Here is a 1071998-nt window from a genome sequence, read left to right as displayed (position 1 = left end):
ATATTTCCAAGTAAACATGTGGAGGGGTCAGTGGTCCAGAGCTGCAGAAAGCTTGAATTATATCATTTACTGAATTAAGAGTGCCGTCTACAGACAGACACATTGCAATTGGTTATTTTTGGCACATGACCTATTTCAAAGTGAAAGGAAAGGGCTGTCCAGCCCTGGTGGGTGTTCTCTATCCTCCCCCTCCCCCTCCCAACATCTAGACACAGACAATCCCCAAAGAGTGGCTTTTACTGGTAAGTGGGCAGAATGGAGAGAGAAGGGCAGACCAGACAAATTTTAACTTTTATCTATAAAGCCAGAGATAGGCAAAGAAACAGCCCTTGGATTCTATGTGGGCAGGATACCAAAAGGACACCATGAGGGTTGTACCCAAGGGGCCAAAAACTGAACAGCTGATTCATTTTGAGCATGTTCATCCTGCCTTTCTAAAACAAAAACAAAAAACACTTGAGGCAGCAAACAGAGATTGAAAGCACATCTGGAGGAGAGGGAGAAAGAGCAGATTCAAAATTAAGGTGAAATTAAAAATATGAGACTTGAACAATAGCAGAAGAAAGTGCCTGATGAAAAAGGAAACCTATCAGAAAGTGGCAAGTTTCAGCTGCCTGCAAAATGTGAGCTAGGAGAGTGTCTTATGGCAGGATGTTCCACTGCTCTGGAGCCAGCACCAAAAAGGCTCTACTTAGTATGCCATACCAAGAAGGGTTGGGCTCAGAAGATGACCCCAAGCACTGAAAATCAACAGGTGTAGGGACTGATCAGCCCCCTTGACAGAAGACCAGCAAGAATAACTTTGTGGCACTGGTGCTACAAAAATAAAAGAAGATGGCTGCACAACTTTCCCTGGCCTGTTTGACAAGTCTCACTTGCCAAAAATCTTACCCAACAAAGAAACACACCAGGAGCTGTGAGTGGTGTTGGAAGGCCTGATGTAGCCCTGAAGTGGTACATTTCAAAGGCCTACCACCATATTATCTGCTCATCCCTTGAGAACTTTGACTCCAGACGATGTGTGAGAATGAGCTAGAGAGAAATTGTAACAAAATCAAGACTTTTCAAACCAGCTCTTCAGAGCAGCTCCCAGGAAATCAGCTGCTATGGGGTAGGGGAAAGATGCATTTGAAAGCGGGTGGGGACAGAGAGAAAAAATGAACTTCTTTACTGTCTGAAAGTGTCCTGTTTGGAAGGACATATCTATCTTCTATCTCCAGGCTTTCTGACTTACAGTTTTCACACTGCAGGTTTAAACTGCTGCCTTCTTTCTATATGTCATACTGTTGTCTAAAAATAAAAAAAAAAAATTATTCTTGTGGATATAAATATTAAATCCACACTCTCTCTATATATATATCCAGGCTTTCTGACTTACAAAGTTTTTACACTGCAGGTTTAAACTGCTGCCTTCTATATGTCATAGTGTTGTTTAAAAATAAAAAAAATCTTATTCTTGCGAATATAAATGTTAATAAAATCTACACCCTATAATCACTCAGGGGAATTCAAGGTCTCATTCCTTCCTAAAGCATGGAATACAAAGAGGGAAACATACCATCCCCTGAAGTCCAATAAGGTGATTGATGGTCAAAGGTTAAGAAATCTCCCTTTTCAGTTATCTCATCCATGCCCCTCCAAGATGTACACTTCAGCCCTGCAGCCTGCTGCTCTCTGATAGGAGAAGAAAGGTAAGAAGCTTCCCTCAGGACCGGTGGACTCCCACCCAGAGGAGTCCAGCAACCCAGCCTCTGAAGCCTGCCCACAACTCTGTGGCAACCAACTACACCACCCTTCTTCCGAAAAGACAGATCACACCTCCCCTTCATTTAATGACATCAAGGGAAAGGATGACTTATGCACATGCTCCCACTGACCCCGGGACTGCAACAGCAAAAACCCCTCACCATAATTCAGGAAGTGGGCTGGACCCTGCTCCAATCATTCCCACAGAAGGAGCCCCATCACTTCCCATTCTGCTTTTGTCCGCCTCCCACCACCCACAAAAGGGTCTCAACTCCTCCTGACCTGCAAATAATACTCCTCCAACTCCAGAAAAAAACAAACACATGCATGAGCTCAGACCGCAAGCCAGTCAGCCAGCTCCTTCCTTTAGAGAGTGCCCAGTGTCCACACAAGCCCCCTAGGGGGAATAGACTGGAAGTCACTGCCCCAAGGACCTCCCTGTGTCCCCTGCTCGCATTAACCTTCCCCACCCTCAAACACTAGGAACCTATAATGCTCCCTTAAGACAGATAGTCAGAAGCTTGGGTCTGTCTAGTTCAGTACTGTCTATGCTAACTGGTAGATCTCCAGGCTTTCCAGCAGGGACTGATGGGATCAAACATGGACCCTTCTATATGCAGAGAAGGTGCCCTACCAATGAGTGACAGTGCTACCCCATAACGCTTTTGCTAAACTGAAAAGGAAAACAGAAAGTCATTCATACACAGAAGGAACTTTGAGGACTCAACCCGCAACCTCAAACCACCAATCACTTGCTTCTCCACGAGGGCCGTTCCTTGGGATCTACTGCCCAGAGAACTGCCTACAACACAAGTTATACCACAGTCTCCACATCCACCATAAGGAAGGTCCCACTCCTTTCCTTCAGGAAAGGGGGATGGCCCCTCCTGAACACCCCCACCAAAGCAGGGACTTGTTTCCTTAAGCGACCCCACATCCCACACAAAAATATGTTCATTCCCAGAATCCTCTCTCCTTATGCCAAGAGGTGCAACCACTCACTCACCATATGCTCAGTGTCAGGCTCCCACTGCGCCCGTTTGGGAGATCCCTCTCCAAAACCCAGCAATCACCCCCAGTTACTGGAAGATCAAGGACCACCATGACAGCCCCTTTCTCAGGCAATGAGCCCCACACTGAAGGAGGCACTTCATTCATCAATGCAACACGACCCCCAGGACGCTCCACCCCAAAGAAGGGGATTCACTGCCTCCTCATTGCTCAGCAGAAAGGGTCTGGTTCATTATATCACCCTATACACACCCGCCAATCCTAGGGACTCTGCCATCTCTAACCTTCCATCTTTATTTAAATTTTATTTAACAGCAAGATTATACCCAAACCTCCTATTCTCTGAAATCTGCCATTTTAGTATATGGTTGCAGTTTTAAACAAATTGTTGTTGAACTCTGCCTTCTCAGTGCTACTTACAAGCAGGAAGGTATCTTTTCAATTAATGGAATCTGCCATGGGGTGGTGGAATACATCCCCCCACAACTCTCTGGAGCCTTCCCATACACCCCACATTCAAGGCCAACTACAGCACTCCCCCTGCTGAGAAATAAGAAAAAGGCCCTTCCACACCCCACACACTGATCGCTCCCCAAATAAAGGCTCCCCAAACCCATCACCCTTTTCACCCCTAACCTGAAGCCCCCTCCCCAAATAAAACCCACAACCACCTTCCTGCCTCCCTCTTTGGAGGGAGTCCCATAACCCACCCCATATATTCCCTCGCAAGCAACATAAGACCTGCCAGCTGTCTTGCCCCTTCTCCCCCCCCCATTTCCTCTAATTTGCCCCCCCCAGGAGGGGCAGAAGTCACTTTTCACCCCCCAAAACCCCTTCCCATAAGCAGCCCACAATGTACCCCTCTTCCAAATATTCCCCACTGAGTGCTGGGGGGGGGGAGAAGAAAGCTGTAGATTTCCTATTGTGGGGTGGAGGATTCGGTGTCCCAAATCTACAAGGGGTGGGAGAGACTGACACCCCACTGTGAGTGGGGGTCTCATTCACCTCCCCCCTAAACTGTCCCCCACTCACAGGGGGAGCCGGTCTCTTTCTCCTCCTCCTCCTCCTCCTCCTGTAAATTGGGGGAGCTGAGACCCTTCAATAAAACAGCTCCCCCCCCCGCCCAGACACCTGTGTGGGGTTCATTTACCCCACATAAAGATGCAAAGGCCCCCCCCGCCCCAATCTTTCTATTCCCCCCCTCCATGCAGCCCCCTTACTCACACGGGGGTCTCAGAGGAACACATTTTAAGACCCCCTCCCCAAATATCCCCCCTCCCCCCCACAGAGAGGGAATTCCCCCCCCCAACCAACGCTCCTCTCCGAGATTTAACACCCCCCCTCCTCGCCACAGAAAAGGGAGTCACAACCTCGCCCCTCACCTGAGGAAACGCCGCTGCTCCCCCCAGGCTCGGGCCCGGCCGACGCCATTTTACCGCTTCACCCTCCTTTCCGCCTCCTTTTCTTTAAAAAAAATTATTCCGTATTATTATCAATTTAAAAAAAAATAGTATTTTTTTCGCCGCCTCGCTTTGCCTCACGGCTGGAATCCTCTTTTTCTTGTTGCTTTCTCCACACCGCTCTTCATCACCATCATCATCCTCACCACCACCCCCCGGCCTCTTCACTTGGTCTCGCCCGCCTCGCTTCGAGCCGCGACTGCGGGCCGCACCACCCGGGCGCTCCGAGGGGTTGCCACGCCTCCTCCCCCGACCCGTCTCCGATTTTTCACGTCCGCAACCCCCGCTTCCTCTCGTGGACCCGCCCAAACGGCGCCGGGGCAAACCAATGCACGTAAAAGGGGAGGGTGGAGCGTCAGAGCGGCGGCTGGGCGAGATGGGGGGGGCGGGAAGCTCTGCCTTGTTTATAACGGACCGCGGGTAAGGGGACCGGTACTGCGCATGCGCCAAGAGGGAAGTGGGCGGCCGAGGCTCCGGAGAAGGCGGCCATGCGTCGCGTGGAAGTGGGCGGGGCTCCACGGCATCTCAACGAGCGCTGGCCTAGTTGACGTTGCCATAGCAACGCCAGGCTGCGCTACCCCGGGCCCCTGAGGGATGCTACCTGATGCAGTCACACCGTTGCCATGGCAACGCGGCCTTGTTCAATCTGTGCAGTGAGATGACCTGATCAGATGTGGCACCACATATTATTATTATTATTATTCATTTATTATTAAAAATAGCATCAGAAACTCTAATAAAGATAACAACCCCCTCCACTGTATCAAAATTAGCTTTTGCATCCTGGCAAAAGAGCTTTATGTAATCTCACCAGTGGCATCACATCATAGCCAGTGTCAGGATGAGATAGAAATGCAATAAAATAAATAACATTAGCAATGTGAATAAAAAATAGCACTAGCATCACGGCAAATTAGCATTACGCATTGGGTCTCCAGCATTATTTAACACCATTTTAGTTAGTGGTGACAGAGGGCGCTGGGGAATCCAGATCTAACTACTCTTCACTTTGGAACAAGCATGCAATATCTCTTCACTGCCCCTCAGCTGCAGAATGCATTTGCTTTTATCTCGATTAGTAAGGATTATCGCCCTCTCCCCTTTTTTAAAAGCAGCACAGAGAGATTATCCGAAAGCCATTCCTTCTGTTGCTGTCCAGAGATCAGAGCAATGCTTTGGCAGATATTTTACAGTCCAAAATCACCTAATGAAATCAAACCACTCCGTTTTACAATTGGCCTTGTACCCCAAGCCTTTGCAAGAAAAAGCAATATCTCCATACCATTTCCTTCTACCCTGATGAGTTTTACCTGAAGTTTAACAAACAGGTTGAAAGAAGTATGCGGGTGTGTATGTGGAAAATTCTGACTTCTATGTGGCTGTATTGTAGCTTACTATATAAAAGTCTCATATCTTTAGCTCCACCTACTTTCCCCTCTGGCCCTGCCCACTATTGACAGGTGGCCCCCAAAAGGCTGCCTCTGACAGAATGTGGCCCTTGGCCTGCAAATGGTTCACACCACACCTGTATAAAATGGACCTAACTCTGTTGAGTTGTGCAATCTTTTCAAAATAATAATAATATTTTATTTATATCTGAAGCCGGGCTCAGAGCAGCTAACAGCAGTAAAATAATACAACAAAATCTATTTAAAGGAGGTGCTCTTCGGTGGAAGGCACAGATTCCTGTTTTGCTCCAGGCACAATTCTGAACAGGAACTGGAAGAGAGAGAAAACCCTTACCAGGAAGTCTTGCATCACTTAGGCAAGCTTGGTTCCCTTTTCGATTTCAGACGGTGTTAAGAGGCTAACAATCCAAAGGCCAAACCAGCAGCTTAAACGACAAAGTGGAGGTCGCTGTGCTCAGTTTCATTAGGCAGCTAGCTCAGATCACATCAGATAAAATCTTGGCCAGCTTCCCAGAGGAGGAGGAAAGCTCAGCAGGGAAACTCCAGAGGCTCCCTGCTCATCATCACATTTTTAGGCCCTGGAATCACATATACATATAAAAACCAATAAACTCGGGGGAGTGACATAAATGGACCTGAATGGAAGCTTAATTCAAACTCTCTGACCTTTGCTGCATAATTAGGCTCCATAGCCCCCTTACAACTCAACAGATCACCGGTAATCTTATACTGAGGAAGTTTCAGTGATCCCATCAAAGCACATTTTGAAGTTCTTACTTACCTCCAGTGGTAAGCCACCATGCCACACATTTCATTATAAACCAAATCCTGAAACTTTTCAAGTAAAATAGTCTACCATAAATGAAAGCACATGCCACATTGATCATGACTTCACCAACAAAGTGGTGACAATGTTGAAAACGTGTGATAATTTGACTAATAATTATAATTTTATTATTTATACCCTGCCAATCTGGCCGGGTTTCCCCAGCCACTCCCCAGTTACAACGTATCTAAAAACTTTATTAAAACATCAGTCCTTAAACTTCCCTAAACAGGGCTGCCTTCAGATGCCTTCTAAAAGTCAGATAGTTGTTTATTTCCTTGACATCTGAAGGGAGGGTGTTCCACAGGGCAGGCACCACTACCGAGAAAGCTCTCTGCCTGGTAACTTCACTTCTTGCAGTGTGTGATACCATCTATGAAGTAACTTCTGTGAAATTTCACAAACAGAACTAGAAACTGATTTTAATGGATGAGTGGCCCCTATTTTGTTCCAGTCTTGAATCTGAATTATATTGCCTATATCCAGTCCTGGAACTCAATATGAACACCTCCCTCATTCTCTTAGAATGGCAATGGCACTCACCTGCGTGGTGCCAGAAATAAATTCCAATTGAAAAAAGCCTATTATCTAATTCGCAGACTTTCAACAGTGGTTCCACAGTACCATAAGTAACATGCAGGGGGTTGGATTAGAATGATGATGATTGGACAAGATGGTCCAGTTTTCCACTGTTACGATTGATGATGATTGGACAAGATGGTCCAGTTTTCCACTGTTACGATTCTATGTACCAATACATGAAAAGCTAAGATGGTTCTTCAGCCCTGAGAATGAAGTCACCAGTGGAATGGAACCTCCATTCAAAGAGCCAGCCAACCTCTGGATATCAGTTGTGGGTGGAGGGAGAGGGCAAATTGCAGGACTTGTGGGCTTCCTGGAGGAATCCATTTCACCAGTGTTGGGGGTGGGGTGGTGGGTTAGCCTTCATTCAGCAGAGCAGAGCTGGCATTCTTGGAAGAGTCCACCTGCAGATACTAGCCACAAGAGGCAGATGAAACTTTTAATTTTTTTATTAAATTTGATGTTAAATTCGTTACAATTTTTGAAGAGCAATAAAAATTAATTGGTAAAAAAGAGAGGTAGATGAAACTTTCAAATGCAAAAGTAGTGCACTTTGGAGTGGTGCTGCTTTGCAGGCTATATGAACGCATCGTCTCTGCTTGCTTTTGGAGACAGAATGCTGAATGGAAGTCGCCTTTAGTCAACCAAGCAAGTTTTATTCTTGCTACTCTCCTCGCTATTATTTACACAGCACCATCTATATACTTAGGGACGCGGGTGGCGCTGTGGGTTAAACCACAGAGCCTAGGACTTGCCAATCAGAAGGTCAGCGGTTCGAATCCCCGTGACGGGGTGAGCTCCCGTTGCTCGGTCCCTGCTCCTGCCAACCTAGCAGTTCGAAAGCACGCCAAAGTGCAAGTAGATAAATAGGTACCGCTCCGGTGGGAAGGTAAATGGCGTTTCTGTGCGCTGCTCTGGTTCGCCAGAAGGGGCTTAGTCATGCTGGCCACATGACCTGGAAGCTGTACGCCGGCTCCCTCGGCCAGTAAAGCGAGATGAGCGCTGCAACCCCAGAGTCGGCCATGACTGGAACTAATGGTCAGGGGTCCCTTTACCCTTTACCTACATAGTTACCACTCTGCAAAGGGCAGGGGATTAAGCAAATGCATGAAAAATAGGCCTATCGGAGCATGATTGCTAAGTGAATTTCTAGTTTCTGCAAGGGCATTAATAAAAGGAGGGTGTCTTATGAACACCCAGCTTTCAGATCCTCCCCGGAAGCGTCTTGTTGGAAAGATGCTGAATCCTTAGGCTTGTTTCTCACCCATCGACTTTCTCGACGTTCGATTCCCCCATTCCCTTTCCAATCTCTGCGTCGACACTCAACTAATCGTGTCTACCCACCATCGCCGTTAGCTCGGCGCTCGATGACTCATCCCTCCAGTCATTCAAGCGGAGGCGTTGCGAATAGCCCCGCAACGCAGGGCGCGTGGTCGCGAGCCGACGGCATCGATCGCCACTCCGCTCTCTCCCCGGGGAAAGACTAAAAATGGCGGCGGCGGCGTCCGCTTCGACGGGCCTGGCTGGAGGCCGAGCGCCGCGGCGGACGGCAGGGAACCGGCTCTCGGGGCTGCTCGAAGCGGAGGAAGAGGACGAGTTTTATAAGACGACGTACGGGGGCTTCACGGAGGTAGGGGGCGGGACTTGGGTTGATGGGCAGCGGCAGGGGGCGGGGTAGGTCCAGGAGGGGGCGGGACCCCGAGCTCATGGCCGAGGCGGCGCTTGCTTGTGATTGGCTGGAAGGAAGGCGGGATGGGCGGGGCCACAGAAGCATAGGTCCAGTTTAGTTTGTAGTGTGTGCAATACGCATAATATAAATATTAATTTCTGGAAACTTTGAACCAAGAAGGTCCAGCACTTTCTTTCCAAAGGAGGCTGCACTTGGGGAGCCCATAAGCAATTCTACCTGCATCTTCTTTTCTGCAACAGGTCGCTTGGTGGTAGACTGCTCCTGGAGAGGGTGGTTTCTCTTAGTGATGGTGGCTGAATAAGTCATTTTGGTAGAGAGAGGGAAGTATCTCATTTATATCCTACCTTCCTTCTGCCAGGAGCTCAAGGCATAGCTGTCAACTTTTCCCTTTTCTTGCGAGGAATCCTATTTGGAATAAGGGAATTTCCCTTAAAAAAAGGGAAACGTTGACAGCTAGGGAGCCTTCAGGTAGCCTACATAATTCTTCCCCCTCATTTAATTCCCACAACGACCCTGTGAAGTAGGCTAGGCAGTCACCCAGTCAGCTTCATGGCTTGAGTGGGGATTTGAACCCTGGTCACCTAGGTCCTAGTACAGGGGTCTGCAACCTTTAAGACAAAAAGAGCCACTTGGACCCGTTTCCGAAGAAAAAAAAACTGGGAGCCGCAAAACCATTGCGACATTTAAAATAAATATATCTGTAACTGGAAATATATGTGTAACTGGAAAAAATGTAATAAAAATTATTATAAAAAAAAAATATAAATAAATATATCTCCGGAGCCTCGATCTGACAGCGGGCGGGAAGGTGACGTCGGGATGGTGCGTGACTAACGCACGCACCGCCCCCATGCGACGTCACAGCCATTACAGCGTCTGCCACAGTGGGGAGTGTCGGGGCGCACAATGCGCCTCCTCCCCTCGCTAGTATCTGCCCCGGAGCCACGGCAAAGGTGTAAAAGAGCCACATGTGGCTCCGGAGCCGCGGGTTGCAGACCCCTGTCCTAGTATGACACTTTAACCACACTGACTTTGTATGTCCTGTCCCATTTTCTCCTTTTTTAGTCATCCTCTCTCCCAGAGAACCTAGGGGGGTATATGTGATACCCCCACCTCACCCCTATTTTTAGCTTCAAAACCTCCCTGCAAGGTTTAGGCTGAGAATTCAGACTAAGCGCCAAATCTCTACACCATGCTGGCTGGCTGGCTGTGGTTGTTTTTTTTTTGCAGAGATATGACTCAGAAGCCAGAGTGGTGGAGCAAGGATATACAGTGGTGCCCCGCAAGACGAATGCCTCGCAAGACGAAAAACTCGCTAGACGAAAGGGTTTTTCGGTTTTGCGTTGCTTCGCTAGACGAATTTCCCTATGGGCTTGCTTCGCAAGACGAAAACGTCTTGCCCTTTTTTTTAAAAAGCCGCTTGAAGAGGCGCAGTTGCGACGGACCGTGCTTCGCAAGACGAAAAACATCGCAAGACGAAAAGACTCGCGGAACGAATTATTTTCGTCTTGCGAGGCACCACTGTACAAGGTGTGGCTCAGGGTGGGCAAAGATCTGCTGGGGTTGGCTGGGGCGACAGGGCATGGCAAATTGAGTCTCTTGCCATTGCTGTTCAGAAAGAGAGCTCTCCTCACCCAACCATCTTCTCTCGGCTGCCCTGCAGGAATCTGGTGACGATGAGTACAAAGGCGACCAGTCGGACAGTGATGACGAAGTCGATTCCGACTTTGATATTGACGAGGGAGATGAGCCCAGCAGCGATCAGGATGACAACGAGCCCAAGAGGAAGCGGAGGGTTGTCACCAAAGCCTACAAGGTATGTGTAACAGGAGATGGGCAGAGCCGGGCACACGGATGCCCTCCTGAAATGCCAAATCCGTTAATGGGAGAGAGCAGGGCTGGTGGGAATGCTGAGCGCCAACTGCAGCAGTGTCTGATCTGCTCTTGTGTCTCCACTGAGAGGCAAGCAAAGCGGAGCGGAGCATTTGCCCGGCTGCATTGAAACTGCCCCCACTGCTGCAATGGAGACTGCTGGGAGTGCGGAAGAAGAAAGTGGGAAGTGTTTGTGTGCAAGAGGCAATATTCCTGTCCCCTGCGGATCGTGGGATTATCCGTGGGGTGGGGTGGAGTTGGCAATCTTCCTGGGGTTTGAGGAGAGTGGGCAGCACCTGCGAGGAGCCCCTGTGGGAAGTCATTTTAAGAACTACCATTTAGCTTTTTAAGGACCTGAATTTTCTTTTCCTCTTACCTCCCCCTTCCTTTTTACCTTGAAATTTTATTGACTGTTTTCACATAACAAATTATTCCAGCAATTATGTTTCCCCCCTCCCACCCCTGCATACCCCCCTCCCCTCTACAACTTCCCTCAGTTCCTCTTTCTGATTAGCACATTTTGTTCTCTGCATATTATAAAAAATGTAAAAATCTCTAAGTTATCCATCTATTATATTAACAAATAAATTTGTGTATGCTTATTCAAAACCTGCCAGGGAGTCCAATTCATTTTGTTGTTTCTTTAAATACTTTGTAAAAGGTCCCATTCTTCTCTGAAGTCACAGTCATCCTTGTTGTGCAGTTTGTGCATCAATTTTGCCGGTTCCGCATAGTTCATCAGTTTTTCTTGCCACTGTTCTTTTGTCGGGGTTTCTTCATTCTTCCATCCTTGTACTATTAAAACTCTTGTTGCCGTTGTCGCATACATAAATATGCTCTTCATTTTCCTTGGCAGGTCTTTCCTTTTGTGTCCTGCTTTCTTAGACCATGAATCTAGAAGAGACTGTCTTGTTTTTGATTGATTGTACATAAGTTGCTCTGGGATATTTTGTTGGTTGAAGAGTTGGGGGTGGGGAATGCTCTAAATAAATGCATCTTAAACTTGGTTTCTTTTGTTTGAAGCCATTTTAGTAGAGGCCCATGACTCTAATTGTAGGGTGCTCTCTAGTTATTTTAGGTTTCCGCAAAGTCAAGAAATTGTAAGCTCTGACCTTCCATGCTTTTTAAACACCTGGTGGCTTTTTGTTCTCCTGATGAATCACATCTATAAACCGCCCTTCCTAATTTCTGTCGTTTGAATCCTCCGTAGGAACCCATCAAGAGCCTGAGGCCCAAGAAGGCAGACGCGCCCGTAAGCAGCTCCCAGAAAGTGAGAGAGGAAAGGCTGGCCCCAGCCGAGCTCCAGGATGACCTTGGAGACAGTAAGTGCCCATTTTGAGTGTGCATTAATTAAAAAGTCTCGGATTCCTTTTAAACCAGAGATGAGGATGCTTTCTCAGCCTGAAGGCCATATCCTTTCATAGGCGACTTTCCAGGGGCTGCATGCCAGTGCTGGGCAGGGCCAGAAGAAGAGTGGTAGAGCGAAGAAGGTGATGCTCAACCTTTGCACGGAAGGCCACATCACAGCTACACAAAAATCAGTGATTTCTATGCGCGCGCACACACACACACGAATGTAAGAGCAGCCAGGCATCTGGATCAGGCCAATGGGAAGCCCACAAGCAGCATCTGAGCACAATAGCACTTGTCCCTCCTACAGTTTCAAGCAGCTAGTCTTCAGAAACACCTCTGACAGTGGAGGCACAGCAGAGCCCTCATGGCTAGTAGCCATTGCTGTCACCATGAATTTGTCCAATCCTTTTTTGAAGCCCTCCCAAGTTGGTGATCCCTGTTGCTACTTGCCAGAGCGAGTTCTGTAGTTTAACTGTGTACTGCCTGAATAATAATAAATAATAAATTTTATTTATACCCCACCCTCCCCAGCCTAGACTGGGCTCAGGGTGGCTAACACCCGATATAGAAACAAATTGATTGAAATACAGTGGTGCCCCGCAAGACGAATGCCTCGCAAGACAGAAAACCCGCTAGACGAAAGGGTTTTCCATTTTTGAGCTGCTTCGCAAGACGATTTTCCCTATGGGGTTGCTTTGCAAGATGAAAATGTCTTGCAAGTGTTCCGATTTTTTTCCGCTTCCCCCCCTTTTTCTAAGCCGCTAATAGCCTTTTAGCCGCTAATCCGCTAATCCTTTAATAGCCGCTAAGGCTTTAATAGCCGCTAAACCGCTAATAGCGCTAATCCGCTAAGCCGCTAATAGGGTTGCTTCGCAAGATGAAAAAACCGCTAGACGAAGAGACTCGCGGGATGGATTAATTTCATCTTGCGAGGCACCACTGTACAACTCAAAAACAAGATTAAAATACAACATTAAAACATTAAAATACAGCCTCATTTCAATGGAAACTGAAATCAAAAAGTTTTTTTTTGGGATGAAAACGTCAAGTCTTCACCAAGGCTAACTATCCAGACTGGTCCTACATGGGGCAGAAAAAAGCCAGGGAAGTCCCCAAATAAGAGTTCCGTCACAGGAGGAGAAAGGAAAAAAGAAGGGGGAGGGGAATCAAATTGATTCCAAGCCGAAGGCCAGGCGGAACAACTCTGTCTTACAGGCCCTGCGGAAAGAAATCAGATCCTTTTATTTGCCCTGAATCTTCCAGCTTCATTGGATCTCCACGAATTCTCGTGTTACGAGAGAGGCAGACAAACTTTTCTCCATATCCACTTCCACACCTTTCCATTCAGGCAAGGCCTTATCGCTGTTCAAAGGCATGCTGTCATTCTTGATTATTTTAGTTATGGATCGCTTCCTAGGAGGCATCCCTAAGTGATTTATAGTTGCCTTCCTACCAGGCAGAAACACTCCAGAAGGGAGTGAATCAGGGCCTGTGAGGTGTTAGACCTAGGGAGAAGTGGGGTGGCTTGGGGAGTGGAGGTGTGGCTTGTGGAGAGGCCCAAGGGCCAGTTAGAAAGGCCTGGAGGGCCGTGCTTGAAAGTCCCAATTTGAAATGCTCTGCTCTCCCTCTTCTTGTTTCAAACTCCTTCCTCCTAACCCTTGCCTGCTCAGGCCGCAAACACATGCGCCAGTCGACGACCGAACACACGCGGCAGACCTTCCTACGCCTGCAGGAGCGCCAGGTGCAGTCGAAACGCAAAAAGGGGGCAGGCCCCAGCTACGACCGGCCCCTGACCCAGGAGGAGTTGCTGGAAGAGGCCAAGATCACAGAGGAGCTCAACCTGCGCTCTTTGGGTGAGTCAGGTCCTGCGGTATAGCAAAGTTACTAAAGTAAAGGTAAAGGGACCCCTGACCATTAGGTCCAGTCGTGGTCGACTCTGGGGTTGTGGCGCTCATCTCACTTTATTGGCCAAGGGAGCCGGCGTACGGCTTCCGGGTCATGTGGCCAGCATGACTAAGCCGCTTCTGGCGAACCAGAGCAGCGCACGAAAACACCGTTTACCTTCCCGCCGGAGCGGTACCTATTTATCTACTTGCACTTTGATGTGCTTTCGAACTGCTAGGTTGGCAGGAGCAGGGACCGAGCAACGGGAGCTCACCCCGTCGCGGGGATTCGAACTGCCGACCTTCTGATTGGCAAGCCCTAGGCTAGCCCACAGCGCCCCCCGCGCCCCCTAGCAAAGTTACTAAGGTAAAGGTAAAGGTACCCCTGCCCGTACGGGCCAGTCTTGCCAGACTCTAGGGTTGTGCGCTCATCTCACTCTAGAGGACGGCAGCCAGCGCTGTCCGCAGACACTTCCGGGTCACGTGGCCAGCGTGACAAGCTGCATCTGGCGAGCCAGCGCAGCACACGGAACGCCGTTTACCTTCCTGCCAGAGCGGTACCTATTTATCTACTTGCACTTAGGGGTGCTTTCGAACTGCTAGGTTAGCAGGCGCTGGGACCAAACGACGGGAGCGCACCCCGCCGCGGGGATTCGAACCGCCGACCATGCAATCGGCAAGTCCTAGGCACTGAGGTTTTACCCACAGCGACACCCGCGTCCGGCAAAGTTACTAGTCCATAAGAATTATCCAGGAACGGATGCGCCTTATGTCAAAAGTTTGGGGTTGTCAGGAGTTTCGCTTCCTTTCCTCTGTGCAGAGACGTACGAGCGCTTGGAAGCAGACAAGAAGAGACAGGTGCAGAAGAAGAGGAAATGTGTGGGGCCCACCATCCGCTACTACTCGGGGACCATGCCCCTCGTGTCCGACCTCGGCTTCAAGGAAGAGAATGTGGACGTTGAGGGGTAAGGGTTTTCGGCTTGCCCCTGGGATGGAGCAAGCTGGATGTGTGAAGCAGTAGGCCCAAGTTCCTAGTCCTTAAGAATTTTGTCAGGCGTGGCTTGCCTTTCCAGGCATATTTTGAATCTGGGAGCGTTGTCGGCCTAAAAAAGAAAATGAGAGAGCCCACTTTGTCTCCTAGTGCACAGAAACTGCCTGGTCGCCTGGTGGGGATTCCACTCACCAAAAGTGACTAGGCGAGTGGTTATTCACAGCCTTGGGTCCATTTCTATATCCAGGCCAATTGTACGTCCAGTCCTTTAGAGACCTGCATTTCTGCAAGTCGCAAACTAAGAACACACTCTAAATTTTATAGCGGGTATGCATTGCTTAAACTAGCGTACGGACAGAGAGGCTCGATTATTACTATTTTCAGTCGGGCCTCTCTACCCATTATCTACCTTCACCACTGAAGCCTGGAATACTACTGTGCCTCTGAGCATGTGCAAATTTTCTTTTCCTTCTCGCTGGGCGACCACAACTGGTAGAATGGGAGATCATATACCTTCCCTTCAAGCATTTAAGGGAAGGGCTCTAGCTCAGAATTGGAGCGTCTGCTTTGCATTCAGAAGGTCCCAGGTCCAATCTCTGGCATCACCAGGTAGGGATGGAAAATACTATTCTCTGAGACCTCCAAGAGCTTCTGCCAGTCAGTGTAAACAACATGGTTCTAGGTGGACCAAGGGTCTGGCTGGGTATGAAACAGCTTCCTAGGTTCCTATTTAAAACCAGCCCTTCATTCGGAGCAATGAGGACTAGAATCTTACTACACTTTAAGTGGAAGGGCTATAGCTCAGTGGTAGAGCATCTGCTTTCCATGCAAAAGGTCCCAGGTTCGGTCCATGGCATCTCCAGTGCCCCTTGTCTGGACTGCTGCTGCCAGTCAGTGTAGACAGTACAGTGGTACCTCAGGTTAAGTACTTAATTCGTTCCGGAGGTCTGTTCTTAACCTGAAACTGTTCTTAACCTGAAGCACCACTTTAGCTAATGGGGCCTCCTGCTGCCGCCGTGCCGCCAGAGCACGATTTCTGTTCTCATCCTGAAGCAAAGTTCTTAACCCAAGGTAATATTTCTGGGTTAGTGGAGTCTGTAACCTGAAGCGTCTGTAACCAGAGGTACCACTGTACAGTGGTGTCTCGCAAGACGAAAATAATCTGTTCCGCGAGTCTCTTCGTCTAGCGGTTTTTTCGTCTTGCGAAGCAACCCTATTAGCGGATTAGCGCTATTAGCGGTTTAGCGGCTATTAAAGGCTTAGCGGCTAAAAGGCTATTAGCGGCTTAGAAAAAGGGGGGGGGAGCGAAAAAAAATGGCAAGACTCGCAAGACTTTTTCGTCTTGCGAAGCAGGCCCATAGGGAAATTCGTCTAGCGAAGCAATGCAAAAACGGAAAACCCTTTCGTCTAGCGGGTTTTTCGTCTTGCGAGGCATTCGTCTTGCGGGGCACCACTGTACTAAGATAAATGGACTACTAGCCTGCCTCACTAGGACTTAGTTGAATACCATGTCCATTCACTTCAGTGGGGCTACTCTGAGCAGGACTAACAGGTGCCACATAATACCCATCCTGCATTTGCAAGAACTTGATCTTTTAGTGCAGCAGCACCTACACTTCGGAACTCCCTGCCTATTGACGTCAGGCAGGTGCCTTCACTGTGCTCTTTTCGGCACCTGCTAAAAACGTTTTTCTTCAGGCAAGCCTAATCAGGCCTTTAGAAAGTTGGTGCCAGTTTGAATTGGTTTTTATCTTAACTTTTCGTACATCTTAAATGCTTGTAGATAATTTTTTGTGTGAAGCTGTTTGAGGCTCCCCCCTCCAAAAACAATATTCAGGTGGTGTGTAAATTTTGTGAAATTACAAATAACACTGGACCCCCTTTCCCACCTGCTTCAGTTTGGACCAGGACATGCAGCCCCCGCCCCTGGAGGCCCCACCAGCACCTTCCGCCTCGGCCGCCAAATGTTCGCGGACCTTCATCACTTTCAGCGACGACGAGACTTTCGAGCGCGTCTTCCCGAAGTCTCGGGCCCCCAAGCTGCCTGTGAAGGAGGTCTGCCCCGTCACCCACAAGGCCGCCATCTACCGCGACCCCATCACCGACATCCCGTACTCCAACATACGGGCCTTCAAGATCATCCGCGAGGCCTACAAGAAGTACATCACAGCCCATGGCCTGCCCAACGCTGCCGCGGCCGCCCTCGGGGCAGGGCCTCCCATGGCCGACTCCAATGTCCGAGCCACCAGACAGAAGATCATCATCAAGCAAAGCGTTCCGAATACGTAGGGCATGGGACCTTCCTTGCTGACTCCACGTCCTGTTTCCGCAAAACGGCTGTTCATAGCAAACATGAGAAAATAAATAGGCATGGAAGTAAGAACTGGCCTTCAAGGGAGAAACAGAGCCTGGTTATAAGGTCATTGTAAGAGTTTCTCAAACGTTCCAGTTTTGTTCCTCTCCCTTCTGTTCAAAAACCGTTAGAACAAAGATAATCTCTGGTCATAATTCCTTTTCCAGTAATGTAATCATTTTCAGAACGTCTGTCGGCAAGAGACCGTCTTGTTTCCGGTGTTTGGCAAGCCAGATATTCCCCGAGATTCACAAATCAGCTGCTAACCACCTCCAATTCCATTTTCACCACAACGGCCTTGTGTTGAAATGCCTGATTTGATTGCCTCTGTGTTTGCGATCCGTTCTTATCATACTACCACCAGTAATGTTTATATACAGCTTAAGATGCAAAGTCCCTGAGTAGCTTACACAGGACGTTAATTCAGAGAGAAAAAATGCATATACAGCATTTAAAACCAAAAATACAAAGAAATGCATCAGTAAAAAATGGAGAAGCCATCAATGAAACATTCCTTTAAATATCAATAACGAATATAAACATATATAAATGCCTGCTTAAAAAGATGGGTCTTTGGGAGGTGTTGAAAGCTTGCCATTGTCTCTGCCTCAGGAACAGCACACAGAAGGGAGCCTGACCATTGGCCAGGTTGACCGGGGCAGAGGAGAGTCCAAACAACAGCTGAAGCATCCCAGGTTTCCCATCCCAGGTTGAAAAGATAAACCCGGCAATGGGATTTGGGCAAGGCTCTCAGACCAGGCAACCAAGGCATTTTAATCACAATGTCTCCTTTAAAAAAAACCAACCACCATCGCCCCACATTTTGGGCACAAAGGTCGATGCCAAACTTCTATTGACTGCTCACAGGTCGAAAAGCGCCCACTATTCCTAGCTGATTTGTTTTGGCTGCCTGTCCAAACGGTGGGCGTTACGCATCCAGCAAGCTATGGAACAGATCTGCGTCCCAATGGGGCCGCCGTTGAAAGAGTGCGTTGCCACAGGTGTCAAGTCCCTGTTCAGCTTCGCTGGGGAGTTCCCATTGGGAAACTCGTAAGTGCAGTCGATTGCAGTGGGGCTTGCTATCAGACAGCCCTTTCAGAGGAGCAGCCTGTATTTCCTTTGTAGCCGTATCCTTCTCTGTTGTCAGGTATGAACTCTGGTGCCTTGTGGGTCAAAAGTTGGACACCAGACCAAATGAGGCCCACGCCTGCTGCAGGAGAGGGGAAGGTTTTGTGGAGGCCTTTCCACGAGGGCCAGAAGGTTGTTTTCCTTTGCAAATTGGGGGAGGGAAAGCTATTTTTGTTGGGTTGAAGAAAAATGATTCAAGTCTGACTGGATGGTCAAACGAGGCTGAGCATCTGAGCAGGACACAGGCGTGTGGGAACATGAGTCTGCAGCCGGCGAACGAGAGCTGTTAGCGGGACAAAGTCGTGGATTTTTTTATTAACTGAAAAAATACTATCATTTTTTTTTAAACAGTTTCAACAGCCTGTAGAACATTTCTCTGAAAATAAACGGCTTTAATGTGACGTCTTCATCCTTGTCTCTCGCCTTCCTCGATTTTAAGGCTGATGTTGCCGAACTGCAACTCCCTGACCAGTTTGAACCCAGGTCTTGCTGGTCCTTGGCTTGGTCCTATGACTCATGCCACTTTGTCACACTAAAGCCTGGGATATTTCAGTCGGTAGAGCATGAGACTCTTAATCTCAGGGTTGTGGGTTCAAGCTCCATGTTGGGCAAAAAAGATTCCCGCATTGCAGGGGGTTGGACTAGATGACCCTCGTGGCCCCTTCCAACTCTGATTCTATGCACTTCTGGAGGGGTACAGGTGTCCACCCACCCACAATCCCTAGTGGCTGCCTTCATCTGCTCTGCTTTGATTGTCCACCAGGGGGCGACACCACACCGGGTACCACCACGATTCCTATCGTAGGCCAAAACCCAACCTTTCATGCCTATCGGAGTGACCTTTACCAGCCATGGGGATTCCCTTCTCCCCGATACTCACAGAGGAGCTTCCAGAGGTATAAAAGCTGTGGGTTAATTCGAGCCAGCGAAGGAGCCTTCAGGATGTGCAAGGAGCGTTCATTCTTCTGAACGTGAGCAGAGTGCTTTTTTCCTTAGTCGCAGAGCAGCTGTGCCTCGGTGGTCGAGCATTTGCTTGGCATGCAGAAGATTCCAGGTCTGATTCCTGGCACATCTGGGTAGGGCTGGGAAAGGCTCCTGGTGCAAAACCCTGGAGAGCTGCTGCCAGTCAGCGCAGGCAATGCTGAGCTGGATGGACCCAAGCGTCTGGCTAGGTATGAAGAAGCTTCCCAGGTTTCTTATTTAAAAACAGCCCTTTTTTCAGAACCATGTGGACGATGATTTTCCTTTGCATTTAGGGGAAGGGGTTTAGCTCAGTGGAGAGAACATTTGCTCTGCATGCAGAAGGTCTCAGGTTCAGCCCATGACATCTCCAAGGAGCGCTGGGGATATTCTTCACCAGAAGCCGTTGTGTAGAAGGCTGCGGTTCCTTTTGCATCCTCCTTTTCTGGGTCAGATAGCAGAGAATTTGAGTCTTTTGCAGAGGGAAGACGAGTTTCCCCCAACCAGTTCACTATCTCAGCAGGCTAAGCTTTTGTTTCTGTTTGCACACAACCGTCTAAAAAGAAAAAAAGAGAGAAGGGGTGAGGGAGGCAACTCTGAGGATCCTGGAAAGTGGAGGGCTGAATCCGTGAGGTAGCATGATAACTATTTTACTCGTTTCTGCACCACAAATTTCTCGTATTTTTTCTTAAATATCTGTAAACCTTTGTCATAAAACATATCAATGTATCAAAGCGGTCTGCAGCAATAAAACCATATAATAAAAACCATTAAAAAAGTTAAAAACAAACAACAATTAACAATTGTGCAAGGATGTCTTCTTAATTGCTTGCATAGAGAGGGTAGGTTATAAAAGTTTCTAGCAGGTGTTTAAAAATGGGAAGGCACCTGCTGAATCTCCAGTGGCAGAGAGTTCCACAGGACTGGGCCCAATGGCACTAAAGTGTTTCTTGTCAACAGCCTCATTTCACCAATGCCGCTCCTGCAGATGATCTCAGTGACCGAGCTGAGTTCAGGCGGTCCCTGAGACCTAAGCACAGGGGTCAGCGAACCTTTTCAGCAGGGGGCCGGTCCACTGTCCCTCAGACCTTGTGGGGGCCGGACTGTATTTTTGGGGAAAAAATGAATGAATTCCTATGCCCTACAAATAACCCAGAGATGCATTTTAAATAAAAGCACACATTCTACTCATGCAAAAACACACTGATTCCCGGACCGTCTGTGGGCTGGATTGAGAAGGCGATTGGGCCGGATCCGGCCACTGGGCCTTAGTTTGCCTACCCATGCCTAAGCAGTTCAGGGCTTCAAAAATTAATATGAGGGGACCTTGGGTAGTAGATGGCAGGTGGTGCAGATGTTTTAACAGCGGTGCCACATGCTGTCAGCCAGATTTCCCCATCATGAGTCTGGACTCCACATTCTGACCCAGCTGGAGCTTCTGAACCAGCTCTAAGGGCAGCCCCACACAGAGCACACTGCAGTAGTACAGCTGCAGTGGAGGCCTGGCTAGGCTTGAAATGAAACAAAATAGAAGCACCAGCAGCATCTTCCCGGCTGAACCGGTCCTTCGGCTTGGCACTTCTCAGCTGTGGCCGCTGGAGGTCTTGTCTCGGCCGCTCGGCAGGTCTGCGGAGTGATTGATAACGGAGTCTGTATATGTGATCTCTCGCTCTTGCGCTCCTCACCCCGCCCGCCTGCCCGGCTGGAAAGCTAAAATAATAAAATGCTGATCTCACACAGTTCCTGGGCTTGCCGCTCTCTCGCTCTCTCCCCGTTTGCCCTGCCTGCTAGGTTCACACCGCTCGGGGTGGGGGAGAAAAAAGGCAGAGGCCGACACAGCCTGCCTGGGAGGTAAGTCTGGGTCCCTTTCCCCCCCTTTCCCCCCTCCTCGGCTTCGTGGGAATTTAAGAGGCGGCAAGCGGGTGGCGAGAAAATTGTATGCCAGGCAAAGGCAGGGGAAGTCGCCGGCTATGTTTGGGCTGAGTCCTTGTGGGGTGGAGAGTGTTGCTGAAGGATAACTGAACAGCTCTTCTATACACCCGGACACACGCAGGCCCAGCCGGCACACGCAACAGATAAGGCGGTAGAATCCAGGCATGAGATCAGCGAGGACTGTACCGTTTTGCCGTGTGCACAGGCAACGCCCCCTGCAAATGTCTGTGTGTGTCCTGTGAAATCAGACAAAATGAATTTCTCTGCAAGTAGCTCACTAGGTGACCAGTCAGAAAGGGTCAGAGCCTGGGGTGGGGTGTCCCCCCCCCCCACCGCTGGGCTTGCCCTCAAACCTGAAGAGACTGTACCACAAAAAAGCTGCAAGCTGGGAGTTGGCGGAACGTCGCTGAAATCCCTCAGAAAGGATTTTGGTTCACTTTCAAGGGGATCCAGGCAAGGGTCTTTTCAACTCTCCACCTGCAGCCTGAAGTGGCGCAGCCTGCTCTGCAAGGACTCTACCACTTCCTCCTGCTGCAAAAGTGTAGAGTAGGCCCCACCCCATGTCTGGTGGGAGGGGTGTGCGTGGGCATCACAAAAACGCAGTTGTCTCTTGCTAACTGAAGATTTGGGCTTGCAAGGAAGCAGATCTATGGGCTGAAGGTGGAGGAGAGCTTAAGTCATGTTTTAAGCCTTGATGGTGAGGTTAGAAACAGGTGGATCCTCTACTCCAGGCGAAGGAAAGTACAGTGGTACCTCGGGTTACATACGCTTCAGGTTACAGACTCCGCTAACCCAGAAATAATACCTCGGGTTAAGAACTTTGCTTCAGGATGAGAACAGAAATCGTGCTCTGGTGGCAGCGGGAAGACCCATTAGCTAAAGTGGTGCTTCAGGTTAAGAACAGTTTCAAGTTAAGAACGGACCTCCAGAACAAATTAAGTACGTAACCCGAGGTACCACTGTATAGGTAGGTCAAAGGAGATCCCCAAGCGATTGAATTCGGACTCAAAAGTGGCATCAAATCTTCAAAACAGATTTGAGCCATCCTGGAACCTTCCCCAAGGCAAGCTGCATTTAAATAATTTTGGGAACTCTAGTTTGCAGGCGCTGAGACTTGCAGCTCGGCTCCAGGGCGAACTACAGTTCCCGGGATTCTTCGGGGGGGGGGATATGCTTTAACTGTACACAGCCACTGTCTCTCAAATGGTGTGAAACTGGACAGCTATTACCCTTTTTATGACGCCGTTGATGGAGGCAGCGCTAGGCAGAGTGACATAGCAAAAAAAAAAAAAAAAAAAAAAAAAAAAAAAAGCAAAAGATAATTGTTATGGATAGTGGCCCCACCCTGAGCATCTCGCAGCCTTAAAGGTTCTGGAAGCCAAGAAGGGAGAGAGAGAGATCTGGGCAAAGGAGGGAGGGCTTTTGGCAAGCTCAGTTGTCCGCCTGGGAAATGAGGCCGAGGGCCAAGTTGTGGCTGCGGAGAAGGTCGGGATCACGCAGGAAAAAGACGCAGCTCAGGCATGGAGCACTTGCCTTGAAAGCAAAAGGTCCATGGTTCAATTTCCGACATCTTCAGTTAGCGCTGCCTAAAACTCTGGGGAGCTGCTGCCAGTCAGAGCAAACACCACCACGCTAGACAGACCCTAGTGACCAGACTCAGTATAAGGCAGCTTCCTTGGTTTCATTTCAAATTGGCCCTTTATTGAGAACTATGACGACTAGAGGGATGCGGGTGGCAGTGTGGGTTAAACCACAGAGCCTAGGACTTGCCGATCAGAAGGTCGGCGGTTCGAATCCCCGCGACGGGGTGAGCTCCCGTTGCTCGGTCCCTGCTCCTGCCAACCTAGCAGTTCGAAAGCACGTCAAGTGCAAGTAGATAAATAGGTACTGCTCTGGCAGGAAGGTAAACGGCATTTCCGTGCGCTGCTCTGGTTCGCCAGAAGCAGCTTAGTCATGCTGGCCACATGACCTGGAAGCTGTACGCCGGCTCCCTCGGCCAATAAAGCGAGATGAGCGCCACAACCCCAGAGTTGGCCACAACTAGACCTAATGGTCAGGGGTCCCTTTACCTTTACCTATGACAACTAGAATCTTAATGGAAGGGTTGTATTTGAGGGGCAGAATACCTGCTTTGCCTGCAGAAGGTTCCAGGTTCAATCCCCAATAACATCTTCAGGTAGGAGGGCCAGTGGTGGTGTAGTGGTTAAAGTGGTAGACTAGGACCTGGCAGAGACCAGGGTTCAAATCCTGCCACTCAGCTATGGAGCTCACTGGGTGACCTTGGGCCAGTCACTGCCTCGCAGCCTAACCCACCTCACAGGGTTGTTGTGAGGATCAGATGAGGAAGAGGAGGAGAATTGTGTACGCTGCCTTGAGCTCCTTGGAGGAAAAGTTGGGATAGAAGTGCAATAAATAACTTAGTAAAAATAAATAGATAGGACAGGGAATGCCCTCCCTCTGAAAGCCTGGAGAGTCGCTGCCAGTCAGTGTAGACAACATCGCGTTAGATAGAGCCAAGCGTCTGACCTGCGATAAGGCAGGGGTTGACTGGGGGAATGGAAGGAGGGGTGGAGGTGGAAACTGCACAATGTTTCAGGGAGGGGGTTGCAGACATAAAGCCAGAGTATTCCTAGATACTTAAAAGATCTCTAGAGCAGGAGACCCATCACTCCTATCCAAAGCTGCATAAAATTTGCACACACTAACGACACACATAGATTAAAATTTAGACTTCAGAGGTTACAGACTTTGCAAGCCCATTCACTTCCCCTCCAAATTGCCCCACTGATTAATTTTTCGTTTAATGCACACCCCACCCCAGATTCATCTGCCGTCTCCCAACACTTCTGTTCCCAGCTGATTCAACTGCCATTCAGTTGCCCTCCTCCCCAATCCCCCCAATCTCTCAAATCATCTCTAGGTAAAGTTATACAGCTTAGGCCCAGGCGATATGAAGGACTGTATCCTCACATACAAACCTGCCTGGGGGTTTAAAATCTTCAGGAGAGGCCCTTCTCTCAGTTCCAGCACCCTCACAGGCACGCTTGGTGGGGACACAAGAGAGGGCCTTCTCGGTGGTGGCTCCTCCCAGACAACTTTGGAACTCTTTCCCTGGATAAACCAGACTGGCTCCCTCCTTGTTGTCCTTCTGCTGGCAGGTAGACTTGGGGGAGTGACTGTGGGTTTTTTTGTGTTTTCATTTAAGGAAAGAGCTGCACTGTTTTTACTGCCTACATTTAAACAGTTTTGTTTTTACTTTGTTTTTAATTCTATTAGAGCTTAACAACCTTTTAACTATTTTTTTTAATACGTTTTTAGCCTTCTGCATTTTATCTGTGCTCTTTTAACTTGCACAAGCTGCTTTGAGCCCCGGCTTGGGAAAAAGAGGTGGGGGGGGGATATAAATAAATAAATATAATAACAATTCATAATCTTAAATTAACCTGTTTCCCCCCTCCAGTTAATATCCTACCCAGTGACCCAGATCACCAGATCCCCAAGTTCATTACCAGTTCAGAAACACTCAGGGCAATTTTCAAAGACAGAAGATTTGGGGCCAAAGGGCAGAGTCTTGGGGATTTGGAAAGGGATCTCTGCAAGCATAAGGGGCTGTAGCTCAGGAAAGTCCTTTAAACTTTGCAAAGGACACCTGCACACTCAGTGTCCGCATTAGGACCACATTAGAGGCAATGCACAGAATAATGGAACCGTAGAATTGTAAGGGGCTCCAAGGGCGAAAGGGGGGCCCATCCACTCCAGTGTCTGTGGCCAAACACCCAATGAACTTATGGATCTAGATAGACTGCCTCTGGACCTGGAGGTTCTATTAGGACATCAAAATAGCCTGGCTGCTGGACCAGGCCAATGGGGGCCTGTCTAGTCCAGCATCCTGTTTCCACAGTGGCCAATCAAATGCCCCGAATAGTAAGCCCACAAGCAGCACCCGAGCACAGCAGCAGCAAGTCTCCCCGCTTGTGAATCCCAGCGCCTGGTATTATTCACAGGCACTGATGGGAGAGATTCTAGCGCCACGCTGCATGCAGAGATGGTGTGGCAGTTTTCCCGGAGGGCTCCGGGTTGCTGTGTCCTTGCTTCCTACTCGGACGTCCAGCTAAGCCCCCTCCTCCCTGTTAATTAACCCTCGCACAATGCTAGACCACCTGGCAGGGCAGATCTCCAGACCCAAGACGGGAGCAAGAGGGTGTCAAAAGAGAACGGGCTTCTGTGTGTTTGTGTTTGTTATGGACGTAAAATCTTCCTTCCTTGGGTACGTTTTAGATTAGAGGTGGAGGGGAGGAGGAGGAATAGAAAAAACCCTAAAGAAGAGTCCAGATAGAGATCTAGTAAATCATGAGCAGTGTGGAGACAGGGGAAACCAAGAGTCTGTCTGCTCAGTGAATCATAGAACTGTTGGAAGGGGTTCCCAAAGGTCATCCAGTCCAACCCCCTGAAATGCAGGAACCACAACTAAAGAATTCCTGTCAAATGGCCATTCCAACATCCGCTTGAAAACCTCCAAGGAAGGAGAGCCCACCACCTTCCAGCATTGCATAATACTAGAATATGGGGTGGCTAGGTGAAACTGATGTGCGGAACTCACCGCCACAAGATGTGGATTGATGCTGACTGAAACTGGCTTTAAAAACTGGCCCAGTATACCTGAAGGAGCGTCTCCACCCCCATTGTTCAGCCCAGACACAGAGGTCCAGCGCCGAGGGCCTTCTGGCGGTTCCCTCATTGCGAGAAGCAAAGCTACAGGGAACCAGGCAGAGGGCCTTTTCGGTAGTGGCGCCCGCCCTGTGGAACGCCCTCCCATCAGATGTCAAAACGATAAACAACTACCTGACATTCAGAAGACATCTTAAGGCAGCCCTGTTCAGGAAAGTTTTTAATGTATGATATTTTAGTGTTTTTTGGTTTCTATGGAAGCCGCCTAGAGTGGCTGGGGAAACCCAGCCAGATGGGCGGGGTACAAATAATAACTTCTTCTTCTTCTTCTTCTTCTTCTTCTTCTTCTTCTTCTTCTTCTTCTTCTTCTTCTTCTTCTTCTTAAAAACGGGATGAGACAAATTCAGAGGCCTATTGAGGGTTGCAAGTCCCGATGGCTGGAATGGGTCTTTCAGGGGCAGTCCGCCTAAGAGAGCACCAGATTCTGGAGAGCAAACAAAGGAAAAGGCTCTTTCCTACCTGCTTTGTGCTGGTGGGCTGAGGGAAGAGGCTGGATTAGATGAAGCAGCTTGTCTAAACCTGGCGTGTGGCAATGGGATGTTGGCTCAGGTGAATCTGGGAAAGACGGAGCTTCCCAGCGGCATTTGTTTGGCCCCTGTCAGAGACAAAGCAGTCTTGATGGACATGTTCTCTGTGGCGCTGTCAGAGTAAGACTTTAGGGCAGATGTCTAGAGTACCACTCGGTGGGAGGAGGTAAAAATTGTCTAGTGTGGCTTTAAAAGAGAAAGAAAAAAAGGTAGCCTCCTTCATCTTTCTTCTGTCAATCAAAGGGAATATGACATGGCCAACGTTTATTTATTTATTTTTGGCAATGCAAAGTAGGAGCTTAATCTCCTCCCAAACGGTGGCAGGAAAGATGCAGATATTGAACCAAAACACTTGATTGGCCAAGATAAGAATGTGGGAGTCATCTAAAGGTGGGCTGTCGCCACAAACAACATATTTCAGCATGGAAAGATGTGCCCCTGTGGACGTTCATTTATGCCAGGCATGCCCAAACTCGGCCCTCCAGATGTTTTTGGGACTACAATTCCCATCATCCCTGACCATTGGTCCTGTTAGCTAGCGATGATGGGAGTTGTAGTCCCAAAGCGTCTGGAGGGCCGAGTTTGGGGGTGCCTGATTTACGCTCACTAAACTTGCCACTGTTGTTTCTCTGCTATGGTTTCTCTGTCTGCCAGAGGCTGTCAGGGCATTCTTTTTACTCTGACAGGTGGGACGCTTCACCAGCTGAATGTCCACCTGCATGGCAACCGTTACAGCAGGTGTGGGGAAGATTTGGCCCTCCCCTCCAGGTGTTTCACTGAATGACAACTCCTATCAGCCCCAGCGCTCCCAAGGGCCAGGGAGGAGGAGAGTAGTTATTATCCAGGAACATTCCTGCTTTGCGGTGGTTGGACTAGATCAGCCTTTCTCAACCTGTGGGTTCCCAGATGTTGTTGAACTACAACTCCCATCGCCCCTAGCTAGCAAGGCCAGAGCTCAGGGATGATGGGAGTTGTAGTCCAACAACATCTGGGGACCCACAGGTTGAGAACCGCTGGACTAGATGATCATTGGGTATCCCTTCCACCTCTACCATTCTATGATTCTATGAACATCTGGAGGGCCAAAGGCTCCCCACACCTGTGTTTCCAGAAACAGGATGCCGACCCCCACCTCCCCCCTTTTCTTTGCCTATCACATCGCTTGCTGGAAACACAACCAACTTGCGCGGCAGGCAGAAATTCCGCTGGTAAAGCTATCCCACAGTGGTTGAATTACTATCCGCCGCAGGTTGTTAAAGTGCACAGGAAATTGAGAATGGAAGTTTGACCATAGTTTAAGGCATCGTGGGGGAAACAAACAAACCTATTTAGTTTAGATCTTTCCAGAAGAGGGCCGGCTGAGTTTGTCACCCCTTATATCTGCTCAGACAGACCTCCTCCTCTTTGAATTCTGAGAGCACACAAGAACTCTTTGATTCCAGGACTCCTGTTTCAGAAAGCTTCTTATCTTTTGGGGGAAAGTGAGGAGGAGAGGAAGGGAGAGATGAGACCAATCAAAGAAGTAGGTTGGAAAACAGGAAGGCATTACAGTGGTACCTCGGGTTACATCCGCTTCAGGTTACATCCGCTTCAGGTTACAGACTCCGCTAACCCAAAAATAGTGCTTCAAGTTAAGAACTTTGCTTCAGGATGAGAACAGAAATCGTGCTCCAGCGGCAGCAGGAGGCCCCACTAGTTAAAGTGGTGCTTCAGGTTAAGAACAGTTTCAGGTTAAGCACGGACCTCCGGAACGAATTAAGTACTTAACCTGAGGTACCACTGTATCTGAAAGGTACTAGAAAAAGCAGGGATGCCATCTGGTATAAGGGAGGGCCTCAGCTCAGTGGTCAGAACACCTGCTTTGCATGCAGAAGGTCTGAGGTTCAAGCCCTGCCATCTACAGGTAGGGCTGGGAGAGAAAGCTGCCTGGCATCCTAGAGAGCAGCTGCCAGCCAGTGTTGACAATACCAAGTTGGATGGACTGGGGGTCCGGCTCAGGATAAAGCAGCTTCCTAGGTTCTTAAAAAGATGAAACGTCGAATCACAGAATTATAGTGTTGAAATTCCTGCAGTGCGTGAATTCTGGCCACAGCTGTCCTTGGGTGGGCTCGAACCACCAACCTTCTGGTTATCAGCCAGACGCATTGACCCATTGCACCACTGGGTCCTTGAACTAGATTAAAAGGTTAAAAAGAGAACCACAGAATTAAACACACACACAAACCCCAGCTCAAAAAAACACACCATTTAAACCATGTGTATCAGACTTCAGAGTGGTTCCTTTGCATTCATTTAGTCCTATACAACAGCCCTGTCTCGTGGGTTGGGTCCATTTTGTGATAGAGAAATTGAGACCAGAAATGAAGGAGGGAGGGGAAGAGAGCAAGAGCCAGACTGAGAGCATTTTCCTGGAGCACTCCCCACCTGCCTTGTAAGAGTGTGATAAGCAGACAGAGTAAGTTGGGAATGGGACAGTTTGGAAACAGTTTTATCGCTCAATCTGATTTCTCCATCATTAGGCTTCAGAGCCTTCCTGCATCTGTCATTTAATCTGATATAGCAGGTTTCTAGCTTGGGGTTCCTCAGGAATTCTAGGAAACCAATTTGGAGACCTGTGTTTAAAAATCGGCATAGTTTTGAAAGGTTCATTTGACCATCTTGATTCAAAATGGCACCCAACGGTTCCCAAACGTAGACAGAAACGTGCTGTTGATCTCAGGAACCACCGCACAAAATTTGGTTATGCTATCTTGAGAAGTGTCCAAATGCATAGCTAAGAGACACAGAGTGTGATTGCACAGACATATGTGAATGATTTTACATATTTAAAAACATTGCGTGGCGCAGCCCTCCAGAGAGGATACGACTTCAGACAGCACACAACAGGATGTCCTCTCCCCACAAGCCCCAAATCCCAACCGTGTTAAAGAATCAACCTGGTCTTAGAATCATAAACGGTAGAGTTGAAAGGGACATCCGTGGGTCATCCAGCCCAACCCCCTGCAATGCAGGAATCACAGCTAAAGAACCCCCAACAGATGACCATCCAACCTCTCTTTAGAAACCTCCAAGGAAGGAGAGTCCACCACCTTCAAAGGGAAGTTCTTCCTTCTTGTTTTCTGTGGCACTTTTGAGATAGGGCACAGGGGCACCCATTCCATCTTGTATTTGCAGTCTGAAGTGGTACAGTCCCTTGTGGGGCTTATACCTTTAACCCAAGGAAGGGGAGCCTGTGGCCCTCCATATGATGATGGACTTATAAGTGCCATTATCCCAGACCACTGGCACCAGATTCCTCAGCATTGCTTTAAAACCCTCAGCCTTTGAGAACCAGATCCTGACAATCAGCTGAATGGGGTGGCTTAAAACAGCTGTTTTGGGGGACTCATTCAACACCTCCCCCCCCCCGCCAATGCGCAAGCTTCTGGCAAATGGAGCGCTGCCCTTTAGGCAGGACAGAAAATTAAAGTACAGTGCGAAATACCAGTCATTTTCTTTTGGGTGAACGGGTAAGCTTGTTTGCTTGTTGAACACTCTGGTGTGGCCATAAATGCCTGCACTGATCTATTTGTCTGGACCGTTCAATTAAGGCCATAGACTGAAATGTGACCTGATTTGAATTAAACAAGCACACACACCAAAATTGGATGCTGAGAGTTTCAAGAACAAGATATAAACTTACCAGGAGACCCTGTTCTTCAAAGAAACTCAAGTCACAAGCACCATGGTTGAATTAACATTTGGGTTTAGCTTTGTTGGTGTGTGTGTGTGTCCCCAAGTCAGGAAGACTCAAACTTGGAACATATTATGTTGAAACAGATCCAAGTGCCCCTGCTCCAGAAATATCTGGAAGAATCAAGTAATTAAATAGTAATCAATTGACACTCATTGGGTTAATTGACTATGTTTTCTTTAATCAGGTACCAGCCCCAATACTACCACTAATTTATAGTGGTAAGAGGTCTCAGAAACCAACTTAGCTGACCAGTCAGAAAAACCAAGAGGCAAGGAGTTCCACTGGTTTTTCCCCCAACAGTGTCCCATGTTGCCCTGTGCCTGATTTTACACTGGATCTTTTAGAGTTGCCTCCTAGTTACTCACTGGGACTTCTTTCTATCCCCCTAAATCCAGCTTCATCCTCCTCATTCTACATCACAGGAGAGACAACACCTTTGCATAAACCGCAGCAACCATGACGACTTCATACCAGAAAGAGCTGGAGAAATATCGAGACATTGATGAAGATAAGATCTTGAATGAACTATCTGCGGAGGAGCTGGCTCAACTTGACGTAGAGCTTCAGGAAATGGACCCTGAAGTGAGATTGAGGGGGGTGACAATTTGGGGTAGAAGGTGGGATTCTTGAAAATTCTAGATTAAATTTTAGGTTTTTGAGGGAAACGGAAATACGACTGCCTAGACATGATTTTAGGGATGGGGGAGAAATTCAGTCTCATTCACAATTAAAAGACAAGCTTACTTAATTTGCACTTTTTGCAAATATCGTTTGAAATTTCACTTCGAATTTTGCAATGCAGTTCTCCAGCTAAGTAACGTGTGCAACAAAATGCATTTGACAGGGTAAAACGTTCCTCTAAATGTATACGTTAGGGAAACTGATGTACAAAAATGCATTATATTACAGAAATTTGCTCACGAAAGTGTGTACACAATGCAAAAATGCTTTAAAATGTGTATGCTGAAATAAATTCACACTAAAATGTTGATGAATTTTTGCGAGGAGTTTAATATGGAGAACTGAACTTAAGATTGATAAAATGAAAGCAACCAAAACCAGCAGATTCACCTATCCAGATGGTTTTTGAAGCAAACCCCCTGGTGCTGAATCAAAACATTCATAGCTGCCTTCTTCCTTTATAATTTTTATTAAAATTCACAGCCTTCTTGAATGTGAAGATGGTGAAACTTAATTTTCCTTAGGGGCAACAAGTGAGACTGCAACAAACGTATGGTATTAAAAACGGCTTATAAAAATGTGTTTGTTATGAGAAATTCACACTAAACAATGATGAATTTTCATGAGGATTTTTTTTTCATAATTACAAATTGCTGCAAAATGTGGATAACTGAATCTAAGATTGGGGGGAAATGTGAAACTGAAAGAACCAAAATTGACAGATCCTGCCAGCCCTTTCCAGGGCACGCCATTCCTCACACCTTCCACTTTCCACTTTTGTGCCCTGACATCAGAGGCAATCTGTGACCACTGTGCATGCCCTGCATAGTCTGGACTACTTTGGGGAGGGGGATTCCTTCAGGTTTCCCTCCTCTAAAGAGAGAGGCATAGTGTTTCTTCAAATTTTGGGGTTCTCCCAAGCCTGCTGATCCCTGTTAATGGATGATAAAGATCAACCCTCAGAGAATGAGTTTGCTTAAAGTTTCAACTTTTAAGTCTTGGTGATAACTTTTTATTATAGCATTTTTTAAAGGTCCTCAAATGCACCCATTTTAAATACACAATTGCGAAGTATCTTGCAAAGATTAGCCATGCTGATTTTTTGGGGTGGCTTCTTCCTCACTATCTCTCTGCTCTGCCATTGAGCCTATAACTCTAACATTAAAGGGGTAAGGCTGCAGGATGGAATCGAGTTTAGGAGAATACCAATTTGGATTTTTGCAATGTACATTCAGCTTAGGAACGTTTGCTCAGGAATCAAGAGGGTATGGGTATCGAGACCGAATATTATCAATTATAATTGTCATACGCTCAAATTAGGAAATACTGTAGTCACACATCTAGGCAGTAGGCATGGAAGGAACTTTAGGTTACTATTTTCCCAGGAATTGTTTCTGCCCACCCCTACAAATCCCTCCCTCACAGCCCCAAGGGCAAGTTTTGTGGTGATGAACAAGAGCACGGAAAGCTTAAAAGTAGTAGCCATGTCATGTCACTCCCCATTAGCACACAAGCAATTTCCCGTTGCCAGTGTTGTTAGGTGGGAGAGGGGAGCAGGCACACTGAACAGATGATACCTAACAGGGAAATATAACGAAGCCCGAAGCTTCACCTGTTGAGTTAATTTTGATGGCCTGGTTGAAAGTCCTTGTTCTGATGCAGCCAGAAGCCCTATCCTACAGTACTGGGTGATACAATGCCACTGTTGTATAACTCGCTCACCCCCATTCTGCACTGCCTCATAGAATGTGATGCTCCCAGCGGGTTTCCGGCAACGAGACCAGACGAAGAAGAGCCCGACAGGTCCACTGGATCGAGACGCCCTCATGCAGCACCTGGAGAAGCAGGCAATGGAAGTGAAGGAGCGGGAAGACCTGGTGCCCTTCACAGGAGAGAAAAAAGGTATTTGTATAATTTCCAAGCTGGATGCTGTGATTCCAAGGCTGGGTGGATGGACTGCCAAGCTTCCTTCTACCGTCCCATCTGCAGCAGCAGGGTGTGCAACTGTGCTGCACAAAGTGCCACCTACAGATTTTTGCAGATTGAGCTGTTCTTGAAGGCAGAGGAGCAGCCCATTTAAACCAAAAACAAAAACCCTTATGGTCAGCTGGCAACCCTAAAAGTCAGTTTCAGTGAGTTATTTATTTATTGCATTTATATCCTCCAAGCAGCTCGAGGCGGTGTACATGGTTCTCCCCATTTTATTCCCACAACAACCCTGTGAGATAGGTAAGGCTGAGAAACAGTGATATCCAGTGAGCTTCATGGCTGAGTGGAGATTTGAACCCTGATCTCATAGTCTGACACTCTAACCATTACAACCATAATGGTTACTATTGATCCAGTAGTAGATAGGTAGCCGTGTTGGTCTGCCATAGTCAAAATAAAAAAATTCCTTCCAGTAGCACCTTAAAGACCAACTAAGTTAGTTCTTGGTATGAGCTTTCGTGTGCATGCACACTTCTTCAGATACACTGAAACAGAAGTTGCCAGATCCTTCTATATAGTGAGAAGGTGGGGAGGGGTATTACTCAGAAGGGTGGTGGGAATGGGTGATTGGCAGATAGCTGAGAGAGCCTCTTGACGACTCTTAACGACTGTAATAGGTCTTACAGGAAAAGGCAAGGGGTGGGAAGGTGAGAAATGGTTTAGTTATGTATAGTGAGATAAGAATCCAATGTCTTTGTTCAGACCAGGTCTTTTCATGGTTTTAAGTTTGGTAATGAGTTGTAATTCAGCAGCTTCTCTTTCCAGTCTATTTCTGAAATTCCTTTGTAGTAAAACAGCTACTTTGAGATCTTGTATAGAATGTCCTGGGAGATTGAAGTGTTCTCCTACTGGTTTCTCTGTTCTGTGATTCTTGATGTCAGATTTACAACTGATTTACAACTCATTACCAAACTTAAAACCATGAAAAGACCTGGGCTGAACAAAGACATTGGATTCTTATCTCACTATACATAACTAAACCATTTCTCACCTTCCCACCCCTTGCCTTTTCCTGTAAGACCTATTACAGTCGTTAAGAGTCGTCAAGAGGCTCTCTCAGCTATCTGCCAATCACCCATTCCCACCACCCTTCTGAGTAATACCCCTCCCCACCTTCTCACTATATAGAAGGATCTGGCAACTTCTGTTTCAGTGTATCTGAAGAAGTGTGCATGCACACGAAAGCTCATACCAAGAACTAACTTAGTTGGTCTTTAAGGTGCTACTGGAAGGAATTTTTTTATGGTTACTATTGAGTTACTACTGAGCTACTGCGCCTGCATGAGATTATACCCTCTGTGATTGGTGAATCGTATGGAGCATCTGGATTGGCCAGGTCTGATTTAAATAGCAGAAGCCTGGGCATCTGCCTTTGGACAAATAAATTTTATTTTCTGCCTGCTGTGTTTCAGGCCCCGGAGTACCCTCATTCTCCTGTTACAAACTCATTCTATTCAAATGTCACATCAAACTGTGGTCAGCAGCTAGGCATGACACTAATTTGAGAAAGCATGGTTTGCCATCAGCCCCAGAATCCATTGGTTTGTATGTTTCCAGACCAGGCTTGTCCTAGGCATCACCATGGTTTGCGTCTGGTGCCAGAAACCATGGTTTGACAAGTCTGCTAACCATGGGCCTGTACTATGCTGGGTTGTGACATTTGAATTGGCAAGCCATGTTTTGTGATAATCTGGTGAGCAAGGCTGAGAAACCATGGTTTGTGTGCTGTACGATTCAATGGGATGTTCAGATTGACAGAGCAGAGTGACTACTAGTTTCCTGTCTCCAGAAGCCACTGCACAATCAAAATGAGAGTAAATGCATCAGCTTGAGCTCTGAGATATTGGGAAACAAAAGCAGGCAAGCAGCTGTAAACCTTGGTTTGCTTGTACTTTGATTATAAACTGTGATTAGCACAAACCATGCTCGGGGTGCCGTCTCTGAACTGTCCTGGCCTTGAAAGCTTCCACACTCCTTTGTGACACTTTGATTGGCCTAAGAATGCCATTGTCTGATATGGATTTTGGATTTTGGAATTTGCCATTTGCAATATCCTTAAAAAACCCTGGGTGCTAGCATCAGTTTTATTGGTGGTTCCAAATCCATGGCTGCCATTTTGATTGGGGGCAAGAGGTGCTGGAGGCATGTGCAGAGAGACAATCACGTACGCTCCATAGGTCTTCGAGACCAGCTCTGTCCCAGCTTGGCGCCGGGCAAAAGCTGCTCCTGAGTGTTGCCAGAATCCTACTGTGCGTGCTGTCCCAGAATTGAGATGGGATTGAGAGGAAAAGTTATATTTAGCTCGGCCGGGAGCACGCCGAGGATTCAAAATAGCCCGGTGTGTAGCTCAGATGTCCTGACCCACAAAAGGTTCCTAAGTGCTCCTGGTAAAGGCTCACGGCATCTCTTCAAATCATCCATCAACACACCTGGGGGGGGGGGAAATCAAATTCGTAGCTCTCTCTCATGCGTGTCGGCACCAAAGTGAATTGGGACTTCCTTCTGAGTAGACGATGGTGCATTTGCAGCTGCATGTTCTTCATCCTTGACCTTCAACTGCAGCTACTTGACCCCACAATGAAAGGCGTGAAAAGGAGGACATTGATTTTAAGGACTTGCCTTCATTCAGAGTTGCATCCTTCACATATGCTAAAAGCACTTTCAGGGCAACCTGCTGCTGTACATTAAGGGCGTTTATCATATTCTTCTTTATGATGTTCTTCCATTTGCAGATTTTGCATGTGACCCTGAGAGCTGAGGTATTGCAAAGAGATTCCCCTGCGAGACCTCAGATCTCAGCTGTCCAGTGGCTTTGCTCAGGTCAGGCAAAGGTTGTTGTCATTTACTTGCAGAGGTCCTCTCTGTGTGTGGCACCAACCAGAGGAACCAAAGTTTTATAATCAGCTTGTGAGAGCATAAATTTGAGCTGTCCAGTGGTTCTGCTTGCCAAAAATTCTTTTTAAAAAGCCAAAGTAGGTACATATATCTCACATCTTATTTGGTAACATTTTAAAATACATTTCATTCCACCTTTGACCACAAAACTTGCAGAAACTTTATATTGTGCATCAGAAAACACATCCCTAAAATGGCATTTTAGTAACTGATCACTGGTTATCTGCCATTCACCTGAAGATAGACAGGGGACAAATGTTCCACCCCTATACTCCAGGCAGGCTCCTCTGCCTTTAAGAGCAGTACAACAGGCAGAAATCCAACCAGTCTAGCTACTGGTACATGGAGGCAGAGTGACAAGGAAACCTCTTCACTTGTTGAATTCCTCCCTGTGGCATTTGTACTCTGCCCTTTCTTCAAGGAGCTCTGTGTCACCATGCAACAACTCTGTGAAGCATGCCAATCTGAGAGACTACCGTAGCCAGCTCCTCCAGTGAACAACAAGGCTGATCAGGGATTTAAATTCATGATCCATTTGGCCTTCAGTGGGTACATCAGGACCCATTGCATCAGAAGTAATGTGTCTCTCACCCATTTTGAGGGCCCAATCCAGCTGTACATTTAGCCTGAAGAGCTGTCACATGGGAGATGGAACAAGCTTGTTTTCTGCTGCTCTGGAGGGGAGGACCCGAACCAATGAATTTAAATGACAAGAAAGGAGATTCCAATTGAACATTAAGAAGAGCTTTCTGACAGTAAGAGCTGTTTGAGAGTGGAACGTATTTCCTCGGAAGGTGGTGGACTCTCCTTTGTTTTAGGTTTTAAAACAGAGGGTGGATGCTCCTCTGTCATGGTTCCTTTAGCTGTGATTCGTGCATTGCAGGGAGTTGGACTAGATGACCCTTGGAGTCCCTTCCAACTTTACAGTTCTGTGATTCTAAATAGCTGTCATGGTGAGATGAATAATGTAGTGTTTGGCAGAAACTGAACTGCAGTGTAAGAGAAACGGAACCGATTATGACTAATGCAGTTTGGAATAGAAACCGTTGCCTTCTGACATCCCTTGCGTGTCAAAAGCAGCAGCACTACCCTTTCCAGATATCTTGCAGCATAACCAATGGCGTTTGTGTTGAATCTTGCCGGTGCATTGGCCAATCCCGTGGAGAGGCAGCAGCAGTCAGATTCCGAGAGCCGGTGATAAGGAGCAACAGGTGGACTCTGCCAGCAGATTGGAAGATATGTGTGTGTGTGTGTGTGTGTGTGTGTGTGTGTGTGTGTGTGAAGGCATCTCAGGTTCACCCTATTTGCGCCTCCTCTCACTTTGTGGTTCCCACGCTAATTTACTTCTCTCCACACTGGAACAAAGAAAAGATCCCGGAGCCGGGACGTTTCTAAAGGGCAGCTTTGATTCTCCCTTTTCCCAGTCTCATTGGGGCCTAAAAAAAGATTTCCTGAAAGTTCACAGTGTCAAGAGATTTTCTGAAAGGAAACCTTGTCCGTGTCTTCTTTCCTCCCTCTCTTATTGTGGTTCATGTTCTTAACATTAGAAAACCAACACAAAATAGAAAAGAAATGCAATTTCTAATTGCAAGACATGTCTTAATGTTTCTAACCTGAGCGTCGAGTCATCACACTGTCGTTTTGCTTCAATCTGAGGCATTGCCGTCTCTCCCCACCCTTATTTAATTACTGCTGCTATTTTTATACTTAGAAAAACTGTTTTCACCGTATCTACATTTCTCATATTCTTTATCCCTCCCCCACCCCTGTTCTCTTAATTTCACAAGATAAATTACTGCAATGCAGCTCGTAGTGGCTTGGTGTTTATATTCTAACAATTTAAACAGATGGCACCTCTTCTTCTGCTGCTACTTTTAGCGCTGAGCAATTAAACATCTGGCTGCGATTAAGAAATCCCTTGCTTCCTCTCTGTAACTAAATCACCGTGTTTTGGGGGCATGGAGAGGGGTTAGATCTGGGCCACGTGAAATGGAACTGTCTGGTGTGGCTGCTTTGGAATCCCAGCTACTTTAATGTTGGATTTAAAAAACAGCAACCAGCCAGCAACAAAACAAACAGTGCAAGTTTCTAGACCTGATCGTGTCAGATAGTGTAGAGAGAACTGCTAGTGTGCCATGGGAAATGAAGAAGTGGAATAATTTGAGGGCCCTGAATCCTCCACATTGAAATTCTGGATGAGTTACTGCTCTGGGCATCTGCTAAGGATCAGCAATCCTGCTGCTTCTCTGGGATGGATCATTTAGTCACTCCCCCGTACAGTGATGTAACAGAATCACTGTTCCGGTCTTTTTCCAGCTGGGCAAGCCACACTGAATGGGAGCTCAGGCAGAAAGGAAGAGAAATTCAGTTTGGCTCGCAGTTTAACAAAGACTCATAGAATTGTAGAGCTGGAAGGGACCGTGCAGGTCATCTAGTCCAACCCCCTGCAATGCAGGAATCTGGACCTAACTACAGTGGTGCCTCGCAAGACGAAAATAATCCGTTCTGCGAGTCTCTTCGTCTAGCGGTTTTTTCGTCTTGCGAGGCATTCGTCTTGCGGGGCACCACTGTAATTCACATGCCCCAAATGATACAAGAAGGGGAACGCAGCTACCCTTTGAATAGTACACTTTTCCAGATTTTGCACTGCATTTCTTCAGCTATAAAGAACGTTAAGCAAAAAAAGAAATGCATCTCTTGGGGGAAATGTGCATAAAAAATATTATCATTATTACACACATCCTTGGGGAAAGTCTTTCCAGCTAAGAGAATAAAGTGCCCCCTCCCTTTCTCCAGTCAGAAAAATAATGTATCCTCAGATGTTGGACTAATTTGGGAAAACCCGCTGCTGCTTAACCACAGAAGTCTCAAAGGGGTGCCAGTAAAAATTATAAAAAGCGTACAATGAACAAAGTCAATTAATGTTAATGTAATAAAAACATTGTGGTCAAAAATGAGATGGCAAGAATAAATATTGACATCCTGGGCATCAGTGAACTAAAATGGACGGGAATGGGCGAATTCAGTTCGGATGACTATCATATCTACTACTGTGGGCAAGAATCCCGTAAAAGAAATGGAGTGGCCCTCATAGTCAACAAAAGAGTGGCGAAAGCTGTACTGGGATGCAATCTCAAAAATGACAGAATGATCTCGATACGAATGGAAAGCAGACCTTTTAACTTCACAGTAATTCAAGTTTATGCACCAACTACCGGTGCTGAAGAAACTGAAATTGACCAATTCTATGAAGACTTAAAACACCTTCTAATTACAAAAACTTGAGCTCAGCTTGGGGGCATTTCACCAAATCTGGCTGGATTTCAGAATGGGGAAAGTTTTGGAGAATTTGGGGGGGGGGGAATTGCTTGAATGAACTGCATCGTATGACCTTTTGTTGTGCCGCTTTTAATTTAGTTCATTTCCTCTCCTAACCCCAAACACCAGGAAAACCCTTTATTCCGAAAAACCCCAAGAGGGAAATCCCCAAAGAAGAACAGATCACACTGGAACCTGAACTGGAAGAAGCTTTAGCAAATGCCACCGATGCGGAGATGTGCGACATTGCAGGTAAAAAGTGTATTTCCGGCCGCAGGGTGGTGGGCAGAGAGCTGCTCCATGTTGGGGGCACAGACAACAGTGAGGTGTATCGGATCCCAGTGGAAGTTAGCTCCAAATAGGGGGAAAGGAACCTCATCTTATCAGAAACCTCTTGGCATTTATTATCAAACTGTCAATGAAGGGCGTTTAATACTATCCATCAGCTCAAAAAGAAGCACAGAAGTACAAATGCACCCAGTACACTGTCCAGTTAGGTCCTTGGGGTTGTAGCCAATGTTAGAGTAGACCCACTGACATTAATGAATGTGACTCACTTAGACCTGTTATTTCCAACAGGTCTATTCCATGTAGTACTTATCTGGCTACAACCCTCAGCTTGGGTCTGTGCATGGACTTCCTCTTAACCCCTTCTCAAGCCACTGACTTAGATATCTGGAGCAGTCCGCTGCTCTGGATGGGGGTGTAATATTTATTTGTTTACAGTGGTACCTCGGGTTAAGAACTTAATTTGTTCTGGAGGTCCGTTCTCAACCTGAAACTGTTCTTAACCTGAGGTACCACTTTAGCTAATGGGGCCTCCTGCTGCCACCACCGCTGCGCGATTTCTGTTCTCATCCTGAAGCAAAGTTCTTAACCCGAGGTACTATTTCTGGGTTAGCGGAGTCTGTAACCTGAAGCATCTGTAACCTGTAACTTCTGGGTAGGCTTGTCTAAACCAGAATGTTTTTTTAGCAGGAATGAAGAACGCTTCTTGCACTGTCCATTTTCATGCAGCACATAGCTAAATGGTAGAACTCCCTCCCCCAGGGGGCAGTGATGGCCACCAACCTAGATGCCTTTAAAAGAGGATTAGAGAAATCCTTGGAGGAGGAGGAGACTATAGATGGCTACTAGCCATGATGGCTATGTTGGAGGCAGCAATGCTTCTGAATACAGTACCAGTTGCTGGAAACCTTAGGAGGGGAGAAGGCTTTTGTGCTCGGATCCTGCTTGTGGGTATGTGTTTGTGAGAACAGGATGGGTCCCCTTTGGCCTGATCTGCCAGGCTCTTCTTACATTCGTAAGGCAAAGGAAATACAACGTCTATGCAAAAGAGAACTGGTCAATTGCACATCATTAGTGGATGGAAAGCAATGACAACAGCAAACACTAACCCCGTTTGCTGGATTGATTTCCGTTATGGACATGGGATGAATAAGCGGACATCGTAAATTCCTGCTCCCATTTTTATATTGATTGGAATTTCTCTGACATCCCCATTTCCAGGAGGGGACTCTGTTGCAGGCAGCCCAGGACAATTGTAACAACCTGTATTGCATAAAAAGCAGGTGGGTCGCCCGTGCTGGCCGGTGACCACCGGACGGGAAAGTCCCTTGACGTCACCTCCTTGCCAAAGCCTCACGTATTTTTATTGCCCCCATGGCTCCCTGTCAGGCGTAAGCCGATAGGGCGAGAGCACCCGAAGTGTCTGATTTTAGCCTCTGCGTGGCGCTAAGCCAGCCCTACTCTCTGCTTGCTGCTGAGCTTTGGGAATCGGAGCTGGACGCGGCATGGATGCACCGGAGCAGAAATGTCCCCACTAGCTATGCTGCTATCCTGACAAAGAAGGTCGCTCCTGTCCCTGTAAATAATGGATTTCCACAAAGGATTTTTGAAATGTCTGTGCCTACAGAAAAAGATAGAAGCCTCCTTCTTCCAGGCACAGGGCCGGCAGCACAGGTTGGGCTGATCAGGCAACTGTCGGGGTGCCAAACCCAGGCAGCGGGTCCCACTGACAAGAGCCCCCTCTGGCTGCTGTCTCCTCTCCACTGTTGCAACCTGCTCATCCAACCTTTCTCAACCTGTGGGTCCCCAGATGTTGTTGAACTACAACTCCCATCACCCCTAGCTAGCAAGGCCAGAGCTCAGGAATGATGGGAGTTGTAGTCCAACAACATCTGGGGACCCACAGGTTGAGAACCGCTTTTAGTGGTGGCAAGAAGGAGGTGGAAGCACTCACTGGCAAGCAAGCCGGTGGCAGCAACATTGAGGCAGAGGAGCAAGAACAGATGGCAATGATGGCAGTGGGTGGGTGGACTCACTGAGGGAGGGAGCCCGCAGGAGACATCTTGTCCAAGGCCCCCTGCAAATCTGGAACTGTCAGTGCCCTGACAGACTAGCTTAAAAAAAAAAATGCATCGGGAGCATTTCTGCATTTACAACCACAGGCTGGTGTTTTTAACTATCTGATTTTTTATGGATTTTGTCATACTCTAATTTTGAAAGGTGTCATTTATGTGCAGCTCTCTATCCTATTGACTGCTTCATGTGGTTGCCTGGATAACCTGACACTGTGTTTGGTGTTTACAGTCTGTAGATCAACTTGATAGCTAAAACAGGGGAGTCCCTGCCTGTAGTCTGAAGATGCTCCTCTGGGAAGTAAAAATAACACTAAAAAACAACAAGCCTGCATGTAGAATACTAGTGTGTCAAGGATTCTAGGTAAACTATTTCTACAACATGCTACACTTCTATGTGCGGGGAATTTAAAAAGCATTGTTACAGGGAGAGCTAGGGCTAGTGATCAGAAGAGGGGCAGGCCTCAGTGCTCTGTACAGCTCCTTGCACATGGTTGGCAATCCAAAATAAATTATCAGAATATTGTGGTGTGTTGTTGTTTTTTACAGAAAATACAAACCTGGCTATTTCCTTCTCTGCTTCCTTGCAGCTATCCTGGGCATGTACACCCTCATGAGCAACAAGCAGTATTATGATGCCATCTGCAGCGGCAACATCACAAACACGGAAGGCATAAACAGTGAGTGATTCCTTGGTCTGCATCTTACAGAGGGTGGCAAATGACCAAGGAGTTAGGAGAGACTGTTGCCCAGGAACCAGAAGCAACTGTCAAACTCAAGTGGACATGGTTGGGGGCTAGGGTCCCAATCCTAGGAAGACTAAGCAAAACACTCACAAATGAGAACAGGCTTCAAGAGAAGGGGCATGGTCTGGGAAGGGTCTTGAGAGGTGGAAAGGGAAGACTGGAGAGCCACATTTGCCCCCTGGTCCTGAAGTTCTGCCCTCTGTTATTCAAGACACACTCTCTCTTTATTTTATTTCTCTCTCTCTCAGGCGTAGTGCAGCCTGATAAGTACAAGCCTGTCCCAGATGAGCCTCCAAACCCCACAAATGTGGAGGAGACCTTGACGAAAATCCAGAGCAACGACAAGGAACTTGAGGAAGTGAACCTTAATAACATTAAGGTCAGTGCCGAGTCCCAGGAGGACACACTTGGGTGTTTAAGCAGGCAACAGATGGAACAGCCCCTGTTTTGGAGTCTGTCACTTGTCAGAAGAGCAGATGCTTTGAAGATGTCGATGGGCTCAAGCATGGAGGCTGCTTTATATGGAGCTGGATCCTTGGTCCACCTAGCTCAATATTGTCCACACTGACAGGCAGCAGCTGTGTTTCAGAGAGAGTTCCTTCCCTCCCCTGCCTGGGGATTGAACCTGGGACCTTCTGCATGCAAAGCAGATGTTCTACCACTTTCCTCTAAGTGTAAGCTAAAGTTCCAGTTCTCATGGTTATGAACAATTAAAAGGATTAATTGTCAGAGGATAGGGGTCTGACCAGTGTGAGAGTGGGCCGGTCCTTCAAAGGTTAAGAAATACAATGGCAGACCTTCCAAGTGTCCCTATTTTCCAGGGACGTCCCAGATTTAGAAAAGCTGTCCCGGTTTCTGATTTGATCCTGGAATGTCCCGCTTTTCCTTAGGACGTCCCTGTTTTCATTGGAGAAATGTTGGAGGGTATCCAAACCGCAAGCCGTCTGAAGGCAATCCTGTATGGGGAAGTTTTTCTAATGTTTGATATTTTATTATGTTTTAATATATGTTGGAAGTTTCCCAGAGTGGCTGGGGAAACCCAGTCAGAGCATGGGGTATAAATAGTAAAACTCTCATTAGGGTTTTACCCTAATGAGAAATTACATGTGCCTCAAGGTGATTTACAAACTTTACCTTAAAAGCAGCTAAAAATACTTTTAAAAACAATACAAAACAACAGCTATGTCTCAAACTGTGATGCTGTCCCACAGAACCAAGACAGCCACACTGAAAGCCCTGCTCTAAGCAAATGTGGATATTTTAGGGATTTGAAGAAGAAACTCTCCTGCAGGATGCAGTGACTTACGGCTCTTCCACACCACTCTGTGAAAGTGTCATTAAGCATATTCTAAATCATTTTCGTGCTACTGTCGATTAGGATAAAAGTGGGTTTTCGCTTTGGGACACGCGAGATGTCAGCAGGAGAGGGGTAACGTCATGCGGTCCCTCACCCCCAAATGTAGGAACAGGTAAGGTTTGAAGCGAGATTTTGGGTGGTGCAGATGGGCCTCTCTTCATTCCAACAGGACATTCCCGTTCAGACGCTGATAGAAATCTGCGACTCCATGAAAAGAAACACTGTCATCAAGAAGCTCAGCCTGGTTGCAACCCGGAGTAATGACCCAGTGGCACACGTAAGCTTTGAGGTTGCTCCTCCTCTGTAAAACTTCCTTGCCCGTTAACAGGCGATCTGGAGCTTTGGCTAGGGCTGAACCCTAACAGGGAACTGGCGAGGGAGAACAGAGTTGGAGAAGGATGACTCCCTGTGATCACTCATGGAACCTTCTAGGCTAGAATAGCCCCAATTTAGGACAACTTATGTAGGCTTTGTGGTTAACCAAATACTGGGTGGACAGGACCAAAACAGAATCGGGACCAGAGCCCTGATTTAGTCCTACTTAAGCAGGGATGGGAGAGTCTGTAGCCCTCCAGGTGATGCTGAACCAAAACTTCCATCAGTCATGGCCAGCCTGGCCTTTGCTCTGGCATTTCTTTATTTTATTCTATAAAATTTATATTCCGCATGATTGTAAAAACAAACAAACCCTCAAAACTGTTATGAAAAGAATGGAATAATCAAATGATCAGTTAAAGAAAGGTTGCAAGCAACTATTTGAAAACACTCAAAGCAAATTAAAATCAACAATAAGTTAAAAAGTGGGTGAAAGCACATGCCAGTGTTCTACACATCCAAATAGTCTTATCTAAACAAAAAATATTTTTAGCAGGTGCCGAAAAGAGTACAGCGAAGGCACTTACCTGATATCAGGAGGCAGTGAGTTCCAAAGGGATAGTGGAAACATCAAATGTTGGGGTAGTTCAACACCTTCCAGACTTTGCTGGACTCCAGCTCCCATCATCCTCTGTGACTGTTGCCCTCGCTGGCTGCTGGAGCTGCTGGGAGTTGGAGACAGTGGCTGAAAACAATACAGTAGTACTTTGCTTCTCGAAAGGCTTAATTGTGAAACGAATTGGCTCCTGAACACCACAAACCCGGAAGTAAGTGTTCCGGTTTGCAAACGGTTTTCGGAAGCCGAATGTCCGGCGCGGCTTCCGCTTGAGTGCAGGAAGCTCCTGCAGCCAATTGGAAGCCGCGCCTTGGTTTTCAAATGGTTTTGGGAGTCGAACGGACTCCCGGAACGGATTAAGTTTGAGAACCAAGGTACCACTGTACTTGCAAGAGTTCCTGAACTTTGCCTGTTTCTCCGCCCTCAGGCTGTGGCCGAGATGCTGAAGGAGAACAAGACCCTCCAGAGCCTCAACATTGAATCTAACTTCATCACCAGCGCTGGGATGATGGAAGTCATTAAAGCCATGAAGGAGAACTCCACGTTGACTGAACTCAAGGTGGACAACCAGGTTAGCTGGCCTCCATTTTGGGGTCAGAGCCCCTTGCACTCTCCCTCTGCTCTGCAGCCGGATGAAACGGCGACCAAAGGCAGCTGGTCTCTCTGCAGCGGCGATGGAAAAGACCTGCTTGCCTTCTGTCCCTCTCCTGCAGATGAGCAGCCCTAGACCTGCTTTGCCCCAGCAAGGTGGCTTCTTCGTGCATCCTCAATCCATGCTCTGGTTACATGCATGAATTTGCAAAGTTCAGCCCGCAACATCCTCTTGTCTCCTCGCAAACCCAATGTCATCTTTTAAAACAAAAAAAACAAGTAGTGTGGGGCCCCTCCTCGCTTCCTTCACACTTCTCATTTCTCTTTCTTCCTTCTCCCCACACAGCGCCAGCGACTGGGCGACTCGGTGGAGATGGAGATGGCCGCCATGTTGGAAAATTGCCCTTCCATTATCCGCTTTGGTTATCACTTCACGCAGCAAGGACCAAGGGCCAGAGCCTCCATCGCGATAACCAAGAACAACGAATTACGTAAGTGGCGCTGGCTTGCCGACCCCAGTGGCCTGTCCTGATTCTTGAATGGATAATTGAGTGGTCATTTTTAGTGGGTGGGCATCATGGCTGGCTATCCTGTTCCCGATGTCACTGGGAAGGCCACAAGTAGGGCCAGAGGGCAACAGTGGTCTCTCTACTTGTGATTCCCAGTAACCTCTATTCAGAGGCATACTTCCTCCAGCAATGGAGGGAAAACATGACTGTCATGGCTAGTAGTAGCCTTTGATAGCCGTACTGTCCTCAATGGATTTGTCTACTCTTAAAGCCATCCCCATTGGTAGGCATCGCTACCTCTTGTGGGAATGAGTTCCAAAGATGAACTATGCTCTGTGCAAAGAAGTCCGTCCCTTTGTCTGCCCAACTTGCTCTGCACGCGAAAAGTCCCAGCTTCAACTCCCAATGGATCCAACCCCTGTCCTAAATCCCAGACAGCTGCTGCCGGTCAGTGTAGAGTCTACTGAGCTACATGGGACCTCAATGGCCTGACGAGGTACCGTATTTTTTGCACCATAACACTCACTTTTTTCCTCCCAGAAAGTAAGGGGAAATGTCTGTGCGTGTTATGGAGGAAATGCCTACGGGTGGCATGCCTACGGATTTTCCTCCTCTGAAAACTACATGCGTGTTATGGTCGGGTGCGTGTTATAGAGCGAAAAATATGGTATATAAGGCAGCGTTCGGTGTCCTCACATTGCTCGTCTTTCTTTTGCAGGCCGCAAGCAGAAGAAAACATAATGGCCCACCCCCCGCGACCGAATCCAGAGTGCCCTTAAGCTTCCTCATGTGCCTCTAAGCAGCCTTTTAAGCTCTGCCTGCCTCCCAGAGACAGAGTTTTGCCAACAGCAAGGATTTTTATTTTATTTCAAGAAGAGAATTTCTCGGAGAGATTTGCCCTGCTGTTCCCCCCTCACCTTGGCGACCGAAACCACCCCCCCAACCCCAATTTCTTGCAATCTCAGGTTCTTTCTTCCTCCGAATCCAGGCTCCCCGTCTTTTGATTACCTCTGTAAATAAGAGAGATTTCGGAGAGACGCCCGCCCTGCCCCAAAGAACTGGCTTTGTTCTCCGCTAAGGACCAAAGGCAGTTGCAATCTTCCTATCTTTCCTAAACAAGCTACTATTATTAAATGATTCGGCACCATCTCGCTGATCGAAACCTGAATACGTATATTATCTCAAATTTCTTGGGTCGACAGCTTGCATTTGGAAATGCTTGCCCCTTTCTGTAATGGGCAGCCCCACGCCTGAGGTGTCGCCTCTTCCCCCATCACCTTCTGGGAAGCCCAGATGGGTGGGGTATAAATAATAAAATTATTATTATTATTTTGGTGCTGCTGGCAATGGTGACTGGCACCAGACCCAGCCTTCATTTTCCCATATGGGTTCTGCACTTGTGCCCGTAAGCACAGCATCAGAAATAATAAATTTTCTGATAATGAGCCTGGCGTTTGGGGTTTACACTAGCGCACAGGCCAGGTGGAAATCAATTTCATTCATTCTGGGTTGGAATGTTCTGGAAAATATGTCCCAGAATTGTTCTGGAAAAGATGGGCAGGTGGGGAGATTCATCTCCTGACACACCAAGTTTGAGGGTGTCTAATTAAATCTAGGTCCTTTCACCTGCTCTTCTACTACAAAAGGGAAATTTGAGGTAAATTTAGCAAGGAAAGAGAATAAAAAGAGGCAGGCCTGGAGATCTGCCAAAGCCGCCCTCACAAAAGTCGGCCAACAATGGCCTCACACTCCTGTCAGCTAATATCTGCCATCGGATGCCACATGGGGTGGAGAAACCATGATCACAGTCACTTCTCCATTCTCCAAAATGTCATTTTGGCATTTTAAGAGGCTGGACAAAGAAGAAAGAGGTTTCCTTTCCCCCCTTTTAAAAAACTGAACTGTAGCGGAAACAGAACACCAAACGAGCCCCAGCGCCAACAGGATCAAATTCAATTTTTTCCTCAGCGGTGCCAGGTGTGCGCGTGAAAATATGGAAACTGAGGGCACCCAGTTGGGCCTCGGGAGTCAACAAACACTCCTAAATTGGCAAAGGCAACCGCAGGCCAGAAGGATGACGGTTTTTATGGGCCCAGTGAGATATTAGTCAGGAAGCCATTTCAGAGTGCCTGAGGGCATCGTAAACAAATTTGTTTCCCTGCACTTGTTTGGCGTGACACGAGGTCTGCCAGGCAACAAGGCCTACAGTCCAACGTCCTCACAGACGGCCGCCATCTTAGGTGGAAACTGGTGTTTGCAATTCCCTTAGCGCCACTAGGGCTAACCAAGTTCTGTCATAAAAAGTGACAGGAGAAAAGTAATATAACTGCCCTCCGGCAGCATGATTTACCTCAGACGGGCAAGGCAAAGATGAGAATGAAAAATGAGGAAACAAAGGCTGTGAGGGAAATAGTATAGAAACCAGGACAGATGAGGGAGACCCTTCTGGAACATTCTGGTGGCTCTGGACCAGTATTATTGAATTAAATTAAGCTGCCCTGTCTCACCTCAGCTTGCTGAAGGAGGGAGATAATAATAATAATAATAATAATAATAATAATAATAATAATAATAATAATTTATTTATATCCCACCCTCCCCAGCTGAAGCCGGGCTCAGAGTGGCTAACAACAATAAAATAATACAGCATTCTAAAATCAATTCATTAAAAAATCAGTTCAAATCAAATTAATGGCAACCGTTGGGCTAGAGTTCTGTGAGGAACTTGAGATATGACTTGAGGGGAAGCTGTTTTATTACAAAGTGGTGGATGGTGTTCACAGAGATAATCTTTCTCAAAGCCAACCCCATGTGGTAGGCTGAGCTGTGAGAAAGAGGCTGGGCAGGATCCCTGTGAGAGTTTCATGGCTGAGTCTGGGGGATTTGAACTCGGCTCTTCATAGATGAAAGTATGGCATGAGATTTTGCTACCCTACAAGGCTTTTCTTTTTCCAGGCACGAAAACAGGAAACACCTTCAGTGGGAACCAACACAATGATATTTAACAGAAAGGCAAAAATAAGATGAGCGTGTTGAATGAAAGGCGTGTGTTCCAAAATCCCTGGTTTGGTATCTGGAGAATCCAGTGCACTTAGAAGAACAGCTTTCACTTCAAAGCCACAACACTAACCAAGTTTCTAGTCCTCGGGACTGAAGAAACAGCCTGAAATGATGGAAGCGCTCTCAGGGCTGGCTATGTAGGGGCCGAGGGTAGGATTTCCATTGCTGAGGCGCTGCCCCATGAGAGCCAGTGTGGTATAGTGGTAAGAGTTCAATGGAGATGGCCTAACTCTGACCCTATACAGTCAGCCATGAAACTCCCTGAGTGACCTCGGGACAGCTACTCTCTTCTCTCTCGGCCTAACATACCCCACATGGTTGTCGTGAGGATAAAATGGGAAGAACAAGAAGGGCTGACTTCTCCATCTTGAATTCCTCAGGAGGAGGATAAAGAAATAGCTAGCAGCTGTCGAATAAAACAAGTGCATTTCCAACATCCTTTATTTGAAGTCAGGATCTGGCTTTCCATGAACTCTGCTTGGTGCCCGATGAAGAAAAGTAGATTTTAAAAAAACCAAAACCAACAATTTTTGCAATACAAACCACTGCACAAGACACATACAACAAAAACCATAACACTAACACAATTTGACAATTCAAATTTGAATACTGATATACCTATGACTACACCTTTTTAACAATTTCCCCCCACCTCTCCTCCCCCTACTTCCCACCACTGTCCGCCTTATCGCTTAAATATTCCTTCCAGATTTCTTCATATTTATCCATTCTTAATTTGCGTCGACATGCAATTCCTTCGTATGTAGCTAGTCTGTCCATATTATCAATCCATGTGCTCAATTGAATCTTTTTGCAGCTCTTCCAATTCATCAAAACAAGTTTTTTTTGCTTCCAATATGGCACAGTACATCCATTTTTTTTGACCCCTTGTAATCTCCCACATTTCCGGAATATAATTTAGAATTCAATTCAATTCCCCTAAATAACAATTTCTTTTTATGACTCTTGCTAGAACTATCCTCACCCCACACCAAAATGATCTTATCACGGGGCAGCTAATCATCAAATGTACTGTTTGCATTTTTACTCCCACAGCTCCAGCAGTAGAAAAGTAGATTTAAAAAGCCGCCCGCGCTTTATATAATAGGAAGCGCAAGCGGCGTCAAGGAAGGGTGTCCCGTCAGGAATCTTGCAAGGAGCCCTGCCACTTTATAGAGAGTTATTCCAAGCAGGTGGTGCTGCGGAGCAAGATTGTGGGGAGGGGGAAAGAAGAATCCCCCACCCACCCTCCCGATGTATTTATACCCCCCGCTGGGATCAGCAGACGAAATGGACACCCAAGGGATCGGGTTGCACGAAATCTTGGCCCAGACCCCGCAAGGAGGAGGAGGAGCAGGAGAAGGCGTCCCGGTCTTAAATTAGGGGCTTCCCTTCCCCTCCCAAGGCCGGAGGTGTCACATGTGTCCCGCCTGTCAATGCAGTCGGCTTCTCGCGGCTTGTCCTCCGTGGTTGACATGGACAGCTGTTAGGCTTGGGGGGGGGGGGGAAGAGTTAGGTTAGGTGGATAAAAGTCACCAGCCCCGAAGTTGACGCAAGCGGGCAATGGAAACGACCCACGTCAAGAAGCGGCGGTGGCGTCAGAGCCGATGGCAAAAGGGGTGTGTGCGAAAACCATGGGTTGGCCTCCGCAACTCACAATGTATCACAATTGCAGCATAGCTGTCAACTTTCAGATTTGAAAATAAGGGATCAGCAGCCTCACCTGTCCCAGGGACAGTCTAAGGGATATCTTAACAATCTGGAATAGCAGCGAGAAACGGTGCTGGAATAAGGGAATTTCCCGCAAAAAAAAGAGAAGGTTGACAGCTATGACCAGCAGCAGAGGACGGGGCGGTGGAGTCAATGCTAGGCTGACATGAAGGCACTTGCAGTGGGAACGATTGCCAACTTTATGCTTTTGCCTCCGAGATCCACTCTTGCTCAGAGACAGTGGAAGGAATGGGGCCCTTTCTCTTTGGCTTTATACCCACTTATAAAGGCCCACAATTAGACACCAACCATCCGCGCAGGGCTTATTTAAAAATTATTTATTATGGAACGTGGGTGGTACTGTGGTCTAAACCACCGCGCCTCATGGGCTTGCCAATCAGAAGGCTGGCAGTTCAAATCCCCGCAACAGGGTGAGCTCCCGTTGCTCTGTTCCAGTCAACTTAGCAGTTCGAAAGCACGCCAATGCAAGTAGACAAATAGGTACCACTGCGGCGGGAAGGTAAACGGTGTTTCCATGCACTCTGGCATTTGTCACGGTCCTCCGTGCACCAGAAGTGGTTTAGTCATGCTGGCCACAGGACCCAGAAAGCTGTCTGTGGACAAACGCCGGCTCCCTCGGCCTGAAAGCGAGATGAGCGCTGCTGCAACCTCATAGTTGCCTTTGACTGGATTTAACTGTATGTGGATTTCAAAGCATCCCTGCGCCTTTGAAGGTCCTGGCTCTGTGGACACCACTTGTATTAGTGGACCCAGACGTTTTTCGTTGGCCTCCTCTGGATCACACATTTAAGCCTCCTTCCTGAAGAGCTCCCTGTCCAATGCTTTGCTCTGTCCCCTTTGCAATGTCGTGTGAGCCAAGTGGTAGTCAAGAGGTCTGCCTGCCCTCCCTGGTGTGCCTCTGTGAGATCAGGGCAGCTCGGCCAATGGCCAGCCAGAAGCTGTGCTGCCAACAAATTCCCTTTTGCAGGCTTCAGTATAGTGTTGGGGAATCTCAGGGCTAGGTGCCAAATGCAGCCCTCTGGGCCTCTCGATCCGATCCTCAGTAATCTCTCTAGTCCTCCCTTGAGCACTTTTACCTGGTTGTAATGTGTCTTCCATGGGTGATTGTGCCTTTTGCTTACCTGGAAAGAGACGTGGAACCAGCTGTACAAAGTGGTCACTTTGGACTGGGGCACTGCCCATTACCAGCATGTGGCCCTCAGAAGGCTCCTCATGAGGAAATGTGGCCCTCGAGCAGGAAAAGCTTCCCCAACAATGCAGTAGAGGCTGAACACCAGTGCTGCCTAGAGATTAGTGCTTGGGGTAAATGAAATGTTGCTTCAAGTTCTTACTTTAAAAAACAAAAAAAACCCAAACTTACTTTAGCTGTCTTTGTTTTAAAAAAAAGGGAAAAGCAGGATTTGGGGGCAGGAAACTAGTTTGGGAATTGGTCCAGTTCAGGACTCCATGCAATTGCTTTTCCTTTGCAAATACTAAAAGAAAATTGGCCAGGGTGAAGCAAGCTTTTCAAAAGCAGTGTTGTTCATGTTTGGTGCAGTTCGATTGTTGGACTACGACTAGGGAGACCCGGGTTCAAATTTCCATTCAACCACAGAAGTTGCGCGAGCGTGCACACACACACACACACACACACTTTCTCTTGCAATCCAGCCTACGTACCAGGGTTGTTGTGAAAGGCAGTCTCTATGCAGTGAAACAAAATCAGAGACTGTAACCAACAAAGGAAGTAACCAGACAATGTAACCTGCGTTCATATCCCCCCTTTTTTAAAAATATAAACCATTCTATATACAGTACGTGGTAAAAAATAAATTTTGCTCTTGAATGAGTGGTCCCTGAATGTCCAACCAATAGCACATTTCCAAGGGTATCCCCTCAGAAAGTAAGTAACAATGTTGTCAAGATGGAGTCAGTGCAGGAGGTTCCTCTTCGTCAGAGTCAAATTCCACATTCTCGTCTTTTACCCATTTGCCAGAACCATCTTGGACCCAACCGGAACTGCCAGAGAAGGGAAGGAAATAAACACATCTGAGAAAGGGATGCTCATTTTTCTGGAATAATAGATCTAAGCACACTTGCAGAGTACAATATTAAACTGCACTGCCGTACACCATGGCTGAGATACTTCTGTAACGTTTAAGTGCAAGACAGCTGTGTAACATTAATTAAAAGTTTCCTGTTCAGAACACACAAAGAAGCTGCCTAATGCAGAGTTAGACCAGCAAGCTCTGTGTTGTCTATGCTGTCAAACATTGGCTCTTGAGGGTTTCGGGTAGTTTCTCCCAGCCCTATCTGGAGACGCCAGCTGCAGGCGGTGCTTTACATCACTCAGTTTCTCCTTTTTTCCTAGTACAGTGGTACCTTGGGTTACATACGCTTCAGGTTACATATGCTTCAGGTTACAGACTCCGCTAACCCAGAAATAGTACCTCGGGTTAAGAACTTTGCTTCAGGATGAGAACAGAAATCGTGCGGCGGCGGTGCGGCAGCAGCAGGAGGCCCCGTTAGCTAAAGTGGTGCTTCAGGTTAAGAACAGTTTCAGGTTAAGAACGGACCTCCGGAACGAATTAAGTACTTAACCCAAGGTACCACTGTATATAGACATAATATTATAAAAAGCAATAAAACAAGGCTGAGCTTGCCAACAGAAAGCTTTTGTTTAAGAGCACAATAGCCCTTAAAAGCTTTTAATTAAGAGTACAGTAGCCCTTAAAAGCCTTAATAGTGCTTTGCCTGTGTCTACACTGGAAGGGATGCATTGAAATCGAACTTTATAGTAAAACCTGATCACCCTCCCCTGCAAAACCAGGTCTTGAAACAAAGAAAACAGTGCAGACGCAACTTTGCTCCCCTGATGCTTTTCGGCTCCTAGCCTGCAAATCTAGTACCTGTGATCCCACCACTTAGTTAACACATCTTCTGGGCAACCTCTCACCTACCTTTTCAGCCTCAGATAGTGTTCCAAAGCCCGGCGCTTCTCCGGGGTAACATCACCAGCGTCAGAATGAGGTGCTGCACCGTGAGGCGCTTTCCTTTTGTGGCTACGCTCCTTTCTCAGAGCTGCAGATCTTTTCAGCGATTCTGGAGTCAAGAGAGATTTATATTTAGGAGTTGGATCTCCTTGCTCACTGGCAACTTGGGACGGGGTTGGCACCTGTAAAATCCTGCCCACTTCACAATAACAACTGCAGATGAGGCAATTGTGTCCACATCTGCAGGTCCTTCTGGATTGATTTGGGAGTGTAGATCAGAAGAGGAAGTTGAAAGGCACTCCTGGCTTGCCAGCAGCACATGTGAAACGGATCTAGGGGTTTTAGCAAACCACAAGCTTAACACGAGTCAACAGTGTGATGTGTGCAGAGGAGGGCGACCAAGATGGTAAAGAATCTGGAGACCAAGTCTTATGGGAGTGGCCGCCGGGACCACACAACACTGGTCTGAGAGATCTGCATTGGCTCCCAGTATGTTTCCGAGCACAATTCAAAGTGTTGGTGCTGATCTTTAAAGTGCTAAACGGCCTCAGTCCAGTATACCTGAAGGAGAGTCTCCACCCCCATCGTTCTGCCCGGACACTGAGGGCCTTCTGGCGGTTCCCTCATTGCGAGAAGTGAGGTTACAGGGAACCACCCTGTGGAACGCCCTCCCTTCAGATGTGAAGGAAATAAGCAGCTATCTTATCTTTAAAAGACATCTGAAGGCAGCCCTGTTTAGGGAAGTTTTTAATATTTAATACTGTATTGTTTTTAACACGTGATTGGAAGCTGCCCAGAGTGGCTGGGGAAACTCAGCCAGATGGGCGGGGTATAAATAATAAATTATTATTATTATGAGGACAGTTGAACCTGCAGTTTAATCTGCAGAAAAAAGCCTGAAAGGTGACATGACAGCCGTCTTCAAGTACATGAAGGGCTGTTACATGGAAGATGAAACGAGCTTGTTTTCTGCTGCTCTAGACAAGAACGGACATTCCAACGAAACCTTAGAACAAATTTCTGATGGCAAGAGCTGTTCAACCGTGGAACGAACTCCCTTAGAAAGTTGTGGACTCTCCTTCTTTGGAGGTTATTAAACAGAGGTGGGGTGGCCCACCTGTCAGTGCTTCTTTAATAATAATAATAATAATAATATTTTATTTATACCCCACCCTCCCCAGCCAAGACCGGGCTCAGGGCGGCTAACAACCAATAATAAAAACAAGTTGATTAAAATACAATTTAAAAGATTAAGATACAATATTAAAACAATTAGGGAGCAATCTCATCATAGGAGAAGGGAAAAAGAAAAAGGGGGAGGGAATCAAACGGATTCTGAGCCAAAGGCCAGGTGGAACAACTCTGTCCTACAGGCCCTGTGGAAAGAAATCAGATCCTGCAGGGCCCTGGTCTCATGAGACAGAGCATTCCACCAGGCCGGAGCCAGTGTTGAGAAGGCCCTGGCTCTGGTTGAGGCTAATCTAACTTCCTTAGAGCCCGGGACCTCTAGGGTGTTGCTATTTATGGACCTTAAGGTCCTCCGTGGGGCATACCAGGAGAGGCGATCCCGTAGGTACGAGGGCCCTAGGCCGTGAAGGGCTTTAAAAGTCAAAACCAGCACCTTAAATCTGACCCTGTACTCCACCGGGAGCCAATGCAACTGGAAAAGCACTGGGTGAATATGCTCCCATGGCAGAGACCCCATGAGGAGCCTCGCTGCAGCATCCTGCACCCACTGGAGTTTCTGAGACAGCTTCAAGGGCAGCCCCACGTAGAACGAATTACAGTAGTCAAGCCTGGAGGTGACCGTAGCATGGATCACTGTGGCCAGGTTGGGGCGGGAAAAGTAAGGGATTCCTTAGCTGTGATACCTGTGTTGAAAGGAGTTGGAATAGATAACTCTTGGGGGCCTTTTCCAACTCTACAATTCTATGATTCTACACTGGCAGTGGGGATTTAGCCTGGGGGCTTTTGCATGCAAAACAGTGCTCTATGGCTGAGGTACAGCCTGAAACCAATGAGGAAACACCACAACCAAACTGCTCCAAAGCAATTTTCTACCTGATGTGGAAGTTGCGCACCCAGGCAAATCCACAGCAGAAGTGGCTTCTGGCAAAGGCAGTCTATGTTCTTCTGCATGAACGGAGTTCTTGGGTTTTGATGGCTCATTTTCTTCAGACTCTCTGGAGCTTGCATCTGTCCTTGAGGTACTGGGGGCAATGTCACTTCCTGCCACCCTGTGCCAAATAAATCAGTCATGTTGAGGCCTTGTAGAAAGTCATCTTCCTTATATTATTGTTGCTAATAATAATAATAATAATTTATTATTTATACCCCGCCCATCTGGCTGGGCTTCCCCAGCCACTCTGGGCAGCTTCCAACCAAATATTAAAATACAGTAATGCATCAAACATTAAAAGCTTCCCTATACACGGCTGCCTTCAGATGTCTTCTAAATGTCTGGTGGTAGTTGTTCTCTTTGACATCTGGTGGGAGGGCGTTCCACTGGGCGGGCGCCACCACCGAGAAGGCCCTCTGCCTGGTTCCCTGTAACTTGGCTTCTCGCAGTGAGGGAACCGCCAGAAGGCCCTCAGCGCTGGACCTCAGTGTCCGGGTAGAACGACGGGGGTGGAGACGCTCCTTTAGATATACTGGACCTTCGGATATACTTCTTCAGATATACTTGTTGTTATTATTATTGAGATTCAATGCAGTGTAGTGGTTAAAGCACTGTTTCTCAAACTTAGGTTCTCAGCTCTTGTTGGACTACAACTCCCATCATCCCTACTAAGCAGGACCAGTGGTCAGGGATGATGGGGGTTGTAGTGCAACAACAGCTGGGGACCCAAGTCTGAGAAACACTGGCGCATGTTGGTCTGGGGTTCAAATCCCCCACCTGGCCACTACTTCTCAGCCTAAACTAGGGTTGTTATGGGGTTTAAATGGGGGGGGGGACCACATATACTACCTTGAGCTCCTTTCAGAAAAAGGATATAGATGCCATAAATATTAATCAGACATTATCTAAAGGTTTCAAAGCAACTTAAATACATAAATTTAAATGCATTGTACAGAAAGAAATAGTCTGTGTAACAGCAACCAGAAGCGTCAGCTGCACACTAGTAAATAATAAATATAAATAATAATGTTTTATTTATTTAGTAACACAGTAACAACATCTTAGACTATCAAAAGGCTCGGGACGAAATGGTAAACCTTTACCTGGTACAAAAAAAAATGTCAGTGAAGGTGCCAGGTGGACTTCGCTGGGGAGAGGATTCCACAGACAAGGAGCCACCATTGAAAAGGCACCGCTCTCCCTTGTCACAATCCTCTGAGCCGGCCTCAGAGAGGGAACCTAGGGAAGTTCCTCAGAAGGAGATCTAAGGCCACCGGGTGCCACTTCCCAGCCAACGGGGAACATGGACACCATCCGAATTAAAGTTCACGGGGCCACGGTTTGAGAGCAAAGCACGTTACCTGTTTCGCCGGCAGCAGCTGCTATAAGGGACATTTTTCAGCAAAGCGTTGTGGGCGATCTTCCTGGTCTCCACAAGCAAAGGTGCAGGGCCTGGACTCACCTAAAGAAGGAGGGTTAATCAATTTATTTATGAGTATTTTCTTATGAAATGTCTCAAATCAATCTAGCAATAAAATCATCAACACTAAAAACCACAAACACATTTTGTACATGAAAACGTAGCCTAGTAGCAGAGCACCTTCTTTGGAGAGCGGCTGCCAATCAGTGTAAGCAAGACTAGAGGGATCTGGCTGTATACAGCAGGCTCCTCTGTTCCAATTTATATCGACCCTTTCTTTAGAACCACGGAATCATATTGACTTTAAAGGGCAAACTATAGCTTAGTGGCAGATCTTCCATGCTAAGGTTGCTTTCCGAAAGTCTTGCTGAAGTCTGTGGGACTCATGAGCCCAGGATTGCAGTGGAAGAAAACTCAGCCAACACAGAGGCTGCCATTCTAGTTTGCAATTCTTAGCAACTAAGAAGCGGCAAGGAGCATGCAGACTTACCTGGGCACCAGTTTCTTCTGCTCGGAGGTACGCCTGGTGGCGGCGTTTCTGGACCTCGCTCTCGAGCGAACGCTTCTTCCCATAGAACTTCTGCAAACCTTTTACAAAGCGAGAGACAGAAGAACATGGCAGGGTCTCGGTTCAAATCTCTGGGCTGCCTTGGTTAAATCAAAATCTCTATCTACGCCTCAGTCTTCCTCATCTGTAAAATGGGACCAGACATCCTTACTTGACCATTGTGAGGATGAACGAAACTACTGCAAATTAAAAGTGCCGCAGAATAACTGCGGCAATAATTAAAAACAAACCCAAGATGGGCAGTCACACAACAAAGTGGCTGGTGATGTTAATTTTCAGCCACCCTTTGACCTCTCCAATTTTGGTACCGGGTAGCACACCTTTCCTCGCACACAGATCCCTTCTTTTACTACCCTGAGCAGCAAACTGAGCAGTGCCTGAAAACCAATGGAGCAATGAGAGCAGGGAGATGGCTTAGCTCCCCCACCACAACGGTGCTCTTAGCAACGTGGTATAAACCTTGGATATTATCTGCTCAGAAGGTTGGATGAGGGAGTATGGGGGCATTGAGGGCTCAATAAAAGCTTCTGCAAACTTACTGATGAGGTGCTTCTTTCCAGAACGGTGGACCGTGAGCATGTCAAGAGTGTCAAAAACTGGACGGTGGAAGCAGACAGTGCAGGCATATCTGCTGGGGCGAAGGAACGAGCAAAGAGAATTGAATTAGAACTTACTCCATTGCACTCAGTGGGGCAGCCTTAGCCCCATTCAATCTGTGGGACGGAGTTCTAAGCAGGCTTGTTACAACACTGCTCTGTAAATAAATCATGACAAACATGCTAGAACAGTTGTGATCTTGAGTATCTTTCTCTTTACTTTTTCCAATAATTCTTTTTTCCAATAATTCATTACCCATTTTCTATAATACTTTAATTATCCATATGGTTTTTAAATCTTTTTTTGAAGCGCGCACATACACACACACAGAGAGATATTGTGTCAGTGTGGTGTAGTGGTTAAGAGCAGTGGACTCATAATCTGGTGAATCGGGTTCGATTCCCGGCTCCTCTACATGCAACTGCTGGGTGACCTTGGGCTAGTCTCTCAGCCTCACTCACCTTACAGAGTGTTTGTTTTGGGGAAGGAAGGGAAAGGAGATTGTTAGCCGCTTTGAGACTCCTTAAAGGTAAAGGGACCCCTGACCATTAGGTCCAGTAGTGGCCAACTCTGGGGTTGCGGTGCTCATCTCGCTTTACTGGCTGAGGGAGCCGGCGTACAGCTTCCGGGTCATGTTTACCTTCCCGCCGGAGCGGTACCTATTTATCTACTTGCACTTTGTGCTTTTGAACTGCTAAGTTGGCAGGAGCAGGGACTGAGCAACAGGAGCTCACCCCGTCACGGGGATTTGAACCACCAACCTTCTGATCGGCAAGTCCTAGGCTCTGTGGTTTAACCCACAGCGCCACCTGCATCCCTGAGACTCCTTAGGGTAGTGGTAAAGTGGGATATCAAATCCAAACTCCTCCTCTTCTTCTCAAACAACTCTGCTTAATTTAAAACAGCTTAGGGCCACTGTCTTGGCTGCAAATGGGGTGTTAATAAAAATGAAAACTATAAATCACAATACCCTCTTCCTCTACTCCATGTATTCTAACTAAAATTGACTTATGAACCACATGCCGTAAGAGAGCCAGTTTGGTGAGAGCTAAACTGTGGTATCTTTCTTTTTGCTGCCCTGCTACATTAGCCATCTGGGATTGGGGAGCATGTGCAGAGTGCCCAGTTTGTTCTAACTGCCCACTGTTAGCTGTGCATCAAAGCTGCACCATCTGTTATCAATCAATGAAGATAACAATGGTGTATCCAGTGTTCTTTAGCTCTGACCTGCCATCTCTCAGCAGCAAAGCTTCATCCTCAGGGATATAATTGGCCAAGAGGTCAGCAACTCTTCTTTTCTGGAAATGAATAAAGGAAGAGAAATATTTCACCTGGGTTTAGCTACAGGCAAAGTCACAGAAGTAGGGAAGAATTAGGGGTGTGAGCCCACTGGGTCTCAAAAAAGGGAGAAGAGAATTGGAGATGGGGGCTTTGGGCAGAAATTCTGGAACAGGGACCATTTGCACAGTGCTAGGACTGGGATCCTATGCAGAGTCCACAGTGACTGGGAGCATGTACAGAGCGCAGCTGCTTTCTCCTGGGGCAGGGAGAACATGCAGAGCGGCTCAGCTTGCTCTCTAGGCCTGGTATGATATTTACGTTTTCTAAATCATTCAGGAAGAAATAGAGGCAGTGAGATTTTACTTTCTTGGGCTCCATGATCACTGCAGATGATGACAGCATCCACGAAATTAAAAGACGCCTGCTTCTTGGGAGAAAAGCAATGACAAACCTAGACAGCATCTTAAAAAACAGAGACATCACCTTGCCAACAAAGGCCCCTATAGTCAAAGCTATGGTTTTCCCAGTAGGGATGTATGGAAGTGAGAGCTGGGCCATAAAGAAGGCTGATCACAGAAGAATTGATGCTTTTGAATTGTGGTGCTGAAGGAGACTCTTGAGAGTCCCATGGACTGCAAGAAGATCAAACCTCTCCATTCTGAAGGAAATCAGCCCTGAGTGCTCACTGGAAGGACAGATCCTGAAGCTGAGGCTCCAAGACTTTGGCCACCTCAGGAGAAGAGAAGACTCCCTGGAAAAGACCCCGATGTTGGGAAAGATGGAGGGCACAAGGAGAAGGGGACGACGGAGGACGAGATGGTGGGACAGTGTTCTCGAAGCTAGCAGCATGAGTTTGACCAAGCTGCGGGAGGCAGTGGAAGACAGGAGGGCCTGGCGTGCTCTGGTCCAGGGGGTCTCGAAGAGTTGGACACGACTAAACGACTAAACAACAACAACAGCAAATCATTCAGAGACCTCTGAGTCTGAGCCAGTTGGTTGTGTGGCGGTTAGAATGTCGAACTGGGACCCGGGAGAGACCAGGGTTCGAATCCTGCTCAGCCACATGAAACCCATTGTGTGACTTTGGACGAATCCCTGCCTCTCAGCCTAACCTCCTTTGCAGGGATTCAACTAAGGTTACCAGATGTCCCTGTTTCCCGGGGACAGTCCCCGGATTTACAAATCAGTCCCCTTACAAAATCCATTGAAGCTGAAAAGTGTCCCCAGACTCATTGAAAAAAATCTGGCAACCTTAGATTAAACGAGGAAGGGGGAAACCATGTCCAAGCCACCTTGAACTCCTTGGAGAAAGAAGTGGAACAGAAATGCAACAAATAAATAATAATAAATAAACAAGAGACTAAAAAACCTAGCAACGACAACGACAACAAACTGGGAGGTTGTGCAGATTTTTTTTGGGGGGGTGGGGAATTCATCATGCGAAAGGCGGGGCTGTATGAATCCCAAGCCGGAATTAAGATTGCTGGAAGAAATATCAACAACCTCAGATATGCAGATGACACAACCTTGATGGCAGAAAGTGAGGAGGAATTGAAGAACCTTTGATGAGGGTGAAAGAGGAGAGCGCAAAATATGGTCGGAAGCTCAACATCAAAAAAACGAAGATCGTGGCCACTGGGCCCATCACCTCCTGGCAAATAGAAGAGGAAGAAATGGAGGCAGTGAGAAATTTTACTTTCTTGGGCTCCATGATCACTGCAGATGGTGACAGCAGCCACGAAATTAAAAGACACCTGCTTCTTGGGAGAAAAGCAATGACAAACCTAGGCAGCATCTTAAAAAGTAGAGACATCACCTTGCCAACAAAGCTCTGTATAGTTAAAGCTATGGCTTTCCCAGTAGTGATGTATGGAAGTGAGAGCTGGACCACAAAGAAGGCTGATCGCCGAAGAATTGATATTTTGAATTCTGGTGCTGGAGGAGACTCTTGAGAGTCCCATGGACTGCAAGAAGAACAAACCTCTCCATTCTGAAGGAAATCAGCCCTGAGTGCTCACTGGAAGGACAGATCCTGAAGCTGAGGCTCCAAGACTTTGGCCACCTCAGGAGAAGAGAAGACTCCCTGGAAAAGACCCCGATGTTGGGAAAGATGGAGGGCACAAGGACGAGATGGTTGGACAGTGCTCTCAAAGCTACCAACACGAGTTTGACCAAACTGCGGGAGGCAGTGGAAGACAGGAGTGCCTGGCGTGCTCTGGTCCAGGGGGTCACGAATAGGCGGACACGACTAAACGACTCAACAACAACAAGATCCCTTGAATGCCTTTTGAACCCCCCCCCCCAATCTTCCCCTCCACTCACCTTGAGCACATTGAGCTGGCTGGGGTCGTCTCCCTCCCTCTTGAAAGACATGGTGCGCCCCCTTCACTCCTTCAGGCTCCGAAGACTGAGCAAGGAGCAGGAGGACTCCTCCAACACTTCCTGTTTTGGCCTCCAGAACTACAACCCCCAGCATGCACCTGGATGCCGGTCTCTTGCCTCCCTTCCCTTCCCAAGCAATCAGGATTCAGGGATTTCCTAAGCAGGCTTGCGCAGCCAACGAAAATGGAGCACGCGCAAAACTCGATTTCCCAGCATGCCGCACGGCTTTCAGCTCCATAAACCAGGCATGGCCAAACTTGGCCCGCTAGCTGTTTTGGGACTACAATTCCCATCATCCCTGACCACTGGTCCTGTTAGCTAGGGATGATGGGAGTTGTAGTTCCAAAACAGCTGGAGGGTCAAGATTGGCCATACCAAATGTAAATGTTATCAGAGAAGGGGCGAGGTAGAATCTGAAAAAAGGAAGGAAGGAAGCCTAGTAAAGACATGTATCAACCATCTATCAATGATATTAGATGATAACATATATATTTAATATAATATATTTAATTAATATATTCTAAATATATATTTAAATCCACCCTGGCTTTTAAAGTGTGTTTTAAATCAGAACTGCAAATTACATTATGCTGTTTCTCTATAAAGGAATTGTTTGAAGGTGGGGTTTTTTGTCCTTTTTTGATATTTATTATTGTCTTTTTACTGGGGTATTGTTGTTTTGTAAGTATGCCCATTGATGGGACCATATTTGTAGCCTGATGAAGAGTTGGATCTAACTAGTGTCGTCCTCAGAGCTAACCCAGTGAAAAAACTTAAAATTAGCCATGTTGGTCAACTTCAGAGGGGCTACTCTGCTAAAAAAACACCCAACCACCTTTGAGTGAATATAACCAAGCTTACTCTCAGGTAAGTGTGTAAGGAAAGTGCAACATAAAAGCCCCAGGAGAGGCTGGTTGCTAGATCAGGCCAAGGGGAGGGCTCTAGTCCAGTGTGCTGTTCTCACGGTGGCCAAATGCTCCTATGAACTTTGTAATGCAGATAGACTGACTCTGGATCTGGAGGTTCCATAAGGCCCCCCCAAGCAGGCCGTGTATAATTTGACTTATTTCATAGCACTGATAAAGGACGTGGGTGGCGCTGTAGTCTAAACCACTGAGCCTCTTGGGCTTGCCGATCAGAAGGTTGGCGGTTCGAATCCCCAGGACGGGGTGAGCTCCCGTTGCTCAGTCCCTGCTCCTGCCAACCTAGCAGTTTGAAAGCACACCAGTGCAAGTAGATAAATGGGTACTGCTCCGGTGGGAAGGTAAACGGCGTTTCCGTGTGCTGCTCTGGTTTGCCAGAAGCGGCTTAGTCATGCTGGCCACATGACCTGGAAGCTGTATGCCAGCTCCCTCGGCCAGTAAAGCGAGATGAGTGCCGCAACCCCAGAGTCGGCCGTAACTGGACTTAATGGTCAGGGGTCCCTTTACCTTTACCTTTATAGCACTTGATATCCCACTTGATTGTAAAACAAACAAACCTCCAAGCGGTTTAGGAAAAGAATAAAGCAATTAAATTATCAGTTTTTTTTAAATTAATAAAACCAAGTATTTAAAACATTCAAAATATAATTAAAGCCAATGGTAAACTAAAAAAACAAACAAACAAAACCAGATTAGAATGCATGCCATCATTCTACATATGTGGATAATTTTATACACTTCTATCGTGTTGCCACTTCTCCAAACTAAAAGTCCCCAAATTTGCAACCTTTCTTTCTGCAGTTGCTTTGACCATTGTTGTTGTTGTTTAGTCGTTTAGTCGTGTCCACCTCTTCGTGACCCCCTGGACCAGAGCACGCCAGGCACTCCTGTCTTCCACTGCCTCCTGCAGTTTGGTCAAACTCATGCTGCTACTAATTTTGTGACTGCTGTCACCATCTGCAGTGATCATGGAGCCCAAGAAAGTAAAATCTCTCACTGCCTCCATTTCTTCCCCTTCTATTTGCCAGGAGGTGATGGGCCCAGTGGCCACGATCTTCGTTTTTTTGATGTTGAGCTTCAGACCATATTTTGCGCTCTCCTCTTTCACCCTCATTAAAAGGTTCCTTAATTCCTCCTCACTTTCTGCCATCAAGGTTGTGTCATCTGCATATCTGAGGTTGTTGATATTCCGGCAATCTTAATTCCGGTTTGGGATTCATCCAGCCCAGCCTTTTGCATGATGAATTCTGCATATAAGTTAAATAAGCAGGGAGACAATATACAGCCTTGCCGTACTCCTTTATCCAAACTAAAAGCCCCCAGATTTGCAACCTTTCTTTCTGCAGTCCCTTTGACCATCAGAAGTCCTTATGAGAATCTTTTTGAAAAAAAGCCATTAACTGGCTGGACTACAATTCCCAGCTCCCCGTGGGCGAAATACCCCAAAATGCAACAGGGGTGAAGCTGCCGCCCCCTTTGGAAGCTCAGCCTTTGTTTTTCTGCTCCTGGAAGACTACAACTCCCGTCATGCTGCGGGAGGGACTTGCCTCAAAGCAGGGAGCATGATGGGAAATGTAGTCACGCGCCCTCCCCAGGCTCCCTTCCACCCCAGGCTGGGAGAAGGCTCACTTTGTGTGTTTGTGCATGTCTAAATGTGCAGCATCATTGAAAATGTGGTGGGTGGCAGATTACTCAGCAGCCCCTCCCAAATACTACAACTCCCAGAAGCCTTTGCGAGAACAGGTGGGAGGGCGGGGCCAGGGCTAGGCTGGGTTCTGTTTCAACTGCTTGCAACAGAAAGCGCAGCCGCCGGGCGACCTGATGGTGATTTACTGGATAGGTTAGGGGGCTTTTGCTTTGCAAGAGGGGGTGGAGGGAGGGGGTGATCTTTCAGAGAAAAAGCGGACCGACGTGGGAGCAGGAGATCCATTGGGGGATCTGGTATCTGGGAGAACAGGAGGAGGCTGGGCTGCAATGGGGTGTTTCTGAAAGTGAAAGCAGAGCTGCACTGAAAGGTTATATTTGGGGGGACGGGAGATTTTGGGGGGCTGGGGAAGGGCGAAGGACGTGGAGAGGCGTCCTGGGTGGACACAGCCTTGCTCAGGGGCCGGGCCTTGAGGGTGCCTCCTGTGAAATGGGCCTATTTGGCTGCTGCAGGGGTTGGTGGCTGCAGTAGGATCAGCCCTTGAGAGGTCAGCCTTTCCTGGCCTCAAGCTGGGGCCGTCCAGGTAAGGGGAGGGGTGGCAGCTGGGGGATGGCCTCTCCGTCCAAACAGGGGTCCCCTGGTGGGGCAGGGCTGCTGCACGGGAGCAGGACTCGATCCTACGGCAGCCTGGTCAAGACGGTCAGCTCGCCGGTGCGAGAGAGGCGGCTGGAGCATCGGCTGGAGCCTGCGGACACCCTCCAGGGGTTGGCGGTCAAGTATGGGGTCACGGTGAGTCTGCTTAGAAAAGGGAGGGGTCATGATCCTTACACGTACGCTCAGAAATGGTGTGTACAGTGTTGCTGTTGCCGTTCATATGTAAAGCCCTTAACAGTTTGGGACCAGAATTTTAACGGCGGTTGCCTTACCCCATATGCGACGACTCTGCCCCATTTTGCATTTGTAAGAGCTTAGTCTTTGGAACTCCCTGTTCATTGATATTGGGCAGGTGCCTTCGCTGTACTCTCTTCAGTGCCTGTAAAAAAACATTTTTGTTTAGACTAGCCTACCCAAATGCTTAGAAAGGTGACGTGAGTTTTTAATCTCTTTTTAGTCTACTGCTAGTTTAACTTTTTGAATGTCTTAAATTATTGTGGCTAATTTTTCTTAGCAACAATTTCCTTTTTTCCCTTTTTTTGCAAACCACTTTGAGGGGGTTTTTGGGGAGGGGGGCAGGCAAGCAGTGTATAAATTTTATGAAATGAATAACATATTAAGCTATTACGTATACATATACACACATTAGGGATGCAGGTGGTGCTGTGGGTTAAACCACAGAGCGTAGGACTTGCCGATCAGAAGGTCGGCGGTTCGAATCCCCGCGAGGGGGTGAGCTCCCCTGCCAACCTAGCAGTTCGAAAGCATGTCAAGTGCAAGTAGATAAATAGGTACTGCTCCGGTGGGAAGGTAAACGGCGTTTCCGTGCGCTGCTCTGGTTCGCCAGAAGCGGCTTAGTCCTGCTGGCCACATGACCCGGAAGCTGTACGCCGGCTCCCTCGGCCAGTAAAGCGAGATGAGCGCTGCAACCCCAGAGTCGGCCACGACTGGACCTAATGGTCAGGGGTCCCTGTACCTTTATATACACGTTATACTTACAGTTGAACAACTCGGGAGTAAGCATGCATAGGACATTGGTGCATGGCACCACTGGCTTGCAGCTGCCCCATTTTTAATGCGCATATACAGTGGTGCCCCGCAAGACGAATGCCTCGCAAGACGGAAAACTCGCTAGACGAAAGAGTTTTCCGTTTTGGAGGTGCTTCGCAAAACGAATTTCCTATGGGCTTGCTTCGCAAGACGACAATGTCTTGCGAGTTCCTGCGGGTTCCCCCCCCTTTTTCTAAGCCGCTAAGCCGCTTATCAGCTGATCCGATGAGCAGATAAGCCGCTAATAGCGCTAATAGCACTAATCCGCTAATCCTTCAATGGGCTTGCTTCGCAAGACGAAAAAACCGCTAGACGAAGAGAATCACAGAACGGATTCTTTTTGTCTTGCGAGGCACCACTGTATATGCTTGTTGGTATCGTGTAGCTGGAAGGGAAAATTCCACCAGGTTCAGCTTATGCATTTACCCCGGAACTTTGAATGAAGGAAGAAGCATAGAAGCTGGTGGAAATATTCTTTCTGATACAACTTTTATGGGACAAGAGACATGTATATTTTATTGCTGCATTACCTGCTTATTTATGTACCAGCAGTAACTATAAGACCTTCTGTGTTAAGCACAACTGACCTTGGACAAAGCCAGCTGATAAATCATATTAACAGCAAAAAAATAAAATAAATATAAACATATATAGATGAGCTCAAATTGACTCTAGAATGAAGAGGAGAACCGTCTCCTCCAGAAACCCCTGGAGCTGAGATGCCAGTTCCTTGCTCCGAAATGAGATATTGGAATCTGGCTGATAAATATCCAATACTGTTGAGATTCAGGAAGGGCCTTTTCAGTAGAGGTCTTTTGTTGTTGTTGTTTAGTCGTGTCCACCTCTTGGTGACCCCCTGGACCAGAGCACGCCAGGCCCTCCTGTCTTCCACTGCCTCCCGCAGTTTGGTCAAACTCATGCTGGTAGCTTCGAGAACACTATCCAACCATCTCGTTCTCTGTCGTCCCCTTCTCCTTGGGCCCGCCATCTTTCCCAGCATCAGGGTCTTTCCCAGGGAGTCTTCTCTTCTCATGAGGTGGCCAAAGTCTTGGAGCCTCAGCTTCAGGATCTGTCCTTCCAGTGAGCACTCAGGGCTGATTTCCTTCAGAATGGAGAGGTTGGATCTTCTTGCAGTCCATGGGACTCTCAAGAGTCTCCTCCAGCACCAGAATGCAAAAGCATCCATTCTTCGGCGATCAGCCTTCTTTATGGTCCAGCTCTCACTTCCATACATCACAACTGGGAAAACCGTAGCTTGAACTATACAGACCTTCTTCCTGCTACTCTCCCAATATCTCTCAGCTTCTCCCCTCTGCAGCCTCTGAACTGTGACCTTCTGCAGACCACTGTTCTAAATCTATACTGTCTCCCTCTTCTCTGGGAAGTGCGGGGGGTGGGTGTACCATTCCTCCTCTGTCCAGCCCCTGACAAGTATTGAGCTAGATGGGCCATTGGCCTGATCCAGCAGTTAGTTTCTGGTTCCATAAGAACACCAGAAGAGGGGTTAACCAGATGTCCCAAAGGGCTGGACCCAAGCACAAGAGGAACTCTCTCCTCCTGTGGTTTCCAGCAACTGGTATTCAGAAGCATTGCTGCCTCAAACTGGGGAGGCCATTCTTGTTTATTCTAAATATTCACAAAGTTTGAGTTGCTATTCTTCCTTTGTTGGAACGCTATTCCCTTTCCAATTCTTTGCGGTCACCATTTCACAGGTGGAGACGAATCAGCGTATAGAGGGGAGGTCCCAAAAAATATCTACATGGTGCCTAGGGAACAACTTGCACCTTAATATCAGCAAGACAAAGGAGATGGTGTTGGGCTTTCGGAGGAAGAGAGGAGAACTAGCCCCGCTGTACATCGGGGAGGGCTTTGTAGAGAGAGTCTCTTCCTTTAAATTCCTAGGAGTTTATCTCCGTGAAGACCTTACTTGGAAAATCAATACAACCCAGGTGGTTAAGAAAGCCCAACAGAGACTCCATCTCCTCTGAATATTGTGAAAGAACGATGTCAATCAACATTTGATGATCTCCTTTTACCGGTTCACAATAGAAAGTGTCCTTTCCTACTGCATCACGGTGTGGGACCCTGGTTTGACATCATCTGATAGGAAGTGCCTACAGAGGGTGGGGAATACAGCACAAGATATTATGGGCTGTCCTGTGAATCCGCTGGATGAATGTTGCCTCAGAAGAGTGAGGAAAATTTTCAGGGATGATTCACACCCTGGCCGGCACTTTCTTGATCTCCTGCCCTCGGGCAGAAGATATAGAAGCATGATTCGTCATACCAACAGGGTAAAGAACAGTTTCTGTCCATGGGCTGTTAGGCTGCTGAATGGAAAGATAACAACAGGGCAACTGACTTTCGGGTTTGGTGGGTGTGCGTCAGTAAACGAGGGGAATTAAGACTAAGAGAGCTGAGTGGGGGGTGCAAATTGTACAAGTGACAATAAAGTATTTCAATTTCAATTCTCGCCGCTGTTGTGGCGTATCCCAGCTTGATCAATAATAATAATAATAATAATAATAATAATAATAATAATAATAATAATAATTTATTTATACCCCGCCCATCTGGCTGGGTTTCCCCAGCCACTCTGGGCGGCTTCCAAAAGAATATTAAAATACTATGATACATCAAACATTAAAAGCTTGCCTAAACAGGCATCACAAAATTTTAACAAGGCTGTACTCAGGTGCTCCAGCAAAAAGACGAGGCCCTGGCTCTGCCCAAATTATGCCAAAGTGAGCTCCCCCACTCAGTTTCTGCTGTTTTGCATGTTTCCACGTCCATGAGGTCTAGCAGCTTGCTTTGTTAAAGAGCCTTGTATTTAGCAGCCCTTCCCTTTCCGTTCCAGACAGAGCAAATCAAGAGAGCAAACCGGCTGTACACCAGCGACTCCATCTTCCTCAAAAAGACTCTCTACATCCCTGTACCAGTCGAACCCAAGGCGCTGTTGTCCAACGGGTTAGATCTCGAGGAAGACGAGGAGGAGAAGGAGAAGGTGGAAGAAGGGGAGACGGGGGCCTTTCAGTCCGAGGCCCCCAAGAAGCAGAAGCATCCGCGGAAGAACGGGGCATCGGGGGCCTCTGCCCCCAAGCACGACCTCTCCGCTGCGGACTTCCTGTTCAAGCTGGACTCAGAGATCCGCCGATCCAAGCAGGCCGCCACGAAGAAGCTGCGGGAAGGGGGGAGCTCGTGAGTGACCCTGCTTTTTCCCTTTTCTGTGGGTCTCAAGGGTGGCACAAAGCGGATCCTTCCTCCTCTGCCCCCCCCCCCCGGATTAGGCTGTGTTGCGCTGCAACAGGAGCATTGTATTTAGGTCGCTCGGAGCAAGTGAGTCAAGCTGTGTTGTGGGAAAAGGGCAGACAGAGTGCTGGGCCATTTTCCTCCCAGGCAATTGTACCCATTTCACAGATGGGAAAAATTAAGGACAGGCTTTATGAGGAAGGCCATTATTATTATTATTATTATTATTATTATTATTATTATTAGGCTGCACTTGAAGCATATGATCCCAGAGTGGTTTACAACAATAAAGGGGTCTCCTGAACAGGGGTCAATATGTTTTCCCCACACACCCGGCACTCAGGCTGCCCTTTCCCCACAATGCAGCTTGACTTACTTGCCCCAAGCGACCTAAATACAACGCTCCATTCTCAGACTCCTGTTGCATCTTGCATCTTGCTTGCAGCGCAACACAGCCCAATTGGGGAGGGGGGGCAGAGAAGGAGGGATCTGGGGAAAATATTCCAAAGGCCCGTTTTTAAAATACTAAAATCGACTAAAACAATGTAATTATAATAACATGCATTTTAATTTTCATTTCGGAGCTCCACCTGTCACAAGGGAGTCAAGTCTGGGTTGTGATATCTACTACTACTACTACTAAATTTTATTTATACCCCGCCCTCACCAGCCAAGACTGGGCTCAGGGTGGCTAACACCAGGTATGAAAACAGTTGATTGAAATACAACTTAAAAACAAGATTAAAATACAACATTAAAATGCAGCCTCATTTCAGTGGGAACTCAAATCAGAAACTTTTGGGGGGATGAAAACGTCGAGTCTTCACCAAGGCCAACTATCCAGACTGGTCCTACGTGGGCCAGAAAAAAGCCGGGGAAGTCCCCAAGTAGGAGTTTCATCACAAACGGAGAAAGGAAAAAGGAAAGGGGAAGGGATCAAGTTGATTCCAAGCCAAAGGCCAGGCGGAAAGAAATCAGATCCTGCAGGGCCCTGGTCTCATGAGGCAGAGCGTTCCACCGGGCCGGAGCCAGTGTTGAAAAGGCCCTGGCTCTGGCTGAGGCTAATCTGACTTCCTTAGGGCCCGGGACCTCTAGAGTGTTGCTATTTATGGACCTTAAGGTCCTCCGTGGGGCATACCGGGAGAGGCAGTCCCATAGGTACAAGGGTCCTAGGCCGTGAAGGCCACAACGCTGGAAACCATATCTGTGGGTTTTTTCTAACTGGGGGGCCTAAATCCTTAATTTGGCGTAAGAACCAGGCTGCAGCTGTGAAGTAGCAAACCAGGCACTCTGGCATGCTTAGATGCCTCCTTCTGTGGCCACCAGAGGGCGTAGTTGCTACAGAGCTGCTCCATCCTTGAATTTGTTGATGCTGATATTCTCATTTCTAACGGATTTCTGCAAAAGCGTGCAAGATAAAGACTTGAGAGCATGTGGAGTTTTGAAACGGGGCCTCCTTGGACTGGGAGACCTGCAGAGATTCTGGTCATTCCCCCCAAACACCTGCACCCAGTTCCACGCAGCTTGGCTGGCTAGCACGAGCGACCTGAGATCGCCTTTTGCTTTAAAAACAGTCCCAGTGCACTGCGCTTTCTTTTCCACACCCTTCCTCTGTATCGGCGGATCCGTTGCCGGGTGATCAGAGGAGGGATTGTGCGTTTGTGTGTTTGTTGCGGAACATTGTGATCCTGCCTAACGGATTGTGGGTGGGGTGGGAAGCTTTGAGGTCTCATCCAACTCTGGTCCTCAGCTTCGCCAAACGCAGCATTTATGGGCATCCTTGAAATAAAGTTAATGGAGCATTCTGCCCGCCACCGAGGGCCCCATTTTCTCCAGAGTAGTCTCTCGGGGGCCACATGCTGGCATTGCAAGGGCCAGAATTGTCCCTCGGTGAAGCTGGAGCCAGCACTTCCCCTGCCCCAGATTTGGAGCCCACTGAGGCACCTCACTCCTGGGAATTTATAAGTCTACTAGCAACTGTTAGGGACGCGGGTGGCGCTGTGGGTTAAACCACAGAGCCTAGGTCATGCTGATCAGAAGGTCGGCGGTTCAAATCCCCGCGACGGGGTGAGCTCCCGTTGCTCGGTCCCTGCTCCTGCCAACCTAGCAGTTCGAAAGCACGTCAAAGTGCAAGTAGATAAATAGGTACCGCTTTGGTGGGAAAGTAAAGGGCGTTTCCGTGCACTGCTCTGGTTCGCCAGAAGCGGCTTAGTCCTGCTGGCCACATGACCCGGAAGCTGTATCTACTTGCACTTTGACGTGCTTTGGAACTGCTAGGTTGGCAGGAGCAGGGACCGAGCAACAGGATCTCACCCCGTCGCGGGGATTCGAACCACTGACCTTCTGATCGGCAAGTCCTAGGCTCTGTGGTTTAACCCACAGCGCCACCCGTGTCCACAAGGGACACAACTGCAAATCCTTCTCAACAGTAGCTGCAGCAGAACATCTCTCTCTCTCTCTCTCTCTCTCTCTCTCTCTCTCTCTCTCTCTCATATATTTCCCTTTCCCACACTTTAGGGTTTCTGGGAGCGAGCCAGGCTCTCCCCACGCCACGGCCGCCTCCTCTCCCTCCTACCAGAACGAGACTTCTTCCCGCGCTGTCCTGGGCCCCGTGCCTCTCACCAAAATCGCCCGTGCCGACACCCTCCGCGACCAAGAGGACGAAATCTTCAAGCTCTGAGCAACGCCACTTCCCTCCTTCCGCTGTCCGTGGGGCTCCGGCGACCGCAAGAGACCCTCCCCATCCCTTTGCCCCCCACCCCGCCGGACCCACCGGTAAGGGGACTCTCCCGCTGCAAACAGCCAAGGAGCCGGGAATTGTTTTTGGAGGAGGGACGACCCCCGTAGACGGGCGCTTCGGAAGGGGCCTCCGCGGCGTCAGCATCATCGACGACCCATTTCTGCCTCCTGGATTTTGAACAGACTTTTTGTGTGTTTTTGTCTCTGCGTACCTTCGTTTTCTCCCTCCTCCTCTGTCATATTTATCACCTTAAGTGCTTTCTTGCCTGTCCTCAAAGTCCAAGGATAACCTTCCCTTAATGCCCCCCTGTGGTATATATGGAGCGGCTGGCTGAACGGAAGCAAAGGGGTCGCTGTTGTGCTGTGGGAAACCTCTCCCTTGTTTTCCGGCGGTCAATTTAGGGCTGGGGTGGCCGTCGTGGGATCCCCGGTGTGGCTGGCCGTTGGGCGAGGGCTTGTTGGGTCTGTGCTCGATTTAACAGTGGGATCCCTGAGCCGTTCCAGCCCATCCCCCTTCCATTTCCAAGGCTCCATCTCCTCACCCTGCAGACTTCCGGTCCTCTTGTTGTACTGCCACCCCTGTGATTAAAACAACTGGCAGTTTTTGCTGACTTCCAAGTTTGTCTCTGTGCCTGTCTGACTCTGTTTGTTTTTTGTCTGCAACGGTCGCTGGCAACCTGGGAGCTGCACAGCATGTCCACGAGCAACACGCTGGGATTTTGTCCCTGGGGTTTTGCCTCTCCCCGTAAGTGGGATAAAAATAAAAATAAAAATAAATTTTATTTATACCCTGCCCTCCCCGGCCAGAGCCGGGCTGAGGGCGGCTAACACCAATAAAATCACAGTAAAAACATAATAGGGGGGGGAAGGGGGGGGAAGAAAAAAACACAATTTAAAATCCAATTTAAAATGCAGCCTCATTTTAAAGTAGCTGTTAAATCATAAGGGGAGGGAAATGTGGGTCAGACTGAATCCAAACCAAAGGCCAGGTGGAACAGCTCTGTCTTGCAGACCCTGCGGAAAAATGTCAAGTCCCGCAGGGCCCTAGTCTCTTGGGACAGAGTGTTCCACCACGTCGGGGTCAGCGCTGAAAAGGCCCTGGCCCTAGTTGAAACCAATCTAACCTCCTTGAGGCTCGGGACCTCCAAGGTGTTGTTATTTGTGGACCTTAAGGTCCTCCGTGGGGCAGACCAGGAGAGGCGGTCCCGTAGGTACGTGGGTTCTAGTGTCCCATTGCCTCCCCCCGATCGAGGGATGCAGTGGAGCAGGCTGCCTTCAGAAGAGGCTGCCTGCCGCCCCTCTGCATGAGTCAATGCTCTGGGCTAGATTTCTTTCCCTCTTCAGTGGGGGGCACATAGAGGCTGGGGGGGGGGTATGTGGCATCCAGAGGTGCTTTTTTACAATAACTCTTTCTCATACTTTATTTTTTTTCTCTCATTAATATTTTATTAAGTTTTATCAATAGAAAAGTTCAGAAAAATACAAAAACAGAAAAATACAAAATTACAAAATACAAAAATACAAACATTAAACACAAAAAAGAAGAAGAAAAAACACCTATAAAAGAAAACAAAACTCCCTCTTTTTTAATTTCTCATCTTTAGTTAGCTTATTTTCCTGACTTCCTCACGCCTCCCTTTTTTGTATCCCTTTTAAGAATTGGTTCAGCAAATTCATATCCTATTAGTTTATCTATTATCAATCCCATCTTACATTTTACCTTGTTGCTAGAACCCCTTCAATTCATTTCAATGTCATCAGCATTCAAAAATTTTACAATATTTCTGTACAATATCTCTCTTTCTCATACTTTAAATATAAAACCTTCTTCAATATACAATATCCCAGGAATGGGAGGGAGCATACTTCCGGCTGTGGTGTATGCTGGGATTCCATTGACAGGAGCAGTCTGCCTGATGCGCTGCAGCCTGTATTGCCTCTGTGGGGGAATGGGTTAGCCAAACCCAGCTTTGAATGAATGAATGAATGAATATTTGCGTCAGCCATTGGCCGTAGCAATAAAACAACAATACGATATGCAAAGAATATAAATAAAAAGTCAATTATATAAACTTTACATTTCAGGGTATTGAATCAATAGTCAGATAGTGGATCTTATTCTGACTGCCCCAGCCAAAAGCCTTGCAGCCTTTGCTGTCAACTGCTCATCTTGATCTGCCAAGAGAAAGGACCCTCTGGCAGTGGTTGGGCGACCCGGGATGGACAATAAGAGAGGGGTGATAATCTTATTCCTCAAGTCTTTATAAAGAGTGCAAGCCAGAAGGGCATGCGCCACCGATTCGGGGCTGCCATCTTCACAGAGACATGAGCGTTTTTCATGTGGAATCTGTTGGAATCGTCCCTCAAGTACAGCCGAGGGCAATACGTTCAATCTTGTGAGAGTAAAAGCTCATCTATATTTTAGAATTGCTAGGTTATGCAGCTAGGGTGCCAGAGAGTCAAAATTGGAAGGTGGAAAATAGTCATACCATGGGCAAAATGTCCTTATTGTGGCCAAGTTGTTCTGACGCTCAATATCTTTTAAAGGTAAAGGTACCCCTGACCATTAGGTCCAGTCGCGGACGACTCTAGGGTTGTGTGCTCATCTTGCTCTATAGGCTCAGGGAGCTGGCGTTTGTCCACAGACAGCTTCCAGGTCATGTGGCCAGCAGGACTAAGCCGCTTCTGGCGAACCAGAGCAGCGCACGGAAACACCGTTTACCTTCCCGCTGGAGCGGTACCTATTTATCTACATGCACTTTGACGTGCTTTCGAACTGCTAGGTTGGCAGGAGCAGGGACCGAGCAACAGGAGCTCACCCCGTCGCGGGGATTCGAATCACCGACCTTCTGATCAGCAAGCCCTAGGCTCTGTGGTTTAGACCACAGCGCCACCCGCGTCCCTTCAGTATCATTTAGGCGCTGACAAATTAGACAGTTTGCTTTACTAAAACCCAAAGTGACTAGCTGTTGTGGTGATAAACCACAAGAGTGAAGTTTTGGATAGACAATTTTAGCCCAGGCTAGCCAAACCCAGCTTGACCTGATCTAGTAGGGTCCTTCACCACTTCAACTCTTTCTCCCACCAACAGGAAACATCCGTAAAGTGGAATCTGGAATACCTCTGGCAATTCCTCCTTTCCTTTTTAATGATTTAGACTGCGAGTTATAATAGCTTAATCAAGCCTCTGTGTCGAAGCACAATCTATCTTTGAATAGCAGATGTTGCTGGTGGTGGTGGAGGGGAAAAACAAGGGAAGTCTGTTTCCTTCCTGTCTTTCTTGTGGGATTCCCGGAAGCAGCTGGCGGGCTGCTCTGTGAAACAGGAAAACTGGTCTGCATGGCTTCTCCGTTTGGTGGGACCCGGTGCAGTTCTTGTACACTTAAATCCTCGTTTAAGCACCGATTTGCTTGTTAAAGCTAGATGGAACCTCCATGGCTGTGTTCAGTCTACCTCCAAATGCCAGCTGCTTGCAAATCTAAAAAAAGTTAAGATTCTAGGCCTCATGCTCCTGAGTAAAAAGGATGAGAGAGAAAAGAGGCTTTTCTACCTTTTCCGTAATGCTAGGAGCTGGGGGAGCCCACACAATGGAGCTGAATGTGGACGGATTCAAGACAGTCGAAAGAAAGTGTTTCTTGACATGGGAGCACAGTGAAACTATGGAACTGGGTACCGCGGAAGGCAGTGAGGGCCAGCAACTTGGGTGACTTTAAAAAAGCATCAGAGGATAAAAGGGGGTTGGAGGATGGATGGCGGCTAACAGATTGAGGTTGAATCCTGACAAGACAGAAGTACTGTTTTGGGGGCACAGGAGGCGGACAGGTGTGGAGGACTCCCTGGTCCTGAATGGGGTGATTGTGCCCCTGAAGGACCAGGTGCGAAGCCTGGGAGTCATTTTGGACTCACTGCTGTCCATGGAGGCGCAGGTCAATTCTGTGTCCAGGGCAGCTGTTTACCAGCTCCATCTGGTACACAGGCTGAGACCCTCCCTGCCCGCAGACTGTCTCACCAGAGTGACGCATGCTCTGGTTATCTCCCGCTTGGACTACTGCAATGCGCTCTGCGTGGGGCCACCGTTGAAGGTGACCCGGAAACTACAACTAATCCAAAATGTGGCAGCTAGACTGGTGACTGGGAGCGGCCGCCAAGACCACATAACACTGGTCCTGAAAGACCTGCATTGGCTCCCAGTACATTTCTGAGCTCAATTCAAAGTGTTGGTGCTGACCTTTAAAGCCCTAAATGGCCTTGGACCAGTATACCTGAAGGAGCGTCTCCACCCCCATCGTTCTGCCCGGACGCTGAGGTCCAGCTCTGAGGGACTTCTGATGGTTCCCTCCCTGCGAGAAGCCAAGTTACAGGGAACCAGGCAGAGGGCCTTCTCAGTAGTGGCACCCGCCCTGTGGAACGCCCTCCCACCAGATGTCAAAGAGAAGAAATACCAGACTTTTAGGCGACATCTGAAGGCAGCCCTGTTTAGGGAAGCTTTTAATGTATTTTAATACAGCATTACTGCATTTTAATATTTGGTTGGAAGCTGCTCAGAGTAGTTGGGGAAGCTCAGCCAGATAGGCAGGGTATAAATAAATTATTATTATTATTATTATTATTATTATTATTATTATTATTATTATTATTATTTATAGCTACCACTATACGGGCTTGAAGAGCTTGAAGAGCTACAGGGCTGTTTTGGGTGTTCTTATGAAACCTCCAGGTTCAGATGCAGTCTATCCAGATCAGGCATCCCCAAACCCGGCCCTCCAGATGTTTTGAGACTACAGTTCCCATCATCCCTGACCACTGGTCCTGTTAGCTAGGAATGGTGGGACTTGTAGTCCCAAAACATCTGGAGGGCCGAGTTTGCCTATGCCTGATCTAGGTTGTCAGGGGTAGTTGATTACCTCCCAATGTGAGCTAAGCCTGGCAGGACAGCTTACTCTATGGTTTTAACCCCTTCAGGCAGGTCTCTCACGGTCTTCTCATGAGCATCTCTGCCCAAAGGAAACAAGTCAGTCAGTGGAGCCAGGATGATGGGCTCCACAGTCCTTGCCGGCATTCAAGCTGAGCCTACTCTCACCTGCCCCGTATTAAAAAATTGCGATTGCACTTCTTAAAGCAAATCGTGGCTATTATTCCAAATTCACACTTTTCTTAATTTCCTGATGGGGTTCTCCAAGGAGGAGGGATGGGGGACCTGGAGAGAAAAAAGGAGAATGTTGCTGCTGCTGTTTATTACCGGTCCTTCACCCCAAGGTGCCAGGGAAATAGCCCGGGTCCTAAAAAAACCACAGACCTGACACTCAAGGCAGTAGAAACATGAGATGATTGGACCCCACTGAACTCGAAGCATGGGAACCCCCAACCAAAAAATTATAATTTGGCAAAATATTTGGACTTTATGCTATGTATTTGTACAATTTGGAATATTTAATGTGATTTGATTGGTTTATTAAAATGGAAAACTTAATAAAAATTATTTTTTTTAAAAAAATAATAAAACCCTAGACCTCTCTGATCTCAAATAATGCGAAAGGTAGGCAAAGCGATGCACAGAAACGCCTTATATTGCGGGAAACGGCTTGCAAAAAATGTGTGTGCGAGACAGAATTCTGTGCATTGGGATAAATGCATGCCAAAAAATGCTAGAGAATTTCCATGAGGACTTTCCTTTAAAAAAAAATAATGCAAGCGGCTGTTTAAATCTGAGGAGCTGAAGAAGGACCAATGAGAAAGCTATTGAAATAAAAACAGGACGTTTCTTAATTTTCCTATGCTAGACGGCATGACTGGGCCAGGTGGGTCTGGAGGGGGCTCACGGTTTTGGCTGCCCCTTCTTCTTCTGCCCCGCCATGGCTGCCTGTCTTAAGGAAATGGGAACACTCTGTGCATTGGAAAAGAAACCTTTATTTGTTCGGTTTTCAGTCTGCGCAATCCCTGAGTCGAAATCCCCGAGATCTTGAGCAAAACTCTTCTCAAGGGACGAAAGAGAGAGCAACCCGGTTTTTTTTGCTGCAAGCTAGTCCCCCTCTGGGGCAGCTGTCCAGGGTGCTGATCTTGCAGCGAGGGACGGACTCTTGCCTGCAACTCACCAAGGCCGCAATACATTTAAAGCTCTGTGCCTGCCGCTTTAAACAGCCGTAGCTCCCTCCCCCCGAGGCACCCTGGGAACTGTAGTTTGCTAAGGGTGATAAGCGTTGTTAGGAGACCTCCCAACCCCCCAGGAGAGCTACGATTCCCAGAGCGGTTTAGCAAACGGTCCCTTTTCCTAGGGAACGCTTTCCCATCAACTGGCGCTTGAGCTGTATGGTTCCCATCAACCTTGTCAGAGACCATCATGATCAACAGCCAGAGGTGGTGATACAGACGTCGAAAGGATCTGTGACTTCAGAGGAGAAGCAAAAATAAAAAAAGTAGTGGCAAGGTCTCTCCCCCTCCCCTCCCCCCGCACCAAACATAACAAAGTAAACATCCGCAAACAGCATTTAAAGAATATAAAACACAACATTTCTTCTCACTGATGATGGACCAGGAAGGTTTGGGATAGAGCTCCGGTGTACGCAGCCAGAGGTGGTTTTGCGGTTTACTGCCCATCACTCTCCCCTCTGGATTTTTCGAAACTCGGTTTTCATCTCCAAGTTTCTAGTCCTTACTGGCTGCAGAGATGAGCTGCGGAACACACAGGCTTCTGAAGACATCGGAAGGGAGGCTGGGAGGGGCTGGGTTTCTGATAGGGCCACCCCACAAACAAGTTCTGTGGGTGCTACCGGCCTGCCAAAGAGATCACAAGAAGCACCCCTCGCCTTGTTTTCTCACGACAGGGTGAACCCATTTACTCTTCTCCAGCTGGCCTGATCCAACAGGGCTCGTCTCATGCCCTGATGGAACCTCCAGGCCCAGAAGCAGTCTACCTGGACCCCTAGCTTCTTACAGGAATTTGAGCACTGTGAGAGTGGATGAGTCCTGTTATGTACTGAAGTTCTCACCCTGGGCCAGCAGGGGGATATTGTAGATAGTTATGCAAATGAAGGATCGAAAGTGACATTCAGTGATTGGATAGTTTTAGAAAGTTGTTACAGTAACGTGGTACTGGAGCTCTATATAAGCAGGCTGACTGAGCCCTTCAGTTCAGTTCTGTCCTGGCCTGTGAATAAACAAGAGCTGTTTGAAGAATCGCTGTGTCGTCTAATATGTTTACCCACAACTTAACAAGTCCCCTCTCGCTTGATCCAGCAGGGCTCTCTGCTTATGCAGCCCCCAGGTCCAGAGGCAGTCTATCTGAATCCCTAGGTCCGTGAAGGATTTGGCGGATGTTAAATTTCGTGTCTCCCCCTCCCCACCCCGCATGTGTGTTCCTTTCCACCTTTTTTCTCCTCCTCCTCCTCCTCGGTGGGTCTCACAACTTCCCCTCGTCGATGAGACGGTTCATCCCCTCGCAGATCTTCTTCAGCCGTGGCTGGTAGGGGTCCCCAGGGCTGTACAGCTTGGCCAGGAGTTCTGTGTCGGCAAAGTGGTCAAAGACGTGCCGGATGCGCCCGTGAGACTTGGGCGTCAGGTGCTTCTCGACCAGCCGGAGCAGCAGGTCCCTGCAATCTCTCAACAGCTCGGCCAGGACGGCCTTCTCGAAGGTGAACTCCACCTCGTGGAAGCTGATGGCCGTCATGGCTCCTTGGTGGAGCTTCCTCTTGAACTCCTCCGCCAGGCCCAGCTCCTCGGGGCTGAAGCGGTTGTTGCGGTACAGGACGGAGATCTTGACCGCCACCTTGATGAGGTTCTTGATGACCTTCTGGGACTCGGTCCGGTTCTGCGTGTACTCCTTGGAGATCCGGTAGAGCTCGTCCAGGATCTCACTGCTGGTGTCGTCAATGAACATATTGGCCATGGACTTGCTGGCCATTCGGCTGAGAATCTTCTTCTCGGCCTGCATGGCCAAGTTGCGGGAGCTGAACGCCTCCATCGTGGCTGCCTGGAAAAGGCAACGGAGAGGTTTTATAAGGCAGGCTAGACTCGCCCCAGCATAACCCTCCTCTCCCCAGGCCACTGTTAAGGATAATTACTTAATTTCCCGAATTGGGAATATTTACTTACGTTAAATTACTGTGTACTTTTAACATGGGGTTTCCCCTCTCTCATGTGATATGCTGACTGTGAGTCACATGAGAATGTCATTCCGTTTCTGTTGTGACTATTATTCCACTAACTGTCATTTTTAACTGGCTTCTGTTTGTGTGAGAGAGGGAGAATGGCTGCTGACAGAGACTTCTCAGGACAGTGTTGTGTCTATATGATCTGTCTGAACATTCTCTGTTTTGAACCAGAATTCAGAGGTGAGGAATATAAGAGTTATGTGTGGGATAACCAGCCAGATATAACCAACATGCTTAAGTCTTAATTAATGCATGAAGGGGTTAAAACCATAAAGCTGTCCTGCCAGGCTTAGCACACCTTGGGAGGGGCTTAGGTAATCAAGACTTTGTTCCCCTCCTATCTACCTGAGAAGCTCAGTGAGCGGGTTGCTCCAAGCTCAGACCGCATGGCTCTTACAAGCCATTCTTGTGTTCCTATACCAATAATTTAAGAACTTTCACCACTGTAATGAAGCCACGTTTTACTGCCTGTGCATTGTTTTCTGAACGCTGTATGGAAAAAACACATGAATACGACCTTTAGAGAGTTTGTAAGTAAATCATTTTTAACTTACCAAACATGTCGCCTTTTTCTATGCTAGGGGAAGAGGGGACTGTTCTGGAGCTCATTCATGAGAGCATATTTTAAAAGCCTAACAACCTATATTTCCACACTTATTTTGTGATTTTGCATCTCTGGAAGGGTTCTCTTACCAAAGAGTACTTGCCCCAAACCTGGATCTTGGCTTCCATGGAATTCTCCTTTAATTTAACTCCCCCCCCCCTTGCCACCAACAAAATCAAGGGTTGGGCATGCAGCCCCTGGGGTAATTTCATGGGGGTGGGGATAGCACTGAGGGAGAGGAGCAAAGCAGGAAAAGTGGGTGGTGGGTGACAGAAAGAGAGAGGGAGAGACAGACAGATAGACAGACAGAAGTCTATAACACTGTCTACCAGTGGCTCTGGCCTTGCCCATTGTCAGCATGCAGCCCCAGACAGATACTCATTTTTGCTGCAGCAGCAAAAAACCCCAATGCAATTCTAGGCTGCATTGACAGAAGTCTAGTGTCCAGATCAAGGGGAGTAATAATACAGTGGTACCTCCGGTTGCAAACAGGATCCGTTCCCGAGGCCCGTTTGGAACATGAAAAGAACACAACCTGCAGCGGCGCATCTGCGCACACGTGGGTTGCAATTTACTGCTTCTGCGCATGCGCGTGACATCATTTTGCGCGTCTGCGCATGCGCGAGTGGCAAAACCCGGAAGTAACCCTTTCCAGTACTTCTGGGTAGCTGCGGGATGTAACCTGAAAGAACGTCACGTGAAGCGGATGTAACATGAGGTATGACTGTACTGTTGTATTCTGCCTTGGTCAGATTCCATGTGGAATTATGCGTCCAGTTCTGGGTACCAAAGTTTGAGAAGGATATTGAGGAGCTGGAAAGCGTACAGAAGAGGGCAGCCAAGATGATCAAGGGTCTGGAAACCAGGCCTGATGAGGAACAGTTGAGGAAGCTGGGTAGATATGATAGCCACCTTCACCTGGAGTACTGTGTCCAGTTCTGGGCACCACAATTCAAGAAGGACACTGACAAACTGGAATGTGTCCAGAGGAGGGCAACCAAAGTGGTCAAAGGCCTGGAAACGATGCCTTATGAGGAACGGCTAAGGGAGCTGGGCATGTTTAGCCTGGAGAAGAGGAGGTTAAGGGGTGATATGATAGCCATGTTCAAATATATAAAAGGATGTTGCATAGAGGAGGGAGAAAGGTTGTTTTCTGCTGCTCCAGAGAAGCGGACACGGAGCAATGGATCCAAACTACAAGAAAGAAGATTCCACCTAAACATTAGGAAGAACTTCCTGACAGTAAGAGCTGTTCGACCGTGGAATTTGCTGCCAAGGAGTGTGGTGGAGTCTCCTACTTTGGAGGTCTTTAAGCAGAGGCTTGACAACCATATGTCAGGAGTGCTCTGATGGTGTTTCCTGCTTGGCAGGGGGTTGGACTCGATGGCCCTTGTGGTCTCTTCCAACTCTATGATTCTATGATTCTATGAAATATCTGAAGGGCTGTCACAGGGGAGACAGAGCAAGCTTGTATTCTGCTCTTCTGGAAGGTAGGACCCAAATCAACGGCTTCAAGGTACAAGAAACAAGATTCCAATGAAGCACCAGGAAGAACTTTCTGAGAGTAAGAGTGGTGGACTCCCCTTCCTCGGAGGTTTGTAAGCAGAGGTTAGATGGATACTTTTTAGCTGAGATTCCTGCATTTCAGGGGGTTGGTCTAGATGACTCTTGAGTTCCCACCCTACAATTCTATGATTCTATTAATGTGGCCCTTGACAGAAATATATATATTATATATGTATACAGTCATACCTCGGGTTACAGCCACTTCAGGTTGCTTTTTTTGGGTTACGCACCCACCAAAACCCGGAAGTACAACAACAACAACAACAACAACAACAACAACAACAACAACAACAACAATAATTTATTTATACCCTGCCCATCTGGCTAGGCCTCCCCAGCCACTCTGGGCGGCTTCCAACAAAACACCAAAATACAATAACCGATTAAACATTCAAAGCTTCCCTAAACAGGGCTGCCTTTAAATGTCTTCTAAAAGTTTGGTAGTTATTTTTCTCTTTGACGTCTGGTGGGAGGGCATTCCACAGGGCGGGTGCCACTACTGAGAAGGCCCTCTGCCTGGTTCCCTGTAACTTGGCTTCTCACAGGGAGGGAACTGCCAGAAGGCCCTCGGAACTGGACCTTAGTGTCTTCTCAAGTTACTTCTGGGTTTTGGGCGGTCGCGCATGTGCAGAAGCACTAAATCGCGCTTTGCGCATGTGCAGAAGCGCCGAATCACAACCCACGTGTGTGCAGACGCGCTGCTGCAGGTTGAAAATGTGCACCCCGCATGGATCACGTGTGCAACCCGAGCGCGCACTGTATATTCCGCACTCCTGCAATAAAGGAAGGGTGTATGTGTACGTTTCTGCGGGAGGGGTGCGTGCGGAGAGAAAATATATTTTCATCCATCTATGGGACACTGGAAGCAGCCAACATCTGCGGAACTGACCGCAGGAAGGTATCTTTGCATGCTCAGATAAGGAACAAGGCGGTTGATGCTGGGCATGAGTGACGGACCCAAAATGCCGGCTGAATTCGGAAGAAGAAGCTAAATCTGAGAGTCTCGGAGCGATGTGGCAAGCCAAGGCATTTCTGCATTCTGCACATGACGTGCCTGTGGTTTTTGCTCACTGTGAGGAAGTGGGCCTCAGATAAATCCTGCTTTAAGATGCCGCTGCTTTGGCAGAAAGACGGACGAACGCGGCTACCCCTCTGGGAACCGAACCTACCTTAACTCTTTTTTTAAAAAAATAATTGCAATGATTTAATCTCTGCTTGGTCTCTCTGTACCTCCTCAGTAGGGTGAGACGTTCGGGGATGCCCGACGAGGAACGTGGGGTCGTGGCAGTCTTCGTACACCAACACCGTGACGGAACAGGCCTCTCCTTCCACTCCTGTGAACCAGTGCACCGCCAAATCTCCAAATGCGGCTTGCAGCGCAAAGCTGATTTTTTCTGTAGCCTCTTCTTTTTAAAACCAGCGTGCGAGGGGGATCTGCCAGGCACCGTTGCAGCCCTGCCTTCTCACGATGCCTCAGAATATATTTTTAAAAGTCAGCGTTTCCTTCCCTTCTCTTCTCCTCGCCACCCCCACAGATGCGCTGGGGTTTCCTGTTTTTATCCTTCTGTCAAAAGCCAACAAGCCCAGCTCTTTCCTGAAGTCTGTTTCAGAGTTTCAAGGTGGTGGTTGAGCGGCACACAATAGAGCCCTCCTGACCTTTCGCTCTGCCCCTCTGCCCAACTACCGTATTCTTCGCCCTGTAAGACGCACCAGACCACAAGACGCACCTAGTTTTTGAAGGAGGAAAACAAGAAAAAAAATATTCTGAATCTCAGAAGCCAGAACAACAAGAGGGATTGCTGCGCAGTGAAAGCAGCAATCCCTCTTGCTGCTCTGGCTTCTGGGATAGCTGCGCAGCCTGCATTCGCTCCATAAGACACACACATATTTCCCCTTACTTTTTAGGAGGGAAAAAGTGAGTCTTATAGAGCAAAAAATACGGTACTTTCTTTTTTGGGGATGAACATCTTGAGCGAGAGAATCATCATCCCCGGGAAAAGGCGGAGTCGAGGTCCCCGTTTGCAACGGAAACTTTTTGGCGGCTGGCATGAGGAGAGCCTCCAGTCTTTAGTAGCGGGGAAATGTAGTCCCTTACAATCTGCTCATGCCACACCTTGCAATGCTTCTTGGATCCTTGAAGGGGGGGCTGCACTGCTCAGTGGTTAGAGCACCTGATTTGCATGCAGAAGCTCAGTCCCCAGCGATATCTCGAACCAGTGGTTGGACTTCGTAGAATCGTAGAGCACCCAGGACAGATTGCCGTCCAACCTCGACTTAAGGCAGTTTCCGACACTGCTGTTTAAATCAGCCCCTTATATCAGGACAATGAAGACTGGAACCTTATTTTATTTTTGAAGGAGAGCTGCAGAACTCAATGGTTAAAGTACAGTGGTACCTCTACTTACGTTCACCTCCGGTTACGTATCCTTCGGGATACGTACGCGGCAAACCCGGAAGTATTTTTCCGGGTTTCGCCGCATGCACAGAAGCGGTCCCTGCGGTTGCAGAAACCTTGGGATCTGACTGGAGCTCAGTACAGTGGTGCTCCGCAAGACGAATGCCTCGCAAGACGGAAAACCCGCTAGACGAAAGGGTTTTCAGTTTTTGAGCTGCTTTGCAAGATGATTTTCCCTATGGGCTTGCTTTGCAAGACGAAAACGTCTTGCAAGTGTTCCGATTTTCCCCCGCTTTCCCCCCTTTTTCTAAGCCGCTAAGCCGCTAATAGCCTTTTAGCCGCTAATCCGCTAAGCCTTTAATAGCCGCTAATAGCCTTTTAGCCGCTAATCCGCTAAGCCTTTAATAGCCGCTAAGCCTTTAATAGCTGCTAAGCCTTTAATAGCCGCTAAACCGCTAATAGCGCTAATCCGCTAAGCCGCTAATAGGGTTGCTTCGCAAGACGAAAAAACCGCTAGACGAAGAGGCTCATAGAACGGATTAATTTCGTCTTGCGAGGCACCACTGTAATGGATCCCGTCCGCAACTGGAGGTACCACCGTACCTGCTTGTCTGACTTGGCACAAGGCAAATTCCTAAGTCAGCCGTTGACATGGACTGGGAACTTAGCATTACAGTGGTACCTCATGTTACATACGCTTCAGGTTACAAACGCTTCAGGTTACAGACTCTGCTAACCCAGAAATAGTGCTTCAGGTTAAGAACTTTGCTTCAGGATGAGAACAGAAATCATGCTCCGGCAGCGCAGCAGCAGCAGGAGGCCCCATTAGCTAAATTGGTGCTTCAGGTTAAGAACAGTTTCAGGTTAAGAACGGACCTCCGGAACGAATTAAGTACTTAACCCAAGGTACCACTGTATTTCAAAGGGAGTACAGTCATAACTTGGATCCCGAGCACCTTGGTACTCGGACGTTTTGGCTCCTGAACGCCGCAAACCCGGAAGTGAGTGTTCTGGTTTGCAAACGCTCTTTGGAACCTGAACGTCCGGTGTGACTTCCGTGGCTTCCGATTGGCTGCAGGAGCTTCCTGCAGCCAATTGGAAGCCGTGCCTTGGTTTTGGAAGTCAAACGGACTTCTGGAACGGATTCTGTTCGACTTCCAAGGTACCACTGTTGTGGAGTACATGATTCACACGCAGAAGCTTCTGGGTTCAATCCCTGGAATTGTCTCCTGTCTGAAAACCTGGACAGCCGCTGCCAGTCAGTGCAGACAACACTGGGTGAGATGAACCAATGGTCTAATGCAGCAGAAAGCAACTTCTTTCCCCCCTGCTTAAACCTCTCCCTTCTCCAGTCCTCATAGTTCATTCAGAACCATGAGGACTGGAATCTTATTCATTTTAAAGGGAAGGATACTAGCTCAGGTGTGCAGCCTGTGAGTCATTCGGGACTCACAGCTGTCCATGGAGGTGCAGGTTAATTCTGTGTCCAGGGTGGCTGTCTATCAGCTCCACCTGGTACGCAGGATGAGACCCTTCCTGCCTGCAGAGTGTCTCGCCAGAGTGGTGCATGCTCTGGTTATCTCCCGCTTGGACTACTGCAATGCGCTCTACGTGGGGCTACCTTTGAAGGTGTCCCGGAAACTGCAATTAATCCAGAATGTGGCAGGTAGACTGGTGACTGGGAGCAGCCACTGAGACCGCATAACACCGGTCCTGAGAGATCTGCATTGGCTCCCAGTACATTTCTGAGCACAATTCAAAGTGTTGGTGCTGCCTACTTCACAATAACAACTGCAGATGAGGCAATTGTGTCCACATCTGCAGGTCCTTCTGGATTGATTTGGGAGTGTAGATCAGAAGAGGAAGTTGAAAGGCACTCCTGGCTTGCCAGCAGCACATGTGAAATGGATCTAGGGGTTTTAGCAGACCACAAGCTTAACACGAGTCAACAGTGTGATGTGTGCATAGGAGGGCGACCAAGAATCTGGAGACCAAGTCTTATGGGAGTGGCCGCCCGGACCACACAACACTGGTCCTGAGAGATCTGCATTGGCTCCCAGTACGTTTCCGAGCACAGTTCAAAGTGTTGGTGCTGATCTTTAAAGTGCTAAATGGCCTCAGTCCTGTATACCTGAAGGAGAGTCTCCACCCCCATCGTTCTGCCCGAACACTGAGGTCCAGCTCCAAGGGGCTTCTGGCGGTTCCCTCGCTGCGAGAAGCCAAGTTACAGGGAACCAGACAGAGGGCCTTCTCGGTGGTGGCTCCCGCCCTGTGGAACGCCCTCCCAGCAGATGTCAAAGAGAAAAACAACTACCTGACATTCAGAAGACATCGTAAGGCAGCCCTGTTCAGGGAAGTTTTTAATATTTAATGCTGTACTGTTTTTAACACTTGATTGGGAGCTGCCCAGAGTGGCTGGGGAAACTCAGCCAGATGGGTGGGGTATAAATTATTATTATTATTATTATTATTATTATTATTATTATTATTATTGCTCTGCTTTGCAGGCAGCCAGTGCCAATAGGCATATCCAGGTAAGAGACCCCTGTCTAAAACCCTGGAGACCACCTGTCAGTAAGTGTGGGGAACGCACAGCTTGATGAACCCCACCGGCCTGACTCTGACAAAGGCATCACGCTCTCTTCTTCCTGTGTTCCAGATCCTTGTGTGGTTTGTAAAGGGGGAAAAAAAACGAGTAACAAAAAAGATTCTTGCAGCTACATCCTTGCCTCTTGCATATCCTGTCCCCTTTTAACGATTCCTCTGTTCCAGGAGGGAGGATGCTAATTAGCTGGCTGACGAGCCAAGGTTTAGCCTTGCCACTTAATGGCTTCCTGGCTCCGTGTAATAATGAATGAGTGTGTCTTAATTGCAGGGGACTGAAATAGACGTCCTTGATGGTGTGTGGACCCAGGCGCAAGCCCTCAGAAGGCATATCTGGGCGGAGAACCATTTCCTCTAGGTGTGCCACCTCCCCCTACTATATCCTGGCAGAGTCTGGGTAGCTGAGCAGCAGGCAGAAATCCAACAGGTGCAGCCCTCCTACGTTCCTCTCGTTCTATGAGGGCTGGGTCACTTAGCTAGAGTCACAGCAAGGCGACATAAAACGAGGGTCGCCATTCCCGGCTGTCTCCTCAACGCCGTACTCAGGTTAGTGGCAACAGGAGCAGAAGCAGGCAAAACTGTGAGGCGAAACTGTTTTTCCACACTTCCGCCATCTCAACGAAAAGGAGAAAAGCAGAACTTGAAAGGCGTCGATGGGGAAATGCGAGCGAAGCTTTTGAAATTGGGAACAGCACGGGGAGAGAAGGGTGTGGGGAGGGACTTTCCTGTCTCACAAGTGTGGAATTTAGGGTTTTTTGCCGAGCGAATTTGATTGGCGGGAGGCCCTAAATGGCGACTTGTGGTTGACCTGTGGAACTTCCTTCCATATGACGGGGTGGCGGCTGCTAGGTTCAAAGAAAGGGTTGCACAGATTCTTGGAGAGGCTTCATCTGTCTAGAGGAACCTCCATATACAGGGATAAGCTACCTTTTTGAACATTTGATAGCGGGGACAAATAGTGGCAGGGAGCTTTCTCAGGGAGACACCTGGCTGTGTCAGGAACCTGGGTGCAAAGCAAGATAGAACTATTTGGGTCTGATACGGCAAAGCGGTTCTTATAGGGCTGAGGCAAGCTGTCCTCACGCTGGAAAACTGTGGCCTGCTCCCTTTGCCAAAGGTCCTAATAATGGGGAAAAGGCTGATCTTTGCCTCACCCATGCATCACCTTTGTGCAGCTGCATTTTCAAGTCTTGAGGACTAGCACCTTGCTGTACACTTTCCAAAGAAAGTAAGGCACTCAACCATGCACCCAGAACACTGTCCGGACACTGAGGTCTAGCTCCAAGGGCCTTCTGGCGGTTCCCTCCCTGCGAGAAGCCAAGTTACAGGGAACCAGGCAGAGGGCCTTCTTGGTAGTGGCGCCCTCCCTGTGGAACGCCCTCCCACCAGATGTCAAAGAGAACAACAACTACCAGACTTTTAGAAGACATCTGAAGGTAGCCCTGTCTAGGGAAGCTTTTAATGTTTGATGTATCACAGTATTTTAATATTTTTTTGGAAGCCGCCCAGAGTGGCTGGGGAAGCCCAGCCAGATGGCCGGGGTATAAATAAATTATTATTATTATTATTATTATTATTATTATTACTATTATTATTAATTTCTACATTCTGCCCACACGTGGTCTCATCTTAAAGGACGATAACCATTCAGACTAGCTTCCCAGCAGTGCTAAGTTTCAACATTGCAGGGGCTTGGACTAGCGAACCCTTGGCGTCCCAACCCTACGATTCTGTCGCGCTTTTCATGGGCCTTTGGCGCATTAATTCCCATGTGCCCAGCCTCAAATGCCTGAGGTCTATTTCCTCTGCGTGGGGTCCCGATGCACTCTGCCCATGCCCCGGGGCGCTGCGGTTCTCTCGGAAGACTTAGCCTGCCCTAAGCAAAAGCCCTGACTTAGAAGCTTAGCTTCTGGGGCCGAAGTTTTCCCTGATCTTAACCTGCGGACACACTTCTCGGTTTTTCGTTCTCTCGCCGCCCCGGTGACTCAACCCCGCCGACTTGTTGCGGCTCGCCCGGGAGGAGCACGAATGCTCAGCGTTTGTTGAAAACAGAAAAGAGACCGGCGGGCGTCTCCTTGCCCAAACAGACCTGCCTTCTCTGCCCCTTGCTCTGAAGCACCTCTGTTATTGAGCCCTCCCGGCAAAGCACGCCGCACTCACCGTGGGACCACGATGCTCTGCAAGTCATGCGAGCGGCCCTCCACCAGTCCTCGAGGAGCGAAAGGAGAAGCAGCCCGGACCCAGCAGGCAGGAGCGAGACTCTCGGGTGGCCTCGGGGAGACTTCCTCGAGCGACAGGCCCGCCCTGTGTCAGCTGACGGATCTCGGCTTCATTCTTCACAGGCGGAAAGCACAGCTGCCTGTTGAAAGGTGCCCAGGGAGCAGAGCGACTGGCCGGCCGCCTCGACCGTCTGCATATTTTGTGACCTGCTCTGTTAGCATCTGTAGCCTGGAGGCTTCCCCACCCACTCCTGCTGGGAGGTTCAGCTCCAGACTTGACCAGACAAGGCCTAACCTGCCTACCTGAGCATGTGTGCGTGTGTGTTTCTCTGCGTCGCTGGCGCCCACGGGGATGCCGGTGCAGGGCCTTGGCGGCAGCGGCGTCTGATTGGGCAGAGCATTTGGTTCATAGGCTTCCCCAGCCACTCTGGGCAGCTTCCAACAAAATATTAAAATACCATAATCCATCAAACACTAAAAGCTTCCCTAGACATGGCTGGCTTCAAATGCCTTCTAAAAGTCTGGTAGTTGTTGTTCTCTTTGACATCTGGTGGGAGGGCGTTCCACAGGGCGGGTGCCATCACCAAGAAGGCCCTCTGCCTGGTTCCCTCCTAACTTGTAAATTTACTGTATTTTTCCATGTATAATACTATATCCCCCCCCACATTTTTTTAGGTTTAAAATTGGGGCTTCGTCTTATACACGGAATGTTGCAATTAAATATATAAATAAATTTATTTCTTCATTTCGGGCTCAAAAAATAAGGGTCGTCTTATACATGGGGGCATCTTATACACAGAAAAATACGGTACAGTGGTACCTCGGGTTAAGTACTTCGTTCCAGAGGTCCATTCTTGACCTGAAACTGTTCTTAACCTGAAGCACCACTTTAGCTAATGGGGCCTCCTCCTGCCGCCGCGCCGCCGGAGCACGATTTCTGTTCTCATCCTGAAGCAAAGTTCTTAACCCGAGGTACTATTTCTGGGTTAGCGGAGTCTGTAACCTGAAGCTTCTGTAACCTGAGGTACCACTGTATTTCATCACGTAGCGCAGCGGTTCTCAATCTGTGGGTCCCCAGGTGTTATTGGACTACAACTCCCATCATCCCTGACCACTGGTCATGCTGGCTAGGAATGATGGGAGTTGTAGTCCAACAACATCAGGGGACCCACAGTAGCGGGGAAAAAGGAGACAATAAAATTGTGGGTTGGAAAGTAGCTAAAAACAAACACTCGAAAGCGTTTGCACCGATAAACCGAAAGCAAGCAAAACTCACACATCAACAGGGTTGTGTTGCCTGAAGAAAAAATGCTTTTAGCGGGTGCTGAAAAGAGTACAGCGAAGGGGCCTGCCGGATGCGTCAATGGGCAGGGAGTTCCGAAGTACTTTTATATGGCGCCCCGCCATATTATTTCCCTGTTTTACAAGGTCTCGTAAGCGAAAGGGAAGAGGGGGAAAGGGAAGAGGATCTCTGCCCTCAGGGAGTTGACAATCTAAGCTGGACATTGGAATGCGGCAGAGGGGAGGGGACAGGAAGAGGTGAAGGCCGAACGTGGGCCAAGGGACAAGTCTCTGCCCGCAAGGCGCTTACACAATCTCAGTTCGACTGTAAGAAACGGGTGGGAGAGAGAAAGGCGAGCAGTTCAAGGGCTGAGCATGAATGAATAATCTCTCTCTCTGAGAGTTTGGTTCCAGTTTGGGGTGCGTGACAAAAATGGGGTGCAGCCGAAGACCTCGTGGGAAAGGAGGGTTTGGAGGAGAAATTGTCTGGCCTGGGACTCTTACTCCCCTCCAGCCTCCTAGGAAGGGGTCAGCCCACCACTGGGGTGTTATTTTGGGAGCCTCATTTGAAGAAGGACGTTGAACATCCTTAGTGTAACCAGCGGAGGTTAACCAGGTTGGTGAAAATAATGCCCAATGACAGGAGGAGGCAGAAATCAGTTTCAGGCCCAGAAGCGCTATAGATTTATAGCACGATGATAGCCCTTTAAGCAGCCATGGCTTCCCCCAAAGCATTCTGGGAACTGTAGTTTGTTAAGGGCCCTATTTTATTTCTCAGGCCTACATTTCCCAGAGTTCCCTGGGAAGAGAGATTGGTTGTTGGAGCACTCTGGGAATTGTAGCTCTGTGAGGGAAATGTGTGTGTGTGTGTGTGGGGGGGGTCTACTAACAACTCTCAGCGGCGCTCTTAACAAACTACAATTCCCAGGATTCTTTGGGAATGACTGTGAATGTGGTGTGTACAGTGCAAACAGGGACCTCAGTTTGGAGTTAAGGCTGAAACTATTTCCACTTTCCAAACAAGGCAGAAATGCAACCAGCCTTTGAAATTTGCATTTTGAATTTTGTTAAGTAATGAGTTTTGCACTTTGAATTTTGCAACGCAGTTCTCCAGCGAGGTCTCCAGGAGTAAAGAGGGAATTTAAATCCTTAAGTATAAATGAGCCTCGCGTACAGAAATGCATTACTTTAGGGAAAATTGTGTTGGGTTCGGCCAAATCCCACATCCCAATGTGATTTGGGTCAGCTCAGGATTTGACCAGAGAGGGGTTGTGTTAGGCTGGCCCAGGGTCACATCAGGGCTGCTCCAAAGCGCTGGATCTGGCCCCAAATTGGATTGTGTGTGTGTGTGTGACCTCTAAGGTCCCCAGGTCCTCCTGGTGGGCTTAGCCACTTCAGAGGACCAGGTGCTGGATGAAATGGGTCTTCGGCCCCGATCCAGCAGGCAGGCTCTTCACTTGCAACGATTTCTCTGTTTCTTCATTTATTCATCACCTCTTAAACCACCATCTCAAGGCAGTTTGCATATACCATAATTAAAAACCAGAAAAACAACAACAGGAAATGCTTTTAAAGCACGACCGAAACCCTAACAAATGTGTCCCACCTCGTCTGGCTGGCGTGGGGTTTGATTCAGTAGCTGTTTCGCTTCACAGAAGCAGAAGCAGCGTGATTGATTGATTTAACGTTTTACTGATTCTCTCCGAAGCCGTCTTGTCCCCCCCCTTCCGGAAATCGAAAGTTTCCGTGATGGACGAGTGAAAGGAGGGAGGCTGATTATTTTTCTGAGCACCGAGAAATGCAGATAAATCTTTTTAAGGGGATGGAAACGCTTTCTCCCACGCTGTGCTGAAGAGGGGACCTGTTGAGCGGCGGCGGATGCTCGCCCCCAAATCACAGGGGCAATTTCACCCCCTTTCTCCTTCTGGCTGATCTTTGCTGATTGGGCAGATAGCTTTGGGGTTTCTAAATAAGACTCCTTCTAATGCTTGACACGCAAATGCGTGGTGGTGGTTGCAACTGCGTAGAGGAAGCACCCAGCAAAACCGCAAGAAGCCGAGAGGAAGCCACGAGGCAGGGTGAGGGGCAGATAAGGGGAAGTTTTGCTGAGCGGAGACTTCATAAAGCGGTGGGGGTTGTGTTTGTTTAATCAGTCCATCGGAACTGCAGAAAATGCAAAATATACAAGGGGGGGGGTGTGCCTCAGCAGAGGAGAAAGCCAGAGTTTCAGGGCAGGATAAGCGGAAGCAAGGGGACGCGGGTGGCGCTGTGGGTTAAACCACAGAGCCTAGGACTTGCAGATCAGAAGGTCGGCGGTTGGAATCCCAGCGACGGGGTGAGCTCCCATTGCTCGGTCTCTGCTCCTGCCAACCTAGCAGTTCGAAGGCACTTAAAAGTGCAAGCAGATAAATAGGTACCGCTCCGGCGGGAAGGTAAACGGTGTTTCTGTGCGCTGCTCTGATTCACCAGAAGTGGCTTAGTCCTGCTGGCCACATGACCCGGAAACTGAACGCCGGCTCCCTCGGCCAGTAAAGCGAGATGAGCGCCGCAACCCCAGAGTTGGCCACGACTGGGCCTAATGGTCAGGGGTCCCTTTACCTTTACCTTTAAGCGGCAGCAAATAGAAAGATACAAAGCAATAGCCTCGTTCAACCACCTGGGGAAAAAACATGACCGAAAGAGTCAGGTTGAAACCCACCTAGCCTGTCCGGCAGCAACAAAGGCACCTCGAAGGCAATATTGAAACTCTCAAAAGTTTCACTGGAATGCAGTTTGCCTTCACGGTCCGCCTGAAATTCCTTTCACAGCTGTGGCGTTAAGTCAGCTGCCGCAGTCACATCAAAGAGTCCTGTGGCGCCCTGGAGGCTGGCGCAATTTATTATGGTGCAAGTGCTTGAAACCATTTCATCAGAGGTAGGAAGAAGGATCCTGAACTGATGGCTAGATACACAGTGGTACCTCGGGTTACATACGCTTCAGGTTACAGACTCCACTAACCCAGAAATAGTACCTCATGTTAAGAACTTTGCTTCAGGATGAGAACAGAAACTGTGCTCTGGCGGCGCGGCAGCAGCGGGAGGCCCCATTAGCTAAAGTGGTGCTTCAGGTTAAGAACAGTTTCAGGTTAAGAACGGACCTCCAGAACGAATTAAGTACGTAACCCGAGGTGCCACTGTATATCTTTTATCAAATAATTTTTCAAATTGGTTTTACACAATTTTATAGATTTTAACTTTAACAGTTTCAAACGTTAAAGCAAAAGGTTCTTTAAAACCTTCTGACTTCCTCTCTCTCCCTCCACAGGTTCCAGATTTAAGATTAAATTTTCTGCCTCTTTTACCATTATCCATCTGTTGTATATCCATAGTTACCGTAGTGAATTCCACATTACAAGGGTCATTGCATCCCTGCCAATGATTTTAACTGTTTACAGTGGTCTTTTAAAGAAATTAAGAATTTACTCCTGCTTTTTAAAAATACTCGATCTTCCTGGTTTCGGATCTTCCCCGTCAGTTTCGCCATCTCTGCGTATTCCATCAGTTTGGTCTGCCATTCTTCTTTTGTTGGTACCTCTCCTTCCTTCCATCTCTGGGCTGGTAGCATTCTCGCTGCCGTCATTGCGTTCATAAAAAGTCTTTTATCCATGACAGGAAGGATTCGAAACCTGCGGGACCAGAGATTCGCAGAAGATTGGAAGAAATATACGAACTATTTGAAGAGCAACTGTAATCAACAAATTACACTAGCAGGACTACAAAAAGTTTTGTAGCGAGGAATATATGAAATATTGCAAAGAAGAGAGACATTAATTATGATATTTAAATGTTAATAAATAAATAAAATGCAAAAAAGCAATGTTGTTTTTTTTAAATAAAAAAAATCTGAATTTTTATTTATACCCCGCCCTCTCCGGTTCAAAAACCGGGCTCCGGGTGACTAACAACAAATTTAAAACACTTAATTGTAAAAGCAGCATAAAATACAGTATAAAAACATGAATAACAATAAAATTCAAAGTTCAGAAATCAATTTAGGGGAAATCCATCTAATAAGCATTAGATAATCCCCAGGGCTAGCTGGCTGAATTAGTCCTACTTGGGTCAGCGAGGAGGCCAGGGGAGAATTAGCTGTGGGGTCTCAGAGCGGGTGACCTTCAGAAAAGGGGAGGGGGAGGGAAGAGAAGGGAAATAAAAGCTCAAGCTGAATTCAAATTAAAGGCCAGGCAGAATTGCTCTGTCTTACAGGCCCAACGGAAGGAGGTTAAATCCTGAAGGGCCCTAGTCTCATGGGACAGAGCATTCCACCAGGTTGGAGCCATCACTGAGAAGGCCCTGGCCCTGGTGGAGGATAATCTGACTTCCTTAGGGCCTGGGACCTCTAAACTATGGTTATTCATGGACCTTAAGGTCCTCTGAGAGGCAGACCAGGAGAGGCGGTCCCATAAATACGAGGTCCCTAAGACACAAAGGGCTTTAAAGGTCAAGACCAGCACCTTGAACCTGACCCTATACTCCACCGGGAGCCAGTGCAGCTGGAAAAGCACTGAATGAATATGCTCCCATGGCAGGGACCCCATGAGGAGCCTCGCTGCAGCATTCTGCACCCGCTGGAGTTTGTGGGACAGTTTCAAGGGCAGCCCCACATAGATCGAATTACAGTAGTACAGTAGATGTGCAGATCCTGAGGCTCTCCTTATTCAGACTCAGAGAACGGAGGGTTGCTGGGCATAAATGGAGGAGAGATAGCAGAGGAAGAAGGGAGATGTGCAAAGGAACAGTCAAGGGCAACTGAGCAAAGGTGAGACATTGGCAGCTGCAGGTGTCAGAAAAGATGAGCACCTGAGACCATCTTTGCTTTGGATCCCGGATGCTCATCATTCCTGACTTCCTGCCCAGAAAAGAAAGCAAATCATATCCAGGTTTGCCATCTCAGTTTCCCGCTTGGAGCTTCCCTTTAGGATGGGGAATGTGGACGATTCTCAGTTGGGTCCGTATTGTGAGTGACGTTGAAACGCTGCCTTCTCTGCAGAACATGAGGTCACCTGGAGCATCAAGGAGGCAGCAGAAGGGGAATACTCAGAGAGGAAGAGGTTAAACCCAGATACAGTGGTACCTTGGGTTGCATAGGCTTCAGGTTACAGACTCCGCTAACCCAGAAATAGTGCTTCAGGTTAAGAACTTTGCTTCAGGATGAGAACACAAATTGTTCTCTGGCGGTGCGGCAGCAGCTGGAGGCCCCATTAGCTAAAGTGGTGCTTCAGGTTAAGAACAGTTTCAGTCTAAGTACTGATCTCCGTAACTAATGGTGTACGTAGCCCAAGGTATCAGTGTATCAAACCTTCCTGGTGGAATGATGACAGTAATAGTACCAGTTCCATCCATGGGTGGCAATTGCTGCAGCAGAGAGGGGCTGATACTGGACATCTTGGAGGAAACTTTGAAATCTGAAACGAGACATGTTCATAGATACTGTCAGAAATATGTGGATTCCTAAAGAAAGAAGAGTTTGAACCTCAGTTTTTGAACTTAATCCATACTGGAAGACCGTTCAGCTTCCAAAAATCGTTCGAAAACGGAAGCATTCACTTCCAGGTTGTCGGCGTTCAGGTTCCGAATTGTTCAGTTTCTGAAGCATTCGACAACCGAAGTTCCGGTGTATTCTCAATAGGGTCCATATTGAGAGTGACACTGAAACTCTGCCTTCTCTTCAGAACATGAGGACATTGAGAGCATCCATTGAAACAGCAGAAGGGAATCCTCAAAGACCCCGGCGTGGAAGCTGGATAACAAATCTTTCTGGAAGTTGTCTTTCGTATCAGGTTTCTCCTTCGCTCCGGAACCTGTTTTCCTTTATTTTGGCTCAGCTTCACCTTGGACGATGTTCTTCCTGTTCCTTTTAATGGAAGCATCCCATCGAGAGCATAAATCATCGCTGCTGCGTACAGACGTCATATTTAAAACACATTTGGTTTTTTTATAAGATATTTATTAAAATTTTGCAATATTAATACAAAAAAGAAAAATAAAAAAAATTAAAAACACACAAAGTTTCCATTGCTTATTTTCCATTAACTTATTTCCCTGACCTCCTCATACCTCCCTTTTTTGTATTCCAATTCAAATTATAGATTCAGCAAATCCTTATTAAAAAAAAAAAAAATTAACCTGTTTCTAAATCTTTTTTCTCTTAAAACATTACAGCCAGAAACCACTTAATTTCTATCCGACATCATTCTAACATTCATTAATTTTATAATGTTTCTGTAGATAGTCCTTAAATTTCTTCCAATCTTCTTCCGCTGACTCTTCTCCCTGGTCTCGGATTCTGCTGGTCATTTCTGCCAGTCCCATATAGTCTATCATCTTCATTTGCCATTCTTCCAGAGTGGGTAAATCCCGTGTCTTCCAGTACTTTGCGATGAGTATTCTTGCTGCTGTTGTAGCATACCATATTTAAAACACATTTGAAGCACATTTCCCTCTTCCCAGAATTCTGGGCGCTGTAGATTGCAAAGGGTGCTGGGAATCATAGCACCGTGAAGGGAAAGCTACGTTGCTCTGAATTTTTGGACAGCAAAATGTGCTCTGTCCCTGGGAACGTTTGTGGCTTTATACAGTTTATAGGTCCAGCCTGCGATAGTGTGCAGTAGATGTTCTTGGTGAGATGTCCTGTGAATTCAGATACAGGAGGGTGCATTGATAATAATAATAATAATAGTAATAATAATAATAATAGTAATAATAATAATAATAATAATAATAATAATAATAATAATAATTTATTTACCGTATTTTTCGCCCTATAGGATGCACTTTCCCCCTCCAAAAATGAAGGGCAAATGTGTGTGCGTCCTATGGGGCGAATGCAGGCTTGTGCTGAAGCCTGGAGAGCGAGAGGGGTCGATCCCATCAACAAGACACGCCTGTGATACTGCACTGAAGCTTTAACAGTGGACTTCTTGGGAGTTTAATGCAGTGTTTCCCAACCTTTTTTGGGCAAAGGCACACTTGTTTCATGAAAAAAATCTCGAGGCACACCACCATTACAGCCCTGTGACGTCAGCGCGCAGCGTCAAGCCGGGAGGGACGCAGAAAAGTGTAAGTTTCAATTTTTTCCCCTCCCCCTTGCCTTCCTTCTGTGCCAACCGCCAAAAAGCCAAGAAAAAAGCCAAGACTTTAGGGCAGCAGGTTGACACGGAAGAAGCTCCTACCTAAGGACAGGTGCGACGGCCGTGTCCTCTTCTGCCACACTTGGCAGCCCTGCCTCACGGTCGTGACTCCCACCCTGATTTCTCCCTGCAGGTCGAGCGGCACAGGCAGCCCAATGTGTCCAGCCCAGACACAAGCCCCGCTTCCCCACTCTAGATCCTGAATGCGACCAAGTGCTCTGGACTCCCGAGCAGGGTGGGAAAGAGGACTCGCATCTGGTAGCCTCCGGGCTCCTCGCCTGCTCGAGGGATGGCATTGCAGGCAAGCTGCCGGCCGTTGCCATCGCCGCCCCTCATGCGAGTGGACCTGCCCGGAGTGGTGGGCCGGGGGAGGCTCGCTCTCTGTGGGGATGTGGCCCGCACGCGCGGCCCCGCTTCCTCCTGCCCAGGGCTGAGCTCCTTACCCGCGATCTCGGTCTCGCGCACGCGGATCCCACTTATTCTGAAGCTCGCGCCACTAGCCGGGGCTCTCACACCGTGCCAGGGCGAGGCGGCGCGGCCCACTGACGTCATCGCGGCTCGCCACCGCCCTCGACTTCCCTGTTCCCTCCCCTCCCTCGGGTCGCTGTGGTTACCGAGGACTGCAAGCTGCTCGGGCGAGCGTGGGGCATTAAGTGGGAGAAGGAAAATTAAAATTAAAACTCGCCTGAAGGCCGCCTCTCCGGATATCTTTCGAATTTTTTAATTTTTCCCGCGGCACACCAGGCAACGTCTCGCGGCACACTAGTGTGCCGCAGAACACCGGTTGGGAAACACTGGTTTAATGGACTTCCTGGGAGCTGGTCTTTAGGGATATCACTTTTGGGGGTCAGGACATGGGTCATTCACACATCGCAGGACACAGGTTTGGGGTGAGGCTTTGGGGGTTTTGGTGACAGTGGACCAAGTTCCAGGAAGGCAGAAGACAAGACACATCTGTGATGCTGCACTGAAGCTTTAATAGAGGAGAAGAAAGGAGGGAACCTTCTCTGTGGTCAGCAGTTTAAGCGGGAGAAGAAAAATAAATAGATCCCCTTCTGAGTAAAGAGCACATTCACTATTGAGGTGATACAGATTGTGAGAAAACAAAATATCTCTCAAGAGAGGTGGTCCATCACAAGGAAGGAAGGAAGGAAGGAAGGAAGGAAGGAAGGAAGGAAGGAAGGAAGGAAGGAAGGAAGACTGGTGGTTGGTTCTCCCCAGACTTTCCTTTTGTCCTGGCCCAGATGGCTAAAAAGTTCCCAGTTAGGAACTCCCTGGAAGATGTGCAGGTTCTGAGGCTCTCCTTATTCAGACTCAGAGAACGGAGGGTTGCTGGGCATAAATGGAGGAGAGATAGCAGAGGAAGAAGGGAGATGTGCAAAGGAACAATCAAGGGCAACTGAGCAAAGGTGAGACATTGGCAGCTGCAGGTGTCAGAAAAGATGAGCACCTGAGACCATCTTTGCTTTGGATCCCGGATGCTCATCATTCCTGACTTCCTGCCCAGAAAAGAAAGCAAATCATATCCAGGTTTGCCATCTCAGTTTTCCGCTTGGAGCTTCCCTTTAGGATGGGGAATGTGGACGATTCTCAGTTGGGTCCGTATTGTGAATGACGCTGAAACTCTGCCTTCTCTTCAGAACATGAGGTCACCTGGAGCATCAAGGAGGCAGCAGAAGGGAAAACTCAGAGAGGAAGAGGTTAAACCCGGATAACATAGGTTCCTGTTGGAGTTATGGCACTAATAGTAATAGGAAAATCAATAGAAATAGTAATAGTTCCACCCATGGGTGGCAATTGCTGCCGCAGATAGGGACTGATACTGGACATCTTGGAGGAAGCTTTGAAACCTGAAATGAGACATTTTCATAGATAATTTAAGAAATATGTGGATTCCTAAAGAAATAAGAGTTTGAATTATCGTTGTTTAATTGCTGTAGCCTGGCCTGGGATATTAGGGTGAATGAGGCATAATGAATTCAATAAGGATTTTGAAATAGGAAATGCTGAAACATTCTACCTCCCCTCCCCGCCATTTTGACCTTTCTTCACTGTTCTTCTCAACTAAAAAGTTCCCAAAACTGCAAACATTCTGCAATCCCTTGATCATAAGGGCTGCCCTTTTCCACACTCCAATATATTTTTTGAGGCCTGGCGACCCGATCTGTATCCAGCATAACATTCAGAAGAGAGGGAGCTCCTTTTAATGCGTCTGACCATGGGTTCATCTAGCAGAGGGTCGTCCCTCGAGCAGGAATGGGGAACGCTTTGAATCTGAACTACAAATCTCAGCAGCTGCAGGAAGCAGAGGAGACTAGGGCTGTAGTTTGGCCATGTCTGGAGGGCCAGAGGTTCCCCACCTCCCTTCACCAGAAAGAAGGATTCCCTTTCCAGGGTTTCAGGGGAGCACCTGGCTCTGCCAGACCTGCCTCATGCAAGAAAGGGTCAGTGTAGCTGCAACAAGGCAGCCCTGCATAGAGTGAGCCTCAAAAATCCAGTTCAGCTGCTCCATGGGCAGCAGGTGTGACCATGGCCAGAGCAGCTTTCTCCAGAAAGACAGGGAACAGGGACACTAGGCAAGGTTTTGCAAAAACACTCAGGACCACGGCTGCTATCTGCTTTTCCTAGCTGGCTCCAACCATGAAAGTACCCAGTTTCACATTTCTTAAAGCCCCAATACAACTCTAGGTTAAAATTTTCTTTTGAGCCCAAAACAATCCCAGTAGCACAACTCCTAGGATGTAGAGATTTGAGTTCTTCTTCCCCAAACTGCTTCTTGTCTCTCAATTGACAGCTAATTGAGTCAAACCAAATTTCAAAATTATCTCTGTTCCATAATCAAACAGTTCCTTCCTTCTCTCCTCTAAGAAGCAATTCAATGAAAGACAACTTACCAAGTGATGGAGAAGCCGAGTGGCGGAAGAGAGGAGATGTTTCAAGGCACTGGTGGAAAAGCCTTTTATACGGTTTCGGGCAACATGGCGTCACTAATTTGGCTAAGTATACTCCACCCCAGTCAAGTCTAGACTTTACCAGAATGCCCCTGGCCACCCTCCCAGACCATGTAAACCAATCTTACTATGTTGTAAGATGCTCTCTTTCATGTCAGGCGACGTCTTGGCTCAGGAATCTGCTTTGCTTTCTTTTGGCTCAGCTTCATCTTGGAAGTTCTTCGTGTTCCTCTTTATGGGATTTGGGGTTCCTCCTTCTCCTCATGGCCTGTGAAGGCATCCCTGCCCTGGATGGCCAAGAGGGAGGGAGGGAGCAGTCTGAGGACAATGAATGGAAGGCACCTCCCTCTCCTGCCGCATCTTCCTCACGTTGCCTTCCTCCCACCCTAGGCCCACCGACAATCACCAGTCCTGGGCACCAGGAGACACGCTCTGCCACTGCTCTCGAGGCTTCAGAACAGGAACTGCCATGAGGGCCACAGCATAAGTATCCACCTTCCTTTTGGGACATATTATCCCTTGAATGGGATGCGGGTGGCGCTGTGGGTTAAACCACAGAGCCTAGGACTTGCCGATCAGAAGGTCGGCGGTTCGAATCCCCGCGACGGGGTGAGCTCTCGTTGCTCAGACCCTGCTCCTGCCAGCCTAGCAGTTCGAAAGCACGTCAAAGTGCCACATGACCCGGAAGCTGTGCGCCAGCTCCCTCGGCCAATAAAGCAAGATGAGCGCCGCAACCCCAGAGTTGGCTACGACTGGACCTCATGGTCAGGGGTCCCTTTACCTTTACCTATCCCTTGAATAGATCAGAATCTAAGTTCAACGTTCATCGTGCCTCTATCATTGAGATTCAGCTCAGGGGCGTCTTGCCCATAGAGGCAAATGGTGCGGGGTGCCAGGTCGCCAAGTTCTGGAGGACGCCAGGGAAGAGGCAGAGGCTAGAAGTGGTGCCTCCCAGCATCAGCTTGCCGCCATCACCCGCTTCGCTAAAGCAGCGCTATGCCCACCGGAGCATGCCCACTGAAGCAGCGCCATACCCACCTTTCCCACCAGAGGAGCCGCCCTCCGGCTGCTGCCCGCCTCCTCCAGCCCCGCAAAGCTGCCGGCATCTCCGTAAAAAGGTTGGCAACTCTGGGAAAGGGGGCCGTGCCGGAGGGATCTTTGCACCACGCGCCGGATATACGTAAGACGGCCCTGGTTCAGCTCATGCCAAAGACTTCTTCACCAACTTCTTGGAGGTTTGGAAAGCATTCAGAGTGAGCTGGAGTGGTGGTGGCAGAAAATCCAAAAAGGGCAAATAGCTAAACCTGGCTTTATAAATGTGAGGCTGAGGAGTCAGGTACCCTTGACTGAGATGAATCAAATGCCTCGCAGAATCCGCGTAGTGTAATCTACTGTGTAATCTACAAGTGCCTGGCATTCATGAATCTCTTTGTAAGTGTGAACTTAAGTTGATGGGCTCCTGCTGTTTTGAACCAAAGGCCTTTGCAAAACCAGGAATTGAGCTGTTGGAGAAAATGTCTTGAGGGCTTTAAGTGCGAAGGTGGAATGTTCTGGAGCAGGCTGTTTGCCTTCAGGAGAGTCGATGGAGAACATTCCCTACTTGGAGCCAATTAACTTCCTTTCATTTCAGGTAATTAAAAAGCTAAGGACAGCCACCCTGTTGCAATTAGGAATTAGGACTAGACGTTATGGCTTCTAAAATGTCACCATCATCAGGCCCAACAACAGCAATACAACATTTTGGCACTTGTACCATCTGGGTAACAGGATCGGGCAAGAAATGTACAGGGTATCTGTTGGACTTCAACCTTCGACAAATTAAAAGCCAAAATAAGCTGAGCCGAAATAAATCAAAGCAGCTGCTTGTGCCAAGGAGGAGCCTGGCATGAAGGATAACATCTCTGAAAACATTACATCAAGAGGTGTCTTAATGGCTAGGAATATTCTGGCCAAATTCTGAGCTGTGGTTGGGTATACTTAGCCAGATTACTACCGCCAGGCCAAACGATTAGCTTCCAGGGTCAAGAGGAACCATAGAGAAGGGGTCACCTCCTAGCTGGGCCCCTGGGACTCTTTTGCGCTCAGAAGGAATTTCACTCAAATTTGAGCTTACACTTCTCATTAGACTCTTAGAAACGTGCAGCTGGCTACACTGATGTAGCATATGTCCATAACCAACAGTGCGCTTGGACTACTGCAATGTGCTCTACGTGGGGCTACCTTGGAAGGTGACCTGGAAACTACAACTAATCCAGAATGTTGCTGCCAGACTGGTGACTGGGAGCAGCTGCCGAGACCACATAACACCGGTCTTGAAAGACCTACATTGGCTCCCAGTACGTTTCCAAGCACAATTCAAAGTGTTGGTGTTGACCTTGAAAGCCCTAAACGGCCTCGGCCCAGTATACCTGAAGGAGCGTCTCCACCCCCATTGTTCTACCCGGACACTGAGGTCCAGCTCCGAGGGCCTTCTGGTGGTTCCCTCATTGCGAGTAGCAAAGCTACAGGGAACCAGGCAGAGGGCCTTCTCGGTAGTGGCACCCGCCCTGTGGAATGCCCTCCCATCAGATGTCAAAGAGATAAACAACTACCTGACATTCAGAAGACATCTGAAGGCAGCCCTGTTCAGGAAAGTTTTTGATGTGTGACATCTGAGTGTATTTTTGGTCTCTGTGGAAGCTGCCCAGAGTGGATGGGGAAACCCAGCCAGATGGGCAGGGTACAAATAATAAATTATTACTATTATTATTTCTTGTTTGTGTCAGGGACTGGAGTGTCTTCTCTCCTCTGCAAAGCCAGGAGGCCCCTTTGATACGTGGACTACCCCATGGGACTCTTGTGAAGATCAAAGGAGGAGCTGAAGGAAACGTACACATGGAAACCCGTCCCCGTTAAGGAAAGCCATTCAAGAGCTGATTCCTCACGATGCACCTGCAAGGCGCTTTGTGACTGCCTTGGCCGTGTTGCTGGGCAGAACTGGCACTGTCAGGCTGGGCGGGAAAGGGGCTCAAGTTACAGCTTTCAAGGGCAGAGAGCGTAGAGCACTCTGGAGAGAAGCATTGGAGCTGAGGCCTTTTTTTATTATATGATATTTATTGAAAATTTTTGAATTACAGAGAAAAAACAAAGCAGAAAAACAAAAAAGAAAAAAACAAAGAAAAAAACAAACCACATCAAACAATACAAATTCAAAAAACAAAAATACACTGCAAACAGACAAAAATAAATCCATCTTTCTCAAATCCTCAACTCTCATGACCTTCTTTCTTCGACCTCCTCCTGCTCCCTTTTTTTGTATCCTGGTTAATAATTATCACAGCAAATCCTTTCCATATTTCATAGTATTCTGTCATTACATTACCTTAATCTATTTTCATCTTATCTTATAGAAAACCTTAAAAACTTAAAACTTAAATCTTATTTTTACCAACTTCTCACAACCTTAATATTCTTACCTAATTCTTTAAACATTTTTGCTAAAGCCAAGTGTCAGGGGTTCAGGAGCAGAGACGCAGAGAAGGGAGGAGACAGAGAGCGAGGGGGAGGAATACGAAGGAAGGATGAGCGGGGATGACGACCCGAGATCACCGAGCCTGTCTAGCGAGTCCGAGGATTCCCAGAAGGGAGCGCCAGCAGCCAGAGCAAGGGGGGAGAGCAGGGGGACACCCCAGGAAGAAGGGTCCAGAGAGGGATCAGAAAGCAGCAGTTGGAGATCGGGACCCACGTGCCCAGCCGGGAGCAGCGGGGAGAAAGGGGACCAGATATCGGGTTCCGGAGACTTTCAGAAAGAGGGAGGGCATGAGTCAGGAGTAGTCACGCCCACCTCGGGGAGCGATGAAACGATCAAGAGGAAAGTGGAGAGTTGGGCGCGCGCGCCAAGTTCAAATGTAGCGGAAGCTGGCGCAGTCAGCAGCCCAGAGAATGAGCCGGGTCCCAAAGCCCGCCGCAAGGAGGCGGAAGGGTCAGGGGGGTCCGCGTCTGAAGAGAGTAGGAAGGGAGAGACCCAGGGGGGCAGAAGGACCCAGAGACGGAAGGAAAGGCGCAGGAGGTGGAGCAAGGCTAGGGTATTAAGCTGGTGCGCTAGAGGCGGAGACTCAGACGGGTCTTCGTCGTTCTGACCCTGAAGAAGTAGGGCTGCACAATGCAGTTTGGAAATGGAACCTGTAATCCAATAAAGACTCTTTGAAACTGAACGCTGGCTGACTTGGTCCTATGTGAGCTGGGACGGGGCGGCAGCCCTGACACCAAGTAATTTCGTTCCAACATTTTTCTAACATTCATCAATTTTATAAAACAATCCTGGTAATAAAAAGAGAAATAAAAACAATCGAATCTTCATCCAGCGTCCCTTCCTCCTGGTCCCGGGTTTTGTCAGTCCTTTATATCCCATCGATCTAGCGCATTAACCTGGTAACCTTATATCCGAGGCCCTTAAATCTCTTCCATGTCCCTTCCGCAGCTCTTCTTCATATTCTCCTTTCACTCGTGGGAACTCCAGCTTGGTGATGTTTTTGACCCTTTTCAACAAATCAGCCCCTTTTCCATAGTCCAGACTCAACTCCATGTGGTATTTAAAAACATGTTTCAGAATCCCTCCAAAATTGAGAGCCCCCACAGCTCCAAACATCTCACGGCCCATTGCAGCTCCAAACATCTCACGGCCCATTGCCAGACTCGGAAAGTCCAAACATCCCTGCATAGGGGGGGTCTATCCAACCCCCCATTTCCAAACCAATCCAAACTTTATCTTTCCAAATCTGGCTTTTTCCAAGTTCATTTGTCAAATCCAAAAGCTCATGTTCCTGCAAGGCCGCAGCTCCCTCCATCTCTGGTGCCCAAGATTCAGCAACATCCCCTTCTCTCATCTGCTCTGTCAGGACACACTCCTGATCTATTTCCTGGGTGGGCTCCACATAGTTTCCCACTGCCTGTTCAAAAATTCTGGCCGCATTAGTCATCAAATCCATCTTCTCACTTAACTGTTCCAGTAGGGCACTTGTTTTACAGAGAGCACACAACAGAGCCTCTGAATACATTGTCCTACAAGGTCACAAGTCCATTCCCACGATTGTAATCTGAAACAGCTGCAAGCTCCCTGGAATTAGTTACAGTTTCACAGTCTCCCTCTAGGGGCAGAACTTCTATTTGTTCTTGCAACAAAGTATCCTTTTTGAGATATTTTGTCAATATTGGTTCCTTTAAAGTGTGAAAGGAAACAGTGGAATCACAATATTACTCTTCTTTTAACTGTCTGTCAAAAATGTTTGTCTCTGGTCAATGAGCTTCAAACGTCAGTCCTGACACCCCGCTCCAGGATCAGGACGGTGGAAAGTTACTTTACTTTAAACTCACTTCTGCAGGTTTAAACAGTCCAGAAAAGATCCCCCTTCTTCTCCTGCTGCCGAAGGGGGCTTCAACAATTTTAAATGATGAAAGCCAATCCTTTAGAAGCAATTTTCTGAGCTCTAGTTTAAGTTGTCTTTGCTTTATTCTGTCTACAAAGAAACAGAAGGCTGACTTCCTGTTTAGACCTTACCGTTTCAGTACCAAATTGAAATAAATTTTTAAGTCCAATTCCTTTCTGCTCGTAAGTCCTTATTTAAAGTCCGATTGTTCAAAGTTTAAGTACTCACGGGTGCTTATTTTAGAAGCCAAATTGTCCCAGGAAAAAGGCAGCGCTCTCCGGCAACGACTGTGCGGCTTCGCTCCACGGAAATAGCAGTTGACTCACAGCACCGCGCCACTCCCCCCTCTTCACTTCGGAGCCCGTTAGTGGGTTCCTTTGTGGGTTGGGGGGGGCGCTAAGGGTGCCCGCCGAGTCCCATGGTCACAGGCTTCATCCGCCTGTGATTTTTAGCAGGCTCCCCGCTTCGCCGTAGCGGAAAAGACCTGTTTCACACAGAGCTAGTCCCTCCAGTTCAGAGGGAGTCCACCATTTCCGATGGCGCCACCCCGGAAGTCCGTGGATCTGAGGCCTTTGAGGAAGAGTTGCAAGACTCCATTGCAAGAGAATTGCAAGAGAACCCTTGCCTTGCGGACTTTGGCGCAGCAAGGGCTTCGTAAGCAAAGAAACCGTCTGGGCTCAGAGAGGGAAAGCTGGTTGTAACATTTTGTAAATAAATACGTGTGAGAAAGAAAGAAAGAAAGAAAGAAAGAAAGAAAGAAGGAAGGAAGGAAGGAAGGAAGGAAGGAAGGAAGGAAGGAAGGGGCAGCTGGGCACTTTTGTGGGTGGAAAAAGATGAGGGTGAAGAATTAGGATCTCTTGCTCCCAACAGAGCAGAACTTGCAGGCTGGCTGTGTGTGTGTGTGTGTGTGTCCTGTTCTCGATCTGGATGGCCTATGTTTGAAAGATCAGGTGTGCAGCAAGGGAGCTTCTTGGGCCCATTCCCCCCCCTTCTGGGGTGCTCCATTCATGGCTGCTGGCGGTACTTGCTTTGCAAAGCTTTGGCCAGTGTGGTGTAGTGGTTAAGAGCAGTAGACTAGTAATCTGGTGAACTGGGTTCGCGTCTCCAGTACTCTACATGCAGCTGCTGGGTGACCTTGGGCCAGTCACACTTCTCTGAAGTCTCTCAGCCCCACTCACCTCACAGAGTGTTTGTTGTGGGGGAGGAAGGGAAAGGAGAATGTTAGCCGCTTTGAGACTCCTTCGGGTAGTAATAAAGCGGGATATCAAATCCAAACTCTTCTTCTTCTTCTTGGCCGGTGCTCCCGCTCTGAGCTCTGCTTCCCAGCACCCCTAGCAATCTGGAGGGCCCAGTGTCCTTTGAGGGAGAAGATGTGCTTCACCTGCAATTGCAACATCCAGTGTGTTCGTAGCTGCAGAGCCATAGGTCCTAAAGGAGGATTGAGTCAAGAATATGCCCCAAATTCCCTTAAAAGGAACGCGAAGAACATTACCCAAGGTGAAGCCGAGTTAAAAGAAAGCGAAGCGTTGCCTTGAGAGGAGGAGGAGGCTGACAGGACAGCTAATTTATTGGAACACATGACATTGCCGTCGGATGGAGTCTCAGTGGCGAGGAACGTTCAGGCCAAAAAGTGGAGGTGGACCATGCTTAGCCAAATTAGTGATGCTGCACCAAAGTATTTGCTCCAATTGCAGAGAGAGAACCTGCATAAAAGGGCTCAGCGCGTAGGGCTTTTCCACCAGAGCTTTTGAAGATCTCCTCTCTTCGGCTGCTCAGCTTCTTCAGCTTTTGGTAAGTTCCTTTTAAGTAAATTGATTTGTGATGTGGGTGGCGCTGTGGTTTAAACCACAGAGCCTAGGGCTTGCCGATCAGAAGGTCGGGGGTTCGAATCCCTGCGATGGGGTGAGCTCCCGCTTCTCAGTCCCTGCTCCTGCCAACCTAGAAGTTCGAAAGCACGTCAAAGTGCAAGTAGATAAATAGGTACCGCTCCAACGGGAAGGTAAATGGCATTTCCATGCGCTGCTCTGGTTTGGCAGAAGCAGCTTAGTCATGCTGGCCATATGAACCAGAAGCCGGCTGCGGACAAATGCTGGCTCCCTCGGCCAGTAAAGCGAGATGAGCGCCGCAAGCCCAGAGTCGTCTGTGACTGGACCTAATGGTCAGGAGTCCCTTTACCTTTAAATTGATTCACAGACCAGGGAAGGTAGGAAGTGATAGACCATGGGCAGTGCTTTTTTCCTGGGGGGACGCAGGGGGACGCATACCCCTAAACATTTTGTGAATCTAAAGGGAGAGGAAATTTTTAGTTTCTTCTCTAGCACGGTGAATCGTCAGTTCCGGCGCCGCCTCTGATGGGGGCCTCATTTCCTGTCACGGTGTTTCCTGAGTCTCAGGCGGAATGAGAGTACCCTAAATATTTTTTACGATAGAAGCACAGACCATGGGGCAGATATTTATTGGGGGCTTTTCTTTTCTTTCTTTTAAAAAAAATAATATTTATTACTTTTAAAAGTTACAAAAAAGTAGAAGAAAGAGAGAAAAGACAAAAAAGAAAAAAGAGAAAGAACAAGAAAAAACAAAAACAAAAACAATACAATATATAAACAATACAAACCCACCCTAAACCCATTAAACTAAACACATAAACAAAGCAAAACAAAAACAATTTAAAAACATCCCTCCTTTTCCATACTCTGTCCTTCATTCCCTTGTTTCCTCGACTTCCTCACACCTCCCTTTTTGTGTCCCACTTCTAGTACTTGTTTCAGCAAATCCTTTCCATCTTTCTCTATTTTCTGTCATATTATAAATAACATATTCTTTAACCTTATTTCCCATTAAAGGTAAATTACTTATATACACCCAACTTCTTATAGCATTTCTGCTAAATCCATAAAATATCATTCCACCATTTTTCTAACAGTCATTACTTTAACAATATTTCTAAATAAACACTTTACATTTTCCAGTAATCTTCCACTATCTCCTCTCCCTGGCTTCGGATTCTGCCAGTCCTTTCCGTCAGTTCCATATAGTCCATCAACCTGGTAATCTTATATCCGAGGCTCTTAAATCTCTTCCAAGTCCCTTCTGCAGGTTTTCTTCATATTCTTTGATGCTCAGGAGCCAATCTCGGGAAAACTCCAGCCTAGCAATACTTTTGTTCCTTCTGGACAGTTCAGCCAAATTTCCAAAGTTAAAAATGAAGTCCATAGAGTGTTTCAGAACGTATTTCAGGATTCCTCCAATTCTAGTGACCCCCAAAACTTCAGGCTCCTCCAAACCCAAGTCCATGTCCCAAAAGTCAGTCAATCCCTGGATAGAGGGTTCTTTCCAACTTTCCTTCTTCAATCCAAGCCAGGATCCTAACCTCAAAATTTGACTTTTGCTAAATTCAATCATGAAAGACCTCAATTTATAATCCTCAATTTGCTTCTGAGAAATTAAGGATCTCGCTTGTACTACTTTTGGTTTCACATCATCAGCTTTCTCCTTTTCCTCCACCATTTTCACATCATCAGCTTTCTCCTTTTCCTCCACCATTTGTCCAACCAAGATATGTTCCTGTACCAACTCCTGAATTGTTTCTGTATTGGCACTCACTTTTTGACTCAAATTAGTCACGTTCCGTTCCAAGTTGTCAATTTTAGAGATCGTGTCATCTGTCTTTTTATGGAGCTGTTCCAGCGAGTAGTTTATCTTGTATAATACAGTCACAATAGCTTCTCCTATCAACATTTTGAATGGTCCAAGGTCAGACTCTAGTTTTCAGAATCTTTATCTTGCAGTCAGGCAGTGGCGTAGCATGGGGGGTGCAGGGGGGGCCGGCCGCACCGGGCGCAACACCTGGGGGTTAGGGTTAGGGGCGCAAATCCACGGGTTAGGGGGCGCAGATCCACGGGTTAGGGGGCGCAAATTACTTGCCTTGCCCCGGGTCCTGACAACCCACGCTACGCCACTGAGCTGGAGATCTCCCTGTTGCACTCCTGTAACAGTTTCACATGCTCCCTCTAGAGGGAAACAGTCTCCGTTTGTATCAATTCTTTCAAGCACGACTCGAGCAAATAACAATAGTTTCAATTTTCGGTTACTTTTTCCTCCATTTTTAAACGCAGAAGAGGACAATGGAAACAGTGCCTTTCTTATTTTAGCTAGCTGTCAAATCCCTTCTGTCAATAAACATTCCCCGAAAATCATCTGGCAGCCCTTTTCTAGGTTCAGAGCAGTGGCAATTTGATTTTCACTCTCTTCTGCAGGCACACTAGATCCAAAACTCCCCCCCCCTTCTCCTGCTTCCAAGAGGGGTTATATATTTTTGTCCGGTGGGAATTTAATCCTTTATCAAAAGCTTTCAAAGACTTTAGCTTGTAACGTCTTTGCTTCAATCTATTTACAAAAACGGGAGGCGGACTTCCTGTTTAGAGCCTTCCCGCTTCGGCGCCAAATTAAAGTGTTTCAAGATCCAATTTTCAGTTCTACTCACGGGTAGTCGTTTAAAATCCAATTGTCCACAGGAAAAAGTCAGCACTCTCCGGCCACAGCAATGCGGCTTCACTCCGTGAAAGAAGCGGTCGATTCAAAGCACCACGCCGCTCACCCCACGTCCCACCGGATCCCCAAAACAGGGTTTCCCCGTGAGTAGGGGAGGCGCAAAGGGTGCCAGCCAAATCCCAAGTTCACAGGCTTCTCCCGCCTGTGATTTCTATGGGTCTCCGCCTTATTGGGGGCTTTTCTTTTCAACATGCCTTCCTACTTAGTTCCACATAAAATCAGATTTGGGAAGAGACCTTGAAAGGTTTACATGTAATTCCCTGTGCCGCTGGCAGTGTTTTGGGCTCAGACAGAAATTTCTCTTCTAAGAGGGCTTTTGAGAAGTGGAGCTGGCACTTTGGTGAATGGAGTCTGATGAGGGTGAAGAATGAGGATCTCTACCTCCTAAGAAATCAGAGCAGATAAGGGGAAGATTCCCTCTTCTGGATCTGGCTGGATTCTGTGTGCAAGAGCAGGTGTATGGCATGAGAGCATCCCTGGATCCACTTTTCCAGCCTTGCCCTTTTTGGGGTGAGGCAGGTCTGGCAGAGAGAGATGCTCACCTCAAACTCTGGGAAGGGAATCCCATTCCTGGCTGAGCCCCGTGCCCTTGAGGTGTTGCCAAACTAAAACTCCCATCTCCCCTGGCATTTGGCCATGCTGGCTGCCGGGGCTTCTGGGAGTTGTAGTTCCAGAGGTTACGGAAGGCCAGTGCTTCCCCTCCCTGCTGTTGGGTCAAGGCTCTTCTTGGTGGTCTAAAGGAAGAGGAAGCTTCTTGGAAGCCCAGCCTGAGAAGAACGCTGGATTTCAGCACAGACAGAGGAAGAAAGGAGAACAGGCACAGAGAGCTGGCCTCAGGGTTTTTTATACCAATAATAATAATAATACTTTTCAGTTACTACCTGTCCTTGTTTAAAATAATGCCCAACCATCAAATACATTTTCATCTGTTTGGCAATCTGAAGACTAATGACTAATTTCCTTCTGTTTCAACATATTTGTGAACATATTCTTGAAAATGATTTATTTCAGATTCCCCAACATTTCTCCAAGATGTCCAGTGTCAACATTGGAGTAAGTCTTATGATTCCCATGCCACAACCCAGGATACTACGCCCTGGTTCGTCAACTCCATTTTTTACAGGTTTTCGGCCCCAGTTCTACTTCCGAATGTAAGAGGCTTTCGACAGTGGACCAAGCGCCCTCAGAAGTTTGTGGACTCTGCTTCATTGGAGATTTTTAAGCAGAGGCTGGATGGCTTTTCCTCGAGTTGGACTGGAATTACCTTTGGGTAATTCCAACTCTACAATTCTATGATTCTACAATTCTATGATTCTGCACCACAACAAATTGAAAATGTGTTATTTGGAGAAAGTGTGTATAAAAATGAGTATATTAGTGAAAAGAACACACAAGATTTTAGCTAAGGTTTCTGTTATGTAATCAAGCCATCAATTCTAGCACGTGGGGGCCACCTTATCTAAATTATATAATTCGGTACTTGAACTATTGATATTAACATATTACAAATTGGTACTGTTGTAACAAGCCTATTAATGGATTGTAATTGAAAACTAATAAAAATTATTATCAAAAAAGAAGAAGTAATACATACAGAAGTTTCTCGTGTTTTGGTGATCTTGGCCGGACCATCGGCCTCTGGGTTGATTTCTGTTCCTTGTGGCTAAGGATTCACTTCTGGAATACTACAAGGTCTTCTCATGTTTTGAGAAAAAATCCTATCCCTGACTTTACGAACCCTACTGTAAAGAGTCCAAAATACTTATCCTAAAAGAAGGGCCCCAGTCTGAAAAGTGATGTGGCAAACCTGGATAGAGATTGTGATCTCAGGGGCCAAAAAGTCAGAGGTGCTCCTGCCTGGGACGTGTCCTGGTCCTCAGGTGGGTTTTGAAGCAGCCGGGTCATGGCAAAGTGACGTCTTTGCCCCCAGAAGTGCTCAATGTCTTAAAGAACTGCCAAGCTGACTGCAGATCCCAGAAGAAGGTTGCAAGAGAGGCCATATTGCGCATTGAGGCTGCCCCCAAACCCACTCCCATCAACAAGACACGTCTGTGATACTGCACTGAAGCTTTAACAGTGGACTTCCTGGGAGTTTAATGGACTTCCTGGGAGCTGGTCTTTGGGGATATCACTGATGGGGGTCAGGACATGGGTCATTCACACATCACAGGACATGGGTTTGGGGTGAGGCATTGGGGGTTTTGGTGACGGTGGACCAAGTTCCAGGAAGGCAGAAGACAAGACACATTTTTGATGCTGCAGTGAAGCTTTAATAGAGGAGAAGAAAGGAGGGAACCTTCTCTGTGGTCAGCAGTTTAAGCGGGAGAAGAAAAATAAATAGATCCCATTCCGAGTAAAGATCACATTCACTATTGAGGTGATACAGATTGTGAGAAAACAAAATATTTCTCAAGAGAGGTGGTCCATCACAAGGAAGGAAGGAAGGAAGGAAGGAAGGAAGGAAGGAAGGAAGGAAAGAAGGAAGGAAGACTGGTGGTTGGTTCTCCCCTGACTTTCCTTTTTTCAAAAAAAAAAAAAAAAAAATTCCACTGTCAAACAGCTCTTACTACCAGAGTAGTTTAATCGGAATCTCCTTTGTTGGAACTGGAATCAATTAATTGCAACCGTGAGGGAGGTTGTGTGTCCTATTCAGCTCTTTAATATTCTGAAATTAAAGACACCAATTGGACTCTAATTCAGGGTTTGACCAAGGATTTTGGCTCTGAGTAGTGAATGTTCTCCATCAATAGAGCTGAAGGAACACAACCTGTTCTACAATATGCTGCCTTCTCTGCTTCAACCCTCAAGGCTTTTAAACACCTGAGCAAGGCTTTTACGTTCCAGATTCTGCAAATGCCTTTGGCTCACAGCAGCCGGGTGCTTCCAGAGGACTCCAAAAACTTCGTACTTATAAGGAGACTCACAAATAGCAATTCCAACCACAATAGATATTATCATTTTGATTCGGCAAGGCATTTGATTCATCTCAGTCAGGGATACCCATTCCCTCAGCCTCACCTTGATAGACCTAGATTTATCTAATCCACTTTTTGGATTTTCTGCCACCCCAACCAGTTTCCTCCAAATGCAGTTGGTAAAGGCGGCTTAGGAATGTGCTGAACCCCATTGCTAGAGACAAGATGAATTTTGAACTCTGGTTCTGCTCTATTAAATGGATAAAGGTAAAGGGTAAAGGGACCCCTGAACATTAGGTCTGAGCAATCCCCACCCTAAACCAAAATTTCCCCAGCGGTTTTCCCACAGGCCTGCGGTCGACCCACTTTGGGCTAGGTGGGTCTGATCCACAAGGGACCCCTGACCATTGGGTCCAGTCGTGACCGACTCTGGGGTTGCGGCGCTTATCTCACTTTACTGGCCGAGGGAGCCGGCATACAGCTTCCGGGTCATGTGGCCAGCATGACTAAGCCGCTTCTGGCAAACCAGAGGAGCGCACAGAAACGCCGTTTACCTTCCCGCCGGAGTGGGACCTATTTATCTACTTGCACTTTGATGTGCTTTTGTTTTTTGTTTTTTGTTTTCTTGTTCTTTATAATAATATTTTATTAGAATTTTTCAAAAATTTAACATCAACAAAAATAAACAGAAATCCAAACAAATAAGCAATAAGAACAACAACAACGACAACAACAACAAAAAACAAAAAACAAAAAAAAATACAAAGATAAAAGAGCATAAAAATAACACTTTTTTAAATTAATAACTTTCAAAACCTTATTCTCTTTACTTCCACCCGCCTTCCCTTCTTGTATTCTACTTTAAAAAGTTTGATCAGCAAGATCGTTCATTATTCGTTTTAAACCTTTATCCCTCCCTTTTCAATCTTATTTATCTTAGCCGCTAGATGTGCTTATCTTAGCCGCTAGATGTGCACTTTGATGTGCTTTTGAACTGCTCGGTTGACAGGAGCAGGGACCGAGCAACAGGAGCTCACCCCTTCGCGGGGATTCGAACCGCCGACCTTCTGATCGGCAAGTTCTAGGCTCTTTGGTTTAACCCACAGCGCCACCCATGTCCCAGTATTAAATGGATAGCATGTACCAAAAAGATGGATACCTTTAACTGTAGCTTTCATGGCAATTTCTGAGAGTTTCTGAAGTCACTCTCTCTCTCTTTAATATATAAACTTTATTAAACAAGAAAATATCTTAAAACACACACAAAACAAACATACAGTACAAACATTCTATAAGAAAAAAGAAAAAAGAACCTAATTACATATAGAATAAAAAATAGTAAAAGAAAAGAAACGTCCGACTAAACCCATTGTACTATTTTGCATTCAATTTTTTTACACAGTTTCTTATTAAATTTTTTTTTATATCTAATTTAAACTTTTTCTAACACTTCCTCATATCACAAGACTCATTTGATACTCACAGTGCTACAGTTCCCAGTGCCCTTAATGATATACAGTGCCCAGAGTTCTGCGAAGGGGAAAAGGTGCTTCAAATGTGTTTTAAAGATGAAGTCTGCAGGTAGCAGCCATGATTAATGCTCCAAATATGATGTTTTAGATGCATGAAGGATCCAGGAGAACGCCCCAAATTCCATTAAAAGGAACATGAAGAACACTGAAGAACAGCTTCACCCAAGGTGAAGCTGAGCCCAAATAAAGCAAAACAGTGACCTGAGCCAAGGAAAAACCTGACATGAAAGGCAACATTTTGGAACGTACAATGGGTTAGATGGTGTGGGAAGATGGCCAGGAACATTCTGGCAAAATCTAGAGTAAACTTAGGTGGGTGTATAGTTAGCCAAATGAGTGACGCCACGCCAAACTGTTTGCCTGAACTCTCGGGAGAAACTGTATAAAAGGGCTCACCACGTACGACTTTTCCAACAGCGCCTTGGAAGATCTCCTCTCATCTGCCGCAGAGCTTCTCCCACACTTGGTAAGTTCTGTGCAGGCGATTCCTTAATTTGACTTATTGTAAATGGATGTACACCTCTGGATTTTATTTTATCGGGTTTTAATTGACTTGCTGGATCTGTAATTGAATTTGTAATGGCTTTTAGTCAAACACAATCAATCAATGACTGGTAAGTTGTTTTCAGCTGAATGACTTCTTAGAGCAGGGAAGGAAGTGATTGTTTGACCATGGAGCAGAGATTGAGTTGGGATCTGTTCTGGGAAGAGACACACAAATTCAGTGGGTTGTGCCCCTGGCATTTTTTAGGGCTCAAGAGAAATATCTACTACACACATTTTGACTTTTGGGCGTTTAGAAATCTGAAGCAGAGTGCAATGGGAGCGAAGAATGAGGATGTCTTCTGCCTAAGAGATCAGAACTGGGAAGGGGAGATGCCCAGCTCCGGATTACTTTGGACTGTGTTTCAAAGAGCAGGTGTGCAGTATTCAAGGATGCCTGCCTCTGGAATGCTTAGATTGTGGCCGTGGTCCTGAGTGGTTTTGCAAAGCCACTTCCGACATCAGGAGGAGGTGGTGTTGTGGGCTCACGCCCCCAACACACGCGCGGTGGCTGGCTTTCAGCCCTGTGCGACCAGGGGAATCCTCGGGCCGTGTCAGCCCTGGAGCCAGCCAATCAGCTGGCTCTGGGGGCGTGGCCTGGGTCATTTAAGGCTGGTGCAGCCTAGGATCTCCCCTTTTTGACCACGCAGCTGATTCCCACCCACCCACCCTTTAGGTCTTCATTCTGACCTTGCTATGGACTTCAGTTGGTCGCCGTTGAGGGGCCTGGTAGGAATTTTTCCCACTTGGCGAATTGGCACTGCCATTTGGTTTTTCGCCTACCTCGTAGCAAATTGTCACAACGTCTTTGGTTCTGGCGGTTAGGCATTGGTAAGAGTATTACTATGTAGATGTGCTGGGGGGGGAGCGCCATCACCCCCCCAAATATTTAAGGGTAGTCCGGTAAAGGATTCTGGGGGGCGTTGCCTCGTCCAAAACCCATGGAGGCCAGGGCCTAAGGCACACCCCCGAGCGGTGACCCCGGGGGAGTTCCTAGTTGATGTGCATCGCAGGACTCCTCCTGCTGGGGTTAATCATTTCCGGTTTTCATGCTAACAGGCTGAAGCTGGTTACTCAATAGGACCAATGCCTAAGCCAATACCACTCTTACCTGTAACCAATAAAGTTGTGGCCAATTTTTGCCCATTAACCTAAAATAATGGGGTCCTGTGTCTTTATTTCAAATGGTGGGAGGAGGGAATCGCCACGCAAAACCTTGCCTAGTGTCCCTGTTCCCTGTCTTTCTGGAGAAAGCTGCTCTGGCCATGGTCACACCTGCTGCCCATGGAGCATCTGAACTGGGTTTTTGAGGCTCACTCTATGCAGGGCTGCCTTGTTCCAGCCCCACTGACCCTTTCTTGCATGAGGCAGGTCTGGCAGAGCCAGGTGCTCCCCTGAAACCCTGGAAAGGGAATCCTTCTTTCTGGTGAAGAGAGGTGGGGAACCTCTGGCACTCCAGACATGGCCAAACTACAGCCCTCCTCTCCTCTGCTTCCTGCAGCTGCTGAGATTTGTAGTTCAGATTCAAAGCGTTCCCCATTCCTGCTCGAGGGACAACCCTCTGCTAGATGAACCCATGGTCAGACGCATTGAAAGGAGCTCCCTGCCTTCTGAATGTAATGCTGAATGTGGGAAGGGGTATTGCTGGCTACCAGCCCCCAGGGTTATGCTTTCCCCTCCACGATTGGAGGCAGCATGTTTCTGAACAAAAGTTCTGGAAATCACAAGAGATTTCCTGTGCCTGATCCAGCCAGCTCTTCTTAGGTTCTTTTAAAAATTGTTGTTTAACCTGTCACCCATCCCTTTCCCTTGCGTCCCAGGGCAGGCTACAAGATTAAACACTTACTTCGATGGGAATCCACATCTTTCTGAAAGTATCCTTGAAAATGTTCTCATTTCAGGTTCTCCAAGACTCCTCCAAGATGTCCACTGTCAGCATGGGATCCACCCCTATGGTGCTGATGATGCCAGACATGGGACCAATTTCCATTCCTTTTCGTTTTCATATATGGGATGATGTTCCCCACCCTACAGGACAGCCCCCAGCTGGAAACTGAAATAACAAACCTGGAGATGGTTCATAATCTCGGAGGCCAGCCAGGTCTACGCGATGACAGGGATGCCATCTTTTCTGACATCCGTAGCCGCCCACACCTCATCTTTGCTCTGTCCCACATGACTCTTTCCTTACAAATCTTCCTTCTAGCTCTGCTGACTGTGTATCTTTCCTCCATTTGCGCCAAGCAACCCTCAAGAGCTGCACATCTTCCACTGAGGATTCCCGGCTGGGGCCGTTTTTAGCCGGCTGGGCCAGGGCAAAGGGAAGGATGAGAGGCATTCCCTATGCAACCGTGAGATGAATTTTTACAGAGATCCTGGGAAGGCAGCTCAGTCTGCAGGACTGTAGGAGGGTCTGTTAATTGGGGAGAAGGAGTTTGACCAGAATGAGGGATGAGAAAGGGGTGGCAGGCAGGACGCAGGCTTGTCACGGAGAAACAGGTGCCCCCTTTGCAGCTGGAATCAGACAAAGCTGCCCAGATGCACAGACAGCAGAAAAATTGTTTTGCGAGTATCATCCTTAAAAGCCTGCCGGTGTGCGTGTCAACTGTCGGGACATTTCCATAGCTTCTGTTCAGTTATGAACCTGCTCCCTTGCTCATGTATTGACTTCTAAGCTTGCGCTAATAGCCTGAACAAAGATGTTTTCTTCCTTCCTTCCTCTTCTTTTAAAAAGCGTTTATTAATTTTCCAATAAGAACATCCAATTAACATATCAAATCCAATCCAATAAAGATAAAAAACAAAAATAAAAAAGTCCAATTGTCTTCCAAATTGTAATCTTGTTTTTTTTTACTTCCCACAGTCTGAATTCCAAAGCATTTTCCACATCCTCATAGTCCTGCCTCTTGTCGTCAGTTCCATATCATGATTTTATCCGCCTTTCTTCCTTTCAAGCAAGAGTCGTGGCGTGTTTGGGGATGGGAGCCCAACGTTAGCTTTGTCTCCAGTCCTCCCAGTCCTACCTGGAGACGCTGCTGGTTTGCCAGACATGTGCTCTGCCAATGGAGTTTGATGCTCCTACTCATCTGGCTGGTTTCCCTTGTTAATTAGTCGGTGCACTCATTAGCGCTTCTCAAGCATGATCTACACCTTTAAAAGCAATAGTAAGGATACATAACAGCTCAGTCTCTGGCAGGCAGCTCGGCACCTTTGATTACAGAGGGTGCCTTGCCAAGGAAGCATTTCCTCAGCTGTTCGTTTCTGCTGAGATTTGCAGTTCAGATTCAAAGCGTTCCCCATTCCTACTCGAGGGACAGCCCTCTGCTAGATGAACCCATGGTCGGACGCATGAAAAGGAGCTCCCTGTCTTCTGAATGTAATGCTGCGTAGAGATCTGGTCTCCTGACCTCAAAAAATCTATTGGAGAGTGGAAAAGGGCAGCCCTAATGATCAAGGGATTGCAGCAGCAAGTCTCATATAAAGAACGTTTGCAGTTTGGGGGTCTTTATAGTTGAGAAGAAAAGCGATGAAAGGTCAAAATGGTGGGGAGGGGAGGGGAGGTAGATTCTTTCGGCATTTCCTATTTCAAAATCCTTATTGAATTCCTTATGCCTCATTCAGCCTAGGTCCCAGGCCAGGCTACAGCAATTAAGCAACGTTAATTCAAACTCTTCTTTCTTTAGGAATCCACATATTTCTGACAGTATGTATGAAAATGTCTCATTTCAGATTTCAAAGTTTCCTCCAAGATGTCCATTGTCATCTACGAACTGGAGCTGCAAGAGCCAGACATGGATCAACCTGTTATCATGACTTTCACCATTCCATCAGGAATATTCGATACACTGGTACCTCGGGTTTCGTGCACCATTAGATATGGAGATGAGTAATTTCACTGAAACTGTTCTGAACCTGAAGCACCACTTTAGCTAATGGGGCCTCCAGCTGCTGCCGCACCGCCAGAGCACAATTTCTGTTCTCATCCTGGAGCCAAGTTCTCAACCTGAAGCACTATTTATGGGTTAGCAGAGTCTGTAACCTGAAGCCTATGTAACCCGAGGTACCACTGTATCTGGGTTTAACCTCTTCCTCTCTGAGGATTCCCTTCTGCTGCCTCCTTGATGCTCCAGGTGACCTCATGTTCTGAAGAGAAGGCAGAGTTTCAGCGTCACTCACAATACGGACCCAACTGAGAATTGTCCACATTCCCCATCCTAAAGGGAAGCTCCAAGCGGGAAACTGAGATGACAAACCTGGATATGATTTGCTTTCTTTTCTGGGCAGGAAGTCAGGAATGATGAGCATCCGGGATCCTAAGCAAAGATGGTCTCAGGTGCTCATCTTTTCTGACACCTGCAGCTGCCAATGCCTCACCTTTGCTCAGTTGCCCTTGACTGTTCCTTTGCACATCTCCCTTCTTCCTCTGCTATCTCTCCTCCATTTATGCCCAGCAACCCTCCGTTCTCTGAGTCTGAATAAGGAGAGCCTCAGGATCTGAACATCTTCCAGTGAGTTCCTAACTGGGAACTTTTTAGCCATCTGGGCCAGGACAAAAGGGAAGTCTGGGGAGAACCTTCCTTCCTTCCTTCCTTCCTTCCTTCCTTCCTTCCTTCCTTCCTTCCTTCCTTCCTTGTGCTTGACCAACTCTCTTTAGAGATATTTTGTTTTCTCGCAATCTGTATCACCTCAATAGTGAATGTGCTCTTTACTCGGAATTGGATCTATTTATTTTTCTTCTCCCGCTTAAACTGCTGACCACAGAGAAGGTTCCCTCCTTTCTTCTCCTCTATTAAAGCTTCAGTGCAGCATCACAGATATGTCTTGTCTTCTGCCTTCCTGGAACTTTGTCCACCGTCGCCAAAACCCCCAAAGCCTCACCCCAAACCAGTGTCCTGTGATGTGTGAATGACCCGTGTCCTGCCCCCCCATCAGTGATATCCCCAAAGACCAGCTCCCAGGAAGTCCATTAAACACCCAGGAAGTCCACTGTTAAAGCTTCAGTGCAGTATCACAGAGGTGTCTTGTTGATGGGAGTGGGTTTGGGGGCAGCAGCGAGCTTGACAGGTGGGCTCCCTGTGTCGGTTCTGCACCTGAGCAGCAGCCTCAATGCGCAATATGGCCTCTTTTGCAACCTTCTTCTGGGATCTGCAGTCAGCTTGGCAGTTCTCTAAGACATTGAGCACTTCTGGGGGCAAAGACATCACTTTGCCATGACCTGGCTGCTTCACCTCTGGAGCACCTCTGACGTTTTGGCCCCTGAGAGCATAATCTCTATCCAGGTTTGCCACATCACTTTTCAGACTGAGGCCCTTCTTTTAGGATAAGTATTTTGGACTCTTTACAGTAGGGTTCGTAAAGTCAGGGATAGGATTTTTTCTCAAAACATGAGTAGCCCTTGTAGTACTCCAGAAGTGAATCCTCAGCCACAAGGAACAGAAATCAACCCAGAGGCCGATGGTCCGGCCAAGATCACCAAAACACGAGAAACTTCTGTATGTATTACTTCTTCTTTTTTGATAATAATTTTTATTAGTTTTCAATTACAATCCATTAATAGGCTTGTTACAACAGTACCAATTTGTAATATGTTAATACCAATAGTTCAAATACCAAATTATATAATTTAGATAAGGTGGCCCCCACGTGCTAGAATTGATGGCTTGATTACGTAACAGAAACCTTTGCTAAAATCTTGTGTGAGTCTTGTGTGTTCTTTTCACTAATATACTCATTTTTATACACACTTTCTCCTAAGAAACACATTTTAAATTTGTTGTGGTGCAGAATCATAGAATTGTAGAATCATATAATTGTAGAGTTGGAATTACCCAAAGGTAATTCCAGTCCAACCCCGGAAAAGCCATCCAGCCTCTGCTTAAAAATCTCCAATGAAGCAGAGTCCACAAACTTCTGAGGGCGCTTGGTCCACTGTCAAAAGCCTCTTACATTCGGAAGTAGAACTGGACCGGAAAAGCTGTAAAATTTGGAGTGGTTGAATCAGGGCGTAGTGTCATGGAAATCATAAGACTTGCTCCCGTGTTGGCACTGGACATCTTGGAGGAATGTTGGGGAATCTGAAATAAATCATTTTCAAGACATATGTTCACAAATACGTGGAAACAGAGGGAAATTAGTCATTAGCCTTCAGATTGCCAAACAGATGAAAAAGTATTTGATGGTTGGGCATTGTTTTAAACAAGGACAGGTAGTAACTGAAAATTATTATTATTATTATTATTATTGGGATAAAAAACCCTGAGGCCAGCTCTCTGTGCCTGTTCTCCTTTCTTCCTCTGTCTGTGCTGAAATCCAGCGTTCTTCTCAGGCTGGGCTTGCAAGACGCTTCCTCTTCCTTTAGACCACCAAGAAGAGCCTTGACCCAACAGCAGGGATGGGAGGCATCGGCCTTCCGTATCCTATGGAACTACAACTCCCAGAAGCCCCGGCAGCCAGCATGGCCAAATGCCAGGGGAGACGGGAGTTTTAGTTTGGCAACACCTCAAGGGCACGGGGCTCAGCCAGGAATGGGATTCCCTTCCCAGAGTTTGAGGTGAGCATCTCTCTCTGCCAGACCTGCCTCACCCCAAAAAGGGCAAGGCTGGAAAAGTGGATCCAGGGATGCTCTCATGCCATACACCTGCTCTTCCACACAGAATCCAGCCAGATCCAGAAGAGGGAATCTTCCCCTTATCTGCTCTGATTTCTTAGGAGGAAGAGATCCTCATTCTTCACCCTCATCAGACTCCATTCACCAAAGTGCCAGCTCCACTTCTCAAAAGCCCTCTTAGAAGAGAAATTTCTATCTGAGCCCAAAACACTGCCAGCGGCACAGGGAATTACATGTACAGTATTACCTCAGGTTAAGTACTTTGTTCTGGAGGTCTGTTCTTAACCTGAATCACCACTTTAGCTAATGGGGCCTCCTGCTGCTGCTGCGCTGCCGGAGCACAATTTCTGTTCTCATCCTGAAGCAAAGTTCTTAACATGAAGCACTATTTCTGGGTTAGCGGACTGTGTAACCTGAAGCGTATGTAACCTGAAGTACCACTGTAAACCTTTGAAGGTCTCTTCCCAAATCTGATTTCTATGTGGAACTAAGCAGAAAGGCATGTTGAAAAGAAAAGCCCCCAATAAATATCTGCCCCATAGTCTTGTGCTTTTATCTTTGTAAATATTTAGGGTACTCTCATTCCGTCTGAGACTCAGGAAACACCGTGGCAGGAAATGAGGCCTCCATCGGGGGCAGCAATGGAAGTGACGATTCTCCGTGCTAGAGAAGAAACTAAAAAAATTCTTCTCCCTTTAGATTCACAAAATGTTTAGGGCTATGCGTCCCCCTGCGTCCCCCCAGGAAAAAAGCACTGCCCATGGTCAATCACTTCCTACCTTCCCTGGTCTATGAATCGATTTAAACGTAAAGGGATCCCTGACTGTTAAGTCCTGTCACAGACGATTCTGGGGTTGGGGCGTTCATCTCGCTTTCAGACCGAGGGAGCCAGTGTACAGCTTCTGGGTCATGTGGCCAGCATGACTAAGCTGCTTCTGCCGAACCAGAGCAGCGCACGGAAACGCCATTTGCCTTCCTGCTGCAGCGGTACCTATTTATCTATTTGCACTTTGACGTGCTTTCGAACTGCTAGGTTGGCAGGAGCAGGGACCGAGCAACGGAAGCTCACCCCGTCGCGGGGATTCGAACCCCCGACTTCTGATCGGCAAGCCCTAGGCTCTGTGGTTTAGACCACAGCACCACCCGCATCACAAATCAATTTACTTAAAAGGAACTTACCAAAAGCTGAAGAAGCTGAGCAGCTGAAGAGAGGAGATCTTCAAAAGCTCTGGAGGAAAAGCCCTACGCGCTGAGCCCTTTTATACAGTTTCTCTCTCTGCAATTGGAGCAAATACTCTGGTGAAGCATCACTAATTTGGCTAAGTATGGGCCACCTCCACTTTTGGGGCTGAACATTCCTCACCACTGAGACTCCATCCGACTGCAATGTCATGTGTTCCAATAAATTACCTGCCTTGTCAGCTTCCTCCTTCTCTCAAGGCACCACTTTGCTTTCTTTTAACTCGGGTTCACCTTGGGTAATGTTCTTCGCATTCCTTTTAAAGGAATTTGGGGCATTTTCTTGACTCAACCCTCCTTTAGGACATATGACTTTGCACCTACGAACACACAGGATGTTGCAATTGCAGGTGAAGCACATCTTCTCCCTCAAAGGACACTTGTCCCTCCAGATTGCTAGGGGTGCTGGGAAGCAGAGCTCTGAGCAGGAGCACCGGCCAAGAAGAAGAAGAGTTTGGAATTGATATCCCGCTTTATCACTACCTGAAGGAGTCTCAAAGCGGCTCACAATCTCCTTTCCCTTCCTCCCCCACAACAAACACTCTGTGAGGTGAGTGGGGCTGAGAGACTTCAGAGAAGTGTGAGTGGCCCAAGGTCACCCAGCAGCTGCATGCGGAGGAGCGGAGACGCGAACCCAGTTCCCCAGATTACTAGTCTACTGCTCTTAACCACTACACCACACTGGCCAAAGCTTTGCAAAGCAAGTACCGCCAGCAGCCATGAATGGAGCGCCCCAGAAGAGGGGGGGGGGGGAATGGGCCCAAGGAGCTCCCTTGCTGCACACCTGATCTTTCAAACATAGGCCAACCAGATCCAGAACAGGACACGCACATGCACACACACACACACACACACACACACACACACACACAGCCAGCCTGCAAGTTCTGCTCTGTTGGGAGCAAGAGATCCTAATTCTTCACCCTCATCTGTTTCCACGCACAAAAGTGCCCAGCTGCCCTCCCTCCCTCCCTCCCTCCCTCCCTCCCTTCCTTCCTTCCTTCCTTCCTTCCTTCCTTCCTTCCTTCCTTCCTTCCTTCCTTCCTTCCTTTTTTCTTTCTTTCTTTCACACACGTATTTATTTACAAGATGTTACAACCAGCTTTCCCTCTCTGAGCCCAGACGGTTTCTTTGCTTACGAAGCCCTTGCTGCGCCAAAGTCTGCAAGACAAGAGTTCTCTTGCAATTCTCTTGCAATGGAGTCCTGCAACTCTTCCTCAAAGGGTGATACTGCACTGAAGCTTTAACAGTGGACTTCCTGGGCGTTTCATGGACTTCCTGGGAGTTGGTCTTTGGGGATATCACTGATGGGGGGTCAGGACACGGGTCATTCACACATCACAGGACACGGGTTTGGGGTGAGGCTTTGGGGGTTTTGGCGATGGTGGACAAAGTTTCAGGAAGGCAGAAGACAAGACACATCTGTGATGCTGCAGTGAAGCTTTAATAGAGGAGAAGAAAGGAGGGAACCTTCTCTGTGGTCAGCAGTTTAAGCGGGAGAAGAAAAATAGATCCCATTCTGAGTAAAGAGCACATTCACTATTGAGATGATACAGAATAATAATAATAATAATAATAATAATAATAATAATAATAATAATAAAAAATTATTTATACCCCGCCCATCTGGCTGGGTTTTCCCAGCCACTCTGGGCGGCTTCCAACCAAATATTAAAAACAATACAGCGTCAGACATTAAAAACTTCCCTAAACAGGGCCGCCTTCAGTTGTCTTTTAAAAGTAAAACAGTTGCTTACTGCCTTGACATCTGGTGGGAGGGCATTCCACAGGGTGGGCGCCACTACCGAGAAGGCCCTCAGCCTGGTTCCCTGTAACCTCGCTTCTCGTAGTGAGGGAACTGCCAGAAGGCCCTCGGCGCTGGACCTCAGTGTCTGGGCAGAATGATGGGGGTGGAGACGCTCCTTCAGGTATACTGGGCTGAGGCCATTTAGGGCTTTAAAGGTCAGCACCAACACTTTGAATTGTGCTCAGAAACGTACTGGGAGCCATTGAAGATCAGATTGTGAGAAACAAAATATCTCTAAAGAGGGGTGGTCAAGCACATGGAAGGAAGGAAGGAAGGAAGGAAGGAAGGAAGGAAGGAAGGAAGGAAGACTGGTGGTTGGTTCTGCCCAGACTTCCCTTTTGTCCTGGCCCAGATGGCTAAAAAGTTCCCAGTTAGGAACTCCCTGGAAGATGTTCAGTTCCTGAGGCTCTCCTTATTCAGACTCAGAGAACGGAGGGTTGCTGGACATAAATGGAGGAGAGTTAGCAGAGGAAGAAAGGAGATGTGCAAAGGAACAGTCAAGGGCAACTGAGCAAAGGTGAGGCATTGGCAGCTGCAGGTGTCAGAAAAGATGAGCACCTGAGACCATCTTTGCTTTGGATCCCGGATGCTCATCATTCCTGACTTCCTGCCCTGAAAAGAAAGCAAATCATATCCAGGCTTCTCATCTCAGTTTTCCGCTTGGAGCTTCCCTTTAGGACGGGGAATGTGGACGATTCTCAGTTGGGTCCGTATTGTGAGTGACACTGAAACTCTGCCTTCTCTTCAGAACATGAGGTCACCTGGAGCGTCCAGGGAGGCAGCAGAAGGGAATCCTCAGAGAAGAAGAGGTTAAACCCGGATAACAAAGGTTCCTGTTGGAGTTATGACAGTAATAGTAACAGTTCCATCCATGGGTGGCAATTGCTGCAGCAGAGAGGGGCTGAAACTGGACATCTTGGAGGAAAGCTTTGAAACCTGAAATGAGACATTTTCATAGATAATTTCAGAAATATGTGGATTCCTAAAGAAATAAGAGTTTGAATTAACATTCTTTAATTGCTGTAGCCTGGCCTGGGACATTGAGGTGAATGAGGCATAAGAAATTCAATTAGGATTTTGAAATAGGAAATGCTAAAAGATTCTCCCCCCCCCTCCCCGCCATTTTGACCAAGTCTCCTCTTTCTGCTCCCTGTCCCTCCCTGTCCCCTCTGATGAAATCCAACCTTCTTCTTCCATAAGAACATGAGAAGAGCTGGCTGGATCAGGCCCAAGACATCTCTTCCAACCTGTGGTTTCCAGCGGCTAATGTTCAGAAGCGTTGCTGGCCCCAACTGTGTAGGGAAAGCATAACATTGGTGACTGGTAGCCATCAATAGCCTCCTCCTCCTCCTCCTCCTCCTCCTCCTCCTCCTCTTTTTTAAATTTTTCTAATCCTCTTTGAAAGCCATCCCAGTTGCTGTCTGTGCTGGTCCTGGGGGCTAACCGAGAGGCGAGGTCTGAGTCCAGTCCGAGGTCTTTGGAGGCTGTCCATCAAAGCTGTAGCTGGGTCCAAAGCAGGGAGTCGGGTGGGGTCAGGAACTCTGGCAGAAGAACAGGACAGGGTGCAGGCAGGAACCGGCTACCAACAATGTTGCTCCCGCAACCTGGGACTGGGGCTGACTGGCTTTTATCTACCCCGAGGCATAGGGCGGCCCCGGTCCACAGGTGACTCGCCCCTCCTGGCCTGGAGGCGAGCACTCCTCCTGCGGGAACTTAGTTCCCTCTGCTTCTCTGCCCTGAGCCTCTGCAGCTCAGGAGAGGCTGGAGGGTTACCGGACCCAGAGGCAACCTCCTCTTCTCCTGACGGGGCTGAGAGTGGAGCACCTGCAGGCAATGGGTCCTCCATCACCTCAGGGGCCAGAGCAGACTCAGCTGGTGCCTGCACCTGAGGATCCAGCACAGGTGAGGACTCTTCAGGCTCAGGCCCCAGCCCCGGCTCAGCTGGTTCTGGAGGCGGGAAGTCCTGTACGGGCTGGGATTCTTCAGGTTCAGCCTCCAAGTCCGAATCCCAGGCCATCACACTGTCCTTCACTGCCTCCCATGGGAAAGACTTGACCAGTTTGACTCTGTTCTGTGAGAATAAGTCCTTTCTGTCCAAATTTTCCAACATTTCAGCTTCGTTGGCTGTCCAGGAATTGTAGTGTTGTGAGAGAGGAAGAAAAACCTTTCTCTGTTCAACTTCCTCATGCCCTGCCTGGTTTTATAAACTTCTATCATCAGTACTCTTATTCGCTTTCCCCCAAAACCCAAATCTCCCAAACACTGCAAACTCTCTTCATAGCTCCATCCCCCTGATCATTCTTCCTGCCCTTTTCCACTCTCCGATACATTATTTGAGGTCAGGAGACCAGATCTGTACGCAGCATTACATTCAGAAGGCAGGGAGCTCCTTTCAATGCATCTGACCATGGGTTCAACTAGCAGAGGGTTGTCCCTCGAGCAGGAATGGGGAACGCTTTGAATCTGAACTACAAATCTCAGCAGCTGCAGGAAGCAGAGGAGACGAGGGCTGTAGTTTGGCCATGTCTGGAGGGCCAGAGGTTCCCCACCTCTCTTCACCAGAAAGAAGGATTCCCTTTCCAGGGTTTCAGGGGAGCACCTGGCTCTGCCAGACCTGCCTCATGCAAGAAAAGGTCAGTGGGGCTGGAACAAGGCAGCCCTGCATAGAGTGAGCCTCAAAAACCCAGTTCAGCTGCTCCATGGGCAGCAGGTGTGACCATGGCCAGAGCAGCTTTCTCCGGAAAGACAGGGAACAGGGACACTAGGCAAGGTTTTGCAAAACCACTCAGGACCACGGCTGCTGATTATCTGTTTTTCCTGAGCTGGCTCCAGAAGAAGAAGAAGAAGAAGAAGAAGAAGAAGAAGAAGAAGAAGAAGAAGAAGAAGAAGAAGAAGAAGAAGAAGATTAAAAATACATTAAAATGTCACAAATAATTTGTCTGCATCTGGTTATTATTATCTTTCTCCCTGTCCTGACCATCCCTCTGAGGTTATATTTATATGTGTTTGTCCTTTGATGCTATGGCCTGTCGGCTACGCAAATAAAGTCTATTGATTGATTGATTGATTGATTGATTAAAATGTCACACATTAAAAACTTCCCTGAACAGGGCTGCCTTCACATGTCTTCTAAATGTCAGGTAGTTGTTTATCTCTTTGGCATCTGATGGGATGGCGTTCCACAGGGCGGGCACCACTACCGAGAAGGCCCTCTGCCTGGTTCCCTGTAGCTTTGCTTCTCGCAATGAGGGAACCGCCAGAAGGCCCTCGTAGCTGGACCTCCAACCATGAAAGTACCCAGTTTCGCATTTCTAAAAGCCCCAATACAACTCTGGGTTAAAATTTTCTGTTGAGCCCAAAACAATCCTAGTAGCACAACTCCTAGGATGTAGAGATTTGAGTTTCTCTTCCCCAAACTGCTTCTTGTCTCTCAATTTGCAGAACCAAATTTCAAAATTATTTTGTTCCATAATCAAACAGTTCCTTCCTTCTCTCCTCTAAGAAGTGATTCAGTTCAAGACAACTTACCAAGTGATGGAGAAGCCAAGTGGCGGAAGAGAGGAGATGTTTCAAGGCACTGGTGGAAAAGCCTTTTATACGGTTTCTCTCTGGACTTTTCGGGCAACATGGCGTCAATAATTTGGCTAAGTATACCCCACCCCAGTCAAGTCTAGATTTTACCGGAATGCTCCTGGCCACCCTCCCAGACCATGTAACCCAATTCTAAGATGCTATCTTTCATGTCAGGCGACGTCTTGGCTCAGGAATCTGCTTTGCTTTGTTTTGGCTCAGCTTCATCTTGGAAGTTCTTCGTGTTCCTCTTTATGGGATTTGGGGTTCCTCCTTCTCCTCATGGCCTGTGAAGGCATCCCTGCCCTGGATGGCCAAGAGGGAGGGAGGGAGCAGTCTGAGGACAATGAATGGAAGGCACCTGCCTCTCCTGCCGCATCTTCCTCACGTTGCCTTCCTCCCACCCTAGGCCCACCGACAATCACCTGTCCTGGGCACCAGGAGACACGCTCCACCACTGCTCCCGAGGCTTCAGAACAGGAACTGCCATGATGGCCACAGCATAAGTATCCACCTTCCTTTTGGGACATATTATCCCCTGAATGGGATGCGGGTGGCGCTGTGGGTTAAACCACAGAGTCTAGGACTTGCCGATCAGAAGGTCGGGGGTTCGATTCCCCGTGACGGGGTGAGCTCCTGTTGCTCAGTCCCTGCTCCTGCCAACCTAGCCGTTCGAAAGCACATCAAAGTGCAAGTAGATAAATAGGTACTGCTCTGGCGGGAAGGTAAACGGCGTTCCTGTGCGCTGCTCTGGTTCGCCCGTCTCGCTGAAGCAGCGCCATGCGTAGAACCTCTGCCTCTTTCCCACCGGAGGAGCCGCCCTCCAGCCACTGCCCACCTCCTCCAGCCCCACAAAGCTGCCGACAGTGCTGTAAAAAGGTCGGCAACTCTGGGAAAGGGGGCTGTGCCGGAGGGATCTTTGCACCATGCGCCGGATATACGTAAGACGGCCCTGGTTCAGCTCATGCCAAAGACTTCTTCACCAACTTCTAGGAGGTTTGGAAAGCATTCAGAGTGAGCTGGAGTGGTGGTGGCAGAAAATCCAAACAGGGCAAATAGCTAAACCTGGCTTTATAAATGTGAGGCTGAGGAGTCAGGTACCCTCGACTGAGATGAATCAAATGCCTCGCAGAATCCGTGTAGTGTAATCTACTGTGGTTGGAAGGGCCTGGCATTCATGAATCTCTTTCTAAGTGTGAACTCAAGTTGATGGGCTCCTGCTGCTTTGAATGAAAGGCCATTGCAAAAGCGGGAAGGCCAAAGCCTTATTGCGCTGTTGGAGAAAATGTCTTAAGGGCTTTAAGTGCGAAGGTGGAATGTTTTGGAGCAGGCTGTTTGCCTTCAGGAGAGTCGATGGAGAACATTTCCTACTTGGAGCCAATTAACTTGCTTTCATTTCAGGTAATTAAAAGGCTAGGGATGGCCACCCTGTTGCAATTAGGAATTAGGACTAGAAGTTATGGCTTCTAAAATGTCACCATCATCAGGCCCAACAACAGCAACACAACATTTTGGCACTTGTACCATCGCTTCTGTATGGAAGAAACAAATCTGGGTAACAGGATCGGGCAAGAAATGTACAGGGTATCTGTTGGACTTCAACCTTCGACAAATTAAATGTCATCCTATTTATCAAAACCATTTCAAATCCAAAACAGATAAAGATACCCGCTTAAAAGGCTGTTTAGAAAAGGAGTGTCTGCTCTAAAACGGCATGTAGTTTCCCCCTTGTTGTTGTTGTTGTTAAGTCATTCAGTCGTGTCCGACTCTACGTGACCCCCTGGACCAGAGCACACCAGGCACTCCTGTCTTCCACTGCCTCCCGCAGTTTGGTCAAACTCATGCTGGTAGCTTCGACAACACTGTCCCACCATCTCGTCCTCTGTCGCCCCCTTCTCCTTACACCCTCCATCTTTCCCAGCATCAGGGTCTTTTCCAGGGAGTTTTCTCTTCTCATGAGGTGGCCAAAGTCTTGGAGCCTCAGCTTCAGGATCTGTCCTTCCAGTGAGCACTCAGGGCTGATTTCCTTCAGAATGGAGAGGCGCCCGCCCTGTGGAATGCCCTCCCATCAGATGTCAAAGAGATAAACAACTACCTGACATTCAGAAGACATCTGAAGGCAGCCCTGTTCAGGGAAGTTTTTAATGTGTGACATCTGAGTGTATTTTTGGTCTTTGTGGAAGCCGCCCAGAGTGGCTGGGGAAACCCAGCCAGATGGGCAGGGTACAAATAATAAATTACTTTTATTATTATTGTTATTTCTTGTCTGTGTTAGGGTCTGGAGTGTCTTCTGTCCTCTGCAAAGCCAGGAGGCCCCTTTGATACGTGGACTACCCCATGGGACTCTTGTGAAGATCAAAGGAGGGGCTGAAGGAAACGTACACACGGAAACCCGTGCCCGTTAAGGAAAGCCATTCAAGAGCAGATTCCTCACGATGAAGCTGCAAGGCGCTTTGTGACTGCCTTGGCCATGTTGCTGGGCAGAACTGGCACAGTCAGGCTGGGCAGGAAAGGGGCTCAAGTTACAGCATTCAAGGGCAGAGAGCGTAGAGCACTCTGGAGAGAAGCACTGGAGCTGAGGCCTTTGAGGAAGAGTTGCAGGGCTCCATTGCAAGAGAACTCTTGCCTTGCGGACTTTGGCGCACGAAGGGCTTCGTAAGCAAAGAAACTGTCTGGGCTCAGAGAGGGAAAGCTGGTTGTAACATCTTGTGAATAAATACGTGTGTGGAAGAAAGAAAGAAAGAAAAAAGGAAGGAGGGAAGGAAGGAAGGAAGGAAGGAAGGAAGGAAGGAAGGAAGGAAGGGGCAGCTGGGCACTTTTGTGGGTGGTAAAAGATGAGGGTGAAGAATTAGGATCTCTTGCTCCCAACAGAGCAGAACTTGCAGGCTGGCTGTGTGTGTGTGTGTGACCTGTTCTGGATCTGGTTGGCCTATGTTTGAAAGCTCCTTGCCCCCCCCCCACTACTGGGGCGCTCCATTCATGGCTGCTGGCGTGACTTGCTTTGCAAAGCTTTGGCCAGTGTGGTGTAGTGGTTAAGAGTGGTAGACTTGTAATCTGGGGAACCGGGTTCGCATCTCCTCTCCTCCACCTGCAGCTGCTGGGTGACCTTGGGCCAGTCACACTTCTCTGTAGTCTCTCAGCCCCACTCACCTCACAGAGTGTTTGTTGTGGGGGAGGAAAGGAAAGGAGAATGTGATCCGCTTTGAGACTCCTTCGGGTAGTGATAAAGCGGGATATCAAATCCAAGCTCTTCTTCTTCTTCTTGGCCGGTGCTCCCGCTCTGAGCTCTGCTTCCCAGCACCCTTAGCAATCTGGAGGGGCCAGTGTCCTTTGAGGGAGAAAATGTGCTTCACCTGCGATTGCAACATATTGTGTGTTCGTAGGTGCAGAGCCATAGGTCCTAAAGGAGAACTGAGTCAAGAATATCCCCCAAATTCCTTTAAAAGGAATGCGAAGAACATTACCCAAGGTGAACCCGAGTTAAAAGAAAGCAAAGCGTTGCCTTGAGAGCAGGAGGAGGCTGACAGGACAGCTAATTTATTGGAACACATGACATTGCAGTCGGATGGAGTCTCAGTGGCGAGGAACGTTCAGCCCAAAAGTGGAGGTGGACCATACTTAGCCAGATTAGTGATGCTGCACCAAAGTATTTGCTCCAATTGCAGAGAGAGAAACTGTATAAAAGGGCTCAGCGCGTAGGGCTTTCCCACCAGAGCTTTTGAAGATCTCCTCTCTTCGGCTGCTCAGCTTCTTCAGCTTTTGGTAAGTTCCTTTTAAGTAAATTGATTTGTGATGCGGGTGGCGCTGTGGTCTAAACCACAGAGCCTAGGGCTTGCCGATCAGAAGTCGAGGGTTCGAATCCCTGCGAGGGGGTGAGCTTCCGTTGCTCGGTCCCTGCTCCTGCCAACCTAGCAGTTTGAAAGCACATCAAAGTGCAAGTAGATAAATAGGTACCACTCTGGCGGGAAGGTCAACGGCGTTTCTGTGTGCTGCTCTGGTTTGCCAGAAGCGGCTTAGTCATGCTGGCCATATGAACCAGAAGCTGGCTGCGGACAAATGCCGGCTCCCTCAGCCAGTAAAGCGAGATGAGCGCCACCACCCCAGAGTCGTCCTCATCTGGACTCAACAGTCAGGAGTCCCTTTACCTTTAAATTGATTCATAGACCAGGGAAGGTAGGAAGTGAATGACTATGGGCAGTGCTTTTTTCCTGGGGGGACGCAGGGGGACACATACCCCTAAACATTTTGTGAATCTAAAGGGAGAAGAAATTTTTAGTTTCTTCTGTAGCACGGTGAATTGTCTGTTCCGGCGCCGCCTCTGATGGAGGCCTCATTTCCTGTCACGCTGTTTCCTGAGTCTCAGATGGAATGAGAGTACCCCTAAATATTTTTTTACGATAGAAGCACAGACCATGAGGCAGATATTTATTGGGGGCTTTTCTTTTCAACATGCCTTCCTACTTAGTTACACATAGAAATCAGATTTGGGAAGAGACCTTCAAAGGTTTACATGTAATTCCCTGTGCCGCTGGCAGTGTTTTGGCTCAGACAGAAATTTCTCTTCTAAGAGGGCTTTTGAGAAGTGGAGCTGGCACTTTGGTGAATGGAGTCTGATGAGGGCGAAGAATGAGGATCTCTTCCTCCTAAGAGATCAGAGCAGGGAAGGGGGAGATCTGCTATGATTCTGTGTGCAAGAGCAGGTGTATGGCATGAGAGCATCCCTGGATCCACTTTTCCAGCCTTGCCCTTTTGGGGGTGAGGCAGGTCTGGCAGAGAGAGATGCTCACCTCAAACTCTGGGAAGGGAATCCCATTCCTGGCTGAGCCCCGTGCCCTTGAGGTGTTGCCAGACTAAAACTCCCGTCTCCCCTGGCATTTGGCCATGCTGGCTGCCGGGGCTTCTGGGAGTTGTAGTTCCAGAGGTTACGGAAGGCCGATGCTTCCCATCCCTGCTGTTGGGTCAAGGCTCTTCTTGGTGGTCTAAAGGAAGAGGAAGCGTCTTGGAAGCCCAGCCTGAGAAGAACGCTGGATTTCAGCACAGACAGAGGAAGAAAGGAGAACAGGCACAGAGAGCTGGCCTCAGGGTTTTTTATACCAATAATAATAATAATAATACTTTTCAGTTACTACCTGTCCTTGCTTAAAATAATGCCCAACAGTCAAATAGTTTTTCATGTGTTTGGCAATCTGAAGACTAATGACTAATTTCCCTCTGTTTCGACATATTTGTGAACATATTCTTAAAAATGATTTATTTCAGATTCCCCAACATTCCTCCAAGATGTCCAGTGTCAACATGGGAGTAAGTCTTATGATTCCCATGCCACAACCCAGGATACTACGCCCTGGTTCGTCAACTCCATTTTTTACAGGTTTTCGGCCCCAGTTCTACTTCCGAATGTAAGAGGCCTTCGACAGTGGACCAAGCGCCCTCAGAAGTTTGTGGACTCTGCTTCATTGGAGATTTTTAAGCAGAGGCTTGATTGCCTTTCCTGGAGTTGGACTGGAATTACCTTTGGGTAATTCCAACTCTACAATTCTATGATTCTACAATTCTAAGATTCTGCACCACAACAAATTTAAAATGTGTTTCTTAGGAGAAAGTGTGTATAAAAATGAGTATATTAGTGAAAAACACACACAAGAATCACGCAAGATTTTAGCAAAGGTTTCTGTTACGTAACCAAGCCATCAATTCTAGCACGTGGGGGCCACCTTATCTAAATTATATAGTTCGGTATTTGAACTATTGATATTAACATATTACAAATTGGTACTGTTGTAACAAGCCTATTAATGGATTGTAATTGAAAACTAATAAAAATTATTATCAAAAAAGAAGAAGTAATATATACAGAAGTTTCTCGTGTTTTGGTGATCTTGGCCGGACCATCGGCCTCTGGGTTGATTTCTGTTCCTTGTGGCTGAGGATTCACTTCTGGAATACTACAAGGGCTACTCATGTTTTGAGAAAAAATCCTATCCCTGACTTTACGAACCCTACCATAAAGAGTCCAAAATCCTTATTCTAAAAGAAGGGCCTCAGTCTGAAAAGTGATGTGGCAAACCTGGATAGAGATTATGCTCTCAGGGGCCAAAAAGTCAGAGGTGCTCCTGCCTGGGACGTGTCCTGGTCCTCAGGTGGGTCATGGCAAAGTGATGTCTTTGCCCCCAGAAGTGCTCAATGTCTTAGAGAACTGCCAAGCTGACTGCAGATCCCAGAAGAAGGTTGCAGGAGAGGCCATACTGCGCATTGAGGCTGCTGCTCAGGTGCAGAACAGACACAGGGAGCCCACCTGTCAAGCTCGCTGCCGCCCCCAAACCCACTCCCATCAACAAGACACGTCTGTGATACTGCACTGAAGCTTTAAGAGTGGACTTCCTGGGCGTTTAATGGACTTCCTGGGAGCTGGTCTTTGGGGATATCACTGATGGGGGGTCAGGACATGGGTCATTCACACATCACAGGACATGGGTTTGGGGTGAGGCTTTGGGGGTTTTGGAGACGGTGGACCAAGTTCCAGGAAGGCAGAAGACAAGACACATCTGTGATGCTGCACTGAAGCTTTAATAGAGGAGAAGAAAGAAGGGAACCTTCTCTGTGGTCAGCAGTTTAAGCGGGAGAAGAAAAATAAATAGATCCCATTCCGAGTAAAGAGCACATTCGCTATTGAGGTGATACAGATTGTGAGAAAACAAAATATCTCTCAAGAGAGGTGGTCAAGCACAAGGAAGGAAGGAAGGAAGGAAGGAAGGAAGGAAGGAAGGAAGGAAGGAAGGAAGACTGGTGGTTGGTTCTGCCCAGACTTTCCTTTTTTTAAAAAAAATATTTTCTACTGTCAAACAGCTCTTACTGCCAGAGTGTTTTTCCTGATGTTTAATCAGAATCTCCTTTGTTGTATCTGGAATCAATTAATTGCAACAGTGAGGGAGGTTGTGTGTCCTATTTAGCTCTTTCATATCCTGAAATTAAAGAGACCAATTGGACTATAATTCAGGGTTTGACCAAGGATTTTGGCTCTGAGTAGTGAATGTTCTCCATCAATAGAGCTGAAGGGACACAACGTGTTCTACAATTTGCTTGCTCTCTCTGCTTCAACCCTCAAGGCTTTTAAACACCTGAGCAAAGCTTTTACGTTCCAGATTCTGCAAATGTCTTTGGCTCACAGCAGCAGTGAGCTTCCAGAGGACTCCAAAAGCTTCGTACTTATAAGGAGACTCACAAATAGCAATTCCAACCACAATAGATATTATCATTTTGATTCGGCAAGGCATTTCATTCATCTCAGTCAGGGATACCCATTCCCTCAGCCTCACCTTGATAAACCCAGATTTATCTAATCCACTTTTGGGATTTTCTGCCACCCCCACCAGTTTCCTCCAAATGCAGTTGGTAAAGGCAGCTTAGGGATGAGCTGAACCCCATTGCTAGAGACAAGATGAATTTTGAACTCTGGTTCTGCTCTATTAAATGGAGAAAGGTAAAGGGTAAAGGGACCCCTGACCATTAGGTCCAGTCGTGGCCGACTCTGGGGTTGCAGCGCTCATCTCGCTTTATTGGCCAAGGGAGCCGGCGTACACCTTCCGGGTCATGTGACCAGCATGACTAAGCCACTTCTGGCAAACTAGAGCAGTGCACGGAAACGCCGTTTACCTTCCCGCCGGAGCGGGACCTATTTATCTACTTGCACTTTGATGTGCTTTTGAACTGCTAGGTTGGCAGGAGCAGGGACCGAGCAACAGGAGCTCACTCCATCGCGGGGATTCGAACCGCCGACCTTCTGATCGGCAAGTTCTAGGCTCTGTGGTTTAACCCACAGCGCCACCCACGTCCCAGTATTAAATGGATAGCATGTACCAAAAAGATGGATACCTTTAAATGTAGCTTTCATGGCAATTTCTGAGAGTTTCTGAAGTCACTCTCTCTCTCTTTAATATATAAACTTTATTAAACAAGAAAATATCTTAAAACACACACAAAACAAACATACAGTACAAACATTCTATAAGAAAAAAGAACCTAATTACATATAGAATAAAAAATAGTAAAAGAAAAGAAACGTCCGACTAAACCCATTGTACTATTTTGCATTCAAATTTTCTTACCTAGTTTTTTTTACACAGTTTCTTATTAATATTTTTCTATATCTAATTTAAACTTTGTCTAACACTTCCTCATATCACAAGACTCATTTGATACTCACAGTGCTACAGTTCCCAGCGCCCTTAATGATATACAGTGCCCAGAGTTCTGTGAAGGGGAAAAGGTGCTTCAAATGTGTTTTAAAGATGAAGTCTGCAGGTAGCAGCCATGATTAATGCTCCAAATATGATCCAGGAGAACGCCCCAAATTCCATTAAAAGGAACATGAAGAACACTGAAGCACAGCTTCACCCAAGGTGAAGCTGAGCCAAAATAAAGCAAAACAGTGACCTGATCCAAGGAGAAACCTGACATGAAAGGCAACATTTTGGAACGTAGAATGGGTTAGATGGTGTGGGAAGATGGCCAGGAACATTCTGCCAAAATCTAGAGTAAACTTAGGTGGGTGTATAGTTAGCCAAATGAGTGACGCCACGCCAAACTGTTTGCCTGAACTCTCGGGAGAAACTGTATAAAAGGGCTCACCACGTACGACTTTTCCAACAGCGCCTTGGAAGATCTCCTCTCATCTGCCGCAGAGCTTCTCCCACACTTGGTAAGTTCTGTGCAGGCGATTCCTTAATTTGACTTATTGTAAATGGATGTACATCTCTGGATTTTATTTTATCGGGTTTTAATTGACTTGCTGGATCTGTAATTGAATTTGTAATGGCTTTTAGTCAAACACAATCAATCAATGACTGGTAAGTTTTCAACTGAATGACTTCTTAGAGCAGGGAAGGAAGTGATTGTTTGACCATGGAGCAGAGATTGAGTTGGGATCTGTTCTGGGAAGAGACACTCAAATCACACGATCCAGTGGGTTGTGCCCCTGGCCTTTTTTAGAGCTCAAGAGAAAAATCTACACAAATTTTGACTTTTGGGCGTTTAGAAATCTGAAGCAGAGTGCAATGGGAGCGAAGAAGGAGGATGTCTTCCGCCTAAGAGATCAGAACTGGGATGAGGGAGATGCCCAGCTCCGGATTACTTTGGACTGTGTTTCAAAGAGCAGGTGTGCAGTATTCAAGGATGCCTGCCTCTGGGATGCTTAGACTGTGGCCGTGGTCCTGAGTGGTTTTGCAAAGCCACTTCCAACATCAGGAGGAGGTGGTCTTGCGGGCTCACGCCCCCAACACACGCGCATTGGCTGGCTTTCAGCCCTGCGCGACCAGGGGAATCCTCGGGCCGTGTCAGCCCCGGAGCCAGCCAATCAGCTGGCTCTGGGGGCGTGGCCTGGGTCATTTAAGGCTGGTACAGCCCAGGATCTCCCCCTTTCGACCACGCAGCTGATTCCCACCCACCCACCCTTTAGGTCTTCATTCTGACCTTGCTATGGACTTCGGTTGGTCGCCGTTGAGGGGCCTGGTAGGGTTTTTTCCCACTTGGCGAATTGGCACTGGCCATTGGGTTTTTCGCCTACCTCGTAGCAAATCGTCACAACGTCTTTGGTTCTGGCGGTTAGGCATTGGTAAGAGTATTACTATGTAGATGTGTTGGGGGGGGAGCGCCATCACCCCCCCCAAATATTTAAGGGTAGTCCGGTAAAGGATTCTGGGGGGCGTTGCCTCGTCCAAAACCTATGGAGGCCAGGGCCTAAGGCACACCCCCGAGCGGTGACCCCGGGGGAGTTCCTAGTTGATGTGCATCGCAGGACTCCTCCTGCTGGGGTTAATCATTTCCGGTTTTCATGCTGACAGGCTGAAGCCGGATATTCTGATAGGACCAATGCCTAAGCCAATACCACTCTTACCTGTAACCAATAAAGTTGTGGCCAATTTTTGCCCATTAACCTAAAATAATGGGGTCCTGTGTCTTTATTTCAAATGGTGGGAGGCGGGAATCGCCACGCAAAACCTTGCCTAGTGTCCCTGTTCCCTGTCTTTCTGGAGAAAGCTGCTCTGGCCATGGTCACACCTGCTGCCCATGGAGCATCTGAACTGGGTTTTTGAGGCTCACTCTATGCAGGGCTGCCTTGTTCCAGCCCCACTGACCCTTTCTTGCATGAGGCAGGTCTGGCAGAGCCAGGTGCTCCCCTGAAACCCTGGAAAGGGAATCCTTCTTTCTGGTGAAGAGAGGTGGGGAACCTCTGGCCCTCCAGACATGGCCAAACTACAGCCCTCGTCTCCTCTGCTTCCTGCAGCTGCTGAGATTTGTAGTTCAGATTCAAAGCGTTCCCCATTCCTGCTCGAGGGACAACCCTCTGCTAGATGAACCCATGGTCAGATGCATTGAAAGGAGCTCCCTGCCTTCTGAATGTAATGCTGAATGTGGGAAGGTGGCTTGGAACATCCAGGGAAATCTAGAGGAAATTGAGGTGCGGCATACTTAGCCAAATTAGTGGCACCACGCCAAATGGTTTGCTTGAACTCTCATGAGAAACCGTCTAAAAGGGCGCACAATGTATGGCTTTTCCGCCAGCTTTCCACCAGTTTCCGCACTTTCTGGAGAAAGCTGCTCTGGCCATTGTCACCTTTGCCCATTTTGCATTTCAACTGGACTGCTGATGCTCATTCTGGGTGGGGATGCCTTGTTCCAGCCACACTGACCCTTTCTTGGATGAAAGGGCAAGTCCTGTATGAAGGAAGGGTGCAGCGTTTGGAACTGTTCAGTTTAGAAAAAGGGGGAGTACGAGGCACATGATGGAAGTTTATAAAACTAGGCAGGGCAGGGAGAAGCTGAATAGATGGACTAGAATTCCTGGACGTTGGAAGATTTGGAAAATGAAAGTAGTACCTCTTCACCCACTGTGGAACTTGTTCCCACATGAGGTGGCGAGGGTAAGCAATTTGGGTGGCTTTCAAAGAGGTTTGGACAAATTCATGCAAGAGAGGGGTATTGCTGGCTACCAGCCACCATGGTTATGCTTTCCCCTCCACGATTGGAGGCAGCATGTTTCTGAACAAAAGTTCCGGAAATCACCAGAGATTTCCTGTGTCTGATCCAGCCAGCTCTTCTTAGCTTCTTTTTAAAATTGTTATTTAACCTGTCACCCATGCCTTTCCCTTGCGTCCCTGGGCAGGCTACAACATTAAACACTTACACTTATTTCGATGGGAATCCACATCTTTCTGAAAGTATCCTTGAAAATGTTCTCATTTCAGGTTCTCCAAGACTCCTCCAAGATGTCCACTGTCAGCAAGGGATTCACCCTTAAGGCGCCGATGATGCCAGACATTGGACCAATTTTCTTTTCTTTTCGTTTTCGAATGTTGGCTGATGACGTCATGAAGTTTTGAGGATTTGCTTCTGCTGCTTAATTGGATATCCTAGATGTTCTCATGTTTAGAAGAGAATGCAGTTTTAATGTCACTCAGAATATGGATCCTAGAATAGCCCACGTTCCCCACCCTAAAGGAAAGCCCCCAGCTGGAAACTGAAATAACAAACCTGGAGATGGTTCGTAATCTCGGAGGCCAGCCAGGTCTACGCGATGACAGGGATGCCATCTTTTCTGACATCCGTAGCCGCCCACACCTCATCTTTGCTCTGTCCCACATGACTCTTTCCTTACAAATCTTCCTTCTAGCTCTGCTGACTGTGTATCTTTCCTCCATTTGCGCCAAGCAACCCTCAAGAGCTGCACATCTTCCACTGAGGATTCCCGGCTGGGGCCGTTTTTAGCCGGCTGGGCCAGGGCAAAGGGAAGGATGAGAGGCATTCCCTATGCAACCGTGAGATGAATTTTTACAGAGATCCTGGGAAGGCAGCTCAGTCTGCAGGACTGTAGGAGGGTCTGTTAATTGGGGAGAAGGAGTTTGACCAGAATGAGGGGTCAGAAAGGGGTGGCAGGCAGGACGCAGGCTTGTCACGGAGAAACAGCTGGAATCAGACAAAGCTGCCCAGATGCACAGACAGCAGAAAAATTGTTTTGCGAGTATCATCCTTAAAAGCCTGCCGGTGTGCGTGTCAACTGTCGGGACATTTCCATAGCTTCTGTTCAGTTATGAACCTGCTCCCTTCCTCATGTATTCACTTCTACGCTTGCGCTAATAGCCTGAATAAAGATGCTTTTCTTCCTTCCTTCCTCTTCTTTTAAAAAGTGTTTATTAATTTTCCAATAAGAACATCCAATTAACATATCAAATCCGATCCAATAAAGATAAAAAACTAAAATAAAAAAGTCCAACTGTCTTCCAAATAGTAATCTTGGTTTTTTTGACTTCCCACGGTCTGAATTCCAAAGCATTTTCCACATCCTCATAGTCCTGCCTCTTGTCGTCATTGTTTTCACAATTCCATATCATGATTTTATCCGCCTTTCTTCCTTTCAAGCAAGAGTCGTGGCGTGTTTGGGGATGGGAGCCCAACGTCAGCCTTGTCTCCAGTCCTCCCAGTCCGACCTGGAGATGCTGCTGGGGGTTGATCTTCTGTTTGCAAGACATGGGCTCTGCCAATGGAGTTTGATGCTCCTACCCATCTGGCTGGTTTCCCTTGCTAATTAGTCGGTGCACTCATTAGCGCTTCTCAGGCATGATCTACACCTTTAAAAGCAATAGTAAGGATACATAACAGCTCAGTCTCTGGCAGGCAGCTCGTCACCTTTGATTACAGAGGGTGCCTTGCCAAGGAAGCATTTCCTCAGCTGTTCGTTTCTGCTGAGATTTGCAGTTCAGATTCAAAGCGTTCCCCATTCCTACTCGAGGGACAGCCCTCTGCTAGATGAACCCATGGTCGGACGCATGAAAAGGAGCTCCCTGTCTACTGAATGTAATGCTGCGTAGAGATCTGGTCTCCTGACCTCAAAAAATCTATTGGAGAGTGGAAAAGGGCAGCCCTAATGATCAAGGGATTGCAGCAGCAAGTCTCATATAAAGAACGTTTGCAGTTTGGGGGTCTTTATAGTTGAGAAGAAAAGCGAAGAAAGGTCAAAATGGTGGGGAGGGGAGGTAGATTCTTTCGGCATTTCCTATTTCAAAATCCTTATTGAATTCCTTATGCCTCATTCAGCCTAATATCCCAGGCCAGGCTACAACAATTAAACAACGTTAATTCAAACTCTTCTTTCTTTAGGAATCCACATATTTCTGACAGTATGTATGAAAATGTCTCATTTCAGATTTCAAAGTTTCCTCCAAGATGTCCATTGTCATCTACGAACTGGAGCTGCAAGAGCCAGACATGGATCAACCTGTTATTATGACTTTCACCATTCCATCAGGAATATTTGATACACTGGTACCTCGGGTTTCGTGCACCATTAGATATGGAGATGAGTAATTTCACTGAAACTGTTCTTAACCTGAAGCACCACTTTAGCTAATGGGGCCTCCAGCTGCTGCTGCACGGCCGGAGCACAATTTCTGTTCTCATCCTGAAGCCACGTTCTCAACCTGAAGCACTATTTCTGGGTTAGCAGAGTCTGTAACCTGAAGCCTATGTAACCCGAGATACCACTGTATCCAGGTTTAACCTCTTCCTCTCTGAGGATTCCCTTCTGCTGCCTCCTTGGACGCTCCAGGTGACCTCATGTTCTGAAGAGAAGGCAGAGTTTCAGTGTCACTCACAATATGGACCCAACTGAGAATCGTCCACATTCCCCATCCTAAAGGGAAGGTCCAAGCGGAAAACTGAGATGACAAACCTGGATATGATTTGCTTTCTTTTCTGGGCAGGAAGTCAGGAATGATGAGCATCCGGGATCCTAAGCAAAGATGGTCTCAGGTGCTGATCTTTTCTGACACCTGCAGCTGCCAATGCCTCACCTTTGCTCAGTTGCCCTTGACTGTTCCTTTGCACATCTCCCTTCTTCCTCCATTTATGTCCAGCAACCCTCCGTTCTCTGAGTCTGAATAAGGAGAGCCTCAGGATCTGAACATCTTCCAGGGAGTTCCTAACTGGGAACTTTTTAGCCATCTGGGCCAGGACAAAAGGGAAGTCTGGGGAGAACCAACCATTATTCCTTCCTTCCTTCCTTCCTTCCTTCCTTCCTTCCTTCCTTCCTTCCTTCCTTCCTTCCTTCCTTCCTTCCTTCCTTGTGATGGACCAACTCTCTTTAGAGATATTTTGTTTTCTCACAATCTGTATCACCTCAATAGTGAATGTGCTCTTTACTCGGAATGGGATCTATTTATTTTTCTTCTCCCGCTTAAACTGCTCACCACAGAGAAGGTTCCCTCCTTTCTTCTCCTCTATTAAAGCTTCACTGCAGCATCACAGATGTGTCTTGTCTTCTGCCTTCCTGGAACTTGGTCCACCGTCACCAAAACCCCCAAAGCCTCACCCCAAACCCATGTCCTGTGATGTGTGAATGACTCGTGTCCTGACCCCCCATCAGTGATATCCCAAAGACCAGCTTCCAGGAAGTCCATTAAACTCCCAGGAAGTCCACTGTTAAAGCTTCAGTGCAGTGTCACAGATGTGTCTTGTTGATGGGAGTGGGTTTGGGGGCGGCAGCGAGCTTGACAGGTGGGCTCCCTGTGTCTGTTCTGCACCTGAGCAGCAGCCTCAATGCGCAATATGGCCTCTCCTGCAACCTTCTTCTGGGATCTGCAGTCAGCTTGGCAGTTCTCTAAGACATTGAGCACTTCTGGGGGCAAAGACATCACTTTGCCATGACCCGGCTGCTTCAAAACCCACCTGAGGACCAGGACACGTCCCAGGCAGGAGCACCTCTGACTTTTTGGCCCCTGAGAGCATAATCTCTATCCAGGTTTGCCACATCACTTTTCAGACTGGGGCCCTTCTTTTAGGATAAGTATTTTGGACTCTTTACAGTAGGGTTCGTAAAGTCAGGGATAGGATTTTTTCCTCAATACATGAGTAGCCCTTGTAGTATTCCAGAAGTGAATCCTCAGCCACAAGGAACAGAAATCAACCCAGAGGCCGATGGTCCGGCCAAGATCACCAAAACACGAGAAACTTCTGTATATATTACTTCTTCTTTTTTGATAATAATTTTTATTATTTTTCAATTACAATCCATTAATAGGCTTGTTACAACAGTACCAATTTGTAATATATTAATATCAATAGTTCAAATACCAAATTATATAATTTAGATAAGGTGGCCCCCACATGCTAGAATTGATGGCTTGAATAAATAACAGAAACCTTAGCTAAAATCTTGCATGATTATTGTGTGTTCTTTTCACTAATATACTCATTTTTATACACACTTTCTCCTAAGAAACACATTTTAAATTTGTTGTGGTGCAGAATCATAGAATTGTAGAATCATAGAATTGTAGAGTTGGAATTACCCAAAGGTAATTCCAGTCCAACTCCAGGAAAAGCAATCAAGCCTCTGCTTAAAAATCTCCAATGAAGCAGAGTCCACAAACTTCTGAGGGCGCTTGGTCCACTGTCGAAAGCCTCTTACATTCGGAAGTAGAACTGGGGCCGAAAACCTGAAAAAAATGGAGTTGTCGAACCAGGGCGTAGTATCCTGGGTTGTGGCATGGGAATCATAAGACTTACTCCAATGTTGACACTGGACATCTTGGAGGAATGTTGGGGAATCTGAAATAAATCAATTTCAAGAATATGTTCACAAATATGTCGAAACAGAGGGAAATTAGTCATTAGTCTTCAGATTGCCAAACAGATGAAAAAGTATTTGATGGTTGGGCATTATTTTAAACAAGGACAGGTAGTAACTGAAAAGTATTATTATTATTATTATTATTATTATTATTATTATTATTGGGATAAAAAACCCTAAGGCCAGCTCTCTGTGACTGTTCTCCTTTCTTCCTCTGTCTGTGCTGAAATCCAGCGTTCTTCTCAGGCTGGGCTTCCAAGAAGCTTCCTCTTCCTTTAGACCACCAAGAAGAGCCTTGACCCAACAGCAGGGAGGGGAGGCATTGGCCTTCCGTAACTTATGGAACTACAACTCCGAGCAGCCCCGATGCCAGCATGGCCAAATGCCAGGGGAGACGGGAGTTTTAGTTTGGCAACACCTCAAGGGCACGGGGCTCAGCCAGGAATGGGATTCCCTTCCCAGAGTTTGAGGTGAGCATCTCTCTCTGCCAGACCTGCCTCACCCCAAAAAGTGCAAGGCTGGAAAAGTGGATCCAGGGGTGCTCTCATGCCATACACCTGCTCTTCCACACAGAATCCTAGCAGATCTCCCCCTTGCCTTCTGTGATCTCTTAGGAGGAAGAGATCCTCATTCTTCACCCTCATCAGACTCCGTTCACCAAAGTGCCAGCTCCACTTCTCAAAAGCCCTCTTAGAAGAGAAATTTCTGTCTGAGCCAAAACACTGCCAGCGGCAGTGGAACTAAGTAGGAAGGCATGTTGAAAAGAAAAGCCCCCAATAAATATCTGCCTCATGGTCTGTGCTTCTATCGTAAAAAAATATTTAGGGTACTCTCATTCCGTCTGAGACTCAGGAAACACAGTGACTGGAAATGAGGCCCCCATCGGGGGCAGCAATGGAAGTGACGATTCAGAATGTTAGAGAAGAAACTAACAATTTCTTCTCCCTTTAGATTCACAAAATGTTTAGGGGTATGCGTCCCCCTGCGTCCCCCCAGGAACAAAGCACTGCCCATGGTCTATCACTTCCTACCTTCCCTGGTCTATGAATCAATTTAAAGGTAAAGGGACCCCTGACTGTTAAGGCCAGTCAAGGACGACTCTGGAGTTGTGGCGCTCATCTTGCTTTACTGGCTGAGGGAGCTGGCATTTGTCCGCAGCCGGCTTCTGGTTCATATGGCCAGCATGACTAAGCCACTTCTGCCGAACCAGAGCAGCGCACGGAAACGCCATTTACCTTCCTGCTGCAGCGATACCTATTTATCTACTTGCACTTTGATGTGCTTTCGAACTGCTAGGTTGGCAGGAGCAGGGACTGAGCAACAGAAGCTCACCCCGTCGCGGGGATTCGAACCCCCGACCTTCTGATCGGCAAGCCCTAGGCTCTGTGGTTTAGATTACAAATCAATTTACTTAAAAGGAGCTTACCAAAAGCTGAAGAAGCTGAGCAGCCGAAGAGAGGAGATCTTCAAAAGCTCTGGTGGAAAAGCCCTACGCGCTGAGCCCTTTTATACAGTTTCTCTCTCTGCAATTGGAGCAAATACTTTGGTGAAGCATCACTAATTTGGCTAAGTATGGTCCACCTCCACTTTTGGGGCTGAACATTCCTCACCACTGAGACTCCATCCGACTGCAATGTCATGTGTTCCAATAAATCTCATGTCCTGTCAGCCTCCTCCTCCTTTCAAGGCTACGCTTCGCTTTCTTTTAACTCGGGTTCACCTTGGGTAATGTTCTTCGCGTTCCTTTTAAAGGAATTTGGGGCATTTTCTTGACTCAACCCTCCTTTAGGACCTATGGCTCTGCAGCTACGAACACACAGGATGTTGCAATCGCAGGTGAAGCACATCTTCTCCCTCAAAGGACACTGGCCCCTCCAGATTGCTAAGGGTGCTGGGAAGCAGAGCTCAGAGCGGGAGCACCGGCCAAGAAGAAGAGTTTGGATTTGATGTCCCGCTTTATCACTACCCGACGGAGTCTCAAAGCAGCTAACATTCTCCTTTCCTTTCCTCCCCCACAACAAACACTCTGTGAGGTGAGTGGGGCTGAGAGACTTCAGAGAAGTGTGACTGGCCCAAGGTCACCCAGCAGCTGCATGTAGAGTACTGGAGACGCGAACCCAGTTCACCAGATTACTAGTCTACTGCTCTTAACCACTACACCACACTGGCCAAAGCTTTGCAAAGCAAGTACCGCCAGCAGCCATGAATGGAGCGCCCCGGGGGGGGGGAATGGGCCCAAGGAGCTCCCTTGCTGCACACCTGATCTTTCAAACATAGGCCAACCAGATCCAGAACAGGACACACACACACACACACACAGCCAGCCTGCAAGTTCTGCTCTGTTGGGAGCAAGAGATCCTAATTCTTCACCCTCATCTGTTTCCACCCACAAAGGTGCCCAGCTGCCCCTTCCTTCCTTCCTTCCTTCCTTCCTTCCTTCCTTCCTTCCTTCCTTCCTTCCTTCCTTCCTTCCTTCCTTCTTTTTTTCACACACGTATTTATTTACAAGATGTTACAACCAACTTTCCCTCTCTGAGCCCAGACGGTTTCTTTGCTTACGAAGCCCTTGCTGCGCCAGAGTCCGCAAGGCAAGAGTTCTCTTGCAATTCTCTTGCAATGGAGTCCTGCAACTCTTCCTCAAAGGCCTCAGCTCCAGTGCTTCTCTCCAGAGTGCTCTACGCTCTCTGCCCTTGAATGCTGTAACTTGAGCCCCTTTCCTGCCCAGCCTGACTGTGCCAGTTCTGCCCAGCAACACGGCCAAGGCAGTCACAAAGCGCCTTGCTGGTGCATCGTGAGGAATCAGCTCTTGAATGGCTTTCCTTAACGGGGACGGGTTTCCCATGTGTACATTTCCTTCAGCTCCTCCTTTGATCTTCACAAGAGTCCCATGGGGTAGTCCACGTATCAAAGGGGCCTCCTGGCTTTGCAGAGGAGAGAAGACACTCCAGTCCCTGACACAGACAAGAAATAATAATAATAATTTATTATTTGTACCCTGCCCATCTGGCTGGGTTTCCCCAGCCACTCTGGGCAGCTTCCACAGAGACCAAAAATACACTAAGATGTCACACATCAAAAACTTTGCTGAACAGGGCTGCCTTCAGATGTCTTCTGAATGTCAGGTAGTTGTTTATCTCTTTGACATCTGATGGGAGGGCGTTCCACAGGGCGGGTGCCACCACCGAGAAGGCCCTCTGCCTGGTTCTCTGTAGCTTTGCTTCTCGCAATGAGGGAACCACCAGAAGGCCCTCGGCGCTGGACCTCAGTGTCCGGGTAGAAAGATGGGGGTGGAGACGCTCCTTCAGATATACTGGGCCGAGGCCGTTTACGGCTTTAAAGGTCAACACCAAAACTTTGAATTGTGCTTGGAAACGTACTGGGAGCCAATGTAGGTCTTTCAAGACCGGTGTCATGTGGTCTCGGCAGCTGTCACCAGTCTAGCTGCCGCATTCTGGATTAGTTGTAGTTTCCGGGTCACCTTCCAAGGTAGCCCCACGTAGAGCGCGTTGTAGTAGTCTAAGCGGACTGTTGGTTATGTACATATGCTACATCAGTGTAGCCAGCTGCACGTTTCTAAGAGTCTAATGAGAAGTGTAAGCTCAAATTTGAGTGAAATTCCTTCTGGGCACAAAGGAGTCCCAGGGGCCCAGCCAGGAGGTGACTCCTTCTCTATGGTTCCTCTTGGCCCTGGAAGCTAATCGTTTGGCCTGGCGGTAGTAATCTGGCTAAGTATACCCAACCACAGCTCAGAATTTGGCCAGAATATTCCTAGCCATTAAGACACCTCTTGATGTAATGTTTTCAGAGATGTTATCTTTCATGCCAGGCTCCTCCTTGGCACAAGCAGCTGCTTTGATTTATTTCGGCTCAGCTTCATCTGGGATGTAATTTGTGTTCCTTTTAATGGGATTTGGTTACCCCCGCACCCGTCCCAAAATCCTTCATGCTTCTGAAGCGCCACATTTGGAGGTGAAGTCATGACAGTTACAGGCACACTATACCTTTCAAGCAGATTTCACCCCCGAAAGAACTCTGGACACACTAGATTGATAAGGGTGCTGGGAATTATAGTTCTGTAAGGGGGAAACTGTTGTCTTTTTCCATGGAGTTTTCTTGGCAGGGATACTGGAGTGGCTTGCCGGTTCCTCCTCCAGGTGGATCACGTTTGGTCAAAACTCTCCTCTATGATCTGTTCATCTTGGGTGCCCTGCTCGGCGTAGTTCATAGCTTCTCTGAGTTATTCAAGCCCCTTCGCCACGGCAAGGCAGTGATCCATGAAGGGGAGTGATCCATGAAGGTAAACTACCTTGCCAACAAAGGTCCGTATAGTCAAAGCTCTGGTTTTCCCAGTAGTGATATATGCAAGTGAGAGCTGGACCATCAAGAAGGCTGATCACTGAAGAATGGATGCTTTTGAATTATGGTGGTGGAGGAGACTCTTGAGAGTGGACTGCAAGAAGATCAAACCTCTCCATTCTGAAGGAAATCAGCCCTGAGTGCTCACTGGAAGGACAGATCCTGAAGCTGAGGCTCCAAGACTTTGGTCACCACATGAGAAGACAAGACTCCCTGGAAAAGACCCTGATGTTGGGGAAGATGGAGGGCACAAGGAGAAGGGAACGACAAAAGACAAGATGGTTGGACAATGTTCTCGAAGCTACCAGCATGAGTTTGACGAAACTGCGGGAGGCAGTGGAAGACAAGAGTGCCTGGCGTGCTCTGGTCCATGGGGTCACGAAGAGGCAGACACGACTGAACGACTAAACAACAATAACAACAAGGGGGAAACTACATGCCGTTTTAGAGCAGACACTCCTTTTCTAAACAGCCTTTTAAGTGGGTATCTTTATCTGTTTTGGATTTGAAATGGTTTTGATAAATAGGATGACATTTAATTTGTCGACGGTTGAAGTCCAACAGATACCCTGTACAGTGGCATAGCGTGGGTTGTCAGCACCCGGGGCAAGGCAAGTAATTTGTGCCCCCTAACCCGTGGATTTGCGCCCCCTAACCTGTGGATTTGCGCCCCCTAACCCTAATCCCCAGATGTTGCGCCCGGTGCGGCCGGCCCCCCCTGCACCCCCCACGCTACGCCACTGACCCTGTACATTTCTTGCCCGATCCTGTTACCCAGATGGTACAAGTGCTAAAATGTTGTGTTGCTGTTGTTGGGCCTGATGATGACGACATTTTAGAAGCCATAACGTCTAGTCCTAATTCCTATTTGCAACAGGGTGGCTGTCCCTTAGCTTTTTAATTACCTGAAATGAAAGCGAGTTAATTGGCTCCAAGTAGGGAATGTTCTCCACCGACTCTCCTGAAGGCAAAGAGCCTGCTCCAGATCATTCCACCTTTGCACTTAAAGCCCTCAAGACATTTTCTCCAACAGCGCAATAAGGCTTTGTTCCTGTTCCGAAGCCTCGGGAGCAGTGGTGGAGCGTGTCTCCTGGTGCCCAGGACAGGTGATTGTCGGTGGGCCTAGGGTGGGAGGAAGGCATCGTGAGGAAGATGCGGCAGGAGAGGCAGGTGCCTTCCATTCATTGTCCTCAGACTGCTCCCTCCCTCCCTCTTGGCCATCCAGGGCAGGGATGCCTTCACAGGCCATGAGGAGAAGGAGGAACCCCAAATCCCATAAAGAGGAACACGAAGAACTTCCAAGATGAAGCTGAGCCAAAACAAAGCAAAGCAGATTCCTGAGCCAAGACGTCGCCTGACATGAAAGATAACATCTTAGAATTGGGTTACATGGTCTGGGAGGGTGCCCAGGAGCATTCCGGTAAAATCTAGACTTGACTGGGGTGGGGTATACTTAGCCAAATTAGTGACGCCATGTTGCCCGAAAAGTCCAGAGAGAAACTGTATAAAAGGCTTTTCCACCAGTGCCTTGAAACATCTCCTCTCTTCCGCCACTCGGCTTCTCCATCACTTGGTAAGTTGTCTTGAACTGAATCACTTCTTAGAGGAGAGAAGGAAGGAACTGTTTGATTATGGAACAAAATAATTTTGAAATTTGGTTCTGCAAATTGAGAGACAAGAAGCAGTTTTGGGAAGAGAAACTCAAATCTCTACATCCTAGGAGTTGTGCTACTAGGATTGTTTTTGGCTCAACATAAAATTTTAACCTAGAGTTGTATTGGGGCTTTTAGAAATGCGAAACTGGGTACTTTCATGGCTGGAGGTCCAGCTGAGGTCCAGCGCCGAGGGCCTTCTGGCGGTTCCCTCATTGCGAGAAGCAAAGCTACAGGGAACCAGGCAGAGGGCCTTCTTGGTAGTGGTGCCCGCCCTGTGGAACGCCCTCCCACCAGATGTCAAAGAGATAAACTACCAGACATTTAGAAGACATGTGAAGGCAGCCCTGTTCAGTGAAGTTTTTAATGTGTGACATTTTAATCAATCAATCAATCAATCAATCAATCAATCAATCAATCAATCAATAGACTTTATTTGTGTAGCCGACAGGCCATAGCATCAAAGGACAAACACATATAAATATAACCTCGGAGGGATGGTCAGGACAGGGAGAAAGATAATAATAACCAGATGCAGGTGAATTAATTGTGACATTTTGATGTATTTTTAATCTTTGTTGGAAGCCGCCCAGAGTGGCTGGGGAAACCCAGCCAGATGGGCGGGGTACAAATAATAAATTCTTCTTCTTCTTCTTCTTCTTCTTCTTCTTCTTCTTCTTCTTCTTCTTCTTCTTCTTCTTCTTCTTCTGGAGCCAGCTCAGGAAAAACAGATAATCAGCAGCCATGGTCCTGAGTGGTTTTGCAAAACCTTGCCTACTGTCCCTGTTCCCTGTCTTTCCGGAGAAAGCTGCTCTGGCCATGGTCACACCTGCTGCCCATGGAGCAGCTGAACTGGATTTTTGAGGCTCACTCTATGCAGGGCTGCCTTGTTCCAGCCCCACTGACCCTTTCTTGCATGAGGCAGGTCTGGCAGAGCCAGGTGCTCCCCTGAAAGCCTGGAAAGGGAATCCTTCTTTCTGGTGAAGAGAGGTGGGGAACCTCTGGCCCTCCAGACATGGCCAAACTACAGCCCTCGTCTCCTCTGCTTCCTGCAGCTGCTGAGATTTGTAGTTCAGATTCAAAGCGTTCCCCATTCCTGCTCGAGGGACAACCCTCTGCTAGATGAACCCATGGTCAGATGCATTGAAAGGAGCTCCCTGTCTTCTGAATGTAATGCTGGGTACAGATCTAGTCTCCTGACCTCAAAAGATCTATTGGAGAGTGGAAAAGGGCAGGAAGAATGATCAGGGGGATGGAGCTATGAAGAGAGTTTGCAGTGTTTGGGAGTTTTTGGTTTTGGGGGAAAGTGAGCAAGAGTCATGATGATAGGCAGGGCATGAGGAAGTTGAACAGAGAAAGGTTTTTCTTCCTCTCTCACAACACTACAATTCCTGGACAGCCAACGAAGCTGAAATGTTGGAAAATTTGGACAGAAAGGACCTATTCACACAGAACAGAGTCAAACTGGGCAAGTCTTTCCCATGGGAGGCAGTGAAGGACAGTGTGATGGCCTGGGATTCGGACTCAGAGGCTGAACCTGAGGAATCCCAGCCTGCACAGGAGTTCCCGCCTCCAGAACCAGCTGAGCCGGGGCTGGGGCCTGAGCCGGAAGGGTCCTCACCTGTGCTGGATCCTCAGGTGCAGGCACCAGCCGAGTCTGCTCTGGCCCCTGAAGTGATGGAGGACCCATTGCCTGCAGGTGCTCCACTCTCAGCCCCGTCAGAGGAAGCTGAGGTTGCCTCTGGGTCCGGTAGCCCTCCAGCCTCTCCTGAGCTGCAGAGGCTCAGGGCAGAGAGGCGGAGGGAACTAAGTTCCTGCAGGAGGAGTGCTCGCCTTAAGGCCAGGAGAGGCGAGTCACCTGTGGACCGGGGCCGCCCTATGCCTCGGGGCAGATAAAAGCCAGCCAGCCCCAGTCCCAGGAGCAACGTTGTTGGTAGCCTGTTCCTGCCTGCACCCTGTCCTGCTCTTCTGCCAGAGTTCCTAACCCCACCTGACTCCCTGCTTTGGACCCAGCTTCAACTTTGACAAACAGCCTCCATACCGCACCAACGACCTTGGACTGGACTCAGACCTCGCCTCTCGGTTAGCCCCCAGGACCAGCACAGACAGCAACTGGGATGGCTTTCAAAGAGGATTAGAAAAATTTTAAAAAGAGGAGGAGGAGGAGGAGGAGGAGGAGGCTATTGATGGCTACCAGTCACCAATGTTATGCTTTCCCTACACAATTGGGGCCAGCAACGCTTCTGAACATTAGCCGCTGGAAACCACAGGTTGGAAGAGATGTCTTGGGCCTGATCCAGCCAGCTCTTCTCATGTTCTTATGGAAGAAGAAGGTTGGATTTCATCAGAGGGGACAGGGAGCAGAAAGAGGAGACTTGGTCAAAATGGCGGGGAGGGGGGAAGAATCTTTTAGCATTTCCTATTTCAAAATCCTAATTGAATTTCTTATGCCTCATTCATCCGAATGTCCCAGGCCAGGCTACAGCAATTAAAGAATGTTAATTCAAACTCTTATTTCTTTAGGAATCCACATATTTCTGAAATTAGCTATGAAAATGTCTCATTTCAGGTTTCAAAGCTTTCCTCCAAGATGTTCAGTATCAGCCCCTCTCTGCTGCAGCAATTGCCACCCATGGATGGAACTGTTACTATTACTGTCATAACTCCAACAGGAACCTTTGTTATCCGGGTTTAACCTCTTCCTCTCTGAGTTTTCCCTTCTGCTGCCTCCTTGGACGCTCCAGGTGACCTCATGTTCTGAAGAGAAGGCAGAGTTTCAGCATCACTCACAATACGGACCCAACTGAGAATCGTCCACATTCCCCATCCTAAAGGGAAGCTCCAAGCGGAAAACTGAGATGAGAAACCTGGATATGATTTGCTTTCTTTTCTGGGCAGGAAGTCAGGAATGATGAGCATCCGGGATCCTAAGCAAAGATGGTCTCAGGTGCTCATCTTTTCTGACACCTGCAGCTGCCAATGCCTCACCTTTGCTCAGTTGCCCTTGACTGTTCCTTTGCACATCTCCCTTCTTCCTCTGCTATCTCTCCTCCATTTATGCCCAGCAACCCTCCGTTCTCTGAGTCTGAATAAGGAGAGCCTCAGGATCTGAACATCTTCCAGGGAGTTCCTAACTGGGAACTTTTTAGCCATCTGGGCCAGGACAAAAGGAAAGTCTGGGCAGAACCAACCACCAGTCTTCCTTCCTTCCTTCCTTCCTTCCTTCCTTCCTTCCTTCCTTCCTTCCTTCCTTCCTTCCATGTGCTTGACCACCTCTCTTTAGAGATATTTTGTTTCTCACAATCTGATCTTCAATGGCTCCCAGTACGTTTCTGAGCACAATTCAAAGTGTTGGTGCTGACCTTTAAAGCCCTAAACGGCCTCAGCCCAGTATACCTGAAGGAGCGTCTCCACCCCCACCATTCTGCCCAGACACTGAGGTCCAGTGCCGAGGGCCTTCTGGCAGTTCCCTCACTACGAGAAGCGAGGTTACAGGGAACCAGGCAGAGGGCCTTCTCGGTAGTGGCACCCTCCCTGTGGAATGCCCTCCCACCAGATGTCAAGGCAATAAGCAACTGTTTTACTTTTAAAAGACAACTGAAGGCGGCACTGTTTAGGGAAGTTTTTAATGTCTGACGCTGTATTGTTTTTAATATTTGGTTGGAAGCTGCCCAGAGTGGCTGGGGAAACCCAGCCAGATGGGCGGGGTATAAATAATAACAATAACAATAACAATAACAATAACAATAACAATAACAATAACAATAACAATAACAATAACAATAACAATAACAATAACAATAACAACAACAATAATAATAATATATTATTATTATTATTATTATTATTATTATTATTATTATTATTATTATTCTGTATCATCTGAATAGTGAATGTGCTCTTTACTCAGAATGGGATCTATTTTTCTTCTCCCGCTTAAACTGCTGACCACAGAGAAGGTTCCCTCCTTTCTTCTCCTCTATTAAAGCTTCACTGCAGCATCACAGATGTGTCTTGTCTTCTGCCTTCCTGGAACTTGGTCCACCGTCACCAAAACCCCCAAAGCCTCACCCCAAACCCGTGATGAGTCCTGTGATGTGTGAATGACCCATGTCCTGCCCCCCATCAGTGATATCCCCAAAGATAAACTCTCAGGAAGTCCATGCCAAGCCGGCAGCGCTTGAGATGAAGGAGGAATTCCCAGCCACCGTTTGTGCCATTCCAGGCCCTGCAGTCCTGTCGAGTTCAACCCAAAGAGTACTTTTAACCTCAGCTAGGAATCAGGCAGAAGGTCATTTCAGTTTGTATTTAAAAGCGAATCTATCTAACTCACAGCCACCCTCCAGAATTTGCACTTATTTGAATCTGTGATGCAGTTCCCCATCCAAACATTATTTATTAAAAAAGAGCAGATTTGCAGATTAGTTGTGCTGCAGAATAATTATAATTATAATTTTTTATTTATATCCCGCCCCCCCCCCAGCCGAAGCCGGGCTCAGGGCGGCTAACAACAATAAAACAATACAACATTCTAAAGTCATTTCATTAAATTTTATTTATTTATTTATTTACAGCTATTAGCCCATAAAATATGTACAAACATAAAAGGACAGAGGCATAAAAACTGATATATTCGGCACCAGAAGGAGAACATCACGATGCAAGGGTGGGTCATTGAGCAGAGCCAAATAACAGCTTGGGGCCCGGGGAGCTCCAAGGGACGGATCGCAGAAAAAGGAAAACTGAAGACGAGATCCGACATGCACTCTCATCATAACTGTCTGATTAGTTTTGGTGATGTTGTTGTTTTTTAGTGGTTTTTGTGTGTGAGATAACCGCGTTCAGGAATCTCGCCACCTGCAGAGTTACAGAGGGATCTGTGTCCTGCAAAAGTAGTGCGGCGTGTGACTCAACAGGCCTGCCAACCAAGCGCAATAAAACAGGACCCAGGAATTTAGTCCTGGCTATGCTATGTAGGGGACAGTTGAACATTATATGTGGAAGAGATTCAACAGTTTTCCCGTCACACACGCATAGCGGAGACACCAAACCCTTGGAAAATCTGTGGCTCAGCAGGTTCGATGGAAGGACATTGAACCTTGCACGAATAAATGCAAGTCGGTGTGGTACAGATGAAAGAGATGACATGTATGATGGAAGGCCAAGTGGTGGGGTTATTCCGTGATACCTGGGGGAGCAGACACCCCCACCCAGGCGAGGTTGTGTTGATTTTCAATGTCTGCTAATCTTTGCTCTATAAGGCTTTTGGCTGAGCATAAGTTCGTCTTTAAGGTGTCCGCTGGGGAAATTCCGATGCTCAGAAGTTTGGCTTGGATTTTTCCTACCCACGGATTGACAAAGTCGTCCCGCCAGAGGCACTGGAAAAGGTAATGGTCGGGAAGCCTATGCCAGCTAGACAGCCAATAGCCAAAGACTCGCTTCCAGATGACAGTCTCCAAAGATGCAATCCTTAACTCCAAACGTATGGCTGCGTTGCTCACACACATGGGGAGTTTCAGGAGGCGACGGAGAAACTGACTCTGCAATGTCTCAAGCGATGTTAAATTGGACCCTGGGGCCCAGAGCGGGGCAGCATAACAGAGGGTGGAAACCACTTTTGCGTGGTATACCTTCAATGCAGAAGGGATGTGGGAGGCTCCGTCGGCCGCAAAAAATTGGAGTAGAGTATAAAGTATTGTTCTCCCTTTGTTTAGTAAATACTGTATCTGTGGCTTCCAGCTTAGGTTGTAGTGAAAGAAGGCTCCCAGGTATTTAAATTTGAAAACCTGTTCTAATTGGACTCCATCCAACTTCCAGCTGTAAGTTTTCCGAGACCTGGTAAAGACCAGGACTTTAGATTTCTCATAATTAATTGTCAGATGGTTAAGTTTGCAGTAAGCCGCAAAAGTCTTTAGAGCTCTGCATAAACCGACTCTAGAGTAGGAAAGGATCGCTGCATTGTCGGCATATAGGAGCAGAGGGCAGCGGAAATCAGCTAGGCGGGGGGCATGAATGTTGGCTTGAGACTCATTCAGAAAGAGCTTCATATCGCTGATAAACAAGTTAAAGAGGAGTGGGGCCAAAATGCAGCCTTGGCGCACACCTCTATTTATTGGAACCTCGTTGGATAGGTTTCCCGCCGGTGTGAGTCTCACTCTAGCTGACGACCCGTGGTGTAATTGGGTTATAAGCCATAACAGCCTTCTATCTATGCCCCATCTCTCTAATTTCTTCCATAGACAGTTTCTTGGGATACTGTCGAAGGCGGCCTTTAGGTCTATGAAAGCGACACATAGGCGCCCCCGACTCGGGGCAGAATATTTTCTGGCAAATTACTTCAAATCAAATTGATTAATTCAAGGGTATTCCGTTAAAGGAATCTGGGGGGGGGGGGCGTGGTCTCCACCTGAAGCCCCAGGCGGGGGGCTAGGGCCATGGCATGACCCCTAGCGGTGACCCTGGACCAGTAGGGCTCCCCCTACTGGAGGTCAACCATTCCAAGACTCCTGCAGACAGGCAGGAGTCAGATATAGTCGTGTGGTTTCCAATGCCTAAGCCAATACCACTCACATTCTGTAACCAATAAAGTTGTGGCCTTTTTCGCCCATTAACCAAAAATACTGTTTCATGTGTCTTTATTCCACTTCCCAGGAGAGTCTGGGACCTTGCCGCGCAAACCCAGTGTGCATGTCAGAGGGTAGTGTGTCTCAGTTCTGATATCATTTTGGAAAATATGAGTTTCATAGATTCACCTTGAAATGCAAGCTAAATTGATCCACCCCTTCATCCCTGGCAAGGGCAAAAAGTATTCTCAGAAGAGTCCTCTTTCTCTTGATTTCATCAGGACTGGACACACTGGAACTTTGAGTCTGGCCAGGGGCATTTCACGAAATGAGGAGCAAGACATAGGAAGCTTTGAGAAAAAACAGGCAAGAAGCCTCTGTGTTGCTGCAGTGAAGCTTTAATGGGTAGGAAGGAAGGAGGGAACATTTTCTGTGATCAACAGGTCAAGCAGGAGAAGAGAAACAAATACATTCCAAACTAAGGAAGGGGAAATTCCACATTCAAAGGGAAGATATGCGGGGAAACCAACGAACCCATAAATGGAGGTGGTTGTATTGGGAAAGTGGAAGGCTGGAAGCTTCTCCCCAGACCTTCCCTTTAGCCCAGCTGGCTGAAAAGGCAGACCTCGGGGGTCCCCTGATTCTGACTCATCAAACGGACGAAGGCTTGGCATCAGCACAGGGAACATACACAGGCAGCAGAGGAAGAATGACCAAGTCATGTGTTGCAGAGGAAAGTTTCAGCATTGGCAGCCCTGGACATCAGAAAAGATGATAATGGATGCTGAGCATTTCTGACTTTTGGGCCCCTGAGATCACAACCTCTATCCAGGTTTGCCACATTACATTTCAGACTGGGGCGCTTCTTTTAGGATAAATATTTTGGACTCTTTACAGTAGGGTCTGCAAAATCAGGTATAGGAATTTTTCTCAAAACATGAGTAGTCCTTGTAATATTCCAGAAGTGAATCTTTAGCCACAAGGAACACAAATCAACGCAGAGGCTGATGGTCCGGTCAAGATCACTGAAACAGGAAAAACTTCTGTATATGCTTCTAGATATACTTTTTAACAGAAACCTTAGCTAAAATCTTGCATGATTCTTGTATGCTCTTGTATATTCATTTTTATACACACTGTCTCATAAGAAACACATTTTTAAATCGTTGCAGTGCAGAATCATAGAATTGTTGAATCATAGAATCATAGAGTTGGAATTACCCCAGGGGTTATCCAGTCCAACCCCGGAAAAGCAGGAATCTCAACTATGGCAGGGGCCATTCTGAGGAGATTTCACCCCTCCCATTCCAAGAATCTGCTGATGTTCTCTGCTGATTCTCCGGAGAGGAGGGGGGCGGTTTCTGCTCACTACTTATTCCGCTCCAGCCTCACATCAATTAGAGAGACTGAGTGTTAGAGAGAGAGAGAGAGTGTTATCTCTGTATAGATAAGGTTGCTGCTAAGAGCAGCTGCAGACACTCAGTGCAGTTCAGCTTCTCCATTTAGCTCTGTATATAGTTTGTATGATAGTTGTAGATAGAATAAAAGTAGTTATTCTACAGAGCTGTTCTCTGAGTGGTTTATACTCTGCTGTGCAATGACTGTCTTCGGTAGTGAATCTGGTGCTCACAGCTCTGAGTTGTGAGTCCACAGCACTTTGACCTGTTCCTGTGCAGAAGGTGGTCTCTGGAAGTGCTACCCCAGCTTGCCTGGCCCAGTCAGGCTGAAGTGGACGAGTCCAGTCGTGGGCACTGGCTCAAGGGCGATGCTGACACATTAAACCTCTGCTTAAAAGTCTCCAATGAAGCAGAGTCCACAACCTTCTGAGGGTGTTTGGTCCACTGTCGAAAACCTCTTACATTGGGAAGTAGAACTGGGCCCGAAAACCTGTAAAAAATGGACTTGGCCAACCAGGGCGTAGTATCATGGGAATCATAAGACTTACTCCAATGTTGGCACTGGACATCTTGGAGGAATGTTGGAGTATCTGAAATAAATCATTTTAAAGACATATATTCACAAATATGTGGAAACAGAGGGAAATTAGTCATTAGCCTTCTGATTGCCGAACAGATGAAAATGTATTTAACTGTTGGGCATTACTTTAAGCAAGGGCTGGTAATCTCTCCAATACTTAAAAGTATTATTATTATTGGTATTAAAGCCCAGCTCTCTGTGCCTGTTCTCCTTCTCTCCCTGCCTGTGCTGAAATCCAGCGTTCTTCTCAGGTTGGGCATGCAAGAAGCTTCCTCTTCCTTTAGACCATCAAGAAGAGTGTTGACCCACAATCACTTCCTACCTTCCCTGCTCTCCAAATCAATTTATTTAAAAGGAACTTACCAAAAGCTGAAGAAGCTGAGCAGCCGAAGAGGAGATCTTCAAAAGCACTGGTGGAAAAGCCCTACGCGCTGAGCCCTTTTATGCAGTTTCTCTCTGCACTTGGAGCAAATACTTTGGCGCAGCATCACTAATTTGGCTAAGTGTAGTCTGCCTCCACTTTTTTGCCAGACTGCCCCTAGCCACTGGGACTCCATCCGACTCTAAGGTTATGTGTTCCAAGATGTTATTGGTCATGCCAGCCTCCTGCTTTGCTTTCTTTTGACTCGGCTTCAATTTACACCTACGAACATACTGGATGTTGCAATCGCAGGTGAAGCACATATTCTGCCTCAAAAGACTCTGGTCCCTATAGCTGGCTAAGGGTGCTGGGAATCATAGCTCTGTGATGGGTGAGCTACATTTACCAGAATTCTTTGGAGGACAATGTTCCATGATTCCTGGGACTGTCAACGTTTGAGGCCTTTAGGCTGTTACAATGACCCTGTAATTGTTTGTAGCAGAGATTATTGGTGAGCAGGCCTTTGAGTAGATAGAGAGGGAAGGACTATTTAAATGAGAGGGGCCAGGATTACTACTTGTCACTGTACTCCTGGCTGCTTGGACACTTCAGCTCACTTGTGTCACCTTCCTCTTGTCAGACCTTCACAGGGGGCACCCTCTCAGACCACCTCAGCCCCTGGCTCCCTTCCTCTGATCTTACCCAAATGAGCATGAACAAACGGGGTCTCCAAATGGTTTGTTTCCTCCAGTTTTTCCTTGTCTCCTCCTCCCTGACTCCTCTCAGCTGACTCTCCCCCCAAGAACCTGGAACCTCCAGCCAATCAGGGCCTGTGGTACATCAGGATAGCCAGAGAGAGGGGAGACTGTGCCACACAGAAAATGGGACCCAGAGTTACTTTTGAAGACAAAGGAGAATTTGAGATGGAGTACAGAGCTGAGTTTAGGACTGAGTTTTTGCAGAAAGGTTGCAGCCTGTAAGATGTAGCAAGCTGGACCCAGGGTCGGAGCCACACTTGGGCTCAGGTGGTATATATGTGCAAATAAACCATATGTCATAAAGACACTGCAGTCCCCACTGTCCCTCGTTTCCAAAGGAAACACAGTCCCTGGTTCAGCGCTTGTACCCCTTTGAATCTGGCACTGCTCAGAGGTTGAAGTGGCATGCAACAATATTTAGGTGAGCCCTGCATATACGCAATTCCTTTGTCTGGTGCAGAAAGCAGGAATTTAGCCATACAGGCAGAGGTGCTCCTGTCTGGGGTGTTTCCCAGTCCTCAGGTGGGTTTCGAAGCTGAGAGGATTCCATGGGAATAAATGAAGTTGGCAGCAGCTGACTGACATATCACTAGAAGGATTCCAGACTCTCCATCTCCCAGAACCTGGCGAGCCTTAAAAGTTAGGAGAGGTAATGTGTTCCAAGAAGTTATTGGTCCTGCCAGCCTCCTCCTTCGCTCAAGACGCTGCTTTGCTTTCTTTTGACTCGGCTTCAATTTGCACCTACAAACACACTGGGTGTTGCAATCACAGGTGAAGCACATTTTCTGCCTTAAAAGACTCTGGTCCCTATAGCTGGCTAAGGGTGCTGGGAATCATAGCTCTGTGAGGGGGGGAGCTACATTTCCCAGAATTCTTTGGGAGGACAATGTTTCATGATTCCTGGGACTGTCAACCTTTCAAGGCCTTTATGCTGTTACATTTGTAGCAGAGATTATTGGTGAGCAGGCCTTTGAGTAGATAGAGAGGGAAGGAATTTATTTAAATGAGAGGGGCCTGGATTACTTTTTGTCACTGTACTCCTGGTTGCTTGGACACTTCAGCTCACTTGGGTCACCTTCCTCTTGTCAGACCTTCACAGAGGGCACCCTCTCAGACGAACACAGCCCCTGGCTCCCTTCTTCTGACCTTCCCCAAATGAGTATAAATAACTAATGGGGTCTCCAAATCCTGGTCTGTTTCCTCCAGTTTTTCCTGGTCTCCTCCTCCCTGCACCTTCCTCACCGACTTCCTTTCTTCCCAGAGACTCCTCTCAGCTGACTCTGCCCCCAAGTAGAGGGTCTGTGGTCACAAAGAGCAATGAAGATCCACGGACCTGATTCTGGCCCTGCTTAATCGATTCTCAGCGCATTCCTCTCTCCCTGCATTCACAGGACCTCTCACCAAGGACTTCTACTGCTCACAATTGCACACAATAGTACCGGTGGTCACACAACATTTTGCCCTCACAGTGCTGCCATTCCCAACACCCCTAAGAGTCTACAGTGCCCAGAGTTCGATGAAGGGGAAAAGATCCTTCAGATGTGTTTAAAAGAAGTTGTCTGTATGTAGGTTATGCTCAACAGATGATGCTTCTGAAGCCTGGCGGAGTCAAGAGAACACCCTGAACTCCATTAAAAGGAACACAGAGAACATCATCCAAGGTGAAGCTGAGCCCAAATGAAGCAAAGCAGCTTCCCAAGCCAAGGTGTAACCTGGCCTGCAAGATACCTTTGGGAACATAGTAGGGGAAGGTTGAATATTGTCCTGGTCTTCTGGTCACAGCTTAGGAATGCTTGTCCCTTCAACCTGGTAATTTTAGAAATCCCAGTTTCTCACTATTTCCAAATGTAAATTCAGCTCTCTTCGTGTCTACAGCAGTTTGTGATTTATTTATTTCTTAAGTCTTGTGGAAATTCATAAGCATCAGTGAAAAATTCTCCCAATTCCCCACATTTCAGCTTGGAATTTTGCAATCAGAGTCCACTGATATAATCCACATTTGTATGTTAAGCTAATTCACTAATCTTTTCATTTTATGCACTCTTTCATCTTGACATACGGGTTTTTCTTTCTCTCAAAATATTACTTGCTTGGGGAACAGCATCACACATTCATACAAGTGTGTATTTTGAAGGGTGATGTGTTTTGGCTATTAAGTCAATTTGCAAATTGTGAATTGGATAGATTCACCTTTAAATGCAAACTAAACTCAACGCCCCTAACCCCATTCCTGAGTCCTCTTTCTGCTGACTTCATCACCACTGGACACCTTGGAACTGCAGAAAGAGCTTCCAAGGAGTAGCTGGGAACCCCTCCTTCCGCCCGAGCGGTGCCTGTCTTGGCAGGGACTTTCAGGCAGGAGAAGCTAATAGGGATCAGCGCAGATGGGTGTTGGACAGGATCAGACACATATCAAGGAGACATATTTGTGATTGCCAGTTGCACTTCATGAAAGGTGAGCTGAGAACCAGTAAAGCAGGAGAAAAACACGCAAGAGGCCTCTGTGATGCTGCAGGGAAGCTTTAATGGTTAGCAAGGAAGGAGGGAACATTCTCTGGGATCAACAGGTCAAGCAGGAGAAGAGTTTCAACAATAAGAGGTTAAAGGAAAGCAAAACACTCATAAAAGTGTTCAGAGGCGGCCAAAATGGCCCCAGGCAAGAGCCTCTCGGTGGAAGATGTGCAGATCTTCCGCCAATTCTGACTCAGTGAACTGAGGCTTGCTTGGCATAAATGGAGGAAAGATACACTCAGCAGAAGAGGAAGGAAGATTTGCAAGGGGAAAGAATGTGTTACAGAGCAAAGATGACATGTTGGCAGCCATGGCTAGTTTGCGTAGTGGGCGCTCAGCATTTCGGACTTCCTGGCCCTCAAGAGCACAAACTACATTACATTAGGATCAGAAAAGCAGACGGTTCTCAACTGGGCGCATCTGGTGAGTGACATGACTGCCCTGCATTCTGTTCAAAACGTGAGACCATCCAAAATATCAAGCATCAGAAGTGAATCCTCAATAAGGGAATCGTGGCAACTTGAAAATGATTCTTAATTTGTTTACTACAGCGAAAAATTCATCTATTGGGTCGGAGCCCTCCGGGATATCTGAAGAGGGAGTTCCATTGTTGACACTGGACATCTTGCAAGAATCTTGGATACTCTGAAATGATACGTTTTCAAGGATACTTTCAGAAACACGTGAAAACAGGGGAAATCAGACATTATCTCTCAGATAACCAGAGAAATATTTGTCAGACCGGGAGGAGGCAGTTCCCCTTACTTTTCAGCTTTTATATTGAGATTCCTTTACGATGACTTAAAGAATGCATATCCAGGAAGGAGACAGTTGAGATAACGAGAGATATAAAAGATTAATTTAATGTTGATTTTTAATCGTTGCAGCCAGGCCTGGGACAGCAAGGTGAATGATGGTAAAGCATTAAAATAGTGATTTTAAAATGGAAAAGTCTCAATGATTCCCACCCCCATTTGACAGGTTGTGTCTCTCTGACCCTTCTCCCTCTCCCTCTGAAATTTGAGAGACGTCTCTCATGCTCTGGCCCTGCAGGTTCCTTCCTCTTCTGAGCTCAGACTGTTGGTCGCCCTAGCTGAGTGTTGTTTCTACAGCAGGGATGGGGACGGGTAGCCTTCCAGAGCTTGTGGAACTACAACTCCCAGCAGCCCTAGCAGCCAACATTGGCCAAGGCCAGAGGGGGTGGGAGTTGTTTTACATCTGGAGGCCCACAGGTTCCCCAGCCCTGCTAAGCTGTGAGTGGGATTGACGTCCCAGGAGTCCAGCTGAGCCTCTTTCCCTGTCTGACCTGCCTCACCCAAGAAAAGGCAACTGTCAGCCCTGCCTAAAGTGCTCCTCAGTCCTCCCGTTGAGACGCAATGTGGGCACATCCTGTGACAACGGCACAGCACCTTTCTCAGAAGAAGAGGAGGATGGGGCACTGGCCTGAGATTCCCAGAGGAGGGAAAATGGGTCCAGGGATCTTCCCATTACACAGAGCTGCTCTTTCAAACACAGCACAACCAGATCCTGAACAGGACATCTTCCCCTTGCCAGTTCTGGTCTCTTAGGAGGAAGAGATCCCCCTTTTCACCCTCATCCAACTCCATCCCAGAGAGGGCCCAGATCCACATTTCAGAAGTCCTATTAGAAGCGGGATTTCTGTTTGAGCCCAAAACAATGCCAGTGGCACAGGGAATTGCAAGTAAAGACCTGAAGGTCTCTTCCCAAATCTGATTTCCATGTGAAGCTAAGAGGGAAGGCATGTTGGGGAAAAACCCCAGTAAATAACTGCCCCATAGTCAATCCGTTGCAAACTTCTTTGCTCTAGTAATCAATTTACTTAAAAGGAGCTTACCAAAAGCTGAAGAAGTTGAGGGGAAGAAGGGAGATCTTCAAAAGCGCTGGTGGAAAAGCCCTACGCGCTGAGCCCTTTTATACAGCTTCTCTCTGCCCTTGGAGCAAATACTTTGGTGCAGCATCACTAATTTGGCTAAGTATAGCCCACCTCCACTTTTTGGCCAGACTGTCCCTAGCCATTGGAACTCCATCCGACTGCAATGTAATGTGTTCCAAGAAGTTATTGGTCATGTCAGCCTCCTGCTTGGCTTTCTTTTGACTCGGCTTCAATTTGGGTGATGTTCATTGTGTTCCTTTTAATGTAATTTGGGGCATTTACTTGACTCAGCCCTGCTTACGCCTCTGCACCTATGAACACACTCGTTGTCGCAATCGCATATGAAGCCCATTTTCTGCCTCATAGGACTCTGTACCTATAGACAGCTACGGGTGCTGGGAATCATAGCTCTGTGAGGCGTAAGCTACATCTCCCAGATTTCTTTGGGAGGAAAATGTTCTGTGATTTCCGCTATGAGCTGTGATTAGCCAAATTAGTGGTGCTGAAGCAAGATATTTGCTGCAGGTGCAGACAGAAGCTGCATAAAAGGGCTCAGCGCGTAGGGCTCTTTCACCAGCACTTTTGAAGATCTCCGCTCTTTGGCTGCTCAACTTCTTCAGCTTTTGGTAAGCTCCTTTTAAGTAAATTGATTACTAGAGCAAAGAAGTTTGCAACTGATTGGCTATGGGGCAGTTATTTGGACAGAAGGGACTTCTTCACCCAGAAGAGAGTCATACTGTGCCAGTCTCTCCCACGGTCACACGACATTTTGCCCTCACAATGCTGCCGTTCCCAACACCCCTAAGAGTCTACAGTGCCCAGAGGTCGATGAAGGGGAAAAGATGCTTCAGATGTCTTTAAAAGAAGTCATCCGTATGTAGGTTATGCTCCACAGATGATGCTTCAGAAGCCTGAAGGAGTCAAGAGAACACCCTGAACTCCATTAAAAGGAACACAGAGAACATCATCCGAGGTGAAGCTGAGCCCAAATGAAGCAAAGCAGCTTCCCAAGCCAAGGTGTAACCTGTCCTGCAAGATACCTTTTGGGAAATAGTATGTGGAGGTTGAATGTTGTCCTGGTCTTCTGGTCACAGCTTAGGAATGCTTGTCCCTTCAACCTCTCAATTTTAGATATCCCAGTTTCTCACTGTTTCCAAATGTGAATTCAGCTCCCTTAGTGTCTGCAGCAATTTGTGATTTATTTCTTTTTTAAGCCTTGTGAAAATTCATAAGCATCAGTGAAAAATTCTCCCAATTCCCCACATTTCAGCATGGAATTTTGCAACCAAAGTCCACTGATCTAATCCACATTTGTATGTTAAGCTAATTCACTAATCTCTTCATTTTATGCACTCTTTCATCTTGACATATGGGTTTTTCTTTCTTTCAAAATATTGCTTGCTTGGGGAACAGCATCACACCTTCATACAATTGTGTATTTCGAAGGGTGGCGTGTTTTGGCTATTATGTCAATTTGCAAATTGTGAATTGGATAGATTCACCTTTAAATGCAAACTAAACTCAACGCCCCTAACCCCATTCCTGAGTCCTCTTTCTGCTGACTTCATCACGACTGGACACCTTGGAACTGCAGAAAGAGCTTCCAAGGAGTAGCTGGGAACCCCTCCTTCCAACTGAGCGGTGCCTGTCTTGGCAGGGCCTATCTTGCAGGAGAAGCTAATAGGGGTCAGCGCAGATGGGTGTTGGACAGGATCAGACACATATCAAGGAGACATATTTGTGATTGCCAGTTGCACTTCATGAAAGGTGAGCTGAGAACCAGTAAAGCAGGAGAAAAAACACGCAAGAGGCCTCTGTGATGCTGCAGGGAAGCTTTAATGGCTAGCAAGGAAGGAGGGAACATTCTCTGGGATCAACAGGTCAAGCAGGAGAAGACATTCAACATTAAGAGGTTAAAGGAAAGCAAAACACTCATAAAAGTGTTCACAGGCGGCCAAAATGGCCCCAGGCAAGAGCCTCTCGGTGGAAGATGTGCAGATCTTCCACCAATTATGACTCAGGGAATTGAGGCTTGCATGGCATAAATGGAGGATACACTCAGCAGAGGAGGAAGGAAGATTTGCAAGGGGAAAGAATGTGTTACAGAGCAAAGATGACATGTTGGCAGCCATGGATAGTTTGCGTAGTGGGCGCTCAGCATTTCGGACTTCCTGGCCCTCAAGAGCACAAACTACATTACATTAGGATCAGAAAAGCAGACGATTCTCAACTGGGCGCATCTGGTGAGTGACATGACTGCCCTGCATTCTGTTCAAAACGTGAGACCATCCAAATATCAAAGGAAGCAGCAGAAGTGAATCCTCAATGAGGGAATTGTGGCCGCTTGATACTGAATCTGAATTTGTTTACTATAGCTAAAAATTGATCTATTCGGTCGGAGCCCTGCGGGATATCTGAAGAGGGAGTTCCATTGTTGACACTGGACATCTTGCAAGGGTCTTGGATACTCTGAAATGATACGTTTTCAAGGATACTTTCAGAAACACGTGAAAACAGGGGAAATCAGACATTATCTCTCAGATAACCAGAGAAATATTTGTCAGACCGGGAGGAGGCAGTTCCCCTTACTTTTCAGCTTTTATATTGAGATTCCTTTACGATGACTTAAAGAATGCATCTCCAGGAAGGCGACAGTTCAGATAACAAGAGATATAAAAGATTAATTTAATGTTGATGTTTAATCGTTGCAGCCAGGCCTGGGACAGTAAGTTGAATGATGGTAAAACATTATTGCCTGGCAATAAACTTCAACTTCTTATTCTCCATTGCTGCGTCTGTCTGATCCTTAATTTTGTGCACCTAGCCAAAACCCACTAACGACACGTGCTTCACTATTAGAAGTGGGATTTCTGTTTGAGCCCAAAACAATGCCAGGGGCACAGGGAATTTCAAGTAAACACCTGAAGGTCTCTTCCCAAATCTAATTTCCATGTGAAGCTAAGAAGGAAGGCATGTTGGGGGGAAAACCCAGTAAATAACTACCCCATAGTCAATCTGTTGCAAACTTCTTTGCTCTAGTAATCAATTTACTTAAAAGGAGCTTACCAAAAGCTGAAGAAGCTGAGCAGACGAGGAGAGGAGATGTTCAAAAGCGCTGGTGGAAAAGCCCTACGCGCTGAGCCCTTTTATGCAGGTTCTCTCTGCCCTTGGAGCAAATACTTTGGTGCAGCATCACTAATTTGGCAAAGTATAGCCCACCTCCACTTTTTGGCCAGACTGTCCCTAGCCATTGGAACTCCATCCGACTGCAATGCAATGTGTTCCAAGAAGTTATTGGTCATGTCAGCCTCCTGCTTGGCTTTCTTTTGACTCGGCTTCAATTTGGGTGATGTTCATTGTGTTCCTTTTAATGTAATTTGGGGCATTTACTTGACTCAGCCCTGCTTACGCCTCTGCACCTATGAACACACTCATTGTCGCAATCGCATATGAAGCCCATTTTCTGCCTCATAGGACTCTGTACCTATAGATGGCTACGGGTGCTCTGTGAGGGGTAAGCTACATCTCCCAGATTTCTTTGGGAGGAAAACGTTCTCTGATTTCCGCTATGAGCTGTGATTAGCCAAATTAGTGGTGCTGAAGCAAGATATTCACTTCAGCTGCAGAGAGAAACTGTGTAAAAGGGCTCAGCGTGTAGGGCTTTTCCACCAGCGCTTTTGAAGATCTCCCTTCTTCCCCTCAACTTCTTCAGCTTTTGGTAAGCTCCTTTTAAGTAAATTGATTACTAGAGCAAAGAAGTTTGCAACTGATTGGCTATGGGGCAGTTATTTGGACAGAAGGGACTTCTTCACCCAGAAGAGAGTCATACTGTGCCAGTCTCTCCCACGGTCACACGACATTTTGCCCTCACAATGCTGCCGTTCCCAACACCCCTAAGAGTCTACAGTGCCCAGAGGTCGATGAAGGGGAAAAGATGCTTCAGATGTCTTTAAAAGAAGTCGTCCGTATGTAAGTTATGCTCCACAGATGATGCTTCTGAAGCCTGAAGGAGTCAAGAGAACACCCTGAACTCCATTAAAAGGAACACAGAGAACATCATCCGAGGTGAAGCTGAGCCCAAATGAAGCAAAGCAGCTTCCCAAGCCAAGGTGTAACCTGGCCTGCAAGATACCTTTTGGGAAATAGTATGTGGAGGTTGAATGTTGTCCTGGTCTTCTGGTCACAGCTTAGGAATGCTTGTCCCTTCAACCTCTCAATTTTAGATATCCCAGTTTCTCACTGTTTCCAAATGTGAATTCAGCTCCCTTAGTGTCTGCAGCAATTTGTGATTTATTTCTTTTTTAAGCCTTGTGAAAATTCATAAGCATCAGTGAAAAATTCTCCCAATTCCCCACATTTCAGCATGGAATTTTGCAACCAAAGTCCACTGATCTAATCCACATTTGTATGTTAAGCTAATTCACTAATCTCTTCATTTTATGCACTCTTTCATCTTGACATATGGGTTTTTCTTTCTTTCAAAATATTGCTTGCTTGGGGAACAGCATCACACCTTCATACAATTGTGTATTTCGAAGGGTGGCGTGTTTTGGCTATTATGTCAATTTGCAAATTGTGAATTGGATAGATTCACCTTTAAATGCAAACTAAACTCAACGCCCCTAACCCCATTCCTGAGTCCTCTTTCTGCTGACTTCATCACGACTGGACACCTTGGAACTGCAGAAAGAGCTTCCAAGGAGTAGCTGGGAACCCCTCCTTCCAACTGAGCGGTGCCTGTCTTGGCAGGGCCTATCTTGCAGGAGAAGCTAATAGGGGTCAGCGCAGATGGGTGTTGGACAGGATCAGACACATATCAAGGAGACATATTTGTGATTGCCAGTTGCACTTCATGAAAGGTGAGCTGAGAACCAGTAAAGCAGGAGAAAAAACACGCAAGAGGCCTCTGTGATGCTGCAGGGAAGCTTTAATGGCTAGCAAGGAAGGAGGGAACATTCTCTGGGATCAACAGGTCAAGCAGGAGAAGACATTCAACATTAAGAGGTTAAAGGAAAGCAAAACACTCATAAAAGTGTTCACAGGCGGCCAAAATGGCCCCAGGCAAGAGCCTCTCGGTGGAAGATGTGCAGATCTTCCACCAATTATGACTCAGGGAATTGAGGCTTGCATGGCATAAATGGAGGATACACTCAGCAGAGGAGGAAGGAAGATTTGCAAGGGGAAAGAATGTGTTACAGAGCAAAGATGACATGTTGGCAGCCATGGATAGTTTGCGTAGTGGGCGCTCAGCATTTCGGACTTCCTGGCCCTCAAGAGCACAAACTACATTACATTAGGATCAGAAAAGCAGACGATTCTCAACTGGGCGCATCTGGTGAGTGACATGACTGCCCTGCATTCTGTTCAAAACGTGAGACCATCCAAATATCAAAGGAAGCAGCAGAAGTGAATCCTCAATGAGGGAATTGTGGCCGCTTGATACTGAATCTGAATTTGTTTACTATAGCTAAAAATTGATCTATTCGGTCGGAGCCCTGCGGGATATCTGAAGAGGGAGTTCCATTGTTGACACTGGACATCTTGCAAGGGTCTTGGATACTCTGAAATGATACGTTTTCAAGGATACTTTCAGAAACACGTGAAAACAGGGGAAATCAGACATTATCTCTCAGATAACCAGAGAAATATTTGTCAGACCGGGAGGAGGCAGTTCCCCTTACTTTTCAGCTTTTATATTGAGATTCCTTTACGATGACTTAAAGAATGCATCTCCAGGAAGGCGACAGTTCAGATAACAAGAGATATAAAAGATTAATTTAATGTTGATTTTTAATCGTTGCAGCCAGGCCTGGGACAGCAAGGTGAATGATGGTAAAATATTATTGCCTGGCAATAAACTTCAACTTCTTATTCTCCATTGCTGCGTCTGTCTGATCCTTAATTTTGTGCACCTAGCCAAAACCCACTAACGACACGTGCTTCACTATTAGAAGTGGGATTTCTGTTTGAGCCCAAAACAATGCCAGGGGCACAGGGAATTTCAAGTAAACACCTGAAGGTCTCTTCCCAAATCTGATTTCCATGTGAAGCTAAGAAGGAAGGCATGTTGGGGGGGAAACCCAGTAAATAACTACCCCATAGTCAATCTGTTGCAAACTTCTTTGCTCTAGTAATCAATTTACTTAAAAGGAGCTTACCAAAAGCTGAAGAAGCTGAGCAGACGAGGAGAGGAGCTCTTCAAAAGCGCTGGTGGAAAAGCCCTACGCGCTGAGCCCTTTTATACAGCTTCTCTCTGCCCTTGGAGCAAATACTTTGGTGCAGCATCACTAATTTGGCAAAGTATAGCCCACCTCCATTTTTTGGCCAGACTGTCCCTAGCCATTGGAACTCCATCAGACTGCAATGTAATGTGTTCCAAGAAGTTATTGGTCATGTCACCCTCCTGCTTGGCTTTCTTTTGACTCGGCTTCAATTTGGGTGATGTTCATTGTGTTCCTTTTAAATGTAATTTGGGGCATTTACTTGACTCAGCCCTGCTTACGCCTTTGCACCTATGAACACACTCGTTGTCGCAATCGCATATGAAGCCCATTTTCTGCCTCATAGGACTCTGTACCTATAGATGGCTACAGGTGCTGGGAATCATAGCTCTGTGAGGCATAAGCTACATCTCCCAGATTTCTTTGGGAGGAAAACGTTCTGTGATTTCTGCCATGAGCTGTGATTAGCCAAATTAGTGGTGCTGAAGCAAGATATTCACTTCAGCTGCAGAGAGAAACTGTGTAAAAGGGCTCAGCGTGTAGGGCTTTTCCACCAGCGCTTTTGAAGATCTCCCTTCTTCCCCTCAACTTCTTCAGCTTTTGGTAAGCTCCTTTTAAGTAAATTGATTACTAGAGCAAAGAAGTTTGCAGCTGATTGTTTATGGGGCAGTTATTTGGACAGAAGGGACTTCTTCACCCAGAAGAGAGTCATACTGTGCCAGTCTCTCCCATGGTCACACAACATTTTGCCCTCACAGTGCTGCCATTCCCAACACCCCTAAGAGTCTACAGTGCCCAGAGTTCGATGAAGGGGAAAAGATGCTTCAGATGTGTTTAAAAGAAGTCGTCTGTATGTAGGTTACACTCCACAGATGATGCTTCTGAAGCCTGAAGGAGTCAAGAGAACACCTTGAATTCTATTAAAAGGAACACAGAGAACATCATCCGAGGTGAAGCTGAGCAAAGCACATTCCCAAGCTAAGGTGTAACCTGGCCTGCAAGATACCTTTTGGAACATAGTAGGGGAAGGTTGAATATTGTCCTGGTCTTCTGGTCACAGTTTAGGAATGCTTGTCCCTTCAACCTCTCAATTTTAGATATCCCAGTTTCTCACTCTTTCCAAAAGTGAATTCAGCTCCCTTCGTGTCTGCAGCAGTTTGTGATTTATTTCTTTTTTAAGCCTTGTGAAAATTCATAAGCATCAGTGAAAAATTCTCCCAATTCCCCACATTTCAGCATGGAATTTTGCAACCAAAGTCCACTGATATAATCCAGATTTGTATGTTAAGCTAATTCACTAATCTCTTCATTTTATGCACTCTTTCATCTTGACATATGGATTTTTCTTTCTTTCAAAACATTGCTTGCTTGGGGAACAGCATCACACCTTCATACAAGTGTGTATTTCGAAGGGTGACGTGTTTTGGCTATTATGTCAATTTGCAAATTGTGAATTAGATAGATTCACCTTTAAATGCAAGCTAAACTCAACGCCCCTAACCCCATTCCTGGCAAGGGTAAAAAGTACTCTCAGAAGAGTCCTCTTTCTGCTGACTTCATCACGACTGGACACCTTGGAACTGCAGAAACAGCTTCCAAGGAGTAGCTGGGAACCCCTCCTTCCAACTGAGCGGTGCCTGTCTTGGCAGGGACTTTCAGGCAGCAGAAGCTAATCGGGGTCAGCGCAGATGGGTGTTGGACAGGATCAGACACATATCAAGGAGACATATTTGTGATTGCCAGTTGCACTTCATGAAAGGTGAGCTGAGAACCAGTAAAGCAGGAGAAAAAACACGCAAGAGGCCTCTGTGATGCTGCAGTGAAGCTTTAATGGCTAGCAAGGAAGGAGGGAACATTCTCTGGGATCAACAGGTCAAGCAGGAGAAGACATTCAACATTAAGAGGTTAAAGGAAAGCAAAACACTCATAAAAGTGTTCACAGGAGGCCAAAATGGCCCCAGGCAAGAGCCTCTCGGTGGAAGATGTGCAGATCTTCCGCCAATTCTGACTCAGTGAACTGAGGCTTGCTTGGCATAAATGGAGGAAAGATACACTCAGCAGAAGAGGAAGGAAGATTTGCAAGGGGAAAGAATGTGTTACAGAGCAAAGATGACATGTTGGCAGCCATGGATAGTTTGCGTAGTGGGCGCTCAGCATTTCGGTCTTCCTGGCCCTCAAGAGCACAAACTATACGCAGGTTTCTTGACTCAGCTGTCAGTTTGGGGCTTTACATTGCGAAGGGTATAACGTTATGCAACGTTACCATATTGGTCCATAACTCGTAAGTGAAGACCCATGTGCATCATCATAGAGTTATTATCATAATCGTCACTTGCAAGACTCATGGATAATCTGAAATGATACATTTTCAAGGATACTTTCAGAAACACGTAAATGGGGGAAATCAGACATTATCTCTCAGATAACCAAAGAAATGCAAGACTAATTTAATATTAGTTTTTAAATTGTTGCAACCAGGCTTGGGACAGTAAAGTGAATGATGGTAAAACATTAAAATAGTGATTTTCAAATGGAAAAGTATCAATTATTCCCACCCCCATTTGACAGGTTGTGTCTCTCTGACCCTTCTCCCTCTACCTCTGAAATTTGAGATACTTCTCTCATGCTCTGGCCCTGCAGGTTCCTTCCTCTTCTGGGCTCAGACTGTTGGTCCCCCTAGCTGAGTGTTGTTTCTACAGCAGGGATGGGGACGGGTAGCCTTCCAGAGCTTGAGGAACTACAACTCCCAGCAGCCCTAGCAGCCAACATTGGCCAAGGCCAGAGGGGGTGGGAGTTGTTTACATCTGGAGGCCCACAGGTTCCTCAGCCCTGCTAAGCTGTGAGTGGGATTGACGTCCCAGGAGTCCAGCTGAGCCTCTTTCCCTGTCTGACCTGCCTCACCCAAGAAAAGGCAACTGTCAGCCCTGCCTAAAGTGCTCCTCAGTCCTCCCGTTGAGAGGCAACGTGGGCACATCCTGTGACAACGGCACAGCGCCTTTCTCAGAAGAAGAGGAGGATGGGGCACTGGCCTGAGATTCCCAGAGGAGGGAAAATGGGTCCAGGGATCTTCCCATTACACAGAGCTGCTCTTTCAAACAAATGACAACCAGACCCAGAACAGGACATCTTCCCCTTGCCAGTTCTGGTCTCTTAGGAGGAAGAGATCCCCCTTTTCACCCTCATCGAACTCCATCCCAGAGAGGGCCCAGCGCCACATTTCAGAAGTCCTATTAGAAGTGGGACTTCTGTTTGAGCCCAAAACAATGCCAGTGGCACAGGGAATTGCAAGTAAAGACCTGAAGGTCTCTTCCCAAATCTGATTTCCATGTGAAGCTAAGAAGGAAGGCATGTTGGGAAAACCCCCCAGTAAATAACTGCCCCATAGTCAATCCGTTGCAAACTTCTTTGCTCTAGTAATCAATTTACTTAAAAGGAGCTTACCAAAAGCTGAAGAAGCTGAGCAGACGAGGAGAGGAGATCTTCAAAAGCGCTGGTGGAAAAGCCCTAAGCACTGAGCCCTTTTATGCAGGTTCTCTCTGCACCTGCAGCAAATATCTTGCTTCAGCACCACTAATTTGGGTAATTAATTCTACCAGCTAAGGTATTTGTTCCAAGTGCAGAGAGAGACTGTCTGCCTATGAGCTGTCACCTCCCACAAACCCCTGTTGTAAAACTAGACCATCTTCCTCTTCCTTCTCCCTGGAAGGGTCAAGATGGGGAGGCCGTCTCTACCACTCCTCCCCCTCCTCTGCCCAGCCCCTGCTGCTTCAATGGATGCTCATGATGTCCTCATGTTCTGCAGAGAAGGCAGAGTTTCAATATCACTCACAATACGGACCCTACTGAGAATCGCCCACATTCCCTGTCCCTTTACTGTTTTCTTGCCCATCTTCCTCTGCTATCTCTCCTCCATTTATGCCCAGCAACCCTCAACAAAAAAGGGGGGAAACATACAAAATACAGAAAAAAGATAAAGAACATTTTAAAAAGAAGAAAAAACACATCAATCTTTCCATATCATATATTCATATCCTTGCTTCCCTGACCTCCTCACACCTCCCTTTTTTGTATTCCAGTTCAGTTAGTTAGTTCAGCAGTTTCTTTCCCTCTTTATTTTTATCTTAATCCTTTAACTTAATATAATATAACTTTGAGCTCTCACCTGTTATTAATCCATTTTTCATACACCTTTAAAACATTGCTGCTTAAACCACTTAACTTCATTCTGACATCATTCTAACATTCATTAATTTTGCAATATTTCTGTAAATAGTCTTTAAATTTCTTCCAATCTTCTTCCACCGACTCTTCTCCCTGGTCTCGGATTCTGCCAGTCATTTCCGCCAGTTCCATGTACGCCACAACAGCAGCAAGAATACTTATTGCAAAGTATTGGAAGACGCAAGATCTACCCACCCTGGAAGAATGCCTTCCTGGATCTTGGTCCACCACTGCCAAAATCCCCAAACCCATGTCCTGTGGTGTGCCAGTTACTCATGTCCTGCACCCATCAGTGACATCCCCAAAAGATAAACTCCCTGGAAGACCATGCAAAGCACATGGGGTCTCCAAATCCTGGTCTCAGTTTCTCCCACAGGTTTTTCCTGGTCTCCTCCTCCCTGCACCTTCCTCACCGACTTCCTTTATTATTCCCACAGACTCCTCTCAGCTGACTCTCCCCCCAAGAACCTGGAACCTCCAGCCAATCAGGGCCTGTGGTACATCAGGAAAGCCAGAGAGAGGGGAGACTGTGCCACACAGAAAATGGGACCCAGAGTTAGTTTTGAAGACAAAGAAGAATTTGAGATGGCGTACAGAGCTGAGTTGTGGACTGAGTTTTTGCAGAAAGGTTGCAGCCTGTAAAATGCAGCAAGCTGGACCCAGGGTCAGAGCCACACTTGGGAAGATGTTTGATTTCTGTTTGACTATAGCGATGACGTGGCTATGGAAGAAGGAAGAACCTGATGGGATCTCCATGCTCTGGCCCCTTCATCACAGACTCTGCTTTGCTTTCTTTTGACTTGGCTTCAATTTGCGCCTACAAACACACTGGATGTTGCAATCACAGGTGAAGCACATTCTGCCTCAAAAGACTCCGGTCCCTATAGATGGCTAAGGGTGCTGGGAACCATAGCTCTGTGAGGGATGAGCTACATTTCCCAGAATTCTTTGGAGGACAATGTTCCGTGATTCCTGGGACTGTCAACCTTTCAAGGCCTTTATGCTGTTACATTTGTAGCAGAGATTATTGGTGAGCAGGCCTTTGAGTAGATAGAGAGGGAAGGACTTTCTTTAAATGAGAGGGGCCTGGATTCCTTCTTGTCACTGTAATCCTGGCTGCTTGGACACTTCAACTCACTTATCTCACCTTCCTCTTGTCAGACCTTCACAGGGGGCACCCTCTCAGACCACCTCAGCCCCTGGCTCCCTTCTTCTGATCTTCCCCAAATGAGTATAAATAACAAACAGGGTCTCCAAATCCTGGTCTGTTCCCTCCAGTTTTTCCTGGTCTCCACCTCCCTGCACCTTCCTTTATTCCCACAGACGCTATAGCCCACCTCCACTTTTTGGCCAGACTGTTCCTAGACATTGAGACTCCATCCAACTGCAATGTAATGTGTTCCAAAAAGTTATTGGTCACTTAGTGGCAAGGACCATTCAACAATTTATTGGGCACTTAGTGGCTAGGAACATTCAGGCCAAAAAGTGGATGTGGGCTATACTTAGCCAAATTAGTTGTGCTGCAACAAGATATTCGCTCCAAGTGCAGAGTGAAATTCTGTAAAAGCGCCCCACGCGTAGGGCTCCCCCCCCCCGGTGATTTTGAAGATCTCCTCTCTTCTTCCCCTCAACTTCTTCAGCTTTTGGTAAGCTCATTTTAAGTAAATTGATTACTAGAGCAAAGAAGTTTGCAACTGATTGACTATGGGGCAGTTATTTGGACAGAAAAACTTTTCCACACAGAACAGAGTCAAACTGTGCCAGATATTTTGTTTTCTCATAATCTATCATCTCAATAGTGAATGTGATCTTTACTCGGAATGGGATCTTTTTATTTTTCTTCTCCCACTTAAACTGCTCATCACAGAGAACGTTCACTCATTTCTGCTTCTCTATTAAAGCTTCAGTGCAGCATCACTGATGTGTCTTGTTCACTTTTCTTCTGCCTTCCTGGATCTTGGTCCACTGCTGCCAAAATCCCCAAACCCATGTCCTGTGTTGTGTCAGTAACTCATGTCCTGCACCCAGTGGCGTAGCGTGGGTTGTCAGCACCCGGGGCAAGGCAGTGAGAGAGAGTGAGTGAGCCAGGTAGGGGCCAAGAGCTGTGAGTGCGAGCGCCCCCCCCGATGTTGCGCCTGGTGCGGCCGGCCCTCCCTGCACCCCCCACGCTACGCCACTGCCTGCACCCATCAGTAATTCCCCAAAGATAAACTCCCTGGAAGTCCATGCAAAGCACACGGGGTCTCCAAATCCTGGTCTCAGTTCCTCCCACAGGTTTTTCCTGATCTCCTCCTCCCTGCACCTTCCTCACCGACTTCCTTTCTTCCCAGAGACTCCTCTCAGCTGACTCTGCCCCCAAGAACCTGGAACCTCCAGCCAATCAGGGTCTGTGGTCACAAAGAGCAATGAAGATCCACAGACCTGATTCTGGCCCTGCTTAATCGATTCTCCATGCATTCCTCTCTCCCTGCATTCACAGGACCTCTCACCAAGGACTTCTACTGCACACAATCGCACACAATAGTACCGGTGGTCACACAACATTTTGCCCTCACAATGCTGCCATTCCCAACATCCCTAAGAGTCTACAGTGCCCAGAGTTCTATGAAGGGGAAAAGATGCTTCAGATGTGTTTAAAAGAAGTCGTCCGTATGTAGGTTATGCTCCACAGATGATGCTTCTGAAGCCTGAAGGAGTCAAGAGAACACCTTGAATTCCATTAAAAGGAACACAGAGAACATCATCCAAGGTGAAGCTGAGCCCAAATTAAGCAAAGCAGTTTCCCGAGCCAAGGTGTAACCTGGCCTGCAAGATACCTTTCGGAACATAGTAGGGGAAGGTCTGATGTTGTGGGAAGATGGCTAGGAACATTTTGGTATAATCTAGAGTTAACTGAGGTGGGGTATGCTTAGCCAAATTACTGATGATATGTAATGATAGGGACGCGGGTGGCGCTGTGGGTAAAACCTCAGTGCCTGGGACTTGCTGATCGTATGGTCGGTGGTTTGAATCCCCGTGGCGGGGTGAGCTCCCGTCGTTCAGTCCCAGCTCCTGCCCACCTAGCAGTTCAAAAGCACCCCTAAGTGCAAGTAGATAAATAGGTACCGCTTTATAGCGGGAAGGTAAACGGCGTTTCCGTGTGCTGCTCTGGTGCTGGTTCGCTGGAGCAGCTTCATCATGCTGGCCACGTGACCCGGAAGTGTCTGCGGACAGCGCTGGCACAGTATGACTCTGTTCTGGGTGAAGAAGTCCCTTCTGTCCAAATAACTGCCCCATAGATTACTAGAGCAAAGAAGTTTGATTACTAGAGCAAAGAAGTTTGCAATCAGTTGCAAACTTCTTTGCTCTAGTAATCAATTTACTTAAAAGGAGCTTACCAAAAGCTGAAGAAGTTGAGGGGAAGAAGAGAGATCTTCAAAAGCACTAGTGGAAAAGCCCTATGCGCCCTTTACACAGTTTCTCTCTGCAGCTGAAGCGAATATTTTGCTTCAGCACCACTAATTTGGCTAATCATAGCTCATAGCGGAAATCACAGAGTGTTTTCCTCCCAAAGAAAACTTGGAGATGTAGCTTACCCCTCACAGAGCACCTGTAGCCATCTATAGGTAGAGAGTCCTATGAGGCAGAAAATGGGCTTCAATTGTGATTGCAACAACGAGTGTGTTCATAGGTGCAAAGGCGTAAGCAGGGCTGAGTCAAGCAAATGCCCCAAATTACATTTGAAAAGAACACAATGAACATCACCCAAATTGAAGCTGCGTCAAAAGAAATCCAAGCAGGAGGCTGACAAGACCAATAACTTCTAGGAACATATTACATTGCAGTCTGATGGAGTTCCAATGGCTAGGGACAGTCTGGCCAAAAAGTGGAGGTGGGATATACTTTGCCAAATTAGTGATGCTGCACCAAAGTATTCGTTGCAGGTGCAGAGAGAACCTGCATAAAAGGGCTCAGTGCTTAGGGCTTTTCCACCAGCGCTTTTGAAGAGCTCCTCTCCTCGTCTGCTCAGCTTCTTCAGCTTTTGGTAAGCTCCTTTTAAGTAAATTGATTACTAGAGCAAAGAAGTTTGCAACAGATTGACTATGGGGCAGTTATTTACTGGGTTTTTCCCCCAACATGCCTTCCTTCTTAGCTTCACATGGAAATCAGATTTGGGAAGAGACCTTCAGGTCTTTACTTGCAATTCCCTGTGCCACTGGCATTGTTTTGGGCTCAAACAGAAGTCCCACTTCTAATAGGACTTCTGAAATGTGGCGCTGGGCCCTCTCTGGGATGGAGTTGGATGAGGGTGAAAAGGGGGATCTCTTCCTCCTAAGAGACCAGAACTGGCAAGGGGAAGATGTCCTGTTCTGGGTCTGGTTGTCATTTGTTTGAAAGAGCAGCTCTGTGTAATGGGAAGATCCCTGGACCCATTTTCCCTCCTCTGGGAATCTCAGGCCAGTGCCCCATCCTCCTCTTCTTCGGAGAAAGGCGCTGTGCCGTTGTCACAGGATGTGCCCACGTTGCCTCTCAACGGGAGGACTGAGGAGCACTTTAGGCAGGGCTGACAGTTGCCTTTTCTTGGGTGAGGCAGGTCAGACAGGGAAAGAGGCTCAGCTGGACTCCTGGGACGTCAATCCCACTCACAGCTTAGCAGGGCTGGGGAACCTGTGGGCCTCCAGATGTAAAACAACTCCCACCCCCTCTGGCCTTGGCCAATGTTGGCTGCTAGGGCTGCTGGGAGTTGTAGTTCCACAAGCTATGGAAGGCTACCCGTCCCCATCCCTGCTGTAGAAACAACACTCAGCTAGGGGGACCAACAGTCTGAGCCCAGAAGAGGAAGGATCCTGCAGGGCCAGAGCGTGAGAGACGTCTCTCAAATTTCAGAGGGAGAGGGAGAAGGGTCAGAGAGACACAACCTGTCAAATGGGGGTGGGAATCATTGAGACTTTTCCATTTGAAAATCACTATTTTAATGTTTTACCATCATTCAACTTACTGTCCCAGGCCTGGCTGCAACGATTAAAAATCAACATTAAATTAATCTTTTATATCTCTCGTTATCTGAACTGTCTCCGTCCTGGATATGCATTCTTTAAGTCATCATAAAGGAATCTCAATATAAAAGCTGAAAAGTAAGGGGAACTGCCGCCTCCCTGTCTGACAAATATTTCTCTGGTTATGAGAGATAATGTCTGATTTCCCCTGTTTTCACGTGTTTCTGAAAGTATCCTTGAAAACGTATCATTTCAGAGTATCCAAGATTCTTGCAAGATGTCCAGTATCAACAATCTAGCTCCCTCTTCGGAGATGCCAGTGGAACACCCCCCAATAGAGGATATTATAGCTATAATAAACAAATTCAAAGTCATTGTCAAGCGGCCACAATTCCGTCGTTGAGGATTCACTTCTGCTGCTTCCTTTGATACTTTGGATGGTCTCACGTTTTGAACAGAATGCAGGGCAGTCATGTCACTCACCAGATGCACCCAGTTGAGAATCGTTTGCTTTTCTGATCCTAATGTAAAGCCCCCAACTGACAACTGAGTCAAGAAACCTGCGTATAGTTTGTGCTCTTGAGGGCCAGGAAGTCCGAAATGCTGAGCGCCCACTACGCAAACTATCCATGGCTGCCGACATGTCATCTTTGCTCTGTAACACATTCTTTCCCCTTGCAAATCTTCCTTCCTCCTCTGCTGAGTGTATCTTTCCTCCATTTATGCCAAGCAAGCCTCAGTTCACTGAGTCAGAATTGGCGGAAGATCTGCACATCTTCCACCGAGAGGCTCTTGCCTGGGGCCATTTTGGCCGCCTGTGAACACTTTTATGAGTGTTTTGCTTTCCTTTAATCTCTTAATGTTGAACCTCTTCTCCTGCTTGACCTGTTGATCCCAGAGAATGTTCCCTCCTTCCTTGCTAGCCATTAAAGCTTCACTGCAGCATCACAGAGGCCTCTTGCGTGTTTTTTCTCCTGCTTTACTGGTTCTCAGCTCACCTTTCATGAAGTGCAACTGGCAATCACAAATATGTCTCCTTGATATGTGTCTGATCCTGTCCAACACCCATCTGCGCTGACCCCGATTAGCTTCTCCTGCCTGAAAGTCCCTGCCAAGACAGGCACCGCTCAGTTGGAAGGAGGGGTTCCCGGCTACTCCTTGGAAGCTGTTTCTGCAGTTCCAAGGTGTCCAGTCGTGATGAAGTCAGCAGAAAGAGGACTCAGGAATGGGGTTAGGGGCGTTGAGTTTAGCTTGCATTAAAAGGTGAATCTATCCAATTCATAATTTGCAATTTGACATAATAGCCAAAACACGGCACCCTTCGAAATACACCCTTGTATGAAGGTGTGATGCTGTTCCCCAAGCAAGCAATATTTTGAAAGAAAGAAAAACCCATATGTCAACATGAAAGAGTGCATAAAATGAAGAGATTAGTGAATTAGTTTAACATACAAATCTGTATTATATCAGTGGACTTTGATTGCAAAATTCCATGTCAAAATGTGGGGGATTGGGAGAATTTTGCATTGATGCTTATGAATTTTCACAAGGCTAAATAAATAAATAAATAAATAACAAACTGCTGCAGACACGAAGAGAGCTGAATTCACATTTGGAAACAGTGAGAAACTGGGATTTCTAAAATTAACAGGTTGAAGGGACAAGCATTCCTAAGCTGTGACCAGAAGACCAGGACAATATTCAACCTTCCCCTACTATGTTCCCAAAGGTATCTTGCAGGCCAGGTTACACCTTGGCTTGGGAAGCTGCTTTGCTTCATTTGGGCTCAGCTTCACCTTGGATGATGTTCTCTGTGTTCCTTTTAATGGAATTCAGGTGTTCTCTTGACTCCTTCAGGCTTCAGAAGCATCCTCTCCTTCCCTCTCTCAAAGGCCTGCTCACCAATAATCTCTGCTCCAAACATTTGCAGGGTCATTGTAACAGCATAAAGGCCTTGAACACTGACAGTTCCAGGAATCACGGAACATTGTCCTCCCCAAGAATTCTGGGAAATGTAGCTTACCCCTCACAGAGCTATGATTCCCAGCACCCTTAGCCAGCTATAGGGAACAGTGTCTTTTGAGGCAGAAAACGTGCTTCACCTGCAAACTCCTACCACAACCCAACACTGTGTGCTGTGACCTGAGTCCTTTTGTACTCAAATTTACCTGCCATATCTGCCCCGATAGAAAGTCACCAGATTTAGCCAGGTTGGGCATGAGTCAGCATTACCAACTTATGTGGAATTAACCCAACAAACACTTTCCCTAATGCTGCCATCCTTTAGTTTTTTGCCACCCCCACCCCCAGTTTACTCTGAATGCTTTCCAAACCTCCTACTAGTTGGTGTAAGTAGCATGAGCTAGACACCAGAATGAGAGACAAAATGAACTTTGAATTAATGTTTCGATCTATTAAAGGGACAATATGTACAGGAAGGAATGCGGATATTTATATTAGGGTCTTCATAGTACCTGATTAGAGTTTCTGAAGCCTCAGGAGACACCATTGCTGACACCAGTCACAAAGTGGCTTCACCCTCTAGCCATGTTGCGTGGCGAGTTCCTGCCTCCCCCATGGAAATAAAGACACGGGACACCCGTATTTTAGGTTAATGGGCAAAATTAGGCCACAACTTTATTGATTACAGGAATTGAGCGGTATTGGCTTAGGCATTGGTCCTATCGACTAACTGGCTTCAGCCTGATTGCTAGAAGACCGGCAAGGGTTAACTACCAGTAGGGGGAGTCCTGCTGATGTACATCAACTAGGAGCTCCCCCGGGGTCACCGCTCGGGGGCGTGCCTTAGGCCCACACCTCCATAGGCTTCGGACAGGGCAACACCCCCTGGAATCCTTTACTGGACTACCCTTCGATATGGGGGAAGGTGATGGCGCTTCCTCCCCCCCCCACTCATCTGCATAACAATACCCTTACCAATGCCTAACCGCCAATGCCGAGGAAGTTGTTACGATTTGCTACGAGGTAGGCGAAAAACCAAATGGCTGGTGCCAATTTGCCAAGTTGAAAAAAATCCTTCCGGGCCCCTTTATGGCGACCAAGCGAGGTCCATAGCAAGGTCAAGGAACAAAAACCTTAAAGGGCGGGAGGGTGGGAAACCGGAGCAGCTGGGGCGCTGGAGCAGAGAAAGAGGGAAATCCTCAGGCGCGCCGGCCCTAAATAGTGCGGGCCACGCCTCCCGGGCCAGCCGATTGGCTGGCAAGGGACATGACGCGCCTGAGGATTCCCTGCTCTCGCGGGGACTGCAAGCCAGCCCCTGCACATGTGGTGGGAGGGCATGAAGCCCGCAACCCCACCTCCTCTCCAGCTTGGAAGCGGCTTTCCCTAAATCCCCACGTTGGCCAGATAGTCCTGCACCCTCTCCCACCCGGACCAGTGTGGATGAATTGACTTGATCCAGGCTCCTCCCAGTTAAATAAGTTTTCTCTTCTCTCTCACCTCCCAAGACTGCTCAAGAAGGACTTCTGCTACACATGCTTGCAGGGTATTTTAACAGTACAAGGCCTCAAATGTTCACAGTATATTTTCCCATCAAAGGATTTTGGGAAATGCAGTTTACCCCTCACAGAGCTACGATTCCCAGCTGTCTGACAGAGCCCATCGTTTTTAAAGGGGAAAACTGTGCTGTGAATGTGCTCGAAAGGTATGATGTGTGTTCCTCTGTGGCCAGGATAACATATGCTCCAAACATTACGCTAAAGGAGCATGAATGATTCAGGAAACACACCAAGTCCCATTAAGAGGAACATGAAGAATATCCAAGATGAAGTTGCGGGAAAACAAAGCTAAACGGCTTCCTGAGCAAAGGGGTGGCTGACATGAAAGGTAATTTATTGGAACATGTTACATTTAGTCCTCCTAGTGGTGCAGCAAGAAAGCTGCAAGCGCATTAAGTTCCTAGACATTAGTGCATGGGTAGGCAAACTAAGGCCTGGGGGCCAGATCTGGGTCAATCCCCTTATCAATCTGGTCCGTGGATGTCATTTGCTGCACTTAGCAGAAAAGCACTCCCGGCAGCCAGCCATAAATTCCTTTCTTTATTTTTTTCTGACAAGATTACATGCAGAATAAACAAAGCGACCCGTCTCTCATGACGCGTTGCTCTAACTACTTTCTCTTTTCCCTCTCCCTCGAGACCAACAGAGCCAACAGCTCAGTCCCTTCTGTTTTCCCCTGTGACGTGGATCCCCCTTTCTCTGAGGCACCCCTTCCTCCCCAGACTCACTATCCTCTTCTCTGTCTTCTGAGGAGGACTCAGTACTGAGCAGTGGAGATCGTTCCCTGTATCCTCTAATTCTTTCCTCCCTCGCTGCCTGCGGTTCCCTGACAGTGGATGGTCCAAGAATCAGCCAGCTTTTACATGAGTGGAATGCGTCCTTTTATTTTATATGCATCTCTGGGTTATTTGTGGGGCCTGCCTGGTGTTTTTACATGAGTAGAATGCGTGCTTTTATTTGAAATGCACCTCTGGGTTGTTTGTGGGGCATAGGAATTTGTTCATTTTTTCCCTTCAAAATATAGTCCGGCCCCCCACAAGGTCTGAGGGACAGTGAACTGCTGAAAAAGTTTGCTGACCTCTACATTAGCACATAGAATCATGGAAGGGAACCCAAAAGCCATCTAGTCCAGCCCCCCAGGGAATCTCAACACATAGTCCCCCATCCAATCTGAAACCATACGGGACCCAGCTTAGCTTTGCAAAGTAATTAATTGGTTGGGGACCTGCATCACAAATTCATAAAAGGTAAAGGACCCCTGACAGTTAAGTCCAGTCGCGAACGACTCTGGGGTTGCAGCGCTCATCTAGCTTTAGAGGCCGAGGGAGCTGGCGTTTGTCCGCAGACAGTTTTTCCGGGTCATGTGGCCAGCATGACTAAGCCAGAGCAGTACCTATTTATCTCCTCGCACTTTTTGGGGTGCTTTCGAACTGCTAGGTTGGCAGGAGCAGGGACCAAGCAACGGGAGCTCACCCCGTCGCGGGGATTCAAACCGCTGACCTCCTGATCGGCAAGCCCTAGGCTCAGTGGTTTAGACCACAGCACCATCCTCGTCCCCACAAATTCATACAAATGTGCAATTCGAAGGCTGGTGTTTTTCAGTTCTCATACCATTTTTGGAAACTGAATCTGAATCTGTTGAATGGTCTCTTTAAATTTGAAGGTTCATTATTGTTTCACAAGATGTGTATGTCTTTAAGGGCCCGAGCAAATAACGTGACCTAGTTTTACAGCTGTGAAGCAGTGTAGCAGGTGGTAATTAAGCTGTTGGGTATGGTATTTTACATGGGTTCTCTCTGTGCTTTGAAGAAAATATGTTGGCACGGGGTCACTAATTTGACTACCTTTACCCCACCTAGATTCACTTGATGTTCCTAGCAATTCAGATGCAACTTGACTCTAATGTTATGTGTTTGGATGAATTACTGTCATTTCAGCATCCTCCTTTGCTTAGCATGCCATTATGGGGTGGTTTTTTTGCTTGGCTTCACTTTGCATGATGTTCTTCATGTTCCTTCTAATGGAATTTGGTGCGTTTTATTGTCTTCCTGAATAAGAATAATGGTAATAATTATTTTAATTTTGTTTTTTTCTACCCCGCCCTCTGATTGGGTCACCTCAGTCACTCTGGGCAGCTTCCAGCATATACAGAAACATAATAGAACATCAAGGGACACAGGTGGTGCTGTGGGTTAAACCACAGAGCCTAGGACTTGCAGATCAAAAGGTCGGCGGTTCGAATCCCTGCGATGGGGTGAGCTCCCGTTGCTCGGTCCCTGCTCTTGCCAACCTAGCAGTTCAGAAGCACGTCAAAGTGCAAGTAGATAAATAGGTACCACTCTGGCGGGAAGGTAAACGGTGTTTCCGTGCGCTGCTCTGGTTCTCCAGAAGCAGCTTAGTCATGCTGGCCACATGACCCGGAAGCTGCGCGCAGGCTCCCTTGACCAATAAAGTGAGATGAGCACCACAACCCCAGAGTCGGCCACGACTGGACCTAATGGTCAGGGGTCCCTTTACCGTGTGTCTCCCCCCCCCCTTTGGAGTCCTTCAGAGAGAAAATGGTTTCCCTTGTTCTTTTGGTTCCCTGAAATGAGCCACAAGAGATGGGCATAAGAGATGCATGGAAGAAGGCACAGAGAGTCCCATAGTCATGGGAAGAGCCTTTTGCCTCTGTGGGAAGCGGAAACGGCCCTTTTGCTGTGGGCTCAAGATGGCCGCTGGAATCCACTGTAAAGGAAAGGCTCTGGGCCTCAGCCATTTGCCACAGGGACTAGAGAGCTGTTTCCTCAAAGGCTCTTCTCTCTCCTTTAGTGGAAAACAGAGAACCGCTCTGAAGCCCCACAGCAATGTTCCATGGAGAGGACTAGTGGCTCCAAGCCGTTGCTCTCCCGAGGAAAATGGCCGCCTGCTTCTCCCTCTCGCACAAGGGTTGGTGTGTGGCAAAGGACTGCGCTGAGATGAGAACAGGGTGAAGAGGAAGGGCAGCGCTCTGCTCCTCATACCCAGGAGTTGCTGTTTACCATTATGGAAATCGGCGTGGGGCAAAATGGCATTTTCTCATCCCACTGGAATGCTACCCCAGTTCTTAATCAAGACAGCCACCACCCTGTGTTACTGGAATCCCCCAAAAGGCAGACGCCTCCAGAGAAAAGAGAAAACAATTTTCATAATACATAATTAAACTGCGGAACTCCCACCCACAGGAGACAGCGATGGCCGCCAACTTGGATGGCTTTGAAAGGCGATGAGGCCTTTATGCACAAGGGCCTCAGAAAGACCTTTATGCACAAGGGCCTCAGAAAGAACCTGAAATAGACCATTTTTTAAAGACAAATGGACTATCAAAAATAAGCCAAGATAAAAGATCAATCTTGAATTGCAAAATAACTCAACAGGAAATTGAAGGTGCCATCCAGAATATGCAACTTGGCAAATCTCCAGGCCCGGACGGGCTTACCTCCAAATATTATAAGACTTTGAAGGACTATTTGATACAACCTTTGATGGAGGTATGTAACCAGATTATGGAGGGGAAGAGGGCACCGGAAACGTGGAAAGAAGCATTCATCACATTGATACCTAAATCAGAACTGGAAAAGACCCAGCTTAAGAACTACCGTCCCATCTCACTCTTGAATGTGGATTACAAAATATTTGCAGACATTTTGGCAAGTAGATTTAAAAAAGTACTAAATGAAGTAATTCATAAGGACCAAGCAGGCTTTCTCCCTGGTAGACATATGTCTGATAACACCAGGAACATTATAGACATTTTGGAGCTTTTGCGGATTAGGAACACAAGGGCGGCCCTAATCTTTATTGATGCGGAGAAAGCATTTGACAACATTTCTTGGCTGTTCATGAAGAAAAACTTGGAAGGGATGGGAGTGGGGCGGGGGTTTGAAAATGGAATAGACGCAATCTACTCAGAACAAAAAGCTAAACTGATAGTGAACAATGTGGTGTCGGAGGAACTCAAAATTGAAAAAGGGACACGACAGGGGTGCCCTCTATCTCCTCTGTTATTTATTTCTGTCCTGGAGGTGTTGCTGAACATGATTAGGGAGGATCGGTTGGTGCAAGGTATAGAGGTCGGAGTAAAACAATACAAACTGAAAGCTTTTGCAGATGACCTAGTTTTAACATTACAGGAGCCAGAATCTAGTACAAAAAGAGTGCTTGAACTTATTTCGGAGTTTGGTCGGGTGGCGGGATTTAAGTTAAACAAGCAAAAAACTAAGGTTTTGGTTAAAAATTTGACATCTACAGAAACAGATGGGTACCAGAAAGAAACAGAATTAAGTGTGGTTAAAAAAGTGAAATACCTGGGGGTATTCTTGTCCACCAAAAACTTGAATCTATTTAAAGATAATTATGAAAAATGTTGGTCGGAAATTAAAAAGGACTTGGAAATTTGGTCAAGACTGAAACTTACCTTGTCAGGTCGAATTGCAGCTATAAAGATGTGTGTCTTGCCGAAAATGTTATTCTTGTTTCAAACCCTACAGATCGTGGACAGAGTGGAATGCTTTGGAAAATGGCAGAAGGACATATCTAGGTTTGTCTGGCAGGGCAAAAAGCCCCGAATAAAATTTAAAATACTAACTGACTCGAAAGAAAGAGGGGGGTTTGCCCTGCCGGACTTGAGGTTGTATTATGAAGCTGCAGCCTTCTGTTGGTTGAAGGATTGGTTCCTGTTGGAGAACACTGATGTCCTAGATCTGGAAGGGTTTGACAATGCCTTTGGTTGGCATGCATATCTGTGGTATGACAAGGCGAAAGTTCATAAACTGTTCAAAAACCATATTGTCAGGAAAACAATTTTTGCCGTCTGGTTGAAGTATAAGGATTTACTAGAAGGCAAGACCCCGAGGTGGCTATCACCGATGGAAGCCAAGGCTCCAAAAAAAAAGACCCAATATGGAGGCCTACTGGCCAAAATATTGGGAATTAATTGAGAGATCTGGAGATAACTGGAAGCTGCAGAGCCAGGATAAATTAAAAAGTAAGGTGCGAGACTGGCTACATTATGCTCAAATTCAAGAGGTTTTTAAAATGGATAAAAAAGTTGGTTTTCAGGTGGAAAAATCTAAATTGGAAATGGAATTGCTAGAACCAAAGACCAAGGTACTTTCGAGAATGTATAACTTGCTGCTTAAATGGAATACACAGGATGAAACAGTTAAATCTGCTATGATAAAATGGGCACAGGATGTTGGACATAACATTATGTTTGAGGACTGGGAAAGGTTGTGGAACACCGGTATGAAGTTTACGGCATGTACTGCCCTGAAAGAGAACATTATGAAAATGGTATACCGGTGGTACATGACCCCAGTCATGTTAGCTAAGATATATCACCTGTCTGACAATAAATGTTGGAAATGTAAGGAGACAGAAGGGACATTCTTTCACCTCTGGTGGACCTGCCTGAAAGTGAAGGCCTTCTGGGAAATGATATATAATGAACTGAAAAAGGTATTTAAATATACCTTCCCCAAGAAACCGGAGGCCTTCCTCCTGGGCATGGTGGACCGGAAGGTGCTAAAAAAGGATAGAACCCTGTTTATGTATACAACCACAGCAGCAAGAATTCTTATCGCAAAGCACTGGAAGACACAAGATTTACCCACACTGGAGGACTGGCAGACGCAGATGATGGACTATATGGAATTAGCAGAAATGACTGGCAGAATCCGAGATCTGAGCGAAGAAAAAGTTGAGGAGGACTGGAAAAAATTCAAGGACTATTTGCAAAAGTACTATAAGTTGTTTGAATGTTAAGAATGTGTACGATTAGGAAATGGTAAGCTCCTGCAATTTAATTAGGTAAATGACAAAGTAAGTTATAACAGAGGAAAATAAGACAATTTGAGACAAATATATTATGTTTATTATAAAGGTACTAAAATGGAATTACAATCTTTTTTTGAAATTGGTTACATAATAATTGAAAGGTACAGTAAGTTGTGAAATAAGGTAACAAATTGCTGACAATGTGAGTTTAAAGAATGCAATGTTGGGAGGACGTGAGGAGGTCCACAGGAGAATAACTTTTGGAAAGATAATATGAAATCTAATTTTCTCTTTTTTTCCCCTTTCTTTTCTTTCTTCTTACTCTTTATCTTTTTATATCTGTCTATTTATAAAAATTGTTTCTTGCTCACTGTTTTGTAACAGATGTTGTGAACTAATGGAAAAGAAACGCAATTGTCAGAGCTGCTTGAAGATCCTAGCTCACAGAGGATCACGCTAGCCAGCGATCATTAAGTAAAAGTCTTTATTGAGTTACAGTTTCCATTCTCACGCTGCTGCGCGCAACTCTACGTCTAGTAGCTAGATCGGCGAAGCTCCGTCTGAGTCTCCGCCCCGTGTGCACCAACTTAATATCCTAGCCCGGCTCCACCTTTTCCGCCTGACTGTCCTCCTCTGGGTCCCTCTACCCCCCGGGGTCTCTTCCTTCCGGGATTCTTCTGACGCTGACCCCCCGGACCCTCCTGTCTCCTTGCGCCGGGCTTTAGGACCTGGCTCCCTTTCCGGGCTGCTTACTGCGCCACCTTCCTCTGCATTTGAACTTGGCGCGCGCGCCCAACCTTCCACTTTCCGCTTAACCGTTTCTTCGCTCCCCGATGGAGGTGTGGCCACTCCTGACTCGTGCCCTCCCTCCTGTGGTGAGCTGCCAGCGCTTGCCCCCTGGCTCCTTTCCTCTTCCCTGCTCTCTGGCGGTGACGCTGGTCCCGATTTCCAACTGCTCTCCTCTGAGTCCCCTCTGGCTCTATCTTCCTGGGGTGCCCCCCTAGACTCCCCCCTTGCCCTGGCCACTGGTGCTCCTTTCTGTGAATCCTCTGATTCACTGGAAAGACTCGGAGATCTCGGGTCGTCGTCATCACTCATCTTTTCTTCTGCCTCCTCCCCTTCGCTCTCTGTTTCCTCCCTTGCCCTTGCCTCTGCTCCTAAACCCCTGACATCCATCCCCCCTCGAAGCCCCCCATTCCCCCCTCCCCTCCTTCCGGTGCTGGAGCTGGGTGCTGCTGTTGCAAAGGGACGAACGTCGGATATCGTTCGCTTCCCGTGGCGGGTCTCCATCTGAAGTCTCCCGGGTCTTCCTCCCTGCTCTCGTCGACGACGGTCACCTCCGCTTCCATCTCCATGCCGCCGTGCTCGAAACCAGGGTCGTCCCCGAAAATGTCCATGTCCGTCTCTCCCTCACTTCCTCCTGGCGGCGTTGCTCGTCCTGAGCATTCCAGCCACTTTCTGCGGAACTGCTCCTCTGGCCTATCGTCCCACCAATACGAGGGTTCTGATGCAGATCCCGAGGGTGACCCCTCCGGGGAACGGACGTCTCGTGTCGGGTCCTCGTCCGAGTCGAACCCCCGGAACGTGCTGGCCGAAAGCGTGGGCGTGAAAAGCCAGTCGTCGAAAAAGTCTGCTGGCATAGGTCTATGTGGGAAGAGGGCATGAAACTCGTCTTTGAGCAGAGGTTCGTCCAAGGCGTAGCCCGGCACCCAGCTGTTCGCACTGGCCGGGGTGCCCTCCTTGGCGAGAAAGTATTCTACCCCCTCTTCCCCCCATCTGGAGTCCAAAATCTCCGTGACTTCGTTGATGCGCTCCTTCTGTGCCACTCCCGCGTGCCCTGTTCTGTCTCTGACCGGACTCGGCGCCGTTCCGGGTTCCTGGAACCTGTGCGGTGCCTTGTAGGGAGTGAGCACCGATCTGTGGAATACCGGATGCATTCTGGAACCCTCCGGAAGTGCCAGTCTGAAAGCTACCGGGTTGACCTGCTCTTCGACTTGGTAGGGCCCCAGTTGTTTATGCCCTAGTTTCTTCTTGGCCAACGACCTGGCCGGCACTGCGTGGGCTGCTAACCAGACCCAGTCTCCCACGTGGAGCTCTTCGCCAACCCTTCTGTGTTTGTCCGCTTGTACCTTGTATGCGTGCTTGGCCAGCTCCAGGTGGCGCCTCAGCTGATCGTGGACTTCCTGCAGCTCCGACGCGAACGCATCTGCTGTCTGCGGCTCCCCGTCCCCCATTCTTTCCAGTCCCGGGAAGGTTCTGGGGTGCCTCCCGTTGTTGGCGAAGAACGGCGTGACCCCCGTGGAGACGTGTTTGTCGACAAAGTCCTGCCCTATAAAGTCCGCATTGCTGCCCGAGTCAACTGTGATTGGCACGTCCATGGTGATTCCATTGGGCAGCTGGAGAGATGCGGTGAGCCTCACTACTGGTTTGGGCGGGAGGGGGTTCACGGGCTGTAAAATCTCTGGGGACTGCGTCACTAACACGTCTGGCTGGGCCCCAGGGCCTCTTCCTCCAGCCAGACTGCGTCGTTTCCCTGCTGTGGTCCTCCTTGCTGCGTTGCTGCAGTCACCATTGCTGAGGCTGCAGTGAGCTTGTGGAGCCTCTGGGGACACTCTTTCGCCATATGCCCTGGCTCCTCACAGACGTAACACTTCCTGTTCCCTCTAGGAGGCTTCGCTTTCACTGCTGCCGGTGCTAGGGCTCTGGTTGCTGACTGAGCCCTTGCACCTCCAACCTCCATAGGTTCCGCTCCTCCTCCTGGCGGAGGCGTGGATTGCGCACGCGCTGCTTCTCTGGGAAGGAAGGAGGAGCCCCTGGCTGGTTCGCGCCCTCCACGCCCTTCGTCCCTGCTCCACGGACGTTCTTCCAGCCGCACCCCCACTGCCAGTGCCCTCTGAATGACCTCCTGGGTGGTCCGGGGTCTCTCCCCCCTCGCGATCTCATCTTTAATCGAGCTGTGCAGCCCCTCCCAAAAGAGGTCTCTTACAGGGGCCGAATCTCTGTCCCATTCCAGGGCACTGACCAAAGCGAAAAAGCGGGCATGGTACTGCCTCACGCTGGCCCTCCCTTGCCTTAGTCCATGCACCTCCTTCCGGGCAAGATCCACATCAATGCTTGATAAAAAACACCCATCCATCGCTTTAATAAAGGCATCCGCATTTTGGAGCGCCGGATCCTTATCTCTCCATAAATTGCGCAGCCATGCTTTAGCATCCCCATGCAAATGGGACATGATGAATCCCACTTTCTCTTGCTCATCTCTAAAGTCTTTATTCAGCAGTTGCAGTGCGCACAGTACGTCTGCTCTAAAGTTGGGATACTGTTGCAGGTTCCCATCGAAGTGAGAGACCAGACCGCCTGTTCGTCTCGCCAACCCAATTCCCTCCTGCCTGGGTGTCTGCTTTGTCAGCACGTCTAACCTGACCTGGAGATCCCTGCAGGCGGCAGCTGCCTCCTCCTCTCTCTTCCTGGATGCGAGAGCCTCGGCATTCAGTTGTGACACTGCTTTTCTGAGTTCCTCTATCTGCTGCTCAGCCGTCATGTCGTCTGCCGTTCGTGAGCTCGCTAGTAGGCACCTGCTTCTCTCCCCTCCTCGAGGCTGTAGATGCCCACAATTCGGAGACGGAGCTTACTGTCAGAGCTGCTTGAAGATCCTAGCTCACAGAGGATCACGCTAGCCAGCGATCATTAAGTAAAAGTCTTTATTGAGTTACAGTTTCCATTCTCACGCTGCTGCGCGCAACTCTACGTCTAGTAGCTAGATCGGCGAAGCTCCGTCTGAGTCTCCGCCCCGTGTGCACCAACTTAATATCCTAGCCCGGCTCCACCTTTTCCGCCTGACTGTCCTCCTCTGGGTCCCTCTACCCCCCGGGGTCTCTTCCTTCCGGGATTCTTCTGACGCTGACCCCCCGGACCCTCCTGTCTCCTTGCGCCGGGCTTTAGGACCTGGCTCCCTTTCCGGGCTGCTTACTGCGCCACCTTCCTCTGCATTTGAACTTGGCGCGCGCGCCCAACCTTCCACTTTCCGCTTAACCGTTTCTTCGCTCCCCGATGGAGGTGTGGCCACTCCTGACTCGTGCCCTCCCTCCTGTGGTGAGCTGCCAGCGCTTGCCCCCTGGCTCCTTTCCTCTTCCCTGCTCTCTGGCGGTGACGCTGGTCCCGATTTCCAACTGCTCTCCTCTGAGTCCCCTCTGGCTCTATCTTCCTGGGGTGCCCCCCTAGACTCCCCCCTTGCCCTGGCCACTGGTGCTCCTTTCAGTGAATCCTCTGATTCACTGGAAAGACTCGGAGATCTCGGGTCGTCGTCATCACTCATCTTTTCTTCTGCCTCCTCCCCTTCGCTCTCTGTTTCCTCCCTTGCCCTTGCCTCTGCTCCTAAACCCCTGACAGCAATAAAAACTTTTTTTAAAAAAAAAAATGAAAGGCGATGAGGCAGTTTTGTGGAGGATAATAAGGCTATCAGTGGCTACTGGCCATGGAGTCTGCCTTCTCCCTCCTCCGATTTCTGCCTCTGGGTACCCGCTGCTGGGAAATGCAGGTAAGCCTTTGTTTGGATGGAGGGGAGGTTGTAGCCTCTGCCTGCCCCTCCTCATTAAGGACATCCTCTTTAAGGGATCCGGGGTGTGTGGATCCTGTCCAATGCCTGTCCCCCCCTCACAGTGCTACAATTCCCAGCGCCCTTAAAGATCTACAGTGCCTAATAATAATAATAATAATAATAATAATTTATTCATACCCCACCCATCAGGCTGGGTTTCCCCAGCCACTCTGAGCGGCTTCCAACAAAAGATTAAAATACAATAATTCATCAAATATTAAAGCCTTCCCTAAACTGAATTCTATGAAGAGGGAAAAGTGTTTTAAATGTGTAGTTTGTCTGTAGCCATGATGCTCCACATGTGATGCTTCAGAAGCATGAAAGCTTAAGGAAAAAACCCAAATCCCATAAAGAGGAACACGAAGAACTTCCAAGATGAAGCTGAGCCAAAACAAAGCAAAGCAGATCCTGAGCCAAGACGTCGCCTGACATGAAATATAACATCTTACAATTGGGTTACAGGGTCTGGGAGGGTGCCCAGGAGCATTCTGGTAAAGTCTATACTTGACTGGGGTGGGGTATACTTAGCCAAATTAGTGACGCCATGTTGTCCGAAAAGTCCAGAGAGAAACCATATAAAAGGCTTTTCCACCAGTGCCTTGAAACATCTCCTCTCTTCCGCCACTCGGCTTCTCCATCACTTGGTAAGTTGTCTTTAACTGAATTTCTTCTTAGAGGAGAGAAGGAAGGAACTGTTTGATTATGGAACAGAGATCTTTTTGAAATTTGGTTTGACTCAATTAGCTGTCAATTGAGAGACAAGAAGCAGTTTTGGGAAGAAGAACTCAAATCTCTACATCCTAGGAGTTGTGTTACTGGGATTGTTTTGGGCTCAACAGAAAATTTTAACCTAGAGTTGTATTGGGGCTTTTAGAAATGCGAAACTGGGTACTTTCATGGTTGGAGCCAGCTAGGAAAAGAAGATAGCAGCCGTGGTCCTGAGTGTTTTTGCAAAACCTTGCCTAGTGTCCCTGTTCCCTGTCTTTCTGGAGAAAGCTGCTCTGGCCATGGTCACACCTGCTGCCCATGGAGCAGCTGAACTGGGTTTTTGAGGCTCACTCTATGCAGGGCTGCCTTGTTCCAGCCCCACTGACCCTTTCTTGCATGAGGCAGGTCTGGCAGAGCCAGGTGCTCCCCTGAAACCCTGGAAAGGGAATCCTTCTTTCTGGTGAAGAGAGGTGGGGAACCTCTGGCCCTCCAGACATGGCCAAACTACAACCATCATCTTCCAGAGCCAGTGTGGTGTAGTGGTTAAGAGCGGTAGTCACGTAATATGGGGAACCAGGTTCGCTTCCCTGCTCCTCCACCTGCAGCTGCTGGGTGACCTGAAAGTATCCTTGAAAATGTTCTCATTTCAGGTTCTCCAAGACTCCTCCAAGATGTCCACTGTCAGCATGGGATCCACCCCTATGGTGCTGAGGATGCCAGACATGGGACCAATTTCCCCTCCTTTTCGTTTTGCAATATCAGCTAAAGAAGCCATAATGTTAGTCAGAAAATCGACTGATGAAGTCATAATGTCACTCACTGTAATGCCATTCAGAATGTGGACCCTAGAATAGCCCACGTTCCCCACCCTAAAGGAAAGCCCCCAGCTGGAAACTGAAATAACAAACCTGGAGATGGTTCGTAATCTCGGAGGCCAGCCAGGTCTCCGCGATGACAGGGATGCCATCTTTTCTGACATCCGTAGCCGCCCACACCTCATCTTTGCTCTGTCCCACATTACTCTTTCCTTACAAATCTTCCTTCTAGCTCTGCTGACTGTGTATCTTTCCTCCATTTGCGCCAAGCAACCCTCAAGAGCTGCACATCTTCCCCTGAGGATTCCCGGCTGGGGCCGTTTTTAGCCGGCTGGGCCAGGGCAAAGGGAAGGATGAGATGCATTCCCTATGCAACCGTGAGATGAATTTTTACAGAGATCCTGGGAAGGCAGCTCAGTCTGCAGGACTGTAGGAGGGTCTGTTAATTGGGGAGAAGGCGTTTGACCAGAATGAGGGATCAGAAAGGGGTGGCAGGCAGGACGCAGGCTTGTCACGGAGAAACAGGTGCCCCCTTGGCAGCTGGAATCAGACAAAGCTGCCCGGATGCACAGACAGCAGAAAAATTGTTTTGCGAGTATCATCCTTAAAAGCCTGCCGGTGTGCATGTCAACTGTCAGGACATTTCCATAGATTCTGTTCAGTTATGAACCTGCACCCTTGCTCATGTATTGACTTCTAAGCTTGCGCTAATGGCCTGAATAAAGATGCTTTTCTTCCTTCCTTCCTCTTTTTTAAAAAAGCGTTTATTAATTTTCCAATAAGAACATCCAATTAACATATCAAATCCAATCCAATAAAGATAAAAAACTAAAATAAAAAGTCCAATTGTCTTCCAAATTGTAATCTTGTTTTTTTTGACTTCCCACGGTCTGAATTCCAAAGCATTTTCCACATCCTCATAGTCCTGCCTATTGTCGTCAGTTCCATATCATGATTTTATCCGCCTTTCTTCCTTTCAAGCAAGAGTCGTGGCGTGTTTGGGGATGGGAGCCCAACGTCAGCCTTGTCTCCAGTCCTCCCAGTCCGACCTGGAGACGCTGCTGGGGGTTGATCTTCTGTTTGCAACTCATGGGCTCTGCCAATGGAGTTTGATGCTCCTACTCATCTGGGGTGGTTTCCCTTGTTAATTAGTCGGTGCACTCATTAGCGCTTCTCAGGCATGATCTACACCTTTAAAAGCAATAGTAATGATACATAATAGCTCAGTCTCTGGCAGGCAGCTCGGCACCTTTGATTACAGAGGGTGCCTTGCCAAGGAAGCATTTCCTCAGCTGTTCGTTTCTGAGGGGAAATTATGTTGTTCTCTAAAATTTGGGTCGGTATGGAAAGTGTCTCCTGAAAGCGGACAGTTCAAAAAATATCGGAAACCCCACGTCCTGGGAAATACTGCTGGCCTCACACTCTGAGGCTGATCAGTTACTTCTAAATTATCAACTCATGGTTTGGGGATTAATTAGGGTTGCCATATTCCCCAAAGTGGAAATCTGGACAGAGCTGTCGAGCTGCTTTTTTTGTGGGGAGTTTCAAAGTTGTTGAGGTGCTTCTTGTTTGTTTTGTTTGAACATCTGGAAAAGCTCTGGGGGCTTTATTATTATTATTAAACTTGCCATACGTCTAGATTTTCCCGAACATTCAGCAAGAATCTGCCCAGACGACATTTTGCTTAGCGATTCCCCACCGTATGGCAGCCCTAGAATAAGAAGGCAGCAAAAATGGATTTTGCAAGTCCTTGTGGTCATGAAAACACATATGCTTTGAGCCTGGAAGGATAAATACCTACTTACTTAATATTAATTTATTCATTTCATGAGATAATAGAATCATAGAATCATAGAGTTGGAAGAGACCACAAGGGCCATCGAGTCCAACATTTTTCCCGGCTATATACAGCTCCAAACATTGCTAAACTGAGCCAGTTTCCTCCTCTTAAAAATGATCTATTAATGGGCTGGGATCCTGTTACCGAATCAGAATGTTTACTGCTAATTAAAACACTCAAGAATGGCAAAGCTCCCGGTGAAGATATGATTCCTCCTGAGGTGCTTAAATTAAATGCCCAGTGGTGGGCTGCTATTTTGGCCCAACTTTTTACGGTAATAAATGATACATGCAAAATCCCAGAAAACTGGAAACTGAGCCTGGTAGTCCCCATCTATAAGAAGGGAGACCCCCAAGACCCCTCAAACTATCACCCCATAAGTCTCCTGGACATTGTGTATAAACTTTATACTCGATACCTGCTAAATAAACTGGTTGACTGGGCTGACCACTCTAACCTGCTTAATCCGGAACAGGCAGGGTTTAGAAAGGGCCATAGTACAACAGGCCATTGTTTGGTACTACAGACAATGATAGATAAGTATACAAAGGCACATAAGAGCAAACTTTTTGTGGCTTTTGTAGATCTCACATCCGCTTTTGATTCAATCTGTAGGGACAAATTATGGCAAAAACTATATGAAACAGATATTGATAGACGACTTCTCAAAATACTTAGAGAGTTACATTCAGACACCACAGTTAAAATCAGAACTGGGATGTCAGGCAACTATACTGACCCACTGCCACTGGGGAAAGGGGTTAAACAGGGCTGTTTGTTAGCGCCGTTCCTCTTTAACTTCTATATAAACGACACTGTTCAACATATGGCAAAGTATAAGTCATCAGCTCCTGCCCTGGAAGGCAAACACCTGAATATATTGCTATATGCAGATGACATGGCTGTCATGGCACTCACTCGAAGGGGCCTACACAGCATGCTGGAGGGGCTCGCAGCTTATTGTTCCCAAAACTCTCTAAAGATAAATTATGACAAAACAAAAATTGTGGTATTTACTAGAGCTCGCCACACATTTAGATGGTCTTTAGATGAACACAAAATTGAACAGTGTCTTTTTTTTAAATATCTTGGTATCACTTTCCAAGCTACATCTAGCTGGCTTGCCCACTTCAAGACTGTAGCCCTTCTAACACGTAGGACAATCGGTGCTCTGCTCAGCTTTTTTTATTCGAGGGGAGGGCAACTGGTGACCCCGGCACTAAAAGCTTTTGTTGGAAAAGTGATTCCCCAGATGTCATATGGAGTAGAACTCTGGGGATGGAATCAGAAGCTGTTAGAACGGCTTGAAATCTTCCAAATTTTTTACCTCAGAAGAATTCTAGGCCTCCCTCAGAGTACTCCGGCAGCTCTCCTAAGAGTGGAAGTAGGATTACCTTCTGTGTCTGCCAGGGCCCACTTAAGATTCCTGCGTTTTTTCACCAACCTCACAGATGCCCCGAACACCTTATTGGCTAAACAAGCCTTTGTATCATTACAAAATAATACCACTTGGTGTAAAAACCGACTAGATATCCTATCCAGATACAATCTACCTGAGTTTAATACCCTCAAATTGTGGAGCCCTGATAAAGTTCGGGAATGGATCTTTGAAAAAGACGCCTTTTTGGACTCCACAAAGATAAAAAACTCTGGGTTTTCCTACTAGTTTCCCCGAGTAAAAGCAGTCAAAATCTGTGCCAACTACTTGGTGGAGATCACTGATCCCACCCTTCAGAGAGCTTTCACTATGGCACGGTTTCAAACATTGCCAACTGCATATCTGACCGGTAGATTCACAAAAACCCCAGTAGAACATCGTCTATGCCCTTGCCTTATGAAAATTAAAGAGGATCTTACACATTACCTCCTCTATTGCCCCATCTACTCGGGCTTTAGAGACGCATTGCTGCAAATTATACCCAACTCTATAACCAATCCTGAAGATAGAGAAAAATTCTTGTTAGTTGATGCAAACCCACGTATTACCCATGTGGTAGCGGTTTTTGTGATGAAGGCCATGAAAGCCAGGGAAAGATTTATGGATGACAATGTAAAGACCCCTTCATCGTCTGCTTAAATCGTTCCTTGTTTTCCCTCTCTTTCTATTTTGTGGGATGAAGGTTTTGTTGGCATAGTATGTAATGAATTTTAATATTTTTAACTATTGTTGTGTTGATGTTTGTGTACAGGCATGGTCCTCACAATAAACGGAATTATGTGTGTGTGTGTGTGTGTGTGTGTGTGTGTGAAAACACATATGCTTTGAGCCTGGAAGGATAAATACCTACTTACTTAATATTAATTTATTCATTTCATGAGATTACTATACTGCTGGATTGTAACAGAAGAGTTAAGAAAGCCAGAGGGGACAAGAGTTATCAAGCGAATGGCTGCAACCTGAAATCTTCCATTTTCCCTCCCTTTTTTTTTTTACCTCAGGAAGGTCGCCCCCAGCGGCAACATGGCTGCCCCAGCCTCCTTTTTACCTCCTCAGTGCCTCAGAGCAGACACATGGCAGAAGGCTGACTCCTCTATTCTTCTAGCAGATTAGAACCCAAGCGATCAAATAAAACACATATAGTTTGCGGTTGTGGTTGTTTTCTGAGGCATGGAGAACAACAGCAGCAAAAATTAAACAAGGGTCCATAGTGGTGGTGGCATTTATCAAACAAATGGCTCCCACTTCAAATCCTCCTGCAAAAAAAACCGAGCCTCTTCTGTTTTTCCTCTTCCCCCCATTTTTCTACCTCAGGAATGTCAGCCCCCCAAAGTGTGGCTGCTCCAGTCTACATTTCCCCCTCAGTCCTTCAGAGGAGCCATAAGAGAGAGGGAAAATGATACTCTGGTTTCTCTTCAGATCATATAAATCTTTCGCCTTTTACTATCTTCTTTTCCTAGCTGGCTCCAACCATGAAAGTACCCAGTTTCGCATTTCTAAAAGCCCCAATACAACTCTAGGTTAAAATTTTCTGTTGAGCCCAAAACAATCCCAGTAACACAACTCCTAGGATGTAGAGATTTGAGTTCTTCTTCCCAAAACTGCTTCTTGTCTCTCAATTGACAGCTAATTGAGTCAAACCAAATTTCAAAAAGATCTCTGTTCCATAATCAAACAGTTCCTTCCTTCTCTCCTCTAAGAAGCGATTCAATGAAAGACAACTTACCAAGTGATGGAGAAACCGAGTGACAGGAGAAAGGAGATGTTTCAAGGCACTGGTGGAAAAGCCTTTTATACGGTTTCTCTCTGGACTTTTCGGGCAACATGGCGTCACTAATTTGGCTAATTATACTCCACCTCAATAAAGTCTAGACTTTACCAGAATGCTCCTGGCCACCCTCCCAGACCATGTAAACCAATCTTACTATGTTGTAAGATGCTATCTTTCATGTCAGGCGACGTCTTGGCTCAGGAAACTGCTTTGCTTTCTTTTGGATCAGCTTCATCTTGGAAGTTCTTCGTGTTCCTCTTTATGGGATTTGGGTTTTTTTCTTAAGCCTTCATGCTTCCGAAGCATCACATGTGGAGCATCATGGCTACAGACAAACTTCATCGTTGAAACACATTTAAAGCACTTTTCCCTCTTCATAGAATTCAGTTTAGGGAAGGCTTTAATATTTGATGAATTATTGTATTTTAATCTTTTGTTGGAAGCCGCTCAGAGTGGCTGAGGAAACCCAGCCTGATGGGTGGGGTATGAATAAATTATTATTATTATTATTATTATTATTATTATTATTATTATTATTATTATTATTATTATTCTTAGGCACTGTAGATCTTTAAGGGTGCTGGGAATTGTAGCACTGTGAGGGGGGGACAGGCATTGGACAGGATCCACACACCCCGGATCCCTTAAAGAGGATATCCTTGAGGACTTCCGGGTTGGCGCCATCGGCAATGGCGGAATTCCTCTGACCGGGAGGAATTTGCCCCATGGAAAAATTGGGTCTGGCCGCCACGGCGAACGTGGAGACTCGTAAAAATCACAGGCGGGAGAAGCCTGTTAACGTGGGATTCAGCGGGCACCTTCTGCGCCTCCCCTACTCGCGGGGAAACCCATTTTTGGGTCTCCGGAGCGACGTGGGGTGAGTGGCGCGGTGCTTCGAATCGTCTGCTTCTTCCACGGAGCGAAGCCGCACAGCCGTTGCCGGAGAGCGCTGACTTTTTCCTGTGGACAATTTGACCTTAAAGTAATTACCTGTGAGTAGAGCTGAAACGGGAGAATTGGATTTCTAAAAGTATAATTTGGTATCGAAGCGGGGAGGTTCAAAACAGGAAGTCCGCCTCCCCCTTTTGTAAATAGACTGAGGCAATGAAGCTGCAAGCTGGAGTCCTGGAAAGTCTTTTGTAAAAGATTAAATTTCCATCGGTAAAGAACAAAACCCCCCTTTGGAGGCAGGAGAAGGGGGGGGGAAGTTGTGGACTGAATATGCCTGCAGGAGAGAGCGAAGAGATCTAAAACACCGCCGCTCTGACCCTGGAAACGGGCTGCTAGTAGGTCTGACGCACTTTGGAACGTTCATTGACAGCTAGTTAAACAAGAGAAATACATTGTTTCTACTGTTTCCGGCTGCTTTAAAAAGGAGTAAAAGTAACTGAAAATTGAAACTAACTTGAAACTAATTTTCAGATCGTTTAAAAGAGGATACTATTGACTATTGCAAATAGAAACTGTTTCCCCCTAGTGGAAGCCTTTGAAACCGGTTGCTTTACAAGAGCTGGACTAGGGGAATTTCCAGCTGCAAGTTAAAAATTGTGAGACTCTGGGACTGACCTTGATCTTTTAAGTGTTATGGTAAATGGAAGAGGAAAAACAGACCAGTCAACTGCTGACAAAGCATGAAGGTCTGGGAGGACTTGGCAACAATCCAGGAGAGGTTCACCATCAGCCCCCCCCCCGGCTTTTTCTGAGCCTTTGTACCAGTATATGTAAACCAAGAGAAATGTTGACAGAAGAGGCTCTAGTGGCGGCATTATTTAAGATAAATGATTCATTGGATCAGCTTCACAGGAAAATGGACACGATAAATGCGAAAGTGGATGTTTCAATCATTAAAACTAACTTAAATATAGAAAGTATAAATAATACTAATATAGAAACTACCCAGAAATTGACACAGGAACCTATTTCGATACGGCAAACTGCGGAGGAGGCCAGGGAAAAAGCTGGAGAGGTTTATTATTAAGCCCTCCTCTTCTTTTTGTTGCTGTCTCTGTACTAGTATATTAGAAACTAAGAGGAATGTTGACAGAAGAGGCTTTGGTGGCGGCATTATATAAGATAAATGACTCATTGGATCAGCTTCACAGGAAAATGGACAGGATAAATGCGAAGGTGGATGTTTCAATTGTTGAGGTTGACTTGAATGCAGGGAGTATGGACAATACCAATACAGAAACCACCCAGAAATTGATACAAGAACCTATTTTGATATGGCAAGCTGTGGAGGAAGTCAAGGAAAAAGCTGTTGCTGTTGAAGGTACAGAAACACAACTGGAGAGAAAGAGAAAGAGAGCCCCAGCCCTACAGAGGCAATTTGATGAACATAAGTTGACGCTCGCTATGACTGAATTTAAGGAAAAACAGACAAATTTGAGGATTAGAGTTCACCTTTGGTGGACATGCCCAAGGATTAAGACACTCTGGGAGATGATTCTTAACGAAATGAAAAAGGTATTTAAATATACCCTTTTGAAGAAACCAGAGGTCTTTCTCCTGGGCATGGTCGGTCAATTGGTGTTAAAGAAGGATAGAAATTGTCTCATGTATGCAACAATAGCAGCAAGAATACTCATTGTAAAGTACTGGAAGACAAAAGATTTATCTATCCGGGAAGAATGGCAGATGAAGTTGATGGACTATATGGAATTGGCAGAAACGACTGGCAGAAATCCGAGACCAGGGAGAAGAGTCGGTGGAAGAAAACTGGAAAAAGTTTAAGACTATGTATAGAAATATTGTAAAAATAATGAATGTTAGAAAAATGTTGGAATGAAGTTATATGGCTTTAGTAGAAATGTTATAAGGAATTAAGTATAAATTGAAATAGAGTATTAAAGGGAAAAATAAGATTAGAATATGTTAAGATAATTATAGGATAGAAAACAGAGGAAGATGAAAAGGAATTGCAGAAACAATTAATAGAAGTGGAATACAGAAAGGGAGGCGTGAGGAGTTCGTGGAAATAAGGGAATGAAAGTTTAGATATTGAAATTGTTTTGTGTTTTACATGGTTTGTGTCTTGTTTTGTTAATCTTACGTTTTTTCTTCGCTTTTTCTTTTTCGTTTTTTCTGTTTTATTGTGTTCAAATGGTTGGAAAATCAATAAAAATTATTATTATTTTTTTAAAAAAGGAATGTCAGCCCCCAAAAGTGTGGCTGCTCCAGTCTACATTTCCCCCTCAGTCCTTCAGAGGAGCCATAAGAGAGAGGGGAAATGATGGCTCCCCTCGGCATTTCCGGTCTCTGAAATGAGCCACTTCCCCTCACAAGAGCTGAAATGGCCTCAGATGTGCAGTGAAGAAGTCACAAAGAGTCCTATCATGGTGGGAAGGACTCTCTGCCTCCCTGTGGGAAGCGGAAGCGGCCCTTTGGCTGTGGGGCTCAAGATGGCGGCTGGAATCCATTACTGTATGAAGGAAAGGCTCTGGGCCTCAGTCGTTTGGCACGGGGAAGAGAGAGATGTTCCCTAAGAGGCTGGTGTCTCTCCTTCTGGGGAAGTCAGAGAACTCCTCTAAAGGCCCATACATACCCTCCAACATGAAAATAGAGATGCCCTATGCCATTATTATTATTATTATTATTATTATTATTATTATTATGCCTGTTATGTAGTGTAGTTTCACCCTGGGCCAACAGGGGGATACTGTATATAGTTTTCACTCAGGTCTGTAGATAGTTTTCACTCAGGTCCGTGCCAGTTATTTTAGGCGGGAACTCTGGGCTGTTGTGGTTACAATGTTGACAGCCGGCTGCCTATAAATACAGGCCGGCTGAGCTGTTCGCAGTCAGTTCTATTCCAGCTTACCATAATAAAGAGCTACTTGAAGAAATCGCTGTGCCGGCTGCTATGTCAACCCACGACTTAACACTGGCGACGAAGGTGGGATAGATGGACATCAGAGCACAGCCAGATGCGGCCAGCCTCTGAACTAAGCTGAATCACTGAGCTGAATCACAGAGCGAAATCACTGAGCGAAATCACTGGGCAGAACCAATTCAGAGCTGACTGTTCTGGCTAGAGCACTGTGTTCCATCCATCGCCCTTCACGCCGGCATCGGAATCATGGCTTCACTTGTGCCTCTACCGCCGTTTGCGCCAGCCTCTGAATCATGGGACTCCTACCTCGCTCGGTTCGACTGCTACCTCCAAGCCAACGAGCTGACAGCAGTATCAAAGGATCGGAAGCGGGGCCTATTCCTCAGCCTCTGTGGGCCTGAGGTGTTTGAGACGGCCCGAGCGTTGGTTGCGCCTGAAGCAGTCCAGGCAACACCATGGGACACGATCCAAGAGAAGCTCCGCAACCACTATGCACCAAAGCCGTCCAAGATTGCTGCCCGCCATGCGTTCTACCACCGGAACCAGGCAGAGGGGGAGTCAATCAACAACTACACCACCGCCCTGCGACAGGCTGCAATGCACTGTGAGTTCCGAGACTTAGACGATGCCCTGATGGATCGAATCGTCTGCGGGGTCCGGGACATCCATCTGCAACGGCGCCTCCTAGCCAAGCCAGACCTCACGCTACAGAAAGCCATTGAGGAAGCTGTGGCCTCAGAAGCTGCTGAACGCTCCGCCCAGGAGATCCGCAAGTCCAGCAGCCCGCGTCTTGCTAGGGAGCCAGTTCCGGTGCATCATGAAGAGGCCAGCAGTGAGGAGGCATCCTCCAGTGAAGACGATGACGTGCACCAGACAAAGCGGGAGCGCAGGAAGTTCCAACAGAAGTCCAAGGGCCAACCGAAATGTGCTGGCTGCGGAGGCAACCATTCCCGTGCCAAGTGTCGATTCAGAGATGCCATCTGTAGGAAGTGTTCCAGAAGGGGCCACATCGCTAAGGTCTGCCGATCGGCTCCGTCTGACACCCCCCCTTCATCGACTCGCAAGTCCAAGTCTTCACTCCAGTCTGCCAAGGAAAGTTGTTTCGCTCTCACCAACTGCCGCTGCCCGTCTGGAACCATGATTGGCCAAACCGACTCGCCTACGCGACGCAAGCTGAACGTCACGGTGCTCATTGAAGGAGCTCCATGTGACATGGAGATCGACACCGGGTCTGCCCTGTCCATCGTGTCATGGAGCACCATCAAAAGACTGGTACCCAGAGTGTCCAAAAGGCAACTCGACTCTCACCGCGTACACCTGAGAGACTACCAGGGAAACGACATTCCCGTGGTAGGCGTTGGCCGGTTCCGGATCGCCTTCAAGGATTTTTCGGGCCTGCTCCGGTTGGTGGTGGTCGAAGGTCAGCGGCCAAGCCTCCTAGGGCTAGACTGGTTTGATGCCCTCGGCCTGGAAGTCACCGGCATCAACTGCATCTCTAACGCAGAGACTGAGGGTCTGGTCAAAGACTTTGCCGAGGTTTTTGACGGCACCTTGGGCCAATATACAGGTACGCCCATCTCCTTTAGCCTTGATCCACAAGTCGCCCCCATCAAGCTAAAGCCACGCCGGGTTCCCTTTGCTCTCAAGGCTAAGGTGGACGAACAACTGGACAAACTGATCGCCCAAGGAGTTTTGGAGCCGGTTGACCACGCAAAGTGGGAAACCCCCATCGTCACGCCTGTCAAGCCAGATGGGTCGGTGAGAATCTGCGCTGACTACAAGTGCACGATCAACAAGGCACTTCAGCAGCACGCTTATCCGGTTCCTGTTGTCCAACACCTGCTGCATTCCCTGGGTGAGGGTAAGGTCTTCGCTAAGCTGGACCTTGCCCAAGCCTATCAACAACTGCCAGTCGATGATGCCACTGCTGAAGCCCAGACGATCGTCACCCACCGGGGGGCATTCTGCCCCACAAAGCCACAGTGGCTGAGCCTCTCCATCGACTCCTTAGCACTAAGACGCCTTGGGCCTGGGGTCATCGGGAGACGGCGGCCTTCAACGCGGTCAAGGCTCTCCTTTCTTCAGACAGTGTGCTGGTACAGTACAGTGAATCCAGGCCGCTGGTCCTTGCCTGCGACGCCTCACCTTTTGGCATCGGTGCTGTCCTTAGTCACCGTTTTCCAGATGGAAGAGAAGCACCGCTCGCCTACTTTTCCAGGACACTATCTCCGATGGAACGGAATTACAGCCAGCTCGACAAGGAGGCATTGGCACTTGTGGCTGGAGTGAAGAGGTTCCATGAATACCTCTATGGCAGGACTTTTGACCTCATCACTGACCACAAGCCACTCCTGGGCCTCCTCGCCGGTGATCGTCCAACTCCACCGGTCCTCTCACCACGCATGCTGCGCTGGACTGTTTTCCTGGCTGCCTACCACTACCGGCTCATCCATCGCCCGGGGAAATCGATGGGCCATGCCGACGCCCTCAGCCGTTGCCCTCTTCCAGCATTTGTGGAAGACCCGGCTCCAGCTTCATCGCTCCTTCTGATTGAGGATCTTCCGGCAGCGCCTGTATCGGCTGCCACTGTGGCCTCCGCATCTGCCCAGGATCGCACCATCAGCCGGGTGCTCAACTGGGTGTGGAGGGGGTGGCCACAAGGGCCTTTTGCATCGGAGTTCCAGCCCTTCGCAACCAGACAACATGAACTCTCAGCTCATCGCGGCTGTCTGCTGTGGGGAGACCGCGTCGTGATTCCCCAGGGACTCCGTCAGCGCGTCCTGGAGGCTCTGCACGTTGGCCACCCGGGAATTGTCAAAATGAAGGCGTTGGCTCGGTGTTACGTCTGGTGGCCTAATATGGACGATGCCATCACTGCCTGGGTGTCCGCCTGTCAAGCGTGCCAGGAGTCGAGGCCTGCACCACCGGCAGCTAAGGGACACACCTGGGAGACGCCAAAGACACCCTGGTCGAGGGTGCACATCGATCTGGCTGGCCCCTTTCACGGCCGGACCTTTATGGTAGTGGTGGACGCCTATTCCACCACTACCGAAGCTGTCATCCGGGTGCTGCGAGGCCTGTTTGCAACGCATGGGTGTCCTGATGTCCTTGTCTCTGACAACGGACCGCAGTTCACGTCAGGCACGTTTGAGCGGTATCTTTTGGGACTGGGCATCCGCCATGCCCTAACGGCACCTTTTCATCCATCCAGCAACGGGCAAGCGGAAAGAATGGTGCGCTCGACAAAAGAGGCACTGGCGCGCCTGGACCGGGGAGACTGGCATGAGCGGGTCGCCGAATACTTGTTCGTGCAACACATCACCCCTCATGCGGCCACAGGGAGGAGTCCTGCTGAACTGCTTATGGGCCGCCGCCTCAGGTCACCGCTCGACCGGCTACACCCAGACTTTGCCGTGGCTGAACCCCCAGGCTGTGCCAACGCACCACGGTCATTTGTCCCAGGAAACCAGGTCTTTGCCCGGAACTATGTGGGGGACATCCCTTGGGTGCCAGCCACAGTAGTGGGAGTCACTGGACCTCGCTCGTACCAGGTGGCACTCGAAGACGGACGCTTGTGGCGACGGCACATAGACCAGCTTAGGCGCAGGGTTGGGGACTTGGACACTACCGAGGTGCCCCCAACTGCGCTTGCGGCTCCAGAAGAGACACGTACAGATGGCGAGGCCCCACCTACACCTCCCTCGCAAACTGCCAGCGTGGAGCCGAACCAAGCCGTTTCAGAACAGACTCAGACCACTCCACTTGCGGAGGCTCCACCCACAGCAGCGGATCCAGGGGAGTTGGTTCCAACGCCACCTAGGGTCGCACCACAGCCTCAGCGAGAACTGTGTGGCCCTCCGGACTTGGCTACCAGTCCCCGGCGGTCTGGCAGAGCTTCCAAGCGCCCAACTTATTTAAAGGACTATGTTGTTGGACAGGTATCACTGTTGGTCTAAGTATGGGAAATGTAACCGATATGCTTTTGTGCCTAATTGAACCATTACGCGTAGTGCTGTATATAAGGAAACCATTACGATTGTAACTAACGCCTTATCTCGGTGGGGAGGGGTGTTATGTAGTGTAGTTTCACCCTGGGCCAACAGGGGGATACTGTATATAGTTTTCACTCAGGTCTGTAGATAGTTTTCACTCAGGTCCGTGCCAGTTATTTTAGGCGGGAACTCTGGGCTGTTGTGGTTACAATGTTGACAGCCGGCTGCCTATAAATACAGGCCGGCTGAGCTGTTCGCAGTCAGTTCTATTCCAGCTTACCATAATAAAGAGCTACTTGAAGAAATCGCTGTGCCGGCTGCTATGTCAACCCACGACTTAACAATGCCTCTCCCATCTGACTGGGTTGCCCCAGCAGTTCTTGGTGGCTTCCATCATATATACAGTAAGCATTCAACATTAAAAAACTTCCCTACACAGAGCTGCCTGCAGATGTCTCCTAAATGTTGCACAGTTCCTTATCTTCCTGGCTCAGGGGTTGCATAACTCCATAGCCATGAGCCACAAGAGATGGGCGTAAGAGATGCATGGAAGAAGGCACAGAGAGTCCCAAAGTCATGGGAAGAGCCTTTTGCCTCTGTGGGAAGCGGAAACGGCCCTTTTGCTGTGGGCTCAAGATGGCCGCTAGAATCCACTGTAAAGGAAAGGCTCTGGGCCTCAGCCATTTGCCACAGGGACTAGAGAGCTGTTTCCTCAAAGGCTCTTGTCTCTCCTTCAGTGGAAAACAGAGAACCGCTCTGAAGCCCCACAGCAATGTCACATGGAGAGGACTAGTGGCTCCAAGCCGTTGCTCTCGCGAGGAAAATGGCCGCCTGCTTCTCCCTCAGCAGAGAGTTTTATTGCAGCATCAGCAGAACGTCTTTACTGCAGAGTGGTCTTAAATTATGTACCGCTGACCACAAGCTGTTCTATCTTCTATGCCCCTAACTCAGGTATAGGGAAACTCGGCCCTACAGATGTTTTGGGACTACAACTCCCATCATCCCTAGCTCACAGGACCAGTGGTCAGGGATGATGGGAGTTGTAGTCCCAAAACATCTGGAGAGCTGAGTTTGCCTATGCCTGCCCTAACCGCTGACTGTTCCTTCATATAAGGTCAAGTCAGTTTCTTATCAGATAAAGACAGGTGCTTAACCAACAGGTATGTAGATATGTTCATGTTCACAGCCGCTAGCTACATCCTGCGTACCTTGCAATGTGTACCTTGCAATGTTCTTGTGGTTACTTTTATCACCCTAAGCCATCAGCTTCGCTTCTATGCCCAGTAGCCTAGCAGGCATATGTCTGTCTGTCTGTCTGTCTGCCTGTCTGTCTGTTTGTTTGTTTATGAGAGGCAAATAAAGAATAAAAAAGGGAATCAATAATTGCTAATGTTAAGGTAAACAATTGCTTAGAAGCATCTTGTGCAAACATGGCCAAGCTATGGATTAATGAAATGTGTGGGCTCAAATAAATGTATGAATAAAACATAAACAACGAATAGGCAACAATATATTATTTCTCACATCTTCTGAGAAGCAGGACCAGAGCGCAGCAGCAATGCTCTTCCCAGAGGCAGAATGCAGAGGAGGAGAAGGCAGGCTCCATGGCCAGTAGCCACTGATAGCCTTATTATCCTCCACGAAACTGCCTCATCGCCTTTCAGAGCCATCCAAATTGGCGGCCATCGCTGTCTCCTGTGGGAGGGAGTTCCGCAGTTTAATTATGTATTGTGAAAATTGTTTTGTCTTTTCTCTGGAGGCGTCTGCCTTCTGGGGGATTCCAGTAACACAGACTGGTGGCTGTCTTGATGAAGAACTGGGGCGGCATTCCAGTGGGATGAGAAAATGCCTTTTCACCCCATTCCGATTTCCAGAATGGTAAACAGCAACTCCTGGGTATGAGGAGCAGAATAATTGCCACACACAGGAAGAGCGAGGATATAGTTTGAGTGCCCCACCTGTGGTTTTATAAACCATTTAATGTGTGGAATATTGCAGTTGTTATATAAGGGATTTTTATTTTGACCAGAGTGTAATTGAAAAGATTTTGGAACGCAGAAATAAAGTAAATCATCAAACCATCAATTCTAGCACACGGGGGGGGGGCATTTAAATGATATAATTTGGTACCTGAAGGATTGGTATTAGTAATTGTATTCTAAATTGGCATTTTTATAATGAGGTTATTCTTGGATTATTGCAGAGCTTTTTTCTAAAAAAAATGTTTAGGGGTACTCTCATTTTCCTACTCATGCTGAAATACTGCTCCTCAATGAGGCCAAACTTAGATTCACAAAATGTTTAGGGGAATGCGTACCACTGCATCCCCGCAGGGGAAAAAAGCACTGGGTTATTGTAATTGAAAACTAATAAAAATTATTATCAAATAAATAAATAAAACCACTACAAGTTTCTCCCATCGTCCTCTGGTTCACTCTGCCCAATGGTAGGGCCGGCTCTGGGAGTTGTTTCTTCAGGGTATGAGGAGCAGAGCACTGCCCTTCCTTTCCACCCTGTTCTCATCTCAGCGCAGTCCTTTGCCACACACTTAAAAAGCAGAGACACCACCTTGCCAACAAAGGTCCGTATAGTTCAAGTTCTGGTTTTCCCAGTAGTGATGGATGGAAGTGAGAGCTGGACCATAAAGAAGGCTGATCGCCGAAGAATGGATGCTTTTGAATTGTGGTGCTGGAGGAGACCCTTGAGAGTCCCATGGACTGCAAGAAGGGCATAGTGGACCAATCGGTGTTAAAAATGGACAGAACCTTTTTTATGTATGCCACAGCAGCAGCAAGAATCCTCATCGCAAAGCATTGGAAGACACAAGATTTACCCACCATGGAAGACTGGCAGATGCAACTAATAGACTATATGGAGATGGCGGAAATGACTGGCAGAATCCGAGACCAGGGAGAGGAGTCGGTGGAGGAAGATTGGAGGAAATTTAAAATTTATTTGCAGTAACATTGTAAAATTTTTGAATGTTGATGACATTGAAATGAACCGCAGGGGTTCTAGCAACAAAGTAAAATGTAAGATTGGATCAATAATAGATAAATTAATAGGATATGAATTTGCTGAATTAATTTTTAAAAGGGACACAAGAATGGGAGACGTGAGGAAGTCGGGAAAATAAGTTAATTGAAGATGAGAAATTAAGAAAGAGGGAATTTTTGTTTTTTGTTATTACATGTGTTTTTATCTCTTTTTTCTTTTTTTTCTTCTTTTGTTGTGTTTAATGTTTGTATTTTTGTACCGTATTTTGTGACTTTGTATTCTTTTTGTTTTTGTATTTTGTTTTATTGTATTTTGTTTTATTTGTTAAAACTCAATAAAAATATTTACTGGGGGGAAAAAAGACTTTGGCCACCTCCTGAGAAGAGAAGACTCTCTGAAAAAGACCCTGATGTTGGGAAAGATGGAGGGCACAAGGAGAAGGGGACGACGGAGGATGAGATGGTGGACAGTGTTCTCGAAGCTACAGACATGAGTTTGACCAAACTGCGGGAGGCAGTGGAAGACAGGAGTGCCTGGCGTGCTCTGGTCCAGGGGGTCACGAAGAGGCGGACACGGCTAAACAACTCAACAACAAAACTTGTGCGAGAGGGAGAAGCAGGCAGCCATTTTCCTCAGGCTTGGAGCCACTAGTCCTCTCCATGGAACATTGCTGTGGGGCTTCAGAGCGGTTCTCTGTTTTCCACTGAAGGAGAGACAAGAGCCTTTGAGGAAACAGCTCTCTAGTCCCTGTGGCAAATGGCTGAGGCCCAGAGCCTTTCCTTTACAGTGGATTCCAGCGGCCATCTTGAGCCCACAGCAAAAGGGCCGTTTCCGCTTCCCACAGAGGCAAAAGGCTCTTCCCAGGACTATGGGACTCTCTGTGCCTTCTTCCATGCATCTCTTACGCCCATCTCTTGTGGCTCATGGCTATGGAGTTATGCAACCCCTGAGCCAGGAAGATAAGGAGCTGTACAACATTTAGGAGACATCTGCAGGCAGCTCTGTATAGGGAAGTTTTTTAATGTTGAATGCTTACCGCATATATGTTGGAAGCCACCAAGAACTGCTGGGGCAACCCAGTCAGATGGGAGAGGCATAATAATAATAATAATAATAATAATAATAATAATAATAATAATGGCATAGGACATCTCTATTTTCATTGGAGAAATGTTGGAGGGTATGTATGGGCCTTTAGACTTCCGACTTCCCCAGAAGGAGAGACACCAGCCTCTTAGGGAACATCTCTCTCTTCCCCGTGCCAAACGACTGAGGCCCAGAGCCTTTCCTTCATACAGTAATGGATTCCAGCCGCCATCTTGAGCCCCACAGCCAAAGGGCCGCTCCCGCTTCCCACAGGGAGGCAGAGAGTCCTTCCCACCACGATAGGACAATTTGTGACTTCTTCACTGCACATCTGAGGCCATTTCAGCTCTTGTGAGGGGAAGTGGCTCATTTCAGAGACCTAAAATGCCGAGGGGAGCCATCATTTTCCCTCTCTCTTGTGGCTCCTCTGAAGGACTGAGGGGGAAATGTAGACTGGAGCAGCCACACTTTTGGGGGCTGACGTTCCTGAGGTAAAAAAATGGGGGGAAGAAGGAAAACAGAAGAGGCTCGGGGTTTTTTTGCAGGAGGATTTGAAGTGGGAGCCATTTGTTTGATAAATGCCACCACCACTATGGACCCTTATTTAATTTTTGCTGCTGTTGTTCTCCATGCCTCAGAAAACAACCACAACCACAAACTATATGTGTTTTATTTGATCGCTTGGGTTCTAATCTGCTAGAAGAATAGAGGAGTCAGCCTTCTGCCATGTGTCTGCTCTGAGGCACTGAGGAGGTAAAAAGGAGGCTGGGGCAGCCATGTTGCCGCTGGGGGCGACCTTCCTGAGGTAAAAAAAAAAGGGAGGGAAAACGGAAGATTTCAGGTAGCAGCCATTCGCTTGATAACCCTTGTCCCCTCCGGCTTTCTTAACTCTTCTGTTACAATCCAGCAGTAGAGTAATCTCATGAAATGAATAAATTAATATTAAGTAAGTAGGTATTTATCCTTCCAGGCTCAAAGCATATGTGTTTTCATGACCACAAGGACTTGCAAAATCCATTTTTGCTGCCTTCTTATTCTAGGGCTGCCATACGGTGCGGAATCGCTAAGCAAAATGTCGGCTGGGCAGATTCTTGCTGAATGTTCGGGAAAATCTAGACTTATGGTAAGTTTAATAGTACTGTAATAATAAAGCCCCCAGAGCTTTTCCAGATGTTCAAACAAAACAAACAAGAAACACCTCAACAACTTTGAAACTCCCCACAAAAAAAGCAGCTCAACAGCTCTGTCCAGATTTTCACTTTGGGGAATACGGCAACCGTAATTAATCCCCAAACCATGAGTTGATAATTTAGAAGTAACTGATCAGTATTTCGCAGGACGGGGGGTTTCCGATATTTTTTGAACTGTCTGCTTTCAGGAGACACTTTCCACACCGACCCCAATTTTAGAGAACAACATAATTTCCCCTCAGGAATGAACAGCTGAGGAAATGCTTCCTTGGCAAGGCACCCTCTGTAATCAAAGGTGCCGAGCTGCCTGCTAGAGACTGAGCTGTTATGTATCATTACTATTGCTTTTAAAGGTGTAGATCATGCCTGAGAAGCGCTAATGAGTGCACCGACTAATTAACAAGGGAAACCAGCCAGATGAGTAGGAGCATCAAACTCCATTGGCAGAGCACATGTCTGGCAAACCAGCAGCGTCTCCAGGTAGGACTGGGAGGACTGGAGACAAGGCTGACGTTGGGCTCCCATCCCCAAACACGCCACGACTCTTGCTTGAAAGGAAGAAAGGTGGATAAAATCATGATATGGAACTGATGACAAGAGGCAGGACTATGAGGATGTGGGAAATGCTTTGGAATTCAGACCGCGGGAAGTCAAAAAAAACAAGATTACAATTTGGAAGACAATTGGACTTTTTTATTTTAGTTTTTTATCTTTATTGGATTGGATTTGATATGTTAATTGGATGTTCTTATTGGAAAATTAATAAACGCTTTTTAAAAGAAGAGGAAGGAAGGAAGAAAAGCATCTTTATTCAGGCTATTAGCGCAAGCTTAGAAGTCAATACATGAGCAAGGGAGCAGGTTCATAACTGAACAGAAGCTATGGAAATCCCGACAGTTGACACACACACCGGCAGGCTTTTAAGGATGATACTCGCAAAACAATTTTTCTGCTGTCTGTGCATCTGGGCAGCTTTGTCTGATTCCAGCTGCAAAGGGGGCGCCTGTTTCTCCGTGACAAGCCTGCGTCCTGCCTGCCACCCCTTTCTCATCCCTCATTCTGGTCAAACGCCTTCTCCCCAATTAACAGACCCTCCTACAGTCCTGCAGACTGAGCTGCCTTCCCAGGATCTCTGTAAAAATTCATCTCACGGTTGCATAGGGAATGCATCTCATCCTTCCCTTTGCCCTGGCCCAGCCGGCTAAAAACGGCCCCAGACGGGAATCCTCAGGGGAAGATGTGCAGCTCTTGAGGGTTGCTTGGCGCAAATGGAGGAAAGATACACAGTCAGCAGAGCTAGAAGGAAAATTTGTAAGGAAGGAGTCATGTGGGACAGAGCAAAGATGAGGTGTGGGCGGCTACGGATGTCAGAAAAGATGGCATCCCTGTCATCGCGGAGACCTGGCTGGCCTCCGAGATTACGAACCATCTCCAGGTTTGCTATTTCAGTTTCCAGCTGGGGGCTTTCCTTTAGGGTGGGGAACGTGGGCTATTCTAGGATCCATATTCTGAGTGACATTAAAACTGCATTCTCTTCTAAACATGAGAACATCTAGGATATCCAATTAAGCAGCAGAAGCAAATCCTCAAAACATCATGACGTCATCAGCCAATACTATAAAACGAAAAGGAAGGAAAATTGGTTCCATGTCTGGCATCATCGGCGCCTTAAGGGTGAATCCCATGCTGACAGTGGACATCTTGGAGGAGTCTTGGAGAACCTGAAATGAGAACATTTTCAAGGATACTTTCAGAAAGATGTGGATTCCCATCGAAATAAGTGTAAGTGTTTAATCTTGTAGCCTGCCCTGGGACACAAGGGAAAGAGATGGGTGACAGGTTAAACAACAATTTTAAAAAGAACCTAAGAAGAGCTGGCTGGATCAGGCACAGGAAATCTCTTGTGATTTCCAGAACTTTTGTTCAGAAACATGCTGCCTCCAGTCGTGGAGGGGAAAGCATAACCATGGTGGCTGGTAGCCAGCAATACCCCTTCCCACATTCAGCATTACATTCAGAAGACAGGGAGCTCCTTTTAATGTGTCCGACCTTCTAGCAGAGGGTCGTCCCTAGAGCGGGAATGGGGAATGGTTTGAATCTAAGCAAAGGAGGATGCTGAAATGACAGTAATTCATCCAAACACATAACATTGGAGTCAAGTTGCATCTGAATTGCTAGGAACATCAAGCGAATCTAGGTGGGGTAAAGGTAGTCAAATTAGTGACCCCATGCCAACATATTTTCTTCAAAGCACAGAGAGAACCCATGTAAAATACCATACACAACAGTTTAATTACCACCTGCTACACTGCTTCACAGCTGTAAAACCAGGTCACATTATTTGTTCGGGCCCTTAAAGACATACACATCTTGTGAAACAATAATGAACCTTCAAATTTAAAGAGACCATTCAACAGATTCAGATTCAGTTTCCAAAAATGGTATGAGAACTGAAAAACACCAACCTTCGAATTGCACATTTGTATGAATTTGTGGGGATGAGGATGGTGCTGTGGTCTAAACCACTGACCCTAGGGCTTGCCGATCAGGAGGTCAGCGGTTTGAATCCCCATGACGGGGTGAGCTCCCGTTGCTCGGTCCCTGCTCCTGCCAACCTAGCAGTTTGAAAGCACCCCAAAAAGTGCAAGTAGATAAATAGGTACTGCTCCGGCTTAGTCATGCTGGCCACATGACCCGGAAAAACTGTCTGCGGACAAACGCCAGCTCCCTCGGCCTGTAAAGCTAGATGAGCGCTGCAACCCCAGACTTAACTGTCAGGGGTCCTTTACCTTTTATGAATTTGTGATGCAGGTCCCCAACCAATTAATTACTTTGCAAAGCTAAGCTGGGTCCCGTATGGTTTCAGATTGGATGGGGGACTATGTGTTGAGATTCCCTGGGGGGCTGGAGGAGATGGCTTTCGGGGTCCCTTCCATGATTCTATGTGCTAATGTAGAGGTCAGCAAACTTTTTCAGCAGTTCACTGTCCCTCAGACCTTGTGGGGGGCCGGACTATATTTTGAAGGGGAAAAATGAACAAATTCCTATGCCCCACAAACAACCCAGAGGTGCATTTCAAATAAAAGCACACATTCTACTCATGTAAAAACACCAGGCAGGCCCCACAAATAACCCAGAGAGGCATATAAAATAAAAGGACGCATTCCACTCATGTAAAAGCAGGCTGATTCTTGGACCATCCACTGTCAGGGAACTGCAGGCAGCGAGGGAGGAAAGAATTAGAGGATACAGGGAACGATCTCCACTGCCCAGTACTGAGTCCTCCTCAGATGACAGAGAAGAGGATAGTGAGTCTGGGGAGGAAGGGGTGCTTCAGAGAGAGGGGGATCCACATCACAGGGGAAAATGGAAGGGGCGGCGCTGTTGGCTCTGTTGGTCTCGAGGGAGAGGGAAAAGAGAAAGTAGTTAGAGCAACGCATCATGAGAGACGGGTCGCTTTCTTTATTCTGCATGTAATCGTGTCAGAAGAAAATAAAGAAAGGAATTTATGGCTGGCTGCCGGGAGTGCTTTTCTGCTAAGTGCAGCAAATGACATCCACGGACCAGATTGAGAAGGGGATTGGGCCAGATCTGGCCCCCAGGCCTTAGTTTGCCTACCCATGCACTAATGTCTAGGAACTTAATGCGCTTGCAGCTTTCTTGCTGCACCACCAGGAGGACTAAATGTACCATGTTCCAATAAATTACCTTTCATGTCAGCCACCCCTTTGCTCATGAAGCTGTTTAGCTTTGTTTTTCCGCAACTTCATCTTGGATATTCTTGATGTTCCTCTTAATGGGACTTGGGGTGTTTCCTGAATCATTCATGCTCCTTTAGCGTAATGTTTGGAGCATATGTTATCCTGGCCACAGAGGAACACACATCTTACCTTTCGAGCACATTCACAGCACAGTTTTAAAAACGATGGGCTCTGTCAGACAGCTGGGAATCGTAGCTCTGTGAGGGGTAAACTGCATTTCCCAAAATCCTTCGATGGGAAAATATACTGTGAACGTTTGAGGCCTTGTACTGTTAAAATACCCTGCAAGCATGCGTAGCAGAAGTCCTTCTTGAGCAGTCTTGGGAGGTGAGAAAGAAGAGAAAACTTATTTAACTGGGAGGAGCCTGGATCAAGTCAATTCATCCACACTGGTCCAGGTGGGAGAGGGTGCAGGACTATCTGGCCAACGTGGGGATTTAGGGAAAGCCACTTCCGAGCTGGAGAGGAGGTGGGGTTGCGGCCTTCACGCCCTCCCCCCACATGTGCAGGGGCTGGCTTGCATTCCCTGTGAGAGCAGGGAATCCTCAGGCGCGTCATGTCCCTTGCCAGCCAATCGGCTGGCCCGGGAGGCGTGGCCCGCGCTATTTAGGGCCGGCGCGCCTGAGGATTTCCCTCTTTCTCTGCTCCAGCGCCCCAGCTGCTCCGGTTTCCCACCCTCCCGCCCTTTAAGGTTTTTGTTCCTTGACCTTGCTATGGACCTCGCTTGGTCGTCATTAAGGGGCCTGGCAGGATTTTTTTCAACTTGGCAAATTGGCACCAGCCATTGGGTTTTTCGCCTACCTCGTAGCAAATCGTAACAACTTCCTCGGCATTGGCGGTTAGGCATTGGTAAGGGTATTGTTATGCAGATGAGTGGGGGGGAGGAAGCGCCATCACCTTCCCCCATATCGAAGGGTAGTCCAGTAAAGGATTCCAGGGGGTGTTGCCCTGTCCGAAGCCTATGGAGGTTTGGGCCTAAGGCACGCCCCCGAGCGGTGACCCCGGGGGAGCTCCTACTTGATGTACATCAGCAGGACTCCCACTACTGGTGGTTAACCCTTGCCGGTCTTCTAGCAATCAGGCTGAAGCCAGTTAGTCGATAGGACCAATGCCTAAGCCAATACAGCTCAATTCCTGTAATCAGTAAAGTTGTGGCCTAATTTTGCCCATTAACCTAAAATACTGGTGTCCCGTGTCTTTATTTCCATGGGGGAGGCGGGAACTCGCCACGCAACATGGCTAGAGGGTGAAGCCACTTTGTGACTGGTGTCAGCAATGGTGTCTCCTGAGGCTTCAGAAACTCTAATCAGGTACTATGAAGACCCTAATATAAATATCCACATTCCTTCCTGTACATATTGTCCCTTTAATAGATCGAAACATTAATTCAAAGTTCATTTTGTCTCTCGTTCTGGTGTCTAGCTCATGCTACTTACACCAACTTCTAGGAGGTTTGGAAAGCATTCAGAGTAAACTGGGGGTGGGGGTGGCAAAAAACTAAAGGAGGGCAGCATTAGGGAAAGTGTTTGTTGGGTTAATTCCACATAAGTTTGTAATGCTGACTCATGCCCCACCTGGCTAAATCTGGTGACTTTCTTATCCATGTTACCGGGGCAGATATGGCAGCTAAATTTGAGTACAAAAGGACTCAGGTCACAGCACACAGTGTTGGGTTGTGGTAGGAGTTTGCAGGTGAAGGACATTTTCTGCCTCAAAAGACTCTGGTCCCTATAGCTGGCTAAGGGTGCTGGGAATCATAGCTCTGTGAGGGGTAAGCTACATTTCCCAGAATTCTTGGGGAGGACAATGTTCCGTGATTCCTGGAACTGTCAGTGTTCAAGGCCTTTTTTATGCTGTTACAATGACCCTGCAAATGTTTGGAGCAGAGATTACGTATTGGTGAGCAGGCCTTTGAGAGAGGGAAGGAGAGGATGCTTCTGAAGCCTGAAGGAGTCAAGAGAACACCCTGAACTCCATTAAAAGGAACACAGAGAACATCATCCAAGGTGAAGCTGAGCCCAAATGAAGCAAAGCACGTTCCCGGGACAAGGTGTAACCTGGCCTGCAAGATACCTTTTGGAACATAGTAGGGGAAGGTTGAATATTGTCCTGGTCTTCTGGTCACAGCTTAGGAATGCTTGTCCCTTCAACCTGTTAATTTTAGAAATCCCAGTTTCTCACTGTTTCCAAATGTGAATTCAGCTCCCTTCGTGTCTGCAGAAGTTTTTTATTTATTTATTTATTTATTTATTTATTTAGCCTTGTGAAAATTCATAAGCATCAATGCAAAATTCTCCCAATCCCCCACATTTCGACATGGAATTTTGCAATCAAAGTCCACTGATATAATCCAGATTTGTATGTTAACATAATTCACTAATCTCTTCATTTTATGCACTCTTTCATCTTGACATACGGGTTTTTCTTTCTTTCAAAACATTGCTTGCTTGGGGAACAGCATCACACCTTCATACAAGGGTGTATTTTGAAGGGTGACGTGTTTTGGCTATTATGTCAAATTGCAAATTATGAATTAGACAGATTCACCTTTAAATGCAAACTAAACTCAACGCCCCTAACCCCATTCCTGAGTCCTCTTTCTGCTGACTTCATCACGACTGGACACCTTGGAACTGCAGAAACAGCTTCCAAGGAGTAGCTGGGAATCCCTCCTTCCGCCCGAGCAGTGCCTGTCTTGGCAGGGACTTTCAGGCAGGATAAGCTAATAGGGGTCAGCGCAGATGGGTGTCGGACAGGATCAGACACATATCAAGGAGACATATTTGTGATTGCCAGTTGCACTTCATGAAAGGTGAGCTGAGAACCAGTAAAGCAGGAGAAAAAACACGCAAGAGGCCTCTGTGATGCTGCAGTGAAGCTTTAATGGCTAGCAAGGAAGGAGGGAACATTCTCTGGGATCAACAGGTCAAGCAGGAGAAGAGATGCAACATTAAGAGGTTAAAGGAAACCAAAACACTCATAAAAGTGTTCACAGGAGGCCAAAATGGCCCCAGGCAAGAGCCTCTCGGTGGAAGATGTGCAGATCTTCCGCCAATTCTGACTCAGTGAACTGAGGCTTGCTTGGCATAAATGGAGGAAAGATACACTCAGCAGAGGAGGAAGGAAGATTTGCAAGGGGAAAGAATGTGTTACAGAGCAAAGATGACATGTCGGCAGCCATGGATAGTTTGCGTAGTGGGCGCTCAGCATTTCGGTCTTCCTGGCCCTCAAGAGCACAAACTACATTACATTAGGATCAGAAAAGCAGACGATTCTCAACTGGGTGCATCTGGTGAGTGACATGACTGCCCTGCATTCTGTTCAAAACGTGAGACCATCCAAAATATCAAAGGAAGCAGCAGAAGTGAATCCTCAACGAGGGAATCGTAGTGGCCGCACGATAACGAAAGTCAATCCGTATATTATAGCCCAAAGATCCTCGTCTCGGGGGGGTTTCACTGGCATCCCTGAATAGGGAGTTAGATTGTTGAGACCGGACATCTTGCAAGGGTCTTGGATACTCTGAAATTATACGTTTTCAAGGATACTTTCAGAAACACGTGAAAACAGGGGAAATCAGACATTACCTCTCAGATAACCAGAGAAATATTTGTCAGACCGGGAGGAGGCAGTTCCCCTTACTTTTCAGCTTTTATATTGAGATTCCTTTACGATGACTTAAAGAATGCATCTCCAGGAAGGCGACAGTTCAGATAACGAGAGATATAAAAGATGAATTTAATGTTGATTTTTAATCGTTGCAGCCAGGCCTGGGACAGTAAGTTGAATGATGGTAAAACATTAAAATAGTGATTTTCAAATGGAAAAGTCTCAATGATTCCCACCCCCATTTGACAGGTTGTGTCTCTCTGACCCTTCTCCCTCTCCCTCTGAAATTTGAGAGACGTCTCTCACGCTCTGGCCCTGCAGGATCCTTCCTCTTCTGGGCTCAGACTGTTGGTCCCCCTAGCTGAGTGTTGTTTCTACAGCAGGGATGGGGACAGGTAGCCTTCCAGAGCTTGAGGAACTACAACTCCCAGCAGCCCTAGCAGCCAACATTGGCCAAGGCCAGAGGGGGTGGGAGTTGTTTTACAGCTGGAGGCCCACAGGTTCCCCAGCCCTGCTAAGCTGTGAGTGGGATTGACGTCCCAGGAGTCCAGCTGAGCCTCTTTCCCTGTCTGACCTGCCTCACCCAGGAAAAGGCAACTGCCAGCCCTGCCTAAAGAGCTCCTGATTCCTCCCGTTGAGATGCAACGTGGGCACATCCTGTGGCAACGGCACAGCACCTTTCTCAGAAGAAGAGGAGGATGGGGCACTGGCCTGAGATTCCCAGAGGAGGGGAAATGGGTCCAGGGATCTTCCCATTACACAGAGCTACTCTTTCAAACAAATGACAACCAGACCCAGAACAGGACATCTTCCCCTTGCCAGTTCTGGTCTCTTAGGAGGAAGAGACCCCCCTTTTCACCCTCATCCAACTCCATCCCAGAGAGGGCCCAGCTCCACATTTCAGAAGTCCTATTAGAAGTGGGACTTCTGTTTGAACCCAAAACAATGCCAGTGGCACAGGGAATTGCAAGTAAAGACCTGAAGGTCTCTTCCCAAATCTGATTTCCATGTGAAGCTAAGAAGGAAGGCATGTTGGGGAAACCCCCAGTAAATAACTGCCCCATAGTCAATCCGTTGCAAACTTCTTTGCTCTAGTAATCAATTTACTTAAAAGGGGCTTACCAAAAGCTGAAGAAGCTGAGCAGCCGAAGAGAGGAGATCTTCAAAAGTGCTGGTGGAAAAGCCCTACGCGCTGAGCCCTTTTATGCAGGTTCTCTCTGCACCTGCAGCAAATATCTTGCTTCAGCACCACTAATTTGGGTAATTAATTCTACCAGCTAAGATATTTGTTCCAAGTGCAGAGAGAAACTGTCTGCCTCTGAGCTGTCACCTTCCGCAAACCAACTGGTGGAAAGCTGGTGGAAAAGCCATACATTGTGGGCCCTTTTAGACGGTTTCTCATGAGAGTTCAAGCAAACAATTTGGCATGGTGCGACTAATTTGGCTAAGTATGCCGCACCTCAATTTCCTCTAGATTTCCCTGGATGTTCCAAGCCACCTTCCCACATTCAGCATTACATTCAGAAGGCAGGGAGCTCCTTTCAATGCATCTGACCATGGGTTCATCTAGCAGAGGGTTGTCCCTCGAGCAGGAATGGGGAACGCTTTGAATCTGAACTACAAATCTCAGCAGCTGCAGGAAGCAGAGGAGACGAGGGCTGTAGTTTGGCCATGTCTGGAGGGCCAGAGGTTCCCCACCTCTCTTCACCAGAAAGAAGAATTCCCTTTCCAGGGTTTCAGGGGAGCACCTGGCTCTGCCAGACCTGCCTCATGCAAGAAAGGGTCAGTGGGGCTGGAACAAGGCAGCCCTGCATAGAGTGAGCCTCAAAAACCCAGTTCAGCTGCTACATGGGCAGCAGGTGTGACCATGGCCAGAGCAGCTTTCTCCAGAAAGACAGGGAACAGGGACCCTAGGCAAGGTTTTGCAAAAACACTCAGGACCACGGCTGCTATCTTCTTTTCCTAGCTGGCTCCAACCATGAAAGTACCCAGTTTCGCATTTCTAAAAGCTCCAATACAACTCTAGGTTAAAATTTTCTGTTGAGCCCCAAACAATCCCAGTAGCACAACTTCTAGGATGTGGAGATTTGCGTTTCTCTTCCCAAAACTGCTTCTTGTCTTGACAGCTAATTGAGTCGAACCAAATTTCAAAAAGATCTCTGTTCCATAATCAAACAGTTCCTTCCTTCTCTCCTCTAAGAAGCGATTCAATGAAAGACAACTTACCAAGTGATAGAGAAGCCAAGTGGCGGAAGAGAGGAGATGTTTCAAGGCACTGGTGGAAAAGCCTTTTATACGGTTTCTCTCTGGACTTTTCGGGCAACATGGCGTCACTAATTTGGCTAAGTATACCCCACCCCAGTCAAGTCTAGATTTCACAAGAATGCTCCTGGGCACCCTCCCAGACCCTGTAACCCAATTCTAAGATGCTATCTTTCATGTCAGGCGACGTCTTGGCTCAGGAAACTGCTTTGCTTTCTTTTGGCTCAGCTTGGAAGTTCTTCGTGTTCCTCTTTATGGGATTTGGGGTTTTTTCTTAAGCCTTCATGCTTCTGAAGCATCACATGTGGAGCATCATGGCTACAGACAAACTTCATCGTTGAAACACATTTAAAACACTTTCCCCTCTTCATAGAATTCAGTTTAGGGAAGGCTTTAATATTTGATGAATTATTGTATTTTAATCTTTTGTTGGAAGCCGCTCAGAGTGGCTGGGGAAACCCAGCCTGATGGGTGGGGTATGAATAAATTATTATTATTATTATTATTATTATTATTATTATTATTATTATTAGGCACTGTAGATCTTTAAGGGCGCTGGGAATTGTAGCACTGTGAGGGGGGGACAGGCATTGGACAGGATCCACACACCCCGGATCCCTTAAAGAGGATGTCCTTAATGAGGAGGGGCAGGCAGAGGCTACAACCTCCCCTCCATCCAAACAAAGGCTTACCTGCATTTCCCAGCAGCGGGTACCCAGAGGCAGAATGCGAAGGAGGGAGAAGGCAGACTCCATGGCCAGTAGCCACTGATAGCCTTATTATCCTCCACGAAACTGCCTCATCGTCTTTCAAAGCCATCCAAGTTGGCGGCCATCGCTGTCTCCTGTGGGGGGGAGTTCCGCAGTTTAATTATGTATTGTGAAAATTGTTTTCTCTTTTCTCTGGAGGCGTCTGCCTTCTGGGGGATTCCAGTAACACAGGGTGGTGGCTGTCTTGATTCAGAACTGGGGCGGCATTCCAGTGGGATGAGAAAATGCCATTTTGCCCCACGCCGATTTCCATAATGGTAAACAGCAACTCCTGGGTATGAGGAGCAGAGTGCTGCCCTTCCTCTTCACCCTGTTCTCATCTCAGCGCAGTCCTTTACCACACACCAACCCTTGTGCGAGAGGGAGAAGCAGGCAGCCATTTTCCTCCGTGCATGTGTATCTGAAGAAGTGTGCATGCACACGAAAGCTCATACCAAGAACTAACTTAGTTGGTCTTTAAGGTGCTACTGGAAGGAGTTTTTTTATTTTGACTATGGCAGACCAACACGGCTACCTATCTGTAAATGGAGAGGAATAGTGGCTCTAAGCCGGAGGAAAATGGCCGCCTGCTTCTCCCTCTCGCACAAGGGTTGGTGTGTGGCAAAGGACTGCGCTGAGATGAGAACAGGGTGAAGAGGAAGGGCAGCGCTCTGCTCCTCATACCCAGGAGTTGCTGTTTACCATTATGGAAATCGGAATGGGGTGAAAAGGCATTTTCTCATCCCACTGGAATGCCGCCCCAGTTCTTCATCAAGACAGCCACCACCCTGTGTTACTGGAATCCCCCAGAAGGCAGACGCCTCCAGAGAAAAGAGAAAACAATTTTCACAATACATAATTAAACTGCGGAACTCCCCCCCACAGGAGACAGCGATGGCCGCCAACTTGGATGGCTTTGAAAGACGATGAGGCAGTTTCGTGGAGGATAATAAGGCTATCAGTGGCTACTGGCCATGGAGTCTGCCTTCTCCCTCCTCCGCATTATGACTCTGGGTACCCGCTGCTGGGAAATGCAGGTAAGCCTTTGTTTGGATGGAGGGGAGGTTTTAGCCTCTGCCTGCCCCTCCTCATTAAGGATATCCTCTTTAAGGGATCCGGGGTGTGTGGATCCTGTCCAATGCCTGCCCCCCCCTCACAGTGCTACAATTCCCAGCGCCCTTAAAGATCTACAGTGCCTAATAATAATAATAATAATAATAATAATAATAATAATAATAATTTATTTATACCCCACCCATCAGGCTGGGTTTCCCCAGCCACTCTGAGCGGCTTCCAACAAAAGATTAAAATACAATAATTCATCAAATATTAAAGCCTTCCCTAAACTGAATTCTATGAAGAGGGAAAAGTGCTTTAAATGTGTTTCAACGATGAAGTTTGTCTGTAGCCATGATGCTCCACATGTGATGCTTCAGAAGCATGAAGGCTTAAGAAAAAACCCCAAATCCCATAAAGAAAAACACGAAGAACTTCCAAGATGAAGCTGAGCCAAAAGAAAGCAAAGCAGTTTCCTGAGCCAAGACGTCGCCTGACATGAAAGATAACATCTTACAACATAGTAGGATTGGTTTACATGGTCTGGGAGGGTGGCCAGGAGCATTCTGGTAAAGTCTAGACTTTATTGAGGAGAGGTACACTTAGCCAAATTAGTGACGCCATGCCAAACTGTTGCCCAAAAAGTCCAGAGAGAAACCGTATAAAAGGCTTTTCCACCAGTGCCTTGAAACATCTCCTCTCTTCCGCCACTTGGCTTCTCCATCACTTGGTAAGTTGTCTTTCATTGAATCGCTTCTTAGAGGAGAGAAGGAAGGAACTGTTTGATTATGGAACAGAGATCTTTTTGAAATTTGGTTTGAATCAATTAGCTGTCAATTGAGAGACAAGAAGCAGTTTTGGGAAGAAGAACTCAAATCTCTACATCCTAGGAGTTGTGTTACTGGGATTGTTTAGGGCTCAACAGAAAATTTTAACCTAGAGTTGTATTGGGGCTTTTAGAAATGTGAAACTGGGGACTTTCATGGTTGGAGCCAGCTAGGAAAAGAAGATAGCAGCCATGGTCCTGAGTGTTTTTGCAAAACCTTGCCTAGTGTCCCTGTTCCCTGTCTTTCTGGAGAAAGCTGCTCTGGCCATGGTCACACCTGCTGCCCATGGAGCATCTGAACTGGGTTTTTGAGGCTCACTCTATGCAGGGCTGCCTTGTTCCAGCCCCACTGACGCTTTCTTGCATGAGGCAGGTCTGGCAGAGCCAGGTGCTCCCCTGAAACCCTGGAAAGGGAATCCTTCTTTCTGGTGAAGAGAGGTGGGGAACCTCTGGCCCTCCAGACATGGCCAAACTACAACCATCATCTTCCAGAGCCAGTGTGGTGTAGTGGTTAAGAGCGGTAGTCACGTAATATGGGGAACCAGGTTCGCTTCCCTGCTCCTCCACCTGCAGCTGCTGGGTGACCTTGGGCCAGTCACACTTCTCTGAAGTCTCTCAGCCCCACTCACCTCACAGAGTGTTTGTTGTGGGGGAGGAAGGGAAAGGAGCCGCTTTGAAACTCCTTAAAGGGAGTGAAAGGCGGGATATCAAATCCAAAGTCTTCTTCTTCTTCCCTGCTTCCTTCAGCTGCTGAGATTTGTAGTTCAGATTCAAACCGTTCCCCATTCCTGCTCTAGGGACAACACATTAAAAGGAGCTCCCTGTCTTCTGAATGTAATGCTGAATGTGGGAAGGGGTATTGCTGGCTCCCAGCCACCATGGTTATGCTTTCCCCTCCACGATTGGAGGCAGCATGTTTCTGAACAAAAGTTCCGGAAATCACAAGAGATTTCCTGTGCCTGATCCAGCCAGCTCTTCTTAGGTTCTTTTAAAAATTGTTATTTAACCTGTCACCCATCCCTTTCCCTTGTGTCCCAGGGCAGGCTACAACATTAAACTCTTACACTTATTTCGATGGGAATCCACATCTTTCTAAAAGTATCCTTGAAAATGTTCTCATTTCAGGTTCTCCAAGACTCCTCCAAGATGTCCACTGTCAGCATGGGATTCACCCTTAAGATGCTGCCGATGCCAGACATGGAACCAATTTTCCTTCCTTTTCGTTCTGCACTATCGACTGATGATGTCATAATGTCACTCACTGTAATGCAACTCAGAATGTGGATCGTAGAATAGCCCACGTTCCCCACCCTAAAGGAAAGCCCCCAGCTGGAAACTGAAATAACAAACCTGGAGATGGTTCGTAATCTCGGAGGCCAGCCAGGTCTCCGCGATGACAGAGATGCCATCTTTTCTGACATCCGTAGCCGCATACACCTCATCTTTGCTCTGTCCCACATGACTCTTTCCTTACAAATTTTCCTTCTAGCTCTGCTGACTGTGTATCTTTCCTCCATTTGCGCCAAGCAACCCTCAAGAGCTGCACATCTTCCACTGAGGATTCCCGGCTGGGGCCGTTTTTAGCCGGCTGGGCCAGGGCAAAGGGAAGGATGAGAGGCATTCCCTATGCAACCGTGAGATGAATTTTTACAGAGATCCTGGGAAGGCAGCTCAGTCTGCAGGACTGTAGGAGGGTCTGTTAATTGGGGAGAAGGAGTTTGACCAGAATGAGGGATCAGAAAGGGGTGACAGGCAGGACGCAGGCTTGTCACGGAGAAACAGCTGGAATCAGACAAAGCTGCCCAGATGCACAGACAGCAGAAAAATTGTTTTGCGAGTATCATCCTTAAAAGCCTGCCGGTGTGCGTGTCAACTGTCGGGACATTTCCATAGCTTCTGTTCAGTTATGAACCTGCTCCCTTCCTCATGTATTCACTTCTACGCTTGCGCTAATAGCCTGAATAAAGATGCTTTTCTTCCTTCCTTTCTTCCTCTTTTTTAAAAAAGCGTTTATTAATTTTCCAATAAGAACATCCAATTAACATATCAAATCCGATCCAATAAAGATAAAAAACTAAAATAAAAAGTCCAATTGTCTTCCAAATTGTAATCTTGGTTTTTTTGACTTCCCACGGTCTGAATTCCAAAGCATTTTCCACATCCTCATAGTCCTGCCTCTTGTCATCAGTTCCATATCATGATTTTATCCACCTTTCTTCCTTTCAAGCAAGAGTCGTGGCGTGTTTGGGGATGGGAGCCCAACGTCAGCCTTGTCTCCAGTCCTCCCAGTCCTACCTGGAGACGCTGCTGGGGGTTGATCTTCTGTTTGCAAGACATGGGCTCTGCCAATGGAGTTTGATGCTCCTACTCATTTGGCTGGTTTCCCTTGCTAATTAGTCGGTGCACTCATTAGCGCTTCTCAGGCATGATCTACACCTTTAAAAGCAATAGTAATGATACACAACAGCTCAGTCTCTGGCAGGCAGCTCGGCACCTTTGATTACAGAGGGTGCCTTGCCAAGGAAGCATTTCCTCAGCTGTTCGTTTCTGAGGGGAAATTATGTTGTTCTCTAAAATTTGGGTCGGTATGGAAAGTGTCTCCTGAAAGCAGAGAGTTCAAAAAATATCGGAAACCCCACGTCCTGGGAAATACTGCTGGCCTCACACTCTGAGACTGATCAGTTACTTCTAAATTATCAACTCATGGTTTGGGGATTAATTAGGGTTGCCATATTCCCCAAAGTGAAAATCTGGACAGAGCTGTTGAGCTGCTTTTTTTGTGGGGAGTTTCAAAGTTGTTGAGGTGTTTCTTGTTTGTTTTGTTTGAACATCTGGAAAAGCTCTGGGGGCTTTATTATTATTATTAAACTTGCCATACGTCTAGATTTTCCCGAACATTCAGCAAGAATCTGCCCAGACGACATTTTGCTTAGCGATTCCGCACCGTATGGCAGCCCTAGAATAAGAAGGCAGCAAAAATGGATTTTGCAAGTCCTTGTGGTCATGAAAACACATATGCTTTGAGCCTGGAAGGATAAATACATACTTACTTAATATGAATTTCTTCATTTCATGAGATTACTCTACTGCTGGATTGTAATAGAAAAGTTAAGAAAGCCGGAGGGGACAAGGGTTATCAAGCGAATGGCTGCAACCTGAAATCTTCCGTTTTCCCTCCCTTTTTTTTTTTTACCTCAGGAAGGTCGCCCCCAGCGGCAACATGGCTGCCCCAGCCTCCTTTTTACCTCCTCAGTGCCTCAGAGCAGACACATGGCAGAAGGCTGACTCCTCTATTCTTCTAGCAGATTAGAACCCAAGCGATCAAATAAAACACATCTAGTTTGCGGTTGTGGTTGTTTTCTGAGGCATGGAGAACAACAGCAGCAAAAATTAAACAAGGGTCCATAGTGGTGGTGGCATTTATCAAACAAATGGCTCCCACTTCAAATCCTCCTGCAAAAAAACCCGAGCCTCTTCTGTTTTTCCTCTTCCCCCCATTTCTTTACCTCAGGAATGTCAGCCCCCAAAAGTGTGGCTGCTCCAGTCTACATCTCCCCCTCAGTCCTTCAGAGGAGCCACAAGAGAGAGGGAAAATGATACTCTGGTTTCTCTTCAGATCATATAAATCTTTCGCCTTTTACTATCTTCTTTTCCTAGCTGGCTCCAACCATGAAAGTACCCAGTTTCGCATTTCTAAAAGCCCCAATACAACTCTAGGTTAAAATTTTCTGTTGAGCCCAAAACAACCCCAGTAACACAACTTCTAGGATGTAGAGATTTGACTTCTTCTTCCCAAAACTGCTTCTTGTCTCTCAATTGACAGCTAATTGAGTCAAACTAAATTTCAAAAAGATCTCTGTTGCATAATCAAACACTTCCTTCCTTCTCTCCTCTAAGAAGCCATTCAGTGAAAGACAACTTACCAAGTGATGGAGAAGCCGAGTGGCGGAAGAGAGGAGATGTTTCAAGGCACTGGTGGAAAAGCCTTTTATACGGTTTCTCTCTGGACTTTTCGGGCAACATGGTGTCACTAATTTGGCTAATTATACTCCACCTCAATAAAGTCTAGACTTTACCAGAATGCCCCTGGCCACCCTCCCAGACCATGTAAACCAATCTTACTATGTTGTAAGATGTTATCTTTCATGTCAGGCGACGTCTTGGCTCAGGAAACTGCTTTGCTTTCTTTTGGCTCAGCTTCATCTTGGAAGTTCTTCGTGTTTTTCTTTATGGGATTTGGGTTTTTTTCTTAAGCCTTCATGCTTTTGAAGCATCACATGTGGAGCATCACGGCTACAGACAAACTTCATTGTTGAAACACATTTAAAACACTTTCCCCTCTTCATAGAATTCAGTTTAGGGAAGGCTTTAATATTTGATGAATTATTGTATTTTAATCTTTTGTTGGAAGCCACTCAGAGTGGCTGGGGAAACCCAGCCTGATGGGTGGGGTATGAATAAATTATTATTATTATTATTATTATTATTATTATTATTATTATTATTAGGCACTGTAGATCTTTAAGAGTGCTGGGAATTGTAGCACTGTGAGGGGGGGACAGGCATTGGACAGGATCCACACACCCCGGATCCCTTAAAGAGGATATCCTTGAGGACTTCCGGGTTGGCGCCATAGGCAATGGCGGAATTCCTCTGACCGGGGGGAATTTGCCCCGTGGAAAAATTGGGTCTGGCCGCCACGGCGAAGGCGGAGACCCGTAAAAATCACAGGCGGGAGAAGCCTATGAACGTGGGATTCGGCGGGCACCTTCTGCGCCTCCCCTACTCGCGGGGAAACCCGTTTTCGGGTCTCCGGAGCGACGTCGGGTGAGTGGCGCGGTGCTTCGAATCGTCTGCTTCTTCCACGGAGCGAAGCCACACAGCCGTTGCCAGAGAGCACTGACTTTTTCCTGTGGACAATTTGACCTTAAAGTAATTACCTGTGAGTAGAGCTGAAACGGGAGAATTGGATTTCTAAAAGTATAATTTGGTATCGAAGCGGGGAGGTTCAAAACAGGAAGTCCGCCTCCCCCTTTTGTAAATAGACTGAGGCAATGAAGCTGCAAGCTGGAGTCCTGGAAAGTCTTTTGTAAAAAATTAAATTTCCATCGGTAAAGAACAAAACCCCCCTTTGGAGGCAGGAGAAGAGGGGGGGGGGAGTTGTGGACTGAATATGCCTGCAGGAGAGAGCGAAGAGATCTAAAACACCGCCGCTCTGACCCTGGAAACGGGCTGCTAGTAGGTCTGACGCACTTTGGAATGTTCATTGACAGCATTTAGAACGTTCATTGACAGCTAGTTAAACAAGAGAAATACATTGTTTCTACTGTTTCCGGCTGCTTTAAAAAGGAGTAAAAGTAACTGAAAATTGAAGCTAACTTGAAACTAATTTTCGGATCGTTTAAAAGAGGATACTATTGACTATTGCAAATAGAAACTGTTTCCCCCTAGTGGAAGCCTTTGAAACCGGTTGCTTTACAAGAGCTGGACTAGGGGAATTTCCAGCTGCAAGTTAAAAACTGTGAGACTCTGGGACTGACCTTGATCTTTTAAGTGTTATGGTAAATGGAAGAGGAAAAGCAGACCAGTCAACTGCTGACAAAGCATGAAGGTCTGGGAGGACTTGGCAACAATCCAGGAGAGGTTCACCATCAGGCCCCCCTGCTTTTTCTGAGCCTTTGTACCAGTATATGTAAACCAAGAGAAATGTTGACAGAAGAGGCTCTAGTGGCGGCATCATTTAAGATAAATGATTCACTGGATCAGCTTCACAGGAAAATGGACACGATAAATGCGAAAGTGGATGTTTCAATCATTAAAACTAACTTAAATATAGAAAGTATAAATAATACTAATATAGAAACTACCCAGAAATTGACACAGGAACCTATTTCGATACGGCAAACTGCGGAGGAGGCCAGGGAAAAAGCTGGAGAGGTTTATTATTAAGCCCTCCTCTTCTTTTTGTTGCTGTCTCTGTACTAGTATATTAGAAACTAAGAGGAATGTTGACAGAAGAGGCTTTGGTGTCGGCATTATATAAGATAAATGACTCATTGGATCAGCTTCACAGGAAAATGGACAGGATAAATGCGAAGGTGGATGTCTCAATTGTTGAGGTTGACTTGAATGCAGGGAGTATGGACAATACCAATACAGAAACCACCCAGAAATTGATACAAGAACCTATTTTGATATGACAAGCTGTGGAGGAAGTCAAGGAGAAAGCTGTTGCTGTTGAAGGTACAGAAACACAACTGGAGAGAAAGAGAAAGAGAGCCCCAGCCCTACAGAGGCAATTTGATGAACATAAGTTGACGCTCGCTATGACTGAATTTAAGGAAAAACAGACGAATTTGAGGATTAGAGTTCACCTTTGGTGGACATGCCCAAGGATTAAGACACTCTTGGAGATGATTCATAACGAAATGAAAAAGGTATTTAAATATACCCTTTTGTGCTGGGCAGAAGTAAAAAAAGATTTAGAAATATGGTCAAATTTGAAGCTTTCACTGCTAGGCCTCATTGCTGTGATTAAAATGAATGTATTGCCTAGAATGTTGTTTTTGTTTCAAACATTGCAAATTGTGGACAAGATGGATTGTTTCAAGAAGTGGCAGAAAGATATCTTGAAGTTTGTCTGGCAGGGCAAGAAACCTAGAATAAAATTTAAGATTTTAACTGATGCAAAGGAAGGGGGGGGGATTTGCCCTGCTAGACTTTAAACTCTACTATGAATCAGCAGCCTTCTGCTGGTTGAAAGACTGGCTGCTTCTTGAGAACACAGACATTTTGGACCTAGAAGGTTTTAATAACATTTTTGGGTGGCATGCATATTTATGGTACGACAAGGTTAAAGCTCACAAAGCTTTTAAAAATCATATTGTCAGGAAAGCATTATATAATGTCTGGATTAAATATAAAGATCTGCTGGAAAATAAAACCCCAAGGTGGTTGTCACCAGTGGAGGCAAAGGCGGTGAAAAAACTCAATATGGAGGCCAAATGGCCGAAATATTGGGAAATTTTGGAACAGGAAGGGTATAAACTGAAATTGCAGAGTTTTGAGAAATTAAAAGCTAAAGTGCGAGATTGGCTTCATTACTATCAAATAATGGAGGTTTACAAATTGAACAGGAAAATTGGCTTCCAGGTGGAAAAATCAAAATTAGAAACAGAACTGTTAGAACCCAATACTAAGAACTTGTCAAGAATGTATAACTTGCTGTTGAAATGGAATACACAAGATGAAACAGTGAAATCAGCCATGATAAAGTGGGCACAAGATATTGGTCATAACATTATGTTTGCTGACTGGGAACAGTTGTGGACCACCGGTATGAAATTTACGGCATGTAATGCCTTAAAGGAAACTATTATGAAAATGATTTATAGGTGGTACATGACTCCAGTCAAGCTTGCAAAAATTTACCACTTGTCTGATAGTAAATGTTGGAAATGTAAAGAAACTGAAGGTACTTTTTTTCACCTTTGGTGGACATGCCCAAAGATTAAGGCTTTCTGGAAAATTATATATAATGAAATGAAAAAGGTATTTAAATATACCTTCCTTAAGAAACCAGAGGCCTTTCTCCTGGGCATTGTCGGCCAATTGGTGCCAAAGAAAGACAGAACATTATGTATGCTACAACAGCAGCAAGAATACTCATCGCAAAGTATTGGAAGACACAAGATCTACCCACCTTGGAAGAATGGCAGATGAAGGTGATAGACTATATGGGACTGGCAGAATCCGAGACCAGGGAAAAGAGACGGCGGAAGAAGATTGGAAGAAATTTAAGAACTATCTTAAGAAACATTGTAAAATTAATGAGTGTTAAAATGATGTGGCTTTTGTAAGTAAGTGGATTACAGCTGTAAAGATTAAGTTAAAAGAAAAGTAAGGTTTACAATTAGACATAATTAAGGGTGAGGATTTGCTGAACTAAATATTTGAAATTGGAATGCAGAAAGGGGAGGTATGAGGAGGTCGGTGAAGTAAGTTTTAAGAAAATAAGGATTTGAAATTATACGTGGGGTTTTTTTGTTTGTGTTTGTTTGTATTGTTGTGTTTGATTATATAATTTGTGAAACTTTAATAAATATCTTATTAAAAAATAAATAAATATACCCTTTTGAAGAAACCAGAGGCCTTTCTCCTGGGCATGGTCAGTCAATTGGTGTTAAAGAAGGATAGAATTTGTCTCATGTATGCAACAATAGCAGCAAGAATACTCATTGTAAAGTACTGGAAGACAAAAGATTTATCTATCCGGGAAGAATGGCAGATGAAGTTGATGGACTATATGGAATTGGCAGAAACGACTGGCAGAAATCCGAGACCAGGGAGAAGAGTCGGTGGAAGAAGACTGGAAAAAGTTTAAGACTATGTATAGAAATATTGTAAAAATAATGAATGTTAGAAAAATGTTGGAATGAAGTTATATGGCTTTAGTAGAAATGTTATAAGGAATTAAGTATAAATTGAAATAGAGTATTAAAGGGAAAAATAAGATTAGAATATGTTAAGATAATTATAGGATAGAAAACAGAGGAAGATGAAAAGGAATTGCAGAAACAATTAATAGAAGTGGAATACAGAAAGGGAGGCGTGAGGAGGTCGTGGAAATAAGGGAATGAAAGTTTAGATATTGAAATTGTTTTGTGTTTTAAATGGTTTGTGTCTTGTTTTGTTAATCTTATGTTTTTTCTCTTTTTTCTTTGCTTTATCTTTTCCTTTTTGGTTTTTTCTGTTTTATTGTGTTCAAATGGCTGGAAAATCAATAAAAATTATTATTTTTTTAAAAAAGGAATGTCAGCCCCCAAAAGTGTGGCTGCTCCAGTCTACATTTCCCCCTCAGTCCTTCAGAGGAGCCACAAGAGAGAGGGAAAATGATGGCTCCCCTCGGCATTTTAGGTCTCTGAAATGAGCCACTTCCCCTCACAAGTGCTGAAATGGCCTCAGATGTGCAGTGAAGAAGTCACAAAGAGTCCTATCATGGTGGGAAGGACTCTCTGCCTCCCTGTGGGAAGCGGAAGCGGCCCTTTGGCTTTGGGGCTCAAGATGGCGGCTGGAATCCATTACTGTATGAAGGAAAGGCTCTGGGCCTCAGTCGTTTGGCACGGGAAAGAGAGAGATGTTCCCTAAGAGGCTGGTGTCTCTCCTTCTGGGGAAGTCAGAGAACTCCTCTAAAGGCCCATACATTTTTCTGAGGTAGAAAAATGGGGGGAAGGGGGAAAACAGAAGAGGCTCGGGGTTTTTTGCAGGAGGATTTGAAGTGGGAGCCATTTGTTTGATAAATGCCACCACCACTATGGACCCTTGTTTAATTTTTGCTGCTGTTGTTCTCCATGCCTCAGAAAACAACCACAACCGCAAACTATATGTGTTTTATTTGATCGCTTGGGTTCTAATCTGCTAGAAGAATAGAGGAGTCAGCCTTCTGCCATGTGTCTGCTCTGAGGCACCGAGGAGGTAAAAAGGAGGCTGGGGCAGCCATGTTGCCGCTGGGGGCGACCTTCCTGAGGTAAAAAAAAAATGGGAGGGAAAACGGAAGATTTCAGGTAGCAGCCATTCGCTTGATAACCCTTGTCCCCTCCGGCTTTCTTAACTTTTCTATTACAATCCAGCAGTAGAGTAATCTCATGAAATGAAGAAATTAATATTAAGTAAGTAGGTATTTATCCTTCCAGGCTCAAAGCATATGTGTTTTCATGACCACAAGGACTTGCAAAATCCATTTTTGCTGCCTTCTTATTCTAGGGCTGCCATACGACCGGGAATTGCTAAGCAAAATGTCGTCTGGGCAGATTCTTGCTGAATGTTCGGGAAAATATAGACGTATGGCAAGTTTAATAATAATAATAATAATAATAATAATAATAATAATAATAATAATAATAATAAAGCCCCCAGAGCTTTTCCAGATGTTCAAACAAAACAAACAAGAAACACCTCAACAACTTTGAAACTCCCCACAAAAAAAGCAGCTCGACAGCTCTGTCCAGATTTTCACTTTGGGGAATACGACAACCCTAATTAATCCCCAAACCATGAGTTGATAATTTAGAAGTAACTGATCAGTATTTCGCAGGACGGGGGGTTTCCGATATTTTTTGAACTGTCTGCTTTCAGGAGACACTTTCCATACTGACCCAAATTTTAGAGAACAACATAATTTCCCCTCAGAAACAAACAGCTGAGGAAATGCTTCCTTGGCAAGGCACCCTCTGTAATCAAAGGTGCCGAGCTGCCTGCCAGAGACTGAGCTGTTATGTATCATTACTATTGCTTTTAAAGGTGTAGATCATGCCTGAGGCGCGCTAATGAGTGCACCGACTAATTAACAAGGGAAACCAGCCAGATGAGTAGGAGCATCAAACTCCATTGGCAGAGCCCATGTCTTGCAAACAGAAGATCAACCCCCAGCAGCGTCTCCAGGTAGGACTGGGAGGACTGGAGACAAGGCTGACGTTGGGCTCCCATCCCCAAACACGCCACGACTCTTGCTTGAAAGGAAGAAAGGCGGATAAAATCATGATACGGAATTGTGAAAACACTGACGACAAGAGGCAGGACTATGAGGATGTGGGAAATGCTTTGGAATTCAGACAGTGGGAAGTAAAAAAAAAACAAGATTACAATTTGGAAGACAATTGGACTTTTTATTTTAGTTTTTTATTTTTATTCCATTGGATTTGATATGTTAATTGGATGTTCTTATTGGAAAATTAATAAGCAATACATGAGGAAGGGAGCAGGTTCATAACTGAACAGAAGCTATGGAAATGTCCCGACAGTTGACACGCACACCGGCAGGCTTTTAAGGATGATACTCGCAAAACAATTTTTCTGCTGTCTGTGCATCTGGGCAGCTTTGTCTGATTCCAGCTGCAAAGGGGGCGCCTGTTTCTCCGTGACAAGCCTGCGTCCTGCCTGCCACCCCTTTCTCATCCCTCATTCTGGTCAAACGCCTTCTCCCCAATTAACAGACCCTCCTACAGTCCTGCAGACTGAGCTGCCTTCCCAGGATCTCTGTAAAAATTCATCTCACGGTTGCATAGGGAATGCATCTCATCCTTCCCTTTGCCCTGGCCCAGCCGGCTAAAAACGGCCCCAGACGGGAATCCTCAGGGGAAGATGTGCAGCTCTTGAGGGTTGCTTGGCGCAAATGGAGGAAAGATACACAGTCAGCAGAGCTAGAAGGAAAATTTGTAAGGAAGGAGTCATGTGGGACAGAGCAAAGATGAGGTGTGGGCGGCTACGGATGTCAGAAAAGATGGCATCCCTGTCATCGCGGAGACCTGGCTGGCCTCCGAGATTACGAACCATCTCCAGGTTTGTTATTTCAGTTTCCAGCTGGGGGCTGTCCTGTAGGGTGGGGAACATCATCCCATATATGAAAACGAAAAGGAATGGAAATTGGTTCCATGTCTGGCATCATCGGCACCTTAAGGGTGACTCCCATGCTGACAGTGGACATCTTGGAGGAGTCTTGGAGAACCTGAAATGAGAACATTTTCAAGGATACTTTCAGAAAGATGTGGATTCCCATCGAAGTAAGTGTTTAATGTTGTAGCCTGCCCTGGGACGCAAGGAAATGGGATGGGTGACAGGTTAAATAACAATTTTAAAAAGAAGCTAAGAAGAGCTGGCTGGATCAGACACAGGAAATCTCTTGTGATTTCCAGACCTTTTGTTCAGAAACATGCTGCCTCCAATCGTGGAGGGGAAAGCATAACCATGGTGGCTGGTAGCCAGCAATACCCCTCTCTTGCATGAATTTGTCCAAACCTCTTTGAAAGCCACCCAAATTGCTTGCCCTCGCCACCTCATGTGGGAACAAGTTCCACAGTGGGTGAAGAGGTACTACTTTCATTTTCCAAATCTTCCAACGTCCAGGAATTCTAGTCCATCTATTCAGCTTCTCCCTGCCCTGCCTAGTTTTATAAACTTCCATCATGTGCCTCGTACTCACCCTTTTACTAAACTGAACAGTTCCAAACGCTGCACCCTTTCTTCATACGGTACTTGCCCTTTCATCCAAGAAAGGGTCAGTGTGGCTGGAACAAGGCATCCCCACCCAGAATGAGCATCAGCAGTCCAGTTGAAATGCAAAATGGGCAAAGGTGACAATGGCCAGAGCAGCTTTCTCCGGAAAGTGCGGAAACTGGTGGAAAGCTGGTGGAAAAGCCATACATTGTGGGCCCTTTTAGACGGTTTCTCATGAGAGTTCAAGCAAACCATTTGGCGTGGTGCCACTAATTTGGCTAAGTATGCCGCACCTCAATTTCCTCTAGATTTCCCTGGATGTTCCAAGCCACCTTCCCACATTCAGCATTACATTCAGAAGGCAGGGAGCTCCTTTCAATGCACCTGACCATGGGTTCATCTAGCAGAGGGTTGTCCCTCGAGCAGGAATGGGGAACGCTTTGAATCTGAACTACAAATCTCAGCAGCTGCAGGAAGCAGAGGAGACGAGGGCTGTAGTTTGGCCATGTCTGGAGGGCCAGAGGTTCCCCACCTCTCTTCACCAGAAAGAAGGATTCCCTTTCCAGGGTTTCAGGGGAGCACCTGGCTCTGCCAGACCTGCCTCATGCAAGAAAGGGTCAGTGGGGCTGGAACAAGGCAGCCCTGCATAGAGTGAGCCTCAAAAACCCAGTTCAGCTGCTCCATGGGCAGCAGGTGTGACCATGGCCAGAGCAGCTTTCTCCAGAAAGACAGGGAACAGGGACCCTAGGCAAGGTTTTGCAAAACCACTCAGGACCACGGCTGCTATCTTCTTTTCCTAGCTGGCTCCAACCATGAAAGTACCCAGTTTCGCATTTCTAAAAGCCCCAATTCAACTCTAGGTTAAAATTTTCTGTTGAGCCCAAAACAATCCCAGTAACACAACTCCTAGGATGTAGAGATTTGAGTTCTTCTTCCCAAAACTGCTTCTTGTCTCTCAATTGACAGCTAATTGAGTCAAACCAAATTTCAAAAAGATCTCTGTTCCATAATCAAACACTTCCTTCCTTCTCTCCTCTAAGAAGAAATTCAGTTAAAGACAACTTACCAAGTGATGGAGAAGCCAAGTGACAGGAGAGAGGAGATGTTTCAAGGCACTGGTGGAAATGCCTTTTATACAGTTTCTCTCTGGACTTTTTGGGCAACAGTTTGGAATGGCGTCACTAATTTGGCATGGGGTCACTAATTTAGCATGGGGTCACTAATTTAGCATGGGGTCACTAATTTGGCATGGGGTCACTAATTTGACTAAGTATAATATTTTGTTGGAAGCCGCTCAGAGTGGCTGGGGAAACCCAGCCTGATTGGTGGGGTATAAATAAATTGTTGCTGTTGTTGTTGTTGTTGTTGTTGTTGTTGTTGTTGTTAGGCACTCTAGATCTTTAAGCTGTCTCTTGTGGGAGGGAGTTCCGCAGTTTAATTACATATTGTGAAAATTGTTTTTTCTTTTCTCTGGAGGGGAATTCCAATAACACAGGGTGGTGGCTGTCTTGATTAAGAACTGGGGTAGCATTCCAGTGGGATGAGAAAATGCCGTTTCGCCCCACGCCATTTTCCATAATGGTAAACAGCAACTCCTGGGTATGAAGAGCAGAGCGCTGCCCTTCCTCTTCACCCTGTTCTCATCTCAGCGCAGTCCTTTGCCACACACCAACCCTTGTGAGAGAAGCAGGCGGCCATTTTCCTCGCGAGAGCAACGGCTTGGAGCCACTAGTCCTCTCCATGGAACATTGCTGTGGGGCTTCTGAGCAGTTCTCTGTTTTCCACTGAAGGAGAGACAAGAGTCTTTTAGGAAACGGCTCTCTAGTCCCTTTGGCAAACGGCTGAGGCCCAGAGCCTTTCCTTTATAGTGGATTTCAGTGGCCATCTTCAGCCCCACAGCAAAAGGGCCGCTTCCCACCATCTTGTCCTCTGTCGTCCCCTTCTCCTTGTGCGCTCCATCTTTCCCAACATCAGGGTCTTTCCCAGGGAGTCTTCTCTTCTCATGAAGTGGCCAAAGTATTGGAGCCTCAGCTTCAGGATCTGTCTTTCCAGTGAGCACTCAGGGCTGATTTCCTTCAGAATGGAGAGGTTTGATCTTCTTGCAGTCCATGGGACTCTCAAGAGTCTCTTCCAGCACCACAATTCAACAGCATCCATTCTTTGGCGATCAGCCTTCTTGATGGTCCAGCTCTCACTTCCATCCATCACTACTGGGAAAACCAGAGCTTGAACTATACGGACCTTTGTGGGCAAGGTGGTGTCTCTGCTTTTTAAGTGTGTGGCAAAGGACTGCGGTGAGATGAGAACAGGGTGGAAAGGAAGGGCAGTGCTCTGCTCCTCATTCCCTGAAGAGACAACTCCCAGAGCCGGCCCTACCATTGGGCAGAGTGAACCAGAGGACGATGGGGGAAACTTGTGGTGGCCCCACAACACCATTTCTTCTTTATTGGATAATAATTTTTATTAGTTTTCAATTACAATAACCCAGTGCTGTTTTCCCCCGCAGGGATGCAGTGGTACGCATACCCCTAAACATTTTGTGAATCTAAGTTTGGCCTCATTGAGGAGCAGTATTTCAACATGAGTAGGAAAATGAGAGTACCCCTAAACATTTTTTTTAGAAAAAAGCTCTGCAATAATCCAAGAATAACCTCATTATAAAAATGCCAATTTAGAATACAATTACTAATACCAACCCTTCAGGTACCAAATTACATAATTTAAATCCCCCCCCCCCCAGTGTGCTAGAATTGATGGTTGGATGATTTACTTTATTTCTGCGTTCCAAAATCTTTTCAATTACACTCTGGTCAAAATAACAATCCCTTATATAACAACTGCAATATTCCACACATTAAATGGTTTAGAAAACCACAGGTGGGGCACTCAAACTATATCCTCGCTCTTCCTGTGTGTGGCTATTATTCTGCTCCTCATACCTGTTTACCATTCTGGAAATCGGAATGGGGTGAAAAGGCATTTTCTCATCCCACTGGAATGCCGCCCCAGTTCTTCATCAAGACAGCCACCATTCTGTGTTACTGGAATCCCCCAAAAGGCAGACGCCTCCAGAGAAAAGACAAAACAATTTTCACAATACATAATTAAACTGCGGAACTCCCTCCCACAAGAGGCAGCGACGGCCACCAATTTGGATGGCTCTGAAAGGCGATGAGGCAGTTTCATGGAGGATAATAAGGCTATCAGTGGCTACTGGCCATGGAGACTGCCTTCTCCTCCTCTGCATTATGCCTCTGGGAAGAGCATTGCTGCTGCGCTCTGGTCCTGCTTCTCAGAAGATGTGAGAAATAATATATTGTTGCCTTTTTGTTGTTTATGTTTTATTCATACATTTATTTAAGCACACACATTTCATTAATCCATAGCTTGGCCATGTTTGCACAAGATGCTTCTAAGCAATTGTTTACCTTAACATTAGCAATTATTGATTCCCTTTTTATTCTTTATTTGCCTCTCATAAACAAGCAAACAGACAGACAGACAGGCAGACAGACAGACATATGCCTGCTAGGCTACTGGGCATAGAAGCGAAGCTGATGGCTTAGGGTGATAAAATTCACCACAAGAACATTGCAAGGTACACATTGCAAGGTACGCAGGATGTAGCTCGCGGCTGTGAACATGAACATATCTACATACCTGTTGGTTAAGCACCTGTCTTTATCAGATAAGAAACGGACTTGACCTTATATGAAGGAACAGTCAGCGGATAGGGCAGGCATAGGCAAACTCGGCTCTCCAGATGTTTTGGGACTACAACTCCCATCATCCCTGACCACTGGTCCTGTGAGCTAGGGATGATGGGAGTTGTAGTCCCAAAACATCTGTAGGGCCGAGTTTCCCTATACCTGAGTTAGGGGCATAGAAAATAGAACAGCTTGGACTTCCGGGTTGGCGCCATCGCAGAATGGCGGACTCCCTCCGAGCTCCGGAGGGAGTCTACTCGGCAGGGGCTGGGTCCTACCGCGCCGGCGACGCGGGGACCCTTAAAAACCACAGGCACGGAGCCCGTGGACATGGATGACTCGGCTGGCACCATTAGCGCCCTCCCGACTCGTGAAGCAGCCTTTTTAAAGGCTGCGGATCGGGTGCCGGGGAGCGGCGTGGTGCTGTGAGTCCTCTGCTTTCCCTGCCGAGCGAAGCCGCATGCCATTCGACGGATAGCACTGACTTCTTCCATTGAAATTCGGACTATCAACAACAACCCGTGAGTAATTTGGAAACCGGGTTTAAAAGGAGAAAAAAAAGAATTTTTTTTTCGGATTCGGTACGAGCGGGGGAGATCCAAAAAGGAAGTCAGTCCCCCCCCCCATTGTAAACATTCTAAAACAAGGACTGGGTGACCAAGGTCGAGAGAGAAGCGTATTTTTGATAAACATTATTAATTCCACGATGGGAAATTACAAGAACTGTGCTGGAGGAGAAGAGTGGAGGGTGAGAAGGAAAATGTAACCCCCCCTGGGAACCGGGGCGATTCGTGAGAGAGCCTGGTGAAGAGAGACAGAGAGTTTGACAGCTGTCAAGGTAGCTGTCAAAGTTGGAGAATATAAAGAGGACTTTGCCATGAGGACTTTGCTGGTTAATTTTGCTACAATTTGTTACAATTTGGATATAAACTGTTGAAAATAAGGAACAACAATTTGACTTTTGGATTAGAGGAAACAAAGTTACTACAATCCCCCTAGAGGGGCTTCGGGACATTACAAGAACGGTCGTAAGTGGAAAAATACTCTTGGAATCGCACAGGACTTGTTATCTCCTGGGAAAGCTGCAAAACTGAAACAGTATTTCATCTACAGAGGTGTTTATATTAAAGGAGACAATAGAATTTTCTATTGAAGAAACGAAGGGACTGGACGTAAGTTTTTGTTCCTGAATAACAATAACCTCTGTAGAGGTACCAAATTTCTGAATTAGAACATTTTAGCAGCGGAACAGGACAAGAAACCTGAGAAAGTGAGAAAAAAAGAACAAAGGACTGATTACGACATGGAAAGAACAATGGGGGGAGCGTCAAAGACCAAGGAAGCTAAAAGCCCTTTGGGGCCTCTTTTAGACTGGAGGATTAAAGTTAAATATCATTAAAATAAATAAATTTTTAAAAACCCCGGCAAGGTGGAATTGGGGAAAAATCTGGCCATGGACTTGAGATCTCCAGGCTGACAACAGATAGACTGATGGACATGGGGAATTCAAACTGGGGAAGGGGGGGGGAGATCTGGAATCCAAAGGCTGTATAACTATTTTTTGAATCTTTTTATATCCTATATTTTCTATATCTTTATATAACTTTTTGTATATCATTTTATTTTGATTGGACGTGTTTATTAAAAAAGGGAATTCGTGGAAGGAAACTGGGGCGGACCTTGGGGAAAAATCTTTTATTTTCTTTCTGTTAATGATGAGGGATGGTGGAATGATTGTATAAATTTAAGTTGAATAGTGGGTTAAACAAATTAAGTTTTAAATTGGGAGTGAGAGCTTGTAGAACCAAATTAATGAAAGGGGAATACAGTTGGGAGGGGGAAGGGGGAGTCCCAGAAAGTTGGCAATGAAAGTAAGGTTTTAAGTGTATTTTATCTTTTTCTTTTTTCTTTGTATTTCTATCTTTTGTGTTTCGGAAACTTTAATAAATATGATTATAAAAAAAAGGAAATAGAACAGCTTGGGGTCAGCGGTACGTAATTTAAGACCACTCTGCAGTAAAGACGTTCTGCTGATACTGCAATAAAACTATCTGCTGAGGGAGAAGCAGGCGGCCATTTTCCTCGGGAGAGCAACGGCTTGGAGCCACTAGTCCTCTCCATGGAACATTGCTGTGGGGCTTCAGAGCGGTTCTCTGTTTTCCACTGAAGGAGAGACAAGAGCCTTTGAGGAAACAGCTCTCTAGTCCCTGTGGCAAATGGCTGAGGCCCAGAGCCTTTCCTTTACAGTGGATTCCAGCGGCCATCTTGAGCCCACAGCAAAAGGGCCGTTTCCGCTTCCCACAGAGGCAAAAGGCTCTTCCCAGGACTATGGGACTCTCTGTGCCTTCTTCCATGCATCTCTTACGCCCATCTCTTGTGGCTCATGGCTATGGAGTTATGCAACCCCTGAGCCAGGAAGATAAGGAACTGGACAACATTTAGGAGACATCTGCAGGCAGCTCTGTGTAGGGAAGTTTGTTAATGTTGAATGCTTACCGCATATATGTTGGAAGCCACCAAGAACTGCTGGGGCAACCCAGTCAGATGGGAGAGGCATAATAATAATAATAATAATAATAATAATAATAATAATAATAGCATAGGACACCTCTATTTTCATTGGAGAAATGTTGGAGGGTATGTATGGGCCTTTAGAGGAGTTCTCTGACTTCCCCAGAAGGAGAGACACCAGCCTCTTAGGGAACATCTCTCTCTTCCCCGTGCCAAACGACTGAGGCCCAGAGCCTTTCCTTCATACAGTAATGGATTCCAGCCGCCATCTTGAGCCCCACAGCCAAAGGGCCGCTTCCGCTTCCCACAGGGAGGCAGAGGGTCCTTACCAGCATGATAGGACTCTTTGTGACTTCTTCACTGCACATCTGAGGCCATTTCAGCACTTGTGAGGGGAATTGGCTCATTTCAGGGACCTAAAATGCCGAGGGGAGCCATCATTTTCCCTCTCTCTTGTGGCTCCTCTGAAGGACTGAGGGGGAAATGTAGACTGGAGCAGCCACACTTTGGGGGGCTGACATTCCATTAAAAAAAAAAAATTATTGATTTTCCAACCATTTGAACACAATAAAACAGAAAAAACAAAAAAGGAAAAGAAAAAGCAAAGAAAAAAAGAGAAAAAACATAAGATTAACAAAACAAGACACAAACCATTTAAAACACAAAACAATTTCAATATCTTAACTTTCATTCCCTTATTTTCACGACCTCCTCACGCCTCCCTTTCTGTATTCCACTTCTATTAATTGTTTCAGCAATTCCTTTTCATCTTCCTCTGTTTTCTATCCTATAATTATCTTAACATATTCTAATCTTATTTTTCCCTTTAATACTCTATTTCAATTTATACTTAATTCCTTATAACATTTCTACTAAAGCCATATAACTTCATTCCAACATTTTTCTAGCATTCATTATTTTTACAATAATTCTATACATAGTCTTAAACTTTTTCCAGTTTTCTTCCACCGACTCTTCTCCCTGGTCTCGGATTTCTGCCAGTCGTTTCTGCCAATTCCATATAGTCCATCAACTTCATCTGCCATTCTTCCCGGATAGATAAATCTTTTGTCTTCCAGTACTTTACAATGAGTATTCTTGCTGCTATTGTTGCATACATGAGACAAATTCTATCCTTCTTTAACACCAATTGACCGACCATGCCCAGGAGAAAGACCTCTGGTTTCTTCAAAAGGGTATATTTAAATACCTTTTTCATTTCGTTATGAATCATCTCCCAGAGTGTCTTAATCCTTGGGCATGTCCACCAAAGGTGAACTCTAATCCTCAAATCCAATGAATCATTTATCTTAAATAATGCCGCCACTAGAGCCTCTTCTGTCAACATTTCTCTTGGTTTACATATACTGGTACAAAGGCTCAGAAAAAGCAGGGGGGCCTGATGGTGAACCTCTCCTGGATTGTTGCCAAGTCCTCCCAGACCTTAATGCTTTGTCAGCAGTTGACTGGTCTGTTTTTCCTCTTCCATTTACCATAACACTTAAAAGATCAAGGTCAGTCCCAGAGTCTCACAGTTTTTAACTTGCAGCTGGAAATTCCCCTAGTCCAACTCTTGTAAAGCAACCGGTTTCAAAGGCTTCCACTAGGAGGAAACAGTTTCTATTTGCAATAGTCAATAGTATCCTCTTTTAAACGATCCGAAAATTAGTTTCAAGTTAGTTTCAATTTTCAGTTACTTTTACTCCTTTTTAAAGCAGCCAGAAACAGTAGAAACAATGTATTTCTCTTGTTTAACTAGCTGTCAATGAACATTCCACAATATGTCAGTCCTCCTAGCAGCCCGTTTCCAGGGTCAGAGCAGCGGTGTTTTAGATCTCTTCGCTCTCTCCGGCAGGAATATTCAGTCCACAACTTCCCCCCCTCTTCTCCTGCCTCCAAAGGGGGGGTTTGTTTTTACCGATGGAAATTTAATCTTTTACAAAAGACTTTCCAGGACTCCAGCTTGCAGCTTCATTGCCTCAGTCTATTTACAAAAGGGGGAGGCGGACTTCCTGTTTTGAACCTCCCCGCTTCAATACCAAATTATACTTTTAGAAATCCAATTCTCCCGTTTCAGCTCTACTCACAGGTAATTACTTTAAGGTCAAATTGTCCACAGGAAAAATTCAGCGCTCTCCGGCAACGGCTGTGCGGCTTTGCTCCGTGGAAGAAGCAGACGATTCAAAGCACCGCGCCACTCACCCCACGTCGCTCCGGAGACCCGAAAACGGGTTTTCCCGCGAGTAGGGGAGGCGCAGAAGGTGCCCGCCGAATACCACGTTAACAGGCTTCTCCCGCCTGTGATTTTTACGAGTCTCCACGTTCGCCGTGGCGGCCAGACCCAATTTTTCCACGGGGCAAATTCCTCCCAGTCAGAGTAATTCCGCCATTGCCGATGGCGCCAACACGGAAGACCTACAGGACATCCTCTTTAAGGGATCCGGGGTGTGTGGATCCTGTCCAATGCCTGTCCCCCCCCCTCACAGTGCTACAATTCCCAGCACCCTTAAAGCTCTACAGTGCCTAATAATAATAATAATAATAATAATAATAATAATAATAATAATAATTTATTCATACCCCAACCAACAGGCTGGGTTTCCCCAGCCACTCTGAGCGGCTTCCAACAAAAGATTAAAATACAATAATTCATCAAATATTAAAGCCTTCCCTAAACAGAATTCTATGAAGAGGGAAAAGTGTTTTAAATGTGTTTCAACAATGAAGTTTGTCTGTAGCCGTGATGCTCCACATGTGATGCTTCAGAAGCATGAAGGCTTAAGGCAAAAACCCAAATCCCATAAAGAGGAACATGAAGAACTTCCAAGATGAAGCTGAGCCAAAAGAAAGCAGAGCAGATTCCTGAGCCAAGACGTCGCCTGACATGAAAGATAGCATCTTACAACATAGTAAGATTGGTTTACATGGTCTGGGAGGGTGGCCAGGGGCATTCTGGTAAAGTCTAGACTTGACTGAGGTGGGGTATACTTAGCCAAATTAGTGACGCCATGTTGCCCGAAAAGTCCAGAGAGAAACCGTATAAAAGGCTTTTCCACCAGTGCCTTGAAACATCTCCTCTCTTCCGCCACTCGGCTTCTCCATCACTTGGTAAGTTGTCTTGAACTGGATCGCTTCTTAGAGGAGAGAAGGAAGGAACTGTTTGATTATGGAACAGAGAAATTTTTGAAATTTGGTTCGACTCAATTAGCTGTCAAGACAAGAATCAGTTTTGGGAAGAGAAACGCAAATCTCCACATCCTCGGAGTTGTGCTACTGGGATTGTTTTGGGCTCAACAGAAAATTTTAACCTAGAGTTGTATTGGAGCTTTTAGAAATGCGAAACTGGGTACTTTCATGGTGGGAGCCAGCTAGGAAAAGAAGATCGTAAAAGGCGAAAGATTTATATGATCTGAAGAGAAACCCGAGTATCATTTTCCCTCTCTCTTATGGCTCCTCTGAAGGACTGAGGGGGAAATGTAGACTGGAGCAGCCACACTTTTGGGGGCTGACATTCCTGAGCTGAAAAAATGGGGGGAAGAAGGAAAACAGAAGAGGCTCGATTTTTTTGCAGGAGGATTTGAAGTGGGAGCCATTTGTTTGATAAATGCCACCACCACTATGGACCCTTGTTTAATTTTTGCTGCTGTTGTTCTCCATGCCTCAGAAAACAACCACAACCGCAAACTATATGTGTTTTATTTGATCGCTTGGGTTCTAATCTGCTAGAAGAATAGAGGAGTCAGCCTTCTGCCATGTCTCTGCTCTGAGGCACCGAGGAGGTAAAAAGGAGGCTGGGGCAGCCATGTTGCCGCTGGGGGCGACCTTCCTGAGGTAAAAAAAAAAGGGAGGGAAAACGGAAGATTTCAGGTAGCAGCCATTCGCTTGATAACCCTTGTCCCCTCCGGCTTTCTTAACTTTTCTATTACAGTCCAGCAGTAGAGTAATCTCATGAAATGAATAAATTAATTAATATTAGGTAAGTGGGCATTTATCCTTCCAGGCTCAAAGCATATGTGTTTTCACACACACACACATAATTCCGTTTATTGTGAGGACCATGCCGGTACACAAACATCAACACAACAATAGTTAAAAATATTAAAATTCATTACATACTATGCCAACAAAACCTTCATCCCACAAAATAGAAAGAGAGGGAAAACAAGGAACGAGTTAAACAGACGATGAAGGGGTCTTTACATTGTCATCCATAAATCTTTCCCTGGCTTTCATGGCCTTCATCACAAAAACCGCTACCACATGGGTAATACGTGGGTTTGCATCAACTAACAAGAATTTTTCTCTATCTTCAGGATTGGTTATAGAGTCGGGTATAATTTGCAGCAATGCGTCTCTAAAGCCCGAGTAGATGGGGCAATAGAGGAGGTAATGTGTAAGATCCTCTTTAGTTTTCATAAGGCAAGGACATAAACAATGTTCTACTGGGGTTTTTGTGAATCTACCGGTCAGATATGCAGTTGACAATGTTTGAGACCGTGCCATAGTGAAAGCTCTCCGAAGGGTGGGATCAGTGATCTCCGCCAAGTAGTTGGCACAGATTTTGACTGCTTTTACTCGGGGAAACCAGTAGGAAAACCCCGAGTTTTTTATCTTTGCGGAGTCCAAAAAGGCGTCTTTTTCAAAGATCCATTCCCGAACTTTATCAGGGCTCCACAATTTGAGGGTATTAAACTCAGGTAGATTGTATCTGGATAGGATATCTAGTAGGTTTTTACGCCAAGTGGTATTATTTTGTAATGATACAAAGGCTTGTTTAGCCAAGAAGGTGTTCGGGGCATCTGTGAGGTTGGTGAAAAAACGCAGGAATCTTCAAGTGGGCCCTGGCAGACACAGAGGGTAATCCTACTTCCACTCTTAGGAGAGCTGCCGGAGGACTCTGAGGGAGGCCTAGAATTCTTCTGAGATAAAAAATTTGGAAGATTTCAAGCCGTTCTAACAGCTTCTGGTTCCATCCCCAGAGTTCTACGCCATATAACATCTGGGGAATCACTTTTCCAACCAAAGCTTTTAGTGCCGGGGTCACCAGTTGCCCTCCCCTCGAATAAAAAAAGCTGAGCAGAGCACCGATTGTCCTACGTGTTAGAAGGGCTACAGTCTTGAAGTGGGCAAGCCAGCTAGATGTAGCTTGGAAAGTGATACCAAGATATTTAAAAAAAAGACACTGTTCAATTTTGTGTTCATCTAAAGACCATCTAAATGTGTGGCGAGCTCTAGTAAATACCACAATTTTTGTTTGGTCATAATTTATCTTTAGAGAGTTTTGGGAACAATAAGCTGCGAGCCCCTCCAGCATGCTGTGTAGGCCCCTTCGAGTGAGTGCCATGACAGCCATGTCATCCGCATATAGCAATATATTCAGGTGTTTGCCTTCCAGGGCAGGAGCTGATGACTTATACTTTGCCATATGTTGAACAGTGTCGTTTATATAGAAATTAAAGAGGAACGGCGCTAACAAACAGCCCTGTTTAACCCCTTTCCCCAGTGGCAGTGGGTCAGTATAGTTGCCTGACATCCCAGTTCTGATTTTAACTGTGGTGTCTGAATGTAACTCTCTAAGTATTTTGAGAAGTCGTCTATCGATATCTGTTTCATATAGTTTTTGCCATAATTTGTCCCTACAGATTGAATCAAAAGCGGATGTGAGATCTACAAAAGCCACAAAAAGTTTGTTCTTATGTACCTTTGTATACTTATCTATCATTGTCTGTAGTACCAAACAATGGCCTGTTGTACTATGGCCCTTTCTAAACCCTGCCTGTTCCGGATTAAGCAGGTTAGAGTGGTCAGCCCAGTCAACCAGCTTATTTAGCAGGTAACGAGTATAAAGTTCATACAAAATGTCCAGGAGACTTATGGGGTGATAGTTTGAGGGGTCTTGGGGGTCTCCCTTCTTATAGATGGGGGCTACCAGGCTCAGTTTCCAGTTTTCTGGGATTTTGCATGTATCATTTATTACCGTAAAAAGTTGGGCCAAAATAGCAGCCCACCACTGGGCATTTAATTTAAGCACCTCAGGAGGAATCATATCCTCACCGGGAGCTTTGCCATTCTTGAGTGTTTTAATTAGCTGTAAACATTCTGATTCGGTAACAGGATCCCAGCCCATTAATAGATCATTTTTAAGAGGAGGAAACTGGCTCGGTTTAGCAATGTTTGGAGCTGTATATAGCCGGGAAAAATGTTGGACTCGATGGCCCTTGTGGTCTCTTCCAACTCTATGATTCTATGATTCTATAATCTCATGAAATGAATAAATTAATATTAAGTAAGTAGGTATTTATCCTTCCAGGCTCAAAGCATATGTGTTTTCATGACCACAAGGACTTGCAAAATCCATTTTTGCTGCCTTCTTATTCTAGGGCTGCTATACGGTGGGGAATCGCTAAGCAAAATGTCGTCTGGGCAGATTCTTGCTGAATGTTTGGGAAAATCTAGACGTATGGCAAGTTTAATAATAATAATAAAGCCCCCAGAGCTTTTCCAGATGTTCAAACAAAACAAACAAGAAACACCTCAACAACTTTGAAACTCCCCACAAAAAAAGCAGCTCGACAGCTCTGTCCAGATTTTCACTTTGGGGAATACGGCAACCCTAATTAATCCCCAAACCATGAGTTGATAATTTAGAAGTAACTGATCAGTATTTCCCAGGACGTGGGGTTTCCGATATTTTTTGAACTGTCTGCTTTCAGGAGACACTTTCCATACCGACCCAAATTTTAGAGAACAACATAATTTCCCCTCAGAAACGAACAGCTGAGGAAATGCTTCCTTGGCAAGGCACCCTCTGTAATCAAAGGTGCCCAGCTGCCTGCCAGAGACTGAGCTGTTATGTATCATTACTATTGCTTTTAAAGGTGTAGATCATGCCTGAGAAGCGCTAATGAGTGCACAGACTAATGAACAAGGGAAACCAGCCAGATGAGTAGGAGCATCCAACTCCATTGGCAGAGCCCATGTCTTGCAAACAGAAGATCAACCCCCAGCAGCGTCTCCAGGTAGGACTGGGAGGACTGGAGACAAGGCTGGCGTTGGGCTCCCATCCCCAAACACGCCACGACTCTTGCTTGAAAGGAAGAAAGGCGGATAAAATCATGCTATGGAATTGTGAAAACACTGACGACAAGAGGCAGGACTGTGAGGATGTGGAAAATGCTTTGGAATTCAGACCGTGGGAAGTCAAAAAAAACAAGATTACAATTTGGAAGACAATTGGACTTTTTTATTTTAGTTTTTTATCTTTATTGGATTGGATTGGATTTGATATGTTAATTGGATGTTCTTATTGGAAAATTAATAAACGCTTTTTTAAAAAAGAGGAAGGAAGGAAGAAAAGCATCTTTATTCAGGCTATTAGCGCAAGCTTAGAAGTCAATACATGAGGAAGGGAGCAGGTTCATAACTGAACAGAAGCTTTGGAAATGTCCTGACAGTTGACACGCACACCGGCAGGCTTTTAAGGATGATACTCGCAAAACAATTTTTCTGCTGTCTGTGCATCTGGGCAGCTTTGTCTGATTCCAGCTGCAAAGGGGGCACCTGTTTCTCCGTGACAAGCCTGCGTCCTGCCTGCCACCCCTTTCTCATCCCTCATTCTGGTCAAACGCCTTCTCCCCAATTAACAGACCCTCCTACAGTCCTGCAGACTGAGCTGCCTTCCCAGGATCTCTGTAAAAATTCATCTCACAGTTGCATAGGGAATGCCTCTCATCCTTCCCTTTGCCCTGGCCCAGCCGGCTAAAAACAGCCCCAGATGGGAATCCTCAGTGGAAGATGTTTGGCGCAAATGGAGGAAAGATACACAGTCAGCAGAGCTAGAAGGAAAATTTGTAAGGAAAGAGTCATGTGGGACAGAGCAAAGATGAGGTGTATGCGGCTACGGATGTCAGAAAAGATGGCATCCCTGTCATCGCGGAACCTGGCTGGCCTCCGAGATTACGAACCATCTCCAGGTTTGTTATTTCAGTTTCCAGCTGGGGGCTTTCCTTTTGGGTGGGGAACGTGGGCTATTCTAGGGTCCATATTCTGAGTGACATTACAGTGAGTGACATTATGACTTCATCAGTCGATATTCTGAGTAACATTAGGGTGACTTCAGCTGATATTGAAAAACTAAAAGGAGGGAAAATTGGTCCCATGTCTGGCATCATCGGCGCCTTAAGGGTGAATCCCATGCTGACAGTGGACATCTTGGAGGAGTCTTGGAGAACCTGAAATGAGAACATTTTCAAGGATACTTTCAGAAATATGTGGATTCCCATCAAAATAACTGTTTAATGTTGTAGCCTGCCCTGGGACGCAAGGGAATGGGATGGGTGACAGGTCAAACAACAATTTTAAAAAGAACCTAAGAAGAGCTGGCTGGATCAGGCACAGGAAATCTCTGGTGATTTCCGGAACGTTTGTTCAGAAACATGCTGCCTCCAATCGTGGAGGGGAAAGCATAACCATGGGGGCTGGTAGCCAGCAATACCCCTTCCCACATTCAGCATTACATTCAGAAGACAGGGAGCTCCTTTTAATGTGTCGTCCCTAGAGCAGGAATGGGGAACGGTTTGAATCTGAACTACAAATCTCAGCAGCTGAAGGAAGCAGGGAAGAAGAAGAAGACTTTGGATTTGATATCCCGCCTTTCACTCCCTTTAAGGAGTCTCAAAGCGGCTAACATTCTCCTTTCCCTTCCTCCCCCACAACAAACACTCTGTGAAGTGAGTGGGGCTGAGAGACTTCAGAGAAGTGTGACTGGCCCAAGGTCACCCAGCAGCTGCAGGTGGAGGAGCAGGGAAGCGAACCTGGTTCCCCATATTACGTGACTACCGCTCTTAACCACTACACCACACTGGCTCTGGAAGATGATGGTTGTAGTTTGGCCATGTCTGGAGGGCCAGAGGTTCCTCACCTCTCTTCACCAGAAAGAAGGATTCCCTTTCCAGGGTTTCAGGGGAGCAGCTGGCTCTGCCAGACCTGCCTCATGCAAGAAAGGGTCAGTGGGGCTGGAACAAGGCAGCCCTGCATAGAGTGAGCCTCAAAAACCCAGTTCAGCTGCTCCATGGGCAGCAGGTGTGACCATGGCCAGAGCAGCTTTCTCCAGAAAGACAGGGAACAGGGACACTAGGCAAGGTTTTGCAAAACCACTCAGGACCACGGCTGCTATCTGCTTTTCCTAGCTGGTTCCAACCATGAAAGTACCCAGTTTCGCATTTCTAAAAGCCCCAATACAACTCTAGGTTAAAATTTTCTGTTGAGCCCAAAACAACCCCAGTAACACAACTCCTAGGATGTAGAGATTTGAGTTCTTCTTCCCAAAACTGCTTCTTGTCTCTCAATTGACAGCTAATTGAGTCAAACCAAATTTCAAAAATATCTCTGTTCCATAATCAAACAGTTCCTTCTCTCCTCTAAGAGGCGATTCAGTTAAAGACAACTTACCAAGTGATGGAGAAGCCGAGTGGCGGAAGAGAGGAGATGTTTCAAGGCACTGGTGGAAAAGCCTTTTATACGGTTTCTCTCTGGACGTTTTGAGCAACAGTTTGGAATGGCGTCACCCTCCCACCCCTGGCCACCCTCCCAGACCATGTAAACCAATTTTACTATGTTGTAAGATGCTATCTTTCATGTCAGGTGACGTCTTGCCTCAGGAATCTGCTTTGCTTTCTTTTGGCTCAGCTTCATCTTGGAAGTTCTTCGTGTTTTTCTTTGTGGGATTTGGGTTTTTTCCTTAAGCCTTCATGCTTCTGAAGCATCAAAGTGGAGCATCACGGCTACAGACAAACTTCATTGTTGAAACACATTTAAAGCACTTTCCCCCCTTCACAGAATTCTGTTTAGGGAATTTTTTAATATTTGATGAATTATTGTATTTTAATCTTTTGTTGAAAGCCGCTCAGAGTGGCTGGGGAAACCCAGCCTGATGGGTGGGGTATAAATAAATTATTATTATTATTATTATTATTATTATTAGGCACTGTAGATCTTTAAGGGCGCTGGGAATTGTAGCACTGTGAGGGGGGGACAGGCATTGGACAGGATCCACACACCCCGGATCCCTTAAAGAGGATGTCCTTAATGAGGAGGGGCAGGCAGAGGCTACAACCTCCCCTCCATCCAAACAAAGGCTTACCTGCATTTCCCAGCAGTGGGTACCCAGAGGCAGAATGCGGAGGAGGGAGAAGGCAGACTCCATGGCCAGTAGCCATTGGTAGCCTTATTATCCTCCACGAAACTGCCTCATCGCCTTTCAAAGCCATCCAAATTGGCGGCCATCGCTGTCTCCTGTGGGAGGGAGTTCCACAGTTTAGTGAGAGGAGAAAACAGGATGGGCGCACCGATACGTAAAACCATGGGTAGGCAAAGTAAGGCCCGGGGGCCAGATCCGGCCCAATTGCCTTCTAAATCCGGCCCTCGGATGGTCCGGGAATCAGCATGTTTTTACATGAGTAGAATGTGTCTTTTATTTAAAATGCATCTCTGGGTTATTTGTGGGGCATAGGAATTTGTTCATTTCCCCCCCAAAAATATAGTCCGGCCCCCCACAATGTCTGAGGGACAGTGGACTGGCCCCCGGCTGAAAAAGTTTGCTGACCCCTGGTAAAACCCATCAGCCTCTCTCACCCTATTGTCAACATGTTTGTATTTGACGCATAAGCAGGATTCCCCCTACAGTTCCTCAATCACTGAAATATCAACCCTTTGTCAAACACTTGCCTGGCAATCGCACCATTCCTCTTCGTGACATTTTTTGACCACTCTGCATAACGGGAAAAAGTATAAATGTAAGCTTTTTTCTTTGTTCGAGGTTCTCTCTCTTTTGCACACGTGGGGAGCCACAGGTTGAGAAACGCTGGTCTAGAATATGTGAATCCTCTAATGTCATCCATTCCTTCAACCAGCCAACAATGACAGACTCTCAATAAAGAAGAAATTAATGTAGACTGAAGTAAAGACTGTATTTTTATGTCATCTCTTTCAGGACCCTGGATAATACCATGGTTAGTAATTTCACATCTCAAGTCAGGCAAAATAGCTCCCACCTAGCCTGGTTTATAGACCAGGTTTATATCTCTCCTCCTCCTCCAAGAAGCTGAAGGTAGTACACATGTATTTTCTTTCAAACTTTAACAAAATCAACTGGAAAACAAAAACGGAAAATAACCCATGAGGGTGGCCACCTTCGCATCTCTAAGAGTCTAACTGGAAGTCTAAGTTCCCATTTGTGTGAAATTTCATTTGAGCCCTAAACAATTCCAGTGGCACGCCGAGTTGCGCATGGAGATTTGAACGTCTCTTTTCACCAATCTGAGTTTCATCTGTTGATAGACATCAAATCATGCTGAATAAAATCTCAAATAAATATCTGCTTCGGAACCAAGTGATTCTTTCATTCCCTACCCTAAGAAGAGAGTAAGTGAAAGTAAGTTAGCAAAAGAACTGAAAAAGATGCCAGAAGGCACTGGCAGAAAATCCGCACATGGTGACCCCCTCGGGCCAGCCCCAGACATTTTGGCACCTCGTGAATCAGAAATGGGTCTCTCCCCCCACATTCTAGTCTGTTAAGGGTGCTTTTTATATAAAGTTCAGGCTTTGTTGTGTTTTTATATGTATTGTAACCCGCCCAGAGTGGCTGGGGAAAGTTAGCAAGATGGGTGGGATATTAATTAAGAAATTATTATTATTATATTCCCACCCTGTGGAACGCCCTCCCATCAGATGTCAAGGAAATACAGAACTGTTTGACTTTTAGAAGATATCTGAAGGCTATAGGGATGTTTTTAATGTTTGATGTTCTCTTAAGGTAAAGGTAAAGGGACCCCTGACCATTAGGTCCAGTCGTGGCCGACTCTGGGGTTGTGGTGCTCATCTCACTTTATTGGTCAAGGGAGCCTGCGCGCAGCTTCCGGGTCATGTGGCCAGCATGACTAAGCTGCTTCTGGAGAACCAGAGCAGCGCACGGAAACACCGTTTACCTTCCCGCCAGAGTGGTACCTATTTATCTACTTGCACTTTGACGTGCTTCTGAACTGCTAGGTTGGCAAGAGCAGGGACCGAGCAACGGGAGCTCACCCCATCGCGGGGATTCGAACCGCCGACCTTTTGCTCGGCAAGTCCTAGGCTCTGTGGTTTAACCCACAGTGCCACCCGTGTCCCTTGATGTTCTATTATGTTTCTGTATATGCTGGAAGCTGCCCAGAGTGACTGAGGTGACTCAATCAGAGGGCGGGGTAGAAAAAAACAAAATTAAAATAATTATTACCATTATTCTTATTCAGGGAGACAATAAAACGCACCAAATTCCATTAGAAGGAACATGAAGAACATCATGCAAAGTGAAGCCAAGCAAAAAAAACACCCCAAAATGGCATGCTAAGCAAAGGAGGATGCTGACATGAAAGTAATTCATCCAAACACATAACATTGGAGTCAAGTTGCATCTGAATTGCTAGGAACATCAAGTGAATCTAGGTGGGGTAAAGGTAGTCAAATTAGTGACCCCATGCCAACATATTTTCTTCAAAGCACAGAGAGAACCCATGTAAAATACCATACACAACAGTTTAATTACCACCTGCTACACTGCTTCACAGCTGTAAAACCAGGTCACGTTATTTGCTCTGGCCCTTGTGAAACAATAATGAACCTTCAAATTTAAAGAGACCATTCAACAGATTCAGATTCAGTTTCCAAAAATGGTATGAGAACTGAAAAACACCAGCCTTCGAATTGCACATTTGTATGAATTTGTGGGGACGAGGGTGGTGCTATGGTCTAAACCACTGAGCCTAGGGCTTGCCGATCAGGAGGTCAGCGGTTTGAATCCCCGCGATGGGGTGAGCTCCCGTTGCTCGGTCCCTGCTCCTGCCAACCTAGCAGTTTGAAAGCACCCCAAAAAGTGCAAGTAGATAAATAGGTACTGCTCCGGCTTAGTCATGCTGGCCACATGACCCGGAAAAACTGTCTGCGGACAAACGCCAGCTCCCTCGGCCTGTAAAGCTAGATGAGCGCTGCAACCCCAGAGTCGTTCGCGACTGGACTTAACTAAGAGAGTTTGTGTACTGGTCCAGTAAACGCTTCCGCTGCGCCACCAGCAACAGCTCTCTTTGCAGAGCATTAATTAAGTCTAGTGCAGAGATTCTTGTTGCAGTACAAGCTTCAGAGTCTCAGCGGCAAAGAAATAACGACACAGAGAAGCCTGTCTTTCCAAAGACAGGTTTATTGCAGAAAGATAACAGAAACACCTCTGGAGCTTTCGGACATTTTTGCTTCACGCCCCCCCCCACACAGAGAAAACAAACACTCTTTATATACTGAGCAACTTAACAACTTAATGAGCTTGACTACTTAAAGTTACATGACACTGCTAACTTGCCAGCGTCTTAGGTTTCACACCCTAACATTAACTGTCAGGGGTCCTTTACCTTTTATGAATTTGTGATGCAGGTCCCTAACCAATTAATTAATTACTTTGCAAAGCTAAGCTGGGTCCTGTATGGTTTCAGATTGGATGGGGGACTATGTGTTGAGATTCCCTGGGGGGCTGGAGGAGATGGCTTTTGGGGTCCCTTCCATGATTCTATGTGCTAATGTAGAGGTCAGCAAACTTTTTCAGCAGTTCACTGTCCCTCAGACCTTGTCGGGGGCAGGACTATATTTTGAAGGGAAAAAATGAACAAATTCCTATGCTATGCCCCACAAACAACCCAGAGGTACATTTCAAATAAAAGCACACATTCTACTCATGTAAAAACACCAGGCAGGCACCACAAATAACCCAGAGAGGCATATAAAATAAAAGGACGCATTCCACTCATGTAAAAGCAGGCTGATTCTTGGACCACCCACTATCAGGGAACTGCAGGCAGCGAGGGAGGAAAGAATTATAGGATACAGGGAACGATCTCCACTGCCCAGTACTGAGTCCTCCTAGAGATGTTGCCTGGTGTGCCGCGGGAAAAATCAAAAAATTTGAAAGAAATTTTTTTTTTAAGTCAAATTTTTGATTGGGGCGCCGTCACTAGATGACCCCTGGGGTTCCCTCCCTCCCTCCCGCTCTGCGCCTCCCTCCTCCTCCTCCTCCTCCGGGGAGGCCCTTCCTGGCTCTCGGCCAAGGCTTGGCGGCTGCCACTCACTCACTCGCTCGCCCACCCGTCCCTCCATCCCTGCACCCGGCCTCTCCCCCTCCGTCCCCAGCGCGGGGGCTGCCGGGATCCGTAGTCCCCTCGCCCTTGGGCTCCGCGCCCGCGCGGGGTGCGCAAACTACGTTTCCCAGCGTGGCCTGGCGGGCCGGGCGTTTTGTTTGAAGCGCTCTTCTCCCAGCCATGGAATGAGCGCAGCGGCGGTGGCCGGGCGGGCAGGGGCTCTTCCGCGCAGACCCCGCGCAGCCTGCCTGCACCCCCGCAGAGATCGGGCGGCAGGATGGAGCCCGGGGATCCCCGCGGAGGCGGAGCGGCGGAGGCGGAGGCTGCCCCCCAGGTAGGGCTGCGTCGGGGGGGTGGTGGTGTTATTTTTGCAATGCTGCATCCGCGCCGGAGGGGACGCATCGGACCGCGGGGAGACCCCTTGGCGGGCGTGCAAGGCAATGCATGCGTGCAGGCATTGCATGGAGTGCAGTGCAATGCAATGGCAACGCGGCGCCCTGCATGCATGCATGCAACTTCCACCGGTGCTCCGGACTTGGCAGGTGAGGGGGGTCCCCTGTGGGCGGCAGAGAGAGCCGGGAGGGCGAAGGGGAGCCGGGGGGAGCAGCGCTGCTCCCCGAGCTGAGCCCGGGGGGAAACTTCGGCGTCGTTGCGCTGGGTGTTGGAAGCGGAGGCTGGCGGGGGCCCCTCACCTGCAAAACCTGGTCGCCTCTCATATATTTCGTGCATTGCATTCATCGCCCGCTTTCTCCTCCAAGGAGCTCCCGGGGGCGCGCGTGGTTCTCCCCGTGTTATCCTCGCAACAACAGCCCTGCGAGGTGGGTCAGGCGAGTGGCCCAAGGGAGCACCCAGGGATTGTCCTGGCCAGGTGGGGTGATTTGAACCCTGCTCTCTGCCCGGTCTTCGTCCTCATTTAGCCCCCACATGTGCATGACTGTGCATGACTGAGGTTTTCCCCCCTCGTCTTGGCTATGGTGTGAGTCTGTGCTGTTATTTAATGGGGTTCTGCCTTCGGAGAAGATGAGCCAGCCCTCAAGGAGGTGATTATGTAATTTGTTAGCAATTCATGTCCCTCCCGGCGTGACGCTGCGCGCTGACGTCACGGGGCTGTAATGGTGGTGTGCCTCGAGATTTTTTTCATGAAACAAGTGTGCCTTTGCCCAAAAAAGGTTGGGAAACACTGGTCTAGGAACTTAATGCGCTTGCAGCTTTCTTGCTGCACCACTAGGAGGACTAAATGTAACATGTTCCAATAAATTACCTATCATGTCAGCCACCCCTTTGCTCAGGAAGCCGTTTAGCTTTGTTTTCCCGCAACTTCATCTTGGATATTCTTCATGTTCCTCTTAATGGGACTTGGGGTGTTTCCTGAATCATTCATGCTCCTTTAGCGTAATGTTTGGAGCATATGTTATCCTGGCCACAGAGGAACACACATCATACCTTTCGAGCACATTCACAGCACAGTTTTCCCCTTTAAAAACGATGGGCTCTGTCAGACAGCTGGGAATCGTAGCTCTGTGAGGGGTAAACTGCATTTCCCAAAATCCTTCGATGGGAAAATATACTGTGAACGTTTGAGGCCTTGTACTGTTAAAATACCCTGCAAGCATGCGTAGCAGAAGTCCTTCTTGAGCAGTCTTGGGAGGTGAGAGAGAAGAGAAAACTTATTTAACTGGGAGGAGCCTGGATCAAGTCAATTCATCCACACTGGTCCAGGTGGGAGAGGGTGCAGGACTATCTGGCCAACGTGGGGATTTAGGGAAAGCCACTTCCGAGCTGGAGAGGAGGTGGGGTTGCTGGCTTCATGCCCTCCCCCCACATGTGCAGGGGCTGGCTTGCAGTCCCCGCGAGAGCAGGGAATCCTCAGGCGCGTCATGTCCCTTGCCAGCCAATCGGCTGGCCCGGGAGGCGTGGCCCGCGCTATTTAGGGCCGGCGCGCCTGAGGATTTCCCTCTTTCTCCGCTCCAGCGCCCAGCTGCTCCGGTTTCCCACCCTCCCGCCCTTTAAGGTTTTTTGTTCCTTGACCTTGCTATGGACCTCGCTTGGTCGTCATTAAGGGCCTGGCAGGATTTTTTTCAACTTGGCAAATTGGCACCAGCCATTTGGTTTTTCACCTACCTCGTAGCAAATCGTCACAACTTCCTCGGCATTGGCGGTTAGGCATTGGTAAGGGTATTGTTATGCAGATGAGTGGGGGGGGGAGGAAGCGCCATCACCTTCCCCCATATCGAAGGGTAGTCCAGTAAAGGATTCCAGGGGGTGTTGCCCTGTCCGAAGCCTATGGAGGTGTGGGCCTGAGGCACGCCCCCGAGCGGTGACCCCGGGGGAGCTCCTAGTTGATGTACATCAGCAGGACTCCCCCTACTGGTGGTTAACCCTTGCCGGTCTTCTAGCAATCAAGCTGAAGCCAGTTAGTCGATAGGACCAATGCCTAAGCCAATACCGCTCAATTCCTGTAATCAATAAAGTTGTGGCCTAATTTTGCCCATTAACCTAAAATACGGGTGTCCCGTGTCTTTATTTCCGTGGGGGAGGCAGGAACTCGCCACGCAACATGGCTAGAGGGTGAAGCCACTTTGTGACTGGTGTCAGCAATGGTGTCTCCTGAGGCTTCAGAAACTCTAATCAGGTACTATGAAGACCCTAATATAAATATCCACATTCCTTCCTGTACATATTGTCCCTTTAATAGATCGAAACATTAATTCAAAGTTCATTTTGTCTCTCGTTCTGGTGTCTAGCTCATGCTACTTACACCAACTAGTAGGAGGTTTGGAAAGCATTCAGAGTAAACTGGGGGTGGGGGTGGCAAAAAACTAAAGGATGGCAGCATTAGGGAAAGTGTTTGTTGGGTTAATTCCACATAAGTTGGTAATGCTGACTCATGCCCCACCTGGCTAAATCTGGTGACTTTCTTATCCGTGTTACTGGGCAGATATGGCAGCTAAATTTGAGTACAAAAGGACTCAGGTCACAGCACACAGTGTTGGGTTGTGGTAGGAGTTTGCAGGTGAAGGACATTTTCTGCCTCAAAAGACTCTGGTCCCTATAGCTGGCTGGGAATCATAGCTCTGTGAGGCATGATCTACATTTCCCAGAATTCTTGGGGAGGACAATGTTCTGTGATTCCTGGAACTGTCAGTGTTCAAGGCCTTTATGCTGTTACAATGACCCTGCAAATGTTTGGAGCAGAGATTATTGGTGAGCAGGCCTTTGAGAGAGGGAAGGAGAGGATGCTTCTGAAGCCTGAAGGAGTCAAGAGAACACCCTGAATACCATTAAAAGGAACACAGAGAACATCATCCAAGGTGAAGCTGAGCCCAAATTAAGCAAAGCACATTCCCGAGACAAGGTGTAACCTGGCCTGCAAGATACCTTTTGGAACATAGTAGGGGAAGGTTGAATATTGTCCTGGTCTTCTGGTCACAGTTTAGGAATGCTTGTCCCTTCAACCTGTTAATTTTAGAAATCCCAGTTTCTCACTGTTTCCAAATGTGAATTCAGCTCTCTTCGTGTCTGCAGAAGTTTGTTATTTATTTATTTATTTATTTATTTATTTATTTAGCCTTGTGAAAATTCATAAGCATCAATGCAAAATTCTCCCAATCCCCCACATTTTGACATGGAATTTTGCAATCAAAGTCCACTGATATAATCCAGATTTGTATGTTAAGATAATTCACTAATCTCTTCATTTTATGCACTCTTTCATCTTGACATATGGGTTTTTCTTCCTTTCAAAATATTGCTTGCTTGGGGAAAAGCATCACACCGTCATACAAGGGTGTATTTTGAAGGGTGCCGTGTTTTGGCTATTATGTCAAATTGCAAATTATGAATTGGATAGATTCACCTTTAAATGCAAACTAAACTCAACGCCCCTAACCCCATTCCTGAGTCCTCTTTCTGCTGACTTCATCACGACTGGACACCTTGGAACTGCAGAAAGAGCTTCCAAGGAGTAGCTGGGAACCCCTCCTTCCGCCCGAGCGGTGCCTGTCTTGGCAGGGACTATCTTGCAGGAGAAGCTAATAGGGGTCAGCGCAGATGGGTGTCGGACAGGATCAGACACATATCAAGGAGACATATTTGTGATTGCCAGTTGCACTTCATGAAAGGTGAGCTGAGAACCAGTAAAGCAGGAGAAAACACACGCAAGAGGCCTCTGTGATGCTGCAGTGAAGCTTTAATGGCTAGCAAGGAAGGAGGGAACATTCTCTGGGATCAACAGGTCAAGCAGGAGAAGACATTCAACATTAAGAGGTTAAAGGAAAGCAAAACACTCATAAAAGTGTTCACAGGAGGCCAAAATGGCCCCAGGCAAGAGCCTCTCGGTGGAAGATGTGCAGATCTTCCGCCAATTCTGACTCAGTGAACTGAGGCTTGCTTGGCATAAATGGAGGAAAGATACACTCAGCAGAAGAGGAAGGAAGATTTGCAAGGGGAAAGAATGTGTTACAGAGCAAAGATGACATGTCGGCAGCCATGGATAGTTTGCGTAGTGGGCGCTCCGCATTTCGGACTTCCTGGCCCTCAAGAGCACAAACTACATTACATTAGGATCAGAAAAGCAGACGATTCTCAACTGGGCGCATCTGGTGAGTGACATGACTGCCGTGCATTCTGTTCAAAACGTGAGACCATCCAAATATCAAAGGAAGCAGCAGAAGTGAATCCTCAACGAGGGATTGGTAGTGGCCGCACGATAACGAAAGTCAATCCGTATATTATAGCCCAAAGATCCTCGTCTCGGGGGGGTTTCACTGGCATCCCTGAATAGGGAGTTAGATTGTTGACACTGGACATCTTGCAAGGGTCTTGGATACTCTGAAATGATACGTTTTCAAGGATACTTTCAGAAACACGTGAAAACAGGGGAAATCAGACATTATCTCTCAGATAACCAGAGAAATATTGGTCAGACCGGGAGGAGGCAGTTCCCCTTACTTTTCAGCTTTTATATTGAGATTCCTTTACGATGACTTAAAGAATGCATATCCAGGAAGGAGACAGTTCAGATAACGAGAGATATAAAAGATGAATTTAATGTTGATTTTTAATCGTTGCAGCCAGGCCTGGGACAGCAAGGTGAATGATGGTAAAACATTAAAATAGTGATTTTAAAATGGAAAAGTCTCAATGATTCCCACCCCCATTTGACAGGTTGTGTCTCTCTGACCCTTCTCCCTCTCCCTCTGAAATTTGAGAGACTTCTCTCACGCTCTTGCCCTGCAGGATCCTTCCTCTTCTGGGCTCAGACTGTTGGTCCCCCTAGTTGAGTGTTGTTTCTACAGCAGGGATGGGGACGGGTAGCCTTCCAGAGCTTGTGGAACTACAACTCCCAGCAGCCCTAGCAGCCAACATTGGCCAAGGCCAGAGGGGGTGGGAGTTGTTTACATCTGGAGGAGCACAGGTTCCCCAGCCCTGCTAAGCTGTGAGTGGGATTGACGTCCCAGGAGTCCAGCTGAGCCTCTTTCCCTGTCTGACCTGCCTCACCCAAGAAAAGGCAACTGTCAGCCCTGCCTAAAGTGCTCCTCAGTCCTCCCATTGAGATGCAACGTGGGCACATCCTGTGACAACGGCACAGCACCTTTCTCAGAAGAAGAGGAGGATGGGGCACTGGCCTGAGATTCCCAGAGGAGGGAAAATGGGTCCAGGAATCTTCCCATTACACAGAGCTGCTCTTTCAAACAAATGACAACCAGACCCAGAACAGGACGTCTTCCCCTTGCCAGTACTGGTCTCTTAGGAGGAAGAGATCCCCCTTTTCACCCTCATCCAACTCCATCCCAGAGAGGGCCCAGCGCCACATTTCAGAAGTCCTATTAGAAGTGGGACTTGTGTTTGAACCCAAAACAATGCCAGTGGCACAGGGAATTGCAAGTAAAGACCTGAAGGTCTCTTCCCAAATCTGATTTCCATGTGAAGCTAAGAAGGAAGGCATGTTGGGGAACAACCCCAGTAAATAACTGCCCCATAGTCAATCCATTGCAAACTTCTTTGCTCTAGTAATCAATTTACTTAAAAGGAGCTTACCAAAAGCTGAAGAAGCTGAGCAGCCGAAGAGAGGAGATCTTCAAAAGTGCTGGTGGAAAAGCCCTACGCGCTGAGCCCTTTTATGCAGGTTCTCTCTGCACCTGCAGCAAATATCTTGCTTCAGCACCACTAATTTGGGTAATTAATTCTACCAGCTAAGATATTTGTTCCAAGTGCAGAGAGAAACTGTCTGCCTCTGAGCTGTCACCTCCCGCAAACCAACTGGTGGAAAGCTGGTGGAAAAGCCATACATTGTGGGCCCTTTTAGACGGTTTCTCATGAGAGTTCAAGCAAACAATTTGGCATGGTGCGACTAATTTGGCTAAGTATGCCGCACCTCAATTTCCTCTAGATTTCCCTGGATGTTCCAAGCCACCTTCCCACATTCAGCATTACATTCAGAAGGCAGGGAGCTCCTTCAATGCATCTGACCATGGGTTCATCTAGCAGAGGGTTGTCCCTCGAGCAGGAATGGGGAACGCTTTGAATCTGAACTACAAATCTCAGCAGCTGCAGGAAGCAGAGGAGACGAGGGCTGTAGTTTGGCCATGTCTGGAGGGCCAGAGGTTCCCCACCTCTCTTCACCAGAAAGAAGGATTCCCTTTCCAGGGTTTCAGGGGAGCACCTGGCTCTGCCAGACCTGCCTCATGCAAGAAAGGGTCAGTGGGGCTGGAACAAGGCAGCCCTGCATAGAGTGAGCCTCAAAAACCCAGTTCAGATGCTCCATGGGCAGCAGGTGTGACCATGGCCAGAGCAGCTTTCTCCGGAAAGACAGGGAACAGGGACACTAGGCAAGGTTTTGTAAAAACACTCAGGACCATGGCTGCTATCTTCTTTTCCTAGCTGGCTCCAACCATGAAAGTACCCGGTTTCGCATTTCTAAAAGCCCCAATTCAACTCTAGGTTAAAATTTTCTGTTGAGCCCTAAACAATCCCAGTAGCACAACTTCTAGGATCTGGAGATTTGCGTTTCTCTTCCCAAAACTGCTTCTTGTCTTGACAGCTAATTGAGTCGAACCAAATTTCAAAAAGATCTCTGTTCCATAATCAAACAGTTCCTTCCTTCTCTCCTCTAAGAAGCGATTCAGTGAAAGACAACTTACCAAGTGATGGAGAAGCCGAGTGGCGGAAGAGAGGAGATGTTTCAAGGCACTGGTGGAAAAGCCTTTTATACGGTTTCTCTCTGGACTTTTCGGGCAACATGGCGTCACTAATTTGGCTAAGTATACCCCACCCCAGTCAAGTCTAGACTTTACCAGAATGCTCCTGGCCACCCTCCCAGACCCTGTAACCCAATTGTAAGATGCTCTCTTTCATGTCAGGCGACGTCTTGCCTCAGGAATCTGCTTTGCTTTGTTTTGGCTCAGCTTCATCTTGGAAGTTCTTCGTGTTTTTCTTTATGGGATTTGGGTTTTTTTCTTAAGCCTTCATGCTTTTGAAGCATCACATGTGGAGCATCATGGCTACAGACAAACTTCATCGTTGAAACACATTTAAAACACTTTTCCCTCTTCACAGAATTCAGTTTAGGGAAGGCTTTAATATTTGATGAATTATTGTATTTTAATCTTTTGTTGGAAGCCGCTCAGAGTGGCTGGGGAAACCCAGCCTGATGGGTGGGGTATAAATAAATTATTATTATTATTATTATTATTATTATTATTATTATTATTAGGCACTGTAGATCTTTAAGGGCGCTGGGAATTGTAGCACTGTGAGGGGGGGACAGGCATTGGACAGGATCCACACACCCCGGATCCCTTAAAGAGGATGTCCTTAATGAGGAGGGGCAGGCAGAGGCTACAACCTCCCCTCCATCCAAACAAAGGCTTACCTGCATTTCCCAGCAGCGGGTACCCAGAGGCAGAATGCGGAGGAGGGAGAAGGCAGACTCCATGGCCAGTAGCCACTGATAGCCTTTTTATCCTCCACGAAACTGCCTCATCGCCTTTCAAAGCCATCCAAGTTGGCGGCCATCGCTGTCTCCTGTGGGGGGGAGTTCCGCAGTTTAATTATGTATTGTGAAAATTGTTTTGTCTTTTCTCTGGAGGCGTCTGCCTTTTGGGGGATTCCAGTAACACAGGGTGGTGGCTGTCTTGATTCAGAACTGGGGCGGCATTCCAGTGGGATGAGAAAATGCCTTTTCACCCCATTCCGATTTCCATAATGGTAAACAGCAACTCCTGGGTATGAGGAGCAGAGTGCTGCCCTTCCTCTTCACCCTGTTCTCATCTCAGCGCAGTCCTTTGCCACACACCAACCCTTGTGCGAGAGGGAGAAGCAGGCGGCCATTTCCCTCAGGCTTAGAGCCACTACTCCTCTCCATTTACAGATAGGTAGCCGTGTTGGTCTGCCATAGTCAAAATAAAAAAACTCCTTCCAGTAGCACCTTAAAGACCAACTAAGTTAGTTCTTGGTATGAGCTTTCGTGTGCAGGCACACTTCTTCAGATACACATGCACGGAGGAAAATGGCCGCCTGCTTCTCCCTCTCGCACAAGGGTTGGTGTGTGGCAAAGGACTGCGCTGAGATGAGAACAGGGTGAAGAGGAAGGGCAGCGCTCTGCTCCTCATACCCAGGAGTTGCTGTTTACCATTATGGAAATCGGAATGGGGTGAAAAGGCATTTTCTCATCCCACTGGAATGCCGCCCCAGTTCTTAATCAAGACAGCCACCACCCTGTGTTACTGGAATCCCCCAGAAGGCAGACGCCTCCAGAGAAAAGAGAAAACAATTTTCACAATACATAATTAAACTGCGGAACTCCCCCCCACAGGAGACAGCGATGGCCGCCAACTTGGATGGCTTTGAAAGACGATGAGGCAGTTTCGTGGAGGATAATAAGGCTATCAGTGGCTACTGGCCATGGAGTCTGCCTTCTCCCTCCTTCGCATTCTGCCTCTGGGTACCCGCTGCTGGGAAATGCAGGTAAGCCTTTGTTTGGATGGAGGGGAGGTTGTAACCTCTGCCTGCCCCTCCTCATTAAGGACATCCTCTTTAAGGGATCCGGGGTGTGTGGATCCTGTCCAATGCCTGTCCCCCCCTCACAGTGCTACAATTCCCAGCGCCCTTAAAGATCTTCAGTGCCTAATAATAATAATAATAATAATAATAATAATAATAATAATAATTTATTTATACCCCACCCATCAGGCTGGGTTTCCCCAGCCACTCTGAGCGGCTTCCAACAAAAGATTAAAATACAATAATTCATCAAATATTAAAGCCTTCCCTAAACTGAATTCTGTGAAGAGGGAAAAGTGTTTTAAATGTGTTTCAACAATGAAGTTTGTCTGTAGCCGTGATGCTCCACATGTGATGCTTCAGAAGCATGGAGGCTTAAGAAAAAACCCCAAATCCCATAAAGAGGAACACGAAGAACTTCCAAGATGAAGCTGAGCCAAAAGAAAGCAAAGCAGTTTCCTGAGCCAAGACGTCGCCTGACATGAAAGATAGCATCTTACAACATAGTAATATTGGTTTACATGGTCTGGGTGGGTGGCCAGGAGCATTCTTGTGAAATCTAGACTTGACTGAGGTGGAGTATACTTAGCCAAATTAGTGACGCCATGTTGCCCGAAACCGTATAAAAGGCTTTTCCACCAGTGCCTTGAAACATCTCCTCTCTTCCGCCACTCGGCTTCTCCATCACTTGGTAAGTTGTCTTTCATTGAATCGCTTCTTAGAGGACAGAAGGAAGGAACTGTTTGATTATGGAACAGAGATCTTTTTGAAATTTGGTTCGACTCAATTAGCTGTCAAGACAAGAAGCAGTTTTGGGAAGAGAAACGCAAATCTCCAGATCCTAGAAGTTGTGCTACTAGGATTGTTTAGGGCTCAACAGAAAATTTTAACCTAGAGTTGTATTGGGGCTTTTAGAAATGCGAAACTGGGTACTTTCATGGTTGGAGCCAGCTAGGAAAAGCAGATAGCAGCCGTGGTCCTGAGTGGTTTTGCAAAACCTTGCCTAGTGTCCCTGTTACCTGTGTTTCTGGAGAAAGCTGCTCTGGTCATGGTCACACCTGCTGCCCATGTAGCAGCTGAACTGGGTTTTTGAGGCTCACTCTATGCAGGGCTGCCTTGTTCCAGCCCCACTGACCCTTTCTTGCATGAGGCAGGTCTGGCAGAGCCAGGTGCTCCCCTGAAACCCTGGAAAGGGAATCCTTCTTTCTGGTGAAGAGAGGTGAGGAACCTCTGGCCCTCCAGACATGGCCAAACTACAACCATCATCTTCCAGAGCCAGTGTGGTGTAGTGGTTAAGAGCGGTAGTCACGTAATATGGGGAACCAGGTTCGCTTCCCTGCTCCTCCACCTGCAGCTGCTGGGTGACCTTGGGCCAGTCACACTTCTCTGAAGTCTCTCAGCCCCACTCACCTCACAGAGTGTTTGTTGTGGGGGAGGAAGGGAAAGGAGCCGCTTTGAAACTCCTTAAAGGGAGTGAAAGGCGGGATATCAAATCCAAAGTCTTCTTCTTCTTCCCTGCTTCCTTCAGCTGCTGAGATTTGTAGTTCAGATTCAAACCGTTCCCCATTCCTGCTCTAGGGATGACACATTAAAAGGAGCTCCCTGTCTTCTGAATGTAATGCTGAATGTGGGAAGGGGTATTGCTGGCTCCCAGCCACCATGGTTATGCTTTCCCCTCCACGATTGGAGGCAGCATGTTTCTGAACAAAAGTTCCGGAAATCACAAGAGATTTCCTGTGCCTGATCCAGCCAGCTCTTCTTAGGTTCTTTTAAAAATTGTTATTTAACCTGTCACCCATCCCTTTCCCTTGTGTCCCAGGGCAGGCTACAACATTAAACTCTTACACTTATTTCTTTGGGAATCCACATCTTTCTAAAAGTATCCTTGAAAATGTTCTCATTTCAGGTTCTCCAAGACTCCTCCAAGATGTCCACTGTCAGCATGGGATTCACCCTTAAGATGCTGCCGATGCCAGACATGGAACCAATTTTCCTTCCTTTTCGTTCTGCACTATCGACTGATGATGTCATAATGTCACTCACTGTAATGCAACTCAGAATGTTGATCGTAGAATAGCCCACGTTCCCCACCCTAAAGGAAAGCCCCCAGCTGGAAACTGAAATAACAAACCTGGAGATGGTTCGTAATCTCGGAGGCCAGCCAGGTCTCCGCGATGACAGAGATGCCATCTTTTCTGACATCCGTAGCCGCCCACACCTCATCTTTGCTCTGTCCCACATGACTCTTTCCTTACAAATTTTCCTTCTAGCTCTGCTGACTGTGTATCTTTCCTCCATTTGCGCCAAGCAACCCTCAAGAGCTGCACATCTTCCACTGAGGATTCCCATCTGGGGCCGTTTTTAGCCGGCTGGGCCAGGGCAAAAGGAAGGATGAGAGGCATTCCCTATGCAACCGTGAGATGAATTTTTACAGAGATCCTGGGAAGGCAGCTCAGTCTGCAGGACTGTAGGAGGGTCTGTTAATTGGGGAGAAGGAGTTTGACCAGAATGAGGGATCAGAAAGGGGTGGCAGGCAGGACGCAGGCTTGTCACGGAGAAACAGCTGGAATCAGACAAAGCTGCCCGGATGCACAGACAGCAGAAAAATTGTTTTGCGAGTATCATCCTTAAAAGCCTGCCGGTGTGCGTGTCAACTGTCGGGACATTTCCATAGCTTCTGTTCAGTTATGAACCTGCTCCCTTCCTCATGTATTCACTTCTACGCTTGCGCTAATAGCCTGAATAAAGATGCTTTTCTTCCTTCCTTTCTTCCTCTTTTTTAAAAAAGCGTTTATTAATTTTCCAATAAGAACATCCAATTAACATATCAAATCCGATCCAATAAAGATAAAAAACTAAAATAAAAAGTCCAATTGTCTTCCAAATTGTAATCTTGGTTTTTTTGACTTCCCACGGTCTGAATTCCAAAGCATTTTCCACATCCTCATAGTCCTGCCTCTTGTCATCAGTTCCATATCATGATTTTATCCGCCTTTCCTCCTTTCAAGCAAGAGTCGTGGCGTGTTTGGGGATGGGAGCCCAACGTCAGCCTTGTCTCCAGTCCTCCCAGTCCGACCTGGAGACGCTGCTGGGGGTTGATCTTCTGTTTGCAAGACATGGGCTCTGCCAATGGAGTTTGATGCTCCTACTCATCTGGCTGGTTTCCCTTGTTCATTAGTCGGTGCACTCATTAGCGCTCCTCAGGCATGATCTACACCTTTAAAAGCAATAGTAAGGATACATAACAGCTCAGTCTCTGGCAGGCAGCTCGGCACCTTTGATTACAGAGGGTGCCTTGCCAAGGAAGCATTTCCTCAGCTGTTCGTTTCTGAGGGGAAATGATGTTGTTCTCTAAAATTTGGGTTGGTATGGAAAGTGTCTCCTGAAAGCAGACAGTTCAAAAAATATCGGAAACCCCACGTCCTGGGAAATACTGATCAGTTACTTCTAAATTATCAACTCATGGTTTGGGGATTAATTAGGGTTGCCATATTCCCCAAAGTGAAAATCTGGACAGAGCTGTCGAGCTGCTTTTTTTGTGGGGAGTTTCAAAGTTGTTGAGGTGTTTCTTGTTTGTTTTGTTTGAACATCTGGAAAAGCTCTGGGGGCTTTATTATTATTATTAAACTTGCCATAAGTCTAGATTTTCCCGAACATTCAGCAAGAATCTGACCAGACGACATTTTGCTTAGCGATTCCCGGTCGTATGGCAGCCCTAGAATAAGAAGGCAGCAAAAATGGATTTTGCAAGTCCTTGTGGTCATGAAAACACATATGCTTTGAGCCTGGAAGGATAAATACCCACTTACCTAATATTAATTAATTTATTCATTTCATGAGATTACTCTACTGCTGGACTGTAATAGAAAAGTTAAGAAAGCCGGAGGGGACAAGGGTTATCAAGCGAATGGCTGCTACCTGAAATCTTCCATTTTCCCTCCCTTTTTTTTTTACCTCAGGAAGGTCGCCCCCAGCGGCAACATGGCTGCCCCAGCCTCCTTTTTACCTCCTCAGTGCCTCAGAGCAGACACATGGCAGAAGGCTGACTCCTCTATTCTTCTAGCAGATTAGAACCCAAGCGATCAAATAAAACACATACAGTTTGCAGTTGTGGTTGTTTTCTGAGGCATGGAGAACAACAGCAGCAAAAATTAAACAAGGGTCCATAGTGGTGGTGGCATTTATCAAACAAATGGCTCCCACTTCAAATCCTCCTGCAAAAAACCCCCAAGCCTCTTCTGTTTTCCCTCTTCCCCCCATTTTTTCACCTCAGGAACGTCAGCCCCCAAAAGTGTGGCTGCTCCAGTCTACATTTCCCCCTCAGTCCTTCAGAGGAGCCACAAGAGAGAGGGAAAATGATACTCTGGTTTCTCTTCAGATCATATAAATCTTTCGCCTTTTACTATCTTCTTTTCCTAGCTGGCTCCAACCATGAAAGTACCCAGTTTCGCATTTCTAAAAGCCCCAATACAACTCTAGGTTAAAATTTTCTGTTGAGCCCAAAACAATCCCAGTAACACAACTCCTAGGATGTAGAGATTTGAGTTCTTCTTCCCAAAACTGCTTCTTGTCTCTCAATTGACAGCTAATTGAGTCAAACCAAATTTCAAAAAGATCTCTGTTCCATAATCAAACAGTTCCTTCCTTCTCTCCTCTAAGAAGCGATTCAATGAAAGACAACTTACCAAGTGATGGAGAAGCCGAGTGGCGGAAGAGAGGAGATGTTTCAAGGCACTGGTGGAAAAGCCTTTTATACGGTTTCTCTCTGGACTTTTCGGGCAACATGGTGTCACTAATTTGGCTAATTATACTCCACCTCAATAAAGTCTAGACTTTACCAGAATGCCCCTGGCCACCCTCCCAGACCATGTAAACCAATCTTACTATGTTGTAAGATGCTATCTTTCATGTCAGGCGACGTCTTGGCTCAGGAAACTGCTTTGCTTTCTTTTGGCTCAGCTTCATCTTGGAAGTTCTTCGTGTTCCTCTTTATGGGATTTGGGTTTTTTTCTTAAGCCTTCATGCTTTTGAAGCATCACATGTGGAGCATCACGGCTACAGACAAACTTCATTGTTGAAACACATTTAAAACACTTTCCCCTCTTCATAGAATTCAGTTTAGGGAAGGCTTTAATATTTGATGAATTATTGTATTTTAATCTTTTGTTGGAAGCCACTCAGAGTGGCTGGGGAAACCCAGCCTGATGGGTGGGGTATGAATAAATTATTATTATTATTATTATTATTATTATTATTATTATTATTATTAGGCACTGTAGATCTTTAAGAGTGCTGGGAATTGTAGCACTGTGAGGGGGGGACAGGCATTGGACAGGATCCACACACCCCGGATCCCTTAAAGAGGATATCCTTGAGGACTTCCGGGTTGGCGCCATCGGCAATGGCGGAATTCCTCTGACCGGGAGGAATTTGCCCCATGGAAAAATTGGGTCTGGCCGCCACGGCGAACGTGGAGACTCGTAAAAACCACAGGCGGGAGAAGCCTGTTAACGTGGGATACAGCGGGCACCTTCTGTGCCTCCCCTACTCGCGTGGAAACCCGTTTTTGGGTCTCCGGAGCGACGTGGGGTGAGTGGCGCGGTGCTTCGAATCGTCTGCTTCTTCCACGGAGCGAAGCCGCACAGCCGTTGCCGGAGAGCGCTGACTTTTTCCTGTGGACAATTTGACCTTAAAGTAATTACCTGTGAGTAGAGCTGAAATGGGAGAATTGGATTTCTAAAAGTATAATTTGGTAGCGAAGCGGGGAGGTTCAAAACAGGAAGTCCGCCTCCCCCTTTTGTAAATAGACTGAGGCAATGAAGCTGCAAGCTGGAGTCCTGGAAAGTCTTTTGTAAAAGATTAAATTTCCATCGGTAAAGAACAAAACCCCCCTTTGGAGGCAGGAGAAGAGGGGGGGAAGTTGTGGACTGAATATGCCTGCAGGAGAGAGTGAAGAGATCTAAAACACCGCCGTTCGGACCCTGGAAACGGGCTGCTAGGAGGACTGACATATTGTGGAATGTTCATTGACAGCTAGTTAAACAAGAGAAATACATTGTTTCTACTGTTTCCGGCTGCTTTAAAAAGGAGTAAAAGTAACTGAAAATTGAAACTAACTTGAAACTAATTTTCAGATCGTTTAAAAGAGGATACTATTGACTATTGCAAATAGAAACTGTTTCCCCCTAGTGGAAGCCTTTGAAACCGGTTGCTTTACAAGAGCTGGACTAGGGGAATTTCCAGCTGCAAGTTAAAAATTGTGAGACTCTGGGACTGACCTTGATCTTTTAAGTGTTATGGTAAATGGAAGAGGAAAAACAGACCAGTCAACTGCTGACAAAGCATGAAGGTCTGGGAGGACTTGGCAACAATCCAGGAGAGGTTCACCATCAGGCCCCCCTGCTTTTTCTGAGCCTTTGTACCAGTATATGTAAACCAAGAGAAATGTTGACAGAAGAGGCTCTAGTGGCGGCATTATTTAAGATAAATGATTCATTGGATCAGCTTCACAGGAAAATGGACACGATAAATGCGAAAGTGGATGTTTCAATCATTAAAACTAACTTAAATATAGAAAGTATAAATAATACTAATATAGAAACTACCCAGAAATTGACACAGGAACCTATTTCGATACGGCAAACTGCGGAGGAGGCCAGGGAAAAAGCTGGAGAGGTTTATTATTAAGCCCTACTCTTCTTTTTGTTGCTTTCTCTGTACTAGTATATTAGAAACTATGAGGAATGTTGACAGAAGAGGCTTTGGTGGCGGCATTATATAAGATAAATGACTCATTGGATCAGCTTCACAGGAAAATGGACAGGATAAATGCAAAGGTGGATGTTTCAATTGTTGAGGTTGACTTGAATGCAGGGAGTATGGACAATACCAATACAGAAACCACCCAGAAATTGATACAAGAACCTATTTTGATATGACAAGCTGTGGAGGAAGTCAAGGAGAAAGCTGTTGCTGTTGAAGGTACAGAAACACAACTGGAGAGAAAGAGAAAGAGAGCCCCAGCCCTACAGAGGCAATTTGATGAACATAAGTTGACGCTCGCTATGACTGAATTTAAGGAAAAACAGACGAATTTGAGGATTAGAGTTCACCTTTGGTTGACATGCCCAAGGATTAAGACACTCTGGGAGATGATTCATAATGAAATGAAAAAGGTATTTAAATATACCCTTTTGAAGAAACCAGAGGTCTTTCTCCTGGGCATGGTCGGTCAATTGGTGTTAAAGAAGGATAGAATTTGTCTCATGTATGCAACAATAGCAGCAAGAATACTCATTGTAAAGTACTGGAAGACAAAAGATTTATCTATCCGGGAAGAATGGCAGATGAAGTTGATGGACTATATGGAATTGGCAGAAACGACTGGCAGAAATCTGAGACCAGGGAGAAGAGTCGGTGGAAGAAAACTGGAAAAAGTTTAAGACTATGTATAGAAATATTGTAAAAATAATGAATGTTAGAAAAATGTTGGAATGAAGTTATATGGCTTTAGTAGAAATGTTATAAGGAATTAAGTATAAATTGAAATAGAGTATTAAAGGGAAAAATGTGCAGTGAAGAAGTCACAAAGAGTCCTATCATGGTGGTAAGGACTCTCTGCCTCCCTGTGGGAAGCGGGAGCGGCCCTTTGGCTGTGGGGCTCAAGATGGCGGCTGGAATCCATTAGTGTATGAAGGAAAGGCTCTGGGCCTCAGTCGTTTGGCACGGGGAAGAGAGAGATGTTCCCTAAGAGGCTGGTGTCTCTCCTTCTGGGGAAGTCAGAGAACTCCTCTAAAGGCCCATACATACCCTCCAACATTCCTCCAATGAAAATAGAGATGTCCTATGCCTTTATTATTATGATTCCTCTCCCATCTGACTGGGTTGCCCCAGTAGTTCTTGGTGGCTTCCAACATATATGCGGTAAGCATTCAACATTAACAAACTTCCCTACACAGAGCTGCCTGCAGATGTCTCCTAAATGTTGTACAGCTCCTTATCTTTCTGGCTCTGGGGTTGCATAACTCCATACCCATAGAGCCACAAGAGATGGGCGTAAGAGATGCATGGAAGAAGGCACAGAGAGTCCCATAGTCATGGGAAGAGCCTTTTGCCTCTGTGGGAAGCGGAAACGGCCCTTTTGCTGTGGGCTCAAGATGGCCGCTGGAATCCACTGTAAAGGAAAGGCTCTGGGCCTCAGCCGTTTGCCACAGGGACTAGAGAGCTGTTTCCTCAACGGCTCTTGTCTCTCCTTTAGTGGAAAACAGAGAACCGCTCTGAAGCCCCACAGCAATGTCACATGGAGAGGACTAGTGGCTCCAAGCCGCTGCTCTCCCGAGGAACATGGCCGCCTGCTTCTCCCTCAGCAGAGCGTTTTATTGCAGCATCAGCAGAACGTCTTTACTGCAGAGTGGTCTTAAATTATGTACCGCTTAAAACCCTTAAAACCCAGCTCCCGGGCTGCCTGGATACAAAAGAACCATCAGACTGCGGTAACTGTGTATAAAGTTATAAAGTTACATTGGGGCTTCTCTGTAAGTTACAAATAAGGAACTGTTGCATGCACCATTGTTAAGAACTTTCACTTTCTGCAGTTTAAAGTGAACTTTGAAGGTTCTCTCCTCCGTTTTGGTTTTTATTTGGTTTTTACTTAACTTTGTATTTGGGAACTTAATGGTGGAAACTTTTTATCCTCCTTTCTAACTTCTGGGGAGCTCCCCCTACTGGATTGTGGAATTTCTAGTCTCTGAGAACTGCTGGTTGTTTTGCAAATTTTATGTTTGGATGTTTACATCCTGGACTGCTTTTCCCATGGGATTTACAATTTGACCTTGACACTTGGACAGCTGTGGAATGAGTGGTGCACCAAAAACAAGGGCTGCCAAAAAAGCAAAACAAACTGAACTGTTGCAATCAACTCTGCCTGTGCAGCCACGCAGATCATCGGTCCCAATTGTGACAGGCCTGCAAGAAGGACAACCTAAACAGCCAGCTTCTGGGGATATGGCTGCAGGAGGGCTAGACCCAGTTTCTAAAGAAATATTGGACCAGCTGGCAGCATTAAATAAGAAAGCTGATGAACAGGCGGCTAAATTTGACCAAGTGACAGCTACAATTAATAAATTGACTGACCAAGTTTCTCAAAATACACAGGCAATAGGAAATATTCAAATAACAACAGCAGAAAATCGAAAATTAGCTGAAGAAGCAAATTTAAAAGCAGAACAAAATAAAAAGAAGATAGAGGAAGTAAGAGGGGAAGTAAGACCACTGAGCAGATAGATCAATGTACAGCAAGCCTATCTGTCCATGGCGGAATTGAAAAATCGGGAAAGCAATCTCAGGCTTAGAAATATCCCAGAATTTGAGAAAGAAGATTTGATTGGTTTTCTGACAGCAGAAATATCAAAATTCTGGGGTTTGGCAGAAGAGAAGGATTTTAAAATTGTCACCGCTTTTAGACTGGGAAGAGTGGCCAAAAAGGACAAACCAAGAGACTGCTTGATCATCTTGAGATCTAAGCAAGAAAAAGATAATATACTCGGCCTACACTTTAAAAATTCATTGGTGATTCAAGGAAAGACAGCAGAAATCTTCAGAGATATACCAAAACAATTGTTGGATTTAAGAACTACATATAAAGACCTCGCAAGTTTATTGAGAAACAACACAATTCCCTACAGGTGGGAATTTCCTCAAGGATTATCTTTCAACTTGAAAGGGAAAAAAGTAAGAATCAGAACAGCAGAGGAGCAAGAAAAGTTCCTGAACGACCACGGGGAGGACCTTCGGAAAGGAGTAGCAGGAGCCTGGCCACCCCCCCCCCCCCGCTTGGTTCAAATCCGGTTCCACCTCCAGACATAGACGACAAGGGAGACATCCCTATTGGCTGACAAATTGATTCAGGATGTCTCTGCAGCTTCTTAGTTGGAACATTCATGGCGCAAATTCCCCTGAGAAAAGAAAAAGGATCTTCCATATATTGAGGAAAGAACAATTGGACATTATTTGCCTGCAAGAAACACATGTGACTAGGCTCCATAGGAGAGTGTTAATCAACAAAAGATTAGGCCAAGAATTTATTTCATCAGACAAGGTTAAGAAAAGAGGAGTAGTGATTTATGCAAAGGAGAACCTAGCACCGAAGTTTGTGTTTAAAGTTGAACAAGGGAGAATTTTGGCGATTGAAATACAAGTACAAGGAGAAAAATTTTTGATAGTAGGAATATACGCACCAAATGAGGGGAAATCGGAATTTTACAAAAAGCTGCATGAGACAATGCTGGATCATATTGACTATACTAACATCATTTTGATGGGAGATATGAATGGGGTGGTCTCCACTCACATGGACAAGTCACAAAATCAAAACCTGACTAAAGATGGCAGAGTACCTAAGACTTTCTTTGAACTAACAGACAATATGGACTTGATTGACATTTGGAGGACAAAAAACCCACTAGGTAAAGAAGGAACATTCTTTTCTGAGGCCCACCTATCATGGACAAGAATCGACCAAATCTGGATAACTAGAGGACTGGCACCTAAGACTAAAAAAATAGAGATCTGCCCCAAAACCTGCTCCGACCATAATGCTTTGAAAATGGATTTGAGACTTACACCAGCTGGATTCTTCAGATGGAGAATGAATGACACTTTGTTTAGAGATCAGGAGATTGTGAAGAAGGCCCAAAAAACGTTGAAGGATTATTTTGAAATAAACTTGAACACTTCAGTGGAAAAGAAAACAATCTGGGACGCAAGTAAAGCAGTTATGAGAGGGTTTCTGATACAACAGAATACGATTAAGAAAAAACTCTGGAATGGAAAAAAGGACAAGATACTAGAGAAGATAAGAGATGGGGAGAAAAAGTTGAGACTCAACCCAAAATCAAAAGAAGTTTTAAGAGAAATTAAATTCCATCAAGCACAATATGCGAAATTGATAAACCAAGAAGTTGAATGGAAAATTAAACAAATGAAACAAAGATCATTTGAATCGGTGAATAAATGTGGGAAGCTGCTGGCATGGCAGCTGAAAAAGAGACAAAAATTGAACTTTGTTACTAATCTGGAGGTTGAAGGAGAATGTATCCAGAAACCAGAAGAAATTAGAAAGTGTTTCCAGAGATACTTCAAAAAACTGTTTACCCAAGGACCTCAAGCAGAGATGGAGATAAACCAATTTATAAAGAGTAATGGATTGCAAAAATTATCTCAAGATAAACAAACAATCCTGAATTACAGAATAACACAGCAGGAAATTGAAAGTGCCATTCAGAACATGCAATTGGGCAAATCCCCAGGCCCAGATGGACTTACCTCCAAGTATTATAAGACATTAAAGGACTATTTGATTCAGCCGCTAATGGAGGTGTGTAATCAAATTATGGAGGGGAAGGGGGCACCAGAATCGTGGAAAGAAGCCTTCATCACTTTGATACCAAAATTGGAATCTGAAAAGACTCAACTTAAGAACTACCGTCCCATCTCACTCCTAAACGTGGATTACAAAATTTTTGCTGATATTCTGGCAAGCAGATTTAAAAAAGTTTTAAATGAAGTAATTCATAAAGATCAAGCAGGCTTTCTCCCTGGCAGGCATTTGTCTGACAACACTAGGAATATTATTGATGTTTTGGAGTTATTGCAGACAAATATGAATACGAAAGCAGTTTTAATTTTTATAGACGCAGAGAAGGCCTTCGACAACATATCTTGGAAATTTATGAAGAAAAATTTGGAAGGGATGGGAGTGGGAAGGGCGTTCCAAAATGGCATAGAAGCAATCTATTCAGAGCAAAAGGCCAAATTGATAGTGAACAATGTGGTGATAGAGGAGTTCAAAATTGAAAAAGGGACATGACAGGGGTGCCCCTTATCACCTCTGCTATTTATCTCTGTCCTGGAGGTGCTGCTTAATTTGATTAGGAAGGATCAGCTGGTGGAAGGAATACAGGTCGGAGGAAAACAGTATAAACTGGAAGCTTTTGCAGATGACTTGGTTTTAACACTACAGGAGCCAGAACCTAGCACAAAAAGAGCTTTAGATTTGATCCATGAGTTTGGTCGGGTGGCGGGATTCAAGTTGAACAAACAAAAAACTAAGGTTTTGGCAAAAAATTTGACACTTTCAGAAATAGATGGGTTCCAGAAAGAAACGGAGTTAAATGTGGTTAAAAAAGTGAAGTACCTGGGGGTCAACCTGACTGGAAAAAACTTGAATTTATTCAAAGATAATTATGAAAAATGTTGGTCAGAAATCAAAAAGGATTTAGAAGTTTGGTCAAGACTAAAACTTTTCTTGTTGGGAAGAATCGCAGCTGTAAAGATGAATGTATTGCCAAAGATGTTGTTTTTGTTTCAAACCCTGCAGATCGTGGACAGAGTGGAATGTTTTGGAAAGTGGCAGAAGGATATCATGAAGTTTGTCTGGCAGGGCAAAAAGCCCCGGATAAAACTTAAAATATTAACAGATGCAAAAGAAAGAGGGGGATTTGCCCTGCCGGACCTAAGGTTATACTATGAAGCTGCATCCTTCTGCTGGATGAAGGATTGGTTTTTATTAGAAAACACTGATGTCCTAGATCTGGAAGGGTTTAACAATGCTTTTGGGTGGCATGCATATTTGTGGTACGACAAGGTAAAGGTTCACAAATTGTTCAAAAGCCATATTGTCAGAAAAGCTTTATTTAATGTCTGGACTAAATATAAAGACTTACTTGAAAATAAGACCCCGAGGTGGTTATCACCAATGGAGGCTAAGGCCTCAAAAATACTTAATATGGAGGGTGGCTGGGCAAAATACTGTGAGATAATAGAAAGAGTTGGAGACAATTGGAGGTTGCAGAGTTTAGAAAAATTAAAACACAAGGTGCGAGACTGGCTACATTATGCCCAAATTCAAGAGATTTTTAAAAAGGATAAAAAAATTGGTTTCCAGGTGGAAAAATCGAAATTAGAGACAGAATTACTGGAACCTAAGACGAAAGTGCTTTCAAGAATGTATAACTTGCTGCTTAAATGGAATACTCAAGATGAGTTAGTTAAATCAGCCATGATAAAATGGGCTCAAGACATTGGGTACAACATTATGTTTGAAGACTGGGAAAGGTTATGGACCACCGGTATGAAATTCACGGCATGTAGTGCCTTGAAAGAAAACATTATGAAAATGATATACAGGTGGTACATGACCCCAGTCAAACTTGCAAAGATATATCATCTGTCTGATAATAAATGTTGGAAATGTAAGGAGGCTGAAGGAACATTCTTTCACCTCTGGTGGACATGCCCAAGGGTGAAGGCCTTCTGGGAAATGATTTACAATGAGTTGAAAAAGGTATTTAAGTATACCTTTCACAAGAAACCAGAGGCCTTCCTCCTGGGCATTGTGGGCCAGAGAGTGTCAAAGAAGGACAGAACTTTCTTTTTATATGCAACTACAGCAGCAAGAATTCTTATAGCCAAATATTGGAAGGCACAGGAGCTACCCACGCTGGAAGAGTGGCATACGCAACTGATGGACTACATGGAATTGGCCGAAATGACTGGCAGAATCCGAGACCTGGGAGGAGAGGTAGTGTAAGAGGACTGGAAAAAATTTAAGGACTATTTACAAAAACACTATAAGTTATATGAGTGTTGAGAATTTGCTAAGTTTTTGGGAAAAACAAGCTTCAGTAATTAGATTTGAATTTGGTGGAAATTAAGTTATGACCGTGAAAAGTAAAAATTTTAGAGTAATGTCCCTTGTTTGGGATAGATGATGGGAAAAAGTGAGTTAATAACATGTACCCTAAAATTAAAATACAATTAGATGAAAGTACAAAAATGCAGGAAACAAGGTAACAATTTGCTGTTATTTTTTTTATTGTAAAGAATGCAGGGTGTGGAGGATGTGGGGAAGTCCAGTGGATCAAGAAAAATTGTTTGAAAATGTGAATTTTTTCTTTTCTAAATTTCTTTGTTTTCTTCTGTAAAGCTGCTTTTGTTGAGTTCTTGACGATGTATTTGACCTTGGAAAAAGCAATAAAAATATTATTTTAAAAAAAATTAAATTACGTACCGCTGACCACAAGCTGTTCTATCTTCTATGCCCCTAACTCAGGTATAGGGAAACTCGGCCCTACAGATGTTTTGGGACTACAACTCCCATCATCCCTAGCTCACAGGACCAGTAGTCAGGGATGGTGGGAGTTGTAGTCCCAAAACATCTGGAGAGCCGAGTTTGCCTATGCCTGCCCTAACCCCTGACTGTTCCTTCATATAAGGTCAAGTCAGTTTCTTATCTGATAAAGACAGGTGCTTAACCAACAGGTATGTAGATATGTTCATGTTCACAGCCGCTGGCTACATCCTGCGTACCTTGCAATGTGTACCTTGCAATGTTCTTGTGGTTAATTTTATCACCCTAAGCCATCAGCTTCGCTTCTATGCCCAGTAGCCTAGCAGGCATATGTCTGTCTGTCTGTCTGCCTGTCTGTCTGTTTGTTTGTTTATGAGAGGCAAATAAAGAATAAAAAGGGAATCAATAATTGCTAATGTTAAGGTAAACAATTGCTTAGAAGTATCTTGTGCAAACATGGCCAAGCTATGGATTAATGAAATGTGTGTGCTCAAATAAATGTATGAATAAAACATAAACAACGAATAGGCAACAATATATTATTTCTCACATCTTCTGAGAAGCAGGACCAGAGCACAGCAGCAATGCTCTTCCCAGAGGCAGAATGCACAAGAGGGAGAAGGCAGACTCCATGGCCAGTAGCCACTGATAGCCTTATTATCCTCCACGAAACTGCCTCATCGCCTTTCAAAGCCATCCAAGTTGGCGGCCATCGCTGTCTCCTGTGGGGGGGAGTTCCGCAGTTTAATTATGTATTGTGAAAATTGTTTTCTCTTTTCTCTGGAGGCGTCTGCCTTCTGGGGGATTCCAGTAACACAGGATGGTGGCTGTCTTGATGAAGAACTGGGGCGGCATTCCAGTGGGATGAGAAAATGCCTTCTCACCCCATTCCGATTTCCAGAATGGTAAACAGCAACTCCTGGGTATGAGGAGCAGAATAATTGCCACACACAGGAAGAGCGAGGATATAGTTTGAGTGCCCCACCTGTGGTTTTATAAACCATTTAATGTGTGGAATATTGCAGTTGTTATATAAGGGATTTTTATTTTGACCAGAGTGTAATTGAAAAGATTTTGGAACGCAGAAATAAAGTAAATCATCAAACCATCAATTCTAGCACACTGGGGGGGGGGGCATTTAAATTATATAATTTGGTACCTGAAGGATTGGTATTAGTAACTGTATTCTAAATTGGCATTTTTATAATGAGGTTATTATTGGATTATTGCAGAGCTTTTTTCTAAAAAAAATGTTTAGGGGTACTCTCATTTTCCTACTCATGTTGAAATACTGCTCCTCAATGAGGCCAAACTTAGATTCACAAAATGTTTAGGGGAATGCGTACCACTGCATCCCCGCAGGGGAAAAAAGCACTGGGTTATTGTAATTGAAAACTAATAAAAATTATTATCAAATAAAGAAGAAATGGTGCTGTGGGGCCACCACAAGTTTCCCTCATCGTCTTCAGGTTCACTCTGCCCAATGGTAGGGCCGGCTCTGGGAGTTGTCTCTTCAGGGTATGAGGAGCAGAGCACTGCCCTTCCTTTCCACCCTGTTCTCATCTCAGCGCAGTCCTTTGCCACACACTTAAAAAGCAGAGACACCACCTTCCCAACAAAGGTCCGTATAGTTCAAGCTCTGGTTTTCCCAGTAGTGATGGATGGAAGTGAGAGCTGGACCATAAAGAAGACTGATCGCCGAAGAATGGATGCTTTTGAATTGTGGTGCTGGAGGAGACACTTGAGAGTCCCATGGACTGCAAGAAGATCAAACCTATCCATTCTGAAGGAAATCAACCCTGAGTGCTCACTGGAAGGTCAGATCCTGAAGCTGAGGCTCCAATACTTTGGCCACTTCATGAGAAGAGAAGACTCCCTGAGAAAGACCCTGATGTTGGGAAAGATGGAGGGCCCAAGGAGAAGGGGACGACAGAGGACGAGATGGTGGGACAGTGTTCTCGAAGCGACCAGCATGAGTTTGACCAAACTGCGGGAGGCAGTGGAAGACAGGAGGGCCTGGCGTGCTCTGGTCCATGGGGTCACGAAGAGGCGGACACGGCTAAACAACTCAACAACAACCCTTGTGCGAGAGGGAGAAGCAGGCGGCCATTTTCCTCGGGAGAGCAACGGCTTGGAGCCACTAGTCCTCTCCATGGAACATTGCTGTGGGGCTTCAGAGCGGTTCTCTGTTTTCCACTAAAGGAGAGACAAGAGCCTTTGAGGAAACAGCTCTCTAGTCCCTGTGGCAAATGGCTGAGGCCCAGAGCCTTTCCTTTACAGTGGATTCCAGCGGCCATCTTGAGCCCACAGCAAAAGGGCCGTTTCTGCTTCCCACAGAGGCAAAAGGCTCTTCCCAGGACTATGGGACTCTCTGTGCCTTCTTCCATGCATCTCTTACGCCCATCTCTTGTGGCTCATGGCTATGGAGTTATGCAACCCCTGAGCCAGGAAGATAAGGAACTGTGCAACATTTAGGAGACATCTGCAGGCAGCTCTGTATAGGGAAGTTTATTAATGTCGAATGTTTATATATGTTGGAAGCCACTGAGACCTGCTGGGGTAACCCAGTCAGATGGGAGAGGCATAATTATAACAACAACAACAACAACAACAACAACAACAACAACAATAATAATAATGGCATAGGACATCTCTATTTTCATGTTGGAGGGTATGTATGGGCCTTTAGAGGAGTTCTCTGACTTCCCCAGAAGGAGAGACACCAGCCTCTTAGGGAACATCTCTCTCTTCCCCGTGCCAAACGACTGAGGCCCAGAGCCTTTCCTTCATACAGTAATGGATTCCAGCCGCCATCTTGAGCCCCACAGCCAAAGGGCCGCTTCTGCTTCCCACAGGAAGGCAGAGAGTCCTTCCCACCATGATAGGACTCTTTGTGACTTCTTCACTGCACATCTGAGGCCATTTCAGCACTTGTGAGGGGAAGTGGCTCATTTCAGAGGGGAGCCATCATTTCCCCTCTCTCTTGTGGCTCCTCTGAAGAACTGAGGGGGAAATGTAGACTGGAGCAGCCACACTTTTGGGGGCTGACATTCCTGAGGTAGAAAAATGGGGGGAAGAGGGAAAACAGAAGAGGCTCAGGGTTTTTTTGCAGGAGGATTTGAAGTGGGAGCCATTTCTTTGATAAATGCCACCACCACTATGGACCCTTGTTTAATTTTTGCTGCTGTTGTTCTCCACGCCTCAGAAAACAACCACAACCGCAAACTATATGTGTTTTATTTGATCGCTTGGGTTCTAATCTGCTAGAAGAATAGAGGAGTCAGCCTTCTGCCATGTGTCTGCTCTGAGGCACCGAGGAGGTAAAAAGGAGGCTGGGGCAGCCATGTTGCCACTGGGGGCGACCTTCCTGAGGTAAAAAAAAAAAGGGAGGGAAAACGGAAGATTTCAGGCAGCAGCCATTCGCTTGATAACCCTTGTCCCCTCCGGCTTTCTTAACTTTTCTATTACAGTCCAGCAGTAGAGTAATCTCATTAAATGAAGAAATTAATATTAAGTAAGTAGGTATTTATCCTTCCAGGCTCAAAGCATATGTGTTTTCATGACCACAAGGACTTGCAAAATCCATTTTTGCTGCCTTCTTATTCTAGGGCTGCCATATGGTGGGGAATCGCTAAGCAAAATGTCGTCTGGGCAGATTCTTGCTGAATGTTCGGGAAAATCTAGACGTATGGCAAGTTTAATAATAATAATAAAGCCCCCAGAGCTTTTCCAGATGTTCAAACAAAACAAACAAGAAACACCTCAACAACTTTGAAAGTCCCCACAAAAAAAGCAGCTCAACAGCTCTGTCCAGATTTTCACTTTGGGGAATACGGCAGCCCTAATTAATCCCCAAACCATGAGTTGATAATTTAGAAGTAACTGATCAGCCTCAGAGTGTGAGGCCAGCAGTATTTCCCAGGACGTGGGGTTTCCGATATTTTTTGAACTCTCTGCTTTCAGGAGACACTTTCCATACCAAATCGATTTTTAAGTACAACATAATTTCCCCTCAGAAACGAACAGCTGAGGAAATGCTTCCTTGGCAAGGCACCCTCTGTAATCAAAGGTGCCGAGCTGCCTGCCAGAGACTGAGCTGTTGTGTATCATTACTATTGCTTTTAAAGGTGTATATCATGCCTGAGGAGCACTAATGAGTGCACCAACTAATTAACAAGGGAAACCACCCCAGATGAGTAGGAGCATCAAACTCCATTGGCAGAGCCCATGTCTTGCAAACAGAAGATCAACCCCCAGCAGCGTCTCCAGGTAGGACTGGGAGGACTGGAGACAAGGCTAACGTTGGGCTCCCATCCCCAAACACGCCACGACTCTTGCTTGAAAGGAAGAAAGGCGGATAAAATCATGATATGGAACTGACGACAAGAGGCAGGACTATGAGGATGTGGGAAATGCTTTGGAATTCAGACCATGGGAAGTAAAAAAACACAAGATTACAATTTGGAAGACAATTGGACTTTTTATTTTAGTTTTTTATTTTTATTCCATTGGATTGGATATGTTAATTGGATGTTCTTATTGGAAAATTAATAAAAGTTTTTTAAAAGAAGAGGAAGGAAGGAAGAAAAGCATCTTTATTCAGGCTATTAGCGCAAGCTTAGAAGTCAATACATGAGCAAGGGAGCAGGTTCATAACTGAACAGAAGCGATGGAAATGTCCTGACAGTTGACACGCACACCGGCAGGCTTTTAAGGATGATACTCGCAAAACAATTTTTCTGCTGTCTGTGCATCTGGGCAGCTTTGTCTGATTCCAGCTGCAAAGGGGGCACCTGTTTCTCCGTGACAAGCCTGCGTCCTGCCTGCCACCCCTTTCTGACCCGTCATTCTGGTCAAACGCCTTCTCCCCAATTAACAGACCCTCCTACAGTCCTGCAGACTGAGCTGCCTTCCCAGGATCTCTGTAAAAATTCATCTCACAGTTGCATAGGGAATGCCTCTCATCCTTCCCTTTGCCCTGGCCCAGCCGGCTAAAAACGGCCCCAGCCGGGAATCCTCAGTGGAAGATGTGCAGCTCTTGAGGGTTGCTTGGCGCAAATGGAGGGAAGATACACAGTCAGCAGAGCTAGAAGGAAAATTTGTAAGGAAAGAGTCATGTGGGACAGAGCAAAGATGAGGTGTGGGCGGCTACGGATGTCAGAAAAGATGGCATCCCTGTCATCGCGGAGACCTGGCTGGCCTCTGAGATTACCAACCATCTCTAGGTTTGTTATTTCAGTTTCCAGCTGGGGGCTTTCCTTTAGGGTGCGGAACGTGGGCTAGTCTAGGATCCATATTCTGAGTGACATTACAGTGAGTAGGGTCGATTTTCTGACTAACATTATGGCTTCTTTAGCTGATATTGCAAAACGAAAAAGAGGGAAAATTGGTCCCATGTCTGGCATCATCGGCGCCTTCAGGGTGAATCCCATGCTGACAGTGGACATCTTGGAGGAGTCTTGGAGAACCTGAAATGAGAACATTTTCAAGGATTCTTTCAGAAAGATGTGGATTCCCAAAGAAATCAGTGTTTAATGTTGTAGCCTGCCCTGGGACGCAAGGGAAAGGGATGGGTGACAGGTTAAACAACAATTTTTAAAAGAACCTAAGAAGAGCTGGCTGGATCAGGCACAGGAAATCTCTTGTGATTTCCGGAACTTTTGTTCAGAAACATGCTGCCTCCAATCGTGAAGGGGAAAGCATAACCATGGGGGCTGGTAGCCAGCAATACCCCTTCCCACATTCAGCATTACATTCAGAAGACAGGGAGCTCCTTTTAATGTGTCCGACCTTCTAGCAGAGGGTCGTCCCTAGAGCAGGAATGGGGAATGGTTTGAATCTAAGCAAAGGAGGATGCTGAAATGACAGTAATTCTTCCAAACACATAACATTGGAGTCAAGTTGCATCTGAATTGCTAGGAACATCAAGCGAATCTAGGTGGGGTAAAGGTAGTCAAATTAGTGACCCCATGCCAACATATTTTCTTCAAAGCACAGAGAGAACCCATGTAAAATACCATACACAACAGTTTAATTACCACCTGCTACACTGCTTCACAGCTGTAAAACTTGTTGTTGTTGTTTAGTCGTTTAGTCGTGTCCGACTCTTCGTGACCCCATGGACCAGAGCACGCCAGGTACTTCTGTCCTCCACTGCCTCCCGCAGTTTGATCAAGCTCATGCTAGTAGCTTCAAGAACACCATCCAACCATCTCATTCTCTGTCGTCCCCTTCTCCTTGTGCCCTCCATCTTTCCCAACATCAGGGTCTTTTCCAGGGAGTCTTCTCTTCTCATGAGGTGGCCAAAGTATTGGAGCCTCAGCTTCACGATCTGTCCTTCCAGTGAGCACTCAGGGCTGATTTCCTTCAGAATGGAGAGGTTTGATCTTCTTGCAGTCCATGGGACTCTCAAGAGTCTCCTCCAGCACCATAATTCAAAAGCATCAATTCTTTGGCGATCAGCCTTCTTTATAGTCCAGCTCTCACTTCCATACATCACTACTGGGAAAACCATGGCTTTTACTATACGGACCTTTGTTGGCAAGGTGATGTCTCTGCTTTTTAAGATGTTGTCTAGGTTTGCCATCGCCTTTCTCCCAAGGAGCAGGCGTCTTTTAATTTCGTGACTGCTGTCACCATCTGCACTGATCATGGAGCCCAAGAAAGTAAAATCTCTCACTGCCTCCATTTCTTCCCCATCTATTTGCCAGGAGGTGATGGGCCCAGTGGCCATGATCTTCGTTTTTTTGATGTTGAGCTTCAGACCATATTTTGCGCTCTCCTCTTTCACCCTCATTAAAAGGTTCTTTAATTCCTCTTCACTTTCTGCCATCAAGGTTGTGTCATCTGCATATCTGAGGTTGTTGATATTTCTTCCGGCAATCTTAATTCCGGCTTGGGATTCATCCAGCCCAGCCTTTCGCATGATGAATTCTGCATATAAGTTAAATAAGCAGGGAGACAATATACAGCCTTGCCGTACTCCTTTCCCAATTTGGAACCAATCAGTTGTTCCATATCCAGTTCTAACTGTAGCTTCTTGTCCCACATAGAGATTTCTCAGGAGACAGATGAGGTGATCAGGCACTCCCATTTCTTTAAGAACTTGCCATAGTTTGCTGTGGTCAACACAGTCAAAGGCTTTTGCATAGTCAATGAAGCAGAAGTAGATGTCTTTCTGGAACTCTCTAGCTTTCTCCATAATCCAGCGCATGTTTGCAATTTGGTCTCTGGTTCCTCTGCCTCTTCTAAATCCAGCTTGCACTTCTGGGAGTTCTCGGTCCACATACTGCTTGAGCCTTCCTTGTAGAATTTTAAGCATAACCTTGCTAGCATGTGAAATGAGTGAAATTGTGCGGTAGTTGGAGCATTCTTTGGCACTGCCTTTCTTTGGGATTGGAATGTAGACTGATCTTCTCCAATCCTCTGGCCACTGCTGAGTTTTCCAAACTTGCTGGCATATTGAGTGTAGCACCTTAACAGCATCATCTTTTAAAATTTTAAACAGTTCAGCTGGAATACCATCACTTCCACTGGCCTTGTTATTTGCAGTGCTTTCTAAGGCCCATTTGACTTCACTCTCCAGGATGTCTGGCTCAAGGTCAGCAACCACACTACCTGGGGTGTACGAGACATCCATATCTTTCTGGTATAATTCCTCTGTGTATTCTTGCCACCTCTTCTTGATGTCTTCTGCTTCAGTTAGATCTTTACCACTTTTGTCCTTTATTATGGTAATCTTTGTACGAAATGTTCCTTTCATATTTCCGATTTTCTTGAACAGATCTCTGGTTCTTCCCATTCTGTTGCTTTCCTCTATTTCTTTGCATTGCTCGTTTAAGAAGGCCTTCTTGTCTCTCCTTGCTGTTCTTTGGAAATCTGCATTCAGTTTCCTGTATCTTTCACTATCTCCCTCGCATTTTGCTTGCCTTCTCTCCCCCGCTATTTGTAAGGCCTCGTTGGACAGCCACTTTGCTTTCTTGCATTTCTTTTTCATTGGGATGGTTTTAGTTGCTGCCTCCTGTATAATGTTGCGAGCCTCCATCCATAGTTCTTCAGGCACTCTGTCCAGCAAATCTAAATCCTTAAACCTGTTCCTCACTTCCACTGTGTATTCATAAGGGATTTGGTTTAGATTGTATCTTACCTGTCAAGTGGTTTTTCCTACTTTCTTCAGTTTAAGCTTGAATTTTGCTATAAGAAGCTGATGATCTGAGCCACAGTCAGCTCCAGGTCTTGTTTTTGCTGACTGTATAGAGCTTCTCCATCTTTGGCTGCAGAGAATATAATCAATCTGATTTCGATGTTGCCCATCAGGGGATGTCCATGTGTAGAGTCGTCTCTTGTGTTGTTGGAAAAGCGTGTTTGTGATGACCAGCTTGTTCTCTTGACAGAACTCTATTAGCCTTTGCCCTGCTTCGTTTTGATCTCCAAGGCCAAACTTGCCAGTTGTTCCTTTTATCTCTTGATTCCCTACTTTAGCATTCCAATCCCCTATAATGAGCAGAACATCCTTCTTTGGTGTCACTTCGATAAGGTCTTGTAAGTCTTCATAGAACTGGTCAATTTCAGTTTCTTCAGCACTAGTAGTTGGTGCATAAACTTGGATTACTGTGATGTTAAAAGGTCTGCCTTGGATTCGTATCGAGATCATTCTATCATTTTTGAGACTGCATCCCAGTACAGCTTTCGCCACTCTTTTGTTGACTATGAGGGCCACTCCATTTCTCTTACGGGTTTCTTGCCCACAGTAGTAGATATGATAGTCATCCGAACTGAATTCGCCCATTCCCGTCCATTTTAGCTCACTAACCACTGAGCCTAGGGCTTGCTGATCAGGAGGTCAGCAGTTTGAATCCCCATGACAGGGTGAGCTCCCGTTGCTCGGTCCCTGCTCCTGCCAACCTAGCAGTTTGAAAGCACCCCAAAAAGTGCAAGTAGATAAATAGGTACTGCTCCGGCTTAGTCATGCTGGCCACATGACCCGGAAAAACTGTCTGCGGACAAACGCCAGCTCCCTCGGCCTGTAAAGCTAGATGAGCGCTGCAACCCCAGTCGTTCGTGACTGGACTTAACTGTCAGGAGTCCTTTACCTTTTATGAATTTGTGATGCAGGTCCCCAACCAATTAATTACTTTGCAAAGCTAAGCTGGGTCCCGTATGGTTTCAGATTGGATGGGGGACTATGTGTTGAGATTCCCTGGGGGGCTGGAGTAGATGGCTTTTGGGGTCCCTTCCATGATTCTATGTGCTAATGTAGAGGTCAGCAAACTTTTTCAGCAGTTCACTGTCCCTCAGACCTTGTGGGGGGCCGGACTATATTTTGAAGGGGAAAAAAGAACAAATTCCTATGCCCCACAAACAACCCAGAGGTGCATTTCAAATAAAAGCACACATTCTACTCATGTAAAAACACCAGGCCGGCCCCACAAATAACCCAGAGATGCATATAAAATAAAAGGACGCATTCCACTCATGTAAAAGCAGGCTGATTCTTGGACCATCCACTGTCAGGGAACTGCAGGCAGCGAGGGAGGAAAGAAGAAGAAGAAGAGAAGAAGAAGAGTTTGGATTTGATATCCCGCCTTTCACTCCCCTTCAGGAGTCTCAAAGCGGCTAACATTCTCCTTTCCCTTCCTCCCCCACAACAAACACTCTGTGAGGTGAGTGGGGCTGAGAGACTTCACAGAAGTGTGACTGGCCCAAGGTCACCCAGCAGCTGCATGTGGAGGAGTGGAGACATGAACCCGGTTTCCCAGATTACGTGACTACCGCTCTTAACCACTACACCACACTGGCTCTAAGAATTAGAGGATACAGGGAACGATCTCCACTGCTCAGTACTGAGTCCTCCTCAGAAGACAGAGAAGAGGATAGTGAGTCTGGGGAGGAAGGGGTGCCTCAGAGAAAGGGGGATCCACATCACAGGGGAAAACGGAAGGGGCTGAGCCGTTGGCTCTGTTGGTCTCGAGGGAGAGGGAAAAGAGAAAGTAGTTAGAGCAGCGCGTCATGAGAGACGGGTCGCTTTGTTTATTCTGCATGTAATCTTGTCAGAAGAAAATAAAGAAAGGAATTTATGGCTGGCTGCCGGGAGTGCTTTTCTGCTAAGTGCAGCAACGCATGCAGCTGGCAAGCTGACATCCACAGACCGGATTTAGAAGGGGATTGGGCCAGATCTGGCCCCCAGGCCTTAGTTTGCCTACCCGTGCACTAATGTCTAGGAACTTAATGCGCTTGCAGCTTTCTTGCTGCACCACTAGGAGGACTAAATGTAACATGTTCCAATAAATTACCTTTCATGTCAGCCACCCCTTTGCTCAGGAAGCCGTTTAGCTTTGTTTTCCCGCAACTTCATCTTGGATATTCTTCATGTTCCTCTTAATGGGACTTGGGGTGTTTCCTGAATCATTCATGCTCCTTTAGCGTAATGTTTGGAGCATATGTTATCCTGGCCACAGAGGTACACACATCATACCTTTCGAGCACATTCACAGCACAGTTTTAAAAACAATGGGCTCTGTCAGACAGCTGGGAATCGTAGCTCTGTGAGGGGTAAACTGCATTTCCCAAAATCCTTCGATGGGAAAATATACTGTGAAGGTTTGAGGCCTTGTACTGTTAAAATACCCTGCAAGCATGCGTAGCAGAAGTCCTTCTTGAGCAGTCTTGGGAGGTGAGAAAGAAGAGAAAACTTATTTAACTGGGAGGAGCCTGGATCAAGTCAATTCATCCACACTGGTCCAGGTGGGAGAGGGTGCAGGACTATCTGGCCAACGTGGGGATTTAGGGAAAGCCACTTCCGAGCTGGAGAGGAGGTGGGGTTGCGGGCTTCATGCCCTCCCCCCACATGTGCAGGGGCTGGCTTGCAGTCCCCGCGAGAGCAGGGAATCCTCAGGCGCGTCATGTCCCTTGCCAGCCAATCGGCTGGCCCGGGAGGCGTGGCCCGCGCTATTTAGGGCCGGCGCGCCTGAGGATTTCCCTCTTTCTCCGCTCCAGCGCCCCAGCTGCTCCGGTTTCCCACCCTCCCGCCCTTTAAGGTTTTTTGTTCCTTGACCTTGCTATGGACCTCGCTTGGTCGTCATTAAGGGGCCTGGCAGGATTTTTTTCAACTTGGCAAATTGGCACCAGCCATTTGGTTTTTCGCCTACCTCGTAGCAAATCGTAACAACTTCCTCGGCATTGGCGGTTAGGCATTGGTAAGGGTATTGTTATGCAGATGAGTGGGGGGGGGAGGAAGCGCCATCACCTTCCCCCATATCGAAGGGTAGTCCAGTAAAGGATTCCAGGGGGTGTTGCCCTGTCCGAAGCCTATGGAGGTTTGGGCCTAAGGCACGCCCCCGAGCGGTGACCCCGGGGGAGCTCCTAGTTGATGTACATCAGCAGGACTCCCCCTACTGGTAGTTAACCCTTGCCGGTCTTCTAGCAATCAGGCTGAAGCCAGTTAGTCGATGTGGGTTAATTCCACATAAGTTGGTAATGCTGACTCATGCCCCACCTGGCTAAATCTGGTGACTTTCTTATCCGTGTTACTGGGCAGATATGGCAGCTAAATTTGAGTACAAAAGGACTCAGGTCACAGCATACAGTGTTGGGTTGTGGTAGGAGTTTGCAGGTGAAGGACATTTTCTGCCTCAAAAGACTCTGGTCCCTATAGCTGGCTAAGGGTGCTGGGAATCATAGCTCTGTGAGGGGTAAGCTACATTTCCCAGAATTCTTGGGGAGGACAATGTTCCGTGATTCCTGGAACTGTCAGTGTTCAAGGCCTTTTTATGCTGTTACAATGACCCTGCAAATATTTGGAGCAGAGATTATTGGTGAGCAGGCCTTTGAGAGAGGGAAGGAGAGGAAGCTTCTGAAGCCTGAAGGAGTCAAGAGAACACCTGAATTCCATTAAAAGGAACACAGAGAACATCATCCAAGGTGAAGCTGAGCCCAAATGAAGCAAAGCACGTTCCCGAGACAAGGTGTAACCTGGCCTGCAAGATACCTTTTGGAACATAGTAGGGGAAGGTTGAATATTGTCCTGGTCTTCTGGTCACAGTTTAGGAATGCTTGTCCCTTCAACCTGTTAATTTTAGAAATCCCAGTTTCTCACTGTTTCCAAATGTGAATTCAGCTCTCTTCGTGTCTGCAGAAGTTTGTTATTTATTTATTTATTTATTTATTTATTTATTTAGCCTTGTGAAAATTCATAAGCATCAATGCAAAATTCTCCCAATCCCCCACATTTTGACATGGAATTTTGCAATCAAAGTCCACTGATATAATCCAGATTTGTATGTTAAGATAATTCACTAATCTCTTCATTTTATGCACTCTTTCATCTTGACATATGGGTTTTTCTTTCTTTCAAAATATTGCTTGCTTGGGGAACAGCATCACACCTTCATACAAGGGTGTATTTTGAAGGGTGCCGTGTTTTGGCTATTATGTCAAATTGCAAATTATGAATTGGATAGATTCACCTTTAAATGCAAACTAAACTCAACGCCCCTAACCCCATTCCTGAGTCCTCTTTCTGCTGACTTCATCACGACTGGACACCTTGGAACTGCAGAAAGAGCTTCCAAGGAGTAGCTGGGAATCCCTCCTTCCAACTGAGCGGTGCCTGTCTTGGCAGGGACTATCTTGCAGGAGAAGCTAATAGGGGTCAGCGCAGATGGGTGTCGGACAGGATCAGACACATATCAAGGAGACATATTTGTGATTGCCAGTTGCACTTCATGAAAGGTGAGCTGAGAACCAGTAAAGCAGGAGAAAAAACACGCAAGAGGCCTCTGTGATGCTGCAGTGAAGCTTTAATGGCTAGCAAGGAAGGAGGGAACATTCTCTGGGATCAACAGGTCAAGCAGGAGAAGACATTCAACATTAAGAGGTTAAAGGAAAGCAAAACACTCATAAAAGTGTTCACAGGAGGCCAAAATGGCCCCAGGCAAGAGCCTCTCGGTGGAAGATGTGCAGATCTTCTGCCAATTCTGACTCAGTGAACTGAGGCTTGCTTGGCATAAATGGAGGATACACTCAGCAGAAGAGGAAGGAAGATTTGCAAGGGGAAAGAATGTGTTACAGAGCAAAGATGACATGTTGGCAGCCATGGATAGTTTGCGTAGTGGGCGCTCAGCATTTCGGACTTCCTGGCCCTCAAGAGCACAAACTACATTACATTAGGATCAGAAAAGCAGACGATTCTCAACTGGGCGCATCTGGTGAGTGACATGACTGCCCTGCATTCTGTTCAAAAGGTGAGACCATCCAAAGTATCAAAGGAAGCAGCAGAAGTGAATCCTCAACGAGTGAATCGTAGTTGCCCCTCGATAACGATAGCGAATTCGTATATTATAGCCCAAAGATCCTCGTCTCGGGGGGGTTTCACTGGCATCCCTGAATAGGGAGTTAGATTGTTGACACTGGACATCTTGCAAGGGTCTTGGATACTCTGAAATGATACGTTTTCAAGGATACTTTCAGAAACACGTGAAAACAGGGGAAATCAGACATTATCTCTCATAACCAGAGAGATATTTGTCAGACAGGGAGGAGGCAGTTCCCCTCACTTTTCAGCTTTTATATTGAGATTCCTTTATGATGACTTAAAGAATGCATATCCAGGAAGGAGACAGTTCAGATAACGAGAGATATAAAAGATTAATTTAATGTTGATTTTTAATCGTTGCAGCCAGGCCTGGGACAGTAAGTTGAATGATGGTAAAACATTAAAATAGTGATCTTCAAATGGAAAAGTCTCAATGATTCCCACCCCCATTTGACAGGTTGTGTCTCTCTGACCCTTCTCCCTCTCCCTCTGAAATTTGAGAGACTTCTCTCACGCTCTGGCCCTGCAGGATCCTTCCTCTTCTGGGCTCAGACTGTTGGTCCCCCTAGCTGAGTGTTGTTTCTACAGCAGGGATGGGGACGGGTAGCCTTCCAGAGCTTGTGGAACTACAACTCCCAGCAGCCCTAGCAGCCAACATTGGCCAAGGCCAGAGGGGGTGGGAGTTGTTTTACATCTGGAGGCCCACAGGTTCCCCAGTCCTGCCTTAGCTGTGAGTGGGATTGACGTCCCAGGAGTCCAGCTGAGCCTCTTTCCCTGTCTGACCTGCCTCACCCAAGAAAAGGCAACTGTCAGCCCTGCCTAAAGAGCTCCTGATTCCTCCTGTTGAGATGCAACGTGGGCACATCCTGTGACAACGGCACAGCGCCTTTCTCAGAAGAAGAGGAGGATGGGGCACTGGCCTGAGATTCCCAGAGGAGGGAAAATGGGTCCAGGGATCTTCCCATTACACAGAGCTGCTCTTTCAAACAAATGACAACCAGACCCAGAACAGGACATCTTCCTCTTGCCAGTTCTGGTCTCTTAGGAGGAAGAGATCCCTCTTTTCACCCTCATCCAACTCCATCCCAGAGAGGGCCCAGCGCCACATTTCAGAAGTCCTATTAGAAGTGGGACTTCTGTTTGAGCCCAAAACAATGCCAGTGGCACAGGGAATTGCAAGTAAAGACCTGAAGGTCTCTTCCCAAATCTGATTTCCATGTGAAGCTAAGAAGGAAGGCATGTTGGGGAAAACCCCCAGTAAATAACTTCCCCATAGTCAATCCGTTGCAAACTTCTTTGCTCTAGTAATCAATTTACTTAAAAGGAGCTTACCAAAAGCTGAAGAAGCTGAGCAGCCGAAGAGAGGAGATCTTCAAAAGTGCTGGTGGAAAAGCCCTACGCGCTGAGCCCTTTTATGCAGGTTCTCTCTGCACCTGCAGCAAATATCTTGCTTCAGCACCACTAATTTAGGTAATTAATTCTACCAGCTAAGATATTTGTTCCAAGTGCAGAGAGAAACTGTCTGCCTCTGAGCTGTCACCTCCCGCAAACCAACTGGTGGAAAGCTGGTGGAAAAGCCATACATTGTGGGCCCTTTTAGACGGTTTCTCATGAGAGTTCAAGCAAACAATTTGGCATGGTGCGACTAATTTGGCTAAGTATGCCGCACCTCAATTTCCTCTAGATTTCCCTGGATGTTCCAAGCCACCTTCCCACATTCAGCATTACATTCAGAAGTCAGGGAGCTCCTTTCAATGCATCTGACCATGGGTTCATCTAGCAGAGGGTTGTCCCTCGAGCAGGAATGGGGAACGCTTTGACTCTGAACTACAAATCTCAGCAGCTGCAGGAAGCAGAGGAGACGAGGGCTGTAGTTTGGCCATGTCTGGAGGGCCAGAGGTTCCCCACCTCTCTTCACCAGAAAGAAGGATTCCCTTTCCAGGGTTTCAGGGGAGCACCTGGCTCTGCCAGACCTGCCTCATGCAAGAAAGGGTCAGTGGGGCTGGAACAAGGCAGCCCTGCATAGAGTGAGCCTCAAAAACCCAGTTCAGATGCTCCATGGGCAGCAGGTGTGACCATGGCCAGAGCAGCTTTCTCCAGAAAGACAGGGAACAGGGACACTAGGCAAGGTTTTGCAAAAACACTCAGGACCATGGCTGCTATCTTCTTTTCCTAGCTGGCTCCAACCATGAAAGTACCCAGTTTCACATTTCTAAAAGCCCCAATACAACTCTAGGTTAAAATTTTCTGTTGAGCCCAAAACAATCCCAGTAACACAACTCCTAGGATGTAGAGATTTGAGTTCTTCTTCCCAAAACTGCTTCTTGTCTTGACAGCTAATTGAGTCAAACCAAATTTCAAAAAGATCTCTGTTCCATAATCAAACAGTTCCTTCCTTCTCTCCTCTAAGAAGCGATTCAGTGAAAGACAACTTACCAAGTGATGGAGAAGCCGAGTGGCGGAAGAGAGGAGATGTTTCAAGGCACTGGTGGAAAAGCCTTTTATATGGTTTCTCTCTGGACTTTTCGGCCAACATGGCGTCACTAATTTGGCTAAGTATACCCCACCCCAGTCAAGTCTAGACTTTACCAGAATGCTCCTGGCCACCCTCCCAGACCCTGTAACCCAATTGTAAGATGCTATCTTTCATGTCAGGCGACGTCTTGCCTCAGGAAACTGCTTTGCTTTCTTTTGGCTCAGCTTCATCTTGGAAGTTCTTCGTGTTCCTCTTTATGGGATTTGGGTTTTTTTCTTAAGCCTTCATGCTTTTGAAGCATCACATGTGGAGTATCACGGCTACAGACAAACTTCATTGTTGAAACACATTTAAAACACTTTTCCCTCTTCACAGAATTCAGTTTAGGGAAGGCTTTAATATTTGATGAATTATTGTATTTTAATCTTTTGTTGGAAGCCGCTCAGAGTGGCTGGGGAAACCCAGTCTGATGGGTGGGGTATAAATAAATTATTATTATTATTATTATTATTATTATTATTATTATTATTATTAGGCACTGAAGATCTTTAAGGGCGCTGGGAATTGTAGCACTGTGAGGGGGGGGGACAGGCATTGGACAGGATCCACACACCCCGGATCCCTTAAAGAGGATGTCCTTAATGAGGAGGGGCAGGCAGAGGCTACAACCTCCCCGCCATCCAAACAAAGGCTTACCTGCATTTCCCAGCAGCGGGTACCCAGAGGCAGAATGCGGAGGAGGGAGAAGGCAGACTCCATGGCCAGTAGCCACTGATAGCCTTATTATCCTCCACGAAACTGCCTCATCGCCTTTCAAAGCCATCCAAGTTGGCGGCCATCGCTGTCTCCTGTGGGGGGGAGTTCCGCAGTTTAATTATGTATTGTGAAAATTGTTTTCTCTTTTCTCTGGAGGCGTCTGCCTTTTGGGGGATTCCAGTAACACAGGGTGGTGGCTGTCTTGATTAAGAACTGGGGTGGCATTCCAGTGGGATGAGAAAATGCCATTTTGCCCCACGCCGATTTCCATAATGGTAAACAGCAACTCCTGGGTATGAGGAGCAGAGTGCTGCCCTTCCTCTTCACCCTGTTCTCATCTCAGCGCAGTCCTTTGCCACACACCAACCCTTGTGCGAGAGGGAGAAGCAGGCGGCCATTTCCTCAGGCTTAGAGCCACTATTCCTCTCCATTTACAGATAGGTAGCCGTGTTGGTCTGCCATAGTCAAAATAAAAAAACTCCTTACAGTAGCACCTTAAAGACCAACTAAGTTAGTTCTTGGTATGAGCTTTCGTGTGCATGCACACTTCTTCAGATACACATGCACGGAGGAAAATGGCCGCCTGCTCCTCATACCCAGGAGTTGCTGTTTACCATTCTGGAAATCGGAATGGGGTGAAAAGGCATTTTCTCATCCCACTGGAATGACGCCCCAGTTCTTAATCAAGACAGCCACCACCCTGTGTTACTGGAATCCCCCAGAAGGCAGACGCCTCCAGAGAAAAGACAAAACAATTTTCACAATACATAATTAAACTGCGGAACTCCCTCCCACAAGAGGCAGCGACGGCCGCCAATTTGGATGGCTCTGAAAGGCGATGAGGCAGTTTCGTGGAGGATAATAAGGCTATCAGTGGCTACTGGCCATGGAGTCTGCCTTCTCCCTCCTCCGCATTCTGCCTCTGGGTACCCGCTGCTGGGAAATGCAGGTAAGCCTTTGTTTGGATGGCGGGGAGGTTGTAGCCTCTGCCTGCCCCTCCTCATTAAGGACATCCTCTTTAAGGGATCCGGGGTGTGTGGATCCTGTCCAATGCCTGTCCCCCCCCTCACAGTGCTACAATTCCCAGCGCCCTTAAAGATCTTCAGTGCCTAATAATAATAATAATAACAATAATAATAATAATAATTTATTTATACCCCACCCATCAGACTGGGTTTCCCCAGCCACTCTGAGCGGCTTCCAACAAAAGATTAAAATACAATAATTCATCAAATATTAAAGCCTTCCCTAAACTGAATTCTGTGAAGAGGGAAAAGTGTTTTAAATGTGTTTCAACAATGAAGTTTGTCTGTAGCCGTGATGCTCCACATATGATGCTTCAGAAGCATGAAGGCTTAAAGAAAAAACCCAAATCCCATAAAGAGGAACACGAAGAACTTCCAAGCTGAGCCAAAAGAAAGCAAAGCAGTTTCCTGAGCCAAGACGTCGCTTGACATGAAAGATAGCATCTTACAATTGGGTTACAGGGTCTGGGAGGGTGGCCAGGGGCATTCTTGTAAAATCTAGACTTGACTGGGGTGGGGTATACTTAGCCAAATTAGTGACGCCATGTTGGCCGAAAAGTCCAGAGAGAAACCGTATAAAAGGCTTTTCCACCAGTGCCTTGAAACATCTCCTCTCTTCCGCCACTCGGCTTCTCCATCACTTGGTAAGTTGTCTTTCACTGAATCGCTTCTTAGAGGAGAGAAGGAAGGAACTGTTTGATTATGGAACAGAGATCTTTTTGAAATTTGGTTTGACTCAATTAGCTGTCAAGACAAGAAGCAGTTTTGGGAAGAAGAACTCAAATCTCTACATCCTAGGAGTTGTGTTACTGGGATTGTTTTGGGCTCAACAGAAAATTTTAACCTAGAGTTGTATTGGGGCTTTTAGAAATGTGAAACTGGGTACTTTCATGGTTGGAGCCAGCTAGGAAAAGAAGATAGCAGCCATGGTCCTGAGTGTTTTTGCAAAACCTTGCCTAGTGTCCCTGTTCCCTGTCTTTCTGGAGAAAGCTGCTCTGGCCATGGTCACACCTGCTGCCCATGGAGCATCTGAACTGGGTTTTTGAGGCTCACTCTATGCAGGGCTGCCTTGTTCCAGCCCCACTGACCCTTTCTTGCATGAGGCAGGTCTGGCAGAGCCAGGTGCTCCCCTGAAACCCTGGAAAGGGAATCCTTCTTTCTGGTGAAGAGAGGTGGGGAACCTCTGGCCCTCCAGACATGGCCAAACTACAGCCCTCGTCTCCTCTGCTTCCTGCAGCTGCTGAGATTTGTAGTTCAGAGTCAAAGCGTTCCCCATTCCTGCTCGAGGGACAACCCTCTGCTAGATGAACCCATGGTCAGATGCATTGAAAGGAGCTCCCTGACTTCTGAATGTAATGCTGAATGTGGGAAGGTGGCTTGGAACATCCAGGGAAATCTAGAGGAAATTGAGGTGCGGCATACTTAGCCAAATTAGTCGCACCATGCCAAATTGTTTGCTTGAACTCTCATGAGAAACCGTCTAAAAGGGCCCACAATGTATGGCTTTTCCACCAGCTTTCCACCAGTTGGTTTGCGGGAGGTGACAGCTCAGAGGCAGACAGTTTCTCTCTGCACTTGGAACAAATATCTTAGCTGGTAGAATTAATTACCTAAATTAGTGGTGCTGAAGCAAGATATTTGCTGCAGGTGCAGAGAGAACCTGCATAAAAGGGCTCAGCGCGTAGGGCTTTTCCACCAGCACTTTTGAAGATCTCCTCTCTTCGGCTGCTCAGCTTCTTCAGCTTTTGGTAAGCTCCTTTTAAGTAAATTGATTACTAGAGCAAAGAAGTTTGCAACGGATTGACTATGGGGCAGTTATTTACTGGGGGTTTTCCCCAACATGCCTTCCTTCTTAGCTTCACATGGAAATCAGATTTGGGAAGAGACCTTCAGGTCTTTACTTGCAATTCCCTGTGCCACTGGCATTGTTTTGGGCTCAAACAGAAGTCCCACTTCTAATAGGACTTCTGAAATGTGGCGCTGGGCCCTCTCTGGGATGGAGTTGGATGAGGGTGAAAAGAGGGATCTCTTCTTCCTAAGAGACCAGAACTGGCAAGGGGAAGATGTCCTGTTCTGGGTCTGGTTGTCATTTGTTTGAAAGAGCAGCTCTGGGTAATGGGAAGATCCCTGGACCCATTTTCCCTCCTCTGGGAATCTCAGGCCAGTGCCCCATCCTCCTCTTCTTCTGAGAAAGGCGCTGTGCCGTTGTCACAGGATGTGCCCACGTTGCATCTCAACAGGAGGAATCAGGAGCTCTTTAGGCAGGGCTGACAGTTGCCTTTTCTTGGGTGAGGCAGGTCAGACAGGGAAAGAGGCTCAGCTGGACTCCTGGGACGTCAATCCCACTCACAGCTAAGGCAGGACTGGGGAACCTGTGGGCCTCCAGATGTAAAACAACTCCCACCCCCTCTGGCCTTGGCCAATGTTGGCTGCTAGGGCTGCTGGGAGTTGTAGTTCCACAAGCTCTGGAAGGCTACCCGTCCCCATCCCTGCTGTAGAAACAACACTCAACTCGGGGGACCAACAGTCTGAGCCCAGAAGAGGAAGGATCCTGCAGGGCCAGAGCGTGAGAGAAGTCTCTCAAATTTCAGAGGGAGAGGGGGAAGGGTCAGAGAGACACAACCTGTCAAATGGGGGTGGGAATCATTGAGACTTTTCCATTTGAAAATCACTGTTTTAATGTTTTACCATCATTCACCTTGCTGTCCCAGGCCTGGCTGCAACAATTAAAAATCAACATTAAATTAATCTTTTATATCTCTCGTTATCTGAACTGTCTCCTTCCTGGAGATGCATTCTTTAAGTCATCATAAAGGAATCTCAATATAAAAGCTGAAAAGTAAGGGGAACTGCCTCCTCCCGGTCTGACAAATATTTCTCTGGTTATCTGAGAGATAATGTCTGATTTCCCCTGTTTTCACATGTTTCTGAAAGTATCCTTGAAAACGTATCATTTCAGAGTATCCAAGACCCTTGCAAGATGTCCAGTGTCAACAATCTAACTCCCTATTCAGGGATGCCAGTGAAACCCCCCCGAGACGAGGATCTTTGGGGTATAATATACGAATTCGCTACCGTTATCGTGCGGCCACTACGATTCCCTCGTTGAGGATTCACTTCTGCTGCTTCCTTTGATACTTTGGATGGTCTCACGTTTTGAACAGAATGCACGGCAGTCATGTCACTCACCAGATGCGCCCAGTTGAGAATTGTCTGCTTTTCTGATCCTAATGTAATGTAGTTTGTGCTCTTGAGGTCCAGGAAGTCCGAAATGCTGAGCGCCCACTACGCAAACTATCCATGGCTGCCAACATGTCATCTTTGCTCTGTAACACATTCTTTCCCCTTGCAAGTCTTCCTTCCTTCTCTGCTGAGTGTATCTTTCCTCCATTTATGCCATGCAAGCCTCAGTTCACTGAGTCAGAATTGGCGGAAGATCTGCACATCTTCCACCGAGAGGCTCTTGCCTGGGGCCATTTTGGCCTCCTGTGAACACTTTTATGAGTGTTTTGCTTTCCTTTAACCTCTTAATGTTGAATGTCTTCTCCTGCTTGACCTGTTGATCCCAGAGAATGTTCCCTCCTTCCTTGCTAGCCATTAAAGCTTCACTGCAGCATCACAGAGGCCTCTTGCGTGTTTTTCTCCTGCTTTACTGGTTCTCAGCTCACCTTTCATGAAGTGCAACTGGCAATCACAAATATGTCTCCTTGATATGTGTCTGATCCTGTCCAACACCCATCTGCGCTGACCCCTATTAGCTTCTCCTGCAAGATAGTCCCTGCCAAGACAGGCACCGCTCGGGCGGAAGGAGGGGTTCCCAGCTACTCCTTGGAAGCTGTTTCTGCAGTTCCAAGGTGTCCAGTCGTGATGAAGTCAGCAGAAAGAGGACTCAGGAATGGGGTTAGGGGCGTTGAGTTTAGTTTGCATTTAAAGGTGAATCTATCCAATTCATAATTTGCAAATTGACATAATAGCCAAAACACGGCACCCTTCAAAATACACCCTTGTATGAAGGTGTGATGCAAGCAAGCAATATTTTGAAAGAAAGAAAAACCCATATGTCAAGATGAAAGAGTGCATAAAATGAAGAGATTAGTGAATTAGTTTAACATACAAATCTGGATTATATCAGTGGACTTTGGTTGCAAAATTCCATGCTGAAATGTGGGGAATTCAGAGAATTTTTCACTGATGCTTATGAATTTTCCCAATACTTAATAAATAAATAAATAAATAAATAAAAAACTTCTGCAGACACGAGGAGAGCTGAATTCACATTTGGAAACAGTGAGAAACTGGGATTTCTAAAATTAACAGGTTGAAGGGACAAGCATTCCTAAACTGTGACCAGAAGACCAGGACAATATTCAACCTTCCCCTACTATGTTCCAAAAGGTATCTTGCAGGCCAGGTTACACCTTGTCTCGGGAACGTGCTTTGCTTCATTTGGGCTCAGCTTCACCTTGGATGATGTTCTCTGTGTTCCTTTTAATGGAATTCAGGTGTTCTCTTGACTCCGCCAGGCTTCAGAAGCTTCCTCTCCTTCCCTCTCTCAAAGGCCTACTCACCAATAATCTCTGCTCCAAACATTTGCAGGGTCATTGTAACAGCATAAAAAGGCCTTGAACACTGACAGTTCCAGGAATCACGGAACATTGTCCTCCCCAAGAATTCTGGGAAATGTAGCTTACCCCTCACAGAGCTATGATTCCCAGCACCCTTAGCCAGCTATAGGGACCAGAGTCTTTTGAGGCAGAAAATGTCCTTCACCTGCAAACTCCTACCACAACCCAACACTGTGTGCTGTGACCTGAGTCCTTTTGTACTCAAATTTACCTGCCATATCTGCCCAGTAACACGGATAAGAAAGTCACCAGATTTAGCCAGGTGGGGCATGAGTTAGCATTACCAACTTATGTGGAATTAACCCAACAAACACTTTCCCTAATGCTGCCATCCTTTAGTTTTTTGCCACCCCCACCCCCAGTTTACTCTGAATGCTTTCCAAACCTCCTAGAAGTTGGTGTAAGTAGCATGAGCTAGACACCAGAACGAGAGACAAAATGAACTTTGAATTAATGTTTCGATCTATTAAAGGGACAATATGTACAGGAAGGAATGTGGATATTTATATTAGGGTCTTCATTGTACCTGATTAGAGTTTCTGAAGCCTCAGGAGACACCATTGCTGACACCAGTCACTAAGTGGCTTCACCCTCTAGCCATGTTGCGTGGCGAGTTCCCGCCTCCCCCACGGAAATAAAGACACGGGACACCCGTATTTTAGGTTAATGGGCAAAATTAGGCCACAACTTTATTGATTACAGGAATTGAGCGGTATTGGCTTAGGCATTGGTCCTATCGACTAACTGGCTTCAGCCTGATTGCTAGAAGACCGGCAAGGGTTAACCACTAGTAGGGGGAGTCCTGCTGATGTACATCAACTAGGAGCTCCCCCGGGGTCACCGCTCGGGGGCGTGCCTTAGGCCCACACCTCCATAGGCTTCGGACAGGGCAACGCCCCCTGGAATCCTGTACTGAACTACCCTTCGATATGGGGGAAGGTGATGGCGCTTCCTCCCCCCCACTCATCTGCATAACAATACCCTTACCAATGCCTAACCGCCAATGCCGAGGAAGTTGTTACGATTTGCTACGAGGTAGGCGAAAAACCAAATGGCTGGTGCCAATTTGCCAAGTTGAAAAAAATCCTTCCGGGCCCCTTTATGGCGACCAAGCGAGGTCCATAGCAAGGTCAAGGAACCAAAACCTTAAAGGGCGGGAGGGTGGGAAACCGGAGCAGCTGGGGCGCTGGAGTGGAGAAAGAGGGAAATCCTCAGGCGCGCCGGCCCTAAATAGCGCGGGCCACGCCTCCCGGGCCAGCCGATTGGCTGGCAAGGGACATGACGCGCCTGAGGATTCCCTGCTCTCGCGGGGACTGCAAGCCAGCCCCTGCACATGTGGGGGGAGGGCATGAAGCCCGCAACCCCACCTCCTCTCCAGCTCGGAAGTGGCTTTCCCTAAATCCCCACGTTGGCCAGATAGTCCTGCACCCTCTCCCACCTGGACCAGTGTGGATGAATTGACTTGATCCAGGCTCCTCCCAGTTAAATATTTTTTCTCTTCTCTCTCACCTCCCAAGACTGCTCAAGAAGGACTTCTGCTACGCATGCTTGCAGGGTATTTTTAAGAGAGTTTGTGTACTGGTCCAGTAAACGCTTCCGCTGCGCCACCAGCAACAGCTCTCTTTGCAGAGTATTAATTAAGTCCAGTGCAGAGATTCTTGTTGCAGCACAAGCTTCAGAGTCTCAGCAGAAAAGAAATAACGACACAGGGAAGCCTGTCTTTCCAAAGACAGGTTTATTGCAGAAAGATAACAGAAACACCTCCGGAGCTTTCAGACATTTTTGCTTCACGCCCCACACAGGCAGAGAAAACCTTTATATACTGAGCAACTTAACAACTTAACGAGCTTGACTACTTAAAGTTACATGACATTGCTAACTTGCCAGCGTCTTAGGTTTCACACCCTAACACCCCCTCTCGCTGGCAATACAAAAAACAAAATTACTTCAGACCCATTTCTTCACAAAAGTTTTCATGCCGCTGAAACCCAAGCGGTTTTGTAAAACCATCAGCTTGATTTTCATGACTGGGAGAGTAATTTAATTTAACAGTCCCTGCTTTTACCGTTTGACAAACATTTTGAAAGCGGATATCCAAATGTTTTGTACGACCTTTAAACTGCCCATTTTGTGCTAACTTAAGACACGGTTGATTATCACCCCATACAGTGATTGGAGTGATGGCCTTTTCATACATCTCTTGTGCCAAGCATTTGTAAAATTCTAGATCTCTACATAACTCAGATAAGGCACAGAACTCAGCTTCTGTTGACGACAAAGCAATCAGGTTCTGTTTCTTGGATCTCCACCCAGTCAGAGAGTTACCAAATTTTATTACACAGCCAGACACTGATTTTCTATCCTTTAAATTTGCCCAATCACTATCTGCCCAACAAGTAATCTGTGCTTGTCCTTCTGAAGATAATTCAAGGCAAAAATCTTTGGTGTATTGTAAATATCTTAACACTCTTTGAATTCCTTTCCATGCATTTACACTAGGTTTCGAAGCTTCTCTGCTGAGTAAGTTAACAGCGTAAGCAATATCTGGTCTACTCCATTGAGAAAGATGAAGTAAGCTTCCCAGTGCTGACTGAAAGATTTCAGCACGCTTGAATTCAGCACTATCCTTGAACTCATTGTCTTTTACAAAACCCATTTCCATTGGTGTTCTAACACCTGCACACTCCGTCATGTTAAACTTTTTCAACATTTGCAATATCTTGCCTTTTTGATTCAGTAGAAAACTGCCATTTTTGGTCCTATTTATCTGAACACCAAGATAGACCTTCACATCACCAAGATTCTTAACTTTGAAGTGTTTATTTAACTCTTTGGCTAGTTTTTTTACTTGTTCTTGTGTCTTTGAAGTATAAATCAGGTCATCTACATAAACAAGCAAAGATTCTTGAGCATCTCCTGAACTTCTGAAATATAAGCAATTGTCAGCCTTGCTCCTGCTAAAACCAATGCCTACCAAAACGTCATTCAAACACTCATTCCAATTATGAGCAGATTGCTTGAGTCCATAAATAGATTTATGTAGTTTCCATACCTGATTTGATTTACCAACTTTCAATCCTGGCGGTAGCTCCATATAGAGCTCTTCAGCCAAGTCTGAATGAAGATAAGCTGTAGAGACATCAAATTGATTCACTTTGAACCCTTTCTGAGCAGCAACTGCTAATAGTGCCTGTAGGGTTTCACTCCTTGAAGTGGGTGCATAGACTTCGGAATAATGTAACCCCTTTCTTTGCGTAAAACCTCGAGCTACAAGCCTTGCTTTGTACTCTGGTTTCCCCATCGCTGTTGTCTTTATCCTGTACATCCACCTATAACTTACTGCCTTGGTACCTTCTGGCAGTTTGGTGATGGAAAACACACCCAGTTCTTTCATAGAATTCAACTCCTTTTGCATGGCCTCACGCCACCTACTGGCCTCCTCCTGGGGTAATTGCTCAACCTCCTCAAAACTTTCAGGTTCGCAATTTACCAAACCAGCCCAAACACTAATAGCTTGGTACCTTTCAGGAGGTTTACCTTTGTTGGTACGCTTAGAACGCCTTAACAGTTCCTGTGATGTTCCTTCAGTTTCCCCCTCTGACCCAGAATCACTAGTCGTCACCTGTTTGTCACTAGTAGTTATAGAACTTTCTGATTCTGACTTTACACGTCTCTCTTGCTGTACAGGTGAACTTTTAGAGCTAGAAGATTCTGACTTTACAGACTTGGGTGAACTAGGCGATTTCTCACCCTTGTCCTCAGACTCAAATTCCTCAGTCTGTTCTGGAACTAATACCTGCCCTGGGGCCTGAGTTTCATTATTACTGTTCACCACATCAAATAGTATGTCAGGATTTCCATGAATTTTATTCCAACCATCCTGTTCACAAAATTCCGCACTTCTGCTGATTGTGATTTTCGTTTGATTGCCTTCTACATTCACAAATCTCCAACCTTTTGTGTTTGCTTGATAACCACAGAAAAACATTTCTTTAGACCTAGGATTGCCTTTCCTACGTTGTGCCCTAGGCACCAGCACATAAGCACGACATCCAAAAACTCTTAGATGATCAATTTTTGGTTTTTCCCCAAATAGCATGAAGTAAGGAGTGTTGCCTACTGTGCTATTGTACACTCTGTTAAAAGTATAATTTGCATACAGTGCAGCCTCAGCCCAAAAACGCTGTGGAAGTCCAGAATCAAACAGCAAAGCAGCAATGGCTTCCTGTAATGTTCGAAATTTTCTTTCGGCAACTGCATTCTCCTGTGGTGAATAGGGATTGGTAAGTCTATGAACTATACCTTTCCTTTTTAACCACGTCTCCAGCGTGTGGTTCACATATTCCCCACCACGATCTGATTGTATTTTACGTACCCTGGTGTCAAATTTACATTCGACTTCTTCAATCCAATCCATCAAGATGGAAGCTGCTTGTGATTTTTCTTTCAGAAAGAAAACCCAACTAGCCCTTGAAAAGTCATCCACCAAAATTTGCATAAATCTCGCACCTCCAAGCGATTTGACTGGCATAGGGCCACACACGTCTGTGTGCACAAGTTCAAAGGGTTTCTTGCTTACTCTATCAGATCTAGGATAGTTACATGTCTTAACCTTAGCATGTTTACAAGCACAACAATCCAGAAAATTTGGACAGGGTTTAATGTTACACTCCTCAGCTAAATCTGGCATCTTGCTTACATACTTAAAGCATATATGAGCTAACCTTCTGTGTAGTAGATGTGCACAACCTGTATGAGGAGCCTTATTTACACACTTAGCTTGCGCTTCACCTGTTGAACATCTACCTGCTGCTAACTGCTCTTCATCCAAAACAAAAAGCCCATCCTCACAGGGAATTTTAACTAGCTCCTTCCCCTGTTTCGAAATGGTGCACACATCATTTTCAAACTCAACCTTAAAACCACTTTTTACCAGGCATGACACACTCAAAAGTCCATTCTTCATTCCTGGAAGAACAAAAACAGGAAGGTTAGTTTGCAAACAGTTAACATAAATTGTGCCTTTAAGGTTCATTTCTCGTTTACTATTGTCTGCTATAGTCACGGTTTTTGCAACTGGCAATGTCTTGCAGTTCATCAAGCGGCCACTAGATGTCGCTGGAACTAAGCTGTGACTTGCTCCACTGTCAATTATCCACTTCAAGGTTTGTTGGCTCCTTTTAGGACTCTGTTGTGCTGCCATTGCAGCTAGTCCCTTATCAGCACCTGCTCCCCCTCTGGATCGTTGATTCTTGTAGTTCTCACGTCGTCTTCCCCTGTAACTCCGTAAACTGGCCTTGGACTGTTGAAATTCCTGTTGCTTTTCTGGACACTGCTATCAAATGAAACCTGCGGCCACATCGAAAACATGACTTGCTGGCCATAGCAGACACTTGTGAGGCTTCCTTACAGCTCTGCCTGCTAGTTTCCCCACGCTGGGAATTATCTGAACATCCAACCCTTGGGGTATTTGAATTATCAATACGTTTTCGATGATATTCATATTCTTGCTCACACAATCTACCAGTCACATAATTCATATTCAGCTGGTCCTCTGGCAAAACTTGTAAAGTTAGTACTAAGTTTTCAAACCCTGCATGCAGGCTGCTAAGCAGAGTATAAACTTTAATATTTTCAGGAAAATTCACACCTAAAGATGACAGTTGGTTGAAATACTCAGTCATCTGTGACGTGTGTTCAACCACACTATCCCCTGGCTTCAGTTTCAACTCATACAAAGCACGTATAATGTTCACCTTCTCTCCGGGCGTGGCTCTATGGTGAATTCGCCTAAGAGCTCCCCAAATTTCAAATGCAGACCTTAAATTTTCCACATGAGGTAATTGGGAATCGTCTATCGATACCATCAACATGCATCTAGCTTTAGTGTCCATTTTATCATGTTCCCTGTTCTGGGCATGTGCAGCAGCCTGTTGCTCTGCTGTGGCATCTGCTGCAACAGCCACAAATGGCTTTCGCCTCTGGACATAATCAGCCCACACTTCTTTGGCTTCCAACCAGACTTGAGCCCTCTTAGACCACTGCACGTAATTAGCAGAGTTCAGCTTTGTAAAGGGAACCTGGAAATTTTCCACTGCCATTCTTGGGGTCTGCTGCTACTCCCTCTGTGTGCCCTTGCTTCTCTTTCCCCTTGGGATTTGTTTTACTCACTTTTCAGACGCCTCCAGCCTCCTCTGAAGCCTTTTTTCCCCTCCGTCTCTTCACTAGCAACCTGCCACCGTCCTCTGTTTTTATTAACAAAACACAAACACAACGGGAGGTCAAGCTAGCCTTTTGCAGCTAATGAAGCTGTAAATCTTCACTTATGCAGCTCTCTCAATTTTCTGCAGCCTCTCAGTTCCTTTAAGAGCTGGATTTACGACCAAGCCGGTCTTCTCTCATCCGAAAGCTGCTTTCATTTTCTCTGCACACAATACAGCTGTAGAAACGTAGAAGGATCCATAACCTAAGAGAGTTTGTGTACTGGTCCAGTAAACGCTTCCGCTGCGCCACCAGCAACAGCTCTCTTTGCAGAGTATTAATTAAGTCCAGTGCAGAGATTCTTGTTGCAGTACAAGCTTCAGAGTCTCAGCAGCAAAGAAACAACGACACAGGGAAGCCTGTCTTTCCAAAGACAGGTTTATTGCAGAAAGATAACAGAAACACCTCCGGAGCTTTCAGACATTTTTGCTTCACGCCCCACACAGGCAGAGAAAACAAACACTCTTTATATACTGAGCAACTTAACAACTTAACGAGCTTGACTACTTAAAGTTACATGACATTGCTAACTTGCCAGCGTCTTAGGTTTCACACCCTAACAATTTTAACAGTACAAGGCCTCAAACATTCACAGTATATTTTCCCATCAAAGGATTTTGGGAAATGCAGTTTGCCCCTCACAGAGCTACGATTCCCAGCTGTCTGACAGAGCCCATCGTTTTTAAAACTGTGCTGTGAATGTGCTTGAAAGGTATGATGTGTGTACCTCTGTGGCCAGGATAACATATGCTCCAAACATTACGCTAAAGGAGCATGAATGATTCAGGAAACACCCCAAGTCCCATGAAGAGGAACATGAAGAATATCCAAGATGAAGTTGCGGAAAAACAAAGCTAAACAGCTTCATGAGCAAAGGGGTGGCTGACATGAAAGGTAATTTATTGGAACATATTACATTTAGTCCTCCTGGTGGTGCAGCAAGAAAGCTGCAAGCGCATTAAGTTCCTAGACATTAGTGCATGGGTAGGCAAACTAAGGCCTGGGGGCCAGATCTGGCCCAATCCCCTTCTCAATCCGGTCCGTGGATGTCATTTGCTGCACTTAGCAGAAAAGCACTCCCGGCAGCCAGCCATAAATTCCTTTCTTTCTTTTCTTCTGACAAGATTACATGCAGAATAAACAAAGTGACCCGTCTCTCATGACGCGTTGCTCTAACTACTTTCTCTTTTCCCTCTCCCTCGAGACCAACAGAGCCAACGGCGCAGCCCCTTCCGTTTTCCCCTGTGATGTGGATCCCCCTCTCTCTGAAGCACCCCTTCCTCCCCAGACTCATTATCCTCTTCTCTGTCTTCTGAGGAGGACTCAGTACTGGGCAGTGGAGATCGTTCCCTGTATCCTCTAATTCTTTCCTCCCTCGCTGCCTGCAGTTCCCTGACAGTGGATGGTCCAAGAATCAGCCTGCTTTTACATGAGTGGAATGCGTCCTTTTATTTTATATGCATCTCTGGGTTATTTGTGGGGCCTGCCTGGTGTTTTTACATGAGTAGAATGTGAGCTTTTATTTGAAATGCACCTCTGGGTTGTTTGTGGGGCATAGGAATTTGTTCTTTTTTCTTTTCAAAAATATAGTCCGGCCCCCCACAAGGTCTGAGGGACAGTGAACTGCTGAAAAAGTTTGCTGACCTCTACATTAGCACATAGAATCATGGAAGGGACCCCAAAAGCCATCTCCTCCAGCCCCCCAGGGAATCTTAACACATAGTCCCCCATCCAATCTGAAACCATACAGGACCCAGCTTAGCTTTGCAAAGTAATTAATTAATTGGTTGGGGACCTGCATCACAAATTCAGAAAAGGTAAAGGACCCCTGACAGTTAAGTCCAGTTGCGAACGACTCTGGGGTTGCAGCGCTCATCTCGCTTTACAGGCTGAGTGAGCTGGCGTTTGTCCGCAGACAGTTTTTCCGGGTCATGTGGCCAGCATGACTAAGCCGGAGCAGTACCTATTTATCTACTTGCACTTTTTGGGGTGCTTTCAAACTGCTAGGTTGGCAGGAGCAGGGACCGAGCAACGGGAGCTCACCCCGTCGCGGGGATTCGAACCGCCGACCTCCTGATCGGCAAGCCCTAGGCTCAGTGGTTTAGACCAGTGTTTTTCAACCACTGTTCCGCGGCACACTAGTGTGCCGCGAGATGTTGCCTGGTGTGCCGTGGGAAAAATTGAAAAATTCGAAAGATTTTTTTAAAAAAGAAATTTCAAATTTTCGCCCACTAGGCGGGCGCCGGACTGTGTCCTGGGTATGGGGGAAAAAGCACCAAGGCAAAAGCCAGCTCCAGATGGCTGGAATGCAAAACAGGATGTTGTGGTTTGCCAACCTACTGTTGGGGAAAAGGTGGAGCCTATTCTCTGTACTTAGCACCGGATGTTAGCTCAGTGTGTCATGTGACCTGTGCTGGAAGTACAGGGGAGGAGTAGAGTCTCTTCTGATGGAGTCTGAAGGGAACAGTCGCATTTCTATGTACTGTTGAGTGACAGGAATAAAACATGTAAAAGGACTCCTGTCTGTCTCATTTCCCCTCCCTGGGAGAATGCAGGGAGGGAGAGAAGAAGAGAGAAGCAGAGGGTGTGTTCTATCTCACATCTAATGAGAAGAATCGCCGGGTTTGTTTACCTAGCCTGCCGGGGTCGCAGACGGAAGGTAAACACAGTATCTCGCTCAATTGCCTCGGGGGAGGCCAGGTACCTCTGACTGTGAGCCAAGATACTAACAGTTTTGACCCCACCCTCGGCCAGCAGGGGCGCCGATTGGCGCTCCTCAGGGGGACACCCTCCACTTTTCTGATGTCTGGGCTGTGATTGGTCCAGACTCCAGCCTGGACCTATCACAGTAGGACATCATCTTCCGACTTCCTTCCCGCCCGAGCACAGTGTGCGCAGCAGCGGAGAGAAGAAGACGTCGCGACTCGAGTTCACCAGGAGAACTGGAGAAGTTGTCATTTTATTTCTCTTCAGTCTCCACTGAATGCCTTGACTGGGTTAGGGACCCTTATAGCTCAGCATCAGTTGGTGGAAAGGACATGACTTTACAACTGAGCTGAGAAAAAATCGTGGTTTCAAGCTAAGATTTGCTGATCTACCTTTGGACAGTTTTTTGTTGGATACTGCCAAGGAGTTCCCCCTTCTGGCAAACAAAGCTATTTTGACATTGCTCCCATTTTCCACTACATATCTGTGTGAGATGAGCTTTTCAAGCATGGTTGCTATAAAAACTAAATACAGAGAGAGACTGAGAGCTGTTGATGAAGAGCTCTCCCTCACCCGCATCTCCCTCACCCTGCATTCTTTACAATAAAAATAACAGCAAATTGTTACCTTGTTTCATCATTCTTTTGTACTTTCAAGAAAAAATATATTTTAAGTTTAAAGTGCTTATTATCCATTTACTTTTACCCTAAAATAAATATAGTGTTGCTTTAAACTTTAGTCCTTTCATAATTGTAACTTAATTTCCCATATCACCAAATCTTGTTGCTGAAGCTAAATTTTCCAAATCATGCAAATTCTTAACATTCATATAACTTATAATATTTTTGTAAATAATCCTTAAATTTTTTCCAGTCCTCCTCCACTGCTTCTTCTCCCAAATCTCGGATTCTGCCAGTCATTTCAGCCAGTTCCATATAGTCCATCAGTTGCGTCTGCCACTCTTCCAGTGTGGGTAAATCTTGTGTCTTCCAGTGTTTTGCGATGAGAATTCTTGCTGCTGTAGTTGCGTACATAAAGAAAGTTCTATCCTTCTTTAACACTTTCTGGCCGACAATGCCCAGAAGGAAGGCCTCTGGTTTCTTGGGAAAGGTATACTTAAATACCTTTTTTAACTCATTATAAATCATTTCCCAGAAGGCCCTCACTTTTGGACAGGTCCACCAGAGGTGAAAGAATGTCCCTTCAGCCTCCTTACATTTCCAACATTTATTGTCAGACAGGTGATATATCTTTGCAAGCTTGACTGGGGTCATGTACCACCTATATATCATTTTCATAATATTTTCTTTCAAGGCATTACATGCCGTGAATTTCATACCGGTGGTCCATAACCTTTCCCAGTCTTCAAACATAATGTTATACCCAATATCCTGCGCCCATTTTATCATGGCTGATTTGACTGTCTCATCCTGGGTATTCCATTTAAGCAGCAAGTTATACATTCTCGAAAGAACCTTAGTCTTTGGTTCAAGCAGTTCTGTCTCTAACTTCGATTTTTCCACCTGGAATCCTATTTTTAAAAACCTCTTGGATTTGAGCGTAATGTAGCCAATCTCGCACCTTATTCTTTAATTTATCCAGGCTCTGCAGCCTCCAATTGTCTCCAATTTTTTCTATTATCTCCCAATACTTTGGCCAGCCGGCCTCCATATTGAGTCTTTTTCGGGCCTTAGCCTCTATTGGTGATAACCACCTCGGGGTCTTGTTTTCTAATAAGTCCTTATATTTATTCCAGACAATAAATAATGCTTTTCTGACAATATGGTTTTTAAACATTTTGTGAACCTTTACCTTGTCGTACCACAAATATGCATGCCATCCAAAAGCATTGTTGAACACTTCCAGATCTAGGACATCAGCGTTTTCTAATAGAAACCAATCTTTCATCCAGCAGAAAGCTGCAGCTTCATAATATAACTTTAAGTCCGGCAGGGCAAATCCCCCTCTTTCTTTTGCATCAGTTAATATTTTAAATTTTATCCTGGGCTTTTTGCCCTGCCAGACAAACTTAAAGATATCTTTCTGCCGCTTTCCAAAACATTCCACTCTGTCCACAATCTGTAGGGTTTGGAACAAGAACAACATCTTTGGCAATACATTCATTTTTACAGCTGCAATTCGACCCAACAAGGAAAGTTTCAATCTTGACGAAATTTCTAAGTCCTTTTTAACTTCTGACCAACATTTTTCATAATTATCTTTAAATAAGTTCAAATTTTTGGAAGACAAATTAACCCCTAGGTATTTTACTTTTTTAACCACATTTAATTCTGTTTCCTTCTGAAACCCGTCTGTTTCTAAAGGTGTCAAGTTTTTCCCCAGAACCTTAGTTTTTTGCTTATTCAACTTAAATCCCGCCACTCGACCAAACTCATGAATCAGTTCTAAAACTCTTTTTGTACTAGATTCTGGCTCCTGTAATGTTAAAACCAAGTCATATGCAAAAGCTTTCAGTTTGTATTGTTTCACTCCGACCTGTATTCCTTGCACCAACCGGTCCCCCCTAATCATGTTCAAAAGCACCTCCAGGACTGAAATAAATAAAAGAGGGGAAAGGGGGCACCCCTGTCGTGTTCCTTTTTCAATTTTAAACTCTTCTGTCACCACATTGTTCACTATCAATTTGGCTTTTTGCTCTGAATAAATTGCTTCTACTCCATTTTCAAACCCCCGTCCCACTCCCATCCCTTCCAAATTTTTCTTCATAAACTTCCAAGAGATGTTGTCAAAGGCTTTCTCCGCATCAATGAAAATTAACACTGCTTTAGTATTAATGTTAGTTTGCAAAAGTTCCAAAATGTCAATAATATTCCTGGTGTTATCAAACAAATGTCTACCTGGGAGAAAGCCTGCCTGGCCCTTGTGAATTACTTCATTTAGCACTTTTTTTAAGTCTACTTGCCAGAATATCTGCAAAAATTTTGTAATCCACATTTAGGAGTGAGATGGGACGGTAGTTCTTAAATTGAGTCTTTTCAGTTTCCAGTTTAGGTATCAATGTGATGAATGCTTCTTTCCACGTTTCCGGTGCCCTCCTCCCCTCCATAATCTGGTTACAAACCTCCATTAGTGGTTGTATCAAGTAGTCTTTTAATGTCTTATAGTACTTGGAGGTAAGTCCATCTGGACCTGGAGATTTGCCTAGTTGCATATTCTGAATGGCACCCTCAATTTCCTGTTGTGTTATTCTGTAATTCAAAGTTGTTCTCTTCTCCTGAGATAGTTTTGGTAATCCATTAACTTTTAGAAATTGGTCTATCTCAGCCACTTCCTGAGGCCCTTGCGTATAAAGTTTTTTGAAGTATCTCTGGAAACACTTTCTAATTTCTTCTGGTTTCTGAATATTTCTCCCTTCAACCTCCAGATTAGTAACAAAGTTCAATTTTTGTCTCTTTTTCAACTGCCATGCTAGCAGTTTCCCACATTTGTTCACCGATTCAAATGATCTTTGTTTCATTTGTTTAATTTTCCATTCCACTTCTTGGTTTATCAATTTCGCATATTGTGCTTGATGGAATTTAATTTCTCTTAAGACCTCTTTTGATTTTGGTTTTAGTCTCAGTTTTTTTTTCTCCGTCTCTTATCTTCTCTAATATCTTGTCCTTTTTTCCATTCCAAAGTTTTTTCTTGATCGTATTCTGTTGTATCAGAAACCCTCTCATTACTGCTTTACTTGCGTCCCAGATTATTCTCTTTTCCACCGAGGTGTTCAAATTAATTTCAAAATAGTCTTTTAAAGTTTTTTGGGCCTTCTTCACGATCTCCTGATCTCTTAGTAGGGTGTCATTCATTTTCCATCTGAAGGAACCGATTGGAGTAAGTCTCAGTTCCACTTTCAAAGCGTTATGGTCGGAGCAAGTTTTTGGGCAGATTTCCACTTTTCTAGTCTTAGGTGCCAGCCCTCTAGTTGTCCATATTTGGTCGATTCTTGTCCATGACAGGTGGGCCTCAGAAAAGAATGTTCCTTCTTTACCTAAGGGGTTCTTTGTCCTCCAGATGTCAATCAAATCCATACTGTCAGTTAGTTCAAAAAAAGTTTTGGGTAGTCTGCCATCTTTAGTTAAATTTTGATTTTGTGACTTATCCATGTAAGTAGAGACCACCCCATTCATATCTCCCATCATAATGATGTTGGTATAGTCCAGATAATCCAGCATTATCTCATGCAGCTTCTTGTAAAATTCTGATTTCCCCTCATTTGGTGCGTAGATTCCTAATATCAGAAATTTTTCTCCTTGTGTTTGTATTTCAATTGCCAAAATTCTTCCTTGCTCATCTTTAAATAGAAATTTTGGTGACAAGTTCTGCTTTGCATAAATCACCATGCCTCTTTTCTTGACTCTATCTGATGAAATAAATTCTTGGCCTAGTCTTTTGTTCCGGGGAATTCCCGCCATTAATATTCCAACTAAAGAGCTGCAGAGACATCCTGGATCAATCTGTTCTTGCTGTGGTGGTGTCTCTTCCTTTTCGTCTGAACCCAGAGGTGCTGGTGTTGGTCCAATTCCAGGAGGTGGCGGTGGCCAAGATGCTGCTGCTCCCTTTTGAAGGTCCTCTCCGTGGTCGTTCAGGAACTTCTGATGATCTTCTGTTGTTTTGATTTTAACTTTTTTTCCTTTGAAGTTAAAGGATAATCCTTGGGGGAACTCCCACCTGTAAGTAATCGAGTTGCCTCTCAGTAGTCTTGCTAGGTCTGTATATGTAGCTCTAAGATCCAAAAGTTGTTTTGGTATATCTCTGTAAATTTCTGCTCTTTTGTCTTGAATAACAAGTGATTTCTTAAAATGAAGGCCTAATATTTTGTCTCTCTCCTGCTTGGATCTCAGGATAATCAAACAGTCTCTGGATCTGTCCCTCCTCACGACTCTTCCTAATCTGAACGCAGATGTAATTTTAAAATCTTTGTCTTCTTCTATACCCCAGAACTTAGAAAATTCTGCTGTCAAGTAGCCAGTCAGATCTTCCTGTTCAAGCTCTGGAATAGCTCTCAATCTCAGGTTATTTTCCCGATTTCTCAGCTCCACCATAGACAGGTAGGCCTGCTGTTCACTGATCTGCTTGTGTAGCGGCCTTACCTCCCCTTTTATTGCCTCAACCTTCTGGTTTGCTTGTTCTGCTTTTTGATTGGCTTCCTCAGCCAATTTACGATTTTCTAGAGTTGCTTCCTTAAGGTTCCCAATTACTTGTGTATGTTGAGCAACTTGGTCAGTCAATTTGCTAATAGAGGTTGCAGCTTGATCAATTTTTGTCGATTGGTCATCCACCTTCTAGTTCAAAATTGACAATGCTCCAGAATTTGTTTTAAAAAGGTTTCAGATCCTCCTGAAGCCATATCCTCTGATGCTGGCTGCTCAACTTCCCCTTCTTGTGCTCCCAACACAGCTGGGACAGATGATCTACGTGACTGAGAAGTCAAGGTTGTTTGAACAACTTGGGCTTGTTTTGCTTTCGTTTTTGCAGATCTTGTTTTCCCTAAGCCACTCATTCCACACCTGTCTTTGTGTCAAGGTCAAATTATATGCTGTCCCATGGGAAAGACAGTTCCAAAGTGTAAATAAAAAAGCAGCAGAGAGTCAAAATAAAATGTTGTTCCCAGACAATTGTAAATCCAAAATCCACTAGGGGGAGTACCACTGTAGTTCACTAGGAAGAAAGGTTTTTATCCGCCATTAAAGTTCCTGCAATCCCAAACCGTTTACAAAAAGTCCTTCAATCTCTTTTTTAACGTGCAGAGCTCTTCCCAAGTTAAAACAAAGTCTCACAGAAAAGGTGCAAGAAACAGTTCCCCTGATTGTATCTTGTCAGTATCGCTCAAATGTAACAATTTCAATTTTAGATACAGTTTCCGCAATTTGACAGTTTTCTTATCTCCTGGCAGTCCGAGGCTTGGTTTTTTAATCCTTTGTAATCCACAAAACGGAGGAAAGTCCCATTTAAAATCCAATAAGTTTAAAGACAGAAGCCTCTTCCCCCCCCCTTAAAATCCAGTTCCGTCAATACACAATAGTCCAAACTTTATAATCCCTTTTAAAGCGCTTCCCACTTGTCAAAGTCTTTGCTTTTGATCTTTAAAGCACGGTCGGAAGACGGACTTCCTGTTTTGCGTCTCCCGTTTTCAGCCCAATTTTAAGTCTTTTAGTCCCGAAAATTTAATCCTTACTCACGAGTATGTAGTTTAAAGCCTGATGTTTCAAGAAGAAAGGTCAGCGCTCATCAGCAGCAGCCGCACGGCTTCGCTTCCGCAGAAAGAGCGATGAACTCACAGCACCGCTCCCCCTTCCACGTTCCGGAGCCCCTTACGGGGTTCCTTCTCCGTTTCTGAGGTCGCTTCTGGTGCCCGCCGAGTCCCACGGCCACGGGCTCGCTCTGCCCGTGGTTTTTCTTGATGGGTCGTCGCTGTGCCGCAGCGCACGACCCTTTTCCGCGGAGCCCCTCTTCAGAGCATGAAGAGGACCGCCATTGCTGTTTCGCGCTGCCTCCAGAAGTCCCATACAAATGTGCAATTCGAAGGCTGGTGTTTTTCAGTTCTCATACCATTTTTGGAAACTGAATCTGAATCTGTTGAATGGTCTCTTTAAATTTGAAGGTTCATTATTGTTTCACAAGATGTGTATGTCTTTAAGGGCCAGAGCAAATAACGTGACCTAGTTTTACAGCTGTGAAACAGTGTAGCAGGTGGTAATTAAACTGTTGTGTATGGTATTTTACATGGGTTCTCTCTGTGCTTTGAAGAAAATATGTTGGCATGGGGTCACTAATTTGACTACCTTTACCCCACCTAGATTCACTTGATGTTCCTAGCAATTCAGATGCAACTTGACTCTAATGTTATGTGTTTGGATGAATTACTGTCATGTCAGCATCCTCCTTTGCTTAGCATGCCATTTTGGGGTGGTTTTTTTGCTTGGCTTCACTTTGCATGATGTTCTTCATGTTCCTTCTAATGGAATTTGGTGCGTTTTATTGTCTCCCTGAATAAGAATAATGGTAATAATTATTTTAATTTTGTTTTTTTCTACCCCGCCCTCTGATTGGGTCACCTCAGTCACTCTGGGCAGCTTCCAGCATATACAGAAACATAATAGAACATCAAGGGACGCGGGTGGCGCTGTGGGTTAAACCACAGAGCCTAGGACTTGCCGATCAAAAGGTCGGCGGTTCGAATCCCCGCGATGGGGTGAGCTCCCGTTGCTCGGTCCCTGCTCTTGCCAACCTATACCGGCTCTGCCCCTGTGGAGCTGGCTGCGTGGAGACTGTGTCACACGTCCTCTTGTCTTGCTCCCTATATAAAGATCTCAGGGACGAGACCATCGCGCCGCTCCTGTCTGCCATCCCGGGCCACTCTTGCGAAGCCAAGCTGTTCTCACTCCTGGCCGACCAGAACGGCTCGACAACAGAGAAGGTTGCCAAATTTGTCGAGAGAGCAATGAGATTGAGAGCTGCTACCTGAGTGACATTAGCGTCGTCGCCCAGATTCCTCTCCTAGGATTTTACTATTATTATCGTTATGTTTTGCTACTATTATTTTGTCGTCCCCTAAAATGTATTTTATATAATTGACTTTTCAGTTTTATTCTTTGTGTGTCGTATTGTTGTTTTATTGCTATGGCCGATGGCTGACGCAAATAAAGATTCTTATCTATCTATCTTGCCAACCTAGCAGTTCAGAAGCACGTCAAAGTGAAAGTAGATAAATAGGTACCACTCTGGCGGGAAGGTAAACAGTGTTTCCGTGCGCTGCTCTGGTTCTCCAGAAGTGGCTTAGTCCTGCTGGCCACATGACCCGGAAGCTGTACGCCGGCTCCCTCGGCCAATAAAGCGAGATGAGCGCCGGAACCCCAGAGTCAGCCACGACTGGACCTAATGGTCAGGGGTCCCTTTACCTTTACCTTAAGAGAACATCAAACATTAAAAACATCCCTATAGCCTTCAGATATCTTCTAAAAGTCAGATAGTTCTGTATTTCCTTGACATCTGATGGGAGGGCGTTCCACAGGGTGGGAATATAATAATAATAATTTCTTAATTAATATCCCACCCATCTTGCTGGGTTTCCCCAGCCACTCTGGGCGGGTTACAATACATATAAAAACACAACAAAGCCTGAACTTTATATAAAAAGCACCCTTAACAGACTAGAATGTGGGGGGAGAGACCCATTTCTGATTCACGAGGTGCCCAAATGTCTGGGGCTGGCCCGAGGGGCTCACCATGTGCAGATTTTCTGCCAGTGCCTTCTGGCATCTTCTTCAGTTCTTTTGCTAACTTATCTTTCACTTACTCTCTTCTTAGGGTAGGGAATGAAGGAATCACGTGGTTCCAAAGCAGATATTTATTTGAGATTTTATTCAGCATGATTTGATGTCTATCGACAGATGAAATTCAGATTGGTGGAAAGAGACATTCAAATCTCCATGCGCAACTCGGCGTGCCACTGGAATTGTTTAGGGCTCAAATGAAATTTCACACAAATGGGAACTTACACTTCCAGTTAGACTCTTAGAGATGCGAAGGTGGCCACCCTCATGGGTTATTTTCCATTTTTGTTTTCCAATTGATTTTGTTAAAGTTTGAAAGAAAATACATGTGTACTACCTTGAGCTTCTTGGAGGAGGAGGAGAGATATAAACCTGGTCTATAAACCAGGCTAGGTGGGAGCTATTTTGCCTGACTTGAGATGTGAAATTACTAACCATGGTATTATCCAGGGTCCTGAAAGAGATGAAATAAAAATACAGTTTTTACTTCAGTCTACATTAATTTCTTCTTTATTGAGAGTCTGTCATTGTTGGCTGGTTGAAGGAATGGATGACATTAGAGAATCCACATATTCTAGACCAGCGGTTCTCAACCTGAGGGTCCCCACGTGTGCAAAAGAGAGAGAACCTCAAACAAAGAAAAAAGCTTACATTTATACTTTTTCCCGTTATACAGAGTGGTCAAAAAATGTCACGAAGAGGAATGGTATGATTGCCAGGTAAGTGTTGGACAAAGGGTTGATATTTCAGTGATTGAGGAACTGTAGGGGGAATCCTGATTATGCCTCAAATACAAACATGTTGACAATAGGGCGAGAGAGGCTGTTGGGTTTTACCAGGGGTCAGCAAACTTTTTCAGCCGGGGGCCAGTCCATTGTCCCTCAGACCTTGTGGGGGGCCGGACTATATTGTGAGAAAAAAGAAAAAAGAACCCCTATGCCCCACAAATAACCCAGAGATGCATTTTAAATAAAAGACACATTCTACTCATGTAAAAACACGCTGATTCCCGGACCGTCTGTGGACCAGATTTAGGAGGCGATTGGGCCAGATCCGGCCCCCGGCCCTCAGTTTGCCTACCCATGGTTTTACCTATCTTTGAGCCCATCCTGATTTCTCTTCTCACTAAAGATTATTCAATGTTCCTTTACTTTTTTTAGGTGGGGTCTTGATGGTTATGTCTGGTGCTTACAGGAAGGAAGACAGGATTTATCGCTTTGGGCGTTGCGTTGACTCTACATCAGCATATTAACAAGGGTATGAATGGGAGTTCGGCCATGAATGAACTATTGTGAAATAAAGTCTTTGTTTTTTATGTTTGTGTGAGTGATTAGTTTAGCACTGTAGACTCAGTAGGTAGCCCTGTGGTGTTGCCAAATATGAAGTACTGTACAGATACATTCGCATTTGTAGTGGCAGGAAGATACACTTTGACATTTTACAAGATTAGGAGCAGTTTCATTCTTTTGGAAAAAAGATATACATAGAAACAGCGATGCACTGAATACATTGTGATATATACATTGTGATACATTCATAAAGGACGATTACATAGACGCAGTAATGAGATATGACATTTGAAGTACAGTGGTGCCCCGCAAGACGAATGCCTCGCAAGATGAAAAACTCGCTAGACGAAAGGGTTTTTCGGTTTTGCGTTGCTTCGCTAGACGAATTTCCCTATGGGCTTGCTTTGCAAGACAAAAACGTCTTGCGCTTTTTTTTAAAAGCCGCTTGAAGAGGCGCAGTTGCGACGGACCGTGCTTCGCAAGACGAAAAACATCGCAAGACGAAAAGACTTGCGGAACGAATTCTTTTCGTCTTGCGAGGCACCACTGTAATACAAATAGCACAAGACAAATAACACAAGAATGCTTTCTACCATTTAAGGAAAAAGGTGTGATCATTTTACTTCTCATATAACATACAGTTTTAAGGACAAAGAGCAACCAATCACGTGAGAAAGTATATTTGGGCTGAGAGTCCTATTGGGAGTGGAAAGGTTTACCAAAACAAAAAACTCTTGAGGTTTTATGACAATCAAGCAGTTTCTAAATGATGTGAAATAAAATAAATATAATATTATGAACGGTGACCAGTTTTAGCTTTAGGGAACAAAATTTCAAAACGCTCCCATTTCCTAAGCTTTAAGGAGGAGTCTGTGATTCTGCCATGTGGACAAACTTCCCCCCTCTGCTTGGAAGATGCATCTGCCATGCAAAAGTGTCCACAAGAATACAGATAGAAATACAAATACAAATAATATCACTGAACATCACACGCAGAGGAAAATTGCTTTGCAAAAATGTCACCACCCGCCGTGTGTCTCCCCCCCCCCCCTTGGAGTCCTTCAGAGAGAAAATGGTTCCCCTTGTTCTTTTGGTTCCCTGAAATGAGCCACAAGAGATGGGCATAAGAGATGCATGGAAGAAGGCACAGAGAGTCCCATAGTCATGGGAAGAGCCTTTTGCCTCTGTGGGAAGCGGCCCTTTTGCTGTGGGGCTCAGGATGGCCACTGGAATCCACTATAAAAGAAAGGCTCTGGGCCTCAGCCATTTGCCAAAGGGACTAGAGAGCTGTTTCCTCAAAGGCTCTTGTCTCTCCTTCAGTGGAAAACAGAGAACCGCTCTGAAGCCCCACAGCAATGTTACATGGAGAGGACTAAATAAAAAAATTCCTTCCAGTAGCACCTTAAAGACCAACTAAGTTAGTTCTTGGTATGAGCTTTCGTGTGCATGCACACTTCTTCAGATACACATGCACACGAAAGCTCATACCAAGAACTAACTTAGTTGGTCTTTAAGGTGCTACTGGAAGGAATTTTTTTATTTTGACTATGGCAGACCAACACGGCTACCTATCTGTAAATGGAGAGGAATAGCGGCTCTAAGCCTGAGGAAAATGGCCACCTGCTTCTCCCTCTCGCACAAGGGTTGGTGTGTGGCAAAGGACTGCGCTGAGATGAGAACAGGGTGAAGAGGAAGGGCAGCACTCTGCTCCTCATACCCAGGAGTTGCTGTTTACCATTATGGAAATCGGAATGGGGTGAAAAGGCATTTTCTCATCCCACTGGAATGCCGCCCCAGTTCTGAATCAAGACAGCCACCACCCTGTGTTACTGGAATCCCCCAGAAGGCAGACGCCTCCAGAGAAAAGAGAAAACAATTTTCACAATACATAATTAAACTGCGGAACTCCCACCCACAGGAGACAGCGATGGCCGCCAACTTGGATGGCTTTGAAAGGCGATGAGGCAGTTTCGTGGAGGATAATAAGGCTATCAGTGGCTACTGGCCATGGAGTCTGCCTTCTCCCTCCTCCGCATTCTGCCTCTGGGTACCCGCTCCTGGGAAATGCAGGTAAGCCTTTGTTTGGATGGAGGGGAGGTTGTAGCCTCTGCCTGCCCCTCCTCATTAAGGACATCCTCTTTAAGGGATCCGGGGTGTGTGGATCCTGTCCAATGCCTGTCCCCCCCCTCACAGTGCTACAATTCCCAGCGCCCTTAAAGATCTACAGTGCCTAATAATAATAATAATAGTAATAATTTATTCATACCCCACCCATCAGGCTGGGTTTCCCCAGCCACTCTGAGCGGCTTCCAACAAAAGATTAAAATACAATAATTCATCAAATATTAAAGCCTTCCCTAAACTGAATTCTGTGAAGAGGGAAAAGTGCTTTAAATGTGTTTCAACAATGAAGTTTGTCTGTAGCCATGATGCTCCACATGTGATGCTTCAGAAGCATGAAGGCTTAAGGAAAAAACCCAAATCCCATAAAGAGGAAAACGAAGAACTTCCAAGATGAAGCTGAGCCAAAAGAAAGCAAAGCAGTTTCCTGAGCCAAGAAGTCGCCTGACATGAGAGATAGCATCTTACAACATAGTAAGATTGGTTTACATGGTCTGGGAGGGTGGCCAGGAGCATTCTGGTAAAGTCTAGACTTGACTGGGGTGGAGTATACTTAGCCAAATTAGTGACGCCATTCCAAAATGTTGCCCAAAACGTCCAGAGAGAAACTGTATAAAAGGCTTTTCCACCAGTGCCTTGAAACATCTCCTCTCTCCTGTCACTTGGCTTCTCCATCACTTGGTAAGTTGTCTTTCATTGAATCGCTTCTTAGAGGAGAGAAGGAAGGAACTGTTTGATTATGGAACAGAGATCTTTTTGAAATTTGGTTTGAATCAATTAGCTGTCAAGACAAGAAGCAGTTTTGGGAAGAAAAACTCAAATCTCTACATCCTAGGAGTTGTGTTACTGGGATTGTTTTGGGCTCAACAGAAAATTTTAACCTAGAGTTGTATTGGGGCTTTTAGAAATGCGAAACTGGGTACTTTCATGGTTGGAGCCAGCTAGGAAAAGAAGATAGCAGCCGTGGTCCTGAGTGGTTTTGCAAAACCTTGCCTAGGGTCCCTGTTCCCTGTCTTTCTGGAGAAAGCTGCTCTGGCCATGGTCACACCTGCTGCCCATGGAGCAGCTGAACTGGGTTTTGAGGCTCACTCTATGCAGGGCTGCCTTGTTCCAGCCACACTGACCCTTTCTTGCATGAGGCAGGTCTGGCAGAGCCAGGTGCTCCCCTGAAACCCTGGAAAGGGAATCCTTCTTTCTGGAGAAGAGAGGTGGGGAACCTCTGGCCCTCCAGACATGGCCAAACTACAACCATCATCTTCCAGAGCCAGTGTGGTGTAGTGGTTAAGAGCGGTAGTCACGTAATATGGGGAACCAGGTTCGCTTCCCTGCTCCTCCACCTGCAGCTGCTGGGTGACCTTGGGCCAGTCACACTTCTCTGAAGTCTCTCAGCCCCACTCACCTCACAGAGTGTTTGTTGTGGGGAAGGAAGGGAAAGGAGCCGCTTTGAGACTCCTTAAAGGGAGTGAAAGGCGGGATATCAAATCCAAAGTCTTCTTCTTCTTCCCTGCTTCCTTCAGCTGCTGAGATTTGTAGTTCAGATTCAAACCGTTCCCCATTCCTGCTCTAGGGACGACACATTAAAAGGAGCTCCCTGTCTTCTGAATGTAATGCTGAATGTGGGAAGGGGTATTGCTGGCTACCAGCCCCCATGGTTATGCTTTCCCCTCCACGATTGGAGGCAGCATGTTTCTGAACAAAAGTTCCGGAAATCACCAGAGATTTCCTGTGCCTGATCCAGCCAGCAACATTAAACACTTATTTCTTTGGGAATCCACATCTTTCTGAAAGTATCCTTGAAAATGTTCTCATTTCAGGTTCTCCAAGACTCCTCCAAGATGTCCACTGTCAGCATGGGAGTCACCCTGAAGGCGCTGATGATACCAGACATGGGACCAATTTTCCTTCCTTTTCGTTCTGCACTATCGACTGATGAAGTCATAATGTCAGTCACTGTAATGGAACTCAGAATGTTGATCGTAGAATAGCCCACGTTCCCCACCCTAAAGGAAAGCCCCCAGCTGGAAACTGAAATAACAAACCTAGAGATGGTTCGTAATCTCGGAGGCCAGCCAGGTCTCCGCGATGACAGGGATGCCATCTTTTCTGACATCCGTAGCCGCCCACACCTCATCTTTGCTCTGTCCCACATGACTCTTTCCTTACAAATTTTCCTTCTAGCTCTGCTGACTGTGTATCTTTCCTCCATTTGCGCCAAGCAACCCTCAAGAGCTGCACATCTTCCACTGAGGATTCCCGGCTGGGGCCGTTTTTAGCCGGCTGGGCCAGGGCTAAGGGAAGGATGAGAGGCATTCCCTATGCAACCGTGAGATGAATTTTTACAGAGATCCTGGGAAGGCAGCTCAGTCTGCAGGACTGTAGGAGGGTCTGTTAATTGGGGAGAAGGCGTTTGACCAGAATGAGGGATCAGAAAGGGGTGGCAGGCAGGACGCAGGCTTGTCACGGAGAAACAGGCGCCCCCTTTGCAGCTGGAATCAGACAAAGCTGCCCAGATGCACAGACAGCAGAAAAATTGTTTTGCGAGTATCATCCTTAAAAGCCTGCCGGTGTGCGTGTCAACTGTCGGGACATTTCCATAGCTTCTGTTCAGTTATGAACCTGCTCCCTTCCTCATGTATTGACTTCTAAGCTTGCGCTAATAGCCTGAATAAAGATGCTTTTCTTCCTTCCTTCCTTCCTCTTCTTTTAAAAAGCGTTTATTAATTTTCCAATAAGAACATCCAATTATCATATCAAATCCAATGGAATAAAAATAAAATACTAAAATAAAAAAGTCCAATTGTCTTCCAAATTGTAATCTTTTTTTTTTTTTTTTACTTCCCACGGTCTGAATTCCAAAGCATTTTCCACATCCTCATAGTCCTGCCTCTTGTCATCAGTTCCATATCATGATTTTATCCGCCTTTCTTCCTTTCAAGCGAGAGTCATGGCGTGTTTGGGGATGGGAGCCCAATGTAAGCCTTGTCTCCAGTCCTCCCAGTCCTACCTGGAGACGCTGCTGGGGGTTGATCTTCTGTTTGCCAGACATGTGCTCTGCCAATGGAGTTGGATGCTCCTACTCATCTGGCTGGTTTCCCTTGTTAATTAGTCGGTGCACTCATTAGCGCTTCTCAGGCATGATCTACACCTTTAAAAGCAATAGTAAGGATACACAACAGCTCAGTCTCTGGCAGGCAGCTCGGCACCTTTGATTACAGAGGGTGCCTTGCCAAGGGAGCATTTCCTCAGCTGTTCGTTTCTGAGGGGAAATTATGTTGTTCTCTAAAATTTGGGTCGGTATGGAAAGTGTCTCCTGCTGCGTGGCAATACCCGCCCCCTCCCACAGATGGAATAAATAAAGACACCGGACACCAGAATTTAGGTTAATGGGCGAAAAATGGCCACAACTTTATTGATTACAGGTAAGAGCGGTATTGGCCTTAGGCATTGGCCCTAACAGACTATCCGGTCGAACCGGGAAGGGTTAAGCACCAACAGGGGGAGCCCCCGAGATGCACATCCCTAGGCGCTCCCCAAGGGGTTCCCGCTCGGGAGCGCGCTTTAGGCCCTAGCCTCCGTAGGTTTCGGACGAGGCGACGCCCCCCGGAGTCCTTTAACGAACTACCCTTCAAGAATTGGGGGAGGTGATGGCGATCCTCCCCCCCGACCTCATTTGCATAACAATACCCCAGCCAATGCCTAACCACCACACGAGTCCAGCTCGCCGCCAATACCCTCAAACCTGTAACCAATCCCTGATTCCCCGAAAAATGTCGGCCAGCCAAATATCGTTACCTGCATCAGAGAGATGCACGCCATCCCCGCGATAGAGTGCTTCCTTGCTAAACTGGGTGCATGGGTGTTCAATGACCCGCCCACCCATCACAGCCACTCTACGCGCCACCGAGCGCTCCAGGATCCTCCTGGCTCTATTCACAGCCACGGGATTTGCGGCGTCCCGCCAACAGCGCCTCTCAAGCAAAGATGACTAGATTATTGTTATATTTGAATATGATGCCCGCAACTCCTCCAGGTCATTGAAAATATTCCACATTAAGTCCACCCCTTTTCTATAAGCCAGGTCATTCTCACCCAGTTGGATGAGCAGCGCCTCGGGTGGGCCTTCGGCTGCAATTCTTTTTGTTACTGCTGGGAAGAATTCTTCCCAACGCATTCCACGCTGAGCAATCCAGGACACTTCGACATTGCTAGGGAGTTGCAGGTCATCGCACCAGCCTCTGGTATCTGCACGCAGTCTTGCCCAGTGTACAATACTGTGGCCAATGATCCAGAGATGCACCGCCCCGATACCTGAAATAAGAGAGTAAGAGAGCCGGGTCAGGGGGATTGATGGGGGAAGGGGGAGTTAACGTGGTTTTTGGATGTAACCACTGTACGCGTTAGACTTCCACCGCCCCATGTCCATTATCCTCTCAGCCGGTAAACCCATGTGGACAGCGGTGGTCGCAGCCCCAATGCGGAAAGAGTGCGCGGCATACTCCTCAGGTGGAAGTCCAATGGCCACGATTGCCTTGCGCATAACCCTCGTGAACTGGTGTTTTGACAGGTGAGAGCCATCAGCATGTATGAAGAAAGGGCCACTTGCTTTTGGTCTTAAGCACAGAAACTTTCTAGCATCCTTTACCGGGCAAGGGCCAGCCTTCTGAGTTGCCTGCAGGCGGATTAGAGCCCCTCTACCAAGTTGATCGGTCTTAGAGCTTCAGATTTTCAATATTACATCTGAGCTTGACAAGGTTACGTCCTCCAACAGGAGCCCCCTATTGTTACTAGATGGCTGGTCCTCATAGACCACCTCACCTATGTGTAAGGCACCAAAGAAGGCGAAGGAAAATGCTGTGGAAAATAACCTGGCTTCGTACCTGGACCAGCAGATGACCCTGAGCTTCTTACGAATTTGCATGAGTATGTCATAAGTTATGGGCCTTCTGCTGTCGGAGCTAGGAGGCCGAGACCTGCGCCAGCCCTCCAGCATCTTCTGCACCACGAAGTGTGCACAGGGGTCGACAGAGAACAGGGCTTTGGGAGAAGAACGATTTTGCCGCTGAATGAATATTGAGGGTTTTGGGGGGGCCGACCTAGATCACGGAGGCACACAAGATATTCTATGACCTCTAACTTAGGCGGGGACCTGCCTGGTTTAAACCGCTCTTTTTTCTGGCGAAAAGATGTGAAATCTAACCACGCCTTGTTATATGATCTTAAGGTTGAGGGTGCAACTGCTGACAATACTCCCTTTATTGCTTCTCGTTGCCAATACTCCAGAGGTGCTCCGGAAACGGCTGCGGCAGCTGCTGCGCATCCGGCGCCAATGAGCGAAAGCGATCCATCTGGAAACGAGATAGAGCATCCGCAATGTTGTTATCAATGCCCGGAACAAATCTGGCAGAGGCATACAGGTTTAGCTGGAGGCAGGAAAGGACAAAATACCGCAGCAGCGACGCTACTCTGGGGGAATGTGAAGATTGCTTATTTAAGACCGACACCACTGCTTGGTTGTCTGTCCAAAAGCAGATCCTATGGTCTTTAAATTGCTCAGCCCATATGTGAATTGCGACTACGATGGGGAAGAATTCTAAGAATGTTAAATCACGTAGTATGGGTTTACCCTGCCAGGATGAGGGCCATCGTTGTGCACACCACTGACCTCTGAAGTAAACACCGAATCCCAAGGTACCTGCCGCGTCTGAATGCAGCTGGAAATCCGCTTGCAGGGCCATGCTGTCTTGCCAAAGTGAGATACCATTATAGCCGTCTAAGAATTGCAGCCAAACCTGTAGATCTGATTTTACAGCCTTCGAGAGGGTAATTTTTAGGGCAACCAACCTCTCGGTAGGTAGGCGAGAAGTTTGGGCAAGTGTGTCGAGTTCAATGCCCAATTAAGTCATCGTGGTGACCGGGCCCTCCGTCTTCTCGTTTGCTAAAGGGACATCCAGCTCCTTGGCCATGGACTTGAAGGCCTGTAGCAAGGCCTTGCAGTCATTTGCATTAATTGCAACCAAAATGAAGTCATCCAAGTAATGCCCCACCCCTTCGGAGCCCGTTTTAAATTTCAGCGCCCATTCCAGGAAGGTGCTGAAAGTCTCAAAAGCGGCACAGGCAATCAAGCACCCCATAGGAATCGCTTCATCAATGAAATAAGCATCCTGAAATTTAAAACCTAGCCAACGATAGTCCTCTGGGTGAACTGGAAGAAGGCGAAATGCCGACTCGATGTCGCATTTTGCCATAAAAGCGCCCCTACCAAATCCCCGGACCAACTTCACTGCTTGATCAAAAGATGCTGTCAGGGAACTGACATCGGAGCAGAGGGGGGAGGCAATGCTTCCAGACTCTGCAGGAGAGGGAACGAGTAGGTGTAGAGAGAGAACGTCATCTGGGGAAGAATGTCCAGGTGACACCAGGAAGAAGGGAGAGGGAGAAAGCATCTCGGAGGAGAGGCTCCGAGACTTTGGCAGTGAAGTCAGTGAGCAGGGTGGAGGAGCACCACTAGGCACGCCCACTCTGCGCAGAAGGGTTACGCGCAGAGAGGCGAGGCGAAGGTTGTCCGTCAAGGAATTCTTATGCTGGAGGAAATTTAGGAGACGCCCACTCACGGATTCGTCGAGCGACTGAGCAGCAGCACCCAAGCTGCTCAGTCAGGGAAAGACACAACCGCTCCTAAGCAGTTTGGAACAGCTAGAGGTTTACACACAAGCAACCCCAATTCCCGTGACAGATGCATACTTCACCGTGCACATTTCTTGGGGGATAGCATCATTGACTGAAGCACCCTTGGGGTAAGGAAGGTTGTGTATCATCCGGAATTCCCCAGGGACCTTTTCTGGGACAATGCCGAGTGGTGAAATATGCAGCTGATCAATGGGAGGTTCCGGAAATGGGCCAGCCACCCTCCCGGCCACAATTTCTTTCTGAATCTTTTTCATAGCAATGTCAGGTCTCTCTAATACTGATTTCTGATTGGGGGGCAACCGGAATTGGGGGTGAAGACAACTGGAATTCTGAACCCTTGGGAAAACCCCTCCCCTAGAAGAAGCGCGGCTTGTCTATTAGGGTATAGGTTTAACAGTGTTCTTAGGGGTTGGAGCTTAATTGGAGAGTGAGCTAGGTCGAGGGACAAATTAGTAGCGATTCCCTGTTGACCCTTGGTCAGGTCCTGAAGCTCCAGAGGGGGCACCCCAGTTTGCCTGGTGGAGGTGACCCCTGCCACCTCGAAAGGGCTGTTGTTTTCCCTTGAAGCAGTTAATAGCCGGGTGGCTGCCTAAACACTTGTCGCATTCATGCAAGTACTTACAAGAGGTGCGCTGGCAGGCCCCTCTATTGAAATCCCAGCATTGTTTACGTTTGGCATCCACCTTACCCGGTTTTGCTTGGTCATGAGTTTTCTTTTCGATGTTAGGCCCCACATGCTCCATCCAGCAGTTATTGTCCCTCTGATCCCAGCGCGTTGAGGACAAAAGCGAGGCATTCCTACAAAACTCCTCGTCATTCGAGATGGCAGCCTGATCTCCTGCTAATTCACGCGCCCTTCTCACATGGGCCAGATAAGATGCAAGGTGCAACCCACATTTTGGATAGGCTCCTAAAACTATCCCCATGAATACCTGGTAGCCATTGAGCCAGTTCTCAAATGTACGCTCCGCCCAAGGGGTCCTATATCTTTTCTTACCATAATACCTCTTTTTCTCCCCTTTACCCTTTACTTGTGCCGGCGGCAGCAACGTAAACATATCTACAAAATCCCCATTCAATATGTTATCCCTTTTCCTCTTAGAAAGGTGATTTCCCAAGATAAAATCAGTAGATGAGTGAGTTGAAACTTTTACATCATCGACTAGCGCCCCATCTTTCCATTCAAGGGTCCCATTAAAGGTTTTACGGTGCGAATTGGCCCACCTCTCATGGACCCACAAAGGGGCACCTGTCTCTTCGCCCTCCCCCCAGTAAGTCTCCATGGGTGCATCACTATCACCCTCAGAAGAAGTACCTGTCTCATCCTTGGAGTCAGATGGGTCCCTTCTCCTGTTCTTCTTGGACACGTGCTTCCTCTTCGCTTTCCGCTTCCCTCCGTGGGAGCTGCTGTCTCGCGGGGCTGGGTCACCAGACGCAGAAGCTGCCTGCTGGGGAGGCAACTCGTCATCCGAAGAAGACCCTTCGGACGAACTGTGCTGGACTGGAGTATCCTGAAAAACACTAGGAACACCTATTGCCTCCTGACTTGTGTTAGAGGAGATGGCCCTTGATGGCCTGGTCCTCTGCGTGCTGGCCTTAGGCTTCTGTGCACATGCGGTTTGCAAACGTGTCTGGGGCCGATTGGTGCCTTGCTGCGTCGTGCTAGACGTAGCTGAGGAGGGTCCTGCCTGGTCCTGCTGGCTGGGGGTGTGTGTGTCAGGTATGCAATCTTGAGGTAGCTCCACTATGGAAGACGTTGGGGCTACCAGAGGCCCGCATTGTGCGTAAAAGGCTTGTATTGCCGAGACGAGTTGCGCTATAGCTTGTGGATTACCGGGCGCAAGGGGCACTAGAGCACCACCCGACTGGGGTGTCTGAGCGTTGCCCCTGTTTGCCATGCTACACCCCCAAAATATGTATGAGTGTATGTATGTATGTATGTATGTATGTACTGGAGTATCTATCTATTGATTATTTCCGATTATTAACTATTTTATTTATTTATTTAATATAGATATATATAATTTTATGCTATTTCTTTTTGTAAAAAAATTATTTATTTATTTATTTTTATTATATTATTATTATTATTATTATTATTATTATTATTATTATTATTATTATTATTATTATATTTAATTATTCACCTAATAATTAAGCAATTATATTGGTAGTGTTGCCAACCAGCGGCTCAAAATAAGGTAGCAGAGATGACAGCAAGCCTCTTAAAACTTTGGGATGACCTTCCCTCTATGAATAATTTAAAATGCGGTAGCCAACACTGAAGAAGAGTAAGCTGTGCCCTAGGGCCAGGAAATGCAGTCAAAAAGCAAGCCTCTTGGGAAACAAGCAATGACTATCCCTGAAGCTTGCCAGATTAAATATAGTCCTGTAACGTAACAAATGCTAAGCCTTTATATTTTATCAACCGAATGAATTAATTGCCGGATTGAGTATAGCCTTATAAACTAACAGATATACTTTATTATATGTATAAAGGCTTATTTAAATTAATTTAATTTAAACCTAATTTAAACTTCCAATCAGTGACTTGCTTTGGCAAGGCAAAGCTCCTTGGGGCACCTCCGCACTTTAGGTAAAACAGCAAATTAAATATATAATGCAGGAAAATATAAAGCCTTAACGCAATTAGAAATAAGCCTCCTATCAACCTTTAACGTACTTCAATTAAAATTCCTACCACAGAATATCCTTGTCAAGGCAGAGCTCTTTGAGGCCTTTAATAATAATAATAATAATAATAATAATAATAATAATAATAATAAATTTTATTTATATCCCGCCCTCCCCAGCCGAAGCTGGGCTCAGGACGGCTAACAACAATCAAAATAGTCCAACATTCTAAAACATTCATTATAAAATTAATTAAATCAAATTAAAATCAAATTAATGGCAACCATCAAGCAAAATTTTGTGCAGATTGCCAGAGGAGGGGGTCAGGCTGTGCCCTGACAAAAGGCCTGGTGGAACAGCTCTGTCTTGCAGGCCCTGCGGAAGGATGTCAGGTCCTGCAGGGCCCTAGTCTCTTGTGACAGAGCGTTCCACCAGATTGGAGCTGCGGCCGAGAAAGCCCTGGCTCTAGTTGAGGCCAACCTAACCTCTCTGTGGCCTGGGATCTTTAGGGTGTTTTTATTTGCAGACCGTAAATTTCTCTGTGGGACATACCAGGAGAGGCGGTCCCGTAGGTACGAGGGTCCTAGGCCGTATAGGGCTTTAAAGGTTAAAACCAGCACCTTAAACCTGATCCTGTACTCCACCGGGAGCCAGTGCAGCTGGTATAATACCGGATGGATATGATCTCGCAGCGAAGACCCCGTAAGGAGTCTCGCCGCGGCATTCTGCACCCGCTGGAGTTTCTGGGTCAGTCTCAAGGGCAGCCCCACGTAGAGCGAGTTACAATAATCCAGTCTGGAGGTGACCGTCGCGTGGATCACAGTGGCTAGGTCAGGGCGAGAGAGATAAGGAGCCAACTGCTTAGCTTGGCGGAGATGAAAAAATGCCGCCTTTGTTATAGCTGTAATCTGCGCCTCCATAGAGAGGGAGGTATCGAAGATTACACCCAAACTCTTAACGGACGATGCTGGCACTAATTGCACCCCCACAAGAGATGGGAGTTGCCCCCTCAATCCCATATCGCTCCGTCCCAGCCAGAGGACCTCTGTCTTCGAAGGATTTAACTTCACTTTAACTCAACCAAATGAGCTGTATTGTCAAATATATAAAGCCTTATAAGCTATGGAAGATGAGCATCTTGTACGTCTGATTTACTGATATTGTAAGCCTAGCTAGCAGTGAATTATAACCCTCCTGTCCTGCCGCTATTGCCGCTGTGTTGTAAAAGGCTGCCTACCTAGCCTTAAAGAGAGAGAGACTTCACACGCTTAGTTGCCTATCGTAAAATGGCGGCCGCCTTAAAGCCCCGTGGGCGGTTGCAAATGGCGGCCGGGGGCGGGCCCGTAGCTTAGCAACGGTGCCGCTTCGTGCTCAGTGGTCAGACTAAGCACCGGAGAGCAGCGGACAGCAAACAGGCTACAACAGGAAATAAACCCCGAAAATGCAATCAATGCTCCCTTGAAGCCCCACAAACCCCACAAATGACTTCAAGCCCCAAGTCACAAAAACGTTCCCCTGCAGCCCCGCAAACCCCGCAAATGTGGCTGTGCTTAAAGCCAAACAACGCTCCTCTGAAGCCACGCAAGCCCCGCACAAGCGGCAGTGCTACGCTGCGCAGAAATTAAAGTTAAAATCTGAACACCCAGTAGCAAAACCTGAATGAATGGGTGCGCTGTGTCCTCCGAACGGCCGGGAAAGTAGAGAAGAGGAGCGGGGAAACGCTGAAGATAAGCCGGCGTAAGCTGAAGCAGGCTCAGCTGGTGAGCGGCGACCGAAGGGAGGAACGCCGATCTGGTCCTCTCCAGATAGTGAAAATCATGAGCAGCTCGGAGGCACGAAGCTAAGAGGTCAGCGCAGGGGGAAGCCGGCTGGGGAGTAGGAGAAAGCTCGGTCCGCAGCACCTTTGGAGCGACGATCCTCGGAAAAGAATAAACCGCGGCTGCTGCAGAGAAGGAAAAGGGGCGAGCCCAGGCTGCCCTGACCTTAAGTGCCCTCAGGTGGGCCCGCCCCCAGCGCCAGGCCATTGGCTGGTGCTGCCGGAAATGAATACTAATGGGGATCCCTGAGTCCTGCGGGGCTGGCGCCAGCCCTGCGAAAATGTGGATGGGGGCGTGAGCCCGCAACCCCCCCCTCCTTAGTTCGGGAGTGGCTTAAGCAGACAGTTCAAAAAATATCGGAAACCCCACGTCCTGGGAAATACTGCTGGCCTCACACTCTGAAGCTGATCAGTTGCTTCTAAATTATCAACTCATGGTTTGGGGATTAATTAGGGTTGCCGTATTCCCCAAAGTGAAAATCTGGACAGAGCTGTTGAGCTGCTTTTTTTGTGGGGAGTTTCAAAGTTGTTGAGGTGTTTCTTGTTTGTTTTGTTTGAACATCTGGAAAAGCTCTGGGGGCTTTATTATTATTATTATTATTATTATTATTATTATTAATCTTGCCATAAGTCTAGATTTTCCCGAACATTCAGCAAGAATCTGCCCAGACGACATTTTGCTTAGCGATTCCGCACCGTATGGCAGCCCTAGAATAAGAAGTCAGCAAAAATGGATTTTGCAAGTCCTTGTGGTCATGAAAACACATATGCTTTGAGCCTGGAAGGATAAATACCGTATTTTTCGCTCTATAAGACACACCAGACCACAAGACGCACCTAGTTTTTGGAGGAGGAAAACAAGAAAAAAAAAATATTCTGAATCTCAGAAGCCAGAACAGCAAGAGGGATCGTTGTGCAGTGAAAGCAGCAATCCCTCTTGCTGTTCTGGCTTCTGGGATAGTTGTGCAGCCTGCATTCGCTCCATAAGACGCACACACATTTTCCATTACTTTTCAGGAGGGAAAAAGTGAGTCTTATAGAGCAAAAAATACGGTACCTACTTACGTAATATTAATTTATTCATTTAATGAGATTACTCTACTGCTGGATTGTAACAGAAAAGTTAAGAAAGCCGGAGGGGACAAGGGTTATCAAGCGAATGGCTGCTACCTGAAATCTTCCGTTTTCCCTCCCTTTTTTTTTTTACCTCAGGAAGGTCGCCCCCAGCGGCAACATGGCTGCCCCAGCCTCCTTTTTACCTCCTCAGTGCCTCAGAGCAGACACATGGCAGAAGGCTGACTCCTCTATTCTTCTAGCAGATTGGAACCCAAGCGATCAAACAAAACACATATAGTTTGCGGTTGTGGTTGTTTTCTGAGGCATGGAGAACAACAGCAGCAAAAATTAAACAAGGGTCCATAGTGGTGGTGGCATTTATCAAAGAAATGGCTCCCACTTCAAATCCTCCTGCAAAAAAACCTGAGCCTCTTCTGTTTTCCCTCTTCCCCCCATTGAAAAGGATCTAGGAGTCTTGGTTGACCACAAACTTGACATGAGCCAACAGTGTGACGCGGCAGCTAAAAAAGCCAATGCAATTCTGGGCTGCATCAATAGGAGTATAGCATCTAGATCAAGGGAAGTAATAGTGCCACTGTATTCTGCTCTGGTCAGACCTCACCTGGAGTACTGTGTCCAGTTCTGGGCACCACAATTCAAGAAGGACACTGACAAACTGGAACGTGTCCAGAGGAGGGCAACCAAAATGGTCAAAGGCCTGGAAACGATGCCTTATGAGGAACGGCTAAGGGAGCTGGGCATGTTTAGCCTGGGGAAGAGGAGGTTAAGGGGTGATATGATAGCCATGTTCAAATATATAAAAGGATGTCACATAGAGGAGGGAGAAAGGTTGTTTTCTGCTGCTCCGGACACGGAGCAATGGATCCAAACTACAAGAAAGAAGATTCCACCTAAACATTAGGAAGAACTTCCTGACAGTAAGAGCTGTTCGACAGTGGAATTTGCTGCCCAGGAGTGTGGTGGAGTCTCCTCCTTTGGAGGTCTTTAAGCAGAGGCTTGACAACCACATGTCAGGAGTGCTCTGATGGTGTTTCCTGCTTGGCAGGGGGTTGGACTCGATGGCCCTTGTGGTCTCTTCCAACTCTATGATTCTATGATTCTATAATCTCATGAAATGAATAAATTAATATTAAGTAAGTAGGTATTTATCCTTCCAGGCTCAAAGCATGTGTGTTTTCATGACCACAAGGACTTGCAAAATCCATTTTTGCTGACTTCTTATTCTAAGGCTCCCCTACGACCGGGAATCGCTAAGCAAAATGTCGTCTGGGCAGATTCTTGCTGTATGTTCGGGAAAATCTAGACTTATGGCAAGTTTAATAATAATAATAATAATAATAATAATAATAATAATAATAATGCCCCCAGAGCTTTTCCAGATGTTCAAACAAAACAAACAAGAAACACCTCAACAACTTTGAAACTCCCCACAAAAAAAGCAGCTCAACAGCTCTGTCCAGATTTTCACTTTGGGGAATACGGCAACCCTAATTAATCCTCAAACCATGAGTTGATAATTTAGAAGTACCTGATCAGCTTCAGAGTGTGAGGCCAGCAGTATTTCCCAGGACGTGGGGTTTCCGATATTTTTTGAACGCTCTGCTTTCAGGAGACACTTTCAACACCGTCCCCAATTTTAGAGAACAACATAATTTCCCCTCAGAAATGAACAGGTGAGGAAATGCTTCCTTGGCAAGGCACCCTCTGTAATCAAAGGTGCCGAGCTGCCTGCCAGAGACTGAACTGTTGTGTATCATTACTATTGCTTTTAAAGGTGTAGATCATGCCTGAGAAGCGCTAATGAGTGCACCGACTAATGAACAAGGGAAACCAGCCAGATGAGTAGGAGCATCAAACTCCATTGGCAGAGCACATGTCTTGCAAACAGAAGATCAACCCCCAGCAGCGTCTCCAGGTAGGACTGGGAGGACCGGAGACAAGGCTGACGTTGGGCTCCCATCCCCAAACACGCCACGACTCTTGCTTGAAAGGAAGAAAGGCGGATAAAATCATGATATGGAATTGTGAAAACATTGACGACAAGAGGCAGGACTATGAGGATGTGGAAAATGCTTTGGAATTCAGACCGTGGGAAGTCAAAAAAAACAAGATTACAATTTGGAAGACAATTGGACTTTTTATTTTAGTTTTTTTATTTTTATTGGATTGGATTTGATATGTTAATTGGATGTTCTTATTGGAAAATTAATAAACGCTTTTTTAAAAAAGAGGAAGAAAGGAAGGAAGAAAAGAATCTTTATTCAGGCTATTAGCGCAAGCTTAGAAGTGAATACATGAGCAAGGGAGCAGGTTCATAACTGAACAGAAGCTATGGAAATGTCCCGACAGTTGACACGCACACCGGCAGGCTTTTAAGGATGATACTCGCAAAACAATTTTTCTGCTGTCTGTGCATCTGGGCAGCTTTGTCTGATTCCAGCTGCAAAGGGGGCACCTGTTTCTCCGTGACAAGCCTGCGTCCTGCCTGCCACCCCTTTCTGACCACTCATTCTGGTCAAACTCCTTCTCCCCAATTAACAGACCCTCCTACAGTCCTGCAGACTGAGCTGCCTTCCCAGGATCTCTGTAAAAATTCATCTCACGGTTGCATAGGGAATGCCTCTCATCCTTCCCTTTGCCCTGGCCCAGCCGGCTAAAAACGGCCCCAGCCGGGACAGAGCAAAGATGAGGTGTGGGCGGCTACGGATGTCAGAAAAGATGGCATCCCTGTCATCGTGGAGACCTGGCTGGCCTCCGAGATTACGAACCATCTCCAGGTTTGTTATTTCAGTTTCCAGCTGGGGGCTTTCCTTTAGGGTGGGGAACGTGGGCTATTCTAGGGTCGATATTCTGAGTGACAACATTATGGCGTCTTCAGCTGATATTGCAAAACGAAAAGGAGAGAAAATTGGTCCCATGTCTGGTATCATCAGCGCCTTCAGGGTGACTCCCATGCTGACAGTGGACATCTTGGAGGAGTCTTGGAGAACCTGAAATGAGAACATTTTCAAGGATACTTTCAGAAAGATGTGGATTCCCATCGAAATAAGTGTTTAATGTTGTACCCTGCCCTGGGACGCAAGGGAATGGGATGGGTGACAGGTTAAACAACAATTTTAAAAAGAACCTAAGAAGAGCTGGCTGGATCAGGCACAGGAAATCTCTGGTGATTTCCGGAACGTTTGTTCAGAAACATGCTGCCTCCAATCGTGGAGGGGAAAGCATAACCATGGTGGCTGGTAGCCAGCAATACCCCTTCCCACATTCAGCATTACATTCAGAAAGCAGGGAGCTCCTTTCAATGCATCTGACCATGGGTTCATCTAGCAGAGGGTTGTCCCTCGAGCAGGAATGGGGAACGCTTTGAATCTGAACTACAAATCTCAGCAGCTGCAGGAAGCAGAGGAGACGAGGGCTGTAGTTTGGCCATGTCTGGAGGGCCAGAGGTTCCCCACCTCTCTTCACCAGAAAGAAGGATTCCCTTTCCAGGGTTTCAGGGGAGCACCTGGCTCTGCCAGACCTGCCTCATGCAAGAAAGGGTCAGTGGGGCTGGAACAAGGCAGCCCTGCATAGAGTGAGCCTCAAAAACCCAGTTCAGCTGCTCCATGGGCAGCAGGTGTGACCATGGCCAGAGCAGCTTTCTCCAGAAAGACAGGGAACAGGGACACTAGGCAAGGTTTTGCAAAACCACTCAGGACCACGGCTGCTATCTTCTTTTCCTAGCTGGCTCCAACCATGAAAGTACCCAGTTTCACATTTCTAAAAGCCCCAATTCAACTCTAGGTTAAAATTTTCTGTTGAGCCCAAACAATCCCAGTAACACAACTCCTAGGATGTGGAGATTTGAGTTCTTCTTCCCAAAACTGCTTCTTGTCTTGACAGCTAATTGAGTCGAACCAAATTTCAAAAAGATCTCTGTTCCATAATCAAACAGTTCCTTCCTTCTGTCCTCTAAGAAGCGATTCAATGAAAGACAACTTACCAAGTGATGGAGAAGCCGAGTGGCGGAAGAGAGGAGATGTTTCAAGGCACTGGTGGAAAAGCCTTTTATACGGTTTCTCTCTGGACTTTTCGGCCAACATGGCGTCACTAATTTGGCTAAGTATACCCCACCCCAGTCAACTCTAGACTTTACCAGAATGCCCCGGCCACCCTCCCAGACCCTGTAACCCAATTGTAAGATGCTATCTTTCATGTCAGGCGACGTCTTGGCTCAGGAAACTGCTTTGCTTTCTTTTGGCTCAGCTTCATCTTGGAAGTTCTTCGTGTTTTTCTTTATGGGATTTGGGTTTTTTCCTTAAGCCTCCATGCTTCTGAAGCATCACATGTGGAGCATCACGGCTACAAACTTCATCGTTGAAACACATTTAAAGCACTTTTCCCTCTTCATAGAATTCAGTTGAGGGAAGGCTTTAATATTTGATGAATTATTGTATTTTAATCTTTTGTTGGAAGCCGCTCAGAGTGGCTGGGGAAACCCAGCCTGATGAATGGGTTATGAATAAATTATTATTATTATTATTATTATTATTATTATTATTATTATTATTATTATAATTAGGCACTGTAGATCTTTAAGGGCGCTGGGAATTGTAGCACTGTGAGGGGGGGGGACAGGCATTGGACAGGATCCACACACCCCGGATCCCTTAAAGAGGATGTCCTTAATGAGGAGGGGCAGGCAGAGGCTACAACCTCTCCTCCATCCAAACAAAGGCTTACCTGCATTTCCCAGCAGCGGGTACCCAGAGGGAGATTGCGGAGGAGGGAGAAGGCAGACTCCATGGCTTATTATCCTCCACGAAACTGCCTCATCGCCTTTCAAAGCCATCCAAGTTGGCGGCCATCGCTGTCTCCTGTGGGGGGGAGTTCCGCAGTTTAATTATGTATTGTGAAAATTGTTTTCTCTTTTCTCTGGAGGCGCCTGCCTTCAGATACACATGCACACGAAAGCTCATACCAAGAACTAACTTAGTTGGTCTTTAAGGTGCTACTGGAAGGAATTTTTTTATTTTGACTATGGCAGACCAACATGGCTACCTATCTGTAAATGGAGAGGACTGGTGGCTCTAAGCCGGAGGAAAATGGCCGCCTGCTTCTCCCTCTCGCACAAGGGTTGGTGTGTGGTCAAGGACTGCGCTGAGATGAGAACAGGGTGAAGAGGAAGGGCAGCACTCTGCTCCTCATACCCAGGAGTTGCTGTTTACCATTATGGAAATCGGAATGGGGTGAAAAGGCATTTTCTCATCCCACTGGAATGCCGCCCCAGTTCTGAATCAAGACAGCCACCACCCTGTGTTACTGGAATCCCCCAAAGGCAGACGCCTCCAGAGAAAAGAGAAAACGATTTTCACAATACATAATTAAACTGCGGAACTCCCCCCCACAGGAGACAGCGATGGCCGCCAATTTGGATGGCTTTGAAAGGCGATGAGGCAGTTTCGTGGAGGATAATAAGCCATGGAGTCTGCCTTCTCCCTCCTCCGCATTCTGCCTCTGGGTACCCGCTGCTGGGAAATGCAGGTAAGCCTTTGTTTGGATGGAGGGGAGGTTGTAGCCTCTGCCTGCCCCTCCTCATTAAGGATATCCTCTTTAAGGGATCCGGGGTGTGTGGATCCTGTCCAATGCCTGTCCCCCCCCCTCACAGTGCTACAATTCCCAGCGCCCTTAAAGATCTACAGTGCCTAATAATAATAATAATAATAATAATAATAATAATAATAATAATAATAATTTATTTATACCCCACCCATCAGGCTGGGTTTCCCCAGCCACTCTGAGCGGCTTCCAACAAAAGATTAAAATACAATAATTCATCAAATATTAAAGCCTTCCCTAAACTGAATTCTATGAAGAGGGAAAAGTGCTTTAAATGTGTTTCAACGATGAAGTTTGTAGCCGTGATGCTCCACATGTGATGCTTCAGAAGCATGAAGGCTTAAGAAAAAACCCCAAATCCCATAAAGAAAAACACGAAGAACTTCCAAGACGAAGCTGATCCAAAAGAAAGCAAAGCAGTTTCCTGAGCCAAGACGTCGCCTGACATGAAAGATAACATCTTACAACATAGTAGGATTGGTTTACATGGTCTGGGAGGGTGGCCAGGAGCATTCTTGTGAAATCTAGACTTGACTGAGGAGAGGTACACTTAGCCAAATTAGTGACGCCATGCCAAACTGTTGTCCAAAAAGTCCAGAGAGAAACCGTATAAAAGGCTTTTCCACCAGTGCCTTGAAACATCTCCTCTCTTCCGCCACTCGGCTTCTCCATCACTTGGTAAGTTGTCTTTCATTGAATCGCTTCTTAGAGGAGAGAAGGAAGGAACTGTTTGATTATGGAACAGAGATCTTTTTGAAATTTGGTTTGAATCAATTAGCTGGCAATGGAGAGACAAGAAGCAGTTTTGGGAAGAAGAACTCAAATCTCCACATCCTAGGAGTTGTGCTACTGGTATTGTTTGGGGCTCAACAGAAAATTTTAACCTAGAGTTGTATTGGGGCTTTTAGAAATGTGAAACTGGGTACTTTCATGGTGGGAGCCAGCTAGGAAAAGCAGATAGCAGCCATGGTCCTGAGTGTTTTTGCAAAACCTTGCCTAGTGTCCCTGTTCCCTGTCTTTCCGGAGAAAGCTGCTCTGGCCATGGTCACACCTGCTGCCCATGGAGCATCTGAACTGGGTTTTTGAGGCTCACTCTATGCAGGGCTGCCTTGTTCCAGCCCCACTGACCCTTTCTTGCATGAGGCAGGTCTGGCAGAGCCAGGTGCTCCCCTGAAACCCTGGAAAGGGAATCCTTCTTTCTGGTGAAGAGAGGTGGGGAACCTCTGGCCCTCCAGACATGGCCAAACTACAACCATCATCTTCCAGAGCCAGTGTGGTGTAGTGGTTAAGAGCGGTAGTCACGTAATATGGGGAACCAGGTTCGCTTCCCTGCTCCTCCACCTGCAGCTGCTGGGTGACCTTGGGCCAGTCACACTTCTCTGAAGTCTCTCAGCCCCACTCACCTCACAGAGTGTTTGTTGTGGGGGAGGAAGGGAAAGGAGCCGCTTTGAGACTCCTTAAAGGGAGTGAAAGGCGGGATATCAAATCCAAAGTCTTCTTCTTCCCTGCTTCCTTCAGCTGCTGAGATTTGTAGTTCAGATTCAAACCGTTCCCCATTCCTGCTCTAGGGACAACACATTAAAAGGAGCTCCCTGTCTTCTGAATGTAATGCTGAATGTGGGAAGGGGTATTGCTGGCTACCAGCCCCCATGGTTATGCTTTCCCCTCCACGATTGGAGGCAGCATGTTTCTGAACAAATGTTCTGGAAATCACAAGAGATTTCCTGTGCCTGATCCAGCCAGCTCTTCTTAGGTTCTTTTTAAAATTGTTGTTTAACCTGTCACCCATCCCTTTCCCTTGCGTCCCAGGGCAGACTACAACATTAAACACTTATTTCTTTGGGAATCCACATCTTTCTGAAAGTATCCTTGAAAATGTTCTCATTTCAGGTTCTCCAAGACTCCTCCAAGATGTCCACTGTCAGCATGGGAGTCACCCTGAAGGCGCTGATGATACCAGACATTGGACCAATTTTCCTTCCTTTTCGTTCTGCACTATCGACTGATGAAGTCATAATGTCAGTCACTGTAATGGAACTCAGAATGTTGATCGTAGAATAGCCCACGTTCCCCACCCTAAAGGAAAGCCCCCAGCTGGAAACTGAAATAACAAACCTGGAGATGGTTCGTAATCTCGGAGGCCAGCCAGGTCTCCGCGATGACAGGGATGCCATCTTTTCTGACATCCGTAGCCGCCCACACCTCATCTTTGCTCTGTCCCACATGACTCTTTCCTTACAAATTTTCCTTCTAGCTCTGCTGACTGTGTATCTTTCCTCCATTTGCGCCAAGCAACCCTCAAGAGCTGCACATCTTCCACTGAGGATTCCCGGCTGGGGCCGTTTTTAGCCGGCTGGGCCAGGGCAAAGGGAAGGATGAGATGCATTCCCTATGCAACCGTGAGATGAATTTTTACAGAGATCCTGGGAAGGCAGCTCAGTCTGCAGGACTGTAGGAGGGCCTGTTAATTGGGGAGAAGGAGTTTGACCAGAATGAGGGATCAGAAAGGGGTGGCAGGCAGGACGCAGGCTTGTCACGGAGAAACAGGTGCCCCCTTTGCAGCTGGAATCAGACAAAGCTGCCCAGATGCCCAGACAGCAGAAAAATTGTTTTGCGAGTATCATCCTTAAAAGCCTGCCGGTGTGCGTGTCAACTGTCGGGACATTTCCATAGCTTCTGTTCAGTTATGAACCTGCTCCCTTGCTCATGTATTCACTTCTAAGCTTGCGCTAATAGCCTGAACAAAGATGCTTTTCTTCCTTCCTTTCTTCCTCTTTTTTAAAAAAGCGTTTATTAATTTTCCAATAAGAACATCCAATTAACATATCAAATCCAATCCAATAAAGATAAAAAACTAAAATAAAAAAGTACAATTGTCTTCCAAATTGTATTCTTGTTTTATTTGACTTCCCACGGTCTGAATTCCAAAGCATTTCCCACATCCTCATAGTCCTGCCTCTTGTCGTCAGTGTTTTCACAATTCCATATCATGATTTTATCCGCCTTTCTTCCTTTCAAGCAAGAGTCGTGGCGTGTTTGGGGATGGGAGCCCAACGTCAGCCTTGTCTCCAGTCCTCCCAGTCCTACCTGGAGACGCTGCTGGGGGTTGATCTTCTGTTTGCAAGACATGGGCTCTGCCAATGGAGTTTGATGCTCCTACTCATCTGGCTGGTTTCCCTTGTTCATTAGTCGGTGCACTCATTAGCGCTCCTCAGGCATGATCTACACCTTTAAAAGCAATAGTAATGATACATAACAGCTCAGTCTCTGGCAGGCAGCTCGGCACCTTTGATTACAGAGGGTGCCTTGCCAAGGAAGCATTTCCTCAGCTGTTCGTTTCTGAGGGGAAATGATGTTGTACTTAAAAATCGATTCGGTATGGAAAGTGTCTCCTGAAAGCAGAGAGTTCAAAAAATATCGGAAACCCCACGTCCTGGGAAATACTGCTGGCCTCACACTCTGAGACTGATCAGTTACTTCTAAATTATCAACTCATGGTTTGGGGATTAATTAGGGTTGCCGTATTCCCCAAAGTGAAAATCTGGACAGAGCTGTCGAGCTGCTTTTTTGGGGGGAGTTTCAAAGTTGTTGAGGTGCTTCTTGTTTGTTTTGTTTGTACATCTGGAAAAGCTCTGGGGGCTTTATTATTATTATTATTATTATTATTATTATTATTATTATTATTATTATTATTAAACTTGCCATAAGTCTAGATTTTCCCGAACATTCAGCAAGAATCTGCCCAGACGGCATTTTGCTTAGCGATTCCCGGTCGTATGGCAGCCCTAGAATAAGAAGGCAGCAAAAATGGATTTTGCAAGTCCTTGTGGTCATGAAAACACATATGCTTTGAGCCTGGAAGGATAAATACCTACTTACTTAATATTAATTTATTCATTTCATGAGATTACTCTACTGCTGGATTGTAATAGAAAAGTTAAGAAAGCCGGAGGGGACAAGGGTTATCAAGCGAATGGCTGCTGCCTGAAATCTTCCGTTTTCCCTCCCTTTTTTTTTTTACCTCAGGAAGGTCGCCCCCAGCGGCAACATGGCTGCCCCAGCCTCCTTTTTACCTCCTCAGTGCCTCAGAGCAGAGACATGGCAGAAGGCTGACTCCTCTATTCTTCTAGCAGATTAGAACCCAAGCGATCAAATAAAACACATATAGTTTGCGGTTGTGGTTGTTTTCTGAGGCATGGAGAACAACAGCAGCAAAAATTAAACAAGGGTCCATGGTGGTGGTGGCATTTATCAAACAAATGGCTCCCACTTCAAATCCTCCTGCAAAAAACCCCCGAGCCTCTTCTGTTTTCCCTCTTCCCCCCATTTTTTTACCTCAGGAACGTCAGCCCCCAAAAGTGTGGCTGCTCCAGTCTACATTTCCCCCTCAGTCCTTCAGAGGAGCCATAAGAGAGAGGGAAAATGATGGCTCCCCTCGGCATTTTAGGTCTCTGAAATGAGCCACTTCCCCTCACAAGTGCTGAAATGGCCTCAGATGTGCAGTGAAGAAGTCACAAAGAGTCCTATCATGGTGGGAAGGACTCTCTGCCTCCCTGTGGGAAGCGGAAGCGGCCCTTTGGCTGTGGGGCTCAAGATGGCGGCTGGAATCCATTACTGTATGAAGGAAAGGCTCTGGGCCTCAGTCGTTTGGCACGGGGAAGAGAGAGATGTTCCCTAAGAGGCTGGTGTCTCTCCTTCTGGGGAAGTCGGAAGTCTAAAGGCCCATACATACCCTCCAACATTTCTCCAATGAAAATAGAGATGTCCTGTGCCATTATTATTATTATTATTATTATTATTATTATTACCCCAGAGGACAGGATCACACTTCAAAACGACCTTGACAGATTAGAGAACTGGGCCAAAACAAACAAGATGAATTTTAACAGGGAGAAATGTAAAGTATTGCACTTGGGCAAAACAAATGAGAGGCACAAATACAAGATGGGGGACACCTGGCTTGAGAGCAGTACATGTGAAAAGGATCTAGGAGTCTTGGTTGACCACAAACTTGACATGAGCCAACAGTGTGACGCGGCAGCGAAAAAAGCCAATGCAATTCTGGGCTGCATCAAAAGGAGTATAGCATCTAGATCAAGGGAAGTAATAGTGCCACTGTATTCTGCTCTGGTCAGACCTCACCTGGAGTACTGTGTCCAGTTCTGGGCACCACAGTTCAAGAAGGACACTGACAAACTGGAACGTGTCCAGAGGAGGGCAACCAAAATGGTCCAAGGCCTGGAAACGATGCCTTATGAGGAACGGCTAAGGGAACTGGGCATGTTTAGCCTGGAGAAGAGGAGGTTAAGGGGTGATATGATAGCCATGTTCAAATATATAAAAGGATGTCACATAGAGGAGGGAGAAAGGTTGTTTTCTGCTGCTCCAGAGAAGCGGACACGGAGCAATGGATCCAAACTACAAGAAAGAAGATTCCACCTAAACATTAGGAAGAACTTCCTGACAGTAAGAGCTGTTTGACAGTGGAATTTGCTGCCCAGGAGTGTGGTGGAGTCTCCTACTTTGGAGGTCTTTAAGCAGAGGCTTGACAACCACATGTCAGGAGTGCTCTGATGGTGTTTCCTGCTTGGCAGGGGGTTGGACTCGATGGCCCTTGTGGTCTCTTCCAACTCTAGGATTCTATGATTCTATAATCTCATGAAATGAATAAATTAATATTAAGTAAGTAGGTATTTATCCTTCCAGGCTCAAAGCATATGTGTTTTCATGACCACAAGGACTTGCAAAATCCATTTTTGCTGCCTTCTTATTCTAGGGCTCTCCTACGACCGGGAATCGCTAAGCAAAATGTCGTCTGGGCAGATTCTTGCTGAATGTTCGGTAAAATCTAGACTTATGGCAAGTTTAATAATAATAATAATAATAGTAATAGTAATAGTAATAGTAATAGTAATAATAATAATAGTAATAATAATAATAATAATAATAATAATAATAATAATAATAATAAAGCCCCCAGAGCTTTTCCAGATGTACAAACAAGAAACACCTCAACAACTTTGAAACTCCCCACAAAAAAAGCAGCTCAACAGCTCTGTCCAGATTTTCACTTTGGGGAATACGGCAACCCTAATTAATCCCCAAACCATGAGTTGATAATTTAGAAGTAACTGATCAGTATTTCCCAGGACGTGGGGTTTCCGATATTTTTTGAACTGTCTGCTTTCAGGAGACACTTTCCATACCATCCCCAATTTTAGAGAACAACATAATTTCCCCTCAGAAACGAACAGCTGAGGAAATGCTTCCTTGGCAAGGCACCCTCTGTAATCAAAGGTGCCGAGCTGCCTGCCAGAGACTGAGCTGTTGTGTATCATTACTATTGCTTTTAAAGGTGTAGATCATGCCTGAGGAGCGCTAATGAGTGCACCGACTAATGAACAAGGGAAATTAGCCAGATGAGTAGGAGCATCAAACTCCATTGGCAGAGCCCATGTCTTGCAAACAGAAGATCAACCCCCAGCAGCGTCTCCAGGTAGGACTGGGAGGACTGGAGACAAGGCTGACGTTGGGCTCCCATCCCCAAACACGCCACGACTCTTGCTTGAAAGGAAGAAAGGCGGATAAAATCATGCTATGGAATTGTGTAAACACTGGCGACAAGAGGCAGGACTATGAGGATGTGGAAAATGCTTTGGAATTCAGACCGTGGGAAGTAAAAAAAAAACAAGATTACAATTTGGAAGACAATTGGACTTTTTATTTTAGTTTTTTATTTTTATTCCATTGGATTTGATATGTTAATTGGATGTTCTTATTGGAAAATTAATAAGCAATACATGAGCAAGGGAGCAGGTTCATAACTGAACAGAATCTATGGAAATGTCCTGACAGTTGACACGCACACCGGCAGGCTTTTAAGGATGATACTCGCAAAACAATTTTTCTGCTGTCTGGGCATCTGGGCAGCTTTGTCTGATTCCAGCTGCAAAGGGGGCACCTGTTTCTCCGTGACAAGCCTGCGTCCTGCCTGCCACCCCTTTCTGACCCCTCATTCTGGTCAAACTCCTTCTCCCCAATTAACAGACCCTCCTACAGTCCTGCAGACTGAGCTGCCTTCCCAGGATCTCTGTAAAAATTCATCTCACGGTTGCATAGGGAATGCCTCTCATCCTTCCCTTTGCCCTGGCCCAGCCGGCTAAAAACGGCCCCAGACGGGAATCCTCAGTGGAAGATGTGCAGCTCTTGAGGGTTGCTTGGCGCAAATGGAGGAAAGATACACAGTCAGCAGAGCTAGAAGGAAAATTTGTAAGGAAAGAGTCATGTGGGACAGAGCAAAGATGAGGTGTGGGCGGCTACGGATGTCAGAAAAGATGGCATCTCTGTCATCGCGGAGACCTGGCTGGCCTCCGAGATTACGAACCATCTCCAGGTTTGTTATTTCAGTTTCCAGCTGGGGGCTTTCCTTTAGGGTGGGGAACGTGGGCTATTCTACGATCCACATTCTGAGTTCCATTACAGTGACTGACATTATGACTTCATCAGTCGATAGTGCAGAACGAAAAGGAAGGAAAATTGGTCCCATGTCTGGTATCATCAGCGCCTTCAGGGTGGCTCCCATGCTGACAGTGGACATCTTGGAGGAGTCTTGGAGAACCTGAAATGAGAACATTTTCAAGGATACTTTCAGAAAGATGTGGATTCCCATCGAAATAAGTGTAAGTGTTTAATCTTGTAGCCTGCCCTGGGACGCAAGGGAAAGGGATGGGTGACAGGTTAAACAACAATTTTAAAAAGAACCTAAGAAGAGCTGGCTGGATCAGGCACAGGAAATCTCTGGTGATTTCCGGAACTTTTGTTCAGAAACATGCTGCCTCCAATCGTGGAGGGGAAAGCATAACCATGGGGGCTGGTAGCCAGCAATACCCCTTCCCACATTCAGCATTACATTCAGAAGACAGGGAGCTCCTTTTAATGTGTTGTCCCTAGAGCAGGAATGGGGAACGGTTTGAATCTGAACTACAAATCTCAGCAGCTGAAGGAAGCAGGGAAGAAGAAGAAGACTTTGGATTTGATATCCCGCCTTTCACTCCCTTTAAGGAGTCTCAAAGCGGCTCCTTTCCCTTCCTCCCCCACAACAAACACTCTGTGAGGTGAGTGGGGCTGAGAGACTTCAGAGAAGTGTGACTGGCCCAAGGTCACCCAGCAGCTGCAGGTGGAGGAGCAGGGAAGCGAACCTGGTTCCCCATATTACGTGACTACCGCTCTTAACCACTACACCACACTGGCTCTGGAAGATGATGGTTGTAGTTTGGCCATGTCTGGAGGGCCAGAGGTTCCCCACCTCTCTTCACCAGAAAGAAGGATTCCCTTTCCAGGGTTTCAGGGGAGCACCTGGCTCTGCCAGACCTGCCTCATGCAAGAAAGGGTCAGTGTGGCCGGAACAAGGCAGCCCTGCATAGAGTGAGCCTCAAAAATCCAGTTCAGATGCTCCATGGGCAGCAGGTGTGACCATGGCCAGAGCAGCTTTCTCCAGAAAGACAGGGAACAGGGACACTAGGCAAGGTTTTGCAAAAACACTCAGGACCACAGCTGCTATCTTCTTTTCCTAGCTGGCTCCAACCATGAAAGTCCCCAGTTTCGCATTTCTAAAAGCCCCAATACAATTCTAGGTTAAAATTTTCTGTTGAGCCCAAACAATCCCAGTAACACAACTCCTAGGATGTAGAGATTTGCGTTTCTCTTCCCAAAACTGCTTCTTGTCTTGACAGCTAATTGAGTCGAACCAAATTTCAAAATTATCTCTGTTCCATAATCAAACAGTTCCTTCCTTCTCTCCTCTAAAAAGCGATTCAATGAAAGACAACTTACCAAGTGATAGAGAAGCCAAGTGGCGGAAGAGAGGAGATGTTTCAAGGCACTGGTGGAAAAGCCTTTTAAACGGTTTCTCTCTGGGCTTTTCGGGCAACATGGCGTCACTAATTTGGCTAAGTATACCCCACCCCAGTCAAGTCTAGATTTTACAAGAATGCCCCTGGCCACCCTCCCAGACCATGTAAACCAATCTTACTATGTTGTAAGATGTTATCTTTCATGTCAGGCGACGTCTTGGCTCAGGAAACTGCTTTGCTTTCTTTTGGCTCAGCTTCATCTTGGAAGTTCTTCGTGTTCCTCTTTATGGGATTTGGGTTTTTTCCTTAAGCCTTCATGCTTCTGAAGCATCACATGTGGAGCATCATGGCTACAGACAAACTTCATCGTTGAAACACATTTAAAACACTTTCCCCTCTTCATAGAATTCAGTTTAGGGAAGGCTTTAATATTTGATGAATTATTGTATTTTAATCTTTTGTTGGAAGCCGCTCAGAGTGGCTGGGGAAACCCAGCCTGATGGGTGGGTTATGAATAAATTATTATTATTATTATTATTATTATTATTATTATTATTATTATTAGGCACTGTAGATCTTTAAGGGCGCTGGGAATTGTAGCACTGTGAGGGGGGGACAGGCATTGGACAGGATCCACACACCCCGGATCCCTTAAAGAGGATGTCCTTAATGAGGAGGGGCAGGCAGAGGCTACAACCTCCCCGCCATCCAAACAAAGGCTTACCTGCATTTCCCAGCAGCGGGTACCCAGAGGCAGAATGCGGAGGAGGGAGAAGGCAGACTCCATGGCTTATTATCCTCCACGAAACTGCCTCATCGCCTTTCAAAGCCATCCAAGTTGGCGGCCATCGCTGTCTCCTGTGGGGGGGAGTTCCGCAGTTTAATTATGTATTGTGAAAATTGTTTTCTCTTTTCTCTGGAGGCGCCTGCCTTCAGATACACATGCACACGAAAGCTCATACCAAGAACTAACTTAGTTGGTCTTTAAGGTGCTACTGGAAGGAATTTTTTTATTTTGACTATGGCAGACCAACACGGCTACCTATCTGTAAATGGAGAGGAATAGTGGCTCTAAGCCGGAGGAAAATGGCCGCCTGCTTCTCCCTCTCGCACAAGGGTTGGTGTGTGGCAAAGGACTGCGCTGAGATGAGAACAGGGTGAAGAGGAAGGGCAGTGCTCTGCTCCTCATACCCAGGAGTTGCTGTTTACTATTCTGGAAATCGGAATGGGGTGAAAAGGCATTTTCTCATCCCACTGGAATGCCGCCCCAGTTCTGAATCAAGACAGCCACCACCCTGTGTTACTGGAATCCCCCAGAAGGCAGACGCCTCCAGAGAAAAGAGAAAACAATTTTCACAATACATAATTAAACTGCGGAACTCCCCCCCACAGGAGACAGCGATGGCCGCCAACTTGGATGGCTTTGAAAGACGATGAGGCAGTTTCGTGGAGGATAATAAGGCTATCAGTGGCTACTGGCCATGGAGCCTTCCTTCTACCTCCTTCGCATTCTGCCTCTGGGTACCCGCTGCTGGGAAATGCAGGTAAGCCTTTGTTTGGATGGAGGGGAGGTTGTAGCCTCTGCCTGCCCCTCCTCATTAAGGACATCCTCTTTAAGGGATCCGGGGTGTGTGGATCCTGTCCAATGCCTGTCCCCCCCCTCACAGTGCTACAATTCCCAGCGCCCTTAAAGATCTACAGTGCCTAATAATAATAATAATAATAATAATAATAATAATAATAATAATAATTTATTTATACCCCACCCATCAGACTGGGTTTCCCCAGCCACTCTGAGCGGCTTCCAACAAAAGATTAAAATACAATAATTCATCAAATATTAAAGCCTTCCCTAAACTGAATTCTATGAAGAGGGAAAAGTGCTTTAAATGTGTTTCAACGATGAAGTTTGTCTGTAGCCGTGATGCTCCACATGTGATGCTTCAGAAGCATGAAGGCTTAAGAAAAAACCCCTAATCCCATAAAGAGGAACACGAAGAACTTCCAAGATGAAGCTGATCCAAAAGAAAGCAAAGCAGTTTCCTGAGCCAAGACGTCGCCTGACATGAAAGATAACATCTTACAACATAGTAAGATTGGTTTACATGGTCTGGGTGGGTGGCCAGGAGCATTCTTGTAAAATCTAGACTTGACTGGGGTGGGGTATACTTAGCCAAATTAGTGACGCCATGTTGCCCGAAACCGTATAAAAGGCTTTTCCACCAGTGCCTTGAAACATCTCCTCTCTTCCGCCACTCGATTCTCCATCACTTGGTAAGTTGTCTTTCATTGAATCGCTTCTTAGAGGAGAGAAGGAAGGAACTGTTTGATTATGGAACAGAGATCTTTTTGAAATTTGGTTTGAATCAATTAGCTGTCAATTGAGAGACAAGAAGCAGTTTTGGGAAGAAGAACTCAAATCTCTACATCCTAGGAGTTGTGCTACTGGGATTGTTTGGGGCTCAACAGAAAATTTTAACCTAGAGTTGTATTGGGGCTTTTAGAAATGCGAAACTGGGTACTTTCATGGTTGGAGCCAGCTAGGAAAAGAAGATAGCAGCCGTGGTCCTGAGTGTTTTTGCAAAACCTTGCCTAGTGTCCCTGTTCCCTGTCTTTCTGGAGAAAGCTGCTCTGGCCATGGTCACACCTGCTGCCCATGGAGCATCTGAACTGGGTTTTTGAGGCTCACTCTATGCAGGGCTGCCTTGTTCCAGCCCCACTGACCCTTTCTTGCATGAGGCAGGTCTGGCAGAGCCAGGTGCTCCCCTGAAACCCTGGAAAGGGAATCCTTCTTTCTGGTGAAGAGAGGTGAGGAACCTCTGGCCCTCCAGACATGGCCAAACTACAACCATCATCTTCCAGAGCCAGTGTGGTGTAGTGGTTAAGAGCGGTAGTCACGTAATATGGGGAACCAGGTTCGCTTCCCTGCTCCTCCACCTGCAGCTGCTGGGTGACCTTGGGCCAGTCACACTTCTCTGAAGTCTCTCAGCCCCACTCACCTCACAGAGTGTTTGTTGTGGGGGAGGAAGGGAAAGGAGCCGCTTTGAGACTCCTTAAAGGGAGTGAAAGGCGGGATATCAAATCCAAAGTCTTCTTCTTCTTCCCTGCTTCCTTCAGCTGCTGAGATTTGTAGTTCAGATTCAAACCGTTCCCCATTCCTGCTCTAGGGACGACACATTAAAAGGAGCTCCCTGTCTTCTGAATGTAATGCTGAATGTGGGAAGGGGTATTGCTGGCTCCCAGCCACCATGGTTATGCTTTCCCCTCCACGATTGGAGGCAGCATGTTTCTGAACAAAAGTTCCGGAAATCACAAGAGATTTCCTGTGCCTGATCCAGCCAGCTCTTCTTAGGTTCTTTTAAAAATTGTTATTTAACCTGTCACCCATCCCTTTCCCTTGTGTCCCAGGGCAGGCTACAACATTAAACTCTTACACTTATTTCGATGGGAATCCACATCTTTCTAAAGTATCCTTGAAAATGTTCTCATTTCAGGTTCTCCAAGACTCCTCCAAGATGTCCACTGTCAGCATGGGATTCACCCTTAAGATGCTGCCGATGCCAGACATGGAACCAATTTTCCTTCCTTTTCGTTCTGCACTATCGACTGATGAAGTCATAATGTCAGTCACTGTAATGTCACTCAGAATATGGATCCTAGACTAGCCCACGTTCCCCACCCTAAAGGAAAGCCCCCAGCTGGAAACTGAAATAACAAACCTGGAGATGGTTCGTAATCTCGGAGGCCAGCCAGGTCTCCGCAATGACAGAGATGCCATCTTTTCTGACATCCGTAGCCGCCCACACCTCATCTTTGCTCTGTCCCACATGACTCTTTCCTTACAAATCTTCCTTCTAGCTCTGCTGACTGTGTATCTTTCCTCCATTTGCGCCAAGCAACCCTCAAGAGCTGCACATCTTCCACTGAGGATTCCCGGCTGGGGCCGTTTTTAGCCGGCTGGGCCAGGGCAAAGGGAAGGATGAGAGGCATTCCCTATGCAACCGTGAGATGAATTTTTACAGAGATCCTGGGAAGGCAGCTCAGTCTGCAGGACTGTAGGAGGGTCTGTTAATTGGGGAGAAGGAGTTTGACCAGAATGAGGGGTCAGAAAGGGGTGACAGGCAGGACGCAGGCTTGTCACGGAGAAACAGCTGGAATCAGACAAAGCTGCCCAGATGCACAGACAGCAGAAAAATTGTTTTGCGAGTATCATCCTTAAAAGCCTGCCGGTGTGCGTGTCAACTGTCGGGACATTTCCATAGCTTCTGTTCAGTTATGAACCTGCTCCCTTCCTCATGTATTCACTTCTACGCTTGCGCTAATAGCCTGAATAAAGATGCTTTTCTTCCTTCCTTTCTTCCTCTTTTTTAAAAAAGCGTTTATTAATTTTCCAATAAGAACATCCAATTAACATATCAAATCCGATCCAATAAAGATAAAAAACTAAAATAAAAAGTCCAATTGTCTTCCAAATTGTAATCTTGGTTTTTTTGACTTCCCACGGTCTGAATTCCAAAGCATTTCCCACATCCTCATAGTCCTGCCTCTTGTCGTCAGTGTTTTCACAATTCCATAGCATGATTTTATCCGCCTTTCTTCCTTTCAAGCAAGAGTCGTGGCGTGTTTGGGGATGGGAGCCCAACGCCAGCCTTGTCTCCAGTCCTCCCAGTCCTACCTGGAGACGCTGCTGGGGGTTGATCTTCTGTTTGCAAGACATGGGCTCTGCCAATGGAGTTTGATGCTCCTACTCATTTGGCTGGTTTCCCTTGCTAATTAGTCGGTGCACTCATTAGCGCTTCTCAGGCATGATCTACACCTTTAAAAGCAATAGTAATGATACATAATAGCTCAGTCTCTGGCAGGCAGCTCGGCACCTTTGATTACAGAGGGTGCCTTGCCAAGGAAGCATTTCCTCAGCTGTTCGTTTCTGAGGGGAAATTATGTTGTTCTCTAAAATTTGGGTCGGTATGGAAAGTGTCTCCTGAAAGCAGAGAGTTCAAAAAATATCGGAAACCCCACGTCCTGGGAAATACTGATCAGTTACTTCTAAATTATCAACTCATGGTTTGGGGATTAATTAGGGTTGCCATATTCCCCAAAGTGAAAATCTGGACAGAGCTGTCGAGCTGCTTTTTTTGTGGGGAGTTTCAAAGTTGTTGAGGTGTTTCTTGTTTGTTTTGTTTGAACATCTGGAAAAGCTCTGGGGGCTTTATTATTATTATTAAACTTGCCATACGTCTAGATTTTCCCGAACATTCAGCAAGAATCTGCCCAGACGACATTTTGCTTAGCGATTCCCGATCGTAGGGGAGCCCTAGAATAAGAAGGCAGCAAAAATGGATTTTGCAAGTCCTTGTGGTCATGAAAACACATATGCTTTGAGCCTGGAAGGATAAATACATACTTACTTAATATGAATTTCTTCATTTCATGAGATTACTCTACTGCTGGATTGTAATAGAAAAGTTAAGAAAGCCGGAGGGGACAAGGGTTATCAAGCGAATGGCTGCAACCTGAAATCTTCCGTTTTCCCTCCCCCTTTTTTTTTTACCTCAGGAAGGTCGCCCCCAGCGGCAACATGGCTGCCCCAGCCTCCTTTTTACCTCCTCAGTGCCTCAGAGCAGAGACATGGCAGAAGGCTGACTCCTCTATTCTTCTAGCAGATTAGAACCCAAGCGATCAAATAAAACACATATAGTTTGCGGTTGTGGTTGTTTTCTGAGGCATGGAGAACAACAGCAGCAAAAATTAAACAAGGGTCCATAGTGGTGGTGGCATTTATCAAACAAATGGCTCCCACTTCAAATCCTCCTGCAAAAAACCCCGAGCCTCTTCTGTTTTCCCTCTTCCCCCCATTTTTCTACCTCAGGAACGTCAGCCCCCAAAAGTGTGGCTGCTCCAGTCTACATTTCCCCCTCAGTCCTTCAGAGGAGCCATAAGAGAGAGGGAAAATGATACTCTGGTTTCTCTTCAGATCATATAAATCTTTCGCCTTTTACTATCTTCTTTTCCTAGCTGGCTCCAACCATGAAAGTACCCAGTTTCGCATTTCTAAAAGCCCCAATACAACTCTAGGTTAAAATTTTCTGTTGAGCCCAAAACAATCCCAGTAACACAACTCCCAGGATGTGGAGATTTGAGTTCTTCTTCCCAAAACTGCTTCTTGTCTCTCAATTGACAGCTAACTGAGTCGAACCAAATTTCAAAAAGATCTCTGTTCCATAATCAAACAGTTCCTTCCTTCTCTCCTCTAAGAAGCAATTCAGTTCAAGACAACTTACCAAGTGATGGAGAATCGAGTGGCGGAAGAGAGGAGATGTTTCAAGGCACTGGTGGAAAAGCCTTTTATACGGTTTCGGGCAACATGGCGTCACTAATTTGGCTAAGTATACTCCACCTCAGTCAAGTCTAGCTTTCACAAGAATGCTCCTGGCCACCCTCCCAGACCATGTAAACCAATCTGACTATGTTGTAAGATGTTATCTTTCATGTCAGGCGACGTCTTGGCTCAGGAAACTGCTTTGCCTTCTTTTGGCTCAGCTTCATCTTGGAAGTTCTTCGTGTTCCTCTTTATGGGATTTGGGGTTTTTTCTTAAGCCTTCATGCTTTTGAAGCATCACATGTGGAGCATCACAGCTACAGACAAACTTCATCGTTGAAACACATTTAAAGCACTTTTCCCTCTTCATAGAATTCAGTGTATTTTAATCTTTTGTTGGAAGCCGCTCAGAGTGGCTGGGGAAACCCAGCCTGATGGGTGGGGTATGAATAAATTATTATTATTATTATTATTATTATTATTATTATTATTATTAGGCACTGAAGATCTTTAAGGGCGCTGGGAATTGTAGCACTGTGAGGGGGGGACAGGCATTGGACAGGATCCACACACCCCGGATCCCTTAAAGAGGATGTCCTTGAGGACTTCCGGGTTGGCGCCATAGGTAATGGCGGAATTCCTCTGACCGGGAGGAATTTGCCCCATGGAAAAATTGGGTCTGGCCGCCACGGCGAAGGCGGAGACCCGTAAAAATCACAGGCGGGAGAAGCCTGTTAACGTGGGATTCGGCGGGCACATTCTGCGCCTCCCCTACTCACGGGGAAAACCATATTCGGGTCTCCGGAGCGACGTGGGGTGAGTGGCGCGGTGCTTCGAATCGTCTGCTTCTTCCACGGAGCGAAGCCGCACAGCTGTTGCCGGAGAGCGCTGACTTTTTCCTGTGGACAATTTGACCTTAAAGTAATTACCTGTGAGTAGAGCTGAAACGGGAGAATTGGATTTCTAAAAGTATAATTTGGTATCGAAGCGGGGAGGTTCAAAACAGGAAGTCCGCCTCCCCCTTTTGTAAATAGACTGAGGCAATGAAGCTGCAAGCTGGAGTCCTGGAAAGTCTTTTGTAAAAGATTAAATTTCCATCGGTAAAGAACAAAACCCCCCTTTGGAGGCAGGAGAAGAGGGGGGGAAGTTGTGGACTGAATATGCCTGCAGGAGAGAGCGAAGAGATCTAAAACACCGCCGCTCTGACCCTGGAAACGGGCTGCTAGGAGGACTGACATATTGTGGAATGTTCATTGACAGCTAGTTAAACAAGAGAAATACATTGTTTCTACTGTTTCCGGCTGCTTTAAAAAGGAGTAAAAGTAACTGAAAATTGAAGCTAACTTGAAACTAATTTTCGGATCGTTTAAAAGAGGATACTATTGACTATTGCAAATAGAAACTGTTTCCCCCTAGTGGAAGCCTTTGAAACCGGTTGCTTTACAAGAGCTGGACTAGGGGAATTTCCAGCTGCAAGTTAAAAACTGTGAGACTCTGGGACTGACCTTGATCTTTTAAGTGTTATGGTAAATGGAAGAGGAAAAACAGACCAGTCAACTGCTGACAAAGCATTAAGGTCTGGGAGGACTTGGCAACAATCTAGGAGAGGTTCACCATCAGGCCCCCCTGCTTTTTCTGAGCCTTTGTACCAGTATATGTAAACCAAGAGAAATGTTGACAGAAGAGGCTCTAGTGGCGGCATTATTTAAGATAAATGATTCATTGGATCAGCTTCACGGGAAAATGGACACGATAAATGCGAAAGTGGATGTTTCAATCATTAAAACTAACTTAAATATAGAAAGTATAAATAATACTAATATAGAAACTACCCAGAAATTGACACAGGAACCTATTTCGATACGGCAAACTGTGGAGGAGGCCAGGGAAAAAGCTGGAAAGGTTTATTATTAAGCCCTCCTCTTCTTTTTGTTGCTGTCTCTGTTCTAGTATATTAGAAACTAAGAGGAATGTTGACAGAAGAGGCTTTGGTGGCGGCATTATATAAGATAAATGACTCATTGGATCAGCTTCACAGGAAAATGGACAGGATAAATGCGAAGGTGGATGTTTCAATTGTTGAGGTTGACTTGAATGCAGGGAGTATGGACAATACCAATACAGAAACCACCCAGAAATTGATACAAGAACCTATTTTGATATGGCAAGCTGTGGAGGAAGTCAAGGAAAAAGCTGTTGCTGTTGAAGGTACAGAAACACAACTGGAGAGAAAGAGAAAGAGAGCCCCAGCCCTACAGAGGCAATTTGATGAACATAAGTTGACGCTCGCTATGACTGAATTTAAGGAAAAACAGACAAATTTGAGAATTAGAGTTCACCTTTGGTGGACATTCCCAAGGATTAAGACACTCTGGGAGATGATTCATAACGAAATGAAAAAGGTATTTAAATATACCCTTTTGAAGAAACCAGAGGCCTTTCTCCTGGGCATGGTCGGTCAATTGGTGTTAAAGAAGGATAGAAATTGTCTCATGTATGCAACAATAGCAGCAAGAATACTCATTGTAAAGTACTGGAAGACAAAAGATTTATCTATCCGGGAAGAATGGCAGATGAAGTTGATGGACTATATGGAATTGGCAGAAATGACTGGCAGAAATCCGAGACCAGGGAGAAGAGTCGGTGGAAGAAAACTGGAAAAAGTTTAAGACTATGTATAGAAATATTGTAAAAATAATGAATGTTAGAAAAATGTTGGAATGAAGTTATATGGCTTTAGTAGAAATGTTATAAGGAATTAAGTATAAATTGAAATAGAGTATTAAAGGGAAAAATAAGATTAGAATATGTTAAGATAATTATAGGATAGAAAACAGAGGAAGATGAAAAGGAATTGCAGAAACAATTAATAGAAGTGGAATACAGAAAGGGAGGCGTGAGGAGGTCGTGGAAATAAGGGAATGAAAGTTTAGATATTGAAATTGTTTTGTGTTTTAAATGGTTTGTCTCTTGTTTTGTTAATCTTATGTTTTTTTCTCTTTTTTCTTTGCTTTTTCTTTTGCTTTTTTCTGTTTTATTGTGTTCAAATGGTTGGAAAATCAATAATATTCTTTTTAAGGAATATCAGCCCCCAAAAGTGTGGCTGCTCCAGTCTACATTTCCCCCTCAGTCCTTCAGAGGAGCCATAAGAGAGAGGGAAAATGATGGCTCCCCTCGGCATTTTAGGTCTCTGAAATGAGCCACTTCCCCTCACAAGGGCTGAAATGGCCTCAGATGTGCAGTGAAGAAGTCACAAAGAGTCCTATCATGGTGGGAAGGACTCTCTGCCTCCCTGTGGGAAGCGGGAGCGGCCCTTTGGCTGTGGGGCTCAAGATGGCGGCTGGAATCCATTACTGCATAAAGGAAAGGCTCTGGGCCTCAGTCGTTTGGCACGGGGAAGAGAGAGATGTTCCCTAAGAGGCTGGTGTCTCTCCTTCTGGGGAAGTCAGAGAACTCCTCTAAAGGCCCATACATTTTTCTGAGGTAGAAAAATGGGGGGAAGGGGGAAAGCAGAAGAGGCTCGATTTTTTTGCAGAAGGATTTGAAGTGGGAGCCATTTGTTTGATAAATGCCACCACCACTATGGACCCTTGTTTAATTTTTGCTGCTGTTGTTCTCTATGCCTCGGAAAACAACCACAACCGCAAACTATATGTGTTTTATTTGATCGCTTGGGTTCCAATCTGCTAGAAGAATAGAGGAGTCAGCCTTCTGCCATGTGTCTCCTCTGAGGCACCGAGGAGGTAAAAAGGAGGCTGGGGCAGCCATGTTGCCGCTGGGGGCGACCTTCCTGAGGTAAAAAAAAAAAAAGGGAGGGAAAACGGAAGATTTCAGGTAGCAGCCATTCGCTTGATAACCCTTGTCCCCTCCGGCTTTCTTAACTTTTCTATTACAGTCCAGCAGTAGAGTAATCTCATGAAATGAATAAATTAATTAATATTAAGTAAGTAGGTATTTATCCTTCCAGGCTCAAAGCATATGTGTTTTCATGACCACAAGGACTTGCAAAATCCATTTTTGCTGCCTTCTTATTCTAGGGCTGCCATACGACCGGGAATCGCTAAGCAAAATGTCGTCTGGGCAGATTCTTGCTGAACGTCCGGGAAAATCTAGACATATGGCAAGTTTAATAATAATAATAAAGCCCCCAGAGCTTTTCCAGATGTTCAAACAAAACAAACAAGAAACACCTCAACAACTTTGAAACTCCCCACAAAAAAGCAGCTCGACAGCTCTGTCCAGATTTTCACTTTGGGGAATACGGCAACCCTAATTAATCCCCAAACCATGAGTTGATAATTTAGAAGTAACTGATCAGTATTTCCCAGGACGTGGGGTTTCCGATATTTTTTGAACTGTCTGCTTTCAGGAGACACTTTCCATACTGACCCAAATTTTAGAGAACAACATAATTTCCCCTCAGAAACGAACAGCTGAGGAAATGCTTCCTTGGCAAGGCGCCCTCTGTAATCAAAGGTGCCGAGCTGCCTGCCAGAGACTCAGCTGTTATGTATCATTACTATTGCTTTTAAAGGTGTAGATCATGCCTGAGGAGCGCTAATGAGTGCACCGACTAATTAGCAAGGGAAACCAGCCAGATGAGTAGGAGCATCAAACTCCATTGGCAGAGCCCATGTCTTGCAAACAGAAGATCAACCCCCAGCAGCGTCTCCAGGTAGGACTGGGAGGACTGGAGACAAGGCTGACGTTGGGCTCCCATCCCCAAACACGCCACGACTCTTGCTTGAAAGGAAGAAAGGTGGATAAAATCATGATATGGAACTGATGACAAGAGGCAGGACTATGAGGATGTGGAAAATGCTTTGGAATTCAGACTGTGGGAAGTCAAAAAAAAACAAGATTACAATTTGGAAGACAATTGGACTTTTTATTTTAGTTTTTTATTTTTATTCCATTGGATTTGATATGTTAATTGGATGTTCTTATTGGAAAATTAATAAGCAATACATGAGCAAGGGAGCAGGTTCATAACTGAACAGAAGCTATGGAAATGTCCCGACAGTTGACACGCACACCGGCAGGCTTTTAAGGATGATACTCGCAAAACAGTTTTTCTGCTGTCTGTGCATCTGGGCAGCTTTGTCTGATTCCAGCTGCAAAGGGGGCACCTGTTTCTCCGTGACAAGCCTGCGTCCTGCCTGCCACCCCTTTCTGATCCCTCATTCTGGTCAAACTCCTTCTCCCCAATTAACAGACCCTCCTACAGTCCTGCAGACTGAGCTGCCTTCCCAGGATCTCTGTAAAAATTCATCTCACGGTTGCATAGGGAATGCCTCTCATCCTTCCCTTTGCCCTGGCCCAGCCGGCTAAAAACGGCCCCAGCCGGGAATCCTCAGGGGAAGATGTGCAGCTCTTGAGGGTTGCTTGGCACAAATGGAGGGAAGATACACAGTCAGCAGAGCTAGAAGGAAAATTTGTAAGGAAGGAGTCATGTGGGACAGAGCAAAGATGAGGTGTGGGCGGCTACGGATGTCAGAAAAGATGGCATCCCTGTCATCGCGGAGACCTGGCTGGCCTCCGAGATTATGAACCATCTCCAGGTTTGTTATTTCAGTTTCCAGCTGGGGGCTGTCCTGTAGGGTGGGGAACATCATCCCATATATGAAAACGAAAAGGAATGGAAATTGGTCCCATGTCTGGCATCATCGGCGCCTTAAGGGTGACTCCCATGCTGACAGTGGACATCTTGGAGGAGTCTTGGAGAACCTGAAATGAGAACATTTTCAAGGATACTTTCAGAAAGATGTGGATTCCCATCGAAGTAAGTGTTTAATGTTGTAGCCTGCCCTGGGACGCAAGGGAATGGGATGGGTGACAGGTTAAATAACAATTTTTAAAAGAAGCTAAGAAGAGCTGGCTGGATCAGACACAGGAAATCTCTTGTGATTTCCAGACCTTTTGTTCAGAAACATGCTGCCTCCAATCGTGGAGGGGAAAGCATAACCATGGTGGCTGGTAGCCAGCAATCCCCTCTCTTGCATGAATTTGTCCAAACCTCTTTGAAAGCCACCCAAATTGCTTGCCCTCGCCACCTCATGTGGGAACAAGTTCCCCAGTGCGTGAAGAGGTACTACTTTCATTTTCCAAATCTTCCAACGTCCAGGAATTCTAGTCCATCTATTCAGCTTCTCCCTGCCCTGCCTAGTTTTATAAACTTCCATCATGTGCCTCGTACTCCCCCTTTTTCTAAACTGAACAGTTCCAAACGCTGCACCCTTTCTTCATACAGGACTTGCCCTTTCATCCAAGAAAGGGTCAGTGTGGCTGCAACAAGGCATCCCCACCCAGAATGAGCATCAGCAGTCCAGTTGAAATGCAAAATGGGCAAAGGTGACAATGGCCAGAGCAGCTTTCTCCAGAAAGTGCGGAAACTGGTGGAAAGCTGGCGGAAAAGCCATACATTGTGGGCCCTTTTATACGGTTTCTCATGAGAGTTCAAGCAAACCATTTGGCGTGGTGCCACGCTAAGTATGCCGCACCTCAATTTACTCTAGATTTCCCTGGATGTTCCAAGCCACCTTCCCACATTCAGCATTCCATTCAGAAGACAGAGAGCTCCTTTTAATGCATCTGACCATGGGTTCATCTAGCAGAGGGTTGTCCCTCGAGCAGGAATGGGGAACGCTTTGAATCTGAACTACAAATCTCAGCAGCTGCAGGAAGCAGAGGAGACGAGGGCTGTAGTTTGGCCATGTCTGGAGGGCCAGAGGTTCCCCACCTCTCTTCACCAGAAAGAAGGGTTCCCTTTCCAGGGTTTCAGGGGAGCACCTGGCTCTGCCAGACCTGCCTCATGCAAGAAAGGGTCAGTGGGGCTGGAACAAGGCAGCCCTGCATAGAGTGAGCCTCAAAAATCCAGTTCAGATGCTCCATGGGCAGCAGGTGTGACCATGGCCAGAGCAGCTTTCTCCAGAAAGACAGGGAACAGGGACACTAGGCAAGGTTTTGCAAAATCACTCAGGACCACGGCTGCTATCTTCTTTTCCTAGCTGGCTCCAACCATGAAAGTACCCAGTTTCGCATTTCTAAAAGCCCCAATTCAACTCTAGGTTAAAATTTTCTGTTGAGCCCAAAACAATCCCAGTAACACAACTCCTAGGATGTAGAGATTTGAGTTCTTCTTCCCAAAACTGCTTCTTGTCTCTCAATTGACAGCTAATTGAGTCAAACCAAATTTCAAAAAGATCTCTGTTCCATAATCAAACACTTCCTTCCTTCTCTCCTCTAAGAAGAAATTCAGTTAAAGACAACTTACCAAGTGATGGAGAAGCCAAGTGACAGGAGAGAGGAGATGTTTCAAGGCACTGGTGGAAATGCCTTTTATACAGTTTCTCTCTGGACTTTTTGGGCAACAGTTTGGAATGGCGTCACTAATTTGGCATGGGGTCACTAATTTAGCATGGGGTCACTAATTTAGCATGGGGTCACTAATTTGGCATGGGGTCACTAATTTGGCTAAGTATAATATTTTGTTGGAAGCCGCTCAGAGTGGCTGGGGAAACCCAGCCTGATTGGTGGGGTATAAATAAATTGTTGTTGTTGTTGTTGTTGTTGTTGTTGTTGTTGTTGTTGTTGTTGTTGTTAGGCACTCTAGATCTTTAAGCTGTCTCTTGTGGGAGGGAGTTCCGCAGTTTAATTACATATTGTGAAAATTGTTTTTTCTTTTCTCTGGAGGGGAATTCCAATAACACAGGGTGGTGGCTGTCTTGATTAAGAACTGGGGTAGCATTCCAGTGGGATGAGAAAATGCCGTTTCGCCCCACGCCATTTTCCATAATGGTAAACAGCAACTCCTGGGTATGAAGAGCAGAGTGCTGCCCTTCCTCTTCACCCTGTTCTCATCTCAGCGCAGTCCTTTGCCACACACCAACCCTTGTGCGAGAGGGAGAAGCAGGCGGCCATTTTCCTTGGGAGAGCAACGGCTTGGAGCCACTAGTCCTCTCCATGGAACATTGCTGTGGGGCTTCAGAGCGGTTCTCTGTTTTCCACTGAAGGAGAGACAAGAGTCTTTTAGGAAACGGCTCTCTAGTCCCTTTGGCAAATGGCTGAGGCCCAGAGCCTTTCCTTTACAGTGGATTCCAGCGGCCATCTTGAGCCCACAGCAAAAGGGCCGCTTCCCACCATCTCGTCCTCTGTCGTCCCCTTCTCCTTGTGCCCTCCATCTTTCCCAATATCAGGGTCTTTCTCAGGGAGTCTTCTCTTCTCATGAAGTGGCCAAAGTATTGGAGCCTCAGCTTCAGGATTTGACCTTCCAGTGAGCACTCAGGGTTGATTTCCTTCAGAATGGATACGTTTGATCTTCTTGCAGTCCATGGGACTCTCAAGAGTCTCCTCCAGCACCACAATTCAAAAGCATCCATTCTTCGGCGATCAGCCTTCTTTATGGTCCAGCTCTCACTTCCATCCATCACTACTGGGAAAACCAGAGCTTGAACTATACGGACCTTTGTTGGCAAGGTGGTGTCTCTGCTTTTTAAGTGTGTGGCAAAGGACTGTGCTGAGATGAGAACAGGGTGGAAAGGAAGGGCAGTGCTCTGCTCCTCATACCCTGAAGAGACAACTCCCAGAGCCGGCCCTACCATTGGGCAGAGTGAACCAGAGGACGATGGGGGAAACTTGTGGGGGCCCCACAGCACCATTTCTTCTTTATTTGATAATAATTTTTATTAGTTTTCAATTACAATAACCCAGTGCTTTTTTCCCCTGCGGGGATGCAGTGGTACGCATTCCCCTAAACATTTTGTGAATCTAAGTTTGGCCTCATTGAGGAGCAGTATTTCAACATGAGTAGGAAAATGAGAGTACCCCTAAACATTTTTTTTAGAAAAAAGCTCTGCAATAATCCAATAATAACCTCATTATAAAAATGCCAATTTAGAATACAGTTACTAATACCAATCCTTCAGGTACCAAATTATATAATTTAAATGCCCCCCCCCCCAGTGTGCTAGAATTGATGGTTTGATAATTTAGCGTATTTTTTGCACCATAACATTCACTTTTTTCCTCCTAGAAAGTAAGGGGAAATGTCTGTACGTGTTATGGAGCGAATGCCTGCGGGTGGTGGTGGTGGGATCTGCTGCAGTTGTGAGCAGAGGATCCATGGTTCCCCTTCCTTCCCTCCTCCCTGGTTACAAAGCATGGATCCACATGGATCCTCAGGATTTTTGCATTGGGCTACTCCAAACTCACTGTCAGATCACATGTCTGCGGCCACAGCATGAACCACAAAAATCATATATCCACTATTTTGTTTAGAATATTTTTTTTCTTGTTTTCCTCCTCTAAAAACTACGTGCGTGTTATGGTCTGGTGCGTGTTATAGAGCGAAAAATACGGTACTTTATTTCTGCGTTCCAAAATCTTTTCAATTACACTCTGGTCAAAATAGCAATCCCTTATATAACAACTGTAATATTCCACACATTAAATGGTTTATAAAACCACAGGTGGGGCACTCAAACTATATCCTCGCTCTTCCTGTGTGTGGCAATTATTCTGCTCCCCATACCCAGGAGTTGCTGTTTACCATTCTGGAAATCGGAATGGGGTGAAAAGGCATTTTCTCATCCCACTGGAATGCCGCCCCAGTTCTGAATCAAGACAGCCACCATCCTGTGTTACTGGAATCCCCCAGAAGGCAGACGCCTCCAGAGAAAAGACAAAACAATTTTCACAATACATAATTAAACTGCGGAACTCCCTCCCACAAGAGGCAGCGATGGCCGCCAATTTGGATGGCTCTGAAAGGCGATGAGGCAGTTTCGTGGAGGATAATAAGGCTATCAGTGGCTACTGGCCATGGAGTCTGCCTTCTCCTCCTCTGCATTCTGCCTCTGGGAAGAGCATTGCTGCTGTGCTTTGGTCCTGCTTCTCAGAAGATGTGAGAAATAATATATTGTTGCCTATTCGTTGTTTATGTTTTATTCATACATTTATTTGAGCACACACATTTCATTAATCCATAGCTTGGCCATGTTTGCACAAGATGCTTCTAAGCAATTGTTTACCTTAACATTAGCAATTATTGATTCCCTTTTTATTCTTTATTTGCCTCTCATAAACAAACAGACAGACAGACAGACAGACAGACAGACATATGCCTGCTAGGCTACTAGGCATAGAAGCGAAGCTGATCGCTTAGGGTGATAAAATTAACCACAAGAACATTGCAAGGTACACATTGCAAGGTACGCAGGATGTAGCTAGCGGCTGTGAACATGAACATATCTACATACCTGTTGGTTAAGCACCTGTCTTTATCAGATAAGAAACTGACTTGACCTTATATGAAGGAACAGTCAGCGGTTAGGGCAGGCATAGGCAAACTCGGCTCTCCAGATGTTTTGGGACTACAACTCCCATCATCCCTGACCACTGGTCCTGTGAGCTAGGGATGATGGGAGTTGTAGTCCCAAAACATCTGTAGGGCCGAGTTTCCCTACACCTGAGCTAGGGGCATAGAAAATAGAACAGCTTGGGGTCAGCGGTACGTAATTTAAGACCACTCTGCAGTAAAGACGTTCTGCTGACGCTGCAATAAAACTCTCTGCTGAGGGAGAAGCAGGCGGCCATTTTCCTCGGGAGAGCAGCGGCTTGGAGCCACTAGTCCTCTCCATGTGACATTGCTGTGGGGCTTCAGAGCGGTTCTCTGTTTTCCACTAAAAGATCTCTGTTCCATAATCAAACAGTTCCTTCCTTCTCTCCTCTAAGAAGTGATTCAGTTCAAGACAACTTACCAAGTGATGGAGAAGCCAAGTGACAGGAGAGAGGAGATGTTTCAAGGCACTGGTGGAAAAGCCTTTTATACAGTTTCTCTTGGGATTTTTAAGGCAACAGTTTGGAATGGTGTCACTAATTTGGCTAAGTATACCCTCCCTCAATAAAGTCTAGACTTTACCAGAATGCCCCTGGCCACCCTCTCAGACCATGTAAACCAATATTACTATGTTGTAAGATGCTATCTTTCATGTCAGGCGACGTCTTGGCTCAGGAAACTGCTTTGCTTTCTTTTGGCTCAGCTTCATCTTGGAAGTTCTTTGTGTTCCTCTTTATGGGATTTGGGTTTTTTCCTTAAGCCTTCATGCTTTTGAAGCATCACATGTGGAGCATCACGGCTACAGACAAACTTCATCGTTGAAACACATTTAAAGCACTTTCCCCTCTTCATAGAATTCAGTTTAGGGAAGGCTTTAATATTTGATGAATTATTGTATTTTAATCTTTTGTTGGAAGCCGCTCAGAGTGGCTGGGGAAACCCAGCCTGATGGGTGGGGTATAAATAAATTATTATTATTATTATTATTATTATTATTATTAGGCACTGTAGATCTTTAAGGGCGCTGGGAATTGTAGCACTGTGAGGGGGGGGGGACAGGCATTGGACAGGATCCACACACCCCGGATCCCTTAAAGAGGATGTCCTTAATGAGGAGGGGCAGGCAGAGGCTACAACCTCCCCTCCATCCAAACAAAGGCTTACCTGCATTTCCCAGCAGCGGGTACCCAGAGGCAGAATGCAAAGGAGGGAGAAGGCAGACTCCATGGCCCGTAGCCACTGATAGCCTTTTTATCCTCCATGAAACTACCTTTCAGAGCCATCCAAATTGGCGGCCATCGCTGCCTCTTGTGGGAGGGAGTTCCGCAGTTTAATTACATATTGTGAAAATTGTTTTCTCTGGAGGCGTCTGCCTTTTGGGGGATTCCAGTAACACAGGGTGGTGGCTGTCTTGATTAAGAACTGGGGTGGCATTCCAGTGGGATGAGAAAATGCCATTTTGCCCCACGCCGATTTCCATAATGGTAAACAGCAACTCCTGGGTATGAGGAGCAGAGCGCTGCCCTTCCTCTTCACCCTGTTCTCATCTCAGCGCAGTCCTTTGCCACACACCAACCCTTGTGCGAGAGGGAGAAGCAGGCGGCCATTTTCCTCGGGAGAGCAACGGCTTGGAGCCACTAGTCCTCTCCATGGAACATTGCTGTGGGGCTTCAGAGCGGTTCTCTGTTTTCCACTGAAGGAGAGACAAGAGCCTTTGAGGAAACGGCTCTCTAGTCCCTTTGGCAAACGGCTGAGGCCCAGAGCCTTTCCTTTACAGTGGATTCCAGCGGCCATCTTGAGCCCACAGCAAAAGGGCCGTTTCCGCTTCCCACAGAGGCAAAAGGCTCTTCCCATGACTATGGGACTCTCTGTGCCTTCTTCCATGCATCTCTTATGCCCATCTCTTGTGGCTCATTTCAGGGAACCAAAAGAACAAGGAGAACCATTTTCTCTCTCCCATGTGCCTCCTCCGAAGGACTGGGGGGAGGGACGACACACGGCGGGTGGTGACATTTTTGCAAAGCAATTTTCCTCTGCGTGTGATGTTCAGTGATATTATTTGTATTTCTATTTCTATCTGTATTCATGTGGACGCTTTAGCATGGCAGATGCATCTTCCAAGTGGATATACAGCAGAGGGAGGAAGTTTGTACACATGACAGAATCACAGACTCCTCCTTAAAGCTTAGGAAATGGGAGTGATTTGAAATTTTGTTCCCTAAAGCTAAAACTCGTCACCGTTCATAATATTATATTTATTTTATTTCACAGCATTTAGAAACTGCTTGATTGGAGTGGAGAGCAGCTTGCTCCCAGGGAGTCTGTTCAAATCCAGGGCATTGGAAAAGAAAAGAAAAGAAATTTTTTCGTATCTAACAGAAGAGGCGTTTGGTTTGCAACTGTGAGAACAGGAGACTGGGCTAGACTGGGTCCCCTCTGGCCTCATCCAGTAGCCAGCCGATGTTCCTATGGAGCCTCCAGGTCCAGAGCAAGTCTATCTGGATTCCTAGGTTCTATGGGGCATCGGACCATTACAGAGACAGGATGCTGGGCTAGGCTGGGCCTGATCCTGGTATTTGGGCTCTTCTTACGCTCATCTGATTCCAAAGTGAGTTTCTCAGCTTTAGAAGTTTATTTCCAGAAATTCCAAGGCCACGTTTGACCACACTTTGCTTGGCGACTGATAGAGAGATAGATAATTTATTACGGTCGGAGACCAGCTTATAAAACAAACTTGGGGGTACAGTGACAGAAGGAAAGCAAACGATTAAAACAATGTACAACAATAAATTTAAAAACAAAGTACAACAATAAACTCAAAACAATGGAGAGACCTGGTCTGAACAGAGACATTGGATTCTTATCTCACTATACATGACTATACCATTTCTCACCTTCTCACCCCTTGCCTTTTCCTGTAAGACCTATTACAGTCGTTAAGAGTCGTCAACAGGCTCTCCCAGCTATCTGCCTATCTCCCATTCCCACCACCCTTCTGAGTAACACCCCTCCCCACCTTCTCACTATATAGAAGGATCTGGCAACTTCTGTTTCAGTGTATCTGAAGAAGTGTGCATGCACACGAAAGCTCATACCAAGAACTAACTTAGTTGGTCTTTAAGGTGCTATTGGAAGGAATTTTTTTATTTTGACTACCGCAGGGAGCTGACCCAGAGTCACCCATAGAACCAAGCTTGGGGGTTTTCTTAACGAATTACAGTGGTTCCTCAGGTTAATTCGTTCCGGAGGTCGGTACTTAACCTGAAACTGTTCTTAACCTGAAGCACCACTTTAGCTAATGGGGCCTCCTGCTGCCGCCTCGCTGCCAGAGCCCGATTTCTGTTCTCATCCTGAAGTGAAGTTCTTAGCCTGAAGCACTATTTCCGGGTTAGTGGAGTCTGTAACCTGAAGCGTATGTAACCTGAGGTACCACTGTAGTTTAAGTTGGGAGATGGTCTACGCCTACAGATCTGTACTGCATTTTGTGCCAATGAAACCTTAAGGATGGAAGTAGTAGCAGTGTGATGGCCTGGGACTCGCGCTTGGACTCAGAGCCAGAGGAGTCTCAGTCCGCACTGGATCCTTTGCCTCAGGCGGCAGCTGAACCTAGTCTGAGGCCTGATCCTGAAGAGCCCCAGTCTGCACAGGTTCCCTTGCAACAAGCACCAGCTGGTCCAAGTGGATCAGTTTGATCCATCCTTTAGATTTAGGGGAGCTAGTCTCAAACGTTTGTTGGGGGAGACCTAGGGTTTTTTTGGGGGGGGTTATTTGTCCTGTCTTCATGCTTTTTATGATGGAGGACCGCTGTAGCCACCCCCAACGACACGTTCTCAAGATGGAGGGGGAGGGAACAGCTGCAGGCGCCTGCGGTTCCTGCGCAATGTTTGCCATCTTGCCAAAGGTTGCAGGCAGCATTACCTGCAGCAATTGCATGTTGATTGCCCTCTTAGAAGACAAAGTCCAACAACTGGAGAAACGTGTAGCTACGCTCCAAAGAATTAGAGAGCTGGAGCTCTTCTTGGAATCAACAGAGCACACCGTCTCCACCAAGGTGGAGACAGGGGACTCCCCTGAGAAAGAGGCTAGCTCACCAACACAGGAGCCAGATATATGGAGAAACGTGACTCAAAGAAGTAGGAGGCCCAGGGTTCGCTCTGATTGTTTAGAAATACACAATCGCTTTGAGGTCCTCTCCCCTAGCATGGAAGACGAAGAGCAGACTCCATTTGAGGATCTCTCCCTCATTACAGTCGATCAGGTATATGAAGACGAGCAGCAAAGTCAGTCCTCAGGGAATGTGCAGGCGACCTTGGAATGGACAGCTCACGGAAAAACCCCTACCAAACCTAAGAGGAGGCATGTAGTGGTGATAGGGGATTCCCTACTGAGGGGAACAGAAGCAGTGATCTGTGGGCCTGACAAGATGTCTCGGGAAGTGTGCTGTCTCCCCGGGGCTAAGATCCAAGTTGTAACTGAACGACTGCAAGGAATCATAAAACCCACTGACAAATACCCCTTCCTCTTGGTTCATGTGGGAACCAATGGCACTGCAAGTAATAGCCTCCAGAAGATCAAAAGAGACTACGAGGCTCTGGGCAGGAAATTGAAGCAATTAAATGCACAAATTGTCATCTCATCTGTCCTCCCAGTTGAACGACGTGGCCCAGGGAGAGAGGGAAAAATAGTGGACGTGAACAGCTGGCTTCGCAAATGGTGTAAACAGGAACGGTTTGGATTCTTAGATCACGGACTGCAGTTTCTTGAAGATGGACTTCTGGCAAGCGATGGGCTGCACCTCACAACGGTTGGAAGGAATGTTTTTGCCAAAAATCTCAGAAACCTCATCAGGAGGGCTTTAAACTGACTAATGTGGGGGAGGGAGACAGTGCTCCTGAAGGTAGGAGTCTATCAATTGATGAAGATGATCATTCAAATGTCATAGACCAAATGGAGCAAACAGCACGCAGACCTAGTGGTGGGAGGAAAAAATCCTTAAATAAGAGTCACAGGGGAATGATTAATGGACTTCAATGTCTGTACACTAATGCGCAAAGCATGGGAAATAAACAAGATGAGCCTGAGCTCTTGGTACAGCAAACTAAATATGACAAAATAGGCATCACTGAAACCTGGTGGGATAAGTCCCACGATTGGAATATAATAATGGACGGATACAATCTATTTCAGAGAAACAGACCAGACAAGAAAGGAGGAGGAGTGGCGTTATATGTCAGGGATGTGTATATGGCAGTTTGTTATCAGCCGTGACTCCCGCTAATTGATTTACGAACCTCGATTAGCGATTTATGGCCGCCTGGCACACTTCCGCTCCGGCTCTCCGTCACGGCTCAGCAGAGTTTCGCACAGCGGTGTAGAACTGTCACCAGCTTGACTCAGCTTCCAGACAAACACACAGAGTCCAGTTTGTCTATTTACAGCTTTTTATTCCAACATTTCTCAGGAATTTCCAGGACTATTTGCAGCCATGCCAAAACTGCATCTGTTCCCCACAGAACACAGAGTGGGACTGGCAAACTTTGCCCAAGCTCCTCCCGAGCTTCCAAAAGTGACGTCAGAATGGTGTGGCATCATGGGAAGAACTTAACTCGTTAAGTTCCAGCTCCAACACCCCCCTTTGCCGCACCTTCTGACAAGACCCTTCTGAGTTCAACACCTTTCCCTTTGCCTTGAGCCCCTTCCCGGCATCTTTCCCAGGCACCTGTTGAACCTCTTCAACACTCCCAGAATCACACTGTGCGAATTTTGCCCACGCACTTGTCGCTTGGTACCTTTCAGGTGGAATGCCCTTTGTTGCGCGACTTGACCTTCTGGGCACAAACTCAGATGTTACCTCTGACTCACTGCCACCAGAAGATGTGTCCTCAGCCTCACGGGATTCCCCTTCTGACTTAAAGCGTTTTCGAATCCTTTCCATTACACTCACAGGAGAACTAGGCTCACTTTTGGCCTCTCTTTTCACAACCTGTGGAGAAACTACAGATACCTCCTCCTGTTCCTGACCTTGGTCAGTTCCCTGATCGTCATCATCAGACCCAGTTTCTTCTTCCTCCCCCTCAGAATTATCCTGTTCTGAATCAGAAAGACACTCTGAGAGAACATCACGCTTGACAGCAGGTTTTGACTTTTCATCCTGCTCATAGAACTCAGCGTGCTTGCTGATCAGTAACTTACTCTGATCACCTGATGGAAATGCAAACCTCCATGCACTTGCTGTTGGCTCATACCCACAGAAGATCATTTTCCGGAACTTGGATCCATCTGGCCCCTGCAAAGCAGCAGGTACTGACACAGACGCACGTGACCCGAACATACGCAAAAAATGAATCTGGGGTTTCCTGCCATGCAACAACCTAAACGGTGTGTCACCTACCATGGAATTGTAGGTGCGATTCCAGGTGAAGCTCACATACTTGATTGCCTCCAGCCAAAACCTTGGAGGTAACCCAGAATCTTTCAGCAACACCTGTGCAGTTTTAACCAGAGCCTGACACTTCAGCCCTGCCACCCCCCACTGATTGGGTGAAGTCACTGTGTGACGTATCCCTTTCTTGCGAAAGTACTTCTGCAAAGCAGAACCTGTAAACTCAGCTCCTCTGTCACTTGTGACAGCCTGCACTTTGGTGGAAAACCTTACTTCTACCTCCTCAATCCAATGTTTGATCAGCTGTGCTGCATCATTCTTGGATTTGAGACCGTGTATCCAGGAATTCTGTGTAAAATCCCCCTGTAACGTAAGCAGAAACCTTGACCCTCCCAGACTTGGTTCCTTTACAGGACCCCACAAATCTATGTGAATTTGTTCAAAAGGCCTAGTGGTTATCCTCTCAACCTTTGGATAACTGCATCCTTTTACCTTTGCCAGCTTGCAAGTTTCACATTTCACAGCAGATCCACATTCTGAGATCTTACACCCTTTAGAAACTTCTGGCAGCACCTGTAGTTCTTCTAGAGAACTATGAGCTGTTCGTGTATGCCAAGCATGAACACATTCATCATGATTGGGAATTGTAGCACGCAGTGCTTGCGCTTTTTCAACCTTCCCATCACCCTCCAGAGATGTTTTAAGAATGAAGAGATCATTCTGCCCCTTTTTAACCTTGGCAAGCATCCTCCTTCCTTTGGAGATCGTGCACACATCATCCTGAAAACAAACCGTAAATCCCTTTTTCAGTAAATAAGGCACAGATAAAAGACAGTGGTGCATCCCAGGAACGGTACAACACTCCAGCGTGTCCTGCAAAATACGAAAATGCAGATTTACAACATTAGTCAAATTTCTTTTCTGTCCATTTGCAAACAGTACAGATTTCCCAGCAGGAATTGCCGTGCAGTTCCACCTCTCGACAGCAGGTGTCTCTGGAATCAAATTGCGATTAGCTGCAGAGTCAATAACAAAATTTAGCTCAGTGCTTTTGTCACAGCTGTCTTCAGACAAAGCCAGACTAGCTGTTATCTGATACGTCCCTTCCTGGCACCTGGCACGTCCACCAGCCTCAGTCCCATGCCTGGTTGTTTTTCCAGGCTGGTTGCCATGGAAACCCGACTGGTTCCCATGAGAGTTCAGCTGTTTGACCTTGGCAACATCCTGCCTTGCCTCTCTGCTCCGGTTGGGGCAATCTCGCCGCAGATGTCCCGCTGCATTACACACGTAGCAACGAAAAACTCCAGTGGAAAAACACTGCCTGGGGCTCTTTTCAGCTGGCTTGGCCCTCCTTCTTCCGGAAAAGCACTCCTTGCCAGATCCGCCCCCCTTGAACTGCCGCTTCATTCCAGCAGGTTCAGTGGAAAACTTTTCAAACTTGCCTTTGGAACTTTCCGCCCCCCCGACTTGCTCACTAGCACTCCTTGAGGCTAAACCATCAGGAACAGGGGCTCCAGCCATCTCTAGGCTTCCAGCTTCAATCTGCCCTTGGCCTCCTGCTGAGCCTTCACACAGACGTTTCAGCACACGCCAAGCCTCACACGCAGATTCAACGCTTTCCAGGTGTTGTTGCAAATTAGCATGAACACCTGCTCTCAACATGCAGATCTCAGCTTTCTCCCTCTGCATTCTCTCCTCCAGAGAAACAGACTTCAGCTTTCCTGAATCTCTGACATCTCTGTCCACCAGTTGCACTGGTTCTTTTTGGGAAATGTCCCAAACTTCCGTGGCTAAAAACCACGCTCTCACCCTTTTTGTCCAGGTATTCCACGCTTGGACGGTGAGTTCCTCAAGCTGTTCAAACGGAGCTTGAATCCCTTCCTGGCCATCTGCCATCTCCTTCCGTTCTCCCAAGGGGACCCCAAGCTGTACTTACAAAAACACCAGCTCCTCTGGCTTCTGTCCCTGGAGAAACTACGCCTTGCTGTTCTTAGCTCTCAGCAACACAGGCACTCTCTGCATCTTTCAGCTTGCCTGTTTGCTTCTGCCTCCGCCTCCTGCCGTCTCTGCTCGACACCGCAGATTTCACAGCTCCCGGCAGACTACCGTGACAGGTTTACGAGCAATGATTAAGGTTACCCATAACCTATGGCAGTTTGTTATCAGCCGTGACTCCCGCTAATTGATTTACGAACCTCGATTAGCGATTTATGGCCGCCTGGCACACTTCCGCTCCGGCTCTCCGTCACGGCTCAGCAGAGTTTCGCACAGCGGTGTAGAACTGTCACCAGCTTGACTCAGCTTCCAGACAAACACACAGAGTCCAGTTTGTCTATTTACAGCTTTTTATTCCAACATTTCTCAGGAATTTCCAGGACTATTTGCAGCCATGCCAAAACTGCATCTGTTCCCCACAGAACACAGAGTGGGACTGGCAAACTTTGCCCAAGCTCCTCCCGAGCTTCCAAAAGTGACGTCAGAATGGTGTGGCATCATGGGAAGAACTTAACTCGTTAAGTTCCAGCTCCAACAGTGTATACCTGTGAAGAGATCCAAGATTTAGAACCTCAAAGCCAAAGTGAGAGCATTTGGGTCAAAATTAAGGGAGAGAAGAATAACAGTGACCTCATTGTGGGAGTTTACTATAGATCCCCAAGCCAAACGGAGGACATAGATGATGCCTTCCTGGAACAGATGGCCAAGCATGCAAAAGGAAGGGAGATAGTAGTAATGGGGGACTTCAATTACCCAGATATTTGTTGGATGTCAAACTCAGCCAAGAGCATAAGGTCAAACAGATTCCTCACTGGCCTTGCAGACAACTTCATTGTCCAGAAAGTGGGAGAAGCAACAAGAGGAACAGCCATTTTAGATCTGGTCCTAACCAATGTTGATGACCTGGTTAGTGGGGTAGAAGTGGAAGGATCATTAGGCACAAGTGATCATGCTCTTCTGAAGTTTACTATACAGCGGAAAGGAGCAGCCAAGCATACTAGGACTCAATTTCTTGACTTTAAGAAAGCCGACTTCATAAAACTTAGGGAAGTGCTGGGTGAGATCCCATGGACAGTAATACTAAAAGGAAAGGGAGTTCATGATGGCTGGGAGCTTGTTAAGAGGGAGATAGTAAAAGCACAACTTCAGGCAATACCAATGAGACGGAAACATGGAAGGTGCCTAAAGAAGCCAGGGTGGCTATCTAAAGAACTTTTAACTGAGTTAAGATTATAAAAGCATGTGTACAAAAAATGGAAAAGGGGGGAAACCACCAAAGAGGAATTCAAACAAACAGCCAGCACGTGTAGACACATAGTCAGAAAAGCTAAAGCACAGAATGAACTCAGGCTTGCTAGAGAGGTTAAAAGCAACAAAAAAAGGCTTTTATGGGTATGTTCGTAGCAAAAGGAAGAACAAAGAAACAGTGGGGTCATTCAGAGCAGAAGATGGTGAAATGCAAACAGGGGACACAGAAAGGGCTGAACTCCTCAATGCCTTCTTTGCCTCAGTCTTCTCCGATAAAGAAAACAATGCCTGACCTGAAGAATTTGGAGCAAATGATTCAGCAAAGGAAACACAGCCCAGAATAACTAAGGAGATAGTACAAGAATACTTGGCTAGTTTAGATGTATTCAAGTCTCCAGGGCCAGATGAACTGCATCCAAGAGTATTAAAAGAACTGGCAGATGTGATCTCAGAACCACTGGCAGTCATCTTTGAGAATTCCTGGAGAACAGGCGAAGTCCCGGCAGACTGGAGGAGGGCAAATGTTGTCCCTATATTCAAAAAGGGGGAAAGAGAGGACCCAAATAATTACCGCCCAGTCAGTCTGACTTCAATACCAGGGAAGATTCTGGAGCAGATCATTAAGCAAACAGTCTGTGAGCACCTAGAAAGGAATGCTGTGATCACCAAGAGTCAGCATGGATTTCTGAAAAATAAGTCATGTCAGACTAACCTGATCTCGTTTTTTGACAGAATTACAAGCCTGGAATGCAGTGGATGTAGCCTACCTTGATTTCAGCAAGGCATTTGACAAGGTGCCCCATGATATTCTTGTAAAGAAGCTGGTAAAATGTGGTCTTGACTATGCTACCACTCAGTGGTTATGTAACTGGCTGACTGACCGAACCCAAAGGGTGCTCATCAATGGTTCCTCTTCATCCTGGAGAAGAGTGACCAGTGGGGTGCCACAGGGTTCTGTCTTGGGCCCGGTCTTATTCAACATCTTTATCAACGACTTGGATGATGGACTCAAGGGCATCCTGATCAAATTTGCAGATGACACCAAACTGGGAGGGGTGGCTAACACCCCAGAGGACAGGATCACACTTCAAAACGACCTTGACAGATTAGAGAACTGGGCCAAAACAAACAAGATGAATTTTAACAGGGAGAAATGTAAAGTATTGCACTTGGGCAAAAAAAATGAGAGGCACAAATACAAGATGGGTGACACCTGGCTTGAGAGCAGTACATGTGAAAAGGATCTAGGAGTCTTGGTTGACCACAAACTTGACATGAGCCAACAGTGTGACGCGGCAGCTGAAAAAGCCAATGCAATTCTGGGCTGCATCAATAGGAGTATAGCATCTAGATCAAGGGAAGTAATAGTGCCACTGTATTCTGCTCTGGTCAGACCTCACCTGGAGTACTGTGTCCAGTTCTGGGCACCACAATTCAAGAAGGACACTGACAAACTGGAACGTGTCCAGAGGAGGGCAACCAAAATGGTCAAAGGCCTGGAAACGATGCCTTATGAGGAACGGCAAAGGGAGCTGGGCATGTTTAGCCTGGAGAAGAGGAGGTTAAGGGGTGATATGATAGCCATGTTCAAATATAGAAAAGGATGTCACATAGAGGAGGGAGAAAGGTTGTTTTCTGCTGCTCCAGAGAAGCGGACACGGAGCAATGGATCCAAACTACAAGAAAGAAGATTCCACCTAAACATTAGGAAGAACTTCCTGACAGTAAGAGCTGTTCGACAGTGGAATTTGCTGCCAAGGAGTGTGGTGGAGTCTCCTACTTTGGAGGTCTTTAAGCAGAGGCTTGACAACCATATGTCAGGGGTGCTCTGATGGTGTTTCCTGCTTGGCAGGGGGTTGGACTCGATGGCCCTTGTGGTCTCTTCCAACTCTATGATTCTATGATTCTAAGTCTGTGGCCTGATTCTGAAGAGCCCCATTCTGCACAGGCTCCCCTGCAACAAGCACCAGCTGGGCCGAGTCAGGGGCCTGATCCTGCCCTGGCTCCAGATGCGGGGATTCCCTCATTGCCTCCAGCTGGGCCATCACTTACAGCTGCTCCACTACCGGTTGGGTCAGGAGAGGCTGAGGCGGCCTCTGGGTCTAGTGACCCACCGACGTCTCCCGAGCTGCAGAGACTGAGGTCTGAGAGAAGGAGAGACCTGAGTACTCGCAGGAGGAGTGCTCGCCTTCGGGCGAGACAGGGAGGTGAGTCGCCGGGGGATCAGGACCGGCCGTTACCCCGACAAAGATAAAGGGCTGCTGGACACTGCCCCAGGTTGTGGGAGCAACGTTGCTGTTTGCCAGAACCTGCCTGTGATCCTGTGCCTGACCTTGCCTGGTTTCCTGCCTTGGCCCTGTTGGACTGACTCCTCGCAGAACCCTTGGATTCGGGACTGGATCTGGACCGGGTTACCCGGGTTACCCCAGGGCCCAGCACAAGCAGCAGCCCTGCATGCAGAAAGTCTCAGGTTCACTCTCCCGCTTCTCCAGGTAGGACTTGGGGGGGGGGACAGTATCCTGGAGAGCTTCTGCCAGTCAGTGTCGACAGCACTGAGCTACACTGGTCGATGGTCTGACTCTGTATGCGCAGTTTCCTATGTAGCTCATCCCTGCTGGGGCATCCTTGCTATTTTCCAGGAATCTGCCTTGCAGAGCAATGGAGATGAGAGAAGAATAACTCATAAAGTGATGGCGGTCAATTGAATTGAATTGCGGGGCAGGTTAAATTAATTTAATCCTCTCAGCAGCCCGAGGAAGAGATTCTGGCTCTTTAAATTCAACAACCTATAAGTTATAGGCAGTTGCTGCTGTTTAGTTAAAGTGCCTAAGCTGGCAGTCCTACGGCCACACACATACGTGCGAGTAAGTCTCACTCAGAGCAACCGGGCTTGCTTCGTTCAGAGTAGAGGTGGACAGGATCCCACTCTCCACATTTGATGCTTAGGTCCCATCTGCACCATGCATTTAGAGCACTATGATACCACTTTAAACATCCATGTGTTATAGGAATTCTAAGGTCTTATATATATAAAATAAATGTTCAATAAAAGTATAAGGCAAACACATACATAAGTACAGTGGTACCTTGGTTTGCAGGGGACGCGGGTGGCGTTGTGGGTTAAACCACAGAGCCTAGGGCTTGCCGACCAAAAGGTCGGCGGTTCGAATCCCCATTACGGGGTGAGCTCCCGTTGCTCGGTCCCAGCTCCTGCCAACCTAGCAGTTCGAAAGCACGTCCGGCGGGAAGGTAAACGGCATTTCCGTGTGCTGCTCTGGTTCACCAGAAGTGGCTTAGTCATGCTGGTCACATGACCCAGAAGCTGTACGCCGGCTCCCTCGGCCAGTAAAGCGAGATGAGCGCCGCAACCCCAGAGTCGGCCACGACTGGACCTAATGGTCAGGGATCCCTTTACCTTTACCTTGGTTTGCAACTGTTTTGGATTACAACCACATCAAACCCGGAAGTGCGTGTCCCTTTTTTTGGATTACAACCCATTTTTTTGGGAGGCCCCATTGGCGAAAGTGTGCCTTGCGTTGTAACCTGTTTTGGTTTATAACTGGACCTCCAGGAACGGATTATGGTTGTAAACCAAGGTACCACTGTATATAAACCACGTGTCTGAAATAGTACAGGAGAACAATCCTGAAGCCATTTTGACTCTCCCAAATTAACCTCAAATATTTCCCTGCAAGGAGAAAGGAGATGGGGAAAGCTTTCCAATTGTCTTTGGACTGTGGGGGCTTACACCTCCCTGTAAATACAGACTGGCAAGTACAGTGGTACCTCTGGGTAAGAACTTAATTCGTTCCAGAGGTCTGTTCTTAAACCTGAAACTGTGCTTAACCTGAGGTACCACTTTAGCTAATGGGGCCTCCTACCGCAGCTGCACTGCCACCACGCAGTTTCTGTTCTCATCCTGAAGCAAAGTTCTTAACCTGAGGTACTATTTCTGGGTTAGCGGAGTCTGTAACCTGAAGCATCTGTAACCTGAAGCGTCTGTAACCTGAGGTACCACTGTATCTGTTAAGTTGAGCACACTATCAATATGCATAAGAGATTCAGGAACCAAGTATTTACCATCTCCAAGGAATGGCTAGGCTACCCAGAAAAGGCAATTGATAAGGCATGATCAGGTATCCTGGCAGACAGCAGAGAAGCAACACACTCAAATTTCTGCTGGGGACCACCTCCTTTTGTGATGTATGTATGATGTTTTGGGGGATGGTCTTCAGCTACAGGTGTGGCAATTTCAGATGTCTATATAAGAGCTTGGACACCAATGTTCTGGGTTCCTCTCCTCCCTCCCTGCGTGGGGTGAGCGGGGGACCCTGTTGCAACAGTTTAAAGATCAGGCTTACTAGCTGCTTTGCTTCTCAATAGTCTCTGGTTGGCCTCTGTTATTTTCTCCTACCGATAGAAAACCTACAAAAGGACTCTATACGGGCTCTTGGATACCCCATAAGGGGGAAAGGAGCAGTTTTTTCTTATAACACATTGATTCCCCCCCAACCCACAAAAATTCCTGGGAATTGTAGTTTGTGAAGGGTGCCAAAACCTCTTAGGGTAACTGTTATGTACCAAAGTTCTCACCCTGGGCCAGCAGGGGGATACTGTAGATAGTTCAGGTCCACATAGGCAAATAATGGATCGAAAGTGAGGTTCAGTGATAGGATAGTTACAGAAAATGGTTACAGTTGCGTTGTACTGGAGCTCTATATAAGCAGGCTGGCTGAACCCTTCAGTTCAGTTCTGTTCTGGCCTGTGAATAAACAAGAGCTGTTTGAAGAATTGCTGTGTCGTCTGATATGTTCACCCACAACTTAACAGTAACTGCAGTTCCCTTCTCAGAGATACTATTCTTAGTGTGGTTTATCAGTTCTCTCCTCTTCCCCACTTTATTTATTTATTATTAATGTTGCAATACATATATGAAATCTTTACATAGTGATACATATACATTATATTCGTAAATTCACATTTTCACATTTCATTATGTACCAACATTTATCCATTTCTTATTTCTTGCCCTGTGTCTTCCCTCCACCCGTGCGTGACTTATTATTATTATTGAGATTGTACTTTTGTATCTTAATTATTAAACATTCAGTCTTATACTGTATATCTGCTTAGTTTAGCTTAACTTTGGGAAATCAGTCTATACATATCAATAAATTCTTGATGGGGCATGTTTTGGTCATGTATTCTATGCATTTCCATTCCTTTTTGAGATTTTGATTAGATTGCATTCTAATTGTTGCCGTCATTTTGGCTAATTCAGTCATTAAAAAAAAAAAAATTAGGTTGCCAATCTTTCAATGTTCGTACAGTTCTCGTGCCCAGAAAACCCTGGGAATTGCAGCGTTCCGGCACGAATGAGGGCCCTCTCTAACAGCAGCCAGCACCCTTAACAAACTACGCTTCATGACAGTTTTAAAGAGGGATCATTAAACGGGATGGGTGAGGGTTTCTCAAATGTGGAGCCAGGCAGACATCTAGCGGTCATTTTTGGGTACCGCAAGATGGAGAGAATGGCCAGGATCTTCTGCGTCGAAAAGAGGTGCTCTAACACCGAAATAGAGCCCTTCCCTTAAAAACGATGCCTCCTTTTCCTTGCTCACCTGTGTGGGGTGTTCTGTCCTGGCCCACCCCCCAGATTTGGTGGCGGAGTGGGCATTTTGGGATGAGTTCTTCTCCCACATGCAGAATAATAATAATAATAAATTTTATTTATATCCCGCCCTCCTCAGCCGAAGCTGGGCTCAGGGCGGCTAACAACAGTCAAAATAGTCCAACATTCTAAAACATTCATTATAAAATTAATTAAATCAAATTAAAATCAAATTAATGGCAACCATCAAGCAAAATTTTGTGCAGATTGCCAGAGGAGGGGGTCAGGCTGCGCCCTGACCAAAGGCCTGGTGGAACAGCTCTGTCTTGCAGGCCCTGCAGAAGGATGTCAAGACACTGGTATTACTATTTCTACTGTTACTAGTATTATTACTACTAACATTATTACTGCGGTTATTGCTGTTATCACTATCATTACTACTATTGTTACTATGGCTGCAATTATAATGATGGCGATAATTTTATTGCTGTTATTTTACCTTACCTGCAAGGAGGAGCATTGAGGTGGGTTAGACTGAGAGGTAGCAAGTAGCTCGGGGTCACAGCTCTATGGCTAAGTGGGAGTTTGAACCCTACTCTTCCCGGTCCTAGTCCAACACTCTAACTACCACACCATAGTGGTTCTCACACCATACATGTGTGTGTGTGTGTGCTTTGTGGGAAGGGGTAGAGTAAGAGGAAAGAAGCTAAGAGCAGTACCAGTCAGACAAGCCCAATTGTTAGTTGTTGTTTTTTTAAATAGTAAATGTTATTAGTATTTTCCACACAACAACAAAGAAAAATAACAAAACACAAAACACAAAAACAAGCATATTAAAAAACAAAACAAATCCAAATTTTACAAATTAATAATATAAACACTAAAAAGCAAAACAAACATTGACCTCCACCAGTCCCACAGCACCTCCTTTACCTCTCATTGTGCCTTCCAGTTTTCCTTATCATCTCTATCCTAACATCTAGCTATAAATCCCTCTTTCTTCTCCTTTCACTTCACAAGGTTATTCCAGACTCAGCTAGATTTCTGTCCTCGAACCTTGGCTTTTAAGGTATTCATTTAGGCACTCCCATTCCTTTTTCACTTCACTTTTTGGTTTTTGTCTTATTATATCTGTCAATTGGGCTAATTCTGAATATTCTGAAAGCATACATAACCATTCTCTCCTAGTTTTTTTAGTTTTCAGATGGATCAAAGGCATCCATTCTTATTCTAGCAAGTATGTAGGGTGTTCTATCCTGGCACCCAGCTCCCCCGAATTTTTGGAGAGCTGTTGGGTGTTTGCATCCAGAGATCTAAACCTGAAATGTACCCAGCCGGTGATAATCAACAGGGCCTTCTCAGTGGTGGCTCCCCATTTGTGGATTGCCCTCCTTGGTGAGATGCGCTTGTCTCTCTCATTACTGACTTTCAGGAGGAATTTGTAAACCTTCCTGTATATGAAGGCATTTAATGGCTGGAAGCAGTGGCGTAGCGTGGGTTGTCAGCACCCGGGGCAAGGCAAGTAATTTGCGCCCCCTAACCCGTGGATTTTAGCACTCGAGTGCGAGCGCGCCCCCCAGATGTTGTGCCCAGCCCCCCTGCACTCCCCCACGCTACGCCACTGGGGCTGGGGGTGAGCGAAGGAGCCAAGGACCCCCCCCAAGGCTCAGCAGGAATGTAGGTGGAGCTCCAGATCCGGGCTTGGCGAGCGCCTCTCCTCCTCCCTGCCGGGTCCGGGGGCTTCCAGCCGTGCTCCGTCCTCGCCCCCCCCCCCCCGCGGCTGAGACTTGTGCTGAGAGCCGGAGCCAGCGGCGCCCCCTTCTGCCGGGAGACCCTTGCCCGCCCGCCGGCTTCCTCTCAGAGGGTTTTGGGGAGCGCAGGGCGCGGCAAGGCCCCTCGGAGCTCTCCTCCCTCCCAGTCGGCAGAAGCAGCGGGGCCGAGGGGATGGCGCGGTGGCGGGGTGCGGAGGCTGCCCGTGCCCGGCCAGGCGTCGGTGGCAGCGTCAGCGCTGCTGCAGCGGCTGCTCCTCCTGCGAGCAGTGAGTGGAGCGCAGCCGCAGCGGCGGCAGAGGGCGCACGTGCTAGGGCGCAAGGCTGGCGGCGGTGGGGAGCCCGGCGGAGGAAGGAACTTGTCCCTTCCCTCTGGACTCGCGCCCCCCCAGATGTTGCGCCCGGTGCGGTCGGCACCCCTGGCACCCCCCACGCTACGCCACTGGCTGGAAGATATCATTCCTGGTAACTGTAGTTCCCTCTTTATAGAACATTTTTTATTTTAAAAAATGCTTTTTAAAATTGCTATTATTGATACGTTTGCAACCCTGGACTCCTTTGGAAAGGCAGGATGTAAATTGAATCAATAAAACAATAATTCACGGAGGGCCTTATTTGCCTGATGAAATGCTTCTTGCTGACCATCGACAAATATCCTGGAGGGAGGAATCTAAACCACTATATCCGTCTGACTCAAGCAGCAATTTTTCTTTTCTTTTCTTTTCCAATGCCCTGGATTTGAACTGACTCCCTGGGAGCAAACTGCTCTCCACCCTGCAGAGCTGGCCAGCTGCTTCCCTGCCCCCAGGCAGGAGAACGTAAGAGAGCAGCGTCTGTTTGGGTTTGCAAACATCAGCAGGAAACCTGCACTGATTCAGCTGGATGAAGTGGCAGGCGATGAGGACAGGAGGCCACAGACTGCAGGGGTTTCTTTGTGCATCCTGTTTCGGGTCAGGCTGGGAAATGGCCGGGTAGTGGGATGAAGATGGAGAGGAAGGCGACAGATGCCACAGAGGAGATTGTTTTTTGAAAGCTGTAAAGATTTCCAAAATCTGTCCCTGGATATAGGAGTTTTGGATTAGCTTCTCATTTTTTCTTCAGCATGCAGTTTGTCAGAATTGGGATCTTGGAAGGGTAATCTTACAGGGCAGGAACATGACTGGGGGTCTGTGGTTGTTATTTTCCCAGAATGCCTCTGGGTCAGGGCCCAGAGGCATTATGGGGTAGTGAAGACGGCGGCAGCTGTGGCCATCTTCCCAAGCACTTCTCCTTTCCCCCCGAGCTCCGAATAAAGGAGGGTCTGCTTTGGAGCCTGCTCAGGTTGGCTATGCTATGAAGTCCCCGCTTTGGGGCTTCCAAGCACCAAATCACCTAAGGTCATTTGCAACATCTGCTGATTTGCAGGTGTGGGGGGGGCACCCACCAGTCACATTTGGTCCGTGAGGCAGGATCTGATTATTATTATTATTATTAAGCAACTACTCTATTCCAAACCTAAAAATGGAAAGCGTAATGCTGGTGGTCAACAAAAGAGGTTTAAAGACTGTCTCAAGGCAAATCTAAAAAAATGTAGTATAAACACTGACAACTGGGAAACACTGGCCTGCGAGCGCTCCAGTTGGAGAACAGTCATGGGCTTTGAAGACACTCGAACTCAGGACGCAAGGGAGAAACGTGCTAGGAGGAAGGCACGCTGGGCAAATCCACACCGTGATCAGCTCCCGCCCGGAAACTAATGTCCCCACTGTGGAAGGACGTGTGGATCCAGAATTGGCCTCCACGGTAACGATAACAGTAACGATAACAACGATAATGGTAACGATAACAATACCGATACCGTTGTTACCGTTACCGTTATCGTTGTTATTGAAAGCGCTCACTGGCCAGTGTATTTATACTACAATTTTTAGATTTGCCTTGAGACAGTCTTTAAACCTCTTTTGTTGACCACCAGCATTACGCTTTCCATTTTCAAGTTTCGAATAGAGTAGTTCCTTTGTGAAGGAAACGATAACAATAACAATAACAGTAACAAAGATAACGATAACAGTGACGATAACGATAACAGTGACGATAACGATAACAACGATAACGATAACAACGGTAATGGTAACGATAACAACGATAACGATATCATTGGTATCGTCTGTTATCGTCATCGTCACTGTTATCGTTATCTTTGCGGTAACGGTAACGATAACAAAGATAACGATAACAGTGGCGATAACGATAACAACGATAACGATACCGTTGTTATCGTTATCGTTGCCAATGTTATCGTTATCGTCTGTTATCGTTATCGTCACTGTTATCGTTATCTTTGTTACTGTTATTATCGTTATCGTTTCCTTCAGAAATCCTGTCTAACGGGCACATTTAAGATATGAATAGGGTGTGAGGCTGTGACCTAGCTCAGGAACTAAGTATTTATAATTACATAAGACTGGCCAGGCTCCCCAGGCAATCCAATCAAGTGACCATTAAACAGGTAACCTGGCAGACAGGAGGTAAAGAAAGCACTCAGATTTCTGCTGTAGACTGCCTTTTCTGTGATGTAGGTATGTGGGTGGAGGTCTTGAGCTCCGCCCCTTCTGTGATGTATGTATGATGTATGGAGGGTGGTCTTGAGCTCCAGGGCAGGGAATTTAAAATGTCTATATAAGGCCTTGCGCGCCACTGTTCTGGCTTCCTCCTCCCTCCTGCGTGTGGTGAGTGAGGACCCTGTTGCAACAGATCAATAAAGATCAGGCTTACTAGCTGCTTTGCTTCTCAATATTCTCTGGTTGGCCTCTGTTATTTTCTCCTACCAAAAGGGAACCTACGTAAGGACTCTATATGGGCTCCTGGATACCCCATAAGCGGAAAATGTCCCCCGCAGCGCACCCCGGCCAGAGCGTGATGCTAATGAGTTGACTCCTTTGAGAATCTGCCATTCTGCAAGTAGGCAGAGCCTAGGAGAGGTAGGCTGGGGCCAAGGCTGCTTAAAAGGCCTCAATTCACTTCCAGTCCTTTTTGGATTAAGCTGCTTTGTGCCGGAGAGGCTTTGATTGAGTTCCCATGCACTTAACAGCAGGAATCAACAGGGCGACATCATGGAATTGCAGAGTTTGTAGGGATTCCAACGGACATCTATTCCAAACCTCTGCAAAGCAGAAATCGCAGCTTTGCCCGCAGCCCCCTGGGAGTAACACCATTGCCTGCTTGGGTTAGCACAACGAGTCACTGTTGAAGAAGAGGAGGAGTTTAGATTTGATATCCTGCTTTATCACTACCCGAAGGAGTCTCAAAGAAGCTAACATTCTCCTTTCCCTTCCTCCCCCACAACAAACACTCTGTGAGGTGAGTGGGGCTGAGAGACTTCAGAGAAGTGTGACTGGCCCAAGGTCACCCAGCAGCTGCATGTGGAGGAGCAGGGAAGCGAACCTGGTTCACCAGATTACGAGACTACCGCTCTTAACCACTACACCACACTGGCTCAGCTGCACAGCTACAGAGCCTAGCTGAAAAGCTGGCAACCTTTCTTCACCATCGATTGATTTCTACCTTTCGTCTCGCTTCCAGCTCTTGGGTCCATGTGACCACAAGTGGCGAATGGACACCAGCAAGAGACAAAAGGTAGGAAGAGACAGACCCTAATTTGGGTGGGTGGGGGATATGTGCTGTGTGTTAAATCAGTTTCACAACCTGGTGCGTTGCTCTTCCATTGCACATTTTCTCTGTTGGAACTCAGTTGCGGCCCCTCTCCAGCAGGCTCCATTGCCGTTGTAAGGGAGGCATTCACAGTGAGTTCTAGCACCTCGTTTTCTAGAAAAACAGCACTGCTTTTCCAAGCCCCCCGCCAAATATGTTGAATAATGGCAAATGGCGGGCTTTGACCAGTTGTTCCAGGCGACACGTAGAGAAGAATTTATGGAATTGTGCAGGGAGCTCGTTCATCTGTCAAGTAACTGCTGTCACAGAAGCTCTTGCTGTTTGTGGTTTTCTGCCTCTGCTGCAGCTGTTAGGTGGTCCTTGTGGGTGGAGTGGGGGGAGGTCAGTTTGGTTCTGTTCGCACCTCCAAAAACAATGTGAACCAGAATGCAGGTACCCTTCCAAATTCACTCCTTCCTGCCTGCCTTCCTGCCTGCCTGCCTGCACCATAGCTCTCCAAATAAAGACTGTGCAGGAAAATGTATATATTAGGGGAGGATGTGTATATATGATTTTAAAAATGCATTGTATTGGGAAATTGCACCTCTCTCTCTCTCTCTCTCTCTCTCTCTCTCTCTCTGCTGGTCATGGGGGGGGTTTACCGTGAGGCGTGGTCAGAGTCCAGTCCTGGGCCGAGGGTCTGGAGACTGTCCACCAAGGGGGAAGCGGGGTCCAAAGCAAGAAGCCGGGCGTGGTCGGGAACTCCAGAAAAACTGGTCTAGGTGCTGGCAGAAACAGGTGTCCAGCAATGTTGCTCCCGCAACCTGGGACTGGGCTGACTGGCCTTTATCTCCTCTGGGGCCCAGGGCGGCCCCGGTCCACAGGTGACTCGCCTCTCCTGGCCTTAAGGCGAGCCCTCCTCCTGCAAGAACTTATTTCCCTCCGCCTCTCTGCCCTGAGCCTCTGCAGCTCAGGAGAGGCTGGAGGGTTACTGGACCCAGAGGCAACCTCACCTTCCCCTGACGGGGCTGGGAGAGGAGCACCTGCAGGCAATGGGTCCTCCATCACCTCAGGGGCCAGAGTGGATTCATCTGGTGTCAGCTCCTGAGGATCCGTCACAGGTGCAGGCCCTTCAGATTCAAGCCCCTGTCCCAGCTCAGCCGGCCCTGGAGGCGGGGACTCCTGTGCAGGCTGCGATTCCTCCGGTTCAGCCTCTGAATCAGATTCCCAGGCCATCACACTCTCCCACACACACCACACCACACACACACACACACACACCAACCCTGTCCACTCTGCTCCTTTACACCTCAACCGCCCACTCCCCTATTCCCTCGCAGCTCACCCCAAGCCCTTTTAAAGAAGTACCTCCCCCTGGCAGTAGCTGCGTTTAACAGGGGGGGGCACATTCTAAACCATTCTGCGAAGCACCTCCACCCACTGCCAGTAAACAGTTCACCCGAGCCACATGCCCCCCACACTGCTTGCTCACACACTTGCCTGTTTGCCCCCTATTGGTGACCATGCAAACTGCAGTGTGACGACAGCATTGCCTTTTTATGTATAGAGGAGGATATATATATATTGGAGAAAATTGCATACAAAAATATTTACATTAAGAAGCTAGGTAACTTCCCTGAACTGTCAAGCCGAAAGGGTGCATTTATGCATAATACTGTAACCTTTAACAACTTTAAAGATGTGCCCCCCCCCCCGTAATTTCCGTAACACACATCAGCCTCGGAAACCAGCACAGGCCGAGCTGCAACAGTGAAGGTTTGCTGGCTGCTGAGCCTTTGCAACAGCAAAAGCTTAACCTGTTGAACTGGTGCCTGCCACACACAGCTGAGGCAAGCAATGAGCTTCCCTCCCAGGCTGCGTGGACCCCCTGCGCTCGGCTTATATTATCCGAAAACAAATTTTACAAAGCACCTCCAGGCTTTGCTCTTTGTGAGAGAATTGCCTGGTCCTTGGGGAGGAAGGAAAGGGAAAATAAACACAAAACCTTCTCTTTAGCCCCCTCCTTCTCTACTCCAAGGGAACCCAGTTCTGTCTGACTGCTGGGTGCCAAAGGGCCCCTGATCTTCTCGGTCTGCAGCTCCTTTCCACGGAAGTCAGCAGAATTTCATCCCCAATGTGAGGGCCCCAGTGTTTCATATTTAAAAACCTTTTCCCCAGCCAACATTAATTCTGACCTCTCCTCCCCCACCTGCCTGACCTTATATGCAGAACGGCAAAGCCTTGGTTATTAAAGTCCCAAAAGCTAGAATTTCTCATAAGACACCGCTTGATCAATTTGTGTTCTAGCCTAGCTTCTTCTTCTTTTTTATATAAAAAAAATCCCCCTCCCTTTTTTCATTTTCCAAATGCAGGGCCCCTAAGGAGCTCTGGGAGGAAGAGGGCCGAGGGGGCAGGGGGAGAAATGTGCTTATTAAAATGCAAATCAGCTGGAAATTAAACTTTCAAAAAATGTATCTTGCTGCCCTCCCCACTCCTCTTTCAGCCAATTGCATCAGGAATCTGCAACGTGAATAAAAAAGCCTTAAGTTTGGAGTGTTACGTTTTTGTTTGGTTTGTGCCAAATCGGGGTACAAATCCCAGCCCTGGGTTTTTCAATATTTGGGGCTTTTTAACTTGGGCAGGGGAGTAAGAGGCAACAGGACTGGGGTGCATGTGAATATTCTTGGAGAAAGCAGAGAGAGAGAGAGAGAGAGAGAGAGAGAGAGAGAGAGAGAGAGAGAGATATCTTTTTATCCCTCTCTCATAACACCAGAATTCTCATGGACCTCAAATGAAGCTGAATGTTGGAAGATTTGAGACAGATCAAAGGAACGACTTTTTTTTTAATGCCGTTCAGTGTTAAACTCTGGAACTCACTGCCACAGGAGGCAGTAACAGGCACCAACTTGGGTGGCTTCGCAAGAGAATTAAGACACATCCAAGGAGGAGAAGTCTGTCTATGGTTGCTAAACCTGATGGCTATCCCTTGCTGGTGGCAATATGTCTCTGAAGACCAGTTTCTGGAAACCAAAGGAGGGGAGACTGTTCTTCCGCTCAGGTCCTGGTTGTGGGCTTCCTAATAAGGCATCTGAATGGCCACTATGAGAACAGAAGGCAAGACTGGGTGGATCTTGGCCTGATCCAGCTACCTCACTCATCATCTTCATTGGTGATCACTTGTAGCTGAGTAAGATTGTCTTCTGTTATGTACTGAAGTTCTCACCCTGGGCCAGCAGGGGGATACTGTAGATAGTTATGCAAATGAAGGATCGAAAGTGACGTTCAGTGATTGGATAGTTTTAGAAAATGGCAACAGTTACATTGTTCTGGAGCTCTATATAAGCAGGCTGACTGAGCTCCTCAGTTAGTTCTGTTCCAGCTTACAAATAAAGAGCTGCTTTGGAAGAATCGCTGTGTCGTCTGATATGTTCGCCCACAACTTAACATCTTCCACAAACACGGTTGTAACAATGAGTCTGTAAGTGACTGTGGAGGCCAATTCTGGATCCACAAGTCCTTCCACAGTGGGGACATTGGTTTTCGGGTGGGAGTTGATCATGGTGTGGATTTGCCAAGCGTGCCTTCCTCTTAGCACGTTTCTCCCTTGCGTCCTGAGTTCAAGCATCTTCAAAGTACAAGACACCTTTGGTAAAGGCTGTTCTCCAATTGGAGCGCTCACAGGCCAGTGTTTCCCAGTTTTCAGTGTTCAGACCACATTTTTTTAGATTTGCCTTGAGAGTGTCTTTAAACCTCTTTTGTTGCCCACTGGTATTTCATTTTCCATTTCTAAGTTCGGAATAGAGTAGTTGCTTTGGAAGACGATCATCAGGCATTTGCACAATGTGACCAGTCCAACGAAGTTGATGTTGAAGAATCATAGCTTTGACACTGGTGATCTTTGCTTCTTCCAGTACACTGGCATTCGTTTGCCTGTCTTCCCAAGTGATGTGTAAAATTTTTCTTTTTCTTTTTTCTTTTTTTTTTTGCATTTTAAAATTTTATTGGTTTCCAACCAGTTATACATTTTTATCCATATCGTGACATTCTTATCCATTTTAGACTTCCTTCAACGTTACTGACAATCATTCGTAGTTTTCCCTTTCATACGCATTCCGTTCTTACGTATTGCCGTTTTCCCTCCCTTCCTTCATTATTTCTAATCGACAATACTTATTAATTCTTTACAGTGCCTCTTTAAAACCCACTAGCGTTGTATTTACATCACAGTTATTTTCCAGATAACCCACAAATTTCCCCCAGTCTTGAATAAACTTTTGGTCTTTGGTATATCTAATTTTCCCTGTTAATTTATCCAGTGTAAAATTGTGTAAAATTTTTCAGGGATACCGTTGATGGAATCTTTCGAGGAGTTAGAGGTGGCATATATATATATATATATATATTTGTTTTCGTAGATTTTCACGGGTACAGGAATGCAGGTTTTGGTGTCCTCGGGTGTCTTCCCGTGTAAAAGTTGGGGTGTCTAGGCGACGTTTCGACGAGGTCTCACTCGTCATCTTCAGGCTGGTGCTTTCGGCTTCTTGTTACTGGAACAGAGCGGGGTCTCAGTGTTTGAGTTCCTATAAATACTGTAGAGGGGTGTGGTGTATTGCCTCAAAAGTTCTGGGCAGAGGGGAAGTTCCCAGGCTAGTGTTCTTTTCTTCTTTTGTTCCTTAATTACTTGAGGGATATCTTGAGTGATTACTTGAGTGATATTCTGAGTACCACTTAGGTGGGTCATTGGGTGTGGATTAGTTGCTAAAGCCTTCGTGTCTTGACCTCTTGAATTTGTGAAGAGTTTTTCTGGGAAGATGGCTGTACTGCACTTAGTTGTGCTTTGGCTTGGCTTCGTGTATAGGGGCGAGCTGTGGTTTTGTGCCCTGTGCCAGCCAGATCTGTGTAGGGATTGCAGGGGGGTGCAGCATCCGGAGGTGCCACTATGGTTTGGTTACTGGATGGTGTCTGTAATTTATCTGTGGAGAGGGTCTGGGTTTGGGTCTGGTGTGGTTGATTGGTGGTGGCGTTCTGTGTGCCTCTGGATCTGGTGTCGGTTTTTGTGGGGAGGGCTAATTTCCAGATGTCTGGCAGGCGGGACGTGTCGTCACGCTTGTTCATGTTGTGAGGGTGTTTCTCTATCTCGATGGCTTCCATGATTATTCTCTTGTGGTGATGTTCCATGTTAAAGAGCAATTTGGAATCTGCAAAATTAATTTCGTGTCCTGTTTCTTTCATGTGTTGGAAAAGAGAGGAAGATTTTTCTTCTTTTTTGACGGCATTCTTGTGTTCTGCGATACGTGCATTTATTCGTCTGTTTGTTTGTCCAATGTACGTGGCTGGGCAGACTTTGCAGGGTATTTCATAGACCCCTTGGTTTTCCAACTGGATTTTATCTTTGGGGTTTCTGAGGATATTGGCTATTTTTTGGTTGGTGCAAAAGGCTGTTTTGATATTGTGTTTATGGAGGATTTTGCTAATTTTATCTGTAGTGCCCTTGATATAAGGAAGGAGGGCCATGCCATTGTTTTCTTCTGTGTCTTGGTTTTTGGGGGGTGTTTCTTTTTGGATAAGCTTCGTAACCCTGTTTTGCTGGTATCCATTGGCGATTAACACATTTGAGAGATTCTGTAACTCAGTTGTCAAGTGGTCTTTGTCAGTCAGGCGTTTGGTTCTGGAGATGAGGGTCTTGGCTACGGAGTTTATTTGTGCAGGGTGGTGGTGTGATTGAGCATGTAAGTAGCGGTTGGTGTGTGTTTTTTTCCGGTAGATAGTGTGTCCTAGGGAGCCATCAGGTTTTTTGTAGATTAGGACGTCAAGGAAGGGAAGCTGGTTGTTGGCTTCTATTTCCATAGTGAATTGTATTTTGGGGTGTAGGCTGTTGAGATGTGTGAGGAAGCTATCTAGTTTTTCTTTCCCGTGTGGCCAAATTACAAAGGTGTCGTCAACATATCTGAGCCAAAGTTTGGGTTTGTGTTCTGACTTGTCTAAAGCATTGGTTTCAAAGTGTTCCATGTACAGATTTGCGATGACCGGTGAGAGGGGTGATCCCATAGGTGCTCCTTCTATCTGTTTGTATCTTTGTCCATTGTGGATGAAGTACGTGTTGGTTAGGCAGTGGTTGGTCAGGTCCAGGATGTATTCGGGGGGATTGTATTTGTTTTGAATGGCTGTCAAGGCTTCATTAATGGGCACTTGTGTGAAGAGAGATACAACATCGAAGCTCACAAGTAGGTCATCGGGATGTAGGTTTTGCTTCTTTATTGTTTCTATGAACTGGAAGGAGTTTGTAACGTGTGAAGAGATGGATTCTGCATAGGGCTGAAGTTGCTTAGCGAGAAATTTAGCGAGATTTTGTAGAGGTGAGCCTATGGAGCTGACTATTGGTCTGAGTGGTGTTCCTTCTTTGTGTATCTTGGGGAGGCCGTAGAGTTTGGGGCATCTGGATGATTTTTCTCTGGGGGTGATTCTTAGCTGGATTTCTTCACTGATAGGAGAGGCTTTTATTTTGGATTTGGTGGTTTTTTCCAGATAGGTGGTGGGATCTGTTTTTATAGGTTGGTAGGTAGGGTCTTGGAGTAGATTTGATAGTTTTGCTTGGTAGTCCGATGTGTTCATCACAACAGTGGCATTACCTTTGTCTGCTGGGAGAATGATTATGTTGTTGTCTTTCCTCAGGTTGGTGAGTGCTTTCTGTTCTTCTTTGTGTAAATTGCTTCTGGGTGGTTTGCTGGAGCAGAGGATGTTGGTGACTTCAAGTCTGATTTTATTGGCTTCATCTGGGTTGATTTTGGTTAGGCTAGCTTCGACTCCGCATATGATGTTTTCCGTGGGGATGCGTCTCGGGGTAACTGCAAAGTTGAAACCTCTCCAAAGGTTTCAACTTTGCAGTTACCCCGAGACGCATCCCCACGGAAAACATCATATGCGGAGTCGAAGCTAGCCTAACCAAAATCAACCCAGATGAAGCCAATAAAATCAGACTTGAAGTCACCAACATCCTCTGCTCCAGCAAACCACCCAGAAGCAATTTACACAAAGAAGAACAGAAAGCACTCACCAACCTGAGGAAAGACAACAACATAATCATTCTCCCAGCAGACAAAGGTAATGCCACTGTTGTGATGAACACATCGGACTACCAAGCAAAACTATCAAATCTACTCCAAGACCCTACCTACCAACCTATAAAAACAGATCCCACCACCTATCTGGAAAAAACCACCAAATCCAAAATAAAAGCCTCTCCTATCAGTGAAGAAATCCAGCTAAGAATCACCCCCAGAGAAAAATCATCCAGATGCCCCAAACTCTACGGCCTCCCCAAGATACACAAAGAAGGAACACCACTCAGACCAATAGTCAGCTCCATAGGCTCACCTCTACAAAATCTCGCTAAATTTCTCGCTAAGCAACTTCAGCCCTATGCAGAATCCATCTCTTCACACGTTACAAACTCCTTCCAGTTCATAGAAACAATAAAGAAGCAAAACCTACATCCCGATGACCTACTTGTGAGCTTCGATGTTGTATCTCTCTTCACACAAGTGCCCATTAATGAAGCCTTGACAGCCATTCAAAACAAATACAATCCCCCCGAATACATCCTGGACCTGACCAACCACTGCCTAACCAACACGTACTTCATCCACAATGGACAAAGATACAAACAGATAGAAGGAGCACCTATGGGATCACCCCTCTCACCGGTCATCGCAAATCTGTACATGGAACACTTTGAAACCAATGCTTTAGACAAGTCAGAACACAAACCCAAACTTTGGCTCAGATATGTTGACGACACCTTTGTAATTTGGCCACACGGGAAAGAAAAACTAGATAGCTTCCTCACACATCTCAACAGCCTACACCCCAAAATACAATTCACTATGGAAATAGAAGCCAACAACCAGCTTCCCTTCCTTGACGTCCTAATCTACAAAAAACCTGATGGCTCCCTAGGACACACTATCTACCGGAAAAAAACACACACCAACCGCTACTTACATGCTCAATCACACCACCACCCTGCACAAATAAACTCCGTAGCCAAGACCCTCATCTCCAGAACCAAACGCCTGACTGACAAAGACCACTTGACAACTGAGTTACAGAATCTCTCAAATGTGTTAATCGCCAATGGATACCAGCAAAACAGGGTTACGAAGCTTATCCAAAAAGAAACACCCCCCAAAAACCAAGACACAGAAGAAAACAATGGCATGGCCCTCCTTCCTTATATCAAGGGCACTACAGATAAAATTAGCAAAATCCTCCATAAACACAATATCAAAACAGCCTTTTGCACCAACCAAAAAATAGCCAATATCCTCAGAAACCCCAAAGATAAAATCCAGTTGGAAAACCAAGGGGTCTATGAAATACCCTGCAAAGTCTGCCCAGCCACGTACATTGGACAAACAAACAGACGAATAAATGCACGTATCGCAGAACACAAGAATGCCGTCAAAAAAGAAGAAAAATCTTCCTCTCTTTTCCAACACATGAAAGAAACAGGACACGAAATTAATTTTGCAGATTCCAAATTGCTCTTTAACATGGAACATCACCACAAGAGAATAATCATGGAAGCCATCGAGATAGAGAAACACCCTCACAACATGAACAAGCGTGACGACACGTCCCGCCTGCCAGACATCTGGAAATTAGCCCTCCCCACAAAAACCGACACCAGATCCAGAGGCACACAGAACGCCACCACCAATCAACCACACCAGACCCAAACCCAGACCCTCTCCACAGATAAATTACAGACACCATCCAGTAACCAAACCATAGTGGCACCTCCGGATGCTGCACCCCCCTGCAATCCCTACACAGATCTGGCTGGCACAGGGCACAAAACCACAGCTCGCCCCTATACACGAAGCCAAGCCAAAGCACAACTAAGTGCAGTACAGCCATCTTCCCAGAAAAACTCTTCACAAATTCAAGAGGTCAAGACACGAAGGCTTTAGCAACTAATCCACACCCAATGACCCACCTAAGTGGTACTCAGAATATCACTCAAGTAATCACTCAAGATATCCCTCAAGTAATTAAGGAACAAAAGAAGAAAAGAACACTAGCCTGGGAACTTCCCCTCTGCCCAGAACTTTTGAGGCAATACACCACACCCCTCTACAGTATTTATAGGAACTCAAACACTGAGACCCCGCTCTGTTCCAGTAACAAGAAGCCGAAAGCACCAGCCTGAAGATGACGAGTGAGACCTCGTCGAAACGTCGCCTAGACACCCCAACTTTTACACGGGAAGACACCCGAGGACACCAAAACCTGCATATATATATATATATATATATATATATATATATAATGATATTTATTGGGAATTTAAAATTACAGGAAAAAAAGAAGAAAGAAAATCAAAGAAAGAAGAGATTAAAACAATACAAATCAATAAAAAGAAAATAAAAAGTACCAAACATACAATACTCCAAAATCAAAAACAAGAACAAAAAATAAATAAATTTAAAAACAAATCCAATATTCCCATACCCTTATCTTCATTAACTTGTTTCCTCGACCTCCTCATACCTCCCTTTTTTGTATTCTAGTTATTAATTATCTCAGCAAATCCTTTCCATCTTTCACTGTATTCTGGGTTAGCGCCACCGGCAATGGCGGGCTTCCTCTGATCTGGAGGAACCCGCTCCATGAAAATCAGGGTCTGGACCGCCAGGGCGAGGCGGAGACCCATCAAAAACCACAGGCGGGAGAAGCCTGTGGACCTGGGATTCGGCTGGCACCTTTAGCGCCTCCCCTACTCGCGGGGAAACCCGGCTACGGTTGATCCGGAGCATTTCAGTTTCCCTGTGAATGTCCCAGTACTCACATATATACTACCTCACTCAGTGTCAAAGGCAATATGTCTCTGAATACCAATTGCTAGGGATTGCAAGTGGGGAGAGTAGCTGGGGCACCCTTGTTTATGGGCTTCCCCTCGGAGCATTCAGTTGGCCACTGTGAGAAGGGCCTGATCCTGCAGCCAGGCTTTTCTTACATCCTTCATACTTGACTTGCCAGTGGATGAGATTTTATTGGTGGCCCCACTTTAAGCTCGAAAGGTCTAAAAAAAATAAAATTGCAAAGAGGACTTTTGAAATCGCTCTCTAAAGGAGAGTGGTTTGGACTTCTCTTTTGAACAATGTGCAGCCTGTGATTCTTTCCTTTGTAAGCGGAGGTCTCGAGTTCCTTTGAAGTGGGAGATTTTCAAAGTGCGCTACGAGCCTTCGCTGCCTTTTCCATAATAGCTCATTTGCAGGAGAGAGCTCTCTCTTAACCTCAAGTCACAGGTGTGTGGATCAGATTCAGCAGGTGGGTTGGGTGGGGGTGAGGCTAACACAATCACCTTGCAAAAAACCCAATTTCTCCGAATTTTGCAATGCAGGTCTGCAGCCAAATAATGTGTGCAGGAATGCGTCTATTAGGGTAATGTAAATGCCTATACAATGCATATATTACTGAAATTAACATACCCAAGTGCATTATAGTAGGCAAAATTGCTTTGCAGGAATGTGGGTCTATTAGAAGAGATTGCACATTTCTGTTTGCAGATGGCTTCAGTACCAGCTGCTCAGCTCCCATTAAGTCTATCAAGTTCCTATTAGAATCATAGAACTGTAGAGTTGGAGGGACCCCAAGGTCATCTAGTCTGACCCCCAGCAATGCAGGAATCTGAGCTAAAGCATCCATGGCAGGTGGTCATCCAGCTTCTGCTTAAAAACCTTCCAGGGAGTCCACAACTTCCCAAATATTGCTTAGTTGCTCAGGAGTAAGTCCCCTTGAAGCCAGATATATATTTTTTCCTGAATCAAGGCAGGGATGACCAGGCCAGGACTAGTGATGGAAAGACACTCAGCACATGCTCAAGGGCAACCTGCACTATGCCTCCATACACCCCAAGGCTGAAATTAAATTTCCAAGTTGAGAGACTGAGCTTTATTTAAAACAGAGCATCAGCTGGTCACCGTCTAATTCTCTTTTTTTATATATAAATTTTTATTGGATTTTCACAATTTATATCAACACAAACAATACACAATACAAACATACAAACACAAAAAACAAACATGTATAATTTCATATCCAGTTTTCTTAGAACTTATTTCGCTGACTTCCCCATACCTCCCCTTTCTGCATTCCAATTTCGAAATTTGTTTCAGCAAATCCTTCCCCTTAATTTCATCTAATCATTTCCTTTCCTTTTCTCTTACTTAAACTTTTTCAGTTGTAATCCCTTACTTTCTATAACCACAACATTTTAGCATTCATTAATTTTACAATATTTCTTAAGATAAATTTTAAATTTCTTCCAATTTTCTTCCGCCGTCTCTTTCCCCTGGTCTCGGATTCTGCCAGTCATTTCCGCCAGTCCCTGTCACCGTCTAATTCTCAGCATTACCAGATTTCCTCCCTGCTGCCTCAGTATTGCCCTCGGTTTAAATGGGGCTTGATCTGCTGATTCAGTATGGGATGGAAGTGGAACAGAGGGCTAGGCAAGGACAAATCTGCCGATTCTGTTTTCTCCCTGTTTCTCAGTTTGCCCCCGTTTGTGACTTTTGTTTCAAAGCAGCCGATTCTATAAAACAGATGGTGTAATTGCAGCCCTGTACGTCTAGGCTGGACCCTCTTGTATCCTTGGAATACAGTTTGTGCCTGCTTCAGTGTCACTCCACGTTAAAATGCATCGCTGGCTCGGGTCGGCGGCCTCCAGCTCATTCTTCAATCCTGCCGCGTCGCCCTTCCTTGAAAGCAACCTGCCTTGAAAAGGGACTCAGCACGGCGCCTCTTAAATTCAGGACAGCCTGCTGCATCCTGCTGGTTCACCCCCCTCCCCTCTCCCCTACTTTCTGCAAAGACGGCCTGGGGATGTAGCTGCCATCTCTCCATCCCACCCGCTTCCCAGCTCCTTTTCTCTCTCCCAGTCAACCACGAGAGGCCTCAGGCACTTCCACCCTGTTCTATTTCTCTGGCTGAGCAAAAGGGACCCTCGTCGCTTGCACACGAAACGGCTCAAGGTTCTTGGTTGCAGCGCAGACAAAGAGCACAGGAAAAGGTGGCCCTGTCAAATTTAATTGCGCTGTTTTTCTTTATTCCAGTCATGCCTTGGGTGCTGGAGGAGACTCTTGAGAGTCCCATGGACTGCAAGAAGATCCAACCTCTCCATTTTGAAGGAAACCAGCCCTGAGTGCTCACTGGAAGGACAGATCCTGAAGCTGAGGCTCCAATCCTTTGGCCACCTCACGAGAAGAGAAGACACCCTGGGAAAGACCCTGATGCTGGGAAAGATGGAGGGCACAAGGAGAAGGGGAGGACAGAGGACGAGATGGTGGGACAGTGTTCTTGAAGCTACCGGCATGAGTTTGACCAAACTGCAGGAGGCAGTGGAAGACAGGAGTGCCTGGCGTGCTCTGGTCCAGGGGGTCACGAAGAGTGAGACACGACTAAACAACAACAACAGCTTGGTTGTCAAACGCCTTGGTACACAGACGTTTCGGATGCTGAATGCCTCAAACCCGGAAGTGAGTGTTCCGGTTTGTGAACGTTTTTTGGAAGCCGAACATCCGACGTAGCTTCTGATTGAGTATGGAGGAAACTCCTGCAGCCAATCAGAAGCCGACCCTTTGTTTTCGAATTGTTCCAGGAGTCGAATGGACTCCTGGAACGGATTAATTCCGACAACCAAAGTACCACTGTATTTGTGTTTCAGGGGCTGCTGCTGCCCATTGGAACTGGTAGGGCAGGAGGCTGGGAGCCCAGCAGCAGGGGGCGCCAGAGCCAGCTCATTCTAGTTCTGTTCCCAGCCTCTCCCTCCCTGCCAAGTTCTACAAGGTAAAAATGTTACATGGGGGGGGGGGGGAAATATATGAGAGAGACACTGCAAACACTTTTGTAAAAGAAGAAAATCTTTAATAAAAATAAAAATACAAGGGGCAACACAGAGAGGAGGAAGAAGCAGGCAGGACAGTGCCGCCGCCCCCCCCCCCCCGACCGGATGTAAATAAGGAGAAAGGCTGGTGAGGGTTGGCAGATGGCGGGCTGAGCTTGGAGAGGTACTGTCCCCCTTTACCCTAACAGACCAGGCTGTACTGATTTATTTAGTGCCCTTCAGCACAGGTGGGGGAAGCCTTTGGCTCGCCAGATGTTGCTGCACTACAACTCCCATCAACACCCGCCATGACTGCCGGGGCTGATGGGAGTTGCAGTTCGTCAACATCTGGAGGGCCAAAGGCTTCCCACACCTGATCGGCAACATGGGAAGCCTCCGTTGGTGTTTGTAATGTCATTTCACTGGGAACGTATTTAGCAAAGGAGATGGTGTTCGAAACTTCAATAATAATAATAATAATAATAATAATAATAATAATAATAATAATAATAATATATTTATTTATATCCTGCCCTCCCCAGCCGAAGCCGGGCTCAGAGCAGCTAACAAAAATATACGTAACATCATTCTAAAATCAATTCAAAATCAAATTAATTCCAGGGTTTCAGGCAGCTGTCATTCTCTGCCCTACCTAGAGATGCCATAGATCAGCCACAGGCAAACGCCGGCCCTCCAGATGTTTGGGACTACAATTCCCATCATCCCTGGCCACTGGTCCTGTTAGCTAGTGGTGATGGGAATTGTAGTCCCAAACATCTGGAGGGCCGGAGTTTGCCTATGCCTGCCATAGATTGAACCTGTAACTGAGCGAAGAAGGTCCGTCCATAGATTTAGGGTTTAGTTTTAGTCCTTCGCCATCCCAGCACCATCAATCTTTTAGCGCTGTGAGGTTGATCTTCATCTGGAGTTGCTCCTAGTCAGCCCCGGAAAGCAACACAGGCGGAGCTGCAACAGGGAAGGCTTGCTCCTTGTTGCACCTTTGCAGTAGCAGAAGCTCACCTGTTGAATTGGCACCTGGCGATGACAGGCACAGGAGCTCGGGTGTGGGGGACGACTACTGGCGGCTGAGGAAATCTGACACAAGAACGCTGGATTATTTCAAATGTTGCATTCCGTCAGCAGCACCTGAGAGCACCCCCCTTGCCTATGCGCCGTGGCAGCGCCTCACGCTGTCAGCATCGCTCTGGCACCAGATGGCTTTGGCACGCTGCAATTAGCTCTCGAAATACCCAGGAACAGCCAGTTTCAGGTGTTCTCGGAATAAATCTCTCTCTTGCTTACTGAGTCTTGCAAGCAGAAGGGAAGGGGAAAGCGAGGCTTCGCCAGCTGTTCAGTTGCTTGGCATTTATGCCGTGACTCACCTAGCGGTGAGCGGGAACCGCACGGAGGCGACCAGAGGGGGAAACTTTGCAAACTTTATTGCAAAGTCCCCAATCTTAGGCCAAGTCCCCAAGTCCTCACCTTATGCCAGAAACGTCAGACGTGGGCACAAGTGCTCTGGTTGTCCAGCAAGCCCTTCTGTGGACTTGCAATTTGTGTGAGTGTATTTGGCAAAATTGTGTGTGTGAACATGCACTCATGTGTGTGTGTTCTCATTTCTTCTGGTTTGTAATCTGTCAGGTGGTTGTTGTTATTTTATTTTATTTTATTTTGATTTATTTCTCGTCCCTCACTATAAGGGCATGTTACAACCATTTAAACCCCAACATCAAAAACTGTTTAAAATAAATTGCAACTGCAAGAACAGGGTGGGTCCTAATACTACCTAACTCTGGTTTATAATGTAAAGTTGCTTTTATTCAGTGCTTTTTTCCTTTAAAAAAATGTTTAGGGCTACTCTCATTTTCCTACTCCTATTGAAATACTGTTCCTCAATGAGACCAAACTTAAGATTCACAAAATATTTAGGGGTATGCGTACCCCCAGAAAAAAGCACTGCTTTTATTTATGTCTACATTTATATTTTCAAAATTTTGCTTTTAACCTACACATCTAAGAAGGAAACAGGCTACCCTTTCAAGGGTAACTCTAGCTAGCAGATGAAGACCCCCCCCCAAAAAAAAATCCATCCCCGGACGCCTGGGTCCCACCTGCAGCCAGTTGGCACTGCCCCCATCCCTACCCTGCGTGCTTCCTTTCCGATGCCAATCTAATAACGCCACTTAGTGTGCCCGACTAATCTTGGCCAGCTGTTTGCCCTTCTCGGATGGCAACTCTGAGCTGGCAGCACAAGCTGTCATTCGCTGGCACGTCTCCCCCTCTCAACGCCCCCCCCATAAGTGGCATCTGCTGGCAACGCCCAAAGGCCTCTGGGAGGGCAAGCGCTGTTGACTCCAATAAGGCCACCCTCCACTCCCCTCGCCCCGGGATCCTGTGCCAGGGCTAAGTCCCAGGAAGCTCCTAGGAGCAATGCAAATTTGTCTAGCTAACGAGGCACCAGCTAATTATCCGTCCGGATTTCTGCCAGGCAACGCCCTCCACCATCTTTTCCCTGTCTCTCTCTCTTTAATGCAAGCAAACGGACTGAGATTAAAGGGAATGAAATCTCGGGGAGCTCTTTACCGCCACAAGGGGGAGCGATGCCCCTCCAGCTTAACGTGGCTTTCAGATGAAATCTGTGGATTCTCTGCAGACGGAGACAGTTGTGCCTCTTGGCAGTGGAAAAGGTGTGGCAGTCTCTCACCAGCTCGCTGCCCAGCTGCGCATGGTTGGAAGCAGGAGACTGGGTGAAACGAACTGGAGCCACTTACGAATACCAGAAGAAACTGGCTGCTGGATTAGGCCAGAGGGGCCCTTCTAGTCACCAGGCCCGTCTTACCCATTGAGGCTAGTGGCACGGGATGCCAGGGTGCCCGGTTCTGGTGGGCGCCAGGCGGGAGTCCAGGGAACACCAAACGAGTGCGCTAAACAGGGCTGCTTTCAGATGTCTTCTAAAAGTCATATAGTTGTTTATTTCCTTGACATCTGATGGGAGGGCATTCCACAGGGCGGGTGCCACCACCCAGAAGGCCTTCTGCCTGGTTCCCTACAACCTCACTTATTGCAGGGAGGGAACCGCCAGATGGCCCTCGGAGCTGGACCTCAGTGTCTATGGAGGGCTGTTAGCCATGTAAAGGTAAAGGACCCCTGGACGGTCCAGTCCAGTCAAAGGCGACCATGGGGTTGCGGCGCGCATCTCACTTTCAGGCCGAGGGAGCCGGCGTTTGTCCACAGATGGATTTCCAGGCCATAAGCCCAGCATGACTATACCGCTTCTGGCACAATGGGACACTGGGACGGAAACCAGAGTGCACGGAAATGCCGTTTACCTTCCCGCTGCAGTGGTACCTATTTATCTACTTGCACTGGCCTGCTTTCAAACTGCTAGGTTGGCAGGAGCTGGGACAGAGCAATTGGAACTCACCCCGTCGTGAGGATTCGAACCGCCAACCTTCCAATCGGCAAGCCCAAGAGGCTCAGTGGTTTAGACCATAACGCCACCCGATGCCCCTCCTGCGAGCCATGGTGTCCATCTCGGCTTCCATGCTCAGAGGCAACAATTCTTCTGAATACCAGTTCCTGGAAACCACTGGAGGGGAGAGGGGTCTTGTGTTCGAATCCTGATTCTTGGCTTTCCACTGGGTGGCCCTTGTGAGAAGGGGATTCTGGACTAGGTGGGCAACGGGCCTGATCCTGCAGAGCTCTTCTTGTGTCCTTACAATAGCCAATGTGATTCTTTGCAGCTGTGCTCCCACCACCTCCAGTGTGGCTGACGATGAGATAGCTTTGACTCCAGCAACATCTAGAGGGCCACATGTTGTCTTCATTCCCTGCCCTCCCCTCTCCAAATATATATATATATATATATATATATATATATATATATATATATATATATATATATATATAAAAATTCCCCTGCTTTTGCTCTTACAAAAGAATCCCGTGTCGGAACTGCTGCTCTCGGAAGGGAGCCGTGCTCGACATCGAACGCTGCTAAAGAAAAATGACTCCACTCGCTAAGCACTGTTTAAAAATAGAAATGGCTGGCATGGCCAGTTGCCAGCCTCTTCTGTGGGCAGCAGTGCATGGCATTGGGGGTTTTTTTGGGGGGGGTGGCAGGCATGCTTTAACACCTGTAGGATGATAGGTGGGAGAGGCTCCACCTGGTGAAAATCTGCCACTTGAGTTTGCATGTCCGGCAAAGCTATGCCAGCTGAGAAAGGTGGCTGGAGTGAGGCAGGGCGTGCTTTGGGGCAATGAGGGGGTGCAAAAACCTCTGCCATGCAGGGATAATTCAGAGTTTTCACAGTGACCCACCAGACTCCTCTGGGAAGTCCAGAAACAGGACCTGAATGCAACAGTAACTCTCCCAGCTTGCAATAATAATAATAATAATAATAATAATAATAATAATAATAATAATAATAATAATAATACAGTCATAGTTCATGTTACGTGCTTTCAGGTTACATCCCGTGGTGACCCAGAAGTACCAGAAAGGGTTACTTCTGGGTTTCACCACTCGTGCGTGCGCAAAATGGCATCACGCGCATGCGCAGAAGCGGTGAATCACAACCTACGCATGCGCAGGTGCGCCGCTGCGGGTTGCACTCTTTTCATATTGTGAATGGGCCTCTGGAACGGATCCCATTTGCAACCAGAGGTACCACTGTAATAATAATAATAATAATAATAATAATAATAATAATAATAATAATAATTTATTCTTTATACCCCAGCCACTCTGGGCTGACTTCCAACAAAATACTAAGATACAGCAATCCATCAGACATTAAAAACTTCCCAATACAGGTCTGCCTTCAGATGTCTTCTGATGGCTGTAGAGTTCCTTATCTTCCTGGCTTGGGGGGGTCACATAGCTCCATACCCTCCAACATTTCTCTAATGAAAAAAGGAATGTCCTAAGGAAAAGCGGGAGATTTCAGGATCAAATCAGAAACTGGGATGGCTTCTGTAAATCTGGGACTGTCCCTGGAAAATAGGGATCTGGAATAGTAGCTCTGTGAGGGGAATTGGCGTGGGGGGGGGTTTCCTAACAACTCTCAGCGCCCTTAACAAACTACAGTTCCCAGGATTCTCCAGGGTGGGGGAGGCTATGGCTGTTAAAGTGGTTTAAGAGTGCTTTAAATGTATCTTGCATATGAGGCCTGAGTCTGTATCTGTGCAAGGAGAAAGGATTTGTGCTCTTTTAAGGTTCGGTTGACAATTAAAGGGTAAAGGGACCCCTGGCCATTAGGTCTAGTCGTGGCTGACTCTGGGGTTGCGGCGCTCATCTCGCTTTATTGGCCAAGGGAGCCGGCATACAGCTTCCAGGTCATGTGGCCAGCATGACTAAGCCGCTTCTGGCGAATCAGAGCAGCGCACGGGAACGCCGTTTACCTTCCCGCCGGAGTGGTACCTAGTTATCTACCTGCACTTTGACGTGCTTTTGAACTGCTAGGTTGGCATGAACTGGGACCGAGCAACGGGAGCTCACCCCGTCGTGGGGATTCGAACCGCCGACCTTCTGATCAGCAAGTCCTAGGCTCTGTGGTTTAACCCACAGCGCCACCCGCGTCCCGGTTGACAATTAGTTCCTCTATTTTCCAAATTCAGGCAGCGAGTGCCGGTGGCTGCGTGGCTGAAAATGGAACGACCCACAGACATGAGGGAGGTATCAAGCTGCGTGGGAGAAACGCACAGTGTGCAGAAGTACATGAAAAAATGGGGAATGTTGAACAGGGGCACCCTCAAAACAGCCAAGACGAGGACTGAGCATGCTCCATGCCCACAGAATGCTGATTTCAGCTAAGGGACGGCGGCAAAAAACCAAGTGGGCCGGTGAACCAAATGGAGAGCTCACACACTGCAACATTTTCTGTTCCCGCTGCCGTTTGCATAGCTATCGTCGATCTCCGATGTTCAAAGCCCTGCACATCAAATGAAATTAAAGTCAAGTTGTGTTAACTTCAGCAACGCGAGATCAAAAAGGCCCGTTTTGAAAGCCCAGATCTCTCATTACGCAAAGCCAACACCGCCATGTAGAAGGCTTCCAGATTCATCCCCCAGCATCTGCAGGTAGGGATGGCCTCAACCAGAGCCAGGGCTTTTTTGGCCGTGGCCCCGATCTGGTGGAACGCTCTGTCCCAAGAGACTAGGGCCCTGCGGGACTTGACATCTTTCCGCAGGGCCTGCAAGACAGAGCTGTTCCGCCTGGCCTTTGACCAAGGCACAGCCTGTCCCCCTCCTTCTGTAATCCTCATAGCACTCTAGCTCAATGGTTGCCATCAATCTGATTCTGAACTGATTTTAGAATGAATTTATTTTAGAACGTATTTCAATTAATTGATTGTGATTTTATGTAAACTGTGTTACTTTTACTGTTGTTAGCCGCTCTGAGCCCGGCTTCAGCTGGGGAGGGCGGGATATAAATAAAATGTTGTTGTTGTTAGAGAGATCCTTCTCTCAGATCCCGGAGAGCTTCTGCCGGACAGTGTGGATCAGCTTTTGCCAAAGTGGGGGGTCTCCAGATGCTATTGGACTACAAAGCCTATCAACCCTGGGCACCACAATTCAAGAAGGACACTGACAAACTGGAACGTGTCCAGAGGAGGGCAACCAAAATGGTCCAAGGCCTGGAAACGATGCCTTATGAGGAACGGCTAAGGGAACTGGGCATGTTTAGCCTGGAGAAGAGGAGGTTAAGGGGTGATATGATAGCCATGTTCAAATATATAAAAGGATGTCACATAGAGGAGGGGAAAATGTTGTTTTCTGCTGCTCCAGAGAAGCGGACACGGAGCAATGGATCCAAACTACAAGAAAGAAGATTCCACCTAAACATTCGGAAGAACTTCCTGACAGTAAGAGCTGTTTGACAGTGGAATTTGCTGCCAAGGAGTGTGGTGGAGTCTCCTACTTTGGAGGTCTTTAAGCAGAGGCTTGACAACCATATGTCAGGAGTGCTCTGATGGTGTTTCCTGCTTGGCAGGGGGTTGGACTTGATGGTCCTTGGGGTCTCTTCCAACTCTATGATTCTATGATTCTAACCCTGATCGCTGGTCATGAGATGATGGGAAATGTAGTCCAACACTATTTGGGGACCCAAGACTGACGAAGGCTGGTGATACTGAGATAGATGGGCCAATGGTTGGGTCCGGTGTAAGGCAGCTTCGTGGAGACAGCAATGGCCAACTCCCCTCAGAGCAAATGCCCGGAAAATGTCCAGGCTTAACCCTTTGACTCCTGAGGCCTCCTACGAAAGGAGGGCGCTAAGCCTGGGAAACATCTGAATCTATATCAAGGACTGACCCCAGAGATTCGACAGAAATGTTTAATCCAGGACCCAGGTTGTCAGACTGGTCACAAAAATAGAGGGATGGTTCAATCCTCAGTGAATGGAGGAGGCGAGTGCGGCACTGCCTCACTAACCTCTGCCTGCCCTCTGCCAGATTCTTCCTTACAACCAGCCTGGATCGCAACCAGATCCTTACAAACAGATCTCAGCAGGGAGGAGCGGAGCAAAGCTAGCGTTCTCTGTCTCTGCCTGCCGTTGCCTCTGGCGCCCCCTACTGCCGGGCTCCCTGCCTCCCAACCTACCGCCGGCAGCGAAAGCATCTCTCTCGTCAAGGCCATCGCTTCAATCGCTCAGCACCCAGAGACCCCCTTGCAGGCAGCCTCGCCAGCCCCCCACCCACCGCAACGGCATCTTTCAGAAGTGCTGGCGGCCAGAGATAATTGGCACCTTTCATGTCGCTGCCGAGCAGACGCTCGGAGGGAGATCTGACGCAGAGATTGGACGCCGCGAGCGGGAGAGACGGATTGCCGGCGTTGTCTGAGCTCAAGGTCATGGGTGCCGCAAAGGGGGAAAGGAGCTCAGATGTTAGAGATATGCACAGGACATGAAGCGCCAGTTACACTCTGGGATTTAGGGTGTCTGCAATAGCTGTGTTTTACCTCCTCGGTTGGAGGCCGGATTCATCTGACTACCAGTTGCTGACAACCACAGGAAGGGAGAATGGGGCTGCTGTGTTCAGGCCCTCTGGCTTCTAGTAGTCCCACCTCCCCTGTTGGAGATGGTATACCTCCGAATTGCCCGTTGCTCAGAATTGTACATTTCCGAGCACAATTCAAAGTGGTGGTGCTGACCATTAAAGCCCTAAATGGCCTCAGTCCAGTAGACCTGAAGGAGCATCTCCACCCCCATCGTTCTGCCCGGACACGGAGGTCCAACGCCAACGGCCTTCTGGCAGTTCCCTCATTGCGAGAAGTGAGGTTACAGGGAACCAGGCAGAGGGCCTTCTCGGTGGTGGCACCCGCCCTGTGGAACGTCCTCCCAGCAGATGTCAAAGAGAACAACAACTACCATTAATAATGTTTAATAATGTTTAATGTTTTATTATGTTTTTATATACAGTGGTACCTCTGGATCTGAACGGGATCCGTTCTGGAGTCCTGTTCGCATCCTGAGCAGAACACAACCCGCGTCTGCGCATGCGCGGGTCATGATTCGTCAATTATGCGCATGCGCATGATGTCATTTTGAGCGTATGCGCATGCACGAGCGGCGAAACCCGGAAGTAACCCGTTCCATTACTTCCAGGTCGCTGCAGAACGCATCCTGAAAACGCTCAACCTGAAGCGACTTTAACCCGAGGTATGACTGTATGTTGCAAGCCGCCAGAGTAGCTGGGGCGATATTATTATTATTATTATTATTATTATTATTATTATTATTATTATTAAATAGAATGTCCCTATTTTCACTGGAGAAATGTTGGAGGATATGCAGTTCCCAGAGTAGTTTAACAACCACTCCCTCTTCCCAGAAAACTCAGAATTGTAGCTCTGTTCGGAGGAATGACAGCCTCTCTGCACCTTTAAAAAACTATAGTTCCCAGGATTCCCTGGGGGAAGCCAGGTCTGCCTAAAGTCTGCTGCTGCTGCTTCAGAGGTACAGTGGTACCTCAGGTTACATATGCTTCAGGTTACATACGCTTCAGGTTACAGACTCCGCTAACCCAGAAATAGTGCTTCAGGTTAAGAACTTTGCTTCAGGATGAGAACAGAAATCGTGCTCCGGCGGCGCGGCGGCAGCAGGAGGCTCCATTAGCTAAAGTGGTGCTTCAGGTTAAGAACAGTTTCAGGTTAAGAACGGACCTCTGGAACAGATTAAGTACTTAACCTGAGGTACCACTGTATAGTGCAGATGGGGCCCGATTCTAGGCTGCTTTTGTGCATGCTACGTTCGTCAGTGAGGCTTCTTTCCTCTCTCAGCTTAGAGATGCTGTGTGGGGTTACCTAACAGCTCAGGTGAGCTGTCAGCAATGGAATATTGCCCAACACGCTGCGTAGAAGTGAAAGGGCATTTCAACCAGGCGAAAGCTTCGCCCTTGGCGCACAGGAGTGGTCTGTCGCCTTCCTGTCCTCATTACAGGCTTCCCCTGTGGCCTCAGACAGACCATTATGGGAATCGCCGCGAGGAATAGCTTTTTCCTGATCCAACGTGGTCCTCCTCAAGTCCTCGCGCGAAAGCATTTCCCCAGATGCCCGGCCAAGCCTTTTCCTGAGCGGCGAGAAAATGGGGACTTGTCAACCATCCGCCGCTTCCATTGTTAGGATGTTTCCCCAGCGGATTAATGAAAAATCTCTTTCAAAGCGAGGAGGTCTGCATCTTCCTCAAGTGGGACAAAATTGCTTCTGCCGATTCCTTCAGGCTCCGGGCTTCTCACTGCTGGGCGGGTCTCTTAATTGCCTTTTCCTCTCGGACGCCATAATTTCTACAGGTCTCTAGGCTTCAGAGTAACAGCACCTTCCTGTTATTGGGAAGGGACTGGCCGCTGCTCCCTGTGCCTCTGAAAAACCCCTTTGTGATGGCCTGGAACTTGGACTTGGACTTGGAACCAGAGGTGTCTCAGTCCGCAGCGGATCCTTTGCCTCAGGCGGCAGCTGAACCAAGTCTGGGATAGGGAGCCTGTGTCCGACAACATCTCAAGGGCACCACGTCAACGGTCCATGTCTTACTTTACAGTTACTTTACAGTACTTTGCAGACAGTCCTCTGTCGCAAGGTGTCTTCTGTTCGAAGGGTTTTCCTGTGCAAGTCCAATTTTAAAACAAAGATCCCTAAGAAAGGAGAGGGAGGCTTGACATTCTCCCTGAGTCCTAGTAAAGAAAACTTGGATATATTTTTTGCAAGCATTGGGCCTAGGAACTCGATTAAAAAACAAAACCCAAACAAACTCCTAGATTTTTTCAAGATTTAGGAACTTGATCTGTTTTTCAAAAAGAAAATGAAATCTCTGATATTTTTGCAACCATTAGGAACAGGAACTTGATCTTGGGGAGAAAAGAAACCCTAAGCTAGACACCCCCAGAAATGGAGATTATTACAGTTCTTTGCCACCTGTATACCAGAAAATAATTCTTTGAGAATAATAATAATAATAGTTCAAAATTTGAGCATGTTTGTGATCGCAAGGGCTAAGAATTTTATTAGATCTGAAAGCTTATTTTAAAGCCTGCGATCCATTCTGAGATCTTATGATGACAGGCGGTATATAAATCTAATACATAAACAAGAAATAAATAAATAAAAATCATATTTCCTTTGAAGGACTCAGAACGTGTCTTGTATCTCCCCGCAAGTCCTACTCAGAGTAGACCCACTGAAATGAATCAACGTGACCAGGGCTGCATGCACACCATACCTTCAAAGCACATCCCCACCCTACAAGCCTCACAGATCTACAATTCCCAGCGCCCTTAACAAACTACAGTTCCCAGAATTCTTTGGGGATGAGAATGTCCTTTAAAAACATATGGCTTGTGTACACACAGCCAGACTTTGTTCCGTTCATTTCAAATGGACTTGTAAGTGGAATTGAGTTGGACACCACCCGAGGGGTCTACTCGGAGTAGGGATTGATCTACGTACAACCTTTCGGAGTTGCTGTTTTGACTCTGAAAGCTGGATTCGGCGTCCAGTATCCCGTTGGGCTTGCGCCTTGCAGAAGTCTGGCTCCCACATCCCCCTGCTCCAATCTTTATGCCCCTTAGAAAAATAACTAGGGCCCATCAATCCACTTTTTATGGGTTCCTCCCCCCTCCTCTCCCTGCCCCTTCAGATTTGGATCGTGCCCAGGAATTCATTATCATCTGTAATCCCAGGGAGATGGATGTTCGCAGCCCAGCGGCGAGAGAGACAGAAGAATGATCCCATAGCATCAGTCCTCCGGATAAATCTCCCTGCGTCTATCCATCGGTAATTGATGTTTTTCCCCAAGCTGGCTGGGCAGGTCCACGTTTGCGTATGTTAAAAAATTGCCTCTTTTGCGGCGCCCGCATAGAAGGGGCCAAGCCAGCCTCTTCCACTTCAAAACAAATTGATTTCAGGCAATTAATGCTGGTGGCCTGCAAGAAAGGTTACACAATCTTTAAATGGGGTTGTGAGCCGCGTTAGGGAAAGGGAAATGAAAATCAGCAGAGATTTGAGGGAGGGGTGCGTTTCCTGCCTGGTGACATCTCTCTTGACCAAAGTGCCCTGGTGGGTAGGCAGGCTTCAGAGATATGCAGGGCTACTGGTCAGTTGGAGTGGGAAAGGTAGAAAATTTGAGGCTGTATTAAAAACACAGCCATGCCTATTATGGTGATGATTATTGTATTTGTACCCGACCCATCTGGGTACAAGGGTCCTGCTAGATTGGGGGAAAGTGTAGGGGAAAGCAATCTTTCGGGAAGCTTTTAATGTTTGATGTATTATGGTATTTTAATATTCTTTTGGAAGCCGCCCAGAGTGGCTGGGGAAGCCCAGCCAAATGGGCGGGGTATAAAAAATAAATTATTATTATTATTATTATCTAGTCCACCTTCCTGTTCTCACAGTTGCCAGGTACCCCAAGAATTTAAGAACTGAGATAGACTGCCCTCAGACCTGGAGGTTCGATAAGAATATCAGAAGAGCCCTGTAATTGGATCAGCCCAACTCTATTTTTTTTAAGATAATCTTTATTGATTTTATGATTACATACTATAACTATACATATACACATTACTTTACATTTACTCCTAAGAGTTGACTTCCCTCCTTCCTTCTTCTGGCTTTTTTATGACGTCTCTAAGTTTTTCACATGGTCTTTATCGATTTTGTATATTGTTGTTCTTCTTTCAACTTTATCCCTACAGTGTCTATATACAAATAAATCCTTCTGTATATACACGTCTTGTTGTTTGTCTATATTCATTTACAGATACAATTAGTTACCTTGGTTGTATTTTACATTTTAATTCATATTGTCATTTAACATTCAATAAAGTTTCTTTTAATTTCCCATTATGAGGTTTGGATCAACCCAACTCCAGTCCAAACCGATTCCCTAACGGGAAACCCACAAACATGAGTGCAGTAAAGGTAAAGGGACCCCTGACCATTCGGTCCAGTCGTGGCTGACTCTAGGGTTGCAGCGCTCATCTCGCTTTACTGGCCGAGGGAGCCAGCGTACAGCTTCCGGATCATGTAGCCAGCATGACTAAGCCGCTTCTGGTGAACCAGAGCAGCGCACGGAAACGCCGTTTACCTTCCCGCCTGGACCTAATGGTCAGGGGTCCCTTTACCTTTACCTTATGACGATTGTATGTTCGAATATTTCTCGCTGTCCGATTTCTGTGACTGTTCACCGAACTTTCCAGTCACACCTTGTATAACAGGTAGCGGGGAAGTGAATGCACTCTGCGCATGTTCTACGAGCACCTTGCACATTCCGGGATTGGGCCCTTGCTGTTTGAGAGGAGTTAATTCCCGTCTCGAGTTAAGTTTGGCGTCTCTCTGCACAGCTGGCTAAATTGGATTATTGCGTGAATTCAAGGACAGGGAGGCTGAAGGGTTTGTGGAACAGACAGGTTGTGTAAGGGGAAAAGGTCCTGGTGTTGTTATGGGGCGAAGCTGGAAGGCCCCAGAGTCGTAAGCGCCCCCATCCATCCATCCGAAGAGATTGGCTGAAACGTATGGAGCTGTCACCCTCCGAGCAAAGGGTTCACGGCTCCTAAAGTGGATTCCTTTTCTCAGCCCTAAAGATAGATCGTAATCCTTGTTAGCAAGAGATCATCTCGTTTAGCATTTAGGGCTGCTATCCAGAAGCCATCAGGGATGCTGAGATGTTTGTGTGTGTTTCAGGGGCAGAGATCTAGCACAGAGAATGAGCAGTGCTAAGACAAAACCCAAACAGTGGTTTCCCCTTTCTCCAAAAAGTCTGCCCCTTGCAAATCATCTGCTTTGGTAATAATATGGAGAGTCTGCTAAAAATGTGGGTGTGGGTGTGTGTCATTTTGCATACAGAGTGAGGGTGAAAAGCATTGCCCTCGCTCCGGTTCGGCTTGGTGACGGAATCGTGTTGCCAATTCTGATTGGCTATGTGGCACTGTGATGTCATCAAGAAGGTTGCATGGTCCCTGATTGGCTGGTTCGCCCAATTAACAAGAATATTGATAGATGACACAATCCCGAGCTAAGTGGAGCAATAGCCTGACTCTGTAGAAGGCAGCTTGCTATGTTCTCATTTAAATCAGAGCCGTGAGGCCTGGAATCTTATATCTTTAATTTGAAGGGAAGTGCGATAGCTCATTGACAGAGCAGGTCCCAGGTTTAATCGCTGACATATCCAGGAAGGGCTGGGAATGTCCCCTGCCTTGAAAGCCTGGAGAACAACTGCCAGTCAGTGTAGGCAATATTAAGCTTGATGGGTCAATGGCCCAGCTCACTATAAAACAGCTTCCTATATTCCTGTTTTAAAATACCCTAAAATAACTGTCACGCGCAACACCGTTAAGAGCAACAGTCAAATAAAACAGGTCAACGGAAGCTGAAGAATTAATTTGTTTTCTTCCTAAGGGCCTTGCTGGATCCTGCAATACTCGCCTCCGAGGAAGCTCCTTCTCACAGCCAAGCCAGTGTGTCCCTGAGCACGTGCAGACTGCCTCATTTTTGCATACCTGTTGCCTGCCTTCCACCAATCCAGAAAGGGCTTTTTAGAGAAGCTCAAACTCTTGGAATAGGCACATTCTTTTAAGCTTCTGCAAGACAGATGTACAACAGGTTAAGGAACCCACCCACCCCTGCTTTATCTCCGCCGGCAGGTTCCCGTTTGGAATTGGTCTTCATGATTCCCTTGAGTGGAAACTGCAGCCACTCTGTGTGAGTTAAGTCTAGTCTGCCTCTCCGCAGCCAAGGACTGTTGTTGTTGTTGTTGTTGTTGTTATTTAGTCGTTTAGTCGTGTCCGCCTCTTCATGACCCCATGGACCAGAGCACGCCAGGCTCTCCTGTCTTCCACTGCCTCCTGCAGTTTGGTCAAACTCATGCTGGTAGCTTCGAGAACACTGTCCCACCATCTTGTCCTCTGTCATCCCCTTCTTCTTGTGCCCTCCATCTTTCCCAACATCAGGGTCTTTTCCAGGGAGTCTTCTCTTCTCATGAGGTGGCCAAAGTTTTGGAGTCGCAGCATCAGGATCTGTCCTTCCAGTGAGCACTCAGGGCTGATTTCCTTCAGAATGGAGAGGTTTGATCTTCTTGCAGTCCATGGGACTCTCAAGAGTCTCCTCCAGCACCACAATTCAAAAGCATCCATTCTTCGGCGATCAGCCTTCTTGATGGTCTAGCTCTCACTTCCATACATCACTACTGGGAAAACCAGAGCTTTAACTATACGGACCTTTGTTGGCAAGGTGATGTCTCTGCTTTTTAAGATGCTGTCTAGGTTTGTCATTGCTTTTCTCCCAAGAAGCAGGCGTCTTTGAATTTTGTGACTGCTGTCACCATCTGCAGTGATCATGGAGCCCAAGAAAGTAAAATCTCTCACTGCCTCCATTTCTTCCCCTTTTATTTGCCAGGAGGTGATGGGCCCAGTGGCCATGATCTTAGTTTTTTAGATCCCTTCATGGATCCCTGCCTTGCTGTGGCGAAGGGGCTTGACTAACTCAGAGAAGCTATGAGCTATGCTGTGAAGGGCCACCCAAGATGGACAGGTCATAGTGGACCAAACATGATCCACCTGGAGCAGGAACCGGCAAGCCACTCCAGTATCCCTGCCAAGAAAACTCCATGGACAAAAACCTGAGGACTAGTGACTTTTTAAAAGTAAATCTGCACCCTGCCTGTTCCACCAGGTGCTGCTCAAGACAACAAAGACTGCATAATCTTATACGATATGAGAGTTTCAGAAACAAATATCAGGTCCGGCAGAACAATTTCTAGCAGGCCTCAAAATGGCTGTAGCCATCTGCACGGCAGATGTTCAACAGGAGCGGCTTCCGGTTGGCTCCGCAGTGAGAGGGAAGAGTGTTGCCCAGGGGCATTTCTGCCTGCTGTACAGCTGTGAGGGCCCTTCCAGGAGCCCAGGGAGGGGGCAGCCCATGCCCTCTCCCCTGTCCCTTTCCCCTCCCACTTCTGAATGAAGCCACCCCCTCCTTGCCACTGTGTCTCCTGCTACTTCGCCATCGAAGTCTCTGCGGCCTGATATTAATGGATGAGTGTAATATACCTGGGCTCTGCAGATGTTTATTGCTGTTCTGCTAATTGCCTCTGCCTTTAATTGTTTTAGCATGATTGATGGAGACGATGATAAAGGGTTTGTGTGCGCTGGTGTCTCTCTGTGTAGGCAGCTATTCTTCTGGATCAGGCAAGGCTCCTTCACAGAGGCGTCTTCTGGGCAAAGCATTTTTATATTAATAATAATTTATACCCCACCCATCTGGCAGAGTTTCCCCAGCCACTCGGGGGGGGGGAGGGGCTTCCAATTGAGTGTTAAAAACAATACAGCATTAAATGTTAAAAACTTTCCTAAACAGGGCCACCTTCAGTTGTCTTTTAAAAGTAAAATAGTTGTTTATTGCCTTGATATCTGAAGGGAGGGTGTTCCACAGGGCGGGTGCCACCACCGAGAAGGCCCTCTGCCTGGTTCCCTGTAACTTCACTTCTCTGTAACTTCACTTCTGCCGCGCCACCGCTGCACAATTTCTGTTCTCATCCTGAAGCAAAGTTCTTAACTTGAGGTACTATTTCTGGGTTAGTGAAGTCTGTAACCCGAAGCATCTGTAACCTGAAGTGTCTGTAACCTGAGGTACCACTGTAGTTGTTTATTTCCTTGATATCTGGTGAGGGTGGTGTTCCACAGGGCGTGTGCCACCACCGAGAAGGCCCTCTGCCTGGTTCCCTGTAACTTGGATTCTCACAGGGAGGGAACCACCAGAAGGCCCTCGGAGCTGGACCTCAGTGTCCAGGCAGAACGATGGAGGTGGAGACGCTCCTTCAGATATACTGGATTGAGGCCGTTTAGACCAACACTTTGATCTTTCAAGACCGGTGTTATGTGGTCTCGGCGGCCGCTCCCAGGCACCAGTCTAGCTGCCGCATTCTGGATTAGTTGTAGTTTTTGGGTCACCTTCAAAGGTAATCCCATGTAGAGCGCATTGCAGTAGTCCAAGCGGGAGATAACCAGAGCATGAACCACTCTGGTGAGACAGTCTGTGGGCAGATAGGGTCTCATCCTGCGTACTAGATGGAGCTGATAAACAGCCGTCCTGGACACAGAGTTGACCTGCGCCTCCATGGAGAGCTGTGAGTCCAAAATGACTCCCAGGCTGCGCACCTGGTCCTTCAGGGGCACAGGTACCCCATTCAGGACCAGGGAGTCCTCCACACCCGCCCGCCCCATGTCCCCCAAGAACAATACTTCTGTCTTGTCAGGATTCAACCTCAATCCGTTAGCTGCCATCCATCCTCCAAGCGCCTCCAGACACTCACACAGGACCTTCACCGCCTTCACTGGTTCCGATTTAAAAGAGAGGTAGAGCTGGGTATCAACCGAATATTTTTCTTTTTCCTTTGGTTAGGAGGAGGGCAGGAGGAACACTCCCAAGAAACCAACCCCACCCCCCATGAAACAGGCAATGTTCTTATTTAAATCAGGACCAATGAGGACTAGAATCTTGCTTATTTTTAAGCAAGGGGCTACAGCTTGATACATTTTTATTTCTGCACACTGGGATTAAATGAAATTCAGGTCTGCTATTATAGGGTCAAACTGGGCATGTCATGGTGACGAATAAGCCAAGAGGAGTGTTGGCCATGGCGGGCGGGCGGGCGGGCGGGGAGCTGGCAGTGTGTGGACTGGATCGGGGCCCCTCCTTTGCTCTACGCCATTTTAAGCTTCCCGCAAAACCCCTTGAGGGTTGTGTTCAAACAAGTTGTGACTCAGAGCAAGCTCCGGGGGACGGGGGGAGGAAATTTTTAACATATTTTATTGGTTTTTCCCCCAAAACTTAAACAGAATCACGCCACTCCTTGAAGGTAATGAATCAAAGTCACATGCATTCATTTAAATACGCCGTCTCTGAGTTAGGACTAGCATTGGACACCACCCACAATTTATTCCTCATAGCTGCTTCCAGTTTAGGAGGGGAGGGAGAAGGCCCCCCCCCCAAGATATTTACTGAATTCCTACATTGAGTCTAGAGTTTGGCCCATGGGTAGGCAAGCTAAGGCCCGGGGGCCAGATCCAGCCCAATTGCCTTCTCAATCCAGCCCGTGGACGGTCCGGGAATCAGTGTGTTTTTTCCTTGAGTAGAATGTGTCCTTTTATTTAAAATGCATCTCTGAGTTATTTGTGGGGCATAGGAATTCGTTCATCCCCCCAAAAAAAATTCTGCTCCTGTAATGGAACTTTCCCCTCCCCAAATCTTCCGCAGAGCTGTTTCATAGAAAAACATGGAATGGCGGTGTCAGAAGGGACCTCAAGGGTCATCTAGTCCAACCCCCCGCAACGCAGGAAGCCCAACACAGGGCTTGAACTCACAACCCTGAAATTAAGAGTCTCATGCGCAGCCAATTAAGCGATGGCGTAAAACCCAGAACGGATTCCGTGAGGTGCACAGATTGTGGGGAGAGGAGAAGGAAGGTAAATTCTTTGGGGGCAAGTTGGAAACCCTTCTGCTAATGGGATGTGTCTTGCCAGGGTGGTGCATGCTCTGGTTATCTCTCGCTTGGACTACTGCAATGCGCTCTACGTGGGGCTACCTTTGAAGGTGACTCAGAAACTGCAACTAATCCAGAATGCAGCAGCTAGACTGGTGACTGGGAGTGGCCACCGAGACCACATAACACCAGTCTTGAGAGATTTGTATTGGCTCCCAGTACGTTTCCGAGCACAATTCAAAGTGTTGGTGCTGACCTTGAAAGCCCTAAACGGCCTCGGTCCTGTTTACCTGAAGGAGCGTCTCCACCCCCATCGTCCAGCCCGGGCGCTGAGGTCCAGCTCCAAGGGCCTTCTGGTGGTTCCCTCATTGCGAGAAGTGAGGCTACAGGGAACCAGGAAGAGGGCCTTCTTGTTAGTGGCGCCGCCCTATGGGACACCCTCCCATCAGATGTGAAGGAAATAAGCAGCTATCTTATCTTTAAAAGACACTTGAAGGCAGCCCTGTTTAGGGAAGTCTTTAATGTTTGATGTTTTATTGTGTTTTAAATATTCTGTTGGGAGCCACCCAGCGTGGCTGGGGAAACTCAGCCAGATGGGCGGGGTATAAATAATAAATTATCATTATTATTATTATTATTATTATTATTATTATTATTATTATTATTTGAGGCCTAGCGCTGGTTGGGAGCCAAGCCCACGCCACCTTTCCAATGTCATTCTCCCAGAAAAGACAAAACGCGTTGCATCTTTTTCTGTGTGCGTGCCGGCGAAGTTATTAATTCAACGAGGCTAAACGCCCATTAATCTCCAATATTGGACTTATTTAGGCTGCTGCTCAAGTGCCCCAAATGAAAGGATATATATATATATATATATATATATATATATATATATATATATATATCACCAGCAGCCCCTTGCCGATTCTTGCCGTTTCCGAAAAACGCTGTCGCCGCCGCGTTCGGTCGGGGACAATTAATTCCCGCGGGAAGGAGGCCAACTTTTTAATTATCTACATCAAAGAGATCCTTTTATAAATAAACGGCCCCGTTATTTACTAGCCAAGCGGGCTCTGTTAGCCGCTGGCTGATATCAGATCTCTCTCCCTCCCCCCCCTCTCTCCCACCACCCCTTTTTTCCTCATACATATAAAGGCAAAATGTTTGCAGCTTAGATGAAAGACGGCCGCCAGCCACCCTCTCCTGGCAATGGATTTGTGATGTACTGAATCTGCCACCGGTCCTTCCCAAAGGATGGAGGGGAATGCGTTGCTCTGTGGATCCCTGACTGTAACCGAGAACTGAATGATGAAGGTTAAAAAAACTCCAGGAAAAGTGCCAAGTCTCACTGTGGATCCTGATAATCTGCAGGATGAGGGCCATCAGGGGATGTTGAAGGCTCTGGAAACCAACAGGGGATAGGAATATCTTTCACGTGTAACCTCCCACAAGCCACCTGGCATGGCCGGAGACGAAAGTGGGTAGAGCAAAGGGTGCCAGTTTTACTTTTGGTGCTTTAGGCTAGCCCAGGCACCCCCAAACTCGGCCCTCCAGATGTTTTGGGACTACAATTCTCATCATCCCTGACCACTGGTCCTGCAGATGGGCAGGAGTCAGATATTGTCAGGAGTGCGTGCAGGAGCCGGGCCCTGTGACCAGTAGGGCTTCACAGTACTGGGGCCTTCCTAAGTTTGTTCTGGAGAGGCAAGGTGCGGCCGCACAGGTGAGGCTGGCTGGTAACGCGCTGCACCTGGTGGCAAGAGCTGGGAAGGGATATAAGGTCAGCATTTCCCTTCGGCTCTTTGCCGCAGCAACACGTTCCCTGCCTTGCTGCGGTTGGCTTCTTCTTCCTGACCCTCGGACCTCGGCTTCTTGACTCCCTGCTTCTCGGCCCTCGGACCCTAGACTTCGTGACTCCTTGCTTCTCGACCCTCAGACCCTGGACTTCGTGACTCCTTGCTTCCTGACCCTCAGACCCCTGGCTTCTGAACTCTCGTTCCTGCTCCCACCCCGCCATCTTGCCTCCGGGCCCGACGTCCTCAGCCAGGACTTCGATCGCCCGTAGACTGGACCGTGACAGATATAGTCGTGTGGTTTCCAGTGCCTAAGCCAATACCATTCACATTCTGTAACCAATAAAGTTGTGGCCTTTTTCGCCCATTAACCAAAAATACTGTTTCACGTGCCTTTATTCCATGTCCCGGGAGGGTTTGGGACCTTGCCACGCAATTCCGACTAAATGTTAGGAAGAAACTTCTGGTGGTAAGAGCTGTTCGAGAGCGGAACAGGCTCCCTCGGAAGATGGTGTCCTCTCTTTCCTTGGAGACAAATAGCCAAATACAGACGGTCATTTACCCTTGCTAGATTCAACGTGCTGCCAACTGCCTTACTGCAGGGCAGATTTGAAGGTAAACCATCCGCGGAACGAGTCTGCCCCTGCGGCTTGATGGAGGCAGAAACTCTCTCTCATGCCTTGTTACACTGCAGTTTCTTTGGGGATATATGCCCGGTATTTATTACCCCTGCTTTGCAAAAAATCTGCAAATGAACCCAAACTTCAATGCCTAAAATCCCAGGTAGAGGACAAGGATCCTGAAATCACATTAAGGGTAGCCAAATTCTGTGTGATTGCCATAAAACTTAGGGAGCAAGCTGTGCTATCCTAATGATTAAGGCCTTAAATGATAATTTCAAGTTATAGGTTAGTGACTAATTTTTAATTTATATATATTTTTAACTGTTGCTATATCTGTATTGTCCCTGTTATTTTGTTGTTGTTGTTGTTTAGTCGCTTAGTCATGTCCGCCTCTTCGTGACCCCCTGGACCAGAGCATGCCAGGCACTCCTGTCTTCCATTGCCTCCCGCAGTTTGGTCAAACTCATGCTGAGAACACTGTCCCACCATCTCGTCCTCTGTCGTCCCCTTCTCCTTGTGCCCTCCATCTTTCCCAACATCAGGGTCTTTTCCAGGGAGTCTTCTCTTCTCATGAGGTGGCCAAAGTCTTGGAGCCTCAGCTTCAGGATCTGTCCTTCCAGTGAGCACTCAGGGCTGGTTTCCTTCAGAATGGAGAGGTTTGATCTTCTTGCAGTCCATGGGACTCTCCTGAGTCTCCTCCAGCACCAGAATTCAAAAGCATCAATTCTTTGGCGATCAGCCTTCTTTATGGTCCAGCTCTCACTTCCATACATCACTAGTCCCTGTTATACCTAATTGCAAATTCAAATGTATCCCTATCGTGTTTTATGACTTCCTTGATACTGTATGTGGTCTGGAACTGGTCTGTGACCGAAATAATAAAATTCATTCATTCTTTCCTTGGAGGTTTTGAAACAGAGGCTGGATGGAGGTCTGTCAGAGATTCTTTAGCTGCGATTCCTACATTGCAGGGGGGTTGGACTAGATGACCACGGGTTGCCTCCAATCCCTAAAATTCTGCCTACAAAAACTTACTTCCCTGGATTGCGTACACCTGCCACGTACCTGTTCACCTGCTTGGGCTCCTGGCAGAGCGTCAACAGGTGCTCCCGATGGCGGCAGCCTGTTTCTCATTTCCGACAGGGTGGGGTGGGGGGAGAGGGGCGGAGTTGACAAACCGCGTTCCTGCCTCTGCGTGCCCGGACAGAGACCCAGGAGGAAGCTGGCTTGTCTTGTCGGAGAGGCCTGCAGCTCGTCGCTTGCCTGTCTCTCTCTCTCATTCCCTCTCGGGTGGAAATTTAAATGCAAAACCAACATCAGCGGTGCAGATAAGGAGAAAGGAATGAGCATGTACCTTGCTTTCCACATCCTGATATTCTGAGCGGCAATCGTGGGGTCTGGCACTGCCCAAGGCTTGGGGACGGCCCTTAGCTGTTGGGTAGAGAATTTGCTTTGCATTCACAACAGCGCAGGTTCATCTCCAGGTTGTCTAAGAACCACCTCGGAGATCCGCTGCTGCTCTGCGTAGAAAACACCGAGCGAGATGGAACAAGGGTCCAAGTTACCGTATTTTTTGCTCTATAAGACACACTTTTTCCCTCCTAAAAAGTAAGGGGAAATGTGTGCGCGTCTTATGGAGCGAATGCAGGCTGCACAGCTATCCCAGAAGCCAGAACAGCAAGAGGGATTGCTGCTTTCACTGCGGAGCGATCTCTCTTGCTGTTCTGGCTTCTGAGACTCAGAATATTTTTTTTCTTGTTTTCCTCCTCCAAAAACTAGGTGCCTCTTGTGGTCTGGTGCGTCTTATAGAGCAAAAAATACGCTACTCTATGGCAGCTTCCCAACTTCCTATTTGCGCCAGCCCTTTCTTAGGAACCATGAGGACCGGCATCTTAGGTTGCTTTTTATCCTTTGAAAGGCCATCAGTGGAAGAGCACCTCCTTTGTATATGCATAAGGTCCCGGGTTCAGTTCTCCAGCTCCTTTTCCCTTTTGCATCACGTCTATTAGACCGTGAGCCTGCAGGATCTGTCTCGCCTCTTAATTCGGTGCTTAGAAAACGCTTTCAGTCTTAATCAGCATGATAATGAACCTTAACTGGAGCATCCTTGAGGGCAGAGGCCTGCTCAGTCCCATTTGGCAAGCTGAGTGGCAGGAAACCTGCGGGAGAAAGAGGCGGGAGACCCATTTCACAGGCTGTCGAAGGGAAGAGATCTGCTGAGCTCGGCAGTTGTCTTTCAGCCTGGGGTTTTTGCTGAAAGCACATCCGAGGAGGTCTTGGGGAGAGGCCGGCTTTCCTCTCTGTCTGTCTCTGTTATCTGTTTCCTGGGGGGCTGCTGACACCTAAACCAGCCTTTGCAAAACTCCTGACTGTAGAGTCAAAACCTTTTTTTGTTTATTGCTGTGATTAAATTAAATTGCGTTGCCCTTTTCTCTGCGCTGAGAGTTCCCCCGGCACAGAAAAAAAAGGGAAACCAAATTTAATTGCTGAGGACAATTAAGAGATGGGGAGGGGGGAGAGAGAAGGGCTTACAACAACCCTGCTGTGTTGCCTGGCATAGAAACATGCAGGCAGAGCCCTGAAAAATGTTCTGCAAAATGTTATGTACGATGATGACTAGCGAGAACCTTTCCTACTCCCACCCGGCTCAGACTTTGCATTTATTTATTTGCATTTATTTACTGGATTTCAATCTCTTCCTCCCAAAGGAGCCTGGGGTGGCCTGTGACCACCGTGCATCCTTTGAAGATGAAAGAAGAAGACATAGTCCTTCTCCCAGAGGCCCTGATGGCTGACATCAAGGAAGGAGGTAAACACTCTGCGCATGCCCCGATGCCTGCCCTAACCGGCACCGAGAACAGCTTAGCAAGTGGTCACACTGTGTGGGGGATGAATTTGCGTGGGGGATAAATTTCACTTGCATTTCAAAGCAACCCAACCAAATTTCCACTGAGACTGAAAGGCAGCTCTCCATTTTTTAAAAAAGAAAACAAGCCCACGCTTTTCCAAATTCTTCCTGGTGCAGCCTGCCGAAATGCATGTGTCAGAGGAAAGTGGATAAAAAATGCATATCATATCATCATATTATATTATGGAAAATGGCACACAAAATACCGTATTTTTCTCTCTATAAGACGCACCAGACCACAAGACGCACCTAGTTTTTGGAGGAGGAAAACAAGAAAAAAAAATATTCTGAGTCTCAGAATCCAGAACAGCAAGAGGGATCGCTGCGCAGTGAAAGCAGCAATCCCTCTTGCTGTTCTGGCTTCTGGGATAGCTGCGCAGCCTGCATTCGCTCCATAAGACGCGCACACATTCCCCCTTACTTTTTAGGAGGGGAAAAGTGAGTCTTATATAGCAAAAAATACGGTAAATGGCATTAGATTAGGGGAAATCATTTGCAAAGAAAAGAAAGAAAGTATGTGCATTAGTTGAAATATTGTGATGAATTTTCGTGAGGAGCCGAATTTAAGATTGGGGAAATGAGAAAATGTGTCGTTGCAAGGGTGCTCCAAGGCATCCTGGGATGAGAAGAGAGACCTTCTCCCTAGAAATTAAGGGATATACCAGGCAGGCCCTGAGGTAAGGCTAGGCTCTGATGGGTCCCTGGGATGAAGGGATTCTGACACCCGTGAGTGTGGCGCATGTGGCTTGTCTATTTCAGAGACGTCCCTGATCGCTCCCTGGGTGTGGTTCCTGGAAGAATTGGAAGAACCTCAAGAACTTGGAAGATCCTCAAGATTACATTAGTAGCAAGTCCCAGGTGCTAGGCTGAGTTGCTGTTCACAAATGAATAAGGTTATCGAAAGGCCCCCTGACCCCTGGACCTCCTGGTAATCACGCCAGACCTATTGCTAGGTTTCCACACACAGAGAAATACTCTTTTCCCACCTCCATTAAACAGCTCGCCTGGGTCTCCCTGCCTCCTGTTTCTCGCACTGCAGTTGGCATGGCTGCCCATCAGTCTGCGTGACGACAACTTACATTTTTATTATATAGGAAGAGAGAGAGAAAGAGTCACACAAAACGAAACAAAGTCTTTGCTTTTCCACTTCAATTTTGATTGCTCACACAAGGGATTGGGGCCAGGAGGGAGGGAAAAATTCAATTCAGTTTACATTTACAGTGGTACCTTGGGTTACAGACGCTTCAGGTTAAGTGATTTCAGGTTGTGCACCGCGCTGAACCCGGAAGTACCAGAACAGGTTACTTCCAGATTTCAGCGCTTGTGCAGAAGCATCGAATTGCGACCCGTGCGTGCGCAGACACGGTGCTGCAGGTTGCGAACGTACCTCCCACATGGATCACGTTCACAACCCGAGGTTCCACTGTAAAAGTGAACTTTCTTTTTTTTTTAAGCGAACTTTCTGAAACAATCTTGAGAAATGAAATTCACGCTTCTCTGAATGTTGAGGTGCAGTTCTCCTACTGAAGAATATTTACAAAAAATCTTATCGTAGGGGAGAGCATGCCTAAGAGTGAACGTATTAGTAAAACCAGCATTCAAAAAGGCGTCGTATTAGTGTGGAAACAAGCTTGCAGAAAATGTGCAACGCGCATCTAAAAAAAGGCACCAATTGGGAGAAATTTGCGGCAAACTGCTGGCGGATTTTCGTGCAACCTGGAGAACGGGCGACTGGGAAACGGGTGACAAAAACACGACAACCAAAATACACAATCTCTCCCCAGTGGTGTTCTCTCTCCCCCCCCCCCACCAGCCCAACTCGCTTGCTCCCTTTCCCTGTCGATTCTGTGACTCCAACTTGTCCAACTCAATTAATCTCTTTCTTAGGGGAGAAAAGGAAAGGTTGCAGGGGAGAGAGAGAGAGAGAAAGAGACCCGAGTCGATTTCAGAGGCGGTGCCCCGCTGCGTGCCACTTTTGGTTGGCTCCTCTCGCTAACCGCTGCCAAAGTGACGCCTTCGTTTTGGCAGAAACCCGCTCATAAGGGGGGCCGTCCCGTCCCCCCCGCTGGGCTGTAATGAAGGCCGTTTTGGAACTGCTGGCATTTCTGCCACGGATGGCGCTTGCCCGCCGGGAAGGCATCAGAGCAGCCCCAGGGCTTGGGCTGATGAGAAGCCCCCGGATGGGGTCTCCCTGCCGCTTCCCAGCCCCCTGCCGCTGGGGGGCTTTTTCCAATGACTGTTTGATTTGGGGATTGTGGGCTGGGGGAGAGAAATCAGGCCTCAGATGGGGGAAATGGGTGTACAGTGGTACCTCGGGTTAACTACTTAATTCGTTCCGGAGGTCCGTTCTTAACCTGAAACTGTTCTTAACCTGAAGCACCACTTTAGCTAATGGGGCCTCCTGCTGCTGCCGCTGCACCACCAGAGCATGATTTCTGTTCTCATCCTGAAGCAAAGTTCTGAACCCGAGGTACTATTTCTGGGTTAGCGGAGTCTGTAACCTGAAGCGTCTGTAACCTGAAGCATATGTAACCTGAGGTACCACTGTAGTTGGGCCTTTCTCAGCCTCTTAAAGGCAAAGGTAAAGGGACCCCTGACCATTAGGTCCAGTTGTGGCCGACTCTGGGGTTGCGGCGCTCATCTCGCTTTATTGGCCGAGGGAGCCGGCGTACAGCTTCCGGGTCATGTGGCCAGCATGACTAAGCCGCTTCTGGCGAACCAGAGCAGCGCATGGAAACACCGTTTACCTTCCCGCCAGAGCGGTACCTATTTATCTACTTGCACTTTGTGCTTTCGAACTGCTAGGTTGGCAGGAGCAGGGACCGAGCAACGGGAGCTCACCCCGTGGCGGGGATTCGAACCGCCGACCTTCTGATCGTCAAGTCCTAGGCTCTGTGGTTTAACCACAGCGCCACCCGCGTCCCTTTGGATACCTATGAGGTCCATAAATTACCGTCTACCATATGTTCAACACAAAAAACAGCGGCAATTTGTTGCTGACAAAGGACAGCTGGACATATAAAGGGCCCCATTACCTTCAGGAGCTGAGGGCCTCATCCCACCTCAATCCGGCCCTGACCTCCACCATGCCTTTTCCCTCCACAGGATAGTCCCGGTCTATCCAGGATAGACCGGTCCCCAAGGTCACACCTTACGGTGTCTTATGCCTGAGCGCTGTGATATCCTGGGACTCGGGCTCGGAACCAGAGGGGTCTCGGTCTCCACTGAATCCTTTGCCTCAAGCGGCAGCTGACCCTAGTCTGGGGCCTGATTCTGAAGAGCCCCAGCCTGCACAGGTTCCCCTGCAACAAGCACCAGCTGGGCCGAGTCAGGGGCCTGATCCTGCCCTGGCTCCAGATGCGGGGATGACCTCGTTGCCTCCAGCTGGGCCATCACTTACAGCTGCTCCACTACAGGTTGGGTCAGGAGAGGCTGAGGTGGCCTCTGGGTCTAGTCACCCACCGACGTCTCCCGAGCTGCAGAGACTGAGGTCTGAGAGAAGGAGAGACCTGAGTACTCGCAGGAGGAGTGCTTGCCTTTGGGCGAGACAGGGAGGTGAGTCGCCAGGGGATCAGGACCGGCCGTTACCCCGACAGAGATAAAAGGCTGTCGGACCCTGCCCCAGGTTGCGGGAGCAACGTTGCTGTTTGCCAGAACCTGCCTGTGATCCTGTGCCTGACCTTGCCTGGTTTCCTGCTTCGTGTCCTTCCTTGCCCCTGTCGGACGGACTCCTGGCAGAACCTCCGGATTCTGGACTGGACCTGGACTGCGTTTCATGAGCTACCCCTGGGCCCAGCACAAGCGCTGACTCAAACCCTGGCCTCTCCCAGGTCCTGGCCTGACGCTCTAACCACTACCCCACGCTGCCACCGCTGTCCCAACATAGACCGAAGACTGGCAGCCACCACGCTGCCCCCACTGACTGGGCCAGACAATTGTTTTTGCACTGAGACCGGCAGCCCCTCGCCCGCCGTCGCCAAATCTGCTTCAGAGGGGCTGCATTGGTATTCCCGGCGTGGTACGGATCCATACCTCCTTGTCAGGGGGAGAGAGATAGATGGAGAGCGAAGATGCGAGATAATGGAGGGGGAGAAAGAGGGGAGAGGGTGGGGAAAACGTTGGAAGGGTGAAACTCTGCCGGTTAGGGAGCGAAAGAGTGTAATGAATAGATGGAAGGATAAAAAATACTAATGGGAGACGGAGAAGAGGAGGTTTAAGGTGGCTGGGACAGGAGCTGATTAATTCGGAGAGGGAGCGAGGACAGCGAAGGAATAGGAGATGCCTTTAATTGATGGCGTTCTGTCTGGGGCATCGATTGCAGTCCAATTAACAAGCTGTGCTCACACGGCCTTCAAGCATTGTCGGAAGGAGCCGGGTGAAGACCATCAGGAGAACTTGCAGGATCAGGCCAGTGGCTCGCCTAGTCTAGTGGCCAAGCAGTTGCCCGTGGGAATAACAACAATAATTTTATTATTTATACCCCGGCCATCTGGCTGGGTTTCCCGAGCCGCTCTGGGCGGCTGCCAACAAAATATTAAAATACAATAATTCATCAGATATTAAAAGCTTCCCTAAACAGGGCTGCTTTCAGATGTCTTCTAAAAGTCAGATACAGTGGTACCTCGGGTTAAGAACTTACCGGTAATTCTTTCTGCAGGTCCGTTCTTAACCTGAAACTGTTCTTAACTTGAAGCACCACTTTAGCTAATGGGGCCTCCCGCTGTCGCCGCATGATTTCTGTTCACATCCTGAAGCAAAGTTCTTAACCTGAGGTACTATTTCTGGGTTAGCGGAGTCTGTAACCTGAAGCGTCTGTATCCCGAGGTACCACTGTAGTTGTTTCTTTCCTTGACATCTGGTGGGAGGGCGTTCTACAGGGCGGGTGCCACCACCAAGAAGGCCCTCTGCCTGGTTCCCTGTAACCTCATTTCTCGCAGTGAGGGAACCACCAGAAGGCCCTCGGAGCTGGACCTCAGTGTCCGGGCTGAACGATGGGGGTGGAGACGCTCCTTCAGGTATACTGGTCTGAGGCCGTTTAGGGCTTTCAAGGTCAGCACCAACACTTTGAATTGTGCTCGAAAACATACTGGGAGCCAATGTAGGTCTTTCAAGACCAGTGTTATATGGTCTTGGCGGCCGCTCCCAGTCACCAGTCTAGCTGCCGCATTCTAGATTAGTTGCAGTTTCCGGGTCACCTTCAAAGGTAGCCCCACGTAGAGCACATTGCAGTAGTCCAAGCGGGAGATAACCAGAGCATGTTCTACAGTGGTTCCTCGGGTTAAGAACTTAATTCGTTCTGGAGGTCCGTTCTTAACCTGAAACTGTTCTTAACCTGAAGCACCACTTTAGCTAATGGGGCCTCTTAACCTGAAGCACCACTTTAGCTAATGGGGCCTCCCACTGCCACCGGAGCACAATTTCTGTTCTCATCCTGAAGCAAAGTTCTTAACCAGAAGTACTATTTCTGGGTTAGCGGAGTCTGTAACCTGAAGCCTCTGTAACCCAAGGTCCCACTGTACTCTGGAGAGACCGTGGGAAAGCAGAACACCAGCTCTCCTCCGCTGCAGCTTCCACAACTAGGTTCAGAAGCGTCTCTGGGTTCAGGGCATTGCCATCCTGACTAGTAGCCATCAATAGCCCCCTCCTCCTCCATGGCTGTGTCACATCCTCAGCCACCTACGTGGGTGGCCATCCGTGCCTCCTGTGGCAGGGAGTTCCACCAGTGCATGGCACAAAGAAGCACTTCCTTATACTGTATGTGTCCTGAATCTTCCAACAAGAGGACCGGGGAGGGCTGTACCACATAATGGGGGGGGGGTTTGCAGGGAGGGGCAAGGCGGGCAAAGCATCTGTGCTCAGAAATCTGCACTGGTAGAAATTTGTTCCCAGGTCAGGTATCTAAAGCCCGTAACAACTTGAGGGCAGTTTCCCTGCAAGTTTGCTTTGCTTCACATATGCCCTGCTGACTGCTTTGATCAGCAAAACTGGTGCGAAATCAATATTTGAGTGTGATAGCACTTACACTTTGGAACTCACTGCCACTTGATATCAGGTCGGTGCTGTACTCTTTTCGGTGCCCGCTAAAAACATTTTAGCCCAGGCAAGCCTACGCAGAGGTGTAGAATGTTGACCTCTGCTTTTATCTAGTTTTTAGCTTATTGTTCATTAAAATTATTATTTTTTGAATGTTTTAAATAGCTGCTTTTAACTCTGTCTCTGTCTGTCTGTCTGTCTCTCTCTCTCTCTCTGTGTGTGTATATATATATATATATATATATATATATATATATATATATATATATATAAATTTTTTTTATTAACTTTTCTGTTTTACAATTTAGAATATTCATTTAAACAACCTTAAAATATCAGTGACTTCCCTCCTTCTCTTTCCATGGTTCATTTTGCATAACATAAATCCCTGCATATTTTATACCAACTAAACCACTCAGTATTCCATTATTACTTCCATCAAAACATATTTACACTGCTGAATTTATCTTAATGCTGCCTATGTTTTCCAACGTACACCATTTTCCCTCGCATATTCAATAAACATTTCCCCGTCTTCTTTCAACCTATGTTCTTCTTGTTCTCTTATTCTATAAGTTAGAACTGTTTTTACTGAAATTTCCATTGTTTTTATTCCATCGGCTTTGAGGTTCCCTTTCCGATCAAGCAGTGTCTTAATTTTATTCATCCATTTATTTCAGCTAACCAAGCTATCTTTGTTTTCCTTCTCCAAATTAATCCCACATCTTGTTAATATCCTCCATTCTTTCTTTTTTCCTTTTTCCTTCTGTGATGGAACTCCTACTTGGGGACTTCCCTGGCTTTTTTCTGGCCCACGTAGGACCGGTCTGGATAGTTGGCCTTGGTGAAGATTTGACATTTTCATCCCCAGAAAAGTTTTTGAGTTTCTTCTGAAATTAGGCTGCATTTTAATGTTGTATTTTAATCTTGTTTTTTAAAGTTGTATTTCAATCCATTGTTTTATATCTGGTGTTAGCTGCCCTGAGCCTGGTCTTGGCTGGGGAGGGCGGGGTATAAATAAAATTTATTATTATTATTATTATTATTATTATTATTATTATTATTATTATTACAGATAGGTAGCCGTGTTGGTCTGCCATAGTCAAAATAAAAAAATTCCTTCCAGTAGCACCTTAAAGACCAACTAAGTTAGTTCTTGGTATGAGCTTTCGTGTGCATGCACACTTCTTCAGATACACTGAAACAGAAGTTGCCAGGTCCTTCTATATAGTGAGAAGGTGGGGAGGGGTATTACTCAGAAGGGTGGTGGGAATGGGAGATTGGCAGATAGCTGAGATGAGCCTGTTGACGACTCTTAACGACTGCAATAGGTCTTACAGGAAAAGGCAAGGGGTGAGAAGGTGAGAAATGGCTTAGTCATGTATAATGAGATAAGAATCCAATGTCTCTGTTCAGACCAGGTCTCTCCATGGTTTTAAGTTTGGTAATGAGTTGCAATTCAGCAGCTTCTCTTTCCAGTCTATTTCTGAAATTCCTTTGTAGTAAAACAGCTACTTTGAGATCTTGTATAGAATGTCCTGGGAGATTGAAGTGTTCTCCTACTGGTTTCTCTGTTTTGTGATTCTTGATGTCAGATTTATGTCCGTTTATTCTTTTATAAGGTATCCTATACCTTACGCCACCTTCTCACTATATAGAAGGGTCTGGCAACTTCTGTTTCAGTGTATCTGAAGAAGTGTGCATGCACACGAAAGCTCATACCAAGAACTAACTTAGTTGGTCTTTAAGGTGCTACTGGAAGGAATTTTTTATTTTGATTATTATTTTGATTATTATTTTGATTATTATTATTATTAGACTCCGAGTGGGGTCTGGGCAAAACAGAACAGAGGGGGAGCCATTATTTCCTGGTGATTTGAACTTCCAGGATCACCTTTGCCTTTGCTGCCGCAGCATCACATTCCTGGCTCACGTTCACCTTGTGGTCTATTAAAAACAAGCACACGCCCAGATCCCTTTCAGGTGCCAAGTCTGGCATTCGCCAATCCTGTCTGGGTTGCGCCTGACTCTTCCTCCCTCTTTGCAACACTCGGCACGTTATCTCGGCTGAAATTGATGTTGTTAGTCTTGGCTCGGTTTCTCCCTCCTGTCAAGATCATCGCCAATCTGTCTTCCGAGCTATTAGCCACCCCGCCCGTCGGAGTGTCACCTACAGATTTGTCATTTGCTCCTTGTCTTTCACAAAGACGTCAAAACTCACCGGTCCCAGGACCCAGAAATACAGGAAACTGCTTTATATTTATTTATTTATTGTTTTGTTTTGTTTCGTAAAAGTTCTACTCCACTGGATTGTAAAGAGAGAGAGAGAGAGAAAACCCTCAAAGCAATTTACAAAAAAAGAGAGAGAGGGGAAAAAATGGCAAAATTACCAGCTAGAAAAATGAGCAACAATAATTTAGGACATTTGAGAAGTTAAAATAACAGCTGACTGAAAACAGCTTAAGTTTCCTAAACATCTGGGTCGGCTTTTCCAAACAAAAATGTTTTAGCAGATGGAAAGAAGACAAAGTCCCGACCAGAGACGAATGGGTGATGAAGATGATGGACTACGCCGAAATGGCCGAAATGACCAAGAAAATCAGAAACCGGGAAGAGGAGAACTTTAAAAAGGAATGGGGAAAATTAATAATGTACCTAAGAGAACATTAGGGACACGGGTGGCGCTGTGGGTTAAACCACAGAGCCTAGTAGGACTTGCTGATCAGAAGGTCGGCGGTTCGAATCCCTGCGACGGGGTGAGCTCCCGTTGCTCGGTCCCTGCTCCTGCCAACCTAGCAGTTCAAAAGCACGTCAAAGTGCAAGTAGATAAATAGGTCCCGCTCCGGCGGGAAGGTAAACGGCGTTTCCGTGTGCTGCTCTGGTTTGCCCGAAGTGGCTTAGTCATGCTGGCCACATGACCCGGAAGCTGTACGCCGGCTCCCTCGGCCAGTAAAGCGAGATGAGCGCCGCAACCCCAGAGTCGGCCACGACTGGACCTAATGGTCAGGGATCCCTTTACCTTTTTAAAAGAACATTGGAGACAACTAAAAACTTTGGCAGGATTTGAATAACGTTTGTAATGTATTAAGAACTAGGGAAAAATTGGGTTATATGAGAAAATAAGTGAAGCAGTGGGAAAAGTTTGAAAATGGTAACCACAGAGGGGCGATGGGGAGTCGGACGATTTAGGGAATCCTAAATGAGGACGAGGATGTTTTTCGTTTGAATTTAAATTTGCAATGTAAAGCTCAATAAAAGAGATTTATTTTTTAAAAAGAATGTTTTAGCAGGCCTTGCAAAGGGTACAGTGAAGGCGCCTGCCTGAAATCAAGAGGCAGGGAGTTCCAGAGTTTAGGTGCCTAAAATATTGAGGCTTTGAGTATAAGCGATTCTCGAACTCAGAACCCTCGGAACTCGGCGCCTGCACAAGATGCGAGCCAACTGTGCAAATGGCCCCCAGCCTGCATCCTTTCTGGGGAAGCGAGGCACTTTTTCGAACGAGGGATCTCTTGGCGCGGACCGCTGGTCTCTCACTGCCTCTCCCTCTTCTTGCCCGGTCTGCTTCTCTCGTCTCTTGATCCGACAAAATCTGAGTGTCGAAACCTTGGGCAAGGGAGGGAAACCTGGGGGAGCGCAGGAGGGGCGTGGGTGCCGGCGTGCCCTGCAGATCTCCAAGCCTGGGCTTGCCGGTGCCGGGTCTGGACTAGCAGCCGGTTCCTCCTCTTCGCAGCCCCACAAGTTGCAACCGGAGGGGTGTGTTTCTTTTCTGAGCCGAGAAGCCGAGCTTGAAATACAAGCCAAAGGCCTGCAGCTTCAGACCTTGGCGAAGAACCACGCAGGAAGACTTGCTGATGGAAAACTTTGGTGGTTGCCATCACCTTTGCCACTGCGCTCCCCAAATCCAGACCGATAAACTGACCCCCCCTCCCGAAAATAATAATAATAATAGGGCTTGCCCATCAGAAGTTCAGCGGTTCGAATCCCCATGACGGGGTGAGCTCCCGTTGCTCGGTCCCTGCTCCTGCCAACCTAGCAGTTCGAAAGCACGTCAAAGTGCAAGTACCGTATTTTTCGCTCTATAGGGTGCACTTTTTCCCCTCCAAAAATTAAGGGGAAATGTGTGCGTCCTATGGAGCGAATGCAGGCTCCTTGGCTTCAGCCATTGCGGTCCCACGAAACACTGGATGCGTGTTTTTGTGTGTGCAGGCTGTAGCCATGGACATGCTATGTGATCTGTTCGTGAATTTGGGATGACACAATGCAAACATCCTGAGGATCCATGGGTTTTTACCTCCCCCCTCCCAGGCAGCCTCCTTTATCGCTAGCGTCTCTTATCTCCCTTCCCGATTGCTTGCCAATCAGCGGCTTTGTTTCAACACCCACTTCCCTCTTTCAAAAAAAAAAAGAGAATGATCTGCTTTTTGCTCCTCAGCAATTCGGCTCCAGGGACCTCTTGCTTTTTAGGAAGAAAAAGTGCATCTTACAGAGCGAAAAATATGGTATATAAAAGCATAACAAAACATTAAGCATTCAAAAACTTCCCTATACCGGGCTGCCTTCAGATGTCTTCTGAAGGTGGTATAGTTTCTGATCTTCTTGGCTCACAGGTCCATACCCTCCAACATTTTTCCTATGAAAATAAGGACATCCTAAGGAAAAGCGGGACGTTCCGGGATCCAGTCAGAAACCGGGACGGCTTCTGTAAATCTGGGACTCTCCCTCAGAGAGTCTGGGATTCCCAGAAACCGGCGTTCAACAACTCGCTCCCATCTTTATTTTCTTAACAAGAATCCTGGAGACCGCACCCCATGGTGGCTCGGGGGCTCGGCCCATTTTTCCTACGGGTGCCTCACCGCCCCGCCCCCCACTGGGGAGAGGCCGGCTGTCGCACGTTGCCGTTGCTTTTGCACACTTAATTGCCAGTGTCACTAATGGATCCGCTCGCTGGAACTAATGAGCTCAGCCTGGGAAGGAGATGCGGTTGTCGGCCTGTTCCACAGGGAGCGCGCCTCATCCTGTTATTTCCTGGTTGTGCCGGCCTCTGGGGGGGTGGGGGTGCCTTTGCCACAGTCCTCTCTCTAGTCTCCAGCAGGCATCTGAGAGCATCTCCCCTCCAATCATCCCATAAATATATTTATTTATTCCAACACAAGAGGTAAAGGCAAAGGACCCCTGGACGGTAAAGTCCAGTCAAAGGCGACTATGGGGTTGGGGCGCTCATCTCGCTTTCAGACTGAGGGAGCCGGCATTTGTCCGCAGAAAGCTTCCCGGCTAATTCTCCTCTGGTCTCCTCATTGCCCAAATAGGACTAATTTAGCCAGCTAGCCCTGGTGATGGATTTTCCCCCTAAATTGATTTTTTATTTTATTGTTATTCACGTTTTATACTGTATATTATGCTGTTTTTTGTAGCATCAATTAAGTGTTTTAAATTTGTTGTTCGCCGCCCTGAGCCTGGTTTTCTGAACCGGGAAGGTTGGGGTATAAATAAATTATTGTTTATTATTATTATTATTATTATTATTATTATTATTATTATTATTATGTGTCCAGCATGACTAAACTGCTACTGGTGCACGGAAGACCGTGACGAGTGCCAGAGCGCACAGAAACACCATTTACCTTCCCGCCGCAGTGGTGCCTATTTATCTACTTGCGCTGGCGTGCTTGCGAACTGCTAGGTTGGCAGGAGCAGGGACCGAGCAATGGGAGCTCACCCCGTCATGGGGATTCGAACCGCCGACCTTCCGATCAGCAAGCCCAACACAAGAAGAGCTTTCTGGATCAGGCCAGTCACTGAGTCAGGAGAGGTCCTTCAATCTCTCTCTCTCTCTCTTGTTTTGCTTTTGTTTTACCGACCCTGAACTTCAGCAAACTTGGCCACCTCACTGCTCGCTCTTATCTAAACATCCTTTCTGGATAATATAAAAACCGCAGGTCCCAATACCGATCCTCAGGGGACTCCACTTTCTATTTCTCTCCATTTGGGAGAACTGTCCTTTGCTTCCTGCAACTGAACCAATTCCTGGCCCACAAAAGAAGCTCTCCTCTTCTTCCTCGACTGCTAAGCTTGCGGAGGAATCTTCGGCGAGGCGCTCTGTCGAAAGCTTTTGGAAAGGCCAATAGCACAACCTGTCTGGATGGCACAATGTCTACTTGGAAGTAAGTCTCACTGAGTTCAGTGGGGCTTCTTACCAGGAAATGGGTAGAGGATTTGAGCCTTGATATGAAGGAACTAGGGGCTCCGCCCTTGCCCATGTCGCTGGCCAACTCTGAACTTCCTGGTGACAACACCTTTTATCTATCCATCTATTTATATTATGATCTATATTTTCAGTTTCAGTTTAACAATAATCTTCCTTTACATGTGTATCCCTCGTTTTCGATTTCCTTCCCCTCCTTCTCTGGTTGCATAGAAAAATTGTTTAATTAAACTACACCTCCCTCTTGACTTCTTTTTTAGATTCTTTCTACTTTCCCTCCCAAATCACCTTTTACTGCTTGATTTTATCTGAAGGCAGCCCTTTAAGTTTTTAATGTTTGATGCTTTATTGTGCTTTTACTATTCTGCAGGGAGCAGCCTAGAGTGGCTGGGGAAACCCAGCCAGATGGGAGGGGTATAAATAATGTTGTTGTTGTTGTTGTTGTTGTTTACAATAGTTCTTTAAATAACTACATAACTTCCCCGTTCTTTATTTAAGGCTTTTTGTCTTCTTGGTTTCTTATTCTTCCGGACGTTTTGCCATTTCTGCGTAGTCCATTAATTTTGATCGCCACTCTTCCTTGGTTGGGACGGTATCTTCCTTCCATTTCTGTGCATCAAACGTCCTGGCAGCTGAGGCTGCTTGCATAAATAATTTCTTCTGGTCTTTCGGTATGTCCTATTATCCCTAGAAGAAAGGCTTCTGTTTTTTTGATAAAGGCGTGACGACACCTTACATTTCTATTTATATAGGAAGATATAGCTCTGCAGTACCACATGCATGCAGAAGTCCTTCAGTTCCATCCCCAGTGGGATCTCTGGGTAATAATAATAATAATATATGTTGCCAATCTGACTTCGTTGCCCCAGCCACTCTGGGTGGCTTCCAACAAAATATTAAAAACACAATCAAACACCAACCATTAAAAACTTCCCTATAACAAGGCTGCCTTCAGATGTCTTCTCAAAGTCATATAATTATTTAACTGTTTGACATCTGATGAGAGCTGGTGGACCTCACTGTGGGAGGGAGTTCCACAGTCTAACTATGCTCTGCATGAAGATGTCCTTTCTTTTTTCTACCCAGTTTTGATATTTTAGCTCTGAAGATATTTGAGGATTTGCTGCCGAGTTATTTTAATGTGTGGCAAGAATGGCATTTAGGGGCAGGTATTTTATTAGAGTTTCAATTCTGCTTTCAAGCTCTATAGCTGCTCTCTCATTGAAAAATAAAAACCCTTAACTTAAAAGCACCACTTTATGATTCAGAGTGAGTGTGTTGATGGTACTTTCTGACTTTAAACAGAGATGGGGAACCCTACGAAAGATGAATTGGGGATTCCACCCTCCAACCGGAACTGGTTAACAAAGCCATTGTGGTGAAGCGCTTAGGGTGTCGGAATAGGACCCGAGAGACCTGGGTTCAAATCTCCACATTCAGCCACCAAGCTCCCTGGGTGACGCTGGGCTAATCCCTGCTTCTCTCAGCCTCCCTCACAGGGTTGTTCTGACGATGAAATGAGGATGAGGGAGAAATCTGTACGCGTATAAATGCAACAAATAAAAAGCTGACAAATGGATTGAATAAAACAAGCAAATAAATGTATTATCGGAGAGAGAGAGATCCACTGTTTGTTCTCTAGATCACAGCTGTCACCTCCTTCAAGAAACCCTCAGTTGATTAATTGCTGAAATTTTGCTTGCGACTAAAACAGCCTTCACGGAAAACAAGAAAGCAGGCTTTGTACTATTTTTTTTATTTTTGGGTTAAAAAAAAGGTGGTATGTATTTTACAGCAAGTACCATCTGCGGAGAAGTATTCCCTCCATATAACGAAGAAAAGCAAACGCTTTTTCTCGGCACCCATTCATCCTAAAGTCACAGAGCTGCAGGGGACCCTTTGTGGTCATCCATCCCAACCCTCCGACTCAGTCCGTAGTACAGGATTGTGCCAAAAAGTCCCACAGACCCTGCTGGAACAACTCCCAGCAAAGGAGAGTCCACCACCTCATGAGGCGGGCAGTTCCACTGTCAAACAAATCATACCATTAGGTAGGGATGGAGTGGCTGACATTTTTCAAGCTGGGGGCCACATGGACCCATAGCGAAGGGCCATACCACTAAATTGTGTGTCTCTGTGTGTGACCTTTTTTTGTTTTAAGGATACATTTTGTCAGCCATGGAGGGCCACCCAAAACCTTTAGGTGTTGCAGAATAGCAGCAGGAGACCCAGAAAAGTGATTATACAGAAGTTTTACTCAGCGTAAACCCAATGAAATGAATGGATCTAAGCTAACCATGCCTATTAGTTGTAATGGGTCTACTTTGGGCAGGCCTAGCACTAGACATAATGCCATATTGCTATGCGATGTTCCCTACCTGCAATTCATGAGGACTAGAAACCTCCTAGTCATGAGAGCTGGACCATCAAGAAGGCTGATCGCCGAAGAATGGATGCTCTTGAATTCTGGTGCTGGAGGAGACTCTGGAGAGTCCCGTGGACTGCAAGAAGATCCAACCTCTCCATTCTTCAGGAAATCAGCCCTGAGTGCTCACTGGAAGGACAGATCCTGAAGCTGAGGCTCCAAGACTTTGGCCACCTCATGAGAAGAGAAGACTCCCTGGAAAAGACCCTGATGTTGGGAAAGATGGAGGGCACAAGGAGAAGGGGACAACAGAAGACAAGAAGGTGGGACAGTGTTCTTGAAGCTACCAGCATGAGTTTGACCAAACTGCGGGAGGCAGTGGAAGACAGGAGTGCCTGGCGTGCTCTGGTCCAGGGGGTCACGAAGAGGCAGACATGACTCAATGACTAAACAACAACAGAAACCTCCTCAGTTCAAATGGCCGTGGATACTTCCAAGGATCCTTGAGAACTGGTGCTGTGGGGATTTCTTAGCCCCGATATAGCAACACATTAGTCCTATCTAGCTCAGTACTACACTGACTGGCAGAGTAAACTGGCTGAAATTAATAGAGTTAAAACCATCTCGCGTTACAGGAGCAGGGAATGAAACAAAGGGAGGCGATGAGCTAAGTCCTGATCAGAGTAGATCCAGCGAAATTGATGGATCCAAATTACGGTAAACAGGCCCAGCCATTTCAGTCTACTCTTTGTGCGATTTTCTGCAAGCCAGAGGCCTGCAGGTTTGGACTACAACTCCCATCTGCCAGCAGTTCTGCATGTGCTCGCTGTGGCTGATGGGAGCTGTAGTCCCAAACATCTGCCGGACCACCAGCTTGTGTAAGGCTGAGTTTGGATGTTGTGCCTGATCTTCAGCCGAAATCTCACCTGCGATTTCCACCTTCTGTCCAGACACAGGCCTCTCCTCTTGTTCTGCTCAAGGCTGGTGGGACCCTTGGTTCTACAGATGCTGCCGAACTACAACTCCCATCATCCCTGATCATTGGCCAAGACAGCTGGGGCTGATGGGAACTGAAAAATGTCTAGAGGACCAAAAATTCCCCCAGGCAAATAAACTGGTGGCAGTGGTTGTTCATCTGCTTTATTGGTTGAATTTAATTGTTCTACCCCACAAGTTGTTTGGGGTGTGTATTTTGTGTGTGTGTGTGTGTGTGTGTGTGTGTGTGTGTGTATATATATATATGCGCGGGTGGTGCTGTGGGCTAAACCACAGAGCCTAGGGCTTGCCAATCAGAAGGTCGGCGGTTCGAATCCCCACTACGGTTTGAGCTCCCATTGCTCGGTCCCTGCTCCTGCCAACCTAGCAGTTCAAAAGCACGTCAAAGTGCAAGGAGATAAATAGGTACCACTCCGGCGGGAAGGTAAAGGGTGTTTCCGTGCGCTGCTCTGGTTCGCCAAAAGCGGCTTAGTCCTGCTGGCCACATGACCCAGAAGCTGTACGCCGGCTCCCTCGGCCAATAAAGCGAGATGAGCGCCGCAACCCCAGAGTCGCCCATGACTGGACCTAATGGTCAGGGGTCCCTTTACCTTTACTCTCTCTCTCTCTATATATATATATGAGATACTGTTATATTGTGTTTGATTTTATATTCTGGTCCCTTTGTTCACTTTGAGCAGCACCTGGTGAAACAGGTAGGTCCAGTATACCTGTCTCCACCCCCATCGTTCTGCCCAGACACTGAGGTCCAGCTCCGAGGGCCTTCTGGCTGTTCCCTCCCTGCGAGAAGCCAAGTTACAGGGAACCAGGCAGAGGGCCTTCTCGGTGGTGGCACCCGCCCTGTGGAACGCCCTCTCACCAGATGTCAAAGAGAAAAACAACTACCAGACTTTTAGAAGACAGCTGAAGGCAGCCCTGTTTAGGGAAGCTTTTAATGTTTAATAGACTATTGTATTTTAATATTCTGTTGGAAGCCACCCAGAGTGGCTGGGGAAGCCCAGCCAGATGGGCGGGGTATAAATAATAAATTATTATTATTATTATTATTATTATTATTATTATTATTATTATTATTATTATTATTATACTAAACCAGTCGCTAGTCTTCAGGCTCCTTATTTGGCTACTGAGAGACAGACAAGACTTGACTCCGCTCACACCATCAGACATCGAGTGAATGTCCTTTCCACTCAAGGGAATTGTGAGCGTGGTCCGTCCAACCCCAAATGAGACCCTGGTAGGAGAAACAGAATCATCCAGGAGTTGGAAGGGACCCTACGAGGGTCATCTAGTCCAACCCACTGCAACGCAGGAATCTCAGCTAAAGCATCCACGACTAGGGTTGCCGTATTTCAAAAAGCAAAATTCCTGACACCCCCAAATTCTTGAGCTTTTTGGGGGGAACCTCACCCCCAAAATAGTGCTTTTAAGCTTTAGGAGCCATTTCTGCTGCTTTTTCCATTGTGTTGCCATATATCGGGGCTTTCCTTGACATTTTGACAATTCAGCAATATATCCACACACATACACACACCCCTGACGCCATCCAATCTCTGCTTAAAAACCTTCAATGTAGTAGAGTCCGCAACTGACCAAGGGGCGCTTAAACGTGTTGAATAGTTGCCTAAAGACAATTTTGAGGCCCTGAACTGTTCCAATAATTTGAGCTTCCTTAGCCCCATTTCTGGATGGGTGAAAGGCAGGCAACAGTTACTGGAAGATGCAGGAATTGCACTCAGCCCATGCTCAGAGGCACACTGCGGCTCAGCTGTGGGAAAGAGCTCTCTTTGGGTGAGTCCTGCAGGGCCCAGAAAGGCGCTTAAGAAGAAAACAAATTAATTCTTCAGCTTCTGTTGACCTGTTTTATTTGACTGTTGCTCTCCTTAACCATGAGTAGGCAAACTAAGACCCGGGGGCCGGATCCGGACCAGTCACCTTCTAAATCCGGCCTGCAGGCAGTCCGGGAATCAGCGTGTTTTTTACATGAGTAGAATGTGTGCTTTTATTTAAAATGCATCTCTGGGTTATTTGTGGGGCATAGGAATTTGTTTATTTATTTATTTTTTCAGAATATAGTCCGGCCCCCGCAAGGTCTGAGGGCCGGTGGACCGGCCCCCTGCTGAAAAAGTTTGGTGACCCCTGCGACACAGTGTTGCTCGTGAAATTATAGAATCAGAAATTATACAATCTAGCCCAACCCCTTCTAACGCAGGAATCCATTTGCCCAACTTGGGAATCGAACCCTCGACCCAGACCTCTACCAGCGGAGCTATCCTGCAGCTATTTCAGAATGTTTTCAAATAGCAACCTAGGAAGATGCTTTATCCTGCGTCAAACCATGTTCCATATAGCTCCATACTGTTGACACGGACCGGCAGCAGCTCTCCGGGGTTTCCGACGGGGGACATTCCCAACCCTATCTGACGACGAGGAGGACTGAACAGGGAATGTCTGCCTGAAGCAGCTGTTCCACCCCTGAACCACAGCACTGCTCTTTAAAATGAAGTCAAGATCCCAGTCCTCATTGTTCCGCAGAACGGCATTATTCTCCAAAAAAGCTTCTCACGCGGGGAAGGCTGGCCTAGGAATTAAATCCTGCAGTGGGGCTCAGTCCTGCAACACCCCCCTCCCCCCAAAAAAAATCAGAGCCTTTCTTTTCAGCTGCTTCGCTTCTCCAACCACAACAACGTCTGAACTCTGCAAGCGCTGAAGTCTCGCCGATTTACCCCAGCGCAACTTTGCCACCCCAAGCCGGATCCGCCCCGCCCTCCAACCCCAACGGGTCTACTCCGAGCAGGGCTCTCTCTCGAAACCCCCCCCCCTTGCATTAGCAAAGTGCTGAGTTGGGTCTTTTTTTTTTTTTTTTTTGCTTCCTTGTCTCCCTCCTCCATCCTGCGCCCTCCTCTCCCTCACCGCCCTGCTATCCGGAGGAAGCTGAAGGTCACCCGGACCCTCTTGCTCCCCGTGCCCGGGTCCTGCCTCCTGCCGCCCGAGGCCCCGATCCCAGCTTTCGCGGCGGCGGCGGCGGCCGCGGAGGGAGGCGAAGGCGGGCCTGGCCGGGCCGGGCGAGGCGAGGCGGAGCTGCGCGCAAGGGCGCCCGGCGCAGATTGGCGCGCCCTGCTGCAAGGGGCGGGCTGGCCTGCGCCGGGGCGTTCAGTTACGAGCCTGTGCCTTGCCAGGGGCTTTGTTTGTAAGCTTTCTCGCCGTCTCTCCACCTCTTTCCCCCCCTCTCTCTCCCCCCACCCCTGCCTTATGCCTTTCCTTCCTCCAGCTCAGCCATCGGAGCTCCACGCAAGCCATCTAATTCTTTAAGTCCTCTCCAGGCGCGCAGAGAATCTTGCACCAGATTGATCCTTATTTTTTATTTTATTTTTTGTACTGGCTCTGCCTTTTCAGAAGCCCTCTCTTTCTTCCCTCCCCTCGGACGGTTCGCCCCATCCCTTCTCCTCTGCAGAGGCGAGGAAAAAGAGCTCCTGGATTCCCAAGGTAAGGCAATATCTCTTCTTTCTTTCTTTCTTTCTTTCTTCCTTTCCGGGAGGCGGGTGGCGTTCATTTGGCGTGGATGAGCTTGGGGCTTGTATTGCCAAGCGCGCTCTGGCGATGGTCTTTTCGCTGCGGCGGCGTCGGCGGCTGGCGCGCGGGGTGGCTTGCATCTAGTCACCCCCAAAAAGGAAAGGAGGAAAAAAAAACCTCAACCCCCCTCTTCAACCTTCCCAAAATACAACAAGCCGTTCTCCTGTAGCCCCCAAACCAGCGCGCGCCCTCTCTCTTTGCGCGTCAGTTCCGACCCACTCCGAGGATCGCGAAACAGAACCCACCCCCCTCAGTTTCAACTTTAGAAGCTGGTCGATTTCACTGCCCACCCCCTTTAAATAAATAAATAAACGCACGCACTTTTTTTTTAAAAAAAATTGCATTAGATGTTTAACAAGAAGAAGAACAAGCGTCACTTTTCCAAAAAAACACACACAAAAACCATCAGAGCTTCAATTGCAGTGTCCGTAATAGTAACCAATAACTGGTTGGGTGTTAAGCAAAAACAAAATCGTCAAGGAATAATACACGAATTTAAAATTGCATTCTGTTTGTGTTTCTGTTAATATTCTATTTGCACGACTACTTCGCCCAGCTTGCGCCACTGTTTGGAACCCAAAGCGCCTCCTAAGTCAATTTCCTGGTCAGAAATTTCGCCCAGAGCTGCTGACGGCGAAATTATACCTGGTGAACTTCCAGCTCTGTTGCTTTGGCTTTCGGCTCCGTTGTTGCTCTTGGCTTGGAAACTTCTCCTCCGAGAAAGGCAGGGAGGAGGAAGTGGTGGTGGGGGTGGTTACGGGCAGGAGCTGAGATCCTCGAATTAATGTCTCTTGTCTTCTTGGGGGGACTTCGGTTTACTTTCAAGGGATCAAGCCGCGAGCTTGTTTTCCAGTCGGACTCCCCTTTCCTCCCCAAATAACCAGGCTATTATTTTGGTGTGTGTGCGCGTGTGCGCTGAAGGGGGCAAGCAACACAGAGAGAAAAAGCGTGTGTGTGTGTGTGTGTGTGTGTGTGTGTGTGGAGTTGGCTGGAGTTCCAGGACTCCCATCCTGTAGCCAAAAAAACTCTTGTTTTGAAACAATTAAGTGAAGCCAAAACTCACACAGCTGGAGAATTGTAACTGAGCTCCCTTCGTAGCTCCCTTCGTAGCCGGAGAGGGGAAAGGGGGAGGAGGCGCAGTCAAAGGAGCCAGCTCAGAAACTCTTTTTGTGGCATTGATCTTGGACAAAGTAGGCTCAGCTGACTTCTGGGACTGCCAGAATCCAAGAAAAAGTGTGTGTGTTGGGGGAGACACACACACACACACACACACACACACAGGGTTGAATCCAATGCTAGCCCTACTCTGAGTAGACCTGTTGCAGTAAATAGACTTGGCAAACTTTGGTTCATCTTTTGTTTGTAAACGCTTAGATGAGGGGTCAGTTTTGTTTGTGTATTTCAATGCAATGGAGCGGTATATAAATGTTGCGGAACGAAATGAGTTTTAATTTTGATGTGTTTTTCCCTGAGTTGAGTTGAAGAATCTGGATCAGGACAAAGTGGGGGCGGGGGGCTTCTCCAGCTTCCTGTTCTCCCAGTGGGCAACCAGATGATGATGATGATGATGATGATGATAAATAAATAAATTATTATTTCTAACCCCCCCCAATCTGGCTGGGGTTTCCCCAGCCACTCTGGGCGGCTTTCAACAGAACGCTGAAAACAAAATAAAACTTCAAACGTTAAAAACGTCCCTAAGCAGGGCTGCCTTCAGATGTCTTCTAAAATTCTAAAAGATTCCTCCGTGGGACCCGAGTTCGAGAGAACTCTCTCCCTCTCCTGTGATTTGCAGCGCCTGGTAGAACTGGGAAATGCTTAGAATTCTGGAGAGCTGCTGCCAGTCCGTGCTGGCAGTGCTGAGGTAGCTGGACTCTGTAGAAGGCAGCTCCTGATGTTCCTGGCAGTAAGGCGGAAAAGACCTTTGAAAGGGCCCTCCTTTACCCGTTCCTGATATGGGGCTCTTTTGATGTGCACAGACCTTGCCAAACTCTGTGCGGGGCTGACTTCTGAGCACGTCCTCATTAGGATTTGTCTTCTTCTTTTAAAAAAAAATTTTTTTTATTAAACAACATAACACATTATCAGTCCAAATAATCAGTTACATTATTTCCCCCCATTCCCCTCAGCTCCCCTCTCTGGTTTCTTTACCCATATTGTGCTCTGCGTATTATAAAATTGTACATATCCTTGCCTTGCCTATCATATGTTCAACTAATAAATTTGTGGATGTTCATTCAAAACCTGCCAAGGAGTCCACATCTTTTTGTTGTCTTTTTAGATAGTTTGTAAAAAGTTCTTCCTTGAAGTCACGATTGTCCTTATCACGCAGTTTGTATGTCAGTTCAGCCAATTCCACATAGCTCACCAGTTTTTCTTGCCATTGTTCTTTGGTTGGGGTTTCCTCATTCTTCCATCCTTGTGCTAGCAAGACTCTTTCCATCATTAGGATTTGTCTTCTGAGCTGGAGGTTCCCATCCCTTCCAGAACCCCATTCATTCCCACCTGGTCCTTGCGACAGAGATGGCAACTGAGGGCTGAGATGGTTTCTTAATTCCAGGTGGGGAGGGTGGAATACAGTTGAGATGGGCCTAACCATGTGGGCGTGTTGTATAGATCACTGCAGAGGTTGCTAAACTGTCCCAAGGATGGAGAGACACCTGTGGCCTGGTCCTCCAGGTGTTGGCATATTCCAACCCCCGCCACCATCCCTGAGCCAGCCCAACAACATCTGTACAGCCACTGATACTCCACCTGTCCATGTGAAATGAATGGCAATAGTTGTAGCTTTCCAGAAACTTTGCTCCTCAGGAATAATAGTAATGTATACCTGAAAGACGCGGGTGGCGCTGTGGGTTAAACCACAGAGCCTAGGGCTTGCTGACCAGAAGGTTGGCTGTTCGAATCCTTGCAACGGACCAAGCTCCCGTTGCTCGGTCCCTGCTCCTGCCAACCTAGCAGTTCGAAAGCACCTCAAAGTGCAAGTAAGATAAATAGGTACTGCTCTGGCGGGAAGGTAAACGGCGTTTCCATGTGCTGCTCTGGTTCGCCAGAAGCGGCTTAGTCATGCTGGCCACATGACCCAGAAGCTGTACGCCGGCTCCCTTGGCCAATAAAGCGAGATGAACGCCACAACCCCAGAGTCAGCCACAACTGGACCTAATGGTCAGGGGTCCCTTTATACCCGAAGGAGCGTCTCCACCCCCATCGTTCAGCCCGGACACTGAGGTCCAGCTCTGAGGGTCTTCTGGCAGTTCCCTCATTGTGAGAAGCCAAGTTACAGGGAACAAGGCAGAGGGCCTTCTCGGTGGTGGCGCCCGCCCTGTGGAATGCCCTCCCACCAGATGTCAAGGAAATCAACAACTATCTGACTTTTAGAAGAAATCTGAAGGCAGCCTTGTTTAGGGAAGTTCTTAATGTTTGATCTTTTATCGTGTTTTTAACGTTCTGTTGGGAGCCACCCAGATGGGCGGGGTATAAATAATAAATTGTTATGATGGTGATGTTATAAGACAGCATGGGGCTTGCTTTGAACTTTAGTTAGAACCCAGTTCCCAGCAGAGCATTCAGCCCCAGAAATACAGGGTACACCACCCAAGGCAGCGTCTCTGAGCACGGGCAGAGTGTCTTATCTGTGGCAACTTCTGGAAAGGTTTGTCAGATCGTATGAGCAGGTGGTTTGGGGTTTGTGTGTGTGTCAGATTTGCACTCTCTTAATTGTCAGAGAAGTTGTGAACTGGGTGGGTGTTTGTGTCCATGGGCGGTTATGGGAGAAATGGGGGTGTGGTCTCACTCCTTTGGCATGGGGTGCAATCACAGGCCTAGCCCCCTAGGATGACCCAGGGGTTGTCTCCAAATAATTTTCACTCTGAGTAGACCCATTGAAATGAAGGTACCTAAGTTGGTGATGCCCATTGATTTTGATGGGCCTGTTTCAGTGGTTCCCGGAGTGATCAGTCCTGTCTTGGGGGGGGCGGTGGGATAATTTAGGGGGGCACTTAGAAGCAGGTGGTGATTTGAGTCTCCTGCTACGTGGCTTTAAACCAGACCTAGGGGAAACTGCTATTTCTCCATCAAGCCCTACCATCGCATTAAGAATTTACCGCGCGTTGAAGTACATCAGTTACTAAATGTGACATTGAGGATTCCTGCTAAATGACTATCAGACTTTGAGAAGCTGGTGGCACTGGATCGAATTCATCAGTTCTCTTGAACTAAGCTAAATAGTTTTAATTGGATTTTGAACAAACGTGCAGTTAATTGTTCTGAATGTCGTCGTGTTATCTTCCCTAGTGAGTCGTGCAAACTGCTATTCCAAATTGTTATTATTTAATTAAATTTGTACATTGCTTAAACTTGCCCAAGGCAACATGCCCCAAATAATGCTTTTTATAGGGTAAGGGGATGAGTTTATGGCGCCAAGGGGGCAGTGGCCCCCAAAAGCTGGGGAGCCACTGGAGTTTTCTGAGTAGGACTAGCCTTGCCTGCAGCTCCTGGGTCCCGCCGTTGCCTCTGCCACAGACCTCATCACAGGCTCTCGTTCATAGGGAAATAAAACAGGGCCTTCTCTGTGGTGGCCTCCTGTGGCTTTCAATACCTTCCCTAGAAAGGAGGAAAGTGTGTGGGCCTCCTCTGCATGGGCGTTCAGGAGAACCCCGAAGGCTTGTTTTTGTTCTGCTCCACATTTTGTGGTTCTGCTTTCTAATAACTTGTTTTACTGGTTGTTGACGGGCGATAGCTCAGTTGGTAGAGCATGAGACTCTTGATCTCAGGGTTGGGAGTTTGAGCCAGGGGTTGGACTAGATGATTCTTGTGGCCCCTTACAAATCTAGGATTCCATGGAGCTGTTTTGTTACTTTGCTGAGATTTTAAGAACTTTGGAGGCTGGGACCACTATGTTGTTGTTTTTATTGATTCAAGTTGTCTATTGTCTCTTCATCTTAAATCTTGGCGGTGTGGACACCCTGGAAAGTGTGTTTGTGGAGGGTTGGTGGTCTATGTTCGTTTTTAACCTGTTGAACAAATGCATTCAAACATCACAGGCCTACCTCGAAAGGGTGTTTTTGTAAGGCTGTCGATGGGAATAAGGGAATGTTCTGCGCGTTTGAAAGAGCAGTAGATAAACTCGAAGATTTTTATGCTTGAAAGTGAATTCCTCAAGCAGCACCTTCCGGTTTTGATTTTTTTATAAAAGGTTAATAGAGAACCAGCCCCTTTTGTAAGTGTCCACTTTCAAAATATTTCCTCCAAATGGCCAGAGTCCACACTCTGGCCGCACAACAACCCTGCGGTGTAGTTTAGGCTGGGAGACTGTGATTTTCACCCAAGGGGACTTACATTTGTCTCTGACAAAGTTCAATTCAAAGCAAAGCCACTGGCGCAGAGAAGACCCATTGACTCACACGACTAACTTAGATCCATCCGTATCAATGGGTTCACGCTAAGCAGAACTCAGTTGGAAATCACCCATTGAAATTAGTGTTCCCAAGAGTTACACCTTTGATTATTTAAGTGGGTCACCTCTGAGTAGGGCCATTGTGTTGGCCTCCAGAGAGGTTTCCTTGCACACCGCTTAGAGGTTTTCTTACAATCAAGCACCTCACCTGGAGTACTGTGTCCAGTTCTGGGCACCACAATTCAAGAAGGACACTGACAAACTGGAACGTGTCCAGAGGAGGGCAACCAAAATGGTCAAAGGCCTGGAAACGATGCCTTATGAGGAACAGCTAAGGGAGCTGGGCATGTTTAGCCTGGAGAAGAGGAGGTTAAGGGGTGATATGATAGCCATGTTCAAATATATAAAAGGATGTCACATAGAGGAGGGAGAAAGGTTGTTTTCTGCTGCTCCAGAGAAGCGGACACAGAGCAATGGATCCAAACTACAAGAAAGAAGATTCCACCTAAACATTAGGAAGAACTTCCTGACAGTAAGAGCTGTTTGACAGTGGAATTTGCTGCCAAGGAGTGTGGTGGAGTCTCCTACTTTGGAGGTCTTTAAGCAGAGGCTTGACAACCATATGTCAGGAGTGCTCTGATGGTGTTTCCTGCTTGGCAGGGGGTTGGACTCGATGGCCCTTGTGGTCTCTTCCAACTCTAGGATTCTATGATTCTAAGCAGCCCCAAATTTTGTGAAGTAAATAAAACTCAAAGCTCTCTGCTTCTGCTCTAGTAAACGGTGGTAATCCATGAAGCTTCACTTTTACTTAATTATTTTAATCAGGGGACCATAGAGCCGTAGAACTGTAAAGTTGGAAGGGGCCATGAGGGTCATGTCCAAAGTCCGTTTTGGGGGCCTAATCCGGCCCGCCAGTCAGTTTCATCCTGCCCCTGTGGCAGTTGATTTCCTGGGGTAAAATCCTAAAAAAAAACCCTCAACAACTTCAATACTAAAATAATCCTTAAAAACAACAACTTTGGTCGGCCCTCATGGCCCTTCACTTCATCAAATCTGGCCCTCTTTGAAAAAAGTTCGGACACCACGTGGGGCTTGAACCCACAATTAAGGGTCTCATGCTCTACCAACTTTAGCCGTATTTTGAGAGGCGTCTTTTGCCAGGGGGGGGGGGTTCCAGTTCCAGACGGTTAACCTCCAGTTTCTCTCCGTGCTCCAGGGGTGGGGTGCCAAGTGGAAGCAGGGGTTGCGATGATGAAGAGTGCAGTTTGATCTGGATGCTTGCATACTTTCCCGCCAGTTCAGTTGCCCTCCAAAGAAATCCTGTGGGTGAAGCTTTTCCCTTGAACAGAGCCCCTTGCGAGAAAAACCGCACCTGTTGAATTTTGTCTGCTTAAAGTAGAATGCTAGGAGAGGGGGAGTTAATTACGAACGGAAAAAAATCGAGGCACCACCCCCCTAAGTCGCTTTCTCTGCCTATCGATCTATCTTCCTATATGCATAAAAACTGAAGGCTGTCGTCACGCAGCCCCCATTGGAGGATATGCAGTGCTGCATCACCGTCCCAGATTTGCATGAAGCAGTGGGGTTGGGAAGGTGGAAAGCAAGCTTCGGGAATTGCATGGGGTGGGAAGGGGAAACTCGGGGGGGGGGGTTACTGGGGGGGGGGAATGGCAGGAAGTTTGGAGAGCAGATCCAGCAAAGGCACAGCCCCCTATCCACACACACAACCCACAGATACACACAATTTTTACGGGCAGGTTTGGTGAAAACATCCCTCTGTTTCCTGCTAGCAGCGTGCTCGGAAAAACTAGCTGGAAAGTTGTTGTTGTTTTAAAAAAATCTTATTTGTCGTCCATTTTCTCCCCTAGCCTGCCTTAGCCGTAGTTTTCAAAGCAGGAATGATGACCCCATAGCCCCTGAAAAGAGGTTGCTGGACTCCCAACTGTCCACTGAGCCTGCTGGCCACAGGCTCCCAGTTTTAAAGTTTTTGAAAGGTTACTTAAGGAAGCTTTCCCCTGGAATGTTTCGTAGCAGGGATTTGGGCGAGAGGGGAATTTAATCGCCTTGGTTTCTGCAGAGAATGGGGGGGGGCTGTTGCTCCTCACTTAATCTGAAGGGTCCATTGCCCTCGTTCTGTCAAGCGACGCCGAGATGCCGTGAGGGGCTTTCGCTGCTGGTGGCTCGCTATCCGCTCCTGCGATTAATTTGGGGATAAGGCTGGCGTTTCGGCGGCTCGTTCGTTTATTTATTTATTTTCAAAATCCCTTTCGCCCAAGAAAAGAGTAAGATCAGGGCTGTGAGCAAGGCGAAAACATTTCGTACGCGGAGCAACAGTTTTAAAAGCGTGCTTTAATTGCGTAGTTCCTTGAAAAACGGAAACGAAAATGGGATAATTTATTTATTTGTTGCATTCACATCCTGCTTTTTCCTCCATGGTTCCTCCCTCCCTCCCTCTCTTATTTCCCACAACAACCGTGTCAGGTAGGCGAGGCTGAGAGAGTTTACAACTAGTCGAAGGTCCAGGGAAAATAACTTCATGGCTGAGTGGGGATTTGAACCCAGTTCTTTCTCTCTTTCTCAGGCTTTTAGGTCCTCCTGTGGGATGTTCCCCTAATTCTGCATGTGTGCGGACCCTTTCCGGTTTTCCGGCGGAAGTGCACTCTGCACTTTCTCAGGGACCCTCTTCTTCTTTTAATCCCTGGATGGGTCAGGGTTAAGCTGGAGCATTGAAGATTCATGAACCGCACCTGGGGCGTGAATTAAGTCCTGGGTTTTGAATGGATGGGAAATCCCAGTGCCTTTTCTCGTAGCATTAAGGCTGCATCGAACAAGCTTACGGGTCGATATGCGTTGAACGAGCTGCAAGGTTAATAATTTCTGCAACAATTGATGTTGCTTATATAGATTTCGGGCAGGAGGACGAGGAGGGGCCCAAAGACCGAGGATGGGCAGCTGGCGGTTGGGGGAGCAGAAAGTCAGGGAATCGATCGGACTTGAGTTGAGTTTTGGAAAGCTGATAGAACCACACTGATCATCGTTTTTTGCCTCTGTCGAAATTTGGGAGGTCTCCAGTACATCGGTATCTGCCTCCTTTTGTTACCACGCAGTGGCGTAACGTGGGGGGTGCAGCGGGGGCTGGCCGCACCGGGCGCAACATCTGGGAGTTAGGGTTAGGGTGCGCAAATCCACGGGTTAGGGGGTGCAAATTACTTGCCTTGCCCCGAGTGCTGACAACCCACGCTACGCCACTGTTACCACGTGGAGATTCCCTTACAGGGAACGGGGATCAAATATCTTGATGTCTTGAGTGCTGCTGTTTTGGAGGAGACCCTTGATGTTCCGATTAATAATAATAATTTATTATTTATGCCCTGCCCATCTGGCTGGGTTTCCCCAGCCACTCTGGGCAGCTTCCAACAAAATATTAAAATACAGTAATCCATCAAACATTAAAAGCTTCCCTAAAGAGGGCTGCCTTCAGATGTCTTCTAAAAGTCTGGTAGTTGTTCTTCTCTTTGACATCTGGTGGGAGGGCGTTCCACAGGGCGGGTGCCACCACCGAGAAGGCCCTCTGCCTGGTTCCCTGTAACCTCACTTCTCACAGGGAGGGAACCGCCAGAAGGCCCTCGGCGCTGGACCTCACTGTCTGGGCAGAATGATGGGGGTGGAGACGCTCCTTCAGGTCTACTGGGCCTTTGAGGCCATTTAGGGCTTTCAAGGTCAGCACCAACACTTTGAATTGTGTTCGGAAACGTACTGGGAGCCAATGTAGGTCTTTCAAAACCGGTGTTATGTGGTCTCAGCGGATGCTCCCAGTCACCAGTCTGGCTGCTGCATTCTGGATTAGTTGTAGTTTCTGGGTCACCTTCAAAGGTAGATTTCCAGAAGGGGGTCGCCCTGTTAACAAAATCACCTGTCTCCAACCAACCTAGACTCAACATTGATTTACAGCCCTACCTTGGAAGTCTAATGGAATCCGTTCCAGAAGTCCGTTCGACTTCCAAAACGTTCAGAAACCAAACTGTGGCTTCAGATTGGCTGTGGGAAGCTCCTGCAGCCAATCGGAAGCCACAGAACCCGCATTCGAGTTCCAAAGAACGTTCGCAAACCGGAACACTCACTTCCGCGTTTGTCCAGCACCGAGGGCCTTCTGGCGGTTCCCTCCCTGCGAGAAGCGAAGTTACAGGCAACCAGGCAGAGGGCCTTCTCGGTAGTGGCGCCCTCCCTGTGGAACGCCCTCCTACCAGATGTCAAAGAGAACAACAACCACCAGACTTTTAGAAGACATCTGAAGGCAGCCCTGTTTAGGGAAGCTTTTAATGTTTGATGTATTACAGTATTTTAATTATTTTATTTTTTTTGGAAGCTGCTCAGAGTGGATGGGGAAGCCCAGCTAGATAGGCGGGGTATAAATATATTATTATTATTATTATTATTATTATTATTATTATTATTATTTAACACCATGTGATTTATCGCTGGCTCGCTCCTGGCAGTTAGCCATGGCCATGCCTTTCAATGGGTCCACAGCACTAACATCGAACGCAGCCCCGACAAATTCATAATATTTTTGTGGGTCACGGCCCCTTTCAGATGCGTGGAGTGGGATCTTGAGTTACAGGGCTGAGGTGGACCAGCAGAGGGAACAAGCAGAAAATTGCAGACGGGGATAATCGCCGAACAAAAAAAGTTGTTGACAATTCAGACGTCCTGGCATTGGTAAGCCAACTGACCCAGGCAACACGCTAAGAACACTTCATTCTCAGGTCACAAATGATCACACCAAACCTGTGGGTGCTTTATAATTCAGCAGTTTCACTTGGCAGCCTCTCTTTGAAGTTCCTTTGCTCCAGGGTGGCCACTTTAAGGAAATTTGCAGAGTATCCTGGGAGGCTAAAATTCACCCCCCCCCTTCCGCCGACCAGCTTTTGAATATTGAAGCGGCAGTGAAACATTGCTGTTCGTTATGTAATTATATCTCTGTCTCTGCTGTTCTGCATTTCCTTTTCCTTCTGATCTCTCCCTTCGCAGCTCTCCCTCCAAAAAACCCCACAAGTAATCATCCCTGCCCTCTGAGAATCTGTTTCCCAGTATGTGCTGAAATAGACTGCAGTCTGCACAAGATCTCCTGCCCTGCTGGCGTTCAAGGCGCCCCAAACCCTTAATTATAATTTTTGCTGCTCTCTAGCTGTGTGATCGCCTCACTGTGATCCTCTTAGATCAGGGGATCTTGGGACCGCATTCCGTTCTGGCCAACCTTCCAGGGGCCACATGTGGATGGTGGGTGGGCCCAGAGGCATAGTGGGTGGAGCAAGATTATTAATATTTATTATTTTGATTTATTACCCATCCTTTACCCTGAGGTCCCAGGGAGCCTAGCAGCCATTTAAGGCCTAACATTAAAAAACCGTTTGAAACCAGTTACAGCCCCGAGAACAGAGTAGTTTCCTAAAAACACATATCTCAGCATTCATCGAAAGCTGTAAAATGAAGGTACAACACTAGGGGATGGATTCCTACAACTTAGGGGCCACCACAGAGAAGGCTCTCTCCTATGCCGCCACTGCTGAGATCCTAAAGACCCTCTTCCATCTCAAAAGCAGCTCTGAGGATCGGGCATAGCTGTCAACGTTTCCCTTTTTTTAAGGGAAATCCCCTTATTCTGAATAGGATTCCTCGCAAGAAAAGGGAAAAGTTGACAGCTATGGGATCGGGTCATCATAATAATAATAAATTTTATTTATACCCTGCTAGAGCAGGGTTCAGGGCGGCTAACACCAATAAAATCACAGTAAAAAACATGATAGGGGGGGGGGAACAGGAAAAAACCACAATTTAAAATACAGGTTAAACTGCAATTTAAAATGCAGCCTCATTTTAAAAGTAGCCGATAAATCAAGACCATAAGGGGAGGGAAACATAAGGGTCAGACTGAGTCCAAACCAAAGGCCAGGTGGAACAGCTCCGTCTTGCAGGCCCTGCGGAAAGATGTCAAGTCCCACAGGGCCCTGGTCTCTTGTGACAGAGCATCCCACCAAGTCGGGGCCAGCACTGAAAAGGCCCTGACCCTAGTTGAGACCAATCTAACCACCTTGTGACCTGAGAATCACAGAACTATAGAGCTGAAAGGGGACCTACGCGGTCATCTAGACCAACCCCCTGCAATGCAGGAATCTCAGCATCCATGACAGATGGCCACCCCACCTCTGCTTAAAAACCTCCAAGGAAGAAGAGTCAATCACTGCCTCTCATGGGAGACGGTTCCACCGTCAAACAGCTCTTACCCTCAGAAAGTTGTTCCTGGTGTTTAGCTGGAATCTATTTTCTTGTAACCTGGGTTTGAGTCCTACCCTCTGGAGCCGGAGGAAACTAGCTTGCTCCATCTTCTACTCGAGATATTTGAAGACGGCCATCTTATCACCTCTCTGTCTTCTCCAGGCTAAGCATCCCTCCATCCTTCAACCATTCCTCATCAGGCGTGGTTTCCAGAGCCTCAGTCGTCTTGGCCCGCCCTCCTCTGCGCATGTTCCAGGGTCACTCTGGAACAGATTTGTTCTCCAACCCCTTTCTTGGGAGAAAGGATCCTGAGTTCGGATCATGGCCCCGTTTGTGGGTGCAGGCAGCAGGAGGGAGGTGGGTGGTGTTCGATGCCAGCAAGGCTCACTGTGGAAGAAGCCATTTTTTTATTTTTTACTTTCAAAAATAATTACAAATAAGCTGGTGTGCAGAAGGGAACATCTCAACTGGCTCGTTCCAGTTGCGCCGTTAACGAGTGACAGCTGATTTCTGCATCGTTAATTGCTAATCAAGCCAGACGAATATCCCACCGGGAAGAGGAAAATGAGCCAAAGGCAAAGTGAAGCTTAGGAGGAAGCTTTTATTATTATTATTTTTATTGTAAAGTGGGGGTGGCCTTTCTCTGCTGGCGATTGCTCTCTGTCCCCTCAATATTTCGCCTTTTCTTAGCCTTTGCAGAGTTAGTCTGCTGAGATTGCGGAAGGGGGGGGGGGTAGAATCGAAGGGTAAATTCTCTTGCACTTAACCCCCCAAAAAGAAATATTGTCGAACGGTTTGGTGAAAAAGAAGGCACCTCTCTCTCTCCCCTCTCCCTCTCCTTCCTCGCTTTCTATTTTAAGGCCTCGGATTGTTCATCATAATTTTATTAAAAAGGTGACTGAGGGGAGAAATTGAATCGGCGTCTGCCGCCGCCACGTGGCTTGAATTCCCAATTAAAGAGGACGCCGGCTGTGGGAGAGAGGGAGAGCGCTGGGCCTGAGGCGCGAGCCACGGTCAGGATGGTAATCAGTAGAGGATGAGATTCTTAATCCCAGGGTTGTGGGTTTGAGAGCCGTGCTGGGCGGGTTGGACTAGATGACCCTCGGGGTCCCTTCCAATCTATGACTCTTTGATCTCTGGCCTCAGTACATCTATGATGGGTTGGGTGAGCTGAAAGGCTTGGCAAACAGAGGGGGGGGAGCAGGCTGCTCTCGAACTCTGGGCCTTCCTGGGTGCTTCCCAGATTTTATCCGAATTAGTTCCCATTGTCTCGCGTTCCTCGTAAACCGATTTTTGTTGTTCTATAATCATTTAGTCGTGTCCGACTCTTTGTGACCCCCTGGACCAGAACACGCCAGGCCCTCCTGTCTTCCACTGCCTCCTGCAGTTTGGTCAAACTCATGCTGGTAGCTTCGAGAACACTGTCCCACCATCTCGTCCTCTGTCATCCCCTTCTTGTGCCCTTCATCTTTCCCAACATCAGGGAACACAAACACACCACACTGAATCCTGACAAGGCAGAAGTACTGTTCTTGGGGGACAGGGGGTGGGCGGGTGTGGAGGACTCCCTGGTCCTGAATGGGGTAACTGTGCCCCTGAAGGACCAGGTGCGCAGCCTGGGAGTCATTTTGGACTCACAGCTGTCCATGGAGGCGCAGGTCAATTCTGTGTCCAGGGCAGCTGTCTACCAGCTCCATCTGGTATGCAGGATGAGACCCTACCTGCCCACAGACTGTCTTGCCAGAGTGGTGCATGCTCTGGTTATCTCTCGCTTGGAGTACTGCAATGCGCGCTATGTGGGGCTACCTTTGAAGGTGACCCAGAAACTACAATTAATCCAGAATGCGGCAGCTAGACTGGTGACTGGGAGCGGCCGCCGAGACCACATAACACCGGTCCTGAAAGACCTACACTGGCTCCCAGTACGTTTCTGAGCACAATTCAAAGTGTTGGTGCTGACCTTGAAAGCCCTAAATGGCCTCGGTCCAGTATACCTGAAGGAGCATCTCCATCCCCATTGTTCTGCCCGGACGCTGAGGTCCAGTGCCGAGGGCCTTCTGGCAGTTCCCTTGCTACGAGAAGCCAAGTTACAGGGAACCAGGCAGAGGGCCTTTTCGGTGGTGGCACCTGCCCTGTGGAACGCCCTCCCACCAGATGTCAAAGAGAAAAAGAACTACCAAACTTTTAGAAGACACCTGAAGGCAGCCCTGTTTAGGGAATCTTTTAATGTTTAATAGGTTATTGTATTTTAGTGTTTTGTTGGAAGCCGCCCAGAGTGGCTGGGGAAACTCAGCCAGATGGGTGGGGTATAAATAATAAATTGTTGTTGTTGTTGTTGTTGTTGTTGTTGTTGTTATCAATCCCAGCAGCTGCATGTGTGGTAGATTAAAATTCCTCAAGGACGCTGGAGTTGCAAGATTTACTCACAGGGTAGGAACGGGGTCAACCGGATGGCCTGGGGGGTCCCCTCCGAATTGGACTCCTCGTGTTTTTCCTTTTCCACGAAAACTCTGCCCTCAAAAGGATTGATTCACAGCAAAATGACTTTTTTTTGCAGGTCTGTGCCTATCACAATGGGGGTGTTAGAAACAGGTGAATCGAAGGAATCGAAAACTAAAGATTGGAACTGATTCCAATTCCAGAATTATTACTACTTTTAATTCACTTCACTAAAGTAGGAATCTATTTATGATATGACAGCGATGATATATAGAGTGATGAAGTGAAGATACTTCTTAGTTGCTTTTTACCAAAAGCAGGGGATTGAGCTAGATAACCCGTCGGGTCCCTTCCGAATCTTCTTGTTGTTGTTTAGTCGCTTAGTCGTGTCTTACTCTTTGTGACCCCCTGGACACACCAGGCCCTCCTATCTTCCACTGCCTCCCGCAGTTTGGTCAAACTCATGCTGGTCTCTTCGAGAACACTGTCCCGCCATCTGGTCCTCTGCCGTCCCCTTCTCCTTGCGCCCTCCATCTTTCCCAACATCAGGGTCTTTTCCAGGGAGTCTTCTCTTCTCATGAAGTGGCCAAAGTCTTGGAGCCTCAGCTTCAGGATCTGTCCTTCCAGTGAGCACTCAGGGCTGATTTCCTTCAGAATGGAGAGGTTTGATCTTCTTGCAGTCCATGGGACTCTCCAGAGTCTCCTCCAGCACCAGAATTCAAAAGAATCAATTCTTCGGTGATCAGCCTTCTTTATGGTCCAGCTCTCACTTCCATACATCACTACTGGGAAAACCATGGCTTTAACTATACGGACCTTTGCTGGCAAGGTGGTGTACGACTCAGAGCAATGGATGCATGAAGCCAAGAAACAATAAACAAGCAGACCTCTGCGTTTCAGATCTGGAGAGGGGTGTGTGTGTGTGTGTGTGTTGAACTCTGATCAGTGATATACATTTGGCCGGGTTTTATGTGCCAAAAACGCAAACAAGCACGCACAGACCCCCTTCTGCTTTCCTCCCGAAGTGTCCCAGATTGCCTGGGAGATGCCGGGATCCATTTTTCCCACACTCGGAAACTTTGGAACGTGCCGATGCGCGCAGGGTGCAAAGTTTGCAGCTCTGAGGTTCCCGGAACAGCTGTTGGGGACGCAGCAGTTCCCAGAAAAGTCCTGCGCCCGGTCCCCTCGGGACGGAGGCTCTGTGCCGGCAGTTCCCCAGAGGGCCTGGAGAAGGACTCAACAGCGGGACAAAAGTATGGCAGGGTTAGCCTCAGCCGCCGGACCTCTGGCCCTTCCCATGACTCTCAGGACGGCCTGCCTGGGACGCTGGGAGGCCGCAGTTGGGGGGGGGGTACCCTCCATCGGCAAGGCCAACAAAGCATCGTGCGGATTGTGGGGAGAGTTTTTTCTTCGAAGCACAATAGGATGAGGACAGGGGAACTAGGAGTGATGGGTTCTCTTGTGTTCCTTCTCTCTCTCTCTCTCTCTCTCTTTCTCTCTCACTCACAAATCTCTCTCACACACACTGATTCTCTCAAAGACACACATTTTCTCTTTCTCTCTCAGACAAACAAGATTGATTGAGCGATCAATAGATAGCTGTATCTGTCTGTCCCTCTTCTCTCTCATTCACACACAGTCTGTGTCTTTCTTTCTTTCTTTCTTTCTTTCTTTCTTTCTTTCTTTCTTTCTTTCTTTCTTTCTTTCTCTCTCTCTCTCTCTCTCTCTCTCTCTCTCTTTCTCTCTCTCTTTCTCTCTCTCTCTCTCTCTCTCTCTCTCTCTCTCTCTCTCTCACACACACACACACACACACACTTCTTTTCAACCGTGAACTAGCTAGAGAGCATCATACCAGTTCATTTCTCTTCCTCGTTTATCCACATCAATTCACTTCTCTTTTTTTTTTTAAAAAAAAAGTCCCCGTGAAAATTCATCCAGATCCCAGTGCAAATTTACCTGAACAGTTTGAATGCAATTTTACCCAACGTCAGGGGTGCCACCTTGAATTAAATACTGGGGTGGGACGTACGCTCTGCCCCACATAACTGATCGCAAGAGGCCATTTGAATGGCAGTACCCATCAGCTGGGGGGGGGTAAGTCCCCTCAAGGGGGAGTGAAGAGACCTTGGCCCCTTGGAGTTGGCTCCTGTGCCCAGCCTACGCAGTTTTGCCATTTCCCTCAATATGACTATTTCTGTATGTTGGTTGCACAAATAATACGCATTTGTATGCATGCTTTGTGCTAATATGCACATTCTATGAACATTTATTTCCCCCATTGGGGAATCCCACTGCAAAATTCAGAGGAGGGCAAACGTCAACAAATGGCCGTGTTTTTGGTTCTCGTATTGTATCGAAAAGTACAAGTTAGGTGGGATCACCTTCAGATTGCAGACTCAAACCAATTTCTCTTCCGTATGTAGTCCTAATGCGGAAGAACTGTGCTGAAATGCCAGGAGTTGGGGAGAAGGTTCCTCTTTGTGAAACCCAGATCTCTCTTTCGCTATTTGAAGGCACCTTATATTTGAAAGACTCTCCTGTCTGAGTTAAAAGATTCAGCACGCCACCCGCGGTTAGGACATTGCACGGTGCTTGGGCACTACTCAACAGTCCTCTACTTGAAGGTCTCCTTAGTCCTAGTCCAGTTGTTGTTGTTAATATTAATATTAATTATTGCTGAGTTTCCCTTCCTACACCTGCCCAGCAGAACTGATCTCTGTTCTCCCCACTGTAGCGAGACGTGCTGAATTTTCCTTTCAAATAGCAGCCATTGTTTCTCAATTTTCACCCCTGCCTGTAAATTAGACTGTACAAATATAATGCAAATGGATGTCCTCTTTCATTCATTTTCGGCGGGGGTGTGTTTGTGTGGAGCTGTCGTATTCCGCTAACCCTTTTCCTTCAGATATTTTGCCCAACCCGAAGGGGCAGCCCTCTCTCTGAATGACTGTTTTAGAGGACAGCCCTTTCTCGGGAGCCCCCCTCTGTCCGAAGAGTTGTCCCATCCAACCCCCCCCCCTTTAAGGATCAAGAACCCCGAGAAGGGAAACTGGGGGGGGGGGCGAGGCGTCTTGCAGCTGCCCACCCGCAATTCCTCCGCACCTGGGCTGCCAGCTGAGTTGGCGCCCGCAGGTCACCTGGCCGCAGTCTCCTTCCCTGCGGCGAGATGCATTGTATTCCGGGCAAAATTACAGTGATTATTTCTCAATTTGCATCCGTGCATATTAATTAGCTGGTGCCTATTTCACGCAGATGGGTCGTCTTTTGTCTTTTTGGGGGAGGGGAGGGAATGCATTGTGTGTGTGTTTTGGCAATGTGTAACTGAAACCCCCCATCTCACGCAGGAGACCCCTGCAAAAGCAAGAATGCAGGAAGGCGAGGGATGGGGAAACCACCAACTCTGATTCGAGACCTCTTGGTTGAATCCATTATCCTTGCTTATTCCGAGTTGGTGTGTATAGCCCCACCTCCCTACTCTGGCTGGCAGCAGCTGCTCTGTGGTCTCAGAGTGGGGGCAGGCAGAAGAGGGTCGTTCTCATTCTCGACATCCCAGAATTTTCTTAACTGGAGAGCCCAGGGGTTGAATCTAGGTTATCTTCTGCACGCACGGCTCGACTGCTGAGCGATGGATCAAGGATGGAGGTTTTCTGGGCAAATTCCCATTGGGAAACTTTATGATGCTGGAGTAGGGAACCTCAGAGCTGGAAGCGGCCCTCCCAAACCCTCTTTCTGGCCCTTGAGGACTCTCTGGGGCCTCTGGGTTGCTGGATGGAGGGTTTAGAGGGGGTGTGTAGAAACTTTGTTGTTGTTTAGTTGTTTAGTCGTGTCCGCCTCTTCGTGACCCCCTGGACCAGAGCACGCCAGGCCCTCCTGTCTTCCACTGCCTCCCGCAGTTGGGTCAAACTCATGCCGGTAGCTTTGAGAACACTGTCCCACCATCTCGTCCTCTGTCGTTCCCTTCTCCTTGCGCCCTCCATCTTTCCCAACATCAGGGTCTGCCACACTGAAAAATCAAGTTCTTACAAATGTGGCCCCCACTTCCGGACCGGTTCTGTCAAACTCATGCTGGTAGCTTTGAGAACACTGTCCCACCATCTCGTCCTCTGTCGTTCCCTTCTCCTTGCGCCCTCCATCTTTCCCAACATCAGGGTCTTTTCCAGGGAGTCTTCTCTTCTCATGAGGTGGCCAAAGTTTTGGAGCCTCAGCTTCAGGATCTGTCCTTCCAGTGAGCACTCCGGGCTGATTTCCTTCAGAATGGAGAGGTTTGATCTTCTTGCAGTCCATGGGACTCTCAAGTAACTAGCCGACGTCAATTTAAAGGTGAATTTAGTAGAACGGTGCTCCGCCTGTTTTGCAACTAGCTCCTCCCACCGCCAGCATGCGGCCTCCGAAAGCTTTTCCCAGAGAGAAACCGGCCCTTCACGAGGGAAAAGGATCCAAGGCCTAAGGACATCTAGCAGCTCTTCATGATGGAGGGGACGCTTGAACCCGTCTCTTTCCCTTCCTTGTCTGGGCACCCTCAGTACAGTATTCCTGCTTCTATTTACGTTGTGTTAATTGCAGCTATATCTTATTAATCCATAACAAATTGCAGCTGCAATCCTTTCGAGTTGTCGTTTTTTGCAGCCGTCTCTGGCTCGCTTGCGGGTTTCATCTGACGAGCTTTTTGCCGGGTTTTGCCTTGCGAAACGCATCCTCCTGTTTTGCAATGGGATGAGGCCGTCTGGTTAGGCCAGTTAGGGTCACTTTCTGACCGAGCGAGTAACTCTGCTCCCTGGACAAAAGGAGGAATCTCAGCCCAAATCTCTTATCTGGCAGTTCCCAGGGGTTGAGTTACTGGGCTTCCTTGCAATCCGTTCGCAAAACGATTTAAAGCAACTGAAGGCCTAAAAAATGCCCTGAGATATTGGCATAAGAGCATAGGGAGAGTTCTGCTGGATCTGGCCAATCGCCCATCGAGTCACAGTGGCCGACCAGATGCCTGAATGAGAAGCCTGTGAGCAGGATCCGTGCACCAGAGCCCTCTCCCGTCCCGTGGCTTCCAGAAATTGGGATCCAGGAACATTTACTGCCTCCAACCATGGAAGAAGAACAGAACCATTGTGACTAGTAGTCTCCTCCTCCTCCTCAATCATCGTATTTTTCACTCCATAAGACGCACCTGACCATAAGACGTGCCTAGTTCTTAGAGGAGGAAAACAAGAAAAAATATATATTCTGAATGAAACAGTGGATGTCTGATTTTTTAAGGGCATCTGTGCTGGAATCATTTTCAAAGTTGTTTTTAAAATAATAATAATAATCAGTTATTTGCTGCCCTGGACTTCTTTGGGAAGAAGGGCAAGGATATAAATTGAAGGGGGAAATAATGTTTTGCCCCAGGATAACTAACATACAGTTTTGCAGATGTTGCCATCCTCATCTGGAGGATATAGGCTACCCTTGTTGAACCTCCAAAACTAGATTTAACCCTTTTAAAAATAAGCTAGAAAGGGCATCCCAAAACACCACACACTGGATTCAGCTCCAACATCTCCAGATGCAACAATTGCCTGGCTCTGTACAAGGCAGCTTCCAGTGTCCTTATTGAAACCAGCCCTTTTCTTGGGACCACGAGGACTAGAACCTTACTTTACTTTTACAAAGCTCCAGAGCTCAGCAGTAGAGCATTTGCATCGCTCGCAAAAGACGCCAGCTTCAGTACCTGCCGTTTCCAAGTCAGGCTTGACCCAAGCCCTGGAGAATTGCTGCCAGCCCGTGTTTAATTTTTAATTTGTTTATTAAATTTCCATACCTCCCCTCCCTTCATCCGAAGATCGCAGGGTGATTTGCAATTTGTTGTTGTTTAGTCGTTTAGTCGTGTCCGCCTCTTGGTGACCCCCTGGACCAGAGCACGCCAGGCCCTCCTGTCTTCCACTGCCTCCCGCAGTTTGGTCAAACTCATGCTGGTAGCTTCGAGAACACTGTCCCACCATCTCGTCCTCTGTCGTCCCCTTCTCCTTGTGCCCTCCATCTTTCCCAACATCAGGGTCTTTCCCAGGGAGTCTTCTCTTCTCATGAGGTGGCCAAAGTCTTGGAGCCTCAGCTTCAGGATCTGTCCTTCCAGTGAGCACTCAGGGCTGATTTCCTTCAGAATGGAGAGGTTGGATCTTCTTGCAGTCCATGGGACTCCCAAGAGTCTCCTCCAGCACCAGAAATCAAAAGAATCAATTCTTCGGCGATCAGCCTTCTTTATGGTCCAGCTCTCACTTCCATACATCACTATTTTTGTATTTTTGGTCTTTGTAGAAGCCGCCCAGAGTGGCTGGGGAAACCCAGCCAGATGGGCGGGGTATAAATATTATTATTACTACTGGGAAAACCATAGCTTTAACTATGGTTTGCAATATAAAGGCACAAAAATGCATACCATAATGACAAATAAAAGCATCCTGACCCCAACCCCCACCATGTTGACAGTACTGAGCTAGATCTGCCTCTGTATAAAGCAGCGCTTTTTGTTCCTGAAAGTACAAAGAGTTGACTGATCCAAATTGATGTCCCCCCAGGTGTAAGAGAAGCTGGCCAGTTCCGGTTCTGGACATTTGAAGCAGGTGTTTTTGGTGCTGGAAGGAGGGGGGGTCTGTTCAGGCCAGGTCTCCCCACCCACCCAACACTCCTTTCTGATTCCCTACCCCCTTCCCGAATCCTAATATCTTAGCAGGAGAAGGAGGTTGATTTGTAAAGCCGATGATATCTGACATCTGTTCCTCTGTGATTTATACCCAGCCCTGAGCTAGGGAACCAGCTAAAGCTGTTTAGACACATTCTTTTTTCCTTCTAAGCTGGGGAAGGGGGGCACGGGTGGCGCGCCCTGGAGAGGAGTGGGTGTCACTATGGCAAAATGCGCTCGCTGCGGGATGTTGGCCTCAATTTCTTCCATTTCTGGATAATTTGGATGATTTCCTTTTTAAAAAACAGCAACAAGAAAACGGTTGTGGCTGGCTTTCAGTTGTTATTGTTGTTGTTGTTTAGTTGTGTCCGCCTCTTCATGACCCCCTGGACCAGAGCATGCCAGGCCCTCCTGTCTTCCACTGCCTCCCGCAGTTTAGTCAAACTCATGCTGGTAGCTTCGAGAACACTGTCCCACCATCTCGTCCTCTGTCCTCCCCTTCTCCTTGTGCCCTCCATCTTTCCCAACATCAGGGTCTTTTCCAGGGAGTCTTCTATTCTCATGAGGTGGCCAAAGTCTTGGAGCCTCAGCTTCAGGATCTGTCCTTCCAGTGAGCACTCAGGGCTGATTTCCTTCAGAATGGAGAGGTTTGATCTTCTTGCAGTCCATGGGACTCTCAAGAGTCTCCTCCAGCACCAGAATTCAAAAGCATCCATTCTTCGACAATCAGCCTTCTTTATGGTCCAGCTCTCACCACTGGGAAAACCATAGCTTTAACTATATGGACCTTTGCACATGCCAATAGGAATCGCATTGATGCGGACTCACTAGGCAAGCTGCTAGTCCTCAAGGGCGTTACTGGAAAGTAGGGAATTTCCCAATATAAGCGAGTGGTCCGGTGCCCCAGAGAGCGGTCATCCAATGGACCCTCTCTGGTTTTTTTGTTTGCATTTAGTAAACAAAAGCTTTGACGCTTGCCAGTTTTGGCCTTGCTATCGCCTATGCAGTTGGCGCCCAGCCAGGGTCCTGACTAAAGAACTCGCAAAACAGAACATTTTCTGCGGGGAGGAAGAATTCGTGAAGTGCTGGGGAAAAACTCCGGCCCACATCACAGCTTCGGAGTCCATTCCTTGTGTAGTGGGGCATAATTTCGAGGCAGGATTTTGGGAGCAGAATAAAATGAATGTTTAAAATGAATGAATGTTTAAAATGAATTTGTGGGGCATAGGAATTCGTTCTCTCCCCCCCCCCTTCAAAATATAGTCTGTCCCCCCACAAGGTCTGAGGAACAGTGGACCGGCCCTCTGCTGAAAAAGTTTGCTGACCCCTGTCTTGATCCTTATAGGGTTGTTGGGAGATTCGAGTTGCACTAAAGAAAGTCCCCTCTTCATGCAGTGCAGAGTTAAACTGTGGAACTCCTTGCCACAGGACGCAGTGGTGGCTTCAGAAGAAGATGAGACAAATTCATAGAGGGAGATTAAGTCTATAGACTAGCTATGTTGGCTGTGCTCTGGAAGCAGGAATACAGTACTTCTGAAACCCAGTTCCTGGAAATTGCAGGAGCAGAGAGTGTTCTGTAGCCCGGGTCCCTGCTTCCTGGTTTTCCACCGGCATCTGTGGGAATAAGATTCTAGACTAGATGAACCTCTTTCCTGATCCAGGAAACTTTTCATAAGTTCTTCCTTGGAACTTCCAGTTCTTCGGGGGTCTCCTCTCCCCTCGAATGGCCCCCGGATGTGTTGCCAAATTTATTCCGGCAAGCCAGAAAGCATGTGTGTATGTGTGTGTTTTCACTGCCTTAGAGGGAAGCGGGGGCCCCTCAATTTATGCCGCGTGGGGCTGCATTCGGATGTCTCAGAGGGATGGCAGACCCAGGGGCAGGAAAAGCCCTGTTGGCTGGTTTAGGGAGTGATTACGGGCGCTTAATCCCTGCTTCTCAAACCGAAGAGAGTGGGAGAGGAGAGTTGGAGCACTTCCAGGAACGCCAGGCAGCCTTGAGACCGGGTGATGGCCGCACGGTCCTTAACCTTCCAGGAACAGCTTCTGTTATTAAACCACCCCAGCCTTGCGCAAAAGATAAGCGGAACCTGGCAGGGTCTTGTTCGCTTTTAGAGAGATACAGCAAACTTAGACGCAACAGCCAGAGACATTATCTGTTTTTTGCTGGGGAGCATCTTGTGACCTTGGAGGCGTCGAGAGATGTTTTGTGCTGGCGTGCCCTTGATTCTCACCACGGCACGCACCCCAAAGTCACCTGTTTGCAGTCTGCGCCCTGCTTGCTGCTGCACGCGGTTGGAAGCAGGAGACTAGGTGTCATGTGTGGACTGCCACTCCAATCCGGCAGGGTCATGGCTACGTTTAAAATGAGGCTGCGTTTTAAATTGCATTCTAACCTGTATTTTAAATTGGTTTTTCCCCTTCCCCCTATTATGTTTTTACTGTGATTTTATTGGTGTTAGCTGCCCTGAGCCTGGCTCTGGTTGGGGAGGGCGGGGTATAAATTAATAATAATAATAATAATAATAATAATAATAATAATAATAATAATAATAATTATTATTATTATTATTATTATTATTATTATTATTATTATTCTCTGTCTGACTCCAGCAGATTTGGAATGAAATCTCTCAACAACAGTTGTTTTAAATTACCTTCTTTGGACCCCAAGTGCTCAGAAAAGTCTGTCCAAATCTTCACTTGAAAACGAGGAAGTTAAATATAAAATTAACATCAGGGAGTACCTTTCGTGTGGTTCACAGTTTTGCAAAATTCCAAAGAGCGCACCTTTTAGATTTAAAAAATCTAAACCAAAGCAACTTTTCGTTGATTTGCTGAAAACCTTTCCAGCACTTCTTTCTCAAATTCCTTCTCTTGCCCCCTCCCCCCCCCCATGCAGTTGTTCTGTGCTCATTTCAACCATGGAATGGTTTGCTTCTCGATTGTTGGTGCAACCCAAAAAGTTGATTTGATTCACAGCGACCTCCGTTGCACTAAGAAGACCCCAACAAGAGGGAGTGTTCGGGTCCCGGGGGCTAACCGTGAGGCGAGGTCCGAGTCCAGTCCGAGGTCGAGGGTGCAGTATGGAGGCTGTTTGTCAAAGTTCAAGCTGGGTCCAAGGCAGGGAGTCGGTTGGGGTCAGGAACTCTGGCAGAAGAGCAGGACAGGGTGCAGGCAGGAACAGGCTACCAACAACGTTGCTCCTGGGACTGGGGCTGGCTGGCTTTTATCTGCCCCAAGACACAGGGCGGCTCCGGTCCACAGGTGCCTCGCCCCTCCTGGCCTGGAGGTGAGCACTCCTGCGAGAACTTAGTTCCCTCCGCCTCTCTGCCCTGAGCCTCTGCAGCTCAGGAGAGGCTGGAGGGCTACCAGACCCAGAGGCAACCTCCTCTTCCCCTGACGGGGCTGAGAGTGGAGCACCTGCAGGCAATGGGTCCTCCATCACCTCAGGGGCCAGAGCAGACTCAGCTGGTGCCTGCACCTGAGGATTCATCACAGGTGAGGACCCTTCAGGCTGAAGCCCCAGCCTCGGCTCAGCTGGTTCTGGAGGCAGGGAATCCTGTGCAGGCTGGGATTCCTCAGGTTCAGCCTCTGAATCGGATTCCCAGGGCATCACAGGGAGGAACTCAGGACTCAGAATTCAGGAGCTCAGGACCCTGGACAGGGCCAAGGGTGCTGGGTCAGAGTTCAAGGGTGAGAGTTTCAGGACCACGGACAGCGGCTGTTGGCTGAGAGCAAGAGGGAAGATGTTGCCTCAGCACCAGCCTGGCTCAGTGCAACAGCTGGAACATTATGGTCTGGCTCAGAGGACCCGGGTTCAAGCTCCGCCTTGGGTCACTGCAGCCTGCCGGTTAAAGCGATGGTGTCATCTGTGATCTTGTGCTCACATCCAGCTTGCAGGTTTCCGCTGGCGTGTGGTTGGCCACAGCGTGATGGACCCTATCCCTGGGGCTCTTGGTTTGTTCCTACGTTCCTTTTTTCTTCTTCTTCAGTTATTTTTTATTGATTTTCCAAGTTTATAGCAAGCATGACAACAAACAAACAAAACATTACAATATCAAAAAACAAACGTTTATCCTAACTGTTATAGTCCCACTGTTGTTACCATTGCTGGGTGACTTCCTCAAATCCCCCAGCTGAGTTTCCATATAGCTTATTGTAGCAGTTTTCCAATATTATTTTCATATTAAATTTACTTGTTCAAATAATATCTTTCTTTCTTTCCATTTTGACTTCTATCCATAATATTATACAATTTCACATATTTAAATCCTAGGCCAGTCTGTTACTCACAAGTAATTCTATTTAAATTATCTTAACATATTTAACTACATAATCCTTAAATTTCTTCCATTCCTCTTGGTGCTCCTCCTCCTTCTGGTCGCGGACTCTTCCGGTCAGGTCGGCTAGCTCCAAAAAGTCCATCATCTTCATCTGCCATTCCTCCACTGTTGGGACTTCTTGTGTTTTCCAATTTTTGGCTAGCAAAATTCTAGCTGCAGTTGTGGCATACAAAAACAATCTAACACCTTTCCTGGGCAGTTCCAAACCTATTATTCCAAGTAGAAAGGCTTCTGGTTTCTTAATAAATGTATATGTCAACATTTTTTTCAATTCATTATAAATCTTTTCCCAGAAGTCTTTCACTGTTCCTACGTTCTTAAGCACGACTTATTACCCCCGGCTGAACAGACCTTTCACTTCCCTGCAGAGTGTTGGCTGGCATTCTAGTGCTGACACCTTACCCTTGTTCTTAAGTGGAGCTGCTGGCTCATTCTAGGTGGCAGGAATGTGGAGATTGGCTCCATGGACGCTCAGCGGGGTTTTCACAATCCTCAGGGGAGTCAGTAGCCCATTTCTCAGGGCTTTCAGGCAAGTGTATGTCCTCAGAGTTTAGGAGGTCTAGCTATAGGATCTGTGGCTGCCCGATCCATAAGAGATAGACCGGGGACTGTTTCCATTTTCTCCTCTGAGTTGCATTGCGACAGGTTAAGGGCATATAAAGTTTCAGGATAAGGGCAGCTCCAGAACTCAATTCATTAATATTGATGATATTGGTCTATTGATATTAGTGTTAGTATTATCGCCATCATCATCATCTGTATTGGTTGTTTAATTGCCAAGACGGCTTTGAGAGTAAAAACCGATTGCGAAAACACGGATAATTGAAATGCACAATAAAACAATTTCATCGAAACGTTAAAACATTCACAATTAAAACGTACGATAAAGCAAAGCCCATTAAAACAGCACAATTAAAGAGAGTTAAACCAGCAATTGAAACGAGCGCAGAGATAAGGGGAATGTTTGTCTATGCAGGTGCATATTTGAGAGCTGGCAGGATGCCAAGGCTGATGGGACCCTTTCGTATTTCAGCAGGGAGGGCATTCCACAAGGCGGGGGCCACCAGGGGAAAAGCCTGCCTCTGTGTTAGTGATAAGGCTGTGGCAGAATGATCTGCGTTCGATTTGATGATCTGCATGCCCTTCCCAGGCAATGGAAGGGAAGGTGATCTTTAATAATAATAATAATAATAATAAACTTTTATTTATACCCTGCCCTTCCCGGTTCAGAAGACTGGGCTCAGGGCGGCTAACAACAAATTTAAAACACTTAATTGGTGCAACAAAAAAACAGCATAAAATACAGTATAAAATGTGAACAACAATAAATTCAGAATTCAAAAATCAATTTAGGGGGGAAATCCATCCAATAAACATTAGATGATCACCAGGGCTAGCTGGCTAAATTAGTCCTACTTGGGCCAGCGAGGAGACCAGGGGAGAATTAGCTGTGGGGTCTCAGAGCGGGTGATCTTCATAAAAGGGGAGGGGGAGGGAAGAGAAGGGGAATAAAAGATCAGGCTGAATTCAAATTAAAGGCCAGGCGGAATAGCTCTGTCTTACAGGCCCAACGGAAGGAGGTTACAGTGGTGCCCCGCAAGACAAAATTAATTCGTTCCGCAATTTTTGTCGTCTAGCGAATTTTTCGTCTTGCGAAGCACGAAATCCCATAGGAATGCATTGAAAATCAATTAATGCGTTCCTATGGTCAAAAAAAGTCCAAACAAAGCCAAATTTGGTACAACAACAGTTTATTAACTGCTCTTTAAAGTCACACATACTGTAAAGAGCAGTTCAAAAATTTAAGGGAAAATAAATTAACTTTATAAACAAAACATGTCTTTGTTTTTAGACAAAGAAAAAAAAGTCGCGAGACGTTTTCGTCTTGCGAAGCAAGCCCATAGGGAAATTCGTCTTGCGAGGCAAATCGAAAACGGAAAAACGTTTCGTCTAGCAAGTTTTTTGTCTTGCGAGGCATTCGTCTTGCGGGGCACCACTGTAAATCCTGCAGGGCCCTGGTCTCCTGGGACAGAGCATTCCACCAGGTCGGAGCCATCACTGAGAAGGCCCTGGCCCTGGGGGAGGATGGCCTGACTTCCTTAGGGCCCGGGACCTCTAAGCTATGGTTATTCATGGACCTTAAGGTCCTTTGCGGGGCAGACCAGGAGAGGCAGTCCCGTAGATACGAGGGCCCTAAGCCACAAAGGGCTTTAAAGGTCAAAACCAGCACCTCTTTCAGGTAACCTGGTCCAGAGTATTTTTCAAAGGAATTTATATATAACCAGCAGGAGTTTTTAAAAGTCCCAGTGGCTAATAGGCAGCCAGTGTGAATCCATGAGAACATGAGATTACTGGATCAGGCCAGTATCCTGCTGAAACCCACAAGCCGGACCTGAGCACAAGAAGAACTCATTCCCCTCCTGTGGTTTCCAGCAACTGTTCAGAAGCATCACTGCCTTTGACTGCGGAAGCAGAGACAGCCATCATGGCTAGTAGCCACTGACATCCGAATTTGCCCCATCCACTTTTAAAGCCATCCCAAATTGCTGCCTTCCTGTGGCAGTAAGTTCCACAGTTCAACTCTGCTCTGTGTGAAGATGTCCTTCCTTTCCCCCGTCTTCCATCTTTGGATGTCCACGAGTTCAGGTGTTAGGAGAGGGGGAGAAGAAAACGTCTCTCCGTTGGCTTTCTTCACGCCAACCCTGATTTCATGCGCTTAGCGCAGGTGCAATATCCCTTCGCACAGGTGAGATAGGTGCCTGATAAGAGGGAATCTCAAAGGGCCCAAAAAGATTGTTTATGTGTGTGACAACAGCCACACGGATGCTCTTGGCTCAGAGATGGAAGGAAAAGTCAACCCCAACCAGAGAAGATCGGCAAACCAAGATGATGGACTAGGCCGAAATGGCAAAAACTAACTGGGAAGCTCCGAAATCAAGAAGACAAGAACCTTTTAAAAAAAGAATGGGGACAGCTTATATTTTACTGTATATACGAGACCACTGTAACCAGGTTAAAACACTGGCAGGATTTAAATCACACTTGCAAAGTACGATACGATACAATAATCTTTATTGTCATTGTCCCATACAGAACTACGAAATTGAAAAACTCTACATAAGACATTCAAAAACCAACAAGCCTGCTACCCCAGCTATCCCAACCTGGTTAGCCCCCTAATGGAAACTATGGACAATTTAGAAGAAAAAATATGTGGACAAATATTGATATGCAGCTGTAATTATTTGTATTAGGACCCACAGAAGCAATGGGGGGAAGTCAGGAGATTCAGAGTAATCTCGGTATTTGAATTTTGAATTGACGTTTGTTGTGTGTTTATATTTTTTAAATCAAATAAAAATTTATTTTTTAAAAGAATTTGATAGAGGACAGCTTCCTGGGTTGTTTGTCTGGGGTCAACCCTCTGTGCTTCAGGAAAGCAAGTTTCAGATTTGAAAGCCTTTCTGTGACCTATCCACACCTCTCTCTCTCTGTCTTTCTCTTTCTTTCTTTCTTTCTTTCTTTCTTTCTTTCTTTCTTTCTTTCTTTTTTCGTCTCTCTCTCTCTCTCCACGTCCCTCTCTATCTGCCTCTATCTGGCAGCGGGGAGAGGATGGGCCTGACGGACTAAGGATGCTTTTGGACTGGTGCCCCGATCAAAGTGAATCGAATTAGTGCCTGGCTGCGTATTAATCACCGTCGCCCGGCTCCCTGCTTTAGCCTTGCCCGCTGGCAGGTGGAGAAGACACCATTTGTCAAGCGGTCCGGCTAACAGATTAATCAATGCGGGGCGCTGGAGGCGGCTGCGTCGTGCCTGACGCATGCCGATCTGCACGTGACGCCAGAGGGGCTGTGTCTGGCTATGTGAGTTGCAGGTGGCGCCAAATGGCTGTGGGTCTTCCTAAAACGCCTTCCTCGTATTGAGTAATCTAGCACCTCAGGGATAGGCGAGATATCTCACTAAGATACAGGGAAAGGGACATAGCTCGGTGGCAGAGGGTCCGTTTCGCACACAGAGGGTCCTGGGTTCAAATCTCGGCAGCTCCAGGTGGGACTGGGAATGACCTCTGCCTGAAATCTCAGGAAGCACTTTTGCCAGTCAGTGTAGACCAGCCCTGGGCTTAATGGATCAGTGGTCTGACTCAGTAAAACGCAGCTTCCTGTGATCTCATTTATTTTATTTTATTTTGGCTTTCACAATAATATTTATTATTTTCCATACATAAACATAGCAAAAGAAAAAATGAACAATAATAACGGAAAAAGAGAGAAATAGAAAAAAGAAAACGAAAAAAGAATATGGAACATAAAATAAAACAAATTCATCACTACAATAATAATTAATTAATTAAGATCCATCTTCATAAACATATTATTTGACTTCCTCAAATCTCCTCCATCTGAATTTCTTAGTAATTATATGTAGCAGTTTCCAATATCATTATTTCATAGAACCAGGTCACAGTCATAATCATATTTCCCAACTTTTCTTATCGTACATTTTCTTATTTATTTATTTAATCCCAATTTAGTCCTAGGCCTAATTGATTCTTTCAAGTGATTACATATCTATAATATTACAATATTTATTCAGATAGTCTTTAAATTTCTTCCAGTCTTCTTGGTGTTCCTCTTTTTCTGGTCGCGGATTCCCCCGGTGAGATCAGCCAGCTCCATAAACTCCATCATCTTCATCTGCCATTCTTCTACCGTTGGTAGTTCTTGTGTTTTCCATTTTTGGCTAGTAAAATCCGTGCAGCAGTTGTGGCATACAAAAATACTTTTAGATCTTTTTTGTGCAATTCAGAACCTGTTATTCCAAGGAGAAAGGCCTCTGGTTTCTTCATAAAAGTAGATTTCATCATTTTTTTTAATCCATTATAATTTTTTCCCCAGAAGTCTTTTACCTTGGAGCAAGTCTGTGCTGTGATCTCATTTAAACCAGCTCTTTATTCGGAACCCTGAGGACCAGTAACTTGCTCTTTTTCTAGGGCGGACGTCGGTAGTTCAGTGGGAGAGCTCCTGTTTTTCACACAGAACCTCCCAGGTTCAATGCCTGCCATCTCCGGGTAGGGCAGAGTGGAAAATATCCTGCCACAAACCCACGTACTGAGGGAAAGCGTGCCTAAGGATGCGTATAACCGTGAAGATAACATCCAAAAAACGCTTTCTGTCTGGGGGAAATGGCTTCGCAGAAATGCAGAAGGAGGTGCATTTTAGGAGAAATTCACCCGGAGAGGATGACAAATATGCGTGAGGACTTTTCTTTTTAATTGCAAATTGCTGCAGAAATGCAGAGAACTGAATCTAAGGTTGGGAAAAATGAGCGAGCCTGAGGACAGAAATGGACGGAGCCATCCATCCCTGGTGACCCCAGTAGAAAGCCTTCGTCCTTTTGCTCCCACAATCCTGTTTATTTTCTCCAACGGAGAAGCAGTTCTGTCCCAAGGAAGGATATGGCCTGTCGAGGGATCAGATTGGCTCCCGTCCACAATTGCTCTTTAGGATTCATCGCTCTTACTCTCCCGCTCCCTCGCCTTTTCCTCTTTCCTCTTGGCTTTGGGTGGCAGAAATCTATTTGAGATCCTCCAGGGCTTGTTGTTTATGGAGTCCATGGGGCCTTTCTGGGGGTGAGCTCTCGGTGCCACGGTGGCTGGGGTGGAAAGTCGCTGCGACAGGGAGAGAGCCCAGCGGAGCGTTTTGAAAGCGGCTCTCTGTTTTCTCCCAGCTGTCGCCCTCTGGAAGAAGGGAGAGGCTGTCAAACTCTGCGATAAACGCAGACGAGGTTCACCGTTAGACTGCGGAACTCCCTGCCACAGGAGGCGGTCACGACCACAAGCCTAGATGGCTTTAAAAGAGGTTTGGGCAAATTCACGGAGGAAGGAGGGATGTTGGTGGCAACTAGCCACAACGGCTCTGCTCTTCTCCACAATGAGATGCAACAATTCTTCTGGACACCAGTTCGAATCCTGCTTGCTGCTTTCCCAGAAGAGGCATCTGGTTAGCCAATGTGATCCTGTGGCCTGATCCAGTAGGCTTCTTCTTACACTCTTATGAGCTTTCCAGCAACCCTGTTGTAATGAGTATGGGTTGCTCGTGCGTAAGTTGCCGTCTCTCCTGGCTATGTTGCCTGGTTAAACCTTTCTGTCTGGACAGCCCTTCATTTCGTGGCTGTCTCAGTCGCTAGCAGAATCCGTCAGTGGGCGTTTCTTAAACCTTTTCCAACATAAAAGTTGTTTGACGCCAAGTCTCCTCCTACTCTCCCTGCGCGGAAGTCTTCTGCGCAGGGAGGGCGTGGGTAGCGGAGGACCCGTGCTCTCCCCGCTGGTGTCCAGCAAAGAGTCCTGGAGCCCTCTCTCCACTTCCCCCGTCTGCCCCCCTTTATCCCTGGTGTTGCGCTGATTTGCTTCCCCATCTGCGGAGCTGCCTCTCTCCCTGCTGGGCCCTTCTCCAGCATCATTTGAGAGCCTTCCCTCCGCCTCTAGCTCCAGTGTCAGTTCCCTGACACCTGTCTTCATTGATTTCTCTCTGCCGGCTGACCCGAGACTGTATGCGCATCGGGGCAGAGACCTCTTGGCACAGGGTGTCAAAAGAGCCTGCATTCTGGACTTCCAAAGAGATGGAGGTGTAGACTGGGACACCCCAAGATGGATGTAGCCCTTTCTGTGGACTAAAAATTGGGGACCAGGGAGAAAATGAGGTCGCTTTATGTGGTTTTTATTTTATTTTATTTTATTATTTTATTTTTTGCAATTCTCAGTTGAAGGAACCGATCCCCAAACAGAAAACCCAGCTCTTCTTTGAAACTTGAGCTTCTTGGGGGGGGGGGCGCGGTTGTGGCACTTTCCTTCAGTTGAAAAACACACATAAGATTTTTGATGAAGAATGCATGTGTTTGTTGGAAAATGCATACTCCCGATATACATTGTATTGAGGGAAATTATTTGCCCTCCCCCTCAAAAAATGTATATATGGGGCAAAAGGAGAGGCAATAAATATGTTGCTTGCCAGGAGAAATTTGCACTGAAATGCTGAGTTTTGGGGGGAGTGTTTTTTGTGGGGGTTTTTTAAAAAGCAAAATGAAACCTGAAGTTGAGATTGTGCGAATCTCTGACCAGGCTCACAAATCCTGATGAAGGTATAAAAGAATACCCGGTGCCCTCTCTCGATGCGGTCATGGACAATGGACGTTGTAGTCCAGAAATACCCGAACGGCCTACACAGGCAACTGTTCCCTGTCCCCTTATCTAGGAAGTCAATAATTCTCCCTTCGCCTCCTTTGTTTTTTCCCCCTCTTCATTGTCTTGCAAAGTCTATAATTTTGATGGATAGCGCATTTAATTTTTTTTTAAAAAAAGAAACCTCGCATTGTTTCTGTGCTTGGGTCGAAAAGTTCTGAAGGCGAAAGTTGACGGCGGAGAAACAGTGCTTGTTTTTGCTGCTTCGATTGTGAACTAAGCCCTTGTTTTAAGGACTTTTCTCCTCAAGGTCGGGGGCAGAATTTGGAGGGGCGGGAGGCTCCAGATTGTGAGGGAATCAATGTCACATCTCGATGTGGTGGGGATCCTTGCCTGGGCCTTGTTGAAAAGTAAACAGAAGGGAATAAACAGGCACATGGTACGCCAATGGGTGTTCTCTTCTTCTTGTTGTTTAGTCGTGTCCGCCTCTTGGTGACCCCCTGGACCAGAGCACACCAGGCACTCCTGTCTTCCACTGCCTCCCACAGTTTGGTCAAACTCATGCTGGTCTCTTCGAGAACACTGTCCCACCATCTCGTCCTCTGTCGTCCCCTTCTCCTTGTGCCCTCCATCTTTCCCAACATCAGGGTCTTCTCCAGGGAGTCTTCTCTTCTCATGAGGTGGCCAAAGTCTTGGAGCCTCAGCTTCAGGATCTGTCCTTCCAGTGAGCACTCAGGGCTGATTTCCTTCAGAATGGAGAGGTTTGATCTTCCTGCAGTCCATGGGACTCTCAAGAGTCTCCTCCAGCACCAGAATTCAGAAGCATCCATTCTTCGGCAATCAGCCTTCTTGATGGTCCAGTTCTCACTTCTGGGAAAACCATAGCTTTAACTATACAGTTGTACCTTGGGTTATGTACTTAATTCGTTCTAGAGGTCTGTTCTTAACCTGAAACTGTTCTTAACCTGAAGCACCACTTTAGCTAATGGGGCCTTCTGCTGCCACTGCGCCACCAGAGCACGATTTCTGTTCTCATCCTGAAGCAAAGTTCTTAACCCGAGGTAATATTTCTGGGTTAGCGGAGTCTGTAACCTGAAGCTTCTGTAACCCGAGGTACCACTGTACGGACCTTTGTTGGCAAGGTGATGTCTCTGCTTTTTAAGATGCTGTCTAGGTTTGTCACTGCTTTTCTCCCAAGAAGCAGGCGTCTTTTAATTTCGTGACTGCTGTCACCATCTGCAGTGATCATGGAGCCCAAGAAAGTAAAATCTCTCACTGCCTCCATTTCTCTCTACCCCAGTCCAAAATCTATGAAAATGTGTGAAGGAGGGAATCCAAACTTCTTCTATTTCCAACACCCCATTTTCTAGGATTGCCACTTGTTGAGTTTTTGGTTTTTTTAGGAAACCCCCAAAATGGTTGAACTTTTTTTAAACAAGCCTCAAAGTTGTGATTTTTTCGATTGACTTGCCTGTCAAAGACAAAGGTTTGCAGCTTTAGGGACCCCTTAGTCTAGGGAAAAGGCATGTAAAAGACGGCAATATACAAGCTTGTAAAACAATTCATGGCATTGTTCCATGGTTTTCCTCCACGTCTCATAAAATTAAACCTCGTGCAATGAATGCTGGGAGGTTTAGGCCAGAGAGGAGAATGGACTCCTTTCACATAGGACATAGTTAAACTTGCCTCTTCTTATTTTTTGTATTGCATTTATAAACCACCTTTGTCTTCCAAGGGCCTCAAGGTGGGATATTCCTTCTCCCCATTTCACCCTCACAACAGCCCTGTGAGGTAGCAGCGGCTGAGAGAGATGGGGACTGGCCGAAGGACCACTCCAGCGAGATTCATGGCTGAGTGGGGATTCGAACCCTGCTCTCCCAGGTCCTATTCCAATGCTCTAACCCGGGGGGGGGGCAGCAAACTTTTTCTTATTTATATATATACATTTTTATTGATTTTTTAAACATATCAGTTCCAACAGTCCTACAACATATCTTCTCATCTTATACAATATTTTAGACTTCCGTCAACACCTCTGATGATTTCCCATTCTTTATCACTTATTCTGCATTTCTTAATTTCTATATTACATTTGATGGTCCTTAACTATAATTCTCTTCATAGTCTTGCAGTATTTCAAATAATCCACCTTACAAAACTTCTTGCAGTCCTACTAGCATAATCTGTTCATCACAATTACTTTTCAAATAGTTCATATATTTACTCCGGTCTTCTTAAGAATCTCTGATTCTGCAGGTTTCGAATCCTTCCCGTTAATTTGTCTAATTCTGCGTAGTCCATCAACCTCACCCTCCATTCTTCTTGCTTCCATTTTTGTGCCAATAGTATTCTTGCTGCTGTCATTGCGTATAAAAACAACTTGCAGTCCTGTCTATTTATATCATCTCCTACAATGCCAAGTAAAAATGCTTCTGGTTTCTTAATAAATGTATCTTTCAACATCTTTTTCATCTCATTAAATATCATTTCCCAGAAGTTTTTCACGGGGTCAGCAAACATTTTCAGCCATGGGCCGGTCCACTGTCCCTCAGACCTTGTGGGGGGCTGGACTATATTTTTGGGGGGGAGGGAATGAACGAATTCCTATGCCCCACAAATAACCCAGAGATGCATTTTAAATAAAAAGACACCTTCTACTCATGTAAAAACACGCAGATTCCGAGACCATCTGCGGGCCGGATTTAGAAGGCGATTGGGCCGGATCCGGCCCCCGGGCCTTAGTTTGCCTACCCATGCTCTAACCATTATGCCACGCTGGCTCTTTCAAAGCCATCCAAGTTGTTGGGCTGTCACTGCCTTCATGAGGCAGGGAGTTCCACAGTTTAACTATTCACCGTGTGAAGAAGTCCTTTCTCTTCGCTGTCCAGAATCTTTCACCGTTCAGCTTCACGACTTGCAGGGTTAGGGGAGAGCCAGACAGAAGGAAGGCAGTCCTTGCCAGTCCTTTCCTCATCTCTCGGCGTCTGCTTGGTCAGTCGCCTGTTGCTCCTCTCCTCTCCGTAGCCGAACCCGTTGCTGCCGAACGGAGCCCTCCAAAGCTTTCGAAGCTGAGCAGCCTTGCCGCTTCCAGAGCCCTGTCCTTAATCTTATTTTAGTCACAAGGTCTGCAGGAGGTAAGTCGCTGAGGACAAGGAGTTCTCTGGAAGGAGAGGCAGGAAAACGGATAAATGACCTTGTTTGCATCTTCTTTTTGGCCCCATGACTGAATCTGCTGTCTCATGATTTCTGAGAGGAAGCATTTAGATATTTGCAGTTTTTCTTCCCTTAGATAAACTCTGTCCTCCACCCTTGCAAGATGGACTGTTGAGCTGTGTAGAAGCCCCATGAAGGGTTCGACTCAGTCGATACGGCAGTTTCCGTGAACCATGAGGACCAGAATCATAGAATCATAGAATCATAGAGTTGGAAGAGACCCCAAGGGCCATCGAGTCCAACCCCCTGCCAAGCAGGAAACACCATCAGAGCACTCCTGACATATGGTTGTCAAGCCTCTGCTTAAAGACCTCCAAAGTAGGAGACTCCACCACACTCCTTGGCAGCAAATTCCACTGTCGAACAGCTCTTACTGTCAGGAAGTTCTTCCTAATGTTTAGGTGGAATCTTCTTTCTTGTTGTTTGGATCCATTGCTCCGTGTCCGCTTCTCTGGAGCAGCAGAAAACCACCTTTCTCCCTCCTCTATGTGACATCCTTTTCTATATTTGAACATGGCTATCATATCACCCCTTAACCTCCTCTTCTCCAGGCTAAACATGCCCAGCTCCCTTAGCCGTTCCTCATAAGGCATCGTTTCCAGGCCTTTGACCATTTTGGTTGCCCTCCTCTGGACACGTTCCAGTTTGTCAGTGTCCTTCTTGAACTATGGTGCCCAGAACTGGACACAGTACTCCAGGCGAGGTCTGACCAGAGCAAAATACAGTGGCACTATTACTTCCCTTGATCTAGATGCTATACTCCTATTGATGCAGCCTAGAATTGCATTGGCTTTTTTAGCTGCCGCGTCACACTGGTGGCTCATGTCAAGTTTCCTAGATCCTTTTCAAGCCAGGTGTCACCCATCTTGTATTTGTGCCTCTCTTTTTTTTTGCCAGAAGTGTGCTTTCTTTGGGGGCGAGGAGCCGTCACTCAGTTGCTGAGCGGCTGGTTTGCATTTAGAATCATAGATTTGGAAAGGGCTCAACAGGTCATCTAGTCCAACCCCAGCAATGCAAGAATCTCGGCTACAGCACCCAAGGTAGATGACTTGACTGCACGCTCCAGCCCCGGGCTCCTGCAAGCCTTGTTTGCTGCTGTGGATCTTAACTACTCCTTGTTCTGGTACCACGCAATGAAATTTTAAAAATAAATAGAAACGCAAAAGTTTCTTAAAGTCTGGGGAAGTGAAAAGGACTTGGTTTGGTGCTTTTAAAAAACATTTTTGGGGTTTCATATGCAGAAGAAGAGTCATGTCAGATCAGGCTAAAGCAGGGATCCCCAAACTAAGGCCCGCGGGCCGGATAAGGCCTGAGGGACTCGTTTATTTGGCTCTTACCGGCACTGCGCTGCGCGGCTGCCCACTTCCGGGTCGGACGAGCACTGGAAATAGCTTGTGCGCATGCGCAAGCATTATTTGCGCATGCGCGTTATTTCCGGTGCACATCCAGGTTGGAGGAGGCCCGTGCACATACGCACAAGATATTTCCGGTGCTCCTCCGACCCGGAAGTGCACCGGAAATAGCGTGTGCACACGTGTATGGGCACGTGCTCCCCGCCTTCTGACTCATGGCGCAATCGGCACTGGAGACACCGGCCCAAGGCACTATAAGTTTACTGACCCCTGGGCTAAAGGGAGCTCCTCTAGTCCAGCATACTTGTTCTCATTGTTGTTGTTTAGTCGTTTAGTTGTGTCCGCCTCTTCGTGACCCCCTGGACCAGAGCACGCCAGGCACTCCTGTCTTCCTCTGCCTCCCGCAGTTTGGTCAAACTCATGCTGGTAGCTTTGAGAACACTGTCCCACCATCTCATCCTCTGTCGTCCCCTTCTCCTTGCGCCCTCCATCTTTCCCAACATCAGGGTCTTTTCCAGGGAGTCTTCTCTTCTCATGAGGTGGCCAAAGTATTGGAGCCTCAGCTTCAGGATCTGTCCTTCCAGTGAGCACTCAGGGCTGATTTCCTTCAGAATGGAGAGGTTTGATCTTCTTGCAGTCCACGGGACTCTCAAGAGTCTCCTCCAGCACCAGAATTCAAAAGCATCAATTCTTCGGCGATCAGCCTTCTTTATGGTCCAGCTCTCACTTCCATACATCACTACTGGGAAAACCAGAGCTTGAACTATATACAGGCCTTTCTCTATGAGAAACCTTGTTCTCCTAGAGAGAGCAAATGCCCCAAAGAATCTAGGAATCCAGATAGACTGTGACTAAACCTGGAGGTTCCACAAGAGCAACGGAAGAGCCTGGCTGCTGTATCAGACCAAAGGGGGGCTATCTAGTCCAGCGTCCTGTTGGCACAATGGCCGGCCAATTGCCGCAAAGGGAACCCCGAAAGGGAACGACCGCAACTCTCCTTTTCAGTCCCCAGCAGCCGACATTCAGAGTCACACTGGACTCTGATATTTCGCACCTGCCTCTCTTGGCGGTTTCAAGTGTCAGCAGATGCACGTTTGGTGGTGTTGCTTTTTTCATGATTATTCCCTTCTCCTTCTTCCGCTCTGGCGTTTCTAACTGGCAGGATTGGCAAGGAAGCCGCAAAGCTCTCCTTGTAGCACGGAGACAGGCCGTAATCCCGCCGGTTCAATACAGGTTGCAGCGGGTCACGGAGAGGGGATTAAAAAGCAAACTGGTTGCCTGCGTGAGCATCATGATCTCGGCAAAGGCTGCGAATCCCTTTATCTCCCTCTTCCTTGCGCTCCTGCCTGCCTGCCGTTCCTGGAGCTCTTCCAGTTCCAAACTCCTGGCACCGCACTGTAATTTGTCCTTCGTGTTCGTTTGTAATTATTACATGTAAAATAAAATTTGATGAGCCGGGGACGGGCCAAGCTTGGATTCAGGAGTCTGCAACTTTGACCGTCTCGGTGTTCTGGGAAAGGAAGGGAAATGCGAAGTGTTCAAGTTCCTAGTCCTCATTGACAGGAGGGTTTCTGGGCAGTGCACAGATGAAAAGCCTAAGAAGCCAGAAAGGAGTTAGGGCAAAGTTTGAAACAGGGTGGCATGGTTCAAAATCTGCCCTTCCCTTCCCTGCCCTGCCCTGCCCTGAACCAGATTTTGTATGACTGGATAAAGGTAAAGGTAAAGGGACCCCTGACAATTAGGTCCAGTCGTGGCCGACTCTGGGGTTGCAGCGCTCATCTCGCTTTATTGGCCGAGGGAGCCGGCGTACAGCTTCTGGGTCATGTGGCCGGCATGACTAAGTCGCTTCTGGCGAACCAGAGCAGCGCATGGAAATGCCGTTTACCTTCCTGCCAGAGCAGTACCTATTTATCTACTTGCACTTTGACATGCTTTCGAACTGCTAGGTTGGCAGGAGCAGGGACCGAGCAATGGGAGCTCACCCCGTCGCGGGGATTCGAACCACCAACCTTCCGATCGGCAAGTCCTAGGCTCTGTGGTTTAACCCACAGTGCCACCCGCGTCCCTATGACTGGATAGATTTGGTGATTTAATTATTTAGTGACAAAATAGTGGTTTCAGTGTTGTGAGGATAAATAGTTGTTGTTTTTGCTTTGTTTTCTGCTTTGTGTTCTCCCCCTCTCTTCCTCCCCACCCAAAATGAAGTGTGCCTGTCAAGAGGAGAATCATTTGACCAGCATGGGACGGCCGGCGTTGAAGAAGAAGCAATCTAGAGATGAACAGGCAGAGTCAGGAGAGGCAGAGAGAGAGAAAGACCCCCCCCCTCTCTCTCTCTGTCTCTCTGTCTCTCTCTCTCATTACAAGTTTGCCCGCTTGCCTGCCTGCTTACAGACGCCAAGTGTGCTTTGTTGAGTGGCGGGCAAAATCTTGGCAGTTGTTCCCCCCCGAAGCACCAGCCCTGTTCCATCGCGCAGCCCCAGGTCGCAGAAGCAGCTGCGATGCTCCTCTGAGCACTCCTGTTCCCCCTTATTAAATGCAGCGGGTTTGAATTCAGGTGTCGCGGAGAGCGAGGGGCTGCGCCGAGCGAGGTTTCCGGCTGGTTGGGAATCGGGGTCCGTGCCGGTGACAGATGGGCAAGATTCCTGATCGGGGACAGGACAACGCTTCCTCGAGATCCTGGGGTGGAATAAATATGAGGGGGCTCCCTTGCCTCCCCATCTGTCAGAATTTATGAAAACTTTCCAAGTGTGAGGATGTTCTGAGGCTAAAAGAATACAAACAGGGACATTTTTTAGGAGGCGTCCCTGGGCCCTTTTGCATTCCTGCCCCAAATCTCCTTTTTCATTCATTACTATGATTATTGATTTGACTTACGAATCACTGGTTGCCTGGAAGGTCTCCAAGAGGCAGTGTCGCGTAGTGGTTAGAGCATCAGATGATTAATTATGATTCATTGCATTTCCATCCCAGCTTCCCTCCAATGAGCTCAAGATGGCGCCCGTAGTTCTCACTCCCTTCATGTTATCCTCGCGACACCCCTGTGAGGTTGAGCTGAGAGAGGCAGAGAGCGGGGATTCGAACCTTGACCTCCCAGCTCTTACATTAGGGCTGGGTGATACCACCTCCCACTAATACAACATTGTGTGTTGAGATTTCCTGGGGGCGCCAAGACATTTGGGAGAAACAGACAAAGACCCCATTTTTTATAGCTAGGGGTGCATTCGTCCCCCGCCCCGGGTCCCGCTGAGGCTGCCCTTCTCCTCCGCCCTAAATTTCGGACAAGCAACGGATTCGCAGCCCCTCTCCACTCTCGGAAGGAGGGGAGTGTCTTATCACCCTAATGAAAGGAGAAAGATTCGTCTCAGGCGACCCTGAGTGAGATGTCGAAGGTGGGGGAACCCGAGCGGAAAACATATATATATATTTGGCTCCCGCCTGACCGCGTCCGTGCCAGTCTCATCAGATCCACACAGCGGGAAGAGTTTCTTATTTCGAGCAAGAGACAAAGGCTGGAGACCGGCTGCTCTGCATGAAAAATGGCCCCAACTTTGACCCCCAGAGGCAGCTGGATGTGGCCTCCTTTGCACCAGCCCTCTGCCCCACGAGGACTAGAACCTTGCTTTGTTTGGAAGTGTCCCCAGCCCCAGGTCCAACCCTGGAAGGACTGGGAAAGTCCCCTGCTGGAAACTCTTGCTCTTGATAGGCTCACACTTCCTCTGAAGGAGCAGGTTCGTAGCTTGGGGGTCCTCCTGGATTCTTTGCTGTCGCTCGAGGCTCAGGTGGCCTCGGCGGCCCAGAGTGCCTTCCATCAGCTTCGGCTGGTGGCCCAGCTACGCCCCTATCTGGACAGGAATAGCCTAACTACTGTTGTCTATGCTCTGGTAACTAAGGTTAGATTACTGCAATGCGTTCTACGTAGGGCTGCCTCTGAAGACGGTTCAGAAACTTCAGCCGGTGCAGAATTTGACCGCCAGGTTGCTCACCGGAGCAAGACAGTTTGTGCCTATGGTCCGACTGCACTGGCTACCAATTAGTTGCCGGGCCCAATTCAAAGTGCTGGTTCTGATCTATAAAGCCTTAAAACAGGGGTCAGCAAACTTTTTCAGCAGGGGGCCGGTCCACCGTTCCTTAGACCTTGTAGGGGGCCGGACTATATTTTTTGGGGAAATGAACAAATTCCTATGCCCCACAAATAACCCAGAGATGCATTTTAAATGAAAGCACACCTTCTACTTGTGTAAAAACATGCTAATTCCCAGACCATCCGTGGGGCGGATTTAGAAGGCGATTCGCCAGATCCGGGCCTTAGTTTGCCTACCCATGGACTACCGTATTTTTTGCTCTATAAGACTCACTTTTTCCCTCCTAAAAAGTAAGTGGAAATGTGTGTGTGTCTTATGGAGCGAATGCAGGCTGCGCAGCTATCCCAGAAGCCAGAACAGCAAGAGGGATCGCTGCTTTCACTGCGCAACGATCCCTCTTGCTGTTCTGGCTTCTGAGATTCAGAATATATTTTTTCTTGTTTTCCTCCTTCAAAAACTAGGTGCGTCTTGTGGTCTGGTGCATCTTATAGAGCGAAAAATACAGTATATTATCCTTGGAGTCCCTTCCAGCTGCACAATTTTATAAAGAAAGAAGACAAGGGTTCACGAATGCAGCCAGGGGGTGTGCCAATGTCATTTGTGGATCGGAGTAATGTGGCAGAGGAGAGACCACCCCCAGATTTCCCCCCCCCCCAGGGAGTCTCTCTTACAGGCTGCAAATGAAACCCGGTTGAAATTGCCCAGGTTGACAGAGCCAGCCCTGTAGATTTCCTTCCTCGCAGGGAGGGAGGAGCAGGCAGTTTTCCAGGAAAGCCTCGCTGCCGGGCGGCTTCCAAGGCCAGGCCGCAGCTGCCGACGGGGCGTTTTGGCTGGAGAGCGCGGGAGGAAGGTAGCTTGGCGTCTGGGCAGGAAATGGTGTGTATTTAACGGGATTAAGGCCCAGGATCTTCAGAAAAGGCGGTCAGAGGTAAATCTCTGAATCCCAGGCAACCTGTGGATTCCAGCCAGCCAGGCGGTTGATTGGTTGGCTGAGTAGACCCATTGGAATCCATGGGCACAGCTGACTCAGAGCAGATCCGCCAGCATTAATGGATGCGAGTAAAATTTAGCTCACCTGCCTGCTTTCTTTCTTTCTTTTCAATCGTGCCCAGATTTTGGAAGATTAATATTTTATTTCTTAAGAACGTAAGAAGGGCCTGCAGCTGGATCAGGCCCGTCTCAAGCCCAACACCCTGTTCTTCAAGCGGCCACACAGTTGCCTCTTGGAAACCACCAAGACACAGGATCCGAGCACAAAAGCTAGTTCCCTGCAACTAGCAGTCAGAATCATCAACTCGTACAGCTGGAAGGGACCTCGAAGGACATTTAGTCCAACCCCCCGCAATGCGGGAATCCTGCCCGCAGCCGTCCCTGGGTGGGATCGAACCACCAGCCTTCTGGTTAATGGTCCGATGCTCTGACCCACGGCACCCCCTCTGTTTCTGTTCTTGGACGCAGAGCATAGCCATTGTGGCTGATAGCCGTTGACAGCCCTCCCTCGATGATGTATATACCCTGCCTTCATTCTTCCAAGGAACTCAAAGATGGAAGGACATGCACTTGTGATAGGAATTTTGAGGTCTTAAAGGTAAAGGTAAAGGGACCCCTGACCATTAGGTCCAGTCGTGGCCGACTCTGGGGTTGTGGCGCTCATCTCGCTTTACTGGCCGAGGGAGCCGGCGTACAGCTTCCTGGTCATGTGGACAGCAGGACTAAGCCGCTTGTGGTGAACCAGAGCAGCACATGGAAACGCCGTTTACCTTCCCGCCGGAGCGGTACCTATTTATCTACTTGCACTTGGACGTGCTTTCGAACTGCTAGGTTGGCAGGAGCAGGGACCGAGCAACGGGAGCTCACCTCGTCGCGGGGATTCAAACCGCCGACATTCTGATCAGCAAGCCCTAGGCTCTGTGGTTTAACCCACAGCGCCACCCGCGTCCCTTTGAGGTCTTAGATATATGTTAAATGTTCATAAGTGTACCAACCAAGCACGTACATAGATCAGCACAGGAAGACCGACCTGAAACCATTTTTGATTCCCAAACTGAGCACATGTTTTCTCTGCAAGGTCAAAGGAAAATGGAAAAGCCTCCCCATTGTCTTTTCCTTCACAAATCCTGTCTTAAGGGCACATTTAAGATATGAATAGGGTGTGAGCCTGTGACCTGGCCCAGGAACTAAGTATTTATCATTACAAAAGACTGGCCAGGCTCCCCAGGCAATCCAATCAAGTGACCATTAAACAGGTAACCTGGCAGACAGGAGGTAAACAAACCACTCAGATTTCTGCTGTAGACCGCCTTTTCTGTGATGTAGGTATGTGGGTGGAGGTCTTGAGCTACACCCTTTCTGTGATGTATGTATGATGTTTCTGGGGGTGGGCCTGATCTACAGGGTGGCAATTTCAAAAGTCTATATAAGGCCTTGCACACCATTGTTCTGGGTCCTCCTCCTTTCCTGTGTGTGGGGAGTGAGGACCCTGTTGCAACAGATCAATAAAGATCAAGATTACTAGCTGCTTTGCTTCTCAATATTCTCTGGCTGGCCTCTGATATTTTCTCCTACCAATAGGGAACCTACATAAGGACTCTATATGGGCTCTTGGATACCCCATAAGGGAGAAAAGGGGCAGATTTTTGTTTACACCCACACATTTTTCCGCTTCTTCCTTTTGTGTTCACAACAAGTGGTCTTCCCTCTAGCAAAATGAGAGGCATGAAAACAGTTCTAGGATGCAATCCACAGTGGGGGTTTTTTTGGGGGGGGGCGAGTCCCAAGGGCAGGCTGGCCTGAGACTCACCACTCCCGAATTACTGTATTTTTCTCTCTATAAGACGCACCAGACCACAAGACGCAGCTAGTTTTTGGAGGAGGAAAACAAGAAAAAAAATATTCTGAATCTCAGAAGCCAGAACAGCAAGAGGGATCGTTGCGCAGCGAAAGCAGCAATCCCTCTTGCTGTTCTGGCTTCTGGGATAGCTGCGCAGCCTGCATTCGCTCCATAAGACGCACACACATTTCCCCTTACTTTTTAGGAGGGAAAAAGTGAGTCTTATAGAGCAAAGAATATGGTAAATGAAGGCCTTTTGACCCCCTTTTCTTCAGCTCCCCCCACACCACAAACTTTTGTCCCTGAGCAACTTTTTGTCGACAAGAGTGCCGTTTGCTCTTAACGCTCTTGAAAAGCCACGGCACAAAAGGAAAGGCGGATTGGGAGGGAGGAGGAGGAAGTGAACTCTGGCACCTTGCGGGAAAGCCGCCTTTAACTTTCAAGCCTGCCGTAATCTAGCCTCAAAAGCAAAGAGGGCGTTTGTGCGAAAAGGCCGGGAGGAAAATGTCAGCAAGCAGCCCCCGATTGTTTTGATTTTTTAAACATGGGGATAAAAAGCCGCCGCCAAATGAGCGGCATTGGCTTCGATTTGCCAATCCCCGGAACGTAACTGTTACATTCTGTTGCAAATAGTAAAGATGGATTAAACCAGAGCACGCTAACTTACTTGGCAATGTCCCTCCCCTCTAAGCGAGTGCTAAAATTAACATGCAAACCAGGAACGAACGCATTGATCCATTCATACATAAAACGCTGGCTTGGTCTTATTAGCTGCGTTCGCACTCGAGGCCGGGGTCGTGATCTATAGGCCACCCCACTGGGGGATCCTTGTGGAAATCCTTCATCCTTTCTGATCACTATCTGCTCAAAATCTTGGAGAAGGGCCACAGCCCTGCGGGAGAACAGCTGTGTTGAATGCTGAAGGACCCGGGTTCAAATTCCATCATCTCCTGGTAGGGTGGTGAGAGAAGCCCTGCCAGAAACCCTGAAGAGTTGCTTCCAGTCAGTGTTGGAAATATTGAACTAGATCATGGGTAGGCAAACTAAGGCCTGGGGGCCGGATCCGGCCCAATCGCCTTCTAAATCCGGACCGCCCAGCATGTTTTTACATGAGTAGAATGTGTCCTTTTCTTTAAAATGCATCTCTGGGTTATTTGTGGGGCATAGGAATTCGTTCATTATTTTTTTCAAAATATAGTCTGGCCCCCCACAAGGTCTGAGGGACAGTGGACCGGCCCCCTGCTGAAAAAGTTTCCTGACCCCTGATATAGTCCAGTGAAGGAATATGCACCTGGAGCAAAACTGTAACCCGTCTCTGACTTTTCTGTCGCCTTAAACGAGCTGGCCCAGTCAGGGGACTCCTCCTCCTCTACAACCTCCACAGCGGAGCCTCTGAGCATGTACAGACTGCCGCCGCCTCTCCCTCTGGCCCCCAACCTCCCCATGCGGTGACCTGGCCCCCGAGCTCACCCCTTGAGAGCTTCAAGTGGGCATTTGAGCTCCAATCCCTCCTAGGTCCTAGTCCAACCACTGAACAACACTGCCTTTTTATATAGAGAGAGGAAAATCAGCACATTTTGGCATTCTGCTTGCGTTTTTGTTTTTTGCCTGCCCTGGATTTCATTGCAATAGTGCTCTCCTTTGCACAGCTGCTAATTTTTCGTCCTGTTTCCAAGTGGTGGGGAAAAGAGAGAAATGGGGTTTGTGTGTGTCCTGGTTCTTCTCCCCCCAGCCCCCCCCCCAAAATGTATTAAGCCCCATTTCTGCTCCCTGCGTAAGTGACTCCCGCAGCCCCCCCCTCCTCTGTCGCTTCCATATTCCGTATTCGCAACGGCAACGAGGCCTGAATTATTTATAGTTTAATTTCCAATGCGAGCGCCAGAGCCCTGCGGACAGAGGGGGAGAACAGGGAGGGGGGGCTGTGCCAACCGGATTCCGTCGCTGCTGCCCCCTGGTGGCCGGAACAAGGTGGACCCACACGTGGGGGGCAAGTGGGGGTTCTCCCACCTTGAAGGCCCACCCCCCCAGGTTCCCCCCTGCAAGTTGATCCGCTGCAAAAGAAGCCGGAATAGGACTGGAGCTGTCCGTACCTGAAGGAAAACTGTAAGGCAGGAACGGCGAAACCCCAGGGCCACTACATGCCGGTGGTGGGCAGGGGCACGAGTCCTGAGGGCGAATCCTGCCCTCAGAGTTGACAAAATGCGACGCTGGTTTTCTTTCTTCCCCAAGAAGCTTGTTGAATCGTTCTTTCATTTGGGATCCCTGTTTTGAGGGAGGCGGTTCTGTCCGGGGAATTGCGGCAGCGGCCGTGAGGTTGGGAATTTTTTATATATAAAAAAAGAGCTATAAAGGATGTCTGTGCGTTTGCCGTGAGGGAGGGCCTGGTTCCAGGTTTGGCTGCTGAAGGCTTCTCTAGGTGGGGCTGAGGAAAGAGTCCCGGGCTGCAAACCTGGAAAGCTGCTAATGGAGGCGGCGAAGGGCTGCTTTCTTGGCTCCTGGATTCACTGATTGGTACGAAATGTGCGGCGCGTGGAGTAAGCAAGCACTGAGTCTTGATTTAAGGGGATTTGGAGGCTAGGAAAACTAGCAGTGCCTTTTGCAAAGTTCAGGCGGCTTTAGGACATTCATGAGGACTAGAAGCCTGCTGAGCTTTAAAACGTTTTGATTCTAAGAATCTCTGTTCATGAGGGCTAGAAACCTGCTCAGTTTTAAAATGCTTAGATTCCAAGAAGGACCAGAAGCCTGCTCAACTTATAAAATGCTTTGATTCCAAGATCTGTGTTCATGAGGACTAGAAGCCTGCTCAGCTTTAAAACGTTTTGATTCCAAGAATCTCTGTTCATGAGGACTAGAAACCTGCGGAGCTTTAAAATGCTTGGATTCAAAAAAATCTCATTTCATGGGGACTAGAAGCCTGCTCAGCTTTAAACCGCTTCGATTCCAAGAAGGTAGAAAGCCTAACAATGTGGAACCCTGTCAGCTCCTCCAAAAAACCCCTGACGACACAGTTTTCTCAAACTCCCTGCTTTCTCCCCCAAAGTCCTCTCTCTCTCTCTCTCTCTCTCTCTCTCTCTCTCTCTCTCTCTCCCTGCTTTATGGGGAGGCAGCAAGACAGCTGGAGAATTCTCTAAAATTAGCCCATCGTTGCTCAGAGGCGCCGGAATATAATGTGGAGTTGATGAGAAGTAATATATTAAATTTACATCGAAGATGGCCCAGGGTAAGGATTAGACTGGCGTGTGGGGGGCTCTGGATTTTAATTGGCATAATATTTCATTTAATTACATTGTCTAATTTCGGAGACCACGCCATCGCGGGGTCTTAAATCTTAATGCGAGGAGGGAATCTTTTGCAGCGCCTAGCACCATAATGGGGGCCCCGTTAGCTCCTTGCGATCAATTCGGTGACAAGGTTTTAACTCCTTAGCGGGTAGCTAAGTGGCAGGTCTTAAGCCCGCTGAGGAAGTCAGACGCCGTCGAGGACTGGTACTGGGAGGGCAGATATAGAATAGGGCAACCAACACTCCCCCCCACCAATATCTTCGCAGGGTGCTGCCTCAAACACCGGGTTGCCAACTTTTTCCCCAGCCCGCGTTCCTCCGCCTTAAGATCACGCACGGTCTGCAGATGGCAGCGACCGATCACGCTTCTCCGTGCCTCTTGACAAATTCCCCCCTGCTGGTTACATAAGGAGAGACCGGCTAGCTGGATCAGGCTCTCTTTTTTTAATATACATTTTTACAGATTTTTTAACATATCATTTCCAATCGTCATACAACATATCTTCACATCGTATACAATATTTTTGACTTCCCTCAACACCTCTGATGATTTTCCGTTCTTTATCGCTTATTCTGCATTTCTTAATTTCCTATTACACTTAATTATCCTTAACTAATAATTCTTTTCTTAGTCTTTCTTGCAATATTTCAAATAAACCACTTTACAAAACTTCTTGCCGTCCTACTAGCGTAATCTGTTCATCACAATTACTTTTCAAATAGTTCCTATATTTACTCCAGTCCTCTAAGAATCTCTGATCCCACAGGTTTCAAATCCTTCCTGTTGTTGTTGTTGTTGTTGTTTAGTCGTTTAGTTGTGTCCGACTCTTCGTGACCCCCTGGACCAGAACATGCCAGGCACTCCTGTCTTCCACTGCCTCCTGCAGTTTGGTCAAACTCTTGCTGGTAGCTTCGAGAACACTGTCCCACTCTCTCGTCCTCCGTCGTCCCCTCCTCCTTGTGCCCTCCATCTTTCCCAACATCAGGTTCTTTTCTAGGGAGTCTTCTCTTCTCATGAGGTGGCCAAAGTCTTGGAGCCTCAGCTTCAGGATCTGCCCTTCCAGTGAGCACTCAGGGCTGATTTCCTTCAGAATGGATACGTTTGATCTTCTTGCAGTCCATGGGACTCTCAAGAGTCTCCTCCAGCACCAGAATTCAAAAGCATCAATTCTTCAGCGATCAGCCTTCGTTATGGTCCAGCTCTCACTTCCATTCTCACTACTGGGAAAACCATAGCTTTGACTATACGGACCTTTGTCGGCAAGGTGATGTCTCTGCTTTTTAAGATGCTGTCTAGGTTTGTCTAAGTCCTTCCTGTTATCCTTCCTGTTAATTTATCTAATTCTGCATAGTCCATCAACTTCATCCTCCATTCTTCATTCATTGGTAATTCTTCTTGCTTCCATTTTTGTGCCGATAATATTCTTGCTGCTGCCATTGTATATAAAAACAATTTATAATCCTGTCTGTTGATATCATCTCCTACAACGCCCCACCATCCTCTTCCCACGACAGCCGAATGCCCGGAGAAATCCTGATAGACTGCCCCTGCTCCTGGAGGCTCCATCAGAACTTCAAGCCAATGGGAGATTGGACCAATGGGAGATGGACCAATGGCCTGCCTAGTCCAGCCTCCTGTGCTCACAATGGCCAATCAGATGCCCCAAAGGGGAAGCAGGAACTGGGCACTCATTCCTCTTGTGGTTTTTAGCAGCTGGTTTCTACAGAACTAGCTGCTGTTGGCAGCCACAGGAGAGAGCCGGGCAGAGAGGGTTTTTTTTGGTCAGTTGGCAAGCCCGGTTGCACGAGAAGCAGGAGCTTAATGCAGCTTTGCCATGGCCCGGAGGTGCAGCAACAGGCCGCTGCACCTGTTGAACATCTGCCTGCCCTGGGGCAGCTGAAGCCAAGAAGATTTCTGGGGAAAGGTGAGGGGCGGCAGTGCATTAGGTCAGGAGTCAGCAAACATTTTCAGCAGGGGGCCAGTCCATTGTCCCTCCGCCCTTGTGGGGGGCCGGACTATATTTTGGAAGAAAATACAGTGCTACCTCAGGTTAAGTACTTAATTCTTTCCGGAGGTCCGTTCTTAACCTGAAATTGCTCTTAACCTGAAGCACCACTTTAGCTAACGGGGCCTCCTGCTGCCGCTGCGCCGTCAGAGCACGATTTCTGTTCTCATCCTGAAGCAAAGTTCTTAACCTGAAGCACTGTTTCTGGGTTAGCGGAGTCTGTAACCTGAAGCGTATGTAACCCGAGGTACCACTGTAATGAACAAATTCCTATGCCCCACAAATAACCCAGAGATGCATTTTAAATAAAAGGACACATTCTACTCATGTGAAAACAAGCTGATTCCCGGACTGTCCGCAGGCCAGATTGAGAAGGTGATTGGGCCGGATCCAGCCCCCGGGCCTTAGTTTGCCTACCCATTCATTAGGTGAAAGGCTTCATCCTGCCTCCCGAGGCTGCGAATGATTAAGCCACTATTATTAGCCAGATACTGAGCAAAGAGTTTTGCCAGTTCCTGGCCTTTTGAGCCACTTACGGGATCTGCGAAGTTGGGTTAAAAGATTGCAGCTCCCAGCATGCACCACTTCCCGACCTTCGGGGCTACTCGGTGAGTAGGGAATCAGAAGGAAGAGTGGGCAGGGGTCTCCTGCACACAACAAAAGCGTCCGGTTTGTTTTTTGGGTGCGAGAGCGCCTAACATATATATGTCAGTTCCTTCTGTTTGTACTCAGAGTAGCACACCCCACAAATGTCCTGGGGGGAAAAGAGGACACCCCGTGGTGTTTATATCGCAAAAGAACAGCGATTTCGCAGCACGGTTTCCCTCTTCAAAAATGCAGGCGGGGGGCCTGTGATTTTGCATGGTGCCCCCCAATGCACATTTTGGGCTGCTGTGCCCATAAAAAGTGTTTTTTGGGGGGGACTGTGGTGCGAAATTGTGGCATCCAAAATGGCCACCGTGCTCTCGCGATTAAAAAAATGGGAAGATGACACCCCAGATTTTGGCTCCAAAGTGTTGGAAGGTATGGAGTAGACCTGTCCATTTAGGTCTGCTGCTTCTCCTTTATACCAGCTGCTGCTGCTTCCGAACCATGAGGACTGGAACCTTACTTTGTTTTTAAGGGAAACTCGGCAGCTCAGTAGTATAGCATCTGCCTTGCAATAAAACGGCTAGCACGTTTGCAAAGCTAAGCAGGGTCCAGTCTGGTGTCAAATTGAGATGGGGACCACATTGCATTGCCGAGCCAAGGATTCGAACGCAGGACAGCCTGGCCCTGGGGATTTCCACGGCCAGAAATTGGGTGGAGGGGTTTGGCACCTGCCCAGTCTGAGGCGACAGGCTCTGGCCTAGTGGTAGTGAGATGTGAGGGTCCGGCGTGCCGTTCCTGCGGCGACAGGCTAGATTACCCCCTTCCAATTCTACGAGTCTAAGAGTCCATGTGGCCCCACAGAAAATGTTCAGAGGAGGCGCAAGTGGTCCAAAGTGGCGCCCCACTTCCGCGCAGCTGCAAATAGCATTTTGGCACGCGGGGAAAACCGACGGCACTTTTTCCGTCCTCAATAAGAACGTTTTTTCTCTCTCTCTGGCGATGCACAGAGGCTGTTCTGCAAGCGAAACAAGAACGAGACAAGCGCACGATTTGCTTCTCCTCAACAGCCTCCTCCTTCCCCGTCACAAACATGCCAGCCGAGCCGAGGATTCGAACGCAGCACAGCCCGGCCCCGGGGATTTCCGCAGCCAGAAACTGGGCTGAGGGGGTTTGGCACCTGCCCAATCTGAGGCGACAGGCTCTGGCCTAGCGGTAGTGAGATGTGAGGAGCTGGCGTGCCGTTCCCTCAGCGACAGGCCCTGTTCGCCCGCGCTGGTCCCCGGCAGGCCACCCACTGACATCTCCGTCACGCCAGCTTCTTAATGGCCTTAAACTTGGGGGCGTATTCCCTCTTTCAGAGAGGAAGAAATCCGCCTGTTCCTCCCGGCGTCTGAAAGGCAGCGTCCTTCTTAAGTGGCAGGCGGCTCCGATGTGAGGCTAGCACAAATTACTGCTGAGACGGCCCAGGGGAGATGCCCCTTCGCTGCTTGGCTGCAGCCCCGTGAAGCAGAGCTTAATCGCTCTGCGTTTCGGCGGTGAATATCGGGCGCGGAGGCGGAGTGGCTTTGCAAGAGCATCCAGGCCAAAAGGGGTCCCGTCCGGTCCCAGCATCCTTTCCCCGTGGTTGCCAAATGCCCCTAAGTACTTAGGATGCGGGTGGCACTGTGGGTTAAACCACAGAGCCTAGGACTTGCCAATCGGAAGGTCGGCGGTTCGAATCCCCACGACGGGGTGAGCTCAAAGGAGCTCAAAGTGGCGCACATGGTTATCCCTCTGTCCTTTTCATCCTCACAACGACCCTGCGATGTAGAGCACCACATTGAACTTCATGATTTGAACCCTGGTGTCTCCTGCGCCATTGCCATATACAATCATACCTCGGGTTACAGACGCTGCAGGTTGCGTTTTTTTCAGGTTATGGACCGCTGAAACACGGAAGTACTGGAACCCGGAAGTACTGGAACTTCCGGGTTTCGTCGGTCGCGCATGCGCAGAAGGGCTAAATCATGCTTTGCTCATGCACAGAAGCGCTGAATCGCAACCCGCGCATGCGCAGACGCAGGTTGCGAACGCTGCGGGTTGTGAACGTGCATCCTGCATGGATCATGTCCACAACCTGAGCGTCCACTGTACACTCTAACCACGACACCACACTGGCTCGAAGCTGGAGGCGCATTGTTGGATTCGAGCAATAGTCCAGGTGGGATGCGGGTGGCGCTGTGGGTTAAACCACAGAGCCTTGGACTTGCCGATCAGAAGGTCGGCGTTTCGAATCCCTGCGACGGGATGAGCTCCCGTTGCTCGGTCCCTGCTCCTGCCAACCTAGCAGTTCGAAAGCGCGTCAAAGTGCAAGTAGATAAATAGGTACCGCTCCAGTGGGAAGGTAAACAGTGTTTCTGTGTGCTGCTCTGGCTCACCAGAAGCGGCTTAGTCATGCTGGCCACATGACCCGGAAGCTGTACGCCGGCTCCCTCGGCCAGTAAAGCGAGATGAGCGCCGCAACCCCAGAGTCGGCCACGACTGGACCTAATGGTCAGGGGTCCCTTTACCTTTACTTAGGTATCCAGATAGACTGCCTCTGGAGCTGGAGGTTCCATTAGGACAGGCCAACCTAGCCCAGTATCTTGGTTTCTCAGTGGCCCAACCACATTTTTCAACGGGAATCTGGCAAGCTGGACCCGAGTAGAAACTCTCCCCTTTCAGCAACTGATATTCAGAAGCATGCCGTGTTCTTTTTTAACTATGTGCTGTGTTACCCTGTCCTAAACACTTTCCACTTCCTAATATAAAATACAAAATCTCTCAGCAGCATCGAGGCCTAATGTAAGGGGGTATAAGTAGTTAGCAGAAGCTGTGAGAGCAGATCACCAGAAAATCCTTGGCATCATCTGAATGCTGGCGGCTTCTGCAAAGTCACTGAGGGCTAGCGACTTGTTTGCTTCTGTGTTTTAAAGAAGCAGTGAGCGGTGGAAACAAGACTACTGAGTTGGGGAGTCCTTAAATTAGAGAGATTGCTGCCCATTCTGCAAAGTTCACGGGTTGGGAACTTTTACTCTGTTTGAGTAAAATAACGAACCTAAATTGCTCGTGTTTATTAACACCAAGAGCAGTACAGTGGTACCTCAGGTTACAGACGCTTCAGGTTACAGACTCCGCTAACCCAGAAATAGTACCTCGGGTTAAGAACTTTGCTCCAGGATGAGAACAGAAATCACGCAGCGGTGGTGGCAGCAGGAGGCCCCATGAGCTAAAGTGGTACCTCAGGTTAAGAACAGTTTCAGGTTAAGAATGGACCTCCAGGATGAATTAAGTTCTTAACCCGAGGCACCACTGTAAGGTCTAGCGACTGGCTGCAAGCCTGTCTTTTGCTAAGCTACATTCCCTGCTCATGAGGACTAGAAGCCTCCTCAGGTCAAATGAGAACTTAGAACAACAGAATTGTAGAGTCGGAAGGGATTCATCTAGACCAGGCAAACTCGGCCCTCCAGATGTTTTGGGACTACAACTCCCATCATCCCTAGCTGGCAGGACCAGTGGTCAGGGATGATGGGAATTGTAGTCTCAAAACATCTGGAGGGCCAAGCTTGCCTATGCCTGGTGCCTGCCTGCAATGCGGGAACTTGTTTGAGACGTTCCTTCTTCATGAGGACTAGAAGAATCCTCAGGTCTAATGAGAACCCAGGACCTTCTGCATACAAAGCAGGTGTACTGCTGCTCTGCTCCAGCTGCCTCCTTACATGTCCACGTCTCCCTCGGGACCCTGCGAAGCCCCTCTTTCAGAATAGGGGAGCCATAGCGGGATTCTTGCCAACAAAAGTCCGTATAGTTAAAGCTCTGGTTTTCCCAGTCGTGATGGATGGAAGTGAGAGCTGGACCATCAAGAAGGCTGATCGCCGAAGAATGGATGCTTTTGAATTCTGGTGCTGGAGGAGACTCTTGAGAGTCCCATGGACTGCAAGAAGATCCAACCTCTCCATTCTGAAGGAAATCAGCCCTGAGTGCTCACTGGAAGGACGGATCCTGAAGCTGAGGCTCCAAGACTTTGGCCACCTCATGAGAAGAGAAGAATGCCTGGAAAAGACCCTGATGCTGGGAAAGATGGAGGGCACAAGGAGAAGGGGACGATGGAGGACGAGATGGTGGGACAGTGTTCTCGAAGCGACCAGCATGAGTTTGACCAAACTGCGGGAGGCAGTGGAAGACAGGAGGGCCTGGCGTGCTCTGGTCCAGGGGGTCACGAAGAGTCGGACACGACTAAACAACAACAAGTGGGATTCTGCTTTTGCTTGGGGGCTGTGAGGGGGAAAAATAGATCTGGGCCTGGAGATGGGGGTGGGGGAATGAGAGAGGAGCGTTTGCGCTGCCCCCTCTCCTTCAGGTAAAGCTGGAAGGGGGCGACGGAAGAAAATAGCAGTTGTGGAGTTGTGGATCTCGCTAGATGACTCTCTGTAATAAGCACGGAAGGCTGTAAGACCATAATAATGAGTTTTTGATACCGGGATTGTGCTGGGTGCGAGGTTAGAGAAGCGTCTGTTGGTGCCTTTATCTGCAACTCCAGCCCATCTCCAACAAATGCCCAATTTTCAGGAAAGCGCTTGTATTTCCAGGGAGGGGACTCTGGATTCTGATAGGCACCCCCCAAAAAAATTATCTTCTTAACGCTCCCCCCCCCCACCTTCCCAAGTGTGTTCAGTGCAGGTGGGATAAGATCTCCTCCGCTTTTCCCACCTCAGGACTGGAAAAGAAACCCGTTTTTTTCCTGGCGACTGCCTTGTGAAAAGCGACGGTGTCGTGTGTTTGCATCCTTGCAAAAACACGGAGGCAACGGACCCCGGCCTTCCTGCAAATGTGGGGCGTTTGTGGGCATCTGGGCAGCGTGGGTCTCCATCGCCCATCGGCTTCATCAGCGGTCAGGGGCGCAATGATAGCAGCCGTGGTCAGACAGTTCCTGCAAGGCCGCTGCAGGTTTCTAGACCTTAAGAACGTACGGAGAGCTCTGAAGCTGCGTCGGGCCCCTGGCTCGTCCTGTCCAGACTCCTGTTCCTCGCGGTGCCCAAAAATGCCCCAAAGAGGATCCAGATAGACTGCCTCTGCAGCTGGAGGTTCTGCAAGAAGCTAGGAAAGTTGGGCCAGGCCAAAGAGGGCCACCTAGTCTGGTACCCTGTTCTCTCTTCTTCTTTTTTTATTAAATTTTTATTGATTTTAACATATAAATTATAAAATGTACCACAAAACTTATCACTTATACAATCTTTTTAGACTTTGATCAGCACCTCTGATGATCCACCGTTTTAACCACTTCTTATGCATTTCTTAACTTTATATTGCCTTTGCATCTCTTAACAAATCATCCTTCCCCTTCTCCATTTTTGCAATACTTCCAATCATACTCCTCACAAAACTTCTTGCAAACCTACAAACGTCGTCTGATCTTCACAAATACTTTTCAAGTAGTCTATAAAGACTGGAAGACTCCAGTCTTCCATGAATTTCTGGTCCCGCCGGTTTCGAATCCTTCCTGTTAGTTTATCTAGTTCTGCATAGTCCATTAACTTCATCCTCCATTCTTCAAACATCGGTAATTCTTGCTTCCATTTTTGGGCCAGGAATATTCTTGCTGCTGTTATTGCATATAAAAAGACCTTACATTCCTTTCTATTTATATCACTCCCCACAATGCCCAGTAAAAATGCTTCTCGTTTCTTTATGAATGTATATTTCAACATTTTTTCATCTCATTATAGATCATCTCCCAGAAGCATTTCACCTTTTTACATTCCCACCATATGTGATAAAATGTTCCCTCTTTTTGTTTACATTTCCAACATTTATTACTGACTCTATACATTTTCGCTAACTTGACAGGTGTTATATACCATCTATACATCATTTTTATCACATTTTCTTTTAGGGCATTGCATGCAGCAAATTTTAAACCTTCTTTCCATAATTTTAGTCTGGCACCCTGTTCTCACATTATAATTAGAGTTTTATGATTTTCTCCCTGCCGCTCTGGGCAGCTTACAGCACATATGAAAACACAGTAAAACATCTTATGCAGGTCACTGGGGATTTTTTAATCTATCAGATGTCCCCCTTCCTCCTCCTCTGAGATTCTTCATCAGGTTTCGTCAACCCACAGGACCCCTCTAGGGAATCCTCAGCATCACGTTCAGGGGGACCCTGCCTGCTCCACATGCTCTTCTCAACCTGTGGCTCATCCTCCCAGGTGTTCGATTTGGAGACCAGGTCAGGGTTAGGTGAAAACAGGGCGGCCACCTTTGCTCTGGCAAATTACAGGACTGGAGGAGGGGTGGTTGGGTGTTGCGGGGAGCAAATCTGGTGCTGAAATGACTTCGGAGCCATCCACTAATCCAGAATGTGGCAGCTAGACTGGTGACTGGGAGCGGCCGCCGAGACCACATAACACCGGTCCTGAAAGACCTACATTGGCTCCCAGTACGTTTCCGAGCATGATTCAAAGTGTTGGTGCTGACCTTGAAAGCCCCAAAAGGCCTCGGTCCAGTATACCTGAAGGAGCGTCTCCACCCCCATCGTTCTGCCCGGACACTGAGGTCCAGCTCCGAGGGCCTTCTGGAGGTTCCCTCCCGGCGAGAAGCGAAGTTACAGGGAACCAGGCAGAGGGCCTTCTCAGTAGTGGCACCCGCCCTGTGGAACTCCCTCCCACCAGATGTCAAAGAGAACAACAACTACCAGACTTTTAGAAGACATCTGAAGGCAGCCCTGTTCAGGGAAGCTTTTAATGTTTAATAGGTTGTTGTATTTTAGTGTTCTGTTGGAAGCTGCCCAGAGTGGCTGGGGAAACCCAGCCAGATGGGCTGGGTATAAATGATAAATTATTATTATTACTATTATTATTATTATCCATTGCAATCTATTGCAGCCTAACAGCTGGATCTCTGAATTTTCACATGCGCACAGACGTACACATGAATCTGTCAATCTGTCTGTGCTTGGCTACTCAGAACTGCAATACATGGCCTTTCACATACCCTTTCACACATGCACAGGGATAGGACACCCAACTTGGGATGGAGAAACAGGACAAACGGTGTCCTGTATTGACATAGCCTCCAACATTTCTCTGATGAAAACAGGGATAATACAGGGATGTCCTAGTCTATTATTATTATTATTATTATTATTATTATTATTCTGTCCTTTTTTCTGGGGGGATGCAGAGGTACGCATACACCTAAACATTTTGTGAATCTTCGTACTTTTGTCCATTTGCTGTATTCATTTTTCCCGATTTGAACTATAAAATGGTGGTTTTCTTGAGTCAAAATGAGAGTACAGTCCTACCTCGGGTTACAGACGCTTCGGGTTGTGTGTTTTCGGGTTGCGCACCACACCGAACCCAGAAGTACCGGAACAGGTTACTTCCGGGTTTCGGCACTCGCACATGTGCAGAAGCGCTAAATTGTGCTTTGCGCAGAAGCACCGAATGTCAACTCGTGCGTGCGCAGGCGCAGCGCTGTGGGCTGTGAACACTGCGGGTTGCGAACATGCCTCCTGCACGGATCATGTTCGCAACCCAAGTGTCCGCTGTACAGTACCCCTAAACATTTTTTTTAGAAAAAAGCACTGATTGTTGTTGTTGTTGTTGTTGTTGTTATATTTTACTGTTTAGGCCACACCCATCTGATTGGGTTGTCCCAGCCACTCTGGATGGATTCCAACATAGATTAAAACATAATGAAACATTAAACATTATAAAAACTTCCCTATACAGGACTGTCTTCAGATGTCCTCTAAAGGTTATATAGTTACTTATCTCCCTGGCCAAGGGGTCGGATAATTCTACACACCCCAACCTTTCTCCGATGAAAATAGGGATGTCTTAAGGAAAAGCGGTACATTCTGGGATCAAATCAGAAACCGGGATGGTTTCTGTAAATCCGGGAGTGTCACTCGAAAATAGGGACACTCGGAGGGTCTGTATTGAATCAAAACAGGATATGGCATTTTACACTGAAATATGATCCTGTGTTATACAGAATGGCGGGCCACCCTAGGGAGAAATCACCCACCCTCTTCAATTCCCCAGGAACACCTGTTCTTATAAATTATCCCAGCAAATTTTGCACCCATGTTTTTCTAAGACCCGGGCTACACCCCTCTGTCTGGGGAGGAATTGCCATTGCGCGAAAATTGCCTAGAGCCCGCAATTGCAACCTTTGCAAATGCCATTGCGTGGGAAACTTTGCGAACCCGCAATCGCAGCTTTTTGTTTGCATTCCTCTTGCTCGCCGGCAGGTCTTGTGCAATATATATATGAAACGGCAACATCTTCCCAACTTTGAGAACTCTTTTGCTTCCGAACAGGGCTGTTTGCTGCTTTCGGCTCTGCCGGCCCGCGACCAATTTGTGCGGGAAGCGTCCAAGTGGCCCGTTCCGGCGCCCAGCCTTCCAATTTCATCTCCTCTTCCCCGCAGCCCCTTGCCGGGGCCGTGGGCCTGCTCTGTAATTAAAAGCAACCGCCTTTGCATGGCTGAGACGCTGCTGGCTGCGCGGCGGTAATTAACTCTGCTAACGATGCGTGTGCTGGCTCAAGAACATCCTTTGGAACAATACGGCTGGGGGGGGCACAGATTATTTAAATTGAAGGGAGGGAAACAGGAGGGGCAACGAGACGACTGAAAAATCTTATAGCAGGGGGCCCAGAGAGGAGGGTACGTAGAGCTCCTTGCTTCGTAAAGCAGCTTTTACCGTTTATGAGCCGAATTGCCCCCATTCCGCTCCTTTTCCTTCCGAATGGCTCTGTCCATTTATGGAGATTGACCAAAGGCGGCCCTCAAAATATCTCCATCTGGCCCTCGGGACTTTGCCCAAGCCACGCCCCCTTTGAGTGGTTCTGCCCAGTCAGGAATGTTTCCTTGAGCCATGATGATACCTGGGGTGGCCTGGGACTTGGGCTCGGACTCGGAGCCAGAGGGGTCTCAGTCTCCACCGGATCCTTTGCCTCAGGCATCACCTGAACCAAGTCTGGGGCCTGATCCTGAAGAGTCCCAGTCTGTACAGGCTCCCCTGCAACAAGCGCCAGCTGGGCCGAGTCAGGGGCCTGAGCCTGCCCTGGCTCCAGATGCGGGGATGACCTCGTTGCCTCCAGCTGGGCCATCGCTTACAGCTGCTCCACTACCGGTTGGGTCAGGAGAGGCTGAGGTGGCCCCTGGGTCTAGTCACCCACCAACGTCTCCTGAGCCGCAGAGACTGAGGTCTGAGAGAAGGAGAGACCTGAGTACCCGCAGGAGGGGTGCTCACCTTCAGGTGAGACAGGGAGGTGAGTCGCCGGGGGATCAGGACCGGCCGTTACCCCGACAGAGATAAAAGGCTGTCGGACCCCGCCCCAGGTTGCGGAAGCAACGTTGCTGTTTGCCAGAACCTGCCTGTGATCCTGTACCTGTCCTTGCCTGGTTTCCTGCCTTGGCCCTGTTGGACTGACTCCTTGAGGAACCCTTGGTTTCAGGACCGGATTTGGACCGCGTTGCTCGGGTTAACCCCTGGGCCCAGCACAATACCTCTGGCTTGCTTGGACAGAGGTGTGTGTGTGTGTTTCTAGGAACTTGTAACTCTCGTAGGGCTGGGGTTTTGGGTTCAGCACCAGAACTCTCCAGGCTCTCTCCCTTCCTCACCACGGACACATCTGTCATCACGTTGGGCGTGTGGCTCCTCTTATTGTAGAACGAGATCCTGGGATAAAACGCAGAGCCAAGCGCCTGTTTTGTGGTTGTATTTATAGCGCCGAAGCATTTGATGCGGACAGATGGTTTTCCCAAGCACTGTCGTGTTAGCAGTATCTCACTCGATAACACAGGTCTATCCTTTTTGCACTGTTTGTTGTTGTTGTTGTGTTTGTTTTCTTCTCCCCCTCCCCTTTCCTGGTTCTTGTTTCCCCTCCAAAAAAATTAAAATTCAGCCGCAGAAGTCTCCAGAACACATGGCAATGCAAACAGTTTCTCTTCCCCGATGGGAAACGCGGGGATTGTTTTCCCCACGTTGCAATCCCATCTATCTCTCCAGGGAGCTGCATAATGCAGAATATTGCTTCTCCCCGCTCCTCTCTGAATTCTCCACGACGACCCTGTGAGGTTGGTTTAGGCTGTGGGACAGCGACGGCCCAAGATCACGCCCAGTGATCTCCGTGGCTGAGGTAGAATTAGAACCCGGCTCCTCATCGGACACACAGATCCTCACCAACAACCCCTGCGAGGTGGGTTTAGGCTGGGAGAGGCGGGGACTGGCCCACGGTCCCACCCAGTGCGCTTTATGACCGGGTGGGGATTCGAACCCTGGTCTCTCAGATCCTGGTCCGACACTCTAACCATTATACCACACTTAGCAAAATAAATCCCACCGCACCAATCTGGGTCAGAAGGAAGAGGCAGAGGCAGTTGCCGGGGCGATGAGGAGATCCCTGACCCTTGCGAATTCACATTTTGTCCTTCAAACCTCACACCCCACTCAGGCGTTGGTGCTGGGACGTGTTTTGTCGCCCCGTGGAAAGCTAGACGGGCGTCTCTTCCAGAACCATCTTGCTTCCCATCTGTTCCGTTGCGATGATCTCTCCATCTCCCCCTCCCCTCCTTTTCTCTCTCCTTTTCCCCAAGTTTTAATTAATGGAAGGCTTGGCGGAGGGAGGGAGTGGGAGGGAGGGGGCGAAATAATAAATTCCTCCCACAGGAAGTGGTCGCTGCGTATCGTGGGGGGCTAGCGAGGGCCGCATTCGCCCGCCCAGGGGCCGCAGGGGGATGCAGCGAGGAGTGCATGTGGTCATCGCTCGTTCTCACACATTGTGTGTGTGTGTGTTGCACACACAGTGTCTCCCTTTTCTCTGCTGGCGAAGGTGGAAGGTCATCATCAAATTATTGATCTGATGATCGGGAAGGGGGCAGTTTGTATCGATAGCTATGCAACCTTTAGAGGACATCTCAAGGCAGCCTTCTATAGGGAAGCTTTTAAATGTTTTCTTATGTTTTTATGTATGTTGGAAGCCACCCAGAGGGGCTGGGGCAACCTAGTCAGATGGATGGGGTAATATTATTATTATTATTATTATTATTATTATTATTATCATTATCATTGAATAGGACCTCCTAATTTTCATCAGAGAAATGTTGGAGGGTATGCAATTCCCAGAGTGGTTAAACAGCCACCCCCTCTTCCTGGAGAACACAAGTTAACAAATAATAAATTATTATTCTTTATTACAAATTGATTTTTGTAATAAAGCTGTGGTTTTCCCAGTCGTGATGTATGGAAGTGAGAGCTGGACAGTAAAGAAGGCTGTTCGCCAAAAAATGGATGCTTTTGAATTCTGGTGCTGGAGGAGACTCTGGAGAGTCCCATGGACTGCAAGAAGATCCAACCTCTCCATTCTGAAGGAAATCAGCCCTGAGTGCTCACTGGAAGGACAGATCCTGAAGCTGAGGCTCCAAGACTTTGGCCACCTCATGAGAAGAGAAGACTCCCTGGAAAAGACCCTGATGTTGGGAAAGATGGAGGGCACAAGGAGAAGGGGACGACGGGGGACGAGATGGTTGGACAGTGTTCTCAAAGCTACCAGCATGAGATGAGTCTGACCAAACTGCGGGAGACAGTGGAAGACAGGAGGGCCTGGCATGCTCTGGTCCAGGGGGTCATGAAGAGTCGGACACAACTAAACAACAACCATCACAAATTGATAATCATCATCATCATCATCTCGATCAGGGCTATAATTTCTGTCTGACTGGGGACCTTAGATTGGCCTGATTCCAGGGGAACATCTGACCCAGATCAAGCCCCCAAATCAATTAGGGGTTGGGGGCTAATGTTTAATTCGTGATTTAAACCCAAATTTAATACACAGTCAGGAGTGGGGCTGGTTGGGGAGAGAAGGAGACACTGTCTCCCCGGAAGGTGCTTGCAAATGAGCTTCCTGCAACCCGCAGGATTTAATCCTCCACTCTGCAGCTGGTGGGTGCAGGATTCGGCCCTGCTGGGGTCTGCTTTTCCAGCGACTTCTCTACCACTCCAGGATGTCTCCACCTGGCCCAGGCGATTCAAATCCCCTGACCCGATTCACTTCGGGATTCTGGCGTCAGCCAAGTCCAGGCCGCATCCTGAATCCCATTCGTTTTGCTGCTCCCGCCGGCCCAAATCAGTGAGCCGGGGGGGGGAGCAAAGATGCCCGCATGCCAAATCTGGCCACTGCGGTTGGAGGCGTCGGTCGCACCTGTTCTGTATAATAATATAATTGATCTGGTGTGGCGTGAAATGCCAACGCTTAGTCACCTTGAAGAGAGGGATGCGAAAGCCGCCCACAAGCTGATAGTTAGAGCCACAGTGCAAGTTTTTCACCCCTGTGCTAATTGAAGAATTAGAAGAGAGAGGAAAAGGTTTGCTAGTGATGCCTGCTTGCGTCAGCTTAACATTTCTGATACAGTGCTACCTTGGTTCTCAAACGCCTTGGTACTCGAGACAACTTGGAGCCCAAACATTGCATACCCAGAAGGAAGTGTTCTGGTTTGTGAACACACCGTATTTTCTGCTCTATAAGACGCACCAGACCACAAGACGCACCTAGTTTTTGGAGGAGGAAAACAAGAAAAAAAATATTCTGAATCTCAGAAGCCAGAACAGCAAGAGGGATCGTTGCGCAGTGAAAGCAGCAATCCCTCTTGCTGTTCTGGCTTCTGGGATAGCTGCGCAGCCTGCATTCGCTCCATAAGACGCACACACATTTCCCCTTACTTTTTAGGAGGGAAAAAGTGAGTCTTATAGAGCAAAAAATACAGTATTTTGGAAGCCAAACGTGCTCCGTTTTGAGTGTTACGCTGAGGTCTGTCTGTTTTTGCTATTTACTTTGCGCTTTTGTTTTTGCGGCGTTTTGTTTTGTTTTGTTTTTGTGGCTGTGTGGAACCCAGTTCAGCTACTGATGGATCGATTGTGTGACTGCAGTACAGTGGTATATGCACAAAGTATCAAATGTGGTGACAGTAATACTAATGCGACAAAACAGCAACACCACTAGTGGAATAGAGATAGACTTGTAACCATTCAAGCAAAAAACATCCTAAGGTGCCATTTGTAAAACAAAGCCTGGAGATACTGTAAACATGGAGTGGATAAATGTACAAGAAGTTAAGGTACAGTTGTACATTGTCTATTCCAGTTATTATTCTAGTAAATTTGGTTTTATATTTATAAGCCAGTTTGTAGTGGTGTTGTTTTGTTGCAGTAAAGTGGTACCTCAGGTTAAGTAGTTAACTCGTTCTGGAGGTCCGTTCTTAACCTGAAACTGTTCTTAACCTGAGGTACCACTTTAGCTAATGGGGCCTCCCGCTGCCGCCACACAATTTCTGTTCTCATCCTGAAGCAACGTTCTTAACCCGAGGTAATATTTCTGGATTAGCAGAGTCTGTAACCTGAAGCATCTGTAACCTGAAGCATCTGTAGCCTGAGGTACCACTGTACATTGTCTATAGCTTTCATTTTACGGATCAACGGTCTTGTTTGATAGTAAAATTCATGCAAAATTGCTGTTTTAGGGGTTGCTTTTAAAAGTCTGGAACCGATCAATCCGTTTTGCATTACTTTCTACGGGAAAGCGCTCCTTGCTTTTGGAATGCTTTGGTTTTGGAAGGGACTTCTGGAACGGATTCAGTTTCAGAACGAAAGGTACCACTGTATTTGGAAGTGAAAAAGAGGCGTGGCCTTGTGAGGGTCCCGGGGGCCGTATTCTGCTACCTGGGGGGGCCTGATTTGGCCTGCCGACCAGAAGTGCACCATCCCTTCTGTATCTGTGCTGTCCCAGAATCCTCCCCTCCTTCCCTATACGATATATAAATATGCGATATAGAATTATTATTAAACCAATTCTATCTCTGGCGTCTCGCTTCTTGGATTCTAATTATACACCAGCTGGAAAGTTCAGTTTAACAAGTGTAAACATAATCCGACATCACAGTCTTCTCACCTCGTCCGCGTCTTGGGAGAATATATATATATATTTGTGTGTGTGTGTGTGTGTGTGTGTGTGTGTGTGTGTAAGAGAGATATCCCCCCCCCCAAAAAAACCAACCCTCTGCAACAACCCACAGACAACCCCAGCGAGCGAGAGCCTCATCGAAGGATTAAGGAGACTTCAAGGAAGGAGATCTTGGTGGAAATTAATTTTCAGGCTCCCTGAGAAAAGGACGTGTGGCGTTTGCAAGGTGGGAGGGAGGGAGGGGTGAGCTGGGAGCCAAAATAAGGTTGCTTGGCTGCCTGTTCTGTTCACTGGCAAACTCATTTCAGATGGTTGATTGCTAGTGTGCGCAGGGGGGGTGTGATGGAGAGGGCGGGGGGCTGTTTGCCCAAGTTCCTGGCATCCTGGAGTGATGGAATATGGGAGGGAGAGAAAGAGTTTGGGGAATGAATGTGTTCGGGGAGATGTTTTTAGTGAGTCTCCTCTGAGTTCGTTGGGTGTTGGTTGCTGGGGGTGGGGGGAAATACCGTATTTTTTGCTCCATAAGACTCACTTTTTCCCTCCTAAAAAGTAAGGGGAAATGTGTGTGCGTCTTATGGAGCGAATGCAGGCTGCGCAGCTATCCCAGAAGCCAGAACAGCAAGAGGGATTGCTGCTTTCACTGCGCAGAGATCCCTCTTGCTGTTCCGGCTTCTGAGATTCAGAATATTTTTTTTTCTTGTTTTCCTCCTCCAAAAACTTGTGGTCTGGTGCGTCTTACAGAGCGAAAAATATGGTGTTTGTTTGTTCCGTTCGTGAATCGCTTCCTCCGAAAAACATACAACAAAAAGCATCCCTAAAAGAAATGCGTGTCTAAAAAGTGGAGGGAACAAATCCGCCTCAAAACTATTCCCTCTGTAAAAGGGATTAACGCCAGCCTTCCGAACATGGCTCTTTAGAATCAAAAAGCTAAGGGTTTCTCGATTTTGTGCAAAGTGCACGTCCGAAAAGGGATGGAAACAGTTTTGGGTCACACCGATTTCGTTCACACCTCCCGTCAGATGTCAAGGAAATAAAGAACTATCTGACTTTTATAAGACATTCGAAGGCAGTCCTGTTTAGGGAAGTTTTTGATGTATAATGTTTTATTGTGTTTTTAATATTCTGTTGAGAGCTGCCCAGAGTGGCTGGGGAAGCCCAGCGAGATGGGTGGGATTAGAGATGTAAAATTTCCAGAAATTTTGAAGCCATGGGGGGAAACATCCCCCCCCCCCGTTTTTTTCCAGGGGGAAAACGGAAATTTGGGGGAAATTGAAAAAAAAGTTCATTGTGGAGTAGTTTTAAAAAACAACAACCAGAAGACACAACATATACATGCAGTTTATTCTATCCATCTCATTTTCTGAACTACTGCTATCATTTTCCATTTCTTCTTCCTCTTCGTCATTTTTCTCATGGACTTCTTAAAAAAAACGGCTTTGGGGGAAACGGGGGGGGGGGACCTGTTTTTCCCTCCAATTTTTATGGCTTTTCCCTGAGCCTTCTCCCATCTCTACCTCAGGACAGCCGGGGCATAGCGTAAGGCAAATCTTTTGCATGCCAGGCCAGAAGGTACCAACATCCAGTTACTGAATAGTATGTTGCACTAAGGCTCAATCTCTGTTTGAAAGGGAAAGGAGTGTGTGTGTGTTTTAAATTGAATTTGCTATTATATCTTATAAACCGCTTGATGGTAAGAGAGCTTCTAAACAGTTACAAAAATGTACAACAGAACATTAAAACGATTGATGAAACGCAGTTAAAAGCAGGTATTTGAGAGTATTCAAAAGATGATTAAAGTCAGCAGTGGTTAAAAGGAAATAAATCGCATGCAGTATCTGCGTGTTCAGATGGGTTGGTCCTAACGAAAAAGTTTCGAGCTGTTGCCAAAGGGAGCTCCAAAGTGTGGGTGCTGGAAAGCCTTGGGGGGGAATGGAAAAATTGGGGGGGCAGCTTTCCCCCACCCCGTTTTCCCCCAAAGCCACTTTTTTCAGGAAAATATTGGGGGGGGGAGGTGTGTGGAAAATTCAAACTATATCAGACTATTTTTTTCATTTTTTCTGGGGGAAAAAACAGCTTTGGGGGGAAACTGGGGGGGAAACTGGTCCCCCCCCCATTTTTCCGTCCCCCCCGGCCTTTCCATCTCTAGCAGGGTATAAATAATAATTAATTATGACTGTTTTCTTCTGCCATGAGGACTATGAACTTGACCTTTAAAAATAAATTAGAAGTCCAGCGTTTCTCAGTTTTGTGCGAAACTCCTGTTCACCTCTTTGTTCCAAAGGCCACCCAGCGTTTTTCTCCCTGCAGACCCTTTCCATCTCTCCCCCCTCTCCCTGGCAAGGGGATTCTGCCTCCATAAATATCACACGGCTGTTTTCCTTGCCATGCATGGCTAAAACGTGCACCACCCACAGGCTATTTATAAAGGCTGGCGCTTTGCCCCTCGATCTGGGCTGGCTGCCCCATTGCCCAGGGCGTTGGGAATCCACTTCGTGTTCCTTCTCCTCACGTTCCGTTTGTGGGTCTTATTCCACAACGACCTTTCGAGGTAGGCAAATTCCTTTTTTAAAAAAAACAACACAACGCAGCAGTAAAGCGAAATTGGGATGAATCTGTGACCGCCGTGGGGCTTGAACTATTGCAGCAATGCTGAAGCCACCTGGGGTTCAACTCGTTGAGCCGAAAGGGTTCCCCCAAGGACATCTAGTCCACCCCCCTCACCGGCGCAGGAAACCCACCAATCAGGCAGCCGCCAGCCTTTGGCTTACAAACCTCTAGGCCATATATTTTATATTTTATTTTCAAAGCGAAATTGCAACAAAAATTACAAACATCAAATCCAAAAAAAGGGGGGAGGGAATGAAACAAAAAGAACAGAAAACAAACCTACAAAGAAAACCATGATATCTTAACAAACTTTACGTACAAATACACGTACATATTGACTTCCTTCCTCTGTTCTGAGACCTCAAATTTTTTAATCTTTCTGAATTGTTGTGTCTAATGTAAGTCACCTCTATCTTTATACCTTTTGCACCATTTTTTCCATTTCTTTAACCCTACAAAGCTTCATTCATTACATACCGATATACTTACTCTAGAACATGGGTAGACAAACTAAGGCCCGGGGGCCGGATCTGGCCCAATTGCCTTCTAAATCCGGCCCGTCGATGGTCCAGGAATCAGCATGTTTTTACATGAGTAAAATGTGTCTTTTCATTTAAAATGCATCTCTGGGTTATTTGTGGGGCATAAGAATTCGTTCATCCCCCCCCCCATATAGTCCATATAGGTTTTAGGGTTGGCCGCCGTACGATGTGGCAGTAACCATGATGCTCAGGCTTGGTTAGGATTCCAAATGAAGATAGACTGCTTTTGAATTAGGAGGCTCTATTTCCAAAGTTTTCACCACGACTAGGCTGCCTGTCAGCATGCTTTTCGCTATTTTTTTAAAATGTTTTTATCATTGATGCTTCGCAATATGTTTCTAATGTTGTACACCGCCTTGGGATCTTTTGATAAAGGGCAACACATCATTTGAAATTATTATTGTTATTAGTCAGCATTATTGTTATTAGTCAGCATTCTTAAGGAAACTGTAAGATTCTGAAGGAAATCAGCCCTGAGTGCTCACTGGAAGGACAGATCCTGAAGCTGAGGCTCCAAGACTTTGGCCACCTCATGAGAAGAGAAGACTCCCTGGGAAAGACCCTGATGTTGGGAAAGATGGAGGGCACAAGGAGAAGGGGGTGACAGAGGACGAGAGGGTGGGACAGTGTTCTCGAAGATACCAGCATGAGTTTGACCAGACTGCAGGAGGCAGTGGAAGACAGGAGTTCCTGGCGTGCTCTGGTCCAGGGGGTCACGAAGAGGCGGACACGACTAAACAACAACAACATTACAGTTTCAACTTTTCACTCTGTTATGACGTAGTATAAGGCTGCATACGCACCTTACATTCAAAGCACAAAGACTCCTGGGAACTATAGTATGTTAAGGATGCTTGGAACTGTAGCTGTGGGAGGGGCAAACTACAGTTCCCAGATTCCTTAGAAGAAGGGCTGTGCTTTACGGTGTGTATATGCAGCCTAACTTGCAGCACACAAACCCATCTTTTATTTTTTTAAAAGGGGCTATTCTAGGCGCTGTTTAGACAATACCTCCCCATATTGCAGAGAAGCAGGATTAAATCTCGTCGTCCCATCCTGCCGGCAAGGCACGCATCCCGTTTTCTCTCTGTGCAACTTTTTCCCTGCAGTAATTGGAGGAACATCTGGGCCTCTGTCTCACGCACACAGAGAGAGAGACTGCGCTCCCCAAGGAAGCGAAACTACGCCAGGTAGACGTCGAGAAAGGAGACAGACAGTTCCCGCAAGAGTTTCCTCTCACGTCACCAGACTGCTGTGGCCGATTCTTCTGTGACTTTGGGGATCCAGAGAGACAGGGGCATGTGGGGAAAGGGGGGGGGCTGGTTAAGCAGGGCTGGAGGTTTAAAGACTGTCTCAAGGCAAATCTAAAAAAATGTAGTATTTTGTGGCGAGTTCCCGCCCCAACCCCAGTGGAAATAATGACACATGACACAATTACAGTGGTACCTCAGGTTACATACGCTTCAGGTTACATACGCTTCAGGTTACAGACTCCGCTAACCCAGAAATAGTGCTTCAGGTTAAGAACTTTGCTTCAGGATGAGAACAGAAATCGTGCTCTGGCGGCGCAGCAGCAGCAGGAGGCCCCATTAGCTAAAGTGGGGCTTCATGTTAAGAACAGACCTCCGGAACGAATTAAGTACTTAACCCGAGGTACCACTGTATTAAGGTTAATGGGCTAAATAAGACCGCAACTTTATTGGTTAAAGGTGATGAGCAGTATTGGCTTAGGCATTGGTCCTAACCGACTACAGTGGTACCTCGGGATGCGAACGGGATCCGTTCCACAGCCCCGTTCACATCCAGAACGGAATGCAAGATGCGACTGCATGTGCACAGGTCATGTTTTCCTGCTACTGCGCATGCGGATGACGTCATTTTGAGCATTTGCGCATGAACAAGCGGCGAAACCCAGAAGTAACACGCTCCGTTACTTCCGGGTTGCCGCAGAACGCAACTCGAACGAGCTCAACCCGAAGCGCATTAAACTTAAGTATGACTGTATATCCGACTTCAGCCAGTCCGCTTGAAGTCCAGGAAGGGTTAACCACAAGTAGGGGGAGTCCTGCTGATGCACATCAACTAGGAACTCCCCCGGGGTCACCGATAGGGGGCATGTCTTAGGCCCTCACCTCCCTAGGCTTCGGACAGGGCCACGCCCCCCAGACTGCCCTTCAATATGCGGGGCAGGTGATGGCGCTACCTCCCCTCTTCCATCTACAGAACTATACCAATGCCTAGCCAGGGGATGACGCGGCCGGGAATCCCCCCAATCGCGCAGGGGCTGGGCTCCAGCCACCGCGCACGTGGAGGGGGCGTGAAACCCGCAACCCCACCTCCTCCGTAGGGCAGAAGTGGCTTAAACACTGACAACTGGGAAACACTGGCCTGCGAGCGCTCCAGTTGGAGAACAGCCTTGACCAAAGGTGTCATGGGCTTTGAAGACACTCGAACTCAGGACGCAAGGGAGAAATGTCCTAAGAGGAAGGCACGCTTGGCAAATCCACACCGGGATCAACTCCCACCCGGAAACCAGTGTCCCCACTGTGGAAGGATGTGTGGATCCAGAATTGACCTCCACAGTCACTTACGGACTCATTGTTAAAACCGTGTTTGTGGAAGACAATCTTAATCGGCTACGAGGGATCGCCGAAGAAGAAGAAGAAGAAGAGCTGGAAAGTAGAGAGAGAGAAAGAGAGAGAGAAAGGCCTTAAGAGGCAACTCCTTTTAAAATTCTGAATGACCGTATTTTTCTGTCTATAAGACACACCCATGTATAAGAGCGGCCCTTATTTTTGGGTACTCGGGTTTAAGAAAATCTTAAATACACTATCCATGTATAAGACGGCCCCTAATTTTTGACATTTATTTTTTAGAGGGGGGGGGAACTAGACTTATACACAGAAAAATATGGTAATTTGTTCTCGACTGCTCTTCATCAGGGCTGGTGCAGAAAGTCTCTGCCCTCAAGGAGCTTACAGCGTAGAACTGGGCAGCTAAGAAAAGATGAGGCTAGATGGCTTGAAATGGATAGCCTAAGAGTCCTACTCTGAGTGGAACCTTTTCGGATGAAGTCTTAACAGTTTGGCACCAGTAAGAAACTTTGTCCGATCCTGTGAATTTCAGCCTGCGCTGTAATAAATCCTAGATAATTCTGTGCTTCTCGCTCTGCTGGTATCGAACCCAGTGAACTGAATATTTAGCTGATGCTTTTCCTTCGTTTCATTATAGGTTTGTCCGGAAAGTGAAATCCCCATGTAGGAAATTTGATTTGATTTTTATAGTCATTGCTGCTGGTTTTATTGCGGGTTTTACACAATTCTGTTACTTTGATTTGTTGATTTCCACTTCGACTTTTTAAAATAATTATCTTATGGTCTGCAAACCTCTCAGAGAGGCGCAGGCTATCAAGCAGCCTGTAATTGCTGTAATAATCACTGCTTCATAAAAGCTAACCAATTATTAAGCGCTTGGAGAGGGAAGCAAAAAGAGTTTAAATGCTAGACGTGCCCATTATTACTCTGTGCTAGGAGCTGTACAGAAACAGCGCTCCATAAATACGATAAATGTGCTGATTTGTTATAATGGAGCTGGGAGCTACAAGTAACGAGAGCTTCATAAATACTATAAATGCTAATTATTTAGCACAAGGCCTGTATGTAATAAGAACTTCGTCCATGCCACAGTTGCCAATTATTTAGTACTGGGAGCTGCGGAGAATAAGAGCTTGTTTGTTTTCTCTGCCGATGGCCTGTGCATTGTAGTCTTTACAAAAAAAGATGAGCGATAACTTGGGAGAGGAATTATACTCTGAAAAACTGATGGCTGTATTATTATTATTATTATTATTATTATTATTATTATTATTATTTATTACATACCCTCCAACATTTCTCCAATGAAAATAGGAACATCGTATTCTCCAACAACAACAATTTTATTATTAATTTTATTATTTATACCCTGCCCCCCAAAAGCTGGTCAAACTCATGCTGGTAGCCTCGAGAACACTGTCCCACCATCTCGTCCTCCGTCGTCCCCTTCTCCTTGCGCCCTCCATCTTTCCCAACATCAGGGTCTTTTCCAGGGAGTCTTCTCTTCTCATGAGGTGGCCAAAGTATTGGAGCCTCAGCTTCAGGATCTGTCCTTCCAGTGAGCACTCAGGGCTGATTTCCTTCAGAATGGAGAGGTTTGATCTTCTTGCAGTCCCTGGGACTCTCCAGAGTCTCCTCCAGCACCAGAATTCAAAAGCATCAATTCTTCGGTGATCAGCCTTCTTCATGGTCCAGCTCTCACTTCCATACATCACTACTGGGAAAACCAAAGCATAGCATAATAGCAATAGGGAATGCTAATTTACACCTGTTGCTTATGTGTTGGAGGTTCTGATTTGCAATTGCCTTGTTTGTTTAAGGAAATAACTATTTATATACATACAATGTATATAAGAAAAGTTGAGGGAACTTAAAAGAGAGAGACGCTACGAGCCTTAATTGATCCTTGCTGGATTCCAGCCTGCCCCACACAATCTGACCTCTAGGGCTCTGGGATGATGTCCCCATTTCCCCAAAATATTTTTTTTGCGGGGGGTGGGGGGTGGAGCTTGTTTCCATCCGATCTGTGGAAGGGGATTTCCACTGCAACCCGATCCAGGACGCCAGCTGTCCTACGCCGATTCGTGGCCACGCATTCAGAAATAGACTAATTGTACACACTGTAAATTCGCTAAACGATCGGGGCACCCCACGACTTAGATATTTATAGCGTTTGGTTCTGTGAGCGTTGAGGCTCTCTTAGCAGACGCTGCACCCGCCTTCCTTTCCGGGTACGCAGGAAAATTTTAGGGGGCTTGATTGCAGCCGCAGCTGCCCCCCAAAATCTGTGGGTTCACCCTCCCTGCCCCCCAAAAGCTGTTTCAGTTTTTCAGCTCTGTTCCAGCAAGTGTGTTGGGTTCATCTGAGCATGCACAGAGTTCATTTACCTTCCCACAGCTTGACTGCAGTTGGAGAGGAATGGGCCGATATATCAATGTCTGAACTTATTTTATCCAATCGTTGCCACCTAATTTCTGACGTTTGGGCTGTTCCTCCTATTAGCTAAGTTTTAATTTATATACAGCGGTGCCCCGCAAGACGAATGCCTCACAAGACGGAAAACTCGCTAGACGAAAGAGTTTTCCGTTTTGGAGGTGCTTCGCAAAACGAATTTCCTATGGGCTTGCTTAGCAAGACGACAATGTCTTGCGAGTTCCTGCTGGTTTTTTTCCCTTTCCTTTTTCTAAGCCGCTAAGCCGCTTATCAGCTGATCTGATCAGCAGATAAGCCGCTAATAGCACTAATAGCACTAATCCGCTAATCCGTCAATGGGCTTGCTTTGCAAGACGAAAAAACCGCTAGACGAAGAGAATCACAGAACGAATTCTTTTTGTCTTGCGAGGCACCACTGTATATTTATATATATTTTTAACTGTATTGTATTGTTAACTGTATTGCCCCTGTTATACCTAATTGCAAATTCAAATGTATCCCTATCATGTTTTATGACTTCCTTGATATTGTATGTGGGCTGGAACTGGTCTCTGACCAAAATAATAAAATTCATTCATTCATTCCACCTATTAGCAATCATACATCACTTTGGGAAAGTGTTTTTTTTTTAATCCTCATGAAAATATATCTGCAAATCTCTCCTAATATGCACATGTCTGCATGAATTTTTGCCTGACATACTCGCCTTTTGTTTTATTTTTTGCTGGGAATCCAGTTTTATTGAAATTTCCCATGATAAAATAAAAAGAACGGACGAATCTAAAAAGTCTAATAACAAGAGAGAAATTAGAAGAAAAGAAAGGAGATAGGAAACTCTCTCGCTGCTATATCTCTCCCCCCCCAAATTTTTTATTAAAAATTTCTTGGTTTACAAAAGTACGTGAAATGTGTTTAAAAAAATGTGTAAATATGCAAAAAAAAAAGTGTTTTGTGTTTTAAAAAATGCACTAAAACTTTAGAAAAAGAAGTATCTCCACTAAATTTGGTGCGGGGACCATTTGGGCTGAAGACCAGTCTACCCTGCAGCTGTTTTTAAAAATGCAAATAGCAGTCGTTCCTCCGAAATAGGGAAATAATAGATGTTTTTTTAAAAAACCAACCACATTTCAAAGCTACAAAAAAATCTGTTGAATTTGGTGTGGGAACTATTGGTGAAATTTGGGGTGGGAGGATGCAATGGTTTATGTTTTTAAGTATAGAGAACTCATTCCCCCAAAATAAATGGGGAGGGGTTTTTTTTTTAAAAAGAAAACAGATTTTGGAACCCTCTCCTTTCTCCTCCTGTGATGGAACTTCTATTTGGGGACTTCCCTGGCTTTTTTCTGGCCAGTTTGGATAGTTAGCCTTGGTGAAGCCTTGACATTTTCATCCCCCAAAAAGTTTTTGATTTGAGTTTCCATTTAAATGAGGTTTTATTTTAATGTTTTAATGTTGTGCTTTAATCTTGTTTGTAAGTTGTATTGGTTTTTATATCGGGTGTTAGCCGCCCTGAGCCCGGTCTTGGCTGGGGAGGGCGAGGTATAAATAAAATGTATTATTATTATTATTATTATTATTATTATTATTATTATTATTATTATTAACCCTCCTCTTTCCTGCTCTCTTCCAGGGCCTGCCAAAGGGAAGCATGTTTCGTTCCTAGGACCCGCCTCCCTCGCTTCTCCTCTCCTCCCGGGAAAGTTCTGAGAATGATCCTTCCCTTCCTCCAGCCTGCCCTTTTATTCTTCCTGGCGTCTGCGACTTCCTTCCCTAAGGATTTGACTCCGCTCAGCACCATCGGCAGGGCAGGTGAGTCTGCAGCCTGCTTTCAAACTATTTGCATGGTGAAACCAGGGCAGGCAGGTATTCAACAGGTATCGCTTCCCCCATCCTCCCTTGACCAGAGGGAATGGAGGATGGGAAAACAATTGGTCCTGTTTGAAGGTGCATCTCCTAAGGAAGGAAGAAGGAAGCAGTCTTTCTAACAGGTGGACAGGTATTCAACAGGTATCGCTTCCCCCATCCTCCCTTGACCAGAGGGAATGGAGGATGGGAAAACAATTGGCTCTGTTTGAAGGTGCATCTCCTAAGGAAGGTAGCAGTCTTTCTAACAGGTGGGCAGGTGTTCAACAGGTGTTGCTTCGCCCATCCTCCCTTGACCAGATGGATTGGGGGGGGGGGATGATCAGCTCTGTTTGAAGGTGTGTCTCCTAAGGAAGGTAGCAGTCTTTCTAACAGGTGGGCAGGTGTTCAACAGGTGTTGCTTCCCCCATCCTCCCTCGACTGGAGAGAATGGAGGAAAAAGGGGAGAATTGGCCCCGAAGAAGGCCTTTTCTTTTCTAATAGGGCATTCTTTCTCTCCTCACCCGCCAGGAACATCCCAGTATCCTGTTTTCCGTGGCCTCGCAGGGGACAATGACACTGCCCAGCTAGGCCTGGATTTCCAGAGTATGCTGAGACTCAACCAAACCCTTTTCATTGCCGCGCGGTAAGTGATGGGGCAGGGAAGGTGGTGTTAGCGGCCATTTTTTGTGTGTTTCTTTTATTATTTTATTTTATTCATTTTTCATTCATTACATACATCTCAAATTCTTAACGTCTACTATATATTCCTCCCTCCCTCCCCTCCAAGACTTGTGTTTCTGGTTTGTTTCTATTCTCACCCACTTTGCTATCTCTCAACAGAAAAAGTCATTAATCACATAACATCAAACCTTAAAAACGTACAAATAAAATCATCATCATCATTTATTATTTATACCCCGCCCATCTGGCTGAGTTTCCCCAGCCACTCTGGGCGGCTACCAATCAGTGTTAAAAACAGTACAGCGTTACATATTAAAAACTTCCCTGAAACTTAAGGGCTGCCTTAAGATGTCTTCTGAATGTCAGGTAATTATTTATCTCTTTGACATCTGATGGGAGGGCGTTCCACAGGGCGGGCGCCACTACCGAGAAGGCCCTCTGTCTGGTTCCCTGTAGCTTTGCTTCTCGCAATGAGGGAACCGCCAGAAGGCCCTCGGCGCTGGACCTCAGCGTCCGGGCTTCCCACAAGATTCACGCGAAGCCTCCGCAGGGCAGTGGGGAGCCTTTGTCCCGCTGCCCTACGGAGGCTTCGCGGGGGCCATCCAAAAGCCAGAATAGCTAGAGGGAGTGCTGTGCAGCGCTCCCTCTAGCTGGTCTAGCTTTGCGCGAAGCCTCCCCCGGGGACTGGGAACCTTCATCCCCGTGTCCTGCGGAGACTTTTGGGATAGCCTGTGAAGCCTCCGGAGGGCAGCAGTGAAGGGGGAAGGAATGGGTTTCTGTGCAGTCAGTCTGAAACGGGACCCAAAATCCTCATTTTTCCTCCTCCAAAGGAGCATTTCTAAAATGCATTAACTTGAGCTCTTGAGTCAATGTATAAACAGAAAGCCAGCTGTATAAACAAGTGCTCAAAGCCCTCTCCTTTATCAGTCCGTGACGGCAATGGATGGCCTTGCCAGTTCCGAGTGGAGCAGGGATGGCACATCTGGGTCTTATTTTACACACTGACGCACAGACCTTGTCAGGTCTGACAAGAGACCCGGAAACGGCGCCAGGAGCGCTCTTAGAGTTGGTGACCTCCTGCCCCAAGATAAGAGTATAGGAACAGGAACAACCTTTTATGGTCAAGAGTATCGGAACAGGAATATCTGTTTATGGGCATGGATGTCAACTTACGTGTATAAGCTGACGTGGTTGAATTCCTGGGGAAGGGGGGAAAGGGTGCCTGGAGGATATATATACTGCATGAAATTTCTCATTTCTTTGGACTTGCTGTGAACTGACCACGCAAGTGCCTTCTGCTATCCGGAGAGCAGAATAAACTCTTTCTCTGAATCAACCTCGGTGTCATTTGACTTCCTTCCTCCCTCCCGGGAGCAACACTCACCCTACCAATCAGTATAATAAGGCTACCCCGCTGCCCTCCGGAGGCTTGGCGCAGCTAAGCACGAAGCTAGAACAGCGAGACGGAGCACTGCGCAACGCTCCCTCTCCCTGTTCAGGCTTAGCCGCGCACCCTGCATTCGCTCCATAAGACGCACACACATTTTCCCTTACTTTTTAGGAGGGAAAAAGTGCGTCTTATACAGCGAAAAATACGGTGTATTCCTCAGCAGTGCTTTAGTTGCACAAGTGAGGAAATTATTTATCTCTTTCTCTTTTCTCTCCCTACCTCCCTGCCGGCCATCAGAGACCACGTCTATGCCTTTGATCTCCGACGAGCCAAAGACGACTTCTCTCCAAAGAGGGTGAGTTGGGTTTTTTTAACCCAATGGCTTAAGACCTGGTTGTGTTACCTAGAACCCTCCATTTTTGCTATGAGGAACCTAGACCACATTCTCTGTGGGATCTGTTGTGTGTTGCCTAGTACTGCTCTTTCACTGAGAAGAGCATACTACCTAGAAAGAATTCTGCTAAATGTCTGCAACGTTGAAAACCAGTCTCTTGCTTGTTCTAGATCATGTATCACCTAGAACACTATTTCACCACCCTCTAACCATTGCCCTGTTCTGATTTCTCTTTCCTCCACTGCACCCTCAGCACCTCACATGGAAGACGCAAGACATGGAAAATTGTGCGATGAGAGGAAAGCTCCGGGTAAGAAGCGTGAGGGTCTCGGTTCTAGGATCTGTATTGGTTTCTGCGTCCTGATTATCCTCGGGACCGACAGCGGCATTTGCCTGTGTGAGGTGGGAAAGCTCAGTGGGTAGAGCATGAGATGCTTTATCTCATGGTTGTGGGTTCGAGCCCCACATGGTGTGAAAGAAATCTGCACTGAAGGGGGTTGGACTAGATGATCCTACTATTCTATTATTTTATTTACTTATTTATTAAATATACCCGCAGGTCTCAGGGCAGTTACAACATAAAATCACAACATCAAAATAAAAAAAATTTCTAAGTCTTCCCCCAACTCTGGGGCAAGTTCCTGACCTTTCTCGCTCTGCCCCGATTCCAGAATGAATGTTACAACTACATCAAAGTCTTGGTTCAGAAGAACGAAGAAACCCTCTTGGCCTGTGGGACAAACGCCTTCAACCCCATGTGCCGGACCTACAAGGTATGGAGCTGGTTTGGGACCAGTTGATGGGTTGGTCGGGAACCGTAACCCCATGGGGGCCAAATGCGGCCACCTGTCTCTGCTCCAAAGAACTCTCCTTAGCCACGCCTCTAGCCACGCCCCTGTCCCCAAGCCACGCCCCTCCACTGACCTTGAGTCACACCCTCCAAGAGTGTTTTTGACCAGCTGAATAATATCTGATAATGCCTCTTGCTTTTCTGAATGGAGAAGGGAATATGAGAGGGTGACAAAGGTAGCCCGTATTTTATTTTATTGTTTTGTTTTGCTTTTAAATTTAATTTAATTATTTTTGTTTTGTTTTGTTTTTTAATGTAATGTAATTGTTTTATTGTTTTGTTTTTAAATTTATTTAATTATTATTGTTTTGTTTCTTTTTTATTTTATTTTATTTTATTTGTTTTTGTTTTTTTTAATTATTTTATTTTATTTCACTGTCAAGGGGTTATTTAACCTCCTTCTTAATAAACCACCTGAAGGCAGCTGACGCGTAAAATTACTAAAAGCGGCAACAACAAATAGGTTTAAGACAAGATTGAAACCCTACCTGCCGTACAACAGGGAGATCTGCCTTTCCGAAATTTACGGCGGTGAAATTTGCAAGTGCATTTGCACGTGCGGAATTTGCATGTGTTGCCCCTCCCCCCTTTGGCCCCGCCTACCTCTGGCATGCGGCCCTCAGCAGTCATTGCGGCCCTTGCGCTGAGGAAGATCCCTCACCCACAAAGGGAGACACCTTCCTGTCACAAATCGGGTGGTTACTTGGCAGCGACACGAAGCATGCTGGGACCTTGTGGAACCGAGCGTGTGGGGATCTTTCTTGGGTTTGGGGCTTATGGTGTCCGCCTTTGTCTAAACTCACCCCAATTTCCGTGGCGCCCAGATCAGCAACTTGGAGCAGGAAGGGGAGGAGCTGAACGGACAAGCGCGGTGTCCCTTTGACGCAAAGCAGAACAACGTGGCGCTTTTCGCAGGTACGTCTTTGAAACTTGTCTGGTGCATTTCCGGGTGTGCGTTTTTGTACCTGGACTAGTAAAGGGACCCCTGACCATTAGGTCCAGTCGTGGCCGACTCTGGGGTTGTGGCGCTCATCTTGCTTTATTGGCTGAGGGAGCCGGCGTACAGCTTCCGGGTCATGTGGCCAGCAAGACTAAGCTGCTTCTGGCGAACCAGAGCAGCGCATGGAAATGCCATTTACCTTCCCGCCGAAGTGGTACCTATTTATCTACTCGCACTGGCGTGCTTTCGAACTGCTAGGTTGGCAGGAGCAGGGACCGAGCAACAGGAGCTCACCCCGTGGCAGGGATTCGAACCGTCGACCTTCTGATCAGCAAGCACTAGGCTCTGTGGTTTAACCCACAGCGCCACCCGCGTCCCACCTGGATTATTGCTTGACTCCAACAATGCGCCTCCAGCTTCGAACCAGTGTGGTGTCGTGGTTAGAGTGTACAGTGGACGCTCAGGTTGTGAACGTGATCCGTGCGGGATGCACGTTCGCAACCCGCAGCGTTCGCAACCCACGTCCGCGCACGCGCGGGTTGCGATTCAGCGCTTTTGTGCATGAGGAAAGCACGATTTTGCGCTTCTGTGCATGTGCGACAGCTGAAACCCGGAAGTAACCCGTTCCGGTACTTCTGGGTTTCGGCGGTCCGTAACCTGAAAAAACGCAACCTGAAGCATCTGTAACCTGAGGTATGACTGTATATGACAAGGACGCAGGGGAGAGCAGGGTTCGAATCATGAAGCTCAATGTGGTGACCTACACCGCAGGGTTGTTGTGAGGGTGAAGAGGACAGAGAGAGAACCATGTGCGCCATTTTGAGCTCCTTGGAGAAAAAGGTGGGTGGAATATTTAAGAGTTCATCCTTGGGATCGTAGCCTTGCCTGAAAGATGCTGAGTGAGTTATGGTTTCCCCCCTAAATCAGGCAGGGAACCTCCAGCCCACCGGCTAAATTTGACCCGCCGGACTTCCACATCTGGCTAGTGAGGGGCCCTGGGAAACATTGTGCAAAGATCTCTGCAAATTTCTACGGAAGGAAAAGGATGTATAAGAAATATGTAACTGTGCGGTATAAAGTAATGGATGGATAAAGAACAGTGAGATTAAGTGGAAGTCATTTTTAGTTTTCTTCTCTATGAGTTTTATAATTGCTTTCAGTACCAGGAGTATATACAATGACAGTTATATTAATCTTGTTGTATCTTATAGTGTGGTGGTTTTTTTTATTCTTCTGTTATTTGTTTGTTTGTTTGTTTACTTGTTTGTCCATCTGTTTTTTCATAAATGTATTTATTTTAAATCAATAATATTTTTTTTTTAAAAAAAGGAAAAAGATGCTCCATTTGAATACAAGCTGCTTTTTCTGCGAAGGGGGAAAACGCTGCATTTTTAGCGACCTCTTTTTGTGCTTTGACAGGTGTCAATCACCTGGCACATTGTTCTGACGGCAGGTGGCAGACAGGGGTCGTGGTCCCACCTACCCGTCAAAGTTGGTCCGTGGTGGGGTGTGGGGTAAAATATCTGGCCTGGCAGGCCAAAAAGATTCCCTAAATGCAAGATTCTAGTCCTCACGGTTTGGAATAAAAGTCTCCTCCCCACCCTGAAAAAAAACATTACATTGACATGATGTTCAAGCATCTCAAGGTGGCGAATGGTAATGGACCATCCGAACGAAAGCTCTCTCTATGCTGCAACACTCGGTTGCAGCTCCCGCTTGGTCCCATGCTTGTGATGTTGCGTGCCTTTGAACGCCTTTGCTGAAGTTCCCACTTCTGTTTTGATATTATGAAAGAAGTTACAGTGGTGCCTCGCAAGACGAAATTAATCCGTTCCGCGAGTCTCTTCGTCTTGCGGTTTTTTCGTCTTGCGAAGCACGGCTATTAGCGACTTAGTGGCTATTAGTGGCTTAACGGCTTAGCGGCTTTAAGAAAAAAGAAACAAACTCGCAGGAACTCGCAAGACGTTTCGTCTTGCGAAGCAAGCCCATAGGGAAATTCGTCTTGCGGAACGACTCAAAAAGCGGAAAACTCTTTCGTCTTGCGAGTTTTTCGTCTTGCGAGGCATTCGTCTTGCGAGGTACCACTGTAATAACAGCAGTTAATAACTCGAGGTTTTGGCACAGTTGAATGCAGCCTCATGGGGAATTTGGGGGTGTGACCCCCTCCCTCTTTTTCCTCTCCTTCGCAGAAGGAAATCTCTATTCCGCCACGGTGGCAGACTTCCAGGCCAGCGACACCGTCATCTACCGAAGTCTGGGCGAGAGGAGTCCGGTGCTGAGGACCGTCAAATATGACTCCAAGTGGCTGAGAGGTGAGGGGGTGTGTGCAGCGGGAACTGTTGATGGCGGAGTGTGACCAACAGATGCGATTCGCGAGTCCTCTTTTTCCGCCATGTTCCGGAGACGGCGAAAGGGGGAGCGAGTTCGGGTGACGGGGAAGAGCTCGATTCGGTTCGCCAACGGAACGGGAACCGACCCAACTTACGCTTTCCGAAGCAGTCCGCCAACCGGAAGGCCAAAAACCCCAAATTTTGCAGTGCAGTTCTCCGGCAGAAATGCGTCTGTGAGGGGAACGTGCGCCGCTAAGTGCATATGCGGGGAGATGGCACGGTGGAGGGGGAAATGAACAAAGTCTCCTGTGGGAAGAATGGGGGTAACTGCTCAATTTCTGCTCCCTTTCCTTGATAAATGAAATGGCGTCGGGCGGGACGGCCAGGCGCTGCTGAGAAACCGCCAGGCGCCCGCGTTTTAAAAAACAACTTCTCTCCCTCCAGAACCACATTTCCTGCATGCTCTCGAGTATGGCAATTACGTCTATTTCTTCTTCCGGGAGATCTCCATGGAATACACCACCTTGGGACGGGTGAGTATTCAAGATGGCGGACAGCGTGCATGAGTTTTCTGGGGTATCCAAGATGGCGGACAGTGCGCATGAGTTTTCTAGTGTATCCAAGATGGCGGACAGCGTGCATGAGTTTTCTGGGGTATCCAAGATGGCGGACAGTGCGCATGAGTTTTCTAGTGTATCCAAGATGGCCGACAGTGCGCATGAGTTTTCTGGGGTATCCAAGATGGTGGACAGTGCGCATGAGTTTTCTGGGATATCCAAGATGGCGGACAGTGTGCATGAGTTTTCTAGGGTATCCAAGATGGCCGACAGTGCGCATCAGTTTTCTGGGGTATCCAAGATGGCCGACAGTGCGCATCAGTTTTCTAGGGTATCCAAGATGGCGGACAGTGCGCATCAGTTTTCTGGGGTATCCAAGATGGTGGACAGTGCGCATGAGTTTTCTGGGGTATCCAAGATGGCGGACAGTGCGCATGAGTTTTCTGGAATATCCAAGATGGCGGACAGTGCGCATGAGTTTTCTGGGGTATCCAAGATGGCCGACAGTGCGCATGAGTTTTCTGGGGTATCCAAGATGGTGGACAGTGCACATCAGTTTTCTGGGGTATCCAAGATGGCCGACAGTGCGCATGAGTTTTCTAGGGTATCCAAGATGGCCGACAGTGCGCATGAGTTTTCTGGGATATCCAAGATTGCGGACAGTGCGCATGAGTTTTCTAGGGTATCCAAGATGGCGGACAGTGCGCATCAGTTTTCTGGGGTATCCAAGATGGCGGACAGTGCGCATGAGTTTTCTAGGGTATCCAAGATGGCCGACAGTGCGCATGCGTTTTCTGGGGTATCCAAGATGGCGGACAGTGCTCATGAGTTTTCTAGGGTATCCAAGATGGTGGACAGTGCGCATCAGTTTTCTGGGATATCCAAGATGGCGGACAGTGTGCATGAGTTTTCTGGGATATCCAAGATGGCCGACAGTGCGCATGAGTTTTCTAGGGTATCCAAGATGGCCGACAGTGCGCATGAGTTTTCTGGGATATCCAAGATGGCGGACAGTGCGCATGAGTTTTCTGGGATATCCAAGATGGCGGACAGTGCGCATGAGTTTTCTGGGATATCCAAGATGGCAGACAGTGCGCATGAGTTTTCTGGGGTATCCAAGATGGCAGACAGTGCGCATGAGTTTTCTAGGGTATCCAAGATGGCGGACAGTGTGCATGAGTTTTCTGGGGGTTTGAGTGTGCGCATTCAACAGGGCCACATGCGCGGGCCCCGCCCTCAACTGGCTTTTAACCGCCGTGGCTTCTTCTCTCTGGGGGAATTGTGTAGCTTTGCCGTAAGACTATTGTGGTGGTTAGAGTGTCAGATCTGACCCCTGACCATTAGGTCCAGTCGTGGCCGACTCTGGGGTTGCGGCGCTCATCTCACTTTATTGGCCGAGGGAGCCAGTGTACAGCTTCCGGGTCATGTGGCCAGCATGACTAAGCCACTTCTGGCGCACCAGAGCAGCGCACGGAAACGCCGTTTACCTTCCCGCCAGAGCGGGACCTATTTTTCTACTTGCACTGGTGTGCTTTCGAACTGCTAGGTTGGCAGGAGCAGGGACTGAGCAACAGGAGCTCACCCCGTCGTGGGGATTCAAACCACCGACCTTCTGATTGGCAAGTCCTAGGCTCTGTGGTTTAACCCGCGTCCCCTTATTAAATGTATAGACTATTAAATTTGGGGGGAGGGCGTTCTTTATTACAAGGTGGATCATGACGGTATAAAAACAAAGCAAATTTATGATGACGCTGTTTGATTGTGATATGATAGCACACGAATGAAGCCTAATGAGCAGCAATAGCTACTTGCTAACATTATTAAATATCCAAAGGTCCATGGTTTAGCTATTCCAGCAGAGATGCATTTTATCCCTCTGGGAAAACAACCCGCCCTGATCTCTCTCTCCTCCGTCTCCGATTCCAGGTTATCTTCTCCCGGGTGGGGCGGGTGTGCAAGAACGACATGGGGGGCTCCCCCCGAGTGCTGGAAAAATACTGGACCTCCTTTCTCAAAGCTCGCCTCAACTGCTCCGTCCCTGGAGATTCCTTTTTCTACTTCGACGTCCTTCAGGCTGTGACGGACGTGACGCAGGTGAACGGCCGGCCGGCCATCTTCGGGGTCTTTGCCACTCAGTCCAACAGGTAACCGCTGCTGCAAAGCCTTGCCTTCCCCCAAACTTTGCAGAACCTGAGCTGCTAGCTTGTCTGGGTCCTTAAAATGCCCTTTGCCCAACCTGAGCGCTTCTCTCTTTTGGCAAGAAGGAATAAAAGGGCCTTGCGCTGAGCTCAGTCGGTTAAAACGGGCCTTGCAGAACCCGAGCTGATCGTTGTTTTCCAAGGCTTCCTTGCTATTAGCCACTGTTTGGTGGAAAGGAAGAATACGAATGGGACAGGTGGTCAGTACGTTTTGCTGAGCTGCTAGCTTGTGCAAATTCCGTCTTTCTTTTTTTATATATACATTTTTATTTTAAAAAATTAACATATTAATTCCAACATTCATACTTATGCAATATTTTGGACTTCCATCAACGCCTCTGACGATTTTCCGTTCTTTGTCATTTATTATGCATTTCTTAATTTCATATTACCTTTAATTATCCTTAACTAATAATTCATCTCATTGTCTTTTTTTGCAATATTTCAAATAATTCACCTTATCAAACTTCTTGCAAACCTACTAGCGTAATCTGTTCATCACAATTACCGTATTTTTCGCTCTGTAAGATGCACCAGACCACAAGACACACCTAGTTTTTGGAGGAAGAAAACAAGAAAAAAAATATTCTGAATCCCAGAAGCCAGAACAGCAAGAGGGATTGCTGCGCAGCGAAAGCAGCAATCCCTCTTGCTGTTCTGGCTTCTGGGATAGCTGCGCAGCCTGCATTCGCTCCATAAGACGCACACACATTTCCCCTTACTTTTTAGGAGGGAAAAAAGTGAGTCTTATAGAGCAAAAAATACGGTGCTTTTCAAATAGTCCGTAAATTTACTCCAGTCTATGAGAATCTCTGGTCCCGCATGCTTCAAATCCTTCCTGTTAGCTTATCTAATTCTGCATAGTCCATCAGTTTCATCCTCCGTTCTTCTTTCGTCGGTAGCGAATCTCGTCTTTCTGGCAAGACCTGAGCTGCAGGTTTGCATCCTAGCGGCTGTAACACGCGACAAGATGAGGCTGCTTTGCTTCGGAGAGATATAGGGAGCTGCCTTAGAGGGAGACGGACCGTTGCTTCATCTAGCACAATATTGTCCACACTGACTGGCAGCAGCTGTCCAGGGGATGTTCCCAGGTCATTCCTGGAAATTGAATTTGTGACTGTCTGCGTGGCTGCTCTGCCACCGAGAGCTCTTCCTCCTAAAGACGGCAGATGGTTTATGCATGCAACGACAGCAGCTAGGATCCTTTATGCACAAAAATGGAAGGAAGGAGAAATTTCCACCAAAGAAGAATGGATAATTAGAGAGATGAGCTATGCAGAATTGGCAAAGTTAGCCAAAATAAGAGAACCTAATGAAGATACTTTGTGGAAGACTGGAAGCTTTTTCCTTTTTTTAATATTTAAAGAAACATTATAGCATGAGGAATTCACAAGCAGGATTCAAACTCTGAGCTACAGAAGGCGTTAGAGATAATAATAATAATAATAATAATAATAATAATAATAATAATAATAATAATAATTTAAAAAAATACATTATTTATACCCCACCCATCTGGCTGGGTTTCCCCAGCCACTCTGGGCGGCTTCCAACCGAATACTAAAAACAATACAGCACCAGACATTAAAAACTTCCCTAAAACGTTATTATATTGTGGTTATGATAGAGAGAAGACAGGGTGAAGCAAGGGGGAGGAATTTAAAAAAAAAAAAACACCATGGAAAACGGGGTGGGAAGTCGACAAACCAAAAGAAATCATTATTGTGTGCATATCTGAAATATTTGTAAAATATAAGGGGGAGGAGATGTCGCAAGTTGATAGTCCTCACTGATTGCCCTGTTCTTGCTCTCTCCTCTGCATCCAGCATCACGGGCTCAGCTGTCTGCGCCTTCTACATGGATGAAATAGAGAGGGTCTTCAACGGCAAGTTCAAGGAGCAGAGGAACGTGGATGCGGCTTGGACCCCCATCCCAGAGGAGAAAGTACCACAGCCCAGGTAGGAAAGTCCCCTGCCCACCCGCCCACCCCTGGAACTGACCCATCAGGGGCAGAGAAGCTCTTTTTCCTTGTCAAGGGTGGCATTCCCACAGGGGTTCATCTCTGTCAGGCCTCATGCCAGATGGGAGCAGGGTTTAAGCATAGGCAGCGCTGGTGTGATGGCCTGGGACTCGAGTTCGGACTCGGAACCAGAGGAGTCTCAGTCCGCACCGGATCCTTTGCCTCAGGCAGCAGCTGAACCGAGTCTGGGGCCTGATCCTGAAGAGTCCCAGTCTGCACAGGTTCCCCTGCAACAAGCACCAGCTGGGCCGAGTCAGGGGCCTGATCCTGCCCGGGCTCCAGATGTGGGGATGACCTCATTGCCTCCAACTGGGCCATCACTTACAGCTGCTCCACTACCGGTTGGGTCAGGGGAGGCTGAGGCGGCCCCTGGGTCTAGTAACCCACCGACGTCCCCCGAGCTGCAGAGACTGAGGTCTGAGAGAAGGAGAGACCTGAGTACTCGCAGGAGGAGTGCTTGCCTTTGGGCGAGACAGGGAGGTGAGTCGCCGGGGGATCAGGACCAGCCATTACCCCGACAGAGATAAAAGGCTGTCGGACCCTGCCCCAGGTTGCGGGAGCAACATTGCTGTTTGCCCGAACCTGCCTGTGATCCTGTGCCTGACCTTGCCTCGTGTCCTGCCTTGGCCCTGTCGGACTGACTCCTTGAGGAACCCTTGGATTCGGGACTGGAGCTGGACCATGTTGCTCAGGGTGCAAAGATCTGCTCAGCGCCCCCCCCCCGGTTGCCCAGTCCCAGGCACGCAGGAGGGTGGAACCAGCTGCCCACCTCAGCGTCTCGCTGGCTCGGTCACTCCCGAACTCGCGGCGCAGAGCCACCTGCAGCAGAAGAGGCCGTCGCGGCGCTCTGACCGACGGCTGGGCTCTTCCCTGAACTCAACTCTCGGGCCCCGGACTCTCGGCCTGGCGCCCCTGAGAGCCCAGCGCCCGGGTGCCCCGCACCCCTAGCACCTACGGGTTAAGACGGCCCTGGTGAGAGCCAAAGGAGGGTGGTCACTCCCCCGTTCGCTCCTCTCTCCCTTTCTGCCTCTCCTTTCTGAGAAACCCTGCTTTCATCTTTATTATTATTATTTTTTGTACTAACAAAAAGGTTTATTTATAAAGAACTGGGTGGCGCTGTGGGTTAAACCACAGAGCCTAGGACTTGCCGATCGGAAGGTCGGCGGTTCGAATCCCCGCGACGGGGTGAGCTCCCGTTGCTCGGTCCCTGCTCCTGCTAACCTAGCAGTTCGAAAGCACATCAAAGTGCAAGTAGATAAATAGGTACCGCTCTGGCGGGAAGGTAAACGGCATTTCCATGCGCTGCTCTGGTTCGCCAGAAGCGGCTTAGTCATGCTGGCCACATGACCCAGAAGCTGTACGCCGGCTCCCTCGGCCAATAAAGTGAGATGAGCGCCGCAACCCCAGAGTCAGGGGTCCCTTTACCTTTACCTTACAATTCAGCACCAATGTAGAAAAGTTATTCAAAATTATGCAAGCACAAATTAAGTAACTGGCTTCATTCTTCACTCTTCAGACACCAACGGTAGAATTGGGAGTGATACCATTAAACTAGATTTTCTTCTGTAGGTTTAAGGATTAAAATAATAAGCAAAACAGACTCAATCGCTATTTCTAGTTAGAAACACTCTGTAGAAGAGTAATATTGTCTCCTTTTAACATGATTCGACCTAGCTGTTTCCTTGATTTTGTCTTGGAGTGAATCTCCTCAGCTTCATCCAGAACCAAGTTCAGATAGTCATCCAATAATACAGCCTTCTGTCCTCATGTTCACCTGTTCGTACAGCCACACCTGAATTCTGGACTTATTATATAGGTGTCTGAAGATGAGGTTGATGGGCTGCAACATCATTTTCTGCACCTTCTGGCCTTGCCAGGGCCGGCAGCTGGGCTGGGAACGACCCTGACAGGACGAGCCGACTTAGGCAGGACGGGGCAGCCAAACGCCCTGCTTTCATCTTTAAAAATAACAGATCAGGTTTCTAGTCCCTAACATCTAGCTCCTGCCCATGTCGTTCAGGGAAAAAGAGGCTTGAAAGCCTGCTGAAATTTGAGAAGCGTAGAGCAGGGTGCAAATAAGGTTTTCTAGGGGCTGGGGGTTGAAATTAGCCGGTGCCCTTGTAGAAATCCTTTGCCGTTAAACTGTGGAACTCGCTGCTACAGGAGGCAGGCAGTGATGGCAGCCAAATTGGGTGGCTTTAAAAGAGGATTGGACAAATTCAGGGAGGAGGAAAGGACTACCGGTACGGCTACTGGTCTCCATGGCTAGGGTCTGACTCCACGGTCGAAGCAGCAATTGCTTCTAAATACCAGTGGCTGGAAACCGCAGGAGGCGAGAGCGGTCTTGTGTTCGAATCCTGCCTTGCAGGTTTCCTTCCAAAAAGGCACCTGCCTGTGATAACAGGATGCTGGACTCGAAGGGGCCTGATCCACCAAGCTCTCCTGATGTCCTTAGCTGCTCAGAGTCGCAGAAGAAGCAGTAGCAATTCTTCACATCATTTGGGCAGAGCAGGCAGAGTTTCGGTCACCTGGGCAGCAAACTTTAATTTTAGGGTGGGGGGAGTAGTGCAGATTGTCATGCAATGCAGAGAGAGAGATTTCTCTCTGGTACACGTGGCCTTTTTTTTTTTTTTAATTGAATTTGAGGAGCAGATGGCAGCTGTTTTTGAAACTGCATCCTCAGCCGTCGCTAACCTCCTCTCCCACTCTTTTAAATAATTGTAAGCAGTGCTGTTCATTTTCTGGTTTACAGAACTTCATTACTAGGAGAATATATACAGTGGAACCTCGTGTTGCGAACGTGATCCATGCGGGAGGCACATTTGCAACCCGCAACGCCACGTCTGCACACGCACGTGACGCAATTCAGCACTTCTGCCCATGCGCAAAGCGCGATTTTGCGTTTCTGTGCATGCGCGAGCGCCCAAACCCAGAAGTAACCCATTCCAGTACTTCCGGGTTCGGCGTGTCCGTGACCTGAAAATTCGCAACCCGCAGCGTTTTTTTAAGCTGCATGGTTCAAGTGCAGGGGTACCTCAGGTTAAGAACTTAATTCGTTCTGGAGGTCCGTTCTTAACCTGAAACTGTTCTTAACTTGAAGCACCACTTAACCTAAATAAGCACCACTTATTTAGCCCATTAACCTTAATACAGTGGTACCTCGGGTTAAGTACTTAATTCGTTCCGGAGGTCTGTTCATAACCTGAAGCCCCACTTTAGCTAATGGGGCCTCCTGCTGCAGCCGCGCCGCTGGAGCACGATTTCTGTTCTCATCCTGAAGCAAAGTTCTTAACCTGAGGTGCTATTTCTGGGTTAGCAGAGTCTGTAACCTGAAGCGTCTCTAACCTGAAGCGTATGTAACCCGAGGTACCACTGTAAATAAATGTTCGGAAGGCAGAGAGCGTAAAGAAATCAGCCATGCCCAGAACTGAAAATGCACCATCAGTCTTGTCTCTCAAAATTTCAAATAGTTGTTGACACTCTCACACGCATAAATGTCCACAGAGGCCTGCACACACATCACAATTTAAAATAAAACAGCAAGATTCTAGTCCTCATTGTCCAAACATGTAGGCAGGGTGTGTAGAAATCTGTGTGCAGAAGCAGGAGTGGGGCTTGGAGGTTGGGTATGTGTGTGGTTAACAATTTATATGTTTCTTCCTGCCACGCCCACCCCGTCCTGACTCCTGATCTCCCACTTCCCTTCCAGACCGGGCTGCTGTGCTGGTATCGGAAAAGCTTCGAGCTTCAAAACCTCCAACAGCTTCCCGGACGAGATGCTTGGCTTCATCAAGTCCTTCCCTCTCCTTGATGAAGCTGTGCCCTCGGTCACGGAGCAGCCCTGGTTTACGAAGACCACCAGCAGGTAAATGTTTGCCAGTCATGGATAGAGCCAGGTTTGGGAGCTCATGTGCCGTTCTGCTGAATTTCCCCCTCTGCTCCTGGTATACTTTTGAATTCCTCTCCCTTGAGTTAGCTCTGTTTCCATTGAGGTGGGCTTTCCCCTCAATAGTAGCCATTTTGGGGAAAGCTTTGCAAAACCTGAGCTTTCCTTTTCTTGGAAGAGAACCTGCGCAGAACCTGAGCTGCTAGTTGAAGGGAAAGAAGTTCACCTGAAAATACGCCTTGCAGAACCTGAGCTGCTAACTAGGGAGAAATCTCCCCTTGTGAACCAGCGCCTTTAAAATAAGCCTTGCAGAACCTGAGCTGCTAGCTAGGGGCTGGGTAAATTCTCATGCGAAACCTTCTTTTCAACGAAGCATCGTACAACCTGAACTGCTAGCTTTTGAAAGCCTTGTCCCCTCTGCAAGTTCTTTAAAACAAGCCTTGCAAAATCTACAAAGTGTGGCCTTTTCTCCTGGCTCCTTCCATTCCCCTCCCAGGTACAAGCTGACCCGTCTGGCTGTGGACACAACGGCCGGCCCTTTTCGAAATTACACGGTCCTCTTTCTGGGCTCAGAAGACGGCACGGTGCTGAAGGTCCTATCCGCCACCACTGAGAATTCCACGGTCGAGACTTTGCTGCTGGAGGAAATCTCTGTCTACAACCCATCGCTGTGAGTTCTGCCCCTCTGTTTCCATGCACGCTCTTTTATTTTGATCCTTTAATTTGGAGATATATGGGGCTAAACCTGAGGCCTTCTGCTTGCAGGATTGGAGCTCAGCCACTGTTTCCTTCCAGAGCGTCGACAGTTGGGATGGGGGCAGAATTTGGTTTGGTCTGCATCCTAATGCAAAACTTGATGGGCATTTGAAGGCAAAATGCAAAACTTAAAGCAAAATCTAATGCAAATCTCAGTGTGAAGTGCCGATCGTAATGGGTTTTAATGCCCATTTAAATAGAGAAATGCGAAACATAATGTGGAATTGAATGCACATTTCAATGCAAAACTTAATGTGGAATTGAATGCACATTTCAATGCGAAACGTCATGTGGAATTGAATGCACATTTCAATGCGAAACGTAATGTGGAATTGAATGCACATTTCAATGCAAAACTTAATGTGGAATTGAATGCACATTTCAATGCGAAATGTCATGTGGAATTGAATGCACTATTCAATGCGAAACGTAATGTGGAACTGAATGCACATTTCAGTACGAAACATAATGTGGAATTGAATGCACATTTCAATGCAAAACTTAATGTGGAATTGAATGCACATTTCAATGCAAAACTTAATGTGGAATTGAATGCACATTTCAATGCGAAATGTCATGTGGAATTGAATGCACATTTCAATGCAAAACATAATGTGGAATTGGATGCACATTTCAGTACGAAACGTAATGTGGAATTGAATGCACTTTTCTATTTGCTTGGTATATTAATGTGCATTTGCCTAATTCACAGCAATACGTGAACTGTGGCACAGCTATCCTTTGAAATCCACACTTCTCCGAATTTTGCAATAGAGTTTCGCCAGCTCTGGGAAAAAATGTGTGGTTAGTGGAAAAAACAAAGAAAAACCACACATTACGGGGGGGGGGGTGGAACTGAATTGCAAAAAAAAACTGTCTGTTGCACCGTACACTAACTAAACCACTGATGTTTTTTGTGAGGACTTTTGGGAGAGAAAAATTGTGGCAAACTGAACTTAAAAACAAGGAAACAATGAGAAATGTGAGAGCGACTGAAAGGGACAGCAATCTGTCCACCTCCCAAGTTTTGTTTTCCTACTACATCAGGTCCAGCAGGTTTTTGTCGTGCTTCTCAGAAGCCAGCTGGACCTGTTTGACCAAGACATCAGTGGAGGGGAAAATAATAACCTGGGCACGTCCCAGCAAATGGTAGCTTTCATCGCATGGCTTTCAAGTCTTTCTCTTAAAAAATATTTTTAAAAGCCCAAGCCTGGCAGAACCTCCCCGCCTCCTGCAAGATCAACTCTGCCCTTCCCCACCCACACTATCTTTTCAATTAGGCTCCTTCTTCTCGCAGCAGGAACCTGTTTTATTTTGAATTTGAAACCTTCTCCCCAGCCTTCACTAACCACATTTGCAGGTGTTCTAGCGTGGGGAAATTTACTGCATCTGAGGAGGCGTAAAAGGTCTCTTTCGGCTTCTCGTCTCAGCAAAGGGGCATGGAGGGTGGGGTTTTTTTGGGGGGTGTAACCCCCTACGATTCTAGACACACACACACACACGTATTACGCAAACTCTCCTTAATTCTGCTGTTTTTAGCCTTCTAAATATTATCGGCAGGAGCCACCGAGGCAAAAATAGAATAGCTAGTTTAATTGGCAATAACATCCTTATCTTATCGGAGTCTGGGGGGGGGGGAAGGGTTCTGTCTTGGCATTTTTAATTTCTTTGCGCTTCAAGGAGTTTTGAGAGGCGAGCCGTTTCCTACCCCCCTTCTGCGCAACTTCCTGTCGCCATTTCCTTATCTCCCTGGGGTGCCCCCTGCCCACCCATTCGCTGACCCCACTCACCCGACCCCCACATTCCCTGAATTTTCTGCAACCGCAGCTAAAATGCCTAATAAAACACGACCATTTCCTCTTACGTGGCAAACTCTACAGACCCTAACCCAGCGGTTCTCAACCAAGGGTCCCCAGATGTTGTTGGACTACAACTCCCATCATCCCTGAGCTCTGGCCTTGCTAGCTAGGGGTGATGGGAGTTGTAGTTCAACAACATCTGGGGACCCACAGGTTGAGAAAGGTTGCAGGCCTAACCTAAACTCCCCAAACTCCCCAAACTCGGCCCTCCAGATGTCTTGGGAATTTCCCGTAGGGGAAATTTTCTGACCGGACATCTGGTAGAGAGATGGACTGAGGATCACAGAACACAGGTTTGGGAACTTCATGGTCAGGGAAAAAACAATGCTGTTCAGGGTTGTAAAGACTGTGGAGAGAATAATTGGGTGCACTCTTCCCACCTTGGATCAAATCTATGCTTCCAGGTGCCATAAGAAAGCGGCAGAGATAGCGCAGGATAGTGCGCACCCTGGAAATGATCTCTTTCAGCTTCTGCCTTCTGGAAGAAGGGACAGGGTTATAAAGGCTAGGACTAGCCGAGAAACAGTTTTTATCCAAATGTGATTTTGGTTTTAATCGCAGTGTAAGGAGTCTCTATGGGAGTATATTGTATTTAAATATGGGGTATCAGAGTTTTTAGGGGGCTAACCAGGCTGGGATAGCAGGCTTGTTGGTTTTTGAATGTCGATGTAGATTTTTTCAATTTCGTTGTTCTGTATGGGACAATAACAATAAAGATTATTGTATCAAACTGTGCGGTTGGAAGGGACCTCAGGGGTCATCCAGCCCAACCCGCTGCAATGCTTGATTTGATTTCAATAATCTTGCGTTTCTTTGGCGTTCTCTTCCCTTCTCCGCCCCCATCCCAGGTGTAGCGTCAGGAGGGAAGACCGGCGCGTCCTGGGGCTCGAAATTGACAAAGCCAACCACGCCGTTTACGTGGCCTTCTCTGGGTGCGTGGTGCGAGTCCCTCTCAGTCGCTGCGCTGCCTACAGTGCATGCCGCAGGTTAGTGGGATAACCTAATTTTTCTGCTTTCTGCCTCTTCCTTCTTTCCTAACTCTGCCCATCTACACTGACTGGCCACAACTCGCTAAGCGGTTGGCTCCTTACCTCTCTCGCCCTGATCGGGCCACAGTGATCCACACGACGGTCACCTCCAGGCTTGACTACTGTAATTCGCTCTATGCGGGGCTGCCCTTGAAGCTGACCCAGAAACTCCAGCGGGTGCAGAATGCTGCAGCGAGACTCCTTACGGGGTCCCTGCCATGGGATCACATTCATTCAGTGCTTTACCAACTGCACTGGCTCCCGGTGGAGTACAGGATCAGGTTTAAGGTGCTAGTTTTGACCTTTAAAGCCCTATACAGCCTAAGACCCTCGTACCTACGGGACCGCCTCTTCTGGTATGTCCCACGGAAGACCTTATGGTCTTCAAACAAAAACATCTTGGAGGTCCCGGGCCACAGGGAGGTTAGGCTGGCCTCAACCAGAGTCAGGGCTTTTTTGGCCGTGGCCCCAACTTGGTGGAACGCTCTGTCCCAAGAGACTAGGGCCCTGCGGGACTTGACATCTTTCTGCAGGGCCTGCAAGACAGAGCTGTTCCACCAGGCCTTGGGCCAGGGCACAGCCTGACCCCCTCCTTTGGCAATTCTTCACAGAACTCTAGCCCAATGGTTGCCATCAATTTGATTCTGAATTGATTTTAGAATGAATTGATTTTAGAATGCTGTGTTATTTTTACTGTTGTTAGCCACTCCAAGCCCGGCTTCGTCTGGGGAGGGCAGGATATAAGTAAAAAATTATTATTATTATTATTATTATTATTATTATTATTATTATACAATAGAGGACACTTTCTCCCAGCCCCATACCTGCAGATTGAACCTGGGGCCTCTCCTCGCCCCCAACAAAGCAGGTGTTCTTCCTAAAAATAAAGCCAAGTCTCCGGTCCTCATGATTCCAAGTGATGGGCTCATTTGAAACAGGAGCCTAGGGAGGTCTCTTATACCAAATCAGCCTGTTTGTCTGTATGCTACCCGGCTCTCCAAGGCTTCCTAAGAACCTAGGAAGAACCAGCCAAAGGGGTGAGGCCGATTAGTCCAGCATCCATCCCTCTCTGGTGTAGTTTTGGTTTTTTCTAAAGTTTTAGGGAGTGTTTGCAGGCTTCTTTTCCTTCCTTTTTTTTTTTTTTTTTTTTTTTTGCATGGGAGTTGACTGTGGTTATCATTGGCAATCATCTTTAATGATTTCTGTGCAATCTTAACAAGCGAAACTAAATTATATTATGTAAGCTTTCAGAATATTTAGAATTAGCCAAATTGGCAGATATAATAAGACGAAAACCGAAAAAGGAACTGGAGTGTCTAAATGAATACCTTAAAAGCCAAGGTTCGAGGACAGAAATCTGGCTGAGTCTGGAATAACCTTGTGAAGTGAAAGGATAAGAAAGAGGGATTTATATCTAGATGTTAGGATAGAGATGATCAGGAAAACAGGAAGACACAATGAGAGGTAAAGGACGGATTGGTGGAAGCCAATGTTTGATTTTCTTTTTAGTGTTTATATTATTAATTCGTAAGATTTGGATTTGTGTGGGTTTTTTAGAATGCTTGTTTTTGTGTTTTGTGTATTGTTAATTTTCGTTATTTTTGTTGTTGCTGTGTGGAAAATACTAATATATATATATTCCACACAGCAGCAAGAACAAAAATAACGAATATATATATATGATATATGATATAAATTCAACCAAAATGTCTTTTGAATTCCCAAGGATGCTGCAATTTTTTTTAGCACCCCTCCTTTTTGGAATTTGATAGCTGAGACATTCGACACACTGCGACAGGGCAACAGAGGCTGTGTGTGTGTGTTTGTAAGGTCTTTACAAGGGGCTGCCTACGGCCCCCTGATTCACCTTGCGTGACCCGTCCCACCCAGCCCCTCCTGCCCTGAACAGGTGTGGGCTGCCGGACCTCGCCGCTTCCAGGAAATGCCTCTCGCCGTGATATTCTGGCCGCAGCTGCCCACTTCCTTTAATGGTCAACTGAGCCAGCTGCAATCTCGCTGTCCTAAAGGCCACGTCCCCCTTTCTAAATCCCAGCGTGGCAGGGACCCAAAGATCTCTAGGGGTGGAGAAGGAGGGAGAGAAGCAGCCTCTGCGCCGACAGAGGGCGGCATCCTGGCTCGCCTTCCCGTCAGCTTTGCAGAAATCGGGGCAGGGAAGCGGTGACTAGTGGCTAGAGCAAAACGAAAGCTGGCATGTGTGTGTGTGTGTGTTTGTTGCATTCATATCCCACTTCCCCTGCACACACACACAATAATAATAATAATAATAATAATAATAATAATAATAATAATAATAATAATAATTTGTTATTTATACCCCGCCCATCTGGCTGGGCTTCCCCAGCCACTCTGGGCGGCTTCCAACCAAATATTAAAATACAGTAATGCATCAAACATTAAAAGCTTCCCTAAACAGGGCTGCCTTCAGATATCTTCTAAAAGTTTGGTAGTTATTTTTCTCTTTGAGAACTGGTGGGAGGGCGTTCCACAAGGCGGGCGCCACCACCAAGAAGGCCCTCTGCCTGGTTCCCTGTAACTTGGCTTCTTGCAGCGAGGGAACCTCCAGAAGGCCCTCGGAGCTGGACCTCAGCATCTGGGCATAACGATGGCGGTGGAGATGCTCCTTCAGGTATACTGGACCAAGGCCGTTTAGGGCTTTAAAGGTCAGCACCAACACTTTGAATTGTGCTCGGAAACGTACTGGGAGCCAATGCAGATCTCTCAGGACCAGTGTTATATGGTCTCAGCGGCCGCATTCTGGATTAGTTGTAGTTTCCAAGTCACCTTCAAAAGTAGCCCCACATAGAGCGCATTGCAGTAGTCCAAGCGGGAGATAACTAGAGCATGCACCACTCTGGCAAGACAGTCTGCGGGCAGGGAGGGTCTCATCCTGCGTACCAGATGGAGCTGATAGACAGCCGCCCTGGACACAGAATTGATCTGCGCCTCCATGGACAGCTGTGAGTCCAAAATGACTCCCAGGCTGCGCACCTGGTCCTTCAGGGGCACAGTTACCCCATTCAGGACCAGGGAGTCTTCCACACCTGCCCACCTCCTGTCCCCAAAAACAACAACAACAACAACAATAATAATATTTTTTTATTTGTACCCCGCCCATCTGGCTGGGTTTCCCCAGCCACTCTGGGCGGCTTCCAACAAAGACCAAAAATACACTAAAAGGAAAGAACTAAAGGTGTTGCACGTGGTTCTCCTTGCTCCTCGTTTAATCCGTACAACAACCCAGCGAGGCAGGCTAGGCTGAGAGAGGCGGTGAGCAGCCCAGGGCCACAACCAGTGAGCTTCAGGGCCAAGCGGGGAATTGAATCTGGATCTCCAAGTCTGGCACTAGCCACTATACCACGCCAGCTCTCAGCGATGTCTCTTGTGGCACCTGTTAGGATATTTCCGTTCCACCTTAAAAGGGAGCAGGCTGTGAGTCACAGAGTCTGCGTATTTCCTGTTCACAGGATGTTTATGTTTTCTGTTGCTTTCGTTTCTCTCTGTGCTGGAGACACTGACGCAGGCAGTCATGTCTTTCTTTGTTCTGATCAACGCTTATTAAAACTTGTAAATAATGCTCTCCTGAGTGCAACTTTTGCTGTGACTATCTGCTGATAGAGTGTGCATGAGCTCTAGAATGTGGCAAGATATTTTCTAGAAACTCATGTCGCTAATTGCTGGTACTGCGTGCCTACGGGAGATCGATGGATCGTCCGGCAGACGGCTTGGGGCCATGATGGACTTTGTCTCCCTGGCAGTATCCCAACAGTATCCTCGTTTAATCCGTACAACAACCCAGCGAGGCAGGCTAGGCTGAGAGAGGCGGTGAGCAGCCCAGGGCCACGCGGGGAATTGAATCTGGATCTTCAATTCTGGCACGCCAGCTCTCAGCGATGTCTCTTGTGGCACCCCCCCCCCCAAAAGCTGTATATGAGTGCAATATATATATATATATATATATATATATATATATATATGCTATATGCAGGTTTTGGTGTCTTCGGGTGTCTTCCCGTGTAAGAGTTGGGGTGTCTAGGCGACGTTTCGACGAGGTCTCACTCGTCATCTTCAGGCTGGTGCTTTCGGCTTCTTGTTACTGGAACAGAGCAGGATCTCAGTGTTTGAGTTCCTATAAATACTGTTGAGGGGGTGTGGTGTATAGCCTCCAACGTTCTGGGCAGAGAGGAAGTTCCCAGGTTAGTGTGCCTTTTCTTCTTTTGTTCCTTAATTACTTGAGGGATATCTTGAGTGATTTCTTGAGTGATATTCTGAGTACCACTTAGGTGGGTCATTAAGTGTGGATTAGTTGCTAAAGCTTTCGTGTCTTGACCTCTTGAGCTTGTGAAGAGTTTTTCTGAGAAGATGGCTGTACTGCACTTAGTTGTGCTCTGGCTTGGCTTCGTGTATAGGGGCGAGCTGTGGTTTTGTGCCCTGTGCCAGCCAGATCTGTGTAGGGATTGCAGGGGGGTGCAGCATCCGGAGGTGCCACTATGGTTTGGCTACTGGATGGTGTCTGTAATTTATCTGTGGAGAGGGTCTGGGTTTGGGTCTGGTGTGGTTGATTGGTGATGGCGTTCTGTGTGCCTCTGGTTCTGGTGTCGGTTTTTGTGGGGAGGGCTAATTTCCAGATGTCTGGCAGGCGGGACGTGTCGTCACGCTTGTTCATGTTGTGAGGGTGTTTCTCTATCTCGATGGCTTCCATGATTATTCTCTTGTGGTGATGTTCCATGTTAAAGAGCAATTTGGAATCTGCAAAATTAATTTCGTGTCCTGTTTCTTTCATGTGTTGGAAAAGAGAGGAAGTTTTTTCTTCTTTTTTGACGGCATTCTTGTGTTCTGCGATACGTGCATTTATTCGTCTGTTTGTTTGTCCAATGTACGTGGCTGGGCAGACTTTGCAGGGTATTTCATAGACCCCTTGGTTTTCCAACTGGATTTTATCTTTGGGGTTTCTGAGGATATTGGCTATTTTTTGGTTGGTGCAAAAGGCTGTTTTGATATTGTGTTTATGGAGGATTTTGCTAATTTTATCTGTAGTGCCTTTGATATAAGGAAGGAGGGCCATGCCATTGTTTTCTTCTGTGTCTTGGTTTTTGGGGGGTGTTTCTTTTTGGATTAGCTTCGTAACCCTGTTTTGCTGGTATCCATTGGCGATTAACACATTTGAGAGATTCTGTAACTCAGTTGTCAAGTGGTCTTTGTCAGCCAGGCGTTTGGTTCTGGAGATGAGAGTCTTGGCTACGGAGTTTATTTGTGCAGGGTGGTGGTGTGATTGTGCATGTAAGTAGCGGTTGGTGTGTGTTTTTTTCCGGTAGATAGTGTGTCCTAGGGAGCCATCAGTTTTTTTGTAGATTAGGACGTCAAGGAAGGGAAGTTGGTTGTTGGCTTCTATTTCCATAGTGAATTGTATTTTGGGGTGTAGGCTGTTGAGATGTGTGAGGAAGCTATCTAGTTTTTCTTTCCCGTGTGGCCAAATTACAAAGGTGTCGTCAACATATCTGAGCCAATATATATATATATATATATATATATATATATATATATATATGGGTTGTTTTGTCCTTTGGAACAAAGGCATTGGGTTTCCCAACAAGCTGGGAATAGTGGGAGTGGTCCCTACTTGCAAATCAATAGTCAATAGTCACAAAAACGAATCCATTCAGAAGTATGTGTTCTGACAGGGATTACAAACTCAAATAGAGATTACAAACTCTTTATGTGGAACTGGCGAAGTTGAAGGAGAAAATTAGGAATCGACCCGATGAACGATTTCAAAGGGACTGGAGCAAATTTATAAATGATTTGAAAGAAAGTTGTAAACACCTAAAAACGTTTGTAGCATTAACGCGAAATGTTTTGTAATGTGGAAAGAGCTAATTTACAAATGAAAGGGTGATTGTTAAATGATTATATATGGTAAAGAAGTGATTATAGAAATCTGTTAAATATGTTAAAATAGTAGGAAAGTCAGAAAAAGTGATGGAAGGAAGTCGTTGCTCATTTGGAGTAGTGATGTAAGCTTGGCATATGTATTATAAAATGAAATGAAACATGGAAAACTCAATGAAAATCATGATTAAAAAAATAGAGATTACAAACTAACAGAGATTACAAGTGTCAATCCTTTATTAGGCATAGTAAACCACACATTATCAAACAAACACCGTATACAAACTGTGCAAAATACGAATTCAGCATAACAAGGTTTGTCCCAGTCAGATCTTTAACTGCAAAGAAAATCAATTTGCGTAAATAATACAATATAACACCACCACATCACCAATCAATTAAGAACCACTAAATCTCTTTATAATGGCCCAGTCTTTCTACATGGACAGCACTCAAAAATTCAGCCACTATTATTTTCTACGATTCTCAGGTATAACAACCGAAAATGATCAGTATTAATAATAATTGCATGGTGTGTTTTTTTTTCTTGGTATATTTAATAACGAGAACTCCAACTCATTTAAGGGGAGGGTCTGCAGAGGCCTTTGACCTTCCCACTTTCCGAGTGAACACGTTTATTTCCTTCTCCGTTTGCAGGAGCTGCCTGGGATCCCGCGATCCGTACTGCGTTTGGCTGAGCTCAGGGGCCTGCGTTGCGTTCAGCAGCGAGATCAGGTGAGGTGGTTTGGGGGGGCAGCATCCCTGTTCTTACAAAGCAGGTGGGCAAGGACCATAGCTGTCAACTTACAGATTTGAAAATAAGGGATCAGCAGCCAAAATAAGGGATTTTAGTCAACCAGTAGCCAAACGAAGCCTCAAGCGGCGGTTCCCACAGTGCAGCAACCCGGCAAAGGGGATGCAGCAAGGAAAACCACCGTCACCTCTCCGCTGGGAAGCGCTGAGCAAAGGCGAGTCCCCAGGCAACGTGGCCGATTTGATTGGCACAAGGCATGCAAGCTCCACCCCCCAGTCGTTCTCAGACTCCTTATTGGGTGAGCAACGCAGCCAAGCAACACAGTTGGAGCCTCCCTCCTCCCTGGCCGGCAGGGAGGGAGGGAGGGAGAGGAGCTGCTTCCTTTGAAACCCGGGAAATTTAAGGGACATCATCCATAAGGGACAGCAGTGGGACATGGCACTGGAATAAGGGAGTTTCCCGCCAAATAAGGGACAGTTGACAGCTATGGCAAGGACCTTTGGCCCTCTAAAAGTTTTCCCTGAATTCCCCCGCTTTCTCTCTCTTTTTCTGCCACCCCTCTTCCTCTCTCTCCTCCTCCTTTTCTAACACCTCCCTTTTCTTACTCTTCCTGATACCCCCTTCCTTCCTTCCTTCCTTCCTTCCTTCCTTCCTTCCTTTCTTTCCTCACTCTTTCTGACACCGCTTTTCCTTTTGTTTTGTTTTTGTTTCCATTTTATTTATTTATTAACGTTCTTACATTACATATTGCATACATTGTCATATTACATTACAAGGCTCGTTATAATATAATTTCCAACGTGTATGCAAAGTTTATATACAAAAATTATATACCTAAAGAAAGGAAAAAGGAAAAAACCAAGACAAAAAGCTATTCCAAAATCATATATTTCCTTTTTTGTTGTTTTATTTCCATTTTTTTATTTATTAACGTTCTTACGTTACATATTGCATACATTGTCATATTACATTACAGGGCTCATTATAATATAATTTCCAACATGCATACAAAGTTTATATACAAAATTTATATACCTGAAGAAAGAAAGGAAAAGGAAAAACAAAGACAAAAAGCTATTCCAAAATCATATATGTACCAACACTACAGACTTCCTGTCTATCCTGTTGTATATTCCTTTTTTACAAATGAATGGACTCTTATTATCGTATATTTCTTTACATTTTGTCTAATACATTCCCATATCAATATGTACTCTTAATCTTATTTCTCAGCTCAATTTCTCTCCAACATCAATCAGATGCTAGCATAGATAGTGAACCTTTACTGTATTTTTGAACATACCGTATTTTTCGCCCTATAGGACGCACTTTTTCCCCTCCAAAAATGAAGGGGAAATGTGTGTGCGTCCTATGGGGCAAATGCAGGCTTTCGCTGAAGCCTGGAGAGCGAGAGGGGTCGGTGCGCACCGACCCCTCTCGCTCTCCAGGCTTCAGGAAGCTATCCGCAAGCCTTGGGAGCCCACGGGAGTTCCCACCAGGCTCCCACGGCTTGCGGATAGCAGCCTGCATCCCAAAGCCTGGGGCGTGCTGAGCAGTCGCGCCCCAGGCTTCGTGTAGCTCTGCGCAAGCCACAGGAGCCCTCCCACGGCTTGCGGAGAGCAGCTTGTTCTGTGGGCTGGGGTCGGGGGAAGCTCGTGCTTCCCCCGCCCCAGCCCCACGCCTGGCCTGGCCTGGGGGGAAAATAATTTTTTTCTTTATTTCCCCCCCAAAAAACTAGGTGCACCCTATGGGCCGGTGCGCCCTATGGGGCGAAAAATATGGTATATGTTATATCTATCCCTCTGACACCCCTTTTCCTTTCGCTCCTTCCTTTTCTAACACCCAGTTTTCTCATTCTTCCTTTGGCTTCTGACTGCCTTTCCTCTTTCTTACACTGCCTGCAACCTTCTGCCCTCCAGATATTTTGAACTACATCTCCCATCAGCCTTAGCAAGCATGGCCAGCGGTCAGGGATGATGATGGGAGTTGTAGTTCAGCCACATAGGGAGGGGCGACAGTTCCCCACACCTGCTTCTAGAGATCTTTTATTCTTCTTCAGTGTGGTATCTGCTAAACTTTGGAACTCCCTGCCCATTGACAACAGCCTTCACTGCATTGTTTTCAGCGCCTACTAAAAACTTCTGATTTGTTGTTGCTGTTGTTTAGTCATTTAGTCGTGTCCGACTCTTTGTGACCCCCTGGACCAGAGCACGCCTGGCCCTCCTGTCTTCCACTGCCTCCCGCAGTTTGGTCAAACTCATGCTGGTAGCTTCGCAAACACTATCCAACCATCTCGTCTTCTGTCGTCCCCTTCTCCTTGTGCCCTCCATCTTTCCCAACATCAGGGTCTTTTCCAGGGAGTCTTCTCTTCTCATGAGGTGGCCAAAGTCTTGGAGCCTCAGCTTCAGGATCTGTCCTTCCAGTGAGCACTCAGGGCTGATTTCCTTCAGAATGAATAGGTTTGATCTTCTTGTAGTCCATGAGACTCTCAAGAGTCTCCTCCAGCACCAGAATTCAAAAGCATCCATTCTTCGGCGATCAGCCTTCTTTATGGTCCAGCTCTCACTTCCATACATCACTACTGGGGAAACCAGAGCTTTAACTATACGGACCTTTGTTGGCAAGGTGATGTCTCTGCTTTTTAAGATGCTGTCTAGGTTTGTCATTGCTTTTCTCCCAAGAAGCAGGCGTCTTTTAATTTCGTGGCTGCTGTCACCATCTGCAGTGATCATGGAGCCCAAGAAAGTAAAATCTCTCACTGCCTCCATTTCTTCCCCTTCTATTTGCTAGGAGGTGAACCTATTTAGATATGTCAGGACCGCACATTTTAATACGTAATTTCGTTTTACGACGTACATTTCAACTACTGGTTACATTTATAATTTGCTTTTGGGTGAACTTGTTTCTGACTCTTATCAATCATCTTAATGAATGTTTTATGATCGCCTTAATGTATATTTCATATTTTGCGCAAGCCGCTTAGAAGTTTTTACGATTCAGTGGCCTTACACATTCTGTTAAATAAATAAGGGCTGTAAAAGCATCTTATTTCTCTCAATTGGACCCAACTCCTCCTGAAGAGATTCTCTTCCAGCTGACAGATGCATTTTCTTGAGGGTTTGTTTTTTTAATACAGTATATGCTTTCGCTTTTTCCCCCTCCTGCATTTAATGATTTCCTATCTCGGTAGCTGGATGTACATGCAAGTTTGCTGTTCCCTCTGCTGCGAACCATTTTGAATGCGCACTGGGGAAAGCAGGCTACATAAAGATTTATTTAACAGATAAAACCAAATACCTTCTCACTTCTTCTACCCCACCCCCACCCCCACTTTTGGATCTGACAGTGCTTCTTAGAAACCCGAAGACCCCCCCCCCCCGCCCAGTCAGTTTGAGCATCCTCAACTGTCTCTGCCCCAGCGTCCTTTCTGCCTCGCCATGAGGACTACAAACTTGACTTTCTGTTGCTTGGAAACAATGAACCAAAGGGGCTTTTAGGGTCACCAAAGGACTTGGCTGATTTTGCGAAGAGCTTCTTTTCGCCCCTCACCCCGAATTCCATCCCTGCTCCCTCTCCGCAAACCCCCAGACCCCCACAATGCTCCATTTTCTAAATATTCTCCTTGACCCACAGCCATCCCATGCCGGCGTGTTTCCTCAAACATCTCTGACTGGCGAAGGAAGGGAACAGGAGGGCGAATTGTCTGGCTCTTTGGGGGCTCGTAACTTGTCAAGTTCTGCTTTCTTTAATTTCCCACCTCATGTTTTTTTTTTTCCTGAGTGCCAGCCAATTGATTAATTAGCGGAGGATTTAATCAAGCCGGCAAGCTCCATTTTAATGAGATTTCTCTCTTCCACCCTTGTCTCTCTCGCTCCCCCACCTCCATCCACAGAGGCGGCTTTGAGCAAGACGTCGAAGGCTCCGTCAAGTATGTGGGGAACTGCCAAGGTGAGAGTCTTCTGGGGGTAAGGGGGTCTTTTGCACAGACGGACCAGCCAGGAAGCCACATTGCTGTTTTCGCACGGAGGACCAGCGCTTGCTCTGAGTTCCGATCCTGCTATAAAAGTCACTGAGCCGAACGAAAATGGCTGGGCGTGTGTCCTTTTCCTGTTGCTGGCGCACAGAAACATCGGCTCCGTTGGCGGGCGTCTGAAAAGCTGTTTTGTGTAGGAAATAACGGCTCGTCCCCTAAAGAGGTTTTTTCTCCCTTTTTTGCCTTGAGGTGGCCGCACTCCAGATTTCTCCACTGACCCCATTGAGTCCCTCATGGAACTCTGAGACGTTGACCACCGAGTCAGCTTGTTTTTGACGCTCCACTAAAATGCCTCTCTGGCCCTTTCCACCAGCTAATTCCCGAGGGCCACATCCGCTTCCAAGCAACTGTCCCGAGGGCCACATTCTGGGGCAGACAGGACCGTAGGAAAAAGTGGTTGCACAGCGGCCTCGGCACTGTCTTGGGTTCGAGGGTGGAGAAGACACTCTGGGCGCGAAGTAGGGGCCATGAGTAGTCTGAGGAGGCTTCAAAGGGCCAGATGGAGAGACCTGGAGGGCCAGGGCTGATGTCTCCACCCGTGAGCAAATTGCTTCTTCCTTTCCAGATTGCCCCATGCTTAGCTGGCTAGGAGCACCCTCTTCCTCTGCCTTTATCCCCAACCCAGTCTCTTGTCTCCCCCTTCGCTTTTTAGATGTCGTAACGGCCTCCGGGAGCCGCGATGGCACCAGCGACTCTGCATATGGTCAGTACGTCCATCTCCCCTCCCTCCCTCCTTCCCTAAGCTCATCATCCTTCCTATCCCTCCAGTCTCCTTCCGCCGCTTATTCCACCCCCAAAAACCCAATCACCCGCTGCCCCACACTCTAGCGGTGGCGTAGAGGTCAGCCTTGTCAACACTCAAAAGCCTGTCTTGGCCATTGAGGTTCAAATGGGGGAAGGCTGCCATATTGGATGGGACTATCATGGCAGTTCAACATTGGATTTGTTGGGTTAGCTCTTGCTAGTGGAGGCGTTGAAATTAATAGACCTCTGCGTTAGCCATGTCTATGTCAATTTCAACGCGTCTGCCCTAAGCAGGATCAAGCCATTGGATCTTGGGATCCTCCGCGTTGACGTCCAATCGGAGGCGCCATCTTGAGAGGATCCAGTCAGCTTCCAGTGGTTGTTTCTTTTAGCAAAAAGGCTACTGGTATGTGAACTGATGACAGGATGTTCCTATTTTCTCCATCGCGAGGGTCTCAAAAGACCCCTTGGGACAAAGCCGCCTCCGCTCAAGGCCTTTCCCGGTTGCCACGGTTACCAGCCTCCTGTCGCTTAGGCCCAAGATGGCTGCTGGCCAAGTCCATTGAAGGTTTATTCTCTTAAACTCTTTCCTCAAAAGCAACAGGAGGAGGAGGAGGAAGAGCGGAACCCCACACCCTCCGCTTCTGTCGTCTGGGGAACGCGGGAATTCCCACAAACTGGTTTTCAAAACTAACAAGGGACAAATCACTGCTCACTTCCTGTCACGTCAAGCGCCATTTCCTCATCCATCCCACCAACATCCCACTCCCATCATTTAAGGCAGGGGTGGGCGGCGGAAGGTCTTGTTACGGTTAAGCAACCCCCTGCCGCTCTCTTTGTACGCTTTCCAGAGGCTGTGTATAAAACCCACTCTCCCCTTTATGGCTTTTGAGAGGGATGGTCTCCGTGCAAACCAAGAAACCTTTCCCTTTTTTTTATGTGTGTCATTCTCCCAGGGCAGAATTTGACCCTCCCTTAACAAACGCAGCTGCGGTTTTTATGTCGAGCCCAAAGGGTCGAAATTGAACCAACTCCGGGCCACGCTCACGCTACGCCATTTAAAGCTCTATAATGCAACTTTGAACAGTCATGGCTTCTCCCAAAGGATTCTGGGAACGGGTCGTCTGATAAGGGTGCCGAAACCCCTGTTTGCCCTCACAGAGCTACGGTTCCCAAGGTTCCCCATGAAGAGGGATTGGCCATTAAACCACTTTGAGAATCGTAGTTCTGGGAGGGGAATACAGGGGAGGGCTGTCCTTCTTCCAATTCTCAGCACCCTAAACAAACTACAGTTCCCATAATTCTTTGGGTGGGGAGCCAGGACCGTTCAAAGCAAAATGCATGGTGGAAACATGGCTTCTGTTTATTTGATGAGGGAGCAAGTTCTGCAGCTTCAGCCATGGTCCTCCTAGATCTTCAGCCATGGTCCTCTCAATAATCCCAGGTCTGAGGGGAGACCAATAGGAACTTGATCTCCACAGGCTCCCTCTGCTCTAAGCGAAGGGTTTTTCCGGAGGGGTAAAAGATGCCAAAGTCAAGGATGGAACGGATATGGGAGGCCTCTAAATATCTCCCCTCAATCCTTTCCTCATGACTTACGTAATCGGATGGATTAGTGATGTCACCCAAGTGCCCCATATCTCAGAACCCTTTAAAAAAGTGTATTTTCCCCTCTTGTCTCATATTTGAACTTGTAGGGTAGAAAAGACCTTTTCATACACACACCAGCACACCTTCTAGTTAAATAAGTAAGTCCAGGGCATACAAAACCCAGGTGTCTGGGGAATACGGGACCCAGGCGTCCGGGGTGTGAGGAACCCAGACACCTGGGGAATTTGGGACCCAGGTGTCAGGGGGGAGGTGAGGAACCCAGACACCTGGGGAATACGGGACCCAGGCATCCGGGTGTGAGGAACCCAGACACCTGGGGAATACGGGACCCAGGTGTCTGGGGGGGGGGGTAGGGAACCCAGACACCTGGGGAATACAGGACCCAGGCGTCCAGGCTGTGTGGAACCCAGGCGTCCTGGCATGCCGACAAGCACACACTCCAGAGCTTAGATGGGGCAAGCAGCTCTGGCGATGGAGCTCTCTGCGCAGGCAATCAGCTCCCTGCAGGAGGCCCTGCTTCCCTGCCCTCCCCACCTCACCCCCTGAGTCCAGCTCCCCCAAGCAAGAGAGCTCCAGAGCCAATCCGACGCCTGGAAGGAAATTAAAACCAAAGCGACTCCATTAATTACCCAGCAGGGGAGAAATCTCTTGATTTAATGGGTGGGGGGAGGAAGGAGCGGAAAGGAGGAACAGGAGGCTGTTGTGTTCTGTGAGCATCACTTGCGGGGGGGGGATGAGGGCAAAATTTGGGGGTGCGCACATATTTCCTGGCCCCTCTCAAGCCTCCCCTTTCTCCTGACCTGAGACCGGTCCTTTTCCGGGCTCGTCTCAGATCTCAGTCCTACTTAGAGTAGACCCATTGAAATGCAACAGACACGGTTGACTCAGGTCTGTTCTGAGGAGGGCTCCGGGGTCAGCTGAAGGTGATTTTTTAGGGGGGGTGGTCTTCTGGAGCAACAGGCCTCCCCCTTCCTCCCCGCTTCTTATCCCTGTCTCGCTGCAAATCTTGGCCGCTTCCATTCGCCACTTCCTGCGAGGACTGTGGGGCCGGCGGGGGACTTGGGGGGGGGGACACACGTGTCTGGGATTCATTAGGCAACTTGGCTGGCTCGGCATTGGGGGGGGGGCTGACACGCAAGCAGACGGAGGCTCTGCGGATTGCAAAACAGTTGCACAAACTCTGCCGATCAGGGTTTTTTTTGGGGGGGGGGGCTTTTTAATCTTCTCTTAATCACCTACATAAAGCGCAGAACACATTTGAGGAAGGAGAGAGAGGGACACGGGGACATTTTATGGGTGATATCTGACGAAGGCCGTATTCGCACCCTGCGTTTAAAGCGCAATAATTCCACATTCGACCATCATGGCTTCCCCTATAGGATTCTGGCAGCTGTAGTTGGTTAAGGGTGCTGGTTAAGGGCTGCCCACCATTTCCTCTCCCGGCGCTACAATTCCCAGCGCGATCCCTCTTCCTGGGAAATCATTAAACCCCTCTGGGATTTGTAGCACCGGGAGAGGAAATAGGGGTCTCCGAACAACTCTCTGCACCCTCAACAAACTGCAGTTCCCAGAATTCTCTGGAGGAGGCCCTGACCATTTAAAGCAGCGGTTCTCAACCTGTGGGTCCCCAGATGTTGTTGGACTACAACTCCCATCATCCCTGAGCTCTGGCCTTGCTAGCTAGGGGTGATGGGAGTTGTAGTTCAACAACATCTGGGGACCCACAGGTTGAGAAAGGCTGATTTAAAGCCATATCACAGTGCCTTAAACATAGGGCGTGTGCCCTACTCAGAGTAGACCCACTGGAATGAATGGAACTTAGTCGTGTTGATTTATTTTCAGTGGGGCTCATCTCAGCGACACTCCCCAACATTAGTCATGGCCGGAGCAGACTCCATGGAATGAATGAATGAATACAACTAACTTCGGCCCATTCATTTCAGTGGGTTTACTCTTGAGTAGAACTGAGTTGGGTACCAACCAACCCTTTCAGAACGGTTTCCCCATATGCCTTGGCAGGTGAGGGATAAAAGCTCTTTGCACACCTGATCCCTATGAGTTACTCTGCGCAAAAGGAACAGCTTTTGAGCTCTCGCCCTTGCGAGGCCCGCTTAGCGTGCCAACTACGGAAGTCTAGAAATCCTTGTACGGTGGCACAAACCAAAGGAGAGGCTTAAATATGCATTTTCCCGTGCATAAGACTATATTTCTCTCCCCCCCCCAAAAAAAATTAAAAGTTTAAAATTAGAGGTTGCCTTATACACGGAATGTTGCATTTATTTATTTATTTATTTATTTATTTATTTATTTATTTATTTAGGGCTCCAAAAAATAGGGGTCGTCTTATACATGGGGGGCGTCTTATACGCGGAAAAATACGGTGTGTGTTTTTGAGGAAACCCCCGGAACTGATCCCCTGCATAAGATGTGATTGTATGGTGTTGGCGGAGACCTTTCCTGGGTCCGCAGCCTTCACCGTGGCTCTTCGGGGGGGGCCCTCCTCCCATTACCCCCCTAACTGGCCACCCCCCAAAAAATGTCATTATTTTATTGCTTCCTCCTCCTGACACTGTCTTTATCGCCGGCAACGCAGGAAAGACGCAGACCTCCGCCGCCGCCACCGCTCTCTCCTCTCCCTTCCCAGAAGCGCCCACTGGGTCTCCTCCCGCTAGCTTGGCTCCCGACGCCCGCCTGGCCCCGGGCGCAGGAGGGCCACGCTCCACCCTCCACGTGGCTGTGAGCAAGCAGGGTAAGAAGGGGCCGATCACCTGACCCCCCGACCCTCTCTGCCCGCATGCGCACACACAGACACATGCGCTGTGTCCCCACGCACCGTCCCTGCAGTATGGCACCCCCGTGATAACAGCAAGCTGTGCAAGAACCACTAACTTGTGCGGGGAGGGCCTGGCGGCGCACTGGAATGCAGAGGCATGTGAAACGGTTGCGTCGCTGTGTCTTGCACGTCGGGGAGCAGGGGTTGCGCAAGCCGCGCACGGTCGCCTCTCTCTGAGCAAAGGACAAAGATGGCGAGTCTTATTTAGGATCCTGGGTGGGAGATACGATTGCGCTCACCGGAAGCGAAAGCTTTGTCTCTCTGTTATTATTTTTTCCATAATATTTTATTTACGTTTTCTTGGTCTACAAAGGTATGCGCGCAACGTCTCTTTTTCCAAGTTACATTTTCCATAGGTCAGTTTCATTTGTTGAGACATTAGGATCAAAAAAGGGACGCGGGTGGCGCTGTGGGTTAAACCACAGAGCCTAGGACTTGCTGATCAGAAGGTCGGCGGTTTGAATCCCCGCGAAGGGGTGAGCTCCCGTTGCTCGGTCCCAGCTCCTGCCAACCTAGCAGTTCAAAAGCACGTCAGAGTGCAAGTAGATAAATAGGTACCGCTCCGGCGGGAAGGTAAACGGCGTTTCCATGCGCTGCTCTGGTTTGCCAGAAGCGGCTTAGTCCTGCTGGCCACATGACCCGGAAGCTGTACGCCTGCTCTCTCGGCCAATAAAGCGAGGCATGGGGAGGCTTTGAATGAGTCCCGTCTGCAGTCTTCCCATCTGTAAATAATAATAATAATAACAACAATAATAATGATACAGTGGTACCTCTGATTGTGAACGGGATCCATTCTGGAGCCCCGTTCGCAACATGAGCAGAACGCAATCCACGTCTGCGTGTGTGCGGGTCACGATTCGCCGCTTCTGTGCATGCGCATGATGTCATTTTGAGCGTCTGCTCATGCGTGAGTGGCGAAACCCGGAAGTAACCCTTTCTGGTACTTCCAGGTTGCCGCAGGATGCAACCTGAAAAGATTTAACCTGAAGCAAACGCAACAAGAGGATGACTGTAATAATAATAATAATAATAATAATAATAATAATAATAATAATAATAATGATGATGATGATGATGATGATGATTTATTTATACCCTGCCCATCTGGCTGGGTTTCCCCAGCCACTCTGGGCAGCTTCCAACAAAAGATTAACAATACATTAAATTGGGGAGATTGGCGTGTCCTGCCTCGCAGGGTTGCTGTGTGGTGGGCACTATCCCCTCCCTGGCAGGCAGAGTTTGAGGAGGACTTGATGGGATGGAGAGGAAGAGAACCGCCAGCTTTCTGTGCGTCAGGGTGGGGGGAATAACCCTGATGAAGCAGGAGAGAAAGAACAGAGAAAGGGCCCCCAGCGGAAATAGCTCTTAAGAGCTGATCCATTTTGGGAGAATTAGGCGTAATGCGTATTGCAAACAGGGGGGAGAAAATAGCCCTCAAATTGCAAACAAAATGCCCCCAGACAGCTGCGGGGAAATGAGAGAATTAAGCTGGCAGGGAAGATAAAGGTGTGCGAGGGGAGAGAACAGCCGCCAAAAATAAGCTGGATTTTGTTTTTCAATTTAGGGAGAAGCAGGTCTCCTGGGAAAGTGTTTTGTGAGCATTCTCTCCTCCCAAACCCCAGGCAGAATCTGATTTTGGAATGGTTTCCTCTTCTGAGTCCAGGTCCTTCTCTGTACATGCTCAGAGGTTCCCTTCCCACCTGGCAGGGCAGTGGGAGCCATTGCTACAATTATATGGGTCTGTATGTCTCTTCATTTTTGAACCAGAGAAGAGCCGCAGAGGGTTGGTCTAGCAGAGACTAGGATGAGGGTTGCAGTTATCGGTATTTAAGGCAGACATGCTGCAAACCGCCTGAAGGAAGCTCACGTGGTAATCTGCATTTTATAAAATTATAAAGTTATGCATGGCACAGAGTGAGTGGCGAGGGGGAAAAATTTTCTCCTGCTCCCTCCAAGCACTGGAACTCGTGGACGTTCAATGAAGCTGAACTTTGGAAGACTCAGGACAGAGAAGAGAAAGGATTTATTCACATGCATAGTTAAACAGCGGAACTCTCTCCCACTTGAAGCAGTAATGACCACCACTTTAAAGGTCTTTTTTAAAAAAAGGATTAAATAAAATGGATTGATCTGTTGTGAATCTGCAGGCTTCGCCTCTAGCAGAAATATGGTCTCTCTGTATCTCTGCAAGGAGGAAAGGGACCTAGTTCAGCAGCAGAACAAGGGTTCAATTGCCATCCTCTCTGGATTGGCTGAGAATGTCTGAAAACCCAGAGAGCTCCTGCCAGTCAGTGTGGGCTATATTGATCTAGACAGGCCTAAGTGCCTGAGTCAGTATACGTTCCAGTAATCCTAAATAAAGCAGAATGGGGGACGGGACACACAGCCTGTAAGGAATTTGGGACATAGCTCATCTTCCTTTATATGTATATATAACGAGAGAGATCCCCCCGGCTTATTCCAGCTTAGCCCCCTTATTTTGGGAAGGCCAAACTGGGTCAGCCAGTTTTAGCTTCTCTCACCCTTGCACCTGCCCACATGTCTGGGTCTTGTGAAAATAGGGCAGCGTTTCTCTGGCTGCAGAAAAATCCTCAGTTTGGAGGGGTGAGAGCCAAACACTCATCTGACTGCACAGGTTCCAGGGGTTTTGTGGCATTCATAAAACAATCTGCAAGCCTTCAGATGTCTTCTAAACGTCAGATAGTTGTTTATCTCCTTGACATCTGGTGGGAGGGCGTTCCACAGGGTGGGTGCCACCACCGAGAAGGCCCTCTTCTCCTTTCTTGCAAGCCCTATCCTTTGGAGCAGGAGAAAACAAGATGATGGCCATTGAGATATTTGAAGATGGCTGTTGTATCTCCTCTCAGTCTCCACTTTTCCAGGCTAAACAAACCCAGCTCCTTCAACCGTTCCTCATCCGGCATGGTTTCCAGACCCTTGGAAGCAAAAGCAAATTCTGGCTTGTCAAAACTTCTTGACTGCCAACAGTGCTCCGAGAGCCACTTTCCCTTCTTTGAAACCTCCTGTGGGCCGCATTATGATGGGGGACAGATCCAGAGGCAAAAGGGAGTGGTCCAGTTAATGGAGAGGTTACTTTCCTGCTGCAGGCTAGCTCCTGGTAACGACACAAAAGGCAACAGGCTGTTTTTGACTATGTAACTTCTATTTCAAACAAAATTCAACAGAGGGCCTTCCCGCCCTGTGGAACGCCCTCCCACCAGATGTCAAAGAGAACAACAACTACCACACTTTTAGAAGACATCTGAAGGCAGCCCTGTTTAGGGAAGCTTTTAATGTTTGATGCATTACTGTATTTTAATATTTTTTTGGAAGCCGCCCAGAGTGGCTGAGGAAGCCCAGCCAGATGGGCGGGGTATAAATTATTATTATTATTATTATTATTATTATTATTATTATTATTATTAATCTCACAAAGTATAATTCCATAAAACAACACATCATGCAAGCAGAACATGTCAAGAGAAATTAAAGTCCAATGGTTTACAGACCATGTTCTGTTTTTGCATGATGTGTTGGTCTACGGAATTACACTTTGTGAGATATTATAGGTTGAATTGTGTTTGAAATAGAAGTTACATAGTCAAAAACGGCCTTCTACGTTGTATGTGTTCTTACCAGGATTGTATTTACGTAACCTAAGGTTTAGTAGTAGGGACGCGGGTGGCGCTGTGGGTTAAACCACAGAGCCTAGCACTTGCCAATCAGAAGGTCGGCGGTTCGAATCCCCACGATGGGCTGAGCTCCTGTTGCTCGGTCCCAGCTCCTGCCAACCTAGCAGTTCGAAAGTGCATCAAAGTGCAAGTAGATAAATAGGTACCGCTCCAGCGGGAAGGTAAACGGCGTTTCCGTTCGCTGCTCTGGTTCACCAGAAGCGGCTTAGTCATGCTGGCCACATGACCCGGAAGCTGTACGCCAGCTCCCTCGGCCAATAAAGCGAGATGAGCACCACAACCCCAGAGTCGGCCACGACTGGACCTAATGGTCAGGGGTCCCTTTACCTTTACCTAAGTGTTTTGCAGGCTAGCTCTTGCCCACTCTGTGCCTTCCACCCAGGCAGGCCAGAGGCGTTGCTTGGCGTCCCGGGACGTGTCCCAGAAAGGCAAATGATATTTGGGGTGCAAATAGGGTGTGGTTGAGAGAGAGAAGGCGAAGGGCCTAGATGTGGTTCCAAGGGCCGGGCAGCCGCCCTGAGGTTCCCCACACTTAGCTCTGGGTTCTGCTCAATTTATTGACCTGGCGTGCAGATCCAAACACGCAGACCCCCACGACACTCGAGGAAACGGGCATGCAGTTAGAGGGGGGAAACCTCTGAACAAACCGAGGCCTTCCTCCTATTCAGAGCAAAGAAAAGCACAGCTACCCACAGAACAGCTTTCAAGGAACGAAACATCAAACCATTGCACAGCCCTGACTGGGGCGGGGAAAGGAAGGCAGGCTTGGCAGAGGCCCGCCGCTAATTAGCTTGCAATCTTCTTGCCAAGGGGCAAACGTGTCTTTTATTTTATTTTTAAAAAGGACGCTCTCCCTTTTTTTTATTTCTGGAGATCAGCTGTTCGGCCTTAAACCTTCCATTCGGCCTGCCTTTGCCGAGGCCGCCAGATCAGCTGATCTCGTTGGGACGGGTGAACGGGACGGTGTTTGTGTGTGCCGTTTTCAGATGCTCTTCTCGTTCAGCCTTATTTCAATTATTTGACAGCATGCCACTTAAAAAAACCCAAAAAACTCCCGAACAATGAAATCCTGTGCTGATGAAAGCGGTTTTCTGCGACCCGTACAATTACAACGCTAAATGTATCCCGCCACCTCTCTAGTTTCTGTTTCCATAGATGCAGCACAAAGTTACCCTGTGGAACTCCCTGCCACAGGAGACGGTAATGGCCACCAATTCAGAGGGCTTTGAAAGAGGATTAGATAAATCATGGAGGAGGAAGATGCTGAACTACTAGATAGGTGACTGGCTCTTCTTAGGTTATGAACTCTCTTCATCCTCTTTCCAGCCCTTTAAGCCCCTGGCCACTGCCGGATCTTGTAGCCAGAAGTTCCACAGGTTTGCTCCATCTTACTACACATTCCACAGTGAAGCCTTTCCCTTTTTTGCTACTCCTAAATATGCTGCAAAACAGTTTCCCCAAGACGATCCGCAAGTTCTAGTATCCTCTGAGGGAGGGATTTTTTCAAAGAGAATTTAGGAGGGTTGCGTCCCGCAAGGGCCCTACTCAGGGTAGCCCTATTGAAATTAGCAGGCATGGCAAACAAAGGTCCTTTTTCCATCTCCGCTCTATTAACCAGTTGGTCCCTTACCTTTCTCGCCCTGATCTGGCCACAGTGATCCACGCAACGGTCACCTCCAGGCTTGATTATTGTAACTCGCTCTACGCGGGGCTGCCCTTGAAGCTGACCCAGAAACTCCAGCGGGTGCAGAATGCCGCGGCGAGACTCCTTACGGGGTCCCTGCCATGGGATCACATTCACCCGGTGCTCTACCAGCTGCACTGGCTCCCGGTGGAGTACAGGGTCAGGTTTAAGGTGCTGGTTTTGACCTTTAAAGCCCTATGCGACCTAGGACCCTCGTACCTACAGGACCGCCTCTCCTGGTCTGCCCCGCGGAGGACCTTAAGGTCCACAAATGACAACATTTTGGAGGTCCCAGGTCACAAAGTGGTTAGATTGATCTCAACTAGGGCCAGGGCCTTTTCAGTACTGGCCCCGACTTGGTGGAACGCTCTGTCCCAAGAGACCAGGGCCCTGCGGGACTTGATATCTTTCTGCAGGGCCTGCAAGACAGAGCTGTTCCGCCTGGCCTTCAGTTCAGACTCAGTCTGACCCTTATGTTTCCCTCCCCTTACGGTTTTAATGCGGCTGCATTTTAAATTGCATTTTAACCTATATTTTAAATTGGTCGTCGTTCCCCCCCCCTTATGTTTCTACTGTAATTTTACTGTTGTTAGCAGCCCTGAGCCTGGCTTTGGCCAGGGAGGGCGGGGTATAAATTAAATTTATTATTATTATTATTATTATTATTATTATTATTATTATTATTAATTTCAACTCGTCTACTCTGAGTAGAGCTTAGCCAGGCAAAAGCCTCTCTGGTTTAAATTACGGCTCGAGAAACGCGTTATGAGTTGGAGGCAGTAAAATAAGACTGTTGGCTGCTGCTATCTGGGCTCGCAGCCAGGGAGACTTTTATTGTGAAGTTTTGAAAAGGCAGGAAAAATAAGCCAGACTTGAGACTTCCTGTTTTCCATGAAGGGGGTTAAGGAGAAAGAAAAGGGGTCTCCGAGAGAGAGTATTTATCGAAGGAACCGCTGGCTTGTCAATCTTCTTTCCGAAAGCGAGGGCTGCGTTCAAAAGCAGCTCTGAAATAATTTTAGCGTTCCAAAGAGCACCAGGTTGTTCCTGTTATAAAACAAGGCAGTGCTTAGTGATGGGGAAAGAATTCAGTTAATTCTGTGTTTAAAAGTAATCCGTACGCCCCGAAAGAATTCAATAACCAAACGGCAGCTTTGAAATTCACACCTCTCCGAATTTTGCGATGACATTCTCCCCTTCGCCTGAAAAAGACGAACAAAATGTTGAGTTTCCCAAAAAAAGGCGTCTGATTGGCCAATGTGAGAATAGGATACTGAACTCGATTGATCTGGCCTCATCCAGAAACCAGACTCTAATTAGGACCTTAGAAGGGGGGAGTGGTTTGGAATTTTTTTTAATTAGTGCGGAGCCATAATAGTCAACAAAATAAATTCACCCAGGGTTTTATGAATGAGCAGAGTTGGGGAATATCTGTGGCATTCCAGATGTTGCTGCTCATAGCAGCCAGCATGACCAATGGTCAGGACTGGTGTTGAGATTCCGGCCACATCTGGAGGGCCACAGATTCCACCCCCCTTGCCTGTAAAAATGCCTGTGGACCTTGCAGCGTCTGAATAGATTCTGGGCTTTGCTTGCTAAATTCCTCCAAATGTCCAAGGGATTTTTTTTGGGGGGGGGGGTGTCCCAGGAAAACGAGGAGTAAAAAATTCAATTTTTATACAGGAAGTGGTGAGCTGAAGTGGAGGGGGGGGGAGAGAAATCAGACTTTCCCAGGAGGGAGATGGTTAGATATTATTCCTCAACCACCAGCCCAATAGCTGGATTTTGTTTGCAGAATCCAAAGCGGCTAGTCCTGTTTGTTGATGCAATGGGTGGAAATAGCCAAGAAATAATAGTTAGCATTGTTATATTCCTGTCGCAAGGTTTCAGTAGGGCTTAAACCCCACCCCCATCCAGATATAGGGGAGAGGATGATACACTGCGAAATATATATACCTAAAGGTAGAAAAATATATATTTTTACTTGCTTACGTAGCACGGTCTCTGCACATGGTGGTGTTACAATGGAGAACCCTGTAGCTCCCTGCCCCAAAGGGCTTACAGTTGTGCAGTCGTACCTCGGTTCTCGAACGCCCCAGAACTCGTATGTTTTGGCTCCTGAATGATCGAAAACCGGAAGTGAGTGTTCCGGTTTTTGAACGTTCTTTTGGAAGCCGAACGTCCGATGGGGCTTCCGATTGGCTGAAGGAGCTTCCTGCAGCCAATCAGAAGCCGCGCTTAGGAAGTCGAACGTTTCGGAAGTCGAACGGACTTTCGGAACGGTTTCCGTTCGACTTCCGAGATACGACTGTATATCATGCGGTGGTGCCAGAGCAAAGGGAAGGGAGTCAGGGTTAAGTCCAGGGTCAACTATTCTGCTATACAGTGTTCCCTTGGTTCTCAGACGCCTTGGTACTCAAACAACTTGGAGCCCAAACACGACAAACCCAGAAGTAAGTGTTCCGGTTTGCAAACTCTTTTCAGAAGCCGAACGTGCTCCGTTTTGAGTCTTACGCTTCCGATTTGAGTGCCACACTTCCGTTTTGAGTGTTACATTGAGGTCTGTCTGTTTTTGCTATTTATTTTGCGGTTTTTGTTTTTGCAGCTTTTCTTCGTTTTGTTTTTGCGACTGCGTGGAACCCAGTTCAGCGACTGACTGACTGATTGATTGATTGATTGAGGGACATTGTTCATTGCTTTCCTTTTCTGGATCAATGGTCTCATTAGATAGTAAAATTCATGTTAAATTACTGTTTCAGGGGTTATTTTTCAAAGTCTGGAACGGATGAATCCATTTTGCGTTACTTTCTATGGAAAAGCGCGCCTTGGCTTTGGAACGCTTTGGTTTTGGAACGGACTTCCGGAACGGATTAAGTTTGAGAACCAAGATACTGGTATTGGTTTTAAAGCAGGGTGCAGAGACCAGGGGATTCTGCCAAAAGGGTTGCAGAAAAGACAAGGTTTCAAGGAGGGGGTTGGAAGCGAATTAGACAAGGGGCATCGCTCAGGTTTTCTGAAGGGATATAACAGCAGGGAAAGGGCAGGTTGGCCAATCAGAGGATTGAGAACTTACCGTATTTTTTGCTCCATAGCGCGCACCGGACCATAGGGCGCACCTAGTTTTTTTTTGGGGGGGGGGATAAAGAAAAAAAAAGTATGGATCCCGCTCGCTGTCTTGGCTTCGTTTTTAGCCGCGGGGCTGGGGCGGGGGAAGCCCAAACTTCCCCCGACCCCAGCCCCCAGAACAGGTCCGGGAGTGGCGGCAAGGTTGCGCGCAGCCTTGCCGCCACTCCCAGAGCTTGCGGATAGCTGCCTGAAGCCCGGGGAGTTCGGCAGGAGTTGGCACTGCGCTCCCCGGGCTGCAGGCTGCTATCCGCAAGCCTTCAGAGCACGGGGGAACTCCCACTGCGCTCCGAAGGATTGCGTATAGCTGCCTGAAGCCCCCGGAGCGCAGAACAAACCGCTGCTGCACTCAGGGGGTTTCAGGCAGCCTTGCCTCCGCTCCCGGAGCTTGCGGGGCTGGGGGCGGGGGAAGCCCGAGCCCCCAGAACAGGTCGGGGAGCGGCGGTCCTTTCTCCCTCTTGGGGAAAAGCCCGCAAGAGCTGCGTGAAGCTTGTGTGCGGCTCTTGGGGGCTTTTCGTGCCTGCCTCCCCCCTGCATTCGCTCCATAGGGCACAGACATTTCCCCTTAGTTTTTTGAGGGGGAAAGTGCGTCCTATGGAGCGAAAAATACAGTAAATGGAGCCTCCAGATCCCGGAGCAGCATAGCAGGTTTAACAACAGCAGAGGGCTGGTGTTTCCATGCCCTGTTTTTTTGGGACATCAAACCTGGCCTCTGCTGGAGAAACAGGATGGTAAGCAAGGCTTGATCCTGATCTTTTTATGCAGCCCGCGATGAGGTCAACGGCGGCTGTTAGCAGAAAAAGGGCTGCCTGGCTGGCCATATTGTTCATTCCTCTTTTCCCCTGTTAACAAAGCCCAAGCCGCCTCTGAAAAAACCCGACAGCTTTGTCCTTCAAACTCTCCTGCCCACATGCTTACAAATGGGTCCTGACAGATTAATCAACTCGACAAATAGTTGGTTAATCTACTCCTTTAAAGCACCGGCACCTTTTCTTGTCGTTTTTTTTTTTTTTAATGCCCTCTTTTGAAAAAGCTGGAGTTCTAGCTAGCTATATAGCCCTTGACATTCATTGGGTTTTAAAGCCGCCTTGTTTATTTCTGTCCCTCTCTCCTCCGCTCGCCCTGTGTTTTTCCTTTTTACAAAAAAATAATAATATAAAAAAGCAAAGAAAGAAATTGAGTTTCCATGGAGGCCCTTTTTTTCTGAGCTTCATTGTTTTCTCCCTGGGAAATGGCTTGCCTTTCTTTCGTGCGTCTCTCCGACAAAATGATGGGATTTTTGCAACTCCCGAAAGCTAACAAAATTCGGGCCCCCAACCTGCGCACCTCATACTTTGTTCTGTAGACTGGGAGGGGGGGCGGGAATTGAGGCACGGATAATGCGATGGGGGGGCCATCTTTTTGTCCACTGACCCCTGAAGAACACAGAAGATAGAAATTGCCGGGCAGAGACAGTGGGAGAGTCTGTCTGTCCGCGGGGAAAATCCGAAGGCGAGATCATCTCTGCTGCGCCGGCTGACGTACTTTAGGGCTATTAAGCTGCAAATGAACGTAGAGGAGGGGAAGAGATCTCGAAAGATAAATCCAGGGAGCGGGGGACGCTGTAAGGAGCGTCTCAAATTATTTGCGGTACTGAGGAAGTGGCCAGAGGGACGCTTTTCTCCCCATCGTCACCCATCACAGGGTTATCCAAGGAGGCCAAAGTTTGGGAGACTCAGGAATGAGTTCTTCATGCGCAGAGCATGGATAAAACTGTGGAACTCACCGCTACAGGAAGCCACCAACTTAGATGGCTTTAACTACACGAGCTCATGGACGGCCTATCAGCCTCCACTGAATACCAGTTGCTGGGGGTCGTAAATGGGGAGAGTCGCCCTCGCTTCCCATTGCGGCATCTTTTGGCTGGACTAAATGGGCCACTTTCCTGATTCAGCATAGTTTTCTTAGGTTCTTACGACCTCTCTTCATCCTTTCCCCAGCCCTCTAAGCCCTCAGCCACCGCCGGATCTTGTGGCCTGGAGTTCTGCAGGTTTATTCCATCACCAAGCCGCTCCTGAGTCTGAAAAGACTCTTCAGATAACCCTCTAGGTTCCAGCATTGAGGGAGGGGAGAGGTTTTTAAAGCGAGTTTAGGCAGCGGTTCTCAACCGGTGGGTCCCCAGATGTTGCTGGACTACAACTCCCATCATCCCTGAGCTCTGGCCTTGCTAGCTAGGGGTGATGGGAGTTGTAGTCCAACAACATCTGGGGACCCACAGGTTGAGAAAGGCTGGTTTAGAGGATGAAGCACTTCATTGTGCGAGGGTCGCTCCCTTGCAATTAACAGGCGTGACTTTATGCTTCCTAGAAGCATCTATTTGAGTAATGTTTATCCGACTGGTGCCAGAAAGGCAATAGGGGCCAAGCCCTTCTCTGGGGGTCAAAGGCACCGGGTTCGAATTCGGCCGTCCCCAGATGGAGGCCCAGAAAGAGAAATTTGCTGAGATGAGCAGAAGAGGCGGGATCTGTTTGGATAATACGGACTCTCCGTAGCACCATCGTGCGACGCCGCTGGCTGGTGAACGTGAGCCCCTGCGGCGCGTGGTCTGGTTATGCGTGGCAGCCGGTCTGACGTAGCTCCGTGTTTCCTCTCAGCTCCTTGCACCCTCTAACACCCTGGCAGCTTCCCCGTGGAACCGGTGCCCTTTTCCGCACGTGTCTCACGACCCTCGTGTTAACACACTTGTGCACGTTTGCTCCGGGTAACCTTGAGGGGGGGGAGGAGGTGAAAAGCAGGGGCTAAGAGACTGCGCTTCTCCTGAAAGAGATTTTCCCGGTTACTAACCGCATGGTTTATCGCACCCTCGAGAAGAGAGGCTGGCCCCTTCCGCAAAATATTTCACCCTGTTCTTCCCATCCCAGGTTGTGCATCGTACAAAAAAATGTGTTTTGCCGGGAGAGAGGGAGGGAGGGAGGGAGGGAGGGAGGCGGGCCCCTCATTTGGCACCCACCGGACGTGCCTTTGTGTCTGGAACTGCCATGGTCCAGAGGTTTCCGTGGCCTTTAGATGATCACAAAAAAATCCCCCAACTTTTCTGCTCGCGCGAGGAGCAGAGGAGACCAGGTGCCATGTGGATGGGCTCAATTTTGGAGCCAGCCCTCTCCCCGGGAGCCGATAAGTCTGGTTCAAGTGAATAGCGGGCTTAATTCTTTTTGTGTGTGTCTTCCTGGCCACCATCAATGCTTCTGAAAAAGGAGCACAGGATTGGGAGGGGAGGGAAGAAGAGGGGGCCCCAATCCTGCCCCCTAAGCTGATCACTTTTGACTATTATTGGGCCCCGAAGCTTCGTGGTTTCTCCTCCTCTTCGCTGTGTGTCCTGAATACCTTCCCTCTTCGAAGATCCTTCCCCTTTAACAGCATAAATATCCGTGGTTAAGGGAAGGTTGTTTGTCAAGGCAGGTAGGTCTCTGGCCCCTAGGAGCCTCCATTCCGAAACGGGACCCCCAATTTCGGCCGGTCGTGGCCAGGCTTGCGCGGGCGAAATTGACCCACACCCGAGATCTTGGGGAGGAGAAGGGGCAGGGAGGCTAAACAGGGAAGAAATATGCATTCGGTTGAGGTCCACCTTGGCGGCAAGGGTCACAGCTGAGTCTTGCGCAGGTGGCTTGTCAGAAGCAGCAACCCCTTTGGCAGCCGAATCCCACCCCTCTTAAAAGCAGGGAGCTCAAAACCATGCAAACTTTTGTCGCTGAATGCAGTCTTCTGGGTAACACTGAGCTCTTTGTCGCATGTGACGCAGAACTCTGTGAAACCTGGGTGCTTGCACAGTTTGCAGAGTTTGAGCCAGTTTGAAGGCGCCCGTTTCTCCTCTCTTCCAAAAGTGGGAAAGAGAGAAACTGCCGGGCACAATTTGGGGTGGAACTAACCCTTTCAGGGAGAAAAACACAGCAGCCATCATTTCCCTTCTCATCTTCCCCTAGTATTTTCCTTTTTTTACATACAGATTTTTGCTTTTTAGGCCTTCCTTTGTCCCTTCCCCCCTCCTGCCATCTGTTTTTTCTTTTATTCCTTTCCCCCCTATTCGCCTTCTCCCCCCGCCCCGCAAAAAAACCCCCAGTCTTATTCTTTTTCCACATTTTTAACAACGAAACGGTCAGCTCCTTGATGGCTTTTCCTGATCATCCAGGTCTGTGAGGAGCAAAATCATCCCAGAGACATTTGGCTGAGTCTTTGCCTCTGGTTCTGAATTAATTTAAAGCATGTGAATTCTTTACACACACACACCCCTAACTTATCCCACTCAAAAAAACCTTTTTAAAAAAAAACAAACCAGTTTTCTCCTAACACTCCACTAATGTTCTAGGCTCCCACTGGACCAGAGTGTTAGATTCATTGCTAGTCCTACTTAAGAGTAGAATCCTTGACATGAATTGACATTGCTCCCTTTTGTGCATTGGTTCCAATAGGTTCTACTCTGAGTAAAACTCAATTGGAGACAAACAGTTGTTTCTGAACTTGCTGGCAGTGCCAGATATCAATCTTCTTCTTCTTCTTCTTCTTCTTCTTCTTCTTCTTCTTCTTATTATTATTATTATTATTATTATTATTTGCTTGGAAGTCACCCTAATAATTGAACAGTATATAAATGTAATTAGTAGTAGTATTATCATCACCATCATTAATAATCATATATTATATTACCGTTTAATTGTCAAGGTGACTCCCAAGTTGTTTGCAAGCGGAAAATCACCTGCCCCCCAAAAATATAAGCCACGCATTTAAAACACACGATCAAACCATTGCATTGAAACACGGAAATAAGCGCCTGCTATTTAAAAAAGCGCAACGCAACCCATTAAAGTAGCAGAACAGTTAAAAGGGAATTCTAGGAAAATAGAAGGCCGAATCATGAAAAGCCTCTGAGCATGTGCAGAATGCCCATCTCTCGCTCTCCTGAGCTTTTGTGCTCTTTTCTCCATCACACACACTCCCCGAATCTGGTGGGCGGGGTCAAGGGCCAAAGTGGGTGGGGCCAAATAGGCCACTCCCCCTGTTGCATAGTAGCCTTCGCCCATGGAAAAGTCACGATATTTGCAGATAGAAAGAGAGAGGTGATTGTATTTCAAGGTCTCCTTCCAGGCAGGTGAAAGCCCTCAAGGAGGATTGAAGAGTTCTGAGGGCCAGAGAAGAGAGGTGTGGAGGGCCGCTTGTGAGCAATGCCCTGATGGTCCCCTCCTCCCATATTAAATGAGAGCATATTTTCTGCCTTTCGAAAGTCTTTTCCCTCAATGATCGTTATTTACACAGGGGAAGGCAGAATCGGGTTCGAATACTGAAATTAATTAAATCAGGGCGTTCAGACTTCTAAAAGCCCAAAGTGAAAGCATCAAAGATAATTAACCGAGCGCACGAGGGGGGGGGGAGCAGGAATCCAGTAAAATAAATGAACTTCATTACTAAAATACATATAATGTTCTGCCTTTTCCGCCCTGGCAAAATTGCAGTAGAGACACTACACTAAAGATCTTTTTCTGTAAAAAAAAGAAAGCAGCAGCAAGATTAAAAATAATTGAGATTAATATTGTATTTTAAAACGCTAGACTTTTCCCGTGCGCTGGGTAAGTGAGACACAATCTTCCATAGCATAAAGATTATTATTATTAGTATTATTATTAAATAGCAATATATATATTATTCTGGTCCATTAAAAGTGCGGTATAAATGGAAATTTCACATTAGCGCCTTTTAAAGCCATATTAAATGATCCGTTTTCTTTTAATTGTACCGTTTGAGCTCATTAAAAGGGCTCGTTAAAGGGTATCTTAAAATAAGAATGTTTAAAAAGGCATAAGGCATTTTGAATCTGCGTTAAGGTTTTGCGGCTGTGCTTCCAGGGCCAAGGCCTCTGTGAACCTTTGAGCATATGCAAAGCCTGGGAGCGCTGAGTTAGAGCTGCTGGTCCGCCTAATATTGTCTACACAGACCGGCAGCAGCTGTCCAGCGTTTCAAGCAGACAGTCTGTCCCCAGACCCACCGGGAGATTTCAGGACCTGAACCCAGGACCTTCTGCAGGAAAGGAAGGCGATCTCGATTAACACAGCCATTGGGAGTCTGGCGCCCTCCAAGCGCTGCCAAACTATAACTGCCAACTTCGCTAGCTATTGATTAGGCTGGTTGCTGGGGGGAATCAGGCCACAGATTGGGGGTGGGTGGGCAATGCAAAATTGGCACAAACCAGAAATAGACTGAAATCCCTCCAACCTGATCCAGCCCCCCACTTCCTAGGGGTCAGCCCCATGGAGCTGTACAGGACTGACTTCTGAGTAGACCTGTTGTTGTTGTTTAATCGTTTAGTCGTGTCCAACTCTTCGTGACCCCCTGGACCAGAGCACACCAGGCACTCCTGTCCTCCACTGTCTCCCGCAGTTTGGTCAGACTCATGTTTGTAGCTTCGAGAACACTGTCCAACCATCTCGTCCTCTGTCGTCCCCTTCTCCTTGTGCCCTCCATCTTTCCCAACATCAGGGTCTTTTCCAGGGAGTCTTCTCTTCTCATGAGGTGGCCAAAGTCTTGGAGCCTCAGCTTCAGGATCTGTCCTTCCAGTGAGCACTCAGGGCTGATTTCCTTCAGAATGGAGAGGTTTGATCTTCTTGCAGTCCATGGGACTCTCCAGAGTCTCCTCCAGCACCAGAATTCAAAAGCATCCATTCTTTGGTGATCAGCCTTCTTCATGGTCCAGCTCTCACTTCCATCCATCACTACTGGGAAAACCATAGCTTTAACTATACGGACCTTTGTTGGCAAGGTGATGTCTCTGCTTTTTAAGATGCTGTCTAGGTTTGTCATTGCTTTTCTCCCAAGAAGCAAGCGTCTTTTAATTTCATTGCTGCTGTCACCATCAGTAGACCCGTAGAGGGCCGCATTGTGAATCGTAGCGGCTCTTTTCATGGACACACAGAGAGGAGGAGAAGCCTTGAAGCTTTGTGACGGCTGGGTAAAGAGGGGCACCGTCTCCCCACGCCTGCATAATCCACCCAACTGAACCACCAGACACCATTTCCATTTTCCATCAGCCATCTCAACCTTGCTCATCCCACCTCATCGCCGTTCTGTCTCTCCATGGAGGAGAAATAGCAGGCGCACCCACACCGTGCATTTGAAGTGCATTTAACACACCTGGCGTCTCCCAAAGAATCCTGGGAAACATAGTTTGTTCAGGGTGCCGGGAATTGTAGCGCTGCAGGGGGTAAACTACAGTTCCCAGAATTCTTTTGGGGGGGTCATGTGCCTTCAATGTATGGTGTGGATGTGACCTGTGGGTTTTGTTTTGATGTATAGAGAGAGAAAAATCTAAGACAGATTGAGATATTTGGCTAGTCACACGCCCACGGCTCTTTTTCTAGCTGTGATGTTCTCCTAATCTTTACAGCAAAACCTTCTTCTCATATGGGCTGATCTCCAAATTTCTCATATGAGATTCTTCCACGTTGAGGGTTTGTTTCTTCTGTTCTTTTTTTCAAGTCTGCTTGAGGTGAAATTTCAGTAGTAACTCTATTTTTAAAAAATTGGCTGCAACTGCTGGAAAGTAGGAAAGACTTTGGAATAAGTCCACAATTTCTACCCCTTCCTTGAAATTCTTCCCAGTCTTCCCTAATATTCAGAAGGACCTGAGCGGTGGGCTGTACACAATGCAAGCCCTACTCAACGTAGACCCATAGAAGTTAATGAACATGGGATAGTCTTAATCTCAGGGCTGTGGGTTCAAGTCCCTTGTTGGACAAACGTTTCCTGCGTTGACCATCGACCCTTTCAGCTCTACAATTCTACTTCTAGACTTAGTCATTCCAGTGGGTCTCCTCTGAGTAAGACTTGCGTTGGCCACAACCCAGTATAATACGAATGAGGCAAATTTGCTCCCTGCCCTCACCAGATGTTGTTGAACTACAAGTCCCATCATCCTTCCTTATGCATGCAGGGGCTGGTGGGAGTTGTAGTTGGGCAACATCGAATCATAAAATTAGGCAGCTGGAAAGGGTTCCGAGGGTCATCTAGCCCAACCCGCAGAGGTCACGTCTTGACCCCGGCAGGTCAGGTGGCTGTCCCAACCTGGAGGGCCGGAGACGCCCTCACACCTGCCAGGTAAAGCGAGGCGGCCACGTTGGCGCCCAGCCCCCTAACTCTCTGTTTCTCTGGCTCCAGGCGTGCGTCAGGAGTCGGGCGGGCGCGAGGACGCCCCGACGGTCCACTTCACTTTCCTGATCGGATGCATCTTCGTGGCCTTCATCTTGGGGGCCTTCCTCTCGGGGCTGCTGGTCTCCTGCTACTGCAACCACAGCTTCCAGAAGGCCAAGAGGGCAGGGAAGGACTCCGAAGGCGGCCTCCAGCGCCCGCTGTCCCTGCGGAGCCTGGCCAAGATGAACGGGTTGCTGGAGGCGCAGGCTAAAGACGCCTTGGCCGAAGGCGCCGCCACCAAGCTGTACACCACCTTGCTCCCCAGCGAGAAGGAACCGCCGGCCACCTCCGTCGCGGCCAAGGCGGGCGTCAAGGACCACCACCCAGAGCTGTCCGGTTTGCCCACCCCAGAATCCACCCCGGAGCTTCCCGTCAAGAACATGAAAGCCATTCGCAACCAGTGGGAAAAGAACCAGAATTTCAACAACGCCAAGGAGTCTCAGGGGAAGGTGCCCTTGTTCCACACCCCTGTCTCCAACGCCCACCCTTTCCCGTTCGCCAGCGCCGTGGCAGGGCCCGGACACCTGCGCGGCTACGAGCCCGCCCTGGCGGGCTACCTGGACGAGAAGAAGATCCCCAACCCAGAACGCGTCCTGGTGCGGCACTCCCAGTGCTACCTGCCCAAAGGGGTGGAGGTGGCCGCCCTGGAGGAACTTCTCAAACACCTCCACGAAGCTGAGGGCTCCTCGGCCAAGGGCCTGGCCGGCCCCCGCTTCGCCCCCGCGGCCGTTTCCTTCGCCAACCGGGTGCAGCCCCAGATCCCGGACGTGGAGAGCGCCCCATACTACAGCTCCTCCACGCTGCCCAGGGACAGCCTGCCGCGGAGGCTGGACGTGCCGCCGGACCCGCCTGCGGCCGGCGAGAAAGCGGGCGCCCGGCCGCACAGACACTCGCTCTGCGCCGCCCCCAAACTGGTGAACGTTGGCGGGGGCGTGCTGTCGCGCCACCACAGCCTGGGCCAGGCGGGCCGGCCGCCCTCGTCTCTCCTGACTCGCATGCACTCCACAGGGACCTCAGTGCCCCACGAGGGAGCCCATCCTGCCATCTTCCTCTCCCGGCAGCACAGCTACGGCGACCAGGTCCCGCTAGCCGGCCACGGGGGCATCAAGCGCTCGGTCTCCCTGGTCAAGCCAGGAGGGGGCGCCCAGGGGCTTTTCATGCCGTCCTCGCCCCCAGCCCAATCCTCCAGGCAGTTCAGTTACTGAGCCCCCAGGGTTTGTTTTGCGGTCGCCCGGAGCTGTGCCGGGGGGGCGAACGAGGCCTAAATTGGGGTCCCCCGCCACCGTAGCTGTTCAAGATGGAAGGCAAGCAGAGAGACCCACTTCTGCCAACCTGCCTACAACTGGACTACAACTCCCAGCGTGCCTTGCAGCGGTTCGCCAGGGGGGAGGCGTTTGCATACGGGAAATGGTGGGAGGGGAAGCGCTGGGTTTTCCTCTCTCCCCATTGGCTGCCTCCTGCTGTGGGCAGTTCTTTTGACCTATCCGGTCCTCCCCGTGACCACTGAGCCGAGTTGCCAAAATAAGCAGATTCCGCTCCTTTTTCCTGTCTTCGAAGGCATTCAGACAGGTGGCTTTGAGGGGTAAAGGCCGTTCCTGAATCCCGGGCACCCGCAATTGATGCACCAATAGGGGTTACCGCAGTTCTTTTCGCCTCGCCTTCGTGCAATTCTGCTTCCGAAAATTCAGGCAGGCTCGTTTGCGGGCAAGGAAGTAGATGGCCAAGATGGGGTCCATAAAGGGAGAAGGAAAGTAGCAATTGGTTGTTGTAGGAGAAGTCCGGGCAACTTCTGTGTCCAGATCACCCCTGTTTGAGGACTTGAGGGCTAGAAGCTTGCTAAAGCAGAACGCAAACTCTTGAGCTTTCTAGAATGTTGGGTTTCTGCGCCCTCTGGGCAAAAATCACGGTAGGCTCACCACTTTGGCCAATTTAGGCTATTTTCACATTGAATTGGCTTCCGATCTTCGTTTGAGGTTCACCATATTCTCACAGCAGGCTTCAAAGCCACAATGACCCAGGCCTTGCTAGCTTTGGGGCTGGCTACCCTATACACACACAGGAGGATTGCTTTTGGAAACGAGACTCAGACGTGGCCACGGCTGCCTCCGGCACAAAACCTGCCATTGGAGCCATTTTATCGGCACCCTTCCTTGGGTCTAGAATGTAGCATGTTGGGTGCCCCCCACCGAGGGAAGACCTTGTCCCCCAAACCAAAATTGTAGCACTTTTCTTTCTTCGAGACCAGAACGTGGTGTCCGTTTATTTTATTTCTTTGGTGCGCCCATCCTGGGAATGTGAAGTCGCGGACTCTGAAAGGTGGGGACAGTCTCCCTAGAGAAATAGTTTCCAGAACTATTCTAAGCTATTGGGCTTGGCTTTTGGAACGAAGGTGGAGCCGGAACAGGGACAATCCTGTGGCTCACTCTTGAACAGTTGCTTCCGAGTTACTTCTTCGGCAAGAATATTCTGGACTGTGCGGATCCCACCTCCTGGAGAGCAGAATATAGCATTTGGGATCCCCTTAAACCTCGTATCTTTCCTTCACTGACTTTTCACCACCACCTTCCCAACCGGAGTTAAGATCGTCCATTTATTCCCTTGGCCCTCAACCCCTCCTTTTGTTTTCCTTTCGTTTTTAGCTCCCCGAATTAAGCTGGTTTTGCAAACCAAGTTCGCACAAGTCGCTAGTCCTCAAGACCTCCGGCGGCCTCGTTTCCAAGGAATTTGCCCCGCGTATAAGAACATGCATGGGTTGGTGACTAGCAAGCAAAACACAGGAAGGACAGGCTAGCCCCCCAGGTTACAAAAGTTCAGCTTGGTCACCTGGGAATATGTCTGACTCACCAGACTCACCAGACTTTAGCCTGGCTAAAGACCCATTTCCCTTATTGATTAGATGCAACCATATTAAAAAATATATACGATATAAAAAAGCGGGGGGGGTCTCTTTTTAAAAATATAGACCCCAGTTTGAATCTCCGCAGATGTTTACATCAGCCCCTAAAACTGTTGGCTGCATCCTTTATGGGTTTGATAGCAATTCAAAAAGCAGAGCAAGGAGAAATCTCTCCTTTGGAAGGGATTCAGCAGCCGTCGTCTGCTTCCTCAGCCTTGGAAAGGACAGTTGATCCTGCCACGAATACAAACCGAGCGAGTGTCAGACGAGGTCGAAAACCTCCGTTCCAAATCTTTTTTTCAAAAAAAGGAGGGGGGAAACGCACGCGGGGGGGGGGTGGTTGGTTTGGCACACTGCTCTCGGAAGGTCTTTTTAAAAAGCGTTGTACATAGGTATTCATAGATGTGTATATTTCCTTGTTTAACTTCATATACGAGAAGAACAGAGACAATAAATTTATCCTACTGTGTAGGAACACCAATCCGGAGGCCATGTCCGGCAGAGCTGAGGACCTGTACATTTGGTATCCAGAATTATCTGTCCCAAGTCGGTGCTTGAAATATATGTATAATCTCTTTGTGTCTTGAAGAACCGTTTCTTTGCGTTCTTTCCTCGCGGGATTTGGAAACGGGGACGTCTGTGGAGACCCTGTTTTGTGAATTACCTCCGGAGTTGCCAGTTTGGGTTATATCTTGTTTGGTGGTGGTGGGGAACCTCCAGATATTGAAAGACTCCCGGCTCTCGCCATCAGCTCTAACCATTGGTCATGCTGACCACAGGGGATGAGCAAAGGAGGAGGGAGCCCAGCAGCACCTGAAAGGGGGGGGACAGATACTCCCAGTCTCTGGTACATAAAATTGCACCCTTGATATACATGCCCCTCCAACTGGAATTGCACAGAGATCTATAAAGCAGTTGGTGGGCTCTCAACTCTCCTTGCTTATTTGATTCCATAAGAAAAGCCCCACTGGATCAGGCCAGAGGGAGCTCATCCAGTCCAGAATCTTTTTCTCACAGCAGCCAACCAAATACCTGTGGAAAACCTTACAAGCAGGATTCGAACACAAGACCAACTCCCCCCTCCATTTTTATTTTATTTTTATTTTCAAAGCGAAATTACAACAAAAATTACAAACATAAAATCCCAAAAAAGGGGGGGGGGAATGAAACAAAAAGGACAAAAAAAACCTACAAAGAAAACCCTATTATCTTAACAAACTTTACGTACAAATACACGTACACATTGACTTCCTTCCTCTGTTTTGAGACCTCAAAGTTTTTAATCTTTCTGAATTGTTGCTTCTAATGTAAATCACCTCTATCTTTATACCTTTTGCACCATTTTTTCCATTTCTTTAACCCTACAAAGCTTCGTTAGTTACATACCAATATAGTTACTATAGAACATGGGTAGGCAAACTAAGGCCCGGGGGCCGGATCCGGCCCAATCACGTTCTCAATCCGGCCCGCGGACGGTCCGGGAATCAGCGTGTTTTTACAGGAGTAGAATGTGTCCTTTTATTTAAAATGCATCTCTGGGTTATTTGTGGGGCATAGGAATTCGTTCATTCCCCCCCCCAAAAAAATAGTCCAGCCCCCGCAAGTTTTGAGGGACAGTGGACCGGCCCCCTGCTGAAAAAGTTTGCTGACACAGCCCCATTCTTTTGCTATTTTTTTCGTCCAATTGTCCCCTTAAGAATGCTGCAAATCTTGCCAAATTTATATATTCACAAAGTTGAATTTGCCATTCTTTTATTAATGGGATTTCCCACCCACCCTGTCCCTTATTCCGAATAGGATTCCTCGCAAGAAAAGGGGGAAGTTGACAGCTTTGCAGGTTAGCCTAGTAGTAATGCAATTAGCAGGGGCGATGCAAGTTGTCTTGTTTTGGAACCGCGGTCCTTTTGCAAAATTCGGGCCGGATGGTCTTGGGGAATCTACACTCTCCTTGCGAGTTCCAACTCTTCGCTGAACATCTGGCGGATTGCTACGACCTCCTCCACCACCACGCCATTTGATCGGGCCGCCTGCTAGACGTCTGGGCGAGATTTTCTCTCTCCTTTCCTCCCCCTTGACTTGCATTGACTGCAAGAAGAATTGATGGCTGTGAGCCGGAGACTCCATGGGGTTTTTTTGGGGGGGCGGTTGCTGTTCCTTCCTGTTTCCCACTGACAGATGGCTCCCCCCCCCCACTCTGTCTGTCTCTCTCTTTCTCCCCACACCATCCCAGGTGGCCGGTGGGTAAGGAAGGACCCCCGACCCACCAAGGAAACACCTGATCTCCCGGCCATTGATGAACTCATTGTTTGAATTAGTTAGGGGGGGGGCGTGTTGTTTTTGCAGGTGGAGAAGGCAGAGAACGCAGCAGGCTTGGAAAACCAACCCGTCCGGAAATAAGACAGGTTTATTAGAACGCAATATAATTTGTTTATCGTTTGACCGTAACAGATTTATTACAGTTTATCACTCATGGCCATGCTTCCCGAAAGCTGATGCCATAATAAATCACAAAGGCCCTTTGCGTATTTTTTAAAAAATAATTATTTCCGGTATTTCTATCCCCCTCCAAGGGGTGTAGGTGGTTCTGCCCCTCCTCAAATAATCCTGACGACATCCCTATGAGGTAGGTTAGGCTGAGAGGCGTGTGGCCCAAGGTCACATCTGGTGAGCTTTCATCAATGTGTGCAAGATTCGAACCCGGGTCTCCCAGTGCGGCTTCCAAGGGCAGCCCCATGTCAATACAATGCAGTAGTCTAGGCTGACCCCCTCGTTTACTCCACCAGCTTGCCTCTCTGGCTTCCGAGTGAGCAGAAGGAAGGCAGAAAGGTTTGAGAAGGGGGAAAGGATATTCCTGGTCTAAGGTTTTCCACATTGGGGTTGGCCGTGGCAGGTCACGCAGCACAATCCCGTCCCCTCAGGGCTGGCAGTGCAACTACTTTAAATGAGGGCCAGTGTGGTGTGAGGGACGCGGGTGGCCCTGTGGTCTAAAGCACAGAGCCTAGGGCTTGCTGATCAGAAGGTCGGCGGTTCGAATCCCCGCGACGGGGTGAGCTCCCGTTGCTCAGTCCCTGCTCCTGCCAACCTAGCAGTTCGAAAGCACGTCAACGTGCAATTATAGTGAACGCTCGGGTAGTGAACATGATCCGTGTGGGATGAACATTTGCAACCCGCAGTTGTGTGTCTGCGCACGTGCAGGTTACGATTTTGTGCTTCTGTGCATGCGCAAAGCATGGTTTAGCACTTCTGCGCATGTGCAGCCGCCGAAACCTGGAAGTAACCCGTTCTGGTACTTCTGGGTTTTGGCAGTCCGTAACCTGAAAAAACGCAACCTGAAGCGTCTGTAACCAGAGTTGTGACTGTAGATAAATAGGTACCACTCCGGTGGGAAGGTAAACGGCGTTTCCATGCGCTGCTCTGGTTCGCCAGAAGCGGCTTAGTCCTTCTGGCCACATGACCCGGAAGATGTACGCCGGCTCCCTCGGCCAGTAAAGCGAGATGAGCACCACAACCCCAGAGTCGTCCACGACTGGACCTAATGGTCAGGGGTCTTTTTACCTTTACTAGCGTGGTGTAGCAGTTAGAAAGTGTCGGACTAGTACCTGGGAGTGACCCAGGTTCGAATCCTGACACTCAGCCACCCGAGTTCATAGGGTGTGACCTTCGGCCAGTCCCTGCCTCTCTCAGCCTACCTCTCAGGGTTGTAGAGAGGGTTAAACGAGGGAGAACCACACTTGGGGGGGGGTATAAATGCAATTTATAAAATAAACTGTTGGGGTCTCAGTGCCCCCCCAAAAAATAAACCTGAAAGGGGGCTTTAATCCAGACTCCCCCCTCTCCCCCCCTCTCTCTCAAAATGCCATCCTGACGCCAATGTTTACGCCGATGTTTGCGAAATTGCTTTTTCCCCTCCAGAGAGAGTTCTGGGTGATCTGCCAATCCCATTACAAGATGATACACGGCACTTAGCCAAGATGATCCTCCGGAGATCTTTCCTTTGGAAATAACTTTTAAGGAGCAACAACACCTTTGAAAACCCCATATATAGAAAGATAGATGTATATAAATATCTGGCCTAGGCAAGCGACTGTGTTCACGCCTGTGTGTGTGTGTACACATAATAAAGGAGACGGGATGTGTAATTCTCCTCGGCTGTTTGGAGGATTTAGCAGAAAATTACCCAGCAGAGATTTTCTCTGCTCAGTGATTACCTTCCAGCGGGGAACGCGAAGCGTTCCTTCTCTGCCCGCCCCCCCTCTCGACAATTCAATCTCCTACCATTCCACGGCAAGTGGATTTTTCAATTAATTTCCTAAGGCAGGGCGGAAAGCGATGGGTGCCCAATGCCATTGGTGACCACTCCTCCTCCTCCTCCTTCTCCTCTCATCATTTTCTTTGTTTATTTACTCTGATGGCCTCATTCCCTCCGGAAAAACGGGGAGATTCAGGCAAACTCAGGTGGATAACGGCCGTGCCTGTTAATATTAAATACTCAATATCATCGTTATCAAAGATAAAAAGAAACCGACCTCACTGGAAACACAAAACAGAGGGGAGAGCTTTGCATGCTTTCTGCCACACTTTAATAAAATTTATCGAAAGGGCGTCATGTGCCGGATCAGGCCCAAAACCTCTCAAATCCGGCATCCTCGCAGCTCACTCGGCGGCCCCCGCAAATGCCCCAATGTGTTAACACTTGAACTCAGGACATCAGGTGAAGCTGGACGTTGGAAGATTCTTTTAAATAAAATATTATTATTTGTCTTGTACATACTTTTACAGTTGTTGTTGTTGTTGTTGTTGTTGTTGTTTAGTCGTTGTCCGCCTCTTTGTGACCCCCTGGACCAAAGCACGCCAGGCCCTCCTGTCTTCCACTGCCTCCCGCAGTTTGGTCAAACTCATTCTGGTAGCTTCGAGAACACTGTCCCACCATCTCGTCCTCCGTCGTCCCCTTCTCCTTGTGCCCTCCATCTTTCCCAACATCAGGGTCTTTTCCAGGGAGTCTTCTCTTCTCATGAGGTGGCCAAAGTCTTGGAGCCTCAGCTTCAGGATCTGTCCTTCCAGTGAGCACTCAGGGCTGATTTCCTTCAGAATGGAGAGGTTGGATCTTCTTGCAGTCCATGGGACTCTCAAGAGTCTCCTCCAGCACCAGAATTCAAAAGCATCCATTCTTCGACGATCAGCCTTCTTTATGGTCCAGCTCTCACTTCCATACATCACTACTTGGAAAACCATAGCTTTTACTATATGGACCTTTGTTGGCAAGGTGATGTCTCTACTTTTTAAGATGCTGTCTAGGTTTGTCATTGCACTTTTACAGCACAATACAGTAAATCACATAGATGCTTTGAGCTCCGCCGAGCTTCCAACTTCCCTCCATCTCTTCAGCAAGTATCCCTTATCTTCTTATATCGCGTATTCTATTTTTTAACCTTATGTCCGCCATACATTGTAATAGCTATTTCAGTCCTGCCAGTGTTTTTAAAGTTTTACAGTTATCCTTTATATACACCATAAATATACTCCAATTTTCTTTAAACCTCTGATCGTCCTGATCTCGAATTCTTCCCGTCAGTTTAGCTAACTCTGCATAACTCATCATTTTCGCCTGCCACTCCTTGGGAACTTCTTGCAATTTCCAGTTTGGGGCAAGCATATTTCTTGCTGCCGCTGTGGCGTACATAAAGAGTCTTTGGTCCACTTTCTTAATTTCCTTCCCCACCAAACCCAACCAAAGGTGTATTTATTTTCTTGAGTTCATTGTAAATTAACTCCCAAAAGTTCTTAACTTTATCACAAGTCCACCACGTGTTGGAAGATTCAGGGCAGATAGAAGAAAGGACTTTGTGATGCGGTGCGTCGTTAAGCTGCGGAACTCCCTGCCACAGGAAGTGGCAAGGACCATCATCTTGGACGGCTCTAAAAGAGGATTGGACGAATTGGACTCTCCTTCCGTGGAGGTTTTTAAGCAGAGGTTGGGTGGCCATCTCTCATGGATGCTTTGGTTGAGATTCCTTTTTTTTTTTAAAGATATTTATTAGAGTTTTCAAAATAGTACAAAAAGAACAAAAAACAAACAAAGTAGAGTCAGAAGGGAATACAAAGAATAAAAATAGTTAACAAAGTAAAAAGAGGGAAAAAAAAAGCAAACCGCTTCCCACCGTGTAAAAAAGAAAAAAGAAGGGGGGGGGGGAATTCAAAATAAGAAAACAAAAAAGTGACAAAAATACAAAAAACCCTAACCTTTAAAAACATTTAAAAACAAATTCACTGTTTTCAGACCCTTAACTGTCATAGCCTTCTTTCTTAGACTTCCTCCTCCTCCCTTCCTTTGTATCCCAGTTATTAATTATCCCAGCAAATCCTTTCCTTTCCACGTTTCATAAAATTCTGTCATTACATTACCCTAGACTATTTTGCTCTTATCTTTCCATAATAGCATAAACCTTAAAATTTAAAACTTAAGTCTTAACCTTACCAGCTTCATAATATTCTTTCATAATTCTAAGCATCTTTGCTAAAGCCAGGTAATTTCTTCCAACATTTTTCTATCATTCATCAACTTTATAAAACATTCTAGTAATAAGAAAAAAAAGAAAGGTACAAACAAATCCAATTTTTTCCCCAACGTCCCTTCCTCCTGGTTCCGGGTTTTATCAGTCTTTATTCCCATCAGCCTAGCCCATTAACCTGGCAACCTTATGTCCGAGGCCGCTTTGGTTGAGATTCCTGCCTTGCAGGGGGGTTGGACTAGATCATAGAATCATAGAATAGAATCCTAGAGTTGGAAGAGACCACAAGGGCCATCGAGTCCAACCCCCTGCCAAGCAGGAAACACCATCAGAGCACTCCTGACATATGGTTGTCAATCCTCTGCTTAAAGACCTCCAAAGGAGGAGACTCCACCACACTCCTGGGCAGCAAATTCCACTGTCAAACAGCTCTTACTGTCAGGAAGTTCTTCCTAATGTTTAGGTGGAATCTTCTTTCTTGTAGTTTGGATCCATTGCTCCGTGTCCGCTTCTCTGGAGCAGCAGAAAACAACCTTTCTCCCTCCTCTATGTGACATCCTTTTATATATTTGAACATGGCTATCATATCACCCCTTAACCTCCTCTTCTCCAGGCTAAACATGCCCAGCTCCCTTAGCCGTTCCTCATAAGGCATCGTTTCCAGGCCTTTGACCATTTTGGTTGCCCTTCTCTGGACACGTTCCAGTTTGTCAGTGTCCTTCTTGAATTGTGGTGCCCAGAACTGGACACAGTACTCCAGGTGAGGTCTGACCAGAGCAGATGACCCTCAGGGTCCCAACTCTGCAATTCTATGAATTCAAAGTGGAAGGGAGAGGGCTGTCAGTGAATACTAGCCACCATCCTCTTCCTCCGATACTGGAGGTGGTACTTAACCATCAGGACTAGTAGCCATTCATCCTGAACAATGAGAACTAGATTCTTGCTTTGCTTTTAGCGGCGGGGCCACTGCATTGCTTTGCTTGCAGAAGCCCCCAGGTTTGATTCCCCTGCCTCTCCAGCTAAGGTGCGGCAAGAGCCCCGCCTGAAACACCCTCGAGAGCTGCTGCCAGTCAGTGTAGGTAATACTGAGTGAGATAGACCCCTGGCCTGACTTGGCATACTGCAAGAGGTTCTGCTCTTATCTAAATCAGCTCTTTTCTCCAGAACCATGAGGACTAGAAACTGAGCTTTAAGGGAGGGGCTGTAGTTCATTGGTAGCGCACCTGGTTTCTACGCAGAACATCTCGGGTCCAGTCCCTGAAGGTATCGCCAGGCAGGGCTGGGGGGTGGCCCCCCCACCCCACCCAAAACCCTGCTGAGCCCCTGCCTCTCAGTGTATATAAACACACACAAAACAACAACAAACCACTGGTTACGTGAAACATATTAAATAAACACACAAGACGTAACCGGCTGTACGTCTGAAAAAAGAAGGTATACTATTCATTGTATTAGGGACACGGGTGGCGCTGTGGTCTAAACCAATCAGCTTGCCAATCAGAAGGTCGGTAGTTCAAATCCCCGCGACGGGGTGAGCACCCGTTGTTCGGTCCCAGCTCCTGCCAACCTAGCAGTTCGAAAGCACATCCAAGTGCAAGTAGATAAATAGGTACCACTCTGGCAGGAAGGTAAATGGTGTTTCCGTGCGCTGCTCTGGTTCGCCAGAAGCGGCTTAGTCATGCTGGCAACATGACCCGGAAAAACTATCTGAGGACAAACGGTGGCTCCCTTGGCCAATAAAGTGAGATGAGCGCTGCAACCCCAGAGTCGTTCACAACTGGACTTAACTGGGCCCCTGAAGGACCAGGTGCGCAGCCTGGGAGTCATTCTGGACTCACAGCTGTCCATGGAGGCGCAGGTTAATTCTGTGTCCAGGGCAGCTGTTTACCAGCTCCATCTGGTACGCTGGATGAGACCCTCCCTGCCAGCAGACTGCCTCACCAGAGTGGTGCATGTTCTGGTTATCTTCCGCTTGGACTACGACAATGCACTCTACGTGGGGCTACCTTTGAAGGTGACCCAGAAACTGCAGTTAATCCAGAATGTGGCAGCTAGACTGGTGACTGGGAGTGGCCACCGAGACCACATAACACCGGTCTTGAAAGACCTCCATTGGCTCCCAGTATGTTTCTGAGCACAATTCAAAGTGTTGGTGCTGACCTTTAAAGCCCTAAACGGCCTCGGTCCAGTATACCTGAAGGAGCGTCTCCCCCCCCATTGTTCTGCCCGGACACTGAGATCCAGCGCCGAGGGCCTTCTGGCGGTTCCCTCACTGCGAGAAGCCATGTTACACGGAACCAGGCAGAGGGCCTTCTCGGTGGTGGCACCTGCCCTGTGGAACGCCCTCCCATCAGATGTTAAGGAAATAAACTATTTTACTTTTAAAAGACAACCTGTTTAGTTTTTAATGTCTGACGCTGTATTGTTTTTAATATTTGGTTGAAAGCCGCCCAGAGTGGCTGGGGAAACCCAGCCAGATGGTTGAGGTATAAATATTATTATTATTATTATTATTATTATTATTATTATTATTATTATTATTATTATTCAGAGGCTCCTTGGGTGCCTTGTTCGGCCTGGCCTGGTCCTGGGGGACGTAAACATCCCCAAGCCCAACAGAACAGGCCTTCCTCTCTCCCCCCCCCCTCCAGCTCATAAATAACCGTGGATTACGCTGCTCCCTCCTCAATGTTGCAGAGAGCGCCTTAAGGGAGGTTTAAGTGCTCACTTCATATGAGGCTGTCTCTGAGTCTTTGTTTAACTTCACTTCAAATAACTGATTAAAAGACCGGGGAGTAGGGGAAAAAAAACCCTGAGGAAGATTTGCTGGAATGGCTGAGAAGGGGGGGGGGGAATTGTCAGAAATTGTTCCTTGCAGTGGGGTTTCTCGCCCACTTGCTAACTACTTAAAATGAAACAGCTTTGTAATTGCAGTGCAAGAATCTCAACTACTTCCTGTCGATTTCAAATGGGCTCGAGTCCACCTGGAAGGGGATCTCCTTGGCTTAATAATAATAATAATAATAATAATAATAATAATAATAATAATAATTTATTATTTGTACCACGCCCATCTGGCTGGGCTTCCCCAGCCACTCTGGGCAGCTACCAACAAAATATTATGTAAAGGGACCCCTGGCCATTAGGTCCAGTCGTGGCTGACTCTGGGGTTGCGGCGCTCATCTCGCTTTACTGGCCGAGAGAGCCGGCGTACAGCTTCCGGGTCATGTGGCCAGCAGGACTAAGCCGCTTCTGGAGAACCAGAGCAGCGCACGGAAATGCTAAATAAATAAATAACTGCAAGTACTTTTTTATTTTTATTTTTTTGCGCCCCGCTAAAGCAGCAGTTTCACTTCACCCTCGGAGGCGAACTCCATTGTCTCTCAAGACAGGCAGATGCCGGCAAGGATTCCGCTATCATTTTTAAGGCTTGCTCTGCAATTTTACCTACCAAGCAAAGCTAAATTAATTTAACCAAAATGTCTGCTGAATTCCCCAGTCATATTACAACTTTTTAGCACCAGTCACTTGGGGAATTTAAAAGTTTCCCCAGTGGGGCTACCTTGCTTGGCCACTGCAAAGAGGCTGCCGGTCTAGCTGGGCCACTGGCTGATTCCATTTCTGATACCCAATCTGCGTCCTTGTTTAAAAGGCAGCTTTTTTCTGAAGACCTAATCGAAAAGGAAACTTGGTATCTCATTGCTGTGAGAGATCGGATGGAACTCGAACGGGAAGGGAGCTATGAGCCCCTCTCTCGTGTGTTGCATAAATATGACTCCTGCGTAGGGTCTCATAAATTCAAGACCGGTGTCTGAGAACGTGGGGGCCCAGGGAGCTGCAAAAACCAGCCCTCCCTGTCTGGGCAGATTTTGCTAAAAATTACAGGCCCGAGCAGCCCCATTCCCAAACTGCTTGGAAGAAACTTCATTTTAAGCGAGTCAGAGAGCAGCAATAGTTAGGAATCCATTGCTGCCCCAGTTGATTTGCTGTTCCCGTTTTCCTATTCGCTCCCTGGAAAATCATTGTGGCTATTTTTATTTTGCTTCTCCCCACCCTCACTTTGACTATTGCCTTGTTACACTTTTGTGGGCATTATCCTTCTGTGCAACATAGGATGAAGCCAGCATCAACTAAGTCAGGCCACGGGTCCCTCTAGCCTGATACTGTCAGCACCAACTGGCAGCCGTTCCCATCCTTACTTGGAGATTGAAAATCAGGAAGTCCCTGCCAACCTAGCAGTTCGAAAGCACATCAAAGTGCAAGTAGATAAATAGGTACCGCTCTGGCAGGAAGGTAAACGACATTTCCGTGTGCTGCTCTGGTTCGCCAGAAGCGGCTTAGTCATGCTGGCCACATGACGTGGAAGCTGTACGCCAGCTCCCTCGGCGGCCAATAAAGTGAGATGAACGCTGCAACCCCAAAGTTGGCCACGACTGGACCTAATGGTCAGGGGTCCCTTTACCTTTACCTTTAATACTAATTATTAATAATAATTTTACTATTTAAACCCCTAGACAGCATCTTAAAAAGCAGAGACATCACCTTGCTGACAAAGGTCCGTATAGTTCAAGCTCTGGTTTTCCCAGTAGTGATGGATGGAATTGAGAGCTGGACCATAAAGAACGCTGATCGCCAAAGAATGGATGCTTTTGAATTCTGGTGCTGGAGGAGACTCTTGAGAGTCCCATGGACTGCAAGAAGATCAAACCTCTCCATTCTTAGGGAAATCAGCCCTGAGTGCTCACTGGAAGGACAGATCCTGAAGCTGAGGCTCCAGTACTTTGGCCACCTCAGGAGAAGAGAAGACTCCCTGGAAAAGACCCTGATGTTGGGAAAGATGGAGGGCCCAAGGAGAAGGGGACGACAGAGGACGAGATGGTGGGACAGTGTTCTCGAAGGTGCCAACATGAGTCTGACCAAACTGCGGGAGGCAGTGGAAGACAGGAGGGCCTGGCATGCTCTGGTCCAGGGGGTCACGAAGAGGCGGACACAACTAAACAACAACAAAGAACTAAACAACAACAACATTTATACCCCACCCATCTGACCCGGTCGCCCCAGGCACTTTGTGTGGCTTTCAACATATATAAAAGCTTAATAAAACATTAAACATCAACAAACTTCCCTATTACAGGGTGGCCTTCAGAAGGCTTGGGGGGGGTGTCAGATAACTCCATACCCTCCAGCATTTTTCCAAAGAAAATAGGGAAAAGCGGGACATTCTGGCATCAGATCAGAAACTTTGACAGCTTCTGTAAATCTGGGACGGCCTTGGAAAATAGGGACACTTGGAGGGTCTGCGCCTACACTGGCTGGCAGCAGCTCTCCGGGGTTTTCGACAGGAATCTCTCCCCCCGCCCCTTTAAAATCGGAAGGTGGACAATAGCAGAGCAAATGAAAATTACAGTCTGCAAAAGGCAGGGGACGGAGTCTTTGGCTTTGCGTGAGAGCTGGGCTGGAAGGGCAGGGGAGAAGCTTCGATGGTAAAGCGACCCCCTCTTGGCCGAGTGTTTTTAGTAGCCCCCCCCCCACTTCCAGCTGTAAAAAGCCGTACGGTGTTATGGGCCTGTCACAGCGGAGAACAGCAGCCAAGGCCTCCGGCTGCCCCCGGCAGCTTCCTGGAGTTCATAAACAGCTGAAGCGTTCCATCCTTCGTCAATATTTCAGGGCATTTTTAATAAAAATAGAAAGGGAAGGGGGGAAAAGACAGATACACAGAGAGGACGATTTAAGTGCTTGCTGTTTAATCCGGAGCCTGCCTCTCCGAATTTACCCCAAAATAACAGCAGGTGAGGGCCGAGCGTGCGGAAAGCTTCCTCCGGGAAGGGTGCTGATGAAAGAATAATGATGACTAGAGGCTTGGCTTCCAAATAGGTTAATGACGAGTTGCTACGGCTGGTCCTGGTCTCTGCAGAAAAACTGGTTAATGGTTCCTAGGTCCTTCTTGCTAAGGAATTGAAGCAGGAGGAGAGAGGAGAATTGAGGGCCGTACCCCTTTCTGAGCAGCCTTCCAGGGGCCACTTGGCAGAGGAGGGAGGGGCCAGGGGCAAAAGTGGGCGGGGCAATCGGTGTCAAATCTGCCAGGTCCAGCCCCCAGCCCTGAGCTCCCAAACCCCTGAAATAAAGTCCCATAGTGCCAATACTCCTATCCTGCTGATGTCCTTGATTCTAAGTCCACTTTGTGCACAGTTATCTTGTGGAACTCACTGCCACAGGAAGCCATCAGGGCTGCTTGCCTGGTTAGAATAGAATAGAATAGAATTTATTATTTATACCCCGCCCATCTGGCTGGGTTTCCCACTCTGGGCCACTCTGGGCAGCTTCCAACAGAGTATTAAAATACAGTGGTCTGTTAAATGTTAAAAGCTTCCCTAAAGAGGACTGCCTTCAGATGTCTTCTAAAAGTCTGGTAGTTGTCTTTGACATCTGGTGGGAAGGCGTTCCACAGGGCAGGTGCCACCACCGAGAAGGCCCTCTGCCTGGTTCCCTGTAACTTGGCTTCTCGCAGGGAGGGAACCGCCAGAAGGCCCTTGGAGCTGGACCTCGGTGTCCGGGCAGAACAATGGGGATGGAGAAGCTCCTTCGGGTATACAGGACTGAGGCCGTTTAGGGCTTTAAAGGTCAGCACCAACACTTTGAACTGTGCTCGGAAACATATTGGGAGCCAATGTAGGTCTTTCAAGACTGGTATTATGTGGTCTCAGCGGCCGCTCCCAGTCACCAGTCTAGCTGCCGCATTCTGGATTAGTTGTAGTTTCCGGGTCACCTTCAAAGGTAGCCCCACGTAGAGCGCGTTGCAGTAATCCAAGCGAGAGATAACTAGAGCATGCACCACTCTGGCAAGACAGTGTGCAGGCAGGCAGGGTCTCATCCTGCTTACCAAATGGAGCTGATGAACAGCCGCCCTGGACACAGAATTGACTTGAGCCTTCATGGACAGCTGTGAGTCCAAAATGACTCCCAGGCTGCGCACCTGGTCCTTCGGGGTCACAGTTACCCCATTCAGGACCAGGGTAGGCTCTTCAAAGGGACCTGGGGAGGAAAAGAGGGTACACTGTTGAATCGACAGAATGAAACAACAGAACCTCCCAGTTCAGAGGCAGTCTACCTCTTGAGGGCAAGCCAAAATGCAGGAAGTGCCCCTTCGTTTTAGCAAGGCTTTAGCACAAAGACCCTCCCAGCTGTGAATCTGACGCAGAACAACTGGGATTTGCGATGTAAACGACAAATGCAGGAGACATAATCGGAGTCAGGGCCTGTGCACTATGATGCGTGCAAATCGTGTGCGCATGCAAACTCACACGAGGGCCTTTGCCTTGCACCCGCAGGGGTGGCGTTGAATGCGGGGCTTGCCTAGCTGGTCCCTGCATTCTCCCGCTGCAGCTGCTGCGCAGGAAACGTCCCAGATACAGCGGCTGCTGTTGTTTCCAGAGGCCATTCATCTCGGGCAGGCAGAGGAAGGAACCAGCCGCGGCCAAACAATCGCTCGCCTGCAGGGAACAATGCGCCGGGGAATTGGCTCAATGAAGTCAAGGTGTAGAAAGTTATCAATCAAAAGGAGGAGGAAGTCCATTGCAGAAGCAGTTCTCTGGCGCCCTCTGCTGGCGAGCTGAGATGGAAGTCCTGCCTAACCCAGTATGTTGTTTCCGACAGCGGTCAGCCAGATAGTTATCAGAAACCGCAAGTCGCCTGCGGTGTTGTCCGTTCCCGGCGCCTGATCTTCTGAGGAGCACGTCCTCTGAATCTTGACATTCCTATTAGATCTACGGCGGCGAGTTGCAGAGAGTCAGGGTACAAGCAGAGCCTTTCTGGATCCGACCAAGGCGGCCCTGTTTTCCGTGACAGCCAAGCCAATGCTTCCAAGGAGAACGCAGAATGCAGAATTGTGGAACTGGAAAGGCAGTGTGGTGTACTGGTTAGAGTGTTGGACGAGGACCGCGGTTCTCAAACTTTTTTCGCTGGGCCAGACTTTCAGAATAAAAATTTGCTCACGCCACACCAAATTTTTTATTGATTAAGAAATAACACTGGAAAATGAAAAGAAACAACAACTCGCTGTGCTTGATTTATGACACAGAACGCAGCTGCTTCATAATGTGATCACGGGACATTGAGAAAGTACAAACAATGCAGATATATAAGAACACAAATCATTCCCAAAATAGAATATCGAGTGTCCTTGAATCTTCCTGCCACACTTGCCTTCCTCTCCTGCCACACCCTTTGAGGACCTCTGGACTAGGAACCCTGGGAGAGGCGAGGGTTCGAAGATCTCGGGCGTGAAGCTCACTCGGTCTGACCTTTTGCCAGTCGCTGCCTCTCCCAGCCTATCCTACCTCAAAGGGTCGTTGTGGGGACTAAATGAGGAGGCGAGAGAGCCACCTACAGCACCTTGACCTCCTTGGAGAAAAAGGTGAGTTATAATTGCAGTCAATCAGTCAAGTCATCCAGCCCGGTGAACGTTGAGACTGATGGGATAGAAGGCAGGGAGTCGAACAGTAGGGGGCGCCAGAGCCAATGGCAGGCCGACTCATTCCAGTTTTGTCCCCCTCCTCCTCCTCTGCTCTGCTGAGTTCACCAAGGGACAACGCTGAGAGTCAGGAGGAATAGGAAAGTGACACAGCAACCCCCCCAAAAACTGGTTCTAAGTAAGGGGGCAGGCAGGTAGGGGCTGGCTGAGGGCAGGCAGAGTTTGGTGGGGCAGTGCCCCCTTCGTCCGAATGGACCTGCCTGCCTCCACTGCTCAAACTGCAGAGCCTTGCAAGGCCAGATCCCTGATTGACAGCCGTCCAGCCCCTGCATAAATAACTCAATTGCGGGGAGACATTGTTGGGCAATGTGAGAGAATTTCTCCTGGCTGAAATCTGCTTCCCTTTCTTTTCCAGTTAAGGAGAAGGACCGAAGTTCAGTGGTGTTGGCAGTGGCGTAGCGTGGGAGGTGCAGGGGGGGCCGGCCACACCGGGCGCAACATCTGGGGGTTAGGGTTAGGGGGCGCAAATCCACGGGTTAGGGGGCGCAAATTACTTGCCTTGCCCCGGGTGCTGACAACCCACGCTACGCCACTGGGTGTTGGGACACCTGATTTGCATGCAGAAGGTCCCAGGTTCATCTCCAGGTAGGGCAGGAGGCCTAAGTTCGTCAAGTCCATTCATTTTTATGTTTCCTCTTTAACATCAGATACAATCCAACTGACAATGACAAACCAAGACAGCATCTTAAAAAGCAGAGACATCAGCTTGCCAACAAAGGTCTGTATAGTTAAAGCTACGGTTTTCCCAGTAGTGATGTATGGAAGTGAGAGCTGGACCATCAAGAAGGCTGATCGCCGAAGAATTGATGCTTTTGAATTCTGGTGCTGGAGGAGACTCTTGAGAGTCCCATGGACTGCAAGAAGATCCAACCTCTCCATTCTGAAGGAAATCAGCCTTGAGTGCTCACTGGAAGGACAGATCCTGAAGCTGAGGCTCCAATACTTTGGCCACCTCAGGAGAAGAGAAGACTCCCTGGAAAAGACCCTGATGCTGGGAAAGATGGAGGGCGCAAGGAGAAGGGGACGACGAAGGACGAGATGGTGGAACAGTGTTCTCGAAGCTACCAGCATGAGTTTGACCAAACTGCGGGAGGCAGTGGAAGACAGGAGTGCCTGGCGTGCTCTCGTCCAGGGGGTCACAAAGAGTCGGACACCACTAAACAACAAAACAACCCAGCTCTCCATTGTCCAAGGCTCTCTATTGCAGTTTGAAGGCACAGGATCTGTGTCTGTCTGTTCGGCTTTTCAGTTGCCCACTTTCTTGCATTGAAGAGCAGATTTGCGGTGTGGAGACCCCAGAAACAAACAAACAAACCAAAAATACTGGACTGGCTTCAGTTCCATTTTCCCAGCCTCCCACCTCTCAGCTTTGCTTTAAACTAAGAGAATGAGATGTTGCTTCTTCAAAGAGATAATGTGCCCCCTAGTGGTCTGTCTGGGGACGTTTTTGTTGGCTGAGAAGAGGAATCAGCTGTAAAACAAGGCAGATTGGCTCCATACTGTCTACTCTGGCTGGCAGCAGCTACTCCTGAGTTTCCAGTACAGAAGAGGATGCCTTTCTTGTCTGGTCTTACTCAGTCCTTCTAACAGGGGATAACGGAGATTGAAAAAAGGAACCTTCTTACATGCAAAGCTTCTTTCCTGAGGACGATGTTGGGGAAACTGTTCTGGCAGGGTTACTGCCACCTTTCCCCCCCTTGCCAAGGGTTCCTGTGCCTCTGGCATGATGATGATTAATTATTATTATTATTATTTCTACCCCGCCCATCTGGCTGGGTTTCCCCAGCCACTCTGGGCGGCTTCCAGCAAAAGATTAGAAATACAGTGGTGCCCCGCAAGACGAATGCCTCGCAAGACGGAAAACTCGCTAGATGAAAGAGTTTTCCGTTTTGGAGGTGCTTCGCAAAACGAATCTCCTATGGGCTTGCTTTGCAAGACGACAATGTCTTGCGAGTTCCTGCTGGTTTTTTTCCCTCCCCCCCCCCTTTTTCTAAGCCGCTAAGCCGCTTATCAGCTGGTCAGATCAGCAGATAAGCCGCTAAAAGCCGCTAATAGCACTAATCCGCTAATCCGTCAATGGGCTTGCTTCGCAAGACGAAAAAACCGCTAAACGAAGAGAATCACAGAACGGATTCTTTTCGTATTGCGAGGCACCACTGTACATTAAAACATCAGTCATAAAAAACTTCCCCATACAGGGCTGCCTTCAGATGTCATATAGTTGTTTATTTCATTGGCATCTGCTGGGAGGGCGTTCCACAGGGCGGGTGCCACTACCAAGAAGGCTCTCTGACTGGTTCCCTGTAACTTGGCTTCTCGCAATGAGGGAACCACCAGAAGGCCCTCGGCGCTGGACCTCAGTGTCCAGGCTGAACGATGGGGGTGGAGACGCTCCTTCAGATCTACTGGACTGAGGCCATTTAGGGTTTTAAAGGGGGTGTAGGATTTCATAAAGCTGTAGTGCCTGCTCCATTTGGGCAAATAGGCAACTGCCCCACCAACTGCGGACTTGCTACCTTCATAACAGAGTCTTGCAGGATCAGGCCAATGGCCCAGCATTGTGTTCTCACAGTGGCCAAAAAGGTAAAGGGAAAGGGACCCCTGACCATTAGGTCCAGTCGTGGCCAACTCTGGGGTTGCGGTGCTCATCTCGCTTTATTGGCCGAGGGAGCCGGCGTACAGCTTCCGGGTCATGTGGCCAGCATGACTAAGCCGCTTCTGGCAAACCAGAGCAGCGCACGGAAACGCCGCTTACCTTCCCACCGGAGCGGTACCTATTTATCTACTTGCACTTTGACGGGCTTTCGAACTGCTAGGTGGGCAGGAGCAGGGACCGAGCAACGGGAGCTCACCCCGTCGCGGGGATTCGAACCACCAACCTTCTGATCGGCAAGCCCAAGAGGCTCAGTGGTTTAACCCAAAGCGCCACCCGCGTCCCCACAGTGGCCAACCAGATGCCAAATGGGAAACCTGGAAACAGGACTCAAGCACAAGAACGTCTCTCTTTGGTTTCCTGCAACTGATGTTCATAAGCATTGCTGCCTGCAACTGTGGAGGCAAGAGCAGAGCCACCGTGACCAGTGTCGGATTTACGTATAAGCTAAACAAGCTATAGCTTAGGGCCCCACTCTCTTGGGGGCCCCCAAAAAAATTTAAAGGAAAAAAACCTGGATGTACATTTCCAAAAACAAATGAAATATAACCTGCATACAGCAACAGTGTTTTGTGTTGTGTAGGCTCCTATTTGTTATGTGTGAATGGCTTTAGATACCTATTAGCTCCATAAATTAGGGATGCGGGTGGCACTGTGGGTTAAACAACAGAGCCTAGGACTTGGCAATCAGAAGGTCGGCGGTTCGAATCCCCGTGACGGGGTGAGCTCCTGTTGCTCGGTCCCTGCTCCTGCCAACCTAGCAGTTCGAAAGCACGTCAAAGTGCAAGTAGATAAATAGGCAACCCCAGAGTCGGTTACGACTGGACCTAATGGTCAGGGGTCCCTTTACCTTTACTAGCTCCATAAATTACCATATAGCATAAATTCAACACAATAAACAGTGACAATTTGCTGTTGACAAAGGACAGCTGGGCATATAAAGGGCCCCATTACCTTCAGTAGCTCAGGGCCTCGTCAAACCTAAACCTGGCACTGATCATGGCTGGTAGCCATTGATAGCTTTCTCCTCCTCTGTGAAGTTTTCCACTCCTCTTTTAAAGCCATCTGAATTGGTGCCTATTGCTGTCTCCTGTGGGAGGGAGGTCCATAGTACAGTATAACTGAAATTGAAATTGAAATACTTTATTGTCACTTGTACAACTTGTATACAGTGAGATTACACGAGCACCCCCCCCCACTCCGCTCTCTTAGTCTTAATTCCCCTTGTTTACTGACACACACACACCAAACCCAAAAGTCAGTTGCCCTGTTGTTATCTTTTCATTCAGCAGCCTAACAGCCCACGGATAGAAGCTGTTCTTTACCCTGTTGGTGTGACTAATCATGCTTCTATATCTTCTGCCCGAGGGCAGGAGATCAAGAAAGTGCTGGCCAGGGTGTGAATCATCCCTGAGAACTTTCCTCACTCTCCTGAGGCAACATTCATCCAGCGGATTCACGGGACAGCCCATAATATCTTGTGCTGTATTCACCACCCTCTGTAGGCACTTCCTATCAGTTGATGCGCTGAAGTTTCATCCCTTTTGACTGGTCATCTCTGCCTTCTTACACTTTTCAGATATATATATGTGGTCTTGCTTCTCTCTTGGTAGATTCTTCCCATCCATCTAGTCATTCATCCATCCTTTTTGGCTTTTATCTGCATATTCCTGAATTGCAAAGGGTTGGACTGGATGGTCCTTAGGGTCACTCCCAATCTACAATTCTATGAGTCTCTGCTTCATTGTATGATCTTAGTAAAGGTAAAGGGACCCCTGACCATTAGGTCCAGTCACGGACGACTCTGGGGTTGTGGCGCTCATCTCACTTTACTGGCCGAGGGAGCCGACGTACAGCTTCCGGGTCATGCAACCAGCAGGACTAAGCCGCTTCTAGCAAACCAGAGCAGCCTTCCCGCTGGAGCGGTACCTATTTATCTGCTTGGTTGGCAGGAGCAGGGACTGAGCAACGGGAGCTCACCCCATCACGGGGATTCGAACCGCCAACCTTCTGATCGGCAAGTCCTAGGCTCTGTGGTTTAACCCACAGCGCCACCCGCGTCCCTTTGTATGATCTTATTTGGTGCAAAAATAGAGAAATGCTAAGTTTATATTTTGGAGCATTATCGTGGATTTCTTGCTGTCGTTTCCTGTTTTGCACAACACCTACGGAACCAATCTCACAGACTTATCCAACTTCTCACTTATTACTTTCCTGTCTTACTTATGACTTGCTTATCTAACTTCCCCATATGATGTACTTCTGACTTATCTAACTGACTTATCTGACTTTCTTACTCTCTCTCCAAACGCTCTTCCTTCCTTCCCTCTTTCTCTACAGCCCTCCTATCCGTCTCTGTTGCAGCCTGTTCTGCCCCCACAGAGCTCACAGTGGGGTAGAATTTTGGGGGCTCGCCCCATTTTTATTCCTCTTACAACAACCCTGTGAGGTTGGTTTCAGCCTATCAGCTGTAAATCTGAGAAACAAACAAATAGGCTAGGCTGAAAGAGGAGGATTTGAACTCGGATCTTCAGGTTTCAAGCCCACCACACTGGCAAGAGGCGGGGGAAGACTGATCTTTGAATGAGCTGATTTGGTTCAGTCTAAGAAAGGGGTGTCCCTAACCCTTGTCCCTTTGGGAGGGGGGAAGGGGGGTTGGCCCATCGCTCCACCTCAGCAACACAGAACAATAGATACTGTCCCCCATCATTTTATCATTTCAACAACTCCAAGGTTACCCCAAAAAACAGCCAGACATGAAATGGAATGATAGGGACCCCCACCAAGCTGCCGTCAGCTTCCTGGCCCCTCCCTGGTCCAGCAGCAAATGAGTTTGCTCCGGCATCTCCATAGCAACCGGTTGCCACCGGCAACAGCTTTGAAGCATCTCTCTGTCCACGCGTGTGTGGGCTAGGAAAGGCTGTAGAAAAGCGATTCTGCCGCCTCCCGGAATTCCCCTCCCCGGCCCGATCCTGCGTGGGGCTGAGCGGTACACCCCCTCGCCCCTCAAGGGGAAGAGCTCTTCCCCCATCCAGCCACCCTTAGCATTCAAGCTCTGCCTCCGTATGTTTCCAGTCATCAACAAGGTAGGAGGAGGAATCCGCTGTACAATACAACGGCTGGTTTGCAGATCCAACCAGGAATGGGGTTTAAGAAGCAGATCTTCGTAGGCAGGCGAATGGGTACGGGGGCCGAGGCATCCGCCCACTGAGGACTCCGGAAGGCTGGCTTACCTGAGACACACAGGTGAGGGTTTCTTTTTTGCATGGTAACTGAATTTGTACTGGTAGGTACAGGTGAATATGCACAGACCAGGTCTGCAGAGAGTGCGGGATGTAAGTTCAAGTGTGTGTGTGTGTGTGTGTGTGTGTGTGTGTGTGTGTGTGTGTATAAGAGAGACAGGGGGAAAAACCCACGCTTTTGCTGCCTGAACACACAGACACTTCTCATCTCCACTGGAGAAACAATGAGAATCTATAATGGCACTTAATTTACAGGCTTATATTTCCCTGCTAATATAGTCTTGCTTTTCCTCTCTCTTTTTTTAAAAATAATAATAATTTCAAACCCTTTTTGTGCTGAAAATGTATTTCTAAATGTTTGTTTTTTCCTCCCTTGTGGGTGGGAGGGAGACACATCCCCTCCCGATTTCACAAACCGGAAAAACTGATATGCAATGCATTTGATTTGACACTCCCAAATCGCACTAAATTACATTCGAACAAGACAACCCCCGCCCTCTGCTTTGGGGAGAAGGGCCAAATCCCCCTTATTCGCAGGGGAGGGGATAAGATATCCCCACCCCACCCTTCCGATTCATATTCACTAAAGTTGATCCTTCGCCCCGATGAGATTTGATTCTTAAAAGAACTCACCTTGTCAAACACCGGAGACTGTGAAATACAGGGGCAAGGTGGTTCTCATCCAAACGATTTCAGAACTTAGAAATAAATTCTAGGTCTGTTCCTCCGGAATTGCTGATAAGTAGAGCTAGAAATGTACGTGGTTTGCCTTTCTGGCTGATGTGAAGCAATGTAGGTGCATCAATATACATATATTGACCAAAAAAATAAATCAGTTTACGTGACAAAAAAGACAGGAATGGGAGGGAGAGTGGGTGGAAAGATTTATTTTACCTTTGGTGGGTAGGTGGCAACCGTAGCACCTGGTCCAGCAAGGATCCAGAAAGATCTGGTCTTTCTTACATATACACTCTTAAATGACTTCAGCTTCAATGCTCCTTAAGCCAGGAACCACACACAGACACCCCTGAGACCTTAAGTGATCCTTCCTTCCTTTAAACTCCATCGCTGACGCCACCACATCGGCCGAGCCTTCGAACCCCTTGCCTCCAGTTCAATTGGGAGGTGTGTAACCGCGACTCGCTTTCTCCCTCCTTAAATATGGCGTTTGGTCCTGTCGCCACTGGACAGCACTGAGCTACACTGAGAGCCGTTGCGCCGTGGTTCCTTTGGCCACCAGCAGGAGGCAGTCTTGCGACATCTGCAAATGCAGCCGCAGATCTGGCCCGGGTTTATCTGGTTGCAAGCCGAATTTTGCATAGATGTTCAAGGAAACTTGACGCAGAAGGACCTCTGGAATGGGGCTTGTTTTTGAGGTGGTTGGCTTAGTAGAAGGGCAGAGGCACAGGCCGCCATTTCCTTTCCAGAGGCAACAGAGGAAGCCGTAGCGTACCAAGCCAGACTTTGGTCCCTCTAGATCAGTACTGCTTACACGGACTGGCAGCAGCTCTCCGGGGTTTTGGGAAAGAGCTTTTCTGAAGCCGACCTGGATTTGCTACTGGGGACTGCGTCCAGAATCTCCTGGGGCACGAGATCGAATCTTCGGCAACCATTAGCAATACAGCAAAGAGTCTAGCGGCGTTTGGGAGAGCCAGTGGTTCCCCAACTCTACACCCCTCGTCTCATATTCTCCAGGAAGCCCCCCAGGCAGAGCATCAAGGTGAACCATTGCCCGTGTTTGGCCCCCACAGTAACAAACTGGCAGTCTGAGGTAGAGTGCTCCTGAATCTGGAGGATCCACCTAGCTATCCCTGGTCCTGAATGGGCTAACTGTGCCCCTGAAGGACCAGGTGCGCAGCCTGGGAGTCATTTTGGACTCACAGCTGTCCATGGAGGCGCAGGTCCATTCTGTGTCCAGGGCAGCTGTCTGCCAGCTCCATCTGGTGCGTAGGCTGAGACCCTCCCTTCCCGCAGACTGTCTCACCAGAGTGGTGCATGCTCTGGTTATCTCCTGCTTGGACTACTGCAATGCGCTCTATGTGGGGCTACCTTTGAAGGTGACCCGGAAACTGCAATTAATCCAGAATGCGGTAGCTAGACTGGTGACTGGGAGCGGCCGCCGAAACCGCATAACACCGGTCTTGAAAGACCTCCATTGGTTCCCAATACATTTCGGAGCACAATTCAAAGTGTTGATGCTGACCTTGAAAGCCCTAAACGGCCTCAGTCCTGTATACCTGAAGGAGCGTCTCCACCCCCATCATTCTGCCCGGACACTGAGATCCAGCTCTGAGGGCCTTCTGGCGGTTCCCTCATTGCGAGAAGCAAAGCTACAGGGAACCAGGCAGAGGGCCTCCTTGGTGGTGGCACCTGCCCTGTGGAACGCCCTCCCAGCAGATGTCAAGGCAATAAACAACTATTTTACTTTTAAAAGACAACTGAAGGCAGCCCTCTTTAGGGAAATTTTTAACGTCTGACGCTGTATTGTTTTTAATATTCAGTTGGAAGCCGCCCAGAGTGCCTGGGGAAACCCAGCCAGATGGGTGGGGTATAAATAATAAATTATTATTATTATTATTATTATTATTATTATTATTATTATTAGGCAGAGATAGGGAGGGAGAGAAACGAGATCCCTGTTTTCTATACAATGTGGGACGGGCGTGGGGCAAGGCACCCTCCACAGACCCCGTTCCTGCAGCAAATTGACCTCCTCAGCCCACCCAGGGACAAAATGCGGGCAGGATTCTTGCATCGCAGGGGGTTGGACTAGATGATCTCTGGGGTCCCTTCCGACGCTACAATTCTGGGGTTCCAACACCTTTGCCAACAGGTGATGGACAATGAAAGAACTTAAGGAAAGGAAGTGACTGAAGAACAGAAGTAAAGGTGAACTAGAAATTAAGAGACGTGTGGTGAATGCGGTGGAGGTCTTTTATAATATTTTAACTAGGATTTATATATGGTACTGTTTACAGTATAAATTTGGTATTCTTGATTATGAAAAGTATTTACTTTCTTTTTCCTTTTCTTTTATCTTCTGTCTTTTTTTTTCCTAGTCTGCATTTTGGAAAACACGTAGACAAATGTGTTTACAATGTTATGCATGGATTTTTGTTTCGGGTTTTCTTTTTCTTTTCTTGTAATATTTTTTTTAAAGTAAAAAAAAAATCTACCGTATTTTTCGCCCTATGGGACACACTTTTCCCCCTCCAAAAATGAAGGGGAAATCTGGGTGCGTCCTATGGGGCGAATGCAGGCTTTCGCTGAAGCCTGGAGAGCGAGAGGGGTCGGGGCGCACGAGGCTTGCGGGCAGCAACCTGCAGCCCGAAGCACGGGGCGAGCCTGGGGGGGAAATAAAAAAATTTTTCTTTATTCCCCCCCCCAAAAAAACCTGGGTGCGTCCTATGGGGCGGTGCGTCCTATGGGGTGAAAAATACGGTAAATCCTGCTGGATGGGACCAGGAGAGGCCTTCTCTCTTCTCCCACTGCTTCCAATAAGCTGCATCCGGCATATCACAAAGAGGCCTTGAACGTCCCTAATCCTGGCCTCCTGGCAGCTGGTCTTCAGAGGTAGACTGCCCCTGGGTGTGGAGGCTCAACGCAGCCACCTTCCCCTCATCAGTCATTTCGGAACGGTACACAGTCAGTCCCTACCCAGAGAAAACGACAGCAATGTTCCAGGCCGCCTTCCGAAGCGATTTGTCGATTTTTATCAGCCTTATAAATGAGAGTTTGTCGTAACAGGGGTACATATATATTTATATTCCCCTTCAGCGATAAGGGTACAAAACGCCTCGGAAAGCATGTTCGTTTCCGGAAACAAATGAAATTGCAAAGAGCCGGTTGGAGGTTTTTAAAAACTTTTTTTTAAACAAAGAGAAGGGGTTATAAATTGCTTTTTCGAAGCTGCCAGTCCTGGAGGTGGGAGTGCGTAGCGGGAAGACGCAGCCGCCTGGGTCCCGCTTGGGCTTCAGCGCAGTCGCTCTGAACCACTCGCTTGGCTGAGGAAATTGCGCAGAGTGTTCCCATTAACCTGCAAATTGATCATCATTCCACACCTCCAGGCCAGCGTCAATCGCAGCTTGGTCTGACCCAGTGGCGTAGCGTGGGTTGTCAGCACCCGGGGCAAGGCAAGTAATTTGCGCACCCTAACCCCCCAGATGTTGCACCCGGTGCGGCCGGGCCCCCCTGCACCCCCCACGCTACGCCACTGGTCTGACCGACAAGAAATTCAGTCGCTTTTTCACCAGAGGGGAGCCATTGCACCAATCGCTACCCTCCTCTCAGACCTATCTGCATAGGGAATCATGGAGTCGGAATAATTAATAATAATAATAATAAATTTATACCCCGCCCATCCAGCTGGGTTTCCCCAGCCACTCTGGCGGCTCCTCACAGAATTAAAAGCACAATAGGACATCAAACATTAAAAACTTCCCTAAACGGGGCTACCTTCAGATGTTTTCTAAAAGTCAGATAGTTGTTTATTTCCTTGACATCTGGTGGGAGGGTGTTCCACAGGGCAGGCGCCACCACCGAGAAGGCCCTCTGCCTGGTTCCCTGTAACTTGGCTTCTCGCATGGCGGGAACCACCAGAAGGCCCTTGGAGCTGGACCTCAGCGTCCGGGCTGAACGATGGGAGTGGAGACGTACAAAAAGTGCCTGCAGGTTCCGGTCCTTGTCGAAATCTCAAATTGTACGTAATTTCCCCCATTGTAGCGATGTTCCAGGGCAAGTGGTACCAAGAGTAAGATTTCGGGCCGTTTTCCAGTGGAAGAATTGAAACTGCTTGGCAAAAATGTTTGTGTTAAGAGATGAAATTCACACCCAAATGCTGGTGAATTTTCACGGGGACTTTCTTTTAAAAAATAAATCTGCAGACTGATATGGAAATGAGGAGAGCGGAACTTAGAGGAAACCAGAAAAACAAAAATTCCTGAAAATTTGCCCATCCCAAGTGGCTAGTAACCCGCTATTTTCTCCTTTCAGATCTCCTGGATCAATGAGCTCTTGGGCTTTGAAATGATGGCCGATGGTCTCTCTGGCACTTTGCCTGCCCTGGCCAGCGCTGTCCGTCCGGACCCCACCTTGACCTTGGAGCAGAAAGCAGCCTTCGTCTTCGTCTTCTTCCTCTTCGTCTTCCTGGGGCTCCTGATCGTCCGCTGCTTCCGGATCCTGCTGGATCCGTACCGCAGCATGCCCTCGTCCACATGGACCGATTACATGGAGAAAGATACGTTTGATTACCGGCTGGCCTGATGGACAGACCATTACTTTTTTTAAGCCTATTTCAGAGACATACGCAGGGCTTCCAAAGTTGGAATCTGCCCCCTTTCCTCCCGGAAGTGATGGTGGGTCGTGTAAAACCTCCACAAACAGGGATGGTCTACCTACCTCCAAATGCTGGTTTCTGGGTGAAGTGAGGGATGGGCTGCGTCGAACCTCCATGGACAGGAATGGTCTACCTCTAAATGCCAGCTGCTGGGTGAATGTTCTCGCCTTCGCGGTCCAATCCACCGTGGCTTATATTTATGTACATCGTTTGTAACCCAGCCGATTAACCATGTCCTCTGGGCAATTATAACAAGAGAAGCTTAAAACCTTTTTTAGAAAAAAAACTACAACACTAATCTTTAAACCAAAAACAAAGGGGGAAGAGCAGAACTAAAACCAAAACCACGCCACAAACCCTAAATAGTGCAGTGCCTTTTTCCCAACATCAGCCGTTCCTGGATTCGAGATAACTTGCCTGCAGTGAGTTGTGCAGTTTTAGATTGCTGCAATGAGGTTCATGTGGGGCTTCCCCTTGAAGACTGTCTAGGAAGTCAGAAATGTGGCCCCGAGGTGCCTGGAATTTGTGGGGTTTGGATCGGCTCACACCACCTGTAGCATTCTGGCAAACTGTGCTTTCGGTCCAGGGTAGAGAGGGGATGAAATGCAGTGTTAGCCGGCGGAACTCACTGCCTCATGAAGACTGCAATGACTCCTGGGCTGTTGGTGGCTTTTAAGGAGAACCGGGCACGTTCATTCAGAGGAGGAGCGGTCTCTCAAAGGTCAGGAATCAAGCGGCGCCTCTTGTGAGACCGGACACCCATGGGGATCTTTCCACAAAATCTCTCAGCCGCCCGCTTGGTCCCGAGGCAGCGAGAGCAAAGCTGAACACTGGGAGATTCAAGGCAGGCAAGAGCAAGGACTTTTTCACACAGCGCAGAGATAAGTCGTTCCCAAGAGAGACGGGAATAAGGAGAAGGAATTAGCTTTATCATTCCGTGATTTAGCAGCTACCAGTAGTCACAGCTCTGGGCTACTGCCAATCTCTGAACACCAGTTTCCGGGACTCGCAAGCGAGGAGAGCGCTCCCATGTTCAGATCCTGATCGACAGCTTCCCAGAAGAGGGATCTGGCTGGCCATCATGACAACAGGATGCCGGACAAGGTGGGCTTTTTGGGTTTCACTCTGCAAACAGGAACTCCTGACCTCGACCGTAGGTCTCGGGGCGGCCCACAACATAAAACCGCAATATAAAAAACACAAAATGCATAATAAAAATTAGAAGAAAAAGACACCAAAAATCCACAGCACATTTAAAAGGGCATCGGATGTCGGTCAGCCAAGGGCCTGGTTAAAAAGGAACGTTTTTGGCTGGCGCCTAATATAACGAAGAAGCCAGCCGAACCTCCCTGGGGAGAGCATTCCACAGATGGGGAGCCACTGCAAAAAAGGCCCTGTTCTTGTGTTGCCACCCTGCGGACCTCTATTGAAAGAGGCACTGATCACAGGGTCTGGGTTGGTACATATGGGGAGAGGCATTCCTTGAGGAACAGCGGTCCTGAGCCATTTAAGGCTTTATGGCATGGGTAGGCAAACTAAGGCCAGATCCGGCCCAATCACCTTCTAAATCCGGCCAGCAGACAGTCTGGGAATCTGTTTTTACCTGAGTAGAATGTGTGCTTTTATTTAAAATGCACCTCTGGGTTATTTGTGGGGCATAGGAATTCGTTCTTCTTTTTTTCAAAATATAGTCCGGCCCCCCACAAGGTCTGAGGGACAGTGGACCGGCCCCCTGCTGAAAAAGTTTGCTGACCCCTGCTTTATGGGTCAACCCCAGAATTGGGCATGGGAACTAATTGGCAGCTAGGGCAGACAGGCCAGGATGGGTGCAATATGCTCAAACCGTCTGGCCCCACTGAGCAACCTGGCGGCTGAATTCTGCACCAGTTTCCGAACTGTCTTCAGAGGCAGCCCTACGTAGAACGCATTGATGTACGAAGGTCCAGCACAGGTAGAAGGAATGACTTCTTCACGCAGCGCAGGGGTGAACTATGGAACTCCCTGCCACCACATTGGATGGATTTAAAAGACAAACTCGTGGAAGTGAAGGCTACCAGTGGCTACTAGGTATGATGGCCGTGCTCAGACACAAAAGCTTCTGAAAATCGCAGAAGAGTGTTGCTCTGATGTTTAAATGCTGCTTGCGGGTTTCCCACATGAGATTCTGGAATAATATGGACCACTGGCCTGATCTCAGGACATGGGTTCTTCTGATATCCTTATGGAACCTCCAGGTCCAGTGGCAGTCTATCTTGATTCCAAAATAAGAATAAGAATATCTTTATTGTCATTGCAACGAAATTACTTGACTGCTCCATAAAAACACTAATTAAACAATACAGTATAATACAGCAAGGGAGATTCGATGACTTTCAAAGTCCGGGCTTCCCATTCAGGGCCGAGATCGCTCTGGAGAAGAAGCTGTTCTTAAGACGGCTCGTTCTTGTCTTCATCGTCCTGTATCTCCGTCCCGACGGCAAGAGCTCGAAGAGACAGTGACCAGGATGCGATGGGTCTTTTACTATGTCCAGTGCCTTCCTATGGCACCTTGTGGCATAAATCTGCTCTAAGGTGGAGAGTGGGCAGCCAACAATGCTCTCTGCTGCCTTAACAACCCTGCACAACCCCAACCTGTCCTGGGTAGTACAGCTTCCGTACCACACACATAAGCCATAAGTGAGCACGCTCTCAATGGCACAGTGATAGAAGGCAAGCAGCAGTTTCTGCGGAAGATGGTTTTTCCTTAGTATTCTCAAAAAGTACAGTCTCTGCTGCGCCTTCTTCACAAGCCCCCTTGTGTTGACACTCCAGGACAGATCCTCTTGTAAATCAATGCCCAAAAATCTGAACATTGTTACCCTCTCCACCCAGACCCCATCAATCAAAAATGGGAAGAGGATGCTGGACCAGGTGGGCTAGATCCAGCTACAATCCAATGTTCTTAAAATAATGCCCCTACTTACCTCTGACAGCGACGCCGCAGGAAAAGGGGGAGTCTGTGGAAAGAGGAATTTTCCCAGTCGTCAACCAAACTGCACCAGACCAGAACTGGTGGGCGGCACCGCAGCCAGAAGAACGAGACTTCTAGAGATCCCGAAATGTCTTTGATGGATCATGATGCAAGACTCGAATGAGGGAATGATCCGATCAGCACATATTTAAGCTTTGGAGGAGCGTGGCAAAGAATAGCTGCCATGCCATGCAGAAATTATTGTTAAGTAAGACCAGAAGAAGGGGGTGGCTTGTGACAGAAATGTACTCTGGGAATGAACAGATCTGAAGAGCGTTGGTGTCTTGTCCTTTTTTAAAAAACCGATGTGGCCACAGCAGCAGCAATGGAGATGATTGACAGAATAGCAGTCTTGGGGGAGAATGGTCTCTGCCCCGCAGAGCTTACACTCTCCAGATCACCACTGAGCAGAAGCCCAAGATAACACCAGGGGGAGCTGGTTCCGGGGCATCATATATATATATTCGATTAAATGCGATGCTGCAGACCACAACCCAGAGCTTTGGGGTCTCTTTCCCTGAACTTCAAAGCAGTCGTAGCTACCCATAAATTCTCCAATGCGGGGATAAATTAGCACCTTTGGGTGGGGAGGGTGCCGTGGGCTGGGGGAGACTGGCCTAGAGAGGAGGCGCTTGCTGCTTTGCACAGTTAAACTGTGGAACTCCTTGCCACAGGAGTCAGTGATGGCCACAAACTGAGATGGCTTTGGAAGAGGGTGAGACGAATTCATGGAGGAGAAGGAGGCGATGCTTCTGAATACCAGGAGGGGAGAAGTTGCTCTAGTGCTCAAATCTCATGCTCAAATATTCAAATTCGCAGGCGGTGTGGAAAGGGGATGTGGGATCGAATGGGCCATTGATTGGCCTGATCCAGCAGGCAATAATAATAATAATAATAATTATAATAATAAAATTTTATTTATATCCCACCCTCCCCAGCCGGTCGGCTAACATCAAATATATAACATTAGTATAAAATAAAGCAATAATTAAATTACCTCCCAAAGACAGGTCAAAATCAAATTAAAGTCTAATTACTGTATTTTTTGCCCTATAAGACTCACTTTTTCGCTCCTAAAAAGTAAGGGGAAATGTGTGTGCGTCTTATGGAGCGAATGCAGGCTGCACAGCTATCCCAGAAGCCAGAACAGGAAGAGGGATTGCTGCTTTCACTGCGCAGCGATCCCTCTTGCTGTTCTGGCTTCTGAGATTCAGAATATATTTTTTTCTTGTTTTCCTCCTCCAAAAACTAGGTGCCTCTTGTGATCTGGTGCGTCTTATAGAGCGAAAAATACGGTAGATGGCTTTCCGCAGGGAACAGTAACCCACCATTCTTATATAAACAGTGCCCATTTGATTTGGGGGGGAAATATCACAGGGCAGTTTTATTCAGCCCGGGGGCCACATTTCTTCATATGAAACCTTCTGGGGTCCACATTCCAGCCGCAAGTGAGCTCAGAGGCAAGAGCAGGGCTGCGCTGCAGATGAGAGGTTGTGTGTTTGTTGCACCACAATATGGCCGTGTGAAAGCTGGAGGTTTCTGACCCTCTGTCCTCCATCCCAGCAAGGGGGTGTGGGCATGATCCTGGCTCAATGACACATTCGGGCCCAGTCAAAGCGCTTTGAGGAAGGGGGTTGGGAATATAAGGTGTGTCATGGGCCAGATTGATAAGGACTTCTGTGCTTATGTGACCATGGTTTCTGTATCGTTTGGCGGGGGTGTATTGTGAAAAAAAAGGTGTATAGGGAAAAGGTTTGGGGAGGGGAAGAGGAAGAGGAATCTGCCCCCCCCAGGTGCCCTGGGATGGGAATAAGGAAAGGAGCAAAGGGAATGGCAGCTTGAGACTGGGGGGCAGACCCAGGCATGGCGAGAAATGAGGGTGGATGGGGTTATTGGAGGGCACAGGATGGCAGCAGGTGGTCTCAAGGCCAAGGAGGGGGTCTTGTCGTCTGGGAAGCCCTGGAGCTCCATACACACTGACCACCCCAGGAAGGTCAACTGGGTGTTGCTAACACAGGGGTTAGACTTCGCCCCCCAAAATAATGGATGGATGCCAACATCATTTATTTCATAAAATGTATACACCGCTTGGGACGTGGGTGGCACTGTGGGTTAAACCACAGAGCCTAGGACTTGCCGATCAGAAGGTCGGCGGTTCGAATCCCCCGTGCTGGCCACATGACCCGGAAGCTGTACACCGGCTCCCTCGGCCAATAAAGCGAGATGAGCGCCGCAACCCCAGAGTCGGCCACGACTGGACCTAATGGCACTTTCCGAAAAGAACAATGAAACCATCGGTTTAAAATAGTTAAGAACAGCTCTTAAAAACATTGGAAAAACCATTCAGATTAATGATAAAACGGATTAAAACTCGGGTCAACGTGCAAAACATCTGGGCGAGCCTGCCTAGATGGAAATGTTTGTAGGAGGCGTGGAAGAGCGCAGTGAAGGTGCCTGCTTGACATTCAATTGGCAGGGAGTTCCAAAGTGCCACACTAAGAAAGGTCGACGTCTTACAAGTGTGGATCGAGAATCACGTGAGACCTATAACGGCGCCGGTTTCACAGATCGGAGCCGTCGAGTGGGCGCATGTGGGGTAAGGTGAACTTGCAGGTAATCTGGCCCCAATTTGTTAGGGGCTGCTTAGGACGACACCTCGAACTCGGCCCAGTAGCAGATGGGCAACTAGCAGCGAGGACGTTTGAGGCCAACAAGCTGAAACAGGGGCAAGCATCTTCTTAAGCCGGCCGAGATCCAGGACCAGAAGAGGAAGGGACAGGTACGTTCCCCCCAGAACACCCACCTGGGTCCCCCACTCCATGCCTTTAGGGGAGCCAGAGGCCCAGAATCCCTCGCTTGGCACACGGCTGCCTTTCAGCTGCTCCCCGATTCTCCCCCCACTTTTCATTTTCCTGGGGAAAGCTAATTACTTTCCCCGTCAAAAGCCCGCTAAGCCGCTATAAATCAAAGCGGGGCTCGGCTGGCGCCTCGTTACCAGCGGCGAAATGTTAGTTATTAGTCAGCGCTTGGCAGAGAGCGAGGTCTGCGACGCCCCAGGAATCTTAACAAGATCTAGGCTCTTTGCAGGGCAGACGGGGGCATTTGGGGCCGGCGTCCGGACCGTGCCACCTTGCGGGGGCTCAGATCCGTGGATGAAAACAACGCGCTCGTTTTCCCACCTGGGGATGCCAAGTCAAAGGGGGGAAATAAACCACCGTTTTCAGCGTAACTAAACTTCCCTTCGGACTGGTTCTCCTAAGATTCTCAGGGCGATTTGAATCCTCTCTGAATCGGGAATTTGGCAAGCAGGCTTCTAGCAAGTCAATCTTCTGGTTTGACTTAGATGGCCACTTTCAGGGGTTCTCTATCAGTGGTTCCTGCAGTGCAGGGGGGGTCGACTAGATGGTGCTCTGGGGTCCCTTCCACTGCTACAATCCTATTACAGTGGTACCTCGGGTTACATACGCTTCAGGTTACATACACTTCAAGTTACAGACTCCACTAACCCAGAAATAGTACCTCGGGTTAAGAACTCTGCTTCAGACATGATCAGAACCCCCCCCCCCCCAACTTGAAGCATAGGTAGTCCCAATAAAAAATTATAATTTGGCAGAATATTCAGACTACATGATACATATTTGTATAATTTGGAATAATTTGATTGGATTGTTAAAATGGAAAATTTAATAAAAGTTATTTTTTTAAAAAAAGAACTTTGCTTCAGGATGAGAACAGAAATCGTGCTCCGGGGGCACGGCGGCAGCAGGAGGCCCCATTAGCTAAAATGGTGCTTCAGCTTAAGAACAGTTTCAGGTTAAGAACGGACCTCCAGAACGAATTAAGTACTTAACCCGAGGTACCACTGTATTCCTCAGCAACCCCCTTCTTCCATTTCCCTCCCTGTCTCGTGGGATTATCAGCCAGCAGTGGGGAACCTGAAGCTCTCCAGACGTCGTCGTCGGACTCAGATTCCCGGCAGCCAGCAGGGCCAATGGTTAGGCCAGCCATATCTGAAGGACTATGGGCTCTCCCATCCCTTGAGACTGAGATATGGGTAATAAATGTGGACACATGGCCCTGGGTGTCGAGGAACCCTTCCAGAAGCAGGACCTCCTTGCAAGGGGTCAGGCTGAACTCCGCAGACTCCCAGACCCACAGAACCCGTAACAACGGTTGTCTCGCTACTCCACGAAGGAGTCCTACTTGTTTTAATGTCCCAGCTCAGAAAGAAAACGGGTGACCATGGCACTTTTATTAACCAAACCAGAGTACAAAAAAAGAGAGGAAATTGTACACATTGTAAACGTAACATTTTCGGGCAAAAGACCCTAAAATATAAAATATATTTCCCTCCCCCCCCTTAAACAAGCCAGCCTGTACATAAAGCTATTTTTCATAATAAAAAAAGAAAAAGTCATCTACAAATCTGTAGGGCACTTGTAACAGCTGCCTCCTGGAGTCTGCGCTGGGCCAAGTTAGGAGGTGTCCGTGGCCGTAAAAGGCCGGCGGGGCCCCGACGTTGACGCTGCAGTTTTGACGAGAGACGAGGGTCATCGCTCTGTCTGCTCCCCTTTCTCTCCAGAGACCACCAAGGCACCGGGCGAACGCCAAGGTGCTACGTTTCTTAGCACTTAGAAGATCGTTTCAAGATCGCTGCTTTAAAAAGTGAAAGGCTGCAGCAAGGCTGTTTAATTTCCTTTCTCTAAATTGCACATTAAATAAATAGGGTTCCTTTTCCTAAAAATGCAGGAGCACGAGTTCGGTGCTCACTGCCTCCCTCACTCCTAGATGGGAAGGTTCTTCGTGAAACCTGTTTGCTCACGGTTCATTTGTTCTGCCCAAGGCCAGGCAAACACTGTGCATTTCAAAGCGCTATATACCACGACGATACAGTCATGGCTTCCCCCAAAGACTTCTGGGAGATGTAGTTTTGCTAAGAGTCCTGAGAGTTGCTAGAAGTTTTCTATTTCCTCTCACAGAGCTACAATTCCCAGAGTTCCCTGGGAAGAGGGACTGATTCCTAAACCACTCTGGGACTTATAGCTCCAATATTTTGGGGAGGGGGGTGTCTCCTAAAATCTCTCAGCACCCACAACAAACCACGGCTCCCAGGATTCGTTGGGAGGAAGCCATGACTGCTTAAAGCGGTATTGCAGTACTTTCAATACAGGGTGTGAATCTGGCCCTAGTTTTGTGAGAGGGGGGTCTCCATTTCTTGTGGGGGACGGGGCTGTGTGTCCGTGATCCATTGCACACCTGATTTTCCTCCCTCTCTTGGGAGGAACGGAGAAGCCCACAGCTTGCACCAGGGATTCAAAAGCGCATCCAGAGAGGCGCATGGACATCCCTAGCTCAGTGGACAACTCTTAGGAATGTTTAAACAACAGCCCTGCAAGAAAGTGTGTTTAACCTGCCCCGCCAAAATCATCGGTTCTCAGTTGCTGATGTGCCCGACATTTGCTTTTATAAGCTACCCCTGAAAATCTTAGGAATGTGGAAAGCTGATTTATGCAGATCGTTGGTCCGCAAAGGGCAATGCTGTTTGCACTGGGCTGCAGCTCTCTGGGCTTTCAGGAAGAGAGGGGGTGCCTCAAGGATCTGAGCCAGGGACCTTCTGTATGCAAGGCAGCTGCTCTTATGCTCTGCCAGGGCCCTCGCTTCTTCAAATTCATCCTGCAGAGGGTGCTGGGACTTCCATCATCCCCCGTCGGCACAGCCAACCATCAGGGATACTGAGAGCTGCAAAACCCCGTCCACCTTGGCGACCTCTGTTCTGGGTAATGAGGAACTTCAGCTGGTGACCATCAGCCTCGCCCATTGTCCTTTTGAAGGAACAAAGGCCCCGCAAGGATCACAAGCGGGGAGTGTGTTGCTGCCGTCCCACTCGAGTCCCGCTTGCATCTGAGGCATCTGGTCGGCCACAGTGAGAACAGGGTGCTGGACAGGATGGGTCCCCTTCAGCCTGATCCTGCACAGCAGGGCTCTCCGTACGTTCTTATGGGACCTCCAGACCCAGAGACAGTCTATCTAGGTCCTTCGGTTCCTTGGGGCGTTTGGCCACTGTGAGAGCCGGGTGCTGGGCCAGACGAGCTCCCGCCGGCCTGATCCTGCAGAGCTCTTCCTATGTTCCTACACGTGTGCTATTGCTGGCTGCCTTTCAACCCACCCTTGGACACACACGCCCCAGAACCAGGGAGACGTGAGAGACATCAAGGGCTGTTATCAGAGGCTAACTGGTTCCCCTACAGTTCCTACTTTTATTTTATAATAGCTGGGGGGGGTACTAGGTCCCCCCTACAATGTTGGGCTTCAACTCCCAGCATCCTGTGTGGCCAACCTGTCAGGGATAACAATGGAGGCTTCCCCATCCGGTCCCTAAGGCATCATGTGCAACACACAGCAGAGCAGATAGACGGGTGTAAACCTGAATACAGTTTTTGGGGTTGTTTTCTTTTTTAAAAAAATGTGGTTCTAGTCCTCACAGGCACAAAGACGACTCTGGGAACTGGACTGTGATCAGTTATATACATACACACATATATATATATTAAAAATATAGAGAGCTATGGCAAATATAAATAAATGCACCTTTTGAAATTAAGCCTGCTTCAGCCGCACAGTGGCTTCGCAGTCCAAAGGGAATAGATTCGGAAGCCCCACACTAGCTAGGTTTGTGAGATTCCTCGCAATGGGGTGGCTCTTTCCTTTCCTATAAAATATTGGCCCAGTTGTTAACAGTTACCGTATTTTTCTGTGTATAAGACTAGGTTTTCTTCCTTCAAAATAATGTCAAAAATTGGGGGGCGTCTTAGGGGCCATCTCTCTTCCCATTTTCTTAAATTTGAGTCCCCCGAAATAGGAGGTGTCTTATACATGGGGACGTCTTATAGACGGAATAATACGGTACGTGTTGTATTCTGGGTAGAACTGAAGGCTGGGGGCGCAAGGGTGAAGGGAGACAGACAAGGGCAAGAGTCTTTGGGGTCCCTTCTGAAAGCTGAATATCCCAAAGGCCTGCATACAGCGAAGAGCAAGCCTGGGGGGGCAGAAACAGGGGGGAGACGACACCTGCAGCCTTCCACAGGTTGACCCCAAGACCCACCAGCCCCGGTCAGAATAGGATGGGGATTAAAGGAGGACAAGGAGGCTTGCGGCCTAGAAGCATCCGGAAGGGCTGCAGACATCCCTCCATCCCTGAGCCAGAGGTAAATATGCACATCTCACAAGGCACAGGCAGGCAGGCTTATGCTGGGGCCAGGGAAGCTTCTGCAGCCCAGGGGCTGCACCCCCATCTTCCAGGGGCCACCTGGCAGAGGTGCGCAGGGCCAGAGGAGATAGTGGGTGGAGCAACGGGTGTGGATTTCTACCTTTTGTAATCTAATAAGGCTGGTTTGTACAGTCTCTCTCACACACACATACACGCATGCCCCTCCAGCCAGATAAGCGAGAGGAACGACTGGAATTCAAGGGAACCCCCAGAGCTAATAAAACCCTCCCCCTCGGCCACCAGGAGGTACAGAGAGGGCAGCTCAGAGGCTCAGCACCAAGGGCAATGCTTTCGATACAAGCCGCTGCCAGTGTTTCTAAGAGGCGAGCTTGCCTCTGTCGCACCGGCTATTGTCAAGGCCTCAGGAAACAGGAAAGTGAGTGCCTCCTGTCAATTTGCACGCAGGGTCCTTCAGCAACTGGGGCCATTTGGTGGGGGGGGGGAGGGAACGTCCTGTGGATCTGCTCCTGTTTTCTGTCTCCGGGCCCCCGAGAAACTGGGCTGCATACATCAGCATTCCCACCCCGTTCCAGAGATGGCTGGCACCCTGACAATAAGGCTGCCTCGCCCTCATAAAAAGGGCCAGGTTTGGTTCGGTGCTTTAGGTCACTTGCTGGAGGATTATAAAAAGGGCTTCCGGTAACAAAAATATCTTTCTCTGAACGGCTAGGGAGATTATAAAAAAGGCATTTATTTTATGGCTGTGTGTGTTTAAAGCCCTGTTCTGAAAGGGGGGAAAGCGAGGACAACGGACAGGAGAGGGGGTAGGGGGGTTGACTGTGAACTGTCCCCCACCAAAGGACTTTTGTCCAGAGTTTCTTTGGAGGGAGGGGTGTGGCTTCCTTCTCTCCCCTTTTTCGCAGGCAAGCTTTAATCCTTTAGATTTTCCTATTTTAAGAAAGTAAGCGAAAGGGCGACCTGAAGGGTTACGAGGTGCTGACCGTCTCCACCGCGACGTCGGTCGGGAGTTCCAGGTCCACCGTGGAGCTGACGGCTTCCTCCTCCGACACGGCGGCGGAGCTGACCGCCTGGCCCTCGCCGTCGTCCTCCGCGACCCCTTCCGTCCCGTTGGCCTGTTGCCTGTCCATGGCTTCCAGCTTCTGCCGGTACCCCTCGGCCTCCAGCTCCTTCTTCATCAGCCGGCTGCGGTACTCCTGAGCGCGGCGGTTGGCTTCCTGCAGCTGCTGCTGCAAAATCTCCCTCTCCTACGGGGGGGAAGCAGACCCATGTCTTTGTCAGGAGGGGCGGCTCAGGGCAGCTGAGGAGGGCTTCTTCCAAAGAGGGGGGTGGATGGTGGATCAGGGCTGGGCTAAAAATCCCAGTTTACTGCTGGGGAAAAGCAAGGTTCTAGACCTCATGAACTGCAGAGGGGGAAAGCACAGAGGCCCCATCCATCTTCCCTCGGCGAAGGGATGGAATATTCCGCACAAGTAAAATCTTTCTGGCAAAAAGGGAGAACTACTTGTGCTTAAGAGTGTCAGACTAGGACCAGGGAGAGACCAGGGTTCAAATCCTGCCGCTTGCCCATGAAGCTCCTTGGGCCGGCTGCTGCCTCTCAGCCTAACCTATCTCACAGGGCTATTGTGAGAATAAAGAAGAAGAGTTTGGATTTGATATCCCACTTTATCACTACCCGAAGGAGTCTCAAAGCGGCTAACAATCTCCTTTTCCCTTCCTCCTCCACAACAAACACTCTGTGAGGTGAGTGGGGCTGAGAGACTTCAGAGAAGTGTGACTGGCCCAAGGTCACCCAGCAGCTGCATGTGGAGGAGCGGAGACCCGAACCCGGTTCCCCAGATTACGCCATGTTGAGTTTCTTGGGAGGGAAAATGATGGGATATGATTGCAACAAAATAACAGCAGTCGTAGCTTGGAAGTCAAACGGAATCCATTCCGGAAGTCCATTTGATTTCCAAAACGTTCGAAAACCAAATCAGAGCTTCCGGAAGCTCCTGCAGCCAATCAGAAGCCACAGAAGCCCTGTGGGACGTTTGGCTTCCAAAAGAACACTCGCAAACCAGAACAATCACTTCCAGGTTTCAATTGCTTGGGAGCCAAAACGTTCGGGTTCCAGGGCGTTTGGGATCCAAGGTACCATTGTAAAAGTAAAATTTCTCGCCATTCTAGGACATGGGCGCCCAAAAGGCATTGGGTTCCCCCCCCCCCCCCACTTTACCTTGCTTTCTTCCAGGTCATCTGCAACTTCCTCTACCTTGATCCTCTTGGCAGGGGGCTCCTCCTCCTCCTCTACTATGTGGTGATCGCTGTCACTTTGCTCCTCAATGACGGTTTCTTCTGCGACCTGACCAGCAGGCACTGTGAGGACTGCAAGGGGAGGGGGGAGGGAGAGACACAGGGAATTCTGGTGAGGGGAGGAAAGCATACAGTGCTGCTCAGGGGCTGGAAAGTCCAGTTTTTAGAACGGGAGCCATTCCAGCCTCAACTAACTGCAGTTCACGTTCATCCCTTTACAGTTGGTTCATCTTCAGTTCACAGCTCAATTCAATTTCTTTAATACTGTATTTAAATTGCTGTAACTCCCCTTGGTACCCGAGACTGAAGTGTGGCATGCTAATAAAAATAATAACAGTATTATTGTTTCTATTGTTTTATACAGGGCTGCCATACGCCCGGATTTTGCCGGACATTTCTGGGATTTCAAAGGCAGAATTGACGTCTGGCTTTGTCCTGGATCTTAAGACAACTCAATTGAAAAATCGCAAGGTGTTTTTGGCATGTTTGTAAAAAAAACAAAACTCAACAACTTTGGGGTTTGTCTTTAAAAGGCTCGTCAACTTTGGGGTTTTCCAAACAGCAACCCTATTTCATACCCACGATCTTCAGCCAAGTTCCTTCGGATGGGTGGCCCCACGCAGTTGGGACTGTGGTAGGGGAATGTGGGGCAGAGATGGGGTCTGGCTTGCCAGGCCAAAAAGATACCATACAGGCCTTTGACAACCTGTTGCCTTCCAGACAGGGATGCCCTCCAAAGGCCAGGGACGGGTGATCACAGTCCAAAATCCCTGCAATGCAGCAATGACAGCTAAGGAAGTCCTGACTGACGGCCACCCAACTTCTGCTTAAAAACCTACGGGGAAGGGGAGTCCATCACCTTCCAAAATTGTCCATTCCACTGTCAAACAGCTCTTGCCGTCAGAAAGTTCTTCTTAATGTTTGGTTGGCATCTCCTTGTCCTATGAAACTGCTGCTTAGGATCCTCCACTCCAGAGCAACAGAAGAAGAAGCCTGCTTGTCTTCTCCGGGAATTTTAAGGTGGCTCTCATAACACCTCCCAGATGTAGTCAGTCAGTGTCCAGCCACACTGGAAGGGCCAGAGGTGTCCCCCCCACACTCTCTGCTCTTCTGTTTGATGCTGGCTGAGGGAGCAGCTTGCACCTCTCCCCTGGAGTCGTCCCCCCCCCCCCTTTACCTTGCTGCCCATTCTGCATCGTCACGATGAAGGGCTGGCCGAGGGCCCCACTGGGAAGGGCCGCCTGGAGGTTGCCCAGATGGACGCCGTCGGTCATGATCGTGATAATCCGCCGGCCCCCGCCACCGACCACGTGCTGGAGGGGGGAACTGGCAGAGCTGGAGTCCACTGTTTCCTCAGACGCTGCAAAAAAAAGAGAAAGAAAGAAGTCAAAGGCAAGAGCTCAGCCACTTCTTTTACTTTCTAAAAAATTTAAACAGGGAGGGAAGAGCTTAAATCACAGCTTTGGGGGCCACCTGGACAAACGCAGCGCTTACGAACTGGAGCCACAAAGAAAATGAACAAATGAGGTCTAGCAACCCACACGCAGCTGCGGTTTTCACGTTTGTTGGAATGGGCTCGAGAAACTCAAAATGAGGTTTCTAGACCTCATGGCAGCACAGAGAACAGAAGGGTTTCTAGCTCCCTTTTTTGCGTAGGGGCATGGCTGTTTTCTGAACACAGAGACCTTGAATGGCCTAACTCAGGACTGGTGGGACCTGAGGCCTGCCGGATGCTCACCCCTGACTTATTTGTCCTGCTGGTGGGGGGCAGACAGTTTCCCTCTCCCTGCTTTAAAATGCACCTTGGAGGGATTGGAGGGGGAGTAACACTACTAGCTCTTTGTTTCCACATATGTGTGTGTGTGTGTGTGTGTGTGTGTGTGTGTGTGTGTATATATAAGGCTTATGAGGATCCGAACAGGGATGGGGAGTTTGTTGCTATCCAGATGTTGCTGCGTCTACAACCTCTGGCCTTGCTGGCTGCTGGGGGTTGGAGTCAGCATCTGAAGAGTCGCTGGTTCCTCATCCTACCCCTAAATGTTTCAGAAGTGTGTCTTTGCGGCAGGTCTCTCAGGGGTTAAGCAGTGGGTACCAGGCAGCCCTGCTAGCCTTGAGGCTTGCATTTTGTTAAACTGGAAATATTAATTCATGTTGTAATTTTGTTCGTTTACCTTATGATGCAATTGTTTCTTTGTTTATTGGTCTTGTTTATAGGATTCTGTAACTTTTCTGTATTGCTTTTCTGTTTATTTTTATTGCTAGCATTCGTTAAAGAGCACGCTACTGTAAGTAACTAGTTTGTTTTTATAATGCCCACCAGGTTACTGGGGGAAGTCCAGCGAGCTAAGCCAATCCCCCCCCCCCCTCCCTGCTTATGATCTGGATGGACAGGAGGGTGCTGGAGAGGGAGCAGAGATGACCTGCTTTTTCCCATCAGAGTTGAGACAGCCTGCATAGGGACAATGCCCAAAGTCTTTCCACCCGTCCACCCATCCCTGGCGACTAATACCCAGATTCCTTTCGACCTACCGGGGCCTCTGTTTGAGTTGGAAAGTGGGCCGGAGGCTTCTGCGATGGCTGCCAGCGTGGCGAGGACTGAGGTTGTTGAGTTTGGAAACTGCACCGTGGAAATGTGGGAATCGCCTGCCCGGGAGGGTGGAAGAGGGAACAAAGGATGTTAACAGAGACACGCGCAGAGGCGGTTTCACTGTCCTGTGTTGACACAGCAAGAGGGGAGGAAGTGGGTGCGGCCGTTGCCAGAGTCCTACCTGAGGTTGTTTTGGTGCCTGCCGAGGAGACGATGCTGGCCAGACTCATCATGTCCCCTGAAGCCAAAATAAACGGCTGGCCCACGGTGACGGAGCCTGGGACCGGGTTCACTCTCTCGGGGTTGGTGTTGACCTGGTTTTGCATTGCTTCCTGAGGAAGAGAACGATGCCATGATTCAGGCAGATGTTCGTCCCTAAACGCTTGTCCCAAAACAGCCTTCCAGTTGCCACATCCACCCGCCTCTTTGCAAGCCCATTGCTGGAGAATGCTTGGTCCAGAAAGTGCCGTTCTTGCGGTACAACACCTGACAGGAGCAAGACCCTCTCAGCGTGTTACACTTCAGGCTCAGAGATCTGCACTGGGTGCCGATTTGTTACCCAGCCAAACTCAATGGGGAATCACCTTGCTCCATATGTGCCTACTCAACTGCTTTCACACTTGCAAGGAATCAATCTTTCAGCGTTGCAGCACTGCTCATTGACATTAGGAAAATGCCTTCACCATACAGTCACCGTTCGACTGCTGGAACCGTTCAAAAACCAAGGTGTGGCTTCCAATTGGCTGCAGGAGCTTCCTGCACTCAATCAGAAACCACAGAAGCCCTGCCAGATGTTCAGCTTCCAAAAATCATTTGAAAACTGGAACACTCACTTCTGGTTTTCAATAGTTTGGGAGCCAAAACGTACGAGTACCAAGGCATTCGGCAACGAAAGTACAACTGTACTCTTTGCAACGTCTGCTTAAAACATTTTTCATTTACGTACACACACTCAGACACGCCTTCTTATTACGTACGCCTGCTTTTAAAACTTCCGGTTTTATTTCTATTTTGATGAACTGGACATCCATTAGTTTTGAACCTTTGGTTCTATCAGTGTTTTTTATGAATGTTTTATACTGTTTTATGCAAACTGCTAAAAAATCTTGCCAAATACGTAGATAAAACCACTGCCTTGGGTCAAAAGAAATCAAACTTTCAAGGCTTGTCAGCGTATTCTGCTTCAGCTGTGAGGTGGGAGAAAGACACCAGAAATCTAAAAGAGGCAGTGTTATTTTTAGGTGCCAGTCCTTCGGGTCTAAAAGAGATAAACGCCAGTATTGCTAACCACAAGCATAGCATTATCCTAGACCCAGATAACAGCGTTGGGCCAGGATCTCCTAAGGCCTCTACCTGCTCCTCTACTCACCCCTTTCCCTCACTGTCTGATGTGCTCCTTTCGTGGCGAGGGTGCTTGGATTGTGGGACACCCTCACAGAAGGAACTCACTCAGCTCCTTTGCCAATGGAGGTTCAGACAGCAAGAAATAAATAAATAAATAAATAAATAAATAAATAAAATAATAATAATAATAATAATAATAATAATAATAATAATAATAATTAAGCACTGCTGTTTTGGAGGGTGTTTGGGATATTTAATATCCTTTTAGGTCCTCATTAAGATACGGTTTATCAGGGCTGGTGTTCTGTTGGGAACAAAAAGGCAGCGTTTTTCTCCCACCTGAAGTATCAACAAGGTCTCTGGGTTGTTCTTGTCCAGCGCGATGTCAAAGGCAGACTTGTCAAACTTGCTGAAGGCGTGCACATTGGCCCCGTACTTGACGAGCAGCTCAACGACGTCGCGGTGGTTGTGCTCCGTCGCCCAGTGCAACGCCGTCATCTTCAGCATGTCCTTGGCGTTCACGTCGGCACCGTTCTGACGAGCAGGGGGGAGAGAAACAGCAGCTATGGGTCAAAGCCAATTTCAAGAGGAGCATGGGAACGCTGCTCCCCGGCCGTGCAAAGAAATCAAACCGGCCACACCATCAAGGATGCTCCAAGGAAGTGCTTTTCAGCTCTCTACACTGGCGCAAATGCTACTCTAGCCACAGTCAAGACAACAGGAATACAACTATGCTAGTCTGTCCCAATGTACCAACAAGACCAGGCATAGGCAACCTTCGGCCCTCCAGATGTTTTGGCCTACAACTCCCATGATCCCTAGCTAACAGGACCAGTGGTCAGGGACGATGGGAATTGTAGTCCAAAACATCTGGAGGGCCAAAGGTTGCCTATGCCTGAACAAGACACTATGACAAAAGCAAGATGTGGGTAAACGAATCAGTGAAGGTTCAGGAGATGAGAGGGAATGGAGGATTATTTCTTATTACTGCTTCTATGGGTGAAAACAGATGGTGGGCTTTAGGTTCTGCTGTTATTCCCAACCTGACACCTGGTCGCTTACCCTTAACCGTTGCTCAGGTCTTTTTAAAGCCACTCCCGTTACAACAGAACCTCGCTTACCCTGATGAGGAGCTCCACGATGTGCGAGTGCCCGTCAGCGGCCGCCATGTGCAGCGGCGTCCTGTCCACCTTGGTCCGTGCGTCTCTGCTCACTCCCGCTCGGAGCAGGACTTCCGCCGTGGAATAGTGGCCATGTTGAGCTGCCAGGTGAAGAGGGGATGTTCCCAGCTGCCGGACAAATGAACAGGAAAACGTTACCACCCTTTTACTGCATAGTCCACCGTCCCTGACTATGCTCCACGATGAACGGGCTCGTCTACGGCTCTGCGGACGCTCCCCTTGTATTCAAGGCGGCACGCAATCTCCGGGACTCAGGAGGCATGCAGGGACTTTGTGCCTTGTGGACAGGGGAGTGGGGGACAAATGGCTTCAGCTGACCATGCAGTCTTCTATAACAAGTGTGTAGGGAACCTATGCCCCTCCAGATGTCAATCGCTTCCAGCGCCCATCATGCCCCATCAGCACAGCCAATGGGCAGGTACACTGATGGGAGCTGGGAGTCCAACACTGTCTGAGAGGTTGCAAATCTGGGCTCCTCTGAAACTGGTGCAGACAGAGTTGCATAGAATAGACATAATATACTGTTCACAAATCCACAATTACTTATTTCAGCAGATGTGTTAGTATGAGCATATAAACCCTTAAAAGGTTTGGGACCCAAGTACCTAATAGAGCACCTTCCCCAGTACAAAATGCCCCAGACCCCACAATCAGCAGGTGAAGCCTTGTTGATGCTGCCGCCACTGGGAGCCGCCTGGTTGGCACTGACCCATTACAGGGCCTTTTCAGTAGTGGCTCCCCGGTTGTGAAATGCTTTCCCTAGCAAAGTGCACCTGTCTCCATCATCATTAACTTCCAGGAGCAATCTGAAAACTCTCCCAGGAATTTGGTGGCTGAGGAATACAGAGAGGCCCTCAAGATCATCAGATGCACAAATGTTTTTTATTGTAGTTGCCTTTAGAGTGTTCCTAAATTCCTAACTGTACTTGCTTTTAGATGCTTTTAATTGTAATTGTTTTCAGAACTGCTTTCAAATGTTTTGCTTTGTTGTTAAATTGTATTCAGTGGTACCTTGGTTCTCAAACAGCTTAGTTGATGAACAAATCGGCTCCCGAACGCTGCAAACCCGGAATTAAGTGTTTCGGTTTGTGAATGCTTTTCGGAAGCCAAACGTCCGACGCAGCTTCCGATGGAGTGCAGGAAGCTCCTGCAGCCAATCGGAAACCACACCTTGGTTTTCGAATGGTTTTGGGAGTCGAACGGACTCCCGGAACAGATTAAGTTCGAGAACCAAGGTACTACTGTATCTGCTTGCTCCCGGGGCTCCTTCGGGACAAAGCGCAGGATATAAATTCAATAAATTAAAAAATAGACCATAGCTCTATAGTACATAAGAAACAAGCAAGTAGGATTTGAGCAGCACATCCCGCTCCACTCCCATGGAATTCAGCAGCTGGTACAGTGGTACCTCGGGTTAAGAACTTAATTCGTTCTGGAGGTCCGTTCTTAACCTGAAACTGTTCTTAACCTGAAGCACCACTTTAGCTAATGTGGCCTCCTGCTGCTGCCGCGCCGCCGCCATGTGATTTCTGTTCTTATCCTGAAGCAAAGATCTTAACCAGAGGTACTATTTCTGGGTTAGTGCAGTCCGTAACCTGAAGCGTCTGTAACCCGAGGTACCACTGTATTTAGAAACACTGTGTGCAAGCGGAGCAGAGCCATCGTGTCTAGTAGCCATGAATTTGTTGCTGTGATCCCAGCAAAAGAACCTTCTCTCCCGTCCCCCGCAATATTGTTGCCCTCCATACACACCCAGTCCGTAGTGAAAGGCGCCCCGTTTGCCATCAACGTCCTGACTTCGTCATCTTGGCCTTTGCGAGCCGCTTCCAGCAGCCTCTTCCCCAGGTCCACCAGGGACATCTTGATACATGGGAACAGATGGTTTCAAAAATCTGGAGTTTGACATGGGGTGCGAGAGAGAGCAGAGGATACGGTACGGTTCAAGGAGAGGACATCAAACCCCACAAGGCTATAATTTAGCATTTTAAAAGGCATGACAATTATTAAATGCTCCAGCCCCTCCTATAACCACTTGCCAGGAGCACAGTGCAACAGGTAAGACCTTAAGTGCTGGTTCACAATACAGCAAGGCCAATTCTTTACAGCAGGGAGTGAGAAACCTGCAGCCTTCCCAATGTCGTTGGACTTCATCTCCCATCATCCCTTGCCACTGGCCTAGCTGGCTGCCAGGAGGCGAGTCCTTGATCTCGCTGCGACAGGGCAAACAAACCCCCTAGAAACTTTTACGTGAAAGATACACATGGTATCTTTGCAAACCGTTCAGAGGCTTCCTTGCAATCAAGACTTGTCGAGCAGTACAGAAATAATGAATGTGAACAGGCACACGTGTATACGCATATTTAAAATAAACACGTAAAGGATGTTTCCACTTGATATTTACATCGTACACATACGAACGGGTATGTACAAATATTAAAACTGGGGGGGGAAGCGAACGCTAATATTTCATTGAAATGCACATGGCATCCACCCACAGAGGCAGGCATGTTCCCCCGCACCAAGAAACGATGAGATAAGATAAAGGGGGGGAGGCCTCCTCCTCCCTCTGGATCCCCACCAAAGGCAGGACCTGAAAATGGGGTTACAGGGAGGAGAGAAGTGTGCTTGTTTGTTGTATTTCCACTCAAATGTATTGGCAAGACCCCACGCCTCTCCTGTCTTTTTTTAGCATCCTGTTTCTGTCCCTATATATATATGTGTGTGTGTGTGTGTGTGTGTTACATTTTAGATATTACATTATACACACACACATATATATGTGTGTGTCTTCTGTCCCTATATATATATATGTGTGTGTGTGTGTGTATTACATTTTAGATATTGCATTATATATACATACACACACATATATGTGTGTGTGTGTGTCTTCTGTCCCTCTATATATATGTGTGTGTGTATTACATTTTAGATATTACATTATACACACACATATATATGTGTGTGTGTGTGCGCGCGCGCACGCGCGCGTCCGTCATTATACGGCAAAGGGCTTCGAGGTCTCTCTTGGGAATGAAGCCAAATTAAATCCATAATCCTTGATACCTATTTTAGGGGGGGGGAAGAAAACCACTCCCATCACTCCCCTTACAGGTCTTCCTGCCCCAAAGAGTCTTCTGCAACCTTGAAAACTAGCAAACCCATTAGGGGAAAAGCTTCCCTTAGTTTAAAGCGGTTTCAAAAAAAAAAACACATACACAAATATTTGTGGCCTCTTTTCTGTGGGGCAGGATCTGCTTTGCTTAGTGTGGTTGTTTCGAGTTTCTATTACTTTATTGCCATTGCTCCCAGCATTTACCTGTTGGTTTATATACCGCTTCATTAAAAGAAGAAGAAGAGGAAGAATCAAAGAATTTGTGTGTTTGATTCCTGCATGAAATCCAGCGTTATTTCTAAGGCTGCCCTTTCTTGCGAGGAGCTCGAGGCGGCGGACGTGGCGCTTTCCCTCCTTTATTTCTCTCTCTTTCTTCTTCACAACAGCCCTGCGAGGTCGTCTCTTTCCTTCCTTCCTTTTTCTTTCTTTCTTCCTTTTCTTTCTTTCTTTCTTTCTCACTCTCCCTCTCTCTCTCGGGCCTCCGCCGCCTCATCCCCTCACGCCAACTGCCCCCCCCATAAAGCCAACCGGCTTCCCACCCCCACCCCCAACAACGACCCCTCTCCACCCCCTTTCCCCCCTTCACTCACCCCCTCAGAGGCGTCTGGGGTTCGGTTCTTCTCCTCTCCTAACTTCCTACCGGCATCTTTCCTTTAAAAAAAAAAAAAAAGCCTTTAGCCTTTTTTAAAAATATAGGTTATTATCATCATGGGAAAATATATATATATATTAAATTGGTTTTGTTTTTCAAGCCCCTCCCCTCTCCTCCCCTCCCCCCCTCGGCGCCGAAAGGGAGGCAAAATGGCGGAACCGGAAGTTCGCCTCGGCTGGGTTTGAAAACGAAGCCGCCGAGGTGAGGGAGCGTCTCACAATGGATATATCCGGTACGTATGGGGAAAGCCCACCCCCTTCCTCCGACGTGCGTTCTCCCGCTCTCTTCCTAGAGGGGTTGCCGCTCTATCCGCGCCATCTCCATGGTACAATGGTAAGCGGCCATGGTTGACCCGAGGATTTTCTCGGACGCTCTATCACTTGTCACCTCTATGGGGAGCGGCCATGTTTGTTTCCCCTCCTCCTTCCTCTCTATCCCTCTATAGGCTGATAGTCTATCGGCGCTGAGCAATGGAGCTGCTCTAGGCATGGGCTTCTCTATGGCGGTAAGTCGCAATTTGAATATTGGTGATTTTTCCCAAGGCTTTTCAAAGCTAAAATTTGCCCAAAAACCTCAACACTGATGTCTTCAGCTTATTTTTCTGCTCCAGAGAGGAGATGTTATTCGTGAATTACTGCTTCATTCTTTTGCACTGGTTTGCCTTAAGAAGTCATTTTAAATTTATTTATTTTCCGGTCTTCTGGGGTCCCAGGGTGTGCTTCGCGAACTCCACACTGGTGGCCCGAGGGGAGATGCCGCATTAAATGTTCGCGTTGGCTTCTAATTGTATTTCAACCACTCCCATTATTTCTTACATTGCATTCTTTTTATTAAAAATTTAAATCCTATGGGATTTTAGAGGCTTGACTTATTTTTCTTTTTCTTTAGGCTGCGTACCTTGCGCACCAGTTAGAGGCAATAGCAATTAGCGGGAAATAAATTGTCTAAGCAAATAAAATTCACTAAATAGATATAGGAAATAAAAGAAGAAATTAAAATAATAATAATAATCTAGCTCAGCACATTTACAATTGCTGCCACAGGTGTTAGGTTCATTCAACCTGCAATTGTTAAAGGTGCAGGGAACTGTGGCTCTGACAATGGTAAACTACAATTCCCATAATTCTTGAATAGGGAGGTGCTCTAAATGTACGGCTTTCAGCCTCATCCCCAGCCAGACCAATGGTCCATCCATCTCAGCACTGTATACACTGACTGGCAGCAGCTCTCCAGGGTTTCTGATGGGAGATTGCCCCCAGTCCTACCAGGAGATGCGACTGGGGACCTGGCACCTTCTGCACTCAAGGCAGCCAGTCTGCCCACTGCCCTGCGATTCTTCCTTTAGGATTAAACTTCATGAAATGTACGTAAACTATCCATGCAGCAGCACACTGTGAGATTTGGAAGGACTCTATTTATTCCACTTTGAAATATACTCGGAGTCGAGAGCGGATTTCATGCTCTTTATTCAGCTCATAGTGGTTGAGGAGGAATGGAAGTTTCCCCAGAATGTCTGCTTTATATACATTATTTACACAATGGGCCCCACGTGATTGGCTAATTCTGGGATTCTCCTGTAGGCCAATCAGATTGCGGATTCACTTCCACCTGGAGCTGGATTGGGTGGCTCCTGTGGACCAATCAGACTGCTGCATTCTGGATCCTATTCTAAGACCAATCAGACTGCTGCATTCTGAATCCTATTGTTCTAGGACCAATCAGACTGCTGCATTCTGGATCCTATTGTTCTGGGACCAATCAGACTGCTGCATTCTGGATCCTATTGTTCTAAGACCAATCAGACTGCTGCATTCTGGATCCTATTGTTCTAAGACCAATCAGACTGCTGCATTCTGGATCCTATTGTTCTAGGACCAATCAGACTGCTGCATTCTGGATCCTATTGTTCTAAGACCAATCAGAGTGCTGCATTCTGAATCCTATTGTTCTAGGACCAATCAGACTGCTGCCTTCTGGATCCTGTTGTTCTAGGACCAATCAAACTGCTGCATTCTGAATCCTATTCAACTCAGTACATGACACACTTCTTGTCCATTTCAGGAAACTTTTCCACCCGGTATACGGAGGCCGTGGCGATGCGCAGCAGCAGGGGCGTCGTCCGATGAATCCCTCAAAGGTGTCAAAACTGTCGTCCCCCCCAAAAAAAAGAAAGGCTTCCCTTTCTAAGAAAACAGAGCCTCAACTTGTCTCCTGCCTCCACACCCCGCAATTTATTACGTTTGAGGCCTTAGGTCATGTGTTTTCCTCGCCAGCAGCCACCGCCATCGACGGGACCTTCAGCCCGGCTTTGAGCAAAGTGCATGGTGCGAAGAGGCGTCTTGCCATCTTTTGAATGAGGCTTTTGTCCGGCGCTGGGAGGCCGCGGTGCACTGGGCCCCAGCTCACTGTTTGGGTATTCAGAGTCCCATTCTTCTCTCGGATCTCCGTGAGACGTACGGGCAGGCCGCCTTTTCATTTGGCTTGGCACAGGCTGGGTTAACAGAAGCTGGGGTTTTTTTAGTCTGGGATGTGGTCAAAGGATTTGTGTAGGCCGGGAGCCCCCTATGTCAAAGACCACTCTCCCTTGGGGAGAAAAATCCGTGTGGGGCTGCATGTTGGCAGCGGGCAACAGAAGAGCCAAGAGCCACCTTTAAAGCCCTCGGACCCACGTACCTACGGGACCGCCTCTCCTGGTCTGCCCCGCGGAGGACCTTAAGGTCCACAAATGACAACACCTTGGAGGTCTCGAGTCACAAGGTGGTTAGACTCCTGGTGAGGCTCGCTGGCCTCCCGGAAAAGCAAAAATTTGACCTTCTCCTGTAGGCAAAGATCATAAGACGACCCGGATGGTCGCCAGATTCTGTGTACAGATTTGTAGGCGCAGACCATCCCCTTATCGAAACTAGTTCATTAAGAAAATCCCCAAACTCAGTTCCATGGGTGACTCTGGTTCATCTCTGTGTGGTAGCTTATCTTCAAGTTTTAAGTGTCTATATGCTTATTGCATTTATAAATTTTAAATTTATTGTTGTACATTGTTTTAAATGTTTGTTTTCCTTCTGGGATTGTACCCCCAAGTGTGTTTTATAAGCTGGTCTCCGACCATAATAAATTATCTATATCTATCTGTAACTTTAGAAATTTGCCGCTGGCTCTCTTAAGGTTTCCGGCTCAGGGAGAGTGAGCGGCACGGACTGGCTCCCAGTGATGTGCCGCCTGAGGCCAATGGGCCACTGCAGGTCACACGATAAGGCCTGAGTCTCCACACATGATGTTATTGAAAAACCCGGATCTTTGTTCTGGTCTGTGGATAAGTGGTTGGTGCAACAGTGTTTATAATATTGGCTGCTGTTAACTTTCAGGTCATGCCAGCCTTTACCCAATTCACTCCCTATTGCCCCCTGGGGCGGATTTTCCTTGCGGGCCGCTAGTTGCTAACTCCTGCTGTGGACTGTGGCTGCAGTCGGCCAAAATCCACTCCCTTTTTGTTTTACGGTTGGAGAGGAGAGGCATTCCCGCCATAGCTGTCAAGTGTCCCTTATTTGAAGGGACAGTCCCTTATTCCAGCGCCATGTCCCACTGCTGTCCCTTATTGATGGATGTCCCTTAAATGATGTCCCTTAAATTTCAAAGGAAGCAGCTCCTCTCCCTCCCTCCCTGCCGGCCAGGGAGGAGGGAGGCTCCAACTGTGTTGCTTGGCTGTGTTGCTCACCCAATAAGGAGTCTAAGAACGACTGGGAGGGTGGAGCTTGCATGCCTTGTGTGTGGCTAGTTAATGCAAGCTGAGGGGGTTTTTGAATGCTGGACGCCATTTTGTTGCATGTGCTGCTCCAAACTTTGCAGTGCAAAGCCAGGCCGGGGAGCCATCTTAGGTTGAGGCTGCATAGGCCTTGTGGTGCATGTGATTCAGATTCTATTCAGTTGAACCTCTGGTTACAAAGTTGGTTGGACAGTGTTATTGAAGCTACCAGCATGAGTTCGACCAGACTGCAGGAGGACAGGAAGACTGGAGTGCCTGGAACAGGTGAGGCTGCAGGTCCCTTATTTTGGATGCTGGTCCCTTATTTTCAAATCTGTAAGTTGACAGCTATGATTCCCGCTCCAAGGGCCACTGGCAATAAGCCTCCCCAGTTCCTGTCTTATCCCACATTCCAGCTCATAAAATAAGATTCGTCCTGATTCCTGACTCTGAACCGCAATCCTGTTTCCCCAGCAGCTGCGTAAAAGACAAAGCTGTAATTTGATAATGTACTTGTGGGGGCGGCAAGGCGGGGGGCAGCGAACCGCCTCCGCTCCGTGCACGATAAATCTCCAGGTGCACAAATCTCTTGTGGTTATTATGAAATCACCACCACAAACGCTCTTAAAGACACCTCTTTTCTTTTGCAGTTTAATCTCAAACACGTCCAGGAGCTGAGCTTCCATCTTGGCTACACATCTCCCTCCCCTCCCCCAAGAAATGGCGCTTCTTTGGCGCCCCCTCCCCCCTCGGCTGAACCCGGAAGTGGCAGCGCAGACCCCCCAACACCCCCCCACACACACAAATTATCCCTCTCGAGTTATTCAGAAGCAAGATATGTAATTTCACGCTTTCTGAAAGTGGCTGCTGGCAAGAGGAAGAAGGAAACAGAGCTTGCAGCTCGACGGGCCAAAGACCCGCGGGCCGGAATTTGCTCAGAGGCTGCTTAGTTGCCGACTCCTGCTCCAGATCTTAGCTGCGATCCCCTCAAAAGCCACCCAGCTGTACAGAGTCGTTTTTATGATCAAGGGGTGTGTGGAAATGCCTCGCTTAATTCCCCGCACACTTCCGGCTGCCATCGCCACAAACAGGAACGTGGGCGAACCTCAGGGCCTCTCGACGCAGTTCACCCTGCAGCCAATAAATACATTCAGTCCCAATTTTGCAAACCACAGTCCCCTTCCCCGCCCGCAAAAACATGTAAGAGACAGAATGTGAGAAGGAGAGAGACACAGGAAGACGACACCGACAGAAGCAATTTTGCAATTCAGCCTCGCCGTACAATTTGAAAAGGAAAACACTACGGGGAATTCGTCGGAAGGTGGGGGTGTAGACAAAAGGTTTAGCCGCCTCACTCGCCGCACTGAAGGACAGGAGCCCAGCTGCACAGGCCTCAGATCAGGTCGAAATCTAAAGGGCCGACGCAGGGTATAGGAGCCCTCCAGAAATTGAAACTGTTGAACTGGAGGAGGCTGGTGTCTTCGCCGTCGTCTTCCCCGTCGGAGATGTTGCGGTTCTGTTTCTTCCGCTCTGCCGCGAAGCTGCCATAGCCTCCCTTGGGCTTGTAGGCGACCAGCTCAGCTAAGCCCAGGTGTTCCAGCTCGCTCAGGTCCAGTTCTGGGATGGGCATCTTCCAGTAGAGAAAGGAGTCGTACTGGGAGTTGACTGTGTCCCTCATTTCTTGCTGAGAAGAGAGGAGGAAGAAGGGATCTTCTGTTAGGGGAATGCTTGGGAGGCCTGAGTGCTAGGCATGTCGCTAATAATAATAATAATAATAATTTATTTATATGGCGCCCATCTGACTGGGTTGCCCCAGCCACTCTGGGCAGCTCCCAACTCATATAAACACAATAAAACATCAAGCATTAAAAGCGTCCCTAAACAGGGCTGCCTTCAGATGTCTTCTAAATGTTAGATAGTTGTTTATCTCTTTGACATCTGATGGGAGGGTGTTCCACAGGGCGGGCGCCACCACCGAGAAGGCCCTCTGCCTGGTTCCTTGTAGCCTCACTCCTCACAGGGAGGGAACTGCCAGAAGGCCCTCGGAGCTGGACCTCAGTGTCCAGGCAGAACGATGGGGGTGGATGAGGCCATTTAGGGCAGATATAGGCAAACTCAGCCCTCCAGCTGTTTTGGGACTACAGCTCCCATCATCCCTAGCTAACGGGACCAGTGGTCAGGGATGATGAGAGTTGTAGTATCAAAACTGCTGGAGGGGCAAGTTTGGCTATGTCTGGTTTAGGGCTTTCAAGGTCAGCACCAACACTTTGAATTGTCCTTGGAAACGTACTGGGAGCCAATGTAGGTCTTTCAGGACAGGTGTTATATGGTCTCGGCGGCTGCTCCCAGTCACCAAATCTGGCAGTCACATTCTGGATGAGTTGTTTCTGAGTCACCTTCAAAGGTAGCCCCACATAGAGCGCATTGCAGTAGTCCAAGCAGGAGATAACCAGAGCATGCACCACTCTGGAGAGACAGTCTGCGGGCAGAGAGGGTCTCAGCCTGTGTACCAGGTGGAGCTGATAGACAGCCGCCCTGGACACAGAATTGACCTGCGCCTCCATGGACCTCTGTGAGTCCAGAATGACTCCCAGGCTGCGCACCTGGTCCTTCAGGGGCACAGTCACCCCATTCAGGACCAGGGAGTCCTCCACACCTGCCTGCCTCCTGTCCCCCAAAAACAGTACTTCTGCCTTGTCAGGATTCAGCCTCAATCTGTTAGCCACCATCTATCCTCCAACCACCTCCAGAGACTCACACAGGACCTTCACTGCCTTCACTGGTTCTGATTTGAAAGAGAGGTAGAGCTGGGTGTCAACTGCAAACTGATGAACACCCAGCCCAAACCCCCTGATGATCTCTCCCAGCGGCTGCATGTAGATGTTGAAAAGCATGGGGGAGAGGACAGAACCCTGAGGTCTGGGCCCGTCCCTCCTCCGGCCGCAAGTTCCTCTCCCCACACCCAACAGCAACACCCTTGGGTGGGTCTTCACTGCGGTCCCTTCCCTCTCTCCCACTCCCAGCCACAGATCTCCTAAGCCTCCCTCCTCACTGCCCCACCTCTCAGTCTGGAGATTGCCTTTCTTCAGGCAGTAGCACATCTCCCCATCCACCCATCCATCATCCAAGGAGGGGCGGCCCCCCAACCTGCCCCTCTTTGCGCCTTCTCTGCCAATTTTCTCTGCTCCCTATTCCCAGACATGCTGTCCTTGGCTAGCAAGACTGCACTCCCATGGGGGTTCAAAAATAAAACCCCGAAAGGGGGGAGAAGCAGGCTAGCTTCTCGCCTCGCCTCCCCACAAAAATAAGAGCAGCGCCTGTCCATTTCGCCTCACATCTCAGCTTCTAGAAACTTACTCTTTTTTAAGAAAGAAAGGAAGGAAGGAAGGAAGGAAGGAAGGAAGGAAGGAAGGAAGGAAGGAAGGAAGGAAAAGGAATTGAAATCTGGAGGTTACGCTTCACCTGAGTGTGCATTTTTTGAAAAATATAACTGTACGCATTCAACGCACCTCTGTGTTTTCCTTCAAGGGAGCCATCTCCTGGTTCCTGCTGTGCTATATCTATCTCTGCCTTCAACGCCTTTCTGGGCTCCCAAGAAAAATTACATCACTTTTAATTTTAAAAGAGGGGTGGGGATTTGTGTGAGTGTGCAGGCTCCTCTGAAAGACCTTTGTGTGGCATCCCAGGCATGTGGCAGACATCTGCGTTTTGAAAATAGCCCCCTCTGCAAGATGGGGTGGGGGGTGGGTGCGTGGATATTTTTATGTAAGCAGACACATCCTTCTAACATTGTTTCCGGATAATCGTTTTATTGAAAGGCACCAAATGACTGGCGGAATCAAAACCGAAGAGGCTCCGCGAGCCCCGAATCACCACCTGCTTAATTTAATAAGTGGAAAGGAGGTGGAGAGAGCGAGAGAGCCATTAAAAGGGCTGAGATCCTAACCCTACTTACCTGGGGGTAAGCCCCCTTGAGTTAAATGGGACTTCCTTCTGAGTGGACTTGGTTAGGATTGCAGCCTTGTTGTTTCAAAACCTGATTTTTAAATTTTCATTTTCAAAGACCATTTCATTTGTGGACCACCGTCGCCTCTTCGGGTTTCTAAAAATACTTATATCTCTCCATACAACAAGGGAGTGGTCAGAGAAGGGTTGCGTTTCAATAAAGAGGACGGAATTACGTAGCATTTTAAAACGTTTTTAACACTGAACAGGTGGCTGGCAATGACATGGGTTGAAGAAGAAGCCCTACTCTGAGGAGACCCATGGAAATTAATCAAGGTGGCATTCTTAGGCCCATTTATTTCAATCAGTCTAATCTAAACACCTATCTATAGCTATATATCTATATCTCCCCCTCTTTCTTTCTTTTTTTCCTTTCTCCCCCTGTGATGAGGCTGCATTTCAATGTTTTAATGTTGTATTTTCATCTTGTTTCTTAAGTTGTATTTCAATCAACTTGTTTTTATTATTGTTTGTTAGCTGCCCTGAGCCCGGTCTTGGCTGGGGAGGGCGGGGTATAAATTATTATTATTATTATTATTATTATTATTATTATTATTATTAAGACATTTATCTCCTCCAATCCCAACAGTCAGACAGGCTTAACAGGTCTGAACGAGCCTTTTTTTAAAAAAAGAAGACAAAATGTATTGTATGCAGGAAGATGCTAACTCGGAACAGATTAATAACAATGCGAGATTTATTTGTCTATTTTAAAGGACAAGTGGAAGATGGAAGAATCCGACCAGAATTAAAATACATTCTCCCCCCCCCCCCCCATTTACCTCCAAATCATATATATTTCAAATGCCCTCTTTCTTTTCCGGCTCTTCCTTACCTTCCTCAGAGAAGGACCAAAAGGGGCTTCGGATGCAACCGAAACAGGAGATGCCTTTTGTGCTGGAGGAGAGAGAGAGACAGAGAGATCTCTAGTGGTCCAGAGAGATGGGCAGATGGTGTGATCCGTCTCCCCTCCTGCTTTTGTCTGGCTGGGGGTGTGTGTGTGTGTGTGTGTCTGTGTGGGTCTGTCTCTGTTGCGCACAAGCCTCTCCTCTTTTTTTTTTGCTGCAATGCAGCCCCTCCTAAGCCTTCATCGCAGGGACTGCAGCGGCCCCAGTGAATCAGCTCTGAGAAGAATTTTCTATTTTCAGTCGGGGAAGGAGGCTGAAGCCATGGAGATTTTCCTTCCATATATATGCATGGCGGATGCAATCTCTGTGAGCTTGCCAGGAGCGGGGGGGGGGGGGGTTGTGTGTGTTTTTAAAACGGCAACGATTAGATAATTGCTGCATTATTAGCAATTACGATGCAGTTGTGGAGGAACAGAGAAAGATGAACGCTGGTGACACACGTCTTCATTCTGGCCTTTGATACTATCTATCTATCTATCTATCTATCTATCTATCTATCTATCATCTATCTATCTATAGTATCAAAGGCCAGAATATATACACACACATTAATAATAATAATAGTAATAATGATGATGATTTTATTTATACCCCGCCCACCTCAGCCAAGGCTCAGGGCGGCTAACACCAAATATAAAAACAATTTATTGAAATACAGCTTAAAAAACAACATTAAAACATTAAAAGGCAGCCTCATTTCAGCAGAAAAGCAATCAAAAACTTTTTTGGGGTTAAAAACGTCAAGTCTTCACCAAGGCTAACCATATACACACACACACATGTACACACACATACATACCATATATCCATCCTATTCTTCTGATTGCAAATTATTGAATAAAAATTGCACACTGCTTGATGGTTAAAAAGACAAACACCACCTCAAAGCAGTTTTTAAAGAAAGATGGAACAATAAAGTTACCAATAATAAAAAAATTAACAGCAGCAATGGATAAGGCCTTTGGAAAGATAAGGTAACAATAGACCAAAAAAAAAAATATTAAGATTCTAAATACCTGGATAGGTTTGTTTTTAGCAGGTGCCAAAAAGAGCACAGCGAAGGCACCTGCCTGGTGTCAATAGGCAGGGAGTTCCACAGGTGCTGCCACACTGAAAAATCAAGTTCTTACAAATGTGGCCCCCACAGCAGGGCCGGTTCTGTCAAACTCATGCTAGTAGCTTCGAGAACACTGTCCCACCGTCTCGTCCTCTGTCGTTCCCTTCTCCTTGCGCCCTCCATCTTTCCCAACATCAGGGTCTTTTCCAGGGAGTCTTTTCTTCTCATGAGGTGGCCAAGGTATTGGAGCCTCAGCTTCAGGATCTGTCCTTCCAGTGAGCACTCAGGGCTGATTTCCTTCAGAATGGAGAGGTTCTTGCAGTCCATGGGACTCTCAAGAGTCTCCTCCAGCACCAGAATTCAAAAGCATCCATTCTTCTGTGATCAGCCTTCTTTATGGTCCAGCTCTCACTTTCATACATCACTACTGGGAAAACCAGAGCTTGAACTATACGGACCTTTGTTGGCAAGGTGATGTCTCTGCTTTTTAAGATGCTATCTAGGTTTGTCATTGCTTTTCTCCCAAGAAGCAGGCATCTTTTAATTTCGTGGCTGCTGTCACCATCTGCAGTGATCATGGAGCCCAAGAAAGTGTCTCACTGCCTCAATTTCTTCCCCTTCTATTTGCCAGGAGGTGATGGGCCCAGTGGCCATGATGGGAAGTTAGTTGAAGCATTTCCCCACACAAGGCGAAATCACTGAACAGAACCAATTCAGAGCTGACTGTCCTGGCTAGAGCACGGTGTTCCATCCATCGCCCTTCACGCCGGCATCGGAATCATGGCTTCACTTGTGCCTCTACCGCCGTTTGCGCCAGCCTCTGAATCATGGGACTCCTACCTCGCTCGGTTTGACTGCTACCTCCAAGCCAACGAGCTGACGCAAGTATCATATTCCTCAGCCTCTGTGGGTCTGAGGTGAGAACTTCAATACATAACACTTCAATACATCACCCCTCCCATATCCAAGAATCTGCTGATGTTCTCTGCTGATTCTCGAGAGAGGAGGGGGGCGGTTTCTGCTCTCTACTAATTCCGCTCCAGCCTCACATCAAAGAGAGAGAGAGAGACTGAGTGTTAGAGAGAGATCGTGTGTATAGATAAGGTTGCTGCTAAGAGCAGCTGCAGACACTCAGTGCAGTTCAGCATTTTCGTTTAGACCTCATTTAGCTCTGTACATAGTTGTGTATTATAGTTGTAGATAGAATAAAAGAAGATATTCTACAGAGCTGCTCTCCGAGTCGTTTATGCTCTGCTATACTCTGCTATACTCTGCTGTGCGACGACTGTCTTCTTATTGGAGTGAATCTGGTCTCACAACTCTAAGCTGTGAGTCCACAGCACTTTGACCTGTTCCTGTGCAGAAGATGGTCTCTGGAAGTGCTACCCAGCTTGCCTGGCCCAGTCGGGGCTGAGTCCAGTTGGTGGTGCTGGCTCAAGGGCGATGCTGACAAACTTCAATACATAACACTGTGTATATCTCTAAATTGTTGTTAGCCGCCCTGAGCCCAGCTTCGGCTGGGGAGGGCAGGATATAAATAAAATTTATTATTATTATTATTATTATTATTATTATTATTATTATTATTATTATTCTCAGGGATATAGCTCTAATGATGCTCTAGGAAGCTGCCTTTCACTGAGACCATCAGTCCATCTAACTCAATATTGTCCACACTGGTAGGCAGCTGCTCTCCAGTGCTTCAGGCAAGGAGCGTGGTTATGCCTGCACCATAAATTTAACGCACTCTTATAGCACGTTAACAGACTTTGGCTTCCCCCAAAGAATCCTGGGAACTATAGTTCACTAAGAGAGCTGAGAGTTGTTCGGAGACCCCTCTCTCTACCCCCTCTCCCAGAACTACAAGCTGTTTAACAATCAACTCTTCTTCCCAGGGAACCCTGCACCATTTTTTTAAAAAAAGATTCCTGTGTTAGAAAAGTAATTTAAATAACACAGTCTGGAGTGAAAGATGACACTTTACTGAGGAAACTGAGCAAAAACAGCATATGATTTGGGGAGAAAGTCACAGGGAGGTTTTAGCTCAGTCCTTGCGCATAGTAACGTACAGAGGAAAAACGAGATGAACCAATTGCTTGACTCAGTGTAAGTCAGCTTCCTATGTCCCTTCCCAAGTCCGCACTTTCTTCGGAACTATGAGGACTAGAAACTTGATATTATACTTAAGGGCCTTAGCTCAGTAAGTAGTAGAACACCTGCTCTGCATGCAGAAGGTCCCAGGTCCGCTCCATCTCCAGGTAGGGCTGGGGAAGACTGTGGACAGCCAGTATGCACCGACCAGCCTCCAGGGAGTTCAGATTATGGTCTGCATGCTCTCCTCCTCCATCATAGCCGCAGAACAACCCAGAAAGAGAATGTGTACATGACCCTCTCTTTTCTAAACCCAAACTAATGTGGAAATGTGGGGGACTGAAGACTGGAAACAAATAAAAACAGAACCTGAAATTGACTCATTTCCCCATCCTTACGCCTTGCCGGCATTTTCAGGGAGCCTGTGGAACTCCCCGTCACAGGGAAATGCCTTAATAACCTCTTCCGAGCGAGCCTGCAGCACTGCCAGCAACGGATACGACGTGTTCTTTTAAAACTCCTGGGAGGCATTGCTCAGCAGGTCTCGGAACAACCTCGCAGCTTGTCTTCAATTTCATGAATCTTTCAGCAGCTTTTTGAGCGCTCGAGAAGAGGTAAATTATGGGAGCTGTCGTGTTTCATGCTGACGTAACCTCGTCGCTTATAGCTGTTGATAAACCTCCTTTTAGGAAGAGTATTCTCTTTTTAGAAAACGGCCTTGAAGATTTGTAACACATAGCGGTTGTGAGTCTAAATATAAGTAATTGTACAAACTTCTGTTCCGTTTTATTCAATGTTATTTTTTTATCAGGTGTTATTTTTATCAACGGCTTCCTGTCCATGTCGTTTGACACCCTCGGAGGGGATCTTATCCCTTCAAAAACAAAAAGAGAAGCCTGTTCGTCGCTCTGTGTATGCTTTCAATATTTGCCTTCAGATTGCTTCTTCCTGTGTTTTAGGGGGAGAAGCACTCTGGACACGCTCAGAGGCATTCCACTTGAGGTCTTCAAAAAAAATATTATGTAAGCAACCTTCTATCCTGTTGATGAATATTTACAAAACATCCCACTTGCATATATATCTTACAAGAGTTGCAGCCAATTTAAGCTCTACGCAGAGTAGGACCATTGAACTTCATAGATCTGGTTAATTTCAGTGGGCCTACTCAAGAAAACAACATGGAAAGGGTTAGGCTGATTTTGGAAATCGGCTGTAATAACAATATTATTATTGCAAGCAGGCATTTAAGAAATTTAGTGAGCTGAGTGAAAAATGAAAATTCAGATAAGAGAGGCCTTTTAAAGGCTAGCAAATGTCCTCCATTTAGCTTGGTAAGTCTACATTCATCAGAGAAGCACATCAGCTGCTTTTGGAAAACCAAATAATTTTAATTTTACTTTCTGAAAATGTCAGCCAAGGCTAAATACTACTACAGCGGTACCTCGGATTACATATGCTTCAGGTTACAGACTCCGCCAACCCAGAAATAGTGCTTCAGGTTAAGAACTTTGCTTCAGGATGAGAACAGAAATTGTGCTCCAACGGCGCGGCAGCAGCAGGAGGCCCCATTAGCTAAAGTGGTGCTTCAGGTTAAGAACAGTTTCAGGTTAAGAACGGACCTTCGGAAAGAATTAAGTTCTTAACCCAAGGTGCCACTGTACTACTAAAATTGTAATATAATTGTCAGTACTTGGCAATCATTTTAATGATTTCTATGCAATTTTACGTTTTACTTACCAAGCAAAACTAAATTATATTAATTTAACAGAAATATCCTTTGAATTCCCAAGCCAGGTTGCAACCTTTTAGGACTCCTCATTTGGGAAATTTGAACATTGGAAAATTCAACATGCCCTGGCAGGAGAGGACCTCTGCCTAAAATCCCTGGAAAGTCCTGCGCTAGAGAGACCAAAGGTCTGTCTCTGTGTCGGACAGCTTCTGTTTAAACCAGCCCTTTCCTTCGCAACAATGAGAACTGGAATCTTATTGTTCTGTTTAAGAGAAGGGCCACACAGCCCAGCAACAGAACACTTTATTTGGTGTACCAAAAGTCCCGGGTTCCAACTCTGGCGAATCCAAGCAGGGCTAGGAACACCTGTCGCCCAAAACCCCCGAAAGCCGCTGAGAAAACCGGCAGCCCAGATTTGTCCCTAAACGGTGACGCAGAAGAGCCTCCAAGTTTAGAGGCAGTCTACCAGCCATGGGCATAGTCAGGGACTACCCCCCCAAAAAATCAAGTACCATATTTTTCATCCCATAGGACGCACCTAGTTTTTTGGGGGGAAATAAAGGGGGGGGGAATCCTTTATTTCCCCCCCCCCAAAAAAAACCTGGTCGGGGAATCCAAACCAGTTTGGGGAACAGTGGGATGGCCGCGCTGTGCCTCCCCGCTGTCCCCCGAGCTTGTGGGGCTGCCCAATGTCTGCCCAAAATGCGGGGTGCTCTGCTTCAGCGCTCCCCGCGCTCCGTGCAGCAGGCTGCTATCCACAGCCCAGGGAGCCCGGCGGGAACTCCGGCGGGCTCTCCAGGCTTGCTGATAGCTTCCTGAAGCCTGGAGAGCAAGAGGGGTCCGTGCGCAGCGACCCCTCTCATTCTCCAAGCTTCAGCGAAAGCCTGCATTCGCCCCATAGGACGCACACAGATTTCCCCTTCATTTTTGGAGGGGGAAAAGTGTGTCCTATAGGGCGAAAAATACAGTAAATAAATATAAATACTGAAAGTAGAAATTGTAGAAAGATTTGGACAGGTTTTTCTGAGCACTTGGGGTCAAAAGAAAGTAATATACAGCTGTTGTTGAGACAGTTCTGCTAGACAGAGCCAGGCAGAGGATGGTGACAGGTGGGTACCCCTCATAAATCCTGGCTACCGCCCCCCCCCATGCTACCAGCTGCTACCCTGCTGCTGGTAGACTGCCTCTAAACATGGAGGCTCTTCAGCCCACGGAACAGATGCCCAACCCCTGAGGCAGGGCGTCAGGATCATCAAGGGAGAAAAGGATCGGGCCCAGGGCCAGATTTAGGTTTGATGAGGCCCTCAGCTACTGAAGGTAACGGGGCCTTTTATATGCCCAGCTGTCCTTTGTCAACAACAAATTGACACTGTTTTTGTGTTGAATATATGCTATATGGTAATTTATGGACCTACAATACGATAATCTTTATTGTCATTGTCCCATACAGAACAACGAAATTGAAAAAAATCTACATCAGACATTCAAAAACCCACAAGCCTGCCATCCCAGCTATCCCAGCCTAGTTAGCCCCTAAAAACTCTGTTACCCCATGTAAGGGATTGATTAGCTGCTTGTGCGTAAAAACGTGCTCCCTCAGAGTTTGTGCGACCCCACAAACCTCCGTGTGTGACGGAGCTCCTCAGACATGTCTGCTCTAGTCACTAGTAGAGTCCGACAGTGGCTGTCTGCGGAAGCGTTTCCAGCAAAGGAGCTCCTTAACGGAAACGCGTCTCCTGGACTCACGGCGTGACAGTTTCCGGCGAGGTGTGGGTCTCACTATGGGAGACTCAGATACCTCCCCACTGTTCTCGCTGGAAGCGTCCCTGAGCCCTCCCTCCTGCTCGCATTCCCTCAGAGATCCACTCCTCCCCCTGCTGGTCCCTGCTTCAGCTGTTGAGTCTCTTTCTTCCTCCCTGAGCCCCTCCACCACCTGATGCTCCGATGGCAGTTCCCTGACATCCACCTCCCCTCCAGGGCCCCCCTCACCCCCTCCTATTTCCTCTCTCCTGGGAGGTGAAGGGCTAAAACCCCGAAAAGAATCTTCCTCATCTTCCGACGTCTCGAACAATTCCCTCCATCGATCGTCGTCCTGGCTCGCTGAATCCTCTTCCTCTTCAGAATCTGGGAACCCCTCCAACTCCTCTTCCTCGTCGGTGGTGGCAAAGTATTCCCTTCGGAACCTCGCTACAGGCTGAGGTTTACGTGGGAACCTCTGATGAAAAGTCTCTATTAAAACTTCGTCATTGACATCCTCTGCCCTAACCCAGGTGTTTTCCGACTCCGGTTCCCCTTCCCACATTACCAAATACTCTACTTGATCTCCCTTCCACCTGGAATCGAGGATCTCCGCTACATGGTAGCTGTGTTCCTTCTCCTCCATTGCTGGTCCCCTAGTGACCCTCCCTTCACTGTCTCCTCTATACGGTGACAGCAACGACCTGTGAAAAACTGGGTGCAGCTTCATGTGGTTCGGTAACCGGAGCCTGAAAGCCACTGGATTGACCTGCTGCATGACTTCAAACGGACCCAGCCTTTTGGGTCTTAATTTCTTACAACCTCCTTTGAACGGCAACCCTTGGGTTGACAGCCACACCTGGTCCCCCACCCTGATGCTTTCACCTTCCCTTCTGTTTTTGTCTGCCTGCCTCTTATATTCCTCCTTAGCCCTGTTTAAGTTGAGTTGGAGCTGGCGATGGATCGCTTCCATTTCTTCAACGAACTGTTCTGCAGCTGGAACGCTCCAGTTCTCCCCCTCCCCCCCTGGGAAGGCTCTGGGATGGCACCCGTGATTAGCCAAAAAGGGGCTCATCCCCGTGGACACGTTCTCTGCATTGTTGTAGGCAAATTCTGCCAACGCCAGCTTCTCCACCCAATCATTCTCTCTGTCATTAACATAACACCGCAAATATTGTTGGAGAACCCCATTTGCTCTTTCCGCCTGCCCGTTGGTTTCTGGATGACGGGCCGTTGAAAAATTAACCTCTACATGCAGTAAGCTCATGAGCTTCCTCCAGAACCTGGAAGTAAATTGTTTCCCTCGGTCTGAAACCACCCTCAAGGGGGCGCCATGCAACCGAAACACATTCTCTACAAACAATTTGGCTGTTTCTTCTGCTGTGACCGCATGTGAGCAGGCTATAAAGTGGGCCATTTTAGTTAACAGGTCTACTACAACCATGATGGCTGTTTTCCCTCTAGACCTTGGCAGATCAGTCATGAAATCTATTGCCACTGCTTCCCACGGTCTTTCAGGTGTGGGCAGTGGTTCTAATAAACCAGCCGGCGCCCGCCTCTCCCCCTTGGCTCTTTGGCATTGTTCACACCCTCTCACATACTCCCGCACATCTTCCCTGACCTTGGGCCACCAAAATTCCCTGGTAACCAGCCACATGGTCTTGTGTTGCCCAAAATGCCCTGCTGTGGGGCTATCGTGCAGCTGCTTGAGTACCTTCTCCCTCAATTCCCCTTCAGGTATATATAACGCTCCCTTATAATACAATGCCCCGTTTCTCTCCTCAAAACCACCGGATTTGTCTTCCTCCCTCCTGAGACCCCTGAGTTTGTCCTGGGCGTATGCATCATGCACCGTACCCTCTACCAATTCCCTTTGCCCCACCAAAGTCGCCCCACACACCCAGCGGTCCTCTGGAATGATATGGGTTTCTTCGGGTGCTCCCTCCCCCTCCAAATATTCAGGTTTGCGTGAGAGAGCGTCCGCCCTAACATTCTCTGGGCCTGGCACGTAACAAATCTCAAAGTTAAATTTGGAGAACTCCTGGGCCCATCTCAACTGCCTTTGGTTGAGCACTCGCGCAGTTCTCCAGTACTCTAGATTTTTATGGTCCGTGCACACTTGCACCTTATGTTGTGCACCAACTAGCAGATGCCTCCATCTCCGGAACGCCTCATGAATAGCAAGAAGTTCTCGGTCGTACACCGTGTAGTTCCTCTCGGATTTGTTCAGCTTTCGCGAAAAGAAGGCACACGGTCGCCACTCTGACTCCTCCTTCCCCGGCTGCAGAAGAAGCACCGCCCCTATGGCTCTGTCAGATGCGTCTGTTTCAACCCTTAGCTTCTTTCGTAAATCCACATGCAGAAGTTGTTCTTCAGAGGCGAAGGCCCTTTTCAGCTCCTCAAACGCTCGCTCCGCCTCCGCCGTCCATACAAACTTCTTTTTACTGCTGAGACAGTCAGTGATGGGCGCCGTCAGATGGGCGAAGTTGCGGATGAACTTACGATAAAAGTTTCCAAACCCTAGGAACCTCTGCACATCCTTCTTGGTTTTGGGTGTTTTCCATTCCAGCACTGCCTGTACCTTGCCGGGATCCATGGCCAATCCCTTGTCTGACAGGCGGTACCCCAGGAATTCCACCTCCTTGGTATGGAACCGACACTTCTCCAGTTTCACCCACAGCCTGTTGGCTTGCAGTCTGCTCAACACTTCTCTGACGTCTCTCACATGTTGCTCCTCATTCTCCGAATACACCAACACATCATCTAGGAAAGCAACGCAATTCTTGTAGAGCAAAGGGCCCAGTACGTGGTTCATAAAAGATTGAAAACACGCTGAGCCTGCTTGTAATCCAAATGGCATAACGAGGTATTCAAATGCCCCCAAAGGGGTAAACATGGTGGTTTTCCATTCATCCCCTTTCCTTATGCGTATCAGGTTGTACGCCCCCCTTAGATCCAGCTTTGTAAAAATCTTTCCCTTCCTCACCCTGGTCAAAATATCATCAATCCTGGGCATAGGGAAAGCCACTGGTTCAGTCACTGCATTTAACCTCCTAAAATCACATACAAGTCTCGGCTTGTCTGCGTTTTTTTTGTCCACAAAAAACACTGGGCTACCCCCTGCTGCTTTGGACTCTCTGATGAAGCCTCTCTTCAGGTTCTTGTCAATAAACCCTCGCAACTCCTGCATTTCTCTGTCTGACATTGCATACAACTTGCCCACGGGAAGCTGTGCTCCAGGGAGTAAATTGATCTGGCAATCAAAGGGCCTATGAGGTGGTAGTTGGTCAGCTTCCTTCTCGCTGAACACGTCGCTGAGATCTGCATACTGTGGTGGTACCTTCACCTTCTCCATTACTTCAGTCCCTGCTAGGGTGGCTTGGGCCCCTGCTGAACCCTTTTCCCCTTTGCAGTGTTCTAAGCAATGTGCTGAACCAAAGGACACCACTCTTTGATGCCAGCCAACCAGCGGATCATGTAGAGCTAGCCAGCTCATTCCCAAAATAATGGGAGCGCCTCCCAGGGTGGCCACATTAAACGCTATCAGTTCTGTGTGCCTGGCCACCCTCATTATCATTGGGACAGTCTGCAAGCTGACTCCTCCTCCCAACAACTCCCTGCCATCAATCGTGGTCACCTGCAGGGGGTTGCTTAAAGGGATAGTCTGTATCTGGTGTTCAGCAGCAAACTCCTTGCTCATAAAATTGCAGGAGCTGCCTGAGTCCAATAGCGCCTTTATTTTTAGGGGGTGCCCATTTTGCAGCTCTAGCGACACTTCAATCACTAGAGCAGGTCGAGGAGCTTCTGGCACGGGCACTTTCACTGCTCTTTGGCCTGGCTGCAGTGCCCCGATTGTGGCAACCAGGCGTTGGCTTTTACCTGCTCCGTTCCCCCCTGTTCTCCCCCCTCAACAGCTCCCACCATCCCTTGCCATTCCTTCCTCTGGGGGCAGACTCTGGCAAAGTGGCCTGGCTGTTGGCAGAGATAGCATTTCCGGGCGCCCTTTCCCTCCTTCTTAGCCCCCTCGCTGGTTTTTGAAAATGCGCGCGCGCGCGCTGTTCCAATTTCCATCGGCTCTGCCGGCGGGAAAGCTGGCTCAGGAATGTCTGGAATGCGGAACTCCTTCCAACGTTCCCCTCTCCCTTCCCGCCTCTCCAAGGCTCTTGCCTCCTGCCGCGCTCCTATGGTCAGCGCAGATTTGGTCAGCTGATCCATAGACCCCGCCCTGGGGCTCCGTGACAGCTCGTCTTTCACCGCCGAAGAAAGACCTTCTTCAAATAGCATCTGAATGGGTGGCGCCGATAAATCCCAACCCAGTCTGTGAATCAGCATGGTAAACTCAGTCCAGTACTCACGGACAGATCGACTTCCCTGCTTGCAAGCCATTAGCTGTCTGCGCACCACCCCTTCCTCAATATCGCTGGAAAACATGATATCCATTGCACGAAAGAACTTCATCGTGTCCTTTAGTACGTCATTGTGCGTTGCCATTAGGGGTCGAACCCAGTCTCTCGCCCCTTTCTCAAGATGCCCAATTACGAAAGCAACTCGCGATTCCTCATCAGGGAACTCATCGAACTGCACATTAATGGCATATTGCATCTCTGTCCTAAAGGCATGGTAATCCTTGGGGTCCCCCCCAAATTTCTGCACCAATCCTGGTACCTTTCTGGGGAACTGAGTGGCTCTCCCCTTCTTGTCAGCATCCTGAGCCCTTCTCTCCTCCAGCCTCGCCGTCTGCAGCGCCAGTTGGACCTCCAACGCTCGGTATCTATCTTCCAAGCTTGGACCAGCTCCAGCCCCCGCTCCTCCAGTTCCGGTTGGTTCGCTCATGATGCTTTCTCTTGCACAGGCAGCGTACAGAGACTGTCGGACTGCTGTAAGGGATTGATTAGCTGCTTGTGCGTAAAAACGTGCTCCCTCAGAGTTTGTGCGACCCCACAAACCTCCGTGTGTGACGGAGCTCCTCAGACATGTCTGCTCTAGTCACTAGTAGAGTCCGACAGTGGCTGTCTGCGGAAGCGTTTCCAGCAAAGGAGCTCCTTAACGGAAACGCGTCTCCTGGACTCACGGCGTGACAGTTTCCGGCGAGGTGTGGGTCTCACTATGGGAGACTCAGATACCTCCCCACTGTTCTCGCTGGAAGCGTCCCTGAGCCCTCCCTCCTGCTCGCATTCCCTCAGAGATCCACTCCTCCCCCTGCTGGTCCCTGCTTCAGCTGTTGAGTCTCTTTCTTCCTCCCTGAGCCCCTCCACCACCTGATGCTCCGATGGCAGTTCCCTGACACCCCATAATTGAATACAATGTTGTTGTTGTTTAGTCGCTTAGTCATGTCCGCCTCTTCGTGACCCCCTGGACCAGAGCATGCCAGGCACTCCTGTCTTCCACTGCCTCCCACAGTTTGGTCAAACTCATGCTGGTCTCTTCGAGAACACTGTCCCACCATCTCGTCCTCTGTCATCCCCTTGTGCCCTCCATCTTTCCCAACATCAGGGACTTTTCCAGGGATCTTCTCTTCTCATGAGGTGGCCAAAGTCTTGGAGCCTCAGCTTCAGGATCTGTCCTTCCAGTGAGCACTCAGGGCTGATTTCCTTCAGAATGGAGAGGTTTGATTAAAATGATTTTTTATTCATAACCAACTTAATCATGTGAAACACATTGGCATTTGGTGATAACAAAAGTTCCTTTAGAAACAGAACTTACAAAGACTCACAAACTTGCTATAACATGAAATAATAATTGTAGGTTTTATTTTATTTGTTGTTGGTTTTTGGAAATGTACACCCAGGTTTTTTTCACCTTTAAATTTTTTGCGGCTCCCCAAGAGAGTGAGGCCCTAAGCTATAGCCTGTTTAGCTTATACTATGGTTACCAGGCGTCCCTGTTTCCCGGGGACGCTCCCCAGATTTACAAATTTGTCCCCTGACAAAATCCATCCGCGGAATGTCCCTGGATTTCATTTAATGTCCCTGGATTTATATTTTAAGTGTTGTAGATTTATTACTAGGGAATGAGTGTTGCGTGATTGGTTCAACGGCACAAGACACATCATATGGGGACTTCCGGCGAGGGAAAATGGTGGGCGCCACAACAGTGAGCAGCTCCTGAAGCCAGCCAGAGCCAACTGCGCTACCAGGCTGGCTCCGGGCTGCTGAGGCTGCCGCTGCCGCCATCACTACCGAAGGGGAACCGGGGATGCCTGGTGTGTCAACTGAGGGAGCCACTGACACACACACCCCATGACCCGAATTGAGCCAGGAGCGAGAGCGCCTGGCCACCTGGCCGACTGCCCAGTGGCGCTCTGGGGCCAGGAAAACCCTGGAGCCGAAGCAGGGAGAAGAAAGAGAGGAGGAAAAGGAAGAGAGAGAAAGAGGGGAGCCCTGACCTTGTTGCGCTGCTGCCACCGCTGAGGAGAAAAGGTAGGAGAGCACCTGGAAGGTAAGGACACATGGCCGGGGCCCCGAGGAAGGCCATGCGACAGAGGAGACCACAATAGAGAAGATATTACTTCTTCTTTTTTAATAACCCCCCCTTTTTTTTAAATAAAAGTGTCCCCGGATTCATTGAAAAAAATATGGTAACCTTAGCTTGGTGCTGGAGGAGACTCTTGAGAGTCCCATGGCCTGCAAGAAGATCCAACCTCTCCATTCTTAGGGAAATCAGCCCTGAGTGCTCACTGGAAGGACAGATCCTGAAGCTGAGGCTCCAAGACTTTGGCCACCTCATGAGAAGAGAAGATTCCCTGGAAAAGACCCTGATGTTGGGAAAGATGGAGGGCACAAGGAGAAGGGGACGATGGAGGTTGAGATGGTGGGACAGTGTTCTCGAAGCTACCAGCATGAGTTTGAGCAAACTGCGGGAGGCAGTGGAAGACAGGAGGGCCTGGCATGCTCTGGTCCAGGGGGTCACGAAGAGGCGGACACGACTAAACGACTAAACAACAACAACAACCTTAGCTTATACGTAAATCTGGCACTGATCAGGTCCCTTGCCATAGCTGTCAACTTTCCCCTTTTCTTGCGAGACATCCTATTCGGAATAAGGGAATTTCCCTTTAAAAAGGGGAAACGTTGACAGCTATGCCCCTTGCCCCCTGAGAGTCTTGGCATCTGCGTGATGCTGCCAGCCTGCTTCTTCTGCCAGCAGTGATGGAGATACCTTGGACCCCTTTCCTGGCTCCCTTTTTTCTGCAATGCCCCGGCCGCCCCCAAGTCAGCGCTCTTGCATCGCCTCTCCAAGGCGCACTGAAGCACCCGGGCGTGTTGTGTGCGCGCGGGCGCGCGGGCGCGTCTCTCTCTGTGTGGAAAGTCCTTCTGAGCATTTCCTTCTTCTCACACGCAGCGGGGTGGAGAGCCACACCTCGTGCGCGGGGCTGGATTTCCCAAGGAAAGTTTCCATGCCAGTCTGAGCCAGGGAACTGGCTGGAGGCGAGAGAGAGGAAGGGGGTCGGAGGAGAAGGAGCCGCGCGCCCCAAGAAGGCCAGGTAAGGCTGGATCCCCTCTTTTGCTTTTGGAAACTTTCTTCTCAGTTTTACGCCTGATCCTCTGTGCGCGCTGGCGACTAGCGGGACAGATAACTGCGCTTCGGGTTCTGCTCTTTTGTAAAACGCCTCTGATCTCCTCTGTTACTTCAAAGGTTCCCAAATATGTCTCTGTATTCTTGTCCCTGTTTTCTTTTCTTTCCCCCCCAAAAAAGTAAGCCTAGGAGGAACTGGGACCCGTGCTTTTGTCACAAACAATCCGCCTTTTGTAAGAGGATCGCTTTTCGCGAAAGTGCAGGGAAACTCGCAAACTTAGGGCGGTGGAAGCCAACCCGGTCCTACTCGAGAGTAGACCTGGTGAAATCGTGGGGCCAGCCGTTCGTTTCAAGGGGTCTACTCTGAGTAGGGAAAACTTCGGCGTCGTGTGGCCCTTCCGTGTTTGTTTTACGAAATAAACCTTTCCATTTTCTTTCAAATCCGCTTTCGCTTCAGACCTTGGGAGATGGCGTGTCCTTCCCAAGCCTCTCCCAAGTTGGGATTTCTTTTTATTTTTTAGCCAAAGGAAACTCTGAGTCCCATTGATTCAGGGGGGGGGGGAAAATGGGTGTTAAAAAATCTCTCAGCGTCCTTTGCCTAGAGGATTTTGTTGTTTTTTTAAAAAGCTGGTTGGCTAAATCCTTTAGCAAAATTCTCATGTTCTCTCTCTCTTTTAATCCCATGACACATTTTAAAAAAGTTTTTTTTTAAAAAAAACTGAACCACCAACAGAAAGGAAAAAAAGAGGGGAAAGCCAGGAAGTCTCTGTCTGCCTCTTAATTCTTCCCCCGCCCCTTATTTCAAACATATTTCTGGATTTTCCACTGTCTGTTGTTGGCCGGTCATAATAATTTTTTTCGTCCATAAAGCAACATTAGATCCTTGACCTCCTTCCACACACACACACATACACACACACATACCTTTTCCTAGGGGGGGGGAATTACTCAGCCCAAGGCTCCTTCATGCTCCTAAAGAAAGCAAAGGCCTCTGCAAAAATGTGAATGCTTAAACCCTTTCCTAAAGTTGCCGCAACCCACAGCGGTTTTGTGTCACCTCTGGATTGTGGGGAGCAGGTGGGGCAGGTGGGTGGGAAGGTTGAAACCCCATAACTCAGCCAAGCGTGGGCTGAAAACATCATAATTTCTGCAAAACTGGCCCACTTCACGTTAGGCCCATACTCTTCATGTGGCTTTTGGGAAAGCGCCACAACTCTGCCGGTAAGCGGTTTTGGACTTTAGGGGGGGCTCAGGCAGCCTCAGCGCCCCTTTTCCCATCAGCTGTACCCCTGAGCTTTTGGGGAATGGGGGTTTGGAGAGGCCCTGCACCCCACAGCTTTCTACATCAGAATTTATAGCTCGCTCTTGAAACCCGGGGAGTTTAGCAAGATTCGAGGCCTCTCTCTGACAAAGGGAGCCAAAAATTATTTTTTTCTGTACTTTTTTTTAAAGAAACAGTAGCCACTTCACAAAGCTGCTTACAGGCTCTTACAAAACCTTGCGAAAAGATTTCCCTCCCTCCACTCTACCCATTTCTCCTCCTCCTCCCCCCCCCCCATTTCCTTTCTCTAGATTTGACTCATTCAAGTCAGAAGAAAGAAACAGGCTTGTTTTGTGCGGTTGCCTCTGTGTCTGAGAGAAAGACAAGGTCTTGTCAGATCTGATTCCTAGCTCTGAAGTCGGGCCACATTTTATAGCTCTCCTTCTTGCGAGATTATAATTGTTTCTGAAACTCTTTGTGGGAACAAGGTATTGATGTTTTTCCCCCCATAGGGAAACATACACACAGTTTTTGCAACATCCAACACATTGTTTCAAATTCACATCCCGAGTTTGGCTCAATGTGGAAGTCTGCAACTATCAATATTTCTTTTTAAAAAATATGTTTGTTTATTGCGGTTGTGGAACACCTTTTATCTCTAAAGTGGCATGCATGGTTCCACCCCTCTCATTTAAGCCCCACAACAACCCTCTGAGGTAGGTTAGTCTGAGGGAGGCAGGGATTGATCACACCCAGTGATCTCCGTGTGGCCAAGTGGGAGGATGTGAACCCTGCTCTCTCCTAGCCTGACACTCTAACCACTAGAGCACACTACCAATTTCATCTTTTAGATGGAAATCAACCATTGTGCTGTGCACATTTTTGTAGCACCCAAAACCTGTCCCATGCAATGTGTGTGGAGGTTTTTTTTTTGGGGGGGTGAATTCTTTGACTCTCTTCTTTACACCCACCCCACCAACGTCTGCACACCATCCCAAGTATATTTTAACAGTGCTATCCCCATGCAAGCTTTTTTGGGTGGGTAGGAAACCCCACTGAACTCCATTGCACTTCCCTCCTGAGTAAACAGGCCAAGAAGAGGCTGCGCTGTTGATTTGGGTGACGTTGCTGTTTTCTAACAGAGAGACGGTTTGCAGTAGGCAGATAAAAAGACTGTCTTTACGCCTAGATATAAAAAAACCCCACAAGATGTTGAGAGAAAGGGGAAAGGGAAGAGAAATTGGAGAGACATGAGTTCTTAAAAATGCAAAACTTTTCTCTTAGCTGCACAACTTTCTCAGCCAGCAGCTACAAAAAAAAAAAAAATCTGTTCAGTGTCCCAAAGAGGAAGGGGGGTTCCCTCTCCCTCCCCTCTGCAGGCACCCCAAATTACTGCATTCCTGAGCTGTTGGGGGGCCCTCCCTCAATATCCTCTCCACTGTGGCCACCGGGTTAAAAGACGTCTAGTACTTTAGTTTCATTTTCCCCAAGTGAACGAGCTGGTTTGGTAACAGTTTCCACCCCACCTGAGCAAAGTCCTCAGAGATTTCCTGTCTCCTCTATCTGCACCCCTCACCAAAAAAACCCCCACCCCATTCCGCTCCCCAACCCCCAGCCGCTTCTTCCTAGACCTTTCTTCTCTCCCACGCCCATGACGTGAGGTCAACTGGCTTGAAGGATTTCTCAACAGACAAGTCGGGGGCCTGTTAGGGCTTGGAGTGGGAATGACATGTGCTCTGGAGGCGGGAATATGACGGATCTCTCTGCCAGCGTTAGAAACTCAGATATATACTGTATGCTAATTGCCAAACGGCACCCTAAACCTCGGTTACAGTTGCCACAACGAAATGTCTAGGCACCCTTTTTATTTTGCAATGAAATTTATTATTATTTCTTTCATTTCTATACCTCTTTATTGGGACGCTGTGGCGCTAGGGATGATGTAGTCCCAAAAGATCTGGAGGGCAAGTTTGCCTAGGCCTGATTTAAGCCAATCATAATATGTGGCTAATGGGATGCGGGTGGCGCTGTGGGTTAAACCACAGAGCCTAGGACTTGCTGATCAGAAGGTCAGTGGTTCGAATCCCCGCGTTGCTCAGTCCCTGCTCCTGCCAACCTAGCAGTTCCAAAGCACATCAAGTTCAAGTAGATAAATAGGTACTGCTCCAGTGGGAAGGTGAATGGCATTTCCATGTGCTGCTCTGCTTCGCCAGAAGTGGCTTAGTCATGCTGGCCACATGACCCGGAAGCTGTACGCTGGCTCCCTCAGCCAGTAAAGCAAGATGAGTGCCGCGACCCCAGAGTCGGCCACGACTGGACCTAATGGTCAGGGGTCCCTTTACCTTTACCTTTAATATGTGGCTAAGGAATTGACTGGGGCTGTTCATAATCCATCTGCGAAATTCTGTTTCTTCGACTAGGCTCTTAAGCATCCTCTCTCAGTCCCCACTTCTAAACATCCTCCATATCCCAAGGCTTCCCGCTCTGGGAACCCCATCGACATCAATTTTTCCAACCCTCGCCTTTCCCCGCGGCTTCAAATCTTCTCTCCCTCAGGGTCTCGGCTGGTAATCTTCATCCCAACTGAACTGACAGCATTCCCTTCCCTCGCAGAGTCTGGACTGCAAACATTCCGTTGCTGCTCCTTATGTCCCTGAACAGTCGAATGTCTGAGTAGTATGGGCGTAGCCGGGGGGGGGCAGCTGCCCCCTCAAACAAGTAAATAAATAAAAATACTTAACGAACTGACCAATTGCGTCACAGATAGCACAGTTCTGCACCCCCTAACACAATAATAATTAATAATAATAATAATTTATTACTTATACCCCGCCCATCTGGCTGGGCTTCCCAGCCACTCTGGGCGGCTTCCAACAAAATATTAAAAAACAGTAATGCATCAGACATTAAAAGCCTCCCTAAACAGGGCTGCCTTCAGATGTCTTCTAAAAGTCTGTTAGTTGGTTTTCTCTTTGACATCTTGTGGGAGGGAGTTTCACAGGGTGGGTGCCACCACCGAGAAGGCCCTCTGCCTTTTTCCCTGTAACTTGGCTTCTCATAGCAAGGGAACCGCCAGAAGGCCCTCGGCGCTGGACCTCAGTGTCCGGGCAGAATGATGGGGGTGGAGATGCTCCTTCAGGTATACTGGACCGAAACTGTTTAGGGCTTTTAAAGTCAGCACCAACACTTTGAATTGTGCTCGGAAACGTACTGGGAGCCAATGTAGGTCTTTCAGGACCAGTGTTATATGGTCTCGGCGGCTGCTCCCAGTCACCAGTCTAGCTGCCGCATTCTGGATTAGCTGTAGTTTCCTGCAGCCCTAAAATAAATCCTGCCTACGCATTCAAGAGCCCCTTCGCCTTGCAGAGTGTTTTGTGCTGTGCTTCAGGGCCTTGTATTGCTCAGTTGTATCTTACAGCTGCCCCATAGGAGGTGGTCAGTATTATAGACCCCCAGATCTGAGGCAGGAGGAGTGAAGAAGACAGAGTGAGGTGCACAAGGGCAGCTGAGCGATTGGACGGCAGAGGCGAGATCCAAATTGGCGCAAACAGGGGGCTTGCCAGCAGGACTTGCAGGAAGGAACTAGGGATCTTGGTAGACCACAAGCTTAGCGTGAACTGACGGTGTGATGCAGCAGCAAAAATAGCTCATGCAATTCTAGACTCTATAAACATAAGTGTAGAGTCCAGATCAAGGGAGGAACTAGTATGTGGGTAGGCAAACTAAGGCTCAGGGGCCGGATCCGGCCCAATCGCCTTCTCAATCCTGCCCGCGGACGGTCCAGGAATCAGCGTGTTTTTACATGAGTAGAATGTTTACTTTTATTTAAAATGTATCTCTGGGTTATTTGTGGGGCATAGGAATTCGTTCATTTCCCCCCTTCAAAATATAGTCTGTCCCCCCACAAGGTCTGAGGGACAGTGGACCGGCCCCCTGAGTTTGCTGACCACTGAACTAGTACCACACTTGGCCAGACCCTTGGGGTCCCTTCTAGCCAGACAAGTCTATGATTTTGTGACTATCCGCCTCGTCGCTTAGACCACGATCCGAACCCTGCCTTCCTGCGAGTAAGCCCCATTGCACCTGCCAAGACTTTGAATTGGGACTGGGATAGCTCCATCTGTAAAGCATGAGACTCTCAATCTCAGGTTTGTGGCTTCAAGCCTCACTTTAGTCAAAAAAAAAATTTAAAAAATTTATTTCTATACCGCCCTGTGACTGAAGGAAATTCTGCATTTCAAGGGGTTGGAGTAGATGACCCTTACAGTCCCTTCCAATTCTCTTGAGTCGTATGTCTACGGAAGCAGAGCAGAACCACAAATCGGTAGCCTTTTCCTCTGTGAATTTGCCTGGTGGTTGCTCTTTTAAAGCCGTTCCAGTTGCTTCTTGTGGCAGGGAGTTCCACAGTTTGACTATGCCACTTTTCCTCCAAGGAGCTCTCGAAGGCGTAGGCGGATTTTGGAGGTGGTTTTGCGCATGGCTTGTCCTCAGCGTGACCCTGTGAGGTAGGTCAGGCCGTGACTGGCCCCGGAGCTTCATGGCTGAAGGAGATAGATAAATAAAACTTTATTTGCATTAGCCAATGGCCATAGCAACAGTAAAATATTACAGTATACGCAGAAAATGAAATTTGATATAAAAGCACAATTTAAGGTCCTGAATCAGCAGTCAGTTTCTTGTTGTTTAGTCGTTTAGTCGTGTCCGCCTCTTCGTGACCCCCTGGACCAGAGCACGCCAGGCACTCCTGTCTTCCGCTGCCTCCCGCAGTTTGGTCAAACTCATGTTGGTAGCTTTGAGAACACTGTCCCACCATCTCGTCCTCTGTCGTCCCCTTCTCCTTGTGCCCTCCATCTTTCCCAACATCAGGGTCTTTTCCAGGGAGTCTTCTCTTCTCATGAGGTGGCCAAAGTCTTGGAGCCTCAGCTTCACGATCTGTCCTTCCAGTGAGCATTCAGGGCTGATTTCCTTCAGGATGGATAGGTTTGATCTTCTTGCAGCCCATGGGACTCTCAAGAGTCTCCTCCAGCACCAGAATTCAAAAGCATCAATTCTTCGGCGATCAGCCTTCTTTATGGTCCAGCTCTCACTTCCATACATCACTACTGGGAAAACCAGAGCTTTAACTATACGGACCTTAGTTGGCAAGGTGGTGTCTCTGCTTTTTAAGATGCTGTCTAGGTTTGTCATTGCTTTTCTCCCAAAGCAGTCAGTTAGTGGCCCTTATTCTGATCGCCCCTGCTATGAACCTAGCAACCTGTGCTGTTATCTGCTCATTTTGATTTGATAGAAGGAAGCACATTGTGGCAGTGGCTGAGCGCCTGGGATGCTTAGTACGAGTGGGGTGATGATCTCGTTCCTCAGCTCTTTGTAGAGAGTACAGGAGAGGAGGACGTGTGCCGCTGTTTCGGTGCTGCCATCTCCACAGGGGCAAAGGCGTTTCTCAGGCAAGATCTTTTGGAATCGACCCTCAAGTACCGCAGATGGCAAAACATCCAGTCTTGCAAGTGTAAAAGTGCGTCTGTATTTTGGGATAATAAGTTTATGCAGATATGGGGCCAGAGAATCAAAATGGAGAGGTGGGAAATGAACATACCAAGGGCAGAATTTTCTTATACAGTGGTACCACAGAATAAGTACTCACCGTATTTTTCGCTCTACAAGACACACCAGACCATAAGACGCATCTAGTTTTTGGAGGAGGAAAGCAATAAAAAATAATATTCTGAATCTCAGAAGCCAGAACAGCAAGAGGGATCGCTGCGCAGTGAAAGCAGCAATCCCTCTTGCTTTTCTGGCTTCTGGGATAGCTGTGCAGCCTGCATTCGCTCCATAAGATGCACACAGATTTCCCCTTACTTTTCGGGAGGGAAAAAGTGAGTCTTATAGAGCAAAAAATACGGTAATTTGTTCCGGGAGTCTGTTCTTAACCTGAAGCACCACTTTAGCTAATGGGGCCTCCTGCTGCCGCCGGAGCATGATTTGTGTTCTCATCCTGAAGCAAAGTTCTTAACCCGAGGTACTATTTCTGGGTTAGCGGAGTCTGTAACCTGAAGCGTCTGTAATCTGAAGCGTATGTAACTGGAGGTACCAATGTTGTGGCCTGGTTGTTCTGGTGCTCGATATCTTTTAGACGTTGACCAATTAGACTGTTTGCTTTAGTGAGGCCCATGGCTGAAGGAGGATTTGAACCCAGAACACCAGCCGCTACGTCAGGGATAGGGATAGGAAAGGCAAGCCTTTCAATGAAAGCCTGGCTTAGTATTGCCGTCAGAGTTACTAGACCTCCCTTTGCTGCTAGAAGGAAGCGCTCTCTCTCTCTCTCTCTCTCTCTCTCTCTCCTCTCTGCCTCACTCAAGGCCCTTTTCCTTCCTAGCCTGTACCTCCCCCCCCCCCGCCCCCCTGCGATGAAGGCTCCCTTTGTCTGGAGCATGCAAGGCAACAAGGCGGATGTCTTAGCTGAGATGCCTCTGCAGACGCTGCCTCTGACTCACCCCCCCCCCTTGGGAAGGGTTAATTGCATCAGGACTTTTCTGCCGAGATCTCTGCATTGCAGATTCGTGCAAACTTGAAAATCAAAACGCATGCATGGTTGGCCCTCCTTTGTTCGGCGGGTTAGGCTGGGCAGCCGGGGACACACTGACGAAGCTGGCTGCTGAGGGATTCCGGGCAAAGTGAAAGGAAGCGCTTCTCCGCGCAGCACAAGAGTTAAACTGTGGAACTCACTGCCACAGGAGCAGGCCCAGACGGGGGGAGGGGGGCCATATGGGCCACTTGGCCCGGGCCTCCGATTCCAAAGGGGGCCTCGGTCAGCATATTCACAATCGCAGGGGGTGCACGGGGGCGAACGCGGAGGCGCAGAGGCGATGGTGGGCGGATTCCCTGTAAGTACTTAAAATAATCCCTTTCCCTATGTGTTTTTAAAAAGCACTATTGTATATCTATATTTTCCATTTTGTCTTTATATGCAGACACAGTTCAAGCCTTGAAATAAAATTATTCATCAGCATAACTTTTGTGAAAATTATTTATATACTTATTTATAAGACTTCAGTTATCCCCAGGGTAAAAAAAGGGGGGGGGCACATCATCTACCTGGCCTTGGCCTCTGCCTGGCTCTGCAAGGCCCTGCACAGGAGGCGGTGATGGGCAGTTTTAAAGAAGGACTGGACAAATTTGGAATGGTTTACCTCTTAATTTACACCCTTAATCTACAGTTTCCAAAATTTTGGGGGTGCTATAAATGTGCTTTCAAGGCATGGAATGGATGTGGATTATTAGCCACTGACAGATCATCTTCCCCTGTGAATTGGCCCACACTTATTGTTTAGCCGGGGCTCCTGCCTTGCAGGCGGTTGACTAGATGACCGCTGGGTTCCCTTCCAACTCATTTTGACAGCTAGCATCCAGGGCAACTCTCCCCACCTGGTGATCCCTTAGCCCCTGGGAAGCAGAAGAAGTACCATGTCCTTCGGCCACGGCGACAGAGCAAAGCGACCGTGGCCAGTAGCCATCGATCGCTTTGCCCTCCTCCGTGGCTTCGTCTCGACCTAATAATAATAATAATAATAATAATAATAATAATTTATTATTTATACCCCGCCCATCTGGCTGGGCTTCCCCAGCCACTCTGGGCGGCTTCCAAAAAAATATTAAAATACTGTAATAAATCAAACATTAAAAGCCTCCCTAAACAGGGCTGCCTCAGATGTCTTCTAAAAGTCTGGTCGTTATTTTTCTCTTTGACATCTGGTGGGAGGGCGTTTCACAGGGCGGGCGCCACCACTGAGAAGGCCCTCTGCATGGTTCCCTGTAACTTGGCTTCTCGCAGCGAGGGAACCACCAGAAGGCCCTCGGAGCTGGACCTAAGTGTCCGGGCAGAACGATGGGGGTGGAGACGCTCCTTCAGGTATACTGGACCGAGGCCATTTAGGGCTTTAAAGGTCAGCAACAACACTTTGAATTGTGCTCGGAAACGTACTGGGAGCCAATGCAGATCTCTCAGGACCGGTTATGTGGTCTCGGCGGCCGCCCCCAGTCACCAGTCTAGCTGCCGCATTCTGGATTAGCTGTAATTTCCGGGTCACCTTCAAAGGTAGCCCCACGTAGAGCACACTGCAGTAGTCCAAGCAGGAGATAACCAGAGCATGCACCACTCTGGCAAGACAGTCTGTGGGCAGGGAGGGTCTCATCCTGCGTACCAGATGGAGCTGGTAAACAGCTGCCCTGGACACAGAATTGACCTGTGCCTCCATGGACAGCTGTGAGTCCAAAATGACTCCCAGGCTGCACACCTGGTCCTTCAGGGGCACAGTTACCCCATTCAGGACCAGGGAATCCCCCACACCTGCCTGCCTCCTGTCCCCCAAGAACAGAACTTCTGTCTTGTCAGGATTCAACCTCAATCTGTTAGCCACCATCCATCCTCCAACTGCCTCCAGACACTCACACAGGACCTTCACCGCCTTCACTGGTTCTGATTTAAAAGAGAGGTAGAGCTGGGTATCATCCGCATACTGATGGACACCCAGCCCAAACCCCCTGATGATCTCTCCCAGCGGCTGCATGTAGATGTTGAAAAGCTTTCCAAGCCGTCCACACGAGGCCACGGGAGAGAGAGGTGGGCGGGAGCAGGGGGCGGCAAGGCGTGTGAGCTGCAGCGAGGCACCTTGTGACCAGACCGCAGATGCCATGTGTGACCAACAGAACCCAAAATAACCTCTTTGCAGAAGTGCCTGGGGTCTGGGCGGAAAACCCGGCTTTCGGTCAGTGCTGTCACTGGAATCTTAAAACCTCGGTCAGGCGCCCACCATCTGCGGCTAGTAGCTCTTGAGATCTCATCCTCCCCAGACAAAGATTAATTCTGCAGTGGGAAGAATCACTGTGTATATCTGTTTTCCCTTAAGGCAGCGGTTCTCAACCTGTGGGTCCCCAGATGTTGTTGGACTACAACTCCCATCACCCCTAGCTAGCAAGGCCAGAGCTCAGGGATGATAGGAGTTGTAGTCCAACAACTTCTGGGGACCCTTGGTTGAGAACCGCTGCAAGGTCTGTCTGTCTACCTACCTACCTAAAGGCAAAGGTAAAGGGACCCCTGGCCATTAGGTCCAGTCGTGACCGACTCTGGGGTTGCAGCACTCATCTCGCTTTACTGGCCAAGGGAGCCGGTGTACAGCTTCCGGGTCATGTGGCCAGCAGGACTAAGCCGCTTCTGGCGAACCAGAGCAGCGCACGGAAACGCCGTTTACCTTCCCACCAGAGCGGTACCTATTTATCTACTTGCACTTTGATGTGCTTTTGAACTGCTAGGTTGGCAGGAGCTGGGACTGAGCAACGGGAACTCACCCCGTCGCGGGGATTCGAACCACCAACCTTCTGATCGGCAAGTCCTAGGTTCTGTGGTTTAACCCACAGCGCCACCCACGTCCCACCTACCTACCTACCTATCATCTATCTATCTATACCTACCTATCAACTATCTATCTATCTATCTATCTATCTATCTATCTATCTATCATCCATCTATTCATCTATCTATCTATCTATCTATCTATCTATCTAATCTATCATCATCTCTTGGTATTGATAAAGAGGAAATGGCTGCGATTTGGAAATTCACCAGAGTTTGGGGAGAAGAGATTGTGTGTTTGTATTTGTCCTCCTGGTGGTATATTGGGGCGGTTATATGTAGTTCTGCTCTCAACCTTCTTTGCACTTGCAAAAGTTTCCAGGTGGACAGACTGCTTCGTTTCCACTTGGTATCTGTCTCATTTGCTTGCTGCTTAAAATCCGATTGTTTTTCACCCCTCAAATGTCCCGGTTTATCTTGCGTCTAAATTTTGTTGCGCCACACACACAGGCACACAGTTACATGTCCGTAAGAACATCAGGAGAGCCCTACAGCTGGATTAGGCCAAAGGAGGCCCATCCATTCCCGCGTTCTGGTCTCACCATGGCCAAATACCCCGAAGAGCCTGGAGGACTAGATAGACTGCCTCTAGAGCTGGAGGTTCCATATGAACCTCAGGAGAGCCTTGCTTCTGGATCAGACCAATGGACCAGCAAGTCCCAACATCCTCTCATCCCAGGGTCCACCCAGGTGCTTGTGGGAAATCCTTTTGCAGGATCTGATCACACAAGCACTCTCCCCTCCTGCCATTTCCAGTCCTCTCCCGCTCCACAAATTTGCCAATTCCTCTTTTATAGCCGTCCAAGTTGGTGGCGATCAGGGTCTCCTGTGGCAAGGAGTTCCACTGTCCCACTCTGCAGGAAGAAGGACGTTTACTCTCTCTCTCCTGAATCTTCCCAAATTTGGCTTCATTCAGTGTCATCTGAAAGGAGGGGCATTGCTAACTGAAGTCTGTTGGTGTCCTGCAAAAGGAGTGAATTTGGAGATCTGCAGAGAACACACACACATCTACAGCATTGCTAGTAATAATAATAATAATAATAATAATAATAATAATAATAATAATTTTATTATTTATACCCCGCCCTTCTGGGTGGGTTTCCCCAGCCACTCTGGGTGGCTTCCAACAAAGTATTAAAATACAGTGGTCTGTTAAACATTAAAAGATTCCCTAAACAGGGCTGCCTTCGGATGTCTTCTAAAAGTCTGGTAGTTGTTGTTCTCTTTGACATCTGCTGGGAGGGCGTTCCACAGGGCGGGCGCCACCACCGAGAAGGCCCTCTGCCTGGTTCCCTCTAACTTCGCTTCTCACAGAGAGGGAACCGCCAGAAGGCCCTCGGTGCTGGACCTCCGTGTCTGGGCAGAACGATGGGGGTGGAGACGCTCCTTCAGGTATACTGGACCAAGGCTGTTAGGGCTTTAAAGGTCAGGACCAACACTTTGAATTGCGCTTGGAAACGTACTGGGAGCCAATGTAGGTCTTTCAAGACTGGTGTTATGTGGTCTCGGTGGCCACTCCCAGTCACCAGTCTAGCTGCCGCGTTCTGGATTAGTTGTAGTTTTTGGGTCACCTTCAAAGGTAGCCCCACGTAGAGCGCATTGCAGTAGTCCAAACGAGAGATAACCAGAGCCTGCACCACTCTGGCAAGACAGTCTGCGGGCAGGTAGGGTCTCAGCCTGCGTACCAGATGGAGCTGGTAAACAGCTGCCCTGGACACAGAATTGACCTGTGCCTCCATGGACAGCTGTGAGTCTAACCATTACAGAAGAGGCTAGAGGAGTTTCTGGGAGAAGTAGAAGGCATCTCATGATATCCGGTCAAAGAAACCAGAGCTCCAGACAGCTCTGGACTCAAGCCGACTGACCCTCTACTTGATGACCGGCTTTGGGCAGCTTCAGAACAGGGCCACAGCAGAACCGCCCCCTCCCAGACCTTCACAAACCCTTTCCGATCAAGGAGTTGCTGTTTACACATCAACCCCATCCTGGCAAGCAATGGGTGGAAACTCCAAAAAGCCCAGTGAGATGTTGCTGCTACCCAAACTCCCAAGGAAATAATAATAATAATAATAATAATAATAATAATAATTATTATTATTATTATTATTATTATTATTATTATTATTATTATTATTATTTATATCCCGCCCTTCCAGGTTCAAAAACCAGGCTCAGGGCGCCTAACAACAAATTTAAAACACTTAATTATAAAAACAGCATAAAATACAGTATAAAAACATAAATGACAATAAAAAAATCAAAAATCAATTAGATAATCCCCAGGGCTAGCTGGCTAAATTAGTCCTATTTGGGCCAGCGAGGAGACCAGGGGAGAATTAGCTGTGGGATCCCAGAGCGGGTAATCTTCATAAAATGGGGAGGGGGAGGGAAGGAAGGGGAATAAAAGATCAGGCTAAGTTCAAATTGAAAGCCAGGCAGAATAGCTCTGTCTTACAGGCCCTGTGGAAGGAAGGGCCCTGGTCTCATGGGACAGAGCATTCCACCAGGTCAGAGCCACCACTGAGAAGGCCCTGGCCCTGGTGGAGGATAGTCTGACTTCCTTAGGGCCCGGGACCTCTAAGCTATGGTTATTCATGGACCTTAAGGTCCTCTGCGGGGCAGACCAGGAGAGGCAGTCCCGTAGATACGAGAGCCCTAAGATATCCTCTCCGTGCAGGATTAAAGGAACCCAGGAGGAGACCCTCTGGATCAGACCCAAAGGCCAGCTTCTTCTTCCCCACGGCACCCCGCCAGATGTACCCAGGGAAGCCGACGGGCAGGGCGCCTTTGCCGTTAACCTGTGGAACTCACTGCCACAGGAGGAGGTGACCACCGCTGACCTGGCCGGCATTAAAAAAGGATTGGACAAATTCATGGTGGAGGAAAAGGGCTACTAGCCACGATGGCTATACTTTGCCTCTCCTATCCTTCTCAATCCCAGTTGCTGGAGACCACAGGCTCAGATCTTGCTTGCGGGTTTCCCAGGAGAGGGACTTGGTTGGCTGCTGTGAGGACAGGATCCTGGGATAGCCGGGGTCCCCCTTGGCTGCCCAGTCCGGCCACAGGGCTCTTCTTAGGTGCTTGTGGAACCTCCAGCTGCAGACGCAGTCTATCTGGATCCCTAGACTCCTTGTTTTACCACTGGGAGAACAGGGCGCCAGGGTGGTTGGGCCTCCGCTTTGGCCTGATCCTGCAGCAGGGCTATTCCTAGGCTCTCATGTTCTCTCTGGCTAGCGACCCGCTCAGCTGGGTGACCCGGACCCAAGCAGAGTCCAGTCCGTAGGAACGGCCGGGCAGCTGGCCTGAACACTTTCCCTGCGCAAACTTACTGCAGATAAGGAGCTCGCCGCGTTGCAAGACACCTTTGTTCCTTCCTGCCCGCTCTTGAGCAACGGCTGATTTATTTTCTTTCTCTCTCTTTTTTGCAATTTAGCCCCGGCTGCTGTGTAGCAACAGGCTCAAAACAGAAAGCAAGGGAGAGAGGGTGGGGTGTCCCGAGGCTCGCTTGCCTTTTGAGGAGGTAGGGTAAAAGAAGCAGGCAGATCGGCTGCTTGGCATGTAGAAGGTGCCAGGGTCAGTCCCCCAAAGCATCTCTAGGTAGGGCCGCGAGAGACTTGCAGAGAGCCTCTGCCAGCCCGTGCGCACAATATTCGGCTACATCAACAGGCAGCTGCCGGTTTAAGTCAGCTCTTTAATCAGAAGCATGAGGACTAGGAAGTTGTTTTGGTTTTAGGCGAAGGACTGTAACAAACTGGTGGAACACATGCCTTGTGTGCCGAAGGTCTCAGTTTCGATCCCCAGGTAGGGGTGAGTGGACAAAGGGACCTGACACCTGTGTTGATCTCCAGTCGCCGCTCGGGTTTTCACAAATGGTTTTGTGAAACTAGGAGCGTAACTCTTGGAGAAGCCCCTCGTTTCTAACAGGAATCAACACACACACGTGAGTGTCGGCCGGCCTGCGGATTTTAGATAGGCTCCACTTTACTATAAAGGGCGAAAGACTCCGCTAACCACCGTATTTTCGCTCCATAAGACCCACCAGACCATAAGACGCACCTAGTTTTTGGAGGAGGAAAACAAGAAAAAAAATATTCTGAATCCCAGAAGCCAGAACAGCAAGAGGGATTGAAAGCAGCAATCCCTCTTGCTGTTCTGGCTTCTGGGATAGCTGCGCAGCCTGCATTCGCTCCATAAGACGCACACACATTTCCCCTTGCTTTTTAGGAGGGGAAAAAGTGAGTCTTATAGAGCAAAAAATACGGTAATTCATTTTCAAATCGGGGGCAAAATCTGGGCTGCTGGTCTTCCCAGCCGCTCTCCGGGGTTTTGGGCAACGGACATTCCCAACCCCCACTTGGGATTTCCAGGGATAGGACCTGGGACTTTCCTCTGTGTTCTGTCCCAGAGCTATGCCCCTTTCTTAAAGCACGATAGTAAGGTGCTAGTCCTCATGGGCTGGTTTAAACAGGAAGATGCTCAAGCCAAGTTACAAAACCAGCCCACCAAGTTCTGGACCAGTGGATTCCCCGGGGTTTCCAAAGATGGGGTCATTCCTAGCCCTACCTGGAGACGCCAGGGAACACCCCTGGGACCTCCTATTGATGCTCTGAAGCTTCCTTTAAAACCAAGAGGAAGAATCTAGTCCTCATGATTGTGAGACAAGGTCTGATCTAGGCAGGAACGGAGGAGGTGCTTTCTATGGAGCCAGAAGCCACTTCTTCCTCTTCTTCTTTTTTGTTCTTAATCAAATAATATTTATTATTTTCAGTAGATAAACATAGTAAAAAAAAAAAAGATTAACAATAATAAAAACAAACAAAGAATAAAAGAAAAAGAGAAAAAAGATACATACAGCATATTACCACTTAATTAATTGAAATTAAGTACCATCCATCTTCATAAACATAGTATTTGACTTCCTCGAATCTCTTCCATCCGAATTTCTTAGTAATTATATGCAGCGGTTTCCAATACCAGTGTTTCAAAAGACCATATCACAGTCCTAATCAAATTATATAACTTTCCTTATTGTACATTTTCTTATTTATAAATTTAATTCCAGTTTAATCCTAGGCCTAATTGTTTCTTTCAAGTGGTTACATATCTTTAATATTACAATATTTATTCAAATAGTCTTTAAATTTCTTCCAGTCTTCTTCCAACCACTTCTGTGTTGTCTGCACACTGGCTGGCAGCAGCGGGTCTCCTGTGATTCAGACAGGGCTCTCCTTCCCATCCCTACCTGGAGAAGCCAGTGGCAGGTCAAACCTTCTACATGCCAAACAGCTGCTCTAGCCACAGCCCTTTCCCCCTCCAGCTGCGCCAGAAGCCACTTCTGTATTGTCTGCACACTGGCTGGCAGCAGCGGGTCTCCTGCGATTCGGACAGGGCTCTCCCTCCCAGCCCTACTGGAGAGGCCAATGGCGGGTCGTACCTTCTACATGCCAAGCAGCTGCTCTAGCCACTGAGCCACAGCCCTTTCCCCCTCCAGCTGCGCAGACTCAGCCCTCGTTGGACAGCGCCTGACGTTATTCCACTGCTGAGTTGCCAGGCTCCTCTTCTGCCCACGGGGCCAAGGGCCTCTGCCGAATTATTATTATTATTATTATTATTATTATTATTATTATTATTATTATTATTTATTTGTACCCTGCCCATCTGGCTGGGTTTCCCCAGCCACTCTGGGTGGCTTCCACAAAGACCAAAAATACACTAATATGTCATACATTAAAAACCGCTGAAGAGGGCTGCCTTAAGATGTCTTCTGAATGTCAGGTAGTTGTTTATCGCTTTGACATCTGATGGGAGGGCGTTCCACAGGGCGGGCGCCACCACAGAGAAGGCCCTCTGCCTGGTTCCCTGTAGCTTTGCTTCTCGCAATGAGGGAACCGCCAGAAGGCCCTCGGCGCTGGACCTCAGCGTCCGGGCAGAATGATGGGGGTGGAGACACTCCTTCAGGTATACTGGGCCTTTGAGGCCATTTAGGGCTTTCAAGGTCAGCACCAACACTTTGAATTGTGCTCGGAAACATACTGGGAGCCAATGTAGATCTTCCAAGACCGGTGTTATGTGGTCTCGGCAGCCGCTCCCAGTCACCAGTCTAGCTGCTGCATTCTGGATTAATTGCAGTTTCCAGGTCTCCTTCAAAGGTAGCCCCACATAGAGCGCATTGCAGTAGTCCAAGCAGGAGATAACCAGAGCATGAACCACTCTGGTGAGACAGTTTGTGGGCAGGGAGGGTCTCATCCTGCGTACCAGATGGAGCTGGTAGACAGCTGCCCTGGACACAGAATTGACCTGCGCCTCCATGGACAGCTGTGAGTCCAGAATGACTCCCAGGCTGCGCACCTGGTCCTTCAGGGGCACAGTGACCCCATTCAGGACCAGAGAGTCTTCCACACCTGCCCGCCTCCTGTCCCCCCAAAACAGTACTTCTGTCTTGTCAGGATTCAACCTCAATCCATTAGCCGCCATCCATCCTCCAACCGCCTCCAGACACTCACACAGGACCTTCACCGCCTTCACTGGTTCCGATTTGAAAGAGAGGTGGAGCTGGGTATCATCTGCATATTGATGACCACCCAGTCCAAATCCCCTAATGATCTCTCCCAGCGGCTGCATGTAGATGTTTAAAGGCATGGGGGAGAGGACAGAACCCTGAGGCACCCCACAAGTGAGAGCCCAGGGGTCTGAACACTCATCCCCCAACACCACTTTTTGAACACGGCCCAGGAGGAAGGAGCGGAACCACTGTATAACTGTACCCCCAGCATAAGTCCAACCTGCCCCCCACAAGCCGCTGGATGCCCAGCCCCACTTTCCTCGCAGGCTTGAAACAGAGAAGGCGCCCGTCTCGCTCTGGACGTGAGCCTCCCTGCCGACTCTGTGCACATCCTGTTTTCATCCGACACTCGATCCCTTCCGAGAGCGAAGCCACCAGAGATTTGTTTTTTAAGAAGAGAGAAAGAAAGGGGGGCAGCCGAGGTTAAGGAAGTGAAATATCAGCCGTTGGGTTTCCTGGCCCCCTCGGGCGGCGTTTGTGCCGAACGAAAGGGGGGCGGCCTGTTTTATTTTCGTCTCCTGCCTTTTACTCCGAGGGGCTCGAGACCCCCCCACCCCAATTTAAACAGGCCTGGGATCCGTTGGTGAAAACAGGGCAATAATTTTAACTAAAACGTTTAATCCCCTCGACAACCCTGTGAAGGTAGGTCAGGCTGAGAGGCAACGACTGGCCTCCTAGGCCACCCCCATTTTGCTTCGTGGCTGAGCGGGGATTTGAACCCAGATCCTGGTCCGACGCTTATTTATTTATTTATTTATTTATTTATTTATTTATTTATTTATGATATAGTAAGAAAAAACACAAATACAGTGGTACCTCGGGTTAAGTACTTAATTTGTTCCAGAGGTCCGTTCTTAACCTGAAACTTTTCTTAACCTGAAGCACCACTTTAGCTAATGGGGCCTCCCGCTGCTGCCGCCGCCAAACGGTTTCTGTTCTCATCCTGAAGCAAAGTTCTTAACCTGAAGCACTATTTCTGGGTTAGTGGAGTCTGTAACCTGAAGCGTATGCAACTTGAAGCGTACGTAACCTGAGGTACCACTGTACCAAATTACACACAGGAATAACCATAGGCACATAATTTTCTTAACAAACAACAAAACATAAATTGGTCTTAACCCTAAAGACCCAACCTCCCGTCTATTCCACGTTTCGATTTCATATTACTTATTGCCAATACACACTTTTATCATAATTAAAACTTTTTCTTAATATATCTAATTTCTTATATTTGCCTTGCAACGTTTACTGAAGTTCCTCGAATGCTGCAACAGAATTTAAACCACTATATTTATTTTTCAAATATTCTTTGAAAACCTCCCATTTCGAGACAAATTCCTGTTTTGATTTATTCTTTATTTTTTCCTGATAGACCGTCTAATTCAGCATATTCTGCCAGCTTTTGGATCCAATCTTGTATAGAGGGGATTTCATTACTCTTCCGTTTTGCCGCGGTCAGAACTCTTGCTGCTGCCACTGCATATAAAAAGATACCCTTACTCTTTTGCGGAATATTCCTGGTCCGACACTCTTAACCGCTAGGTTGCACTAGTTCTTAGAGTGGGGTTTCAAAACTGTGTGTTTACAGGGGAGTCAGGCTGGAGTGGCCCTAGAGTAGGACCAATGGGGCACGGCCCCACCAGCTTTGGTCTGCCCTCTGCCAGCCCTCGCTTGCTTACCTTCCTACTGACAACCAGTTTTGGGAGTGTCCCTGTCTCAGTGTTGCCTCTTCTGGAAGTCAGCAGCGAGGAAGGGGTCAGGGGCAAAAGTAGAATGGGATGGCTCTGCTCGCTATTGCCTCTAACGCCCCCTACTGCCAGGCTCCCCGCCTCCCACCCCACCACGCCCAACGGGACACCATGCAAGGAAGAGATTTGGAGAATCTCGCCAAATTACCGTATTTTTTGCTCCATAAGACGCACTTTTTTCTTCCTAAAAAGTAAGGGGAAATGCCTGTGCGTCTTATGGAGCAAATGTATGGTCCCTGGAGCCGAATTGCCCAGGGGCGAAAAACAGATCATGCTCTCTTTTTTTGAAAGGGAAGTGGGTCTTGAAACAAAACTGCTGATCGTTTGCCAATCGGGGAGGGAGATAAGGGACGCTAGAGAAAAAGGAGGCTGCCTGGGAGGGGAGTAAACACAGTGAACTTGCAAGGAGAGGAGACAGGAAGACGAAAGCAATGAGGAGAGAAATTAGAAGAAAAGGAGGAGCAAAAAACTGCTCCAGCTAAGGAAAAGACACTAAGGCAAACAAGAGGGAAAGGAGTGTTGAAAGGGAACAGCTGATCAGCAAGTGATCAGGAGGGAGATAAGGGATGCTAGCGATAAAGGAGGCTGCCTGGGAGGGGGGAGGTAAAAACCCATGGATCCTCAGGATTTTTACATTGGGTCACCCCAAATTCACCATCAGGTCACATAGCATGTCCACGGCTACAGCCTGCAGCAAAAAAATAACGCATCCACTGTTTCGTTGAGCCACAATGGCGGAAAAACATGGTTACAAAGCACAGATCCACATGGATTCTCAGGATTTTTGCATTGGGCTACCCCAAATCACATGTCAAATCACATGTCTGTGGCCACAGCATGAACCACAAAAATCATACATCCACTGTTTCGTTCAGAATTTTTTTTTCTTGTTTTCCTCCTCTAAAAACTAGGTGCGTATTATGGTCAGGTGCGTCTTATGGGGCAAAAAATACAGTACTTTCCTTTTGCAGTCCTCTTCAGCGTCCTCCTTGGGCGCTTCTGCCAGACCAAGATGTGCTTTTGAATTCTTGAAGCTGGTTCTTGTTTCGCTGGCGGAGGATGGAGGGATGTTTGAGCGTGAGAGAGAAAGGATGGGTTTCTGCCTGGCCGGAATGCGGCCCCCGGAACGTCGCCCCCGGGAGAATGTGCGGCCCCCTTGTCCCGGGCTGACCTCTCGAGCCGAGCCTCCTCTTTAAAATGCATTTTAATAGGGGTTTATTATGATTATTATTATTATTGCCACATGTTGTAATGACTGGTGTTTATTTTTACACTGTAATGAGACTGCTTTTTATCGTGGGTTTTAATTAGGGACATTCATGTTTTGAGCTTTACGTAATTGGCTTTTAGTCTCCATTAACGGTAGCCTAGTTCAGAGGACTGCTTTGGCTTCAAGCAGCATATATGTTAAGGAAGAATAATAAACCCATGTTATATACATATTGATATATATCTATATGTCTATAATCTATAGTTATCTCTCTGTATATCTGTATATGTGTGTATGTATCTATATATCTACATTGCAAACACAGACACACACAATTGCTGTGTCGACCCAAATCCTCCTCAAAAATATACACCCATTGAAATTTATTTTTTATTTTTAAATTTTATTTATTTTTAAATACAGCCTTTTATCAGGGCGGTGTGCAACAGTAAAAACACATTACAGAACATCAATGATTAAAAACATAATAAAAAACATACTGATAGCCTAATAATAATAGAATTGGCGCCATAACTAAGGCCTCATCTTCATTATACATTTAAAGCAGTATCATCCCACTTCAAACAGTTCTGTTCCCCTGCAAAGCATCCTGGGAACTGTAGTTTGCACCAGGTGCTGAGACTCCTTAGGAGGACCCCGATTCCCCTCACAGAGCTACAATTCCCAGAGCGGTTTAACGCTTCCCATGGAATTCTGGGAATTGTAGTTCTGCGAAGGGGCTGGGCCCAACGATTCTCAGCACCCTGGACGGACTACAATTCCCAGGATTCCCTGGGAGAGAAGCCACAGTTCTTTAAAGCGGTACAGTTCTTTAGAGCTGTTCTGCCTGGCCTTTGGTTTGGACTCGGTCTGACCCTTATGTTTCCCTGCCCTTATGGTTTTGATTTATCAGCTACTTTAAAATGAGGCTGCATTTTAACCTGTATTTTACATTGGGTTTTTTCCCCTTTTCTCCCCCCTCTTTTCCCCCTTTATGTTTTTACTGTGATTTTATTGGTGTTAGCTGCCCTGAGCCCGGGATAAAGAAAGGTAAAGGGACCCCTGACCATTAGGTCCAGTCGCGGACGACTCTGGGGTTGCGGAGTTCATCTCGCTTTACTGGCTGAGGGAGCCGGCGTACAGCTTCTGGGTCATGTGGCCAGCATGACTAAGCCGCTTCTGGCGAACCAGAGCATCACACGGAAACGGCATTTACCTTCCCGCCAGAGCGGTACCTATTTATCTACTTGCACTTTTACGTGCTTTCGAACTGCTAGGTTGGCAGAAGCAGGGACCGAGCAATGGGAGCTCACCCCGTCGCGGGGATTCGAACTGCTGACCTTCTGATCGGCAAGTCCTAGGCTCTGTGGTTTAACCCACAGCGCGACCCGCGACCCTCCTGAGCCCGGGGAGGGCGGGATATAAATAAAAATTATAATTATTACAATGCCATTTTAAACGTATGGCACAGATGGGTCCTAAACGAAGACCATTTGTTTTGATGGATCTGCTCTGAGTAGGACTTGGTAAGATCCCATTCTGAGGGAAACTGGATCCAGTCAGGGAGCCAGATTCTTAGGTTAACACCCACCCTGCGGGCCGGCTTGGGCAGGCAGGCGGGACCACAGCCCTGCCAATCAGTCGCCTGGCAGCCTGACCCCAAAGCGACTTTGCCAGCCCTGCACACCTGATGCAGGTGGCAGGTGTGGCTACGCAAACTGCTCTTTCACCGCCGAATTCCTGCCTCCAAAAACTGCCCGCCTGGCTTCCCACTTCTCAGGTTCCTTCTTACTTATTTTCTGCTGCCCCACCCCGGTCCAGGTGGAGAGATGAGTCAGAGGTGAGCAGGTTGAGGCAGGAAGGTGAGTCAGTTTGGGCCAGGAGGGCTGGCCTTTCGCCTCGGGGAGGCCGGTCGTGCCAGGGCAGGTCGGATCCGTCCTTCCCCGCCTCCCTGTAACACGGCAGTTATTTCTCCTCCCTAAAACGAGGACAGATGAGGCTTTTTGGAGAGGCGAGCCGGTGGGAATAAATGCCTGCACGAACACTCTTTTATTTCCTTCGTGTGATGCTTTTGAATTCTGGTGCTGGAGGAGACTCTTGAGAGTCCCATGGACTGCAAGAAGATCCAACCTCTCCATTCTGAAGGAAATCAGCCCTGAGTGCTCACTGGAAGGACAGATCCTGAAGCTGAGGCTCCAATACTTTGGCCACTTCATGAGAAGAGAAGACTCCCTGGGAAAGACCCTGATGTTGGGAAAGATAGAGGGCACAAGGAGAAGGGGACGCCAGAGGACGAGATGGTGGGACAGTGTTCTCGAAGTGACCAGCATGAGTTTGACCAAACTGTGGAAGACAGGAGTGCCTGGCGTGCTCTGGTCCAGGGGGTCACGAAGAGTTGGACACGACTAAACGACTCAACAACAATAACAATAATAATAGTGAATTTTATTTATGCCCCGCCCTCCCCAGCCAAGACCAGGCTCAGGGCAGCTAACACCAGATATAAAACAATGGATTGAAATACAACTTTAAAAAACAAGATTAAAATACAACATTAAAATGCAGCCTAATTTCAGAAGAAACTCAAAAACCTTTTTGGGGGATGAAAATGCCAAGTCTTCACCAAGGCCAACTATCCAGACTGGTCCTACGTGGGCCAGAAAAAAGCCAGGGAAGTCCCCAAGTAGGAGTTCCATCACAGAAGGAAAAAGGAAAGAGGGGAAGGGGATCAAGTTGAGTCCAAGCTAAAGGCCAGGCGGAACAACTCTGTCTTACTGTCCCTGTGGAAAGGTCTGTCCCTGTGGAAAGAAATCAGATCCTGCAGGGCCCTGGTCTCATGAGACAGAGCGTTCCACCAAGTCGGGGCCAGTACTGCAAAGGCCCTGGCTCTGGTTGAGGCTAATCTGACTTCCTTAGGGCCCGGGACCACTAGGGTGCTGCTGTTTATGGACCTTAAGTTCCTCCGTGGGTGTACTATCCGATAGTGGCGTGGGTATCTCTGAGCATGTGCAAATGGCACGTTTTCATTTCCCGCTGAGCCCCGGGATTGGCCCTTGCGGGTCAAAGACCAAAGACCCAGGAGATTTCAACTAAACATTAGGAAGAGCTTTCCGATGGCAAGACCTGTTTGAGATAACCTCGGAAGGTTGTTCTACTCTCCTTCCTTGGAGGTTATTAAACAGAGTTTGGATCCTGCAGGGCCCTGGTCAAGATCACCCATGAGACCCAACCCTACAATTCTACGATTTGATCCACCTGCCTGCTGACCTCCTTGCCTCTCTTTCTCCAGACATAGCTATAGCCTCTCCCATCATCTCTGACCCTTGCGAGTCAGAGTCCAGATTTATTGACTGATTTTGTAAAAAAAAAAAAAAAAATGTATACTGCTTGCTCGCTCAAAACAACAATCTCAAAGCGGTTTCCCGGGAAAACAAATTATTAATAAAACAACGGAGTTAGTGGTTAAAAACATTTGAACAATAATTAAAAACCAACGAGCCACAAACAGCTTAAAACACACGTCAACGTTCTACACACCTGGGTAGTCTTCCCAGAACAGAAATGTTTTAGCAGGAGCCAAAGAGAGCTCAGTGAAATTGGCTGGCTGAAGTCAATGGAAAGGGAGTTTACAAAGATTCAAGACAGTCTGTCTGTCTATCTATCATCTGTCTGTCTGTCTGTCTGTCTGTCTGTCTGTCTGTCTAGGTAAAGGTAAAGGGACCCCTGACCATTAGGCTCAGTTGCGGATGACTCTGGGGTTGCGGCGCTCATCTCGCTTTATTGGCCGAGGGAGCCGGCGTACAGCTTCCGGGTCATGTGGCCAGCATGACTAAGCCGCTTCTGGCGAACCAGAGCAGCGCACGGAAATGCTGTTTACCTTCCCGCTGGAGTGGTACCTATTTATCTACTTGTACTTTGACGTGCTTTTGAACTGCTAGGTTGGCAGGAGCAGGGACCGAGCAACGGGAGCGCACCCTGTCGCGAGGATTCGAACCACCAACCTTCTGATCGGCAAGTCCTAGGCTCTGTGGTTTAACCCACAGCGCCATCTGCGTCCCTCATCTATCTATCATCTATCTAATCTCTATGTCTCATAGATAAACTTGGAAGTGTTCTCATGGCACCTGATCCCCAAATCCACTTTTTCCTTTCTCTGAGACGTTTACCGCTATTCCAAAGCAAAACCCAACACGGCAGACAGCACTGATTGGTCAGCGCCCGGGTCGTCACCGACACGATGCTGAGCCCCTGGAGTGGTTTTGCAACCTCTGCTTAGGAAACTTGTACAGAGTCAGACCCTTGGCCTATCAAATACAGTACTGTCCACACTGATTGGCAGCAGCTGGAGAAGCCACTGGGGAATCGAACCCAGATCTTCCTGCACGCCACTGACCCACGACCCTTCCCCATTCGGTGCTTCCTTTCGCTTCTGTTTCAACATTCCCCTGTTCCTTCTTTCTTTGGTGCCAATTTTAACTGCAATCATTGGAGTTGATTTTAGGTTTAATGTGCTGGGTGGCTTAAGGTTTTACTGGTTCGTTGGTATTTTAAGGGTTCGTTCGATGACAAGCCGGGTATTTTGGGAGGTGCCTCTGGCTTGACCCAGAAAGGTGGACGGGAAATATTTCAAACAGATAAATATAGCCGCTGCGGCAAGGGGAGTTTCAGCCTTCCAGCTGTCTCTTCTGGTTAGCCCCAAAGAGTTGCAGCTTGGAGATGCGGGGTTTTAAAATAAGAGAAACACAGATTTGTAGAGTCGGGATCCCAAGGGCCAGGAATCAAGGAATAATAATAATAATAATAATAATAATAATAATAATAATAATAATTTATTATTTGTACCCCGCCCATCTGACTGGGTTTCTCCAGCCACTCTGGGCGGCTTCCATAGAAACCAAAAATACTTGCAAAACTCTGGACAAATTACTGTCCCTAGAAAGGGGGAGTCAGGGGAGTGAGAAGCTGTGATTTATTTTCTTACATTCTTAATATGTAAAATGTAACACATTTTCTTACATTCTTAATATGTAAAATGTAACACAATATGTAAAATGTAACACATATTCTTAATATGTGTTACATTTTATTTTATTTCATAAAATGTATACCGCACTCGACTGCAGGAACAACAACCCTCAAAGCAGTTTACAAAATAAACAATAAAATTATCAGTAAATTTTTTAAAAAAACCTTCAGAACATTTTAAAAAATAAAATAAGCCATAAATACTGATCAAAACATACATCCGCATTTTTTTCAGATTTCTTTTATTTCAAGCTTCAAAGTTACATTTTATCACTCAACAGTTATCTTTATTCTGCCATACCAATGTCTTCCCGTTCACCCTCCCTCGATATTTATAATCACGATTGCATACAATTGTGTCTTAAAATTCCACCATACCCAGTTTCATCCTCTTTCATGGGTTTCTTAAAATATTCTGCTATTTTTTCTTAAACTTCAAACCCCGCTGTGGATTTCACATATGGGAAATTATTTTTTCAATAGGCTAGAAAAAAGCTTCCAGTCCACCTTGAAAAATTCTGGATTTGTGTCTCTTAGACACATTCTCCATGTCTGGGGAAGCTCGTCTCAATAAATAACCCTTTTAGCAGGCACTGAAAAGAGTGCAGTGAAGACATCTGCCTGATATCAAGAGGCAAGGAGTTCCGTAGGTGCTGCCACATTAAAAGATCGATTTCCTTACAAATGTGGAACGGGTGTTATGTGGCACCTGTTGTTGTTGTTGTTGTTGTTGTCCGTTGGTGCCTTTGGACCAGCCTGTCTCTAAGCCTAGGCTACTCTGCAGCGCTGTTGGGGGAATTAAATGTAGACCGTAGTAGATCTACACACACACACACACACACACACACACACACACCATAGCCAATAAATGGCTGTGGTTAAAACAATAGAGGTGAAATATTTGCAGAGCTTCACAGACTAAGGTTTTCTGTGAAGACAGCTCATCACCCTGGAAAAACGAGGTATCCCTGCCAATTTTCTTCTTATAGACTTGTCATTTCTATTACGGTCATACCTTGGTTCGCGAACGCCTTGCCAGTCGAACGTTTTGGCTCCCGAACACCGCAAACCCGGATGTCAGTGTTCCGGTTTGCAAACGTTCTTTGGAACCCGAACGTCTGTCATGCCTTGGCTTCCGAATGTTTTGGAAGTCGAACGGACTTCCGGAACGGATTCCGTTCGACGACCGAGGTACCACTGTATGTCAGAAGTCTGGAATGCACTGTATTTTTCGCCCCATAAGACGCACTTGACCATAAGACGCACCTAGTTTTTAGAGGGGGAATGCAAGAAAAAAAATATTCTTTAAAGGGCATCCCAGGCTCTGCTCAGCACTCCCTTTCACGAGCCGCGAAGAGCGTGTCTGCAGGCTTTTCCCCAAGGAGGGAGAAGGGCAGCCCGTATTTTTCGCTCTATAAGACATACTTTTTCCCTCCTAAAAAGTAAGGGGAAATGTGTGTGTCTGTTATGAATGCAGGCTGCGCAGCTATCCCAGAAGCTAGATGAAGGCTCCCACTGCCCTGAGGAGGCTTCGCACTGCTAAGCCAAAAGCTAGAACAGCGAGAGGGAGCGCTGCGCAGCGATCCCTCTGGTTTCTGGGATAGCTGCGCAGCCTGCATTCGCTCCATAAGACGCACACACTCTCCCCCTTACTTTTTAGGAGGGAAAAGGTGCGTCTTATAGAGCGAAAACTACGGTATTATGGATGTCTCTGGCCCTCTCTCTCTCACCCTGCTTGAATATTTCACACCTGTTTTCTGGGATGATTTTGTTCTATGCTTGATAATAATATAAAATATGGAGAATCATGTACATCACCCCGAGTTCCTTTGGTGTTGTTCACAATACTGAGAGATGCTAGTGGAGTTGTAGATCCTGTCCACAGCTTCATTAACATCCATCTACAACTTCACTAGCATCTCTCAGTATTGTGAACAACACCAAACTTACCCTTTGGTTTTTTCCCCCCCATGAACTTACCTAAAAAGATAAAGGTAAGAAAAGACTGAGTTAAGCATTTGAAAAATCCATTGAAACCAGACATTATAAGTTCATCTTCAGTTGGGTAGTTCACAAGTCCCTGTGGCTTTACACAAGGTTTTGTATTTTTCTCAGAAGATTGATAAAGAATGTATAATTATTTTGGTAATTATTGTTTGTATATTAGTCGCCAACGTGTTGCATGAGTCGTACTACCAATTTATATCCTTACAGCAGCCCTGTGAGGTAGACTAGCCTGAGAGACTGACTAGTCCCTGGGGCCACACCCGGTGAGCTTCATGCCTGCGTGGCAGGATTCGAACTCTGGCCTCCCAGGTTCTGACTGCCACACCACGATGTATAAAACCAATTACACCTTTGTTTTTCCGGCTTTGTCACAGTTAGGGGCGTTGCCACCTTACTGCGCTCTCCTGGGTGGCGTGTCCCTGATTGTTCGCCCCGTGTTGTGTCCTCCCCGTGCAATTAATTTGAATTTATGGACTCTTGCGCGGCCGGAAGACGTGAAGTAGTAGCCAGAGGCTCGGGTAGCCTTAAAAGCGGGCTGAGGCAAATTTCTGGAGGAGGATGAGAGGATACCAGACCCCGGAGAAAATGAGAGGGGAAACCAAGAATGGGGGCTGTTTCTTATCTGCCCTGTTTATAAGCTTCCAAGAAGTAACTTGCTGTCCTCCATCAGGAGCAGGAGACTGGGCACAATGGACCCGTGTTAAGGAAATGGATCTGTCAAGGAAATCCTATGTGGTTAGGTCGGTCTTCTGCCATCTGTTGGCTTGGAGAAGCAGATGGAGCCTCCATGTACAGAAGCAGTCTACCGCCGAATATAACTATTTCCTGGGGACGGGTAATAAGGGAGGGCTTGCTTGCTTGCCGGGGGGCGTCTGATGGGTTGGAAGTGGGATGCCTGATTTGGTAGGCCTTTGGTCCGATGCAGCGACGGGTCTCCAGGTGATTTCCCTCCCGAAGGCAAACAGGAAGCGAAAATCTTGTTTTGTTTTATTATTTTCCTCCTGTGCAGGCCCTGGAAGCCTCGTTCCCTGGCCTTGACATTAGTCCCGGGGCCAAAATAACACCTCCCCAGTGCAGGATGAATTCTTCCCACGGTCCTCTGTTGTTGTTGCTGCCTTAAGTAATAATAATAATAATAATAATGATAATAATTTATTATTTACTATTTATACCCTGCCCATCTGGCTGGGCTTCCCCAGCCACTCTGGGCGGCTTCCAACAAAATATTAAAATACTGTAATACATCAAACATTAAAAGCTTCCCTAAACAGGGCTGCCTTCAGATGTCTTCTAAAAGTCTGGTAGTTGTTGTTCTCTTTGACATCTGGTGGGAGGGCGTTCCACAGGACGGGAGCCACCACCGAGAAGGCCCTCTGCCTGGTTCCCTGTAACTTGGCTTTTCGCAGGGAGGGAACCGCCAGAAGGCCCTCAGAGCTGGACCTCAGTGTCTGGGCAGAACGATGGGGGTGGAGACGCTCCTTCAGGTATACTGGACCGAGGCCGTTTAGGGCTTTCAGGGTCAGCACCAACACTTTGAATTGCGCTTGGAAACGTACTGGGAGCCAATGTAGGTCTTTCAGGACCGGTGTTATGTGGTCCCGGCGGCCGCCCCCAGTCACCAGTCTAGCTGCCGCGTTCTGGATTAGTTGTAGTTTCCGGGTCACCTTCGAAGGTAGCCCCACGTAGAGCGCATTGCAGTAGTCCAAGTGGGAGATAACCAGAGCATGCACCACTCTGGCGAGACAGTCCGCGGGCAGGGAGGGTCTCATCCTGCGTACCAGATGGAGCTGCCCTGGACACAGAACTGACCTGCGCCTCCATGGACAGCTGTGAGTCCAGAATGCCTCCCAGGCTGCGCACCTGGTCCTTCAGGGGCACAGTTGCCCCATTCAGGACCAGGGAGTCCCCCACACCCACCTGTCCCCCCCAAAACAGTACTTCTGTCTTGTCAGGATTCAACCTCAATCTGTTAGCCGCCATCCATCCTCCAACTGCCTCCAGACACTCACACAGGACTTTCACTGGTTCTGATTTGAAAGAGAGCTAGAAACAAGGGGTGTCTGGACATCGTGGGGGAGAACGTGTGTGCAGCATTCAAGCGTTAGTGTGTTTCCCTGTCCGGTGGTTTCCCTCCACCGCTATTCAGATGTGTTACTGCTGACTTGCTCCAGCTGCAGGGTTCCTATGGTGTTTGTATGAAACCTCCAGGTGCAGAGGTAGTCTATCTGAATTCTTGAGTTCTTAGGGTCATATTTGAGAGGACAGGAGGCTGGACCAGGCCTGGCAAGTCTCTTCTTACGTCCACACCTCCGCTGAACCACGGCTTCCGTTTCCTAATTGGATTGAAGCCTGTTTGAGGGAAAGGGGAGTTTCTGAAGGAGCCGCTTGTGGACGCCATGCGGACACGGCTCAAATTTGGGGACCTTGAAGGATCACAAAGCGAGGGGAGGAAATCTGTGGCAGCCCCCCGAGAGAACGTTGGTGGAGTATCAGGAGGAGTATCAGGAAGAGTGGAATAAATTGAATGATTATTTAGTTAAATTTGTTAAGTTAAACTAACTGAAAACAGCTTGCAGATACTTAATGGGCTTAGGATTTTATGTTAAGTGATGAATTAATATGTTTAATTCCATAAGGTGAAGATCAAAGGATGTTCATGTTTTAAGTTAAATTTCATAAAAATTGGGATTTGGAAAACCGTTAAAAGGACATGCAATGAAATTCAACCAAGGGGAGGCGAGGAAGTCACTTAACAAAGTTAATAACTGTAATTTTCAATAAGGCTATGATTTTTGTTTGCTTGTCTTGTGTGTTTGTTTGTTTGTTTGTTTATAATATTGTGAAAACTAAGATTTTTTTGGGGGGGGAGAGAACGTTCTCCCATCCCAGGAAAAGGAGCAAAGACGCTTTGCTGAGTCACGTTTTTCCTTCCTCCTGACGAGGCTTTTCTCTGCTTGCAAAAACAGCAGTTTGCTCCATGACTCTGTCCCGGTGCCTCCGTCATCCTTTGGCACACAGACGGGAACCCTGGTGATCAGCCGCAGCGGCTGCCGGCCAGCCCCGCCGGAGGGATGAAGGCCGCGCATTGTTCCTGTCTGGCTGATCCCACAGCAGACAGACTTGGGGTCTGGCTGGGCCTTCCCCGGCGGTTTGCTCAAATGATGCCTTTAACAAAAATCTCTTCTTAATTCCGCTTTGCGAAATCCCCTTCGGAAGCTCCTTCCCTCCGCCTTCGCTTACCAAAACACAGAGCAGTTAGCATAAGAAGCATCAGGAGAGCATATTGCCAGATTGGGCCAAAAGGGGTCCATCTTAGTCCGGTATCCTGTTCCCTCTGTGGTCAATTGCCCCCAACCACCTAGAAATCTAGATAGACTGCGTCTGGGCCTGGAGGTTCCATCCTGGCTAGTAGCCACTGATAGCCCCCTTCTCCACCATGAATTTTCCTAATCCTCTTTCACAGCCCTCCAAGTTAGTGGCTGTCACCGTCTCCTGTGACAGGGAGTTCCGCAGTTTAACTGTGTGATGCACAGGGTGGATTTCACGATTTAAATCACTAGTCAGTAAGACTTGATTTAAATCATTATTATTTTTTACAGAAAGACTCATTCTTGCTGGTATAATCTTAATATTTACAACCAGATGAAGGTTTCCTTTTTGGAATAATAAATTTTCAGTGTAGTTTTTACAGTTATATCAAAAATAACTGATTTGGTTATACGATTAGAAATACATAGACAGATAATTATGAAATTATTGTTTATATTTGGATAAAAACACCTTAGACTGAATTTTAACACACATGAAAAACTTAAAACAAATCCTTATTTCCTGATGAATAGCCTTTGGACTATAATGTAACTTAAATAGAAAACTATCTTTAGTAAGATTTTTCCTCCAAAAGGATTTTATTTTTAAAATCCTATTGAAATTTTTAAAATCCGATTTTATTTTATTTTAATCATTTATTTTTACCCACCTTGGTCAGTGCTAGACATTCCTTTTGTCTGTCCTTCAGATGTCCAGGAGAATAACTTTTTTTCTATCCACTTTCTCCGAGCCAGGGACAATTTTGTAAACTTCTATCACGTTGCTTCTTACACACCTTTTCCTTACACGAAAATCTCCCAAACGCCGCTTCGTTTCTTCATCAACCCCCAGCAACCAATTTCAATTCTTTCTTTTAATTCTTTAAAACTTTCAGTTTTCTTTGAATTAAAATCATTTCCTTCTAGATATGCATCTCTACAAATAAACTCCTTTACCTTCCTCCCCCCCTTTTTTTCTTCTTTTCTTTTCCAAATTGGGCGTCTCTCTGACTTTTGCCCCACGATGCATTAGCGATCGGCCGATCTTTTTGGAACCTCAGGACTGCGATAGAGGAAAACCGGGAGTATTTTTATTTATTTCCGATGCCACTTTGAAACGCACCCACGCAACGACAACAACAGCGATGATCAGCAACGGTTTCTGTGCTGAATGAGTCACGGGGAAAGAGAGATGTAAACTAAGGACCAAGCAAGCAAAGTGCTACAAAAATGTGGCAAACCTCTGAGTTCTCCAGAAGTGTTCATCAGGCAAAAGGAGAGTTCTGGAGAACTCAAAAGCTTGTCACATTTTTTAAAAAAACCAGCAACTTTTGCTAATAATAATAATTTATTATTTTTACCCCGCCCATCTGGCTGAGTTTCCCCAGCCAATCAAGTGTTAAAAACAGTACAGCATTAAATATTAAAAACTTCCCTAAACAGGGCTGCCTTCAGATGTCTTTTAAGATAAGATAGTTGCTTATTTCCTTCACATCTGGTGGGAGGGCGTTCCACAGGGCGGGTGCCACCACCGAGAAGGCCCTCTGCCTGGTTCTCTGTAACCTCACTTCTTGCAATGAGGGAACTGCCAGAAGACCCTCAGAGCTGGATCTCAGTGTCTGGGCAGAACGATGGGGGTGGAGACACTCCTTCAGGTATATATTTGAGACTTTTGTGAGATGTCTTCCTTTGAGAGATGGCTTGGCGTTCCTTGCTATTCCTTATCTGTTTGATTCTTTGTTTGACTCTGATACACATAACAACTTGAAGTTACTTGTATATTTTGTGAGATGTGTTGTATGATATATACATCATTTTGAAGTGGCTTAGTTGTATATTTTGAATGACATCATAACACATTATATACAGTTGTACCTCGGGTTACATATGCTTCAGGTTACAGACTCTGCTAACCCAGAAATAGCACCTTGGGTTAAGAACTTTGCTTCAGGATGAGAACAGAAATCGTGCTCTGGCGGTGCGGCGGCAGCAGGAGGCCCCATTAGCTAAAGTGGTGCTTCAGGTTAAGAACAGTTTCAGGTTAAGAACGGACCTCCGGAACGAATTAAGTACTTAACCCGAGGTACCACTGTATTCCCTCACAGTTATTAGCCATCGTGTTGCTATTGCATTTTTGTAGATTCTTACATTTTGCAACACAGTGGTTTGTGTTTGTTCAGAAAAAAAGTGGGGGGCTGAAATCTCTTCCCACCAGAACACTCTCTAACCAACTGGCCACATGGTTTCCTGCAAATATTCCTGGGAATCATAGTTTTCGTTAAGGGCTCTGGGAACCACAGCGCCGTAGTGGGTCAGCTACAGTTCCCAAGATTCTTTGCAGGGAGGAACCACGGTTCCTGAAGCGTTGTAAGAGTGCTCAAAATGTGCAGGTGTGTGACCTCTGTATTTTTTTAAAAAATTGGGTTTTTTATTATTTGCAAGGCTGGGATCCGACGCAGAGCAAGCTCCGCTGATCTCAGTGGGCTCAATTTTCAGTAAACACACATCAGATTGCGCAGCGGTTGTGTTATGACTTTCCGGCCCGTCGTGTGACGCAGGCGGCCGCGAAAGCCTGAGAAATCCAAGCCCCAGAGCCAGTGACCCTCGCTGAGTCTCTCTCTGTGGCAACTCTTTCAAAATGAGGAAGTGGCGTCTTTTTCGTTTAGAGTTCTTTTTTTACGAAAAATAAGCCACTCCAGTCTGGTTCTATGGAAACCCTTGGTTTCCTGTTATCTGCAGAGAGCAGTCAAGTCGACCAGAAAAAAAGGAGGTCTTATCTGCTGGGTCTGATCTTCCTGGAAGGGAAATTGTGGGGCGATCTGCATTGCAATGCCCTTCAGTAAGAAGGTGTCCTTTTAAGAAAAGGGAAGTAAAGTCAAATTAACAGTCTTCCCCAAAAGAGAATTTCCCCCTCAGGACCAAAACAGGGCAGGAAAGGGTTATTCAGCCTTGGGCATGACAAAGGAGACAGTGTAATTAAGAGATTAAAATGTTGAAATATTGAAAGCTTTATGGAAGTTTGGAGCCTTCTTCGGACTATCTGGAAAATTATTAAAGTCCACGGAAGTGCGAACAGGATCCAACACAGCAGCGGATGGGAAATCGACAATGAATTTTTAAAAGGGGGGAAATAAAGGAATAATTAATTGTAATGAAGGGGAAATATAATAAAGTATGTTGTAGATAGATAGATAATTTATTACGGTCGGAGACAAGCTTAGAAAACACATTTGGGGGTACAATCCCAGAAGGAAAACAAACATTTAATACAGCAGGAAAGGGTGGGAATGAAAACATCAAGGGGAAACCAACTTATAAAAAATATTTTAAACTTGTACTAAATTTGAAGTTAAATTGTTAAAAATCTTTGAAATTCAAATTAATTGGCCAGGAAAAAACACCACAGCCTCTGCGATCCTAATACTCGTAGCTGATGCTGTTTGGAGTTTCTTGCTATATAACATAGAAACGCAATGCTGTCGCCACACAGCTCCCATTGGAGGAATTGCAGCGCAGGATTTGCAGGAAGTCAGAGCTCAGCCTCCCATTGGCCGATCTGTCGCTCCTCAACAGGACCCTGGACTTGCCAAGGGTGGGTGGGGTTTCTGAGCGATTCAAGCGGGGGGGGGTAGCCCTTCATATAAAAATAAGAGCCTTGTTGCAGGATCAGACCAGTGACCCATTAACCCCAGCTTCCTGTCCGTACAATGGCTGCTATGAGAGACGGCTGCTGAGCTGATCCAGAACGCCTCTTCTGACACCTTCACGTTCTTAAGGAATATTTAAAATCTCCTAAAGGACTCTCTCTTTCCTCCCTTCCCCAAAGGTAGACTTCAAACAACGTCCGAGGAACCCTATTTGCTTCTGCCTCGCTGTCAGGGCACGGGAACGAACTCCGCAAATCTCCGCCGCGTCTTTTCTCCGGAACGGTGGAATCGCCTTAGCTCGCGGAATGATCTCGGAGGCTGTCGTGTGAATTTTCTGGACCCTGAAGTGGTGGTGGGGAAGAAAGCAGCTTTGGGTCGCAGCGGTCGCAGAAACTTTCCCGCGTAGAGAAGGATCCGGCACGCGGAAAGGGGTCTGGCTTACCAGTATCTGAGAGGAGATCGACCCACTAGGCGGAAAGCTGGAATCCTCAACGAATATGAGCGATTTCTGGCACAAGCTGGGTTGCTGCGTCGTAGAGAAATCGCGGCAGGTGAGTCGTCCCGAATCTCTTAGCCCAGGAGCGGAGAACAGCAGGCCAGAGGTTTGAATTCAGCCCTTGGGGTTGGTTTTTCCTGCCCTTGGAATGCTCCAGTGCAGAGAGTTGGCAAGAGTTTTTAAACGCTTGATTATTTTTATTATGTTTTTTAAGGCTTGATTTTTATTATTAGTTTTTAGATACAGTGGTACCTCAGTTTTCAAGCGTCCCGGAAGCCGAACATTTTTCAAACGCCGAAAACCCGGAAGTAATTGCTTCCGTTTTCGAATGCACCTCGGAAGACAAACGGCTTCCGCTGCCTGTTTTTCCATTTTTCCAATTGAATTCTCAGCTAGCCCTTTTCGCCTTGGTTTTCGAACGTTTCGGAAGTCAAACAGTCTTCTGGAATGGATTATGTTCGAGAACCGAGGTACCACTGTATGCTGTAAGCTGCCCAGTGTGGTTGGGGAAGCCCGGCCAGATGTATGGGGTATAAATATTATTATTATTGTTGTTGTTGTTGTTGTTGTTGTTAGTTCCCCCAAGAGGGGTTGACTGCTAAGCCACTCTGGGAACTGTAGCTCTGGGAGACGAATAGTGGGGAACAGTCGCCTGACAACTCTTCACACCTGTAACAAACTACAGTTCCCAGAATCCTTTGGGGGAAAGCCCTGACCGTTTAGGGTGGTATCAGAGTACATTGAATATACAGTCCGACGGTGGCTTGAGATAATGACTGTTTTTCTTACCAACACACTGGCAAAGTTTCCTGCAGCCATTTATTTGGACGGATCCTGTGGTTTTCACCTGTTTCGATGGTACAAGGTATATCTTGACTGGGTTTCCCCAGCCACTCTGGGCAGCTTCCAGCGAAACGTAAAAAGGCGATAAGACATCAAACATTAAGTACCGTCTCTTAAATCACATAGAGATATTTCGGTAATTAATCCCTAACAGATCTAATGATAAATACAGAGAAATTGCCCTCATCCGATCTGTTTCCAATAGCTCAGTCAGTAGAGCGCGAGACCCTTAATCTTGATGTTGTTGGTTCAAAGCCCCCATTGGGCAAAAGATTCCTGCGTTGCAGGGGGTGGACTGGATGACCCCTGGGGTTCCTTTGAACTCTACAATTCCATGAGTCTATCTCAGAGACAGCTATGCTTTTGAATACCAGTTGCTGGAAACCACAGGATGGCAGAGGGGTCTTCTGCTCAGCTCCTGTTTGCGGTTTTCCATCCGGGTTCTGGTTGGCTACTCTAAGAACCGGATTCTGGACAAGAGATGGGCACCCTTTGGCTTGATCCGGCAGCCAGGATCTTTTGGTGTTCCTATGGAACCTCCAGCTCCAGATGCAGTCTATCCAGTATTCCAGGTTCTTAGAATAGAATAGAATAGAATAGAATAGAATAGAATAGAATAGAATAGAATAGAATAGAATTTATACCCCACCCATCTGGCTGGGTTTCCCCAGCCACTCTGGGCTGCTTCCAACAAAATATTAAAATACAGTAGTCCGTCAAACATTAAAAGCTTCCCTAAACAGGGCTGCCTTCAGATGTCTTCTAAAAGTCTGGAAGTTGTTCTTCTCTTTGACATCTGGTGGGAGGGCGTTCCACAGGGCGGGTGCCACCACCGAGAAGGCCCTCTGCCTGGTTCCCTGTAACTTGGCTTCTCGCCGGGAGGGAACCTCCAGAAGGCCCTCGGAGCTGGACCTCAGTGTCCAGGCTGAACGATGAGGGTGGAGATGCTCCTTCAGGTCTACTGGACCGAGGCCGTTTAGGGCTTTCAAGGACAGCACCAACGCTTTGAATTGTGCTCGGAAACGTCCTGGGAGCCAATGTAGGTCTTTCAAGACCGGTGTTATGTGGTCTCTGCGGCCACTCCCAGTCACCAGTCTAGCTGCCACATTCTGGATTAGTTGTAGTTTCCGAGTCACCTTCAAAGGTAGCCCCACGTAGAGCGTGTTGCAGTAGTCCAAGCGGGAGATACCCAGAGCATGCATCACTCTGGCGAGACAGTCCGGTTCTTAGGGGCATTTGGCCTCTGTGAGAACAAGGGGGACTCGACTTGATGGACCCCCTTTGGCCTGACCCAGCAGCCGGACTCTTCCAAGTGGCGCTTTCAATGCGCCAAAGGCTTTGCTTGCCTTCTGGCTCAGGCGAAGCCCGTTCCCGTGTTTCCTCGACTCTGGTGGTGATAATAAAAACTTCCTTCCAGTAGCACCTTAAAGACCAACTAAGTTAGTTCTTGGTATGAGCTTTCGTGTGCATGCACACTTCTTCAGATACACTGAAACAGAAGTTGCCAGATCCTTCTATATAGTGAGAAGGTGGGGAGGGGTGTTACTCAGAAGGGTGGTGGGAATGGGAGATTGGCAGATAACTGAGATGAGCCTGTTGCTGACTCTTAAGGACTGCAATAGGTCTTACAGAAAAAGGCAAGGGGTGAGAAGGTGAAAAATGGCTTAGTCATGTATAATGAGATAAGAATCCAATGTCTTTGTTCAGACCAGGTCTCTCCATGGTTTTAAGTTTGGTAATGAGTTGCAATTCAGCAGCTTCTCTTTCCAGTCTATTTCTGAAATTCCTTTGTAGTAAAACAGCTACTTTGAGATCTTGTATAGAATGTCCTGGGAGACTGAAGTGTTCTCCTACTGGTTTCTCTGTTTTGTGATTCTTGATGTCAGATGCCTATCTGTATCTGGTGGTGATGTTTTCCTTCCACCCTGTTCCTCCCTCTCCCCCCGCAGCCGAAGAAGACGCGGCGGAGAATCGACCGCAGCATGATAGGGGAGCCCATGAATTTCGTCCACCTGACGCACATCGGGTCCGGAGACATGGCGAACGAGGGTCTCCCCATGGTAAACCTCTGTTCTCTTTGGCGGTTCGGTTTGGGTTCGGAAGGAGTTGGGCGTTTCTACGCAGCAGATACAAACCTTTCCCATCCACTTTCGCAAATGGCAGGAAGTCGGTTTTTCATTAGGTTCTATGAGGAAGGAAAGGTTTGCCCGCGCCTGCCCTCTAGTGGCTGTTTGAGGGCGACAGCCAAACTGGCCTCATTTTTAATTTTGGTTTTGTAAAGTTTTTTTTTTTAATTTCATTTTATAACGTATATAAACCAGAGAGAGCAGTTTCAGCCACAGATGCAAATCAGGCATGTAGAATGAGTTCAGTTGCACATGGGTTTAAAAAACAACAACCAAAATCCCAAACATTTTCAGGCTTGTGATGTGGACTGGTTTAGCTGTAAAGGAACGCATAATCATATTTAAAGTGTCTGTTGCTTCTGGTCCTTGTCAATATCTCAAATTATGCATAATTTGCTCTATTATACCGATATTGCAAAGCGAGCAATACCAAGTGCAAAATTCTGGGCTGTTTTCTTACTAGCCCATCCACCAAGATCATATATAAGGCCAGTTCTTTTGACAATATATCTCCCTTGGTATCATCAGAAATATTTGACGGCATTAATTTTGGACAGCAAACCCTCGGTTCTTTAGTATTTTTCTGGAAAATTATTTATACATTTTCCCATTGCAAATTTTCACATTCCATTCAATTTACTCATACAATCAGAATCATCGACTTCCCCTTCCGTGGTTCTGTATATATACCCATTACGGCTGCATTTTTAAATTGCTCCATAAATTCTTTTGTTCTCCTTCCGCCTCGTATCTTTATATACTCTAAACTGCTGAGTTTACTGCCACCCTGCTAAAGTTTAACCTGTTAACATGATTCTTCAAATATCCTGCAAACATTTTCCTCTCTTCTTTAAACACTCCATCTTCCTGATTTCTTTAGTAATATTAGGGTTGCCATATTTCAAGAAATCCAGACGCAAAGGTTGTTGAGCTTTTTGGGGGAAATTGCCCAAAGAAAGCTCTTTTTTTGGAAATGGTTCAATTTTTTAAGGAAAGTTGCTGAAGCCAGACGTATGGCAACCCTCGTAATATTTACCATTTGTGTCAAAGTTAAATTGCCGCCATAAAGGATGAGCTGTGCCAAGCTTATCATAACCCCTCCAACAATGAGGTGAGATGGAAGAGGACGTTTTTGACGTTTGCCAGGGAACAGAGAGCCCTGCTTATTAATCAGGCTCGAAAGCCGCAGCAGACAGATTTTGACAGTTTCAGAACTCCAGGGCTGGCAGAATCTGGGCTTGCCACAGCTTGCCCTCCCCTTTTGCAAACATGCCTCTGTGTGCTTCTGGGCTTCATCCTTCCTCGACCAGCTGGCGCTGAGAGTCTTGTGTGCGAAAGGGAGATCCGAACGGCAGCCAGACGCCGCGCCCTCGCTTCTCCAGCTGAGATAGCGCCAGCCAAAAACCCGCCCTGCCTTTGCCACCCCGATCGCTTCATCCCCAGTGCCGGATTTAGGTATAAGCTGAGCAAGCTATAGTGGTACCTCGGGTTACATATGCTTCAGGTTACATACACTTCAGGTTACAGATTCCGCTAACCCAGAAACATTACCTCGGATTAAGAACTTTGCTTCAGGATGAGAACAGAAATCGTGCTCTGGCAGCGCAGCAGCAGCGGGAGGCCCCATTAGCTAAAGTGGTGCTTCAGATTAAGAACAGTTTCAGGTTAAGAACGGACCTGCAGAACGAATTAAGTACTTAACCCGAGGTACCACTGTATAGCTTAGGGTCCCACTCTCTTGAATATAGAGTGAATATTTTCAGTGATTTATTTTTTGTAACCAACAAACAGAGGGTTGGAAGTCCCTTTTATTTTCCCCTCTCTCTCTTTTTTCTTTTCTTCTATTTTTTGGTTTTCCTTTGGTGTTTTTATTTTTCCTCTTTGTTTTTGTCTTGGAGGCCCTTTCTGCATTTCCAAGGTGGTGGTTTTATGAGTTGCCCTCCTCTTTTCGTGCCACAATTCATCTCCCCAGTCCTGCACTCTGCATCCCCCTGGGGCCGGATCCAACCTCCTCCGAGTAGACCCATCTGAACGAATGAAGGTGGGCTAACTTAGGCCTGTTCAGAGAATCTACTCGAGAGCCATTGGTTACGACCCCCAGCATCCAGCTGGGATGCGAGGGATCGAAGGTGCTGTGACAGGACCACTTCCGACACCGTCGTCATAGATTGGAGGACTTGGAAGGGAACCCAAGGATCATAAAGTCCAACCCTGACAGATGGGCCTGCTTGAAAAAGAAGGGCCCACCACCTTCCAGGCTTTTTCGTTCTACCGCCAAACAGCTTTTGCCTTCCAAAAGTTATTCCTGATCCTTAGTCCTAACCTCGACCTCTTTCTCTCTCTTCCATCAGACGGGCGCAATGCATGAAATGAGATCCAAATGCGGCCGAGATCGACAGTGGAGCAGCTCCCACGTTTTGTAGCTCTGTGGTGTTTCCCCCGCTTTCTCTTCCGTGTAAGTGCCTTGCTAGATACGAAAATACCTTCCCTAGTTCCCCATCTGATCATTAAGGACTAGCTCCTTGTTCTGCCGTAGAGCCAGGAATCCTGGCTCCCTTCCCAAGGTTTAAGCTGTAGTCCCTGTGGGAGAGTTCAGGGAGGAAGGAGGGGGTATATTGTTTATTAATATCCTTCCTAACTTGCGCTAGCAAGTTCTGTAACAGGCATCCCCAAACTTTGGCCCTCCTGATGTTTTGGACTACAATTCCCATCATCCCTGACCACTGGTCCTGTTAGCTAGGGATCATGGGAGTTGTAGACCAAAACATCTGGAGGGCCAAGTTTGAGGAAGCCTGTTCTAGAACTTAGCAGAATTTTACATTCCCCTTTTAAAAGCACAGCAGATAGCTGGTTGCAGGCTTGTTTAAGCCTCTTACTATTAGGTTCCTGGTAAAGGGACTCCTGACCGTTAGGTCCAGTCGCGGACGACTCTGGGGTTGCGGCGCTCATCTCGCTTAACTGGCCGAGGGAGCCGGCGTACAGCTTCTGGGTCATGTGGCCAGCATGACTAAGCCGCTTCCGGCGAAGCAGCGCAGCGCACAGAAACACCATTTACCTTCCTGCTGGAATGGTACCTATTTATGTACTTGCACTTTGACGTGCTTTCGAACTGCTAGGTTGGCAGGAGCAGGGACCGAGCAACGGGAGCTCACCCCATTGTGGGGATTCAAACTGCCGACCTTCTGATCGGCAAGCTTTGTGGTTTAACCCGCAGGTTCCTAGTAAGTTCCCGTATATCCCTCTTAAAAGAATATGCCACAATCTTGTTTAAAGTACAGTCATACCAGTTACGGCTTCAAGTTGCGTGATTTCAGGTTGTGCACCATGCCAAACCCGGAAGTACTTCCGGGTTTCACCGCTTGTGCAGAAGCACTAAATCGCGCTTTGCACATGCACAGAAGCGCCAAATTGCAACCCGCACGTGCGCAGACGCGGCACTGCGGGTTGCGAACGTGCTTCCCGCACGGAACACATTCGCAACCCGAGCATCCACTGTATATATATAAAATAAGTTTACTCACATCATCAGTTCACAGTTGGATCCCTGAAGGCAGACTTAGTTAGATCTACCCCATATAGGGGGTTAATCCCAGTGACTGCAAGCTGGCAGTTAACTGCAGTTCACACGATGAAAGGAAGACGGAGAAGAAGGGAGGGGGGCTGCGTGCCTTGTGCTTTTGTTACCTGCACAGGTAAGGTCATGCCCACCTGTAGTCACATGCAAAAGGAAGGATGCTCCAGCCCAGGAGGAAACAGGAAGTTTTCGACCGGCTGGAACGAACATCCCCTTTGCATGTCCACTCTAGGAAAACAAGGAATGTTGTACTTGTCTGCTACTTATGTATCACATCCCACATTCCCCACTGCCTGGAGAGCAACCTGCCAGGGAAGTCTTGAGTTAAAATATATAGCTTAGACGCTGTTTTCTAACTAGTTTTCACTTCCCCTGCCAATTCAGGTGGAGGAGCAGGCAGGAGGTGGAGAGGGAATGTAATTCTTCGTTCTGATCTCTTTTCTTCTCGCAGGTCCCGGGCAAATCGAGAAAACCCAAAGAAAGAAATAAGTATGTAAAGAACCCTCGCGCGAGCGGCCTGCTCGGATCCTGTCGAGGCAGGTCGGCGAAGCTCAGAGAAACACCAAACACCCTTCGTAACTTATGCAAACTGATTCCAAATCAGATTGGATTTTCTTTTTCTAAAGAGCGTCAGCAACAAACGCAGCAGCTTATTCCTCCGCTAATTTTCGCCTCCCAGATTTGCATAGAAAGATTTGCTGAATCCAACACTCCCTCAGCTGCCGCTTCCTCTCTCTCTTCTCTTCCCCCCCCCCCCACAAAAAATACAGAAGCATCTCTGGACTCTCAGTCAGTCTCTCATGCCGTCCTTCGTTTTGTGGCTGCCGCATTTTGCTTTTTCAGAACTTGGCAAGGAATCGGGGCGGGCGTTTGAGGGAGATTGACGCCCGCGGCTTCAGCAGGCATCTACGTCTGCAAACATGCCATCCATTTAAAGCACACCCAAAGCCTCTTCCACATGCACACCCCCAGGCCAATCACCCTGGGAACTGTAGTTTGCTATGGGTGCTGGGAATTGTAGCGCTGTAGGAGTAAACTACAGTTCTCTGGATTCTCGGGGTACATGTGCTTTAAATGTATAATGTGTGTGCCATTTTGCTTCATTTTTTAAAAGTGCATTCTGTTTCATCCCCCCAAAAAAAATCTGGAGAGGAACTTATCGTAACTGTTTTTTGTTTTTGTTTTACATGGAAGTGTAATCACTGGATTTTTGGCCGTTTTCTAGGGGGGGCAGAAGGATCGACCTTTCCATGAGGCATGGGTTTTTTTAAAGAGCGGGAGGCAGAGCGCCACCCTGCCGGAATCTCCCCTGTGAAAGCCTTGCTGAAATGACTGGGAGGCCCGCGAGAGTGTGGTTAGTGATGTCACATGCACTAGCCAGTCCCCACCTCCCAAAATTGGCCAGCATTTTGCTCCCTGCTCCTGAAGACCTCTTCTCTGTGCCAGTCACTAAAGATGGGGTGTGGCCGCTTTTGGGTTTCCTGCGACCCAAAAGCATCCCATACGCAGGGCGGCCTTTGCACGTTGGACTTCCTCTACCAAAGGGCAGCAGAACGGGAGAGGCGATGTTTCACCAGGCAAAGCGAGAGAACAAACACGGAAGATGGAGAGGATCCGGTCCAGATGATGGCAGGGTCTTGTCGCCTCTTTGGCCGCAAAGCATCGTGGAGGGAGAAAATCTCTGGATCACATCAAGGCAATTTTGGAACTTCCTTTTATATGTATAAAAAATGCAATATTCCTGTTAAAAGCTGGGCAAAGTTCGTCATTCTGTTGGGGTAGGGACGTTTCACTGAGATCTCGCTTGGACTTCAGCAGCCTTGATCCTCCGTTCTTCCCGTCGAATCATGAATGTTGGGCTCTAGAGGTCCTCAGACTACAACTCCCAGCAGCCCCGGCGCACCCAGTGAGGGAATTATGGGAGTTGTAGTCCGGCAATTTCAGGTGGGTGGCAGATGCTTCCCTGCAACCCCCCCCCCCTCCCCAATTTCTGGAAGTTCCTCTCTCTGACCCCGTGAAATTCTCCGCAGAAACATCCCCCCATCTGATCGCTAAGGACTAATCCTGACTCTCCTCCCGAGGGGTGGAGAACCTCAGGCCAAATCTGGCCCCCAAGGCTGCTCTCTTTGGCCCTCAGAACTCTCCCCAGGCCACGCCCCTCTCCACAGGCCATGCCCCTCTCCACAGGCCACGCCCCCTCTTCGTCCCTCCTTCGCATCCTGAATGATGTTCCCTGGCTGGGATTTGTCCCTGAACTCTGACAGGGACACAGAGAAGACTGTGTGAAAATGTGCAAGGACAAGCCCACTGCACAAAAGCGAAAGTTATATCCCTTGCTACGCCCATTTTCCTTCCTGGCACCACTGCCCACAGATGGCACGGTGCCCCCGGAAGGAAATTCAGCCCTCCAGCCAGTTCCTCGCTCCAGAATGACTCCTTCTGACTGAATGGGGTTTCCCAAGAGGAGGAGGAACTCTGAGGTGGGGTGTGTGGGAAGGGCGCTAGGGGCTGGTGTTGGGGGAACACTTCAGATTTCAAGTTCCTAGGCCTCATGAGGCTCTGGCACTGGATGGCGGATCGTTCCCACCCCCATTCCTTCTCTCTCGTTATTATTAGCAGGGGCGTTGCAGGAAATATGAAGCCAGCGAGGCTGAACTCTGGAATCGCTTTAGGGTTCCACTGCAAAAAAAATAAAAATAAAAAGCCCACATCTTTCTGTCCGTTAAAGGAAAAAATAGTATGCTTAGCTTTCCTGAGACATGCCAGCTTTGTTGTCTGTTGATTGCCCCCCCCCCAAAAAAAACCCTCTTTGCTTTTTCACATTAAGATGAGGAAGACTTCCATCCATTTGCTCATTACACAACAGGTTTGAAATATATCAGTCTGCCTTCATTTCTATGTGTGCTGGCCAATAATTTTTTACTGCCATTTTTCCACCATTTTTTTTTTAAGTTAACAAATGCAGGAGGGCGAGATTCGGCTAAGCCAAGCTCAGTGTATACCTCTTGAAATGCTCCCTTGCTTTCCCTGGGTCTCCTCTGAGTAGGGCTTACGTCTGATGTCACCCAGAGTCTATCAGATAGCTGGGAATTGTCATTTAGACCCTAGTGGTGAGAAGCCTCGATCCTTGAGGCCAAAAGCGGCCCCCAAACCTCTCTGCCTGGCCCTCGGAACCATCTGCAGGCCACGCCCCCTCTCCCCAGGCCACACTCCTCGTTGGCTCTCCTTTGCACCCTCCTGGAGCAACCTTTCCCTGATTCGAACTCGGATCCTGTTTCCTGCTTGCGTTGATGTAGGATGGAAGCTAACCTACTGCACAGAGGCCAAGTTTGCACTCCTTACTCAGCTGACTCCCCCCCCCCCCCCAGCACATTCAAGCCGAAGAAAGCCTCCGGAACTGTCCTTTCGCTCCAAATTAATCTCAAATCTTGATCATCTCCTGAAGGAAACCGGTTTAAAAATACAGCTATGCTACAATGCCTCTGTATTACTGCTCCCCATAACTTTGGACCCGCTCCCCTCGAGCCCCAAAAATTTCTGGTGCTGCCGAGACCGACCACAGCAAACAGGAGATTTTCTCAGGCTGCCAATGACGTCGGCTCTGACTCTGTCCGCCGTGGCCTCTGGCGCCACCTACTGTCGACCTCCCGCCCTGATTACCACTTTGCCTAATGTCAGAGCCGGCCCCATCTTACCCCCCAAAGCTCCTTCAACCACCTCTCCCCTCTGTGATTTCAGTGGGTGCCTCCGTGTCAAACTGCTTAAGTTTCGCGCCGGCAGGGCTGGCGTCGAAACCGTCGCTTTTGGGGAAGAATAGCTGGACTATTCGGGTGTGTGCTTGTTTGCTGAAAACATGTTCTCTTTTCTTCTTTTTTGTAAACGAGGAAATTTATGGGGGGGCGAGGAGGGCAGACCAAGATGTCTAATTATAACGAGGAAGCTTCCTAAAAGAGTATTTTTTTAAAAGGAGGGAAGAAGCCGCAATCTGCACGCAGAAATTTCGCTGGGGTGGATGCAAGAATCTGGTGTGTCTGATCGGTGGGAAGGTTGGGCTGGTGGGGTAGAGGACGAGTGGGGTAGATTTTTTAATTTTCCTTTGCCTCTTAAAACATTTTCTCCCCCTGCACTGCTGCCTCGCCCCCCCCCCCCGCCAACTTGCGACCTGTTCTGGAGAGTGTAATGTATGCTTGAAAAATTAAAAAAAGTCAAAAGATGGCCAGGATCTGTGTCTTGGATGGCGGGAGGAGGGAGAAAATGACGATACCTGCCCGCTCCTCTTCTTTAGAGACTTTCCCTTGAGGTCCCGCTCTGCAATATTTCATTATTATATGAAGTTTGGGCTCCAGAGATGATGAGCCCAGCTGCTGTTCTTAGAGGACCTTCAAATCTATGGTGCACATCATAGATTTAAAACACATTCGATGCACATTCTCCCCCGGTCCAGGAATCCTGGGAATTGTAGTTCAGCCTCGCAGAACTACAGTTCCCAGCACCCTTAAACTACAATTCCCAGGATTCTTGGGTGGAAGCCAGGTGCTTTCAAGGTATGGCATGGATGTGACCCAATCGCACCTGGCAGCTTTTCTTCCGTCTGTGAATTGGTCCGTGTTTATTCTTTTGTTGAGATTCCTGTGTTGCAGGGGGTTGGAATGGATGACCTCGGGGTGTCCCTTTGAATTCCACACTTCTATGATTCCCTGAACAGAAAAAGAGGTGCATCTTCAGCATTTTCTGGAACCTATTTCATGAAGGTGCCAGGGGAGGAAGATCCACAACTTAGGGGCCACCACAGAGAAGACCCCGTCTTGGGTCACGAAGCCCCAAACTTCTGAGGATGGTGGAACTACCAGGAGGGTCCCCTCTGCCAATCTAAACACCCAGGAGGTCCATAGGGACGGAGGTGGCCTTTCAGATATTTGGGGTCAGCAGAACCCCAGGCAGTAATCTGGCTGCTATGTTTTGAACCAGTTGGACTTCCTGTGCCGTCTTCAAGGGCAGCACCACAAAAAGTGCATTGCAGCAGTCCAGCCTGAAGTTGACCAGGGCGTGGAGTGCGGAGGTCCAGTCACCTATGTCCGAAAGGGGCCTCCCGTAACTATGTTGGGTCCAGGAGCACCCCCTAGGCTACGAGTCTGCACTTTCCAGGGGTGTCCAGAACAGATCATCTCCCCAACTTCTGGACCTGGAAAACTCAGGAAGATCTCCTTAAAAATCCATACAGTTTGGAAAGGTTCAGACTTCATCCAAACATTTACAGGCAGATCCGCAGTGTAGATCCAAAGCAAACCCAATGTGCCTTTGTAGCATGGGACACCCCCCCCCCATTGAATTCTGGGAGCTGTCGCCTGTCAACAATGGGAATGGTAGTTCAGTGAGCAAGGAACTATAGTTCCCAGGATCCTTTCCAGGAAATCACCTGCTCTAAAAGTACGGTGCAAGCCTTTATCTCGGGAACGGCCGTGCTAAATTTGGTTACGATATCTTAAGAGAAGGGACATGGGTGGCGCGGTGGGTTAAACCACAGAGCCTAGGATTTGCCAATCAGAAGGATGGCGGTTTGAATCCCCACAATGACGGGGTGAGCGCCCATTGCCCGGTCCCTGCTCCTGCTCCTGCCAACCTAGCAGTTCGAAAGCACCTCAAAGTGCAAGTAGATAAACAGGTACCGCTCCGGTGGGAAGGTAAACGGCGTTTCCGTGCGCTACTCTGGTTCTCCAGAAGCGGCTTAGTCCTGCTGGCCACATGACCCGGGAAAACTGTCTGCGGACTAACGCCAGCTCCCTCGGCCAGTAAAGCAAGATGAGCACCGCAACCCCAGAGTCATCCGCGACTGCACCTAATGGTCAGGGATCCCTTTACCTTATCTTAAGAGAGCTTGGGATGCGTAGCAAGGAGACAAACGACTTTTTTTCAAAATACATACAGTGGTACCTCGGGTTACATACGCTCCAGGTTACAGACTCCGCTAACCCAGAAATAGTGTTTCAGGTTAAGAACTTTGCCTCAGGATAAGAACAGAAATTGTGCTTCGGCAGCAGCAGGAGGCTCCATTAGCTAAAGTGGTGCTTCAGGTTAAGAACAGTTTCAGGTTAAGAACGGACCTCCGGAACGAATTAAGTACTTGACCCGAGGTACCACTGTAGATACAATCCTGTACTGGGGGGATATCTGTGCCCTCCTCAGACACTTTAGGATTCCTACCTCCCATCGTGGCCTCAGCATTCAGTGTGCCTATCGGTCAGGAATGAGGATGATGGGCGTTGTAAGGCCATCAATATCACCTGTCCACAAGTCACCTGTCCGTGCCCCAGTCTCTCTGAACCAGAGAGTAATAGAAAACGGAAACCTACTCAGGAATCAGTGTTTTTTATTCAGCTGCTCTCAGCAGCAGGGGGGGCTCCATAGGAAGGCAGAGGAGACCCCAAAAAGAATAATCAAAACCCCTTTCTTTCCAACAAAGAATATTTAGGGTGCTGCATCAGTCCATGGTGCAACTTCCTTTGCCCTTCCTGTTTTCCTGGCTCGCTTTGTTGCCAATTCGAAAGCAGTTCTGGCAAATCAAGGGCGTTTGCTTTTGGGTAGAAGAAGAGCGAGATCCCAAGTGCCACATTTCCTAGAAGGCCCTGCTCAGGGCTGATGCTCAAAGATCGCCATGGCTGCTTGGCCCTCACTGTTGGCGCCTCGGCTTCGGTTCCTGAAGTGTGAAACGGAAAAGCAAAGAGAATTAAAATGTAAGCGGGGAAACACATGCCGCACACATTCGTGGGAATCGACGAGCTCCTCAAGATGTTGCTGGGTGGGTCAAACAACTCTGACACCTGTTTGAGCAACACTAGAGGCAAGGCGGGTCAGATGTGACTCTACAGAAGAGGTTATTAAACGGTAGGTGGCATGGAAAGTTCGGAGAGGGAAAAGGTTTTCTCCCTCTCGCATCATGCTAGAATTCAGGGGCATCCGAGGAAGGTAAACCTTGGAAGATTCAGAACAGGTAAAAGGAAGGAATTCTTCAGAGCATAGTTAGACTGTGGAACTCCCTGCCACAAGAGGCAGGGATGAGCAGCAATTTGGATGGCTTTAAAAGAGGAGTGGGCAGATTCATGAAGGAGGAGAAGGCCGTGAGTGACTACTAAGCCACAATGGCCATATTCCACGGTATGCGATGCTTCTGAACACCAGATGCCGGAGACAGCAGGAATAATAATAGTAATAATAATAATAATTTATTATTTATACCCCGCCCATCTGTCTAGGTTTCCCCAGCCACTCTGGGCGACTTCCAACAGAACACTAAAATACAATAACCTATTAAACATTAAAAGCTTCCCTAAACAGGGCTGCCTTCAGATGTCTTCTAAAAGTCTGGTAGTTGTTTTTCTCTTTGACATCTGGTGGGAGGGCGTTCCACAGGGCGGGCGCCACCACCAAGAAGGCCCTCTGCCTGGTTCCCTGTAACTTCGCTTCTCACAGGGAGGGAACCGCCAGAAGGCCCTTGGCGCTGGATCTCTGTGTCTGAGCTGAACAATGGAGGTGGAGACGCTCCTTCAGGTATACTTCAGGAAGGGGAGAGTTGCTCTGAGCTTGGGTCCGCTCTACGTGGGCTACCTTTGAAGGTGACCCGAAAACTACAAGTAATCCAGAATGTGGCAGCTAGACTGGTGACTGGGAGCAGCCGCCGAGATCACATAACACCGGTCTTGAAAGACCTACATTGGCTCCCAGTACGTTTCCAAGCACAATTCAAAGTGTTGGTGCTGACCTTTAAAGCCCTAAACGGCCTCGGTCCAGTATACCTGAAGGAGCGTCTCCACCCCCATCGTTCAGCCCGGACACTGAGATCCAGCTCCAAGGGCCTTCTGGCTGTTCCCTCATTGCGAGAAGCCAAGTTACAGGGAACCAGGCAGAGGGCCTTCTCGGTGGTGGCGCCCGCCCTGTAGAACGCCCTCCCATCAGATCTCAAAGAGAACAACAACTACCAGACTTTTAGAAGACATCTGAAGGCAGCCCTGTTGAGGGAAGTTTTTAATGCATGACATTTTAATGTATTTTTAATCTTTGTTGGAAGCTGGCCAGAGTGGCTGGGGAAACCCAGCCAGATGGGTGAGGTACAAATAATAATAATAATAATTATTATTATTATTATTATTATTGGTTTCCCATTGAGACATCTGGTTGGCCACTGTGAGAACAAGATGCTAGACTAGATATGCCTCCTCTGGCCTGATCTAGCAGGCTCTCGTGAGCTTATGCACTATTGACCACGTTGGCCGGGTCCACAGAGAACTGTGATCCAATGTCACCTGAACCTAGGAACTAAGATAGACTGCCTGGAGACCTGGAGGCTCCATGAGAACATCGGAAGAGCCCTGCTCAGTCGAGCTTATGGGAGCCTGGCTGAATCTCTTCGCTCTGAACTAAGCTGGGAATTTTTTCAGTGCCGGCCCAAAACATTTATCTGCCTAAAGAAAGGGCGAGATGGTGTTTCCTTGCACAATTCCAGTGATTACTGGTGAGCTGAAAGGCGGGATATTGGCAGAAGGGAGGCCCAGAGCCAATGGCAGGCAGAGCCACCCCCTAGGTTGGTTGTAGGGAAGGAGACAGGCAGGTGGGAGGTCTGGGGAAAACATCTTGCTTTAAATGAAAAAGAATTCACTCCCCAAGCAAGTGGTGTAATTCTGATGCGAATCATTCCTCTGAGCACATGCAGAGAGTAGCCGCACAGGGCCCCACTCTCGCGACCCGAAACAACAGGTCTCCACAGCTGTGGGGATCAGAGGAAGGGTTCCCTGTGGGGATAAGCAACCTCATATAACCTACATGCTTAAGTTGAATTAGGGACGTGGGTGGCGCTGTGGGTTAAACCACAGAGCCTTGGACTGGCCGATCAGAAGGTCGGCTGTTCGAATCCCTGGGATGGGGTGAGCTCCCGTTGCTCGGTCCCTGCTCCTGCCTAGCAGTTCGAAAGCACGTCAAAGTGCAAGTAGATAAATAGGTACCACTCTGGCAGGAAGGTAAACGGCATTTCCATGCGCTGCTCTGGTTCACCAGAAGTGGCCTAGTCATGCTGGCCACATGACCTGGTAGCTGTATGCCGGCTCCCTCGGCCAGTAAAGCAAGATGAGCGCCACAACCCCAGAATCGGTCACGACTGAACCTAATGGTCAGCGGTCCCTTTAAGTTGAATTAATGCATGAAGGGGTTAAGACCATAGAGTAAGCAGTCTAGCCAGGCTTAGGTCACTTTGGGAGGAACTAGATAATCAAGACTTGGTTCTCCTCCAGTTTACCTGAGAAGCTTGGTGTGTAAAGAGTCTGAGCTGGTTGCTCCAAGTTCAGGCCACATGGCTCTTACAAGTCGCTTGAGTTCCTGTACTAATAATTTAGGAACTTCCACTACTGTAACTAAGCCACGTTTTTCTGCCTGTGTTTTCTGACCGATGTGTGGAAAAGCACATGAACCTGACCTTGGAAGAGTTTGTAAGTAAACCAATTTTTACCTTACTAAACATGTGGTCTTTTTTTTCTATGCTAGGGGAAGAGGGGGACTTTGGAAGGAACTCAGAAGGGCATATTTCCATGTTTTTATTTGCTGCATGTGTTATGGTTTTAAATCTCTGTTTTGACCCAAACTTGGATCTTGGCATCCAGGCGGTCCTTCTTTTATATGCCTATTTCTCCTTGCACCCACGGAGAAGAAAGCTCACCACCCGACATAAGAACATCAGGAGAGCCTGCTGGGTCTGGCCAAGAGGGCCCCTTCTAGTCCAGCATCCTTGTTCCCCCAACGGCCAACTCGGTCCCTCTTCTGGGAAGCACTCAGGCAAGACCTGAGCGCTACAGCAGCTTTCCCCTTCCGCGGCTCATCACAGAGCATAGCCACCAACAGCCTTTCCCAACCAGCGAGTGCGCCTGCACCAGCCCTAACTCATAGGAGCTGGTTGAGAAATTTGAGTTTTCCTCCTCCCTCCCCATTCCTTTTTCCTTGCGTGTCGTGTTGCTATTGTTTTCCAGATTGGACGCCAGCGTGGGGGGCCGTCTCGTTTTAACAGATTGTACGCAAGCCACTCTTGGGGGGGCCTTTGGGCCAAAGAGCAGGGGTGCACCAATGCTCTGAATGAATAAACAAAACGGGGAGCGCATTATGCGGCGCCTCGGCCCCCCCTCCGCCCGTCTGCCCCCACCTGCTCCGGCGGGAAGGCGTCCTTGATGCTCTTCCAGAGGTCCCTGAGTCCCTCGTGGACCTGGGTCCAGAAGTCCTTCCTCTTGTGCTCCTTGTCTTGCTTGATGTCTTGCAGTGCGCACATGTGCATTGGCCCCCGGTCGCACGCCAGCGTCGAGGAGTTGCACTGCCCCTGCTTGCACTGGCAGGCCTGGTAGTTGCACACCTCCCTCTCGAAGCGCAGGATGTCGTACTCCGCCGGGTCCAGGTGGACGCCGGGCTGCGAGTAGGTGATGTCTCGCACCCGGGACATGCTCCCCGCGGCGCAGTTGCAGTGCCACTCGCTCCACTCCTGCCAGGCGTAGCGGTTGTCGCCCACGACGAGGACGGTCTCCTTCTCCTGCGAGGTCCCCACGCTGAACGTGATGGAGACCGACACCAGCGGCGCTTCCGTGGTCGTCTGGTTCTCGTTGCCGTTGGTGTAGCCCGCCGCCACCGTCGCCCTGGCGGCCTCAGGGATCAGGGCCACCAGGTGCGGCGGCGCCCCCATCTGGGTCATGTCTTCCATTTCGTCGCCCAGGCCTGGCCCGGGCGCCAGCCAGCCCCACAGGCAGAGCGTCAGCACCAAAGTGGCGCCCCCTAGGGCCATGGAGGGGGACTGCAGGTTACGAGCTCAGGCAGGGACAGAGCTGGGAGGTCTTTGTCTGGTCAAGATGGGAAGGGGAGGGAGGGGGTGTGGCCAGGCTATCGTTGGGGGCGGGGCCTTGCTAGGCAACATGCTCAGAACTCTGGGGGAGAACAAAGGAAGGGCGGAACTCTGGGGAGGGAAAGCAGGCGGGATTTATGAAAATGGGGTGGGATTGAAGGCTAATAATAATAATAATAATAATAATAATAATAATAATAATAATTTATTATTTATACTCTGCCCATCTGGCTGGGTTTCCCCAGCCACTCTGGGCGGCTTCCAACGGAATATTAAAATCCAATAACCTATTAAACATTAAAAGCTTCCCTAAACAGGGCTGCCTTCAGGTGTCTTCTAAAAGTTTGGTAGTTATTTTTCTCTTAGACATCTGGTGGGAGGGCGTTCCACAGGGTGGGTGCCACCACCAAGAAGGCCCTCTGCCTGGTTCCCTGTAGCTTTGCTTCTCGAATGAGGGACCGCCAGAAGGCCCTTGGAGCTGGACCTCAGTGTCCGGGCAGAACGATGGAGGTGGAGACGCTTCTTCAGGTATACTGGACAGAGGCCGTTTAGGGCTTTCAAGGTTAGCACCAACACTTTGAATTGTGCTCAGAAATGTCCTGCGAGCCTATCATTAATTATTATTTATTATTATTTATTAATACAACACCCTTCCTCTCCAAACACTAAAAGCTCCCCTAAACAGGGCTGCTTTAAGATGTCTTCTAAAAGTCTGGTAGTTGTTGTTCTCTTCGACATCTGCTGGGAGGGCCTTCCACAGGGCGGGTGCCACCACCCAGAAGGCCCTCTGCCTGGTGCCCTGTAACCTCAATTCTTGCAATGAGGGAACTGCCAGAAGGCCCTTGGCGCTGGATCTCAGTGTCCGGGCTGAATGATGGGGGTGGAGACGCTCCTTCAGGTATACTGGGCTGAGGCCGTTTAGGGCTTTCAAGGTCAGCACCAACACTTTGAAGTGTGCTCGGAAACGTACTGGGAGCCAATGTAGGTCTCTCAAGACAGGTGTTATGTGGTCTCAGCGGCCGCTCCCAGTTACCAGTCTAGCTGCCGCATTCTGGATTATTTGTAGTTTTTGGGTCACCTTCAAAGGTAGCCCCACGTAGAGCGCATTGCAGTAGTTCAAGTAGTTCAGTAGTTCAAGCGAGAGATAACTACAGCATGCACCACTCTGGTGAGGCAGTCTGTGGGCAGGAAGGGTCTCATCCTGCGTACCAGATGGAGCTGGTAAACAGCTGCCCTGGACACAGAACTGAACTGTGCCTCCATGGACAGCTGTGAGTCCAAAATGACTCCCAGGCTGCGCACCTGGTCCTTCAGGGGCACAGTTACCCCATTGAGGAACAGGGAGCGATATTGGAGCAAATCAAGAGGCACAACCAAGTTCTTTCGAATATTGGGTTCATTCATTCATTCACTGATTTGCTTATTTATTGCCGACCCTCCACTCTACGGTCCCGGGGCAGGTTACAGCGTCAAGACACATGATGAAAATCTGTTTAAAAATTCGTACAATCATAAAAGAAATAACATGTGTCCTAAAAGCATCCCTCAAGTCTCAGGGTAAAGAACACTCTCACATTACACGTGTGAGAGAGTGTATCTTCCTATATACATAAAAACCTAAGGCTGTCGTCACGCAAGTGCAATGTAGCCTCAAAACTCTGGATGGAGGCAGTGAGAGATTTTACTTTCTTGGACTCCATGATCACTGCAGATGGTGACAGCAGTCACGAAATTAAAAGACGCCTGCTTCTTGGGAGAAAAGCAATGACAAACCTAGACAGCATCTTAAAAAGTAGTGACATCACCTTGCCAACAAAGGTCCATATAGTTTTGGACCATAGCTATGGTTCTCCCAGTAGTGATGTATGGAAGTGAGAGCTGGACCATAAGGAAGGCTGATCGCCGAAGAATGGATGCTTTGAATTATGGCGCTGGAGGAGACTCTTGAGAGTCCCATGGACTGCAAGAAGATCAAACCTCTCCATTCTGAAGGAAATCAGCCCTGAGTGCTCACTGGAAGGACAGATCCTGAAGCTGAGGCTCCAAGACTTTGGCCCTCTCATGAGAAGAGAAGACTCCCTGGAAAAGACCCTGGTGTTGGGAAAGATGGGGGGTGCAAGGAGAAGGGACGACAGAGGACGAGATGGTTGGACAGTGTTCTCGAAGCTACCAGCATGAGTCTGACCAAACTGCGGGAGGCAGTGGAAGACAGGAGTGCCTGGCGTGCTCTGGTCCAGGGGGTCACAAAGAGGCGGACACAACTAAACGACTAAACAACAAGAAGCCATAATTTTGTTTTACAAGTTTACTTGTGCTCGGTGGTACTGCTATCTATTTCCAGTCTATCTTCCATTTCCTGCAATTCATCCTCCAGTTCATTTTCCAGTTCATGTGAGGACGCAGTGTCACTGTCCCAATCATCTTCACTGCATTTGTCCATTAGGTATTTCTGAGGTGTAATTCCATCATCAAAAGGTTTCTGGGCTGGGAGGTTGTGCGGCAGAGAGAGGGTGGGAGAGGGGGCAGGGGGCAGCTGGAGGGGGTGCGGGTAGAGTCTGGCTGGCAAGCTTTGTAAGCTGGGCAGCAGCCCCTAGTGTGTGTGGCGAGATAGATAGATAGATAGATAGATAGATAGATAGATAGATAGATAGATACAGTGGTACCTCGGGTTACAGACGCTTCAGGTTACAGACTCCGCTAACCCAGAAATATTACCTTGGGTTAAGAACTTTGCTTCAGGATGAGAACAGAAATCGTGCTCCGGCGGCGCAGCAGCAGCAGGAGGCCCCATTAGCCAAAGTGGTGCTTCAGGTTAAGAACAGTTTCAGGTTAAGAACAGACCTCCAGAACGAATTAAGTACTTAACCCGAGGTACCACTGTAGATAAATAGATATGATTTATGGATCTTGCACCAATCACTGTCTCTCAGCCTAACCTACCACACTGGGTTGTTGTGAGGGTCAGTAACAGAGGCAGGGACCAACATTTCCTCCTTTGAGGAAAGGTGAAATAAATTTTAAAACAAATTTTAAAAACAGATAAATGAGCTGCCGTTCACCTGGTTTATATTTCCGAGTGGGAAGGAAACTTAACTTATATGTTGCGATTATTCATGCATAGCTTTACATAAAGAAAAGAAATTAAAGCCAGGTTTTCCACACCCAGTATTTTATTCCTGGAATGCACAATTCATTTCCTGTCAACCTGATCAATACAAAATTTTGGAGGTAGCTTTTTCATTCTGGAGGAGGAGCACTAAAAACTTAGCGTCCCATTGGGGGCTTTTGTTAATATCAGTTTATTTACAAATGTACAAGTTATGCCCAGGAGAGTCAGCAAGGTCAGGGGGGTTCATCTGAGTCCCCCAAACCAAGCAGTATGTTTTTGTGAACCCTTCACCCCCCCACCCCACCCCACTTCTCTCTCTTGTTTTGGGCCATCCAGCCGCAAAATACATTCCATTCCAAAACTGTCTCTCCTCATTCTTTCCCCCGGATACGCTTACTGAAAGCGAGTAGCCGGCAGCTCAGAAAAGCCAACGGCGATTCGTTTAGCGAGCAAAAGTTTCCAGCCGTTTCAGCCTCTTATAAGAATTAAACAAAAATTGGCATTAAATAGGAATGACCTCAGCAGCAAGCCGAGAGCAGATTGTCGACCCAAAGCTTTCCTGAACAGAACTTTAGGTTGAATGCTTGGTTGAAGCTTTGCACTCTGTACGTGCTCAGAGACACTGGGCTGCATTCAGTGTCAGTCCTGCGAAGAGTTAGACCCTGCAGTACCCAGAATGTCTCCTTTTCGAATTCAGGTGCGGAACAAAACTCTCGTAAGTTTCATTTCCTTTTAACCTCTTTAAATAAATGTTTTTAATGTTTGATGTTTTACGGTATTTTAATATTTTGTTGGAAGCCGCCCAGAGTAGCTGGGGAAGCCCAGCCAGATGGGCAGGGTATAAATAAATTATTATTATTATTATTATTATTAGGGGAATGTTTAAGAAGCAGGATCAGGTCGCAGTTTCTAAGAGGGTCTTAGAGACAGAGAGGGAAGGAAGGAGGCACCTGTGAGTGTGTGTGCTCGTCAGCATTTGATACTTAAAAAAATAAAAATAAAACACTGTCGTAAGGTGCTAAGTAATGCAGCCAGCTTCACGTCTTGTTAGCTCCGGGAACTGACCCTGGCTTGCTCTAGCCTGGAAAAGATGGAGGGAAAGGGAACAGAAAGGGCTGTCAGACATTCAAATATTAAACTGAACAAGGCTGCAAATACATCGCGCGCACTGCAAAAACACATTTAAATCATTTCACTTTGCAGTGATCAGATGGGATTACCATGAGGAATTGTAAAATATGCATCAAGCCATTGTGTCTGCGATGAAAGCATTGTGTTGGCTGGGTTTAATTCATTGACAATAATTTCTGATCCAACCCCACAAGCCTCTGCATCTCTGATTTCTCTACACCTGACAGGCACGTCTAAGCATTCTGAAACACAGGCCAGTTGCTTCATCAGGCATCCTCAGTCAGTACATAAAGATAGTAGGCAGTTTCTTTGATCTACCTTTCCTTGGTTTTGTTAATCTTAGCGCCTGGAAATAATTTCACATGAAGGTGATAAAGATACCTGTCTCCTTGCCATCCTTCCTCTCGTGTTTATTGCTTGTTTATGACCTCCAGGGTTGCTGAATGCATTCCTCCTTTTTATTCCTGCTTTATTTACTCTCAGAGATGTCTGCATGCTCAAAGTAGTCTTTGTACTTAAAGGAATTTCTTCTGATCTGACTTTGTCCCACGTGGTTTTTTTTTTTTTGAACTGCTCAGAGGAAATCTGATTGGTTCTTACGAGCCCTGTGTAAAAAGTTCTTTTGTGAATAAAACAACCTGGGCCGAGGGGTGGAGACGAATTATTATTATACGCACTCATCCCAGAGTCTTGCTGGTTAAGCCTCTGTGTGTATTTTATTAATCAGAGTCCAATCCTTCCTTTGCTTTGGGAACGCCACATCGTTTCCCCCAAATAATCCTGGGAACCATAGCTGTCAACCGTCCCTTATTTGGCGGGAAACTCCCTTATCCCAGCGCCGTGTCCCGCTGCTGTCCCTTTTTGATGATGTCCCTTAAATTTCCCGGGTTTCAAAGGAAGCAGCTCCTCTCCCTCCCTCCCTGCCGGCCAGGGAGGAGGGAGGCTCCAACTGGGTTGCTTGGCTGCGTTGCTCACCCAATAAGGAGTCTAAGAATGACTGGGGGGGTGGAGCTTGCATGCCTTGTGCCAATCAAATCGGCCGCCTTGCCTGGGGACTCGCCTTTGCTCAGCGCTTCCCAGCGGAGAGGTGACGGTGGTTTTCCTTGCTGCATCCCCTTTGCCAGGTTGCTGCGCTGTGGGAACCGCCACTTGAGGCTTTCTTTGGCTGCTGGCTGGGCTTTCTGCCTTTGGCTCAGAGGGGCTCAGAAGTTGAACATACCTGTGCCCCTTGGAAAATCCCTTATTTTGGCTGCTGATCCCTTATTTTCGAGGCTGCTGGTCCCTTATTTTCAAATCTGTAAGTTGACAGCTATGCCGGGAACTGTAGTCTGTTCAGGGTGCTGTTGTGCAGAGAGGGGTACACAGTTCCCAGTATCCCTTGCGGGAATTCATGCGCTTGAATGCATGGTGTATACACAGCTCAAGGATATATATTATTTCTCTTCCTCCCTTAGGCCCACCCCTCAGTAACCCCATTGCATTGTGGGACTGAGCATTTCAGGGATAGGGGTCAGATTTCCCTGCAGAAAGGGGGCACTGGAGCTGCAACAGAATGCCGCAGCAGGGAGGGCTTCCCTTTAGCAGAACACTCCATTCCATCCCTCAGTTTTTCTGACAACCCACAGAGCTGAGCGTTAGGAGATGCAAGACAGGTTTGTCTGTGGTGTTGTTGTTTTTTAAGGATTTCATGCAGTGCAGAGTTAATCTATGGAACTCGCTCCTGCAGGAGGCAGCTAGGCCCTCAAACCTAGAGGGCTTCGAAAGAGGATAGGGCAAATTCATGGTGGTCATTTCGCACAGGTGTGTGCTTGGCCAATGTGGGCCTGATCCAGCATCCTTATGGAACCTCCAGCTCCAGAGGCAGTCTATCTGGATCCCTTGGTTCTTTGGGGCATTTTCCACTAAGAGCAAGATTCTGGAGTATTGATATGGAGGATATTGATAGAATCATAGAATCCTAGAGTTGGAAGAGACCACAAGGGCCATCGAGTCCAACCCCCTGCCAAGCAGGAAACACCATCAGAGCACTCCTGACATATGGTTGTCAAGCCTCTGCTTAAAGACCTCCAAAGTAGGAGACTCCACCACACTCCTTGGCAGCAAATTCCACTGTCAAACAGCTCATACTGTCAGGAAGTTCTTCCTAATGTTTAGGTGGAATCTTCTTTCTTGTAGTTTGGATCCATTGCTCCGTGTCCGCTTCTCTGGAGCAGCAGAAAACAACCTTTCTCCCTCCTCTATGTGACATCCTTTTATATATTTGAACATGGCTATCATATCACCCCTTAACCTCCTCTTCTCCAGGCTAAACATGCCCAGCTCCCTTAGCCGATCCTCATAAGGCATCATTTCCAGGCCTTGGACCATTTTGGTTGCCCTCCTCTGGACATGTTCCAGTTTGTCAGTGTCCTTCTTGAACTGTGGTGCCCAGAACTGGACACAGTACTCCAGGTGATGGTCCGTTCCACCTTAACACAGGTGTGTGGATTGTTGTATGTCGCATGTCTGTTTACACTCCAGCGCAGCTTGCTGGGAACTTCCGTTTGTTTGTATGTATAGCTATTGCTTTTGCTGCTTGCTCTTGGACCCGAAAGGGAGAAGACATGTTTTTCCTTTGTCCTGATACACGCGGAATAAACTGCCTGTAAATATGCTCTCACAGCCGTCTCCTGCCACTTCTGTTTGCGCAGTGTTATTTACTCTGCTGATTCGAGCCTGCTCCAGCTTCTGAAGGCTTCTGAAGCTGCAGGTCGCTGTTTCATGCTGAGCCAAGGACCGGAGATCGCCCATCTGGAGCCAGCTTGGGGCTTGCAAATTGCCCCCATTTCCTTGGAAGCATCCCAACAGAAAGGCCCTCCTCTTGCATTCTGATGGAACCTCCAGGTCCAGAGGCAGTCTATCTCGATTCTTAGGTTCTTTGGGGATTTGTCCACTAAGAGAGCAAGATTCTGGAGTAGAAAGTCCCCGCTTTGTCCTGATCCATGTGCAGAGCTCCTCTTGCATTCTGATGGAACCTCCAGGTCCAGAGGCAGTCTATCTCGATTCTTAGGTTCTTTGGGGATTTGTCCACTAAGAGAGCAAGATTCTGGAGTAGAAAGTCCCCGCTTTGTCCTGATCCATGTGCAGAGCTCCTCTTACATTCTTATGGAACCTCCAGGCCCAGAGGCAGTCTATCTCGATTCCTAGGTCCTTAGGGGCCTCTGGCCACAGGACGCTGGACTAGGTGGGCTCCAGCCAATCTTACGCTCTTTTATCCCCTTGCTGCTCACCCACCCAAGTTTGCTTTTAGGCACAGTGGTGATGTAACCACCTGCTGAAGGAACAAGCCGCCCCCTTTTTCCGCTGCCTCCTCAGGGACTCAGGTGGGGACGGAGGGAGTGGGAGGACCAGGTACTCACCGGTGGACGCAGTCCGGGATGTGGACCTGCTCCAGAGGGATCAGGTGTCCCAGTTCCTCCAGGCTGTCCACAAACTGCACCTTCCGGCTGAACTTGGAGCTGGAGAGAGAAAGGGTGCAAGAAAGAGAAGCTAGGACGATGAAGACAGGACGATGAAGACAAGAACGAGCCGTCTTAAGAACAGCTTCTTCTCCAGAGCGATCTCGGCCCTGAATGGGAAGCCTGGACTTTGAAAGTCATCTAATCTTCCTTGCTGTATTATACTGTATGGTTTAATTAGTGTTTTTATGGAGCAGTCAAGTAATTTCGTTGTCCCTGAAGGGGGCAATGACAATAAAGATATTATTATTATTATTATTATTATTATTATTATTATTATTATTATTATTATTGGGGCAGACAGGGCAGGAGCAAGGCAGCAATAAATCATACTGAGGAAGCTGGAGTTACTGTATTTTTTGCTCTATAAGACTCACTTTTTCCCTCCTAAAAAGTAAGGGGAAATGTGTGTGCGTCTTATGGAGCGAATGCAGGCTGTGCAGCTATCCCAGAAGCCAGAACAGCAAGAGGGATTGCTGCTTTCGCTGCACAGAGATCCCTCTTGCTGTTCTGGCTTCTGAGATTTAGAATATATTTTTTCTTGTTTTCCTCCTCCAAAAACTGGGTGCGTCTTGTGGTCTGGTGCGTCTTATAGAGCGAAAAAGTAACTTTTGATTAGCAAAACAGGATTAGCACCGGAGGCTCAGGCCTAGGAAGTGTGAAGGCCTGGGACTCGGACTCTGAGCCAGAGGAGTCTCAGTCCACACCAGATCCTTTGCCTCAGGCATCATCTGAACCAAGCCTGGGGCCTGATCCTGAAGAGTCCCAGTCTGCACAGGTTCCCCTGCAACAAGCACCAGCTGGGCCGAGTCAGGGGCCTGATCCTGCCCTGACTCCAGATGCGGAGATGACCTCGTTGTCTTCAGCTGGGCCGTCACTTACAGCTGCTCCACTACCAGTTGGGTCAGGGGAGGCTGAGGCGGCCTCTGGGTCTAGTCACCCACCCACGTCTCCTGAGCCGCAGAGACTGAGGTCTGAGAGAAGGAGAGAGCTGAGTACTCGCAGGAGGAGTGCTCGCCTTCGGGCGAAACAGGGAGGTGAGTCGCCGGGGGATCGGGACCGGCCGTTACCCCGACAGAGATAAAAGGCTGCCGGACCTTGCCCTAGGTTGCGGGAGCAACATTGCTGTATGCTAGATCCTGTACCTGTCCTTGCCTGGTGTCCTGCCTTGGCCCTGTCGGACTGACTCCCAGCGGAACCTGCAGATTATGGAGCACGGCAGGTCTTGCCCCCACGAAGCAGTTGCTGAGACTGAAGGTGCCCGCCTCGCCAGAATTTTCCCAAAGCAATCTGAGACGCTGCCGGCATGTCTGCCTTTGCTCCTCTCTCTGCATGCCTCTCCTGGTCTTGGGAGACCAGGAGAGAGGGGAGCTTGTTGCGGCCGGAGGGAGAGACACCCATGACTCTTCACCAAACAGACTCACCTCTGCCTCTTAGCCTCCCTCCTCTCCTGCCTCTGATTCTGGACTGCAATTACCGTCAATTTGACCCATTTACATTCCTCTTTTGTTTTTAACTCGGTACTACTCAGGGTAATAAGAACCATTAATTTAGATATTTCCACCTTCCTTTCCACAATTCCCAATATTTCTATACCAATCTGTTTCCAAAATTCATTAACTAACGGACAGTCCCACCACATATGACTGTATGTTCCCATCACTCCACATTTCCTCCAGCAATTCTTACTTCCAGATTTTGTAATATGGTATAACCTTACAGGTGCGTAATACCATTTTGTACCAGCTTCAACCCCTGTTCCTGGGTTATCCTAGAGGTCGCGACAAAGGGTGGTTACCAAAAGATTCTTCATCTAAAACCTGTTGCTGAGTATCTAACTTCCAGTATTCTTTCAAACTTCCCTTTAGTGATTTCCCCTTGTTTATTAACACCTTATACAATTTTGAAACTATTTTGGCCCTACTCTGTCCTATATTCTTTCACTAATTCTTCAAAGGGTGTAATAATTCTTTTACTACATTTTTTAACTTCTTTTTTCTTTAGCAGAGAGGAAATTTGTCTTTTCTATAACCAATTAGTTTTATTCCAAATACCACTTTCCTGTTCCATTGTACCTTCTATTCCCCAACTATTCTCCATCTCCTCAATTGAGATCTCCTTTAATTAAATTAATAAAAATAAATAAATAAATGGGGGTGGGTGTCAGTTCATGGGTTCCATTTCACCCACACCCACAGGGACAATTTCCAACAACCTGCAGTCTGGTATTACCATATTGGAACCAGCAAACAGATTATTTGGTTAACTTGATAAAGATACACTAGGAGAATGAGATGTAACCTGTTCCCTTTTCCCCGACTGTCAGATGCCAGAATGGGGTGGTGCGGTGGTGAGATTTAGTAGATTTAAATGCAGTAAATAATAAAAAGATAATAATTGGCCAACCTACCTGATGAAAGGTCTGAACACCGCCATCAACGCTTTGATGTACCAAGTGGGATGGACGATAATCAACGTCTTCAGGTTCTTCCGGAGCCTGTCGCAAAAAAAAGCCAAAGGAACTTACGGCACTGTTAAACTGGTGGAACTCCCCGCCACAAGATTATCTGCAAATTGACAAAAGAACTTAATTTCCTTTTGGCTAGCCTCTTGTGTGAAAACATGTGTTGTTGTTGTTTTTTAAAAAAGAAACAGTGCTCAGTTGGTTAGACCGTGGCGCTGATAACACCAAGGGTGCAGGATTGATCCCTGTATGGGACAGCTGCATATTTCTGCTCGCAGGGGGTTGGACTAGATGACCCTCAGGGTCCCTTCCAACTGTATGATTCCATGAAGGAAAGAGACGGAAAGATTTCATCTTCCGAAAACAACAATCTGTTTTTGCTTTTCTAAAACGTCATATCGGTGTTTCGGAAATAATGCATTATTTTCTTACACAGTCCTAGCAGCCCTTTCAAAATAAACAATGAAACACCAGCACACTGTATTTCAAAGCTGTGGTACACAAAGAAGAAAGAAGGAAAAAATGGACCGGAATGAAACTTAAAAGTGACCCAAGTCTGTTTAAGAATTTCTGCAGCAGGAAAGATTATTTGCACCGGCCTATAAGTACAGTGTCCCCTGGACTGCAAGAAGATCAAACCTCTCCATTCTGAAGGAAATCAGCCCTGAGTGCTCACTGGAAGGACAGATCCTGAAGCTGAGGCTCCAAGACTTTGGCCACCTCAGGAGAAGAGAAGACTCCCTGGAAAAGACCCTGATGTTGGGAAAGATGGAGCGCACAAGGAGAAGGAGATGACAGAGGATGAGATGGTGGGACAGTGTTCTCGAAGCTACCAGCATGAGTTTGACCAAACTGCGGGAGGCAGTGGAAGACGGGAGGGCCTGGCGTGCTCTGGTCCAGGGGGTCACGAAGAGTCGATAAACGACTAAACAACAACAATAAGTACAGTAGATGCTTGGGTTGCGAACGTGATCTGTGTGGGATGCACGTTCGCAACCCACAGAGTCCGCAACCCGCATTAGCATGTCTGTGCCCGTGCGGGTTGCGATTTGGCGCTTCTGCGCATGTGTGATCACCAAAACCCAGAAGTAACCTGGAAGTAAGCCCTCGGAAAGCGGGATAGAGGGCAATTCGGCCCCCAATCTGGAAAAGATTCCTGTAGAATAGCAGATCCGCCATCCAGCGCAGCGAAAGGAGGCAATAAATTTTGTGCCAGGAAAGCCCAGCTGGCATTTGGGGAAAGTCCCAGATAGTTATCTGAACTATCTATTGTTTGGACTTGTAGTAAAGTCAGCAGGTGGAGAAAGTGGACTTGAAAAGCAGGTTTTGCAAGAAGGCGTCATGGAGATCTGAGCAACAATTTTGCTTCAGCCAAACGTTCAGGATCAATCCTGCCCAGCCGTGAGCTTCAACGAGAAGAAGGCATCTAGGAAGACCGGCTCATTGTGAGACCATTGCTCAGAGCTCTGGAGTGTAAAATCACGTCCAGATATGAAGAAAGAGGCGCAGAGAACTTCAGAATGTTTTCACACAGGATGGGGCTGAGGAACCTTAGAATCATAAAACTAATTTTATAGTATTTTTCGCTCTATAAGACGCACCAGACCACAAGACGCACCTAGTTTTTGGAGGAGGAAAACAAGAAAAAAAATATTCTGAATCTCAGTAGCCAGAAGAGCAAGAGGGATCGCTGCGCAGTGAAAGCAGCAATCACTCTTGCTGTTCTGGCTTCTGGGATAGCTGCGCAGCCTGCATTCGCTCCATAAGACGCACACACATTTCCCCTTACTTTTTAGGAGGGGAAAAGTGAGTCTTATAGAGCAAAAAATACGGTATATATACAGTCATACCTCAGGTTACAAGCGCTTCAGGTTGCGCGTTTTCGGGTTACGGGCGCGCCGAAACCCGAAAGTACTGGAATGGCTTACTTCCAGGTTTCGGCACTCACACATACACAGAAGCACTAAATTGCGCTTTGCACATGCACAGAAGCACCAAATCTCAACCCGCGTGTGTGCAGACACAGCGCTGCGGGTTACGAACTTGCCTCCAGCACAGATCAAGTTCACAACCCCAGCGTCCGCTGTACAATGAGTTTTAAAAATATTTAGAATAACTTTTTCTTTAAAAACCTGAAGCCTTCCTTTTAGGAATTCTAGGTGCCAAAATCCCAAGGGAACAGAAAAGACTTTTAATGTATGTGACCACGGCTGCGCGGATGTTATTGGCCCAGAGATGGAAAGAAGATAAAGTCTCTAGCAGAGAAAAATGGCAGATCGAGGATAGATTATGGATTATGCCGAAATTGCAAAAATGACTGGGAGAATCAGAAATCAGGAAGACCAAACATTTAATAAGGAATGGGGGGAATTTATAATTTATCTTAAAAACCATTGTAAACAGTTAAAATCGTTAGTAGGATTGGAATAACACTTGTAGTTTAATGGTGAATTTTTGGGCACAAGGGAGAGGTAAAAGATCTGGATTATTATAAAAGATGCAGGAGGAAATGATTAACCAAAGGACCCACAAAAGGGAGGAAAGAAGTTCAGGATACTCTTCGGAATCTTGTTTCTATGTTGTATGTTGGATATATAACTGTAAAACCTTAATCTGAAAAACCAAATAAATAAATTATATATATATATATATATATATATATATATATATATATATATATATATATATATATATGCAGGTTTTGGTGTCTTCGGGTGTCTTCCCGTGTAAGAGTTGGGGTGTCTAGGCGACGTTTCGACGAGGTCTCACTCGTCATCTTCAGGCTGGTGCTTTCGGCTTCTTGTTACTGGAACAGAGCAGGATCTCAGTGTTTGAGTTCCTATAAATACTGTTGAGGGGGTGTGGTGTATAGCTTCCAACGTTCTGGGCAGAGAGGAAGTTCCCAGGTTAGTGTGCCTTTTCTTCTTTTGTTCCTTAATTACTTGAGGGATATCTTGAGTGATTTCTTGAGTGATATTCTGAGTACCACTTAGGTGGGTCATTAAGTGTGGATTAGTTGCTAAAGCTTTCGTGTCTTGACCTCTTGAGCTTGTGAAGAGTTTTTCTGAGAAGATGGCTGTACTGCACTTAGTTGTGCTCTGGCTTGGCTTCGTGTATAGGGGCGAGCTGTGGTTTTGTGCCCTGTGCCAGCCGGATCTGTGTAGGGATTGCAGGGGGGTGCAGCATCCGGAGGTGCCACTATGGTTTGGCTACTGGATGGTGTCTGTAATTTATCTGTGGAGAGGGTCTGGGTTTGGGTCTGGTGTGGTTGATTGGTGATGGCGTTCTGTGTGCCTCTGGTTCTGGTGTCGGTTTTTGTGGGGAGGGCTAATTTCCAGATGTCTGGCAGGCGGGACGTGTCGTCACGCTTGTTCATGTTGTGAGGGTGTTTCTCTATCTCGATGGCTTCCATGATTATTCTCTTGTGGTGATGTTCCAGTCTGCCCAGCCACGTACATTGGACAAACAAACAGACGAATAAATGCACGTATCGCAGAACACAAGAATGCCGTCAAAAAAGAAGAAAAAACTTCCTCTCTTTTCCAACACATGAAAGAAACAGGACACGAAATTAATTTTGCAGATTCCAAATTGCTCTTTAACATGGAACATCACCACAAGAGAATAATCACGGAAGCCATCGAGATAGAGAAACACCCTCACAACATGAACAAGCGTGACGACACGTCCCGCCTGCCAGACATCTGGAAATTAGCCCTCCCCACAAAAACCGACACCAGAACCAGAGGCACACAGAACGCCATCACCAATCAACCACACCAGACCCAAACCCAGACCCTCTCCACAGATAAATTACAGACACCATCCAGTAGCCAAACCATAGTGGCACCTCCGGATGCTGCACCCCCCTGCAATCCCTACACAGATCCGGCTGGCACAGGGCACAAAACCACAGCTCGCCCCTATACACGAAGCCAAGCCAGAGCACAACTAAGTGCAGTACAGCCATCTTCTCAGAAAAACTCTTCACAAGCTCAAGAGGTCAAGACACGAAAGCTTTAGCAACTAATCCACACTTAATGACCCACCTAAGTGGTACTCAGAATATCACTCAAGAAATCACTCAAGATATCCCTCAAGTAATTAAGGAACAAAAGAAGAAAAGGCACACTAACCTGGGAACTTCCTCTCTGCCCAGAACGTTGGAGGCTATACACCACACCCCCTCAACAGTATTTATAGGAACTCAAACACTGAGATCCTGCTCTGTTCCAGTAACAAGAAGCCGAAAGCACCAGCCTGAAGATGACGAGTGAGACCTCGTCGAAACGTCGCCTAGACACCCCAACTCTTACACGGGAAGACACCCGAAGACACCAAAACCTGCATTCCTGTACCCGTGAAAATCTACGAAAGCATATATATATATATATATCCCCCTGCAATGTCAGCCAGAACTGCTTTAGTTGCAATCTTTTTCTTTCTAGAATGTAGTTTTAAAATGTATTCATTTCCCCTCATAAAATTTATACACCGTTTGCTTATGAAAAGTAAAACACCTACAAATAGAAAAGAATTAAATAAATTAAATAAAAACAACGTTCAGAAGATCGGCAATGAACTAAAACAGGTCGAAACACCACCCACATTCTACATGTCCGGACAGGCTTTGCCTAAACAAAAATGTTTTTAGCAAGCGCCAAAAAGAGTACAGTAAAGGCCCCTGCCTGGCCTCAATAGGCGGGGAGTTCCAAAGTGGAACATTCCCAAAGTGGGACGGGATTCATATGGCACCTTGAGCAGTGTTTTTGCTTTGCTTTTAGACTTTGTATCTGTTTGCTGCCCTGAGCTCCTTGGAGAGGAAGGGTGTTGTATTAATAATAATAATAATAATAATAATAATAATAATAATAATAGGCTCCCAGTACGTTTCCAAGCACAATTCAAAGTGTTGGTGCTGACCTTGAAAGCCCTAAACAGCCTCGGCCCAGTATACCTGAAGGAGTGTCTCCACCCCCATCGTTCTGCCTGGACGCTGAGATCCAGCTCCAAGGGCCTTCTGGCAGTTCCCTCCCTGCGAGAAGTGAGGTTACAGGGAACCAGGCAGAGGGCCTTCTCGGTGGTGGCACCCACCCTGTGGAACGCCCTCCCTTCAGATGTCAAAGAGAACAACAACTACCAGACTTTTATAATACATCTGAAGGCAGCCCTCTTTAGGGAAGTTTTTTATGTCTGACGTTCTATTGTTTTTAATATTCGGTTGGAAGCCGCCTATATTATTATTAATAGGTAAAAGTAAAAGACCCCTGGACTGTTATGTCCAGTCAAAGGCAGCTATGGGATTGGCATTTGTCCACAGACAGCTTTCCGGGTCATGTGGCCAGCAGGACTAAACTACTACGGGCGCATGGAGGACCGTGACAAGTGCCAGAGCGCATGGAAACGCTGTTTACCTTCCTGCCGGAGCGGTACCTATTTGTCTACTTGTACTGGTGTGCTTTCGAACTGCTAGGTTGGCAGGAGCTGGGACAGCAACAGGAGCTCACCCCGTCACGGAGATTCGAACCGCTGACCTTCCGATTGGCAAGCCCTAGGCTCAATGGTTTAGACCACAGCGCCACCCATGTCCCTATTATTATTATAATTATTTCTAATCCTGATCCTTGGAGCTACAGAGCTCAAGCCTGCTCTGTCTGGGGCAAGAGGACTTGTTGATCAATCCAGCCAGGCTGATTTTTCATTCTCTTAATAATATTGGGAGTTGTCTGGGACACAGAACCTTTTAAAAACACACAGGCTCTGTCAGGAGTAAGCGTGGACCAAATAGTATGGGAAACAGCCCTATTAGGAAAATTAATCAATAAACTGAAACTGACACGGGGACAAATAGAAGACGATCCCTTCACCCCGGTATGGCTCCCCTTTATCACATACACAGCCCAACAAGACAATGACAAGAATCCACCAACAACATACAAATCGATATGGCTAACCTGATCCAAAACATCCGCCAACCCCACTCACGCATGAAAACAAAGACCACCACAGCCAACCACAAATGAACAACCACACCTTGGCCAACCCCAACCTCTCTCACCACCAAAGGAACACAAGTGAACAGCACAAGCAACGCTGACACCAAACCCTACATACATTAAGCATAATAGAAACATCGCCACCCAACTCCATCCCTTAGCTGTCAACTTTCAGATTTGAAATAAGGGATCAGCAGTTTCACCTGTCCCGGGGACAGTCTATGGCAGGGGTCTGCAACCTTTAAGACAAAAAGAGCCACTTGGACCCGTTTCCGAAGAAAAAACAACTGGGAGCCGCAAAATCATTATGACATTTAAAACAAATATAACACTGCATATATTGTTTCTTACCTTAATGTCCGATCTGACAGTGGGCGGGAAGGTGACGTTGGGACGGTGCGTGACTAACGCACGCACCGCCCCCATGCGACGTCACAGCCAGTACAGCGCCCGCCACAGTGGGGAGTGTCGGGGCGCACAATGTGCCTCCTCCCCTCGCTAGTATCCGCCCCGGAGCCGCGGCAAAGGTGTAAAAGAGCCACATGCGGCTCCGGAGCCGCGGGTTGCAGACCCCTGGTCTATGGGATATCTAACAATCCGGGATAGCAGCGGGAAATTGCACTGGAATAAGGGAATTTCCCACAAAAAAGGAAAGGTTGATAGCTATGTGTCCCCCCCCATCTATCCCCCCCTCCACCTCTTTCCCCCTTTTCTTCAATGTCTCAACAAATGTCTCAACAAATGAAACTGATTTGTAAAAATGTTAGATGGGGGGGGGGAATACGAGAGAGAGAGATTGCAAACACTTTTGTAAACCAAGAAAATCTTTAATAAAAAGAAAAAAGGGGGGGGGGACACAGGCTCAGAGCCAATGCTGCTCACCGCCTGTCGATGGTTTGGTAACACTGCTTGATCCAGGAAAAGGAGGGCACCTGGCTGCGGGGAGTCGCTCCACTCAGACACACCAGGATGTAATTTTCGGCGACCATCAGCTCCAGAGTCCCGATGATGTACCTGGGATTTGAGGCAGGACAGGGACGTCAGAGCTGGTTTCAAAAACGCAATAGATGCCATTGGAAGAAATTTAAAGTTTATTTACAGAAACATTGTAAAATTAAGGATTGTTAGAAGGATGTTGGAATGAAATAATACGGTTTCAGCAGAAATGCTATAAAGGATTAAGGAAAAATAGATTGCTAAATGGTGAAGGAGGGAAAGTAAAGTTACATTATATTAAGATAGAATAGAGGACAAAAACTGGAAAAGATGGAAAGGATTTGCTGAAATAGCTAATTGAACTAGAATACAAAAAAGGGAGGTGTGAGGAGGTAAAGGAAATAAGCAAATGAAGGATAAGTTATGGGAAGATTCATTGTATTTTTTCTTTTTTTCTTTCTTTTTCTTTCTTTTTGTTCCTTTTTTTTCTTTTTATTATCGTGATGTGATGTTTTGTATTTCTTAAATATGCTGTTTTTTAATTCTTTCTTTTTGTAACCCTTTAAAATTCAATAAATATTTTTTTTAAAAAAAACAACACAAAAATGCAATAGATACATTGGATAATGGATAATCGGTCATAATATGGGAGATGCATGGGAGCGATTGTGGAATATGGATATAAAATTTACAGCGCCCTCAGCCAGTAAAGCGAGATGAGCGCCGCAACCCCAGAGTCGTTTGTGATTGCAGAACTGTGATTTGAACCCCATAAAAACAGATTTTTTTCCCTTTGCAATGTAAGCTCAACAACTTTGAAATGATCCTCAAAAAAAGGGATCCTTTGCAAAAGAAGCTGCACAATTTTGAGCTGATCTGCCCAAAACTGGGCTTTCCCCCTTTCCTCCTCTAAAAACTAGGTGTGTTATACTCAGGTGTGTCTTATGGAGCGAAAAATACGGTAACTGTCAGGAGTCCTTTACCTTTGCTTTTTATGGTTTAAGAGAAAATTACTGTATATGAAAATGATATATCAATGGTACCTAATACCGAGAAAATTGGGGGAAATGTCTAAATCAAAAAAGTGTTGGAAATGTAAAGACAAAGAAGGTTCCTTTTATCAAATGTGGTGGTCTTGTAGGAAGGTTACCGGGAAATGATATACAGTATATTATAATGAATTGAAAAGGATGTTTCAAATAACGCTTGTAAAATAAAATAAAAAACCCAACCCAGAAGCTTTTCTTTTGGAATTATAAGGACAGAACTACCCAAATTGCATAGAAATTTATTCATGTGTGCTACTATAGCAGCAAGAATGTTACTTGCCCAAAAGTGGAAAGAAGCAGAAGTCCCAGCAAAGGAAGAATGGATGCAAAAACCTATGGAATATGCAGAAATGGCGGAACTTACCAGAAGAATAAGAAATCAAGATAACAAACCTTATATATATATAAAAGAATGGAAATGGTTTACTGAATGTTTACAGATAAATTGCAAACAGATCAAAACACTGACAGGATTATTGTAATAACCTGCAGTTTCATAAGAGTATATAAACAAACGAGCAAACTGAATGAATTTGGATATGTAGAAGAGATTAAAAAATAAATTTAAGGAACGGCAGAAAGAGGGGGAAAGGAAGTTGAGCACTGAAATGTTGAAATGATAGTAAAATTAATTAAATGTATAAATCTGGAAAGTATAAATAAAAATGTAAAAAAAAAATGCATTTAACTGAGAATTGTAGCATCCCCAGCAATCGACGGCCCCGGCCACCCCGGCAGAATCCCTCTTTCCCGCCCGGTTTTGAGGGACCAGGCGGCTCTCACCTGAAGAGATTCTCCATGACGTACGGATAATCTGGGATGGAGCTGTCAGGTAAATAGCACGAGGCAAACATGATGATGGCGTTCAGGCCTTCTCCAAAGTAGCCTAGGAAGGAATAAGGGGAGAGGTCAGTTGGGAATCCTTTGGGAGGAAGGGGTCACCGGTCACACTTTGATTTGTGCCTGCCACACGGTGATGGACAGGTTGGATAATAAATAAATAAATAATTATTATTAATTATTATTAATTATTATTATTATTTATTTGTACCCCGCCCATCTGGCTGGGTTTCCCCAGCCACTCTGGGCGGCTTCCAACAAAGATTAAAAATACATCAAAATGTCACACATTAAAAACTTCCCTGCCTTCAGATGTTTTCTAAATGTCAGGTAGTTGTTTATCTCTTTGACATCTGGTGGGAGGGCGTTCCACAGGGCGGGTGCCACCACCGAGAAGGCCCTCTGCCTGGATGCAGGGGAGCGGAGGGAGGAATAATAATAATAATTTAAAATAATTATTTATACCCTGCCCTCCCTGGGCAGAGACGGGCTCAGGGCGGCTAACACCAGTAAAATTATAATAAAAACATAAAAGGGGAGGAATTTATTTATAAAAAAAATACAATTTAAAATACAGCCTCATTTTAAAAGTAGCCCATGGATCAAAACCCTAAGGGGAGGGAAACATAAGGGTCAGACTGAGTCCAAACCAAAGGCCAGGCGGAACAGCTCCGTCTTGCAGGTCCTGTGGAAAGATGTCAAGTCTCTTGGGACAGAGCATTCCACCAAGTCGGGGCCAGTACTGAAAAGGCCCTGGCCCCAGTTGAGACCAGTCTAACCACCTTGCGACTTGGGACCTCCAAAATGTTGTCGTTTGTGGACCTTAAGGTCCTCCGTGGGGCAGACCAGGAGAGGCAGTCCTGTAGGTACGAGGGTCCTAGGCCGCATAGGGCTTTAAAGGTCAAAACCAGTATAAATAATAAATTATTATTATTAAATTATTATTACTTAATCCGTGTGATTTATTGCTGGCCGGCTCACACACACACACACACACACACACTCCAAACCCAGGTTGCCTTTCTTCCCGAGCTGAAAAGCCCCAGATAGGGTAGAACCAAGAGCCAAAGGGGCCAATTTGGGCCAAATGCCACTTGGGACAAACATATCTAGATAGACTGCCTCTGAACCTGGAGGCTCCACAAGAACTTATGAAGAGCCCTGTAGCTGGATCAGGCCAGTGGCTCCTCTACTCCAGCTTCCTGCTCCCACAGTGGCCCACCCCATGCCCCCAAGGGAAGCCCGCAAGGAGGACACAAGCCCCACAACTCCAGCCCTCTTCACCTCAGCAGCTGACATTATTCCTTACCTCCGTGAGAGATGACTTTCTTGTAGGGCTCGACGGCACCCAGGTCCACTTTCTGCTCCCGCTCGTCCGTCAGGAAAATCCGCCACTTGCGCCCATCTTGGCCCTTGATGTCCACCACGCGGCCGGTGCAAAACTTCTCGGGCAAGTTGCCCTCCACCCTCCGGGCTCTGGGGAGATCATCTGTGCGCAGCCAGGGTGGGGTGAGAGGACCGAATTTGGGTCAATGTCAGGCAAAGGATCTGGAAAAGCAGAAGCTAGCCAGCTTCTTGGGACACCGTTTCCCAAACTTCGAAGCAGGTTGGGCTACATGACCGCTGGGGTCCCATCCAACTTACTGTTCAAGGATTCTATGAGCCTATTTTCTCTTACCACCACCCTCCTAGGTTCCTCGGGGCACAGTGGATCCCACAAACAAATCTCTTTCCTTTCTGGCAGACCACCCGTTCCCACGCAGGGCCCACCTCCCCGGGGTGTCGTCCGCCTTGGGAGAACCTCGAACCCAGGCCCCTCACCTTCCCATTCGAACTCGTGCCCGTTCTCAGAGCCCTCCTGGAGCTCGCTGTCGGACGGGGTCTCCAGCTCATCCACGTTGATGTCCAAACTGCCTTCCGGCGTGGCTTCCAGCCCCTCTCCAGATTTCACCGAGCTGAGATCCGGGGCTGGGAGTCTTTTCTTCATGAGCCGCCGACCGCACAGCTCTAGGGTGTTGGGGGCGACTGGTGTGGGGCGGAGGAGAAGAAGGGGGGGGGAATCAGAGGTCAGAGGCCGGACGCTTGCTCGGCACGCAGAAAGACATTGATTCAATGATTCGATACTGAATCATTGAATTGCCGCTGCAGATAAGACTGTAAACACATTTATATACATATTGTGGATAATGCACACAGTGGCTTGCGATCTCGATCACACGCAGCCTGTAGTCCGCTGGCAGGAGGACTACAATATGGGCATGTCTTTAAGTTAACATCTTACATTAAAAACCTGACAGTACCAAATTATCGAAGGTTTTTCATCAAAGCCAGACTAAACGTCTTTCTTTCTGCAGTGTTGGATGGCAGGTTGAGAGGAGTTCCCTACCAGGACAGACTTTGCTCGCGTGCTCAAGACATCGATTCCATAAAACATATTTTGTTGCATTGTGCAAAATATGAGCAAGCCAGGGCTGAACTGATATTACCCTTGCTGGTACCTTTCCCAGGAAAATCAGAGGCTCACTATGTCAGGTTCCTATTGGAAGACCAGACAAATGCTAGAACATTAGCAGTGGCCAAGTTTTTATCGGTGGTTGCAAGAACAAATGATCCCTATATTCTGAACAAAATGCTTGTTTAACCTGGAGGTAGGCTGTCTGAATTGTGTATTGCTTTGTAACGATTTGTTGGGTCTCTGGACCGTAATAAAGATTGATGATGATAGACATATTTTCTTTGTTTTTTCTTTTCTTTTCTTGTAAAATTCTTTTTTTAAAAAAGCGTTTATTAATTTTCCAATAAGAACATCCAATTAACATATCAAATCAAATCAAATAAAAATAAAAAAATAAAATAAAAAAGTCCAATTGTCTTCCAAATTGTAATCTTAATTTTTTTTGTTGACTTCCCACGGTCTGAATTCCGAAGCATTTTCCACATCGTAGTCCTGCCAATGTTTTCATAATTCCATATCACGATTTTATCCTCCTTTTCTTGTAAAATTCAATAAAAATTTAATAAGAATAAGAATAAGAATTGCCACTGTAGCTAGGGGTGCAGCTCTCAATTTCAACTTCTTTCCGTTTAAAAGAATCATGGAATGGTATTGCTGCAGAGAACTTTACCAGAGGCCGTCCAGATTAACCCCCTGCAATCCACAGCTTTCCAAGTCCAGCTCTTCCTCATCGGGTTTGGTTTTCAAAAAGCCCTTGTGAAAATTCAGGGCCTCCTACACGGGCTGGCAGCAGCTCTCCAGCCTTTCCCCTAAAAACAATACAAGATGCTAGTCCTCATGGTTTTAAACTGGGGACACAGGAAGTCTCCATTGGTCCACCAATCTCGATATTGTCTGCAGTGACTGTGTATGTGATAAAGGGGAGCCATAACGGGGTGAAGGTGTCGTCTTCTGTTTGTCCCCGTGTCGGTTTCAGTTTATCGGTTAATTTTTCTAGTAGGGCTGTTTCCCAGACTATTTGGTACCATTGGTCCATGCTTACTCCTGACAGGTCTCTCCGGTGTCTGGCTATGATGCTTCTGGCTGCTGAAAGTAGGTGGGTTATGAGTTCTTTGTGGTGTAAATGGGCATTGTTGTCTTGGAAGATGTTTAGTAGGGCCAATTCTGGGGTGGTTTCTAATACAGTCATACCACAAGTTGAATGTGCTTCAGGTTGAGCGCTTTCAGATTGCGCTCCACAGCAACCCAGAAGTAACGGAGCATGTTACTTCTGGATTTCACCGCTTGCGCATGCACAGATGCTCAAAATGATGTCACGCGCATGCATGGAAGCGGCGAAACGCAACCCGCGCATGCGCAGATGCGCCATCGCGTCTTACATTCCATACAGGATGTGAACGGGGCTCCGGAACAGATCCTGTTCGCATCCCGAGGTACCGCTGTACTTGTTTGGTTATTTTACTTATTTCTCGTATGGCTGTTGTCCAGAATAGTCCCTTCAAATCTTATGATTCTGTGATTTAGGCCCATGGACAGGTCAAAGTGAGGCACTGACAATGAGGGGAGGGGTCTCCACATGCCAGAAGGAAGAGAGGGAATCCAGAAGGGGAGAAAGCAACCCCCTCTTGCTACTCCAGGAAACCCAAGTAGCCACCTGTTGGGTCTCTTACCTGGGCTCATTTCCGAACTGGATTCTTCCAGATCCTCCTCAGAGATCTCCTCTGGAAGAGGCCTGCAAGGCAGAAAAGAGAAGGGGCCTCTGAGGAACGAGAGGAAGGTGGGAGAGGCAGAGGCAGCGTTGCCTAGCAGCTATAGCAGGAGCAGGGAACATTTTCCATCCCAAGAACCTTCTGAGGGCCACAGGGCCAGAGGGAAGAGTGGTACAGCCAGCTAGTTTCTATCCACACCCTCCCCCCACCTTCCAACTAAATAATAATAATAATAATAATAATAATAATAATAATAATAATAATTTATTATTATTATTATTTATTATTTATACCCTGTCCATCTGGCTGGGTTTCCCCAGCCACTCTGGGCGGCTTCCAACAGAACACTAAAATACAATAACCTATTAAACATGAAAAGCTTCCCTGAACAGGGCTGCCTTCAGATGTCTTCTAAAAGTCAAATAATTGTTTATTTCCTTGACATCTGATGGGAGCGTGTTCCACAGGGCGGATGCCACTCCCGAGAAGGCCCTCTGCCTGGTTCCCTGTAACTTGGCTTCTCGCAGGGAGGGAACCGCCAGAAGGCCCTTGGCGCTGGACCTCAATGTCCAGGCAGAATGATGGGGGTGGAGACGCTCCTTCAGGTATACTGGACCGAGGCCGTTTAGGGCTTTCAAGGTCAGCACCAACACTTTGACTTGTGCTCGGAAACGTACTAGGCAGAAAAGAGGTGTGACCAGAGGTCAAGGAGACACCCCAGCAAAGGAGGTGGGGTGTGCCAGGCCTGAGCTACAGCACCTAAGAACCCAAGAACTGCCTGGGCGTAGGTGTGGTGTGTTGCCTACCAGAGAGGAGTCCCATGGATACCTCAAGGAGGTGCCTGCCAGGTTGAGACGGACGCCCCTTTTGCTCCAGCACCCCTTTTTCCTACTGCGGCCAACCGGACAGCTGGTGAGCTAAGCTGAAAGGCCCACCCCCATCACTCGGCCTCCAGCCAGCCAATGCCCAACGTTCTAAGATAGACTGCTCTTGGCCATGGAGGCTCCGTTCCTCCATCTCTTCCCTGGGACACCCACCATCACCCGCGTTTCCCCAGCACGCGGCTTACCGAGGGAATTCATCGTCCTGCCATTCCTCCTTCAGCTCCATGTCCTTGATGTTCACGGCCTCATCGGTGGTGTCTCCCCGTTCAGGAGAAAGAGGTTCTGCGGCTTCCTTCTTAAACCTGCAACAGAGAGAGAGAGATTGGTCGACGGCCTAGTCCTGCAGACGTCTCCGCAGAAGTTCATCTTGGTGCTGAGTTCCAAAGAAGCTTGGTCAAAATTGAGTGGGGATGGCTCTGACCTTTCGCACCTAGAACCCCTCTGTCCAAGGACATCTGAGCTTGGTTTCCCCAGCCACTCTGGGCAGCTTCCAACAAAGCATTAAAATACAGTGGTCTGTTAAACATTAAAAGCTTCCCTAAACAGGGCTGCCTTCAGATGCCTTCTAAAAGTCTGGTAGTTGTTGTTCTCTTTGACATCTGGTGGGAGGGCGTTCCACAGGGCAGGCGCCACTACCGAGAAGGCCCTCTGTCTGGTTCCCTGTAACTTGGCTTCTTGCAGTGAGGGAACTGCCAGAAGGCCCTCAGAGCTCGACCTCAGTGTCCGGGCTGGACGATGGGGGTGGAGATGCTCCTTCATGTATACTGGACCAAGGCCGTTTAGGGCTTTAAAGGTCATCAACAACACTTTGAATTGTGCTTGGAAAAGTACTGGGAGCCAATGTAGGTCTTTCAAGACCGGTGTTATGTGGTCTTGGCGGCCACTCCCAGTCACTAGTCTAGCTGCCGCATTCTGGATTACTTGTAGTTTCCGGGTCACCTTCAAAGGTAGCCCCACGTAGAGCGCATTGCAGTAGTCCAAGCGAGAGATAACTAGAGCATGCGCCACTCTGGCAAGACAGTCTGCGGGCAGAGAGGGTCTCATCCTGTGTACCAGATGGAGCTGGTAGACAGCCGCCCTGGACACAGAATTGACCTGTGCCTCCATGGACAGCTGTGAGTCCAAAATGACTCTTTCCTCCCTCTGTCGTCGAATTTCGGGCTCCAGCGCCAAGAAGACCTGCTCTCGGGTGCAAAAGCAGTTGCAGCTTCTCCCCCCGTCAACAATCCCTTGCCTCGGTTTCCCTCCCCTTCCTGGATCGTACCGCTCACTGTAAGCTCCTCAGGGCAGAGACCTGCCTCCTCCTTCTCTGCAAACACAGCCACCGTGCAACACCAGAAATGTTACTTAAAACGACAACAGTGATAATTAACGTCAATAATAGTTGGCGATGCATTAGAACGAAGCCCAAGCCGTCAGGGAATTACCTTCCAAATGAATTTGGCCTCCAGGAACTACCAGTTGCCCAACTGAGTAGCTCAGGAAGTTAAGAACTGGGAAGAGAGAAAGTTTGCTCCAGGTAATCCCCAAAGGTTTCTCATGCTAAATATTCACCGCAGGGCTGGTTTTGCAGCCGGGCGCCACACCCAGGAGGAGGAGAGGCTGCTTGCTCCCGTAGCAACCGGGCCGATGGATCAACGCTCTCTGCACAAACTATGCAAAAAACCAGCTCTGCAATGGGAGGCGGATCCTGGCACGGGCGTTTGAGTTATCGAGCGCAAGGTGAACCTGGAAGGACAGGCAGCCCTGCTGGATTGGGGCCAAGAGGCCTAGCCAATCAGGAATCCTGTTTCCCACGCTGGCCAGTCAAACGCCCGGCCTTCGATTGAATCGCCTGTTCCCAGCGCCAGGCGATTCAGAAAGGTAGACTGCTCCTGAGAATGGAAGCTCCATTCCACTAGCAAGGCTTTGCCGCTGACCTCTTGGTTTTAGAATCGTAGAATCGTGAAGCTGGAAGGGGCCACAAGGTTCATCTAAATCCAGCCCCCTGCAATGCAGGAATCTTCGGCCCGAACTCGTGGCCTTGAGGTTAAGAGTCTCATGCTCTCATGCTATCCTAGCATTTGATAGACAGGTTTCAAAATTTATTTTGTTGTTTCGTTGTCTCTCAACGAAACTGCCCAGGGACAGAAGAAATCCTTCAGACAACGAGGGGAACTTGTGGAACTCCAGGCCACAAGATGCGGGTTGCAACTTGTGACTTATACAGTTCCACAAGGGGATGAGAGAAATTCACTGACCTGCTGCTAGTCATGAGATATCTTAAATGGAGATTCCAGGTTCAGGAGCAGTCTACCACATGTTCGGGATAGGGGAAAGGCGCTCCTTTTAACTTTCCTAGAGGTGACTGGCTCTCTGCTGGTGGGCTAGATGGGAGCCTTACTCGGCCGCAAAGACATTTGTACATGGAATTGTCAAGTTAGAAGGGACCCTGGGGTCATCTAGTCCAACCCGGTCGCGATACAGGAATCTAAAACCAGATCATACATGACAGGTGGCCATCCATCCTCTTCTTTGTTGTTGTTGTTGTTTAGTCATTTAGTTGTGTCCGCCTCTTTGTGACCCCCTGGACCAGAGCACACCAGGCACTCCTGTCTTCCACTGCCTCCTGCAGTTTGGTCCAATTCATGCTGGCAGCTTCAAGAACACTGTCCAGCCATCTCGTCCTCCGTCGTCTCCTTCTCCTTGTGCCCTCCATCTTTCCCAACATCAGGGTCTTTTCCAGGGAGTCTTCTCTTCTCCTGAGGTGGCCAAAGTCTTGGAGCCTCAGCTTCAGGATCTGTCCTTCCAGTGAGCACTCAGGGCTGATTTCCTTCAGAATGGAGAGGTTTGATCTTCTTGCAGTCCATGGGACTCTCAAGAGTCTCCTCCAGCACCAGAATTCAAAAGCATCCATTCTTCGGTGATCAGCCTTCTTGATGGTCCAGCTCTCACTTCCATACATCACTACTGGGAAAACCATAGCTTTAACTATACGGACCTTTGTTGGCAAGGTGATGTCTCTGCTTTTTAAGATGCTGTCTAGGTTTGTCACTTCTTTTCTCCCAAGAAGCAGGCGTCTTTTAATTTCGTGGCTGCTGTCACCATCTGCAGTGATCATGGAGCCCAAGAAAGTAAAATCTCTCACTGCCTCCATTTCTTCCCCTTCTATTTGCCAGGACCTCCAAAAAAGACTCCTCTCATGGGAGTCTGTTCCACTGTTCCTCTTAGTGTCAGAAAATTCTTCAGTCAGTATCTCCTTCCTTGTAACTTGAAGCCATGGATTCGAGTCCTACCCTCGGGAGAAAACCAGGTTGCTCCATCGACCATGTGACAGCTCTTAAGATATCTGAAAATGGCGGCAAGGAATATGCTGGCTCAAAAACTGGAAATTACAAGAAGTTCCTACCATTGCAGAGGGGCAGGCGAAAATGATGAAGAATGTGGAGTTAGCCAAACTGACCGGCAGGATTCGGGATCAGGACGATCAGAGATTCCAGGAAAGTTGGAGTAAATTTATTGAGTATTTAAAGGATAATTGTAAGAATTTAAAAAACACTGGCAGGACTGAAGTAACTCCTACAATGTATAAGATAGATATGAGGTTAAAAATCAAAATATGCGACGGGAGAGAATAAGGGATACCTGCTGAAGGAGGGCAGTCGCAAAGAACTAAAAGTGCATATGTGGTTTAATGTATTGTAAAACGACTGTGTAAAGAAAACAATAAAAATTTATCTCTTGCGGGGGCGCAGTTAGTGTCAGCACCGTCTGTTAAGAGTTTGGGTGTAATCTTCGACACCTCCCTTTCCATGGAGGCGCAGATTGCAGCTATAACAAAGGCGGCATTTTTTCATCTCCGCCAAGCTAAGCATTTGGCTCCTTACCTCTCTCGCCCTGACCTAGCCACTGTGATCCACGCAACCGTCACCTCCAGACTGGATTACTGTAACTCACTCTACGTGGGGCTGCCCTTGAGACTGACCCAGAAACTCCAGTGGGTGCAGAATGCCGCGGCGAGACTCCTTATTCACCCAGTGCTTTACCAACTGCACTGGCTCCCGGTGGAGTACAGGGTCAGGTTTAAGGTGCTGGTTTTAACCTTTAAAGCCCTTTGGGCTTAGGACCCTCGTACCTATGGGACCGCCTCTCCTGGTTATGTCCCACGGAGGACCTTACGGTCTTCAAACAAAAACATCTTGGAGGTCCCGGGCCACAGGGAGGTTAGGCTGGCCTCAACCAGAGCCAGGGCTTTTTCAGTAGTGGCCCCGACTTGGTGGAACGCTCTGTCCCAAGAGACTAGGGCCCTGCGGGACTTGACATCTTTCCGCAGGGCCTGCAAGACGGAGCTGTACCACCAGGCCTTTGGCCAAGGCACAGCCTGACCCCCTCCTTCTGTAATCCTCATAGCACTCTAGCCCAATAGTTGCCATCAGTTTGATTCTGAATTGATTTTAGAATGAATTGATTTTAGAGTGTTGTGTTATGTTTACTGTTAGCCACTCTAAGCCCGGCTTCGGCTGGGGAGGGCAGGATATAAATAAATTTTTATTTTTATTATTTTTATTATTGATTTAAAAAAAAGATATCTGAAAATGGCAATCGCACCTCCTCTCTCAGACTCCTCTTTCCCACTCCTGACTCCTTCAACCGTTCCTCACCAGGCTAGTTTCTTCCTGGTTCACCAGGGGAGTGCACTGAACGAAAGTGAGCCTGACTCTGTGGTGGCTGCAAAACACCTCATTCCAGATCGGTGATCCGTGTCTCGCTGAGCCTCCCAGACATGAATCACGCTCCCCTCCTTCTCCTCCTCCTTCTCTGAGGACGAGTCGAACAGGTCCTAACACATTTGCACATTGAAAAGGCAGAGATTTCTTTGGCTGATGTTGTGTCCCAGGAACAGCAGCAGCCAGAGAGACAAAATGTGGTTTATTTTGCAGAGGGAGTGTTGTGTCTGTCGTAGAACAATGGAATCGAAGAGTTCCTCGCCAGACCTCTCTACAGAAAACATGAAATCGTCAAGGGCGAGAACGTCCCTGAGCATGTGTGGTGTGTTATTTATTTCCGCACTCCTTTATGGCAGACGAGGCCAGAGTCAAGAGTAGATAGACATACACGCCCTGCTCACAAATAGATACCATTCACATACAGTGGTACCTCAGGTTACATACGCTTCAGGTTACATACGCTTCAGGTTACAGACTCCGCTAACCCAGAAATAGTACTTCAGGTTAAGAACTTTGCTTCAGGATGAGAACAGAATTCATGCGGCGGTCATGCAGCGGCAGCAGTAGGCCCCATTAGCTAAAGTGGCACCTCAGGTTAAGAACAGTTTCAGGTTAAGAACGGACCTCCAGAATGAATTAGTAAGTTCTTAACCAGAAGTACCACTGTACATAGAATCATAATTGTAGAGTCGTAATCGACCGCAGAGGGATGTGGGTGGTGCTGTGGGTTAAACCACAGAGCCTAGGACATGCCGATCAGAAGGTCAGCGGTTCGAATCCCCGCGACGGGGTGAGCTCTCGTTGCTTGGTCCCTGCTCCTGCCAACATAGCAGTTCGAAAGCACGTCAAAGTACAAGTAGATAAATAGGTACCGCTCCGGCGGGAAGGTAAACACCGTTTCCGTGCGCTGCTCTGGTTTGCCAGAAGTGGCTTAGTCATGCTGGCCACATGACCCGGAAGCTGTATGTTGGCTCCCTCGGCCAGTAAAGCGAGATGAACTCCGCAACCCCAGAGTCGGCCACGACTGGACCTAACGGTCAGGGGTCCCTTTACCTTTACCTTTAAGGGACCCCAGGGGGTCATCCAGTCCAACCCCCTGCAATGCAGGCATCTCAACTACAGCATCCATGACAGACGGCTATCCAACCTCTGCTTTAAAATCTCCAAGGAAGGAGAGCCCACGGCCTTCCAAAGGAGCCCATTCCACCATCTAACAGCTCTTCCTCCCAGAAAGTCCTTCCTGATGTTGAGTCCGGAACGGATCCCGTTCGCATCCAGAGGTACCACTGTAATAATCTAATTTCTACACAACAATAATTAAAAGCTCAGAAAGTTGAAACGGAAATAGGCCAAAAACAGAACTCGCATCAACTTTCCAAACATCTGGGTAGGCTTGTCTAAACAGCAATGTTTTCAGTAGGGCTGGGCGATATATCAACATATCATCCAAAATCAGTTTGAAGTCCACATCGTGACATCGGTTTCATAATTTTTGACCTGGCAATATATTGCAAATCGTGATGTGTGCCTCCTATGGAAAAATGTGTGCCTCCAGATTATCGCCCAGCCCTGGTTTTTAGCAGGCCCCCAAAAGACTACAGTGAAGACGCTTGATATCAGTAGGCAGGGAGTTCCAAAGTTGACACGCTAAACAATCAAATCTTGCAAATGCAGAACAAGAATTCTGTAGCAGCGCCAGTTCCACCGATCGAATTGGCCCAGGGGGCGTTTATGGGCTAAGGCAATTTTGTAGGTAAACCGGTCCCAATTTGTTAAGGGCTTTGTATGTTAATAGTGAAACCTTTGATCTTGGTTCTCTCCCCGTTTCATCCTCACAAAGCAACCCCAAGAGGTCGGTTAGGCTGAGAAGCCGCAAGGTGACCCAAGGACACCCCACGTCCTTCATGGCCGAGCGAGGATTCGAACTCTAGTCTCCCAGACTGACTCTCTGTCGACACCACGACGTGGGCGTTGGCCCCTAAGACACTTTGGACGGGTCCCGAATGTCGGGTGTGGAACATTTTATATTCACGGCATCCCAAATTCTGCAGAGCCAGGATTTGGCATAGTGATTAACCCCGTAAGGTGTGGAGCACGGAACAGGGACTGAGGACTCCTTCCTGTAACCCGCAGAGCAGTGTATTATTATTTTTCCAAGTCTTCTTTTCTCTGTCGCGGTTATAAACTGCCCTGAGATCTTGCGACAAAGGACGGTATATATATAAATCCAGTAAATAATAATAATAATAAATAAATAGAATAATACAGGCTTATTTTGAACCTCCCTTGGGAATGTCTCCAAGAACCCCTGAGATTTGGAAACTGAACAGGAAAGGGCACAGAAACATAGGAATTCAGTTTTTACCTGGTCAGAGCCACTTAGCTCACTGTTGTTTACTACACGGACTGGCAGCATCTCTCCCGGGGACATTCCCAAATCTACCTGGAACCTTCTGCGTGCAAGGCAGGTGACACCCCCTTCCCTTAAAAACAATGCCAAGCTTTCAGCCGTTGAGGTTTTGAGGAAATGACTGTTTCAATATGGGCAGCGAAGGATTGAGGTCAGTATCGCCCGCACGGGTCAGCAGCAACCCCCCCCCCCAGGATTTTGGAAAGGAGTTTTTTTCCCCTGGCCCTACCTGGAGATGCCAGAAATTAGACCAGGAGACTTCTGCACTCAGAGCAGGCTCTCTGCCTCTGAGATCCCCTTGCGAATCACCTTTCGGACTCACCTTTCGGAAGGCAGAGCCGCCTCTTCGCCAACGTAAGAGCCCATCCGGCCCCACCGCAAGGACTAATTCTGGCCTCGCCTGCTCCTAAGAGGAGGTCAAAGACACAAAACAGCCACTCTGGGGTGTTCCAAGATGCCGGCGTACAGCCTGGGCTCATCCCAAACTGGTTTTTCAGCATGATTCAGAAATGGGGCGGCTGGGTCCTAAAGCCGTTGCAAGAGGTAAAAAAGTTTTTAAAGTAGGATTTAGGGATGGGGAGAAACAAGGACGGGGAAGGGGAAGAAATGGAGGCAGTGAGAGATTTTACTTTCTTGGGCTCCATGATCACTGCAGATGGTGACAGCAGTCACGAAATTAAAAGACGCCTGCTTCTTGGGAGAAAAGCAATGACAAACCTAGACAGCATCTTAAAAAGCAGAGACATCACCTTGCCGACAGAGGTCCGTATAGTTAAAGCTATGGTTTTCCCAGTTGTGATGTATGGAAGTGAGTGCTGGACCATAAAGAAGGCTGATCGCTGAAGAATTGACACTTTTGAATTCTGGTGCTGGAGGAGACTCTGGAGAGTCCCATGGACTGCAAGAAGATCCAACCTCTCCATTTTGAAGGAAATCAGCCCTGAGTGCTCACTGGAAGGACAGATCCTGAACTGAGGCTCCAAGACTTTGGCCACCTCATGAGAAGAGAAGACTCCCTGGAAAAGACCCTGATGTTGGGAAAGATGGAGGGCACAAGGAGAAGGGGACGACAGAGGACGAGATGGTGGGACAGTGTTCTTGAAGCTACCAACATGAGTTTGACCCAACTGTGGGAGGCAGTGGAAGACAGAAGTGCCTGGCGTGCTCTGGTCCAGGGGGTCACGAAGAGGCGGACACGACTAAATGACCAAACAACAAAAAAGGGATTGGGAGAAATAAGGACATATGAGCAGTGCTGGTGGTCAAGGGCAGTGGCCTATCTAGATCAGTTTCCTGTTATCACAGTAAACAAAAGGAATCTGAGTAGACTGCCTCTGGAGCTGGAGGCTCCATAAGTCCCTGTAACTTCACTTCTCATCGAATCATGGAGGGCCAGGCACTGAGGTCCAGCTCCGAGGGCCTTCTGGCAGTTCCCTGGCTGGGTGCTTTAGCTGAGATTCCTGAATGGCAGCGGGTTGGACTAGATGACCGTCAGAGTCCCTTCCAACTCTGCAATTCTATCATTCTGTGAGAAGTGAGGTTTCAGGGAACCAGGCAGAAGGGAGCCTTCTCAGTGGTGGCACCCGACCTGTGGAACACCCACCCGTCAGATGGCAAGGACATAATCTATATGACTTTTAGAAGACATCTGAAAGCAGCTCTGTATCAGGAGTTTTTAATGGTTTTTAAAAATGTTTTTACTTATACTTTTCAAGTTTATACATTTCGTTAGTTTTACAACCAATTTAACACTTCAGTGTTTGACTTCCTTCCCCCTCTTTCTGCGGCTCCTTAAATTTGTTTTTTAATACCTTCTGCCTATCCAAATTCATTTAATTTGCTCATTTAATTATCTGCTTTTAAGTATATACTCTTATGAAACTGCAGGTTATTACAATAATCCTGCAAATGTTTTTATCCGTTTGCAATTTATCTGTAAATATTCGGTAAACCATTTCCATCCTTTTATTAAAAAGTTTATCTTTATTTCTTATTCTTCCGATAAGTTTTGCCAATTAAAGTTTTGCTGTTTTGTGGTGTTTTTTATATTTTGCTGGAAGCGGCCCAGAGTGGCTGGAATACAAATAATAAAATTATTATTATGCTGATGATTAAGCACATCAGAGAAGCTCTGTATGTGGACCAGGCCCATGGCCCCTAAGAACCTGGGAACCAAGTTGAAGCAAACAGCAAATAAAAATTGCCACCTGAAAATCTTTTCAGTTCTCGTGCTCTTCAGCAAGTGAAACAGCTGTAGACTTTCCAGCACCGCACCATCTTTTCTGGCCAACATTCAGGCTTTTCGTTGGGGCTTCTGATGTTACTTGCCACGAAAGCTAGGAATGGAGCCTCCATAGGCAGTGAGAGTCTACCTGGGAGGCCAGACATGGTCTCCATATTCTCCTGTTTTGCACCCAACCCTGCCCTCTAGTGTTGGCTAGTGGAGTAGCAGCACTGTCAAGTTTTAAAAGCCCTTTTCCGTCAATAAACGGCCCACTTCTTCGGCAACCTTGTGAAATGTGTATTTTTATGACTGACATGCCACATGTGTTCATGTCTCGGTGTGCTTGTAGCTGCATATCCCCATTGAAAGGAATGCAGCCCAGATAGGCAGTGTCCATAAAAAGGTAAAGGGACCCCTGACCATTAGGTCCAGTCGTGGCCGACTCTGGGGTTGCGGTGCTCATCTCGCTTTACTGGCCAAGGGAGCCAGCGTACAGCTTCCGGGTCATGTGGCCAGCAGGACTAAGCCGCTTCTGGCGAACCAGAGCAGCACATGGACACGCTGTTTACCTTCCTGCCAGAGTGGTACCTATTTATCTACTTGCACTTTGTGCTTCCAAACTGCTAGGTTGGCAGGAGCAGGGACCCAGCAACGGGAGCTCACCCCATCGCGGGGATTTGAACCGCTGACCTTCTGATCGGCAAGTCCTAGGCTCTGTGGTTTAACCCACAATGCCACCCGCGTCCCTTAGGTGGTGCCCGTACTCAGATCCAATTTACACCCCCCGTTCTCAATCCTGCGCATGTTGTGCTCTGTCGCGGATCGGGGCGGAAATCTCCTCCTGCGACAAAAACTTTAGCTTTCCTGCATTCCCTGGGAGGAACCTCGAACCTTCACCACTGCCTGCACAAGCGGTTAGCAATTCAACAGGTGCAGCTGCCCTCAGCCCTGAATTTCACAGCCAAGAGAAAAAAAGGATGTGTGTTTTTTCTTTCTTCGTTCCATTTGGGGACCTAGCTTTTACTTCCAAGGAACTCGAAGTGGCCTGTATTTTTCCCCCTGCATCCCCTCCCTGCTTCATCCTCACAGCAGTCTTGTGAGGTAGGTCAGGCTGAGAGACGGCAGCTGGCCCAAAATCACGCTGGCGAGAGCTTTGTGGCTGAGTGGAGATTTTCGAACCCGGATCTCGCAGGTCACTATCCAACGCTCACCCACCCTGGTTCTCAGTATCTGATGGACTGATCATGGTGAGGGAGGGGGAATGTTTGATCAGCAGAGGATGGTGTGTGGGTGTGGGTGGGGCCAAGCCAAGGGTGGGTGGAGCCAGAGCCAAAGTGGGTGGGGCATCCTTTTCTCCCTCCCTCTCTCCTCCATCACCTTTTCTGTCTTCTGCCCCTCTGGTCGGTCTCTCTATTTTGACTAATGGGTATATTGAGGATGGATATATATAGAATTTTTTTTTTTTTAAAGGTGTTTTTTAAAAAAACAGTATTCCTAGACATCTGATCTGCCAGGAGCTGGCACAGAAATAAAAGACCCGATATATTCTAAAATAGAATGTATATTTGAGTGCAGGTTCTTTGTTTTTGCTTTTATTCATTAGAAAGTGTATTAAATCCATTTCAAACACACTCCACAACAGCATGCTAGAGACACACAGAGGCGGCTGAAGTCTTTGGCCCGCGGTGAAGCCCTCCCCAGACCCAAAATCTTGCAAAAAGTGACGGTTCAGTTTCGTCTGCAGCGGCTGCCCCGGTGCAGAGGCTAAAAGTCTCGTCGTACTTTCCCCTGTGGCCTGGTCCAACAGGTCTGGAAGGTTTCCCACAAAAGCCTGCCTGACCTGTTGGACCGGAGGCGACGGTGAGACAAACAGGGTGTGTGTGTGCATATCCCGAAGATAGCATTGCCTTTCTCCGATCCATCTTGAGACAACGGCCTATCTCCGGATCAACAGCTCGCTGGACCGTTCTCTTCCCCGTTTCAACGAGCCTTGGGCTCCGTAGATCAAAACCTCTTGCTCTTAACGGAAGATGGAACCGGGGAGCAAACAGTAAACGCGAAACGTTTCCAATAGCCAGACCTGCCGTTGACAGAGATCTCCCCGCGATCTCGAAAATTATACCTGCCATTGCTGTATATTGTTTTAAATGTCTGCTTTGCTTTCGGGAGTGCAGTCCCATTATGTGTTTTGCAAGCTGGTCTCCGACCGTAATAATGAATTATTATTATTATGATTACCTGCTCTGTGAAACTTTGTCTCTAGCCTTTTCCATTAGTGTAGACCCCGCGCTCAAGGTCTGTCTCCCCGAGCCGCAGAAACGCTTTGTCCAACCATCTCCCCGCCCAAAACCCTTTCCCCGCTGCCTCTCGTTCCTCCGCGTGCGGGACCGCGTGGCGGAGAAACGTGCCGCGCGTTAGATTCCCCCACATCCGTCCGTGCGTCCGTTCGCGCACACAAACACATTCACACACCCCTGCTAGAGAATTTCCCCGGGTTCAAAAAGGAGTCCGTCCAGCATCACTTCTTCCCCGGTTCGTCATCCGCGGAGGAGCGAGCCTCGGCGATGCGGCTGAACTTTTCGAAGACGGCCTCGGCCGACAGTTTGGGGAGACCCCGGTCGAGGGGGCACTCGTCCACCAGGCTGTTCATGGGCGTGGGGGGCAGCGGGGCGTCGTCGTCCGCGGCCAGGTCGTCCCCCAGGCGGTGTGGCTTCGCGGGGTCCTTCCTGGGGCCGCCGGCCCCCCGCTCCCGCTCGCAGGGTTCGGCACCTCGGGGCTCCGGCCTCGTCTTGCTGCACGGGGCTGTGGCCTCAGGCTGCATAGCGGCGGGGACTGGCCGGTCCCACTCCCGCAGGAAATCTCGGACGACGGGGAGGACTTTTTTGCGGGAGGCGGTGGTGTTGCCCTGGTGGTAGGCTCGGACGGTGGCGTATGGGCTTTCGAGGGGAGACAGGCTCAGGGAAGGGCTGCTGGAGGTTTCCAAAGCTCGGCAGACCTGGGGAAACAGAAACGCAACAAGCCAGATGGTTATAGAAGATACGTTCAACACTGCAATACAGTGGTACCTTGGGTTAAGTACTTAATTCGTTCCGGAGGTCTGTTCTTAACCTGAAACTGTTCTTAACCTGAAGCACCACTTTAGCTAATGGGGCCTCCTGCTTCTGCCGCACCACCGGAGCACGATTTCTGTTCTTATCCTGAAGCAAAGTTCTTAACCTGAAGCACTATTTCTGGATTAGCAGAGTCTGTAACCTGAAGCGTATGTAACCTCAGGTACCACTGTAATAGTTTTGACTCCGTGCTAGCGTTCGAGTGACAAAGGAAGTAAAAGTAGGCGGATAACAATTAAGGATTAATTATGTTTCCCGCTTCTTGGAAGTGTGGGTGTCTGCACATATGTGTGGTTTTGTATGGAATGTTTGGGAGGAAATAAGACAGTAAATAACAAATTAAATATTGATGTATGTAATTTTTATTTCTTAATTATATTTAGTGGTAGAATGGCTGTATTGTTTTTTGTAACATAAAATCATTCAATAAAAATTATTTAAAAAAAGAAAAGAAAAGCAATGACAAACCTAGACAGCATCTTAAAAAGCAGAGACATCACCTTGCCGACAAAGGTCCGTACAGTTAAAGCTCTGGTTTTCCCAGTAGTAATGTATGGAAGTGAGAGCTGGACCATAAAGAAGGCTGATCGCCGAAGAATTGCTGCTTTTGAATTCTGGTGCTGGAGGAGACTCTTGAGAGTCCCACGGACTGCAAGAAGATCAAACCTCTCCATTGTGAAGGAAATCAGCCCTGAGTGCTCACTGGAAGGACAGATCCTGAAACTGAGGCTTGCAGCACACGAAACGCAGTTTACCTTCCCACTGGAGCGGTGCCTATTTATCTACTTGCACTTTGACGTCCTTTCGAACTGCTAGGTTGGCAGGAGCAGCGACCGAGCAACGAGAGCTCACCCCATCGCGGGGATTCGAACTGCCGACCTTCTGACCGGCAAGTCCTAGGCTTTGTGGTCTAACCCACAGCGCCACCCGCGTCCCTTAAAAAAGGTGTAGTCATAGGTATATCAGTGAATCCAAATCTGAATGGTCAAATTGTGTTTTTACTGTTATTCTGGTTTTTGTTGTATGTATATTTTGTGGGTGATGTTTGTATCGAAAAATTGATTAAATAATTTTTTTAAAAAAGCAAGGCGGAGGGCTGAAAACCTCTTTCCACAAAGGGTTTTCCTGATGCAAAAAGGTTTTGTTTTTCAGCCCTTTGCCTTGCTTTCTGGGCTTTGGGAAACTCCCAAACAGATTCCCAACAGCCTCGTGAGAGTTTCCAACACTTTGGTAAGCCCCCTTTCTATGTATTTATTTTTCATCGCTGTGCGTACAGCGGCAATTGTGCATGTGAAATTACTTGTGTTCCTACCTTACTTATTCAAACCTCGCATTCCCCCCCCCCAGACCAAGACTCAAATTAGAACCACACAGATGAAATACAGAAAGCTGAAAAACAACGGTTCAAAAGTAATTAAGTCCTCGCAGAATTACGTGGCCATAGAGTTTAAAAAACCGAATCGGTTAGAAATGCAGATTACGAAACGGCTGCTGTGTATGCCTTTCGCTGTTTGGATATTGCTGTGCCCTTACTTTCATAAACCGATAGTCAATACTGAAAATAAATGTGTGCAGCCTGGGGTCTCACGATGACAGGAGAAAGGGGTGAGAAAAGGTTAAGGAAATAAAATGAAGCAAGCAAAGAAAGAGCCTTAGCTCAGCTGCAGGCGGTTGGAGGATGGATGGTGGCTAACAGATTGAGGTTGAATCCTGACAAAACAGAAGGACTGTTTTGGGGGGACACGGGGCGGGCGGGTGTGGGGGACTCCCTGGTCCTGAATGGGGCGGCAGTGCCCCTGAAGGACCAAGTGTGCAGCCTGGGAGTCATTCTGGACTCACAGAGGTCCATGGAGGCGCAGGTTAACTCTGTGTCCAAGACAGCTGTCTACCAGCTCCATTTGGTACGCAGGATGAGACCCTACCTGCCCGCGGACTGTCTTGCCAGAGTGGTGCATGCTCTGGTTATCTCCCACTTGGACTACTGCAATGCGCTCTACATGGGGCTACCTTTGAAGGTGACCCGGAAACTGCAATTAATCCAGAATGCAGCAGCTAGACTGGTGACTGGGAGCAGCCGCCGAGACCGCATAACACCGGTCCTGAGAGATCTGCATTGGCTCCCAGTACATTTCCGAGCACAATTCAAAGTGTTGGTGCTGACCTTTAAAGCCCTAAACGGCCTCGGTCCTGTATACCTGAGGGAGCGTCTCTACCCCCATCATTCTGCCCGGACACTGAGGTCCAGCTCCGAGGGCCTTCTGGCGGTTCCCTCATTGCGAGAAGTGAGGCTACAGGGAACCAGACAGAGGGCCTTCTCGGTGGTGGTGCCCACCCTGTGGAACGCCCTCCCAGCAGATGTCAAAGAGATAAACAACTACCTGACATTCAGAAGACATCTTAAGGCAGCCCTGTTTAGGGAAGTTTTTTATATTTAACGCTGTACTGTTTTTAGCACTTGATTGGGAGCCGCCAAGAGTGGCTGGGGAAACTCAGCCAGATTATTATTATCATCATCATCATCATTATTATTATTATTATGCAGTGCATCTGTTTGGAGTGGAGAAGGCCATCTGCAGCGGCGCCTCCGGGCAAGGCTACAAAAGAGGAAGGCCAGACCAAAGTCCACCTCGTGGGCCCCGTCTGCAGGACGGAGGGGCTTTCCTCCCACCTGTCGGTCGCATCCTGAGACCCCAACCACTCACCTCGATCACAGAGGCGAAGGATGGGCGTAGAAGGGGTTGCAGAGGCGAGAGAAATCGTCCTAAGCTGGGCTCGCTCTCTCGCAGTGCCGGCGTGGAAGTTTCTAGGGCTCTTGATAAGAGCCTCTTATTTTAGGTCTTTTTGACAGCCCCTTTTGGAAATGCGGAAGTCAGCCGAGGGCAGCAGCCCCCGGATGGCGGTGACTCACTTGTGGGCTGTCCGCGACGTCAGGCAAATCCAGAAACGGCGGCCGCAGGATCTGAGCCTGCCGTCGCGACGCCAGATTAGCCCTTGCCAATAAAAGGCAGAGGAGAGGGTGGGGTGGGGGTTAGGAACAGTCCCAAAATATGCCTTCACAAAGAGGAGGCCCCCCTCATCTGACAGCAAGGTCAGCACAGAACGGTCAAAAGCCTTTTTTTGGCGCTTCGACGCAGGGCTAGCGCGGATTTTCTGGGCTGAGGGCCGCTTCTGTCCTTCGTGGACCCTCCGGGGGCCAGGCGGCGGCAGAAAGTGGCTACATGACGCCACGCACACGATGCGCAGCACATGTGTACAGCGGAGATCAGAGAATTGTCGCGTTGGAAGGGACCCAGAGGGTCATCCAGACCAACCCCGCCCTGCTGTGGAGGAAATTTTCTCTCTCCAAAGAGCTCAAGGTGGTCCACGTGGTTCTCCCCCTCCTCCTTTAATCCCAACAACAACCACCCTGTGAGGTAGGTTAGGCAGAGAGAAGACAGCAACTCGGCCAAGGTCGGAACCAGGGAGTTTCACGGCTGAGTGGGGATTCGAACCCGGGTCTGTCCCGGGTTCTAATTCAGAACTCTCATCACTGTGCCATGCTGTATCCCGCACAGCAGAGCAGCGGTTGCAAATGCTTCCGCATAAACTAGCATGGAAATTCTCAACAACAGCCCTGCAGGGTTGTTCGTTTCGAAGTTGCAATTGCTTTGGAAAAGAGGGGGGTTTAACGGAATTTACACGGGTCCCAGAGAACCAACGTTTAGCTGGATGAAGGTCTAAGGTTCAAGGAGAATCCACGCCGGATCAGGCCCCAAAGGCCCATCCTAGACCAGGATCCTTTTATTGCAGCAGCCATCTAGCCCAGTACTGCCTGCTCTGACCGACAGCATCTCTCCTGGGTTTCAGGCAGGAGATACCGTGTTTTTTGCTCTATAAGACTCATTTTTTCCCTCCTAAAAAGTAAGGGGAAATGTGTGTGCGTCACATGGAGCGAATGCAGGCTGCGCAGCTATCCCAGAAGCCAGAACAGCAAGAGGGATTGCTGCTTTCACTGCGCACAGGTCCCTCTTGCTGTTCTGGCTTCTGAGATTCAGAATATTTTTTTTCTTGTTTTACTCTTCCGAAAACTAGGTGCGTCTTGGGGTCTGGTGCGTCTTATAGAGCGAAAAATACGGTAGTTCCCAGCTCTACGTGTGGATGCTGTCGGATATTGGACTGGGGACGTCCTTCGTGCAAAACAAGCGCTATGCCACAGAGCTCTCCCCCTAAAACTAAAATCATAAGATTCTAGTCCTCAGGGATCTGAATGCTGATCTGAAGAGCAACGCAGGAAGCTGCTTCCTGCAGACTCAGATCACAGACCCAGTGGCTCTTCGGGGCTTCAGGAATATATTTTGCTGCCCAAGGTGGAGATCCTAGGGACTGAACCGGGGGACCTTCCCCTCGGCTCCCCCAAATTCTAGCCTGCCTTCCGGTTCCAAATAGCATTGCACCCGCCCATCCCCTTTGCCTGAGCCCTACCAATGCCGCAGCCCTGACTCTGCGAGGCTCCTTTGACAACCACAAGAAATCGAGCCTTTGGGGTCATCATCGGGCCGGCTGTGTGGAACTCCCTGCCACTGGAGATCCAGCAGGAGAACTTTAAAACACCTGCTGAAAACTTTTCTATTCCAGCAGGAGTACGTCCTTCCACAAGGGTCAATTCATGTCCGTTTTTAACTTTCTAATGGATTTATAGTATGGGTTTATTGCTTTAAACCGCTTTGGCATGTACATTTGTTTATGATACGGTGGTAGAAAAGCAATTTTTAAAAATAATGATGGAGTAGGGAGAGGTAAGTAAAGGAACCCCTGACCGTTAGGTCCAGTCGTGACCGACTCTGGGGTTGTGGCGCTCATCTCGCTTTATTGGCCGAGGGAGCCAGCGTACAGCTTCCGGGTCATGTGGCCAGCAGGACTAAGCCGCTTCTGGCGAACCAGAGCAGCGCACGGAAACGCTGTTTACCTTCCCGCCAGAGTGGTACCTATTTATCTACTTGCACTTTTGACATACTTTCAAACTGCTAGGTTGGCAGGAGCAGGGACCGAGCAACGGGAGCTCACCCCGTCGTGGGGATTCGAACCGCCGACCCTCTGATCAGCAAGTCCTAGGCTCTGTGGTTTAACCCAAAGCGCCACCCGCGTCCCATAGGGAGAGGAGCCCCCCTAAAAAAAAAAAAACCACACCAAACCAGTGGGCAGCATCAAAGCTACAGCCAGCCTTGCAACCTGCCCAGCCTTGAAGGGCTTTCTTTGCCAGAGGCGAAAGCTGTGAGGACTTCCCATTGAAAAAGAAAGAAAAACCACCCAAATAAATGGCCTCATTTGTATTCAAGGAGGAAGGGCAGAGAGGGAGGAAAAAGGCGATTTTTACAGCTGCCTTGTCAAGGACGGAGGCTGGAGGAATTAGCCGCTTTGTGAACCGTGTCCCTCGCTTGTTATGCGTCCATTAACTTCTCCCACCTCCTAATAAACTCCTTCCATGGGGCGCTGTGCAGAGGAAGAACCGCAAAAGATATCGAGTGAAGGAGAATGGTTTGGGGCCTCTTTCTTTTGCAATAAAAAAATTAAGGTCTTCTATATCTATAATAAATGTTATTTAAATGTACCAACCAAACACAAACATAGATATGTGGACCACATGTCTGGAGCGGCGCAGGAAGACCGTCCTGAAACCATTTTGACTCCCAAACTGACCGAATGTTTTCTCTGCAAGGAGGGAGGGCATGAATTGGGTAATCACCGTTTCAAAGGAATGGGCCGACTACCAGGAAAGGCAATCAGATAAGGCATTATCAGATAACCTGGCAGACAGGAAAAACAACAACATTCAAATTTCTGTTGTAGACCACCTTTTCTGTGATGTATATGTATGATGTTTGGGGCGGGTGTCTTGGGTTACACCCCTTCTGGGATGTATGTTGTATGGAGACCTTGAGCTCCAGGGCGGGCAATGTCTACATAAGGGCAGGTACACCTTGGAGACTCTTGAGAGTCCCATGGACAGCAAGAAGATCAAACCTCTCCATTCTGAAGGAAATCAGCCCTGAGTGCTCACTGGAAGGACAGATCCTGAAGCTGAGGCTCCAAGACTTTGGCCACCTCATGAGAAGAGAAGACTCCCTGGAAAAGACCCTGATGTTGGGAAAGATGGAGGGCACAAGGAGAAGGGGACGTCAGAGGACGAGATGGTGGGACAGTGTTGTCGAAGCTACCAGCATGAGTTTGACCAAACTGCGGGAGGCAGTGGAAGACAGGAGTGCCTGGCGTGCTCTGGTCCAGGGGGTCACGAAGAGTCGGACACGACTAAACGACTAAACAACACCTTGGTTCTGGGTTCCTCCTCTCTCCTTTGTGTGGGGAGTGAGGACCTTGTTGCAACAGATCAATAAAGATCAGGCTTACGAGCTGCTTTGCTTCTCGATATTCTCTGGTTGGCCTCTGTTATTTTCTCCTACCAATAGGGAACCTACGTAAGGACTCTATATGGGCTCTTGGATACCCCATAAGGAGAAAAAAGGGCAGATTTTTGTTTACAACATGGGAAACCAACAAGCAGAATTTGAGCTCAAGAGCAGCTCTCCCCTCCTGTGCTTTCCAGAGACTGGGATTCAGAAGCATCACTGCCTGCAGCTTTTGAAGGCAGAGCGCAGCCATCATGCCTAGCAGCCATCGCTAGGCCCCTCCTCCGCCATAAATTTGCCCTGTCCTCTTTCAAAGCCACCCAGGTTTCAAAGCCATCTTGTGGGAGGGAGTTCCGCAGGTCAACTCAGTGCTTCGCGAAGAAGGAATTCTGTCGATCTGTCCCGAATCTTCCAACACTCAGCTTCACCCTTCAACAAACCTCCATCATGCCCCCGTGAGTGTTTTGGCCCCGTGAGTGTTTATATCTGTTGCTCCGCCCAGTTTTGCCCCTGGCCCCGCCCACCACCAGCACACGGTCCCCGGAAGGCGCCGTCTCCGAAGAGGCCTCGCCCCTCGGGAGGGCTGGTTGTTGTTTTTTAAACACCCCGGAGGGAATCTCTCTTGCAAGACGATGCTATGGCGGACGGGCTCTCGGCAGCTTAAAATACGAACAAGTTCGCTGCAGCGGGAGCTTCCAAAACACAAACGCTTGTCCTCAGCAGGCAGGGAAATTTTGCGGGCAAGTGAAAAGCGGCTGTGGTTCAGAGCGGAAGGACTTCGGGGGACGGCTGGCTTGGAAGTTGAAATAAATTGGATTCCACCGGTCTGGGCACAAATAGAGACAAGGGTTCCCTCTCCCACTGCCTCCACTGGCTGTGTTGTCGCAAACCATCATTGAACTTTTATTCTTGCAACTGAAACACTGCAAAGGTTTTTTTTCCGCTTTTGGTTGCTTTTTGAGCGTATTATTCGCAATTTCTGATGCTTCTCTAGCCGGCTGGGGGTGGGCATGGGGGTGGGTGTTTGGCTTTCTCCCCGCCCCCCGAATGATTGCATTAACTCACATGCAGATTGAATTAACCAGTTGCTTAACTAGAACTGATATGATTACTCAGCAATGGGTTCTTTTTTTCAAGCAGGAGACAGACCCCAAAGCACTTCCCCAAATTTAAATAAATAAGTTTTTTCCATACAATTTATATACCGCTTGGTATGTTTGTGGGTTGTTGTTTTTTTGGGGGGGGACACCACTAAGCGATTTGCAAAAAGAATAAAACAATGAAATTATCAGTAAAGAGACAGTTAAAAACTGGCATCTAAAGCCTTCAGAAATCAGCGCTAGGGCTGAAAACGAGATTTCAACGCATTTCAATGTTCTACATGTCTGGAGAGGCTTGCTTAAACTTTGACCCTTTGGGGTGGAAACTAAGCCAACTGAAAAGCATGATTTTAATAATAATAATAATAATAATAATAATAGAATGAGATTTTCCTAGGTTCCTTCCACGCTGCCCAATTTTTCAGTTTGAAATACAGGCTGCAGTTTCGTAAACATTTGATACACTTTGGAAAAAATGAAGCCCTCTGAAAATGCTGAGGACTGGGGGCTTGATCTTTTAAAAATTAATAATAAGGGAGTGGTATAGTCTCCTAGATTTTTACCACGCTGCCAGTTTTTTTTTGCATTGAAATACAACTTGCAGGTTTGTAAACATGCGTGTAATAATAACAATAATAATAAACATTAGTAGTAGGTTGTGCAGGAGAGAAAATTTATCCTAAGCCCTATTGGACACAGCGGCATATCGGCACTGAGCAAATGCATTCAGGGTGGTTAAAAAAAGGAGGCGCCTTCGATTCCTGCCAGAACACACAAACGAGCTTTTTAAATACTGGCAGGGAGGAAGAAAGAAAGGAAGGAGAAAATGGAATCCGTTAACACCCTTCCTTCTTAAAGCTCAGCCTGTGCAAAAAAAAAAAAGGAATCGAATCAATACAGAATCGAATTAATGTAGGGCTGAGAAGGATACCCTCCGCCACTCAAAGATGGGGAGTGGGGCAGAGGACAGAGGAAAGGGGGGGGTGCAAGAAAGAAGACCCTCCCCAGAGACCCCACTTACCTTCCGTCAGGCAGGCCGGGGGAAATGTAGTGTGACAACCGCGAGCATGACAGGGCTTTCTCCTGCGCACTGAACGTCCCCCCACTTAGTTAGCTGGTGATCTCAGAAACCTTTGACCGTGGTTAATGAATGACGACTGCTTTAGCAGAGGGGTGGGGGACCCACTCGCCTGCGTAAACATCCCTCCCCCTTGCCTTGGGAGTCAGCCAAGCGAGGCTCCCTTCTCTCCAGACGGATGGATGGATGGATGGATGAATAAGGACTGTCCCTCCTGGCCCACACACGCCCGGCTATGGCAACGGGGAAGATCTGGGGAGAAGCAGGCAGAGGATATGGGGTGGAGGCTTTGGGGCACCGGGGAAACGTGGCGTGAGAGCTGACGGGGAGGAAGGGAGCCCAGGAAAAGGACAAAGGACTCGATCAAAATAGCAGGGATTTTTTTTGTTGTCCGCGCATGGAAACCTTGCAGGTCTCGACTTCAAACTCTGGAAGAGAAAGGTGGTTCTTGGAGTGGTGGCCAATTTTGCAAGGGGGGAGTTCCCAACAGTTCAGATCCAGGGGAGGGGTGAATGTTGTTTCCTTGGGGGGGGGTAATGTGGCAGCAGGTGGGGCCAAAGTGGTGGGGGCTTGTGGAGTGGGTGGGGTTTTGGAAACGGGCCATGGGTTCAGCTGCAGGTTACCCCGGCACGGATCAATTGGGAGGCCTGATTTCGCATGCTTGTGTGCATCTAGTGTTTACACCATCGTAAAGAGGTTCAGAAAAGGAGGGTGGATCCGTACGAAAGGCGTTCCGAGTTAAAATCAACACACGCCGACGCAGCCCCACGTAAAAACTACATGCACCATGAAAAAAAGGTTAATTTCTAAATGCCCCAAGAAAATCGAAGCTATTTTAACACATATAAGAAGAAATAACATTGCACAAACCCCCAATAAAACGATGTAAAACCGAAATTATTTTTTTGGAAAAGCCAGAACGAACATAACATTATGAATTTCCCCAGGCAAGATACAGCAGCCTCTTTTAGGTAAATAAAAATCCCCTATCAATTATTTCAGACAGAAAACGTGTAGTCTTTGGTGCTGAGTATCTATCCTGTCAAAAGAGCAGATGAACGATGGGGTCTTACCCCAGCTGGACTACAATTCCCATCAGCCCCCACCAGCGCAGATGTATGGGAGTTGTAGTGCAAAAGATCAAGCTGGGGAAACCTGAATGGACCTCTCTAACATTTGTCCCACCAGCGTGGAAGTCAGAGAGCTCTGTCCGAAACTGCTGCAATTCTACATGTTCGCCCGAGGCGAGCAACAGAAATCATGCAAGCGAGTATGAGCAGAGTTCCCTCTTGTCATACATTTCAGTCCATGAACATTACATAACGACATTACACACTGGCCAACAAAATGCCCCAAAGGGAAACCTTGACGCAGGACCTGAGAACAAGAGCTCCCTTCCTGTTGTTTCCAGCAACAAGCATTCAAAAACATCTAATAGCCTTCCCCTCCACAAATGTTCCTAATCCATTTCTTAAGCCATCATTGCCTCCTGTGGCAGCGAGTTCCACAGTTCAACAGCGTGCTGGGTGAAGAAGGAATTTGTTTTATCTGTCCTGAATCTCCCAATATTACACAATTCATTCCACAATCGATAAGGGACTCTAGCAATAAAGGAGGCTGCCTGGGAGGTGGGAGGTAAAGACAGCAAACTTGCAAAGGGGGGAAACAGGAAGACTAAAGCAATGAGGAGAGAAATTAGAAGAAAAGGAGGAGCAAAAAACTGCTCCAGCTAAGGAAAAGACACTAAGGCAAACAAGAGGGAAGGGGGTGTTGAAAGGAAGCAGCTGATCAGTAAGCGGTCGGGAGGGAGATAAGGGACACTAGCAATAAAGGAGGCTGCCTGGGAGAGGGGAGGTAAAAGCCCATGGATCCTCAGGATATTTACATTGGGCCGCCCCAAATTCACCATCAGATCACATAGCATGTCCATGGCTACAGCCTGCACCAAAAAAATCACGCATCCACTGTTGTGTGAGGCCACAATGGCGCGAAAACGTGGTTACAAAGCACGGATCCACAGGGACCCTCAGGATTTTTGCATTGGGCTATCCCAAATCACATGTCTGTGGCCACAGCATGAACCACAAAAATCACACATCCACTGTTTTGTTCAGATTTTTTTTTTTCTTGTTTTCCTCCTCTAAAAACTAGGTGCATCTTATGGAGCGAAAAATACGGTATGTTAGTCTTGGCCAAAACAGGTTTTAGCGGACGCCGGACTGCAGCAGAATGGAAATGGCGGTGATTGCAACGAATGCCAGAGGGGATGGAAATCTCTCCCTCTTTAAACACCCCTAGTTTAAAGGCACAGGAGTTCAGAAATGAACGTGACCAGCCTATCACTGAGAAAAAAGTGGGGTCTATTTCTAATCAATGCTTTGCCGGGTCCAATATCCTGGAAATCAACGACGAGGCCCCTTGCAGCAACCTGTTGTGTTTTCTAGGGAAGGACTATTCTTTCTCTCATCCCGACAGGGCGCCATTCGAACTCACCGCTGCCTGGAGTTCCGGGTGCTGGCTGTACACGGCGAGCTGCCTGAAAGGCACGTTCTGCTCGTTGAAGGAGATGGTCATGGCAATCAAGGCGTCGTAGCTCCTTTGCCGGCAGAACGCGGACAGTTCCTGCTCCAAACCAGGACGGCGCAGGAAGTCCTAAGTGGAGAGGAGGATCGTGAGAAAAGATGAGGAGGAAGGCATCAAAGGCACACCTGAAATGGTTTCTGGCCCCTTCCTGTGCTCACCTGTAGGTTCATGTATACGGCGCTGAGTGCAATGACAGCATTTTCCCCAGAGAGGGCCTTGAGGTCCTTCCTCAGCATCTGGTCTGTGGTGAGTCCTGGGTCATAAAAACATAAGAAGAGCTTTCCTGGATCAGGCCAGCAGCCCATCTACCGTATTTTTCACTCTATAGGACGCACCTTGTTTTAGAGGGGGAGAACAAGGGGGAAAAAATTCTCCCCCTCTCTGCTCAGCGCCCCTTCAGCGAAGCGGCAGGAGAAACGGAGCTCCTTCCATTTCTCCTCCCGCTTCGCTGAAGGGGTGCTGCGCAGCTCTCCCTCTCTGCTGAAGCCAGGAGAGTCTTGCTCTCCCGGCTTCAGCAAAAGGAACCCGAAGCCTTCGGAGTGCAGCGTGAGTTCCCGCTGCGCCCCAAAGCCTTCAGGGATAGCCACCTGAAGCCTTCGGAGCGCAGCGGGAACTCGCGCTGCGCTCCGAAGGCTTTGGGTTCCTTTCGCTGAAGCCAGGAGAGTCAGTGCGCACCGACCCCTCTCGCTCTCCAGGCTTCAGTGAAAGCAACGCGTGGCCTCCGGAGCGCGGAGGGAGCGCTCCCTCTGCGCTTCGGAGGCTTTGCCTTGCTTTTGCTGAAGCCAAGGAGCCTGCATTCGCTCCATAGGACGCACACACATTTCCCCTTCATTTTGGGTGGGGGAAAAGTGCGTCCTATAGAGCGAAAAATACGGTAGTTCAGCATCCCATTCCCACGATGGCCAAAAATGCCCCAAGAACCTGGGAATCGAGATCGACTGCCTCTGGACCTGGAGGTTCCATCAGAAGAGCTCTCTACCTGGACCAGGCCAATGGCCCACTTAGTCCAGCATCCCGTTCTTGCTGGGTCCAGCCGGATGCCTCGATGGGAAGCCCCTAGGCGGGACCTGAGTTCGAAAGCACTCGCCCCACCTGTGATTCCTAAGAAATGGTACAGTCATGCCTCATGTTATGTCCGCTTCATGTTACGTTCTTTCAGGTTACGTCCCGCGGTGACCCAGAAGTACCGGAAAGGGTTGCTTCCGGGTTTCGCAGAAGTGCAAAATGACGTCACGCGCATGCGCAGAAGTGGCGAATCGCAACCCGCGCGTGCGCAGACGCACCACTGCAGGTTGCGCTCTTTTCATGTTGCGAACGGGCCTCTGGAACAGATTCCATTCGCAACCAGAGGTACAGTGGTGCCTCGCAAGACGAAATTAATCCGTTCCGCGAGTCTCTTCGTCTTGCGGTTTTTTTGTCTTGCGAAGCACGGCTATTAGCGGCTTAGCGGCTTGGCGGCTATTAACGGCTTAGCGGCTTTAAGAAAAAGGAAACAAACTCGCAAGAACTCGCAAGACGTTTCGTCTTGCGAAGCAAGCCCATAGGGAAATTCGTCTTGCGGAACGACTCAAAAAACGGAAAACTCTTTCGTCTTGCGCGTTTTTCGTCTTGCGAGGCATTCGTCTTGCGGGGCACCACTGTACAGTCATACCTCGGGTTTAAGTAGCTTTGGGATGAATATTTTCGGGTTGCGCTCCACGGCAACCCGGAAGTAACGCACTCCGTTACTTTTGGGTTTCGCCACTCGTGAATGTGCAGATGCTCAAAATGATGTCACACGCATGCGCGGAAGCGGCGAATCGTGACCTGCAGGTGCACGGACATGGGTTGCGTTGACTTCAGGATGCGAACGGGGCTCTGGAATGGATCCCATTCGCATCCAGAGGTACCACTGTATTCAGAAGCACCTTGCCTCCAGCAGTGGGAGGGAGTTCCAGAGTTTAACTCTGCTCTGGCGCAAAGAAGGGCTTCCTTTCACTTGCCCTCAATCTCCCAATATTCAGCTTCAGTGGTTGACTCCAAGTTTTAATTTTACAAGACAGGAAGAGAAACCTTTCCCCCTCATTCTCAACCGTTCGGGCTCTGCAATATCCTTTAGGAGGCAAGACTAAGGAGGACAGCTCATACCTGAGACATCAAACTTGGCCCTCTGCAGGGCTTCAAAGATGACGCTTCTTGAGGGCAGATCAGGGAACTTCGACTCCAAAAGGGAAGCGTAATGGGTGTCCTTCGGGGTCACTTTGCCGGCTTCAGGGGACATGTTGACACAGTCCAGAACGATCGTGCCTGCAGAGTCAAGGAAGAACCAGGATCTAGAGGCGACACACGAGAGTCCAATCCGGAAATAATCTTTTACGTTTGCAGGTTTGAAAGACGAGAAGGGTGAGAACTGTGGTTCCCAGACTTTGGGGGGCCAACCTCCCCTCCTTGGTTCTACCCCCTAAAGGTAAAGGGACCCCTGACCATTAGATCCAGTCGTGGCCGACTCTGGGGTTGCGGCACTCATCTCGCTTTATTGGCCGAGGGAGACGGTGTACAGCTTCTGGGTCATGTGGCCAGCATGACTCAGCCGCTTCTGGTGAACCAGAGCAGCGCATGGAAACGCCGTTTACCTTCCCGCCAGAGTGGTACCTATTTATCAAGCTAATGGCCAAACAGATGGCGAAAGGAAGACCTGAGCCCTCTCCCCTCCTGCACTTTCCAGCAACAGGTATTCAGAAGCATTGCTGCCCCAGACCATAGAATCCATTGTCAGCCTTCTCTGCCATGAATTTATCCAATCCTCTTTTCGGGAGGGAGCCCCAAAAATCTAGAGGGCGCCATGTTGCCCACCGCTGCTCTGCAGGGCTACGGATTCCCCACCTGCCAGCATTTGCCTGCGGGTTGTTGGTTTTTTAACAAGCAACCACTTCCCCGCACGTCGCTGCAAGCCGCTAGTCCTCACCGTGCAAGAGAGCTGCTGTCTGCCTGTCCAAAACCTGCGCCGGGCTCTGCAGGATCCTCTCTGTCACCAGCGTGGCGCACGAGCCCACCGGCTCTGCCGTGACTCTGCAGGGAGGGCCCCGATCCCGCTCCAGGGGCCGGTGGTCGACCACCTCAACAACCGCCTCCTCCAGCCCCGCATCCCCACTGCAAAACAGGGGAGACATAGCAGTGTCAATATACGCACCGCAGCATGAGCAGATACTGGAAGACATTTCAGCTTTGTTCGCTGTGCATCCCGTCCTGAGAACGTGGCTCTCACCGCTTGAGTCAAAGCTGGGGCGCCACTGGGCATGCTTGCAGGTGCACCACCAGGCCAGTAGGGGGAGGTGTTTGCTGAGGGAGGGGCCAGGCTCAAGGGTGTAGAGACAGCTCCCCTAGCGTCCATGTGCTGCAACTGCATCTATCCCCAAACCATAATTGCATGGGTCTGTTGACCAATTGAGTTGTTCTAAGCGTGGGTGATGCTGTGGTCTAAATCACAGAGCCTAGGGCTTGCCGATCAGAAGGTCGGAGGTTCGAAACCCAGCGACGGGGTGAGCTCCCGTTGCTCGGTCCCTGCTCCTGCCAACCTAGCAGTTCGAAAGCACGTCAAAGTGCAAGTAGATAAATAGGTACCACTCCGGCGGGAAGGTGAACGGCGTTTCCGTGCGCTGCTCTGGTTCGCCAGAAGCGGCTTAGTCCTGCTGGCCACATGACCCGGAAGCTGTATGCCGGCTCCCTCGGCCAGTAAAGCGAGATGAGCGCCGCAACCCCAGAGTCGTCCGCGACTGGACCTAATGGCCAGGGGTCCCTTTACCTTTAAGCATAGGGGCTGGGGGACAGCTGTGGGGTTTCCCTGGCACCCACAAAGCCTCTGGGCTCCCTCACTGCCCCCTTGGCCACCAAAATCACATACTGCTGAAGGACGAAGTTGGAAGAGTGGCGCTCTTTCTCAATTCCTTCTTCACCTTTATGTGCTTTTCAAGGCATCCGATTAATTCCACCGGCTCCAGATTTTACCCAGATCCCTTGGAAAAGTGATGTGTGTGTGTGTGCACGTGCACACGCGCCTGTTCTCTTTCTGTCTCTTGTGGGGTACTGATCTGGGCAAAGGGGATGGAGAAGCCACAAAATCGGGGTGCGGTTCAAAAATGCTAATGCACCCACAGTGGCCTAAAAAAGGCTGGCAACCCATAGCTCAAGAGACTCTCCTCTCACATTCAAGTCCTTTGGGTGCCCTACCCTCTCCCCTACCTAGACAGCATCTTAAAAAGCAGAGACATCACCTTGCCAACAAAGGTCTGTATAGTTCAAGCTCTGGTTTTCCCAGTAGTGATGTATGGAAGTGAGAGCTAGACCATAAAGAAGGCTGATTGCCGAAGATTTGACGCTTTTGAATTCTGGTGCTGGAGGAGACTCTGGAGAGTCCCATGGACTGCAAGAAGATCCAACCTGTCCATTCTGAAGGAAATCAGCCCTGAGTGCTCACTGGAAGGACAGATCCTGAAGCTGAGGCTCCAAGGCTTGGGCCACCTCACGAGAAGAGAAGACTCCCTGGAAAAGACCCTGGTGTTGGGAAAGATGGAGGGCCCAAGGAGAAGGGGACGACAGAGGATGAGATGGTGGGACAGTGTTCTCGAAGCTACCAGCATGAGTTTGACCAAACTGCGGGAGGCAGTGGAAGACAGGAGTGCCTGGCGTGCTCTGGTCCGGGGGTCACCAAGAGGCGGACACGACTAAACGACTAAACAACAACAGCAACAACCCTCTCCACTGACCTCGGCAGGACGTGGTGGTCAACCAGCGTCAGCGAAAGGAGGCCTGCCTGCTTCAGGGTGGCAAGGTCAATCTCGTCCCGGAAGACGAGCGAACTCTCCGCGATGCGCTGCTCTTTGAGGAGGAAGGTGCTCTCCGTGCGCAGAGGGAATTCTGAGCGGGGGATGTTCAGGACCGGGATGAAGGCTGCCTTTGAGTCCGGGTTGGTCTGTGGGGCGCAAGGAACGATGCATTAAAATCCAGGTCTCTGTTACACGGATAAAGTTGCTCACGTTACCCAGTCACTGAGTACCAATAAGAGCCTTGTAGATGTCTCTGAGCAACTGTGGAATTGGATGCCCTCAAACTCTCATTTTGTGACGGGGAAACAAGCAGGTTTCTAGTCCTTAAGGATATAAAAAACAGTCCCAAAACTGCATGGGCAAAGCCCGGCATCAGTCACGAAGATCAGGAAGTGTTGGGGTATAAAGCAAGGAGACGAAAGGTATAAAGAAAAGTATTACGAAGAACCTGTGCAAAAGAGGCAATTAAGAAATATTCCAAGATAAGGCATAAACAGATCATGTAATTTATACACACACACACACACAGAGAGAGAGAGAGAGAGAGAGTGGTACCTCGGGTTAAGAACTTAATTCATTCTGGAGGTTCATTCTTAACCTGAAACTGGTCTTAACCTGAGGCACCACTTTAGCTAATGGGGCCTCCCACTGCCGCCACACTGCCACCGTCCAATTTCTGTTCTCATTCTGAAGCAAAGTTCTTAACCCGAGGTACTATTTCTGGGTTAGCGGAGTCTGTAACCTGAAGCGTCTGCAACCTGAAGCGTTTGTAACCCGAGGTACCACTGTATTTATATCTTTTGTCTTCTCCCTTATACCTGACCATACTCAATTGTGTTATGGTGGTACCTCGGGTTAAGTACTTAATTCGTTCTGGAGGTCCATTTTTAACCTGAAACTGTTCTTAACTTGAAGCACCACTTTAGCTAATGAGGCCTCCCGCTGCCGCCACACTGCCACCGTCCAATTTCTGTTCTCATTCTGAAGCAAAGTTCTTAACCCGAGGTACTATTTCTGGGTTAGCGGAGTCTGTAGCCTGAAGTACCACTATAACCCGAGGTACCACTGTACAGTATTTACTTTTACTTTTGTTGAATTGCTGGAATACTCTGTTTGTCTTGTTACATGTTCAATAAAATGATTTTTTTAAAAAAAATATTTTTTAAGAAAGGAAGAAAGAAAATGTTGAGCGACTGAGGGGCAACGTCCTTCCCTGTTCTCAGTCTTTTCTTACACAATCCACACCACATCCAGTCCAGAGCACTCTGAGCCCAGAGCCGCCACATGGTGAGGACCTCACCGGCCCCACGCCAGCCTCGCAGGCAAACGCAGAACTGCGGAACCAACCGTGGAAAGGCAGCAAAGATGGCTCTTCAAAAGGGCCAAAGGGAAATGCTCCAAAGGGTGGAAGCAGATGACCGACCTTTGCAAAGAAGTAAGCGAGGGCCAAAGCGGATACCATGGAGTCCAGGTCGCAGGCCTCGTTCCCCATCACCACGTGAACCCCCTGGTTCCTCCGGACGTGATCCTACCAAATAAAAACAAAGAAGAAATTGGAGAGGAAACGTAGAGGTTGAACGACAGCTTTCCCTGGAGCAGGTCCATTCCCAGGTAGGGCTGGGAGAGACTCTTGCCTGAAACCTTGGAGAGATGCTGCCAGTCCGTGCAGACAAGCTTGAGCTAGATGGAAGAAGGGTCCAACTCAAGGCTGCTTCCTACGTCTACACGTTTTGCAAATAGGGACAAACGGGTGGCTTGTGGATCGAGCCCAGGAACGAGAGACCTGGGTTTACCATTTGCCAGCCAGCGCTCTACTTACGCCCAGAGAAGCCTGTGTAGCCACAGGCCTGCTCCTCGGAAGGAAGACGGTTTCTGGAGGACGAGAGCGCCTGTGGATTCGGGGGCAAAAGGGGTTGTTCTTGAGGACCTACAACGAAAGTTGTAGCCTTTCAGCGCTGGGTGCTAGGAAAAGGGTCGACCTCCCGTTAGCGAGGGCAGGGTTAATATCTCCCACTCGGTTGTGAAAACTCAGGGGTTAAGGCCGCATACACACCAGGCATTGAAAACACACACCTTTCAAAAGAATTCTGGGAACTGTAGTTTGGTAAGATTCGTGGGCGCTGCGCCTTTGTGAGGAGTGAGCTACAGTTCCCAGGATTATTTTGCCTTAGTTTCTTTCTCTCTCTCTGCCTAAGCATATTCCTTCCCTTCCTGCCCCCACCGATAATTTTTAAAAGGGTCACAACTCTGACACGGACACCCCACTATTACGAACGCGAAACCTTTTGCCAATTGTGCAAGCATTATTTTATCGTTTATTATTTACACAGATCTACATTTTTGCATTGCGGTTGCTACCGGCACCCCAGTGCCCCAGTCTTTGTGTTTTCCTCCTCCTTTCCCATCCTTGTTTTCCTTTCGTGTTACGCCTTTTAAGATGGTCAAATCTGAAGGCGGTCGCTGTCTTGCTTACTGCTCTGGGACGCTTTCCTGCTGAAGAGCAGAGTCTAAAATAAGAGATGGGAATACCACCAACACAAACCAGTCTCTGCCATGAAGCACCTTACACTCTTAAATTAAGGCGGGGAAAGGGGAACAAACTGAAGGGAAGCTCATTCGTGTAGTGTAGGGGTTAGCGTGTCAGACTAGGACCTGGGAGACAGGGTTCCAATCCCCCCACTCAGCCATGAAGTCAGATGTGAGCCAATATACCATATTTTTTTGCTCTATAAGACTCACTTTTCCCCTCCTAAAAAGTAAGGGGAAATGTGTGTGCATCTCATGGAGCGAATGCAGGCTGCGCAGCTATCCCAGAAGCCAGAACAGCGAGAGGGATTGCTGCTTTCACTGCGCAGCAATCCCTCTTGCTGTTCTGGCTTCTGAGATTCATAATATTTTTTTTCTTGTTTTCCTCCTCCAAAAACTAGGTGCGTCTTGTGGTCTGGTGCGTCTTATAGAGCGAAAAATATGGTACTATCCCTCTCGGCCTAACCCACTTCACAGTTGTTGTGGGGTTTGGTGAGGAGAGGGAGAACCACGCCAGCCACCTTGAGCTCCTTAATAATAATAAATATAAATAAATATCATTTATACCCCGCTCTCCCCGGCCAAAGCCGGGCTCAAGGCACCTAACACCAATAAAATCACAGTAAAAACATAATAGAAGGGGGTGGGCGGGAGAAAAACCCCAATTTAAAATACAGGTTAAAATGCAATTTAAAATGCAGCCTCATTTTACAGTAGCTGATAAATCCTTGGAGAAAAAGGTGGAATATCAGTGCAATAAATAATAAAAGCAAACGAGGCAATTCGCCTTCTTTATCTTCCGAGGAGACCGTACCACAATGGAGGCCTATACCATGTACCTTTCCGAATATAAGGTTCGGATCCAATTGCAAGGGGTGACCACAAATACACACAAGGCTGATGTGAGGTGCATTTGGGGTGAGAAGCTGGCAAGCGCTTTGCAGAAGCTTTCCCGGTTTGAGCCCATTTCCCTGGCCGCTGGGGAGACCTTGAAAGGTTTCTCTCATATGCACAACCTAAGAGGCACCGGGCGCCATTTCCTGGCTACTGCGAAACGCCACGGCCCATTTGCTAAAGCCCTCCAAGAGATAAGGCGGCGCAAGGTAAACTTGATTTCCTCCCGGGAGCAGCCTTGAAAGCGTGAGGCTGTGGCTAGGGTGGAGGCGGAGAAAACAGCCCCAGATGGTCGAGATGCAAAAAGGGAAATTAAAATCAAGGAGGGAGAGAGTGGTTTTTAAAAAAAGAAATCAAACAGGAGAAGTAGGCGTCAGCACTTTGTGCAGAACATTGCTCGAGGGCCTTGGAGAAACGGGTGCCCTTTTAGAAGAAGATCTCTCTCTCTCAAAGCACATTAGTCCAGTGTTATTTCAGCCCATATAGGCTGATGTAGAGACGTCACCTTGCTGACAAAGGTCTGTATTGTTAAAGCTATGGTTTTCCCAGTACAGTGGTACCTCGGGTTACATACGCTTCAGGTTACAGACTCCACTAACCCAGAAATATTACCTCGGCTTAAGAACTTTGCTTCAGGATGAGAAAAGAAATCGTGCTCTGGTGGCACAGCGGCAACAGGAGGCCCCATTAGCTAAAGTGGTTCTTCGAGTTAAGAACAGTTTCAGGCTACGAACGGACCTCCGGAACGAATTAAGTACCGTACTTAACCCAAGGTACCACTGTAGTGATGTATGGAAGTGAGAGCTGGACCATAAAGGCTGATCGCCGAATAATGGATGCTTTTGAATTCTGGTGCTGGAAGAGACTCTTGAGAGCCCCATGGACTGCAAGAAGATCAAACCTCTCCATTCTGAAGGAAATCAGCCCTGAGTGCTCACTGGAAGGACAGATCCTGAAGCTGAGGCTCCAAGACTTTGGCCATCTTATGAGAAGAGAAGACTCCCTGGAAAAGACCCTGGTGTTGGGAAAGATGGAGGGCACAAGGAGAAGGGGACGACAGAGGATGAGATGGTGGGACAGTGTTCTCGAAGAGACCAGCATGAGTTTGACCAAACTGCGGGAGGCAGTGGAAGACAGGAGGGCCTGGCATGCTCTGGTCCAGGGGATCACGAAGAGGCGGACACGACTAAACAACTAAACAACAACAACAACAACAAGTTCAGCATCTTATTTCTCACCACGGCCAATCGGATGCCTCCAAAAAGCCTGAAGGGAGGGTGCGAGGAACACGGCCCTCTCTTTCCCCACGGCTCGCACCTTGAATTCAGAGGCACAGCCACCTCAGATCTTGGTGCACCTGGGTTAGAAACTTAGATATAGAAGCTAGGCGCACAATGGACTAAGGCAGAGGTTTTTAAACTGCAGTTGCCAACCTAGCGCCCAGAAATCTCCACGTACAGTGGACGCTCGGTTTGCGAACGTGATCCATGCGGGATGCGCGTTCGCAACCTGCAGCGTTCACAACCCACGTCTGCTCACATGCGGGTTGCGATTCGGCGCTTCTGCGCATACGCAAAGCTCAATTTAGCGCTTCTGCGTATGCGCGACCGGCAAAACCCGGAAGTAACCTGTTCCGGTACTTCCGGGTTTTGGTGGTCCGCAACCCAAAAAAATGCAACCTGAAGCGGCTATAACCTGAGGTATGACTGTAGTCGCATTTGGACCCGCGTCAGTAGCAAAAGGCGCCTGGTGAATTTCGAGCGCTGGGCTGCAGCCGTTGTGGCGGATGATGGGTTCAGATACCTAGTGTCTCTTGTCTGTAACTTTTCCGTTGCCCCCACCACGAGAAGAAGAAAAAAGGAAGCATGAAAAGATCACTTGGGTAGTCCTGGTGATTTAATAACACTCTCCACTAACAGGATTAAAAATAGTAGCAACAGCTCTCTGGGTTTTGCAATGCAGTGCTTTGGCCAAGTCATGTTCACAGAAATGCAACCAGAGAATGTGTATCAGTGAAATAAATGCAGGAATTTGGGGCTAAGCAGCTTAAGGTACGCGGGTGGCGCTGGGACGCGGGTGGCGCTGTGGGTAAAACCTCAGCGCCTAGGGCTTGCCGATCGCATGGTCGGTGGTTCGAATCCCTGCGGTGGGGTGAGCGCCCGTCTTTCGGTCCCAGCTCCTGCCCACCTAGCAGTTCAAAAGCACCCCTAAGTGCAAGTAGATAAATAGGTACCGCTTTATAGCGGGAAGGTAAACAGCGTTTCAGTGCGCTGCACTGGTGCTGGCTCGCCAGAGCAGCTTCGTCACGCTGGCCACGTGACCCGGAAGTGTCTCCCGACAGCGCTGGCCCTCGGCCTCTTAAGTGAGATGCGCGCACAACCCTAGAGTCGGACACGACTGGCCCGTACAGGCAGGGGTACCTTTACCTTTACCCAGCTTGTTTTAGATGCCCGTTCTAATTTGTGAGTGCGTTTTGGATGCCTGTTCCATGGCGTTTCTCGAACTTGGGTCCCCAACTGTCGTTGGACTACACCCCCCATCATCCCTGACCACTGGTCCTGCTAGCTAGGGATGATGGGAGCTGTAGTCCAGCAACAGCTGGGGACCCAAGTTCGAGAAACGGAAACACGGCTTTGCAAAAACGTGTGTCTTCAGCATAATGGCAAAAATGTGTCTCTTAGGCAAAACCATTTATTATTACTGAAGCACTGAATATTCTTTTCTGAAGGTTTCTTTTTTTAATTGCAAACTGACAATAGAAATGTGGAGAACTTGAGCTTAAGATTGGGGGAAAAACGAAAAACTTGAGAGAAACCAAAATCAACCACAGACATATTTTCCCATTAAAAGCAACCTCTCTAGCTAAAGAAAAGGAAGGAAATTTTCATAGACGCAAACTCCCTCTATTAAAGTTTGTCGGGCTAAGGGAGACAGGTCTGAAAATTATTATTATTATTTATTGAATTTATATAAAACGAGGGTGCACTGCAAACAGTGGCAATCAGATATCTGCTGATGGGGCAGGAAGTCTGCTGATTCAGGACACGAGGTGATTTATCACCCTATCTGTGGGTTTGGACAGAGCCTGGTGGCGAAGCGAAAAAGCTCTGCCTCAGCAAACCAGGACAGCGTTTGCTCAAGATTCAGAGAGTGCAAAGGGAGGACTTTTCCGCTTAGAGAAAAGGCGACAGAGAGGCGCGAAATAAAAAAATTAAGGTCTTATATATATAATAAATGTTCCTCAATGTACCAAGCAAACATGTACATAAATATATAAACCACATGTCTGAGGCAGCACAGGAAAACAGCCCTGGAGCCATTTTGACTCCCAAACGGACCAAATGATTTCTCCGCAAGGTCAAGGAAAATGGAAAAGCCTCCCCATTGCCTTTTCCTTCACAAATCCTGTCTTAAGGGTATGTCTGTGTATGAATAGGGTGAGCCTGTGACCTGGCTCAGGAGCTAAGTATTTATCATTACAAAAGACTGGCCAGGCTCCCCAGGGTATCCAGTCAAGTGAGCATTAACAGGTAACCGGCCAGACAGGAAGTAAACAACGCACTCAGATTTCTGTTGTAGACCACCCTTTCTGTGATGTAGGTATGATGCGTCGGGGGGGGGTGGTCTTACTCTACACCCCTTCTGTGATGTATGTATGATGTTTCTGGAGGTGGTCTTGGACTCCAGGGCTGTCAATTTAAAACGTCTATTTAAGGGCGGGCACACCTTGGTTCTGCGACCTCCTCTTTCTCCTGCATGTGAAGGGGGCACCCTGTTGCAGCAGTTCAGTAATGATCAGGCTTACGAGCTGCTTTGCCTGTTATTTTCTCTGACTGATGGAGAACCTGCAAAGGCCCTCCAGATGTTTTGGGACTACAACTCCCATCATCCCTAGCTAGCAGGACCAGTGGTCAGGGATGGTGGGAGTTGTAGTCCCAAAAACATGGAGGGCCTATGCCTGCCCTATGCTTTGCTGGCCTAGCCTCTGGGGCTCTGCTGACTGCCAAAGGCCGGTTGCGGTGCTGTTCTTGCATTCAACAATCACGAGAGAAGAATGATTCATGCTTTAAAAATGGAAAAAAAGGAAGATACACACAATAAACCGTATAGAAGAAGAGATTGTAAGCACTCAGATGCCACGCTTTGACAATGCGCCCAGCGCAGATGGCTTTTTTCTTACACAAACCAACAAAGGGGGGGGGAATAAATCATTATGGCAACTGCAAATAAAACAGTGATTGTCAAAAGGAAACAGAGGTGCCGCTCACCCTAGATTTCATCCCGGACATGAGCTCCAGGCAATGGCCCCAATCCCAGGTACTAGCGGTCCCCATTGTGGTTATATGACAGGTTTGGAAAGGCACTTTGCTTGTGCTCAGAAACACTCTCATTCTCTCCCCCCTCCAATAGAGCATATTTAGGAAAAGAGAAAAAAGATGGATTCAGCTGCCTAGGATTTTTTTCTTCTTTGATTTCCTTGCTGGAAAGATGTTTCCAGGTCTGAACTTTCATGAGACTGTGAATGTAAGAAGAAACCCCAGCGGTGGTTCAGACCGAGGGCTGACCCAGTTGAGCTTCCTGGCTCACCGGCAGGACATGGTGGATCCTGCCATTTGTCTTGGGCATCCAGTAATCAATGATAGACTGCCTTTGAAGCTGGAAGTTCCATCTAACTGGATCAATTTTAGATACTGTACCGCCTTTCCATATATCAGGGCAGGCAGTCCTTTTTCAGGCCTAGGGCCACATCCTCTCACTGGGAACCTTCTGGGGGCCAGGAAAAAAGAGAGCGCAGCAATGTACGTGACTCTTCTGTAAATTTGGCTGCCTTCCAAACACAAGTCAAGAAGTTTCTACATGCGCACAGACCTCCATCTGGCAAGAAAGAGGCATGAGCAGAGTTCAAGGACACATTCCAGCCAGGCAGAAACACTCAAGGGAGGGGTGGAGCAGGGCTGGTGAGGGGTGTGGCCTGAGGAGAGTCCTGAGGGCCGGATAGAGAGGCTTTGGGGCCGCATTCATCGGCAAAGCCACCAACGGACTAATCCCCCACCAATTTGTCTAATCCCTGTCTGACGAGCAGGCTTAATTGAACCTCAAACGAATCTAATTTGTCCTCAAACCGGCTTTCAGCAACTTGGTGCCCTCCAGACGTTGCGTGACTCCAACCCCAGCACATCTGGAGGGCACCAGATTGGCGCAGGCCTCCTTAAACAATCCTCTCATTGTTCGTTCCAGAAAAACAAGTTTTATAAACACTTACAAAACAAAACACTCGTTTCTTATTTTTGGACCCCCTGAGTTTAAATAACAACAAGAACCCTCAGCGCAACAACTTTTTCTTGTTTTCCTTTTCTAACCCCTTCTCCCAATTACTAGGCTGCTTCATGGTGGAGAATCCTAAAACATCTGCCAGCTTTTTGAAAGCCACCGCAGGCCGGTTCAGTCCTTCCTGGAACCGAATCGTCGCTTTGAAGAACGCGGTGCCGAGCACGTGGTCGGAGCCTCACCTTACCCTCGGGCAAAGAACCGCTCTTTGTCTCAACAGCAAACTCCCTTTGCAGACACGAAAAGTAACTGGAACTGTTCTTAGCAAAGGACCATCCACTTTGGGTGGACTTCTTGTTGTTGGCACCCGTCTGTCTCGAGAGACAATGGAGTGCCCCTCTGGGGGTGCAAAGTCAAACCACTGCATTGGCAGCACTGAAGCGACCTCCCCTGGGCGCAAGCTTGGGCAGCGGGTCTGGAGGTCCTGGGCTGCCCAGATAACAAGACCCCCCACTCGGCCCCGCTGCTGTGGTCCAAATGAAACTCTAAAGAATCACAAGCAACACAGGGCTAATAATGTTCTAACAAAATATTTGTCACACGTGTTATTTCACAATTCTTAAACAGAAAATATGTAATGGAGTCACAGATAATGAAAATCAATCAATTTTGCATAAACAAAATTAGAGAATGTAATCAATCGGTATCAAAGAAGCAAATACAGTGGACGCTCGGGTTGCAAACGTGATCCGTGCAGGATGCACGTTCACAACCTGAAGCGTTCGCAACCCGCAGCGACACATCTGTGCACGTATGGGTTGCAATTTGGCGCTTCTGCGCATGCGCAAAGCGCGATTTAGTGCTTCTGCACATGCGTGACCACCGAAACCCGGAAACAACCCATTCCGGTACTTCTCGGTTTTGCCGCGTGCGTAACCTGAAAAAATGCAACCTGAAGTGGCTGTAACCCGAGGTATGACTGTAATCCTTTCAACAGTCACAATCCTGTAACCGTGCGGTAATGGACGCTCCAAACGTAGAACAGTTTTTCCGGATAACAAACTGTTTTGATAGTAACTCTTCATCAGCTGGTGATGATATAACATATTTTCTGTTTAAGAATTGTTGAAATAATACATGCTACAAATACTTTGTTAGAACATTATTAGCCATGCGTTGCCTGTGATTGTTTAGAATTGTCTGTGCTGCAACACAGAGGATTTCCTTTGTTACATATCGGTGGTCCAAAGGAAAGCAGAGCAAGATGTTTGGCACCAGCAGGAACTACTGGAAGGAGGCATACAAGGCACCATTCAACCATCTTAGAGACCCCACTACGGATTTGTGTAGGATTTACTCCTTAGATACCTTGGTTCCCGAACGGCTTAGCTGACGAACAATTTGACTCCTGAATGCTGCAAACCCGGAAGTAAGTGTTCCGGTTTGCAAAGGTTTTTCGGAAGCCGAACATCTGTTTCAGCTGTCGGCCAATCAGAAGCTTCACTTTGGTTTCCAAACGTTTTGGAAGTCGAACGGACTTCCGGAACGGATTCCGTTCAACTGCCAATGCACGACTGTGTTGTAAACAACAATTGCCCTTTTCCCTTATGGGGTATCCAAGAGCCCATATAGAGTCCTTACATAGGTTCCCTATTGGTAGGAGAAGATAACAGAGGCCAACCAGAGAATATTGAGAAGCAAAGCAGCTAGTAAGCCTGATCTTTATTGATCTGTGGCAACAGGGTGCTCCCCTTACCCGCAGGAGAGAGGAGGGACCCAGAAAAATGGTGTGCAAGGCCTTATAAAGACTCTTGAAATTGCCACCCTGTAGATCAAGACCACCCCCAGAAACATCATACATACATCACAGAAGGGTGTAACCTAAGACCACCCCTCAGATACATCATACCTACATCACAGAAAAGGCGGTCTAAAACAGAAATTTGAATGTTGTTTATCTCCTGTCTGGCAGGTTAGCTGATTGGATTGCCTGGGTAGCCTGGCCAGTCTTTTGTAATGATAAATACTTAGTTCCTGAGCCAGGTCACAGGCTCACACCTTATTCATATCTTAAATGTGCCCTTAAGACAAGATTTGTGAGGAAAGAGACAATGGGGAGGTTTCCCACTTTGACCTTGCAGAGAAAACATTTGCTCGGTTTAGGAATCAAAATGGTTTCAGGTGGGTCTTCCTGTGCTGATCTATGTACGTGCTTGGTTGGTACGCTTGTGAACATTACCATATATCTAAGACCATAAAATTCCTATCACATTTGTACAGTCATATATGCACCCGCTGTCCAAAAGACCTCCGTAGCTCAGGGGTTCAGAGTGCGTGCTGACAGTCCCAGGCTCAACCCCACATTGGCATAACCCTGGAGAGCTGCTGCTGCTGCCGGTCAGTGCGGAAAAACAGGGTTGCCATATTTTGAAGAGCAAAACATGGACACAAAAGAGGACTATGGATCGCTATGACGACTCTACCCAAGAAAAAGATATATACATATCAGATATAGACATAGCTCAACAACTTTGGGCCAAATAGTAATAATAATAATAGGGTCCAGATTTTCACTTTTTGAAATATAGCAACCCTATTAAGTAATATAATAATAGGGGAAATGTATATGCACACAAATGTGGAAGGGAGGAATGTATGTATGTATGTATCTCTTTATTGGACCCACCTTGTTTCTGTAATTTTAAGCTGTTTCAAACAGTTTTTACTACTGTATTGTGTTTCAATTGTTGGGCAGGCAATAAATTGTAATAATAATAATCTATTTCTCTCGTATATAGGTATGTAGGGGTGTGTGTGTGTGTGTGTGTGTGTGTATACACACACACACACAGAGAGAGAGAGAGTGGTACCTCGAGTTAAGTACTTAATTTGTTCCGGAGGTCTGTACTTAACCTGAAACTGTTCTTAATCTGAAGCACCACTTTAGCTAATGGGGGCCTCCCACTGCTGCTGCGCCACTGGAGCACGATTTCTGTTCTCATCCTGAAGCAAAGTTCTTAACCTGAAGCATTATTTCTGGGTTAGCGGAGTCTGTAACCTGAAGGGTATGTAACCCGAGGTACCACTGTGTGTGTGTGTGTGTGTGTATATATATATATATATATATATATACAGTGTGTGTATAGTGTGTATATACAGTGTGTGTGTGTATATGTGTGTGTGTGTGTACACACACACATATATATATACTGTACATATACACACACACACACACACATATACAGATATGATGCTGTACACACACACACACTCATATCCATCATATTTACAGCTCCGCACCCAGACACACTGCCTTGCCCAGGGTGACACAATTTCCTCTCACGAGAGCGTCCCTTTTAAAAGCAGCCTATACTTCTACTTCTATATATGGCGAGGCGGGTACCTGAAGGGCGGCTTTGCGGCCTCCCAGGAAGCTCTCCATGTCCGAGGCGGAGCTGGCGGAGGGGGAGGAGGCCGCCTGGCGGAGCCCGCGAGAGGGAAGGAGGAGGAGGAGGACGAGAAGGGTTGCTGCTCCTCCTCTCTCTTCTTTCTCCCGCCGCGGCCTGCTCCCCCTCCCCCGCCAAGCAGGCGGCTTCGCCGGGAGGGAAAACAAATCGAGGGCGGGGATCGCTGCGGGGCCTACATGTGGGGAAGCCGTGTCGTGCTTATGCAACCCAGTCAGATGGGCGGGGTACTAACAACAACAACAACATCGTTATTATTTATTACTGTTTTATTTTAGAGCAAAAGGACAAGCAAGCGACCGAGCGCCTTTTTTGGCAGTTAAGCGAGCGTCATTCCCTCAGGGTGTTTTTTTTAAAAGGGGCGGGGCACGTCGACCGCGCAGGGGCGCAGGCTGATCCTGACAGGCAGAGCGGGACGTCAGTTAGAGCACGGCGCGCACGCGCAGAAGAGCACTTGTACTCTCTTCCGCCCCGCCTCTGCGCCGACAGTTGCTCGAACTTACTACAGGCGGCAGGGCCAGCGTGGCGTAGTGGCCGCGCCGTCGGCGGAAGTGACGAAATCGGGAAAGCGAGCGAGAGGGGCAGCCGCCATCCCTCCAGTCGCGGGTTCGAGTCCCACCGCCGACATTTCTGAACCACTTTGGGGTTGCATAATACCAAAAGCTCTTCTAAGTTTAGACCCGTTGAAATGGGTCTGATTAATAGACCTCGCTTAGGCGCAATTCATTTCAATGGGTCTACTCGTTGGGAGTGCTAGCCCCCATTGAATTCAATGGGTCGTGAAACGTCTGAGTACACGTGAATATTCGGGCCTGGGCTATATCAGCTCAAGCCAGCTGTAGTAGCTGACAATGCCCTGCTCAGCGTAGACCCATTTACATTGATGGCACGCCCATTGTTTTCAGTGGGTCTGCTCTTGAGTAGCACTTAGTTGCATACAGTATAACTCAATGGGGGGGGGGTGTTGCAGCGCAACCGGGGGATGTTGCAGCGCACCCCATGCATACCCTTATTTCTAAGGAAGCGTGCATAGGAGTGCATTGTAGGAACGTGATCCTAGCACAGTTTACCTGAGAGCAAACCTACTTCTAGGGACGCGGGTGGCGCTGTGGGTTAAACCACAGAGCCTAGGACTTGCCGATCAGAAGGTCGGCAGTTCGAATCCCCGCGACGGAGTGAGCTCCCGTTGCTCGGTCTCTGCTCCTGCCAACCTAGCAGTTCGAAAGCATGCCAGTGCAAGTAGATAAATAGGTACCGCTCCGGCGGGAAGGTAAACGGCGTTTCCGTGCGCTGCTCTAGTTTGCAAGAAGCGGCTTAGTCCTGCTGGCCACATGACCTGGAAGCTGTACGCCGGCTTCCTCGGCCAGTAAAGCGAGATGAGCGCCACAACCCCAGAGTCAGCCACGACTGGACGTAATGGTCGTGTCCCTTTACGTTTACCTTTAAACCTACTTCTGGTTGCTCTGCAGGGCTGCAGCGCACACACACCGTGAACACAGTGGGACTTAATTCAGAGTAAACATAAATAGGAAAGAGCTATCAGCTCACTTGGGGGGTGTCAGGGTAGGACAAAATGGAGAACCATGTCTGGAGGACAGGCAGGAAATAAATGTTGGTAAATGCAAGAAGTCCTTCCAGTACACTCCTGTGTGCATTTACCCCGAAGTAAAGTCCACTGAGAAGTACCTGGGAGTCAGGAAATGTGGTTTACTGGAGAGAAAAATCCCATTGAACTCAGTGGGATTTGCCTGTATGTATATTTCAGTGCTTACATGAGGCGGCAAATCCAGCAGCATATATTCTGAAGGCAATGGCACTAGCCTCTGAATAAACATAAATAAGTCTGGGCTGCCCCGAACTTCCAGCTCTGCCCCTTTAAGACTCCAAACACCCTCCTTCAGAGCTGGCCTTTTGGATTCTAGAACAGAAGGGCTTTCAAATGTCCACAAACAGTAGCATCTCTTTGCCCAGAGAGTGGGTGGGTAATATTTTGTAACGAGAAAAAGGAAGGACGACGGGGAAGGCAGCAGGTACCGAATTAAATCTTTCTGGCATCTCATCCGTTTCAAAAAAAATGTTTTTCCCACAATATGTATTTCAGATGTGACACAATTTGGAAACAGAGTATTTGACATGGGGTAGAGCTTTCCCCTATCTCAGCAAGCTTCTGACCCAAGTGAGGTGTGAGAAAGATAGAAAGAAATTCCTTGGGCGAGAGATCTTAAGCACATACACAGATGGGGAGTTCATCCATTGTGCCTCTGCATGATGTTTACCCAAGCAGTTTGCTTTATGGGGCAAAATTTGTCCAGTAATTCCTGCAGAGCATGCAAGTCTTCAAGGAGGGTGCCTGTCGCCCCTCTCTCTGTGTGTCTCTGCCTCTTTCCTTCTTTCCATCCAGCCTCCCACGGGAGAATGAGTCCTCGTGGTCTGTACAGCTCGATTCAATTGCTGTGGGATCGCAGGAGGAATTTCCCTGTTGCCCTTCTGAATGAGTCACTGCCTCCTTCCGATCAGATTCACGCCCCCAAAAGCAAACCTTCCTCTCCCCTTGCAGTCTCCCCTTTGTGAGAGCAAAGTAACGCCTCCCATTTTAATTCGGAAAATAAGCGCTAAAAAGGTAAAGGGTAAAGGGACCCTTGACCATTAGGTCCAGTCGTGGCCGACTCTGGGGTTGCGGTGCTCATCTCGCTTTACTGGCCGAGGGAGCCGGCGTACAGCTTCCGGGTCATGTGGCCAGCATGACTAAGCCGCTTCTGGCGAACCAGAGCAGCGCACGGAAATGCCGTTTACCTTCCCGCCAGAGTGGTACCTATTTATCTACTTGCACTGGCACACTTTCAAACTGCTAGGTTGGCAGGAGCAGGGACTGAGCAACAGGAGCTCACCCCGTTGCGGGGATTCAAACCACCAACCTTCTGATTGGCTCTGTGGTTTAACCCACAGCGCCACCCACTATCAGACCTTAAATAAAAAAAAAGCTGTCAGCAGCTTTGGAAAACACTGCCCTTTTGTTATCTGACCCTAATTCCTCTCCCTTTTCTGGACCCATTGCACAAGACCCCTCCATTGCTGTAAAACCTCCGCCCCAATAGATGTCTCTGTGGGGAGGCGAGAAGGTAAACAAGCCGGTGCAAAGTGACTCTCCTTTTTCTCCGCCAGGTCTCCTCTCTTCTGCTGATTTGGGGAGAGAAAAAAGAAGGGAAGGAAGAGGAGAGGGAGAAACTTCGGAAGGATCCAAAACGGAGGAAGACTTGCAGAGAGAGAGAGAGAGAGAGAGAGAGAGAGAGAGAGAGAGGCCTTGGGATGAAAGCCAAAGGAAAGGTGAGCAAAGAGTCCCTTGTCGCTCCACATTTTGCCTCCCGCATTTGGATCTGCTTGATTCGGATCAGGGGGTGTTTACACTAGGATCCAGGAGCGGAGAAGCAGCCAGCCACCCCCCTTGACCCACAGCCCCACTTTCTCGCCTTCCGCACCCGTCACTTTTTCTTGCAAAGCTTTCCCTAATAATATTTTGCCAGCCTTCCAAAAAAAACACCCCGTCCTTTTCCCCCTTGTCTTGGACCCTGGCCGGCTGTCCTGGTTGGGTAAGCAGAAGAAGGCAGACAGGACTCAACCCGGTGCTACGCCACACAAAGACCCCACCACCCGTCCCGGTCCTGGGTGCGAGTTCCTTTGCAAGATGGGTGTGTCCAGACTGGCAGGTTTGGCTTACACAGCCCCAGACTCTTTAACCGGCTGTTAGCACACACTCCTTGCCCTTAAGATTATTTCCATTTACAGTATTTAATTTGTTAAGCCATCTAACTAGCTCGGTGGGCAGTGCTTTGCATTCAGAAAGTCCTGGGTTCAATTTCTGGTGGGCCTGAGAGAGTCCCACTCTCTCAAACTCCGGAGAGCTGCTACCAGTCAGCGTAGGCAACACTGAACTAAATGGAGCAATTGCTTGGTAATAAGGAAGCTTCCCTGTGTTCCTATTCAGCCGGCTCTTTATTCGGAAGCATGAGGACTAGAATCTTAAGGTTACTCTTGATAATAATAATAATAATAATAATAATAATAATAATAATAATAATAATTTATTATTTGTACCCCGCCCATCTGGCTGGGTTTCCCCAGCCACTCTGGGCGGCTTCCAACAGAATATTAAAATGCAATAACCTATTAAACATTAAAAGCTTCCCTAAACAGGGCTGCCTTCAGATGTCTTCTAAAAGTTTGGTAGTTGTTCTTCTCTTTGACATCTGGTGGGAGGGCGTTCCACAGGGAGGGCGCCACTACCGAGAAGGCCCTCTGCCTGGTTCCCTGTAACATGGCTTCTCACAATGAGGGAACCGCCAGAAGGCCCTCGGCGCTGGACCTCTGTGTCCGGGCAGAACGATGGGTTTGGAGACGCTTCTTCAGGTATACTGGACCGAGGCTCCTTCAGGTATACTGGACCGATTCTTAGGGAGCCCTGAGTCAGAGATAGAGGACATGCACTGCATGCGGGAAGTCCAGCCCCCAATGGCATCCGCAGGTGGGGTTGGGAGAGGCCCCTGCAACAGAATTGTGTTTTCAGAATCATGAGGACTGGAGTCTTGCTTTATTTTTAAGGGGAGGGCTGTGGCTCAGTGGTGAGAGCATCTGCTTTGCACACAGAAGGTCCAAGGTCCAGTCCCCATTGGATTCGAACCCGGGGCAACCTAGTCCTAGCCTAACACTAACCATTTCACTGCACTGCCATTTAGCCCTAGAAATGTATTTTTATCTGTTTATTTTATTTCTATCCCGTGTTTGCTCCCAAAGGAGCCTGCAAAGCATAATCAATGAAACAATATATAATTAAAGCGCTACAAAATGTAAAGTGGCTAAATAACAACAATAATATTCAGAATTGAAACGTTGAAGGAGTGAGGAGAGTGTGCAGCCCATAGGTAACCAAGGTTAGCTTGCTGCTGCTTCTTTCCTCCTCCCTCCTCCTCCCTTTTTCCTTGTGTGCCGTGTCTTGCTACCAATCTTTGTAAGCCGCTCAGCTAAAGGGTGGGGGTTAAAATGAATAAATTTTGAGGGAACTGGGTGGGGTGGGGTGGAGAGTTATATGTTGCACCTTCAGCTGAAGGTGGATTTGCACCGATCCTGCTCTCCCCTTCACCTCCCTCCTGGGTTGTTTGAAACCCAGGTCCCAGCCGTTGCCTGGATCCAACCAAGCTGCAGAGCTAAGCTGTTTCCCCACCCCCAACCCCACCCTTAGGACCGGCTTGGCAGCTTCCCTCTTGCAAAAACACCCCACAACCACCACCCCAAAGCTATGCAACAACCACGGCAACTGAGTGTTCAGCTGAGTGACGGCTGGCCATTCCCCTCCCTGATCGGGAGGGGAGCAGCTGGCTCTGCCCTCCCCAATTTACCTAGATCCCCGGCTTTCATCTAAAAAGAGAGAGAGCTATAGCAGATCCATGCATTTAAAGTCCATTCATCTCCCATCTGAAGCATGTGACTTCCCCAAGGAATCCTGGGAAGTGTAGTTTCCAACCTCATCAAGCTCCAGTTCCCAGGATTCTTTGGGGGGAGCCATTCTGTGCTTTCCATTTATGGGCCAGAAAGGAAATATGGTTCTGTCCAAACGGGAGAGGAAAGAACGCTTCCAGCTGAGGGTGGTGGGGCCTCGGAGCGTAATATGGCCCTTGGGACCTCTCCCTGTGGCCCCCGGGGGCACACCTCTCGCCTGCACCCTCCCAGAGTGCTTTCTCCTGCTGTAAATACGTCATTCCATCCTGATCATGCCTTTTACATGTTTGGATGGAGGAGAGAGAGAGAGATTATGTATGGAAGCCAGCCTACTGTGCAAAGGTACTTATGGCTCCACCCACTTTTACCTGTGGCCCCGCCCACCCCTGCATGCGGCCCCTGAAAGCCTGCCTGGAAGGGAATTCCACCCTTGGTTGGTCTGGAAAAGACCTACCCCAATTTGAGTCCTTGGAAGTGAAAACATACATGGCTTTTAAATGAAATTCTTCCGTGGAAGCGAGGTGAAGGTGTGTCCAGGTGGAAAAATCCAGGTGTTTCTCTTACCACCCTCTTCCCTTCTTTTTTTATTGCCAGGATCCTGCTGCCCAGCTGATTTAAAACCCCTCCGGCTGAGCCGCTCTCTCTGCAAAGGCAAGCTGTCAACAACCCGCCAAACTCGCTCTAGAGACTGAGCAGCGCGTGAGTTGTGGTTGGCGGCGAGGAGAGAAAGTCAATATGCTGGGATGCCTCAGAGCGGAAGGAGAAACTCAGATCAGATGAAAATAAGATAGGGGACTGGCTGCCTCTGTTTGCGGTTGCCCAACCTCAAGGACAGCAAAAGGAGGGCGAAGGTTTGGAGCCGGTGGGGCAGAGTCCGTCCTAAAGGGAATAACAACACACCCAAATAACCTTCGTCTTCTACATTTGTCTTTGCTTTTTTTTTAAAAAAAATAACTTTTTTAAAAAGGAAAAAACCAAACCGTCCGTGCAGCAAAATCTTTGCATTTTTATCCTATTTTTAACCAGTTTATGGAAATTTACTTCTTTTAATTTCATATATATATATATAGGCGTGGGTTTCTTTGCTTTTTTAAAAAGATTTTTTTTGTACAAAAAAAGGGAGATTTTTCTTTTTTTCCTTTTTTTTAAAAAAAGGATCTTGAAAGGTAATAATCCTTTGCGGATCTGGAAGCGGACGGATTGAGAGGCGGCCGGCGATTGTGTTTCCTGGGTGTTAAATAATTAAATTTTTAAAGCCAAGCTGGAGAGGAGGTGGCGGAATTGATTTCTCCGTGGCCCCCACCAGAAGCAGAAAACGCAAGGGAAAAACCAGCCTGGGGGAAAAACACCGGTTTCTATTCTCATTTTTATTTCCGCCTCGCGTTTTCTCAGCAGTGCCTGACAGCCCCCGAAAACAGCAGACCCCAAATTGTCATTGTGTCCCCCACTTTTAAGTTCTTTTACGGTAGCCTTTGAAAACGGGAAAGGCGACGCCGAGCGAGACCCGGTTGAGAAACAGAGGATAAATTGAAATAGGAATCTTTTCCCACCCGCTTTTTAAAAAAGTGTTAACGTTTTCTACCACTTGGGAGTAGAAGGCAGGGCAGCGAGGGTAGAGGAATTGTACCTAGCAAACGTTGCATTTTGTCGAGGCGACTAGAAGTTTGCGAATCGCTTATTGATCCGGGGAGAGGGAGAGAGGTGAGTTTCTCCTGCCAAACGCCCGAATCCGTTTTCCTCTTGAGAGGCAGAATCGGAAAGCACATTCAAACTTCAGCAGAAAGCGAGAAGGAAGCCTGTCATTTAGGACTCGATCCGACAGACAGCCCGTTGGCTCGTCCGCGGTGGATGCTTGGGTTTTTATAAGGAAGGCGGCAGTAGGGGCAGCGCCAAATGGAGCCCGAATTATCCGCAGAACCGTCAGCGAAGGGGGAGAATGTGCCGGCCGAACCCCAAACCGCCGAGGCCTCCCCGGAGGAGAGAGGCGTAGAGGACGTTGGCGCCATGTGTGGCAAGGTGCCCGCCGCAGACGGGCAAGACCAGGAGGAGGCGCCGAAGGCCCCAGCCTGCGAGGAAACCCCCCCAGGTGCCGGGAAGGGAGGTGAAGGGCCGGAACCCAAATCTCTGGAGTCTGCGGAGGCCGGAAAGCCAGATTCCAAAGAGCGTCCGGGAGAGGAGGAACCGCTGGCATGTGCTGCCTCTTTGCCAAGCGTCTCTGACCTGGCTGATGTGCCCCCCATCGCCGCCGAGCAACCCGGGGAAGCGGCCCCCGAGCCCCGGTCTTCTCCCGCCAGCCACCCCCAGCCCCCCGACTTCTACTGCGTCAAATGGATCAGCTGGAAAGGGGAAAGGACGCCCGTCATCACGCAGAGCGAGAACGGGCCCTGCCCGCTGCTGGCCATCATGAACATCCTTTTCTTGCAGTGGAAGGTGAGTAGAGCTTCCAGGGTCAGGGGCAGTCTACCCCCGAAGGCATAAACTCTTATCTCTAATTCTGTAACAAATTATTGTATTCGGTGAAGGTCCTGTGTGAGTGCCTGGAGGCGGTTGGAGGATGGATGGCGGCTAACAGATTGAGGTTGAATCCTGACAAGACAGAAGTACGGTTTTGGGGGACGGGTTGGGGAGGATGTGGGGGACTCCCTGGTCCTGAATGGGGTATCTGTGCCCCTGAAGGACCAGGTGCACAGCGTGGGAGTCATTTTGGACTCACAGCTCTCCGTGGAGGCGCAGGTCAATTCTGTGTCCAGGGCGGCTGTTTACCAGCTCCATCTGGTACGCAGGATGAGACCCTCCCTGCCTGCAGACTGCCTCGCCAGAGTGGTGCATGCTCTGGTTATCTCCCGTTTGGACTACTGCAGTGCGCTCTGTGTGGGGCTACCTTTGAAGGTGACCAGGAAACTACAACTAATCCAGAATGTGGCAGCTAGACTGGTGACTGGGAGTGGCCGCCGAGACCACATAACACCGGTCCTGAGAGATCTGCATTGGCTCCCAGGACGTTTCCGAGCACAATTCAAAGTGTTGGTGCTGACCTTTAAAGCCCTAAACGGCCTCAGTCCTGTATACCTGAAGGAGCGTCTCCACCCCCATCATTCTGCCCGGACACTGAGATCCAGCTCCAAGGGCCTTCTGGCGGTTCCCTCATTACGAGAAGTGAGGCTACAGGGAACCAGACAGAGGGCCTTCTCGGTAGTGGTACCCACCCTGTGGAACGCCCTCCCTTCAGATGTGAAGGAAATAAGCCGCTATCTTAAAAGACATCTGAAGGCAGCCCTGTTTAGGAAAGTTTTTAATATTTAATGCTGTATTGTTTTTAACACTCAATTGGGAGCTGCCCAGAGTGGCAGCCAGATGGGCGGGGTATAAATAAATTATTATTATTATTATTATCATTATCATTATCATTATTATTATTACATATCCTTTTGAATTTGAGTTTGTGATCTCTACTTGAGTTTTCAATCCTTGTCAGAATACATACTTTTGAATGGATTGGTTGTTTGTTACAATTGACTTGATTTGCGAGCAGGGACCACTCCCACTACTGAAACTTATACTGGCCTGAGTTCTTGGTGTGCTTTTTTCTTGGTAAAGGTAAAGGGACCCCTGACCAGTAGGTCCAGTCGTGGCCGACTGGGGCTGCGGCGCTCATCTCATTTTATTGGCCGAGGGAGCCGGCGTACAGCTTCTGGGTCATGTGGCCAGCAGGACTAAGCCGCTTCTGGCAAACCAGAGCAGCACACGGAAACCGCCGTTTACCTTCCCGCCAGAGCAGTACCTATTTATCTACTTGCACTTTGATGTGCTTTCGAACTGCTAGGTGGGCAGGAGCAGGGACCGAGCAACGGGAGCTCACCCCGTCGCGGGGATTCGAACCGCCGACCTTCTGATCGGTCCTAGGCTCTGTGGTTTAACCCAAGGGCCACCCGCGTCCCCTTTTTTCTTGGTATATAACCCCGAATGTGGGCATTTGGAGGGAGGAGGGGGCGCACACGGGGCAAGATGGGCTGATCCTCTTGGCAAAATGTCCTTCATCCTCCCGAATCATTTCTCTCTCTTTTTCTCTCTTCCTCCCTTTCAGGTGAAACTGCCTCCCCAGAAGGAAGTGATCACTTCCGACGAGCTGATGGCTCACCTCGGTAAGTGGCAGGATGAGGCTGCCATCGTTTTCACATTTCCCGAGGGCTGGGGTTGTTGTTTTTTTGGAGGGGGGGCGTTCTGGGTACTAGACAAAGGACCACCTAATTCCCGCACCCCTGTGAAGCTGCCTTTATACAGAGTGAGATCATTTGGTACAGGGGCGAAGAAACCTGTTTTTCATTTTCGTTTTTGCTCAAGGGCCGTTTTCCGCTTCCGGGCAAGGGGCCGCATACCGCTGGTGGGCGGGTCCAGAGGGCAAAGTGGGCGGAGCAACAAAGGCGGCTGCTTACCTTTGCCTAGTCAGCTTCCTTCTCTATGCAGGCTTGTATTCAAGCAAGTTACATATCTGCCAGAAGGGACGAGCTTAAGTTAGCCGTGTCTTTTAATCGCAATGGGTCTGATCCGCGTCGGACTAGCGTTGGACGCAACCCTGAATGTTGGCAGATCCAGGGCAGTCAAAAGGAAGGACTTCTTCCCAAAACGTGTAGCTAAACAGTGGAACTCTCTGCCACTGGAGGCAGTCTTATCTAGATTCCTAGGTTACTGGAGGCGTTTTTGAGCACTGTGAGAACAGGAGGCTGGACTGGGTGGGGCCCCTTTGGCCTGATCCAGCAATGGCGCCCTTCTTACATTCTTAATGAAAAAGGTCTATTTTCTATTTTCTCTCTACGTCAGGTGACTGCATCCTGTCCATCAAGCCCCAAAAACAGTCGGAAGCCCTCCAGCTCAACTTTCAGCAAGTGAGTTCCTTTCTTTCTCCCCCTCCTCTCATTCTCTCTCTCCCTCCCTTTGGGCTCCCTCAAGGCACTCGGCAGGTCTCTGTTTATTGTAATAACCTGCTGAGAACTTCCACAATCTGCCCTGTGCCCAAAAGCTCCCGCTGCAGAGAATACGTGCGCATTAAAACCAAACAATGGCACACCAAGAAGCATCTTGCGCTTAACCGCGTACCGTCGTAAAAACTGCAGGCTAAGGGAGCCGCCAGTTTGCCCCAGCAGCCAGCAGCGCCCTTTGCTCTCCCTTCGGAGAATGAGATCAGGATACCAAGGGAGCTGAGTGCTAGGTCAGACCCAGCCGGGCTCCTCTTTGGGGGTAAGGAGTGGAACCTCCATGGGAAGGAGCAGCCTACCTCTAAAAACTGCATTCAGAGGATACTGCAGTATGTCTGCCCTCGCTGCGGACAGTTGTCCCGCAGGTCGTTGCCGAAAGGAGAACGCTGAGTTCCTCGTGGCCTGATCCAGCGAGGGCACAATCCCTTACAAGCAATACTATAACACCGGTCTTGAAAGACCTACACTGGCTCCCAGTACGTTTCCAAGCGCAATTCAAAGTGTTGGTGCTGACCTTGAAAGCCCTAAACTGCCTCGGTCCAGTATACCTGAAGGAGTGTCTCCACCCCCATCATTCAGCCTAGACACTGATGTCCAGCTCTGAGGGCCTTCTGGCAGTTCCCTCATTGCGAGAAGCCATGTTACAGGGAACCAGGCAGAGGGCCTTCTCGGTAGTGGTGCCCGGCCTGTGGAACGCCCTCCCACCAGATGTCAAAGAGAAAAACAACTACCAGACTTTTAGAAGACATCTGAAGGCAGCCCTGTTTAGGGAAGCTTTTAATGTTTAATAGGTTATTGTATTTTTAGTGTTCTGTTGGAAGCCGCCCAGAGTGGCTGGGGAAACCCAGCCAGATGGGTGGAATAGAAATAAATTATTATTATTATTATTATTATTATTATTATTATTATTATTATTATTATTATTATTATCTCTGATTAACTCATTTGTTTATTGATGGCGTTTCTGCCCCAGCTTTCCCCCCAAGTAGCTCAAGGTGGTGGTACGCATGGTTCTCCCCTTCATTTAATCCCCACAACGACCCTGAGAGACACAGCGGCCCTGTGGGTGGATTCGAACCCTGATCTCCCAGAGTTGAGGTTCCTTATCCCTCCCCCCCCCAAAAAATGCAGGCTTTCCCAGCTAGACTTTGTTCTGTCCCCCAATTTCAAAATTAACCAGTATGCCCTTCTTCCTCTCCTGCTGCGGACAGAACGTCAACGACGCCATGACGGTTCTGCCCAAACTCTCCACGGGGCTGGATGTCAACGTGAGGTTCACGGGAGTTGCCGATTTCGAGTACACCCCTGAGTGCATCGTCTTCGACCTTCTCAACATGCCTCTCTATCACGGCTGGTTGGTGGACCCGCAGGTGAGATGCTTAATCCCGTCTTCTTTCCGCACGCCATCGCTTCCTAGGAGCTGAGCTTGTGAGTCGTCAGCGTCTCGGATGCCGCCGAAGGCGTCTTTGACAGTTCGCGAGCCAAATCTCTCCAGTCTGAGAAGCGTAAATGGCACCTGCCGTTCAGCCAGTGTCGGATTTACGTACAGTCATACCTCATGTTTGCTTCATGTTACATTCTTTCAGGTTGCGTCCCGCGGCGACCCGGAAGTACCAGAAAGGGTTACTTCCGGGTTTCGCCGCTCGCGCACGTGCAGACGCGCAAAATGATGTCGCGCGCGTGCACAGAAGCGGCGAATCGCAACCCGCGCGTGCGCAGAGGCGCTGCTGCAGGTTGCGTTCCTTTCATGTTGTGAACAGGTTTCCGGGACGGATCCCGTTCACAACCAGAGGTACCACTGTATAAGCTAAACAAGCTATAGCTTAGGGCCCCATTCTCTTGGGGGGCCCCCAAAAAATCAAAGGAAAAAAACATTTCCAAAATACAAGATATAAAACAAATAAAATAAAACACACATACAGCAACAGTGTTTTGTGCTGTGTAGGCTCCTGTTTGTTATGTGCAAATGGCTTTAGATACCTATTAGGCCCATAAATTGCCATATAGCATATTTGTTGTTGTTGTTGTTGTTTAGTCGTTTAGTCGTGTCCGACTCTTCGTGACCCCCTGGACCAGAGCACGCCAGGCCCTCCTGTCTTCCACTGCCTCCCGCAGTTTGGTCAGACAAATGTTTGTAGCTTCGAAGACACTATCCAACCATCTCGTCCTCTGTCGTCCCCTTCTCCTTGCGCCCTCCATCTTTCCCAACATCAGGGTCTTTCCCAGGGAGTCTTCTCTTCTCATGAGGTGGCCAAAGTCTTGGAGCCTCGGCTTCAGGATCTGTCCTTCCAGGGAGCACTCAGGGCTAATTTCCTTCAGAATGGAGAGGTTGGATCTTCTTGCAGTCCATGGGACTCTCAAGTGTCTCCTCCAGCACCAGAATTCAGAAGCATCAATTCTTTGGCGATCAGCCTTCTTTATGGTCCAGCTCTCACTTCCATACATCACATATAGCATATATTCAACACAAAAAACAGCAACCATTTGTTGTTGACAAAGGACAGCTGGACATATAAAGGGCCCCATTGCCTTCAGTAGCTGAGGGCTTCATTAAACCTAAAGCCGACCCTGCGTTCAGCCATCCCCAGCTGTTGGGATATTGAATTGCAATCCGCATTTTTAATTGAAATTTTAAAAATAAGAATTGAAATTTAAAAATTTTAAATTCTAAACTGGGGTGTCCTGTGACAACCACCCACCCAGATGTTTGTTGAACTACAACTTCCCTCACCTCCAACCATTGGCCAGGTGGGCTGGGGCTGATGGGAAATTGAGTCCCGCACGACCTCAGGTCCCCACTCCTGACCTAAGTCTAAGATAATGAGAACAATGCAAAGTCTTCCCAACACCACCACAGTCAGTTCCACTGGAGCCCAGTGGGCTTCATACATTTTTTTATTCCGTTTATTTATCTCATTCTTCCTCTCCCTGCAAAAAATATATACCGTATTTTTCGCCCTATAGGGCGCACCGGCCCATAGGGCGCACTTATTTTGAGGGGGGGGGGAAATAAAGAAAAAAAGATTTATTTCCCCCCCCCCCGAGCCCCAAAGAGCAAAGAAGCCATGACAGCGAGCGGGATGGATCCCGCTAGCTGTCCTAGCTTCGTTTTTAGCCTCGGGGCTGGGGGTCCGGGAGCGAAGGCGAGGTTGCACTCAACCTCGCCATCACTCCCGGAGCTTGCGGGGCTGGGGAAGCCCGAGCTTCCCCCGACCCCAGCCCCCAGAACAGGCTGTTGCTCACAAGGCTTGCGGACATCTGCGCAAAGCACGGGGCGCGCTCCGGAGTGCACCCCGTGCTTCGGGCTGCAGGCTGCTGCCCGCAAGCCTTGCGAGCCTGCAGGAACTCCCCCGGGCTCGCAAGGCTTGCGGATAGCTTCCTGAAGCCTGGAGAGCGAGAGGGGTCGGTGCGCACCGACGCCTCTCACTCTCCAGGCTTCAGTGAAAGCCTGCATTCGCCCCATAGGACGCACACACATTTCCCCTTCATTTTTGGAGGAGAAAAAGTGCGTCCTATAGAGCGAAAAATACGGTCTATATTGTGTGTTTGCTGCATGATCCTCCTCTGTCCTCACAACATCCCTGCAAGGTTAGGCTGAGGGGTAGGTGTGGGGAAATTGACCTAAGGCCACCCTGGGAGTTTGGTGGCCGAACTGGGATATGAACCTGCCTCTTGGCCGTCGACACCCCTTGCGCCGTGGACTCCCAGACTCCAGCTCACAACCTGTTTCTGCACCCTCCAGATACCAGAGGTGGCCCAGGCCGTCAGCAAGCTGACCTACAACCAGTTGGTGGAGAAGATCATCACCTGCAAACACTCAAGCGACCCTAATCTGGTGACGGAAGGTGAGGTCCGTCTGCCTGGGCTCATTCACACAGTCAAGGTCCGGGGTACCTGGTACCTGGAGATGGGGTTGTCGTCAGCCCAGGGGTGGAGGCCATTAAGTAAGATCTGATTTGTGCTCGCTTCGGCACATGTACTAAAATTGGAACGATACAGAGAAGATTCGCATGGCCCCTGCGCAAGGAAAAATAAAATAAGATCTGGTTTACGGAGACTAGCAGCAGGGCCTGCTTGGTGGTAGTTTCACGCTTGCAGAAACTTGCTTTCCAAGCCTCGTCCCTCATGGTTTTTACCTCAGGAGACCTCTCTGCTTCAGCAAAGGCCTTTTAAACATCTTTGAGCTATTAGACACCTATTTTGAACAACCGTTACATACAGTGGAACCTCAGTTGTCAAACATAATCCATTCCGGAAGACCGTTCGACTTCCAAAACGTTTGACAACCGAGGCGAAATTGCCAGGCGGCTAAATCCATTGAAAAAGTGGAGGAACACCCTGCGGAAGCCGTTTGACTTCTGAGGCACCTTTGAAAACGGAAGCATTCACCTCCGGGTCATTGGCGTTCAGAAGCCAAAACATTTGACTTCTGAAGCGTTCGACAACCAAGGTTCCACTGTATATTTCTTGTATCATTTACAACCATTGAAATTTTGAATTCTTTTAAACCTTACCTATGGGACTGCCTCTCCTGGTTTGCCCCACGGAGGACCTTAAGGTCCACAAATGACAACATTTTGGAGGTCCCAGGTCGCAAGGTGGTTAGATTGGTCTCAACTAGGGCCAGGGCCTTTTCAGTACTGGCCCCGACATGGTGGAACGCTCTGTCCCAAGAGACTAGGGCCCTGCGGGACTTGACATCTTTCTTCAGGGCCTGCAAGACAGAGCTGTTCCGCCTGGCCTTTGGTTTGGACTCAGTCTGACCCTTATGTTTCCCTCCCCTTGTGGTTTTGATCTATGGGCTGCTTTTAAAATGAGGCTGCATTTTACATCGCATTTTAACCTGTATTTTAAATTGGTCCTGTCCCCCCCCCCATTATGTTTTTTACTGGAATTTTATTGGTGTTAGCCGCCCTGAACCCAGCTCTGGCTGGGGAGGGCAGGGTATTATTATTATTATTATTATTATTATTATTATTATTATTATTATGTGGTGGTTGTCCCACACTGAAGACACACCTCTTTGAAACTTGAGATACATGTATTGTTATGGCTCTGGGTGATGGGGTCAGTCTGGATGACACCTGTGGTTCCCTTCAAAACCTGTGGTCTTGCGGATAGGAGCCTAGAATCTATAGGAGGAAGCTTGCTTACCATTTGCATTTTGAAAAAGCAAGCTCTGTTGCCACAGAGACCAATGGGTGGGCCTTCCCCACTTCACCTGGCTGAATGTCGCATTATCCTGGGATGGAGAACAGTAGGGCCAGGTGGGGCTGTCAGTGTGTGGGTTTGGTGGGAGCTGGAGATACAGAGGCTTGTCTCGCTCTGTGCTGGATAATAATAATAATAATAATAATAATAATAATAATAATAATAATTCATTATTTAAACCCTGCCCATCTGGCTGGGTTTCCCCAGCCACTCCGGGCAGCTTCCAACAAAATATTAAAATACAATAGTCTGTCAAACATTAAAAGCTTCCCTAAAGAGGGCTGCCTTCAGATGTCTTCTAAAAGTTTGGTTGTTGTTTTTCTCTTTGACATCTGCTGGGAAGGCATTCCACAGGACAGGTGCCTCCACCGAGAAGGCCCTCTGCCTGGTTCCCTGTAACTTGGCTTCTCGCAGGGAGGGAACCGCCAGAAGGCCCTTGGTGCTGGACCCTCGGTGAAGGCCCTCGGTGTCCGGGCAGAACGATGGGGGTGGAGATGCTCCTTCAGGTATACTGGACCTTTGAGGCCGTTTAGAGCTTTAAAAGTCAGCACCAACACTTTGAATTGTGCTCGGAAATGTACTGGGAGCCAATGCAGGTCTTTCAAGACCGGTGTTATGTGGTCTCGGTGGCCACTCCCAGTCACCAGTCTTGCTGCCCTATTCTGGATTAGTTGTAGTTTCCGGGTCACCTTCAAAGGTAGCCCCACATAGAGCGCATTGCCATAGTCCAAGTGGGAGATAACCAGAGCATGCACCACTCTGGCAAGACAGTCTGCAGGCAGGGAGGGTCTCACCTGCATACCAGATGGAGCTTGTAAACAGCTGCCCTGGATACAGAATTAACCTGTGCTTCCATGGAGAGCTGTGAGTCCAGAATGACTCACCTGGTTCTTCAGTTGCTCCATTCAGAACCAGGGAATCCTCCACTCCCGCCCGCCTCCTGTCCCCCCAAAACAGTACTTCTGTCTTGTCAGGATTCAACCTCAATCTGTTAGGATGCCAAAACTGTGCTTTGGAGACCTCCCTGGGGGACCTCATGGGGTGTTAGTGCTGGAAGCCCCTCCATCCTATCTTTGCGGTGCAAAATAAAACTACGTATCCTAGGGACACCACCATCTCCTTTGAGCACTCAGAGATTTGGCTGCAGGCAGCAGAGTATCATTCAGGCCAGACCCTATTATTTTAAACAGCTTTTAGTGCTGCGTTCTAAAAGGTTGCAGCCCACCCTGGGTCCTTAGGGTGAAGGCCGAGTAAGGAATTGAAAGAACTGTGGATCCAATTCATCATCAGAGTCGATCGCCATCATGCTTTGCCTGCCTTTCACCTCATCTTTGCTTCTTCTGCTCCCTGTTCCACCGCAACGCCCCCCGCCCCTTGCAGGCCTGATAGCAGAGCAGTTCTTGGAGTCCACGGCCTCTCAGCTGACCTACCACGGCCTCTGTGAGCTGACGTCCACGGTCAAGGAAGGCGAGCTGAGCGTCTTCTTCAGGAACAACCACTTCAGCACCATGATCAAGCACAAGGTAACCGCCTCGCAGGGCTGTTGTTTTTTAAGAAAGGTGGGCGATGTCCGGGACTGGGCAGGGGAGGAGCAGTGGTGGAGACGGCCTCCCCATCCGGACCCTTCCAGGGAGCAGGAAAAGGAAGACAATATAGCTTTGCAACAGGGGTTTGAGGGAGGTTGCAGCTCAGAGGCAGATGAGGGGGAAAGCTAGGAAATCGTGGGACAACCAGAACAACACCCTATTGGCTATTTGCAGATTAGTTGCGCTGCAGAAAACTTGCTGGGGAAACCACACATTACAAGGAACACAAAATAACTTTAGCTAGGCTTTAATAACAAAAACAAAAACTTCTTTTACACTAAATATATCAACAAGCATGACCCATCCACCAGGGTACTGGGAGAGCTAGGTGCTGCTCTTTATATACTATACCCAATTGCTGACACAGCTTAATTAACACAACTTAGCAGCACCTGCTACACTGTTTCACAGCTGTAAAACTAGGTCACGTTATTTGCTCTGGCCACACATCTTGTAGAACAATAATGAACCTTCGAATTTAAAGAGACCATTCAACATACCCAGCTGACGCTCTGTCATTAGAAAGCATTCCAGACCCTCCATCTCCCAGAACCCGGCGAGCCTTAAAAGTAGGAGAGCAAAGAGCTCAAAGACAGAGGGCACTTGTCAGCACCCGTAGAAGTGACGAAGGAGGAAGTGGGAGAGACGAGGGGTGGAGATCATTCAGGACAACGCCATTATCCAAGAGGACTGGGAAGTTCAATACCCTCTCTCTGTGATTAGAGCCCAAGAAGGAAGTAGATGCTCGCAAGTGGTGGTGTTTTTAGATAGTTGTACGCAGGTGGCGCTGTGGGTTAAACCACAGAGCCTAGGGCTTGCCGATCTGAAGGTCGGCGGTTCGAATCCCCTCAACAGGGTGAGCTCCCGTTGCTCGGTCCCTGCTCCTGCCAACCTAGCAGTTCGAAAGCACACCAGCACAAGTAGATAAATAGGTACCACTCCGGCGGGAAGGTAAACGGCGTTTCCGTGCACTGCTCTGGTTCGCCAGAAGCGGCTTAGTCCTGCTGGCCACATGACTCGGAAGCTGTATGCCGGCTCCCTCGGCCAGTAAAGCGAGATGAGCGCCACAACCCCAGAGTTGGCCACGACTGATTTACCGCCACCCTGCCTCCGAATTAACCAGAGCCTGTTTGTTTTCTCTCCTCGCTCCCTCTCCAGAGCCACTTGTACCTCCTGGTGACCGACCAGGGCTTCCTCCACGAGGAGCAGGTCGCCTGGGAGAGCCTGCACAACGTGGACGGGGACAGCTGCTTCTGCGACGCAGAGTTCCACCTCAGCCACGCCCTGGGCAAGGAGGCAGCAGGCGGTTCCCCACAAGAGCAGCACCTCAACCAGAGACAGGTGGACCAGGTGAGAGCAGGGGCCAGCGAGGCAAGACCATGCGGGGCATAAGGGCTGCCCCGGTTCACCCAATCAGTTGAAAGGGGAGGCTTTTTAGCCAATGGTAAGCAACCTTCTCGGGACACGGGTGGCGCTGTGGATTAAACCACAGAGCCTAGGACTTGCCAATCAGAAGGTCGGTGGTTCAAATCCCCACGACAGGGTGAGCTCCCTTGCTCGGTCCCTGCTCCTGCCAACCTAGCAGTTCGAAAGCATGCCAGTGCAAGTAGATAAATAGGTACCACTCCGGTGGGAAGGTAAACGGCATTTCTGTGTGCTGCTCTGGTTCACCAGAAGCGGCTTAGTCATGCTGGCCACATGACCCGGAAGCTGTACGCCGGCTCCCTCGGCCAGGAAAGCGAGATGAGAGCCGCAACCTCAGAGTCGGCCACGACTGGACCTAATGGTCAGGGGTCCCTTTACCTTTACCTTTTAAGCAACCTTCTCACCCTCCGTGCTGATTGGAGCCAATCAGAGCGAAAGGAGCCGATCCGGCCACTGAGGACGGGCTCAGAGGGTCCCTTTGGCTAACGGGGAGAAAGAGGAGTTGTTCTGCGTGTTCCCAAGCTGAGCATTTAGGAGCACTGAAAACGCAATGCTTCCGTTTCAAGAGAACGGTGGCCGGGTTCTGCTGTGTGCAAATGTAATAATAATAATAATAATAATAATAATAATAAGGTCCTGAAACACTCCACATCCTATGTATGTACAAAGGAAATAGTTCCTTCTTTTTCTTTACATTTCCAACATTTATTACTTTTTTTATACATTTTTAACTAATTTTACAGGTGCAATATTCTACAGTGGTGCCTCGCAAGACGCAAAGAATTCGTTTCGCAAGTCTTTTCGTCTTGCGATGTTTTTCGTCTTGCGAAGCACAGTCTGTCGCAACTGCGCCTCTTCAAGCGGCTTTAAGAAAAAATGCAAGACGTTTTCGTCTTGCGAAGCAAGCCCATAGGGAAATTCGTCTAGCGAAGCAACGCAAAAACGGAAAACCCTTTTGTCTAGCGAGTTTTTCGTCTTGCGAGGCATTCGTCTTGCGGGGCACCACTGTACCTATACACCATTTTCATCACATTTTCTTTCAGAGCATTGCATGCAGTAAATTTTAATCCTTCCTTCCATAGTTTCCCCCAATCTTTTAACTATATATTATACCCAAAATCTTTGGCGTGTTGCGAATAAAATAAAATTAAGATGGAAAAAGAAAAAAAGAAACCAGAGGGTAGGAATTCGAAGGAGGTGTGTGTGCCATGCTCTGAGTTCACACCCACCAACTCTCTCTCCTTCCTTCCTTCCTCCATAGGACTACATGATCGCCTTGTCTCTGCAACAGCAGCAAGGGGGACCTGCACTCAGCGACTTAGAACTTGCCCAACAGCTGCAGCAGGAGGAATATCAGCAGCAGCAGCAGCCACCGGCCGCAGCCCCCCCTGCACAGGTAATGTCCCCCCACCCCCCAACTCCCCCAACCCCTGTGTAGGCAGCATGGCCAGCGGTCAGGGTAGAGTTAGGTAGACCCCAGCATCATCTTCAGGGCTATAGACCTGCCATAAACAGCTCTATTACAGACCACTAGCTGCTTATGATAAGAGCTGCTATTTAAGAACAGATGTCTGGGTTTCTGGAGAGGGTGTTAATAATAATAATAATAATAATAATAATAATAATAATAATAATAATAATAATTAATAATAATTTATTTGTACCCCGCCCATCTGGCTGGGTTTCCCCAGCCACTCTGGGCGGCTTCCAACAAAGATTAAAAATACATTAGAATGTCACACATTAAAAACTTCCCTGAACAGGGCTGCCTTCAGATGTCTTCTAAAGGACAGATAGTTGTTTATTTCCTTGACATCTGATGGGAGACTGTTCCACAGGCATAGCTGTCAACGTTTCCCTTTTTTAAAGGGAAATTCCCTTATTCCGGATAGGATTCCTCGCAAGAAAAAAGTTGACAGCTATGTCCATAGGGCGGGCGCCACTACCGAGAAGGCCCTCTGCCTGATTCCCTGTAACCTCACTTCTCGCAGGGAGGGAACCGCCAGAAGGCCCTTAGCGCTGGACCTCCATGTCCAGGCTGAATGATGGGGGTGGAGACGCTCCTTCAGGTATACTGGTCTCCACCCCCATTGTTCTGCCTGGACACTGAGGTCCAGTGCCAAGGGCCTTCTGGCGGTTCCCTCCCTGCGAGAAGCCAAGTTACAGGGAACCAGGCAGAGGGCCTTCTCGGTGGTGGCGCCTGCCCTGTGGATCGCCCTTCCACCAGATGTCAAAGAGAAAAACAACTACTAGACTTTTAGAAGACATCTGAAGGCAGCCCTGTTTAAGGAAGCTTTTAATGTTTAATAGACTATTGTATTTTAATATTCTGTTGGAAGCTGCCCAGAGTGGCTGGGGAAACCCAGCCAGATGGGTAGGGTATAAATTTATTATTATTATTATTATTATTATTATTATTATTATTATTATTATTATTGGTATAACACAGCCATCAATAGCCTTCTCCTTCTCCTAATAATAATAATTTATTATTTGTACCCCGCCCATCTGGCTGGGTTTCCCCAGCCACTCTGGGCGGCTTCCAACAAAGCCCAAAAATACACTAAGATGTCACGCATTAAAAACTTCCCATGTCCAATCCTCTTTTAAAACCATCCAGATTGGCTGCCTCATGTGGAAGTGAGTTCCACAGTTTAACAGCAGCAACAAGGGCTTTGTCTTCGCTGAATCTCCCAGCCTCCCTTGCGTGTGTCCCTACTGATATCCAGTATCGAGAGAGAGGGAGGAAAAGGGCCCCACGTCTGACAAAATCTCCATTCCTTAACTCGCACCACTTTCTCCTCTTCCCCTCCTTTTAGGGGAGGACTCCTCCGCCCTCCCGCCCCTCCGGAGAGCGCAGGCCGCGCCAGAAGCAAGATTCGGACTGTGTCGTCCTGTAACGCCAAGTCTCGAGTGGCCCAGAGCACCCGTTTCCCAGCCGACCGAAGTCTGCCGCAGAGAAGAACCCTCTTCTTCTATACGCCTCTTGTTCCGTTTTTTAAAAAAGACTGCTGTTTTTAAAAAGTCTCCCCCTTCTGGGGCTGAAACCAAAATTAAAAGGGAAAAAAGAGAGAAACTAACCTTTGGGGTGGCGAAAACCCCGGCAAACTCGTCTTCTCCAGAGTCTTTATCTTCTCCTCTCCCCACCCCACAAGTAAGGAGGGGGCCCTGTCTATCCTTCAATGGGAATTGATAAGAGAGCAGTTTGGTTGCTGGTGCAGCTGATTGGAAATGATCTTCCCACTCCAGGCAGAGAAGCAAGCCAGACTTTCCTTCTACATCCCCCTTTGTGGACTCCAACTCCCATCATCCCTTGCTGTCAGCCCTGCTGGCTTCTGGGAGTTGGAGTCCAGCTCCCATCATCCCTTGCTGTCAGCCCTGCTGGCTTCTGGGAGTTGGAGTCCAACAACATCTGTGTGTCCCCCCCCTCTAGGGGCTGGGGCTGATGGGAGCTGGAGTCCTGAGAGGAGCAGGATGTGTTTTAAGGTAATAATAATAATAATAATAATAATAATAATAATAATAATAATAATAATAATTTATTTATACCCCACCCACCTGCCTGGGTTCCCCAGCCACTCTGGGAGGCTCCCAACAGAATATTAAAAACACAATAAAACATCAAGCAGTCAAAACTTCCCTAAACGGGGCTGCCTTCAGATGTCTTCTAAAAGTCAGGTAGTTGTTTATTTCCTTGACATCTGATGGGAAGGTGTTCCACAGGGCAGGCGCCACCACTTAGAAGGCCCTGTGCCTGGTTCCCTGTAATCTCACTTCTCGCAGGGAGGGAACCGCCAGAAGGCCCTCGGAGCTGGACCTCAGTGTCCAGGCTGGATGATGGGGGTGGACACCAGGTATAGTGGGCCAAGGCCGTTTAGGGCAAGCATAGGCAAACGTGGTCCTCCAGCTGTTTTGGGACTACAACTCCCATCATCCCTAGCTCACAGGACCAGTGGTCAGGGATGATGGGAGTTGTAGTCCCAAAAACTGCTGGCGGGCCGAGTTTGCCTATGTCTGGTTTAGGGCTTTCAAGGTCAGCACCAACACTTTGAATTGTGCTTGGAAACGTACTGGGAGCCAATGTAGGTCTTTCAGGACTGGTGTTATGTGGTCTCGGCGGCTGCTCCCAATCACCAGTCTGGCAGCCACATTCTTACACAGCCCAGTGCTGAGGTAGTTTTTATCTACAGCTTTGCCGGGGGGTGGGGGTGGGCAGGAATGGGGACAGTCCAGGGTCTTCAGGTCTCTTGTCAGGAATCCAAGAGCATAATTGGAGAAGGACTTGGAGACGTTTTAAAAATTAAAATGGTGGATGGTAAAAACACCGGGTGGGAATTGAATTCCCTAAACTAGATCCAAGAAAACAAAAATATTTGGGGCAGCCGTGATGAGATCCACTGAGGGATGGAGGAGCGGGAACTCCAGTGTTGGGTAGAGATCCAGGATGGTACAGTGCTAAGAGAATTGGTCTAGGACTTGGGGGAGGTCAGGGTTCAATCCCCGCTCGTCCATGAAGCTGCCTCTCTGCCTAGTCTGCCTCTCAGGGTAGACAAGAAAACACGCTCCTTTTTAGTGCATGAAACAAGTGGTCTGCCTCTTCTAGAACTGCAGTATTGTCCCATCATGCCTGGTGGAAAAGAAGGAACGCCTCTTCGAAGTTCCTGCCCCTCACTGTTTTTTTGCAATATTTCCCATTCTTAACACCCAATCTGCTGCCTGACTTAACGGAGGCAATTTCCCGGCCTGTTTTTGAACGATAAAAGGAATTGACTGATGAGAGAGCGCAGCCCAACTCAGTTTGTAAAACGGGGAGGTGCCAAAACTTTACATCTGCCCCAAGAGGGGAAAAAACACTCCATTATATGCTCACAGGTACTTTATTATCACATACTTCATTTTTAAAGAAGTGGAGCTAAATAGGTCAGGTGGTGGAGAAAAGGTGAGCTTACCAAGACAGAAAGACCTGCAATATACCGTATTTTTTGCTCTATATGACGCACTTCTCCCTCCTAAAAAGTAAGGGGAAACGTGTGTGCGTCTTATGGAGCGAATGCAGGCTGCGCAGCTATCCCAGAAGCCAGAACAGCAAGAGGGATTGCTGCTTTCACTGCGCAGCGATCCCTCTTGCTGTTCTGGCTTCTGAGATTCAGAATATTTTTTTCCTTGTTTTCCTCCTCCAAAAACTAGGTGCGTCTTATGGTCTGGTGCATCTTAAAGAGCGAAAAATACGGTATATGTTAAACTACACGGTTCCAGGTAAGGGGATGTTGTAGTTCCTGAGAAAGGCTGATAGGTTGTCCTTTGCTGCTGGGATGGATATGAGGGGGACCTATGCCCCCTCCCCAGATATTGAGGGACTACAACTTCCACCAACACTGACTACAGGTGATAAGAGTCCAGCCACACCTGGAGGGCCACAGGTGTTCCAGATTCCAGCTTCTGTAAATGTAAATTCAGCACAGGAACCCTGATTGGTTGGTATCGCCCAGAGAAAAAGGCAATCAGCAGTGTCCAGTGGAGAAACGGTCTCTGATGTTGGCGGTAGCGTATCACCTTCACGACTCGTGAGCAATTAATTCCATTTTGCTTTCCAGCACAGAATTGGCTGGATGTTCGCAACCAAATTAAACACAGTTTGCATTGGCTCAGCAAGAAATACGTACGGCATCTCTCTCTTTCTCCTTAAATCATTCCCAGCCCCCCCCCCCCGAATATTTCCAGAACCAACCGAGAAACAAGAAGAAATTAGCGCAAATGGAGAATCAAGATCCTCTGAGGGTGACTTTTGGCCGGACTCCAGGGCCTTCAGGAGGAAGAGGTGGTTGGCTGATGTAAGCATTTGCCTGGTATTCAGAGGTAGACTGCTTTTGCACACAGAGGCTTGTCAGCAGAGGCATAACTTACAGATCTTCTGCTCTGCACAGACCAAGCAAGGCGGTCTGGTAGTTGCCATTCATTTCAGCCTGATGGAAGATAAAAAGGGATTTTAGAAGGCTTTGTGTAATTGAGTAAGGGGCACAGCCCACCCAGAATTAAGCACTTATAAAGCTATGGTTTTCCCAGTTGTGATGTATGGAAGTGAGAGCTGGACCATAAAGAAGGCTGATCGCCAAAGAATAGATGCTTTTGAATTCTGGTGCTGGAGGAGACTCTTGAGAGTCCCATGGACTGCAAGAAGATCCAACCTCTCCATTCTGAAGGAAATCAGCCCTGAGTGCTCACTGGAAGGACAGATCCTGAAGCTGAGGCTCCAAGACTTTGGCCACCTCATGAAAAGAGAAGACTCCCTGGAAAAGACCCTGATGTTGGGAAAGATGGAGGGCACAAGGAGAAGGGGACGACAGAGGATGAGATGGTGGGACAGTGTTCTCGAAGCTACCAGCATGAGTTTGACCAAACTGCGGGAGGCAGTGGAAGACAGGAGTGCCTGGCGTGCTCTGGTCCATGGGGTCACTAAGAGGTGGACACGACTAAACAATATCCAAAAGAGGAGATATTCTATTCCCCTCTGCTGACCTGAACATACATATATCTGACAAGAGAACCCTGTTAATAATCTCTGCAAAACGGGATCCCGGTAGGATTTGACGGAAGGTCTAGCTAACTAAATATCCCACCATGGCCAAGCAGATTAATTTCATTTAAAGCCATCCCCACTTTTCAGCCAAAATAGGCTCCCTCCTCTTACACCTCACTTAAGGAAAAAAGACACAGCACAAAAGGAAAACGAATCAGGAGGGAGGAGGAAATCAGCAAACTTAGGTTCCGAGTTTGCATGTCGTTTCATGGACCGGCTGGGATGGAAAAGTTCAAGGAGGGGAGGGACCCAAAGCTGCGATGCTGATGGAGCAGCCCTGGACCCCTGCTCTTCCTCCCTCCATCTCTGCCCACTCCCCACCCGCAGTAAAGAAAGCCTGGCGCCCTTACCTGGAGGAAGGAGTAGAGAGAAATCCCATAATGCTTCCTGAACTCGGATCGGATGCTGAGCAGGTCGGTTTCGCTACGGGAAATCAGGATGCGGGCCAGAGTTCTTGGGCTGGTTTCTGGACCCTTTAAAGAGCAGACAGGTGAGGGTTAGGATATCTATATATTGTAGATGTCATAGCAATCTCGCAGTTTAAGAAAGCTGGGAGAGGCAGGCACAGCCATCGGGATAGGATTGCTCTTCTTCAGAGGCTAGTGAATTGGGTGGGGTTATTTGCAAGGCTGTGGCAGAGGGCAAACAGCTCCTTTACTGGGGATGTATGGAGGAATTACACCAGCCCTTCCGTTCTTCATCTCGCCATCCGCTGCGACAAAATTATAACTCGTGCAATTAATTATACAAAAGACATTGTCATTCCGTTATGCCACCCCGCCGATTTAGGGCACAAAAGGAAACACAGTGTGACTCTAAAGGTGTTCACAAGTGCAATAAATCGTGTCTCATTTGCAATCCAAAAGCAACAGCAGAGCAGTCATTTCGCGTCAAGCCATGCCCTGTCTGCAGCCGTTTTGGTGCCCAAAACACTTTATTCAAATTCCTAGAGAAAGGGAAGGATACACTTGTGCGACAGAGCGAAAGAGAGAAATAAGGGTGGATTAATTCTCCTTACCTTAACCGCTTGGTAGAGCTTTGTGGCAAAATAGAGAGGGGTGTTTCTGAGGATGGAGACTGCAAAAGAACATGGATTTAGAATAATAATAAACCAATCGGATAACCAACATGTTCTCATATCGTCTCTGAAAACCATCTTCAGTTATCTGAAGCATACCCAAAACAACACTGTACGCTTGTGAAAACATGGACCACTTATAAACGCCATCTCCAACTCCTCGAAAGATTCCATCAATGGGGTCTCCGAAAATTTTTACACATCACTTGGGAAGACAGGTGAACTAATACCGGCGTACTGAAAGAAGCAAAGATCACCAGTGTTGAAGCAGTGATTCTTCAACGTCAGCTTCGTTGGACTGGTCATGTTGTGTGGATGCCTGATTATCGTCTTCCAAAGCAACTACTCTATTCCAAACTTAAAAATGGAAAGCGTGATGCTGGTGGTCAACAAAAGAGGTTTAAAGACTGTCTCAAGGCAAATCTAAAAAAAATGTAGTATAAACATTGACAACTGGGAAACACTGGCCTGCGAGCGCTCCAGTTGGAGAACAGCCTTGACCAAATGTGTCGTGGGCTTTGAAGACACTCGAACTCAGGACGCAAGGGAGAAACATGCTAGGAGGAAGGCACGCTGGGCAAATCCACACCGTGATCAGCTCCCGCCCGGAAACTAATGTCCCCACTGTGGAAGGACGTGTGGATCCAGAATTGGCCTCCACAGTCACTTACGGACTCATTGTTAAAACTGTGTTTATGGAAGACAATCTTACTTGGCTATGAGTGATTGCCAAAGAAGAAGAACCCAAAACAAGCCAATCTTTCTTTTCTAAAATCCCCAGCTTTTCGGGGATTCGCAGGTAGAAATTCACCAACAACATTACAGCTCTGTGCTGGAGCAACTTGACCTGTTGACTTCCTCCTCCTCAACCAAACTGCTCTGGGTCATGCCCAGTTGGTTATGGGGGAGAAATCACCCCACTGTATTCTCACAACCAACCCTGCGAGATAGACTAGGCCAACAGCGAGAGACTAGCCCATCCTGTGAGCGTTTCTGTCAGAGTTGCTCCAAACCCAGGTTTCTGAGCCACTAACTATAATCTCACCGTTCCTGCTCGTTCCTAGCCAGACCTCTCTACAGAAAACATGAAATCGTCAAGGACGAGAGTGTCCCTGAGCATGTTTGGTGTGTTATTTCCTTTACGGCAGATGAGGCCAGAGTCAAGAGTAGATAGACATACACGCCCTGCTCACAAATAGATACCATTCACATGCATAGAATCAGAATTGCAGAGTCGTAAGGGACACCAGGGGGTCATCCAGTCCCACCCCCTGGAATGCAGGCATCTCAACTACAGCATCCATGACAGACGGCCATCCAAGCTCTGCTTTAAAATCTCCAAGGAAGCAGAGTCCACCATCTCCCAAGGGAGACCGTTCCAGTGTCAAACAGCTCTTACTGTCAGGAAGTTCTTCCTGATGTTTAGTCAAAATCTCCTTTCTCGTCACTTGAAGCTATGGGTTCGAGTCCTCCCCTCCGGAGCAGGAGAAAACAGGCTTGTTCCCTCCTCCATGTGACAGCCCTTGAGATATTTGAAGATGGCTCTCGTATCTCCTCTCAGTCTCCTCTCTTCCAGGCCACTCTCCAGGCACCCGGCTTGATCTCCGGTTGACCTCCCTGTCTGCATTCCCCGGCAGGATACAGGTTAGGTCGCGATAGGCGATCCTTCTCAGCATGAGGGGTTCCGTTGCTCATCAAAAACACCTCCTCCGGTGCTCGGCCGTCCTTGTAGCTTCCATCCGCCCGCTACCATATCTTCCTTATCTCCTTGCAGAGGATGAAGTACGATCCATCAACCTCTCTCGTTGCTTTCATGGATCAAAACCACCGGCTCCTTGCTACCAGATGTTGGGAATCAAGCCTTTATCAGGAGAAACTGGCCACTCTCCAGGCACCCGGCTTATCCTTCTCAGCGTGAGAAGAACACACCACTCTTCCCTGCTGCCCCCCCCCCCGGCAGGGGAAAGAGAGATAGACAGAAACGTATTTACATGCCTTTATTTCTGTCTTTGCAGCGTTACAGAAAACATGTCTGCTCTCTTCAAACTCCAACAGCAGAGAGACAAACTCCTCCCGTACTTCCTGTACAGCTCATATTACACTCTGAGCTAAATCCGGTGCTTCGCACTGTGAATAGACTGTCCCTCTGTTTCCCACGGAACAGTCCCAACATTCCCATTATGTTTTGCTCTCAAGCTAGCAGTAGCTAGCGGCCGCATTGCTTCTATATCGTAACAAAAGGTACCCAATCCTTCAACCTTTCCTCATCAGGCTTGTTTTCCAGACCCTTGATCATCTTGGTCTGCACACATTCCAGGTTGTCAACATCCTATTTAAACTGGGGAGCCCAGAACTGGACACAGTACAGTGGACGCTCGGGTTGCGAACATGATCTATGCGGGAGGCACGTTCACAACCCACAGCATCCACAACCCGCAGCGCCGCACCTGCGCACGTGCAGGTCGCGGTTTGGCGCTTCTGCGCATGCGCAAAGCATGATTTAGCGCTTCTGCGCAGGCGCCGAAACCCGGAAGTAACCTGTTCCGGTACTTCCAGGTTTGGCGTGGTGCGAAACCCGAAATCACACAACCTGAAGTGTCTGTAACCCGAGGTATGACTGTATTCCATGTGGGGTCTGACCAAGGTATCTCTGCATTCATACACCGCCCCCCCCCTCCAAGCACGACAGATAGAAAGGCTCTGTGGGGGGGTCACATCCAGCCCACGCCCCCTTACCTACCCAGGGTCAAGCCAGCCTCGAGGGCCTTCCCCTCTAAGTACTTCTTCATAGCTTCCTCCACCTGGAGGCCAGTCATCTTGTGGTACGAGACGAACACTGTGGGAGAAAGAAAGGATTAAGCCAGACTGCTTCTAAACATGTTAGGAATATTTGAAGCTGCCTTGTACACTCTGAAGGGGTCACCTCAAAAGCAGATTCACTGAATAATCATAGTTTAGAGGTCCCGGACCCTAAGGAAGTCAGATTATCCTCCACCAGAAACAGGGCCTTCTCAGTGGTGGCTCCGAGCTGGTGGAATGCTCTGTTCCAGGAGACCAGGGCCCTGCAGGATTTAACGTCCTTCCGCAGGGCCTGTAAGACAGAGCTATTCCACCTGGCTTTTAATTTGAGCTTAGCCTGATCTTTTATTCCCCTTCCTTCCCTCCCCCTCCCCTTTTTATGAAGATTACCCACTCTGGGATCCCACAGCTAATTCTCCCCTGGTCTCCTTGCTGGCCCAAATAGGACTAATTTAGCCAGCTAGCCCTGGTGACCATCTAATGTTTATTGGATGGATTTCCCCCCTAAATTGATTTTTCAATTCTGAATTTATTGTTATTCACATTTTATACTGTATTTTATGCTGTTTTTTGTTGCATCAATTAAGTGTTTTAAATTTGTTGTTAGCCGCCCTGAACCCGGTTTTCTGAACCGGGGAGGGCGGAGTATTGATAAAAAATTATTTTTATTATTATTATTTATTATGAAGGGAAGAGCCCCTGAAAAACCTATTGGGGCCCATGAGAACGCCGTTTTAGTGCATTGCATAGAATGCCAGCATGGCTGAACTCAACTCCTTTCCCCAGAAACAGCAACTTGCAAGCTTTGCAAACTAGACCTTGCCTCTGTTTAGATGTTGGGGACTCCGTTCGGTTAGGATCCTGATCCACTCGCTCTCATCCAACCTGCCCGGGTCACCGCCTCTGGGACCCGCGAGGGCCTGGAAGAAACCACAGAGACACACCACTGAACAAAACAATTGCACAGTCGAAATAAAAACAGCCTTTTTTGAAGTCGCTACAGCCCTCTCTGTCGTAACAACTTAATTCAGGGATCAGTACTCAGCCCAGTGCCCGGGACCTATTTGAAGTGCCGCATGACCTATTTAAACCAACAGGCCTTGAGCTTACAAGACATGGGGTGTAGAAGCAATCCCCAGAACATGCGCAGAGTGAAATCGGTGCCATCCAATCGCAGAGTAACTAGAGCCTGCTCCTCACATATCTGAGGACTCAGCTACATTAGTAAAAAAACAGCGATTTGAATGCGCTATAAACATGCAACAGAGATGGCGCTAGAGAGCAAGGAATTTAAAAAAGTGATTTTCCATAGAGTTCTTTCCCTCCTTTTGTTAAAACAATCTAATTTCTGACTTATTTATAGCAGGGGTTTCCCTGCATTTAGATCTACTTTCAAATTAGGGATGCAACATGTGTAGGGATATAACTGAGAGGGGTACTCTCCGTATTACCGGTAAACATGAGTAAGAACAGAGCCTCATTTAAGGAGTGCACCCAGTCTTAATAGAAACTGGGGAGCCCTGAAGCTTTAGCCCCCAAACCAATTACGTCTTAATTATCTCTGATCCAGTGCAGCCGATTTTCCCCCAACTCCATCATTATTCATTTAACCTCACACAGCTGGAATGCGAGACAAGGAAAAGCTTTTTATCGGGGCGGTTGTAGAGCTGCGATTTTTTTAATCATGTCATGCAGTTGCACTCATACATACAAAACAGAGCATTTGATTATGCAAAAGCATTCCTTATCGCTGCTTCGCCATCTATAATAGCATGCACAAATGCAACTCGAATCTGCACGCGCAGCTTATTCCTTAAAGCCATTCCATCAACTTGATGGGAAATTTATGAGAAATTAAACACGGAGGGAGCATGGGTGGAACACATTCTTTGAAAACACGAGGAGAGTTCAGCGGCAGTGTTATGTATTGAGTTGAATAGGATCCAAAATGCAGCAGTCTGATTGGTCCTAGAACAATAGGATCCAGAATGCAGCGGTCTGATTGGTCCTAAAACAATAGGATCCAGAATGCAGCGGTCTGATTGGTCCTAGAACAATAGGATCCAGAATGCAGCGGTCTGATTGGTACTAGAACAATAGGATCCAGAATGCAGCGGTCTGATTGGTCCTAGAACAATAGGATCCAGAATGCAGCAGTCTGATTGGTCCTAGAACAATGGGATCCAGAATGCAGCAGTCTGATTGGTCCTAGAACAATAGGATCCAGAATGCAGCAGTCTGATTGGTCCTAGAACAATAGGATCCAGAATGCAGCAGTCTGATTGGTCCTAGAACAATAGGATTCAGAATGCAGCAGTCTGATTGGTCCTAGAACAATAGGATCCAGAATGCAGCAGTCTGATTGGTCCTAGAACAATAGGATCCAGAATGCAGCAGTCTGATTGGTCCGCAGGAGCCACCCAATCCAGCTCCAGATGGAAGTGAATCCGCAACCTGATTGGCCTACAGGTTAATCCTGGAATTAGCCAATCACGTGGGGCCCACTGTGTAAATAATGTATATAAAGCAGATATTCTGGGGGAACTTCCATTCCTCCTCACCACTATGAGCTGAATAAAGAGCATGAAATCCACTCTTGACTCAGTATATTTCACTGGCGATGAGGATGGGATCCTGCTGAGCTGACCGCCACACACAGCACCGCCACCCGCCGCACCGCTGCCTCGCACTGTGTATCCAGGCTTCAGCTCCGGGACACAAGGAACTCAGAATGGCAACCGACAGCAGCTTCTCGCCGTTCAACCCAGCATCTGGAGACTGGGAAGCGTACGCCTCCCGTTTCACCTTCCTCCTAGAAGCCAAGGGGGTCACCGACGAAGAAGACACCAGGAAGAGGGCGGTATTCTTCAGCGTCTGCGGAGAGGAGACGTTTGAAATCGCCCGGGCTGTCCTTGCACCTGAAGACGTTGCTACTGTTCCATACAAAACAATAATGGAACGGCTGAAGGGGCACTTTTCGCCGCAGCCCTCAGTGGTGGCTCATCGAAATGCCTTCTACGCAAAGCGGCAAGCCCCTGGGGAAACCATAACTGGGTTTGTGACCTCTCTCCGCCAAGCCGCCCGGTTCTGCAACTTCTCAGAGCTGGAGAACATGCTTCGTGACCGCCTCATCGGTGGCCCGAAGGATGAGAAGCTGCAACGACGCCTCTACGCTAAGAAGGACCTAACGTTCCAGGTCGCTCTGGAGGAGGCCCTGGCAACGGAAGCTGCCAATAGGTCGACGCAAGAGGCACGGCCGAGGCTGCCATCCCAACCGAGGGTCCACCACGAAGACCTCACTGACGACTCGGGATCTGACAGGGAGGAGGTGCACCGAGTACAGCGGTGCACTCAAGCAGCGCACAGACCAGTCAGACTGCTGCATTTTGGATCCTATTCAACTCAGTACATAACAGGCAGGATCAGGCCCAAACCTTGTTGTGTATCCTGATGTGTTTGGCCTTTATGAACCATGGGGTAATCTCATTTTCAACGGGATAGAGATCTCTACAGGGCTTGCATGCATCAGAGAGATCATGGAGTCTGAATAATCTCCATTTCCAGACTTGGACGTCTCACCTGCGTATCTTGCCGTATCAAAACATAGTCAATGACCCCAGAGTGCCTTTCACGGTTGCCCTGGGAGAAAGCAGAAAATCAGATGTCAATGACATTGGCCGTGGGCTGGCAGTCCTTGAGTTGGATCCAAATTAACTACGCTTTACTCCTCCCATCACAACAGAAACAACTTAAACTAGCTGTTTCTAAGCCGCTCTGTCGATTTTAATGGGCCTAGAGAACGGCCAGTTTAAGGCTCAAACCACACTTCCACTTTCCCCCCGGGAAAACCCAATCCTTACCGCTGAATCGGAGTGGGCCTAAGGAAGTCAGATTATCCTACACCAGGAACAGGGCCTTCTCAGTGGTGGCTCCGAGCTGGTGGAATGCTCTGTCCCAGGAGACCAGGGCCCTGCAGGATTGAACCTCCTTCCGCAGGGCCTGTAAAGCAGAGCTATTCCGCCTGGCTTTCAATTTCAACTTAGCATGTTGCTTTAAAGTTTAGAGAATGTATTTGCTGCTCTGCTTGGAAGGCAGATTCCTAAAACAGCCCTTCCCAATGCAGATTGCCATAATTGCATTTTGATAATTTGATTATGTCCACTGTTGTTGTTTTTAAATGACTGCTCAGTTGCTGATTTTTAAATGAATACTTTAGACTAGTGATGTCACTGCTTAGTTTTATTATTATTATTATTAAGTGGTACATAAATTTTGCATATAAGGCCATCTCACCATCCTGGGCCTCTCTGGATATTTCAGACTCTTAAACTGTTTTTAATATTGTGTTTTTATATTGGAACCCACCCTGGGACCTTACAGTGAAGGGCGGGTAAATAATAATAATAATAATAAAAAAAAAAACAACGTCTGGAGGTCACCAGGTTGATGCTTTAATACATTAAAATGTTTTTAAAATGCAAAAAAAAAAAAAAACCCTTAATATGCTTCCTGATTAATTGAAGGCTTTGTTGGGGGAAATCCAAAACCCCAAATATTTCTGAAGTAAATCACAGGTCTCCTAAACCTTCCTCCTCCATTTTAAAATTTATTTATTTTTTAGGTGATTTTGAAAAAAAGTATTGCATATAGAATGGCTTTCCCTCTGAAAAGCAGGCTAAGTCTGCATCTATAACAGAAACCAGCATGTGTGAATTTTAGGTATGCACATCCCGTGTCACCTCGGGCCAAATTTAAGGACTTTACAACGTCCCTTTGACTTCACCATCAAAGACACACTCCTCTGTTGTCTCCCGAGACAGACGGGTGCCAACAATAATATCCCTGCAATCAACCACAGTCTTTTTCTCTTTTTTTACAACCATAGGACCATCTGTACCAAAGCAAACTCACCACCCATTTAAAGCCCCCACTCAGATCCTGAGAATTGTAGCTTTCCCCAGCACAGAGCTACAGTTCTGTTTTTTTTAATGCTTTATTAACCCAAATTGCATCCATACATCTAAGACATATTGTAATCTACAAATCAAACATCAGAATAAGAATTCCAACAAAAAGATATGTGTCTTCTTAGTATAAATTTACTACTTAAATTAGACTTCCCGTCCTTTTCAACATCTTTTCACTCTAATAAACCTATTACCTAAACTTATCAGCATGTTCATAATAAAATAATAATATACATCTATGTGTATGTGTATATATATATATATATATATATATATATATATATATATATGCACAGTATCTATTTTTACCCAATTAACCATAATTATTTACAGAGATGATTCCAAAGCTGCTACAGTTCTAAGTGCCCTTAGCAAACTAGAGTTCCCATGATTCAGCCGGGCAAAGCCACTTGAGGAGGATGTGAAGAAAGGCTGGTTGGGGGCTGGGGAGAGTCCCTGGAGCCAGGTATAATAATATTTATTGGTTTTTACACATATTTTCCAGCATAGCATCTCATGACTATCAAATCAAATCTTTGGCTATCACAGCCTAAGACTTCCTTCAACCCCGTCTAATGGTTTTCTAAAATCATTTCCAATTCTGCATTTCATTACTATAATTATTGCTATGTCTGAATCCTTATTTGGCTCCTCAATTGACCCCAAAGACACAAATGCCCTAAGTGCCTCTGAATGGTCCTTTCCCCCCACTTTTACCTTGATCAAGGCATCCAGGAGGCCCTGAAGGAAGCCGCTGGTTCTGGAAGCGATGTCCTTCTCCAGATCCAAACTGAAATCTAGGCACAGGGGAGGAAACCGTTTTGGATTAAAGAGAAACGGTTTTACCCAAATCTGATAGACTTTCAGGAGTTAAGCAACGCCATTAGGATTTTGAGCAGGAACAAAACCTGTGGCACCTATTTCTCTCTTTTCTGTTTTGTGCTGGGGTTTTCTCGTTTTGTTTTTTAATGACCTCATTTTTATATGCGGACTTGAGGGGCTTGTTTATGTTAACAGGACCTATCTCTCTCTTTTCTGTTTTCTCCTGGGTAAAAAAACCCCCCAAACACCTCATTTTATATGATGACTTGAGGGACTTGTTTATGTTAACAGGATGAGGTCTAAAAGGATGTTCAGACAAACAAACAAACACCCCACCTTTAAACACAAGTACATCCAAGGCAGCTTACATCAGATAAAAATAATACGAAGTGCTTCTTTAAATAATCAGCTTTACAAAAAAAAAAAAAAAGTCCATGATGCCATCTTGTGGCGGCGAGTTCTGCAGGTTAACGATGCATTGTGCAAAGGATGACTTGCTTTCCCCCTGTCCTGAAATCTGCAGCCTGTCGGCTTAATGCAAGGGTCAGCAAACTTTTTCAGCAGGGGACCAGTCCACTGTCCCTCAGAACTTGGGGGGGGGGCGGACTATATTATTTTGGGGGGGGGTGAACGAATTCCCACAAATAACCCAGAGATGCATTTTAAATAAAAGCACACATTCTTCTCCTGTAAAAACACCAGGCACAAATAACCCAGAGATGCATTTTAAATAAAAGCACACATTCTTCTCCTGTAAAAACACCAGGCACAAATAACCCAGAGATGCATTTTAAATAAAAGGACACATTCTACTCAAGGAAAAAACACACTGATTGCCGGACCAGATTGAGAAGGCAATTGGGCCAGATCCAGCCCCCAGGCCTTAGTTTGCCTACCCATGCTTTAGGTTCTCATTCACAACCACTCATATTTCTAGGTGAAAAACACACACACACACACACACACACACACACACACACACAGAGAGAGAGAGAGAGAAATTCACACCAGGCTAGAATTAATATTTTTACTCATCCATTCAAAGCCTTTTTTAACCCGCTGCTCACTGCTGGAAAAGCTTTCCAGGTCAGCTTGGAAGCATGAAGGAATAAAACAGACACGGCACAAAAGGAAAAGTGATTGGGAGGGAGGAGGAAAAAGCAACGTGGTGCAGCAGTGGCCGCAGCATGCAGGCCCATTTTACATCTGTGGAACACCGAGGCTCAGAGCTCTCCAACAGTTCGAGCCGAGTCAAGAAAGGCTTTCTGGTCTACTGAGAAAGACTTCGCAGCCTGCTGGCAATCTACCAATTTCCCCTTTTGCGGGGGGGGGGGGGCGGTTTGTGAGGGAAGAGGCATCCCAGGAGCAGATCCTTTGCACCCCAGAAGCTCCTTCCCTCAGGAAGGAGAAAAACACACTGATTCCCAGACCATCCACAGGCCAGATTTAGAAGGCAATTGGGCTGGATCCAGCCCCCATGGCTTAATGATTTGGGGATTCTCAGAAAGCATGAATAACTCTCTAATTTCTCCAAACCAGGTATGTCCACAACCTTCCACCCTTAGCTGTCCTTTAAAAGACAGTGGGAAGAAAGTGTATCATTTTTTATTTCGTTCCTTCTTTACCATGCTTGTAGCAGCTCAGGATCTCCCGGAGTTGCTGGCTGGTTCGGGTGGAGAGGATTTCGAGAAGCGCATCTGCCTCCAGGCCCTGGAAAGAGGAAGGGCGTTTGTTGAGTAACCTTAGCATCTTAAGTGTGGCCACACTTGAAAAGGCGAGGGAGCTCAAGAGCAGGACGAGGGCGGAGAGGAGGAGGCGATGCGGTCAGTTTCCAGGCTGCTAAGTCTTTTTTTTATTTATTTCATAAAATGCAAATATTGATTTTTTAAAAATAAAACAAAACCCACACACCCTCAAAGCCGTTTGCAAAAAAAAAAAAGTTGATGAATAAAGTCACTCCTAAGAAAAATTAGCAACAATTATTTAAGATTTCCCGGAACTTAAAACAGCAAGAGACTAAAACCAGATTAAAATTCTGGGTAGACCAAGCAAGCTGCCCTCTCTTCTTGCCCTCGGATGGTGCAGAATGGAGGAGGTTGTGGTTGCCTAGCAACCGCATCTCAACTCAGACCCTGGTCCATGAATAGGACCAGGAGGAAAAGACCCGGCAAAGCCATAGTCCAATGCGTGGAGCACCTGCTTTCGTGCATGCAGAAGGTCGCGGGTTCAAATCTGGAATCTCCCTGCTGGAGAGCTGCTGCCAGTCAGTGTAGACAATATTCAGCTAGATGGGCAAGTGGTCTTTAAACATGAGGACTAGAATCTTACTTTCTGTTTACGGTTCAATCCTCCCATTCCCTGGGCATCTCCAGGTGGGGCTACGAAATGCTCCTTCCCTGAAAGCCTGGGGAGCTGCTGCCAGTCCGTGTGGGCAATGCAGGGCTAGGTGCACAAATGGCCTGACTGAGCAAGACAGGGACCGATGGCCGTACCTTCAGGGCCAGGTTGATTTCATGAGCATCAAACTGAGCTGCCGGCTTCAGCAGACCCGTGATCACGCCCTCTAGGTGCCCGGAAAAAGCTGCTTCCAGAGTTTTCAGGAGGTCCTGAGAAGGGGAAATAGAAATGCGTTAGGAGGAGGATTAAAACTGTCTCTGAACAGTCTTCAAAGGCTGCCCCAGGCAAAGTGCATTGCAGTGGTCTAAGCCGACTGTTACAAAGGCATGAACTACTATGGTCAGTCTTTGTCCATGGAGTTTTCTTGGCAGGGATACTGGAGTGGCTTGCCGGTTCCTGCTCCAGGTGGATCACGTTTGGTCAAAACTCTCCACTATGACCTGTCCATCTTGGGTGGCCCTGCACGGCATAGCTCATAGCTTCTCTGAGTTATTCAAGCCCCTTCGCCATGGCAAGGCAGTGATCCTTGAAGGAGAGGTCAGTGTGACAGCAGTCACAAAATTAAAAGACGCCTGCTTCTTGGGAGAAAAGCAATGACAAACCTGGACAGCATCTTAAAAAGCAGAGACATCGCCTTGCCAACAAAGGTCCGTATAGTTAAAGCTCTGGTTTTCCCAGTAGTGATGTGTGGAAGAGAGAGCTGGACCATCAAGAAGGTTGATTGCCGAAGAATGGATGCTTTTGAATTCTGGTGCTGGAGGAGACTCTTGAGAGTCCCATGGACTGCAAGAAGATCCAACCTCTCCATTCGGAAGGAAATCAGCCCTGAGTGCTCACGGGAAGGACAGATCCTGAAGCTGGGGTTCCAAGACTTTGGCCACCTCATGAGAAGAGAAAACTCCCTGGAAAAGACCCTGATGGTGGGACAGATGGAGGGCACAAGGAGAAGGGGACGACAGAGGACGAGATGGTTGGACAGTGTTCTCGAAGCTACCAGCATGAGTTTGACCAAACTGCGGGAGGCAGTGGAAGACAGGAGTGCCTGGCGTGCTCTGGTCCAGGGGGTTACGAAGAGGCGGACGCGACTAAACAACAACAACACTATGGTCAGTACATTTCCGAGCACAATTCAAAGAGTTGGTGCTGACCTTGAAAGCCCTAAACAGCCTCAGTCCAGTATACCTGAAGGAGCGTCTCCACCCCCATCGTTCTGCCCGGATACTGAGATCCAGCGCCGAGGGCCTTCTGGCGGTTCCCTCCCTGCGAGAAGTGAGGTTACAGGGAACCAGGCAGAGGGCCTTCTCGGTGGTGGCACCCGCCCTGTCGAACGCCCTCCCACCAGATGTCAAGGAAATAAACAACTATCTGACTTTTAGAAAACATCTGAAAGCAGCCCTGTTTAGGGAAGTTATTAATGCTCGATGTTTTATCGTGTTTTTAATATTCTGTTGGGAGCCACTCAGAGTGGCTGGGAAACCCAGCCAGATGGGTGTGGTATAAGTAAGTAAGTAAGTAAGTAAGTAAGTAAGTAAGTAAGTAAATAAATAAGGCTGTTAAAGTCAAGATGGGCCAAAGCTGGCAAACCAGCCAAAGTTTATAGAAAGCTGGCACTCAGATGGACATTTGAAGGGTCAGATTGAAACCCCCTAATACGTATCGGATTCCCTTCCCCCCCCAAAAAAACTCCAGATCTAACAGGGGTTTGCTGCTTCCCATCCTCACCTGTTTTGTGAAATTCAGGAACTCTTCAGCAATTTGCTGCCTCTGTTCATTGCTCCTGTTGGTCAGTAGGTCAATGACGGTTACATATTCGACACCTGTCATGATGGATAGCAAATTTAGAGGCTAACCACTAAACCGTGAATTTCAGAAATAGACTGGAAAGAGAAGCTGCTGAATTGCAACTCATTACCAAACTTAAAACCATGGAGAGACCTGGTTTGAACAAGGACATTGGATTCTTATCTCATTATACATGACTAAGCCATTTTTCACCTTCTCACCCCTTGCCTTTTCCTGTAAGACCTATTACAGTCGTTAAGAGTCGTCAGCAGGCTCATCTCAGCTATCTGCCAATCTCCCATTCCCACCACCCTTCTGAGTAACACCCCTCCCCACCTTCTCACTATATAGAAGGATCTGGCAACTTCTGTTTCAGTGTATCTGAAGAAGTGTGCATGCACACGAAAGCTCATACCAAGAACTAACTTAGTTGGTCTTTAAGGTGCTACTGGAAGGATTTTTTTTATTTTGACTATGGCAGACCAACACGGCTACCTATCTGTCACTAAACCGTGGTTCTCTGTATATGTTCTTCACATATAACCCCCCCCCTTTCCATTCTGTAACAGGAGAAGTCACATTTATGAATCAAACACGTACATATAACTTTATACACTTTATACAAAGGGGATCTGTCAGTTTGCATCCCACTTTTTGAGCCGGCGTCTCCTACGTGGTGCCATTCGTAAGATGCCAGGGGTTACGGGTTTGAGTCCTGACGTGCATCGATTAAAACTCGGCTGAATGTGACACTGTCAGACTGTACAGAGGGCAGCGGCTCACATTCAGTTCCTTTCTCATTGAGAGAAAAAGTTCATTGAGCAACCTTCAGTCAAATCGCTACTTCTGAGGTGAACATATATACAGGAAAAAACCAGCAAGGACACAACACACGGACACCACAACTGTGATTTCTTACCTTTCCCACTGACAGCGTCAAGGAGAGTTTGGACATCTTTTTCCACCTCAAAGTTCAGGTGGGGTCTGATCGTCCCCAGAGTGCCCCAAACAGCTGTCTAGAGCAAAATAAGACAGAGATGGAATGGTCACCAGAAACTCCGAAATCTTCATGATTCGACGAGTGCCAAGCCAAGCGCTCACCTTATCCGCAAGGGGCAGGTGCCTGAGGATTTTGTTGACCAAGGATCGTCTCTCGATTCCGTTCACCAGCGACATCCTGCGCCCGCAGCTGTCAAATCTGAGCTTTCGAAAACAACAGACAGGGGGGCTGTTATCGCAAGCTACACGGCACAGAGAGATCCCACCTGACCTCTGTGTCTGAGACGGAGGAATCTGGACACTTACTAAGGTTTGAGCTTGAGAAAGCTCTGTCATAACACTAGTGAAGCTGAATGTGCGGAGTTAAACTGCGGAACTCTCTGCCACTGGAGCTGATAATGGCCACCAAGCTGGATGGCTTTAAAAGAGGACTGGGAAAAATACCTGGAGGATACTAGCCGCAATACATGGAGAAAAATGTTTCTCCACCTGGTGGGAATGTAAAAAAGTGAAAAACTTATGGGAAATGATATATAATGAGATGAAAAAGATGTTGAAATATACATTTATTAAGAAACCAGAAGCATTTTTACTTGGCATTGTGGGAGATGATATTAATAGACAGGATTGTAAGTTGTTTTTATATGCAGTGACAGCAGCAAGAATATTATTGGCACAAAAATGGAAGCAAGAAGAACTACCGATGAAAGAAGAATGGAGGATGAAGTTGATGGACTATGCAGAACTAGATAAATTAACAGGAAGGATTCGAAACCTGCGGGACCAGAGATTCTTAGAAGACTGGAGTAAATATATGAATTATTTGAAAAGTAATTGTGATGAACAGATTACGCTAGTTAGGACTGCAAGTAGTTTAGTAAGGTGGATTATTTGAAATACTGCAAGAAAGACTATGAAGAGAATTATTAGTTAAGGATAATTAAATGTAATATAGAAATTAAGAAATAAGAAATAAGAATAAGTGATAAAGAACGGAAAATCATCAGTGGTGTTGATGGAAATCTAAAATATTGTATAAGATGAGAAGAAATGTTGTATAACCATTGGGACTGATATGTTAAAAAAATCAATAAAAATGTATATAAAAGAAAGAAAGAACAGTGTTTCTCCCTTGAAACAAAATGAGTCATGGACACTCAACTGTGCTGAGTGTTAGAAGAGTCAAGGTAGATTTACCTTGTGGTCAATCAAACCACATTAATTTCAAATGAAAATCTAAACATCTTTTTCAGTTCGTTATAGATATCTTCCCAGAATCCCACTATCTCTTTGCACTCCCACCACATGTGTAGAATCCTTTCTCCTAGGTATCATGTCAGAGGAAATAAAAAGAACAGTCAGACCAATATTTATGTATGCAACTACAGCGGCAAGGTTATTGATTGCCAAAAATTGGAAAAGCAGCAGCGTCCCAACTAAAACAGACTGGTTATCTAAAATGATGGAATACTTCCATATTGCCGAACTAACAGGGAGGATAAGCAATACAAAAAGTGAATAAGGAGCGGACTATCTTTAAGGAATACATCAAAATTTATGTGGAAAAAGTAGAATTTCTGACAGAAACTAAGTGAATCCAGAATACAATTAGAGTGAAAGGAGAGTAAAGTCAAGATAGAAGAAGAGATTAAAGAAATAATGAAATGCGTTTAAGCTAGCTGGAAAAATAAAGTAGTGTAACAAGAACGGCTGGAAGTCAAGTCACTTGGTGGGTGTCTGAGTGGGGTAGGTGTGTTGATATGTATAGTATAGGTAGGTGTTATATAGAGTAATGTAGGTATGTTTTATGTTATGAAAGTAAGGTAGTGTGTTGTGTACGTGTATTGTGTAAATGTATATGTATGTGTTTTATATGTTAATAAAATTTAAATAATAATTAAAAAACCACATTAATTTCTCTCACTTTCAACCCCTCAAGAGATCCACTGGGACGCTTGCCTAAGGTATCACTGAGGAGGAATATGGTCTGAGACTCATCCCCTTTCGAAAATTTACTCCCCGCCGCCTCTCTCATTTCTGTCTTCAGGATCAGTTTGAGAAATAGTCCAATCATTCCATCTGCCTGCCTTAAACTGAACCCCAGATCCTAGGTAGGGTTGCCAACTTTCTAAAGCCGCCTGACTCCTATGATGTTAAAGGTAAAGGTAAAGGGACCCCTGACCATTAGGTCCAGTCGTGGCCGACTCTGGGGTTGTGGCGCTCATCTCGCTTTATTGGCCGAGGGAGCTGGCGTACAGCTTCTGGGTCATGTGGGCAGCATGACTAAGCCGCTTCTGGCAAACCAGAGCAGCGCCCGGAAACGCTGTTTACCTTCCCGCTGGAGTGGTACCTATTTATCTACTTGCACTTTGACGTGCTTTCGAACTGCTAGGTTGGCAGGAGCAGGGACCGAGCAACGGGAGCTCACCCCGTCGTAGGGATTCGAACCGCCGATCTTCAGGTTGGCAAGTCCTAGGCTCCGTGGTTTAACCCCCAGCGCCACTGTGTCCCTATGATGTTAAACAGCAGGAATTAAGCAGGTGAGACCTTTTCCCAGAGTGGAGGCGGTTTGGGTAAAAGTTTCACCCTCCCAGTCTTCTATGCATCAAGCAGATCACAATGGCAGAGGAGCGGGACTGGTCTTTAAAAGTTGGCAACTCCCAAATGCAACTCCCCCCCCCCCAAAAAAAAACCCACGTCTGAAGAACGTACCTGGCTGTTTTCTGTGTCTCTCTCCCGGACAGCAGCAAGTGCCTTGTCCTACGTGAGCGAGTGGCAGTGACAAGTCACCTCCACCCAGCACCTTGAGGGAGGGCCTCAGCCGACCAGCCCGCGATAAGTGGATGAAGGAAAAACCAGTCCGGTCTGTAGCTCTCAAGCCAAGAAGTCTATGCCTTTCGCAAGGCAAGCTGCCAAGTATCGTACGTAATTCCTTTCTATCCCTGGCGGGGCTGCAACCAGGAACTTTCGACGGGTTGGAGCATCAGGAATAAAAAATGACACCCTTCAGAGACTTGAGCCCAAACCTGACAGGTGAGGGAACAGGTGATGGGCAGGATGGGTGTCTAAGGTGGAATAATAATAATAAATTTTATTTATACCCTACCCTCCCCAGCCAAAACCGGGCTCAGGGCGGCTAACACCAGGTATAAAAACAATTGATTAAAATACAACATTAAAATGCAGCCTCATTTTAGTAGAAACTCAAATCAAAAACTTTTGGGGGGATGAAAACGTCAAATCTTCACCAAGGCCAACTATCGAGACTGGTCCTACATGGGCCAGAAAAAAGCAAAAAGCAAGGGAAGACCCCAAATAGGAGATCAGCCTCGGAAGAAGATGTCTTTATTTACTTATTTCACGAAATGCAGGCACTGCTGGACTGGGGAAACCAACCAACCTAAAAGCTGCTTATGGGAAGAATTAAAATTAGGGTTGCCATACATCCGGACATAACCAGGATTTGGCTGTCAGAAACAGTGTCCTGGCGGAAATCACCTAATGTCTGGGGGAATCCAGACGTATGGCAACCTATGGCGGAAGTGTAGGTTCTGGCAAATTTCCTTAGAAAGCTCAACCACAACTTTGGGCAAAACTGAAAAAACAACTTTTTGCTGTCCGAATTTTCCCTTTTTGGAATATGGCTGCCCTATTAAAATGATCAGTGAGAAACGGTTAAGAACATATTATGACCGTTGTTGAACAGTGTTTGTAATTGAATATAGACAGACAATAAGAATTGTACATATAGAAAGATTTATTTGTTTACAGACATTTCATGGACAAAAATTGAAGAACTTTATACAAAATGGATAAAGACAACACAAAAAGTTAAAGACGACACAAAAAAGCCGGAAGGAGGAAGGAGGGAAGTCAGCTCGGGAGAGCAAGAACAAATGTAAAATATAATGTAATATGTGTATGCATAGTATGTAATTTAAAAAATCAATAAATATCTTTTTTTTAAAAAAAAAAAGAGAGAAACAGTTAAGAACAACTATTTAAAATGTGTTCTTTAAAAAGTTAAAATCAGTGGTAAGCTGGAAAATGCACACCAACATTTTACATCTCTGGGCAGGCTTGTCTAAAGAAAAATGTTGCCAAAGAGAATATGCAATATTAGTCAATTCCTTCTTCTTTTTTCTAAAAACGACATGGAAGTGAGTCATGGGCAACTTACAGCTTTCAGGAGCAGCGCCTCAACGTCTTCAAAATAAGCCAGGAGGAATTGGGGTGTCACATGGCAGGACAGAGTCTCAAACAAAGATGCGCTCTGCCAAACTCACATTCCCAGCAAGTGGACGTCTGCAGATGAAACATGAAGGCTGGCCGAATAAACCTTGCTGTGTGGGAATCCCTTGCAGACAACCGTAGTGCCTGGAGACAGTCAGCAGTGACCAGAGGAGGAATGACCATTGGGATGACCATAGGGAGAAGAAACAACCGGACGCCTTCCTCTGCCCCGGCTGCAACAAAACATGTCTCTCCCGTATCGATCTCTACAGCGACAGCAGGCGCTGTTACTCTCCAATGGTTTGATTTCAGCCCTGAAGGCGCACTCCGTCGTTGTCTCCCGAGACAGACAGGTGCCAGAACGGAAAGCGCAGTTCTCTCGCTTCCTCCAGGCGTGTTCTGCAACGCACCATTGACACAAATAATAGCACATTAGCGGTGGATCGATACTGGGCCACCCACACAGCAGTCCTCTTTTGTGTTTGCTCTGCGATTCTTCCACAATGTTACCAAGTTACCGCCGTCCGGAGCGGGGCACTTTTGCAGAGCAGCTCAGCAAAAGTAGAAGGGAAATAAACACACCTGGAACATATATTTTTTTCAATTTCTTTTAATTGTTTTTAACGGATAAAACATATAAAACATACAAAAGAAAACACACTACAATACTACAAGAAAAAATAAGAAGAAATGAAACTAAAAACACATATTCTTTCTAAAGTTCATTTTAAATTTCATAATTAACTGACTTCCTCAATACCCCTCTAACTGAATTTCATTGTATCACCTTATAACAGTTCTCCACGATCATCTTTCTACTCCAATTAACTCCTTCAATCTACTATCTTCATCTCTTTTCTTATTGACTTAGATCCATAATAATAAACAACATTCTTATTCTGATCCTAGGCCTGTTTGGTACTTTCAGATATTTTCTAATTATCTTATATTACAATATTTAGCTAAATAGTCTTTAAATTTCTTCCAATCTTCTTGGTGTTCCTGTTCTTTCCGATCCCGAATTCTCCCAGTCAGGTCTGCCAGCTCCAAAAACGCCAACATCTTCATCTGCCATTCTTCTACCATCGGTAACACACCTGGAACATTTGTCGTATGGAAGGTTGCGGGATTTGGGCAGGAGGATAAGGGGAATGCACTGATTGGAGAATAAATACGATGGACACCCCGAAACCGTTGCAGGCAGGATCGTGAATAACTTGATACCACCATCACCATCACGAACCCTGGTTATTGTGAATACACAATTGAAGGCATGTCTGGAGGAATCCAATTTTAAGGCATCTGCAAACCCTCTAAGTGTCCCTATTTGCCAGGGACATCCCTGATTTAGAGAAGCCATACAAGTTTCTGATTTGATCCTGGAATGTCCTGCTTTTCCTTGTTGTTGTTTAGTCATTTAGTCGTCTCCGCCTCTTCGTGACCCCCTGGACCAGAGCACGCCAGGCCCTCCTGTCTTCTACTGCCTCCCGCAGCTTGGTCAAACTCATGCTGGTAGCCTTGAGAACACTGTCCAACCATCTCGTCCTCTGTCCTCCCCTTCTCCTTGTGCCCTCCATCTTTCCCAACATCAGGGTCTTTTCCAGGGAGTCTTCTCTTCTCATGAGGTGGCCAAAGTCTTGGAGCCTCAGCTTCAGGATCTGTCCTTCCAGTGAGCACTCAGGGCTGATCTCCTTCAGAATGGAGAGTTTGGATCTTCTTGCAGTCCATGGGACTCTCCAGAGTCTCCTCCAGCACCAGAATTCAAAAGCATCAATTCTTTGGCGATCAGCCTTCCTTATGGTCCAGCTCTCACTTCCATACATCACTACTGGGAAAACCATAGCTTTAACTATACGGACCTTTGTTGGCAAGGTGATGTCTCTGCTTTTTAAGATGCTGTCTAGGTTTGTCATTGCTTTTCTCCCAAGAAGCAGGCGTCTTTTAATTTCATGACTGCTGTTACCATCTGCAGTGATCATGGAGCCCAAGAAAGTAAAATCTCTCACTGCCTCCATTTCTTCCCCTTCTATTTGCCAGGAGGTGATGGGACCAGTGGCCATGATCTTAGTTTTTTTGATGTTGAGTTTCAGACCATATTTTGCGCTCTCCTCTTTCACCCTCATTAAAAGGTTCTTGAATGTCCGTATTTTCACTGGAGAAATGTTGGAGGGTATGGAGTTATCCAACCCCCGAGCCAAAGGCAATCCTGTATAGGAAAGTTTTTTATGTTATCTTATGTTTTTATATATGCTGGAAGCTGTCCAGAGTGGCTGGGGCAACCCAGTAAGATGTGTGGAGGTATAAATAGAAAAAACTATCATTATGGAATGGGACGCCCTTATTTCAATCAGAGAAATGTTGGAGGGTATGCGTCTGTGCAACGGCCTCATTGTGTGGGCTGGGAAGATTGTTCCCATTCCGCAGGCAGGAGACTGAGGACAGGAGTTAGCAGCAGCACCGAGATGGTGGCAAGGATCAAAACCCAGAGTGATCAACATCCCGCAGTGTCCTCAGAAAGTTCAGGGGCGATTGTTCGCTTCGCCTCAACGCGATGTTGCAAGGAGGTGCATGCCAAAGGGAATTAGGTCAACGCTAGCCAGCAGCAACTCAGCTTGAGCAAGGATCATCGATGGAGAAACCGAGGACAGGTGGGTCTTCCCAAAGAGCCCTTGAACCTCTGTTTAAAAGACAAATAGCATTTTTATTTTTATATTTACATCTCACATTTTGTGTTCATGGTTCTCCCCACCTCCTTGTTCTACCCTCACAACAACCCTGGGAGGTAGGTTAGGCTGAGAGTGAGCAGGTGGCCAAAAGTGGCACGCAGTGAGCTTGATGGCCAAGTCCTGGATTCAAACCTTGGTCTCTCCTGGGTCCTAGTCCAGCACTCTAACCATCTCTAACTCTTACACTGGTGGATAGGGGGATAGAGAGATAGAGATTTTTAAAAAGAATCAAACCACTCCAGATAAGCTGGTAGGATGCAGTTAGTCACTAAAACCACATATACCGTATTTTTCGCTCTATAACACGCACCAGACCATAACACGCACATAGTTTTTAGAGGAGGAAAACAAGAAAAAAAATATTCTAAACGAAATAGTGGATATATGATTTTTGTGGTTCATGCTGTGGCCACAGACATGTGATCTGACAGTGAGTTTGGAGTTTGAAGTAGTCCAATGCAAAAATCCTGGGGATCCATGTGGATCCATGCTTTGTAACCACGGAGGAGGGAAGGAAGGGGAACCATGGATCCTCTGCTCACGACTGCAGCAGATCCCCTCCCACCCGCAGGCATTTGCTCCATAACACGCACAGACATTTCCCCTTACTTTCTAGGAGGAAAAAAGTGAGTGTTATGGTGCAAAAAATACGGTATCTATTTCAGCAACAAAATAGAAATTGTTATTGTTATTGTTATTAATTTCTACCCCGCCCATCTGACTGGGTTTCCCCAGCCGCTCTGGGTGGCTTCCAACAAAAGATTAAAAATACATTAAATGCTTATAGCACAAAGTTCCAGCTTCTGCCATCGTCAGTTGCTCTGATCAGATCAATTTCTGCTTTGTAAGCCGCTGCAATACACACACAATTCAGTGCCCTCTGGAAGGCACGAGGAGCAAAACGTGCAGGTCAAAACTTGCCTAACCATTGTGTTGTGTTTCCACACACAGAGATCAAGAGAAAAGGTTTATTGTAACTAAGCCCAGGGGTGGAGAACCTTCTATTATTATTTTTTAGCCTGTGGGCTGTGTTGGAAGAAGAGAACATAGTCACCTGGAACCTAGGAAACAATCGCTTGGGTGCCAGACAGGAGTTAAAAAAGGTAAAGGGACCCCTGACCATTAGGTCCAGTCGTTGCCGACTCTGAGGTTGCGGCGCACATCTCGCTTTATTGGCCGAGGGAACCGGCGTACAGCTTCCGGGTCATGTGGCCAGCAGGACTAAGCTGCTTCTGGCGAACCAGAGCAGCGCACGGAAACGCTGTTTACCTTCCCGCCGGAGCGGGACCTATTTATCTACTTGCACTTTGAGGTGCTTTCGAACTGCTAGGTTGGCAGGAGCAGGGACCGAGCAACGGGAGCTCACCCCGTCGCAGGGATTCGAACCACCAACCTCTGATCGGCAAGTCCTAGGCTCTGTGGTTTAACCCACAGCACCACCCATGTCCCTGTAAATTTTGTGTAGTAGCCATTAAAATACGACATGCAATGGTGAGCACACAGAATTAGTATAACAAAGGTCCGTATAGTTCAAGCTCTGGTTTTCCCAGTAGTGATGTACGGAAGTGAGAGCTGGACCATAAAGAAGGCTGATCGCCAAAGAATTGATGCTTTTGAATTCTGGTACTGGAGGAGACTCTTGAGAGTCCCATGGACTGCAAGAAGATCAAACCTCTCCATTCTGAAGGAAATCAGCCCTGAGTGCTCACTGGAAGGACAGATCCTGAAGCTGAGGCTCCAAGACTTTGGCCACCTCATGAGAAGAGAAGACTCCCTGGAAAAGACCCTGATGTTGAGAAAGATGGAGGGCACAAGGAGAAGGGGGCGACAGAGGACAAGATGGTGGGACAGTGTTCCTGAAGCTACCAGCATGAGTTTGACCAAACTGGGGGAGGCAGTGGAAGACAGGAGTGCCTGGCGTGCTCTGGTCCAGGGGGTCACGAAGAGGCGGACATGACTAAACAACTAAACAACAAACAACAATTGTCTGACAGACACTCCTAGGCCAGAAGGGTTTCCTTTCTGAGAGATAAGTGTCCACCCAGAACTGGTCTTTCATGTATGTGTGTTTTTATATTATTTTATTTCGGTTTGAGCTTTGAAATTTTGTAATTGGTGTTTTGTTTTGATACTGGTCACTGACCGTAATAAAACGACTTGACTTGACTTGGGTCTCCCCAAAGGAGATCTCAGTTTAGGTACTGCCTGGAGTGTTTATGGGATTCCAAGAAGGGGCATTTTTCTCGGAGAGAGGACAGTGGTCTGGATAGACCTCTTGTCTGATCCAGAAGCAATTTTCTTGGGTTCTTAAGCAAAACAGGATCAAGCGAATTTGGGAAGGAACGCCTTTTAGCCTGGATTATTAAACAGAGCCCCTGCGTCCAGTTGCAAGCTTCCAAATGTAGCAGGAGAGCTGGTGTTTCCCTGCCCAACTTGTCAGTTTCCCAGCTACTTCTGGCTGTCCCCTGTTGGAGACAGGGTGCTGGGCTTGGCTAAGCTTTGCTATGATCTGGAAGTGAGCTGTTTTTACTTTATTACACCTTCCCTGCTTATTATCTTCACACAACAAAGATGGTCCAGGCTGACCGTCGTCTCTTCTCTTCCTTCCACCTGGCGAAATTCAAAAGTAAAGGAGTCTCTGGAGACACACAAGTAAACACTGCCAGAGTTGCCTGGTTGCATTCCTGCCGCAAATTCCTTTCCAGAACAAGAGCCAACCCTCCCACATCTCTGGAAGAGGCGAGGTGGAAATTCCTGCGCTGGCCTCCCTCCTAAGGAGCCCTGCTTAATCATTGATCCGAGGGAGCCACTCAGCGGAGTGCAAGGTCTCAAGACGTTCTCTAGACTGGGAGCCTCTCGGGGCAGAGACCTCATCCTCTTGCACTGCACAAATGCTTGAGGGCGCAGCCTGAATAACTCAGGTCCCTAGAAGGTGGCGCTGATGGTGCCAAAGTTGCAGGCTGCAGGTTCAATTCCTGTGTGGGACAGCTGCATATTCCAGCATTGCAAGGGGGGTTGTTTTTGTGCTTGTAGATATAACCGGGCAACTCCTTTGTGGTGTAAACAAAATCTGCCCTTTTCCCCTTATGGGGTATCCAAGAGCCCGTATAGAGTCCTTACGTGGGTTCCCTATTGATAGGAGAAAATAACAGAGGCCAAGCAGAGAATATTGAGAAGCAAAGCAGCTCGTAAGCCTGATCTTTATTGATCTGTTGCAACAGGATGCTCCCCTCACACGCAGGAAAGGAGAAGGACCTTGAACAACGTCTAGACATTTTAAATTCCTTGCCCTGGAGTTCAAGACCACCCCTCCATACATCATACATACATCACAGAAGGGGTGTAGCCCAAGACCAACCCCCACAAACATCATACCTTCATCACAGAAAAGGCGGTCTACAACAGAAATTTGAGCGTGTTGTTTTTCCTGTCTGCCAGGTTATCTGATAATGCCTTACCTGATTGCCTTTCCTGGTAGTCTGTCACCCTCTGAGATGGTGATTTCCCAATTCCTGAGACAATGGGAAGGTTCCCTCACCCCCCTCCCTCCTTGCAGAGAAAACATTTGGTCAGTTTGGGAATCAAAAATGGTTTCAGGTCAGTCTTCCTGTGCTGATCTATGTATGTATGTGCTTGGTTGGTACATTTATGAACATTTATTATACAGTGGTACCTTGGGTTAAGTACTTAATTCGTTCTGGAGGTCCGTTCTTAACCTGAAACTGTTCTTAACCTGAAGCACCACTTTGGCTAATGGGGCCTCCTGCTGCTGCCGTGCCGCCGGAGCACGATTTCTGTTCTCATCCTGAAGCAAAGTTCTTAACCCAAGGTGCTATTTCTGGATTAGCGGAGTCTGTAACCTGAAGCGTCTGTAACCTGAAGCGTATGTAATCCGAGGTACCACTGTATATATAAGACCTTAAATTTTATTATTGCAATGGGGCGGGAAGCAGAAGATAACAATATTTTAAACAACAATAATGACCCCTGAATCCCAGGTATTTTTGCCAATTCCTGCAGATGCCACACACGGCCCGAATAATACGGGGCTGCCTGAAACCCCACAGAGCTGCTGCCAGCCAGTGTGGGCAATTCTCTCATTTAAGCATCCTTAAAATATCTTCCCTTCTTCTCTTTCCCTGGTTCATTTTGCATATCATAAATCCCTGCATATTTTACAAAAACTAAACCATTCAGTATTCCGTTATTCCATCCATCAGAATTTAATCACACTGTTGAATTTATCTTAATGCTGCCAATGTTTTCAAGCGTACACCCCCCCATGTATTCAAGAAACGTTTTCCAATCTTCTCTAAATGTATCTTCTTCTTGTCCTCTTATTCTAGATGTTAAGTCTGCAAGCTGTACATATTCTGTCAGCTTAAGTTGCCATTAATAATAATAATAATAATATTAATAATAATAATAATAATAGTCGGGACCTTGCTCACTTTCCAGACTGTGGGCAATTCTCCCCCCCCCCAATTTTTTTTAAAATTAGTTTTCACAATATTATAAACAAACAAACATAAATCATAGTCTTATTGAAAATTACACTTATTAACTTTGTTAAGTGACTTCCTCGCTTCCCCTTGGTTGAATTTCATTGCATGTCCTTTTAAGGGTTTTCCAAATCCCAATTCTTATGAAATTTAACTTAAACATTAACATCCTTAAATTTTCACCTTATGGAATTAAACATATTAATTCATCACTTAACATAAATAAAATCCTAAGCCAATTAAGTATCTGTGAGCTATTTTCAATTAATTTAACTTAACAAATTTAACTAGATAATCATTAAATTTATTCCACTCTTCCTGATACTCCTCTGTGGGCAATTCTAATGGCCCAACCCAGTAGAAGACAGCTTCTTATTTTGCTGCCTACGACAGGCCGTTCTCCAGAACCATGAGGACTAGAACCTTAACTATTCTTTTTAAAGGAAACTCCGTAGCTCAGGGGCAGAGTGTATGCTTTGCATGCAGAATGTCCCCGGTTAAATCCCCAACACCTCCAAGTAGGTCAGTATTGACTTTAGGCCCTCTGGGTCTCTCTCTCTCTCTCTCTCTCTCTCTCTTTTCTCTCTGCCCCCCAGGAATCTCTCCCTAAGCCATACCCCTCACCTGTCCTGCTCCACCTTCTCCTGGGGTGCTTTTGACTGAACGGAGGAGCTCCACCAGTTAATTACGGATCGTGCAAGGCAGAAAACCAGCAGGCAAAGTTTGCCTTAGCACTTTTTATATCCATGCTTCGAAGAGCACCACCGGTTGAACTTCAGCCTGCTAGGCTGCAGTGATAAAGGCAAAGAGAGAGGGGTCCGTGAAGCGTCTCAACAGACCGTCAATCGTTTCATCAGCTGGGATACTGGTCAGGAAAAGTCTCCAGATGACTAGAAACCTCTCTGTATTACGGTTATAATAACCTTAAAGAATGTTTAAATAAAATGATGGATTAATGGTATCCAGATAAATGATTTAGGATGCGTAAAGGTGTTCTAAATGTTTGCTGAAAAATATGGTGGGACATTTTCTCACGCTTGGTGGACCTGCAAAAAAAAGCCAGGAAATATTAGATACAAATACATACATTGATGCAAAAGTGTTTTTTTTTTTAAATTGTAACATTCGGTTGAAGGCAGAACTCTTCCTGCTAGAAATAATGGAATACAATTAGAAAAAGAACATTATTTCAATAAATGATCACAGCAGCGAGACTTTTATATGCATAAAGATGGAAAGGTCCATCATGACCCACCAGGCAGGAATAATTGCTAAAATTATTGGACTTCGTTGACCTGTTTAATCAGAAAAAAAATCTTTGTCAGTATTTTCTTCAGACTGGGATCTCCTTATAGACCTATTGCATGAAAAAGAAAATGCACTTAGGATATCTGGGTTTGAAGACTGAAGAAAATATTGGTTTATATAAAGTAGAATTGTTCGGTGTTTTATCAGAGTGGATGTTTTGCATACTTCTCTGCGTATAGAGAGCTATATTTATAGAATCAGAAGGTCTCTTTTCTTTCTTTCTTTTCTTCCTCCTTTTGTAGATAGGTAGCCGTGTTGGTCTGCCATAGTCAAAATAAAAAAATTCCTTCCAGTAGCACCTTAAGTTGGTCTTTAAGGTGCTACTGGAAGGAATTTTTTTATTTATTCCTCCTTTTGGTTTGTGTTTTCAATTAGTTTTTTTATCTTTGTATCTTTTAAAATTTATTTATATTTGTTTCTCTTTTTATCTTTATATATTTTCTTTCCAACTTTAATAAAATTTATTGGCAGGAGGGGGGGAAAGAATTCTCTCTGTGTTTTGGAATGAGACACCCATCACCGTTTGGAGGGAATGGCCCTCATTCTTCTGTTAAAAGGAAAAAATGGCGATTACACTGATATCTCAACTTTTCTTCCCAGGAGCGCAGGGTGACATAGTTGGTTCTCTTTCCTTTCCCTCTGTTCCTCATTTCATCTTCTCAACAACCCTGAGAGGTAGGTTAAGGCTGAGATACTGTGACATTCCATTTCTTTTACGGGATTCTTGCCCACAGTAGTAGATATGATAGTCATCCGAACTGAATTCGCCCATTCCCGTCCATTTTAGTTCACTGATGCCCAGGATGTCAATATTTATTCTCGCCATCTCATTTTTGACCACATCCAACTTACCCAGGTTCATGGTTCTTACATTCCAGGTTCCTATGCAATATTTTTCTTTCCAGCATTGGACTTTCCTTTCGCTTCCAGGCATATCCGCAACTGAGAGTCCTTTCGGCTTTGGCCCAGCTGCTTCATCAGCTCTGAATCTACTTGTACTTGTCCTCCGCTCTTCCTCAGTAGCATGTTGGACACCTTCCGACCTGAGGGGCTCATCTTCCAGTGTCATAACTTTTATATGCCTGTTGTCTTTGTCCATGGAGTTTTCTTGGCAGGGATACTGGAGTGGCTTGCCGGTTCCTACTCCAGGTGGATCACGTTTGGGGAAAACTCTCCACTATGACCTGTTCATCTTGGGTGCCCTGCACGGCATAGTTCATAGCTTCTCTGAGTTATTCAAGCCCCTTCACCACGGCAAGGCAGTGATCCATAAAGGAGAGGTCAGTGTGACAGCAGTCACGAAATTAAAATATGCCTGCTTCTTGGGAGAAAAGCAATGGCAAACCTAGACAGCATCTTAAAAAGCAGAGACATCGCCTTGCCAACAAAGGTCTGTATAGTTAAAGCTATGGTTTTCCCAGTAGGGATGTATGGAAGTGAGAGCTGGACCATCAAGAAGGCTGATCGCCGAAGAATTGATGCTTTTGAATTCTGGTGCTGGAGGAGACTCTTGAGAGTCCCATGGACTGCAAGAAGATCAAACCTCTCCATTCTGAAGGAAATCAGCCCTGAGTGCTCACTGGAAGGACAGATCCTGAAGCTGAGGCTCCAAGACTTTGGCCACCTCATGAGAAGAGAAGACTCCCTGGAAAAGACCCTGATGTTGGGAAAGATGGAGGGCACAAGAAGAAGGGGGTGACAGAGGACGAGATGGTGGGACAGTGTTCTCGAAGCTAGCAGCATGAGTTTGACCAAACTGCGGGAGGCAGTGGAAGACAGGAGGGCCTGGCGTGCTCTGGTCCAGGGGGTCACGAAGAGGCGGACATGACTAAACGACTAAACAACAACAACTGTGACTGGCCGAAGGTCACACATCCAGCAAGCTTCATGCCTGAGCAGGGTTTTGATCCCTGGTCTGCAAGCTCCTGGTCAGACACCACACCAAGCAGAAGAAGAAACAGGGTGCTTGTTCAGATTGCTGAGAGCTCCTGGGAACTGTAGTTTTAGAAAGTGCTTAGATTTCTGCTCAGAGTACTACAATTCCCTGCTGATGAAGAGGAGAACCAAGCAGAGTGTGCCACCAGGTGGTGCTGTGGGACAGCAGGAAATAAAAAGAGCATGGAAGTAAACACCTTTAGATTATTTCTTTATTTACATTATTTCTTCTTTGTTTGCAATACTTTAAAGCTCCTTTTCAGGAGCGCGTCCTCCCAAAAATTACTTGCTGGAAAGATGAACCCTAAACAACCTGTTCCAGAACTGGGCAGAAGATCTTCATTTCACAATATGCCACACGGATGTTGTAAAATTTCTGGAGCCTGCTAACTTTCTGCTAACGCAACAACAACAAAATGAGTCTGAGAGTTTCACAGCAATAATCCCCAACCGGGTCTCCATACGAAATCCTGGTCCGAGGATGTTTGCACTGTTTCATCAGGCTGTTTGTTTTTGCTGCTGTCAGTTGCATAACACAACTCGCTGGGTGCACAATGAGGACTAGCCTCGTGCTTTATGTAATAATAATAATAATAATAATAATAATAATAATAATAATAATAATAATAATATATTTCTACCCCGCACATCTGGCTGGGTTTCCCCAGCTACTCTGGGCGGCTTCCAACCAAATATTAAACACAATACAGCATCAGACATTAAAAACTTCCCTAAACAGGGCCACCTTCAGTTGTCAAAAAGTAAAATAGTTGTTTATTCCCTTGACATCTGGTGGGAGGGCGTTCCACAGGGCAGGCGCCACCACTGAGAAGGCCCTCTGCCTGGTTCCCTGTAACCTCACTTCTTGCAGGGAGGGAACTGCCAGAAGGCCCTTGGAGCTGGACCTCAGCGTCTGGGCAGAATGATGGGGGTGGAGATGCTCCTTCAGGTCTACTGGGCTGAGGCCGTTTAGTACAGGCATAGGCAAACTCGGCCTTCCAGATGTTTTGGGACTACAACTCCCATCATCCCTGACCACTGGTTGTGTTAGCTAGGGATGATGGGAGTTGTAGTCCCAAAACATCTGGAGGGCCAAGTTTGCCTATGCCTGGTTTAGGGCTTTCAAGGTCAGCACCAACACTTTGAATTGTGCTTGGAAACATACAGGGGTACCTCAGGTTAAGCACTTAATTCGTTCTGGAGTCCGTTCTTAACCTGAAACTGTTCTTAACCTGAAGCACCACTTTCGCTAATGGGGCCTCCTGCTGCAGCTGTGCCGCCGGAGCACGATTTCTGTTCTCATCCTGAAGCAAAGTTCTTAACCTAAGGTGCTATTTCTGGGTTAGCAGAGTCTGTAACCTGAAGCGTATGTAACCCAAGGTACCACTGTACTGGGAGCCAATGAAGATCTTTCAGGACCGGTGTTATATGGTACCGGCGGCCGCTCCCAGTCACCAGTCTGGCTGCCGCATTCTGGATTAATTGCAGTTTCCGAGTCACCTTCTGGTGTTATCTTGTGGGTCAGCAGCAGAGCAGAGCCTCAGCCTTGCCTGCTCAAGGTCCTGGGTTCAGCTGGTAGAAAGTCCCTTTTGCCTGAAACTTTGGAGAACTGCTGGCAGACAGTGTCGACCTCGCTGAACTAGGTGAAGCAATGCTGTGACTCATCTTCCTCGAAGCAACAGTCCAACTGGAGTGAAGGGAGGGGGAATCGGGCGTTGCCCCCTTCTTTTTCTGCCAACCCATGAGAGATGCTGCCAACCCGTGCAAGCACCACTAGGCCCTATGCACCAACGCACTCACAAAATCTGCTTCCTCCGCCACTCCTCTGAAGCGTCACTCAACCTGGGGCAGCTTAGACACCGGCTGGGGTTAGCCTTGCCCCCCTCCCCAACTTCTCCCCCCCTCCGTGAGCTGCTGCCAGCCAGTGCCGACAACGCTGATCTACATGGACCAACGCTCTGACTCCGGCGCCAAGCTGCTTATCCGCTGGAGCGGCAAGTCCAACCCGGGGTCCCTTAGCCACGTGGGTGAGGTGGGGGGGAGCAATGGGGGAAACTGGGGTCCCCCTCCCCATTTCCCTCTCCCTCCCTCCAATTTCCTTCCAGCTCCATCCTTTCTTTTGCAAAACTGGTGAGTCCAGAAGAGAAAAAGAGAGAAGCTCCTTTTTTTTGCAAAAAGAAAGAAAGAAAGAAAGAAAGAAAAGGGGGAGCGATGGGGAAAATTGGGGTCCCCTCCCCATTTCTCTCTCCCTCCCTCCAATTTCCTTCCAGCTCCAACCTCTCTTTTGCAAAACTGGTGAGTCAGGCGGGGAAAAGAGAGAACCTCCTTTTTTTGCAAAAAGAAAGAAAGAAAGAAAAAAAGAAAAAAGGGGGAGCGATGGGGAAAATTGGGGTCCCCTCCCCATTTCTCTTCCCCTCCCTCCAATTTCTTTCCACCTCCATCCTCTTTTTTGCAAAACTGGTGAGTCCAGAAGAGGAAAAGATAGAACCTCCTTTTTTTGCAAAAAGAAAGAAAGAAAAGTGCGGGGGGGGGGAGGGAAAAAGAGAGAAGTGCCCTCCCTTGGGTAGGAGGGGCTCTATCCGGAATCCGGAAAGAGAGAGAGAGACCCACCCTCCGAGTGACGGGCAGGCCCCTCCCTCCCCCCTCCTCCAAAGTGGGACAACCCCCCCCTCCGCGCGCCCTCCCCCGCCAGCAAAGTGGGTGAGTCAGTGGATGGCCAGAGAGATGGATGGAGGGGGAGGGGCGGCGCGGGGACGCGCCGTGCCAGGCTCTGCCCTCGATTGCTAAGGCTTGGCTATTCCCCCCCCCCCAAAAAAAAGTGGTGGTTTTTTTTGCGATATCGAATTAATGTTGCCAATGGCTCAGGCCAGCAGCGCGCGGGGCTGCTAACCTGATCCGTCCCGGGGCGACGTCATTTCTCCAACAACTCCCCGGACCCCCCCACTACGCGCGCAACCCCCCCCCAAAAAAAGAAGGCTGATTTTTACTTTTTACTTACAGTATTTATTTTCTGCCCCTTCCCATCAACAGCAGCAGCCCCCCCCCCGCGCGCTTTGGATCAAAGGGGAGGAGCAGGAGCGAAAGAGAGATTGCGCCCCCTAACCTCACCTCCCACCCAACCCCCCATTTTTTTTAAAACCAGGAACACCGCCCCCCCCCAAAAAAAGAGATTCCGCAGAGATCTGCTAGACTTCCTGGTGCAAAACGTGAGTGGATCCCTCGTCTGTGCGCCCTGATGTTTTGCAACAAGTTGGGGTTTCCTCTCCCTCTTCCCCCCACTTTGCTTTCCTTCCACGAGCTTCTCTTCAAACCCCCCCCTTCAAAAAACCCTCCTCTCTCTTTGCAATCCTGCCTCCCCCCCCCTTGCTCCGGGTTCAGGAAACTGCGAGCGGAAGGAGGTTTGTGTCATGAGTAACTTTGTGGCTCCAGGCGAGGCTCCGCTTTGCGCGTTCCCATTTCGGCTGCGCTGCGCCAAAGGCGAGTTGATTCCTAATTCTTTGGGGGGAGTTTGTGTGTGTTTTTTGTTTGGGAGGGTGAGGTTTTTTTGGGGGGGGAACACACCCTCATTTATTCCCCTTTCCTCGCCCCAACTCTTCTCCCGCTTTCTCTCTTCCGTCATGTAAACAGACCATAAACCGGATCGATATCTCCCTCCCGCGCGCCCTCGCCACTCCCGGTTTAAAGGAAAAATACTCGTGGGCACTTTCCAGTATGTATTACTCACCGAGGAGACTCAGCTCCATTGATTTCATGAAGTTTTTTTTTGGGGGGGGTCTAGTTTCGGATCGGGGCCGAGGCAGGCTGCGATCCTCACGCCGCTTACTCGGGAGTAAGCCTCAGTGGAAGTCAACGGGGCTTGCTTCCGAGTAGGCATGGCAAAAGCTCTGCTTGCATCCAGATATACTTGGAGTAGACCCATCGCCATTAAGGGCGCACGCATTAATCGCGGGGCGTCTGCACCTCCTTACGGCATAGCGCATCTGCTCCTCTTACCGGGCATTCGAGCTTTTAAAAGAGTGGTTTTGCACCGGATCGGGCGCGGCCTTTACTCTAGAGTAAGCCTGGCTTGCTCTGCGTTTTGGAAAGGGTGGACTAAACTTCCGGCGAAGCCTGCGGGCCGCCGGCCGGTTTGACGCGGGACTCCAGGAGCGCGCTTACTCGGGAGTAAGCGGGCTCAGCGGCCCTGCACCAGGAAGCCCTGGAGCTCCAAGATCCGGAGGAAAGGGCGAGTCTGCTCGGAAGGAAGCCCCGCGGGGGCCTAATGGCGCTTACTCTCAAGTTAAGGCGCGCGGGATCGGGGCCTCGGAGCTCCGCGCACGGGGCTTTGAATGGCTAAACTGTTATTTGGCAATGGGGCGGATCCTTCGCACGGGGCGCCCCTCCCTCGCTCCCTCCCCCCCCCTTCCCTATGACTAATTTCCATCCAGGGATTTTTTTTTTTGTGGGGGTGGGGGCAGCCAGGATCGACCCACACTTCCATCCACCCCACATTGCACACGATTCGGATTCACTTGCGGGAGGAAGAACCCCGGAGGTAATTCTCTTTTCTCTCTCGGAAAATTAAGAATTGTTCTTCTCCTTTTTTTTAATTAAAAAACCCTGTTTCCTCCAGAATCCTATTATAGAAGGGGGTTTCCAGGTCTTTCTTCCCTTCCCCCAATTTATAGGAATCCCCACCTTATTCCCCCCCACAAAACCTTTTTGCATCTATATAAAAAAGTTTGAAAGGTACTTTGTAGAGCTGAACCTTTTTTATTTTTGAGGGATGTGTGTTTTGGAGATGAAAGGAAGAGAAATGTGTTTATTTCCAGGAAGAAAGGGTTCGTCTGACCCACTTTATTTCCACTTGGGGACTGTTTTTCCTCCCCTCTCTGGGCTGTGAGGGGGAAATAGACTTTGTTTCGGACACTTTTTGGGGCTCGGGCGAGAACTCCCTTCAAGTAAATGTTCATCGAAAGTGGGGAGGAGAAGAGGGGGGCAGGACAGGGAGAGTTCGGTGCCCCCACCCTTAAATTTCCACCCTTTGTATCATTGCTAGCTTCTCCCCTCTCTATTTCTCTCCTGATTTATGGGGTCCATTGTCCCAGCCATAATGGCCCTTTCTCTGACAGCTTTATCCAAGAATCCTGTGCCTTAAAGCCATGTTTACACATAACCGCGCAGAGTTTGGGAGAGGTTCCTAGCCTGCCTCTCCAAAGTGTGCTTCATCGCTGTAGGATATCCGTTTATCTTTCCCCCCAGAGCATGGGTAGGCAAACTAAGGCCTGCGGGGCCGGATCCGGCCCAATCGCCTTCTAAATCTGGCCCACAAACGGTCCGGGAAACAGCGTGTTTTTACATGAGTAGAATGTGTCCTTTTATGCATCTCTGGGTTATTTGTGGGGCATAGGAATTTGTTCATTTCCCCCCTCCAAAATATAATCCGGCCCCCTGCAAGGTCTGAGGGTCAGTGGACCGGCCCCCTGCTGAAAAAGATTGCTGACCCCTGCCCCAAAGTCTTCCTTCCTTCTCTCTTCTGCTCTTTTCCTCCGATCCAGGAAGTGCCAGTCTCCCTTTTTGAGGCCTACACCAAATCTTCGCCACCCTGGTGTGTATGTGTGCAACTCCCCCCTGCAAATCGAGGGCACCCTGGCATCCCGGAACCAGTTAATGATCCTTGATCTGGGTGGGGGAAAATGTTCCCGCTTTTGAGCGTGGGCATGGCAGGCCTGTCTTCCCCCTCCTTCCTTTCTGTTTGCGAAAGCACATTTACGGCACCCTCAGGTCTGTCCAAACTAAACCGATAGTTGTGTTGCTGTTTTTTAAGGCCTTTCCCTTCCGGGGTTTTCAGAAAGGAGAGCCGTGCATGTGAGTGTGGCACATCTGAATCTAGCCTCTGTTTGCTTTTCTAAGTTTCCGAAAGGCTGGGTTAAAAAACAGAAATATTGGCGTGCAACAGCCTTTGCCCAGTCGCCGCGTAGGATTAAATCATAGTAGTGGACTAGCATTTTTTTTTAGTGTTTCCGCTGCGGGATTAAAAAAACTCCCCAAAGTTGTTAGCTTTCAGGCCTGCGCAGGCTGAGGCCATAACCTCACTGGGGTTGCATTCAGCGGACTCCCATTCAGAGTAGATTGAAATTAACCGCATTTATTAACTTCGCCGGGTCTACTCTGTGTAGGAGTCAGCCTCGGGCAGGCATCCCCAAACCCGGCCCTCCAGATGTTTGGGGACTACAACTCCCATCATCCCTAGCTAACAGGACCAGTGGTCAGGGATGATGGGAATTGTAGTCCCAAAACATCTGGAGGGCCGAGTTTGGGGATGCCTGCCCTTGGGAGTGTTTTGTTTTGCTTTGTGCATTTATTTACTTTGGTGCAAGGATCATTTGGCCCACCAAGGTGTCGCTGAACTACGTTTCCCATCCTCACGCCTGGCCATGCTTGCTGGGGCTGATGGGACTTGTAGTTTGGGAACCTCCGAAGGGCCAAAGTTCCCCCACACCCGGTTTCCTTGAAAGATTTATCCATTGCTTTCTAGGGTAAGTGATTTTGGGGTTTACCATCGCTTGCCGTTCGTTACTTGCCATTGTTGTTGTTGTTTAGTCGTTTAGTCGTGTCTGACTCTTTGTGACCCCCTGGACCAGAGCACGCCTGGCACTCCTGTCTTCCACTGCCTCCCGCAGTTTGGTCAAACTCATGTCTGTAGCTTCGAGAACACTGTCCCACCATCTTGTCCTCTGTCGTCCTCCTTGTGCCCTCCATCTTTCCCAGCATCAGGGTCTTTTCCAGGGAGTCTTCTCTTCTCATGAGGTGGCCAAAGTACTCGAGCCTCAGCTTCAGAATCTGTCCTTCCAGTGAGCACTCAGGGCTGATTTCCTTCAGAATGGAGAGGTTGGATCTTCTTGCAGTCCATGGGACTCTCAAGAGTCTCCTCCAGCACCAGAATTCAGAAGCATCCATTCTTTGGCGATCAGCATTGGACTTTCCTTTCGCTTCCAGGCATATCCGCAGCTGAGCGACCTTTCAGCTTTGGCCCAGCCGCTTCATCAGCTCTGAATCTACTTGTCCTTGTCCTCCGCTCTTCCTCAGTAGCATGTTGGACGCCTTCCGACCTGAGGGGCTCATCTTCCAGCGTCATAACTTTTATATGCCTGTTGTCTTTGTCCATGGAGTTTTCTTGGCAGGGATACTGGAGTGGCTTGCCGGTTCCTCCTCCAGGTGGATCACGTTTGGTCAAAACTCTCCACTATGACCTGTCCATCTTGGGTGGCCCTGCACGGCATAGCTCATAGCTTCTCTGAGTTATTCAAGCCCCTTCGCCACGGCAAGGCAGCGATCCATGAAGGGGTACTTGCCATTACTTGCCCCTATTATTGGCAAGGCTGAGCTGTGCACAAAAGTTTCTCTTGTGACCTGTTGCTGATTTCAAAGCTTGGACTGCGTGGATCCCAAATTTACCTTGATAAGACTGGGCTTTGCCACCCCAGAGCCTGGCAGAATTTAGCAAGGAAATAGAAGGTTTCTGAAGCAACTGGCAAGGGCGAGTCATCCAGTTTTCCAATTGCAGGGACGACTTGTTTATTTATTCTTTATGTTAGCACGAACTCTTTTATTGGATTTTACACTGTGCAAATTTCCTTCGGATTTCCTACAATGCAACATTGTATTCTTAAATGTTTCCAAACTGATTTGGTGTGGTTACCCTACTTATCATAATGACAAATCCTTATTATATGATTAACCATCTAGCATCCTTTACACAAGAAACCCTCATCTTAAGGAATTAAGTCCTCAGTATACCATTTTTATCCACATTCCATATCCATTACAGTCTGATTAATAATCATTATCACTGGGTTGGATACAGCGTTAGTCCTACTCATGTGCCTAATTACTGCCCATTAATGAGTCTAAGTAGAATTTAGTTAGGTAACACCCAGAATGACTAGTCTTTACTATCATCAATCTTTCATTATACCTGTCCTTACCTTAGAGAACAATCCCATAAAATAAACAATTACAAATCCATATTACACAATTTGTGGAAATTGCGAGGTTATCTTTCTACTCTTACATGTCTTCTGCGCTCCCAATAAATCCGAAAACCTTTTTCAAGTCAAACAGCCAGGCATAGCCTCCACATTTTAGTGAATCCCTGGCCGTATCCTTAGGTGTCTGTGTTTCGTCCAGACTGTGGGCTGGCTGAATTATTGGCAGCTAGCAGGCAATCAGTTCTCTGTGACAGGCAGTTGGAAACATTCGGCCTGTCAGCTCTCTGAAAACCAGTCGTTGCTTGGCCAGACTGTATATATAGTCTCTCAATGTGGTGCATGGTCTTTGAGAAGCTGTCAGCAAAGACAACCAAGTATGGACCAACCATGTTCCAAAGAAGGATGTACAAAATTATTTTCTGCCTATATACAAAAACTGTAAGGCTGTCGTCATGCTGCAGTCCCCCTAGCCACCAATAGGTGGTCACACTTTCTCCAGTATAAAAGCCCGCCATAATAATAATAATAATAATAAGAAGAAGAAGAAGAAGAAGAAGAAGAAGAAGAAGAAGTATTCATTAGATTTCAGAAGTTCAACAGAGGTAGAGAGGGCCCGTCTGACCTCAAGTGGGACATCCACAAAACAGCCCACAACACAGAACTGGTGGGTCTGAGCTGAGCCACAGGGGATCCTCAGTAGTGACTCTCCCAAGGGCCGTATTTAGCATATGCGGTAAAGGTAAAGGGACCCCTGACCATTAGGTCCAGTCGTGGCCGACTCTGGGGTAGTGATGCTCATCTCGCTTTATTGGCCGAGGGAGCCGGCGTACAGCTTCCGGGTCACGTGGCCAGCAGGACTAAGCCGCTTCTGGCGAACCACAGCAGTGCACGGAAACTCTGTTTACCTTCCCGCCGGAGCGGTACCTATTGATCTACTTGTGCTGGTGTGCTTTCGAACTGCTAGGTTGGCAGGAGCAGGGACCGAGCAACGGGAGCTCACCCCGTCGCGGGGATTCGAACCGCCGACCTTCTGATCAGCATGTCCTAGGCTCTGTGGTTTAACCCACAGCGCTACCCACGTGCCTGGGGTGCAAAAAACTGCTCAGCGCCCCATTTGGGGGGGGGCAGCAGAAAAACCTGCAGCGCTCTGCCTGGCTCTTCAATCCCCGGACTCCAAATCTCAGCCCCGGACTCTCGGCCTGGTGCCCCTGAGAGCTTGGTGCCCGGGTGCCCCACACCCCTAGCGCCTGTGGGTAGCCAGCCCTGCCGAGGCCTCATATCAAAGAATTCAGGGGACTGTAGTTTCCCCCCTCACAGAGCTGTGATTCCCAGCACCCCTGGTGTGGAAGTGATCTTGTTGTTGTTGTTGTTGGTCGTTTAGTCCGACTCTTGGTGACCCCCTGGACCAGAGCACGCCAGGCCCTCCTGTCTTCCACTGCCTCCTGCAGTTTGGTCAAACTCATGCTGGTAGCTTCGAGAACACTGTCCCACCATCTCGTCCTCCCCTTCTCCTTGTGCCCTCCATCTTTCCCAACATCAGGGTCTTTTCCAGGGAGTTTTCTCTTCTCATGAGGTGGCCAAAGTCTTGGAGCCTCAGCTTCAGGATCTGTCCTTCCAGGGAGCACTCAGGGCTGATCTCCTTCAGAATGGAGAGGTTGGATCTTCTTGCAGTCCATGGGACTCTCAAGAGTCTCCTCCAGCACCAGAATTCAAAAGCATCCATTCTTTGGCGATCAGCCTTCTTTATGGTCCAGCTCTCACTTCCATACATCACTACTGGGAGAATCATTGCTTTAACAATATGGACCTTTGTGGACAAGGTGATGTCTAAGAAGTGATCTTAGGATGGGGCAACTATGAGGAAGGCTTGCAGCATCTGGGTCTTTCTAAATTTTTTTGCTTCAGGGGAAAGGTGAGGAAACGAAGCTGACGAAGTCACCAGAAGAGACAGTCCTCTTGTGCTTAGGTCCTCCTTGTGGACTTCCCTAAATGGGCAACTGCCTGGCCAACGTGAGAACGGGGTGGTGGGTTTTGGCCCGGGCCAGCAAGGCCTCTTCTGACGTTCCAATGGAACCTCCACCCCCAGGGGCAGTCTATCTTGGCGTCACGGTTCCTAGGGAGATTTGGCCACTGTAAGAGCCCTAGGCCGGCCTAGAGCGGTCATTGGCTTGATCCAGCGGCCTCTTCTTCTGTCTCAGGTGTGGATGGGTGTTTGGAGAGTTCCCTGCAAAAAATAAATAAATGGGTGCCTTTAGAGAAGTAGGTGTATTTTTAAGGACTTGGTGGCAGATCTGTTGGACGCGGGGAATAAATAGCAGGACGGTTTTCTTGAGCATACGCTGTGCTTGGGTGGGTGGCAAACCTTTGATCACAGTAAGGCTTTAATGCTCTTAATGGATTTGGCTGCAGTTACCTGCTTGCATCTGATCTTGGTTGGGGGAGAGAGAGGAAAATACCCGAAGGGCAAGTTTCAAAGCTTTTTGTGTATGGATTTTTCCGCACTCCTAAGCCTCCCATGTCTGAAAAAGGCCATTAGGTGTCCTTTCTCCCCTCCCCTCCAGGTAAGGCAACTGCAAAGGCCTATTATTGGGATTTTACCGATCAGTTTGCCTCGATAGCCTGCTTTTTCCTCCAAAGAGCGTGGTTCTCCACCCCACAGTGACCTTGCGAGGGAGGCAAGGCTGAGAGGGAGAGTCACTGAGCCCCCCCCCCCCCAGGGCTCACGCGGCAAGCTTAATGGCCGAGCTTGAACCCTGGTTCCTTCCGAATCCTGGTCCAGTCCTCTAACCACTACACCACACTGCCTCTCGATGGAGCAGCACTTGCGGAATCGGCTCAGGTGCTTTGGAGAGCCTCCTTGGGGCAGGATGAGGGCCCCTTGTCAGGATGAGGGCCCTTCTGAGCCCAGCAATCTTGTTTACCCAATCTGTTTTAAGAGGTGGCTGTGCATTACTTCAAAATGTGATCGGCTAGCACTGCGTTGATTTGGGGGGGGGTGTCTCTGCTGAATGGGGCTCCTTACCTGTGCTGCCCCCTGCCCCCCCCCGGTCCTACCTTGACTGCACCAGGCGCTAAAGTCAAGAGCCCTCAGCCGCTCTTGGTCGCCAGCTGCCGGTTTGCAAAATTTGCAAATGCCAGTTTGCCATTTGCAAAATTCACCATTGGAGACACTAGATCTCATTTGGACAGAGTGCCTGCTTCTGCGTTTTGGGTTCTGCCTTTGGGGTTCCACTTGGAACAGGTGCTTGGCCCCTGTGGGAACAGAATCCTGGGATCGATGGGCCCCCATGGGCCTGATCCAGCATCCTACGCCCTTGCATTCTTGGGGCCCTTCTCTTCGACAGCTTCAAATATTGCCTATTGCAAAACAAATTAGCTTTCTGTTGGCACCGGGGAGCAGATGCAAATAAATCTTATGGAAGCTGCGTCTCTTATTGCTGCGCGCAGGTAATTAAGTCTAGCATCCTTTGAAGGTGAAAAGCTTTATGTTTCGTGCTGGCCTTTGCCAGTTGGCAGCCTCTGGGCCAGACTGATGGGTTCTTGCAGCTCTCTGCCAGTAATAATAATAATATCTATTATTGTAATATCTATGATTATTATTAGCTGGAGGAGCACCTGCCGCCTAATCACAGGACAAGCCTCTTCGCACACAGACGGTCTCAGGCTCAGTCCCTGAAATCTCCTGGCAGGGCAGGGAGAGATCTATGTTTTCAGACTCATGAGGATGGAATCTTGCTCTGTTTGGAAGAGAGGTGCTGTAGCTGCTGCGCCCGCAGAAGGTCCCAGCTTCAACCCCTGGTGTCTTCACTATCTGAGGCTGGGAGAGACCCCTTGTCTGCTTTCCTGTAAAGCTGCTGCCAGTCAGTGCAGGGAAGCCAGTGTTTCCCTGCATCTGAAACCCTGCAGAGCCATGTAATGCTTAAAAACACTGCCAGCCAGTGTTGACAAAACTGAATGAGATAGAGCAATGGTCTGACTCGGCGGGAGGCAGCTCCTCATCCTCCTGTCTCTCCAGCTCTGCGTTTCTAAGGCTCCCCTCATCCCTGTGCTGCCAACTCTGACTGGCAGCCTCCAGATTTTGATAGCTTTGTCCTCTTTGGAACCCCCCCCCCCCATCGTTCTACCCGGACACTGAGGTCCAGCTCCGAGGGCCTTCTGGCAGTTCCCTCACTGCGAGAAGCCAAGTTACAGGGAACCAGGCAGAGGGCCTTCTCGGTGGTGGCGCCCGCCCTGTGGAACGCCCTCCCACCAGATGTCAAAGAGAAGAACAACTACCAGACTTTTAGAAGACATCTGAAGGCAGCCCTGTTTCGGGAAGCTTTTAATGTTTGATGTATTATAGTATTTTAATATTCTTTTGGAAGCCGCCCAGAGTGCCTGGGGAAGCCCAGCCAGATGGGTGGGGTATAAATAATAAATTATTATTATTATTATTATTATTATTATTATTATTATTATTATTATTATTATATCAGGATAGGCTGTTGAACTCGAAGGCCCTTCAGAAGGGCTCCTCTCCTGTCTGGATAGTGGAGCCTCCACGCCCAGGAGCAGTTGCCCTTAGAAGGCCCCTCGCTGTGGGAAACACACCTTCGTGAGCTGCTTTTGAGTGTCCCTTTTCAAAACACCTGAGTCGGCTGCTGTGGCGACCGGGCTGACCCATGATAGAAGTGCTCTTGCTTTGTTCCCGGGTCTCGAAAGCAGGGCTTGCTGTTTAAAAGCTGTTTTCTGCTGTTCAGAAAAGAAATTACAGTTCTACCTCCGATTTGTTCTGGAGGCCCAGCCATATCCCGAAAAGTCCACAACTGGAGGTGCCCTTCTGCGCATGCACGTGGAGCGATTGAGTGCACATGCGCATGCGCGCGTGGCGAAACCCAAAAGTACACACTTCCGGGTTTGCCGCGTTCGCAACCCGAAGTTTACATATCCCTCTGGATACATAACCTGAGGTACCACTGTACTGTATTTCCCATGTATAACACGAGGATTATTTACGTGAAAGTAATGCTTAAAAATTGGGGCCTTCTTATACATGGGTACTGCTGTGTGGGGGACGGGGGACTGGTTGCTGCCATGAGGTGGAGATTGTCAGCAGTGGTAGTGTGGGTTAGTGGTGACTGCGGCAATGACTTGTTTTGATTTGCTGTTGGGCAGGCGATAGGCGGCCAAGCGCTTGGTGGCCTTTTCATTGCGTGTGATAGGAAGCGTTGTTCAGGCGGGTGAGCGGTTTTGAGCAATCCCCCCCAAAAAGGTCAACAACTCTGGGCAATATCCCCCCATTTTCTTAATTTTGATTCCCCCCAAATAGGAGGAGTCTTATACACAGGAAAATACAGTAATATATCTGCCCGATCTGTTGAAGCAGCCATCTTTTGGAAAGAGCAACTGCAAGCACATAATTTCTCCGCCTTCCTGAATTGCGAGATGACCGTCGAGGAGCCCTGGCGGACTCCCACCCTCTGAACCGAAGGCTTAAAAGATAAAACAGAAGTCAGCCGCCCTGCAAGGAGAACCCAACCTCCTCTTTCCGTCCTCTGTTTCTCTCCCCACCCCACGCAAACTCCTTGAAACTTTTCCCCAAGCAGGTCTGGCAATTGAAACCCTTTTGGGGATTGCTCCATCGGGGGGAGGGGGGGCAGGGACGGGCAGAGGCTGCTGGCAAGAATGGTCTCCCTCGCAAAGTTCCTGTGCCCAGCCCATGAGGATCAGCGGCGTGTGCCTCTGAAAGATGCAGAATTGCCAAGACTGAAATGGCTGCTTCCGATTGGCCAAAGTCCCTTCTGCACCGCCTTGCCCCCACCCCCATGGCATGCTGGTGGTGGGTGTGGCCAGAGGCAAAAGTGGGTGGGGCAAATGGTTATTTATTTTTTAAAGATTTTTCTTTTTTTATATATACATATAAATTTTTACTAGTTTTTTTAACATATTTCCAACAATAACTAAGCATACTTTTATATCTTATACAATTTTTTGACTTCCATCAATCACATCTGAAAATTTTCCAATCTATTCACTTAACTTGCATTTCTTACTCTCACTATTACATTTAAATCTCATTTCTCAATATCTCAAATCTCAATATATTTCATATATTTCTCCTTACAAAACTTCTTGTAGTCCTACTGGCATAATTTGTTGATTACAGTTGCTTTTCAAATAGTTCGTATATTTCTTCCAATCTTCTGTAAATCTCTGGTCCCGTAGGTTTCGAATCCTTCGTGTCATTTTATCCAATTCTTATTTTTAAAAGATTTTTCATATCGCTCTCTACAGCCACAGCTGTTGCTCTCTAATGGTTTGACTTCATTCCTGAAGGGAAAACGGCTAGAAACTCCCAGATTATAAGCCCAGGCGTCAAATGGCTCCTTAAACCAGGGTTATAGTTGCCAAAATGGAATGTCTAGTTTCCATTTTGGGGCAAGAGGGCTCAAAAGTCAGTTTTCAAATGATGGTCTGACTGCGATTGGCTCTCAGTTAAACATCCGGCTAGTTCAAATGACAACCTTGAGCTTGATTACAAACTTAAAGAAGAAAAATCACTTGGTCCCGCGAAAGTCCATATATATATATATATATATATATTGCCCTATTCTGACCTGTTTTTCTGAATGGTGACACAGACCACTCATGACGCAAGAATATTCTTCGCAGCTGTGAGCAGCGCAGTGGGGCGAGAGAAGACAAGCGACAACAATTGTTGTTCGCTGCTCCTGCTCAAGGCTGCGCAGAAAAAGCATTTTGGTCCCCGGAATTCATTCCAACTGTGCAAGTAAACGGACCGAATTCTACAGGGTGTGGGGTATTAGTGTGTGAAAACAGTCCAGATCCAATGATCTCCCAGGTGGCGGAGATTTTCGCTTGGTTTCAAGGGGCCGAAAGCAGGGTGCAAAATTCGCCTGGGGCCTAGCGGATTTTGAACACGGCAAAGGCCGTCGCCTCCATTGTCTGCTGGATTTACGTATAAGCTAAACAAGCTACAGCTTACGGCTCCACTCTCTTGGGGCCCCCCAAAAAAAATTAAAGAAAAAAACCACCTGCATGTACATTTCCAAAATATAAGATAAAAAACAAATAAAATAAAACCTACATACATACAACAAGAGTGTTTTGTGTTCTGTAGGTTCCTATGATGTAAGTCATGGGCCCCGCCTGCTAGCCTGCTCCCTAAAATATCCCTGGTTTGCTCCTTTCTATATAAAGGGTGCCTACATTCTTCATGGACTGAATGCATGGCAACATGTGCAAATGGCTTGAGATACCTATCAGGTCCATAAATTACCATATAGCATATATTCAACAACAACAAAAACAGCGACAATTTGTGTTTTGTGTTGCATAGGCTCCTAAGATGTAAGTCGTGGGCCCCGCCTGCTAGCCTGCTCCCTCAAATATCACTGCTTTGCTCCTTTCTATATAAAGGGTGCCTACATTCTGCATGGACTGGTCGCATGGCAACATGTGCAAATGGATTTAGATACCTAGCGGGTCCATCAATTGCCATATAGCATATACAGTCATACCTCGTGTTACATTTGCTTTATGATACGTTTTTTTCAGGTTGCTTCCCGCGGCGACCCGGAAGTACCGGAAAGGGTTACTTCCGGGTTTCACCACTCTTTGCCGCATGCGCAGACGCGCCGCTGCGGGTTGCGTTCTGCTCATGTTGCGAACGGGGCTCCGGAACGGATCCTGTTCACAGCCAGAGATACCACTGTATACAGCCCCCCAAAACAGGACAATTTGTTGTGGACAAAGGACAGCTGGACATAGAAAGAGCCCCATCACCTTCAGGAGCTGAGGGCCTCCTCAAACCTGAATCTGGCCCTGAGTTCATGCACACACGGAGTGTGACCTGGTGTTTTGCAACCCTTGGCATCCACCGCAGTTAATAATAGGCACTAATGTGCTTCTCTTTCTCTGCCCACGCATCTTATGGGGCTTCTAAGTGAGAAGAGGGAGACAACCCCAGGCTGGTAAGAAACGTTTCGCGGAAAGAAAGATAATCAGGTGACAGCAAAAACTGCAAAAAAATAATAATTAGCAGGGGCAATTAGAGTAAGATCTGTTATCTGATGATTGATGTAAACCTCAAAAATGTATTTTGTATAGTTTTTACCTCTATCTGCAGTTCATTATATTTTATTTTATTGCTACAGCTCGTGGCTGATCAGATAAAGATTCTTTTGATCTGATCTTATGTGGAAGGATGTGTGAAGGCTTCCACTATGAGTAATGGCTGGTGCCGAAACCCAAGCAGCAATCCCAGGGTGGATAAATAATTTTTTAAAATTTTTTTAATTTAAATCAGATTTTTAAAATAATATGCTTTTGGAGGAAAAATCAATCTAAAGACAGTTTTCTATTTAAGTTACATTGTATCCCAAAGGCTATTCAAGAAATAAGGATTTGTTTTAAGTTTTTCATGTGTGCTAAAACTCAGTGTAAGGTTGTTGTTTTATTTATTGTTTAACGACATCAGTTAACATGGATACATATGCTATAATGTTATTGTTTTAGTCAAATAAATTGTTTAAATTGTTCCTTAATAACAAGTGGTTACTTTCCCTCCCTTCCAATAAAGGTACAGCAGGAAAGTTGTCCAAATATAAACAGTTAACTTATTAAACCTCACAATAATTTCATAGTTATCGGTCTATATATTTCTAAGAGTATAACTGAATCAGTGACTTTTGATATAACTGTAAAAACTACTCTGAAAATGTATTGTTCCAAAAATGGAACCTTCATCTGGCTGGTAAATATTAAGATTATACCAGCAAGAATGAGTCTTTCTGTAAAAGAAATTTGATCTACTATATTTTTTCGTGTATGAGACGTCCCCTATTTGGGCGGACTCCAAATTAAGAAAACGCCCCCTCAACCGTTTACATTTGGACAACTTTTCTGCTGTGATTTATTGGAAGGAGAAAAATAATCATTTCCTTAATAACAATTTATTCAACTAAAACAATAACATTATAGCATATGTATCCATGTTTATTAACCGATGTGGTGAAACAATTAAAAACAACTTAGACTGAGTTTTAGCACACATGAAGAACTTAAAAACAAATCCTTATTTCCTGATGAATAGCCTTTGGGCTATCATGTAACTTAAATAGAAAACTATCCTCCGAAATTTATTTTTAAAAATCCAATTTTATTTTTAAAAATCTGAGTTTTAAATATATATTTTAAAAAACCATTGGTTTTTATCCACCCTGGTTTGTGCTATCTCTCGTCTGTGTCTTGCATTGGCGGACAGAACTATTCTGAGTGAGTGGGAAGGGAATTGGCTCAGAAATTCAAATAGTGCACCTTTAAAAGTCCGCTTGCATTAAGGAGCCCATCATAAAATTGAGCTGCTTTTGTTTTTCTGGCAACTTAGTGCCAAATCGGTTGGGGAGAAACAGCCTGCTTTTTTGTCCAAAGTCGGTCAGCAAAACTATCTGTGCCTTTAATCTTCCTCTCTTTATTTCCCGAACAGTAGACAATCCTGCCCTAGTTTCTGAAGTAGGGGAATGTCTGATAAAACGGAGCGTCTTTTTCTTCCCTCTCCCCTCCCCTCCCTGCTTTCCTTTCATGCCTGGGTCATTTTGGGGAATGTTCCACTGCGCACAGGAACCTTTTCCTATCTAGACAGGCTGGATGCGGGTATCAAATTCGCCGGCGTTCTTTGCGACCGTGCGCAAAAAAATAATAATGCTTTATCGCCCTCGGCTCTGCGATTTGGCTCCCAGAGGCCCTGGGGGACGCAAGTCTGTTTAAACATTATAAAATGAAATAACAAATTAAAAGATATCCCTCTCTCCAGAGGGCAAATGGGGACAGTTAATTTGTCAAGAGCTTAGTTCTAGGAAACAAGTGGTCCTTCTTTGTAAACAGTGACATTGTTTAAACAGGGACACTGTGCTAAATTGTGTGTTAGCCTGGCTTTGTCTGCAGCTAGGATTTTGTTTTGCTGGAATAAAAATAATAATTATTATTATTCCGCCTCTCTCGGCCTGAGACGCTCTCTCTTGCTGTGGCTTGCTGCATTTGAAAAACGCATTTTAGTGCCGTTGGTTTTTTGGGGGGGGGGGTTGCAAATATTGAAACCTGCTAAACTGGACTCTTGTCAGAAGCCGGAGATTTTCTTAACACAGAAAACAAAAAGCAGCATATTACAGTGGTACCTCGGGTTACATAAGCTTCAGGTTACATATGCTTCAGGTTACAGACTCTGCTAACCCAGAAATAGTGCTTCAGGTTAAGAACTTAGCTTCAGGATAAGAACAGAAATCAGGATCCGGCGGCGCGGCAGCAGCGGGAGGCCCCATTAGCTAAAGTGGTGCTTCAGATTAAGAACAGTTTCAGGTTAAGAACGAACCTCTGGAACGAATTAAGCACTTAACCCGAGGTACCACTGGACTCTGGATGGCATCAGGGTGGTTTAGGGAAGCTTTTAATGTTTGATGCATTACTGTATTTTAATATTTTGTTGAAAGCCGCCCAGAGTGGCTGGGGAAACCCAGCCAGATGAGCGGGGTATGAATAATAAATTATTATTATTAATATTATTATTTTGATACTGCTTCAACCTACAAAAGTTTTTGGGGAGACATGCTCCTTCGTCTGTGCATAGCTCATTGCTGAAATCCTGTAAGTTTGCATTCCCCAAATGTTGTGGGCTGTTTTTTTAAAAAAGAAATAAATTTACCCTTGTTACACTTTTATAAGAACCCCTCCAGATAGGCATAACACAGTATCATTTAAGCTAATATCAGAAGAGCGTGGCTGCAGGATTCATCATCATAAATTTTAATTTGTATACCGTCTTCCTATCTTACAATACTCAAGGCGGTTTACAAGCTGAAGAAACAAAAAATATACAGTTCATACCTTGGGTTGAAGTCACTTCAGGGTAAGCATTTTCAGGTTGCACTCTGCAACGGAGCGCGCAGACGCTCGCGCATGTGCAGACACTCAAAATGACGTCATGCGCGGAAGCGGTGAATCGGAACCTGCGCGGATGAGGGTTGCGTTTGCTTCAGGATGCGAACGGAGCTCTGGAATGAATCCTGTTCGTATCCAGAGGTACCACTGTACATCTTGTAACAATCTAATGCAATACAGTGGTACCTCGGGTTACATACGCTTCAGGTTACAGACTCCGCTAACCCAGAAATATTACCTCGGGTTAAGAACTTTGCTTCAGGATGAGAACAGAAATCGTGCTCTGAGGCCCCATTAGCTAAAGTGCTGTTTCATGTTAAGAACAGTTTCAGGTTAAGAACGGACCTCTGGAACGAATTAAGTACTTAACCCGAGGTACCACTGTACAAAAATGTGATAATAAAACGTAACTTTAAAATAGGCAACCTACATCCAAATGTAACATTCAGCAATCATTAAAATAGTATAAAATAATAATAGCAACATATAAAAGTTAAACAGAAATCCACTCAACAGTTACAATAAATAATATCTAAACTATAATCAATAAAACCACAGCAAGCCACAGTATATAAAACAATACAATATGCATTGAGAAGCAGAGACTAGAGAGTAGAGCAAGGCAGGTGGAAGGAGTTCTTCCTCCAGGACTCTGAGGGCTGGAGGATTAGGCCGCAGGGACAGGCCGTTTTAAAAAGATGGAGAGCAGCCCTCTACCTGAAGCAGGTGAGATGCCCCAAAGGACCTGGGAATGAAGGTAGACTGCCTCTGGGCCTGGAGGTTCCACCGGAACAATAGTCTCCAGAAGCCTTTCTCCGCCTGTGGGTCTCCAGATGTTGTTGGACTATAAATCCCATCACCCCTAGCTATCAAGGCCAGAGCTCAGGGATGATGGGAGTTGTAGTCCAACAACATCTGGGGACCCACAGGTTGAGAACCGCTGGTCCAGCAACTGCTCAAAGGCATTACTGCCTCCCGCCGTGAAGGCAGGCAGAAAACAGCCATGGCACTTTTGTTCTTGTTGTTGTTTCGTCATTTAGTCGTGTCCAACTCTTCGTGACTCCATGGACCAGAGCACGCCAGGCACTCCTGTCTTCCACTGCCTCCCACAGTTTGGTCAAACTCATGCTGGTAGCTTCAAGAACACTGTCCCACCATCTCGTCCTCTGCTGTCCCCTTCTCCTTGCGCCCTCCATCTTCCCCAACATCAGGGTCTTTTCCAGGGAGTCTTCTCTTCTCATGAGGTGGCCAAAGTCTTGGAGCCTCAGCTTCAGGATCTGTCCTTCCAGTGAGCACTCAGGGCTGATTTCCTTCAGAATTGATAGGTTTGATCTTCTTGCAGTCAATGGGACTCTCAAGAGTCTCCTCCAGCACCAGAATTCAAAAGCATCCATTCTTTGGCGATCAGCCTTCTTTATGGTCCAGCTCTCACTTGCACCCATCACTACTGGGAAAACCAGAGCTTTCACTATACGGACCTTTGTTGGCAAGGTGATTTTTGTTGGCCACCAATTGCTTTATCCCCCTCCGTGAGCCTGTCAAATCCTCTTTTAACGCCACTCAAGTTGGTGAAAAGTTCCGCAGTTTAACTTTGATTGGGGAATCATCGCAGCTCATAAAAGCGGAAGGATGTCTGGACCTTCCACCAGACATCCACCATCGATGCCCCATAATCATGCCAGTTACAGATGGTGGAATACAACACACTGGCCTCCTTGCTGGCCCAAATAGGACTCATTTAGCCAGCCAGCCCTGGTGATCATCTAATGTTTATTGGATGGATTTCCCCCCTAAATTGATTTTTTAATTCTGAATTTATTGTTATTCATGTTTTATACTGTATTTTATGCTGGTATTTTGTTGCATCAGTTAAATGTTTTCAATTTGTTGTCAGCCGCCCTCAGCCCGGTTTTCTGAACCGGAAAGGGCGGGTACAAATAATTAATTTATTATTATTATTATTATTATTATTATTATAGGAGGAGGACCCAGAACAATGGTGTGCAAGGCCTTATAAAGACTTTTGAAATTGCCACCCTATAAATCAAGACCACCCTCAGAAACATCATACATACATCACAGAAGGGGTGTAACCTAAGACCACCCCCAGATACATCATACATACATCACAGAAAAGGCGGTCTAAAACAGAAATTTGAATGTTGTTTATCTCCTGTCTGGCAGGTTACTTGATTGGATTGCTTGGGTAGCCTGGCCAGTCTTTTGTAATGATAAATACTTAGTTCCTGGGCCAGGTCAGAGGCTCACACCTTATTCAAACACAGACATACGCTTAAGACAGGATTTGTGAAGGAAAAGACAATGGGGAGGCTTTTCCACTTTGACCTTGCAGAGAAAACATTTGCTCAGTTTAGGAATAAAAATGGCTTCAGGTCGCTCTTCCTGTGCTGATCTGTGTACGTGCGGTTATGAACATTGCCATATATCTAAGACCTCAAAATTCCTATCACATGTTCAAAACCTTGAGGACTAGAATCTTCCTTTATCTATTGGGGATGAGCCAATAGCTCCTCTGCTTTGCATGTGTTGTTGTTATTGTTTAGTCATTTAGTCATGTCCGACTCTTTGTGACCCCCTGGACCAGAGCACGCCAGGCACTCCTGTCCTCCACTGCCTCCCGCAGTTTGGTCAAACTCATGCTGGTAGCTTCGAGAACACTGTCCCACCATCTCGTCCTCTGTCGTCCCCTTCTCCTTGTGCCCTCCATCTTTCCCAGGGTCTTTTCCAGGGAGTCTTCTCTTCTCATGAGGTGACCAAAGCCTTGGAGCCTCAGCTTCAGGATCTGTCCTTCCAGTGAGCACTCAGGGCTGATTTCCTTCAGAATGAAGAGGTTTGATCTTCTTGCAGTCCATGGGACTCTCCAGAGTCTCCTCCAGCACCAGAATTCAAAAGCATCCATTCTTCGGCAATCAGCCTTCTTTATGGTCCAGCTCTCACTTCCATACATCACGACTGGGAAAACCATAGCTTTAACTATATGGACCTTTGTTGGCAAGGTGATGTCTCTGCTTTTTAAGATGCTGTCTAGGTTTGTCATTGCTCTTCTTCCAAGAAGCAGGCGTCTTGGACAAACTCCATGGACAAAGACAACAGGCATGAGGACTAATATCTTACTTAATTAGTAGCAGAGAAGCTATATCATTTTATGTTGTGAACTGCCCCGAGACCTGTGGCTGTAGGGTGGTATACAAATTTAATGAATAGTAATAATAAAGACATCGTTTAGGGGATGTCCCTTGCCAGAAAGCCCAGAGAGCCTCTGCCGGGCAGTGCAGACAATATTAAGTTTGATGGAGCGGACACTGGGCGTGGCATCAGGCAGCAGTTTGCACCCCTGTTCCTATGACAAGGTGTTGCCTGGACATCAAACAGGTTGGAGATGTGGCTCAGAGGCTAGAAAGCAGCGTTTACGAGAGGCCTCACCCCTCTACAGAGTCATCTCGGTTGGGAAGGGCTGGCTGCCAGCCAGAGACTGGACCAGCTGTGAACTCCCCACCCACAGAGCCTTCTGAGATTCCTTCCTGGCTCCTGGGAAGAGATCTGGTGGCGGAATTTCTCACCCGGCAGCGCAAAGATGTGCAAAGTGTCGTCTAGCCCCGGGTAGAAAATTGTTTGAGCTGCTCCTTAATCCTCCCTTAATCTTAATTTCCTTCTGAACGGTGCTGGGTTGCACGCTTGTGAAAACAAGACGCGGCCTCCTGCAAATAAGAAGGCTTGCATTTCCAGTCTCTTGGTCTGGTTGTAGCTATAAAACCCCAAACGCCCAATGGAGTCGGCGCCACTCTCTCCCAGCCCTGCCCTCTTCTGATATCCTTACGGAGCTTCCAGGCGCAGTGGCAGTCTACCTTGATTCCGACATTCTTTGAAGCGTTTGGCTGGATGTGGGGCAAGATGGGCCATTGGCCTGCCCAGCTACACGGATTTTCTGATGTTCTTGCCAGACCGGTAGTGGTGGTGATAATAATAATAATAATAAATTTATTATTTTTACCCTGCCCATCTGGCTGGGTTTCCCCAGCCACTCTGGGCGGCTTCCAACAGAACACTAAAATACAATAACCTATTAAACATTAAAAGCTTCCCTAAACAGGGCTGCCTTCAGATGTCTTCTAAAAGTCTGGTAGTTGTTCTTCTCTTTGCCATCCGGTGGGAGGGCGTTCCACAGGGTGGGCGCCACTACCAAGAAGGCCCCCTGTCTGGTTCCCTGTAGCTTTGCTTCTCGCAATGAGGGAACCGGCAGAAGGCCCTCGGAGCTGGACCTCAGTGTCCGGGCTGGACGATGGGGGTGGAGACGCTCCTTCAGGTATACAGGACTGAGGCCGTTTAGGGCTTTAAAGGTCAGCACCAACACTTTGAATTGTGCTCAAAAACGTACTGGGAGCCAATGTAGGTCTTTCAAGACCGGTGTTATGTGGTCTCGGCGGCCACTCCCAGTCCCCAGTCTAGCTGCCGCATTTTGGATTAGTTGTAGTTTCTGGGTCACCTTCAAAGGTAGCCCCACATAGAGCGCATTGCAGTACAGTGGTGCCTCGCAAGACGAAATTAATCCGTTCCGCGAGTCTCTTCGTCTTGCGGTTTTTTCGTCTTGCGAAGCACGGCTATTAGCGGCTTAGCGGCTTAGCGGCTATTAACGGCTTAGCGGCTTTAAGAAAAAGGAAACAAACTCGCAAGAACTCGCAAGACGTTTCGTCTTGCGAAGCAAGCCCATGGGGAAATTCGTCTTGCGGAACGACTCAAAAAACGGAAAACTCTTTCGTCTTGCGCGTTTTTCGTCTTGCGAGGCATTCGTCTTGCGAGGTACCACTGTAGTCCAAGTGGGAGATAACCAGAGCATGCACCACTCTGGCAAGACAGTCCATGGGCAGATAGGGTCTCATCCTGCATACCAGATGGAGCAGATAAACAGCTGCCCTGGACACAGAATTGGCCTGCGCCTCCATGGACAGCTGTGAGTCCAGAATGACTCCCAGGCTGTGCATCTGGTCCTTCAGGGGCACAGTTACCCCACCCTTCCCAGTTCAAAAACCGGGCTCAGGGCAGCTAACAACAAATTTAAAACACTTAATTGATGCAACAAAAAACAGTGTAAAATACAGTATAAAACGTGAATAACAATAAATTCAGAATTCAAAAATCAATTTAGGGGGGAAATCCATCCAATAAACATAGATGATCACCAGGGCTAGCTGGCTAAATAGTCCTATTTGGGCCAGCGAGGAGACCGGGGAGAATTAGCTGTGGGATCCCAAAGCGGGTAATCTTCATAAAAAGGGGAGAGTGAGGGAAGGAAGGGAAATAAAAGATCAGGCTAAGTTCAAATTGAAAGCCAGGCGGAACAGCTCTGTCTCACAGGCCCTGCGGAAGGACTTGCGCACGAGATCGACCATTCCTGGCGGGGCTCCCGTGTTAAGAGAGAGCCTGCAAGTGGCTAGTCCTCAAGAGAGGAGACTTGAAGCCCCACCTTTGCCCTGGGCAAACCGGCCCTGGCTGCAGCCTGGCTGTAATACGCCTTGTGTGGATGTCGTAAGGACATGCCTGTTAATCTCTGGGCGTGTGTTAATAAATGCTCGGTGTTAATAAATTCCCATTCTGCTTAAGTGTGCATCACGTTGCAGCCGAAGAGGAGCAGAGTCCACTGACTGTGACCTTTGCCCGTCATGTGGGAAGAGAGATTGGGCAAACTCCCATCTTCTGTCCTCTTGCAATCTCTGCCTCCCTCACGCACATGCACACAGACCCGGTGGATATGCAGTTAATTCCGGTTTATATCCTCTGCTTTCCTGCTTGGAATGGGCTGCTTTAACAAAATATATATACAAAGAGCCCTTTTAGCTGGAGCGGGTCAGTTGTCCACCTGCTCCGGCCGCCTGCTCTCGCTGTGGCCAAATGCCCCAAATAATAATAATAATAATAATAATAATAATAATAAATTTTATTTATACCCCGCCCTCCCCAGCCAAGACTGGGCTCAGGGCGGCTAACACCAGGTATAAAACAATTGATTAAAATACAACTTTTATTAATTATTATTATTATTATTATTATTATTATTATTATTATTATTATTAAATACATTTTATTAGTATTTTCCACACAACAACACAAAAAATATCGAAAAATAACAATATACAACACACAAAAACCAACATTCGAAAAACTAAAAGAGCAACAACAACTAAAAAAGACAAAACAAATCCATATCTTACAAGTTAATAATATAAACACTAAAAAAAACCAAGAAAATAAAATACAACTTAAAAACAAGATTAAACTACATTAAAATGCAGCCTCATTTCAGTAGAAACTCAAATCAAAAACTTTTTTGAGGATGAATATGTCAAGTCTTCACCAAGGCCAACTATCCAGACTGGTCCTACGCGGGCCAGAACGTGAGAAGAGCTCAGCTGGATCAGGCCAGGATCCTGTTCTCATTGCTGCCGCCAATAGCTACTCATTTGCACAGTCCTCGCTGTGGGTTAAACCACAGAGCCTAGGACTTGCCGATCAGAAGGTTGCTCGGTCCCTGCTCCTTCCAACCTGGCAGTTCAAAAGTACGTCAAAGTCCAAGTAGATAAATAGGTACCACTCCGGCGGGAAGGTAAATGGCATTTCCGTGCGCTGCTCTGGTTCGCCAGAAGCGGCTTAGTCCTGCTGGCCACATGACCCGGAAGCTGTACGCCGGCTCCCTCGGCCAATAAAGCGAGATGAGCGCCACAACTCCAGAGTTGGCCACTGCTGGGCCTAACGGTCAGGGGTCCCTTTACCCTTACCTTTATGCCCTGCCTGCCTCCCTGTGGCAGGGAGTTCTGCAGTTCATCTCTGTTCTGTGTGAATCAGTCCTTCCTTTTATCTGCCCCAAACCTTCCAACCTTTTGCATCCTTCGATGTCCGCGAGTCCCGGTGTCGTGAGAGAGGGAGGAAAATCTCCTCTCTGCCTGTTTCCTATCATGTTGCGTCTTCCTTGTCTGCTCTCCAAACCTCAAAAAGGTCCCAAACGCTGGCCCCTTTCTTCAGATGGGGGCAATTGGGACTAGCACCCGTGTCCGGGCAGACTTTCCTTTCCCAAATTGGCATCACCGCAAACCTCTCGAATCTTTTTTTTTTAATTAAATTTTTATTGAAGTTTTAACAAGTCACCACAATACAATAACAACAACAATAACAACACCATAACAATAACATACTAACAAATACACACACATATAAACAAAAGGAAAAACAAAACATGTATACCTCCAGAGTTTACTTTCTTTTAACTTACTTTCACGACTTCCTCGTACCTTCCCTTTCTGTATTCCAATTTCAAATTCAATTGTCAGCAAATCCTTACCCTGGTTTTAACTTAATTTTTTTTAAAAAAAAAGAAAAAGAAAATTGTTTTCTTTATCCCTTGCCGCTTTTAACCCCTTAATAACCAATCCAGCATTTTCCTAACCTTCGTTAATTTTACAATATTTCTTTAAATACTCTTTGAATTTCTTCCAATCTTCCTGTGCTGTATCTCTTCCCTGGTCACGGATTCTGCGCGTCATTTCCGCCAGTCCCATATAGTCTATCACCTTCAGTTGCCATTCTTCCACGGTGGGTAATTCTTGCGTCTTCCAGTACTTTGCGATGAGTATTCTTGCTGCTGTTGTAGCATACATGAAAAAAGTTCTGTCCTTCTTTAACACCAATTGGCCGACAATGCCCAGGAGGAAGGCCTCTGGCTTTTTAAGGAAAGTGTACCTAAGTACCTTTTTCAATTCATTATAGATCGTTTCCCAGAAAGCCTTGATCTTTGGGCACGTCCACCAAAGGTGAAAGAATGTTCCTTCAATTTCCTTACATTTCCAACATTTATTGTCAGGCAAGTGATAAATTTTTGCAAGCTTGACTGGGGTCATGTACCACCTGTATATCATTTTCATAATGTTCTCTCTTAAGGCATTACACGCCGTGAATTTCATACCTGTGGTCCACAACCTTTCCCAGTCAGCAAACAAAATATTGTGACCAATATCCTGTGCCCGCTTAATCATTGCAGACTTAACCACTTCATCTTGTGTATTCCATTCCAACAGCAAGCTATACATTCTTGACAAATTCTTAGTGCTGGGTTCTAGCAACTCTGTCTCTAATTTTGATTTTTCCACCTGGAAGCCAATTTTTCTATCTGTTTTAAACACTTCCAATATTTGACAATAATGAAACCAATCTCTCACTTTCTCTTTTAGTTTTTCAAAACTTTGCAATTTCCATCTATCTCCTTCTTGTTCCAAAATTTCTCCATATCTTGGCCATTTGGCCTCCATATTAACTTTTTAAAAAGCCTTTGCCTCGCAAACCTCTCGAATCTTGCCCCGACTTGTGGCAGCAAATCGTACCACGTCGGGGGCTTCATATTCAATGTTTTATTGATTCGGCGCGAAGTCATTTTTTCAGATGTTCCCCTGACCACCAGCTATCTCTTGTCTCTCTTTCCCCTGCCCTCTCAACGATGCATTTCATGTCAGAGAACCGTAGAATTGGGACCCTCAGGGTCATCTAGCCCAACCCCCTTTAGCGCAGGGATCTTTTGCCCCAAGTGGGGCTCTCGAACCCACAACGCTAAGAGTCTCCTGCTGTCGTTCTCGGTTTTGCCCTTGCCAAACTCTGCGAAGTTCAGCAACTGGGACAAAATTACATCTTGACCCAGTTGGCAAAAAAGTCCAGGTTTTTTGGGACGGTTGAACGGGGTCAAATTCTGCCTGAGCTGCTCCAGACCGGTCCTGTGTGGGCTGGCAGTGCCATCGATCTGTCTGCGGGGAGATGGTGTATCCCTCTCCATTGTAATTTTGGCACCGGGTTTTTTTCTTAATCATTAGTTCTCTGTTTCCTTATGTTCTCATTCTCTTATCTTGTCTGGCCTTGCCTTCATTTACTCTTCTGCAAGGCAAACAACTTGTAACAGACTTCTGAGGTGTTGCCAACCATGTTCGAAACTCAGATCTATAATCCAGTCACGAAGGAATCTCTAAGCTCCGGGTTCACCTCCTCTCCCGGTGGGGTGATGGTGAAAATTTCTATACCACTTTACATTTTGAAGAACAAATATCAAAGCAGTTTACAACACATTAAAGCGTCAAATAAATCAATCCAGAACCAAAATCAATTCAAGCTTCCAGGAAAAAATATTCCCATCTCCTTCTCTAAGTGACATTTTGCTTTCCCCAGTATTATTTGCCTCCTTAATTTATAGAGCAGTAGTACTCTAGGAAGCCAGGGTGGTGCAGCAGTTACAGCATCAGACCAGAACCTGGGAGGTCCGGATTCGAATCCCCACTCCGCCATGAAGTTCACTGGGTGACCTTTGTATCAGTCTCAGCCTCTTTAACAATAACCAACAACAGTTTAATTACTTATACCCTGCCCGTTTGGCCGGGCGTTCCCAGCCACTCTGGGCGGCTCCCAACAGTATATTAAAAACACGATAAAACATCAACATTAAAAACTTTCCTAAACAGGGCTGCCTTCAGATGTCTTCTAAAAGTCAGATAGTTGTTTATTTCCTTGACATCTGATGGGAGGGCGTTCCACAGGTCAGGCGCCGCCACCGAGAAGGCCCTCTGCCTGATTCCTGTAGCCTCACTTCTCGCAGGGAGGGAACCGCCAGAAGGCCCTCGGCGCTGGACCTCAGTGTCCAGGCAGAACGATGGGGGTGGAGACGCTCCTTCAGGTATACAGGACCGAGGCCGTTTAGGGCTTTAAGGTCAGCACCAACACTTTGAATTGTGCTCGGAAATGTACTGGGAGCCAATGTAGGTCTTTCAGGACCAGTGATATGTGGTCTCGGCGGCCGCTCCCAGTCACCAGTCTAAGCTGCCGCATTCTGGATTACCATGGACGCTCAGGTTGTGAACGTGATCCACGTGGGATGCACATTTGCAACCTGCAGCGTTTGCAACCAGGAGCAGCACGTCTGTGCACGTGCGGGTTGCAATTAGACACTTCTGCGCATGCGCAAAGCGTGGTTTAGCGCTTCTGTGCAGGCACGGCCACCGAAACCCGGAAGTAACCCATTCCAGTACTTCCAGGTTTCGGCGCGTCCGTAACCTGAAAAAACGCAACCAAAAGCGTCTGTAACCCGAGGTATGACTGTAGTTGCAGCTTCCGGGTCACCTTCAAAGGTAGCCCCACGTGGAGCGCATTGCAGTAGTCCAAGTGAGAGATAACCAGAGCATGCGCCACTCTGGCGAGACCTACCTCACAGGGTCGTCGTAGGGATTAACCAAGGAGCAGGGCTGAACCATGTAGAAAAAGCTGGGATGTGAAAGCAATAGATGTTCTCCTTACCTGCTGAGGAAGGCTGGAGGAGCCAGCCGGGTGGAGATGCCACTCGCCAGCTTGGCACCCAGAGATTTCCAAGTGGGCGCAAGTGGAACTGCGCCAGCTGCAAAACGTGCCTGGCCAATTTCCAACACTGGCTGCCAAGAGTGTTTGTTTATTCTAACGAGATTGGCAGAGGGAAATCAAAAGGGCACATTGACCTAGCCACCCCCTTCTCTTTTCCTGGGGTCCTGCTTGTGGGTTCCTGGCACTCCCCCCCCCCCCCACGTTAGCTCTTCCTACAGGACTGCTTCCAGAATTGCCGGAAGAAATATCAACAACCTCAGATATGCAGATGACACCACCTTGATGGCAGAAAGTGAGGAGGAATAAAAGAACCTTTTAATGAGGGTGAAAGAGGAGAGCGCAAAATATGGTCTGAAGCTCAACATCAAAAAAAACGAAGATCGTGGCCACTGGTCCCATCACCTCCTGGCAAATAGAAGGGGAAGAAATGGAGGCAGTGAGAGATTTTACTTTCTTGGCCTCCATGATCACTGCAGATGGTGACAGCAGCCACGAAATTAAGAGACGCCTGCTTTTTGGGAGGAAAGCAATGACAAACCTAGACAGCATCTTAAAAAGCAGAGACATCACCTTGCCAACAAAGGTCCGTATAGTAAAAGCTATGGTTTTCCCAGTAGTGATGTATGGAAGTGAGAGCTGGACCATCAAGAAGGCTGATCGCCGAAGAATTGATGCTTTTGAATTCTGGTGCTGGAGGAGACTCTGGAGAGTCCCATGGACTGCAAGAAGATCCAACCTCTCCATTCTGAAGGAAATCAGCCCTGAGTGCTCACTGGAAGGACAGATCCTGAAGCTGAGGCTCCAAGACTTTGGCCACCTCATGAGAAGAGAAGACTCCCTGGAAAAGACCCTGATGTTGGGAAAGATGGAGGGCACAAGGAGAAGGGGACGGCAGAGGACGAGATGGTGGGACAGTGTTCTCGAAGCTACCAGCATGAGTTTGGCCAAACTGCGGGAGGCAGTGGAAGACAGAAGTGCCTGGCGTGCTCTGGTCCAGGGGGTCACGAAGAGGCGGACACGACTAAACGACTAAACAACAACAACACAGAACCGCTTGCCATTCATTTGTTGAGCTTACCCAGAGTTCCTGTCCCCTCCGGCCTCCTAAATGCAGAGTGTGTGTGTCACGTTTCTTGGAGACGGACGGCACTCTGCATATGCTTAGAGGCACTCTGGTTATTCCTGAAGGTGCAAGTTACTTGGGGCGTGCAAGGCACGAGGAGGAGAAACCTTTTGCAGCCAGAGGGGCAGATTCCTTGCAGACGACGTTCCGCGGGGGCCGCGTGTGGTGGTGGCCGGGGCCAAAGGCAATAGCCCCCGGAAATTCAGAGGTTTCTATATACTTCCTTGCATCACGGTTCTGAGGATACATTTGCGGTAATCAGAAGCACTTGAAAGGCAGGCCAGAGAGGGAGGGTCCTGGGGGCCAGGTAGGGAGGACTGGAGGCCACATTGAACCCTGCACACACCTTGAGAACTTTTACCTGGGAAGTCTGTATCCTCTACCTCTCTTTTAAATCAGAACCAGTGAAGGCGGTGAAGGTCCTGCGTGAGTGTCTGGAGGCAGTTGGAGGATGGATGGTGGCTAACAGATTGAGGTTGAATCCTGACAAGACAGGAGTACTGTTTTGGGGGGACAGGCGGGTATGGGGGACTCCCTGGTCCTGAATGGGGTAGCGGTGCCCCTGAAGGACCAGTTGTGCAGCCTGGGAGTCATTCTGGAGTCACAGCTGTCCATGGAGGCGCAGGTCAATTCTGTGATCAGGGCACCTGTTTATCAGCACATGTTTATTAACTCTGTGTCCAAGACAGCTGTCTACCAGCTCCATTTGGTACGCAGGATGAGACCCTCCCTGCCCACAGACTGTCTTGCCAGAGTGGTGCATGCTCTGGTTATCTCCCACTTGGACTACTGCAATGCGCTCTACGTGGGGCTACCTTTGAAGGTGACCCGGAAACTACTACTAATCCAGAATGCGGCAGCTAGACTGCTCTGTGGAACGCCCTCCCACCAGGTGTCAAAGAGAAAAACAACTACCAGACTTTTAGAAGACATCTGAAGGCAGCCCTGTTAGGGAAGCTTTTAACGTTTGATGCATTACTGTATTTTAATATTTTGTTGGAAGCCGCCCAGAGTGGCTGGGGAAACCGAGCCAGATGGGTGGGGTATAAATAATAATAATAATAATAATAATAATAATAATAATAATAATAATTATTATTATTATTATTATTATTCAGGCATGTTGAGTCCCCTTGCTTGTTTGGATATAGGTGTGTGTGCCTAGAAACCCCTGTTTGGTTTCCAACTAAGTTCTACTTTGTGCAGACCCATTGAAATCAATGGACCAAAGTTAGTTGTGTTGAATATTTCGCTGTTTCCGTTGAGTCTGCTCTCATTGGCTGCAACCCTCTGAAGTTGCATGGCTGGGACGTTGTCCCCTGGACAAAGGGAACACCTTCGTCTCTGGCTCCGCCCACTTTTGCCCTGGCTCCGCCCACTGTCACCCCGGGGGGGGGGTCCCCCTGCAAGTCAGTGTGGCCCCTGAGCTGTGGGGTAAATGGTTCCTTGCTCTGGTGTAGTAGAAACACATCACTCTAAAGTCTAAATAAAGGGGAAACTATTTTGACTTTGGTTTCTTTGGCACCATGCATTCAAAGCTCTGTGATGACACTTTGAACAGTTTTTTAAGGATGCTGAGAGCTGTCAGAAGAGAGACCCCCTATTCCAGGCATCCCCAAACTCGGCCCTCCAGAGAGCCAGTGTGGTGTAGTGGTTAAGAGCGGTAGTCTCGTAATCTGGGGAACCGGGTTCGATTCCCTGCTCCTCCACATGCAGCTGCTGGGTGACCTTGGGCCAGTCACACTTCTCTGAAGTCTCTCAGCCCCACTCACCTCACAGAGTGTTTGTTGTGGGGAGGAAGGGAAAGGAGAATGTTAGCCGCTTTGAGACTCCTTTGGGTAGTGATAAAGCGGGATATCAAATCCAAACTCCTCCTCCTCTTCTTCTTCTTCCAGATGTTTTGGGACTACAACTCCCATCATCCCTAGCTAACAGGACCAGTGGGCAGGGATGATGGGAACTGTAGTCTCAAAACATCTGGAGGGCTGAGTTTGGGGGTGCCTGACCTATTCCCTCTTGCTGAACTACAGTTCCCAGAACTCCCTGTGAAGAGAGATTGATGGATAAACCGCTCTGGGAATTGTAGCTGCAGCAGAGAAGCCTTGGGGTTCCCCTCCTAACAACGCTCTGCACCCTTAGCCAAACTTCAGTTCCCGGGATTCTTTGCAGGATGGGAGCCACGGGCATTTAAAGTAGTACCGCAGGGCTTTAAATACAGTGGTACCTCGAGTTACCACTTAACCTGAAACTGTTCTTAATCTGAGGTACCACATTAGTTAATGGGGCCTCCTGCTGTCGCCGCGCAATTTCTGTTCTTTAACCTGAGGTACTAATTCTGGGTCTGGGTGGCGCTGTGGGTTAAACCACTGAGCCTAGGACTTGCCGATCAGAAGGTCGGCAGTTCGAATCCCCGAGATGGGGTGAGCTCCCATTGCACGGTTCCTGCTCCTGCTCACCTAGCAGTTCGAAAGCCCGTCAAAGTGCAAGTAGATAAATAGGTATCACTCCAGCGGGAAGGTAAACGGCGTTTCCGTGCGCTGCTCTGGTTCGCCAGAAGCGGCTTAGTCCTGCTGGCCACATGACCCAGAAGCTGTACGCCGGCTCCCTCGGCCAATAAAGCGAGATGAGCGCCGCAACCCCAGAGTCTGTCACAACTGGACCTAATGGTCAGGGGTCCCTTTACCTTTAAATAGGTATCTGTAATGCGAAGTACCACTGTACATGGTGTGAACATGGGCTCTGAGCCTTCTGCCCGTCGTCTCTCCCAGCTGGAAACTGCCTTTCCTCACTCACGCTGTTTCTGTTTTCTTCATTTTCGCAGGATGTTCCAGACATTATGCAACTACTTCTGGTGGGACCGGCTCTGGTTGCCGTCCAACCTCACCTGGGCGGACGTCGAATTCAGCGAAGGCTGCGTGGCCCCAAAGTCCAGCGACTTGTATATCACCATCCCTCTGGCGTTTGTCTTCCTCATCATCCGGCACCTCTTTGAAATGTGAGTAACCCTCTGTCCCACAGGAGGAGGATGGCCTATTTGGAGTAAACCAGGGGTTAGGGGACAAGGAGCGAGGCCCCTGCATAGTAGGCTAGGCTGAGAGGCGGGGACTGGCCCCACAGGGTCAGTACCCAGTGAATTTGGCTGGAACAAAAAAAGAGAGAGACACTTGTGGAACCTCCAGGTCCAGGGGCAGTCTATCTGGATTCCTCGTTTCTTAGGGGCATTTGGCTGCCACGAGGACAGAAAGCCAGACCCAATGCACCTTTTCTGGTCTGATTCTGCTGCCAGGCTGTTCTGTCCCCACGGAAAGCCGCAACCTTGCAAACTCTTGACCGCTCGTCCTGGGAAGGAGGGTGGCGCGCTTTGGTCGGCCCTGCGTGGGCGCTGCGGATTCTTGGAGAGTTTTGGGGCAAAGGCAAGATGCTTTTCTCCCTGTGCCAAGTCCTAAGGAAACAATTGGAGGCAAATCGGCGGGAGAAGAGGGGGAGAGGGCAGCAAGGCTCTGCCATCAGCCTTGACCCAGCCGTGGGCCCTTGGCATAATTGTGGCATTGTGTCACCTGCCAGCGGTTGTCTGCGGAGGGGGTGGCAATCCGGATGAAGTCAGCAGCGCCCGCGGACAGGCCTGAGACGGCCAGGCCGGAGAATTAAAGAGCAATTATTTATCACGGTTGACCATTCCACCACCCCCTCCTTCTCCACAGAGGATGGAGACAATCGGAGCATTGTTTGAGAGGCTGGACTCTGCGTGTATGTTATTTTTTACGGTGCAGCAATGTTGGAGAGAGCATGAGAAGAGTTGCCCCTTAGCTCTAGGATAGGCTCAACAAGGGGGGGTGGGGGGCAGGCTGATGGGGGGGATATTGGGGGCTGTGTACCCCCTTGTAACAGATCCCTTCAGCACTGCAGATCTCCAGAGGCTCAGTTTAGGATGGCCTTACTGGATTCCTCTCGTAAAATTGCACCTGAAGGACCAGGTGTGCAGCCTGGGAGTCATTTTGGACTCACAGCTGTCCATGGAGGCGCAGGTCAAATCTGTGTCCAGGGCAGCTGTTTACCAGCTCCATCTGGTACGCAGGCTGAGACCCTGCCTGCCCGCAGACTGTCTCTCCAGAGTGGTGCATGCTCTAGTTATCTCCCACTTGGACTACTGCAATGCGCTCTACGTGGGGCTACCTTTGAAGGTGACCTGGAAACTACAGAACGCAGCAGCCAGACTGGTGACTGGGAGCGGCCGCCGAGACCACATAACACAGGTTCTGAAAGACCTACATTGGCTCCCAGTATGTTTCCGAGCACAATTCAAAGTGTTGGTGCTGACCTTTCAAGCCCTAAACGGCCTCGGCCCAGTATACCTGAAGGAGCGTCTCCACCCCCATCGTTCTGCCCGGATGCTGAGGTCCAGCTCCGAGGGCCTTATCAGTGGTGGCGCCCACCCTGTGGAACGCCCTCCCATCATGTGTCAGGGAAATAAACAACTACCTAACATTTAGGCAGGGAGTTCCGAAGTGTAATGGGATTTCCTACAAACGCAGAGGGAGTATTCGGGGGGACTTGCAGCAGTTCTGCAGACTGAAGTGGCCGGGTTGGTTTATGTGGGGTGAAGAGGTTGGAGGGCCATCTGTCCTGGATGCTTTAGCAAAGATTCCTGTGTTGCAGGGAGGGGGGGGTTGGACTAGATCACCCCAGGGATCCCTTCCCACTCTACAGTTCTATGAATTCATGTGAGGCCCAGCATCTCCCGGGATCCCCGATTCCTTGCGTTGCATGCAGACAGTCCCAGATTCGATTTCTGGCATCCCTAGGTGGGGCTGTGAATACCACCCCCCTGCCTGAAACCCCAAAGAGACACTGCCAGTCAGTGCAGGAAATACTGAGTAGATGGACCAAGGGCAGTGTAAGGCTGCCTCCTCTCTTTGCATTCAGTTCAGCCCTTTATGCACAATGAGGACTAGAATCTTGCTTTTTTCCTGGGAAGAGGGCTGCAGCAACCCCGCATGGCTGGACTGGAAAAAGACTCCATGCCCGAAGCCTGCCAACAAGTTAAATGTTAAATCGGTCCTGCGTTCAGGACCATGAGGACTGGAATCTTAGTATTGTTTTAAAAGAAGATCCGTAGATCAGGGGTGGCGCCTCCGCTTCGGAGACAGAAAAGTTTGAGCTCGATCCCTTTGTCTGAACCGCTGGAGAGCGGCTGCCAGACCGTCCTGAGCTGAATGCACTCCAGTGGTCGGACTCTGTCTCAAGCCAGCTTCCTCCTGTTACGGTAAAATCTGGGTGCGAGGCTGCTCTGCCACCCAGCTCGTCGGACTAAGTCCGCGGGTCCCTGCGGAGGAAAATGAGCTCAGCCGGAGACAGGAGCAAGATGCAGAAGATCCAAGTTTATTGCGCAACAGGTTCAAGGCGAGATTGAACAGCGAGGAAGGGGTGACATGAACTTTTAAAACTTCCTTCCATGTCCCAAGATACAGTGCCAAAATCGTCACAGTTACATCATGAATACATTAAGGAGAGGTTGGGTTACACAGGTTACATTATGAATACAGTGGTGCCCCGCAAGACGAATGCCTCGCAAGACGGAAAACCCGCTAGACGAAAGGGTTTTCCGTTTTTCAATGCGCTTCGCAGGACGAATTTCCCTATGGGCTTGCTTCGCAAGACGAAAATGTCTTGCGAGTCTTGAGATTTCGTCTCCCCCCCCCCCTTTTTCTAAGCCGCTAAGCCTTTAATAGCCTTTTAGTCACTAAGCCTTTAACAGCTGCTAAACCGCTAATAGCGCTAAGCCGCTAATAGGGTTGCTTCGCAAGACGAAAAAACCGCTAGACGAAGATACTCGTGGAATGGATTAATTTTGTCTTGCGAGGCACCACTGTACATTAAGGAGAGGTTGGTTTACACAGGATTAACATATGGAGGAGGGAGGGGGGAATATGCAGAGCTGGAGTTATGCGCAGATAAGTACATCCTGAGTACCGGTGATGAAAGGACCGATGGTCCAGGTATGCATAGTCTGCCACCTGGCACTGCCCGGAGGAAAGGCTTGGCAGAGTGATTTGACGGGATTAGGGTCTTCCTGTGTGTATGTGACACCTTGCTTGAGGGATTATGGTGGACAGTGAAGGTGTCATGGAGTCCTAGGGAAATTAAGCAGATTGGCACCAAAAGCAAGAAAATCGGTGCTTGTGTAACAGTGTGGGGGCTGAGGGGTCCATGTAGGGCCGAGTGCCCTTGAGGTCATCGTCTCGGACCCTCTGGTGACCGGCGGAAGGGGTGAAGAAGACATGCCCCCCCTTCCGTATCACTCCGTTACAGTGGTGCCTCGCAAGACGAAAAGAATCTGTTCTGTGATTCTCTTCGTCTAGCGGTTTTTTCGTCTTGCGAAGCAAGCCCATTGAAGGATTAGCGCTTTTAGCGGCTTTTAGCGGCTTATCTGCTGATCGGATCAGCTGATAAGCGGCTTAGCGGCTTAGAAAAAGGGGGGGGGGAACCAGCAGGAACTCGCAAGACATTGTTGTCTTGCGAAGCAAGCCCATAGGAAATTTGTTTTGCGAAGCACCTCCAAAACGGAAAACTCTTTCGTCTAGCGAGTTTTCCGTCTTGCGAGGCATTCGTCTTGCGGGGCACCACTGTAATTCGTCCTGTATCTGATGGTTTCGGCGCTCTAGACCTTCCTCAAAGGAAGCCCTGGTTTGCTGCAGAAGTCCGTAAAATTTAACCGCCGTTTCTGTTTTGGCCCTGGAAACTGCTGCAGAATCCTAACGTTGTGTTTCTTTTCTTTCGTCCCCTCTCTTCCCTTTCCGTTGTTCCCTTCTCCCACCCAGATACGTGGCAACTCCGCTAGCAGGTCTTTTGAACGTCAAGGAGAAAGTGCGGTTAAAAGCCACTCCGAATCCCGTCCTAGAGAAATTTTATACGACGTCCTGTAAACACCCCAAACAGGTAACTTTGCCAGGGAAGTCATGTTTGAGAGGAAGGGAGATGTTCTTTGTATCATACATTTAAATACTATGATTCTGCTTTAAACAGCCATTACTTCCTCTCAAAGAATCCTGGGAACTGTAGTTTGTGAACTGTAGTTTGTCAGTTTGGGAACTGAGGAGTTCTTAGAAGATTGATGTACCATTACAGAGCTACAATTCTCAGAGCGGTTTAATGAGCCATCCCTAATAAGGATAATAACAATAATTTATACCCTTCCTTTTCCCCTGATGGGACTCAAGCCAGCTTACAGATAAAAACAGGAACCTTCTAAAAACATAGAGAACTCTGGGAATTTTAGCTCTGTAAAGGGAACAAAGGTTTCCTGTGTGGCGGGGGTATTGTAGTACTTAAATGGACGGTATGACAGTGGTAGCGGTCAGGATTTTTCGCAATACGTGAGAGGAAGTTTTCACAGAGGAGACTCGAAGGTCGCCCTCTACCCGGAGACATGGAAAATGTTTCTCTCAGCTCTCTCATTTAGAGCACTTGTACCCAACGCTCTTCAGCCAGAAAGGCTCCCAGTGTCCAGTCAATTAAAACAAAACAGTCCCTGCCCACAGTCATGGAAAAGAAAAAATACACGGCACACAAGGAAGAAGGGACAGGGAGGGCAGAGGAAAAACACGCTCAGGCACCACTTTTTAATAGTAACTCTTGCAGTGACCAGCTGGCATAGAAAAAGTCCTGGGTCAGGAGGCACTTAATGGAGCTGGTCTTCTGCCAGAGCCTCTGGCTCCCCTTTTCTCCCATCAAGGCATCCAGAGGAAGAATCAATTGGCTTGTTGCTGGCACCACACGGCCCGTGCCAATACTTGTTGTGGACATACGCTCTGAACTCCCAGTTGGTGCAACCGGGTAATTAAGCCTATAAACAAGAGCAAAAAGGTTTCCATCTCCTGTATGCCTTTGCCAGCTGGCAGCCCCCGAGCAAAATCTGTGCCTTCTTGCATCGCTGCTGCTTCAGTCTGGATGGAGGTGGGGACAGGCCGTAGCTCACTGGTAGAGCGCCGCAGAAAGTCCCAGGTCCCAGTGGCATTTCCAGGTAGGGCTGGGAGAAACCCGTGTTTTCAGCAGCAGAACGACGGGATTCTTTCCCCCTGTTGAATGGAAGATGGTTTTCCCAGGGTGAGTTCCTCTGTTGCACTTGGGGTGTGCTCACCCCTGCAGTTTCCCTAAATTCATCATTCCAGTGGCAGAAATTTGGCTGCAGAAGATCTCGGGTTCATCCCTGGAATTCTTGGCCTGGAAATGTCCCCTTCTTGAGATTCAGGACACAGTGACCCAAAGCCAACCGTATAAAATATAAAAATGGCATCAAAATTTTGGAGGAATCAAAGGGCTGCCAAACTCCAGCAGGAAAGTAGCTTGGAAACTGCATTGGGTCAGTTGAGTTCTTAAGCATTAGTAACTTCTGGGCCCAACCAGCACATCTTCAAATCTTTGCCAGGCTGATGTTGCAACTAGAGAGGTCATTTCCCAAAACAGGACCTCCAGTTGGAAGCTTTCATCAAAACCAGCGGCTTTTTCTGGGAAGAAGGCATGAGATCCACGCACTTAGAAATCTAGTGTCTCAAGGTAGAAATGGCAAGGCAAAGCAAATGTTGTTGCTGTCTGCATTTCAGTGGCTTTCTTCCCTAAGCTCTCTCTCCTCCCTCTGACTGGGCCCTCTTTTTCCTTCTTCTGCCCCTGCAGGCAGACATTGAGGGCCTCTCGAAGAAAAGCGGCTGCACCCCCCGGCAGGTCGAGCGCTGGTTCCGCCGGCGGCGCAATCAGGACCGGCCCAGCTTGCTCAAGAAATTTCGGGAGGCCAGGTAGGCCTGCAGGACCGTGGTGCAGCTGGGGTGAATAGCAGGCTTGCCCCAGGCCCATGCACACTTTCCCATCTGCAAAAGCGTCGCTGGACTAGGGGTCGGCAGCTGGCTGCCCCAGGCCAGTCTTCCTCAACACTCTCTGCCTGCCAAAACAGTCCACATCCATTGGAAGACCAGTTCCCAATGCCCCTGACCATTGGGCATGCTGTCCGATGGCAGCTGGGTGCCCAGCAACACCTAGAGGGCAACAAATTCAGGCAGACGGTGTGCCTTTGCGAGTGTCAAGTCCAAAACATTTAGTAGCCAGAGTCTTCCTTACAACCAATCCATTGGCTCTCTGGCTCCCCCTACTGTTCGTCTCCTTGCCTCTCGCCCTACCACTCCTGGCAGACGTCAGAGGCCTTCTGCACGCCCCCAGTGGCACTCTTGACATGCCTGAGAACGTGTGCTTCATTTGCTGAGGGGATGAGAAACAAGACTTTGTGCTTCCTTTTCCAGTTGGAGATTCACCTTTTACCTTCTTGCTTTCATTGCTGGCACGGCCGTCATAGCTGACGTGAGTACATTTCCTCCTCAACCTAAGGTGGGAAATGGGAGTTTCCTTTTCTGCGAGTCCTCTTGACGCTTAACCGGCTCCTGTCTTTTCATCCTTTGTCTCCCGAACTTGCAGAAACCTTGGTTCTACAACCTCAGGCTAGTTTGGGAAGGATACCCTACACAGGTTAGCCAAGTTTTTACACTGCAACCTTTGCTTTTTTAAAAAAAAAATTAATATTTTTTGTGTGTGTATATCTTCATATACATATAGAAACCTAAGGCTGTCATCACGCAGCCTTTGTTGGGGGGCGGAAGTTGTAGTGCGGTGTCACCATCCTGGAGTTGTATGAAATCAGGGACGATTTAAAAGAGAAATGGCGGTTTTAAACAACAGCAGAGGTTTGAATAAAGCTGGGTGGGGGAACACACAGAGTGTCTCTGAGGATGTGCAGAGAGCTTGACAGAGCTGTGAGAATGTGGGCCTGATGCAGCTGCGAGGGGACAGCTTGGTGAGGTGTAAAATCACGGGGTGGGGGTTGGCAATGGGGTAGGGGGGGTTGGTGGGGGGTAGGCAGGGTTCGCGAGCAACTTGAGCAGGGACAACAGCCCTGTCTGTTCATGTGGTGTGTGCATTAGAAAGTATATATACCCAACCTTTGGATTTATCTTTTTTTATAAAAAACAAACAAGAAAATCCACAAATATCTACAATACGCCATGAAATAAGGAGCACATAACTATAAAGGGGGGGGGGGGTAGCGAGATTGAGATGATCGAAATCCTTCCGCTGCAGTCGACTGCTTAGAGATACTGTGAAACATCAGGCAGCGAAAAATGCTTTTAAATAAATGAAGCTTGCCGTCAAAGGCAGCACGACACAAAAGGAAGGGAGGGATGAGGAGGGCAGAGGAAAAGAAAGCGCTCTGGAAGAACAGGAGAGGTGGTCCCTCTGGTCTGATTCAGCAGGACATTCCTTGTGTTCTTATAGTTCCCTGGGATGGGGAGACCACAAAACTGGGTTTTTAAAAAATGTTGGCTGAGGACACGGAACGACCTGGATATATTTGAGGGGTTGTACAACCAACCATTTCCCCACATTTCTCCCTCCCTTCTCCAGAACCTGCTGCCGTCCCAGTACTGGTATTACATGATTGAGCTCTCGTTTTACTGGTCCCTGTTGTTCAGCATCGCCTCGGACGTGAAGAGGAAGGTGAGTCGAACGCTTGGCTCATGGGGAGCACAGACGGCGTCTGACCTTTGCTGCTGGATCTGCAGTTGATCAGTGGAAGTTATTTTTTTAGATTCAACAGAGTATATGTATGTGTGTGTGTGTATATATATATATATATATATATATATATATATATGTATATGTATATGTATATGTATATATCTCTCTATATATATATATCCATAACAAGATACACATATTATCACTGCAGGTTGATGGCAGCATAAGGTTGAGTGTTATCATTAAACTTCCAGGATAGCTAAAAAATAAGTGGGGGGAAAGTATATGAAAGAAAAATCAGATTTTAGAGGGGGAAGGGGGACTGAGGGTCATCCAGACCAACCCCCTGCAACGTGGTACACAGGAGAACTCTGCTTAAACCTGTTGAAATCGAGACACAATATGAAAAATCACTTTAAAGCAACTGGCCCTCTCACAAACAAAGGGTCTAAATACACACACACAAAAATTCAATTTAGCAGCAGAGAGGCATCAGCCCTACCTAGGGTTTCAACGCAGACAGATATAAAATGTTCATACAGTCGTACCTTGGTTTTCGAACAGCCTAGTTCTCGAACGTTTTGGCTCCCGAACGCTGCAAACCCGGAAGTGACTGTTCTGGTTTTGGAACGTTTTTTTGGAAGCTGAATGTCTGACAGGGCTTCCGATTGGCTGCAGGAACTTCCTGCAGCCGATCACAAGCCGCGCCTTGGTTTCCGAATGTTTTGGAAGTCGAACGGAATTCCGGAACAGATTCCATTTGACTTCCGAGGTACCACTGTATACTCCTTCTCTGACAGTGAATTTTGAGCTCATAGAGGCTCAGGAGAACACAAGTGTTAAATGTTAACAACATTGCATTCGGTGTAGTGTTAAAAGCTCAGTAACATATAAAGAGAGCAATAAAATAACAACAACAATAGTAATAATAATAATAATAATAATAATAATAATAATACAGTTAAATCCAAACTCGTCTCAATTCAGAATTGAAAAAAACTGGTCTGTAGTAACAGTGATCTAAGTTAACTTACTGTAAAAGAAAATATATGAAACAGCCTGAAAAGATTTCTAGGGAAATAGGTATTTTCTGTTACGCTTTGGCTGATTTTTTGCTTTTGGGCAGGACTTCAAGGAACAGGTCATCCACCACGTCGCGACCATCGTCCTGATTAGCTTCTCCTGGTACACCAACTACATCCGGGCCGGGACGCTCATCATGGCCCTCCATGACTCCTCGGACTACTTGCTGGAGGTGAGGGATTGGGACCCCTTCTTCCCTTGCAGGGGTGTAACCCCTCAAGCCCAGGTGTCCGACTCAACTTAGGGACTCCCCCCGTTCCGGACGCCTTGTGCTGCGTGCGGCCGTCGCTTCTTAAAAACATAGAATTAAAAGGCGGCATGTCTGGGAAGGGCTGTGGGGCTCAGTGGTTAGAGCACCCGCTTCGCACGCCCAGTTGCATTTCCAGGTAGGACTGGGAACAATCTCTGCCTGGAACCCTTAACAGAGCCGCTGCAAGAGCAATTTGCTTCGATTTTGTCGGCTGGTTTCTACTCCCTGGTCTGTCCTCCCAAGCAGTCAAGGACACTTTCCAGCCGAGGGGGGAAACACTTAGGGGGTGGAACAGGTCTAGGGAAGTGTGTGGTGTGGGAACAGACCAGTGGCAGATTTACGTATAAGCTAAACAAACTACAGCTTAGGGCTCCACTCTCTTGGGGGCCCCAAAAAAATTTAAAGGGGGGAAAAACTGGATGTACATTTCCAAAATATAAGATAAAAAACTAATAAAATTAAGCCTACATACAGCAAGAGTGTTTTGTGTTGTGTCGGCTCCTAGGATGCTAGCCTGCTCCCTAAAATATCACTGGTTTGCTCATTTCTATATATAGGGTGCCTTCATTCTGCATGGAGTTTGCATTCTGCATGGACTTTTCAACAATTACTTCAATAAAATACATATTTTGTGATGTGCAAATGGCTTTAGATACCCATTAGGCCCATAAATTGCCATATAGTATATATTCAACACACAAAAAGCGACAATTTGTTGCTGACAAAGAACAGCTGGACATATAAAGGGCCCCATTACTGTCAGTAGCTGAGGGCCTCATCAAACCTAGATCCGGCCCTTCGAGAGACCCCCGGGAGACAGGTAGAGGGACCCCCACGGACCACATCCTGCCCACGAGAAAGAGATGCTCCATCATGCTCTTCATAGCCAGAGCATCTTCCGTCTCTCGCTGCCGGTCCCGATCCCTGAGCTCAGGTCTGCCTGTAAATATTGCCTCCACTCCTCTCTTTCGGTGTCTCTGCAGTCGGCGAAAATGTTCAACTACGCAGGCTGGAAGAACATGTCCAACAACATCTTCATCGTCTTCGCCACCATCTTCATCGTCACGCGGCTCGTCATCCTTCCGTTCTGGTGAGAGTTACGTGCGCGGCGTGTGATTGAGGTTTACCTGTTGAACATCTGCCTGCCGAGAAGCTGTTGGAAGAGAGAATGGGCGGAAGGGGGCGAACAGAAGCACAAAAGCGTATAGAGTGGCCAAAGGGACCCCAAGGGTCATCCAGTCCCAACCCTCTGCAATACGGGAGTCGCGGCTGATGAATAAATGTGGGCCAGTTCATAGGGGAATATAATCTGCCAGTTGCTATTAGGCCACACCCATGCTGTTCCTTGAAAGGGCATTTAAATCCCCTGGTTTACCCCCAAAGAACCCTGGGAATTGTAGTTTAAGGGCGCTGGGAATTGTAGCTCTGCGAGGGGGTAAACTACCCATGTGGTTTCTGTATTCTGATTTTTCTTGATCTGATTCCTTATGTTGAATTTTACAGGATCCTTCACTGCACCATGGTGTACCCCTTGGAAATATACCCACCTTTCTTCGGCTACTATTTCTTCAACCTCATGATGGTGATTTTGCAGTCCCTGCACATATTTTGGGCGTACCTCATTATCCGGATGGCCCAGAAATTCATAACTGGAAAGGCAAGTTGGGTTTGGGGGGGGGGTTGGTACCCTTCCCCAGTTTGTGGGTCCCCCCCCAAGTCCTTGTTCTATTTTTAAAATTACAAAGAAATAAAAAGACAAAGTTACACAGAAAAAAGACAAAAACAGAAAGGAAAAAAAACCCCATCATTTTCAAATTCTCGAATTTCATTACCTTCTTTCCACGACCTCCTCCTCCTCCCATCTCTTGTATCTTGATTAATAATTGTCACAACAAATCCTTTCCATAAGTCATAGTATTCTGTCCTTACATTACCTTACTCTATTTTCATCTTATCTTATAAAAAACCTTAAAACTTAAGACTTATTTTTACCAGCTTCTCATAACCATAACCTTTTTACCTGATTCTTTAAACATTTTTACAAGAGCCAAGTAATTTCATTTCAACATTTTTCCAACGTTCATAAAATGTTTCCCCAGTTTGTGTTTTGTCTAGTATGAGGTATAAGAGAAAACCAACTCTTTTTTTGGTGTTTGAGAGAGAGAGACAAACCAACCAACTAACCCAGAGGGCAGTGTTTAAAATATATCTATTTACTGCGGTCCCACTTTTCCTCAATGGGACTCGGGGTAGCTTGCTTGCGTGGTTCTCCGACTTTCCGTATTCTCCACAACAACCCTGCCAGCTGGGCCAAGCTAAGAGACCGGCAGGTCACATCCAGTGAGCTTCATGGCCAAATGGGGATTTTGAACCCTGGTCTTCCTAACCCCGGGGTCGGCAACCTGTAGGCCACTTTTGGCCCGTCATGATTCCAGTTGGGCCAATGACATCTTTTTCTCCAAGCTATTGGCCCAGTAGCTGATGCCACTCTGGTGGGTGGGGTTCAGTCCTGCGCCGGCTACCGATGAGCCGCAGTTAAACCCTGCCAATTTGGCAAGATTCAGAACAAAACCCTCCCTTATTGATTTATTACAGGGGTCAGCAAACTTTTTCAGCACTGTCCCTCAGACCTTGCGGGGGGCAGGACTATATTTTGAAGGGGGGAAATGAACAAATTCCTATGCCCCACAAATAACTCAGAGATGCATTATAAATAAAAGGGCACATTCTACTCATGTAAAAACATGCTGATTCCTGGACTGTCCACAAACCAGATTTAGAAGGCGATTGGGCTGCATCTGGCCCCTGGGCCTTAGTTTGCCCACCCACGATTTATTACTTGCTTGGAGCAATTGCACACAACTCATTAGTTGAAAAGGCTCCCATGGGGGGAGGCGGCTTACGTACAATCAAGGCAGTACCTACCTGAAGGCCTACAGACTTTAAAAAATCCCCAACAACATACAAGGGGAAAGGTACAAGGAGGGATGAGGAAAAATCAAAACTCAAGCACTCATTTCTAAGGGCCGAAACTCCCTTTTGGTCATGCCCTAGTGGCGGCTTGAAGTCCCAATTATGGGCTATGGGGTTCTGAATCACCTGACGCCATTACGGCACCAGGTGGATGGGCCTGCCCACCTGTCAATATTTGTCCAGGAGGCCACCCCTGATAAGGACCTGTCCTGTGGAGCCAAAAAATTTATAAACCCTATTCTTGTCTTCATGAGGGCTAGCAACGTACTTTCATGTTTTCCTCTTCCTGGTAACGGAAGCTGAGTTGTTCAGGATGCTAGATTCTGCCGCGCCCAGAAGCAATTTCTGTGGGTTAGAACCTGGGATTTTATGTGGAAAAGATCTGTTGGATGGCTTACCCTCGACACTTCCGTTATAAGGAAAGCCGTTTCAGGCCGCGAGTGGCTTTTAATTGCCGCAGGCTGCCCGATTACCCATCAGATTGATTTTAAAAGCTGCTTGTAGGTTTTATTTTCTTCCGCTGCACTTTAAAGTTTCATTGCAAGCCCATCGTATGCTGCACTCAGGAAAGGCAGGACGCAAATAAATTCGAGTGAATAAAAGTAACTTTTTTAAAAAAACCAGCACCCTTTGGAAAGCTAAATCAGATTCTGAATATTGAATATTTCCAGTTCTCCCTCTCAAAGCGGGAATGCAAAGGGGGGGGCGAAGGGTTAATCTCCAGAATTATGTAGTTAAGAAGTTATTTTCATTTCAGAAAGGCTCTCCCACCAATTGGCCCTTAAGGTAGCTTAAAAACATCAGAAAATAATAATAATAATAATAATAACCTCACAGGGAACAGACAGCAACTAAAAGCAGATGAATGAGTATTAAAATCTCTGGTGGGTGGGTTGGAACGGGCCTCGTATACCTAAATGATTTTAACGGGGGAAGGATTTTCAAAAGCAGGAGTACCACCAGGGCCAAAGACTCCCATCTCTTGGTCAAATTTAACTTCCCGCTCCGCTGCCGCCGTCTCTTGGTCACACTTCACTTCCTAGATTCAGGTAGGTAGCCGTGTTGGTCTGACGCAGTCGAAATAAAATTAAGAAATTGTCCAGTAGCACCTTGGAGACCAATTAAGTTTGTTCTGGGTACAGTGGTACCTCGCAAGACGATTGCCTCGCAAGACGAAAAACGTGCAAGACGAAAGAGTTTTCCGTTTTTTGAGTCGTTCCGCAAGACAAATTTCCCTATGGGCTTGCTTCGCAAGACGAAACGTCTTGCGAGTTCTTGCGAGTTTGTTTCCTTTTTCTTAAAGCCGCTAAGCCGCTAATAGCCGTGCTTCGCAAGACGAAAAAACTGCAAGACGAAGAGACTCGCAGAACGGATTAATTTCGTCTTGCGAGGCACCACTGTATAAGCTTTCATGTGCATGCAGACTTCTTCAGATACGCATTAACTTCCTGGAAAGCCCTACGTATTAATAATATTATAATAATAATAATTTATTATTTAAACCCTGCCCATCTGGCTGGGCTTCCCCAGCCACTCTGGGCGGCTTCCAACTAAATATTAAAACACAGTAATACATCAAACATTAAAAGCTTCCCTGAATAGGGCTGCCTTCAGGTGTCTTCTAAAAGTCTGGTAGTTGTTTATCTCTTTCACATCTGGTGGGAGGGTGTTCCACAGGGTGGGCGCCACCACCGAGAAGGCCCTCTGCCTGGTTCCCTGTAACCTCACTTCTCGCAATGAGGAAACCATCAGAAGGCCCTTGGCGCTGGACCTCAGTGTCCAGGCTGAACGATGAGGGTGGAGATGCTCCTTCAGATATACTGGGCCTTTGAGGCCATTTAGGGCTTTCAAGATCAGCACCAACACTTTGAATTGTGCTTGGAAATGTCCTGGGAGCCAATGTAGGTCTTTCAAGACCGGTGTTATGTGGTCTCAGCAGCCGTCACCAGTCTAGCTGCCGCATTCTGGATTAGTTGTAGTTTCCGGGTCACCTTCAAGGGTAGCCCCATGTAGAGCACATTGCAGTAGTCCAAGTGGGAGATAACCAGAGCATGTGCCACACTGGCCAGTCCGCAGACAGGGAGGGTCTCATCCTGCGTACCAGATGGAGCTGATAGATAGCTGCCCTGGACACAGATTTGACCTGCGCCTCCATGGACAGCTGTGACTCCAGAATGACTCCCAGGCTGCGCACCTGGTCCTTCAGGGGCACAGTTACCCCATCCACGACCAGGGAAGTGTCCGAGTCGTCTCTCGTTTCCTGACCGGGGTTTCTCTCCCCTCCAGGTGGTGGAGGACGAGCGCAGCGACCGTGACGAGACGGACAGCACCGGGGAGGAGGAAGAGGAGTTGGAAGAAGAGAAAGCTGCCTCAGCACCCACAAAGAACGGCCCCCTGAGCAATGGGCACCCGGTCTTGAACAATAACCACCGGGTGAAAACCAATTGATCGCTCGACGTCCATTTTCGGTACCCAGGCCTCCTCTGCTTCCAGGGGGGACTCCCGTCTGTCGCCAGAGCCCAGATCTTTATTTTCATTTTTGAAGCCAAAAAGAAAACAAAACTTCCTCTGGAGAGGAGCTGCAGCTGGAAGCACAGCCCCCTGCCGCCCCACCAGCTCCTCTCTCCATCCTTGGACCCTCCAAGAACCCGAAGAAGCGCCAGGTTCATTTCAAGACGGGATCCTGAGACACTTGCCGCTTTTCTTGGGGGCAAAGCGAGTGGCCTTTTCTGGAGCTTGCAAACAGTGCTCATTTTTCTCTTCCCCAGCACCCTTTATGTACGGGAAGAACGGCAGAGTTTTGGGAGCATGGTTGCCCCTGCCTCTTTGAGCCCCTGCCCTGAATCCACCTTGGAAAGCGGTCCTGAGACCCCTCACACATTGCCAACCCCCTCCTCACCCACCCAGAACCCCTCCACAAAATTGGGCAAGCAAGGAGCAACTTCTCCGCCCCACCCCAGAAAAGACACACGTCTTTTTTCCCTTCCAAGCACACTCGAAAGGAACCAACACTTGCGGGGAAAGTATTCCGCTTGTCAAGTTTCTAGACCTCATCGAGGCCTCTCTTCCCCGTGCCAAAGGCCCTCCTGCTTGTAAACATGTCAGGAAAGCTGGGCTCGGCTCTCAAGCCTCCCCCCCCCCCCAGATCTGCTATATCATGGGCACAAATATTTTCTTTCCACAAGTAATCCTTTTGTGTGTGTGTGTGTGTGGAAAAAGCAAATATTTTGGGTACAAGCGGGTGGAGTGTAGCAGAGGGCAAGGTTGGGGTTTCCGCCCCGATCCACCTTCGCCGCTTACGAGGACAATCCCTGCGCCTTCGCTCTGCCAGAGTTGGGAAACGGAGTCAAGCAGGCGCCGTCGGTGTGGCGCTACAGTTCCCATCTCCTCTGAGCACATCTATCCAACTGTGTCTTGATACCTTTTTAGAAACCAGGCCAGGAGTCCCACCACCGGTCCTGCCTTAACTCCAAAGCCTTTCGATAATCCGTTTTTGGTTATCGTAGAAGCCATATTACTCCTTTGCAAAGCCTGGCTCTGTTTTCTTAGCTGCAGCGAAACAAATGGTGAGAGGGAGATGGATAAATACGTCTTCTGGTCCTCAAGGTGTGCCCAGCGCCCCCCCCCCACTTGTAAGGCCCTGGAGTTTTGACCACTGCCTTTGCAACCCCCAGCCCGATAGGAAGAGGTTTTTAAATTGCAAAAAAAAGTATTTAATTAAAGAAGCAATTGGATTACATCGAGTCCACAGGCGAGGGAATCACAGGTAGAGGGTTTTAATTTTTGGAGATCACGTTCAGATGAGATCATGGAGGATTTACTCACCTTTTTTCCTGGGTATTTTAGTTTGGGGTGGGGGAGATGTTTCGGCAAGCTAATTCAGACAGGTCAATGATGCCAGAAGGCTGAAAACTCAGTGATGGTCTTTATTTTCCTTTTCTTAAAAAAGCTTTCTCTAAACTGCACCACCTTACTCCTGTAGAGAATTTAATTCAATGCACACAACTTCACTTTATTCCCCTGCATTCCTTCTCTTAGGAATGTAATACTTTCCTTTTGCCCCCAACTCCACAATCCTTTTCTCATCCTATTAAAAAAAAAAAAACACCCAGAGAGGTACACCCACTTTTATGTAGTCTACTTGCCTTTTACCACTCCCAGAGGGGGAGACGCTGATTTTTGTTTTAATTTATTAGATAGGGTTTTTTCAAGCACCAAAACGAGAAAAATCTTTTGGCTTCAGCTGGAATAAAAACTCCAGAGAAAGACAGTTTTGAAGAATATCTGCTCTATCCGTAGGATCAAATTGCAATTATTCTTTCCCTAGCCTTAGCCTTAGGGCATTTTTTGGGGGGGTGGGGGTAGGGAGAGGTTTACAAAAAAGGACCATTAATCTATCTTCAGACCAAAATGTGTGTTCTTTTTTTTTTAAAGAAAAAAAAAGTTAAAATATATTAAAACCTAAATAAGACTAATAAATTTCTGTTAAAAAAAAATTCTGGTGATTGGATTACCTTTGGGAAAGTTCACACAACTAAGGGTGCTTTTTAAATGGCACAACGGTGTTTTGCAAACACTTCCAGCATAGGTTAGTGGGGAAATTCTTAACGCCAACCCTGCAGGGGGGCATGTGGCCGTTTGTTTTGGGATTGCTCTGGGAAACAGTTGGGGTTCTGTCGGAGTGAACCAGATTCAATTGGATACATCCAACTTTTGTCCACCCACCCCAGTCCCATTAAACGTAAAGTTAAAGGGACTCCTGATCGTTAGGTCCAGTCGTGACCAACTCTGGGGTTGCGGCACTCATCTCGCTTTACTGGCCGAGGGAGCCGGCGTCCAGCTTCCGGGTCATGTGGCCAACATGACTAAGCTGCTTCTGGAGAACCAGAGCAGTGCACGGAAACGCCGTTTACCTTCCCGCCGGAGTGGTACCTATTTATCTACTTGCACATTGAGGTGCTTTTGAACTGCTAGGTTGGCAGGAGCAGGGACTGAGCAACGGGAGCTCATCCCGTCGCGGGGATTCAAACCGCCGACCTTCTGATCGGCAAGTCCTAGGCTCTGTGCTTTAACCCACAGCGCCACCCGCATCCCATTAAACGCCCTTAATAACTTAGGAATCAAGATAGACTTCCTCTGGACCAGGAGGCTCTGTAAGAACACCAGACGAGCCCTGCAGCTGGATCAGGCCCAAAGGGACCGATCCAGTCCAACACCCTGCAGCCAGCCACATGCCCTGATGGGAAGCTCATGATCTGGACCCAAACACAGCAGCAAAACGACCCCTACATGCGATTCCCTGGAACTGGTATTGCTGCTGTTTGCATTTGTCTGTCTTCAACAGACAATGGAGTATGCCTCTGGGGTGAAGTCAAACTGCCACACTAGCAGTACCAAAGCGACCTCTCTGGGATGCAAACCTGGGCAGTGCGGGGTCCTGGGCTGCCCAGACGACAAGACCCCCCCCCCCATCAGCCTCGGTGATGTCCAAAAGAGCAGAGCAAGACATTTGACACCAGCTTGGTTGCTTGAATTGCGGGAAGGTGGCACACAAGGCGACTGTAGAGTCTCCACATTTGTGTTGGGTTTAGTCCGGGGGTCAGCAAACATTTTCAGCAGGGGGCCGGTCCCCTTGTCCCTCAGACCTTGTGGGGGGCCGGACTATAAGCCGCACACCCCCGACTCTCCCCTTCTCCACAGCACCGGACAAGCCCATAGCTGTCAAACCTTTCCCTTTTCTTGCGAGGAATCCTATTTGGAATAAGGGAATTTCCCTTAAAAAAAGGAAAACGTCGACAGCTATGGACAAGCCCTGGTGGCTGCTTGCCTGTGTCCTGCGAGCGGCAGGGGCTGGCAGCGGGACGATGACCGGCGTGCAAAAGGGCTCCAGAGAGGGGCTGCTTAAAATGGTGGTTGCTCGAGCGCTGCTACTGCTGGCAGCAACAAAGCCCAGCCCTCTTCCTTCTCTAGGCAGGGCAGGGAGAAGCCGGGAGGAGGGAGGGAGGAGGTGCCGCCGCCAAGGGAGGGGGGGAGAGGGAAGGAACACGTGTGCTGCCAATCCATGCGGCGATTCATAGACCATCCGTGGGCCGGATCCAGAAGGCAACTGGGCCTGATCGGGCCTATGGGCCTTCGTTTGCCGACCCATGGTTTAGTCATTTGCCTTTTCTTCTCCTGAACTGGGAGTATTCCGAGGCATTTTTACTGCCTCCCGGCAGTAGGGAAGGAGACCGTATCGTCCATGAATTTGTCTTAATGGTTGAAAGCCATCCACGTTCAGGGAGCCATCGCTGCATCGACCCCTGGCATCTCCAGGTGATCGCAGAGTGGGAAAGGATCTCGAGGATCGACTACTCTGCGATCACCTGCAATGCAGGAATCCGGCCCGCAGCTGCCCCTGAGGGGGCACGAACCACTAGCCTCGAACCACACTCACCCATGTGCCAAAGAAGAAGAAGAAGAAGAGTTTGGATTTGATATCCCGCCTTTCACTCCCCTTCAGGAGTCTCAAAGCGGCTCACATTCTCCTTTCCCTTCCTCCCCCACAACAAACACTCTGTGAGGTGAGTGGGGCTGAGAGACTTCAGAGAAGTGTGACTGGCCCAAGGTCACCCAGCAGCTGCATGTGGAGGAGCGGAGACGCGAACCCGGTTCCCCAGATTACGTGACTACCGCTCTTAACCACTACACTACACTGGCTCTCAAAGAGATAATGGGTTGCAGGTGCATGAAACACCACCTTTCTGTCGTTTAAACTGCGCTCTTGGAAAAGCCAGCTTTTCTTTTGAGAAACACAGAGAGCTCTTTCCTCTCCTTCCAGGAGTCAGATGGAAAGTCCCAAAGGATCTGGGCCCTGATCCTGAATAATCCCTGGATCAGCGCCCAAGATCGTTCCCCATAAAAACCTCCATGGCTGTGCCCTACGTTATATTTTCTTTTTTTTTAAAAAAAAAGGTTCAGAAGCAGACTGTCTTTTGAAATCGAGAGTAAACATGGTTTTATTGCTTTACGACGACGAAAGGAGGGGGGGCGGTCCTCTGCAAAACTCCATACACAGAACCATGCCCTCGACAACGCGGCGCCAAAAATGGATGAGGCCGCAAACAGAGAACGAGACATGTGAGAAGCGGGTAAGGGGGGGGTCCACTGACCCAAAAGGGCTTTAAAAAATAAAACACTTTTAAAAAATTCATGAAATACGCCCCCCCGCCTAAAAAAAAGGAGGGTGGGCAGCGGGAGAAAGAAACCTTACAACAAACGTCCACGGCATTCAATTGCACCGCAGCAGCACAGAAGTTCCTTGCCCTCCACGCTGCCAACCTCGTAGTTATAGTCCCAGGTAAGTTCGGTGCCGGCTCTGATCCTCCTGCGAGAAGGAGAAAGAGTTTTGTAGTTTTGAAATGGCAGCTTAGAATGGGAGAGACTCTCTGGGTGAAGAGCAGTGTGCCTCAGCTTCTGCTCCCCCACCTGTAAAATGGGCATAACGGGACTCGTGAGACCATGTCGTGATCTAGAGCAGTGTTTCCCAACCTTGGGCCTCCAGCTGTTTTTAAACTACAATTCCCATCATCCCCTACCACTGGTCTTGCTAGCTAGGGATGATGGGAGTTGTAGTCCAAAAACAGCTGGAGGCCCAAGGTTGGGAAACACTGATCTAGAGTGCAGCTGCACTTGGCTGCTCAGAGTGGCTAGGGAAACCCACCCAGATGGGCGGGGTATAATTATTATTATTAATATGATTATTATTACTACTACTACTACTGTCCGCACCTCAAAAAAAAGAGGAGATTCTGTAGAGGAGCAAAAAGGTTAAGAAAAGGGCTACCAAAATGATGGAAGGGGAAGAAGCAATTGCCCCGTTAAAGAAATAATACATTTGGGGCTTTTTTTGGTATCAGGGGTCAGCAGACTTTTCCAGCAGGGGGCCGGTCCACTGTCCCTCAGAACTTGTGGGGGATGGACTATTTTTTTTGGGGGGGAGGGATGAACGAATTCCTATGCCCCCTCAAATAACCCAGAGATGCATTTTAAATACAATGGTACCTCGGGTTAAGAACTTAATTCGTTCTGGAGGTCCGTTCTTAACTTGAAACTGTTCTTAACCTGACTTTAACCTAACTTTAGCTAATGGGGCCTCCAGCTGCCGCTGCGCTGCCAGAGCATGATTTCTGTTCTCATCGTGAAGCAAAGTTCTTAACCCGAGGTAATATTTCTGGGTTAGCGGAGTCTGTAACCTGAAGCGTATGTAGCCCCAGGTACCACTGTAAAAGCACACATTCTGCTCATGTAAAAACACCAGGCAGGCCCCACAAATAACCCAGCGATGCATTTTAAATAAGAGAGCGCATTCGACTCATGTAAAAACATGCTGATTCCCAGACCGTCCGCGGGCCGGATTGAGAAGGCGATTGGGCCGAATCCAGCCCCCGGGCTTTAGGTTGCCTACCCTTGGTATAGAGGGGGGAAAGAGGTGTCATGCTAGAATGTCAAAGTACACATGGCATGGACAGAGTGGGCACATTAAAGTTTCCATCCCCCATGACACGAGAAGCTAAAGATTGGAAGAGTAAAGGCAGACAAAAGAAAGCACCTCTTTAGTTGAACTGTGGAACTCCCTGCCACAGGAGACAGGGACGGCCCACTTTAAAAGAGGGATATCGATGGCTGCTAGCTATGCTTCGCCCTTGCAGCCAGAGGCAGTAACGCTCCTCGCTACCAACCACTGGCAAGTGGAATCCTGGGAACTGTAGTTTGTTGTGAGTGCCAAGTTGTCAAGAGGCACCGCCCCCCCCAGCCCTCTCCCAGAGCAGTTTAACATCTGACCCCTTGTCCAGGGAACTCTGGGAATCGTAGTTCTGGGGGCGGGATCTCCTAATCACACTCAGCACCCTGGATGAACTACGGTTCCCAGGATTCGGAGGGCGGGAGCCGTTGGGTGTTCAAAGTGGTGGAAGGGGGCCTTAAATGCCTGGTGCGGATGCGGCCGAAGGGAAGCTGGACCGAAGAGAGGGAAGCTGGTCTTTTTGGGAGAGGGCTTACTTGCTGGCGAAGAAGGCCACCCATGGGAAACGGAGGTCGTGGGTGTCCACAAAGACGTTCTGGACAAAGAGGTTAGGACTGCAGCTATGCTGGAAACAGAAATGAGCGTTAGCCGAAATCAGAAAGGCAAAAGCTCTGTGCCGACTGACGTCAAGGTATTTTAGAGCTGCTTGTTATCTAGCCAAAATGATATTTAAAAGTGTGAAAGTATCATCAACAGAAGTTAACTCAGAAATGGACGTAAAATGCTGAATTTCCTTAGCAGACCACAATACGCGCCCCCCCTTTTTTTTAAAAAAGGAGTATCCTCTTCTTTTAACAAATGTTAAAACACAAAACTGGATGAAGTACCACAAATACGTCCATTTCTCAGAAGGAAAAAAAAACTGACAACACCCCCCCAAAAAAAACCACACCAAGTAAAACACAGATAAAATTAAGCAAGCAACAACAACAAGCCCCCCCCCCCAAAAAACCCAACATCAGTTTTTAAAAATAAAGGGGGGGACATTTGGTAAGCACAGAGGGGAGGGGTCAGAATTATGCATTTGGGAACCTGAGGTGTAGGCAAATTATTTCTGACAAGGTGCTGACCATTAACATTGGGAAAAAATGAGAAAACAGAAGGGGGGGCTTCTTTGATCTGACCCCCCCCAAAAAAAATTATTCCTAAACCTCACCAACTCTTCGTCTGTCCACAAATATCCTTTAAACATTCACCCAGTCTTTCCTAATCTCTGATATTTCTGGCCCCCCCGTCTTCTTGAGGACATTCAGCCAATGAGAGGAAGCTCCAAAGTGACCAAGCCAAAAATCCAACCACCAGTTGCAAATCTACTGTCTATAATATTTATCTCCCACATCTCAAGCTTTAGGTTTTCAAGGTCTCTTACGACACATGCAGGAAATCTGTTGTTATTTAGCGTTGGGCGCTGGGAACAAATCGAGGGAGTTTATTTTAGCACAGCTATCTTTAACAATCCGTTGTTTGAGAACAGAAATGCTTATATGAAGCAGTGTTTTATTGGGGGGAGGGAGACAACCTAAAAGTTGTTGCTGGCGTGCCTCCTTTAGCCATTCGCTGAGCTGCAGTGACATCACAGAAGGTCAATGGAAATGAACTGCAGAGCGAGAAGTGCCCGTCACGGAATATCCACCAACAGTAAGACTCTACAGGGGTAGCGAGAGGTCGGCTTGGATGGAGGAAAAACACCAGAGTTGTGCGAGAAGGGGGAAATTTAATTTGGCTATTAGGTACAGCAGGGAGAATCTCACATTGAGGTAGCGGCCCAAGTTGCCTTCGAGTTTGGCGTCGATGATGTAACAGGACTCCTCTCCGTCATAGAACTGCCGCGTGTTCCTCCGGATGGGCATGTTCTCCCCGGACGCCAGGTTGGTCGACTTGATGGCAATGCCGTGGGTTGACTTCAGGGCGAAGCCGCGGGTGGACTTGACGGCCACCTGCCTTTTCACTGGTCCTGGGAAACACCCAAGGGAGTCGACACCGTTAAAGGGAGATCAAAGAAGCCGATTTCAGATACTCGGTCATATTGGAACAGCCTGGGCAGTTTCCTAGCCTGAGCAGGCTGGCTTTTCCTTCACCCACAATGCCCACGTCCTTTGGAAAAGTTTCTCCCTCCTATAGCAGGTAAACGGCAGGGCCTTATTCGTGCTGGCACCCCCTTAGCAATATTCATTCCCTTCTCAGAAGTGGCGGAGGAAGCGGTTAATGCAGAGGTTTAGGATCAGAGTTTTTCTTCTCCTAGATGGGCTCCCTTCCCAGGTGGACGAGCCCCACCTGCCCCTCACGGAGGGCTTGAGACCTATCGGCTCCCCTCACCCGGTTTGGCAGCCCAGTGGAAGCCGTTTCCTGGGTTGTGGCTGCTGTCCCATGCTGGCAGCTTCTGGGAGCCACAGGTGAGCGCTGAGCACAGGGTGGGGGGGGCCAAAGGTGGACAAACTACCCCAGAAGGAGCATGGCGTGCCCCCCAACAGTGGCCCTCCCCTTCCCCTAATGCCCCATACACACCAAACAAAAAACAACAACATGATAGAACATCACAATCACAGCATGAATCATGTAGAATCATGACTTGACATTTTCATCCCCAAAAAAGTTTTTGATTTGAGTTTCCACTGAAATGGGGCTGCACTTTAATGTTTCTATGTTGTATTTTAATCTTGTTTTCTAAACTATATTTCAATCAGCTGTTTTTATATTTGGTGTTAGCTGCCCTGAGCCTGGTCTTGGCTGGGGAGGGTGGGGTATAAATATTTATTATTATTATTATTATTATTATTATTATTATTATTATTAGCCTGAATATAAGCCCCACTCCCGCCCCCCCAATTCATGGCAAAGGAGTGCCTGCCCTCTGCATAGTCCCCCATCCTCTCCCCCAAGGCCAGGAAGGGAGAGAACAAGGAAGGGGAAAGGCCACCGCCAACGCAGCGTGCAGATGCGCATGCGCATGCTCAAAGCTCGATTTAGTGCTTCTGCGCATGCGCGACTGCCAAAACCCGGAAGTAACCCGTTCCGGTACTTCCGTGTTTCGGCGGTCCGCAACCTGAAAATACGCAACCTGAAGCTTCTGTAACCCGAGGTATGACTGTACACACAACCGCCTCCCCTCTCCCGAAACGCGGCTGCGCTCACCCAGCCCCGAAGAGCTCTTCTTGCCGTCTGGCCCCGGCTCCTCTTCTGACCCGGAGGAGATGGTCTGGATGTCGTCGCTGTCGTTGCCCTGCGCCTGCCTCGAGGTGCCGCGCCCGTTGTCGCCATCGCTGTCCGTGCTGCTGGAGAGCATCAGCACATCCTGGCGGTGGAAGAGAGAGAGAGAGAGAAAAGTGGGAGGGAGGGAGGGAGGGAACGTCTGCAGCCGCCCCTCTCCTTGGCCAGCAAGGAATTCCGTTCCGGGCAGCTCAGTTTAAAGTGGGTATCGACAAGCTGGAACACAAAGCTTTCTTACGTTCTTCATATGCCCCCCAAGTGCAGGGGACCTCCCCACTCGACAATTCTGAGTCTACGATTCTAACACAAAGCTTTGTGGAAGGATAACAGCCTGCCCACAGGCCTAAAAGTTCTTAAGATAATTACATCTACGGGTACCTGATGGGACTCTGTCTGCCTCCGGCTCTGAAGCAAAGCCGTCTTGCTGATCGGCCTCCGGACTCCTTCGGGGACCGGCGGGTTTGGATTGTAACCGTACAACCTGCCTGCACCGGGCGCCCTGGGGGAGGACAGAGGAAGGAGTTAGCTGCTCACACAATGCTTCGCCGCAAGATGCCAGCAAGCCGCAACCGCCACGTAAATAGACAGCTGATATATGGCCGTGGTTCCAGCACTGATTCCCCACCCCCCAATTTTATTTTATTTACTGTAATGCAAAAGTAATATTCAGTGTAAAGAGAAATCAGTCCTCCCTCCTTTCCCTGAACCGCAGTTTAGGATTTACGTAGCATTTCTTGAACACACAACATAGGTTATGTATAAGATACAGAATCTTCTGTTTAACACAATATTCAGTGTACTACAATGCATTATACTAGTTTTTTCCCCTCCGCAGCATTCATTGATTCATTTTTATATAATTTACAAAAACAAATGACTCCATTAATTGTTTCTTTTTCTCAAGTGTAAGAAATTAAGGCGTCCCCTTAAAACATTTTCCTTTTGCTTGGGCATTCGGTCGTTTAAACCGCATGCGGTTGTGGAGAGGAGAAAACTCTTGGCTGTTGCCGTTTTAAAATTGGGATTAGCATTCTGTAAGTTTAATAGTTTGTTTTACGATAGCCGTGTCGTGTTTGTACAGTTCAGAGGACTTTTAGCCACCCTGGGCTCTGGGTCAGGAGGAGGGTGGAGTTGAAGCAATAAATGATAAAGAAAAGACCCAGTGTGGTGTAGTGGTTAAGAGTGCAGGACTAGGACCAGGGAAGGACCAGGGTTCGAATCCCCCCCCCCCCCGCTCAGCAATGATGCTTCCAGAATGTGACCTTCTCAGCTTATCCTACCTCACAGGTGAAACTGGCTGAAGTGACTGGATCATGTCTGAATGTTTGTCAGATGAGAATGAAAAACAACCCTCCCCGCACCTAGAAGGCTAGCATGTCAGGGAAAAGAGGTTCCCAAAGTGCAGCCCGTGGACCACCCAGTGGTGGCCCCAAAAGCTTAGCTCAGCTGACATGCTGCATTAAGCATTCATACTGATTTTTAACTGCTTGCCTGAATTCTTAAGACTATATTTTACTGTATCGCAATTAGAATTCTGCAGAATGAAAATGGTAACGCAGTACAGAAAACAAAAGCAACATTAGAAATACAATTAAACACAACATCTGGCACTTGCTACAACGGGCAGAAAAGCCCCTCACTGATATTCCATTGGTATGTGGTGAACAAGGGTTTGGGGAAACCTCTGAGCTGTATCCTTCTGCCCCTGCCCTTGACATGCTAGCTTTCTGCTTGCGGGGAGTTCTTCAGCTGGTAGAACGTTCAGAAACACTCCGGCTCTTTTCCCAAGAGAGACAGAAATCCAGGAGGAGCCAGAGCTGGTCGAAGTTACACAAAGGAAGAGCAGAGAAGAAAAGAAAAAAGAGAACTTACAACAGAGGTTTGCTGTGGTCTTCGGGTTCCTGTGGGAAAGAAGGGCGAGAAAGAGGAAACTGTAGCAAACTTTTAAAGGTAAAGGGACTCTGGGGTTGCGGCATTCATCTCGCTTTATTGGCCGAGGGAGCCGGCGTACAGCTTCCGGGTCATGTGGCCAGCATGACTAAGCCGCTTCTGGCGAACCAGAGCAGTGCACGGAAACGCTGTTTACCTTCCCGCCGGAGTGGTACCTATTTATCTACTTGCACTTTGTGCTTTCGAACTGCTAGGTTGGCAGGAGCAGGGACTGAACAATGGGAGCTCACCCCATCACGGGGATTCGAACCGCCGACCTTCTGATCGGCAAGTCCTAGGCTCTGTGGTAACCCACAGTGCCACCCGCGTCCCTAGCAAACATTTAGGCAGAAATAGTTAATAAGAGTTGGCCTGCATTGCAAAATATAGTCCGCTGCCCCCACCAAGGTCTGAGGGACTGTGAACCGGCCCCCTGCTGAAAAAGTCTGCTGACCCCTGAGCAAAATCCCCTGCGATGCAGAAATCACGGGTGTAGTCCACGTGTTTCCAAACCCGACAGAGAGGGCCGCCAAAAATCTATCCACAGAACACTGCAGGGGAGAGGAACCGTACCTCTTTCTTCTTCACCTCCAGCCCGAAATCGTCCCGGCCTCCCGGTGCCGCCTTCTCGCCGTCCGGGGGCTCGGCCTTTGCGGCCTTCGCCTCGCCCGCCTCGTGTGTGCGAAACGAGGAGCGGCTGTCGTCCTGGAAGCCGTCTGCCATGGTGTTGGAGCTGAGCCAGGAGGCTACCTTGTTTTTGGAGGTCTCCTCGGAGAGGGGGGGCTTGCAGTGGGCGGCCTCCTCGTGGCTGGCCTGCCGGGCCAGGCCCGAGTCCTTCGAAGCCGTCTCGGAGACGCCGTTCTCCCGCTGGCCCCGCGTCTGTCGCCGGGTGGCGTAGCTTCGCCAGACCGAGCTGGTGCTGAAGTCCTCGTCTTTGCAGAAGTTGTCGTCCGAGCTCTCCTCGTTGGACTCCTCCTGCTCCTCCGAGCCCGAGTTCTCGTCCTCGTCGTCCTTCAGGTTGACGCCGCTGCTGTCCGAAGAGCACTTGGCCTCGCTTTCGTAGCCCTCCTTCGAGTTCTCCACGCTCTCAATGTGGTCCAGGTTGGCAAAGTATTCGTCGCCCATCTCTAGGCCCTCCTTGTCGGCAAAGTCGTCCGTCAGGATTTTACCTGTGGGGCAGCAAGGAGAGAAACAGCGGGGGGAGGGGGGAGAAAGAGAGAGAGACCCTTAGCTCTCGGCTAGGAAACATAAACCTTTACAAACTCATGACACTATTGAAATTGAAATACTTTATTGTCACTTGTACAACTTGTATAAGGTCTGTATAGTTCAATCTATGGTTTTCCCAGTAGTGATGTATGGAAGTGAGAGCTGGACCATAAAGAAAGCTGATCGCTGAAGAATGGATGCTTTTGAATTATGGCGCTGGAGGAGACTCTTGAGAGTCCCATGGACTGCAAGAAGATCCAACTGATCCATTCTGAAGGAAATCAGCCCTGAGTGCTCACTGGAAGGACAGATCCTGAAGCTGAGGCTCCAGTACTTTGGCCACCTCATGAGAAGAGACGACTCCCTGGAAAAGACCCTGATGTTGGGAAAGATAGAGGGCCCAAGGAGAAGGGGACGACAGAGGACGAGATGGTGGGACAGTGTTCTCGAAGCTACCAGCATGAGTTTGACCAAACTGCGGGAGGCAGTGGAAGACAGGAGTCCCTGACGTGCTCTGGTCCAGGGGGTCACAAAGAGGCAGACACGACTAAACAACTAAACAACAAAACAACTCACTGTATACGAGATTACACGAGCAGCTGCCACTCAGCTCTCTTAGTCTTAATTCCCCTCGTTTACTGAGGCACACCCACCAAGCCCGAAACTCAGTTGCCCTGTTGTTATCTTTTCATTCAGCAGCCTAACAGCCCACGGATAGAACCTGTTAGTGCGACTAATTGTGTTTCTATATCTTCTGCCTGAGGGCAGGAGATCAAGAAAGTGCTGGCCAGGGTGTGAATCATCCCTGAGAATTTTCCTCACTCTCCTGAGGCAACGTTCTTCCGCTATTTCATCCAGCGGATTCATGGGACAGCCCATAATATCTTGTGCTGTATTCACCACCCTCTGTAGGCACTTCCTATCAGCTGATGTCAAACCAGTGTACCACACTATGATGCAGTAGGAAAGGACACTTTCTATTGTGAACCGGTAAAAGGAGATCATCAAATGTTGATTGACATCATTCTTCCGCAATACTCTGAGGAGATGGAGTCTCTGTTGGGCTTTCTTAACCACCTGGGTTGTATTGATTTTCCAAGTCAGGTCTTCACTCAGATAAACCCCTAGGAATTTAAAGGAAGAGACTCTCTCCACACAGCCCTCCCCGATGTACAGCGGGACTAGCTAATTGTGAGCTTGTGAGTTCAAGATACAAAGTTTATAAAGCTGGAAATAGGAAGTTTATAGAAGTATGCACAGAATGGGGAACACTTTTTCCTGCCTCGCTTACGACACCAGATCACCAAACCATCTGTCTCGCCTGATCCAAAAATTGGTTTACTTTCCACGAGCTCCAGATCTGTCTAATAAATATCTTATGGTTCAGCTGTTAGCTGCTCCTGAACTTGTTATAGCCAGACACTGGAGAACTCTTTAATACGGGCCTTTTGGAAGCACTATTGTCACAGACACGGGGCATCATTCTTATGGATAAACTAACAGAATCTCCGTACTGGAAGAAGATACACAGCTTCCTATACAAGGTGGTTTAATTTTATTGACTATGCTGAATCTACTTCACATGCCTGCTTCTGATGGGACACTGGAATGAGACATCTGTTTGATTTCTTCTCGTGCACGGCATCAACCTACGTCTGCATTCCAGTGTACTATTCTTTAACACTATCTCTGTACTCCAGGGAGGGGGTTGGCATTACATTTATTGTTTCTTCAGGCCTGCTATATCTGAAAATCAGTAAAATATGAAGGGTGAGGAACACTAAAACTTCTGGACGTCCAATGAAGCTGAGTGTTGGAAGATTTGGGACAAATAAAAGAAAGGACTTCTTTTCATACAGTGCAAAGTTAAAGTATGGAACTCCCTCCCACAGGAGGCAGCAATGGCCACCAACAATGTGGTTTGCACATTTATAAACCATGGTTTGCTTAGCCCAGGTGAGGTTTATTCGAACCATGGTTTGTTTAGCCTAATTGAGACTCATTTGAACCATGGTTTGTTTTCTGCCAGGGAACCACAATGTGAAGCCATAGGGTGCTGTTAGCTTGTGAGCCACAGCTTGTTTCAACCACGGTTTGGAGCTATGTCTACGTGCAGCGGCCTTGCTTAATCCCAGTTCCTTTGGCACATGAACGCTGCTCTTTAGGGCAGCTGCCCCACAGATGGAGAGGCAGAGGCCCCAGGCCCTGCGCCCCATACCTGCATAGATGCAGACGAAGGAGCCCCTGGCGATGTCGTCCAGGCAGCGGATGCCCCAGCCCTTGTTCTGCGTCTTGAAGAGCTGCAGCCGGACTTGCAGGCCGTGTTGCACCAGGCGGTTCGTGCACATGTTCCGATTGCACTTGCAGCGCTTGTTGCACTCGTAGACGCTGGCAGAGCCCCAGGAAGAAGAGGGGAGAAGATGCAGGGAGAGTCAAGCAATGGAAAGGGCTGCTCACTGGGCCCAGAGAGTGCGCCTGCCTCACCCATCTTACAACAAGAGATGGCAACGTTCCCAGAGTCAGGAAGCTGCCTTGATCTCGAGCCAAGCCACTGAGGACCCTCTAGTGCAGGGGTCAGCAAACTTTTTCAGCAGGGGGCCGGTCCACTGTCCCTCAGACATTGTGGGGGGCCGGACTATATTTTGAAGAAAACATGAACGAATTCCTATGCCCCACAAATAACCCAGAGATGCATTTTAAATAAAAGGGCACATTCTACTCATGTAAAAACACACTGATTCCCAGACTATCTGCGGGCTGGATTTAGAAGGCGATTGGGTCGGATCCGGCCCCCGGGCCTTAGGTTGCCTACCCATGCTCTAGTGTTGACCCAGCTCTGCAGGGATTCAAGCAGGGGACATTCCTGGCCCTACCTAGAAACCCTAGGGATGGGGTCTGGGACCTTCTGCAGGCAAGGCTGGTTCTCTGCTACTGAGCTACAGCCCTTCCTCTAAAAAGAAAGGAAGCTTCTAGTCCTCATGCTTCTGAGTGAAAGCTGGTTTGGAGTCCAGCACTGAAGGGACTTCCTCGTCAGGCCCAGAGAGTGTGCCTGCTTCACCTTTCTTGGTAACAAGGGATGGCAATGTTCCCAGAGTCAGGAAGCTGCCTCGTACTCAAGTCAGGCCACTCGGTCCATGTAGGTCAGTACTCCTGATCTAGTCCTCTTTCGCCGCAGGTATTTAAGCAGACATCAAGCTACCGTCGGTCAGGGATGCTGGAACCACGTCCTGCGCTCATCAGCCAAGGGGGGGGGGGAATAAGGAACCATCATGGGAGTACACAAGCAAGCATATAATGTCTGGCCAAAATTTGCTCCCCAGGAATTCCTTCCCCTTGTGGTTCCTGGTTCCTCCTTCTGGAACAACAAAAGACAAGTCCCCTCCATCTTTTCAGCAGACTTTCAAATCTCTGGGGATGGCTTCCCACCCTCTCCTCTTACGCTACTCCTCTCCAGGTTATGACATACTCCTTCGCCTGCTTCTCATGCAACTAGGGCTTCCCAAAACCACTTGCAATCTTGGCTGCCCTCCTCCGGTCGGGCTGCAGAGCGGTGCATCACCTTGCCAACAAAGGTCTGTATAGTTCAAGCTCTGGTTTTCCCAGTAGTGATGGGTGGAAGTGAGAGCTGGACCATAAAGAAGGCTGATCGCCAAAGAATGGATGCTTTTGAATTCTGGTGCTGGAGGAGACTCTGGAGAGTCCCATGGACTGCAAGAAGATCAAACCTCTCCATTCTGAATGAAATCAGCCCTGAGTGCTCACTGGAAGGACAGATCCTGAAGCTGAGGCTCCAAGACTTTGGCCACCTCATGAGAAGAGAAGACTCCCTGGAAAAGACCCTGATGTTGGGAAAGATGGAGGGCACAAGGAGAAGGGGACGACAGAGGACAAGATGGCTTGACAGTGTTCTCGAAGCTACCAGCATAAGTTTGACAAAACTGCGGGAGGCAGTGGAAGACAGGAGGGCCTTGCATGCTCTGGTCCAGGGGGTCACAAAGAGTCGGACACGACTAAACAACTAAAAAACAACAACAACAAAGAAAGCTTACCCTGTGGGGAGGCATTCTTCCAGTCTCTTGTACTGGAACCCGGCGTTTGGGTTGGTCTGGCCCCCCGGGGTGCAGGCGGTCGCTTGGATCGTGAGCTGGTGGCAAGCGCATTTGGACCTGTCGAGGAGGAGGGGGGAAGTGTGGGGCTCAAGTCAGGAAACCAAACCCCCAGCTGTAAGGCCAGGGAGCGCCCCAGGGGTCTCTGCACAGCAGCCCCAGAGTGGTTTGCAATCCCACCTCCCGTTCAGTTGGAGAACACGGCCAGAACAGCTCTTTAAAGAATTGGCGCCCAAGTTCAATTCTGTTACACCCCCCCCATCCTTCCATCCCTTTTCCTTTGCGTGTCGGGTCTTTAATTTAGACTGTAAGCCTGCAGGCAGAGATTGCCATCTTTTTAACGGATGGCACTTAAGTCTCCCTGGGAGCCTTTGCAGCTGAAGAGCAGGGCAGAAACTCTCCAAATTAATTGAAATAAATAAATAGATATAGTGTAGTCGCGTTTATGGATTTAAAAGGTGCTGTAAGTCACTTGAGAGACCTTCCGAGTTGCAAGCAACAAACGAGCCCCATCATAATTATACCCCCACTGCCCCCAGGTGCTACATAACACCCGCTCTGCATTTGTTAGAAACCGATCTTTCAGCAGCACCTGCCCTCTGGAACTCCCCGACTATTGATATCCGGCAGGCGGCTGTGCTGTAACCTTTACTGCGACAGCTAAAATTTCTGTTTAGACAGAGCCCATTCAGCCACGCAGAACAGGACTCTCCTCATCTGTGATTCTCAGCAGCTGGCAGCACCTACAGCAGCCATTCACTTGCCTTCCGTTCGTAGAATCGTAGAATTGTAGAATTGGAAGGGACCCCAGGGGTCATCCAGTCTAACCCCTTGCAATACAGGAATCTAGGTGGGGCTCAAACACACAACGCTGAGATTGACCTGACTGAGCTATGATGTACGTTTTGATTTTTTCTTGGTTTACTGTTGATTTTTATCTTTTGAATATTTCGAAGACTTGTTTTTAACCAACAATTTCATTATTCTATTCTCTTTCTAAACTGCTTGGGGTCTTAAAAACACACACACCATTGAGCAGCATATAAATAAACAAATACAGCCGTACCTTGAAGCCGAATGCCTTGGCTCCTAAACAAAATTGGCTCCCGGACAATCGAAACCCGGAAGTGAGTATTCCAGTTTCCAAACGATTTTCGGAAGCCAAACGCCCGGTGCAGCTTCTGATTGGCTGTAGGATGCTCCTGCAGCCAATCAGAAGCCATGCTTTGGTTTCCGAATGGTTCTGGGAGTCGAATGGGAGTCAAGGTACCACTGTACAGGCAACAACTAGGTGCATCCAACTGGCGTGCACAGACAGCGCCGTCCCCGGAAGTGGCCGGAAGAGGGGGGTGGATGGGATTACACATACAGTGGTGCCCCGCAAGACGAATGCCTCGCAAGACGGAAAACCCGCTAGACGAAAGGGTTTTCCGTTTTGGAGGCGCTTCGCAAAACGAATTTCCTATGGGCTTGCTTCGCAAGACGAAAATGTCTTGCGAGTTCCTGCGGGTTTTTTTTCCTTTTTCCCCAAGCCACTAAGCCGCTTATCAGCTGATCCCAAGCCGCTAAGCCGCTTAACAGCTGATCCGCTAAGGCGCTTATCAACTGATCCGCTAAGCCGCTTATCAGCTGATCCGCTAAGCTGCTAAACCGCTTATCAGCTGATCCGCTAAGCCCGCTAAGCCGCTAATAGCGCTAATCCGCTAATGGGCTTGCTTCGCAAGACGAAAAAACCGCAAGACGAAGAGACTCGCGGAACGGATTCTTTTTGTCTTGCGAGGCACCACTGTATGGGGGTCAGGAACACAACCCCCACGCAAAACAAGTCATTGCTGCAAATAACTGGAGGGCCCGCCAGCTGAAACAGGGTCCTTCCCACCCACCAGCCGGTTTTGGGGAGAAGAGGAAGCCACTCACTTATCCCGGCACCCGTCCTCGCAGTCGCAGCCCACCAGGAAATCGGCGCCGGTGTTGATGTAGACCCCCTTCCCGGGGATGCGCTCCTTGCTGTAGGCCACCTGGGGCGGGGCGGTGTTGTCGATCTCGTTGACGCAGGAGAGGGGGACGTCCTCCTTGCCCATGGTGATGTCGGGGATGTAGTAGAAGGGCTTGTAGGGCTGGAACTTGCGGTCCACCAGGACGTAGGGGTCCAGGCAGAACATCTCCAGGAAGAGGAAGTCGCAGTTCGTCTCGAAGAGGTAGCGCTCCACCTCCGCCATGCTGCGCAGGCACAGCCCGCACGGCGTCTTGTAGATGACGTGGAAGCCCGTCTTGCGGTTGATCCGCCGGCGGGCTGTCATGCGGCGGAAGTCGTACAGCAGCGGGACAAGGAGGGGGTTCCGGCTGCGGTGCTGGTCCGTCTGGAAGGGGCGCGTCCGGGAGAGGCAGGTGTAGTTGCAGACGTGGGGCAGGTAGAAGAGCTTCTCCACAGGGGCCCGGTAGTTGGGGTCGTTGGGCACCCGGTCCATCATGCCGTAGAACTGCGGGGTGGGGCTGGCGGAGGGCTGGGCGCCCGAGAACCTGCCGGGGAGAGAATTGGGGTGGGGTTGGGGAAAGAGGGGGGCTGGCAGTAAGCACAACGGGTGCAGCTGGTTCAGGATCCACCCACCCGCCCCCGCTTTTCAGCCGCCGTTGGCCTGCACAAAGCAGAGTTACTCATTTTGCGGCACTTCTATTCTGCTGTTTGCATTTGGATTTGATATCCAGTTTTATCACTACCCTAAGGAGTCTCAGAGTGACGCGGGTGGCGCTGTGGGTTAAACCACAGAACCTAGGACTTGCCGATCAGAAGGTCGGCGGTTCGAATCCCCGCGACAGGGTGAGCTCCCGTTGCTCGGTCCCAGCTCCTGCCAACCTAGCAGCTCGAAAGCACATCCAAGTGCAAGTAGATAAATAGGTACCACTCCGGCGGGAAGTAAACGGCGTTTCCGTGCACTGCTCTGATTCGCCAGAAGCGGCTTAAGTCATACTGGCCACATGACCTGGAAGCTGTACGCCAGCTCCCTCGGCCAGTAAAGAGAGATGAGTACCGCAACCCTAGAGTTGGCCATGACTGGATCTAATGATCAGGGGTCCCATTACCTTTAAGGAGTCTCAAAGTGGCTAACAATCTCCTCTCCCTTCCTCCCCCACAACAAACACTCTGTGAGGTGAGTGGGGCTGAGAGACTTCAGAGAAGTGTGACTGGCCCAAGGTCATCCAGCAGCTGCATGTGGAGGAGCAGGGAAGCGAACCCAGTTCACCAGATTACGAGTCTACAGCTCTTAACTACTACACCACACTGGAGAAATTGGTGTGTTGGAGTGTCAGACTATAGTCTGGAAAACGAGGGTTCGAATCCTCACTCAACCACTACACCATACTGGCTGATGATGATGCTAAGTCAAAGTCCACATTTATGGCTTGTTTTCTCTTTGCCAGGCTCAGTCTGGCTCCTGAAGGGAGTATGGAACAGGAGTAACTTACACCAACTTAACTTAAACTGGTTTCCTATACTCAGGATTGTTCTTTAAGTCTCTGTCTACCTCTGAGGCTGGAAACAAGAGGGGGGTGGATTTGAGAAGATGAAAGGATGCTAATGGTATGTATGCCCATCCCACTTTTGCCTCTGGTAAGTGGATTTTGCTGGGTTTGTTTGTCCAAAAAGTGTAGTTAAGTCCAGTCAAAGGCGACTATGTGGTTGTGGCCCTCATTTCGCTTTCAGGACGAGGGAGCTGACGTTTGTCCACAGACAGTTTTCTGGGTCATGTGGCCAGCAGGACTAAACTGCTACTGGTGTAACAGAACACCGTGACGGAAACCAGAGTGCAAGGAAACACCGTCTACCTTCCCGCCACAGCGGTACCTATTTATCTACTTGCGCCAGTGTGCTTTCAAACTGCTAGGTTGGCAGGAGCGGGGACAGAGAAGTGGGAGCTCGCCCCGTCGTGGGGATTAATACGGAGTAGGCTTCCAGCTTTAGACCTTCCTGTTCCCCTCGCCCTGCCCGCCCAATGCACAGAAGCTGGCAGAGTTGCCATGGAGTAGGCAGGGCCAGCAAGGGATGGCGATATGGCTATTTACGTTCCCTGCTGTGTGTGCTTTCACAACTCTTGACACTCACCGGAACTGCTGGGTCACGCCCGTCTTGCCCACGGGAGGCGTTTCGCTCAGGATGGGGGAGGTCGGGGAGGGCGGCCCCGATCCCACCGAACCGGGACGCAAGAACGAAGTGCTCTTCTTCGCCACCTGCTGCTTCTTGGCCTGAGCAAGCTGGCTCTCGAGGCTTCTGCGCCAAAAGGAGGAAAGCGAGAGATTCAGTACAAAACTCCCAAGGTTAAGGAAGGAGGGAGAAATGGCTGGAGTACGCCGGGCAATTGCTTCTGTCCTAGGAGTCCAACTCCCATCATTCCCAGCAAGTGCGAGCAGTTGTTGTGGATGATGGGATTTGGAGTCCAGGGTTGCAGGGAAAGACCAGCGCCATTCGTTCCAAGGAGTGGTGGCTACGCAGGGTCTCAAGTGGAAAGATTCTCTCATCATTTTTGACTTTAGCCTATTAGCTCATAGCTGTCAACTTACAGATTTGAAAATAAGGGGCCAGCAGCCTCGAAAATAAGGGACCAGCAGCCAAAATAAGGGATTTTCCGGGCACAGGTATGTTCGATTTCTGAGCCCCTCCGAGCCAAAGGCAGAAAGCCCAGCCAGCAGCCAAACGAAGCCTCAAGCGGTGGTTCCCACAGCGCAGCAACCCGGCAAAGGGGATGCAGCAAGGAAAACCACCGTCACCTCTCCGCTGGGAAGCGCTGAGCAAAGGCGAGTCCCCAGGCAACGCGGCCGATTTGATTGGCACAAGGCATGCAAGCTCCACCCCCCAGTCATTCTCAGACTCCTTATTGGGTGAGCAGCCAAGCAACACAGTTGGAGCCTCCCTCCTCCCTGGCTGGCCGGCAGGGAGGGAGGCAGAGGAGCTGCTTCCTTTGAAACCCGGGAAATTTAAGGGACATCATCCATAAGGGACAGCAGTGGGACACGGCACTGGGATAAGGGAGTTTCCCGCCAAATAAGGGACGGTTGACAGCTATGCTTTTAGCTGAACACACCAAACCCAAGACTGCCAGCCTGCAGACCTTGGAGCGATGCCACTTTGCCCGCCAGCGAACGGAGCAAGCAATAACCCTCCCAGGCTCCCCATCGGGGGAGCAATCCTCAGCGACTTACTCCACGTCAATGAACTGGGGCGAAACCGGCTGGGACATCACGACAGGCATTGGCGGAGGAGGCTCCACGGGCTTGAACTGGGAGCTGCTCCCCGTTAAGTCGTGCGTGTACTGGACGACCGGCCCTTTGCTCCGGACGGCCCCTGGCGGGAGAGAAAGAGAGAGAAAGAGATAGATAGATAGAGAGAGAGAGAGAGAGAGAGAGAGAGAGAGAGAAGGAAAAGTTTAGGACAGGAGAGGAGCCTGGAGACAGAGGCGGGCAAGTCGATTTCACACAGCTGTGTCCCAAAATGTGGGCCCCTGTTGTTATATTCTTTTTTCTGGTTTGGTTGCAAATTGCTTCGGGGAAGGGATGCATGAATTTAACGAACTTTAAGGGCACCCTTGCGTTATCTCCCCCTCCTCATTCCCGACAATGCGGGTCACGGGCAATTCTCAGAATGGCACTCAGAAAGACAGGAGGCGGCTGGCTTTACCGACGTTGGGGCGAGTCCTCATTTGCCCTCCTTGCTTTTTCTCCAGGGTGGAAGCGGTGGAGGTCTTCATGCTGAACATCGGCTCCAGGCGGGTGGATCCCCGGTAGATCCATTCACAGCGCTTGTCGTCCTGGCAGTGCGGGGAGAGCAAAAAGGCACCGTGGCTCAGTTCCGTCAGGGAGGGTCAAAGGATTAATGCACACATACAAGTTTAGCACTCTTGGTCACGCTGGGCTTCTGGTGCCGTACACCCTCCTGTCCTGCAGGGGGAGTGTGTCAACACACACATACACCAGAAGTCCAGTGGTACAGCAGTAATCTTTTGGTCACACTGGACTTCCTGTGCTATGTACCCTCCGGACCTATAGGGGGAAGTATGTACACAAACACCCACCCCAGTACCCATCTCTTGGTCACACTGGGCTTCTGGTGTGCTACATTCTACTGTCCTGCAGGGGGAGTGTGTCAACACAACCACCCCCCCCAGAAGTCCAGTGGTACAGCACTAATCTGTTGGTCACACTGGACTATGTACCCTCCTGACTTGTAGGGGGAAGTATGTACGCAAACACCCGCCCTAGCACCCATCTCTTGGTCACACTGGGCTTCTGGTGCGCTACATCCTACTGTCCTGTAGGGGGAGCTTGTACCCACCCACACACCAAAGGCCCGGCAGTTCAGCACTTGTCTCTTGCATCCGCTGCTGTTCACCCCCCCTGTCCTGTAGGGGAGCAACGAATCTCGCGTCCTGGGAAAGACGCGGAAAGGGCAGTGGACCCCACTTGTATTCCGACCGAGAGATAATCCAAAGCAGGCAAGGAAGGGTGAGCGATACCTTAGCAGATCCTACCAGGAAGAGGATTTTGACCAGGCTCCCGTCCACTTCCTCCACGCGGGACTTCCACCAGGTCCCCTCCCACTCGGTTTTGATCAGCTGGCCGCTCTTGAGCAAGACCATCGGCCGGTTCGGGTACGCCGTGACGTACTCCTCGATGAAATCCCGGCACGAGATGTCTTCTATGTCCTCCCACGACTTCTTGACTGGTGGAAGGAAAACACACGGATTGCTTTTAATTTATTTATTTTTTTAAGGAAGGAATTTAAAAAATGATTTTTTCCCAGCACGGAACTCTTTTCAAAATACTTCTCTTGCCTTTCCAGCTTCATCATCCACACAAAGCAACTTATAAAGGGAGGCTCTTGCCTGGCACCATCACTGCATGTCTTTAGGTGCCAGGCAAAAAAACCCTCCTTTTTCATCAGGCCTTTGGCTTTTAATTATCTATATAGCAAGGTTTCCCAAACTTGGTTCCCCAGATCTTTTTGGATCCCCTTATCCCTGACCAGTGGTCCTGCAGGGAATGATGGGAGTTATACTTCAAAAAGAGCCAGATACCCTGATCTGTGGCCTTGTTGGGTAGTTTGGATGATTTAATACCACACACACAAACACACACACACACACACGGTGGTACTTCGGTTTCCGAGCATCTCAGAAGCCGAATGTTTCGGTTTTCAAATGCCGAAAACCCAGAAATAAATGCTTCTGCTGCATGTTTTCCAATTTTCTCAATTGAAATTGCCGCCTGCCCTTCGTGCCTTGGTTGACGAATGTTTCAGGAGCCAACCGTCTTCCAGAACAGATTACGTTCGACAACCGAGGTATCACTTTGTGTGTGTGTGTGTGTGTGTGTGTGTGTGTGTGTATCCTATTCATATTGAAATGCTGCCCCTCAATGAGGCCAAACTAAGTTCACAAAATGTTTAGGGGTAGGCGTCCCCCCAGAAAAAAAGCACTGAATGGGGTGTGGGTGTATATATATGTATGTATGTATATATGTATATGTATACTGTATGTATATGTGTGTGTGTATACAGTGCTACCTCAGGTTAAGTACTTAATTCGTTCCGGAGGTCCGTTCTTCACCTGAAACTGTTCTTAACCTGAAGCACCGCTTTAGCTAATGGGGCCTCCTGCTGCTGCCACGCCACCGGAGCACGATTTCTGTTCTTATCCTGAAGCAGAGTTCTTAACCTGAAGCACTATTTCTAGGTTATCGGAGTCTGTAACCTGAAGCGTATGTAATCTGAAGCGTTTGTAACCCGAGGTACCACTGTGTGTGTGTGTGTGTGTGTGTGTGTGTATGTGTGTGTGTGTGTGTGTATGTGTGTGTGTATATATATATATATATATATATATATATATATATATATATATATAAAATAATGCTGGTTTTAGCGTACTGTATGTGCTTCCTTTTTTGCTGAAACAGTTGGAAGGCGCTTCGAGTTGCCTAGCAAACCTTAGGGATACAAAGCTGCTACCACCTTTCCCTTACTGTAATGCTGCTGTTTCAGTTGCTTGCCACCTCCCTCTACACACACAGTTTTTGTAAAGAGAGAAAAGCCTCACACCCTCAGAAGGCAGAAGAGACACCCGTTTAGATAAATGAACAATTGGACTGAAACAAACAAACTCACGAGGCCTGCAGATCAGGTAGAGCTCTGGCTGGACGACGTAGGAGGCGTAACCATCATCGAAGAAGATGAGGAACCTGGGAGGGAGGAGGGAGGCAGCGAAAAGTTAAAAAGCAGGACTCAATCCCAAGGATTCTAGCAAAATCTCTTTCCTTTAATGCTTTAAAAAGTTGTCTTTATCCATTTTTCTCTTACTGGTCATTTCCTTGTTTTATTCCTTTTTGCAAACCACTTCCAGGGATTTTGCTGTTGCTGCTGTTGTTTTTTTGGTTTACAGTCAAGTGATATATGCATTTTTGGAAAGAAATAAGTGTTAGAGGAACAGGGTGCTCGCAAATCCTTCTATACCGAAAAACCACACGCCCATACTGCTATGCAAGTTAAGACAAACCCCCTGGGAGATCTACCCCTGGCAATCCAGAGTGAACTTCTGCCCACTTCACAAGGTTAGGGTGAGTGACAGGGGTCCCTATTTGCACATTAACGCCTAGCCCAACCCTAGCTTAGCTTCTCTCTCTGTTCCTTGCAGAATCTCCCTAGGCCCGATTCCTCTATTCGAGTAATTCTGCCTGCCTGGAAATGTGTCCTTGAACTCTGTGTTACTCGCTTCTCTGGATGCAGGCTAGAAGGTGTATGAGTGTACAGTCACACCTTGGTTTTTGAACGCCTTGTGACTCAAACGTTTTGGCTCCCGAACGCCGCAAACCTGGAAGTGAGTGTTCCGGTTTGTGAACGTTCCTTGGAACCCGAATGTCCGACACAGCTTCCGATTGGCTGCAGGAAGCTTCCTGCAGCCAATCGGAAGCTGTGCCTTGGTTTTCGAACATTTTCGGAAGTCGAGCGGATTCCGTTCAAGAACCAAGGCACAACCGCATTATATATTTCATTTATTTCATAAATTTTTTAGACTGCTTGACTTTAAAAATCTCAAAGTGGTTTACAAAAGAGATAAAGCAATAAAAAATTTCAGTAAGGAAAATTAACAGCAATCGTTTAAGACTGAAAACAGGTTAAAACTTGCATCAAACTTTCTAAACATCAGGCCAGGCTTGTCTGAACAAACATGTTTTTAGCAGGCGCCGAAAAGGAGCACAAGGAAAGCGCCTGCCTGCTGTCAATAGGGGGGGAGTTCCAAAGTGTAGGAACTAGTCTACCGTGCAAAAAAGGTAAAATCGGACATACATTGCTCCGCCCGCTAATGAAAATCTACATTCCACCTGGGTGTAATGCAACCTCAGAGCTGTTTTTTATGCAAAATAAGGCAAAATAGGGGATTAAAAATCAACGATAAAAATTCAGTTAAAAGCAGGTCGCTGAAACATTCAACAGCAAACTTTTTTAAAAAAAAACATAACCCAGAACTTTTACGTGTCTGGTCTGAACGAAGATGTTTTCTGTAGTTGCCTCTGCCCCCCACAAAACTGCCCAGAAAGGAATGTGGCCCTTGGGCTTCAAGGAAAAAGTTCTCCGCTGTTGCTAGCCTGCCTCCCGCTTTGGTCCTGCTTCTCTAAATGAATATATCGGAGGCAACGGTGCGCATTCATGTGTTAACTGGCCGGGAAAGAACTGCAATGGTTTCTTGACAAGAAAAAGGAAAAGGTAACCCTCTCTGACCCGCCCAGACCTCATCTTGTTCTTGACGTTGGGCGTCTCGGCCACGATCCCGGCGTAGAGCCACATCTGGTTGCCGTCCTTGTACTTAGCCACCACCCGGCTCCCGACATGGAGCTTGTCGGCAGAAGGATGGTAGTCGTAGGCGATGTGGTTCCCCGAGAGAAGGCTCTTCCCTTTGTTGTCGAACTTCACCTTGTATTTCTTCCCAGGGCCTGGGAGAGGGCGAAAGGGGAGGGGCGGTGGCTGAAAAATGGGGCAACCCTGGCTCACAACTTTACCATACAATATCTTTATTGTCATTGTCCCATACAGAACAATGAAATTGAAAAAACAACATAAGACATCCAAAACCCCCTAAAAACTCTGAAACCCCATTTTAAAATACAATATACTCCGATAGAGACTCCTTATACTGCATTTAAAACCAAAATCGCATTTGAATAGAAACTGTTTCTCAGGTGGCTAGTCCTAGTCTTTATAACCCTGTACCTTCTTCCAGAAGGCAGAAGCTGAAAGAGATCATTTCTGGGGTGCGCACTATCCTGCGCTATCTCTGCAGCTTTCTTATGGCACCTGGAAGAGTAGATTTGATCCAAGGTGGGAAGAGTGCACCCAATTATTCTCTCTGCAGTCTTTACAACCCTGGACAGCATTGTTTTTTCCCTGGCCGTGCAGCTCCCAACTTTTTTCCATTCCAGCCGGTCATTACAAATAGGGGTCAACCTTTAACCTAGGCTTTTTTTTGGGGGGGGGGAAGAGTATTAGAGGTGATGTGGCAGTTATCAGGGGGCACAGGATCCTTTGCTATTCAAGTAGGTAGACCCCCAGATGGCTCTCTTCCCCCCCAAACCCCTCGCTTCTTTCCTTATTTAAAAAAAAAATACACACAGCGCTCGGTTGTTTAAAAATGCAACGTCAAAGCCGTTTACAAAAACAGATGGTATGGGATTAGCAGTAAGAAAAGTTAACAGCGATAATTTAAGACTTCCAAAAAGACTAAAAACAGATTAAAACGTGCACATCAGATTTCTAAACTTCTGGGTAGGCTTGTCTAAGCAAGGATGCTTGTTGAAGAGAGTAGATAAAAAGGTAAAGGTAAAGGGACCCCTGACCATTAGGTCCAGTCGTGGCCGACTCTGGGGTTGCGGCACTCATCTCGCTTTATTGGCTGAGGGAGCCAGTGTACAGCTTCCAAGTCATGTGGCCAGCATGACTAAGCCACTTCTGGCGAACCAGAGCAGTGCACGGAAACGCAGTTTACCTTCCCGCTGGAGTGGTACCTATTTATCTACTTGCACTTTGACATGCTTTCAAACTGCTAGGTTGGCAGGAGCAGGGACCAAGCAACGGGAGCTCACCCCGTGGCGGGGATTCGAACCGCTGACCTTCTGATCGGCAAGTCCTAGGCTCTGTGGTTTAACCCACAGCGCCACCTGCGTCCCTTAAGAGAGTAGATAGAAAGGATCAAAAGGCTGGGAGTTCCGAAGCATAGTTGCTGCCGCCCTAAAAAGATCGAGATGTTACAATTGCAGAATGGGCATTATGTGGTATCCGTAGCAGCGCCTGTTCTGCCAATCCTGACAGCCAATCCTGGCAGGTGGGCAGAGCCACCCACCTGTCAATCATCTGGCTTTTTTTTTTTTTTGCCACCTCAATGGTTTTCAGAACACCCTCTCCAAAGGCTGTTTTGCCCTGCGTTTTGAAGAGAGAGGAACTTCTGCAGATCCAAGAGTCAGCTGATCAGCAGTGCCCCCAAACACCGTCTCAGGCAAGCCTCACCAACACCTGCCCGCCTCACCTGTGGTTACCGTATTCTTCGCTCTGTAGGACGCACCCGACCATAGGACGCATCTTGTTTTAGAGGGGAAGAACAAGAACCCCCCCCCTCTCTGCCCAGCGCCCCTTCAGCGAAGCGGCAGGAGAAACGGAGCCCCTTCAATTTCTCCTCCTGCTTCGCTGAAGGGGTGCTGCGCAGCTCTCCCTCTCTGCTGAAGCTAGGAGAGTCTTGCTCTCCCGGCTTCAGCCAAAGGAACCCGAGCACTCCAGGTGGCTATTGCTGAAGCCAAGGAGCCTGCATTCGCTCCATAGGACGCACAAACATTTCCCCTTAATTTTTGGAGGGGGAAAAGTGCATCCTATAGAGCGAAAAACACGGTATATATTCCAGCTGAGATCAGGCAGGCCCACTCTCCCTGTTGAACTTTCGGTGCCTGCTGAAGACCTTCCTAATATATCCCAGGAAACATTTTAACTGAATTCTGGTGTTACCAATTTCTGTTTCTGCAGCGCATCCTCACACATCACTTAGTGGCGAGTGCACACGAGAGGCAAGCTCTAAGTAAATAAAACAGTGCGATCCTTTGGGCAGCAGGCTGCCACACTCACCCACAGTCTGGATGGCGATCAGGGTCCCCTTGTGCCAGGTCTTTGTCCTCTTCTTCCCCAGGACGCGGTCTCCGACGGACAGGTCTCCATCGTGGGTGAGCTCGCAGCCAGGACTCACCTGCTGGGATCCTGCAAACAGGCGGAGGGGGAAGGATACTTGAGAACCGTTTCCTTTAGACCCTCGTGCTCCAGATCCGTCACTGCTGTCATTATGGGATGCTCTGCCACGCGACCTGGAGGTCTGCTCTGCGACGGTGTGGATCAGGGTCAAAAAGCCTCTACAGGATCTACAGTGGTACCTTGGAAGTCGAGCGGAATCCGTTCTGGAAGTCGCTTCGACTTCCTGCAGCCAATCGGAAGCTGTGTCGGACATTCGGGTTCCAAAGAACATTCGCAAACCGGAACACTCACTTCTGGGTTTGCAGTGTTCGGGAGCCAAAACGTTCGACTCGCAAGGCGTTCGAAAACCAAGGTACGACTGTATTTGCAATTTTGCAGGTCCTCACCCAGAAGCATCTGGCTCACGCTCACAGAACTGCCGACAGAAGACTAGGGAAGTTTAAGTGATTGCTTCTTCATTCACCCCAAAATTATTATGTCTACCCTTGTCTCTGCAGCTATCCCTCTGAAATTTCTCAGGCTTCAGTGCTCTCTGGAGGGATGACCTTGCTCCAGTTCTGGCCAAAGATAAGAAAGTATAAGACAGATTGCGAGAGAGAGAGAGAGAGAGGTTACTGCCAGGAACTTGAGAATAAACTGCTTGAGCGTTTCTGGTTGTACCCCATTATTGTTTACTAAAAAAATGCTGCTGTTTTATACCCAGATTGGCAGTTCTTCTATGCAACATTCCTCATGAATTTGGATTCATGTCACCAATCGTAAGCAGAGCTGTATTATATTATGTGGTTTTGTATCTTGATTTTATTCTGTGAACCGCCCTGAGACCCCTGGGTATAGGGCGGTATATAAATTCAATAAATATTAATAACAATAACCCTGCAGCCTACGAAGTGCCCCAGACTGAGGGTGCCTCCCCGCCCCCCAAAAGCCAAATCAGGATCTGAATCAAATCTTCTGGCCAGTACCGTATTTTTTGCCCTATAGGGCGCATCGGCCCATAGGGTGCACCTAGTTTTTTTTGGGGGGGGGAATAAAGAAAAATTATCCCCCCCCCCCGGTGCAGGGCTGGGGCGGGGGAGCACGAGCTTCCCCCGACCCCAGCCCCCAGAAGAGGCTGCTATCCTCAAGCCTTGGGAGCCTGGCGGGAAGTCCAGCCGGTCTCCCCAGGCTTGCGGATATCTGCCCGAAGCCTGGAGAGCGAGAGGGGTCGGTGCGCACCGACCCCTCTCGCTCTCCAGGCTTCAGCGAAAGCCTGCATTCGCCCCATAGGACGCACACACATTTCCCCTTCATTTTTGGAGGGGGAAAAGTGCGTCCTATAGGGTGAAAAATACGGTATATGCCATGGATGCAAACCAATCGCAAGGTTCCCTTTAGCCACACACACACACTGGCAAGTGGACTCCAGAGGACTGACCACCCCAGTGTACACAGATAAAAATGTAGCCCTGAAAAATGTTAGCAGGAAGGCTGCAAGGCTGAAGCCAGCTCACATATTGGACCACTGATATTTTTTCGCGCACAACTACCCCTGTAGGAGTCCAGACCGTCCTTTTTGTTCACGGCGTCCATGAATTTCTGAACATCCTGCGCAGACTTCCTCATGGCAGCCATGGCTTCCCGAAGCTGCAAACAGAAGGGACAGGCATCTCTTAAGTACCTCCTTTTTAAATTTTTCCCGGGAGAACAAAACAAGCACAGGACTCGAACCCAGAACACCAAGAGGTGAGCTTCTCTCGGCCCGCCATGCCATCTGGATGGTTGGCCATAGAGGGAGAACAGGAGGGCCCTTCTTGGACTAGCAGAGCTGAGGCGGGTGGTGCTCTTGCGAGTCATAGAAACATGGAATTGTGGAGCTTGAAGGGGAGCCTGAGATTCATCTAGTCCAGAGCTTTCCAAACTGTGTGTCGCGACACGTTAAGTGTGTCGGCTGCAGTGTGTATGCGTGTCGCATGAACGCTCCCTGCACTTCTCCGGGGGCTGGAAAGGCTTGGTTTAACCTCCAGTTTGCTAGTAAAACTGAATCACTGTGTCACGAAAATGCAAAACTGAATTACCATATTTTTCGCTCTATAAAACTCACTTTTCCCCTCCTAAAAAGTAAGGGTAATGTGTGTGTGTCTTATGGAGCGAATGCAGGCTGCGCAGCTATCCCAGAAGCCAGAACGGCAAGAGGGATTGCTGCTTTCACTGCGCAGAGGTCCCTCTTGCTGTTCTGGCTTCTGAGTTTCAGAATATTTTTTTTCTTGCTTTGCTCCTCCAAAAACTAGGTGTGTCTTGTGGTCTGGTGCGTCTTATAGAACGAAAAATACGGTGCCGTGTCTCAAAAGGGTGCAAACCTGAATTACTGTGTCACAGAATGACGCATGTCCAAAAAGTGTGCCACCAACTTGAAAAGTCTGGAAAGCTCTGATCTAGTTCAACCCCTTGCAATACACAGCTGTCTCCTACACGGACCAAACTTTGCAACCTTGGCATTATCAGCATCCTGCTCTAATCAACTGAGCCAGCAATGCCCTTGAAATGTGGCATAGTTACAGACATAGCTTGCTGCTCATGTTCAAGGTGACCCCCTTCCCCTGGCAATTTCCCTACCCACCCAGCTAATTTCCCCTGCTCCCAGGCAGCCAATGGAAAAGCACCCAGTGGCAAGGAGTGGAAGCTGGTGGAAGTCAGCACAGTAAGGTTCAACCAGTCATCAGACCCAGACACCTCCCCCTTGAAGAAAGGGGGGCTGAAACCTTCAGTTCCCAGGATTGGGGCCCCAGGCCCTGAGGGCACCTGCTGAAGCTGCGCAGGGTGCAGGAAAACATTTATCTATAAGATCTTGACGCTCAAGTGATTTCCCACCACCCAAAAAACTCACCAACTTCTGATCCTTCGCCATTTTGTTACTTCCATCTGCTGTAATTAAAAAAAAGTTTAGATGTAAAAAAACCCCTTACTTCTAGGAAGTATCTATAAGCCTGCCACCCGTTTCAGATGAGTTATAATTAATTACAGGGTTAAGAACTTAATTCGTTCCGGAGGTCCGTTCTTAACCTGAAACTGTTCTTAACCCGAGGTACCACTTTAGCTAATGGGGCCTCCCACTGCCACCGCTCGGTTTCTGTTCTCATCCTGAAGCAAAGTTCTTAACCCGAGGTACTATTTATGGGTTAGCGGAGTTTGTAACCTGAAGTGTCTGTAACCCGAGATACCACTGTATTGTGTGTGAGGGGGAATACGCACCCGATTTTTCTGTATACATCCTCTACCCTCCGCATTCCATTTTCCTTTAGTGCTGTGTTATGTACACTGTAAGCCTTGGGGCAGAGGATGTCTTTTTACCAATTGCTGCAAGCTGCTCTGGGAGCCTTTTCCAGCTGAATAGTGCACTAAAAATGCTTTGTTTATCATGCATATAGTGTTGGCTTCCATCAGTCTCAAGAGACAGTGGCGTGTACCTCTGCGGGTGAAGTCAAACCACTGCATTAGCAGCAACTAAGCCCTGGGGCGCAAGCCTGGGCAATGTCTCTGGAGGTCCTGGGCTGCTCAGACGACAAGCCCCCCACTCCTCAGCCTCACTGATGTGGTCCAAAGGAAAGGAAAGCAATACGTTTGGCACCAGCCTGGCTGCAGGAGTTGCCAGGAGGAGGTGCACAAAGCACCATCCTACTGTCTCTGGACTTGTGTAGGGCTTACACCTTAGTCTTTTCTTCTCCCAAAGATATCCCGCAAGACAGCGGAGGTTTAGGATCAGAGTTTTCCATCTCCTAGATGGGCTCCCTTCCCAGGTCGGCGAGCCCCACCCAGTGGCGTAGTGTGGGGGGTGCAGGGGGGGCCGGCCGCACCGGGCGCAACATCTGGGGGTTAGGGTTAGGGGGCGCAAATCTACGGGTTAGGGGGCGCAAATTACTTGCCTTGCCCCGGGTGCTGACAACCCACGCTATGCCACTGGCCCCACCTGCCCCTCACTTCCCTATATGCATATAAGGCTTCAGAGGACATCTCAGAGCCTCATGAACCTTGGGTCCTCCAGATGCTGCCAAACTACAACTCCCATCATCCTTAGCTTTCCAAGCATAGCTAGGGCTAATGAGAGTCAGTAGTTAAGCAACAGCTGGAGGACCAAAGATCCTCCACACCTGGTCTTTCTTGCTTGACTCCACCGGGCGCCTAACCTGAATCGACGCTCATGACGTCGTCGTCGTCGTCCTCATCAGGGATCTCGATCACTTCCATGGGCTTGGAAGCAGCATCCTCTTCCTCCGAGTCAGTCTCCAGGTACTCCAGGCCCAGGTTGGCATATATGTCCTTGACTAGAACTTCACATTCACCCACAGCCCTGTTGGGGGAGCAAGCAGAGAGAGAGGAAGAAGAAGAGTTTGGATTTGATGTCCCGCTTTATCACTACCCAAAGGAGTCTCAAAGCGGCTAACAATCTCCTTTCCCTTCCTCCCCCACAACAATCACTCTGTGAGGTGAGTGGGGCTGAGAGACTTCACAGAAGTGTGACTGGCCCAAGGTCACCCAGCAGCTGCAGGTGGAGGAGCGGAGACGCGAACCCGGTTCCCCAGATTACAAGACTACCACTCTTAACCACTACACCACACTGGAGAAATCAGTGTGTTGGAGTGTCAGACTATAGTCTGGAAGACGAGGGTTCGAATCCTCACTCAGCCATGAAGCTCACTGGGTGTGATCTGGGGGGGGTCACTGCCTCTCAGCCCAACCTACCTTACAGAATACATGATAAAGCTATTTTTAGCCATCTCCCCCCTTGCTTTTTCCTGTAGCACGTGGTAGAAATGTGCTAGGAGGAAGGCACGCTTGGCAAATCCACACCGTGATCAGCTCCTGCCCGGAAACCAATGTCCCCACTGTGGAAGGATGTGTGGATCCAAGAATTGGCCTCCACAGTCACTTACGGACTCATGGTAAAAACCATGTTTATGGAAGACAATCTTACTCGGCTACGAGTGATCGCCAAAGAAGACGACAACCAATTGCAGTCGTTAACAGTCGTCAACAGGTATACCACACCTATCAGCCAATCCCCATTCCCACCACACTTCTGAGTAATACCCCTCCCCACCCTCTCCCTATATATAAGGGACTTCTTTTTCAGTGCATCCGAAGAAGCGTGCACGCACACAAAATCTCATACCAATAACAAACTTAGTTGCCTCAAAGGTGCTACGGGAAGGAATTTTTTTATTTTGTTTCGACTACGGCAGACCAAGACGGCTACCTACCTGGAACTACCTCACAGGGTTGTTGAGGGGATTCAGTGAGATGGGGGAAAACTATGCACACCACCTCAAGGTGAGATAGAAATTCAATAAACAAACAAACAAACAAGCTATTACGGGAGAACCAGCTTTTCAAGGAAACACAGAACCTTCTCTCACAAATGTTTTAGGTTTGCAGAGGTTTTCTGACACCCCCCTTTACTCCAAACCAAGATGCCCGCAAGGCAGCCCACCACACACTTAAAACTAATATTCCAACTATGATCAAAAAGGCACCACAGAATCATAGCAGCGGAAGGGACCTGGGGATCGTCTGATCCAAAACCCTGCAATACAGGAATATGCTGCTGTCCGTTACGGAGATCAGGCCTGCAATCTTGGCGTTATCAGCCCCGTGCTCCAGCCAACTGAGCTCCAACCTGAGAGCCAGTGTGGTGTAGTGGTTAAGAGCGGTAGTCTCGTAATGTGGGGAACCGGGTTCGCGTCTCCGCTCCTCCACCTGCAGCTGCTGGGTGACCTTGGGCCAGTCACACTTCTCTGAAGTCTCTCAGCCCCACTCACCTCACAGAGTGTTTGTTGTGGGGGAGGAAGGGAAAGGAGAATGTTAGCTGCTTTGAGACTCCTTCGGGTGGTGATAAAGTGGGATATCAAATCCAAACTCCTCCTCCAACAAAACAACACCCTTGCCTGAAAACTACCGTATTTTTCGCCCTATAGGACGCACTTTTCCCCCTCCAAAAATGAAGGGGAAATGTGTGTGCGTCCTATGGGGCGAATGCAGGCTTTCGCTGAAGCCTGGAGAGCAAGAGGGGTCGGTGCGCACCGACTCCTCTCGCTCTCCAGGCTTCAGGAAGCTATCCGCAAGCCTTGGGAGCCCGCGGGAGTTCCCACCAGGCTCCCTAGGCTTGCGGATAGCAGCCTGCATCCCAAAACCCGGGGCGCGCAGCTGAGCCCTCCCACGGCGTGCGGAGAGCTGCCTGCATCCCAAAGCCTGGGGTGCGCTGAGCTCAGCGCGCCCCGGGCTTCAGGCAGATATCCGCAAGCCTGGGGAGATATCCGCAAGCCTGGGGAGACTTCGCACCGGGCTCCCTAGGCTTGCAGATAGCAGCCTGTTCTGTGGGCTGGGGTCAGGGGAAGCTCGGGCTTCCCCCGCCCCAGCCTTGTGCCTGGGGGGGAAAAATAATTTCCCCCCCTTTATTTCCCCCCAAAAAACTGTTAGGATATTTCTGTTCCACCTTAAAAGGGAGCAGGCTGTGTGAGTCACAGAATCTGCGCATTTTCTGTTCACAGGATGTTTATGTTTCCTATTGCTTTCGTTTTCTCTCTCTATGTCGGAGACACTGACGCAGGCAGTCATGTCTTTCTTTGTTCTGATCAACGCTGAATAAATCTTGTAAATAATGCTCTCCTGCGTGCGACTTCTGCTGTGAATTATCTGCTGATAGAGTGTGCATGAGCTCTAGAATGTGGCAAGCTATTTTCTAGAAACTCATGTCGCTAATTGCTGATACTGCGTGCCTACGGGAGATCGATGGATCGTCCGGCAGACGGCTTGGGGCCATGATGGACTTTATCTCCCTGGCAGTATCCCAACAAAAACTAGGTGCGCCCTATGGGCCGGTGCGCCCTATGGGGCGAAAAATACGGTAAGTTAAGAAAACATTGGCAACAGAGCAAAATACAATAGGAAACAAAAACTCAAGAAATGATGAGCATAAAATTGGGGGGAGAAAATGGGACTCCAGCTCCCCTCAGCATGGCCAAAAGTCAGGAATGCTGGGAGCTGCAACTGAGCAACATCTGGAGGGCCAGAGGTTAGCCCCTCCTGCTTCAGAGACTGTCGTGCACAGGAGGGTCAGGTATTCACCAGCAGAAGCTTTACACAGGAAATGCAAGCATTTTATAGCAATCGAACCAAACCTAAAATGGGGGAAAGGCTTTCATGCCTCCGCACCCCACCTTGCAACTTACTTCACAGCGTTGTCCAGGAGAATGTCCACGCGGGCCACTTCATCCTCCTTCTGCTTCACAGTCTCCGCCACGCCCTCCAGCTGCTTCTTCCGCTGCGCGATGCGCTCCGACTTCTCCAGCTCCTCGTCGATCAGCTGCTTGAGATCCTCCAGGGAGATCCCAAGCTCCTCCAACACCTCTCGCTGCAGCTCCATCTCTGGGGACTCTGCCATCATGGCAGAAACTGAGGTTGTTCAAAAGAAGGAAGCGTTCAGACGTGGGCACCCAAAACACTGTTCAGCCCTTCCCCGCCTCTTCCCTACATTGTTCCCAGAAGCATTCAGTTTAAAACACTGCCACCCATCTGAAGAGGAAAGCACGTATGTTTATATTTAATAAACTCATATAGGTTGCTTCTCAGGCAAATGGTGCCTCCTGAAGGCGTTTATGAACTATAAACCAGCCATACACAATGAAACCAAGCCAAATGGAATCCCATCGACTTATTTCAAACAGCATGTAAAGCCATCACAAACCAAATAACTATAATTCAACCTGCTGGCATCAGGCTATGTGCAGCTTCCGTGTGTGTATGTTGTATCTCCTCTCCTGACCAATCAGGCAGTGAGAATGTCAGAAGAGCCAGGCTGCTGGACCAGGACAAAACCCCATCAAGTCCAGCATCCTATTCGCACAGAGGCCAACTTAATGCCTCTGGAAACCCAGCAAGCAGAGCCCAAGGACAAGAACACTCTCCCCATTTGCAATTCCCAGCCGCTGGTATTCAGACGCATACTGCCTCCGACAATGGAGTGAGAGCGCAGTCGCTGTAGCTAGCAGCTACGGATAACCTTATTCAGCATGAATTTGTCCCGTTCACTTTTCAAGCCATCCAAGCTGGCAGTCATCACTACTTGTGTGCTTCTTCACAGCTGGGGAACAAAAAAAGTAAATCGCTTTCCATAGCATTCTCCATTGTCTGTTCAACATAGCTTGAATTTATTTATACCTGAAGGAGCGTCTCCACCCCCATTGTTCTGCCCTGACACTGAGGTCCAGCTCCAAGGGCCTTTTGGCAGTTCCCTCGCTGCGAGAAGCCAACTTACAGGGAACCAGGCAGAGGGCCTTCTCGGTGGTGGCACCTGTCCTGTGGAACGCCCTCCCACCAGATGGCAAAGAGAACAACAACTACCAGACTTTTAGAAGACATCTGAAGGCAGCCCTGTTTAGGGAAGCTTTTCATGTTTAACAGACCATTGTATTTTAATATTTTGTTGGAAGCAGCCCAGCCAGATGGGCAGGGTATAAATAATGAATTATTATTACAGTGGTACCTCGGGTTAAGTACTTAATTTGCTCTGGAGGTCTGTTCTTAAACCTGAAACAGTTCTTAACCTGAAGCACCACTTTAGCTAATGGGGCCTCCTGCTGCCACCGCACCGCTGGAGCACGATTTCTGTTCGCATCCTGAAGCAAAGTTCTTAACCCAAGGTACTATTTCTGGGTTAGTGGAGTCCGTAACCTGAAGCGTCTGTAACCTGAAGCGTCTGTAACCTGAGGTACCACTGTAGTATTATTATTATTATTATTATCTCTTGTGGAAGCAAATTCCATAGTTTCTCTCTTTGTGAAAAAGTCCTTTCTTTTCAAAGGAGATAATAATTCCCACCAACCTGGATGGATTTAAAAAAAGAGGACTGGGCAAATTCGTGGAGGAAGAGAGGTCTATCGATGGCTACTAGCCATGACGGCTGTGCTCTACCACCAGTCAGAGGCAGCAATGGTTCTGAATACAATTTGCGGGAAACCACTGAAAAGGAAACGGGCTTGCTGATTTCCCACAGGGATCTGGTTGGACACTGTAAGAACAGGACGATGGACTAGGTGGTCAAAGGCCTTCTTATGTTCTTAAAGAACTGAAGTTTAAAACCAGAAAATATTTAAAACAATTACCTACATAAAACGCTTATCCCGGAAAATATTAATGACATTAATAGACCCATGTGTCCCTCAAATACAGAGGGACGCAGGCGGCACTGTGGGTTAAACCACAAAGCCTAGGACTTGCTGATCAGAAGATCGGCAGTTCTAATCCCCACGATGGGGTGAGCTCCTGTTGCTCAGTCCCTCCTCCTGCCAACCTAGCAGCTCGAAAGCACGTCAAAGTGCAAGTAGATAAATAGGTACCGCTCCGGCGGGAAGGTAAACAGCATTTCCGTGCACTGCTCTGGTTTGCCAGAAGCAGCTTAGTCCTGCTGGCCACATGACCCGGAAGCTGTACACCGGCTCCCTCGGCCAATAAAGCGAGATGAGCGCTGCAACCCCAGAGTCGGCCACGACTGGACCTAATGGTCAGGGGTCCCTTTACCTTTACCTATCCCTCAAACACAGCCCCCTGTTCTCTTTAGGGGATCACATCCCTTTGGAACAGCTCACAGATTCCCCCCCCCCCACTAAGGGATCCAAGTATTCTCCACATTCAAGCTCCATGTCTCTTCCAGCTATTCACATTCTGATGCAGGAAGCTTTCCTACCTGGGAAGTTCCTCTGCTCTAAGACTAACAAAATTACAGTAAAAGACACGAAATTAAAAGACGCCTGCTTCTTGGGAGAAAAGCAATGACAAACCTAGACAGCATCCTAAAAAGCAGAGACATCACCTTGCCGACAAAGGCCTGTATAGTTAAAGCTATGGTTTTCCCAGTAGTGATGTATGGAAGTGAGAGCTGGACCATAAAGAAGGCTGATCGCCAAAGAATGGATGCTTTTGAATTCTGGTGCTGGAGGAGACTCTTGAGAGTCCCATGGACTGCAAGAAGATCAAATCTATCCATTCTGAAGGAAATCAGCCCTGAGTGCTCACTGGAAGGACAGATCCTGAAGCTGAGGCTCCAAGACTTTGGCCACCTATGAGGAGAGAAGATTCCCCGGAAAAGACCCTGATGCTGGGAAAGATGGATGGCACAAGGAGAAGGGGACGGCAGAGGACGAGATGGTGGGACAGTGTTCTCGAAGCTACCAGCATGAGTTTGACCAAACTGCGGGAGGCAGTGGAAGACAGGAGGGCCTGGCGTGCTCTGGTCCAGGGGGTCACAAAGAGGCGGACACGACTAAACGACTAAACAACAACAAGAGTAATGGTCCCCTGGGCTGGCCCTTTCCTCCCTCACCACCAATTCCACCTACTCTTACCCCCCCCCCATGCCATTTAGCCCTAAACAGATGCAACAGCCTTGCCCCAACAATACAACCTCTAAGACAGATGCACCCCTATTCAACCCCTCTCTCATTCAGCCGCCCTCTTTCGCACACAAACACCCCACTACCCATGCCTCCGAAAGAGACACCCACTCCCACCCAGACGTCGACCATCCCTTCTCAAATCCGGCCTCTCCCTAACCCCCTTTGGCTTTCGTGAGCATGCCAACATCTTTCCCCAACAACCTGCACCTCTAACAGAAGGCCCCCAAGTCAAGCCCTCTCCACAATTTGTAGCCCCCCCAAACCCCCAAGTTTAGTCTGTCCCACTCACTTTTGAAGGCCTGCACCAGTCTCACCATTCAAGACCCCCACCCCCAAATTCACCCCCCAATCTGCAGCCCCCACCCCAAATCCAGCCCCCTGCCCACCTTTGAAGGCCTGCACCAGTCTCACCATTCAAGACCCCCACCCCCAAATTCACCCCCCAATCTGCAGCCCCCACCCCAAATCCAGCCCCCTGCCCACCTTTGAAGGCCTGCACCAGTCTCACCATTCAAGACCCCCACAATTCACCCCCCAATCTGCAGCCCCCACCCCAAATCCTGCCCCCTACCAACCTTTTAAGGCTTGCACCAGTCTTCACATTCAGGGCCCCCCAATTCTGCTCCCCCCAATTCATCCCCTTCCTACTTACCCCCCCCAATAATAAAGTCCCTCCCCTTGCCTGACAGACAGACAGACCCCTCCCCCCTTTCTACCCCCCCCCTTCCCAAAGCTCCAGCCCCCCCATACCTACCTCTCCCCTTCCCCCCCGAGGGGCCAAAGAAAAGGGGGGAATTATTTTCCTTGGAACCAACTCAGCCTCTAGGAGAGGGCACTTTAGGAAGGACCGGAAGCCCGCTCAACGTGCTTCCGGGGGCGGGGCCACATCGCACAGCCCCAGGCTGTTTCTTTTAGGCCACACCCACCGAGCGGCCGGCCAGCAGCTGTGCGCATGCGTCGCTGGAAGGCGGTTGCGGGGAGGAGATCGCGAGGAAGCGGCAGGGAAGCTTCTCGCGACTACGCATGCGCCTCAAGAAAGGTCCCCACCGCGGTTTGGGCTCAGCGCGCATGCGTAGCGCAGCAATAGCACTTGCATAGGGAGGAAGACGGCTTCGGATGCTCAGTTGGGAAGCAGGAGGCGGAAATGCGCATGCGCCATAGGGGTTGCGTTTCTTTTTTCTTTTAAAGGGCCAGTGGCCTATTTTTCCCACTTCAACTCCTAACTGGGATTTCTGCAACTTTTATTTTAAAAATAAAATCCATCGACCCAATCCCGTTATGATGATGATGATTTAAGCGGCCCCACCCTTCTTTTCTCCAGGTATCTCAAGATGCAAAAAATGAACAGGAGAACATAAATCACTCCAGAGTCAAGAAGTGTGACTTTTTAGATAGGAATTTAATTTTATATTAACATAATCAGGTTTGTTTTCGGTAGGTGGGTGAGGTAGATATGAATATACATGCGAGCAGTTTCACACCAAGAGGGAAGCTGTAAATCTGCGGATGAAGGGCGTTATACAAATTGAATGAATGAAAACCCTTCATGACCAGCAGCCAAAATAATAATTTTCTTTGAAGAGAACCAATAAATGTCCACTGAAGCTCTCCATTCATTCTGCCACACTTTTCACAGCATGCAAGTACATTTTGCACAAAAGTGGCGGTCGGAGGATGGATGGCGGCTAACAGATTGAGGTTGAATCCTGACAAGACAGAAGTACTGTTTTGGGGGGACAGGAGGCGGGCGGGAGTGGAGGGCTCCCTGGTCCTGAATGGGGTAACTGTGACGCAAGTTTACTCCAAAGGAAACAACATTTTCCAAGGATTGTGGGAACTGCAATGAGGGGCTGCCTTGGATAACATCAGGGCACTTTTACAGCACAGCGTCGGAGGCCTTGAACTCTGCGCTCCGCATGGATTTGTATCTCAGCCTTCAACCTGGCGCCCTCGGGGTGTTTTGCAATTTTTTATTTACAACAGTACTTCAACTCCCATCAGCCCCCCCAGATAGCATGGCTGTTTTGAACCACAACTCCCAGGAAACAGGGCTGTGCTGGTGGGTGTCTGGCTTGCTATAAGGCAGCATTCTGTGTTGCCATTAAATCAGCCCTTTATTCAGAATCATGAGGACTGGGATCTTCATTTATATTTCAGGAAGCATCGCTCCAGGTAGAGGACTTGCTTGGCAAGCAGAAGGTCCCAAAGAATCTAGGAATCTAGATAGACTGCCTCTGGACCTGGAGGTTCCCCCGAAGGACAGAAGAAGAGCTGAATCTTGTTCTCTTACCATTCATGAATTTGCCCAGTCACACCAGGTTGGCAAAGGCTGCCATATGCTCTCACCACCATCCTCAAAAGGACCGAAACCGTTTCCAAACATTTCGACAAAACTTTAAAGTGGAAATCTTTCTCCCAGGCCGCATGCGTATCAGAACTATTTTTCAACTGTTTATACATTTAGAATAGTTTTTTAAATAGTTTCCCTCGGCCAGTAAAGCGAGATGAGCGCCGCAACCCCAGAGTCGGTCACGACTGGACCTAATGGTCAGGGGTCCCTTTACCTTTTTTACACACACAACGGCTTTTAATTGTTTTCATATCCATGAAGCCAGGAAAGTGGAACTGTTTTACTTCCTGCAGGTTCCTGGAGGACAGTTCTGGAGTGGCTCTTGCTCTCTTGCAAGTAGGTTTTACGATTGTACAGTGGTACCTCGGGTTACGAACGTAATTCATTCCGGAGGTCCATTCTTGACCCGAAACCGTTCTTAACCTGAGATACCAGTTTAGCTAATGGGGCCTCCTGCTGCTGCTGCCGCCGCGCGATTTCTGTTCTCAACCCAAGGTACTACTTCCAGGTTAGCAGAGTTTGTAACCCGAAGTATTTGTAACCCGAAGTACCACTGTATACTGTTTTACAATTGTATACAGTGGTACCTTGGGTTACGTACGCTTCAGGTTACAGACGCTTCAGGTTACAGACTCTGCTAACCCAGAAATAGTGCTTCAGGTTGAGAACTTTGCTTCAGGATGAGAACAGAAATCGGGCTCTGGCGGCGCAGTGGCAGCAGGAGGCCCCATTAGCTAAAGTGGTGCTTCAGATTAAGAACAGTTTCATGTTAAGTACGGACCTCCGGAACGAATTAAGTTCTTAACCTGAGGTACCACTGTATTTGATTGCAACCCATGCTGGGAATCTGTCCGGGAAACAAATCAGCCAGAGGGCAGATCCACACTGTACATTTAAAGAACACTCAACGCACATTTTTTAAAAAACCATGAATTCCTCCAAAGGATCCTGGGAACTGTAGTTTGTTCGGGGGGCTGGAAATTGTACCTCTGAGAGGAGGAAGGATGGCAGTTTCCTAGAATTCTTTGGGAAAGTTTCGCTTTCAATGTCTGGCGTGGATCTGACATCAGACAATGCATTTTGTCCTGAGCTTTCCACTGCTTCATGGAACGGGAGAACTACTATGAGAATCATGGAATCAAAGGATCATAGAGTTGGAAGGAATCCAGATGGTCCAGTCCAGCAGCGGAGGAACAAAGAGTAAGGATTAATACTGTTAAGCATTTGCTTTCCTTCCACCCTCATTTTCCACCTCCACCTTGTCTCTCCCCATCATGGGCGCTGCTGCGTGCTGATGGACGCTGTCAGTCAAGCTGCTCCTCCTCCCAAGTCGAGGTGGGGATGGCGGTGTAGGGGTCCACGATGAGCTTTGCGCAGCGCACCATCATGAGCATCAGGAAGAAGCACATGAGCGAGAGGAAGCCGATGCAGATCCCCTTGTCCACATCCACGAACGTCTCCGGCGTGGGATTCTCCATGGGGCCGGCGTGGCAGCCTGCTTCTCACCAGCCGGGCAAAAGCATGTCTGCTCACCTGTGGGGAGAGAGAAGCAGGATGGCGTGGGGCCATATGGGTTCAGACCCCCGGCCGTACATTTGGGGGGGGGAGTAATAGAATTGTAGAATTCCAATCCCCTTGCAATGCAGGAATCTTTTGCTAACTGTGGGGCTCAAACCCATGACCCTGAAATTAAGAGTCTCTACCCACTGACGCAGGTGGCGCTGTGGGTTAAACCACAGAGCCTAGGACTTGCCAATCAGAAGGTCAGTGGTTCGAATCCCCGTGACGGGGTGAGCTCCCATTGCTCGATCCCAGCTCCTGCCAACCTAGCAGTTTGAAAGCATGTCAAAGTGCAAGTAGATAAATACCGCATTTTTCGCCCCATAGGACGCACCGGCCCATAGGACGCACCAAGTTTTTTTGGGGGGAAATAAAGAAAAAAAATTTATTCCCCCCCCCCGGCGCTTGTGGGGCCGGCAGTGGGGAGAAGCGCTCTTCTCCCCACCGCCCGCCTGCAGACCAGGTCCGGGGACAGCGGGAAGATGCGCTGCGCCTCCCAGCTGTCCCCGGAGTTTGTGGGGCTGGCGCTGCGGCTCTCCTGAAGCCTGGAGAGCGAGAGGGGTCGGTGCGCACCGACCCCTCTTGCTCTCCAGGCTTCAGCGAAAGCCTGCATTCGCCCCATAGGACGCACACACATTTCCCCTTCATTTTTGGAGGGGGAAAGGTGCGTCCTATAGGGCGAAAAATACGGTAAGTACTGCTCCAGCGGGAAGGTAAACAGTGTTTTCATGCGCTGCTCTGGTTCGCCAGAAGCGGCTTAGTCCTGCTGGCCACATGACCCGGAAGCTGTACGCCGGCTTCCTCGGCCAGTAAAGCGAGATGAGCGCCGCAACTCCAGAGTCGGCCATGACTGGACCTAATGGTCCGGGGTCCCTTTACCTTTGCCCACTAAGCTAGGGACGCGGGTGGCGCTGTGGTCTAAACCACAGGGCCTAGGGCTTGCCGGTTGGAAGGTCAGCGGTTCTGCTGAGCTGGGCTGTCAAGGGGTGTGGCTTGCAGAGGGGTGTGGCCTATGGAGAGTCCCAGGGGCCAAACTGAGGGGCCAGGGGCCGCATGGGCCTGAGGTTCTTGGCCGCTGAACTGAAAGGAAACAAAGCCATATGGAACCGAACAGTGGAGCTACCTGCAGGCTGCAGACATGAACTGGTCAGACTGGAGGAAAATTAGAGGGAAGCAAGAAGGAAATTTGTAGAGGTAGGGCACTAAGAAGAGGAAAGGAAGCTCGTTTAACAAACAAAAGACACTGCCCATGCAGGGGAGACAGAGAAGCGGTACGAAGTCAACCAGATTTGGCTCCTACCGTACATTTGGAATCTGACGACACGGAGACGTCCCTCGTAAGTTGGCAAGAGATCTGCTGGTTACCCTCCGCAGCTGGTCTTAACCACTGGGCAGCTCCAGCTCTCCTCTGCTGTAGCCCAAAGGTATCATGAATACTTCATCAAGTTGGGGTGGCATCAAGTTTCAAATGCTCCCGGTAATGAGAGCGACACGATCCGTCACCCATTAAATTGTACCCTCAGTCACTCAGCCAGCATATCTTTCCATGTGGGGTTTCTTTTCCCGTGCCGTGCGGTACCTTAGTTCTCAAACTTAATCCATTCCGGAAGTCCGTTCCAAAACCCAAGGCATGCTTTCCCATAGAGAGTAATGCAAAATGGATTAATCCGTTCCAGACTTTTAAAGACAACCCTCAAAACAGCAATTTAACATGAATTTTACCATCTAACGGGACCATTGATCCATAAAAGGAAAGCAATAAACAATGTACTGCAGTAAATCAATCAGTAGCTGAGCTGGGTTCCACATAGTCACAAAAACAAAACAAAAAGAGCCACAAAAACAGAAACACAAAATAAATAGCAAAAACAGACAGACCTCAGCGTAACACTCAAAGCGGAAGAGTGGCACTCAAAACGGAGCATGTTTGGCTTCCAAAAAAAGTTTGCAAACCAGAACATTTACTTCCAGGTTTGCAGTGTTTGGGTTCGAAGTTGTTTGAGTACCAAGGCGTTTGAGAACCAAGGTACCGCTGTATGGGTGGAGGGGGCAGCTGAGGAACAGGCCAGGTTCCTGCCCCACCACCCTGCTCGAGGGTCCTGCATCGCAGGGGGTTGGGCTAAATAATAATAATAATAATAATAATTTATTTATACTCTGCCCATCTGGCTGAGTTTCCCCAGCCACTCTGGGCAGTTCCCAATCAAGTGTTAAAAACAGTACAGCGTTAAATATTAAAAACTTCCCTGAACAGGGCTGCCTTCAGATGTCTTCTGAATGTCAGGTAGTTGTTTATCACTTTGACACCTGGTGGGAGGGTGTTCCACAGGATGGGTGCCACTACCGAGATGGCCCTCTGCCTGGCTCCCTGTAGCCTCACTTCTCGCAATGAGGGAACCGCCAGAAGGCCCTCGGCGCTGGATCTCAGTGTCCGGGCTGAGCGATGGGGGTGGAGACACTCCTTCAGGTATACAGGACCGAGGCCGTTTAATTTATTATTATTTGTACCCCGCCCATCTGGCTGGGTTTCCCCAGCCACCCTGGGCAGCTTCCAACAAAGATTAAAAATACATTAAAATGACCCTTGGATTCCCGTCCAACTCTACAGTTCTATGATTCTGTCAGTATTACGAGGAGCCAGGCACAGCCTTGGAAGGTGAAGGTGTCCTTAAGATCAAGGGTGGGGAATCTTTTTTTGCAGGGCGAGGGCAGCATCCTCCTCTGACCAGCAACTTTCTGGGTGGAGCAAAAGGTGTGTATACAGAAGGCTACCTTAGCGTCACATGAAAGTCACAGGTTTCTCTCCGCTCAGTTGAGGAAGAAGCATTGCCACTCTTCAAGCACACATTCTGGACAGGCCAAAAAGTGCTCCAGGAGGGTGCAGAGCAGAGCCAAAAATGGGTTTAGCCTGGAAAGAGTCTCAGAGCAGAGAAAGCCCAGCCTTGAAGTTCCAGTTCCCTGATTCAAATGACATAGCCTCTAAACATGTGCAGAGTGCATTCGCAGCAGGTCTGAGGACTTGCTGATGCAACCTGGACTCAGAGGGTTGTTATCCTAAGCATGCTGGCTTGAGATAACCACTCCTTTGAGGTTGGCTCAGGTGTCATGCTTGTGTAAGCCTTATGAGGCTTTGCCCTCGGGTGGGAAAAAGTATTGCACCGGGGAGAGGGAGATGGGAGTCAACAGACACTCAAGGAATAGTTTTGGAGAAAAAGCTTTTATTTCTACCATCCATGAACTGGTAGAAGGAGCAAGTGTGATAACTCACAAACAAGCACGAGTTCACAGTCATGTGCACAGAGTTTATATTCCCCTTCTAGTTCCCTCCCCTTTCTCCTCCTTTTCCAGGAGTCCTGCCCATGAGTTCCTCTGAGCATGAACAGAAAGCTCCCCTGTCTTCGGACTCTTTTGGACTCTTGGCACTCTTCCCAGGAAAGGGGGATGAGAGTGGTTCAGCATGTCCAAAGATGTTGCAACTAGAGTGAGATAAGATTCAGTTCTCAGGCCTGAGTATTCTTGGCATTGACAGAGTGTATTCATTAGCTTTTTGAAGCCTTCTTGTACTGATAGAAAGTACAGTGGTGCCTCGCAAGACGAAATTAATTCGTTCTGCCAGTTTTTTCGCCTTGCGAATTTTTCGTCTTGCGAAGCGCGGTCAAGTCGCAACTGCACCTCTTCAAGCGGTTTTAAGAAAAAGGAAACAAACTTGCAAGACGTTTTCGTCTTGCGAAGCAAGCCCATAGGGAAATTCGTCTTGCGAAGCAACTCAAAAAACGAAAAACTCTTTCGTCTTGCGAGTTTTTCGTCTTCCGAGGCATTCGTCTTGTGAGGTACCACTGTAACGGTTTGCCCTTGCCACAGCATCTTGTGAGAAAAGCAGAGAAGAGCAGAGAAAAGCTGTTTTGGATTTTTAGAAGACAAAATGAATTTTGGACAGTTTGAGGCCTGGTTGGGGGGGGTGACTTCGGGCCGAGGTGGGGTCACCTGTCCTCACCTCCCTTCACTTGTTCCTGTGTACCAGAACTCGCTGCAAAGAAAAGGACTGGCAGTAGGAGCAGGACAGATCAAAGAATGGAACCTCTGTGTGATTTCACCTACGTTTCATCCAAGCTAGTGCCAACAGGTTAGACTTGGGACTTGTAGTCCAAGAACACTGGGAGGGCGGCAGCTTCCCCATTGCTGGTTAATGACGAGGCTCCGAAAATAGTTTGCACGCACCATGCATTTAAAGCACACACCCCACAATCCCGAGAACCATAGTTTACCCCACAGCGCTACAGTTCCCTGCACCCTTAAGAAACTACTGTTCCCAGGGTTCTTTGGGGAAACTCCTGTGCTTTAAATGTGGGTCTTCCAGCAGTTAGGACACTGAGCAGCACTTTTGTCCTCAGCCCAGCTGTAGAACTGGAGAGCTGAAGGGAGCCACACTCTGGTGTCTGCTGCTGACCAGACTAGCATTGGGAGTGATGTGGGGAGGGGGGAGCTAGCCCCATTCTGTCCACTAGGGAAGGAGCAGCTATTTCACTGCTCACTTTCCTCTTCCTACCACAGTCCATTTTCTTTGTACGCCGGCTCCCTCAGCCAGTAAAGCAAGATGAGCGCCGCAACCCCAGAGTCGGCCGCGACTGGACCTAATGGTCAGGGGTCCCTTAACCTTTTTAAGATTGCAAGTCTCCAGGAAAGAACCCCCCCCCCCAATTATGTATAGTAAAAAAGGTAATCTCATCTCGCTTTACTGGCCGAGGGAGCCGGCCTACAGCTTCCGGGTCATGTGGCCAGCAGGACTAAGCTGCTTCTGGCGAACCAGAGCAGCGCATGGAAACGCCGTTTACCTTCCCGCTGGAGTGGTACCTATTTATCTACTTGCACTTTGAAGTGCTTTCGAACTGCTAGGTTGGCAGGAGCAGGGACCGAGCAACGGGAGCTCACTCCGTCGCGGGGATTCGAACCGCCAACCTTCTGATCGGCAAGTCCTAGCTTTAGCCCGCAACGCCACCCGCGTCCCTTATATGTACAGTAGTTTGAGAGAAAAATAAGCGACTTTCTCTGTGTTAAATACTCCTATTTAATAGTACCAGCTTTAAAATAATACTTATCACATATTGGAATGAATGAATGAAACACACCCATGACGTCACACCTGGAACCCCCGACTTTGTAACAAAATGATATTAAAAGCCAAGCTGACGGCATCGAACCCCGCCCTCCTCTTAATTTTTAAATTAAAACCAGCCCTGCCGATGGTGTCACACCAAAAAAAACCCCTTTCCCGCTGAAGCTACGTCACTCTGTGAGGTCACCCGAGATTCCTTCCCCGCCCCGCTCCTTTAATCTACGTCACTTTGACGTCACCGCATTCCCCTTCCTTCCCGACAACGCGCCGCGCGGGGAGCCCCTCGGAATCGGCCTTTTATTTTCCCCAAGCCCCGCCCCATCTATAAGCCCCGCCCTCCTCTGGCCCCGCCCCGTCAGCTGCCTTCGCGGGAGGAGAGAGAGGCGAGGCCACGCCCCCCAGGGAGGCCGCGCGCCAATGGGAGAGCCCTCTCTCCCCGCCTCCTCGGCCACGCCCCCTCGCGGGGCTCGCCCGGAGCTGGAGCGGCCGCCATCTTGGAATTGACGCTTGGCGAGAGGGGAGAACTGAGGCAGGGCCGGAGGGGCGGGGGGGGGAGAGCGGCCTCCCTCTCCTCCTGTCGCCATGGCAACAGCCGCTGCTAACCAGGGTGAGTTGGGGGGGGGGGGGAGGCAGAGGCCTGGGCGCCGGGTTGGTGGGGGGGGAGAGCGGGAGGGGGCTCACGGTTAGAGGTTGGGGGGCTAGCGTGACTTTGGGGGGAGGGTCTGACTGGAGGGGTGAGCTGTGGGGAGGGGGCAGGACGAGGTAGGTGGGGGGAGGGCTTGGAGTGACAGGAGGGGAGGGGGCGGAGGGATGGAAGGGGTTAATGAGGGGCTCAGGGGGAGAGGGGTTTTGGGGGGGTCTCTTCTTTTGGGGAGGAAGGGGAATGGGGGGGAGGGAGTTTTGAGTTAGGGGGCTTAGTGGGAGAGGGTTTGAGGGGGATTTGGGGGAGGGTGAAGGTGGAAAGGGGAAGTAAAATAATAATAATAATAATAAATAATAATATATTTATACCCCGCCCATCTGGCTGGGTTTCCCCAGCCACTCTGGGCGGCTTCTAACAAAATACTAAAATACGATAACCTATTAAACATTAAAATCTTCCCTAAACAGGCTGCCTTCAGTACAGGGTAAGGGGAACCTGTGGGGCTTAGAGATACAGATTTGGGGGCTTAGACTTGCAGTTTGGGATAATGGGGAGTTATAGGATGAGGGTGTCTGTGAGCAGCTAGGGGTTATAGATTTGGGACGACTGTAGCTGAATTGTGGGGAGTGGGGGGCTACATGGAATCATGAGAGATGCCGGGAGGCTCAGACTTAGAGGTTTGGGGGAGCTGAAGCAGCCTGCAGCGAATCTGGGGGCCACCCCTGCAGAGGGGATTTTCTTTGGGATGGCGGAGAGTGTGGCCAAAGGGTTCTTAATAGCATGGGGGAGCATAGGGTTAGAAGTGGGGCAGGGGCTTGGCATGATGGGAAAAGCACAGGTAAGAGTGACTTGAGGATGCTGTGGCAGTTGTGGGGTGAAAGGGGAATGGAGTGGCCCAGGGCTTGGAGTGAAATAAATGAGTTGAAGAATAGGGTTCCCCTGAAATAACACATTTATCGTGAAATCAGCTTTTGGGGATGACAACCCTTTTTTTGCTGCTTTAGACTTTACCTGGGTACCCCTTTGGAAAAGGTTTAGTTGGAGTTAGGATATGGGGGGGGGGAGTCTTGGCTTGGGGAGGGGGCACTGCCAATGGAAACGACCCTTTTCTTTATTAAAGAATTAGTATCTGGCCTTTCTCTAAAAATGAAAAGAAAAATATTGACTGATTAAATACGCAACATAAGCAAATGTGATGAAATTTCAGATCACATCAGGATCAAACAAATAGGAAAACACACCGTGGGCTGCATGAGTTGGGGATGTGGGCGGGTGACAAGGGTGACTGGGCCGCAGTGCGATTTCTGGAATGCAAGAGCGGGAACATTTAGGGAGACACAAGAAGGCGACCTATAGATTTATGCACAGTGGGGGGGGGGGTACTCTGCAAGCCAAGAAATGGCTCGGTTTAACCATTAATAATGGTGTGTTTCCTCCTCTTAGGGATGCAAAGTGGAGTAGGGCAAGTAGAAGTGAGGGGAGGAAGTTGGGATTAATTGGCACAAAATCTCAGTGTAGTGCGTATAAAACTACAGGTAGATTTTCCTTGAGTGCTTCTACTATATATTTCATTGACTCTGATAGATTTAAATGCATGGGACTTATAAGCAGGGGGAGGCATGAATTAATCTGAAATATTTGGGTTCTAAGAGAAGGCAGAAAACCAGTGTTCTGCGGTGTGTTGAACATATAACAGTGTGGTGTGGAGAAAATTGTCAATGGCTACTAGCCACGATGGCTTGCCGTGCTGAGCCTCTGCTTTTGAAAACTGATTTCTGAAAGCGGGTTTCCCAAAAGAGGCAACTGGGTGGCTGCAATAAGAACAGGATGCTGGGCTCGATGGGCCATGGGCAGGATCCAGCAAACTCTTGGGTGACCTGCCAGCCTCACCTACCTCATAGGGTTGTTGTGAGGATAAGATGGGGAGTACCCAGTTGGCCACGCCTTTGGTTCAGCCTTGGATTTTTGCAGCAGCAACTTTGAAGGGGATGTCTGGTGTCTTCAGGAACTGGTCCTCAGACCCAGAAAGCTGCTTGTTTGCCACTTGCCCTAGTTGCCTGCTAACCTTTTGTTGAACCAAAGATAGTAAATATTTCCGTAAGGGCATATGCATAAAGTTCATCAGGCAGTTTATATTACTCCAGGCAGTTTCATTTCGGCTGGCAGGTAGCGCTTGAAGGCAGGGACTGCCCCTGGTGTTGCCTGTTGAAATTGGTAGGACGTAAGGCAGGGTGGCGCTGTGGTCTAAACCACAGAGCCTAGGACTTGCCGATCGGAAGGTCGGCGGATCGATTCCCCGTGACGGGATGAGCTCCTGTTGCTCAGTCCCTGCTCCTGCCAACCTAGCAGTTCGAAAGCACGCCAGTGCAAGTAGATAAATAGGTACCACTCTGGCGGGAAGGTAAACGGCGTTTCCGTGCGCTGCTCTGGTTTCACCAGAAGTGGCTTAGTCATGCTGGCCACATGACTCAGAAAAACTGTCTGCAGACAAACACCGGCTCCCTCGGCCAGTAAAGTGAGATGTGCTCCGCAACCCCAGAGTCGTTCGCAACTGGACTTATCTGTCAGGGGTACTTTACCTTTAAGGCAGGGAGACCAGCAGTAGGTGGCGCTAGAGCGAATTCTAGTTTTGTCTCCTCCCTGTTGAGTTCTGTCTACAAGGGGCAACTCAGACCAAGGAGGAAGCTGGCAAGACAGTGGACTGGCAGCAACCAAGAAGGCAGGCAGCTGGCAGGGGTTGGTGAGGCATTGGCCCAGATGGACCAGCCGCCTCCTCAAGAGCTGGAGACGGTGGTCTCCCTGTCTCGATGGTGTGTCTTCTCTGCGAATAGACGTGTAGGATGAAGGACATAGGCCTGCTGGAAAATGGTGGTCCTCCCAGTGTTACGGAGGATGGAAGATGGGGAGTCACCAGGGCAGAAACGAAAGGAAAGGACATCGCCTTTCAGATATTTTGGGCTCTTAACTCCAATTCCCAGAGTGGTTTAGCACTCAGTCCCTCATCACAGGGAGCTCTGTGAGAGGAATGGTGGGGAGGGATGTCGCCTGACCACTCTTGGCGCTCTTAAGAGTTCCCCTCCTTGAGCGGGCTTTTGGTCTTCTGCCTTTCCCCCTTTCCCTGCCAGGAAACCTTTCATTTTCAGCAGACTCCTTCTCCACTGTCAGCTGCAGGCAGAAAATTGATTTTATTTTATTTTTTCAATTCGTAAAAGGGTTGTAAGGAGCAGAACTTAGACTGGCGTTGCGTCATTGCTGCTCTTTTCCTGACTGCCTTTCTGTTCTGGACAGTCTCTAAAGGCTTTGTACATGAATATGATCTTATTAACTCTTCGCAAAAAAAAAACACACCCAGAGAAGCAAGGCAGGGAGATTGAAGCCCCTAAGAGCACTTCAGATGGTTTACGGCTTGTTCTCTGAGTTTTACAGCCTTGTGGTATTAATTAGATCGGGCCTGCCTCAGAGGGAACGGAGTCCTGAGAGAAGCCTGCAGCAGGATTTTAAATTATCTTTGTGGGTATTGTTTCGTTCTTTTCCGTGAGTGCCGCGGCATAAAACATGCCATGCCCGCCATGCGCTTTTATTGCTCCGAGACTTCTTCCATCTGTGGCAGCCCAATGGAGTCAATGGTTTGTTATTTGAGGGGTAAATAAGAATATGAGAAGAGCCAGTGGCCCATCTAGTCCTGGGTCCTGTTCTCACAAATGCCCCAAAGAAATTAGGAATGGAGGTAGACTGGCTCTGGACATGGAGGTTCCATAGGGATATCAGAAGAGGCCAACCAGATGCCTCGGTGGGAAGCTCAAAGGCGGGACCTGAGCACAAGAACTACTCTCTCCTGCCTGCGGTTTCTGGCAACTGGATTTCAGTAGCGTTGGTGCCTCTAACTGTGGAGACAGAGCCTAGCCTTCTCCTTAATCAATTTGTCTCATTCCTCTTTTAAAACCATCCAAGTTGGTGATCACCACTGTCTCCAGTGGGAAAGAATTCCATAGTTTAACGCGGCGCTGCATTAAGAAGTACTTGCTTTTCTGTTTCCCTTTTCCCTCTGTTGGGCATCTGGGGCCAGGAGACTTTGGGGGCTTCCAGATGGGTGTTTCATATGGGACGAGTGCTCACCATGCATTCAAACTGGAGTTGTTTTGTTGTTTTGCATAAAACCTTCCCCTAGATAAATAAAGTCCCTCCAAGGCAAGCCCCGTTGTTGTCTTTTTGTGGGAACAAAATCCATAATTCTGCGCTGTGCGAAGAAGTCCTTCCTTCTGTCTGTCCCAGATCTTTCAGTATTCGCACAACCCCAGATTGTGACTAAGTGGGAACGATGAGTGACTTTGATCCTGACATCGCCTTCTTAAAAGCCAGACACATTTCCCCTTTGAGTTGTGCTTGTTTTCTCTCTGGCGTCCAGTGTGCTTTCTTCAGAGGGATGTGCCAGAAAGTCTGGTGCTTTCATCCTGCTCTCTGTGTGTGTGTATGTAGAAGGCTCAGCTCTGGCAATGCGTTGTTTGCCTGGCAAGCCAGCCAGTCGGCGGAGCAACCCAGAGCAGATGTCTGCTGCCCTCTTGGGATGATGATGATGATGATGATGATGATGATAATAATAATAATAATAATAATAATAATAATAATAATAATAATATTAATATTTTTTTATTTGTACCCCGCCCATCTGGCTGGGTTTCCCCAGCCACTCTGGGCGGCTTCCAAAAAAATATTAAAATACTGTAATACATCAAACATCAAGGGCTGCCTTCAGATGTCTTCTAATAGTCTGGTAGTTGTTGTTCTTTTTGACACCTGGTGGGAGGGCGTTCCACAGGGCAGGTGCCACCACCGAGAAGGCCCTCTGCCTGGTTTCCTGTAACCTCACTTCTAGCAATGAGGGAACCGCCAGAAGGCCCTTGGCACTAGACCTCACTGTCTGGGCAGAACGATGGAGGTGAAGACGCTCCTTCAGGTCTACTGGGCCGAGGCCGTTTAGGGCTTTAAAGGGATGATGCCTCACTTCCCCTCTCGTCTTTCTCCCTCTTCTTCCAGAAATGGCATCGGATGTCCCTTTGCTGGGCTCTGCTTCAGGGACGCCTGGACCCGACGCATGTTCTGGAGGGAGCATAGTCCAGAGAGCAAACAAGCGCAGGACGGGGTAAGGGTGGCTCTGGTGGTCACTTGGAATGAGGATGCTTGGCGGGGTGGGGGCTCCCCCCTTCCAACCCAAGGGCCTCATGTAACCTTCTGGGGGCCACGAACCCCTGTTGGGCAGGGCCAGAGGCAAAAGCAAGTGGCATCATGGATACAACTCTCCCTTTGCTCTATCGGATTCATCCCAGCAACCAGAAGTTTCTCTTTTTAAGAAAGCTGATTCTTAAATAGCAATTTAACAAAGAAAAAAGAGACAAAAAATGAAGAGGAGCTTTAAAATAGCAAAAACAATCCATCAGCTCACATTAAGAATGCAATAAACATCAGTACATCCATCTTAAATAGAAATATTGCTCCAAGCCAGCCAAAATAAGTATACCCACGAGACTGATGCGTTTGTAGGAAGTGTGTTCACATGTAGCCAGGGCTGGTGAGATTCTCAAGGCCATTTTGTGATAGACAGTGGATGTTCAGCCTTCCAAATTCGAAGTTTTAAGTTTCTTGGCTACCACGAAGGCTCACAAATTCCACTTTTGCTGTCCTGCCCTTTAATTTCCCTCCTACAGGAATGTAGTTCAAAAGTACATTAGCATCTGCAAATACGTTCGCTGGTACAGCAAGGCCACAACCTACACACATTTAACTTGTGCGCATTCAGCTTTATACACTTGGCCAAAATAAAAATAAAAAAGTGGACGGGCATCTGAGAAAAAAGACTTTGGCAATCCCACCCACTGTTGAACCCAGTGTGCTTTGACTTGAAGTAATTTTTGGCTTCAGGCGCAATCTCTGGAATGTAACCCCTGCACAAGTTGCAGGCTTTCTGTACAAAAATACGGGCAGCAACTTCAGACATTTCCCGTACACCCACACACGCCTCCCTCCTTCCATGCAAACAGAAGATGACACCAGAGTTCAGTAGACACATCCCAACCAGGAAGAAACAGTTGAAGGCACGAAGCAGGACTATGAGGGGTGTGGCCTATTGGGAGAGGGCGTGGCCTGCAGGAGGGTCTTGGAATCCAGATAGTGAGGCCGGGAGGGCTGCATTTAGGCTTCCCGCCTGTTTTTAGAAGTTATTGTTATTTATTGGGAGCATTTGTACCTTGCTCTTCAGCCGAAAAGGTTCTCAGCGTGGCTTACATACTATCCCTTAAAACAAGGCAGTCTCTGCCACAGCCTTACAAAAAAGCATGACGCACAAGGGAAAAGGGACGGGGAGGGAAAAGGGGGAAAAAATCAAACTCAGGCACCAATTCTTAAATATCTCCTCTTATAATGACCAAGTGCTGGCACAATTCAGGGGTAGGAGCAGGCGCCTGATGGAGCGGGGGCGTTGGCAAAGCTGTTGGGATGAGCCTCTTCCCATCTCTCCTGCTGAGGCAAAACCAGCCTGGTGCCTGCCCCCCCCCCCCGATGTTGTTGGACTACAACTCCCATCATCCTTTATTGTTGTCCTTGCTGGCGTTGGGGCTGATGGGAGCTGAAGTCCAAGAACAGGTACAGGGCCCCTCTTTTGCTGCCTCTGGGAAGAGCTTTGGGATGAGCTGAGACCAGGCCAGGTGGGAGGAGGTACAGTAAACCCTACACCTAAATTTCAACATCCTTGGAGCCCTCTTGAGTTTTAAGACTCTGCTTGGCTTTCATTTTCTTCACCTGCTGTTTGACTTGGGAGTCCGAGGGGGAGGTTTGTTGCAGCTGAGATAACAGTCGTTCTTGCTCTTGTTCTCCAGGCTCGATTTTGATGACGATGGAGAAGGGAACAGCAAATTTCTCAGGTGAGACGGACTTCCAGTGGCAAGGGACTTGGGGACTTGTGCTGAGCCAAAGTGCGAGAGGGATCCGTCTTGTGAAAAGGCTCATCAGAAAATAGAAGGGAGTGGGACTTGGCTGTGCAAGAGCTGAGGTCGAATTCCATTCTCTCTGGTATCCCTGATTGGCTGGGATGACTCATGTGTCTAGTGCAGGAAGCATCTCCTTCGTTTACAGAAGGCTTTGTTTTGTCCTTAGTGATGCCAGTGCATAGCCAAGCTTGATAGGCTACGTAGTGCAGCAATATTGTCGTGTCTAGCGGAAGATCCCTGATGAGCATGGCTATGTAGAGCTGCAACATTATAATATCTTAAGAATGATATGTTTAGGCTGGAATGTGTGTGGAGTCTGGCGACCGAGATAATCAAGGGTCTGGGAACCAAGCCTTAGGAGGGACGATTGAGGGAGTTGGGTATGTTTAGCCTGCGGAAGAGAAAACTATGGGGTGATAAGATAGCCGTCTTCACGTATCTGAAGGTCTGTCAAATGTCAGATGGAGTAAACTTATTTGCCACTGCTCCAGAGGGTGGGACCTGAAGCTGTGGGTTCAAGTTACAAGAAAGGAGATTGCAGCAAAACATCTGGAAGAACTTTGAGGGTACGAGCTATCTGACAGTAGAACGGACTCCTTCAGAAAGTGTTGGGCTATCATCCATTGCAGATTTTTAAACAGAAATTGGATAGCTTCCTTTAGCTGTGATTCCTGCAGTGCAGATGTTTGAATTAGTCGAGCCTTGGGGTCCCGTCCAACCCCACACTTCAGTGATTCCATGATCTAGCCTGGGATCCCTGATGAACTAGGCAACGTAGTCCTGCAACACCATCTCATCCTGTATGGGATTCCTGATGAGCTACGGCTCTGAAACAGTCATTGTTCAAAAGCTTAATCTCTTCAAGCCACAATGTCGTCGTCTGTAGGAGATCCAGGCTGGCAGGTCTTCTGAGCATGTATTTCTTAGCCAGTTAGTTGGCTTCATAAAATTTATATACCGCTGAGCTGTAAAAACCTCAAAGCAGTTTACAAAAAGGTGAATCAAGAAAAATTCACCACCATATTTTCTGTTTCAAAAGAAGGCGACTAAAAGAAAAGGACTGTGCAAAGCGCCCACATAGACCTGAGTTGCTATATTTGCAGATAAAATATTTGCATATAAAACATTTATATTGCAAATAAAGAACAATATTCTTCTTCCAAGAATGGTGATTTGCCAAGACTTTGAATTCTAACGATCAGGATGAAACAGTCTCCCAAGTCTCAGCAGTTGTGGCCCTGGCCGTTGTCCAAAGAGGCACAGGCCGTTCTGTGCTGTTCGAAGCTGCCCTTTTCTCATGTCTTCCTTCTCCCGATTCTTCTCCTAGGTGCGATGATGACCAGCTCCCAAACGACAAGGAGCGGTTTGCTAGGTAAGCCTTCCTCCAGCGCCTCTGCCCTGCAGGAGCCATTGAGGCCCAAGCGCTGTACCATTGGCATGTGCCACTCACCTGAGCTCCAGGTGGCCTTTCATCCATCTCTGCCCCAGCTCAAAGCATCCCATGTGACCCTCCCTCCCTCTGCGCCTTCTTCCGCCTCCCAATCCCTCTGAAAACTCTGCCTTTGAAACAGCAAAGCAAATAGCCTCTTTCTTGAAATTTGGGGTGCAGGGAGTGGTGGCTGGAGTAATTTTCAGTTTGTTTTTAAGCACGGCTAATTAGAAGAATGCAGCTGCTCTTTTGCGGGGGCGGACGGGCGGACTGCAAAGCCAGGGTTTTTAAAATTATTATTACTTGTTGCTTTTTAAATGGCAAAGCTCTCAGAGCAACTTGCTCCTGGGGGGAAAGAGACAGAAGGCAGGCACTGGGTGGGGAAACGGAGGCAGGAATATGGGGCTGGGGAGAAAGAGAAGGCAAGCACCAGGTGGTAAACTGAGGCAGGGGTGGGATGGGAAGCTGGCGGAAGCTGGGCGTAAATAACAGAGGGAGGGAGGCGCCTGATGGGAAAGTGAGACATAAATTTTAAAAATTTAAATCCTGTGGTTTGTTTGGACCTGCCACACTGTCTCAACAGGCAGGTCAAGGAGTTTGCTCATATCCGGTTGCCTGAGGTCAGGCTATTCTTTCCGTTGAATTGCCTCATACCTGCAGCCATCCAGCGACTTCTTTTTAATCCCTGGCCTGCTTGGGAACGGATTGCGCAAACGTCTTAAATTGGAGGGGGGATTTTTCTTCCTGTTCCTCTTCTTCCTCTTCAAAGATAGGCATCTCTGCCTTGCTGGCAAGAGAAACTGTTGCCCACAATGACTTTTAACACTCTCCTGCCTTGCGCAACCCTGGTTCGAAGTGAGGCCATTTTGCTGTTTAAAGGTCAAAAGCCGATCTTCTTTCTTCTTCCTTTTTTTTAAAGCTGGGGAGCTGGCCCCCACCATCTGCCTGCCGTTATCTTTGGTGCCTGTCAGATGCAGGAAATCTCTCTTAAGGGGCTGAGCGCTGTGAGTCAGCAGGAGGAGCCAGTCAGCTTGGGCTCTTTGCTCAGATCCAAACCTAGCCTCAAAACGCTTTCACAGATGATTCTGGCTTGTTTCGCCAGTTTTCAGCATGGCAAAGAAGTCCTTTGTGGTTTGCCCAGTAAGACCAGGGCATAACCTCCACCTCCTGCATCTGGCCTGGTCCAGGAAGGATGAAAACGGAAGTACAGAACGTTGGCAACTTGCACACATTAAACCTGTGCGGTTTCAACCTTGTGTGGTTGAAGGCCGGCCGGGTGAAATCACGCAAATTAAAAGCACGCAAGGTTCTTCCTGCATGAAAAGAGCTTTTAATCTCCCTGACTTGCTTTCTGTGCAAGGCCCTCTCAGTGTGCCAGCTGCAGAAGCGCGAGATTTCACCAAAACTCAGGCTAGCCCCACAAGATTTCGCAAGAGCAACCCAGAGCCGGTGTGCCGAGCAGGCCTTGCCTGGTAAGCAAGGCGAGAGACCGCGAAAGCTCTTTTTGTGCCAGGTTTTCCTGGTGTGGAAAGCGCTTATAAACGCTCTGCCTTGCTTGGCGGGCCAGCCCCTCTCAAAAGGCCAGGGGTGCTGGCGCAGGGATGGCTCCAAGGTTTTGAGTATACACATTACTGTGTACGCACGGAACACTTGGAACCGAATCCCCACGTAAGATGCCGTTATACCATACCATCCTTGTTACTTATTAAGGTGTATCTTGCACCCTACGAGTTAGGCCCGTCCCCCAGTTGCACGATCCATCATATAGGGATCACTCAGAGGGTTATTTACTCCCGTCTTCAAAATGGGTGCCCTCGTGCAAGGTTGCAATTAATGGGGGATTTCAACACCCGTGGTAACAAAGACTTAGCTCAGGGGTCAGCAAACTTTTTCAGCAAGGGGCTGGTCCACTGTCCCTCAGACCTTGTGTGGGGCCGGACTATATTTTGAAAACATATATATGAACGAATTCCTATGCGCCACAAATAACCCAGAGATGCATTTTAAATAAAAGGACACATTCTACTCATGTAAAAACACGCTGATTCCTGGACTGTCCGCGGGCAGGATTGAGAAGGCGACTGGGTCGGATCCGGCCCCTAGGCCTTAGTTTACCTACCCATGACTTAGCTACCTTGCTTAGTATGGAGACGGTCTTTTCCGATGGGGAGGAGGTTCGGATGCATGAGCTGAAAGGACTGTAAAAGAAAACTTTTGCTTTTGAAGTGCTTCTTCACACGGCTCAACTATGGCGCTTGCTCCCACTGTTGAGGGCCGCCAACTTTGATGCCTTCAAAAGAGGATTAGACAAATTCAAGGAGGAGGAGAGTGCTATCGATGGCTCCCAGCCACAATGGCTATCCTCTGCCTCCACACTGGGAGCCAGCCATGCGTCTGGATAACAGTTGCAGGAAACCGTGGGGGCCGGTGGGGAGCTGCTCTGGCACCCAAGTCCTGCTGGCGGCCTTCCCACTTGGGCATCTGGTCGGCCAGGATGCTCGACCAAATGGATCACTGGGCCTGATCCAGCAGCCAGGCTCTTCTGATCTCCCTATGTTCTTCTTCTTATTCATTTTCGTATTTATTTATTTTTATCCTGCTCCCAGAGTGGCTTACACATCGCTTTTTAACACCCCTTCATTTTCATCTCTCTTTATCGTTTCTGTTATATATTTTTGATTTTGTAATGTAAAAAGTATAACTTTTTTAAAAACAGACTTAACAATCCTTTTTTTTAAAAAAAGACACAAAAACTGGGTGGGAGGGAGGAGGAAAAATACAGGCTTGGGTTCAGGTTCTTCGTTGCAAGTTGATTACTAGCCGAGATGCAATGGGAAGCAAAAGAAGTTACTGGCACCCAATGCAATATCCCTGCCTCCTTTTGTAGCTGTTTGCCTTCTGGGAAAGGCTCCTCACAAGATTTCTGCTTCTCAGTTCTGGAGGATTGCTTAGATTTTGAGATGGGGTGGAGATTTCTCTGTTTCCTCCTCCTCCTGACTTGCAAAAACCGCTCTGCTGGATTTGCATCAGTCGTTCAGGGGTGGTGGCGGTGGGGCGTTTCTTTTAAAGCTGCAACCCAGGTTTCCTTCCCCCGCCAAATCTGGCTTCAAACCCAGTTTTTTAAGATTTGAAAGGGGGAAGTGGCAGGGCTTAAAAGGCAGCCTGGATGCTACCACTGCTGTTTTAATTGGATAATTATTTGGGGCAGGTCTGCAGCTTCAGTGGCAGAACACCTGCTTTGCCTGCAGAAGGCCCCAGCATCTCCCAAGGTAGGGAGAGGGAAATATCCTGGTCTGAGACCTGGAGAGTCAGGGTGGACAATGCTTGGTATAAGGCAGCTTCCTACGTTTCTATTTTAGAACCATGAGGACTAGAATCTTAGCTCAATAGTAGAGCACCTGCTTTGCATTCAGAAGGTCCCAGGTTCAGTCCCCACTGGGGTCATCTTGGAAAGATTCGCTGCCTAAAACCCTGGAAAGCCACTGCCAGCCAGTGTGAACAGTACTGAACTAGACAGACCAGTATGAGGAACATTCCTGGCCCTTCCTGTGGTTTACTTTCCAATATTTCCCCAGGCGATTTGGACAGCGCTGGGGAGTCTGGCATTCCTTTGGCAGCATGGATATTTCATGTGGCTCGGTGACCTTCCTTGGATGAACACTTTTAGGCTACTTGTTTTTAACACGTCCTTTATTGTCCGACTACCGTATTTTTTGCACCATAACACTCACTTTTTTCCTCCTAGAAAGTAAGGGGAAATATCTGTGCGTGTTATGGAGCGAATGCCTGCGGGTGGCAGGGGGGATCGTGAGCAGAGGATCCATGGTTCCCTTTCCTTCCCTCCTCTGTGGTTACAAAGCATGGATCCACATGGATCCTCAGGATTTTTGCATTGGGCTACTCCAAACTCACTGTCAGATCACATGTCTGTGGCCATAGCATGAACCACAAAAATCATATATCCACTATTTCGTTTAGAATATTTTTTTTTCTTGTTTTCCTCCTCTAAAAACTATGTGCGTGTTATGGTCTGGTGCGTGTTATAGAGCGAAAAATACGGTATATTTTGTATTTTGTGACATTCGCAAGTTGCTTCAGGACTCCTTTGGAAAGAGACCGTCATTATTTTAAAAGCTAACAGGAGGCAGCGGTTGAACCAGTTCCACCACAGGTTAAGAATTAAAAGCCTCAGGATTTTTTCCCCTTTTTAAGTCTTCACGCAATGCTGCAAAACCGTAACTAATAGCCAATCTGTTTCCCCATTGAGAACTCCCCATTCCGTAATATTATTCATCATATAAGTATCTCACCTTTCCTTTTTGGGATTTGCGAATGGCGTTCATGAAAGCTTGCCTTTGCGCTTCTCAACCCACATGGCTGTGTCTTGGTCACCAGCAAGGCGCTCTGCACGCTCTCAGAGGCCCTCTGCCTCTCATGCCTTGGCATGTTGCAAGGGACTTACAGCTCCCCTAGTATTAGAACCAGGTCCTGGGGCTTACATTCTAGTGAGCTGCTCCAGCCTGTGGAACTGGCAGTGTTCCAGGTGCCACGTAAATATTTGCTGCACTCTTTTGGTATGGCAGCCCCCACACTTTGGAACTCCCTGCCTGTTGACACATCAGGCTGGCGCCTGTTCTTGATGCCTGGTAGAAACATTTTTGTTTAGGCAAAGCCTCTCCAAGTACATAGACTTCTGTGTGTTTTACTCTGGGTTTTAGTTTTGCACTATATATATACCGGTATGTACCGTATTTTTCGCCCCATAGGACGCTCCGTCCCATAGGACACACCTAGTTTTTTGGGGGGGAAATAAAGGAAATTTCCCCCCTTTATTTCCCCCCAAAACCAGGTCGGGGAAACCGAACCAGGTCGAGGAACAGCGGGATGGCGGCGCTGCGCCTCCCTACTGTCCCCCGAGCTTGTGGGGCTGGCCGATGTCTGCCTGGCGCGCGGGGCGCTCTACTTCAGGGCGCCCCTCGCGCCGGGCGGCAGGCTGCTATCCGCAGCGTGGGGAGCCCTGCGGGGAACTCCTGCAGGGCTCCCCACGCTGTGGATGTCTGCCGGGCGCGCGGGGCGCTCTGCTTCAGGGCGCCCCTCGCACCGGGCGGCAGGCTGCTATCCGCAGCGTGGGGAGCCCTGCAGGAGTTCCCCGCAGGGCTGCCTAGGCTGCGGATGTGTTCCTGAAGCCTGGAGAGCTCTCCAAGCTTCAGCGAAAGCTTGCATTCGCCCCATAGGACGCACCCAGATTTCCCCTTCATTTTTGGAGGGGAAAAAGTGCGTCCTATAGGGCGAAAAATACGGTATATAAATATACACATACACACACACACAGGTTCCCCCCCCCCCCGATGGTTTCATTGTTTTATTCTTTTTGTAACATGCTTTGAGGTTGAGGTTTAGTGCTGTTTGTTTTACAATAATGCTCTCTGTATATATAGTGAAATAAAAATAAATAAATATATACATGCATAGTGTCCTTTGTGGGGTCCTGCTGTGCCACCTGACTCGTCCTTCACTTGCTCCACACTATACTCTGGCCAGACTTTCTCCTCTTCCCTCACCTCTTGTTTTTTCTCTCTCCACCCTCATCCGTGTCTCTAACATGGTTTGTAAGCCCCTCTGGGCGGAGACCTTTTCCTCTCACGCAGGGCGTGCAGCACCCGGCCTGCAGCTGGTTCCAGAATGCCAGCAAAGTCATGACACCTCCCCACCCACCTTCCGTTTCTTATTGCAGATAAATTGGGTCTCCTGTTACATTCCCTTCCCCCACCCTCCTTTCTTTTATTCCCCGTTACTTTAAAAGACATTTTTTTCCTCCCCAGTTTTAGCTTAGCTCACCCCTTTTATTTCCAGGTCTGATGATGAGCAGAGCTCAGCGGATAAGGAAAGACTGGCCAGGTAGGAGAATGGAGATTTGGTTGTGTGTGTTTTTTATTTAAGCATGGCAAAGCAGAGCTCCTTCTCCTCCTCCTCTTTTCCTCCTCTGTGACACCCCTCCCCGTCTGCCTCCTCTTAATAGTCTCCCTGCCCTCACCCCGCTTCCTTCCTTAAATCGAGGTCTTGAACCCAAACACGAGACTTACCTGAAAAATCAGCACCTTTCCTGGTTTGATGAATGGCATGTTTGGCTCTTTCAGAAGCAGGGTGGGTTGCAAAATAAGGGCAAGGGACTCAGCAGCAGCATTCAAATGAACCCGGGTTCATTTCCCAGTTCCAGGTGGAGCTGCGAATGTTTCAGGCATGCAGAACTTCAGCAGGTCAGTGTAGACAAGGCAGAGCTGGGCGGAACAAGGGTCTGGCTTGGTAGAAACCCTTCGTTCAGAGCCATGAGGACTGGATTCTTACTTTATTTTAGGGTAAGGGCTATAGCTGGGTTTCAGATCACCTGCTTTGCATGCAGAAGGTCCCTGGTATCTCCAGGTAGGACCAGGAATTCCCTCTTAAGTCTGAAATCTTGGAACGCTGCTGCCAGTCAGTGCCGACGATACTGAGCTGAGTGGACTAGTGGTCTGACTCTGTATAAGGCAGCTTTCTTTGTTCCTGCTCTACTGGCTTATGACGAAGCCAGCCTTTGTGAGGGGGTCAGCAGCTGGCATCGCTTATGCCTCATCTGGCTGCCCGATCAACAGGGGGACTTGATGGCAGGCTGGTTTTTTAATGGGGCGACCAAAAGGACCTTGGCTGCCACTCCTTAGCCCAGTCAAAACGGGGAGGCAGTTATAGAATTGAGTTGGAAGGGACCCCGAGCGTCATCCAGTCCAACCCGCTGCAATGCAGGAATCACAGCTAAAACATCCGTGACAGATGGCCATCCAACTTCTGCTTAAACACCTCCAAGGAAGGAGAGCCCACCACTTCTAGTGGGAGTCTGTTCCACTGTCGAACAGCTCTTACTGTCAGAAAGTTCTTCCTGATGTTTCGTCGGACTCTCCTTTCTTTGTAACCTGAATCCATTGCCCCCCAGAGCAGGAGAAAACAAGCTTGTTCCTTCTTCCATGTGACAGCCCTTGAGATATTTGAAGATGCCTAGCATATCTCCTCTCAGGCTCCTCTTATCGCCACTCCAAAGCCGCTGGCCCCTTGATTGCGATGCTTGGGGTGGGTGGGTGAGAGAGACGTTTAACTTGCATTAACAACAGTCCCACAGGTAGCAGCGGCAAGCACTTCTAGAATCCTTTTTATTTTTGCAGCTTAATATTGGTGCTTGAGGTGGCACCTGAGTGTGTTGAGACTCTCTCCCTGCACCTACCTGGAAACCTTGAAATTTATTTATTGGTATCGCGCCCTTTCAGTAGAGCTTGTGGGGTTTCTGTTGGGGCGTCTCTGGTTGGCCGCTGTGAGAATCGGACGCTGGACTAGGTGGGACCCCCTTGGTGTGATCCAGCAGCCAGGCTCTTCTGGAACCTCCAGGTCCAGAGGCAGTCTATCTCGCTTCCTAGGGGCATTTGACGGCTGTGCAGATAGGATGCTGGACAAGACAGGCCTCCACTTTTGCGAGAATCTACGGCTGGACTCTTTTCTTTTACTTCCAAACTGCCCGCAACCTAGAAGAGCAAAGTCCCACCCGATGCATTGTGTTGAAGTCTTTCTTCAGGAGTTGGGGGAAGGCTTTCAGATGGTTTTGCTGTGGGGTAGAGCCATAGGGATGGAGCTGGCAAGGTGAAATTTCCCTCTGGGCTGGTTCAGAGGGAAAGGCCACAATCCACAATAGATCCAGCAGATAGCAAGCACAGAGGCTTGGTCTAAGTAGGATGATAATCCTGAACATAACTGAGAGCTAAAGATTTGTCATGTCCAAACTGTAGCAGAAAGCGAGTTGGAATATTGGGAGTATAGAACCCAAGGCAGGTAGAGAGAGAACGGCAACGGTTTCTGCAAGGTTGTTTTTCTGTAGTGTGTGTGTGTTTTTTTTACAGCATTTCAGGACAATAAAGAAGGTCTAGAGAAAAGCACCTGTGTCCTCCAGGGGTTCTTGAACCCCCAACACGCATCAGCCCCTGCCAGGCTGGCCCAGCAGTCGGGGTTGATGGTGACACTGCTGGGAGTTGTAGTTCAACAGTTACCTTGGAGAGCCACCCCATTCCCTGGGCCAAAGAAGGCTCCTGGGGCTGCAGCCGTCTCCCTCTCCCTTACGTCAGGTGTGGGGAAATCTCTGGCCCTCTGGATGATGCTGGACTACAACTCCCATCATCATCATCATGCCTGGCCATTGGCCGTGCTTGCTGATGGGAGCTGTAGTTCATCAACAGACTGGGAGCCATTGCGGTGCAGTGGTCCATGTTGGACTAGGGCCTTGTAGAGACCAGGGTTTGAATCCCCACTTAGCCATGAAGTAACTGTAGGCCAATTGCTGCCTCTCTCAGCCTCGCCTACCTCACAGGGTTGTTGTGAGGATAAATTGGGGAGGGAGGAGAGCCATGTACTGTGAGCTCCTTGGGGGAAAGGAGGTGGGATCTAAGTGCAATCAATCAATCGGCAATAAATAAACAGCTGGAGGGCCAAAGGTTTCACTGCACTTGGTTTGGAGGGAGGAGAAGGCTCTTGAGGATCTGAAGGATTTCTTGTCAGGTGTCAAGATCCTCAACTTTTTGTGGGAGCCCAATTCAGCCAAAGCCAAGATCTCCCATGGTTACTCTGCAAGTCGCACTAGTGCCAGGCCCCCCAACTTCTTGTGCAGAGAAGGGATGTAGGGGGTAGCACTGGCGAGGAGTTCTGCAGAGAACTAAGTCCGCTCTGCGGAAAAGTTGCTCCCTTTCTTTGCTTCACTCGGTAGCTTTGTGTGTTTGTCCTGGGAAGCACGAGATCCCAGCCAAAGCTTACCAAAAATTAGTTCTCAAGATGGACAATTCCAAGCCTACTTTTTTTTCATTAAAGAAAAAAAATACTTGTTCCGTCTTCACTCCACCATCCATCCAGTTCCATCTCCCATTCCATGCTTGCCACACATCGAACTCATTCCGTTGCCTCTAACCTGGTTTCTTTTTTCCTTGTAGGAAGCCCAGCATAATCTCTTTTTTTGGAGGGGAGGAGTGTTGGAAGGGAGGGTCCTGGCTTTCACAGACCAACCTGTGAATGTTTCCTTTAAAGTGGCCTGTTACGTTATTACCACGCCCGAGGGCCTGTTCGCACGTAACTGTGGTTTGCTTAATCACAGATTGACTAAGCAAACTGTGGTTTGCTTAATCAGAGGTTGACTATGTGTTGCCTCACGGATGATCCAACAAACCGTGGTTTGCTTCTCCAAAGCTCAGCTTGTTTCTCAGCTACTGAGATCCAGAGGCAGCCTGTCTCAATGCCTTTGGCCACTGTGAGAACAGGGTGCCAGACCACATGGGCCCCCAGTGGCCTGATCTGGCTACAGAGCTCTTCTCATGCTCTCAACCGCTGTGCGCTGTGAGCATCCCAAAGGCACCTAACTGGCTGCCCATTGCCAGAAGCAGAACCCTGCGCCCAATGGTCCTTTTGGCTCCAAGTGCAGTCGAGCTGCTTCTATGGTTGTTCCTGTTTTGAAGCGGCCAGAAGTTTCTCTTGCACCTTTCCCTCCCCTGTTGCATGTCCAGCATGAGAGTTTTGCAGCCTCTAACCACGATTCCTGGCCCCGCATCCATTCCTTTCCTCCCCCTCTTGTGCGACCGTGCGCAGGGTTGGGCGCTGGAGCCTTGTGAACTAACCGGCCTGCCTCCTTTCGCCCTCCCGCCAACCTGCAGGGAGAACCACAGCGAGATCGAGCGCCGCCGGAGGAACAAGATGACGGCCTACATCACGGAGCTGTCGGACATGGTGCCCACCTGCAGCGCCCTGGCCCGCAAGCCGGACAAGCTCACCATCCTGCGCATGGCCGTCTCGCACATGAAGTCCCTGCGGGGCACCGGGAACACCTCCACTGACGGCACCTACAAGCCCTCCTTCCTCACTGACCAGGTACAGGCTGTTAGATTTCTGTTGATGCCACTGTGCAGTTTTCGGAGTCACAAGACTCTGTTTACATTCCAGACTGTTGGAAGTCCATGGGAGATGGATGTTGCTGTTACTGGTTTCCCGTTTCTTTGTCTCAGTTGGTTCACTGACTCTCACAGAGAGAGGATGTATATTCTTTTCTGTCTGCGTAGTTAGAAATAAAACCTAGCAATGTAGCTTATATTTCTCGTCCTTCTGCTGCTTGGACGGATTAGGGAACGTGCCTGAAGCCTCATCAAAGGCTTAGGTCGTTAATCACCGTCGGAGGAACGTCCGAGGAGGAGTAGCTCGGCCGTACGGAATTCCGACACAGGCGTGTCCCCCCCACTTAACGCGGGGGTTATGTACAGGGCCTCCGTGTGCGTAAGTAGGGAGCACCCTTTAAACGTCCTCTGTGCTGTGCTTTCTCCAACCCAGAGCAAAAATACTGGATCCAAAAATGTCCATAACTAGAACTGAAGCTCTGGGGCCTCCAGGAGGCTGGAGGACGTGTAAATAAAAGTGGCAGCAGCTGCTGCAGCAGCAGCTGTTAGACGGAGAGGCTGAGCAGCCTAAACAAATCCCTGCTGTGTCTCTGCTACCTTCGGGGCTTCCTCCGCCCTCCCTGACGTCCTCTTTGGGCTCTTCTCGTGTGCCACGAGGACTCTCCTGCTCTTTCCCACTATTTCCGGGTTTGAAGTGAATTGGATTTTCCCCCAGTGTATATTTGGCCACATGAGAGTTGATCATCCCGGACCGTTGGTCCTGCTACCTAGGGATGATGGGAGCTGTAATCCAACAATGGCTGGGGACCCAAGTTTGAGAAATGCCAGTGAGGGTGTCAGACCAGAACCTGGGAGACCAGGGTTCGAATCCCCACTCAGCCAGGAAGCTCACTGTGGGGGGTCCTTGGTTGGGCCAGTCTCTGCCTCTCTCAGCCTCACCTCCCTCGCAGGGTTGTTGCGATGATAATGTGGAGGAAGAGGAAAACTGTGTTCGCCACCTTGAGATCCTTGGAAGAAAGGTGGAGTACAATTGTAATAAATGATTTTCCACATAAGGCTGGGAGAGACTCGCTCTCTCAATCCCCAGAGACCCCTCTGGATGTCAGTGTAGACAGCGCTGGTCTAAGTGGGGCAATCATGGGTTTGGCTTGGGACAGAGTAGCTGCCAATGTTTGTGTTCAGAGTCTTGAGGACTAGAATCTTGAGTTTATTTTTCAGGAGCCATGCCTCAGGGGTAGAGCAGAGGCTTTGCATGCAAAAGTTCCCAGATCCAATTGCTGGCATCTCCAGGTCGGGATGGGAATGCCTGCTGCCAGTCAGTGTGGACACTACTGAGCTTAATGCTCTGCCATCTCTCTCTCTCTCTCTGCAGGAGCTCAAACACTTGATTCTGGAGGCAGCCGATGGGTTCCTCTTCATCGTGTCCTGCGAGACGGGCCGGGTGGTCTACGTCTCCGACTCCGTGACGCCCGTCCTGAACCAGCCCCAGTCCCAGTGGTTCGGCAGCACCCTCTACGACCAGGTGCACCCCGACGACGTGGACAAGCTGCGGGAACAGCTCTCCACGTCGGAAAACGCCCTCACGGGTGAGCTCGGTCGTCCAGCCACCACCATCCCAGTCGGCACATGTCCTGTAAATTCCTGCTGAAATCCTGTTAACATTTAATAACCGTGGATGTCCCGGGATTTATGCTTCGCCCTGCTTTTTAGCGCCCTGCCGTTCCGCTCAGAATGGCCACAATGCAGTCACCTTGGGGAAGCAGAACCCAATACCACTTGCTGGAAACCACAAGAGGGCCGAGTTGCTCTTGAACTCAAATCCTGCTTGCAAGTTTCCCACAGGCTCCTGGTTCACCACTGTGAGAACAAGATGCTGGACTGGACGGGCCGTTGTCCTGATCCAGCTCTTCAGATGTTCCCATTGAGCCTCCAGGTCCCGAGGCAATCTGTCTAGATTCCTGGGTAGTTTGGGTCATTTGACTGCTGTGAGAAAAGGATGCTGGACTAGATGGGCCCCTTTGGTCCTGATCCAGCAGGGCTCTTCTGAGGTTTTTGCATCGCAGAATGCACCTGCTGTTGGGGACGGGCAGAGCGCGGTGAGGGTACATTGCGGGGGGGGGGGGCTGGAGTCTGACTTGGGAGAGGCGGTCAATGATCTGTGGGGGCCTGTGTCAGCCAGGAGGCAAGAGTCTGTGGCAGGGGAATCTTCAGAGCTGGAGGGTGGAGCACAGAATGGGTCAGAAGATGAGGAGGAAGAGGCAGGTCAGGCAAGTGAAGAACCACTGTCTCCTAGAACCAGGAGGGAATTGAAAAGGGAGGAGCAGGGGAAGTTTCCATGCAGGCATAATCTCCGGCTGTGTGTGCGCAGCCCATTGGGAGCAGGTACATAAACTGGAGAAGAAGTGATTGGAAGTTGCTGCAACTTCTCCATAGAGCACAAACCAGAGAATGCTAGTGCATGGTTACTGGGAGCCATAGAAGCTACTGTAAGTGTCCACATTTGAGTCAATTCTTAACTGTCTGCCATGTGCATTCCTTTTGCTGGGGAGTGCATAAAACCCCAACAACAACCTTGAAAGGTAGGTTTCTCCTGAGCAGAACTGCCCTCACATTTTTGACTGTGACAGTGACGATTTCCTTTTTCCCAGGTCGCATCCTGGACCTGAAGACGGGGACCGTCAAGAAGGAAGGGCAGCAATCCATGCGGATGTGCATGGGATCCCGGCGGTCTTTCATTTGTCGGATGAGGTAGGACAGGGCTCCTCGGTTCTGCGTACAAAACCCACATGCCGTATTTGCGTGAGCTGGGCGTAAATAAGGACCGCAAACAAGGAGAAGTGTCACTGCCTGCTTGGGATGCAGTGCCAGAGCGTGATTTGGCAAAACATGAGCAGGCCTCAGAGCCCAGGATCACTTAAAGCTATCTTCTACTGAGTCAAACTCTTGGTCCATCTAGACCAGTGCTGTCTACACTGACGGGCAGAGGCTCTCCAGGGTTTCAGGAAGGGGACATTCCCATCCCCTGTGTAGAGGATCGAAACTGGCATTGAGTATGGTTCTGGTTGTCTTACCATGTTAACGGGTATTATAGAGCTGGGAAAAGGGTTAGGGAAGGGCAAAGGATGAAAGGATCTAGAATGCTGCAGGGGCTGTAGTAACTAGCAGAATCTATGGCTTTTGAGTTTAGGAAAAAGTGAGAGGGGCAGGCTAAGAGGCCTTGGTGCGATGCAACCGTATGCTATGGTGCTTTGGAAGTGTATTGTAGCTACCGTATTTACTTGAGTCTATTGCGCCATCAAATCTAATGTGCGCCTCAATTTTCAGAACCGTGAAACCCCAAAAAAGTATTGGCCGGCAAATGTAAATGTGCCATCGAATCTAATGCGCGCCTTAATTTTCACAGTGTAATTTGGCCAAAAAAGGTGGGCATTAGATTCAAGTAAATACGGTAATAAATTCATTGCTGAACTTTCAGAAAAGGAGAGATCGTTCAAGGCCATGTTTCTGTTAATAAAAGTGCCAAGCAACGTAGTGTATTAAGAATTTACTTCTACACCACTGGTTCATACTCAGGTTTAGGGAACAAACCTTTAAATAAAAATGCAGCCCTGAGAAAACCCAAGCAAAGCTTCCAATAGGGACTGGTTTATGTAGAAAATCTATTGCACAAACTAACCACTTGTTCAGCGAACTGCCAAATCTGTATATTAATAGTATTTTTTTTAAAAGCCTCCTGCTGTAAAATATAAATGGATTGGGGAGATTTTGAAACGAGTGTTAATTCACACACTCGTCGCTGCTGTGTGGATGAGGAGGAAGGAGAGAATATTATTATTAATATTCAGTTCGTCAGTTGCCTGATATATAGCAGTCTCCAGGTGACTTACAGCAAATTTAAAAACATACAGGGGTATTAAGTTCCAGGCAGGGCTGGGGTGGGGATTCCTGCTCCAGGTTTCTCCCCTTCAGCCTTAAAAGTCCCCAGAAATGGCTAGCTGTCACATTCATCAGCAACTGCATTGTTAGAGAGCCAGCGTGGTGTAGTGGTTAAGAGCGGTAGTCTCGTAATCTGGGGAACCGGGTTCGCGTCTCCGCTCCTCCACCTGCAGCTGCTGGGTGACCTTGGGCCAGTCACACTTCTCTGAAGTCTCTCAGCCCCACTCACCTCACAGAGTGTTTGTTGGGGGGGAGGAAGGGAAAGGAGATTGCGAGCCGCTTGGAGACTCCTTCGGGTAGTGATAAAGCGGGATATCAATTCCAAACTCTTTTTGAATAAAAGTTTCTGGAAACCACAGGAGGGGAGAGGGCTCTTGTCCTCAATTCCTGCTTGTGGGGTTCCTAGAGGCATCTGGTCAGCCACTGTGAGAACAGGACACTGGACTAGATGGGCCCCTGGCCTGATCCAGTAGACTCTTAGCTTCATGACCAGAAGCAGCCACAGCATGGCTTTTGGGAGTGCTCCCTGGCCAGGCGGCATGGAAGCAAATCTGTGTAGTTCTGCCACAAGGAAGCAGGCAAAGGGCTGTGGGCCAGCTTGGTCCCTAAGTGAAGATACCAACGTCTTGCGGGGGGTGGGAGGAACCAGAATATTTGGGTGAAAGTGGAAGTAACGTGAGTTTGTTTCTGTCCTTCGCTCCACAGATGCGGCAATGCCACGGTGGATCCAGTCTCCATGAACCGCCTCAGCTTTATGAGAAACAGGACCCGGTAAAACTGGTTGTTCAGGGAGCCAGGGTTTGGTTGGCTGATAAGGGGTAGCGAGCAGCCCAATGTTAGCTTCCTGTTGCAAAGCGGAGTAGTCAAACTCTGATCTTCCAGGTCCTGGTCTGATACTCTAACTACTATACTACCGCTGCCTCTCACATTTGTTTAATCAGTGCAGGGGGTAGAGCTGAGGTTTTTGTTGGCAGGTTCCTTTCCTGAGAGTTCTGGTGGACTCTCATCCCCGCCGCCACAGTAGGATCAGCAAATGCAACCCTGGCAACATATTTCTCTCTGTTCCCTCCTTCCAGGAATGGGTTGGGTGCTGTGAAGGATGGCGAGCCTCATTTTGTCGTGGTCCACTGCACAGGATACATCAAAGCCTGGCCACCGGCAGGTAACCTCACCTGAATGTCTCATTCTGGAAGACCCCCTTTTTGATGTTTCTGCTAATTCATTTATTTCCTGTTACTTTGAAGTCCTGTTCTAAAAATAAAGTGTTATAGGGTTTTTATCAGGAGGGTGGGAAGTCTGGACGATGTTCATGGGTCCCTTCCAGGCCTGTGATCTTGTATCCAGTGGGTTTAGAGTCTAGTAAAAGAAGCCACTGAACTGCTCAGACAAGTTTCTTTGCAAGATTCCAGCTTTAGCTGGCTGCTGAAGTACTGCCATTTACATGTCCAAAGAGTGGGCATAGTTGCCGTAGAGACCAATGGATGGGTCTTTTCCCACCTTACCTGTCTGTATGCCAAGTCATCCTGGGCTGGAGAACGATAGGCCAGGGGGCGCTGTGTGTGAAAAAGAGAGGGGGGAAAAATGTGTGCGTATGTTGGCTGATGCTGGAAGCTGGAGACACACAGGATTGTCCTGCTCTGTTCTGGATCCAAAGCTACAATTTGATAGTCTTGCTGGGAATTTAATGAGGAGGCAATATCTGCTGGAGTTTGAATGCTGTGAGCCCCTCCATCCTATGCTCAGGTTGTATCTATGCATAAATAATGCCATGCATCCTAACTTGCTCAGATTTTCTTTCCCTTGTTTTCATTTTTCTTCTACATAACTGTCAATTTTCCTTTCTGAGATTCCTTCACTTCCCTCTTACCCTCATCTTTCTTTTTTTAAATTCACTAGCAGGTTTTTTTAATTAATGCATCCCTTCTTCTTCCCCTCTGACAGTTGTTTTCGCCCTCCTTTCCCATAGCAAGATACCCACTAATTTTACCCCGCAGGTGTTTCCGCAAGGAGACCCCCGTTTTCAAAGGCTTTCAATTACCCCTTGGTTCAGAAGTGTTTCACACAATGCTGGTCCCTCTCTTTGTTGTTTAGTCGTGTCCGACTCTTCGTGACCCCATGGACCAGAGCACGCCAGGCACTCCTGTCTCCAACTGCCTCCTGCAATTTGGTCAGACTCATGCTGGTCGCTTCGAGAACAATGTCCAACCATCTCGTCCTCTGTCGCCCCCTTCTCCTTGTGCCCTCCATCTTTCCCAACATCAGGGTCTTTTCCAGGGAGTCTTCCCTTCTCCTGAGGTGGCCAAAGTATTGGAGCCTCAGCTTCAGGATCTGTCCTTCCAGTGAGCACTCAGGGCTGATTTCCTTCAGAATGGAGAGGTTTGATCTTCTTGCAGTCCATGGGACTCTCAAGAGTCTCCTCCAGCACCAGAATTCAAAAGCATCAATTCTTCGGCGATCAACCTTCTTTATGGTCCAGCTCTCACTTCCATACATCACTAGGTCCCTCTCTACCTCCACCAAATTTCTCCCACTCTACCAGCCGCATGGGGTCGATAACTTATATTTTTTTAACCCACTAAGACCAGAAAAGACCCACCTTTGAGAAAAGCCTGTCCTGGCTCTGAGCTCAACTCCTCCTTCTTGCCACCCACAGGGGTCTCCCTCCCGGATGACGACCCAGATGCTGGGCAGGGGAGCAAGTTCTGCCTGGTGGCCATCGGCAGGCTGCAGGTGAGTTAGCCTTTCCCTCAAGCCCCAAAAGGACGCGGGAACCAGGTTGCCATCGATTGCTGAGCCTTCTTTGTATCTTATTGCAGCAGGTGTCCTTATCTGAGAGCCTCAAAAGCCGGACCACAATTGCTGTCCCCTGTGTTGCTCCAGGGCAAGGCTGGCAGCTTGCCTGAGGCCACTTTCGTAGAATCATAGGAGGTTGAAAGGGCAACCCAAGGGCCATCTAGTCCAACCCTCTGCAATGCGGGAATCATGGCTAAAGAATCCCCGCGAGATGGCCAGTTTGGCGAGCGCATGGCAGAGATTAGGGCCCAGTCCCTCGCCTCTCCCAGCTCTTGGGGAGAATCCGCTGCCAAAGAAGAGAAATAAGAGAAATAATCAGGGGCCTTCCACAGAGTTTCCTGCCTCCCCTTACTTGCCAACTCGCCTTCTTACGGGGGAAAGGGCTGTCTCTCCTCCAAGCAGGAAGCCCAATCCCTCCTGCCTAGCCCCCTCTCTGTAACCGGCCCCTAACCTCTTGGCGTCTCCCTTCCCTTGCAGGTCACGAGCTCGCCCAGCTGCGTGGACATAAACACCGTGTGCCAGCCCACCGAGTTCATCTCGCGGCACAACACCGACTGCCTCTTCACCTTCGTCGACCACCGTTGCGTGGCCACTGTTGGCTACCAGCCGCAGGTGCGGGGAACTGGAGGAGGGGGTTCCCAGCAAGAGCTGGGTGCACCTTGGCTCCCTGGGTCCAGGCCAAAAGCCCACTTAGTCCAGCATCCTGGATAATATTATTTATATATAAGTTAAACAGTGCCGGGGCTAAAATACACCCTTGCTTAACTCCCTTTGTGATTTGTAAGTTGTCCATTTGTAGAGCAGTGCGCCTTTCATCACAATATCATTGTATAAGCATTTAATCAAGTACAGCAGTCTTTTGTCTATATTTGAGGAATTCAGCTTCTCCCAGAGTCTTACTCGCGAAATTGAGTAGAATGCAGCTTTCAAATCAATGAAAGCTGCGTATAGCATGAGGTTTCCTGGGGACAGTCCCCGGATTTACAAATCAGTCCTCTGACAAAATCCTATCATTCCTACTGAAGTTGAAAAGTGACCCCGGATTCATTGAAAAAAATCTGGTAACCTTAGTATAGCACACCACCTGGTTTTTGCAGGAGCCGGTCAGATGCCTCCAGGAAGGTAGGGAGGGAATGCAAGAGCCCTGCCTCACTATTACTCATAAGAACTTAAGAAGTGTTTGACGTCTGGGTCGGGCCACAGGGGGCGCTCCTAGCCTAGCATCCTATTCTCACAGTGGCCACCCAGATGGCCCATAGGGAAGCCCACAAGGAGACCCACATGCAACAGCAACAGCTCTCCCGACTTGCTATTCCCAGCAACTGCTTTTATTCAAAGGTAACCTGCCTTCAACTGTGACATTCTGACTCTTTCTCTCTCTCTCTTTCTCTCTCTCCCCTGCCCCGCGCAAAAAAAAATAGGAACTCTTAGGAAAGGATATTGTTGACTTCTGCCACCCGGAAGACCACCAGCTTTTGAGGGACAGCTTCCAGCAGGTAAACCAGCCACGAGTCCATGACTGATTCAGCCTGGCATCTGCACAACAACCCAGCACACCCCCCTTGGCAAACACGTTTTGAATGCCGTCGGAGCAGGCAGGGGGAGCCTTGGGCCCTCCTGAGGTTGCTGAACTACAACTCCCATCCTGCTCCTCCCTGGCCACGCTTGCTGTCAGGGCTGGTGGGAGTCGTAGTTCAGCAAGATCCAGAGGTTGCACACATGCCTGCCTTATAGACCAATCCGTTCCCTGGTCTGGAGCACAAACTTCAGGCCATCTTTCCAAAGCCCCAGGAGGGAGGGAGGGGAAGCTGGCTTTTCACGACCTTCACAATCCTGCATTCCACCCCATAACCATCAACATCTGTGGAAAATGGAAATAAATACCTGCCAGGTGCTCTAGTGCGGGATGCAGAAACACTTTTAAAAGAGGGCAGGCAAGTTGCAGCCCCCAACACAATGTCGCCTCTTGCACTAGCCCCCTTTGCTGACATTTTTTAGAAAGCTGAAGTGTGGGGCTAAGATTGGGAAGCTCCAAAGTGGCGGAGCTTTATTTGGGGTTCTTCTGATCCTGGGTCTTAGGATAAGCACTGCCCTTTCAGGAACTGCATGTCTTGTGTTTTTTTTGGGGGGGTGGGCTCTTTTCCACCCCTCTGCTGTGGCTGCTGCTGTTGCCGGCGTAAAACCAAAACAAACCCCCACCCCCACCCCGTTTTTCCAGGTGGTGAAGTTAAAAGGCCAAGTTCTGTCCGTCATGTTCCGTTTCCGGTCCAAGAACCAAGAATGGCTCTGGATGAGAACTAGCTCCTTCACCTTCCAGAACCCCTACTCAGATGAGATAGAGTACATCATCTGTACCAACACCAATGTGAAGTACGTACGCGGGGACCCCCTGTGCCAACCCCACCCACCCCACTGGCAGCAGGGCCTGCTCTTTCGCTGTGTCCTCGAAAGACTTGTAGGGCGGAGGGGGCTTTGCAGTCACCCCCCAACCCAACCCCCCCCCCTAGCTTCATTCCAGCCTCTTTTTAAGTAAAATGCATTATAATAAGTTTCTGCTTCTGGGTTGTCAAATCTCCTTTGCCTTTTTTGTTGTTGTTGTTCAGTTGAACCCCAAGACCTACCAGCCAGATGCAAAATCAGGCAGGGCACGTTCAATTTTAAAGCCAACTTTGAAAATTCACAGCTTCCCGCAAAGAATTAGGGGAAATGTCATTTGTTAAGGGTGCTAGGAGCTGTTAGGAGGCCCCTCTATTCCCCTCCCAGAACTACAATTCCCAGAGCTTCATGGGAAAGAGGGATAAGCGCCTCTGGGAATTGTAGCTCTGGGAAAGGAACATGGCACTTTCCCTAAACACTCTCGGCATCAACCACAGCTCCCAGGATTCCTGGGGGGGGGGGGGGGGGGAGCCATGGCTATTTAAAGTCGCATCACCGTGCTTTAAATTTGTGGTGTGAATGTGGCCTTTGGGTACCCGATGCTAGTCCTATGCAGAGTGGACTCACTGAAATCCGCGGACAGGCTAACCTAGGTCCATAGATTTCCATATGTCTGCCCTGACTGGAACTTAGCTAGCTGCCGCCCTTAGAATTAAGGAGCAAGGAGCCTCCAATCCCATTTCTGAGTGTAGGGATTTGTTTCCAGTGCTAGAGGTCACAGCTCTTTTGCACACACACAAAAATTTGCTAACTGTGAGTTCAGATTTCTCCATTTTAGCTGCCTAACTTGTTTTTTCTTGCTCTGGGGTCAGAAACCCTAGTTGATCTACTGCAAAATTGCCCTGAGATCTCCCCACAGTCTACTTTCTGCCCTTCCCTTGGTCTAAACCGCCTGTCTGCTCTGAGTCTCCCCCTCTTTTGCTCTTGATTGGACAGGCTGCTGTGATGTCAGGGAATACGCTAGCCTTAATTGGAGCAGACCTACAGAACCTGACTACCTTGGAGAACATAAGAAAAGCCTGCTGGATCAGGCCAATGGCCCATTCAGCATCCTGTTCTCGCAGTGGCCAGCCATAGGCCCAGATCCGCAGCAGGAGGTTCATTAGTTTCATTGGGTCTGCTGCTGAGTAGGACTGGCATGGGATGCGACTCATAATGCCACCCCCCCCCCTCAGCCATCAGGACACCAGCTCTCCTCTTGGTCTGCCCCATATTGTCATGTTGGTGTCATTTCCTTGAGTGAATCCATACATTCACCATCCCCAAATCTGAAACTGGGACACATTTGCAAGACTAAGAATCATCTCCAGCTAAGTTTTACTGAGAGTAGACCCATTGAAATGAATGGAACTAAGTTATGTTGATTGATTTCAGTAGTTCTGCTTTGAGTAGCGCCAACACTGGAGACTGCTCTCAATTTTCTGCCTACTGCCCATCTTTCAGTGTATTTTTAAAATAATTTTGTGGTGTCGTGGAGGGGCGGGTGGCCTCTGAGAGAGTGTTGTGGCAGTCGGCTTGAGTAAGCTTATGCACAATCTATCTCTGCCCCTTCACTTGGGGGTGGGGAGAATCCCACACACCCATACACTCATCCATCCCATTTCCATATACCAGCTTCAGATGGGGAGCTTCAGAGAAATCAAAGCCAGATTTTGCATTTATTATGGAGTCGCTTATGTAGAACAGTGTAACGTGTTTTGTTTTTAAGCTGATGACAATCAAGCTTTAAAAACAAATGTGCCTGAAATTTATCAAAATGCAGATTTAAAACCAACAGATGCGTGTAAAAAGAATTGTGTGTCGGGGTAGCGAAAAAGACTTTAGCAGGCGCCAAAAACATCCTTGAGAGGAGGGAGGGGCATAAAGACCCCCTGGCTCACTGGAACGCTCTGAGGGTTGCGATTGGCTCCCTCCGATCCCTGACCTTCCCTTCCCTGATGACCCCCCCCAGGAACGCCAGCCAGGAGTCCCGGCCTGCCTTGGCCAGTCAGATGCAGCGGCCCCAACTGGGCCCCAACGCCAGCCTGCCTTTGGAGATGAGTCCTGCCCAGCTGGCAACGAGGTAAGTAGGGGGCTGTCTGGAGTCACCCTGGGGCCCTTTGCTCTGTGAGGGGTCTATCCCAAGGCCCCCCGGGGCATGTAGGTGTCGGAGCACCTTGTAAGCTCTGCTCGGTTCCTCTCCCTGCTTTGTGGCACTTTCCTCTGACCCACGACCGGCTCCTAACCTCTTAACAATGACTTGCGTTTCAGGCAGCAGGCGACGCAGCCAACAGACGTCGACGTGGTCCCTGTCAGGGAGAGCTTAGCCAGTTACGACCACGCCCAGGTAAATCGACAAAGGTTCCAAGAGTTTCCATGGGGACTCGTCCCAGCTCCCTGCCCTAAATTGAGACCTGGCAGAGGGCACACACAAACACACCCGCTGACACGGATCACTGTGTCCCTCCTTTGGCAGACCACACACTCCACTGGAAGGAACTCATGGCGCTCACCTCTGTGGAGTTGCCAGTCGCCATTGGCGACTAGAGGAGTCGTTCAATACTGGACTGCAGTGGCATGAGAGGAAGAAATGACTTTTTTTTTCATAACTCCCCTCTTCAGCCATCCTTCAGCCTGCCCCCTTTGCATGCACACAACTGAAAACATAGATTTTGTGGAGTGGCAATTCAGACAGGATTCTCCCACCCCGTCCACTCTCATTTAAGTGGCATGTTGCAGGATTTATGTTAGAACACACCTAGATTCCAATCCTTGCTCAGCCGTGAAGCTTATTGGGGTGTCCAGGGGCCCAGTTGCCATCTCTCAGCCTAACCCACTTCTTGGGGTAGTTGTGAGGTTAAAATTAGGGGAGAAGGAATGGGGTATGGTGCCCTGAACTCTTGGGATGGGGTGGGGGATGGAAATGGAAATAAATCTCTGGGCTTATCACTTATTTAGTTGTGTGTGCACATGTTGACACCTGCAGATTGTATCCTACATTAATCATACTCAAGACTCTCTGCAGTTAATGGGTTTGACTGACCTTAGGCACCTTGATTTCAGAGGATCTACTCAGGAGTAGGACTGAGCTGACTGTGCAACCCTGTGTTTGCTCATCTCCTTCCAGGCTGCCGTTCAACCGGTGGCCACCACCGGCCCGGACCATGGCAAACCTCTGGAGAAAGCAGAGACCCTTTTCAGTCAGGAGCGGGACCCTCGCTTCAGTGAAATTTACAGCAGCATCAGCACAGGTGAGAGGGTTGGGGTCGAGGGGGTGGGAAATCAGAGCCGGTAATCGGTAGCCATGTCAGTCCATCCCCTGGGAGAAAAAAGAGAGAAATCTTGGGGAACGCCAAAGGTCCCAAGTTCAATCCCCAGGGGCATATCCAGGTAGGGCTGGGGACGTCCGACCTCACCTGAAACCTTGAACCCGTCAGTGTCAACGGTCCTGGGCGAGGTGGGCCCAAGCAGCCTTTTGCTATAGCTTCCTATGAGTTGGATCGAGCATTAGTCCTGCTAAGACCAGGACCCCTTGAAATGAACGAAGGTAGTGGATTTGTTCCTTATTTAGCTGTTTAATTTATAAATCCTGCCTTCTCCCCAGGCCGGGACTCAAGGCGACTTACACAAAGCGGCACAGAGAAAGGACAAGAAACTAAAAGCATATTTTAAAATAGTTTGTTTAAACTAGAGTGGAATGAAAATGGCATAAAGGCAGATTGAAATACAGATAATAAAAAAGCAGCACAGCAGTGTCAGAAGCCCTTTCCTTAAAAACAGTCATTCCCAAAAGCCTGTCAGAATAAATTTATCTTCATCTGCCAGCAGGAAGGGCAAGGAGAGAGCCAGTATCTCGGAATAAGGCCCATTAGTATCAGTAGGTCTTCGTTGGATATCGCCCAATATCCCGTTCTTGGGTGGCCAGGTCGGGGCTAACCATGCTTCTCTCTCTCTGTCTATCAGACCAGACGAAAGCCGTCTCTTCTGGCTCTCTGCCCGCCAGCCAGTCCCTCTTCTCCCAGGGAAGCAGTTTCATAGCTCCGCGTCCCACCGAGAACTTCAGGTGAGGTCTAAGGGATAGTCTCAAGACTCCTGCAATTGGCTGAGTTTCCTTTCCAGTTTAGCCCAGCCTCCGCAGTGCAGTGGTTAGAGTGAGGGTTCAAATCCTCACTCAGCCACCAAGCTCACAGTCTCCCAGCTTAAGCTACATCAAAGGGGGTGGGGGGACCACATATGCCGCCTTGAGCTCCTCAGAAGAAAGGCGAGATAGAAACTGAGTGAACAAATAGAGGAATGAATGGCATGCCAGCTCTCTGCGTGCCTCTTCAGCCACACTGGCCTTTCCTCCCTTAACTCTGCCCTCTTCCTCGCCTCTGTAGGAGCAGCACGATGGTGCCCCCCGTGAACGTCATTCAGCAGCAGCTGCCCACAGCACCGCATTCAGCCTCGGCGGGTCAGATCCTGGCCCAGATCTCTCGCCACTCCAATCCCGATCAGGTCTCCGGGACCACGTGGGCTTCAGGGACGACACGCACGTCTTTCACTGCCCAGGTAGTTTTTTTTCTTTTTCCTACAAACCATATATATGGGCATCCCTAGTACGAAGTGGGCTTAGCCACAGTTTTGTGTTGAATAGTCACAAGCTGCCGTGTTTGCTGGAGGAGCTGGAGCTGCGCCTGGTTTAGGAGTATAGGAAGCTTCTGCCTCATTGAATCATAGAACTGTAGAGTTGGAAGGGACCCCTGGTGGTTATCTAATCCAATCCCCTGCAATGCAGGAATCTCAACGAGATTGTACATAACAGACGGCCATCCAGCCTTTGCTTAAAAATCTCCAAGGAAGGACATTTTGTTCCTGCAAGGACATACACTCCAGCTTCCTGTAACCTACCAGTTGCTTTTTATTTATCTGCTCACTGTTTAAATTTCTTTTTTGTGCTCTTCTAGCAGGCGGCTTCCCACGCTGTTAAGACTCGGCCGCCTTCCTTTGCCATGGGCACCTTCCAAGGCACCCCGTCCTCCTTCAGCCCCATGTCGACACAAGGCTCCACAGCTTCGCCAGGCGGGTCTGCCTACCCAAGCCTTGCCAGCCGCAACGCCAGCTTCGGTGAGTGTTCCCCACCGGGTTTGGAAGTTGCAAGCGGTGATCCTTCTGCTGAAGAGGCAGGACTCTGTCGCCGTGCAGTTCCTCGTTCTGCAGAAGCAACGCTGTGAAATGATGGGCGTGTATGTTGAGCATAGCGGGAAGGGCCGGAGCTCAGCAGAAGAATATCTGCTTTGCTTGCAGAAAGTCCCAGGTTCAAATCCAGGCACCTTCTGCTAGGGCTGGGGAGACCATGCCTGAACGTAACAAGAGCCCACAAGGACCGCCTCTCTCCATATGAACCTACATGGACCCTGGGATCATCATCTGAGTCCCTTTTTCATGTGCCTCCTCTAAGAGAGGTCCAGAGGCTGGCAACATGACAACAGGGCCTTTTCTGTGGTGGCTCCCTGCTTGTGGAATGCTCTCCCCAGGGAGGCCCACCTGGCACCTTCCTTGCATATCTTTAAGCGCCAGGCAAAAGCATTTCCCTTCAACCAAGCCTTTGGCTGATTAATATTCTACATCCTTTTAAATGTGCTTGTTGTGGAAACAATTGCACAATCAATTCTTTTTTGAAATAATTTTGATTGGTTTTACAAAATAAATCACGATTAACATTTTTCAATAAAAGAAAAGTTTAAAATAAAACAAGATTCTCCCAAATCTTAGGACTCCCCTCCTCCCCTCTGTGGGTGCTTTAAGTTTCTTAATCAACTGCATATTAGAGTTCATCCAAATTTCAGTTCTCCAATATGTCCAAAGTCTCTGTAACATTGCAAGAGTTATTCAGAGCATGCCATTAACCGCACAATCATTTCATGGTTGCCGGGAACAGTATTTTTCAGACTTCCCACAGGAATACTTTCAAATGCTTCCTGAATGTCAATAACAAGGGAGACAGGCGCACCTCACAAGGGAGGGCATCTCCTGTGAATCCACCTGGGATCTACCTTCTGTCCCACTTCTGATTGTTAGACCTCTTTCTGCAGCCCAAAGCAGGGCGTTTCCGCCCACCAACTCCTTCTAAGCCAAACCAGTCAATCTAGACCAAAGTGTTTTATCAAGGGCATGGGGAAAGAACAGTCTGTCTCCTACACTCGGTGCTAACCGCATTTTTGTTCCTTTCAAAGCTGCTGGAGAGAGCGGGCAGGCCCCAGCCCCATTCCAGCCCCGGGCAGCGGAGGGGGTCGCCGTGTGGTCGCAGTGGCAGGGTCAGCACCACGGACAGAGTCCAAGCGAGTCACACGCCCAGCAGCCACCACCAAACCAGTCGGAAGTCTTCCCGGTCAGTCAACCTCCCTTCTGCCACGATTCCAGTAACGTTTCCTGCTCCCTGTTTTATAAACAGAGGCCAAGACGCCAATGATCCTCTTGCTAGGGATCCAAACCAGGATTTAAACCTCTGGTAGCTGACTCTATTTCCCCATCTTTGATTTATTTAAAAGCACTGATAACCCAAGAAGCCGCACTATACTGAGCGAGACCGTTGGTCCACCTAACTCAGTATTGTCTACACAGACCGGCAGCAGCTCTAGATCCTCTCACAGCACCCTTAACAAACGACAGTCCCCGGGATTCTTTCTGGGAAGCCATAACTATTAAAGTAGTGTAAAGGTAAAGGGACCCCTGACCATTAGGTCCAGTCGTGACTGACTCTGGGGTTGCGGCGCTCATCTCGCTTTACTGGCCGAGGGAGCCAGCGTACAGCTTCTGGGTCATGTGGCCAGCATGACTAAGCCGCTTCTGGCGAACCAGAGCAGTGCACGGAAACGCCGTTTACCTTCCTGCTGGAGCGATACCTATTTATCTACTTGCACTTTGACGTGCTTTCGAACTGCTAGGTTGGCAGGAGCAGGGACTGAGCAACGGGAGCTCACCCCGTTGCGGGGATTCGAACCGCCAACCTTCTGATCAGCAAGTCCTAGGCTCTGTGGTTTAACCCACAGTGCCACCCGCGTCCCTAAAGTGGTATAAGGGTGCTTTAAATGTATGATCCAGAAGGGATCTGAGTTAATACAGATAAAGGTTTTACATAGCACATTTGAGGGTGGGGTTCATTTTAGGGGGCGCTGTTAAATGTTTGCAAGTAGGAAACCCTTCTCCTGCATTCAGGAACCACTTTCTGCCCGTCCTAGAAGATACAGTGCACTGTCACCTAAGCAACAATAATTTCATTCTCATTTTCGAATTCCCTTTCATTTACAGGACATGTTGTCCATGCTAGGGGAACAAGGAGCCAGCTACAACAACGAAGAGTTTCCCGAGCTGAACATGTTCCCCCCCTTTTCGGAATAAGGATGGGAAAAGATCTGTGCAGATGGTGCAGTTTCCCCTGGCCCCCCGTGTAGCGACGCAGGGAGGGAGGAGCGTTTGTGACTCCCCCCACCCTTTCTAACTTCTGTCAAAGACTGCCAAAGTCTTCCTACTTCTGGGAAGCAGAAGCGCTGCAGGCGAGGCATCGCAGAGGGAGTCCGGCTTGTTCCCAACTTGGGTGGAGCCTCCGGCGAGGCCGCTGTTTCCCTCCTTCCCGGCAGACCTGCCGCGAACCGGTTGTGTTTTGGAGAAAGCCGTGTGTGCAGAGTCCAAAAGCAGTCGCGAGGACTTGGGGAGCCCGATGAGTGGACGATGCTCAGTGTGCGATCATCAGGGATTTTTAAAAGCTCAATGGGTGTTTGGTTTTTTAAAAAAGAAGCACCCTACGCCATAACCTTTTATACATATATACATATATATATAAATATATCAAAACTGTATTCTTGTTTATACGATGTCAGGGAATGGGGGCAGAATTTGCCCCCTGAAATGATGCTTAAAGCGCTGTGTAATTCCGTCACCTGTGAACACCCGAGGCATATAGAGGAACTCGTTGCCGCGCACTCGTTTCACTAGCGTCCGCACTCGTGTGTTCAGGTCTTGCACGTTATCTCCCTCGAGCAGTGTTAATGAAATGGAGGGGTCTGCTTGCCCCCACCCCAACGGTTCACCCTGCTGGGCTAGCAACTTTCTCAAGTGCCCCCCTTTCCCAGCAGCCGCCAAGCCCCCCACCAGGGCTTGAATGCTGTGTATGTCTTTAGAGCATTGTGCTCTCCCCATAATGTATAGGGGAACTGGGATGCCAGCCGGCACTGGGGACTACAAGGAAGTTGGGGGACATTGAAGCTGGCTGCACCTGGCTAGTCAAGGAAAAAGTAGGCATGGCTTGTCCTGAAGGAAGCCTTCAGGTTCCTCTGTTCTCTGGAAACCTAGACAAGCAAGTGTGGTGTTTGCCTTCTGGGATGATGAGACTCAAGGTATCCACCATTGAAGCTGGCCCTGTTTCCTCCCATAACCTGTGCAATTAAAAGTGGGCCTCGCTCATTAGCGGAACCCTCTTGGCTTCCTTTTTTCTTGTAACGCTTCAGGACGGGGGACACTTCCAAGCCATAAGAAGCATCCGTAGCACAAAAGCTTTTTGTTGTTGTTGCATTGTTGAGGATTTTGGGGTTCACGTGGGTCCCCTTTATGTCCATCCCTCTCTTAATGTGAAATGGGACAGGGCTGCAATCTTCCCCCGGCGCTCACACAATTCTGGAAACAAGCAGATTTAATCTGAGCAGGTTTCCTGTCCATCTGTTGTTCCTGGTGATGTCTTCCCCTCCCCCCCTTCAGTGGGGGGTAAAGAACACACATACCTGTCTCTCCCCCCCCCCCAATCCAGGCATCATCCTGCTCACCTGTTCTAGGGGGTGGGGAGTAAGAATTGAGATGAGACGATGGGAACCTTGTTCTGGAGATGTGTGATCGTCATCGAAATATACTTACATTTGTCATGAAGCCTGAATTCTTGGAATCTACCACTGTCTTCTTTCATAAATCTCAGTTGAAAGTGGGGTGCACCCCAGGCTTTGGATAGAGGGGAAGACTGTTCCTCTCGCGTTCCAGAAGTTATGTATATGATATTGAATAGTGTAACAATGCAGTGCTGTCTTTTCTGAGAAGGAAAAATGAAAGATCAGGATAAATTCTTTTAAAAACCCACGGCGATTCTCATTTCTATCTTGCAAAACTCAGCCATTGTTTGCCAAAGCGCAAGGATTGATCTCCCGGCGTCCCAAAAATATGGCACCAACCACTTTGCGATTTAAAAGCAACAATAACTTTTTAGTAATGACTGCAGAATTCAGCATCTGGATAATTTCTAGTTCTTTCCCCCCCTTTTTGTGTACTTTTAAAAAAATCAAGTTTCTGGCCCTCATGATGAAGAGGACCAGCTTGATGATGTCTGTGGGCCCGTATCTCAGAAGCATTTTACTGTTTTTCGTGTCGGCCTTTTGTCCCTTGCCCTGGCTTAACAGAGCAATTATGCAAAATAAACGATATGCCATATGTTTTATTCATGATGTTGTGCTCAGCTTTGATGAGAAAGGAGTTTCTTTTTTCCTGAATTTCAGCTGGTGGGTTTTAAGAATACGGGAATATGGTGTTTCCCCCAGGGCCAAATTAACTTGGACCGCTGTGCCATCTCAGGCTCATGTGCTGTGGGATAGACATTGGGATTCAGAATCTCATGAGGCTGTGCTTTAGGGTCTGTTTCCAGAGGTGGGGCGTTGTGGGGGGTGTCAGCTGACCAGTACCTCAAAAACAGTGTATTCCCGACACCTTGAGGATTAGGATCTCCCCCAGCTTTCCTGGAAATGCCACAGGGGATTGGATTTGGGGCCTTCTGCATGCAAGGCAGGTGTCCTGCTGCTGAGCTGCAACCCTTCCCTGTACCCATGATGCTCCATGACCCATAAGGCACCCTGAGTATGCATGCAATGGGGCACAGGCTGGCAGTAAGAAAGAAACCTTGGTACAGAAGGCAGCATCCATCTCTCCTGCCCAAGAGCCTGAACATTGCCCACCTCCCCACCCCAATGCCACTTTACCCATAGTGCACTGTGCTGCAGCCCACCCCCACCACCCTTGCAAGAAAAAATAAAGTAAGATCCCAGTCCTCATGGTTCTTAATGAGACTGGACAAAGGTTTATTTTTTTTCTAGCAGACCTGTGAACTGGCAGAGACACTTCTGCAGAGCCAATGGCTCGTTTATGTAATAATCCATGGTTCATTACACTGGGTGTTTTCCCCACAACAGCCAGAAACGAGCAGCAGCTTGCCCTGTTTACTGGTACTCCCAGGATATATTGCTTCTATATCTGGAGGCTCTATTGTGCATAAATAGCTATCAGGAGATCTATGTAAACTCATTTAATCCTTTTTTAATAAGAACCATTACTTCCCTCTCTCAACAGAAAAAAATCGGTTTGGCCACGCTACATTTAACCTCCGAAGAATCCTGGGAACTCATTTGTTAGGGGTGCTGGGAAACACAGCTACAGTTCCCAGGATTTTTTTTGGGGGGAGCCTTAAATGTATGGGGTGTAGGGCAGCCACAACCTTTCTTCTACATGGACACAAACCACGTAGCAGCTGCCTTACACGGAGTTGGAAGGGACCCTGTGGCCATGTAGCCCACCCCTTGCAATGCAGGAATATTGGTCCATTTCACTTAGGGATGCCTACTTTGGCTGGCTAGCTCAGGTTCTCGGGGGGTTATTTCTAAAACTGGAACTGCCAGCGATTCAATTGCGGGCTGTTCCACACGCTCAGCTGGTGCCCTCCCTCAGATCTCTGACGTGGTTACAGCCTTAACACTCACCTAGCTCAGGTAAACATGCAACGCCATGATGACAGAGCAGCTACAGCAAAAGGCCTCCCAATTCTGCTCCCAGGCCCTAGCTCAGTGTCTTAACCACTACCCCACACTGCCCCAGAGCATCCCCCCGCCTCTCCCCCCCATCTCTCAGCCTCCTGCTTCTGCCAGTTGAAGAGTTGAGATGCCTGCAACTGATGCTTCTGGCCAGGAGTTAAATTTCTCTGCCTTTTTCTTTTTACATCACTGGCTTCTGAATAGCTGCCTCCGCAAAGCCTGTATCAGAGGTTAAGCTCTGCTTCTCTCACCCCTTTTAAAGTTTCTGCCTCTGGGATGCTGCAGGGTGGCTCTGAAGAGGCCCAGGGACCAGAATAATAATGAGGACAATTTATACATTTCCCACAATCTACTGGTGTGCAGAACAGTATATATTGATTTACTTTGGCCTGTCCCACCAGGGAGTGCTCTTGCTTCACTTTCACATTCAGGTCTGTTTACACAGAGTTCCAAGAGACCCAAAGGGGTCATCTAGTCCAACCCCCTGCCATCATGGAACCTTGAATGGGGCCCAGAAACAAACTGGCAACCGGTGCAGCTGCTTTTAAGATGGGTTATGTGAGATCTAAACAGAATCCCAGCCAGTAGTCTGGCTGTGGCATTTTGGACCAATAGACCAAATCTCTCCCCCACTGCCACCACCAAATTCAGCCATTAAGCTCCCACAGGGGCAACTTTGGCCCATCCATTACTGCCTTCCATCCTAAGCTACCTCACAGGGTTGCTGAGAGGATATAGTGCCCCCTCAAGCTAGTTGGAGGGATACATGTGAGATAGTTTAGCAAACTGGTATGTGTGTGTGTGAAGAAGCAGCTCAGATTTTGTGCCTGAAGAAAACCGCTTCATGGCTTGCAGCAAAGTAGTCAGTTCCTCCTATGACCCATTTCCCATTTCTTTTTGGGGGGAGGGAACCCACCACCAGCAGCAATATAGTCATAAGTTTCCCACTTCCTCCTTCCCACCCCCTGCTTCAGCTGAAAGGGCTCCTGTGCTTTTTATACAGTAGTTGTGGTGGAACCAACAGGCGGAGCTTTTGCCCAGTAGAGCAGCTGCCCGGGTTGAATGATCTTCCTGCAGAAGGAAGTATGCTAGAGGGAAGGGGAAATGGGTCCTGCATTTGCACTAACTAAGCTCTGAAAGAGTAGCTCTGTACGTGTTCATCAGCCAACCCTTGCACACCTTTGGGAACCACGATTCCCGCTGGCTGGGGCTGACGGGAGCTGTCGTTCCACAACATCAGGAGGGTACTGGGCTGCGAATTGCATTTTAAGGAGGACTGTAAGATTTTAAAACCAGGTCCCTGCAAGAAACAGACTTAGCAGCAGCTCCAGGGCAGCAGAAAAAGACAAATCAAGAACTTCTTCATGTCTCACTTAACAAAAGGATGGCTAGTTTGTGACACTCCCAATGCGATTTTGTCATTGTTTAATGCATTTGTATGTTGGCTCCCAGTTCACTTCTGAGCACAATTCAAAATGTTGGTGCTGACCTTTAAACCCCTAAACAGTCTCGACCCAGTATACCTGAAGGAGCGTCTTCACTCCCATCGTCCAGCCCAGACACTGAGGTCCAGTTCCAAGGGCCATCTGGCAGTTCCCTCACTGTGAGAAGCAAAGTTACAGGGAACTAGGCAGAGGGCCTTCTCAGTGGTGGCGCCCTCCACAGTGGAACACCCTCCCTTCAGATGTCAAGGGGATAGACAACTGCAGACTTTCCAGAGACATCTGAAGGCAGCCCTGTATCGGGAAGCTTTCGTGCTGGAAGCCACCCAAGGTAGCTGGGTGAAAGCAGTCAGAGGTGTGGGGTATAAGTAATAAGTAATATTTATTATTATTACTCTTGGGAGGGAATTCCACAATATGGAAGCAGCCGCAGAAAAGGCTCTCTCTTCTGTCATGCTTCTTATGTCAATGGGGTCAAGAGAAGGTTGTTAGATTCCAGCTCCCATCAGCGCTGGTGCTCAGGTCCTGCTTCTGGAATCCCCAATGGGGCACCTGGATGCCCACAGTGAGAACAGGAGGCCGGACTAGACGGCTACAGTATTCGTCTTATGCCAACAGCGGCAGCCTCAAAGAGGCCATAGCAGTTTGGGAGGTCTTGCATGACAAAACCTGCTTCCCTGGAAGATCAAACTTCTTGTGATAGAGGAAAGAAATGGCAGAACATACTAGGGACTCAGCCACATTAGTCAAAAATGTGTTATGAACATGCAACATGCAACACCAGATGATGCCAGAGAGCAAAAAAATTTTCTATGCAGTATTTACATAGGTTCCCCCCTTTTGTTATAACGATTTAATTTCTGACATATTTATAGCGGTTTTTTTCTGTGTGTAGATCCACCCCAGGAAGTATGGGACTGGTGCTCTGTTTGACACAACGTCATCTAACCTCCCCACAAACAAATTAGAACGAAGGCTCCTGAAATAGTTAACATCATCTGACATCCCTGCAGACAGATCAGGATAAATGTTTGATAAAGAGGTTGTCTGGAAGTGGCTTTATATGGTCACTGCCAGCTAGGAAGCCTTAATCCAAGGCAGCAACCATTGCTGGACCTTGGCACGTCAAATTCCCCCTGTTAATTAATAATTATGCCTTGTGTAATTCTGTCTGCTCTGAAAATCAACTGCTGCCTCTGGCCTGATCTGCAAAAACAAGCAACCCCTGGGCAGCTGCCAGATGTTAGCAAGAGTCATGCATTGTGGGAAAGGGAGCCTCTTTTGCACCTGCATCCGCAGGTGGGGGCAACTGACATCTTAACTTTCCACATGGTTTCATTGTAAATGCACGCAGGTGTTATTTTCTGCTTCTGGATCGAGTCCTGCTTCTGAAAAACGTCCCCCAAAGAGATTTGGCCCAACCAACCTGGTGCTCCCAGCCGTGCTCTGCAGCCATGTTGGCCAGGGGTTATGGGAGTTGTAGTCCTCAAACATCTGGAGGGCACCGCATTGGCAAAGGCTGGATGTAAGCTGTTTGCAGTTAGGCTCTCCTTTGAAAATCAAAACCTCTCTGGTTTGCTGTGCTGCCAGAATTGTGGTTTTCTGCAAAAAGAGCACATTCCTGACGTGAAGCTGGTGACTCAAGTCACATCTTTTCATTTAAGATCCCCCACCTCCTGGTTTTCCTTCCTTCCTACCTAAACTTTTTTTTAAAAAAAGATTTAATTCAGTTTTGCATACTTAAGCTTGATTTCAGGGGCAGGAGACATTCTTTTCAGCCCACAGGGGCCAGATCCCCTCATAGGGAACCTTTGGGGGGCCACATGCAGTGGAGGGCAGGACCAGATGCAGTGGTGGGCAGGGCTGGGAACATAAGTAGGTGGAGTCATGGATCTGACTCTTACCATGCAAGGCTATATTCAAATCATGCAAAACTCAGAGATTTCTACACCACCACCCCTCTCTCCATCTTCCATCCAGGTATGCAAGAAACAGTCTAACCATTCAAGGATGCCTTCCCGTCAAGGGAAAGCACTCATAGGATCATATACTCATGGAATTGTAGAGTTGGAAGGGCCTCCCAAAGGTCATCTAGAACCCCCTCCAATGCAGGGTCTCCAGGAGATTGAGGGTGTGGTGTGGCCTGGGGTGAGGGGTGTGGCCTCAGGAGAGTCCTGAGACCGCATGCATCCCCCAAGCCCAAGAATCCCACCCCTGTGGGGTATTCATTCATTCATTTGTTTTCTAATTTCTGTGTATTGTGTGCTGCCCTCTCCCAAAGCATCCATGGCGCCAACACAACATACGGTAAACCCCAAGCAGCCATTGGGATCAAGAAAAGCAGTCTGAATTCTGAAATCAAATTCTCATTAGCCTGGCTTCCACTTCATTTGCTTGGGAGCCAGAACATTTTGTGTTGCTAGATGTGACTCTTGCCTTCTCTGTGTCATGTGGGGCCTTACGAATCTCCAGCTGGAAATTCCCTGTTATTCATACATATACACACATGCACAAGCATTGACTTATGACAATTTTTAGCAAATCAAAGTGAGCTCAAGGTCAACTGCTCATCGCATTCCTGCTGCTGTAGGTTTTGGTGCCCTGTGCCTGCCCAACCCAGAATTTGGAAGGGATGGGGGTGGGAAATAACAAAACCAGCTCCAAATCAATTCCAAAATCTCCTTTTCAAAGCCAGCAGGAGAAAGAGCCTTGATTGAGATTCTACTCTTTTATCTCTGCAGCTCTGAACACTCTGAACAATCAAAGGCAGCTTGCAGAAATATTCAAGAAGGAAAATGCAAGATAGATCCTCAGAATGCCGCTATGCTAAATGGCAGAAACACAAATAAAGGTGTGTGGGTTGTGTCGTACGAGGCCATGATACTCTGGGGCAAGCAAGCCTTATTTCATTTCTTTATTCTTATGTTTATATCCCGTCTTTCCTCCAAGGAGCTGGAGGCAGGGTCTGTGGCTCTTTCTCCCTCTCCCCATTTCATCCTCACAACAGCCCTGCGAAGTAGGCTAGACTGTGAGACTGGCCCATGGTCACCCAGTAAGAGCTTTGTGGCTGAGTGGGGAGTTGAACCCTGGATTTCCCAGGTCCCCCCAGCCTAACACTCTAACCAAGGCACCACACTGGCTCTGAGGGAGCATATCAAAGATTTGCATTGGGTCAAAACAAGCCCAGACAGATGTTTTACCTCTCCCCCCTGCCCACCCACCACTCCCCAGCTGCCTGAGTATAGTTTTTTCCAAATGGTATGTTCTCAAAACAGTTTTCCCCCCCAATTCCATGAAAAATGAACACAATCCTGGGAAATGGTGTTGCTTTGATGCCTTGCTATATCTTGTTAAGAACATAAGACTAGCCTGCTGGATCAGGCCAATGTCCCATCTAGTCCAGCATTCTGTTCTCACAGTGACCAACCCAATTCTTAAAGGAAACCCACTAGCGGGACCTGAGCACAAGTACTGTCTCCCCTCCTGTGGTTTCCAGCAACTGGTATTCAGAAGTATTGCTGCCTCCCACTATGGAAGCAGAGCAGAGCCATCATGACTAGCAGCCACCAGAAGTCTTCTCCTCCGTTAATTTTTTCTGCTATGCTGTTTAACACCTACATGAAACCACTGAGTGGGGTTATCCAGAGTTTTGGAGCACATTGTCAGCAATATGACACTCAGCTCTGCTTGTCATTTACATCTGCAGGCGAGGCTGTGGATGTGCTGGACCAGTGTCTTGGCTCGGTGTTGGACTGGATGAGAGCCAATGATCTGGAGTTCAATCCAGATAAGACACAGGCACTTTTGGTGGGTGGTTCCCTAGACTGGACGGATGGGAGGTGGCCTGCTCTTGATGGGGTCACACTCCCTCTGAAGGAGTAGGGATGCAGCTTGGGGGTACTTCTGGATCCATTGCTGTCACCTGAGGCTCAGGCGGCCTCGGTGACACCGAGTTCCTTCCATCAGCTTGGGTTGATGACCTAGCTGTGCCCCTATCCACTCCAGTCACCTACTAAACGTGAACCGCCTCTGAAGACGGTTCAGAAACGTCGGCTGGTACAGAATTCAGTGGCCAGGTTGTTCACCGTAGCAAGGTGGTTTGAGCATATTACACCGATCCTAGCCCGACTACACTGGTAGCCAATGTTTCCAGGCCCAACTCAAAATGCTGGTGTTGACCGATAATGTCTTGAATGGCTTGGGACTGCAATAACTCTAGGTGGACCACCTCTCCCCATATGAACCTACCCAGACCCTGTGATCATCATCAGAGGCCCTCCTCCAAGAGCGATCTGGAAGGTGGAAACACGAGAACAGGCCTTTTCTACAGTGGCTCCCCTTTTGTGAAATGCTCTCCCCAGGGAGGCTCACCTGGCACCTTCATTACATATCTTTAGGCACCATGCAGAATCATTTCACTTCAACCAGGCAGTTGGCTGATTGAACATTCTATAGCTTTTAAAATGTGTTTCTGAGAGGGAGCGTTCTCTTTTTGTTTTATTATGTATTTTGTATTCTCACTTTGTATTTTGTTGTTCTGAACTGCCCTGTGATCTTCAGATGAAGGGTGGTATGCACATTAATTAAACAGCAATAATAAATATATAATAATAATAATAATTTGTCTAATCTTCTTTAAAAGCAATCTAGGTTGGTGGCCATCATTGCCTCCTAAGTTTCACAGTTTAACTACGGTATGTGCTGCATGAAGAAGGACTTTCTATTGTTCCTTTTGCAAAATGGGGTTTGTGTTATTTGCGAAGCTAGTTTAATGTTTTGAAAGTACCTAGCAAATTTGTTACTTATTCTTTATTAGGTTACAGCTAACTAAGCTCTACTCAGAGTAGATCCATATCCCTCTGCTCTGAGCAGGAGTAGCACTGAATTGGAAACTCTTTTTTCCACCCACTTCCCGTCAGAGCTGAAGTTCCGCCTGAGCCAGCTGGAAAAGTGATGCGATCTTTGCCAAAGGATCATGTGAGGAAGTTGATCCTCTTCCCGCAACCAGGCCTCCCCACTCCCAGCCCCCCTCGTTCTCTCACCACGGGTCAGTCTGCAATCCTGAGTAAACTTTGCCTGAGACAAACAGCCCAGATTTTCCACCACCTGGCTAGACTTCCTCAAAACCAGCTCAGCATAAAGCCAAGCAGCCCGTGGGCATTCGTCCACTCAGTTGCAATCTTTGGGTATTTTAAAAAGCAACTTCTGCCCTGCAGACCTGCCCTTGCAAGAGAACTTCGGTGGCTGAGTTTTAACTCAGGTAAGGACAGCTGTAGAAGAGAGGGGGTGACTGGTCTACCAATTTCGGTTTCTGATTTTTTTCAGTCCTCTGCATCATTTCATGATTTATTTATTTTTAAAAAATGCACTTTAGCATGTATTTCAACTGATAAACATCTTTTTGCATGCAATTTTGGCCTAATATACACATTGTTTGCAGGGAATTTAACATAATACATTTGGTTGCAGATTTCACTAAACTGCATTTTTATTCATATGAATTCTTATACTCGTTTGGGAGATTGGGGTTGCATATCATAGAATCGTAAAGGACTGTGAGGATTATCTAGTCCAACCTGCTGCAGTGCAGGAATATGCAGCTGTCCCTTACGGAGACTGAACCTGCAAACTGGGCATTATCCACACCATGCTCTAACCAACTGAGCTATCCGGCATCAGAGAACCGTATTGCAAAATCTGGAGAGCGGTGGATTTTGAAGGATGGCTGTGTTTCAGTTTATGTGTTGTTTTGAGAGAAGCACAAGTGATGTGGGTTTGCACTGAAACATGGACCAAATCAAAGATGTCTCCTCCATCAACTAGACGGTCCTTCTAGGGTGGGAAAAACTCTATGATTCTATGATCCTTTCATCCCTTATTAAGGCTCAAATCTTCCTTAAGGCTCAAACCTCCCATCAACCCTAACCAATGTGGCTGATGGTCAGCGATGGTAATCTAGACCTGCATCATCTGGAGGGCAACATGTTGGCCATCACTGCTACAGCCTTGCGGTGGTTTGTCAGTCATCTAAATCAGGCATGTAATGGGGGGACCTTTGGTCCTCTGCAGATTTTGCTGAGAGACTCCCTCTCTGGCAACCTGGAGATCTGCTGCCAGCCAAGGACTCAGTGGCCCAACTCAGGATAAGGCAGCTACTTCTTATGTTCCTCTTTAAATCAGCCCTTTCTTCAGCACCATGAGGACTAGAATCTTACATTATTTTGTGGGGTGGGAGGAATAAAAATCCTCTGAAAGATCCCCTTTAGAGGCCCAGTCCTATCTCTAGGAAGGGCTGTGAAAGGCTCTTGTCTGAAGCCCTGAACCTACAGGGTTCCACTGAGATTTAGCTTGCCCCAGTTTTTTGGTTTATTTTTTTTACTCCCTACGGAGCTGAACAAAGGTAACCAGATCATGGTTTTGCTGAAAGCGATGACGTATGGCGCTGTTTGGAGTATTAATGGGAACCAGCTGTGGCGCTGCACGTGACTCTTTTATCTTCCTAGTCCTTTCAAAGGACGGGTTTTGGGGAGAGAGAGGGGGGAAGGGGCTGAAGAAGACAGAAAAATAACTTGTTTTCAGCAGAAGTGCCGTCCAGGTAGGTTTTGGGAGGCAGCAGTCCAACGCCCCACCCGGCAGAATGAGGGGGGACCCCAAACTTACCAAGACCAGCTCACTTCTTTTTGAACTCAGCAAACTTTACCAATCTAAAGAGCTGGCCTTTCCTTCAAAGAGCTCAGGACAAGCATACGTGGTTTTACCCAGTCAACACCCCTCCTCGTGTTATACCTTACAATGACCCAGTGAGGTCAGTCAGATTGGCAGATGAGGACTGGCCAGAGGTCCCACTCTGAGCTTCCTGGGTGGCTGGCTGGGTTTGATCCTGTGCATCCTTACTCCCAAATCAGATCCAGCATCCATTAAAAGTGTGTGGCTTCCTGCAAAGGATCCTGGGAACAGATGTTTGTTCCAGGTGCTGGGGATTGCAGCACTGTGAGGGCTACGCTACAGTCTGCAGGCTTATTTGGGGGAAGCCATGTGCTTTAAATGGACGGTGTGTATGTGACCTGATACTTTCCTCCCTTCCTCATCCTTGCCCTCCTTTCTCCCGTTCTAGGATGTTGTGGACCACCTTCATACTAGCTGCCCTGTTGCCAATAGCCAAGGCTACTGATGGCTCTCCTGATGGAATGCTGGACTCTCAGTGGGAGCTCTGGAAGAAAACCCACAGGAAGGAATATAATGGCAAGGTAGGGGGACTGGGCAGCAAGGCGGGAAGGGGCATTGGCCCTAGCTGGTTCTCTCCCAAGGCAAGAGCTGCTGGCCTGTTATGAGGAAGGGCACCAGCTCAGTGGCAGAACACCTGCTTTGCATGCAGAAGGTCCCTAGTTCAATCCCTGGCATCTCCACGTAGAGCTGGGAGAGATTCCTGGTTTGAAATCCTGGAAAGCCTCCTCAAATCTTTGCGGAACAACTCTAGTTGTTGCAAAATGGGCTGCTTTTGGTGCAGCATTGTGAGGAACAAAGATCTACCTCTCTGCTGAGACATTTCCCCACTGCTTGGATCTGCTAGCAACAATTTGTTCACGCAGAGGGAATACCAGAAATTGTGCCCTTTGCACACAATAGAAACCCTTTCTGCTCCTGCAGAACAGCAGGTGGTCAGGAGGGGTCCAGGTGAAACCTGGCTGGGGGCCGCTTCTGGACCAAGGGCCACCAGGGGTTGTCCTGTACATTAAGATCTTGAACTAACCTTTTGTCTTTTTGTAACCTACAGATGGATGAGGTCTCCCGGAGGCTTGTATGGGAGAAGAACCTTAAATACATCAACACCCATAACTTGGAATTTTCTCTGGGAAGGCACACTTTTGAATTGGCTATGAACCACCTGGGAGATATGGTAGGTAGTGCTAGTGGTGGAAATTTGCTGGGGACATCTCTGCAGCGAAATAATCCAAAAGTGAAGATTGGTAACCTTTTAACTTGGGTGGGGGGATGGTGGTAACTGCCAATATTTTAGCTGACCAACCCCATGCAAATGGCTGACTTATTTTTACATCCACTTGCCTCCGCTGCTAATCCGGCTTCACTTCTGTTACCCTCCACCACCTCCTTATAAATGTCTCCCTGGCCTCCAGTTTCGGAAAAGCCTAGTAACCTGGGACACATCTAGAAGTTCTTTTTACAGCACATGTATGACGATTCATGTTTATGATGAATATCCAGGCTGTGACACGTGATCCTAATTTCAATACTATTTGCACCTGCAAGCGTTTGAGGCGGTCACACTGCTTCATTTCCAATCAGTACGTATCCCTGTAACTTCTTGCTGAAATCCTGTAACTTTTCATACCACTAATGTTCTGGTTTTGGGGTTATTTTGTACCCACACCCTTTGTTGCGTTATTAGCCTGTCTGGGCAACAACAGCATTTGGGGGTAATCCTGTGGCGTACCGCTTAAAGACTACAGAGTTAAGCAGAATATAAATAGTTGGAAAAAATGAAGAATGCAACTCACAGAGTACAAATGCATCCATCCACCTTTCGCTCACTTGTTGTTTTTCCTTCTCCAGACCACTGAAGAAGTTGTTCAGAAGATGACGGGGCTCAAAGTCCCTTCCTCACGCAAACAAACCAACGACACCCTCTACATCCCAGACTGGGAAAAGAGGGTTCCTGATGAAATGGACTACAGAAAGAAAGGCTATGTTACTCCAGTCAAGAATCAGGTGAAAATCCTCATCTCTTTTTTCTGTTTACAGCTTCTTGCTGGGTGGGCCTTAAGTCATCCCTGCATGGCTTGTGATGCTGTCTGCTCCTTCCCTTTGGTCCAAGGATCCCACTTTAGACAAAAGGAGGGCCTTCTTCACACACACACACACACACACACACTGCACAGCATAGCCAAACGCTGGAATTTGCTCCCACAAGAGGTAGTGATAGTCACTAACTCGCATGGCTTTAAAGGAGGATTAGACAAATTCACAGAGGAGAATTTTTTAGCTATTGTGTGTGGGTGGTTGTGTCTTTATGCTCCTTCAGAACCACGCTGGGCTCTTTCAGGAGGAAAGACACAAATAATAAGCACAAATAATAATAGCTGTTATCCTGTTTGGGGAGTCATGATAATGACTCCCAAATGATAAAGATAATAAAGAAGAATTGTGTTTCGGGAGCCATGGTAATGACAATAAAGAGTAATTCTGTTTGGGGAGCAATACTAATGATAATTAAGAAGAATTGTGTTTTGAGACCCGTGGTAATGATAATAGATGCTAATTCTGTTTTTGGGAGCCATGGACTACTAATCCAATCATACTGTATACCCAATGCAGAGATGCAGAAGACTTATTCACCTTGGAGCACAAGCAAGGCCAAATAGCACGCCGTTTTGGGGAAAGGCTATTTTGATCACAACCGCTTCTCGTTTTGAGTTTATTCCCCCTTCTTTCTTGGCAGGGTCAGTGTGGGTCCTGCTGGGCTTTCAGCTCCGTGGGGGCCTTGGAGGGGCAGCTCAAGAGGAAGACTGGCAAGCTGCTTAACCTCAGCCCACAGAACCTGGTGGACTGCGTCACCGACAATGATGGCTGCGGGGGCGGCTACATGACCCATGCCTTTGAATATGTGAAGGAGAACCGAGGCATTGATTCTGACGATTCCTACCCATATATCGGCCAGGTAATGGGAAACCTGAGCTCCAAACCAAAACTCTACTGCTCCTCTGCACAATCTGCCATACTCTGTATTCACCCTCTCCTGTTCATCAACCTTGCAGGATGAAAACTGTATGTATAACCCAACTGGTAAAGCTGCCAAGTGCCGTGGTTACAGGGAGATCCCCGAGGGGAACGAGAAGGCCCTGAAAAGAGCTGTTGCCCGGATAGGTCCCATCGCTGTGGGCATCGATGCCAGCCTGGCCTCCTTCCAGTTCTACAGCCGAGGTAAGAGAGGATGGACTACTGCAGCAAAATGGCAAACAAAAATGCATAGATTGGGGAAAAGTCAGCATAAACGTCCATAGATTCATGTCAGTTACATAGCGAAAGGCATAATATTTGGGGAAATGGCATGCCAAACTGTATAAGGCAAAATATTACACAATTATTTTTAATAATTAACTGCATTTATAAGGAGCTTAAAGCGGCATCTACATGGTTCTCCCTCTCCTCATTTAACCCCCACAACAACCCTGTGGCTGAGGGGGATGCTTAACCCTAGACTTCCTTGTCCTAGTATGACACTCAAAGCTTAACAACAACCCTGTGCGGTAGGTTAGGCTGAGAGGCAGTGACCAGCCCAAGGTCACACCCAGGGACCACCATGTGGCCAAGTGGAAGGATTTGAACCCTGGTCTCTTCCAGGTTCTAGTCCAACAGTTCAACCACCACACCGCACTGAAGAAATGCACGGTACAATTTTGGCATTTTTTTGCAAGGTGGAGTTTTTAATTTTAAAACACATACACACTATGCAGGAAAGATCTGCAGCAGCTGAATTTAAGATTGGAAAAAGGAGGCACTAAAACTGACTAATTTGTCCACCCCATTTTGAGAATCACAGACAGAGTTTGCGATAGGCTAAACTGAGTCACCCCCTGCCCCTTCTGGTTTCCTTAGGTGTGTATTACGACGAGCAATGTGATGCCGGCAACATCAACCATGCTGTCCTGGCCGTGGGCTATGGGACTCAGAAAGGCACCAAGCACTGGATTGTTAAAAACAGGTACAAGTTTTCTAAAAGTATGTCCAAGAATGGTGGGTTTGGGGAGCTTGAACAGGTGGCTAAGAGACTTTTACTGCAAGGCTGGAAGGAGGACAAACATCCACCATCTATCAGCCAGTGGCCTGAATATCCCCTTGCCCTTTCTATATTTAGACTTGTGGTTTGTTAAGGACTTGCTGGGAATTGTAACTCTGAGAGGGGTAAACTACAGTACCCAGAATTCTTTGGGTGAAAGAATGTGCTTCAAATGTGCTTTAAAGATACAGCGTGTACAGAGCCTCAGTATAAGGCAGATTCCTATGTTTCTTCCACAGTCAGAGGCAGATGCTTGTGGGTTTCCAACAGGGATCTGGGTGGCCACTGTGAGAACAGGTTGCTGGACTAGATGGGCTCCCCGTGGCTTGATCCAGCTTTTCTGATGTCATAGAATAAAAAAATCGGAGTTGGAAGGTACCCCAAGGTTCATTTAGTCCAACCCCTTGCAGTGAAGGAATCACAGCTAGATCATACATCATGACAGGTGGCCTTCCAACCTCTTTTTAAAAACCTCCAAGGAAGGAGAGTCCACCACCACCTTTCGTGGGAGTCTGTTCCGCTGTCAAACAGCTCTTACTGTCAGAAAGTTATTCCTGATGTGGAAGCGCTTTAGAAATTTGAAGATGGCTCTCCTGTCTCCTCTCAGCCAGTGAAATATACTCAGAGTCGCAAAGTGATTTCATGCTCTTTATTCAGCTCATAGTGGTGAGGAGGAATGAATGGAAGTCCCCTCAAAGTATCTGCTTTATATACATTATTTACACAATGGGCTGCACATGATTAGCTAATTCTGAAATTCTACTGTAAGCCAATCAGGTTGTGGATTCACTTATATCTGGAGCATGATTGGGTGGTTCCTGCCAACCAATCATACTGCTGCATTCTGAATCCTATTGTTCTAGGACCAATCAGACTGCTACAGTTTGGATCCTATTCAACTCAGTACATAACAGCCAGGCTAAACATAACCAACTCCCTCTGCCGTTCCTCATAAGATTTGGTTTCCAGACCATTGATCAGCCCTCCTCCAGACATGTTCCAGCTTGCTAGGTCCAGAGGCAGTCAGTCTAGATTCCAAGGTTCTTGGGGGCCTTCGGTCGCTGTGAACACAGCTTGCTGGACTAGAGGGGCCCCCGAAAGGCGTGATCCAGCAGCCGGCTCTTTTGTACTTATGGGCAACTCCTGCACATCAAAATTGCATCTCTACACTCCTAACGTTCCTGGTCCCAGGCGATTTTGGCTTCTGAAAGTAGAGGCAGGAAATGAATAGATACCCACAGCAGATGAAACAAAACAGAAGTGACATCTCACCTGCCTGGTTAGCTGAATTTTCTAATGTGTTGGCTGACAGAGAATGTTCGTACACGTTCTTACTCTTTCTCTTTCTTTCTCTCTCTCTCTCCTCCCTACAGCTGGGGGGAAGGGTGGGGCAACAAGGGCTACATCCTGATGGCCCGGAATATGGACAACGCCTGCGGGATTGCCAACCTGGCCAGCTTCCCAAAGATGTGACCAGTCCACACATGCACTATCACACCAGAAGTGGCCCTCATGTCAGCAAATGGCTGGCTTCCTGAGCTGACATTAAGGAGCACTAACAAGGGACTTCCGTGAAAGCTGTTTTGCTGCAATGATATAGGCAGTTGTCTGTGACAGCATATTAAAAAGCTTTCTTTCATTTTCATTTTTTTTAAACACAAAATGTCTCTTGGTTCTTCCTCTGCAAGAAAAATGGGAAACTTGCTAATATTAGGAACACGTTCTCTCTCTAACTCAACTTCAATGCCAATACAAAATCCAGCATAGATTAATGCAGATCTTTTTATTGAGCTGATTCTTGGATCCCAGAATAAAAATTTTCCCAACGCGAAAGAGCCAGGGTCTCTACACTTGGGTATTCCTCTCTTATCCAGGCAAGTGAGAAGCGTTTTCAGAGTGTAAGGACACATCCCAGCAGGGCAACAACCTACAAGGGGAGGATGCAAAGCAGGGGCTGATGAGGGGTGTGTGACTTGGTCTTGAGGGCCATATAGAGAGGGCTGAAGTGCCGCATTTGCTCATTGCATCGGAGCCTGAGGTTCTACATGCCTGGTGTGTGCAAATCAGGGCATCAGAACATCCTCAAGCAGAGAAAGCAGGAAGGAACACACAGAGTAGATCACTCAAGCAAGTGAGCCAAGCCATGTCCTCCATGAATGACCAGTCCTGGTAAGGTGGAGCCCACAGTCAGGAGGATGCAAGATCCAGCAGGTGTGCTAGGTCATATTTTGGGTATGAAGCAGCCCAGCAAGTTCCAGCAATCAAGTAAACAAAGGTGGTCAAGGACAGAACTTTAAGGGACCCAGAGAAAGCCCTAGGAGCAAGCGACTTGCTCAAAGCAAGTCTCAACAGAGTCCTTTTTATACTCCATGAATGCTTTTTGTGTGCATTATCTTCTTTGGCCAGCAGGGCTAGAGGAGTGTGAGGCCTGGAGGTGAAGAGGTGGTCCTTCAATGAAATCTTGAAGGGGGCAGCAGCCGCTCGGGGAGAGAGTGGGGGCGTGGTCTCAGGTTGACTCAGTTGCTGCCACTGGATCGCTGCTACAGCTACAAGTTGGGATCATAATGACAAAGAGGAATTGGGGTCCAGTCCATCTAGCATCCTATTTCCAACTCAAGTCAGCCAGGTGCCCCTGGGAAGCCCCCAAAGCAGGCCACAAAGGCACCAGCTGTCACCTGCCAGGTATTCAGGGGTATAGTGCATCTGGACTTGGAGGTTTGATTTCAGTCTTGGCAATTGGCCATGGATTTCCATGAATTTGCTCAACCTTTTGGATTTTTGAAAAAGCCATGTGAACCAGTGGCCACCAACCAAGGTGGGGTGGGGTGATTTCCCAAAACTAGCAATACCTTGTGTCAAAGAGCTTTCTTGTGTCCTGAATTTACTAGCAATCAGCTTAGTAGCAGAGCTTCTGCTTTGCATGCAGAAGGTCCAATCCCCGGCATCTCTAGGTGGGGCCAGGGAAATGTCCCACCTGAAACCCCAGAAAGCTATTGCCAGTCACTGAAAACAATGCTGAGCTTGTGGGACAAACTGCCTGACTCAGCATAAGGCAACTTTCTCAGTTCCTATTCAAACTGGCCGTTTCTTCAAAACCATGAGGTTGTTGTTTTTAAAGGAAGGGCTGTAGCTCCGTGATAGAACACCAGCTTTTCATGCAGAAGGTTCCATATTCAAATCCCTAGGGCTGCGCTCCTAAGTGAGATTCAAGTACCAGTCCTGAACATGAGTGGGAAACAAGCATCCATCCTCTCCTTCGCTGCAGGGAGCAAAACGTCTAGACTTGGTCCAACTTGGCCTGGCTTTTTGAAATGTTTACTATTTATTTATTTTTTTAAAGAATTCTATACCGCTATGCCATTTAAAAAGAAACCAAAGCGGTTCACAGCAATGAAACATAAAACCATAAAATAATTATTTGTTTGTTTTTAAAAAAGAGAGAGTTAAAAACAGGCATCAATTAACCATTGTACAATGGCATATTCTTAATTTCCTGCATAGGCCTGGCAGAATAGAAAAGTTTTCAGCAGGTGTTTAAAAGTTGGCACAGAAGACACTTTGGTTTCTTCTTGTTGTCAAATGAGCCTTGCCAACTTGGGGGATGACCAACAACACTCCTGCAGATGATCTCGGCGATTGAGCTGGGATATATAAGGGTTCAGGCGGTCCCTGAGGTTTCCTGGACCTGAATTGTTTAGGCCTTTGCAAGTTAAAACAAGGACTTTGAACTGTCTGCATGGGTGCAGAAAGCATCAGTGAGCTCAGGAAGAGAAAACTGGCAGCAGCTGGGTCAAGTTTTGCTTCTCCTTTCTGGTGATTACAGGAAGGGCATCAGCTGAATTTTGTTGAGTGCAGTGACTTGGGCCGCTCTCAACTCAAGAGTCAGGCCCCAGTGCATACATGTGGGCGAAAGAGAATCTTTCGGTGTGGCAAGTATCAAAAACCACTTGTTCCCTCAGCCCAGCTGCTTCTTGTACAGCAAAGCCAAATTCTTACAGTCTCTGGGTTCAACATGAGCCAGCTCTCTCCATGCCACACTAAAATTAAGCCAGTTTATATTTTCATGGCCCACCCAATTCTAGGGACTCCTTCCTGCTTCAGGTTTTTGAGAAGGGCTAGAGATCTTTTATAAAGGCTTCTCCACATTCCAGCAAAGCCAATTGACTCCTTGCCTGACCTCCTGATTGGTTTCTTTAGCTGTGATTCCTGCACTGCAGGGGGTTGGATTAGATGACCATTAGGGATTCCTTCCGACTCTATCATTCTGTGATTATAGGCTTGGGAAGCCTGGCTGGATCAGGCCAAAGTGGGTATATGTTACTCAGAATCCTGCTTCTCACAGTGGCTGGTCAGATGCCTCCAGAAAGCTTACCAGTGTGGCTGGATGCCAACAACCTTCTCTCACTGTCTCTCCCCAGCAACTGGCATTCAGTGGTAGGCTGCCTCTAGACCTGGAGGCTTCACATTGCCATCATGACTCACAGCTTCTGAGAGACGTCTGCATCCTAAATTTGTGCCATCTGTTTACATCACTAATATCAAACTGGAAGAAGGAAGGCCAAGGAAGAGTCATGGCTCAGTGGAAGAGCGCATGGTTTGCAAGCAAAGGTTTTGGGTTCAATCCTTGATGCCTCCAGAAAGGGCTGGGAAAACACCTCATCTGAAACCCTGGGGAGCTGCTGCCAGTCCGTGTTGACAGCACTGAGCTAGATGTGCCAAGGGTCTTATTCAGTATAAGGCAGCTTCCTCTGCTCCTAACAGATTGACTCAGGGAGGACAGATCTGTTACTGGTTACTTGTACAGTACTAGTAACTTGCTTTACTTGGATTAGGGATGGGGAAAGAATTTGGATTGGGTCACATTTATCAGTGAACTTCCTAGGTCACATTTCCCAAACTTAGTACACAAACTGAGATGCATCTGTCTTTCAAAATGTGCCCATCTCCAAATTTTGCAGTGCAGTTCTCCAATCAAAACTGTGTGCATTAGGGGAAAGCATCTGCCTACAAATTCAAATATTAGTGGGAAATGACCAACAATGCATTGTATTATGGAAAATTGTATTTTTAAAATGTATGAATTAGGAAAAATGCTGACAGATATTAGTGAAGACTTAAAAAAACCCCATTGCAATTGATGCACAAATAATTGTAAACTAAATTCAGTACAGGAAAAAAGGATGGACACCGAGAGGAACTGAAATTGACAGATTAATCCATTTCTAATCTGGCTTGATCCAGATCATCTATCCTTCAATGTGTTTCGCAACTAGTTTAAATCTTAATAATATAGACACACATCCAGCGGGGGAAAGCAGCCCAGTTACTGGTTGTGTGAGCACAGTCTGTGAAGAGAGAGATGCAGATGCAGAAAATAAATGCAGGGCATCCTGTGAAGTGGGGAACGAAGCTAAACTTTCCTTGTTTCATAATCTCCTAGCAAGCCTGAAGATGTAACAAATCAATTTACAGTCATCTTGCACGCTCAGATTGCTCACCATTGTAATGAAAGCAAGGCATTTCCTTTATTGGGGTGGGGAGGCTCATGTGACATTGAGCATAAGAAATCGAAAGTAGCCTTTTTATCAACAGCATGCGGGTGAAGCAGGAGCAGTGTTGTTGAAAGGTTCAGCTAGAGAAACAACATAAGAAAGGGGCTCCTGGAACAGGAAGGCTTCTTACACCCTAAAGAAGAGGTCAAGAGAGAACACCCAGCCTCAGCCTGCTGAAAGACATCCAGGTAGGTATTTATAAGGAGAGACTTGGAGAAAGAGATTTTTTTCTCTCCTTTACTGATCTCTTTCGGAGCAATTGAGGAAGTAACTTTATTTTTTCTTTTAGAAAAGGGTGTAGGTCCATAAGAGGGGAGGGCACCCTCCAAAAGGCTGAGATACACACACACAAAATACACACACACACACACACACACACACACACTGGTTTAGAAATGCTTTTAAATAAGTAAAATAGGGGTAACTTTTATTAGGATCAACCAAAAAAAAAACTAAAAAACAATAACCCATAAACTGTGGCCAGCCTTTCGGCACTGCAGAACTCTTTATTGGGCAAAATGTTATGGAAAGGGGAAGACTATTCAGGTGAGGTAGGTAACAAAAGGAAAGTTGGAAAAGGAGGCTAGAGGTTGTTGTTAATTTTATTTAGTACCTGCCCTTTGCCCTAAGGTCCTAGTGTTGCTCACAGTAATTTAAAAAACAACAATTTATAGCATATTAATATTTGAGGAATTGGGTGGGTCCTAAAATATACACATAGCCACGAGGGCTGGATATAGACTGAGCTTACAATGAAGACTGCAGGCTATGTTTCTCCCAGGTGCTGAAATACCAGATTAAGAGCATAAGAATGGCATCCCAATTTCCAAGTGGTGAGAGATTCCAGGTGCTTACCCAGGGTTCACCTCACCCTGGAAGCCACCTGTCTTATCGCCATGACACCAGCAACCCTGTACTTACCAGCTTTCTGTGTCTGCCTCAGCAGGATGGAACTGTGGGCCTGTGTTTTCCTGGCATTTGCTGCTGCTGCTTCGTCTGCATACTGGGAGAAGGACCCCACACTCAACAGGAACTGGGAGCTTTGGAAGAAAAAGTATGGCAAAACATACAAAAATGAGGTATGGGCACAAGCTGTCGGCATTGGAGCTTGGGTGTAGAAATTCCAGTACTGTCGTACCTTGGAAGTCAAACGCCTTGCCAGCCGAACGTTTGGGCTCCTGAATGTTGCAAACCCAGAAGTGATTGTTCCCGTTTGTGAACATTCTTTGGAACCCGAACGTCCGTCGTGGCTTCCGAATGGCTGCAGGAAGCCCACACAGAAGGCTTTGAAAGCCTTGAGACAGAGTAAAATGTGGAAATGGTTGCAAAGAGTGCCGGGTGAGCAGAAGAGTGATGAAAGGGCAAATGTAGAGGTTCAAGGGGGAAAGAACACCCTGTGATTCCAGGGGTATCAGGCCAGGTCTGCAGCAAGGCCAAGTAGTCAAGGTAGCTGGAGTGAGAGCCAAGATAGTGCTAATGCAAAGGCACCCGGTCTGATAATGGAGTAGGGGAGGCAGACTTGGGGCCCTTGAGATGTTGCTAAACCCCAGTTCTCACCAGCCCCAGCTGCTAAGATCGGGGGGGGGGGGGGAGGCACTTGAGTTCCCCATTCCTGTCCTAGAGAATACGAGCAGACATTAAGTAGATATAACAGTTGTTTGATCAGTTAGAAAACTGAAGCAGAGGGCAATAAACGGCACATATCACAATAATAAGTATAAACTTCTGCAACATCCTCCACTATGGGCTGGCTGTGGGCAGAAACCAACAGGCCCAAAGGACCGATTCTGTTTGTACAGATAGTAATCAACTCTGATGTAGTGGGATACTTAGGACTCATCCATACTTACCTTTTGCCCTGTGCTTTTTAGGCACAGGTCCACACTTTCCTATTTCCTCGTCTGTGTCTGAGCATTTCCCTCACCTGCCACTGTTTTCCCCAGGAAAACTCCATCTTTAATGCTGAATCAGAGCAAATGGTGATTTGGGCTTTCTGTGGACTGACGTTTGCTGATTCAGCACTAAGTGTAGATGTGACCTTAGTTGCAGGCATTGGGATGAGTTTGGGTTCTGTTTGTATAGATATGGCAGTATTGACCCAAACCTTACATTGTAGGGTGAAAACAGTCTTATGTTAGTTTAAATAATACAGTGGTGCCTCGCAAGACGAAAATAATTCGTTCCGCGAATCTTTTCGTCTTGCGATGTTTTTCGTCTTGCGAAGCACGGTCCGTCGCAACTGCGCCTCTTCAAGCGGCTTTAAGAAAAAAGCGCAAGACGTTTTCGTCTTGCGAAGCAAGCCCATAGGGAAATTCGTCTAGCAAAGCAACGCAAAACCGAAAAACCCTTTCGTCTAGTGAGTTTTTCGTCTTGCGAGGCATTCGTCTTGCGGGGCACCACTGTAAATACATTTTGGTATGTTTTAATTATTGATAGTTTGCCTTATGACAACCTTAAAATGTTATCATCTTCACATAATCAAACTGAGTGATTTGTGTGATTGCCGTGTTATGCTTTGAAATGATGTAGTATTTGGTTGTTATTGGAATGATGTATCAATCAGCATTTTTGTTTTTCAGTCATGTGAGCCACTTCCAGCACATCTATATGAAAAAGTTGCATATAAATTTATAAAATAGCAATGGTAATAATAATAGATAAATTTCCCTTCATAAACAATGTGAGCTTCTGCATTTTTCTTTTTTTTTTTAAGAAAGAGGAAGGTGGTCGACGTATGACTTGGGAAAGGAATCTGCAGTTTATCATGTTGCATAACCTCGAACATTCGCTGGGGTTACATTCCTATGAACTTGGCATGAATCATCTGGGGGATATGGTTAGTAAACGAATGTTTAACATGATTGATGGGTATGTTGGTAATTCTGTCATATTAGAACAAATATGCCACTGATTGAAACCAAATAACTGGAACTGGTTGAATCAACTTCCTGCTGGGATTGAGGAAAACTACAGCAATAAAAATTTGAGAGAGGTGGAAAATTTTCATTTCATTTCTAGGGTTCCTCCTAAACATTACTTTTTAAATGTGAAAAAGGGGAGGGGAGTCCATTTCATAAGTAGATTTCAGTATTAACATTTTCATCTTACTGAAGGAGGGTGCTTTAGCTGTGTTACAGAGCTAGCACCGAGTAGTGATGGGTTGGATTTAATGAACTGCAAAATCCCTTCTGCAAAATCCCTACTGCAAAATATAGTATGACAGCAAAATTCTGCCTATTACTAGGGATGGAGGAGAGATGCAATTCAGTATGCATTTAGAGGTGAATCTATGAAATTCACACCTTCCGAAATAATATGCTAACTAAAACAGGTATCCTCCGAAATCTGCACTTATGCGAATGTTGTCATATAGTTCTCCAACGAAACAATGTTTACAAAGTTGCATATATCAGGGGTAAAATGTACAGTACTGAGAAAGGAAGATGTGAATGAAAATAACACCAGAGAAATTGTTTGCAAAAATATGTACTGTAGTAAACAAAGCATATAAAAATGTGTTTATTAGGAGGAATTCGATCTAAAATGCTATTGAATTTTTATGAGGATTTAAAAAATAAATGAATCACAAATTGCTTGCAAAATGTGGAGAACTGAATTTAATATTGGAAAAATGAGAAACTAAGAGAACCAAAATTGGCATGTCCTTCCATCGCTAGTCCTTACCCACCTGAGGGAATGAACCCTTTACAGAAAAAATGTGACTGATTCTTGCTTTTTATTAAGTACATCTATGTTCCTTTAAGGGATGCAATGGTGCTGTGGGTAAAACCTCAGTGCCTAGGACTTGCCGATCGTATGGTCGGCGGTTTGAATCCCCGCGGCGGGGTGAGCTCCCATCTTTCGGTCCCAGCTCCTGCCCACCTAGCAGTTCGAAAGCACCCCTAAGTGCAAGTAGATAAATAGGGACCGCTTTATAGCGGGAAGGTAAACGGCGTTTCCGTGTGCTGCGCTGGTGCTGGCTCGCCAGAGCAGCTTCGTCACGCTGGCCACGTGACCCGGAAGTGTCCTCGGACAGCGCTGGCTCCCGGCCTCTAGAGTGAGATGGGCGCACAACCCTAGAGTCAGACACGACTGGCCCGTACGGGCAGGGGTACCTTTACCTTTATGTTCCTTTATGCATCTTATTGAAATTCATGAAAGTTTCTATGCCATAATAAAATTGGTAGTCTTTAAGTTTCCACAAGACTCTTGGTTGCTTTTGCTTCATGAAGCTATCACCTAACACAGCAACATCTCTGGAATATGTTCCTTCATGTAGACCAGCGAGGAGGTGACTGCTATGTTGACTGGGTTGAAAGTTCCTGACTCACGCATGCACAATTCAACATATTATGTGCGAAGTCTGGGAGTCCTCCCCAACACTGTAGACTGGAGGCAGAAAGGGTGTGTCACAGATGTTAAGAACCAGGTAAGAGAGCGTCTTTCGGCATTTCCAGACCATCACTGTCTTTGGGTGGGATTCAATCACAGCTAAGCAAATTCAAATTGTGCAATTAAAGCTGATTGAAAGGACTTGCACAACAACCAGCTTCCAGAAAAATCAGACTTTTTGCGATAAGGAAAGTGATTGGCAAGTGCACTGGAAAGTGTGGGGAAATGCCTGCTACAATGTTGTCTAATCTCTCCACAAACAAATGAGAACGAAGGCTCAATGAACGGGTCATCTGGAACTTAGCAATTTCTTCCTTTGAAACTGATTCTGATAGCTTCCTTTCCATTTTAGGGTGCATGTGGTGCATGCTGGGCCTTTAGTGCTGTTGGGGCCCTGGAAGGCCAGCTAAAACTCAAAACTGGGAAACTGGTGTCTCTCAGTGCACAAAACCTTGTTGACTGCTCCAGTAAGTATGGAAACCATGGGTGCAATGGAGGCTACATGGAGGCTGCCTTCCAGTATATCATAGACAACAAAGGCATTGATTCGGAAGCTTCCTACCCATATGAAGCCAAGGTTTGTATCATTTAATTTAGATTGAATGTAAACATAAAACACTACAGAGTGCATCTGTAGATTTATTTCAGAATATATCCTGTCATGTTTGCTAGCAATGCATTAGAGACTGTTGCAAATAAATTACATTCATTGTACTTACTTACAAAGACTCTTCTAAGATGATCTTTGCTTATTGTATGCGTGCATCATCTGAAACAAAGTTGTTCTTTCTTCTTCTTCAGAAACATGATTGCATTCACCTGAATATTTTTGTAAAATAAAACCAGTGCCTTAGTTGCGAAATCAGCTAAAATTATTTGACTTATTTAACTAAGATATAGATTAGATATATCTAATATTGTTATAACAACATTAAACAGGTCAGCGTAGATCCAGCCCTGGTGTCAGCAGTAGTCACTACTGCACACCTTTTAAAAACCTGCTACCCACAAGGCGGGCCCCTTTGATCTGATCCAGCTTCAGAGTTCTTCTTAAGATCTTATACTGTTAGAGAAACCCATGGAGGCTAAAGAAGCAACTTTATCTTCTTTTTCTTTCAGAATGGAACGTGCCACTACGACCCCTCTGCACGAGCTGCTACCTGCTCTAAATATGTTACTCTCCCACATGGAGATGAAGCTGCCCTGATGGATGCCGTAGCCAATGTTGGCCCTGTATCGGTTGGTATAGATGCAAGTCTAATGTCATTCTTCCTGTTTAAGCGAGGTGAGTTCTACCGTGCTTCCCTGCAAATATACTCTGGACAGACTCATTGGAAATCAAGGGACACAGAGAATTCTGACGGAATAGGAGCAGAAATAGCCAGCTGTTCACTTACTTATTCGTTTCATGTCTGGAGTGGAAATCCAGCCAGTAAATACAAACAGTATTAGCTGTTGTTGTTTTCAGTCTGTGAACAATATATACAGTAATCGATGACTCTCTCTTCTCCAGCCCCCCACCCCATTTTTATTATTTTTTGTTTGCATGGAAATGAATGGCCTTCACATTTACAAGTAAAGTCACTTTTTTTGGAAGCCGAACTGCAGTGGAATCAAAAGAGCACTGCATAAGATGAACATGGGTGGGCATCAAAATCAGTGCTTTCTTTTGTGCCCATCAAAACTAGCTTAAGTCCACTAATTTCAGTGGGTTTACTCTGAGTATGACTTAGTTGGATTCAACCCTCTTTGGCATGCAAAGAAGCAGACTCTTTTGCTATCCCAGTGAGGTCAACCATTTTGTGCAGGCAAGTTGTTCAGACAGGGCTGGTTGTGTGTGTCTGCATGCATGCACACAGATTAACGGTCTTCTGAAAGCCGCAATTTTACCTTTCCTTCAAGAAATTATTCAATTGGGTGTGATCCTTGGCAATTCCTTGCTGTTCTCTCCATAGATACTTTTCAAGCTTTCCACAATCTTGACCCATTTTTAACCCCAAACAGCAACGCAGGACCCATTAAGAACAAATAAATTATGCCTTGTATTATTCTCACGTTTACTGTTGGCCTGTCTAGAACTATTCTTCCCTCTCTCTTGCTTTTGTGTACCAATCTCCTTTTCTCTCCAGTGCTGATGTGACCTACATTTAGTTGGTCCTGAACCCACCAACAATTAGGCTACATAACTTCCCAGGACATTACTCAAAACTCTCCCTTACCAAAACATCAATGCCAAACTTGGTAAGGAGTTAGGTTACTACTCTAGTATTATTACTTCCTCCCCTCCTCCAATTAATATCACATTATGATTTTATCTTTGCATCTTTGATACCTGCTTCCCCCAATGTTGTTTGCAGAAGGGCTGTAGCGCAACAGTACACCACCTGTTTTGTATGCAAAAGGTTCCAGGTGCAATCTCTGGTGTCTGCAGGTAGGACTGGGATAGACCTCTGCCTGAAGCCCTGGAGAGCTGCTGCCAGTCAGTCTAGATAATACTAAGCGGGATGGACCAATGGTCTGAATTGTTATGAGGCAGCAAAGGCTGGCCATGCTATTTGGCAGAGCGATGAGGGGCCAAGGGCAACAGCAACTCCCACTATTTCCCCTAGGTTTCCTGACTTAGCCTGCTCTGTGCCCACAAGGCTAGCCTGACACTATAGTGGTAGATGTTAACAGATAACCACTGCTGAAGTAAGATTCAGCTACCAACCTGATCAGATTCTGCACATGGGATTAATGGGTGCCATCTCTTCCTTCTCATTTGGCAGCCCTGAAGGCAGTTTCCTGTATCCTCTTGGTGGAATATAGCACATTTTGTTGACCCTAAACTAGGAGGACTGTTTTTCAAGAGCAACTTTCATTTGCTTCAGTTTCAAAAATGTGCCATACGCTCATACACACCTGAAAGTGATTCTTTATCCTTTTTATGTAGGTGTATATGATGATCCAAAGTGTTCTCAGCATATAAATCATGGAGTCGTCGTAATTGGATATGGAACAGAAGAAGGCAAAGAATATTGGCTTGTGAAGAATAGGTAAGGATACCCTTTAGGGAACCAGCTGCTAAGCCAGCATTGTATATCAGTGCCCATCCACTCTGAGACACTTTAGTCTAAAGCAGGCTTCCTCAACCTCGGCCCTCCAGGTGCTTTGAGACTACAGTTCCCATCATCCCTGACCACTGGTCCTGCTAGCTAGGGATCATGGGAGTTGTAGGCCAAAAACATCTGGAGGGCCGAGTTTGAGGAAGCCTGGTCTAAAGCATTATTCTTCGACCTTGGGTGCTCAGTTGTTGTCAGGACTCCGTGTTTAGCTAATGGGAGTTTTAGTCCAGTAACATTTTGGGGCCCAAGTTTGAAAAACACTGTTCTAAAGCATCTACTGTGATTGGGAAATGAAAGGCGGTTGTGTTCTGAGAATATGTTATTGTTTTATTCTATTTCGTAAACCGCTCTGTGAGTTTGGAGGGTTTTTTTTAACAATTAGGAGATACAGACATTTTTATGAAAATTTATAAAAGAGGATTAGATAAATTCATGGAGTATAAGGCTATTGGTGGCTCATCACCACAATGGCTATGCCCTGCCTCCACAGTTGGAGGCAGTATGCTTCTGAATGCCAGTTAGTTGCCTCCTGGAAACCACAGGAGGGGAAAGGGCTCATACTCAGGGTTTCCCAGAAGCACCTGGGCGGCCACTGCGAGAATAGGATGCTGGACTAGATGGACCACTGATCTGATCCAGGAGACTCTTGTGTTTTTATGTGGAATCGCCCAGTAGCGTAACGAGGGTGGTGTGTCTGGTGTCCCGACACAGCACTGGAAGCATCCGTAACATGAAATATTAAGGCTACATGATCATTATTGTTAGTTCCTTACTGAGCATCGTAAGACCCTTGAAAAGCCCCTTGTTCACAATGAAAGTGTTAATTATTCTCCTAATATCTCATTCTCTGTTATTTCAACAGCTGGGGTCTAAGTTTTGGCGATGAAGGATTCATTAAAATTGCAAGGAATCATGGGAATCGCTGTGGCATTGCCAGCCAGTGCTCCTATCCACTAATCTAGAGAGGATTTCCAGCCCACAGTGGACTGTTCGTCACTGAAAGAACAGCCCATTAGGCAACTAATCTTTAGAGTTTTTAAAAAATCAAACTGCTCTGTTTTAAGAAGAGTGATTGGTCTCCAAAGGCGAGGTCTTCCTGTCAGCTCCACCTGGTAGATCTGAGACAAGAAGCCAAAATGATGATTTATCCTGGTTTATCTTGGTATTTGCTAAGCATCCCTTGGGCGCTGTGGGGCTTAATCAGTTAATAATGTAATGTCTGTAGTCCTGCTCTGAACAGCCCAAGCTTTATGTAATTGCCGGATAGTATCACTGTTACAACCTCAAGGTATGTTGGAATAAAAGCTGTGTCAGGTAAACACAGAAACAAACAGAAACCTTCTGTGGCTCCAGAAATGGCAAGCAAGCCACTTTACAATGATGGATGGGGAATCCTTTTGTCAGCCCGAGGGTCACATTTCCTTCTGCATAACCATTAAAGGCTGTACTGTATGAGCACTGGCAAGAGACAAAAGTGGTCAGGGCAACACATGCAAATGTTACCTTTGCACAGTAGGCTACAGTTTCTACACTTACATTTTCCCATCCTCCATCCAGATAATCAAGAGGCATTTTTTCTGTTCAAAGACACATTTGCAGCCAGGCAAAAACACCCGAGGTGCAAAAACAGGGCCACTGCATGAGTGTGGCCTGAGGAAAGTTCTGAGGCCCAGAGAAAGGGTTATGGACTACTTCTGGAGACAATACAATAATACTTATAATTGATGATTAATTGTTTTTGATGTGGGTTAAGGCCGCTTTAGTTGGAACCATCTTGGTGGAAAAGGCAGAAATGTGGATTTATTACATAATTCTGGAGTGGGTGAATAAAATGCCAACTCAGCAGGAAAGGGTGTGGTGGTGATGATGATGATGATGATTTTAGTTGCCCCCGAAATGGACTTTGGACATGCCTGGATTAGGCAGAGGAAGGGAATCTCAGCGTCTTGAACTCCAAGTAGTGAACATGACCAGAGGCAAAAGTGGGTGGGACAGCACATGTAAATATTACTTTTGCACAATAGACTTAATAGTGTCTACACTTAACACCTCTCTATCCTCCATCCAGGTAAGGAAGAGGCATTATTGCTGTTCAAAGACACATTTCCAGAAGCAAAAACACCCAAGGTGGAAAAACAGGGCCAGTGAGTGTATGTGGCCTGGGGAAAGTTTTGAGGGCCAGATAGGGAGACTTGAAGGGCCACACCACTAGCAAAAGTTCATGAAAGAAAATTTTTGCAACCTGGAATCGGGGACGGCTCTACCATTGGGTAAAGCGACTAAAAGTGTTATGAAAGGACAACAAATTGTTGTTTATTATCCTGCATTGCAGGGGTTTGGACTAGATGACCCTTGTGGTCCCTTCCAACCCTACAATTCTATTATTCTTGTGGGATTTTCTGCCCCAGGTTCCAGAATATCTTGGTCGGCCTTTGGGATCATGCACCTTGACTTGGTATGGAAGGTGCCATTGGCCATTCCACATCAGGCTGCAAAATATCATGGGCTGTTACTGCCTGGAATTTTTAAGAAATGTGTGTGCATTGCAAAGGTCAAGCTATGTTTTCCAAGGACGTATATAGCTATTGCCAGCTAATGCCTTCACTTCATTCTGAACATACAACACATTTGCCAGGACATACTTTGAATTCCCAGATTTGGCCATTGCACAGTGTTAAGGAATAATAAAGTACATTTGAACACCACTGAATAATCATAGCCACTCTAGACACAAGGGATTCCAGGTTAAACTAACTTTTAAACAACTTTGAGCTCTAATGCCTCACAGTAAAGAAAACTGAGCACTCTCCTCTTCATTCAATATCTCTGAGGAACAGTTATTGGATAAATTTCCCTCCTCACATCTACCATATATCTCTCTACACACAAAAATACCCTAACGCCCTTTTATACTCCCCTGGTTTAGACATTAACCCTGTTCCTTCAAAAATATGTGTGAAAAGACTTTATTTGTGGAGGGTGTGGCATGAAAGAGCCGTACTTGACTTTGCCCTGTTTTCAATGTCAGTTTAGCAGAGGAGGTAAGAAAGTAATTGAGGAAATGTTCTCTGAGGATGTGCAGAGTGCTTTTTCCATTCACCAGTGGGAAACTGGCCAACTTGGACACACAGATACAAGGAAGGCCTTATAGGGTACTCAACCAGCACAGCCCATCTCCTATTCAACTACTCTTGACATTATAAAATAATTGCTGTCTATATCTATATCAGACCTAGGGTAGGGTTGTCTTGAGCAGCAATTTGATCTGTAGCTAGGGCTAAAATCATTTGAATTCCATGCCATGAAAAATCTCACATTCTGATTTCTGTTAAAGGTGGAGAAGAAGCTGCTATATATATATATATATATATATATATATATATATATATATATATATTTCTGGTCAGTTTGCAAACTTATTAGCCATGAAGGAGGTTGAGGGCAGTCCCTCTGAGTGTGTGGGCATAAAGTGTACACATATATGTCCTTAAAAGTGTATTTTCCCTTGTCTAAGAGGGGGCTGCAGCGCCTCTCCACCGAAAAAATATTCTGTGTGCTTTTAAAACCATGCCTGGCATGAAATTTAAAAAAGGCTCCGCTTTTCCTGTCATGAAGATGTTAACTGGTTGGGGAAAACTTCACCCAGAGAATTTCTGCCTGCCAGGCAATGATAGAAAGGCATAGAGCTGGGGGTGGGGAGAAAAAGGTGATATTTCTTTTAAGTGAAACATGGTTTCAAAGAACAATGCCATTTTATACTTAACACCCCACTTCTGTTAAGGAACTATTTTAAAACAATAAGGGGTTGTAGCCACCTTAAAGTTCTACTCAGAGTAGAGCCATTGAAATTGATGGAAGCAAGTTAGGTCTATTAACTTCAATGGGCCTGCTCTGAAAAGAACTAGCATTGAATGCAACCCAGTAATAATTATTTTTTTGATTTTATGAGATTTATGTTGCTTGATTGTAAAAACGAATGAACCTCAAAGCAGTTTAGAAGAATAAGACAATGAAAGTTTCAGGGTGTGTTTTTTTTAAAAAAAACCTATTTAAAACCTTCTAAAAATAGTTAAGATCTATGATAAGGTAAAAACCACCAGATTACAATAGTGATTGGTGGCGATTTGCTTCTGATAGCGTTAAAAGTTACCATAAGATGGGGGCCATTTTGGTGGAAAAAACAGAAGTGTGGCTTTATTAAGTAACTCTGGAGAGGGTAAATAAAATGTCAGCTAAGGAAGGAAAGAATTATTGTTGTTTACAGTGTACACCCTTCAGTCTGAATAGGTTTCGCCCTGAGCGACTGAGTTGGGTCGCCTGAGGTGCAAAAAAGGCGGGAAAGTTCAGGCGGCGGAGCGGGAAGGGCGGCCGGCCGTTAAACCGTCGACGTCGGAGGAGCGGAAAAAGGCGGGAAAGCGGGAGGCGCGCGCGCGAGGAGCCTCAAAACCCCCGCTTTTTGCTGAGAGGAAAAAGGATTTTGAAAAGCGTGCGGGAATCGCCATGAAATAGTTAAAAATAAAACAAAATACTGTAGCCTGTATATACGATGTAAGGGCGTCTGTTTTAAATAAATTAATATCCCTGAATGATTTTTATTTAATGTAATGAGAGGTCGTCTGCTTATAACTTGTTTTTATTACTGCTTGCTAGCCGCCCTGAGCCCGGCCTTGCTGGGGAGGGCGGGGTATAAATAAAAATTACTACTATTATTATAAGCACGGCCGTCCTAAATCGCCCCCACGGCAAAAAAAGCCCCATCGTGCGCTACATGGCTTGGCTGCTTTTAATCGCCTCAAGTCAGACGCGGTCTCTCAGGAGTGCTTCTCCACCTGAACTTTCCCCCGTTTTATATATTACACTCCATCTCTATCGTAAACCTCAGGGCTGCTGCTGCCAACTTCCCAGTTGACTTTTGCAGCTGGGCTCTTAATGCCCAGAGATTGGTAGATAATATGCGGCGGGAAACGAGCCTTCCCTCATCCTACACTTTTCTTACAGATCTAATTTGCTCCCCTCGTCCCTACCGAGCTCCAGTGTTGTTTTTCCTCCCTCAGTGGAGCTGGAGGAGATGAGGGAACAATTTCAATCGGGAAAACTGTGGTTCGCTCGATATTTTGTTGGACTACAACTCCCATCACTCCTCGTCTTTGGCCATGCTTGCTAGGGATGATGGGAGTTGTAGTTCATCAACATCTGGGGCCGGGCGCAGCTGCTCCCCACACTAAATCAAGTAAATAAATTTTAAAAACCTTAATTAACTGAACAATTGCAGGACAGAGAGCTTTGTTCTCTCCCCACCCAACATAAATCCTGGCAGGGAGCAAAGGTTCCACATTCCTGGTGTAAGAGATAATAAGAATGCCCAGATGGAAAAGAGGAGCCATGTTCCTTTTTCCAGGTGGCTACGGGGGGGGGGGGGGTTCTAGCCATAGCTGTCAACCTTCCATTTTTTATTTTATTTTTTGCGGGAAATTCCCTTATTCCAGCGCTGCTTCCCGCTGCTATCCTGGATTGTTAGATATCCCGTAGACCAGGGGTCTGCAACCTTTAAGACAAAAAGAGCCACTTGGACCCATTTCCGAAGAAAAAACAACAACTGGGAGCCGCAAAACCATTGCGACATTTAAAACAAATATATCTCCAGAGCCGCAATCTGACAGCGGGCGGGAAGGTGACGTTGGGACGAACGCACGCACCGCCCCCATGCGACGTCACAGCCAGTACAGCGCCCACCACAGTGGGGAGTGTCGGGGCGCACAATGCGCCTCCTCCCCTCGCTAGTATCCGCCCCGGAGCCGCGGCAAAGGTGTAAAAGAGCCACATGCGGCTCCGGAGCCGCAGGTTGCAGACCCCTGCCGTAGACTGTCCCTGGGACAGGTGTGGCTGCTGATCCCTTATTTTTGAGGCTGCTGATCCCTTATTTTCAAATCTGAAAGTTGACAGCTATGGTTCTAGCTGGGGTTTTTTTGTCCCAGGTGCAGCTTCCAGAAGGGCACCAACGAGGCCCCCAGCCTGTGTGCATGTGTACGTAAATCATAGCTGTCAACGTTTCCCTTTTTTAAAGGGAAATTCCCTTCTTCCGAATAGGATTCCTCGCAAGAAAAGGGAAAAGTTGACAGCTAGGACGTAAATGTGTGGGTTGTGTGTGCCAAACTTTGACCCGGGTGAAATAAAGCCTAGCTTTGCCCCTGCCGATGGCAGGTGGTGGGGCCAGAGGCAAACTTGCAGCAGATCTGGCTCTTGCCTTTGAGCAGTAGAGCAGTTTCTGCACACACACAAAAGACAAGAGTGTTCCTGCGCAGACCCGCACATTTCTCCTTCCTTGGAGGTTTTTAAGCAGAGGTTGGGTGGCCGTCTGTCATGGAGGCTTTAGCTGAGATTCCTGCATTGCAGCGGGATTGGATGACCCTAGGGGTCCCTTCCCACTCTACAATTCTATGATTCTCTATTTATTTATTTCATAAAATTTATATACTGCTGAATTGTTAAATGAAAAGCCTCGGTGATTTTATCGTTCACCCAGGCAAGCAAGAGGCATGCATGGTTGTCACAGGTCAAAAACACATTTCAGCCAGGCCAAGAGCACTCTGGGTTGTATCCAACTCAGTTCTACTCAGAGTAGACGGAAATGAATACATTGAAGCTAATCATGATCATTAATTTCAACGGACTCTACTCTGAGTCGAGAGCAGGTTACAACCCTCAAGGAGCGGGCAGGGCAGGACATATGAGGTATGCTCCCGGCTGGAAAAAAATGCAACCAATAAAATATAGTCTAAAACTATTAAAACTCTCCATCTGTGATATTAGAGGCAACATAAAGCATTTTATAAATAAATAAATAAATAAGGTACATATTAAATAAATAATGTGTTCATTTTAAACCAAGTGGGGCATTTTATAAAAAGAGAGTCTACTCCCAGGAGCAACAAATCTTTTCACATGATATGTCATATGTTAAATTTAGAAACTGGAATTTCTCACCAAAACACTGTATATACTAACACAACATTTTTTATCAACAGGTGACTGAGAAAGAACAGGAAATATGGCAACTGCTCAGAAGCAAAGAAACTATCTGGTGTAGTTCCATTTCAAAAATTTAATTTCTCTTACCCTTTAATAAGTTTTTTTTAAAACAGTAATTATATGTTTATGGTAACCATTGTGTTTAGATCAACTCAGTATGATGCACAGAAGCAGTGAGTTAGGCACTTGCATATTTATTGACATAAGAATGTGTAGAGCTAATCTGCATCCATGCTCTTCTTAATTCTTTCTTCTTTACCTTTTAGAGTGCAATAATATTTCCCAACAAAATATCAACTGAGCAGCAATCTCTAGTATTAGTGAAAAGACTGCTGGCAATAGCTGTATCCTGCATTACCTACCTAAGAGGGATATTTCCAGAAAGTGCATATGGAACGAGATATATTGATGGTAATGGCTTTTCCAAAAAGAGCAAACTTTCTCTCTAGTGTAGCTGATAAACACACCAGACTGTGATCTTCAGAAGTTACTACATAGTGATATCCCAGAAAAAGTACCTGAGTTTTAAGCTATTATTATGTATTTATATCACAAATGTTTATTTGTGACCTGCTTTCCAGCAGAATATGATCCCAAAGCAGGGTGCAATCTCAAAATACAATAAAACCATGCAATCAATATAGGACCATCCTTAAAATATGCAAAAACATGTAATCAAATAATTATTTGAAAGTGCAGGGTTATTGCTGCAAACTGCTGTTGAGTGATTCTCCCTTTCCATTCTGTGCTTGTGTAAAGAACAGAAAAAGTTGTCAATAATAGCGTCATCAATGTTGCAACTAAGATTTATCAAATGTATTTTGATTGTATTTTAAGACCTCCGTGTGAAAATACTGCGGGAGGATAAAACCTGCCCTGGCTCCAGTCAGCTGGTGAAATGGTAGGTTTTTTGTGGTTTCTACTTTGCAAATAATTAGAGAATAGGTCCTTACCGCAGGGAGCTTACAGTCTGTAATTCAACATGAGAAAACAGATGAAAGGAAATGGAGGCAGGTTTGAACAAGGGAACAACAGGTGACATATATGTACTTAGGTTTGGTACTATGTGCTTCCCCCATCCGCGCTATACCAGTATTCAAAACTCCTGTTGTTCTAGGCGCATTTTGTGACAGGGAATTTCATTAGTGTGAGCAGTTTCTGAGCTCTGTGCCTAAGATTTCATATTAAAACGGCAGAGTGGAAGGAAAGGAGGACCTTTTTCCTCCCCACTTCCAGCCACTCTCTGAAGACTGGAGATGAGACCCTCTTAAGAATATTAGGGGTGTGGGCAGGGGATGGACTAGACCATATGAAAAATGAACATAATATTTTAGCTGCAGTTCATTTCCAGCATTGTATCCTCGTTATTAAAAAAACAACACCATGCCTAGACTTTCCCTTGTTGCACCCATAACCTAGATTTAAGGTGCCATTTAGCTCCTAGCTTTCTTATCTCAGTTTCTAACACTGCACTATATATTTAAAGCAGTATCATACCACTTTAGACAGTCATAGCTTCACCCAAAAATATCCTTAGTACAGTAGTTAATTAAGGGTGCTGAGAATTGTTAGGAGACTCTCCATCCCGCCATAACCCTCACAGAGATTCCTAAAGTTCCCTGGCCTGGAAAGAGGGATTGATATTTAAACCACTCTGGAAATTGTAGCTCTGTGACGCGAGCATTTCACTGGACTCTTTGAAAGAATCAATGACTGTTTAAAATGGTATGATACTGCTTTAAATGTATAGTACAGATGAGGGAATGGAAAGGCTAGAATTTAAATGAAGTAAGAGAGGTGGCATGATGGTGACATTCCGGGAAACAGTTCCAGGCTTCAGAAGGACTAAGAGAAGAACAAAAATGTCATTTGAGAGAGCAGAAGAACTCCAGTCATTTCAGAGTGATAGAGCTGGAGGATAAATGGTTATACTGTAGGTGGGGATTTTTCTCGGGAGAAGAGTGGAATGATAAAGGGGCTTGTGCAGGATTCAGGAGTGGAGAGGAAGGCATTTCAGAGATTTAAGGGACACTGGTGTGGCCAAAGCAGATTTTGGCTTCAGGGTGCTGGCTAGAGATGAAAGGTGTGTGTGTGTGTGTGTGTGTGTGTGTGTGTGTGTGTGTGTGTGGTTGAGGATTTCACTCAGTGTAAATAGGAATCCAATTGCTGTCTTTGTCAGGCCCATAAAATAATGGTAAGCATTTAATGAATAAAAGCAGGATTGAAAAATTGCACAATAGATACAGATGAATGGGATTAAGAAACCCAAAATGCATGTATTTGTGTGAAACAGTAGCATTTTATGATTTTTACAGGATGCTGGGATGCTATGATGCACTGCAGAAAAAATATGTAAGTTAAATATGGTTTTATCTTTAATGAGTAACTGTGCATTCACAGATTCATCTTAGCAATTTTCATTATAGTAAACACACTATAATGCTTTTAATTTCTGATTTATTTTCTTTATTGTTTTGGGTAAATAGCTCAGATTAATCGTCTTAGCGGTAAGTTTAATATATATTTATACACGTCCACATTTCAAAATTAATAGTTCATATGCTGTATTGTATTTGCTATTGTCCTGATTATGTTTTTTATCTTTTAAATACAGGTCTACACCAACCAGGAAGATCCTCAGGTAAGTTTATGATATTGCATTCATAAGTGCACATTTTATATTGCAGATGTTTTGTCCTGGATCAATACATACTTTTTGTGAAGAGACTTGCTGAAAGAGACACATGTCGACAAATGTGGATTGTAAGATCATTCAGTGCATCTGACAGTGACCACTATGAAAGATCAAAGGACACCTCTAATAGAAATCATTAAACAGCCATTTGAAGGCAATGGTTTCTGAAATTTACTGTAATTGGACGATTTTCTCACCATCTCTACATTCCAACACCACCTCCTTTTTCAAACACTAATCTGCAACCAGCTTTATAAAAGTGGTGGATTCAGATTGGGAATACATTGTTTGGGGGGAAACCAGCGGCTGCGGTCCTCATCTAATTCATCCCCTTGGCTAAAGGGGTAGGGTGGGGAGGAAACTTCAGGAGAGCCAATCACTTCTTGTCGAGTTTGACTCTTCCTTTCTTTGGGAACAAGAGAAGAGTGTATCAAGTGTATATTGCTGAGGTGGGGAACCTGTGGCAGTCCAGGTGTTGTTGGACTACAACTCCCATCATCACAGATGATTTTCCAGGCTGGCTGAGGCTGATGAGAGCTGGGAGTCCAACAGCATCTGGAGAACCGCAAGTTCTCTTCCCCAGGCATATCCCTTGCCACAGACAAGGATAAAAAAATCCAGCCACAAGGTGTCACTCTTTCTCTATTTGATGTGATACAGTGGTACCTCGGGTTAAGTACTTAATTCGTTCTGGAGGTCTGTTCTTAACCTGAAACTGTTCTTAACCTGAAGCACCACTTTAGCTAATGGGGCCTCCTGCTGCTGCTGCGCCGCCGGAGCACGATTTCTGTTCTTATCCTGAAGCAAATTTCTTAACCTGAAGCACTATTTCTGGGTTAGCGGAGTTTGTAACCTGAAGCGTATGTAACCTGAAGCGTATGTAACCTGAAGCGTATGTAACCTGAAGCATATGTAACCCGAGGTACCACTGTAATTAGAATAATATTAAAGAAGATGAATTCTACATATTAAATGTTGCAGCCCAAACTTTATGGCAATCTTTTCTCTTATTATTTGCTTCTGCTGACCCTAATTCCATTAGAAAAGTGTGCATTGTTTTTAAAAAAAGAATATCCAAATGATCACAAAGGAAAGCTGGTAATGAAAAAGGGATTAAAACTGGATTGCAGTACTTACGCCAGCATCAATCAAACTCCATGATGAAGGACATTCCATTTTTTTATACTGATGTTGTCTAAAGAAAGTGGATCTTTCTTCCATGAAAGTGAATGGTGCAGGGAAGCCTTGAAACAAATTGCTGGTTTGGCTTGTGAATTGACAGTTTGGGTGGCCTGGAAGCTATCATTAACATCCACTCTGGATGAAGTCTATTTAAAAGAGTCAAACCCAGCCTTTCTGTCATCAAAGGCTCTAAAAGAGATTTCAGTCCAGTGAGTGGTACTGTATCCAGCTAGGCTGAAATTGATATACATAAGTTAGTCATGTTGATTAATTTCAGTGGGTCTAGGACCAACACCAGATGCAACCCATTGCGTTCAGTACTGCAGTTAAGTATCCATATTGCTTGTTCACTTTAGATACAATGAGTTTAAAAGTATTAACAATCAGTATACATTACTACTGAGAGCCAAAGTGCTTAGATGCAGATTGTGGAGACCTGGATACAACACCCCACTCAGCCATGAAACTCACTTCAGGACCTGTCACTCTTGTTCTGCGTAACCTACCTCGCTGGGTTGTTATGACAATAAAACAGGGGAAAGAGAGCCCATGTCCTTCACCCTGAGCTTACTGGAGGACATTCAAAGGCGGAGGATTTGTTAGACTTGGTGCTGTTTCCAATTTTAGGCACTTGATACGTAACTACTATGTTTTGTGTTTAGACTGTTACAGAGTGCTACCAATTTAAGTTCAAATACAGCGATCAAGGACCATCTATGGATTTCACAAGGTATTCTCTCCTCTCCTACCCCACTGTTTTCATCAGGCAGTTATACAAGACATTTCTCTGCCAGGCTGTTCTTGCAAGCTGAGAAAAGCCAACATGTATTCTTTGATTCTAGAAACTGGATGTTAATATGTCCCTGTGTTCACCAAAGAGAAGGCATTTAATTGCTGCAGAACAAATGCTCAATAACAATCAGCCTTCAATTGGTTTCTAGTCACATTTATTAGAAAGGCTCAGGAAATATCAAATAGGAAATATGCAATTTTATCGGTTCCCAATTTCTCCTGTACCTAATGGATTTGACTTCCAGAATATAGATACAGTACTCTAAACAATTGTCTTCAGCATTTTCAGCCCATGACCTACCTTTAACCCAAACATGCATTTTAAAATTTCTTAAATACTTTACCATGTGTTTGTATGTGGGGAGTGTAATGCTACCATTGTTATCTAGTTTAGCTCAGACTCAGAGTCAATAGTGGGTCCTGACTGCTTTAAACCATGGTGGGCTGGGGCATGTTGCTTAGACAGATCAGGAGAGCAGAGGATGGGAAGAAGGAGAGTAAAGCCACTCTTTGTGTGTAAGGGCTAGGGATGTAAGAAGGCTCCTGTTTCCATTTCCGGTATTGCTAATATAGAGGCACCAGCTGCCCTTGCTTTCAAATAATGGATGGTTTTGTTTTTTTCTAGTAAAAACAATGGAAGTAATTCCAACAACACGTGCACAAGTACTAAGAAAGCGAGTATCCTGATGCTACGAAAGATTTATGTCCTGATGCAGAACCTGGGTCCTCTGCCTGGTGATGTCTGTCTGACGATGAAGCTGTTCTATTACGATGAAGGTACCATTTCAAATTTTAATTCTGTTCAACATCGGTATGTCAGAATAACTGCTGATGAAACAAATGTTTCCCATTATGGAATATCACCAATTTTCCTTTTTAGTTACACCTCCTGATTACCACCCTCCAGGATTCAAAGAGGGTCATTGTGAAGCAGTGGCATTCGAGGGAGAGCCAATGTACCTAAGTGTTGGGGAGGTCCCAACCCCTTTTCATACGATGAAAGTTAAAGTGACGACGGAAAAAGATCGAATGGAGTGCATCGATGCAGACTTATTAAGGCAAGGGAAGGCATTGACTTCCACAAAGCCACAGCACCTTGATAAAATGGATGTAAGGGTTTGAAATTTATTTTTATAGTTTTGTAATGATGTATGGAGTTATTATTATTTGAAATTTTGACCGTATTTGCATTGCCTATCCTTAACAAAATGCTTTTACAGGTACATTTCAGCTTTGTTGAAGACGTTCTTGTTTGTGTTCTTTACACAGGAAGATTTTATTGCAGAAAACACAATGAGGGAGCAGCAAAACACACACAGGGTTCCTCATACTAAAGGTACACAGAGCATATGTTATTTAGGAGTGTTTTGCTTTCATATTGGTACACGGTGATGTGTTCTCCATGGCAACACCTTTTCTGCACACCTCTTTAATTTTATGAAACTGTGCATGACACTCTGCTCAGAACTTGGGTTAGAAGATAGGAACACAGGAAGTTGCTAAATACCAAGTCAGACCATTGGTCCATCTAGCTCAGTATTGCCTACACCGACTGCCAATGACTTTTCAGGGTTTCAGGCAAGAGGTCATTCCTAGCTCTTCTTGGAGAAGCCAGAGATTGAACCTGGACATCAGATGCTCTACCACTGAGCTACAACCCTTGCTTTTAGAACATAGGAAGCTGCCTTAGACTAAGTCACATTCATTAGTTCATCTAGCTTAGTACTGTCTACACCAATGGGTAGTGGCTCCGCAGGATTTCAGGCAGAAGTTGTTCCCATGCTTACCTGGAGATGCCAAAGATTGGGACCTTCTGCATACAATATGTGTGCTCTACCTCTAGCGATGTCCTTTCCCCCAAGAATGAACCTTCCCATATGTTTAGACTATTTTCACATCCTAAACTTGCAATGACAGCAGGGGAGGAAGGACCACATTCCTCACAGTTAATATCTCCAGCAGTTTTTGTCTCCTTCGCAACTGCCTGCACCTTCTGGAGGAGGCTGCCTCTCACTCAGAGAAGACTAGAGCCTTGTTAATGTATCTGTCAATCCTCTTTTAAGAACATTCTACTTTTGTACAGAAATATAAACTCTTTGTTTATTCAGTGTTCTGAGAATTTGTACAATTTTCTTCCAATGCCATTCCCAGAACTTAATTTAGTGTGTGAAGAAGATGAAGACATGAGGATAGAAGATAGCCAAACTTTCTCCATCAATAGTTCTCAGGTATAAAGCTGCCTTTTTATTCTGTACCAATGTTTGGTTCTCATTTAGTTTTTTGGATTTACTTTTTTGTGGCTGGATAGATGTTTACTAGATTTAACAAGTGCAACACTATCTGACAATTAGCGGAAGAGTTCCTGCAAAATGTATATAGATATTGTTTGTATGGGTGTATATTTTGCAAAATCACATACAAAACTGTGTAGATATGTTTGTCCTCAATCCAAGAGCCCAAACCAAAGCTGTTCTCTTTTAAAAAGCTGTTCTCTTTGTTTGTTTAACTGTTTTTAGGTGGAACATCTAATTAATAAGACATCAGAACTTGAAGTAGCTGAGGGAAAGACCCGAAGTGGAAGGAAGTTTAAAGGCAACACAGTTAGTGTCATTTTTAAAATAATTAACAAACTATTCTGTTGCATGATCTGAATGAGATAAAAAATTTAAGGGATGCATAACTTAGATTTTTACAGTACAAATCCTGTTCTTTAAGGCTTAGCTCAGTTTTCAGGTTACCTCAATTTTGCTACTGTTGCGCAAGTTGCAGTCAGGATGATTATTAATTCTATTATTTTTGATAATGTATTCATTTATTTCCATAGCATTTCCTCCCCCAGTAGTACTCCAAATGCATTGCCTTAGTTATCCTCCCAGCAAGCTTGTGATTTTCGTAAGGCCACGTGAAAGGTGCACAGCTGAACCTGGATGCGCAGCATCACAGCCCAATTTCTTCTCACAGTTTCATACTAAGCTCTTTGAAAATATTTGATTTAGGCTCCAGTGCCAATGCCATGCCATTGCCGTGTTCACGTCCAGCATGTTTGGGCACTAACTAAGGGCTCCTTCAGATGCTCTATTTATTGAGCATTTATTCTGACTTGTTTGCAGGGAGATTATATACCTCTTCCCATCAAATGATCATTCACCCCACACTTTTTTAATGCATTTCCCCATCACGTTCCTTACCACAAAGGGTCTGCTGTCTTTTTAAAGTGGATTTGTTGCTCCAGAGTGCTTTAAATCAACTTAAATTGCATAAAATTAAATTCCTGATATGCCATTGAATCCATCCCACAAAATAATAACAGTCTGGAGGTAACCTAAACATTTATTATAAATAGTAGTAGCACCAGTAGGGCAGCATATTCATTAGTTAATTTTCAACAATGAAATACCAGAGCTTAGGCTTTGTGAAAGATAGACAAAGCTATTGTTGTCCACAGCAATATTTTGAGGGAGGTAATGTTAAAAATGTAAGAAGCTGAGTTTTGTACAAGCTGCAGGTCTAGATTACTACAAGTTTTTGCTAGTTTTTGCTTCTAAGGAGGCCTTGGACTCTGAAACCTAGGAAGAAAGTTGCATGAAACCATACAACCCAGAAGGTCCTGCTTTTGAGCTGAAAAAGTTTTGTAAAAATTTCAGCTCATCTCTTTTACAGACACTGTGAGGGACCATCCCCACTCTCTGTCCATCAAACTAAGGTTGTTTCTACCCTCACTCCTCTCCTAGTTTCGCTCTGTTCAGTACAGAAACATACCTTCGTAGGCATCTGCCAGTTGCTTTACTGACATTTTCACCTTATAGACATTGTGGGGGAAGATTCCACCAGAATCAGCATCTTAGGAAATGCCCTTCAGATGTACAGCGGTGAAAGTAAATCATAATGTTGTCATGACCAAGCTAAGACTTGCCCTTACTGTCGCCACTCTTAAAGAGTCCTTCATTAATTTTTTAACACACGTTGAGGAAGAGTAACAGCCTACGGATGCACAGCACGCTTCTTAATAGCCATCTGCAGACCTCTCTCCTGGAGCTAACGGTTCTTCTGTCTCTGTCAAGGGTGACAAGGGAGGCAGCAACAAAATTCAGTTAGCAGCAAAGTGTCCCAGAGAAACCCAGAAGAGAAGAAACGCAGAATCGGGCAAGCCAGTAAGTTCTTTCCATGCATTATGAGGAAAGTAACAAGAGTTCTTGCTGTGGGTGCCCCCATCTCCAGTCTTTATGAATCCAACATTTCTATGCAAAACCAGAAGCCTTGGTTTGTCACTGTTTTTTCTTTAGGGGCAATTACAATATTGGAAAATTAGGTGATTTTATAGGGCTGTCGTCCACTGTGTTTTCACTCATGTCAGTCCTGTTGATTTGAGTGAGACCTGCTGTGCAACCTTGCCCTAGGCATGTTTACTTGGTGAAGTCCCACTGTGCTTCATTGGGTTCAAATGGTGCCTAGGACTGTGGCCTTAAGTGGACAAAATGATGCCTTCAATTGCAGCCATTACAGTGAACAAATGAGGCTGCACAGAACAAAATGTGGTTTGTGGAGGTGGGATGTGTTTCTTTCTTCTGGATTCTCCCTCCCAGCTGGAGCCTCTGAAGGTGCAGACGGTGCTGGCTGTCACCCAGTCTGCATCTTCAGAGCTTCCATTTCACAGGCAGGGAGGCTGACCAGAGCAGAAACAGCAGTTCCCAAAGTGAGAAAGAGGCAAATAACCCAGGGATGCCCAAACAATTGCTGAGAGACAGACAATTTAAAATATACCAGTATGTCTCTTCAATACAACTTGTGCAATGAGGACCCTCAACAACCACTTATGTTGTAAGACAGCTCCAGAAACCAGTATGGTGACATCCTTTTCCTACACACAAGTTTTTGCTTTTTCTGGACTTGCTGGTTTTGGCTCCGCTAGTTAAAGTTTGGTTGGAGCTAAGGTATTCCTGGCAGGTAGTGAGTTCTATGGCCTACTTTTTCATAACCTGTTTACCCTGAGATCTAGGACAATGGTGAGTATTACCTGCTGTTAGGGATGGGCAAGTCTGACAGTTTTGGTTTCCCTCAATTCCCCTCATTTTTTTCCAGCCTTCAGTTGATTTCTCCACATTTCTACATCTCCAAAGACTGAATGGAGAGATGGTCGGCTGGAGCCTGCACTACCTGGTCTTTGCTCTGCCCCCCCAGCCGGCAGCCGATTGGGTAGCCGGGGAGGGGGTGGAGCAACAGCCAGGAACTAAAGGGGGTGTCACCCTGGCACAGGAAGCCCATGCCAAGTCGCAAACCCCACCCACTGCTTGGAAGAGTGAGCGTTAATTGTGAAATTCTTTTTTAAAGTCCTCATGAAAATTTATCTGCATTTCAGTGCCAATTTCTTCTAATATACACATTTGGGTGGCGCCTAGGAATTGCCGATCGGAAGGTCGGCGGTTCGAATCCCCATGACGGGGTGAGCTCCCGCTTCTCAGTCCCTGCTCCTGCCAACCTAGCAGTTCGAAAGCACATAAAAGTGCAAGTAGATAAATAGGTACCACTCCGGCAGGAAGGTAAACAGTGTTTCCATGTGCTGCTCTGGTTTCGCCAGAAGCGGCTTAGTCATGCTGGCCACATGACCCGAAAAAACTATCTGTGGACAAATGTCGGCTTCTTCGGCCAGTAAAGCAAGATGAGCACCGCAACCCCAGAGTCGTCCGCGACTGGACTTAACTGTCAGGGGTCCTTTACCTTTTTATACACATTTGCATAATATACACATTTTTGCAAAGCAATTTTTCCTAACATAATGCTCTTTTGTATGTTCTTTTTGACTAATTTGTGCACTTTTATGCACTTTGTCCCAGTATGCCTATTTTTGTGTATACTGGGGCAAAGTGCACAAAAGTGCACACATTTTTGTGTATGCTGGGGAATATCTGTGCATAATATGTGCACTTTGCCACAGTGTACACATTTTTTGTACACAATACTTGGCTGGAGAACAGCACTGCAAAATCCAGAAAAGGTGGGGAAAATGTCAGGATGCAAGGCATGGTTCAGCCTGTGCTCTGGGGAACATGGAGCTCTGAGCTTTCTCCAGCAAGGAGAACAAGCTGAAACTGAGACCTTATACAGTGGTACCTCTGGTTACGTACTTAATTCGTTCCGGAGGTCCATTCTTAACTTGAAACTGTTCTTAACCTGAAGCACCACTTTAGCTAATGGGGCCTCACTCTGCTGCCACGCCACTGTTGTGCGATTTCTGTTCTCATCCTGAAGCAAAGTTCTTAATCCGAGGTGCTATTTCTGGGTTAGCGGAGTCTGTAACCTGAAGCGTATGTAACCTTGAAGCATATGCAACCCGAGGTACCACTGTATAGCAGTAGTAGCAGCAGCGGTAGCAGTGGCAGGGACAGTCTAACTGATACAGCCATCTGTGCTGCAAGATGCTGCTCTACTTAAAGGACCCGGCCTTCAGCACTGGTCTCCTACTGTGATAAGCAGGGGAGCTACAGGCCTTTCTGAGTCTTCTTCAGGGGAGTCCTCTGAGACAGAATGGCAGTTCCACATCCTCAGGCTGGGGTAGGGGCACACTGGTCCAGCAGGTTCATCTGAGAGTGCTTCTGGGGCTGGCCCTGCATGCCCTTTCCCCGTCCTGCTTCAGAGTCCTCGTTCTCACCCCCTACAGATGAGGAATCTGACACCAGGGTCATCAATGACAGCCTAGTGCTGGTGTCAGGCTTTGGGGTGGGTGGGGGGGAGGCTGATTTACAATTCTGCTCAGTTAAAGTGCGTAGTTCCTATTTGATCAGATAGATTTGAAATTCCCATTTGATCAATGACATATCACAGATGCATGGTTTATAGGGCAATTGTAGCAAACCCTTCACTGAAAAACCAGCAGAGAGGACACAAAGTTATTTGTTCTCTGTAACTCAGCATTATTGGGCTCTACCTGACAATATTTAGGTGCATTAGAGTAAGACAGTATGTTGATTTTAATGGTTCTACTCTGAGTTTGACTAAATAATACTTCATTGTCTTTTTAAAAAAGGTTTATCATCTTGAGTTCTTTTCTGGTGAAGACTCAGTTCCCAAACGGAGAAAAATCAGTGAACCAAAAGAGCGGATTTAGATATTGGCTTTCAAATGTTTATTATTTCCCGTTTCCCCCCCTCCCTAGAATGTTTTTCTCATTATACCCAGTATTTTGATGTTTTAGAGGGGGTATAGTTTAACCTGTTAAAGCCATCCAACATTTTTCAGTGCTTTTATTTGCAGTTAAGAGTACAGGCTTTTAATTCAGGTAAATGTAAAATCTAGTCTTGTAAAATTTCACTTGTCAATGTGGATAGAGAGCTGCTGCTTTATCTGAGGCCTGATTTAAATGTAATATTGGGCGTGCAAGAAAATATACCCATGTGGCATTTCATGTAGTCAGGCTCACATTAAATTTGGGGCTCTGAGCTGTTACCTGTACAGTGTGCCCAGGCAATGAATCTCAAGTGTGCTTAATGTTGCATGCACAGGCGAAATGAGACCCAACAGCAGTTTAAATTGGGCCAGAGGGAAATGTCCTTAAGAACAAACTATGATAAATTGATTCAAAATGGAAAACTTTCAGGCAATATTATTACTGCCATGTGAATTAAAAGAAGGAAAAAGCTAAAGGTTTGTAACTCAACCTCCTAGATTTTGGGACTGCAACTCCCATCAGTCCCAGGGCTGATGGGAGTTGTAGTCCAAAAAATGGGGGGGGGGCACCAGCTTGGGGAAGGATGTTGTAACCAGTAGCCTCATCCACAGAAAAAGTTAATCACATCTAAGTACTGTGGAAAGAGATTTCACAAAATTGACTTAAGCCCCATGGATTCCAACAGTTCTTAGGCACATCTTACTTTCTCTGGAGCTCGCAATTAACTTTTAAAGCATTTGTTACTTTGTTTTCTGTTACTAGAAGTGTTATAAAAAATGTAGAGAAAATGTTTAAAAATTTTATGCTATATAATTCTTGAAACATAATGGAAGTATGACTCGAGAACATATTGATTTCTGATTAAATGTTTATAGAGGTCTGCAGTGCATGTGCTTTGTTTTAGACCTTCCAATTTTATAGCCACAATAAAATATTTACAACTTGAACAAGCTGCCTCTTTTCAGAATGTTTGTTTTAAATGTTGATTCCTGCCTCATCACTGGGTGCTCCCAATCTTTCTGTGATTCCCATGTTCCTTTTCAGAATACTGTAAAGAAATAACTGATATTTTCGCAATAACTCTTTGGAACCTTACTCCACATGAAGCAAAATTACTGTATTTTTCGCTCTATAAGACGCACCAGACCACAAGACGCACCTAGTTTTTGGAGGAGAAAAACAAGGGAAAAAATATTCTGAATCTCAGAAGCCAGAACAGCAAGAGGGATTGTTGCGCAGTGAAAGCAGCAATCCCTCTTGCTGTTCTGGCTTCTGGGATAGCTGCGCAGCCTGCATTCGCTCCATAAGAAGCACACACATTACCCTTACTTTTTAGGAGGGAAAAAGTGAGTCTTATAGAGCAAAAAATACGGTATATGGCATCCAAAGCAGTGGCATCTAGTGCCACAGTCATCTTTCAATAATTTATTCTCTGGATGCCACAAACCTCATACAAAATGATTCATTGGTTATTTGGGTGGGGGCACCATGGTTGACAGACAGCATCCTCAAAAATAACATCAGGAGTCCTGGTTGGTTGGTTTTTATTGGGTTTTGATATTGTTTCTTGGATTTTATATTGTTAGCCAATGTGGAAGGAAATGCAGGATATGCATTTGCTTAAATAAGTGGGGAGGAGGGGCTTCCCTTCAGCTTCCAGGATAGGCTCAACCTGATAAGCAGGGGAAAGACTTCTGGCCTTGTACGGTCTGCCATTTTGAATGCCACGGTGGAGGAGGAAAGGGGTAGAAGTTCAGTTTGGTTCACATTTTACTGTGAACATACCTAACACTTTCTAAAATAATAGCTGCGTTTTGGCTCACTTACCTTCTGAAATTCCCACTCCTAATTTTGCAATGCAGTTCTGCATCTATGCACAAAAATGTGTATATTAGTGAAAATAACCTAGAAAAATCTGCAGTTGGAAAAATTGCTTCCAAAGATGTGCATTTTGGAAAGGTGCATACAAAACAGTTGGGTGAAATGCAAACTAAAATGTTGACATATCATAAGGGGCTTCTTTTTAAAACACACAAGCTGAAGGAGAAATATGGATAACTAAATTTAGGATTGGGAAAAATGAGAAACTGAAATAGATAGATTGAAATTGTTTAGTCAATGAATCAAAGCTGGAAGGAGACTTCTAGGCATCCAGTCTCTCCTGCTCAGCGCACAACATCCAGATAACTGTCCAGCATCTGTTCCCTCCAGCAAGGGAAAGCCCAATCTCTGCAAGCTGTAGCAAAATTTCAGGGGGTTCCAGGCACTCAGCCATTGTTGCATTTCCATTGGGAAAATCGAGGCACAGCGGAGGCTAGTGTCTTGTAAGAAATATGGTTTATTTTACACATCTTTACACCTGGAGTCTACGATGAGCTACAGAATATCATATCCCAATAGTGTCTCTCATTGCACCTCAAAGCTTCGGCAAGCATGGGTCAAATGCAGCAGTCAGTCTTGCTCCCCCACCATCTCTCGGTGCAGCCTCCTCCAGCCAGTTGCTGCATGGAGTTCTGGCCCCTCCTTTCCAAAAGCTGCTGTTCAAAACCTCATTTTAAAATACACTTTTTTTTCCTGGCAACCTTCCCTTTGTCTGCTGCTGAATGTCTTACCTGTTGTTAGGGTAATGACTGTTCTATGTTTATTAATGGCTGCACACAGCCAGGCTGGTCCGGCTCCCCAGCATAGGCCAAGTACAGGAATTTCCATGTTTGGCACAGTTTAATCAAACCATCATTAATTCTAACTTTTGCTAATTCTACCAGAATCTATAACAGTATAAAAGGAGAATTCCTGGATGCCAAGATCCAAGTTTGGGTCAAGTGCTCTTTGGTGAGAGAACCCCAGCAGAGATTTAAAGTCACAAAATATGCTGCAAAGTAAAGCGTGGAAACATAGACTGTTAGACCTTTAAAAATATGACCTTGTGAGTGAGTTCCATAATAGTCCCATCTTCCCCCTGTAAAGAAAAAGACCACATGCGTGGTAAGTTCAAAACAGTTTACTTGCAAGCTCTCCAAAGGGACAGATTCATGTGCTTTTCCACGCAGCATTCAGAAAAAATTGCATAGGCTATAAAACTTGGCTCGTTATACTGGTGAAAAGTTCCTAAATTATGGACATAGGAACATAAGAATAGTTTGTAAGAGCCATGCGGTCTGAGCTTGCAGCAACCAACTCAGACCTCTTTACATGATGAGTTCAGGTAAAATTAGTAGTATTGCCTTTTTATCTTGACAGGGACTCAAAGTCTTCATTGAGAGTGATAGTGCATAAATCTGTTTGTGTATTATATTTGGCTTAATAAAAAAATATATGAAATCCATTGAGTGTCTATATTAAATAAGATTAACTATAATGAGAACACTTTAATTTACAATATACGATATCTTTATTGCAACCAAGGTGAGCCAAGCGTGCCAGGACAGCTTACTTCATGGTCTTCCCCCTTCATGCGCTAATTCGACTTAAGTATGTTGGTTTTATGAGGCTGGTTATTCCACACATTGTTTCTTTAGGCCAGTGATGGTGGCCCTTAAGGGATCTCTATCCGGCCCTCGGGACTCACCCCAGGCCACACACCTGTCAACTGTCCCTTATTTGGCGGGAAACTCCCTTATCCCAGCACCGTGCGCCGCTGCTGTCCCTTATTGATGATGTCCCTTAAATTTCCCGGGTTTCATGCTCGCCTGGCTCAGGAGGGAAGCAGTGGCTCGGGGTCCTCCGCTGCGAGAGAAAGTGCGCGCACAAGCTGCCGCGTCTCCGTCTCTCCCTTTTCCCCCTCGGGTGTGTCGTGAGGAGACGGGTGGCAGTGGGCGGGCAGGCAGCCCTTCTCTTGCGAGACTTCCGCCGCGCTGCCAGGGGAAGCCGGAGGCGGCAGCAGCAGCGGAGGAGGCGGCCTGAGGGAGGAGGAAGAGGAGGGGATGGGGAAGGACGCAGAAGGGGGGTGTTTCAGCAGCCGCGCCACCGCCGCAAGCGCCTCATGCTGGGCTCACGGGCAGCGTGGGCGAGAGTCTCCCTCCCTCCCTCTCTCTCGGGTGGGAAAGGGCCGATGGAACTCCTTGCGCCAGGACGATGGCAGCCCCGACGTGCTGCTTAGCATCCCCTCCGACCAGTGCAGCATCTTAATGTAGTGATTTCCCCCTCTGCATCCCTTTCATAACTCTATTTTTATAAATCATTTGTCCATCCATACTTCAAATTTTTACTACAAGTTTTCTGTCAATCCTACCAATGTATGTAACTCTTTACAATAGCTTTTCAACTAAATTATAAACCTTCCCCATTCTTTACTAAAGAGGTCCTCTTCCTGGTTTCTTATTCTGCCTGTAAGCTTTGCCATCTCGACGTCGTTCATCAGTTTTGTCTTTTTTTTAAAAAAAAAAATATTTATTGAGATTTTCAAAAAATTACAAAAAAAGACAAAAAAGAAAAATACAAAATAAAAATAGTTAAAAACAATTTAGTCTTTCCATCACATATTTTCATTTGCTTATTTCCCGGACCTCCTCACGCCTCCCTTTTCTGTATTCCAATTCAAATTGTTAATTCAGCAAATCCCTCCCCTCTTCAATCATCTTAATCTTCAATTTTTTAAAATATTATAACATTAAATTTTTACCTATTAATAACCATTTTCTCATATTCTCTTATAGCATTACAGCCAAAGACCACTTAGTTTCTATCCAACATCATTCTAACATTCATTAATTTTACAATATTTCTGTAGATAGTCTTTAAATTTCTTCCAATCTTCTTCCACCAACTCTTCTCCCTGGTCTCGGATTCTGCCAGTCATTTCCGCCAGTGTTCATCAGTTTTGTCTGCCCCTCTTCTTTGGTGGGAGTTGTAGACCCTTAGGATCATTTAGTCCAACCCCCTGCAAAACACAGTCACTCGCAGCAAAAGCAGCCTGGCTCTATCAGTGGCGGATTTCTGCATGAGCGAAGCAAAATCCCTTATTGTGGCTGCTGATCCCTTCTTTTCGAGGCTGCTGGTCCCTTATTTTCAAATCTGGAAGTTGACAGCTATGCCACACACCATTCCCACACCTCATGCACAAGTTTGCAAGCTTTTACTCAACCTGAATGTGCACCTGTCCTCTTGATAATGCCCTTTGCTTGCCTGGAAAACTGCCTGCAGAAACTAGCCTCTGGTAATTTAGAAAATTAGCACTCATTACTCTGCCCAGTTTTGCCTCTGGCTCCATCCGCAAACATGTGGCCCCCAGAAGGTTGCTCAGACGAAAATGCGGCCCTCGGGCCCCACTTTCAAACTCTTCTTCCTGTTCGTACAGTTCTCCCAGTGTTCAACTGCAGTTAACCCTCCCTCTAACTTCAGCCCATTATATGTCATTTTCTGCAGCAGCGGAAAACGAGATTTGGTCCTCATCTTTGTGACATCCTGTCTGGTAACCTGAAGCATCCTATTGCCAATTTATCCATGGACTCTGCGTCTTCTCTGGGATGAATGTTCCTTCAGCCTTTCCTCAGACTCCCTTGTCCCCTCACAGAGCTACCATTTCCAGAGTTCCCTGGAAAGAGGGATTGGTTGTTAAACCACTCTGAAAATTGCAGTTCTGTGAGGGGAATTGGGGTGGGGGTTTCCCTAACAACTCTCAGCACCCTTAATAAACTACACAACTGATAGACTACATGGAATTGGCAGAAATGACTGGCAGAATCCGAGACCTGGGAGAAGAGACAGTGGAAGAGGACTGGAAAAAGTTCAAGGACTATCTACAAAAACATTATAAACTGTATGAATGTTAAGAAGATGCAGGATAGAAAACAATATGGCACCAGCAATTTAAATTGAAAGAATATGAGAACAAGTGATGTTTAAGGAAAAGATGAAACTTGGAGTAACATTATGTTTAAATTAAGTATTTAAGCACTTGAAAAAATATTTAAAGTTGGAGACATAATATTTGAAATTTATAAATTAAGATTTGGAATAAGGTGACAAATTGCTGCTCATAATTTTATAATTGGGAACGCAGGATAGGGAGATGTGAGGAAGTCCAAAAAGTTAAGAAAATATGTTTTACAGACAGTTGATCTTGTTTTATATTTTCTATTCTTTGTTTATCTTTTTGCTTTTTATCTTTCTTTCTAACGGTGTTTGTTATATTTTGGTGATGGTATTTTATATGTTTGGTGATTATATTGTCTAAAACCTTTAATAAATATCTTATAAAAAAACAACAACTACAATTCCCAGGATTATTTGGCTGGTGAAAGCCATGACTTTTAAAGATAGTGGCGCCTGCCCTGTGGAACATCCTCCCATCAGATATCAAAGAAATAAACAACTATCTGACATTTAGAAGACATCTGAAGGCAGCCCTGTTTAGGGAAGTTTTTTATGACTGATGTTTTAATGTATTTTTAATCTTCTGTTGGAAGAGTGGCTGGGGAAACCCAGCCAGATGGGCAGGATATAAAAAAATATTATTATTATTTAGTATAATAGCGCTTTATATGTACGGCACAGTTGTGGTCAATTTGGAGGGCCAGCACCATCTTTGTCATCTCCTCAGCGGCCACAAAATTATTATAATTGTTACCCAACAAGTCCCAGGGCAGGTTGCGACAATTAAAAATTATGAAATTAAAAACAGTTCAGCCAAATTAAGGTGATAGGAATAGGGTGGGTCCTGAAAAACATGCGTCTCAAATGTGCCAATGGCCTTGGTAAAGATGGCTTCCAGCAGCGACCAAGAAGACAGTGAAGGAAGGGGTTGTCAATTAAGACCCTGAAAGCCTTTCTTATTTTCCCGCCTTTTAAAAAATAAACCTTAGCAGGGTTACCGGCCGTTCCCTCTCCTCACAGTGACAGCCCAGGCAGGCTGAAGGAAGGTGGCCAGTCCCCCTCTTTCTCTTTTATCAGGCCATAATGTGGCAAGAAGCCTATTTTGGGTTTAAGCGGTATATAAATTAATAAGCCATAAAACTGTCAAAGCCAAAGGGCTGCGCTGAGGCGCTGGCGTCTGACACACAGAAACAAAATGGAGAAGGGACAATGGCTCCCTGTCTCTTGACCCGAGCAAGCAGCTCCTGAGACTAGGGGCCATTCCTCTCAGGAATAGATTTCTTCTTCTTCTTCTTTTGTAAAGATTATTTTATTTCATTTTATGACGTACATAAATCGGAGAGAATATTTCTAATAACAGATGTAAACCAAAGCAAAACCACAGAACAGGGGTGTAGAAGAATTGCAGTCACGTATGGATTAAGTAACAAAGTCCAGGTCGTGAAAGGAAAGGAAAATAACGAGAAAGAAAGATGGTTTTGCACTATTTGGCTGCCAAGTCTAGTTCTAGATTTGCCAGGCTTGTGTGACAATGGTTCTCTTGAAAATGATGGTTCTGCAGTATTAGTGATAAAGGAACACCAAATCGTATAAAAAGTGCCTTGTGGCTCCAGTTCATGAACCGTTTGAGGAACAAAGCATAAGGCGAGGGTCTCTGGATCATTAGACACCACACAATATCTTATTTATTATATTTATATATTTATAAATATATATTTATATATATTTATATCCTGCCTTTCCTCCAAGGAACTCAAAATGGCAGACATTTTGTCTCTCTCTCTCCCCTCTTTATCCTCCACAACAACCCTGTCAGCTAGTTATCTTTATGGCCAGGTGGGGATTTGAACCCAGATCTCCCAGGCCCTAGTCAAAAATGAAGGAAGGCTGCCCTGTTAGCATATCAAAAAGAAGTTTCAGAGGGACTGTCATGTCTGCTCCTCCTCAGACATGACAATATAAATCCACAGACTCTCAGGCCCAGCAGAAGTTCCTGAGGAGAAAAATTCAGCCACATTTCTGTATCCACTTACTGAGTGTTTTCTGTTATAGGTGACCTCAAAGTGACTTACATTTATAACAAACAATTTCTATACAGTACTGCGTAAAAATAATAAAATGGGATTATGGCCTCTCAAAGAAGCTCATGTCAGTATAAACTAAAGAGCCACACCAGAAGGCTTTAAAATTCAAAAGGCTCTAATGGAGGAGAGGGAAAAGGAAGAGCAAATTATGGCCTGTTTGTGTGTGTGTGTGTATATACATACATACATATACATATATATATATATATACACACCATATTTTTTCGTGTATACGATGCTCCCACTATTTTGGGGGGCTCCAAATTAAGAAAACACCCCCTCAGCACTACCCATGTATAAGACGAGCCCCAATTTTAAACCTAATTTTTTGGTTAAAAAACCCTAGTCTTATACTTAAAAAATACGATATATACACACACAAACAAAGAAAAAACAAAGTACAAGGCTCGCTAATTTGTCATTTTAACTGCCGCTGTTTCATCTATGCCTTGTTAGATGGCTCCTGTTTTATGCTTCAACATGTTTTTACACTTTCCGTTCTGAACTACTTTGGGCCTGACAGGCAATATAAAAATACCAAAATCCGTTTTAAAAAAGAAAAGGAGACCCGAGTTCAAATCTCCATTCCAGCTAAGAAATCCACTGGTTGAGCTTGACCTCCCATTTTATTACTGCATTGCAGGGGCTGTTCTGAGGGGATAGGGGGATCCCTGAAGCAGCAGAGAGCCAGCGGGTTTTCCAAGAAGGGTGAACGGGCATGAGAATAAGCAAACGAGGAGGCAAAAATATCAGGAAATCTTAATTTAACATATAATTGCGTTGTTCTTGTTTGCAGTCTTTTAAAGTGGGCGCTGGAGGAGATGCTTTCCTAGGGACACAGCTGTCAGCCCAGAACAAGCATATTATCCTGGGGAAATGTATCCCTGCGGCAGAAAGCGGATCAGGATCCACTGCGAGATCTCATGGCCGCCCGCGGGTCGATCTGCAAGGGTCGCTGGCTGACCCCCAAATGGTTCAACAAAAGATTTTTTAAAACGGGTGCTTTAAATTGTTCCACCCCATGCAGAACCCTGAGTGGCGGCGAGAGGCAGGATATAAATTTTATTATCAATGGAATAAATAAGGCAAGAAGGAAGAGACACCCACGCTTGCCCCAGTTAGGTGGCTTTAAATAAAGCAGAGAAGCGGTTAAACTGGGATTGTGAGATCCATTCTCCCATTTTGCATCCCAGAAGTCGGAAGGGCACCCCAAGGGTCATCCAGTCCAACCCCCTGCAATGCAAGAATCCTGGCTAAAAGAATCCCTGACAGGCGGCTTTAGCTGCTGGATCTTGAGGATCAGGTGGAAACAAAAAGAGATCTGTCAAGTCCGAAAATCCGCCCTCTCCCGCCTTAACGCCTTCAGGGGTTTTGTTTTCAAAACTTATGTCTGAATATAAACAGGGAAGGTTTATAAGGGAAGCATAAGCGGTAGCTGATTCGCCAGCATCTCCAGGTGGGCTGGGGATGTCCCCAAATTTGAAACCCCGAAACCAGCCCTTCATCAGAAGTGAAATTTTACTTTATTTTTTAAGGGCCAAAAGTCAGTGGGACACTGGTCCTGGGTCCAATCACTTCTCCGCATAGGGCTAGGAGAAAACCACTTCCTTAAACCCTGGAAATCTGCTGCCAGTCAGTGTAGACCATATGGAGCTAGACGGGCCAATGGTCTGACACAATACACAGCCGAGGACCCTCGTACCTACGGGACTGCCTCTCCCGGTATGCCCCACGGAGGACCTTAAGGTCCATAAATAGCAACACCCTAGAGGTCCCGGGCCCTAAGGAAGTCAGATTAGCCTCAACCAGAGCCAGGGCCTTTTCAGTGATGGCTCCGGCCCACTGGAACGCTCTGTCTCCTGAGACCAGGGCCCTGCAGGATCTGATTTCTTTCCGCAGGGCCTGTAAGACAAGAGTTGTTCCACCTGGCCTTTGGCTTGGAATCAGTTTGATTCCCTCCCCCTCTTTCTTTTTCCTTTCTCCTCCTGTGAAGAAGCTGCATCCTAATGCTTTAATGTTGTATTTTAATCTTTTTAAATTGTATTTTAATCAACTTGTTTTTATTATTGGTTGTTAGCCACCCTTAGCCTGGTCTTGGCTGGGGAGGGCGGGGTATAAATAAAATGTTTTATTATTATACAAAAGGAAAACAAGAGCGGGGAGGGTAGAGGAAAAGTGGACACAACATGCACCGGGCGCAGCCTGCAAAACCTTCCATCCCATGCAAACTTGATGAAGAGGGGGAAAGAGGGAAGGAGGGAGAAGCCCTGCTTTGCATTCGGGGAGAGGGATTTACTCCCGAGTAATCTGGCGCAGGACCTAGATGCAAAACCCCACCCCCCCAAAAATCTTGCAATCCCTAACCCGGCATGCAAACATCCGCGCAGGCGCCTTAACACCTTTGCTTGGACACACCTCCTCCTTTCCCGTGGTGCACACCAATGTTGTGCATGTGTGTGCAAAAAGACCATTGGTTCCTTGGCCTTGGAAAGCCACCCGCGCTTTCCTCCTCTCCATTGCTTCCCTCTGCTGTCAATCCCACTAGCTCCTCCCATCTTTTTTTACTTAAATAATCGTGCCCCCCCCTCTTTTTTTGCAAGTTTGTCTGTTGAAACAAAGAGAGGCGTAAAACCCGCCTTCCCAAGGAGCCTATTGGTGAATTCCTTTGCAGCAGGTCTTTTCATTTGCCCTTTGCATACACACCAGGCTAGGTTTCCCAGGGAAACCAGGAAGCTGATGTGCTGGGGGTGTATATTTTCCCCCCTCCTTTCCCTTTCTCCTCCTCCCCCTTCCTTTTTGCCGATGAACCAGGAAGTAAAGTTTGCTCAGCTTAGGATTCCCCAGTTTTCCCATTAAGAAGCAAGCGAGTAATTTGAGCAATAGGTGGAAGAGGGGAGATCAGGGCATTATTACAGGTGAGTCTGGGAAAGGACTTTCTAGACGTGATTAAACCCTTGGGTGCATACAGGAACCCCCCCTTCGTTTTAATGTGTACATTTTAAGAGGTGGGCGAAGGCAGTGGGTTTCTGCCCCACATCTAGGAATTAAGAGGGGGAACCGTAATCCTGATTGTGGTGGTGCACTTGATAAATCTTGATTATGCTGCTGTGTTTGCTTCGTTGTTTAGGCTACAAGCCGCTTTGAGTTTAATCTTAACACCCTATTTTAAAGAGGGTATAAAATGTAATCTTATAGCTGCGTCTCTTCTTAAAATGACCTGTTTGCAACGTGTTCGAGAGAGAGGGTCCAGTCGCTTCCTTGCTTCTTCGGTCCCACGCTTCCGTTCCTTTTAAATTATTATTTAGTTAAGTATTGGTTCTCATAAAATTATTTAGTTAAGTATTGGTTCTCATAAATGCATACTGAAATATAACCAGACAGCTAAATATAATCTGTACCTGTTTAGCTGCAGTTTGAAACAGTAGAGGTTTGAGTCCTAGACTAGGGCCTAGGGGAAGTCCCTAGCACACAGCAGTGAAGCTCCCTGGGCAATCCTGGGCAAAGTCGCCACCTCTCAGTGTGGCCTACTTCACAGGGTTGTTGTCACAATAACACAAAGAGTGGGGAGAGCTGTGTAGGCCACCTTCAGCATCTTGAAGGGAAAGGTGATACCTCAATGCAGTAAAACTGAATAATTTTTTTAGCATTATTATTCCAGCAGGGTTTTTGATTGGATTTTGATTTTGTGATTAAGTGGTATGCAAATTTTTGCAATAAATGATGTGTTAAAAGTGTGAGTTACACATGCACCACTCAGTTTAATTTGTGGGTCAGAAAAGGCTACATTTCTTTAGCTGCGGGAGGCACAGGATGTGGTGTTACCTACCCACCTCGTGTCTAGTTTGTGCCAAGCAGAAGCAGTGGTATTATGGTGAAATTTAAAGAAAAATCAGGCATGTGTGCAACCTTATGCTATCTATGTTTACTCAGCAGTAGACGTCAGTATATACTTCTCCCAGAAAGTTTGCTACACTAACCCAACGAACCTGAGAATAAGCCCCCTTCAGTTCAGTAGATGTTCTGAATAGGCATGGTTGTTCATTTATTTTATTTATTAATTGCATGTATGTCCCACCTTATTCCTCCAAGGAGCTCAAGGCTCCTCCCCCCGCCCCCCATGAATCCCGATAACAACCCTTTGAGGCAGGTTAGGCTGAGAAACAGTATCTGTCCCCCCCTAAGGTCACACGCAGCTTCATGGCCGAGTGGAGATTTGAACCCTGGTCTCTCCCAGGCCCTAGTCCAAGACTCTAACCACTACACCACACTGGCTTGGTTAGGAGGGCAGCTTCGGCGGTTGTAAAATTGCTGCTGTAGATTATTTTTATTTTATATTGCCAGTCTTAATAATGGCATATCCTTATGTTATCTTTGCTGCAGACAGTTAGGAATGCTGAAAAACAAGGGGTTTGCCTGAGGATGTTTTGCAAGACGGTGGTTTAGTATGAACGCTATTCCTGTGTCTGTTATTTGCTTTCAGTAGCTTTTGATATTGAATTTTAAATTTAGCTCATTTTAGAACAGACTGGCCACAACTCTCCAAGGTTTTGGACACTGTCAGCTGTACTTTTCCACTGGTTGAACCTGGGACCTTCTGCACACAAGTCAAATCTTCTGGCTTTGAGCTGCAGCCCTTCCCCATACCATGCAGTGAGATCCCAGCCCTCCTTGTTCTGAATACCTAAATACATAGGAATCTTTCTTATATTGAGTCAGACAATCAGTCCATCCAGCTCATTATTGTCTACACTGACTGGCAGCGTAGGGTTTCAGAGAGAGAGTGTTTTCCAGCCCTACCTGGAGATGTTGGAGACTGAACCTGGGGTTTTCTGTTGGCAGAGCAGTTCCTCTGACCCCAAACTACGGCCCTTCCCCTAGAAACTGGGAGCATCACAAAGAACTATTTGCAGGAGATACATATATATCTTCCCCCCCTCTTCTCTCTCTGTTCCTAGGCACGACAGAGAGACCATGACGACGTTAATTCACCGGGGGCGGCGCGCAGATGTCGGGCGAAACGTTGACAAGCGGCTGGAGGGTGAGGAGGACTCCATACCAGACAAGAATTTGGGCGAGGAAGACTCCGGAGACTCCAAAGACATCCGCCTCACCCTCATGGAGGAGGTGCTGCTCCTTGGCTTGAAGGATAAAGAGGTACAAAAGCCTTGTTGATGCATTGATTAACCGCCCTTCAGCAGCAGCTCCCAAGGAGGGGTACAACAATTTAAAATTCAGAATTAAAAACAGAGCAGATTGCAGTTGCAGGAGCAGGTCAGGCACATCTCAGGCGTCAAAGGCCAGGGTAAAGAGCTGTATCTTCAGCATTTGTTGAAAGCTGCATCGTGAAGATGCCAGATGCACCCCGTTTTACCCTCGCAAGCACCCTGCAAGGAAGGCTAGGTCGCAGCCCAGGGTCGCCCAGTGAGCCTTCTGGCTGAGTCAGAATTTGAACCCTGATCTCCCAGGTCCTAGTCAAGCACACCTAACTGCTATTGACTGGCAGAAGGTAAGCCCAGTGACTCCTTAACTGCACAGTCAGCTGGGGATCTAGAGGAGAAGAAATCTGAGATTCCCTGGGGAAAGCAACCCAGCATGTATGTCCTAAGGTTTTTATTACTATTTATCTTATTTGTAAGTTTTCTTACCCACCCATTCACCATAAGGTCCCAGCGTGGTTTACAGCAATATAGTATGCAATTATAAAGACAAATAAAACCACGCTATTCAAAACAGGACAGTAGAAATTAAGCAAGACAGCTTGCCTGTCAAAGGTCAGGGTGGAGAGTTGTGTCTTCAGTATGCACCACTTTCTCTTCTGCATGAGATTATTTATGGGAGAAGGATTGCAGTTTAGTGGTACAGCTTCTGCTTGCATGTGAAAGGTCCCTGCTTCCATCCCTGGCATCTTCAGGTAGGGCTGGGAGAGACCTCCTTTCCGAAACCTTGGAGAACTGCTGCCAGTCAGTGTAGACAATGCTGAGGTAGGCAAACCAATAGCCTGGCCCTGGATAAGGCAGCTTCCTTTTTAAAATTAGCCCTTTCTTCAGAACCATGAGGACCAGAACCTTATCGTTCAGGGCAGTGGTAGAGGATCTGCTTTGAAGGCAAAGCATCTGCTTCGCTCACAGAAGGATCCAGGTCCAATCCTGGCTAAACAGACCTGCGGCCTGATTTGGTATAAGGCAGTTTCTTATTTATTACATTTATATCCGACTTTTCTTTCAGTTAGCTCCCTCCTGTTTTTACCCACACTGCACCCTATGAGGTAGGTTAGGATGAGAGATGCTGATGGGCCCTGTGCTGAGTGTAGTGTTAGAATCTGCGTCTTCCCAGTTCTGGTCTGATACTCTTGACCACTACACTGCACTGCCGTAGTGGTTAAGAAAAGCCAGAGACATACATGTGGGCAGTTCTTGTATGAAATTTGAGGAGCCAGAGCGAAGACAGTGGAGATGTGTGGCAAGAGCCAGATTGCCAGCATTTACCAGTGGTGGGATTCAGTTTATTTGAGCCTGTCTCTTATTGTGAACTGAAAAGGCTAGGCATAATAAGTGTCTGTATCCACGTTGGCAAACATTTGCCAGATTCTCTCCCCTTGTTCTGGCCCAGAATGTTGGATATCCTTATATCCCCTGCTCCATTATATCCCACCAGAAAAAGAGAGTTTCTTGATAGTCTTTAATGGCTCCCCATTTATTATGGCATAAGATTTTGTGAGGTGCATGAAGTTAGCAAAACATATGTGCAGTGTGTGTAAAAAGGCCATAAAATGTGATCTGTTCAATCTGAACAGGGTAAGCATAGTGGTCATCGATTCCAGTAGTTATTGGTGATAGAAGAGAATCTCTTCATATTTATGTATTTGTGGTTGTTGATTTTAAAATAAATATCCTGTGTTATCTTGCCAAAACGACAACCCTGGGCAGCTGTCAAAATACAAATGAAATAAATAACATTGTAAAGCAGAAATTCAAAACAGTAACTAATAAAACTCCAGAAGGTTGCCAAACAGCACCAAGGAGACAACCAGCTACGTTCAATTAGTTCCCGTTGCAAGTCAGAGAAGCTTGGTTTTGACAGTGTCTGTAAACGGATAGAATCAAGCTTGTTGGACAGATTCTAGTTCTGACAACATAGCTGTGATTCGTGCATTACAAGGGATTGGAATAGATGACCTTTGGGATCCCTTCCATTCTGTGATTTTCTGCAAAGGTTCTAAGTGACTTTGCCCGGACTCTTTTCTGGAGCCAGTGTGGTGTAGTGGTTAAGAGCGGTAGTCATGTAATCTGGGGAACCGGGTTCACATCTCCGCTCCTCCACATGCAGCTGCTGGGTGACCTTGGGCCAGTCACACTTCTGTGAAGTCTCTCAGCCCCACTCACCTCACAGAGTGTTTGTTGTGGGGGAGGAAGGGAGAGGAGAATGTTAGCCGCTTTGAGACTCCTGAAGGGGAGTGAAAGGCGGGATATCAAATCCAAACTCTTCTTCTTCTTCTTCTTCTTCTTCTTCTTCTGTCTTTCTTTTAGCAGAAATTTATTAGAGGGCAGTGTCCATGATGGAGTAGGAGGAGTGCATTTTAAAACCAGTTCCGGACTTATCCAACTGGTATCTTTACCATTTATACATTGCTTTCAGTGCTCTTCCTTTTTTGCAGAAAGTCCTCTGTCCAAAGGTGTGTCAGACCTGCACCTGGGCAGTCCTTGGTTAGTAATTACTGAGGTAAACCGGTTCGGAATTGCTCATTTGCACAGCTTTTCTATAGACACATGTCAAAGCTTTTGCCACTGATCAGGTCTAGTGACATACACCTCCCACCTCAAAAGAGGGTGGAAGTTGGGAGTCATATCACAGGATCGCTGCTGCCCAGGACTACTCTTCAGAACTGCTAGACCATTGGAGCTCTTGTCATGCAGTTGCCAACCTTCTGTTATATTGTACTGAGACATTTGTAGTGAGTGAGAGAGAACCTTTGTCTTGACTGAGTCCACAATAAATAGAAGCCGGTTTGGCGAGAAACCAGTAAATGTTAGGTTTTTAGAGCCTGCCAGAATCTAAGAAGAGCCCTGCAGCTGGATGAGGCCAGAGGGGGCCCATCTAGTCTAGCGTCCTGATCTCACAGCGGCCAGTACCACAAGGAACCTGGGAATCTAGATAGACTGCCCTTGGACCTGGAGGTTCCATAAGCACACTGAAAGAGACCTGCTGGATCCAGTCCATGCCCCATCTAGTCCAGCATCCTGTTCTACAGAGAAGCCAGCAAGCGGGACCTGAGTGCAACCGCAACTCTCTCCATGTGTGTTTCCCTGTGGAACACCCTCCCATCAGATGTCAAAAAAATGAACAACTATATGACATTCAGAAGACATCTGAAAGCAGCCCTGTTTAGGGAAGTTTTTAATGACTGATGTTTTAATTACAGATAGGTAGCCGTGTTGGTCTGCCATAGTCAAAATAAAAAAATTCCTTCCAGTAGCACCTTAAAGACCAACTAAGTTAGTTCTTGGTATGAGCTTTCGTGTGCATGCATGTATCTGAAGAAGTGTGCATGCACACGAAAGCTCATACCAAGAACTAACTTAGTTGGTCTTTAAGGTGCTACTGGAAGGAATTTTTTTATTTTGATGTTTTAATGTATTTTTAATCTTTTCTTGGAAGGCGCCCAGAGCGGCTGGGGAAACCCAGCCAGATGGGCGGGATAGAAATAATAAATTATTATTATTTCCCAGCAACTGGTATTCAGAAGCCTGCTGCCTCCAACCCTGGCTCAGATCAAAGCCATTGTGGCCAGTAGCCTGCTGATAGCCTTCTCCTCCAGGAATCTCTTTAACCCTCTTTTAAAGCCATCCAAGTTGGTGGCTGTCACTGCTGCTTGTGACACCATGTAGACCTTGCTGGTTCGTGCCTTGGCTGCACGCGATTTGACTTCCCCTCCCTTGTCCTGTTTAAAAGGATGGTCACATTGTTCTGATTTTTTTTTAAAGATGCACCCCTGTCTTTGGAGTCCCTGTCTTGGCATGCAGACATAGGGTACAATATAAGAAGGGGGAGGGAATAAGCTCTGTCAGGGAGAGCTGCATTTGCTTGCTAGTCTGTCACTAGCCTAGATTATAATAGTATCCTGATGCATACTGTAAGTGACTCCTTGTCCTTTAGGGAACCCTTTTAAATGAAGTTGTGGCGTCAAGACTCCAGCTGCACCTGTCTTGTGACTCTTTCCCCCAGGGCATGAATTGTAGGAACTGATTTGCATGCTCATGCTGCATTTATATCATAGGTGGTTGACTTCTGCTGTGGGGAAGGCCCATAGTTTAGTGGTAGAGGATCTGCCTTCAAGCAGAAGGTCCCAGGCGGCATTTCCAGGTAGGGCTGGGAGGGACTCCTGCAAGAAATCCTGGAGGGCTGTTTTACTCTGCGTATAAATATTTAGCTGGATGGACCAACAGTCTGACTCAGAATAAGGCAGCTTCCTCTGTTCCTAGGAGCTGGCCCAGGTTGTCTTACAACAGCATATTTAACAGCATCAAACCCCCACTTTTTTTTTTTTGCAATGGTGCAGGGACAGTAGCCCAGGGCACCCATCACACTTAAGCATAGTTAGCATTAGCCACAGTTGGATGTCTTTTAATCTTGGTTAATCCAGACATGGAGCCAGGGGAGCTGACACAACCGTGGCTTGTTTAGTACAAATTAATTCCTAACCTGGTTTGCAAGTTTGCTCCAGGACCATTTCACCAGCTGGTTTGTGGCCAGTCCTTAATTCTCAGTGAGGGTATATTGACACAACATTTCACCATGGTTAGTGAAACAAACCATGGGCAACATTTCACCGTGGTTAGTAAAACAAACCATGGTTTTAAGTGTTAATGGTCTGATTTCTCACAAAGCACTGAGCCTAAACTGTGGCTTAGCAAGGGTGCATAGGGAGAAATTTGTGGCAGATAGGCTTCCTACCCACCCCTGTTACTGCCACGCCACCAGGAAGCAAAGCAGCTGAAATCATGTTCCCGGCAAAATCCCAAATGCTTGAGGGAGTGCAAGTGTCTTTATTGTCCTCTCAAACAGGTTCAAGGAGGAACACAGTTTTGTGGCTGCAGTCAAAAGGGCTTTGGGTGATCTCCAAAGCTGCCTCCTTAGATTTGACAGGCACCCTCCTTGCTGAACTTCAGGCACGAACAAAAGCTTCCTTATTTCAGCAGGCATCTTGAGGTTTTGTAGCGTTTAGGATGAATTTTAATTGTTCTTATTCTATTTTTTATTATGTACACTGCTTAGAGATTCTTAATGTTAAGTTGTATATAAATATCTGAAATACAGTGGTACCTTGGGTTACATATGCTTCAGGTTACAGACTCCACTAACCCAGAAATAGTGCTTCAGGTTAAGAACTTTGCTTCAGGATGAGAACAGAAATCGTGCTCTGGCTGCGTGGCAGCAGCAGGAGGCCCCATTAGCTAAAGTGGTGCTTCAGGTTAAGAACAGTTTCAGGTTAAGAACGGACCTCCAGAACCAATTAAGTACTTAACCCGAGGTACCACTGTAAATACATAAACTAAGTTGTACGCTAGGTGGACCCTGAGTGTGGCTGACATCATAGTAGAAGTTTTATCTTCCTTCTAGGGTCACAGAGCAGTGTTTACCCCCTTTCCTATACTTTCAGCAACCTTTTGAGGTAGACTGGGCACCAAGATAGAGGATTAAGGCAAGATGTGCTTATTCACTGCACCTGCACGAGCTGTGGGACAACTGAAATGTGTTGTGCCAGGGTCCGCCAATGCTGTTGCTGAGCCACATCCCCCTTCGGCTGCATCAGCCAGGGATGATGGGAGTTGTAGTCCAGCATCACCTAGAGGGCCCCTTGTTGGCCACCCCCATGTTAAGCAATCATTGTTCCATTTTGACTGGGCTGCAGACACGCATTCATTTAAAGTGCATGACTTCCCCCCAAGAAACCTGGAAACTGTGGTTTGTTAATGATGACGGGAATTGTAGCTCAGTCAGGGGTAAACTACCGTACCCCCAATTCTTTTTGGGGGGGCAGAGCCATATGGGGGCTACACAGCCTAAATGTGATTCACTTTGGAGCTGCAGCTGGAGAGAGAATTGAGGCTCAGGCACCCCCAGAAGAGCTGGAGCGATTTGGAAGTGGCACTTCTGCATTTGATTTAAAGCCCTGGTCTGGCCGGAACTCTTGATCCGTGTTTGTTTTTCTCATTCAGTGGTTTGACTCAGACTGGTTCTTCAACTTCATTTCCTTTGCTGGGGCGAGGCATCATTCCGGGAGTTTAACTTACTGACTTTACATCTAAGAGTTGAAGCACCAGTACCAGTGTGGCTGGGGGCTTTTTTTAAAAAAAACCCCAACAAAACAGACTTTGGAATTATCCTTTGTCCACTCTGCTTGCTGTCGGAGTCTGTGGTCCTTAGCATGCATACTTTTAGGTTTACTCCAATAAAATTAACAGGTTTTATGGCTGAAGTAAAATAGATTTGGGTAGAGTACAATTTCATTTCTGTGCTTTTCAGGCCTATTCTGAACCGGTCTGGTGCAAGAATGCAGATTGTAAAGTTGTAATTTGAACTATCATTCTTGAAATTTAGAATGCCAGTGTCAGAATTAATATCTCAAATTCCAAAGCCTTTTTTTTTAGGTTTTTGATTTCCACAATAAATCTTTAATTGAGGCATACCTTTCAGGTCTTTAGTAACATGATATTGAGTTTTTTGTGGTGTTGCACAACCACAGAGTAGAACCGTTCAAATTAATGGACATGACTAGCTTGCTTCATTGATTTCACTGGGTCTTTTCTGAATAGTTGGATGCAGCCCATCATTATTCCTTATTGCCCACCCTTATAAAGAGTCCAGGACAGCCAGTAGCATCTAAAAATCTAAAATACATCGGTGAGACAATTATATCCATAGTCCCACTTTCACTATGCCCCCAAACAGCTACAAAAATAAATAGCTCTTGAGGGGACAGCTGAATTTGTACACAGACATGTATGGGTGGCATTTGCCTAGCTTTGTTACTAGAAATCTGAATTTTAGCTTTACAATTGAGGCACCAAGTTCCATTAAAAAAACCACATCCATCGTGACTCCTTGGCAACGAGGACTAGAAACTTGCTCTGACCCCAGAATGGAAGCTGAGCCTGTCACAGTCAATAATTCTGCACTGACATTGGACATACACAGCCTCCCTCTTTGAGAAGACACTCCAAGAGGTTTCTTTGTGATACCTTGAACTGTTGAAATCCAGCCGAACGCGCAGCCACTGATGTCACAGAATTTGTTTGCATAAGAAATAAAACTCCTGAACTTCAGGCTGCTGTCTGTATCCTTGTGAAACGTCAAGAAAGGTCATGGGTGGAAAAGAGACTTTCTTTGGTCTTTGCAATTACACTCTTATCCATCATGTTCTGCTATGAGGAAGTGGAGGGTTGTTTTTTTAAAGGTAAATAAAGGCCTGATTCTAGCTGTTAAATGGTTGTGAAGGCAGGGTGTCTTGCGTAAGCTTAACCATATTGGAGTGAATAGGCTTTTAAAATGCCACACTTTTTTTTTTTTTTGCTTTTTGCCTAGGCTGAAACAAGCGGTGTAGCTGTTGAAATAATGGGCTGGGTGTTTGCACAGGAAGCGCTGCTTTCCATCTGGCAGGCTGCAGCTCCTTTTGGCTCAGCACTTCCTCTCCTTTTTCTATAAAGGAAGACTTGAGTTGTTCTTCAACTTGGAACAGCTTCATCAAAAGTTAATCCCTAACTGGTAGAAGTTTGGATTGGAGCTGTGTGTGTGTGTGTGCGCGCGCGCGTGTGTGTGTGTCTGTCTGTGTGTAGGTCCTCCCTTCCCCCAGCCCACACCTGGGTGATCAAAAGACTTTTTAGCTTAGAAAGAGGTGACGTGATAGAAGTGTATAAAATTATACATGGATCCCCCCCCCCCCCTTGTAACACTAAGAAGTCAAGGACATCCAATGAAGCTGTATGTTGGAGGATTCAGGGCAGATTAACGGAAGGACTTCTTCCTTGCACAGTGCATAGTTAAACCATGGAACTCACTTATACAGGAAGCTGTGACAACCACCAACTTAGATAGCTTTAAAAAAGGATTAGAATTCAGCGTTTCTCAACCTGTGTGTCCCCAGATATTGTTGAACTACAACTCCCATCATCCCTAGCTAGCAAGGCCAGAGCTCAGGGATGATGGGAGTTGTAGTCCAACAACATCTGGGAACCCACAGGTTGAGAACTGCTGGATTAGATAGATTCCTGGAGGAGAACAAGGCTATCAGTGGCTACTGTCCACAGTGACTGTACTCTCCCTCCATTGCTGGAGGCAGTGATGCTTCTGAAAACCAATTGCTGGAAGCCGTAGGAGGGAAGACAGTGTTCTTGCACTCGGGTCCTGCTTGCTAGTTTCCCTTTGGAGTATCTGATTGGCCACTGTGAGAACAGGAGGCTGAACTAGATGGGCCCTTGGCCAGATCCAGCACACTCTTCTTATGCTCTTGGAATACTCTTTGAAATAGACCTAAGTTAGCTATATCTGATGCTTTTTGGTGGGTCTACCCTGAGTTGTTTAACTTTGGATACAGCCCAAAACTTTTATCCCATCTGTTTCGTGAAAGAGAAAAAACAGCAGCATAAAACAAGCATCACCATTGCCACCCTTCCCCCCAAAAACCTCTACTCAAATTAGTTAATGACAGCCTTGACTAATAATCCTGTCTTTGGTCACCTCTAAAATCTGTGACTTGCACCAAACCACAAGCTCTTTATGGCCTGACATTGCAGTTTTTTGCATCTATCTTCCTGGGTCTTTGCTGATGTCCATTCCTGATCTCCTCCTCAGGGCTACACATCTTTCTGGAACGACTGCATCTCCTCCGGTCTCCGGGGCGGCATCCTCATTGAGCTGGCAATGAGGGGAAGGATACAGCTGGAGCCACAGACTATGAGGAAAAAACGACTGCTGGACCGGAAGGTGAGAGGGTTTCTCTGTTCCCTGGCCTCCCTAAGGCTGTTCGTTAGGGCCTGTTTCAATGCGCCTTTAGGAGCCTGGCAGAAGTCTTTGTCTCTCGCTTTCTTTCTGCCTTCTAGGTCCTCCTAAAGTCAGATGCCCCAACGGGAGACGTCCTCCTAGACGAGACGCTGCGGCACCTCAAAGCCACCGAACCTGCCGAGACAGTGCAGACGTGGATTGAGTTGCTGACAGGTGAGGGCGGAAGTGTTTCTGAGCACTGCAGGGCTCCTAAGCCTTTGGGGCGTCTACAGATTCCTTCTCATTTTAAGAACTTACATGCCTCTTATAACAGAATCTCTAAGCGGTTGACATTGTATATATATCAGTAAAATCACAAACAAAATAAGTCAGTACATGATACCCGGGTAAATAGGAATCCAGTAAAACATTAAGCAAAATATTAGGAACACTGAAATTATGCCTGTGGGCTGCTACAGTGCTCTGAAGAAAAAAGCATAGTGACCTGTGTTCAAACCCTAAACTGTGGTTAATCCCCTAAGTATTACCTTTTGAAACAAGCCAGCTTCACAACCCTTCTTCCCCCTCGCTCCAGTAACGTGGAGGTGGGGAACCTTTTTTTGCAGGCTGAGAGCCTCCTTCCCTGTAGGCTGCCTTCCAGGGTCCAGGTGCAGATAGTGAAATGCGAAAGTGGGTGGTACTGTAGGCTACATTCCAGTCTCTTCCTCCAGGTGAGCAAGAGACCCTGTCGCAATTCAAGGACACATCCCAAGCAAAAGCACTTGAGGAGGATGTGAAGGAAGGACAGTGACAGGTTTGGTCTGGGGATAGTCCCAAGGGCTAGAATAGAGAAGCCTCAGGGGCCACAGTCAGCCCCCAGACAACACGTTCCACCACTGTCACTCCCGCTGCCAAAATTGGATGGGCATAAGGTGTTAGTGCAAAATTCTGTAGCTAAAGTACAACCACCTCTCAACCAAGTTTGTATTATAGGTCATCTTTTGTAGATTATTGTAATAAGAACCTGAGCAAATCATAGGTTGCAAGACATTCCCATGCCTATAATAAATAATAATAATAATAATTATTATTATTATTATTTATGAGGGACGCGGGTGGCGCTGTGGGTTAAAGCCTCAGCGCCTAGGACTTGCCGATCGAATGGCTTACCAGCGGGAAGGTAAACAGCGTTCCATGTGCTGCGCTGGCTCGCCAGATGCAGCTTTGTCACGCTGGCCATGTGACCCGGAAGTGTCTGCGGACAGCGCTGGCTCCCGGCCTCTAGAGTGAGATGAGCGCACAACCCTAGAGTCTGGCAAGACTGGCCCGAACGGGCAGGGGTACCTTTACCTTTAATAATTTATACCCCACCCTCCCCAGCCAGAGCCGGGCTCAGGGTGGCTAACACCAATAAAATCACAGTAAAAACATAATGGGGGGGGGCACAAAAACAAAACAATTTAAAATACAGGTTAAAATGCAGCCTCATTTTAAAAGTAGCCGATAGATCAAGACCATAAGGGGAGGGAAACATAAGGGTCAGATTGTGTCCAAACCAAAGGCCATGAAAATCTCTAAAATTAAATAAATGAATTTGTTTGTTTTTAAAAACAACAATCTGTAGCTAGAGTGAGCTAAAACAGTGAGGACTAGAATCTTTGTTTATTTTTAAGGTAACATACGTAGCACAGTAACTGAGCATCTGCTTTGCACACAGAAAGGCCCAGCTCAATCTCTGGCTTCTCTTGGTGCAGCTGGGAAACACTCCCTCTCGAAACCTAGCCGGCCACTGCCAGCCAGAGTAGACCGCACCGAGCTAGATGGGCCCTCACGGTCCTGACCTTGTTGCTGACCCTCTTCCTCGCCTCCCGCAGGTGAGACCTGGAACCCCTTCAAGCTGCAGTACCAGCTCCGCAACGTCCGGGAGCGCATCGCCAAGAACCTTGTGGAGAAGGGGATCCTGACAACCGAGAAGCAGAACTTCCTCCTCTTCGACATGACCACCCACCCGGTCACCAACACCACGGAGAAGCAGCGCTTGGTGAAGAAGCTGCAAGAGAGCGTCCTGGACCGGTGGGTCAATGACCCCCACCGCATGGACAGGCGGACCTTAGCCCTGCTGGTCCTGGCCCACGCCTCTGACGTACTGGAGAACGTCTTCACCAGCCTGGTTGACGAGAAATACGACGTGGCCATGAACCGGTCCAAGGACCTCATGGACAGAGACCCTGAGGTGGAAGCGGCCAAGGCGGGGGGCTCAGAGATGATCTGGGCTGTGTTGGCAGCCTTCAACAAGTCCTAAAACCTTCCCGAGTCGGGCGAGGCTGTTCTGAGTGGGTTTGGCCCTCGTTTCCTCTTTAGGACTGAACCTTTTCCGTTCTGTGGAATCTTCCCATGCTCCTTAGCGGTGGGCATTGGTGACTTGCCGCACCTGTAGCCGCCACCACAGATGTTGGGCATGGCAGGTGACATTCTGTTACAGGAACGCCTATATCTTCATCACCATCTCCTCTTCCTCGGATTCGGGGACTTGTTAGGTTGCAAGAACGAGCAAAGAAGTTTGTGCGCTGTTTTCTCCTTCCCCCTGAAAACACGCCCCCGTTCCGTTGTCCCCCCAGTTTAAAATGAAGGTCTGTGTCTGCTAGAAGTGGAGTGAGCCACCTCTTTTGTTTATTTCAAACTCTTTTCTCCGCCCCCCTCTGCTGTTTTAGGGAGGAACAAATTACAATGTGCATTTGGGTTTTTTGTTTCGTTTTGTTCCGTTTTTTTCTCTGTGTGTTAAATCTTACAACCCCAACCTCTGTTTTGCCCTGTCTCGTTTTTTCGACCCAGTTTTTCCCTTGTGCTGTTTATTCCTTGTGTTCTGCTGGAAAAAAAACAACATTACAGCACAAATCTCTATGCAATCTCTTGTGTGTTATTTTTTCCCCACGCTTTTGATTCTCAGGGTTCCACTTCCTTCCCAGTGGCAATTTGTTTATAAAGTAGGCAGAGAATACCCATAAACTGGTGACGTTCTGTGTGTTCTGGGCTAATGAAAAGCCAAGTGTTGGATCAAGACTTAGTTGCATTGATTGAAATCAATGAAATTTTAATTTAAAGTCATAAAAACATCAGAAGAGCTCTGCTGGATCAGGCCAATGGCTCATCTGTTCCGGCATCCTGTTCTCACAGTGGCTGACAAGGTGCCCCAATGGGAAACCCAGTAGCAGGATCCAAGCGCAAGAGCATTCTTTCCTCCTGCGGTTGCCAGCAGTTGGCATTCAGAAGCATTGCTGCCTCTTGATTGCGTTAAAATCATTATTTTACTTTTCACAAACATTTCAGTGCTGCTCATCTTATTCTGGATCAAGCCCTGAATTTCTTCACCCACAGCCAACCGCTAAATTCTTGGGACCTGCGCAGATTATGCAAACTGGGCAGATTTGCATGATTTATATAAATTTATTCTGCTTTTGATTGTTACATAATGGAGCCCCTTCCCTTAACCAGCAGCCTTCCCCAAGCCAGGCCCCCTTCAGATATTTTGATCTCCCGCAATCCTTGGCTCGGCTGTCTTTGCTTGATGGGAGCTATAGTTCAAAACACCTAGAGAGGCACCATGCTGGCAAACCATGACCTATGCTCTTAAAATCTTCTTCTGTCATCTTCCTGGCTTCTGAGACTTTTAGGTGTTGCCCATACGCTATAGATCATGTTTTCATGGTCATAAGATCTAGAAGCTTGGTTTTGTTTTTTAAATGAAACCAGACATTCCAGCCAACTGAACTCCATACAATGGTACCTTGGGTTAAGTACTTAATTCGTCACGGAGGTCCGTTCTTAACCTGAAACTGTTCTTAACCTGAAGCACCACTTTAACTAATGGGGCCTCCTGCTGCCGCCGCGCCGCTGGAGCAAGATTTCTGTTCTTATCCTGAAGCAAAGTTCTTAACATGAAGCACTATTTCTGGGTTAGCGGAGTCTGTAACCTGAAGCGTGTGTAACCTGAGGTACCACTGTACTCTGATTTGGCAACACAGCATGATACGTCCAGCTTTGCTGATATTGCATCTCAGGTTGCTAAGAACTGTTAAGAATTGTATTGGACTAAACAGACTTTTGTTCTGATCCTGCAGTGCTTTTATGGAATCAGAGAATCATAGTCCAACCCCCTGCAATGCAGGATCTTTGGGGAGAGCTCTGTACCCAGAAGTGTGGGTTTAGGAGCCTTGAACCACTTGTTGGAATGAAGTGTGCGAAGCTGCTCCAGGCGGAGTGAAGCTGTGGGTCTGCCTTTCCCAGAGCCCTTTCTGAATTGCCACAGGTCTCTGGGGTCTTGGGCACACCCTTCCCAAGATCCTTTCATCTGCAGTGTGTGTCCTGCACCCAATGAGCTGTGACCTTTCCCCCAAAGTTGGGGAAAGTTTCCCCCACCGCTGGAGGAAGCAATTTTGCTTGCGAATCCCAGTTGCTGGAAACCGCACGACAAGAGTGTGCTCTTGTGCTGGGGTCCTGCTTACAGGTTCCCAACGGGCGTCTGGCTGGCCGCTGTGAGAACAGGATGCTGGCCTAGGTGGGCCACGGGCCTCATCCTGCAGGCTCTCCTTAGGATGACCCAAAAGCAGCTGCCTGAAGAGAGAATCCAATCCAACCCAACCATTGTTCTGTCTTCCATGGCCTGGGATGTGGCTCTTGAACAGAGGAGCTATTTCCTGGTCTAGCTAACAGAGTGCCAACAAAGGTCCATTATAGCTCAAGCTCTGGTTTTCCCAGTAGTGATGTATGGAAATGAGAGCTGGACCATGAAGAAGGCTGATCGCCGAAGAATGGATGCTTTTGAATTCTGGTGCTGGAGGAGACTCTTGAGAGTCCCATGGACTGCAAGAAGATCAAACCTCTCCATTCTGAAGGAAATCAGCCCTGAGCGCTCACTGGAAGGACAGATCCTGAAGCTGAGGCTCCAAGACTTTGGCCACCTCATGAGAAGAGAAGACTCCCTGGAAAAGACCCTGATGTTGGGAAAGATAGAGGACACAAGGGGACAATAGAGGACAAGATGGTGGGACAGTGTTCTCGAAGCTACCAGCATGAGTTGGACCAAACTGCGGGAGGCAGTGGAAGACAGGAGGGCCTGGCATGCTCTGGTCCAGGGGGTCACAAAGAGTTGCACACGACCAAACGACTAAACAACAACAAGCTAACAGAGATCCTTTTTAATAGGCCATGCCTAGGAGCCTTCTGCAATCCAAGCATGTGCTCTGCTACGGAGCTGTGCTTCCCCACACCCTGCTGCTGTAGAGAGAGGGCCGACCATCATGTAAAGAAGGCTGCTCCAAGCTTTAGTTGAGTTGCCAAAATAACCCATTAATGTTCCAAGCCTAGGCTGCTATTTTGGTTGGGTATATTGTGACAGGTGTAGTGGACACTCCATGCCAAGATTAGCCAGTGAGGTGACACCTGGATGGTTTGGGCTCCAGTTCCCATCAGCCCCAGCTAGCATGGCCAGTACCCTGGGATGATGGGAGTTGTAGTTTAGCATCACCTGGAGGCACCTCATTGGCTACCCCTGCTCTGTGCAATGACATTGCTTGCTGGGCATGTATTATACCAGTTCTTGAGGACCAGCACAGGTTTCCTGTATGTTTCTGAGTTCAGTTACAGATGCTTCCTCTGACACCTGCCCAGGTGTTGAGTCGCCAGCAGGGCCTCCACTGCTTTGTGAAGTTTGTGGGGTGGCAGGGCGTGAGAGGGTCTTTATGGTGGTGGCTCCCTAGATTGTGGAATGCCCTTCCCTCTGGCCCCATCGCTTCTTGTACTTTTTGACGTTGGGTTGAGGTTTTCACCTTTCTGCTCCTTTGAAACAATGGAAGGTGAGACACGATGCAATTGTAGTGTATCATGGGGCAGCATGGTGAACGACAGGCCATAAATATATATAATAAATGGCTGTGCTTTGAGTCTTTCAGTGGGACTCGAGAACTTGTGGCACCCTCAGATACAGTAGGACTTCATCTCCGCTCAGGCTAGGGGACTGCAAATTAGGTGAGTTTGTTGGTGGAGATTTGCTGTTGGAAATTCCACCTAGCAGTTTGACTGCCTTTCTAAAGGAATTTTCTTTTTGAGATTTTATAAGGATGCATTTTTTTAAATGCAGATGCTTCTGTCGAGGAAACACACACACACACACACACACACACACACACACACACACACTTTCCCCCTCTGCCCATTAAATGTAAAGCACTTCATTGTATTTCAATTCAGGACGTTTACTTTTTGTGAATTAACATTTCACCACAAACAGGTACAGGATGAGGTATCCAAGAAGAAGGAAAAGAAAAGAAAAACCTTTGGTATAAAATGTACAGCTTCTTCCTTTTTTTTCCCTTTTCATTTTCTCGTTTACAGGCCAAAAAAGCGACTTTGGTTTTCTCTCTTTTTAAGTTAGCTCGGTCGACAAACAAAGAAGAAACATTCAATTTATTAATATATAGTAATGCACTGCTTTGATTAAAAACATGACCACGTCACTCAGCTTACACCGGCCAGGGAGCGGGGAAGAAGAAAGGGCTTGTGGGAAATGTATCGGCGTTTGTTAGGTTGCCATCTTTTTCCTTCCTTCAGACAAACTTCTAACTTCTCTGTACCTTTCTGAAAGAAAGCCTGGAACTCCGAAATCGAGGCAGGTGAAATTTCTCCTTGTCTGGAAAAGCTGCTCTGGTGCTTTGCCTGTTATTAAAGGCACAGGAGCGATTGCCAAATTTGGAAAAGATGGCAAAACGATTTGCAGGGTTGCCATTTTTTAAACAAAACTTCCTTTTTTCTCTTTTTTTGCCAAGTCGGGGCTCTTTTTTTCTTCTTTAAAACGAAGACATTATTGTGCAGGCTCTGGATTTTTTAAATATATATAATTAAGGTCTCCTGGTTTGCAGCTGTTTAGGAAGCAGGGAGCTTTTAAACATCGAAAGAGATTATCAAAGCCAGAAGGCACCTTCTGAGGTCCCAGAGCTCAGAACCAGGGTCAGGCTATAGGAAACTTTGATGTAGAGGAGAATTAACTAGTGGAGCAGTCAAACGATGGAGAAAAAACTGGTTTTGAGAAAGTGTCCTTTTGCCATTTCAAAGTCTGACTCTCGGAGCTGTGTCTCTTAAGAATTGCGGGAATCGGAATTGTGGAGTTGGGAAGGGGTCCTGAGGGTCATCTAGCCCAACCCCCTGAAGTGCAGGAATCGCAGCTAAAGAATCCCTGCTGGATGGCCGCCCAACCTCTTGCCTTGATGCGGCAATGTTTGGTTTCTCTGACTAGGCCAGCGTCACATCCCTGTCTCCTGCATTCCAGGTGTCGTACACGAAGCGCAATTTTAAGTTTTCCAAAACGCCACAGGCGCCAAAACGCCACAGGCGCCACTGTCTCCGGAATGCACCTGGCCACCCAGTGTGCTTTGTGTTTTGAAGGTAATTCTGGCGTTTGGTAGGAAGGGAGGGGGGCAGCTTTGCATCATCGGTGAGACGTCAAAGAAAATCTCCTGCCTCTATCCACTCCCTTATCTGCCGCATCGTAAAGGTAGTTTTTATTGCAGTCACCTGTCAATGCAGGTCTGCACGCCAAATTCCACTGGCTCACCCACAACCTAAAACCAATATGGTGTTTGTGTATTCCACTGTAATGCTTTGTTAGCAAAGGCTACATTCGCATGCAATTAAAGCACCCTCGATACTGTTTTAAAGTGTCATGGCTTCTCCCAAAGAATCTTGGGAACTGTAGTTTAAGCGTGCGGGAGAGCTGTTAGGAGAAATCCCGGAGCCTCAATTCTCAGTGTCGTTGAATGATCAATCCCTCTTCACAGGGAACTCAGGGAATTGTAGCTCTCGGAGGTGAAAGGGGGGGAGGTTTCCCTAGCAACTACCAGTATGCTTAAAACTACAGCTCCCAGGATCCTCTGGGCACAGCAGCGGCTGTTTCAAGTGCCGCCATTGTGCTTTCAACATATGGTGTGACTGTGGCCTTGCTTGAATTGGTATATTTTGTGAGAGCAGCTGGCTTAGGAGCTGGAGGCAGGACCAGCCCAAGACTTTTCCTTTTTGGTTCCTGAGCTGATGGGTCAAAAGGGCCACCTGGACTCAGGCCTCCTCCATCACACCTGAGGACACACGCAACTCTGTCCCCCATTGCCTTGCTGCTGCTTCCCCCTCCATCCTTACCCCCTGCAATTGCCAACTGAGGCCTCTGCCCCAGTGGCGTAGTATGGGGAGTGCAGGGGGGGCCGGCCGCACCGGGCGCAACATCTGGGGGTTAGGGTTAGGGGGCGCAAATCCACGGGTTAGGGGGCGCAAATCCACGGGTTAGGGGGCGCAAATTACTTGCCTTGCCCCGGGTGCTGACAACCCACGCTACGCCACTGCTCTGCCCCATGACAGGACTGGGAAAACCAGTAAGTTCTTACACACACAATAAAACCCCCAAACTGGCACAAAGCGGAAAGTGTGCCAATTGCATAAACATCTTTCAATGGGATGACCTGGGCTGCGCTCTGTTTCTTCCTATTTCTTCCTAAGTCACAGAGCTGCTAAATTTTGGAACAGGGACGGGTGGACAAAACGTCGCTGTTGCTTTGTGGCTCAACTTTGTGGCTCAGCATATGTTCAGAAGGCCCTTCCAGCTCCTAACCCTGTGGCATAAATACTAAAGTGCATTTATTTCTTCTTGACAGCACCTGCACGGATCATGGTAGCAGGGAAAGGGGGTTTGGGTTGTGTTGTGGCAAATTCGGGGATGTGGTCGTTCCCTCGCAGCAGGAAAGGCCGTCTCCCTCTCTGCCCGGTGCAAGCTGAGAGTTTCTGACACGAAACAGAGTAACGTTTTCCCCCCTTTTTTCTTTTTAGAGAAGCCATGCAAAAAATAGATAGAAATATATCTATGTCACGACACTCGCGCCCACCTTACCCACGCATCCTCAAAACACATGCTCACCCACGCGGACGCACAAAAGACTTCCTTTGCAAAACGAAACAAACAAACAAAAAATCATCTTTGGTATCGTTTTCGGTGCAAGAGACAAAGTGAGGTAGAAGTTTCTTTTCGTTCCCCCCGCCCCCCGCCAGCAAATTTTGTCAAATTTCGGACAGTGGGAACACCCAATAGGGAAACAGGGAGGAGGAGGCAGTGACCAGTGGCGCGATGTTCTGGCAGGAAGAGGAGGAGCTATCCTTGCACCCACCCACCTGGGGATATGTTGTCATGTCAGCAGCCAATCAGAGAAAAGCAAAAGCCGGTTGCGGCAATTTCACCTAGGAGGGCTTCCAAAGCTAAAATAAGTTTCATTTGGTGAGGCCCACGAGAAGGGTTGCGAATGCATCCCCGACATTATTTGAGGAATCTTTAAGATGGATGGGAGGCCTTTTTCCACCTGAGGGGCCACATTCTACTCTTGTCGACCTTCCAGGGGCCGCTTGCCAATAGTGTCCAGAAGCAAAACTGGGTGGAACAATGGATGTAAATGGCTTTGTACAGCTGGCTAGTTTCTGCACACCCTCTCCCAGTCCTCTCTAGGGAGCAGGGGTGGCCTGGAGAGGCCTTTGAGGGCCGCATAGAGAGGCCTGGAGGGCCTGAGGTTTCCCACCCTGCCTTAAGATAAAGGCAGGTGGGTCTTGGGTGTCAGCTTCTGGAAGAACTTGGGGAAATCGCTCTCAAACTGTGCCGAGGCGTGTTGTGAGAGAGAACAGCTCTTGTTGTGCGTAAAATAATGGAACAAAAGTTCCCTCTCCTGCAGTGGGGCAGGCACACCTGGAAACTTCAGGTCAGCCCTGGGGGTCTGGCCACCTGACCAGCGACGGAAGCCCCCCGAGGTTGTAAACAAGGCCCAAGTCAAAACAGAAAAGAACCAGACGTTCTGGTTTGCGGTGGGAGGTGGGTCTGGTGCTACAAACACAAATAATCCATTTCAACCACCGTAGATTCCGGCGTATTAGGCGACTGGGCGTATAAGACGACCCCCCAAATTGGCAGCTGCCAATTTGGGGGGTCGACTTACACGCCCAGTCTTATACACAGCAGCTTCGCTGGGCAGCGGCAGTGGGCGGTGGGGTCCGCGCCGGAAGGAAGCTGTCAGGAAAAAGCAGCAATGCAAGAGCGAGCTGCAGCTGCCTGGAATGCAAAACAGGATGTTGATGTTTGGGACTGTACTATTGGAACAAAGGGGCAGTCTATTCACTGTGCTGAGCACCGGATGTTAGCTCAGAGTGTCATCTGACCTGTACTGGAAGTACAGGGGTGGAGTCTCTCTCTCTACTGTTGGAGACTGGAGAGTGCAGACACGTTTCTCTGTACTGCTGCAATGACAGAAATAAAGACATGTAAATAGATTTCTGTCTGTCTCTTTTCCCCTCCCTGAGGGAAGCAGGGAGGAGGGAGGAGTTGGTGTGTCCCTCTCATACTGAGTGGGATCGCAGATAGTGACCTCGCCTGTATCCTGCCGGGAGACGCAGACGGGGAGGTCAACAAGGATCTCAAGCCGAATGCCTGGAGAATGGCCAGTTACCTCTGACTGCGGCCTGAGAATCTGACAGAAGCTGCCCAGTGATGCTAAAGCGGCTTCGCTAGGCGGCTTCCTCCCAGTGCGGAGCGGAGCCCATCACCCATTGCTGCTGCCCAGAGAACCCATACCCGGCGTATAAGCCGACCCCCGACTTTCTAGAGGATTTCCCGGGGTTAAAAAGTCATCTTATACGCCGGAATGCAGGAAGTTGCAATGCAGGAAGAAGAATCGCTGGCAGTCCTCAGCTTGCCGGCCCACGAGTTTACCTTCGAAATCACCGGAAGAAGGGAGGACACCCTTTCTGTGTAAGTTACAAACTGCAGGTATTGGCTTGCCCCCTGCTGGCCCAAAGAGGCAAAAGCCAGACCCCTGACTCGCCCAGGGATGCTACAGGGGGGCATCAGACGCCTCCAAGGCTGTTCTCTCTCAACACGCCATCTGGGAACGAGCACTTTGAACATGCTTTGTGTTATGTACTGAGTTGAATAGGATTCAGAATGCAGCAGTCTGATTGGTCCTAGAACAATAGGATCCAGAATGCAGAAGTCTGATTGGTCCTAGAACAATAGGATCCAAAATGCAGCAGTCTGATTGGTCCTAGAACAATAGGATTCAGAATGCAGCAGTCTGATTGGTCCTAGAACAATGCAGCAGTATGATTGGTCTTCAGGAGCCACCCAATCCAGCTGCAGATGGAAGTGAATCCACAACCTGATTGGCCTACAGGATAATTCCGGAATTAGCCAATCACATGCGACCCATTGTTTAAATAATGTATATAAAGCAGATACTTAGGGGGAACGTTCATTCCTCCTCACCACTATGAGCTGAATAAAGAGCGTGAAATCCACTCTCGACTCTGAGCATATTACACTTTGAATCAGAAAAGCTTCAGCGGCGCCTGTATCAAAGTGGATCATTGGTAAGGCTCTCCATTTTTACCACCCCCTCCTGCCCCAGTTTGCCCACATTAGTAGCAGCTATGCTAATTTCTACACCTTGATGTATTTTGCTGGCAGATTGAGCTGCTCTTCAAAGGCACCCACAGGTGTGGGCAGGGGAGGGTTGCCCTATTTCAAAAAGTGGAAACCCGGACACAAAAGTTGTTGAGGGTTTTTGCTTTTTTGAGATTTGCAAAATCTCAAAATAGAGGACATTACAGCGATTTCCATCCGGACATTGTTTCTGGCTATGTCCAGGAAATTCTGGACACTGAGGTCCAGCTCCGAGGGCCTTCTGGTGGTTCCCTCCCTGTGAGAAGTGAGGTTACAGGGAACCAGGCAGAGGGCCTTCTCGGTGGTGGCACCCGCCCTGTGGAATGCCCTCCCACCAAATGCCAAAGAGAAAAATATCTACCAAACTTTTAGAAGACATCTGAAGGCAGCCCTGTTTTGGGAAGCTTTTAATGTTTAATAGGTTACTGTATTTTAGTGTTTTGTTGGAAGCTGTCCTGAGTGGCTGGGGAAACCCAGCCAGATGGGCGGGGTATAAATAATAAATTATTATTATTTATTATTATTATTATATATGGCAACCCTAGGTTTTCCCTGGTCAATGGATGGCCTTTATCACCAGCCTGACAAAACTGGGAGGGAGGGCACCTCATTTTCTGTGCCTTGAAGTGCCCTGCCCATCTTGGATGCTGGCTCCGCCCAGTCCTGGCAGCAGCCCCGCCCACCGCAAGCATGCGGCCCCCGAGAGATCACCCCAGAGGCAATGTGGCCCTCGACCGAAAACATTGGTTCTCTCCCCTTGCATTGAGAGGGAGGCTTTCAATTCAGCCCCTCTTGGTTAGCTTGGGATTTGGTACGTGTTATTTCTACTCCTCCTCCAGATTTGCAACATATTAGATTAGTTTCCTGGCTTGCTTTCCCAGGGTGGTGGCAACCAAGTGTTGCCGCTTTCCCGCTGAAAGAGAAAGATGGAAAATAACCTAGTTTCTCCCCCATACCCCCACAGCCAAACACACTTCTTTCCCCCCTCTCGCCACCAGATGGCACTACCTCCTCAACAGGAACAACACAGAACAAGGTCTCAGCGGGGGAAACATACGCAGAAAGTCTTTGGAATAGCCTTGACCGTAGACGCCGTCCTTTGCCCGGGAGACACCTTCCTCGCTTTCCGCCGTCCGGGTTTTCGCCATAACCCTCCTTTCAGGTCGCAAAAAGGTTTGCTCTCCTTTAGGATCCGGCTAGTTTCTGCCGCAAGGTCAGATCCAGAGAGGAATGAAACCGTAAAGTCGTATTACAACCCCCCACACCACCCCCATCCTGGTTTTTCCCCTCCCACTTAGCACATTGGCCAAGCACCCTTCCGCCATTTTGTCTCCTGGCCAAAGGCCATCCTGCCATCTTTGGTGCAACGGAGGGTCGGGGTTGGGGGACGCCGGAAGGTGCCAAAGGGAGGCCCGTTACGCTTTGGTGCAGGTGACGGCTGAGGAGGGGTTGGTGGCGTGGCCCCCCGAGGACGGGGAGCGGCCCTCCTCCATCCACTTGTCCAGGCTGCGCCTCCGGGCGTTCATGAAGAAGTTGCTGACGGTGGAGAGCTCCAGGCCCAGCTGCTGGGCGATGGTGATCTGAAGGTCTTTGGAAGGGCGCTGGTTCTCGTGAAAGATGGCGTGGAGCGTGCGGCGCTGGATGTCCGTGAAGACCAGGCGATGGCGCTTAGGGACGTGGTTTCGGTCGGCTTTGCCTTGATCTTGCTCTTTCCTTTTGCAGGCTGGTGGGGGGCAGCAAAATGGAGAAGAAAAGAGAAAATGAGAAGGCGTTTGTGATGCACAGTAGGGCCAGATCATTGGGTCCTCTCACTCAGTGTGGCCCCTGAGGCCTTTTTTGGCCTCCCCCACCCCTGCAGCCCTTCCCCCAAACCAGGTAAGTGAGGTGCTGGGCTTTGGGAAGATGGTGCGATGGCTCTGGCAGGGTCCTAGAGTCCTCCCAACTCCTTCCCAAAGCCCGGTTAGTGCTTTCCCAGTTTTGGGAAGGAGGTGGAGGGGCTCGGGGAGCCTGCCAGAGCCTCGCGCAGGGCTGGATCAAGACCTTCAGAGGCCCTAAGCACTTAAAAGATTTGGGTGGCACCTTTTACCACTTGTGGTGGAATTGTAAAGAAATAAAGGAATTCTGGGAAATATATAATGAGCTCCCGTTGCTCGGTCCCTGCTCCTGCCAACCTAGCAGTTCGAAAGCACATCAAGTGCAAGTAGATAAATAGGTACCGCTCTGGCGGGAAGGTAAACGGCGTTTCCGTGCGCTGCTCTGGTTCGCCAGAAGCGGCTTAGTCAGGCTGGCCACATGACCTGGAAGCTGTACTCCGGCTCCCTCAGCCAATAAAGTGAGATGAGCGCTGCAACCCCAGAGTCGGTCACGACTGGACCTTATGGTCAGGGGTCCCTTTACCTTTACCACATGTGGTGGAATTGTAAAGGAATAAAGGAATTATGGGAAATATATAATGAGCTCCCGTTGCTCGGTCCCTGCTCCTGCCAACCTAGCAGTTCGAAAGCACATCAAGTGCAAGTAGATAAATAGGTACCGCTCTGGCGGGAAGGTAAACGGCGTTTCTGTGCGCTGCTCTGGTTCGCCAGAAGCGGCTTAGTCAGGCTGGCCACATGACCCAGAAGCTGTACGCCGGCCCCCTTGGCCAATAAAGCGAGATGAGCGCTGCAACCCCAGAGTCGGTCACGACTGGACCTTACGGTCAGGGGTCCCTTTACCTTTACCACATGTGGTGGAATTGTAAAGGAATAAAGGAATTATGGGAAATATATAATGAATTGGGGGGGGGGAGTTTAAAATAAGCCTTTTTGTTAGGAATTGTAGGTGCAGAGATACCGAAGGAACAGAAAAGACTGTTTATGTATGCCACAACAGCTGCAAGGATTTTGCTTGCCCAGAGTTGGAAAGGCGACAAGGTCCCTACCAGAGTGGACTGGCAGATCAAACTATTGGATTATGCCATTGGTATGCAAAGTTGGACCTCCCTGATCTGGCTGAATACTGTCTGCACTGATCGGCAGCGTTGTAGACAGGGAGTCTCCCCAAACCCCCTTCCTGGACCTGCCTTTTCAGGGATTAAACTCTTCTGCGTGCAAAGCAGGCTCTCTGTTCCTGAGCTAGAGCCGTCCCCTTAAAAATAAACCAAGTCTCTAGTCCTCATGCTTCTGAGGAAAATGCTGAGGTATAGTGATATCGGAAGCTGTCTTATACTGAGTCAGACCTTTGAGCCATTTAGCCCCGTATTGCTTACATGGCCTGCCTGTGGCTCTCGGGGGTTTCAAACAGAAGTGTGCCCAAACCGTGCCTACGGATGCCTTTTCAGGCTGTTCCCTTAAAAACTGAGCTAGACGGATTTGGTTCTGTGTACGGCACCTTATGACTGCGTCCCTCTTTAAACCAGCTTTTCCAAAGGGGCCAACGCTTTTAAAGTTTTGCTATTAACGGGGATGATGACCTCAAAAGAACGTGGCTCCGTTGTTTTTAATGCCTCTGTTTAATTGCATGGATTGGAGGAGGAGGGGAGAAAGGAGGGAATTTAATGCCAAATCAATAGTTCTGGTGACTGAAGTCTTCCGTCTCCATCCCTCGCTCAAAAAAAACCCTCGGCTCCTTTCCGTATAGCTTCCCCCCTCCAAGAAAACCATGTTCTGTTTCTGTCCTGAGTGTGCCTCCCGGTAATGTGGGACTTCCTGGGTTTCTTCTGTGCCGGAAGCTTCTGGAATGGTCAAGCGTGGTGAGGAAACTTCCTCTCCTCTCCCGCCTCTCACCCCAAAGAAATCACCCAAAGGGTGCACGCATTTATGCAATTGGGGTGGTTTATTCTGAGCTGGACCATAAAGAAGGCTGATCGCCGAAGAATGGATGCTTTTGAATTCTGGTGCTGAAGGAGATTCTTGAGAGTCCCATGGACTGCAAGAAGATCCAACCTCTCCATTCTGAAGGAAACCAGCCCTGAGTGCTCACTGGAAGGACAGATCCTGAAGCTGAGGCTCCAAGACTTTGGCCACCTCATGAGAAGAGAAGACTCCCTGGGAAAGACCCTGATGTTGGGACAGATGGAGGGCACAAGGAGAAGGGGACGGCAGAGGATGAGATGGTGGGACAGTGTTCTCGAAGCTACCGGCATGAGTTTGACCAAACTGCGGGAGGCAGCAGAAGACAGGAGTGCCTGGCGTGCTCTGGTCCAGGGGGTCACGAAGAGGTGGACACGACTAAACGACTAAACAACAACATTCGGAGTGCAAAGTGAGGTGATCTTCGCAGACGGCAAATCTCTGCCAATATGGCAGGTGAAATTTTGTTTTTGTTTTTTGCTGCCTGAGGTGTGTGTGTTTTAATGCTTTTTATTGGTGTTTCGTTTAATACAAATAAACAAAATACAGTAAAATTCAACCGTCATTTACCCACATTCTTTCCCCACACTCTGCTGAGCACTGACTTCCTTCCCTCCCTTCAACAGGTTTTCTTAGGTCAGTTACTTTTCCACAGTTTCTTATTGTATCCAATCCTATCTACATCTTAAGATTTATTTCAGTCCTGCCAGAGTCTTCAGATTTCTACAGTTCTTATTTATGTACTCCATAAATTTACTCCAGTCTTTTTGGAATTTTGCTTCCTCCTGATTTCGGATCCTACAGGTCAGTTTTGCTAGTTCCGCATAATCAACCACCTTCGTCTGCCACTCTTCTATTGTTGGTAATTCTGGTACTTTCCATTTTTCGGCTAATAAATAACCTTTGATCTGCTTTTTCTATTTCCTCTCCTATCAAGCCTAGCAAGAAAGCTTCTGGCTTTTTTTGGGAAAGTGTATTTAAATGTCTTTTTCAATTCGTTATAAATCTGGTCCCAAAACTGTTTCACTTTCTCACATGTCCACCTGGCAGACGACGTTTTGACGGGGTACCCTTAACAGGTAAAGGTAAAGGTAAAGGTAAAGGGACCCCTGACTGTTAGGTCCAGTCGTGGCCGACTCTGGGGTTGCAGTGCTCATCTCACTTTACTGGCCGAGGGAGCCGGCGTACAGCTTCCGGATCATGTGGCATGACTAAGCCGCTTCTGGCAAACCAGAGCAGCGCACAGAAACGCCGTTTACCTCCCACCGGAGCGGTACCTATTTATCTACTTGCACTTTGATGTGCTTTCGAACTGCTAGGTGGGCAGGAGCAGGGACCAAGCAATGGGAGCTCACCCCGTTGCCGGGATTCGAACCGCCAACCTCCTGACAACAATGCAATTGCTGAAGAACATAAAGAGAGCTCTCCATCCAGACCAAAATCTTGTTCTCACAGTGACCATAAATGTCCCAAAGAACCTAGAAATCTAGAGGTGAAATCCCCAAAAAGGATGTTCCATTTTTTCTGTATGCCACAACAGCTGCAAGAATATTACTAGCGAAGAATTGGAAGAAACAAGATTTACCAACTATCGAAGAATGGCAGATGAAGATGACGGACTAGATGGAACCGGGAGACTCCGAGACCAGAGAGAAGAGACGGTGGAAGAAGATTGGAAGAATATCTGATAAAATATGTTAATATTTAAATCTTTGAATAGCTTTGGAAGTGGATATAGGCTGTAGGGTTAGTGTATTTTAAAATAGCATTATTTGTAAGTGATAAAATGTGAAGATTTTTATGGTAAAAGTAAGCGTGATTTTAAAAATGATTAAAAATTATGATACAGTATATGTAAACTGCTAAAGATGAGGTAAAATGAAAATCAGATAGGGGGGACTTGGGGAAGCCCACCTAACATTGTTTAGAAAAAATAAGAATAAGACAAGAATTTGTTTGTATTGTTTGTTTTTTCTGTTTGTGTTGTTGTGTTATAAAATGAATTAAAAAATCTTTTTTGGGGGGGAAAGAACCTAGAAATCTGGGTAGACTCCCTCTGGACCTGGAGGTTCCATAAGAATGCCAGAAAAGTCTGGATGCTGGAGCAGACCCAAGGGGATGGATCCTGTTTAGTTCAGCCTCCTGTTGTCACGCTGGACACCCAGTTGCCCCAAAGGGAAACCAGCAACAGGATCCGACCGCAAGAGCTCTCTCTTCTCCTACGGTTCTGGTATTCAGAACCATTTCTGCCTCCGACTGTGGAGACGGGGAGAGCCATCTTGGCTAAAAGCTCTTCCTCCCTCCATGAACTGGTCCCGCCCTCTTTTAAAGCCATCACTGAAGCCTCCTTTGAAGGCACTGGTAGGAGGCGCGAATTTTTCAATTTCAGTTTCTCAATTCAAGTGCAGATCTCCACATTTCCATATGAGTTTGCGAAGGAGGAAACAAGTTAAGTCCTCACGGAAATTCATTCCATCAGTGCGAATTTCTCTTGATAGACACATATTTGTATGCAATTTTGCCTGATGTTTTCAGCCCCAAAAAGTTTTTGATTTGAGTTTCTGCCGAAATGAGGCTGCATTTTAATGTTGTGTTTTAATCTTGTTTTTAAGTTGTATTTTAATCAATTGTTTTTATACCTGGTGTTGGCCATCCTGAGCCTGGTCTTGGCTGCGGAGGGTGGGGTATAAATAAAATTTATTATTGTTGTTGTTGTTGTTGACATACCTGCACAAGCAATTTTGTCCAACACAATGCATTTGTGGATGTCATTTTCCCTAATATCTTTGGGGGGGGCACACATACCCTAGCATGGGCATTCCTGAACCTATCACTCAGCTGGAGGAGGGCACGATATCATTCAGAGATAATTTTGGAGGATGGCTGTGTTTGGATTTTTGGCATCGTTGTGTGATGGCCTGGGACTCGGGGTTGGACTCAGAGCCAGAGGAGTCTAAGTCTGCACCGGATCCTTTGCCTCACACGGCATCTGAACCGAGTCTGGGGCCTGATCCTGAAGAGCCCCAGTCTGCAGAGGTTCCCCTGCAACAAGCACCAGCTGGGCCGAGTCAGGGGCCTGATCCTGCCCTGGCTCCAGATGTGGGGATGACCTCGTTGCCTCCAGCTGGGCCATCACTTACAGCTGCTCCACTACCGGTTGGGTCAGGAGAGGCTGAGGCGGCCCCTGGGTCTAGTAACCCACCAACGTCTCCTGAGCTGCAGAGACTGAGGTCTGAGAGGAGAGACCTGAGTACTCGTGGGTGAGACAGGGAGGTGAGTCGCCGGGGGATCAGGACCGGCCGTTACCCCGACAGAGATAAAAGGCTGTCGGACCTTGCCCCAGGTTGCGGGAACAACATTGCTGTTTGCCAGAACCTGCCTGTGATCCTGTGCCTGACCTTGCCTGGTTTCCTGCCTGGTTTCCTGCCTCAGCCCTGTTGGACTGACTCCTCGCAGAACCCTTGGATTCGGGACCGGACCTGGGCCGTGTTACCCGGGTTAACCCCAGGGCCAGCGCATGTTTCACCAAGCAAGAATGAGGCAGATCTGCTTTTCGCTGTGACCTGAATTGAATTTCTCCACCATTCTTACCTTGAGTTAAGAAGGGGGCCAACCTGGGAAGCTTGGAGGATGAAAGGAGGAACTTGAGGACATTGAGGGGCAAAAAGCAGTGGCGCCCCCTAATGGTAGAGGCTGGTGGGTATATGGAGGAGAGGTTTAAACTCCATCCCTTGAGCTTGTGAAGGCTAAGCATCTCCTCTCATCCCCATTACCGCCGTTGGTGGTATAAAGTGTCTGACAGTGTCTGGGTCCCCAGACGTTGGACTACAAAACTCATCACGTTGGCCATGGATGATGGGAGTTGTAGTCCAATGACATCGGGGTGGGATCCCAATGCTGAAGAACATTATGGCATTCTTCTTGTAAGAAAACACTGTCCCTTGTTGCACTTGATTCCATGGAATGAGACCCTCCTTTAACCTGTAGCTTTATGCAAATATGGTTGCCAATTATTTACCGGCCCCTTGGAGAGTTAGTGGGTCTGTTAACATCCATAAAGCCCATACACTAACAACTTCCAGATTGTGGCAGGCTATGCTCTCCAGCTTTCCCAGTAGTGATTTATGGAAGTGAGAGCTGGACCATAAAGACGGCTGATTGCCAAAGAATGGATGCTTTTGAATTCTGGTGCTGGAGGAGACTCTTGAGAGTCCCATGGACTGCAAGAAGATCCAACCTCTCCATTCTGAAGGAAATCAGCCCTGAGTGCTCACTGGAAGGACAGATCCTGAAGCTGAGGCTCCAAGACTTTGGCCACCTCATGAGAAGAGAAGACTCCCTGGAAAAGACCCTGATATTGGGAAAGATGGAGGGTATAAGGAGAAGGGGACGACAGAGGACGAGATGGTGGGACAGTGTTCTCGAAGAGACCAGCATGAGTTTGACCAAACTGCGGGAGGCAGTGGAAGACAGGAGTGCCTGGCATGCTCTGGTCCAGGGGGTCACGAAGAGGCGGACACAACTAAACGACTCAACAACAACATGCTCTCCACCAATGCAACTATGTAAAAAATATATATAAATTGCTGGGGGGGGGGCAAGCTGCCTCCTTGCCCCTTGTCAACCAAGCACTGCCAACGTATCTCTCTGCCGTGAAAAGTTTCGCCCTGCCAAATTCTGTGAAAAGCACAAGAGCGTCCAGATCCTTATTCACCTGATCAGTTGGCAATCTCTTGCCTGCCTTCCCCCCGTGGCTTCTTTTGACAGCTGCCAGAAATGGACATAAAATGGAGGTGATGTACACACGAAAAGGAAAAGGGGATAGGGAAGGGAATGAGACGGCAGAGCCAGCAGCCACCCAGGTCCATCATAATATTAAAACAAGATGTAATTTTGCAAAGCTAAGACATTATTAAGCAACCTGGCAAAGGGTCTCCATTAACATTTAATGGGCTGAGATTTTACGGCCCTGTATTAAAACCTTGCAGGTTTTCTTATTTCTAAACGAGTCTTTTATTTTAATTAACAATCTGCAGGAGAACTTTTCAGGATGGCTTGAGGGCGATGGCTTCGGCAGGAGGGCTTTCGGGTGGGTAGGAAATGTGTGTGTCTGATAGCACAGATTTCTGTCCCAACTTTATCCCAGTGTCAATGTTTACATCTAAAAGGGCCGCGCAAGGAAAGCAAAACCATTTCACTTGGTGGCTTGCCCAAAGGCCGGAAGTTAGATTTTTGTACAGCGTCTAGCACACCGTTAATCTGTTTTTCAATATCCAATTGTATCCTGTATGTCTTTACTAAGGGAAAGTGCCTGGCATTGCTTGGGAATCCCAAGAAACCAACCAAACCAGGGCAGTTTTGCAGTCAGTGGTAAGAACCAGGGCAGCTTGGAAAGCTTCTGTCTGCCATCTTGATTCAAAATGGCATCCAGTTGTATCCAAACATTGATGAAAACCTGCTCCTTGGTGTCAGGAGCAGCCTGAAATCCCAGAGAGCCCATCTGCGATGCTGTCCAGGGTTGTAAAGACAGCGGAGAGAATAACTGGGTGCACTCTTCCCACCTTAGATCAAATCTATGCTGTCAGGTGCCATAAGAAAGCGGCAGAGATAGCACAGGATAGTGCGCACCCCGGAAATGATCTCTTTCAGCTTCTGCCTTCTGGAAAGAAGGTCCAGGGTTATAAAGACTAGGACTAGCCGCCTGAGAAACAGTTTCTACACAAATGCAATTCTGGTTCTAAACGCAGCATAAGGGGTCTCTGTAGTATAGTGTATTTTAAAATGGGGTTTCAGAGTTTTTAGGGGTTTTTGAATGTCTTATGTAGTTTTTCAATTTCATTGTTCTGCATGGGACAATGACAATAAAGATACTGTATATCATATATATAAACAGTACTGAGCTAGATTGACCAGGGGTCTAACGTGGCATAAAGCAACTAGCTTTCTATGTTCCTGTTTGAGGCAGCACTTGAGGACTAGAAACTTGCTTTGCTTTTCAATGGAGGGCCGTTGCTCAGTCTAGCAGCCACTTTGTGCTGCCTGCCAGTGTTGACAATACTGAGTTAGATGGACCAAGGATCTGACCTGGTATATAGCACCTCCTTATCTTCCTTTGCTGTCGTCCTTAATTATGTCTATTTTTTTTTTATATACCATGTTACATTCCCCCCCTCATTTATTTTTTTAAAAAAGCTGCTTTGGGTCTTTTATTTTTTTAATTGTGCTCCAAATAATGAACCAAATAAAAAGAAAACTCACTAGCAATGGGAGCAAAAAACACCATACAATTAACTTTTTTTTAAAAAATAGTCTTAATTCATTTACAGCTTTGCTTGTCTGCCTGATGGTCTTGCACTGGGTTGTTTTTTGGGGGGGGGTGTTTGTGGTTTACTTTTTCCTGCTTTCTACACATTTTATTATATGTTAAGTGTACAACGCAATTGGGATCCCCCTCGCTGCCTCACCCACCTCCTTACAAAAGTGTCCACAAAACATTTTAAATGGGACCAATGCAAATCAAATTGCAGCTGTGGCAGGTCCCAGGCCAGAGGTAGATGGACGGAATTAAGAAAAGCCGGGTTATAAAACGTGGATAACAGATATCAAATTAAGTTCTGCTTAGAGCAGACCTGCCGAAATTTACGAAACTAAGTTCACGTGGACGAATTTCAGCAGATCTCCTCTGAAGAGCATTGGCTACAACCCAGTCACACGTTTACACCTCCGTATTATATCCAAATCATATGTTGTCCCACAAGACCCTCTCCTACCCCTTACAGTCGGCAGGCAAATATTTCAAATCAGATCAATTATAAAACAAAACAAAAACAGCAGAGATGGGACAGTCCCAGATCAGAGGCACCAGAGAGAGAGGAGGGAAGAAATGAAATTAGATATAATAATAATAATAATAATAATAATAATAATAATAATAATAATAATGATGTCTTTTGGCACGAAGCGGCGAGGCTTTTCATTTCATTTCATTTTTTGAAGAAGCCCTAATCTGTATGGCGTATCTGCCTTGCGGCCGTGAAACGTGACAAGCTCCCTTCACTCTCCCGTCTTCCTCCTTCCCTCTCCACATCTTCCCTGAGTGGGCTCAGCTCAGCCCCCCCCCACCTCCGCCCCCTGCCTCTGCACTGCCTGCACGCTGATAGAAAATATTGATCAGATCCAAGCTACGCCAGCTGCAAAGACCAGCCAGTTTTGCATTAACCCTTGCTGGGAGGGATCGACGGAACGCCCGCGCCGAGTAAAAGGGAGACAGGGACCCCATCCCCTCGCCCTTTGGGAAACACGGGGTAGGGGCGACTGCCTATTATTTTAGGGGAGAGCTAGCAAAGCCACTTGGGTTGCGGGTGGTGCTGTGGGTTAAACCACAGAGCCTAGGACTTGCCGATCAGAAGGTCAGCGGTTCGAATCCCCGTGACGGTGTGAGTTCCCGTTGCTCGGTCCCTGCTCCTGCCAACCTAGCAGTTCGAAAGCACGTCAAAAGTGCAAGTAGATAAATAGGTACCACTCTGGCGGGAAGGTAAACCGCGTTTCCGTGTGCTGCTCTGGTTCGCCAGAAGCAGCTTAGTCCTGCTGGCCACGTGACCCGGAAGCTGTACGCCGGCTCCCTCGGCCAGTAAAGCGAGATGAGTGCCACAACTCCAGAGTCGGCCATGACTGGACCTAATGGTCAGGGGTACCTTTACCTTTACCTAGCAAAGCCACTGAGGGAGGAAAAGGTTTATACAGAACATAATAGATCAAGCCCGTGGCCTGTCAAGTCCAGCGTCCTGTTCTCGCGGTGGCCAAGCAGGTGCCCCAAAGGGGAACCCCACAAATAGGGCCCAAACACAAGAGCTATTCTCCCTTCCTGTGGTTTCAGGCATTCAGAAGCAGCTATGGAAGCAGCTATGGAAGCAGAGCAGAACCATCATAGCTAGTTATAATCCACATTAAGGTAAAGGGACCCCTGTCCATTAGGTCCAGTCGTGACCGACTCTGGGGTTGCGGCGCTCATCTCGCTTTATTGGCTGAGGGAGCCAGTGTACAGCTTCCGGGTCATGTAGCCAGCATGACTAAGCCGCTTCTGGCGAGCCAGAGCAGCGCACGGAAAGGCCATTTACCTTCCCGCCGGAGCGGTACCTATTTATCTACTTGCACTTTGACGTGCTTTCGAACTGCTAGGTTGGCAGGAGCAGGGACCGAGCAACGGGAGCTCACCCCGTCGCGGGGATTCGAACCGCCGACCTTCTGATTGGCAAGTCCAAGGCTCTGTGGTTTAACCCACAGCGCCACCCGTGTCCCCAATAATCCACATTACTCATCCGTGAACGTGCCCAGTCCTCTTTTAAGTGATTTCCACAGTTCAACGACACCTTGCACGAACAATTTATTTCTTTCCTCTGTCCTGTTCAGCTTCATTGGCTGTCCCCCCGGTTCCCGGAGTTACGAGAGAGGGAGAAAAACGTCTCCCCTGAGTAGTAGTGAGTGAAATGTTTGCCTTTTTTGAACCGTCTGCCAATGGATGGGCTAGACCAGGGGTCAGCAACCCGCGGCTCCGGAGCCGCATGTGGCTCTTTTACACCTTTGCCATGGCTCCGGGGCGGATACTAGCGAGGGGAGGAGATGCATTGTGCGCCCCGACACTCCCCACTGTGGCGGGCGCTGTACTGGCTGTGACGTCGCATGGGGGCGGTGCGTGTGTTAGTCACGCACCGTCCCGACGTCACCTTCCCGCCCACTGTCAGATCGGAGGGCAGCGGCGTGCATGCTTTAAATGTTGCAATGGTTTTGCGGCTCCCAGGTTTTTTTTCCTTCGAAAACGGGTCCAAGTGGCTCTTTTTGTCTTAAAGGTTGCAGACCCCTGGGCTAGACAGAAAAGATCCAGGGTCGCAGAAGCAAGCGCACAGGTTAGGCCGCAGCGGTTCTCAACCTGTGGGTCCCCAGGTGTTGTTGGACTACAACTCCCACCATCCCTGAGCTCTGGCCTTGCTAGCTAGGGGTGATGGGAGTTGTAGTTCAACTACATCAGAGGACCCACAGGTTGAGAACCGCTGGGTTAGGGGGAAGCAGCACCAGAGGAACCTCTCAATGGCAACTCCACATAAGCTTGCACCGCCAGTGGATCTGGAGCAGGGCTTGGGCCCGATGTCGGTGTGGGAAACGGACCAGCAGGGTTGTCCGGAATCTGACAGGCCAGGCATGCTGGAGACTCGGATCTCTGATTATTTGGCCTCTGCTTTTTTGGAGGTGAGGCCTGTGTCTGGATGGAGAGACTCCTTTTGGCACCGCAACTAAAAGCTGCATCCTTCATGAACAAGGCGCCATCTGCACTTTAAACTCAAAGCAGCGTCATCCCACTTAAAACAGTCACGGCTCCCCCCAAAGAATCCTGGGAACTGTAGTTTGCTGAGGGTGTGGAGAGCTGTTAGGAGACCTATTTCCCCTCACACAGAGCTGCAGTTCCCAGAGTTCCCTGGGAAGAGGGGTTGATCTTTAAACAACTTTGGGAACTGTAGCTCTGTGAGGAGGACAGGGTGGTCTCACAACTCTTGGCACCCTTAAACTACAGCTCCCAGGTTTCTTTGAGGGAGGGAAGCCATGACAGCAAAAGTGGCGTGATTCTGCTCTAAACGGATCGTGAGGATGGGGCCTGAATCTTGCAGCAAGGCACACTTGGACCCCATCTGCTCATGCGACAATTTGTGTGACGCCGCATGAAGATTGTCCGTTTTGGTTCTCCCACTTTCTCATTTCCCCCCAATATTCAATTCAGCTCTCCATATTTTTCAGCAATTTGCAGATTTCTTTATTTTTAATCCTCGCGAGAATTCACCAGCATTTGTGTGCAAATTCTTTCTAACGAACACATCTTCGCGTGAAGTTTTGACTAATGCACGCATTTTTCCATCTTCCCCCAATATAATGAATATATCCATGTTCTTTTCACTAATACCCTTATTTGTATGCCCACTTTGCCCTAATAAATGCACTTTTGTTTGGAGAGCAGTGCTGGAGAATTTGGATAGGTGTGAATTTTGACAGGCGGCTATGTTCTGGTCTGTACATTGTTTGCAAAAGCTTTGCAGCTTTGATAGAATTGGCTTTAAATGAGAACAGAGTTGAATTTCTCTCCCCATGCCCATCATGCTGATTCTGTTAGAAATTTAAAAATAGCCAACAATCCCCTTTGTGGCTGCCAAGTGATCAGCCACCTGCCCATCAAGCTCAGATTATTCTTCCTATTTTTTATTTTTATTTTTATGCTTTCCCCATTGAATGTGGTTTGTATCACTTACTTAAACTTTCTCCAAGCAGATGGAACAGAGTGTCCAGTCCTCTAAATGTCAGAACCATGCACTTTTTTGGGGGGGGGAGGTGTTATAAAATATTCTTGAGAGAGATTTACAACAGAGATGGAAAACTCTGTGCCCCCTCCCCTGTTGTTGGACTACAAGCAGCGAAGCAAGAGTCTGTTAATTTCAGTTTCTATTCATTTGTCCTTTGTCCCTTTTAAAGTTCAGCTCTCCATTTCTGCAACTTTTTGCAGATTTCTTTAAAAAGGTCCTTACAAAAATTCACCAGTGTTTTCATTTCTCCTAACGAGCCCTTTTTTGTATGCCATTTTTGCCAAATACGGATGCTTTTGCAAGCATGGCTGTCAACTTTTCCCTTTTCTTGCGAGGAATCCTATTCGGAATAAGGGAATTTTCCCTTTTAGAAAGGGAAATGTTGACAGCTATGTTTTGCAAGTGATTTCCCCCTAGCTGATGCATTTTTTTGCATGCTCTTTCCACAAATATATATGCATTTTGAAACACACTCTCCCCCACAATGTATGCGTTCTCCTACTCATTATTTGGTTGCAGAACCACATCGCAAAATTCAGAGAGGTGTGACCATCAAAGGATCGCTATGTTTCAATACACACGTCAGTGTGATTTAGGGAGATTTGCTTTAAAATCTGAACCAAATTTCTCCCGCATCCATTAACTCCAAGTCTCATTTGCCCTGGGTGGAAATCAGAGTCCAACAACTTCAGGAGAGGCACAGATCTGTCTGTGCATCCCAACAACAATTGGGTCAAACTGGAGGTGGGAAAATCCAGAAATTTAATCTCTCTCTCTCTCTTCTCCCCCCTTCCCCCAAACAAAAACACGCACATTTTGGGCACAGGGTTAAAACCAAGAAGGGGCAATTTTGGGCCAATCAAAACGGGGGGGAAAAATCAATGTTTTGCTTTGCAGAACAAAACACCCTGGGGAACGGAACAGAGGGGATTCTGGGGGAGCACACCGCTTGCTAGCTTGTGACTGTGTCTGCCGCAGAAAATAAAATCAATGACTTCCCCTTATATGAAGTCCCTCAGTAGGTCGAGGGCAGGGGGGGGCAGGATAGAACAGTTTGCCTTCCCCTACCGCCCCACCCCACGCAAACAGCTGCTCGATTCTGCGTGGAGGGGGGGACAGGCGATTGCCCAGACTTTTTAACCGAGCTTTTTGCACACACACAAACACCCTGGACAATGGGAAATGCTTCTGCGGCCACCATGATATTAATAGCCAATCGCCGTGCAGTTGGGCTCTCGACAACATGGCCGACCCATCAGGAAAACGTCCCCGAATCTTGACATTCACGCTTGCTTGCGCTAATATGTTCAAGCGCTCCATCATGTCACAGCAGGCCTGTCCCAACTGAACCGGATGTGCAGAATCCAAATGGTCCTACCCCCCCCATTGTTCATTAGGATGGGGCCCAATCCAACACTGACTGCCACTCCATTTAAAATACATCCCCGCTGCCCCCTCTAATAATCTATCGACGACCTCCTGAGAACTTGGCACGGTTAAATGGATTGATTAAAGCTTAAAGACAGCTGTGCTTGTGCCTGTTTACTCAGGAGTAAGCCCCAACTGGGTTTATTGGAGTTTAATTCTAAGGAAGCCTGCCCAGAACTGTTCTCGGCTGGTTTTTGTGAAAAGGCAGGCCAAGTGTTAAGAGCACACCTGCTTTTAATTTCAGGGCAATGATTTTGAGGCTGGTGGTGTCGCTACAAAGGGGGACGTCTTAAAAATCGTTAAAGGGAGCCTTTCTCTTCTAAAAAAAGCAATGGGTGGCTTTTTCTTTTTTTATTAAAAAAAAGCAAATTGTACTTTTAAGATGCCTCCTTCGTTCAAACTCTCTGCTTTTAACAAAGGAAGTGTTAAGCTGTGTGTGTGTGTTTTGTTTTTAGAGAGCCATGGGGAGAGCTGTGATTAAAAATAAAATAGAAATACGTCAGCCACCAATCCTGAGGTTTGGGGGAGAATGCACAGGTTTTAAACTTTCTTTTAAAACTGAGTCAGTCTCGTGGTTAAACGGAGGGCAATGAATGGACTAAAATTTAAGTAAATTCGTTGACCATTCGTAAAATAAAAATAGTTAAAATTGTGTGTTTTGCTTGCAGTATGTGTGTGTGCATGCTTAAAATCACTTTTCTACACAAATGTTCTCATTGCTTCCTTTGACACTTGTGCTCTCATTACAAACTCCCATTTGTAAAATTAAAAAGAGTGTTTTTTTACCTCTTTATACCACTGGCATTATCATCCAGCCAGTCCTAGAAAACAGTCCTGGCCTGAGGTGAGAACGGACAAATCGCTAATTTTTAATTTTTCTTACTCAACCCGTTTCAGTTTCCTGCGTTTCCACATCAGTTTGCAATAAACAAATGAAAAAAAAAACCTGCTAAAAAAGTGCTTTAGTGCAAATTTCTCCCAATTTCCCTCCCTTTTCGCAAGCAAATAATTCTCCATGTTCCCCTAATATATGGCATCTTACGGCACACACACGACTCTATTATGGGGCAGGAGGACTGCCTTGCAAAATTCAGAGAAGTGCAAATTTCAAAGCACCGATGGGTTTTGGTTTGTGCATTGTTTTCAGGAAGCGCAAGCCAATCTCTCTCTCCCCACCATCCCTGCTTGACAGTAAGATCTAGTGGTGGGATTCGCTTGTAAGTCGCACCTTGTGCAGCATAAGAGGCAGTGCTGGTTTTTAAAGGAGGGGTAAATGATCTCTTCCCCAAATCAACGGGAGGCACCGGGACGGGATCGTTCCTCACGCAGCTTTGCTGCTGATTCTCCCTCCTTCCCTCCCTCCCTCCCTCCCTCCCTCCCTCCCTCCCTCCCTCCCAGGAAAGCCCACTTCCAAACGCTGCCTTGGAACTTCCTGCTGCTACGGGGAAGAGACACAAGGCGTCCGCTGGCTCGCCTGGGCCCCCTTGGACATCCCAGCGCGTGACCGTCCTTCTGATGGATCCATCACCCTGTGACAGCTTCATTAGCTCCTAACAAGCCAGCGGTCGCTCTCTGCCGGCGCAGGTGACGAGGCCCCTTGCTCTGCCAGGGAAATGGCACTCGCGCAGGGGGAACGGAGCGTGGTGGAGACACCCAGGGTGCCAGGGAGGGTCACCGAAGGATGCCGTCAAGAGAGGGGGCGGGAAAAGGCGGCCTGGTGTTTAAAAATCTGGTTGCTGAGAGGAGATGCACCAGCTTCGAGTAGGAATGAAAAGCTGCTGTGTTTGTTGTCTAAATGCACCCAGTGTTTGGAAAGAGACAGGTTGGCTGGAAGCACGGTTGCAGCGGTTAGAGGGCCAGCTTGGGTCTGGGGAGAGCAGAGTTCAAATTTTCATTTGGCCTTGAGTGACCTTGAGCCGGTCACTCTCATACGAGCAGAAGAAGAGCCCAGCTTGCTGGATCAGACCAGTGGGCCATCCTGTTCTCACAGCGGCTGACCAGGTACAAGCAAGATTGGGGCCCAAGAGCAGCTCTCTACACTCTTGTGGCTTCCAGAAACTGGTCCTCAGGAGCATCGCTGCCTCTGACTTTACAAATTCGTCTAATCCTTTTTTAAAAGCCATCTGGGTCAGTGGCCGTCCTGTGGCAGTGAGTTCCATAGCCCAGGGGTCCTTTCTAGTAGGCACTCTGCCTCAGCTTTAACCTCGCAGGGTTGTCACGAGGATAAATTAAGCACCCCCAGGACAGAAATGCCAAAAATATGCCGGATAAATTGGGTGTGGGTGAGGAATAAAGCTGGACCGTGTGTTCTGGTTTACCACGGACATTTGCTGTCCCCGTTTTGCCTCTTAAGATTCTGAGGATTTTTTTAATGAACGAGACTTGTCAATCAGGTTTCAGACTCACCTCTGGGTCCTTTGAAGCTGGTTTTCTTGGTTAGGGGGGAAGGATGCGAATGAACGGGTGCGAATGAGCACTAGGGAGACACACAGAAATTGTGAGGCCTTGTCACGGCACACCCAGCGGCAGGAAAGGTATGTTTTTGTGCTGTCAGTTTCAACAGATTTTTGAGCCTCTGTGTGTGTGTAATATCAAAAGCACAAACTCTTCCAGCTTTGAAATCTGCCCACATTAGGCATTGTACATCAACTGTGCAAAGTTACCGTATTTTTCGCTCTATAAGACGAACCAGACCACAAGACGCACCTAGTTTTTGGAGGAGGAAAACAAGAGGGGGGAAAATCTGAATTTCAGAAGCCAGAACAGCAAGAGGGATCGCTACGCAGTGAAAGCAGCAATCCCTCTTGCTGTTCTGGCTTCTGGGATAGCTGCGCAGCCTGCATTCGCTCCATAAGACGCACACACATTTCCCCTTACTTTTTAGGAGGGAAAAAGTGAGTCTTATAGAGCAAAAAATACGGTAATTCCTAATCTGTGCTGGGAAGATGAGAGAGAGAGACTTTAAGCAGTGAACCACAGTGAGGAGGGTTATTTTTTCTTATTTCCCATCTCCCCCCCCCCAATCTATGCAAAGTTGGAGGCTGTGCCGTGATTGGGCACCAGTGGTAAGGACCTGCACTCTGCACATGCTCTGAAAAGCCATCTCCTGTCTAAATCACATGTGGCAGTCTCCAGGACTAGGGCACCGCGTGGCCATTAGAAACCTGGCCTTTTTGAAGTGCTAACCAGCCTTTGCGATTCAGGATTAAGCTATGGATAAACGTCTGCCATTCAATTTTCCAACACAAGTTCAAACGAGCAGTTGGAGTTTACAAGAGGCTGGTGGTTAAGGGCATGTGGTGTGAGCCAAACACTGTTCACACCTTGGTTGAACCAGAAACCGCAGTCTGTGCCCAGGAATAACACTGCTATCTCTAACAGGATAATATAGGAACCTTGTCTGATTATTTTCAGCATCCGTGTTGGAGGGAATTCAATATGTCTAGCCGAGCAAAGTTACATGATAGCCAAATATTTGAAAGGCTGTTGCATAGACTATGTCAGCTTTTAACCAAATGGCACCAGTAATTGGGAATATCCCCTTCCCACTTAAATCAGACAGGTACCTACGGTGTCGCCCACTGAAAATGTTTTTGATTTATAGAACTGTAGAATTGTCGAGCTGGAGGGGACCCCAAGGACAGAAGCAGATTTAGGGGAGCACAACCTGTTCGGCCTCAGGGGCCCTGCAGGGGGCGCCACAACTATGATTTAGAATGGAGTTCTGTTGGCAGAACTATAACCTGTCAGCGAGTTTAATTCTATCTGTTTATGCACACCATCAAAGCCAAACTTCTCTGACTTAAAACTGGGGTTTATTTGAGAGTAGCTGGTGGTCTTCTTGGTGCTGTTAGGCAACCTTTTGGAGTTGTACTAGTTACTGTTTGGAATTCTTGCTGAGTTTCATCGCATTTGTTTCCCCCCTGATGCATTTAGTTGTTTTGAATTTTTGCTTTAAAATATTATTTATTTCTTTTGCATTTTTAGCTGCCTAGGGTTGTTGTTTTGGCAAGATAACACAGGATGTTCGTTTAAAAATCAACAACCACAGATATATAAGCGGGAAAATTCTGTTCTGTCACCAATGTCTGCTGGAATATCTGGTCACTGTGAATATGTAAGCTTTCCACAGATTTTATTTTATGGTATGTATTTGTGTCTGTGTATATATGTGTGTGTGTACTATACACATACTTCATGCACCTCAGAAAAGCTTATGTCATAATAAACAGGAAGCTGTTAAAGACTATAAAAAAAACCTTTCTAATAAGAACAATTTTTGTAAAGCTCTCAGCCTGGCACTTGCCGCAGACTCTCTTTGCTCTGGCTCCTGAAATTTCACACAAGAACTGCCCCCGAGTCTCTAGCTTATCTTTACGGCAGTGCAGTGTAGTGGTCAGAGTATCAGACTAGAACTTGGGAAAATTCAGATTCTAATCTCACACTCAGCACAGAGCCCATCAGCATCTTTCATCCTAATGGGGTTTCTAGAGATCTTTATTTTTTTTTTATCTTTCAGTGATTTTCTTCGTATTTATGATTTTCTTCATTTTACAATGTTTCTGTAATGGTTTTATTCTACACTGCCATGCTTGCCTTTTTTATGAGTTGGTGGTTTATAAATAGCCTTATAAATAAGTAAGGAGATGATGGAACAAAACAATCCCCACTGTTGTTTCAGAAGGTGAGACCCAGCGGAGAACGATTTCAGCTCGGCATTAAGAAGGGTAGAATTTGGGACCCAGAGGGCTGGACCCAGAGGGGTCCGCTTCCTGGAAGAACAATTTCAACAAACACGAGAAGAACTTATTGAAGCTATGAGCTGTTTGACATGGACAGTGTGGGATTCTCCTTCATGGAGAGTTTCCTGCCTTGGCAGGGGTTGAAAACCTACCTTATGAAACAATTCGCCAACACAACTATCCTTTGACATTTGCACTTCTCTGAATATTGTGGGTAAGCGAGACATTCTACCCCCTCCCCCAATTTCCAACAGTTCAGAAGCACCGCTGCCTCTGACCGCAGCAACAGAGAACAGCCATTGTGACCAGTAGCCGCCATAGCAGTCCGTATAGTTCAAGCTCTGGTTTTCCAAGTTGTGATGTATGGAAGTGAGAGCTGGACCATAAAGAAGGCTGATCGCCGAAGAATGGATGCTTTTGAATTGTGGTGCTGGAGGAGACTCTTGAGAGTCCCATGGACTGCAAGAAGATCAAACCTCTCCATTCTGAAGGAAATCAGCCCTGAGCGCTCACTGGAAGGACAGATCCTGAAGCTGAGGCTCCAAGACTTTGGCCACCTCAGGAGAAGAGAAGACTCCCTGGAAAAAACCCCGATGTTGGGAAAGATGGAGGGCACAAGGAGAAGGGGACGACGGAGGACGAGATGGTGGGACAGTGTTCTCGAAGGTGCCAACATGAGTTTGACCAAATTGCGGGAGGCAGTGGAAGACAGGAGGGCCTGGCGTGCTCTGGTCCAGGGGGTCACGAAGAGGCGGACACGACTAAACAACAACAACAACATAAGAAAAGCCTGCTGGATCAGGGCAATGGGAGCCCATCTATTCCAGAATCCTGTTGTTCTAGTGCTCTAAACAACAACAGCCACCACTAGCCCTACTCTCCTTCGTGAATTTGTCTCGTCCTCCTTTAAAGGCATCCAAATTGGGGACCATTGCTGCCTCTTGTGGGGGAGAGATCCACAGATCAACTATGTGATGTGTGAAGAGGCCTTTCCTCTTATCTGTCCTCGATCTGCCAACATTCAGGATCGGTTAAAGGCGAGCTAAGTGATCTTGGAAAGGAAAGGAAAGGACGCCTTTTTAATTTCCCATCAAGGCAATGCTTGGCCATTATATATCATTTGTGATGGTCAGCAGAGTGAAGCCTGGGTTTATGGTCATCTTTTGACAGGGCATGCCGCCACGCGGGAAATATTATTAGAATAACTGTGTCTCAGCATATCTAAGTATAGAGACATTGATTCCTTTGGTCTATCCTTTCCACGGGGGGGGGGGGATGTCTCTCTTCCCTCTCCTCGGACATGAGCTCATCTGGCGCGCTGGGCAGACCCAGTTCTGGTTCTGGATTTGCAGGAAAAGAGCCCTGAATACCCAAGGTCAAACCCCACCTGGAATACTGTGTCCTCTTCTGAGCACCACAATTTTTTAAATAAGGACTGCCTGGAATGCGTGCAGAGAGGGAGACCAAGAAGATGAAGGGCCTGGAAAGCAAGCCTGATGAGGAATGGTTGAAGGAGCAGGGTTTGTTTAGCCTGGAAAAGGGGAGACTGAGAGGTGATTTGATAACCATCTCCAGATATCTAAAGAGCTGTTGCATGGAAGATGGAGAAAGCTTGTTTTCTCCTGCTCAAGAGGTGAGGACCTGAAATGGTGTGCAGTCATACCTTGGGTTACAGCCGCTTCAGGCTGGGTTTTTTCGGGTTGCAGACCGCTGAAACCCGGAAGTACTGGAACGGGTTATTTCTGGGTTTCAGTGGCCATGCAGGCGCAGAAGTGCTAAATTGCACTTTGCGCATGCGCAGAAGCACCGAATCGCAACCTGTGAGTGCGCAGACACGGGTTGTGAATGCTGCGTGTTGCGAACGTGCATCCCGCACAGATCACGTTTACAACCCGAGCGTCCACTGTATTTAAATTACAAGAAATGAAATTTTGACTAAACTCGCTGATGGTAAGAGCTGTTTGGCTGTGGAACCGACTCCCTTCTGGACTCTCCTTCTCCAGAGGTTTTTGAGCAGAGGTCTGTTGGCCATCCTCCAGGGATTATTTAGCTGCGTTTTGGCATTGCGGGGGGGGGCTGGACTAGATGAGCTTTGGGGATCCCTTCCCACTGTAGGATTCTATTACAAGGAATGTGAAAGGGGCAACAGCTCTGCTGTGTGTCTTTCGGTGGTAGCATGGGAGTGCCTGTGTGTTGCGCCAGGACTTTGGGGACCCGAGTTCAAATCCCCACTCGCCTCTCGCTGCGTGTGACCTTGGGGGCAGCCACTATCTCTTGGTCTAGCCTACCTCACAGGGTCATCGTGTGAGGATAAAACGGTGAGGGGTGTGGCAGGATGCAGGAATGGGCAGGCCATGCTATAAGGAACCAAGCCAGAAGGCACCTATGAAATATCAGGTTCAAGTCCCCATCCAATGGTGGTCTGCGCTGTTCCAGATCAGCAAATGCCTCTTTGGCATTCATTAACCCCTGCTACTGTTAGAGGGGGGGTCCATTTGGGCAAGTGGGGTGCTGCCCCACCAACCTCAGTCAGCCCCCACCTGGCTATCTTCCTGCTCACCTTGGTCTCTGTGCTGCCTCTTGGAGAACTCAGCAGGTAAGAGGAGGATGGCAAGAACTAGGGTGAGTTGATTCCACCTGGCCATTGGCTCTGGCGCCCCCTACTGCCCGGCTCCCTGCTTTCTGGCCTACCAGTCCCAAGGGGCACCCTTGTCTGCTACATTTCTACAGGTACAGGAAAATCCCCATTCGTGCGCATTTGAGTCACGTGCAAAACTGGAAGTGGCACTTAAAGAGGCAGAAACGCCCACGCCCCCCGAATGCAAAAATGTCGTGAAAACAGTGTCTAGCAATCCCAAGAGCCTTTGCAAGTGCAATCCCAGGAACCTTTGAGGCCTATGGAGAGTTGGAGAAAGAAGGTTTGGAGGGAGTCTGGTAAGGAGTCTGGAAAGGAAGTTTGGGGAGGTTCTGCTGGGTTTTTTAAAGGGTTTCCCAAGAGTTTCCAGAGGTTTAGAGAGCGTCTGCAGTTTTTTCGATGGTGCTCCCAATATACACGATTTCACTCAAATGTGTGGTGCCTGGGAATGTAACCCCCACGTAACTGGGGAGCAGCCTGTACCTGTAAAAATGTTTTTGCCTTGCTTTTTGAACCACAAAGGAGGACCCAGGTTTGTCTCAAGAACCTAGCAAGAACCCTCCTGAATGAAACAGAAGCCCCATCAAGTCCATCATCTTTCTTCCCAGCAGAGGCCAGTCAGATACTTGTCGTAAGCTTACAAGTTGGCCATGAAGGCAACAGCCCCTCCTCCATGGGGGGGAGGATAGAGGTTATTTGAGGGTAGACTGCGCCTGCACATGGCAGTTCAGCTGAGTTGTGGACAGTAAGAGCTGTTCGACAGTGGAATTTGCTGCCCAGGAGTGTGGTGGAGTCTCCTTCTTTGGAGGTCTTTAAGCAGAGGCTTGACAACCATATGTCAGGAGTGCTCTGATGGTGTTTCCTGCTTGGCAGGGGGTTGGACTCGATGGCCCTTGTGGTCTCTTCCAACTCTATGATTCTATTCTATGATTCTATGGACAGACCTGCAGTCATGATTATTTTTTAATCCCAACTAAAACCAACGAAACTTCTGCCCATCATCCTGTTTTCTGGCGCCAAATCCCTCAAGCTCACTGTTAGTTGCATGAAGAAGGAAGCTATCTTTTTGTCTGCCCCGAAACCTACCAACCATCAGCTTCATGACCCAGAGCTCTAGAATTCTCTGCCCTGCCTTCTGCCTTTTCTACACTACATACAGTTTTAAAATTCTATCCTGCCTGCGCTTCATCACCATTTTTTTTTGTCTCGGCTAAAAAGCCCCCCACACTTTAGCTTCCCCCTTTAAAGGACAGGGACAGGGGAGAGAAATCTGATTCCGTCTGCACTGTAGGCAATCCTACCTAACTCATATTTTCCAAACCCAGGTGCGAATTGAAACACAGCCGTCCTTCAAAATTCGCACTTTTCTGAATTTTGCAGTGCAAAAGTAATGGGTGTGCAAATGCATATGCTTGTGTTTCTGGTGACGTTAATGTCAACATTAACTTTCAAATTTTTAATTGGGAAAGTGCAGCTTGCGGGGGATTCCACAATCAACTCAGTCAGCATCGCAAGGGGTTGAGCTGGAGGACCGTAGGGAAACCCCCTTCCAGCCCTACAGTGTTATCATATTTAACACCTTGTGCATCAAACTGTTTACTTAGAAGAAATTACACCACCCCACACATCCTGGGTAGTTTTTAATGCTTTACTTTCAATCCTGGGCAAGTCTACTCAAAGGTAAGCTTCCCCACCACCACTGCCACTTCTGCTACCCAGGACTTATTCCCAGCCAAGATGTGTGAGCAGGATCACAGCCTTATGGCAAAACCTTAACCTTGTCTTCTTAGAAGTGAGTCCTACTGAATTCAATGGGGATTACTCCCAGGTAAGTAGGGTTAGGATCGCTACCCAAGCCCTGCAACTGAATTGTAAAACGAAATCTCCTTTTAACACCTTTCTCCAATTTTCTTTCTTTGTTACATATATGTATATATAAAAACAACATCCTACTAAACCCAGCAACACCCATAATTTAGATACGCTGGGGGGGGTGGATATTATTCTAAATAGATTATCCATCTCAGTTTGCCCTTGAATCATGAGAGCTAGAGGCACGAAAGAAGAACAGAGCAGCGTGTGTTTAGTGGCAAGGGAATTTTTGGGAGGGGGCAATTGGACGCTTGCAGTAACATCCAGTAGAGGCCATGGGGAAATATTGGAGGGAGGCTCGGAACAATACAAGGAAAGCAGAAATAGAACCACAAAGAATCTGTGGACAGATTTCCCTATTTATTGGGCAATCTTACCCCAACCCCCCCAACCCCAGCAAACCACTCTTACAGATATTGGATCCGACTCTATTGCAAAAAGCCTAATCAATAGCCGAGATTCATATTACCCAACAATAATGGATCCGAGAGGGTGATTATTCATTCAGCGCTCCGATATTCAGGACTTAACAGTTTTCAAGAAGTCGCCATAATGGTGACCTTATGGCTCTTTCCTCCCTCATGCCCCTCTCTTCGTGTATGTGTGTGTGTGTGTGTGTGTGTGTGTGTGTGTGTGTATATATATATATATATATATATATATATATATATATATATATATAAAAACAACTGTGAGGGTTTACTTCCACACTCAGCCATCTCCACCCGCCTCTCTGTGATCATGCGAGTGAATGACAGTTTGCAAGGGATGGGGGGGAGGGAATGGCGCTGAGCAGCAGCCCAGCACCCAAACACCCACACAGAGGCCCCAACGAAGCCCGGTCTTGTGGTCAGCCTCGAAAGAACCGGCCGAGGAGGGAGCGCAGGGTTCAGTCTCCTTGCCACCATCGTGGGCTTCCACTGGGTTTGCCCATGGCAGTGAGCGGATCCTTGCCTGTGGCTGGGGAATGGCGCTTAGCCATTCTCCTTGACCATTGGCCATGCTTGCTGGGGCAGATGGGAGTTGTAGTTCAGTAACATCTGGAAGGACAGATGTTCCCCCACACCTGGTCTGGAGCTTTTGGATATCCCAGGGGCCTGACCAACCTGGTGGCTTGAATATTCAGGCTGGCGCCCAAAAACTCTGACTCCATCTTTTCACCCTGGCAACCCATCCCAGCCTGTGGCCTGGAAGGCTGGGTGCAGGATTTCTGAACGCCCCCAGCAACCCAGGTTGGGATGGCAGCCTTCTTCCAAGCCCAGTCCTGTCTCTCAGAAGAGGCCCAGTGTAAGGACATCAGGAGAGACCTGCTGGATCCGGCCAATGAGGGCCCTTTTGGTCTAGCACCCTCTTCCCTCAATGGCCAACGCCCCTGATAACATACAAATCTAGCTAGACTGCCTCTGGAGCTGGAGGTTCCATAAGGAGTGCTTGGCTGTGATTTCCATTTAGTAGCAATCACTACCCTATCTCAGGACACACCAACAAAGGAGGAGTGGATTTGTAAATTAAGTGAGCATACAGAATTGGCAAAATTAACTTCAATTATAAGATATCAATCAAATCAAAAGTTAAGAATGGAGTGGAAGTATTTTGAAGATTATATGTCAAAATATTGTTCTAAAAACGATATGTTAATAGGCTTAGAATAAGAAATGTAAGCAATAACAAAACAAATAAGGAAAAAAAAGAATTTAACAAAAATAATTTATTATAGAATGCAAGGGGGAAAGGTAGAAAGAAATATAAAGAAGTCGGATTGCTGTGGAGGGAAGTAGAAGGTGGAAGGTGGGTTTTGTAATTAAGTGTATAATTATGCAGCTGTTGTAATTTAGATATTATATTTTATATGAGGGAATCATTGGGAATTTTGGTTATTATGTATATACGTTAAGTTTCAATAAAGATCTTTGGGGAAAAATTAAAGAATCAGGAGAGCCTGTGCTGCAGCTGGATGAGGCCAAAGGGGTCCTGTCTAGCCCAGCACCCTGATGTTCCAACTGGAAGCCCAAAAGCACAGCCTGAGTGCTTGCAATTCGCAGCAACGGGTCTTCTACAGAGGGGCTTTCAAATTCCAGCGGTGCCCTGTGCAACACCAAAATTCAGTGTGCATCCCTGCCTCTCGACTTCCCTTCAAAGTCTTTGTCGCGGTGCCCTCTCGGCTCAGCACCCAGTGAGGGCAGACCAGCCACGACCCCCTAAATCTGCCTCGGTCGCTGGAGGGAGTACACAGCTGCTGTGGTTTGTAGCCACCAATAGTCCAATCCTCCTTCCTGAATTTGTCTAATCCTCATTCAAAGGTGGGTGGCCATAGCTGCCTCCTGTGGGGGTGAGTTCCACAGTTTAACTGTGGGCTGTGTGAGGAAGAAGCCCTTCCTTTCTTCCCCAACCCCTGGGCTGGACCAGATGTTCCTCCTTCGACGAGACCCTTGGCAGGTCTGCTGTCTCAGCAGCCAGGCCTAGAGAGTCCAGCGAGGCTCGACTCCCAAGCAAGGGCCCCCATAGAGCAGTTGGGGGCGGCCCATCCCATTTCGCCACCTGAGGCAAGATGGGAATGTGCCGTCTCCTGCCTGCCCCCCAACTGCCACCACCGCACTCCACGGCTTCCACCGCGCGCTGGAACGCAACCCCGTGGCCAAATTCAGCCAGGGAAGAGCACTGAGCAAGGCTATGGCCATGTCTTCTCCACCAATGGGGTGAAACTCAGCCAGGGGGTGGTTTCTGCTGCCAGCAGAAGCGGACGCTGCTCCACCCCACCTAATGGGCGGTCTGGCTCTGATAGCAGCGGTTCCCAAGTGCGTGGTGCCACCGGAGGAATGGGGGGTGGGATTCCCTAGTGGAGAGCTAAGGCGCAAGGGGGCGGCAGCGGGTGCAGGGGAGGCCAACGCCCAACAGACTTTGGAAAGCCGATAGCGCTGGATCCAGTTCATTCGTTCTGCTCACTTAATTAAACCAAATAGTTTTGGTTGGGTTTCGAATAAATGTGCAATTAATTGTTCCTCTTTTGAACTCCCTCGGGAGATGCTGGACGTTCCTTCCTTGGAGGTATTTCAGCAGAGGCTGGATGGCTGTCCGTCATGGATGCTTTCACTGAGATTCCTGCACTGCAGGGGGTTGGACTGGATGACCCTCAGGGTCCCTCGGGGTGCCAACTTGAATAAAAAAATGGGGGGCCCTAGGTAAGCCCCAACCCACATAACTGACCACAAGATTATGAATGAGACACCATTTGAATGGCAAAGCAACTTGGGGGGGCTGGCCCCCTCAAATATTTTATTGGGGGGCGAGCGGAAGGGACTTTGGCCCCCTAGGAATGGGCTCCTATGCTCCCAACTCTACAATTCGGTGAGTCAATGAGTTTTATTGTGCTATCATCTTGCTTTGTGGGTCATGCAAACTGCTGTTCTGAATAGCGCTTTTGTTGGGGTAGCAGAAACAGAGAATGAGTCTGTGGCCCCGAAAAGGTTGCGAAGCCCTGATATATAGGGCTGCCATGTCTACCGAGGACCTTGAGGGGGGTGGAAACAGCCCCTCCTCGCTTCCTTGTATTGTTCCAGCCTTGCTTACAGCTTACAGGGAGGGTGGGGGTCAAAAATTATCTTACCTTCTAACCTTAAAGCTGCCATCCTCTGGAACTCGGGCTCCTGCAGCCACCTCCACATCCTCTTGAAGGTCTCCCTCCCGGACTTGAGCTTGCTCCAGGGCTTGGGGTTCCTCAGGAGGTCCGAGAGGGTGCCCTGCGACCGGCAGAGGACCCTCTCGGCAAAGATGGCTTGGGGGATGCTGTAGCGCTTGAGCTCTGCGATGATCCTCTGAGCCACCTCCTTGGTGTTGATCTCCTCCAGTTGGCTGGAGAGGACGGTGGTCTGGGTGGCGATGGGCGGGTTGGGCCGGGCGTTCATCTCCGCCCGGGGGTGTCCATAGGGGGTTTGGCCCATGGCACTGGGAGAGGCCATGGTGGAGTTCTGCGAGGGGGACATCTCCCGGGAGAAGTGCTGCTCCATCCTGCCAAACATGGCGGCCGAGTGGGCCTCGAAGCCGTTGCCCAACACCATCTTCTCGTTGCCCAGCGGGGCGGAGGAGTGGCCTGCATAGTTGTGCATGGGGCCCAGCTGTGGGCTGGGCAGGGAGGACAGGCTCTGCCCCATGCCAATGTCCTTGGGGTAGGGGCTGTAGAAGTTCCCCCCGGCGCCCAGGCCCCGGTCCTCCCGCATGAGGGTGAAGCTGCCGATGACGTTCCCCATGGGGAGGCACTGGTGGTGGTGGTGGTGATGGTGGAACTTCTCGTGCAGGGGCTGCAAGGGCGTCAGGGTGGTGTAGCTGTTCCCCGCCCCGGCGGAGGGCGACTCCCCGCCAAAGCCCAGCCCCGGGTGCAAGGTGGTGGCCAGGGCGTGCTCCGCCCGGTGGTACTCGCTGCCCTCCAGGACGGAGGCCACCAGCGACGGCCTCTGCAGGGCCGAGTGCAGGGCCCGGCTGTCGCTGTGCATCAGCTCCTGCTCCTGGATGGACATGTCCCCGCCGTTCTCCAAGCTCAGCTGGACGTTCATGGTGCAAGACCCCTGGCCCTAGGCCATCACCTTCCCATCCGTTGGACGAACCGGGTCTGAAATCTCCAGCTCACCGGGGCTCTGGGAGGAAGGGAGCTACGGGCTCTGGAAGGTGGTGGTTGGTTGGTTGGAGAAGACCAAGGTGGTGTTTCTTACCGTCCTTGAGAACCTTCAGTGGGACAGAAGAGCATCAAAACATACAAAAGAGCCTGGCTCCTGGATCAGGCTCAAAAGCTCACCTAGCTCAGCGTCTAGACTAGGTGGGCCTTTGAGGAATCTAGATAGACTGCCTCTGGACCTGAAGGTTCCATAAGAGCATAAGGAAAGCCCTGTTAAATGAAGCTGCAAGGTCCAGCTCCCTCTTATTTCAGTAGCCAAAAGCCCCAAAGAATCTAGCTCAGGCATAGGCAACCTCGACCCACCAGATGTTTTGGGACTGCAATTCCCATGATCCCTAGCGGTCAGGGATGATGGGAATTGTAGTCTCCAAACATCTGGTGGGCCGAGGTTGCCTATGCCTGATCCAGCTAGACTGCCTCTGGAACTGGAGGTTCCATAAGAAACCTGGAAGAGCCTGCCTGCTGGATCGGGGCCAAAGCAAAGCCCATCTCGCCCAGCCTATCAGTGGACAAATGCCCCATAGGACCTAGGAACGTGGATAGACTGCTTTTAGATCTGGGGGTTCCATTGGGATATTGGTAGAGTCCTGTGGCTGGATCATCTACTCCAGCATCGCGGTCTCACTGGGGCTGGGCAGATGCCCACAATCAAGACCCAAGGACAAGAGCAACACTACCATCAACGGGCATTGAGAGGCAATCGTGAGACAGGTGAACTGCTGGTCTGATTCATCCCAGGGCCGTCTTCCCCGTGGGAGCCTTCCTGGATCAAGTCGAAGGAAGCCCACCGAGTCCCTCATCCCATCTTCACCTTGGTCAACCAGGTTCCTTAATGGGGAGCCCACCTGCTGCAGGACCTGAGGGCTACAGCACCTCTCCCCACCTGCGACCCCCAACACTGGCATTCAGGGGCATCCTTCCTCCAACAGGAGGACACAGCCATTGGGGCGAGTGGTAGCCATGGATAGCTGCCTCCTCTGCGAGTTTGCCTGGTCCTCTTGGAAAGCCATGCAAGCCAGTGGCCGCCACCACTACATTTTGTGGGCACGAATTCTGCAATTTCGCTATGTGCTGGGAAGTGGCTAGGTGGGGACACAGCCATGGGAGAATGCAGCCGATTTTTAAAGAAGAAAATGCATTCATCAAGGATGCCAAATTAAGGATGCACCGGTCAAACTTCAAAGCTCATTTGTTCCCCCCTTTTTGCACTCTCGAAACAGGTAGACCCTCATCAGGAATTGGGGTGGGTGGGGGAGAGACTGTTCAGAGATGCTCACGGCTTCCGAATGTAGAGGACCCCACAAGCTCCTTGCCCCACAAGTAAAGTGGTCTTGGCACTCCCCACTTCCTGCACACAAAGCGAGGGACACCTGCCCACTCTGCCCTGTCCAGTTCAAGGCAGATTTTGAGATCAAGAGGCAGATTACGAATCGTAGCAAAGAAATCACACACCCATCTTCTCCATCCCTGTGCAAAAGTCCGAACGGCCCTCCCCTCCTAATTTTTATAATTAATAATAACAATTAATTAATAACAGGGGTCATAATTTATGTGCCTTACCTAGTGTCCAGCGTTGTATTTTCTGAGCATTTTGGAAGCACGCAGGGCTGTAAGAAGGTCGGGGTGGGGTGGGGGATCAGAGCAAGAGTGAAAGAGAAGAAGAAAAAGAGAAATTATTTTCAAACCTGAGCGTTTTTCAAAGAAAGAAAAAGCATCTTGACCGATTCTGCTTCTTCAAAGGCATTTTCCTCCCCCCCCCCCCAGAGCTGCTTGCCTCCCCCCTCCCTCTCTTCCTCCACCTTTTGCTGGTGCTTAAAAAATAAAATAAAAATAAAAGAGGGGGGAAAGGCACTTCCTGAACGCAAAGAGATTCGAACTCCCTCTTTTGGTCAGAAATTAAAAACCCATCTGCATTTCACACTCCTCTTAGTCCCCCCCCCCTTTCTTCTTTTTTTTTAAAGTCCCACTCTCTTCAGATCTGTCAAACTGACTGGCTGCAGGAATTGCTGAGGATGTCCAGGAAAATCCCTCATCAGAAATCTGTTTTTTTGTTTGTTGTTTTTTTAAGGCCGGTGTCCATTTAATTTTCAGTTTGTTTTAGAATCGGTCCAGCTTCTACTAACCTCTTCCTTTGTCTCGTTCTCTCTCTCTCTCTCTCTCTCATCCCTCTGTCTTCCTCCAGAGAGCTCTGCCCTGCTTGCTGCTTTTCAGCCCAAAGCCACTGGTATCGATTCCACAACCCAAACCCTCTGCCTGCCTGCTCTCTCCCCACGTCACCGGCCTAAAAAACTGACAGATCGCAATCAGGAGCCAACCTGATTTAACCCAGTCAGCCCTGGACCCAGAAAGGAAAAGAGAGAGAGAATGAAAAAGAGAAAAAGAAAGAGATTGAAAACTGAGGCTGCTGTGGAAGGGGAAAGGGGAGGAAAGAGACCTTCGCTGGTGCTCATCAGTGCCACTGTTGACCCTGCCGTTTTGCGGGCGGCTTAGGGTCAAAATCCTCTGCCATTTAAAAGGGAAAACATTGCATCCCGATAGATTTGCATGATGTGCGGAGAGAGATATCAGGTGCCCATCTTGGTCTGAGTTTGGCGCCTGTCCATTTCGACGAGGTGAACTTTGGGAAGGGCCCGTCTCCAGGGACTCGGCTCCCTCCCCTGGCCTGGTGACTTTTAAAACTAGCACCCGGGGTTCACCATCTAAAACCAGCCCTCAGAAACCCAGGAAGAGGCCTGGCCAGATCAAAGCAAAGGCCCGGTTTCCTGTTGCCAATGGTGGACAGCCGGATAATTATTGGTAAGGCCACCAGGAAACAAACCACCGCCCGATTGTCTGCTTGCTTCTGGGATCTTGTCGTTGGAGGTAGACTGTCCCTGAGCCTGGATGTTCCACTTTTGTGCATTTGTGTTCATCCCCCTATTTAACCCTGTCACCATCGTCTCATATTGCAACAACGAACCCTACACAGAAGGTGACCGATCTATTTCCCTGTCTGTCTGTCTGTCTGTCCTGAATTGACTGCTTGCCAAATTCTGCGAGAGCAAAGAAAATACCTCTCTTTAACATCTCCTTTATCTTGCATTTGGGGTGTCTTTGGGAACAATCAGTAAACAAAATAAAAACGAGGTTTTCCTTAACTATATCCCTCCTCTGGATATTATACAGAGCTTCACTTTCTCGGCTATACTAAGCTACGTAGGAATTCAGATCACTGTTATTATAAATCAGCGTTGGCTGAGTGCTCTCGATCTCCCCTTTCACAAGCGCACAGAAGAATTTATTCATATTTTTTTCCCTCCCTGTGGCAAAATCTTTCCATAGTCCTTTTCCACCCATGAAATGAACAAAACACGGGCCTTCTTCCTATCTGTTTATGCGGATATTGGTCATGAGGAAAGAGTGAGCAGCTGGATGGAAGCATGTCCAAACCAAGTGACTTTCTGTAGTCGAATGACAGGAACACAAAATGCAGAAGGCATTCTGAACACCGGGCAGTGTGTGTGTGTGTGTGTGTGTGTGTTTTATGATGCTGTTTTAAATTGGCTGGGTATTCTGGGATCAATTATAGAATTTATTGACTGTATTCATACAGCCCACCCGATAACGTATATACTGTAGATAGCTTATAGATAATAGATATTATAGGGGTAGGTTTTTTTGTTAGATTTGTAATATATCTATATCCATATATCTATCTATCTATATATCAGTGTGATTTCTAATAGAATAACAGAATAGAAATACATCAGAATTGAAGAAAGAAAATGCAGATTAATGTATCCAGACAAGCTCATACGTTGATATTCATACTTAGTGATATTCTCCGAAGACAGAGAGAAATTTGGGAGTGAGGCTTGCTTGTATTAAGAAACTTACAGCAGGTTATGACCAAATGGCAGTGGTCCCCAGAGTAGACTCATTGAAATTCATGTGCACGCCTGATTTACATCAATTAATTCTGGTGGGTCTACTCTGTGTAGGACTAAGTGGGAGGCAGAGTATTTATTGGTCTTAAATTCCATGATGGTCTTGGTGGTTTTAATGCACAAGGAAGGAATATTACTAATTAGAAAGGGCTGATTGACTCTCTTTTCATAGAGGGCTCAAACTGTAACAAAATGTGGGGCACCGGGGATTAAAATCCTCCGCCTAAGATCTGGGAAATCCTGGCTGTGGATAACATCTCACGTCAGTTAAAGGCTACAGCTAATCCCAAATTTACAGATGACTTTTATAAGCATGGTTCCCGAGCGCATTTTGTTAATAGCCACATTTTAAAACTGGGTGCACATGTGATTTCCATTTTTAAAAAATGAATGAATATACGCATATATGCAACTTGCTCTCCATCCAAATCTGTCATCAAAGAGAACAGTAGCTCTATTAATCTGTGCATCCTATATTTAAAAATGGACTGATAATATCGACACAGCCGGTGCAATATTCAAAGCGTCCTAGGGGCTACTTGATATTTTTCCACCTTCCTGTTTCTTTATGCGGATTTAATTGCGGGTTAGCGCATATTAAGGTGCCGTTTAAAGAAATAAAGAGTTCTGCAATGACACACGGGGCTATTCTCCTAGGGCAGGATTCTGCTCCTCCTAGGCGAGTCACTAGACTAAGCCGAATCATAGGCAGGCCTGCATCTGTTTCCAAAAAAACAACAACACAAAACCCTGCTGTTTCCTCAGCAACAATCAAGCCTGCAGGCCTTTCTCCAGGGCTAGGAGGTCAGACCCCCTAGGCTGGGTGTGGGCAGGGAGGGGGGGGGACTTTTTAAAAATGGTACTATTTTTGAAACATCTGTGCTACCTTCTCCACAAAGCAGGTAAGCTTAGGGAGTTAATCTTCTGTTCATTCTGCAATTGTGATTTTTTTTTAAAATATAAAAAAGGAGATTAAAAACTCAGGCTTTTAAAAAATATATAATATGCCATAAAGTAGCAGTGAACAAGACCACATCCCCACATTTTGGAAGCCTGGGTTGGGCGGATTACCAAGCAGGAAGACGTGCCCGGTGCACTCTTAGAAACATGCAAAGCTGTGGCTCATCTTGGCGGCTTTTAAATGTACATACCCTCCTCTATCAATATATATATCTCAAAGCCTCTGCCCTCCAAAAACATCCTCAGGGTGATTTAGAAGACACACGTGCCAGAGGAGCAGCAACACTTTCAAGAGCCGATCCCAGCAGGCCGAATCCTGGACCAATGGATTCAAATTACAAGAGAGTCCGACTAAACATTAGGAAGAACTTTCGGGCAGTAAGAGCTGTTTGCCAGCGGAAAAGGTTCCCGCGAGAGGTGCTGGACACTCCCTCCATGGAGGTCTTTAAACAGAGGTTGGATGGCCATCGGTCAGGGATGCTCGAGGTGAGATTCCTACCCTGAAGCGGGTTGGACTAGATGACCCTCGGGGTCCCTTTCAATGCTACGATTCTGTGAACAGATCCACTAGAGCCATCCTCTAGTCCAGTGGGAACCTCCTGCTTAAAGCAGAAGATGTCCTCTGCTCAAACAGCTAAAATTTGAGACCAGCTTTCTAATAATAATAATAATAATAATAATAATAATAATAATAATAATAATAAACAACTCCATTTTAAAAACCTCTACCTTTCCATGGGAGGGAGCAGTCTGCAAGCTTTCTGATGACACAGAACTCTAGATGGGTAGGATCAGAAGCGTCTGCTCAAGAGGCTTTTTCTTAACCTCAGGGCTGAAATATGTGGGTTAGGCATAGCTTTCAACGTTTCCCCTTTTTTTTAAGGGAAATTCCCTTATTCCGAATAGGATTCCTCGCAAGAAAAGGGAAAAGTTGACAGCTGTGGGGTTTGGGGGTGTGCCCACCGCAGGAATCGCTCTTCATTCAAAACGGGTTTGCACAAACAATGTCTTAACATCGCTCAAAACGTCTTGCAATTTTTGTACGGCTCATTTGTTTTTCCAGGATCAATGGCATGGCGTCTGCAACTAAAAAAAAATACCGTATTTTTTGCTCTATAAGACTCACTTTTCCCCTCCTAAAAAGAAAGGGGGAATGTCTGTGCATCTTATGGAGCGAATGCAGGCTGCACAGCTATCCCAGAAGCCAGAACAGCAAGAGGGATTGCTGCTTTCGCTGCGCAGCGATCCCTCTTGTTGTTCTGGCTTCTGAGATTCAGAATATTTTTTTCTTGTTTTCCTCCTCCAAAAACTAGTTGCATCTTATGGTCTGGTGCGTCTTATAGAGCAAAAAATACAGTAATCAAAGCCCCAGGAGAGCTGTGGCTCCCAAACTATTTCACCTATGTCATGGCCTAGATTTGAGAACGCCTTTGCTGGACCAGACTAAAGGTCCCTCTGGTTCGGTCAGGTGCTTCTGAAACGGCAGCAAGTCCAAAAGTCCAGGCCACAAAAGTTTCAGTCTTCCCCTCTGTTGCTTTGTCCTTAGCAGTGGCTACTTGGAGGCTGAATACTCCTGTATACAGGAGATCTACCCTCTGTGATAGTCGAGGGCGATGGATTCCCTCCACGAGCCCTTCCGCTCTGCTATGGGGCACCCCATAGTGTGGGGGTGCATGGATTCCAACTGTAAGGGGTTGGTATGTGGGTTGTCCAAGTCTGCATTGGGGTCAGATTGGACATCCTCACAGTGCCCCCTCTGACTGCTCTGGGAATTGGGAAATTAATAATAATAATAATAATAATAATAATAATAATAATAATAATATTTATACCCCACCCATCTGGCTGGGCTTCCCCAGCCACTCTGGGCGGCTTCCGACAAAATATTAAAATACAGTAATGCACCAAACATTAAAAGCTTCCCTAAACACAACTTGTTTAGGACATGCAATTTTGATCGCTTACAGAACGTTTTGCTGATGCCTCGCCTCTGCCGAGAGAGGAGACAGGCAAGTAGGAAACTCAGTTTCAGCCCACTGAAATGACTGGGTCTAAGTTAGTTGTGTTGATTGATTTCAATGGACCTTGACATCGTATACAGTCCACCAGTTTTTAGATTTCTTAGCTATTTCATTACTAACCCCCTCCCCCGGTGTATATTAGCAGCATTGTTGGGGGTTGGGGGTTGGACTCTCCTTCCTTGGAGGTTTTTAAGCAGAGGTTGGAGGAACATCTGCCATGAATGATCTAGTTGAGGATCCTGCAAAGCAGGGGGTTGGACTAGATGACCCCTAGGACCCCTTCCAATTCTAGGATTCTGTGATTCTATCATTACACACAGAGAGAGAAGTATCTTCAGGGCTGCAGCACATGTGAGTTCGACCAATGAGCTGTCCTGAGAGCCTTTATTTTATTAAAGCAATGCCCCCTTTAGGATAAATATTCTCGGGGCAGCTTAATACAATAAAAGACTGAAACAAATTATACCAAAACAATAATGAGATTTATTTATTTTTAAGGGATGATGTCGACATAGGTGCTTTAAGAAATAATCGCATCAGGTTTCAAATGCCACAGGAACAACCCCTCTCCAACTTTTATGAAGAGGGCTGGTTATTTGGGTTGGGAGGGGAAACTTTCCCTACTAAATTCTGCTAATTTGATCTGGGGGGGGGGGGAATATCCATCCCCTGCGCGACATTTATCTGATTTCCTCCCTCCTGCATACAGGTGCCTGCTAAAAAAACATTCCTGTTTAGACAAGCTTAACCAGATGCTTAGAAAGTTGAGGAAATTTTAATCTGTTTTAGTATTTTAACTTCTGTATGTTTCAAAGGATAAGTGTGGTTTTTGTTTCCTCAATTCTATTGCTTTATATTTTTGTAAACTGCTCTGAGGGGTGGGTGGGTGTGTTTACAATCAAGCAGTGTATGAAATAATGAAATATGAAATAGTTTCATGAAATAAATAAAATAAAAGATAGATAGATGGATGCAACAGGTATGCTGATTCGTCATTCCAGCTTTCTTGAGATCATGGTGCCTATGATCTAGGGGAGTAAATTGAGGGCTAGCAACATGAGCAGGTGCGACACAGCATAAAATGACAACTGTCTTGCTTGCTTAAGCGTCCGCGCTCATTGGTCCCCATACCTTGTGACATCTTTCCTCCTTTTAAGAGATGGATGCAACCCACTGCAAATCCATGACTCCGGCTGCAAGCACCAAATAAACAATTGTGATTTGAATCCTGCCTAAGCCTCAGACCAGCCATGTAAATTTATTCCAGCCACAATTGTTCATCCTAAATCGCCACACCTGCTTTATGGGTAGGTCTGCATTGTGCCTGTGGTTTATTTATTAACAAATGAGTGTGTTGTACAGGTTATTTGCTTTTTAAAGGCAGGTGGGTGGCCATCTGTCATGGATGCTTTAAAAGTTGAGATTTCTGCATTGCAGGGGGTTGGACTAGAGGACCTTTGGAGGGTCCCTTCCAACTCTATTATATATACACCCACCCTTCTGGTGATTTCAGAGAGGCTTAGTAGATCATGCCAGTGATCTTTGACGCTCTGAACTCTCTACTTTTCTTTCAGGCTAAGCACTTTAGCAGCTGACGGATTATGTTGCCGTGCACACTTGTGGTGCAGGACTTTAAAAACACATCATGTCAGTGCATTGTTGTGCAAAGTGTTGGTGCTGACCTTGAAAGCCCTAAACGGCCTCAGTCCAGTATACCTGAAGGAGCGTCTCCACCCCCATTGTTCTGCCCGGACACTGAGGTCCAGCTCCGAGGGCTTTCTGGCGGTTCCCTCCCTGCAAGAAGTGAGGTTACCGGGAACCAGGCAGAGGGCCTTCTTGGTGGTGGCGCACGCCCTGTGGAACGCCCTCCCACCAGGTGTCAAAGAGAACAACAACTACCAGACTTTTAGAAGACATATGAAGGCAGCCCTGTTTATGGAAGCTTTTAATGTTTGATGCATTGCTGTCTTTTAATATTGTGTTGGAAGCCGCCCAGAGTGGCTGGGGTAGCCCAGCCAGATGGGTGGAGTATAAATAATAAATTATTATTATTATTATTATTATTATTATTATTATTATTATTGCCGTGGGCTGGACTACACAAGCCTTTGGGTCCCTTCCAACTCTACAGTTCTGTGATTCTACTCATCTGGAAGTCTAAATGTTATGCGCTGCCTACAGTTTATAAACAGATTTTGGGGACATGACCCCCGGGTCCCATGCCCTCTCCTCTTAAGTGTTATGTCCTAACACTTAAACTGTAAGCTCTATGGATGCAGAGACCTGTAACAATCTAGCCTTGCATGCACAACCCTTTTTCTCTTGACCATGGCTCCGTGCAGAATCCCAGAGGTTTCTCTCGGCTCTAAAACAATTCTCCACCCAGCAGTGACTGGTGTCAGTAGTAGGATCCCCACCATTTATTTTAATTTTAATCCAACCGATGGAAGTAAGGGGTTAGGGAAGGGCCAATTCAATCCTAAGTATTGTGGACTCACTGTGGAAGGCAAACTATTATGGCAGGGCCTTTCGTCTGCAGATGGAGTTCAAGCACTGTCTGCGTTGTTTTCCTCCTGACTTGATGAAGCGCTCTGTGGAACTCACAAACTTGCATGCAAAGCTAGGATATGTTGGTTGGCCTAACAAAAGGTATTCCCATAATACGTACGATATTTGAGCGTTTTCCGTGTCTTTTGTGGAGGAAGGAAGAGGCATTCCTAAGGAGCTGTCCAGCTCATTCGGTGCTGAAAGGAACCGGATTTGCTCGGGTTATAAAGTCCTTAGAAATCTTCGTCGCAGAGACAATGAGTGCGAATCTCTTTCTCCAAAATATTATTATAATTGGTTTGTTTGTTCGTTTAACTTCAGCAGTCTGTCTTCCCAGACCTTTATTCTACTCGAATTGTGTTTGGATAGGAGATTTTCTTGTAAGTAGCAGCACATTCCAGAATAATACGCTGCGGTTACAGTTTTATAGCATGCAACAATACTTTTCCAGCAAGATTGAGAAAGACTTCAGCTAGGACCAAACGGCACGGGGATGGCTCCATCCCAGATTATACCAAAATCTCCTCTTCTGGAATTCAGTGAGGGGGAAAATGCACGATTATTTATATATATAAAAAAGTCCCCAAACAACAAAATTACCGGGTACACTTCCATGCTTCCCCCCTAAATCTTAGGTCTAGACTGGGAAAGGATTTTAAAATATGGGTGTTTGTTGTTGTTGTTTTTGCACAGAAATATCAGTGGCCTCTTATTCTTATTCTTTCTCTGACTCTTTTTGTGTGTGTGTGTGTGTGTGTGTGTGTGAGAGAGAGAGAGAGAGAGAGAGAGAGAGAATGAAAACTGCGTTTCCTGGAGCGCATGATAAGAAATTGATATGCCCCCCCATCTAAAAGAAAACTATTGTTATAAATATGGCTTTAAAAAGGCATAGATTTTAAAGATTTGATTTTAGATGCCTGAGCTTCTCCAGAGATCTGTGTGTGTGTGTGTTTTAAGAGAAGGCAACGCAGTTCTCCTATTATAAGTGGATGCAAATTCAGCAATCAATGGATAAAAGGACAGAAGAAAATGTGGGCATATAGTTCATATTCCAATTTAACCTAATTATGAAACAACAGCAGACGCTTTGCAACTCTGAAAGCCCTCCCAGGGAATCCGAGGCGGCTCCTACATAACTCTTTAAATGGAGTTGTCACATCAATTTGAATTTTTTTTTAAACTCCCTTGGATAGAGTTTAAAACACCATTTGGTTGATTAATTGTCTTTTATTGATCAATCTGCTATTTGGCAGAGGGACACTGTTCGCTGCATAGATTTCAATACATTTCCCAGTCATTAGGAGACACCAAATACTCTTGATTCCTTAAAATATATATACATATACACACACACATACTGTATAGATACACACACACGCATATACTGTTTGATCCCCGCCTCTCGTTTCAAGAAAAACTGAGCAAGAAATATATGTACAGCCCCATCGTTCACTCTGCGGAAATGAAGACGCCTATAATGCAATAGGAGACCCTTTTAACAGCAGGAAAATTGCATTATATCAATTTAGTCTTTTCCCCCTTCTCCTCCTTACCATGGCTTCAGACAAATCACTTGCCCGTTTTTAATGAAATGCAAGTCAAATTTACTGAGAGGCTTAAAAAAAAACCACCTGACGTGCAAATCAAGTGATTTATAAAGGGGGAGAATTATTTATCCATCCTAAATTTCACTGGACCAGATTTTTTTGGGGGGCAACACTGATTGTTTTTAAGGACAATAAAACCTCCTGCTATTTAATATTTCTCTTTCCCTCAGACTCCAGGCAGACACCATAGTTCTCTCCCCCCTCCCCAACTAATCGAAAGAGGAGTGAGGTTTCAAAATAAATAAAATATACCCGCCCTCGACTAAAGGCCGAATTGCTATTTTTAAAATATCTCATATATAAACACCCCCCACATCGATGTCCCAGACGTCTTCGGAGGCTCTATTGTTTAACAGAATATATATTTTAAGAAATGAAGACATCATTAGAAATGTGAGCGTGTCAGACAGACGCATTTATTTTTTTATTCCACGATAGTTTGAATTTGCCACGAAATTCTTTTGCACCAATCGTTTGGTCTCGAATCACAAAACACTGTAAATAATCTGGGCAGAATGAGCAGGGGTGGAGGTTGTTTTATATATATATATAATTCTTGGTGTTTTTTCTTTTTTCTTTCCAAATCAAGAAATCCAAGTCTCTCCGAATCTATATCTATATATCTGTGTTTGAACTTTGGGATGAAAAGAAGAAGAAAATATGATTAATGCAGGAGGTATCAGAGGAGAACATCGGTGATATTTCTCCCCAAGAAAAATCTGCCCACGCTGGCAATTTTCGTCCCTAAGTGCTCTTTTTATAGGAGAACTGCGGTCTCTCTCTCTCTCTCTCTCTCTAAATGTATGCAAAATCTATTTAATGGAGATCTTCCTCCCCGCCCGCCCCCCCCCACTCCAAAAAAAGAAAATAAAGAAAAAACAGTTTACATTTTCAAGGTATAGAGAGATACAAGTTTATAAGCACCAGGTCGATTAAAAAGCAACTCCTCACTAATACGCCTCCCCTCCAAATTCAGAATCCATCAGCTTACACAAAAACAGCCGGTCAATACGGGCTTACTCGAGAGCAAGCCCCGCCATCCGGTGGCTCCACGCCCAGGATCGGGAGCCTGCTTTTTAAAAAGGCTGCTCTCCTGATTTACGCTCTTACCTTGGGAGTAAGCCTCCCTTTGGACCGCAATGGATCTTTTTACTCCTGAGTAGGCGAGCTAAAGGATTGCCCTCTTAGGGCTCAGATCCCAGGCCCCTTTGCCTCCCTTCCACTGAATTCAGTAGGGTTACTTCTGAGTAATGAGGGTCCCCTGCAGAGGATTCTGTCGCACCTGGATGGGGGGATATTGAATTTAAAGCCATAGCTTTGTTCTAATGGGATTGTATCCGAGGGAGTTTATTCATGGAAGTGAATGGTCAGCCATGTCTGTTAATGGCCAGAAATGGGTGTCGTGGTTCTTATTCTTATTACTATTCTTACATTAATAGAAGCGACCAAGACTGGGAAAAAGCCAGACACGATTATTCAGACGGGCTTAATGGGTGTTTACAGGCTTAAAGTGTTTGTGTGCATGTATATACAACCATCCTTACACGCTGTTGTTGTTGTATTTCAGAGTTGATCGAGGCCACGAAAGGAGGATTTGAACCCACGACTTTCCCCTGCCAATAACTTGCCGAGGAACTATGCCCTATTAAAAAAATTAAATGGCAATGAAAATTCCCCCCAAAGGTCCTTGCTGGATCAGTCCCTAAACAGTCTCAGATTCATAAGACATTGGAGGTGGGGGAGAGTCGGTGGAGTTTACTTCAGAGTAATCCTGCTTTAGGCTCGCAGCTGGAGGAGCCCTGAAACGGCGTTAGAGCCGCGGTTGCCATTTTTTCCCTTCTCACAAGCCTCCCCGCTCCCATGCCCTTTTCGCAGGGCCTCCATCCGCAGCAGTTCGTGTCGGACTTTCCCCCCTGTAGAGAGGCTTCCTTGCTACGGACCGAGTTGCCAGTTATAAAGGAACACAAGAGCCGGCCAGGGCGTTTTGCCCTGGTCAGTTGGCAACCTTGAAGGCAGTCCAGGCGTCATATTCAGGGGAGAACCCTATTTTTCAAGCGCACTCCCATCGCCTGGACGGTAGCTCCTACTCACGAGGCAACGGGGAATAGGATCACCATCTTGCTATTAGAGGTATTTATTATTATTATTATTATTATTATTATTATTATTATTATTATTATTATTATTATTATTTCATGGCAGCGGATTCCCGTGCCTTTCCCATCTGCTTAGCAGGCAGAAATCCAACAGGTGGCAGCCGCCCTCATTCCCCTTCTGGGCGGCGATGCTCACCTGTTGAATTTACGAGACGCACAGAGTGGACACAACGCAGTCATTCTAAATCAGATTTCCGGGGCTATTTTTGACCCCAGCTGTAGAGCCCAAAATCTATTTATTTTAATTTTTAGAAGCCCCCCGCCCTTTAAAGAGAGTTAATTGTTCATAAGCGTTCTGCTTTTGAACCTATCTGGTTTTTGGAATTTCTTTTTTAGAAAGATATTTTAACGTTATTTCGAGGTCCCGATTCTAGGGACACACATATAACTCTTCTGATTCATTCATTACTATAGCTCCCCGTTCGCTTTCACGGCATGTTAGTCCTACTCGGAGTAAACCCACTGTAATAAATGGATTTAAGTAACCTGGTTGATTTCAGAAGCGCTACTTTGGAACGTGGTTGACAACCCCCCCCCCAAAAAAAAACATTAAAACGAGCGGACGTGACCAGCTGGAGTCCATTCATTTCAAAGGATCTGCTCTATCTATTAGATACAAGTAGGTCTCTGCCTCTAGCGGCTTACAATCTTAATATTCCTCCCAGGGGAGTCGACGCGGGTCTGCTTTATTTACAAGACGCGTGGTCGAGATTTGCTTATCTCTGCATTATATACGGCAGTTTAAACACATCAGTTACTTGAACACCCTCCAATCCTGACTAGTCAATAAAAGCAGGGATCGATAAAAAGCCTCGGTTTTATTACGGAGAGAGGCCCCCGATCCAGCCGTGCATGTTTTTACTCCGAAATAAACCCAGCCAGGTGGGTTTCAAACAGCCGCCTAGAGGTACATCTTTCCCTCGACAGATCCGCCTTCTTTCTCCCCACAGGAGCAAGCCTGTCCAATGGGGTCTACTCGGGAGTAAGCCCCTGGGCGACGGGCCAAGGGCTTACTCCCGAGTAAGGGCGCGCTCAGGACTTCGGCTCGGGTGCTGCCAGGGCAGACCCATGCGAACGGATTCGGATTTACTCCCGAGTAAACAAACGCAAGGACCTTGGGGCACATTTAAGCGCGCAGGGGTTTGAGTTGGGCAGCGGGGAACTCTGTTCAGCGCCGTCCTAGGAAGGTCGATCTACTCTGAAGTGAGATCCGTGGGGCTTACTCCCAAGAAAGGCAGCCTAAGATGGAAGCCGCGGTCTCTGCCCCGCTGCCCTACATAGTAAGAAGGCAATTTGCTCTTGGGTTTGCAGGGCGGGAGACATATATGTAAGACACATTGTGCTATAGCGTAATCTCTTACACTAACCCATTAGGATTCCCCTTGCAAATATCAAATTCGATACCAAGCACAATATATTTTTATTAATAGGTTGTGCAGGTGTCAGGATTGGACCTGGGAGAAAGCAGCGTCAGCCGTGAAGCTCCCTGCCTGCTACCTGGGCTCAGCCGCTTTTCCTCTCCCACCTCACAGGGCTGTTGCGGAGATCAGATGAGGAGGAGCAAAAGATGGGATAGGAATGCAATAAATAGATAAATCCAGTGGCTGTCCTCAGAGGAGACCCGTTGCAATCAATGGACACGATCCGCTTAGGCCCAGTCATTTCAAAGGGTCCTCTCTTAGGAAGAACTCGCTTGGCTACAACTCAGTATATTGACTGACAAACGCAGCGCCGGTTTACGGAGCGACGTGGATGGTGCAGCAAAGGTCCTCGCCCCGCAACGCCTACAGTCGTTGGAAACAGCAGGGGGAGAACTCGGAGGCGAGGCGATCAGCCTAAGCCAATGCACTTACATTGTAGGACTTGGCAGAGGGGGGTCGCTGCGTTGGTTGCGGCAGAAGCAACGAAGAGCCATGTGTTAACCCTAAGGCTGGCGCATTTTATGAGGCTATTACGTTTCCAGGGCTTCCTCGGACACATGGAGCGTTAACTTGGTTTGAGAGAGAGACAGACAGAGAGAGAGATGGCTGAGGCTTTTGTGTAAACCGCGTGGTCAGAATGAAATAAAACTCAGAAAAATATGGCATTTATTAACATGGCCGTTTCCCCCCGCCTCCCAAAGAGTTTTGGATATCACCAACACCTCGCGTAAGAGAGAGATTTCTGATCCGGGGAGGGGGCGAGAAATCCACTCCTAAACAATTCGGGGGGTGGGTAGGGGGGCTGGCCTGCTGGCTGGCTTTTATAGGCCTGCGTTGCTTAATTTGGGAACTGAATCCCACCAGAGAAAGAGCTTTGTGCGTCCCGGAAGCTTGCTTACTCTTCCCTGCCAACAATGCGCATCCGCGGAGACAGGACTGTCTTTGCTTGGCGCTGATTCCAACTACTGTAGCTGGACGTTTTTAAAATACTGCATGTACTCCGAAAGAACGGATGAGCCCGTTTTATTGTTTATCTCAAGTTCCAAGCACGCCATAGATCCGGTAAGAACCTAAGCCTTGCAAGGTAGACCCTTTATTAACAGCAACAATAATTCGTTTCCATTGCGGAGCAGAGGAAGACGCTGAAACAGAGTCTGGCCTCGGGCCATAGATCTGAGCTTGTCCTTTATCCTAATATTACCATTTTTGGTAAATATTTTTAATTTCATTTCACATTGTATAGAAATATCTTAACGCTACTGATCAAATTCCCCGACACCCCTCATAACTAGAATAATTTGCCCATCTCCTTTAAATCTGTGGGGAATCTGTGGGGCGTCGCGGCAGTTTTGCCAGCCGAGGTGCTTCCCAGTATAAACATATGGGGAGAGAATTTGGTGGCAATTCTGAGTTTGCATGTATAGGATCGCCACGTAGCGCAGTACGATCCTATCTAGACTTGCTTGCAGGTTGCTATGGCATGCCTTGGAGACCTCCCCCCTTATTTAACGTGCTTAGGATCGCAGCCTGGCGCTGTGATTTACCATCTAGAATTACGAAGTCCGGAAATAGCAACGCCCACTTTCCTTTTTAAGAAGCCTTAATCAAATAGGGGAATAAATTATCTCCAAGCCCGGGAGAAAATTTTTCACAGCTCCTAAACCTTCGGAGAACGACGGATGTGGCTGGTCTGTGTCTCTGTGT

The 1071998-nt window shown here is 47.6% G+C and overlaps 24 protein-coding genes, 15 long non-coding RNA genes and 1 pseudogene across 94 annotated transcripts in view; 18 read left to right on the top strand and 22 right to left on the bottom strand.

The window, feature by feature from the left end:
• Positions 1–4651, bottom strand: part of PIP5K1A (phosphatidylinositol-4-phosphate 5-kinase type 1 alpha) — a 44894-nt gene extending 40243 nt beyond the window's left edge. For 3 of the 12 annotated variants that reach the window (XM_083477081.1, XM_083477079.1, XM_083477088.1), the window contains exon 1: positions 4140–4593. Coding sequence is in view for 9 of the 12 variants with exons in the window: in XM_083477079.1 (XP_083333205.1) it covers positions 4140–4188 (49 nt within the window). In the remaining 3 variants the exon portion in view is untranslated. Of the gene's footprint in view, positions 1–1558; positions 1683–4139 lie in introns of those variants that run through there. The other 9 variants (XR_014519566.1, XM_083477087.1, XM_083477086.1 and 6 more) reach the window with 8 other exon arrangements.
• Positions 4652–7512: 2861 nt separating this feature from the next.
• On the top strand, positions 7513–18705 carry VPS72 (vacuolar protein sorting 72 homolog). Its single transcript, XM_083477294.1, has 6 exons — positions 7513–8664; positions 10388–10540; positions 11807–11918; positions 13620–13802; positions 14653–14797; positions 16722–18705. Exons 1-6 carry the CDS (start codon positions 8524–8526, stop codon positions 17110–17112), a joined length of 1125 nt encoding a protein of 374 aa, XP_083333420.1. The 5' UTR covers positions 7513–8523; the 3' UTR covers positions 17113–18705.
• Positions 18706–20961: 2256 nt separating this feature from the next.
• TMOD4 (tropomodulin 4) lies at positions 20962–46732 on the top strand. The gene is made up of 10 exons (XM_083477319.1): positions 20962–21115; positions 30583–30769; positions 32614–32770; positions 39200–39322; positions 42021–42110; positions 42425–42555; positions 43703–43810; positions 44892–45035; positions 45402–45546; positions 46283–46732. Exons 2-10 carry the CDS (start codon positions 30644–30646, stop codon positions 46303–46305), a joined length of 1047 nt encoding a protein of 348 aa, XP_083333445.1. The 5' UTR covers positions 20962–21115; positions 30583–30643; the 3' UTR covers positions 46306–46732.
• Positions 46733–52153: 5421 nt separating this feature from the next.
• On the bottom strand, positions 52154–61795 carry SCNM1 (sodium channel modifier 1). Its single transcript, XM_083477360.1, has 8 exons — positions 61635–61795; positions 59259–59329; positions 57974–58062; positions 57357–57454; positions 56808–56908; positions 55389–55564; positions 53295–53436; positions 52154–52353 (listed from the first exon to the last, which is right to left on the bottom strand). Exons 1-8 carry the CDS (start codon positions 61683–61685, stop codon positions 52254–52256), a joined length of 828 nt encoding a protein of 275 aa, XP_083333486.1. The 5' UTR covers positions 61686–61795; the 3' UTR covers positions 52154–52253.
• Positions 61796–64227: 2432 nt separating this feature from the next.
• LYSMD1 (LysM domain containing 1) lies at positions 64228–72572 on the top strand. Its single transcript, XM_083477401.1, has 3 exons — positions 64228–65051; positions 68824–69164; positions 71733–72572. The coding sequence occupies exons 1-3, from the start codon at positions 64872–64874 to the stop codon at positions 71893–71895; spliced, it is 684 nt and encodes a 227-aa protein (XP_083333527.1). The 5' UTR covers positions 64228–64871; the 3' UTR covers positions 71896–72572.
• A 5269-nt stretch (positions 72573–77841) lies between these two features.
• On the bottom strand, positions 77842–89834 carry TNFAIP8L2 (TNF alpha induced protein 8 like 2). 3 transcript variants are annotated; one of them, XM_083477416.1, is made up of 2 exons: positions 89431–89834; positions 77842–79920 (listed from the first exon to the last, which is right to left on the bottom strand). In XM_083477416.1, the coding sequence occupies exon 2, from the start codon at positions 79909–79911 to the stop codon at positions 79351–79353; it is 561 nt and encodes a 186-aa protein (XP_083333542.1). In that variant the 5' UTR covers positions 79912–79920; positions 89431–89834; the 3' UTR covers positions 77842–79350. The 3 variants fall into 3 exon arrangements, with proteins under 3 accessions (XP_083333542.1, XP_083333543.1, XP_083333544.1); XM_083477417.1 differs by lacking the exon at positions 89431–89834 and adding an exon at positions 83502–83636; XM_083477418.1 differs by lacking the exon at positions 89431–89834 and adding an exon at positions 80043–80126.
• A 25891-nt stretch (positions 89835–115725) lies between these two features.
• On the top strand, positions 115726–155088 carry LOC310694444. Its single transcript, XR_014519709.1, has 3 exons — positions 115726–115758; positions 119565–120766; positions 154818–155088. It is a non-coding gene; the product is annotated as an uncharacterized lncRNA (long non-coding RNA).
• LOC310694389 lies at positions 144134–200176 on the bottom strand. The gene is made up of 4 exons (XR_014519650.1): positions 199879–200176; positions 147204–147631; positions 146107–146197; positions 144134–144658 (listed from the first exon to the last, which is right to left on the bottom strand). It is a non-coding gene; the product is annotated as an uncharacterized lncRNA (long non-coding RNA).
• LOC310694407 lies at positions 158956–161591 on the bottom strand. The gene is made up of 3 exons (XR_014519669.1): positions 161494–161591; positions 159592–160286; positions 158956–159238 (listed from the first exon to the last, which is right to left on the bottom strand). It is a non-coding gene; the product is annotated as an uncharacterized lncRNA (long non-coding RNA).
• On the top strand, positions 160719–177619 carry LOC310694424. The gene is made up of 2 exons (XR_014519688.1): positions 160719–160768; positions 177527–177619. It is a non-coding gene; the product is annotated as an uncharacterized lncRNA (long non-coding RNA).
• On the bottom strand, positions 162216–165356 carry LOC310694404. Its single transcript, XR_014519667.1, has 2 exons — positions 164714–165356; positions 162216–163503 (listed from the first exon to the last, which is right to left on the bottom strand). It is a non-coding gene; the product is annotated as an uncharacterized lncRNA (long non-coding RNA).
• Positions 166570–168074, bottom strand: LOC310694437. Its single transcript, XR_014519702.1, has 2 exons — positions 167819–168074; positions 166570–167221 (listed from the first exon to the last, which is right to left on the bottom strand). It is a non-coding gene; the product is annotated as an uncharacterized lncRNA (long non-coding RNA).
• On the bottom strand, positions 169662–171131 carry LOC310694431. Its single transcript, XR_014519695.1, has 2 exons — positions 170911–171131; positions 169662–170313 (listed from the first exon to the last, which is right to left on the bottom strand). It is a non-coding gene; the product is annotated as an uncharacterized lncRNA (long non-coding RNA).
• LOC310694417 lies at positions 178965–181118 on the top strand. Its single transcript, XR_014519680.1, has 2 exons — positions 178965–179218; positions 180427–181118. It is a non-coding gene; the product is annotated as an uncharacterized lncRNA (long non-coding RNA).
• Positions 200177–212209: 12033 nt separating the features above from the next.
• Positions 212210–237990, top strand: LOC310694400. Its single transcript, XR_014519663.1, has 3 exons — positions 212210–213051; positions 214104–214610; positions 236774–237990. It is a non-coding gene; the product is annotated as an uncharacterized lncRNA (long non-coding RNA).
• Positions 237991–294285: 56295 nt separating this feature from the next.
• Positions 294286–298139, bottom strand: LOC310694435. The gene is made up of 2 exons (XR_014519700.1): positions 297991–298139; positions 294286–294941 (listed from the first exon to the last, which is right to left on the bottom strand). It is a non-coding gene; the product is annotated as an uncharacterized lncRNA (long non-coding RNA).
• A 1509-nt stretch (positions 298140–299648) lies between these two features.
• LOC310694439 lies at positions 299649–302694 on the top strand. The gene is made up of 2 exons (XR_014519704.1): positions 299649–299719; positions 302035–302694. It is a non-coding gene; the product is annotated as an uncharacterized lncRNA (long non-coding RNA).
• A 10032-nt stretch (positions 302695–312726) lies between these two features.
• On the bottom strand, positions 312727–313005 carry LOC310693828. Its single transcript, XR_014519394.1, has 2 exons — positions 312886–313005; positions 312727–312772 (listed from the first exon to the last, which is right to left on the bottom strand). It is a non-coding gene; the product is annotated as an uncharacterized lncRNA (long non-coding RNA).
• Positions 313006–415441: 102436 nt separating this feature from the next.
• HORMAD1 (HORMA domain containing 1) lies at positions 415442–993703 on the top strand. 12 transcript variants are annotated; one of them, XM_083477275.1, is made up of 16 exons: positions 978497–978522; positions 978610–978832; positions 980919–980974; positions 981189–981333; positions 981760–981823; positions 983238–983274; positions 983409–983429; positions 983537–983563; positions 985462–985529; positions 986217–986368; positions 986472–986701; positions 986861–986927; positions 987743–987819; positions 988108–988191; positions 989653–989742; positions 992613–993703. In XM_083477275.1, the coding sequence occupies exons 3-16, from the start codon at positions 980942–980944 to the stop codon at positions 992691–992693; spliced, it is 1176 nt and encodes a 391-aa protein (XP_083333401.1). In that variant the 5' UTR covers positions 978497–978522; positions 978610–978832; positions 980919–980941; the 3' UTR covers positions 992694–993703. The 12 variants fall into 12 exon arrangements, with proteins under 12 accessions (XP_083333397.1, XP_083333405.1, XP_083333402.1 ...); XM_083477271.1 differs by lacking the exons at positions 978497–978522; positions 978610–978832 and adding an exon at positions 415442–415471 and having other exon boundaries at positions 980861–980974; XM_083477279.1 differs by lacking the exons at positions 978497–978522; positions 978610–978832 and adding an exon at positions 976377–976637.
• Positions 443236–572269, top strand: SEMA6C (semaphorin 6C). Of its 2 annotated transcripts, XM_083477011.1 has the most exons (19): positions 443236–443567; positions 517090–517268; positions 517833–517947; positions 519673–519730; positions 520023–520079; positions 520441–520542; positions 521444–521534; positions 523749–523871; positions 524334–524422; positions 526373–526590; positions 528471–528602; positions 532374–532529; positions 533047–533220; positions 536014–536151; positions 542758–542835; positions 546747–546802; positions 547540–547590; positions 551836–551991; positions 568750–572269. In XM_083477011.1, exons 2-19 carry the CDS (start codon positions 517169–517171, stop codon positions 569985–569987), a joined length of 3132 nt encoding a protein of 1043 aa, XP_083333137.1. In that variant the 5' UTR covers positions 443236–443567; positions 517090–517168; the 3' UTR covers positions 569988–572269. The 2 variants fall into 2 exon arrangements, with proteins under 2 accessions (XP_083333137.1, XP_083333138.1); XM_083477012.1 differs by lacking the exon at positions 551836–551991 and having other exon boundaries at positions 443237–443567.
• Positions 530104–530927, bottom strand: LOC310693843 (small nuclear ribonucleoprotein E-like; annotated as a pseudogene). The gene is made up of 2 exons: positions 530906–530927; positions 530104–530584 (listed from the first exon to the last, which is right to left on the bottom strand). The product of its transcript is annotated as a small nuclear ribonucleoprotein E-like (transcript).
• Positions 548011–550322, bottom strand: LOC310694440. The gene is made up of 2 exons (XR_014519705.1): positions 549556–550322; positions 548011–549457 (listed from the first exon to the last, which is right to left on the bottom strand). It is a non-coding gene; the product is annotated as an uncharacterized lncRNA (long non-coding RNA).
• LOC310694336 (cortexin-3-like) lies at positions 592067–598086 on the top strand. The gene is made up of 2 exons (XM_083477478.1): positions 592067–592616; positions 597605–598086. The coding sequence occupies exon 2, from the start codon at positions 597638–597640 to the stop codon at positions 597872–597874; it is 237 nt and encodes a 78-aa protein (XP_083333604.1). The 5' UTR covers positions 592067–592616; positions 597605–597637; the 3' UTR covers positions 597875–598086.
• Positions 605195–619514, bottom strand: GABPB2 (GA binding protein transcription factor subunit beta 2). The gene is made up of 9 exons (XM_083477230.1): positions 619292–619514; positions 617342–617481; positions 615530–615697; positions 614748–614942; positions 613246–613396; positions 613007–613120; positions 611655–611837; positions 610401–610549; positions 605195–609429 (listed from the first exon to the last, which is right to left on the bottom strand). The coding sequence occupies exons 2-9, from the start codon at positions 617447–617449 to the stop codon at positions 609151–609153; spliced, it is 1347 nt and encodes a 448-aa protein (XP_083333356.1). The 5' UTR covers positions 617450–617481; positions 619292–619514; the 3' UTR covers positions 605195–609150.
• Positions 624335–628201, bottom strand: MLLT11 (MLLT11 transcription factor 7 cofactor). 2 transcript variants are annotated; one of them, XM_083477461.1, is made up of 2 exons: positions 627933–628201; positions 624335–624776 (listed from the first exon to the last, which is right to left on the bottom strand). In XM_083477461.1, exon 2 carries the CDS (start codon positions 624768–624770, stop codon positions 624486–624488), a length of 285 nt encoding a protein of 94 aa, XP_083333587.1. In that variant the 5' UTR covers positions 624771–624776; positions 627933–628201; the 3' UTR covers positions 624335–624485. The 2 variants fall into 2 exon arrangements, with proteins under 2 accessions (XP_083333587.1, XP_083333586.1); XM_083477460.1 differs by lacking the exon at positions 627933–628201 and adding an exon at positions 626602–626747.
• CDC42SE1 (CDC42 small effector 1) lies at positions 641861–686294 on the top strand. Of its 2 annotated transcripts, XM_083477477.1 has the most exons (5): positions 641861–642102; positions 676488–676859; positions 679597–679707; positions 682125–682228; positions 683799–686294. In XM_083477477.1, exons 2-4 carry the CDS (start codon positions 676806–676808, stop codon positions 682194–682196), a joined length of 237 nt encoding a protein of 78 aa, XP_083333603.1. In that variant the 5' UTR covers positions 641861–642102; positions 676488–676805; the 3' UTR covers positions 682197–682228; positions 683799–686294. The 2 variants fall into 2 exon arrangements, with proteins under 2 accessions (XP_083333603.1, XP_083333602.1); XM_083477476.1 differs by lacking the exon at positions 683799–686294 and having other exon boundaries at positions 641917–642102; positions 676492–676859; positions 682125–682254.
• LOC310694291 (uncharacterized protein) lies at positions 689698–694237 on the bottom strand. Its single transcript, XM_083477404.1, has 2 exons — positions 693525–694237; positions 689698–690041 (listed from the first exon to the last, which is right to left on the bottom strand). The coding sequence occupies exons 1-2, from the start codon at positions 694149–694151 to the stop codon at positions 690015–690017; spliced, it is 654 nt and encodes a 217-aa protein (XP_083333530.1). The 5' UTR covers positions 694152–694237; the 3' UTR covers positions 689698–690014.
• On the bottom strand, positions 696499–725877 carry BNIPL (BCL2 interacting protein like). Of its 2 annotated transcripts, none has more exons than XM_083477317.1 (10): positions 725717–725877; positions 718464–718580; positions 717356–717417; positions 715052–715255; positions 714540–714719; positions 713174–713276; positions 711288–711419; positions 704356–704442; positions 701847–701945; positions 696499–698398 (listed from the first exon to the last, which is right to left on the bottom strand). In XM_083477317.1, exons 1-10 carry the CDS (start codon positions 725758–725760, stop codon positions 698365–698367), a joined length of 1062 nt encoding a protein of 353 aa, XP_083333443.1. In that variant the 5' UTR covers positions 725761–725877; the 3' UTR covers positions 696499–698364. The 2 variants fall into 2 exon arrangements, with proteins under 2 accessions (XP_083333443.1, XP_083333444.1); XM_083477318.1 differs by lacking the exon at positions 725717–725877 and adding an exon at positions 719706–719850.
• CERS2 (ceramide synthase 2) lies at positions 700829–863192 on the top strand. Of its 4 annotated transcripts, none has more exons than XM_083477283.1 (11): positions 700829–700899; positions 846881–847054; positions 850878–850995; positions 852730–852848; positions 853347–853404; positions 853519–853569; positions 854503–854595; positions 855743–855871; positions 856933–857039; positions 857453–857606; positions 861209–863192. In XM_083477283.1, the coding sequence occupies exons 2-11, from the start codon at positions 846882–846884 to the stop codon at positions 861368–861370; spliced, it is 1164 nt and encodes a 387-aa protein (XP_083333409.1). In that variant the 5' UTR covers positions 700829–700899; position 846881; the 3' UTR covers positions 861371–863192. The 4 variants fall into 4 exon arrangements, with proteins under 4 accessions (XP_083333409.1, XP_083333406.1, XP_083333407.1 ...); XM_083477280.1 differs by lacking the exon at positions 700829–700899 and adding an exon at positions 816335–816842; XM_083477281.1 differs by lacking the exon at positions 700829–700899 and adding an exon at positions 816497–818170.
• Positions 729195–759024, bottom strand: PRUNE1 (prune exopolyphosphatase 1). 3 transcript variants are annotated; one of them, XM_083477181.1, is made up of 9 exons: positions 758766–759002; positions 748494–748601; positions 748098–748202; positions 746615–746820; positions 744817–745001; positions 744000–744158; positions 742031–742125; positions 741783–741941; positions 729195–730613 (listed from the first exon to the last, which is right to left on the bottom strand). In XM_083477181.1, the coding sequence occupies exons 1-9, from the start codon at positions 758802–758804 to the stop codon at positions 730137–730139; spliced, it is 1533 nt and encodes a 510-aa protein (XP_083333307.1). In that variant the 5' UTR covers positions 758805–759002; the 3' UTR covers positions 729195–730136. The 3 variants fall into 3 exon arrangements, with proteins under 3 accessions (XP_083333307.1, XP_083333306.1, XP_083333308.1); XM_083477180.1 differs by lacking the exon at positions 758766–759002 and adding an exon at positions 750040–750222; XM_083477182.1 differs by lacking the exon at positions 748494–748601 and having other exon boundaries at positions 758766–759024.
• MINDY1 (MINDY lysine 48 deubiquitinase 1) lies at positions 759323–780619 on the top strand. 2 transcript variants are annotated; one of them, XM_083477208.1, is made up of 11 exons: positions 759323–759432; positions 761989–762150; positions 764911–766746; positions 768401–768458; positions 769135–769199; positions 770501–770659; positions 773032–773134; positions 775881–776023; positions 777245–777436; positions 778773–778907; positions 780331–780619. In XM_083477208.1, the coding sequence occupies exons 3-11, from the start codon at positions 766210–766212 to the stop codon at positions 780409–780411; spliced, it is 1473 nt and encodes a 490-aa protein (XP_083333334.1). In that variant the 5' UTR covers positions 759323–759432; positions 761989–762150; positions 764911–766209; the 3' UTR covers positions 780412–780619. The 2 variants fall into 2 exon arrangements, with proteins under 2 accessions (XP_083333334.1, XP_083333333.1); XM_083477207.1 differs by lacking the exon at positions 759323–759432 and adding an exon at positions 760742–760856.
• On the bottom strand, positions 782370–801817 carry ANXA9 (annexin A9). 2 transcript variants are annotated; one of them, XM_083477320.1, is made up of 13 exons: positions 801645–801817; positions 799035–799136; positions 798853–798949; positions 797874–797968; positions 796247–796360; positions 795380–795464; positions 793650–793729; positions 791545–791604; positions 788789–788885; positions 787907–788002; positions 785107–785165; positions 784439–784561; positions 782370–783474 (listed from the first exon to the last, which is right to left on the bottom strand). In XM_083477320.1, exons 2-13 carry the CDS (start codon positions 799107–799109, stop codon positions 783412–783414), a joined length of 1044 nt encoding a protein of 347 aa, XP_083333446.1. In that variant the 5' UTR covers positions 799110–799136; positions 801645–801817; the 3' UTR covers positions 782370–783411. The 2 variants fall into 2 exon arrangements, with proteins under 2 accessions (XP_083333446.1, XP_083333447.1); XM_083477321.1 differs by having other exon boundaries at positions 799035–799131.
• Positions 865895–901663, bottom strand: SETDB1 (SET domain bifurcated histone lysine methyltransferase 1). Of its 6 annotated transcripts, none has more exons than XM_083476954.1 (22): positions 901386–901663; positions 897410–897632; positions 894368–894531; positions 893071–893108; positions 891734–891830; positions 890085–890213; positions 887710–887911; positions 886089–886162; positions 884458–884648; positions 883608–883737; positions 883133–883274; positions 882039–882203; positions 879854–880456; positions 877880–877996; positions 876049–876218; positions 873195–873790; positions 872565–872593; positions 871071–871191; positions 870618–870777; positions 869237–869439; positions 867962–868050; positions 865895–866288 (listed from the first exon to the last, which is right to left on the bottom strand). In XM_083476954.1, the coding sequence occupies exons 2-22, from the start codon at positions 897622–897624 to the stop codon at positions 866171–866173; spliced, it is 3753 nt and encodes a 1250-aa protein (XP_083333080.1). In that variant the 5' UTR covers positions 897625–897632; positions 901386–901663; the 3' UTR covers positions 865895–866170. The 6 variants fall into 6 exon arrangements, with proteins under 6 accessions (XP_083333080.1, XP_083333077.1, XP_083333079.1 ...); XM_083476951.1 differs by having other exon boundaries at positions 884443–884648; positions 901386–901530; XM_083476953.1 differs by having other exon boundaries at positions 884443–884648; positions 893071–893105; positions 901386–901530.
• ARNT (aryl hydrocarbon receptor nuclear translocator) lies at positions 910104–947248 on the top strand. 4 transcript variants are annotated; one of them, XM_083477046.1, is made up of 22 exons: positions 910104–910261; positions 915332–915437; positions 917167–917211; positions 918605–918649; positions 924560–924604; positions 928414–928627; positions 930020–930233; positions 931296–931395; positions 933289–933354; positions 933660–933745; positions 935237–935313; positions 935854–935988; positions 936798–936872; positions 937595–937746; positions 939764–939874; positions 940063–940138; positions 940919–941042; positions 941755–941854; positions 942171–942342; positions 942741–942897; positions 944007–944161; positions 945082–947248. In XM_083477046.1, exons 1-22 carry the CDS (start codon positions 910237–910239, stop codon positions 945169–945171), a joined length of 2370 nt encoding a protein of 789 aa, XP_083333172.1. In that variant the 5' UTR covers positions 910104–910236; the 3' UTR covers positions 945172–947248. The 4 variants fall into 4 exon arrangements, with proteins under 4 accessions (XP_083333172.1, XP_083333174.1, XP_083333171.1 ...); XM_083477045.1 differs by having other exon boundaries at positions 910105–910261; positions 942738–942897; XM_083477048.1 differs by lacking the exon at positions 924560–924604.
• LOC310694356 lies at positions 946710–959816 on the bottom strand. The gene is made up of 4 exons (XR_014519616.1): positions 959712–959816; positions 958567–958737; positions 951477–951652; positions 946710–946846 (listed from the first exon to the last, which is right to left on the bottom strand). It is a non-coding gene; the product is annotated as an uncharacterized lncRNA (long non-coding RNA).
• CTSK (cathepsin K) lies at positions 955044–962508 on the top strand. 2 transcript variants are annotated; one of them, XM_083477328.1, is made up of 8 exons: positions 955044–955310; positions 957165–957297; positions 957825–957947; positions 958622–958777; positions 959508–959726; positions 959824–959989; positions 960665–960770; positions 962219–962508. In XM_083477328.1, the coding sequence occupies exons 2-8, from the start codon at positions 957166–957168 to the stop codon at positions 962316–962318; spliced, it is 1002 nt and encodes a 333-aa protein (XP_083333454.1). In that variant the 5' UTR covers positions 955044–955310; position 957165; the 3' UTR covers positions 962319–962508. The 2 variants fall into 2 exon arrangements, with proteins under 2 accessions (XP_083333454.1, XP_083333455.1); XM_083477329.1 differs by lacking the exon at positions 955044–955310 and adding an exon at positions 956295–956645.
• On the bottom strand, positions 959900–967409 carry LOC310694364. The gene is made up of 3 exons (XR_014519624.1): positions 967319–967409; positions 966344–966530; positions 959900–960007 (listed from the first exon to the last, which is right to left on the bottom strand). It is a non-coding gene; the product is annotated as an uncharacterized lncRNA (long non-coding RNA).
• CTSS (cathepsin S) lies at positions 966443–975230 on the top strand. Of its 2 annotated transcripts, none has more exons than XM_083477330.1 (8): positions 966443–966585; positions 967341–967476; positions 969111–969233; positions 970677–970826; positions 971142–971366; positions 971909–972074; positions 973722–973824; positions 974756–975230. In XM_083477330.1, the coding sequence occupies exons 2-8, from the start codon at positions 967345–967347 to the stop codon at positions 974853–974855; spliced, it is 999 nt and encodes a 332-aa protein (XP_083333456.1). In that variant the 5' UTR covers positions 966443–966585; positions 967341–967344; the 3' UTR covers positions 974856–975230. The 2 variants fall into 2 exon arrangements, with proteins under 2 accessions (XP_083333456.1, XP_083333457.1); XM_083477331.1 differs by having other exon boundaries at positions 966444–966585; positions 967344–967476.
• Positions 993704–996661: 2958 nt separating the features above from the next.
• GOLPH3L (golgi phosphoprotein 3 like) lies at positions 996662–1017534 on the top strand. Of its 10 annotated transcripts, XM_083477309.1 has the most exons (6): positions 1002819–1003566; positions 1005032–1005093; positions 1005607–1005805; positions 1014500–1014631; positions 1014748–1014862; positions 1016503–1017534. In XM_083477309.1, exons 3-6 carry the CDS (start codon positions 1005623–1005625, stop codon positions 1016928–1016930), a joined length of 858 nt encoding a protein of 285 aa, XP_083333435.1. In that variant the 5' UTR covers positions 1002819–1003566; positions 1005032–1005093; positions 1005607–1005622; the 3' UTR covers positions 1016931–1017534. The 10 variants fall into 10 exon arrangements, with proteins under 10 accessions (XP_083333428.1, XP_083333429.1, XP_083333432.1 ...); XM_083477302.1 differs by lacking the exons at positions 1002819–1003566; positions 1005032–1005093 and adding an exon at positions 996662–996882; XM_083477303.1 differs by lacking the exons at positions 1002819–1003566; positions 1005032–1005093 and adding an exon at positions 998139–998163.
• A 9845-nt stretch (positions 1017535–1027379) lies between these two features.
• LOC310694228 (hepatocyte nuclear factor 6-like) lies at positions 1027380–1055662 on the bottom strand. The gene is made up of 2 exons (XM_083477242.1): positions 1054595–1055662; positions 1027380–1027863 (listed from the first exon to the last, which is right to left on the bottom strand). The coding sequence occupies exons 1-2, from the start codon at positions 1055535–1055537 to the stop codon at positions 1027556–1027558; spliced, it is 1251 nt and encodes a 416-aa protein (XP_083333368.1). The 5' UTR covers positions 1055538–1055662; the 3' UTR covers positions 1027380–1027555.
• Between the last annotated feature and the right edge of the window lie 16336 nt (positions 1055663–1071998).

Source organism: Podarcis liolepis (assembly GCF_965112155.1).
Source record: "Podarcis liolepis genome assembly, chromosome: 15".
NCBI lineage: Eukaryota > Metazoa > Chordata > Lepidosauria > Squamata > Lacertidae > Podarcis > Podarcis liolepis.
Note: the sequence above shows the minus strand (reverse complement) of the source record. Positions and strands in the feature narration are given on the sequence as shown.

Bases quoted from the DNA above. Each gene is read 5' to 3' on its own strand.
- HORMAD1 (XM_083477271.1), top strand. From the start codon at position 980,942: ATGGCAACTGCTCAGAAGCAAAGAAACTATCTG. The intron at 981,334-981,759 runs GTAATGGCTTTT...TTGTATTTTAAG, and splicing joins TGGAACGAGATATATTGATG to ACCTCCGTGTGAAAATACTG. The intron at 981,824-983,237 runs GTAGGTTTTTTG...TGATTTTTACAG, and splicing joins TCCAGTCAGCTGGTGAAATG to GATGCTGGGATGCTATGATG.
- CDC42SE1 (XM_083477477.1), top strand. From the start codon at position 676,806: ATGAGCGATTTCTGGCACAAGCTGGGTTGCTGCGTCGTAGAGAAATCG. The intron at 676,860-679,596 runs GTGAGTCGTCCC...CTCCCCCCGCAG, and splicing joins TCGTAGAGAAATCGCGGCAG to CCGAAGAAGACGCGGCGGAG. The intron at 679,708-682,124 runs GTAAACCTCTGT...CTCTTCCATCAG, and splicing joins CGAACGAGGGTCTCCCCATG to ACGGGCGCAATGCATGAAAT.
- LOC310694291 (XM_083477404.1), bottom strand. From the start codon at position 694,151: ATGGCCCTAGGGGGCGCCACTTTGGTGCTGACGCTCTGCCTGTGGGGC. The intron at 690,042-693,524 runs GTGGGGGCAGAC...TTCACACTTCAG, and splicing joins ACGCCTTCCCGCCGGAGCAG to GAACCGAAGCCGAGGCGCCA.
- VPS72 (XM_083477294.1), top strand. From the start codon at position 8,524: ATGGCGGCGGCGGCGTCCGCTTCGACGGGCCTGGCTGGAGGCCGAGCG. The intron at 8,665-10,387 runs GTAGGGGGCGGG...GCTGCCCTGCAG, and splicing joins CGTACGGGGGCTTCACGGAG to GAATCTGGTGACGATGAGTA. The intron at 11,919-13,619 runs GTAAGTGCCCAT...TTGCCTGCTCAG, and splicing joins CCAGGATGACCTTGGAGACA to GCCGCAAACACATGCGCCAG.
- SCNM1 (XM_083477360.1), bottom strand. From the start codon at position 61,685: ATGTCTTTCAAGAGGGAGGGAGACGACCCCAGCCAGCTCAATGTGCTC. The intron at 58,063-59,258 runs GTCAGAGCTAAA...TCGCCCCAGCAG, and splicing joins TTGCTGCTGAGAGATGGCAG to ATATGCCTGCACTGTCTGCT. The intron at 52,354-53,294 runs GTAGGTGAGAGG...CTTCTCTGGCAG, and splicing joins CACTATCTGAGGCTGAAAAG to TTCCGGTTGGGTCCAAGATG.
- LOC310694336 (XM_083477478.1), top strand. From the start codon at position 597,638: ATGATGGCCGATGGTCTCTCTGGCACTTTGCCTGCCCTGGCCAGCGCT.
- ARNT (XM_083477045.1), top strand. From the start codon at position 910,237: ATGGCAACAGCCGCTGCTAACCAGG. The intron at 918,650-924,559 runs GTAAGCCTTCCT...TTTTATTTCCAG, and splicing joins GACAAGGAGCGGTTTGCTAG to GTCTGATGATGAGCAGAGCT. The intron at 936,873-937,594 runs GTAAACCAGCCA...CCGTTTTTCCAG, and splicing joins TGAGGGACAGCTTCCAGCAG to GTGGTGAAGTTAAAAGGCCA.
- LYSMD1 (XM_083477401.1), top strand. From the start codon at position 64,872: ATGGCCTCTCCGTCCAAACAGGGGTCCCCTGGTGGGGCAGGGCTGCTG. The intron at 65,052-68,823 runs GTGAGTCTGCTT...TTTCCGTTCCAG, and splicing joins CGGTCAAGTATGGGGTCACG to ACAGAGCAAATCAAGAGAGC. The intron at 69,165-71,732 runs GTGAGTGACCCT...CCCACACTTTAG, and splicing joins CTGCGGGAAGGGGGGAGCTC to GGTTTCTGGGAGCGAGCCAG.
- MLLT11 (XM_083477460.1), bottom strand. From the start codon at position 626,628: ATGGCTCCCTTGAAGGAAAACACAGAG. The intron at 624,777-626,601 runs GTGCGTTGAATG...CTCTCTTCTCAG, and splicing joins CCTTGAAGGAAAACACAGAG to CAAGAAATGAGGGACACAGT.
- GOLPH3L (XM_083477302.1), top strand. From the start codon at position 996,677: ATGGGGAAGGACGCAGAAGGGGGGTGTTTCAGCAGCCGCGCCACCGCC. The intron at 1,014,632-1,014,747 runs GTGAGAGGGTTT...TCTGCCTTCTAG, and splicing joins AACGACTGCTGGACCGGAAG to GTCCTCCTAAAGTCAGATGC. The intron at 1,014,863-1,016,502 runs GTGAGGGCGGAA...CGCCTCCCGCAG, and splicing joins GTGGATTGAGTTGCTGACAG to GTGAGACCTGGAACCCCTTC.
- PRUNE1 (XM_083477180.1), bottom strand. From the start codon at position 750,207: ATGAGAGAAACCTTTCAAGGTCTCCCCAGCGGCCAGGGAAATGGGCTC. The intron at 745,002-746,614 runs GTCAGTGGAGAG...CCTGTTTTGCAG, and splicing joins GACCACCACGTCCTGCCGAG to TGGGGATGCGGGGCTGGAGG. The intron at 741,942-742,030 runs GTGAGCACAGGA...CTCTCCACTTAG, and splicing joins CCGTATACATGAACCTACAG to GACTTCCTGCGCCGTCCTGG.
- CTSS (XM_083477330.1), top strand. From the start codon at position 967,345: ATGGAACTGTGGGCCTGTGTTTTCCTGGCATTTGCTGCTGCTGCTTCG. The intron at 967,477-969,110 runs GTATGGGCACAA...TTTTTTTTTAAG, and splicing joins GCAAAACATACAAAAATGAG to AAAGAGGAAGGTGGTCGACG. The intron at 972,075-973,721 runs GTGAGTTCTACC...CTTTTTATGTAG, and splicing joins ATTCTTCCTGTTTAAGCGAG to GTGTATATGATGATCCAAAG.
- TNFAIP8L2 (XM_083477416.1), bottom strand. From the start codon at position 79,911: ATGGAGGCGTTCAGCTCCCGCAACTTGGCCATGCAGGCCGAGAAGAAG.
- GABPB2 (XM_083477230.1), bottom strand. From the start codon at position 617,449: ATGTCCCTGGTGGACCTGGGGAAGAGGCTGCTGGAAGCGGCTCGCAAA. The intron at 615,698-617,341 runs GTGTGTATGGAG...TTTGTCCGGCAG, and splicing joins CGCCTTTCACTACGGACTGG to CTGGGAACATCCCCTCTTCA. The intron at 611,838-613,006 runs GTAGGTCGAAAG...TTTTTTTTGCAG, and splicing joins CAACTCAAACAGAGGCCCCG to CGTCTGAGGAAACAGTGGAC.
- SETDB1 (XM_083476951.1), bottom strand. From the start codon at position 897,624: ATGATGGCAGAGTCCCCAGAGATGGAGCTGCAGCGAGAGGTGTTGGAG. The intron at 893,109-894,367 runs GTTAGGCGCCCG...TTTTAATTACAG, and splicing joins CGTCATGAGCGTCGATTCAG to CAGATGGAAGTAACAAAATG. The intron at 877,997-879,853 runs GTGAGTGGCTTC...CCTCCTCGACAG, and splicing joins GAGGACGGGTGCCGGGATAA to GTCCAAATGCGCTTGCCACC.
- MINDY1 (XM_083477208.1), top strand. From the start codon at position 766,210: ATGGAGCCCGAATTATCCGCAGAACCGTCAGCGAAGGGGGAGAATGTG. The intron at 768,459-769,134 runs GTAAGTGGCAGG...TCTCTACGTCAG, and splicing joins CGAGCTGATGGCTCACCTCG to GTGACTGCATCCTGTCCATC. The intron at 773,135-775,880 runs GTGAGGTCCGTC...CGCCCCTTGCAG, and splicing joins CCCTAATCTGGTGACGGAAG to GCCTGATAGCAGAGCAGTTC.
- ANXA9 (XM_083477320.1), bottom strand. From the start codon at position 799,109: ATGTCGCTGGTGAACGGAATCGAGAGACGATCCTTGGTCAACAAAATC. The intron at 798,950-799,034 runs GTGAGCGCTTGG...ATTTTGCTCTAG, and splicing joins ACCTGCCCCTTGCGGATAAG to ACAGCTGTTTGGGGCACTCT. The intron at 796,361-797,873 runs GTGAGGATGGGA...TCCCCTTCTCAG, and splicing joins TCCTGAATTTCACAAAACAG to GACCTCCTGAAAACTCTGGA.
- SEMA6C (XM_083477011.1), top strand. From the start codon at position 517,169: ATGATCCTTCCCTTCCTCCAGCCTGCCCTTTTATTCTTCCTGGCGTCT. The intron at 524,423-526,372 runs GTGAGTATTCAA...CTCCGATTCCAG, and splicing joins AATACACCACCTTGGGACGG to GTTATCTTCTCCCGGGTGGG. The intron at 528,603-532,373 runs GTAGGAAAGTCC...CTTCCCTTCCAG, and splicing joins GAGAAAGTACCACAGCCCAG to ACCGGGCTGCTGTGCTGGTA.
- BNIPL (XM_083477317.1), bottom strand. From the start codon at position 725,760: ATGGGCTCTTACGTTGGCGAAGAGGCGGCTCTGCCTTCCGAAAG. The intron at 717,418-718,463 runs GTAAGCCGCGTG...TCTGCCTTGCAG, and splicing joins CAGGACGATGAATTCCCTCG to GCCTCTTCCAGAGGAGATCT. The intron at 698,399-701,846 runs GTGAGTACCTGG...CATCTTTTCCAG, and splicing joins ATCCCGGACTGCGTCCACCG to GCTAGAGCAAGCCAGGGTCA.
- CERS2 (XM_083477283.1), top strand. From the start codon at position 846,882: ATGTTCCAGACATTATGCAACTACTTCTGGTGGGACCGGCTCTGGTTG. The intron at 850,996-852,729 runs GTAACTTTGCCA...CTGCCCCTGCAG, and splicing joins CCTGTAAACACCCCAAACAG to GCAGACATTGAGGGCCTCTC. The intron at 857,040-857,452 runs GTGAGAGTTACG...TGAATTTTACAG, and splicing joins CTCGTCATCCTTCCGTTCTG to GATCCTTCACTGCACCATGG.
- LOC310694228 (XM_083477242.1), bottom strand. From the start codon at position 1,055,537: ATGAACGTCCAGCTGAGCTTGGAGAACGGCGGGGACATGTCCATCCAG. The intron at 1,027,864-1,054,594 runs GTAAGATAATTT...GCCCCCCACCAG, and splicing joins GGCAGCTTTAAGGTTAGAAG to CCTGCAAAAGGAAAGAGCAA.
- CTSK (XM_083477328.1), top strand. From the start codon at position 957,166: ATGTTGTGGACCACCTTCATACTAGCTGCCCTGTTGCCAATAGCCAAG. The intron at 958,778-959,507 runs GTGAAAATCCTC...CTTTCTTGGCAG, and splicing joins TTACTCCAGTCAAGAATCAG to GGTCAGTGTGGGTCCTGCTG. The intron at 960,771-962,218 runs GTACAAGTTTTC...TCCTCCCTACAG, and splicing joins CACTGGATTGTTAAAAACAG to CTGGGGGGAAGGGTGGGGCA.
- TMOD4 (XM_083477319.1), top strand. From the start codon at position 30,644: ATGACGACTTCATACCAGAAAGAGCTGGAGAAATATCGAGACATTGAT. The intron at 32,771-39,199 runs GTATTTGTATAA...CCCAAACACCAG, and splicing joins CTTCACAGGAGAGAAAAAAG to GAAAACCCTTTATTCCGAAA. The intron at 45,547-46,282 runs GTAAGTGGCGCT...TTTCTTTTGCAG, and splicing joins AACCAAGAACAACGAATTAC to GCCGCAAGCAGAAGAAAACA.